At 39.3% G+C, this 997,500-nt stretch overlaps 10 protein-coding genes, 1 long non-coding RNA gene and 3 pseudogenes across 38 annotated transcripts; 8 read left to right on the top strand and 6 right to left on the bottom strand.

The window, feature by feature from the left end:
- The first annotated feature begins 72,324 nt into the window (after positions 1–72,324).
- Positions 72,325–325,401, top strand: MICAL3 (microtubule associated monooxygenase, calponin and LIM domain containing 3). Of its 15 annotated transcripts, XM_078156214.1 has the most exons (41): positions 72,326–72,659; positions 161,318–161,652; positions 163,601–163,808; positions 166,483–166,599; positions 167,019–167,120; positions 167,769–167,924; positions 170,350–170,450; positions 172,718–172,975; positions 173,462–173,577; positions 175,608–175,734; positions 176,599–176,695; positions 181,226–181,373; positions 183,019–183,215; positions 184,509–184,615; positions 184,724–184,786; positions 185,567–185,743; positions 187,176–187,259; positions 191,741–191,839; positions 193,978–194,034; positions 197,062–197,169; positions 199,946–200,053; positions 200,700–200,886; positions 211,008–211,096; positions 212,391–212,478; positions 246,973–247,168; positions 254,705–254,949; positions 258,355–258,444; positions 260,512–260,649; positions 266,234–266,296; positions 276,896–277,009; positions 279,859–280,005; positions 281,267–281,349; positions 282,874–284,737; positions 285,215–285,309; positions 294,479–294,529; positions 296,685–296,795; positions 298,118–298,211; positions 302,597–302,647; positions 316,793–316,892; positions 317,040–317,113; positions 317,200–325,401. In XM_078156214.1, the coding sequence occupies exons 2-41, from the start codon at positions 161,389–161,391 to the stop codon at positions 317,382–317,384; spliced, it is 6,759 nt and encodes a 2,252-aa protein (XP_078012340.1). In that variant the 5' UTR covers positions 72,326–72,659; positions 161,318–161,388; the 3' UTR covers positions 317,385–325,401. The 15 variants fall into 15 exon arrangements, with proteins under 15 accessions (XP_020857296.1, XP_078012340.1, XP_020857287.1 ...); XM_021001628.2 differs by lacking the exon at positions 266,234–266,296 and having other exon boundaries at positions 254,708–254,949; XM_021001625.2 differs by lacking the exon at positions 266,234–266,296.
- Positions 81,502–81,597, bottom strand: LOC144455170 (U6 spliceosomal RNA; annotated as a pseudogene).
- A 28,742-nt stretch (positions 325,402–354,143) lies between the features above and the next one.
- On the top strand, positions 354,144–405,520 carry BID (BH3 interacting domain death agonist). Its single transcript, XM_021001675.2, has 6 exons — positions 354,144–354,270; positions 382,932–383,012; positions 390,354–390,549; positions 393,387–393,526; positions 400,208–400,423; positions 404,865–405,520. The coding sequence occupies exons 2-6, from the start codon at positions 383,004–383,006 to the stop codon at positions 404,874–404,876; spliced, it is 573 nt and encodes a 190-aa protein (XP_020857334.1). The 5' UTR covers positions 354,144–354,270; positions 382,932–383,003; the 3' UTR covers positions 404,877–405,520.
- Positions 405,521–405,771: 251 nt separating this feature from the next.
- BCL2L13 (BCL2 like 13) lies at positions 405,772–475,535 on the bottom strand. 10 transcript variants are annotated; one of them, XM_021001667.2, is made up of 7 exons: positions 475,390–475,535; positions 463,084–463,272; positions 437,517–437,624; positions 435,134–435,290; positions 431,038–431,107; positions 418,730–418,873; positions 405,772–414,576 (listed from the first exon to the last, which is right to left on the bottom strand). In XM_021001667.2, exons 2-7 carry the CDS (start codon positions 463,202–463,204, stop codon positions 413,740–413,742), a joined length of 1,437 nt encoding a protein of 478 aa, XP_020857326.1. In that variant the 5' UTR covers positions 463,205–463,272; positions 475,390–475,535; the 3' UTR covers positions 405,772–413,739. The 10 variants fall into 10 exon arrangements, 9 of the variants coding, with proteins under 9 accessions (XP_020857326.1, XP_020857325.1, XP_020857327.1 ...); XM_021001666.2 differs by lacking the exon at positions 475,390–475,535 and adding an exon at positions 474,986–475,211; XM_078156168.1 differs by lacking the exons at positions 405,772–414,576; positions 418,730–418,873; positions 475,390–475,535 and adding exons at positions 425,261–425,765; positions 474,986–475,219.
- On the bottom strand, positions 440,840–441,715 carry LOC110218746 (large ribosomal subunit protein uL2 pseudogene; annotated as a pseudogene).
- A 12,536-nt stretch (positions 475,536–488,071) lies between the features above and the next one.
- Positions 488,072–511,223, top strand: ATP6V1E1 (ATPase H+ transporting V1 subunit E1). Its single transcript, XM_021001598.2, has 9 exons — positions 488,072–488,219; positions 491,603–491,668; positions 495,297–495,406; positions 495,646–495,712; positions 502,577–502,666; positions 503,368–503,436; positions 504,993–505,087; positions 506,567–506,654; positions 510,625–511,223. Exons 1-9 carry the CDS (start codon positions 488,187–488,189, stop codon positions 510,685–510,687), a joined length of 681 nt encoding a protein of 226 aa, XP_020857257.1. The 5' UTR covers positions 488,072–488,186; the 3' UTR covers positions 510,688–511,223.
- A 579-nt stretch (positions 511,224–511,802) lies between these two features.
- SLC25A18 (solute carrier family 25 member 18) lies at positions 511,803–519,720 on the bottom strand. The gene is given in 10 exon segments (XM_078150104.1): positions 511,803–512,429; positions 513,086–513,158; positions 513,758–513,912; positions 514,229–514,391; positions 515,990–516,108; positions 516,615–516,705; positions 518,787–518,842; positions 519,116–519,195; positions 519,197–519,498; positions 519,696–519,720. Coding segments are annotated over 10 exon segments (1,215 nt in total). The 3' UTR covers positions 511,803–512,278.
- Positions 519,721–541,113: 21,393 nt separating this feature from the next.
- CECR2 (CECR2 histone acetyl-lysine reader) lies at positions 541,114–682,469 on the bottom strand. Of its 2 annotated transcripts, none has more exons than XM_021001743.2 (19): positions 681,814–682,469; positions 592,026–592,120; positions 583,490–583,673; positions 582,462–582,601; positions 580,044–580,148; positions 577,453–577,499; positions 576,553–576,722; positions 569,436–569,519; positions 563,076–563,229; positions 557,591–557,720; positions 556,610–556,647; positions 556,424–556,515; positions 555,776–555,902; positions 553,296–553,684; positions 552,917–553,045; positions 551,882–552,725; positions 548,213–549,626; positions 546,999–547,116; positions 541,114–545,945 (listed from the first exon to the last, which is right to left on the bottom strand). In XM_021001743.2, exons 1-19 carry the CDS (start codon positions 682,264–682,266, stop codon positions 545,940–545,942), a joined length of 4,719 nt encoding a protein of 1,572 aa, XP_020857402.1. In that variant the 5' UTR covers positions 682,267–682,469; the 3' UTR covers positions 541,114–545,939. The 2 variants fall into 2 exon arrangements, with proteins under 2 accessions (XP_020857402.1, XP_020857404.2); XM_021001745.2 differs by having other exon boundaries at positions 553,380–553,684.
- On the top strand, positions 613,479–614,981 carry LOC110218779 (heterogeneous nuclear ribonucleoprotein A1 pseudogene; annotated as a pseudogene).
- A 588-nt stretch (positions 682,470–683,057) lies between the features above and the next one.
- On the top strand, positions 683,058–828,945 carry ADA2 (adenosine deaminase 2). 2 transcript variants are annotated; one of them, XM_021001748.2, is made up of 10 exons: positions 683,058–683,142; positions 790,456–790,776; positions 792,156–792,381; positions 793,281–793,491; positions 818,504–818,631; positions 819,709–819,799; positions 821,361–821,469; positions 823,121–823,278; positions 827,144–827,346; positions 827,532–828,945. In XM_021001748.2, the coding sequence occupies exons 2-10, from the start codon at positions 790,464–790,466 to the stop codon at positions 827,626–827,628; spliced, it is 1,536 nt and encodes a 511-aa protein (XP_020857407.1). In that variant the 5' UTR covers positions 683,058–683,142; positions 790,456–790,463; the 3' UTR covers positions 827,629–828,945. The 2 variants fall into 2 exon arrangements, with proteins under 2 accessions (XP_020857407.1, XP_020857405.1); XM_021001746.2 differs by lacking the exon at positions 683,058–683,142 and adding an exon at positions 787,838–787,929.
- LOC144457769 (uncharacterized) lies at positions 760,482–770,928 on the top strand. 2 transcript variants are annotated; one of them, XR_013487255.1, is made up of 3 exons: positions 760,482–760,578; positions 761,978–762,097; positions 767,065–770,928. It is a non-coding gene; the product is annotated as an uncharacterized LOC144457769 (long non-coding RNA). The 2 variants fall into 2 exon arrangements; XR_013487254.1 differs by having other exon boundaries at positions 762,516–770,928.
- Positions 828,946–841,709: 12,764 nt separating the features above from the next.
- HDHD5 (haloacid dehalogenase like hydrolase domain containing 5) lies at positions 841,710–866,009 on the top strand. Of its 2 annotated transcripts, none has more exons than XM_021001595.2 (8): positions 841,710–841,908; positions 854,873–855,076; positions 856,766–856,878; positions 860,738–860,831; positions 861,624–861,657; positions 862,018–862,192; positions 864,754–864,942; positions 865,138–866,009. In XM_021001595.2, exons 1-8 carry the CDS (start codon positions 841,780–841,782, stop codon positions 865,448–865,450), a joined length of 1,251 nt encoding a protein of 416 aa, XP_020857254.1. In that variant the 5' UTR covers positions 841,710–841,779; the 3' UTR covers positions 865,451–866,009. The 2 variants fall into 2 exon arrangements, with proteins under 2 accessions (XP_020857254.1, XP_020857255.1); XM_021001596.2 differs by having other exon boundaries at positions 841,818–841,908; positions 854,840–855,076.
- Positions 866,010–895,589: 29,580 nt separating this feature from the next.
- Positions 895,590–900,449, top strand: TMEM121B (transmembrane protein 121B). The gene has a single exon (XM_021001594.2). The coding sequence runs from the start codon at positions 895,802–895,804 to the stop codon at positions 897,548–897,550; it is 1,749 nt and encodes a 582-aa protein (XP_020857253.1). The 5' UTR covers positions 895,590–895,801; the 3' UTR covers positions 897,551–900,449.
- Positions 900,450–911,068: 10,619 nt separating this feature from the next.
- IL17RA (interleukin 17 receptor A) lies at positions 911,069–938,351 on the bottom strand. The gene is made up of 13 exons (XM_021001545.2): positions 938,090–938,351; positions 932,509–932,533; positions 930,235–930,381; positions 928,899–929,023; positions 925,384–925,510; positions 920,921–920,968; positions 920,378–920,541; positions 919,374–919,457; positions 918,474–918,561; positions 918,312–918,323; positions 917,507–917,608; positions 916,065–916,106; positions 911,069–914,442 (listed from the first exon to the last, which is right to left on the bottom strand). The coding sequence occupies exons 1-13, from the start codon at positions 938,222–938,224 to the stop codon at positions 912,905–912,907; spliced, it is 2,637 nt and encodes an 878-aa protein (XP_020857204.1). The 5' UTR covers positions 938,225–938,351; the 3' UTR covers positions 911,069–912,904.
- Between the last annotated feature and the right edge of the window lie 59,149 nt (positions 938,352–997,500).

The raw sequence follows: 997,500 nt of genomic DNA, 5'->3' as shown, positions 1-997,500 counted from the left end.
CATGAGGGGACCAGAAGGTGGCACCTGAGCTAAGTTTTGAAGGGAGGCAGGGACTCCAAGAGATAGAAATGAGGATAGAGAGCATTCCAGACATGGGGGCCAGTCAATACAAAGGCAAAGTATTTATAAAATTTTTCTGATGTTCCACATACTGTGCTGGACACCATGAATGATACCATGGTGAATAAGATGTATTCATGTAGCCCTCAAAAAACTTGCTATCTACTGTCACTTTAAGGTACTGCCATTTTCATATGAAGTAGATTAATGCTGAAAGCAATGGAAAGAGAACTTTTGCATAAAGGAAAAGTTTTAAATAAACTGGTAAAGGATGTAAGATATTGCTTCCATCACAGACAAACTTTTTGCTTCCTTAAAGAAGTAGGAAAAAAACTTCAATTTAATAAAAACTGCTAAAATATATGCCTGAAGAAATACAATTGTTAAATACGCTTAAGCAGCTTGGGACAGAAAATTAACTGTGTCATAAATATGAAGACAAATTACTTTCTGAAAGTTGTTGCATGATATTTTGTCGGGAAAAGAACAGTTTTATAGCTTAAAGGAAGACAAAGAATTTGTATTTATTAAAAATTGGAAGAATGGGAGTATGAAGAAAAGTTTTGCAGACAAAATGAGATGGTGCACTGCGTTGAGATGCAAGACACTATGGCCCCTCACCTCATTTGCATGTAACTGATTAAAAAGGGGGGGGGGTTGAGATTTAATGGGACAATGCAGAATCTTGGTGAATGAAGAACTGTCTAATTTAAACAAAACTCATCTTGTTTGCCTTGCCCAGAGCTTTGTTTGCTATAGTTTGATTGAATAACCATGCTGCCTGCTACAAATTCAGGTTACATAATCTTAACTGGGTCCTCACTGCAGCAAGTCACTATTCTCTCACCACAGTGACTTGTGCAAACCTTTTCATCCTTCCTCAAACATCCTATGGTTCCCTCTCCTCCTCCCCTTTCATCTGAGAACTTTACCTCATATTTCTTTGAAAAATCTGAGGCCATTTACTGGGAGCATCTTCTCCCAGTAAATGCCCATCTAGTAATGCCCATCTAGCTAAGAGTGAGCCCTCCTGATTTCACATAACTCAGATGCCTTCTACCATTTCTAGTAAATGGGCTCACTCTTAGCTAGGTAGAAGATCCAGATACCTCTAACCCTCTCATAGTCTTTTAATGCCTCTCTCCCTCTGCTACAGATTCTCCCTTCACTTTTATTGACTGACATGCAATCTTATCATTTCTTTTCTTAGATTAGTTCTTCCACAGACTCTTCTCCCAAGGGTGTTTTGCTGACTCAAACTCACACACTACTCTAATGAACCTTTCCTGGTGATAAGTGTTGATCTTCCCCATACTTTCTATCTCTCTGAATCCTACTATCCTTAACTTGGTTATTCCAGTAAAACTCTTTTAGTAACTCTAATCCTGCACTGGAGGTAATCCTTTATCTACTAATAACTGCAACACAATACCATTTTTTTCCACGTGTATGGGAAACTTTCTGACAATAGAGTTTCAACCTCAGGGATGGCAAACAGGAGGGGAAGAGTAGTCCCTAATTTGTCCTGTCTTGAAAGAACCCTAGGGCACAAAGGGAATTCTGGATGTTATCCAATCCACCACCCTGTTGCTTGGTAAAACTGCACCTTAATCAGCTCATCTAGGGAAGCGTGTTTTGCCCTCAGACCCACAGCCTATGACCCAGTGTGTATCCAGGAAAGAAGAGCAGAGAGTTAGTTACACAGACCCCAGAAACCCTTAACCCCAGTAACTAAAGATTTTTAGAGTCATAGCCAAGGCAGTTGTCTGCCTGCCTCTCCTCTTCCCCTTCTTGATCCTTTAATGAACCATTTCCTCCCTATGTCATCCTCTTCTCTTCAGTCCCCTGCCCTCTTCTCCTATTACCAATCTTGCCCACCAAACTCTGGGCTTGGATTACTCCTACTACCTCAATCTGACCTAAGATTGAGTCCCTGGTCCCTCATCTGTAACAAGAAGGTAATTCCTGTAGCACCTGCTATACCACTACAGCGTGACTTTTTGGGAAACGGTCTCAACGGCAGCAGACTAATAATTCAGATTAGTAATATTAAGGAAACTTAGAGGAAGACCGAATGATCCCTAGTCCAAGAATATCATTCCAACACCTAATGAAATGTCTGAAATTTACTATTAGATATTCATTCCTTGGGATGCAGTAGTTCATAGTGGAAAGAGCCCTTTAAAATTTCAATCCAGCTTCTGATACTTGCTAGCTGTGTGACCATGATCAAGTCACTTAACTTTTCAGTGTCTCTGGTCTCTCATCTGTAACATGAGCACCTGCGGCATCTATTCTACTGGATCATTTGGGGAATCAAAAGAAATGAGGAGTAAAGGTTTTGCAAACTTTCAAACTGTTATGGACATGTATACCCATTATTATAGAAGTTTTTTAAGCTGTTGCAGATAATTCTGGAAGAGATGAAGCTTTAGCCTGTCATCAATAACACAAAAGTAGTAATTAGGTATTAACTGAGTTGAGGCCTGGGGGGAAGAGGGGAGGGCAACAGAAAGGGCTAGTGGACAAAGTGTGGCTGCAAAGAGGCAAGAGAAGAAAACTGGCAACTTCCCAATTTTGCCTTGGGGAAGGGAAGAAAACTGGGATAGGGGGAGAAAGGAGTGAAAGAGATCTTTCTAGTAGTGGAGTGGGAACCACAGTACAGTTTCTTATCTGTAAACTGAGGAGATTGGCCAAGATGATTTGTTAGGTCTCTTTCCAGCTCAAACATTCTGTAATTGTGTGTAGATTATAAGGCTGCTCTGTGACTGAGACCATCTATGCAGTACTGTGTAGGCTGCTTTGCTTCCATGGAAATCAGGGTGGATCTTAGGAAGCAGGAAGGCAGCCAAGGTTTCCTTCTTCCGGTCAAATCCAGACCCTTCTAGCTCATGAGACAGATGGTCAGTGTGGGGCCAGTTACTAATAGCTCCAAATTGGGCGGTCCAAAGTCCACATTCACCATATCACTCTCCCAAGATATCTAATTCTAGCTCCATGCCTTCTCCCTGAGAGTCAAAGAGCAGTGGTACCTTCTATCTTAGACAAAAATGTAATGAAACCAAAGTAAATTGCAAAAAGACATTTGTTTGTGTGTAAATATGTGTAATGGTGATACGTAATTATTATACCAAGCCTACTCTATTTGAGGTTCTCAATAAAGAGGAGCTATCACTAGCAGCACTCCCTGGGAGAGTACACTGAGAAGAGCATGAAATGGTCCTCTACCAGACACCAAATGAGGCTGATGTCAGCTGAGGCCCATGTGGCTCCTGTCCATAAAACAGCTTCAATTCTGGCCTTAAGCAGAGCAGGCTCAGTTCTGCTGGAAGGCTAATCCCAAAAAGAGGAGAAATCACACTTTTATAATACTATCTGGCTCATTATGCCTCCACCCCAGAATTCAGAGGAAAATTGCTTTAATAACTATTTAATCATTTAAATCTAGCATCTCCCCCAAAGGGCCAGAACAGAGTCCCTTCTAGAAAAGTTCCTTCATGTAAAAAGTAATAGATAGCAAATATACAAGAGCCATTTATTTCCTCCAGCACAGACACAGAAATGTTTTAATCACCAAAAACTCCCAAAAGCACATTAACAGGTACAGTTATTAAACTACAAAATAGTAACCCATCACAGGAGTCCATTAACAGATACAGATATAGGCGTTATTACCCCATTATACTCTCCCAGCAGGCAAAGACTATCTAGAGGAGCCTTCACAACATAACAGCCTGTGGATCACTTGCAGCCTGCCAAAGGATTTCAGGCAGCTGTCACGTGACTCGTAGCAGTCCAGCCTGCAGGCGGTAGGTTGTGAAGGCCTGATCCACAGAACAGATTTCACTTTCACCTCAGTCCACACTGTCTGAGCAGCAACTGAAGGTCTTTTGACCAGCCAGGTCATGGCTTGGGCCTTCAGGTTCCAGGATGATCTTGTCAGTGGTCATCCCCTCCTCAAAGAAATAGTGCAGTTTTGTGATACACTTCCCTCGTGAGTCATTGTATTCCATAACTTCCAACCCGTGTTCAGTCATCTGTCCTCAGGGAAAGAAGCTTAAAGCAGAAGAGTTAGCTAGAGACTGAAGAAGTTTGTACCTAAATCGTCCCCATCTTTTCTACTCCTGCCCTTCTGTGGGGAGGCTTTAATATTCATGTAGTTGTTCCCTCAAAGTTCCTAACCTCTGATTTCCTCAACCTTCTTAAGTCCTGTGACCTATTCCTTCGATTGGCCTCAACTATGCTTAGGGATTGTTTTGTTGTTGTTCAGTCATTTCAGTTGTGCCTGATTCTTGTGATCCCATTTGGATCCTATATCTCTCTTCCCTTTGTAAGCCAAAATCCTTGAAAAAATTGTCTAAACTCAATGTCTCCATTTCCTCTCTTCTCCTTCAGGCCTCAGCCCTTTCCAATCTAGCTTTTAACATGATCGCTGAACTGAAACTACTCTCTCCAACATTAACAATGATATTTTAATCACAAGTAAGATAGTCTTTCAGTCCTCAGCCTTCTCAGTCTATTGGCTACATTTAACACTGATGACCACTATCTCTTGTCGGATTCTATCTCCTCTCTAGGTTTTTATTACACTTCTCTCTCCTGTTCACCCTCTACCTGACTGACCACTCCTCAATCTCCTTTGCTGTCTCATCATTTATATCATGCCCCCTAACTGTGGGTTTTCTCCAAAGTTCAGTCCTAGACTCTCTTCTTTTCTCCTTCTATACTTTCCCTCTTGGTAACCTCATTAGTTCTGATGCGTTTAATGATTATCTCTATGCAGATGATGCTAAATCTACATACCCAGCCTAAACCCTCCCCTAAGCTGCAGTCCCACATCACCAAACTCCTATTGGACATTTCAGAGTGGATGTCCTGGAGACCTCTCAAACTTAACTTCTCCAAAACTGAGCTCATTATTTTTCTAGAATACTATCATCTCTTACAAATGTCCCTATTTCTGTCAAAATCACCACCAACTTTCCAGTTCACAACCTGAGCATTGTCATCTACTTCTCACTCTTTCTCACCCCACATATCCAATCAGTTGCCAAATCTTGTCATTTCTACCTCCGCAACATCTCTCATAGCCAAACCTTTATTCCTACCCACACAGCTACCACTTGAGTTCAGGCCCTCATCACCTCTCACCTAGTTTATTGCAATATCCTCCTAATTGGTCTCCCTGCTTTAAGCCTCTCACCATTGTAATCCATTCTCCACATAACTGTCAAAATAATTTTCCTTAATCAAAGATATGACAATGTCAATATCCCTTTTGACCAGCAGCTTCCTATTGCCTTCAGAATAACATATAAAGTACTCTGTTTATCTTTACGAGCCTGATACAAACTGTCCCCACCTCCTTTTCCAACATCATTGGACATTACTCTGTCTCCCATACTCTGCAATCTAGTCAAACTGGCCTTCTCTTTGGTTCTCACTCATGATGTTACATCCCCAGTCACTGTCTCTTTGTACCAGCTATCCTCCATGCCTGGAATGTACTCCCCCCCTTACCTCCACTTCATATGGCCTTTCTTCCTTTCAGATGCAGCTCAGACACTATCTTCTCCATGAAGCCTTTTCTTGATCCCCTCAATTATCATTTTTTCCAAACTAGCTGGTATTTAGCTACTAGATATACACATATACATACTAAATATATATATATCATATATGTTTATATACTTATTAACTTTTTATTTATGCTCATCATATTTTATATGTGCCTGTTCCCCTCATTAGAATATAAGCTCAATGCAAGCAGGGATTGTTTAACATTTTATACTTGTATCTCTTAAATATTTTGGCCACATAATGAGAAGATGGAGACTCATTGAAAAAAACCCTGATGTTGGGAAAGAGTGAAGGCAAAGGATGAGATGGATAGATAGCGTCATGGAAACAACAAACATGATCTTGGACAGACTTCAAGGGATAGTGGAGGGTCTGGTGTGTTATATAATCCATATGATCACAAAGAATTGGATGTTACTGAATGACTGAACAACAGAAACTCGTATTTCCAGGATCTAATACACAATAGGCATTTGATGATGCTTGTTAATGATTGATTGAAATCAGGAGCTGCTAAGGGTCCTTGAGTGACAAGGTTAAACTTAAGCTATAGGAAGACCATTTTAACATCTATGTTGAACACAGATTACAGAGAGGAGAGTCTAGAAGCTGCGCGAATCCAATTAGGAGGCTATTGCAATAGTCCAACTGTGAGGTGATTAAGGCCCAAACCAGGGTGGTGGCACTATGACTAGAGAGAAGGTGGTGGATCCAAGAGATGGAGAGACAGAATTGACAGGGCAAAAAAGGAGGTGAGAGGAGAGGAGAATAGAGGTTGCAGACCTGAGTGACTTAAGGATATTTGTCCCTTTAATAGATATGGGGAAGTTTGGAGGAAAAGCAAATTTAGGAAATAATTATGGAAAATCCAGGTGGAACTATCCAACAGAAAGTTGGTGTTTGCAGCTCAGAAGTGAGATTTGGGCTGGATATGTAGATTTGGGAGTTATCCAATAAATGAATCCATTTGATTGTTGATAAAAATCATTGAAAGAAGGTATAGGACAGGCATTGGGAAAATGAGAGCCAAAACCTACCCAGTTTGTTTTTGTATAGCCACCAGCTGAGAAGAGTTTTTACATTTTTAAATGCAATAAAACTTTATTTAAAGGTATAAAAACCACCTTTTTTTGGGTCACCAATGGCCACAGTCTGCTGACCCCTAGTTCAGAAAATGAATAGAAGAAAACCTAAGAAAAAATCCTGGAGGGATATCTCTGCATGGTATGTGTGACAAGGATGCTGATTCAGCAAAACTGAGAAGAAATGGTCAGACAAGCAGAAGGACAGCCAGGAGAAAAAAAGTACCATGAAATCTGGGCTTAGAGAGAGTATGGAGAAGAAGGGAATAGGCAGTAGTCCAAAAGTTCTCAGTGGGTTAAGAAGAATGAAGACCAAGAGAAAGCCATTAGAGTTTTGTCCAAGAAGCTTTTGATTCTTAATCACAGGGTTTAAGAAAGAAAGAGGGAGGTTGCTGGTCATAAGATAGGAAAGTACCATTTGGACAAAGAGCTAGAAGATTGTTTAAAGACCATCTAGCTCAAGCCCAAAATGTTATAGGGGAGAAAACTGAAACCCAGAGAAGTGAGCCTGCCTAGGGTCACCTTGGATCAATTCCTCATGATGGGTAGTTGGATCACTTACATTAGTTTACACTGCATGGTAGGAGTAATATACTAGGACTTTACCCTATGCAGTTTAGGCTAGCTTTTCCTTAAAAGGTATTGAAACTGTCTTTAAGATTTTATTGGCTCAAGAGATTAAGGCAAGGGCTATTGACGTAGTTTCCTAGTCACTTGAATACAAAAATAGCAAGACACAAAAATAATAGTTAGCATTTATATAGTGCATTGAGGTTTTCAAAACACTCTATATGTTTTATTTCATTTGATTCTCATAATAACCTGTGAGGTAGGTGCTATTATTATCTTCACTTTATGGATGAAGAAATTGAGGCTGAGAGAAAAGTGACTTGTTTAGGGTCACATAATTAGTGAGCACTTTAGGTCAGATTTGAACTTAGCTCTGTCTAAATGCAGGTTTAAGTCTACTATTCCACCTTAAGGTTCTTTTTTTATAGTTAATTAATTTATTTTTAGTTTTCAACATTCATTTCCATAAGATTCTGAGTTTTGAATTTTCTCCCCCCTCCTCTCTCCCCCCTCCGCAAGACAGCATGCAATCTGATATAGGTTTTACATATACATTCCTATTAAACATATTTTCACATTAGTCATGTTGTAAAGAAGGATTAGAACCAATAGGAGGAACCACAAGAAAGAAGAAACAAAACAAAACAGAAGAGGAAGAAAAAAAAGACAAATAGTATGCTTCGATCTATATTCAGACTCCATATATCTTTCTCTGAATGTGAATTGCATTTTCCATCATGAGACTTTTGAAGATATCTTAGATCCTTGCATTGCTGAGAAGTGCTAAGTCTATCAAAGTAAGTCAACACACAACGTGGCTGTTACTGTGTACAACGTTCTCCTGGTTCTGCTCGCTTCACTCAGCATCAGTCCATACAAGTCTTTCCAGGTTTTTCTGAAGTCTGCTTGTTCATTATTTCTTATAGCCAATAGTATTCCATTACATTCACATACTACAACTTGCTCAACCATTATCCAATTGATGGGCATCCCTTCAATTTCCAATTTTTGCCCCCACAGAAAGAGCCACTATAAATATTTTTGTACATGTGGGTCCTTTTCCCATTTTTATGATCTCTTTGGGATACTGGGTCAAAGCACCTTAGGGTTCTGACTGCAGACCAGCAGCATGAACAACATCAGGAGCCTACGCTCAGTTGAATCAATACTTTATCCTTAATGAATGTTCTTGATCTGCTCTGAATGTCCTTTGTCAGTCTGCTATGGCTAAGCAAGCCTTTTGTTAACTGTCATATGTACCACAAATGTTTTATTTCATTCTAATCTCAAACCTGAGGTACCAAATGATAAGGGGTTGACTCAGGGCTTACAGCATAGTGACTAAAAGGAAGAGGATATTTATGAGCAATGTTGTAAAGGTGGAAACGATAAGATTTCACAACAGATTGAATATATGGGTTGAAGAATCAAAAATGATGCTATGGTTGTGAGCCTGGGGAACTGGGAGGATGGTAATACCTTTAACAGGAATAGGGAATTTAGGAAGAGGTAAGACTTTGGGGGAAAGGATAATGAATTCTGTTTTAAACATATTGAGTTTGAGATGCCTACAGAAGACATCCAATTAGAGTTGTCTAAGAGGCAGTTGACAATGTGTGACTGTAGCTCAGAAGAAAGGCTAGGGCTGGATATATATAGATCTGGGAATCATCTGCATAGTGAGGATTCCATGAGGACAGAAGAGCCTTGGCTATATCTTCTCAAAGTATGTGCCTTACTACCATTGTGCTCTAAGTTTATGCACATTCTTTCCACAGAAAGTATGTATATTTGTGGGAAAGATTGCCACAGGTTTGGAGGGAATATTTTACAGCTACTGCTCTTACTATATCATCATCTTGGTAATTCCTTTGCTTTAAACTAATTGTATCTAATGGCTGACTGTTAAAGGTAAGCTCACTGATGGGAGCTCATGAGTTATAATTTTAGGTTATAAATCCACAGGGTTTCCTAGAACCTGTGAAAGTAGTAGCCACCTTCTGGAGAGATACTCTGAAATGGATGCTACATATTATTAATCTTATTTTACAGATGAGAAAAGTGAGCTCAGTGACTTGCCCAGGATCAAACAGCTAACCTAGTGTCAGAACTAGAAGTTAAATTCAAGTATCCTTGACTCTAAGACTAGTGATTTTTCCTCCATGCCATGCTGTATTTTTCAACTATTTTAAGCTGAATTTCTGCCTGGGGAGGGATGAGTGGACCTCTGGAGGACTACTGCCCCAAATAGGATTATTGCTTTCAATCAAGGCTACCTCTGAACTCAGGTCACTGAACTAGTTAGAAAAGAAATGAAAAGTATTATTCCTTGAGGAGCCAATAAGGCATTGTTAGGATCCAGGGACAAGGGCTACATGGGTTAAGTGAGTAATCTCAGGGAGCTAAACTACTAGCAGATTGGGAGCAAAAGGGAATGTCACTGAGGGATAATCCTCAGAGAATTGCTGTACTTTATTCCAAAAGGTTTTTTCAGGACTACGTTTACTTTTCCACTGGAGATGGACTACGTATTAAGTTTTACCCATTTAAAAAGTTATAGCTCTCTCCTATCATTTTCATCTCCTTAAACCTTTGTATAACCCAGGTTCTGGGTTACAGGATTTTGGACCTCAGGCCTATCTCTGAGCTTCAGTTTCCTCATCTGTACCTATCTGGGATTGTTCATTTGTTTTTCCTCCCCAGGGGAAGTTATTGCCAAAGGGTGCCCAGCAGGATGTCAGGAAAAGTAATCCCCCAATAATTTTAATAACTCCATTTAGTTTACCCTAGAGGAACTCATAGGGAACCAATCAGAGGGAAACTGGGGTACTTTGTCAAGGAGGTACTTGGTCAAGCTTTTAGGTTTGTGGGGAATGATGAAATGAGCAGTAAGGCACGAGTAAAGGAGGCTTCAGACTGCGGATTCTCCTTCATCCACTTCAGTGTCAATGACAGAGATCTATTCAAAGATAAGAGAGGATAATTTCTATCTCTGATTCCAGTGCAAACTTTTTTTTCTCTATTAATTTATTTATTTTTAGCTTTCAACATTCACTTCCACAAGATTTTGAGTTCCGAATTTTCTCCCCATCTCATCCCTCCCCCCACCCCAAGACAGTGTGCATTCTGAATACTCCATTCCCTAATCTGCCCTCCCTTCTATGTCTGCCCCCTTCTCTTATCCCCTCCCCCTTCTACTTTCCTGTAGGGCAGGATAGATTTCTATACCCCATTGCCTATATATCTTATTTCCAAGTTGCATGTGAAAACAATTTTTAACTTTTGTTTTTAAAACTTTGGGTTCCATATTTTCTCCCTTCCTCCCTCCCCACCTACCCTCATTGAGAAGGCAAGCAACTTCATACAGGTTATACATGTGTAGTCATGCAAAACACTTCCATAGTAGTCATGTTGTAGAAAACTAACTATATTTCCCTTCATCCTATCTCACTCTCTGTTTATTCTGTTCTCTCTTTTGACCCTGTCTTTCCTCAGAATGTTTGCTTCTGATTACTTCTCCCCCAGTCCGCTCTCCCCTTTATCATACCCCCTCTCTTATCCCCTTCCCCCCTATTTTCCTGTAGAGTAAGATAAATTTCCATACCCAATTGAATGTTTAACAGTATTCCCTCCTTAAGGCTAATCCAATGAGAATAAGATTCACTCATTCCCTCTCACCTTCTCCCAGTTCCCTTCCACTGTAAAAGTTTTTTCTTGTCTGTTTTATGTGAGATAATTTACCCCATTCTGCCTCTCCTTTTCTCCTTCTCCCAGTATAATCCTCTCTCACTCCTTAATTTTATTCTCCAGATATCACCCCTTCATCTTCAACTCACCCTGTGCCCTCTATCTATCTTTCTATATACATATTTTTTTTTCCTCCTCCAACTACCCTAACACTGACAAAGGTCTCACGAGTTATAAACATCATCTTTCCATGTAGGAATATAAACAGTTCAACATTAATAAGTTCCTTATGATTTCTCTTTCCTGTTTACTCTTCACGCTTCTCTTGAGTCTTGTATTTGAAAATCAAATTTTCTATTCAGCTCTGGTCTTTTCATCAAGAATGCTTGAAAGCCCTCTATTTCACTGAATATCCATTTTCCCCATGAAGGATTATACTCAGTTTTGCTGCATAGGTGATTCTTGGCTGTAATCCTCCAGAATATCATATTCTAAGCCGTCCTATCCCTTAATGTAGAAGTCACTAAATCTTGTGTTATCCTGATTGTGTTTCCACAGTACTCGAATTACTTCTTTCTGGCTGCTTGCAATATTTTCTCCTTCACCTTGGAACTCTGGAATTTGGCTACAATGTTCCTAGGAGTTTTCCTTTGGGGATCTCTTTCAGGAAGTGACTGGTGGCTTCTTTTAACTTCTATTTTACCCTCTGGTTCTAGAACATCAGGGCAGTTTTCCTTGATAATTTCTTGAAAGATGATGTCTAGGCTCTTTTTTTGGTCATGGCTTTCAGATAGCCCAATAATTTTTAAGTTATCTCTCCTGGATCTACTTTCCAGGTCGGTTGTTTTTCCAATGAGATATTTCACATTGTCTTTTATTTTTTCATTCTTTTGGTTTTGTTTTACAATGTCTTGACTTCTCATAAAGTCACTAGTTTCCAATTGCTCCATTCTAATTTTTTTTTGAGGGTAATTGGGGTTAAGTGACTTGCCCTGAGTCACACAGCTAGTGAGTGTTATGTGTTTGAGGCCAGATTTGAACTCAGGTCCTCCTGACTGCAGGACCGGTGCTCTATCCACTGTGCCACCTGGCTGCCCCCATTCTAATTTTTAAGGAAGTATTTTCTTCAGTGAGCTTTTGGACTTCCTTTCCAATCCGGCCAATTCTACTTTTTAAGGCATTCTCCTCATTGACTTTTTGGACCTCTTTTGCCATTTGGGTTAGGCTATTTTTTTAAGGTGTTATTGTCTTCAGGATTTTTTTGAGTCTCCTTTAGCAAGCTGTTGACTCATTTTTCATGATTTTCTTGCATCACTCTCATTTCTCTTCCCAGTTTTTCCTCTACTTCTCTTACTTGCTTCTCAAAATCCTTTTTTTGAGCTCTTCCATGGCCTAGGACTGATTCATATTTTTATTGGAGGCTTTGGATGTAGGAGTTTGACTTTGTTGCCTTCTTCTGGTTGTATGTTTTGATCTTCTTTGCCACCAAAGAAAGATTCTATGGTCTGACTTTTTTGTGCAGTTTGCTCATGATCCCAGCCAATTACTTGAGATTTAAACTCTTTGTTAAGGTAGGGGTCTGCTTCCAGTGTGGAGAATGTACTGTCCCAAGCTTCAGGGATTTTGTGCAGCTGTTCTCAGAGATATTTCTAGGGACCTATAAGTTTTCAGTTCTTCCAAGGGGGTATGATCAAGGGCAAGGTGTTTACTCCTTTCATGGCCTGTGCTCTGGTCTATGAGTGACCACAAGCACTCTTTCTACCTTGGAACTGTGAGGAGGATTTACTCTCTACTGCCACTACAAGCTCCACCATGCCAGCCCTCCTTCTCACCCCAGGACCACCACTCAGAACTGTGACCCAGATCCAAGCACAAGCAAAGCAAGAGAATCCTGACTCAGCACCAGCAAAGAGATCTCTGCAATCCCCCTCTGATCAGTCACTTGATTCCCCCTCCATCTGTGGGCTGAGTTCCAGAAGCAACCAAAGCCCTCAGGCTGTGCTGGGACTGGGGCTGGAACCAAGCTTCTCTCTCACTGTGGTCACAGACTTTTCCTACTGACCTTCTAAGTTGTCTTTGGCATTTGTGGGTTGAGGAATCTGGAAACTGCCACAGCTGCCCATGATTCAATCCTCTAAGGCCTGTTCCAGGTTCACTGAGGCCTGATCTTCACCTGAGTGCCTATGCTGAACTGTGTTCCTCTACCAGGCTGGCACAATATACCTTTCCCATCAACCATCCAGGTTGTCTTGGGCTGGAAATTTGTTTCACTCTGTCTTTTTTGTGGGTTCTGCTGCTCTAGAATTTGTTTAGAGTCATTTTTTACAGGTATTTGGAGGGGTATTTGAATTTTAAACTCTTTGTTAAGGTAGAGGTCTGCTTCCAGTGTGGAGAATGTACTGTCTCAAGCCGGGGGTTTTGTGCAGCTGTTTTCAGAGGTATTTCTGGGGACCTGCAAGTTTTCAGTTCTTCCAAGGTGAGGCCAGCACAGAAACACAACAAGAATTTTGTGAATGAAAGAGCTAAGTCCTTAACTTAACATGGGTAATTAAATGTTTTGCTGCCTAACATTGTATAACCTGGCTTCTGTAAAGTATGTGCAGATATTGTCTGCCTATTTCCAGTGTGGAAGAGCTGCCCATCTTCTGTGCTTCTTTTCTTGAATAGGTGAGTTTTTAAGTTCAAAAGTCTCATAAGCCTGAGAATTCAAGAGTGGCAGCACCCACCAGAGTGGCTAATACAGCAGCAGTAAAGGCAGGCTAGCAACAAGGAAAGTTTCTGCATTTGAAGAAGATATGCGCTAGGAAAAAAAAAAATTGACCAAGCTTGACTGTTAGATTGGACAGTGCTCAGTTGAGGTGAAATGTAAATTGCCTGATTAGCAATATTGCAAAACTGCTTTATGTTTTGATGACGCTTAAGTATTAGCTTCCCAACCTATTGTAATTATAGTTTTGGTGCTGAATTCTGTTTTAATGGTGTTGATGATGTGCACTTTGATTCTTTTGTTTTGTATTTCTTTCTGTAAGTAGGAATAAATTACCTATTCCATATCTGATTCACACTGTATATTGAGTGCCTTTATTACTTTCTAGGGAATCTCTAGACTTGAGAGTCACTTGAGAGCCATAAATAAACATCTTTTTTGAGGTTGACATTTATTAATGAGTCAATGAGTGTGAAGAAAAGAGGGCTCCTTCTCAAAAGAGTCCAGTGTCCCTAAGACTGAACCTGGTCTTGGCCTGGTCCAGCCTGGTACCTACAGGTGGGTAGAGAACAGGCTAAGTGTTCCACTCCCTGTGGACTCAGTTATTTCCTGAGGCTAGAACTGACCATTAGTACAACAACCAAATATATTTTGTAACTATTTGCTTTGAATTAATATATTCCAACACATAAAGTATCATAGCACTTTTAGTCCTTCCTTCTAAGTACCCATCAAAATTATTTGTCTATTCATTCTAATTCATATTTCTTCATATGACCACAGTTAGTGTGTACTCCATTGTTCTGGTTCTATTTCGTTTATTTTGCATTATTTCATAAAGGTCTTTACTTATGTCTTTGTATTCCTTATAAGTACTTGACTTATCCTGCATGTTTCTTGCCCCTGTCTTTTCTTTAGTACCTTGGAGGCTCTGCTCTTTCTCTCTTTTTAAAAACATTATTTGATGGATACTAGTGCTATCCTTTGCTCTTGCTATATAACTAGATGACCTCCATCCTTCCTGTTTAACAATACAGTTTGTGCTCACTTACACCCACTATGTACCTTTCCATTGTCTTTTTGGTCACTTGTAATTTTTATTCTTCTGAAATGGAGTTTTCCACGATTGACTGCCATACGGCCTCATCACAAGAATAGTAGAGTTTTAGGGGTTTTTTAAAGTGAGCTCTTATCTCAGCAAACAGCTTGGGATCATGGAAAGCACAGCACAATTTTCCCAATGCTTGATCTCTTCTTCTTATTTGATTTTAGACCTATTTATAATTTTATCCAGAATCTTCCTGCCACTACCCCATGATTCTCTGGTGGCTACACTGGAATTCTATCGCTATGTTAACCCGCTCTCTTTTGCTTGATCAGTGTTAGAGTGCCGTTCTAACTGTGTAAGGGCCCTATGATATTGGGAGGGAGAAGAAAGCAGGGTTACCAGGTAGGCAAATTGATTTAATCCTCTTAGCTCTGTAACTCCCACTCTGAGTCCCATGTTGGCCTGATTGGTTAGTGATAAGAGGAGTAGTACACCCAGCTTGCACTGGCTTTCAAGAGACAATTATTAAATGTTCACAAAGCTACAAATCAGGGCTCAATTTATTGTTTTGTTGATTGTCTAAATTTAAGAAAGTGAAGGAGAAGATGTTAACAATACAAATCAAATTTAAAAGTGTGTGGCATACTTTTTTTTTTTGGAGAGCTAGTTATTAAACATTTACCAGGATACTCCTATGGCAAGTAATTAATAAATGCTTTTTTACTCTTTATTCTATAATGGAAAAGAGGAGTATAAGAAAGATACAGGCTCCCCACATTTAATATAATGTGTGTTTCATTTAGGTGGGGAGAGAGATGAGGCATTATCATGAGCTCCCATGTAAGTAGGTGGCCCCATAAGCAAATGATGCCCTAACATCACCTTGCATGACGCTTATTCTTTCCAGGCACTCATTTGCTTCAAGAGTTCATTAACATCATATCAACATCATCCATTGAGTTGCAAAGGCCATTAATATGAGAATCTCTCCTTATTGGTAGAGATCAATGCCACCTGCTGCATGAGGGCAGAGTTGGTGAAAGCAGATTTCTAAGTCTCTTCAGGGCTTTTTAAGTCTCTGCGGTCTCTTTGGATTCTGCAGCCACTTTGGGTACTTCTGGTTCACAGCTTTGAAAGAGAATATGGAAGATGCCAACCCTAGTTCAAATTGCTAAAGGAAAAGATTCTGGGAAAAAGTCCACATGAGAGGAGCTGATGGTCTCCATCACATCCCTATCCCCAGCTTGCTACGCTGGGTGAGATTTAGGACTCTCTCTTGGCTGTGCTGAATTCCCTCACTCCCAATGGGTGGGAGAGCTCCTTCAATCTGGTGTCTGGTGGACATTCTCCTATGTATGCTTTCTCTGATTTCTATTTCGCTATCTACTTGGATAAATTGATCTCTTTGCTACTTCCTATGTATGTTTATTAGGGAACTGGTATTTGATGGGTAAGGAGTCAAGCCTTAGATATTAAGCTTAGGTTCTCCTTTCCCCAATTAATGAATGGCTATCAGAAGTTAGCTTGAAACTGAAAACCACATCCTCTAGACTAATAATATTTAAGGGGCAGATAGATATAATTCTATCCAAGTATCCCCTCTCTCTGAGGAGAGGAGAGTGTCCATACTTTTGGCCCCTACCTCCTGCTTCTCTGCCTGGCAAAAAATAAAGTCTTCCTTGGAGAAGAGTTGGTAGAGGAGAGGCTGGAGATTTTTATCCTGCCTTCCTTCAAGCCATATGACAACACTCCCGTGCTATATATGGGGGACAGCCTGACTATATCTGTTAGGGCTAAGGGTTATAAATTGTGGATTTATGGGTATGAGTAACTTACATTAGACTATATAATTTCTATGCTTACAGGAAATACAAATAAGATCTGTGCCTTAGCTCACAGTAAATGTAGTATAATGTCTCTCATCTCCTTAAAGGGTAAAAACCTCTTTCCAAATCTCTATCTGTGCCAGTATTAATTGCATACACAAAAATATAGGCAACTGACCAATTTATATCAGATATTTGGGCTTATATGACAATGCGGAGGGGTACAGCCAGGACATAAATAAAATAAATACCACTGGCTTTGCTTGGGTAGCCAGCAGAAAGGACAGACCTTCTCATCACCTGCTCCTTCCTCCCTGAGCTGAGTGGGAAGGAACTTAAGGCTAGTAGTTGGTACCATTGTTCAGTGGAAATTAGGTGGCATTTGAGCTAACCCCTTTAAGAGACAGGGAGTAAGCACAACATCCAGGCCTTGGCAATTCAAAGTGCACTAATGTGTCATTTAGCTCTTGTTATTCTCTGTACCATCAATTCTGATATCCACTATCTTAGGACAGCAGTCATCCCAAGTTCTAGAGGAAGAGATGAGTAGGGAAATAGGCATCCAAAGACTAGATATATATGTTCCACCCTGCCTATCACCCTTAACCCAATGGACCTTCTAGTTTCTTCCCACAAATTTGAATAAATTTTTAAAAATGTTCCCCAACTAGTGAATTCTGGGACAGAGTCAAATCATTTTCAGAATCCGATATCTCTATGACAACCCCTTAATGGGCATTGGCTTGGGAGCAAAGGGGTTACAATTTATTCACTCATCTGGGGGATTGATCTAATTTCTTCTTCACCATATGACCTTACAAGTCAACAGACCACCTCAAAAAGCAATCAGATGTTTGTTCAGTTGTCTGTGGGAATGACCTACACTTTCTGCACTGTCCTATATGAAGGAAGGGAACAGCAATGTCTTGCTATCCCTGGAAACTCTGTGTCAACTATAGGTATGAAGGGAACCCCGTCCAACCCCTGACCTTAGGCCACCCTCAGCTGTCAGGATGGAGAACATAATACCAAATAATTCAGGGAGGCAATGAGAAACAGCTCATAAAAAATCAATTTAGAGTGTTTAGTCAAAGTAAATGCTGTCTATTTTTTTTTATTGCTGGAAATTACAAGACCTTGGAGGGTAAAGGAAAATTAAGAGGAAAAGAGGAATTACAGAAAAAGTGGACACCAAGGGAGATTAAGAGGAAGAGATAAAAAGCTGCCTATCTTCTATGCAATACAAGGCTAGATTAAGGGGGGGGGAAGATAATAAGAAAATGTTAGGGAAGGGAATCTAAGGAAGTAGAAAGCATTCTATAAATATAACAAAAAAAATGTTTGTCTTAGCTGGTGAGATCACTGCACATGATCTCATGATAGGAATCTGTTGCTTTCTTTATAGTAACTTGGAAGAGAGCAGAAACAAGAAGAGGACTTTAGATTGTTATCTAACACACTATTCCATTTTCAATTACATGCTGCCCAAATCATTGAGAGCTAATACTGTCATCCCAGACATTGGCACTCCATGCCACCCCAACCATCACCACCATTTTCATCAACACTCCACTGGATACTTGCTTATCTCATCTTCTAAGGGAGGTGGGACAGCTAAGAAAGAAGTGACAGGGAACCCTGGGGCTAGGGTTGAAGGAGAAAGGTAGGTAGAAAAGCCACTCAACAGAGACAGAGACAGAAAGAGAGCTAGGATTCTTTCCTCTGCAAAATATTGGTAAAAGATACTTTGGTCCCATCAACTTCCCTGCACAAAAAAAAAAAGAGATCGATTATTCAAATCAATGAGTATTTATAGAGCTTGTACTATGTACCTATTACTGCTATGTGCTTGAGAGATAGAGAAGAAATATGAAACAGGCCCTGACCTCAAGGAACTTGCTATTTGGTTGGGGAAATGAATCTTTCACATATGAAACAGTCTGATGGCAGTAAGTGCTACGGAGACAATATGTGCTATCACAATTCAGAAAAAGAAAGATATGAAGTGGGAGGAGACTGGTATTATTAAAGAATGATTTCTGGAAGAAGTGGGCTTGAACTTTGCTTTGAAAGATGGATTGTAGGATCCCAACTTTCCCAGGATCGTGTAGCCTGAAGCCACCATCATCTATTTTGCTATATATGGCTTTTTCCTCCTGATTTGGTGGTCTAGTCACCCTTCTTTTCTCTAAAATCTAATGCATCTTGAACAATTGTTCTCAAACTTTTCCTTTTCTTCTTTTCTTTTTGCTTATGAGATAGTTTTCTTTCCCATGAGGAATCATGGAATCCCAGACATTTAAGTTAATAAAAAAGGAGTACTGCAAAGTAAGACCTCCAAACCCATTACCTTGGCCTTAGGATTTATCTGCCTCTCCTCTTTCCCTACCTCCTCACCTTCTTCTTTACTTCCTCAAGATTCACAGCATCCTTGGTTAGGGCTACAATTTTGACCTTCCCAACATCAAACCTGGAAGAGCTGGCTGGAAACTTTAGCGGTAGGTAACAGCCAAGGAACGAGGAAATCTCAGAGTGTGAGGAGGAGGAATACAGGAAGGTACAGGGAGGGTCAGTGAGGTGAAACTTTGCAATAGATGAAGGCTTGCAACCACTTGTAATTCAGAAAGGTATCTTTTTTGAGTCCCAGTGGTTCATAATGTAAGTTACAAGTGCAAAAGGAACTGAATTTATGATAGGAGCCAACACAGATAGTTTATAATATGAAATTTTAAATCGCTATGTAGAGAACAAAATTTTGCAGCATAACTAGACAAGAGTTGTGGCCTGCTAGGGTACCTCACATGTCCTTTGAAAACCACTGATATCTCTGCACTCTTAATACACCTCTGAGAAGTCAAAGCCTACACAGTGCAAATGATAAAGAATAACTTATTTCCCTTCTCAGTCTCACTAAACTGATTCACAAGCAGCAGCAAAAGCATTTTTTGAAATTTTCAAGTTGGGGTGGATGTTTGCATCTAAATTGAGGGGAAAAAGTAATTTGTTCTTTGAGAGATAGCGGAGTAAGGGGAAAGACACTGGACTAGCAGTGAGAATACCTGGGTACTAGACCTGGCTTTTCCATTACTTTGGTGTGTTATCCTAAGGAAGTTACTTTCCCTCTCTAGGCCTCTTTCCTCCTCTGGGCCTAGCTTTTCATGCCTGCAAATTAAGGTGATTGGATCAGATGTTCTGTAAGCTTTCTTCCTTCTCTACTATTCTATGTCCTCTAGAATATTTGACTGGGTTACACCTTCCTAAAACAACTTAACCAAGGTCTAGAATAGGGTACAGGTTGGAAAGATTCTGACAAAACCAGAGATATTTCTGATCCATTAGGAAAGAGAGGACTCTGAATCCTGGCATTTTTCACAAAGCCTCATTTTTCTGATAGGAAGCTCTGTAAGCCAGTTGAATACCTTAGTAACTCAGTGCCTGCCTTAATAACATTTGCTGATAACAGTGGAGAAGTATTAGGGTCCTCACTATTTTCAATAAGGCCCTAGATTTCAACACTAAGGAAGGTTGTATATGGAGAAGAGTTCTACATTAAGTTCTAACTTTCAGGCAGGATAAGTAGGGATAAGGTCCTTGTTGGTACTGGCAAAGTTATTTTTGAAACTAGAATTTCTTGTAAGACTGCTTCCTGAAGAGGCAGCTAGATTCCTGCCTTCTTTCCCTGCCCTTCCCCCCAGTTATGGCTTACTGCAGCCCTTCTGGGAGAGCAAAAATCACTATCATAACCTCCCTCCTCTCTACTCTGACTCCTTGTGCGCATTTTATCTACCCACTGGGGAGGTAGAACCTGGATAGATTGGGAGAAGTTACAAAAGAGCTTTTCTACAAGTGTTGGGACATTTCCTCCCTGCCATATCTCAAGATCATAGATTAGGAAATAAAATGCTCCTAGTACATTTAGCATACTGTACGGCTCATTTCTTCAAAATTCTGGTTTGGTATAGCTATTCTCAAATGCTCAGCAAGGAAGGGTCTAGAGGATATCCTTATGTTCCTGAATGGCATTGATTTGCTAGAATGGCACTGTATCATTGGCTTATTTGGTCTATGTGCCTTTTATGCTCCAATGTTCTGATTTATCCATTGCATTGGAGCTATCATAGTAAACAAAAAGAACAGGAGGCATAAAGGATTGTGGGTCTTATACTGCCCTGACCTTTGAAAAACTCGTCTTTGGGAAAGTGATGCTGCCACTTTGGGGGCACACTACCGATCAATTCCAGGCATGCTGAGGGCATAGGTGTTGAGGATAGGTATGGGCCTCACATGTGGAACTACAGCCTTAGCATCTGCTCTCTCTATGTTTCCCTTTTTCTTCCATTCCACAAGTTGAATTCCTTCTGTGAACATCTCTGACTTTATGCTCCTAGGAGGTGGTAGCAAGAAACAGAAAGAGTTCACAATACCAGTGAAACCAGACAATGGAGGACTGGTTGTCAGATGCGGCAGGTGGTCAAAGCCGTTCAAGGTGAGGGAATAGAGCAGGCAAGACTGGAGAGTCAGGACAAAGCGATGAGTGAGAGGAGGGAAAGTAAGATAATATGTGATAAAAGGTTCTTGAGATTAAAACAATAATAAAAGTCTCAGTATGTATAAAACTCCTTATATGGAGACGTTCTCTTTATATGGATACTTTATCTTAGAGAAAGGAGGTATGAGGGTTCCAAAAAGAAAAAAAAAATCAGATTTCAAGATGCAAAGAATTTTATATAAAAAAACTCTATGTTGGATTTCATAAAGTGAAGGAATGTGAGCTAGTGGTTAGAGTACATAATCACCCTAGGTGACTGCCCTAGTTTTGTTCTTGATTCCCTGTGTGAGCTCAGGCAAGTGTTTTCTCACCATATGCCAATCCGTAGCTGCCTCGCTGATAAGAATGTCACGGGGAGCTGGCATTCATTAAGCAAACTGAGAACCTAGGATGGATGAGACAAGCCATGTAGAACAAATGTCTTATTGTTTATTTATCCTGTGTATCTTATTTGCTTTTAATATCTTTATGTTCATTGCTATATCTATACTTTATCTTCAAACAGATCAATACAAAATCTTGCTATACTTACTATACTACTATAGGGAACATGTACCAACTCATAGGAGTGGGCTGGCTTTTCGTGAGACATTCATGATATAACACTATTATTACCATTAAAAACAACAACAAATGAGTGGTAACACTCACTTGTGTAATACTTTAAGAGCTAATAAAAGCATATTGTTTTGTCCAGAGGGAACACAAACTACTGGGGGTCATGACAGTCCATATCACTAGGATAGCTGAACCAAGAAAGTTCTTTTCCAACATTTCCACTCGGCATTTTGTGTTGGTCAGTGGTTTATTTCTTCCCTAATAACTTTCTAAGTAGTCACCTGATTTTGACCAACCACAGTACATTTTTTGTTTGTTTGTTTGCTTGTTTTTAGGCAATTGGGATTAAGTGACTTGCCCAGGGTCACACAGATAGTAAGTGTCAAGTGTTTGGTCTGAGGCCAGATCTGAACTCAGGTCCTCCTGATTTCAGGGCCGGTGCTCTATCTGCTGTACCACCTAGCTGCTCCCACATTTTTTTTATTTTTTAAAAGTACTTATTAGATATTTTTAGTTTTTAACATTCACTTCCATAAGATTTTGAGTTTCAAATTTTCTTCCCCTCCTTCTGCTCCTCCCCTCCCCAAGATGGCATGTAATCTGATATAGGCTCTATATGTACAATTGTAATAAACATACTTCCACATTAGTCATGTTCAGTTTTGTTTTATTTTTTGGTGAGGCAGTCGGGGTTAAGTGACTTGCCCAGGGTCACACAGCTAGTAAGTGTCAAGTGTCTGAGTCCAGATTGAACTCAGGTCCTCCTGACTCCAAGGCCGGAGCTCTATTCACTGCTCCTCCTAGCTGCCCCTCTTTCTACAACTTTTATCTGTAACCTTTTTGTCAGGATGTGGGGTTGACATGCTTCATCATAGGTTCTCGCATCATAGATAGTTCCATCAATTAGAGATGTTTAGTTTTTCAAAGTCACTTCTCTTTATAGTGTTGCTATTCTCATATACATTGCTCTCTTGGTTCTGATCACTTCACTCTGTATCAGTACATACAACCCAAGAATGAAACCCTCTCTTTTGTCATTGTTTATGATACAATAATATTCCATTACATTCACGTACCACAATTTTGTTCAGTCATTCCATTCTTCAGCTGGTGAAGAAGCAATCCAAGGCACAACCTTAGATTCTAGTAGTTTGATTTTCTTCTCCTCCCTCCCCATCTTTTCTTTAATTTCTTCCTCAAGACTGGGAAGTCTGTTTTGTTTGCAGGTTTTCCTTCCCCACTATTATCCTCCTTCTTAAGCATTATACCCTTCCTCACTTATTTTCTTGTTGAAGGTAATACATTTCTGCAACAAACTGTGTGCATGTGCATGTGTTCAATCTTCTGTCTACTTAAGATGAGAGTCAGTGTCATCTGATGCCTGCTCCTCCCTTCTCCATATTTATATACTTTTCTTCTCATGTATCTCAATTATTAGAAATAAATTCTTGTTTATATCTTTGGTTTTTGTGAGCTATTGTTATCATAGAACTTACTTTAGCAGCAGAGTGATCTATGATTGCATTAGTGTGGGTACTTCTTCCTATATGACTTAGCAGGTGATCTTGAGAGTTGCTGTGGCCAAAAAATTCCTTATCTGTGGCCAACCTATGAGCTTCTAATAACTTATCTAGACTATTTTTTGGACAAGAGATATTCCTGTCCCATACTCAAAACCTTTTCATCTCCAATAGTACCTGACAGAGATTGCCTCTATTACCTAGGCAAAAAACTATCTTTTTATGTTAGTTGAAGCATGATATGCATCATTTCATAATTGCCCTGAATGAGATCTATAGTGCACAGTACTACTAGTATCCTCACTTCTTAGTCTCTTTATTTCCAAAGTACTTCCTCACCAATTATGTCATTCCATTCTCATATCATTCCTATGAGATTAAAAAGTAGGGCAAAGTAATAAACCCATTTTGGAAATGGGAAAACTAAGGCCCAGAGAAGTAAAATAACTTGTGTAGGGTTATACACTGAAAGCTCATGTTGGATCCAGAAGAAGCTCATCTCTTTCTGTCAAAATTACAGAGCTAAACTTAAGAACAAAGGTTATTTAGAAACAAGAGGTTTGTGCAAGAAGTATGGAGGAACTCGGTGATGTTATTCTGGCAGCAAAGGAAAAGGAGAGGAAGGGGTAGAGCCAGGGCATGGATAGAGTAAAAGCCAGCTAGAAGAGAGAGATACTCTGTATAAAGAAATATAAAAGGAATGCCTACAGTGTCTTTGAAGAGCTATTTTAGGGACTCCCTTATATATTTCTCCCTCAAATCAGCATGAATCTAAAAATTATGACTATAGCCCTACAGAGTTCCATAATATTATTAGGTAATATTATAGAATATAATTATAGAATAATATTACAGAACCCTATAGCCAGCCCTAGGGGTCAGTGATATTTCATATTTATGTGTAGCTTTGTTGTTTACAAATCACTTTTCTCATCACAATCCTAAGGGGTAGGTGTACAAATATTACTATTCCTCTTTAATAGATTTAGAAACCAAAGCTCATAAAAGTTAAGGGGCTTGGTAACAATAATACAGCAAAAAAGTCACAGAGCTAGGACTCCAACCTATATTATCTGACTCCAAATCATATTGTTCTTTCTACTCTAGTATCCTGCTCCATCCCAGAAGTCTGATATATATAGTGGGCACTGCCAACTGAATTATATTCCCAGAAGAAAAAAAGAGAATAAATTTGTTTCTCAGGCCCTACCACTTCACATTTAGGGGTGTGGGGGATGGGAGGAGAAGGATGCTGTTTCCACCTCCCACGCTAAGATGCTGACCCCAACAGCGGGACCAGTAATCTCTAAAACATCTCTCTATTATTTTTCTGTGATGCAGCTGGGGACGGAGGATCCTGGCAGCTGGATCTAATGTTTTGGTCTTTTGTTTCCCTGCACTTTTCTCTTGGCACAATTTACAAGCTTTCACTGTTGTGCTTTGAGAATCACATGGTAAAATCTTTGCATAGCTGCCTGGGGAAAAAGAGAGAGAGAGAGAGAGAGAGAGAAATGTGGGCCTCCCACTCTATTCTTACCATATGTGAAGCTAAAAATTATGATTGTCATCATAGAAATCCAACAAAGCATTGCCTCTCTGACCCTTAACCTCATTTACATAATAATCCCTTTGCCCTCTTTCTAGAATATCCACACACAAACCATCAACTTGTCTTCTACCCACATCTGAACATTTTTATACAGAAAGAGAGAGAGAGAGAGCCTGCATCTACAAAATATCATGACCACTAAGTAAATGGAGAAAAATTTAGTCGACCCAGTTGTTTGATCAATGTGATACCAAACAAAAGGTTTTAATGTTTATTTGGGTTTTTTTTCCCCACTGAATTAAGTGGTTGTTAGAGCATTGTGTAGACATTGTAGCCCACACTTACCCTTTTCTTTCTCACATCACCCTAAGGCTTAATAAACTCTTTCTTTCAACTCCTCTCTCCACACATACTTTTATCCTCCATAGTCCTGTTTTCCACTACTGAAATTAATGACTCCCTGCCCTTCTTTTCTGTTTGAATAGGTTTATATGACCTGATTCAACATAGTCATGGGTCTTTTTTTTTTTAGCCACCCTTTACATCCTCCCATCCTTCCTCCCTAAAATACCATCCCCCTAAGGTCTCCACTTTTTCCTACTGCTGCTATTGCTCTACTGTTTTGATGTATTAATACAGTCTGCTTTCAGAGTCATTCAAATTGGCCTCCAACAACTTAACTCATGTGATCAACATTAACATGGACATAAAAGGTATGTTTTTGTACTACAAAGTATAGTCATAGACTCAAAGAATTGGCGAATTGAAAGGGATGTCAATTTAGTTCATTTAGTCCAACCCACACCTAAAGTATAAATTCTTCCCTCTATAACAAATGAGACTGATTTTTGGATAAACATTCCAAAATTTGCACATCCAAATGAATACTGGTCTCCACAAAGTATTCACTTAAACAATTCAGGGATCTATAGCTAGGGACCATCTAAGCTAACCTTGTCCTTTTAGAGATCAGGATACTAAAGTGCACAGAGTTAAGTGACTTGCCCAAGGACACATAGGCACTGCTACTGCTCAGAATATGTTTAAAATAGCCTTTAAAGCCTGTATCACATTCTTTTTTATATCCTCAGTAGACGAAAATCTTCATACTCTTATGAATTGATTTTTTTTTTAAAACAAAAGCAAAGTTATTTGGAGTCATGCCCAATGAATCAGATCTGAATGGACAATACAGCTTTTGGTTTGAAAAAAAAAAACGAGCTAGAACTGTAAACCTATTGGACAAAGTTTTTTTGTGTAGTGAATGTAGCCCTTTGGCCCCTGGTCAGTGAGAGTTGCCAGGGAGATTCAGGATGCTGGATGTACATAGGAAAACAGACTTGGCCAGAGATCACAAAAATAATGATGTTGGAACTTAGAGGAGGGAATCCTGGAAGGCAGACAACACATACAGTGAAAATCAATTTTCCTGGTCCATATCAAAAAATGGGAAGTTATGTTTCCTGCCCTGGGTACCCTCTTCCCTGTGGTCTCGTGCAGCCCTTTACAATCCTCCTGTCTGAACAGTGTTGACAGGTTCCTGGTTCAGATGTTGTAAAGTAGGAGCTAAGGTAATCGACAAAGTATTTGGAGCTTATTGGGTAGGACAAAACACACTGAGCTCCTGACAATCTTCTGTCCCCTTCTCCATTTCGGGTGAAAGATTATTATTACTACTAACTACTCGGACTATCCACTTTCTATTTTTCCACCCTTTAGAGAAGGGGAAAAGCTAAAGGAGAGAAGCCTTTTCAAATGACCATTTTATGTAGTTTGATGGTTTACTGATTTAATTTGTGTACCTTGTCTGGTCTCCATAGAACTTAAGAGCTGGGAGGCATTTTGGAGACCACTTATTACCAGTCCTTCATTTTATCAATAAGGAAACTGAGTCACAGAGCTACCCTAATGTCTTAGAGTCTTAGTTAATATCACTGGTATGAGTTAGGAGGAGAACAAGGAAAGAACTCAAATCTTTTGACTCTCCAGTCCAGGATTCATTTCCCTAAGCCTCATCACTGCATCTCTTAGGTCATTTGGAGGAGGAGGATTAAATGCCCCACCAGGATCCCTCTAGTTTTATGATGATAAGAGATATCACAAAATGGACTCAGAGACCCAGTTATAGCCCAAGGGACAGATCTGGCCTGAAGCCTATTTTTGTATGGCCTTTGAGCTAAGAATAGTTTTCATATTTTTAAATACAATATAACTTTATTTTAAAATCTAAAAACCATTCTTAACTCATAGGCCATAAAAAAAAAATAGGTAGTGGGCTGGAGTTTGCTGACCCTTGCCCGAGAGCATTATTTTCCCTATCCTCCTAAGCTTTCTCTTTCCCATTACTTAGAACACATATACTCCCTGGTACTTTCTTTTCTCGTTTCTTTCCCAACTAATTCCCACTTCTCTACAAACAAGGTTAGAGTCAATTTTCAAGAGTCAGCATGGAACAAAAAATCACAACTGTAAGTCAGTTTGTGATGAGTTGCACAAAATCATTCTTGAAAAGGTTATTAAATAAGCTTAGATAAAAGGTAGCCAAACCCTTGATTGGACAATGACTGAAAACAAACATGAAAACATCAATAAGAAGGGTGAAGTAGGGTGTGGTGAAGTGTGGCAAGAGTTGGTATTAGGTTCCATATTGGGTATGGTGGAGAATTATGTGGCAGGCAGAACTAATAAAAACATCTTGGATCAACTCAGATAGCGTCAGCTTTATACACAGGCAGAGTGATCACCTAACTATGATGGGTATTTGAAATGTCACAGGGAAGTCCCTCACACAAAAAATAAAAACTGAAGAAGGGTTTCAACATAAAAACAAAGAAATAAAAGGCTCTGAAGACGCAAAGTGGGGTGCTGATCTGTGCATGGAGGTTAGAGGGTAAGATGAAATGTGACAGAGGAGAAAGAGGAGGACCACTGATCACTTAGAGCTAAGTATAAGACATGACTCACTTCCTAAAGATGAATATTACTCGGACCAGCTAGGTGGCACAATGGATAGAACACTGGCCCTGGAATCAGTAGGACCTGAGTTCAAATCCAGCCTCACACACATAACACTTACTAGCTGTGTGACTCTGGGCAAGTCACTTAACCCCAATTGTCTCATAAAAAAAAAGGAGATATCACTCAAGAGGACAAGCGACAGGTTCATGGTGTCCTCTCTTGGTTTTCCTCCTTCCTAACCTGGCCACTCCTCAATTTCCTTTGCTGGATCATCATCAATGCCCCACCTCCTAATTGTGTTCTCTACTAGGCCCTCTTCTCTCTCTGTTCTTTCTCTTGGTGAACTTACCAGCTCCTGTGGGCCATATTATCATTCCTATTCTGATTACTCCCATATCTATTTATCCAGCCCTTCTCTCTCTCCTGAGCTCCAGTCCCACATTACTGACTCACAGTTGGATATTTTCAACTGGATCTCCTGAGGACATCTCAAACTCAATTTGTCCAAAATAGAGCTTATTACCTTCTGCCTTAAAGGCACGTCTCTTTCTAATTTCTCTCTTCAGTTGAGAGTACCAGCACCCTTCCAGTTATCTAGGTCCACAATTTCAGAGTCATCCTTGACCCTTCTCTCTCCCTCATCCTATATAGCCAATAAGTTATCAAGTCTTGTCAACATTACTTCCATGACATCCATCACATCAGCCTCCTTCTCTCCACTCATGTGGCCGCTACTCTAATTCAGACCCTCATCATATTTTGCCTGGATTATTTCAATAGCTTCCTAATTTTTTCCCCTACTTCTAGTTTCCACCTCCGATCCATCCTACATACAACTGCCAAAGTGATATTGTTAAAGCTCTTTTGTCACTACCCTGTATTACAAGAAGCCTCTAAGATTAAATGCAAACTCCTCTATTGAATATTTAATGCCCTTACCAATCTGGCTCTAGCTTCCTTTCCTAGACTATTAGATGTCTGTAACTTGCTTCATACACTTTGCCCAAACTGGCTTGTTTGTTGTCCCTTACACATGATGTTACATGTCCTTTGCAAAGGCTGTTCCTCATGCCTATAATGCACTCCCTAATTATCTCTGGTTCTTTGACTCACAGATTTTCTTAAGCTCCATGGGCCTCCTATATGAAGCCTTTCATGTGCCTGTGTCCTGAAATAATCTCATATTTACTTTGTCCATATTTCATATACACTTATATGTATAAATGTTGACTCCCTCCTCTTCCAGTAGAAAGTTAGCTCCTAGGGATTATTTCATTCTTTGTATTCACATCCCCATTGCTTTGAAAAATACCGAGCACTTAGAAAAATTAAGGGGCAGCTAGGTAGTGCAGAGGATAGAGCTCTGGCCTTGGAGTCAGGAGGACCTGAGTTCAAACCCGCATCAGACACTTGACACTTACTAGCTGTGTGACCATGGGCAGCTCACTTAACCCCAATTGCCTAAAAGCAAAAAAAAAAAAGAAAAGAAAGAAAAGAAAAAGAAAGAAAGAAAGAAAGAAAGAAAGAAAGAAAGAAAGAAAGAAAGAAAGAAAGAAAAATTAATAACAAAATTCAACAAAATTAACATATGTAGAAATAACAAAATATATAACTTATTGACTATACAGGATGAGGGAGAGAGAAGAGTCAAGGATGACTGAAATTGTGAACCTAGGTAACTGGAAGGGTGCTGGTACTCTCAACTGAAAAGGGAAATTAGAAAGAGAAGTGGATTTAAGGGGAAGGTAACAAAATTAACAATGGGATAAGAATATCAAGGGAATTAATGGGAAAAAATGCAAAGGAAAGTGGACTAGCTGTACCTGATCTAAAACTATATTATAAGGTGGCAATCATCAAAACTATTTGGTACTGGCTAAGAAATAGAGTGATGGGTTAGGTACACAAGACACAGTAGTAAATGACTATAATAATCTACTGTTTGAAAAACCCAAAGACTCCAGATTCTGAGATAAGAACTCACTATCTGACAAAAACTTCAGGGAAAACTGGAAAATAGTATGGCAGAAACTAGACACAGACCAACATCTCACACCATATACCAAGATAAGGTCAAAATGGTACATGATTCAGACATAAAGGGTGATACCATAAGCAAATTAGGAGAGCAAGGAATAGTTTACCTGTTGGAACTATGGAGAAGGGAATAATTTACGACCAAACAAGAGATAGAGAACATTATGAAATGCAAAATGAATATTTTGATTACATTAAATTAAAAAGTTTTTGCACAAACAAAGCCAAACAAAGATTAGAAAGAAAGCAGAAAGCTGTGAAATACTTTTTACAATCAGTAATTTCTGATAAAGGCCTTATTACTAAAATATATAGAAAACCAAGTCAAATTTATAAGAATACAAGTCATTCCCCAATTGATAAATGGTCAAAGGATATGAACAGGCAGTTTTCAGATGAAGAAATTAAAGCTATCTACAGTCGTATGAAAAGATGCTCTAAATCACTATTGATTAGAGAAATGCAAATCAAAACAACTCAGGTACCACATCACACCTATAAGACTAGCTAACATAGGGACAGCTAGGTGGTGCACTGGCCCTGGAGTCAGGAGGACCTGAGTTCAAATCCAGCCTTACACATATAACACTTATTAGCGGTGTGACTCTTGGAAAGTCACTTAACCCCAAAACCCTCACCAAAAAAAAAAAAGACTAGCTAATATGACAGAAAAGGAAAATGATAAATGTTGGAGAAGATGTGGGAAAATTGGAACACTAATGCATTGTTGATGGAGTTGTGAATTGATCCAACCATTCTGGAGAACAATTTGAAACTATGCTCAAAGGGCTATAAAACTGTTCATACCCCAAGATCATAAAAATGGGAAAAGGACCTACATGTACAAAAATATTTATAGCAGCTCTTTTTGTGGTGGCAAAAGATTGGAAATTGAGGGGATGCCCATCAACTGGGGAATGGCTGAACAAGTTGTGGTATATGCGTGTAATGGAATACTGTTGTGCTATAAGAAATGATGAGCAGGTGGATTTCAGAAAAACCTAGAAAGACTTATGTGAACTGATGCTGAGTGAAGTGAGCAGAACGAGGAGAATATTGTACATAGTAACAGCAACATTGTGAGATGACCAACTATGATAGACTTAGCAATACAACGATCTAAGACAATTCCAAAGGACTCATGATGGAAAATGTTATCCACATCCAGAAAAAGAACTATGGAGTCTGAATGCATATGGAAGCATACTATTTTCACTTTTTAAAATATTTTCTTTCTCATAGTTTTCCCCTTTTGTTCTCATTCTTCTTTCATAACATGACTAATGTGGAAGTATGTTTAATATTATTGTACATATATAATCTATATCAGATTGCTTGCCATCTTGGGTAGGGGAAGGAGCAGGAAGAAGGGACAAAAAATTTGGAACTCAAAATCTTATAAAAGTTGAAGACTATCTTTGCATATAATTGGAAAAAATAAAATACTATTAAGCAGGGGTGGGGGGAGAAAAGAAAAAAGAAAAATACCTAGCACTTAATAGAGGCTAAATAAATGTTTGTTGACCGATTTATTGATGGATTGATTGAGGACAGGGACTGTTTTATTACAATCATTTATTAAACACTGTGCTAAGTGCTTTACAAATATTATTTCATTTGATCTTCACAATAACCTTGAGATTCAGGTGGTGTTACTATCCCCACTTTGTAGCTGAGGAAATGGAGGCAAACAGAGAGATTAAGTGACTTGCCCAGAAACTCACAGCTAGTAAGCATTGGAGACCACACCTGAGCTTGGGTCTTCCTCACTCCAGGCCCAATGCTCTCTGTGCTACCTAGTTGTTCCACATAGCACATATGTATCACATAGAAAGAGCTTAATAAATGCTTATTGATGATTGATTGATTGATTGGGTATGCCAGGTTACAACATAAAATAAATGGTTGTTATCAAAGATACATACAATAGAAAAAGAAGATGGGTGAGTCATGATGCGGTGAAAACAAGAGATAAACATGGACCATTATGTCCCACTGTATCTTTAAGATGTTAAGAGAAATCAAGGGAGGTCTCCAGCACATTGGATGGACCTCCTGTAGCAAATTTATGGGAGACATGGATGAGGTTATATGGTAGGGGCATTGATGGCTGGGATGCATCACTGAAGATAATCTTCACATTAATAAGGTCACATATTCATTTACATATTAGTATGAAATTCTTACATGTTGGCTTAGCATAGTGCCTGGTACATTTGTTGTTCAGTGGTTTCAGTTGTGTCTGACCTTTCATGACCCAGTTTGGGGTTTTCTTGGCAAAGATACTGGAGTGCTTTGCCATTTCCTTCTCTAGCTCATTTTACAGATGAGGAAACTGAAGCAAATAGGGTTACGTGACTAGCCCAAGGTCACACAGCTAGTAAGTCTGAAGCCACATTTGAACTCAAGAAGATGAATCTTCTTGACTCTAGGCCTAGCACTCTGTTCACTGCACCATCTAGCTGTCCTTGCCTGGAACGGCAGGTGCCTTCTTAATAAATGTTTATTGAATTGAACTGCTATTTTGTTGGCCAAATACAATTTGAGAAAAAACAGAGAATTTTTGAAGGTATTATTTGAAATATATAGATCAGTGAAAGGACAAAGCAGAATTTGGGTCAGAGAAAGACTCTAATTAGAATGGACCAGTAAGAGCCTGCCTTGTCATTGAGGCAGCTCTATCACTTCCAAGTATAATCATTTTTTTCCTTTTCCTATCCTTCCTATCATTTCCGTCCCTCTATTCCCAATCTCTTACATTCTTCCTTTTTCTTCTCTCCCTCCACATCTTGCTTTCTTATATTGGTTGTTTAAGTGCTGTCCTCTATCTCCACCCCCTCTTTTCCCCCATGATATCTATGGACATTTATCACACTGTTGGTACTGGCACTAAGGAGATTGCTGACCTTCATCCTCTCTCTCGGTCTCCAGGTGTCTTCTGGTAGAAGGGGCCACAGAGAGTCTAACAAAATTACAGAAATATTTTTCATGACTTATCTTTCTCCTGAGGGTCCTCTCCAGCACCAGGGGCTTGATTGTGCAAATGTCTTCTAGTTTTATTGTCCAATGTGTTTCTGATCCTAAGTGCTCTACAGGTGTAGAGCTAAGTGGTCTACACCAAGGTGGGGCAGGGATGGGACTGTTTCAGAACTGTGCTGAGCTCTGTACCTGGGTGCTGATTGTTTCTGAAGCAGGCAGCTGAGTGGATGGACAAGCTTTCCAGTCCTGGCTGGCATCCAGCCATCTTGGTGACATTAACTCTAATTGCCCTTCTCCTTCCCTTCCTCCCTCCGTTCTGCTCATGAAATCACTCTGATGAGAACGCTGATGAGCAAGATGCTCCATTAGATATTGTCATTTTTATATCTCCTTGTCTGATTGATTGGGAAGTGGGAAGCCACTGCCTCACAAAGAATGATCTTTCCCAGGAGCATTGGGCAGTATAGCTTCTGAAGGGGCAGAATTTTGCCGGAGATGGTCTGGAGACGACAGGTTTGACTAGAGGGACGAATTGACCTCTCCTGACACCTAAGGATTTTATAACATTTGGTCCTGAAATATCCATTTCCCCACAGTTGTTTCTCCCTAAGGCCTGTCTTAATTGCAAGTATATCTAAACAGTTCTCACAGCAAGAAAGAGAAATTCACTTTAGTACTCAGAAGCTGTCCTAGTCAAAAGGCTGGATAAAAAGGAAAACTGATGAAGCAACCAGCTAAAATAGAGTTTTAAAATATCTACCAAGTTCATATGCCCATATTCTCCAATTTTCTTAATGAACTCAGACATTTATTAGGTGACTTCAGTGATCACAAGGTCACTAATTCATAGTGGTTTCTTTGCCTGGAAATGAAGTTCTGAGGCACATGAAGGTGGTAACTTGCCCAAAGTCACATAGCTAGTTAATAGCCATGCACTTATCTCTCCCTGAGGCCACAAGCTGCATGGTACCTTTATTTCCACACTTAGACTTGTTCCTCTCCTTCTCATTTGGCTATGCCTCTCTCCTTGTTGATGAAGACATGTTATTTCCAAAAGTACTAAGCTGGCATAATGGGCAAGTCCAGGTGGAGAAGATTATTGGCGTGTTGATTTATTGCTTCAATCTAAGGAGCCTCACCCAGCATTTTAATGGACTATAACAATGGAGAACATTCACTGGCACTGGGGTACAAGCAATTCTAAATATTATGATTGGTGTTGGTAACTGGCCTGATTAAGAACAATGAGAAAGGGCTAGATATCAAAGACTGTGGGAAATTCTGAGTAAAGGAGTTTAAGCTTCCCATAGACATTTCCCCCATACACACCCCTTTTTTCAACCCACAGCCTTCTTTGTATCTAATAGACTATAGGAACAGAAAATAAGCAATCTCAGACTTACCCTTCATTTAGAGAAAACCTCAGATAAGAATTGATCTGAGCCAAAACTCCCCCAGAGATATCACCTTTAAAAAACCCTCATTGAGAATCTAATTATGTATGCTAATGCAAAAGAAGATTTATTCATACACAATCCCAACTCTCTAGGGGAGTGGCTTTAAACTTAAATAAAAACTAGACCACTAAACCATATGTAAGGATTTCTGCGAGCCTCATATTGACTTAGAAAACCACATATTAATATTATCTGTGTTCTGCTATATTTTTATTTATTTTGTGAAATATTTCTCAATAAATTAGAATCTAGTTTGGGCCTCACTGGAAAGTGTTGCGGACTGCAATGCTAGCTCCATGTCTGACACTTCTGTTCTGATGTATTAGTTCTCAACCCTAGCATTGTAACAATGTGAAGTATCTTTACTTATGCCAAAGATTATCAATAAATTTTTCCCCATATTCTCAATATAAAACTAATTAATGCTCTATTTTATTTAACAAATACATAATAATAAAAAAAAAGGCAATGTGATATAGTGGTGAGAGAGCTAGCCTTAGAGCCAAGAAAACCTGTATTCAAATCCTATCTCTAGAACAAACTGGTTATTGACCCTGGACAAATAATTTAACTTTTCAATGCTATAGGCACCTCTTTAAGACTGTAAGTTGCAGAGTAGAGGCCAACCTGCATTGGTAGAGGGAGTTTCTTCATTTATAAGTTCTTTATCCCAGTGAAATTACAGGTTTAGTCCCTATCCCTATAATAACACATAATATGTAAATTTGTAATGAGTTACAATAATAATAACAAATTTATATAGTGATTTAAAGATTATAATGGAATTTTCTCACAATGACCTTGTAGGGTAGGAAATGAAAATATTATCTCCATTTTACAGATGAATAATATATACTAAATGATGGTATTTTATGAATTATGAAACATGTGAGGAGATGGCATCTCATAGTTTATAGGGTTAGCCTTGGGGGCAGGAAGGTGTGGGTGTAAGTGGTACCTTTGACACAGTGACCATAGACAAGTCTGTTAACTTCACAGTGCTCTAGGTAACTCAATAAGATTTTAAGTTACATACAAATGCCAATCTGCTTAAGTGAAGGGAGTTGCCACACTGGGGAGTTCTCTACAGAACTGAAACCACAAGTCTGTATCTACCCTTATCTCTCCCCACCCCCCCAAATGTGTGCCATATAAAATATTTAGATCTTATAAATATTCATGTCAGACATCATTTTGGGGAGAAATGGGTAGGGCTATTGCTAAATCAAGCAGAAACAGATAGCATGACCTAACTCTGAAAAGGCTATGAGTCACTCTAGAGCTTTACAATCTTCTTCTTTCATGTCAAAGCCCTAAATAAGCATTATCTGTTTGCCTGCCAGAGGATACCCAGATTCTGTGGACTTGGGCTGGGGAAGAATGACAGTTGACACAAGAAGGGGCTGCCTTTCACCTGGTCTTCAGTGGAGAGTACACCGGGGTGGGCTAAACGGATTACAGAGAGAGGAAAATAAGGAAATCTGATCTTTTGTCACAGGTTTTCGAAGAAGAAAGCAGACACTTCATTTTCCAGGCTATTTAGCCAATCACTCACATATTGTGTGTTTACCAAAAGCAGGGCACTGTACTGGGTACTCTGAAGAGTAACAAATAGAAAATTGGTGTCTCTGCCCTTGAGCATTTTATCATCTGCAGCACAAGCACACTTTGTGAAAACATAACACGTTGTGCAAATATAAGCAGGTACAAATACAATTGCATGGTGAATCTGATACTCCTATTGCCTAAGAAAACGAACATTTTATTTAGCTCTAGACAGCGTTTACAGCCTGAGTTTGGGTAGTTTTCTTGCAGTACGCCAGGAAAAAGGTCTCTATATTGGACTACAGGTAGAATGGTAAAGGCAATGTTTGATCATATGTTTTGGCATATAAATTAATTCAACAAATGAGTGCCTACTACATAGAGAAGCAGTGAATAGCTGTGGAGTCAAAAAGATCTCATTTCAAGCCCTGTCTCTGATCTATACTATCTGTTGGTGGACAAATTACTTAAGCTTTCAGTGTCCAAAGTAACTTTCTAAGACTGTAAGTTGCAACTATAAGTATAGTTAATCCTATACCAGGAATTGTCTATACTGACCGGTCCAGACACCTGCTACCCCACAAAGAACCCACTATGTGCCTATATGTGCCTAATCCTGGGATAGACACTTCAGAAGCCACATACAAGTAGAATTCAGTTGGAGAAACATGACAAATAGATACAAAAAATAATAAGACAAGATACAGTGCAAAAATTCATAAGATAGTTTTATAGAATCTTGGGCTTGGAAGGGCCTTCAAGGTCCTCTGGCCAAACCTCCCATCCAGTATAAGAATCTATTTTACACCAACTCCAACAGATAGTCATCCAGTCTTTTAAAAACTTCCAGTGCAAGTTATGGTATATGAATGTAGTGGAATACTATCATGCTATAAGAAATGATGAACAGGCTGACTTCAGAAAAACCTGGAAAGACTTGTATAGTCTGATGCTGAGTGAAGTGAGCAGAACCAAGAGAATGTTGTACACAGTAACAGCTATGTTGTGTGATGACTAATATTGATAAACTTAACCCTTCTCAGCAATACAAGGATCTAAGACATCTCCAGAGGCCTCGTGATAGAAAATGCTATCCACATCCAAAGAAACAACTATGGAAGTTGAATTACTATTTTTTTTCTCTTCTGTTGAGTTTTGTTTCCTCTTTCTGATGGTTCCTCCTATTAGTTTTAATTTTTACTTACAACATCACTAATGTGAAAGTATGTTTAATAGGAATGTAAATGTGTAGCCTATGTCAGATTGTATGCCGTCTTGGGGAGGGTGGTGGGGAGGAAGGGGGAGAAAAATTTTAAACTCAAAAGCATATGGAAGTGATTATTGATAAACCAAAATAAATTAATAAAATAAATTTTAAAAAAACTTCCAGTGACAGAAAATAAATTCATTATTCCCCCATATAGCCCATTCTTTTTTGGACAGGTCTAATTATTTAGAAAATTTTTCCTTACGTTGAATCAAAATTGTATACCCTGTAACTTCATTTTTTGAAATTTTTCCTTTTACTACTTCTTTGATAGCCCTTTGAAACTTTTATTTCCCCTCATTCTTCTCTTCACCAGGCAAAAGATTTCTAGTTCATCGTGAAATAGAAAGATTTCTAGTTCATCATGAAATAGAATCTTAGAACTGGAATGCAACTTATGGATCATTTTGTCCAAACTCCTCATTGTATAGATCTATCACTCAGTATGGTTTCTAGATCCCTCCACTTGCTGGCTACCCATTCTTAACATGTTCTAGTTTGCTAGTGTCCACTTTAAAATACAGTGCCCCAAAATAAACACAATACTTTGGATGTAGTTTGGTCTGAACAGAATATAATGACTCTGAGAGGGAAGAAGTTGATTGTTCTCCAAAAAGTGTATAGTAATAATAATAATAGCTAACATTTTTGTAGTACTTTAAGATTTGTAAAGCACTTTACAAATATTATCTCATTTGATCATTGCAGCCATGAGAGATAGGTGCTATTATAGATGAGGTACCATTTTATAGATGAAGAAACTGAGGCAGACAGAGGTTAAGTGATTTGCCAATTGTCACACCATTAGGAAGTATCTGAGGCTTGATTTGAGTTCAAGTCTTCCTGACTCCAGGCCCAGTATCCTATCCATTGCACCACCTAGCTAAGTCACAGACAATCAGAAAAAGAAGAGAATAATAATAATAGTTGGTGACCCTCGGGAATACTGAGGCAGCTATTTATCAATATGACACAACAAAAAGAGAAGTCTGCTATCTTTCCAGGGCACGTACCCAAGATATAACAGAAAACCTTTCAAGACCTGTCAAAATGGATGATAACTGCCTACTTCTGATGAGTCACATGGTCATGAATGATACTATCAGAAGGAACCTAAAAGGTTGTTGTTGTTCAGTCATGCCCAACTCTTCATGACTGCATTTGGGGTTTTCTTGGCAAAGATACCGGAGTGGTTTGCCTTCTCCAGCTCATTTTACAGATGAGGAAACTGAGGCAAACCAGGTTAAATGACTTATCCAGGGTCACACAAATCTGAGGCCAGATTTGAACTCAGGAAGATGCCTCCTGAATTCCTGCCTCCAGGCCCAGCATTCTATCAATTGTGCCACCTAGCTGCCAATACCAATGCCAGTTCCCACTATTATCAAGTCTTGTGCAAGAAACCGAAGCCCATTAGGGCAGAGGTTGTGCTTTCCTCACTGGCACCTACTGAAGGCAAGAAATTAAAAGAAAAATTAATTCTGGGTCCTGGATTAGATAGTGAGACAACCAATTCCTGGCCAGAATTGCAATAAACCTAAGAAAGGATGGTGAGAATATATTTGCTACATTTTTGAAATTCTAATTAAAAGGACTTTAAAATAAAAAAGAATGGAAAGGTAGAAGACTGCCTATGTATATCCCCCAAGCTAGATGCTATGATGGAAGGAGAAACACACAGAATTCACAGAAATCCAAAAAAGGAGTCAGTAGGAAAGCCTAATACCTCAAATGCTTATATCCAAATGCCCCAAGATTTAGGTAACAAGCAGAAGTAATTAGAGGCCCTAACAAAAGGAAGCAAATTTGACCTCATAGGTATCCCTGAGACTTGGTAGGAGAAAACCCGTGACTGGACAATGCTCTGGATTTATACATAATTTAAAAGAAATAAGATAGGTAAAAGGATTAGGGAGGGAGTTTACTGAGAGAGGAGGCAGCATTGTATATGAAGTATTTCCTCATGTGAAGAAGCCAGAAAGGGGAAGCATAGTGGAGAGTATTTAAGCAAAATTCAGTGGAGAGAGAAACAGAAGTGCTTTTGTTATCAGAGTTCAATTACAGATCACCTGAACAGAAAAAATAATTATACAAAGATTTTAGACAAGCTACACAAGCCTAGCACAGAGGTATAATTTAATAGTGATGGGGGACTTCAATTATCCAGATATACATTGGTGCTCTCTTTCTGCTAAAAGCAGAGGAACTAATATCTTCTTAAATTGTATTAGTGTTAATTTCATTCTTCATAAACTGGAGGAACCATCAAGGTTTCCCCTCATTCCAACCTGATTCTTACTAATCAGAAGAAACTACTTTCTGAGATGGAAATAAATGGGAATCCTAAGGGGGCAGAGGGTAAAGCAACCATTTCCTCATAGAGTTTGTACTAGAAGAGAGAAAATCTAGGCATAGTCTGACCTTCACCTGGTAGGAAAAGTCAGCCCAGGAAGTATGGGAGAAGCTAAAGGACAAAATTCTGAAGACACAAAGAGAAACAATTCCAACAAGGAACAAAAAAATGGGATTTGTTTAAAGAAATCAAGATGGATGCAAAGGCAATTTACCAAACAACTTAAACCTCAAAAAGAAAGATACAGAATATGGAAGCAAAGAAATTAAGGAGTCAAGATCCTTAAAGTCAGTCAATAAATATTTTTAAGTACCTACTATGTGCCAGGCATTGTACTAAGGGCTGGGAATACAAAGAAAGGCAAAAGATAGTCAATTGAATCGGGAAGACAACAAGCAAACAAATATATACAAAACAAGCTACATAAAAGACAAATAGGTTTAAAGGGGGAAGGCAATAGAATTAAGATGTGTTGGGAAAGACTTCTTGTAGCAGGTGGGATTAATGGAAGTCAAGGAAGACTATAGGTGGAGATGAGGGGGGAGAGTTCAGGCATGAGGGAGTCATCAGACTAAGTGTCTTATTTGTGGAATGGCAAAGACACCAGTCTCATTGGATCTAAGGATTATGATGGTGAGTAAGTAAGAAGATTGGAAAGGTAGGAGAGGGCTAGATTGTAAAGGGCTTTGAATGCCAAACAGAGGATTTTAATATTTGATCTTGAAGGTGATAGGAAATCACTGGAGTTTATTGATTAGAGGGGTGACATGGTCGGACCCACACTTTAGGAAAATCACTTTGGTGGTTGAATGGTGGATGGATTAGAGTGGGGACAGACTCGAGGCAGGAAAATCCATAAGCAGACTATTGCAGTGATCCAGGCTTGATGTGATATGGGCCAGCAGCAGAGTGCTGACAGTGCCAGAGGAGAGAAGGGGACATTTCTGAGAGAATGCTGCAGAGGTAACATCAACAGGCTTTGGCAACAAATTGTATAAGAGAGATCATGAGAAGTTGAGGATGACACCTAGATTGCAAGCCTGAGGGACTGGAAGGATAGTATGACCCTCTTCACAGAGAAAGATACTGAGTTCAGTTTCGTACATGTTGAGTTGAAGATGTCTATTGGACATCTAGTTTCAGATGTCTGAAAGCCAGAGTTAGAAGACTGGAAGTCAGTACAAAATAGGTAGATCTGAGAATTTTCAGCATAGAGATAGTATTTAAATCCACGGGAGATGATGAGATCACCAAGCAAAGTAGCATAGAGGGAGAAGAGGAGAGGGCTCAGGATAGAGCCCTGTGAGACACCTATGGTTAAGGTATGATTTGGATAAGGATCCAGCAAAGGAGACTAAGAAAGAGTAGTTTCGGAGCAGCTAGGTGGTGCAGTGGATAGAGTTCCAGCCTTGGAGTCAGGAGGACCTGAGTTTAAATCCGGCCTCAGACACTTGACACTTACTAGCTGTGTGACCCTGGGCAAGTCACTTAACCCCTATTGCCTCACCAAAAAAAAAAAAAAGAGTGGTTTGATAGATAAGGGGAGAACCAAGAGATTGGTATCTCGAAAACCTAGAGAAAAGAGACTATCAATGAGAAGAGGGTAATAAACGGTGTTAAAGTTTGCAGAAAGGTCAAGGAGAATGAGGACTGAGAAAAGGCTTAATTTGACAATTAAGAGATCACTGGTAACTTTAGAGGGAGCAGATGTTTCAGTGGAATTATGAGTTCAGAAGCCAGATAGTAACTGGCTAAGAAGAGAGTGAGAGGAGAAAAAGTGAAGGCATCTATTGCAGACAGCCATTTAAAGGAGTTTAACCACAAAGATCAGAACAAATATAGCATGCTAGCTAGCAGGTAGGAAAGGATCATGGAGAGTTTTCTGAAGATAGGAGAGACATTGACATGTTTGCAAACAGTAGGAAAGGAGCCAGTAGGCAGGGAGAGACTGAAGGTAAGTGATAGAGTGGAGATACCAGAGGGAGCTGTGAAGTGATTCTTACCTGATCCAAACCCAAAGGTTGGATGGAGGAGGTAGCAGCAGATAGCAACTAAGCAATATAAGATGAGGTAAAGGGCAGGAGAGCTCATGGCAAATGGCCTCAATTTTTTCTGTAAAAGATGAGGCACGATTCTCACCTTTGAGAGAGAGAATGGTGGGAGGAGGAGTCATGGGAGGTTTAAGAAGTGATGAAAAGGTTTGGAATAGCCTCTGTGGAGAGTGGAATAGTGAATTAATAAGGGAGGTGTAATAAAATTCCCAGCATCAGTAAAGGCCCAGTTGAGGTTATGTCACATAAATTTGTAGTGGATTAAATCAGAATACTTGTGTAAATTTCTCCATTTTCATTCAGCAGTACATGTGTAAGTGTAAAGGCAGTGGATAGTAGGAGTGAGCCAAGGTTGAAGCTTGGCACATCCAATTAGCAATATGATAAGGGGGCTAGGGACTCAGGAGAAGAGTGTTAAGAGTTGAAATGGTTCTTCAAGGGGTCAAGATGAGGAAAAGATGAGAGAGTAGCAAGTGCAGAGCAGATGGCCTTGGGGAGAACTGAGGGGTCAAGGGATTGGAGGTCACAGTGCGAATGAAGAGTAGGGTTTGGATAAGGGAAAGCAGAGGGAGAGTGGAAAGTCACTAGATTATGGTCAGATAAGGGGACAGAAGTTCAAGATTCTGAGAGGCTAGAGCACCAGGCTGAATGTAATAACGTGAAATTCAATATGGATAAAGGTAAAGTCTTACAGGTGGGTACCAAAAATACTTTAGTAGGGGGTAGCTAGGTAGTGCAGTGGACAGACCACTGGCCCTGGAGTCAGAAGGACCTGAGTTCAAATCCAGCCTCAGACACATAACTCACTAGCTATGTGACTCTGGGCAAGTCACTTAATCCCAATTGCCTCACCAAAAAAAATAAATAAATAAAATAAATGCTTAGTTGTTTTGAAGATCTAGGGGTCTGAGGAGACTGCAAGCTCAATATGAGGTAGTAGTATAATGAAGCAATCCAAAAAAAAAAAGTCATTGCTTTTTGAGATGCATTGAGAGATATATATAGTTTGATGACAGTTCCACTATTCTCTGTCCCCACCAGATCTCATCTGAAATATTACGTTCAGAGGGTGTCCCCAGGAGAGTAATCAGGATGGTAAAGGGCTCTGAGTCTATGTCATATGTACATCAGTTGGAACAAATGGCAATATCTGGAAGAGAACACCTAGGGAGTTTATAATACATGACTTCAAGTATTTTAAGGGCTGTTATGTGGAGTGGGGATTAAAATAGTTCTGTTGGATTGCAGAGGCAGAACCAAGAGGAGTGGGAAGTTACAAAGAAGTAAAGTTGAGGCTAATGTTAGAAAAAAAAAGTCCTGACAATTGGAGTTATCCAAAAGTGGAATGGCCTTGAAAGGCTTTGAGTACCCCTCTTTGGAAATCTTCAGACAGAAGCTGGATGTTCATTTGTCAGATACCTTACAGTTGGGATTCCTTTTGTATAAGTGTGGAACTAGCTGTTAAGGTACTTTCTAACTCTCAAATTCTATGACTCTGTGATTTTTTAACATTTATACAATTAATTGTTTTAAAAACTTATATAATAGGGCTTTGGTGCACTCTTAGACCACCTAAGATAGAGGGAACTATGTGGGAGATGCCAGGGAACTGTTTCGGGAAGAAGACATTCTGTGCTGGCCTACCTTATGGGTGGGAGCAGCTTCTTTCCATTGGCTGCATATTTGGAACTGGTTGCTATCTTTAAAATTACCAGATGGGTACTCAGTCATTCTCTCCCTGTCCAATGCCATGCAAGGATGAAGGTCTTATTCACTTACAGCAAGAGCTGGGTGGGTGATTCAACCATTTTGGAGAACAATTTGGAACTATGCCCAAAGGGCTACAAAAATGTGCATACCCTTTGATCCAGCAATAGCACTTCTAGGGCTATATCCCAAAGAGATCAAACAAATGGGAAAAGGACCCACATGTACAAAAATATTCATAGCACCTCTTTTTGTGGTGGCAAAGAATTGGAAATTGAGAGGATGCCCATCAATTGGGGAATGGCTGAGCAAGTTGTGGTATATGAATGTAATGGAATACTATTGTGCTCTAAGAAATGATGAACAGGCTGACTTCAGAAAAACCTGGGAAGACTTATATGGTCTGATGCTGAGTGAAGTGAGCAGAACCAAAAGGACTTTGTACACAATAACAGCCATGTTATTCGATGACTAGTATTGTTAAGCTGAACCCTTCTCAGCAATATAAGGATCTAAGACATCTCCAGAGGCCTCGGGATGGAAAATGCTGTCCACATCCAAAGAAAGAACTATGGAAGTCGAATCGCTCTCACTTATTTTTACCTTCTGTTGAGTTTTGTTTCATCTTTTTGATGCTTCTTCCTATTGGTTTTAATTTTTACTTACAACTTCACTAATGTGAAAATATGTTTAATGGGTATGTAAATGTAAAGCCTATATCAGATTGTGCACCTCTTGGAGAGGGTAGGGGGAGGAAAAGAGAGAAAATTTTTCAACTTAAAAGCATATGGGAAAAAAAAATTTTAAAATTATTAAAAAAAAAAAAGACCTGGGTGGGGCAAGTGATATACTAGTCATAGGACTTGGATTTAAATACCAACTCTGCCATTTGTTCTTAGTGTGACCCTGAGCAAGTCACTTAACCTCTCTTGTCCTCAATTTCCTCATCAGTAAAATGAGGCAGTTAATCTCAATCACCCCTGAGGTCTCTTCTGTTAAACTATGGGTTAATAAGTGTCAGTTCTGGTACTCAGACCCTAAACTTCTGACGACAAGTCCATTACATTCTGCATTATCCTATAATTCTTCTGTAAACAACAAAATCAAGATTAGAAATTATCCTGATAGGCTAGAAAGTTGAAACAGGACAAAATATAAAAGTAAACATCAAATAGATGAATGTAAAGCCCTATACTGAAGTGTGAATGACTGCTTTGCTCCCTCCACCTAAAGACCAGGTATGCTATATTTCCTCTCCTCCTGCAGGGTTCTCTAGTACACAGGGGGGTTGTGTCTCATCTCCGCCACTGTTTCAAGCCCCCAGTGATTGTTCCCCCAATTTTAGGAGTCCAGACACTTGAGTTCCATTTAACCGCATAACAGTCAGATTAGCTTTTACAAAGGAACATTTACTTCAAAGGTATAGCAAGAACAGACATACAAATTTTTCCCTCAGCACCTCAGGGGAATAATTCCCCCTATTATCGCCTTAGTCTTTGAGTCTGGCAGGTCCAATAGGCAATATAATAAGAGGGCTGGCTCAGAGATTGCCTTTGACTTTGATTTTCAAAGATCACCATTAGTTATTCCAATATTTACTCCTGGGAAAACTTCTGGTTAAAATGGTTGCTTGAACAGAAAGCAGATCATAAGCCTGAACATATTTACTTTGGCAAAAATTTTGAGGTTCACAACAATCTGAATAATGATCAAGAAATCCAATGAGAAACTACAGTAAGTGATTTCTCCGATTCATAACTGCACAAAAAGTCAACCAGAAATTCAAAGGTGAGAGGGAAGGGGGTTCACCAGAAAAACCACCTCCAGTGCAGGAGAATTTCCTGACAAAACCAATAATGGTCAGGAACACATGTAACCTGCAAGGCTTTGTGTCTGGAGGCAGCAAGAGTGAAGAACTACCCTGGTAAAGCCCCAGAGCTGTCAGAAAGTTACAGGATCGAGACCTAGGAAGCACCAGGGACTCATTGCTCAGACCAGCATACCCCAAGTCTAGGGACTCTGAAGTCCCTAACATTCTGTTCTGAGATACCATAGCAGGCCCTGAAGAATCTACATTCTGAAACTCAAAGATCTAGGCAGCCCACCTCCGGGAGGCAGAGGTCAACACAGTACCCCAGAGAACCTAGGGTAAGACTAGGGCCAACCACCCCATCTATCAATTCAACAGAGGGTAGAGACTGGCCCTGGCATAAACCCCAATTCAGAAACTAAATCTAGAAAGATGAGCAAATAAAACACCAACCAGTAACAAAAATTATTGTAAATCCAAGGATACCCAAAAAGGAGAGTAACTCTTTAACAACTGCAAACACAAAGACTCAAAGGAAAAATAAAATGGATTTTCTATTAGGACTACATGAATGTTTAGAAAAAATGAAACAAGATATAAAAAGATGAAATAAAATATCTGGAGAAAGAAACTAAAAGGAGAATAAATAACTTGGAAGAGAAAGTGATCAACCTTATCTATAGAAATAGACTCCCTGAAAACCAGAACAGACCAAAGAGAAATCACTGACTCTGTCAGATACCAAGAAATATCAGAACAAAACAAAAAAACTGAAAAAATAAAAGAAAATATAAGATATCTGATGTATATTTTAAAATGACCTGGAAAACAGGTCAAGGAGAGATAATTTAATAATCACTGGACTCCCTGAAAACCATGACTAGTATTTTCTCCTGTTCTATTAAAGACTATCTCACTCTTATCCCATCAGTTTACAGCCACAGAATCTTAAAGCAGTGTTGAACCCCCTTATTTTTATAAATAGAGAAACCATGTGGCTTGGACAGGGAGGACAATGTTCATGAGGACTGCCTATGTCCCATGTTCACCTTGGTGATGGTAGAAGAAGGGCTTAACTGTCAGGTTTACCAAAAGAAAAACACATTGGACTTCAGTGTGAAAAAAATTCTGCTTGCACTATTTATCTGCCCTGCCATAACCATAACATCATCATCATCATGCATAACTTAGAACTTTTCAGTTCCAGGAAAACTTTACTCATAATTCATTAATTCCTATGGAGCTGAAACAACATGACCAAATATGCTGGCCAATGTGGTTCCCTACCTACTGGATTATTTGGGTAGGGAAAAGCCTACACTTCGCTCTTCACCTTCTAGAATTTCCCCATAGCTGTTCTTTTCTGCATGTCAGTGTATTTTACTGGTAGACACCTCTGGGAAGCAACAGATATTTTTTAGAGATAATGCCACCATCTGAAGATGGAGAGGCCTAAATTAATATTGTAAAAATTACTGGTGGCTTGGCAACTGGATCTCTCCAAGGTAGTCTACACAGCTACACAAGTTCTTGATGCTTACTCCCCTTTCCCATTTACTTTTTAAATTTAAGTCCTCTGTTCTAACCAGGTTGGTATATATACTATCCCCTGAAACATTATATATATATATATATATATATATATATATATATATATAGAGAAAGAGAGAGAGAGAGAGAGAGAGAGAGAGAGAAAATATATATATATATATATATATATATTTCTACCTCTACATCTTCACTAAAACCATTTTCCTGCCTGTAATAACCTCACCCCTCTTCTCCACCTCTCCAAATCTTACATAATCTTCAAATCCAGTTCAAGTCTCATCTCCTCTGACTAGATCTCGGGCCTCTTGATTTCCAGTCAAATAGTAATTTCATTATACTGTGCTGTCATTTTAAAATTATTGGGGAATGAATTTGGAAATACTTATCTCCATGTGTATTTATTTCTCACTTGTTTACACACTCCTATCTGCAGTAGAAAACTAAAAAGATCATAAAATCATTAGAGTATAAGTGCATGAGGGCAGAGATTGTGTTTTATGTAAATCTTTGTATCCCTCCCTCTGGTATAGTGCTCTGAATATAATAGACATCTAATAAATATCTATTGAATTACACTGACACTTGGAGGTATTAACAGATATTTCTATAGTGTGGGAGTCATTGAGGGTTTCTCTCTCCCGTTCTACCTAATTTTTGTGTTTGGCTGAAACGCTAGGGAGCAAAGGGACTAGGTGAAATATAGGCTGGATGAATACATATATGTTAGAGGGATTTGAAACTGGTTGAACAACTATATTTAAAGTGTTGATAAATGGATCAGTGTAAACCTGGAGGGGAGTTAATAGTACCATGACACTGAATGCCCCCTAGCAAATTTGGTGGATTCCCTTGCGTCCAACTTAAGGGATGATATGGACAGGAATTGCAAAGGTGAGTAGCCATGGATGGGTTATGATGTGCATCATTGGAAGGACCATCTACGTGAATAAGCTAATGAATCCTTTTGAGTTTATGAATGTAATGAAGAAAAATTTTAGGCACTAGAAGTATATTCACTCCTTGGATCATAAGGGGCTGGGGACTAGTGGTACTGACATTTTAAAGGGACCAGAATTTTCCCTCTTATTCCCATTTCCTTGACTTCAGAGGTCTTGCCCACCCTGCTTCCTCTTCATCCTTCAGTCTGTTTGTCAGATACAGTTGTCATAAAAGCCACTACCTTGCAGAATGTCTAGGATAGACTTTTCATTTAGCAGGATTCCCTGGGAGCTCAGGGTAATGTTGGAATGAATAGCCTATAAATTGTTGGGGTGGAGGGGGAAAGAAGGGACAGAGAGAAAGGGAATATTGTTCTAACCCTTGAAGGGGCACAGGCTCTCGAGCGCACAATCAGGAAGGCAACCACTCCTCAGCATCACTATTTCCCTTACCTTTTGGCTGCCTGTGCTAATAAGCTTGCAGGAGGCCCCAGCTCCTGGTTGCCATGACAACCACAAGGAGCCAGCCATTAGCGCCATTACGCAGGATGCTCAAGCCCCAGCTGAGATGCAGTGAGGAGTGCAGAGAGTGAGAGAAAGACAACCAGGATCTCACTGCCTTAGCTACGAGCATCCAAAAGAGGCCAATGTAGATGCTGGCACAAAGAGGGAAAAGAGAACAGGAGAAGAAGGGGTGGGAAAAGCCAGTGATTCGGGGGCTTCTGAAGCTTGCCTGGCGTGGAGTCTGAGCTGGAGGATGGGCAGGACATCAGTTTGACTATGTGCAGCAACAGCAGCACCTTCACATCAAGGATGGACTGACCCTGGAGAGGGAAGAATTTAGCACATAAGGAGCAAACGTTTGAAGTCCCACTAGGTGAGTAATTTTAAATTTTCCCTTTCCTGGAGGAAACCTTATGTAAAATATGGTTATATCTTGACTAGCACCTTTGTGATGTACTTTATACTGGGGAGCATTTTACCTTCCTGAAATCCTGCAGTTGTTTCAAGGTGTTGTTATTCCCTATACTTCACACAATAGCACAACAGCTGCAGGCACTGGCCCACACACACATTTGTGCGAACACACACAGGAGGGCATATAAAGAGATGTAGCACACCCTAGAGCCTCTGCATTCCACAGGATCAGAGCAGCAGAGGACTCAGTTTCCTAGCCTTTCTCATCATTAAGCTTTCTGTTCTTCCCTTGCAGTCAAAGAAAGCACGGCACTAGATGATCTAATGGGATACCAGGTGGAAGAGGTATTGTCGAATAGGCCTTTGATTGCTTTCTCTGGCTAACGGGTTATGTCCTTCCCTATGATCTGAAGTAAGCAAAACCCCCCTCTGCATCTGGAGATAGAATTGATGCACAAAAATATAATGAATCTTTCTTATTCCAGCAGAGGGCACTAGGATACACGCATATTATATGTGTGTAAACACCAAGATGATATATGTAGATGTGCATATGCACACAGAGGGTATCAACAAAGATTGTGGAATGCCCTCTCCAGGATTTTTAACCAAAAAATGATTTAAAACTATGACTTACTACATGCAGAGGGATCGCCTTAATGACATTTGGAGAGCACCATCTAGTTTTGGGAGTGTATGACTACCATTTACTAGATGGTATGTTGAAGATCCCAAATGAAAAGCCTTATTTAGATTAGCACTAATATCTTATATTTTATGTATTCTTTTTTTTCAAAAGGAGGTAAAAGACCACCTTTGCAGAACCAGGTGCCTTCTAGGATGTGCTCTTGGATGAAACCTAAGTTGGGTTTTTCAGGTAAATTTAGTGATGATTCTGTCTCTCAGAATCCAGGCTTCTGGAGAGGCACAGCATAAGTATTCATATTTTCATCAGAGGTTACATTCATCTTGTGAGCTGGCAAGAATGCTAAGAGAGTTTAAGAATGAAGGTGATACAGCAAGAAGGAAGGAACCATCTCCCTAGAAATGGGGGTGGTTTGGTATCACTCAGACCGGATGACCTGAATTCCATGGCAAGAGAAGGGGACAGGTCAAGATTTATACCCTTGTAAGTGAGAACACAGGAATCCTGCAGATTTATAGATTATATTTCTCTTACTATAAACCAAAGTCAGTAAGTAACAGTATTAGAAAGAAGAGGTGATACTAATACCTCTTAAAATGTATAAGGTTTTATTTTTCCACTAAACTAAAAGTCCATCATAAATGGAATAAGAAGTCAAATAATTCAATTTTCTTGGAGATCTTCAAGAAGAGATTAAAGACCTAGTCCTGGGCAAGAGTGGATTTCATGATTTCTGGAGTGTCCTTCCAACTTTTAGATACTACAGTTCCTTCATGAATGCTCAGCGTAATCCTGTGAGTTAGAAACTGCCCAACTGAGCAAATTAGCATGACCCTACAGGCCAAAGACCTCAAAGAAATTAGGTCATGTCAAAAAGAACCAAGGCCTCAGGCAAGCAAAGTAAAAGTTTTAACAAAACCTGGCAATGTAACCCACACTAGGCTTCCTAGTTTAGTTGCTTTCTATTGTCATTGCACTAAGCAACCATCAGTGAACTGGTAAACATGTTAACGGGTTACTCTACTACTTGGAATCCTCAGCAAAGAACTTTTATTGATCTTACAGCCAGGGAAACTGAGGCACTTTTCTAAGATGATATGAGCCAGTGGAAAAGTTAGTGTCAGGGTAACTCAGTAGAAGAAAACAACATGAAAACTAAAAGATTTTTTTTCCCCTGCTAACAGAATGAAGCCAGATTTTGTATTGCTACTTCTACCATATTACTCATCTTTACATTCCCAGGTACTGGCCTCAACAATCCTTACTTTTGTGGCTGTTTATATACTTGTAGCATTTGTAGACAGTTGTAATAACCTCCACCCTACCCTTTAGTCATTATCTTTTCTAAGCTTCGCTCATGGGCACGCACATACAGACACACACACACACACAGACTTTGTTTTTTCTCCTTTCATCTGTCTAACCTCATGAAGCAGTGACTCCATTCCCCACCACCCCACCCCTGGGCTTCCCAGCTCTTATGTTTCTCCATGCCATGTGCCTGGCACAGTGGACTATTGATGCTATTCCTTTAAAAGTGAGCATGGTTCATCTCACCTATTCCTCAGCTTTCTTCAGCAGGAGAGAATTCAGCAGCAGTTATATTGCACTGGCTTTGTTTGTGTAGTCAAAGTTGGCCTCTAATGCTCAGTGTTAGAGTCAGTTCCTGTATGAGGTAGTGCTGATAGTGATATTTGGCTGCCCCTGAAGGGAGACTTGGGATACACACACCAAACCCACTTCCCTTTGGAATACTGCAGGCCCACCTCTACAATGGGGGCCTGCCAGATTCTCATGAAGCCAACTCACGAAGCAGAACTTGAGGAAAATTCTGATCCCTGCCCATTCACCCCTACCCCTAGAAAAAAATGTGGTGTTTTTTTTGGTTAGGCAATGGGGTTAAGTGACTTCCCCAGGGTCACACACTAGTAAGTGTCAAGTGTTTGGTCTGAGGCCGGATTTGAACTCAGGTCCTCCTGAATCCAGGGCCGGTGCTCTATCCACTGCACCACCTAGCTGCCCCCCCAAATTTTTTTTTAAATATGGGCTACTCCAAAGGCCACTGTGAAAATGCCTGATTGCTCTGGTCTAGGCCCTAATATTTTCTAGGCATCTTTCAGCACTTTTCAATTTCCAAAGCAGGTAGACTACACTCATCTTTGAGAGACATGAAAATTTTTTTAAGATATTAAGGTTATGAATCAGGGAATTATCATATTATCTACAATTTACTTTTCTGTGTACATGTTGTATTTCTCCTACCCTCCAGTAGAGTGTAAGGCTCTAACCTCTCTCCTGGTCTCCATTGTCTCAATCTCCAACAGCTTATTAGACAGCTCAAACTCTATGTTTTGTAGACAACTTAAACTTGACAGGTCCAAAACTGAACTCATTGTCTTTTCCCCTGAACCCTCCTCTTTTCCTAACTTCCCTATTACTATAAAGGGTGTCACCATCCTTCCAGTTACTCAGGCCCTCAACCTAGGTGGCATCCAGGTGGGAACCCTTGCCATATTCAGTCTGTTGTCCAGACATGTTGATTCTACCTTTGCAACAACTCTCATCTGACATTGCTACCACCCTCATTATCTCATACCTGTACAGTATTATAGTAACCTGCTGGTCAACCTCCCTTCCTCAAGTCTCTCCCCACTTTAGTCCATTCACCATTAAGCTGTCAAAGAGATCTTCCTAAAGTTCAGGTCTATTCGTGTTGCTTCCCTATTCAATAAACTCCAGTGACTCCCTGTTGCCTCCAAGATCAAATAAAAAATCCTCTATTTGGCTTTTAAAGCTCTTCACCACCTGGCCCCTTCCTACCTTTCCAGACATCTTATATCCTACTCTCCTCCAGACACTGTGCAATCTAATGACATTGCCTCCTTTCCGTTCCTAATACAAGATGCTCCACATCCTGACTTCAAGTGTTTTCACTGGCTGATTCTTTCCCTCCTTATCTCTGCCTTGTTGCCTTCCCTACAAGAAGCTTCTGAGATTACCTCCAATTTCTCCTGTACCTATTTCAATCTGTACATAGTTGTTTGCATATTGTCTCCCTCTATTAGACTCTCAGCTCCTTTAGGGTAGGGACTGTTTTTTTTTCTTCATTTCTTTGTATCCTCAGAGCCTCACACAGTGCCTAGCACATAGTAGGAACTTAATAAATGCTTGCCGACTTTACTTGGCTTCTTTAGAACAGGTATTTTCTTCTTTGCCTTTGAATAAGTAGCACAGCTAATATAATGCCTTGCAAAGTATATATCCATTTATATTTATATATCCATTTATATATATTTATGTATCCATTTGTATATATGTATGTGTGTATATATATATATTTATATTTATACATCCATTTATATATATTTATGTATCCATTTGTATATATGTATGTGTGTATATATATATATATATTTATTTATTTATTTATTTATTTATATTTATATATCTCCATCAGATTGAAGTGAATGGAATATAATCTTAGAGCTGGAAGAGACCTCAGAGTGTATCTAATTAAATCCTTACCTGGAGCCTGAATCCCTTATACAATATCAATGAGAAGTCACCACACTCCTTTTGGAATGATGGAGAAGTTTACAAGCTCCCATAACAACGTAATGTACCTTTTGGACAGCTCTAATTGTTAAGTGTTTTTTCCTTATATAGAGCTAAAGTGTCTCTCTGCAACTTCCACCCCATACTCCTATTCTTTCTGGAGCCAAGTAGAACAAACCAAATCCTTTTTTTCACATGACCTTCCTGAATTTACTTCCCAACTCTTCTTTTTATTCCCAACATCTTCTTTTCCCCTAGGTAAGCATTCTCAGTTTCTTCAAGCACTACCCAATATGGCATGTCCCCTAACCAGCCTAGTCACCCTCTCGAAGTACTTCAGTTTGTCTTTGAAAAGAGACACACACATTGTACATAGAAAGTATATTCAAAATGAATACAAGTTAGTGTTAAGGGGGGCACTAAGAAGAGAAAGGATCAGGGAAAGGTTTCATGTAGAGATAGGAGTACTTGAACTGAGTCTCAAAAGGAAAAATAGAGGATTCTAAGGAGCTGAGGTGAGGAGAGAACGTATTCCAGCCAGAGGAAAAACAAGAGACAGGAAATGGGGTTCCATGTATGAAGAACAGTAGTAAGGCCTATTTGGCTGGACTATAGAGTGTGAGAAGGGAAATAATTTATCATAAAAATAGAAAAGTAGTTTGCAAATGCCAAACATCTCTCCCTGTCTACCAGCTACTTCCCTATTGCTTATAAATATGTCCATGTCTCCCCTGTCCTAAAAAAACAAAAAACAAAAAACAAAAACAAAAACAAACCACTTTCACTTGATCCACCCATCCTTGCTAGCTGTTGTCCTACATTTCTCACCCCTTTGGTGGTTAAACTCCTTGAGAAGACCATCTACAATAAATAGATTCTTTCATTTCCTTTCCTCTCAGTCTCTTAACTCTCTGCAGTCTGGCTTCTGATTCATCATTCAAATGAAACTTCTCTTCCCAAAGTTACCAATTATCTCTTAACTGCCAAATCTTATGGCCTTTTCTCAATCCTCATTCTTCTTGACTGCTTTGCAGGCATTAACACTGTCAATCACCCTTTACTTGACAGACTCTTCTCTCCAGGTTTTCATGACACTGATCTCCTTAGTCTCCTTTACTTGATCCTCATCAAGGCAGCAAAGTAGTGCAGTGGACAGAATATTGAGTCTGGAGTCAGGAAGACGTGAGTTCAAATCTGGCCTCAGATATTTACTAAGTTGGTGACACTGGGCAAGTCACAACCTCTGTCTGCCTCAGTTTCCTCAAGTATAAAATGGAGATGATAATGGCACCCACCTCACAGGGTTGCCATAGAGATTAAATGAGATATTTGTAAAGCACTTAGCCCAGCATTTGGAATATGGTGTAGAAATCCTTATTCCCTTCTCCCTTTCCCTTCATCCAGGTCATGCCCCCTAACATTAGGTGGCCCCCCAGGGCTCAGTCCTAGGCCTTTCCTTATCCCTCTATACTCTTTCACTTGGTGATCTCCTTAGTTCCCATGGATTAAATTATCATATCTATGTTGGATTCAAAGTTACACTTATCCATTCCTAATCTTTCTCCTGAACCTCAGTTTCACATTTCAATCAATCAATCATTTATTAAGTGCATGTTTCCAGCTGTCTTTCGGGGATCTTAATCTGAATGTCCTGTGCAAATCTTAAACTCAATATGTACAAAATTGAACTCATCTTTCCCCCCAAATCTTCCCTTCTTCCTAACTTCCCTATTATTATCAAGGATGCCACCATCCTCCCTATCACAACCTAAGTGTCATCTTTGACTCTTAACACTCTCTCATTCCCTGCCCTGCCCACCACCCTACCCCATACCAATCTGTTGCCAATGCCTGTCAATTCTACTTTCAGAACATCTCTCGTAAATCTTCCTTTTTCTCCTTGGACACTTTTATCCAGGCTCTCATTTCCTCACATGCAGACCACTGCAGTAGCCTTCTTACTTCTAGTCTCTCCCCACTCATCCCTCACTCGGCTGCCAAACTGGACTTCCTAGAACGCAGAGTAAATTCCAGTGGCTCCTTCTCACCTCTAAAATCCAACAGAAAATACATTGCTCTTTTAAAACCCTTCATAACCTAGTTCCTTCCTACCTTTTCAGTCTTCTTAAACTTTATTTCCCTTCATTTGTTCCACCATCCATTGGCACTGGCTTCCTTCATGTTTCTCCCACAAGACACTCAGTTTCCCAGATGTGAGCACTTTTTTGGGCTCTTAACTTCCTTCAAGTCTCATTTAATTCTGCCTTCTGCAAAATTCCTTTCCTGGTTCTCCTTCGCCTTAGAACCTTCTCTCTGTTGATTATCTCTCATTTATTCTGCATATATTCTGTTTGTGTGTTTTCTTCCCCATTAGACTTTGAGTTCCTTAAAAGCTGAGATTATTTTTTGCCTTTCTTTAAATCTCCAGGACTCACACAAGGCCTGACACATAGTAGGTACCCAATAAATGCTTATTGACTGGACTTAAAATGGAGACATTTATATTTTATTCTAAAGGCAGTAGGGAGCCACTACAGTTTATTGAGTAGGGAGTGACATGGTCAGATCTTGGCTTAAGGAAAATCATTTTGGCAGCTGGGTGTAGGGTAGAATGGAGAGGGAAGAGATTTGAAGTAGGAAGATGAGTTAGGAGACTATACTAATAGTTGAGGTGGGAAATAATGAGGGCCTGTGCTACCACAGTAGCTGTATAAGTAGTAAAAAGGTGTCAGAAGCAAGAGATGTTGCAGGGAAAGGAAGAGAAGTTTGGAGAGAGGGTTAGAAATTGTACTAGTTTTATGGTTATTTTTATTATTAATAATAATCATTAATATAAACAAAAATAATAGCCTCCATTTAATAGTTATTTTCCATCTACAGAGCACTTCTCATCAATACAACCTTGGCTTCCTTGGTTTCCTCCAAGTCGCAACTAAAATCTTACCATCTACAGGAAGCCTTTCCCAAACTCTCTTAAAACTAGTGCCTTCCTTCTTTTGATTATTTACAATTTACACTGCAAATAACTTGGTTGTACCTATTTTTTGCTTGTTGTTTCCCCCATTAGATTGAGAGCCCCTTGAAGGTTTTTTGCTTTTCATTGTACCCCCAGAGGTCAGTACAGTGCCTGGCACATAGTACGCACTTAATAAATGCTTATTGACTAAACCTGCAAGGTAGGTGGCATAAGCATGATGTCCTTTTTATAAATGGGGGAAACTGGTGCTTATATTAAGTGATTCAATGGCAGCACCAAGCCTTAAGGAACCCAAATACTAGGAGCTTAATGGCCTAAAGTATCATTAAAATGGTCTGTTAGGTTTTCTGTTGAACATAGCTCAAATGGGTCCAGGTCAGAATTCTTTTTCCTAGCTATAAGCTGAGGTCTCATTTTACAAATTTCTAGTATGTTCAGGGCTACTTTCTTTTTCTTTTTTAAAAATTTTATTAATTTATTTTGATTTATCAACAATCACTTCCACATGCTTTTGAGTTGAAAATTTTTCTCCCCTTTCCTCCCCCCCCTTCCCAAGACGGCGAACAATCTGATATAGGCTTTACATTTACATTCCTGCTAAACATTTTCACATTAGTGAAGTTGTAAGTAAAAATTAAAACCAATAGGAGGAACCATCAGAAAGATGAAATAAAATTCAACAGAAGGTAAAAATAAGTGAGAGCGATTCGACTTCCATAGTTCTTTCTTTGGATGTGGACAGCATTTTCCATCCCAAGGCCTCTGGAGATGTCTTAGATCCTCCTAATGCTGAGAACAGTTCAGTTTAACAATACTAGTCATCGAATAACATGGCTGTTATTGTGTACAAAGTCCTTTTGGTTCTGCTCACTTCACTCAGCATCAGACCATATAAGTCTTTCCAGGTTCTTCTGAAGTCAGCCTGTTCTCAGGGCTACTTTCTACCTCATTTCTGGTATTTTTCTTACCTATTAAACATTTTCTAGGAAAGCCTGAACTTATCTCTGTTGTAGCATTAGGTAATTGTTTCCTTTTGTTATGTTCTCTTAAATGTTATGAATTTTTAAATCATAGAGAACAGTTCTTTGGTGACTGTTCCTGCTATTAAAAGGGATATAAAAGTAAACCAAACATCTTGGGAGAAAGGGATCTGTATTAGGATACAGATAAAGGCTGGATCTGTGATTTCATTGTTATAGGAAGCTCCTATGTGAGGGAACTCCCTCTACCAATGTAGGTTAGCACCTTCTCTGTCACTCAGAATCTTAGGCCTCTCTCTTCCTTGAGAGCTTAGCCCTGATTTCCTTACTTGACCACAGTTAGTTAAGGACGAGGATTAGCCTTCATTTTGCACTCCTACTGGAATTCCAAACACTCTAAAATAGGACAAGTAAAGAAAAAGAAAGAAAAGATCAGATCAGCACCAAACAACACTGATGGTCCTAAGAAAAGGGCTGATTACTTGGGAGTACTAGACCATTAGGACAACTTTATCTGGTCCTTAAGGATCTCATAAGAAGGCAATTGAAGTAAATTGAAAAAAATCTGAGTATCCCTGAGTTATTAAAGTGTGTTCCAGGCAAACTGGTAGGTATCATACTTCTCATATTAGCTTCAATATCAATACTTCCACATGATTCAGTGATATAGCAAGTATCAGTACTTAAACATTCAACAAATCAACAAATGCAAATGTCTGCAAAAATTATCTGAAAAAGAACTGGTTCCAACTTTTAAGGAAACACACTAGAAAAACTGATTGATGTACAACTGGGGAGAGAAAACCAAGAGAAGGGGGGAAAAGTCATTTTTTCCCAGTTGATCTAGGGTATCCAATAATGGAAGTCCTAGGTAGAGAAGCTCTCTAGTAGCTTCCCCAAAATGCAAAGGGGACAATACATATGCTAGTTGAAGCCCTCCTCAATGTAGTCAACTAAGCTCTGAGGATCATTATCCCAAACCCACTTTCACAAATGAGACTCTGGTCCTAGAGGAAGATTACATCTCCCCTTTAGGGTTTTAGGTGTGTTCTTGAGGAATTGGAGGTGATTCTCTAATGCCATCAGGGCAAACCCTCACCAGTCTACTTCTTTCTAAGATCATAGTTGCCACCTCCAAAAAAATTACCAGAGGGTGTTCGACAAAGTTCATAGGACCAGGTCCTGGATAGCTCCTTTGTGACTTGGGGAGATTCTGCCTCATCCTTTTTGGATGCCTTCCCCAGTGCCTTGTCCTAAACTGTCTTGGGAAGTCTGTGAGGCAGTTATTAATCAAATCCGGCAATTAACATTCTTCCCTTTCCAGAGGATTTAAAATCCTGTTGTAGAAGAAAACAAAACGGCCGGCTCACCAAGTTTGTGGGGGAACTTCTTGAGTATGCCATGAATAGGAGAAAGGGATTTCCAACAACTAGACACTGGGATTTAACCCTTTGCTACATGAGTTCCTTATACTTGGGCTTACTTTCCCCTGGAATCTGATGCACTTGTGGGACAGCATATCACAGACCTTTGATGGAACGCTCTGTAATAACTGTTTTTATTCTATCACCTTAGTAAATAACCCTTTCTAAGAGCTACTGAAGTCTAACTGACTAAAATGATTCTCAATTTATGAGAAAGCACATTGGGGAAGCTTGATCCAATAGCATTAGAAAATCACCCTCGACTTTTCAAGGAGTGCCCCTAAATATATCTCCCTCTCATGCTGTGTGGGGGAAATAGATCCTTGCTGCAGGACCCAAGTCTTATGTGAGAGATTGAAAGTTGGAATAAAGATCCTGAGAGATTATATGGGCTACACTTATAACTCATTGTTGGTAAGATGCAGCAGCATACTTATTCTAATCATGCATCTCTCCAATACCCTTTCAGTCATTTTCGATCTAAATTTTTTTAACATTGTAATGTCCTATGATTCATAGTCATTTAGCATCTCCAGAAGAATACTGGTGTTTAAAAGATGGGTTTCTGTGGCTAGGAGCAGTTTGACGATGGCTTCTGGGTCCCGTGAACTACAAAGAGAGCTAAACATTTTCTCAGATCCCCATGACCTTTGAAACCTCTCCAAAACAGAAATTATGTGCCAAAGACAAAGCAACTTCAGCAGTCTCCATGGCCTAGGACACCCAGAACCCAAAAGAAGGTTTAAAACAATAACAATATGAACTAATGCTCAATGAACCTGAGTCTATTCAGCACTCCCTTCCCACCTCCCATGCTACTGTAGCAAGGCTGCATTAGCAGACCCAAGAATCCATCAGAAGGAAATAGAGACCTATGAGTTCAAGTGTCTATGAATAAACACTGCAAAACAAAGAAAAATGTTACAGCACTTGATGAGACAAAATATCTTGTGGAACATGAGAACATGGAACTACAACACACTGTTCCTGAATGATTCAACAAAGAAATGAGAATTATGGGAGCAGAATTTATGTCCTTCAAAGCAAAAATAATGAGTATAACAGAAAAACTGGAATATGGGATGGCAAATCTCACCAAAGAAACAAAAGAGAGAACAATAGATTGGAAATATAAATATACTGAAGAAAGGACAATCTAGAAGAAAAAGAGAAAAATCACAATAACACTAAAAGAAAATATGCTCACCGTGTAAGCAAAACATAGTGATCTGAAAGACAGTATGTGTAGAGACAACCTAAGGATCATAGGTCTCCAAGAACAACATGAGAAGATAAAAAGCTTTATCACTGTAATGCAGCAAATAACAGAGATCTACCCAGAACTTCTGAACATAGAAAATGAAATACAAATTGAAAGAATTCACAGAGCATCTCCGGGAAAAAAACAAAAACAAAAGAACTAAGGCTGCAAACTCCAAGGCATGTCATGGTTAAATTTAACAATTCATTTCAGAAACAAGTACTGCATGTGATCAGGAGAAAGATCTTCAAATACAAAGGAAAGGAAATTTGAAAAAATGCAAGACTATCCTGTACCCATCAGAAACTATGGAAGAGATTGGAATAATGTGTTCCAAAGAGCAATGGAGCTCAGAATATAGCTATTTGCCAGGGGACATACCTGGCAAGTCTAAGCTCAAACATACATGAAAAGATGGATGTTTAATAATAAAGAGACAATTGAAAAAGTTGTAGGAAGAAAACCTGAACCAAAGAAATTATTTCTTTCGTGAACAACCCCAAACAACAGAAATGCAGGAGGAATGAAGAAAAGCAGCAACATCATGATAGCAGAGACACCAGTAAGAAACTTCTTTCTAAATATACACAAAGAAATGGGGTGAAGGTGGGAGTTTGGTGGAGGGTGAAGAGTAAAGAGGCAGACAAGGGGCATTATGGACAAAATCTAGAGATACCCTGCCTAGGGGAATCGGTAATTTTTTGTGGGAGTACATTTTAACATGAGAGAGTACACGAAAGGGCAGGGGAAAGAGGAGGGTAATAGGGATAAATGTGATATTCTGGGGTCAAACCAAGGGCTAGCAATGAGTGGAAGGTGATTCCCATAATCTCAGAAAGAGAAGAACCTACAGGAGAGTGTGTGAGGAGGAGGGGAGATTTTTAAAAGGAAGGGAAGGAAAGAGCCTTGCTTTGGTGATGGGAGAGTATTTTGCTGATGAATGTTTCTATAGGTGAAAAGAGAGGGGTACCTTGCACTTAATGTGGCCTAGCAGGATTTGGTGCTTGAAAAATCTGCTTGTCCTACCTGGGGAAGGGGAAGTTGGAACTCATGAAGGCAATTGGCACCTAGGGGAGTGAGGGAGAATGGACTCAGAAAGTAGATTTTGAAGCAAATGGAGGGAACAGGTAACCAGGGGAGATCATAGATCAGTAGCAGCTGCATAATCAGGGATGTGGTAGAGGAGTGCTCCTAACATGGGGCCGTGTCCTCCCTGACACTTGGTATAATTGGCATTATTCTGGAAGTGAGGCACGATGGAAAACGGTAATCCATGGGCCAAGCTCTACAAGGCAGTGGCAGAAACTGCCTAGAGGAAAGAGCCTAGAATGGATACCTTAAAAGGTTTTTTTTGTTTTTGTGGGGAGTTTTTTGTTTTTTTTTTTTTACTACATGAGGAATGCAGAGAAAAGAGAGAGATTCAATAATTATAAGAGTCACAAATCAGAGAACAAGGGTCTAAAAAAGACAAAGAGAGAATGGATAATGAAGAAAGTGAGAGAAATCCTTTTTGGAAAAGGGCACAAAAAATGAAATTTTAAAAAGTAACAACTAATGAATAGGACTATTTGAAGGGGAAGAGAGGAAGGGAGAATCTACTTGACTGAGAAGAAAAAATGGGGGAATAATTATATTACCAGTTATAAGATAAAAGCAGGAGAAGAAAAGGAACTAATAAAGTAAAACCCCAAAGGAAAAGGAGTAATAAATGAAAGGAGGTAATCAGGGGCTAGGGGATGACCATTGAGAACAGGGCAACCTTAGAAAAGATTAAGGTAAAGGAACTGAAAGAACTTAGTATGAAGCTTACAGCAGAAGAAGGGGGGGGGGAATCATAACTTGAAAAAAATTAGAGGCAGACCTAGAAAAATATAAATCTAACTCTCATAACTTTAAATGTAAATGGACTAAAGAATCTAAGGAAAAGAAAAAGAGTAACAGATTGGATGAGAAAACAAAACCCTATAATCTGTTGCTTATAAGAAACATTTTAAAAACAAACACATACACAAAATAAAAATAAGGAGATAGAAAAAAATATATTTTGCATCAAGTGAATCCAAAAAAGTAGGAGTTATAATCATGCTATCAGACAAAGCAAAAACATTCAAAATTAAAAAGAATAAACAAGAAAATTATGTCAAAAGGAAGTATAGAAAACAAACCCATATCAGTAATAAACTCATATGCTCCAAAAGCCTCAGAATCCAAATTCGTAAAGAATAAATTGTCTGACCTACAAGAATACATAGACAGTAGCACAATAGTGATAAGAGACTTCCATATCCCTCTCTCAGTTTTTGATAAATCTAACAGAAAGATGAACAAAAGGGAAAATATGGAACTGAACAAATTGATGAAGAAACTAGTCAAAGATTTATGCCATCTTCTAAATGGAACAGCAAAAGAATATATATATTTCTCAGTACCACATGGAACTTTTACAAAAATTGAGTAGGTATTAGGGCACAGAGATATTGCAAACAAATGTAAGAAGGTAGAAATGATTAACAAATTATTTATAGACTATAATGCAATAAAAATTATAATTGGTTCAGGGATCACAAATTAAAGATACATACCTATTTGGAGAATTAACAGTGAAATCTTAAATAATGATTGGATCAAAGAACAAATTACAGAAACAATACTTATATAAAAGTAAATGGTAATGATGAAACAACATACCAAAATTTCTAGTGTATAGCTATAGCCATCTTTGATGGAAAAATAATATCCTTACAATCATATATTAAAAAACAGAAAAAAGAGAGGATTAAGGAACTGAATGTGCATTTAAAAACATTAAAAAGCCAAGAAATAATACAAAAATAGATACAAAAGAGGAGATATTAAAATTTAGAGGGATGAAATAGATAAATTGGAAATAGCCCCCTTAGAAATTATAAATAAAACTAAAAGCTAGATCTTTGAAAAGACTAATAAAATTAATAAACTCTTAGTTAACCTGGTTAAAAAGAAGAGAGCAAAAAATCAAATCATGAACAAGGTGAAATCACAGCAAAACCAGCAGAAATAAAAAGACTATGTTATGTACAGTTATATGCTAACAAAGAGAACAAAAAGAAAATGTAAATTATAAAATACCCAAACTATCAGAAGATCTTAAATAACCCAATCTCAGAAAAAAAAATCTAGCTATAAAGGAACTACCAAAGGAAAAAAAAGTGCTTGGTCCTCATAGATTCACAGGAGAATCCTATCAAACTTTTAAAGAACAGTTAATACCTTTACTTCATAAACTACTCTCAAAAATTGAGAAAGCATCCTACTAGAATCCTTTTATAAGATAAATATAGTCTTAATCCCTAATCCAGGGAAATATAAAACAGAAAAAGAAAACTTCAGTCACTTTTTGTTATTAATAAAATTTTAATAAATAATTAATATCATTAATATTAATAAGAAGCACTTCTAGACCTCAAACCATATTATAAAGCAGCATAAAAACCATCTGATATGGGATAACAAAATAGAACAATGGAACAAACCAGACAAAGAAGAATCAGAAACAATAGAACTCAATAACTCAATGAACTCAATAACTCAATGTTTAATAAAGTGGAAAATATATCCTAGAAAAAAACTTCTTATTTGATTAAAAATTGCTGGGAAAACTGGAAAGCTGTTTGACGAAATTAGACATACCCACTCTCTTATATAATATTCCACAATATTTTCTAAAAGAAGGGGCAGCTGGGGGGCACAGTGGATAGAGCACGGCCCTGAAGTCAGGAGGACCTGAGTTCAAATCTGGCCTCAGACCAAACACTTGACACTTCCTAGCTATGTGACCCTGGGCAAGTCACTTAACCCCAATTGCCTTAAAAAAATAAAAGAATATACCACCTTAATATTAAAGATCAAACTATAAAAAAAATTAGAAGAATCTCTCACAGTCGTGGATGGGAGATCATTCTTAGCCAAACAAGAGACAGAAGCAAAAGACAAAAGATAAAACAGGTAACGTTGATTACTCAAAACTGAAAAGCTTCTGCACAGACATAAGAAGGGAAATGGTCGAATTGGAAAAAATCTTTGCATCAAATTTCTCTGACAAGGGTATCCAAGATATATAAACAGTTAATAATATATGTAAGACAAGTAGCCATTTCCCAATAGATAAACAGTCAAAAATATGAATAAATAGCTCTCAAAAGAAGAATTGCAAAGTATTCACAACCATATGAAAGAATCCTCCAATTCACTAATACTAAGAGCAGTGCAAATCAAAACAACCCTTAGGTTTCACCTTACAACCTACAAATTGGCAAAAATGACCAAAAAATGGCAATAGTTAATACTGGAAAGCTTGTAGAATGATAGACACACTAATACATTGGTGGTAGAGCTGTGAAATGGTACAACCATTTTAGAAAGCAGTTTGGAATTGTGCAAATAAAGTGATTAAAATGTCCATACTCTTTGAACCAAAGATTCCATTATTGAGCTTATATCTTAAGGAAACCATCAATAAGAAGAAAGTCTCCATATACTCCAAGTATTTACAGCAGCATTTTTTGTGATCACTAAGAATCAGAAACAGTAGAAGCTCATCAATTGGAAAATGATTAAACAAATTACAGTACATAAACGTAATATAATACTACTGTGCTATATAAGAAATCATGTGTGTGATGAATACAGAGAAGCATGGAAAGATCTATACGAACTGATGCAGAATGAAGTAAGCAGAGCTAAGAAAACAATTTACACGATAACTACAACAAAATTAATGGAAAGAACAACTACATACCAGAAAATCAAAAGTAAATTAACAAAATTATAAAGACCCAGAAGGACTCAAATGAAGAGATGAGAGGACAGCCCTAAACCACTCCTTTCTGGAGGTGGGAGGTCTATTTTACACATTACATATATTTTCAGAATTGTGCTGATTTCTTTCCTCTCTAAAATATACTAATTGTTAAATGGGATGGAAGGGGGAAGTGGGATACTAGGGATAACTATGATGATGTTAGAAGCAGAGAGTATCAATTAAAAAAACACCTTATTTTTCAAAGAAGCAGTTTGGTATAATTAAAAATGCTATACAATTTCTCAGATGAAATTCAGGCCACTCTTTTCTTCCTACTTAATTATGGACCCATCTAATCTATCTATAGTGCCTGTCCAAGGCAGGAGTATTGATGGACCAACTCAGTGGGCTGCTTATCACATTATATGGATAATAAGCATTTTTCATTTGATTTTTCCTGTGTATCTTGTTAGTCCAATCTTTTTTGAATGGTCAGGAATTGCATTAAACAGTCCCTGTAGTATTCTGGAGCTTAATACAATCAGTGCAATATCATTCACAAGTAAGAACATCTGGAGAACTTCATCACTGAGGTATGAAACAATACTGCTTATAGTCTTCCGCTTTCCTCCTTTGTAATGTTTTCACATTAACATACTCTATACCAGTGTTGTCCATGGGTACTATGTTTCACTGCTTGGCAAAGAGCAAGGATTTATTGACTGAGGTGGTTTGGGGACTCCTTTTTGTGGTAATTGTTTTATATTGTGTACAATTGTGGCTGATGTCTTTTACAAGATGTGTGTGTGTGTGTGTGTGTTTACCTATGCCTGCATGTGAACTCCCCACATAAAAGGGAAACAAAGGAGATTAGGTAGCTAAGTACAAGGAAATGGTTGATCTGCTTTCTTTTCACAGAAAAAGGAATTCTTTTATGCGGCACTGAAAGACATCAGATTTCTGATTTTATGGATGTGGGAAGTCATATAACCAATGTAGAAGCAACCTGTTTTTGGATTTTGGTAGATAATTTCCAGAAAGTTGTGTGAATCTCAAAAAGGTTGTGGGTCACAAAGTTAATGAATACCAGAAGCAGGGTTTGAACATAGATCTCCTGAATAACATTTAACCTCTCTCTGTTTGCCTCAGTTTCCTCAACTGTAAAATGGGAAAAATAAAAGCACCTACTTCACAAGGTTGTGAGAATGTATCTTATCAGTAATGATACTGTTCTAATTGATCTTATCATCTAGTACAGAGCAGTGAAATGGAAAGGCCTAGGGACCACTGATCAAGAGGCAGGAGGGTATAGATCAGGGATGGGGAATCTGTGGCCTTGAGGCCACATCTAAACCTCCAACTCTAACCCTAACCCTAAACTTCAAGTTTGGATTCAGTCAAAGGGCGGCACTTGAGAACCTAGAGTGCCACATGCAGCCTCAAAGCCACAGGTTCCCCATCCCTGGTACAGATCCAATCTTCAGATTTATTAAAGTGCAGTAATCCTTCATTATTTGGAGATTTGGGGGGGGGGGCGGGAAAAGGATTCACTCTGTGATAGATAAGAATTTTCTGTCATTCTGCTGGTCATTAAAAAAAATTGCTTTTTCTTTCTCCTATGTTTATAAAATCAAAGATTTAGCACTGTGAAGGATCTTAGAAGCCATCCAGTCTAACCTCCATTTTACAGATGAGGATACTAAAGCCTAGCAAGGTTATGACATGTCCAAGGGCACATAGGTAGTTGGTGTCCAAGGAAGATTTGAACCCAAGGAATCTTAGAAGCAATGTACAGATGAGAAAATGAGGCCTAAAGAAGTTAAGCCAGTTATCATTTGGCATATATAATCAGTAGGGCTGGGTTTTGAAGCCAGGTATACTGACTCCAAATCCAGAATTCTTGTTCCACTATTCCAGACTAATTTAGGTTGAGCCCAGATATTCTTGATTGCATGCTACCAGCAATTAATTCCCCCTTCCCAAGACCTAGCCCTCTATTTCTGTGAGTTAAATTCCCATTCTAGGATGTAGAAACTTCTTTATTTGTTTTTGGTGTAAAATTCCGAAGAAATCCTTGAATATTTTGTATTTTAAGGTGCTGAGTAGAAAATGTGGTTAGGAGCAGAGAGAGAAATTTTTGTGCCTGGAACCATAAATCAACATGAAAGACACCCTTGTCACATGGGACATTGCTGTAAGGGGAAACTGACCTTAGGACAAGGAGGTAGGGAGGAAGAAGTTATTTTTGTTAACTATGTGTTGACAATTCATATTTATATGGGGATGTAAGATTTATAAAGAACTTTCCTTAAAATAACCCTTTAAGGAAGTAGTGTAAATATCAATTATCATTGTATCCTAGTATCTTTCTTGTTAACTATATGCTAAGTTCCAGTTGTTCTAAATTGTTCTAGATAACCTGGGACCCTTAAATTTAAAACTATTTTGATAGCTATATTTCAATATGATTGGTTTCTTTTATAATCCTATGATGCAGTTAGGTAGCGCAGTGGATAGAGCCTAGGCCTGGAGTCAGGAAGATCTGAGTTTAAATCCAGTCTCAGATTAGCTGTGTAACCATGGGCCAGTCACTTAGGTTTTGTTTGTTTCTATTTCCTTATTTATAAAATGGATGTACTAATAGCACCTACCTTCCAGGGTTGTTCTGAGGAGCAAAGGAGATGATAATTGTAAAGCATTTAACAGTGCCTGGAACATAGTAGGCACTATGTAAATCTTAGCTATTATTATTATTAATTTATGCATTTAAAAACATTGTTCTGAGAAGGCAATTAGCTTTGCTAGACTGCCAAGGGGTCCATGACACAAAAAATGTTAAGAACCTCTGTCCTAGGTGCTAAAGGTAGCAGCTCTCTCAATCTGATGCCTAGGAGCAAAGCCCTGATTGGCTCACCCTGAAGCTCTTGTTTTATCTATACTCTTCTATCTAGTTGGATTTGATTCTTATTATCCTTATTTATTGTTAGAGAAAAGTTTAGCATCTTCAAAATCACTGAGCATTTTCCAAAATACAGTCTAGTCTGTCTTTCCCTCCTTTTCAATTCTGAACCCAGCTCCAAATCCCTCAGCAATGCCTAAGACAATATTATGTTATACATCTATACATCTCACACACATCATTCAGCTATTCCTTTGCACAGAAGCACATCGATATTCTCCTAGTTATGCTATATGGCCATAAATTAGGGGAAAGGGCCCAAATGACAATAAAGAAATGCATGATGGGTATTAGTAGGTTGCAGCTACTTATATCATCAAGTATTTATTAAATGTTTACTATATGCCAGGCACTGTGCTAAAATTGGGGATACAAAGAAAGGCAAAAACGTGATTTGTGCCCTCAAGGAGTTCACTTTTGAATGGAGGAGACAACATACAATCACTTGTGTACATACATGATATATACAGTGTAAATGGCAGGTAATCTCAGAGGTTTGCTATCTAGGGGACAGGCCTTCTTCAGAAGGTGGGATTTGAGCTGAGTCTTGCTGGAGGCCAGAGGAGCCAGGAGATGGAGGTGAGGAAGGGAGAGCATTTCAGGAATCAGGGACAGCTAGTAAAAAGGCATGGAATGCTACCAGTTGAATTTGTCTTTTCTAATGTCAGCTTCAAGACCTCAGCGTAATTTCAAACACTTGGTAAATGACAGGCAATGGTTGCAAATTCTAAAAAGAAGTTGGGCAGCCACTAATCCAGGGACACCAACAAGAATTACCCAGGGCGAGGATTGGTTGTCCTGCTCAGGCCTTCTGTGCCTGGACCAGCGACTAGCCAAATTCCACCACAGGGCTTGCTGAGGAGGTACCAAGAGATTTGAGCTAATTTTCCGACTGTCATCCTCTTTTCCCCATAGTCACAGCCACCAGTAGTCATCTGATTTGTCTTCCCTTGCCCCTCCTGAAGACAATGCTGGAGTCATGGAGGTGCTGGGGCCTGTGAGGCTGCCTTTGGACTTGCACTACATTTCTCACTCAGCATGGGAATCCCTACTTGCTTATAAGAGATATGATCAAGGAAATAAATGATCAAAAAAAGTGACTAAGTCATATAGTAAGAGGAAAAAATGATAGACACCTGGAATAGGGTACTGGTATTAATCAACACAAAAAGTACTATATCCCATATATTTTATTTTCTTATGTTTTTCATTTTTATTTTTTTCCTTTTTTTTTTCAAAACTAGTTCTTCATAACTCACCAAGGCTGGAAGTGTGGGGACAATTCACCAGTCAATTCCTATGCTGACTAGGGCAGGAGCTTTGATTTGCTCCTGGACTGGTTTCTCCTCCTCAGGAAATCTTCTCCTTAACTTTCCCCACTTCCCCAACAAACTGATGCTGAATTTAGTGTGGACACCCTGTGGGTGTACTCTTAAAGCTCAGAACTCTGAAATTTAAGATATCACAGCTAGCTGGGATTATAGGTCAATACCACCACAACTCACATTCCCCCAACATTTTACCAGCAGGAGACCTCCCACAGGAATCATGCCAATTGTTAAATGAATGAAATTAGCAATTCTTTCTATCCATTTTGCACAAACTATTTACTCACCCTGGGTAGCAGGCTGAGTAACTCTTCCCAAGGCTGGGTTAGCTCTCGCTTGTCAAGTTGGATGTTTTACTATACAACATCTAGGAAAGTCCCTGACCTTATTGGAAGGAGCACTCACTCTCTGGAAGTCAGGATCTACACAAGAATTTTCGTTGTTCGTTGCTATAGAAGATGCCAGACATGTCAAACACATAAAAACAGCAACAGAACAGAAGCATCAAACAAATATATAATGACACAAAAAACTGGCATCCTCTACAGAAACTTTAATTTAATGTAGGCTCCTCCTACACAATTCCGATCACTCCTTGTACTTGCACTCCCGTATCTTCTCAGTACACTTTTGCAATATTATCTTGAATTTTTGTTCATATGTTGCTTGTAGCAATTTAAAGTTATTTCTAGTACATATGCTTTGTTTTCTTGAGAGTTGGGACTGGGTATTCTGCTTCCCTTCCCCTCATCCCCTCTTCCAATGATAGGAACACAATAAACATTCATCAGCTGTTTATATAATAAATAAATAAGTGAATCATGAATATAGTTCAGGAAGAAAGGCATTTTAGGGACATAAAGCAAAAGGCGAATTTGGAATGTAGGATGAGGAAAATAGCTATGAGATGTCCATATCCAGAAAGAGTAGGGTCAAAATATGCCATCAACTTTCTTTCAAACTATTTAGGAAGACTTCATGGGGAAATGGAATTTCAGCCCTCCGCACAGCATTTTGTTCATGGTAGCTGCTAAATCCAATTTTTAAAATTGAGAAATTGTTTTACGGATAACTGTAGCTCACAAGTATATAACCCTTTATGATGACAAAGCATTTTTACAGACAAAATTTCATGGATCAGGAACAGCAACTCTTATCAGACAGGTAATGCAAATATTATAACATCGTTTTTAAGATGAGAAAACGAAAGCCCAGAGAAGTTGGTAGAGGTAGTATAAAGTAGTTGAAGGAGATCAGATGTTCTCAAGGCATAAGTCTGGATTTCAGCTCCAATATTTATTAGCTATGGGACTATAAAATATCATTTTATCTCTATAAGCCTCAGTTTCCTCATTGTAAAATGGGGGTGAGAATATTTAAACTGCTTATCTCTGAGTCATTGTGGGGAAAGCTCTATGTTAGGATAAAACACATATTAATGAGTTACTACCATATCTATTTTATGAATGAAGCTTAGAAAAGTTAAATGACTTTAAAAAGAATGTAAACTTCCTATAGGTAGAGACTCTGTTGTTCCCAGCACTTATCACAAAGCCTGGCACACAGTAGGTGCTTAATAAATGCTTTTTGAATTGTGTTTTTAAAAAAACCCCAAAACTTGTCCAAGGTCTTTTACAGCTAATATTCAGTGGAGCCAAAACTCTCAGGTCTTCTGACCCCAAAGGAGTCTAGGGCTCTTTGAACTATGCCAAGAAGATAGCTTGGCCCATGCAAGGTAGAATTAAGCAAGAAGAAAGTATATTTCTGTGTCCTTAGGTAAAGTTTGAAAAGTCATTTCTTCTGTGAATTACTGTCCACTGAAAGCTGTGAAGTTCTCCTGCTAATGTATGCAGCCTATTACAAAATACGTAACATCATGGAAGTGGGATTTTCTAGCATTATTTTAAGATCTTTGTGAGTAGGGGTTTGGTTGTCCTTCATTCTAGAAAAGGACCAAAATGACATTACTATGTCAGAGTCAAGTTACAGTGTGTCCAACTGTGGTTGATCAGACCAATAAGAGCTCAGAATGACCTACCACAGATCCAGCACAAATAAGTCCACGTGAACATTTGTTATACTTTACCTCCAGCATCTAGTACAGTGCCTGGCATAGAGGTAGTGTTTACTAATTGCTTGTTGATTCAGATACGTGCATTTTACAAAAATTGTATCATGAACTTTGGATTGAGGTGATGAGGTGAACTTATTTTTGTTTGTTATTTGTTAAGAACTTCTCTCCATACTCCCCCAACACTGTAGGGTCTGGGTTTGAGAAAGAGAGTGGGAAGAGGGATATTAAGGAGATATTCATGGCATAAGCAGGTGAAAGGGGAAATGAATAAATGAACCTGATATAGGAGGGAGGGAGTGGCTTGAGGCATAGGAGTTAAGGAGGTAGACTGGGCCATTGGTGGAAAGCTTTGAAGCAGAGATTAAAGATCTTGGAGTGGATGATGTTAAACCACCAAAGGACCAAGCAGAATGCAATAAGTAGTAATGCTTCCAGGTTCTCCAACCTCTCCACAATATGATCTTTTTGCTCTTGAGTTTTCTTAGTTCTTTCAGATGCAGCATCCTCCTGGTGGTGATGGTTCTCTTTTGAGAAGTGGTGCTGTTGTGGGAATCTTCTACTTCTGGACAGCTGGCACTGGATTCAGGCCTCTCAAACTAGTACAGCGCCTGGTACGTGGCAGGCACTTAATAGACACTCATTGATTGATTCTTTGAGGTAGCCATAATTGCTAGAAGCATGCATTTCTCAGGATTGCAGTTTGCTGACCTGAGCTCAGGAAAAGAAACAGAAAAGCAGAAGCATCCAGGGGCTCAAGGCTCCCCTTACCTTGTAGAGCCTGATTGTTCTTACCATGTGCTCAATCATTGTTTTGGGAGGTTGGGGAGGGGAGAGAAATCCTGTCTTTCTAGAAGTCCTTGAAAAAATGAAAAACCACTAGAAGAGTCTGAAGAGAGCGTGCCTGAAAAACGTGTGGCTCCTTTGGCCAGTCATATTCTTGGTAATACAACTCCACCACCCTCCCACCAATCAGGAATTACCTTTCACCAAGTCCTTTGGTAAAGGACCAGAGTGCACATCCTATAGAAATGGACTAGCTAGAGTACATGCCCAGTTCCATGGTGGGTACCCAGGCTGAGCAGATCCAATCACCCCTGTTACATAAGGGGAAAGGGACAAGCATTTATTAAGCACCTACTATGTGCTGGGCATTGTGCTAAATCTTTATAAATATCTAATTTGATCTTTACAGCAAACCTGGGAGATAGGTGCTATTATCCTCATTTTTACAGTTGAAGAAATTGAAGGAGACAGAGGCTGCAACTTGCCCGGGGTCACATAACTAGCAAAAGTCTGAGGATGAATTTGAAGACAGGTATTCCTGATATTAGTATATACGGACAACATATAAAATAAATAGGCACTAGGAGCCTGTTGTGGGTGATGATGATGGTGGATCGGGAAAGGTTTTAGATAGAACATGGGGCTTGAGCTGAGAGTTGATGGAAATTAGGGATACTAAGCAGTGTAGATGAGGAAGGAATGCATTACACGCATGGGAGACAGCTCATGCAAGGATATGGTGATTGTAGATGGAAGGATGTCCATGAGGAACAGCAAGAAGGCCAGTTTTCAGATCCTAGAGATTGGGAAGAGGTGTAAAAGAAGTTGGAGGCAGCTGTGCGAAGGATTTTAAATGCCAATCGTAGGAGGTTTACATTTTATTCTCGAGGCAGTAGAGAGCCACTGAAGCTAAGGCCAGATCTATGGGGCTACATAGAGGATAGATTGGAAATCAGAGTGATTTGAGGTAGGCAGAACCATTAGGAAGCTACTGTAACAGTCTAGTCATAAGGTGATAGGACCATCCCACAGGCTGAGGAAAGGGGGAAATCTGAGCGCCTAGCACAAGGTCTCTTTAAACTCATCCTTCCCTCTCCCCACCTGGCACGCTTTGATAATGCTCCCTCTGCCTTTCCATTGGCCACTTCATGTCGCTCCCCGCCCTATTCTCAGCCTCCCAACCACTCACCTCCTCCCCCTCCCGCTCGTAGAGTAATATTAGGAGCATACCAAAGGATCCCCGCGGGTTGGAGTAGAGGAAGGGCGTGGCGTTGCTTAGTTCAGTTGCCTTTTGCATGTTGGGAACCGGAACTTTGGTAAGATACAAGGCGAGAAATGGGCATCGGATCCCTGAGCAAGGTTTCTCCCCCACCTTGGGAGGAACAGTGAGCAAGCCCGGGGGCCTCCGTCCCCCTCCCCATGTGCCAGGCCAGCCCTAGGCGGCTGCCGCTGCCGCTGCTCCTGTTGCTGCCTCCCGCGCCGCAGCCCGGTGGCTTAGCTGGAGCCTTGGCGCTTCGGATCGGCTGCGAGGCTGGAGCGGCCCCGGCCAGCGGGGCCGGAGGGAACACACCAGCATGAGGCAGAGGTGAGCGTGGGGCAGCCGCGGGGGAGGTTCCTTCTAGCAGTCCCCGGGGCGCGGAGCAGCCCCCTTGCTGTGTGCCGACCCCTTTCTCGACGGCAGGCCCCGGCGGTTTTGGGGGAGGACCGGGGTCGGGCCCGAGGATGCGAGCCCGCGGCTGGAAGGGCGCGCGGGCGCCGCCAGCCCTCACGGCGAAGCACCCGCGGCGGGGGAGCCGCTAGTGCGCCCCGGCTCCCGAGTGCATTCCCCTGCGCTCCCCGGGGCTGCTCTGCCCGGCGATCACGCAGGGGGGGAAGGGGCTCATTCCCTGGAGTCCTCGGGCAGGATTGCCCCTAGGCTGGCGGAGATAGCTCTCCCTAGGAACATTTCCTGGTAGGAGGGAGGGCTCAGTGGTGGATTGCTGGGGTTTGTGGGTTTTTTTGTTTTGGGGGTTTTTTGGGGGGTGGGGTGGGGGAGGCGCTGGAAGAGACACGAGGTGGGGGTGAAGGGTCGGGGGACAGGAACACTCAAGCTCAGTTGCGTTGGGAAGCAGATAGATGGATTGGTCAACTCTGTATCCTGGTGCGGCTCCTTTGCGCCCCGCTAGCAGCCTCCTGTCACGCTCAGGGTAGCCCCTCAGCTGGACGATTTGAGTGTGGGGGTGGGAAAGCTAATCCCACAGGTAGGAGGCTTGGAGGCTACCTGGAGCCTGGGGAAGGCTATGAAAGTGAGGGAATGAGCAGGATGCCAGTAGCTAGGAAGAGGTGGAGGCAGTTGTGTGGAACGTAGTTTTTGTGGGGGCCGAGGTGGGGAGATGGATTGGGGTTGAATGAATGAAGGGAAGCTGCATCCCTAACCTATCTACTGTCCTCCCTGAATACCCTTCATCCCCCATTTTAAAGAGAGACTCTTATAAAGCCTACAGACAATTTTCACATCACCGTGAGGTGCTTTATACAAGTATAGTGGTGTTTGTCCAGTTACGGAAATGATACATGCTTTGATTCTTGGCTGGACCCTGAGTGTTGTAAAATAATAATCTTCCAGCTCTTTCAAAATTGTTTGGAAAAAAGCCTTTTTCAAAGAAAGGCCCTCAGTTCAGTCCCAAACCTATCTCTTGGTTGATGCTTTCATTAGGTTTGAATTCTGGGTAGGTTTTGCCTGGAGTGCAAACTACATTTATACCATTTAATGTTGGTGCTTTAACACGTTAATTATGATTTACATAATGCTATAGGGAGGTGGGAGGTGGCTTGTGGGGACAGTCTCTGTTTCTACACACTTGTTTTATTTTTATTTTGAGGAATGCTGGGTGTGGGTGAGGTGGTATTTAAGCATGAGGATATCAGTTCTTGTTTGGTCATTGGGGTTTTCTGTGGGCAGCATCATACAGTAGGAAAATCGTGGACTCTGGAGTCAGAAGACCAGGGAGTCCCACTTGTGTGATCCTGAGTAAGTCACTTAGGCCTCAGTTTTCTTACCTGTAGAATGAGACTGGTTGGGCTAAGTGACCCCTGAGCTTCCTTCTAGCCCTCGATTCTAGATCTAAGATTCTCAGGTGGCTATAAACCAGGGCCTGGAATGAGCTGGGTTTTGTAATGAGAGAAACATCTAATTTAGGGAATGAAATGCTTCTATCCAGCAGGCATGCTTCAACCTCTCATTACCTGGCATTATAAAGATGATGCCAATTTATTGTTTGGGGCTGACTGCCTTTTCCTGTGAGCATGTCTGTAATGGGGCCTTTAAGAGGACCTTATAAATCCCTGATATGATTATCATATGTCCTTGGGTCAGAAACTTGGCCTGAATTGTCTTAGCCCTAGAATGCAGTTTTCTTTCATTCTGAGTTGTAAAAACCTTTTAGCTTTTTTGATTGTCTTAAATGACAAGAGTGGGCAAGTTTCAGCTCTTTGTTCCCGGACTATAGGAGAAACATGACAGAATATTCCTGTTGAATGTATTCTTGTCTAACCTGGAACTGTTTCCTTCTCCTTTTGTGTATTAAAAGTATGCTTTAATGTATCTGAAAACAGTATTCTAAACAAGATTTTTCAGAGTGGTTGGTTGTGCTGGGTCTGACATCCCATTCTTGGGTCAATAAACAAATGATGCTCCCTGTCTCTAACCAACTTTTAAGAAATTATACCTTCCCTTCTTTTTTCTAATGGTAGTCACAAAGGACTAAGGAAGTCAAACAGGACAGTCCAGCTTATGCATTGCATTTAACACAAAGTAGGTTGATGAAGTGAGGCCTTAACAAACAAGGTAGTGCAGTCAGCGAGATGAAGAATACATTTTGGGGTTTAACTTGCTTTTGGGTTAACTTGCTAAAAGGTGGTGGTTTTGGTGTTAACTTAATGTATTGTAATAGGGCTATATAAGCCTCTCTTAATTCCTCAAATGTGTATTTTTGCCATTTGAGAAGCAGAGTAGGAGTACGTGAGCAAAATCCTTTTGGTCAGGCCACAGGCAAGGGGTGGTCTTCACTCTTCTCAAGTCCTCCCATACACCTGTGCCATGTCTATCAATTAAATGTTTAATAAAATCAGAATTTCAGAGTTGAGGGGAACTCGGAAGCAATCTAGTCTAGTCCAACACATATCCCCCCCAAAGACATCCCAGTTACCATATAACCAGGTTTTGCTTCTATACCTCCAGGAGGGGGAATCTTACTACTTCTGGGTCAGTGCATTCCACTCTGATTGATAGGAAGTTTTTTCAGACATCAGTCCTAAATTTCCACCTATTACTCTTAGCTTGGCCTTCTGATGCAGAATAAGTCTTCCAGCCCTTTCAAAATTTTTTATATGAAAGAAAGCCTTTTTCAAAGGAAGGCCCTCAGTTCAGTTCCAAACCTTGGTTGATGCTTTCACTAAGTGTGAATTCTGGGTAGGTTTTGCCTGGAGGGCAAACTATATTTATATCATTTTAATGTTGGTATTTAACGGAAAAAGTCTAATCTCTTTTCCACATGTCAGTCTTTCAATTACTTGAAAACAGCTATCATGCTTTCCCTGTGTCTTCCCTTCTTCAAATTAAAGTCTCCAGATCCTTCAGCTGATCTTGCTGCACTTCTGAGTTTTCTCAGACTTTGTCGCAGTTGTTAGTTGTTTCAGTCACGTCTGACTCTTCGTGGCTCCATTTGGGGTTTTCTTGGCAGAGATACTGGAGTGGTTTGCCATTTGCTTCTCCAGCTCAGTTTACAGATGAGGAAACTGAGGTGAACACGGTTAAGTGACTTGCCCAGGGTCACACAGCTAGTAAATTTGAAGATGAGTCTTCCTGACTTTCAGGCCCGATGCCCTATCCATTGTGAAACCTAGCTGTACCAAGCAGCTCAAGCTTATTAGTACCTTTCTTAGAAATATGCCCAGAACTGAACACAGTACTCTAGATGTGGCTTGACCAGAATAGAGTACAGTGGGACTATCACCTCCTTATTTGTGGAAGCGATGCCTCTTCATGAAGCCCAAGATGGCATTCACTTTTTTTTTGGCAGCAATATCATACTGGTGACTCACATTGAACTTGCAGCTAACTAAAATCTCTAGATATTTTTCAGACAAATCACTGTCTAACCATGCTACCCTACCTTGTACTTGTGAAGACAGATTTTTTGGAGATTTCTCCCTATGAATTTTTTTCTTATTAGATTCAGTACTTTGTTGAGACCTTTTGGGATCCCCTCATCTAATGTGTTAGCTTTCCTATGTAGCTTTTTGTCATCTGCACATTTCAGAAGCTTGTCATTTTTGCCTTTTTCTAAGTCTTTAATAAAAAATATTCAGCCGGGCCAAGCACAGATCCTTGGGGGCATTCCACTAACTACCTCTTTCCATATTGCCATGGAACCATTTTTAGTCTGGCCATTCTACCATTTCCAAACTTATCTAATTTTACTATCATCTCATCCTCATCTTTACCCTTTTTATAAGAGTAGTGTGAGACACTTGTTAAGAATCTAGGTAAACTCTTATCTACAACAGTCAAAAAAGTTAAAAGGCTTATCTGGAGAGAAGGGAATGGATGTAACTTTAGTCTGCACTTAACATTTATCCCAACCTATTACATTCAGCCCAGCCTTATAATTTGTCAATCGTTTTGGTTTATGAGTAGTCATCTAATGTATTAACGGGTTCGATAATTATGACATCTGTGCCTTTGTCCATGTGATTAATATTAAACCACACAGGACCAAGGGGGTGTTCCTCAGATGTGTTCCTGGAGACCTCTCAGTTGAAATCAGACCATTGATGATTATTCTTTTAACTCTGGCCATTTAGTTGATTCCAAATCTACCTAACTGTGCTGTTGTCCAACCTATATTTTCCAGGGCCAGCACAAGAGATTTTGCAGAAACCTAGGTAAGCTATATTTAAAATAGTTCTCTGATATACCAGTTTAGGGAATGTCAAAAAAGGAAATGTTTACTAATACTCTAAAAGCACACAGAGTATAGGTTGCAGACTCCACACTCTTCTCTTTGTGAAAATCAGTACCTTTGTCCTTCTCTGCAGCACCTTTTCCCAAGATTTTTCAAAGATCACTGACTTTATGCTGTGATCTCTGAGCAATTAGAATGCATTAAGAAAGACGTAATGGACCCTCCACCCTCTCAGTGTAGGATCTCCTTTCATACTTTGATCTTTTTTCCCCCTCAGTAAGCACGTACTCTGTCACCACTAGTGCAGACTGTCTCACACCAGGACTATTGCAATAGCCTGTTGGTGAGTATGCCTGCCTCAGATCTCTCCACTCTGCAATCCTCAGCTCACTCAAGTGATTTTCCTAAAGCACACATCTGACCAGGTCACCCCCCTTCCATTAAACAGCAGTGGCTTCTTCTGTGCCTCCTGGAACAGATGCTGTTTGTTATTCAAAGCCCTTCCTACCTTTCCAGTGTTCTTACACTTTGCTTTCTGATATATACTCTTCAATCTAGTGATATTGGCCTCCTGGCTGTTCCAGGAAGATACTTCATATCTCAGCTCCATGCATTTTCTCTGACTGTTCCCCATGACTGGAATGTTCTCTTCTCTCTTGTCTTCTCTTCTTTCCTGTTGTCTTGTCTTTCTTATCTTCTCTCTTCTCCTGTCTTCTCCTGTCCTCTCTTCTATTCTCTTCGAGCCTGCCACTTGGTATGCTTCATAAATGTTTATTGATCATCTGTAGACCTACTATATGTCACTTGGCCCTAGAGATACAAATATGGAAGTTAAGCTATTCCTGCCCCCAGAGAACTTCTGGCCCTTCTGTAGAGATCACAGATAAGTAAATAATGATGGGTGTGTTTGTATATATAAGGGGAAGGGGGCTTGGCCCACAAGTTGGGAATCACAAAAAACCTTTTGAAGGAGATGACGCTTGAGCCGACCCTTGGCTGGAGGTAACTATGGCTGGAGGGATGGAAGGCCTTGGGAGCAGCCTATGTATGCCTAGGCACAGTGAAAAATGGGAAATCTACTCTTGAGTCTAGGGAACAAAAAAGTGGTCATTTTGCTTAAGGCATATGGTGTGTGAGATAGTGTAATGGATAATCCTGGAGCTAGACTATGAGGAGCTATAATGCCAAGCATTATAGTTGATCCTACACCTAGCAGGGAGCCATTGGACCTTCTTGAGGAGCAGGTGAAGGCGGTGGTTAGACCTCTGTTTAGGAATAAGATCTTGACTGCTCTGTTTAAGATGGATTGGAGAAGAGACTGAAGGTAGAATATCAATTAGGGGGCTGTTAACAGTAGTCCAGATGAAAAGTGATGGGAGCCTCAGCTGGGGTGATTGTGGTGTGAGTATAGAGTTAGGATAGGGATGTCAGAGATGTTGAGGAGGTGGAATTGATTAGACTTGGCAACTGATTCAGTATGGGATTGGCTGTTCTATCATACCTTACCTCCAAATCCTTTGATATTAATCCTCGTTCTCCCTTTTTCTAGTTCAGTTTTTGGAAAGTCACCCTTATCATCAGGGTATCTGCTCTTCTATTTATACCTTTGATTCCATCTCTGTCTCCCCCAAAAGACTACTCCCAGAATTCTTTCACATCTACTGGCTTCTTCCCAGCTACGTACAAACATGCCTCATCATCCTGAAAAAACCCTTTACTTGGCTGCACTATCCCCCCCAAACTATAGTTTTCTTTCTTCTTCCTTTCATAGTTGAAGCTCTCTCTCTCTCTCTCTTTTTTATTTTATTTTGGCTAGGCAATGGGATTAAGTGACTTGCCCAGGGTCACACAGCTAGTAAGTGTTATATGTCTGAGCCCAGATTTGAACTCAGGTCCTCTTGACTCCAAGGCTGGAGCTCTATCCACTGTGCTACCTAGCCACCCAAGAGGAAGTGTGTTGGGTTTTTTTTTTTTAGGCAGCTGGGGTTAAGTGATTTGCCTAAGGTCACACAGCTAGTAAATATCAAATGTTTGGTCTTAGGCTGACTTCAGGGCCACTGCTCTATCCATTACGCCACCTAGCTGCCCCTGAAGCTCTCTTGCTTCAACCATGAAGGCACCTGCCTTTACTTTCTCAGCTTGCATTCCCTTCTTCACACCTAACAACATGACTTTTGACTTCATTGCTTGGTTGAAACTGATCTTTCCAAAGTTGCTGGTGACCTCTTAATTGTCAGATCTACTGGCCTTTTCCCAGTCCTCATCCTTCTTGACTTCTTTGCAACATTTGACACTGTTGACCACCCATTCATTTTTCCTGGTTACTTTCTCCTCTCTGGGTTTTCATGACACTACTTTCTTGGTTCTACCCATGTCTATTCCTCAGTCCGAATTGCTTGATCATCCATATCAGTTTCCCCTTTTTGCTTCCCTCCTTCTTCTTCTCCCTCCCCACCAGTGGGTCCAAAGCTCCGTCCCGGTCCCACTCCTCTTCCTTCATCATATCATTGAAACCAAAGGAGCCAGAGACACAATTATCATCTCTATGCAGATATGCCCAGATCTATATATCTAACCCTAGGGGTCTTTCTCCTGAGCTCCATCCTACACCACTAACTGCATATTGCATGTTTTGAACTGAATGTTCCGTAACTGTCTCAAACTCAGCATGTCCAAAGCTGAACCTGTCATTGAGTTCCTCTTGACTCTTCACTCTCCTGTCCACTCCCCTTGCCTCCATTCACATTCAGTTCCCAAGTGTTGTGAATCCTCATCCTCTACCACATCTCTAGTATCTGTTCTTTATCTCCATTCGTAATTCAGGCCCTCATCACCTCACCTGGATAATTGCAAGGGTCTCTTAATTGGTCTCCCTTCTCCCCTCTCCATTCCATGTTCTTTGTAGCTGCCAAAGTGATATTCCTTTTTTTTTTTTTATATTTGGCTAGGCAATGGGGTTAAGTGACTTGCCCAGAGTCACACAGCTAATAAGTGTTACGTGTCCGAGGTCGGATTTGAACTCAGGTCCTCCTGACTCCAGGGCCAGTGCTCTATCCACTGTGCCACCTAGCTGCCCCCTAAAGTGATATTCCTAAAGCACAAGAGTAATCCCTGAGCTATATAACCCTTGCTATTCAAGACCTTTAGGGACTCTCTGTTTCTAGTATTAATCCTGACTGTTCTGCTTGGCACTTAACAGCCTTCACAGTCTCATTCCAGGCTTATTACCTATTGCTTCCCTCGACATATTTTACTGTCCAGCCAAACTAGTGTGCTTGTTCTCGGTCGTGGAGAATCCATCTTCTGCCCCTCTGTCTTTATACAGGCTGTCCCTCTCTCTCTCATCTGAAATGTATTTCCTCCTCACCTTCACCTATCAGAATACCTAGTGACTTTCAGGCCTTTCCTGATTTTCCTGTTCCCCTTTAAGAAATTATCTAAAATTTAATTATTTTTTCTTTTAAAAATTCATTTTTTTTTGTACTTGACAAACACCAATTAACATGGTCTGGTCCATAATAATTTGTTTATTATCTTCTGTTTACTAGTATTTCAGGCCTGAATTGGGATTTTGTGTTAGTGCCATCTCCAGCCCTCTTGGATAGAATTGTGAGGGATCTCTGTTATCTCAGCTGTTGCTGTTGGCTTTCACTTCCAGTCAACTTCTTGTGGGTCAGAACATTGTAACTACCCTGGGGAAACTTTGGAGCTCTGCTGGCCCTCTTCCTCTCTGCTACATAGTGCTTCAGGATCTGGGCATCCTTGAAGTGTTCCATGTTTGGGCTGGAAGACTTCTGAACACTCTGCTCTCCTCAGCTTTCCTGGCTGGACTCCTTCCTGTATACATGCAGACTTCTGGCTGCCCCCTGTGCAGATCTAGGTTGGGTAAAACTTTAGTTTCTGTTTGGATTTCTTGATCATATTTGTCTGATACTCTCTTTTGCTCTTTGCTAAGGTACTTGTATAAGAGCTGGGCTGTTCCCTTCCTGTTCATTTGGTCATCTTTAACGTAAGAGAATATTTATTTATTTGTATTTGCCTTCTACAGAATGTAAGCTACTTGAGGGCATTCTTTTTGTTTTTGTATGTGCAATGCCTGGCACATATATATGTGTGTGTGTGTGTGTGTGTGTGTGTGTGTGTGTGTATGTATGTGTACATATATATGTATATATATACATACATATTTTTTTTTCAAAGTAGTTTACATGTATTATCTTATTTCAACTTCAAAATAATCCTGTGAGATAGGTATTAGAATCAGTATCGTCTCCACTTTATAGAGGAGAAAATTGAGGCTCAGAGAGAGAAGTGATTTTTCTCACACAATCAGGATTCTGACACTCTTCCAGATTTTCAACAAAAACTTAAAAGTAAAGGGGAAAACATGTTTTGAAAACACTGGATGAAGGGATCAAAAATTCTTGGAAAAATTAGTTTAATGGCAAAAAATAAATGGATTTGGATCCAAGTGTTACTAGAAAAAATATGGAACACTTCACAAATTTTCATGTCATCTTTGCTTATGGTCCAAACTAATCTTCTTTGTATAGTTCCAATTTTATATGTTTGGTTCAATAGTTTTTAAGCTGTTTCTGACTATTTGGGGTTTTCTTGACAAAGATACTGGAATGGTTTGCTATTTCCTTCTGCAACTCAGTTTACAGATGAGGAAACTGAGACAAACAGGGTGAAGTGACTTGCCCAGAGTCACACTGTCTGAGGCCAGATTTGAACTCAGGAAGATGAGTCTTCCTGACTTCAGGCCTGGCCCTCTATCCACTGTGCTTCCAAATCTAGCACCTGGCGCTTAATAGATAAGTCAGTGGTGCTAGTAGTTGTTTATCCTGTGATATGATTTATCTGGTTCTGGTGACTTGAGTTTGTGAAGGGCAGATTTGTGCTCTCATCTGTTTACTTATCATGGGTTTCAACTCTCTCTACCAGCCATTTTTATTCTGTTCTTTTTGATTATTTTGTCCTTTTTGATTCAAAGATTATTCTTCGTGATAGAGAAACTTATACTTCAGATGTGATCTCGTTGATGAAGGTATTCCATTCAGTGGTATTTAGAAAAAAAGCAAAACAAAACATCCATCTCTTCTCATCTTGTGTTATTCTTGTCTACATCTCCCTTTACTACTTGTGTTTCCCCCCAGCTGAGGGGAGAGTATATCCAACGTTCTGGGACCCTTTTTGTTCTCTTCATGTTGTGTGGTGTAGAGCACACATCAGTTTTCCCTTGCTCATGTTACATATGCCATCCCATTATTTTCCTATCCCTTCTCTGATCTCCTTTTCCCTAATGTAACTTAAAAATATAGCCCTTTTGTGGCCTTAAATTTTTCTTGCTAATGTCAGCTTATTCTTAGCTATAGTGCTTCCAGTAGTATTCTTAAAGGATTGTGCCACATTCCCATATCCACCCTCCATTGCCTGATCCTATATTTGTCTTCTGCATGTCTCTACACAGTGTCCATTGATGTTGTATGCCAGTCTCAGCATTTTTGTGTAGCTCTTTCTTTTTAACCCTCCCATCAGAATTATTTCATCTTGTGTCCTAAGAATTGCACTCTGGAGAGCAGTGGTTTCCTTTTTGGACTGATTTCCCCTGTACGATTTTAGAATATTTTTCATTGGATCCTTTCTCTGCTTTTCCTGTGTCTGTCTTTGATCACTCCCATCTCCATCATCTCTCTCTCTAACTGCCTATTGGAATTTTTGAACTAGATGCTCTACAGACATCTCAAACTCAACATGCCAAAACAGAACACCTCTCTCATCACACTGAACTTCTCTTCTGAACCTATCTATTTCTGTCAGTGGCACCACCATCCTTTTAGTCTCTCAGGTTCCAGCCATGACATTACTCTTGACTCCTCGTTCTCCTTGACCCCATTTTGTCAGTTGTCATATCTCATTGTTTCTGTTTCCACAACTGCCTTTCATGTCTATCCCCTTCTCTACTCGCGTGACCCACCACCCTAGTTCCAGCTCTCGTTGCCTCTTACTTGGAATATTGAAGTAACCTTCTAATTGGTTTCCCTGCTTCAACTCTTTTTCTACTCTGTCTTCTACGTATGCACGTTTGACCCTGTTACTTCCCAACTCAGAATACTCTGGGGGCTCCCTATTGACTTTAGGATCAAGTATAAACTCTTCTGTTTGGTTTTTAAAGCCCCTTACAGCCTTGTCCCAACCTATCTTTACAACTTTGTGATATGTTCCTCCCTTTCTTGCACTCTGCAGTCTGGCCATACTGGTCTTCATCCCTTTGCACTGGCTCCCCGCCCCCCAGGCTAGAACACACTCCCTCCTTGCCTCTGCTTTTTAGAGTTTGTTCCTTATTTCCTTCCAAGCTCAGTTCAAGAACTACTTTCTTCGTGAAGCCTTTTCTGTCTTTGCCCCTCCAATTACATATTTATTTTGTATATACTTATTGTCTTCTCTGAAAGACTGTAAGTTCCTGAAGCCAGGGACGGTTTCATTTTTGTATTTATATCTTCAGCACCTAGCAGTATGACAGGCATGTAGTAGTCACTTATATGTTGTTTCCTAGCCTACATATCTCTCTGATTAGAGAAGAGGAGTTTCAAAAAATGGAGGTTGTTGAGGTTTCATGTATGAGGGATTTCCCACTATTTTCCTGGTAAAGCTAATGTCATCCCAACACTGGTTTCTAAGTGGGGGGGAGGGGCAGTGTCCTGTCTTTCCCTCCTTTCCTATTCCCACAATCGCAGAGATAATGGATAACTATAAGTGTTCCTCACGTTTTTCTTTGTTAATGGCACTGTTGCTGACTTTCCCTTGGAACACGTTTCTGGTCATGTTACTGCTTTGGCTCAGGGACTAGAGCTGTTGTCATAATTGGGGCAACCTATGAGATTTTATTGTTTTTTGAACCTGGCAATGGTCTTAAAAAAGAAACAACGAAGCCTGACAACCAGCAAGAATGTTTCACTACCTTTTCAAGATTTCCCCCTGCTGCTTTCTCATTTTCCAGACAGTGATAGTCAAGACAATCATTTGCCTGAAAGAAGAGCGCTGGGATTGAAGGGCAATAGCTATAATTTTTATTAAAATATTTATTGGTGTGGAACCTTCTCTCTTTCCTTCCTCATTCAGGCCTAATTAAGTAGGTGGGACTGCATATGTAGGAGCTGACACCAGTAACGGTTATAATAAGCAAGACTCTTTCCTGCCCTCTCTTGCCCTGTCAGGACTTCTTTGTATTTGGAAAACTATCCTTCAGGTTGGATTTCTTCCAGGCTTCGTTGTAGTTCAAATATGGATTTAAAAAAAAGAAATTTAAAATTAAGGCTCATTTGCTATTTCTGACTTAGGGAGCTTCTCCCTTTCACTCTTCCCTAAGTAGTATATTTTTTATATGTTAAAAAAGAAAAAAAAAACCTAGGCCAGAGAGTTAAAACAAGGAGAAAAAAAGAGATTTCTGAATTCCCAGTCCTTCAAGGATCTATTTTTGAAGTTGTCTCTTTTACTGCTCCATGGGGAAGGACAAGAAGTCTGGAGAAGGGTGAGATGGGAGAGCTTTTTATGGATGAACATCAATGACTATCAGTGCATTTAGTTAAGTTCTCTAACATGGGAATAGTATCAAAAAGTGTCTTTGCCTGAAGCTTCTTTGTAGCTGTGGTTAGGGCTATTTTTATTGTGGTGGTAACTGCAACCAGCTCCTCACCATTTTTCCTATATCTTTTTTGAGAAATAGTTAAGACTTAGCTCCTAAGAGATAGTGAGGGTTGTTGGATAGGCAGGCACTTGAACCAGGAACCAGGAATCAGACAAACAAATATTTATTAAACATTTATGTGTAAGGGGTTACTTTGGGTACTTTTCAGGTTGATCAGACCAGTCCTTGTGCTCATGGAGCTTATAGTCTATTTAGGGAAAACCTTGGTTCTAGTTCTTGATGAGTTGATGACAAATACTTGGGAGTTATCTACATAGCAGTTCTACCTGGAATAGTAAGAATGGATGGGTTTCAGGAAAGAAGGAAGGATGGAAGAAGAGAGAGAAACTAAATGAAAGTACTTTGAGGGTAAAAATGATCGTGTTTATACTAATGCTCCTACTGCAATTAAATAAAGGCCATTTGTAGATTGTGGGGGGGGTGAGGGAGAGACATCCTATGTATAGGACTTGGTTCTCTTTTGAGACCGAAGTTTTAGGAATAACCCCAAAGGAAGCAAGACATACTAGATTCATTCAGCAAATGCCTACTGTTTTGAGAACAGTGGGAGATAGAAAAGAAGGTAGAAATCATGGGCTCGTTTCTCAGAGAGCTTACAGTCTATTTGGGGATTTAAGATAAACAAGTAGAGAAAATAAGTGATAGAAAGAGAATTTCTGTTATTAAATGCAATGGAACATAAAGCAAAACCATTATTGTGATTTGAGATTAGTTTGGGAACATTTCTTGGAGGAGAAGCCAGAATGGTCTTGGAAAAAAATAATGGAAATTGGTTGGGAGGATACTCTAGGAAGGGAAGCCTTATGAACCAAGGCTTAGAGAAGCAAACTAGGTGTGCCTTAGGGATAGTAAAGGTCAGGCTGTGATGAGGGAATACCAAGGCGAGACTAATTAGGTATTGGAAGAATAGATAAAATGGAGAACTTTGAATTCCATAATGAGTTTATACTTGATCAGTTAAGGAGCCAGTGTCTGTTCTTGAGAAGGTATCCTGAAAAATGGTTGCTTTTATTTTTTTTGTGGAAAGATGAAATAAGTTCTAGGTTCTTGCCTTTAGATAGAGGTGGTAAAAGGAAGGAAGGAAAGGAAATAGACAATGATGTAGTGCCTACCGTGCTAAGCTTTTCACAGATATTATCCTTTTTGAGAGAGAAAGGTTGGTGATAATAGCTTCATACTTGTCTATGTAGAGAGGTATGAATTGGAATGAGTGTGGATGAGGAAGGGCGGAGAAGGGCAACAGATGAAGAATTGAGCCCTGTGTTGTGATACATAGAAGAAAAGAGCTCATCAGAGTAGATCCATATGAGCAGAATACAGTACTGTAGAAGGGAGGATGGAAATGGGGAAAGGAAAGGGGGATGAACAAGAATCTTAGACATGGAGTTAGAAGGAGGTTTAGAAACTGTCTGATAAGCTTATGTCTGAGTACATCATCCCTGAGAACTGGCCATCTGGCCTGAAGAATGATGAATTCATGTTTCCTATGGTAGCCCATTCTGCTCTTGGATAACTCTGATCATAGGATATGTGTGTAGGTGCAGGTTCCTGAAATATTCCCTTGAGAGCCAAATGATATCAGAACCATTCATATGATTAGTTCTGGGGTCTGTCCATTCACCCATTCCAAATGCACCTAGCTATACTTGCTGGCATCACTCCATCTTATCAAGACTAAAATAAGAAACTTTGTAAGATTCCTTTGATAAAATGTATCTATAGCAGTCTCCTAATCTACCAGTTTTCTCCTGGGACTAGTTCTCTTTTACATTTTTATTGCTGTCTTTTGCTTTTATATCACCTTAATGTCCCAATATATTCCTTCCCCTTGCCCTGACCAGAAAAGAGAAAGGGTAAAAATTAGCACAGTAAACTGAGTCTGACAGTATATACACTGATCCACCCACAATATGGTTCCTTGTTTCTGCAAAGACATTTTCCTCATGTTTTATTTAAAAATTTCCCCAATTACATGTAGAAACAATTTCTAACATTCTTTTTTTTAAATTTGAGTTCCAAATTTCTTCTCTCCCCCACCTCATTGAGAAAACAAGCAATTTGATATAGATTATACATGTACAGTCACCTCATCTCTTTTTCAGGGATAAGCAAGGGTATAACGTTTTTGTTTTTAATTTTTTGCTTTGAACTTAAACCGTCCCCCAAAAAGAGCATACACACACACACACACAGAGCAAAACAGAAAAAGAGGATTGTATGTGAAACCGTGAGTCTTCATTTCATACTGCTTGCTTTAAAAAAAAAAGTAAAAAACTAAATATATTATTTTCAAAACTGTCTTGCATGTTTGTGTTTCCTTCTGAACTTCTCTGTATTTTTAAAATGTTTTAATGACCTTCCTTTTTTGTTTTGTATCACATTTGCTAACTCTATTAAAACAGAATAGAAAAAATCCTTGCAACACATAAGCATAATCAGGCAAAACAAAGCCACACAGTGGCCGTGTCTGAAAATATATATTTTTTTCTGCACTCTGGGTCTATCACTTCTCTATCAGGAGATGGGTAATAGGGTATGATTTGTTGTTGGGCTTTTTTTTTTAAAGTTTTTATTGATTTTTTTTACATGAACTTAGTTCTTCCCATTATCCCTCTCCATATCCCAGAGAAACATCCCATGTGACAAGCAGTATTTTTTTAAAGAAAAAAGAAAAAAGGAGAAAAAAAATCAGCATAATTGATCCATACATTGAAAAAGTCTGAAAATATGTTCAACACTTGTGGGACCCCCTCCCCACCCCCATAAAGAAGTATTATTAGAGTATCTTCTCAAATGTCTTTTTTTCAAGCCATACTTGTTCTTTATAGTTTTTCGGCATTCACTTTTCATTTGTGTGTATGCTAGCCTCCTAACCTGTTGTAATTATCATGTTTGTTTTCTTTCCTCTGCTTACTTGCCTTTTCATCAGTTTGTGTAGATCTTTTCATGCTTCTCTGTATTCATTAAACTTGCCATTTCTTACAGCACAGTAATATTCTATTATATTCATTTATCACATTTTGCTTGGTTAGCTAGTCCCCAATTAATGGGCATCTACTTTGTTCCAATTCTTTTCTATCAAAAAAAGTGCTTTATAAATATTTGGCTGTATATGGATTCTTTAGTCTTAACAATGGCATCCTTGTGATATATGCTTAGTAATGGAATCTCTGGTCCCAAGGCTATGGACATTTAGTCTTCTTTGAATAATTTCAAATTGTGTTCCAAAATGGTTATACTCACTAACAATGTGCCTATCTCCCTATAATCCCTCCAACATTGACTACTCCTATCTTTTAGGATGGCCTGTTCTTTTTTTCTTTTCTTTTCTTTTCTTGTTTGTGAGGTAATTGGGGTTAAGTGACTGCCCAGAGTCACACCTAGTGAGTGTTATGTGTCTGAGGGTGGATTTGAACTCAGGTCCTCCTGACTACAAGGCCAGGGCTCTATCCACTGTGCCACCTAGCTGCCCATGCATGACCTATTCTTAATGATACTATGCTGGCTCCTTGTGATTTCTGCTTCCTTTTCAAGATGTTCAAAAACAATCACTTTAATAATTAAAAATAGAATTTTGCCAGGAATTGAAATCTAACTCACTCATCTAGTGTTTGAAGACTCTACACCTCCCCCTGCCCTCAAAAAAAAAAATTAAATGAGAGTCCTGTAGGATTCATTCTCTAATATTTTCCATAGCTCACAGATAACAGATTAGCAGTTTAGTACTATTATAATAATAGCTGACATAGGGCTTTACAAATATTGTCATTGAACCTCATAACAACCCTAGGAGGTTTGATATCCAAAACAATCCATTTTACAGATGAGGAATTACTTGCTCAGAGTCATTCAGCTAGAAAGTGTCGAGGGTAGGATTTGAACTTGGGACTTCTTGGCTCCTGGTCTAGCACTCTACCCTTTGTACCACTTCACTGCCTCAGAAGTCATCCAGTTTAGTAAGTCTTGGGAGGTTCTCTGCAGTGTCCTGGATGGTCTGGGAAGATAGCAGATCCCTGTATTGTTATCAAGTCTTATAACAGAGATCACTACTATTTTTTATTTCTTCTCTGACCCTTAACTTATGAATCTGTGTCATTTTTTTTTGGTAACTAAATAGCTATTTACTGCTCAGTCACAGTTTCTTCTTTGGAAAATGCTCTATATCTGTCACTTTGCCCTAAATGTTTAGTGGTCCTTCCTTTCCTCCTCTGTTTCAGTCTCCCAATTTCCTTACAAAAGGTCTGGATTTGAATCTCTTTTGCTTTTAAGGAGCGCTTCATTCTCCCAACTCCATACAGTTTGCCTTGAAATTCTTCTATTCTCTATTCTTGATGGAAGTGAGAACATCACTTCTTTGTTTTTCTTGCTAGTAGCTTCCCTGGAGAATTGTTTTCTGCTTCTGCACATTCATACCAGCCATCTTTCAAGTTTGGAATGTATTCCCTCCTCACCTCTGCTTTTCAGTCTCCTGTGATCCATTAGGGTCAGCTTAAGTGCCACCTTCCTGTTCCTCCTAGTGATCAATTTGTATTACTCTTACCTTTGGACCTGTTGTGTCCCCCCTCCAGTTGAATATAAGGTCCCTGAGGACAGGGTCTATCTTTGTCTCTCTGTCTTTCTTCCTGTCTCGAATCCTCAGCACCTTACTCAGTATCTTGCACGTAGTAGGTATATAACAAATGTTTGTTGAATTTAATTAAATAACTTCTTTGTGATTTTTAAAAAATTTTATTTTTTTAGTTCTAGTTATGTTACGCTGAATCTTTGCACTCTGTGATATACTGCTATTTGGATAGTATTAGTGAACTACCAATAAAGCAGCCCTGTAACATAAGCATGAAAAGCCTACCTAAACACTCCTCCTTGGCCTCCCGCCAAACATGTTATCAATACTTATTCTCTCTAAATGCCATAGGAGTGATTAAAAATGATTGACATCAGGATTTGGGTGGATCAGCATAATCTAGTGGAAGGAGCACTGGACTGGGAGTCAGAGAACCTGACTTACTGTCTCAGCTTGAACAAAAGCTAGTTGACCCTACAAAAGTCATTTAACTTCTACCAAGCCAGGTTTTTTTTTTCTTAATGGGTTTAATCCTTACGTTTCCTGCTTTATGGGGATGTTATAGGAAAAGCCTTTGCAAATCTTAAATGCTTTATATAAATATTAGCTATTTTTTTTTCCCTACTTTGGTGTCACAACACCTATGCAGAAGAATAGTATAGCACAGGGTGTTCACAGTATTTATAGCCATATTCTTTTTTGTGGCAAGTAACTAGAAACAAAACCTATACCCATCAGTTGGGGAGTGGCCATAAAATCTGTGGTTTTTGAATGAAAAGTAATCTTATTACACAGTTTTTTGAAAAGATAGTTTGAGGAATATGACATGTCAAGATTTATAGGAACCCCATGGGGCAGCATGGATGAGGCAAAACCAAGGATACAATCCATATTCATAGCGTATGATGAAGTGATGGCAAGATGATGAATGGAAGCTAAACTCTGAGTAACTGAAAAAACAAGAAAGGTTTCAGAGACTGGATTATAAAGCATGCTTCGAGGCAGGGGGGTGTAGTGACTGGATCAGACTTTGTTATAAGAGGAGAGTTCATGGTGTGTGGGGGGGGTGGTAGTGGAGAGGGTGGCGTTGAAATGATTGTGACATAAAGACACAAGGCATCAATAAAGAAATATAAGATATAGTATGGAGTGGGGGAGAAGAGCCAAAAAGCATTATGGGAAAATTTGCTGAGTGAGAGGTGGCTTTTTGGGGGGGCCAGGGAAGTGGCAGCCAAGGTAGTGGAAGTAGATTCTATAAGCATGACATTATTTCATGTAAAATTATGAGGCAATCTTGTAGGAACAATTTTAGGAATGGGAGATAAGACAAATTAACATGGGGTTTGGTTATAATGTATTAAGGAGATTATCAGGAAATAGCACTGGGCATTGTTATGTGGGATATATGTGCATAATATCCCAAGGTGACTGCTTTGAAAGATGTCACTTGTTTGGACGTATAAGACCTGCTGTGTTTCTTTTTAGAAAATAGCATCTTTCGCAGTGGATAGAGCACCGGCCCTGAAGTCAGAAGGACCTGATTTCAAATCCAGCCTCAAACCAAACCCTTGACACTTACTAGCTGTGTGACCCTGGGCAAGTCACTTAACTCCAATTGCCTTAAAAAAAAAAAGGAAAAAAAAGATCTTTTTTTATAGTTATACTTTGATACCTCCCAATTTTATCCATATGACTACTCCTTCCACTGGTGGAGTTTAAAGCCCCTCAGTACTTTGGCGACGTCTTTGGCACCCATGCCTGCCTATACCTGCATTAGACTGCTAATTTTGAGGACCAAGTTGAACTTATAAATAAATTGACAGTTTAAAGTTTAGAGTTGTTTACTCTTATCTTGGCAGCTAGATGTCAAAGTGGATAGAGTACCAGGGCTGGAGCCAGGAAGATCTGAATTCAAATGTGACCCTAGACACTTACTATCTGTGTTACCCTGGGCAAGTCACGTAATCTTGTTTGCCTCAGTTTCTACATCTGTAACATAACAAACCACTCCAGTATCTTTGCCAAGAAAACCCCAAATGGAATCACGAAGAGTCATTGAACAATAATAAATGGCACTTAGTAGGTAGGTACTTGATAATTAGCATTTGTGCTGAGAGCTTTACAAATATTATGTCATTTGATCTTCACAACAACTCTGGGAGGTAGAAACTATTATCATCCCCATTTTACAGTGTTGAGGAAACTGAGGCAGACAGAGGTTAAGTGACTTGCCCAGGGTCACACAACTAGTACGTGTCTGAGGCTAGATTTGAACCAAAGTGTTCCTGACTCTAGGCCCATCACTCTATCCACTGTACCACCTAGCTGGCAATAAATAATATGCTTATTGATTAACAGGTGTGGAAAATACAAAGATAAGATACTATTTTCAAGAAGCTTCACTTGTTAATCATCTTATCTAGTTTTAAAAGATATTTTCCCACTTTGCAAGTATTTACCAACCGGTAATTTTCACTTAACTTTTGGTCTTTCTGCTTGGTATTTTCATTGCTCTCCAAGCTAGTGTTGTCTGGAGAGTAACTGGAGAGCCAGTTTTGTCCTTGGCTCTACTGATCATTGAGGCTGTCCGAGGGAGAGGTGTCTGGTAGATATTCTCCAGGTGTTTGGGCCTTGGAAAGGAGAGAATGACTCCTTTCCTTTATTATGTGCATCCTTATTTCTTTTTCTGTTGGTTTTTAAGCTTTTCTACTATGGATGATTCTGGAGCTCACAAACACTCTTTCCTGCTGTTACCACTCAACACACATACCTTTAAACAGTAAAGAAGAGTACTTCAGAGGACTGGGTTTTTGTTTTCTAATTTATGGTAGTACTTAGTAACCAGGGCCGTGCCAGCCTCTATCTGCCCAAGGTCTGTTGTTAGCACTAGGCAGACACTGCAGAAGATAAGTGGGTGCCCACACGCATCTTTAATTGCCCCACGTTCTGACTTCAGTCTGTTCCTACATGTCATGTCATTACAGTATCCAGTTATGGTCTTAATGTGTGCTGTGTGCCTACCAATTGTTACCTTCCGTACTCTCTCAATGGGTCATATTCCATGGGCAAGGCCTGAGATTTGTTTGATAGAATACTATTAGTACCTGGTTGGAAGCTAGTAACTAGAATACAGATGTTGCTATTCTGGGGACTGAGCAAGAATGTCAGGAGTGGAGGATTTTCAAATTGAAATGGCAAGGTATGAATGTATCTTTCTGGGAACCTCTGAATTATAGTATTCACTTTATCTATTAGCTAATCACTCACTCAGAACTGTGTTCCCAAAGAGGGGTAAATGTTAACTCATTTCTCTGATGAGGTTTGCTAGGAAGGCTAACTGGTTAATGGGTAGCTAGGGGAAAAAGTTTCTGGATGAGAAGCATTTCTAAATGCTAATTTATGATAGGTAGATACTAAATCCCATTTAAAAAACCTTTTTCCTTATTTCTGCCTTCCTGTGGCTTTAACAAGAGGAGGTGGTGTGAAAATAGTAATAATTTCCCAAGAGAGTGAATGGGAGTAAACAAAATATTAAATTAAATATAAAAACATTTAAAATTATTATAAGACAGAATACTAAAAATAAAATACTAAATTCAATAAGAGTAACTTGGAAATAGGGTTTACGAACCAAGACTGTATTCAGTAAGCATCTCTAAAAAGGTCGCATGGCATGGTTGATATGGTGCAGTAAAGGGGGACCACTGGCTTGAGAGTTGGGGTCTGGGTTCAAATACTACTTATTCCCTATGTGACCTTTTGTAAATAAATCCTCCTCTTTAAAAAGGGAGGGTTGAATTAGATGGCTTCCAAAGTCCCTTCTACCTCTAGTCCCATGATCCAATGTGATCCAACCCCAAGAACTCAGAAAACCTGGGTTCATGTCCAACTCATCTCTGCCACACAGTGGCCATGTGTGACCAGGGGCAAGATCCTCAGCCAACCGTCTGAGACTCTGGCAGGGCTGGTTTTAATTCATCAATTTACTCAAGTGTGTATTAACTGTGACCTACTCTGTGTCAGGAACTATGCTGGCCATTGGAGAGACAAAAACAAAAGTAGTCTTGTCCCTCAAGGAGCTTACATTCTATTGGGGTAAACAATATGTACATAAATAATGAAATACAAAATATGAAGTCATTTCCAGGGGGATGCCCCTAGCAGCTAGGGACATCAGGTTTCCTGGAAGGCAGCACTGGACCTGACCTTTGAAGGTCAAAAGATATGAACAAACAGTTCTCAGAAGAATTTCAAACTTAGCCACCACATGAAAGTCTACTTCCATTCACTAATGATAAGAAAATACAAATTGAAATGACCCTGAGGTTTCATCTAAAATCCAGAAAAGAGGCAAAGATGACAAAAGATGGAAATATGTTGTAGGGATTGTGGAAATCGAGGCACACTAAAACATTAATGGTAGAGCTGTTAATTTGTCTAATCTGGAAAATAATTTAGAATTATGCTAAAAAAAAAAGAACGTCCATACTTTTTGATCCAGAGATTGGCATTACCTCAAGGAAATCAAAGATAAAGGTCCAAAATCAACCAAAATGTTTGTAGCTTCACTTTTTCAGCAGCAAAGCATTGGAAATGTAGTAGACAACCATTGCCTGTTTGAATAGCTATAATTTATAGCACATTAATTTGATTAAATGTTATTATACTATAAAAAATGAATTATGAAGACTAGAGAGAAGCATTAGAAGACTGATATAAACCAATGCAAAGTGAAGTGAGCAGAACCAGGAAAATTATGTATCATGATTACACAAGCAAAATGGAAACTGATTGCTATGTAATTATAATAACCAAGCTTAGTCCTGATGAAAAGATAAGAGAAAGCAAGTCCTTATCTTCATTGCAAAGGTGGGTTACTATGGTTGTGGAACAGTATACATATTGTCAGCTTGACTGGTGTGTTCTTCAGTTTTGCTGAACCACTTTATTCCCTTCCCTTTTTTATTTCCTTTGTAATAAGGCATGATGTTGGGTGAGTGAGAGGGAAGGGAGGTATGTAGGAAAATGAATGTGATAAAATATCAATAAAAATTTGTCACCTTTTCCTTGAAGGGACAGATTGTATTGATTTTTAAAAAAAAATATTTGTTATGTAGCATACTACTGATAGTCACTTGCTACGAAAAGTTTGAGGAAATTCAGGATACTTGTCCTTATATAAGAGAAAAATCTAAAACATTTGTTTTCATGACTTTTAAATACTTTCTCAAAAGAACTAGAGAAATTGAGTGGAGAAAATTATGGCACATATAATTTTTCAGAGCTATTTTGCTTGTTTTGGTAATATTTGATGAATACTTTGTGGTGAAATGCTTATGTTTTTCCCCTAGAACTTGAATCTAAAACTCTATAAATATGTCTATTGTATTGTATATCTTTTCTTATATCACTTTTTAAAAATAGATCTTGTTCTTTTCTTGTTTCATGACTTTGGGGATCCAGTTAGGTTGGTAAGTGTTGAAGCCAAGCAGGTGAACCCTGTAGGTAATGCAGACACATCTATGTGTTCATCATTTCCGAAGGTCTTTCCCCACTCAGTTTTTAGTAGGCACGTATTATATGCTAGGAGCTGGGGATACAAAGACAAAAGTGAAGGTTCAGTGCTCTTGGTTAGTGCGAGGATCCAGAACCTTTGTTTTTACAGTTTTGTTTCAGACATGTCCAACTCTTCATGATCCCATTTGGGGTTTTCTTGGCCAAGATTCTGGAGTAGTTTGCCATTTCCTTCTCCAGCTAATTTTACAGATGATGAAATTCAGGCAAAACAGGGTTAAGTGAATTGCCCAGGGTCACACAACTGGTAAGTGTCTCGAGGCCAGATCTGAACCTGGGTCTTCCTGACTCCAGGCCTAGCACTCTTTCCACTTTGCCACTTAACTGCCCTCTACAGAGTTAATATATAGTTGAAGGGTGAAAAACAAGATGTAGGGATTGAGCCACCTTGTTTCTTGGGAGACACTGAGGTGAGGAGGAATAGTAAAGTCTTGTGACTTTTCCATGATCAGGTGACTTATAAGAAGTTAGAACGGAACTTCACAAAATGGTAGGTAAAGGCAAAATGGAGTTACTTGTGCAATTAAAATTTTTTTTTATCATTTCCCCCTTTCATCCTGGAGTTCTCAGCCCCTGGGATCACTTAAACACTTTATCTATTATGGATTTATTGATAATCTACCTCAAGGGACATCAAAGGGGTGGGGTGAAAAGAATATCTGGTCACTAGGGATAGGCAACAATTTCAATTTATGCACACACAAAGAATCACAAAGAGTCCAAGCAAGAAAAGCAAAGCTTGGTAAAATGCTCTACTCACTACCTCCTAATTGTAAATGAGACAAGTAGGATGTGGGATACCACCAGGAGGAACCTCAGTTGCTAATTCAGGATTCCTCAGTTACTTTCTGGAGTGTATGTAGAGAAGTTTGGGTGTCCTCGGATCTGTTGATATACACACAGGTGCCCCACTTTTGTCAGTTTTCATCCCTGAAGAGTTAAAGTATTGACAAGAAAGGTAGAGGCCACATGATAGTCTTCTGTGTAAACACTGTAGGCAAACCATGACTGGCAAACCATGACTGCCCAAGGACACAGACTAACCTGACAGAAGCCATGACAAAGGAAAACTCCCTTAGCTCTGTTTGATTCCAGGCAAGAGTCATAGTTTACAGCCAACACACAGCAAAATTCCACATTATTCACAGGGTATCATAGGCAGGATCAGAATTAACCAGGTGGGAAAATTTCCTGTTCAGAAAGGAAATAGCACAATGGGAAACTGAGTCAAGAGGATCCTACTGTTGCCTATTCAAGGTCATCCCCTCAACTTTTCCCAAATACAGATATCCACCTGTATGTTTTTCAGATTGCACTGCCTTTGGACAGCACATGGCATTCCCCTTGAATGGTAGAATGATGATAATAATAATAATAATACAGTAATAGAATAACATTATAGTCCCATAAGATTTTACGTCAAAAGCAAAATTTCACTAATCACAGCTTAGAGTTATGTTATTATTATTTTTCTCTTGTAATAACAGTTGACAGTGAGCACATTTAAGGACATCTTATTTACCCTTCATTCATAATTTATGAATAATTGCATTCTGGAGTTTCACCCATGCAGTGAATACATGATAATTGACTCCAAACTCCAGAAAAACTCTGGCCCCTTTAAGTCTCCAGACTAATATGTCCATATTGCCTATTAACTCCTAAGGCAAAATGAAATCTTTGAATTTAGGGTCTGTTGTTATTAAATAGGCTCAAAGGTGTAACTTCAGTATAGATTAGTTATTAACAAGTACAATTTCATAGTTTTCATAAATGATAGATGAATAATCTGTCAGAGAAAACTTATTCATTACTATAAGCAAACTTATAAATTCCCTACTTTCACTGGACATAATCCTAGTTTCTTAAACTTCGGTACTTTAGAATTTTATCACGTGCTGTCAGCTGGGCTAATAAGATCTTATAACTTTGCCCAAGTAGAAAATTCCAGGGAACCTCACAGATGAGGAATTTTTTTCTCCCAACAATGTTATTATTATTATTATTCATTTTAGAACAAAATATACTCCATGAAATGTTTAACAGCTTTCAAACATTTTTACCACATTACTTTAATAGTTCAATTCACAATCTAACAGTATCTGGATTAAAAGAGAAGTTACTTTTGTACCAGCATTTCTGATACAATGGTTTCCCAAATTTCACAATATAAGGAAAATTTTTAGAATACAATAATAACATACAAGATGCCATATTCAAAACATGGAAAAAACTTATTAACAATCAAGTGACATCAATGCAGTCAGTGCATTTCTAAATTATCATAGAAAATCATTCATGTGATCACTTTTGGGATTCTACAGTGATTCCATTTATAGACCAATGTAGAATTTCTTGCACTGACTAACATTTACGTAGTACTTGCTCTTTTAAAATCACTCAGTAAACCAAATCAATTCCTTTGTGTTCTAACCAACCCCTTCCACGTACTTTAAGAGCATATATAAAGTACATTCCTCACTTTTCCTGGAGGCATTTACTATTCTTTGCAGTTTTAATCCTGGGAAACCCTTAGCCTCACCATCCCCCTGCTTTGAGTTCATGAAGTTCTAAGGATTGGGGACACACCCTTCAAATGGTCCTCCAAGGATAGAGTGCCAGTATGCCACTCAAATAATTTCATGCTGCAAATTAAAAAAAAAAACAACGTTCAAACCACAATTTGGAAATTCACAGTAGAGAAATTACATTTCAGTCACAAATTTAGTCTCTGGTTACAATACCATGAATTTTTGCAGACTAGGAGAAAAGATTACTTTCCCCTCTTATCAGTTGTTATCTCTGCAGTCTTCAATCTGGCTAGAGTTAGAAATGCAGAGAGAAAAAGATTATCTTTTTGAAGATTCTGAAAGTTCCTCAGAAAAGTTTTCACTCTTTCCACTCTTTCCTTTGGCTGATCATACCACTAGAAGCAGTTAGTTTGGTTTGCCAAGACTGACAATATGACAAGACAGACACATAGAAGCACTTGCTGGCAAAGTTTTTCCTTCTTAATTTTTCAGTGAAAGTTTAATCAAAATAGTCAGTGCATGCAATTTTCTTTTCTTTTTTTTTTTATTAATTTATTTTGATTTATCAACAATCACTTCCATATGCTTTTTTTTTTTTGGTTAGGCAATGGGGTTAAGTGATTTGCCCAGGGTAACACAGCTAGTAAGTATTATGTGTCTGAGGCCGGATTTGAACTCAGGTCCTCCTGAATCCAGGGCCAGTGCTCTATCCACCGCGCCACCTAGCTGCTCCATCCATATGCTTTTGAATTTAAAATTTTTCTCCCCCTTTCTCCCCACCACCCTTCCCAAGGCAGTGTACAATCTGATATAGGCTGTACATTTACATTCCTATTAAACATATTTTCACATTAGTGAAGTTGTAAGTAAAAATTAGAACCAATAGGAAGAATCACCAGAAAGAGGAAACAAAACTCAATAGAAGAGGAAAAAAAATAGCAATTCAACTTCCATAGTTCTTTCTTTGGATGTGGATAGCATTTTCCACCATGAGGCCTCTGGAGATGTCTTAGATCCTTGTATTTCTGGGAAGGGTTAAGTTTATCAATATTAGTCATTGTACAATGTGGCTGTTATTGTGTACAACATTCTCTTGGATCTGCTCACTTCACTCAGCATCAGATCATACAAGTCTTTCCAGGTTTTTCTGAAGTCAGCCTGTTCCTCATTTCTTATAGCACAATAGTATTCTGTTACATTCATATACGAACTTGCTCGGCCGTTCCCCAATTGATGGGCATCCCCTCAATTTCCAATTCTTTGCCACCACAAAAAGAACTGCTATGAATATTTTTGTACATGTGGGTCCTTTTCCCATTTGTATGATCTCTTTGAGATATAACCCTAGAAGTGCTATTGCTGAGTCAAAGGGTATGCACATTTTTATAGCCGTTTGGGCATAGTTCCAAATTGCTCTCCAAAATGGTTGGATCATTTCACAACTCCACCAACAATGCATTAATGTTCCAGTTTTCCCACATCTTCTCCAGCATTTATCATTTTCCTGTTTTGTCATGTTGGCCAATCTGATAGGTGTGATATGGTACCTCAGAATTGTTTTGCTTTGCATTTCTCTAATCAATGGTGATTTAGAGCATTTTTTCATATGATTATAGATGGCTTTAATTTCTTCATTTGAGAACTGCCTATTCATATCCTTTGACCATTTAGCAATTGGGGAATGACTTGTATTCTTATAGATTTGACTCACTTCTCTATATATTTTAGAAATGAGGTCCTTATCAGAGGGACTGGTTGTAAAAATTCTTTCCCAATTTTCTACTCATGCAATTTTCTAAAAGCAATCTCAAAGCCTTTAATTTGCAGTAATCAAAAGTCCACTTCAGACCAATTTTGGGACCTCTCAAGATTCTTACCAGTGCTTCTTAAACTGTGGGTCACAAACCCATATGGGTCGTCACCTGCAGTTTAAGAAGTGCTGAAAGGAAGAAATTTAAGAAGCCCTGTCTTAGACCAATCTTTGCATAATTAGTCATCCCCTTCTAAATGGAAGACTTCTTCTGATTCTAGGCCAATAAGAATTTACCTAAGCAATATCCATCTTGCTTACTAGAGCCAGTACCCTGGTTCCCTTGTCAGTGATCACTTACCTCTAAGAAGTTAGCCATCTGGTTGTGGTTCAAGGGACATGGAGGTCCAGGGACAGGTGGTCCTTCACCAAGGAAGTCCATTGGTAGAAATCTTACCAGAATGCCCTAGGGTGTTCCTTTGTCAAAGGTCCAGTTGTCAAATAGGACTCAAAGACTCAGTCCCATCTGGGTGGCCGTAATTGTTACGGTGGAATAAAGACACCCAGTAGTTACATTCAGACAACAATTTAATTAATAATGCATGCCGTTGCAGAAACAAATTGGGTCCAAGGCTCTCAGTCGGCTCAAGGACCCAGAACCTTTGTTTCTACACAGTTAATATACAGTTAAAGGAGTGAAAAACAGGATGTAGGCACTGAACCACCTTGTTTCTTGTTAGTAGAGAGGATTGGGAAACCTTAGTTGGGGGGATAGTCTTGCGACTTTCCCATGATCAGATGACTTACAAGAAGTTGGAACTTCACAAAACAGTAGATAAAAGCAAAATGGAGTTAGTCATGCTATTTTTTGTTTTTGTTTGGCAATGGGGTTAAGTGACTTGCTCAGGGCCACACAGCTAGTAAGTGTCAAGTGTCTGAAGCCAGATTTGAACCAAATATTTTTTTTGGAGGCAATCAGGATCACATAGCTAGTAAGTGTCTGAGGCCAGATTTGAACTCAGGTCCTCCTGGTTCCAGGGCCAATCCTCTATACACTGCACCACCTAGTTGCTCCTGTTCATGCTATTTTTAATGTAACATGGGGACAGGTTGTAAAGGATTTAAAATACCAAATAAAAGTTTATATTTGATTCTGGAAGCAATGGGAAAGCTATGACAATTTCAGTAGGAACTGACATGGTCAGATACGTACTTAAGGAAAATCAGTTTGGCTGCTGTGTAGAGAATGGAGAAGAGAAAGATGGGAGGCAGGGAAACCAAATAGAAGGCTATTGCAATAGTCTAAATAACATTTGATGGTGGCTTGTACTGGGTGGTAGCTGTGTGTGTGTAAAAAAAAAGCATGTAAGAGATGTTGTGGGGAAGAAAATGATAAGATTTAGCAACTGATTGGATATTTGCGATAAATGAGAATGAAAAGGAAAGAAAGTTTTGAACCTGGGTGAAATGGAAGGGTACCCTCGACAGAAATAAGGACCTTTGGAAGAGGAGTGTGTTTGGGAAAGAAGATAATAAGATCTGTGATACAGAGAGCAACCTATGAGCACTTATCCGGTGTAACTCATCCCATCCCACTGTAAAGGAAAGGGGGAAATGAGGGAGAAGAGTCTTTATCCACTGGCTACTGCTGAGGAACACTGAAGGATAAAGGTTAGGAGGTTGTCCAATGGTAGGAAAGGGTGGAGTGGAAGAGTTCTAAGCAATAATAGGTTAAGGGTATGGTGAGGTTGGGCTGGCTATCAAAGGGAGGACGGTATGGAACCCTCATCCCCATCCTCCTGTTGACTGGTTGTATATCCCGTTGAGGTCATCAAGTGCCTGCTTGGGTTTATGGGACTTCGGTTTCAGGGGCTACTTTCCCCCAATAGGAACTAGACCAATAAAAATACATAGTAATAGTAATGACAGCTAATGTTTATACAGTGCTTACTATGTGTCAGGCACTGTGCTGAATGCTTATGCTTATTATCTTGCTTGAGCTTCACAGTAACGCTGGTTACTATTATTATTATTATCCCCATTTTACAGATGAGGAAACTGAAGCAAACAGAAGTGAAGTGACTTGCCTGTGGTCATATAGCTAGCATAGAATAGTATAGAAGCCTGTGGTCATATAGCTAGTAAATGTCTGTATTCATATTTTAACTCAGGTCTTCCTGGCTCCAGGCCCAGCATCTATTAAGCCCTTATGATGTGCATGTAACTTTTTTTTTCTTTTTATCCAGACTGTGATTTCACTGGTGTATGGGCAATTCCTTGTGAGGAAATTCTTTACCAATACAAGCTGGTACTTGCTTCCTTGCTGTGCAACTTAGAGAGTTGTTGGGGGCACTGAGAAGTTAAATCATTGCCCGGAGTGACACAACCTTTACGTAGCAGACACCAGACCTGAGTCTTCCTAACTCTGAGAAAACTATCCACAGGGACATTTCCCATCAGTTCCTCACAAAATCTTACTGGCCTATGAAAGAAAGAGAGGTAGGAGACAATTAGGATATCCCAAGACAGATCTTCTCGTTGATTTATGCTAATTGGTGGGGAAGGCCAATTTGATTACTTTAGAAAGAAGTGTAATTTCGCTACTTTAAGCTACATCTAAAACTGATGATTAAGATCTTGAACTATCCTGAATAGATAAGAATCCTTTGTGTTTTAGCATTTTGGCTATATGGAAAGGAGTTTTTGAAATTTGTTTTCTGAATTCTTTTAACTTCTTCCCTCCTTCCCCATCTGCTAATTTGATTAGTGAACTTAAAAAGAAATATGAAAACAAATTATCATAGGACTATTAATCTAGAGCTGGAAAAAACCTTGATTTTATGTGTGGTAGCTGAGGCCCAAAGAGGTTAAGTGACTTGCCAAGGTCACACAGGTACTGGGGTGGGATTTCAACACAGGTTTCCTGACTCTCAGCTTGTTGCTTTCTTTTTTTAATTTAATTTAATTTATTTTTAATTTTTAAATTTTTAGGCAATCGGGGTTAAGTGACTTGGCCAGGGTCACACAGCTAGTAAGTGTCAACTGTTTGATCTGAGACCGGATTTGAACTCAGGTCCTCCTGACTCCAGGGCCAGTGCTCTATCCATTGCACCACCTAGCCGCCTCTTCATTGCTTTCTTTACCACTTCTGGTTTTTTGGTGAGGCAATTTGGGTTAAGTGACTTGCCCAGAGTCACATAGCTAGTAAGTGTTACGTGTCTGAGGTCACATTTGAACTCGGGTCCCTCTGAATCCAGTCTCTACCACTTCTGTTCTATCCCTTTGCTGTTCACAGGTAGTTAATATGCTGAAAAGAAAGGATAGGTTCCACCTGTCTTATATTTGGGGGCAGTGTCATGTGAGAGATTTGAATTTGAACTTCGTTAGAATTCCAAGTTCATTCTCCAGCTCTGAAGTTGTATCCTGTAAGGACAAGTGAGCAAGCACTGGATTTCTCTTGCCTGCGGTCTCTGCGTAGGACTTCAGTAAATATTAACTGATGCTGAGCATTCAGGGAGTTCAGGGCTTAGAGCCCAGCCAAGTATAAAATGATAATTCTTATTCCCTCTCAGGCCTAAAAGGTTTGCACGTGATTCTCCCCAGCCCCAGTTTCTCAGTTGGCAGCAGTCACTCACTTTTTACTTCTTTTATTATGCTCTCAGTATTTTGCCCTGGATTATGATTTTCTATGTACAGATCTCTCTACCAATAGGCTGCAGACTCTGAGGTTAGGGACCAAGTCTGCACAAATGACTCCAGTTCCAAGTCATCCCCCTTGTCTCAGCTTCCCTGAATCCAGACTTTGGTTTTGTTACCCTTATGCTCAGGCTGAGTGAGCAGAACCTCACACTTCCCTTTCTTATTTTTCTTTTTTTTCCTTTTTTTTTTTATTACCCACCCTCATTGAAAAGGCAAGCAACTCAACATAGGTTGTACATGTGTAGTTATGCAAAACACACTTCCCTTTCTTGCTCTAGCACTTATTTCTTGTACATAAAATAGGATGAAATTAGTTTTTTACTTACAGTGGGTTGTTACAGTGAAAGTGCTTTGTAAAATGTCGTATCAGTGTGAGACATTTCTAATAAATTCTAAGCATCTTGAAGGCATGAATTCTGTGGTATTGAATCACTGTCTAGCATTGTGGCTTGTGATTAAATTCAATAAACATTTATTATTGCACACTGTAGTCACTTAATGTTTTGTGAGGAATGGAGAAGATAGATAGTAAGGAGAGCCTAGATTCAAATGCATATTTTCTGGTTACTTTTCACTGTAGGAGCCAGTTGATCTTTCAGGTTAGCCTTTCTATTATGAGTTGCTAGCTTCTGCCCTGGTCCCTCTCAGGAGGGTAAGGAGGGTGGTATGGCTGGCAATGTTTGTTGCTGTATCTCTTATCCCTGAGGGATCAGGTAAAGCTTGGACCTTTGCAGTCAGAATTCCCTGATGGCTTGGAGAGAAAGGGCGGCTTCCCACCTCTACTTTTGACCACTCACCTTCCCTATGGATCACAAGGATCTGTTCGTACCACAGAAAGAGATGTCAGACTGGCTTGTCTGACATAGCTTTCCTTTGGGTGCCTCTTTTTTCCCTGTAGGTATAGGATTGAGGTTTTGGCAAGGAGCCTGTAGTTTGAAGCAGGGGCAGATTCACGCTCTGCTCACAAAATGCCTTGTCTGAAGAGTAGGTGTATGGCAGCAGGCATGTGGGTCCCTTTGGGGTGGTGTACACAGTACGCATTGCTCTGAGTTTGGCAATGCCAACTGCTACATACACTGACGGGTCAGGTTACGGTTGTTGAGGGAACTGTGACCTTTGAATTTCTTGGCATATGTGTGGAATTTCAGTTACTCAACACTAACAACTGAGACTTCTTTTCCCTCTTCCCTTTTTGGTATTTAATTTTTATCTCTATAAGTGGGATCTATTGGTTTTCTTTCTTTGTGGTAAAGCAGATGGCTTTCATTTGCTTTCACTTGCCTGATAGAAGGCAGCATGAGCTGCTGCTGCCTCTTGAATGGGCTGACTGCTCTGGCTCCCACTACCCTGGATCCCAGGGTGGGGGGATTTTTGTTGTCCTTTAATCAAGGGCAAGGGGGGGAGGGAGGAGTGCCTGCTCTTGGCACAGAGGAAAGAGTCCTGGATTTAGAGGACCTGGGTTTGAGTTCTGGCTGTGACCTTGAAAAGGTCACTGTAACTTTGGTCCTCAGTTCCTTATGAGGGGAAAAGTAAATGACCTCAGAGGTTCCTTTCCAGCTCTAAATCTGTGATGAGGGACGATGGCCCCATTTTCTTGAAAGGGAAATTAATAATGCCCTAGTTGGCTCACTACCACCTAAACTCAAACTCTGTTACTGTTGCGCTCTCTGTTCCAGGTGTTGGGAATATCCAGTCAATCCTCCTGCCTTCTGTTTAGGCCTTCCTCATTAAAGTAGCCTAAAGGGACATTCCCCTCCTTTAAACTCCTGCAGCAATTGGCTGCATAATTCCTTTGGTAATTAATAATTTACTCCCTAGGACATCTATTTTTTGAAGTTATTTAAATCTTATTCTTGGCTAACTTTTCACTTTTAAGTTCCCCATATATATAGTAATCGAAAGTCCACATTTTTTACTTGTTTTTGTATCCTCTTGTAGTACTATATCCCTGGCATATAATAAGCATTTAAGAAATGTTTATTAATTTGATGAATTGGTCAGTCTATGATTTTTTAAAATTTAAAATTCTTTTAAAAAATCAAATGTTGACTACATGCAAGGGGTATAGAAGGTAGAGAAAATGTAGCCTGACTTTATATAATTTTTTTTATTATTATTTTTTACTTTTGGCTAGGCAGTGGGGTTAAGTGACTTGCCCAGGGTCACACAGCTAGTGTTAGGTGTCTGAGGCCAGAGTTGAACTTAGGTCTTCCTGAATCCAGGGCCGGTGCTCTATCCACTCTGCTATGATTATTTTTAAGAGACAAGTTATATTTACTGTGAAACAATTAGAGATTTCTCCTAGTCTGAGTTGCTTGCAGTTACATTAGTAGAGCTGATAAATGCAAGCAGATTTCTGAGTGTATGTCTTAGAGCAAGGAGATTAGTATTCCTTTGGTTAGGTTGCGAAGTAGGCATTTCTTGTGCCGCATGCAGAATGAACATAGTAGTCAGTTTTCTTGCTACAAGATACTTGGAACGCTAAGCTTATGTGTTATACTCAAAAGAGCACTAAACTTGGAGTGAGAACTGGGTTCAAATCCTAGCTCTGCCACTTAATAGCTTTGTGATCCTGAACAAGTCACCTAATCTGTGCCTCAGTTTTATTCCTCTTTAAAATGGGGATAATACCTGTACCACCTACTTCAGAATTGTGATAAAATCACTTTGTAAACTTTAAAGTGCCACATAGGGGCAGCTAGGTGGTGCATTGGATAGAGCACTGGCCGTGAAGTCAGGAGGATCAGAGTTCAAATCCGGCCTCAGACCAAACACTTGACACTAGCTGTGTGATCCTAGGCAAGTCACTTAACCTCAGTTGCCTTAAAGGAAAAAAAAAACACCATAAAGTACCACATGAATGTTGGTTGTCATTGTCATCACGATCACTTTTAAGACCTTCATGGACCACTCATCCCTTAGTTTCTGAACCTCCTGGAATGGCATTTTGAGAAACAATAGTTCTGGACAAAATAACGGGCTGGCATTCTAGAGATATTCGACTTGAGTTTCGTTTCTTGAATTGATTTACTAGATAACCCTGGGCCACTAATTGCTCTCTTATTTTCTTATCTCCAAAATGAAGATGATATTTGCTCTTTCCTAGTAAACAGGGGTACAGTATATGGCACACATGTAGAATCTTTTAAGTGAAAACACTAAGATAGATTCAGTAAAGGATTATCTGTGAAAGTACTTCTAGTTTAACAAGGAAAAGGAAGCTCTCAAAAATATTTCAGGTATAATTATTAATCAGAATTTCCTCTGGTCTGATTCTGTGCAGAGTTTGTCTTTTGTTGATGCTGAGGCTGCCAGTACTAACATGAGAAATGTAACTGAACCATCCCCAGCCTCTCCACTGGCTATGTTCCTTCCCCCAACCCCCAACTTTGCATAGTCTGTAGATAAACAAGCTCTGTGAGCATCTGCCTTTAGAAACGAGAAAATAGCGAGCTTCCTAAGAGCATGATACCATACAGTCATTTGGTACCTGTAAATGTCGTCTCATGTATACCTCTGCCTCTAGGCGGACTTGTTGTCCTACTGGGCTTCCTCATCACCTCTTCCCAGTATGGTAAGGAAGAGGGGGTTTGTTTGCTTGGCCTACTCAGTAGGCCCTTGGCTCATTTTATTAAACAAAAGTTAGGAGTGTGCAGTAAATTCTGATTCTGTCTCTTAATCCATTCTTCAGTGAAAGGTTAAACAACCAGACATCTAACCTTTTGAGGGGCCAGACTGCTCTGACCCTTACCTCCCAGACTGTTGACTTTCAAAGTGCTCTACTTGGCATGACAAACAAGGATGCTGTTGCAGAAAGAATAGTATCCATTTCAGCAATACTGCAAATGATAATATTTAGTTAATAAATACTAGGTATTCATGAGTGTATAAACTAGGGCCTTAGAAATGGGGGGAAAAACCACTCATACAGAGGCAATAACAAGGGTGGGGGGCAGGGCGGAGGGAGAGGAAAGGATAGTGATAAACTTTTTACAGGTTCAGAATGCTAGTGGATGGCGAGAAACAGCGCATGATATGTAAAAATATGAGAAGCATTTAAAATAACCTTTAGATGCCAATACCATAAAAGTCTGCCATTTAAGGTAGATTTCTCTTGATTCTCTCCATATTAGAGTATACTGTATCCCATAGATAAATGGTCAAAAGTTATGGAGTGCTTTCAAAAGAAGAAATGTAAACTATTGAGAACCATCTGGAAAAAAAAAAGCTCCAAATCAACTCTGAGGTTTAGGTTTTGTTTTTGTTTTTTGGTGAGGCAATTGGGGTTAAGTGACTTGTCCAGAGTCACACAGCTGGTGAATGTTATGTGTCTGAGGCTGGATTTGAACTCAGGGCCTCCTCACTCCAGGGCCAGCGCTCTATCCATTGCACCACCTAGCTGCCCCTCTGAGATTTATTCATAAAAAGATAAAAAGAGAGAAATAGTGTTGAAGAAATAGTGGAAAGATAGACACTATTACACTGTTAGTAGAGCTGTGAACTGGACCAGATATTCTAGAAAACAATCTGAAGTAATGAGAAGTATTTCTAAATTGTTCATACCCTTTGACCCAATGATGTCCTTACTGAATGGATGTAATAATAATAATAGTAGCTAGCATTTGTACAACACTTACTGTCCCAGACAGTATGCTAATTGCTTTATAAATGTTATCTCATTTGATCTTCACAATAATCCTGGGAGGTAAGCTCTATTATCCCCATTTACAGTTGAGGAAACTGGGGCAGAGGTTAAGTGACTTGCCCAGGGTCACATAGCTGGTAATTGTCTGAGGCTGGATAGTACTCAGTCTTCTTGATTCCAACCCAATGCTCTATCCACTGTACCACCTAGTTGCCTTTAGACAGGTAAGTTGTGCATTAAGTCAGGAACACTTGTTTTCAAATCTGGCCTTAGATTAAGCTGTGTCACTTAATAAGTCACTTAACTGCTATCTTCCTCAGTTTTCACAAATACAAAATGGGGCTAATTAATAGCACCTGCTTCCCTGGGATTTTGTGAGGATCAAATCAGATGCTGTTTGTAAAGTGCTTTGGGCACCTTAAAATGCTGTGTAAATAAGGCTGGCTAACCACAAAGAGGTCAGTGGCCAGAAGAAAGTTCCCATGTATATCAGAATCTAAAGCTGGAAACAAAGTAGGCTCCCATTGATCCAGGAATGGATGGCTAAAATTATGGTATGATAGAATTGTAGTTATGTGATATTATTCTGATGTAAGAAATGACAAAGATGAGGAATTCAGAGAAACATGAAAAGACTTGGGGGTGATAATGCCGTCTACATAGAGTCGTCGTGAGGACCAGTTAAAATCATATTTGTGAAGCACTTAGCATAGTGCCTGACATATGGTCAGCATTTAGTAAAGGCTTATTTCCTTCTTTCTTTCATGACCTCCAAGGTTCCTTCTAGCTCTGATTCTCTGATCTTATGACTTGTATGAATTGATACAGAATTTAAAACCAAAAAATGCAGAAGAACCAGGAAAACAATATACATAAATACTGTCATGAGGTAAGTGAAAAAACACTTAAAAGTCAGCTGAACTGAGGTTAAATCCAGTCTTGTTTCCAGAGGACCAATGTCAAAACAGATTTCCTTTCTTTTACTTAAAAGATTGTAGACTTGTTGCTTATGTCTTACCGGTTTTCTTTAACTTTTTCTTTGTAATCTTTAAAGAGGGAGAAAGAATCTTTGGTGAATTGCTATCTACTTCTCCTGAGGATGAAAAGGTCCCAGAATACATGGTTGGAGAATAGGGAATGGGGAGATAGTTACAAAAGGAGAGGCTTTGTTTGTATTCCAGTGTGCATTGCTGTTGAGGTATGCATTAGACTAAATAACTTTTTAGATTTTCCTATCCTGTTAATTAGAATTTACAAGATCTCTCTAAGGCAATTAACCCAGACAGCAAAATTCTGTGCGTCAGGCATACTGAAGGCACTTCACAGACTTACCTGGAAGAGGAAGAGCAATTCATTGAGCATTTATTAAATGCTTTATGTATGCAAAGCACTGAACCCTGGAGATAAAAAGAAAATGGAAAACAGACCTTGACAATTACTTCTTTCAAGCTCCCCTAAAATAGAGGATACATGTTCAACTATGTTCCATTTTCTTTTCTGTCACATTTTAAGATGAAATGTCACTTCCATTGAGGTTTCTCATCACTTTTATTTCATTAGTCAACTCTTCCTTGTTCATCAGAACAATATTTCTTGTTACTTTTCCATATTTTCCATTGGATAAATTTTCATTAATGTAAACCCCAAATTACATATTTGATTTTGGTGGAGAGAAATATAGGCGATGTTCTGCTCATTAGAATCCCCTGTCACTTACTGGATCATACTACCATACCAGGTTTAAATTGAACTACTTCTGTTTCCTTCTACAGTCCAGGGGGATTTGCAATGTATTGCCAAGGCAATAATGATGGTATTTCTCTTCCATTGATCTTCATCCAAATACTCTTCACTATGCTTCAGCCTTCTGTCAGGTTCTTCAGTTTTCTCACTAGTATATCATAACGATATATAACGTTCCCTTCATTTATTAGTTAGCAACTTCATATTTATATGCCACTTTAGAGTTTACAAAGCACTTTCTTTACAAACAATTCTGTGAAATAGGTCATACAAGTATTTTCCCCATTTAAGGAAAAGAAAGGTAAAGAAACTGAAGTTCTGGTTAAATAGCTTCCCATAGGGACACAGCTAAAGTTGAGACTTAACCCAAAGAAGTCTCCAACAAGAAATAAGGGGGGGGGGATTAATCAAAAACAAGCTTATTAATCAAAAACATGTGTATGTGTGACAGGTATTGTGCTAGGCAGTGGGGATAACAAATGTAAAAGTGGAACAGTTCCCATCCTCAAGGAGTCTACATTCTGCTCTAGTAAAGGAGGGGTCCTTGAATGAAGGGGGAATTAAGGACAGATCCTGTAAGGACCGCTGACTTCTCCCTCATTGTACAGTGGAAAGAGTATAGGATATGAACTCAGAGAACCTGGGTTCAGAATCTTGCCCCTCTCCACTTTCTACCTGTGTGAATCTACTTGGGTAGATTGCTTAACTTTTCTGGGCCTTGGCATTCTTGTCTGTAAAATGAAAGGCTTAAGACTGGTTGGCTTCTGAGATCTTTATAAATCGATGAGCTTGAACTACTGTGTTGGGGACTGGGAGAGGCTGTAAAAAAGAGAAGGTAAAAAAAAGAACCCAGCAAGCACTAAAGGAGGGTGAGATTCAGTGCCTTTAAAGGAAGGTCCAGGCTTCTGTGATTGCAAGGAGGTGAAGGGCAGTCCTAGAGTGAAAAAAGGTTGTAGAATGAAGGGAAGTTTGTTAGAAATAGATTGAGAGATCCATAGCATACAGTAGAGTGAGATAGCACTTCAAGGAAATTAGTTTTACAGTGCTGAGCATTATGGATAGCTTCAGTATCTCCCATGATTTTTTTTTCGTGATTTTCTTCCTGAAAATATTTCCTTTGCTGTTGGTTCTTTACCTTCTCGTCTTGAGGGAAGAACCTCCTCTCCCACTCTTACAAAATATTCTGGCTGAGGTGTGAGTCCCTGAATCACACTGCTGTGTTATGGTAATTGCTACTATTTGTGAGATGTGTAAGAGAGTTTATTGATATGATTTGCTTTTCTTCCAGAATTTGGCCTCTTCCACTCCCCCCAATGCAGGTTCGTATCTGAGCAACCTTGCAGTCTTACCCTGAAATTCCAGCCCTGATGTTCCCCCCCCCAAACATTGTTTCATTGCTGAAGAGTTATTTGTTGATTATTTACAAGTATACAGCACTACAGAGGGTATATGGGATACATTGGGAAGAAGAGAAGTGGTGGTGTCCTCAGAGGACAATATATTGTAATGAGAAAACCAAACATAAATCTGGGTTTAACATAATTATGTACAAATTGATATAATAAGGTGATGGTAGGGGAGGAGAATAAATCAGGGATCACACTGACTATTTGGAAGACAGAATTAACTAGGAGGAAATGGAAACTGAGGCGTGATTTTAAGATGTAATGTAATGAACCCCTCTGCATTTGTAGTAGTTTGTGCTAAGACTCAGAAAGCAGGAAGGGGAAGATAGTTATGTTTGGAGTACAGTTAGAAAGAACTTTGGCTGGAACATAAGACAAGAGGTTGGGGTGTGTGGTGTGTGTGTGTGTGTGTGTGTGTGTGTGTGTGTGTGTGTGTGATAGTGTGCTAGGTGAGATGAGCGTGCTGACAGCTCAGGGGTACAAGTCCATTTGATTAACTGGGAAACTTTCAGTTTATTGAGTGTGTAATGTAAGAATAAATTCTGATCGTGGAAGAAAAATAAACTGCCATTTTTTTGAAAACATCAGATTTGCTACCCTGCTTCAGAGTCCTTTAGAAAGACATTAAAGATATATCTCCAGGTTTTTTGTTTTTGTTTGCTTTGTATTTTGTTTTGTGTTCTCTCTTTCTGTCTGAATCTGATCCAAATGAAGGTCTCATGGTTGGAGTTTTTCTGTTGGATATAGGACGGTCACTTTTGGTGGGGGTGGGAGGGTGATGAGAAAGGAAAATAATCCTATTTCCTTACAGTCCCTACTATGTTTTCTATCTCCTGTCAAGCTACTTTTTCCTGTTACAGTGAACAGTAAGATACCTGGCTGAATGGGACAAACTTCCCCCACTATGGCTGGAATCCAACAAACTTCACGTCTGCCTTGGTGCCCATTGAGTGATTGCTTTTCTTTTAAGTCTTACCATTTATAGTAAATTAAGCAGCAATTCTTGAATCTTGAATTCATCTGTGTGGCAATTTCTTTTTTAATCCAAAAGCACTGAACTTTGTCCTTTGTAAATGAAGTGAGTTTCATTTTGATGACTGGTTCATAGCAGAAGCCAGCTGCCTATAAGCTGTTGCTTGTCTTTAAAGGGAAAACTCATTGAGTGTGGGAACAAATTCACTGCCTGCTTCCTTTGCTGGGGACCTTAGAAGATGCAGTTTTAGAACTAGGTGATATGTTTTCAGTGGTGGTGGAGTTGGAACTTAATAATCAAAGTCAAAAGGATTAACTACTTGGGCACTGATCCTTCATGAGATTATGGTTAGTAATACCTGTGGAACATTGTTCTGGGATAACATGTTGTACAGTATGCGACAAGTGTTCAGTGGGCTAACCAGCCTCTTGTCCTCTTGCTTTATGCTGGAGGTGAAACAGAAATGAAGACTTAAGATAGCCTCCTGTGCAGGTGCTGACAACAGGATCCTGTGATAAATAAGTTGTGTCCTTCCGTGGTTGCTACTTTGTAAGTAGCTGAAAAGTTAGGCTTCCCATATTTGGCCTCCAGCTTGCAAAATAACAGCAGATTCAGAAAGATATGTTAGGAGCACTGGGATGATTAGGGAGGGATGAAGAACAAAGTGACTGAATGGTAGGTACAACTTGGCTTGCATTCCATTTTTTCTTTATTCTGGGTTTCTACTTTTCCATGAGCTAAGGAAAAGCAGATTGTTTAAATATTAACAGGTTCTTTTGTCCATTCTTGCAAGCCCCAGTTTTCTTTTTTAGAAGAAATTTTTTTGGCACAATTATGATTGCTAATAGCAATAATACGTTCACCAGCCCTAGTTCCTTTTTTGTTTTGTTTGTATCTTTCCATTAACATAAAAATTTGGACAACAACAAAAATCCTTGGAAAGTTTTATTTCTGGTGTGCTCCTACTTCAGCCACATTTTGTAGGTTTGGTAAAAGATAGGATCACATCTTCTCAATGTGTCTTTATTACCAAATATAGTCTTATACTTGGTTGCTACTCATTTGGTTGTGTTATTGTTGAGATGGCTCCAGGTAAGTGGCTAATAGAAATCTCTGCCAATTTTAGTGTCCAGAATATTATATTTTATTTGTTATATTTCGCAGGTTATCTGCAGATTTTCAGATGTTTTCCCTCTTGTTTCCCACCTTCTTTAGATTGTTGTTTCCTTAATCCCTTTTCACTCGCTGAATATCAAATATATGCATTTAAAACTTTTTTCAGTGAACAAGCATTTATTTTCTTTCTCTCTTACTGTCCATCCCACAGTGAAAAAGGAAAAAAAATGAAAATGAAATCTTTGTAACAAATTTGCATAGTCAAGACAAATTCCAAAAAAATCTGTCTCTACATATTGAGTTTATCATTCAGGTGATGGATAGAACTCTTCATAATTTATTGACTGGGCATTTGGTCAATTGGAGTTCTTAAGTCTTTCAAAATTGTTCATTTTTACAATGTTGTTATTTTCATTAATTATATTTCTATCTCTGTTCACTTCAGTCTTTATGAGTTCATACAGATCTTCCTAAGTTTCTTTACAATTCCCTTTCAGTGTTCCTTACAGCGCAATAATATTTCATCACATACTTATGTAAGTGATGCCTTAGTTTCCAGTTCTTTGCTACCACAAAAGGAGCTACTAAAAATATTTGCATACACAGAGGCCCTTTTTATCTTTCTTTGATTTGTTTTTTGTTATATTGTGACCTAATGGTTGGATTGCTGGATCAAGAGTATGCACAGTTAAGTGACTTTTTGGGTATGATTCCAAATTTCTTTCCAGAATGACTGAGCCAAGTCACGGCTCCACCAAAAATGTTAGTTAGTCCAGAACCATTTATTAAATGCTTACTAAGTGCCAGGAACTGTACTAAGCACTGAGGAAACAAAGACAGACAAGACAGTCTGCCTCAGGTTGTTCTGCCCTGTGGTATCCTCCACTCACCTGTCAAAGTGATCTTTCTAAAGCACAGGTCTGAGTGGGTCACCACCCTATTCAATAAGCTCCAATGGCTCCCTGTCACCTCCAAGTTCAAATATAAAATACTCTGTCATTTAAAACCTTTCATAACCTAGCCCCCTCCTACCTTTCCAATCTTCTTACACCTTCCTTATCTCCAAATACCCTGCAATTCAGGGATATTAGCCTCCTTGTAGTTCCTGTTACAAGACTCTCCGTCTCCAGACTGAGCGTTTTCACTGGCCATTCCCCATGTCCAGAATGCTCTCCCTCCTTGTCTCCACCTCTTGGCTTCCCCAGCTTCCTTCAAGTCCCACCTAAAATCCCACCTTCTATGAGAAGGTTATCCTGAGTCTTTTGAATGTGAATTCTTCCCCTGTATTATGATCAGTTTATCCTGTGGGTATTTTTTTGGTGTATAGTTGTTTGCATGCTCTCTACCCCGGCTCCGTGGGCTATGAGAGCAGGGACTGTCTTTTTGCCTTTCTTTATGTCTCCAAGGCTTAGCACAGTTAATAGAAATGCTTATGGACTGACTAGTAGGAGAACCAGGATTGAATTGTGTATCAGTATGCCTGTTTTTGTTTAATTCCTCAACCAGCTGTCATTTTTTTCCAATTTGAGTATGAGGTAGAATCTCAGAATTGCTTTTATTTAATTTTTGCTAATTATTAGGTAACTTGGAGCATTTTCTTTTATGCCTATTGATAGTTTGGATTTCTTCCTTTGAAGATGGCTTATTTATATCTTTTGACCATTTATCTATTGAAAAGCTGCTCATATGTTTGAACCAGTTCTTTATATGTCTTGGAAATAAGACTTTTATCAGAGAGATTTACTGCAGAAATTTTGCCTAGTTAACTGTTTCTTTTCTCACTTTAATTGCATTAATTTTGTCCATTTTCTTTTTCGGTTTTATCTGATCAAAGTTGCCAATTTATGTAATGCGATTTCTCTCTGTCCCCTGATTATTCATGAATTCTTCCTTTATTCAATAGATATTTACTTCCTTAATCCTTCAATTTTTTTTTAATGATAAGACTTTATATCTCTAAGTCATGTAACCACTTGTAATTTATCTTGGTATGTAGTGTGAGGTGTTGTTCTAATGCTAATGTACTGAGCCCAGTAGCCAGCATTTTAGAGTTTATTGAATGCTGTGCTACTATGTCTTTTTTTTCTCTTCAGCATATTGTGTACTTAATCTGTTCTACTAATTTACCTCTCTATTTTTAACCAGTGCCAAATAATTTAAATGATTACCATTTGTAGTATTGAGATCTGATACTGGTAGGCCCCCTTATTTCCTACTTTTTTCCATTATTTCCTTGAGATCCTTGAACTTTTGTTCTTCTAGATGAATTTCATTATTTTTTCTATCTCTATAAAGAAATCCTTTGATAGTTTGATATTGTACTTAATAAGTAAATTAATTTAGGTAGTATTGTCATTTTATTATATCATTTGACCTACCTAAGAGCAACTATTATTTTTTCCAATTATTTCAGCCTATCTTTCACTCCGCCCCCTCAGCCTATCTTTAAGAGTGTTTTTGTAATTGTATCCATGTAGTTTCTATGTGTGTTTTGGTAGGTAGACTCCCAAGTAGTTACTTTGAATTGTGTATGGGGGGGGTTATCTTTTTTTATCTTTTCCTGCTGTTTTTTATTGGTAATATACAGAAATACTGATGATTTATATGTATTTATTTTATATCCTACTACTTTAGTGAAGTTGTTCTTAACCTGAAATCCATAAACTTGTTTTGTTTTTTTAAAAAATTGCTAACTATATTTCAACAGAATTGGTTTCCTATGTACCCTTATGTGTTTTTTTTTTGCAATTAAAACATTCTGAGAAGAGATCTGTAGTATTCAACAAGCCACCAAAAGGAGTTCATGACACAAAAAAGGTTGAAAATCCTGCTTTAAAGTTCTTTAAGTATTTTAAACATTATCTGCAAAATATGACAGCTTTTGTTTCTTCTTTGCCTATACTTATTCCGTGTCTTTTTCTTGTCTTATTGCTGTAGACAGCATTCTAACACAATATCAAATAGTAATGATAATGCTTTTTCTTGCTTTGCTCCTCATCTTATTGGAGAAGCCTCTAGTTTATCCTCATAGCATAGAATGATGACTCTTGGTTTTATTTAGTACTTTACCATGTGAAGGAAAGGTCCATTTAGTCCTAAGTTTTCTAGTGTTTCTTTTTTTTGCCTCGCAGAAATGAGTATTGTATTTTGCCAAAAGTTTTTTTCTAAATCTATTGATATAAGAAGGTATCCTTCTTATATCCTACTCTAAGAAGAAAACCCATACCCAACCCTTATGACACAAATATGTTCTTGATACCTAAACCTTACAGAGTCAGAACAGAGAAAGAAATCTATAGCCCAATATATCCCCAACGCTCATGACACCTAAATTTTAAATAAAACCATAGATGCACAAGATAGTGTTGTGTTGTGATTATCACAGTAGAGTGAATCTAAGTTTGCCATTACTTGTTATAATATGGGAGTTAGTACTTGGCATCTGTGAACATTCTTTGAACAGAAGTGAAGTCAAGCCATTTAATTAGCTTGCAGCAGTATTCTCTAATTTGACCTCCTGAACAAAACACTGGTAGTTAAATCAGTACCGGATTATATCTGCCACATTGATTTTTTTTTATCATATCCTCTTATTTTCTTCCTCCTTGTCTGTTAGCTTCATTTCTTCCACTTCAGCTATCCCTAACAGAACTTGTCTGCCCTCTTTAGGCTAGGCTTCTTATCCTCCAAAAAGATGCTATTTATTCACCATTTTTTAAATGCTTTCCTTTTTGTTCTGTCTCAAACCTACATCTTTTGAGTTCCACCCCCTCTAAGAATTTTCCAATCAGTTGTATGATTCTGGAGAATTATTTTATTTGGTTGTTACTTTGCTTTTCTTAATCTCCCGTTTCCTTTGTTGGGGAACTCTATGGCTTGCTTTTTAAGTAACTCAGAGTAGTCTGTGTGAGAACCTCCTGACACTGATGTGTATACTGAAAATGGAAGTTTGACTTTTATCTAGAGTTCTGTTGAGTACTGGATTTGTTACAGGACTGATAAAGTTCTCTAGGAATAGATTCTGTGGAGTGTGAGAATTTGCCCCTGCCTCTTTAAAGGACCCTGGGATCTAGGGTGTACAGAATGAAATAAAGAATGAGAAACTAGCTCTGGAAAAAACCTACCCCTTAATACTGCAGCCCAGTCTAGTTAGCAAAAGCTGGAAATTGTATCATAACCAGTCTTTCGGAAAGATTAGTTATCACAAAGAGAAGCTGTGTCCTGAACACTATTTTTGTTGTTGTTTTTGCTTTGCAACTCTCTTTTGGAATCTTATTGTAACAAATGTCCACCACTGAGGCTTCTAGCTAGAATTGTACTTGTACTGGTCAACGTAAATTTTTAGCCTTTTTAGCATATACAACACTAAAAAAAATCTAAACTTAAAACACCAAAAGAGAGGACATTTCTCTACACATGGGAGAACACAAAAATAGGATTCTCTATAATAATGTGTAATAAATTATACTGCAATTTGAAAATTACAGTTTTCAAAACTGTCTTGTGTTTTCTATCTGACCTTTCTCCTGTTCACTTCAGTACATTAAAACAAAAGGTGTTTCAGTGGGTTTTTTTTCTTGACATCATTATAGCTTCTCCATTCTTCTCTATCACCCTCTTTCCAATTAACAGAAAAAGGAAAGGAAAAAAAACCCTTGTAACAAATATTCATACTGAAATAAAATGAATCTACATGTGTCCATGTCCAAAAATGTGTTTCTTTCCGCACGTCCTCTCCTGTTAGGAAGTTGGTAACAGTGTTTCATTATAGATCTTCTTGAGACTTGATGGTTGGTCACTCATTGCATTGTATCAGAAATCTTAAGTCTTTCAAAGCTTCTTTACTTGGTTCTGCTCACTTTAATCTTTTTCATTACCTAGAATTCTTTGAAATTGTCTCTTTTGTACTTTTTATTGCACAGTAAAGTCCCATTTTATCATATACCACAGTTTTTTCAACTATTCCCCAATTGTCTGAGTCAACATAAGATGCACATACCCTTAAATTCTAGTTCTTTTCATTTTCTCTTTTCCTCCCTTCAGTTCAGGAATTTTTTTTTTGCCTCTCTTCCCTTCTTGGTATTAACTCTTCTCTGTACCCCAACTTCCCTTGCTTTTTTCTCCTGTTGAGTTTGATGCCTTTCTACACCAAATTCTATGGGTGTGGGTGTGTTCAACCCTCCTTTGTCTGATACTGATAAGAGTGAAATTCAGCTAAAGTTTGCTCTCCCCACCCTTCCCTCCATGCTTGTTTACTGTTTTCTTCCACACTCTATGAGAAATAGCAAGTCCCACCCCTTTATTCCTTCTTTGTACCCTAGCATGCCCTGTCTCTTTTCCCTTCCCTTCTCTTTGCCCTTCAAACCCTCAGAACAGAACTAATCTACTCCTCAGATCAGGATACCTCGGACCCGAGGGACTCTCAGGTCCCTAACACCCTATCCTGAAACACCGGAGAGGGTCCTGAAGCTCTATCAGTAGGACTGACATCTTCCAGTTCAGTGCTGTGGTGTTACTTGGTCATTGATACTGCTCTCTGCTGTTCCCTAGTACATCCAAGGGAGGTCTCCACCATGGGGCTTTTTGACCATCCTGTGTTTTTCTCTGAGGAGCCTATCACTTGCTGAATTAGGACAGTCTTGCAGACTGCATGTATTCCTGGAAGTCTCTAGGTGTACTGGTTTGAGACAGGGGGCCCCCTTTCCTATTTCCTGAGGGCTTCTGGCTGACCTCTTGTGCACTTCTGGGGTGGAAGAAGTCATTTGCTGTCATTTTGCATCGGATTTCTTGATCCTTTGGTGTGGTGAGAACTTTAGGTTTTGCTGAAAAAAGTATGTGGAGGTACAGCATCTAGAGGAAGTTTTTACAGAGTTTCAGAGGAGATTTTCACCACCTTGTTTGATTTTTTAAAAAAATACATTCCATGACACCAGATGAAAAATTTACTCTTAATCTCCCCCTGCTGTAATATGAGCCATTTTCTCTCTGTCATGAAGAGACAGAAGAGTTTCTGTATCTTTTAGCAGCTGGTGTTTATTGATATTATACCAGCATTGTTCTATCTACCATTAATGCTATTTGATGTCCTTGGAGACAATTAAATTGCCATGATTTTTTCCTTCATACTAAATAATCCCAGCTCTTCTTTTTGTGGTGGTTGTCTTCCATCCATTCAGTTGGCTATAATGTTTGTTCCTTTTTCAGATACCTTTCCAGATTTTCCAAGTTTTAGACAACTTCCTTGCTAGGAGGTGAGGTAGCCAACTAATTCTGCAGTAGAAGCAGCCTTTTCACTTTTTCATTGGCGGTTCGCTGTACACCCTGTAAAATGGTCATCCTTAGGAATCACTGCCAAGGCAGACTGTACTCAGTTCCCTAATTCAGATAGGAAATTCTCCAGATCAGTGTGCCAGCGTCTTGTGGTACTTTTTACCTAGCAGCTGGTCCTAGTACCTACATTGTGACTATGGATCTAATCCATGTCTCAGAAACAGATGCTCCCAAGAATTTCTCTGAGTTTTGGTGGGTTATTTTTATGTGGCTCCAGGTGGAGAATGTCCCCAACCTTAACTTCTGTTTTTTGATCAATTTTTTTTCATATTTTTCTTATTTCCCAGTTTCTCTTCCCTACCCAACTCCCAAACCTTCCTTTATAATACAGTTAAGCAAAACAAATTAGTCATGTCTAGCAATGTGTGCCTTATTTCTTATTTATTTTGTATATATTTATCTCTGAATACGTGGACTCCTTATTTCTTTGAAATAAGGAAATAATGTCTTTGAAATCCCAGTGCTTAGCATAGTAACTGGTATACATTAAATGATTAATAAATGCTTACTGACTGGCTCCTCATCTATAATGTATCATCCCTTCACTGAAAGAGGGAAGAATTCAATCAAATGGATTACAGTTTGCTTCTTCAGCATATTCCTTTACATTATTTTAAGTTGTTCTCTTGTTTCTATTCATTTCAGTCTACATTGGCTCCTATAGGCCCTCCTAAGTTTCTCTGAATTCTCTCTCTTCTACCCCTTCTCTTTGCCTTCACTCTTCCCCCCCACTCCCACCCCCACTTTTTCTTATTCTACCTCAACTTTAAAGATACCTTGCTGGGAAATGAAACCTTCTACCCAAATATAAGGCTATTTGAAAAGTAGACAATGATTCTTTTTCTGTAATGAAGTAATGTTAGCACATCCTTTTACTATCATTGTATATATTGATGTTGGACCCAATCTTTGTCTTCTGGTTTAAAAAAAAAAAGCTGATCAGGGCAGCTAGGTGGCTCAGTGGATAGAGCACTGGCCCTGGAGTCAGGAGGACCTGAGTTCAAATCCAGCCTCAAACACTTGACAATTCCTAGATGTGTGACCCTGGGCAAGTCGCTTAACCCCGTTGCTTTGCCAAAAAAAAAAAAGCTGATCAAAAATAGCGTTGATTGGACCTGAAGTATGCCACAAAATGACTTGGAAGATAGTGGAAAAAAAATAGTAAGGCTTAAGTCATGGGGTTAATGAATAATAAAGTAAATATTGACACTCATATTTTGTGTTTGCAAGGGTCTTTTTATCTGAGTTCCTAGAGTAAGCCATCCTGAACATATTGATTGACAGACTAAGGTAGATTTTAAAATAAATTTTAACTGGAAGGGAAAAGCTGTGGGTATATATAAAATGTGAGGATAAGTTGTATAATGTCAATGTTAGGAATGTCAAAGTCAAATAGAAATGGATCCCTGCAAGTTGCATATTGATTTAGAAAACCACAAATTAACATTGTTCATGGTGGTTTTTTTTTATTTTGTTAAACATTTCCCAGTTACATTTTCATCTGATTAGGGCTATACTTGGGAGTTTTCTGGCTGCTTCACATTATCATCATACCTTGAAAGCTTTTGGAGGCTTATGGAAAGACAGTTTGGTGTAGCAAAAGGAACTTCTTAAAGTCTTAAAATCAGACCTCCCTTTGAATTCTGTCACTTACTACCTGTTTGGCTGCTGTCAAAGTAGGCTCAGTTCATTATATGTAAAATAGAGATAATAACACTTGCAAAACTGAAACAAAATGATGGATGTAAAATTCTTTCATGTAAACTATTATTCAATTTGTTGGTGGTAAATCCGTTCCTGAGCATGATATATCTGTCCATTTAGGGAGCTACAACAAATTATTGATATAGACAAGTAGCACCATGTGATGATCTAGAATAGTCTGTTGGGATATATAGGGATCTTGAGAAGGCATTTCCCCCTCCCCCTTCCTTTTTCCCCCTTCCTTTTTCCCCCTTCCCCTTTCCCCCTTCCACCTCCAGAGCTGGCTGAATGGCTTATTGTGGCCCAAAAGATCTCTTTCATTATCTTAAGAGGAATACAGTTCACAAGGGTCTCCTACCACCAAGAAAATGCCATTTAACTTAAATCCCCTCTGCTTCAATAGAAATGAGTATCTTCCTGCATACTATTTTTACTAGGGACAGAGCTCCCATTATAATAATAACCCTTCACAAAACTTTATTGTTGAGCTGCCACTTGGTCCTTTTTTATAAATTTGATCATAACAGTTTTTGAAATCAAAGGCAGACTGTTGATAAAAAAGAAAATATAGATTCTCAGGGTTAGCAGGGACCTCAGAAGCCATCTAGTCTAATCCATATGTGAAATGAAATTGTCACTACAATATATGCAAAGGCATGGTCATCTAGCCTTCACTTGAACTCTAAAAATGAGAAATCTAGTAATTATCAACACAGTCCAATCGGGTTTAAGATAGCTGCAAGATTTTTGTGACACCTAGCCTAAATATGCTGTTCTACCATTTCTATCTATTGATCCCAGTTTTTCCCTGAAGGACCAAGTGGAATGAGTCTAATTCACATCACAGTCCTTCAGATTCTTAAAAATAGCAATCAAATAACTCCAAAAAGTCTTCTTTAACTTTACCATCCCAGTTCCTTATATGGAATACTCTTAAATACTCCTAAAGGCCTTCACCATCATGGTCACTTTTGTTTGGATATTATTCGTTGTATCAGTGCCCTTCGTTGTAGCATAATACTCCAGATGGAGCTGGGATTCACATATTGGCAGTGTGACCTTGGGTAAGTCATATAAACTCAGTGTTCTAAACAGCTCTTTAAGATATTCACCTGCATATACAGGCAATAGGGCATAAAAATTTTTCTTACCCTACAGGAAAATAGAAGGGAAGGGGATTGAGGGAGGGGGGAAGATGATAGAAGGGGAGAGGACTAAAGGGGGAAGGGATAATCAGAATGCACATCATCATGGGGGGGATGGGAGAGATGGGAAGAAAATTTGGAACTCAAAATCCTGTGGAAGTGAATGTTGAAAACTAAAAATTAATTAATTAATTAAAAAGATATTCATCTGCATTGGTAAAGGGAGTTTTCTCACCCAGGAGTTTCCTATACCCACTGAAATCACTTTATCCTCATTAAATTTCATCTTGTTAGAATTAGTCCAGTATTCTAGTGTGCTGATTTTGTAGATTCTGTTTTCTGTGTCACTTGAAATTTCCCTGTATACCTCCCAGTTTTTTTCCCTGAGAGCCATCCCTTGTAACAAAAAGAAGAAAAAAATTTCAGCAAAACCAACCAGCATGTCCAAAAAAATCTGACTATATATGTCAGAGAGAAAAGGGTCCAGTATATATCTAGAAACTTGGAGTCTCCCATTGCTATTTTCTCTTGCTTCCATGGTAGGCTCATGATCTATTTCTTGAACTCATCCCTTTTCTTTCCCTTCAGCTTTTAGTATCTGGTGTAGCATCACTTCTGTTTCTGTCTCTGATCTTTACCCAAGTGTCCTCTGCTGTGTTTCTCTGCCGATAGAATGTCAGCTCTTTGAAGGCAGGTACTTTTGTGATTCCAGAACTTAAAACAGCAGCGCCTAGTACATAAGTGTTAAATAAATACCTGCTGATTAATCGCTGTCTCCGCTATACTTCTTGGATTTCTGCCTGTTAGTATATCTTTTTAGTGTACAAGCCACTTTATTTGTAATAACAAAAAACCAAGAACAAAATACGTGTCCAGTGATTAGGGCATATCTGAGCAAACTGTGCTTTGTGAATGTAACAGAATACTATTTCATCATAAAAATGAAGAATTCAGAGAAGTGTGGGAACACTTGTATGAAGAGATTTAGAGTGAAGAAAGCAGAGCCAGAAGAACAATGTAAATGATGACCACAACAGTGTAAATAAAGACAGTATTAAAGGCAACAAAACTCAGGTCAGCTACAACAGTGTTGGTACCAAGCAAGCTATTAAAGTTAATCAAGATAATAAGTAGGGAGATAACAGGAGAATGAATTCAATGAATTTAAGTCACCAGACCCAGAAGAGCTACTTAAGAAGGAAAACTAAGGACAACAACAGATATATATATATTTTTTTTATAATTATATAAACATATATTACAACAAATATGTGTTTTATATTTATATATATATGTATATATAAAAAACAACAAATATATATATATTTATATATGGTAGTATCAAAGAGGATTGATTAAGAGAAAAGATCTAGCCATGGAGTAATTGAAATATGATGTAGAGTAGAACTGTTCGGTGGTTATTTTAATTCTTTTTTCCTCTGCCAAGGAGATTTAGACTGGAAAGGAAAGAATAGAAATGACCAGTGATGAGCTAAAACCCAAATTATCAAGATAGTAAGAAATCTCTGTCCATGTTGGCCCTTGATAGATTCAAGCTAGCAATTCCAGATGAAATATGTCCTAGGAGGCAAATGTGATTGCTGAGCTATAGTCAGTGATCTCTGAAAGATTTTGGAAAATAGGACAGTTGCCATAGTATTGGAAAGCAAATGATCCCTCACTTTGTTTATTCTTGTTGTTGTTGTTTGTCCTTCATTCTCAAAGAGGACGGTCAGGGAGGTGAGGCCATGACATGCAAGTAAATTGGATTTAAGTGAGGGAGGGCTGTGCAGAGTCATCAGCCTCACTTTTTCCTCTGGAGCCATCTGGGTTCAGTGGCAAGATATAGTTCAGGACTGGAGAGGACCCTCACTTTTATTGAAAGGGAAAGAGAGTAGCACCTATAAAAGTGTAGGCCAGTGAGCTGAACTTGTATTTATGGCAGAATTTAGAATGTGTTATTAAACGGGTGGTTAACAAACACCTAAAAAAGAATGTGGTGATCACAGAAAGTCAATAGATTCTTTGAGATTGGTCATGCCAGACTTAATTTTCTCTCTCTCTTTTTTTTTTAAATAATCAGTAGGCTGATGGAGTGCTTTAGAAATTGTTTACCTAGTTATTCACAAAGCATTTGAGGAAGTCTTAGTCTATTCTCTGTACAGGTTGCAGAGATACAGACTAGACAATATTACAGTTAGATGATTTAGGGCTTAATTGAATGGTTGCACCCAAAGAATAGTCATTAATGATTTGAAGTCAGCTTGAGAGCCTTCAACTCATTTATCCTTATTGTGTGTCTGGCCTAATGCTAAGAGCTGGGTTATGCCAAGAAAGGCAAAAAACATGGTCCCTGCCCTCAACGAATCCACATTTTAGTGGCATAAAGTGTTCTTTAGTAAAATAAGTCAGGGACTTGGTGCATAATGCCTTGCTATTTAACATTTCTTATCAGCAACTTGGAAAAAAGGCATAATAAGTTGGCGTGCTTATCAAATTCACCAATGATATCAAATGAGTAACAAGGTTAACATTGGATATATGAAATGAGGGAGCTGTGGCTAGATAGCAGTTTATCTAAAACCAATCTAGGCTGTCTTCGTGGACTACAACTTTAGCATAAGTGTGTATACTTATTCTTTGTCAATCAAAAAAAAAACCAACTAATAATACTCTTAGATTGCCTTAAGAGAAGTAGCATCATGAAGTTATAACAGAATGTCCCTTCTTTTAATCAGTTTGCTGTCCCAGTTTTGTATTTGCGTCCATGGTACCCAGTCTATAATAGGTGCTTCTGGATTGATTGATGATTAGATAATACGTAGTCTGTTGTATGCTCTGGATGCTACATTTTAGGAAGGAAACCGGTAAGCTGGAAAGTATTAGAAGGGAGAATTGTAAAGGACTTTGAGGTCACGCCATGAAAGGATTCGTTGAAAGAACCTGAGATATTTACAGTAGCCTAGAGGGAAAAAAAGATAGGGAAAGTGACATAAAAGCTATGTTGGAGGTTAGTAGGAGTCAAAAGAAGGGGAATTTGCATTGCACTGTGCATCAGATACAACACTGACTAGTCGCATCAGGAACCCGTAATCTGTAAGACCTCAGACCCCTAAGAGTTGGATCTCATTACAGGAGGTGGAACATTTGAACTTCTATGGAAGCTATTCTCGCCAGAATGAGACATTGTCAAATTGAAGAGATAGAGGATGGAAGAAAAGCAGGGTGAAGGAAGATCAGGGAGGGCCTGATTCTTGGAGCCAATTAGAATTAGAACAGAGCAGAGTAGAAGAGAAGCTGCTGACCTGGAAAGAAACAAACTTGTTAAAACTTTTGCTGTTTCCCTAGTTTGAAGACAAAAATCTGGATAAAAGAGCCCCATATTTGGATTGATCTGGGTAAGAGGAGACTAGGAATTTGTTTATTTGGGAAGTAGTTATTGAGGTTTCTAATGTCGGTTTCATCTTCCTTTTCTGATATGTTTTTAAAATTGTGACTTGTCTAGATTTTTTTGTTAACAAGTTGATAACTTTAGAGTGCTCCATTTTCACAGTGGGGTAGGGAGTTCAGCCGTAATTAAGGTAAACTGCCTTATATTGAATCCTGTAATCCATGGGAACTCCATACTATCTGTTTTACCCTCTGAGGACAAGCTAAACTAGAAAAAATGGGTTAGGGGCAGCTAGGTGGCACAGTGGATAGAGCTCTGGCCTTGGAGTTAGGAGGACCTGAGTTCAAATCTAGCCTTAGACACCTGACACTTCCTAGCTATGTGACCCTGGGCAAGTCACTTAACCCAGATTGCCTCACCAAAAAGCAAAAAACAAAGAAACAAATAAAAGAAACAGTGGGTTAAAGTTGCAAAGTTTCTCTGAAACTGTTCCCTTCATCATTTCTTCATAGTTGAGGAGAGGAGTCTTCCATTACATTCATATACCATAATTTGTTCTTCTCGTACCCAGTTGATGGGCACTCTCTTAATTTCCAGTGCTTTGTCATGCCAGAAGAAGCTATAAAATATTTTTGTTCATGTGTGTTCTTTTCTTCTTTGATCTCTTTAAGATATAGGCTTGGTGGTGTTATCAGTGAATCAAAGGGTATTTATAACTTTAAGAGCATAGTTCCAAATTGCTCTCTATAATGGTTGGACTAGTTCTCAGTTCCACCAACAGTACGTTCTTTTCCCACAGCCGTTCCATCGTTGGTCATTTTTCTTTTTTGTTAACTTTGCCAATATGATGGGTATGAGGCAGAACCCCAGAGTTGTTTTAATTTCTCTAATAGTGATTTAGAGCATTTTTATATGGGTATTGATAGCTCGGATTTTTTTTAAAGTACCCGGTTAGATTTTTTAAAAGTACATGTTTATATTCTTTGACCACTTATCAATTGGGAAGTAGTTCTTCTTCTTATAAATTTGAATCAGTTCTTTATAGATCTTAGAAATGAGATCTTTGTCAGAGAAACTTGCTGTAAAGTTTTGGGGTTTCCCCCCCTAAATTTACCTGCCTCTTTTCTAATTTTCACTTGTTTGTACAGAAACTAAATTTCATATAATCAAAATTGTCCATTTTACCTTCTGTGAGCTTCTCTATCCCTTGTTTGGTCATGAATTTTTTTTTCCTGTCCACAGGTTATTTCTTCCTTGCTCTTCTAATTTGTTTATGGTGTCATCCTTTAGTCTTAAGTCATGTACCTGTTTATAGCTCATCTTGTTATATGGTGGGAATTGTTGGTCTAAGCCTCGTTTCTACCAGATTGCTTTCCAATTTTCCCAAAATTTTTGGTTGAATTGATGAGTTCTTAGCCTAATAGTTGGAATCTTTAAGTTTATCAAACAGTAGCCTACTATGCCTTTTTTGAAAAAAAAATTCTGTATATTGTGTGCCTTATATTTGGAACGGTCTTAGCCCAGTACCCGTAATGTAATAGGTGCTATAAAAATGTTGTTATTGTTGTTATTATTAACCTGTGCCATTGATCAGTCTATTTCTTATCAGTACCAGTACTTTCTTTTTTTGCTTTTTGATGAGGCAGTTGGAGTTAAGTGACTTGTCCAGGGTCACACAGCTAGTAAAGGTCAAATGTCTGAGGTCAGATTTGAACTCAGGTCCTACTGACTCCAAGGCCAGAGCTCTATCTACTTTGCCACCCAGCTGCCCTCAGTACCAAGTCGTTTTGAAGATTACTGTTTTTTGTAGTGTAGTTTGACCTTTGATCAGGTGGTTTTGAGACTTTGAGAATGAGAGGAAATGGAGCTCATAGGAGACAGTCTCCTTTTTCTGAGTAAAGGGCAAGGTCCTCTCGGAGATCAATCAACAAACATTGATTAAGTACCTACTCTTTGCTAGCCCATGTTCTAGACAAAAGACAAATCAAAATAGTTTTTGTCCTCAAGAAGCTTAACATTTTATGTGGGAAAACATACAAGGTAGTTAAATAAAAGTGTTAGTGTTGGGGATGAGACACCTCAGGAAAGGGATTGGATAGAAAATGGTACACACTGCCTTTCACCTGAGCCACGATCTGAGGCTTGAAGAAGGTTATCCTATGAGGTGGAGAGGAGGACAGTATGGAACATTCTAGGCATGGGGAGCAGCCATTTGAAAGAAGCACAGAGTGTCAAGGGCCAGGAACAAGATAGGCGATTTTACTAGAACATGGACTTTGGGAAGGGGAATAATGTGTAATGAGGCTGCAGAGATACATTGGGACCAAACTGTTTGTTGTTGTTTAGTTGTTTTTCAGTCACGTCCATCTCTTCGTGACCCCTTTTGGGGTTTTCTTGGCAAAGATACTGGAATGGTTTGCCATTTCCTTCTCCAGCTCATTTTACAGATGGGGAAACTGAGGCAAACAGTTAAATGATTTGTCCGGGGTCACACAGCTAACTGAGTGTTTGAGACCAGCTTTGAACTTGCAAAGATGAGTCTTCCTAACTCCAGGCCTAGTGCCCTATCCACTGTGCCACCTAGCTGCCCCCAGAAGTAAGCTGTAAATGGCATTAAAAACTAAACAGAAGAGTTTGCATTTTGTCCTAGAGGCAATAAGGAGCTACTGGGGTTTGAGTAAGTAGCCTTCTAGTCTCAAAGGACTGAAGGAAATGGTATGGGAGGGAGAAGAAGAGCAAAGATTTGGGAAAGACTTGGTAGAGTGTGGGATAGAGAATCATTGAGGATAAAAGGATTTTCTTGCTGTTGCAAAAGCCCAAATGAGATTAGAGAATAAATTTGTAGTGGACCTAGTTGGCCTGGTTGAGAGATTTCCTCCAGCTGTAATCACCAGCACCTGAGTAGGAGGCAAGGAGAGAGATGGTTGAGGTTTGACAATGTAGAGTTAAACTAGTTAACTGTAGAGTTGAGAATGGAAAGGAAGGAGAGGGTGGTGGATTGAGAGAAACTAAAGGATTCATCCCAACACAGACAAAGAATAGGTTTAGGACGGATAAGTCATAGGGAGAGATGGAATGCTAGGAGGTTATGACATAATAAAGGGCTTTCTGAGTTTTGATCTTGGAGATTGAATACTTTTGGTATTCTATCTCATTTGAATACCTCTATGCCCCTTTATGATGTTAGAATTCTAACGGGATCCTTTTTAGTCCCCTTCCTCCCTTTAAAATATAAACAGTTCATCCCTATAGAGTCCTTTCCAATTATTACTTGTATTTATTTTATTTTTCTCAACTCCTGCATTTATATTTCACAGTTCCTTTCCAGCTTTTTTTTTATCAAGAACATTTGAAAGTTCTCAATTTCATTGACGATCCAATTTTTTTCTTACAGATTATATTTAGTTTCTTTTGGCAAGGTACTCTTGGTTGTAGACTTTTATCTTTTGCGTTTTGGAATATCTCATTCCATGATATCTCCTTTTTTTTAGTAGAAGCCAGTAAATCTTGTATGATCCTGACTGTGGTTTCTCAATATGTGTTATTTTTTCTTTTATCTAGAAGCTCTTAATTTTGGCAATAACATTCCTGAGAGTTTTTATTCTGGGGGTTCCTTTCAGGAAATAATCAATGGAGTCTTTCTATTTTCATATTATCTTCATGTAACAGTATGTCTAGGCAGTTTTCTTTAATGATTTCTTCAAATGTGATATCCAGATTGTTTTTTTGTCCTTGTTGTTGTTAACAGATTGCAGGTAGTCCATGGTTCTTAGTTGTTTTTGTCTCTTCATTTGTTTTCTAGGTAATTTGTTTTTGATTTGAGACACTTTACATTTTCCTCTATTTTCTCAATCTTTCAACTTTGTTTTTTAATCATTCTTGTGGTCTTCTCAAATCATAACTTCATTTTGGTCTATTCTAACTTTTAGGGAGTTTGTTAGCAAAGCACTTGGCAAAGTTCTTAAAGGCTTTTTCACTCATTCAAGGAAGAAAATGGGAAGCTTAGGAGATGATAATTGAACTCATCAGAGCTGATGGGATCACCAGTTGAGACAGTATAAAAGCAGGGGTTCTTATCCTGGGGTATGTAAACCTGGTTTTTAAAAATTATTTTGATAGTTGTGTTTTGGTATAATTTCTTTCCTTTGTAATCTTAGGTGTTTTATATTATACATTTTAAAAAGGATTAGTGCTGGGCATGGTGATACATGTCTATAATTCCAGCTCCCAGGGAGGCTGAGGCTGACAGATCTGTTGAGCTCAGGAATTCTGAGCTTCAGAGGGCCCAGTTGACCCAGTGTCCTTACTAAGTTTGGCATCAATATACTGAGCCCCTGAGAATGAAAGGCAACCAGGTTGCCTGAGAAGGAGTAAACCAGCCCAGGTTGGAAAAGGAGCAAGTCAAAGCTCATGTGTTAATCAGTTAGCAGTATCATGCCCAAGAATAGCTCTTGCATTTCTAGTCAGAGTGAGATAGGGAGACTCGATCTTTAGGGGAAAAAATTAATAATATTTTTTGAAAGGATGAGTCTGCAGGCTTTGCTAGACTGCTATAATGACAAAAAGTATAGAAGAGAGTCCAGGTCAAGGCCTTGGAGGACAATTATAGTTAGTAGGTATGGTGCGGATGAAGGTCCAGCAAAGGAAACTGATAAGGAGTGGTCAGACAGGTAGGACAACCAGGAAAGATCGATGTCACAACCTAGAGAGGAGAGAGTATCCTGGAGAAGAAAGTGATCATAGAGGTCGAGAAGAATGAGAACTAAGAAAAATCCATTAGATTTGGCAATTAAGAGATCATTGGTAACTTTGGGGAGAGCAGTTTGAATTGAAACCAGACTGCAGAGAGTTTAGAAGAGAGTGAGGAAGGCACTTGAGTACCTCTCAGTAGACATCTTTCTCAAGGTCTTTATCCACAAAGCGAGACATTGAGGACAGTAGTTAATGGGGAAGTTCCCTGTATCTAGCCTCCTAAAACAAGTAAGTTAACTTGGGAAGGCTTTGCTTAAAGAACTTTTAGTCCAAGTGAGTTAGGCTTCTTGTAGCAAATGTTCATCAGATGATTTTCTTTTTACATAGTGCCCTTGGACACTCTCTTCCATGAGAAGCCCATGGTGATCGTTCCTGGAGCCTTTACATACATGAACTAGCTTTTATATTTAGATTTCATTAGGTTGTCTTGGTGCAGGGGCAAAATGATTACTTCAGGGAAGGTACTGAGAATCTAGTCTCACAATTTACCCTTCCTCATATAGGTGTCTTTGAAAGTCCGAGTTAGCATGGGCCTTATCAAACACCTGAAAGTTTCTACCCAATAAATCAAACCATTTCAGTAGTCTGAGCTGTGGCATGTTTTGCAGGAGGAATTGTTGGTGGAACATAGGCCTTGTCATACCTTTGTTCCCAGGCCATGGAATTGTTGTGGTGAAACTGGGCTATATTTATCTGTCTTGAGCAGCCAGGGCTTTGATTTGTCATGTGAAAGGAAACTCTGAAGCCGTCCCCACAGCCTCAGTCACTCACACCCCATGGCCCTATTTAGCTTGCTTAGGCAGAGCTTAATTCTGTGCTTCCCTGAAAACATACAATCACTGGACTATCTTTAGATGGGTTGTGGTGTAACTTCACCCTAGAGGAGACAGGACATTACAGCTGGTTTACATTTTCCCGTACAAAACATACACTGGCTTTGAGATTAGGCACACCACTTTGTCACGTCTCTGGAACACTACTCAGCTCTTTTTGTTGAGATAATTTTCCTGATTTTTATTTATTTATTTTTTTTGGTGGGGCAATTCAAAGACAGATTCTGAATAGGTTCATAGATCAGATAGTTGGCATGTACATGAGAAAGGAGTAGTGTGGCAATATTGGAATTTGATATGGTAAATATCCAGGTGTATCTGTGCTACCTTTGTAAGCCACCTTTACTTTCTCCCCAAAGCCTGTGCTATTTTCCTATTGATGCCATTTCCCTGTTTTCCACCCCTTTCCACTTTCATTTAATCTCTTCCTCCTCTTTTAACTTAAAACTCTAGACAATTTAGTTCACATAAGCAGGATGTGGGAATTCTCTCCTATGATAAAAGTATGTGTTCCATTAATAGAAGGTTTTCACATTTTTTCAATTCAGCTGTTGTTCAGGCAGGTTGTGAAGTCCTTCCTACAACTATCTTCTCTTTTCTGTCCATCCACTTGCTACTCATAGAGCTAAGTTGACCGGTCTGGGAGTAGATGTTGATGTCACTTCTAAGCTTGTAAACTTCTCCAAGAACAGAAAAAATCACAGTATAGGGAAGCATGCCGGGCCATGTTCTTCCACCCACCTGTTCTCTTCATTGCCTACCAGCTTTTCTACCTTTGCGCCTCTACATCAGAACTGCTGTAATTCTAAGGGGAGATGGTAGAAATGTAGCTTTTTTGTCCTTGTGGAGATACTTTCTGAATGTGAGTCTATCCGCAGGCAGTAAGGAGGAAAACAGTCATTGCTTAGACTCACCTATAGATTACTAGATTCAGTTGCCTCACTGTATGGTTTATTCATTCTACTGATCAACATCTCTGTTTTTAACAGGAACCAAATCCTTTCTTTTTAAAACGAGATACTATTTTCTCTTCTTGGCTTGTCTCATGTTTTGATTTTGTTTTAATATTTCCTGTTGTCTCATAGAGTCATTAACTTCTTTTTTGTTTGTCTGTTTTGGGGTTTGTTTTTTTGGGGTTTTTTTTTTTTTTGCTTTTTTAGGCAGTTAGGATTAAGTGACTTGCCCAGGGTCATACAGCTAGTAAGTTTCAAGCGTTTGGTCTGAGGTCGGATTTGAACTCAGGTACTCCTGACTTCAGGGCCGGTGCTCTGTCCACTGCACCACCTAGCTGCCCCGAGTCATTAACTTCTAATTAGTCCTTTCAGATATTTAAAAGTGTTCCTCCGGTAAGGTTTTGTGCCTTTTGTGCCAAGCTATTAATTCTCCTTCCAAGTCTTTCCTCCAAATCTCGCTTCTTTTCCAGTTCTTTCCTCTAGCACCTTCATTTCGTTTGTAAAATCATTTAACTTTTCTTTTTTAGCCTTTGCTTTACTTCCTCCAGGAATTCTAGTTGACCTTGTGGGCAATATTTTAATTTGAGGCTTTTCTCGTGGGTGATTTGTAGTCATTCTCTTTTTTCTGGATTTGTGTGATGGATGTCCTTTTATCCAGTCTTTCTTTGTTTGTTTGTTTACTCATTCTTCCAGCCTTACTGTGTTAGGGCCAGGCTCTGTGAACTTCTGGAGAGAATGTCTAAGCAGCAATTCCTGCTGCTGCTTTCTCTGGGTATTGGATGCTATGTTCTTTAGGGTATCTCAAGAGTGGCTCAAGCCTGGGACCTGCTAATATTCAGTGCCCCCAAAAGTGGTCTAATCTAGGATGAAATCTCATTGTTCCTTTACTTCTTGGTCTGAGCTTTTCAAGCTCCTGACCCCAGTTTGGGTCGGGACAACTGAACCGCAGGCTTGCTCCTGCTGGTGCTCCACTAGACTTTTCCTCTCTTTTCAGCTATTTGGAAAGCTCTGTAGGTTTAAAAGAACTGAACTGCAGGTTCCCTTTGGTCTCTGCTGTCTGCCGTGGTTACTTAGCTGCAGGCCTCAGACCAGGCTGGGAGCTGAATCAGAGTCCCTGCTCCAAGGTCATAGTGACACGGCTGCCTCTTGTCCCTGCTCCTCGCCCAGTTCAGGCATACAATCCTTCCATGCCGCCCCTGCATGCAGATACCTTTCTCAGTCTTACTGACCTGGTGGTGGGACTAAAACAACAGGGCTGCTCTTTGGTGCCTGTTTCTGCTCCCAGAACAACTTTAAGCCCATCTCGGCTGGATCTTTGACCCCTTTTTGCTCTTGTACACATCCGTGGGTCTCCTTTGAGGCCTGAACTGGCACCTTCCTGGCTAGACTGTCCCCAGTGCCCACAGACCTCTGATTCCTTATGCTGACCTGGCCTGGAAGAATGACTCACTCCTTGAATTTCCCTGTCACTACTCAGTCTTATGATTTTTTTTAGGTCTGTGTTTGAGTACTTGGCGGGGAGAGCTGGGCTTTACTGCTTTCTCCTGCTTTGCCATATTTGCTGGTTTTCATTTATGATGAAAAGAATACAGAAAGTATGTGACTTATTTTTTTGAAGTGATCTGAAGTAAGTTGGTTATTATATACTTTTCTTTCTGTTGTTGTTTTGGGGTTTTTTTGTATTATATGCTTTTCAAGAAAGCAACTTTGAGCTCCCAGGGGAATTTGTTCATCTTGTTTCAGTTTACTTAAGATTATTTTTTCCTTTGTTTGGGCCCTGGGAGTTTTTTACATCAAATCAGATTGTGTCTAAAAAGAATGGTAATTAATCCACAAATATTTATTATAGCTAGTATGTGCCAGCCACTGGAGGTACAAAGCAAAAATGATACAATCTTGACCCTCAAGGGGCTTACATTCTGTCTGGGGAGACATGTACCCATGTAATTTCAGAGAGACAGGTGGTTTAGCAGCTGGAAGAATTAGGAAAGGGCACAAGACCCAAGCCCTGTCTTCACAACTAAACTCAATTGTTATAAGAAAGGCCAGAGGTTGATGTGGCATTCATTCTGTGACTGGAGGATGGCAATCCTTAGAATATCATTGCCTGACACTTTGCTATCAGCATTATTTTGTCTAAGTTAGGGAAATTGTTTTAGTGACTCTTTTGAAAGGGAACTTGATTGACACCAAATAAGGCAGGTTTTGTTGAGTGAATATCGGGCTCTTCAGTCCTGTAACACCAGTAAGACACCAAATTTGGTGCTTCTCTGACTTAGCATGCTTACAAAAGAATTCAGATTATCAAGATGTACCCACGTACGTCTTAATACTTTTGGTGGCACTTTTCTTCTAATGGATGTTTCCAAGGACATTTCTGAAAGGGGTTACTTTATTTGCATTTGGCAAAATAATATGCAGTGTGTGGAATTTTCTTTTTTCTTTTTTTAATTTTATAAGTCCAGGAGACACTTCCTATGTGTAGTGATCCTCTGTCACAAGTTGCCCACAAGGGACTATCCTTCCAGGGCCATTCTTGTTCCTAGGTCAAACCTTTCTCACCAGTTTCCAGCATTTCAACTTAATCAGCTTGGGAAGTATCTGATAGCTCCTTTGGGAAAGTATAGGAGCACAGTATTTTTTTTTTCCTTAAATTCTGAACTTAACACCAAATAAAATTAGTTTTTCCGTATTCGGTAAGACAGGGGGGAAAAAGAATGTATATAAAGAACTGTAGATCTTTGTTACATGCAGCTCGATTTTTTTAATTAATTAATTTATTTTTGGTTTTCCAACAATCACTTCCATAAGCTTTTGAGTTTTAAATTTTCTCCCACTCCCTCTACACCTCTCTCTCCAAGATGGCATGCAGTCTGATATAGGCTCTACATATACATTTCTATTAAACATATTTTCACATGAATCATGTTGTAAAGAAGAATTAGAACCAATAGGAGGAACCACAAAGAAAAAAAAAGAAACAAAACAAAACAGAAGGGGGAAAAAAAGAGCAAATAGTATGCTTTGATCTACATTGAAACTCCATAGTTCTTTCTCTGCATATGGATAGCATTTTCCATCATGAGACTTTTGGAGATGTCTTGGATCCTTGCATTGCTAAGAAGAGTTAAGTCTAGTAAAGTTAGTCATCACACAACATGGTTGTTACTGTGTACAGCGTTCTCCTGGTTCTGCTCACTTCACTCAGCATCAGACCATACACGGTCTTTCCAGGTTTTTCTGAAGTCTGCTTGCTCATCATTTCTCATAGCACGACAGTATTCCATTACATTCATATACCAGAACTTGTTCAGCCATTCCTCAATTGATGGGCATCCCCTCAATTTCCAATTCTTTGTCACCACAGAAAGAGCTGCTATGAATATTTTTGTACATGTGGGTCCTTTTCCCATTTGTTTGATCTCTTTGGGATATAGCCCTAGAAGTGCTATTGCTGGACCAAAGGGTATGCACATTTTTGTAGCCCTTTGCGCATAGTTCCAAATTGCTCTCAAAAATGGTTGGATTAGTTCACAACTCCACCAACAATGCATTAGTGTTCCAATTTTCCCACATCTTCTCTAGCATTTGTCATTTTCCTGTTTTGTTAGCCAATTTGATAGATGTGATGTGGTACCTCAGAATTGTTTTGATTTGCATTTCCAATTTGATAGATGTGATGTGGTACCTCAGAATTGTTTTGATTTGCATTTCTGTAATCAATAGTAATTTAGACCATTTTTTAATATGACTATAGATAGCAGCTCTAGTTTTTTAAAAGTATATTCAACATGTAACTTTAAAGGTGTCCTGCTTATCTGTGATTCTTTTTGTTTTATTCTGTGCATTAAAAAGAAAACCCCACAATACCGAAGTTACCTTCTTTTTTTTTTTTACCTCTTTTCTTTTCCTACCCTCTCCCTAGGCCTTTTTTTCCTCCCATCTTAACCCCAAATGGAGGGAGCCAAGAGAGGAAGAAAGAAAAACAAATCCTTTGTAACAAATATACATAGTCAGGAAAAACTAATTCCTATGTTGTCTATTTCTGAAAACATGCCTTATTCTGCATCTTGAGTCTATCACCTCTCTGTCAGCAAGGTGGCAGGTTTCCTTGTTGCTCATTTGTGATCATGGTCGGTCATTCAGAGTTCTTAAGTCTTTCAGAGTCGTTTTTCTCTATAATATGGTCATTATTCTATAAGCTGTTCTGATTCTGCTCACTTGACTCTGCATCAATTTATGCAAGCCTTCCCAGGCTTCTCTGAAATTGCCTATTTTGTCATTTTTTTATGGCACAGTAATTTTCATTACATATAATTTGTTCAGGATTCCTCATTTGATAGGCAGCCCTTCATCCCTTAATTTCCAGTTCTTTTCCACAACAACAATAACAAAAGAAAACTGAAATATATCTTATTTATATTTCTACATAAAGGTCTTTTTCCTTTTTCTTTAAACCCTTTGAAGTATAGGCCTAGTAGTGATATTTCACTGGGACAAGGAGTATGCAGTTTAGTGTTTTGTTTTGTTTTTAAGCATAGTTCTGAATGAGTACAGTACTTACTCACGGAGCACTGTGGGCCAAAGTGGCCCCTTACTGTAGTCTCCCTGAGTGTGTATGGGGGGGGGGGAAGGAAGAGAGAGAGATCTATTTTCTTTTCCTCCTACCTTCCCTCTTCCCAACAGGGGGGAAAACCCTTATAGCAAGTATGTATATCCAAGCAAAACCAATTCCTATACTGGCCATGTCCAAAAATATATGTCTGTTTCTGCTTCTTGAATAAATCTCTTTATCAGAAACTGAGTATCATACCTAATCATCAGCCCTTTGTTGGTCGCAGTATTGATCAGAGTTACGTTTTTCGAAGTTATCTTTGTGATGTTGTTATAGTATCAGTTCTGTAGGTTCTTCTCACTTGACTCTGCATCAATGCATAAATTCTTTCTCTTTTCCTAATTTCTTATGACATAATAGTAGTCATTCATTTATAATTTGTTCAGACATTCCCCATCTGAGAGGTTCCTCCTCAATTTCTGGTTCTTTGATATTTCAAAAAAAGCTGCTATAAATAGTTTTATGCATAGAGGCCTTTTCTTTTTTTTTTTTAAATCTCTTTGGCATTGTGTGATATACTTTGTTCCTTGCTGCCCTAATAGTCTTCATTGAAAATACTGAATGCTGGGGCAGCTAGGTGGTGCAGTTGATAGAGCACCGGCCCGGGAGTCAGGAGGACCTGAGTTCAAATCCGTGCTCAGACACATAATAATATTTCCTAACTGTGTGACTCTGGGCAAGTTACTTAACCCCAATTGCCTCACTAAAAAAAAAAAGTACTGAATGACATTGAGATTTCAGCAGAAGCAAAGAAGCCTATGGAAGAAAATACTTAATCTTCTTCACAGATTCAGGAGTGGCCTTGTCCTGGTAAACTTTCTGTCCCCTCCTGTCTGTTAGATTTAATCATGAAAGCATCGTTCTAGACTAAAGGACATTTTTACACCCAAACCTTTTTTTATTGTATTGGAATCAGTGTTCATTATACCCATCTGCTAAAATTAGTTTTGTGGGGGCAGCTAGGTGGCACAGTGGATAGAGCACTGGCCGTGGATTCAGGAGGACCTGAGTTCAAATCTGCCCTCAGATGCATAACACTTACTAGCTGTGTGACCCCGGGCAAGTCACTTAACCCCAATTGCCTAGCCAAAAAAAAAAAATTAGTTTTGTGTTATAATGCTGCAAACAGTTCCCCTGCTGTGGGGGACAGCACTGGGAGGGGAAGAAAGGGTAGATTTGTTTGTAGGTGTTGTACTTTGCTAGATCAGTAACATTCATAGCTCATCCCTGCTGATCTTTATGTATAACAAAGCTAGATCGATGACTGACTTCCTCTTCCCCCTCATCTTTGATCTATTTGTAAAGTAATATACTATTGATGTCTGAATATTTTATTTAACCAGTAGAGTTAGCTGGAGTAATTTTGTATTTTTTTTAAAGTGATATGGATAGTTTTACTTTCTTTTAGAAAGAAGTTCATAGCTTTTTCAATTTTTCACAAATTTGATTTCTTCAGTATGTTTTTTTTCCATGTAGAGCCCAACTCCTCCATAATTTAGATGATCTTTGAGAGGAATTGTAGCTAAAACAATCACTCTGCGGTCAACTTAGCGATGAGGCTCTCTGAACTTAGCCAGGCAGGTCTTTAGACAAGTCTATACTCAACCTTTCCAACTTGATATAGGGCCTGCTAGAGCTTATGCACTGCCTTTGAAAATTCAGGGTCACTGCCACGCAGTGAGCCATCAGGGAGACTTTTAGTCTGTAAACTTGCTAGATATCTGTAGCCATCCAGGTTCTGGGAATGGAGCAAGGGCCGTGTGTTAGTTATATTAAATCACAACCTGTAGTTTGGGAAAGGGCTTATCTTGGTTTTTGTGAGGTAGGTGGTTGTATAGCAGCAATGAGCATTTTGTTGATCAAAACTCATAGTTTTCCCACTCATTTCTTTCTAAAGGCCTTGCTGCCTTTTTTTTTTTAATGAAAATTTGAATGCCCAATACACTTACCACCTATCCAAAATACCTACCATACTTAGGGTCATATAATTATGTTTTTAGCCCTAGAAGAGACCTTAGAGGCTGTCTAGTTTAACTACCTTGTTTTTACAAATAAGGAAACTGAGGCCTAGAGTAGTTAGGTGATGCTTTTTACAAAAAAGTATGAGACCAGGATAAATATGAAAGAACTAGGTTTGGACATTATCCCATTAAAATTATTGGGTTTTTTTCCCCCAAATAACTGCTCATTTCTGGGAAAGAATTATTTTCTTCTCTCCTACCTTATGTTGGTTGGGTATAGTAGGTAGACAATATGGTTAATAGAAAAACCATGGCCTAAACTTTTCTGTGCATTGTCTGCCAAGCTGGTATAATACCTATATTACCTATTTCACCAGAGTCCATTGTGAGAATTAAGTAAGTTAACATAAATGAAAGCACATTTAAAAGGATAAAATGCTGTTTGGATACTGAATGAGGAAATAGGGAAAGATAAGCATGAGCTGACCCAAAGGTAGTTTCTGAATTGGATCAATGTTCAGGGAATCCGAAAGAGAAGGAAGGTCTAAGCCACAATTTGGTCTTTTGATTTAGAATACTATGCATAGTTTCAACTGTATGTATCTTTGTCCAGGAAGGGACTAAATGAAAATAGAAACAACTAGTGATTTTGACCCAATAGCAAACTTCCCCAAGAATTTATAAGAGTCTTTCTGGATGATAAAAATGACTGGAAATTTTCTCTGGTATCTTCTTGGGATATAACTTTTAAAAGAAATTCTTTGTATGGACTCCTTCCAGAAAAGACTTTAATCATCATGTAGAAAAGGAAATTACAGAAGTGAAAGAGAGTGAGACGGGTTGTTAGTAACCTGACTGGGAAGTAGTAAAGGTTGGTGTTACTGGAATTATCTGTCCTAGAACAACAGGAATTCTTGAGTACAGGATGGGGAATTAGCAGAATTCAAACATTATATGCTAACTTGCTGAATTTGGCTCCTGACTGCCTTCTCCATTTCACATGTCCAAGTATATATCCTAAACCATTTTCATAAATGATTTGCCTGTATTGAATGAGAGGCTCCTTTTAGGAAAGAAAATCAAGGCCTTAATCCAGAAGACAACTTCAGGGAATTTATATCCCATCAAGTGGTGGGCCATGTAGCTCATGAGCTCTATATAAGAAGTCAGCTTCTCAGGCTCTGGTTAAAAGCCTAGCCTTCTCTTCCAGATTCTGTTAACTAATGAGATATAAGGTTCTTTGATATTTTCAAATCTTCATTGAATTCATAATGAGTTGCTTTGAAACATACTCCTAAAAATATACAGCTACCTTCAAGAATGGGCTGTTTCTGGACTTAAATAAACCATGTCTTTGGCTATCAGAATATTAATCTCTCATATTGCAAAAGAGTGGTATGACATATTCCATAATAATGATGCCAGCAAAATGCCAAGCATAATGGCTTATGCGTCGAAGACATTTAGTTAAATGTATGTGAATGAATGTGTAGATAAATAGATTTAAGAACTCTGCTAACACAGCAGTTTGGGAACTGCTGTTGTTTTTCTCCTGATGTGAAATACTGCATATACTATCAGACATGGTCAATCTGTTAGTTTTGCTTAATTTTTTCACCTCTTTGTCTTAAAATCATTGTTACAATAGATAATAGGAGAGGAGGAAGAGGCATATTTGAGAAACCAATGTGATGAAGCAACAACAAAATATCAATAAAAATGAAATTTTTTTAAATAGAAGAGATAGACTGCCAGTAACACTGCTGATGTCAACCTGTTCCCTTTTTCTCTACAAGCTCTTAAAATCTACCCCTCCTCTTTCTGCCTTTGTCTTAACTCTTTTGTATTAGAGAAGATCAAGCTCATTTGTTACCAGCTGCTTCATCTTCCTTGCCTTGCACCTCAAAATCTCTCTAAATCTGCACACCTGTCTCCTGAGTGGTTCTTCTTGCCAAGATTAGCTCTAGTCTCCTTCAGGAGGTTGTCCATGGTGTCACAGCTAAGAAGTGACAGAGCTGGGACAGTTTGAACCCAAGTCTTCTGACTCTTGAGTCCTTTCCAGAAAGACAGGTCTTGCCACCATCCTGATAAAAAGATGGAGGCTTCATTCAGGTTTATCACTGAAGCAACTAAGAAAAATGGTTAGAGTGTCCCGGAGGTTGCTATGTGGCTACAATGAAGTTTGGGAGAGGACTGTATTATCTGAAAGCATGAGCTGTTTGAGGTTTTGTTATTGTTTCAGATAGGCTTTTGAGTAAAGATGACAAGAATACGATTTTGGCAGAAGTAATAGGCAGCCAGGAGTTTCAACCTGAGACATCAGGGTTATGAAAGAAAAGGAACTATATTTATTAGATAGGTTTTCTTGATATGGAATTTTATTGTTTTGTATTGAATTCTGTCCTGTGTTCTGCGGTGTACATGGAAATGTTTTTTCCCCCTTTTTTCATTTTGTATTTAAGTTTAAAATGAATAAAAAATTTTAGAAAAAAAATAAAAGAAAGGAACAGTCAGCATGGGAGAGGAGCAGTCAGGGGGGTGTACTGTTCTCAAGATATAACTAGCTTTTAGTGAAAAGTGCTGTCCCTCAGCTGGTTTTGTTGCTTCATTTGTACAGGACAGCTTTGTGATGCTGACATCCTCATCTATGAGTGACAGCAGTAGTTTATGGACACAAATTTACTTCTCATCCCCGGACATCAGCCCCTTAAGCTCAATTAGATTGTAAACTCTCTGAGAGCTATGATTGCATGTTATATCTTCCTCGTGAGAGCTTGTAGACTTACACTTAGTAGCAGTAATAATAGATATTTAACTTGAGTCGTTGTCTCCTTTGGTGGGGTTGAGGGAGTAGCTGAAAAACCTCCATGTGATGTGTCCTGAGTCCTTGACTCTGATTAGACTGTAGTCACAAAGTAATTCTCTTGTTTGGTAAATGGGTGCAGCAGATATGCTAGATCATATGTAGCTGTATCTGCGTTGCTCAAAGCCTCTGATATCTAACACTTAAATTTTTACTGAAATGAGTTTCTTTCTTTGTCTAAAGAGGGAAAGGAGAGGGAAGACAGATCCAGTTCTCATCGATTCAGGGGTGGATTGAGTCTCTGGGGTCCTCTGGCTGCTTGGCCATCTTGTTGCTCCTTTAAAGCCATGTTAGAGGATATGTAGGAACAGGTGGTGAAGCTCAAAGCTTTTAGTTTGACTTCTTGTCAGCAGTTTTGAAGAAAAGATGTAATGAGAGAGTAGGTGGAATGCTGTGATTTAAATAATAATTTCAGCTGTCTATGCTGTACTGTCCTCTCCACCTTCCTCCTGCTATCTTTTTTGTCCTGAGTAACTCAAGGGGTGGGTTGGGGTATGCGTGAGGGGGCCAACAATAAAATACCTTCAAATCATTAAAGCAGTATTGTGAGAGAAATTATTTATTGTGTTGCTGCACAGAAGTAGGCCTGATGGTTAAAAGCTGAAGGGGGGAGTTGTGGGTGCCTGTGCATAGATTCAGTAGATAAAAGAAGTTCCTAACAATTAGAATGGTCCCAAATTGGAATTGGCTGCTTTGCTATCTCGTGAATTCACAGTCCCTGGAAATATTAAAGCAGAGGCTGGGCAGCTTCTTTGTAGGAGAGCTATAGTCAGGATTTCAGGCAGGCGTTTGAACTTAATCAGCACTCATAGAGTTACAGCTCTACAAACATTTCTAAGGTTCATCGTTCGTAGGTCTCAGAAATGTGAAGGCAAAAATGATGGTCCTTTATGCATATGCTTCTAGGACTGGGAGTACATGCATATAGGTAAGAAAATGCAAGGTAATTTGAGGAGGAAGACGGTGTTAACTAGAGGCATAAGAGGTTTCCCAAAGGAGGTATCACCTGAGGGGGAAATAGCCTTGAGGGAAAATAGGGATTCTGCTCCTTAGAGATGAGAGAGCTACTTCAGGTTTGGGGGATGGTTTGTTCAGATGCACAGAGGAGAGAGGAGGTGTGTTGAATGTGTTGGATTTGGGGAACAGCTCTATTAGCCTATTTCGGTGGAAATATAGAGCTTGCAAAGGTGAATCCTATGAAATGTCTGGAAAGGTAGGATGGAGCAGATTGAAGGAACTTGTTTGTAATGCTGAGCTAAGAAGCCTGTGCTTTTATCTGTGAGGCAATAGGAAACCATTGTGTTTCTGCAGCAGAGTGACATGGTTGAGCTTACGCCTTAGGAAGATTATTTTAGATGCTGTAAGGAAGAAACGCTTGAATAAAGCATTTTTGGTACCATAATACTAGCTAATACTAATTACTGTTAATATATTTTAATACTAGCTAATACTAACACTAATACTAATGTAACAGTTGGTATTAATACTAATAACAGTATTTATTTTGTGCTTTAAGGTTTGCAAAGCACTTTACAACTATTATCTCATTTTATCCTTACAACAATCCTGGAAAGTAAGTGCTGTTATTATCTTCATTTTACAGACGGGAAAACTCAGGTAAACAGAGGGTGCCCAAGGTCACACAGCTGGTAAATATCTGAGGTCAGATTTGAACCTGAGACTCACTGACTCTAGGCCTAGCACTCTCTCTACTCTGCTATTTGTTGACTTTTCATGGACCATAGCACTCCAGTACTATCCATGGGGCTTTCTTGGAAAAGATACTGGAGTGGATTACCATTTCCTTCTCTAGTAGATTAAGGCAAACAGAAGTTAAATGACTTGCTCAGGGTCACACAGCTAGTAAGTGTCTGAGGCCAGATTTGAAGTAAGGTCTTTTGATTCCAGGCCCAGCACTGGCCACCTAGCTGCTCACTATGCTACTTAGCCGCCTTCTATTAACAGTTTACTATGTGCAAAGCATTGTGCTAAGTGCTAGTGATACAAATAGAAAAATAAGACAGTCCCTGCTCTCAAGGAGCTTCTATTCTAATGGAGAGACATATAGAAAGTTGCAGCTATAAGTCAAGTGGATAGGTCCAGGGTCCTTGGGGTGTAGCAAGCAAAGCAGATGGTGATACCTTCTCTTAGACAGGAAGGAGAGAGAATGGAAACAGAAAAACCATTTAGAAGAATAGTGGAAGTCAGAGGTGAGTGTATGTACTAGTTACCATGATAAGTATGCCACCAAGAATGCCTTTATCCAAGTCACTAATAAAAAACTTAAACAGCATAGATTCCATGGGTATTCCACTGGGGTCTTCCTGCCATCTTGACTCTGAAGGATTAACCGCTACTATTGAGTCCCTCCATGCAACCTGTTGTGAATCCATCTGATGGTGTTATTTTCTAATCCTTACCTCTCAGTAATGATCACTTTTGACACTTGATCGAAAGCTTTGCTAAAATCAAGGTAAGCAATATGTTCAAGATATATACAACCTACTAGTTGTTTACTCTCATCTACTAGTTGAGTCTGTCATGACTTGGTCTTGATGAAGCAGTGTTGGCTTTTTGTAATTGTTACTTGCCTTTCATTCAACTATCTCTTTAATGATCCTTTCAGGAATTTTCCCAGAAATCAAAGTCAAGCCCACTGACCTATGTCTTTTGTTTACCTTCTGTTAGTTTTATTGTACCATCATAGGAGAGTACATTTTCCTTTCCCTTGACATCTTTCCCTCAGTTCTTCTTAGAAGCATTTCCTTTCTCATGGACTGAAATAACTGTAAGCTGGGATATTCTAAAACCTTAGGAGGCTTTTAAGAAGAGTCTGTGTTGAGGTGAAGATAGTCATCATTGTGGAACTTCAGTTGGAAAGCACAACTGTAATCCAGAGATTCCAGTCCAGAGAGATTCCAGCTTGGATGTGTGCTCCCTTAAAGATAAACAAAACTCTCCCCATTTATTCATAATTTTAATAGTCGAAATTAAGGCTTACATGAATTTGACTTGTAACAGAAGGTGGCCCCTCCTCATTTCATAGTTCGTAAATTGACCCAGTTTCATTTCACTGTACCAGTTAGAACCCTGTTTTTCCTAGAACTAGCTAATCTATCTCTCCCTGCTTCTCTCCCCCTCTCCACATAATCTCTGTATTCCCTTATCGTAAGAGAGTGATTAGTGATATATACCATAGCTCTCTGGCATTCTTTGATCCTTCCTGTTGTAAATGGAGAAAAGCTGCCTCTTTGAAAAGCTCTAGGCTTATGATAGCTTTATGACTTTTTCATTCAAGTTTTAAAAAGAGGTTAGAATTAGACATTTCACTGACCTTCCATTTTCTTCCTGGGGGGTTGGGTTGGGATACTGTAGTATAGCTTTATATGGTACAGATAATCTGAGTTTCTACCCTCTTATCCTTTGTGTGGGGGACAGATAATGTAAGACAACTTGGAGAGTCAAAACTATGCATTTTCTGGGTGGGTCTTTAACTCTAGCCTTCTTCAATACAGGAAATGGGGTACAGAAGTCTGTCCTGCCCTACAGAAAAATAGAAGGGGAAGGCGATAAGAGAAGGGGGGAAGAGATAGAAGGGAGGACAGACTGGGAGAAGGGATATTCAGAATGCATGCCATCTTGGGGTGGGGGGAGGGGTGAGATGGGGTGAAAATTTGGAACTCAAAATCTTGTGGAAGTAAATATTGAAAACTGAAAATAAATAAATTTATATAAAAAATTAAAAAAAAACATTAAAAAAAAACCCTCTAGACTTCTTCACCCCCATGAGATGTAGAGGTCATGCATGAATCTAGGCCAGGCTTATTTTAAATAAAGGCCCTTGGACTAGTGGATAATAAGGGAAAAGGACCTTCCTGGCTGGGGTATTACTTTAGATCAGTGGTTGTTTAAATGTAGTTTGGGGACCCCGGGGATCCCTGAGATCGTTCCAGGGGGTCCACAAGGTCAAAATTGTTTTTCTAATAATACTAAGATATTTTCTTTTCTTAGTATGAAAAGTATAGATAGCTATAATTCACATAAGCAAAGTTCTTTGAGGATCTTCAGAGACCTTTTGTTTATCTGGGTTTATAGCTTACCATTTAGAAATGAAAATATTTTAATATTATTTTAAAAAATAGTTTTGACTTTGTGGACTTCATGAGACCAAAAAGTTTGAGAACTGCTGCTCTAAACACTGGAGTGAGGTCTTTTTACGTACAGAAACAACTTCAGGATTCTCATTATAAGTGTCTTAGGCCTAAAGGATGATACTGGACATAGGTGCAATTGTCTTTGACAAGACTGCTATGAAGCATTGCTTTTGGACCATAATGTGTATGATAGAAGGACTTGCTGGAAAGTGAAGAGACCCTGAATTCTTAACATACTAGTGTGCTGTCCATTGCCTCTGTGATGCAGATAAGATGCTGTGATTTCCCCTCTGGTGTTGTGGGTTCTGCACTTGGGAAAGGAGATAATTAAGGTGCTGTGCATTTTTATGGTCTGTTGCCTTTCACTGAGCTATTATACAGTCATCATAATTAATACCCTTCGAGCCACAGCCTCTTCTTTGAGTCTTCAGAGGTCATGAAGGAGGAAGGAGCATTAATATCCTGGAGTACTGTGGATGGGCGTGCTTTAATTTGGGGGTATCTTATCAATTTTGATTGACCTTGGGTAGCCAGATAACTATGAAGGATTGGGCATCATTTGTCCTAACACTGACACCGCTGTTTAGTATGACCTTGGTGAATAAAAATCACTCATGCAGAGAGTATTTTCCCTGATAGGGGCCCTCCTGGGTGTCTGAATCACATGGAAACTCTAATATCTGGAAAGGGAAGAACAGACAGGCCTCCCAGTTTCTTATTGACTGCTGGCCTCCACTCCTGACAGATAGCTTCTGACAAGCTTCTCCCAACCCCATTTCTAAGAAATTTAGAAGATCAGGTGATTTTGAAAACTTTTGTAATTTCTGGGTCTGAGGTGGCCAAAGGCTAAGGTGCTGGCCTCCAAGGAAGAATGCAGACAGATAAGTGATGTAAGTATTGTTTTTGTTTGCCAGTGCTAACTTTCATGAAACTAGACTGATCTTTCCTCTATGCCTGAGAGGGCCGGTTCAAAATAGCAGTGATAGGGGCAGCTAGATGGTGCAGTGGATAGAGCTCTGGCCTTGGAGTCAGGAGGACTTGACTTGAAATATAGCCTCAGACGCTTGACAGTTACTAGCTGTGTGACCCTGGGCAAGTCACTTAACCCTGATTGTCTCACCAAAAAAAAAAAATAGCAGTGATAGAGACACCCTCTCCCCAACTCACTGTGTTGTGTTGAACTTAATGGAAACCTCTGCTCATTGCTATTTGAAGCAGCTATTTCTAGCACTAAGATGAGAATGGCTGTGCTTGTTCTTTGCCATTGCATTCAGATAAGCCTCTCCCAAGCAGTGTTCTTACAGACAGATCTTCCCAGATCTTGTTTTCCTCTGTTGTGTTGTTTTAAGAGGAATGTATTTGAACAGCATTAACATAGACCTTGCTTTTTCAGTTTTGGTTAATCTTCTCAGTCTTCATCACCACATCCTTTAGAACAGAGATTCTTAACTTGGTGACCATGGACTCTGAAGAGATTGGGTGGGGGAAAAAGTTATATCTTTATTTTACTAATACACTAGTTGAAATTTAGCATTTATTTCAACTATGAATATAGGCTTCACCTGTATTCTGAGAAGGGATCCATAGGTCCCATCAGACTGCCAAAAATGGTTTAAAACCTTGTGAAGGGAAAGTGGGTGGGGGGGGAAGTAGGATTGGGGGTAACAGGACACAGACTCATTTTTGGCTAATAAGATGATACCTGATTTTTTTTTTAATGTAAACTTGCAGTTGGGCATTTGATCAGTAAAAAGCACGAAACTCAGTATATATATTTTTAATGTTCTAGTTGTGATTCATGTGGATGAGTATTATCATTAAGATCAGTTAATATTAAGTGATTACTGGGTGGACAGCATTGAACTGAGTATTTTGCCCCTAAATATTTCACAGTCTAAAAGCAATTCAATTGTCTGGACTTAGGACCACTGCAGAGAATTTCTGGGAATGATCAGGGTATTAAGGAAGAGAAATGGTTACAGCTAGAAAGTGCTTTCTTCTTATTTTTTTAATATTTCTTTGATTTATTTTTATATCAATATCACTATCCACCCAGTGCCATGCCCTACCCCCCAAAAAATCCTCCTCTAAAACAAAGTCAAGCAAAAAAAGTTCAAAAATATGTTTTTAGTCCTTATCAGTCCGTATTTCTAGTCTATCACCTTTCTGCTTAGAGGTAAAAGACATACTTCATCATCTTAGTTTTGGAGTTTTGATTGATGGTTGCATTTATCAGAGTCCTTAAGTCTTCAGATGTTGTTTGCTTTTACAATACTGTGGTCATTGAATTGATGGCTCACTCCCTTCTTCCATCAGTTCATACCAAGTCTTCCCAGATTTCTCTAAATTCATCTTTCTTATTGTGTGGTAAGATTCTAACTATAATTTGGTCAGCCATTCCCATATTGATAAGCATCCACTTTGTTTCCAGTTCTTTGCTACCACAAAAGAGTTACTGCAAATATTTTTGTACGTATAGACCCTTTCCTCTCTTGATCTCTTTGCTGTGGTACTAATAGCTAGTACTGCTTTTGTTAGGTCAAAGAATATGCATAGTTTAATGATCTGGGGGGTATGGTTCCAGATTGCCTTCCAGAACGATTGGACCAATTCACAGCTCCATCAGCAGTGCATTAGCATGCTTCTACCTAGCCTTTTGGGTTGTTTGTTTGTTTGTTTTGTTTTTGCCTTATTTGCTAATATGTCCTACACATTTTACCTAATTTCAACTAGGTCCTCACTATTGAGTAGACAGTCCTTTTCCCTAATTGATTCTGGGTTGTACTCTTCACACCAGCTTTTCCAAACTTCTCTTTTTTTTTATCAGACATCCTATACTGTTCTTTTCCATCTTTTTTAGAGGATCACTCTTTCATTGTACTGTGAAAATAAAGACCATTTGTCCTGAGCACCCTTTTCTCCCTCTTCTTAATCTCCACATCCCTCTTCTTGATCTCCCATTCTTCCCCAAGCTGCCATCCCTTGATATAGAAGTAGCTAGCCAAGGCCAGGAGCTATTTCTGTGCTTGATCTGCTGCAGGAGAGTGCCCTTTGAACGTTCTCTCTCTTTGATCTTCGTTCTTCATCTATTCTCTCCTTCCTCATTTACTTATAGACATTGCCAGTTCTCCCCCCACCCTTAAACAAAACAAAAGCTGTGCTTGAACCTACCACCTCTTCAGACTATCATGCTGTACCTCTCCTCCCTTTTACAGCCATATTCTTAGATAAAATGTGTCTACACTTGTGCCTCTACTTCCTTGCCTCCACCTGACTTCTCAATCCCTTCGTGTGTCTTGTGACTCCACCACTTTTGCTGAAACTGTTCTTTTCAAGATTGTCAGTGATTTCTCATAATTTTCGTTTCTCATTGATCCGATAACCTCTCAATCCTCGTTCTTACTGACCTTTCTTTATCTTTTGACCCTGGTTCATCTCCTGAATGTTCTCCCATCCCTTAACTTTTGTGATATTGCCCTTTGCTGGTTCTTTTCTTGCCTTGCTAATCCTTCTCAGTTTCCTTTGCTGAGTCATCATGCTTGTCTCTAAGGCCCTGTCTTCTATATCTACCCCTCCTTCAGATCTTCTATATCTCTTGAAGGCACCACTATCCTTCATTTGTAACCACATAGTCATTCTTGACTCCTTATTCTCTTTGTCCTCATTCCTCTTTTCCTTCCCATATTGAATCAGTGGCCAAGTCTTGTCAGTTTTCTTTCTACAACATCTCTTACATCTATCCCTTTCTTGATTCTCATGTGCCCTAAACATGAAGACCTTTTGCATGGACTATTATAATAGCTTCCTAATTGGTTTCTCACTTCTGTCATCTGTATTCCACATAGCTGCCAAAATAATCTTCCAAAAATGTAAATCTGACTATATCAGTCATCTTTATCATTCCATTCAGTTTCCGATACAAACTCCATAATTTGGGGGATGGTTGGGAGGAAGGCTTTCATAGAGTGGCTCCAGCTTCCTTTCAAACTTATTTCCACACCACTTCCATTAATCACAATATGTTGCAGACAAACTGGTCTACTTCTTGTCGCCCAGACTTGATTCTGTCTCCTGCCTCTATGAGTAGAATGTACTTCTTCCTGATCCCTTCCTCTTGTCTTCCTTCAGAGCTCAATTCAGGTGACATTACTGTAGGAAAGCTTTCCTGTTCCCCCTAGCTGGTAGAGGTTTCTTCTTCCTCCTCAAATTATCATGAATTTGCTTATCTGTTTACATAATGCTTCCCTCAGTAGAACATAGGCATCTTAAAGGCACACAATGTCGTTTTGGTCTTTGCACTTTGGTTGTCTTCTGTTTTGCAGTATTAATAAATGTTTGTTGAATTTGATTAGATTTCCTCATGAATGGAAAAAAAATCAGGCTTGTATTTCAAATTGTCTGGAGAGATACTTGGAAGCTATAGGACAGCCTCATGACCTTTAGAAAATTACAGGAAATTATAAGTATCTCCAATAGTATTAATAGTATAAGGTAGGGTAAGACAAGCTAGAAAACAAGGAGAAAAGATGATCTGGGTGCTTAACTTCCACAGTGTTCATAATTTACATTTTGGTTTTGTTTCTGTTTTGTTTTGTTGTCATCTAACCCTTACAAGTCCTTAGTGTCTACATTTGTAAATAACAGTAATCAAAGCGGGGAGCTGTGAGAATTCAAGGAAGTGTGGATGTTCCAGTGTTCCACCACGAAACAAAGAAATCAGAATTCTCTGAAGACATCGTCTAAGTTCCTTCTCAATTATGTTTCTGAGCATCCTTTCCAACTCTGAGATCTGTTTAAACGAGTTATATCCCTAACCTATTGAGGTGTGGGGAAGAACATTTCATAAGCTCCTTAGAGAGTCTTAGTTTTTGCATAGATCCTGAGAATTGCACATCTGTTAGTATTTAAATAACCCTGAATATTAATGGTACAGTGGCCAGGGAGGAAATACCTCTTAAATTTATTGACTCTGGTTCTGTATAGTCAAATTCTATTTGGATTACATGTATGTGTGTTGTATATGTATGTTGTTTTGGGGAGGGAGTATCTGTATGTGTGTTGTGTGTTAGTTTTCAACATAATTTCCTTTCCTACCCACCCCAGGAACTAGAGAGTGAGTGTACCAGCCATGAGTCAGTGACATTATTATATTGTAAATAGAAACATAAACTCTGTTCCTGCATGTACCTTGCACTCTGACTGTCTCTCCAGCAGTTCTCTGCGCCAGCCAAAGAATGTTCAAGGCTTCTGACTCAGCAGTCAGCTGCCACGAGACAAAACATGCAGGATGTTGTCTCCTGGCAGAAATACCAGGTACATGTATGGATCTCCTTGAGAGCTAGCATAACTGAATCCTCTTCCCTTCTCTGGCTTCTTCAACTCTCTTCCTCAACCTTCTACCCCTCCTCCAACCCTATACCAGAACTCTTACATGTCTAGGATTTCTAACTCTTCACCTGCAGATTTCAATGTCTGTAAGGTCCTGTATAAAGAATGCATAATTTTTATAGGGTGGTGTAGGGTCAACTGCGTAAGAAGATTCAGAGAAAGACCATAAAAAGTAGCATTTGGGTTTTTTACCTTTAGGAATAAATGGATTACCTATTATCCATCATAAAATGGGAGTGGAATGACATGGCTTTCTTCTCCCTTGTGTAGTAACACATAATTTGAGTTCAACTTGTGTGTAAAATAAGACACATTCAAGAGGGAAAGTCATAGCTTAACAAAACTGGCTAACAGCAGAATCATAGAATGTGCCAAGTCGGAAAGGATTTCAGGCCTGAACCAGAATCCCCTCTACAACATACCCAATAACTAATCATCCAGCCTTTGCTTGAAGACTTTGAGTTAGGAGTATGGGCGGGTGAGGACAGGGCAACCAGTAGATCTCATTGTAATCATTTCCACTTTGGGATCACCCTAATTGTTTGGAGTTTTTTTCCTTTACATTAGGTCTCAATCTGGTCTTTGCAGTTTCTACCCATTATTGCTAAGTTCTTGGACTAAGCAGAACAACAATAGTTCTTTCACTTACAGTCCTTCACATAGTTGAAAACAGTCTGTCACCTCTAAATCTCCTGGATAAACGACCCTGTTCTTTCCACCTACCCTGAGGCCATCATTTCAAGGCAGCATAGTAGAATGGATAGAATACTGGACGTAGAGTTAGAAACACTGAAATTCAAATCCAGCCTCTAATACTGGACACCTGTGAGACCATAACAAGTCACTTTTCTGAGCTTCCCCTTCCTTAAATGTAAGACAAGAAAGACAAGAGTATTATGAGGTGCTAGTTAGATAAATGATTTAAAGCACATTGCAAATCTTAAAATGCTATGTATCAGCTGTCATCATCATCATTATCCTTGATGTTTTTCTTTGAATGCTTTCTTGCTTATCAGTGCCTTTCCTAAAATGTGATATTTCTAGAATGGAGCACAGTATTCCATACGCGGTCTGATCAGGGCAGAGTACAGTAGACATTTTACTTTTTGTAATGTAGCCTGTCTTGGTGGGTAGGGAGAGGAGGCTGATATATTCACAGTATTGATTGGGCTTAACAGTGCACTAAAACTCCCAGATATTTTTCAGACAACTTACTACTCACCACAACTGTAATAAGTGTCTAGAACTAAATGTACTTTGGTTTGCCAGTTAGAGAGATACTCCAGCGCATCTGAAGTCTTGCTTCTGCAGTCATTTGGCTTGCAAAGTAGGAAATGTGAGGCAGCCCAGGAGAATTAATCTTGTGTTGTTTTACATTTGGTGGCTGTCACATTGTTCTAGGAACCAACCTACCTCTTTATCTCTTGTCACTAGTGACCTGAAGGTCTTAATCTCTTTTCACTGTGTTCTTAGTATTTGTCATTTGGAAGCAGATATTTGACTGCTGTCTAGGAGCTGTGGATGAAATTTATTGGGGGTTATTGGATCGAAGGGGGCCCCAATAATGCCTAAGCAGGATAGGTTGACGGTAACATAAGTGCTCTGCTGTTTGTGCAGGGTGGCGAATGAAGGCAGCGGATGGAGAGGGGAGAAAAAAAAGTTATATGGTAACTTTATATATTTAAAAGGAATAGCAGGTTGTACATAATAGATTTATAGTTTCATGTACAATTATTTTTTTTTCCTATTCTACTATATCATGGAAATGCTTGTTTTATTTCTCAAGTTCAGAATAAAATAAATACAAGTTTAAAAAATAGGTATAATACAATGCCTATGAAGCCAACTGAAAGCAAAATTATCCTGGCTTGTAGCCTATAAGAAAACATTGTAAAAAGTGCATGAAGCACTCTGTTTAATGTCCTGAACTAGGTGTCAGAAGACCTACATTATAACTCCTGGCTCAGCCACTAACATTGAGATCTTAGGAAAGTCATTTTTTTCTTTCCTCACTGATAGAATGAGAGGGTTGGACTTAAGAAGCACTAAAGGGATTGCAAGTGGGAAAAGTTTAAGGAGCCCTGGACTAAATGATCTCTATGGATGGTTTTGGCTCTGTAATATTAATAAGCAAATACAAATGATCATCAGTAATATTTTTTTAAGAAGAAAAATTTGGTTTAAAAGCTAATCAGCAAGTTTTAGAACTGATTGTAGACTTTTAGCTGAATTGACTACCTCAGATCCTTTTGTGTAGGCGTTAATTGAACAGCTTATGTGGCAAAAAAAAAAGGTTATTTGAAAAATGATAGAATGCCTTTTGCCTGGACTGATCATGATGGAAACATCAGCTGCCAGAGATATATGTTAATCACCTTAAAAGGTTTCAGCAAGAGTGACTTACTGTTAGAAACTGAGAACTTAGAAAAGTTCTAAGAAGAAATATTGTGAAAAGAATCACAAAGATGATTAGTATTGATTGATTCACTGTTAGCCAGTTGACTGCAAGTCCAAATTTTAAGCTATTTCCTAATATAGGATGAGTCTCAGTGGGTTCTAAATATGGTGATGTTCAGAATCTCATTTGAAAGTATTCTCATGCTTATTTAGAATAACACTGTAAGTTACAGAGGTCAGGGAAAAAGTGTGAATGGTAATGTTTGAATTGGATTTGTGAATAAGAAAACAAAGCAGAAGAGTGATAAATTTTGTTCACACACTTCTAATTTCTGCTTTTCCTGTACTTACCCCCCAACAGTTTTTCAAAAATATAACTTTTTTTTTTTTTTAGTATATCATTTTTAGCAGGAACTGGGTAGTATCGTGAATCTTCTTGGCACCAAGAGGGAAAGAATTGCTGTTTAGGAACAAAGGAAAACCATTTTCTATTTTGATAAAAGACAAAACCAGATAAGACCAGGTGTACTCCAAACATTTATCCTCTGCTAGAGTCAGTCAAGGAAACAGGCTGAGTATGTGTGGTTGCAGTCTTTGTATGGTTGCCAGAAGCAAATCAAGCCTTGGAAATCCCCACAAATAACTCACGGGGTAAAGCAAGTCTCTGACTCACTAGGGACCTTGTTTCTTCCCCTTTTTCAGCCCCTCTTTCATCTCCGTTACACCTTTATCTTTGAGTTCTTGAGCACATGCCCCCTAGGCATTTCCTCTCTTTCACATCACTCTTATTTAACTATTTTAAATAAAGCCCTGGCTTATAATAAAAAACTTAGATTGTTTTTAGAATTTGTAAACTTTTGCTACTTTGAACCAATGTGAAATGGGAAAGCAGTGAAGAACCAGAGAACTTCCAAGGAGTACCCTATCTTGTCCATCTTGTTCACATTGGATTTGGAAAGAACTGACTATATTAGTTTTTCAGGGTAACTAGAGACACGAGGGATTGTTCAGTAAGTACCACATGATGGATTTTAGACTGGAAAGCACATATGCATAAGTCAGATATAAAATGTAAGATACTAGCAACATAGCACGTATATATAAATAGCAGTGACCCTCTTTAAACTGAGACTTAAAGAGAAAATGGCAGTTCTTTGAATTTGATAATTTCTCCATAAGTTTAACCCTAATGTTATAGCTGTGTGACATAGGTTCAACCCTCACTATGATCCCAGTTTCAAAGATGTTGTTGTTCAGTTATTTTCAGTCATTTCTGACTCTTCATGACCCCATTTGGGGTTTACCTTGGCAGAGATACTGGAGTGGTTTGCCATTTTCTTCTCCACCTCATTGAGGATGAGGAACCTGAGGCAAACAGGGTTAAGTGACTTTCTCAGGGTCACACAGCTAGTAATTATCTGAGACCAGATTTGGGCTTGGGAAGATAAGTCTTCCTGGTTCCAAGCCTGTCACTCTATCCACTGTGCCACCTACTTATCCCAAATTTCAAAGCTAGGGCTGCAATAATTAATAACCAAATAATGTTAACAAGCCTAGAGGAAGGCCCCTAGCAGCACATTAGTTAGACCTCCAATAAAGGACTTAAGACAGTGAACAAATTACACAAAATGAGATGTGGATAAGTTGAAATCTGTACTGTTGGAGGGAAGACCCTCATTAGTATATGTCCTAGAGCCACTGAAGTATTGAAATGGTCAATTAACAACATTTATTAAGTGCCTGCTGTGTGCCAGGTACTATGCTAAGCACCAGGGATACAAAGAAAGGACTGGGGGAAAGCAGTTCCTACTCTCAAGGACCTCACAGACTAATAGAGGAGACAGACATGCAAACAGCTGTGTTCAAGCTACACACACACACACACACACACACACACGTTATGTAGAAATAATCTCAGAAGAAAGGCACTGAGATTAAGGAAGTTTGGATATGGCTCTCATAGAAGACAGAACTTGATCTGGTTTAGATGAAACACAGTGTATGAAAGTGGGGGAAATGTACACTATGCCTGGAAAGTAAGAGTGGAGTCAAGCTTCGAAGGACATTACGTGCCACACAGAAAAAGTATTTTATCCTAGAGGCAACAGGGAGCCATTAAATTTTGTGGCAGAGAGGTCGCTTGACATTCCCACAGATCTATGGGATTTTGCTCTAGATCTCCTGTTTCTGCAGTATTCACTGTTGTCCTTTTATGGCAGAAAATAAGTAAAAGGTTTAATTTCCTTTCTTTATTCTTATACTATGACTTCTCTCACACCACAGTTAATCTCAGTAGGTAATTAACTCTACATATATTTGACCTAGTAGATGAAGTGATGTCCTTTCCTCATTACAAACTGTTGAAACTAAATGTTGAGTCACAAAATCTCAGAAGTAGAAGTTATCCCAGGAGTCACTTACTTAAACCTACCTGACTATTAATCCGCCTCAACATGGATCCCCTTTTCAAACAGTCTTTATTTCCTAATAGCCCCCAAACCATGTGTTCAAGGAGTTTTCATCTCTTGTAAAAATAGGAAACCACTGCCTGCAACTCTACTCTCCCTCCCTTACTACAAAGAAAAAGTTAAGTCCTCTGGAACCAAGATGGGTCACTGTGTTTAAAAAACAGTTGAATCACCCAGGATTCCACTGTTAGACATATACCTTAGGTCAATGACAAAAAGAAAGGCGCCACACCACAATATTTTACATATTACATATAACGTACATCACAATATTTTGTAGCACCACCGTTTGTAGTAGCAAAGAACTGGAAACAAAGCAGATCCCTATTGTTCGGGGAATGACTAAATAAGGTGTGGTATATAAATGTAATGGAACATTACTATGCTGTTAAGGGATGATGAATGCAGAGAAACCTGGGAAGATTTATGATCTTATATAAAGTGAAAAAAAAGCCAAGATATGTGATGACTGTAATGTAGCAATATAAATGGAAAGAACAAGAAATAGTCAAAATTGCAGCAAAATTATGAAGGCTAAGCTTAGCTCCAAAGAGATATGAGAAGGTACCTCTTCTCAAAGGTAGGAGGCAGTGAGTATGGAATACTGCATATAATGTCAGGTTTTTTGACAAATTAGTTTTGCTGAACTTTTTATCTTTTTTATTTTTTGTTATGGAAAAATAATTCTCTGATAGATGAAGAGGAATACATTGGAAAATGTAGGTGATATCAAAAGAAAAAGTGTTTTTTTAAATTTCAGCAACTTTAATTTAGGGTGTATTCTCTTGGTCCTGCTTTTCTTCACTTCATATCAGTTCATATAAATTACAGGTTCATAGATTTTAAAACTGAAGGGACTTCAGAGTTTTTGTGCAGTCTGAACCCAAGTCTTTGCCTTTTTCTCTGAATTCTTCCTATTCCTATACCGCAGTTTGTTTAGCCATTTCCTCAAGTAAGGGATATACTTTTTTTTTTCCAAATTTTTTTTGCTACTACAGAAAGTGCTGTTATTTATATTTGTTATATGTGGGACCTTTATATCTGTCATTGACCTTCTTGGTGTGTATGTCCATAGCCATCTAGTAAACATAATAGGTGTCATAGCTCTATAATCCATAGCCTTTGACCAAGTTCCTGGTTTAGACAAATCAAGTTTATTTAACCTTGGGGCCTTCCCTGAAGAATCATACTACTTTTCTACAACAGAAAGGAAAAGATCTTCATTTCTTATATAAGCACTCAGGCTATATATACTGAATGTTAGACAGGTTTTATTTAATGAAATGAAAAATTGAAATTCATATTTAAATCCAGAAACAATCATGTCACCCTATCCTTTTCTCTCTGATGGGTCTCACTTTGCCCAGAGACCTATAGAGTCCTCCAGACCTATAGTACTTCCCTATGATTGAGACTCCCCTTCAAGGGGAGAGTACTTGGGGTCACTAAGAAGGCAAGCAACCCATCCTGTCATTGAGTCTCACTCCCTAGGGATGTGCTGAAGTCATCTTGAATCAGCACCAGCCAATTGTTAAATTTTCATTGTGAGCATTTACCGGTCAGCAATTGGCAAAGGCTACAAATCAGGCTTTGACTTATTGTTTTGTTGATTGTCTAGACTTGAAGAAAGTGATGGAGAAAATGTTAATCATGTGGATGTGTTGTGTACATTTGTTTTTTGGAGAGCCAGGTTATTCACCAACATACCCTTGGTCTCACCTCCAGGAGCCTAAATGATGGTACCACTCTGAAGTGGTGAAGCTACCCTTTAAGGAGGAAGTCATTGGAAAGTCATTAGAAGTCATTAGAAAGTTTACCCCCACCCCCTGAACATTTATAGCCCGTATGATTCATAGTTACCAATAAATGTTAAGTTTCTTGGTTATCTCCACATCAAGGCTCTGTCCCATGCTGTCCTCTAGGTCTGGTTCCAGCTTGGTCCAGGAACTTATGTTACCACTGTTCCACTGTTGGTAGCTGGTATAAGTGTTGTTTTGGCACATAATATGAATTGTACTCTCTGTTGAGTTTCTTAGCATTTACACTTTCTGGAAACAGGTAAATAACATAAAAGATAGTTAGTACCTTACATTGTCCATTTTTTAAAAATCTGAATATTTTTGCATAAATATGTCTTAACTTTTGTGGTCATAATACAGTAGAAAGAGCACTGTTCTGGAGATGGAGGACCAGGATTCAAATCCTCCTCCTGATGATGCTTACTTACTTTTTATGATTTGGGGCAAATCACTTAAACTCCCTGGGTTTCAGATTCTTCATCCATAAAATAAAGAAGTTGGCCTATATGGCCTCTGAGTTCCATCCACCTCCAAATATATGTTTCTACTGTGTGTATATTTATATAATTTTAGCTTTGTTCATTCTGCATCAGTTCATATCAGTCTTCTATATTTCTTTTAAAATATTTTAAATTTTAGTATTCTGTTAAAAGTCTAACATTGAACACTAATATAACCAATTAAACTTGCTTAATGGCTATTTATATGCACCGCATATAGGATCATTATTTTTCAGTTATACCTGATAAGTCCTTATCAGGATTATTGGCCAGTTCTTATTCATTTCTCCTTTTATAGTTTCTCAGTTAGTGTATGCTTCGTTCTCTGTTTCTGACTCCTTGCTTTGCATTATTTCATAGTGGGTTTTCTAGATTTCTTTATTATTATATCACAGTTATTATATCACAGTATTGCATCAGTACACCACAGTTTATTTAGCCATTCCCTGTTAAACATTTAAGTTGTTTAAAAGTATGATGAAGTATAATGATACTATGAAAATCTGAACTAATGGCTCTTTTTTTATAATATTTTTAGGGTTTCTTTCCCATATTTTTCTGACTTGTTTTTAGTCATTCCTTTATAAGGCAGTAACATTCCTATATATATCTCATTCCTCATCAGGCTGTATTTCTCCCCCCCCCTTTGTTATTGCAAATAGTGTTACCAAGAAGATATTCATACAGTTACATCTTTGTCAGTAAAAACTTCATTGGAAGTATGAACACCTTCTGTGGAATTACAGGGACAAAGGGTATGAAGAGTTTTGTAACTTTTCTTGTATAATCTTAAATTGTTTTCCAAAATAGTTTTTTCAGCAGTGAATTAATGTACTTGTTTTTCTTCATCCCCCAAAACATGAAAATTTTCCATGTTTTGCCATTTTTGTCAATTTGATAGATTCCTTAAGAGTTGTTTTAATTTACTTCTCTCTGATTATTAGCACTTTTATAATGGTGGTTGATAGCTTGCATTTCCTTTAAGAACTATTTATTGGGCATTGCTGACCACTTATCTGTAGGGAAATGGCTCTTAAACCCATAAATTTCTGAAGATTTTGGATGTCAATCTACTGGAGACATTTCATGAAAATATATATTCTTAGTCAACATCTTTTCTTCTTCTTCTGGTTTTATCTGTTTGTTTTTTTTTCCAAGACCTTTTTTGTTTAGGTATAATTAAAGAAGTCCAGTCCTCTGAATTTGCATTCTGCCTTTCCCCCCCCCAATACTTCTGAACAGTTTTCTTATATAATTTCCTTCATTACTTCGCTTCTTCATATTTTTATGGCAGACTAATAATTCTCAGATTGTCTTGAGCTCTGCCTCGGAGCTCTGATGCTTTGGTCTGTGGGATTCTGAGGTTGTCTTCCAGTTCTAACATTTCTTAAAATTCTGCTCTGTTCAACATTATCTTTTTGTTATTGTTGTTCTGCCTAAATCTCTCTACACATCAGAGTCCATAGCTTCGTTCAGATTTCCTGTCTTTTCTACTTTATCTAATTTTCCTGTTCATCTTTTTTAATTTTTTCCTCAGTGATCTTAATACCAGATCTTTCTTTAAGTCTTACTGTTGTTCTTAGATTCTCACAGTGTGTCTAAATTTTGTATTTTAAAGGTGTAACTGATATTACAGTCTTCTTTCCTTCAGGAGATTTCTTCTTACTTTCTTTAACCGGTAGAATTTATTCAGTTTGCTGACACTTTCCCACTTCCTCAACCCCCACCCCCATTTCTTTTCAGGTTTTCTTGGTAGTTTTCCTGCAGAATTTTTTGGGGTGAAGTTTTTGCCTCCTTTTCCTTTTTTTTTTGTTCTTTTGTTGTATTTGACCTCCATCTGTCTTTTGTTTTGAGTTTAGTACAAAGGAACTAGCAGTCATTCTACCATCTTTCCGAAGGGCCTGGCTTGCATTTTAGCAGCTCCTGTCTTGGTCTCAGGGGGGGCAGCAGCAGCAAAATGGGAGAGTTCCTGGACCAGACAGTTCCCTGCATATCCCCAGGATATGAAGGCTTCCCCTCATCTATCCTCACTGCATTTTTCTGTCTCTAGCTCTTGTTCTATCCTGTTTTTATTCTCTTTACTTAAGGCCAAGTCCAAGAGTATTGAGGGTTTATGCTTTTATTAGGGGGATTTGTTCTGTTACCTTTGGGTTACGTCAAAGGGCCACACTTAAGGACCTAGAGGGCTGAGAGCTATGGCCCAAAGGTCCGTTCATATCACCTGGATATGAATGTCATTTACGTTTTACCAAAGGGCTTTCCTTGTCAAGAAAATTTTTTATTGGTTAAAGAGAGGTAACAGGGATTCAGGAAAACCTTGCCAAGACTCTTCCTGGGCACACCTTTTATCTGTGGTTAATTGGTGAGCCATCTGTAGCAAATTGTTCTGACAGGGGAATCAGGAAATGTTGAGGTCACTATAATGTTCAGTTCCCATGTTAAAAGCATTTTCGGTAACAAGTGAACTTTCTTAGTTGGTTAACACTTGGTCTGCTTCCTAACATCAACTCTCACTAATGATATCATATGTCATGTAATGTTTTAATACAACCACTAATAGCCAGATGCTATTAGAACCACTCTAATCTTTATTAGAGACACTACTCTTCAGAAGATGAAGCCAAGGATATTGTGGGGGTAAGGATGATTCAGATGGATGATGCTGCTTGTTTAAACTGCACTGAGAGAGAAATTAGTTGTAGAGGGCATCATTATTTAATGTTCTGGTGGGCAGAATAGAATAGCTTTATGAAATCTTTGTTCTTGTCCTTTAGTGACTTCAGAATTCCACTTTGAAAAAATCATAATTGGCCCCATGTATATAAAAATATTCATAGCAGAACTTTTCATGTTGGCAAAAAAAATATTGTAAACAAAGTGGGTATTTATTTCCATTCATTGGAAAATGGCTGAATAGATTTTGGTTCATAAATGTAGTGGAAACCGAACTAGGAGAACAGTGTATTAAATGACTGCAAAGTAAACAAAAAATGCAGAAATAAAGTGGCATTCTGAACAATTAGTAATGACCAATCTTGGACACAAAGAATAGAAAAAATGAAACACACATCCTTCCTTTCTGTGGAGAGGTGAATGACTGTAGTTGCCAAATGTTACTGTTTTGATTGATTGTGTTTAATTTTTTTCTCTATTGCAAGGGAAGAGTCAGTCTAGGAGTTGGGATTATATAAAGCAATGACTAATATAGAACAAGGCAAAAGTAAATAAAAAGTACTTTTAAGAAAGTAATTGTTTAAAAAACAGAACTGCCTCCTAAGAGACATTATGAAATTCAAGTCTGATGACCATTTCTTTTTCTTTTTCTTTTGCTAGATTAATGTAGGTATCAGGAGAAGACAACTGCCTGCCTCCCCTTATGCAGGGGTTACCAAGAGTGTGGAAGCATGGAGGAAAGTCGAAATGAGAAGACAAATGAAGCCCATATTCTCTTTGACCGATTTGTCCAGGCCAGCACCTGCAAAGGAACACTGAAAGCTTTCCAAGAGCTTTGTGACTATCTGGAGCTAAAGCCCAAGGACTATCGTTCCTTCTACCACAAGCTCAAATCCAAGCTTAATTACTGGAAAGCCAAAGCCCTCTGGGCAAAACTGGATAAACGGGGCAGCCACAAAGACTACAGAAAGGGGAAAGTGTGCAGTAACACCAAGGTAATAGTTGTTTGACTGTACCAGCATTATGGGGCTACAGGTTGAAGGGTTTAGAACGGGTTCCGCAAAGTGTTGGAAGACTGAATGAGGTTTGCATAGATTTCGGCAACAACTCACTGTGGAAGAGAGACTCATTTACCTTGTTCAAAAGCCAGGTGTCTGTTAGGTACATTCACTTTATGTTAGTAGTGTCATGGGAGCCTCAGCTATCCAAAGTAACAACCCATAAAGATGTGTCCTACATATGGACTAAGATTTTTATGTGTATTTTTCATTTAGAAAAGGAGCATTTCCTTCAAATAGGTGAAAAAAGGCTATCAGCCTGAGCCATAGGATAGAAGTGAACAAATAAATATAATATGAAAAATGTATTTCTTGCTTCCCCCCCCCATATTTCATATTTATTTTTACCTTCCTCTCAGTCATGTCATATGTTGCTTATAAAAGTGCGGATTTGGCATATACTGTAAATACTCACTATTGAAGCAGTCCATGCTTGCTTTTGTTACATTTTGGAAAAAGCTGGTGGGGATGTGAAATTACAAGTCAGCAGTATACTGTGCAAGTCCAACACACAATTCTTCTCAAACGATTTTTCGTGGTTTTGAGTAAAATTTCCATTCCTTGGGCCAACGTACTCCTAAAAAAGATTCTACCAAAATACGTTATGTTGATGTCATGCCTTTCGTTATTGTTCAACCTTTTGTGTACCTGCTAAGACAAATACCTGATCTCTTCCCATAGAATCTTCTCATGGAGTTTTCAAAATGGAGAACTTAGATAAGTAAGGTTTCCTTCGAACTGGAATTTAGAATTGTGTTGGGGGTGGGGGAGCCCAAACACATTTGGATCTTGAAATTACCATCCTGAGGATCCTTCAGAGCTGTTTTAAGCCTGTCCATTAGTAGGATCTCCAAGGCTCAATATTTTGTGTGTGTGTGTGTGTGTGTGTGTGTGTGTGTGGCAATTGGTGTTAAGTGACTTGCCCAGAGTCACACAGCTAGTGAGTGTTATGTGTCTGAGGCTGAATTTGAACTCAGGTCCTCCTGACTTCAGGGCTGGTGCTCGATCCACTGTGCCACCTAGCTGCCCTTAAAGGCTCAGTATTTCAAGGGCTGGAAATTAAAAAAAAAATTTAATTCCTTCAAAGCTGAAGGAATAAAAAACCATGCATACTTGCTGCCTACATTTAACCATCGTGGGCAGGTCAGTGGGATATTGTCTTGCGTGTGTTTGGGTTTGTACATAGAACTATTAAGCAAGCAGGCTTTTGAGACCCTTTTATTGATACTTAGCACTAGACTTGCACCCATCTCTTATTGATGCTTTATTCAGACCTACATGTGATGACAAGTATTTATTAAAGCATTGAATTCTGTGGCAATCTTGCTCCAGATGGGAATGTTGAAAGGAATTATTTCAGAGAAAACTTTGGAAGGCCTATACAAGAGTTTCATTTTTCTTTTCTTTCCCCCCTCCTCCAGCTTGGGGCAGGGGGAGAGGTGGGAAGGAGTAGGGAACTAGCAGTAGGATGTCCAAGAAAAGACAAATAAAAAAGGTGGCCATTGGAACATTTTTTTAAATGCATAAAAGTAAACAGAAGGAATGACAAATAGGACAGCTTCAAAAGTTATGTGTTGAAGTTATCACATACTTTATTTTTTTGCGTTTTTATTTTTATTGTTATCATATACTTAAAGGAAAAACTACCTGCATTTAAGAAAGATTCAGTTGCACAAATTACAGTCTTGCTTCTCTGTTCTACATTGTATATGGAAATGCTCATTTTATTTAGTGTTTTATGTTCAAAATGAAAAAAGAGAAATGGGAGAAAAAGTAAATGGGAAATGTTCTTCGGGTGGGAGTTGTGAAATTATGAATCTATTATACAACTGTGGATTATCTCTAAAGGTGCTTCTCTTGCCCTAATAGTAGCTGTGTGTTTCAGTGTCTCATCATTGGAGCTGGGCCTTGTGGCCTTCGCACAGCCATTGACTTGTCCTTACTGGGAGCCAAGGTGGTGGTCATTGAGAAACGGGATGCCTTCTCCCGCAACAACGTCCTACATCTCTGGCCATTTACCATACACGACCTGAGGGGTCTGGGTGCCAAGAAGTTCTATGGCAAGTTCTGCGCGGGGGCCATTGACCACATCAGTAAGTGACATGGAGTCTCTAGAACTTGTCTTCCAGAACCTTTCATTTTGTTTCGGTAGGAAGGAGCAGGTGGTACATTGGAAGAATTCTACTGTAGTCCAGTTTATGTGGTAGTGGTAACATGGTATGTAGCTAGATTAATTCTAGTTGTGTTCTCTCCAGATGTCTTGAACTATATTTTGTGCTTGGATTTCTAAGATAGCTGCAACTTATTGCAAACTGGCATTGCTTCCTTAGGCAGCAGTAGCCCATCTGAAATGGTTTGGAACCATAGGATATCTGGATGAGAAATTAAATAACAGTCTTGATGCCAAGGCAGTTTTATTAATGAGCCTATATCCTGAGTGCACCCAGATGTCCTCCTTTGTTTCTCTTAGACTCCATACCCTCTGTAGCAGAGGCAGCAGTGGCTTTGAGCAGTTGTACAATTTTGTATCGCATTATCCAGCACCTACTGTCTTCTACTGGCTAGAGAAATTATTTCTTCCTCTGCTAGACTAGAATCTGTAAACTGTCCTATAAACAGCTGTCTACAAATAAAATGCATAATAACAGGGGATGAAATTGCCATTTTGGGGATAGTTATTCAAAGAGGTAGCAGTTCTGGCAGCCAAAAAGAAGAACTACGCTGGATTGTAGTAAGATGGTTGTGCTCTCAAAAAAACTATGTATAGGCCATGGGTTGTATTGGTTTTAGAAAAGGACCTAAGCTGTATTAATTCAACAGATCTGTCTGCCTGTTATTTGTCGTTTTATTTGATAGGCAGTGTGGTAATAGTGCAAAAGAGGAAGATCTAGATTCAGATTCTGTCTCAAATACTTAATAGCTGTGTGACCATGGGCAAGTCCTATGAACCTCTATTGACCTCATTTCTCTCATCTGTAAAATGGAAATATAATTTCTCTACCTTTATCACAGAATTATTTTGAAAAAGTGCTTGTTAGACCATCAGATGCTATATAAAGGTGAACTACCATCACTTTTGCTGACAGTTTATCATGGAAATAAAAGTTTTCAGAGATCATTTAATCCATGTCCTTTAAAAATAATGGCTTTCTCATATTTTTGTAGCCCCACCTAAAGGCAGGAGATAACTTAGACAATCTTAGGAGGTTCATTTCAACCTAAACATTGTTGGCTTAGGTAGTTCTTAAACTTCCTTTAAACTTTGCTTCTCCCAAGTCTTTCTAGCAACCCAGCTTTCTTGTCACCTAATCAATACAGGTAGCATCAATATTGAACAGTACTTGGTAGTGGAAGGAGCTTGGAACAGAATTACAAAATGATCATCCCAGCTTTGCCATTAACTATCTGTATGACTTTTGGTACTTTACCTTTTTCATCTGTAATATAGAAATGACATTCCTGAGAAGTAGGTAGGACAAATATTGAGAAAATAAGAAAACAAATTTGAAAGGAAGGCACTTTGCAAAAATACGTGTATGGTGGTATTATTTTGGAGAAGTAATGAGATTATTTCCAGCCCAATGGAGGGTGGTGGTGGTGGAGGAACTATATTTCATGGCAGGGCTGGCATTTTTAAGATCAAATCCAAAATTACTGATTATTACTGCTGATAACTTGTATTTGTTAATGCTTCACAGACTAACTTCATATACATGTTTTTGTTTGATAGTCACAAAAATCCCACAAAATAGGCAAGAAATGTAATCCCATGTTACAGTTCAGGAAACTTGAGGTTAAGACAAATTAAGTGACTTGCTCAGAGTCTTATGGCTAATAATGACAGAGGAAAGATCAGTAAATAGCCAGTTCTTCTGGCTCCTTATGTAGTGCTTTTTATCTGTCATTGTATTGCCTGTCTTTGCAAGCAACTTTGCTAGGCACTGTTGAGAACAGAAGAAGTATCAGACATAGTTCAAGTCCTCTAAGAAATTTGTATTCATTTTTCTCGGTCCTCTACTTTTCTTAAAGCCTTCCCTTATATAGACTATTGGGAAAGACTTTGGACAGGGAACCAGCTTTTAATTTCAGACATATCAGATTGTGTGACCTTTAGTAAATGATTTAATTTATAGGCCATAGGTGCAGGGTTACAGGTTCCTCTCTAGGCAAAATTTGGGATTGGATTATGCCCCTCCTTATTTTATATATTTTATATGTTGTAAGGATAAATGAGGTAATGCAGGTATATGTAGGCCTTTTCAAAGAAAAGTGCTTTGTAATTCTATAGGAGTATAAAAGTTGTTTTCTCTTCCTTAAGGCTTATTATGTGTGAATGTAAACACATGTATTATCAGTCTTACCTTATTCAGGTGTGGCATTTCTCCCATTATGTCAAGATAGCCCAAACTAAAGAACCAAGTCTCCAGTGTTTTTCTACATTTTACTTGTGGAAGGAGGGGGAGACAGGAAAGTTGTACATGTTGGCCCTCTCTATAACCATCCCATAAAAGAAGGGAGTGGCTTTGGGTCTGGCTGGAGGGTGGACACAGGAACATATCTCCACATAATCTGTATTTGCCCTTTAAAAAAAAAAGGTTACAGGATATGACTTGGAAAATGTTTCCTGCCAGTGGAGGCATTGAGAATGTGAAAAAGCCAAGAGTGGGTGGGTGGGGGACTTGGAGAGGTGTTATGGAATGGTACCCTCTTTTCTGTATAGCTTTGCTTAAAACTGTTCTTGTGTCTATCCCTGACCTTGTTCTATAGGCATCCGGCAGCTCCAGTTAATCCTTTTGAAGGTTGCTTTGATTCTTGGCATTGAAATCCACGTCAATGTGGAATTCCAGGGGCTTGTATACCCCCCTGAGGACCAAGAGAATGAACGTAAGTTAGACCAAAACTGTTGGGGGCCTGCAGAGAGTAGAAGAATGGATGAGAAGGGGTGGAGTCAAAGAGAAAAACTGTACAAGATTATGGGTTGGTTTCAGAGGAAGAAAATTTAGTTTCCTTGTACTGCCTGGGGATCTTTGGGTCTGAAGAGTAGGCAGTGGGGTCGCTTACGACTTTGTAAGCATTGCATTTCTTGTGGCAAATGTCTTCCTTTGTGAGTCTTCTGAAGGACTTCTCTCCTAGAATTTGTAAGCCATGATTCTTCCATGTTGCTTTAAATATTGTGTATTTGGTTTGATAGTCCTCATGTCTAGAATGCCCAGAGATTTGAAGATAGCCCAAATAGGGATTTTGTAGCCTTGTTCATATGATATAGGGCTGAGAGGCAACATTCATTTGCATTTGCTTCACAGGAATAGGTTGGCGGGCACAGGTACACCCCAAAACACATCCTGTATCGGAGTATGAATTTGAAGTGATCATTGGAGGGGATGGCAGGAGGAACACCTTAGAAGGTACTAAATATAGATACACTCCTTTGCTTGGGTGGAGTAGAAAGGTGACTGTTGGCATACTTGGCCTTTTCAGATACTTGCCATGGTCATAAATGTTTTAAATGCCTATATATGGTATCAGAGTTCCATGTCTGATATACCTCATCCTTATACCTTCTAGTTGTGTGTGTGTGTGTGTACGTGTGTGCGCGTGCATGCGCGCTCGGGTGCCAGCTGCTTTGAAGCTTAAAAAATTACATTCCATGACAATTGTTAGATTTCCCTTCCTTCTCAAACCGTACCCCTCCTCTCCTCCCGCAAGCAACCCAGGGAATACCCTTAGAGTATTGTAGTATATTCAGAAATATCTCCTAAAGTCCAAATAGAAGAAGACAGGCTTCTTATGTTGCTCATCTCCTTAGTAGTAGCAACACTGTCAAGTCACAGTTCATGATATTGGGATTAAAATCAAACTATAAACTAGGTAACATCTCATCCCTGGATGCTCTCCTGCGTATCAGTCTTCTTTTGTAGTTGAAAGGAGGGCGTGACAATTTCGAGTTTTTCTCCCTTCTCCTCCCTGTACCCTGAACCCTGTCATGTTTCATCTCTCTCATTCAAATTGATCATTCTAGTAAGACTTCTCTGGGAAACTTTATTTTTCTCTAGGGTTTCGTCGGAAAGAATTTCGAGGCAAGTTGGCCATTGCCATCACAGCAAACTTCATCAACCGCCATACCACAGCAGAAGCCAAAGTAGAAGAGATCAGCGGCGTAGCCTTCATATTCAATCAGAAGTTCTTCCAGGAGCTTCGAGAAGCTACAGGTTGGTGGTAGATGTTGTGGCCCTTGACAGGGTTAGAAATACAAATACTCAGTTTAGGTGTGGAAATAAGCAAGGAACATGGGAGATAGTTTAGTAAAACCATAAGATTCTTAAATATGGCATTTTCTACTATTATTTCCCTTCAACTGTTTACCAGTACTCTGTCCTTTTCAGAGCAAAGAAGTTATGTCAAGATAGTTTAAATTTTAGGTTCTCTTCTCCCTTCAACTTTCCACCCCAAACCTTGGTGATGAGAAGAAAATTACCATTTATGTAGCTTCAGGAGTTTCAAAACATTTTATATATAACTGATTTGATCCTCACAACCACCCTGAATTAAATCCTCTTGTTATTTCTAATCCCCACTTTGCAAATAAGAAACTAGAACTGAGAGACCTTAAGTGACTGGCCAGGTAAATGTTTGGGGCACAGTTTGAACCCATATCATCCCCACTCCAAGTTTAGCATTCCATCCAAGATGCCAAGCTTCCTCTTATTACGAGTTAAGGCATATTGGTAGAAATTCATTCTCTAGTTTTTCACTGGGGCAATGAAACTCACTTTAAGGATAAGGTGTGGTTTAAGTTCTCTGGCTCTGTTCTAAGATAGCCAAGAGACTCATGTTCTAATCTTACTCCTACCACTGAGCTGCTGTATGGTGTGGGGCAAGTCACTTATCCTCTCTGGAACTCAGTTTTCTCATTGATAAATTAGGGAGTTTAAACCATTTTAAAATTTCTACGATTCCAGTCTTCTAAAATCCAACTCAAATGCCACCCTCTCTGTGAAGCCTCCTTTGATTTCACCCTCATTAATAATCTTTGCTACCTTGGACCTTATTTGGTTTTTGATTTTACAACTTTCTAATGCACATAGATATGGTTGTATTTTATCTTCCCTTTTCTTTCTTTACTTTAACTTGGTGACCTTCTCAACTCCTGCGAGTATCTCTATGCAGATGACTCTTACTCTCTACTGACCTCTGGTCCTGAATCATTAGCTGCTTATGTTTCAAATGGGATGGCTCCTGGACTCAATTCGTGCAAAACAGAGCTCATTAACTTTATCCCACAACCACACCCCTCTTTTGAACTTCCCTGTTTCTGTTGAGACCAATCCTACCAGTCTCCTAAGTTCACAATCTTAGCATTATCCTCAATTCCTCACTTTTACTCACCCCATATATGCAGTGAGTTGTCAAATCTTATTATTTTTACAGCTATAACATCTCTCATATCTGTCCCCTTCTCACTATTCACAAAGCCACTACTTTAGTTCAAGCTCTGATTATCTCTTTTTAAGACTGTTTCATTGGCCACCTAATTAGTCTCCCTGCTTTAAGTCTCTAGCCGTTCTAATCTATCCTCACAAATCTCTAGTAATTTCTCTTGAGCACAGATCTCAGCGTGTCAATTCCACTTGCTCCTTATTGCCTCTAGGTTAAAATATAAACTTTTGTTTGGCTTTGAAGCCCTACCTACCATTCCAATCTGCTGCCTGCACTCAAACTACCTTGTATTTATTTTGTGTATATACTTCAATAATATACATAGTGTCTTCTACCTCTTCCTACCTGGGGAACTGTTTGAGGGTTATTTAAGACCAGGGACTATTGTAGGGTTATTATAAGGATCAAATGAAACAATAGATGTAAAGTACTTTGGAAATCTTAAAGTCCTATATACATTTTAGCTATTACCATTATTTGTTTGTTTATTTGGCTTTGATTGTCTATAACAGTGGTGTCAAACTCAACTAGAATGAGTACCACTAATCCAAGAGTCCCTATGGGCTAATCATTTACTTAGAGTTAAAATGTAATATTATTTGTGTTTTATTGTATTTTTATTTTGCTGAATATTTCCCAATTACATTTGATTCTGGTTTCATGCCCACACTCAGGAGTGTTCTACACCATAGTCTGTAAGTTCCATGATAGTAGCGATTTTGTTCTCCTTCAGCATTTAGCACGGTGCTTTGAACAGAATAGGCAGTTAATAAAGATTTGTTGCATTAAATTGATTTTAGATAGATAAACTACAGTTTTTTTGCTTTGATGTTTCTTCATTCTTCACTACTGAAAACTCGGTTTTTCTCTCTAGCACTCATCTTCATTTAAATCACTGGACTAAAAGATGATCTAATCTACTCTCTGCCATCTAGCTAGCATGTATGTCTTTAGTTCTCCTACCTAGATAATTCTTTATACTTCCCATTTAGAACTGAAATCTTTGCATTTCGTCTAAGGCCTTCATACATTTTAAAACCATTTCTTTTATTTTTCCCTTTCCTTAGTTCTCTTTACTAAAGTTAGATTTGTTCTTTTTCTGTACATTTCTCCTTGGTTCTCTGTGGTCCCATATTCAGTCATGTTAATGATGTTTGGGAAAGCAGTTAAATTTATACATTTGTCTTCTGGCTACAGGTATCGATTTGGAGAACATTGTCTACTACAAAGATGACACACACTACTTTGTTATGACAGCCAAAAAGCAGAGTTTACTAGATAAAGGAGTGATATTGAATGTAAGTTGAGTTTGTTTTAAAATATTTTCCTTTTATACTGAATACTTTCTGGTAATGTTCACCAGGGGGCTGAATTATATGATTATCCTAGTCCCCAACCCCTCTACCTTATTTCTTCCAAGAAAAATAGAAAGTAATCCCATCCCTATCACCTGGAAAAATAAGCTTTTCCTTTAGTGCTGTGTTAACAGTGTTAAGCCACTGAGATTTCAGAGGCTAATTGATGACTTAATTTGAAGTTGTAGAGGATGCTATGTTATGGGACACAGCAGATTTGACACAGAGGAGCTATTGACCTGGCTCATAAAAGTGTGGGTGCTGTTCTGTACTTACTGTATACGTTTTTATCCAGATTACGCTTGAGCATAGGCCAGGTAATGGTAAATTCAATTCAAGCCAAATTTGGTCTGTCTTCCTTAGAAATAACCACTCAGGGTGTATCTTCCTGTCTTTAGCCTATTGTGTCCCAACCTCTTGCCCAGGTGATTAATTGTAGGGTCCTTGCCTTAGGATGATATCTGAAATGCCAGATTATCAGGTCCCATTTGGCTTGAATAGTTGATGTCTTCTTATTAATAACCTTAGCACCAGGACGAAATCCTACAAAAGGGAACCTTCCCTTGGAGCCTCAGAATCCTAGGGATTCACTATTGTATTGCTGTATGAGGAGAGAGAGAGGTAAAGAGACACCCAGTATTGATACAGGTCTATTCTAGACTTCTGTTCTCACCAGAAATGGGCAGGTGTGTTTTAGATAGTTCTTTGTGTTTGCGGGGTAAAAGTACATGATGAGTTTCAATTTAATTTCAGGGATACTGTTCCCTTATCTAAGCACAAAGTAAGTTGGGAAATGATAAGCATAAATACGTAGCACAGTTGTTCCCTTTTGCCCCTAAATCTAGCCCTTGATTAGCCTACTTTTCCTTCAACCTAATGGGTATGAAGAAAACAAGACACTTGGGCAGTTTGACATAAGCAGTATATGCCCTATTGTTGCTTCAAAAAAACTGGACTTTTTTTTTTAATGTCTGAGCTGTCATCTATATCCATCAAACTGTCATACCAGGGAACCAAGACTTATTTCAGATCCCCTGCCTTAGACAGACTGTATTTGGTGAAAGGAAATATGTAGGAACAATTTTAGAATTTCAAGACCTGATTTACTTTTCCTTTTTATTTCCTTCCCTAGAAGGCAACAGGGATTATGCCATATGTATATCCTGACAAGCCTCCTTCAGACTCTCATTCACCAGTGAGCAAACATAGTTTTCCAGGACAAGCTTGAATGTTTCTGTTTTGGCTTTCAATGATTTATAAATAAATGCTATCAGTGGTACTTTAGACCGTTAGGGCCTACTTCGATAAAATAGGAAACATCAGTGCTACTGTTCAGATCCTACAGTTTCGTCATAAGGGAAGGAATGTCTGATACCATTTTACAGAAACTTTGTTCTGTCATCATTATTTTCCCCTTTGAAGATGGAGTCTTCTGGGTCCTTTCACAATTTAATTTTCATTTATTGTGTTGAATACATTTTTTTCCTATTTGCAATATATTTCTTCTGCCTAACCTCCTGGGCTGCTGTTGCTGCCTACCTTAAGCACTGAACTTTAAAATCTTTCCTTTAGACTGTATTTGAGATAGGAAGGTCATTTGGTAGTGATGATTTAGGTTATTTTGGTTGCAGAATCCCATTTTAGAGTTTAGCTTTTTGTGAGCTGAAATGATTAGAAACATCCTTTTAAAATTTCTTTTATTGATATTTTCTGTTTTTATATCACCTTTATGTTTTTATATATCTTTCCCTCTTCTTACCCAGAGAGCCATCCCTTATAACAAAGAATACAGTTGGGGGGGGGGGGCGTGCACCAGTTCTAAACAACACATCAACTGAGTCTGAGAGAATATGCAATGTATGCTTCACATCCTTCATCATTCTTCCCCCTTCTGCACCCCTCCCCCAAAAAACAAAAGGAAGGAAGGAGGGAGATGCATTTCCTTGTCTGTCCTTAGAAGTTAAGCTTGGTCGTTATAATTACACAGTATTCACTTTTGGGAATTTTGTTTTTATAGTCGTTGCATATATTGTTTTCTTAGTTCTTGGTTTGCATCAGTTCACATCTTCCCATTCTTCTTTGAATTTTTCATATTCATTGCTTCTTAGAATGTAGCAACATTCCATTATTTTTATGTATCACAATTTTAAAAAATTTTAAGTCTCTACCTGAGTTTTTCCATCATGAATCTCTTCTCTATTTGGAGACAGGACTATGCTGACACAGAACTCTTACTGTCTCGGGAGAATGTAGACCAGGAGGCTCTGCTCAGCTATGCCAGGGAAGCAGCTGACTTCTCTACCAATCAGCAACTGCCTTCATTGGACTTTGCCATCAATCACTATGGGCAACCAGATGTGGCCATGTTTGACTTTACCTGCATGTATGCATCAGAGAATGCAGCCCTGGTTCGGGAACAGAATGGTCATCAGTTATTGGTGGCCCTGGTTGGGGATAGTCTGCTTGAGGTGAGTATGAGGGAAGTTGTTGTTCACTTGTGTCCAACTCTTTGTGACCACATTTGGAGTTTTCTTGGTGAAGAGGAGTGGTTTGCTATTTCCTTCTCCAGCTTATTTTACAGAGAAAGAAACTGAGGCAAACAGGGTTAAGTAACAGGCTCACACAACTAGTAAGTGTCAGAGGCTGGATTTGAACTCATGAAGATTCATCTTCCTGATTCGAGGCCCAGAGTTCTATCCACTGCACCACTGGCTGCCTGAGTATGAAAGAAGGGGAATGATATTTTATAGGGGAGTAATGTATCTGATACTACAGAATGAGCCATAGTTAGTGATATGAGTGGAGTTTTTATATATCATATATTTACTATAGCAAAACTTCCAGCAGAATGTCATGCTTTTTCAATTCATGTTTCCCTTTTAACTTATTTTACTTTCTTTCTCTTTCTGCACTTCCCCCAACCCCTCTTCACCCTCAAAAAAACTTTTATGCAGCCTTTTTGGCCGATGGGAACTGGAATAGCCCGTGGCTTTTTGGCTGCTATGGACTCAGCCTGGATGGTCCGAAGCTGGTCTCTAGGAATTAGTCCCCTGGAGGTCCTAGCAGAAAGGTAATGGAAATGGGTACACTCCTGTTTGATAATTAACACGGATATTCGTTACTTCTCTCCTGGAAACCTCGTTAGCTTCTGTGAATTTAACTGTCACCTCCTTACAGATGACTCCCAGATCTGTATTCAGCCCTGTTCTTTCTCCTAAACTTCAGTCCTGTTTCATCAATTGCTTCTTGGATATTTCAAACTGGATCTTCCTAAAACTATCTTAAAGTCAGCATGTCTAAAGCTGAATTCATTATCATTCCTCATAAACTCTGTCCTCTTTCAAACTTCCTGTTTCTGTCAAAGGCACTATTATCCTTCTAGCATCTCAAGTTTGTAAGCTTGGCATTATCATTATTATTATATTATTATTATTATTATTATTATTATTGACTCCTTGCTTTCTCTCATCCCACACATGCTATCACTGGCCAAATCTTGTCATTTCTTCCTTTACAACATCTCTCACATGTAACCCCTTCTCTCTACTTGCACACCTAACCACCTTCATTCACCTGCTAATCATCTCTTGCCTAGGTTATTGTAACACCTTCCTAATTGGTCTCCCAGCTCAAAGTCGTTCATTACCCCACTCCATTTCTCACAAGGTTGCCAAAATAATTTTCCTTATGTACATCTGACCACGTCAATACCCTACTCTGTCAATTCCAGTGTCTTCCTGTTGCCTTGGAAAGAAACTCCTTTGTTTAGCTTTTAAAGTCCTACACAACATAGCCCACCCTACCTTTCCAGCCTCATTAGACATCATCTCTCTGTCTCTCTCTGTCTCTCTCTGTCTCTCTCTCTCTCTCTCTCTCTCTCTGTTTCTTACTCTCACACACACACTCTACAATTCATCCACCACCCACCCCACCCACCCCCACAACGTACACATGTACTATACAGCTCCCACAAATTCACCTTCTCTGTGTTGCTCACTCATAAAGCAGCATCTTCTATCTCTGTGCCTTTGTACTGGCTGTCACCTATGCCTGGAATGCTCTTCTTCTATACTTCTGCTGCATAGAGTCCCTCTCTTCCTATAAGATGAAGTCCATTCACCATTATCTGCAGAAAACTTCTCCTGATCCACCCAACTGTTAGTGGCTTCCCTCCCAAACTATCTTGTTTTTAGCTATTTTGTGTGTACATTTACAAAGTAAACTAAGTAAATACACATATACACAAATAATTATACATATATGTATGGATTAGCTTTTTATTTTTGCTGTATATGTGTGTGCCTTTTTTTTTTTTTGGTGTGTGGCAGTTGGGATTAAGTGACTTGCCCAGAGTCACATAGCTAGTAAATGTTATGTGTCTGAGGCCGTATTTGAACTTGGGTCCTCCTGACTCCAGGGCCAGTGCTCTATTTTTATATGCACTTGTCTCCCCCATTAGAATGTAAGCTCATTGGAAGTAAGGAAATGTTTCATTCTTTGTACTTTTATCCTCAGCACTTAACATAGTGTCTGGTACATCGCAGTCACCTAATAAATATTAATTGCTTTAACTTGGGTTCTCATGTCTATCTAACTTTGTCACTCAAAGACACCTTTTTTTTCCTTGGTTTAATTTTCTCCTATAATATGCAAGAAAGACAAGGTTATTTTGTGAGATCTTATAATTGGAAGGAACCTGGTGGTCTAGTCTAACCACTACCTGAAATTTCTGCTTGTAGATCAGTATTAAGGGATGATAATTCTACTGTGTATTTGATTAGGTGGTACCTGGTTCTTTTGTGATAACATTAAGAGGTTAAATACTTAATTAGTTGCTTTTATCATTAGAATCAGGACCTCATTCTTGCCCTAAGCAGTGGAATCTATGGTGGCTCTCTGGCCAACAGCCAGTCTGTTTCCCATGTCATCCTTTCAGTGAGTCGGGAAAGCAAGAAATGTTATATGATGTGTGGCAAGTAAGCAAGAATAGAATTTTTCTCTGTGTCCTTCAGTCCTCTTATGTATACAATTAGAAGAGTAAATGGATGTTACTGATATTATGGCAGGTCTTTTGAGTAATATTGGTATGTGATGTTGCAGGGAAAGCATTTATAGGTTGCTGCCTCAGACCACTCCTGAGAATGTGAGTAAAAACTTCAGCCGTTACAGCATCGATCCTGTCACCAGGTATCCCAATATCAATGTCAACTTCCTGCGGCCAAACCAGGTGAGGTCCCTTTAGTAAGCCATCAGCTGGACTCAGTTTTATGATAGTTCTAAGCTCGTCTGTTCACAAGGATCTATCTGATTATAATATAATACTTTTTTTTTTTGGTGTGGACCTGTGATTTCACCATGTAGGTGCCTGATGATGTGCATTTATAAAACATTTTTAAAAGTCTGAAAGCTTTGTTATAGTATCTCCCATTGCCTCATGACATTCCTGTATGATTGAGAGTGGTGGATGCAATTTTCATTTGGTAGATGGAGAAACCAAGGCATTGCTGATGGTGGCACCAGCACTACAACCCAGGTTTACCTGACTTAGTCCCCTGCTTTGTTTTTTCTCATTATTTATGTAGTAGCATTAATGTTTGAGGCAAGAATCTGAATTTTTCAAAAGTACAAATACGTGCCTCTTATCCAAAGTTTAAGTTTTGGGGAGGGGTCTCCTCTTATTTTCTTCTGCTTTTATATTAAGAGAATTGAGTCTCCTCTTTCTACAAAAGGCAAGGGGTTCTTATGTCTCTTGATAGAAGGTTGTTTTGTGAAGTATCCCTATTGCACCATCACTCTTCTGTGTTGTGACTAAGAGAGTGTCGATTTTAACTGCTTGGTTGCAGAGTTAAATGCAGCACAGTATATCAAGGCTTGTGGAGTCTTTCTCTGTTCTTCTCAAGCTAATGTTTTTTTTGTTTTTCAAAATAAAAATTGTTGGTCTTCAACATCTTCAGCCTTGAGAAAATTAGGATGTGGATGCTAGGATGTGGGATTTTAGCATTTCTCTTCCTAAGCAACCTATTGTGCTAATAACTTGAGATTTACTAGTGAGGCATGGCATTGTTTCTTTTAACCCACAATTCTTCTCTAGGTGCTTCATTTATATGACACAGGAGAGCTGAAAGATGTTCACCTGGAAATGGAGAACCTAGTGAACTCTCAAGTAACGCCAAAGCTCACCCGAAATGGTAAGTTCAAGCAATGGTTTCCCCAAGTGGTATTTATTCAGGTTAAGTACACTTAGACGGCATGGTGTGTTGAAGGGAGAGCTGGCAATAGAGTCAGGAAAACCTTGGTTCAGCTCCCCCTCTGACCCATCCTAGCTATATGACATTGAGAAAATCCTTGAGCCTTTGCATCTCAGGCAACTCTTTTAGACTACAAATTGCACAATTGCAGATTTGTAAAAGGAGTTTCTTCACTGGACCCTCCCTTAACCTAATAAAACCACAAGTTTGAGGGGGGAAAAGGCACCCCAAACAGAGATTATATGATGTGCCCTCTAATAGTAAGAGGTAGATGAGAAGATGATCCTGAATTTTTGTCTAAAATAACATTTCCACTTTGAAAAGTACTGCATAAAAGTAAATGTTCTTGCTTTTAATTAATATTATTGTCATGTGGGTAAGATACTTGTGACCTCCTTTAAGTTATTGAATAAACTTTGGTTGTGAACATATAGTATTTAACAGGTTATTCTTCAAAGTTAGAACTATGATAGTATGAAACTAATTTTTCTTTTAAGTATTTTTTTATTATGTACTTGACAAACACCAACAAACATGAACATTACCATATTTAAGGAAGAACAGAAAAAGGATTATGTCTTACATACAGCTTATTTCAAGTATATATTAGACTTAGCATTCTAATTTCAACCTGGCCCTGCTTGTCCTCATCCAAACCTTTTCTTTTCTGTGTGTTTTTAAAATGTTTCATTGATTCTTTTTCCCTCTTTCCTTGTTTTTAGTTTTTGGGGTTTTGAAGAGTTTTTTTGAGGAGGTGAGGCAGGAGGGGAATAATAGTGACTCTTAAGAGAGTTTATTTTTATAAGAGTGAATTAATGTACCCTAGTATAAAATGTGCCCTCTGGCATTCACTTCCCAGTGATGTGGGTTTCATTGTTCCTTACTACTCAAGTTGGTTTTTCAGGACCGTGTGGTTGAGAAGCTGGTTTTTAGCAATAATTCTCAGGTACTTGAGAGAAACATACCAGCCCCTCTTCACTAATTCTGCTGCTGTCTTATCATCCTATTTATTTCTCTGGATTCAAAGGAAATCTTACGCTATGCTCTGGTATTAACATAAAAACTCTAATCAGCTTTGTCCCATCCCTGGTATATATGAAGTCAAGTAAGTTTCTTTTGCTATAAACTTTCTGTGTTTTCAAATATTGAACTTATAGACTTTAACAAATGTCACTGTTTCTAGCCATGAGATTTATTCATAGTGTCAGATAATAGAGAAATATAGATTCTTGAATAATTTATTCCATTGTGTTGGGTGTCATAGCCATATTCACATCTTGAAAAGAGAAATAAGAAGGCCTTCATTGGACTTCCTTCTCTAGCTGCTGGTTCAGCCTTATCCCTGTTCCAGTCACTCCTATCATTCACTTACCCACTTATGTCTGGAAAAAAGTCTTTCCCTCCAAAAATATCTCATCAGTTCTCATCAGTGTAGTTATGTCAAAATGCCTATCAGAATTTTCCCAGTGGCAGCAAACTCAGTTTTAAGATCTTTCTCTAGCAAAGTCTGCCCATTTATCTCTGATTCCCTTAAAGATAAAAAATTTTCTATAAGAAGGACTATTTAAGCTGGGATTACTCTTTAAAAGTACCTTTCTCAATTTTAGCAGCCTTTAAAAAGGAGTTTTCTCACCTTCCGATATTATTCCAGGTAGGGCTTCTTTCTGTATTTTTATTTCTGCTTTGCAAAAATATGAGGCTAGAACTTCTGGTTATTATTAAAAAAAAAAAGATTAGCTGCTAGTTAGAATGGGTCTTTGGAAACTCATATATTCTTCTCCATTGTATTTGAATGAAGGATTTCCTTCTGAGTAGAGTCATCAGCAGATTCACAAAACATCTATGGGACCTAAGAATCAGTGATGACTCAGTAGTTCCTATCTTCCATTTGAGCTCTTCAGTGACTGGCTTTAAAAAATAAAAACAAACAAACAAACAAACAAACCAGCTATGGAAGTGAGCAGAACCAGATCATTTTAGACAATGATTACAATATTGTGAAAGAAAACAGCTTTTAAAAGTTTAAGAACAATGAGCAAGACTTAAAATTAATGATCAACTGCCTCTTTAGATGGATGATAATAAAATCAGGATTCTGACCTCTTGGCAGACAGATGATGGACTAGAGGTCCATAGAAGGAGGCATATATTTTTCAGACGTAGTGGTGTGAATTCATTTTGTTTCATTATACTTAGTTGTTAGAAGGAAGGGCTTTTATTTTTTGTTGCTGGACAGGGTTATGAAGGGAGAGGAATAGTAATAGTAATGCCAGAACACAGAGTGCCTAAGTTCACAAGGGGATACAGATGAGCCAGTGCTGTGTTAAATTTAATTAATATGTGCTTTAAAAGATAAGAGGTGCATAATAGAGATTCATGGAATATACAGATCCAATCTTCCTTTTCTGTTCTTTGAGGAATGAGGTAGTAGGATTTGTCTCTACCCATAGAGGCACTAATGTGTAATGTGGGGTCACTCCTTCTCACTTATAGGTCACCCCTCCCCAGGTACTTGAATACATCTGATATTTAATCTTTTGATCCTAAGCTTTAGGGTAACTTAGATATATTTTATATTTCTTCATTAATTAATAACATTTCAACATATGCCTTAACTATCTCAGCTTAGTACCTCCAGCTAATTACATATTATTTAATAAACTGAAGAAACCTCTTTTCCCTATAGTAGTTACTCATGTCTTTCCAAATATGAAATCTCTTAATATCCAAGGATTAAACAAATATTAAAGTTTCTTGACATGGAATACTTTAACTGTGAATTCAATAATAAAACAAAGACGTAATATTTATAATAGTTTAGCAGTGAAAATGATCACAGCCAGAGTCACCTACAGTGTTCACAGTAATTATAGATGACTTTACTTCAGTTATGAGAACACAGTTTGGCACTAATCTGTGCAGGATAACACATAAATTCTCTTCACAAGATGAAGTTTACAATACTTTCATGAAGAAATGAACTATTTCTGTCTTCCATCTCTGTGTCTTCAGTTTATCTCCAGCCATGATGGGAAAACACAGTCTCTTCTGTTTCTCTCAAGCCTTCACTCTTAATGTTTATTTTTTCCAGTAATTTGATATGTAAAATATACGTGTGTGTGTGTGTGTGTGTGTTTTTCCCCAATCACATGTTAAAACATTTTTTGACATTTTTTTAAAACTTTTGAGTTCCAAATTTAATTCCTCCTACCCTCCCCTCTCTGTAAGCAATCAAATATAGGTTATACATGTACAATCATGTAAAACATTTCCTTATTAATCATTTTGTATAAGAAGACTCAAATAAAATAAAAAGAATGAGAGAAAGTGAAAAACTGTGTGCTTCAGTCTGTATTCAGACAATATCAGTTCTTTCTCTGAAGGCAGATAATATGTTTCATTAGTCTTTCAGAATTGTCTTGGATCATTGTATTGCTTGTTTTGGTTTGGTTTTTTTGCTAGGTAATGGGGTTAAGTGACTTGCCCAGGGTCACACAGCTAGTAAGTGTCAAGTGTCTGAGGCCAGATTTGAACTTGGGTCCTCCTGACTCCAAGGCCAGTGCTCTATCCACTGCACCACCTAGCTGCCCCGGATCATTGTATTGCTGAGAATAGTTAATTCATTCACAATTCTTCATCGTACATTATTGCTGTTACTGTGTATAACTTTCTCCTGGTTCTTCTCACTTCACTTTGCATCAGTTCCCAATGTTTCTTTGTTAACTAACATTTAAGAAAGGTCTAATATAAAAAAAGTTTCTCACCTTTTTCTTGGTCTTCTCCATTGTTTATCTCATATATCAAACTTTATTTTACACATATTCTCCTTGACTCTAGGAAAAACATCTCAATATGATATTAGTTACAACTATACCTCCAATTTTCTCTCAAGACAGCTACAATTTCTATAGCCTTCGTAGGGGAGGCTTTTGAAATAGGGGTTACATTTGTATATAGAAAAGAAACTTTTTAATATTTGTTTAGTTTAGAATAATAGGGGCAGCTAGGTGGCACAGTAGATGGAGCACTGGCCTTGAAGTCAGAACAACCTGAGTTCAAATCCAGCCTCAGACACATAACACTTACTAGCTGTGTGACTCTGGGCAAACAAACAAAACAAAACAAAATAAAAATAAAATTTAAAAAAATAGTTTAGAATAATAAAAAAAGAAAAAAAACAGCTACAGACCAGTTCATTTATTTCTTTTCACTGTTTGAAGGAAGTAGCTCTGACTTCTGAAGTTAGAGTCCAAATAGGATGATGGTTTCTGGTCTAGCCCCCACATTCCTCCTGTCATTATCTGAAGTTGTTATTCCTCGTTGGCTTCTTTTGAGAACAGATGATTCTTATACTTCCTCCACAGACAAACTTTGCAGACTGCATTTGTATACTGTACAGTGTTTTTGGAGGATTCCTTAGCTATACTGTTAGGTGACCAGTGACTGCTATGACTTTCTCTGTATTTTTAGAGTCTGTAGCTCGTTCCAGCAAGCTGCTAGGCTGGTGCCAAAGGCAGACAGATGGCTATGCTGGAGTGAATGTGACAGATCTTACCATGTCCTGGAAGAGTGGCCTGGCTCTTTGTGCAATTATCCATAGATACCGCCCTGATCTCATGTAAGTTGTGGTAAACTATATTTTTATTTTTTTTCTTGCCCAGAAATCTCAGTGTCCTGCCTGTGGTTAGCTATATGTTTTTCTTTTAGTCGGGTAAAGTGCAGGGTAAAGCAGTTTATCTCAATGACAATAATTCATATGCAGCCAGTTATAATTAAGCATCATCTGCAAGGCACTATACAAGCTCAGTTTAGACACAGGGTTAAGAAGCCCCACACCCTTCATGTGGGCCTGCTTTTTTCACATATAGAAAAGCCTATCATTACCCTTGAAGAAACAACTAAGAATACTGATATGGTCGGTGGTGTTATTTCCTTCTTATCTTCCAGTTCCATTAAACAGCTGTAAGTAAATACTTCAGTCCCCACACAGAGTCCCACAAAATAGATTCACATGAAAGTGAAATGAAAAGATACTATTTTTTACATAATAATCAATATGCAATACCTTTGTGCCAGTTTCCCCATTGATTTTATTTTCATAGCTAGCTAAGGGATATTTAAAAAGCATTCTCATACAAAGTAGAGAAAGACGTTTTCAAAATGTTTTGATAATAGAAATTTCTAGTTTTCTTGAATAAGATGTATTTATGTATTTTACCCCTCAGCCCATTTGGTGGTTACTGTGAAATGACTTGAGGGATGGGAAGGGGATGAGAAGTTTGAGGTGGGTGTTGAATAAAGAGATTAGGTAACTACATTTGGGACTTAGAAGTCAATTCTGTGCAAAAACTGTGTCCAAGAAAAATAAGCATAAGGAAGGTGTGGGGGGGAGGGCGGGGGATGGGGGGAAAAGCAAAAAAGGCTCTTGCTGTTACAAAATGGCAGATGCTGCCTTGGTTATTTCTAGCAGGTTAGTTGTTTCCTAATGGCAAAACAAAAGACACTGAGGTCATTTGGCATTGCTTAGACCTTGTTCACATACTTGACTCAGTTTGGGGTCCTGTGTTTTGAAAGGCAGAATCTGTTGACAAGAGGAATAAATTTTTTTTTAATCCCATTAAGAAAAAAAAAATAACCTCTGAGGTCTAGAGGTTAATATAGCAAGAGAGACTGCCTAGTGAGCACCAAAACACTTACAGAGGAATCCGTATCCATTTTTCCTCAGATTGAACGTCAGGGAGCTTCCAGTACAGTGGGGAAAATGTTCTTTTGAGTACTTTGGAAAACTCAGGAAATTTAGCAATGGAAAAAAATCTTCCAAGGAAAGTTGTGGAATTTCCCTTGGAGGAGTAATGCTGATTTAAGAATTACCAGAGCTTGCTTAGCAAAACAACATCTTATTATAGAGAGAGGGATACCAAGTGCCATTTGAGAAATCTGGTCTGCATATGATTGTTATTATTGAGTATATCATCAGGGCCAATAAGATAAACTAGACAGTATAAGACATATATTAAGGTTAAAGTCTGTCCATGAGCTTATAAATTTAGCTAGGTAAGAATAGTTCTAGTTTTCCCTCACCTGCTTCCCTGGAATAGATACTTGAGCAAGGATTTGCTTAGAAAATGTTTTACATTCTGTAGATCAAAGAAAAGAGAAATAGGGTCAGGTAACATGCAAGTTTCTGCCTTCAGATTCGGTAGATTGACATTTCCTTATTTGTTCCTTTAAGAAATTCATTTTTTTTAAACCTCACTTTTCAGAGATTTTGATTCTTTAGATGAGCATAACACAGAGAAGAACAATCAACTGGCGTTTGATATTGCTGAAAAGGAATTAGGAATTTCTCCCATCATGACAGGGAAGGAAATGGCTTCAGTTGGGGAACCAGACAAGCTGTCAATGGTGATGTACCTGACCCAGTTCTATGAGATGTTCAAGGACTCCATCCCCTCCAGTGGTAAGGAATCTAGGACGAAAGTCTATTATAAGTGGCAAATGCTATAAAATTCCTTCATTTCCTGTTTGTCTGAATTTCTTCCTCCCCCACCCCACCCTTCCAGCCACATCCTTCAGCTGTACCACCAAAAGCAAATTCCAACAGGGGCGTCAGTGACTAAATAGAACTTTGCCTCTTGGTCATGGAAATATATATATATTTTACATATATATATCTATTTTTTTCCATAGAAACCTGAGGAAAACCTGTACAGGCTGTTTATTTTAGTGCAATTGAACTGAAAACTAAATTTGAAAAGTGTATTAGCTCCTCCTGCAACTGCTGGCAAGCATGTAGAAAAATCAGTGTTTGGTGAAAATCTGAGTAGGCTGGTAACTCCTTACATGACTCCTCTTCACGTGCTCCGTGGTCCAGCCAAATGATGCTGCTCCTTCAGACTAGATATTCTCTGTCTCATTGCACAAGCTGTCCCTCTGCCTAGAATGTGCTCATACCTCTTAGAAAATCGCTAGTTTCCTTCAAATTAGAGATCAGACTCACTTATTTCTGACTCCTCCCTCCCCCACCTAGCTATTAGTATGTTTCCTAAAATTACTTTTTGTCTTATATTTACATAAATATAATGTGTCATTTCTCCCATTTGGACTCCAGTCTCAATCTGAGTAGTCTGGTAACTCTTTTACCAGCTCTTTGAGTGGAGGGACTGTTCATTTTTTATCTTTATATTCAGTCACTCTATAAATATTAAACACCTACTATGTGCTAGCAACTGGGCTGTGGGTACAAATAAAGGCAAGAGATAGTTTCAGCTCTTCAGGAGCTCACAATCTAATGAGGAAGATGTATTACGTGCAAACAACTACATGTCCATATGATATAAATACATTATATTCATATAGTACTAGATACATTATATTCATATAGTACTAAATATATTATATCTATATAGTACTAAATACATTATACTCATATAATACTAAATACATTAAATCTATGCTCAAGAACATAACATCCATTATTTAATACATTCTATGTATATAGTACATTCATTTATTTACCCCTAGCATATAATAGTATATATTAAACCTAAATTGTACTAAAAATGTAAAACTTAAACAAATAATCTGTATATGGGATAAACTGGGATTGCTCAGAAGAGGAGCGGTCCACTGGGTATCATGCCTCCTGCCTGATAAACATTTGTTGGTTGATCATCAAAAAAGAGGCCTGGTCAAGACTGACTACTTCTGAGTTTCTCATGGAAGTTTCTGACCCAAGTATTTTTGTTCACAGTTACTTTGGATGCTGAAGAGAAAGCGGTCCTAATTGCTAGTACCAAATCCCCCATCTCCTTCCTTAGCAAACTTGGGCAGAGCATCTCCCGGAAGCGCACTCCCAAGGTAAAGAGGGCATTTTCTTCTTATGTTGGGAAGCTGATCACATGGTGAGGGAATGTCTGGGTATGTTGACCTACAGAATAAATGTTTTCTCTCCCCTTCTCGGTACAGGATAAGAAAGAGAAGGACTTGGATGGTGTGGGGAAGAGAAGGAAGACCAGTCAGTCAGAAGAGGTGAGAATAAACTAGAAAGATAATTAGATTGAATTACCTTTATGTTCAAATTCTGCTCTTGCTGAGTCAGATTTGGGCATATTTTCATATTCATCCCTAACCTTTGTATGGACTTCTGTGGTCATATCATCTCTCTCCTTAATGTTTTCCTTTGGTGTTTTTGTTTGTTTAATATTATTATTGTTGTTGTTGTTATTGTTGTTTTGGGAGAGTAATCAATAAGATGCATTCATAAAACATTTATTTGCCATCTGCCCTACCATCATTGTCTTGTAAGTTTCTCCCCCCAGGCCTTACTCTCTGCCATTGCCTCTAAGCTCTTCAGTCCTCTGACACTGGTATTTGACATTTATATAGCCTTAGGACCTTTGGGCCTTGCTACCTTTTCTCCCATTGAAGCCTTAGGACTTCTGGTCCTTTCTAGCTACCCTGAAGCTGAACTTTCTTTGGTGTATTGTCTACCCAATTAGAGTGTGAGCTGTGGGAGTTCAGGAGCTCTCAATTTTTCAGTTTGTATCTCTACCGGTTAGCAGTGTGCATAGCATATGTTAAGTGCTTAATAAATGTTTATTCATTCATGCATTCTGTCAAAGGGATCCTCCCACCTGGCACACTGTTAACACCAGTGCCTTCTCCCTTCCTGAGTCCTGAGAGAAGATAGAACATTACTTGCTAAGCCTCAACAGAAGTAAAAACTGAAACTCTCTTATAGGGAAAGACACTTGGGGGAAGCTCTGTTATAAGACTGAGTGTTTTGATTCTTGGGTTTTGCTGTCCTAGGAGGAACCCCCTCGAGGTTACAGGGAAGAGAGGCCCACTCTGGTAAGCGCCCTAACCGAGAGGAGGATTGATGTTGCTATTGGTAACCAGAATAAAGTGAAGTCCATGGCTACCCAACTACTGGCAAAATTTGAGGAGAATGCACCACTACAATCCACTTCTGGCATAAGGAGACAGGTAGGACACAGAATCATGTCTTATCCTTGGATTCTTACTTGGATTTGGGTTGAGGTATAGGAAAATAAAGGTCACTTTGTATTTCTTGATTATCAAGAAGCAGCTCTGCTGTGTCAGCCTGCTATGCTAAGTCTTTCTGGGCCCAAACACTACAAAGAGAAACTACAGTGCTGGTCATACTGCCTGAGTGTGTAACATCCAGTGAAGAATTGTGATCAGGGGGAGGTTGGACCTTAGAGAAAAGGTGATTAGTATTCCTTGGCTGATATCACTGGGTTCCTGCTTACTCACTCCCACAGTCCAAACAGGCAGAATTCAGGAGGAATCTGAGCCCACTGTGAATAATCCTCTCTGTCCAGAGGACTTGGGGTGACCACATTAGTTTTGCCTCTAAATGTCCCAATTCCCTTCTCCAAAGAACCCAACCTTCTCAAGTTTATGGCAGATTAGATTTTGGCCAGAATATAATACATTTCAGCATTTGATCCCAGGTCTTCTTACTATAAATCCAATGTTCTTTTGTACAACACTCCTCTGAGGCTTGCTGTCTCTAAATCTATTGATGTGTTTCCTGTCACTCTGGAAAAATGTCTCATAATTTAGTAACGAAGCCACTTCCAATCCCACAAGTTTATGAAAAGTCTTGAAAAGGTTTTGACTTGCAAAGAGAGATATCTTTATCAGATGTTACTCCTCTTCTATCTTCACAGGGATTGTGGGGGGGGGGTTTAGAATCCTTTTTTCTTCAATGAATTTTTATCTTTTTGTTTTTACATCGCCTAAATTTTCCCCTGTATTCCTCCCCATGGCCCTTTCTCCCAGAGAGCCATCCCAGTTATTTCAAAATCTTACAGGAATTCCTTTTTTTTTCACTCAAAATGATTTGGCAGTCTAAGATGATATCTTCTTGGTGTTTCTTTATCATGAGAGATCTTTTGTCTGTTCTAATCACTCAGAGTAGCCCCCTAGTTTCTAGCATATCAGGAGCAGGGTTGACTTTATTTTCAGGAGCAGCAACCTAGCTGGCCCTCTCTTTTCTCATTTGGCATTAAGAGAAAAGTTGCGTTTAGCTAACCATATTTCTCATTCTGGGTAAGTAATCTGGTTTTCTAAACTGAAATAAGACCAATCCAGGGAATTACTGAACCTCGGAAAAGAAAAGTCAAAATCATATATACTCTAATTTTCCTGTTTTGATTTTACTTTGATTTGTTTTTCCTGCAGTTAAAATTGTGACTTTCTTGGGTAACCCGGTCTTACTAAGAATCATTTTTATCAAGAATTTTTTTAGGTCATAAATATGTGTTTGATACCATGTCTCATTCTTCTTCCCTCCAGTCATCAACTTCCATTCAATTCCTCTGCTTCTTAATTTATGTTATTTTGTCTCTTTGTCCTGACTCCACATCCACTCTTGATTTATATGTGACAGCCCATCCACGAACGTTGTATCAGCCAGCCATCCGGCAGACAGCCTGAGCAGGGCCGCCCTGCTCCGATACCTCAGTGGAAACAGGTAAAGGAATTATCTAGTGACCAGGATGTTTGTCTTCTTGTATCTCACCTCCCTGATCTTCCTCCTGAACAAGAGAATGATGAAGCCTGAAATCTTTTAGTTTAGGCTTCCTTTGGGAGTAACTGTTAGGTTTACAGCAACCCTGTAAATAGTTACTTGCCAGATTAGAACAGGAAATTAATAGGTGATGCTAATTTCTTATTTCATTACTTGTATACTTCCTTTTGGTAAACCATTTTAAAGACTTGTGGACCACTGGGTGTTGATGAATGTGTACTTGAATGTGTATTTAAATCTTCTCCTGGGAGAGACTGAAAAGCTGAGCAGGGTTAGGCTTCTACTCTTGGAGAAAGGCCATTGCTAAGCAGTACAGTACAGGAAGGGGAGAGGTAGAGGAGGGTGTCTATTTAGATGTGTCAACTGTAAGAAGCAGAAAATCCACAGGTGGAGTCTGGTTGCTTTTCTACTTGACTTTCCCCCACATCATAATTAGACGTGTTGACTATGACCTCATTAGCTCCATTAGACTGCAAGATGGTCCCAAAATTGGGTTTTATACTAAACTTTAATAAATAAAAGTGAGCCCCTCACCTCTAAAATGAACCCTCATTAGTTGAATTTACAAGTGAGAACAGAGCTTCCTTCCTAATCCAATATCTTCCTAGCTTTGATTATTCTATTTGATTCCCTACTAAAAGCAAACTATTGGCTGCAGAACAATCTGGGAGTAAGACCATGACTGAGAGGAGAAGGCAGCGTGATGTTTCAGTGACAATCTAAGTTTGGAGAAGTCTCTGAGGAACTTGGCATTCTACTTGGGATCTGTCCTGTCAGATTCCAGTTGTGAAGAGAAATGCTTTTAAGGGGCAGAAATGAGAAGTCTGTTAAAAAGGAGAGCAGACTATTTCAAATCTCCAAGCTTTCAGATGCCTTTCTTAAAAGGCCTTGGAAATGAGGATATCACCATGTTTGGAGGCACTTTGAATAATGATTTTTGTGTCAGTGGGAGAGGAAAGTACTGTAAATACCATCTGCTTGGGGCAGTTTCAGACCGACCTGCTGGGCAATATGAATACCCAAATAAGAATAAGAATAACCAAAAATCTTCAGTTAAAAGAGTTTCTCCTTTTGAATCTATATAGAGCACTGAATCTGGAGTCATGAAGCCCTGAATTCAAATCCAGCTTTAGGTGCTTATTGGCTGTGTGATCCTCAGCAAATCACTTAACCTTTGTCTGATTTTCCTCATCTGTAAAATGAGGATAATAATAGCACCTACATCCCAGAGTTGCTATGAGGGTGAAAGGAAAATTGTGATTAAAGCACTATATAAATGTTAGCTATTATTATTATCACTATTATTATTAATCAATAAATACTTATTAACTGTCTACTGTGTACTGGGCACTGTGCTAAATGCTGGGGTTACAAATAGAGGGAAAAGATAGTCCTGCCCTTAAGGAACTTACAATCTGTAATTGTTATTATTATTATTATTATTATTATTATTATTATTATTATTATTATTATTATTATTATTATTATTATTAGCAGCAGCAGCAGCAGCAGCAGCAGCCACAAGGAAGTTGGTAAATTAGGGAGCCATGATTGAACAGGAGTTGTCCAAAAGTGGCAGGTCTTCTTCTTGGCTACTTCAAGCTATTTTTGTCATTCCTGTCGGTCTGCATGCCATTCTGTCTTGTTTTGTCATCATCATAAAGCATTTGTGAGGTGCATAATTTGTTGGTGGCCCTCTTACAAGGGGCTAAGCAGAGAAAAAACATGTGGGGGCCATCTTGCTGTCTTGGCATGCCTTCAGTCTCAGGCCACACTGAGTTGGAAACACATTTAGGAAACATAGCATAGAGTAGGGGGGAAAAAATGAATGAACACACTAAGTGAATAAATAGGGCAAAGATTTGTGCAGAGTATTTCTCAAAATTTCATCTCCAGCACTAGATGGGGAAGAAACCATGACCCTTTTTTTTTTAAATGGTACTTGAAAAAGGATTTAGGTGAAAGAAAAGCTTACTTGCTCTGGCTTTTTCTCACATGCAACAGATTTCTTTGAGAAATGATTTTACATGATTGCAAAAAAAACATTCGTGAGAAGAATACAGCTCCTTTCTCATGTGTGTGTGCACGCGAGCAAACTTGTGCACGTGTGTACACACTGCACATTACCTAAAATTTGCATGCTGATATTTTTTTTCCAGAAGAAAAGCAGAGGATGGGATCTTGAGTCTTGATCTAGAATTATCATCTGAAAAGTGTAGGACAGAGTAATAGTGTTCTACAGGAGCTTTTTGGTACTGTAGAAAATCTTCCATTTACCACTTCTCTACCTCCATGTCCCATTACACATGTGAGATGGACAGCAGGTCTTTATGACTTATGGTGTGGTCTTCCCTTTAAACATTTAAACATTTTAAACATTGCGTCTCTTCCTCTCTACATTCTTTTGCATCCTTACTTCAGAAATATATCCTTTAGGTACACTCTGTATGTGATGTGGTTTTGATTGGGTTTCCCCTGCTGTGCAAGGCCTGAGTAAATTAGAAAACTCTTTTTTCTGGGACTTGTACTTCTCATAGACCGTACTCTCCACTAGAATCAGATGCTGTAAGCAGGGCAGCACCTGCTTCATGGCAGAAACCCACATAATAATTCTCAGTACCAAGAAGTGTGAGACAAAAAAAGCAAAATTAACTTCTCAGAAGGTCACTAGAAAATGTAAATACAAAGAGGAAGCAGCAAATGTCTTGGAACCAGTCAAGGGTTCTTACAGGAAATGACTAAAAAGGAGGGAATGGAGGAAAGAAGCTAGGGACAGGATATCCAAGGTGTTCAGTTGGGTGAAATGTGATTTGTTTTTACATCCTCCTTCTTATACTTCATTGTAGTCCTTTGGCAGTCATCCCAGAACTCTGTGAATATGTAGAAAGGACCACTGAAGAAGGAGGAAATGGCAAGATGGTATTACAGATGGTTTCTGAGTCTCTGCTTTGCTGCTGATTGTCATTCATGTATCCGTTGGTTCTTATCTGTTTTTGTGTTGGAGACCCCCTCTGGTAGTCTGGTGAAGCTGATGAACACCTTTTCAGAATAATGTTTTCAAATGTACAAAATGCATAGGATTACAAAGAAATATATTATACTGACGTATACTGTAATATAATATAATAACACATACTGTAGTATGTGAATATATACTACATTATATTGAAATGTAGTTCATCAATTTTTTTAGGGCTCAAAGGATCCCTCCTAGTTAAGAACTCGCAATCTTGGCCAGTATTCTAGCCATAGTGATTAACAATCAAACTCTTGATCTTCACCGTACCATCCCATCTTCTAATATTTTACTAAACCCACCAAGTAATAATAGCTTACATGCAGTGCTTTACTTTACACATTATCTCATTTCAAGTGAGGTAATATACACAAAAAAAACCTTACAAACCTACACAATATATAAATGTTAGCTATTATTATTCTTTTATCCTCATGGCTTTAAGTATTTGAGTTACTGAGTATTGCAGGTGTCATTCCTACTTGATGGATGAGGAAAATTTGAATCAGAGGGATTAAGTGACTTGGCAGGGGTCACACAGCTAGTAAGGGGCAGAGCCAGGATTTAAACACAGGGCTTTTGAGGATACCAGGCGCCATGGTAAGGGCTGGGGATAAGAAAGTCTTTGCCTTCAAGGAGTTTATTATTCTAATGTAGGAAGAAGACAACACAGAAAGGGGATGGGGAAGACAGTTATGTATTAGTGTGGTGTGAAAATGGCCAAGAAATGATATGGAAGTCTAGTTCCAAGCTCACTTTTCAGAACTCAAAATGGTTCTAGGGGCAAAATCCAGGGTTGCAATGGGAAGAGGAGGAGGATTATGGCTGGAGTGCAGATGGTCTGATTCTGAAGTGGCCAAGAATTGACCAAATCAAGTGATTTAGAAAGTGCCACACTTCATTAGCACAGGGGGTTTTGTTTGTTTTGTTCTTATATTTCCTTTCATTTTGAACCTGACAGTCATCAAAAACCATGAACTTTTCTATATACAAAGGACAGAAAAATTGGATTGTATGTGAAATTTTGTGAATTTATTATGTACATATAGTTTGGGGGTTTTACATAGTAAATTTATTATTGGTGTACCATTACTAACCTGCTTATCTTTGTTCCATTCTGAATGCATAGTACATTTTAACTAAAATTTCCACCATATTGGGTAGCCTGTGAGCTAGCCCCCTTAGAAATGCAAATCTGATGGGGGCAAAGGGAGACATTGAAGATGAAAAGTCAGCTTCTCTTTTTGACTGTACCATGATTTCTTAGTGATGTAGAAGGGGCAGAGGAAGGAACCCATCTTGGTGATCTGTCAGAGGCTGCCCCTTAGCCTTTCCAAAGCTAGCCTGTACTTTCCAACCAGCTTCAATGTTTTTTTTTTCCTCTTTGTGTGTCTTGTTAATGCAAAAGCGACGGCGAAAGGAATGTTCTCGGACATGCCCGAAAAAAGTGATTACACTTTCTTCTCCTTCCATTCCACCTTCTTCTCGATTATATTGCAGTCAACAGGTGATCCTTTCTGCATGCCCTCTCTTCCCTTTTTCTTGTCATTCTCACCTGTGCAGGTGGCTAGACTAGTGACTGATTCAGTGGTCCCTCCTATTAATGAAAGCTTTACAAAACCCAAACAAACTACTTATCTTCATTTCTATAAACTACGTAATTCCTGACTGTTCAGACCCTGAACAGTCTTTTTCCTACAAAATTCTTATCAAAATTCATATTACTTTGAAAATGAATAGAAAGGGTAAAAAATGTCACCAAACTAAGGGCGCAAAGTCCCAAGTAGAAGGAATGACAAATTGGTTCATTTTATGGTACAGGCATGCCTGATGATGAAGTTGGGCAAACAGCATTTTTCAATGACATCTTATATATTGTAGCCAAACCTCATGGGAAAGTTGTAAAACGTAATTGTGAAATCCTGAGGCCCTAGACTCCGTTGTTTCTTTTCAATTAACTGTCCCCATAACATCATTTGGCCTAAATTTATATTTTCACAGAACTAGTTAATATTAAGCAGGGCATAACCTACATATAGCTCAGGTCAGGGTTGCCATTTCTTTATATTCTGTCTCTACAGTGGAATAAAGTCAGATGGGCATTTCCAAAGCATCAGGGCATCTTATTCTTGCTGAGGTCATGAAAACCCCTAAATCTGCCTATTTCCTATTAATCCATTGAATGATCCACTTTCCACATTCCCCTGACTCAGGGCAGGCAGTACAAGACCACTTCAGAGAGTGTTGTATAACACTGAATCTACAATAACAATTGTGTCGAGAATATATTTCTCAGAGCAGCTTTTTAAAAAGTGTATTTACAGATAGGATTTTTCCGGCCATCAAGAGTAACACCTGTAGAGTCCTGTGAATTCTGATCTCTGAGGCAGAATACAATGATTGTAAAGGAAGTTTTTGCCACATCTAAGATGGCCTGTTTAAATGATATGTGGTTTTAAAACCCTTGAGTGTATTATCAGAACTACCTATGAAATAGATAATTTTAAACTAAAAACATCCCCCTCACCTCTGTTGAATAAAACTGGGGATGCCTTTCAGAGTATCCACTTAATTCTGCCATTTGGTTTTTACGTGGTCTGTTTGAAGGCATTTAGTAGCACCTGTGTATTTGGGTCCAAGAACTGAATCTTTAAAAGATCTAGTGAATTATTGTGCCTTTTACCTTTGACATCCTGCTAAGGCTATGTGCTTATGTGCCAGGGAAGTCCATGTAGCAGCAACTTTGAATCACTTCTTCAGCCACTACTTAATTTCAAATTGAATGCTCCGTCTTTTCAAGGCCTTTAGCTGGGGCAGCTAGGTGGCACAGTAGATAAAGCACCAGCCCTGGAGTTAGGAGGACCTGAGTTCAAATCCAGTCTCAGACCAGACACTTGACACTTACTAGCTGTGTGACCCTGGGCAGGTCACTTAACCCCCAATTGCCTCACCAAAACAAACAAACAAACAAACAAAAACAAGGCCTGTAGCCATGGAAAATTATTCCCTGCCCCAACCCCAGATCTGTGTCAGTTGCTTCCTTAATTAAACTGAGCCAATTATATATTTCTCTTTAAGGTTTACTGTCCCCTTGCTCAGTGGTAAAATTGCTAAGATGTATTTCTATCCTATCTCCATCTGTTCTTTAAATAAATTAAAGTTTTGGCCCTGTGTTCTTCTAGGGTGGGGACCACTCCCCACCCTAGAGTTTCCTCTGGACTGTTTGTAGTGGTCATTTATTCTAGCCAGTTTCCAACTCACTGCCTTTCCTTTCTAATATCTGGTTTGGAAAACTTCACTCTTCTAACCTGCCCTTTTTTTTTTAACCCTTCTGTTTAATTTCTTTGCTCTCCTGCCACTGTGTGAAAGATATGAGTTTGCTCCACCTTCGTACTAACTATAGTTTCATTTATCTACCTGACCTAAAGTTGGACACCCTGGCCACAAACACAGATTTGTCCTTGTGTGTGGGATTTGCTACAGATGGCATTTAAGGTTTTTGGGGAGAGGGAGGCATGGGAAGAGGGAACAGATATGTTTGAAATTAACACAGTGAATTTTTTCCAGTCTCATTTCTCACTGTCATTTAGTATGTCCAGATAAAGCCTTTGGCTGGTGCTTAAGTTTACACTTTGTTGCCCACAGACGTACAGGGATCTTGATGCTGACAACCGTGGCAAGCAGAGTCCTCAATATGAAAGGGTAAAAAGCATGAACCCATCGCATGGGGTGCTGAGAGCGTATACACACACATAGGGTACAAAATGATGGGAAGGCACAGCGGATGGTAGAAGGCCCTCTTGGTTGCTTTTTGCACTCTTGCTACTCAAACAGAAAACAGATGTCATTTGGAATTTGTTAATGAGGAAGATTCAGCACTGACCATGCTCCCAGGACAATACAGCGCCCAGACTCTATGCTGATGATAATGTAGATATTTCTGCTGCTCTACACAATCTTGATGGCTTTCTGTTTTCTGCCTATTACATGTCCTCTCTTGGGGTCATGTCTCATTCTCTCTAAGTGTCTTATAGCTACAATGGGACACAAATGGTTAATTCCATGGGTGAGCTTTTGAGAGCGCGTTTTATTAAGCAAATGTCATACACTCAGCCTTTTTGATAGCTATAATGTGTTGGGCATAGGGACGGGTAGAGGTATTGGAGAGGCCAGAGCTCTTACCATTGTTGAGAATTTTAATATTAAGGAGATGGGAAGAGAAGGAATACTAGAGACAGACTTAATGTAAATTGTTTACTGAGTTACTTGAATGATCAGTTGGAAAATCTGGACTCGAACACAGAACTTTGTCATTGGACAATTTGGCTAATGAAATAATATTTAATGGACAACTTGAATACGAGAATTACTTAATTTGTCATTAGCAGAAGTTGCCATTCAGTCTAAGTGTATATGGAAGATGCAAAGAATGATCACTTCCCATTGAGTTTATGCAATAGTTCTCTCTTTGCTTTGTTTCTAGATATATAAGAATACATTTAGGGCTGGCAGTTCATTTATATTCAAGTGTCTATGGAAGCAGACTAGTCTTATGCCTCACCCTCTGCCTCAGCCTCTTCTTCGAATTAGGAGGGAAAAAAAAGCTAGAAGTGTATATATATAAGCTGCTGTGGATACCAACAGATGAAGTGCATGATAGAGGATGAAATGAGGATTGAAAGGCATCATCTTGTCTCTTCATAGCCTGCAGGCTGTGGTTCTATTAAGTCTACTTTTTTTATCAGGTCCTTCATAAAATCAGCTTTTCTATTTAAATGTCAGTCCAGACTGACATTCTCTCAAAAAGGAAGTTAGCTTCACTGAGAAGGTATTACCCCATATGTGAAAGGAAGCTGAGGTTTCTTTTTGGTCATTTGTATTTAGTGGGGTTAGAATTTAGAGATAAAAAGGTGAGGAGTAGGGAAAAGACACGTCTTGGAGTTTTGCCCTCAAAAGATAATGAGTTGAATGCATTTTTCATTTCTTTTTGGAAAAAACTAATTCCTTGGCTCCATTAATGTACTGGGCTGTAGTCCAGTCATTTTGGAGGGACCTCATTTTCAGTGACTCTTCAAGCCCTGTTCATTATCTTGCTTGTGACCTTACTTTCCCTCACATCTCCTTTCCCGTCACTGAATAACATTATTTTTGCCTGTTCTACCTCCTTAGGGAGGCTTGTTTTTTTTTTTCCTGTTAATTTCTTTCTTACTTTCTTGTACTGCTACTTCCTGCAGTGGTTTCACCAAGTTTTTTCTGGTGGCCTGCTAGTTGAAGTTACACTGAATATTGACCACAGGGAATGCCAGTTGCCCCTGCTTCTGGAGCAAAGGCCGATCAAGCATTAGATGACTGCTGCCCAGTATTGTTCTCATCCATTTGCCTACTAATAAAGATGTAGGGAGTGATGGGTATGGGTCTCCTTGGAGATGCATTAGCAGAAAGTATGTGATCACTTCAATATGTTGCTTCACACTTTCTTTAGGGGACTCTAATGTTAAATCCATCCATAAGTCTTGGACCTCTAACAATCAGTAGCTTATCAAGGGATTGCATAGGCTTGAAAAGTTCCAGGTTTAGCTAACCTCATCATTAAAATAGCAAACCTTTTGGTTGGATCTTTCCATATTTTGTATAGTAAATAAAGGGGTCAATGGCTTGAGTTTTTTATCCTGTTTTTTTTCTTCAAGCTTCAGCTAGAAGCATGATTAATGGATCTGATACTCCTCTGAGGATTAGCAGAAAAGAGGAAAAACAGCAGGTATTGACCCTATTAGAGAAGGGGATAACTTCCCTTCTTTGCATTTGATTAATTCCTTTACTTGTGCTCTCTGTAAAGCTTGTGGGAGAAGCCCACTTTGCTCAAGGGGTAATCCTACTCTGTCTAGTGGAGAAACTCTAGTGGAGTGCACAAATGGGCTCATCTATTGTAGGTGCCTGTTCTAGGCTACCTCTTCCCTTCACCTCTTATTTTCTTGCCTTTATGCCCCTTTCTTAGAGTGTAGCAGCCATGAGGAAGAATGATTACATGCAGATGATTATATATAGTTCTACGTTCCACTTTCTAGGAAGGGTAAGCTAGAAAATATCCAAAGGAGAGCAGTCAGATTGATGAAGGGCCTCCCTCTCTATACAAGGACCTGTTGAAGGACCTGATGGCTTCTCATTTAGAATGATAGGTGCCTTCAAAATAAAATTATGTGAAGGGCTTTTACGTAGAAGAGTAATTTCACTTGTTCTGCTTGGCCTCAGAGGGCAGAATTAGAAGCAGTGGGTATAAATTGCAGAAAGACGAATTTAAGCACAATGTAGAGACAAACTTCTAGCCATCTTAAGCTATCCAAAAGAAGACTGAGTAGACCTTGAAACTCCGCTTCACAAAAGGTTTTTAAGTGATGGACCAGAGGGCTGCTTGTTGATCTTGTCATCAGGATTCACATTCAAGAACAGATTGAACTAGAGAGTCTTTGACCAGCCTTTCAACCTTGGACACAAAGCTGATTTTTTTTTTGGGTGGCTTACTGGCTCTGCTTTCTGTCTAGATTCAAGAGTAGCAGTAGCCTGAAGTAGTTTGAGTTTACCCAGAAACCAAGGATGTTTCTCTCCTGCTTCTCTGTGATTTAAACATTATTCTGAAGCTAAGGAATTTAATAAGGCTAAGTCTCCTCTCAGATCAGGCTTGAACTCTGAATTTAACACTTCCTTTGATTTTTTTTCTCCTTTTTTTTTTAGCAAGAAACTGAACCTTCTCGTCGATTTTTTGTTGAGCAATGGGAGCTTTCCCTTAGCCTCCGTTCCTCCAACCGCCCTGCCTCACCCTCCTCTGACTCTCTCCGACAGGTAGCATGCCTGGCTTTTGGCAAAACCACAGTTGGATGTATGACCTTTGCTCACCTCACACCGACTAATGCAGTCACAAGAGGTCTCTGTCCCTGGGGGAGTTGACAGAACCTCTGACTCTGGTTTATCTCCTTTTTAAGAACTACAGAGAGAGAGAGAGAGAGAGAGAGAGAGAGAGAGAGAGAGAGAGAGAGAGAGAGAGAGAGAGAGAGAGAGAGAGAGAGATGCATAATTGAGTGAAATAAGCTTCTAACTTTGGCAGACCCTGATCATTCTATATTTAATATAAGTCATATACTGATGAAGTAATTTCAATCTTTCATTGCCTTAGAATTGTTTTGGCAAATATTTATTAGAAAACCAGATCAGCTAAAGGATTGGGAAATGTTTCCTTAAAGAGAAATGTGTAGTAATATTTCTTGTAATGGAATTTGAAGCACAGTGAATGGTATGTGTATAGGTATGTATGTTTATGGTTGTTATGTGTTTGGTTGTATCTGATTTTGGTCCCTAAGGAATCAATTCTGCTGTTTGGCATACTAGAATTCATCAGGTTATGGGATGGTTTGTTTATAGGACAATTAGGTCTTTTTTCTCTTTGTTTATTGCTTCTTATTTGTACCAAATTAGTGGTGTGTGTATATGCATGTGTGTAGTCTTAAATATTGCTAAATTTTAACAGTTCCGTAACAGCAAAATGAAGAAAATTGGCAAATAGAATTCGAGTTTTTATCACTTCCCCAGAAATGCTTGCCATTGTTAACACATTGCTGTTATTGAAATGAACCCAGTTGAAATACAAGGATGGTCCTGGACCATGATCACTCGGAAGGGGCTATTGGTCAGGATATTAGTGCTGTGGCCAAACCTGGAAGAACCTAGATCTTTAAAGAAAGGTTGCTTAATTTCCCAGTCCAATGTTTTTGGTTTCTGGTCTATGCTTGATGTTGTATTCTGTGGAATGAAAGATAATATAATTATCTGTTACCTCTGTTTTTATTATTGCACTACCTTGTCATCCCTGTTTGTTCTTGTCTTTTCTAGGCCTAAGTTTCTCCCTTATCTCTAATTTTTAAAACTTTGGATTTGGTAGCCATTCATTTTTCATTACTTATAATAGGGAATAATGTTGTGAAGTTATAGAGGTCATTAATGGATTAATGGCTACTTTGAAATATGCTACTCTGTTAAGACTGAAGATTGCAGTGATTTTCCCAATCCCAACTAAATCATGGATAATTACTTTCTTATCTATATCTGGTTGTACTCTGGCATTCGTATCATCATAGTTCTTTCCCAGAGTAAGCATTTCCCTTGTTTACACAGCTCACTCAGGTCCTCATGTCAAACTACACACTCTTTCTCCTTCAAAAAGTTGCTAAACTAAGAGTAACCTTAGCATGGCAACTATTTCTGGATGTCTCTTAGAGTTGGAATTAAAGACAAGACCTCCAGCATTTGGCATATATACAACAGATTGGAGCTCTCTGCTTTTAAGTGATGTGTAGCAATAACATTATATGTCAGGATCTAGGCCATTAGCCATATGGAAGGTTAAATTGAACAAGGAGAAATTAGAAGGCTGAGTGTACAGCAACCTGTATTCATATAATGAAACAAAATAAACATTCAGAACTGAAACTGTATAGTCTGTGCAGCTCTTCAACCAGCTCCTAAGTCTAAGAGATATAAACGGGATATTTTATGCTAAAATTGGTGAGATTTTCTCTATTCCATTCTTTTCCCTAAAATAATAGATTGTTTCAATGTCTTTCACACTTTTGTCCTAGACCAGAAAGATCTCAGCTTTTCCAAGGCAAATTTGAACTCATTGAACAAATGGTTATCTGTGCTATAGTATTCGATCAAAATATCCATCCCAGCCAGGGAGGCTTTGGGTACAGTATCTTGATTGGAAAGGAGATTTGTGTGGGTGGACTCTTCCTGATTTTTCATGAGTATAAGCAGAAATCAGCTGAGGGTGGTTCTTCCAGATAAAAACTGGGAGTATTTGTAGGTTCAAATAGATGCTGAGGCTGCCACTAAGAAGGAGAAGGGAACATCATGGTTATAGTTTTTAAAAACTTTGGCCTGGAAAGCAAGAGACTTGGATTCTCATTCTATTTCTGTCATTGCCACTCTGTCACTGTGGGATCTTCGGCAGATCATTTCACTTAACTGGGCCTTAACTTTCCTCATTTGTAAAATGAGAGGAGTTTGACTAAATAACCTGTAAAGAACCTTCAGGCTTTAACTCATAGTGTTAAATCACTAGGAATATAATTGGAGATTGTCACTTTCTATATGTAGAAAGAGGTTTTAAGGAGCCTTGAAAGGAGTGATATGTTCTAGATGTAGAGAAACCCTCCAAAGGTGGAACCATGTGTCTGGATGGGACAAAGTCCTTTTGACCTCTGTATATAGTTCCCATTGTTATTAGATTCCCTTTTTATCCCCTTTTGTCTTTTGTACATCTGTTCTCCAAGTGCTGAAAATTCTCCAAAAGGAGTGATTACTGGGTTTCAATGTAGTTCACATAATTCTTGCTGCTTTTTTGACAGTTGTGCTAAAATTAGCTTTTATGTCATCACTGACACCGGTTCCCTTCTTATCACCCAGTTATCCTGCTTTGAGGCACTGTGCTGGCATGGTTTGTCTGCTGCACCTTTTTCTCACTTTATATTTTTTAAAAACTTATTTCCTATCTTCTTAATTTATTTTTTTGTTTTCTCGTTTTCCTTAATTTCCTGGTTATTTTATGTCCTCCAACCAATAGAAGTATATAAAGATGTACACGGGCGGAGTGAGCTCATTGGCTGAGCAGATAGCCAATCAGCTTCAAAGGAAAGAACAGCCCAAAACCCTTCTAGACAAGAAGGAACTGGTAAGAGATGTTCCAAGGGTACTGTGTGTTTAGACATAGCATAAAGCTATGGTAAAGTGAACTGGTTAGTTGTCCTCATATATTTATGGTTCTATGGACTGTCAAAGACTGGTGTGATTTACTTTTTTTTTAAATGTAAGGATATTTGAACTCTGATAAGTAAGTATGAAGCGGAAAATATCCGTAAGAAATGTATGAGTATTGAAAATATTAAGTTGTCTTATCCTAGGAAAGAGTTTTTCTCTTCACAAATGCCAATTCATGAAAGAACACAAGTATGGGAGTGTTCATCAGAAAGTGAGTGACATCTCTCTATGATTGTCCTCTTCAGTTGTTTGATATTTTTTTGACCCATCACATGATGGGTCACTCCACCTTGGTGGAGTGAATGTGAATGACTGCTTCCACAGTAAAATGAAGTGTGTTGGAAGGGATGCCCCTCAGACATTGAGGAGCCAGGATTCCTACTGAGTGATGCTCTAATCATTTGATTGCCCCATCTCATTATGGCTTCGTTGGTTAGGACTGGTTAGTTGTACAGAGGACAATGTGCACCTGCAGATATCCCTTTCTGGAGTGCAGGTAACCACAAGAGCCAGTGACTCTGACCTGTTTTTTCCCCTTCTTCCCATCCTGTTTCTCACAGGGCTCATTGAAGAAGGAGTTCCCCCAGAATATAGGAGGCAGCGATATTTGCTATTTCTGCCGTAAGCGAGTCTATGTGATGGAGAGGCTGAGTGCTGAAGGGAAGTTCTTCCATCGAAGCTGCTTTAAGTGTGAATACTGTGCTACTACCCTACGCCTGTCTTGCTATGCATATGACATAGAGGATGGTAAGGAGCAACTTTTCTTCTTCTCCAGTCTCGGGCATTAGAAGTCCATTATTCATATTGCATGGGTGTCTTTCAAGATTGTTCTGAGTCTGATTATAATGGTATATGCCTGTAACACCAGCTACTGGGGAATGCTAAGATAGTCAAATCCCTTGAATTCAGGAGTTCTGAGCATCATTGGGATGATGGTGATGATGATGATGATGATGATGATGATAATGATGGTGGTGGTGGTGGTGGTAATAACTATCATTTATATAAGGTTTACCATGTGCTAGATACTGTGCTAAGAACTTTACAAATATTATCTCATTTGATCCAATCAAATATTTACAATGCTTGGCATCAACATAGTGAACCTCTGTGAGTGAGAGACTGCCTGGTTGCCTAAGGAGGGATGAACTGACCAAGTTGAAAACAGTTCAAAGCTGCCATGCATATCAACAGTTGGATTAGGGCCATGAGTGGACCCTTGTACTTCTAGCCTGGAAGAGATTGGGGAACGCCAATGTTTAAGAAGAACAAAAACACAACTCTCCTAGGTGCTCTTCTACTTTATATTCCCCCTCTTAGTGACCTCATTGACTCCTATAGATTTAATTATCATTAGGTAGATGACCCAGATACATATAAGGAGCCCCAGTCACCTCCTGTGTTGGTCTTGAATCATGAACTACCTAGTAGACATTTCAAACCTGATGATCCAGAGATACCTCAAACCCAGTGTGTCCAAAGTAGAACCTATCTCTTCTCCGAATTTTCTTATTTCTGTTGAAGGCCACACTAGTCTTCGGATCTCCTCAAGTTCAAAACCTTGGCATTATCCTCATGCTCCCTCACCCCACATATCTAGTCTCTTTCCAAATCTTGCTATTTTTACCTCTGCAATGTCTCTCATATCCAGTCCCTTCTCTTACCTTAGTTGAGGCCTTTATCACCTCTTGTCTAGATTATTACAATGGCCTCCAAATTGGTCACTCTGCCTCTAATCCCTCCTCATTCCAATCCATCCTTCTTCATACAACCACCAAAGTGATTTTCTTTAAGTAAGGGTCTTGGCACATCCCTCCTTACTCAAAAAATTCCTATAGTTCCCTATCATTTCTGGAATAAAATCTGAACTCCTTTATTTTATGAAACCTATTGCTTCCAAGAGCAAATACAGATTTCTTTGTTTGGCATTCAAAGCCCTTCTTAACCTAGCCACTTCCTATCTTTCCTGACACTTCCTGACACATGGTTTTCAGTCCGATGATGCTGGCCTCCTGGATGTTCCACGAATAAGACACTCTAATCTCTCAACTGTGGCCATTTTCTCTAATTGTCCCACCTCCACTCCAACTATTAACTTCCTTGACTTTTTTTTTTTTTTTTGGTGAGGCAGTTGGGGTTAAGTGACTTGCCCAGGGTCGCACAGCTGGTAAGTATCAAGTATCTGAGGCCAGATTTGAACTCGGGTCCTCCTGACTCCAAGGCCAGAGCTCTATCCATTGCGCCACCTAGCTGTCCCCTTGACTTCTTTAAGTCCCAACTAAAATCCTACCTTCTACAAGAAGCATTCCTCCAACCCCTCTTAATTCCAGTACTTTCCCTCTGTTAATTATTTCCTCTTTATCCTGCATATTGCTTATTTATATATATTTGTTAGCATGTTGTCTCCCCAGTGGATTGTAAGTTCCTTGATGGTAGCCACTTTCTTTTGCCTCTTTTTGTATCTCCTGAGCTTAACTGGTGCCAGACACATTACAGGTACTTATAAATGTTGACTGACTGATTGGGTGATTTACAGCCTGATCCATCCTATCTTTTTAGTGTTCTTATACATTCCTCCTCTTCCCACACTCTAAGGTGCAGCTGAACTAGCCTTCTGTCTTTTCTTCCACATTCCGTCTTTCATCTCCAGGCTTTTGCCCTTGATATTCCTCTTGCCTGGGGGATGCTGACTCCTCTCCTCCACCTCATGGATCTTTCAAGATGCAGCCAACATACTCCCTTCTGCAAGAACACTTTCCTGATTCCTCCCAAATGCCTTGTATTTAGCAGCCTTGCATTTACTATTTGTATTTTGTATATATTTATACGCTTTTGTTGCCTGGTAGAAGGTTAACTCCTACAATGTAGAAATTGTTTTGGTATTAGTGTTTGTATCCCAAAGACCTAGCACAGTATCTTGCATAGGTACTTAATTAAATACTTGTTAATTGATCAGATTCCCCTTTTTGTCCCTATCCTGTCACCGAAGACAATCCAACATCATCAGGAGGATGAAAGTATTTAGGCTTCACCAGTAGACCTCAACCTCAATTTATTTCAGATTTGTGAATATGCATGTTGGATGGAAGGTGGAACAAGAAGAATAAATTAGTTATCAAGTGAGAATATTTAGAGTGCCTATGTTTACATGGAAGAAGTATTTGTTTATAAGCTATTCCCAGAGATTTTTTAGGTCTGTTAATGTCCTAAATGGGGACTAGTTAGTAAGAGAGAGCAAGTATCAGAAGAGTAGGAAATTGAGCAGTTCCTGCACTTCAGAGCTTATCTTTGTGTCTTTAAATCATTGCAACCTCTTACAGTAGGCTTTGGCATGAAAGAGATTCTCAGAGCATAGAACTTTGCTTTTATTTATTTTTTTTATGTTCAATCAATCAATAAGTCTTTATTAAATGCTGGTGATATCCCAGGCACTGTGCTAAGTACTGGAGATATAAAGAGACAAAAGATAATCCCTGCTTTTGAGGAGCTCACAATATAATGGGGGAGAGAACAAACAAATGAATATATGCAAAGGAAGTATATACAGGATAAATAGGAGATAATTAACAGGGAAGGTAAGAGAACTCTTTCTACAGTGCATTCCTCCAGTAAGAACTTTGCTTTTAAATCAGCCAATCAGGAATATTTACTGAGCACTCATAATAATGATGGCAGCTAACATTTATATTGCATTTATGATGTGCCAGGCACTGTGCTAAGTGCTTTACAATTATTATCTTTTTTGATCCCCACAACAACCTTGGGAGGTATGTGCTATTATTATCACCTCCATTTTATGGATGGGGACACTGAGGCAAACAGGGGTTAAGTGACTTGCCCAGGGTCACACAGCTAGTAAGAGTCTGAGGCTGGATTTGAACTTGGGTGTTCTTGACTCTGGGCCCAGATTTCTGTAAGTGACTGTACCATGTATGTCAACATTGTGCCAAGGTGCCGTGAAAGACAGGAAGAGGGAAAATAATTGACTCTCCGTATTATAAGGGACCTCAGTAATAATGTAGTCCCATTAAGGAGCTAACAGTCTAGGGAGATAAGATTCCTACATGAAACAGCAAATAACACAAGATTATACAGTTAAGTAAAGTATAGGTTATTAGAGCTATTAGCATAGGATTTCAGAAGGAAGTAATCGATGAGAGGTGAAGTAGAAGGCTTCTTAAAAGAAGTTGTCCTCTAAACCTTGGTCTGTGAGTAGGTGTGATTGAACAAAACGAGTCAAAAACAGGAGTAGACTTGAGCTCAATAAGAAGACCAGCCTAATCAGAGGAGAGGGATGAGCCTGAAAACCTAAGATTGTAGATTTAAAGCTTTAGGAGGCAATATTTAGAGCAGGCCTGCACAGCTTGCACTTACCTTGCAGCATGCCAAAGGATTTTGGACGGCCCACAAAAAATGTAGAGAAAAACATCCTTTGTATGTAGAGGAAATCCTTTGGCCGTGCTGCAAGCAGCCCTTGGGCTGCCAGTTGTGAGGCCTGATTTAGAGGGAATGAAACCCACTCCCTTCATTTTGTAGATGAGGAAATTGAGGCACAGAAAGATTAAGTGATTTGGCTAGTCACGTGTCTTAAAATTAGCAGAGGTAGGATTTGAACCCAGGTCTTTCTGACTCCAAGACCTAGTCTAGTTCCTGTCTACTAAAAGTTATATGATATACAGGTCTGGTGACTAAAAAGGTTTATTGTGGATAAGGGAAATCTCAAGGAAACATGTTCTTCTTCAGATATTTGAACGCCTGTAAAATGTTACTGAGCCTGGCCTGGATTTCCTTGTGGACTCAGGACAGTTAGTGACTTTATCAGTACTGCCAAGAGCCAACTGCTTTTTGTCCTGAAGGTGCTGAACATTATGGTCTGGGGGCAAGGTGATCCAGGCTTTGGCTGCTGCCTACTGAAATAGTTGACGTCTCTTAAGCTTATCCCTTTGAGGTAGGGGTGGTTTTTTTCTTTCTTTCTCTGAAAGAAAGTGGATTGTATTTAGAGCCTTCTTACTCTGTTCATGAACCTCTTTTCTTTGGCCTCATCATAGCCAGTGGCAGCCTTAGGCTGGTACCTCAAGTTTGTGGAGGAATTAGGAGGAAGCTCACTCATACCGTTGTAGAGGAGTTCTTCCCTAAGGCTTTTAGTGCCCCATTTATCAGTAGCAAATTCTCCCTTTGGACTTCAGTGTCTGGCAGCATTCACTCCCTCAATATTTTTCTGCATGGATCTTTAATTTAAAGAGCCATTCATCAGTTTGATTTGTCTCAGATAATATAGATCTTTTGGTTTTCAGAGAAGATTTTAAGGAAACGTGTTAACCGCTTGTTCTTTCTCCTGAGCACAAAGTGAAAAAACAAGGAAGTAACAATTTTCGTTAAGATGTAGCAAGGAGGGGTTTTTTGTGTTTTGGGGTTTTTTGGGTTGTTTCCCTGCTAAGGAATTATTACATTCATTAGTCTTATATTGAGAACATGACTGCAATTTTAAAGCAATTTACTCTAACTCTATCCTATTTTGAAAGAGGCTAGGTAATTTAGAATGACTAGGGGAAAGAAAGCTAGATCTGGAGTCACAAAGATCCTGGTTTCAAATCCTAGTTTTATTACTACCTATGTAACTTTGGTTAGGCAGGTTAACTTAACTTTTCTGGGTTCTCAGTTTCTTCAGCTGTAAAGTGAGGGGGTTGAACTCAGTGATCTCTGAGGTTAACTCTTAAGTCTGTCACATGGAAAGGGGATGAGGCTTATTTTTATGTACCTGGACAATACAGAAATACAAATTGGTAGAAGATATAAGGAGACAAATTTTGGCTCAGCATAAGGGAGAACTTTCTCACTATTAGAACTATCTAAAAATCAAATAGACTATCTTTTTTTTTGTGGTGGGGGAGGAAGTGTTTCATCCTCATTGTATATTTTCAGTTAGAGATTAGATTACATTTAGGGAGGTTTTGGGCAAAATTACTTGTATTGAATGAGAAGGACATTCCGGCTCAAAGATTCTGTAATAATATCAAACTGATGAACTAAATCGCATGTACTTTAGAGATGTACCATTTTTTTTTCAAACATGAAAAACATGCTTTATTATTTTTCTATAGAACATCCCTATTGAAAATACATTTAAAATATATTCTTTTATACTTAGATGTCATGCTATAATACAGTGTGAAATAATGGTAATGAAATAAGCAAAAGTGATTTATTTAATACTTGCATTCATAAACAAAAGACTTTGCACAAATAGTCTGAAGAAACAAGGAAATAAATTCAGATTTTCTAGTAAAGTAGTATTTATTTGTGCAATGACATAATGACCTTGGTGCTTCTTGGAAGAAGTAAACTACTTACTATGTTGATGTGTTAACTCTTTCCAATCATTATAGTACCATATTCAGTAGATTTCTGATCCATTCTCCAACACGGATCACCTGGTACAGGTACAGTTTTAGTCAACCCACTTTAAAAGAGGTGCACCATTTTGCCCAGATCGCAGATTTTCCTCCGTTCTGCTCCAGGATGGCTTTTCACTGGAATTCAGATGCTTAGGGGAAAAAAAAAATAACCACTCCATCTCTCGCCAAAAGCTAGTTCATTTCCAATTGTTGCCAACTCTCAAGACTAAGACTCCAAGTTAGACAATACGTCATGTCTTTTCCCTGTTATCTGGACAGCTGTAGTCTTACAATTGTGTCTTAAGGATGTTGTTGTATTTGGAGTTCCAGCACATGCTGGAATGTGGACACTGCAACTCAGGACGAAAGGCTACTTAGTGATAGCTTTGCTTTGTCTTTGGGCCTACTCTTTAGCTACCATTTATTTTTTTGCCAATGTAGACATTCTATACTTAAATACTTTCCTTACTCATACAACATATATCATTTAGGTTCTTTAACTAATGAACACGTACAAAATCAATGATAAGACTTGGGCTGCCTTTTCCTGGATTCTCATTTATGTCTTAGAAGTTCTAAAAGTTCTGTTTTCAGATAGAGTAATTTATTTAAGTGTTTACTATATGCCAATTACTGTGCACAAGTGCTGGGGATACAGATATAAGCAAAAAGAAAGATAGTTCTTCAACCTCAATAGTCTAATGGGAGAAGACAACATTTCCCACCCAGCTGTACTCCTTTGGACTTCTCCATCAAGACCCCAAGAACCTAATCCCCAGGAACCTCATTATCTTACAAGAAGGCATTAGCCTTGATAACTTATATGACATCAGTACTCTCTGTCCCTCGGGCTGAAGGACAGAGCTATGAGCCCCTCCCAAAAACTCCATTTAAGGACAGAGCCCAGACCAGCTAGCTCTTTGTTTCCCACCCAGTTGCTTTCTTGGATTTCTCCATAATCCCTCCCCTAGCCCTCCTGCCCCCAAGCTTTTCAGCTTTATTGTATGTATTGTCATTCTTCATCAGACTGTAAGCTCCTTGAGGGCAGGGACTGTCATTTTGTATTTGTATCCCCAACATTTAGCACAGTGCCTGGCACACAGGAGGCCTTTAATAAATGTTTATTTATAGCAGTCAGTCAACTAGCATTTATTATATGTTGCGCTAAGTGGAGATACAAAGAAAAGCAGGAAAAAAAAGTCTTACTGTCAAGAAGCTCATAGTCTAATGAGGGAGACAAAATGCACACTTGCACAAATAAGATGTGTACAGGATAAATTGTGGGTAGTGTCAAGAGGGAAAGTATAAGATTAAGAGAGACTGGGAAGGACTTCTTGTAGAAAGTGTGACTTTAGCTGGAACTTGAAGGAAGGCAGGGTAAGGAAGAAGAGAGTTCCAGGCATAAGGGACAGCCTGGAGTCAGAGACAACGTCTGGTCTCTGAGAAGAGTAAGAGGTGCAGTGCCACTGTGTTGCAGAGTATGTGGAGGGGAAAAATGTGTAAGAAGACTGGAAAGGTAGGAAGGGGATAAGTTATTCAGGACTTCAAAAGCCATACAGAAGATTTTCTATTTAATCCTGGAAGTCTGGAGATGTATTGGAGTTTATTGAAGGGGCAGGGGCAGGGGGTGATACAGTCAGACCTGTGCTTTAGGAAGACCTTTGACAGCTAAGTAGCCGAATGAAGGATAGATTGGAATGGGGAGAGACTCGAGGCGGGCAGACCTACCAGTAGGCTATTGCAATAGTCCAGGCATTCTGCTAATAAAGGTACTAATAAGTACCTTCTACCAGGGTAATGAAGACTTACTCCAGGGTGCATACAGTCAGAGGAAAGAAGGGGACTTATACAGGTGATGTTACAAAAGTAGGGACAACAGGACTTGCACCTGATTTGGATATTAGATGGGGGAGGGGAATCAAATGACATCTAGGTTACAAGCATGGATAACTGGGACAATTGAGGGTGGTACCCAAGAGTAGTAGTGAAGGTGGAAAGATAGGAAAGTTGAGGTGGGGAGAAGATGATGAGTTCAGTTCTAGGCATGTTGAGTTTAAGCTGTCTTCAGGACATCTGTTTTGAGATGTTCAAGGTGACTAAGAGGCAGTCAGAGATGGACAGGAGGTCAAGAGGGCAGTTAGGGCTACACAAGTAGACATAAGAGTCATGCATACAAACAACACATAAAAAGTAACTGAATAATGGAGAAGGTGGGTGGATGGGAAGGTGTCATAATGGGGGCAGGATGGAGAAGTCATCCTGGGAGTCATGGGTAGAGCCAGGTTTGAAGTGAGCTTGTCTGATGCAGGTGCTTCTGGAGATTGGAGATTCTGGGAAAGAACATTCAGTTCAAAGATTATTACCAAAAGAGACCCATCAGGTTGATGAACTACAAAAAAGGGCAAATTCTTTGGGATTGAATTATTGTTAGTATTTCTAGAATCCCTCGCAAAAGCTACATGACTATCTTTTTTTTTCCTTTTTTTTAATTTAAGATAAGTTAAGGTTTAGGGTTGTTGCCAAGACTCTTGGCCCATTTTATAGCATCATTTTGCCCCCTCTAAGAGCTTAATTCTGGTACTTGAAGTCCTTAAAGATGGGCATTATGTTGGCAAAGTGATAAAATTATGGCTATTACTACTTATGCCCTTTTTCCTACTTGACTCATGTATTGACAAAATAAGGTTTATTGACTTATGCTTAAAGGTATGAGATTACACCCTAGAATCTTGGCATCCCTAGTTTTCTTTAAGGCTCGCCTAAGGTGCTAACACCTTCTGAGTCCCCTAGTTACTAATACTCTCTTCCCTCAAATTTACTTGTATTTATTTGCCTACATGCAGGTTGTCTCTCTGGTAGAATGTAAGGTCCTTGAAGGTAGGGACTATTTTGTTTCTGCCTTTGTATCTCCAGCACATAGAACAATTCTCTGTGAATAGCAAGCCCTTAATAAATGCTTAAAATGCTTAAAATTTTTTTAAAAAGGGGAGGGGCGGTAGGTGGTGCAGTGGATAGAGCACTGGCCCTGGAGTCAGGAAGACCTGAGTTCAAATCCAGCCTGAGACACTTGACACTTACTAGCTGTGTGACCTTGGGTAAGTCACTTAACCCCATTGCCTAGCCCCCCCCAAAAAAAAGGCAAAACAAAAATAAATGCTTAAAAATTAAATAGAGCCAATCAGTTCAGTAGAGGGAAATAGCAAATGTAAAATTTCATAATCATCAAATACGTTTTTTCCATGCCTCCAAACTGTTCTGGGAATATTAACAAACCTTCAAAGAAGTCAAGTGACTTACTCCACATCATTAAGGAGGCTGGTGGCCAAACAAAAAAAGTAGAATCCATGTTTCCTCCTAACATAGTCAAATCAAATAAGCAGAGGCCCAGAGCTTAGAAGAAGTCCTAGTATGACCAAGTAAAATATTTACAACCCATAATTACAAGCTATAAGATTGTTATTCTTTTAAGCTACTAATGGTTCCTGACAACAGATGCATCATCTCTGTGACACTAGTTGAGCTGGCAAGAACTAGTGGAAAATTTGTGAGCTGGGAAAATATTCTATGGGCATGAATACTTTTTAAACCTAACTATAAAGCTGTTATAAAGTATGCCCCCCCTCCCTCCCAGTAGACCTGTTTTGGGGTCAGTGAAGGGGGAAAGAGGAAATCTCTGAAGGAAAAGAAAGAGTGGAGCAGGTAAGCAGGTGAAGGGTAAAAGGAAACAGACCGAAAAAATAAGGCATTCCAGTCTATTTTTGTTTCTTCCCATTTTTTAGGTTATCTCATTTTGGCTTTGAGAAGAAAACATTTTTTAAGGGAAGATACCCAGTTTATCATGCCTTTTTCAAGGATTGTTTCTAAGAGTGTTGAGGTTGTGGGGCTGTTAGACCTTTAAGGAGATCCCATAACTGCTTCTCCGGAAGAGGCCAAAGGGCAGAACCCTAATGAAGCACTAATCTGTTTCAGAAAATTCACCTTCTCACTTTTTGAGGTGCCCCAGGCACTATTAGTTTCTCTGAAAATGGCCCTTTCAGCATTCATGCTTAGCGCTGCCCCACACCCTTGTCTCCATCCCCCACCCTTCCAGTTATATTCATTACTGCTTTCCCCAGAAATGCAACTTCCAGCTTTCCATGTGATGCAATCTTTGTTCTTTATACACTACTGCTTTGTTTGTAGATGATGCCAGGCAAGCCTCGCATCTCTGCTCTGGGAACTGATTGGGATTTTGTTCAGTGACTTTCAGATGCCAAGTGAAATAGGCCTCTGCTTCAGGCGAACAGGGAGAGACTAGCTTTCATCAGCTTATAGGGGCCGATTGTCTCCATACGTTGTCCTGGAGGGAGGCTAAAGAACCTAGTGGACATGCACAGATAAAAGAGAAGCAGGACTGTCTGGAAAAAGAATGGTACCGATTTCAAGTTAGTAACAATTTCATTTACTTCTTTCCTTATCTCTTATTGCCCACAGGTAAATTCTACTGTAAACCTCACTACTGTTACCGACTTTCTGGATATGCACAGAGAAAGAGACCAGCAGTGGCTTCTCTGTCTGGGAAGGTAACATCTAATTTTAATTCATTGGGTATTGGGAGGTAGGAGGGAGAGAACCATTAAATACCATTTGGGGGTGGGATGAAGGTAGGCATTAGAATAAAGTAATACCTTATTAAATATTATAGAGCTAGTTGAATAGCTGTTTGTAAAATCATTTGCAACGCTTAAGGAAGGACAGGAACTTTAGGAAAACCTAGTAGAAACAGTCCCTATCAAAGGAACCCAGGATCGGTTAAAGAAAGTTAAAAAACAGTATTTCAAAAGGAATCAGATTCTGTGCTTTCTTTGGGTTCTTTAAGTCTCACTACGTAGGCAAGGTTTGGAGATTAGATGGGTACGCCAGTCTTTCCAGCTTTAGTTATATTGTTTATATGACATAAAATAGGACTCATTCTGCGTAGTACAGTTTCTTCTCCACTTCTGGTAAGATGAGGTTCTCATTAGGAATGGCATTGGAGTCACATTTGAGAAGGTCTCATTGCTTACTCTGAGATGTGCCTAAGTGGAGAAGAGACAAAATTTCAATGTTTCTTACTTCCTTTTAACCATCCTCATTCTATAGATTTCACCTCACTTAGGGTATCAGTTGCTTACTGAGAGCTACTATTTTTGGGACATTTTGGGGGTGGTTTTTGGGGTTTGGGGTTTTGGGGTTTTTTTGCAACAGCAGCTGGCCCCCTTATTTCCCTCGGTATTATTCATAAAATAGATTTCACTCACTGAAATAGACTCCATAGCATGAGTCAGAAGAGATCTGGGTTATCTCCTGGCTCTCATATCCCTGTTTTTATGATCTTGGACAAAGTACTTAAATCTCTCTGAGCCTCAATTTTCTCATCTGTAAAATGGAAATGAAGCTTGTAAATGCTGTTTATTAGGGTTGTGTGGAGGAAATGCGTTTGTAAACTTTCAAGCAATATTCAGCTCTAAGATGTGGTGATGCCGCTTGTCATCATTGTTAATGGAGAAAAGCTGGAAGGAAAGCTTGGCTGAGGCTAGAATTTGACTCCTGGTGACTTCTAAGATGAATCTGGCCCAGATCATAAAATATCTTATCTAGTGAGTTTTAGAGTCTGAGTAGGGCATGTGTATTATTAGCAGGTGTGGGAGAAATCCCACAACAGTGGAATAGAGTAGCAGAGGGCAAAGATTGATGGGATAGTTAAAGGTAAGCCAGCTTTCTAGGCTCTGTTCTTCTGGGCTAGATCTCATTTGACACTTTGTTGCTCCTTCATGCTCCTTCATGGAATCTAAAACTGTCAGCTATTGACTTTCTTACCCCTTTCTCCTTTGGTAGGAGACTAAAGGGCCCCTGCAGGACGGCACCACAGCAGACAGAACCGGACGCTCCGACTCTACCGCCAGCGCAGTGGAGAGGACTCCAGGTAGCCTCGCTTCCTTGTTTGGCTGGGTGGTGCAGTACTCTCTTGGCCTCTATGACAAGGCCAAGGGGATGAGCCATCGACTCCAAAGCACCATTTCCTCGCTTGGGCACCAGGTAGCCCAAAACCCTTTGGACTCCTTTTTCATGTGTCAGCTGCTTGCTTTTGCAGTCCCCTTTCTCTATGTACTATACATATTACTCATACAGATTGTGGGGGAATTTAACTGGCAGGCTGCTAGCCCATAGAGAAGCAATTTGTAGAGTTATTAGAAATTGCTGCTAAAATAGCTCTGGGGCCTGACTCCACCCATCTCACCAGGGAAATTGTGCAGATCTTCTCCAAGCATACAGAGGGTTACAAGACAAATTTCTCATGTCGTTGACCCCAGGTGAGAAATCTGGCCATTCCTATAGCTGGCCATTTTGGACTTTATTGGCATATTATTTTGGAATTGAGAAGCCTCACAATCTGGATCTTTTGTTTTCACTTAAATTCTAGAGATCCCTCTGTCCTCATCCTTTCATTAAGTGTCTGGATAAGATGCTGATGCTGTATTTAGTTCCTAACTGTTAAAAAAAAAAAACACACCCAATTCCTGTCTACTTTGGTGGTCAGTTGTACTTCCCTTAATTTCAGAGAGTCTTTCATTGACCATCCCTAACAACATCAGCATGCATGTTAGTGCCACTGTCATTACTTAAAAGAGGTACTTATCTTAACTAGTGCTGAGGGATGGTATAGCAAGGGTGACCAGAATGGATGTGAAGTGGGAGGAGGAAGAAAGTTTGTCCTTTGGATAAATAACCTGTTATTGAAAACATATGGTTTTATTCTTAAAATTGCTTTTTGTTTTATGGATTAAGGCTGTGACTATGTTTTCATATAAGAGATTTAATTGCATATATCCCTTTTTTTAAAAAAAAAAGTCTTCCAAGCAGCCATTTAAGAATACATGGTTTTTAAAGTGGGGAGAAAAGGGGCTTTAGATTTTTACCAAGAAATTGGGTTTTAAAACTAAAGAGTGTGATATTAGCAAATGTCCAGGACTATGAACTAGTTGGTAATGAAGGTGAAAACAGAAAAGACTTGTCCCTCTCTGCAGCTCCCCACTCACAAACAGCATCTTCCCAGAGATGAGTCTTCCCTGTACCTCAAAGCCTGTAGAAGTCACTCTGTAGAAACTAGCACGTGCTTCCAGCTGTGGGCTGGGCAAGAATGGCAAGGGCGGGTGACTTGGTATAGTGAGCCATGCCATTCTTGGCTTTTTGTATTATTCCGTAGTACATATAGCCCGTTCTATAAATCTAGGAAATGTTTTCATTTACTATCCTTGTGAGGCTGACATTTTATACAGTAAACCAGTAGTAATATTTAACCCTTAGCAGTACTTGATGCCCTTTCCTCTGATAGAGTGCTGACAGCTGTCCACAGTTGACATTTATGAGATATCAAGGAAGGTAGTATTTCCATAGTGGAAAGACCAGGAAGGAATCTTCACAGAACCTTTTTCCTTGTCCTTGAATATATGTTTGACTGAGTAAGAAAGCTTGTAATCACATGTACTGGTCAGTCTATGAGGCTTCCAAAGAAGTCTCTTTGATATCAATGAAAAAATATGGAGGCACTAAACTCACAAGGATATCTTTGAAAAGAATTGAACTGAGTTATAAATTCAGATCATTCCTGACCATATCATATTTCCATTTTGCCCATCTAGTTTTGGTTTCTATTCTTGTCTACTAGTTGAGAAAATCGTAATTTTCAGTTTTGCAGCAGTTTAATTCTTCTTTTAGGCCTGTGTTTTTTACTTGTGTTCCCTATATTAATTATTGTTTTTACTGCATTGTGGTCTGTAAAGGATATGTTTAGTAAATATTGGTAAAACTCAATTTTTTATTTTTTTAAATAAAATTTAATAGAAATAGAAGTTCTAATCTTTCTGTACCCCAATGGGATCTTTTTGCACACCCTACTTTGGAGACCACTGCCCTAGGAAATTATTTTTTTTAAAGGTACTACGTGGTGCTAAAATATATATATTTTCTTTAATGTTTCCAATCAGAAGACACCATAAGTCATTAGATCCAACAGTTTTAACTGTTCAGTCCTATGATCTCCTTTGTTTAAATTATGATTAGATTTGGCTAGCTCTGAGACAGGAACATTAAGTCTCCTACAGTTATTTTTGTTGTTTTCTGCTCTTTTTGCAGTTCAATTAACTTTTCTTTTTTTCTTTAAATTTAAATGCTTTGTCATTTTCTTCAAACATATGCTTGATTTTTTTTTGCATTTCCCTATCTATATTTCCCTGATTATCTGTCTTGAAATTATAAATTTTAAGTTTTTTGCTTTGTCTGATGACACGATTGCAACTCTTTTTTTGAATCAAAGTGATGTATAAGAAAATTTGTTCCAGCTTTTTGTTACAATAATAATAGTTATAATAACAATACTTATTATTTTTGCTTCATATATGTCTGGTTTTTAGATGTGTTTCTTATATGCATCAAATTGCTTTGTCTGTTCTGCCACTCTTCCATTTTATTGGCCTCTTTAATCTCATTCACATTTGAAATTTTGATTGTTAGGTTTGCATTTTCCTCTTTTTTTTTTTTGGTATTGAGTTTCATCACCTTCCTTCTTTATCCCTGCAATTTGCTTACACTACTTTGATGCTGTTTTATTCCATTTTACCTACCCTTTCTCATTCTTTGACTTCACTTAAATTAGTTTGTTTTTATTTATTTGTGTTTTTCCTTTTATGACCTTCTCTTCAAAATCATTCCTTCTCCCACCCTTAAATGACATTCTTTTGTTGTGCCCTTTCCTAAGAAGTTTTCCTTTGTTATGATCTCATTGTTATTCTTCCTTTCTAGTCTATTCTGAATTCTAGTCTCCAGTTCATGAACTATATACCCTTATTTATTATTTCTTTATTCCCTTAGTGTCTCTTTAAGGATAGAACATTTGGAGTACCAAATTAGAACTCTTTCCCATTTTTATATTATTCCATTTTCAGATTTTACCCATACTTGGCTCTCTCTTAGAAATATCTATTCATGAAGAAAGCAATGTTGAATTGAAACACTGTTCCAAATTTTGAGGCCTTATCCTGCTGTCCTTACCATCAGCACTCTCTACTCATAAAGCCAAATTATCCTGTCTCTGGTTCTTTGTCCTCCCTATCTTGGGATGCTGGCTACCTTTGGGGACTCATACTTAACCTTTTTCTTTGGTGAATCACAGTCCTGAGGAGTACAACACTTTCTATGAGAAGATAGTTTCCGAATGTGCAAATTCTCTCTAAACAAAATATTAGGTCCCTGTCTCTTAACACAATTATGCACCTCCCCTATTTCAGATGTAAATGTTCTTCAGTGCAGTGACTTGCCCAGGGTCACACAGCTGTCAAGTGTCTGGGGTCAGATTTGAACTCGAGTCTTCTTGAATACAAGGCCAGTGCTCTATCCACTGCGCCATCTAGGTGCCCCGATAGGACACATTTCTTTGCCCTTTCAGGGTAATCCTCCTTAGCTTCTTACTGTGCCTTTCCCCTCATTGCTTTTATCCTATTCTCCCACAGCCCACAGATTTGGAAATTTACCAGGTCCTTCTGTATTCATCTGTGGGCTGGGTACAGTTTCCCTTGGCCTCTTATCCTCTTTCTCCCTTTTCTCCTACATTCCCATAGTGATTATCTTTTCCATAAAAGAGGTTGATTCGCTTCTTGTAAATCACACAATTTAGTCAATGAGTGAATGAAAAAGCATTTGTTAGGTACTTTTTTATGTCAAAGCACTGTGCAGTACAAACATTGAGGGTACAATTAGAACAATAATAATCTAATTTAAGATTAATTTATGATATTTAACTCTTCCACCTTTCCTTCCTGTTTGTTTCATTTAAACCTTTAGCCCCTTAGATTTTTTTTATCCCATGAGTTTCTTTACTGATTTTGATTACTTAGTCTTTTCTTATAATTGTAACTTACTCCTTTCTTGTGTTTTGTTTGAGGAGTTTGCTAGTCAGATATTCTAGTCTTTTTTTGTTTTTTTTTGCAGAAATATCTTTTGCCTCTTTTTTCTTGAAGGTACATCTTTTTTCATTGATTAGGCTCAGCTTTGTTAAATATGTACTTTCAAGTTGCAGCTTAAGTTGCTTTACCTTTTGGAATATACAGTTCCGTTTTCTCCAATTTACCACGACTGCAGAATATAATTCTGGGTTATTCAAATTGGTGTTCCTTCACATTTGACTGTCTTTCTCTTGACTGCGTGCATAGTTTGCTATTGAAATTTCGAGATATAATTACTGTATGCCTTAAGGTTTCAAACATGGTTTTTCCTTCTCCTCTGGTAGTAATCTATGGATTCAATCAATTATTGCTTCGTCTTCTACATTTAAAAGTTTTGAACAGTTTTCTTGTTTTCCTGCTGTGTTGGTATTCAAGTTTTTTAATGTGTCGTATTCTCCTAGGAGATCTATAACCCTTAAGTTACATCCATACATCCTGTCTTCAAGATCATTCATTTTAGGTTGCGTTTTTGGTTTTTTGTTTTTTTGTCTTTTTATAAATATCATTGCCTTTTCCTTCTCTTGTACTTTTTTCTTCTAATTTTCTTTTACTTCCCTATTTTGGTTTTTAAATCTTTTATTCCCTCTTTCAGAGCCTGAAATTGTTTAGAGAAATTCTGTATCATGTCTTTTAAATTGTGTCCTCTACAGTTTGCATACTTTAATTTCATATTAAGAATTTCTGATCTAATTTCATTCCAAATTTCTCTCTTTTTGCGGGGGGAGGCTAGGCAATGGATTAAATGACGTGCCCAGGGTCATGCAGCTAGTGTCAAATATCTGAGGCCAGATTTGAACTCAGGTCCTTCTGACTCCTGGTGCTCTGACCACTGAGCCACCTAGCTGCCCCCCCAAATTTCTTCTTTTGAAAGTTGACTTTCTTTTTGAAATATTCTGGAGTTTCTTATTGTTTCATTGGCTCTAAGGAGTCCACAAAACTATTTTTGTTCAAGGTGTTTTGCTTCATTTTCTTTCATTATTAACATAATAGTATTCTGGCCCTTTTAAGGCTTACTCATTCTTTATTCTGTCCTCATGAGCCTCTCTATTGGTTTATCTGCTTATGAGCTGAACTTTTATTTTATGTCTTCTCTTATAGCCTTTTGGTCTTTCAGCCTCTCTCTTATATTCTTGGTTACCTGTCTGTGGCTTCCTTCCACATTCGCTGTCCCCTCTCTCTTATGGTAACTATAGATCCCTCTACCTCCAAAGTGGGATGTCGTCAGCCTCCTCAGTGCAGAAGATATGGGGTCCCACCTCAATGTTACTATAGTAAACTCTAGAGAGAGGAGAATATTTCCAACTGGGCTTCCAGTTCTTCATGTGAACCACAGAAGGTATTTCTCCTCTAGCCAGCTCTATATTACATTCTTCAGTGATATTTAAGGACAAATACCCCACCATCTGTGCAGATAGGTACAGAGTAGATTGAGCACTGGGCCGAGAGTCAGAAAAACCTGAGTTCAAATGTGGTCTCAGACACTTAGTAGCTGTGTGACCCCAGGCAAGTCACTGTTTGCTTCAGTTTCTTCATTTATAAAATGAGCTGGAAAAGGAAATGGCAAACCATTCCACTGTCTTTGCCAAGAAAACCATCCAAATGAGATCACAAAGAGTCAGACATGACTGAACAACAATAACCCCACCATCTTGCTGGTCACGTCATCTGCCAGTTTTTGGTTTTTTGTTTTTTAAGTTTTGTGGATAGAAAAAAGAAATCCTCTCAAATTAGAGAAACTCTAAACTTAGCAGTTCTAAAAAATGATCTAAGCAACGCAATCAATGAAAGACTCAAGGACATTTCCATACGTAGAATTCTTGAGTCCAAGCTAGAAAGGCTATATGATGTTAGTTCCATTTCTGCTCCCTGACCACTGTGAATAAAAATGGTTATTATTTGGGCACCCTAAAACCCAATGGACTCAGTGTATATCAAAAGCAGAAAGCCAGGTCCAGTTTTCAAGGTTCCAGCTCTTTCATTTAAATTATGGTATAAGAATTCAAAAGTATAAAGGGCTTAGAAATGATTGTGTATTTTATGGAGCCCATGTAGTTCTTTGGTGATTAGGGCTGTGCATTTGAGCAACTAAGTGTTGGTAGACTTTTATTTTATTTGAGGGATGGAGGGGTCATGCCTGTGAATATCATCAGTGAAGGGAATTCCTGGTGAGAAAATTCCATCCACCAATTCAGATTATTGGTGACTGTTAAGACACTTTTGTTTTTAGAAAGTTGCCTGGGGTAGTGAAAAGGTTGTATCTTGCTCATGGTCACATTGTGTTATACTTACTGCCTCTCTAGTGATTTAATAGTTATCATGAAACATATTTTATCTCTTTTTTTTTGATCCATTGTTTTTTATCTTTTTTTAATTCTAGACAAATACTAAAACTTATATGTAATACAAAAAAGAAACATTATAAACAAATATTAAACTTAAATATAAAATAAGAAAAAAAAACAATTCACATGCACAGCAGAACACAGGAGAGGATTCAGAATATATAGCAATCACTTTCCATTTCAAGAAAGCTTACATATTAAATACTGCGTGTTATGTTGAAAGCTGTCCATCTTTTCTTTGCTTCCTTGTAGGTTTTCTTTTGTTTATTTTATCTCTTTATAAGGTTTTCTTCTTTAAGTCTCAAACTAAAACTGTGATTAATCAACCTAGAGTTTCTATATTTGAAAAGACTAGATTAATGACTCAGGGCTTCAATATCGGTCTTGTGTTTGGAAATCTTTAAAGCAAGTATATATATTTCCTACCTTTTCTCACCCTTCCATTCCACCATTGCTAAGACTTCATTATATTGGTACAAATGAGGTAAAAGTAGGTAAATGCTGTGGCTTTATTGGGTGTTTGACTCTGTTGTGCTTGTGGTAAACTCTGAACTATCTCTGTATTTTGTCATCTTTCTTCATTATTTAATGTTCTTTTCTCCTTCTGCCAAAATTGCTGTTCTTGCTTCCCCCACCCTCTAAAAAAAAAACTTCCAACAACAAGAAAACCCACAAACAACTTAAAAGAAACCACCTCAATGAGCCTCCTTTGAATTGCTGTCTGCTTCTGGTAACCCATTTTGTAACCACAGTCTAATTTAGTGCTGGGTGGACATTGTTTACAATATTTTTGTTTGTAATGTGCTTTTCAGACAGAAATTCTACTTTCTGTTCTTCAAGTATACAAATGATTCCTTTCTCAGCCTCCTATAACAGATCAGTATACTTGTCTCAGGTTGTCTTACCCTGACATACCTGCTAGAACTCCTGTGAGGAGAATGGCAGATAATTAAAAGGAGGCTTAAGATAAAAAGCCATAAGTAGCAGTATCTTTCCCATATAGTCAGATATGGTAAAGTTAGATAGATAGTTAGATCTTTTCATCAAGGGGAACTGTAGGAAAGAGAGAGATAAGAAATGTATAGGAGTGGGAGGGGGGAAAGGGGATATCGGGAGAGTGTGTGTGTGTGTGTGTGTGTGTGTGTGTGTGTGTGTGTTTGTATGTGTACATACACATATTCAATAAATATGTATATACCTATACACATTCAGTAGATATAATGAAAAGATGGGCTCAGGGATAAAGTGGGAATTACTCCATTATCATGATAAAGACATAAGGCCTTGAAACAAGAGCCAAGTTTGCATGTGTGTGAGATATGTCACCATTGTCCAGTAACCTGTGATGTGTGCTTCCTTCTTGTCCACTAAGTGTTAGTACACATGCTTTGGATCCTTGGTGGACTATTTGGAAATCCAGTATACCACGTTTTTCAGTGGAAGGAGATGCTTTCATGGCACAAGGTGCTTCAGTAAAGCCTTTCAGGTAGAAGGAGGAGGTCATGAACTCTCTTTCTTATCACTAATTTCTGATTCCTTAGAGATATTGTGAAAAAATCTTTCCTGGGGCAACAAAATGGAATTCTGAATCCTTTTTTTAAAAATCGAATTGGTACTTTTTGTGTTTACATCAGTCATATCACACACAGTTCAGATCAAATCTCTCCTTGTAATACTTCCCCCAAAAAAGTTAAGCAGAAACAGAAAATACAATGACTGTATCTGATAATGTATACACCATTCTGTCTTAGTAGTCCCCCACCTGTATAGGAGGCATATGTCATTATTTTCTTTGGGAGCTACCTAGGTTTCTCTGTTACTCAGACTTGGACATCCTTTTGATGATCTTTTCATTTACATCATTGCAGTTATTGTATACGTTGTTTTCTTAGTTCTACTTTTTTTGTTCATCAGTTCATACCAATCATCCTATGTTTCTTTGAATTCTCACGTCTTGGCAGTAAAGAATGACAACATTCCATTCTATTCGTTCATCATAGGTTTTTCAGCTATTCCTCAATTGATAAGTATCCATTATTCAACATGTCCCACATTAAAGTGATTTAATTGGTGGGAATATGTGTATGTCCAATTTTCTGTGTATGTGTGTATAGATAGTTGTTTACAACCATGGCCTGAAAGTAATACCATCTGGCTGAATATTCATATGCCCTCTGGTTCTGGAAATCTGGGGGGTTTCCACATTAAGGAACCATGCCTCTGCCCCTGGATTCACCCTTTTCTGGTGCAATCATGGTCAATGGTTCCTATTCTAACTTAGTCTCCTTGTCATTATTTTGTAGAAGGGGCTGAGTGTTCCTTCCCACACCCAGACATAGTACCAAAAAGGGCATTATGTCCTAGGAGTGGTACCCCTGGAGAAGAGAGAGAGACACTTAGGGTGGCATCTTGCTAAATTGCCAATACCATCCCCCTCCAGACAACATTCCTGTCCTATAAAAGCCTCAACCAATTGACTCTTGCCAAGGAAAGCAGGCCGTCCTATTTATAAGAGTGTGAGGTCTTATGGAGTGTATCTAGGTTGGGAAAAACAGACCTCTCGGTCCTTGCCCACCATTCTTCTTTCAGAACTATAGATTAGCACTGCTTTGTTATTTATTACTTGAGATTTCTTTTTAAACAGGGAGTTTTGTTTCATTCGTATAGGATGTCTGTGAGTGTGTGTGTGTGTGTGTGTGTGTGTGTGTGTGTGTATTTTAATGGCCTATGTAAAATTTTTTAAGCCATTTCTGATGGAGGCCTTAAAATGACTTGAATGAAGAGACCTTCACTTGAATCTAGTGTCACCTTTATTTCTGCCTTATCTAGTGCAGTTTAAGCTGAGAAATAACTAGCTGATGAAAAGAGGGTTTTTGGTTTTTTGTTTTCTCTGACTAGAGAAGAAAGGGAACCAAGTTGGTACCAGTGACATTGCTAAGAACCTTGAGGGTCAGCTGTGTTGAGGATAGCTTGATAGGTCCACTTCTCCCCTTTCCTAAAGTCTTTTTTCCCCACCTTGTGCCCTTGTTATGGTTGTTGTTGTTTTAACCTGTGCTGTTGTGAGCTTTCAGTGTTGTGTTCTTTTGTGAGGGTTTGTTTTGGTTTTTTGTTTTGTTTTGTTTTGTTTTGGTGGGGATGGGTGGGAGACAGGCAATTCTGTAATGTTTGCTTTTCTTGTTACTGTGAAATTAAGGTGTTGTTTTGTTGTTGTTTATAACTACATGTTATCTCTCTTGTTTGAGAATAAATTCCGAACAATCTTCAGGTTTCTGAGTTTTTCTTTTCCACCCCTTTTCCTGAATTGGTGGGTGGGGAAAGGGGAAATTGAAATGAGCTCAGAGCACATTGGGGAGGAGGCATAAGACAGAGGGAAGGAAACCTGACAGTTTGAAATTTAATGGGAAGAAAGATCTTTAAGCAGGGACGGTGAGGATTTTCTATCAGCTCAACATTTTAGCTATCCAAAAAGGGAAGAGGGAGAAACTTCCAAAATTCAGGAATCCCTGAATTGAAAATTCAGATAGAGCTGTCCAATGGAAAGATCCATAGCAACATGGTGAGAAGGGATAAAATTATTGATAGCAAGCTTGCTACCTACTTGGGCAGGAGGCCAGGTGCTTTTCTCCTCGTTTCCTGCTACATCAAGTTGCTATTTATGGACTAGAGAGAAGAGAAAGTTGTTTTGTTTCTCTTCTCCATCTGAAGGGGCTTTTTGGAAGGGGCTCACTGACCTTCACTGTTGGTCCTTTGATCTTGTGGGATTCTGCTGTTTTCTCTGCCTGGTGTCTCTACTGTTCTTCTGTCTTTGCAATGACCTAGAGACTGAGCTAAGATATCGAGTTCTATTTTGTTGCTCTCAACTCTGGAGGGATTAACCTATATTAAGAAGCCGAGCTGTCCTGTTTTCACTCCTGCTCCTGCTGCTGCTGCTGCTGCTGACATCAGCAAGGCTTCTTCCCTGTTAACATGCAGGCTGTGGAAGGCATAGGCCCAGCCACAGGGCTGAATAGAGCTGAAAGAGGTCACCTTGTTCGGGAAAATTTATGCAATGCCAAATAACCTAGCATCTCACCTGCTGAGAGCTTCCCCACTGCACTCTAGGAAATGTGTGTTTCTACCGAAATTGGATGTTTCTTGGCCTCATTGAGCATGTGAAGCACATCTCGTGGGATTTTATTTTTCTGGCCTGTCCTTACACTAGGCAGATGTGGTCTGAAGCATGGATGGAGAGATCAACAGAAAGCAGGATAGTAGGTTCCTGGGACCTTCTTCCCACTCTGTAAGAACAGGGCTCAGACTTCTACCAGGAAGTATCTGCCTAACTGTATAGGTTCTAACATTGGTATAACTAGCATTTCAGCTTTACATTAATTAGCTTTACATGTAGCATATGCTAATTTTCCCCTCTTACATTGAGCTGTGGGAATTCATGGCCCTGCAGAGAATCCACTGTTATTCCTGGGAGAGTATAATTAGCTGACTTTGTGGCTCCCCTTTCGCTATATGCCACGTGAGCTTAAAGAGAATATATTAGACAAGAAAGGGAAAAATCAAGAAATGATAACTTTTGAAATTGATGGAGAATCTACATAGGTATATACAAAGTTTGTAAAGTCATACTTAGTCTTTTCCCTCCTCCAATTTGTTTATATCTATGTATGTAAGTATAAAAACCACTCATTTTTAGGACCTAAGAAAATCCTATGGCGTATAATAGTTTAAGACACTCTTTCTGAATCTTCTTGAAGTCCATTTCCTCATGTAAAAATTTCCTTTTAATTTCTCTTAATGAAAAACATTCCCTGGGAAAGATACTGAGGTAGACTTTGAAAGGGGGCATATGGCCATTAAAATGAGATATTTTAACCTTTGGCGGCTATGTGGCACAGTGGATACAGCACTGATCCTGGAGCCAGGAAGACCTGAGTTCAAATGTTTCATCAGGTGCTTATATCAGCTGTGTGATCCTGAGCAAGTCACTTCACCTCTGTTTGCCTCTGTTTTCTCATTTTTAAAATGAGTATGAGAATAATGAACCTCCTAGGGTGGTTGTGAGGATCACATGAAATAATAATTGTAAAGGGGTTAGCATAGTGCTGGGCACAGTAATCCCTTATATAAAGTTAGCTATTAATTATTGGTTACTGTTTTCACATTGACTGGTTGAATTGCATATCATCTAAGACCCACAGATGTCAAATGAAAGGTAGACACTTAGAGATGATCTTTTGAACATATTAGCCAGAAGGATTAGTTCTTACTACACAGAGTTCTAAGCCCTGGTGACTTATACAGGTTCTAAAACTACCTCATGAATTCAAAGCCAGCTATGTCTGACTCAGCTTTTACCCTCCACCTCAAATCATGCCAAGCTTCCTGGCAGGTACCAGCAAGCAAATTACACCTCATGAAATGGCAAGAGTCAAATTGGCATTCATTGCCCAGGTTAGGTCATGGAGCCAACCTTTTTTTCTCCTAAACCTGCTGCTATTCTCATATTGTAGCGGTTGGGGGACAGGATGTTGACACGTCTTTCTCCATATTTGCTCCTGCACTGTGGAGAAGAGGATCATTCCCAGAATATTCCTTGAAGGAGCAGTGGAACCCAAATATTGCTCTCCTCTCATGAAGATTTCACAATCCACTATAAAGGCCTTTTCATTTCCTGTGGATCTATATCTTTACATCTTTATGTGTCAGAACACACACACCAAGTTTATGAAAATTTCCTATTTCCAAAGCATCTCAAAGTTTATCTAAGAAAAGGGCTAGCAAGCAGAGCCTCTGGTCTACTCAGTCCAAGTTTGCTCTGTTGCCTAAAACTGTTGTTACATTGGTTTGTACCGATGAATCCAGCCTTGCCTGGCCACAAGAACAGCAGGAAGCATGCATAGTAGAAACAAGACCACAGTGAAAATGTTGGGGGGGGAGGGTGAATGTTTAAAAATATAATTTATCTTTCTTCCCTATAAAACCATTATTGTAAAAGGAAATGTTCGGAAACATTGAATAGGAGGAGTAGCTACCTGACCTAGTGCTACTCTCTCTAAAAGGATCTCTTGACACGGTCTGTATCTTAGCTTGAGAGAGCCTAGCCACTGTCAGAGGCATCACAGGGGAGGCAGAGCCTTTTGTTACCACTACTTGCTCAGTATGATGAGATCAGTGATTTTTCTCAAATCCTTAGAGCCATGTTCAAACAATTATATCATCTCTGCATTTTTCATGAACTGATGCAAGTCTTAACAAACATCTTATGGTGGTGCTTTATTAATAATAGCATGAATAAATACAAGGTGCAGCTCTGAAATAATGAATGATTTCCTAAGCCACACAGGAAAGTGCTTTATCAGTGATTCAGCAGTGTGAGTGCTGTGAACTCTTCTTTTTCCTTTGAAGGGTTGTCACGTAAAGAATGTAAATTTCTTGAGGGCAAGGTCTGTTTTTATTTCTGTTCTTATTATGCCCAGTGCCTAGTACAGTGTTTTGCATGTAGTAATTTTGTTGAAATGACTGTGAAGGAAGGATTAGACCTATTCTTGTCGGCCCATTAGGATGGCATAGTACCAGTTGGCATTAAGTTACAGAAAATTGATTTCATCTTCATGTCCCAAGAAATTTCATGACCATCAGACCTGCCCAAAATGTTATAAACTGCCTTGGGTACAGAAGTACTAGCAGAGTTCAGTTGGGGGGTGGGGGTGGGGGAGAATTGTTTAGAGAAAGTCCATGCCTTAAATGGAGATCTAACTAAATAAATACTCAGATCTCTTCCAACTCTAAGATTTTATCATTCTATTTTTTTAATTAAGCAAGAAAAAAACAAAGAAATGAGAATATCTTTTGTTTAAACACCTAATATATTTTCAATTGTGTGTATACACTCACCTTTGGTTTTGATTATTCTTGGTAGGTAATTATATCTTAATGATGCTCAGAATGGGAACAGACCGCTTTAAAGACAATAGAGTAAAAAGCAAAAGGTTAATTCCTGCCAGTGTAACCATCATGAATCATCGAGGGGAAAAAAACATAAAACTGGAAGAAAGGAATAAAAATCCTCTTCCTGGTACATTAGAGATGTGATGCCTTTCTTTCTTACTTGCCAGTCTTCCTTCAGCCATCACCAAAGTGGAAGTTAAACTTTTAATGATAAGCTTAAACAGCCAGTCCCAATGAGCAAAACCTTCCTTTGTCCAAAATTAAAAGTGTAAACTGCCAAAGACCCTTAAATTTTTTTTAAATACTCAGGGGATGGATCTTATTATATGTTGCATTGACGTTGCGTACCATTGTGTGTCTTTTTACTAGGTTTCTCTTCCTCTTACAGTCCTCATTTTGTGGGTGGGGTATAGGAGCTAGCTAAAATTAGGTTCTAGTTATTATTGAGTTGATTCCTCTATATTTTGTGTTCTGAACTACAAAAGTGTTCCCCCCCAAAAACGTTTTTTAATTAACATTTCCATATGCAAAGTTTAACAGAAAAGGGATTGTTTATTAAATTGCAAATTTCTGATACATGCAACTTGCTTTTCTTTTGAAACATATAATAAATTCAACATGGTACTTTCAAAGCTCTCCTGCTTGTCTTGTGTTTCCTTCAAAACTTTCTTCTGTTCTTGCCTGTATGGTTTTTTTTTTAATGCTTTAGTGACCCTCTTTTCTTTCTTCTTTTCCTCTTTGTTTTTGGCTATCTCATTCTTTCTCTCATAAATCTATCTCTTTCTCTCATAAATCTATCCCTTCCCATAAGAAAAACACAATCTTTGTAACAAATAAGTATAGCCAAGCCAAACAAACCTATATATTTGCCATGTCCAAAAATGTATGTCTTGTTCTATACCTTGAGTCTATCAGGTACCCTGTAGTTCTCTCAAGTTGTGATTGGTCATTGCATTGACTAGAATTCTTAAGTCTTTCAAACTTGTTTCCCTTTTCATTACTTTTTATTATTGTATAAAGTGTTCTCCTGGTTCTGCTCATTTAAGGTTTTTCCATTTGAATTCTCTTTTCGCAATAATTTACATTTCCTAAAAGAAACTACCTGCTTCCAGGTCTTGGGTATGTTTGGGGGTTTAGGAAAGTGAGCAGAAGAGATTCACACTTCTTTCTGACTTTTTGTTTTAAGTCATTAGAACCAGATTGTAGATAAGGGAGAGGGAATATGCCAGCCTTTTGCTGGCAGTTTTGTCCCTATCTTTGCCTTTAGGTTTAGCTAATTGATGCAGAGAAGCCAGTTTTAAGCCTTAGGCAAAATATGCATGTTTTTCCTAATGAGGAATTTCAGCTGTTGTAAGAAAATCTGGTTTTGGAAAATGAGTACAAGGACGTTTCAATAAGTATATCGAACATGTGCAGAGATAGTCTTGCCCCAAATGTCAGGAAAAAAATTGCTGCAGCTGCAGCTGTAGCTATTGGACTCTCCGAAGATTAAAGATGAAAAGAATTTTAAAATGCAGAGCAGCAAACTTAGGTACTCTTCCTACCTGCCAGCCCTGAGCTGGAATAGAACAAGACTGCCATGACTTTTAGAAAACAATCCTGATGGCAGGAAAATAAACAAGTGAATTGACCTATTAAACTGCTTCCCAAACTCATAATAACTTGCATTTATATAATATTTTAAGGTTTATAAAGCACTTTACTCACAACAACTATGTGAAATAAGTAATGCAAATATTATTATCTCCATTTTGGAGAAGAAGAAATTAAAAATCGGGCCACATGACCTAGTGATTAGGAGGATAGCCTTGGAATCAGGTAAGCAGGGTTCCGATGCCACCCTGACATTTCCTAGCTGTGTGACCGCAAACCAATCGCTGACTTTCTGAACCTCATTTTCTTCTTTGTAAAATGGAGATAGTGATAATACCTGTTGTTGTGAAGCTAAAGTCTATATAAAACATTTTGCAAACCCTTAAGCATTATAAAAATGTTAGTTTTTATTATTATTAAGTTGCATGGAGTCACATAGTAAATAAGTTAGTAGGTGGTTGGTGATCAAGATAGATAGTAGAGGTGGAGAGCCTCACACATAGGAAGACAAGAAGAAAACCTATCTTGAGTAGAAATAAGAGAATGGAATAAAAGAAGGGAGAAGGAAGGAAAGAAAAATGAAAGAAGGAGAGAAATAAGGAAGGATCCTCACAACAACCCTGGGAGGTTGTTATCCCTATTTTACAGGTGAGGAAAATGAGGTCAAGTGACTTGCTCAGGATCACACAGCTAGTGTCTAAGGTAGGATTTGAACTCAAGGCTTTCTGACTCTAGGCACAGCATTTTATATATCCACTCTACTACCTAGCTGCCACCATTTTGAATGCAATAAGACATTGCAATGTCCTTCTGTCTCATGAAGATCTAGGGGCATCACTTCATATAACAGCATTAGTGTTAGCATGATGCAGTACGAAGAACAGTCAGGAAAGACTTAGTTTCAAGTCTTGCCTCTGACACTTCTTAGCTATAATTAAAGATAAAAGATATCACTAAAACAGTTTTGTGTTTTTTAAGTCTGACACTAAAATCCCAAAGAAATCGGCACTACTTTAAAGACTCGAGAGTGGCCAAAGGATACTAAAACAGTTTTCAAAAGAAAATGCAAACTATGAACAGTCATATGAAAAAAAAATGCTCCAAATTACTAGTAAGAGAAATGCAAATTGCAATAACTGTCAAAGAGGGCTAAAAGTTGAAATAGGATAATAGAAGACAGACAGATTGATCTCGAAAGTAACTTGGAATTTATGTAACAAAGTTCATTAAACCCTCATGAACTTTGATCCAGTAATCTCACTAGGGAATTGTACTCTCATGGGTCATTGTCAAAGAAAGGTCCCACATGGTCATAGCTCTGTTTATCAAAGACTTCAGAGGATCTCCTCTGAAGATTCTCCTGACAGACTCTAGGTACAAAATGAGACATTTTTGTACATGGCAATTATATGGATTTGTCTGCCTTGACTATACTTATTTGTTACAAAGATTGTAGGGGGGGAGGGGGTTTCCCCCATGGGAGGGCGAAAGCCTAGTTTATTAATCTATCAATTAAGGTTTAGCTGATCAGTTTGCAGCATGTGAATGTCTTGCCAAGAAAGATAGGTTTTGAGCAAATACTCCTATAGTATCTCAGAATCCCTTGACTATCCCCATTTAAATCTTGGAAGATTCTTTAGGACATACTTGTTAGAGATAGTGTGGAGGTTGGGGGGAGACATAGGACCCGAGTTCAAATCCTGCCTCTGGGGCTTTCAGCCTCTGTGATTCTGGGTCTCAGATTCTTTATCTGTACACTGTCAGACTAAATAACCTTTAAGATCCCTTCAGTCTCCAGATTCATGATCTAAAGTCACTTAACCACTCTCAGCATCTGTAAAATGGGAATAATAATACTTTTTTATTAGCTACTCCATAGGATTGTTAGGATCAAATGAGTTAGTAAACATAAAGCACTTTGTTAAACTATAAAGTAATATATAAATTTTGGCTATTGTCATTACTGTTAGATCTAGGTCACAGAGCAACCTATAAAGCACTGTTATGGTATCTCAGGTTCCTATATCTGTTGAGTAAAAACTGAGGGAAGCCTAAGGTGCCTCTAGATTTGACCTTCGTACTCTTAACTTCTGGGGAAGGTACTATTCTTACAGATGAAGATAAGTCTTTTAAGTAGATATCTATTGGGTGATGTTTGGGAAGAGACATTGAGATGGGTAGACAAAGCACTAGAACAGAGATTCTTAATCTTTTGGGGGGTGGGTGTTCTCTTTGGCAGTCTGGTGAAGTCTATGGACCCTTCTCAGAATAATTTCCAAATTCACAAAATAAAAATAAAATACAAACCCTTTGGCAGTCTGTGGTCCCTTCTCAGAATAATTTCTAAATTCATAAAATACATAGAATTACAAAGGAAGCCAATTATATTGAAACATTTTCAAATCAAAATGTTAAAAAAAAAACACCACCAAGTTCATAGACCTTAAGAACTTCTGCATTAGAAGAAATAATCATCCCTGTCTGTGTATCTATATTGCCATATATAAGTATACGCAGAATGAATACAAGGTAGTTTTGGGAGGTAGGGTACTCACAGCTAGGGGAGTTAGGGGAGAAGATGGTACTAGGATGAATTTTGAAGGAAACTAAATCAAAGAAGAAAACAAACCTGATAGTACTTCAGAATCAGAGGTGGCCATGACTATGTGGAAAGCTTTCAAAGTAGGGTAATAAAATGTGAGGGAAAGTCCCACGAAAGCCTTAGAGGTCATGGGAACATCATATCTGTGAATATTAAAATTTAAAAAAAAAAGTTTCCCGAGAAAGCGCTATAAAGGGGAAGGGCTGTCTACTGCTAATTGGGTGCTTTTCATTGGCCCTCCAAGCATCATCATCTCCTTCGTAGGGTTGTGTTCCTCTCTGGTTCTATAGGAAATTGGCCTGCTTCAGCATGATTTTTGTGAAAACAGGAAGAAAAATCATGAAGGCCTTGGCTATTTCTAACTTGTAGAAAGTAGAAATAGGGTGACAGAAATTTACCTGGGTTTCATGCCAGCTTTTTGGAAATACCGTTAAACTACTGCGAATGCTTGGCCCTGTTTGAGATTGCTCTTTCCCCCAGTTTTCATGGATGTGCTAAATATGTCACCCAATTCTAGGACACTCTGGGCTTTAGAGCCCTAGCAACTAGAAATTAAATGGTCATAAATAAGATTTACATTACATTTCGTTTTAGACATTTCACCTGAGAGAGGACAGGTTGGTTTTTTAGTTTTCTTAAATGGGATTAGGTAGAAGTATCTCAGTGTGATGACTGTGGCCTGAATCAGAGCCATGAGGTTACCCATAGTCCTTTAGCATCGCAGGGATACCTGCCTGTATTCTGAGTTTTCTCACAGAAGAGCGATTGGTCCAGGGTCACAGACGAATAAAGAACAGTTTCCCCAGCTGCTTGCTGAATGCTGTGGCTCTGTTTGTTATATAGGATTTTTTTCTTGTTTCTCAGTTAGTGTAACTTGCTCTAATCAATTGTTTTCTTTATTCTTTCTTCTTTATTCACCACTAATCAATAAATAATTATTCGGGATCTGGAAGGTTCCAAGAGACAGCACAATGAAATGGTTAGAGACCTGGCTTTGGAGCCATAAAGACCTGGATTCCTCATCTGTAAAATAAAGATGATAATAGCACCTACCTCCTAGAATAGTTGTGAGAATCGAATAAGATAATAACCAAAAGGAGCAGCTAGGTGGCACCATGGATAGAGTACCTGCCCTGGAGTCAGGAGGACCTGAGTTCAAATCTGGCCTCAGATACGTAACACTCGCTAGCTGTGTGACCCTGTTCCAGTCACTTAACCCCACTGCCCAGAAAAAAAAAAAGGAAAAGGAAGAGGACCCAAATGTACAAAAATATTTAGGGGCAGCTAGATGGCACAGTGGATAGAGCAGTGGTCCTGGATTCAGGAAGACCTGAATTCAAATCTGGCCTCAGATACTTGACACTTACTAGCTGTGTGACCCTGGACGAGTCACTTCACCCCATTGCCTCGCAAAAAAAAAAAGATAACCCAAAGCACTTAGCCTGGTGTATATATATAGCGATAGATAGATAGATACAGATATATAGTGCTATATAAATGTTAGTCATTATTATTATCATTATTCAAGTACCACCTTTGGCATATACTGGTTCTCAGACCCTGGACAACCTTCGTTTAACCTCTCAGAGCTCTAGGCTGCACTCTAAGACTATGTAAGTTGCAGAAAAGGTGCATTGGTACAGGGAGTTAACTCATCCAAGAGTCCTTATACCAATTCAGTCACATGCCCAATTGCTATCTCTTTCCAACTATGTAAGAGGCACTGTATTAAGTGGTGAGGATTTTTATAACAAAAACCTATGCCCCTGCCCTCAAGGAGCTTGCATGCTAATGAGAAATCAACATGACTGCATGTACATATACGTACATGTATATTGATGTATATAAGTATATACAGAACGAATGCAGGGTAGTTTTTGAGGAGGGCACGAGCAGCTATGGTGGGGAGAGGAATCAGGAAAAACTTCATGTAAAAATTAGTATTTGGATACATTTTAAAGGAAACCAGCAACTCCAAAAATAAGAGGCAATTAAGGAGTGCATTCCAGGCATCGGGGATAGACCATATAAAGGCACAGAGGCAGCTAAGTGGCACCGTATTGCACAGAACTCTGGGCCTGGAGTCAGGAAGATCTGAGTTCAAATGTGGCCTCTGATACTCTGTGACCATGGGCAGGTCACTTAGCCTCTCTTTGCCTCAGTTTCCTAATCTGTAAAATGGGGATAATAATAGTACTTACTTCCCAGGGTTATTGTGAGGATAAAATGTGATATTTGTAAAGTACTTGACACATAGTAAGGGACATATAAATAATATGAGCTATTATTATTAGTCACGAGATGGTGATCACACATGGGCCACTGTGACTGGGTCATAGAGTTCATTGAGGGGAGTAATGTGTCAGAGTTTTGGAAAGTTAGGCTGGGGCCAAATTGTGAAGAGCTTTTAGTAATGAACTGAAGAGATTATATTTGATCTTAGAGGGAATGACAACTATTTATTGAAATAGGACAGTGACAAGGCTAGACCTATGCTGTAGGAAAAAAAAATCTGTTTACCAGCTGTGCGAAGGATAGATGGGCCAGGGTGGTGGGTGGGGGAGGGGGGAGGCGAGGCAGGGGGATCAATTAGGAGGCTAATGCAATAGCCCTTTCAAGAGGTGAGGAGGACTTGAACGAAGATAGCAACTTTGAGTGGAGAGGAGACAGCTGCAAAAGGTGTTGCCCAAGATTTCGGCTGCAAGTGAGTGATCTATATTGAAAAATAATATAATTGAATGAATAGATAAATAAGGGAATCAGAAGTATTATGATAATTAGCACAAAGTATTATTGTAATTTTGATCAAGGAGGCAGTGCTACTGGTAAAATGGTATGTTGTCTAAAATGTTTGATATGAAAATTCTACATATAAGGAAGAAACAAAAAAAAGCCATCTTGAGTCACATGAAGAACAGCCATTCATATTTTCTTCACAAAGGTATAACTGTTTTTTTTCCTTCCATCCACTTCCCTGACTTCTTATTTAATTATAGGTTTGCACCTGTTTATACCTTTTGCCGTGGGCGTAACCAGGAGGTATTTTTAATTACTTCCGTAATTCTTAATTTTTGTGGTTGGAGACTATTTTATTACTTTGTTCTTTTCATTTCACACCAAAATGTACAAAGTTGTTAATGTTGGATGGGGTCCTCCAAGGACCCTGGAATAAGCTAGTGTGCTCCCAATGGGTTCCCTGAATATGAAGTTCCTAATTCATTTAAACACTTTCAGTTTGCTTTTGAAACACTATTGAACTGTATCGTTATGCCTTTTGCCCTTAAAAAAAAGGAACAATTTAAATTATAAATCTGGCAGCTTAAAAAAGATTGAGCAAATAGACATTTATTAAGTGTAGAAACCAAAGGGCTTTGGATGCTGAATCCAGGAGTTTTTTGTTTGATGCTATGATAATAACAATAATAATAATAATAGCAATAATAACCAACATTTATTTAGCACCTACATAGTGCCAGGCACTGTGCTAAGCAGTAATAATGAGTCGTTAGAATTTGAATAGGGAAGTGGCCTGGTCAAACCTGTAATTTTTAGAAAAATCTCTTTGGCAACTGTGGGAAGAATGGATTGGAGTGGGGAGAAGCTGGAGATGAGGATTTCGAGTAGAAAGTTGGGATAGTACGCACAAGCCTGGGAGCCTACTTAGGTGAAGCCTGAAAGCAAGATCATGCCTTCAATTAAAATGAAAACTGTGAGCAAAAGAAAGGAAGAAAGGGAAGATTTTATTGTTCATTTATTTCAGTTGTGTCCAACTCTTTTTGACCTCATTTGGTGTTTTCTTGGCAACGATACTGGAGTGGTTTACCATTTCCTTCTCCAGCTCATGGTACAGATGAAGAACTGAGGCAAACAGGATTGAATGACTTGCTCAGGGTCACACGGCTAACTAGCCAGATTTGAACTCACAAAGATGTCTTTGTGATATCTGGCGCTCTATCCACTGCACCACCTACCTGCCCCAAGGGAAGATTAGCCAGAATAAAATATTTTAGGGTATAAGAACCTTGAGAAACCCACCTTCAAGCCTGAATGGTATCCACACCTCCCTGTTTAAACTTTTTCTGAAATATTACTGTGCTATTTGGCTCTTGGATTTCCTCTTCTTGATATCTTTTATGAAATGTTTAACTCAGAATTTCCAAACTTTTCCGGTAGTTAAAGATCTCCTCAGCAATTATAATTGACCACAGAACCAAATTAACCCAGTAGCCCAGTTCATTTATACCTCGTGATGAATAAATAAGGGATGAAATCCCTGTTCATTAGGGGGAAAGTGCTGGTTCCATAATATTTGCTCCCATGCTTGGGCAATGTCTTTTGTCTTCTTGTATGATGGTACAAAAAAAATTCATTCATGTTCCACATCAGTGAGTTGCCATAGAGAAAAACTATTGTAGCATAGATGTAAAGAGGCAAGGGTGACTTTACCCCAGCAGCGTTGTGAAAGTTTGTTTTTCTGGTCTCCTAAACAAGAGGGGCCCTCTCTAAAGGCAGGGTGGTCACCACACTCCTGGAATGAGAGAATAGCTGGAAAAGGCATAAAAACATTCAGGACACGTCAAGTCTACTAAGTTAAATAAGCAGAGGAGGGGGTTGGAAACCAAATGTTTGTGATTATAGTATCTTAATAGTTTTTTGTGTGTTTTGTTTTTTGGGGTTTTTTTTAGGCAATAGGGGTTAACTGACTTGCCCAGGGTCACACAGCTAGTAAGAGTCAGGTGTTTGGTCTGAGGCTGGATTTGAGCTCAGGTCCTCCTGACTCCAGGGCAGGTGTTCTATCCATGGCTCCACCTATCTGCCCCTGTGATTATAGTATCTTTACAATAATCAGAAGATTTTGTGTAAACTGATGGACTTTATAACCTGCTTTTATTAAATCTTTTCTCCCTAAGTTCTAAATTGGGAATTATTTTCTCTGCTTAAAAATAGTTGGATGTCCCTTCATTCACAACAGCACTGTTAGCATACTTGGTAACTGAAACGGGCATACCTCTGAGTCAGATAGCAACCTATTGGTCCATTGGGAGAAGATAATAATATATAGTGGCTCATTTCAGAATTAGAAACCTATCCAAGATGTCATATACTGAAGATGCTAAGTGGCATAATAGAATGCAGAAATTGGAGTGACCACCTAACCTCCTTCTACCTCAGTTTCTACCTCTGTAAAATGGGGGTGATAATACCTGTCACACTCATAGGGTTGTGAGTCAAAAGATAGCATATACAAATTACTCTGCAAATCTTAAAGAGCTAGATGAAAGTCAATTTTTATTTAAATTATTTTTCATTATTGTTTTGATTATTTTTAAATTTTTTTTGTATTTTCTTTTTATGTTTTTTTCATATGCTTTTGAGTTGAAAATTTTTCTCCCTTTTCCTCCCCCCCCATCCTCCCCAAGACGGCGTACAATCTGACATAGGCTTTACATTTACATACCCATTAAACATATTTTCACATTAGTGGAGTTGCAAGTAAAAATTAAAACCAATAGGAGGAGCCATCGAAAGAGGAAACAAAACTCAACAGAAAGTAAAAGTAAGTGATAGCATATTTTTTAAATTTTTATTTAAATAGATTTTATTTTTATTAAATGTATTTTTTTTTATTATTCAATCATTTTTTAAATTATTTTCACTTTTACCAACTGCCCAATTCATGTTTTTCCCCAGAAAAAATCTTTAAACATTTAAAGGAAAGGAGAGCACATAAAGAATAGTGGTAGGGGCAGCTAGGTGGCACAGTGGATTGAGCACTGGCCCTGAAGTCCGGAGGACCTGAGTTCAAATCTGGCCTCAGACCAAACACTTGATACTTACTAGCTGTGTGTGACCCGTGGGCAAGTCACTTTAACCCCAATTGCCTTAAAAAAAAAAAAAAAGAATAGTGGGAGAATACAGTTTTAGCGCCTAAGTCAGGCAGAATAAGGAGACTATAACGTGGACGTGGTAGCTACCATCCCAGCAGCACTTTGTAAATGCTTTGGGTAGAGAGCTGGGCGTGTAGAAGTGCCAAGAAAGGAGAGAAATCCCAGAGTATGAGGATGGTAGTGGGCAGGGACCAGAGAAGGGAAAGTAGTCTTTCCATTCCCAAAAAAGTGTGATTAGAATTTAAACTTATAGTACTAGTCTCGGGGCAGCCAGGTGGCTCAGCGGATAGAGTACCAGGCCTGGAGGCCAAAGACCTGAGTTCAAAACCATCCTCAGATACTTACTAGCTGTGTGACCCTGGGCAAATCATTTCATCCTGTTTGCCTCAGTTTCCTCATTGGTAAAATAAGCTGGAGAAGGAAATGACAAACCACTTCAGTATCTCTGCCCAAAGACACACACACACACACACACACACACACACACACACACGTGGGGGAAGGCGTCACAAAGAGTCAGACACAAGTGGAAAAAACAACTGTATAACAACAGCCACTAATCTAATGGCTTGTTCTTTCGGAGGAGACTTGTCTTCTAATGTTTTAGGCTTTAGGCTGCTACTTCCCTTAATGAAAGGGTTCAATAGGCAGGCTTTATGAGGAGGAGGAAGCATCTGAAATAACTTTAGCTTATTGCCTCTAAAGAAATACACATGCAAAACACACAAATGCTTTTATAGACATTGGTGCAACAGCAACACACCAAAAAAAAACAAAACTGGGAAATGAAGAGCCAGGAGGAAGGATTGCTATGTGCTGAAGTGATGATCGCTTTTTTCTGCTCTAAGTAGCCTGAGAGAATTCTTTGCTGTAAGGGATGGCTCCCTGGGAGAGAAAGTTGTATAGAAGGAAATTTACAGGGGATCATTTATATCATGGTACAAAAGATATCCAGTAGAGGACCTGAGTTCAAATCTGGACTCAGATACTTCCTAGCTGTCTGATCCTCGGCAGGTCACTTGACCCTGATTGCCTCCAAAAATAAAATAAAATATATACAAACTAGCTGTATGACTTTGAGCAAGTGACTGCTCAGTACCCCAAGTACCTCTCCAAGACTTTAAGCTACAAATAAGCTGCCAATCCGTATCAGTAGAAGGACTTTATACGCCAGGAGTTCTCTACTCCCAGGAAACCATAGGTCTAAACCTTCATCTGCCCCACCCCCAAATGGTATCATCATTTATCATTATGGAGTCCCATTATTGTTAGGCAGTAGCTGCAGTTTACATCATTGAACCATTTGTTTCTTCCAGCCAATAGCAGGCCCCTGCACATCTACAGTGACACCTGCCAATGGAAGTGTAGAGTGTTAGGTAAAAATTATTGATATCTGAGTCATACTCCATATCAGCTTGCCAACATGTTTTCTAGAATTTTGCTACCCTAAATCAATTTCAACTCATTTACCCCTGGACTTATAGAAGAGGGGGAAAAGGAATGGGGAAACTGCCCAAAGATGAATATGCAGCAGAACTAATTTAAGGGTACTTACCCCATGTCCCCGACCTGGTGGTTAGATGGTATCACTTAAGTCCTACCAGTTTGCTGATACCACTCAGCATCATGTTTCATGGCATCCCTGGCTCCCACTGAAGGAAAAAAAGGGAGAAGAGAAAGAATATGTGCACAGATCAGCCAGGCAAAGGGCATCTTCCCTTAAGGTTTTCTCTGGCTCTGATTTCTTAATACCAATCAGACTGGGATACAGAAAGGCCTCTGCAAGCTTATGCATATCAGCTAAGAACACGTTGTCCTTTTAGGGGGAAAAAAATAAATATTACCGTTAGGATGATGTGGGCAGTGACTCTTCTAAAACAGAAGCATTAGATTAGGTCTTAGAATAGTTTTCCTGTTTAGAATGAGGCCAGGGTCCCGGTTTGATGCTTCCTTCTTGTTGTATTCGACTCTAGCTCTACTTTGATGCCTGAAAGTTGCGTAGAGGTAGCCCTGGCTACCTAAGGCTATGCACAAGCTGTGGCAGGTTCTGCTATTCTAGAAAGTCTTGGAGTACAGTATAGGTAATGCATGTGCCTTCTGAGAACCAGCCTAAGTGTGGAGAGGCTCATCACTTGTAGGCTGCCCACTAGGTGATAAATTCTTTGGTCATGGCAACGAAACCAAACAGTTACCCTCACAGTGGCTTGAGTTGTGCCTGGCATGACTTATTCAAGAATCGGTTTCAAAAATAGACCAACCCTTTTCTCCTACTTTAAGATACAAGGTCTCAATATAAATATTATCATACTCATTTGGAGATACTGGAACAGATGAGTACTGACCAAATGTTCTGACCCAGATGGTTTTACTTTGGCTCTGTGCAACCCACCAATTCTTTCTCATCGTTGGCATCTTCACCCCATCCCCCATCTTCTTAGCCTGACTCTTCTAGCGTCAGCTAGAGGGTGACCCCCAGTGGTAGTTGTTCTATGTATAAAGTCATGTTTCTGGCTCAATTATGTCATTTTTATGTATCTCTCGGTTCAATTAGACATCCATTTAGGTTTGAAAATAGTAAAAGGATTCAGATTTTATTTTTATTCTCAGCTGTACTTTGAGGTTGTAGGATGGTGACTGGTTAGCCTATTTTGGTGCCAATAGATTCTTGGTACTTGCTAACAAAGCTGATTTAAAAATAGACCCCACATATCATCAGTGGCCTCAGCCTTTCCAGGACTGGTTTCACCTTCTTTTAGACCCACTTCTCCATACCCACTCACTCACCCTAGCACCCTGGTCCTACAAGCAGGAATCAGAATACTTCTGGATTCCCATGACCGTTTGCAAACCCTTCCTCTACCACCACCACTCAACAACCTTTCCTCTTTTGAGATTCACTCTGTCCAAATTTATCACCCAATCCAGATCCTGGTAGATATTATCTTCCTGTCCCCAAGTCATTCTTCCTCCTTTCTCAAGAAGTTTAGTCCCTGGCTCTCAGTCTTTCTCATAAATGTTGACCCTCCTTTAAACACATTCACTTCCCCGTTCTTCAATCTAATCAACTCCTACTATACCTTCAATCTGATCAACCTACTATACCTTCTCTCCACCTCAGCTATTCCCAGGGATGGTCATACCTTTGATCTCACCGTCACCCACAAGGGTTCACCTCCATGACTGAGAACTCTGAAATTCTTTTAACCTCTTGTCATTCCATCTTTCCCTGTGTGTTTATCCATTGTCTTCACTATGAATTTAATCCCCCCACCCCTCATTACTTTCCCAGGCCCTCACTCCTGCTCCTTTGACCATTTCCTTGGTTAACCAGTTCAGCTCATTCACACCTAGTCAAACTCCAACCCTGAATTACTGGGGTAGATTACCATCTACTTCCTCCACTTTTAAGTGTGTGCTACTGAACAAAACTGGAGAAAATGATGCAACTGTGCTGCCTGGTCCAATACTTATTTGTTATCTAATCTCAACTGGTTCCTCACTGCAGCAAGATGATCCTTTTACTCCTTCCTAATCGAGTCTCTATCCCACTCCAGACCTTTTCTCTTCTTATACCTCCTATACCATCTCCATCTCCATTCTCACAGCTGAGAAGATGGATGCCTTTGCCATGAGTTTTCTCTTCTTCCCTTTTCTTTATCTCCCAGCTATCATGGAAAGAAAACCCACTGCTTAGGATTTAGAGTACAAGTCAGTAAAGAGCTGTATTTAGTTACAAGCCAAGGCAGGGAGAAACATCACTTGGTCCATTAGGAAGGAAACAGGTAATTTGTTAAGTACTTACTATGTGTCAGGAGCTATGCTAAGTGCTTTACACGTGCTAAGTGTCTTATTTGATTCTCCCACCATCTCTGCAAGATAGGTTTTATTATTATCCCAATTTTACAGGTGAGGAAATTGAGACAGAGTTTAAGTGACTTGCCCATGGTCACATATCTAGTAAGTGTCTGAGGCAGGATTTGAACTTAGGTCTCCCTGACTCCTGACTCAGCCCTCTAGCCACCGTACTGCCTAGCCTCCTCCTTTTATAGGGTAAGCAGGCTACTGAATACAAGGTGTTTCCCACCAGTACACATACTGCAGTATACAGAAAAGACATAGTCATGCTGAGTTCACAACTGGTCAGTCCCTGGCCTTAGAAACAATTTATTATGTTTCAGGGGAGGAAATACAAACTTCCTAATCTGCTGACCGGCATTAGCCTTAGGGTCCAAGACAGGGTAAAATATATTATTTGTCCTTGGTTGGCCTTGAACAAGGCTCAAGTCCTTATAAAGGAATCCCTTGTAAAAAGAACACTAAAATGTAGGGGTTGCACATGACTCCTGTTTACACTGAAGTGGAGGCTTATTTTAAAATGTCACTTATCGTGTCAAGAAATATAGGAAAATGCGGGGCACCCCACTCCCTAGATATCAATCATCCCTTCTTCCCTCTTCCTTTAATCCAGGCCCGGATGAAGAGAATTCCCTTCATCCTGCCAGGGCCAACCCATCTCCATGTACTCTTGATTCCCATCCCCTCCCTTCTTCTCCAACAAATTTTCCCCTCCATCATTCTCCCTTCTCTCCCGTTCTACCAGCTTCTCTGATGTCTGCAAACCTGACCAAGTTTCTCCCGTCCTTTAAAAAAGAGAAGAAATCCCTCACTGGGTCCTACTCAAGCTAACATCTATGGTTCTCCTTTCCTTCTCAACCAGACTCTTTTTAAAAGTTGTCCATAGGCATTGCTTCTACTTCTCTCCTCCTGCTTTTCGGCCCCTTTACAGGCTGTATTTTGACCTCAGCACTCAACTGAAATTGTCCTCTCCAAAGGTAGCATAGTCTCTTAATTGCCCATCCTATAGTCTTTTCTGAATTGATCTCTCTGCAGCATTTGACACTTCACGCCCTTTTTCTCCTGGGTACACTCTTTCCTCTCTGGGTTTTTGTGTTACCGCACACTTGATTTTTCTCCTACCTGTCCGACTGCTCCTTCTCAATGTCTTTTGCTGCATTATAATCATCACATTCCCCCAACCTAAGACTTTGACCTGAGATTTATCTTGTCTACCTATACTCTTTGACTTTTGGGCCTTATCAGTTTTCATGGGTTTAATTATCGCTATGCAAATGACTCATTATATTTCCAGCCCTAATTTCTGTCCTGACTTCTAGTACCGTGTCTCCAAATACCTGCTGGGCTTTTCAAACTGGATATCTGGTGGACAAATCAGCATGTTTGAAAGTGAACTCATTACCTTTCTGTCCTCACGGCTCACTCTCCTTTGAACTCCCTATTTTCTGTTGAGGTCACCGCCATCCTTCTAGTCACCCAAGTTCAATGTCATCCTCAGTTCACTCTCATGCAGCCCAACCAAATCCTGTCATTTCTACCACCAGAACATATCGTGCATCTATTCCCTCTCTACTCACACAAACACCACTTTAGCTCGGGGCCTCGTCACCTCTTGCCTGAGCTATCACTCTTCCTGCCTCCCTCTATTTGAACCTTTACAAAGCTGCAAAGGGATTTTTCAAGAGCACATCAAACCATGCCCCTCCCCTATTTAATAAAACTGCAGTAGCTTACTATTCCCCTTAGGAGAAAATATTAACTCTTCTGTTCTCCACCTGACCCAGACCTACCTCTCCATCCTTTTGGCACAGTGCTCTTTTCTGTGAAGATGACCAGGCCTTCTACCTGTTCCTTATATGTGGTACACCTTCTTTCTGTCTGTTCTTTTATCCTGCTTTATCCTCCACTCCAACTACTGACTTCCCTGGCTTCCTTTAAGTCCCAACTAAAATCTCACCTTCTACAGGAAGCCTTCCCAGCCCCTCTTAATTCCAGTGCCTTCTCTCTGTTAATTATTTCCTATTTCTCCTGCATGTAGCTTGCTTTGTATATATTTGTTTGCATGTTGTCCCCCCCATTCAATTGTAAACTCCTTGAGGGAAGGGACTCTATTTTGCCTCTTAAATCACCGATGCTCAAAACAGTGCCTGGCACAAAGAAAATGCTTAATTATTTATAATATTTATAATTATATATAATTGTATCTATTACATATATAATTATATATTATATACAATTATTTATAATATTTAATAACATTTATAGTAATCAATTATTGATTAATTGATTGATCATGGCTGGAATACCTTCCCTCCTCATCCCTGCCTCTTGGAAGCCTTGGTTTCTTTCAGGTCTCAATTCAATTGCCACCTTACCCATGAAGCCTTTCCTGACTCCCACAGCTGCTAGTGCCTTTCCCCAAAAGTCACCTTGAATATATTTTCTATCTGCCTTTATATGTATAGTTTCTCTTCTCTAGCTAGACTATACTTTCCTTGAGAGTGGAGACTGTTTTATTTTTGTCTTTGTATTGCAGGTTCCCAGCGCATAATAGGTACTTTAAAATGTTAGATTTATTGAATAAATTTTGTCTCTTCCTGGAGTTATAGTTAGTGTAGTAAAAATTTCCAAACAGTTAGATCTGTTCCAAAATGGAATAGGCTAAGTTTCAAGGCAATTGGTTTCCCTCATGAGAGGTCTTGGGGAAAAGGCTCAATAAGCCTTGTAATGTCTTGTCCTAGAGAGGATTCTTGTTCAGGTATGGGTTGGACTGTATTTCTTCATGTCCTTTCCAATTCCAAGATTCTATGACTTTGAGTTTGTGCCCCTGAAGTAGGACAAATGACATCTACATTCAGCTGTCTTGATTATTAAAAAAAAAATACAGTGAAACAATTCCTCATGCTTCTGAACTATGAATTGTAACCATATCCCCTTTGGGGGACTGATATATGAATAAACCCAGCATCTTAGAGCATTTCTGGTTTCTTTCTTGGCTCTTGGGGCCAGGCCCTAATTAAATCAACATTTCTTCTCCCTTAAGCGGAATGGTATTTCACCGCCAATTTTCCTTGCCTGATAATATGTTAGTCAGTGGTGCTTGTAAACACTCTGGAGAGATGACACTGGAAGGGAAGAAGAATGTCGCTCCAAAACAGACTGACAGAGTCTTTACTTCCAGTCTTATTGTGGGGTAAAGCCTTGCATCCTTCCAGAATATAAAAAGAAAAATCTGGTTGGTTGGTGAAGGACCATCATGGGCTGGCTCTCAAGGGTAAAATAGGCAACTACCTTTTATAGAACAGCATTCATTTCTTTCCCTCTGTTGTCCCACGCTTCACAGGTATGCAGCAGCAAATCTTACTGATTTATTATCCGTTTTGTTTCCTCAAGTTAAATTTATTCAGCCTCTAGACTTATCACCATAAATCTGGTTCTCTCTGATAGCGATGTCTCAAAGGCAGCCAGTCACTCATAATTTCCTCTTTCTCTTCCTGGCTCTCCTTCTCCTTCCATTTATTAAATACACAGGGATGACTATAAGCAAACTTAGAAGATTGCTTGGTTAGAGGGCTACTGCTTTTCATTTCTACCAGCATCAAGGACTTAATCTCATTGCCTTCTTTGCCTGCCTAAAATAAATGCTTTTTTTTTTGGCCATGTTCATCAGATTCAAGAAAAGTTTGTGCTTGAGTAATTGAGCTCTCTCCCTAACATTCTTTTTCTCCCTCTTTTCCCCTTTTAACTTCTCCATAAAGGGTATTTGCCAAAAATGTGAACTAAGAAGGAAATAATCAAATATTGTCATACACAACAGCTTTCTTTTTTATTGACTTTGGATGGGAGAAGGGGGCATAATACAAGTTGGAACAAGGGAAAAAGGGGGGCAACATGAATTATTCTTCTTAACTGTATAATCTTAATATTGTCAACTCATTCCAAATTTTGGCCCATAGCACCACACCTGCACAATTTGTAAATGTTGAAAAAAGGACATGATGAAGATCTATCCTAGTAAAGGGTCTGAAGGAATTTAGGATAAAGAGAAGGGAACATGTTGTCTGCTTTGCCTCCTCCTTTTTGCTGTTATTTAAAATCCACATATTCTGTGTCCCACTAAATATCATCATTTTTACATTAGTTCCCTTGGTGCAATGAGCTCAGGACTGAAAATGAAACAGTGATTACAAAAATAACTCTAGCATGGGTATATATACTAAAAAATAAGGATATCTGAGAGAAAAACTCAGAGGCCACACAAATATACATATCTCTATCCCTCCTTATGCTCATACATGAATATAACAGATTTTCTTTGCCAACATATATCAGCATTGCAGTAAACCACCTTCTGCAGAGTTGAGAGACCTTATTTGAAGACTTTCCCTACCAAATTCCAGATTTCCTTGGTGATTCAAATGTACGCCAAAGACTTTTAAGTAGCTAAACACCTAGATCCAAACCATTACTTATTCCAACCTTGGAGATCAGCTAAAAAATTGGAGTCTGCAAAAATGTTCATCAGTCCATGAAATATGTCTAACTCACATTTATATATGTTGCCCTATCCCTTTTTTCACTACTGAAACCACATGCATGATTTGTCAGGAAGTACCCAAAAATTCCTCAGAAGTCCTAATAGAATGGAAAAAGAAAGGAGATAAAGAGTATAATCAATTTATTTTAGGCCTGATTTTCTTTATCCTTGACCATATGTTGACTTTTGTCATGATCCTAATTCTCTCAGATCTAATTAAGTTTTGACTCACAACACCGCATCTGAACTCAACATTGAGTCATGTGTTGTCATTTTCTTAGAAGAACACTGGTAACTGTGGCAAGGAATGCCCCAAAAAGAAGCGATTTAATAGTTTCTGTGTCATAGAGAGAGAAGTGTGGGAGGCTGGTACTTAAATTGTGATCTGGAAGAACTGAGCGAAGAAATCTAATTTTTTCTGATAGAAAACCAAACGGGAATCAGAGTAGAAAAGGACATGTGGGTATTTAATAAGAGATATTTATTGTGTGACTTCAGTAGTGGCATGTAGGCCATTTACTTAAATAGAGCTTACTTAGTTGTAAGAACTCAATGCCAGTTAAATAAGAGTGAGAAGACACAAAGATAGCAAACTTTTTGTAAACTCGTAAGATTTGGCTTAAAAATCTGGCTACCCTTGGACATCAGACATCCCCCTAGCCAGCAATCAGAAGAGCAGGATTATAGGAATCTTTCTCAGCAACTAAAGAAATATAAAGAGATAGCTGCAAATAGGCAGACAAGAAGGAAAAAAAGATAATTAAATCTAATTGGATAATTCATTTTCTGCTGCTTTTGTTTGTATTAGGAAAGGAGGATGAGCTAATTCTCAATTAAAGGCAGCTGAGCTTTTTCTCCCGTCTTGAGAAAAGATGAATTCTATCGTACATTAAACCTCATTCATAACTTAGCAAGAAGGTATGGTGTTGAGTCACTTTATATTTGATTTTAGAGGAAATAGGGGAGCTTGTTCCGTCATTTTCAGTCATGTCCAGCTCTCTGTGACCCCATTTGGGGTTATCTAGCAAGGATACTAGAGTGTTTGCCATTTCCTTCTCCAGCTAATTTTATAGCTGCAGAAACTCAGGCAGCCAGGGTTAAGTGACTTGCCCAGGGTCACACAGCTAGTCAGTGTCTGAAGCCAGATTTGAATTTACAAAGATGAGTCTTCGTGACTCCAGGGCTGGTGCTGTCTATCCACTGTGCCACCTAGCTCCCCCAATAGAGGAACTACTAGAGTTCATGGAATAGGGGAATGAAGTGGTCAGACCTGTATTTTAAGAAAATCATTTGGGGTGGCGAGGTAGCACAGTGGATAGAGCACCAGCCCTGGAGTCAGGAGGACCTGAGTTCAAATCTGGCCTCAAACACTTGACACTTCCTAGCTGTGTGACCCTGGGCAAGTCAATTAATCTAATCGCCTCACCAAAAAAGAAAAAAAAAATCATTTTGACAGCCGTGTGAAGGATGGATTGGAGTGGGGAGAAATCTAAGGCAGGGAGGCTATTGTCATTGTTCAGATGAGAGAGATGATGTGGCTCTTAAATAAAGTGGTGGCTCTGTGAATTGGAAGGATGATGGATGCTTGAGATAGACTAATGGAGATACAAATGACAAGATTTGGCAACTACATGGATTTGTCAGATGGGTAAGAGGAAGGAGTCAAGGATGACAGTGAGGCTGTAGGCCTGGGTGATGGGAGGGATAATGGTGTCCTTGAAAGCAATAGGGAATTCAGAAGAGGGTAGATTAGTGGGGAGAGATGAGTACATGTCTGGCATGCCTATGGGAATCTAGATTGAAATGTCCAGTAGACATTTGGAGATGTGGTACTGACGCACAGGAGAGACTAGGGCTAGATATGGTGATCTGGAAATCATTAGTCTAGAGATGACAAGTAGACTTGTGTAAATTGATAAGGTCACCAAGAGAAAGAGAGAATGTGGGGTCTGGGACCACATAAAAAGCCTTGGGCTCCCACGCGCACAGAGTGACATAGGTGATCGTCCTGAAACGAAGACTTGAGAAGAAGCAGTCAGACCAGCAGGAGAATCAAGGGAGAATCAGGCCAGATCACCACAAATCAGATCTGTTATACAGGAGAGTTTATTCTCGTAACGATGGTGTTAGATGGTCTCTGGGGTTCCTTCTAATTGTGAGATTCTGTGATTGTGTTCTGGAGTTCTTTGGCACTGAAAAAAATACATTCATTTGTATGGCACAGGGTTTCTTCAACTCTGCCTAGAATTCATTTACTGTGTGAGTCAAGCCCTTCCCCTTTTACCTTTAGTCCAGAGCAAGTTCTGTATAGGAGAATGTAGAATTTTATCACTCTGTGGTGTGTCCTGGCACTGTCGTATTCTTCTGGTAATTATAATCCTTCAACCTCCATTCTCAGATTGGAGGATTTCCCTATTCTGCACTAAATCTAGATCCTTTAGCATTAGATTTACTCAGCTTTCTTTCTGGATTTACCAACCTTTTCCAAAAGACAACTTTCCTATGAAGTATAATGAGTGATGACTATCCTGTGGGCTCTAAAAGTGTGTTATTCCTACCGGTGCTTCCCTCTCTCTCCCTCCCTTCCCCCAGATACACTGCTTTCCTATGCAGGCTTTGAATTTAAATCTCAGTACCTCGCTTCTTGATTTGTCTTTCAGGTTCAAGTGTGAATGGCTTAGAGGAGCCCAGCCTTGCCAAGAGACTGAAGGGTACCCCAGAACGGATTGAGCTGGAGAATTATAGACTGTCCATGAAACAGGCAGAAGAACTTGAAGAGGTTCCTGAGGAAACCCTAGCAGAACACAATCTGAGCAGCGTGTTGGACAAAGAGACCGAAGAGGACGTGGCAAGCAGGTTATTATGTAACATGTGTGCCTTCAACCCCTATGTATTCCTGTTCATTCCATTGTAGGCAATGTTATCTGTTGGGTTTCCAAATGAACTTGGCCCATCCTCTAAAGGGAAAATAAAAAGAATACACACACACACACACACACACACATACACACACACACAGACCCCATTTTCCTGTTTACAAGGGTTTTCACGTGCAGTATCTCATTTAATCCTCAAAAAAGCCTGTAAAGTGGATAAAATAAATATTATCCCTATCTTAAAGCTGAGGAAGCTGAAGTACAGAATGGTGAGATGAATTATGCCCCTATTCACATAATGAGGAAGCAGCAAAGTTGATCTTCAAACCCAGGTTTTCTCACTTCAAAACTATTGCTCATTCTCCTGCCCTGAGCTCCTTTCCACTGCCTGTCTTTGTACTGACCTAAGCATCTGAACCATTGACCTGACCAGCATTTAATTTGAGAACTCAGCAAATGTTTAATAGATTCTATGTGCCTAGCCCTGTACCTGGTCACTGGGAGGAGTACAAAAGAACCACCGGGCTTATTTTTTACAGAGTCCACTTTTTAAAATCACTGTTCCCTATGGGATAAATAGTTAAGTTCACCCTAAGACCTTATTCAGAGCTTAACCAAGTCTAAGCCAGAAGATCAGGAGTTCCTCACCTTCCATGGCTCTTTCCTTCAAATCGGTCGTCCATGGAGCTGGAAGAGACCATGGAAGACTCTTTTCCTTGGTTCCTCTTGACGTTGTACCTACACTCCTAGCACATGCACTAGTATTCTCACCTTTGTTGTCATTGGAAAAGGTGGCACAGTGGATAGGGCGCCAGGCCTGGAGTTAGGAAGACCTACGTTCAAATTCAACCTTAGATACATACTAGCTGTGTGATCCCGAGCAAGTCACTTAATCGTGGTTGCCTCGGTTTCCTCATTTGCAAAATGAGCTGGAGAAGGAAATGGCAAACCACTCCAGTATCTTTGCTAAGAAAACCCCAAACAGGGTCACAGAGAGTGAGACATGACTGAAAGAACGACTCTGAAAGAAAAATCACAAAGAGACCAAGAGGCATTTCCTAATGGATAAATGGTCAAAGAATACAACCAGACAGTTCTCAAGAGAATTGCAAATGAAAAAGCATCCATATAAAAGAATGCTCCAGATTGCTAATAATAAGAGTAATTTAGATCAAAACAACTCTGAGGGTTTTTTTTCCTCATACGCAGTAAATAGGAAAGGTGACAAAAGAAGTGAATAATCAATGTTAGAGAAAAGCTGGTTCACTGTTCAACCATGCTAGAAAGCAATTCTGGAACTATATTAAGAAAAGCAACTGTATCCTTGGACCCTGAGGTTCCCCTGTTAGTCATCAGCTCCAAAAGAAAAATCCTCAAAACATCACAATATTTGTAGCAGCACTTCTTATAGTAGGCAAAAAAATGGAAACGGTGTATGCCCATCAATTGGGGGAATATCTAAACAAATTGGAGTGTGTGAATCTAATGGAATATTACTGCCCTATAAGAATATGTAGATTAGTAAAAAGTATCAGAAAACTTTGGAATCAATGTGTAATGATTAGAAAAAGGGAAACAATATACACAGTGATTGTAACAATAGAAATTGAAAGAATGAAAAAAAAACAGTTAAAAACCAAATGTAGTGTAATTATACTGATCAAACATTGCCCCTAGAAAGAGGTGGGGGGGGGATGCACCTTCTTCCCTTCCTTTCAGGGAACAGAAGGGGTGTAGAAGGAGGGATGCACAGTGTGTGTATGGAGCATTGCGTTTGCTGTTGGGCTGAATGGATGTGTTGGTCACCTTTACTAAAGTGCTTTTTATTTTCTTCTTTGTTATAAAGGATGGCTCTCTGGGAAAGGGAGAGGGTAGGAATATATTTGGCAGTAAAGGTGATGTTAGGGCAGCTTGGTGGTGCAGTGCATAGAGTGCCAAGCCTGCAGTCAGGAAGACTCATCTTCCTAAGTTCAAATCCGGCCTCAGACACTTACTAGCTGTATGACCCTGGACAAGTCACTTAACCCTGTTTACCTCAGTTTCCTCATATGTAAAATGAGCTAGACAAGGCAATGGCAAACCACTTCAGTATCTTTGTCAAGAAAACCCCAAATAGGGTCACGAAGAGTCAGACATGACTGAAAAACAACTAATAAAATGTGATGTTAAAAACAAAAGATATCTATAAAAAAGTTGGTTGGTTTTTTTTTTTAAAGAACAGTGGTGTGAGGTTAGCTTGGAAAATGTGTTATTTTTCAAATACTATTTTTCAAAAAGTTGAAACAAAACGTCATTAATTACCCAGAACATTAGTGACTAAGCTAGAGATGGAACATAATTTCCATCACATTATTATTGCCAGAATGTACCAAATCCTTCCAACCTAGGTAAATGTTTGTTGAAGATCCTTCCTGTTCTCTTAATTCTACCCAATGTAATTCATTCCTAAGCGAGATACTAGAGTATCTTGACTGGTTGAGGGGTTGCAGGTAGGGTGTTTTTTAAAGAAAAAGGTCAGTCAGTAGTTATTTACAAAATGGACCTCACTGTGTCTGTCCCAAAAGCAAGGAGCTGATAGGACGTCCCTTATATCCCTGTGATTCTATAGCATTTCTATTGAGGTTTGTTTTTACCAGACCTGGAGGAAATGTCTTCTGCCAGTGCAGATCAGCATCTGGAGTATTAGAGAAGTGTCCGGGTAATAGGAAGGGTAAGTGACTTGTTGTCTGAGGATCACGGAGCCTTTGTATGTTAAAAGCAGAACTTGAATCCAGATCTGCCCAAATCCCGACAATGGTTCATCACGACACCTCTCTTCAATTGACTGTTGATTTTCATAGTAGTTTCCTGATGACAGACTGCTGATCCTGGCAGCCTCTCCTAAAATGTGGTTCTAGCTCTGTGTGAGTACTAAGGGGTGATTTGTCCTAGACTGTTTGGGGTATTTCTTTAATCCCCCATAATCCCTCCCCCCCCCGATTTTCCCTGTTGGGCGTTTTGTGGATTCCTGCTTTACTGTGTGTCTGCCAGGACACAGGATTCCAGGCCACATTATGAGAGGAAGAACTGACAAACCGCAGCTTCCTTTCTTCTTCCACACCCTTCCTCTTGGCTCTTCAAAGATCAGGCACCCAAAGTCCAACACAGATAAGGGCCAGAATGTAAAGTGAAACCTAAGATAAAGAATTTACGTTGTGCCTATTACGTGACACAGGAGGCCTGTGAAGGGGACGCAGCCTGTTCCATGGACTGGACTTGCATGGAAATAATAGCACAGCAGTCGGTGTTATTGATGGGGTAGGGGGGAAAGAAAACAGCTGTCAATACCTGGCAGTTTTCTTTCTGTTCCCCGGAGAGAAGAGGGAAAAATTCAGTCTTTATAAAACACTCAGACTATAACAGGGCTTCTCAGAAGCAAGCTTTTAGACCTGAATTTTTACTTATACAGAAAAGGGAAGGGACAGTATAGAAAAAGTGTAACTTTTTAAAAGTTGTTGTTAGAGAATTTGGTTCGCTTATTTGGTTTCTAGACTTGCATAAACTAAAACTAAAATACATAAATATAAATCAAACTAAACTGGGGAAACATTAAGCATCATTAGTCCTACATTTTAACATTTTCATTGTGGTCATTCTTATAGATTCATTTCCCTCTTCTACAATTAACATTGATCTACAATAGAGAATTACTAAAGGCCCCCCACTTTCTCTCTCTTTTTTTTTCTTTAATTTTTAAGTAGTTGGGGCTAAGTGACTTGCCCAGGGTCACACAGCTAGTAAGTGTCCATTTGGTCTGAGCCCGGATTTGAATCCTGACTCGAGGGCCAGTGCTGTGTCCACTGCACCTCCTAGCTGCCCCTCCCACTTTCCCCCATCTCTGGATGTTATAACCATCTCTTCATCTTTTTACCCCTATTTCTGCCGCAGATTGGTAATATGAAACCAAGCAAATCTCTATTCTGTTGTACTCCATCTGTGAACAGGAATGCTTTTCTTCTACACATGTAGGATCTCGTGAGGAAGAAAGAGTTGATTTGTCAAAGGCATTGAACTCCTTTGAAAAAATAAAAAGCATTAATGTTAATGATTATTAATATTATGTACTGTGGTATAGTAGATAAAATACAGGCTTAGAGTATGAGACATGGCTTCTGACCCAGTCTCAAATTCTTTTTAAATTTTATTTTCATTAATATCTTGACTTTATGTCACCTTCATTTCCAAATCAATTGCTTCCCATCCTCTACCCTCCAAGCTATCTGTAGGGAGATGGGAGGAGAAGAGAAAGCAGTTAAAAAAACAACCATCATAACTACCGTCAATCATCGTATATGTAACATAACACACCCATAGTCCTCCACCTCTGCAAAAAAGGAGAGGGAGATAGATGCATGTATTTTCTCAATTCTTCTCTGAGTCTAAGCTTGGGCATTCTAATTATACCACCTTCACTTTCAGTTTCATCTACTCTGTATATATCTTGTGTGTACACAATTGTTTGTGTGTGGTCTTCCTCTTTTGAACATGGATTCTTTGAGGACAGGAAAGTTTTCACCTTTCTCTGTATCCCCAGCACTAAGCATGGTGCCTGGCACACAATGACATATTAAACTTTTCATTGAATGCTAAGTGGTGCCATAGTGCATAGAGTGCTGGGCCTGGAGTCAGGAAGACGTGGGTTCAAATCCAGCCTCAGACACTTATTAACTAGCTGTGTGACCCTGGAAAAGTCACTTAACCTTGTTGGCTCCCTTTTCGTGATCTGCAAAATGAGCTGGAGAAGGAAATGACGGTTATCTTTGCCAAGAAAACCCCAAGTGGGGTCATGATGAGTCAGACATAACTGAAAAAAAAACTGAACAACAATAAATGGTTATTGACTGACTCCACCTGGTACCTTCATATAAGTAAAGCTGATGTTAACACCCTTGGCATGCCTAGCACTGAAATATTGTACTAAGCCACGCACCTTCAGTACGTTATTGCCCAGCATCCCTAACTTAACTTTGAAAGACACGTGTCTTCCAGCCTGAGTAGGCACACATTTCTTATTTGGGGTCATGTATGTAGTCATTTCAAAGCCTCCCTAAAGAATTCTATTTCAGAGTTAATAGACCATGAAGCAGAGTGGGGGGGAGGGGTAATTCCCTACCATTTGGGCTGAGGGGGTGGAAGGAATTTGTTTTTCTCAGGGCAGGAACATTCCACAAGTTTGAAGGTAGCTTGGATTTCATTCCAATTCTACCTTCAACACTGCTACTCCCATAAAAGAAAAAACAAACTTTTTTTGAAATACGGCTGAACAGTTAATCAGGGTATTTATTACGTACCTGCTGTGTGCAGGCACTGGGGATACAAAAGCAGAGATTAAACCCTTCTACCCACAAGTAGCTTACATTCAGAGGAGTCAGCATGCACATTCTTTTAGAGAATAGGGATGCATGCTTCTGTCCTGAATGTATCATGTAAAACTAGCTCTACTCTAATAAGTACTGCTTGTAGTTATTTTTCCAAGCTCTGAACAGCAACATGGACTAAGAACAGAAGTTGTCTATAGGGCTATAACACCAGGTGTTGGAATGTTAGTTTCCATTTATTTCCCATAGGCCACGCGCTCTGTACTTTTCCAGTAAGATTAGCCAAGTTTATTTTTATTATGGTGCCTTTTCTGGCTCTGTTGCCTTGCTTCTCTTTGTGAATTTTCTCCCATCCTTTCCTCTCTTCCTCCTTTCTTTTACCAGCTCATCCCACTGTGAAGGTCTCAGTTTGGCTCTGACAATCTTTCCTTTATTTTTTCCACCATACAGTATATTCCGCATTTGTGATCATCACTGGTCATTGTGCACACACAGGATGGAGCAAAAGATTGTGTCTGAATAACAGAAGAGAGGGGACTCTCTGAGATGGAGGTAGAAGAGTGTAGTCCAGGTGTGCAGACATGGAGATAGGTGATGGAGTATTGTGAGTGAGGAACAGAAAGAAAGGCATCTTGGCTGGATCTCAGAATGTGATCACAGAGAGACAGATTGATAAGTCTAATGAGCCTGGAAATATAGGTTAGGGCCAACTTGTGTAGGGCTTTAAATAGAACCACTGAAGTTGGTTGAGAAAGTTATTGATATGGTCAGATCTGCACTTAAGGAAAATTATTTTGATAGCAGTTTGTAGAATAGACTGGAATAGTGAGAGCTGAATCAGAGAGACCAGTTAGGAGGATGTTGTAATAATCTAGTCAAAAGGTGATGAAGTCCTGAACTATGGTGTGTAATAGAAGGAAGGAAGCAAGCAAGCATTTGGGGGGAGGGGTGCAGTTGGGGTTCAGTGACTTGCCCAGGGTCACACAGCCAGTAAGTATCAAGTGTTTGATCTGAGGCTGGATTTGAACTCAGGTCCTCCTGACTTCAGGGCCAGTACTCTATCCACTGCGCCACCTAGCTGCCCCCAGCAAGCATTTCTTAAGCACCTACTATGTGTCAGGCATTGTGCTCGGTGCCTTACAAATATTATCTCATTTAATCCTCACCGCAACCTTGGGAGATAGGTTGCTACTAGTATCCCCATTTTATAGTTAAGGAAACTGAGACATGCAGAAGTTAAGTAACTTTCCCAGAGTCTCACCGCTAGTAAGTGTCTGAGGTTGGATTTGAATTCAGGTCTTCCTGACTCCAGGCCCAGCTCTCTATCCATACTTCTGAAAGAAGAAAAGGAGTTAGATGTGAAAGATATTGTGATTGCCCACGTGGGGTGAGAGAGGGTAAGGCACTGAAGAAAACACCGAGATTAGGACCCTAAGATACTAGATCGACTGAAACTAAGAACCCACAAAGTGTCATGAGAAGGGAAGATCCACATTTCCGATACTCCCAAGATGATGAGTTTACATCCAAAAATAGTTCGTGGAAAATAACAATTTGCCTGTTTCTGCTTGTTTATAAACTTCATCCCAATAAATCCTAATTGTGTTGTATGATTTACTGCTAGTCCTTTTACTAATCCAATTTGCATGAGTGTGAAGATGTATAGCTGCCACATACACGTACCTCAAACCTTTGCCATGATGTGTCTGTTTCTTTACACTCATTCTCTTCACAAAGCTTCCTATCTGTGTTAATGTCCAGTAGGGAAGGGAGCTGACCACCTTCACAGCTTCCTTCTGAAAAGAGGAGCATACCTGGTTCTTCTCTTTCCCTTCAAGGGTTCTCTGTAAAGGCTTTGCCACCTTGCTACTGCCCCGTCTCTTTGAAAAAAAGGAAATCATTCTGACATGTTTTCCCCACCCCCACTTATTTTTGGTGAGGCCATTGGGATTAAGTGATTTGCCCAGGGTCACACAGCTAGTAAGTTGTCAAGTATCTGAGGCTGGATTTGAACTCAGGTTCTACTGACTCCAAGGCCAGAGCTCTATCCACTGTGCCACCTAGCTGCCCTTCCACCCCCTGGATATAAACTCTTCCCCTGGAGAGCTATTTGCTGTTTCTTCACTTTGGTTGTTTCTTCTCTCTTGGCTTCTCTGTAGCAGTTCAGAGTCTGAGATGGAGGAGGAAGATGAAGAGGAAGAAGAGGAGGAATCCCATCTTCCCCCTTCAGACCTGGGAGGTGTACCTTGGAAGGAAGCTGTGCGCATCCATGCTCTTCTAAAAGGGAAGAGTGAGGGGGAGCTGGAAGCCTCGAAAGACCATGAACCTGGGAGCGAAGAAGAGGAGGAAGAAGAAGAGGACGAGGAGGAGGAGGACGATGACGAAGAAGAAGAATCTAGTGAAGGTTAGTAAAACTGTGTCTAATCATAACCCTAAGTAATTTTCTTTGTTCTTCTTTTCCCTTTTGGTTAAAGAAATCTACTTTAAAAGCAGCAGATAATCCAACCTTGTCTGGGGTAACCTGGTTCATTTCCTAGAGGTTGTTGTGATCTAAAAGCATAGGATCAGATCTTTTCAGCTCAAAGTCACCATTGTTGATTGGACTGACACAAGATTGATTTTTAAAAGGGATATTTCTTTTTATACTTTTACTCAGTATCAAAGTATTCAAACTTGTTCATTACCCATACTTTACACATTTTCCAAGGCCATGGGTTATGTTTCTGCATACTTTCTTGGACTTTGTCTCCTTTGAATTTCTGGGTGTTTGTACTGCTAGTCTTCCTCCTATATTGTCACTCCTGTGGTATCTGATTTGGTTGACATATGTACATAGACAATTTCTGCCCTTCTCTATCTCTGGCCAGGAACATGTCACCCTTATGCTGTAAGCTGTGGTCCAGAAATACAAATCCTTCTCTCTAGTAACATCTGTGTAAGTAGCAGTTCGCTTTCCAAGCCTGCTTTTCTCTTCTGGAGCCCTTGCCTCTGATTAGCAAGAGTGATGAAAATGCCACCTGTGCCCTTAAAGTCTTCAGTTTATTACCCAGGACTTTGTAATTTTCAGCAGTGCTTTTTAGATTCCTTCTTGCAATATTATTTGGGACCACATAAATTTTGAAGTTAGTTTTCTGTTTTGACAAACCCTGAGAAGGTCCCTAGGAGATAGCAGACCTTTCTATGGTGATTATCCCATCAAAAGTTACCCTCTTCAGTCCCCATCTACCACTATTTGTCCCTCCTTTCTTTGATTCTGATTGGATGATCTCTCACCTGGTGATACCTGAAGAACCATACTACAGTTTCTTGACAAGCAAGCAGCTATGTCCTCTCAGAGGAGCCATCTTCCCTTTCTCTGCATCATCTTCTTTACCCACCAGCATCTTGACACTAGTCAGTACTTTAGATCCTTTTTCTTCTCTGTTTTGACTGTTTTGACTTTGAACTTTTTCTCCCCCTCTCCTTTTTTTTTTAAGGCAATTGGGGTTAAGTGACTTGCCCAGGGGCACACAACTAGTAAGTGTTAAGTGTCTGAGGCTGGATTTGAACTCAGGTCCTCCTGAATCCAGGGCCAGTGCTCTATCTACTGCACCACCTAGCTGCCCCACCCCTCTCCTTTTTTAAAAGAAATAATTCCTTCTCCCTGATAACTAATAGAATTGAAAAGTATTCCTTAGGACTCTTTATCTTTGCTTCTAAGGCAAAAAACAGCCTATAGCTTATGCAAAGATTAAACAGTCACTTCACTTTTGTGAAAATATAAATATAAAGCATTCTTTGTGGATCAATGCATTCGCTCCCTGGTTTCTCACTCCTTTGAAAATCTAAGTAGTGGCTCTCCTAGAAAACCTAAGTGGCCATCCCGCTCTGTGAGACCTTAGACTTTGGAGCTGTCACTTTCCTCTATGAGTTAGCTCTTTTTTCATTTCGTTAGCATTTTGAGTACTAGCTATACCCAACTGGCTTTGCCTTGTTTTGTTAACCTCTTTCCTTTTCTTCCTCAAATCTTCTTCTTGCCCTTCCATTTTTTCCCCTTATGCTCTGACTGATTCTTTTTGTTCTCAGATCCTCCCTTTTCCCTCTCAGTGCTAGCTCTGTTTCTTCTCCTTCTCCTTCTCCTCCCTCAGTTTCTTTTCAAATCTTCCCAAATTTCTTATTCCCAAACTCAATTGCTAGACTTTTTCATATTTCCCCAAACCTTGCAAAGAAGTCCTTTTCCTTTTCCTACCCAACTTTTCTCTTACCAAAGCAAGAGAGAAAGTCCATGTCCTCCTAAAAGAGGAAAATAAGTAGGAGCTGGAGTCCTGAAAGCCAACTCTAGTCTAGAAACAATTTTTATCTTGGATTTCTGGTGTCGTAACTTGACTTTGACTCTCCTTTACTGTTACTTAACTTCTCTCTCTCTTAATTTTCCTGTGTATAGAAAGGAGATCATAATCCTTGCCTCCCACTACCACTTCTACCTCACAGAAATGAAATGTGGTAAACAGAAATGAGGTATTGCTCTTGGAATTCCACCAAAGGAAGATGCTGTGTAAACTTAGATTAATGATATCATTCTAGAGGTGTGTAGATTGGAGGGAGCAAGTGTTTTGGCTTCTTCTGCACTGACACCTCCCAGTTTTCAATTACAGCACCAGACCAAATTTTTAACAGCCCCCTAAAAGTTGGCACTAGATTAATATGCTGCATATCATGCTTATCTGCTTCTTCCTGGAATCAAGAGTGCTTTGCTACTGTTTTAAACTGGAGCCTGTTACTTCTGGCTCAACAGAGGCAAAGCATTTCATACATACAGTGTGCCCAAAAAGTCTAAAGCAGTTAAGCTGTTAAAGCTTAAAACACATTAAGACTGTTGGGATACCCAGCTTATCTTCCAAAGAAGCTAACTATCAGTGAATAGAAATTTGCTGTGATACAGGATGCTGATGAGGTAGAGGATGAGCAGGAGAAAATAGAAGCAGAGAACACATTCGCTTCCTGAATCTGAGGGTTTAGGGAAGAAGTATAAGAGCTTCTAGTCCGGTGACCTGATCAACCTCCCTTCTTCATTCTTGGACCTACTAATATTTATGCTTTTCCCTGTCTGTATACAGACACTGTTGTTCCAAAGTAGCAGCTGTCTACTCTTTCAGGATGTGGATGCCACAGTAATCTGCATCTTTTTCTTCTTGTCTATGAAGATTAACTGATGGCATGAGAAGATGCAACGAGTTAGGAGAAGTAGACTGGAGCCCTGGGGAGTGTCAGATGCCTTGGGCTCTCCTTCCTACGTACTGCCCCTTATGCCTCAGACAGCAGTCGGCATAATACTTGAATCTACTTCTGGTCTGACAGAATAGGAGAGATCATATCTGTAGCATGTTCAGAAGAGCAATGCTAGGTAAATATGACATCACTGTTGCCTTCATAATCTTGGTCTGATGATGGCTATAGACTAGTTCACTTTTGTGCGGTTTAGGGCACTGTTTGCTCTTGCCTTCCGCTCAGAAGCTGGATCCCCTGAACCCGGGACCATTGCAAGACAGGAATACAAGAGGTGGGCTTGGGGGGGAGGGGCTCTTCTTTGCAGCCCCTTACCATCAAACTTGGCCAAATTCTTGAAGTGCCTGGAAACAAGACTTCTTGACTGGACAGTGGAATTTCTCTTTCAAACAGTGGACTTATTTGAATATGTAGACATTGACAAGGAAGTCTTATTTGTCTCTGAGCTAAGGATAACTTCTGTCTCTCCTCTTTTCTCCCGATCCTCTCTCCATTTATCCTTATGCCTGTCTTTATGCTTGATGTTTGGCTCCCCCTGCTGTAGAGGGAGAGTATTGCCCCTGGAACAAAGAGCTCCAGCAAAGCCACTGGCTTCAGCATAACTCAAGTGAAGAGGACCCGGGTACATTGAAAGGTACCCGCTTTGCCCCTGCCCATCTACTCCCCATCCTTCCCTCATAACTGCCCAGAAATTGCCCTAACGAGCAGGTCCCACATGAAAAGACATTTTTAACGTAATTATATAGACTGTCCCTGGCCCATGCCCGACCACCCTGCTCCCTGTCCCTGGCACCAGGACTCCTTGGAACCTCAGGATCATGCCGTAGGGCATGTATGGAAAAACATGGGTTGGAAAAGAATTCCAGAAATGACCCTGTGGCAAGCTGATTATTCCAATTCTATACCCTGACCCAAAGTTTCCTGTTAAATTCAAGGTAGACATCCTTTCCTGACTAATTTACCCTCAGATCAGCAAGCTTAATGACAAATATATATATTTGGGTCATTTGGGCACCTCTTGAAGGTGACACAAAATGCCTTGTGCAACCACTAGATATACTTTGGCACTTTTCACCCCAAAATGCTTCCACTTTCCTGTTTAAAAAAAAGAAATAGTATTCATAGTATGTTGAACTTTTAAAGACTTCAGGGATATAATTGGCAGCAAAAAATAAAGTGTTAACAGTGAGAAATGTAATTGTCTTCCCTATTCTGCTTAGGAGAGGATAGGATTCAGCATTTTTTCTTTCACCCGGCTTGCCTTCTCTACTTCCTAGCATATCTTAGGCAATCAGACAACATCTCAGCTCGTGTCTTACCAAGATGATTCAGGCTCCTAAAAGAAAACAACTTAGAAACAGACTGAGGGTCCATAGGGAAGGACAGCTGGAACGGAAGAGCTTATCAGAGATCACAATTCACTTGTAAACCAGAGTGAAGCCATAAGGACTGAAACCATATCCGGGTCAGCCAGTTGGATTGCGAGGGGAAGCAGTGAGGCATGGTTGCCATTGTCCATAGGGGCAGTCTTCTACCTAGTGCATAAAAGTACTTGCAGTCAGGTGGTACCTGCTCTCCTTGAACCTTCCCCAATATCCCACTTCGGTTACTTACTGTCCCTGATATTTTAACTCGGCTATGTGGCATGATATGTACACTAATCATGGGGAGCCCATGCAGTGGCGAGCTGCATGGATATGCTTTTGCTATTGCCTGCAAGCTCTTGTATTGCCTTGAACCAGGACCTTTGGTAGCAAAGGTCACCACAGTTGGTTTCAAGGAAGAAATTTGATTGTAGAGAAAGTAGATGAGAATTTGTCTCATTGCCTCATTTCCTTCCACTCATGAGTTATCAAAGCTTCAGCTGTTTATGAGGCATCTCCCCACTCTTTCCAAACCTCCCTTTGCAGTGATGTCCCTTTCCTTGCCAAATGGTGCAGCATGCAGCCTGGGACAGGTATATAAAAGGAGAGCTTCTCATTCCAACATGAGTCCTAAGTGAAAAAAGCAAATGCTGCCAACGTATGTATTGGCAGGTTTGTTGCAAAGCGGCATACCTTCATCCCACCCATTTGGTTGGCCTTCTAAAATACAAGAGTAAGATATCAGACTTGCCCCATGGCTTGGCAAATGGTACTGTAAGTACCCTGCTTCAGGAAGATCCGGGGTATCTTATGGGAAGTCACAGGGCTGCTGATATTCTGATATTCTGTGCTAAGGCATTGCAGCTAAGTATATGGAGACCTTCTTTTGAAAGCTGGTCTCTTCAAAGTCCTGGGTTTGATTCTGAGCAGGTGAACTAAGAGAGAAATTGGTATATCAAACTGCCATCCCAGATAAAGAAAACATTTTCATGGTTCTTTTTCCTTCTCAGGAAACTAATATGCCTCCACAGAGGCATTACTTAAATTGGCCACCTAAACAACATTGAATTTTCAATTCTTGAAAATTACTAAATTACAAAATGCAATTGGGTGAATAGTGGGAGAGTTTGTGTGCTTGTCTACATATTTTCAAATCTCACTTCTGTACGCTACATTAACAGATATTGTAATTTTTCTTTTCTTTGTCTGTTTCCCTTCTTGTGATGGTTTGTCCTTGTTCTTCTTCCCTGAGTTTTGCTTTCCCCTTCCTTACTTTCTCCCAACCTTTCCTGCCTCCCACCTCCCATATCCCTTCTACCCTGTCCTTGCTATGCCAGCTGGGAATCTGAAGCTACAGCAGATTGTAAATCTAGTCGATCCTCTGGAGATCCAGGCAGATGTACATTGGACACACATTCGTGAAAAAGAGGAGGAGGATAAAATGGTGTCTACCTCCAAGTCCTCCAGTTCCAGAGGTAACTGCACTGAGGGCTAAGATCCTTTGTGTACCATCTGAACACTTCTGAACAGCTTCCTTGTGTAGAGGACTTCCTGCTTTGGGGAAAACCCATCTAATAACTTAAAAGCAAGGCCAACAAAACATTTTGTTTTATTTTATTTTAATTCTTTTTTTTTTTTGGTGAGGCAATTGGGGTTAAGTGACTTGCCCAGAGTCACGCAGCTAATGAGTATTATGTGTCAGAGGCCGGATTTGAACTAACGTCCTCCTGACTCCAGGGCTGGTGTTGTATGTATTGCGCCACCTAATTGCCCCAAATTTGGCTGTCTTCTTCTTCTTCTTTTTTTTTTTTTTGACTTTTTTGTGAGGCATTTGGGGTTAAGTGACTTGCCTAGGGTCACACAGCTAGTAAGTGTCAAGTATCTAAGGCAAGATTTGAACTCAGGTCCTCCTGACTCCAGTGCCAGAGCTCTATCCACTGTGCCAACCTAGCTGCCCCAAACCATTTTCCTAATGTTAGATATGGTGTTTGCTCTTAGATTCTTTTCTAAGGTATATAAAGTTTTCCAAGGGTTTAAGGTCTTTTGATCCTAGACTTTTTCAAGCAAAACAACAGATAAGCTTTACTCTTAAAAAATCAGAAATTGTTTGGTTTTTTTTTTTGCCTGTGGTCGTTATAGATTGGGTTAGCCAATCTTTCCATAGTTGTGAATTCTGCTGGCATTTTATTGATGAAATGTATATGTGTGTGTGTATATATATGAATAAATATGTGTATGTGTTTATACACATACATACACACATTTGGTCTATGCGAGTTTATGAGCAGCTAGCTGGCACAGTGGATAGAGTCCTGGGTCTGGAGTCAGGAAGACCTGATTTCAAATCTGGCCTCAGACACTTACTAGTTGTATGACCTTGGCAAGTCACTTAACCCTGTTTGCCTCAGTTTCCTCATCTGTCAAATGAGTTGGAAAAGGAAATGGCAAACCACTCCAGTTATCTTTGCCAAGAAAACCCCAAATGCAGTCACGAAGAGTCAGACATGACTGAAAACAACTAAACAAGAACAAAAATTCAAGTTTGTATGTGCAGGATGAAGTTTGTACATGCTCAGGGACACATATTGTGGAGTTTTCTAGAGAATAGAAATTAAGCCAAAGGGATTCTGGAAATATTTACCATTTTCATAGGATGTATTATATGTTTTTTTCAAGTAACCTCACTTCTCCAAGTTGTTCTTAAGGAAACTGTAAAAGAAAAAAAAATGAAAGTTATTGAAGATTTCAATATCTGTCCTTATCAGTTCCCTCTGCAATCTAGCCTGTATTTTTAAAATACACTTTTATTTATTTATTCTCTTTTTCACTTCTCTAGAATTTTTCCCAGTATCCCTCTCCCTTCCCAGAGAGCTATCCCATATAGCAAATAATATATTTAAGGTACAGAAAGAAAAAGGAAGAGAAATCAACAAACTAGTTAATAGATTGAAAAAAATCTGAAAATATATGCCAGGTACCACAGCCATGGATTCCTGTCCCTCTGCAAAGGAATGGGTTAGGCTTGTATTCTCATGTCTCTTTTGGGGGGCCATGCTTGTTCTTTATAATTTTGTATCATTCACTTTTGTGGTTGTCTTTTCCATTTACCATGTTGTAGTCATTGTACATAGTTTTCTTGCCTTTACTTACTTTGTTCTGGATCCATTCATGTAGATCTTTCCATGCTTCTCTGTATTCATCATTTCTAAAGCGCAATAATAATTCATGTACCATAGTTCGTTAGGTCAACATATATTTATTATAGTGCTAGTTTTTAGCCTACTTTGTTTCTAATTCTTTGCTACCACAAAAAGTACAGCTATAAATATACATATATTTACATATATATGTATTGTATATGTTTATATAACATATATGTTTACATATATGTGTGTGTGTTTTGTGTGTGTGTGTGTGTGTATGTGTGTGTGTGTGTGTGTGGACTTTGTTCTTTTTCGATAAATTCCTTGGGGTATAAGCCTGATAGTGGAATCTCTGGATCAAAGGACATGGACATTTTTACTCACTTTAATTTGCATAATTACACATTTCTTTCCAAAATAGTGTGCTGATTCATAGTTCCACCAGCAATTCACCATCTTCTCATAAGCCCTTCAGTATTGACACCCCATCTTTTTTTGTCATCTTTGCCTATTTGCTAGATATGAAGTGATGTATTTCTCTTAGTATTAGTAATTTGGAGTATCCTTTCCTGTGGTTATTAATAATTTGCAGTCCTTCTTTTGAGAACTGTTTCTTCATATGCTTTCATGACTTGTCTATTGAAATGGCTTTTTGTTCTTATTATTTATTTGTGTGTGAATGTGTATATGTACCTATATCTGTGTACATAACGTGTGTGTGTGTGTGTGTGTGTGTGTGTGTGTGTGTGTGTGTGACTTTTCTATGTATCTTGGATACCAAACACTTATCTGAAAAATTTGACAGGTTTTTTTTTCCCATTCTTTTACTTTCCTTTTTATCCTAGGTTGACTAATTCTGTTCGTGCAGAAGTTTTTCAGTTTCGTGTAATCAGAATTATTTATCTTTTGCATTTGTTTTTAATCCTTGTTTGGTTAAGAATATGTCTCCTACCCTTAGCTATTTCTTTTCAATTTTCCCAGCAATTTTATCAGATAGGGAGTTCTTTCCTTAGCAGCTTATGGTTCCTGCTTTGTTGAACATTGAGTTATTGATTTCTGTTGTTTCTGATTTTTCCTTTCCTAGTCTTTCCATCAACCTACTTCCTATTTTTTTGACCAATCCCAAATGGTTTTGATGATAGCTGCTCTATAATATAATTTGAGGTGTGGTAGTTTAGCACAGCTTTAGCCCAGATCCATAATATCAATCAAATAATCGATCAATAAGCATTTATTTATTATTTACTATATGCCAGGGACTGTGGGTACAAAGAAAATACAAATAGTCCCTAACCTCAGGGAGCTTACATTCTAATGGGAAAGAACACATCTATAAATCAGAACATACACGATAAATACAAAAATGTATGAAAGGTTACCTTAGAAAGGAGGGCGCTGGCAGCTGGGGGGCCTAGTAAAGGCCTCCTAGAAGAAGTGGCTCTTGAGTTGAGTCTTCAAGAAAGCCAAGGATTCTAAGACTCAGAGGTTGAGAGAAAGAGCATTCTAGGCATGAGGAATAGCTAATGCAGAGGCACAGCAATATGAGACAGGGTGTTCAGTGCAAGGAACCTAAGCAGGGCAATATTGTAGAGTTCATGAAGAGGAGTAGAATATTAGAAGATTGGAAAGATAGGAGGGTTCAGGTTTTGAAGAGCCTTAAATGCCAAACAAAAGATTTTATATTTCTTCCTGGAGGTAAGAAGAAGCCACTTGAGTTTATTGATTAGGGGGGTGGAATGTTGTGACTTGCGCTTTAGGAAAATCACTGGCCACTGTGTGGACAATTGGAATCGAGGAAGACTTGAATCAGGGAGACCAGTTAGAAAACGTGCAATAATTTGGGTGAGGAGGGCCTGAATTAGGATGGGGACTGTGCAAGTGACAAGAAAGGGGCATATGGAAGAGATGCCATAGAGGAATCAGTTACAAGATTTGGTATCTTATTGGATATGTGGTGCCTGCAAAAGGATAAGAACCTAGGGTGAACCTGCGTGACTGGAATGATCAGAAGTGCCTTAAAAATAAGAAGGAAATTTGGAAGAGGGTAGGAAAGACACTGAGTTCACTTTGGGGCGTGTTTACTTTGAGAAGCCTGCAGGACATCTACTTCAAGGTGTCTAATAGACAACTGGAGAAGAAAGACTCAGGGACAGCTGAGTGGTACAGTGGGTAGAGCTCTGGCCTTGGAGTCAGGAGGACCTGAGTTCAAATCCGGCCTCATCCAGCTTGACACTTACTAGCTGTGTGACACTGGGCAAGTCACTTAACCCCATTGCCTCACCCAAAAAAAACAAGAAAGAAAGAAAGACTGGACCTCAGAAGAGAATAAATAGATCTGGGAATTATCTGCAGAGGGATAATAATTAAACCCATGAGGTCACCAACTGAGAAAGTATAGAGAGAAAAGAGAGGAGGGGTCAAAAGAGCCTTGGGGGACACCCACAGTTAGAAAAAGAGTTACAAAAACCCAGAGAGGAGATAGTATCCTGGAAAAGAAGGTGGTCAGTAGTGTCAAATGCTCCAGAGGAGGAGTGAGTGTGGAAGGGTATAAGCATTTAAAGTGCCTACCATGTGTCAGGCACTGTGCTAAGTATTTTTTTTTTACAAATATTATCTCATTTGATCCTCATAACAACCCTGGAAAGTAGGTGCTACTATTACCTCCATTTTACAGTTAAGGAAACTGAGGCAAACAGAGGTTAAGTAATTTGCCCAGGGTCATACAGCTAGTAAGTGTCTGAGGCCAGATTTGAACTTAGTTACCCTTGACTCCAGGCCCAGAGCGCTATCCACTTGCTGCCAGAGAGATCAATAAAGATCTCCTAATTAAGAATTAATCCTTGGTAACTTGGTAGACCGCAGTTTCAGTTGAATGATAAAGTCAGAAGCCAGATTTCAAGAGATTTAAAAGAGGATGACTGAAGAAAGTGGGGGCTTCTATTATAAACTTTTTCAAGTTTAGCTGAGAATAGGAGAGATGTTGTTGAATGATAACTGGTGAGCATGGCAGGTTCTATTGAGGGTTGTTTAGGGATAGGAATAAATAGCAGGAGAGGAGCCAGAAGATAGGGAGATATTGAAGATTGGAGAGAAAGTGGGGATGATGGGGGAGCAATCTACTGGAGAAGGTGGGAGAGGATGGGATTTGCCTGGGCAAGCAGTTTCCTCCCTTTTCCACACCCCCACATTAGTGTACCAAAGTATACATGATAAAGCATGGCTGTGTGCGATCTCTGAGTAATGAATCAAGTCCCTGCCAAGTTCTTGCACTAGTTGTGCTTCAGGGACCTTCTCTGTAAGGTTTTCAGGAGGCTACCAGACTAAATGGGCGCTCAGCCAGAGCAGCGGAAGTGGTTTGTAGTTGCTTCTGAGTTTGGCAATGAACGTTTGCCAGGAGAAGCTGGAAGCTACCTTGTGTGTACGTGTGTGTGTGTGTGTGTGTGTGTGTGTGTGTGTGTGTGTGTGTGTGGAACATGAGTTATTATTATATTTCTTCCATGCCTTGTCTTAATATGTAGGGAGAGGGGAACAGAGAGAGGTAATATTTGAGAGGTTTTCTCAGTCACTTCTCAAATGCCTTTCTCAAGACCCACCTACCCACCCGACCGTACTTCCCAAAAAGTTGGTGGCTATCACCACCAAAGCCTCGGACTTTAAAACCTAGTCTTTTAGAATGGGATGTCTCTTTGGCCTTGTATTCATATGGACTTTGCCAGTTGCTCTTCTCCCTTTCACCACATGTTGTGAACATGGCCCTGAATGTGCTACCCCGGGTGAGTTTCTACTCTGGTTCTCAATCTTCTAATACCTTCCGTGGTTCACTTCTGGTCTTGGTTGCTTGGAATCACCTTACTCCTCAGTATTAGAAGTGCATACCAGTATGTAATGTTGCATTTATCATTTGTTTTAAATTCAGTGCCTGACCTTCCTTCCATACGCCACGCAGCAGTGCAGGCCTGGCTGGAGACGGTCTCTGGAGGTAGTCTGGTGATGTTTCTTCTATACCAATTCACAATAACCGCTCCTTAAGCTCAGCAATTCAGCTGGTATCTTAACAGAATTCTGGCCCTGTTGCTCCTGCATGCTCAGAATAGGGTGGGAGGGAGGGAGGGAGTGGGCATTGCATGCCTTGCTCAGACAGCCATTCTTGCATGAACCAGATATTCATCTTAACCCTTGCAGGGCAGACCCAACGAAAAGTGATGTTGTAAGTAGGATACAGGTCAAACAGTCGGGTGTGGGGATTTGAGTATGTGCCAGGACAGTGAAGAAATATATTTTTAGCATTGGGGTTTCAACTAAAGTCTGTAGAATGATTAAGGTATAAGAGCAAAGGAATTTAGAAGAATTCCACAAAACCACTGAGGACTCCCAGAAGAGGAAACAGGAAGAAACATTCAAAATTTTTTATGGAGTGAAATGATAGCTACAACATTGAAAAAGGAAAAAAAAAAAGATTGAAAAAGAGCCGGAATGGTGTATATTGTTTAACTGAAACCAGAGGAAGTGAGCCACCTAATAAAAGCTATAACTAGAAATATCAGCTCATTTTACAAACTTCATTTCAGTATGAGGTTGATGAGGTCAACTGTCCATCTGAGATTAAGGGCTCTTATGGGATAAGGAATAACAGAATTTCTATTTCCTACTGCCTTTATGACCTGCCCTCCCCCATCTTTCTTACTGGTAGTAGAGGGAAAAAGTTGGGAGTCCAGGTTGTTCAAAGCATTAAATCAAGAGAAGAATTTTCATCTGCTGTCTAGTTCAGATATAAAGAACATTGCTGCTATGCGTATAAGCCACTAGCCACTTGCATCTCTGGATGATTTGACAAGGCTGAAGTCTTAGGATACATGACTAAAGATTAGCGATTTCTGGCTTTCACTATATATAGCTCATTGATTGGTGTGGCAGCTTCTGGCACCTTGCTCTCCATCCTAACTCCAATTCAGCACTCCACCCCCTTTGCCCAAGCTGTATCCTTCAACATTAGCTGCTGTTGCAATGTTATCTACCATTTGCTTATTCATCTTTGACATATGTGACTGAATTGTTTCTTTGAAGGTATCCTCAGGAGATTTTAAAGTCTTCTTCCTCCTAACACTGTAAGAGAAACTTCCATATTATAAATTTCAAACAGGAAAATTTGATCAAGAATCAGGAGACCAGCCCAGTCATCTGGTAAACTAGATTTTGCCTGATTGGGAAAGCTTATCTAATGATCTCCTGTGCTCCCCAGTCTATTTTTCTACAGCAATGGTGGTATTATTTTCCTAGTTCATAAGCATTTACATAAACTCTCTCAAATAAGTCTTTAGAGCAATGGGCTCATGGCCAATACTGTTGACTTAGCTGCTTGATGTAAGAGGGCCAAGTTCTGTTTCTTACCTGGTCTTTTACTTCTCCAGTCTGGTAAAAGACGATCAGGGATCATTGGCCACATCCTTTGAAAATCAGTTGGGCTTCTATGACTCCATCACATTCCTCAGTGTGGCTTTGGTGGCTTTTAGGGAACCATGGATTCTCCTCCCCAATGAAACAGCTAGAATGATTGAAAAAGAAGGTACATCCTAAGATTCTAAGTCCAGGAAGATAAGACTACTTAGCCTCTGTAGAGACAAAACAATGAAGTGGTGAAATCTATCTGAACATAAATCCTATGTCAAAAGAAGTGCCCAAGAAATTCCCTCCTCTACCCCAAATTTGTCATTTTTATGAGGCACCTGTAATTATGACTTTTAAGTCCTACTTACTGGCCTTTAAAAGAATTAACCTTCCTGAAAAAGCTAAATGTCAGTAAAATCAGTGAGATGTTTCCTTGCCTGTACGAAGTATCCCAACAATAAATACCCCATCAGTTGTTACTTCTGCCTTTTGTGGGGAACCAGCTGTGAGAATGGCACTTAAAATGGGATGGAAGGAAGAAGGTTTGGGGCCATGTTGTTTTGTCTGACAGTTGGTTTTGTTTTGTTTTGTTTTATATTCTTAGGCTGGAGAGAACAGGGAAAATTGAAAAATAAGTAATTTTAGCATTGGCAACACCTTCAAATATCCCTGGTTTTTGAAAGAGAGGAGTATACAGTCAATCAGACATTTATTAAATGTGTTAGGCTCTGAGGAAACAAAGACAAAAATAAAACAGCCCCTACCCTCCAGGGGCTTACATTCTAATGGGGAGAACAACATGCACCTATACTAGTACATAAGGAAGAGATGCACATTAACCTTGGTGAAGGGTGGGGAGAAGGCATTTAAAGCATCGTACAAAAGGGGGCAATTTAATTGAGTCTTGAAGGGAACCAAGGATTCCAGTGTGATAATGAGGATGGGAATGCATTCCAGGGGTGGGGGAGAGCCAGCCAGTGCAAAGGCAGAACTGGGAGATAGAGTGTCATGTTTGAGAAATGTGCAGAAGGCCAATTTGGCTGACCATAGAGTGTCCAGAGGAGAGTAGTATGTAATAAAGTTTTCAAATGTTGTAAAGAGTTTTAAATGTCAAACAGAAAAGTTTGTAGAGGTAATGGGAAGCCATAGGAGTTTACTGAGTAGGGGGGTGACATAGTCAGAAGTTTGAAGGATGGATTTAAAGTCAGCCCAAGTAGACCCAAAAGTATCTTTAAACTGAAAAACTACCATTTCTACATAAAATATATGTCTGTCTCACATGCCCAACTCCTTTTCTCCTTTTATATTCCTAAAGCTAATTTTGAGTTGTACTTTGCATAATTGAGAAGAGGTACAAAGATGGACATTTTATGGCAGAGTTTCTGCTCCACTCATATCAAGTTCCCACAGGGAGCTTGGAGATACAAATACATTAGACAGTGGTGTATGGAGAGATGCCATCTCATTTGAACTCGACTTTCAGAAACCAGGTTGTGTTCTTGTCTTGATTTCCTGCAGGACCCCCAGGAAATCTAATCCAATGAGTGTTTCCTAGTCCTTATGTTACTCTGTCATGGACTTTGATCTACAAACTATGTCTAATTAATGACAAGTCAGAACATAAGCCCCATTCTGGAAATGAAAAATGACTTTGAATTCTTTGACTGTTGCAACCTATGAAACGAAGAGAGGAAAAAAGTGATCATCATTCTTGTTCAGTCCCTTTCTACCTCTGCAGGAGTGGTGGGGAAAAAAGGCAGAAGGTGTTCATTAGTTTTTTAGATAGTCTGTAAACATTAATTGGACTCTAAATGAGAGATCTTTGTCCAGTGCTCACTGAATCATCACATTAGAAGAATTGAACCACATCAATATTGACATTTGTGAAATCAATTAAACCAGAAGACAAAATGTATTTGCAGCTTAAAGGAAAGAATGAATGGCTCACAGTTTCTCCTTTGGCAAACAAGGATTTTATTTCATTATGCCCCCAAAGGCTGTAAGAAAGATCCTTTCATTAGACCTTCATCGTCCCATCTTGCAGTGTTTGTGCTGCAGAGGATGAAGGGCAGGGCAAATTATAAGAAGAACTTAAATAAAATTTTCTGAACCACTTCAACACATAGCTTCAATTCAATTTAACAGACATTTATTAATTATCTACTCTGCATGAAACAAGGGGCTCACGTTCTGCCAGAGACGTGACATGTACACAGAAAAGTATATGACAAGGAAAATTAGGAGGGAAAGCACTAACCGCGGTGGTAGGGTGGTGGAGTGAGGCAGCTGGGTAAGGGCAGAGTTCTAAGAAGGTATCACAGAGGAGGCAACCCATGAAATTGAGGCTTGAAGGAAAAAAAATGAAAAATCGGAAATGAGGAAATGCGTGGTAGGCAGAGGAGAACCACCTATGTGAAGAAACAGAGGCAAGAAATGAAGTTGTCCAGATGGCTTGAATGTTAAGTTTGTAAAGGGGAGGTGGGTAGTATGAGAGTCAGATTAGAATAGAAAGTGGGAGCCAGCTTGTAAAAGAAACTTAAATATCAAGAGTTTACATTTTATCCTAATTATAGCAAAGAAAGAACAACTGAAGGTTTGTTTTTCTTTTTTGTGTGTGCAGGAGAATGATATGTGTCTTGGGGAAATTATTTTGGTCCCTGTGTGGAGGATGGATTGGAAAGGGGAGAGACTGGAGATAAAGAAGCCCAGTTAGCAGACTCTTACGGTCGTCTGGAGGAGAGGTATTGAGGGCTAGAATTAGGATGGTAGCTGTGTAAGTGGAGAGAACAGTACATAAGAATGCTAGGGATTCTTTGATATTTGGTCACTTCATTAAGAAGTTAGGCACGAGCAGGAAGGTCAAAAAGTACATAGGAGAATATAGTTTAAGAAATGAAAGAAGCTAAAAGTCTGGAGACTTAAAAACCTCATGCCTATATTTCATGAATAACTTCAAGAAGAGAGAAGATGCTAGACTTGGCAAATACCAGACATTGTCACCAATATAAATATATATATATATATGTATATGATTTTCTGTCTTAACAGAAAATTACCCGCTGGTGTTGTGGAGTTATTTCAGAAATAATCAAGTGTCCATGTGTAGTCAGACCATCAACTAGTTAGAGCAAAGTTAAAAATCAACATCAGATTTAAAAAAAAGGATAATATGACAATTACAGCCTAGTTACACATGATATCATTGACCAAAAAAGGCCAAGATCTGTTTTCATCACCCCATGACGTAGGACTGTCACATTTGGATTTTAGTTCCCCAGTGAGGAAGGACAAGTGACACAGAGGCCCAAGTCTGTTGGACCAAAGTGTAAAAGTGTACATTGATGACCTCTGTGCTGAAGGCAACCCAATCTCAAGAGGGGCCATTTTACAGGATCTCTCATGGGAAGGATGAGAAAAAATAAATGCCTTTGCTACCTCCCCAACATTATCGAGCACACCAATAATTCCCATCCTATATACCTGCCTTCTAATCTTTATAAGTCTTTTTTTGTTTATTTTCTTAATGCCTTTTACTTCTTAACACCACAGTTATTCCCTAATGTATTCATACACAGAGAACTGTCTCTTGTAACAAAGAAGAATAGATAATACCAACCAACACAACAACCTTGTCTGTCAGCATATGCAGTGTTCAGCATTCATAATGCTCCTTCCTCTTTACCAAGAGAAAAGAAGGGATTCTGTCACCTGTCCTCTGGAGCCTACATTGGTCACTGCATTTACTCAAAACACTGCTGCCTTTTAGCATTTTTTTCATTGGTATTATTGTAGCCATTTTGTATACTGTACAGGAGAACTCAGCCTTGTTTTCTTCGCTGTGTATCATAAAAGTCTTCCCACATTCCTCTGAATTCCCAATAATTGTTATTTCTTATATTCCATTATGTTAGCGTACCACAGTTTATTCAGTCTTTCCCCATTGTTCTGTGTTCTGGGTTTTTTTTAATCATTTGAGTCAGAGCACAAGACGGCCTTTAAAGTTCTCCCACAAGGAGTCTAATATATATATGTTAAGGCTAGGTGGCACAGTAGATAGAACACCGGCCTAGAGTGGGGGAGATCTGAGTTCAAATTTGGCCTCAAATACTTAATAGCCCTGTGACCTGGGGCAAGTCACTAAACTTCTGTTTGTCTATTTCCCCACCTGTAAAATGGGGATAATGATAGTACCTACCATAAGGGGCATCTGGATGGCGTAGTGGATAGAGCGCCGGCCCTGGAGTCAGGAGGACCTGAGTTCAAATCCGGCCTCAGACACATGATGCTCACTAGCTGTGTGACCCTGGGCAAATCACTTAACCCCGATTGCCTTGCCTCAAAAAAAAAAAAAGTACCTACCTGCCAGGGTTGTTGTGAGGATCAGATGGAATAGTCATTGTAAAACACTTAGGACATTGGCACATAGTAAATGCTATATAAATGTTAGCTATCATTATTACTATTATATAAGATTTCCTTGACAAATGCAGCTTCAGACATGAAGACTTGTAACAACCCTCTGATTATTCATATCAGACAAGGCACAAAATGGGGATACATATGATTGCCCAAGATGTTCACCACTGCCAGACAAAATATTCCAGAATGAACCCTAATGCAGTAGAGGTTCCTTATAAAGGATAAGGTCCCCCATCTACTCCTTTGTGTGGATGATATTGTACAGATTGCATCAATCCCTAGAATATTAACAAGGCCTCCTCCATAGGGGTTGTGAATATTCAAAAGAGAAAGTTCTGATAATCCATAGAGGAAAAATTAAATGGATGAAAAACTACCTATTGTCCCGACTATGACATATAGTTGGAAGACCAGTCCACTTTGTTATCTGGGACATCAACAGTAAGTGAATGCATTGAGTCAGAATTACCCAAGAGGATGGGAGCAGAATAGATTGCACTGAGGAAAATATGCATTTCTTTTCATGTCCCAAGAGAGTATAAAAAACCTAGCTTTCTAACCTAAATGCCCTCTCCTTGTATGGTTACAAATCTTAGAACATCATGGTCTCTGAAAAATCAAATGGCAGATGACCAAAAGTTTGAAAAGAGAAGGGCTCAAGCAGGCTACAGCCTGTATCCAGTGATGACCTACGTGTAAGTAGTATCTTAACAAAGGTATCATTCATGATATCTGATCAGAAAATGAGATAGACTTGTCATGTAGTAAGTTGAATAGCCTTGGTTCTACGTTCGTGCCCACCAAACATAGAATGACCTAGAGAAAAGCATCCAGCAGATTGAGTAGACCACCCTCTATGGAACATGGACAAGAATCACAGAGGATGAGAAGGCACAGATGAGTTGCATTCTGTACCAAAGCAGGAAATACCCACATTGATGAGCTTATAAATCCCATGAAATGAAACAATGATAGTGACAGCTATTATGATAATAGCCGGTATCCCTGTAGTGCTCAGAACAATCCTCTGTGGTGGAGAGTATACAGGTATAATAATAATCCCTATTTTACATATGAGGCAGCTGAAACTCAAAGTTTAAATGCTCATGGCTACATTGCTAGCAGGGGTCAGAGGTAGAATTCAAACTCAGCTCTAGCCTGGCTCCAAGTCCAACCCTTTTTGCTCTGTGTCACATTACTGACCCTCACATGATTTTCCTTGGCCTAGTTTCACTAATCACCCAGTAAACAATATGCTTTAAAGCAAACTATGTTTCCTGCTTATTACTTATGTTATACAAGATTACCATTGTTGGATGTCGGAATGTTTATCTGCATTTATTTAATCAGCCAACATTTTTTTTAATTAATTTATTTTTAATTTTCAACAATCACTTTCATGAGCTTTTGAGTTTTAAATTTTCTCTGCCTCTGTCCCTAAGACAGCATGCAATCTGATATAGTCAGCCAATATTTATTAAGCCTCTGTTATGTGCTAGGCACTGTAAGGAAATAAGACACGGTCACTTCCTTCAAAGAGTTTATTATCTAGTAGCAGAGATAAGAGCAGCTAGCCATAGAGTGCTGGGCTGTGAATCCGGAACACTCATCTTCCTGAGTTCAAATCCGGTCTCAGATGCTTACTAACTGTGATACTGGGCAAGTGACTTAACCCTGTTTGCCTCAGTTTGCAAACCACTCCAGTATCTTTGCCAAGAAAACCCCAAATGGAGTCACGAAAAGTCAGGCATGACTGAACAACAAGGAGAGATAAGGCATGTTTAGAAATGAAATTAACTTAGAATTTATTACATGAAAGTTAATATAAGGGAGAGATAAATACCACTTTTTTTTCTCTGACGACTTCCCTGATCTCCTTCTCCTGGACACTGATATGGGCTTTGAAACATTTGAGCAGTTAAAGAAAAAAAGGACATCCTAGGTATAGAGAGAGGCGAAAGCACGAACTGTATTTGAGGGATGGTGAGTAATACGTTTTGGTTCAAGTATACTGTGTGAAGGAGACAACAGTAGTTTGGAGCTCTATAATAGAGGACCTTGAATGCCAGACTAAGCTGTTTAGACATGATTTCTTAGGCAGGGAGTCATTGAAGGTTTATGAACAAGAAAGTGATAATGACAGGAGTAGGAAGATAAATCTTACCGTGGTGTGAAGGATGGATTGGATTTGAGAAAACAGAGGGCTGGCGATGGGTGGGATAAAAAGCAATTAAGGGGCTATTTTAATAGTCCAGGCAAGTTAATAATGAAGGTCTGACCTAGAAGACATCAGTGGCTGCAGTAGATTTTGCTGAGATGAAATTAGCAGGACTTGGAAACTTGATTGGATAGTAGGAGCCTAGGTTCAAGATGATAGGATTTACATATTTCAAGCATACAGTGCTTAACAGGAAATTAGGTGATTTCTTCCAGGTAGCTGGAATTGTGAATTAGAAACCTCCAGGTGGAGGTCAGGGCTGGAAATAAGGTTGAAGCTATGGTAGTGAATGAGTCTGCTAAGGGAGTTGCTGTCAGGAAAGGAGAGCCAAGGCCAAGGATAGAACCATGTGTTTTAAGAAAGGAAGAAAAAGAAGGATTCATCAATGAAACAGACAAGTAGAGGAAAATGAAACAAAAATTTAAAGAGTGGAAAGGAAAGGGGCTTACCAGTACCCTATCTTAAACTATATATGATGAAGTAACTCTCAGAGCAGTTTGGTACTGGTTAAAAAATAGAGAGATTGACTTGTGAAGTAGATTAGGCACACAGCATACAAACAAACCTGAGAGTTCAGTAAAGACACTATTATTTCATAGAAACTACTGGGAAAACTGGATAGCAACATGGCAGAAATTAGATTTAGACCAACGCCTCACACCCTATATCAAGATAAGATCCAAATAGATATGTGCCCTAGATATAAAAGGTCATATTATCAGCAAATTACAGAAATGGAAGAATTAATTTTCCAGGTTTAAGGATAAGAGAGAAATTTGTGACCAAAGAAGGGGTAAAGTGGATCACAGTAGATAGAATTGACAGTTTTGATTACATAAAATTAAGGGTTTGCACAAACAAATCCAATACAGATAAGTTTAGAAGAGAAACAGTTTTCTGACTGAGTTTACAGGGCTGGGGCATGAAGCCTTTGTAGCAAGTTTCTCTGGTAAATGTCTCATTTCCAAGATATATAAGGAACTGATTCAAATTTATATGAGTAAGAGCTATTGATATGGATATGGACAGACAGTTCTCAAGACAAGAAACCAAGGCTATTTACAGCTATATGAAAAAGTGCTTCAAATCAGTAATAACTAGAGAAATGCAAATGAAAACAATTCTAAATTCTACTTCATGCCTATGAGATTGGCAAAGATGACAAAAGAAGAAAATGACAAGTATCGGAAGAGCTACAGAAATAGCAGGCATACTGATGCACTTATAAATGGGTCCACTTGTCCTAGAAAGCAATTTAGAATTATTTACCAAAAAAGAAGTGTGTGCCCTTTGACCCAACTATACCACTCCCTGTGCCTGTATTCCAAAGAGATGAAAGGAGGGAAAGATCCTCTATGTACAAAAATATTTATAGTTGCTCCTTTTGTGGTGGCAAAAAAGCTGAAAACTAAGGGGTACTCATCAGTAGTGGAATGGGGAACAGGGAGACAAATTGTGGTATATGAATGTAATGGAATAAATACTTTTATGCTCTAAGAAATGAGGGGAAATGAAGTAAGAGAAAGAAGAGCGTGCACCATAATGGAAACCCAACGTGGATAGATAATACCCAGAGGAGTGATTAGACGTGTATACAAATGTAACTTAATGATATGAAATATAACATAATGAATATGAAATAGAGTCTATTACATAAAAAGTCGTATCCACAGGGCGAGTAAAAGAAGACAAGGTCTAAGGAAAGGTCATTCACTGGATTGGTAGATTAGTTGGTTATTAGTGGAGGCTAAGTGAGTGATCAGTAAGGAAATGGAGTGGAGTAGAGGATGCTTTTCAACTAATTTAGTATTAAATAAAGAGATATAGGGAGGTAGTTTGAAAAGAAGTTAGGATCAAAAGGTTTTTGTTTCAAATAAGGAAGTTCAGTGTATGTGTATGGATAGGCTGATTTAACCTTGGAAAAAGTGAGGATGATTAATGCCTTGTCTCACCTTTATAGTACTTACAAGGTCATGTTTTATCCAAAATGTGGGCTTTGTATTAATTAACCACCACCACCACCACCCTTCTCCTTTGGCCTTTTCCTTTTTAAGAGTGTTGCTCCAAATCCCTTAAACAAAGCTATAGCCTCTACTACAAGGATCTGGAGAAGTTAGGTCAACTGTTCAGAGCCTCCATGGAGTCTGATTACTGATTCTTTCCACAGTACTATGGTAGAACAACAGGAATCGGGCTAAAGTGAATGTTAAACCGAGCACAACAAAAGCTCAATTCTCCCAGAGTAAAGATGCCGTTTCTCTGGGTCCATGCCCTTTCAACCTACATTGAGCTTTGGGCCTTTGCAGATCCCAGGAGAAGAAAAGAAAGATGATGTAGGTCTTGAGCTTGTGCTTGACCCAGGTAAAATCGTTCCACTTGGTCCAGATCTGGTCCAAATATTGGTCATATTCAGATCCTCCTGCCCCCTCACTCTCAGGCCTCAGCTGTACATGGAGAACTTCCCCATCCCATCATTTGCCTGGAGTATCTACCACCTCTTTCCCTGCTCTGGAAACAGTCAGTCTCTTTCCTTTTCTTAACCTTTCTATATTGCAGCCCCATTTGATGAAAATGACCTGGAGGAAGATGTGGAAACAGAGCCTGCAGAGATGGAGGGAGAGGCAGCAGAGGACGGAGACACTGGAGACACTGGTGCTGAGCTGGATGACGGTAAGGGGCAGTGCCAGAGGAGAAGAGGAAGTCGGAATTGTAGCAAACCCCAAATTGTATATGGGAGCACCATGACTGGTGATTGGGAGCGAGTTAAAATACAAAAGCAAACAGCCTAAGACTTTGCCAGCCCAGGCAATGACTCACCAGGTCGCAGAAGGAAATAAATAGAAAGGACAGGACAGATATCTTCCTTCCTTCTTGGCTTAGCTGATAATAAAGAATGTGCCTTAATGTATACACCTGCAAAGTGAAACCAGTTAGAAATTCACCTGGATTACCACGTTGGGGTTTAAAGACACGATCTTCCTTGGCTTTATGCAAGCCTCCCCAAATCAGAAATGTCAAATTCGCAGCCCAAAACCCTCCTAAGTGTGATACGAACCAGATTAAAGTGTAATTGGGAAAAGTTTAACAAAATAAATAAAAATACAGTGAAACATAGATAGCGTTGCATTTTAAAACTAATCAATGTGCAACTCGCAGGGATCCTTCTATACAAATTAGTGGCCCCCATTTCTTGTTAAGTTGCCTTAGATTAGAAGATTATTGCCCCCACTGGTAGCTAGGAATGAGAAAAATATGACCAAGTTCTATCCAACAAGAATTTTTTTTAATCACCAGTTATGTACAAGACTCTAGAGATGTGAAGAAAAGCAAACTAGCCCCTATTTTCATACAGCCTACATTGACCAGGAGCGGGAGGGTACTACCAGTTGCAAGGATCAGGGTCACCTTGTGTAAAAGGCAGCACCTAAGCTGGGCCTTAAAGCTAGGACAAGCTTTGCAAAGGCACAGAGGGAGGAAATACAGTAGATGATGCAGTAGAGGACAGAAAGAAAGAGGAACTGGGTATATGTGGAGTGGGGCATAGGGAGACAGTGCCAGGCCCATAGTAGGTGCTTAATAAATGCTTGTTGACTTGAATCTATTCACATAAACCAATTGCAGTTCCATCCCTTAAAGTTTGTACCATCTTTTTCTATTTCTGCCGAGCCCGTTCTCTTCCCTAAGAACAGGTACTGCCTGGTTGTCTTGATTTTCTTCTAAAAACAGTGGGTGAATAGTGCCCCTCACATTTCAAAGCACATCATCTAGTTTACTGTTCAGTCATTTTTTCAGTCATGTCCAACTCTTTGTGACCCCTTTTGGGGTTTTCTTGGCAAAGATACTAGAGTGGTTTGCCATTTCCTTCTCCAGCTCATTTTAGAGATGAAGAAACTGATGCAAACAGGGTTAAGTTACTTACCCAGGGTCACACAGCTAGTAATTGCCTGAGGCCAAATTTGAACTCAGGAGGCATCCTCCTAACTCCTAGCCTGGTGCTCTATCCACTGTGCTACCTAGTTACCCTACATATTGAGACCAGTTTATAGTCTCAATATAGTTCATGGTTTTTTTTAATTGAGGAATAATAATGTCGTTAAGAGAAGTCACAAATGAAAAGAAATAGTACTGTGCACCTGCAGAGCACATGACTCAATTGCACGGGTTCCCTTTTCAATGTTTAGACATTATCCTCCGTGGTCTCCTGGCCAGGGCATCCTTACCTTCACAGTCTCCCTAGTACTACACTGCTCTCTAGGGACCCACTTTCCAAAGAGGGAGATAACATGTGTAAACAACTTTGTTTTATACACACACACACACACACACACACACACACACACATATTTACAAGATATAGACAGGCTAAATTGGAGATAATCTCAGAGCAAAGGGACTAAGATTAAGAAGAATAGGAAAAGCTTCTTGCGAAGGTGACACTTCAGCAGAGACTTGAAGGAAGCTGGGGAGGGAGAGAGTTCTAGACATGTGGAGGACACCCAGTGAAAATGCCTAGAATCAAAAGATGGAAGTGTCTTATTCTAGGAACTGTAAAGAGGCCTGTGCCCCTGGATTAAAGAGTATATTGGGGTGGGGAGTAGATTGTAATGTGTAAGAAGACTGAAAGTGTAGGAAGAGACCAGGTTACAAAAGGCTTTACAAGCCAAATGACTGTCATTGGCAGGGAGTCTTCAGAGAGTCAGAAGGTTTAAAAGACAGGGCTGTGACCAAGTTAGAAGGAGGGAAGCAGGTAAAAGTAAGCCCTGGGCTTTAAGCCATGCATTTGGAAGGGGGCAGACATATGGATCCTAGTGCCAGGGTGTTTGTGAACCTAAAAGTCCTCATAGAATTCTGATGGAACCAGACTGAGAGACTTCCACAGAATTCCATGAAGCAGATGACCAAGCACCCTAAAATTTTACCTGTGAGTCATGAGTTCCAGAGACTGTGTTTCATGCTAAACTGGATGATGGCTAGCATTTATATAATATTTTAAGGTTTGCAAAGCACTTTATACATATTATCTCATTGATCTCTGCAACAACCCTCTGAAATAAGTACTATTATTATCCTAACAGAATACCATTGTTGGTAGTTAACATTCTCCAAAGAATTTAAAATGGGTATCACTCAAAGGACAGTGGTGAGTATAACCAGAAGTGCCCCATCGAAGCAATGTGTGATCCAAAAATATGGTGGACAGGTTCCATGGCAAGAGTGAGGAAAAACTGTCCTCCACAGGCATTCTCCTGATGGCATTTGAAAAGGAGGAAAAGGCATGTTGGAAAGAACCCCCTTTTATGGATGAAAAAACAAAGGTTGAGAGAGGTCAAGTGATTTGCCCAGGGTTACAGAGCTAGTAAGCATCTGAGAGATGCTCCATCGTTGTATCTCCCATACCTGAATATGATAAATAAACATTAGGATATGATTTGCCTGGAGCCTGTTAGGGATTGCTGACTTGGAAAGGAAAGACAATAATAATTTGTATCTAGAACACTTTACTGGCTTCCTTCTCTCAGATCAGCGCTGGTCTGATGACATCCCATCTGATGCTGAAGCTGAGTTGGGTTTACAGTGCCAGGAAGCAATAAAAAGAGAGCTAAAGCTTGAAGTATCAGAGAAGGAAGAGGAGCAGCCAACCTCCCTACCGCACCAGCAAGGAGAAGGTAACCTAACAAGAGAAATTACTTCATTCCAATGAGTGACTGTCTGGGTAGGAATTGTGGGGAATCCTTGAGGAAAAAATAATTCAAGGACTCTGCCAGTCCTCTGAATAGACAAATCATATCCAGGGAAGTTTGGGAAATAGAGAGAACTAGAAATAATTGATATGGAAGGAAAAGTGAGTCTGGTTTGGCTGTCCTCCTACCTCCAGTCAGTTGTACTGTCTGTCCATCCCTTCCTCCTCTATATTCTCTCCTCTCTAGTTTTTCAACAACTATCCTGGTCCTCCTCCTCACCAATCTAACTACTCTTTCTTTTTCTTGTTTGCTGGCTCATCACCTGTAACATGACCATTAATTGTAGATACAACTAAAAGATCTCTCCTAGATCCTCTTTTCTTCATTCTGTACACTCTCTCACGTTGGTGACCTCATTAGCTCCCAGATTAGTTCCCTTATTAGTTTAATTGACATCTCTGTGCCAATATCTCTCAGATCTAAATTTCCAGCCCCACTTTCTCCCTAGAGTTTTAGGCCCATATCACCTGCCCATAGGACATTCCAAAATGGATGATCCATACATACCTCCAACATGTCCAAAATAGCTCATTGTCATTTCCCCTAAGTCAGCTCCTTTTCCACATTCCCTGTTTCTTCTGAGGGCTTCTGTGCCTTTCCAGTCTCCCAGTTTCCCGTCTCCCTTTGTCATTATCTTCAATTCCTCATTCCCCCTCACTGTGCAAGTCTTTGCCAGATCCTGTAGTTGTTATATATATATATATTTTATATAGCATCTCTCATATCCAACCCACCACCTGACTTCAGGCCGTCATCACTTCTCAACTAGGCTACTAAAATGGGCCTCCTAATTGGTCTTCCTGCCTCAAGTGTTTCCTTCCTCTACCCTCCACAGCTGTCCACTGTGCCTGAAATGCTCTGTCCCCTTCTTCCTCATAGTTTCTCTGGCTTCTTTCAAGACTCAGCTCAAATCCCACTTTCTGCAGGAGGCCTTTCCTAGTCCCCTAAACTAATGTTTTCCTTTTTTCAGTTTTTTTCCTTCTCATCTAATCTAATTTTCTCATCTAAAGATATAGATCTTTAATAAATGTATAGAAGAACATGGGCAAGAAAAAAGGACAGGCAGGCATAATTGAGCTGCAGTTGTACCGTAAGAGGGGGATGCCCACATCCACATTCAAATTACAGATTCGTTTGAGCCATTGTCCTCTGCCAGACATCTAACCATCATTTTTTTCCCCCTAAGGTCCCTCTCCACACTCTAGCCCTAGCAAGTCTCCTCTAGAAAGTCCTGGTCTACTCTCCACAGTTAGCAGAGCAAAAGCAGAGGTAAGTTTTCAGAGTTTTTTCGGGCCCAGGTTCATTGTGAGAAAGCAAGGTGTACCTAGAATTACTGATGGCAACTTTCATCTTCCTCGGGGAACTGTCTCTATCAAGGATAGGAGTACCTTCAGCTTGTTGTCATCCTAAGGAAATGCAAACTCTGTTTGCTCTCCCTAACAGAATTGCCAAAGATTTAACAGAAGGTACTGGTGTATTTTGACCAAATCACCTTAATTGGAGAAGTAGTATAGTGTAAGACATAGATCAATAATGGGCCAGGGTTCTAATCCTAAATCTTACTGATTTGCTGTGGTTCCTCAGAAAGCAAATAAGCACATAATCACTTAATACCTCAGTTTTCTCACTATAAAAAATAGATAATATTATAATACCTTACGTGATATAATATGAGGATAAGCAAAATAACATCTGTAAAAAGCTTTGAGCTCCTGGAAAAGTCATTGTGAAAAATAAAAATAAAAAGAATGGTCTATTTAAATAAAAATGAAAGCACCAGTATTAATTGTTAATTCTTGGAAATTGGGGGAATGCCCAATCAGCTGGGAAATGGCTGAACAAATTGTGGTATATGAATGTAATGAATACTATTGTGCTATAAGAAATGATGAACAGAGAGACTTCAGAAAAACCTGGAAAGACTTATATGAACTGATGCTGAGTGAAATGAGCAGAACCAAGAGAACATTGTACACAGTAACAGCCACATTGTGCGATGACTAACTTTGATAGACTTAGCTCTTCTCAGTAATGCAAGGATCTAAGACAACTCTAAAAGTCTCATGATGGAAAATGCTATCCACAGCCAGAAAAAGAACCATGGAGTCTGAATGCAGATGGAAGCATACTATTTGCTCTCCTTTTCTTTTGTTGTTTTGTTTTATTTCTTCTTTCTAGTGGTTCCTCCTCTGAGTTCCAGTTCTTCTATACGTCATGATTAATGTGAAAATATGCTTAATACGAATGTATAAGTAGAGCCTATATTAGAGTACAGGCTGTCTTGTTCAAGGGGAAGGAGAGGGAGGGGGAGAAAATCTAAAAACTCAAAATCTTATGGAAGTGAATGTTGAAGACTAAAAATAAATTATTAAAAAATTTTTTTAAATAATTGTTAATTCTATTGACAATTGTGGTCTACATATCTCCACTATGCATAGCTATATGCCTTAAATCTTTAGAGTTATGTTAGATGACAACTGAGTTCCAGTTTGTACATCCTTTTATGCCAGTAGAGATTTAATGAGAAATTAAATCATTTAGAGGGAATGCAAAATGTGTTTGAGGCGCCTGAGTGCATTAAAATGCTTGAAAACTCAGTATATAAATTCTGCAGACAACCTACTTGCTGAGTCAATAAATTATGGAATTTAAGAAAGCTCTTCATAATGAATAAACAGTATGGGAGGGAGTTGAAAAAAAATTGCACCTCCAAGAAAGGAATCTTTAAAGGGACAGACAACTTTAAAGAAAACAACTCATCCTAAATAATTTCTGCTAATTTCTTCTTTGTAGGACGTCCAAATCCCCTTCTCTTCAGTTTTCAATAAAGAGAAATCTCCAGAGGAGCGTTTTTTCCCAGATATATTCCTCATCAAAGAAAAGCCAGAAATTGAAATTCCCGCTGACCAGAAGGTTTTAAACACTTCTGCAACACTGTCTCCTATCCGATCCCAGCCAGCAGCACTGCCAGAAGCCATCATGACCACTTCCCCAGTTATGTCTCCACCTGTGTCCCCTTCAGTGGCTTCTACTTCACCTTCCTCACCACTTCCCATCTGCTCTCAGCCCCAGCCTTCCTCTGAAACATCCATTCCATCCCCCACAGAGTCTCCTATATGTTTCCAACCTAGTCCAATAATAACATCCACTCCTCTGGTCTCCCTCACCCGTAAGGACCAAGATGATGCAGTGGAAAAGCCGCGCAGTCCGGTTGCTGCAGATGAATCCATAAAACGGAATGACCTCGTGGAGGAATTTTGGTTAAAGAGTGCTGAAATACGCAGGAGCCTTGGGCTCACCCCAGTGGATAGAAAAAAGGGTACTGAACCAAGTTTCACTTTGCCCAGCCTTGATTCTGTGTCCCTAAAATCATATCCAACCAAGAAGGTATCTCAAGATGAAGAAATCCATCTTTTAAAGCCTCAGCCTTCTCCTAGAAGGCCAGGCATACCAAAGTTAGATAGCGATCAGCCATCACTGCTGACTCCTAAATCACCATCTGAGAAAGAACTGAAAAGCTTGATCCATGAGGAGAGGAAAGACTTGTCCAGCAGCTCTGGCCTGGGTCTTCATGGGAGTTCCTCCAATATGAGGACCTTGGCCAGTCAGAGCTTTAATACCTCTGACTCAACCATGCTCACACCACCCTCAAGCCCTCCTCCTCCCCCGCCACCAGATGAGAAACCAGCAACTCTTCGAAGAAAGAAACAGGCTTCCTGGCAGAATGAAACTGAATCCAAGCCTTCACCTACTACTCCCCCTGTAGTCATTGTTCGGCCCCACCAAGAACCATCCCAGCCATCCAGGGAAGAGGTGCGGAAGTCATTTGTAGAAAGCGTTGATGAGATTCCATTTGCTGACGATGTGGAAGACACCTATGATGAGAAGACAGAAGACACGAGCTTCCAGGAAAAGTTCTTCACCCCACCCAGCTGCTGGCCCTCTTCAGAAAAACCTCTCTACCTACCCTTGGCCAAGGAAAATGGAAAGTTGCCCACTTTGGAAGGTGAGTCCCAAAAAGAAAAGAGGGGGCTGCCTGTGGTGTCTCCAGAAGCCAAGGAACTGGCCAAAGAGCGGATGAAGGCCAGAGAGAAATCTGTGAAGAGCCAGGCATTGCGAGATGCCATGGCCAAGCAGTTAAAAAAGATGAAAGAGATGGAGATGACAGCCGCCGCTTCAGCTGGAACCTCTAGGATCTTAAACAGGGCAGTTTCCTTGCCTTCCAAGACGAGAGAGCAACTGGTCTCAGAACCCCTAAAGCAGTCAGCTCTCAGAAGATCTGAGGTGCCCACCCTAAAGCATGAAGCAACCAGTGAGGAGTTCTTTTCCCCGCCGTCTGATTCAGGAGGCCCTGATGGTTCTGTCACATCCTCTGACGGTTCTAGTGGAAAAAGCAAGAAAAGATCTTCACTCTTCTCCCCCCGAAAAAACAAGAAAGAGAAGAAGTCCAAGAATGAAGGGCGGCCGCTAGAAAAGCTCAGTGGGAACGTCCTGGAGGAATCAGCTGCCAAGCCTAAGTCTTTATGGAAATCAGTATTCTCAGGGTACAAGAAGGACAAGAAGAAGAAAGTAGACAATAAATCCTGCCCCAGCACTCCATCCAGTGGTGCCACAGTGGACTCTGGGAAGCGTAAGATGTCTCCTATGGTCAGAACAGGTATGATAGAGACCTCCACAGGTCTTGTCATGACAGCCACTTGCATGTCTTTAAATTTCCCACTGCCCTTTATCTCTTTATTTGCAATGAATGAGACATAGAGGAAGGGAACCAATACGTTTAAAGTGAGTGAAAATATCATGGCTACTACAATAATTATAGGCATATTGTTTTTGTTTGGGGGGTTAACTGTATTCCTTGACAAATAATAATAGCCGGGGGCAGCTAGGTGGCACAGTGGATAGAGCACCAGCCCTGGATTCAGGAGGACCTGAGTTCAAATCCGGCCTCAGACACATAACACTTACTAGCTGTGTGACCCTGGGCAAGTCACTTAACTCCATTGCCTGGCCAAAAAAAAAAAAAGAGAGACAAATGATAATAGCCAAGTTATCAGAGTCCACAATATAGAGAGAGACACGCTAACGATGTATAGGACTTAAGTCACTTTTTAAACCTTGTATCTTCTTTTCTTAGAGCTGCAACTCCGTCGACACCTGAGTTTCTCAGAGGACTCTGATCTCTCCAGTGATGATGTCCTGGAGAGGTCCTCCCAAAAGTCCAAGCGAGAGGTAGGCACAAACAGATGAGTATTAATGGTGTCAGAAAGAAAAGAGGTTCCCAGAGTCCCTACTAAACTCACTTTTGATCATTGTTGGGGAGGAGAGGAATGTTTTGTAAGACACAGAAAAAAACCTAGGACCAGTTGTTGGGTTTCCCTTCAAGAAAGCCAGTTCCTTGTTGTTCTTGGATGAAGGAGCTGCTGGCTCTGCAGAAAGACACACTTGGATTGAGTCTAGTTAGGCAGTCTTGAAAAATAGGTCTTTTTTAAGTGCTTCTGATGAGCAGTTTGAGGTTATAAATTTTTATGATGAGTTTCTGGGTATTCAAATGTGAAAAAGATCCCATGCCAAGTTGGACAGTGCCAGCACTGAAGTTGGGGGCCCCTTTACTCCTGAAACAACTCATCCTTCTAAAGCCTGAACTGTAAGTGACTCTAAGAGAAAGGGGTGACTTAGGGGCAGACTGGCCTTTGACATGAGTTGAAAGATAATCAAGAGAAACAAAATTCATCCCTGGGAAGCTATACCTCAGCATTTCATCTGATCTCTAGCAAGGTTTCACCCAGCATCACCTGTAGCTATGATTCTTTTAACTTCTGGATGATATGATCTATCTAAGGACTCTTTCCCATGTAGGAGAAATTATAGTGGTTCTTCTTGGACCCGTCCCCAGACTTTATTTAGCCTGTGATCCCAAAAGTGTCTGGGCTTCCACTTGCATGGTAATTATAGAAACTAGAATAAGTTTGTCTTCTCTCTGTTCAAAAACTCTGTGGAAATCGCATGTGCAAATATCCGTTTTCATGGTGATAAAAGCACGCCACACACTTCTTGGGCTGAAGGGGCTGCCCTTAATATGGGATGACGTTCTGGGATGACAATGCAGAGGCATAAACAGTAAGTGTAAAGCCTTGAGGATAGGCATTTCTACACATTTTACATATCTGCCAGTGAGGGTGGATTTTTCAGTATTAAGGAATATCCAGTGGAATGATGAAAGTGGTTGACTCTGGAAGTTTGGCTTGGCTACACCATTTCTCCTGGGATCAGAAGATCCAGTTAGTCTTCTCTCCTGGGCTGTATCTCTGGAGTAATATATTTCCACCACCATCTTTCTTTGTACTATCTTTCGATCCTCAAGATCTTTTGCAGGCCAGACTGTATGTGGCAGTTAAAATGCAGGAGGAGGGAGCAGAGATCAACAAAAGGGAAAAGGTGGAAGAGGCCAACAAATCCAGAAAGAGCCTTCGCCCAGATACATTGACCCTAGCTCTGAACTCTGCCCCTGGACAAGGGCTGTGAGGCCCTCAGTAAGCATCCTACATTGTCCTCTGTCAGAAAAGTAGGGCTAAAGATGAGCGATTTCTATTATCTCTTCACTTCCTTTTCACATTGAACTGAAACATCTTTGCCAAAGTGGGAGGAAAAAACTACACACCATTCTCTCAAAAGTTTCCTAAGGCATTTGACTTGGGTTGTGCCTTCATCACAAACTCTCAGAGACAGACCAATCTGATAACTGTTTAGAGGAGTCAGGGAAAGGGAAAGGAGACTAGGTCTGATAGAAATGAGATTTAGGTCCATTCGTCATAGAGCACAGTTACAGTGTAGCAGGCACAAATTTTGTGCCTGAAACACCATTTGTAGTTCTGGCCATATCTCTTTAAGGAACATCCTAGATTGAACAAAAATGAGTCATTGAAATTGAATAACATTCTTATTTCACCTTTTTCCCAAGTCTTTACCAGCTCTGCATCTATCAAGAACAAATATGTCTTCTTCAGATCCAGCCCAATCATGTGCCCAGGACTGAGCCAACATAAAGCATAGGATGTAAGGAGTTCAGATAGATATTGACTCTGGACCTTTAGGCTCCCCAGTGTAGGAAATAGTAAATGTAATTTTATCAAGTATTCCCCATCTGGTTTCCCCAAGTCAGAGCACTGATGTGGAACTGTAATTACCTGTGGGACCTTATGAGAAACCCCTAGGTGAAGATGGTTGGAAGAACTGGTTCTCTACTCTGATCAGGCCACATCTAGAGTGTGGTGTTCCGTTTTGGATACCACATTTTAGGAAGGACTTTACTAATCTGGGAAAGCATCCAGGCAAATATCACCAGAATGGTGAAGGATCTTAAGTTTATGCTGTATAAGGAAAGTCTGAAGGAGCTGGATTTGTTTAGCCTGGAGAAGAAGGGGGCCAAGTATTTAAAGAACTATGACTCAGAGCAGGGAATAGACTTGTTTTGTTTGAACCCAGAAGAACAAGTAGTGACTGGTGGAAATCAAAAGGAGAAAATGTAGGCTTGAGGTAAGGAAAAAGGTCTTAACAATTAAAGCCTTCCCCGAATGTAATGGAATTTACCAATCAGTCAGTTAGCATTTAATAAACACTTAATTACAGACTTGATTTCATTGCAGTAGACCAAAATGAAACAGTTAATTAGCAGTGCCTTCATGGAGTTTATATCTGTTAGAAAGAAAGCATATGCATGTCTAAGTACAAAAAAAATGATCTCCTGGATTTATAAGTTCCCTTTAGTGAGGAAGAGCACAAACTATCCGTATCTGCCTAACCTGTGCGATTCTTTTCCATTTTCCATGTCCTCCCATAAGTTTTCTAGAAACCAGTATTCTAGAGGCCTTTCTTGCTTTTTTCTGACATCACAAGGGTCTGTCCTTTTACTGTCCTTTACACTTGACACATGACCAGCCTGTTTTTCCTTCCTACCTTTTATTTCCTCGATGGCATCACTTACTCCTGTATTTTGCTCTTTGGTTATGTGGTAGTTTTCTCAAGCCTCCCATGCATCTCTCCGTTACTTTCTGTGTAATGTTCATTCTTAATTCTTCAGAAACTGTTGTAGTCCACATCTTGCTTCCATACAGAAATACTGGGTTTGGGTTTTTTTTATTAGTTAAATAAATTGGTATTAAAATGATGGGCCATTGTTTTCCCTTGAGAGGCTCAAAAGAGCATTGCAGTTTCCCAAAGGTAATCTAGCCCACTCTTTCCTAATCAGTTCCTAGCCCAGTTAGTTTTCTGTCAATGCCATGTTCCAGATATATAGACTGATAGACAAGTTGACCATTGAGATGCACAGTTTAATCTGGGCAATGAGCATTCTTTATCCCCTTGGTCTTTCCGCTGTGGAGAGTCAGGTCAAATTCTTTTAAGTGGTCCCAAATCTCTTTCCAGAAGGCTTGCCATATTCCAGAACTTTATACAACCCACACAATTTAATCTGTAAACAGCAACATCTGGAGGACCTTGCCATCCACAGAGACTTCCTCTTCAACTTGGACTCTGCACTGTATCTCCTCCATAGCCACAGCAGACACCTTTGGCAAGCAAAATTCTTTGACTTGTATAATGTTTATGATCCCAAGGTTATTGAAATAGGGTTATTTCTGTTGTCATGTGTTAGGAAGCAGCTAAGTGACACAGTGGATGGAACACTGGACTTAGAAAGATCTGGGTTCAAAAGTGGCTTCAGACACTTGCTAGTTAGATGACCTGGGCAAATCACTTAATAGATATCTGCCCCAATTTCTTCAACTGTGAAATGGAGATGATAATAGTGCCTACCTCCCAGAGTAAGTGACATAATATTTGTAAAGTGCTTTTGCAAACCTTAAAGTACTATATAAGTTCTAGCTATCATTACTATCTTTTTTTTTAATCTTGAATTATTTTGATAGATGTATACCTTGTTGGAAAGAGTTTTTAAGATGGAATTTTGCTCTACCAAATCAAATGCTTTTTCATAGTTGTTTCAGTAGGGTGAGGCACTGGGAGCTAGGAGGCTCAGGCAAATCAGTGAACTTTCCTAGGCTTCAGTTTCCTTATCCATAAAGTGAGAGTGTTGTAAATGACACATAAGGCCCTTTCTAGCTCCAGTGAATCTATCTGCCATCAAGGATGGCCCTGGTTCAGGAAGAGTAATAATATGTCAGCATTTGTTGTTCTCTATTGCCCTTTTTTGTATTGATAAAGGCTGAGATTTTTTTCCATTTTTTTTATACTTCCATTCTTCAGATGACCTGTGCATATCATTACCTCACAGTTGTGAGATCTTGTCCCACAAAGATCTTCTCTATGAAAACTGATCTAATCCAGCTGCTTTTCCCATCTTTGTTCTCCTTAATGCCATTTTTGTCTTTTAGTCATTTTTCAGTGATGTCCAACTCTTCATGGCCCTATTTGTAATTTTCTCAGCAAAGATGCTGGAGTGGTTTGCCATTTCCCTCTCTAGCTCATTTTACAGATGAGAAAACTGAGGCAAACAGGGTTAAGTGACTTGTCCAGGGCCACGTAGCTAGTAAGTGTCTGAGGCCAGCTTTGAAATTAGGAACAGGGTCTTCCTGGCTCCAGGTCCAGTGCTCTATCCACTGTCCCACCTAGCTGACTAGTGCCATTTCTACCTCTTCTGTAAGTATATACAGGAATATAATATTCAGGTATAAGTGTAGTGATTCTACTGTCCTTGATGATAAGAATAGTTTGGTATAGTAATCTTTACAGATCTTTTCCCTTTGTCTTGTTGCACTTCTAGTTTCATCCTTAAGTGTCCTGGGATCACTTTGCTCATTTGGATATCTTGCCAGGCTTTCTTTAAACTGATTGTACCTGTCACTGCTTCTCTTTGCACTATTAAATGGTTCAACATTAGAAATAGATATGTTGTTATCAATCAGAATGATATTAAAGAATATGAATTATTTGCTTTGCCTGTGAGCCCTAAGGACTACTGAGCTTCTTCATCTTACTTGTAGCTAAAATTTTCTATATATGTTGTTTTTCCCTCTTGGGATATTCCTTGAAAACAGGTTATAACTGCTTTTCTATATGCTTAGCACAGTGATTTGCCTATAATAATGTGCAAATTAATCATTGCTTTTTCATGTAGGCATTATCTGCTTTATAAGATATTACTTATAATTGTACATCATTCTTCTTTGTAATTTTTACAAACAAATTTATACTCTAAACCAAAAGTGTCAAACACCACAACCCTCCTGGAATAAGGCCTGAACCAGATTAAAATGCAATTAGGAAACATTTAACAAGATTTTTTAAATACAGTAGAACAAACATTTTAAACATGCAGCCTGTGGGATCCTTATATACAGTTTAGTGGCCCTATTCTAAACTGTTGTCTTTGGCCACCATCTTCTTTACTTGGCAAGTAAGTCAAATGTTTGATAACTAAGGCGTTTTCTGTGCACTTTTTACATTTTGTGGTGGTTCTAGAGAGGTCTAAAATTATTATAATCAGTGACAATATCATTTATGTCATTCATTTCCCATTTTTTATTGCTAATTACTGAAGTAGTTCGAGATTGTGTTGTTTCAGTTCTACACCACATATTTTCTCATTACTGTTTTTTGTTTGTTTACTAATTCTGATTGTGATTGTAATTCTAATGTATTACTAATTCTGATCTTTGCCTTAGGAAATTGATGGTCTGACTGCACAAAAACAGCTAATTTAAGAATAACTCCTACATCAATAACAAATCTTTGTGTGTTGGAGTGAGCAGAGACTTGATGCAGAAAGACCAATTAGGAGGTTATTGTCCAAAAAGAGAGTTGATAGTCTAAACTCGACAGATAAAGGGTCTGTTGAGCAAAAATGGGGTGACCACTTATTATAAAAATACATTTGAGACTAGGTGTGCTAGGATGCCTCTTCCAGTTCTGAGATTCTGTTTGATGAGATGGCGTCCCTTTCAGGGAGGCCTTTGAAAAGTATCCTGTTGTACTCCAAAATTGTTTCTGTTTCACTATCAACCCTGCCTAAATTTAGTAATAGTCAAACCAAATGGCAGAGCTTCCATTTGTGATTGTGTGTGTTGTGGAATGATCTCTTTATTAACTGAAAGTCCTGCAAGAAAATTAGTCAGCTCTGGCAGATTGGTTGAGATGCTTTTGCCAAAGCCAGCAAACAACACTGGCCATTTCCTGAGGCATCACCAAGAGCCTGGCAAACATTAGGGGCAAAAGGGATTTCCTTTCTTCCTCATGACCCAGATGAACACAGGAACCACAGTCATAGAATGACTGAGGGATCATCTAGTATCTTAAGTCTCATAGTTTTGAAGCTAAAAAGAACCTAGATGTCCAACTTCCTCATTCTGAAATGAGGAAACAGACCCAGAGAGGTTAGGTAATTTGCCTGTGGTACCACTATTACTTATTGGTAACCCCAGGACAAGAACCAGGTCTCTACACTTCCAGGACTCTTTTTTGTTTGTTTGTTTGTTTGTTTAATATTTTGATTTTTTTCCCCAGTTACATATAAAAACATTTTTTAGCATTCATCTTTAAAACGTGGAGTTCCAGGGCAGCTAGGTGACACAGTGGATAGAGCTCTGACCTTGGAATCAAGAGGACCTGAGTTCAACAGCCTCAGACACTTGACACTTACTAGCTGTGTGACCCTGGGCAAATCACTTAACCCCAATTGCCTCACCACACAAAACAAACAAACAAAAAAAACCTTCCAAATTCTCTCCCTTCCTCTCTCCCCACTCTGCCTCATTGAGAAGGCAAGCAATTCCATATAGGTTACATGTATGTAGTCATGCAAAACGTATCCATAATAGTCATGTTGTGAGAGAAAACATAGATTAAAAAAGAGCTCAAGAAAAATAAAAATAAAGTTTAAAAAAGTATGCTTCAATTTGTATTGAGATAGCATCAGTTCTTTATCTGACTCTACGCTACACCAGATTGGTGCAATTTCTAAGAGTGGAAAATAGGACATTAAACTTAATGAAACGTTAACTACATCTCTGAATCAGGACTTTCCTTGTCTTTTCCTGATAGAGTTTTAAATATGATGTAATCAAGATACTTAACGCTATCTGATCACTGTGATCGTATAACTAAAAGCTGAATGCTGTTTCCAACACTACCTCCATTTTGCTATCAGGATTAGTAGGTGAAAGGGAGAGCAAGAAACCTTTAATCAGTACTGGGAGCAGCGAGGGCAGGAATAATAGAGGCAGTGTGGAAAGTATACTGGATTTGGAGTCCAAGGATTTAATTCAAGATATAGCTTGCCTCATTTCTACCCCTATGACCTTGGACAAGTCTCTGAACTTCTTTGTTACTTCTGCTTTACAATGAGATGACTAGACTAAATAATTTCTAAAGGCCTTTCCACCTTTAAATCCCATTATTCTAAGGTATAGTGATATGATTACTAACTGCCCTGTGGTCTGATATTTAAAATAAGTAAATGAATGACTAAACAAACAGATAGATAAATATATAAATGGATGGATGGATGGATGAGAGCCACTGGTATTCAAGTCATTTGATCACGGATTTAAAGCTACAAGGAATCTTAGAAGCCATCTAGTACAACTCCTGTCATTTTTCACATGAGGAACTGAGGCTCAGAGAATTTAAACTACTTGCCTGAAGTCACAGAGCTAGGATGTGAACCTAGGTACATTGACTCCAAATCCAGCATTTATTCCTCTGTGCATCCTTAGAATGCACAAGACTTAGATTTGAGTCTCAGTTCTTATAGTTGTACAACTCTGGGAAAATAATATCATTTCTCTAAACTATAAAATGAGCAGATTGATATTTGTACTACCTACCTCATAGGGTTGCTTTCGCAGAGGGTGACTTTTATATTCAGTGTCAAGATTCAAATACTCCAAAAACTGTAGCTTTTTTTGTTTGCCCCTGGCAAACTTGCCTTTGATTATGAGCCAATGAACACAATTACCTAAATGCAAAGGCATATACTAAAATGACTTAATAACAATGTCTACAAAATAGCCCCCCTCTCCTCCTAATAAACCTTGGGCACAAATACACAGAATGGGAAAAGTAGGCAAAAACTCAGGAGTACTATAGTGGAGGACACATGTAGGGAACACATGGCTAGGTCAACTCAAGTCTCTGGTACTGCAGGGCATCAATGTCCTTTCTCTTCTTGTGGTATCCTCATTCTACTTGCCTCTCATTGCAGCATCTCTGCAGGGTGGCTCATTCAGCTAGATTCCTGAGCTCTGTCCTCTTCATAATTCATCTCCCAACTGTCAGGGCTAATGCTCCCTTGAAGCCATGGTTGGCTCTCTTCTCTGCTGCCAAGCTTCACACTACTTGAAGCTTCTTCCTGTCTTGAATGCTGCCTGAATACATTTGTCTCTCTGAAGAGTGGTTTTCTGCTCTCTGCCTCTGTTTAACTCTGAACTGAACCCTGCTAAATGCTACTTCCTGCCTCAAATTCCAGTACTTTTTCAAGATTGGCAGGCTTCTTAAAGGCCTCCTTAGAGTGAACAATCTTTATTTAGCCAGTGGCTTCCCTTCCAATTCAAAGGACTTTTTCATACTTTGGAAACAAATGTCAGGATATAGATACTTCATATTAATATTTCTTTACCTCTCTTAATGACTTCTTACTTGATTACCTCCATTAGGTCCCAGGGGAAACTAAATACCCCTCAGGACATGAAGGAAATGCTTTATAAGCTTTAAAACACTATATGTGTGATGGTTATTATTGTCATTGTTGTTATTACATTAATAATGATTGACAATGAAAAGGATGTTAAATATGAATCAGCTTATATCAAATCTGAAATTCTCTTAACAGGTGAAACCTCTGACGAAAATTTTCAGGTTCCCTATCAGCACTCTACTCTACGTCCTCTGCATCCCTAGGACAGTAACCTTTGGGGTGCTGGAGGAAAGAAACTCTTGCCACATTCAGATGCTTTAGTGAATATTCTAAAGTATATCAGCTGTCATGTATTTAATGACTAATGTAGGTAACCTAACATACATGGATGTTGGGAAGAAGAGAAGTATTTTACATAGAGGTACTTTAAACAGAGTTTTCTGAAAAAAAGAGCTTTATCATGGTTGGGGTGGGGGAGAGCTAAGGTGAAAGGGAAAATCTTTTGGCAAAACTAGAGTTTATTGACATGCTACTGCCAGAGGCTTTGGAATAGGTTTTTGCATACTCTACCACACCAAGTTCATCATCCATGAAGTCTTGTGTAACATTTTAAAAAATTAATTTTAGTCCTGTGTATGTTTTAAGCATCTAACTGATTTTGCTCCATTTCTGTGTGTTCTTTTAAAATTAATTTATTTTTAATTATTGTTATTGTTACTGTTTTGTTTGTTTTCCGTATCCAATCTAAAGTCGATTTATGTACCACACGTCTTGGCATTCAAGAGGTCATATCCATCAAAGGTAGTATCTCCATTCCCATCGGCTGGCCATTGCATGCATCTTTGTTATTAACCAGCCCAGCCCACCATGCCTGACTTTACAACCACATCTTCACTAACCCTGACCATACATGCATGGAATTTTAGCCAAGAAAGGCAGCAGAATTTCCATTAGATGTGGTATTTAAAAAAAAAAAATCAGCCATTTGGCTGATTAAAATGCATGTGATTATTTAGCTCTAAGGCTCATAGAGGGAAACGTAGCTCTGCAAAAAACAAGTGGAGCTCTGGAAAGATATCAGCCATGACTGACAGCCTTCATCTCGGTGATTTTAAACTCCATTGTGAACTGACAAGACACAGGCTATTTCAGATGACTATGTAATTGATAGCATTATCTAAATGCTACCTAATTTCAATCCTGTAGAGAAGAGAGCATATAACTAATATTATAAATTCTGTTTCTTGAATTTAAAAATTCCTTCTTTTCTCTTTCCCTTGTGTTTTTGCTCTCTGAAATGTAAATATATATAAAATTCTAATTTCCAGGGTAGCAATTTGGGTCACTTTCCTTCTACACTTGAAGGGTTTATTCAAGCCGTCTTTGACTCCTGCTTAACCCTAATAACCTACATCTGTAGACCAACATCAGCATTTCCACCAGTGGAGTTGCTTTGGGATTAGGGAGTTGTCCTTTCCCCTCTCTCATCCCCTCTGATAGCCCTTTGGTGACCATACAGGATAAAGCAACTTCAGACTGGGGCCTCTGTGTAAACTCGAAACTTAACCTGAAACCACTCTAGTTCCTTCTTGAAACCATAATTGACTGCACTCTATGGAAAGTTTGAACTTGATTAATGTTTTCCCAAATTTAAAATAGAATAGGGGTTTTCTTGGCAGAGATACTAAAGTGGTTTGCCATTTCCTTCTCTAGCTCATTTTACAGATGAAGAATTGAGGCAAAACAGGGTTAAGTGACTTGTTCAGGGTCACACAACTAGCAAGTGTCTGAGACCAGATTTGAACTTGGAAAGATGAGTCTTCCTGACCCCAGGCCCTGTACTCTATTCACTGTGTCACCTACCTGCCTGCCCAGTACTACCCACCTCAAAAATGAGTCTCCCTAAAACAAACTTGAAAAGATTATTCATTTTGTGCAATTGGTTTTTGAAACCAGATAGTAAAGATGATAAATGAGAGGACGCATAGATAGAGAGCCAGTGTCAGAGTCAGGAAGACCTAAGTGAACAAATCCCATTTCTGACATATGCTGGCTGTGTGATATTGCAAATTACTTATCCTCTCACAGCCTTCAGGCAGCTCCCTAAGACTGTAAGTGGCAGAGCAGGTGCCAGTCGGCTCTTAGTAGGGGGAGTTTCGGGGGGCAGCTAGGTGGCTCCAGTCTTGAAGTCAGGAGGACCTGAGTTCAAATCCGGCCTCAGACCCTTGACACTTGACACTTTCTAGCTGTGTGACCCTGGGCAAGTCACTTAACCCCCATTGCCTCACCAAAAAAAAAAAGTAGGGGGAGTTTCCTTATGAGGTGTTCCCCTTGTAAATGAAATCACAGGTCTGATCCCAAAAAAAGTTAAGGATACAGATTTTTTTTTCATATCTTCTCTGTGTACTTCCTAGACAGGGTGTACTAGAAAAACATGCCAGATCTAGATACATGTACATATATACCCATACACATGTGTATGCATGCATATGTATGTGTGTATACGTGTACACATACATATATGCCTATGTATACATATCTGTGTGTGTGCATGTGTGTGTGTGGCTACATGTAAGGAATTCCTTAAGATGTGCAGACATATGCAAGTAGACTTCTCCTTTAGGAAAAGAGCTATCCCTTCAATTCGCCTGTGACCAATTCCCACTGAAAACACATGATCTATAAAACCTCAAGGGATGTGTAGCAACTAGAACAGGAGGAAAGTTTTATTGAGGAATCTGCGCCACACCTGCCTTCTGTCTGTACCAGAAAGCATCACTCCCTGCACCATGAACACCTCTGTGTAAAGATGATTGTTCATCTGTCAGTGTTCCAAGAAGGAAAAACTCTGTCCTTAGGGATGGGGTCTCCCCCTCCTCTCCTCAGCTGTCTGTCTGCCTTACCCATCATGGGCCTGCATTCACCTGGTAGAAAAACCTCTTCCTTTTCATTCCAGCCAAGGACCTATACTGAGGAGGAGCTAAACGCCAAACTGACCAGGCGAGTACAGAAGGCTGCTCGGAGACAAGCTAAGCAAGAAGAACTCAAGCGATTACATAGAGCCCAGGTAACATCCTCTAGCTTGAGAATGGCAGGCAGACCCAAGAAGGACGCATGCCTGTGGTCATCATTCTGTTCAGACATGCTTACTTATCTGTTATGCATGCTGTGAGATCTCCAGGGTGCGTGAAGGTCAAGATAAAGAGCAGGAGAGGGGCAACGTGGCATGGTGACCACAGGTCAGGGATACATGAATTCAAGTCCTCTGGCTCAAGCAGGCCGTGTGACCTGACCCAGTCATTTGACCTCTAAGTGTCCCAACCCCTCCATCTCTAAAATCATAAGTTGCAGAATGCTTGTTAATCTCTATTCATAGAAGGAATCTCCTCTCTGAGAGCTTCCCTATACCAGTAAAATCACATTTGAACTGGAAAAAAGAAAGTATATAAAACAGGAATAGCTACAGTCAGTCTCTGAGTTTTGTCTCCTGCGTTTTTAAAGATAATTTGAGAGATGATCCCACAGTACTGTTTGCATTCATCAGACAACCTTGGCTTTGTACAGTCACAGACATTCCAACTTTGTAGAGCTATTAATAAACAGAGAGTCAAGTATGAAGTTTCATAAAGTCCTAGGCTTGGCTGGATGATTGAAAAAAGCCAACAAGTTTTGTACCCTTGCCATACCCTTGGATTTTGATGTAAGTAAAGATGAGTTAGCTACCATCTAACCTATAAAAACCCAATCTTGCAAATTTCCTTCCCCGATTTTTATGGACAAAAAATGTTAATTTCCATTTTTAACTTACGTATCTCAAAGATATTAAGTAGCTAATGAAAACTGTAAAATATGAGTAATAATTTTTTTTGGTTTATATTTCTTGGGATTAAGACTTTCACCACTTAGTCTTCTCTCCTTCAAACTAAATAATCCTAATTCTTTTCATTGTTCCTCTTTGGTTAGTTTTTCTCCAACACCAAGTAATTTTTTTTCCCTCCTGAATCTCCTTCTAATTCTTATTTTTAGTGCTTGGGCCAAATGTGACCCATTCTAAACAAAACTAAGTAATTTGTTTGTACTATTATACTGTTTACACATTCTAGTAGCAATTCTGCAAAGCATTAGAAGATGGGATATTTAAGTCCCTAGAAAGAATGTAAATATAATGATGTTATGGATAGAAGAAATATGTTAATGGCATTTTTGCAGTACAACCTTGGTGATGGCAAACTCATGTAGAAGTGCTGTCCCTGTTAGCATCAGATCCTTTTCTATTTCTCTAGCTAGCTATTCCTCATTTCGTATTTTTGTAATTTGGTTCTCTCCGTCAATGCTAGGATATAGGAAACAAAGAGGGGTGCACACTAATCCTTTCTTGGCCTCTGGCAGATTATCCAACGACAGCTGGAGCAGGTGGAAGAGAAGCAGAGGCAGCTAGAGGAGAGAGGAGTCGCAGTAGAAAAGGCTCTCCGTGGTGAAGCAGGTACCATCTTAGTGTGGCCTGGTTGTTTTGGGGGGGGCGGTTTGAACAACATCTCTCCCTCCTTTCCCCGTAGTGTAAATCTCTGGTGGTGTTTTACAAAGGACCTAGCACCATTATGAAGAAAACGCCTCCTCTGGTGATAGGATAGCTCCCCCTTACCTGGAACTCAGTTCTATTTCCCAACAGAATTCACCAGTTCTCTTTATCCCCAAGTTTCTTATATTCTTGTTTGTTAAGGGAAGAGAAGTATCCTTTTCTTGGTCTGTTCCAACGTGTGGACCCATTCATTGGCCCCAGTATGAAGCTTCCCAGTCTCTGAGAAGTGAATGCTAACCCATTTCACCTACTAATGGGTGGGCACTGATCTTTAGCAGGATGTCTTACTCCTTCCTTGTCTCATGTTTTTGAAAAGGAAATAACATAAAATGAAGCTGACTTGTTTTCTCTAGTGTGCCGAGGGTCACAAGAGAAGGGAAACTACTACAAGGAACCATCACAGAACTGGCCTGAGCAGGCGCCTCACCAGCCATATTCCCAGTAGCCTTGCCCTCAAGCTGTGCCAAGAAAACTTGGGTACATTGCCCCCAGAGCTCCCACTACCCATTGCTATTAGAGTACAGAGTCTCTTCTTAGAACAAATTTAGTTTCCATTGCCAAACTCAGCCTTGACATTGACTAGAGAGAAAGTCTGTTGCCTCACATTTGCTCTGTATTTTCCTACCTAGCCAGCTCCACAGATCATTATAATTAGTCTGCAAAGTGATGTCTCGCTGGTTTGAAATCCTGGACCTAATGGCCAACCACAGGTGTCTGATATCAAGGGTTCTCATAAACCCAGAGAAGAAAGAGGATACCTAGAAGTGAACATGTGGTTGTATGATTTGTAGGTAGCAGAACCATAACCATGTCGGAGGGGCCAGAGAAGAGCCCCAAATTGAAAACCAAGAATATTCAGCGGGGTGGCTTCTGTTCCTAGAACCTGCATGAGCCTTTGGAGAGTAACCAGCAAGAGTTGGGCAAAGCAGCAGAATCACTGGGCTGCCATCTTGCTTGAGAATCAGAAGCTATTCCTGGGCAATTTCTTACATATTCTTTAAGTAATCAGCCTGACTGTCTGGGATTTGTCTGAGATAAGGGACTGGGTTGCTGTTTGTGACTGTGCTTAGCAGGGTGGCCCTACACAGTGGCAAACCTTCCTTTTTTAGGAAGCAGAAGGGACTAGGAATAGGCAGCTTCATACTCCAGATTGTGATCATTCACTGATGGTTCCCCCTCACTCTCTGAGGATATAAGGACATAGGAACCTAACCAGGTGTTTTCCAGTTCTGAGTTATTGGCTTTACCCCACGTGTAACTCAAGCTACCAATTAAGGCACAGAGCCTCTGAACCCTGGGCAATCTGCCACATAGCAACATTTAGAAAATCTCACAGCTAGACAAGTACTGTCCCCACCAGGAGGTTGAATGAAGATGCTGTTCATGCAGACTTTCCATAAGAAGCATTCAAGCTCCTCCTGTGAGCCAAGATGGTGCACTCATTGCCCTCTGCTTCAGCTTTACTAACTCATTCTTTCTTGGCCTCCTGGACAAAAACCTGCTTCTCTGTTCTGCAAGGGTGATGGGGCCAGCCCATCACAAATAACCTCCAGCAGACACTTGGCCACTTAACAGGCCATTTCCTCTGTGATGCTGCAATTTTTCCCCTCCCTCAACAGATGATGAAAGGAAACCCTGTACCTTTTTTCCACTCCTTACTTCTTCCTACAGATTCCTTCTACCAAGGTGAAAAGTGATTAGTGGATCTGACAGTGAACAATCAAAATGAATAACTTAAGAGTCAAGATTTATGTTTCATAGTTAATATATTCCTCTAGTTTGGGATATTCCTTTCCTTCTCAGTCAAAAAATCCTAAGGCTTCTTCTTAAACTATTTATATGTTACTTCCTTCTTTTAAAGTACCTGCTCTCTGCATTATAATTAGACTCATGCTCTGCTTTAAAAACCCCTTCAGCCTTTCAGTCTCTTTATATGTAATTCATGGCCCATCTAACAATCAAAGAAAATAGAAATTCCCTGAGTATTCTAATTGAAAATTTCCTGTATTATTCTTTCTAATAATGTATCCACTTTAATTTTCATAAACTTGTCAGCATTTACACCAGAGAGACAAAAATATGTTCTCTTTTTAAAGTCCCTCTTAAGTTTTCATATTTCTCTTGGAAAAAATGTCTCATAATCCATTAGCTACCACCACAAGAGTGAATTTTCAAATTCACTCTTATTCCAAATAATCAGTTTATTTTTTCCTTTTCTTATTTTAAACCCATCATTCCTAAGGCTGGACTCTTATTAAAATTCCCAAACTGTGCTCGTTGACTTCCTTTCCTGTTCCTCTATCTTTCATTCTCTTTTTTATCATTCTTGTTGCTCATTTGAGCTCTATCTAGTTTGTTTCTATCTTTCCTGCAGGAAGATGCCCTTAGCTGAGTATGATGATCCAGGGCATCAAAGAGTAAGACCTCATCTCCATCCTCTGAGGCATTATGCTAGGTCGAATATAGCACTATATTGTGTCATATCTAACACACTGTTGTTTCTCAAGACTGCCTGAGATCAGACTTTTTTTAATCTGATCTGCACTGCCAGAGAAAAGAACCAAGTAAGTATCCACTAACCTAACCAGCAGTAGAATATAAATAAGGTAAACCATTGTGCAATTCACTACATGTCTAAAGTTCTCTTGCATCTGGATCCCAGTGGAGTGTAGACCCAGGCAGACCAGTGGATATCTTAGGTCATCTTTTGTTACATCAGGGTGTTGGTCCTGCAGTACCAGTTTTCCTTGTCCAGGCCTGAAACCGCTGAGTTAACCTCGGATGTGGAACAAGTTGAACAGCACTCAGCTGCCTACATTCTGTTCTCTAATACTTATTTTCATCTCTACCCAGTGTTCAGGGGGAGACCTCTTACTCATGAGATAATAAAAATGGCAGAACCAAATTAGGAGATTGAGGTGGGGGGCGGGGGGAGATGAAAGTTTCAAGTTGGACAGTGTCATCATTTTGGTCTAACCATCTTCCGTTCTAATGCCGGAGGAACAACGTCAGCACCTAAGCTTCTCTAGAGTCTTCCTTTGACTCCTTTCTCCGTCCAGTTATTTCTTCTTGGATATATGAGAAACTGAAATCCATGACTGGACAACAGTTGTCAGATTGTGGTGATGAAAATGCCCAAGCATCATGGAAGAAGATATTTTGGGAAGCTTGACACCAGTTGCATCAGAGCAAACAGGATTTGGAGGCTGTGGTTGCATAGAGGAAACATATATCCCATTTCAGAATGAACAAAGAATCCAAGGAGGAGGCAAGGAGTTTCATAGATAATGGCCCTATTCCTAAACCAGAAATCATGATTTTGTCTCAAGATAAACAACAAGGTGTCCTTAGCTCCAGGTGTGTCTAGAAAAAAATAGGTTCCATGAAGAATTGAACCACCAGAGTGGTGTTGTGGGAATTCTTGACATTAGCAGTTTTCCTCTTATTAAACATAAGAGATTGGTGACCTTGCAGGTTTTTATAATGCCTCTTCCTTTGTCACTTCAGTATAGGACCTAGACTAGTCTTCATTATTCATTCACTTCTTCAATAAATAGTTATTGAGTACCTTCTGTATGCAGGGTACTGATCTTCTGATCTGTCCTTGCACTTTCTTAAGTCTCTCCTGGTTTGGGCATTTTGCGAAGGTTCCGTAGGCCAGAGCCCTGAAAGAAATGGTGTCCTGAACAAACTCTAGTAATATTGTCTTCCTAACAGAAGATCCATAGTGCAGAGAATTTGAGAAATCTTTCCCTAACACAACTTTCACAAGTTCTGAGTTGTCACAAGTAACTCTCCACTCTAGTTTCATGCCATCCAACATGTCTATATACCCTCTGTCTCTTTCATATATTGTCTTCCCTTCTCAAAATTTGCAAAATTTTCCCTTTTGTATTCTGAGATGCTACGTATTGCTCTGTCACAGACCTTAACATTTAAAACACATACACACACACATACACACACACACACACACACACACACACACACACAAAACAGTATTTTCTTCATGAAGTATTATAAACCAGAATCACATTGACAGCAGATCATGAACCACCATGGTAAGGACTTCTTGACTATCAATTCAGTGCCTTCCCTAGTTCTCCAATGTATGCTTTTGGAATGTATGTAAATAAACATATAAAGATTCACAATTCCTCTGTCTCTCCTGCTATGTGTATATGTATGTGTGTGTCTCTATCTTCATGTTGCTTTAACTTGGTTGGGGGGGGCGGGTCAGAAGGGTTGTCTGATCCAGTAACTCTCTCTTCACCAATTCCTTGTTATAGACTATTGGGGAGAGTCTTATTACAGTGACATCATCGACTTGCATCTGGGTGGTATGTATAGCAGCATTTCTTGTTGGCACTAACCCTGCTGACAGCCCTTCCCTGCCCTGTCTCCCCATCCCTTGCTCATAAACAAGAGGAAATAAGCCTTATAACCAAATGGCAAATGTACAGGCCCTTTTCCAGCTCAAATGAGCTCTACTCCAGGCACTTCTTAAGCCATAAGATACTCTAGGAAAGAATTTGAAGTGGTTTATTTTGTTCAGTTTTTCACACCAAAATCTCACATCCCCTAACCTAGTTCTACCACATATCAAAAGAAATGTTGTTTTTTGTTTTGTTTTGTTTTTCCTACTCCAAAGTGAAATCCCCTTTAATTTTAACCTCCTCCGTATCCTACAAGTTTCACCTTCCTTACTGTAGGTAAGCTCACTGTAGTTTTTTTTTTTGGACCCAATTTCTGAGATAACAGGCCCAAGCCTTTTTAGTTACAGTATCCTCACTCTTCCTAAGTGAAATTAGCACAAAGTTCCCAAAGTTGAATTTCCTCCCTTTGATTTCTGTGTATATTCACTGGCCTGAGAGAAAGCTCTGTTAAATACCAAAGTCACAGAGTTGTCCCTAAATGCTTCCAGTGTTTGTCTCTTAAGTGTTTAAGTATTTTTCATTTCTGTCTCTAAATCCCCACATTTTCATTAGCTCAGAAAATTGTGAGCCCAAGTTTTCTGTCTCTAGGTTTAATTAAGGGCTTGCCAGCAAGACATTCAAATGGCTGAATTTTTATTCCTCGATCTTCAGTTAGATCCTTATCATCCTCTTTTTAAAGACTTCATGCCCAAAGTTCAGCAAAGAATTTACAAGATAAAGACAGAGGATGATAAATTTACTCCCCATCTTTCTTACCTGAGCCCCATTCTTCCAAGAGCAGTCTGCTCTGATTTTTTCATTTTTAGAAAACATCATTCTGTGGTTGCTGTTACAGTATTGTGTGGTCCCCCCTCCTCTTCAATGAGCTGCTAGGGAATACCCAAACAGCCTAAAATAATCTACCTTAAAAAAATAAAAGTCATACACCTTTCTTGCTATCACTGATTGTTATTGTTTGGTGAATAGTGCCTTGCCTTTCTGGGAGCCCATCCTCCAGTTAAGAAATTTCATTCGATGAGGTCATCCCTGGCTGCCTTTGTGAGCACTACAGATCCTTTGCTACCTTGGAGGACATCAGTGTCCCTGTTTACTAGATGCTGTAAAAGGGCTGATGCTAAACTTCCAGTTAACATATCCCATTCCTCATCTAATATCCTCATTAGTCCTTCCTCCTTCTAACACTCCTGGGGGTGGGGGAGGGGTGGAGAAAACACTGCCCAAATCAAAACTGATATATGCAATCAAAGTGTTTTTAAAATCCCTGTAATATCTGTATGTTTAAAATAAAACTCCCAGCCAGTGTTACTGCTGCCACACAAAGTATGGTGCTTTTTGCCTTCTACATCATCCTAGATTTGGGAGATCACACTTAATAGGCCAGTCTCATAATCTGGTCTTAACCTAGTGCCTGTTGCATATAGGAATCTAAAAAGTTTCAGAGGCAACTAATAATAACAGGAAAGAACTTTACTCTTAAAATGTATTTCAAGCTTCATGGAAAACCATCATCTTCCAATCTGAATGAACCGTCTATAAAAGAACATTACCACTATATTTATATTTTATATGCCTTCACTTCTCTTGGTAAAAGACCCCACCCTCATCTCACATTCAGATTTTCTCCTTGCCTTTTGTGGTGTCTGTCAAACTTATAGAGGATATTGGACCATTCCATATCTATGAGGATATGCTGTGACCCCAACACAAGAACAGAAGAAATGAGCTTTAGATACCATTCTGTCTAAGACACCCTGTAAGGTGACTGTCTATATACCACTGACCTAGAAGAATCAGGTCAGTTTGCAATTCCTCAGGCATTTCAAGCTGGGAGTGTGCTGTATCTATTATTTGAAAAGTCCCTAGTCGGGTTGGTATCTGCCATAGTGCTAAGGCGCCTGATTCCTCCCTTTCTTCTTATGTTCTAACAGGGCTGTCGAAGCATCACTTGGTAATCAGTAGTCTGGATGTTCCTTTTCCTTCAGGTAGTAAAGTGAGACACTCAGCAGTCAGTGTTCGGGGCTGCTGAGTTTGTCTCCTAGGGAAGAATCGCTAAATCAGATTCCTAACCCTCAGTGCCGCATTGATCATCAAAATCAGTTCTAAAAGAAAGCCAATACTTTTAGAATTCATTTGAACTGTTATTCAAGCTTCCCTTTACTGAAACACTGAAAGTGATGACTGAAAGGAAACTATCCAAGAGTGCCAGCAATAACCCTGAAGACAGAAAGAATGGCCTGAGAACTGCCAAGCACACTACCTCTTCTACCCCACAGCGTAATCACTTATTTTCATTCAACAGCTAAGGGGATGTTCCCCCAGCCTTTGACATATAAACAAGCTCTCCCAAAGAAGACCTTCCTGTGGAACTTTAGATAAAAGGATCTGTCTCCTCAGGGTTGTAGCCCACACCTAGTCCCAGTTTCAAAGACCTCAGCTCCCTCTGATTGATCCACCCTAACAGGAAACTGGAAAGACAGAATTCATGTCGAAATGTTCTTAAAGGATTGGGAAGTAATTTCCTTTCATGATTCCTTGGTGTGAGTGCTGCTCTTCTTCCTCCTTTGAATGAGAGTATGTGCACATCCCTTTCTTCTGTTTCCTTTTCTCTTCTTGATGTTGTATTTTGACTTTCTAAGCGTTAACCAGATTCTAGTTAATTAGAAAACTAGAAATCCTAGAAGCTTCCCAGCTTACGTGCACACACACACACACACACACACACACATACACGCACAAGTTTTGCGCTCATTTTTTTCCACCTTTCCATTTCTTGTTCCAACCTGGAGATGGATTCTGCATTTCAGTCATGACGGAGGCATCTCTTGAGCCATCATTTGCATGTAGATTGAGCATGCCTCACCAGCTACCTTCCCCTAGACCCCCACATCTTATATCATGAAAACTTCCTCTTTCCACGCAAATTGGTTCTTTCACTCTGTGGTAGGCTAGCATTGGGTTTTTTTCTGTACTTTCTTCTAGGTGGTAGTATGATTTTCTCAGCCATACCCTGAAAGAGTCTAATTTGTGGTCAGGTACATGTGAAAGTAGATATTACTAGGGGCATGTTAGTTTGGGGAAACAGAAAAGTCTACATTAACCTTATGGATAAGTGCTAAAAATGTACCAACCAACCAAAAGAAAAAAAATTTTTGTCAGTGTAGTCTCTTTTTATTCCATATAACCTGCACAGCACAGAGAAAATAAATGGAAACTACATTCTTTCATATTATACCACCAGAGATTTTTCCCAGCCCTGGTCGTGTTGCTATCTACAGGTTTGTAGTTGATTGTGATAGGACCTGATTTCCAGTGACTTACAATGTAAATTTCTCTGAGTCTTCCCTTCCCCAAATGTAAAATTGACTTGTTTTTGGTTTGGTTTGGTTTGGTTTTTTAACTAAAACCTGTAATTTCAGGGGTGCAGGGAAGTCCCAGCAAGGAAGCTTCTTCTCCCAGTGTAAGTTTAGCTGCTCTAAATGAGTCTTGGGACACTGAACAGTTATGTGACTTGTGCAGTTACATGGCCATTGTCACTGAAGGAAGTATGATCTGCCAGCATTGATATAGCATGTTACAGAAGGAACAAAAAAACAGTTCAGGTATCAGAAGTAGTCTAAGTGCTTGGCTCCTTGTAGGGGCTTACTTTGAAGGACAGCATAATGCCTAATATGGGCCAGGTACTGCATTAAGCACTGGTTGTGAGGGAGAACCTTAAACTGTAGCTGAGAAAAGAAATGTGCCCCTTCTCTGGGGCATAGGGATAGTACTTTGAAATTAATCAGCTAGGTAAAGAGAGGTAGAAGCCAAAAGAAATGTCCCCTTCAAACTCAGCAACTTTCTGAAGGTATAGAGGAAGAAGTGATGGCACACTAGGTACCTTGAAGGGTATAGTCATAAAATAAACAGCTGTCCATCAGAAGAAAAGATATATAAACAATCCCCAACTTTAAAAAAGGGGGGGGAACCTTGTTTTCCAAAAATATGTTGTTTTATTTGGTTCTCAGCTGAACCAGACAAAAATCTATTTAACTTGTGTTTTTCCAGATGTAAGCATCAGTACACATAGTACTGTGGAACCTTCTCAATGTATCACCATGGTTCCGTGAGAAATGTGTTCAGTTACACCTTAGGATAGGAAGAACGTGTCTCCTTCTCCTCCAAGCTCGTGTGATGGCTTCCACCTCCACTTCCTGTTCATCACTCCCCCGCCACCATCACCCTTTCCTTACACAAATTGCCCTTGACTAGTCCTGGGGATGGGGAAAAGTATATGAGTTGGGTTCGAGAGTTTATGCTGATATGAACTTTCCCTTCCTCTACAATGTCACACTTCATTTCAGGACCAGCTCTTCAATTTCCATGTTTTAGTTATTAGACCCTAGAAACTATCTTGATTGTTTTCCTTTGCTCTAATACTTCTAACCAGTATTTCCCTATTGTGGGCTGTTGTGTAGAACAGATTCTTCTGAAAAGGTTCTCTCCTGCTCTTCAGTCCCTAAAACATGATCTTCTTTTTGAGATCTCCAAGGAATTTTTTCATGAGCAACAATAGGGAAATTGAGGAGATGAAAATAACAAGTATAAAGAAATAACCATTTCAAGAGGTTCTTAAAAGTTTCAGAAATTGTCCCTAGTTGTTCCTTGAGCTACAAATGGAGTTAGGCTCCTTTGTAGAGCAAGGTATAGATTATAAATTTCCTGTTTTTGTCAGACCAGTGAGCTAATGATGATTTTTACATTTTTAAATAAAGTTTGACTAGATCTAAAAATGTAAAAAAAAAAAACAAACCAAAAAACAAAAACCTCTTCTTAGCCAAAGAGCTGAGCAGCTATAGCTTACCAACCCCTGGTCTAGAACCACATCTTTGTCTTTATTTTTTTTGAACCTCAGCCAATCTTTCTACCTCTTTTTAATCTCATTGGTTGGGACTCCTTTCTTTCTCCCTACCATCATCCACCCAAAAATATGGTAGGGGGGAGGGAGCATTTTGTTTGCATTTACACCTTATTCTGAGCCACAGCTAACTCAATCCAGGCCAGTATTTCCATCAGTTAGCATTTATTAGGTGCCTACTTTGTGTGAAACCATGGAGATACAAAGAAAAGTAAGAGACAGTCCATGCCCTCAAGTAGCTCACAATCTAATAGAATAGACTTTGTAAATAACAATGTGCAAAAAACGTGTATACAAAATATAGGGAAGAGAACTGGAATGAAGAATAATTTGGAAAGGCTTCCTGTAGAAAGCCACGAATGGGGAAAACCAGTGAAAATGCCCAGAGTTAGAAGATGGAGTGTCTTGTTCAAGAAGCAGCATAGGGACCATTTCATTGGATGGCAGAGTATGTGGCAGAGTGTAAAGTATAAGAAGACTCGGAAGAGAGGGGCAGTTTTTTATTTGATCCAGGAGGTGATAGGGAGGCACTGGCATTTATTGAGTAGGAGCTGGGGGGAGCAGTAAGATCTGTTCTTTAAGAAGATCATTTTGGCAACTGAGTAGAGGATGGACTGGAATGGGGAGAGAAAATTGAGATAGGGAGACCAACCAGTAGGCCATTTCAGTAGTCCAAGAATAAGGCTTTAGATTGGCAGCAGTGTTAGAGCAAAGAAGACGACATATTTGAGAGATGTTGGAAAGGTAGAATCAATAGGATGGCAAAAGATTGGACATAGGGGAGGAGGGTTTGAAAGTGAGGAGTCAAGGATGACACCTAGATTGTGAGCCTGAGGGACTGGGAAGATGGTGGTCCCTTCAACAGAAATAGGGAAGTTAGAGGATGGGGAAGGTTTTTGGGAAAAGTTCATGAGTTCAGCTTTGGATATGCTGAGTTTAAGATGTCCACAGAACATCCAATTAGAAGTAACTAATAGACAGTTGGAGATGTGAGATTGGAGGTCAGCAAAGAGGTTAGAACTGGATAAGTAAATCTGAAAGTCATTGGCATAGCGATAATTAAATCCACAGGAGATGATATCACCAAGTGAAGTAATATAGAGGGAGAAGAGGAGAGCCCAGGACAGAGTCATGGGAGACATCCATATTTAGCAGGCATGGCCTGGATGAAGACCCAGCAGAAGAAATTAAGGAGGAGTGGTCATATAGATAAAGAATCAGGAGAGAGCAGTGTCATGAAAACCTAGAGAGAAGAAAGTATTAAGGAACAGAGGAAAGATAGTATCAAATGCTGCAGAGAGGTCAAGGAAAGGATGAGGATTGAGAAAAAGGCCATTCACTTTGATAATTAAGAGATTATCAGCACTTTGGAGAGAGCAGTTTCACAGGCTTAGGATTAGTCTAAAATGAGAAACTGGTAAATCACCTAACATTTAACAATAAGAAAGTTACTCCTTGCCCTTAGGAAAGTTGTAGCTCTGCTTCAGATAGACAGATTGCTTTATCGCCATAGAGAAACACAACTGATCAAAGGCTGCGATGACATGCATGGCAGTGGGACTTCCATTAGGTCTGAGGGGCTTCAGCTCCTTATGACTGGTTTTTACACCATAGATGTCTGGGATGGCTTCCATGTCATTTAGAGAAAAATTAACCCATCCTCTATGGCAAGGACTCTAGGAGCTAGTGCTCCTATCATGCCATCCCCAACCCAATAGGGCAGGGCTGTACAACATACAGCCCACCAAAGCAGCCTGCAGTAAGCATGTTGTGTAGGGATGTTTTACATCCTCTACATTTTTTGAGGGCCGCGAACAGCCTAGTACACAAAAAGACAATCTTCCTTTCCTGCTCACCATGCTGCTGCTATTATCATTCTGCCAGTCCAACAACCTACTTTAGATCCAAACTGGGGCAGATGATGAAGGATCCAGGAGCTGGGATATGAAATTATTCAGTGCATTCCACTAAAATTGGTTCAAGATACTGCATAGTCAATATATCTATTTATACTTCATAATCTCTTATCTCCTAAGCCTCCAGAAGTGACAGAGAAACAAAGCTTTGATGATAACAGTTATTATAGAAAATATGGCATAAGAGGAAGAGGTTTGATTTTTTTTCCCCAAGGAAAGAAAGAACCATACAAACCTCAAGAATACTGAAGGGTTCAAAAATAATTCAACTCAACCTCCAGGAAGAAGGAGGTAGAAAAGGAGTCCAGTTGGCTGATAAACAATGATATGACAGGGACTCAGGCTAGGCTTCTGAAATAACTGAAAAACAGTGGCAAGGATTGTGGAAGTAAAACAAGGGTAAAAAGCTACTTCAACAAACATTTATTAATTTCTTACTGTATACAAGCACGGTGCTAGACACTAGTAGAGACAGAAGGTTTGGAAAAGACCCTCAGCTTCATGGAGCTACAATTCAGCAGAGGTATCAGATTCATTCAGTCAAGCAAACATTAGAGTGCCTACTTACAGAAGAGATGACATGCACATATATCAGTATATAGAAAAAAGGCAAAAGGTCATCTTACAGTAGGAGTGAAGCACTAGCATCTGGAGAGACCAGGAAAGGCCTCATGCAAAAGATGGCACAGATAATACTTGTAAAAGTCCAGATGTAGTGTGCACTAGAAAGACACAGAAACCTGATTCTGTGAGAAAAGAAAAGAGTTTCGGTTCTCACATGTGGTGAATGCCTCTCACTCTCAAGAGTCAATGAAAAAAGAAGCATACATCTCTCATTTCTCCAAAAAAATAGTCTTTACTCCATCCAGGCTTTGTATATGTGTGTCATCTATTACCCCACTATTCTCTTACTCCTTTCCCTATATCCCCTGTAAACCTCATTTCTCCCACCTCCTGTCTCAGTATTTGACCTACTTCTGATTGCTTTTGACAGCCTCCCTACTCTTAACTCCTAATCAGTCTAGCATGAATCCACTTCCTTCTTGTGACTATAAAATACCACTCCCCACCCCCCATCTCTATCATCCTCACTCGTCAGAATCAAATCTAACATCAGGATCTATACTGTCCCTCATCTGCTTCCTTCCTTTCCATTCTCATTACCCCCACCCAAGACTTTCTTTACCTCTCTTCTGGTCTAATATTTTAGCTTCCTAATTGGTCTTCCTGCCTCCAGTCTCACTCTTTCTGCCCTGAAGCCTCCCATTGTTTGTTTGGCTTTGTTTTTCATTGCCTCCCAAATGAAGTGCAAACCCTAGATTCTCCATCTACAAAATTAAGAGGTTGAATTAGATGATTTCTGAATGTCCTTCCAGATCTAAGTCCTCTGATCCTTAGCCTGGAATTCTTGGCTCCCTACGTCTAGCACCAACCCACCTCTCTATCCTTTTTCCATCATTGCCTTCTTCACACACTGCACTGTAACCAAACTGTACTATGCAGACTTAGTCTCCTCCCTGCCCTCTCCTGCCTCCCTATCTTTGCCCATGCCATCCCCCAAACCTAGAAAGAATCTGTAGCAAATCTCCACCTTTTAAAATCCTCATCCTTTACAGGTACCACCTCCGTTAAACTGTCCCTGATTCTCCCTCCTTTCCCCACCCCCTCTGCCCTGATTCCTTTGACCTCTCCAATAACTCTGATCATATTCTAACCTGCATCATAGTTATTTGTATATGATACAATTATTTGCATGTGATAATTCCCCACCATCATATTGTATCTTCTTTGTATCTCCAATGCTATAGAAATGCTTTCTTTGTTCATCCCATTTTGTCTTTCCTATTATCTCCCACCAAACAGCTGCTATAGACACAAGAGCTTTCTCTGTAGCACCCACCATTTATACTAACTTAATGCTGTCCTCTCTACCTGAATTTTTGTTTTCCTAATTTCATCTCTCAACCTTTCTGCTTATTCTATATATGCTTATGTCATTTAAAAAAACATTCGCATAACGTGTGGTTAATAATGCAGTGTATTTTAGGGTGTATTTTGCCTAAAGGGGAAGGCAAGGCTAAAAACTGCATTTTGTGTGCCTAAGAATAGCAACATTCATCCTGTACTTGTGCAGTTAGGAAAGTGTCTTAATTATGGTTGTGTGTTGATTGTGTGTTGATTTCCTCTGCCTCTTGCCCCATGAATTTGGGCCATATTCTAATTCTCATTAAGACCTCTTCTTTGGTGCCTTAAAAAGACCCAGTAAGCTATTTTGAATAGGAATTACATTTGAATAGGAATGCAACCATTTTTTTTAACCATTAGTACATAGGCTACATTCCTAGAAGAGCAAAGCTGAAAGCAGTCTCAGTCAGGAGACTGGGTAACTTTTTATGGGAATACCTCCAAGTGACAAGCTTTCGAAATGAGCCATTCATAGCTAATTATGCCTGGTGTGTATATATATACATATATATATATATATATATATATATATATATATATATGTAAGTGATATTGAAGGTTATACTATATATATATATATATATATATATATATAGTATAACCTTCAATATCACTTATATATATATATATGTAAGTGATATTGAAGGTTATACTATATATATATATATATGTATATATATACGCACACACACACACACATACTTATACTATATATATATAGTGTAACCTTCAATACCACTTATATTTTATATGTAGATTTTAACCAAAAAATCAAAAGAAGTTATTGAATATGCAGAAGATCAGAGTACTCTTGAGTGTCAGAAGGAAAAGGAATATTGTCCCTGCCCTAAGGGGGCTTGTAGTCTAATCTGAACTCAGCACAGCCATCATAGGGAGATTCAAGCTTAAAGATTGGAATTACTTTCCTCTATGAATTGGACCTGCCTTTTCTTATTGAAACCTTTCAGAGTGTCGAACATCACTACGCTTTCCTGTCAACATAGTGAGAAACATTCAGATTTAAATTTTCAGGCTTAGATTTGTACAGTTGGTATTAAGGGCCTTCTCAGCCAGTAGCTTGGCTATTCGTTCCTTTGTGTTAATTTACAATAAGATTAATTCTTGAATCTTCTACTAAAAAGAACTCGGCCGTGATTGTTCCCTCAAAAATGTGTTGTTCTTTGCCTGGTGAGACCATGACACCATCTTAGAAGCAAGTATCATATCCTGAGCTGTTTGTTGTCTCCTTCTGTGCTCCTTTAGTTCTGTGATGGTCCCTTGCTAATTCCCCTCCCTTTTCGGTAACCATCCAGGTCTCTACCCTCAAAGTTGTCTCTCTCCATACCATCCCCTCTTAACTGCCCTGTGCCTCTCCTTGGCATGTTAGTTTCTGTTGTGTTCTGTCAGCTTACATCCTTGTTTCAGTCCTACAGTCCAGATTCTAACAGCCTTCCCCTAGCTTTGAAAATCAAGCCTCCTTACCACAATGGAAGGCAGCTTTTAAAAGGGTCAAGAGGGGAGGAGGAGGGACTGCTATTCTCTGATCTCAGAGAATGGCACAATTTGCTGGTGAAGATTTCCCCATTTGGCCCAGCTCACAGTAGTACTAACATCAGACCCTTTGGTGCCATCAAAAATGTTCGGGTGAGGAGCAGCTAGGTGGTGCAGTGGATAGAGCACCAGCCCTGGAATCAGGAGGACCTGAGTTCAAATCTGCCTCAGACACTTGACATTTACTAGCTGTGTGACCATGGACAAGTCACTTAACCCCATTGCCTAGCCAAAAAAAAAAATGTTTGGGTGCTGCCTCTGCTGAGTTCCTTTCAGTAGGCATAGCAGACTGGATAATATTAGACTTCTCTCCTACCCTTTAGTTTTACCTCTGGCACACATTACACTGAGATCTTTTTGGATCTAGATAGATAGATAGATGACTTTGCTTGGGTTGGGCTGTTATTTCACCTGCAAAATCAGAGAACTTTCCTACATGCCAATTTGATCTGTCCCATATGCCCCTGACCCAGATAGACCCAAAAGAGCACAATCCTACCCAAGACACATGGGTACTTGAGAAATAAAAGCCCAACATTCAAGGCCTGACAGACTCTGGTTCTATAACATCCAAATTTCTAAACATTACTATAGAAGGATTAGAGACAGTTCTCTTTTCCTGCAAGTGTCTCTGTCACAGTGGAGGGAATGTGTATGTTCGTTAGGGACAAATTTTGCATTCTGTTTCCTAAGTTGTATACTCACATCAAAGAATGTTCTGGCTGATCCCCTGGTCTACTCTTGTCTGGTTTCTTTGCTGCTTTAAAAAAAAAAAAGAGAGAGAGAAAAGGAAAAAAAAATAAAGGACTTAATTCATTTGTAGACTTGTTTCCCTTGTTTCTGCTTCTCCATTTTTCGTATTTTTTCTTTTCTTCTTATTGTTCCTTTCTTTCTCACTTGTATGCTTTTTGTCCTCTGCTTGTGTTTTGTTTCACCTTTTCCCTATTCCTCTCCACTTCCAAATTCCTCTTTTTTTTCTACTTTTTCTGCACCTTGTCTTTCTCCTTTTCCTTCTCTTCCTTGTTTGGTCCTTTGAAGTTGAGCCCAGTGGCGGGACACCACGTCGTAGACCTCCCTCCTTCTGCCCTTGCTGTGTCCATGAAGGTAATGTAACGTGATACAATCCCATTCCCACTGCCGCGGAGGGGTCATAGCACCATTAGTCAACCAGTGACCCAGTTCCCAAATGTTTCTCTTTCATTCCCTTTCCCTTAAATCCCAGTAATTACTCTGTGTTGTAACTTTTTATGACTGTAGCAGTTTCTTACAAGGTACAGTATCCCTTTGACAATTTGGCAGGGAGGAATAGAATATGGGAGTAGAGACCAAGTCTTTAATTTGGGAGAACTACACTGGCTGCCCAAAAAACTTGACACCTCCATTGTTCACTGGGGCATTTGATTTCTTTGATCTTTCTGAGGAACCAGGGATACAGGTGAGAGAGTCTCCCACCTGTATGACTGTGATTTGCATTGTTGAAGTAAAGGAATACTGTGTCCTTACAAAGACTGGTTTGCATAAACAACTTTAAGGTCTTTAAAATGAAAAAAACTTCGTACCCCATGTCTTGCTGAGTGTATTTTATATTTGTCTAATTTGGAGTCTGTTGTGATAATTGTCATTGCAAAGGCATGAGGGAAGGGGAAGGGGAGAATGTGATCGTGACTAACCTTGCTAACCTCTTACTCTGCTTTCCATGGCTCTCACATTGACTTTCATCCACCCTACCTTGTCTCATTGGCTGTGAACAATCTCTACTGTAGTTCATGAGGAGTGTCCAGTTTTCACTCAGTTATTTCTTTCTGTTGGGAGGTGGGAAAGGCGACTTCTCCAGTACCCTCTCATGACTCTGCCACACTATATAGCTTGCATGCCTAAAGGTCCCATCTCCCTATGGCTATATGGGCATATTGTGCAGAGATGCCCAGAAAGGAATGCTTGGAACTGAGCAGATGGCTAGATTAAAAGCCAATAACCAAGTCTATTGGGTTGGGTGAGGAGGGCATTATTCCCCCCCAAGCATGGTCAAATGCTACATCAAGCAACGTGGATCTATAAACATGGTAGTAGCTTTAGTCTTACAGACTGGGAATCCATGATGGGACTTAACCTTGGGAGCATAGTTGCATGTACAATGGAGCAGAGCATGGACACTAACTCAAACTACTTGTGGGAATGCAATAGTAGACTTCTGCCTTTCCATACTTTAGCCACCAAGTAAAGACCTAGCTATAACATCTTTTGCGTTGAAAATGCTATGTTGCCAAAAACAAATTTGTTTTTGAATGGTATGCCAAGAACGTTAAGCATTGGGAGTATAGGAAAGCAGGAAATAGAGAAGACCATGAAGTTCAAATGTATCTTGCACCTGGAAAGAATTGGTGTTTGCCCAAGGAGGAAGGATATCTCTTTCTAAGGGAACAATGAATAATAATAGGTTAAAATGTATATTTTAGGGTTTGGCTATTGCTAGGATGACAGCGTAACTTTACTATAGAGTGAAATAACCAGCCAGGTGAGTCATAGGATAGGGATAGGGACTAGACCTGATTTCATTGGTATAGGGAACTTCCAGGTGAGGAAATTTCCCTTACCAATGCAGGTTAGAACCTCCTCTGCAACTTAGAAGAGTTGCCTAGAGCACTGAGAAGTTAAGTGATTCACCCAGAGTCACATAGCCAGTAAGGGTCTAAGGCAGGACTTGTACCAAGTCTTCCTGGTTTCAGGCCAGTTCTGTTCACTATATCACAATGCCTACTGAATCATAGAATGGAAGAAATCTTGAGAGGCCTCAGACCAGACTATACTTAATGCTGACCTAAACATAAGAATCCATGTTGCTTAAGAACTTCAAAGGAAATAATTCTGAAGTTTTAGGTGAGCCCAGTTCCAGTGTTTAAGAAGCCTGGTGTGTCAACTCTTTGCCACTCTTTATGTACACCTGTGGTCTGAAGTGCTTCTGTGTTAGAAAATCCTACCTTAGAATTCTTCAACTACCATTTAAACCCATTAAAATCAGAGGTTTAACTGAGTAAGATCTATCCTGGCTGTTGTGTATTAAAGACAGATTAATTTCATTCTCAAATAGAAAGTCTGAAAACTGGACTTTGAATTGGATCGTGGAAGGTCTTTTCTCCCATCTCTAATGTCTGCCAGAGGTTCCGTGCTCTTTGTGATAGTACTGCTAAGACACTAGCCAAACCAGGGCAGGCAGAGTACCCTATGGGAGGGAGAGGTTGGTAAAACAATCAGCAGCAAACCAGGTTAAAAATAATCCTGTGCAAGAAAAGGCATCTTACCATATTAGGTTATCAGTGTATGTGACTCAAAAAGATAGGCAAGGTGGGGAAGATTTGGGGGTTTTTTGTTTTGTTTTGTTTTAGAAGCAACCAAAGAGAAAACTCTTGAGCTGGGTTAGGACCAGTAGAGGGAGAGGCACAAATAAGTCTGAGTCAAGGATAAGTTGGTGGTCAGAAGGTCTATCAAGTGGAAATGAAAGAGTATGGATAAAACGAACCCGTCAGAGATTGGTTGAAGGGGTGAGTGGTGGGCTCAGAGTGTTTCTGCAGTTCTCTTCTCATCCCGTGTGTTGTAGGTAAACTTAACAGATCTGGCTTGGAAGTGTTCCAGCAGCTCTTGCTTGGCTCTCTTTGCACATTGGCCCCTGTGTTGTAATTCCAACGAGCTGGGAGATGGCCGCTGATTCTCTGTGTCTTTTGACAGGCATGGGGAAGAAGGATGATCCAAAGCTGATGCAAGAGTGGTTCAAGCTGGTACAAGAGAAAAATGCCTTGGTGCGCTATGAGTCAGAGCTCATGATATTGTGAGTGACTGGGGCCTGTCCACATGGTTGGGGGGATGTAGGGGTAGAAGATCTGCTGCGGGTTAGCAACTGCCTGCAGCAGAAAGAAGAGATGCTTCCCTGTGGACATTACTGTTTTGTCTTTGTTCTTCCTGACTCACTTTTCAGCGCCCGGGAACTAGAACTAGAAGATCGGCAGAGTCGGTTACAGCAAGAGCTCCGGGAACGGATGGCTATAGAAGGTTAAAAAAAACAACTGGGTTGTTGCAGGTTGGTTCATTCTTATCCATGTCCCATATTGATACAAAGCCTTTGGCTTCCTCTGCAGATCACTTAAAGACAGATGAAGAATTATTAGAAGAGAAGAGGATTCTGAATGAGATGTTAGAGGTGGTGGAGCAGAGGGACTCTCTGGTGGCCTTGCTCGAAGAGCAGAGGCTTCGAGAAAAAGAAGAAGACAAAGATCTGGAGGCTGTCATGCTCTCCAAAGGCTTCAACATGAACTGGTCCTGAGTATCTGCTCACTCTCACTGGTTGGTCTTTCGTAGCCATTCGGCATAGGCTGGGCTCTCCAGAAACCCCTAGCTTGAGAGATCTGAGAAGGTCTGGCATTTTCTGAGGGCAGACTTTCAAGTATCCATGTGCCTCTTCAACAGTGGAATTGAGCCTCATGTGTTTTGGGGAAGACCCTGAGCTAAGTTGATCAGCTGAGGGAGTCCGGCCACCCTGGAGAACCTGGCTCAAGGGGCCCACCTGAGATAGATCCACAGGGAGAAGGAAGAGCACAGAGTGATTGACACTTATTATGGAAAACCCTTTATCCTCCCAAATGGACTACAGTTGATCCTTTTCCCATTTCCTCTACTAACCTGTTCAATTAGAGAAGGAAGTGAAGAGACTCCCTCTTTGTTGACATCACTGCTACTATGGAGTTAACTTCCTACTGGGGGGGGGGGTCTAAGTAGCCAAAGGGAACAGCATTTTTACCTATTCTTCCTATAACCCCATGAAAGAAACCTAAAAAACACACCCGACCCTGAGAACACCCAAGAGAGTAAAAGTACCATTGTCAGGCTGGGGTCGAGCCATCCATCTTGGAGGTCAGGGATGGTGGCTAAGAGTGCTGTCTAGGGAGGTCTCTGGAGTTAGCTCTACAAGTGAAGAGGGTACATAAGGGAACAACCCTACACTACACGATTTAGAGAAAGTTCATTTAGAGTGTGTGGCCCAAGCATCCCATGGCCCAAGCACTTTCCTGTGGCAAGGACCCCAGGCCGGGGGAGTGCTACCTTTCACCTTTGTTTTGAATTGCAACTATTTTGACACTGGAAAATACTGACTTTGAGGGACGGCGGGGTCAAGGTCCCAGGTTTCAGACCCCAACTGAGGGCTGCCTCAGGACAGAAAGTTATTGACACTGTTCAGTACTTTAAGTTGGGAAAGGAGAATATGTTTTCCTTAAATTTTTTTCCTGTGTTTGCACAATGAAAATGAAGCAAAGACCTGACAGGACCCTCGGTCACTTTGAACCCTTTTTTTTTTGTCAATTAACTTATTTTTTTTAATACTTGAAAAGAAGCAAGTTCGCTTTTTATATCTTTACAAGAAACACAAATCATTCAGTGCTCGAATGAGGGAGTGCCAGACATCTGTCTTACATCATTCGTCATCCAGTCGGCAACTGACTGAAGTCTTGGTTACATGCGTCTATTTATTCGTGTCGTTCATGATATTTCTAGCTTGTTATTCTGGTAGGCTTCAGGGAATAGAACACAACCCTTTTGTGACCTAGTCTTTTTCTTGTTTTATCTGAAGGCTTGTTCTGTGCCCTCTTGTGTGTCCTATCCTGGCTGAGACCTGATCTTGGTGCCAAGCCTCCTCTGACTTGGAGAATAGCGTGTCTCCAGGACCCAACTTTCCCTTTCCCCCTGTGCTTCAGATTTGCAAATGGGTAATAGTCATGTGTCAGAGAATATATTTCCATTAATATTCAAGGCAAAGCCAAGATTATGACACCAACATTCTGTCCCCTACCCCGTCCCCTCCTCCCCGCCTTGGTTTCTCTCCTATTGTGAGATCCTGGCTCTGAAAAAGCTGCTCTTCTCACATCTGACACCAAGGGTTTCTCCTACCAAAAATACACTTATAAAAGAAGGTAGTGGAGTTAACCTTTTTTATTGACTAGGTCGATTGACACTGATGCATCTTAATCCGGTGGGCAGAAGCCTCACTAAGGAGAATTCCTCATACCAAACTCGTTATAAAGAAATGCACGGGATACAGCAAGACTTTATACTAGTAGATTTGGGCAGAATTTCCAGGCAAACAGATGAATTATATTTGCTCCCCTCTTCTCCAAAATGATAGAGGGAAGCAAGCCCTACAATCCTGGAGCTGATTAGCCTCTTGCAAGCAGCAGCTTGAACCAAGCTCACTGCAGTTTGTCGGAGTTCACCCAGAAGCTAGCTTCTCAAAGTTCCCAGTTTCACTATAGCTTAGACCAACCCAGGCGTCTGATTGCTGTCACTGGGAGTATATGGTGAACTAAGGGAAGATGTCGTCTTTGCCAGACCAGGTGTACTCTGTCCAACTCTTGATTAGGCTGAGTGATGTCCATAGAGAACTAAAGCCTTGGCACCTCTCAGAAGCAACCTGTGGATAAGGCAAGAATCAGATCTGACCTTGAAATTTATGTGTGGGGGGGGTCATTTTGTGCCTCAACCATAACATCCTCCTTGGATCTCAGTTTCCTCATCTGTAAAATGAGGGGGATTGACTAGATGGCTTCTGAGATCCCTTCCAGCTCTAAAGCTATAAGCCTTTTAACAATGAAAGAGTAGATTTTATCCCTTAATCCTTTCTGTCTAAAAGCTGCCATCTTTTCCTGTGGAAATCCCCCACTGACAAGCTGCTAAGTATCACCACAAGTTCTGACTTTTATCCCTATCTCCCGTATTTCTAGTAGAGAAGTCTCCATTTTTGCTCCCTTTTCTCAAAAAGAAAGATGTTTAGTACTCCACCTTTGAGTCCCCCAGCTTTCCATGAAATGGAGACCCCCTCCCCCCACCTCATCCCCCCTGTAGTGTATTGCACACTACTCTATAACTGACTATGTGGCCTTCTCACTAATCTCACCACCCCATTGGTCAAGAGTTAAGGATCAATTCAGGATTAAATCCTAAATTACTTAAAAGGATATCACAGTGGTGGTGATGATAATGCTTCAAGTAGCCTAACGTAGCAGCTTTCTCAGATGTTACTTTTAGAATGTGAATATTCACACTACTGCATCCTATTAAATCACAGTCTGTTTGTAGTCTCAGCCAGGGGAAAGTGGTGTGCTAAACATACTATGCATATAGAAGAGGCTTAATAAATATTTATGGAATTGAATTTGCAGAAAGAACATATAAAAAAAAAATACTACAAGCCTGCAAAATGTTCCCTAGTTCTTCCAGTCAACAGTATTATGACTTCATTGTGGTCAATGACGGGAAATGTATCAATTACCTGCAAAAAGTCTATGTTTTATATTTCCTACCTTTATTCAGAGTCTTAATTACTCCTTACGAAGGAGCCTGAGCTCCTTTGAGTCCAGCCTGATATTTTTCAGGCTATAGAAGTTTTTTAAATTCCCATTTTTGTTAACCACTGTTTTGCAAATTTTCTTAGTACACTGGCAACATGAGTAGCATGAAAAGTTTCCCAGCTCTGGAAACATGTCATATTCTCCAGCTAAGCTTTCTTTCTGAGATCTTAGTTCCTGAAAAACAGGATCCCTGGTTCAACAGAAATTCCAGAATTGCTTTATAGTGAACACAAGCACAAAAAGACATAACAGCTTGGGGGTAACAGGATCCCCATTGTTTGAAGGGAAAGCTCTTTGCTTCTGAGTCTCCCAGATCACTTAGCAATATGGCTAGGTACCTCTCTTGGTTTGTGATCCTGCCCGTGCTCAAACCGGTGCCATCTCTGTGTGACAGTGCCATGAGTTTGGAATCTAGCTTTGGTACCTTGCTCCCAGACTGATTCTAACCAGCACCAATGGAACAATCATCTACTCCCATCAAACAGAAGTATTTTTGCAGTATGGTGAGAAGGGGGGAGAGTAGAAGAGGGAAGACATTGGACCTGCCTGACCAAGAAAAATGGTCCATTTTATGTGCACAATAAAAGTTTTAGAAAGAAATACATGATGTATTTTTTAGGTATTTTAGTGACTATAGTTAACCACTCTGCATTTCCTTCACTGTAGTACCTTATTCAGGCAAGCAGACACAACTGTCTGAGAAAAGCCCCTACTACATATTTTACATATATACATATATTTGTGTATGTATGTGCATACATTGGAAAATACATGTTTTGTAAAGAGCATAACTTTCATTGGCATTTGTTCCTTTAATCCATCTGTAAAACTCCCTTCTCATCTCTTGAACTCCCACACGAGGCAGTAGCTGATCAAGTTCATCACGGCCAAAAATGAACAGGCCTCTAGCGAGCTGGGACCACACAACACAGTTCACTCATAAACAGAGATTCTTCATGAAGCTAAATAATTCATTTTGTCCTAGATCCCTTCCCAGAGCTGTTTCCCCCCTAACTAGATCCCAGTCCGAGAAGTATCCTCAGGGGAAATGACCCAAGCTCCAGACATGGTTCACCATCTTTAGCACAATTAAGCAAATGAGCCGCTACCCCATAGCTTCAAAACCCATTCAGCTGATAGGAACGGATAGTTCCCTAGAACGGGCTAAGTCCCACCTTCCTTGGTCGGAAGTCAGTCCGAATGGAAATGAAAGGAATTCCAAAAATTTTCATTCCTTTCCACCCAAGGCCTTCTCTGTACCTTTTTCCAATATTTCTCCTGGCATAAAATAAGATGATGTCACCTGCTAACTCTATTCCCCCTGGTAAATCAAGACTTCTCTCCAAATTCAGTTTGCTTCTCGGAAACATGGTTGGTTCCATGACAATCAGAAAAACTACACCCAAAAACCTGTTTTTCTTTTTTCAGTTGGAGAATAAGATGTAGCCATGCATGACAAATGGAGGCAAGTCTAGAAAAAGTGAGTTAGAGGTCATCACCATGGATGCGTCCTGGAAGCTAGAGCAGCTGGTTAACTAAGTGTTTGCCTCAAGGGAAAGAGAATCCACCAGCTGTCCCAGAAATGGTAATGGAAGCACAGGATGAGGATGATGTGGAGGTCTCAGAAAGGAAAGCAAAGAACATAGCTGATGAGTTTGGACTGGCAAAGACAAGTCCTGACAGGCACCACTGCTTATCAGTGGGATTTCATTACCCAGCTTAGTTTTTTATTTCAGAGATGAAACCACCTCTTCTCTATGCTTCAAATATGAATGCTAAGACTCTGAGAGTCAATAAACCTAGTGCTATCATATAGGGAATAGAGGCATTCTCTGTAGAGACACTGCAGTAGCCAGGTAAGAAGGAAGGCTCGGGGTGAATACTAGCTAATGGCAAGCATCCATGGGCTGAGGAAGAGGAAAAGCCACCATGGAGTAGTTCCAAACTTTTGATCTTACCTACTACACTCCCAGGACTGCTGGTCATTGTACCCAGTTAAAATGCACTAGTCTGAAGTAATAATGCATTAGGGCAGAAACAGGAGTAGCGAGAATTATCTTTTCATCTTGATCTGTTTTACTAGCCTTAATAGTCATTGTGTTGGGGGAAAGTGATTCCTCTTAAGCCTTCCAAATCCATTCCATCTTCTCTGTCAAGGTTGTCCAAAGCATTAGCTATAGAACCCTTTCAGTGCTATCCAGTGAGGATGGACGGGTAGAGTAGTCCGAAGTGTTAGAATGAAAATAGCGTCTCCTACTCAAACTGGTCCTCTTCTTAAGCACCAGCGGCAAGCACTAGAGAGCAAGTCTTGCTGGAGGCGCCAGATAGTTAAACTGCCCTGATAGCCAGTCCGTGTGTTTTCATGAAACCCCGGTAGACTGCCCCAAGACTTTGTTATGTGTGGATTTCTTCCATCCTCCAAAGTAAATATGGTCCTGGGGTGGCTCGCTTCTTGACACACTTGATAAGATAGCCCAGCCCCGTCAGCATAAGGTTAGCCGCAGCTGGGGCTTTAAAGGGAATGTTGAACTGTTCATCCAATCTCCACAGCAATCTCAAGCACAGAGATGTAGGTGCCAGCGGCTGCTGCCTCAGGTGGCCACGCTAGTAGGCAGAGCAGAGGACTGTTCTTCAGTCCTCACACCTTTCAGTCCAGGCATGACTTTCTTAACTTAGGAGCTGTCATTCCCAAATTTCACAGGATTCGGGATCTTAGCAAGAGCAAGATCTGACACCCTCCCCCACTTAGGCCTTCGCAATAGCCAACTGTAGAGAACGTCCCAATATCCAAGAATAAAATTGGATGCACCCGTGCAGCTTGCACAGGGAATCTCTTAGCCCTCCGTGTTAGAAAAGTTGGATCTTATATGACCTAGTTTTAGTAGCTGCTACACAAGTCTGCCAGACTTCTACTAGATTTTCCCCAAATAGTTAAGATATTGGCCCCAGGTCCCAGGCAATATTTCCTTTGTGGATAATGCTCACCTTCCTTTGTAGAGGGTAGCTCTCCATATGATGTTACCAAAAGTGAAAGTGTATGTGTGAGAGGTAGAGGGAGAACACAAGCCGCCACAGGTAACTAGAAGAAGTAGTGGTAGGTCAAGCACGTGGAGAAATTAATATTCCTGATTTTGGTTCCTGCCTGCTTCAGGCAAGTCATCACCTCTTTATGCCTCAGCCCCTCTGACTACAATCATACCTACCTCACGGGAATGTTGTGAGGGGTAATAATTTATAGAGTGGTTTGATATCCTAAGGTGGATGGAGCCACATACTCTCAGTGGACATTCTTGTTTGAATTAACAACCTCTTCCTGTGGAGACTGGTCTGAAGTGTACTCCTAAGAGAACCCAACAGGCTCCAAAGAGAATATATTCCTGCTGCCAAGTAATGCTGTCTTACCTAAGATCAGTCAAGATTATATGAAGATTATTTTTAAGTGCCCACATCTGGCTCTTTATTACTTCTCTTCCTACTTGCTAGATGTTGGCTGCTAGATAAGCAATGAGCAAGGCAGCGTTAAGTGCCCTCTACTCTTTCGTCTTCCACTCTTCCTTAAATACACCCTTAAAATGTGCTGAAACCAGTCAGCATTCCCATATTCCAACCTCGGATGCTGTGAGCTCCATTCCACAGGCAGCCCGATACTGTGTTAAACATATGTTCTCTCCACCTCAGTGTTCTCACGGGGGAATCAAGGGAAATGTTATTGAGGAGTGTAATTATTGCCCTCTATGACATCATCAACAATGAATCCTACTGAGCAGAATCTAAGAGGGCGAGGCCTCAGGACCAACAAGGAATGTGGGACTTCTTAGTGACTGGCACTTTGGATGGTCAAGAGAGATGAGCATGCGTTTGGTGGTGCCTTGTTGAGTAGGAGAACACCTAGACTCTACCTTCCTGTAACTTGGGGAAATTCACTAGTATTTTCAGCTAATGTTAGTCATGCCCTAGGAGTCTGTCCTCCACAAAGATAAGGAAAAACTTTTAACTGCCTTGATTTCCATGTTCTAAGAGGCTTCTTGTCTGAAGAAGTAATTATTCACATACACACACTTTTTTTAAAAAAATTACCCCTCATCAGCCTCACTTTGGAACACAGGATAAGATTTCTGGAGCAAAGAATAAAGGGGTTAGACTACTTTAAGAAATTCCACTTTGTGTTTCATGCTATTTATTCAAAGCTAGGGAATGGTCTATAGATACGGCAGTCCTAAGTTCTTTGTGGTTCTGATCACAGTGTTGTGCAGTTAGTAGACCTTAGTGAAGTACTGGGTGCCTGATCTATTACACTTGTGAACTATGGGAATATCCCTCACCTTTTCCCTTCAATATCAAGAGAGTAATATCAAGCATTCTGCCAGCCTGTACTGCATGATGTGGGTCACTACTGGTTCCAAGTTTACATAAAACTCTGAGGGATCAGAAAGGGGGGAACACTACCCAGCTCTCATCTGGCATAGGTTAGAAGTCGGCCAAGCCCTCAACACAGGGATGGACAAGAAGAGATACAACTCCTCTGTCCAAATTGAAAATGGTTCCCTCCATTCCTAGATGGTATGAGAAGCAGCACAGGACCGTACAGAAACTCTCCAACGGGAATTCACAGAGAATTAGCTATTGGAAAAGAAAGCTTTTTAAGACTCTAGATGGAAAAGATGGAAAGAATGCCAGATTGGAATGGCATTGCAGGAATTTTAAATAATACACACACATACACACCAAATACACTCTAAATGAAGGGATTTGCCTCTTGCACCTTCTTCAAGGGTAGGAGAATTCTGATATTCAGACTGTTAAAAGATAGCTTGTGTATGGAGTATAACAGTAAAGAGTATCTTCTGTGTAGAAATAAACATTTTCTTCAGTTTGGTTTTGGTGTACATGTTTATGCCCTTCAAATGGCCAGCAGCTAAAATAAAGTCTTGTTATTTTTTTCTTCTGCGTGATACAAACTGATTTTGTCTCAAGCAAACAAATTCCTGCCTGCCGTGGGCTCCAACTTAGGGTGGCTATGTTTTTCAGTGGTGGACTAGCCCATGTGATCAGAAATCTATATGCAGTCCCTATAGATATAAGCAGTTACACTGAGTGTCAATTACAATCATTAATCCAAGGTAACATGATACTTGGCAATACCCAATTGCATGATGGTAGTGATTGTAAGTGATGGTGGTCAGACCCCACCAAATGTACTAGATTAGATTAAAAAAAAATGAGAGGGGGCAGCTAGGTGGCGCAGTGGATAGAGCACTGGCCCTGGAGTCAGGAGGACCTGAGTTCAAATCCAGCTTCAGACACATAATACTTCCTACTGTGTGACTTTGGGCAAGTCACTTAACCCCAATTGCCTCACTTTAAAAAAAAAATGAGGATGAGGGAGGGAGTGTGCAAGGTAGCCCAAAAACAAGACAAAAAAATGGAGAAGTGAACCTGGAGGTTCCTGTAGAAGGATGATCCCTAAAGCAATAAGGTCAAATTCATGAAATTCCCACAACTGAGGCTAATGAAAGCTATATGGCAAGAGGTAACAGCTTTGGGAGGGATACAAAGGTGTGTAACTGCTTGGTTCTCTTGTAACTCCGTGGCTCTCAGACATTTTCACCTTTTTGATACATATACCTCTCCACACAAGAGTTGCCAAAACCCTTCATTTCCACGGTTCTTATCACCTTTCCCCCCGAAACCAAACTTTGGAAGGCTCTGTCATCACCGCCTTTTAAGAAAGCAGTGGTTCCTGCTCTAAACTTCATTTATTTGATGGGCAACAATTCAACGGTGGTTTCCTATGAAAGGATATTGACTTATAAGCAGAGCTTCGATAAACCGATGCAAGCGTCTCCTTTTGGAAATTATCACAGAATCCGTCTTGTAAAAGATATTAAATGTTACTTAAAGCAGAAAAAAAAAGCAGTGGTTCAAGTATTCGTCTTAGCAATGGAGCAGATGTTGAAAGTAGACCAGGGGAAGGGGGACATTAAGATGGAAAAGACCAGATCACGATCAGGTGGCGCACAAGATGCCACCCCCATCAAACAACCCTATAGCTTCAGTCATTTGTATTGTTTTATTAATGCCTCTTGTTTGAACAGTGCTATCCCTTCCCAATAACACTCCTCCAGAGAATCCACTATTGCAACAAAGAAATTTTGCAGAATAATTTAGTCAAACCTACACGTTCCTGTCTGAGAGCAAGTGCCTTATTTAGCTTCCATAGAATTCAGGTATATGTTAGTGTTTCCTTTTACATTATTGTGGTCATTGTGTATGTTGTTCTTTTTATTCTATTTACTTCACTCTGCATAAATTCATACAAGGCTTCCCAAGCATTTCTTCTTTATAATCATTATTTCTTAACAAAATAATGATCAGTTATGGTCACATATCGTAGTTTGTTCAACCATTCACCATTTGATGGTCATGTACTTTGCCTAGTTTTTTGCTACCATAAAGTATGTGTCTATGAATACTTTGTTATATGGAGGACCTTTATTGCCATCACTGAGGTTTCTTGAGGTATTTTCCCAATAGTCGGATCACTGGGTCAAAGAATATTAATGGTTTTATTTCCCAACAGCTCCACTAATAATTATAATAATTTTATTAATGTTCTCATGTTCTAGTTCCAGTCTTCTTGGTGCCCTCAGAACCCTGCTCCCCAGAGTCAGAAATAGGCATAATTTGAAAAATTCCACACTGACCACCCCTTCCCTCTAAGAAGAGAGGGTTTCAGGAAGGAAGTAGTCAACAGTCTCAGATGTTTCAGAGAGACTGAAGAATTTAAGACCTAAGAAAAGGCCTTGAACTTAGCCACCAATAGGGCAGATGTCAGAAAGGAGATAATACCTAGCCTGACAGAGCATTTACATTTACTGCAAGTAAGGCCTTTCTGAAACATATCTTGCAATGTTCTGAGTGGAAAACACTTAATAAATGTGAAAATGATGACTTATTCAACAACACTGAAATTGACAAATCCAGGAGCATGGCAGCTGGAGCCCATAAGCCAAAGCCTGAGCAGTTCCACATGTCACTCTTTCTTAGTTTCGGTGAGAATGAAAAGGAGTAAATAAAATCTCCCTTAGGATACCTTCTAGGAAGAACAGAAGGCAAGGGCCTTCCTTCTCTTGGCTGAGAAAGTGGAGAAGGTGAAATACAGTTCCATTAAATTGCACTAGAGGGCAACTGTGTCCACCCAGTAAGATTCCCTTCTCTGGCCAGAATTCCATCACTGTGAGTCTCTCTGCTACTGGCTTAGAGCAGGGCTTCTTAATCTTTTCTGTGTGTATGTGTCATTTTGGGGTTGTTGGCAGCCTAATGAAGCCTATGGATCTCTTTTCAGAATGTTTTAAATGTGTAAAGTAAAATACATAGGATTGCAAAGGAAATCAATTATGTAGTAATGCAATTATCAAAATATTAAATAAGTTAAAAACCTCTAGGAGAAAGAGATCTGCACCAGGGAAAGTCACCCAGTTCTCCAACCAGATCAATGGATAAGAGGAGCAGAGAAACTGGGATATTAAATCTGAGGCAAAGAGATCTGACATTACCTTCAAGAAGCAGTGCCCCTAAGGGGCAGCTAGGTGGCACAGTGGATAGAGCACCTGCCCTGGAGTCAGGAGGACCTGAGTTCAAATTTGACCTCAGACACATAATACTTCCTAATTGTGTGACTCTGGGCAAATCACTTAACCCCAATTGCCTCAAAAAAAAAAATAATAAATTAAAAATTTTTAAAAGCAGTTCCCCTAGATTTTCCCCCACTATGCCACTAAATAATGCTGTGGAAAACCAAACAGTATCCCCAGGAACCTGAGCAGAGTAGGCAGCCTAAGAGATACTACCTGATGAAAGGCAGGACTTGAATTCAGATCTTCCTGACTCATGAGTCCAGTGCGCTATCCATTTTACCACCTAGCTGCTTCTCAAGCTGATATTCTATCTTATTAAATTATCATTTCAGCCTTCAAAAGGTGAAGGAAACATAAAGGTGAAATGCTATTCTGAACCTGATTGGTACAAAAAAGAAAAAATTGGTCACTGAAGTGGAAATGAGGAGCACCTTGAGAAGCCACAATCACTTTGTGATAGAGAAGTAAAAGAAATCTTGGTATAATCTGTCATGACATACACCATATATTTTGAAAAACCAGAAAAAAAGATCAGCTCCAATGCACAAAATCCTATAAGGGAAGACAACCCCGCAGTAATGGTAAATTCTCAAGAACAAAATTCTGAAGGAGCAAAGATAAGCTATTCTAATGAGGACGAAAGTTGTCTAAAGAGATCAGTGTAGATGCAGAAACTCATCAACCAGTTTAAATTTTTAAAAGGTCCAGAGGTGGACATAAGACAGACAAAAGAGGATGAATTGTTGTTATATCCAACTCTTTGTGACCCCATTTCGGTTTTCTTGGCAAAGATACTGGAGAGGTTTGCCAGTTCCTTCTCCAGTTCATTTTACAGATGAGGAAACTGGGGCCAACAGGGTTAACTGACTTGCCAAGAGTCACAAAACTTGGATTTGAACTCAGAAAGAGGAGTCTTGCGGGGCAGCTAGGTGGCACAGTGGATAGAGCACCAGCCCTGAAGTCGGGAGGACCTGAGTTCAAATCCGGCCTCAGACCAACCACTTGACACTAGCTGTGTGACCCTGGGCAAGTCACTTAACCCCAATTGCCTAAAAGCAAAAAAAAAAAAAAGGAAAGAAAGAGGAGTCTGCCTGACTCCAGGCCTAGCCCCAGCAACTCTATCTACTACACCACCTACCTACCCCAAAAGTGCAGGACAACCTGCAGGAACAGTGTCAGGAGTGCTAAGAAGCTCAGGATGTGCTGAAGCTAAGAGAGAGAGCACAGGATAACGAAACAGGGGAGGTGATTGGGCCATGATGAGGAAAAAGAGGATTAAAAAAAAAATAGAACAGTTCCCCAAGAGGCTTGGGGCAATGTTAACAAAAAGGAGAAGTCAGACAACTCCTGTTTTGTTTCTGTTTTCCCCCTTAGTGATGGTGGCAAAGTAACAGAAAAAGGAACAGAGTAGGCTAAGAATCATAGTTTATAACCTGCCAACAAATTTTAATCTGGCTGTTGGTATTATAATGTGAGATCCTTGTCCACTGATCAATGAGTGGATATTGCTGGAGGAGCCAAATCGTATCATTTTTTTTTTAGGCAATTGGGGTTAAGTGACTTGCCCAGGGTCACACAGCTAGTAAGTGTCAAGTGTTTGATCTGAATCCAGATTTGAACTCAGGTCCTCCCAACTTCAGGGTTGGTGCTCTATCCACTGCGCCACCTAGCTGCCCCTGTATCATTTTTTTAAAGAAGGAGAAGGAGAAGGAAGTTATAGCTGATCCTTCACAGGTACTCTTTCAATAGGCAAAGAAAGGAGTTGGCAGAGTGCATTTCATCATGCACCCAAAAGATACAAGAGATGTTATTTCATAAGACATTTGGTCATCACTTATTGCACTACTAATATTAAGTATTTGCACAAAGATCACCATGAAAATAATTGCAGCTTATACACCAGCATTAGTTGCTGAGGACAAAGAAATAGAGAAATTCTAGGAAGAACTTATTAAGATTCCCATATCAAATCTACATACATTCTGATACCTACATGGTGACTTCCATGAAAATTTGGGGAAAGGAAAGGATGGGAAAATATGGGGAGAAAAATTAGGGGGAAGAAATGAGAGAGGCCAAAGATTTGTAGATTATACAGGTGTATCACAACTCCCCATTACACATTCTTCAAAAAAATCATTAGTAGGCACTGTACATGGTGAGAAACAAACTAGCCGTGTTTTAACAGATAGAAAAGGTACTACTGATGTGGGGGTCATTCATGAGTTGGTTGTCTGTGTGGTCAGAAAGGCAAGCTGTCAAATCTAAGATTGGAATTTATTAATACACAAAAAAAAATAGTAATGGGAAAATAAATGGCCTACAATTATGATCTAACCCTGAATTATTTAAACAATCTATTGAAATTTTAAAATATGAAAGACTATAGAAATTACATCAATACCCATTATAAAAGTTTCATCCAGAAGTTAAAATGTTGTAATTTGCTACAACAAAAAGATGAAAAGAGCCCAGAAAGCACCTTAGTCAGCAAACATTTCACTTACTTTCCAAGCAAAGAGAGATGGCTATTGACGGCAACATCAGGTTAAAATGTAAAGTAGTCTGTAAATTATTATGCCTAGGTAGCTCAGCTAAGATTGCAGAGTGAGAAGAAGCAATACACTCCAGTTCCCCCCGAGAACTACTCCAATAAAGATCTAGGCAGACCACTACACTGAGTAATGATTGGGAAATCTAAGGAGAAATCACAGGGCAGCTGGGTGGTGCAGTGGATAGAGCACCGGCCCTGAAGTCAGGAGGACCTGAATTCAAATTTGCCTTCAGACCAAACACTTGACATGTACTAGCTGTGTGACCCTGGGCAAGTCACTTAACCCCAATTGCCTGGAAAAAAATGTTTTAATTAAAAAAGAGAGAAATCACAATGATGCATCTTTGTAGCCCAAGATGAGAAACTTTACCTAAAGGCAAGTGACTAGGGAAGGAACTGTGGAAGGTGAGAAGGCCTATAAAGTAGACTCAGCCCTGGGACCCAAGCCAGCAGTGGGATCTCCTCAAGGGGCTAGGATTGAAAAATCAATCCCTGAGGTTCCAAACAGGCAACACTGCCAGGTAACTCACAGTGGACCAAGGACTCAACACAGGTCAAGAACAAAGAAGCTAGGCCAGCAGCTCTCTCAGAACAAATTGTGGGCTCAACCCCAATTGAATACAGAGTAGCTTGGGATTGCCCAAAGTAAAGTATGGATTCAGCCTTGGACCTGCACCACCAATCTGGGTTTTCCAGATGAGGAATAAGGTAATGAGGACTCAGCCCACAAAGAACCATCAAAGACTAGGCCATCAGCACAGTCCCTCTAAACCTGTCGAGTCTGAGAATGGGGTGAACTATTATCTACTATAGCTACTCAGGGTTAAGTCTGCAGCTGTGTTGTCTAGACACAAAGTGGGGTCTGGAAAAACCAAGAGGGTAACAATCTAACTACACAGTGCCCACTGAAAGTCTGAGCACCCTGCCTCAAGCTACTCCTATGATCTTTTAAGAACACAGTACTCAATATTCAAAAAACATAGTGTCAGGACCTCAAATAAGACAGGTCAGGATCATTCAAAGGCATGACAATACTGTCAGAAGGGCACAGAGCCTGGTCCTAACACAAAATCCCAATCTGAGAAGTAAGTCTGGAAGAGTGAGTAAACAAAAAAGATAGAGAGCTATCAGGATTCCAAAGATGCCCAAGACACAAACTCAGAAGAGAATAAAAAACTGAGGGGGGGGAAACCTAAAGAAAAAACATCAAAGAAAAACGCCCTTTGGCCACAAGATCAGTTAAAATTCCTAGAAGAAATGAAGCAAGAGTTGAAAAAAAAAGTTTAAAAAGATATTTTAAGTGAAATGAAGGAGATAAAAGAATTGGAAAAAATGAGGCCTTTGGAGGAAAGATATGGAAAGAGAATTAACAGCTTAACACAGGAGGTACAAAACCTTATCCAAGTAATAGACTCCTGGAAAATTAAAATATACCAAATGAAAGTTGATTACTCCATGAGACAACAAAAAATGCATTAAAAGTCAAAAGATCTTTTAAAATGAAAGAAAATCTAAACTATCTCATATCAAAAGCAACTTTCCCAGAAAACATCAAAAATTTAAAAATCTTTGAGCTACTTGGAAGCCATATTTTTTTTTAAAAGAGCCTGGATATCACATTTCAAGAAAGTATGGGAGGAAAAAAACACATATTAGAACAGAGGGCAAAGTAAAAATAAAAAGAATCTTATTCAAAATCCTATCAAACAGATTACAGCAATTTATCCAAGAAATCATTCATTATAATCAAGTGGGATTTATACCAGGGATGCAAGGATAGTTCAACATTAGGAAGCAATCAACACAATTAATCGTATTAAAAACCAAAACATCCAAAACCACATGATTATCTAAATAGGTGTAGAAAAAACCTTTGATGCAGAGGGGCAGAGCCAAGCTGGCAGAGTAAAAACAGTGACTTGCTTGAGCTCTCCCCCAAATACTTGTAAAAAATGTCTCTAAACAAGTTCTAGAGCAGCAGAACCCACAAAAAGACAGAGTGAAACAAATTTCCAGCCCAAGACAACCTGGATGGTTGATTGGAAAGATCTATCATGCCAGGCTGGGAGAGAAACACAGTTCAACGTGGGTACACACACAGGCAAAGACCAGGCCAGTGAACCTGGAGCAGGTCTCAGAGGACTGAATCACAGGCAGCTGTGGTGGTTTCCAGACTTCTCAACCCACAAACACTAAAGACAACTTAGAAGGTCAGTAGAAAAAAGTCTGTGACAGTGGTGAGAGAGAAGCTGGGTTCCAGACCCTGCGCAGCCCTGGGGCAATGGCTGCTTCCAGAGTTTCCAGCCCACAGACTGAGGGGAAATCGAGTGGCTGATCAGAGGGGGATTGCAGGGATCTCTTTGCTGGTGCTGAGGCAGGATTCTCTTGCTTTGCCTGTGCTTGGATCTGGATCACAGTTCTGGGTGGCAATCCTGGGCCAAGGAGGAGCACTGACGTGGTGGAGCTTGTCGTGGCAGTACAGAGTAAATCCTCCTCACAGCTCCAAGGAAGAAAAGAGTGCTTGTGGTCACTCATAGACCAGAGCACAGGCCAGGAAAGGAGAAAACAACTTGCCCTTGATCATACCACCTTGGAAGAACTGAAAATTTACGGGTCACTAGAAGTATCTCTGTGAACAGCTGCACAAAACCCCTGAAGCTTGGGACAATATATTCTCCACACTGGAAGCAGACCCCTGCCTTGACAAAGAGTTTAAAACTCAAGAAATTGGCTGAGATCATGAACAAACTTCACAAAAAAAAAGTCAGACCATAGAATCTTTCTTTGGTGACAAAGAAGATCAAAACATACAACCAGAAGAAGACAATAAAGTCAAAGCTCCTACATCCAAAGCCTCCAATAAAAATATGAATCAGTCCCAGGCCATGGAAGAGTTTAAAAAGGATTTTGAGAAGCAAATAAGAGAAGTAGAAGAAAAACTGAGAAGAGAAAAAGCCTTTGACAAAGTACAACACTTTTTTATGCTAAAAATTCTGTATAAAGTATAGGAATAGAGGGACTTTTTTAAATTAATTAATTAATTTTTAGTTTTCAACATTCACTTCCATAAGCTTTTGAGTTTTAAATTTTCTCCTCCTTCCTCCCTGCTTCTCTCCCCAAGACAGCGTGCAATCTGATATACATTCCTATTAAACATATTTTCACATTAATCATGTTGTAAAGAAGAATTAGAACCAATAGGAGAAACCACAAGAAAGAAGAAATAAAACAGGAGGAAAAAAAGATCAAATAGTATGCTTCGATCTGCATTCAGATTCCATAGTTCTTCCTCTGGATGTGTTTAGCATTTTCCTTCATGAGATTTTTGGAGATATCTTAGATCATTGCATTGCTGAGAAGAGCTAAGTCTATCAAAGTTAGTCATCGCACAATGTGGCTGTTACTTCATTCAGCATCAGTCCATACAAGTCTTTCCAGGTTTTTCTGAAGTCCACTTTCTCATCATTTCTTATAGCACAATAGTATTCATTACATTCATATACCACATGATATACCGCAACTTGTTCAGCTATTCCCCAATTGATGGGCATCCCCTCAACTTCCAATTCTTTGATATCACAGAAAGAGCTGCTATAAATATTTTTTTGTACTTGTGGTTCCTTTTCCCATTTTTATGATCTTTTTAGGATACAGCCCTAGAAGTTTCATTGCTGGGTTAAAGGGTATGCACATTTTTACAGCCCTTTGGGTATACTTCCAAATTGCTCTCCAAAATGGTTGGATCAGTTCACAACTCCACCAAACAATGCATTCATGTTCTAATTTTCCCACATCTTCTCCAACATTTATCATTTTCCTGTTTTGTCATGTTAGCCAATCTGATAGGTGTGATATGGTACCTCAGGGTCATTTTGATTAGCATTTATCTTATAAATAGTGATTTAGAGCATTTTTTTTCATATGACTAGAGATAGCTTTAATTTCTTTATCTGAAAACTGCCTGTTCATATCCTTTGATCATTTATCAATTGGAGAATGACTTGTATTCTTATGAATTTCACTTAGTTCTCTATATGTTTTAGAAATGAGGCCCTTATCAGAGACAATGGTTGTAAAAATTCTTTCCCAGTTTTCTGCTTCCCTCCTAATCTTGGTTGCATTGGCTTTGTTTGTGAAAAAAACTTTTCAATTTAATGTAATCAAAATTACCATTTTGCATTTTATAATGTTCTTTATTTTTTTTATTTTATAAAATTGGAAAAAATTACCAAAAATGGCAACAATAAACGTTGGAGGAGGTGGGTGAGGCTAGCATGCTAATACATTATTAGTAGGGCTATGAAATGATACAACCATTTTGAAAGCATTTTGGAATTAGGCAAATAAAGTGACTAAAATGTCCATATGCTTTGAGCCAGACACTCCATTACCAAGCTTATATCCCCAAGGAAGCTGTTGATAAGAAAAAACTATGTGTGTGATGAATACAGAGAAGCAAAGAAAGATCTATATGAATTAGTGCAGAGGGAAGTAAGCAGGGCCAAGAAAACAATATGCACAGTAACAACAACAATGTAAAGGAAAGAACAACACACCAAAAAATTAAAAGTAAATATAACAAAATTATGAAGAGCAAATAGGACCCAAATGAAGAGATGTAAGAAGACACCCCAAACCTACCCCTTCATAAAGGTGGGAGATCCATAAGTGTTACACATTGCACATATTTTCAGACTTTCTAAATGTATCAATCAGTTGTGCCAATTTTTTTTCCTTTTAAAAAAATACTATTTGTCATATGGGATGGTTCTCTGGAAAGGGGAGAGGGAGGAGTACGTGGAATTCTTCTATGGAATGCAATTGTAATACAAGAAACAGAAAATATCAATAAAATTATTTTTAAAAATAGAGTTCATCAGACACCTCCAAAAGCAAAACTCAAAATTAAAACAGAAATGTCATAGACAAAATCCAGAGCTTCTAGATCAAAGGAAAAAAAATATGCAACCAGCCAGAAAGATAGAGTTCAAGTACTGAGGAGCCACAATCAAGATCACACAAGATTTAGCTGCTACTACTTTAGAGAAGTAGAGAGCATGGAATATGATATTCCAAAAGGCAAAAGATATATGCATGATCTATAGATATGTTACATATCTATATATTAGTTTATTCAGAAAAAAACAGAGCATAGTACTATGAGGGGAGGGAATTTATTTTTAATTAAGAAGAGAACTTCAAAGAATTTCTCAGAAAAAGACAAGAGTTTTATCTTTGAATCATGTGACCATCAAGATGGTAGACTAGATGTTTTCTCTGATCTCCATATCTCAAACCTCTTCAAAACAGAAATTATTCACCAGAGATAAAGCAGCTTCAGCTATCTCCATGGTCTAGGATGCCTAGAATCCGAAAGAAGGTAACACCCCCAAAAAATAGGAACTGATGCTCACTGACCCTGAGCTTACTCAGCACCCCTCCCTTGCCTCTCATCTTAATGGCATCAAAGCTGTCCTAACAGGACCAGGGACAAGATACAGACTTACAACAAAACCATTTCTGCATCCTGGTCCCCTCTCCCTCTTTCCATTACCATGGAGACCCCAGATCCAGGCTGCAGAAGTTTGCTCAGACCTCAATAGCCAGGTTAGTCAGAGCCTTTTAGGGACAAAAGCCTGCTGGGGCTACAACCTGGAAGCATCAATGCTACAAAATTTGAAGTACCTGTGCCAGGGAAAACAGGATCTGAACTGTCAGTGCTGGGCCAGAGAACTAAGAAATAGAGAGAGTGGAATAGGTTACCAGGACAGGACATCATGTGTGTGTTTTGGAGAGCTATGCAGCTTAAGGGAAAGAGCATAGCACCCAGCTTAGGCCAGTCCTGACCACCCAAAAGTCATCTGAGACGAAGATTTAGGTTGGTGAACCATGAATCGCCCAGTATAGGAGGAGACTGAGAGGCTTTGAGATCCAACCCTAAGGAGAACACAATCAGAAGGGAGAGAGTCAGGAAGTGAGAGATAAGAAAAATAAGGAGAAAAAAAACTGAAAGTACCAAAGATTTCAGGAAGAAGAATGTCAAAGACCTTGAATATAAACAGATAAATCAATAGGAAAAATGTAACAACAGAAGGAAATATGGCCTCCAGATGTATTAAGTGAGTTCAGGCATCTATGAATAAATACTGCAAAATAAAGGAAATTACCCAACACTTGATGAGGCAGAGGACTCTGTGGAATTTGAGGGGAAAAGGAAACCACAACACGCACTTCCTGAGTGGTTTGAAAGGTAAATGAGAATTACAAGAGCAGAATTTATGTCCTGCATAACAAAAATAATGAAGATAATAGAAAAACTTGAATCTGCAACAGTAACCTCACCAAAAAAAAAAAGAGCAAGAATAATAGATTTGGAATGCAACTACACAGAAGTGAAAGACAATCTAGAAGAAGAAAAGCAAAAAATAGTAACATTAAAAGAAAACCTGCTACTATGCAAACAAAACATACTGATCTCCAAGACAGGCTATGCAGAGACAACCTAAGGATCTCAGATCTCATACAACACAAAGGAATAAAAAAAAAACCTTAAAACTGTGATGCAGGAAATGATAGAAAAGAACTGCCCAGAACTTCTAAACATAGAAAGTGATATTCTAATTGAAAGAATTCACAGATAACCTCCAGAAAAGAAGAGAAAACAACAACTACAACAAGGCTGCAAACTCCAAGACACATGGTGACAGGGGCAGCTAGGTGACACAGTGGATGAAACACCGGGCCTGCGTTCAAATCTGACCTCAGACACTTACTAGCTATTTGACCCTGGGCAAGTCACAATCCTGAATGCCTTTAAAAAAAAAAAAAGACACACAGTGATAAATCTAACAACTCAATTCAGAAATAGCAAGCTCTACAAGCCATCAGGAGAAAAACCTTCAAATACAAAAGAAAGGACATTCAAATAATGCAAGATTATTCTGTACACACTAGAAAAATGAGAAGGGAATAGAATGTGTTCCAAACAGCACTGGAGCTCAGGGTTCAGCGCAAGGTGACCTATGCTGCACATCTGAGCTTAACCATATAGGACAAAAGACGGACTTCAGTAATAAAAAAGAGTTCAAAACATTTTCACAAAGAAGACCAGACCTGAAGGGATTATTTGCTTCTTGAACACCCCAAGCAACAGAAATGAAGGATTGGATAAAAGTCAAAAACAGCAACAGCAACAGACTGACAATAGAGAGACCAGGAACAGACTTCCTTTTTTTAAAAATTAATTTATTTTGAATTATCAACAATCACTTCCATAAGCTTTTGAGTTTTAAATTTTTCTCTCCCTCCCTCCCCATGACTAGGCTACACATATACACTCCTATTAAACATATTTTCGCATTAGTCATGTTGTAAGGAAGAATTAGAACCAATAGGAGGAAGCACCAGAAAGAGGAAACAAAACACAACAGAAGAAAAAAAATAGCAAATAGTATGCTTCAATTTGCTTTCAAATTCCATAGTTATTTCTTCTTCTTTTTTTTTTTGGTTGTTTTTTGGCTAGGCAATGCGGTTAAGTGACTTGCCCACAGTCACACAGCTAGTAAGTATTATGTGTCTGAGGCCAGATTTGAACTCAGGTCCTCCTGACTCCAGGGCCAATGCTCTATCAACTGTGCCACCTAGCTGCCCCTTCTTTTTTCTTTGTGGATAGCATTTTCCATCATGAGGACTTTGGAGATATCTTAGATCCTTGTATTACTGAGAAGGGTTAAGTTTATCAATATTAGTCATCGCACAATGAGGCTGGTATTGTGTACAGTGTCCTTTTGGTTCTGCCCACTTCACTCAGCATCAGACCATACAAGTCTTTCCAGGTTTTTCTGAAGTCTGCCTGTTCGTCGTTTCTCATAGCACAATAGTATTCCATTACATTCATATACCACAACTTGCTCAGCCATTCCCCAATTGATGGGCATCCTCTCAATGTCCAATTCTTTGCCACCACAAAAAAGTAAGAGATTTCTTTCTAAAAGTACACAAGAAGGCAAAGGTGAAGATGGAAATCTGGTAGAGATTACAGTTAAGAGGCAGAAAGGGGTATTATGGACAGAACCTAACAAGATTCTGCCCACAGGTGAATGCTTTTTTGTGGGTCTATATCACAACATGGGAAAATACATAAAAGGAGGAGGGGAAGGCAGTAGGAGGATAGAGAGGAATGAGTGATGCACTGGGGTCAAATCAAGCAATGAGGGAAAAGTGACCTTTGTGGTCTCAGAAAGAGAAGAGCCTACAAAGGAGCTGGTGTGGAAGAGGGGGGAAAGATTGAAAGTGGGGAAACTTTGGAGGTGGAAAGGAGTTCCATCGATCAATGCTCCTATGACTGAAGAGAAATTATAGTGAAGTGAGATGAGCAGCTTACACTGGATGAGGCCTAGGGGAATTTGGTGCTTGAAAAGCACTTTTCCTGAAAGGGGTAAGTTAAAACCCCTGGGGGCAACTGGTACCTGGAGGAGTGGGAAAGCGGGGCCCAGGGAGATTTCCAGGCAAATATAGAAAAAAAGAGAGGGCATAGATTAGTGGTGTGCTGAATAATAGGGGCAGCTAGGTGGAGCAGTGGATAGAGTGCCAGGCCTGGAGTCAGGAAGACTCTTCTTCCTACATTCAAACCTGGCCTTAGACTAGCTGTGTGACCCTAGGCAAGTCACTTACCACTGTTTGACTGGGTTTCCTCATCTGTAAAATGAGCTGGCTGGAGAAGGAAATGGCAAATTACCTCAGTATCTTTGCCAAGAAAACCCCAAATGGTGTCACAAAGAGTTAGACATGGCAGAAAATCAATTGAATAATCATTGTTGTGGTGGGAGAAGGGGCCCTACTATGAGGCAGTGCCCTCTCTGACAACTGTAATAATCGTCACTGTTCTGGAAAAGAGACACAATGGAAACCCTTTGTCCATGAACACAAGCCCTACGAGACAGTGGCAGAAAGCACCTAGAGGGGAAAGCCTAGAGTGAATACCATGATTGTATGAAGAGAACAGAGAAAAGAAGGAGACCAAATAATTATAAGGGTTGTGAACCTGAGAATGAGGGTCTAGAGTAAATAGAAAGAGAAGATGGATAATGAAGAACAGTAAGAAAACTCCTTTTTATAAAAGGGGACCAAAAAAATGAAATTGAAAAACTATGGAACAGGACTAGATGAAGGGGAAGAGAGGAAGAAGGAATGTCAAATGAGAAGAGGGAATCAGTGATGAGGAGAGGAGAGCCAGTGGGAACTGGGCTACCTAAAAAAGAAAAAGATTAAAGTAAGCAAAGGAACAGAATACTGTGTCTCCAACAGAAGAGTAAACAATACTGAAAAAGCTTCCACACACACAACATTAATTCATCTACCTAAGAATTAGGCTATCAGTGGTCTAATGGGAAAAAGTCTTTGTATCGTATTTCTCTGATAAGGGTTTGGTATCCAAGATATGTGTATATGTGTATATATGACTAATAGCCATTCCCCAATACATAAATGGTCGAAGGAATATGAAAAAAAAACAGTTCTTAAAAGAATTGCAAAGTATTTATAATCACATGAAAGAAGGCTCAAAATCACTAATAATAAGAAAAATGCAAATCAAAATAACTCTGAGGTTTTAACTCACATCCTACAAATTGGCAAAATGACTCCCCAGAATGCAACAGTCAATGTTGGAGGGGTTGTAGAAAGATAGGTACTTTGTTGGTGGAGCTTTGCAATGGTATAACCATTTTAGAAAGTAATTTGCAATTATGCAAATAAAGTGACTAAAATATCCATATCCTCTAAATCAGAAACTCCATTATTCAGTTTATACCCCAAGGAAGCCATCAATAAGAAAAAAGTCCCCATGTACTCTCAAATATTTATAACAACACTTTTTATGCTAAAAATTGAAAACATCTGCACAATATATGCCCGTCACTTGGGGAATGGATAAACAAATTGTGGTACATGAATGTAATGGAATGTTACTGTGATGTGAGAAATGAAGTTATGTGATGAATGTAGAAAAGCATGCAAAAATCTACATGACCTGATGCAGAGTGAAATAAACACAGCCAAGAAAATACTATATCCAGTCCAGGGGTGGGGAACCTGCAGCCTCAAGGCCACATGTGGCCCTCTCAGTCCTCAAGTGCGGCTCTGTGACTGAATCCAAACTTCACTAAACAAATCCCCTTTTGTGACCTAGAGGGCCACATATAGCCTTGAGGCCAAAGGTTCCCCATCCCTGAAACAACATAAATGAAAAGAACAACCACACTCCACAAAAATCAAAAGTAAATTTAACAAAATTATAAAGATCAAGTGGACTCAAATAAAGAGATATGAGAAAACACCCGCAACCAACCCCTTTGAGGAGATGGAAGGTCAACTGGTGTTACATGTTGCACATGTTTTCAGACATTCTCAATGTATTGATCAGTTGTGCTGACTTTTTTTTCTTTCCAAAAAATATTATTTGTCATTTGGGGTTGGATACTATGATGATGTAAGAAACCAGAAATATTAATAAAAACTTATCTTTAAAAGAAAAGACAAGAGTTGAACAGAATCTCTGAAATACAAACCAAGGGGGGGAAAAGACAAACATAAAAAGGTAAATATAGGTGAGCAATTGAAAGGGACTTTATAATGATGAAATGTGTGTATTCTAATGGAGGGAGGGGGAGTGATAAAAGTGTCTCCTTTGAACATTAATGTCATCAGAGAACACAGAAGAGTCAAATAAGACAGGGCTTGAGAGAGATTTTGTTCATTTTGATGATCTTAAAATAAGAAAGGAAAGTGGTATGGGGAGAAGAATATACCAGAGAAGAAAAGAGAAAGAATTTCAGAGTAGGTGGGGGGAGGAAGGAAGGAAGGAAGGAAGGAAGGAAGGAAGGAAGGAAGGAAGAAAGAAAGAAAGAAAGAAAGAAAGAAAGAAAGAAAGAAAGAAAGAAAGAAAGAAAGAAAGAAAGAAAGAAAGAAAGAAAGAAAGAAAGAAGGAAAGAAAGGAGGAAGGAAGGAAGGAAAGAAAGAAAGAAAGAAAAAAAGAAAGAAAGAAAGAAAGAAAGAAAGAAAGAAAGAAAGAAAGAAAGAAAGAAAGAAAGAAGAAAAGAAAGGAAAGAAGGAAGAAAGAAAGGCATGGAGAAGGGAAGGAGAGAAGAAGGGAGGGAGGAAGAAAAGGAAGGAAAGGAGGAAGGAAAAAAGGAAGGAAGGAAGGAAAACAAATTGTAGCTGACAGAAAAAGAGAAGAGTGGAAACCGGTTTCATAAAGCATTGTACAGAGTACACTATCCTTTTCTTCTTTGTGTGGTTTAAAGCCACACAATAGAATCAAGTCAAGCTATTTTTCCCACTAAATTTATCTATGATTATAGTACTCAGCAAACAAATAATACTAAATTAAGCACTAGAAACACAGTATTACATATTACTAGCAATCAAGCAATAGCTGTAAGCAAGCAACACAAAAAATAAAACAATACAGTAGGAATGCAAATTAATGGTGCTACCAAATTACATGTACAAGATCATAGGAAAGCACTTACAACAATTGTACTCAAATACCAATTATGAGTACATATGTAGACAAAAACATACGCACATAATATTTTAAACATAGATTAGTTAGCATAAAAGCCAGGCACTTTTAATTTATAATATTCATGATTGCAATGAGTTTATGATTGAGCAATCATAAAAGGGGGGGGGGGAAGACAAAGACAAAACTAGAAAACAGTATTTTTTAGAAAACCATGGCTGGAAAAAAGTTTTAGTAAATAACATAAATATGTTTAAAAATAAGCTTCTAAAGGGGATAGAGCACTGGCCCTGGATTCAGAAGGACCTGAGTTCAAATCCGGCCTCAGACACATAGCACTTACTAGCTGTGAGACCCTGGGCAAGTAACTTAACCCCATTGCCTAGCCAGAAAAAAAAATAATAAGCTTCTAAAAATGGAAATAGTACAAATTTAAAAAGAAAATTCTTCCCAAAAAACAGCAAGAAAAGCTGTGCAAAAATTTAGCTCAAAATTCAAAAGCACCAAAAAAAAGAAATCTTCCAAAATGGGAATATCCCCATTGCCACTAGCTTCAGTATCACTAAGGCAAACCTGCCTGAAGGGAAATACAAATAATAAAAGAAAGAACATAAAATTTAAAAATCCCAAAGCTAGAGAAAAAATTTCCAAAATCCCAAGTGTAAGCTCCCCAGTTTAGAGTTGACTTGAGTGAGATGGAACTCAAGAAAATCAGAGGATCCATGGAGTACATTACCTAAGTCTCCTTATCATCAATTTGCTGGATCTTCAAGGTTGCACTCACTAACTGGTTTTCTTCATTCCCCAAGGCTTTTCTCTTTGTAGTATCTCATTTGATGATTTCATCGGTTCCCCAAGCCAAGGAGAAACAGTGCTAAGCCTGGAATCAGAAAGACTTGAGTACAAATTCAGCCTCAGACACTTACTAGCTAGCTGTGTGGCCTTGGGCAGGTCTCTTAACCTGTTGGCTTCAGTTTCCTCATCTGTAAAATATGGGTAATAAGGGCACCTTCTCAAGGTTGTTACACAGTGCCTGGTACATAGTAAGCATTATAGAAATGTTAGTTATTATTGTTGTTGACATTACTATTGTTGTTGCTATTATTGATACTACAGGGCAGAATCAGGAGAAATAGGTGAAAGTCACAAGAGGCAAATGTGAGATTGATGTCAGTAAAAACGTTCTGACAATTAGAGCTACCCCAAAAGGGAGTGGGCTGCTTTGGAAGGCAGTGGGTTCCCTCTTATTGTATATCTTTGAGTAAAGGCTGGAAAACCTATATTGGCATGATTTGCACCCTACAGCTTCTGAGCTCCCTCCAACTCTGAAATTCTGAGATTCTGTGTTTCTATTTTACCCCTCCCTAGGTAACAGAATGTCTGAACTAAGTTAGAGTCAATGTGATTCTACATACAGTGCCCACTATATGAAAGGCACTATGTTGGACACTGTGGGGCATATGAAATTTAGACATGGTCCCTGGACTCAAGGAACTCCTCCAACTCACAGGGGTGATGAGACATGTTAGATAATAGCAGTAACTCAGATAGAAGCATGAGTGTATTAGGAGAAGCCTAAAGGAAGGTTTGTGAGAGTTCAGAGACAGCTAACTCCTGGTAGATGGGATCAGGGATGATTCCATGGAAGAAGCTTATTCCTGCCCTTCATTCTCGGGCCCTTGTCTCTAACTACTGTTATCAGATTATAGATTTAGCCCTAGACGAGATCTTAGAGGATATTGAATCCAATGCCCTCATTTTACAGATGAGGAAATGGGGTGTAGAGACATTAAATGGTTTGCCCAACACCTCATAGCTAATACTAATTCAGATACTAGTCTAAAGCAATATTTGAACTCCAGACTACAAGTCCAGCCCTTTGTCTACTGTGCTACTTAGCTATCAATAACAACAACAGTGCAGACCAGGATGCTTTGCTATAGTTACTAGATCTAATTAGTTTATGTAATTATTAATGTATTAGTAGATAGACAGAAAAACAGAAATTTATTAAGTGTTTATTGTATGCTAGGCAACCGTGCTGAGCCCTGGGAATACATATAAGCAACAAGCAAAAAGCAAGATAATCCCTGCCCTCAAAGAGCTTATGAATGGAGGGAGTTTGGGGGAGGGTGTCCCAAGGTCCAGGAGTCCAGGGAGTTATGGATGGAACTAGGTTTGTAGTAAGCATAGGCACTTAGGCACATAGATAATTCCCAAGGGTAAAGTAAGATTCAAATGAAAAAATGAACGTAAAGCATTTTGCAAACCATAAAGCACTATATAAATGCCTATTATTATTATTGTTGTTGTTGTTGTCAGCCTACAGTCAATAGGAATCCAGTCTGGTGATGATTTCATTCATTTCCTAAGCCTTCTACTGCACACCTATTGAGCTCAAGCAATATTTTTAGCACAGTATACAATACAGGTGTGTATTGATAAATTATTAATAGCTAGACTATCCAGGAAAAAAATGTATGCCAGCACACTTTTAAGTTTAATCAGCATTATTAATACTTTCTTAAATCTAGGCAATCAACAAAACAATGAATCAAGCCCTGATTTGTATTTGTTGCTAATTTCCAAGGTATAAATGCTCACACTGAAAATTTAACTATTTTTTAAAATTTTTTGGCTTTTAGGCAATTGGGGTTAAGTGACTTGCCCAGGGTCACACAGCTAGTAAGTGTCAAGTGTTTGGTCCGATACCAGATTTGAACTCAGGTCCTCCTGACTTCAGGGCCAGTGCTCTATCCACTGTGCCACCTAGCTGCCCCTGAAAATTTAACTATTTTACAAGCTGATTAGCGCTGTCTCCAGCACTCTCCTGGTGCTTGCTCAACTGGAGGTTTTGGGACAAACTCCCCAGTCAAAGAAGAACGTGGAGGTGGAGGCATTTCTAATGTAAAGAAAGCTTCTAGGGTTGGTGTCCAGAAGTTTAGGGAATCATGGGCCAAATGAGGTTTAGAGTAAACATTATTTAAGTAAGCATCATATAATTAAGTAAACATTATAATATGTATAGCTTATTACATTGATTAATTAGATTATTAGACTCTGATATATCCTTGGTCACGTATCTATTTCTGCCTCAAAACAGGTCTGAGAGTTCAGTCCAGGAAGGATGTCAGAAAAAGTTGTCTTGTTCCAAGATGCCCATTGACTGCTATTATTTCATAAACTGCTAGAAATGCTACTTATATTAAGAGAAGAAAAAGAAATTGAAGGACTAAGAAGAGAGGTAGCAAATTTTTTTATATTTATGCACAGCATGATGATTTATTTAAACCCCATGAAGAATCAATGAAAAACATAATTTTGATAATAGCTTCAGTAAAGTAGCTCCTGCCCTAACCCTTGGGTCTAATCTGTCCTTAGCTCCCAATGTAGATACTGCCCTCAACTAACTGATTGAACACACGAAATGGAAATCAAAATCCTTCTGACCCAAACTCACAAAAGTCCTCCTCTGGCCAAAGGGAAGGTGGGAAAGAATATCCTAGCCTAGGCCAAAGCTGAGGGCTCTCCTTTCTCCCCAGGTGATTCCTTCTCAGGGATTTTGCTAGAATGCCAGGTTGCATCAATTTCTGGAATGATCCTGGTTCTAACTAGCTTGATAATTTTTAAATAACCCCTGAGATGCGGCAAAGTATCCTACCTAAACACTATTGTTGTGCATTATCACTTTAGTTGAAAGGACTTTTCAAATGTAGTCTAAAGTCTACGTTTGATTGATTGATTGAGACATCTCACCTAGTTAAGGTATCACAGCTAAAATGGGGTTAGATGGTTTCAACCCTACCTCTACATACCTAAATTCAGCATATTCTTTTCCTTTTTAAAAAGTTAGGTTACACTCTAATAAAATAGTTTAGCATGACTGAAATGGAAATTTATTTTACATTGTTGCACATATATAACCTCTATCAAATTACTTACTATCTCAGGGAGGATGGAGGAAGAGAGGGAGAAAATTTGGAACTCAAAATTCTATTTAAAAATTAATGTTAAAAATGGTCTTTATATGTATTTGGAAAAAATAAAATACTATTTAAAAGGGAAAATAATCACTTTTTCCATTTTTACACCATCACAGTTATCCCCAGTATCCCTCTCCTTGCCCCTCCCAGATAGCCATCCCATATAACAAATAGTATTTTTTTAAAGACCGAAAAAAAGAAAAAGAAGAAAAATCAATATAAACTATCAATACATTTTTTTAAAATCTGAAAACACATACAACATGCAACATGTGCGGACCTCTCAAATCCATGAAAAGCACATTGGGAATGTCCTCTTACTTGATCTTTGTAATTTTGTTGCATTTACTTCTGATTTTTGTGTGTGGCTGTGGTTTCCATTCCCATTGTTGTCCAACATGTTATTTTCAAAACTGTCCTATTCAGGTTTCCTACTGACCTTTGTTCTGTTCCTTCTGCGCATTTTACAAAATGCTCCAATACTCTCTTTTCTCAGTTTTCTTCTTTTTAAAAGTGCTCTTTTCCCCTTCTCGGCCACTGCCCCCAGATTTAAAGAAGGAAAAACAAAATCCTTGTGTCTAATATGCATAGCCAAGCAAAACAAACCTCCACATTGGCCACGTAGAAAAATGTATGTCTCATTCTGGAACTTGAGATTATTAATTCTCTGTCAGGAAATGAGTAGCATGTTTTCTCTCTAGCCCTCCGTAATCATAGTTGGTCATTTTATTAGAGTTTTGAAATCTTTCAAATTTGTTTGTCTTTAAAATGTTTTTATTGTATAAATGGTTCTCTGGGTTTTGCTTACTTCGTGCTGTATCAGTTCATATAAGTCTTCCTAGCTTTGAAACTTTCACTTTCATCATTTCTCATTATATTCTATTCACATACCATAATTTGTTCACCATTCCTTAATTGATAGACATACCCTTCGTTTCCAGTTCTTTGTCAGTTCAAAAAAGTTGCTATCAATATTTTTGTACATAAGTTTTTCTCCCTCTTTTTTTTCATCTCACTGGGGTACAGGTATATATAGCTGTTTTCCCACACATGCTCCAGCAACTGTCATTTTGCTTTTTGTCATCTTTGCCAATCTGAGGGATGTGAAGTGGCACCTCAGAGTTGCTTTAATTTTCGTTTCTCTAATAGTGATGTTGAGCATTTTTTTCAGATATCCAAAGGCAGCCTGGATTTGTTTAAGAACACCTTATCCTTTAACCACCTATCTTTTAGGGAATAGCTCCTGTTCTTGTATATTTAAATTAGTTCCTTGTGTATTTTGGAAATTAGACCTTTTTTCAAAAAAAGTTGCTGCTAGTTCCCCACATCCCCAGTTAACTTAATCCCCCTCTCCACAGTTAGCTGTCTTCCCTCTAATTTAACTGCCTCAAGTTCATTTGGGCCAAACTTTACCAGTTTTATGCTTTTAAAACTGTCTTATTTATGATCCTCTCTATCACTTGTTCAGTCATGAACTCATAACCATAGTTGTATTAAGTACTTCCTTTTTGACTCATGGTGAAAAATGCTGTCTACCTCCAAAGAAAGTATTGTGTGAATGAATGAAGATTGAAGCATATTAGTTTTCACTTTATTTTTTCGTGCTGTTTTTGGTCTGTGTTTTCTTTCACAATATGACTAATATAGAAATATGTTTTGCATGAATGTACATGTATAGTCTATATCAGATTGCTTACCATCTCAGGAAGGGGAGAGGAAAGGGAAGGAGGGAAGAAATTTGGAACTCAAATTTTTTTTATTTTTGTTGATTTATTTTGATTTATCAACAATCACTTCCATATGCTTTTGAGTTTAAAATTTTTCTCCCCCTTCTTCCCCACCACCCTCCCCAAGACGGCACACAATCAGATATAGGAGATATATATACATACATACGTACACATATATATGTATATATATACATATATATATACATACATACATACACATATATATGTATATACATTCTTATTGAACATACTTTCAGATTAGTGATATGGTAAGTGAAAATTACAACCAATAGGAGGAACCACCAGAAAGAGGAAACAAAACTCAATAGAAGAGGAAAAAAAATAGCAAATAGTATGCTTCGATCTGCATTCAAACTCCATAGTTCTTTCTTTGGATGTGGACAGCATTTTCCATGCCGAGGCCTCTGGCGATGTCTTAGATTCTTGTACTGCTGGGAAGGGTTAAGTTTATAAATATTAGTCATCGCACAATGTGGCTGTTATTCTGTACAACATTCTCTTGGTTCTGCTCAATTCACTCAGCATCAGACCATACAAGTCTTTCTAGGTTTTTCTGGAGTCAGCCTGTTCATCATTTCTTATAGCACAATAGTATTCCATTACATTTATATACCACAACTTGCTCAGCCATTCCCCAATTGATGGGCATCCTCTCAATTTCCAATTCTTTGCCACCACAAAAAGAGCTGCTATGAATATTTTTGTACATGTGGGTCCTTTTCCCATTTGTATGATCTCTTTGGGATATAGCCCTAGAAGTACTATTGCTGGGTCAAAGGGTATGCACATTTTTATAGCCCTTTGGGCATAGTTCCAAATTGCTCTCCAAAATGGTTGGATCATTTCACAATTCCATCAACAATGCATTAGTGTGGAACTCAAATTTTTAAAAAATGAATGTTAAAAAGTCTTTTTACATGTAATTGGGGAAAATATGATTTTTTAAAAAGACATTTCCTTTTTGACTCCTCTAATTTTTAAGATGTAATGTTAATTATGTATCTAGATTATGTGTCCATTTGGAATTTATATAGGTATATGGGGATGAGGTGTTGATCTAAAACTAAATTTTTGCCAGAATGCTTTCCCATTTTCCCAGCACTTTCTGTTAAATAACAAATCCCTGACCCCATAGTTGGGGTCTTTGCTTTTATTGAACACTATGTTATTGCATTCATTTACCTCTGTATATTTATTGTATACCCAAAGTGTTTCCCAGACCAACTTTCCCATTTTTTAACTAGGTCCAAATAATTCTGATTACTATTTTGTTGTATAACTTGAGATCTGGTACAACTAGACCCCTTTTCTTTTCACTTTATTTTTAAATTTCTCTTTAGATTCTTGACCTTTTGTTTCTCTAGATGAATTTTGTTATGAGTGATTATAGGGGGAGAGATTTCAGAGCAAACAACAGTGGTAGAGTTGAAATGATTAACTATAAAATCAAGATGGGAAAGGTAAGAAAGTGAAGTTGAAGAGAAGATGAAGATGAAGGGAATGGAAGTCTCAGGTTTAAGAGAATAGGTTTAGGACATGGGTGGGGAACCTGTGACCTCAAGGCTACATGTGGCCCTCTAGGTCCTCCAGCGCCGCCCTTTGACTGAATCCAAACTTCACAGAACAACATTGTTGTTCTCAACTGTAAAATGAACTGGAGAAGGAAATGGCAAACCACTCCAGTATCTTTGCCAACAAAACCCCAAATGTGGTCAGGAAGAGTCAGACAATGATTGAACAACAACATTTGTTGCAAAAGTTTTGTTTCCTTTTCTCTTTTCCAACAGAAAGAAAGGAAAGAAAGAAGAGAAAGCTGAGGTTTTGTTTCTTTGTTTTTTAAAATTAATTTATTTTGAATTATCAACAATCACTTCCACAAGCTTTTGAGTTTTAAATTTTTCTCCTCCTCCCTCCCCACCTACGTCCCCAAGACAGCGTGCAATCTGATATAGGCTATACACATACATTCCTATTAAACATATTTTCACATTTGTGATGTTGTAAGTAAGAATCAGAACTAATAGGAGGAACCACCAGAAAGAGGAAACAAAACACAATAGAAGAAAAAAATAGCAAATAGTATGCTTCGATTTGCATTCAAACTCCATAGTTCTTTCTTTGGATGTGGACAGCATTTTCCATCATGGGGCCTTTGGAGATATCTTAGATCCTTGTATGGCTGAGAAGGGTTAAGTCTATCAATACTAGTCATCGCACAATGTGGCTGTTACTATGTATGTTTCTTTGTTTTTAAGAGATATAAATTGTATATACTAATGACATTTATCAAAGGATATTCTTTGTACAAGTAAAGATGTCAGGAAAACTAGAGACAGGACAAAACCTCTGTGATTTTTTTTTCCCTCTGGCTCTCAGGTTTAGCCTCCATCAGTTTTCTGGGCAGCTCTAAGAGTTAGGGACTGCATGCCAGGAGCTAGCTGTGAAATAGAGTCCTGAAGGGAGGGAAGATTTGGATTTCTCTCTCTTTTCTATCCCCCTATTGATTCTGACATCTAGCAGCACCGCTACCTGACCAGATGGAGACACTCCATCAAGACATCTGAGTCAGTTCAGAGAGCTGGAGGTACAGTGATGAAGCAAAGATATGCACCCAAGACAGACACACATACAGTGAGAGAGTCACTCGAAGACAGAAGCAATTTCAAGGTGCATGATCCCTGGTAGAAGAGAAGAAAGTCAGCTAAAGATTCAAGAGAGAGCGGCAATCAGGAGTGGAACTGAAGAGAAGATTGCATGAAGAGGAAAGGAAGGACTTCAAGGTGTGGCAGTTCTGGAATTATGGGTTGTCTGTTTCATTGGGACAGTCCGCACAAATTTCTTGGGAGGGAGGAAATGTTCTATAACTACTGTTCTTAATACATTATTTTAGTAAGTATCTTTGCTAAAAACTAACTGTGGGTGGCAGCTAGGTGGCTCAGTGGATAGAGCACCAGCCCTGAAGTCAGGAGGACCTGAGTTCAAATCCTGACAGACCAAACACTTGACACTTACTAGCTGTGTGACCCTGGGCAAGTCACTCAACCCCAATTGCCTTAAAAAAAAAGGCTAACTGTGTGTGCTGGGTGATTGTTAATTGGAAGAATGCAGTGGATGCCTGTTTTAGGAGTGGATACTGCTTGGACCTTGAGGGAGAAGTCACTGTCAGGGGACCCAACATACTAATGCGAGTGTAAGTTGAGGAACAGCCTTGAGGGGGTGCTGCACTGAGGTTCAAGGAATGTGTACACCAACTTCTAAAACTATAGCTACACTTAGAAAACTTTCCATCTCTGATACACATTAAGCTCTTCCTAGGAACTAGACTTTTAATAGAGTATCCTAATGACTTTTAACTCTTAATAGCTTTGACCAAGGCCAAGAGTACCAGCCGTAAGGAATATTCTTGTGAAAAGACAATAGGGCCTTTGCTTTAAGGAGCTACAGCTCTACCTTGAGATTCAACATAAAAATGTTTCCCTGGATTCTAAGAGAGAGAATAAAACACTTCAAAATCCTAATATTAGAGAGAAAGGGGCCTTAATTAACTTACATGTATGTAGAAATGTATGTGTATTCATTCTTTTTTTTTAAGGCAATTGGGGTTAAATGACTTGCCCAGGGTCACACAGCTAGTATCAAGTGTTTGGTCTGAGACGGAATTTGAACTCAGGTCCTCCTGACTTCAGGTCCAGTGCTCTATCCACTATGCCATGTAGCTGCCCTGTATTCATTTTTTATCAAGCAATATTGATTTGTTTAACATTCACAAAGGAAAGATGTCATACACAGTTATAAAAACCCTAAACAGCAAATATATTTTTAAATACATTATGAAAAAGGGCATAGCATCTCCCAATCAGACATTAGGCTATGCATTTGTGCTAGTTGTAATTTAGTTGGCACTAACACTCCCCTTCCTTCACTTTCTCAATTAATTGAAACTTCCTTGTAACAAAAACAAAAACAACCCCAAAACACTGATACAATGACCACATCTGACAATGTTTGTAACAGTTTGTCTTCAAACCAAGAGAACACAGGTATGTTTCATACCTCTGTTTCATAACTCTGTTTCACGCTTCCCACATTTGTTCTCTGGGACCGTTATTGGTTTTTCCAATTACTCAGCATTTGGTTTCATTTACATTGTTGTAGTAATTGTTTATATTGTTCTGGTTTGGCTTATGATTATGAGCCAGGGGGACACTAGCATAGGACCACTATGCTAGGGCATGCCTGGCTTAAAGGAGGCTCTGTGCTTTATGAACAAAGTAGAACCGAAGTTAGCGTAAGGGAAACATGAGATGCTCAAATCTAGAGACATCTCCATCTCAAATGTTCAAATGGACTATTTGTGCCTGACCTGTGGTGGAGTCTTCCAAGCTCATATCGGACTGATCGGCCACAGCTGAAACATACTATATCTTGACCCTAACATTACGATGTCATTGGTCTTTTTCAAATATGAAGGACAATCGACAATAACTTCACTCTGCATAAACTCATATACATCTTCTCATATTTCCCAGAATTCTTTATATTTGTCATTTCCTACTGCAAATAATATTCCATTACCTGCATATTCCACAGTTTGTTCAGCTAGTCCTCAATTGATGGGTACCCACTTTGTTTCCAGTTCTTTTATATTATACACAAAAAATTGTACTGTGGATATTTTGACACCTGCAGGATCTTTGTTTCTGACTAGACTTCTCTGGAATATTTGTTGTATCAGTGATTTGGTGAGTACAATTTAGAAACTTTTCTTGCATAATTCCAAGAAGTTGCCCCAAACTGACCAATTCACAGCTCCCCCAACAAGGATTAGTGTACATCTCTTCCCAAAGGTTTCTCAACATTGTTTCTGGGGTTTTTGGTTTTTTGTCTTCTTTTGTCATTCCTGCAAGGGTGTGTGAGGTAAAACTTCAGTGTTTTTTAATTTGCATTTTTCTTACTATTAATAATTTAGAACATATTTTCATACAGTCATTGACAACTTGAAATTATTTTTTTGGAAAATTGTTGATCTTCTTTAACCTCTTGTTAAAGGATGGTTCTTGTGATTTTCCACTTCTTCTGCTTGCCTAATCACATCTATCTGAATTTGTTTTCAGCAATGGCAACATTCTAAAGTGACTGCTTTGAAAAGGACATCATTCATTTAGATGATGAACTGTGTTAAGTTTACTTCTGCATTGAAAGAGTTTCCAATTTATTGGTGAGGGCGTGGTCATGTCCGACTCTTCATGACTCCGTTTGGGGTTTTCTTGGCAAAGATACTGGAGTGATTTGCAAACGGAGTTAGGTGACTTGCCCAGGGTCATACAACTAGTAAACGTCTGGCTGGATTCGAACTCATGAAGATGAGTCTTCCTAATTCCAGCCCAGTGCTCTATCCACTTCGTCATCTAGCTGCCCCATTGGTGAGGGGGCCTCTTCTACAAATGCAAAACAATAACCTCTTCTGGACCTTAATAGGGGTCTTAGAAGCATAGGATTTAGAGCTGGAAGGGGCTTTAGCGACCATCAAGTCCAACTCTCTAATTAAGAGATTAATTAATGGCTAATTATACAAACGGTAAGTGACAATCTTGAGTTGCTCATTGATAGGTTGTATAAAATGGCAACTAAGTAAATCTGATTTCTGATTTGCATTGATATTTTTTTCAATAAGTTTTGTTTCTTTTTCGATTGGTGTCCACTAGTATGGGTCCCTACTTCTTGGTCAACCTTGGAGAAAAAGACCACAGGACTTCCAACAGCCAAACAAACAATTAGGGCTGACTTCAGAGATACCCCTGTCCTGGAGGCATTCAACTAACCTTTTGTCGATGTCATTATAGTGATGATGGGCCACAAAATGTTCTTTGAGGACTGAGACTTTCGTTTTGGTCTTTGTACGCCCAGGTTGCTAGCACAGAGCCTTGCACATAGACGTTTTGCTTACACGAAATTGAATGATGTCTGAATTCTCTCCCAACTCATTGATTCCCGTCATTTCTGTGATTCCACTTGGAGAGCGCACAGGAGCTGGAGTCAGAGAACACCGGTTCGAATCCCGGATTATCCACAGCCTAATTGTGTAACCTTTGCCTTTGGGGTCCTCCTCTGGAAAATGAGGTTTAACTGGCAAGGTTACTTGGGGTAGTTGTCCTGGAATCCAGGCTCTTTCTCCTTTAAGCGCAAGTTGGGGACTGGTCTGGTGGGAGTGGTCTAGGGCTGGGTGAAGGAAGAAGGAAGAGTAAAAGGAAGTGGAACTTCCGCGAAGCAGTGGCTCCTTCTGCTTTAGCCTTTTACAGCCTCCTGCTGCTCTCCTGCCACTATTAGCTCCCTTGTCCCCAGGATTCTGACGGCTCGAGCAGTAAGTATCCTCGCCCTGGCGATCCCAGGGTCCTATGCAGGCTGGAGCGCCTGTTCCCGAGCGCGCGCCGGCTCCCCGGGCCTTACCTGTAGGTCTCCCCTCGCATGCCCCGGGGGTGGAGGATGGGGACTGGCAGGGAGAGAGGGTGGGAGCGGAGTGGGCACTGAGCCTGGCCTTAACCCATCCACTCCAGGCCCGTTGTGTTCGTCTGTCCAGGCTTTGTCCCGCGGATGCTCACGTCTGACCGTCTGGGTTTCTCTCACTCATGTGGCCCGAATTCTCCAGGCCCCATATCCCACTTCTGTCTTTAGCTGATACAGGGTGATCAAGAGTCAGTAAGCATTTTCAAAGCGCCTGCTATGTGCCAGGCACTGTGCTAAGCGCTGGGGATCCCCCCCCCCAAAAAAGGCAAAAATATTCGCCATGCTTTCGAAAAGCTCACAGTATAATAGGGAGACAATATTGCAAGCTACTTACATACATACAGTATAAATGGGAGGTAATCTGAGAGGGAAGGCATTAATGGGGATCAGGAGGTAGGGGGAGTGGGGGTGGGAATGGAAAAGGCCTCTTGTAGATGCAGTCTTAAAAGAAGCCAGGGAAGCCAGGAGACCAAGGGAAATCATTCCAGTCATGGGAAACAGCCAATGCAAAGGCATGAATGAAGTCAGGAGCTGCCAGGAGCAGCCAAAAGGCCAGTTTTGCTGGATCATGGACTAGGTGAAGGAAGGTGAAGTATAAGAAACCAGAAAGGTAGGAAGGGATTTTAAGAGTTTTAAAAGTAAAAGGACTTTATATTTGATCCTGAAAGTAATCGGGGAACTACAGGAATTTATTGAATAGGAGAGTGAAGTGGTCACTCCTGTGCTTAAGGAAATTCACTTTGGCAATTGAGTGGAAGATGGACTGGAGTAGGGAGAGACTTGTAAGCAGACACCAGCAGACCACTGAAATCTGGGGGAGAGGTGATGAGAGAGTGTACCAGGGTTCAGCCGCCAGGATGCTGCCACCAGGCTTTGCCAAAGGAAGGAAGGAGATGCATGTAAGTGATGTTGTGAAGGTAAAAATGAGGACAACAGATTAGATATTTGGAGTGAATGCAAGTCAGGAGGCAAGGATGACACCTAGACTAACTGGGTAATTTGGAAGAGGGGAGGTTTTAGGGGAAAAGAAAATGAATTCTGTTTTGAACATGCTGAGTTTGTAAAGGGCATTCATTTGCTAGATATTCAATAGGTAGTTGGTGATGCAAGAACAGAGGTCTGGAGAGACATTAGGGCTAGATAAGTGGATCTGAGAATCTTCTGAATAAAGATGATAATTGACTCAAGCTAATGTCACCATCAAGCATGACATTATAGAGGAAGAAGAGGGCCAAGGATAGAACCCTGAGGGATACCCACCTTTAGTGGATATGGCCTGGATGAAAACCAATTAAGACCAAGAAGGCCCAGTCAGACAGGTAAGAGAAATGTTACCAAAAAAACCAAAACAAAACACAAAAAACCCTGGAGAGGACAGTGTCTAGATGAGGGAGATTGACATTATCATCAGCTACCAAGACGTCAAGAGGGATGAAGAATGAGAAAGACCATTGGATTTGGCAATTTAGAAATGATTAGTATATTTGGAAGTAACGTTTCTATTGAATGAAGCCAGACTGCAAAGGGTTTAGAGGAGAGTAGAAGGAGAGAAAATGGAAGGACCAATTGCAGGTGGTTTTCTTGAGGAATTTAGCCCTGAAAGAGAGGAGAGATACAGAATAATACTTAGCAAATAAGGTTGTTTTGTTTTGTTTTTAAAGGGAGGGTTTGTTTTTAAGGTAGGCAATAGGGAAGGAGCCAGTAGACAGAGAGAGATTGAAATTTACTGAGAAAGTGAGGATGCTTAAGGGGGCCATTTGCTGGAAGAGATAGGATGGAATGAGATCAAGGGCACATGTAGAGGGGTGCTCCTCAGTAAGGGGAATGGCCACTGGGGTAGGAGAAGATGGGTCCCTGCAGACCTACAGACCAAAACTATTTGAATGCTTTCATGCCATATGAAGGAAATGAGGAAGTTTAGCCTGGAGACAGGAAGAGAAGAGTTAGGGTGGACATGATAAATGACAGTTATACAGTTTCCTAGAAGTCTTAGTGAGGTTTTAAGCTTTAAAAACACTTTAAGGTTTTAAAGTGATAATTGCCTTGAAGTATTTGAAGAATTGTGAATAGATTTGTTCTTCTCAACCTCTAAAGGGTAGAAAGAACTAGAAAGAGTGGTTAGAAGTTTTAGAGAAGCAGATATAGACATAATGTGAGGAAGATGTTCCAAATAATCAGAACTATTCAGAAAGCATAATGGAATGCTTTTGGAGCTGGGTAGTTCAATTCATTTTAATTCTAATGTCTTTTGTTCTTGTACTGCACCTCTGATTCAATTAGTATAGGGAGCTCCCTATACTAAAGCTGATCTGCACCTTCTCAGCAACTAATAGTTTTAGAGAGTTGCCTGGAACACTGAAAGGTTAAGTGACTTGTCCAGAGTCACACATTTGGTATGTGTCAGAGTCAAAACTTCAGCTTGGATCTTTCAGCTCTGAGACCAGCTCTTTATACACTCTACTAAGCTTACTCTCCCAATTCATTTAAATTCATCAAGCATTTATTAAGGCCTATTATGTGTCAGGCACTGTGCTAGAGGCTGGAGGTAAAGTCATTCAACAATCATTTATTAAGCTCTTACTGTGTACCAGGGTAAAGAAATGTCAAACCACTCCGGTATCTTTGCCAAGAAAACCCCATGGATAGCATTGGCATGCTATGGTCCATGGGGTCATGAAGAGTCTAACAAATATGATACAAAGAAAGGCAGAAACCACCCCTGCTCTCAAGGGGCTCACATTTTAATGGGGGAGACAATGTACATAAATGCTAAGCTAAGTAATATCGAAAGAAAAGCACTATTAAAGGGATGGGGGACAGGAAAGGACTCCTACAGAAGGGGGATATAAAATGAATCTTGAAGGAAGGCAAGGAATCCAGGAGGCAGAGGTGAGGGGGCATAATTTTCTAAGCATGGGGGACAGCTAGTGTACCAAGGGAGATAGCATGTTATGTGAGAACAGCAAGTAGGACAATGAAAGTAATTGTAGCGTATGGTGGGGAGTAAAATATAAGACTGGAAAGGTAAGAAGGGGCCAGTTTACAGAGTTTGTTGAGTAGTAAGATGACATGGTCAGACTTCAGGGAAATCACTTTGAGGGGCAGTTGGGTGGTACAGTGGATAGAATACCAGCCCTGGAGTCAAGAGGACCTGAGTTCAAATCTAGGCTCAGGCACTTACTAGCTGTGTCACCCTGGGCAAATCACTTAACCCCGATTGCCTCCCCCAAAAAATCACTTTGGCAGCTAGGTAGAGGATGGATTGGAATAGGAAGAGACCAATTAGAAAGCTATTCAGGCAAAAGGTGATGAGACCTTGTACTGAGGTGATAACTATTTGAGTGTAAAAAGAGGGATATTTTCACACAAATAAAATCAGATCTAAATAATTGGAAAAACATCAGTTGCTCATGGGTAGGCCAAGCTAATATAATAAAAATGACAATCCTACCTAAGCTAATTTACTTATTCAGTGCCATACCAATCAAACCACCAAAAAATTATTTTATAGAGTTAGAAAAAATAATAACAAGATTCATTTGGAAAAACAAAAGGTCCAGATTATCAAAGGAACTAATGAAAAGAAATGCAGGGGAAGGTGGCTTAACAATTCCAGATCTTAAATTGTATTATAAAGCAGCAATCATCAAAACTGCTTGGTACTGGCTAAGAAATAAGGAGGTGGATCAGTGGAATAGGTTAAATATGCAAGACACAGTAGTCAATGACTATAGTAATCTATTATTTGATAAACCCAAAGACCCCAGCTTCTGGGATAAGAACCCACTCTTTGAAAAAAAAACTGCTGGGAAAACTGGAAAAGAGTATGGCAGAAACTAGGCATAGACCCAAATCTCACACCATATACCAAAATAAAGTCAAAATGGGTTCAGGACTTAGATATAAAGGCTGATACCATAAGTAAACTGGGAGAACAAGGAATAGTTTACCTATCAGATCTATGGAGAACAGAAGAATTCATGACCAAACAGGAGATAGAGAACATTATGAAAAGCAAAATGGATAATTTTGATTACATTAAATTGAAAAGTTTTTGCACAAACAAAGCCAATGCAACTAAGATTAGAAGGAAGGTAGAAAATTGGGAAAGAATTTTTACAACCAGTCTTTCTGATAAAGGCCTCATTTCTAAAATATATAGAGAATTAAGACAAATTTATAAGAACACAAGCCATTCCCCAATTGATAAATGGTCAAAGGATATGAACAGACAGTTCTCAGATGAAGAAATTAAAGCCATCTATAGTCATATGAAAAAATGCTCTAAATCGTTATTGATTAGAGAAATGCAAATCAAAACAACTCTGAGGTACCACATCACACCTATCAGATTGGCCAACATGACAAAACAGGAAAATGATAAATGTTGGAGAAGATGTGGGAAAATTGGAACGCTAATACATTGTTGGTGGAGTTGTGAAATGATCCAACCATTTTGGAGAACAATTTGGAACTATGCCCAAAGGGCTACAAAAAGTGCATACCCTTTGATCCAGCAATAGCACTTCTAGGGCTATATCCCAAAGAGATCAAACAAATGGGAAAAGGACCCACATGTACAAAAATATTCATAGCAGCTCTTTTTGTGGTGGCAAAGAATTGGAAATTGAGAGGATGCCCATCAATTGGGGAATGGCTGAGCAAGTTGTGGTATATGAATGTAATGGAATACTATTGTGCTATAAGAAATGATGAACAGGCTGACTTCAGAAAAACCTGGGAAGACTTATATGGTCTGATGCTGAGTGAAGTGAGCAGAACCAAGAGGACTTTGTACACAATAACAGCCATGTTATGCAATGACTAAGAATGTTAAACTGAACCCTTCTCAGCATTACGAGGATCTAAGACATCTCCAGAGGCCTCAGGATGGAAAATGCTGTCCACATCCAAAGAAAGAACTATGGAAGTCTAATCGTTCTCACTTATTTTTACCTTCTGTTGAGTTTTGTTTCATCTTTCTGATGGTTCCTCCTATTGGTTTTAATTTTTACTTACAACTTCACTAATGTGAAAATATGTTTAATGGGTATGTAAATGTAAAACCTATGTCAGATTGTGCGCCGTCTTGGGGAGGGTGGGGGGGAGAAAAGGTAGAAAAATTTTCAACTCAAAAGCATATGGAAAAAAAATTTAAAAAATCAAAATCAAAAAAAAAAAGAGGGATATTCAATTCAGTAAACATTTCTTAAATACTTACTATGTGCCAGGCATCGTGCTAAGTTCTGGACATAAAGGAGAGATGTTTGATGGTAGAAAGGACAAGATTTGGCATCTGACTGGATGAAGTGAATGAGAAGATGGTGCCCTCAACAGTAATAGGGAGTTTGGGAAGAGGATATGGTTTTGGAGAAAAGACAATGAACTCCCTTTTGGACATGGTGAGTTTGATATACCTGCAAGACATTCAGTTCAAGAAACCCAAAGTTGGTGATATGGGACTGGAACTGAGGAGAAAAGGGCTGGATTTTTAAATCTGAAATCATTTAAAGAGATGCTGTTTGAACCCATAGGAGCTGATGAGATCGCCGAATGAAAGAATAGAGAGAGAGAAGAGAAGAGGGCTCAGGACAGAAGTTTGAAGTGTACCTTTGTGTACATGACCTGGATGAAAATCTAGCAAAGGAGACATAAGAAAGGCAGAGAAGTGCCAGGAGAGGGCACTCTCATGGAAACCTAGAGAGGACAGAGTATCCAAAAGGCAAGGATGATCAACATTGTCAAAGGGACTGCAGAGAGGCTGAGAAGGATCAGGTTTAAAAAAAGACTATTAGATCATTGGTAACTTTGGAGAGGGTAGTTTCAGTTAATCACACTGCAAGTGACTGAGAAGTGAAAGGAGAAACCACATGAAAAAATGCTCCAATCACTAGTAATAAGAGAAATTAAAATCAAAAGAACCTTGCGGTTTTACCTCATACCCTGCAATTTGGCAAAAATGACAAAAAATGGCAACACATAAATTTAGGAAGGTCAACAGATGGGCACGTGCTAACACATTGTTGGTGGAGCTGTGAAATAGTTCAATCATTTTAGAAAGCAGTTTGAGGTCATGCAAATAAAGTGACTAAAATGTCCATACCATTCGAACCAGAAACTCCATTGCTAGGTGTATGCCCCAAGGAAACCATTGAGAAGAAAAGTCCTCATATGCTCTAAAATATTTATAGCAGTAATTTTTGTGATAGCTAAGAATTGGAAATAAAGTAGATGCCCATCAGTTTGGAAATGGCTAAACAAATTATGGTACATGACTGTAACGGAATAACAACTGTGCTGTAAGAAATGATGGAAGAAGCTTGGAAAGATCTATATGAACTGATTAAGAGAGAAGTAAGCAGAGCCAAGAAAACAATATACACACAGTAACTACAATGTAAATGGAAAGAGCAACACCAAAAAATTAAATGTAAATGTAATAAAATTATGAAAATCAAGGAGGACTCAAATGAAGAGATAGAAGAAGACAACCTAACCTACCCCTTCGTGGAGGTAGGAGGTCCACAGGTGTTACACATTGCACATGTTTCCAGAGTTTCTCAATGTAGCTCAATTGTGCTGACTTTCCCCCACCCCACACTTAAAAAATACTGTTTGTCGTATGGGATGGCTTTCTAGTAGGGGGAGAGGGAAGGATACATGGGATACTGTGGTGATGTAAGAAACAGAAAACATCAATAAAAATTTTTATAAAAGAAGTGAGAGAAGAGGAATTGGAAGTACCTGGTATAGATAGCTTTCTTAAGGAGTTTAGCTAAGGAGAAGGAAGTATTTAGGACAGTAGCTAGCAGGGATGGGCAGATGAAATTAAGGTTTTTAAGGATGATAGAGATGTAGGTATATTTGTTAGCAGCAGGGTTCAGTCAAGTAGATAGGAAGAGACTGATAATAAGAGAATGAGGATGATAGATACAAAGACAAAACTGAATGTAGTCCCTCTTGTACTCTATTAGAAGGCAACAAGATGTGCACTAGTAAGTAAACACACACAAGTGTGTGTGTGTGTGTGTGTGTGTGTGTGCGCACGCATAGGGGCTTGAGGAAGAGGGACTCAGATAAGAAGTGGTACTTGAGGAATCCTGACTGGCTAGTGTTCCCAAGAACATTTCAGGTTTTGAGAAAGCCTTTGTAAAGAAGGGAAATGACATCGTCAGGCTTGAGCTTTAGGAATAGTAATTTGGCAAATGTGTGGATGATGGATTGGAGGGATTAGAGACCTGGAGGCTAGTTAGGCCTTCACGTTGCAATGGTCCAAGTAAGTGGTGATGAGTGAGTGGTCGTGGATGGTGGCAGACCAAGTAGAAAAAGGGCCCAGATGTCAGGGATGATGAAGAGGTAAGATTAACAAAACTTGACAACTGAAATGTTAAGTGGGGTGGAGAAGGAAGAGCTCCACTTATGTTTCCCCTCCCTGAAGATCTTCAGGCAGAGGCTAGATGACCATTTCTCAGATGTACTTTACAGGGGATTCTTATTTGACATGACTTGGACTAGGTAGAGTCCCACTGTGTTCGACCTGTGAACCTGCCTCTCATATAGTTGCTTCCTGTACCTCACAAGTAGAACCTGTGCTTATCCACTAGGAGGTGGGTAGATCATGCAGCTACGTAACAGATGGAGACCCCCAGGGATTATTAGGTGAGACATAAAAACCCTGGCACATATGCTAGATTCACTGCAAATGATTTATGGAATACCATTAATGAGAATTACAGAGGATGAGAAGGTATGGATGACTCTGGTTCTGCACTGATGGGGGAATCTCCCTATTCATGATTACATATGCTTTGAAGTATAGAGAACTGCCTGGAACAAGAGAAGTGATCTTCCTGTTGCATTCTGCACTGCTCAGACCACATCTGTAGGATTCTGTTTGGTTGTGGGCATCCCACTGTAGGAAGAGCAGGCTGGAGATAGAAGAGGAGTATCAGGATGATGCGGGGTCTTGAGATCGTACCATTTGAGAATTGCTTGAAGCAACTGGGGCTGGTTACACTCACAAAGACAAGACTTTGAAGGAACCTGATGGCTGTACATGGGGATCTGAGGGGCTGTACTGTTAACTGTCTCCTATCGCTGCCCTTGAAATAGAGATTTGCTGCTCAGTTGGTATTCCTATGGCACAGGTTTGATTGTGTCTCCCCCCTGCTCAGAAACCTCTGGTGGCTCCTATTTGCCCCTTGTATAAAATAAAAACTCATTTGGCATTTAAAAGCCTACTTTTTCAGGCTTACCATTCTACTTTCGTTTATGTACTCAGTGTTTCAGCCAAATGAACATGCTTAAAAAAAAACAGACCCAAAACCAAATGAATGTGCTTGCTATTCCTTTTACTCGTCCTATTCCCTGTGCATTAAGGACTTGGAAGAAGCCAGGGAAGTCAGAAGGCAGAGCTTAGGAAGCAGAAAATTCTAGCCATTGGAGATGGCCAGTGAAAATGCACAGTCAAGAGATAGAGTGTCTCATTCAAGAAACAACAAGGAAGCCAGTGTTACTAGATCACAGACTATGTGAGGAAGAGTAAGGCATAAGAAGACTTGAAACAGGAAGGGGCCAGGTCACGAAGGGCTTTGAATGCTAAATAGGATTTTAAAAAATTTTTTTTTTTGGTGAGGCAATAAGGATTAAGTGACTTGCTCGGAGTCACATAACTAGTGAATGTTATGTGTCTGAGGACAGATTTGAACTCAGGTCCTCCTGACTCCAGAGCCAGTGTTCTATCCACTGCGCCACCTAGCTGCCCCTTGAATAGGATTTTATATTTGGTCCTGGATGTAATAGGGAGCCATTGGAGTTTATTGAATGGTGGGGGGAAGGGGGACTGATATGGTGACTTGTGTTTAAGAAAAATCAGTTTGATAGTGGAGTGGAGGAGGGAATGAAGCGGAAAGATTCGTGGCAGGGCTGTAACCAGCAGGCTATGGTAATATTCCAGGCATGAAATAATGAGGGCCTGCACCAGTGTGGTGGCCGTTTCAAAGGAGAGGATGGAGCATATACCAACGATGTTTTAAAGGTAGAATCAATGGGTTTTGACAGCTAATTGGATGTAGGGGGTGAGAGAGAGGATTCTACGATGTCACCTAGATTTTAAGCATGGGTGACTAGGGGGATGGTGCTACCCTTGACAATATTATAGAAGTTAGGAAGAAGGGCGAGTTTAGGGAAAAAGACAACAAATTCTGTTTTGGATACATTGAGTTTAATTAAGATGTCTATAGGACCTTCAGTTTGAGATGTCTAGTAGGCTCTCAGAGATTGGAGATTGAGAGGGGTTAGGGGCTGGATCAGTAGATTTGAGAATCATCCGTGATGATAACTGAATCCATTGGAAATTATGAACTCACCAAATGAAATAGTATAGAGGGAGAAGAGAAGGTGGTCCAGGACAGAACCATGGTGGCATGAGCTGAAAGAAGATGTAGCAAAGGAGATTGTGAAGGAAGAATCAAAAAAAGTAGGAGGAAAATCAGAAGAGAGTAATGTCATGAGAATCTAGAGAGTGTCAAAGTGAAGAGAGTGATGGATAGTGTCAAAGGCTATAAGAATGTCAAGAAGGATGAGGATTGAGGAAAAGCCATTAAGAGATCATTGGTAATTTGAAGACAGAAGTTTCAGTTGAATGATGAGGTCAGAAGACAAACTGTAGAGAGTGAATAAGAGGAAAGGAAGTGCTAGGGATGCAAAGACAAATAAAACAGTTCCTGTCCAGAAGGAGCGTGTGTTCTGCTGGGGGAGATTCAGAAATGTTTGTAGGTAAGTAAATATGAAAAACCTACAAAATAAAGCAGCATAATTTCAGGAGAGGTGAGACAGCAATCAGGAAAGACCTTGTTTAGGAAGAGATGGTGCCTGAGCAGAGCCTTGATTCAAGAGCTAGGATTCTAAAAATCAGAAGAGTCAAAGACATGCACTTTAGAAATGGATGGTAACCTGTGTAAATACACCGAGGTGGGAGATGGATAATATACATGGCAATGTCAAGGGAAGAGCCAGTTCTTGAGATTATAGTAGAATAAGTCTGGAATGGTATCCTGGAGGTAGACTGTGAAGGGCTTTAAGTGACAGAGGTGTTTTTATGTTATCCTAGAAGCTATCGACAGGCTGATATTTCTTGATTAGGGGAGGGAGGTGGTTAGGCCTGGGCTTTATTTTGGCAGCTCTGAGGAAGATATGGGGAGAGATTAGTTATTATTAGTTGCAGTTAGGAAGCTATCCAGGGGAGGGTGATGAGGACCTGAATGAGGGTGATGATCATATAGGTGCTGAAAAGGGGCAAAAGTGGGAGTTGATATGAAAGTGGAATTGTTGATTATGGCTCTGGGGTGATTAAACTGATTAACTGGAAGATTGGTAGTTCTCTTATCTGAAATAGGAAAGTCAGGAGGGGAAGTGTGGTTTTAGGGGGAAATATACTGAATTTTATTTTTAGATATTTTAAGTCATTTTGGGTACATCAAGGTAGAGAAGTTCAGTAGGCTGTGGGCGATAAAGGACTGGAGCTCAAGAAACAGAGAAAGGCTGTGTTTTAATCTTGTAGTTATTTGAATAGAAATTATAATTTGACCCATGGAACTGATGAGATAGCTGGTTTATTTCTTGTATCTGGCCCAAATTTTTTGCTCTAAATACCTCCCTTTGCTTTGTTTTTGCCCTCTGTGTCAAAGCAAAATGTCTTATCTTATCCCCTTTCCACATGAAAGAAAGCCCTTTAAATATAGGACAGCTATCATGTCCCCCCTAAGTCTTCTCTTTCCTATCCTAAGCATCCCCAGTTCCTTTGAATAATCTTCATCTGTTAACATAGTTCCCAATTCTCTCACCATCCTCATTGCTTTCCAGCAGTGGAAGCAATAGGAAGCTCTCTAGCATCCTTCCTCAAATGTGGTACATCATACTTTAGCTATTATCTACCTAGTCAACCTTGGACAAATCACTTAAAATTTCCAGGTCTTAATTTCGTTGTTTATAAGGTAAAAGGCTTGATTAGATGATGTCCAAGGTTTCTCCCAATTAACTACTGTGAGCTCTTCTGTGAGGGCCAAGTCTGCTACATTAGCCAGTACAGCTGTGTAACTACCTTGGCAGTATAGCTGTATAGCTACATTGGGGAGTACAGCTGTGTGGAATGAGTAAGAATGGGAATTTCCACCAGAACACTGTCGTAAGAATCTACGATGAAAGCAAATGAGAATAGAAACCCAGGAAGAAGCTGATGGGTTATGAAAACCATATGTGGTCTAGGGGGTAGACAGGGAGGCTGAACAAAAGAGGAAGATGGTTCATTGTATTACAATCATTACAGTTGCTGAGTTAAATCTTACCTGTATAAACAATAATAATACCTGATGTTTAGATACCTTTATAATTTCGAAGTGTTTTACATACACAGTGGTCTTTGGTGCTCTCATCTGTGAGTTTCTCTGAGACTGTCTTCTTAATAGGAAAGTCCTTTTTGAGCCTTAAAGCACTATATAATTATGAACTGTTGTTGTCTAATATGATTACATCTGTAGAGCCTTTCTCCCAAACTGGTTCTAGGTACCTCGGTAGTTTGTGCTCCTAGATGTTCCATGAAGAGATTTAAAGTTTCTGGGGTTGCCCACCACCCTTGTTTTGCTCCCAGTTGTTATGTGCAGTCTTACATGGGGCGGGGGGGGGAGGGCGTGCACATGTGGAAAGAGATGATTCTTAGGTCTTCACTTCTCCATCCCCACTGGGTATTGGGTGGTTGAAAGGTTGCACTGTTATAGCAGGCCTCTTGTCTGGTGAATGAACTTAACTCAACTGCTAGGGTAGCTGGGGACTAAGGTGGAGGTGGGGAGTGAGGTGCAGGATGTAGAGGCAAAGTTAGTTTGTTCAGGTAGCATGGGGTAGTAGATAGTGTTAGATTTGGAGTTAGGAAGACATGGATTTGAATCCTACCTTTGACACTTACTAGTCATACACCCCTGAACCCTTGAAATCTCCTGGCCTCAAGTTTCCTCATCTATAAAATAAGGAGATTGGACTTGATGACCTCTAAGGTCCTTTAGAGCTGTAAATCTATGATCTGCACAATAACTTTATTAGAGATGTTGGCAACTTCCTTAAATCACATAACTAATTAGTGGAACTAGCTCTATTTTTCCACTTTTATGGCTCTTCCTTTATCATGACCTCTGACTGCATCTGTCTCTTCTTCAGCCTATTCAGTCATTTGTCCTGTTGTAGGGCATGGTCATAGGGATTGACTCAGATCAGTCCAATGGCTCAGCTTTAGGATTGGAATAATCCTAAAGGCACTTTTAGACCGTTCAGCAAAGAAGTTTACTTGATAGTAGCATGAAAAGTATACTTGGCAGAGATACAATATTGGTTCATTTGGGTGCAGTTCCCTGTGTCTGTATTTGACATAATGGTATGGCCAGTCCTTAGCATGGGTCAAGCTTCTCATGCACTAAGTTTTTGTACTTAGGTGACCAGGAAGCCATGTCAGTGGTTCGAACCTTTGTTCTCTGGACTGATGAATTATCAAGAATGATGTTACTGCCTTTAAGCAAAAACTAGGCAGTCTATGTGGCATAGACCTTAATAAATGTCATTCCTACCCCAGAGATACTCTGATTCTATTCCTAGAATCATAGAGATGGATGGAATCTTAGACATTCTCTAGCCCAAAGAGAATGGGCACATAATAGCCCTCCTCATTTTATATTTATAGATGAAGAAACTGAGATCCAAGGAAGTAAAATTACTTGCCAAGGTCATACAGAAGGCAGGACTAGGAGAGGTCTGCTGGCTTCTTGGGTGATGAGGCGGGTCACCTGAGGTCTGTTTGGTCACCTTTGGATTAGAAGGTCAGAGTATTGAGAGAGAGAGAGAGAGAGAGAGAAAGGGAGGGAGAGAGTGTGAGTGTGTGTGTGTGTGTGTGTGTGTGTGTGTGTGTGTATACACGTATGTAAATGTATGTGCATTTCCTTATAAGTAACTGGCAAGAAAAGCTTCTGTACACAAGGTAAGGGGCATATGCTTGTGGCCATCTTAGCTCTCTGTAGGGCTTTTCATTATGTAAGGAAGAGAAAGGTAAAGAAGGGAATAAATATTTATATAGTATGTTCCAGATACTTTACAATTATTATCTCATTTGATTCTTACAACAGTTCTGCGAGATAGGTGCTATTATTATCTTTGTTTTACAGTTGAAAAACTGAGGCACACAGAGGTTAAGTGACTTGGCCAGGATAACACAGGTAGTAAATGTCTGAGGCAGGATTTGAACTCAGATCTTTCTGACTCTAGGTCCAGCTCTCTATCTATTGCCCCACCTAGTTCTTGGTGGGGACAGAGGGGTGAGAGACTGCAAAACTATTGCAGCATGAATGCAACCAGAGGACGATAAATCATGGAACACCAAAATTTCAAGAAAAATTACTGGTGACCCAAATAGTAATGGAAGAACATATGTTGTGTGTAAGAAAGATGAAGCATATCAGAAAGAATGAACTGAAGGTGAAAAGACATCACCAAGGACAAGTAGGATCAGAAAACAAAATGGGACCATCATAGATCAGTAATTGGTGAGCAGCTTAAGTGCTGTAATGATATTTTCCTTTTCTGATTGATCTGTGGTAACATTTATTCAATTGCTTCTTCCAACCTTGAAAATTGCCACCCATTCATACCATCACCCTTCCACGACTCTTGTCTCAATCTTCCCAGAAATCTTCCATAAAAGGTCAGTCTAACATAGTGAGGGTTTTCTGCTGGTTCTCTTGACCATGAAAGAATACCACTAGAGTTGGTAGGCTGTGCATCAGTGATCCTGCTTTCTCCATGTGACTATCCTACTTCTTTCCTTATGTATCTCTCCAATGACATCCTTTGTTCCATTTTTTACTTAATTCTTGGTTGGTTATGCATTGCATGGCAGCTAGTGATGCAGTGGATACAGTGGATAGAGGAAGACATCTTCCTAAGTTCAAATTTGGCCTCAGATACTACCTTTGTGACCCTAAGCAAGTCACTTAACCCTGTTTGCCTCAATTTCCTCATCTGTAAAATGAGCTGGAGAAGAAAATAGCAGACTACTGCAGTATCTTTGGAAAACCTCAAATGGAATCATAGAGTGAGACACAACTGAAAACAGCTGAACAACAGTAACAAATATGCATTGCAAGCTATTTATGCCTACCTTATTTTTCTTGCCCTTTTGGTGACCTCAGCGTTAATTTTTTTAGAGATGCTAATTTTCTGTGAATTGCAACTGAATTTGTTGCTGTATGTACCTACTAATTGCACTGTTATCCACAAAACAGAACTAGAGGAGGGTTTTCCGAGAGTTGGGTAGCAGATCCTCTGTCAATCAATAAACTTTTATGTGCTAGTTGGTATTCTAAGTGCTGAAGACACAGATACAAAGAATGAAATAACCCTACTCTCCAAGAGTTTACATTGAAATTGAGAGGGGATGGGGGATAAGGAGAGCCAGTACTTTCTGAGATAAATGACTCTCTTTAACCACTGATTGGCCCACATACCACAAAGTTCCTATCTATCCACCAACTGGTTTAGTCAGCTACATTTAGGAATAGGAATGCAAAGTTAGCGAACTATCAGTTTAACAAACTTCATCTAGTCCAGGTGTGTAACGTTAGCAAACCTTACTGTCCTTGTGGTTAATAAGGGAGGGTAGCGATCCAGACCACCCTATGATTGACTGCTCCTAAGGTTCCCCCTTCCCACTTAGTACCTGTGAATCTGCCCAGCAACAGTGAGACATAGGAGGAGAGACCCAGGAGATCAAGGTATCCAGGCCACCTAGACTCCGTGGTCATTGTGTGCCCATGGATCTGCAAAGTGAGGGAGCTACACACACTTTTACATGTCTCTGAGGAAGAAACCGCCTGACTCACCGTCCTTTGAGTCATTATGCTCCTTCTATCTCCTCATCCATGATTTCCTCATATACACATTTAAGAATAACTCAGAACCATGCCTGAGGAAACCTTAGGGAAGAAGTAGGGTTACATAGGGTAGCTAGGTGGTACAGTGGATAGAGTGCTAGTCCTGGAGTCAAGAGGACCTGAGTTCAAATCCAGCCTTAGACACTTACTAGCTGTGTGACCTTGGGCGAGTCACTTAACCCTGTTTGTCTCAGTTCCTCATATGTAAAATGAGCTGGAGAAGGAAATGGCAAACCACTTCAGTATCTTTGCTAAGAAGATAACAAAACAGCTCAACAACAATAAAGGATTATATACGTATATGCAGAGTGGGGCTCCCTTGACCTTCTCCCCTTTCCAGGTAGTGAGCCCACCCCTCCACCACCCCTCATCCTTCAAAGGCTTCAATTGGAGGTTAGAGAAGGCCCTACCCAACCAGATGTTGATTCTGTGGGCCATCTCTCCCCTCTAGGCTGCCTGGCTCAGCCCCTCCTCACCTCTTACTTCAACTATCCAAATAGCCTCCAGTTAAGTCCCAACTTTCCTAAAACACAGGTTACACCCTGTCACTATCCTCCTCAGGAAACTTCAGTAGTTCCCTAGTGGTTCCTAGGGGGACCGTAGAAACTGAACAGCCAGGCATTCAGGGCCTCTCACACTAATGATTTGGCTGGCCACAACCTCCTGGACCCAAAAGGCCCCTCTGCCCAGTACGTTTCAGGCCACCAAATGGAAGCATGTAGTGTAGGAGGTGCTGGGGGAGCACATGGTGCCCTCTGACCAGCAGCATATTGTGATGCTTTTAGGGACCTCTGGCAGCAACCTGCATGAGGTAGAGACTGCCCAGGGAGTCAGCATGCCCTCCAAATACCCTAAGAACATCTGGATCAAGAGAGGTAACTTTCTCATTGTGGACCCTATGGAGAAAGAGGAAAAGGTAAAGGCCAAACTCTCCCATGTCCTCTGCAAGGATCATGTCTGTTTTCTGCAAAAGAAGAGACTCTGGCCTGAAGCCTTTTCTGAGGTAGTGGAGAAACAAAGGTATAGCAGAACAGACCTCCTGAGAAAACCCTGTCTTCTAAGGACGACAGTTCTGAAGATAATTCAGATCTCTTTGTTAACCCAGGAGAGTAAGGAAGAGGCCTGAAATAGTAACTTTCCTTGTAGCTAGAAGCCAAGGTATACCCTGACCCTACGTCCGTGGAAATAATTAGGATTGCTCAGTGAATCATCTACCCCCTGGATAGAGGCTTCCATTTTCAGGGCTTCTGTCTGAACTCCTACTCTTCCCTGAAAGAGATTAAACCCCTGGTAGGGTGCATTGACTTGTACCAGTCTGCCTAGTAAAGCCAATCCAGCCTTGAAAATGAATAAATGAATGAATGAATGAATGAATGAATGAATGAACATAAAATAGTTAAGCAGGGAGGGCACTGAAACTTAAAGATATCAGGAAAGTTTTCTAGTAGATGATGGTGCTTATGCTGGATCTTGGAGGAAGAGAATGCTAGGGGGTCAAAGTATAGAAGTTGTGCATTCCAGGCAAGGAGGATGGCCAGTATAAAGGTAATGAATATCACATGTGAAGAACAGAGAAAAGGATTGGATTGCAGAGTATGGGGTGGGGTGGGGGGGCAGGGGAGTAATATACAGTGAGTTTGGAATCAGTTTGTGAAGAGCTTTAAAAGCTAAACAGGAGTGTTTATATTTTTTTCCTAGAGGCATTTGGGAGCCACTGGAGTTTATTTAATAGAGGAATAACACAGTCAGATCTGTGCTTAAAGAAAATCATTTTGGCAGCTGGAGGAGAATTGATTAGAATATGAAGAGGTTTGCAGCCTAGAGACCAGTTAGGAGAAGAACTTGAACCAGAGAAACCAATCTTCTCTATGGAAGATTTATAGAAAGATAGACACTAATAGGTTGTAATCAGCATTGGTGCAGGGAGCATTCCCAATGCAGAGATCATGGAATCATCACTATAGTTATCCCTTCCACATCACAACTTTCCCCATTGCAGTTTTGATATAACTTGGGTCAGCACAAGCAATTAAATCAAAATTTTGGGGAGTTTAATGGAAGCCACAGACAATATGCAAAGGCCAGCAGATGACACAGAAGAATTTTTACTTAACATTGACCTACATATCACCTATGACCAAGTATTTAACCCAAATTTTACAATAAGGTACTGTAAACACCCCATAAAAGTAAAAGAAAAAATTCGGACTTCTCTGGCACAAAGGGAGGGCCAAAAAATTTTATGGATTTTCCAGATCACAAGGGTGCTGTGCCCCTAATCCCCGTAAAGGGATAACTGTCAAATCACATACACTCAGCGAGTGTATCCTCAATGAATGAGAGTTTTGATTACAGCAAGAAAAAGGAAGGAAAGGGACAAGCAGGCATAGTTTGGAGATTCCTCTCTTGACCATCTTCTTAGCTGTACCCTGAAGAACTTCCCTCTGAGTAATAAATAAGCACTTTTCTGTTTGGAAAATGCCTTCCTCCTTACGGATGCCCATAGTTTCCCACATTCTGCAAGAACCTCTAAAACCTATCCTTGGAAAACATAAAGGGGCCTCTCTTATAGAAAAAGATTTAGCATGAACTAAATGTTAGGCTATAATTATCACCAGAAAGTTTCCACTCTTGGGTTTTTTCTTGTCATTTTTAAATTTTAGAAAATTAAAAATATTTTTCAGTTTTATTTTAAAATCAACTTAAAGACTTTGTCCTTATGTAACAGGAATCTCTGGTGTAGAACACTTAAGAGTAGCATAATATTATTATTACCTGAAAAGACCATACTAGTAAATTCTTACATCTACAGATTTAAGGAAGATACCCATGTCTTGGTATAATGAGAGAACTCATTCTCCTGCCCCCAAACCCATTTGATGTGATCACTGAAATAGATAACAAAGGGTTAATGTGTAAAAGAATTACAAAGACATATCTGTAGCCTGTTATCCTTTTGTGAAGTGTGAAGGGGCTCTCCCAGATAAAAGGAAAAGGGTACCTGATCATTGACTGGGGTCACGATTGACAATAGATCATATGGTCTTTAAAATGCTAAACTTGCCAGCCTGAGAAACATTGAGACATGCATGAAACATGAGAAACTCAGGGCATATCTTCAAAATGCATGGTCCCAGGCAGCAGAGACAAGGACCCACCATGGATTCAAGGTTGGAAGCTGAGCTGACAAAAAGAGCAATGCCAGGAAGAACAGATGAGGGACTTGCCTGGCAGAAATGACACACCTATAGCAGAAGAAGAGAAAGCACATTAGGGTCCCAGGGTGCTGGAGACATGAGTTACCTTCGCCATATATGTTCTTCCTAGGGCTTCCTCACTACCAGAGCCTGTCTTGTCAGTGGCGGTTGGTTTGTAGTTGGTGGGCATGATGGTGATAGGAATAATGGACTCCTTTTGCCCTCAGGGTTTGCTCCCTAGAATGATGGCCACAGGATCTAGGCTGGAAGTAAGCCCAGTGATCTGGAAGATGCTGTTGTCTCCAGGACTCTTGGGTTCACCTGCCTGTAGGTGGCAGTTAGTGGTGGGAACTGTGGGGCGCTTCTCCAGAAGGGTTGTTCCCTTCTGGGATGGCTCTGGGGAGTCTGGTCAGGGGGCAGAAGAGAGCACATAGAAGGAACGTGTGACCAAAGTACATGAATGAAGAAACACACAAGGAGAGAACACAGGTGATAGGGCACACAATCAATCAGCAGACATTTATTAAGTAGGTAATAGTGCCAGGCATTATGCTAAGGTATACAAAGACAAAAGTAAAACTGTGCCTCATAGATTCATAGACTCAAAGCTGGAAGAGACTTCAAGGCATCAAGTGTGTAACACCTTCATTTTACAAATGAGGAAACTGAGGCACCAGGAAGTTAAGTGATTTGTTCAAAGTCACACAGGCAGTAAGATCCAGAATTAAGATTAGATAGAACCCAGGTCGTCTGATTCCAAATCCATTCCCTTTCTGCTGTACTACATGGGCTCCTCTGCTGTCAAAGAGCTTATATTCTAATGGGAGACACACCATGCATACATATATAATATATACAAAGGGGCTAGTAGCAGACAGAATGTCAGAAGGGAAGTAATGTGTAAAAAAATTTGAAAGGTACAAAGGAGTTAGATCATGAAGAGAATTAAATGCCAAATAGAGGCATTTGCATTGATTCTAGAGGCAAAAGGCAGTCCCTAGAGTTTCAGGCGGGTAGAGTGACATGATAAGACCTGCCACATGGGAAAATAACTTTGGTGGCTTTGTGGAAGATGGAATGGAGTGGAGATAGAGGCCAGGGAGACCAAATTGTGATTGCAGTAGTCCAGAAGGGATGAAGGTCTGGACAAGGGTGGTGGCAATGTGAATATTCAAAAGATGAAGAGATTGAAGGATTTGGCAAGGGATTGGATATTATGGTGAGTGAGAATGAGAAGCTGGCGATTTCCTGAGGTTGCAAATCTGGGTGACTGGAAGAATGGTGGTGCCCAAGATAATAATAGGAAAATTTAAAAGAAGGGTGATGGGGAAAGGGAGGGGGGAGAAAAAAAGAGGGATGGTGGAGAGGAAAAGAGATTGAGTTCACTTTTGGACATGTAGGAAATCCAGATGAAAATGTCTATTACACAGTTTGGGACAGGACTGGAACATATGAGAGAGACTTGGGCTGGTTATAGAGTTCTGGGAGTCCTCTGCCTTGGGTGGGGCGCACTGGGAGCTAGATGGTCTAATGTGGATGATGAATCAGCTAGGGAGATTGAGAACAATCAGTTAAAGAGTCAGGAGAAGAACCAGGAGAGGACTATATCCCAAAAATACAGAGAGAAGAATGTACAGAAGGAGATGGTGATTGGTGGTGTCAAACACTGCACAGAGGGTAAGGACTGTGAGGATTGAGAGGAGACCCTGAAATTTGGCAAATTAGAGATTATTGTTAACTTTGGAGAAAAGAATGTTAGTGATTGATAAGTTCAGAAGCAAACATTGCAGGGGATTTAGAAGAGTGAGAGGACAGGAAGTGGAGACTGTGTGCATAAGTGGTGTTTTTTTTTTGCAGGACAGGGACATTTCAGCATGTTTGTAGGCAAGGAAGGAGTGAGTAGAAAGGGAGGTAATGAAAATTAGAGAGAAAAGGGGGATGAAAGTCAAAGCAGTGTGTTGGATAAGGTGGGAGGGGATGGGATCAAGGATGCATGTGGAAGATACATGCCAGATACATGAATAAAGGAAAATGTGGTCAGGGGTGAAGCTGAGGGATTGTGAAATGAGGAGGAAAGGAGAAAAGGAAGTTTTCAAATTTTTTTTCAGTGAAGTATGATGCAAAAGCCTCAGCGAAGAGAGCGTTGGGAGGAGGTACTGTTGGAAACTTGAGCAGACAAGGTTTTGAATGCCCTTCGTGAGGGGCAGCTAGGTGGTGCGGTGGATAGAGCACAGGCCCTGGAGTCAAGAGGACTCGAGTTCAAATCTGGCCTCAGACCAGACACTTGACACTTGCTAACTGTGTGACCCTGGGCAAGTCACTTAATCCCAATTGCCTCCAAAAACACCCCCCAAAACCACTGAATACCCTTTGTGTATTCAAGGGTAGAGAATCACTTAGTAAGTAATCAATAAACATTTATTGAGCACCTACTATGTGCCAGGCACTGTGAACTCGAACTCTTAGTGGCATAGTGGAAAGAGCCTTGGGCTCAAGTCAGGAAGACCTGAATTCAAATTTGACCTCAGACACTTACTAGCTATGTAACTCTGGGCAAATTATTTAACCTCTATTTACCTCAATTTCCTCATCTATAGAATGGGCTTAATAATAGCACCTACTTCCAAGAGTTGTTGTGAGGATAAAAAAAAGATAATAATTGTAAAGCTTTTAGCACGGTGCCTGGCATATTGCAAGTGATATATAAATGTTAGCTATTATCATTTGATCCTCACAACAGCCCTGCGAGATTGATGCTCTTAATGTTTCCATTTTACAGTTGAAGAAACTGAAGCAGATAGGTTAAGTGACTTGTCATGGCAAGGATGTCTCTGAGGCCAGACTTGAACTTGGGTCTTTCTGCCTTCAGGTTCAGCCCTCTGTGCACTATGATGCTTCATAAACACCTATCTGTGTTTGCTTACTTCTTCCTTGGTGTGGCCTAAGCCTCCATTTTGAATGGGCTGAATGAATACTGACTAATGTTGAGTCCTCTTCCATGGGCCTAGGATTCTGCAGCTGACATTTCAAATATAGTCTTCTTTCCAATTTGTGCTTCCTCTAGGTCCTTTGCTATTGTCCTGTTTTCTGCCCTTACTAATGCAGTCTCAACAGACTGCGTCTAATTTCTGAAAAATGGCCCGTGCGTCTGTTTGTTTGCTGGCTGCTAGATGATGAATTCTTTAAGAACAAAATTAAGGGGGCAGCTAGGTGTCACAGTGGATAGAGCGCCGGCCCTGGAGTCAGGAGAACCTGAGTTCAAATTCAGCCTCAGACACATAACACTCACTAGCTGTGTGACTCTGGGAAAGTCACTTAACCCCAAATTGCCCCACCCAAAAAAAAAAATTAAGAAAAAAAATTACAAAATGGCCAACAGTCATGTGTGGTCTGGTCCTTTTCTACTTCTTCAAATCCAATAAGATATTTGTAAATCACATAGCACAATGATAGCACATAGTAGGTACTTAATAAATGCTTATTCCCTCTCCTTCCTCCCAATCCCTTTCAGTAGTGACATGGCAGAAAAGGGGGTAAAGGGTGGTTATAATCACACCATTTTTACACAGAATATGAATACGAATTTAACTGGTTATAATTTAAACGTTAAGTCCTTATCCCATGACCCATGAATAGGCACACTACTTGTGGTACTGAATAATACCTGTAATTTGCATTCTCACTATAAATGATTAAATTAGAATACTAAAGGAAGTTGTAGCTGAATGGAAAGGTGCCTCACAGCCTCTCCTTGTAGAAGCTAATGAAGGAGTTGGAATTGTTTTTATTGTGTATCCAAAGGCAGAAAGAAGTATAATTTCATGAAATACTAGGTCTCCAGTTCTTCATTGCCCAGGATGAGCATAAGCAAAAAGGTTACCATGAAAATAAAACAAAGTACATCAAATGTATATTGTCATCATTTCTTCAGGTAGTTTAACTATTGTAAATCAGTTGCCATTAAAAAAAAAAAACAGGCCAAAACAGTCTCAGTTAGCAATTGTCTTATCTTCTTGCTAAGTAAAGAGATGGCAGTCAAGTACAAGAGTGGTTTAGGATATAATCTTGTTTGTAAAAAATCTTATCGAGGAGGATGGTGAAAGATTATGAGCAATAAATAGAACCTCATAAAACAACAGAGAAACAATAGAGGTAAAAAACCCATTTATAGAATACTTGGCTCTTAAGCCAGATCATCCTGACCGAATTTAAGCATGAAACTGAAAGGACAACAAAAAGATGAAAAAATGGAAAAGGTCTATTAAAATTAAAATTCTTATAACAGACTATTTTCTCACCAATGACAAGTAGAGCTTCCACATTTGGACTCTTAATATCATGGTTAATATACAAGGAAGTAGAAATGACGCTAAAGAAAACACAAAATAGGAAGAGCTGCACAACGAGACCAAATAGCTATAGAGGATCCTGGTCCATCTTGCAAGTGACAAGAGTTTTGAGGGCATTGGACAATAGGTTTAATAATGATATCTGAAATAGAATTTATAAAGCTATCTAAAGGAGGGGAGAATACTAAATGCTTAGGGGGAAAAAATCACCAATACTTCCTTTCTACCTTTTGGCAACAGAGTAGAGGTGCAGAATGAGATACACATTTATAGATATGGCTAATGTGCAGATTTATTTTGCTTGACTAGACTCATTTGTTACAAAGGATGGCTGCTGTTGGGGGAGGAGACTTACTTGGTGGTTAGTGATAGTAAGAGAAAAATGAAAGAGCATCAAGAAAACATTAAAAAATGTTACATAAAAGATGAACATAAAAAATGTTACATAAAAAAGTTACTTAAAAGTTCAGAAGGTAACATGGACAAAGCAGGACAGTTTTATTCTGTGTTAAATTTAATATATGCTTTAAAAACTGTATGTAACGCAAGTTCACAATCTTTCCTGTTTTTATATATTAAAATGTTTTTTAATATACAAGTTCATAATAAAGAACTTTTTTTAATTCTGTAATATTTATTTTAAAAAATCAGTCACACATCACTTTCCAGCCAGACTACATATAACACATGAGTCTTTTCCTTCATTTGTATTTCAATACCAATTTAAAAACAAGTGGACACAAAAGGACTTCTGTGTCTTATATTCCAGATCTAGGTTAAGGTTGTATTTATGATGGATTCTAAATACATATGAAATTTGTTAAGGAACCCCATTTTCATGCTGTTTTAGAACTAAATAAAAAAATCAGCTTTTCCCTTTATGTTTCTTCTTCCAGTCTTATTGGCTCTTTGTAATTCTACTCTCATTTCAACAATTCTTTTTCAAATTCATATCCTCTAGCTCTCCACCTAGACCACTTTCTCATAAAACCTTTTGGCTCATTGTTTCTCTGATTAATTTGCAGGATGCTCTCTTCCTCTATTCATTTGTCCCATTCATTTACAGTAATGTCCACTTAGTTGCTTGATAGCCTGCATATTCTCCATATCCTTATTTATAACTTGATTTCCAGTTTGTTACTTGCTTTTTCAAATATCTCATGTGCCAGAGCTAAAGCTCAGAATCAAGGACTATTCCTTTCACTGTTAGATGATACAGACTTGGGGCTGTAGTGAAACTTTCTGACCCAGCCCAATTTATAATAAAATGAATGTTTAAAACACCATTAAATGTTATAAAAGGAATCTCAGCTAGAAGCTGTACCAAGGAGTTCATAGTATGAAATTGCCTTATAGCAAGGGCAAGGTCCTCTTGGCATTTCGGTAACTAAATCTCTTTAGATGTGAATTCCAATAAAAACCCAGTTTTTGTTGGATTCATCTCTAAAATGAATCACATTAAGAAGCAAAACTCCAATGTACATTAGAAAAAAAGTTCATTGTAATCGTTAAAAAGAATCCCAGTAAAACAGATTAAAAATTCATACTTTATTCATCCAATCTTTTTTCTTTCCATTTTCTTTTCTGCTTAAAAAAAGTTTCTTTTTTTAAAGTCATGTTGATGTGAGCCAATTGCGTGCATTTTTAAAAATAGAAAAGAAAAAATAAAGTTTGATAGAAGATACATTCGAGGGTCACATACAAATTCTAGTTTAAAGAACACATTTACAATCACTAATGTTATTTACTATTAAAAAAAAGTGATCAAGGAAATATTAACGACCAACTCATATACCAACTTTCCCATCTCCACAAAATCCTTATGAGAATAATCTACCCATATATTAAGGACATCCTTAATTGAAGGAAGGTGTGAAAAGGGAAGAAGTAGGTTTTCACAAATGATATGGTACATCATACCACATTTTTGTAGTCACATATAATTTACTGAAAAGCATAGAGAAAACAAGATCCCACTGTTGAGCCAAATGCTACTTAAGCCACCTCTCTATATGTGTATTAAAAACATACAAGATTATTTGAAAGATGCAATAACTGTAACAATTTCACTTAAATATTAAAATGAATGTTTTATTAATGTCAACTTTATCATTAATATTACATTCCAATTTATTATCAACTGGTTATTAATTATTAATACCAACTGAAGAATAATACTGAAAGATGTATGCTTGGTATAGGTTTTGCCATTCTCCTGGAGAATGTCCAGTTCAGAGTTCATGTGAAAGAGGTATTTCCCCATTCATTGTGAGGTGTTCCAGATGCTTCTGTTTTCATATGACATCCTGGTCATCTCATCGGACCCTAGAATACTGTAAACTTTGTAAATGAGATCCATAATCACTCAAAGGAGTTTAGTCTCTTGGGCAAAGAAAAAAAACAAGCATATAAAAAATGGCAGGACCATGATATGCAATTGGATGCACAGCTCGTAGAGTTTCATGAAAACATGTATCTTGAGTTGTCACTGTGGACAGACAGTGAATTGAGCCTGGAACAGAATTGGAAGATGGAAACAGGCTGGGTTGCTTTTGTTTATATCATCTTAAATTTGCTAGTCTCCCGGTTCATAAATATCCTCAGTTCCCATGATCTATCTGCAGCTTTATTCTATTCCATTCCATGACCCATTCGTTCATAGAGATGGGTCATATGCTTGTTCTCACCATCAGCTATATATATGTTCTTGGTCCAAGATCTAGAACTCTGAAAATTTGTCTATTTGACTACAGGCTCTGATCCTTCCTTCTTTTCTTGTGCATTACTTTTCCTAAAACTATTTTTCACCCTTACCAAAATGTGTAGTCGTTTGTGCCTCCCTCTTCAACCAGTCCATCACCCCTACTTTAGCTTCACTTCCTATTGTAATCTTGACCTTATAGTTAGTACGTTTGCTGAACTTTTAAATTTCTTCCCCAGTGTACTTCTTGGACTACTTGGACCTTGCCAAATGCCAACCATGGTGTATCCCCATCATCCAATATAAATCTATGTCATCTAAGGTCAACTAGGCCTTCTTGGTGCATGACAATTCTTTTATTCTCCTCTAATTGACTTTCTAAAAAATTAGACATATGATTTCATCAGTGCAAGTAGTCACCTATTCTGAGGAACTCCCTCTACTGATGCACATGGCACCTGTTTTACAACTTTAGAATTATTTAGAATACTGAAATGTTAAGTGACTTATTCAGGGTCCCCCACTCATTATGTGTCAAGAGATAGAACTCGAACCCAAATCTTCCTAACTTCCAGACTAGCTTGCCTCTTTTGACTTTTTACCACTTTCCAAATAGCAGCTGTTCCAGTCTTCCTCCCCTCTGCTCAAGGCTTGATTCTCCTTTTCTCAACCAAAGACCTTTCTTCTTTCTTCTGTCTCCCTCCCAATCATGAGCTACCGCTTCTCACTAATTCTATACCTCAAAACCCCCTCAATATTATATTACCAATCTTTTCTCTTTTGATCTGGTCTTTGAAGAAGGTCTTTCTTGCCAAGGACAACACCTCTATTTGTGTGGCCTTGATCCCATCCCCTCCCATCTCCAGGAACTTTCTTTCATCTTCACATTGGCCTTACCTCCTGGCTACTTCCATGTAGTCAAACACATATCTAAATTTCCTCTGTCCAGACACTTGATTTGCAGTGCCCTCATTCCTTATATTGATACTGCATCTCCCTTTCACAGGCACACTCCTAGAAAAAGCCACCTAGACTCACTCATTATTACAATTAGTAATAATTATAGTTAGCATTTATTTAGCTCCTACTATGTGCCAGGCACTCTGGTTGGCACTTTACAAATATTTTGTTATTTGATTTTCACAGCAACCCTGGGAAGTAGGTGCTATTATCTTATCAGCAGACAAAGCTAAGTGACTTGCCCAAGATCACACAATTAAGTGTCTAAGGTGGGATCTGAATAAGAACCTTCTTGAGTCTAGGCCCAACACACTATTTACCATGCCAACTAACTATCTCAATTTCCTTTCTTCCCAGTTGGTTTTTAAAAAATTGTATTTTTAATTTATGGAATAAAATAAGCATTTCCATACCTTAGTGCAATGAAGAAAGATGATTGTACATGAAAATGCAAGTCTACTATGCTGAACTTGCTATTGCTTTCAAATGTACAACAAAATTATCATGTGAATTTCTTTTTTTTCTTCCCATTTCCCCTGCCCTAGAGATGGCTACCATGAGACACAAATAGGTATCTATATGTAAAACTATTCTAGATATACTTCTGTTTATCAATTCTTTCTCTGGATATAGATAGTGTCTTTCTTTTTATGTCCTTTATAGTTAATTTGGGTATTTATAATAGACAAAATAACTTATTTGCTCAAAGTCATTCTTAAAACAATATTGCTGTTCCTGTATACAGTGTTCTCTTGCTTCTGCTCAGTTTGCTCATTAGTTCATGCAAGTCTTTCCATGTTTTTCTAAAATCATTGAGCTCATTATTTCTTACAGCACGGTAGCATTTCATCACAATCCTATATCACAACTTGTTCAGCCATTCTCCAACTGATTCTCAGTCACTTTTCTGTCTTGTTTCTGGCCTCAATACTTTCCAGTTTTATCAGTGACCTCTTAATTGTGAAAACTACTGGCATTTTCTTAGTCTCCCATGAGGCCCTTAACGACCTCACTGCAGCATTTGACCCTACTGGAACCTTTACTTCTAGAGACTGTCTCTCCCTGTATTTTTCTTTTTAAACATTTTTTAAAAAATTAATATCTTTGGTTTTTATCTCATCTCATTTCCAAATACATCCTCCTTTCCTTAGGCAGCCATCCCTCCCTTGCAACAGAGTTGGTTTTTTTTTTCTTTTCTTTTCTTTTCTTTTTTGGTGAGGTAGTTGGGGTTAAGTGACTTGCCTACGGTCACACACGGGAGTGTGAAGTATCTGAGGCCGAATTTGAACTCAGGTCCTCCTGACTCCAGGGCCGGTGCTATATCCACTGTGCCACCTAGCTGCCCCGTGAGTTTGGCCAAATTACTTAATCTCTGTCTTGCCTCAGTTTCCCCATCTTTAAAATGGGGATAATAACACTGTCTCCCAGGGTTGTTATGAGGATCAAATAACAAAATGTTTGTAAAGTATATAGCATGTAGCATATAGTAGGTGCTATATAAATGCTAGCTGTTATTATTACTGTTATTAATCTGAGAAATTATCTTCAATGCTTATTTCACAGGATTGTTCTGAGAATCAAATGCGGCAATAAATATGAAAGTGAATTGAAAATTGTGCAAAGCACTAAAACCATATAAAATGTTATATTTATATAATGATGTATAATATAAATGTAGTAAGAAGAAGAAAAAGTTCTCCTGAGTAATACTTTTATTAATCCAGTCTCATTTACTATTGGTGTTCTAAAGTAATAAAACTACATTTCTTTATAAGCATCCTATATATAATTCAAAACTATAGGAATCCAGGGCAGCTAGGTGGCACAGTGGATAGAGCACCAGCATGGAGTCAGGAGGACCTGAGTTCAAATGCAGCCTCAGACATTTGACATTTACTAGCTGTGTGACCCTGGGCAAGTCACTTAACCCCATTGCCTAGCAAAAACAAGCAAACAAATAAAAAAAAACCCTATAGTAATCCAAATTGCTCTCCCCCCTCCCCATCTGAATTATTTAGGTTTTTGGTGGGTTTTTTTTAATAATCTATAATGAAAATTTGACTGATAAATAGTAAGACTAGGGGAATAACACTAGGGAAATTCAAGATCATATCCACATAGAGTATGGGGAAAACAACTAAATTTGGTGTGAATTTTATTATTATGCATTTGTAGCTCAAGAAAGAGAGAGAAGGGAAGGAAGGGAAGAAAGGAGTAGGAAATTATGCTGGTATGTTCAGATAAGCCCCCCTTGATGGTGCAAGTGAGTGAATCTGCTTACTAATGGATGAAAGCATGTCCTTGTACTCTCTACCTACTCCTGTATTTTCATTTTTCTCTTTCAGGCTGCTATCCTGACATCCAGGAGGCCACACTGAGGTTCCACTGAGGCACTGTTGTCCGGAAGTGACTCTGCAATGGATCAGGTTAGAGCCAAGTCCTCCCAAGTTGGATGCTAATGTAGGAGTTTGATGAGTGAAAAAGGGAAAGAAAGAAGCCACTCAGAGAGGAAAAGACAAGGCAGAGATTGCTTCCTATTTTATGTAGTTCACTAGTGAGCCAAAGGCCCAAGCACTGACTTAGGAAAGCCCATGATCCTCCCAGGGGATACATATTTCACTGTCAAGGAAAATGACCTTGGAAAAATAACTTTGCCAGTGGAAAGAGCTCTTTGGGGGTACTTAGAAAATAAGATGAAATTTAAATATTTATTTTTCTTCCCAAGTATATCAGGAAGCTTTTAGGTGGTTTTTAAAAAGTTGGTAAATTCATGATCCACGTTTACAGAGCTGTTAATGGGGTGAGGTGGGATGGGAAATTAATAATAAAGGAGCACTTATTGTGAAGTAGAACAGCTGGGAGGGCGATGCAGTGGATAGAGAGCCAGACCTGGAGTCAGGTGGACCTGAGTTCAAATTCAGTCTGAACACTTATTAGCTGTGTAACCCTGGGGAAGTCACTTAATCCTTTTTGCCTCAGTTTCCTCATCTGTAAAATGAGCTGGAGAAGGAAACAGCAAACCATTCCAATATCTTTGCTAAGAAGACCCCAGATGGGGTTACAAAGAGTCGGAAACGCTGGCCTCAGACCAAACACTTGACACTTACCAGCTGTGTGACCCTGGGCAAGTCACTTAACCCCAATTGCCTTTAAAAAAAAAAAGAGTAGGACACAACTGAACAAGTACAGAAAACTTAAGAGTGTTTCCAATTGAGTACATATTGAGAAGATATCTATATAAAAACAACTAGGGCAGCTAGGTGGCACAGTGGATAGAGCACTGGCCTGGGAGTCAGGAGGACCTGAGTTCAAATCTGGTCTCAGACACGTACTAACTGTGTGACCCTGGGCAAGTCACTTAACCTCAACTGCCTCCAAAAAGAAAAAAAAAGAAAGAAACAACTTAGTGTACTAGAAAGATCACTAATGATCAGGGTTTTTATTTCCCCTTGGCCACTTATTTTGTGTAGGGCAGATCTTTTCATCTCTTAAGGCCCAAGAGGCCTCATAAAATAAGAGTCTGGAGTGAGCTGACTCTAAGATTCCTTTTATCTGAGAAAATTCATCAACTGTGTAAAAATCTAAAATTAGTCACAGCTTCACCTCCTCCAAGCTCATTGTCATTCATAAGAGGGCTTATATCTACCAAAAATTCTCCATGATCTGAAAGAGATTGGAGCATTGTGTTGTGGTGAGTAGAATACACAGCAGAAAATAAAGTTTAAGAAGACTGGAAAGGGTCAGAAAGGTCAAAAAGCAAAATATAAAGTGACATAATTCTGGAAATGACTGGACAGTAATTCCATTATAGTATGGATATTTGTATTACACAATCTCCCCTGGGCCCTCACTGCTGCTCAGAAATCTCCCTAATTTTTTAACACACTATCCCATTCACCACAGCGGCTCTTCCAGTCCTTTTCGTCCCTCCTCAGATATCTGATGATGTCATCTCCCTCCTGTCTCAGCTACGAACCCTTGTCTCTTATATTACTGAAAAAAACAAAAGTCGAGACCATTCACTTCTGGCTTCCTTTTCTCCCCTCCTCTTCACCTCACGTCACTCAATGCCTTCTCCCCTGGCTCACAAGAAGAGATGGCCCTTCTCCTTGTCAAAGCCAGCCCCTCCACATGCACATGTGATCCCATTCCATCTCTCCAGCATGTTGTCCCCCCTTTCATCCCCGCCCTCTCACTTGTCCGTGGTTGCTCCCTGTCCACTGGCTGCTTTCCTGCTGCCTAAAAACATGCCCACGTCTGCCCTGTCCTCGGAACACCTTCATTCAATCTATCTCCGTTCATTTTTGTTTCGTAGCTCTCCTGCATGTTGCGGCTAAACTTCTTGAGAAGGCTGGCCACAATATGAGTCTCAACTTCCTCTCCTCTCATGCACTTCTTAAGTCTGAACAGTTTGGTTTCCTATCCTGCTCTCTCCAAAGGTGCCCATCTCAATTGCCAAACCCAATGGCCTGTTCTCAGTCCTCATCCGTCCTGACCTCCCTGCAGCCTTTGACAAAGGTTGATCACCCTCTTCTCTCTAGGTTTTGGGGAAACTACTGTCTCCTAGGGGGCAGCTAGGTGGCACAGTGGATAGAGCATCGGCCCTGGATTCAGGAGGACCCGAGTTCAAATCCGGACTCAGACATATAACACTTACTAGCTGTGTGACCGTGGGCAAGTCACTTAACCCTAGTGCCTAACCAAAAAAAAAAAAATTACTGTATCTTGTCCTCCTCCTGCTTATCTGACTGGTCTTTCCCAGTCTCCTTTGTTGTATCTTCATCCAGGTCGAGCCAGCTTACTGTGGGGGTCCCAGGGCTGTCCTGGGCCCTTTTCTCTTCTCTCTCCTGTTTTACTTGGTGATTACATCAGCTCCTTTTGAATTCAGTTGTCATCTCTATGTTGATGATTCCAATATCTGCTTATCTAGCCCTAGCCTCTTTGATGACCTCCAGTTTCACATCTCCCTTTGTTTATTTTTTTATTTTTTTTACTTTTTTTTTGGATGAGGCAATTGGGGTTAAGTGACTTGCCCAGGGTCACACAGCTAGTACGTGTTAAGTGTCTGAGGCTGGATTTGAACTCAGGTCCTTCTGACTCCAAGGCCAGAGCTCTATTCACTGTGCCACCTAGCTGCCCCACCCCTTGTTTATTAGATATCTCAGACTGAGATATCTAACAATAGTAGTTAACATTTATATAGTGCTTGCTATGTACCTGGCACTGTGCTAAACACTTTAAAATTATTATCTCGTTTGATCCTCCCAACAACCTTGGGAGATATTATGACCCCATTTTACAGATGAGAAAGCCAAGGCAAACATAGGTTAAGTGCCCAAGGTCACACAGCTAGTAAATGTTCTGAGGCCAGATTTGAACTCAGGTCTTCCTAACTCCAGGCCCAGCACTCTATCCACCACACCACCTAACTTGGACTCAAAGTGTCTAAAACTAAACTCATTATCTTTCCCCCCTAAAAATCCTCACTTCCAAACTTCCTTAGTACTGCTGTCTTTCCAGTCCCCAGGCTCTCAGTTCCTTACTATCTCTCCACCCCCTATATCCAATCTATTTTCAAGGCCTGTCAAACTCTCTTCTCTGACTGCCATCAGCCTAGTTACAGGCCCTCATCTCCATATACCTGGACTTTCGCTATGGCCTGCCGGTTGGTTTTCCTACCACGAGTTTCTCCCACTGTAGCACATCCTCCACTCAGGTGCCCCAGTTATTTTCTTAAGATGCAATTCCTACCATGTTACCCCCCCCTCCTCAATAAATTCCAACAGCTTACTATTACCTCGAGGATTAAATACAAAATCTTCAAAGTCTTTTATAACCTAGCCCCCCCCACTTTCTAGTTTTCTTATACCTTAAACCCCCCTCCCCATATTCTTCAGTCCAGTGACAGTGGTTTTGCTTAACTATGCATATTTATTATAATAAGCATTTTGTTTTTCTTTTGCATGGGGAAAAGAGGGTAGGAGGGATAAAAATAGATTATTGTTCATTAAAAAATAAAGTTTAATTTTTTAAAAATATCTAATAGTGGAAACAGATCTCCTTTAAGTATCTCATTATCTTCAAGGGACACAGAAGTAAAGAATTAAAATGTAAAGAATAGGGCATGAAATCTGCAGAGATAGCATCAGATGAAGCAGCGATAACTAAGATCAAAGGGAAACACAGTAGGCAAGCCTCTTCTGCTCCAAGTAGGACTGGACAAGAATAGGACTAGAAGCCTGCAGGTCTTCTAAGTGGGGATGACACTAGGGGGAACCAAAAAGCCAGACAGGTAAAAGGGGCCTGAAGCTGTTGAGACCTCAGCCCTGGCCTGGTGGAGCAAGGAGCAGAGCCATTCTACCCTCATCGCTGAGAAGAAAGACAGTGCCTAGCAGTGCCCCCATGCCCCGGGGGTCTCCAAGAGGTGCACCCAGTGCTCCTCTCTGAGCTACCTTAGGGGACGAGGCCAGCTGCTACAGGATGACTGCCCAAGATGGGAGATGCATAGTGCCTAGGAAGGGGTAGAGTCAAGTAGAAGTAGAACAGTACTTTCTCTGACATCCAGTAGGGTCTCTCAGGGGATGAGCCAACTCCCATTGTTGTGAAAGGAGAAAAGGTCAGCGAGTGAGTCAGAGTTAGCACCCAAAAGCCAAGGGTTGTGTCAGAGGCAAGATGTAGACCAGAACAGTAACAGAGAAGTAGCAGAAGAGACAAAAGCAGAGCCAGCCTGTCCAGCCAGAGATAGGCAAGATTGTTGAAATGTTCCTCTTTCCCTCAGGGAGATACAAAAACAGAAATAAAAATACACGAGCAGTTGAGTTCTTGAACAAACAAGGCATAAAGGTAATCATAAGATACCACAAATGCTTTTGATTACATAAAATTATAAAGTTTTTGAACAAACACAATTAGTGCATTTAGGATTAGGAAGGAAATCAGTCACAATTATAATTGTTAATTATACAACAGTATGTTGTTATAATTTCCTTCCATCGTATTCTCTTTCATCCTCTTTTTATGCCCCTGCCTCTTCTTTATAAAGAAGGAGGAAGTAGTTAAAGAGAAGGAAAGTGGTCATTACTATTTTTGCACAGTGACTGGCACATGTAGGCACTATATAAAAATGCTTATTTCTTTCCCTTTTTTGCATGTTGCCTCTCTTGCCTTTGTATCCCCATCACTTAGCATAGTGCCTGGAACATAGTAAGCATTTAATAAATACTTTATAGTTGATTGATTGATACAAGTAAATGGGGAACCGCAGGGTTTTGGGGTAGAAAAGTAATATTATTAGAGTACTGTTACTCAGGCATGAAGGATGAATTGGAGAGGGGATCAGAGTGAAGGCAGGAAGATCAGTTAGGGGGGCCATTACAGTAGTCTAGATCACTTTGCAGCAGGGTTTTGACCCGAAGGGAGAGGTGATTAGTCAGAAGGTGAGAAGACAGTCATACTCCTTTCCACCTCCCTGCCTAGTTTCCAACTCAATATTATCCCTTTCAACACTCCCCAAACTCTTCCCCTTTCCAACTTAATTTGGTTTGGGCTTCATTAAAAGCTACACAGGCCAATTTCCACTACCCTCACTTCTACCCTTCAATGACGTCACATCCTGTCACCAAACAGGCTTGGTGTTCTCTGGTGGTGGCCTCTAACACATTTTTCATTTTTCAGTGGGAAAGGGTGAATGAGGGTTGTGATTACATTATCTTTACCAAAAAAAAAAACAAAAAACTAACCGTTTTCTGAACTCACCTGTTTCCATGGAGGAAACCATCATTCTCCCAGTTTCATAGGTACTTGACCTCCTCCTTATTCCTGATACCTTAGTCATTTAAAGTGGTTTTCTTCAAAATTTCCAATAATCTTTTAATTACCACATCTGATGCCCTTTTCTCAATCTTCATTTTTCTTGACCTTTCTATAGCAATTGAAAATGTTGATCCCCTTCTGGATTCTCTGTTCTCTGTATTATTGTGACATTGCTCTTTGAGTTTTCCTGTCTGACCGCTTAATTCCTTTGTTCTATCATCATCCACATCATGTCTCCACCTGTGCATGTTCCCTGTGGCTCCATGCTGGACCCTCTTCTCTTCTCTCTGTACTATCTCATTTGATGTGATGATCTCATCAGTTCGCATTAGTTCAGTTATCATCTCTGTAACACACAATTCCCAGATCTATTTATCCAGCCCAGTTTCTCTACTGAGCCTAGTCCTGTATCACAACAGGATTTTGGACATCTAAAACTGGATTTCATAAGCATCTCAAACTCAATATGTCTACATCAGAACTCATCTTCCCCTGCACCCCCTGCCCCAACCATCCTCTCTTCTCAACTTCCCTATTGCTATAGAAGGTACTCTCATCCTTCTAATTCACCATATCATCATTTTCCTTTTACAACATTTCTGATGTATGTCTCCTTCTCTATACTCGTACAATCAGTTCTGTCTACCCTCATCACCTTCTTGCCTAGACTATTACAATAGCCTCCTTATTGCCCTACATGACTTGTCTCTCCCCACGCCAATCTACCTTCCATTCAGCTGCCAAAGTGATTTTCTGGAAGTATAGGTTTCATCACTTCCCTCCTCAAAAAAACTGCCATAGTTCCCTATTGATTCTAGGATCAAATATTATTTTATCTTTATCCGATCCTTTAAAATTTTTGTGTTTTGGGGGCAGCTAGGTGGTACAGTGGATAGAGCACCAGCCCTGAAGTCAGGAGGACCAAAGTTCAAATCCAGCCTCAGACCAAACACTTGACACTTACTAGCTGTGTGACCCTGGGCAAGTCACTTAACCCCAACTGCCTAAAAAAAAATTTTGTTTTTGTATGAGTTTTGTAATTTACACAGTTATTAATATACTAATACATACATTTAATTTGCAAATAAGCAAATATACATGTATTATGGGTACATGTTCAACAATTTCTTATTGATGAGGGTCATGGTCAAAAAGTTTGGAGACCACTAGTCTTTGCAACAAGAAATGGGGGTGTGAATTAAGGTAGTTGAAGAATGAGTGTGAAAAAGGGAACACATATGAGAGATTATGGGCTTGGCAGCTGATTTGACGTGCAAGGTGGAGGAGAAGGAAAGATCCAAGATGACTCTGAGATTAAAAACTTCTGTGACCCTGGTTCCGTTAACAGAGCTGGGTAAGTTAGAAGGAGGGGGAAGGTATGTTGTTGATATTTTGCCGTAGGCAGGACATGAGGAGGTGCTGGGAGTTACAGAGATGAGTCCACAAGATTGACTTAGGCAACGATAATGTAGTAAGCTCTGCTGTCTAGAGGTTGTACAAGCTGAGACCTAAAAAACCTTTGACACCCAAGTCGTTTTGTTGTATGTATTGAGCAAGCACACCAAGACCCGAGCCATCCTGGCTGAGATTCTTACAGTTTGTCCCCAAACTCTTAGTGTGCTTTTGCTTAAAACTGATACTGAAAGAGCATTTGAGACCTTTTGGTCAATCGAGCAAATGCTTTTTTTTTAAAGGTAATTGGGGTTAAGTGACTTGCCCAGGGTCACACAGCTAGTAAGTGACAAGTGTTTGGTCTGAGGCCAGATTTGAACTCAGGTCCTCCTGACTTCAGGGCCGGTGCTCTATCCACTGTGCCACCTAGCTGCCCTGGACAAGTGCTTTTAAAGGTTAATCATGCAGCATTTTCTCCTCTGCAGTTAGGCAATGGTAACTTACTACCTAAAGGGTGTTCCAGGACCAGACCAGTTGCTAACTGGTTTCTTTGTTGCTCCAAGGACAATCGACAGACCAGCTTGCTGCTGTACAACTTCCTACAGTGTTCCAGTAACGACGTTTTCCAGACAGAGCTGAAGGAGCTGGGCAACGAGCTGACCAGGGTGGTCTTACAGGGCGGTCGTTTGGAGGACGACTATGAGCTGCAGACAGATGGCAATCGGTGCTATTTTCAGATGCGCGAAGAAGGGGAGTTAGGTAGGCCTCTTGTCCTGTCTCCTTTTTCCAGGCTAGTCAGCGAATGGTGGAGAGTTCCTGGTTGTATGTTTTACAAAACCACTGCCTCACATGTGTATGACACTTTCACGTACATTTTCTCCTTTGATCCCACAAGAACTCTGATTGAAAAAGATGACAGATAGTATTCTTTTTTTGCAGATGAGGAAAGAATCCAAGGTTGGCTAACAGACTTACATAGGATTGTATATAAGCTGTTTGGGAGTAGAGCTTGTTTCATGCTTTGTATTTATATGTCTAGCACAGTGCATGGCACAGTAGGTACTTAACCAAATACTTATGGAATAATTACATAGTTGTATCTAATAAATGGGGCAACTAGATGGTACAGTGGATAGAGCACCTGGCCTGGAGTCAGGAAGACCTGAGTTCAAATCCATCCTCAGATACTTACTATCTGTGTGACCCTGGGCAGGTCACTTAACCTTGTTTGCCTCAGTTTTCTCATCTGTAAAATGAGCTGGAGAAGGAAATGGCAAATCATTCCAGTATCTTTGCCAAGAAAACCCCAAATGGGGTCACAAAGAGTTGGACATGACTGAAAAATGACTGAACACAAAAAGCCAATGGTTCCCAAGTTTTCTCTACTTTAAAAAAGAAAAAAACCACAAGAAAAAAACCCAAAGAGGTAACTAGGTGGCACAGTGGATAGAGCAACTAGCCCTGGAGTCAGGAGGACTGGAGTTGAAATCGTGCCTTGGACACTTACTAACTGTGTGACTCTAGGTGAGTCACTTAACCACAATTGCCTCCCCCCCAAAAAAAAATCAATATTCTCTTCTTACCCTGAGATTTCACTTCCCAAGCTTTTGCCTTTGATGCTTCTGAGCTTCCCATTCCCATAAGCCCAGTGACCAGAGACAGGATACTGAAATAGATTAGATTCTTGGAGAGACTTTTCATCTTGGAGAGATAGCGCTTCTTATCCATCATAATTTTTTTTCCGTTTCAAACATTACATTTACAATTTTTGTCTCTAGGTCTTAAAATCGTATAGAGCCCGTCTCATATTCACTTCTTCCTCAGAATGTTCTCAGGAGTGGATTATTTATCATTTTTGACAAATAATCATATATTTGACATTGCCAAGCACAGCACCCTACCAACTGAACACATGATGGGCCAGGTTGGAGATCGAGTCATCATCTAGGCTCAGGCCATCATGTGAGCGAGGCCAGATGCTCCAGAACAATCTCAGGATGTCCCATCTGGTTCCAGAAGCTGCCTTGGTCCGTGGGTTTTATGTCAGCATGGTTAGTGACAAGGAAGGCTGACTAGTGTCAGAAGGTCATAGGAGAATTCTAGTTCTAGTAAAGATCATATTACTTGCTAGACATGAGACTGAATTAATTGGTTAGGTCAGTTAAATTTTGTGCACTTCAGGGGGCTCATCTGCAAAAAGTTGGAATAATAATTCCTCCACTACCTGTTTCATAGTGTTATCGTGAGCAAAGTACATTAGCATTATGAGCTGTGTCAGCTGGGTGTCTCTGGATCAGATGAACGGCTCTCCCTTCACTAACCTGTCGCTGTACGAACATAGGGGTTCTAAAACAGCTGAGTCCCTAACTTCACTCTAATTCAGAGTGCGAGGCTGCACTTCTCTAGTGTATATTAGGAGGTCTCATATCCCGAAGCTTATTGGCACTTCATGTTGGAAAGAGCCAGGACATAATCAATGACTCTGTTCTACCTGCTTCTCTAAAGGGAGATAGTTGTTCTCAGTCAGGGACCAGGAAACCCTGGCTCTTCTATTCAGAAAGGGCTTGGATATTGGGTTTCACTTACTGTTTAAAAACAGGAAAACACCATTGTTCTCCTTACAAGATTCTCTTTCCTCATTAGCTAGGTCTGTTCCCCATTCAGGATTCTTGAGTTTTTTTTCTCTTCTTCCTACTTTGCTGCACACTAAGCTAGGCACTTACCTCCGCCACAGTTCTGATTTCTAAAGTCAAACTTGGCCCAGAGAGTAGTTGGAAAGTACTTGGTGGAGTTAGTGTTGCCTGTCTTTGCCGATCCTGTGTTCTGATCTGGTTGGCCATATAGGAAACTGCTCTGACTCGGAGGAGAGCCAGAAATGCTTGTGAAGTAAGCACCTGTCATGCCAAGGAAGGGGTGATGGTGGTGGAATAGTCTCTATGGGAAAGAAAAATACATATACAGGGGTAGCTAGGTGGCACAGTGGATAGAGCACCAATCCTAAAGTCAGGAGGACCTGAGTTCCAATGCGGCCTCAGACCAAACACTCGACACTTACTAGCTGTGTGACCCTGGGCAAGTCACTTAACCCCAATTGCCTTAAGCAAAAAAAGAAAAAGAAAAATACATATACAACCAAAAGCAGCTACAGTAGTAGCTGTACTTAGCCTGCATAAGTACTCAGAATGAGAAGTCTGTATCCCACCTGGCCCCAGGTATTAAGAATGCTCAGATCTCCTCTTCTGCTTTCCCCACATGAAGATGTTAATCGTCTAATATTGCCCAAATTCAGGGAGAGGTTCACCCCACTAGTCAGTTTCTTCTCTTGAACTTTCCTCACATTCAGGTCATTTTACTAGACCTAGTACCGTTCCCTTGGTCTCCTATATTGTTAATTAACTCCATACCAATCCCAACCCCCTCCCCAGTAACCTCCCTTTATCCTTTGTGTAGTGGTTCACTACATTGTATGAATAAGAGCTGAAATAGGGAGTCTGGTCTGTTACAAAGAGGGAAAGCTTTCTGTGGGTGACCAGCAAATAAAGCCTGTCTAATCTCTCTAATTTGGCTCTTTCCTATTTGGCTATTTGTGAAATCAGATTCAGAAGGCCAAGAGGAGATTATCCGGAACATAGCAATAAAGCTTGCTCAGATTGGGGACGAGATGGAAGATAGCATCCAGCCCAATGTGGTGAATGACCTGATCTCGTGGCTCAGGAATGTGAATCTGCCAACTGAGGTAAGGGAATAAAAACCTTTGTGCTCATCAGTGAAAATACTGTCTGTTCATCATGATTAGTTCTAAGAAATCAAGGTTGCTTTATGAGGATTTGTCTAGTCCCAGCCTGGTCTGCCCACATTCTGCTGTTGGGTTCAGAGGAAGTGCCAGCCTGTAATACTTAGGACTGAAAGATATGGGAAAGATGGAATATTCCTTCAGCTTATCCTCACGGAGCTTGGGATCCCTCACCATCCTGGTTGCCTTTTTTGTGGGAGGGAGGATGGTTCCCAGTTTATCAGTATCTTTCCCAATACATAGTCTCCAAAGTAGTCTCACCCAGACAAAGCATAGCAAAACTGTTACTTCTCCAATCCTGGGTAATAGTAATAGTAATAGTAATAACAATGATAGAAAGAGCTCACATTTATATAGTGTTTTCTATGTGCCAGGCACCGTGCTAAGCATTTTACAAATATTATCTTATTTGGCCGCTGAGCACAGTGATACTCAGTGAAGCCTAAATATAGCCATTAATGTTTTTGTCTGCTATATCAAACCGTTGGCTCATATTGAGATATTAAAACACTAAAACCTGGAGATATTTTGTAAATGAACTGCTATCTAAGCATGCCCCCTTTCCCCATTTTGTATCTTGACAATGACTTACTGAGCCCAAGTATAAGCTTTTACCTTTATCTTTCATAAATTTCATCTTATTAGATTTGGACCAGTATTCCAGGATTTGGAGATCTTTTTGGATCCTGACTGTGTCATCCAATATTTAGTTACCCTGTCCTAGCTTTGTTATCTGCAAATTTGATAGGTATACCATCTACTCCCTCTTCTAAGTTATTGTTGAAAAATATTAAACAGCACACGGCCAAGGAGAAATCCTTGGAGCGTTCCGCTAGAGACATTTCTATATGCTGATCTCATGTTATTGATGACTGCTCTTTAGAACTAGCTAGTCAGCTGGCTCTGAGTCCACCTACCTGTATTGCCATCTAGTGCCCATCTTCTCATTTTTCCACAAGAAAAGCATGAGACTTTGGTGCCTTTTTGTAATACCCTGATGGAGCAATCTAGTAACCCTGCCAAAAAGGAAACTGAAACTAGTCCAGCATCACGACCTTTTCCTGATTAAGCCATGCTGGCTCTTTGTGATTGTTTCTCCCTTTTTAGTTTTTTTTTTATTAACCATTCCCACAATAATAATAGGTTCTAGAATTTTGCCAGAAATTGAAGTAAAGTTTACTGGCCTATATAGTTCACAGAATTCCCCTTTTCCCTTTTTGGAAAACCCAAACATTGGCCTTTTTTTAAGTCTTACTGTGCCTCTCCTATTCTCTGTGGTCTTTCAGAAATCACTGATAGCATCTCAGTTATCACATCTTCCAGCTCTTCTGCATAGCAGAGATGTAGGTTTTCTGGTAACTTGAACTTATCAAAAGCAGCTAAGTGATCTTTTACCCTTCTTGGTTACTTTTATTATAGTGTTGTAAGTATATAATCTCAAAACCACTCTAGGAGGTAGGTGCTATTATTATCCCCATTTTACAGATGAGGAAACTGAGGCTGAGAATGATTAAGTGACTTGCCCAGGATCACATAGCTAGAAAGTATCTGAGGCTGGATTTAAACTCAGGTCTTCTTGACTCCAAGTTGACTGAGAAAACATGCAGATGAGAACCAAACAGCTGTGCCTTCTCTCTGTTGTCAGTTATTCTCATCCCTGATCCCCGAGCTGTGGTTCCATCCATTCATTGATCTCTTCAGCAATAAGTCTGTGATCTGAGATCTCAGGATGGCAGGCTGCTAAGCTTGGATATAAATAAATATCCTCAGAACCACCTTCTCAGAAAGGAACTCCTCTTAACTTCCAGTGGCATAGAGGTGGTAGGGAGTGGAGACATAAACCTTTTGCAGAAGTGAGGGAGAACCTATTGCACTTTTAACTGGTGGTTATGGTTTAAAGAAAACTGTTTATTCTTTTCATGTAAGTAAAAAGGGTTATAACAAACCATACATAAGTTTAAAAGTTCCTTGTACTTAGGAGCCTTCTAAAATGGAGGTTGCACTTACAGTAACAGTAAGTGATAATAATCACAATAACAAGAGTAATACTAGGGGCAGCGAGGTGGCTCAGTGGAGAGAGCACTGGCCCTGAAGTCAGGAGTACCTGAGTTCAAATCTGACCTCAGACCAAACACTTGACACTTACTAGCTGTGTGACCCTGGGCAAGTCACTTAACCCAATTGCCTAAAAAAAAAAAAGTAATACTAGCTTGATCTGTCCTTTTGCTTCATTTCTAGAGGCAGAAATTTGCATTTCACTAGTACCTTGAACTGTGAGGTGGGTCACCATAGTCAAAAGAAGGTGCTGAGAGATAGGATTCTGGGATTCTGCCATCTGGCAGAGTACATCAGAAAATATCAGGCTCTCCAAATTTCTTCCACATACAAGACAAGACATTACCTCAAAGTGAACTTGGACAGAAATGAATAAAAATTGGGGTAAAGCACTTGTCCTTTTTTTTTAATGTTAATATGTGGCTTTCTTTTTTTTAAATATAAATTTATTTATTTTTAATTTTCAATATTCACTTCCACAAGTTTTTGAGTTCCAAATTTCTCACCCCTTCCCCCACACCAAGATGGCATGCATTCTGAATACCCCTTCCCCTGGTCTGCCTTCTCTTCTATCTCTCCCCCTTCCCTTCTCTTATCCCCTTCCCCTTCTATTTTCCTATAAAGCAGGTTAGACTTCTGTACCCCATTTCCTGTATTTCTTATTTCCCAGTTGCATGAAGCACTTGTCCTTCTAAGACAACTTGAGGACCTCAGAAAAGACCAGACCTTGCAGGCTTAGAGGTTTGACCCAACTGAAGTGCAGACACCTCCAGGCAGACCCCCCCCCCCCCCAGTTAGCAAACCACAAGCCCTGGAGGCAGCTGGGTCAGGGAGGCAGCCTCAGCCTCAGGGACTTCCATCTCACTGACCCAGGTTGGGGGGCAGCAGCTGAGTTGGGAAAGATAAAAGGACCCTCTGCTGTTACTGGGTATCAGGCCCAGCCGTGCTGACCAGACATGGTCCTGGGTTGCTAGCTATAGGTAACTGGAGGAGAATGGAGTTCTGGTTTCAATTCCAGGGCAGAGGGTTCAGCTGAAGTTTGTAGCTGCAGGAAGGACCACAGGGAGCAGGAGCATTTGTGGTAACAGGTAGCTGGGGTCCCTGGTTGGAGGCCCTGGCTGTGGCTCAGAGGTAGAAAGGAATGCTGGAGGTCAGGCCCCCAGACAGTACTTAGATAACAACAGTAGAAAAAGCTTGAAACTTCACCCCTCACACTGTGGACTAAATCCTGACTATAATGATAATAATAATAACAATAATAAAAACGATATGGTGTTAATATGATAATAAGCCATAATAAATAACTAAGGAGAAAGAACCCAATGATAGATAGCTACAATGAGGCTAGAGAAGATCTGGGTTCATACTCAGAAGGAGATAGTGAAGTTAAGAAAGCCATTCCTACTTCAAAGAAAAATGTCAAATGGTCACAAGCCCAAAAAGAGTTCTTGGAAGAGCTTTAAAAGAAATTCAAAAATCAGATAAGAGAGGTTGAGGAAGAATTAGGAGGGGAAAAAGAGCAGGGGAAAAAGAGCAATCTAAGAAAATCAAGAAAATTACAAAAAGTCCACCAATTGGAAAAAGAGATGCAAAAACTTAAGGAAGAAAATAACTCCTTAAAAACTAGAATTGGGCAAGAGAGGAAGCTAATGATGTTATAAGATACCAAAAAAATAATAAAACAAAATCACAGGAATGAAAAAATAGAAGAGAATGTGAAACATCTCATTAAAAAAAAAAAACAACCAATCCAGAGAACAGACTGAGGACAGACAATATAAGAATTGTCGGACTACCTGAAAGTTATGATAAAAATAAGGTCTAAATACTATATTACAAGAAATCATTAAGGAAAATTGCCCTGAAGTTCTAGGATGAGAGGATAAAATAGAAATAGAAAAAAATCTTATCAATTACCACCTGAAAGAGATCCCAAGATAAAAATTCACAGTAACATCATAGCCAAGTTTTGAAGCTCCCAGGTTAAGGAGAAAATACTACATGCAACAAGAAAAAGAAAACAACTTAAATACCGTGGAACTCCAGTCAGGATAACACAAGACCTAGCAGTTTCTACATTAAAAGACAGACGGTGATGCCAGCTAGGTGGCAGTGGATAGCACACCGGCCCTGAAGTCAGTAGTACCTGAGTTCAGATGTGGCCTCAGACCAGACATTAGATACTTACTAGCTGTGTGACCCTGGGCAAGTCACTTAACCCCAATTGCCTAAAAAAGGAAAAAATAAATAAAAGACAGAAGGGCTTGGAACATTATAGTTAGAAGAGTGAAGGAGCAACCAAGAATAACTTACCCAGCAAAGCTGAACGACAAAATTTTTTTTAAAAACGGACATTTAATGAATTGAAAGACTTTCAGGTATTTGTGGGGTTCAGAATCACTGGGATAGGGCATGATAAGATGACAGCATTATATGTTAATTATTAAGGAATGAGTTCAGACCATGAGAGTTTGGCCTGAATATGTAAGTTAGTTTTGCTTCATTTTTCCCTCCTCTCTTACTCTTTTTTAAGTAGAAGTTTTTAACCTTTTTTGACGTAGATTCCTTTGGCAGTCTGGTGAAGTCCTTTTCAGAATAATAAATAAAACACGTAAAGGAAGCCACTTATGTTGAAATGCAGTTATCAAAATATTTTTTAAAAATAAGCTCATACTTAGCTATTTTCAGCAATACAGTGATCTAAGACAACTCTGAAGGACCTAAGATGAAAACTGCTATCCATCCCCAGAGAAAGAATTGATAGTATCTGAATACAGATCAAAGCATAAGTTTTTTTTACTTTCTTTGTTTTTTCTTAAGGTTTTTTTTTGGGGGGGGGTCTGTGTTTCTTTCACATGACTATTATGGAAATGTCTTGCATGACTACACATATATAACCTGTATCAAATTGCTTGCCTTCTCAAAGAGGGGGTGGGATGGGGTGGGGAGGGAGGAAGGGAGAGAAATTAGAACTCAAGAGTTCTAAGAACGAATGTTAACAATTGTGTTTACATGAACTGGGGAAAAATAAAATCCTAAATAAAAGAAAAAAGTTAAGTTCATAGTCATCAGTTTAAGAATCTCTGCTGTGTGGAAGGGGGCAGTGTAGGTGATTTTAAATTGTTTCAAAAAATATCAATAAATTTTTATTTTTAAATGTGCTGCCATAAATATTTTTGTACACACAGGGCCAGTCTCTCTCAGACCTTCGGTACAGGCTGAATATTAGTATCATGAAGTATAACTTAGTGAATTTTTAGAATAGTTCTAAATTGTTTTCTAGAGCCATCACATCAAGGCTTAGCTCTACCGGTGTACACCAGTGTGGACATGCCTTCCCACATCTCCAACATTTACCATTTTTGTCTTTTGTCATCTTTGCCAATCTGAGTATAAGGTAAAACCTCAGTTAGTTTACATTTTATTATTCTTTGGAGCACTGTTGATAGTTCACGTTTCAGTCTTTAACTACCTGTTAAAAAAAAAGTAAACTCAACTCTTTATTCTTATGATGAAGCTTGGCCCTGGAATGGAGTTGAGAAAATATACTTCTCTCTCGTCTTTGCAGAAGTGTGGAATATTGTATGCATTGTTAGACTTAGTTGATGTGCTAAAATTGCTTTCTCTTTCTTTTTACTCTTTGTTACAAGGAAGGATTGGATGGGTGAGTCAGAGGGGAAGGATATTATTTGGAAATGAAATTGATATCAAAACCAATGATATAATTTAAAAAAAAAAACAACTTCATACCATTATCTGACCTGTTTACTGGGAAATGATTTTTTTTAAATTTTAAGTCTTTGCATCAGTTCTCTGTGTTGGAGATTATGATACAATGATTTCCCAGTTTGACAGTTTCTCTTCTCTTTCTAGATAATTGATTTCATTTATGCAAAAGCCTTTTAGTTTTATGTACTTAAAATTGGCTTATCTGTTATGATCATTGCTATACCTTGATTAATTTTTCTCCTAGCCATGGATCTGAAAAGTGCCCCCTTCATTCTCCTTTAATTTTTTTTAAAACAACCTCCAGATAGAGAGTTCATGGACAATTTGAAGCATTTTTGTTTCCTTTTTTGGATATGGCTAATACAGAAAATTGTTTTGCATGACTATACACATCTGTAATGGATTTTGCTTTTCTTGACTTCTCAGTGGGTGGGGTGGGAGAGAAAGGAAGGATGAAGTTCAGAATTGAAAACAAAATTGAATTTAGAATGAACAAATAAATGTTTGGTGGTGGGTTTTTTGTTTGTTTTTTGATTCTTACGGGACCTTCTACATTAAGTCACTTAGGAACTTAAGGTCTGTTTGGAATGTATTTTAATATATGGCTGCCCTAAGATGTCGGTCAAAGGCTAATTTCTGTGAAACTGCTTTGCAGCTTCTTTTCCAGTTTCTCACAAGGTTTAATAGTCCTTGCTATCTAACCTTGCTATGATTGTCGTGCACTTATTTTTGCTTGTTAGATACCTACGTAGAATGCTTTCTTTGTGCCTTCTGGAGGAACAAATGTCGGTTAAAAAAGCTCTGAACTTTTTCCTACCTTTTTTCTCCCCTCTTCCACAGGAAAAGAGAAGACACCTGGCTGCTACTATGGACAAAGTGATGCAGACACAGACAATTTCTCAGGACCTTGGGCAAGAGAAGGCTAAACTATTGCTAACAATGCTGTTGGCTAAAAAAGTTATGACCCATGCCCCATCCTTGTTGCGAAGCATCTTTTACATCACTGTAGATTACATTAACCAGAACCTCCTTACCTACACAAGGAACTTAACTCATGTAAGTTCCAAGGATGATGCCTGTCTTACATTGCTGGGGCTCATCTCAGGTTTACTTCTCTATGTACCTGTTTTCTCATAAATCTTCTAAGAATTACAGAACCAAATGACAGGACAAATCTGAGCTGATTATCCTCATTCTTCAAAAATGACAGCCTAGGGGCAGTTAGGTGGCACAGTGGAGAGAGCACCGGCCCTGAAGTCAGGGGACCTGAGTTCAGATGTGACCTCAGACCAAACACTTGATGCTTACTAGCTGTGTGACCCTGGGCAAGTCACTTAACCCCAATTGCCTTGGAAAAAAAATGACAGCCTAGCTTCGGTTGGTTTAGAGGAATGAATGAACAAGTGATTGAATGGATGAATGAAAATGGATTTATTATTTAGCATGTGGCAGTCAGATGACAAGCTTTTATTAAAATCTCACTATTTGCCAAGCACTGTGTTAAGTGTTGGGGTACAAAGAAAAGTAAAAACTATTCCTGACCTCAAGGAGGACACTGTAATGGGAGAAATAACATGTTAAAGAGATACAGGCAAGACAAATACAGAGAATATGGCAGGTAATTTTGAGGGGAAGGTTCTAGCAGCTGGAGGGTCCCAGGAAAGCTCGCTTGCAGAAGGAATTTGAATTAATTCCTTAAAGAAGCCAGGGATTCCAAGAAATGGAGGTGAGGAAGGCCATGGAAGACAACCATTGCAGAAACAGAGAACCAGAAGATGGTATCATGTGCAAGGAACAGCAAACAGTCCAGTATAGCTGGATCTTGGTTGGAAGGTGCCCAATTGCGAAGGGTTTTAAATGCCAAATATAGGACTTTATATTTGATCCTGGAGGTAAGAGGGACCAACTGAAGTTTACTGAATAAGAGGAGTGACTCAGTCAGACCTATATGACTCACCATGTCCAAAATAGATTCATTATCTTTCCCCCTAAACCCTCCCTTCTCCTAGCATCTCTATTACTGTATCCTCGCGGTTCCTTAGGTTCAAAATCTAAGAGTCATCCTGGACTCCTCCCTATTTCTCACCCCCCCATGTCCAAGCTGTTGCCAAGGCATGTTGATTTCACAACATCTCTCTAGAATATGCGCCCTTCATTCTTCTAACACTGCCCCCACTCTAATATAAGCCCTCTGGATTACTGTAATAGCTTGCTGGTGGGTCTGCCTGCCTCAGGTTTTTCCCTGCTCCAGTTTATCCTCCATTCAGCCACTAAAGTGATTTTCCTAAAGCACAGGTCTGATCATGTTGTGTACCCCCTACCTCCACCCCTGTTTTCCCCACCCCATTCAGTAAACTCCAATGGCTCCCTGTTACCTCCAGGAGCAAATACAAAATGCTGTTTGGCATTCAAAGCCCTTCATAACCTAGCGCCTTCCAACCTTTATAGTCTAGTTACACCTTACTCCCCACGGCATACTCTAAGTCAGTGACGCTGGTCTCCTGGCTGTTCCACGAACAAAACACTACATCTCTCAGCTCTGGGCATTTTCTCTGGCTGTTCCCCCATGCCTAGAATGCTCTCCCTCCTCTGCTCTGAATGTGGATCTCCCTGGCTTCTTTTAAGTCCCAACTAAAATCCCACTTTCTACTAAGTCTTAATTCCAGTGCCTTCCCTCTTTTAATTATTTCCTATTTATCCTGTATATCGCTTGCTTTGTAGAGATTTGTTTGCATGTTGTCTCCCCCATTAGATTGTTAAGTTCCTTGACAGTAGGGATTTTCTTTTCATACCCCTAGTGTTTAGCCCGGTGCCTGACATATAGTAGGCACTTAAGTTTTTAATTACTGACTGCCTTACCTTGGCAGGTGAGTGGAGAATGGATTAGAGTAAGGAGAGACTGGAAGCAGGGAAACCAATTAGACCTGTCTAATAACATTTCAGGTGAGAGGTAAGGAGGGCCTCCCCAAATATAGCGGTTGTGTGGGTGAAGAGAAGGGCGTGTGTGTAGATGTTGAGGAGTTAGAAAGTACAAGATAATAGCAATTCTCTTGTCTGTGTGGCTGTAAGAAGATGGTAGTGCTCTCAGCAGTAATAGGAAAGTTGTTAAGAGGGGACAGTTTGGGGATGTGTTATTTGAGATACCTACAAGACCTCTAGTTTGAGATGTGTCCAGTAAGCAGCTGGTGATGTGGGACTGGACAAAGACTATGGCTTGATTATAAAGATCTGAGAATCAACTGCATGGATTCGATAATTTAACTTAGAGGAGATGATCTGGTCACCACTGAGAGAGAAAAAGAAAAGAGGGACTGAACAGATTCTTGAAGGACATCCAGTGTTAATGGGCATGACATGGACTCAGTGGAGATTGAGAAGGAGCATTCACACAGAGGAGAACCAAGAGAACCAATGTCATGAAAACCCAGAGGGGAAAGGGTATGTAGGAATAGGTGACCGACAATATCAGATGCTGCGGAGAGGTCAAAAAGGATGCAAATTGAGAAAAGACCGTTAGATTTGGTCATTAAAAGATCATTGGTACCTTGGGAGAGGGTAGTTTCAGTTGACTGAGGTGTAGAAGCTAGGTTGCAGAGGGTTTAAAAGAGGATAGGAAGAGGAGGCACGGAACATATATTTTCAATGCACTGTGTTAAGCTTACATTCTAACAGGAGAGAATACATGCAGAGGAGTGGCAGCTAGGGAAAGGAGTTTGGGTCTCGGGAGTTGTAGGGAATGGTGAGTTGATCACCTTTCCAAAAGCAATAGTACATTGATTTGATTATTGCATCCAAAACAGGTGTGTGTGTGTTGAGTTAGGTGCAGATTGCAGGCTGATTCAGGTGAATGGGATGGGAAGAAGGGTCTGGATCAGTCTGACACAGGTTAGGTGGTACTCACTCGCCAATCAAGACAGTTTAGCCTTTTGGGGAGTTCCAAAGCCAAGAAGGGAACAGTGATTACTGAAACCAGTCGTGGACTACCTGCACACAGTATGCTTACCTTGCTACCAGTGGTTCTGGTTTCCTACCTGAAAAGACAACTGATGCAGCTGAACCTAATTCTCAGGAAATAAGGCATTTGTAGAGCATGCAGTGAGGAGATACAGGAAATGGTTTTAAACTCGAGGCCTATTGCCCTGACTGTTTGAGTTATTAGCAGAGACAAGATGGGAGTTTTGTCATGCTTCTGATAGGATAAGGGTTCACAGGCCCGATGGCTAGGACTCAATTTTATTCTGTCACTTCATGAAAAGTTAGCACATTTTAAAACCATGTATTTGAACAAGCAAGGGAGTCAGGAGAAATTCAAAGGGAAAAGTACACAAAGAACTATTTAAAATCTTCCCTGTGGCAGAATACCTCATTTCCATATTCAAGTCCCTGAAAAATTTTAAGGTGCTCATTCTTCATACCTATCACCAGGACTCTAGGTTTCTCCTAAATTATGAATCAATGTTGAAGTCACAAGTGGGTACATATTACATAACGCGTTTCATCCAAATGAAAGGTTCACTTTGTATCTGAATTATTTTTTAAAAAGACATCCTGAGGAGTTTTACAGTTTCTACATGAATAAGCTGACTTCCCCCCACTTCCTAATATTCATCAATGACCCCTAAAACTAACTGCTTCAGGCTACCAACTGTGTTCATTTGCTATGTTATCCATTTAAAGTACCATAGCCCCAGTAGAGGAAAGGTGTAGCAAATAACATTAAGAACTCAAAGTTTAAACCAAATTGAGTTTTTAAGAAGTGGGCCCTGACAAAGTTCCTGTAACATTGCTTGCAGCAGCATGCATCCAAGTTGTCAAGAATCAAATGGGCCTGATAGCTATGAAGGATTATGGTAGAGTCCTGAGATTTTCGATTACTGCCTTATCCCACAGAAGCTGAGGGGCAGCTTATTCAATAGATGCACAGCTTCAAGTCAAGAGTGCTTTAAAACTTTTACCCTTCCTAAGAACCTGCAGAGGGAGATGTTAATGGAGAATAGTTACCAAGGTGACCGAGATGTTTTTATACACATCTCACATATAGCTATAGGCCTAGGAAGCCTAAAACGGAAATCGGCTCATTCGGTCACATGGATTAGTTCATCTTCAAGGAACAGGTTAAGTTGAATATGCTATATTTACAGGGGCGTGAGATGCCGTAGGTGAGAGGTTTCTCCTTTAATTTTTTTATTTTAACTGTGCTGCCCTTCTGTATGATCAGTGGCATCTGGAGTTACACCCCAGTAATTACAATACATTAAAACACTAAGTAATCAGTGTGGTGTAACAGGAAAGAGTGTTTGCTCATTTTGTAGTCAGAAGCCCTGGATCCAAACTGCAGCTCAGCCGCCTGCTGTGATCTTGGGTATACTGTTGTAGAATAAGGGGGGCTAAACTTATTCTCAGGTCTCATTCCAGCTTTAATTCTGGATACGTGAAGGAAGGGCTATTTCATTAGCTTAGTGCTAACTCTTTTGTCTTCTTGTCCTTTTTTCTCTAGGACATGGACTGAATGGAGTATCTTGCAAAGGCCATTTACCCAAACATTTGGACTATTTAAAACCTGCTTTTGAGAAAGCAGTCCAGTGTCTGATGGAATAGGCAGAACAAATATTTTTAGATGTTATGTTTTAAGAATAAAGACATGATAAATATAGACAAGATGCTGGATTATTTGTTTTCCTGGACATTTAAAAAAGGAAATAGGACTTTTAATTGGTGATTTAGTGGAGAACAGAAATGATTCTCTTCTCCTGTTCCTCTCTGTTACAGTGCTAAGTCACCTGTTCTGCATTCATGACTTTGGCTTTTGAGCCAAAGGTGTATCATTCATTTCTTGACATACGGTAGGTAGTACACGAGTGTCAGATGCAGGGGGGCCACACTGGGGCACTCCCCAGTGTGGCCCAAACTAGATTAAAATGTAATTGGGAAACATTTAAATAACAATTTGTACTTGAGTTTGACACTACTGGCAGTTATAAATATCTATGGAAAGAAAGTATTGATAAAGTTCCAGTGCTAAATTTCTGCTTTATACTTGAAATTTTATTTGATGACTTGAAGACAATTTTTTGTTAAGACTTTATATAACTTAATCATGTTTCAGTTTTGTTGATAATTTTTGTAATTGGAAATAAAATTTTAAATTGGTTATCAATGTGTGTGAAAACCATGGTTAAGAAAGCAACATAAGAAAGCTGGAGATAACTGGCCTTAAAAGACACATGTACTAGATGGATAGGAGTTCACACTCTAATTAAAATTGTTTTAAACTAATTTAAAAACCTTCATGAAATAACTCACCACTCTGTGCTGAAAACTGACATGACCAAAATGGTACAAGTGACTAGTTTCCTGAGTCAATAAACCATTAAAATATGTAATTAGAATAAGGAAAACATGTGCACACTTTAAAAAAGAATTTTATTGTTTCTTAAAGTGCAACCTTAGGGTATGGTCTTACAGCAAGCAGTGTTCCATCTAAAGGAAAGAAAAGATTGGAGAAAGCTTGTACATACCCCTTAGAAACTAAATATATTCCACTAGGGATGGAGAACACTTCTTAACACTGAAGAAGTATCTTTCCTGTTTAAAAAACCAAATGGCACAAAAGGTTTTTTGCACTTTAAAGTGCTGCACTCCAACAATGGATTAGGCCACAGGTGCATGGGTCATTAACATCAAACTTTACCAGAACTTAGTGAAAACAGATGATCCTGGGTAAGAAGGCTATTTAAAGGCCTCTGGCCTCGTTAATCACTACATTTTCTCTAGATGACCATTGTGGGCTTCAAAAAGCCAAGACTTTGTACTAAGTGGAAAGAGTATCCTTTAAGATGACAAGGGTCTCCTGGAAGGCATTGTGTACCACATACTGCTCGATGCTTTTTCACATATTCTGATTTTGAGTCACATCATCAGCTCCTCCATTTTCTGCATACCTGGCTAACACATAAAACAGCTACAAAGGGAGTGTACCTGTTAACCAGGCAAGAATGATCAAAGAAAACCTGAGGATCGTCTTCCCCTTTCCTAACCCTGATTCCAAGGCAATCCCAGTGACAAACCATTCTGACAGCTCCAGAAAGAAATTAGGAAATAGGCAGATTGTTGGTATCGCCCCACGGAACCCTCTCTGTTTCATAGTCAGTGCCAGTTTAGAGAGTTCCCAGGCATGAGTGTAAGGATGACAATGACTCTTCTTCGAAGGGGAGAATAAACATGGATCCAGATTATGCCCTTAGTGTTCATACACAACACTAAGACTTGTTCTAACGAGCTTAATCCAACCAAAGGAATTATTTCAGAGTGGCCAAGAAAAGATCATATGATTTTAGTTTTAAATGTAATCACTGTCATTTGAAAGGGACATGAACAAAGATAAGAATTCATCCTGTAAACAAATGGATTTCATTAAAACCCACAAAAATGCCTTTTTTTTTGGTGGATCATTAATTTAGATTATCAAGGAAGAGAATACTTTTTTTCTGTTTTGTGTATTGCAATATTAAACAGGATTGGGCTCCAATCTAATAGTTACCAAGAACACGCAATAGGTTGTAGCCAAGCCAAAACATTAGTGGTTTAAAAACCAAGCATGCAGGAATGTCACCTCAAAGTCTAGTAACACAATGTGTGATCAACAGAATAGAGTTTAGCAATAACTAGAGACACATGAGGGCAAGCATGGGGTAGCAGAAAAGAGTGCTGTGCCTGGAGCCAGACTTCAATTAAAATCCCAGTTCTGCCACTACATTGTTTCATGTCACAACCTCTCTGAACCTCAGTTCCCTTATCCATCAAAAGGGGCTGATACACTTGATTGTAAGAAAAGCATTTCATGAGCTCAGAAATTCCACTTTCTGCCTTCAAATTGGAAACCCTCATCAGGAATAGGAAATTAGATAATTTAAGGCAATGGAGGTAATCTTCAGGACTCAAATGAAGCTGAAGAGCTAGAAAGCTGTGGAAAAAACCAGAAGTTTCTATCTTCAGCCTTGGCTGGATTAAGCAATGAACAAACAGATGCTAAAAAAGAATACAGCGCAATGTTGTCACCAAATTGAGGACAAAGACACAGAAGCTTGAACTAAGGGCTGCCTCTTCATTAAAAAAAAAATTAAGTCCCCATGAACAAGTAATTTATTGATAAAAATAAATCAATATATATATCAATATGAGGGAGTCTGGCTGTTCACATATGCTTTGTTCATTTTTATGCATTATGCATCAATACATTAAGTTTCCCAATTAGGGGAGGATGGGAGAAATTTTTAGCAAAAAAGAACAATTAAAATAGAAGTTGTCAACCATAAATTGCCATTGGTAGTTAAGGGCAATGACTTAGATAATTCAAAAGGTCAAACAATCTAGACTATTTTTACAACAATGGTAGACTCTGCTTCCCAATGTTTTATTATAGTTAAGTGAGGAGTAGAATTCAACCACCAAATACAGACAATTATTAGACATATATAGATCTATAAAATACATACATAATAAAAATCTAACTCAACATGGTGAGCCTGTTATTAGTTACTAGTTTTGTTCCCAACTACCATTACAGAGGTTACACTACACTAAAATTAATTTTCAAGATTTGAGTTCTCACAAAATGTCAGCAGGTCACTCAGATGGGAGAATTTTAAATTGACCGTGGATGATGCAAATTGTAGATAAATGAAAGTTGACTTTATCAGATTCATAGAATGGTTCGTTTCATTTGTTTCTCTTGGGAAAAAGACAAAAAGCTCTTTCCTCAAAAGATGCTGGGTTTCTGGAAGCAAGATGATGTATGTAAAATGATAAATCACTACAGATCCCACCTGTTCCCCAACCTGACCATCGTCATTGCTAAGAGGGGCTCAATTCTTACCCAAAATCTCAAGCAGCTATAGTAGCACTTCCCAGAATCTGGCTTTGTTGGCACAGCCTATCTGCAGATATTTGTACTGACTGGTGTTTAGTGCTGCAAATTCTCTATAGGGAAAGGGAATTGAGGGATGTCCCCAAAACTTCAAATAGACACTAGTCCCAACCTGCTCACCCACAAAACCAACATGTTTTTGTTTGCTTCTTGTTTTATAAGGGGTAAAATGGCCAAAAGATAGGTAATGGGAAGGAAGAAGAAAATAATGAACCACCTATGAGGTGGATAAACCAGATGCTGGAATAATCTGAATGCAGACTGTGGCTATAAATAGGAAAAGAACAAACAAGATTGGGAGATTTTGGATTCATTAAATTCTTGAATTCTAGCATTTTTTTTAGATGAGAACATAATGAAGACAAAACCAGTCAGGAAACTGGTTAGGCAGAAAGTGAGGCACTTAATCTGAAGGAAGAGAAAAAAGAAAAAGACAACAGCAGCAAAGCACAGATCTGGAATGGATTATTTCCATCAATGCTGATCAAAAAATTCCCTACAAAAGCACAATCCTCCTGTTAGAAGGTGCCAGGACAATTATACTAGTTCACAAAACATTTTCCTTTCTGCACCTCCAAAAGCCAGGTAACAAGCCAGATACCCCAAATATTAACAGTTGTGCTCTAAACAGAAAATGCTTTTTTTTTAAGTTAGCTTTGCCCCCAGTAGTACAGAGGGAGTTTATTAATGGTGAGCATTAATCACAAAATTTCCCTTCTGCTCTGGTGAAATAATGGGGGGAAAAAGTTGCCTTAAGCCTTCTCTGCTTTCTGGCCTATTGCAATGCCTAGCAGACATCCCTGAGCATAATTTCAACCTGAGCTCTACATACTGAGAAGCCACACGACTGGCTGTATGTAGTGTAAACATAAGGATCCAGTGACTTCCAATTACTAACAAGAGCAATCTAGCCTAGGCTAGGGTCACCTAATATTAGTCTTGAGAGGGAATTAGATATACATATATATATTTTTAGATCTTTTAAATGTAGACACTTTTAAGACCCATAGGGGTGGGCTGGCTCCTCTATTTCACAGGAGAGGCAGGAATGAAAATACCTTATGAAAATATCTAACTACCTATTTATCTATCTTTAAATCTTATAAAGCAATTGTAAGTTTTGGCTTATAGAAAGGTAGTCACCTTGGAGCCACAATTCATCCTAGTCCTTGGATTATATATAGTCATAGGTGGACTACAGAAGGCCTAGGATGACTTAGTTACCTAGCAATAGGCTATCCTCCCAGGTTTGTGCAAGAGAATTGACATTGTATCAAAGTGCTGACAATGGTCAGACACTGGCTCAACACACAGCCAACCCAACGTTCCTGGCTGGGTTAAGAAGGTAATTAAATGACTTATTTATGCGACAGTAAGCAACATCTTTTAGGCTTTGAATTGCCCCAAGCTGGGCTAAGCAATGTTGGTAGATGCCCCCATTACCCTGTGGATTATAAGAGTAAGAACAAAAAGGAGAGGTGAGTGATGTGAAAGAAAGATTCCTGTGGAGAATGATGGAGTAACCCATGCTCCCTCCTCAAGCTGCATGCTCCTAAAATAAAGCACTTAATAGGTCTAAGCTCATTCTTAATCTATAAACCAAAGGAACTAATAAAAGACTGGTACGAATGGTAACTTTCTTACACTAGCAAGTGGTCTCTTGTTGTCTCTCCAATGATCCATGTCATGGGATCATAGGAGTTAGAACTAGATCCTCAAGTGCAGCCCTTTGACTGAATCCAAACTCCACAGAACAAATCCCCTTAATAAAAGGATTTGTTTGGCAAAACTTGGACTCAGTCAAAAAGCCACACCCAAGGACCTAGAAGGCCACATGTTCCCCACCCTGACCTAGACCAAGTCTCTTTTTTCACAGATGAAAACTCCCTGATGTTACACAAAATTTCAGATCAGTTCCTTTAAAAACCAAATAGAATGTATTCCCCTAAAGTTTTCCATAGCTCCATCTCTGAGAGAGGCAGAAGCCCTTGATCCTACTAGCTTTTTGGTGTATATGGTCAAAATCTTGGAAGACTGTGGTGAAAACAAGTCTCACAGCCTGCCTCTCTCCTCCCTAATTTTCACTCAAGGCTAGTCATACAGTCATGAACATGGACACACACACACAACCTTACAGGAAAAGTAATTCTAACATGAAAAAAGTATATCCTAATTTAGGTCAGTCATATCAGAGATCAACTTTCTCGTCGATGAATGGTGGCGGGAGGGGGAGAGGGATTTCACCTGAAATGAGAATTTGATGATAAACTAATTGAGAAGATAATTCTTATAGGTAAATATGCTTTTTATGGGCAATATGCTTTTTATATAAAGGGCAAAATATAACAAAAGTAAAAATGTTTCAGAAAAACCATTAGCTACAAACAAATAGTTTATCTGGTAGAAGAGTGCTCAACCCCATAGGCCATTCTTTTGGGGTCACAGAAAGTGGGATAATTGTCATCACCAACTCAAGTTCTTTGCAGATTCTTACATGGTGATTTGAGAAAACAGAAAAATCATGAGGGTAGTTACTACAGAAACACAGGAAAGATGACCTATAAATAGCCCCTTTAATTTTTATAAAATTTCTAACAGAAAACCCTAGAAATCTCTGAAGGTATTATTGTATTGCTGCACACATTACCTTCAGAAAATAGACAAGAATCAACTATTAAACTCAGTTTACTTAAGAGGAAATTGGAGCACAGACCAATGAAATTATTTGTCACAGTAAATCAGCAATAGAACACAGAATGGAAACCAAGATTGCTGACTATGTCCACTGCTCAATCCTCTTGGGGGGGAAAAATAAAACTCTACCAGTGTCTGAACTTACCAAGATTGTGTTAAAAATAAATGGTACACAGAAGATACCTAGGATTCAGATGTCTAAGTGTGAAAATTGTGTGAAAGAAATGGTTAACACTTGTGCTTTCCCCTCCCAGAATTGTCATTTCCCCACAGTTATCATTAAAACAAAAATAACTATTATTAATTTAGCACCCACAGAATACCCTGCAATAGGGCAGGGAGGAGGGCTTTGGGGAAGAAAACACTGATTTGCCTAAGCACAGGAAAAAGGATAAATTTCTTAATTCTAGATTTTTAGCCTGGCTCTTTGCTGAGTGTTAAAATAAATTATCAAGGAGATACATATTCCATCCAAACAAGGAAATAAGAAACCGAGGATAAAAAAACATATTCTTCAATATTCCAAAGAATGGAGCACCCTTTTTAAAAATAGGGTAAACAAGAGGAGATGTCTGAATATTAAAAAGATGATTCCTAGAAACCAATCAAATTTGTTTCGGATCTTCATTTTAATTTTGATTTAGGGAGTCAAAAGGGCAATAGAAACATTAATACACAAGAAGTATATGCCACCTTATCCAAGAACCAAAAAAACGGTCATAGAAAGTTAAGAGAAGAGATAAAGAAATTGCTATTTAACTTATGCAGCAAATACGGCAAAAAAATAGGTTGGGTTCAACAGAAGGAAAAACTAACACAGAGAACCCATAGAGCTAAAACAATCACTTCTTTAGGCCCCTCTTCTTTCTTATCTCTTTCTTGAAGGGAAAAGAAAGCAAGCACACACACATAACCTCATAAGGTTAAAATTCCCTAATTAACAGTTCAAAAACCTGGGCTTGCCTTTATTAGTGCCTCTTTTATGTATTCAGCACCAACCACTGGGCTTTGAAACCCAGGGTTTTAAAATTACAGAAGAATGGAGAATTTCATTTTACTATTTTAAAAAAAGGTCAAGATAAACTAATCAGTTCTCTTCATTATCATCTTAGTCATCAGTGAGTTACAATTAAAAAGACAAACTCAAGATGCAGAAATTAAAATACATACAAACCAAATCTGACTGCCATTATCTCAAAAAACAGTGTTCAAGGGGCTTTCTGGTTCTTAATTCATTCAAAATTGTGCTAATTCTGATTATTTCTTGAGCTACACTAAAACCTAGAGAACATAAAACCCTAAGCAAATCTCAGGAATGACAAAATACATTGCATCTATAAAACTACAGAAGCTAGATAAATTTTTAGTTATTTTCTTGGCCAACTAAGAAACAATATTGCTCCAGGAAGAAATCATTTTTTTAAATGAAATGTAAAAAACAAAGTACATATAAAACATGAGGGTTTATGTGATCAGTTTAGGTAGATGTCTTTTCAAATTAATTTTATTACAAATTACAAGATCAAAAAAAGTAATTTACATTTTCTGATGCACGTGAAATAGGTTTTTGCATCAGGCATACATCATCTGCATGATGACACCATGACCTCAAAAGCATGAAAAGACACAGTTTGATCCCTCTTTTGGGGAAGGAATTTGAAACACTGCCAAAGAGATGGGAGGGAGAGAGACTGTACTGAATGGAAACTAACTACACTGACTGGGAAGCGCTGCTTTGATTTCCTTTTGGCCTACATCACTTTACTTTGTAGAAAGAAGCATGAAGAAACCAAGGTTACAGTGATGGCATCCTGGAACAACCAGGCCAAACTAACACCCCAGAGGAGGCCTTAGTCTTTAATTTTACAGGTTTTCCAGGTTCCTAGCTTGACTTCAACAAAATATAAATGACTTTCTATATTTAACAAGTTGTCAGCTGGCTCCATAAATAATAGTATATGAATCCTCATCACACTGAATTGTGACCTGTCAAGAGCTGGATATGTAGTAGGAAAGACAATCAGCAAATGAGAAAAGCAGTGTCACAGACAAGTGACAACAGAGTTGATTCCACCACTGAGGGAAACGACCAGAAAAGTGAATAGGATGATTATAAAAATGAACCAGAGCAGGTCAACTGGTCTGACCTTCAGTCTCCAAGTAAGACTAAAATTTCTCATTCTGATCAACAGTGATTTGCCCCGTCCTCTGACTGCGTAAGGAACCCTGGGTATCTCTGGTTTGGGGGTGGTTTTTAAGAGTTCTAAAGGCAGCATCTTTACAAGGCAGAGCTGTAGAAAGCTTTGGGGACTTGACGGTAAGAGCAGAGGTATAGAGCAAGCACTCTCCCATGGGGACTTAGAAGAAATTTGGGGATGAAAAGGAGCAGTGCAGTACCTGAGAGGCAGCTGAAACATAAGGGGAGGGCTCCCTCATGCTACAGGACAGAGGGTGTAGAGAAAAGGAGAAGGGATGAATTGGTGTGGCTGCAACAACAGCCAGTACCTTAAGAAAACTAGAAATTTCAGGGGGTAAACAGCAGACAGGCCAGTTGCTGGAGTAGTCTGCCACTAAATTCTTTTGCCCCCAGGAATTCCCATTTCAGATTCCACTAAATTAACCCTTCTCTTTCACACTCACAGAGTCTGAATCCACAGGATGAAAAAGCAAACCTATGGACTTTGTTATCAGTTACTTCACTCCAAATCCAAATGTGGTCATCTGTTTGCTTCCCTTTCTTTCACACAATCTGCTATTTCTTTCTCAGTGCCAGAGCCACTCCCACTGCTACTGCCAACATGGCAACGGCAGCAGCACCACCATACAGCAGGATAGATTTGCCCTCTGGTAACAAAATGTGCTTCTCTTCTCCAGCAGATGTGTCTTCAGAGAGGCCCTCCTTCCTTATTTTTGTCTCTCCTTCCTGAGGCAGCATTTTTTTCAGCTCTGGGGTAGGTACCCCTTCATCAGCTTTGGGCGTTGATTTCAATGGAGGAAAACTTGGCGCGGGGAACTGCAGTCCAACTGATTTCTCTTTTGCTGCTCTGACCTCTTCTTCCTCAAGTTCTACAAATGAAGATGTGGCAGGGCTGGTTTTCTCAACAGCAACAATCTTTGTGACCTGCTCCATCTCTACCAAGGAAGTGGCACTGGGGTCTGGAAGCAACGGGGCAGGAGCACTCTGGGACCCCTCTTGTACCTGCAGCACCACAGAAGCTGACACTGTCCCTTCTATTCCCTCTGGTATTTCTTCTTTCTCCACATGCACAATATCAGAATTGGAAGAATTGTTCTCACTTCTTTCTTCCCCACCACCATTACTATCCAAACTCTTAACCTCTTCAGGATCCATAGCGATCTGCTGCCAGGACTCAGGACCCAAAGACACTGGTAGGTTTTCTGTATGCCAACTTTGACTCGCTGATAGAGAAACAGGTAAGCTTTCTGACTGCCAGGAAGTGGTCACAGTTGGAGATTCTGGAGGAGTGACCTGTGCAGAATTGTCACTGGTTAGGATGTAAATATCATTGCTGTCCTCTGCAATAATTCCAGGCTCCTCCTCTTCTGACTCCAGATTAAAGACAGTGCCCTAATGAAGAAGAATAAGCCAAGTTAGCAAAGATTAAAAGACTATTTCTCATATTTCCTTCCTAAACTCCAAGTACCTTACGTAGCTCAAATTTATCTAGCACTTTAAGATCTATGATGCATTTTGCTTATTAATCTCATTTGCTCTTCACAAGAATCTGGTTAAGGACTATTATTATCACCATTTTACAGATGAGTAAGTGACTTCCTCAAGGTCACATAGCTAGTAAGTGACGAGAGTTTGGAACTGAACCCAAGAGCACTTGATTCCAAGTCCAACACTCTATGCACGATAGCATACTGCCTCTCATATTTAGCCCATAATATATCCATTTTTAAGTCAGTTCAGAGAAATCCCATGAAGCAGCCAAGAGCTAGGGACCCACTCACCTTTTCCTTTCCTCTCACTTGCCCTCTCCACCTTCCCCAGGCCACCAAGTCCTTATGAGAGATGCCAACTGAGAAGAGTGGTATGACTACTGATAACACTTGGATAAAATGGAAGTCACCAATACTAATCCTTTCAAGTGAGAAGGAAGAATATTTGGCCTTACCATCTGCCCTGCCACTTGATCCTATGGTCCTCTGGGCCTTATACTCTTGCTTTCTTACTTTTTTTTTTTTAAAGGCAATTGAGGTTAAGTGACTTGCCCAGGGTCACACAGCTAGTAAGTGTCAAGTGTTTGGTCTGAGGCTGGATTTGAACTCAGGTCCTCCTGAATCCAGGGCTGGTACTCTATCCACTGTGCCTACTTCACCATTTTTGCTAGAGATAAAAGAGAACAAACCTATTCTCTTTTCTACATGAGAGCCTTGAAAATATTTTGAGGCATACAGTTCTCCTCAGACTATGTTCCTTTCCTGAGAAGCAATATTCTGTGAATACAGTGGTGGCACATACATACAATATGGTGGTACACTTCATCATCTGTTTTAACTTCAAAGTTAAGACTGGTCACTGAAAGCATCAATTGAATAGGTGAAGTTATTTTTCTTGCATTATTGTAGTCATGTAAATTGTTCTCCTCGATCCACTTAATTCATTCTGTATTAGTTCATACCTGTTTTTCTGAATGTATCATTTCTGGATTTTTTTTAAGGCAATTGGGGTTAAGTGACTTGCCCAGGGCCACACAGCTAGTAAGTGTCAAGTGTTTGGTCTGAGGCCACATTTGAACTCGGGTCCTCCTGACTTCAGGGCTGGTGCTCTATCCACTGCACCACCTAGCTGCCCCTGAATGTATGATTTCTTACAATGCAATGATATTCCATTACATTCACATACCACAATTTGTTTAGTCATTTCCTAGTTGATGGGCACAGCGTCCTCCCACAATATCTTAGAACCTCCATTTTCATCTTCTGACATTGTTGTCAATCTGATGGAATTGCAGATAAACCTCAGAGTTGTTTTAGTTCACAGTTCTCTTAATACTAATGATATAGAATATTTTATCTTCTATGATGACTTTTATACTTTGTGTAGTTTTTTGGTTAGTCATAGATGTGAACAGTATCTTATTCCTATAGTGACCTATTCTGGCCACATGTGTGAGCCTGGGCAAGTCACATTATCTCCAGGTGCTCCAGGTAATTCTTAATGACTCTCTGTTTTAGAGAAAGTGTTGATCTGTACTGGTGTAGAAAATTCCCTAGCAGGAGCTCCCTTCAATGTTGAAATTACAGATATAGTAAGAAAAAAGTGATATTTTTATTTAGGTCATTTATCCTTTTGGAGTTAATTGTACTACATGGTGTAAGCTCCAGGGCTAAGCTTCATTTCTGTCAAAGTGCTTTCCAGGATTCTCAGCAGTTTTTGCCACACCAGCTCTTTATCTGGTGCTCTAAAATTTATAAAACACTACGCTAACTACGTTCGATTGCTCTTGGGTCTTGTTTACTCAATCTGTTCCACTGATCAACTTTTCTATTTTTAAACTAGTATTTAGTGGAAATTGAGAGGATGCCCATCAAGTGGGGAATGGCTGAGCAAGTTGTGGTATATGAATGTAATGGAATACTATTGTGCTCTAAGAAATGATAAACAGGCTGCCTTCAGAAAAACCAGGAAAGACTTATATGGTCTGATGCTGAGTGAAGTGAGCAGAACCAAGAGGACTTTGTACACAATAACAGCCACATTATGCAATAACTAAGAATGTTAAACTGAACCCTTCTCAGCATTACAAGGATCTAAGACATCTCCAGAGGCCTTGGGATGGAAAATGCTGTCCATATCCAAAGAAAGAACTATGGAAGTCGAATCACTATCACTTATTTTTACCTTCTGTTGAGTTTTGTTTCATCTTTCTGATGGCTCCTCCTATTGGTTTTAATTTTTAATTACAACTTCACTAATGTGAAAATATATTTAATGGGTATGTAAATGTAAAGCCTATATCAGAATGTGCACCGTCTTGGGGAGGGTGGGGGGGAGGAAGGGGGAGAGAAATTTTCAACTCAAAAGCACATGGAAGTGATTGTTGATAAATCAATAAAATCAATAAAATTGGGGAAAAAAAATAAACTAGTATTTAGTTTCAAGGATCACTGCTTTACAGCATAGCTTGAGATGTGATAACTCCTGAACTTTCATGGGTTTAAATGAATCCATTTACTTAGTAACTTTTTTTTGTTTTTAAAACACATTGCAAGGTCTTTATTTGGCCAGAGAAAACCTGTTGTGATACGTGAACATTCACCTACTATTCTATTTGGGGGCCATGGGGTAGTGGATGTTGCAAGCATCATGGACAACTAGGTGGAGAATGGCCTTTGTGCTCACAAGTCTTTCTCAGGTTCACAATTTATAATCTGCTTCCTCAATTGTGACAATGAACAGCAAGATAGTCCTTGATGTCATACACTAGACAAAAATGCTAACCAGTCTTCTCAATGGTGATGACATCCATGAAGCAAGCAAGAGCAAGTCATGTGCATGTGGACCCTGTCATCAATCTTGATGAACCAATGTATGCGTATCTTAACCTTATCCCCCTCTGTCAGGTTGTACCTGAATCAGAAGTGGAAGAAGATGATGAGTGGGAGGTACTTCCTCAGTTATGAGAGCCTGTGGATGGCCTGAGAGCAAACCCCTCAGTTAGCTTGTGAAGCATCCAGTGTTTGTGGGGTAGCCATTTGCTTCAGGTGCTTCTTGGACCCATGAACCTTGCCTTTGGCACACCACGGGAAATAGTAACTCTTTTTTTGGGGGGGGGCCAAGGCAATGGGGTTAAGTGATTTGCCCAGGGTCACATAGCTAGTAAGTGTTATGGATTTGAGGCTGTATTTGAACTCAGGTCCTCCTGAATCCAGGGCCGGTGCTCTATCCACTGTGCCACCTAGCTGCCCTCCTTTTTTCATAGATAGTGTAAAGGTCAATTTCAATCCATCCTTTGTCCTACTTATCTTAAACTTCAAATTAAAGAAATTTTGTGGTATTTCTCTTAATCATTCAGTATTAATATATGAGAAGTCTGTTTTTTCACAATCTGACAGCCTAGGCAGTGACAGAAATCTGGTTTCCTACAAGGAACAGTAAACAAGAGTAGACTTTTTCCAAAGGTATATGAAAACATATTTATCTAAGATCACCAACTATCTCCCAGTTGAGACTAATTTTAACACATATCCTACCCCTATAATCTTTTAATATGGTGTATAACCCCTAAGAATCTAAGCCATTAATATCAAGACCCCAGGGCCAAATTCTAACCTACTGGGAATATAACATGAAGGAAACAACATCCTTTGGATGTACTTAATTGGCCATATTTCTTTAAGAGGAGAGCTAAACAGAAATGATAAAGGTAGAATGAGTGATGCTTCAAGAAAAGATTCCTATTCCATTCCCTATTCTCCTTGAATACCCCTTATACCATCTATAATCAACCAATTCTTCAGTGATTTTGCTTAGTTGTTCTTTAGCTTACAACCTAGTCAGACCAAACAAGAAGGAACATTCTGGCCATCTAGTCTCCCAATAGCAAGGTGGTATAATCAATTTTTATGTTCAAAACAACCTAGAGAAATTTTCAAATTCCATTGCTATGTGACAGACAAAAAGGATGAGAAGAGAAGGAAGAATCAAGATAGGAGAAATTACACTCAAGGTACTCATGAGGAGAACAACCACCAGCAGTCCCCACTCTTACCCATCCACCTTGCTGAATTACATAATTTGCAGCACAGTCCTCCAGATACCACACACCAAACTGTATCAATGTACTAAGATGATCCTCTCCTCGTCTTGTCAATTCCATCAGCATTTGCTGTAGTAGAATCAGGGGCACCAAAACCTTCAAAAAAAGACCGGAAAGTAAAATTTTAAATCTGAAAAGAACTGTCTATAGTGTATAGATAAGAGCAAATTTCTCTACAACAAAGAAAAAAGGCTAACAATTTCCAATAGGACTGTCCCGAGAAAATATACAGATTTCTAAAATAGTTAGGGAGACCCAAGTGTGGCCTTGTATGAGATTTAAAAGAGAAACTGCACTTACAATAGAATGGTAGCTACTTAAAGGCAGGAACTCTTTTTTAATTTTTATATCCCCAACACCCAGTCTAGTAGAAACTCCACATGAGCAAGGATGCTCTTTTCCTTAGCAGTGTTCTTTCTCTTCAGATACCTCCACTGAAAACTGGGCTGCCTTTTAAAACCGGTGAGGGACCCCAGCATAAGAATATCCTGGCTGCCAGGAAGAAGGAGCTCCTTAATTAACATATTTGACCTCCTCACCTTCTAAATCACTGATTCTGATCCCCTCATAGTCCTGCAGTTAGAACAGTCTTAGCCTTGCAAAAGATCCTTTATTTCCCTGATCTCAGATAAAGCAATACAATTTTGCTACCACCACCACAGGCTGATAATCATCTTCTTGACCCCATGGAAGGAATATCATCACCCTGTGGTTAACTCTCATGAATGCAAGCCCAGGCTCTGCTCCCATCATCCTAGAGCACTGATTTGTGTGAGCAAACACATCTGCCTAATCAGTCACTAGGAATGTCCCAAAATCCCATTCAAATTTCACATGATGGTTTGCTGAAGCCTATATATAGGGTCATATGGTCAGGAAGACCATACCTAAAATCTGAAGCCATTCAAAAGGGGTCCCATATAAAGGGAAGCTCTAATTGCTCCTAACACAGGTGGCTCATAGGGGGTAGAAGTGAGATAAGGAGGCAGCAAAAATTCAGTTTACCAAAACAATCTCTTTTAGAAATTTCACCACCTCCCTTGCTAACAACCACTGGGGAACCAGCTACTGAGGGACTCCATCTTTATGGGGTAGGGTATGCAGAACTATCCATCTTAACCACCTAAAAAGGGAAAAAGGATTGTCTCCATCCAAGGCCTCTAACTGAGTAAATTGGCTTTGGAAAAGCAAATTTTCTGTGAGCTCCCTAAGCTTCTTGAACCCAGAAGCTGGGAAGCCTCATCAGATTATATTCTCATCAACTATCATTCTAATGACGTATTAGAGTGTTGTTTCATCCATAATCAGCCACTATTTAATATTTATTATGCACCTGTCATGTGTCCAGCACAACATTAATCACTGGGGATATTTAAAAAAAGGCAAAAGATTGCCCTGCCCTCAAGAAACTCACAATCTAATGGAAAATACTTATTATGTGCCTACTGTGTGCCATGTACTGTGTGCTAAGCGCTTTACAAATATTATTTCATTTGATCCTCACAACAGCTCTGGGAGGGAGGTGCCATTTTATCATTCCCACTTTTGCAGAAAGTGAAACTGAGACAAATAGAGATTAAGTGACTTATCTAGGGTCCCTCAGCTAGCGTCTGAGGCCAAATTTAAACTCAAGTCTTCCTGATTCCAAGTCCAATAACAACCTACCTGTGGTTTCTTTAAAATATTTGAAAACCTACCCAACCTCCAACTCCCACTAGAAGAAATCAACATTGAAACTGGCCTGGGTTCTGAATTCTTCTTTTCACTCCCATTCTGTTCCCTCAAGGCCCCAGTCTAAGTAATATTCAGCACATTCTTCATCAGGCCCTTTGTCAAACAGGCAAGGCTCCATTGCCCCCAGGTAGCCTATCACTCTGAATATCAATCACCCAAGCAGTGGTTACACTGCTACTCCCCCGTCCTCAAGGCATGGTCCTCAAAACCAAAAGCATCCACAACAGTCCCCAGTACTTACATGCACAAGGACATTTTGTTTTCATTTTCCTTATTATGAGTGATCCAACTTTTCTAAAGCTGTTGTTTTTGTAAAAGCCAGTAGATGCTGGGTTTGGGGTTTTGTGTTTTTTGAGGGGGGAGGCAATTGGGATTAAGTGACTTGCCCACAGTCATACAGCTAGTGTTTGATTGCCCCTGGCCACTTCCCACTCTTAATCCTAGCTAGGCTCCATTCTCCCTTGGCCACATCATACAGGTCCCTGGCATTCTATTACCTCACAGTCCCTGATACTTGGCCACTCCTGGATCTCTCCCACAGTCTTTCTGTATATATGGTCCATCTTGTCTCCATTAAGGTGCTCAGATTCTTAGAACCTAACCCATAGCTCACTAACGTTCAGACTCCTTAAGAGTCTGCCCAATATGACGGTTCTCTAATAAACTTTGTCTTTGGCTGAAAGAAGGCTTGGGTCGAATTCTTTTGGGCAGGACCCACACGTGATTTTGGGGTCCCAGCACACCTCAATCCCTAAACCTCATCATTTGATCCTATCTAGATCTCATTCAACCTGCCAGTCACTCCCAACTAGATCCTCCCTGGACCCTCCAGGCACCCATCAAGACATACCTTCTCTCAGCCCCTCCTCCCAAACTACTTGGCCACTACTAGATCCCTCCCATAGTCTTTCTGTATATAAAATCAGTCATTCAGGGGTTGAGACTTCCTCATGCCCACATGTCCAAGTGTCACAAACGTTCAGACTCTTCTTTAAGAGTCTGACCTATATGGCTCATCTTTGTTACACCTTGTCTTTGGCTGAAAGAAGGCTTGGGTCAAATTCTCTCGGGCAGGACCCGCATGTCATGATTTTGGGGTCCCAGCACCCCTAACATCTAAAACTCAACACCATCTTGGACTAAATGTAAAGGAAAAAATGTAGGGGCAGCTAGGTGGCACAGTGGATAGAGCACCAGCCCTGAGGTCAGGAGGACCTGAGTTTAAATCTGGCCTCAGACACATAACACTCATTAGCAGTGTGACTCTGGGCAAATCACTTAACCCCAATTGCCTCACCAAAAAAAAAAAAAAGGAAAAAAACGTGACAGTGCCTAACTTTTCTTTATCTTCTCTAAGATACTGTAGAAAAGAATTACATTATTCTCTTTGCAGAAGACTCATCCAAATGGAAGCAGTTCCATTCAAAGAGAAAAAGAAATGCAAAAGGATATTAAAAGCAATTTCAATTCAGGATCCCAATAGCTAAGGTATTACTTCAGGAATGACAAAATGTATCTGCATAAGAAAACAATGACAAAGGCCAATGAATTTACAAGTTAACTAAGGTCTTAAGAGTACTTTTCTAGATTCCTCCAACAAAAAACAATAAAAACTCAAGATTATAATCTAAAAGAAAACAGCCAAGATAGTCTGGACACTGGGAAAGCAATCTAGCCAAACAGGGAAGGTTGGTTTGTTTTTGTCTAGAGCTGCAAATTCATTTGGCATTTAAAGTCCTTCATAACTTTACTCCTCCCCACCTTCACAGATATCTTCTATTTTATTCCTTTCCACATAATCTACCATGTAGTAATACTGCTGAGGTTTAGAGGCTTAGGGGTTTTGGGACCCCAAAATCACAACACATAGGTCCTGCCTGAATGAATTTGACCCAAGCCTTCTTTCAGCCAAACATAAAGTTCATTAGAACACTGAATGAGGATGGGTGAGATTTAAACAATCGGCCACACTGGCCGGACTCTTAAGCAATCTAAGCATTCATATTGCTAATGCTAGTGGGCCAGATCGTAAGAATCTGAGCATCTTAATGGAGGCCAGATGGATCTTATACACAGAAAGACTGTGGGAGGGATCTAGGAGCAGCCAAGTAGTTCGGGGTGACTGGAGGAGAGGTCTAAGGAGGATCTGGATGGGAGTGGCCAGTGAGCTGGGGTGACTGTGAGGTAACAGAATGCCAGTGACCTGGACCATGTGGCCAAGGGAGAACGAAGCCTAAATAGGATTAAGGGTGGAAAGTGACAGGAGGCCATAGGGAGGTAAAACAATAGAGGGCTAGGCTAGGTTAAGGGTAACAAAGAATTGAGAGACTGGGCATAATGAATGGCTAGTTGATAGGATTATAGCCTTAGGGAAAGTCCAGGGCTTTTCCTTTTTGCGCTATGTACAAAGAAGAGTGCTGAGCACTAAGGATACAAACAAAAAAGTAAGATTCTCCCTGCTCTCAAAGAGCTCACTTTCTGTTGGGGAAGACATCACATACAGAAGATTTCAGCTGCAAGTCAGATGGAAAGGTCCAAAGGTCCTGAGGGTAGTCAACACAAACTGAAAACAAGCAGACCAAAAACTGACCTTGTCCCCATTCCCAGACCCATGAATTGCCTGAGGCTGACCAGCCCTAGCCAGATTTTTTTGTAAACACTTAAACTCTCCCCCTCACAAGCTTTCTTTAAGGACTTTTACTTGTTATGCAAAACAATCCACCACATCAAAGGGTGGGATGTCTCTCCCCCCACCCCCACACCTGCAGCCAGACCCTTTGGAGGAATGTATCCCTCTCCCTCTGCCCTAATACTTTATAAAAACCCAGCGCCCAACCCCTTCCTCTGGCTCCCCAGCACTTGCTGCTCAGTTGTACCTCAGTTGCAACTCCCTTGCCCCAATTAAAGATCATAACTGTTGCTGTATTGGCTGTCTTCTTACTTTAATTCAGGATGTCACTGCCACTGACAAAGATGTATTGGTTTCTGATACTGAAACTTTTGTAAATGGCAAAGCTCTTTTCTGGGTCTTCAAAAAATGGGACTGTAGCACCTTCGAGAAGTTGTTAGGCTGTTATCTCCACCGAGGTTGCTTCTCAGGATGACAGTAGCAGGCAGTGGGCTAGAAGCATCACTAGGTTATTCCAAAGGCTCAGAGTCCTAGGCAGTTTCCACTGGAGTCCCAGGAAAGATGGTAATCAAGGTGGTGGTGGTGGTGGTTTGACTTGCTTGGCATATGTGTCACCTGTCTCTCTCAGAACACCTTGCAGCTTCAGCTAGGCTGGCCTGCCTGTCCTATGAAAGGTTTGGTCATAGCCTAAGGAACTTGTATAAAAAGGAGAAGCTAGTCAGAATCAAACAGAGAAACCAAGGATCTAGAAGCACAGATGATAGAGTAGAAACATACAGAGCTGACACAGAAAGAACTGATAGTTCAAAGGCAAACTGCAAAAGGAGAAAAGAGAAGACAAGATCGAACTGTTGCAAACACGGGAGATACAAAGGAAAGCCACAGGCACTTCAGAGCAAAAGATTCAGGTTGATGACATCATACTCAGCTATTCAAGGATAAAGGAAATTCTAAGAAAAAGGTCTGATTTTTCCCCTGACTTCCCCTTCTGCTATCTATCTAGAGACACACTATAATATAATCTGCTTGTAAACCAAGTGTTTCCAGCAATCTTGCCTCTACCACAAAGTAGCTAGAGATAAAATGTAAATTAAAACAGAGAGCCAAATGTAAGAGTAAATATTATGAATTTTCCTAACAGGGTTTGGAGCAATTACACATACTAATAAAGAGGAAGAACGAAAAAATTTTTTAATTGCATAGAAGAAAACAGAGGGACATTCAGAAGGAAGCATAGACAAGCAGGGCAGTTTGAAAATAACTTGTGTATTTTATATACTTATAAATATATTATATTATTTTATATAATTATTTAATATATAACTTAGAAATTATTATGAAATAAAGGTTCATGGTTTCACATATAATCCTCTTTTGTGTTACACTGTACATATGGAATTGCTCTTTTTTGGTGTTAGTTCAGAAGAAAAATATTTTATTTGAATTTATTTATTTTATTGTTTGTTTGTTTTTTAGGCAATGGGGTTAAGTGACTTGCCCAGGGTCACACAGCTAGTAAGTGTTATGTGTCTGAGGCCGGATTTGAACTCAGGTCCTCCTGAATCCAGGGCCGGTGCTCTATCCACTGCGCCACCCAGCTGCCCAATTTATTTTATTTTTAAAAAGAAATTAGGAAAGAAATGATTTTAGAGAATTCTGAGAAGATGTGTAAATTGATGCAGAGGTAAGTAAAATTAGGAGAACAACTTATATAATAATAGCACCTTTGTAAAGAAAAACATCTAGGGCAGCTAGGTGACACAGTGGATAGAGCACTGGCCCTGAAGTCAGGAGGACCTGAGTTCAAATCCAGTCTCAGAACAAACACTTGATAGTTACTAGCTGTGTGACCCTAGGCAAGTCACTTCACCACAATTGCCAAAAAAATGTTACTCACCTAAGAGAGAAGTGCAGAAACATACATTTTAAAGCATGACTACTGGGTAGTTTTATTTGTTAAAAGATTTTCTTAAATTAGGTAAGAAAGGGAGCTAGCAATAGTGATGCCAAAAAAAAAAAAGAAAGAAAAAAAGAAAAAAAGAAAAAAGGAATATGGAGCAGTTATAAAAATGCACATAAGAGAATAGATGTTCAGAAGGAAACAGACAAGCAGGACAGCCTTGAAATTAATATGCTCAATTTATTATATATACATTTTATAAAAATCAAGCTATGTGTAAGAAAGTCAGGATTCCCTATACGACCTCTCTTTACATTCTATTTTGTACATGGAAATGTTCATTTTCGGGGGGGGGGGTGTATTTCTTAATTTCAGAAAAAAAAAATTAACTGTAATGAAACTGTCTTGAGACTTAACTGGTCCAGAAGATTATAGCTCAAACCACTGATCTAGCTTCTTGGTAACTGTTGTTCAGTTGTTTCAGTTGTGTCCAACTCTTCGTGACCCCATTTGGGATTTTCTTGGCAATGAGTGGTTTGCCATTTCCTTCTCCAGCTCATTTTACAGATGAGGAATTGAGGCAAACAGGGTTAAGCGACTTGCCCAAAGTCACACAGCTAGTAAGTGCCTGAAGCCACATTTGAACTCATGAAGATGAGTCTTCCCGACTTCAGGACTGATGCTCTACGCACTGTGCCAACTAGCTGCCCCAGCTTCTTGGTTACCTTAGAATAAAAGTCAGGATTCTTAGAAAATTCAGTCAAGAAAACCGTACAGAACAAACTCATATCTTTGCTAAACCTCCTTTCCATGCAAGTAAGCAGCCTGCACAACTTATGGCCGGGATTTCCCACAGCTCCCAGAAAAATATAGGGTTGCCACTGAGCACTCTCTCCTCTTTGTCACATGAACTGTCGCAACTAACCATCGTCAGCCTGTCTCTAATCTAACCTATCTGCCACTAAGGAAGTTTAGCCCATTTTAATTTTGGCCCCCACCTACTGCCAAGTTGTGTGGGTCTGCAAGTAAGTAAGTACCCAACTTTTTGTTAATGTTAGATGGTCTACCAGTGTCTCATTTTGTACCAATCAGTAGCCAGAATCACCAGACTGTCCTGAGTTAGGCCAAGCCTAGAACAGAAGGCTACTGCTATAGTTCAAGCAAGATGTGCCTGAACTAGGGTGATGGCAATGTGAGTAAAGAGAAGAGTACAAATACAAGAGATGTTTTAGAGGTAGAAACAAGGTTTGGCAGATTAAATATATGGAGTGTGTTTGAGTGAGTTCAGAATGACACTGAGTTGTAAGCCCAGGTTGTAAACTAGAAGGATGGTGATTCTCTAAATAGTAATAAGGAAGGTCAGAAGAAAGGTGGTTTTAGAGGGAAAGAAAATGAATTGTGTTACAAGGCACAACCCATCATTGCCCCTCCTGAGTGAAAATTTAAGGAAGCCACACAAGACATTACTCTCTACTCACTGCTCTGGAACTCAGAGTCAAGGAAAGGCACATACTACAACCATGAAGTGATAGAGCACAGGGTTTTCCAATGTAATCTGCACTACTGCTGCAGTTGCCTCGGGTTACAAACTCCCTGAGGAACTGACACATCTCACAGAAGGGAAAGGTTGGAAAAGGGTTGAATGGGAGAATATTAGAGTGATGACAGGTGAACAGGGTGCTGGTGTTCTCCCACTGGCTCTCATGGGGTGGATGGAATTTGATCCATCTTCTCACTCCTGCATTTATTTGGCTGTACACCCTCTCATATCAGCCCACCACTCCTTGGGGGGTACACAATCTCACTGTGAAGACCAATGAAATTGAGGAAATGTAGAGTAACCTGCTGGTGAGGCTGAAATCCAGGATTATGACCTTGACTGCCACATCTGTATGTGACTAAGGTTAAGTGCAAATCATGGAAGCTGAAGAATCAGGAAGCAGGGTGATTTAAAATATAAACTGAAGTATTCAAGCTTAAGAGTTGGGGGATGTGGTAGAGAGGATATGGTAGGAAATGATCTCCCTGAGAAGGAAAAAGTCCTGAAAGACAGATAAGGTGATATATCGGGATGGAGTGAACCTCAAAAAGAAGTTTCCAAGTGAATGGCCAGAGAGTGGCACTAAAAAGCAATAGGCATGTCCATTCTACCTCTTGATCCAGTTAATGTTGCACGGGGAGTGTTGGGAAGGGAGGAGGGGAATGAGTCAAGTGAATGCATGACCAGAGAAGGTGGCCCAGAATAAGGCATTGATTGTGGGGGAGCCACATCTATAATAGACAGAAGACAGGAGGAGCTTAAAAGGAAATGATCTGGGGCAGCTAGGTGGTGCAGTGGCTAGAGCACCCGCCCTGGATTCAGGAGGAGCTGAGTTCAAATCTGGCCTCAGACAGCTGAGACTAGCTGCATGACCCTGAGTAAGTCACTTGACCCCAATGCCTAGCTTAAAAAAAAAAAAAAAGGAAAAGTTCTGAAATGAAGAGCAATTTGTTAACAGATTCTATAAGCCACAATGGAAGAGGAAGACAGAATTACAAAAGGTAAGGATGATATGTGGAGTGGTAGCAGGAGAAAAGGACTTCTCCCAGGCTACTTAAAATTTTTTTCAAACTACAAAAATATAAGAACAAAAGTCATTTTCTAATAGATGAATGGTTAAAGGATACAAACAGGCAGCTTCTAAAAGAAGAAATGCAAGCTCCCACAACCACATGAAGAATGGTCCAAATCACTAATAAGGGAAATGAAAATCAAAACAACTCTGAGGAAACTGAAGACCAGAGAGGTGGAACTTGCCCAAGATCCCACTATTACTACCTGGCAGAGCTGGGATATGACCTAAGATTCTCTAATGGTAAATTCAGAAGTCTTTCCAGGATACCACTCTACTTCACAAATCTTGAGCTAAAATCAAGAGGTGAACTATCAGTCTGATCTCTCATTGTCAAGCCTTGGTCTGGCCTGGGGTAACTGAATTCTCTATAAACAAAAAATAACTCACTTGCTATTAGCTGACAAAGAATCAACTACATTTCACCTTTACCAGTCTCTTCCAGTTACTATCTCAAAGCCAAGAGCTGAACAATGATGATAACTACAGTGAAGGTAGTTTTGAAAGTAATCTGTGAAGGTAGACTAAGAAGTAGGGAACAGGGAAAAGTAGAGAGCCACTGGGGTGTTACTAGGGATAGAAATCAATAGTTGAGGTCACTCCTAAGAGGGAATGATCATATCAGCTAAATGCAAGTTGACTAGTCTAGTCAAAGAGCAAAATTAACAGAAGAGAATACAAAGAAGGTCTGAAAACCCATGATATTAGTATCTAAACTTTTGTTCACTGATTTATCTAATTACCAAACAGTTTCACTATAATACAAGTCAACTATATTTTAATATTTCAAGGGTCCTAGTTTCATCAATGTTACTACTCCATCTATTCATAGAGATCTCTCTCTACTTCTCCATGACTTAGCAGAAAACTCATCAACTCGTGGTCAACCTGGTGATGAATTTCCTTGAATTTATCTAGACTTAAGGATACAACAGACCAAATCTGTTGCTTGTAATATACCTGAAACCTCTTCAGTTTGATAGTACCTATCAAAGCTTGTACTTCTAGAACGCAGAATCACCTCTAAACCATGATAAGGTGACATCAACAGTGGAGGACTTTAGTAGAATCAATCTCATCTTATTCCTTTATAATTATAAAAAGCTACAAAAGCTATTACAAACATTCACCTGTGAAATAGTATTTTCCTTATTCAATGGAAACAAATGTAGGCATATAATACAACAGAATCTATTTATATATAATATCTAACATAGATGAAAAAACACTAATAATGCTAGAGCTGGGGGGACCAAAACATCTGTATTATAAGCTTGTAATATGAAGACTTATACAACAGTAGAAAAGCAGTTAAAACACAAATGGATGTGGAATCGGAAGACCTAAGTTTCAGTTTCAAATCTACAGCTCTTGTGACCTTAAGCAAGTCATTAAAAACTTCAACGGGGATACTACTTGCACTATCTACCACACAGGAAGAGTGTGAGGGTCAAATGAGATATGTACTTAAAATGTCCTATAATCTTAATACACTACGTAAGTGTGAATTATTTTTTGGTCTGAACCTATGAGTTTTATTGGTGGAGGGCACTCCCTCTATCAAACAATTCTTCTAAAGTTCCCTAGAGTACTAAGAGATTAAGTGATTTGCAGAGGACCACAAAGTTAGTATAGGCATACCTTGTTTTACAGCACTTTGCAGATGTTGTGTTTTTTACAAATTGAAGACTTGTGGTAACCCTGCATCAAGCAAGTCTATCAGTTTCACTTTTCCAAAAGCATGTGCTCATATTGTGTCTCTGTGTCACATTTTGGAAATTCTCAAAATATTTCAAACTTTTTCATTATTATTATATCTGTTACGGTGACCTGTGATCTTTGACATTACTATTGTAATTGTTTTGGGGTGCCACAAGCCATGCCCATATAAGACAGTGAACCTGATCAATAAACGTTGTGTGTTCTGACTGCTCCACTGTCCTGCCATTCCCCTATCTCTCTCCTTCTCCTCAGGCTTCCCTATTCCCTGAGACATAATAATACTGAAATTAGGCCAGTTAATAATCCTACAATGGCCTCTAAGTGTTCAAGTAAAAAAAGAGTCAATAAATGAGGCAAACTTCATTGTCTTATTTTAAGAAATTGCCACAGCCACCCTAATCTTCAGCAACCACTACCCTGATAAATCAGCAGCCATCAACATCAAGGCAAGACCCTCCACCACTCAATGAAGGTCAGATTAGCACATTTTAACAATATTTTTTTTATTTAAGGTACGTACATTAGGATTTTTTTAGATGTAACACTATTGCACAATTAATTGACTATGGTGTCACATAAACATAATTTTTCTATGCAGTGGAAAACCAAAAAATTTGTGTGACTCGCTTTACTGTGATATTCTGGTAGTCTGGAACTGAAACCACAGTATCTCCAAGGCAAGCCTGCATCTGCACGTTAGAGGTAAGACACGAACCCAACTCTTCTGATTCTGAAATCAATTCTCTAGTCACTACTTTATTCCCCTCTCCAAACACACCAATTTTCTGGTCATTATCTTAGGAAAACAGAGAAAAATTGAGAAAAACAATGCTCTGTATGCTCACTCTCAAGTGTTAATTTGTACTATATAAATGTAAAATATTACTATTCAAGGAACATAATTTAACCTAAAGCAAAAAAGAATCTGTGTTAAAGGGGGATTTTTATAAAGAGATTTACTGTTATTGGACCTAATCTACAGAGTGATAACCACAAACTATATGTCACTGCCCATTATACTAATTTTTTCTTATATAGCATGGCAACTTGATCAAGCAAATCTTCAAAGCTCTCCTTTTTTTGTCTGCTCCCTTCACTCAGGTGCCCACTCTTTGGGTATCTATGGACAATCATCAATAACTACCCTCTCTGGCTCATCTTAGTGGCAATCACCTTGCTATCCTATCTCTTCAAACAGCCTTTTGAAATTCAACCATGCTGAATCATATCCCCTCATGTTCTCTGTGCCTTAGGTATTCATGATAATAATGAACAATTAATGATAAATTAGCATGCAATGACAGTAAAGAAGGCGGCTACCTATCTACTAAGGCCTGATTTCTCTGGCTAGGTAACATATGAGTGAGTGTAATTTTAGGAAAAATGTCCTCTGTTTAATCTAAGTGAGTGAAGGTAGTGATGGAAATTTTGGGCCAACCATAAGAGAGTGGCCCCAAATCAAAACCCTCTTTTAAGAACAGACAGGGGCATTATAGTAGCAACTAAAAAGTCATACCCTCCACAGGGCTACCTGCACATAGGACCAGTCTTGATTTTTCTATAGGTACTAAGCTACAAGAGATCTACTATTGATCAGGAATTCTATGCTACTCTATCAACATGTTAAAAATACTTTAAATGCACATGATAATTTGGATAGTACCTTATTCCATCCGCTGGCAAGAGCTGCAGTGTCCAGTGTACATTCCCGATATGCCTGATAGCTCACTGGCCTGTAGAAATTTTTTTTAAAAGTCTGAGTCAAAGAAGGAAAACTCTAAATGTTCAGATGACTATATGAATACAAACACATATGAAACATGATTCACCCTCTCTATCATTAACTAATAGAAAGAAAAAAAATCAAACCCATAATTAAAGAAAAAGTATGACTTCAAACTAACAGTTTCCATTGTTCTTCAAACATTTACTTTAGGTTAATGGAAAATATTTTGAACTAGGTAGTCACTTTTCTGGAGCAATGGCTGTATGTTCAGCTAAATTTGTACTTTGTTAGGTATTTTTTAGGTTTTCCTGAAATTAACTTAATATTCCCTATATATCACAATCTGGCTCATTATAGAACCAAAGAATAATGAGATAAAGGAAGAAAAAAAGAGTTTCATTCAGGACAGTTCTAAAAACCAATCACAATATCAATATTTAATAAATAAAGAGACACGACACCTGGTAAAACCTTTCATGTTTAAAGGAACAGATTATATTAATAAATCAAAACCTCAGCATACTAATCCCTCAAAGTCTGGAAAGAAGTTTTTCTTATTTCTATAAGACTTATAGTACTAGACCTACCAGAAATTCAAATAATTGGGTGGCAATAATAGATGATAAATTAGGTCATTTATTAATTTGCTCTAAGTTCTGAATTCTGTACCTTGGTTTCCTCATCTACGTGGTAGCCAGTTAATGCATAACAATAGCAATTCATTTAATGGAAACAATTTTTTTTAATTGGCAGGATTTAAACTTATATAATAAATGATAAAAGTATTCATTTTTTTAAGACTTGAACCTCTTCTTAAAATGTCTCTCTTGTCCATTAATGGCCTCATAAGGCAACTCAGTACAACAGAAAGTGCAGTAAACTGGGAGTCAGGAGACTTAAGTCATAGTTTCAAGCTTTGACCTTCACCACTTATAGTTATGTCACCTTGAGTAAGTCACTGAACTTCTCTGGGCTTCAATCCCTTCATTTAGAGAATGGACTCAATGACCTCTAAACTACTTTTCTGCTCTAATACTCTCTGATTCTGAATCATCAAATTTATGCTATTCAAAAAAGAAACTCGAGTCAGAAGAGAGGGGTTAAGATTTATAAAACTTTTAAAAAAAAGATTTATAAAACTTATATTACCTCAGGGATAGTATCCTCTTACTCACTAGCTCTTACTCAGCTAATTTAGAGGTGAAAGGAAGTGACAGAAAAGTAACTAGATGACTCCTCTCAGAGAATGTAATTTAACAAGAGTCTGTAGTACAGTTAGATTTTGTATACTCTCTGAAAAAATTTGGTAAAGAAGCATTTAGTTGGATAATATGATTTCTGAACACTATTTTTAAAAAGTAGTTTTGTACAGTGTTAGGTATAAATCTAAAATACCCCATATACCATAGACAATTGACTAGGAAAAAACATGTGTAACTTTTTAAAATCACATACACAAAAATTATTGTTACCTACACATGGATTTACAGATTTGTAAAGAATATGTCTAATTTCAGAAAAGAAACTAGTCATCTAAATATGTAGACTACAGAAAACTTTTTTATAGCTCATACTGTAATTTATTTTTATTTAAATAAATGCAACTGTTCCCACACGAACTTTAGCCATCATCACATTTGGTTAGGATTTAGATGCAAGAATGAACAATTCAAGTGCTCCAGAAACCCAACAAATAACCTTCACAAATTAATATCGAAGCAACATTAAAACAATATCAAAGGGAACAGTGTTTCCCAGTAATTCATTTTGAAAAGAAAACCTTATTGCCACATTCCTAACAATTAACTAATTAAGAGTTACCACAGAATTTTTAAAGGGGTAGGATTTTGTGCTAGACTCTGGTGATGTTTCAACTGGACTACTTACTACAATACATTCTGCTTCTATCTAAAATTCCCTCAGAAGATCACCTGGGGGCTTTCAATCCCTCCACTTCCTTTGCTGGACTCCTCGGTTCTGCTGCTCTTAGTGATGCTTACACGGAGCTCATTTATGCAGCTAAAGCACTTGAGGATCTTTCAGGGTGAGCATATATTTTGCTAATTACACCTACATACATAAGGACATTTAGAAGATAAGAGCTGTTTGAAACATTCAACGAAAACCTGATGCATAGCCAACCCAAAGAAGTTCACTCACCATCTCTAAATAAAATTGCTGAGACTCTGCTACAAAGTCCAGAATTAGTTTCTCAGCCTGACTTAAAGTGGTTCTGAGGACGAGGTAACACATTCAACTTCAAAACACCATAGTTGGAGATATAAATGCAGGCTTTTTGTGTTTTGATTTGCCAAAATATTATAACACAAATTTGATTAGCTTCTAAAGTGATCGTGATCAGAAAACAGTCATGACTTTTCTACAAAAGGATGGTGGAAAGTGAAACAATCTTCAGAAACCAATCAGGATTGGTTTTATTTAGACTTGATTCTGAATGAGCAATTAAAATATTCCAGTAAACACAAATAATAAGCTAACTCTTAAGAAATTGTAAGGTCATGCATCAGTAAGCACTTATTCCCACTCCATTCATTGCAAGTCAATTACATATAAGGAACTATTATCATACCTCATCAATCCAAACCCATTTTTCAAAGGTGGAAAAAAGAAATCACATTCACAAAGAAATGTGAATTGTGATATTTTACATGAGGTACAAATTTCAAAATAAATCATAGCACTTAGGACTTTCATAAAAATAAGATAAAAGGGGGGGAAAGCCATTTATTTAGGAGTAAGATTAATATATACAGAGAGAGAGAGAGAGAGAGAGAGCGCAATTACTAATAGACTAGGGAAGAAATTAAGAACACTTTGCCTAAAGAACATCTTTCTTTGGGGAGCTCAAAGCATGTTAAAAATCATTATTTAATTCTTGCTCCTAACATATCAGTGGAATCTGAGAGACATGGAAACTAAAAGAAATTAAGTGATTCACCAGTGACGACAAAGTAAAAGCTCTAAATAATCTTTGTCTTTTGTTTTTCTCTTATTTCTCTATCCCATGATTCTCCATTCAAATGTCTTTTTCCCCAACCCCCATACTTATTTGTACCTCATGTTCTTTCCACAGAATAGGATTCAAAGAAACTCAAAACAGGGTTTTCAGTAGAAAGTGATACATCAAATTCTGACTTACTCAAATCTAGAATTATCCAAGAGTAATTTGGAAGCTTACGTATATTCAATTAATCAAAATGCAGAGAAATTAATTAAGTCCACCTATAACAGCATTTAAGAAATAATAAACAATAAACTTTGTCCACCTGAATTCAAGAACTTCCTACCACACTGAGCATTTCAACTGTGGTTCTTCAAATAGACCTGTATTGTGAGCCAATATTCCTATCTATTTTCAAAAGTGCATGCATCAGCCAAATACTATTTTAAATTCATGTCATTTTCCTAATAACCTACCAATAAGTAATTAAGAGAAAAGTTTATTTAAATGAAGATTTACATCAAATAGTTTTGATATATTTTAACATACCTTCACTATTACTTTCTATTTGCCTCTACTCTTAAAAAGCCAGAAAAATGAATGGGAGAGAGCTAAGTTTCTATTAAAAAAATGTGAAAATAGTTCCATGGGCCAATGTACAATTCTAAGTTTAGCAACACTTGGGAGTCCTTAAATAAGAGATAATATTAATCCTATGTTACAACACAATATCCAAACCTGAGTGTTTAGGTATAGGCCTGTGCAGTAGTGGAAGTTGGAGATTTATAATTAAATGAGTCATTCCTAAACATCCAGGATATGTATTTGTTGTTATTGACACAACAAATAAATAAATAAGAAGGTGCCATTACTAGGCTGTTTATCTGAAACAATGTCTGCCATCTGAACATAAAGGGTATATTATATCTGTGGAAGATTTTTTTTTAAAGTGTTAAGGGTGGCAAAATAAATGATATGGTTCCCATAAAAGCAAAGCCTCAGTCAATCCATTCTTAAGAGAAGGATGGGCACTGAGGGGAAGCACACTCTGACTTGGCAATGGTGACTCACTGGCTGAGCAGAGTCTGCAATGCTTCGTGCATGCGTTCTTTCAGTTCCAGTGACACCTTCTGTCCAAGATGGGCCAAGCAGTCTTCTATTGAGCTCTCTGGGTTAACAGGGCTGAATACCGGAGACGTGTGGCAGTCAAAGCCTGTGCTGGTGAAAGCTGAAGAATCAGATCAAAAGAAAAATCCAACTTAAATGACATCTACAGGTATATATATAATGCAAGTCCACTCCCAAGAATATATCATTAGGTGTGGCAAAATAAAAAACAGATAACATTGTGACTGTTCAAAATATATGGAATGATAAAGACACTGATCAGTCAAATACCTTAGCTTAATTATCAGGGACAGGTCAATGAACTTGGTTTTAGAAGACTAAACAAGAAGGCTATACTGCTATAAAACTGGAAGGGACAAGGCTTCATCTTCATTCCTTAGAGACATATCCAGTGCTTCTGCATCCTCACAGCAAAGACAACATGTGGTTTTGTTTTACAGTTAACTCCTGGCTCTATCATACCTTGTCCTCTGTTTGCTTTGTTGTTGTTTTTTTTCCATAGTACTGATTTTAGGCTTGATCCTACACGGTCATAAGAGATGGAAGTAGAGCTTGACTGAACATCCTGGGAATCCCCACTCCAGAACTTACTCATTCATGACCTCAGGTAAGTCATCAATCCTCCCTGAGCCTAGTTCTTCACATGTAAAATAGAAATCATAACTGTGCTGGTTCCGAAGAAAACACTTGGTAATCTGAAAGTACTACATAAGTAGGAGACATTATTTTCTATATATACTAATAGCAGCTCATCAAAAATACCATCTTTTTCCCAATTACATTGGATTTCTGATTAAGGAATGATCCAGTTGGTGGATTATCTACCTAGGCCTTTTGTTTTCTTTCTTCTGCCTCTGAACTATCTCATCGCTTAGAAGAGTCACACTGGAGGCTGAAAAACAAAGAGGTCTGGAAGCACCAATCTTTAAGACCTGAATTCTGGCCAAACTGGTCTACGTTTGCACGCCTTTGCCCAGGCTGCCCACATGACTGGAACCAGTTTCCTTTAGGATTCAGGTCTGATGCCACATCCTAAAAAAAGCCTTTCTCAAGCCTCCTAATTTTTAGAGATCTCTCTTGTAGTTATTTTTATATTTACTTATCTGCCCCTATATTTTATCTCTAAGTAGACAGTTGGGCTTATTTTTTTTACTTTTATCTTTGTATCCCCAGAGCCTTGCAGGGCCCTGCACATAGTAGGTACTTAATAATTGTTTGTTAAATCAAATTAAATATGAAATGTCTGGGAAGTCAAAGCTACAGTAACCTTTTTAATTTTTACTAATTATCCTTTCCAGCTAGCATAAATAATTAAGAATTTAGATTTTTTTGTATGTATTAAAAATCTAAGAGTAGACACCAGGTGACAACTATAGATCAGGGATGGAAAGAGAACAGAATTAGCAATGAATGGGAGCTTGCAAAGAAGCAAATTTCGGCTTCATGTCAGAAAAAAAGCTTCCTAATAACTGGAGCTATCCAAAAGTGAAATGACTTGCCTTGAGAGATAATGGGTTTGGGGACAGCGAGGCGGCACAGTGAACAGAGTTCAAATCCAACTTCAGACACTTAACACTTAACTAGCTGTGTGACCCTGGGCAAGTCACTTAACCCCAATTGCCTCACCAAAAAAAAAAAAAGGCAAAGAGATAATGAGTTCCCTTCCTTGGAAGTCTTCAAGCAGAGACTGAACAACCAACAGCTTGTTAGGTACATTATAATGGGGATTCATTCATGTATAATTTGGGTTAGATGGCTAACTCTCAAATTCTGTGATTTTGTAATTATGATTAAGTGGTGCTTTAATTCATGACCTACTACTATCAGAGGAAATTATTGACAGATCATTTAATAGGATTAGTATTCTATTTCAAAAGTTATAAAAATGTATGATTCCCCTTTTTTTATCTGTTCAGTTTAACTTGTTTATTGGTTAGAAAAAAGCTATATGACCTGCTAAAACTAAAGATGTATCTTAGCTAAGGAATGTCTTGTGAATGAGTATGTGATGATCTATGCATCTTTAATAAATTCAACCAGACAGAACTCTGTTCAATGACTCTGTGATAAAAGGTCTTCAACCAAAGATCTGTTGTCTAGACATGTTGTAGAGGGATTCTCAAATGAATAAGTAACATGATACTTTCCAAACTCTGAGGTTTTGTGATTTGGAAGATGTTCTAGAAGAAAACAAAAAGCCCTCTACCACTGAAATATTTACTACTTTATGTGAACATAGTATTCTAAAAATATAATAGAACAAATCCTGAGAATTTTCAAACAAACCAAAACTGAAACATAGCTAGAATAAGATGAACAAACAAACCTCCAGAAATTTCTTCATTCAGAGACCTCAGCTCTTCTTCAATTTCAGTCTTAACTTTCAATAGAAGCTCTTGGTCCAAGAGTTGTAAAGATGTAGATGGCTGGACCCCTAAAATAAATCAGAAAGCTTAACACACATATAAAGAGAAAGCCACAGCAGGAGAAAGATAAAAGACAAGCATCAAAAACAACATGCGAAAAATTAATATAGCATTAACCACTGGAAAAAATGTTAATTCAAGGCCCTTGTTTAGAAGTTGGGCCCATTTGGCCCTGTTAGGAAGACACTTGTTGAAAGTATCTGGGCCCAATGATTAAAGTTCAGTGGGAATTTAAGGGAATTAAACAAAAAGAAAACTGACTTGAGGTTCCCTTGTCCTAGATATTTCTGCTAGAGAGGGAGAAATAAGAGCATAACATTCAAGAACCAACCTTTGGAAATTTCTATGCCCTTAATCCTGTAATTCAGAGTCCATTCTGCCAAGATGAAAACTTCCTTCTCCACTGTTGCCTTTCTCCCCATTCTTTTATCCCTCTCTAGCTCAGTTATACCTTATTAACAAAATCTTTTGTTGTACAGTTGTTTTCTGTTGTGTCCAACTCTGTGACCCCATTTAGGGTTTTCTTAGTCTGCCATTTCCTTCTCCAGTTCATTATACAGATGAGGAAACTGAGGCAAACAGAGTTGAGTGACTTGCCCTGGGTCACACAGCTAGCAAGTATCTGAAGCCAGATTTGAACTAAGTTAGATGAATCTTTTTGACTCCAGGCTTGGCACTCTATCCACTGTACCCCTCTAGCTGCCCTTAACAAAATCTACTTCATCCTCATTAAACCTCATTCTCTCACTACTTCCATCTTTTGGAGCTCACCTAAATAAGACTCTTTCTTGAAAACATGTTAACCATTGCCACTCTTCAGTGCTAGACACTCATCCCATAGCACAGGGCCAAAAAGAATCATGCACATACTCTGTCTCCCTATTGTCACGTCTAGATGCTGCCTCTCTTCCACTCTTATTCAGCAACTCTTCCTCCCATGAAATTCATTTTCTATCCATGACACCTGGTCAGGATTCTTGTGGTAGTCATTTATTCACTGTCAAGTCATTCTCCCTCCTTTCTCAAGTTCAGTATTAGGCTTATAGCCTTCATCTTCATCCTAACTAATCTCTGGCTTCATGGTGGATAATTACAATATTTATACTGATGATCCAACACCTTAAACATCCTTAATTTCCACTCTCATGACCTCCATTTGTATTATCACTTTACTTCAGCAACCCAGAGAGGTATTTGCATGTTAGATCTAACTAGCACTCTAAATTATTAAATTTTTGTGACTTTAAACTCTGAAATAATAATCATTTCTTTCACCTCTCTCTACGAATCACTTTTTTTTTTTTGGCGAGGCAACTGGGGTTAAGTGACTTGCCCAAAGTCACACTGCTAGTAAGCATTGTGTCTGAGGCCAGATGTGAACTCAGGTTCTCCTGACTCAAGGGCCGGTGCTCTATCCACTGCGCCACCTAGCTGCCCCTACCAATCACTTCTAAGCCTATTCTTTGTACTTACTATGGCTTCCTGTTCCATCATGTTCTCCTACTCTATTACACATATATTGTCCTGACCCAAAGGGTGACCAATTTAACTATGTACACTGCCTTCACCCTTGAAACCCCTGTCCTTTTATTCTTTCAACATTCACACTCTGCTAATACTTAACCCCTAGTCATCTTCCACCATATATTCTAACTCCCTAGATGCTGAATACTACTGAATTCATGCAACCACTCCTACTGGGTCCATTACAAATTTACATTAATTTAACAAGGTAGCAACAAAATTGACGTGTTTGTGTCCTCTTGTGAACTTGTTTCCTTCCGCATACTTTAAAATAATTTTTTTACTAGATTTGTATTCTTTCTTGACCACCTATCAAGCAAGCTCTCCCCAGTACTAACTGAAAACTTTCTCTCCTCAAGCTCCCAATGTCACCCCAAACATGTCTCAGATGATCTCAACTCCTACTTTATTTTTTTCCACTTAATAGTATTTAGTTTTTTCCAATTACATGCAAAGACAGTTTTCAATATTCACTTTTACAAGATTTTGAGTTCCAAATTTTTTTCTCCCTCCATTCCCTCTGTCTTCCCTAAAACACACAATCTTATATAGGCTATACATGTACAATCATATTAAACATATTTCTACATTAGTCATATTGTGAAAGAAGAATCAGAACAAAAGTAAAAAACCACAAGAAAGAAAAAAAAATAGTATGCTTCAATCTGCATTTGGACTCCTTAGTTCATTCTCTGGAAGTGGACAGCATTTCCCATCATGATTCCCTTGGAATTGTCTTAGGTCATTGTACTGCTGAGAACAGCTAAGTCTATCAAAGGGTTCTGCTCACTTCACTCAGCATCAGACCATATAAGTCTTTCCAGGTTTTTCTGAAGTCAGCCTGTTCATCATTTCTTATAGCACAATAGTATTCCATTACATTCATATACCACAACTTGTTCAGCCATTTCCCAATTGATGGGCATCCCCTCAATTTCCACAATTTCTTTGCCACCACAAAAAGAGCTGCTGTAAATATTTTTGTAAGTGTGGGTCCTTTTCCCTTTTTTATGATCTCTTTGGGATACAAATCTAGCAGTGGTATTGCTGGATCAAAGGGTATGCACAGTTGTATAGCTCTTTGGGCATATCCTACTTTATTGAGAAAATATAAGCTCTCATAAATTCTGTCACCTATTTCAAACCAAAAAACCTCTATACCTTTACCTATCTCCTCCTCTACTCCATTTTCCGAGAAATAAGGGTCATTCTCCTTTCCAACGCTAACCCCTCTAAACTTGACCTTATCTCCAACTCCTAACTCCTTCATGAATCTGTCCAATCAATCATTTTTCCTACTCTGCTAACATAGCTCTATCTGCTGGCTCCTCCATAATCTACAAATGTGCTCTGAACATGCACCCAAATTAAAAAACCTTTCCTTTACATTGTCATCCTCACAAGAAACTTCTACTCTTCTTTACTGGTAAGCTTCTAGAAAGAATTATTTATATTCTCTGCCTCCACACTTCCTCACCATCCAATGAAATCTTAATCCCTAGTAATTCTGACTTTTAAACTCAACTCTACTGGAACAGCTCTCTCCAAAGCTGTTACTCTCTTAAACTGCTAAATCTAAACGGCCTTGTCTTTGACTTCTTTGCAATGTTGGACATCGGTGAATATGTTCTCCTAGACTATTTTCTATTAGCTTCTAAGACAATGCTTCATCCTAGTTTTCTTCCAACTCACTTCCTCCTTCTGCTCCTCCACTTCATAGAACCCCTTTCTCCCTTTTTTTCCTTTTTTTTACAATCTCCAAAATAATTTTTATTGTTTGGATTCTGTACTTTAATTTTCCTTCTCTTGTAGTCTTGGTACCCCGGAGTCGACCAGTACGCTGGCCAGGGATGAGACCAACCTTTCGTCCAGCTGGGGCATCTCTTCGAATGGTGGAAGGTTTTCCAATATGCTGGTGATTACCTTCTCCGAAGAGATGTTCCACAGGATTCATGGCCACTCCCCAGACATGAGGCCAGCAGTTTCTCTTGGCCTTGTATTTGTGGTAGGCACGACCTGCCTTAAAGATGGGCTTATCAATATGACCTCCTCCAGCAACAACACCAACCACAGCTGTTTGCAGAGGAGATCACTTTCTTAGAGCCTGAAGGTAGCTTCACCCGTGTTTTCTTGGTTTCAGGATTGTGGGAAATCACTGTGGCATCATTTCCAGACGCACGAGTAAGCCTGCCCCGTTCCCCAGGCTTTTCTTCAAGACAGCATACTATGGTCCCTTCAGGCATAGTGCCAACCGGGAGGACATTGCCAATGTTGAGCTGGGCTTTCTTACCACAGTACACAAACTGGCCAGTATGGATGCCTTCAGCAGCAATGAACAACTCTGTCCTCTTTTTAAATCGGTAAGGATCCTGAAAAGCTACTTTTGCAAGAGGGGTCCCTCAGCCTGGATCATGGATTATGTCCTTTACGATACCCTTAGTGTAGCCATGCCTCTCGGCAAAGTCGACAGCCTGGAGCTTGGCAGCCCCTTTCCTGTGCTTCCGTGAGTGTGGAAGACGGAGCCTGCACCCTTCCTCTGACCACAGATCACTCGGCCCATCTCACACGATCTGGCTCTGGACTTGCTAGAAAGAACCCTTTCTCCCTTTAAGATGCAGCATGAACACCAACTTCTAAATAAAGCCTTTCTTAATCACCTCAACTGCTAGTGCTCTCACTCCTAAACCACCTTATAGTTAATACTTTGGATTTATTTAATGTATTCTGCATATACTTATATATAATTACCTGCTATCTTTCCCATTTGAATATGTATGTAAGTCCCTTGCATGTTTCATTGCATTTAGAGTTTCATTCACTGTATTTGTAACCCCAGCAGCTAGTAGAGTGCCTGGCACATGGGAGATGTTAATGAATACTTGCTGACTGATTGATATGTGTCTGAAAGATCTTTCTCAATTTCCTTTGTTTATCTTCAATCTCCTGTTGCTTAAGGACAGTTAATCTGCCAACGCTCTGTCCAGGGCCCTCTTCTAGTTCTATATTCTCTCCCCTGGTGACATCACCCACTCTCCTGGAAATAATTATTCCTTCTCTATGGGTGACATCCATTCTCTCTGTCTCTCTCTCTCTCTCTCTCTCACACACACACACACACACACACACACACCCTAATCTCCCCCCAAATGCCACATCTTCAATTGCTGGCTGGTCATCTCCATATCTATGTCCCTAAGCCTAAATTACTTCCTCTAAGCTTCCCTATTTTTAATTGCAAATATGATAGTTGTCTTCCTTTCCTCCCCACGACTTTGCTTTATTAATTCTCCATAACATCTCCTATAACTTACTACTTATGCTATATATGCATATATATTACATACATGTATTATAGAAATATCAGTTATTTTCTTTCTCTCTAAACTACTCAAATACAGATTCTCATTAGCTTTCCTCTGGACTACTGTAACAGCCTTTTAATTAATTTTTCTTCTACTTTCTCCCCTTCTCCAATACAACATTAATATAGATGTCAAAAAAATCTTTCTAAGGCCCAGGTCTGACCTGTTCAAAAACTTCCAGTGCCTCACTTTCACACCCAAGATAAAATATAAATTGCTTAGCTTTGCATTTATGGACCTCCATAATCTTGCTCTGACCTCCTAATCCAGTCTTATTTCACATTATTTTCCTTAACCTGCTAGCCAAACTAGACTACTGGTTGTTCCCCAAACTCAACATGACATCTCTTGCCTCCACACATTCATAAAAGCTATTCCCTATGCCTTGAATGCACTGCTTCCTACTCTTCGATATACTTATCTTGCTTCAAGACTATCAGGTTCTTCTTCTCTATGCAGTCTTTCGTAATTTCTCCAGCAGAAAGGATTCTCTCTCCTCAAACATTCCTAGCATACTTACTTAGTCTGGAAAGCTCCTCTGCTTTTTCACTTTTATTAGCTTATATGTATGGCCTTCCCTCTCCACTATCCCAAAAGAATGTAGGGCAGAGACTATATTTATATCTGTGTATTCCTCACACAGTATAGCGGTGCTTATGTGTTTGCTGAATTGAAGGCAGGATAAGATAGATAGGTATCCAAAAAGAAATGGTTACTTTAAAGAGATAGCAACATGTTGTAATAATTTGTAGAGAATAAGGTGGTAGACAGAAATCTATACATTCTGCATTTTGTCTCTTTCATTCTGAATGTCTTATTCCCTATCTACTCTGTGGTATCTTTGTAATCTCTCAATCTTTCATTCCTTTAATGTTTAATGTTATCAGATGGGCTGAGCTAATACAGGGTTTCACTCTTGCACAGCTAAGGTCATATGTGTGCCATGGTCACCAGTCAATGAGGTCACAAGGGATGCAAGGAAGATTAGTCAAAGAAGCCTTGTCCAGGAAGTGATACAAGGACAAAGAACAGGAGAGTGAACAAGAGCCATGGGGATGTTTACACAGTTTATGGGAAATCAAGTCTATATACCCCAAAATAACTAGACTGGGGGAACTATGTTCAGAAAATGAAAACAAAGCTAGAAATACCCTGAGTTTGGACAAGTCACAGAGCCTTTCCCAAGCATAAGAGATCTGACTTGATAGAAACTGAAGGAAGGAAGGAGGCCTGAGCATTAAATGCAGGCTTACTTTTGGGGAGAGAAAATTGTGGGTTCCCACAAAAGGTTTAACAGTCAGTATCCACTAAATCTTACTCTTTAGAAGAACAGTTCTTTTAATTTAGAAACATAGCAGTAGCAGCATCAATTGTATGTTTAATGTTACTTGTATAAAACAGCAAGATTAATAGTGTTTACATTATAACCAGTTTTGTTTGATTGGTTACAAAACTGTTGGTTACAAGTTTGTTTTTTAAATGAAAAGTACAGCCCTTAACTTGCCAAGCAGTGTTCCTCCTTCCTCCCCTCGCTCTCCCACTCCAAGGCACCACAGCCCATAAAGATCAAACAAGACAATAAGTATAAAGGATTTGGCAAACCTTAAAATGCAACATAAATGTGAGGCATTATTAGCTATTTTAAGGCAGCAAATAGGGGATTTTAAGGCAAAATTAATTAAGTGGGGTAACTGATAAAGCTATGCAATGCAATTCACTCTCACAATATGGACTGGCTCTGCTTGGGGTCTGGACAAAGCATGTCCTTCATCCTTCTTAAGCTTCCCACCAAGTGAAAAATGCAATACATGCATGGCAGATTCTGTTTCCCCAGGCAAGGGGGAGTCCAGGTCCAATCACCGACTAATGCCACAAGGGCCCCAATATTGCCAGAAATCAAGTAAAAATCATAAAGTTATCCTGGAGAAATAAGTCAACATAAGAAGATACAGACTACTACAAAGAAAAAAAGAATTCAAGTACCAAGGAACCACAATCAGGATCATGTAAGAACCAGAAGCTACTACTATAAAGAAGAGAACATTTTGGAATAGGTTACAACAGCATAAAATTAAGGCTTACAAGTAAGCATAATTTAACTTACAAGAATAAGTATAATCCCAAAGGGAAAGAATTGAAATGTTAATGGAATAGAAATCTTTCAAGTAATTCTGATGAAAAGACCAGAGCTGAGTAGAAACTCTGAAGTGCAAAGTTAATACATTTGGACAATTAGAAGGGGTGGATTGAGGTGCTTATACTCTAAGAGAAGGCTAAGAAACAGGCATCCCTTCAAGATCCCAATGACCTCAAGGTTCACAAAGGTAATCAAATAAGACAAAGAGACTTGGAGGTGGTTTTGTTCTGTTTTAATAGTCTTAAAGGGGAAGGAAAAGGAATACACTAAAAGAGAAATGAGGAAGAAAGGGATGGAACTTAGTTATTTTTCATAATTAGGGTGTTCAAGAAAAATATTTTGCAAATGAGGAAGGGTGAGGGACAGGTCATCACATGAACCCCAGTTGAACACGCAAACACATATTAAGTTTGGGGTAGTAACACATTAAAATCAATAGTGAAACAGGCAGGGAAAAGGGAGAGGGAGATTTAAAAAGGAGGATGGGAGGAAAGTCAAGCAAAACAGATTTCAACTTTGGAAAGAGGATCACAAAGGAAAAAGGAGAGAAAGGAAGGGTAAGAACCAGTAATAAAATATAGGCCAAGGGAAAGATAAGACAAATAACAGAAAGCTCATACTCCTTGATGTTCAATACCTTCTTGTCCTTGTAAAGAGAAAACCAAAGAACAAAGAAAGGGAAAAAAAGGGCAGCTGGAGGATCAGAGTTCAAATCCGGCCTCAGACCAAACACTTGACACTTACTAGCTGTGCGACCCTGGGCAAGTCACTTAACCCTGATTGCCTCACTTAAAAAAAAAGAAGAAAGGAAAAAATATAAGAGAATATAATGGAGGGAAACATACAATGAACAATCTAACCATAAATATGAATAGGATCAAATCCTCCAAAAAACAGAAGAGGAAAGAGAACAAATTAGGAAGCAGACCCAACAACACATGGTTTACAAGAAATACACTTGAAACTTGAGATTCACAAAAGAAAAAACAGAAGCTGAAGCAGAATTTATTATGTTTCTAGAAAACTCAACAAAGTAGGGGTAATAATCATGGTGTCAGAAAAGGCAATAGTTAAAACAAAGTTATAAGCAGGGAACTACAGCTTACTAAAAGGTACTACAGGTAATGCAATATTAAGAATTTATGTATGCATCAAATTGCATAGCATCTTAGTGCTTTAAAGGAAAACATAATTGAATTACAAGCAGAAACTGACAAGGGAATCATAATAGTTGGAAAGCCCTTTCAGACCAAGAAAAATCTTCCCTCTTATTCTGTCTTTAAAAACGCTATTTCTTATAACAGGATGACTCCCTGGGAGGTGTAGAGGAGAAAGAAATCTATGAGGATATGAAAAAAAAAAATCAATAAAAACTTATAAAAATATAAGTATAAATAGATCAATAAATAAGACAATCTAAATGTAAAAACGGAAGTACAACAGGTCATATTAATAAGACAAAATACATGTAAGAAACATGACAAAGTATATCCATTTCTATTAAAAACTATTAAGAATAGATACTTCCTAAATATGGTAAAGTACCTAAAACCAAGAAATGGCATTATATGTACTAGAGAAATGCCAGTAGTCTTTTTAATAGGGGGAAACCTGAATGACCACTGTCACCAGAACTATATGACATAGTTCTACAAATGATTGTTGTAGCAATTAGACAAAGGGAAAAAATTGAGGGGATAAATACAGGAAAAGAGGAAATAAAATTATTTCTTTTTGCAAGTGATATGATGTTCTGCTTAGAGAATGCTAGACATTTTAACCAGAAATTAATGGAAGCAACTAATAAATTCTGAGAAATTGCAAGTTATAAAACAATCCCACACAAATCAAACTTTCTATATAATACCAAAAAAATGCAATATGAAGAGAAAGCAAAAAATTTCATTCAAAATAACTACAGAATATATACAACATTTGAGAGTCTACATACAAACACACTGACAAGAATTATACAAATACAGCTATAAGACATTCTTTACAAGAGTCCTGTTAAGTCTAAATAAGAGGCCATGTATTATTACATGCTCATGGCTAGGACATGCCAGTATGAAAAAATTACAATACCACCTGGTTAATTTATTTATTCAGTACCATGTCAAATAAAACTACAAGAGTTGTTATATAAAGCTACGAAAAAAAAATACAAAGAAAATTCATCTGGAGGAACAAAATATCAAGAATCTCAAGGATAACACTGAAAAATTTTTAGAAACAGGCTTAGAAATATGAGATCTCAAACTATATTTCAATGCAGTAATCACAACTATTTGAAACTAAATAAAAAAGAAAGGTGAATTAGTGTAACAGAATAGGTACACAACATTCAGAAGAAAGCAAACATACTAATGCAATATTCATTAAACCCAAAGACACCAACTACAAGAGAAAGGATTCACTATTTAACTAAAATTGCTAAGAAAAATGGAACTTAATCTGGAAGAAATTAGGTATAGACCAACAACTCAGATCATATTCAATAATAAACTCCATGGGACAGCTAGGTGGTGCAATGGCTAGGGCCCTGGAGTCAGGAGTTCAAATCCAGCCTCAGACACTTGACATTAGCTATGTGACCCTGGGCAAGTCACTTAACTCCATGGTCTAGACAAAAAAAAAAAGACTCATATAATAACCTCCAAATGTTTACATACTTTAGAGGTAAAAAGCAACATCATAAATTTGAAGAGCACCAGGAGAAATATCTTTCCAAACTATGGATAGGGAAACACATAACCACATAAAAAATAAAGAAGGCCACAAAAAATAATAAGAGCTAGCCTTTATAAAGTGCTTTAAAGATTTCACAGCACTTTACAACCATTATCCAATTTTACCTTCACAACAACCCCGGGAGCTAGGTGTTATTAATATCTCTGTATTCCAGATGGGAAAACTGAAGTGACTTGCTCAGGATCTCTACAAAATGGACAATTATGACCCCACAAAACTGAAAAGGTTTTGCATAAACAAAATCAATACAGAGTTAGTTAATAAACATTAAGTGCCTACTACTTGCTAGGCACTGTGCTTAAGCACTAGGGAATACAAAGAAAGGTATAAGACAGTCCTTGCCCACAAGGAGCTCACATTTTCATGAGGGAGATAACACATAAAAAGAAGCTAAAGGGGGTAGAGGTGGGAGTCGGAATACTGGAGGGTAAGGGAAGTTAGCTAGCTGGGAACATGATGAAGTCCTTCAGCAGGATAGAAAATGATCTGAAGTGTCAATTTCTAAACTTATTTATTTCATCTTGCAGAATGATATGTTTCAGGAGATGAGGAGGTCCAGGAAATCAGCTGGGTGAGAAATGATCAGGGGAATTACCTGGGTGCTCTCTTTAAATGCTGGAATATCAGAGAGGAGCTCCCAGATGTCTACCCGATCCTCTCCATCCAGAGGGAGGGAGGAGTTCCAGGAGCAGGGGGTGCTGAGGATTTCTTCTTGCAGAAGGGTGAGTTTCTGGAGATGATGAAGGGGGTCCAGGAAAGCAGCCAGGTGGGAAATGATTGAGAGTTGGAAACCAGAAGCAAAACAGTGAACTGGGGAGAAAAGTGTTGCAGCAAGTCTCTGATAAAGATCTCCTATCCAAAATATACAAGGAATTGATTCAAATATGTAAGAACAAGATTGCTCCCACATTCATGTGCTACTGAAGGAAGCTGGAGGAAATCACAAAACCATGCTGAATGGGTTTCCTTAGTAGTTTGGGGCTTTGGGTTTTTTTGGGTATGAGAGTTGAATCAAAGGAGACTAGTGATAGCAATACCAAAATAAAAAAAGATAAAAGAATACCTGGGCAAGTAGCCAATGAGTCAATAAGCATTTATTAAGTGCCTACTATATGCAAGGTACTAGAGATACAAAACAAAGCAAAAGATAGTTCCTGCCCTCAAAGAGCCCACGATCTAATCAAATAGACAATATGCACAAATTACATATGGATAAATAGGAAATAAATAACAAAAGAAATGTACTAGAATTAATTAAGAGGAGTTGGGAAAGGCTTCTTGTAGAAGACGGAATCTTAACTAGGACTTGAAGGAAGTCAGGGAACCCAGAAGGCAGGAATAAAGAAGAGAATTCCAGAACATAGGACAAAGTCAGAAAACATTCCACAAGCTGAGAGTAGTGCTATATTCTATCTTTATTTTTTAATGCATAGATGAGAACAGAAGGTTTAGAAGGATATATAGACAAGTAGGACAATTATGAAGCTAATACGTTGAATTTATCATATATAAAATGCAAGCTGATGGAAGATTCTTACCAATCAGGAAATAGAGGAAATTACAAAACTAAAATAGATCTTTTTGTTTATACTGAAATTTTTATTTACATATAAAATTAATGCATATAAGAAAATAAAAGGGAAAATGGACAAAAAATCTTTTTATCAACTATCTCTAGGAAGCGTCTGGTATACAAGACATATAGGTAACTAAAAGAAACATGTAAGACTAAAAGTCATTTCTGAAGAGATAAGTGATCAAAGGATATGAACAAATCATTCTAAAAATAATTCTAAAAATTTTAACCACCATCTTACAGAACAACCCTGAGGTCTTACTTACCCAGAAAATGACACATATGTCTAGAGGGGAATAATCAACAGTGTAAGGGATATGGTCCAAGGAGATTTCTATCTACACCTCAAAATATTTATAACACCATTTTTTGTAGCAGCAAGGAGGGAAGCAAGCATTCATTAAACACCTACTATGTGCTAGGCACAGCGCTAAGTACTTTACAAATATTACCTCATTTGACTCTCAAAATAACCTTGCAAAGTTGGGACTAATATTAACCCTATTTTACAGTTGAACAAACTGAGGCAAAGAGAGGTTAAGCAACTCAACCAGAATCACACAGCTGGTAAGTATCACAGGATGGATTTGAACTCATGTATTCCTGACTATGCTCAGTTTTCTAGCTCCTGTACCACCTCGCTGCCTCAAAATGGAAACTAGAAAGAAGGCAGAAGCTCATCAAATAGGAAATAGTTCAACAAACTGAGGGCCATGAAGTATATTACTGTGTGCTAAGAAATACGAACATGATGTATACAGAGACACATAAAGAGATTTATATAAACGGATGCAAAATGAAACAAGTAGAGCCAGGAAAACATGTAAATGGAAAGAATTACCAAAAACAATTGTCATGAATGTTGCCAAAGTATAAAGAAGAAATCTGACCCCTAAGGAAGAGATCTGCAAAGACACCTCCCCTACTCTAACCCAAGGCTCCTCTGCTGAAGCAGGGGATGCAGAATGTAGAACATTATACAGAACATCAGATTTTTTTCCAATGTACTGACCAGTATTGCTGATGTTTTTCTTCTTCATCTTTTTATTTTTATTAAAAATTCTTTATTAGGAATGGCTCTTTGGAAGATACAAGGAGAGGCATAGAAGAGGAACCTAGGCGATTTAAAAATAAATGATATCAACAAAAAAATCTATTTTTAAAAATTCAATTGTAATAGAAACTTGCGTTTCAAATACAATCCTTTCTGTTCTTCTATATTTGCGAAACTGCCCACATTTGATATTTATCAAGTAAAGAACAATTTAAAATATCTTTTAAAAAACAATATGAACAGGATGTTTTTTATATAATTTTGTTAACATAAAACATAAAAAGGTATTTCCACAAAGAACACAAAAAAGAATTGTGTATGAAACTGTGAATCTTCTTCATACTACTTGATTTTTTTAAAAAGTATGTAATAAACTCCACATGGTATTTTTAAAACAGTCAAGCTTCTCTCTGCTTCCTTCTGAATTCCTTCTGTTCTCTTCTGACCACTTTTTAAAATGTTTCAGTGGCCTTTCTATTTTTCTTTTCATTATTTTCAATATTGGCTGAGGAGGTGAGAGAAGAGCATGGAAAGCAGCACTGAGCTTGAACAGCTCCAAAAGTTATATATCCTGAAGCACAAGAGGAGGGAAAGCTCATTCATTAAATTAAACTAGATTATCTGGCTGATTAAGCAGCAAACAAGTATGGTTAGGTGATGGAAAGGTTTTTTGAAGTGCATAGATTTGTTAATTTTTGTTCTTTGTCATTTCTTAAATTTTACACAGATGTGGTTAGTTCATTATTATTTTAAAAATACTTTTCACCATATAAAACATAAAAAATATATGGGGGGGAAAGGGGAAAAGTAGACCCTTATAACAAATAAGCATAGCCACGAAAAACAAATACAGACAGTGGCCATGTACAAACCTCAAATTCATAGACTCTCTGTTGGGAGGTGTGTTCACATGCTTCATCATTCTCATTCTCTGGTATTTATCCTCCCTCAACTACCCAAAAATCTATCCCCATCTGTTTCTCTTCAATAAATCTATTCAAACCTCTTTAATACTGTCATGTACACATTTTGAGTTTACTATAGAATAGAAGGTAAGATGTTGACAAGTCCAATATCTGCCAGCCTGCTTCTAGTTCTCCCAGCAGTTCATATCAAATAGGAAGTTCTTGAATAAGTAATTTGTGGTTGGGATTTATTAAACACTGGATTATTTAGTTTCATTGTTTCTGATCTTCCCTTGTTTAATGTTCCATCAAGACATTTTTCTAGCCAACCAAGACCAACAGCTTTTTATCATCTATAAAGAAATCTGAGAAAAAAGAAACATTCTGTATAATAATGACAAAAAGCATTAAAATACATACACAATAAATCATTAAGACACCCAAATGATGTAAAGACAACTTAAATTTCTGTTTTGACAAAAAAATTTTTAAAACCTGAAAAGGAAAGCTATTCCAAGTTCATAGTTGGGGTCAAGGAAATATAGGAAGAATATTAACACTTAACAAACTGATATGCAGATTGAACACACCACCAATCAAAATACTAGCAGGCTATTTCTTAGAACCAAAGTTATAATAAAGTTCATTATGGAAAAAGTAAAAGGTATGACTATAAGGAAATATGAAAAATAAAACTGGCAAACCATAAAGCAGTAATAGCTGCCTTCAGTACCTACATACACACACACACACACACACACACACACACACACACACACACACACAAAACAGAACAAGATCAATGAGAGAATAAAGAACCCATAAACAGGATCTATCAATATGCTTACAAAAACATTAAGTAGGTTAATGATAACAATGAAGTACAAAAACAAATACAATCATAAAACAAAAAGACCTATATGTACAAAAAGCAGAGGAAAAAACACAAACAAAATGCGCTCAACAACTGGGAAATGGCTGAACAAACTGTGTTATATGAATGTAATGGAATATTTCTGCACTACAAGTAATCACAAATAAGGAAAAATTCAGGGAAAGACTGAAAGATTTGTATGAAATGATGCAGAGTGAAGAAAGTAGAACCCAAAAAAAGCATACAAAAACTACAACAATGTAAATTTTTAAAAGACAACAACATGAAGCAAACACATCTCAGGTCAAAGAACAGATAGTGCTGGTACCAAAGAATTAAATTCAAAGTACTCATTCTCCCTTTCTATTAATAGCTAATTAGCTAGAAAAGAAGAAAGTAGCAAACACTAATAGTCAAACTCACTCTATAGGATGCTTCTGTTAAACGTTTTCAAGGTGATTGGTTTGTAAAGAATGTTCATTGTGTTTCAAAATAAAGTATCAATAAAAGGATTTCTTTTTAAAATCTAAGGAATAGAATGACAAATCAATAAAAACTACTGGGAAAATTGGATAGTTCTATGACCAAAAATAAGGTGTTGATTTACACCACAGAGTACATAGCAAACTAATTATTAATAATCCACATTTTTTTAAAATGGAAGAAAAAGGAATAATACAACTCAACTATGGACAAGAACATTATGATCAAACAGAAGAAATAACTGAAGATAAAATTCACAATTTGATTATACAAAGATGAGTTTTTAATACAACAAAATCAATACCTCTAAAATTAAAAGAAACAGATTATAGAAAAATATCTGCAGTAAATCAGTCATTCAACCTCACAAGAAACTGATACAAGATTAAAACATGCTCCCCAGTGAAAGCAGTACACAAAGCATACAGGCATAATCAGGAAGGAAACTATATCAACTATTAGTAACCACATGATATACTCCTCAAATTAATAAAAAGGAGTATTTTTAAAAATCAAAACAAACATAAAATACTACTACTATACTCTCAACAAAAGGGCAAAGGCCCACATGATAAAAACAGAATATTGGAAGGGCTATTAGGGAAACAAGCAATGTAATACATTGTTGTTACAGGGTAACAAGTAAGCATAAACACTGTTATGTGCCAGGCACTGTGCTAAGTGCTTTATAAATACTACCTCATCTCATCCTCACAACAACCCTCTGAGGTGGATGCCCTAACCCTACTTTAGAGCGAGAAAACTGATGCAGACAAGTTAAGTGACTTGCTCAGGGTCACATACACTAAGTGGCTGAGGCCAAATTTTAACTTAAGTCTTAAAGATTCCAGACCAGAACTAAACCACGCATCTGCTACTATAGACTGGTACAAACACAATGTGGCAATATTGCACCTTTTGAACCGCTGCTGGGAATGAATCCCAAGAGCAGGGAGAAAAGGAGCTAACTACAACAATATTCACACTATTTTACTTGTAAAGAAACAAATATGAAGAAGCAAACTATATGTCAAACAATTAAAGAATGACCAAATCTTGGGATATTAATGTTTATTATTGACAATTGCAATGATAACAGCTAGCATTTATGTAGTGACTTAAAGTTGCAAAGTGCTTTACAAATATTATTTCATTTTATCCTCAAACTGAAACATAAAGGGGTTAAGTAATTTGCCCAGAGTCATTCACGTAGTAAGTAACTGAAGCTGGATTTGAAATCAGGTATTCTTGACTCCAGGTCCACAGCTCTATCTACTGCATACCCAGCTGCCTTTAGGTCAATCATAAAAGAATAAATTTTACCTAGCACATACAGCTTCAACAAAAAAATGACCTGAATTTCACTGTATTTAAGATTTTGGGTTTTTTGTTGTTGTTGTTGTTTTGTTTTTTTCCTTTTTTAGGCAACTAGGGTTAAGTGACTTGCCCAGGGTCACACAGCTACTAAGTGTTTGGTCTGAGGCCACATTTGAACTCAGGTCCTCCTGACTTCAGGGCCAGTGCTCTATCCACTGAGCCACCTAGCTGCCCCACTGTACTTAAGATTTTAAAATTCATTAATTCTAAAAAGTATAGTGTTGATTATAAGAATTGCAAAAGTAAGAATGAATGAGTGAATTTCATTACATAAATTCAAATATATATATATATATATACATATATATATATATATATGTGCCCATTTCTTTTAGCCTTCCAACGTACAGTAATCCTTGACTTCACTTTATCTCAAGCTCAGCACCCAGGTACTGTCTTGTCAATTCAATTTCTGTATCTCTTAAATCTGTCCCCTTCCCTCCACTCACCTAGTTACTTTCCTATTTCAAATCCTCATTATATTTCACTTGAATTAAGATCCTGATTGGTCTTTCTGCTTGTAGTTTCTTCCCTTTTCATTCCATTCTCCTGTAATCATCCTGAAAAACAAGTCTGATCATGATACTCCCTTATTCAAGAATCTTTAGCAAGTTCCCTATTGTCTCTGACAAAATATACACATCTCAGCTTGATCAGGGTTAGCGTCTGTCTGTATTTCTAGATTTATTTCATATTACTTCTCTCCATTCAACATGAAAAAACAATTAGAATAGCTAATCATATAATCAAAAAGTACACAATTATTTCAATAAATATAATATTCATTTATGTCAAAAAAAAGAACCTGAAAAGTATATAGGCATAGAAGACTTCTCAATATGCCCAAAATCATACATTTAAAATCAAGCATTAAAATTGTTTCCAATGTATAAACACTAGAAGCTTTCCCAATATGAAAAGTTGGTGAAGCAAAGATGCCTCTTTTCTCCGTTATAAAAAGATAAAAGATAACAGTTTTAGAAAACACTAGCTACAGAGAGGCAGAGCCAAGATGGTGGAGAAAAGGCAGGACTTGCCTGAGCTCTCCCAAATTCTACTCCAAACAGCTTTAAATAAAACCTCAAAACAAATTCTAGAGTAGTAGAACCCACAATAGGACAAGGGTGAAACAATTTTCCAGCCCATGACAACTTAGAAGGACTACAGGAAAAGGTCTGTCTCACTTAGGTAAAAGAGCAGCAGGAGTCCCTTAATCCCAGCACAGGTCAGCAACAGAAGCCCTGAGGCCCCAGAGCAAGTCAGCCAGCTGTGAGGCCTCTATCCCCAGTGCAACAGGCAAGCCGCACAGGCCCTATGACCCCAAGACAGAAAGAGCAGCCACACCAGGCCTGGTGAAAGCAGGAAAAACATCAGGCCCAGAGGCCCCAGTGTAGTGGACCAGAGGCTGGGCTCTGGGCCCTGATGCAAAAAGTTTGGGATAGTGTCCCTTGTGCCCCAGGAGCAGAGCTCAACTTTAGAAGTCATAAAACAGACTGGAAAATGAGCAAAAGACAAAAAACATGGAAAAAAAAACCCCTCAAAACCCATGACCATAGAAAGCTACTACAGTGACAGGGAAGATCAAAACACAAACTCACAAGATGGCAACAATGTCAAAACACCCACATGCAAAACCACAAAGAGAAATATGAATTGAAAAAAAAAAGAGAAATATGAATTGGTCTCAGGCCCAAAAAGAATTCCTGGAAGAGCTCAAAAAAGATTTTAAAAATTAGAGAGGTAGAAGAAAAATTGGGAACAGAAATGAGAGTAACGCAAGAGAATCATGAGATAAGAGTCAACAGCTTGATAAAGGAAGCACAAAAAATTTAAAAAGTGTACAAAAATTCACTGAAGAAAATAACTCCTTAAAAAGTAGAACTGGCCAAATAGAAAAGGAGGCACAGAAACCCACCAAAGAAAATAACTCTTTAAAAAGTAGAAAAACTTGAAAAGGAAGTACAAAAATCCATTAAAGAAAAGAGCTCCAAGGGGCAGCTAGGTAGCGCAGTGAATAGAGCTCTGGCCTTGGAGTCAGGAGGACCTGAGTTCAAATCCATCCTCAGACACTTACCACTTACTAGCTGTGTGACTCTGGGCAAGTCATTTAACCCGTTCGCTTCACCACCCCCCCCAAAAAAAGAACTCCTTAAAAAACAGAATTGCCAAATGGAAAAGGAGTTACAAATACTCACTGAAGAAAATAATTCCTTAAAAACTAGAATTGGGCAAGTGGAAGCTAATGACTTCATGAGATATCAAAAATCAATCAAACAAAATCAAAATAATAATTGAAGAAAATGTGAAATACCTCACTGGAAAAACAACTGACCTGGAAAATAGGTCCAAGAGAAATAATTTAAGAATTATTGGGCTATCCACATCCAGAGAAAAAATTATGGGTCTAAACGGAGATGGAAGCATTTATTTGCTCTCCATTTCCTTTACTGTTTTGTTTTACTGCTTCATTCTCACGGTTCCTCGCATTAGCTCTAATTGTTCTTTACATCATGACTAATGGGAAAACATGCTTAATATGAATGAATAAATAGAGCCTATATAGATTGCATGCCTCCTTGGGAAGAAGGCAGGGGGGAGAAAATTTAAAAATCAAAATCTTATGGAAGTGAATGTTAAAAAGTAAAAATAAATAAATTGTTTTTTTAAAAAAAGAATTATTAGACTACCTGAAAGGCATGAGACCTTGGACACCATCTTTCAAGAAATTATCAAGGAGGGGCAACTAGGTGGCGCAGTGGATAGAGCACCAGCCCTGAAGTCAGGAGGACCTGAGTTCAAATCCTGCCTCAGACCAAACACTTGACACTTACTAGCTGTGTGAGCCTGGGAAAGTCACTTAACCCCAACTGCCTAAAATAAAAAAAAGAAAAAAGAAATTATCAAGGAAAACTACCCTGATATTCTAGAACCAGAAGGTAAAAAAGTAACTGAAAGAATCCACCAATCACTTCCTGAAAGAGATCCCCAAATGAAAACTCCCAGGAACATTATAGCCAAATTCCAGAATTCTCAGGTCAAGGAGAATAAAATACTGCAAGCAGTCATAAAGAAACAATTCAAATACTGAGGAGTCACAGTCAGGGTTACAAAGGATCTAGCAGCTTCTACATTAAAAGGATCAGATGGCTTGGAATATGATATTCTGGAAGGCAAAGGAGCTTGAATTACAACTAAGAATCACCTACCCAGCAAAACTGAGCATAATCCTTCAACAGAAAAAATGGATATTCAATGAAATAGAGGATTTTCAAACATTCCTGACTGATGAAAAAGTCAGAGCTAAATAGAAAATTGGACTTTCAAATACAAGACTCAAGAAAAGCATAAAGGGGCAGCTAGTTGGCACAATGGACAGAGCTCCAGCCTTGGAGTCAGAAGGACCTGAGTTCAAGTCCAACCTCAGACACTTGACACTTACTAGCTGTGTGACCCTGGGCAAGTTACTTAACCCCAACTGCCTCACCAAGAAGCAAAAGAAAAAAGAAGGAAGGGAAGAGAAGAGAAACATAAAAGGGTAAACAGGAAAGAGAAAACAAAAAGGATTCAATAAAGTTAAACTGTTCACATTCCTACACAGGACTTGCAATTCTTAAGAACCGTATCACTATTGGAGCAGATAGAAGGAGTATACGTATACAGAGAGTACTGGTATAAGTTAACTTTGATTGGATAACATAAAAAAAAAATTTAAGGGGTGAGAAAGAGGATTGTACTGGGAGAAGAGGCAAAGGATAGGCAGAGTGGAGTAAATTATCTCACATGAAGAGGTATGAGAAACCTATTAAAATGAAGGAAAACAAGAGAAAGGTTAAGAGTAAGCATCACTTGAACTCTCATAATATTTAGCTCAAAGTGGGAACAACATATACACTCAGTTGGGTACAGAAATCTATCTTACCCTACATGGAAGTAGGAGGGAAGTAGGACAAAAAAAGGAGGAACGAGGTGCTGACAGAAGGGAGAGCACCTTGAAGATGGCAGCGGTCAGAGGTAAAACACTGGTGAGGGGGCAGCTAAGTGGCGCAGTGGATAGAGCACGGCCCTGAAATGAAGACGACCTGAGTTCAAATCTGGCCTCAGACCAAACACTTGACACTTACTAGCTGTGTGACCCTGGGCAAGTCACTTAACTCCAATTGCAAAAACAAAAAAGCGTTGGTGAGGAGGGACAGAGTGGAGAGAGAGAGAGAGAGAGGAGTATACACAGGAGAAAAATAGGATAGGATGAAGGGAAATACAGTTAGTAATCATAACTGTGAATGTGAATGGGATTAACCCACTCATAAAATGAAAGGAGATAGAGCAGATTAAAAATCAGAATCCTACAACATGTTGTTTACATTTGAAGCAGACACACACAGAGGATAGGTAAAAGGTTGGAGCAGATTATGTTATGCTTCAGCAGAAGTAAAAAAAGCAGGGGTGACAATCATGATCTCAGAAAAAGCAAAAGAAAAAAACAGATGTAATAAAAAGATATAAGGAAGGCAACTACATCTTGCTAAAAGGTACTATAGAAAATGAAGTAATATCAATACTAAAGCATCAAAATTGTTAAAGGAAAAGTTAAAAGAGTTACAGGAGGAAATAGACAATAAAAACTATACTAGTGGTAGATCTCAAATTTCCCCTCCCAGAACTAAACAAATCTAACCACAAAATAAACAAGTTAAGGGGGTGAATAGAACTTTAGAAAAGTCAAGATATGATAGAATTCTGGAGAAAACTGAGGAATATACCTTTTTCTCAGTGGTACATGGCAACTACACAAAAATTGACCATATATTATAGCATAAAAATCTCACAATCAAATGCAGAAAAGAAGAAATATTAAATACATCCTTTTCAGATCATGATGCAATAATAATATTTAATAAAGAGCCATGGAAAGGTATATTAAAAATTAATTGGAAACTAAATAATCTAATCCTAAACCGAGTGGGTGGTCAAAGAAGAAATGATTGAAACAATCAACAATTCCATTAAAGAAAATGATAGCAATGAGACAATACACCAAAATTTATGGGATGCAGCCAAAGCTGTACTTAGGGGAAAATTTATATCTCTAAACACTTACATCAATAAAGAAAGAGGAGATCAATGAATTGAGCATGCCACTAAAAGAACTAGACAAAGAACAAATTAAAAATCCCCAATTAAACACCAAATTGGAAATCCTGAAAATCAAAGGAGAGATTAATAAAACTGAAAGAAAGAAAATCAGTGAACTAAACAAAGTAGGAGCTGGTTTTATGAAAAAAAGCAATAAAATGGATAAACCATTGGTTAACTTGATCCAACAAAAAGAAAGAAGAAAACCAAATTACCAGCATCAAGCATGAAAAGCGTGGGGGGGGAAAAGAATATAAAGGGTGAATTCACTACCAATGAAGAGGAAATTAAAGCAATTATTAGGAGATATTTTGTCCAACCGTATGCCAATAAATCTGACAATCTAAGTGAAACAGATGAATATTTGCAAAAATACAAATTGCCCAGATTAGAAGAAGAAACAAAATACTTAAGTAACCCTATTTTAGAAACTGAATAAATCATCAATGAACTCCCTAAGAAAAAAATCACCAGGAGCAGAACAAGTGAATTCTACTAACCATTTAAAGAACAATTAATTCTAATACTATACAAACCATTTGGAAAAATAGGCAGAGTCCTACCAAATTCCTTTTATGACACAAATATGGTGCTGATACCTAAACCAGGAAGAGCGAAAACAGAGAAAGAAAATTATAGACCAATTTCCCTAAGGAACACTGACGCAAAAAATTTTAGTAAAATGCTAGCAAAGAGATTACAGCAATACATCACAAGGATGACATGATATGATATGATATGATATCCTACTATCACCAGGTGGGATTTATGCCAGGAATGCCGGGTTGATTCAATATTAGAAAAACTATCAGCATAATTAACCATATCAACAGAACAGAAATCACATGATTATCTCAACAGATGCAGAAAAGGCTTTTGACAAAATACAGTTATCTATTCCTATTAAAAACACTAGAGGGCATAAGAATAAATGGAGCTTTCCTTAAAATGATAAATAGTATCTATCTAAAACCATCAGCAAACATTATCTGAAGGTAGCCTAGCCATACAAGATCTTAAACTGTATTATAAAGTGGTAAACATCAAAACTATCTGGTACTGGCTAAGAAATAAGAGTAGCGAATAAGTGGAATAGATTAGGTACACAAGACACAGCAGTAAAAGACTATAACAACCTAGTTTTTGATAAACCCAAAGACCCTAGCTTTTGGGGACGAGAATTCACTATTTGAAAAAAAATGCTCATAAAACAGGAAAACCGTATGGAAGAAATTAGGTATACATCAACATCTTACACCATATACCAAGATAAGGTCAAAATGGGTATATGGTTTAAACATAAAGGGTGATACCATGAGCAAATGAGGAGAGCAAGCAGTAGTTTACCTGTCAGATCAATGGAAAAGGAAAGAATTTATAAACAAATTTATGACCAAACAAGAGACAGATAGCATTACTGGATGTAAAAGGGACAATTTTGATTATATTAAATTTAAAAGGTTTTGCACAAACAAAATCAACGCAACCAAGATTAGAAGGAAAGCAGAAAGCTGGGAAACAACTTTTACAGCAAGTACCTCTGACAAAGGCCTCATTTCTCAAATATATGGAGAAGTGAGTCAAATTTATAAGAATACAAGTCACTTCCCAATTGATAAATGGGCAAAGGATATGAATAAGCAGTATTCAGATGAAGAAATCAAAGTTATAGTCTTATAAAAATTTTCTCTAAATCACTATTGATTATATAAATGTAAATTAAAACAACTCTGAAGCACCACCTCACACCTATCACATTAGCTAATGTGATAGAAAAGGAAACTATTAAATGCTGGAGGAGATGTGCAAAAATTGGGACACTTACACACTGTACTATTGGTGGAGTTGTGAGCTGATCCACAGCTTGACAGCAATTTGGAATTATGCCCAAAGGTCTATAAAACTGCACTTATTCTTTGATCCATCAATACCATTACTATATAGGTCTATATGTCAAAGAGATTTTAAAAAAGAGAGAAAAGGATCTATTGGTGCAAAAATATAGTAGTTCTTTTTTGTAGTGGTAAAGTTAGAAATTGAGGAGATGCCTAACAACTGGAGAACGACTGAACAAATTGTGGTATATGATTGTAATGGAATACTACTGTGTTATAAGAAATGGTGAGCAGGCTGATTTCAGAAAAATCTGAAAAGACTAATGTGAGTGAAGCGAGCAGAACCAGGAGAACACTGTACACGGTAACAGCAACATTGTGCAATGATTAACTTTGATAGACTTGGCTCTTCTCAGCAATGCAATGATCTGAGAAGACAATTCCAAAAGACTCATGATGGAAAATCCTATCCAACCTCCAGACAAAGAACTGATCATTCAGAATCTAAATGCAGATGGAAGCATACTATTTTCTAACTTTCTGTATTTTTTCCATGGTTTTTTTTTCCTTTGGGTCTGCGTCTTCGTTCACAAAATGACTAATATGGCAATATGTTTTACATGATTTAACATGTATCACTGTCTCAGGGAGGCAAGGGAGGAAGAAAATTTGAAACTCAAATTTTTTTTAAATGAATGTTTAAAATTATCTTTACATGTAATTGGAGAAAAAAATACTATTTTTTTAAAATGCTAGGTATAGCAATAAAACAAAAGAACAAAACCAAAAGTAAAAACATGACAAAGGAGAGATTTCACTTCCTATTAGCAGATGACACGATGGTGTATTTAAAAAACCTCATAGTCTCCTTTGGTTCTTATTCTTTTTTCACAACATGACCAATGTAGAAATATGTTTGATATGATTGTACATGCATAGCCTATACAAGACTGCTTGCCACCTTGTGGCAGGGAGGAGGGAGGAGGGAGAAAAATATTTGGAACACAAAACCCTATAAAAGTGAATGCTGAAAACTATCTTTACATGTAAGTGGAAAAAGTAGAATAGAAAACTCCACAGTCAATGAAGAAACTACAACAATCAATAACTTCAGAAAGACCAAGGATACAAAATAAGTTTGCAAAAATCATTAACTTTTCTCTACTTTAAAAAATCAGAGAGAAATACAAGATAAATTCAAAGTGGATATATACAAAATGTCTACATCCAGAGCCAACCTACAAAACTACACAAAATGTATATAACGACTACAATATCACCCTTTAAAGATAAACAGAGACATTTAAATTAGAGAAAGATTTGCTGGTCTTGGTTGGGCTATAGCAATATGAAGGGAAAAAAAAGTCATCACTGCTCCCCTCCATGGAACGACATTCCACCCAAACTAGCTTACCTGTTCTCCAAATCTGGCATGGTAACTTTTTTTTTTACAGGTTACACATGTGTAGTCATGCAAAACACTTCCATAGCAGTCATGTTGTGAAAAACTAACTCTATTTCCCTTCATCCTGTCCTGCCCCCCATTTCTTCTATTCTCTCTTTTGACCCTGCCCCTCCTCAGAAGTGTTTGCTTCTGATTACCCCCTCTCCCACTCTGCCCTCCCCTCTATCACCCCCCTGTTCTCTTGTCCCCTTCTCTCCCTATTTTCCTGTAGGGTAAGACAGATTTCCACACCCAGTTGAGTGTGTATGTTATTCTCTCCTTAAGCCAAATCCTATGAGAATAAGATTCACTCATTCCCTCTCACCTTCCCCTGTTTCCCCTCCACTGTAAAAACCTTTTCTTGTCTGTTTTATGTGAGATAATTTACCCCATTCTACCTCCCCCTTTCTCCTTCTCCCAGTATAATTCTCTCTCACCCCTTAATTTTATTCTCCAGATATCATCCCTTCATCTTCAACACACCCTGTGCCCTCTATACATATATCTATCTATATATACATACGTATAATTTTTACCCTCCAGCTATCCTAATAATGACAAAGGTCTCATGAGTTACAAATATCATCTCTCCACGGCATGGTAACTCTTACTGAAACATCTCTTTTTCTGTTTATACAACATGTCTGAAACCCATTCCCACAGCTCAACTCAGGTGCCAACTCCTCCAGAAAACCTTTTGTGGTCCTCTCAGTTGCTAATTTTTCTCCCTCCTTAAAGGATATTGTTATTTATTTTAATATAATATTGCCACAAGTGAATATTCAAGTCACTTGAGGGCAGGGACCTTTTTTTGGTCTTTGTATCCATTCTCACCCCCACCCCCCAGCACTTAGCACAATGCTTTGCACATAGTATGTGCTTACATAAATGTCTGAATTGAACTGAATTAGACTGACAGCTACTATTAAGTTCTGCTATCTACTACTTATCATCAAGCTCACTACATAAAATCACTACTATCACTACCAGTATCACAAGCCAAAACTATTACCTTGAGCTGACAAAGGATCCTGTTCTCGTGGCTTCTCCCTTGAAAGCAGTCCCAGGTAACTGAGAACAACGTATTTTGTTTCATAGTGAAATCCCACAGGCACAGCAACAGAAGAAGCCATTAGGTTGGCTGGCAAAGTTCCACTAAATTCCAGAACAAGGGACTATTCCTCTGGTAAATATGAAAATGCTGAAAGACAGAAAAATAGTTTTGTTAATTTTAAACTCTATTAAGTCAAACCAATTGAAAGAGTCTCACCATTACCATCATAATTAACCAAAAAAAACCAAAGGGAACATTTAACTCTTAATTAACTTTGCTTATAAATGGAGGCCTTACACACTCCAATTTTGGTTCAAACACAAAATTTTTTCCCATCTCTTTCTCATTTCTCCTTTTTTACTGTTTTTCCAAGAGCGATAGGGGATGGTGTTGGTTGTTTGTATGAGGAAAATGAAAGAGTGATTTGCTCAAGAACTGACAGCTAGGAAATGCTACAGGTGGGACCAGAACCTATATATTGGGTTTCCTTTCCATCACACATACCAAGCTGCTTCCAACAAAATGACTGTTCCATTCTTTGTTTCTTTAAATAATCTTGTTTCCATTCAAAACACAAAACAAAGGAGTGTGCTTTAAAAATATTTCAGTGGACTTCAATAGGATAGAGAGAAGTTCCAAAGAACTTAAAGTTAGGTGTGGTAGGGTAAAGAGAGCTATGGTGGGTAAATTTTCAGATTCACAGCAAGCAAATCTTAATCTGACCTGGGACTTGATTGGGTTTGCTGAATTGCCTTTTATCTCTTCCAAAATTTTTGTTACAGGGGGCAGGTAGGTGGCGCAGCGGATAGAGCAACGGCCCTGAAGTCAGGAGGACCCGAGTCCAGATCCAGCCTCAGACCAAACACTTGACACTGCCTAGCTGTGGGACCCTGAGCAAGTCACTTAACCCCAATAGCCTACAAAAAAAAAACTGTTACAAAAGTAGCATTATCCTGTGCTGTCACAACAAAACTGTTGTACATGCATTAAAACTTCCTTCTTTGGAAGATTTTAAAGCTAAGATTAAAAATGCAATACTTTTAGTCACTGAAGAGCAGCTAAGGAAAGCTTTTAAAAGTCTGAAAATCGACTAGAGTATTATATAACATATGATGGTAGCTATGTTGAACTCTCATACAAAACATTCAATATTTTTAAAATGTTAGTAATTAGCCTTTCAAATGTTTTTTCCTAAGTTTGTAGTATTTGCACTTGAGTTATTTAAGCTTAAAACTGCCCTAAGACTTTGGGTACATATATTATTTTTCAGGTCCTATTTCCTTTACATTAGTTCCTAAAGCTTCCCATTACCAAAGAAAAAACATTAATAGTAATACTATACTCCGGGCATTTAGGCTCAAGTCAAACACAACTAAAAGAATAGGACTGGAGAAATATATCGATAAATAATGCTTTGAAGAAACACAAGTTATCCTGTAATCTACTGTGCTTAAATGAAATTACTTGGAAATATAAAATTCCTATATTACTGGTCATACATCCAGTATCTTATTCTCTATAATCAATTATAAGCCAGTCTTTCCAAATTTCTGAATTTCATCATAGCTTATCTCTTCTTCAAATCTTTCTTGGTGGTTCTAAAGTGTCCAACCCAATGGGTAGCTAGGTGGCGCAGTAGATAGAGCACCAGCCCTGGATTCAGGAGGACCTAAGTTCAAATTCGGCCTCAGACACATAACACTTACTAGCTGTGTGACCCTGGGCAAGTCACTTAACTCCATTGCCTAACAAAAAAAAAAAATTTTAACTGTACAACCAAACAAGCTACTACGTGGTTTTTCGAATGGGATTCAAACAAGTACAAAGACAATGATAAAATGTGCTAGACCTAATTCAAGCCAGTCCAGCGGTTCAGGTTTAGGATCAAATTGCACTAAGATTCTCATTGACGATAAAATATTTAACAAAGGGAAATTTACTCAATCAAAAAAAGGATCTTAAGGCTATAACACTGATTCATGATGAGATTCCCCTTTGAGTCCACATCTACAATGGCAGTAACGCCCAGAAATGTATATTAATTCTGACAGCACCTGAAATTTCACCAGGCCTAAGGATCCTTGACTCCTTGTAGCTGGGCTTTTTATATCTCAGGAGTCAGGAAGTCCTATCAGTAAGTATTAAAGAGAAAAGAGTGCAGCCTACATAAAATAATTGCTACCACACAAGGTAAGGTCAGGTTCTCATTAGTATGAATCATGAATAATCCCATGAAGTGGTCCCATTATTCAAATTCACATTACTCAAAGCTATAATTACATACAAAAATATGGTAATTGGTTTCAGCCAATGGAAATTGAAAAATTTTTTAACACTTTTTTATCTCTTTATTAATATAAGAGCAAAGGATAAGAAAAAATACATTTCTGATTCAATTTTACTACAAAATTTTTTTAAAAACAAAATTACTGAATAACATACCTAAAGAGATAAGCCTATACTGATGATAGGATAAAAAGATCTTTATCATTTAAAATATTTTAGCAAGGTAGATTGAGTTGTTTCTTTCTTTAAATCATCATACATATATGCTGGCAGATGCAGAGCTTTATCCAAATCTCAGTAAATTTCCATGCTCAAATTCTCACATTTCAAACCAAATGTACTTGGATGACCTGCTGCATTATCTAAAATCAGCAATACAAAAACACAATTCCACAAGTCCAGCCACAGGTGGCCCTCTAGGTCCTCAGGTGCGGCCCTTCCACTGAATCCAAATGAATATAAATGATTAACTTCATTTACTTCAAATCCACAGGTTCCCTATCCCTGCTAGTAGTCCTTGAAATATTCTTCAATAGCTAGGCTAAAATAAGAAAATGAGTCTTCAAAAACAGCTTTAATTACTCATGTTTTCTTATTTGACTGCGAAACCTAGATCTAGAAAACATAACAGACCAAATCTTGATGGGGAAATCCAAGAAAAAGCCACAGTGATTCATTTTTCCAGCACAAGTAAACATTGGGAGACAGAGAGGGAAGTACACACTGGGGACAGCACTTGGCCAAGAGCACAACATATAGATAACACCAGCACCCAGCAATAGGTTGTACACCAGGGTAAGAGGATGTCCAAGACCCATACTAAGACATATCAACACTGCCTAGTGTGACAGGGATGGGGATGAAATCTGAACACCTAAAAAGAAAAGACCATGTCTTTGGGATCTAAACCCCAAAAAGGAAAAACCCTGAACTTTCCTACAAGGCCAAATCTCTGGCATTTGCTTGAGGCTGTAATCCACTCAACTGGCCTTTCATTCTGGCTGCGCCCAATCTCTCAATTCTATTCCATTACTTCCAGATTGCCCCTGCCCGCTTCCCACCCTTAATCCTAGCTAGATTCCATTCTCCCTTGGCCACATGGTCCAGGTCCCTGGGTTCTGTTCACCCCAGCTTACTGGCTACTCCCATCCAGATCCTTCTTAGACCCCTCCTCCAGTCACCCCAAACTACTTGGCCACTCCTGGATCTCTCCCACAGTCTTTCTGTACATGAGATTCATCTTGTTTCCATTAAGGTGCTCTTAATTCTTAATTAATAAGGTGCTAGATTCTTAAAATCTAGACAAATGCTCAGATTTTTTAAGAGTCTAGCCAATAGCTGATAGATGTTCAGATCGTGAGTCTGGCCAATATGACGGATATGGCTGAAAGAAGGCTTGCGTCAAATTCTTTCATGCAGGACCTGCATCTCTTGCTCTTGATATTTTGGGGTCTCAGCACCCCTACACCTCTAAACCTTAACAACAGGTGCCAATTGGAAGCTTTGTCATGCATTATTACCCAGTTTGAGCAGACCAGAGCAAAGGGAGAAGGACCTTCACCTAGAGATGGTAGTCCAGAGTATAGAATAGTCATAGATCTAAGGTGCTGTACTGACATATGAACAAGTTCAGAATTAAGAAGAAACTGTGTGACTCTGAACCAAGGAGTAAAACAGGGTCTCAGTTCCAACTTCTACCCTCCCCTGAAGCCTGCAATTACTTGGAAAGGAATTCCAAACCAGAAGGGGGCCTGCAGTTCTACCACTCTGAACCCATAGAGCTTCCCAGATGGCTGACAGTGGCTGAGTCCAGCAACACTCTATTGTTGTCAGACCTAATCCCAAGTCAAGAACTTCCAGAGCTCAGATCAAAGTGGTTACACTCAGACTTTGCCCTGATCAGACTACTTAGAGAGCAGTGAAAGCTTGCATGCCCAGAGATGTTAGAATGGTACAAAACTCAATACACAAGAAAGGAACAACAGGATCAACCTCCACTTTCCCTCAAAAAGTACAAAGGAATCAGCCCAAACAGTCAAGTCTAAAGTTGGGAAGTAGGCTGAAAGAAACAATAAACAAACAAACAAAACTCCACATAGAGAGCAGTTAGGGTGACTGGGTTGTTTATGACACAAACCGTAGAAGAGAATGACTTCAAACATATACAAGAAAAGCCTCTAAAACAAAAAACCAAAACAAACGAAAAACCCCACAAACAAATCCCACAGCTTGGGCAAAAATTCAACTAAAATTCTTTGAAGAGATGAAGCAAGAGTTTTAAGAAGAGTTTTTTTTCTTTAAGAAGAGTTTTTAAAAGTGTTTAAAAAAATTTATACATGAGCACAATTAGGGTTGAAGTTCAAACACAAGAGAAACATAAAAAGATAAACAAAAAAAATAATCTTAAAAGAATAATCAAAGATAAACTATTGACACTCAAACATGGGAAGAGGATTCATGTGTCCCCTCTGAATCCTATCATCACCAGGAATCAAAAAGGGAATCTAATTAGACAGAATGCCTAGGAGTGGTTCAATAATGTTTTGATAATCTTAAAAGAACAGAAAAGGTTAGGGAGAGGAGGAAGGCAGGGGAGAAGTGAGGGAACGTTAGGAAAAGTTATCTTACAAATCAGAGTATACAAGTAGAAGTCTATACAAACAAAGACTCTTGTCTGAGAAAAATACTCATACATATACACACATACACACTAAGCTGGGTAAAGAAACACATTTCACTCAACGTGGAAATAGAAGGGAAATGGGAGAAGGGAAAGCTAGATGAAAATGAGATTAAGGGAGTGGATTATTTCTAAGTACAGCAAACTCTGAAGATATAAGAAATATTTGTAGCTCTTTTTAGATGGCATAGAATGGGAATTTGAGAGAGTGACCATCAAACGGAGAATGGCTGAACAAGTTTTGGTATATAAATGTGACAGAATATTCCTGGTTTTAGGGAAGCCTGCAGAGACCTGTAGAAACTGATGCTGAATGAAGTGATCAGAATCAAGAGATCAATTTGTACAATAACAATAGGGTAAAAACAAACTGTGAAAGAATTAGAAACTCTGATCAGTATTAATAACCAACCATAATTCCTGACAACTAATAATGAAACATACTACCTACTTCTTGAGGGATGAAAAGACTGAAATTGCAGAATGAGATATATATTTAGATAGATAAATGTACAGATAGATACATATACATATATACACATTTATACGCACATTATATAGATTTATTTGTTCTTTGGACACAGCCAATGCATAAATTTATTTTGCTTGACTTGAAATGTCTTCAACAGAAGTTTTGGGGGTCTTTTCATCCCCCATTGGCAGAGGAGAGGATTTAGGGTGATTGAGAAGGTAGATTTTTGCTGACTGAATACAACACATAATTTTCTAAAAAAAGAAACACCATGTGATAGAAACACTGTACATATTCTGCCCCTCCCCCATTAGATATCAACCACTCGATAACCATTTTTTTAAGTACCTACTATACATATGCCAGGAACTGTGCTAAGTGCTGAAGGTACTAGGACAAAAGTGAAAGTCTCTACCCTCAAGAAGCTTACATTCTAATGGGGAAGACAATACGTACATGAGATGTCCTAGTGTTTGGGGACCACTAGGACCTAGCCAACCCCTTTTCAGGACTGCTCATCTACCTTTGGCGTCCACTCTCACCTGAGGCTCCAAAAAGCTATAGCATACATAGCAGCCACACTCCGGTAAATGGTCTCAGCAGACAGGCTAAAACAAGCTGAAGTTAACCAATGTGCCTCAAACCTCTCTTAGGGGGATGTCTACCCCAAGCATGTAAAGACTTTCCCCAGCAGAATGGGCAGATGAGAACAATTTGTTCCAAAGGCCATGAAGGCTTTCAAGCTTTCTGCTTAAGCAGGTGCTATGGACTGCTTAGAGCTTGGTCAGGCATCCTGGACCACTGCCAGCCATCTTGATTTCTGTCCTGCTACTGGACTTCAACGACTCAGGAAAAGAGTGAAGCTGACAGCTTTGTGCAATGCTGCCTCACTTCAATCCAATTCACAAGCACTAGTCAAGACATCACCCCACGATGTCACTGGTCCTCTTTGAAAATGAAGGACAAAGAACAATAAAAGCTGAGTCTTGAAGAAAGGCAGGGATTCCCAAGGACAGAGGTGAGGAGGGAAGACACCCAAGGCATGGGAGAGAGCCAATACAAAGACACACAGATAGGAGGTGAACGGTTTTGTGTGAAGAATAGCAAGTATACAATTTTGGCTGGACGATAGAGGAACAATGTGTGAGAAGACTGAGAAGAAAGGAAGAAGCCAAATTACAAAAAGCCTTTGATGTCAAAAAAAGAGCAGTTTATTAGAAATAACACAAAAACTGAAGTTGTAATTTAGAAAAATCACTTCTGAAGGACTGACTGACTGGAATCAGGAGAGATTTTAAGCCAGAAAGAACAATTAGGAAGACAGCACCACAGCATGGGTAAGAAGAGATGACAGTTTGACCCAAAGTGATGGGGGGGGGGAATGCAAGGAACACAGATACAAATTTAAAGACATGACACCTTGGACGTGCGGGATGAAGAAAAATGAGGAGTTAACAGTGAGGTTAGAAATCTGCAGAACAAGGAGGATATTAGTAGCACAGAAGTTTGGAAGAAAAGATGAGTTATTGCAGAAACGAGGACTTTGAGATGCCTATAGATTATCTAGTGTGAAATGTTCACTAGGCAGTCCATGATGTGAGACTGGAATTTCAGAAAGAGAAAAAGGAATAATATATGGATCTGGAAGGCTTCATAGAAAAGGTAACATCTGAGTTGAGCTTAGTAGGAATTCACAAAAGATTAGTAATAACTCAACAAGCAATGATGGAAAGACTTAAGCACAGGGAACGTACAAGACATTCAGGAGATAATATACTTCAGTTTGCATGCTTTTTTTACAACAACCTACTAAACAAACCAATATCTGGTGGCTACTTTTATTTGTAACATTAAGGCTAAAAAATGACTTTCATTTGCATAGTATTTTATAAATAATTTTGCTAAAAAAGCATCTATATAGTGATTTAAAGTATACAAAACACTTTACATGTTAACTCATTTGACCCTCACAACAGCCCTGGGAAATAGGTCCTATTATTATCTCCATTTTATGGAGGACAAAACTGAAACACAGAGGTTAAATGACTTGCTTAGGGTCACACAGCTAGTGAGCATCTAAGGCAAGATCTGAACTCCAGTCTTCCTGACTCCAGCCCTGTGTTCTATCTACTGCATAACACAAGGAGCACTAGATTTGGAATTAGAAGATCTGGGCTTGAACACCAGACCTGCAATATTATCTAGCTTCACGAACTTATTTGTCACCTGGATTCTCTGGATCTAATTTCTTGACTACAAAAAAGATCACCAACACTTTCTAACTTTTGATCAAGAGAAGACTGACTACAAGGACACCATGAGACTTGAGGCAGACTCTGCATAAATTTTCACTAATTCTCACTAATGCAACAGTTTACTTTGTATTTATTTATCTCATTTATTTAGAGCTGGAAGAGATCTAAAAGATGAAAGAACTGATGAGAGAAAATAAATGTTTTATTAAGCATTTATTAAGTGCCAAGGGCTAGGGCTGGTACTAAAACAAGGAAAGTACCAGCTTTCAAGAAGCTTACATTCTCTTAGGGGAGTAGTAGAACAGTGTATTTTGGAAAGTTCCTTTCCAGGGTCAATGACAGAACTGAATTGCTTATGGTTCAAGAATTGGAAGAGAGGGCAGCTAGGTGTCGCAGTGGATAGAGCACAGGCCCTGAAGTCAGGAGGACCTGAGTTCAAATCCGGCCTCAGATCAAACACTTGACAGTTACCAGCTGTGCGACCCTGGGCAAGTCATTTAACCCCAATTGCCCCCCCAAAAAAAATTGGAAAGTGGGAACAGGAAGGAATAGAGCAAGGGAGATGACAAGATAGCCTGGAGTGAATCGAGGGGGCCAGGCCTAGGAGATATAGTGGGTAGGGAACAGCAATAAGGACTATTAATGACAGGGGGCAGCTATGTGGCAGTAGACAGAATGCCAGGCATGGCAGTCAGGATTGAGTTCAAATTCAGCCTCAAATACTTATTAGTGTGTGACTCAGGGCTTAACCCTGTTTGCCTCCGTTTCCTCATCTATAAAATGAGCTAGAGGAAATGGGAAACCACTCTTGTATCTTTGCCAAGAAGACCCCAAATGGGGTCATGAACAGCACACAACTGAAAACAACTAAACAACAATAACAACCATGATGACCAGAACTACAACAACAGGGGGCCCCCCCCCAAGAACATTAAGAAACTGAAAGAGTTAAGCCCTAAGGGCAAGGCTTCTGGTTCAAATGGCAAAGCAATGGGTGAGATGACTTGGAAGTGAAATGAAGCCCAGGGCTAGTTGCAGTAGGTACTGGAGTATCAGGAAGAGTGAAAAGATTAAATCTTCTGGGGTATTACTTTAATAATTATGTAGAATTTTGCTGGTGTAGTCAGCTGAGATAAGTACTTCCTTGATGTTTTATATGTCTTTAGATCTTTCTTCAGGAGTAAAAATGAAGATGTTTAATACAAGTTGTGGATGTGCAGAAATTCTACCATCGTGGGAAATATAGTCAGCCAATATATGCTTTGTTTTAAAAACTGAACAGACACTAAGTACAGTATTTTAATAACACATTGTTGAGCTCAAAAACATGCTTATCCAGCTGAAACACACTAGCTACAACTTCGTAATGACTGTCCAAGAATATTTATAGTCACAGACTGGCATTCCTTTATGCTTTGTTTCTGATCTCTACTACTACAAATATAACTTTTTAGGGCACTGCTTCTCAAAATAAGTTAAGCTTCCCTAAGATTACCTATAAATAGGTGATGAGTGTGATGAGAGTGATGAATACCAGCACAAAAAATTTGCTTATGAAAAAAAGTAGCATCCTTTTGGGGAAGGAAGAGGGAAAGAGTAGGTACCCCAGAAGAAAACTTCTACCAATGCAGATAAGCCACTCCAATTAAGTCACAGAAAGAATTTTTGATGATCTCAAGTCTTACTTACTGAAGAAAGTCTATCCATCAAGATCCATTCCTTCTATACATAGCTCATCTTTTAAGGCACCTCTTGCCTCCAACAACGCCCTCCGCAATAAAATGAAATATGTGTAAAGGGCTATATGGCAACCACCTTATTTGGCTGGACTATTAGTCAAAAATCTCTTTGATAAAAACGAAATAAAAGGATTCATTCTTGTTTTGTTAAAAGATACTAACACAGGGAAACAACATCATACTTCAAAGCAAGAGGCCTTAACTTTTTGGGGGTCAAGGACGCAGCAGCCAATGGATACTTTCTCAGAATATTTTTAAATGCATAAAATAAAAAGCATAGGATTGCAAAAGATATCAATTATATTGAAAGAGCTATCAAAATACTTAAATAATTTAAAGGACTCCAAGTTAAGAACTCCTGTTCTGAAGGTTTACTATTAAAGGTATTCAATAACTATTTATTAACTGAATTTTCTAATCAATATTAACTTCAAGATACATAATCTACTAAACATAATCTAACATATCCTTCAAAATGGGAAGGAATTAAGTTTAGTATCTTCAACCTCTTATACAGGCTCCCTCTCTTTCATTTTTCTCTAAGGTATTTCACTTGGAACTACCCCTGGGAAGCTGGGCTCTCATAGGTGAGCTTTCCCTCACCTTGTCCCAAACCACATGTTCACAAGTCTTCTGGGCCATCTCTACCATGCATGCTGTCTTCCTGAAAATTGGAATAACTCTTCCCCACAACTAATCAAACAAAGATCTAAGAAAAATGTCAAATTGAGTTGTGAACATGATCAGGATGTGGAAAGAAATCATTACAAAAGAAGACGTGGGAGGAGCTGGTATTGCTTGGACCTCACTGTCACGTGAAACTGGTCAAAGTAGGGTAGAACATATACACAAAGTGTTTGGTGTAGAAATACAACAGGGCAGGGAACAGGAAGAGAGTAGAAGAGAGGTTAGTCATAGGCAAAACAAAGCTCAGAGCCGGTAACTGGGAAGAAAGATTTAAGAGGAAAAAAATAAAAAATATAAACCTATGACTGGAGTCTGGGTGAGAAGAGGGAGAAGGTAAGGGAGCAGGAACTTTAAGCATAAAATACTACGGCTCAGCTAAATTGCATAGGATCAGATAATTATATTTTACACTAGAAGCAATAGATAATAAAGATTGCCAAGCAATAAAGACAGACTTAGGAATATTATTTGGCAGCAGTGTGAAGGGTGGGTGTTGGGAAAAGGAAGAAGCTGGTAGCAAGCAGATCAATTAGAACCCTATTACAATCAGCTATACCAGACCTGATGCAGACTAGTGGATGGAAAAGTGAGATGTTTCTGAGATAAAACACAGTTGTCAACTTAAAATCGTAAATTCCTTAAAAGCAGGGACTGTATTGGTTTTCAACTTTGTATTCTCAGTACCAAACATACCTGCAACATAGTAGTTGCTTATTAAATGTCTCAAAAACATAATAATTAGCTGCAATAATTAAGATAGTCCTACATATCTCCAGACTGAAAGATTAATGAGCAGGATACATCAAGATAATTTCTGATCCCATTCCCTTCAGCTTTGTATTGCTAAATAAAGATTATTTCATAATGCTTTAAATACTCATGATACTCAAGGTACATTTTTACCCAAGGACTGGTGAACATTTCACAAGCTCAAAACAGCTTGTAGATAAGTACTTGCTCAATTCTCTGGAGAAAAAGAAATACTAGAAGAAAGTGTCTACTTATCCAAAGTTGTAAGTAAGTCACTGGCATCCTGGTACTAAATTTTATCTCAAGTGTCCAGTGGAAGCCAACAGCTTTTTTCAACCGTCTGTTTTCCACCATTTTGATGAAAAGACCCCAATACAAAAACAAGATATAAAGAATGAGCTCGATTTAAAAAGTCTAAATAGGGGCAGTGGAACTATCTCTTTGGATAAATAGCGTTTGCAAAGAATTTTGCATATACTACCTCACATTTGATTCTCACAAAAACCTTGACAGGTAGGGTTTATTATCATCGACCCCACCATTTCCTAGTGACTTAATTAACGAAGGGTCATATTAACTAGTCCCCACGCCAGCCACTTGGTGAGTGACCCAAGCATAATCAAGTCAATAGTTATTATCTGTGATATTATTCGATCACACTCTTAAGCAAGAGTTCTTACTGATCAGCTCTCTGGTTTTCAACCACATGCAAGCCTCAAGTTTTGGACCTGCAATGGAAGCGCCCCCACTCCTCCTGCTGGTACAAAAGTTCTCACTGGAAAGGGAGGGGGGGCCTTAGCGAGGCTCGAGGCAAGGGACTGGTCTATCTGCGCCCCAAATGTCCCCGGGTAAGGGAGCTGGGAGCACAAAAGCCCCCCCGGGGGCTGGAAAGGAGAAGCCGAGCTAGGGCACCAGAGCTCCCGGCCCCAGCCCCCGCTTCCTCGGCTGGCCCGGCCCGGCCCTGGCTGCCCGGACCCCGTCCCCTCGTCACCTGGCCCTGGTTCCGGGGGAGGAAGAGAAGAAGGAAGAGGAGGAGGGAGAGGAGGCGGTGGCGACGGCGACGGCGACGGCGGCGGCGGCGGCAGCGGGCCCTCACACAGTCCCGCAGATACGGCAGCAACTAGCCCGACCCACGACCCTAATCTACTGCCGCGACCATGATGGAGGCGGAGGTCACCCGTGCGTGATGACGTTAGCGCCAACGACAAGGCGGTCTGCAAGGGGAGGGTGGAAGGAGAAGGAAAAGGAGGAGGGCCAGAGGGAGCCAGAGCCCCTCCCTCCTAATGGGGGCGGTGGGGGAGGTGTCCGGGGAGTCGGGAGAGGAAGCGATAAGGTACGGACCGACCGGAAAGCGTCTGCGGAGCCAGCACCACCCCCGGATCGGGGCATTCTGACCTTATAGTTGCCAGAGGGGAGAAAGCGATGTGGACTGCAGCTACTTCCGGTCATGGCTCCTTAAAGGACTGATGCTTATGGGGGAGGGGGCGCGAGTGGAGGTGAAAAAGACATTTTATTCTTTTTGAGCCTCATGGCTCACTAGGTCGGAAGGGGAGGCGAGGGACTACAACAAGACACGTGCTGCGAGGTGGCGTCATTACGTTGTAGGGCTAGGATCTGGTGATGTTATTACGTCGGAAGGAGTCCGAAATTAGGCGGCCTGGCGGCAGCTTTTCCAATTGAGAGCTCGGCCCCAGAGCCTGGTGTTCTGGGTTCAGGTGCTACTTCTGACACGTCCTGGTTGTATCCAACTCTCCCACCTTCGCCTAGCAATTTCTTATACAATTCAGTCAGTGCGTAATGAGAAGGACCAGAATTCAAGACAAGGTGTAAAAGACCAAGCTGAATTAAGTGACTCATTGCGTTTCTGTTGTTGTTTATCCAGGACCTTAAGGCAAAAAAAAAAAATAGAGATAGAATAAAAATTTTTATTTCAAGAAAATCTGCTTGTAATTACCTTAAGGCAAAGGACATAAGGATAGGTTGAAATTTTTTCTTCAAAGTAAAATCAGAATGTCTGCTTGTAATTACCTTAAGGCAAAGAGACTAGAGATATTGGGGTGGAATTTCTTATTTAGAAGTAAAATTAGAAATTCTGCTTACAGATATTTGTGAAGTACATTTGCACAGATAGGAGCCATAGTTGTTCATTGGTGTCGAACTCTTCATGACCCCATTTGAGATTTTCTTGTCAAAGATACTGAAATGGTTTGTCATTTCCTTCTCATTTTACAGATGAGGAAACTGAGTCAAACAGAGTTAAGTGACTTGCCCAGGGTCACACAGCTAATAAGTGTCTGAGGCTGGATTTGAACTCAGGGAGATGAGTCTTCCAGGCTCCAGGTCTGGCACTCTATCCATTGCACCACTAGCTGCCCCCAATAACTAAAGTTATAGTAAAATTACGAAAGTTCTTCATCAGTTGCCTGGTTCTTGTAGTGTTAAATGCTTACTTATTAAAATGGGGGGACCAGATTCAGTTCTCATATTCCCCAACAGAGTGTACATTGCACTGCCTCATGTTGGCTACTCATTTATCAAAAGAATGCACTCGAAAATCATGGGTCCAGCCTCCTTTCTTGTCCCCCATACTTATCATGCTCTTCTTCCTTAAATCCACCTCTGGCTTCCTTCACGTCTGCTAGGATTTCACCTTCAGCTGATACTATAAGCAAACTGGGAGAACAAGGAATAGTTTACCTCTCAGATTTATGGAGAACAGAAGAATTTATGACCAAACGAGATAGAGAACATTATGAAATGCAAAATGGATAATTTTGATTGCATTAAATTGAAAAGTTTTTGCACAAGCAAAGCCAATGCAACCAAGATTAGGAAGGAAGTAGGAAATTGGGGGAAAAATTTTACAACCAGTGACTCTGATAAGGGCCCCATTTCTAAAATATATAGAGAACTAAGTCAAATTTACAAGAATACAAGTCATTCTCCAATTGATAAATGCTCAAAGGATATGAACAGGCAGTTTTCAGAGGAAGAAATTAAAGCTATTTATAGTCAAATGAAAAAATGCTCTAAATCACTGTTGAGTAGAGAAATGCAAATCGAAACAACTCTGAGGTGCCATATCACACCTATCAGATTAGCTAACATGACAAAACGGGAAAATGATAAATGTTGGAGAAAATGTGGGAACATTGGTACATTAATGCATTGTTGATGGAGTTGTGAACTGATCCAACCATTTTGGAGAGCAACTTGGAACTATGCCCAAAGGCCTATAAAACTGCATACCCTTTGACCCAGCAATTGCACTTCTAGGTCTGTATCCCAAAGAGATCATAGGGGCAGCTAGGTGATGCAGTGGGTAGAACACAAGCCTTGGATTCAGGAGGACCTGAGTTCAAATGTGACCTCAGACACCTAACACTTACTAGCTGTGTGACCCTGGGCAAGTCGCTTTACCTCATTGCCTAGCCAAAAAAAAAAATCTTAAAAAGAAAAAGCAAAGAGATCATAAAAATGAGAAAAGGATCCATATGTATAAAAATATTTATAGCAGCTCTTTCTGTGGTGGCAAAGAATTGGAAATTGAGGGGATGCCCATCAATTAGGGAAGGGCTGAATAAGTTGTGGTATAGGAATGTAATGGAATACTATTGTGCTATAAGAAATAAGGGTCAGGCAGACTCAGAAAAACCAGAAAAGACTTGTATAGATGCCGAGCAGAACCAGGAGAACATTGTACACAGTAACAGCCATGTTTTGCAATGACTAACTTTGATAGACTTGTCTCTTCTTAGCAATGCCAGGATCCATCTCCAAAAGTCCCATGATGGAAAATGCTGTCCACATCCAGAGAAAGAACTATGGAGTTTGAATGCAGATCAAAGCATAGGATTTGCTTTTTTTTTCTTCTGTTTTGTTTTGTTTCTTCTTGTGGTTCCTCCTATTGGTTCTAATTCTTCTTTACAACATGACTAATGTGAAAATATGTTTAATAGGAATGTATATGTAGAGCCTATATCAGATTGCATTCTGTCTTGGGAAAGAACTCGAGGAAGGAGGAGAAAATTTAAAACTCAAAAGCTTATGGAAGTGATTGTTGAAAACTAAAAATTAATTAATTGATAAAAAATAATGAAATTCCACCTTCAGAAGTCATTCTGAGTCTTCTCCCCACAACTCTTCATCCTCAGATTACCTTCTATTTACAGTGTGTGTATGTGTATATATATATATATATATATGTAGGTACATATATATATATATATATATATACATACACACATTAATTTATTTTTAGTTCTTAACATTCACTTTTATAAGATTTTGAGGGCATGTGGGAGGACAGGCAAACAAATTGACTGTCAGTAGAGCTCTGAATTGGTAAAAAAATCCTGAAGACCAATTTGAAACTATACCCCCAGAAGTTAACAAATTGTGCATGCTTTTCAACCCATTGATACTGCCGCTGGTATATACACCAGAAAGATCTGAGAAAAAAGAAAGGCATATGTACAAAACCATTTGCAGAAGGACTTTTTGCTGTAGCAAAGAATTTGAAAGTATGGGGGCATAGAAGCTTTGTTTTTGGTAAACAAAGATAGCAGTTATTAGGACAGGAATTTATTATTCAAAAAATTTTGGGCAAGTTGTCTGACAGGAACTAGGTATGGACCAACATCGCACATTATAAACCAAGATAAGCTCAAAATGAGTACATAATTTAGGCATAAAGGGTGACATTATAAGCAAATTAGATGATCATGGGAGAAATTTCTTTGTCAGATCTATGGCTAGGGGAGTGCATGACCAAACAAGAGAAAGAGAGGCTCATAGGAGATTAAATAATTTTGATTACATAAAATTAAAAAGTTTTTGCACAAATAAAACTAATGTAATTAAAATTTAAAAAGAAGCAGGAAATTGGGGGAGGGGCATCTTTGCAGCAAATTTCTCTGAGAAGTCTAATTTCATTATATGACACTAAGTTAAATTTATAAGAATAAGAGCTATTCTCCAATTGATAAATGACCAAAGAATATTAATGGACAGTATTCAAAGGAAGGAACTGAAGTTATCAATAGCCATATGAAAAAGTGTTCTAAATCACCAGTAATTAGAGAAACACAAAACAACTCAAGGTACCATCTCACACCTATCAGATTGGCTAAGTTGACAAAAAAGGAAAATGACAAATACTGAAGGGGATAGAGGAAAACAGGTACTTTATTTAATATATTTTTGGTAGAGCTATGAACTAGTCCAACCATTCTGGAAAACAATTTGAAATGATGCCCCCAAAGCATTATATTGTACGTACCTTTTGACCCAATAATACCACTACTAGGGTCTGTGATACAAAGAGATCAAAAAAAGAGGGAAAGGATTCAAAGGGCAGATCAAGCTATATTTTTATTTTGCTCATTTGTTACAAAGGAGTTTGTTTTTTGTTGTTTGGTTTTTTATTTGGGAGAGGGAATTTGGAGGGAGAAGCAGGAGTAGTGATAGTGATATCAAAACAAAAGAAGGAAAGAAAAGAGAATTACAGCTTTTTTTTATGAACAGAAGAGATAACAAAGAAGTTCTGATTACATGCACAAAATGTATTATGTTATTTTTAAAGAAGGAATCTACATATAATAGATTCATGAATTCACATACAAGCCTCTTTTTCTGTTCCATGTATGTGGAAGTGTTCATTTTTTATTGTATATATCAAATACAGAACAACAAAACCATGTAGATTTCTTTTAAAAGATGCTAATTTTCCCAGCCCATCTACCAAAAAAACACAAATAACAAATAACAAAAAAAGATGCTAACCCCTTATTTTTGGAGACTGAGGAAGCCATCTTAATCTTGGGCATCAAGATGATGAAAAAGGCTGACCCAATACAATCAAGGAAGGGAATGTAAAAAAGGGGTTTACTTGAGCTGGTAAAGCTACAGAATGAAAAATTAGAAAACAATGTGAAATATCTCATTGGAAAAACAACTGACCTGGAAAATAGATCCAGGAGAGATAATTTAAAAATTACTGGACTGTCTGAAAGTCACGATCAAAAATAGAGCCTAGACGTCATCTTTCAAGAAATTATCAAGGAAAACTGCCCTGATATTTTAGAACTAGAGGGCAAAACAGGAATGGAAGGAATCTACCGATCTCCTCCTGAAAGAGATCCCCAAAGGAAAACTCCTAGGAATATTGTAGCCAAATTCCAGAGTTCCCAGGTCAAGGAGAAAATATTACAAGCTACCAGAAAGAAACAATTCAAGTATGGTGGAAACACAATTAGGATAACACAAGATTTAGCAGCTTCTACATTAAGGGACCAGAGGGCATGGAATATAATATTCTGGAGGGCATATAATTTTTCCCTCTCCAACTACCCTAATACTGACAAAGGTCTCATGAATTATAAATATCATCTTTCCATGCAAGAATGCGAACAGTTCAACCTTAATAAGTCTCTTATGAGCTCTCTTTCCTGTTTACCTCTTCATGTTCCACTTGAGTCTTGTGTTTGAAAGTCAAATTTTCTATTCAGCTCTGGTCTTTTCATCAAGAATGCTTGAAAGTCCTCTATTGCACTGAATGAACATTTTTTCCCTTGAAGGATTATACTCAGTTTTGCTGGGTAGGTGATTCTTGGTTGTAATCCTATCTCCTTTGCCCTCTGGAATATTATATTCCATGCCCTGCGGTTCTTTAATGTAGAAGCTGCTAAATCTTGTGTTATCCTAATTGTGTTTCCACCATACTTGAATTGTTTCTTTCTGGTAGCTTGTAATATTTTCTCCTTGACCTGGGAACTCTGGAATTTGGCTACAATATTCCTAGGAGTTTTCCTTTGGGGATCTCTTTCAGGAGGAGATCGGTGGATTCTTTCCATTTCTATTTTGCCCTCTGGTTCTAAAATATCAGGGCAGTTTTCCTTGATAATTTCTTGAAAGATGACGTCTAGGCTCTATTTTTGATCGTGACTTTCAGACAGTCCAGTAATTTTTAAATTATCTCTCCTGGATCTATTTTCCAGGTCAGTTGTTTTTCCAATGAGATATTTCACATTGTTTTCTAATTTTTCATGCTTTTGGATTTGTTTTACAGTGTCTTGATTTCTCATAAAGTCACTAGCTTCCAATTGCTGTATTCTAATTTTTAAGGAAGTATTTTCTTCAGTAATCTTTTGGACTTCCTTTTCCATTTGGCCAATTTTTCTTTTTAGGGCATTCTTCTCCTCATTGGCTTTTTGGACCTCTTTTGCCATTTGGGTTAGGCTATTTTTTAAGGTGTTATTTTCTTCAGTATTTTTTTGGGTCTCCTTTAGCAAGCTGTTGACTTGTTTTTCATGATTTTCTTGCATCACTCTCATTTCTCTTCCCAGTTTTTCCTCTACTTCTCTTACTTGCTTCTTAAAATCCCTTTTGAGCTCTTCCAAGGCCTGGGACTGATTCATATTTTTCTTGGAGGCTTTGGATGTGGGAGCTTTGACTTTGTTGTCTTCTTCTGGTTGTATGTTTTGATCTTCTTTGTCACCAAAGTAAGATAATATAGTCTGACTCTTTCTGCGCTGCTTGCTCATGATCCCAGCCAATTATTTGAGTTTTAAACTCTTTGTTAAGGTAAGGGTCTGCTTCCAATGTGGAGAATGTACTGTCCCAAGCTTCAGGGGTTTATACAGCTGTTTTCAGAGATACTTGTAGGGACCTGTAAATTTTCAGTTCTTGCAAGGTGGTATGATAAGGGGTGAGGTGTTTACTCCTTTCCTGGCCTGTGCTCTGGTCTATTAGTGACCACAAGCACTCCTTTCTGTCCTGGAACTGTGAAGAAGCTTTTCTGTCCACTGCCACTACAAGCTCCACCACACCAGCACTCCTCCTCGTCCCAGGACCACTGCCCAGAACTGTGACCCAGATGCAAGCACCGGCAAAGCAAGAGATTCCTGCCTCAGCATTGGCAAAGAGATTCCTGCAATCCCCCTCTGATCAGCCACTCAATTCCCCCTCAGTCTGTGGGCTGGAAGCTCAGGACGCAGCCACCGACCAGGCACCCATGCTCTGTGCTCTGAGTTCTGGAGCTGCCTCTGACCTAGCTCCTCTCTCACCCCGGAAACAGACTTTTCCCACTGACCTTCTAAGTTGTCTTTGGTGTTTGTGGGTTCAGAGGTCTGGAAGCTGCCACAGCTGCCCCCAATTCAGTCCTCTGTGGCCTGCTCCAGGTTTGCTGCGGCCTGGGTGCCCATGCTACACTGAGCTCCTCTCACCGCACAGCGCAATATACCTTTCTGGTCAACCATCCTGGTTGTCTTGGGCTGGAAATTTGCTTCACTCTGTCTTTTTGTGGGTTCTGCTGCTTTAGAATTTGTTTAGAGCCATTTTTTATAGGTATTTGGAGGGGTTTGGGAGCGAGCTCAAGCAAGTCACTTCTTTCACTCCACCATCTTGGCTCCACCTCTACTATGAACAATTTTAGGTAAGAGAGATCATTTTAAGTTTGGAGAGTGGGAGTAAGGAAGAGTTTGGCAGCTATAAGAGGTGACACTCCAATTAGGCCTTGAACGAAGGGAAAAATTTAATCAGACACCCCCTTCAAGTATTGGCAAATTATATACCTGCAGTGGCTTGTAGAAAAGCATGGAGATAGAAAGGCAGAACAAGAATGGGTTAGAAGTTAGACCAGTATGTTAAGAGAAATAGTAGTGAAGTTAGATTGTAGAAGACATTGAATGCTATATTCAGGAGTAGGCAATGGGAAGCCACTAAAGGTTTCTGAATAGAGGGCCTAATGGCTGGTATCAGGAATTATGTGGGCAGCAACATAAAGGACGTTAGAGACAGAAAAGACTAGTTTGAAAGTTAATACAATAGTCTGTCCAGGTCAGAATGATATTTGACGATCAAAGAACTCCTTGATTATAGACATTTCATTTTTTTATTATTTGTATCCCCTATGCCTAGGCACACTATGCTGTCGTCAATAGATTCCTGTCAATCACAGATTTTATCCTGGAATCTCAACTTAGGGGTTTTTTTTGTTTTTGTGTTTTACAGATTTCATAGGCATAGGAAGAGGGGGCATGGGCTATGTGTCTTCATTTGGCACAGGGTGTTGTTGAAGTGTGTAGCAAGGGGATCATGAACCATGATCATTAAAGAAAAAGAGTTGAAAATGAGAGGTACCATACAATGAGGGGCAAATATATTTATTTCAAAAAGGAGAAAAGGGTGGATTCTTCGAACGAAAAGCTGACAAGGTTGATGTTAATTCTTGAAAAAAATTACAGTGGAATAATTGGAATGGATCATCGAATGGGGTGGCTTGTGAGTGAATCAGTGATCATAGAGGGCAGCACTAGTTCATCAAGAACAGGTTATACCTCATTTTCTTTTTTTAGACAGTCGGTTAACATTGATTTAATGCCTACTGTGTGCCAGGCATTGGAGATTCAAAGAAAGGCAAAAGATGATCCATACTCTCAAGGAATTCACAGTCTTGTTGGAATCTGCACACAAGCAGCTGTTTACAAAAGGCTAAATAACAGGATAGATTTTAAATAAGCAAAGGACAGGAGACAGTAGAAGTAAGAGGAATCAAGAAAGATTTCCTATAAAGGCTAGCACTGGAAGGAAGCCAGAGAAGCCAAGAGGGAGAAATGAGTAAGGGAGAGCATTACAGGCATGGGGAACAGCCATTGAAAATACCTGGAGTCGGGAGATTTAGCGTCTTGTTTTCAGCAAAGAGGCCAGTGTCACTGGCTCAAAGAGTACCTGGGTTTGGGGGTTGGGAAGTAAGGTGTAAGAAGACTAGATAGATGGCAAGTGGGAGGAGCAGCAGAATAGGTTATAAAGGGCTTTGAACACCAGAGGATTTTATATTTTATATGAAGCAATAGGGGACTACCAGGATTTATTGAGTTGGAGGCAGGAGAGTGACATGGTCATACCTGGGCTTTACAATGATCACTTTGACAATTGAATGGAGGGAAGACTGGCATGGGAAAGAGATTTGGGGTAGGAAGAACAGGCTACATGAGTCCAGGGATGAAGTGATGGTGGCCTTCACTAGGGTATTGACAGAGGGCAGCTAGGTGGCACAGTGGATAGAGTGCTGGGCCTAGAGCCAGGAAGATTCATCTTCCCGAGTTATCTCTGGCATCAGAGACTTAACTAGCTGTATGACCCTGGATAAGTCACTTAACTCTTTTTGCTTCAGTTTCCTCATATGTAAAATGAGCTGGAGAAGGAAATAGCAAACCACTCTTCTTGGCAAAACAGCTTTGTCAAGAAAACCCTAATGAGGTCATGGAGAGTTGGACACAATTGAACAATGGTGTCAGAGGAAAGAAGAGGACATATGTAAGAGATAAAAGGTAAAATTGATAGGCTTTGCAGATGGTAGGTGAAAGAATGAGGAGTAAAGGATGACACTTAGGCTGCCAGCCTAGGCAACAAAGTTTATAGACTAATAAGTCTGGGAAATGCTATAAACAAGTTATTCAGAGTATTGATTAATAGATTAATGTCAATTTAGAGGGAATTCTCATGTGAAGTATGATAGGTTTTGTCTTCCCTGTTCTGTTCAACATTTTTATTAATGATATAGAGGAAGTCGTGTGATGTACTTAACAAATTGACCAATGAGAATGCTGGGAAACATAGCTAATACACTGGAAAACAGAATTAAAATTAAAAAAACTTGACAGACTACAAAGATGGGGTGATTTTATTAGGATACCTTTCTTTCTTTCTTTTCTTACTGGACCTGTGATCAGTACCTGCTTTATAATATAAAGTCTTAGAGCTGTCTGGGGCACTGAGAGGTTAAGTGATTTGCTAAGAGTAACCCAACTAGTTTGAATCAAGGGTGGGACTTGAACCTGGGCCTTTCTGATTGGAGGCCAACTATCCATTATGTCATGCTGCCATTCAGAAAATTTAAGGGGATTAAATATAAGGCCTAACATCTGGCTTTTAAAAAAATCAACTGCACAAATATAGAAGTACAGGAAGAGAGCAGGGGAAAATAGTTAATAGAAAACAGTTAATATGAAAAAGGCCCTAGAGTTTTAGTACATTGCAAGACATATATGACATGACATCCAAAAATCTTAGGCTTCATTAATACAATTATAATGTCTAGAAAGAAGGAAATGATTGTATAAACACTGTTAATTACCCTGATCAGACTACATTTGGAGCATTGTATCCAAATCTGGATGCCATATTTTAGGAAGGGCATTGATAATTTGGACTTTGTCCAGGAAAAAGTAGGCAAGATGGTATGGAGACTAGAAACCATACAAAGATCATTTGAAGAAAAAGGAGATTTTTAATCTGGAGAAAAAAAAGACAGGACAAACATGCTCATTATGTTCAAATATTTGAAGGGTTTTATGTTAAGAGGGATCAATTTATTTTTTATCTTATGCCCTATGACAGAAGTTGTGGAGAGTCACAGTTTCATATACAGTTGTCTTTTTATGTTCTTTTTAGTATGAGAAAATATGTAATTTTTCTTGATGTTTGTTAAGTTAATAATAAAAAGAAAAGCAAAAAGAAAATGAGTGCTGTATAATTATGACTAAACTTAGTCCATGAGAAGAGTTGAGAAAATGTATTTCTGATGGGATGCTTGTGCTCGGACCTCAGCCCTAAGATCATGTCTCTGGAAGCCTCCCAATCTCTCAGTAGGCCCCTGCCCTGTGAGAAAATTTTCTCTTTCAGAACACATGCAGGCCTGACTCTAATTCCTTTTATCAGAACAGACACAGGGGTGCATGGCCCAAGGATTTTTGTCCCTGGCTGGCCCGAGGACTCTCCCTTCCTGGATCCCCAAGGTCCACTCCTCTGGCAACTAAACAAAAACTGTCTTTTCTCCCTCAATGTCTGGTATCAACAAAATTATCTCTGCTGACTCTCTGTATTTTCTCATCCATAGATTATAGGCACCTACTCCCAAAGATACCTGGACCCCTGGCATATCCCTTGAAGAGCCTAGTTTATCTAATTAGCACCCTTGGCATTCTTTTCCCTTGTCCTTTTTCCATATAAGCCCAACACCATCCTGACTAGCTTGCAGGTTCTCTTGGAACTTCGCCTGCTTTTGCTAAAGCATTATAATAAACTTTTGCCACTTGACTAAAAGAGGGCTTGAGTGTGTGAATTTGTTCCAGGCAATTCTGCCTTGGTATTGTTAGGTTCCCAGTACCCAAAAACCTCTTCATTTATCTTAGCTTTTCAGAAGTGGGACACTGTGGGTGTGGAATATTTAATATACTTTCAGATATGATTGATGAATTGATTGGCTTTAATGAGCTACTTTCTCCCTTCTCTTTTTTAATTTATAGAATAGGTGAACTGGTCTAAGGAGCATAATCGGATGTCTCTTTCCTATTTACAGTCTATCATGTGGAAGCCTGTGGAAATGCTGCTCACCTCTGAACAGAGAGATGGTGAACTTAAAATGCAGAAAAAGACATACACTTTTGAGACATGGCCAACATGGGCATCTGCTTTGCTAGAGTGCATAGCTGTGAAGCTGTGTGTTGAGGGCTTATTTATTTTAATTTGCTCAGGTAGTAGAATAGATAAATAAAAATAAATAAGTAAAAATAACAAACCTTTTAAAAATTGCCAGATGTGAAAAAAAGTCATTTTGGGGAAGCCTACTTTCAGCCAACGTGACTGAGAGGAATTGCACTGAGTAATGATGAAGAGTTCCCTGATTAATTGCTGAGCTGGAACTCAGTAGATATACAAAAGCAGCAACTCATCCTCCTTTATTCCTTTTGGAAAGACAGGTCTGGTTTGAGTAGCCTCCTGAGAGCTGTGGGGACTATTCACAGCTGGCTATGGTGGCCATGAACACAAGGCACCTTCTGTCTCTTCGGGGTTTGTTCTATCTTAACTGTAAGTAAATGATTATACTGAGAGGGAAGCATTCAGATGAATTTGTACTTTCTAAAAGGCCCAAAGATCCTGGGAGACCTACAAGGTGAACACGACCTGAGTGCCCAGAATGGCAACGGCCAATAGTAAGGAAAGTATCTTTAATGGTAATGGGTAGATGCACACAGGATGGATAAATTCAGTGAGTGTGATCCTTCATGGTGGAGAGAAGTGCCAGCTTTGTACTCAAGAAAGGCACAGAACCTTGGAGCCTGACTGAGCTCCCTTCATACTAAAACTGAACCTAAAGAGAAATTTGTGAGGATAAGAGAGAAAGCATTTCCAGTCCTAGGATCTATTACTCTGTCACGTGTATTCCCTATCTATGTGCTTCGCTACTCTGAGCTCAGTCTTCCTGTAGATACAGTGTGTATTTGTGAGAGTGAGTCCCAAATTTAGGGGTGGGGAGAGATGTTTTAGAATAATCATCTTAGTAAAAGCCTTTGCTAAAGGTTTATTAAGTCAACTGATGAATTTAATTATCAGCACGAAGGTAGGGGCTCAGGAGCTGCAGAAGGATCCACAGATTACTCCTAGAACCCGAGAGTAGGACTCCAAACCTCAGGTTTAAATGTTAACACTGTAAGTGACCCAGAGTGGGGATTAATGATTTCTGTTCCAAGGAATGGCTTTCCAGGGTAGGAGATGGGAGGACATATTCCAAAATGGTGATGAAAAATCAGAAGGTGTCAATAAAAAGTTTTATAAAATAGGTATTTTCTATATATAGTGTTTGTCTTTACATAAACTTGAGACTTGCAATCCACAGCCTCCCTCCCTGCCAAAAAAGAAAAAAAAAGTCTTTCTGGCTAAAATAGATTAACTCCTTGAATTATTCAAAGAACCAATTCAATTTTCTGTTTACTCTGAACGACAGGAGTCCAAATGTATAGTTGGGTACAAAGAAATACAAAGGACTAGGAACGCTTTCGGACACAAACACTGCTAGGGAGGATCTCTTTCCCCCCTCAAGGACATAATTGCTGACGAATCCGTAAGACTAATAAGATGAGGAAGGCAGCCCGATAGCTTCCGGATCGTAATTTATTCCGCCGTGAGGGGGCGGGGAAATGGGCGGGGCTTTGCTGACTCCTCTTTTTCCCATTGGCAGCCGGGGAAGAGAAAAAGGGGGCGGGCGCCGTTACCTGGAGGAGCAGCTGACCGGAACCGGAAGCTTGGACTTGTCAAGTGAAGAAAAACGGTAGCGCCCGGCCTCCAGGGCTGTTTCATCTTCTGCTGTGCTCCGAAGCTGACGGCTCGCTGCAGGAGCAGCTGCTGTCACCATGGCTCTCAGCGACGCCGACGTCCAGAAGCAGGTACGAAGCCTACACTCTGGAACAAGCGTCAGCTTTCCGAGGTTGACGGACCCGGAGGTGTTGGGCTGGAGAAGTGGTTCTGGTAACGCGAGGACGAGGGGGTCCGCGTAGCCTCCGTGGCCTTTCTCCCTGGGTCCTTGGGGTCGCCTGTCGAGGGGGAGGGCGAGGTGCGGAAGGTCGTTGACTGCAGTAATTCTGCCACCTCCTGGGACTTAGCCCCTATCCTGCCCTGGATCTGAGGCTTTGGGACCGATGACGACTCTTCTCCCGGCGAACGCAAGGCCCCTTTTGCGTACCCGGCTCCGCGGGTGTTTGCTTAGTAGGGGGCAGAGGGAGGGGAAAGGGGTGTTCTCTTCAGGGATTAGAAATTCGCCCTGTTCATCTCCGATTGGATTTTTTAGCTTTGCTGGGGCTTTAAGTGTGATTCTGTCAAATTTGTCGGGTTTCCCGGTAGAGCAATCCTAAAGTGTTCCGCCGTTGCTACACTTAATTTGCAAGAAAAAAGGAAGTATTGTGGGAAGAGCACTAGATTGGGAATCAGGAGACCTGGGTTCTCTTTTTATCTCTGCCTCGTGATCTTGGGCAAGACACTAGGACTATTTGGTTTTCAGTAAGATGTGAGGATTGGTTTAGATCGAAGAGTCTTAACTTTAATGAACTTGGTTTCTTTTGTAATCCTACGTATTTTATTTTATGGATTTAAAAACATTCTGAGAAAGGTCTGTCTATAGGCTATACTAGGCTGCCAAAGGGGAGCTATGGCACGAAAAAGATTAAGGATGATCTCCAAGGTCCCTTCTGTTCATAACATTCTCTAATTCTATTAAAACCTACCTTGTGAGTTCAAAAACAACACTTCAGAATATTTGCGTTGTCTGTATCATTTGGTGATTTCTTTTAGAAAAAAGAAGGGTAGACCTATAAGTAATTTCCATTTGAGTTCATAGCAGTGAGGAACCAGTGTCCTTTCAGTTAAGTACCCTTGCCAAAAGGGTTTTTACAGACAAGGAAACTAAGATCATATTAGCAGGTAAATGGTAGAAACAAATTTAGAGCTAAGCCCCTGAGCTGCCATATTTTGAGGTAGTTGGAGGATTATCTGACTGATATTCACAGATTGGTGAATCTGCTGGATGAGGAATGGGCTAAAACCACATTGGAATATGGAATTTTTTTCTCTCAGGCTTGGAAATAAAACTATATATTCTTTACTATCTTGATTGTTACTCCATTAAGTAAGAGAGAGAGCAGTCTTTTTTAGCCTTAACTGCTGCTGATTTCTAATTAAAATTTAGTTGAGAAAAACTTACAGAAAATCTTGTATTGGTATGCATTGAAAATGAATTGAAAAATTGAAAATGAAAATGAAGGGGGTGTATAGAGTAAAGGTAACAAGGGGAGTGTTTTCTTAATTACTGAAGGGAGCCAAAAGTCTTTGAATCTTTAATTAATTAAACCTAAGAATCTTTGATTAATTAATTAACCTAAGATTTGAAGGCTATTCTCCTCTCCTCCCCCAGATCCCCAGAAGTCTCTCTTGTTAAAGAAGATTTACTCCCAAAGAATCAATTCATTTTCCTATTTGTTTCTGCCAAGTGACAGGTGTTGAAATGTAAAGGTATTTGGGTACAGAGAATCTAGTTTGTTGTCTATAAACTGCTTTATTACTGGGGGGGGGAAGGGGAAGGGAACAAGCATTTATATAGTGCCTACTGTGTGCCAGGCTAAGTGGCTAAATACTTTACAAATGTTATTTCATTTGCTCTTATAATAAATTATTTAATTCAGTCAACATTTATGATTTATTGGGTGTTAAATTTATATTTTAGTTGTGTAATGCTTTTTTGAGTAATTTTTTAAAAGATTGCTATTATATGAAAATATTTTGTTGTTAAAATATAACAAATTCTATTTTGCATGTTTTGTTTAGGGAACTTCTTTTTGCTTAGGAAAATGTCTGTTGTCTAGGTTTATTCTACAGTGAATTTACGGTTGTGTAAAGAGAAGAGGATTGTTATCTTTGAGAAGGCCAGAATTTTCTGCTTTGAGGCTAGAATGTACGCATCCCTTTGGCTAAACTTTCTTTCCAACAAATCTCTGAGATAGAACACATTGTCCTCTTTGACAGTGCCCCGGACTCTTAAGAGATCTGCACTGATCTAGTCAGAACCAGTTGCAGAGTCCTTCAAATAATGAAGGCAGATAATGCAGGTTTGAGCCAGGGGACAATATCATGTTAAACAAGGTTTCTGTAGCATTTATAAATACCTACTTTTTTTTTTGGTTGTTGTTGTGTTAGTTAAGGCAATTTAAAACCTCAGACACTAGGCAGGCTGAACGAGTTGCTTCAAATTGAATAGCACCAGTCATATCCTCAAGGTCTTTGAAGAGGTCCCTCTTACAGTCACAGTATTTTTCCACAAGTATAATAAACTTAAGAGTGATGATATTGTATGCCTGAAAATTGGAACTTAAAGTCTTTTGTTCATGTTTAAGGTACAAAAGTTTCATAATTATATAGATATTTTATAGATTTTTTAGATATATGAAAAGCCTACTTTTAAAGATATCTGTTTACTGAGACTTAGGATCCCTTGGGTAGTATTCCTGGTTTACTTCAATATGCAGGAATGTTATTATATTCAGATGGTCAAAATATGTTCATAATGTATTCTTTGTAGAATATGCCTCAAGAAATAAGTAGTGTCAGAAAACAAAACAAAACAAAACAAAAAAGGCGGGGGCAGCTAGGTGGCTCGTCTCTGGATTTAGGAGGACCTGAGTTCAAAGGCGACCTCAGACACATAACACGTACTAGCAAGTCACTTAACCCCATTGCCTAGCTAAAAAACAAAACAAAACAAAACAACAAAAAGAAATAAGTAGTGTGATACTGTTTCCAGAGTTAAATCCACAAGGGTTTCCCGGCTACCTTGTACTTCTACAAAGTATTTATGTTATAGGACATAATGATCTAGGGGAAAAAAAGTAGTTAGTAGGGGCAGCTAGGTGCTGCAGTGAATAGAGCTCTGGTCTTGGAGTCAGAAGGACCTGAGTTCAAATCCAGCCTCAGGCACTTAACACTTACTAGCTGTGTGACCTTGGGCAAGTCACTTAACCCCGATTGCCTCACCGAAAAGCAAAGCAAAAAAACCCAAAAAAGTAGTTAGTAGATAATTTCTTTTTTAATTTTTAATTTACTAGTTACTGATTTTAGGCCTAATTGTTATCAATAAATTTGATTAAATAGGTTGGCCTAGAGTCTCACCCAAGACTGTAGAGAGTTGTTTAAAGTGTTTCAGATTTGGATGTGAAAGGAAAGGTGCTGTACTTTAAAATATTTTTGAGCCAAAAAAAAAAATCTGATTTTTTTCTTCATATAGATCAAACACATGATGGCTTTCATCGAACAGGAAGCAAATGAGAAGGCCGAAGAAATAGATGCAAAGGTAAGATTAATGCTTTTTAGTGCAGTATAAGTATATTTTTATTCTTTATACAACTAGTTGATTTAGGGGATATAAGCATTTACGCTGTTAAGTGTCAGTGAAGTTCAGAAATCAGCTTACTAGAAATTCTCAGTTGCAAATGCTCTGATAAGGCCATCAGAGAGGAGTAATTTTCCTATGGAAACTTGGAATTTAGGCATTTAATGCCTTTGAATAGACCATAGCCTATAGGACCAGGAAAAATGTGGTCTTTGTATACAGAAAACAGTTTTGTAAGCATTATCTTTTTTTTCCTTGAAAATTAATTTAGGCTATGAGAAATACCTCAGGATTCCTTTAATGGAAATCAGATAAATGTAGATTTTTTACTTCTGAAAACCAGAAACGAACAGCCATGCTTGCACTATGAATATTTTGTTTCTGTTTCAATATAATTGGTTTCCTTGGTAATCCTGTTAAACTTATTGAAATGCATAAAAGTTCCATGTGGAAAGTATGCAAATAAACTAATGAAAATGAGCCACCTGATAAATATTGTATGATTAGTAGCATAAAAGACAGCTTTTTTTCCTCTCCTATAAACAGGAAACATCTGAAATTAAATTGCCATGATAAAGTCTCATTAAAAAACAGAACAAACCCCCCCAAAAAACATTCTGAGAAAGAGTCCATAGGTTTCACCAGCTTGCTAAGGGAGTCCATAACATAGAAAAAAGGTTAAGAACCCCTGCTTTAATCGACCAACAAGCATTTCTTAAGTGCTTACAAAATGCCAAATGCTAAGCCAAGCTGTTACAAAGAAAAAGCAAAAAAGATTTTGCATTCAGCATAAATTAATCAGAACATAAATATATAGTAGATGGATGCTAGGAGGGAGTGTCACTAGCAGCTGGGGTGACCAGGAAAGTCTTCCTGGAGTAGGCAGCCCTTGAGCTAACCCTAAAAGGAAACCATAGATTTTAATAGTCACGTGATGAGAAACATCAAGTAAGCCAATACGGTTAGGTGGGAGAATTTGCAGACAAGAGTAGAATATATGAAGATGGGGCTAGGTTATAAAGAGCTTTCGGTGCTTCCTGGAAGTAGGAGAAAGCAACTGGAATTTATGTGGTGGGGGAGAGTGAGGGACAGTTTTAGATCTACACTTCAGAAAAATCACTTTAGCATCTAGGTGGAAGATGGATTGGAGAGGGAGAAAATTTGAGATAGGGAATTTAATTAGAAGACTATTGTAGCTGAGAGCCTGCACTAGGGTGTGAGTGGAGAGAATGGTAGCTGTGAAGGTAGAAAGATTTGGCAGCGGATTGTGGGGTGAGTACAAGTGAAGAATTGAAGATGATACCTAACAATAATTGGGAAGTTCAAACCACTAGAGGATTTTGGGGGGAAATCTCACTTTTGGACATTTTTGAATTTGACATACATGTGAGATATCCAGTGTGAAATGTCCTTTTGGATGTTGGTGATGCAAGATTGGAGCCCTCGAGAAAAACTGGGCTGGAAAAATAGAAACAATGGGAAGTGATAAGATTATCTAGTGAGAAAACACTGAAAGAAAAGAGGGGACTGAGCCTTATTTAAACATGCTATCTGTTAGCCACTTACTAAATTCCTTACAAATTTATCTCATTTGATCTTCACAATAACCATGTGAGGTAGACGCCATTATTCTCCGTATTTTACTATTGAGACACTAACCTTTAGTGAGCGTTCTGGATGATATTGAGGAAAAGAAAAGAAATGATCAGATGAAGAAAGTAGAGAGTAGTGTCAAAACCTTAGGCCACAGAGAGTATGTAGGAGTTGAAGATGATGTGTAGTGTCAAATATTGGCAGAGAAGTATGGGAATTAAGAAGAGGTAACTTTGGAGAGCGCAGTTTCAGTCGAAGTCAGAAGCCAGAGTTTAAAAGAGAGTTTGAAAAGAGATGGTAGAGGCACAGATAATAGTTTGCTTTTTCAAGGACGTTAGTTGAGAAGAGGAAGAAAGATAAATGGTTAGCTGGTGGGTATGATCACATCTAGCAAAGGTGTTTTGAAGAGGGGGGAGATAGTAGGTATATTGGAAGAGACTAAAGAGGAGAATGGTAAATGAAGAAGTAGAGATGATGGTGGAGGCGGTTAGCTAGAGAAGACAATAGGATCAAAGGTACATTTTGTTGTACCTTGTTAAAGCCTTGGCTTTAAGGGAAGTTAACTTCCCAATTTTTTTTGTGCTCAGGGAATTCCTGCTGTGAATTCCATCTGTAATTTCTGTAATTACTCTTTGAATGTTTTCTGACACACTGAGCTTAAGTGTCACAGATAGTATGTATCAGAGGCAAGACATAAACCTACCATCTTCCCATCTCCAAGGCCAACCATTGACTGTCATCTGTATCACTGTCCCAACGAACAGATGCAGCCTTAAAATTGGCCATGTTGGGTTTTATAGACACAGGAAAAAGAAAATCACTCTCAAATTTTCTGATACATTTGACTAACTCGACAGTACAATTTTAGGAAAAGATTTTCTTGTTGTGTGATGGTGTTTTGATGATCACACATGCTACGGCCTTTTTTATTTTACCAATTACAACGTTCATTTCTTCTTGGACCATTATCCATCTGATGTTCTTCAGATATAGAAATCTCAGCATCATCTGCAACATCTTTATTCTACCCTGATGGGAAAGGAGATAAGCTGTTAAGTTGGGTTTTTTGTGTGATTGTTTCAGAACGTGAAGACTCAATTGCTATTTTTAAATACTAAGGCATTTTAATTATAAATTTTAGCTCATTTTTTCAAATCTTCAATTTCAGTTGTTATTCATGGACTTCAGATAGACAGAATAGGAGGAAAAATCAGAATTTATGGCCTTATACGAGAAAAGTAAATTTGAATGAGAACTTTTAACATTTTACTTTTTTTTTTTTGGCTAGAAAATGGGGTTAAGTGACTTGCCCAGGGTCACACAGCTAGTGAGTGTTATGAGTCTGAGGCCGAATTTGAACTCAGGTCCTCCTGAATCCAGGGCAGGTGCTCTATGCACCGTGCCACCTAGCTGCCCCATTTTACTTTTCTTGAAAGAAAATTCATCTCTTCTCTGGAGAGAATGTTTTGCAGCCTAATTTGCATACAATTCTTGATCAAATATTTTTAGTTTCTCAAGATCAGTTAATCTTTGTTCTTAATAATAACTGATATTTATATATCTTAAGGTTTGCAAAGCACTTGACATAATATTTTTCATTTGATCCTCCTAATTTTATAAGGTTAATGCTTATAAGTATTGTCTCCATTTTACAGATATAGAAACTAAGGTTCAGAAGTTAACTAGTAAAGTGTTAGAAGCAGAATTTGAACCCCAGTCTCACTGAAGTTCAATGTTTCCTCCTGCCTCACACTGCCTTTCCTGTATGTATTAGAGAATTATCTGTCTCTCATTTTTCAGATTATTAAAGCTAAAAAAGCAAATTCTAATGAGATGAGGCAGAATAAATTTCAAATTTTCCACATTGAATGACATAGTTATGACAAAACACACATTACTTAGGAGTTTGGACAACAGGTTTGCTGCCATGTTGGAACTTTTTTTTTTTTGTCAGTAATTAGTGCCTCTTATCTGAATGTAAGTTGGTTCCATATAGGCAGAAGAAGAGTTCAACATTGAGAAAGGTCGTCTTGTGCAAACGCAGAGACTGAAGATAATGGAGTATTATGAAAAGAAGGAGAAACAAATTGAGCAGCAGAAGAAAATGTAAGTAGCTTCTGCTTCCTGGTCTGTTGAATAAACTTTCCCACTTGTGAGTAAAGAACTTTAGTAATGGCACTCACTGAAATCATTGGGCAAAACATGGGTAAATATTAGCTCCAGTAAAGCTGCAGTTGGTCTTTAGTGAGAAAAGCATTTACTCTTTGTCCAGAATGTATAGCAGCTCCTGCTGCTGTTGTTAAAAGCACTCTGTACTGACTCTTATATTTCCATGCAACTTCCAGTCAGATGTCCAACTTGATGAATCAGGCGAGATTGAAAGTCCTCAGAGCCAGAGACAACCTTATCTCAGTGAGTATCTAGCCCTGTGGTAATTTTTTTTAATGTACTTTGCTTTGATAGGGATTGAATTGACCCAGTTTATTCCATTAAATAGTTGATGATTTGATTTTTAAACAGATGGAATGTCAAATATGTTTAGGTCAAATATAAGTAACTTAGCAAAAGAATTTCTATAATTGCCATTCAAATTATAGAGAACAGCTCTCAAATTAGAATCCTTTATCACTGACTTGCTGACCAGTCCTTAAATTGTATAATTCATCTTTTCTGCTGCTGAGCTCAGAGGATGGGAAGAAATTATAGCTAATTTAGTTTGTCTAATGGAACAGAAATACAAAATGTTCATAGCTCCAAGCAGCTGATAATTTATGTCTTAAACAATTTTTAGCCTTCTGTGAATGGTGGTAGTTTCCCCCTAGAAGAGAATTCCTTTATCAAATTAGGTTGATTGACTCACCTAGTTCATTAACTACTTTAAAGAATAGTAATCCTTTTTGGTCATAGTTAATGTAGTTAGTTACAGTATTCTCCAGTGACACAAAAGGTGTAACTTTCTTGCAGGTGCCATTTATAAAATTCGAAGTGTTAGAGGTTTGTGAATTTATTACAGATGAAGAATTGTGCAAGAGATGTGTCAAAAGATAACAAAGAAAGGAGCTAGCAGAAATGGTCAGTCATGCAGCAAGAGTGGAGAATAATATAGATAGCCTGCATGCTTCACTGGTACCCATGCGTTGTCAAGAGACGTTGAGGAAGAACTAGTACATTGGGAGTAAATAGACAAGAGTATTATAAGATGAAAAGGCATGGATGGTTTGCACTTTGCAGCATTGGAAGGAGTGATCACAGAGCTATGCTATAAAGTGTCGACGAAGTTTATGATGTAAATGCCATAACATTGTTTAGTATTAGTGCCAAGTGTTTTACCACATTCACATAGTTATGATCAAATACTAGTTTTTATAATTTGGAACATCTAGTTTATTTCTTTGTTCCATTTATTGAACACAATCCTCTTAGAAGTGGAAAATGCTGAAGAAGATCTAGTTTATTGTAGAAATACTTTTCATAACATATCCTTTGATAACTTAATTGTTTTAGATGGTGGAGTGTGTGTGTGTGTGTATACACACACATATATATGTATATATATGCATATATTATGTGTACATAAAAATCAAGAACCTTTTCTCAGTAGATTCAATTGATTATGAACAAGAAGCTCTAAAAAGAAGAGAAGCAGGGTATCAACCATATGTAAAAATATTCCCAGTTAATAATGAAATATATAAATTGGAATATGCTTCAAGTCATTAAATTGTGCGTACCCTTTGACCCAGCAGTACCACTACTTTGTCACCTATCTCAAAGAAGAAAAAGGAGAGTGTTGTATGTGTTGTCTATGTAAGTGTGTATTCCACCAACAGCGCACCAGTGTGCTTATTTTTCTACAATCTCTCCGACATTAGCCATTACCATCTTTTGTCATAAGTGCTTACTATGTGTCATGCACCATACTAATTGATAACAATATAAAAAAAGACAAAAGAAGGTTCCTGCTCTCCAATAACTTACTGTCTAATAGTGGAAACAAAACACAGACAACAACTTGCAAATAAGATATATAGATGATAAACTGGAGATAGTCAACAGAGGGAAGATATGAGCATTGAGGGGAAATTGGAAAAGGTTTCTTTTAGAAGGTGAGATTTTAGCTGGTTTTTGAAGGAAACCAGGAGGGAGCAGAGAATTGGCAATAAAGTGAATACCCTGTCAATTGGGGGATGATTCAGCAAGTTTTGTTTATGAATGTAGTGGAATATCACTATTGTGTGGTAAGAAATGGCAGAAAGGATGATGATTAACTGATGAAGAATGAAATGAACATAACCTCAAGAACAATATATAAAATAACGTAAAGAAAAACAACTGAAGAAAGATGTAAGAATTTGGATCAGTTCAGTTGCCAACCTCTATTCTAAAGGATAGAACATGTTCCTCCTTTCTTAACAATGAGATAATGGACCATAGGTGCAAAGCAATATACTCTCAGATGTAATCAGTTTGGGAATTTGTTTTGCTTGACTGTACTTTAGGAGAGGGCTTTTATTTTGAAGGGAGAAAAGATTTGTGAGTCAAAGTAATAGGTAGTAATTATGATAATGCAAAAAAAAGAAATATCAGTGAAGCCTTAAATACATGGAAGAAAGTAGAAGGAAGTTCAGAATGGAATTCGAGACAGTCTGGACAGTGTTGGTACTATTGTCTTAAATTTAACATATGCTTTTTAAAAAATATATACTTTTTTTGGTTTTGTATGCCAAATGGTACCTTTCTTTTTTTTAAATAGTATTTTATTTTTTTCCAATTACATGTAAAGACAATTTCTAACATTTATTTTTAAAAATTTTTGAGTTTCAAATTTTCTTCCTCCCTCCCCTCCTTAACAAGAGTTTTAAATAATTTTCATATATGTGCAGTCATGTAAAACATATTCATTATGTTGTGAAAGAAGAAATAAACCAAAAGGAAAAAGTCGAAAAAAAGATAAAGCAGCTGAAAATAGTATATTTCAATCTGTTTTCAGGCTCCATCAGTTCTTTCTCTGAATGTGGTTTGCATTTTCCATCATGAGTCCTTTGGAATTGTCTTGGAAAAATATACTTTAGAAAAGAGCAAGATGTAGATAATAGAAACTCATTGTTTTATATATAAACCTCATTGCCTGTTTTCTGTATATGGAAATGTTTGTGTTTGTCATTAAATTCTTGGATAATGTCCAGAGATTAGGGAACTAGTAGTCTTATTGTACTCTGCCTTGAACATACGGCATATTGTGTTCAGTTCTGGTTGCCATGTGTTAGGAAGTAAATTGATGTGCTGGAGATAATCTAGAGAAGATGAAAATCTTGAAGTGGGGGGGCAAGGGAAGGGCGACCTGAGGAAGAGAAGCCTTTGGGGGAGGGGGCGCGAAGGCAGGAGAGAGAGCTTTATGAAGCACTGTCATTTGGAAGAGTGGTTATACTTGTTCTGCTTGCTAAGAGCAGTGGGTAGAAGTTGAAGAGATAAAATTTTGCTTTGCAAGAAAGCTTGTGTATGATCAGAGCTGTCTCAAAGTGGAATAAACTGCTATGGGACATCATATCTTTAATTTAATTCAGCAAGCATTTATTAAATTGCTATGTGCAAGGCACTGTCCTAGTTGCTGAAAATACAAGGATAAAAACAAAAAAACATCTCTTATGCAGCTTACAAACAAGTAAACAGATACATACAAGGAAATTTGAGAAGGGAACATCACGGTATGATGTGGCAAGGAACTAGGGACTCTTTGAAGTAGGGGAGAAGACAGTACATTGTGAGCACTAATGATAGTCCGTACAAAGGCATGGCGGCGACAGATAAGATGTCAGATCTGGTTAACAGGAATGTGAGAGGAGTCACGTGAAACAGATATGGGGATATTCATTGTAGCCTATTTCAGAAGGGCTTTGAAGGCCAAACTGAGGAATCTGTATTTTTATCTTAGAGGCAGTTAGGGATCCACAGAAGACTCTTGTTTAGAGGAGTAGTAACACAGTCATTTGGCAGCTGATTGGATTATGGAGAATGAGGAAGAAGGAAGAGTTTAGGTTTCTGAGGTTACAAAACGGAGTGACTTTCAGGATGGTTTTGTTGTTCAGTTGAGTCCAACTCTTCACAACTCCATGTGGGGTTTTCTTGGCAAAGATATGGGAGCGGTTAGCCATTTCCTTCTCCGGTTCATTTTACAGATGAGGAAACTGAGGCAAACAAGGTTAAGTGTCTTGCCTAGGCTCATACAACTAGTAGGTGTCTGAGGCTGACTTTTAACTCAGGGAAATGAGTCTTCTTAGGGGCAGCTAGGTGGCACGGGAGATAGAACACTGGCCTTGAAGTCCGGAGGACCTGAGTTCAAATGTGGCCTTAGACACTTGACACTAGCTGTGTGACCCTGGGCAAGTCACTTAACTCTGATTGCCTCACCCCCCCACCAAAGAGAGAGAGAGACAGAGAGACAGAGAGACAGAAAAGAAAAGCCTCCTCAGTGGAAATGAGTCTTCTTGATTTCAGGCCCAACCCTCTTCTCCGCTGTGCCACCTAGCTGTCCCATAAAGACCTCATGAAAATATAGAAAAGCAGAAATACTAAAGCCTTCATTTCTTTTTTATTTATTTGTTTTCGGTTTTTGCTAGGCAGTGGGGTTAAGTGATTTGCCCAGGGTCACACAGCTAGTAAGTGTCAAGTGTCTGAGGCTGGATTTGAATTCAGGTCTTCCTGACTCCAGGGCTGGTGCTCTATTCACTGCGCCCCAAGCCTTTATTTCTTTAGGCAGTTAAATTAGATTCAATAAGAGGTCCTTAAAGAATTAAAAAGAAATTGGAGACTAAATATAATTCTAAGAACTGATGGGATCAAAGAAAAAAGTATAGAAAATTTCATCAAATAATATGACAGTGAGAGAACACATTAGATTTATGCAGCTAAAGCAGTTTTAGAAGAAAATATATATCTAGAGTATTTTTATCAACAAAAGGGAAAAAATGAATTGGGTATGAAATTTTAAAAACTTGAAAAACATCAAAAAATCCTCAACTAGGTAAGAAAGTAGAAAAATCTGAAAGTTAAAGAGTTTAATAAAACTAAAAGGGCAGCTAGGTGGTGCAGTGGATAGAGTGCTGGCCCTGAAGTCAGGAGGACCTGAGTTCAAATGCCACCTCAGACCAAACACGTGACACTTACTAGCTGTGTGACCCTGGGCAAGTCACTTAACCCCAATTGCCTAAAACAAAAACACACCAAAAAAACCTGAAAGCAAAAAGCCCATTGAATTGATAAATCTAGAATCTGTTGGGGGGCTTTTTGGGGGGTAGACTAGTAAAATAAATAAGCAGTTACCAACCTGATAATAAAAAAAAGTCAAATTTTTCATATCAAGAAGAGAACTTACAACGATTCAAGAGGAAATAATCAGAAATGATTTTTGCCCTACTGTCAAAGCTGGTGGGGAGAAAATGAATGAATACTAACAAAAATATAAAATATTCAATGAAAGAAGAAATATACTATTTAACCAAAAAGAAATTGAATAAACCATAAATGAACTACCAAAGAAGAAAAACAGGAACAGATGGATTTATAAGTGAGTATCAAACATTGAAAGAACAATTTGATTCCAATACTATCTAAGCTGTTTACAGTAATAAGAAGATAAGGCATACTTCTAGTCTTCATACCAAAGGCAGGAAGAGACAAAGCATAGAAAAGAAAATACAGGCCAGTATTCCCAAAAACATTTGATGCAGAAATTTTCAGACAAAATATTAGTAAGTAAGCTGTGACAACATATTAAAAAGATTATTCACTATGGTCAGGTTTGGTTTACACCAAGACTGCTCTTCCCAGTTGGTTCAATATGAGAAAGAATATAGCAAATAATTTTTTAGAAAAAGCATACGATTATACCAATAGATAGTGAAAAAGCTTTTGACAAAATTCACCATTGATTTTCAGAACTTATAGGAATAAAGACTTTTTCTTACTATAGTAAATAATATTTGTCTTAATCTAAGAACAAACATTATATATAATAAGGGTAAAATTAGAGGCCTTTCCAGTAAGGAATCCAGTAAATATCACCAGTGCTAGTTAACATAGTGCTAGAAATGCTAGCCATAGCAAGAAAACAAAGCAGTAATTATTAAAATGATTTAGTACTATTTCAAAAAAGAGGGAGGTGATTAGTGGAAGAGTTTAGGTATACAACAAACAGAATCAAACAAATACAATAGCATAGTGTTTGATAAACCTGAAAATTATAGTTACTCAGGAGAAAAACTGATAGGAAAACTAGACAAGCATTCTGGTAAGTTCTAAAATGGATACAGGAACAAATCAGAGGAATAAGGAAGACTTTGCTTTTCAGTTTTTTTAGATAGAGGAAGACCATGATAAAATGAACAGAGTTTTCGAAGAAAGAAATCCAAGCTTTCAATAATCATGAAAAAATACTGTCACTAATAACTATAGAAATCCAAATTAAAGCAACTTTTAAGGATCCACCTCATACCTACCTATGACAGTGGCAAAGGTGACAAAAGAGGAAAATGACAAATGTTGTTAGGGCTGTGGGAAAAAAGGGTACACTGATTTACTGTTGGTGGAGCTGTGAATTGGTCCAGAAAGTTAACAAAGTGTATATATACCCTTTGACCCAGGTATAGCTCTACTAAGCCTATGAAAGAAAGAGGAATATATATAAACGTATTTATAGCAACTAATTTTGTGGTAGCTAAAAATTGAAAATGAAGAAGACTTCTGTTTGGAGAAAAACTAAACAAATCATGATGCATGAATATAATGGACTATTATTGTGCTATCATAAATGATAAAATGAATAATTTTAATGGAAATTGAGAAGACCTTTTTGAACTGATTAAAAGTAAAAAAAGTTGAAATAAGAACAATTTATGCAATGGGACAGTAGCAGGAGGAAGAAATTTTTAAAAATACTTATTAAAAAATTAAAATAAACTATTCTTTAAAAGAGGATTGATAATTGTTATGGAGTCGTTTCAGTCATGTCCAACTCTCCATAACTCTATTTGGGATTTTCCATTTTCTTCTCCAGCTCGTTTTACAGATGAGCAAACGGATAAATAGGGTTAAGTGACTGGCCCAAGCTCACACAGTTATTACTAAGTGTCTGAGGCTAGATTTCACCTCAAGTTCTCCTGACTCCAGAGCCAGCACTCTCTGTGCACTGTGCCACCAGCTGCCTCATCTTCAGGCATGTGGAGTATTTTTTCAGGATTTGAAAATGACTTTCCCCATTCCTTTATTCTTTCTCTTCAGGACTTACTAACTGAAGCGAAGCAGAGACTCTCCAAGGTAGTGAAAGACACAACCAGGTATCAGGTGCTTTTGGATGGTCTAGTCCTTCAGGTAATTTTGTCTACTATATAATATGGCCAGAGGCCCCACCCTTTCTAGAAAACATTTCCTAGAACTTTTTACTAAGTACTACCTCCTTTAGTATTAGAAAGAACTTAGTAATCATGAAATAATCTCATTTCTGTCAACTTTCTTTTAATAAAGCTTTCCTTTAATTTTTTTTTCCTTTTCCTTATCTAGTATGGAAATCTGTGCTATCTAGCCTAATAATGGTCCTGATGGCATTTTCCTACAAATTTATGCTAAATAACTCAAGCAAAGTTTACTCACAACACTCAAGTTCTAACTTCTAGTTTGTGTCACAGACCCTTACTATAAATGTTGACTTTTGACAGTTTGACCAAAGAATCTATGTGCTTATTCATTGTCTGACACTATATCTTATAATTATCTTAATTATAGTATCTTAATTACAGTAAGACTTATTCTTTCATGGCCTGTAGCCAATAAAAAACGAAAACTGGGTTTTGTTTTAGCCTAACTCTCTTATCTGCATTTTTATGTTACCAAATAAAATCTTAACTTCACTTTTATTGTTTATGTAAATACTGTTATCTCTCGGAAACTTTTATTTATCTTTTTTCCTAAGCTACATAAAATGAGTGCCAGAAAAACTTTCTTCTCTTGCTTTTGCTGTCTGAAGATTTTATTTTGTATTTTCTGCCAGTTCTATTTATTCTTATCTTGTACAGGGTTTATACCAGTTGCTGGAGCCACGAATGATTGTCCGTTGCAAGAAAGAAGATCTCCCTCTGGTCAAGGTAAACAATATGATGCTCATAAGAGAAGAACACTTTCTTTTTTGTTGTTGTTTTTTTTAAATTTTATTAATTTATTTTGATTTATCAACAATCACTTCCATATGCTTTTGAGTTGAAAATTTTTCTCCCCCTTCCTCCCCCCCACCCTCCCCAAGACAGCGCACAATCTGATATAGGCTTTACATTTACATACCCATTAAACATATTTTCACATTAGTGAAGTTGTAAGTAAAAATTAAAACCAATAGGAGGAACCATCAGAAAGATGAAACAAAACTCAACAGAAGGTAAAAATAAGTGAGAGCGATTCGACTTCCATCGTTCTTTCTTTGGATGTGGACAGCATTTTCCATCCCAAGGCCTCTGGAGATGTCTTAGATCCTTGTAATGCTGAGAATGGTTCAGTTTAACAACGTTAGTCATCGCATAACGTGGCTGTTATTGTGTACAAAGTCCTCTTGGTTCTGCTCACTTCACTCAACATCAGACCATACAAGTCTTCCCAGGTTTTTCTGAAGTCAGCCTGTTCATCATTTCTTATAGCACAATAGTATTCCATTACATTCATGTACCACGACTTGCTCAGCCATTCCCCAGTTGATGGGCATCCTCTCAATTTCCAATTCTTTGCCACCACAAAAAGAGCTGCTATGAATATTTTTGTACATATGAAAATATTTGTACATTTGGGTCTTTTTCCCATTTGTTTGATCTCTTTGGGATATAGCCCTAGAAGTGCTATTGCTGGATCAAAGGGTATGCACATTTTTGTAGCCCTTTGGGCATAGTTCCTAACGAACACTTTCTTTCTTTAAGAGGGAACTGTTTGGACTTCCAGCTACCCTGAATCAGGGGCGTTGAAACATGGCATGTAGAAAGTATTTGTATTTACTATCATCTCTGGGGGAAAAACTATATATTTTTTTCTGGAGCATTCAATTATTATCAATGACTGGTCCCTTAAGATGGGTTTAACTTAGCAGTGGGATTGAGTCAGTCTGTTACAGAAAAATATGAAATTCAAAAAATCAGTATGTAGGAGGGCTCACTCAGGCAAAACAAACAGTTAAAAATATAAAGGTTTATTGATAGAACATATTCTCTGTTACTATTTTGGTGCCCTACAGTGGAGTGGTCCTAAAAATCTAACTGCACATTGGTCTCCTACTGTGTAGTACCTTTTTTTCCCAGAAAGTAGATTACTTAACAAAAATAAGCAATACTTGTAAGCTAACATAAAATCAATAAAATATATTGCAATAATTTACATCTTTATTCTATAATTAATAACTGAAATTTCAGATACAAAAGTAAAATGATAAAAATCTCTGACATCTCCAGCCTAGTACAGTGTTGGCTTAATTCTTAAAGAAAATGGAGAGGTTGCTTGAGTGGAGGTGCTTCTCACACTTTGAATTTTTGATGTGTAAAAACAGTAGCATTTATTCAGCCCTTTGCAATCACAGTGAACATTCACATGTTTTCTTATTTGTGTATACTCCAAAGTTGCTGCCAAAACCTTTAATCAGTATTCAGTATTGTCTTTTGGTTTCTAGGCTGCAGTGCAAAAAGCAATCCCTATGTACAAGATTGCAACCACAAAAGATGTTGATGTCCAAGTTGATCAGGAGGCATATCTGCCAGAAGAAATGTAAGGAGCACTATTATTGCTTTAATATCTAGCTCCCTAGATTAAGGACTAAAGATGAATCCTTTTGCTTAACATTTATTATGGTATAATTTCTCCAAGCCACTTAAAACCCCATGGTCGAATTGGACAGTGAGCTTACAACTAACAATGCTGTGGCTTTTCTTTGTATGCTTTTTTATATTCCTCTCCCTTGTTCATTACTTGAGAGATATCCCAGAAGCCAGCTTCCTAGGGAATAAACTGTGGATGTTATCCAGCAGAGAAGTGTGTGTCATATATGTGCCTTAAACAGAGCTCCAAGCAGAAGTAGAAATCAAGTAGCTACTGTATACTAAATGCTAATGCTGTGTGCACTAGGTGCTAGAAGGAATGAAAAAGAGAAATAAATAACACAATCTCTTGAGCAGTGTATCATAAAAGAAAATCAGGGGGCAGCTAGGTAGCGCAGTGGATAGGGCACCTGGGTTCAGGAGGACCTGAGTTCAAATGTGGCCTCAGACACATAACACTTACTAGCTGTGTGACCTTGGGCAAGTCACTGGACCCCATTGCCTAGCAAAAATAAAATAAAATAAAATAAAATCAGATCACTGTGATGGCCCTTTCTGCCAACAAGCAGTTGGAGTGGACCACAAGATGTGTCTGGATAAAGACAGTGGAGCCTGATTCGTTGCCTTCACCGCCTTTGTAGTATGGGATGCTGATATGGCAAGGACAGTCTTGAGGCGTCCTCAGCATTGTGATCCCCACTGCTATAAAGCAGGTCTTGGGGACCTAAACTCATTCCACATTCTTTGTTAGAACTGTCTCTGCGATTACGGTTGAGAGCCCTTCATTGTACACAATGAAGCAGCAGTGAAAAATAAAGATCTATCTTTCATTCTCAGGGAGCTCAAATCTAATCAGGGTGACCAAAGGCAGATGAAATAAATAACTACAAGACAATTACAAGACAACAGATTAAAACATTTTAAAGATAATATTCAGATTAATTTTCATTAAAACTTAATTATTACAAAATAAAGGTTTGTAAAACAAAAATTTCCAAGTCCCAGCTGATATCAGATATTAAAGAATTTTTGTGCACCAAAAGCAGTTTTGCCCTTGGGTTTCCTATAACAAAATTTGATCTGCAGGTGCTGAGGTCCTGAGGGCTTGGGAGTGATCAAAGTGGAATGCTGGGGGAAGAAGTGGATTTTAAGTCAGGACTCATTGTTCCATTGCAGTAGAGCGCCTAGGGCCCTCCCTATTCTGCTTGCTTGGCAACGGACAACACTATTTTCACTCAATACTTATCAAGTGAAATACTACTTGTACTGTAATTTTATACCCATTGTGTGCTTTTTTGCACTAATTTGTTATTATATTATTTATTGCTTAGAGGAGCAGGGTTCTCTTAAAGTGCTGGTATTTTATGCCCAAATACTATCTTGTCAAAGATATTGTTGAATCTGAAAATTATTACTATCTTTTTTCCAGAGCTGGAGGTGTTGAAATTTATAATGGGGATCGTAAAATAAAAGTTTCTAATACCCTGGAAAGTAGATTGGATCTTATAGCCCAACAGGTAAGTAGAAGTAGTCATTGATATTCACTTTTCCTATTTACCAAATTCAAGCTTTGGTGGGGAGGGGCATAGGGAGCAAATGTCCTCAGCTTGTCTGGAAATGAGGGACGCTGATATTTGGGGTTTTGTCACTTTGTTTCTAGAATAGGTCAGTACAGAAGGGTCTCTGGAGCTGTATGTAGGCAGTGATCTTGAAGAGAATAATTATCAGGCACTGGGTCACATGTACTGAGGTGATTTCTTCTCACATAAAAGAGGATTCGAGATCTTTTTGAGCTCTAATTATACATAATATTTTGCTTTGTGTAGCAAATGCTAATCAAAGTTCCCCTCTTGTAGGAATGAAAGGAAATAAAGGAAATATTCCTTTGAGAGTGGCTGCTGCAGTCTTTCTATTAGGGAGTTTTGAGCAGTGCACTTGGGAGTGAGAGGAGTTGTTTGGGAAGTATCTCCTTCCCAAAAATCAATAGTATTCAGGCTTGAATGATCACCACAAAACCAGCTGGGAATATGTCGGTGCTCCTGGATACTTTGCAGTATGTGCAGTCGTGGCAGAGGCCTGTTCCTCATTGAGGAATGCAAGTTGCTCTCCAGTCAAATACTTGTCTTACTGTGCTAGCATACTGTGTTAGGAAGTAGCTCAAGATGACCTAACAGGCATTTGCTAAGCACCTGGGCAACATGTCTGAAAACATCATGCTAAAAAGCACTCTGAAGCACTTTGGAATTGCTTGGGTGACATGGGAGACACTGGCAGAGGACGGCCCAGCACGGCGTGCCCTCATCAGAGAAGGTGCTGTGCTCTCTGAGCAAAGCAGAATTGAAGTGGCTCAAAAGAAACGCGAGATGCATAAATTTAGAGAATCCACCGCAGATATTCACATGGACTACTAGTGCCTGACCTGTGTTAGAGCATTCCGAGCTCGTATAGGTCTGATCGGCCGCAGTCAGACACACTGTAACTTGACTCTAACATAGTGATGCCATTTTGGTCCTCTCTGAGAACAAAGAACAGTAACCAGCCAACCAACTAAACCTGGGAATTCCAGACTGTCCCTGTCCTCCAGGTGTTTAGATAAGGTAGATGAGTCTGGTATGAAGGATGAGTTGGGGTGGAGGGGTAGAAGATAGAGACAGAAGGGTTTATTAGGAGTCTGTGGTAGTCTAGGGGTGTGGTAAGAAGGGCAAGAAAGCAAAAGCAAGAAAGATGAGTCTAGGGGCAGCTAGGTGGTGCAGTGGATAGAGCACCGACCCTGGAGTCAGGAGGACCTGAATTCAGATGTGGTCTCAGACACATAACACTCACTGGCTGTGTGACTCTGGGCAAGTCACTTAACCCCAATTGCCTCATATAAAAAAAAAAAAAAGAAAGATGAGTCTAACTCTAAAGGTTTCTTAAAACAGTTAATGGAGGCACCAACAATGTTGGGCATGTCTTATCATTTGTACTTCTGTTACCCCGCACATTAAACCTTCTTGCACTTGTAAGCATTTGTAAGGGGTCCCAGGCCTACAGTAGGAACATTTCTTGGTAGGAGAATAGTCCAAATTTTTCTAGTAAAGTCTTTTTAGTGTTAATGGATACCTAATACACTTAGCTGAATTGTGATGTATGGAAGACCTGGTAAATAAGAGTTTGAGGGAATGGGATGACTATCTTTGAGAATAACAGTTTGGGAGTTGGAAAAACCTTCTTTGGCTGCCTAGTCCGGCCAGACCATGTGACAAATGATTACCCAGCCTCTGACTGAAGACGACCCGACCCAGCACTATTCCAGTTTTGTGTTGGTCTGATTACATCAAGTAAACGTGCCTCTTTGCCACTCATTTCCCCAGGTTCAGACGGTCACCTCCTCATTGCAACACAAGATCTCATTAGCATTTTTGCCTGCCGCATCACACTCCTGATTCATATTGAACTTGCAGTCCATGTAACCCCAAGATCTTTTCAGAACCACTATCTCTACATGCCTCCCCCATCAGTACCAAGAACAAATCCTTTAGGTACTCCCCTGGAGAAGGTCGATCAATGTTTACATTGAAGCATTTAGTCTGGCAATCCAACCAGTTCCCAAATTCATCCAGTTAGATTATCTGAACCATATCTTTCCATCTTCTCTGAAAGAATAGGTTGAGATACTTAAAAGTTTTATTAAACTCTTAAACTATATCCACAGTATTCGTCTCATCTACTGGTTTTGTAATCCTTTCAAAAAAGGAAATGAGGTTAGTTTGGCATGACTTGTTTTTGAAGAAGGCTATACTGGCAAGAAGTTTTTGTTTCTTCAGTTTCTTTTCGAATATCTTTTTTGCGGGGAGGAGAAGTAACTTTCTGGCTTAGGAACAGTTCATTTTCAGTAAGTATAATCTCAGTATGGCAAGGGCAACTTGTATAGTTTGATTTGGCCATGAGCCCTATAAGTATTCCTGCTCATTTTGGGAATTACACTAACCAGAGGGTGGTATTATTCTTGGGATGAGGATAACTGGCTTAGGATGGCCAAAGAATCCCCCAGTCTTTTCTCATCCTCCTTCTGTTACCCTCACGAGGGCCATGGAATGAGGCCTTGCTTTCACTGGGCTGAGACATGAATTCTAGGGATAGGCTGGGACAGCTTGTTCCTTCTAGGTGGCCCACAAGAAACCCAGGCTGGCTCTTGTAATCACTGCCTCTTTTTCTAAATGTTTGCCAAACAAAATCAAGCTCACTGGCCTGTATTTGGCATACTGTTCTCTTCTTGTTTTTGAAAATTAGGATATTTGTCCATTTTCAATTTGTAGTACCTACTCTTTAGGACCTCTGTGTGTGTGTGTACTCACAACATATATACACATACGATGGTATAACTTATGAGCCAGGTGGCTTGGATTCATTCAGGGCAGCTTTCTCCTCCTTTAGCTTGAGGCAACTACCTGTTGGTCACTTTTTTTTTGTCATTTCCATTCTCCTTAGTAGGAAAAAAAAAACCAGAAATCAAGAATTGAGCAACTTTCCCCCCCAGTTTTCAGTTAGCAATATCTCATTTGCCCCAAACAAAATAAGAGTTCTAACTCACCAGGTTTTGCATGCAAGAGATCTTTATTTTATTCAAATCTTTGCATACTTGTCAGTCAAGGGCAGATTTTTATGTTTACCACTTGTTACACCTCACCAGCTCCTTACAGGACCAATAACTTGGTTGAGATGGACAGGTTTTGGTTTTATTTAGGGTAGCTTGCAAATTCTGCTTTCCTATTCCTTTTTCCTCTACTCAATTCAAGCTCTTACCATCTCTTGCCTGAACTATTATGGTAGCTTCCTAATTGGTTTCCCTGTCTGTATTCTCTACCTTCTCCAGTCCATTTCTCACAGCTGCCAAAATGATATTCCTAAAACAAGTTTCACCATTATCACTCTTGTGGAAATTTCCTGTGGTTCCCCATTACTTGTGGGATAAAATGCAAACTCTCCAGCATTTAAAGCCCTTCAGAGTATGCCTCTAACCTGTCTTTCTAAGTTTATCATACATAACTTCCTTTTATGCATACTTTCATCCATCCCCATGGCTGGAATGCATTCACTCATCTCCTTCTTAGAATCTTCCTTCAAAGCCCAGCTGAAGTGCCACTTTCTAAAAGAAGCTTTTCCTGATTTTCCTGAGCAGCACCTTCTCCTCCACCCCAAGTTGGTAGTGCTCAGTCACCTAAAATTAACATAAATATTCCTTCTCCAGCTGATTTTGCAGATAAGAAACTGAGGCAAACAGAGTTAAGTGACTTGACCGGGGTCACACAGCTAGTGAGTGTCCGAGGCCAGATTTGAACTCACAAAGATGAGTCTGGACACCGTATCCACTGCACCAACTAGTTGCCCATCTGGCATACAGCAGGCACTGAAAAAAAAAGTAGTTACTGAATGCTGTATGGATTAATGGACTGGAACTCAAGGGGGAATTAAAGGAGGGAACAACCCTGTTCTTTCTCTTCGCAGGTGATGCCAGAAGTCCGTGGGGCCTTGTTTGGTGCTAATGCCAACAGGAAATTTTTGGATTAAGCCTCTGATGAGGTGGGATCCATTCCATCTGCTGTATTGATGAGTTATGTGTCTAAAGTTGAAGAAACAACTATGAATGTTCCTCCTTTCTGATGCTCTGACATTGTCCTATGTCCTTAAGTGGAGTAGCCTTTGTATAGAATGCCATTAGCCTATTTGTTAACTTTGGGAGAGAATTTATGGACTTAAATTGTCAACAAGTAACCTAGTTCATCTAGATGTGACTAAGTTCTGATCTCTACATTCTGGGGACAAGGGGATTACATATCAGTTGCATGGTTTTCACTGAGAATCCTTCTATGATCTGCCTTAGATTGGAGTGAGCTGTGTACGTGAGGTATATTATAGCCTCTTTGTATTTTATTTCTGTAGGTTACTTTAATATGCATAAGGAGCATGCATTCACTCCTGCATTAATAGTATTACCCCTGTCAACTATTTGGGCTGAGAGGCTTTCCTCAGGTATATCTGTGATTCAAAAACCCAAGCTATATGAATATGCTTTATTTGTTAAAATAAAAACTATGTGGATCAAACTATAATAATCTCTTATTCAGGACATTCACAGATTTGAGAGTTAGGTGAAATGTTGAGGGTGTCATCTAAGAAAGAATAGCTTTCTACCTACTTTGGAGCATTTACTTCACAAATTAGTACATTTCCTGTTAACCTTTTTTTTTTTTAAAGTCTGTGCCAGATCTGTGATTACTGTCCGATCTCATACGCTATAGTAATGTGGTACAATCCCATTTAGGATTCTAAGACATTTGGTAGAAAAATACTTTTATTCATTTAGGCTAAAATTGTGAGTTATGGTGGATTTGCATTCAAGGGCATGTTACCACCATCCTCTACAATCTTTCTCCTGCTACAGTAGTCTTGGGATGTGTGGGAAAGACTTGGCTTTTGTAGTCCTTTCTTCTTGGGAAATGAACACATTTGTAAGCTCATTTTTTTCTTATAGCGGACTTAGGGAATTCTGAACAATTATGACTAAAGCAAGGCTAAATGACTTTTCCAAGATCTCCCCCATTGATAGTAGAAGAACTAAAAACCCAATGCAGTGCTCATTCATTGATAAAAAGTAATTAATGATAAAAAGAAACTGGTACCAATTCTTTGTTCATTGCTAGTTTTAATGTTTGTTTTGTTCAGATAAGATACAAGGATTGTTGGCTTTAGAAAAAATGACAGCCAGTATTCACTCTGTTTAGTTCTCTCAAGCTTTTCATAGAATGAGATCTTAAGCAATTTTTTGGTACCTCTTAATATCAATTATCAAGAGTGCTGAGACTTGATCTCAGTAACTGCTTTAAGGATTGTCACGCATATAGCTGAACTGACTTTTTTCCAGAAAATGCTCATCAGCTGTAGTCATCCTGATCCTTGAACTGGCCATGGTCTGGAGTTGGTATAGTTAGTTACATAGGTTCCCATACTTATCTCTTAAGCTTCTGATTTTTCTTTTCCCCAATGTCTGAAATTAATTCCTAGCTTCTTAACTAGGAATTAATGTGACCAGGTCCATTTCTCAGTGTTTAGCAACTCTTAAATTAAAGGAGTATTGTTATATCTGCTGGAGAGTCCTTTTTTAGCTTGATCTAAAGAAAAATGTCAAGATGGTTTCCCCAATACTGAGGTAATAGACACCTTGGGCAATACCAAAAAGAGGTGCTATGACTAGGGCCCGGCAACCAGCCCCTTTCATAAAGGCAGCAGGTCCCTCGTGAGTCCAGATTTTCCTGGAGAGAAAGAAGATCCTGGTAAGCTAAAGAGCAAAAATACAATATAATACAAGCATGATGCAGTGAATCCTATCCCTGTATTACTGTTTCTTGTGGTAGGTAATTTCCCTTGGGTTAGGAGGAGCCTAAGCAGGAAACCTTGTTCCACAGGCTATTATCAGCAAATTGGTGATTCAGCAGTCATACCCTGTATACTTGAGGTCATCCTGAATTACTATTTAGAGGAAGCTGGCTAAAAGATCCTCCCACTGACTATCTCTGGCAGTCAAAGGCAGCAAAAATAGTTGTTTTCTTCCCTAGGAGTTGGAAGGGAGAAGGAGAATGGGTAGGTCCCAGCATTTTTTTAATAAAACAGATTATTCAGGTAGGAAGAAATGAGGAAATGCTAAGGCTCAACAAGGCAAAGCAATGACTGGTCTCTAAGCTGGTTCTCAGGAAAACATTCTATGTTCAACTAAATGTTTAAGCGGTACCTATTATGTGCAAGGCATTGTGCTAGGTACCAGGGAAACAATGATGCAAAAGTGACAGATTATCAAGTTCCTTGGGGGTAGGAACTACTGGGGATAAGATATGCAAAAATCAGAATATACAATTCAAGTCAAATTACAGAATTAACCCAGTCTCAGTCCATAAAGGAAAACAGTCCTCACCTGGCACAATCTATGATCCCGTTATAGGCTTTGTCCCCCACACCTTTGAGAGTTTGAATTCGAGTTTTCAAAACTAAAACAAGTAGAAAAAAAATCATAAACTTCTTGCCTTTGATGTCTTAAGTTGCTGGGTTTCCCTGACTCCATGATCCAACGAACAAGAAAGAAAAAAAATCATGACAGTTGACCCAAGGCACTTCCTCAGAAGAGACATAACTAGCCACAGCCCTAAAGCCGAAGGAAACACTGCGGGAAGCCCATTATCTTGCTTGTTACATTAACCACAGATTAAAAATTGTCAGGTTATTTTTTTCCTGATCTATACTAGTCTATTGAGAGGTAAAAAGTTGAAACCAAGGCAGAAAAGGATCTGTCACTGGCTGAAAGTAAAACACAGCTCTTAATTCCAGTGCCTAACAAGTCCCTCCAGTAGTTCTAAGTTGGATACTGGGGTCATCCTTTATGGAGTATGGAAGAACATCTATGTATATTAAATTCCCCATTACCCTAATTTTTATGGTAACTTTCTCCTAATCTGATGCTGCAGAATTAGGCTATTCAGTACTGTTACCCTAAAAACATTTTTAAAATGTACCTTGAAGTTGACTTACCCTTCACCCCAAACAGACCTACTCCTGTCTCTTAAGCCACCAGTTTAACCTAGACTCTTACCATCCAAGGGTGTCACTGCAATAGCAGCCAGAGAACCTGCTAAACAACCAGATGCAAATGAGTGGGCAAAAGGGGCCTTCCCAGTAGCTTCATTGATCCCCAGATGGTTGAGGTTGGCAAAAAAAGGAAAATAGATGACCGAGAAAGGAATATCCCTGTAGGAGAGGAGGGGAAATTGCTTATACCACAAACCAAAAAAGACCAATATCCTAGCAATATACAGGCTCAGTCAGTAGGCAAAGATTCTTTAAATTGTCTTCGGGCTTTGGGGTAGGATCCTGCCAATATCGACCTTCAGCAAACACATGGAGCATAAGGACAATCAGCTATCCCAAGGTGGAAATGGGGGTAAGGGAAACTGAGGAAAACACTTGACATGGCCTACCAAAGATCCTATCCCTCTCTGATCAGTTCAGTTGCTGGGAAATCGAGCCTGGTACGTTCAAACCAGAAGATGACTCCAACTCTTACCTTAGGAGAGTAGCACCAAAACCCCTATAAAGGCCACTCAGGCCTCGAGTACGAAAGACTTCCCAGGCGATGATGGTGGCAGAAGGACGCTTAGGGGTGGAGTCTGTGGTATAGGGCCTGACGGGGGAAGCTGTTGATGTGCACGTCCTGTGCTGCTGACCAACTGGAAAAGATGGGAAACGCAGGCAGGCTTCCTTTTCCTCCCTGCCTGACTTCCCCTTCTATGCATACTCACAAGCGGCTCTGTGGTGGTAAGGGAATAAGAGTGGCCACACTAGGCTACATCTAAGATTCACTGAACCAAGTATTCCATATCTGACAGAAATTTTCCAAAAGAGAGCACTGGAAAATCCCTTTCTGACCAATGTTAAAGAGATAGGAGCATATCCCATGCAATCGTGAAATGCAATCATTCATTAATTCATCTTTTTTTTCAGCCTATATAACTTTCATACATATACTGTTTCCTTAGTAGCATTTCCTTTTATTCTAAAACTCTCAGCCCTCATTCTTCCATAGTAAAGAGTCCCATTTTTTAAGTCACTCATAATCATCTATCCCACTATTCCTTTGACCACCTTAGTGGTCCTCTTAATCTCCATTTTCTTTGGTAGCAAATGTTATTCCAGATGCAAGCATTCCATATCCACATGTAACGTCTCACTTGTAATGCCTAATATTTGCTGGTCTTTTTTAGTTATAACATCACACTAAATTGAAATTTTCACGGAAATGACTGGTTGACTGTGCCACCCAGGATACATTCCTAAGTCATAAATAATACTTCAGAGCCCTTGGAGCACAGCTTGGATATAAGTAGTCTGGATGATTTCCCCTTATACACTTTACCCACTGAAATTAATTTGCTAATTTTCTGCTCACTCCCACAGCCCTGTGCTGTGAGGTATCTGTGCAGTTTATCCCCAACAGTTTGGCACTCTACCACTTACAAGAACTGTCACCTACAATTTAGGGGATTTCACTGTACTTCCTTTTCCAGATTATGGCTCAGATTGTACTCCCGCCTTGAAATCTGAAGGCTCCCACTTTGGCACCTACATTCCACCCATCTTAAGTTTTGACAAGTTTTTGAGGCTGCAGTCAGCTCGCTTAGAAGGGCCTAAAATTAACATAAAAATTAATAACAAGCACTTATTATTTAATATATATGCATAAAAATGTCCAGCAATGACCACAGCATTTATCAAGAAAAAATATAAAGTTAACTGATTTTGGCATGCTTCTCTTAAGTTTTAATTATGAGTTCCTAGTAAAAAACTAATTCACAGGTTGTCTGAATTCAAGGTGCCACGCCCCAAATGAATTAGCTTTGAGAATAAAGGTGTACGCAGAAGCAAAATTATTTAATCACTATTTTGATCCTTATAATGTATTCTTAACCTAAAAATGGTCAAAGTCATAAAGTACTGGTAATTCCCCCAGTTTAGCTAGAACTGTATAGAACCTTAAATCAGGTTTCTGATTAACATTAAATCAGGCTGGTTTGGATCTGCCTGGGAGGAAAAAAAACCAGCTAGATGAATTCTAGTTAGGCATACTACATATTTAGCCTGAGGGTACAGTCCCCCCCCAAAAGAGGAAGATGCTTTCCTGTGTCCCTCCCTGGTTCCTTTCTTCTGGTCCTCTTTCCTTAGGAGTAGGGAGTCTAGCTTTGCATGTCTGAATGGGCTAAAAGACCTTTTCCACCTGCCAAAAGGACATGAACAACCCAGTCAATCTTCTACCCTATCCAAGCCTCACCCAGCCGTCCAGCATCCTGCAGCTGTATCTTCAGCATTTCCATGGGAGAGGTAACCACCGCCTGGCACACCCCAGCTCCACACCCAGCCAGCATCTCCCTTATCAGATTCTGTTTCGACCTGCAGGGCCAGCCCAGACAAGCCCCAGAGATGGACAGTCAGATTCCTTTATCATATATGGATGGTCATCCTCACTCTTTGAAATGGAGTAAATTAAAGTGGTCAGTGGCCAAGATGCTCAGCTCTACCCCCGTGACTGCCACTCACATCTAAGTAAAATGAACCCATGGCTGGGGTCCCCTGGAGCCAAATTAGGGGGTTAGGATAAAAGAATTTGAAATAAAAGTTGAAGCCACTGTGACAGTTCCTGCTTCTCCTTACTGCTTGAGATTCAAATCACTAGGAAGAACAAGAAGGACTAGGATGTTTTTCTGTGTGTTTGTTTTAAAGAAATTTCAAGGCTGGTAGACATTTATCCTAGAATTAAGCCTTCTCACTTCATTCCTCCTCCACCTATTCCCAATTCCTACCAACACTTCTCTAACCCCTAGCCATGTGTGTAAACTTAGGTATACACAGATACATGCACACCAAAGGGAGTTTCAAGCCACTCTTTCACCCATTACCCATCTTCTAAGAGCTGCTCTCGGAAGAAGTCATTGGCTGCCAGCTTGATAGCTTTCTCCGGAGTGACTAAGGTTAGGTTCACTGCTGCCCCTGGGAATTGATACAGGAAAATAAAAGGATTGATCCAGTGCCAGAGGTAACAAGATATATAAACCATTGTGCATATAACTGGTTTTATGTATACAGTCAATCTGTTCGGAGACCTAATTACCAAAATGAATTCTTGGATAAGTGGGCAGGATGAATTTGGCTTCTTGGGAAGGGAGTAACAGGTGAGGGGAAATTCTGGTATAGCTGTGTTACCCATTTTTAAAATCTGCAGATTCATTTAATGTTTTCTACTTAGTCCTGTGTTCTTGTGTCTTCTGCCTCTTAGAAAACAAACCAACCACTAGAGGACAGGGAATTTGCTATGGCTTTGTAGGCATTTGTTTTATATTTTTTTTATGCCTGAGTATCATTCTCTGCCCATTTTGGTCTCAACTCCAAAGAGACTAGAAGTGTATTGCCTACAATGTATGACTTTTCCAGTGCTGATCAGAGAAAGTGATCCAGGAAGAGGTGGGAAAGGTAGAAGAGTGCCAGGAAGATCCAGTTATGAGTCTAATTCTGAATTCTGAACATTAGGGAAAATTCTGTCAAGTTTGGATTCAGTCAAAGGGCCACACTTGAGGACCTAGAGGGCTACATGTGGCCTTGAGGTCACAGGTTCCTCACCCCTGCAACTATATTGACTCCTAATTTCATTGACTGGGATGCTTTTTTAAAAATCTTACAGAAAATCTATAAATGAGTTTCTGGGAAACCCTATAAAATTAAGCTCCAACTCTGGTCAATATCCTATTTTTAGCTTTTCTAAAAGGCTACATTAATTTAGTTTCATAATAGTATGTATGTACTTGGTGAGGCAGCCACACCTTCTGACTTTAAACCTGGCTTCCTGGTCCTGAAGCCAATGGATGGAGAGCTGGCTTGGAACCAGGGAAATATGGGCTCAAGTTCTACACGTACTGGCTTGGGATTCTGGGCGTGTCACATCACTTCTTAATGTACAAAGAAGATGCTGGACCTGATTGGTAGAGGGAGTTTTCTCATCTGGCAATTCCCTAGAAGAGTGAAATCACATCTCCCTTCCCTATCCTAACACCATGTAATTAGTAATAATAATCTCATTCCATAATGATACCCTCTCTTTTAACTGCTTAAATTATATATGGAGCTTTTAAAAAATAGCCTTTTGACAACAATTTAATAACATAGATTAAGAAGGATTTTCAGTGCTACTTTTGGAATCAGCTTATGTCACTTCACCCACTAAGCCTCAGTTTCTACATATGGAAAATGACCTCCAGGTCTCTTCCAAGCTTAAGGTAGCTAAACTTCCACCATCTGCAAAATAGTGGGGTTAAAACTGATATATAATCCTATGATCTTTAACTGCCCTTTTAGCTCTCACTATCTCCAATCTCTACAGCATTTACTACTCCATGGGCAGCTAGGTGGCGCAATGGATAGTGCCAGGTCTAGAGTCGGGAAGACTAATTTTTGTGAGTTCAGATCTGGCTTCAGACAATAGCTGTGTGACTCTGGATAAGTCACTTAACCCCGTTTGCATCAGTGGACCATCCTCATCTATAAAATGAGCCGGAGAAGAAAACAGCAAACCACTCCAGTACCTCTGCCAAGAAAACCCCAAATGAGGTCACAAAGGGAAATAACTGAACAACTGCATTTACTCCTATGCTGTTAGATGTAACTGTCACCGCAGCTTGGGAGGGGAAGATGGAGCAGATGGGTTGGGAATTACTTATCCTTTCATGAGGACCAAAGACATCTGGCACATTTGGGGTCAGAACTAGAAAGCCTCCTAATTCAGCCTAGGACTCCACCTAGTTTACAAGCCATCATACTATATTCATTTAGAATATAGAGCTGAACGAAACATCCCTAGCTTGGCCTCCATTTTAAAGGACACGGTTGCTGCCACAGGTAGGCTGATAACTTATCTGCCCACCTCATAGGCTCTAGATCTCTCTCCAGGAAAGAGGTTTAGGTTGTAAAATAACCCCAAAGCTTCTATCCCCATCCTCAAAGTCTGAAAGCCCCTGTGCTAAATCCACAACCCTGACCCGCTGGGCCTTGCCATTCCCTGGGGTCCCAATTAAGCCCACCTCTGTACATGCCAAAAAAGCCATCTGTGCGGGCTGTCTTCACCAGGCAATCTATCCTAGAAGAGAAAGAGAAGAGGGGACGTCGTTCCTGTTCCTGCCCTGCCATTCTAGCCCATAGCTGCGATGACTGCTCTTCTCTGTCCCGTCTTGGCCCCAAATCCTAAGGTCCAAACCTTAGCAGGACAGGGACAGTGTCCTCCCTCCTCCTCCTCCCCCTTCTCCTGCTCTTCCTCCTCTACCTCCTCACCCCCTCCCCTCCAGCTCCCCCTCCTGCCCTCCCTGGCCTCTTCCACCCCCAACACCCGCTAAGCCCTGCAGCCTTCACCTACAGTCCTTTGTAGGCCACCTTTCCATGCTGGTTCTGCAGCCGAGTCTTGGCCAAATCAATGGGGAACACACAGGTCACCCCCCACCAGCCCGGCCACTCCACCATTGGTAAGTTTCGATGGGATACTGGGAGCAAGGAGAGAGAGGATGCGAAGAAGGGGCAGGTCCGCATCAGTCCCCAGGGGACCCCCCTTCGAGGGGACCCCCTGCTGCTCGACGGGTAGATCCTTCCAGGGTCGGGTGGGGCAGGCAGGCAGCAGGAGGTCCACGAGGAAAACTGCCCCCCCCCGCTTCCAACGCCGGGGCACAGGGCTGCTTCCCCCCCCAACCCCTGCCTCCTCCCACCCATGCTCTCCACTTCGAGGGTGTGAATGGAGCCCCAAGTCTCACCAGATTTGGTCCCCACCTTCCCAGCAGCTCAGCATAGCCCCCATGATGCTTTGGGCCTGGCAGCGCCTCTGGGGAAAGGGGCGGAGCTTCCCTGGGGGAACAGTCCAAGGATGCCCCGCCCCCTTGGGGTGAGGGTGGGGGTGGGGAGAGGGGGTCCGCAGGGAAGGCTCTGGGGACCCAGCTCGGATTTACCTGAGATTAGTGAGATTGGCCTCATTCGCCATCACCATCCCCTGGGTGGGGCCCGAGGGTACCCCTTGAGGAGAAGGGATCCCAGGGGGGTTCAGCTGTGAGGGTAGAGATAGCATCCTGCATAACCTAGGCCTAGAGCCCAAGGAACTGATTCAGTCCATTGACCCCACTGACCCAACCTCACTGCAGCAAGACCATAATTCTTACCGATCTTTAATCCACAAATTCCCTCTCACCCATACATGGAAGCTGTTGAATTCCTGGAACTACTTTAATTAGAATATCAGAAATTCTACCAATGAATGTTCATTCGGGTTAGCAAACTAGAGTTGTTTTCAACTTCATATAAATTAATTTACTATGTTGACTTTCTGCCTAATTTCTAAATGAGATCATAGAAAAGAGCAGCTGGGAGTTTTGACCAGGAGAAGGGTGTGAAGATGGAAGGGAGAGGTAATTTGGCAGCAAGGTATAATTTAGGTCAAAGGCTGACCTGCATAGGACAGAGCAATGGGGAATTTTGGGGAGGGAGAGGAAGGGCTTTGCTTACATCACAACCTTGCTGAAGGAGAGCCCTTGAAGTTGGGTCTGCAAAATTTCAGTAGAGACATCTCCAGTTTCCATTTTAGCTCATGGTTAGGGAGCCTGCGGCCTGAAATTGTTCACAGGAAGTCAGCCCAGGAAGGATAAGGAGCTTTCAAAATTAAATTTCTAAATACACAGAAAGAATTCTGATGAGAAAGGGGGGGGGAGTTGTCAAAAGAGATTGATGTAGATGTGCAGATAACAAACTATAGAAGGTAAAAATAGGGATAGGTAATGGAAGATGAGTACAAAAGCTCGGCAAAATATGTAAATAACGATGACAGGCATGCTAAGTGATGGGGTGCTTGGGTGCCTGAACTCAGTTCCAACACTATATTTCTCCCCAGCCTCAAAACACTATCTCTGACAATTTTCTCCCCAGCTTAAAGACCCTATCTCTGACAGTAACTCAGGAGTGGGCCCAGTGAGGCAAACTATCTCACTATCTCTCCTGTTACAAGAACAAGCCGACTTCTATAGAATTGCCCTTGTATGAATGAGACTATCTTGTATCAACAAAACTATCTCGAACTGAATCCCACAGTTATCATATACAATCTAGAGATCAAGTTATAGACGTCAACTCCCGAAGCTATTTTATTACAGATATAATAGACCAAAAATACATGTTAGGAACCTTCCTCCCCGGTTTCCTGTAGTAAATAACATCTGTGACTAAGGTTGTATGTTATCACCTAATTAGCATACTTGGCACACAATGTACTACTTTTCCTATATAAGCTTTAGCATCATTCCTGTTAGGTTGCAGAATCCCTTAAGGAGCTCTGCCCACCATGGCAAGTTCCCTAGGGAGCTCTGTCTGCCATATTAGTGGTATGGTAAACTTTTGCTAACTTGACTTAAAGAATGCTTAAAGACGACCCTGTCCTGTACTTCGGTCTTTGAGGGGTCCCTGCACCTCTCAAACCACATCACTAAGGACAGCAAGAAAACCTGTATTTAAAAAAAATTATCAAAGGAAAGAGACAGACGATCAGGGAAGGAATGGAGAATCTGCTGGTTGGAATGATGCCAATGGATAAGAGAGAAGGCAGAAATATTTAATTCTTATTTTGATTCTGTCTTCTCAGCTAAGGAGTATGATGTTTGAACTGGAAAGGGCAAAGCAAAATAGTTCGACAGAGAGTTAAAATAAAAAATAAGCAAGGAGATAATAAAAGAATACCTGGATGAGTCTGTCACCAAGCTCAGATGAACTGCATCACAGTGTACTAAAAGAACTGGCAAATGTGATTGCTGAACCGTTGCCTGGGATCACTGAAAGATTCTGGAGAACTGAAGAGGTACTATGTGTCTAGTGAAGGTCAAATGTCATTTTGCTTTTCCACAAAGGAAAGAGCAATCTGCAAACTATAGGCCAGTAACCTTGACATTAATTCCTGGCAAAAAACCCAAAATATTATTTTTGAAAAATAATTTCCATCAATGCCTTCTATCTCCTCAGCACAGTTATTTCCAGACATCCTTTCCTTTTTTAAAATTTTTTAAATTTTTTTTTATTTTTTCAGACATCCTTTCCTCACCCCAAAACTGATCCTCCTTTGCACAAAAGAAAAAGTTAAGCAAAAACAAATAACACTGTGACCAAGTCAAAAAAATCTGGGTAACATTTTGCCCCCCACAGTACCCTGACTTTTCACTGAGAAAATAGAAGCATGCTTGACCATCTGTCTAAAACAGTAAAGCAGTAAAAAACCAAATATTGACACTTCAGAAGTTAAACCATCTCTATTTGCAGTCATCATGACTGTATACCTTGAAAACCCAAAACAGCCAATAGAAAAATTTTGGGAGGTAACAAAAGTAGTAGGAAGTGAGATAAATGCACAAAAATAATCTGTGCTACTACTAAAAATCAAGAGAAAATGATAAATACCTTTTATAATAATAGCAAAATTAGCAAATACTTAAAGTTTTGGTGATTTCAACCTCATTCTCCTCTTCTTTCCCCCATCTTTTCATTCTCTTTCTAGGAAAAATGAGTCTGCTTTATTGATCTTTATTAACAGGGGTTTTTTTTTTGGGGGGGGGGAGTTGGGCGTTTTTTGCTTTCTGTTTTGTCACCTGTTTTCTCTAAGTATGTGGCCATTGTTGCCATTTGTGTATCCTGGGGTGTGGAGAGAGGAAGGGGAAGAGACAGTATAAAAACAGAGTACTTTCTGTAATTGCACTGGCAAACTAGACTGCCCCACAAACAAGAAATTACCATCTTAGCTCCAGGCATTTTCTCAGGCTCTCTCAGGTGCTTGGAATGCTCTCCCTCTCGCACTGTATTACTGACCTCCCTGGCTTCCTTTAAATCTCAACTAAAACCTTACCTTCTACAGGAAGTCTTCCAAGACCTCTTAATTCCAGTGTCTTCCCTCTTTTTAATTATTTCCTGTTTATTTTATTTTATATTTATTTATTTCCTATTTATCCTGTATACATTTGTTCTCATGTTGTCTCCCCCACTAGGTTGTAAACTGCTCGAAGGCAGGGGACTATCTTTGGCCTTTTTTTTTTTTGTATCTCCAGTGCTTAGCAAAGTGCCTGGCATAAAATAAGTGCTGAATAAATATTTATTGATTAATTGATTGAACATTCCCAGTTTAGGAGCTCAGCAATAGACTGAAGGCATATTTTTAAAATTCATATTTGATAACTTTCCAAACTCAAAGAAAGTTCAAGTAAATCTGTTCTAATCTAAATCTTTTGTTGTTTTATAGCCATTATTAAAAATGTTAGACTGAAAATCCTAATTTCATAATCATAAATTCATAAGGAAAATAAGATAAACAAGGATATCAAGAATATTTAAAAAATAAAGTCTGCAAAGGGAAATTTTTAAAACTTTCTCGTACTGAGAAAAAGAAAAGTGAAATACATCAATGGAATAGCACAGAGAATCCAGAAGTAGAACCAAAAGAAAGTAAGATTGGTGTTTGATAGACACACATTAAAAACCACTGAGGATGGAACATTATAATACAATTAAGATGGAGAAGTATGAGACATCACAGGTGATGTCTTAATTTGTGCATGTAAAATGGATTTAAGTGAGGCAGGGTTGCACAAAGTTGTCAGCCTCATTCTCTCTTCCAGAGCCATCAAAGTCCAGTATCAAGACGAAATTGAAGACTACTGGTGATGGTCTTGGATGCATTGGATGACCTTGGCATCTTCAATGTCTGACTAAGCTCTAAGTGCTTCACAGCTCCTGCTTCAGCCATCGTCATAGCCATGAGAACAAATTGTTCTTATCTGCCCATTCCACCAGGAGAAGTCTTCATACACTTGGGATAGACACCCGCCTAATTCACTGATGGGTTTGAGGTCTGTTGGGTTACCCTTAATGTGGTTTAGCCTGTCTGCTGAGATGGTTTATTGCGGTGTGGCTACTGTGCATGCTACTGCTTCTTAGAGCTACAGGTGAAAGTTGAGTGCCAGGGAGACACCAAAGGTGGATGAGCAGCCCTGAAAAGGGCTTGACAAGCCCTCACACCAAAGGTGCTAGTTTTCCTTGAACACTCTGTATGGCCCTGGCTTTGGATTATAGACCATTGGAAGAACTAAGAGGTCAGAGGCCCTCAGATAGAGCTCAGAAAACAACAGCACCAAAAATCGGAAGCCTAAGACATTATCCCCCACACCCCAGGAACAGAGTCTGACTCTAACATAAAGTTAAAAGCCAAGAAATAGACCATTAAAAAATAAGTAAATAAACAGACCATAGATAGCTACTATGATGATAGAGAAGATCAGGGTTCAAACTCACGAGAAGACAAAACAGCTTCTTTTAAAGCTTCAAAGAAAAATGTAAAATGATCACAAGCCCCAAAAGAATTATTGGAAGAGCTTAAAAAGAACTTTAAAAATCAAATAACAAAGGTTGAAAAAAAATGGGAAAAGAAATGAGTAATGTAAGAAAAGCAAGAAAATCATGAAAAGAAAGTCAATTGGAGAAAGAGATCCAAAAACTTACCAAAGAAAATAACTCCTTAAAAGTTAGAATTGGGCAAGGGGAAGCTAATGACTTTATAAGATATCAGGAAATAATAATATAAAATCAAAAGAATGAAACATAGAAGAAAGTGTGAAACATCTCCTTAGAAAAAACTGAAAAACAGATCAAGAAGAGATAATATGAGAATTATCAGATTACCTGAAAATTATGATTAAAAAAATTCTCTAGACTTGTGCAATAAGTAACTTCAATAAATTATTAAGGAAAATTGCCTTGAAGTTCTTTAACTAGAGGGTAAAATAGAAATAGAAAAAATCCACCTATTACCACCTTTCAGGTAAGGTCCCAAAATGAAAACTTACAGGAATATTATAGCTAAGTTTCAAAGCTCCCTGGTCAAGGAGGAAATATTACAAGCAGCTAGAAAAAAAAAATTCAAACATTGTGGAGCCACGGTCAGGCTAACCCAAGACTTAGCAGCTTCTACATCAAAAAACTGAAGGGCATAGAATATAACATTCTGAGGAGCAAAGGAGCTGGGTTTGCAATGCAGAACATTCTATTCAGCTAAGCTGAGTGTAATCCTGCGGGAAGAAATGAATATTTAATGAACTAAAGGACTTTCAGGTATTCTTGAGGAAAAGACCAGAACTGAACGGAAAATTTGACTTACACAAATCAGGGGAGACACATGAAGGTAAACTTGAAAGACAAAGTATAAGGGATTTAATAAGGTTAAACTGTTTACTTCTTTTATGGGAAAGTGATATTTGTAACTCTTAATATTATCATTACTAGAGTAGTTCAAACTAAACCTTATAGCAGCCCTTGTGGGGAAGAGCTAGAATTAAGTTTGCTCAGGCTGGTGGCTTCAAGTATCTTTAATATTTTTGTTCTGGGTTAAAAAACTCATTGTCTGAGTGTCAGTATTGACTAAAGGGAAAGCCATAACTGAAGGGAGGATTGATGGTGCTGCCCACACAAGTCTGGGGACCAGTCAAGTTGCATGTACACCAACCCTTCACCTTCTATTCCACACATGGCTAGAAGCACAGATAGCTATTATTAAAAATGTTAGACTGAAAATCCTAATTTCATAATCATAAATTCATAAGGAAAATAAGATAAACAAGAATATCAAGAATATTTAAAAAATAAAGTCTGCAAAGGGAAATTTAAAAAACTTTCTTGTACTGAGAAAAACAAAAGTGAAATACATCAATGGAATAGTACAGAGAATCCAGAAGTAGAACCAAAAGAAAATAAGATTGGTGTTTGATAGACAACATTAAAAACCCTGAGGATGGAAGGAACATTATAATACAATTAAGATGGAGAAGCATGAGGGTATGAGGAATCCAAAGAATCTGAAAATACTTTTATGGAGTAATATAAAGCAAAAAAAAAAAAGCAGAACCAGAAGAAAGTACATACTAACTATCATAATATGAGGAAAAGTGAATGAGCATGAACAAAAGATCCTGATACTTTATGTGCTAGAACTAAGTCATTTAGAAGCAAATAGTTACTAAGCAAGTCTGATTGTTTCTACTGATGTTTTATGTTATAATAAAATTTTTAATTAAAAAAAACAGTGGGGAATAGAATCACTATTAAAGCAAAATTGCTGGGAAAACTATAGCTCTATGGCTAAAAAAAAAAGTCTGGATCCATCCACTAAAATAAAATCTAACTAGTTTGGCAATCTAAATATTTTTAAAACAGAAAAGCAATACTATAACAAATCCTCAACCATGATGAGGAAGGAAGGATATTTTTATCAAATAAAAGAAAACATTGCGAACAAAAATGAAGGGTTTGGTTATACAAAGATAAAAGTTTTTTTGGCGCAAGAAGCCATATCTCTAAAATGGCAACAGATTACAAAAATATTTGCTAAAAATATATCAGCTAAATTTCTATTTTTTTATTTTTTATTTTTTAAATTTTGTTAATTTATTTTGATTTATCAACAATCACTTCCATATGCTTTTGAGCTGAAAATTTTTCTCCCCCTTGCTCCCCCCGACCCTCCCCAAGACGGTGCACAATCTGATATAGGCTTTACATTTACATACTCATTAAACATATTTTCACATTAGTGAAGTTGTAAGTAAAAATTAAAACCAATAGGAGGAACCATCAGAAAGATGAAACAAAACTCAACAGAAGGTAAAAGTAAGTGATAGTGATTCGACTTCCATTGTTCTTTCTTTGGATGTGGACAGCATTTTCCATCCTGAGGCCTCTGGAGATGTCTTAGATCCTCGTAATGCTGAGAAGGGTTCAGTTTAACAATCTTAGTCATTGCATAACATGGCTGTTATTGTGTACAAAGGTCCTCTTGGTTCTGCTCACTTCACTCCAGCTAAATGTCTAACATCCAAAATCTGTAAGCCAATTTACACATATCTTCAAGACTAATAAGACATCCTCCCCAGTGGAATACTGAAAGGATATGAACAAGCAATCGTTTAGTCAACACCTGCTATGTGCCAGACACTGTGTTAGATACTGGAGATATGCAAACAAAAATAAGGAGCTTACATTCTATTGGGGAAAATATTGTGTGTGTATGTGTGTGTGTGTATAAATGTGAGATATATAAATATATTTACATACATACATATATGTGTGTATATATACACACATATATGAGATCTATAGATATATTTATATGCGTGTATATATACATATGTGTATATACACATATATAAATTTGAGATATATAGATATATTTATACATATGTACATATGGGTATATATACACAAATATGTGTATGTGTACAGACACACACCTATATAAATTCAACAAGGGACTAGTCATTGACACCCCAGTCCGTGTGAGCATGCACAGCCTGCTCTGTGTGATACAATCTCCCAGGTGGACTTTGGAGCATAAGTATTCTGTAGCATTCTATGGTTGATTCCTGTGACTCTTCAATTGGTTTCTGACCTAGAACTGAATGTGCTTTATACAGAAGACTCCCACAGGGGCACCTACTTCTCTCTCCTGATGGTAAGCAAGGCAAAGACTGTTACGACTCTTCTTGTATGCATGGGGAAGGTGGTAGCAGTGGTGGTAGCAGCCTCCTGCTGCCAGCTGCCTGTCTCCCTTCCTGGGCCAACAGATGCATGGTTGTGAACATGTGGTCTCTCTTTTTCTTTGCCCATTTGCATTTATTCATTATTGCTCTTAGGTCCATGAGTGAAGATACCACATACCAAGCTATGACCTCATGAGACCATGAAAGGTCTAGGAAGTGGAGTTCATAACAGAGTTCACTGGCAGACGAGCCCTATTACAGGAATAAGGAATCCAGCCTAGCAGTGAATTGGACTTGTAGTCAAGAAGCCAGTTTTAAGTAACTTTGCCCACTGGCTATGCCCCATTAGGAAGAGAACAAATGCTTTAAGGCAAATGGGACTGAAGTAGTATAGGCGTGTGTGCCCAGTTGGAGATGAATTTGTACTTTTGTTCTTACTATATCTTAGTAAATAAATTAGTTTTGTTAATTAGTTAAATGATATTGGGACCACATAGTAAATAGCACTGGTGATTTCTCTGGGTGAGAACATACCCGATTGGTTTCAAGCCAATAACATTAGAAATAAACCCCCAACACCGCAGGCATACCCTTAAATTCCTTAGGGGGGTTCCTCTGGGGAGTGTGAGTCCTTATCCCTGTTGGGATAAAGATTCCTAGGGTTTACATAGGTTACACAGGTGTATATAAAATATAGACACTATAAATACATGATAATTTTTTTTGAGGGGGACGGTACCAGCAACTGGAGAGGCTTAGTGTAGGAGGTGACACTTGACAGAAACAAGAGATTCTAAGAATCAAAGTTGAGAAGAGGATATACTCCAGGCATAGGGCCAGCCAGTACAAAGGCACCAAGATGGTTGATCAAAGTGTCATACATACAAAGTGAGGAACAGCCAGGCTGAATTAGCCGGATCATCATTTGTTGGATAGAGAGTAACAGGTAACAAGGCTGTCTCTCTCACATATGCACTCAGAATTAGGGGTCTGATGATGTTTAAAATATCTTTTGCTAGAGAAAAAAACCTCAATACTTTTCAAATCAAATTAACCCTAAATACACTGCCATCTCATATAAACTTGTCTGGACATAGACAGGACAATCATTTAACACTAGACCAAAAAAGTCTTTTAAAACATTCATTGACTGTGGGGCCATGGCAGGTCTCCCATACCTTATTAAGCCAAGATGAAATTTAGCTAGTCTTCCTGGATTCACAACAGGTCTTCAAATTTTCCTTGGGTTTGATTTCCTTTTTTCCATTCCCCCCCCCCTCCTTTCCATACTCAAGGAGGTAGGGGAGAGGCTTAAGAAGGAAAATGATTTATAGAATCGTAGTGTCAAAACTAAGAGACCTCATAGTTCTTCTACTTCAATATTCACATTTGCCCATGATCATGAAGAATGTAAACACAAAATATGTTTATCTGTGAAGATAATTAATGCCTTTGCATTACATGAATATTCCCTGACAGAATTAAAGGGAACAACCTCACTGTGTGAGCAAACATTAGACAAGATCTTTACAGGGCTTTGAAGAAATAGCTCAAGGCTGAGGAGCATTTTGTAGAAGAGACCCCCACAATGAGGGAACAAAGTTTCTCTCTCTTCCTTCACCCCATTTGTCATGGCATCTAGCAGTGATTTGCCCAGAGGAAGCTACCCTATCCAGGAGTTTGACAGTACAATAGTGGGAGGCATAGTTGAGAGTAGAGAAGTATACTCCAGACAGACACAGATACACAAAGACACAGAAGGGAACCAGGAGCTTTGGGAAGTGAGAGCCCTACCAGCAGAGAAGACAGTTGACTATGGAGAGAAGCAGACCCGGGGACCAGCTAAATAGCCTGCTCAACAGAGATGTTGTTTGATTTTCCTCCTTGTTAAACGGCTCCCCCATCCCCTAATGACTTTGTATATAGACTATCTTTACTTATCTAGAAGCTCCTTGAGGGCAGGGTCTATCCTGACTTTTTCCTTTGTATCTCTAGCCTCTAGCAGTGCCTGTAGCATAAGAAGCACTTAAAAATGCTTGTTGGTTGACTCATTGATGGTCTCTGTGGTCCCCTTCAATTCTGAGGTTCTGTAAAGATAGCTCATATAAAGAATTTTGTAAAATATGAAGTTCTATATAATTGTCAGCCAAATGAGTTTCAGATCCTTTCTGAGAACCATCAGGGAGGAATAGTGTTTAAAGATGCTCATGCCAAAAGATAGCAAACAGGATGGACATTGCCATCAAAAGAAACAAAGGTGGAGAATGAAGGGAAAAGCCCCTAAAAGGAGAGGCCAATGACCTTGACTATCTTATTAACTTGGCTACTTCATATTTTTTATCTAGAGTTGGCTTCTAGCTTCTTTTCTCATCCTTGGTTTAAAGCCTTCACAACCCTTCTGGGTCCTTTCCATCCTGATCCAGGAGCCTATCTATTCTTCAGCCTGGCTCTGTCTCTTTCCCTCATTCCCAATCAGGAAACCCATATGTGAAAGAGCAGTATTGGTTTGGGGTTCTGACAGAAGCCACTGTTTCAGGACAATACTGGAGAACCAGGATCATCAGAAATGTTTCTAGGAAGTAACTTCTTCCTCACCTTTCAAATGCTGACATGCCAAAACATTCTTTGCTATATCACAGGGCTACAAAAATACCCTGGTTCATGTTTATTTTCATTTGTACCTCAACACCCCAAAGATCTTTGATTTCATTTAAACAAGTTTCTTGAAGCACATACTAGTGAAATGACTCATGCTAGGTCACACAACCCTTTATCCACCAGATGACAATCTTGCTTCTATTTTTGTTAGTGATGATTTATACTATTATTATTAATACATTTATTTTCTAGACTCATATATAAACTAGTAGAGCTAAAAAGAGCCTTGGAAATCCAGTTAAACCCCCTTATTTTACAGACGATGAAACTCAGACCCACAGTGGTGAAATATCTGAAGATAAGTACTCAAAGTTGAGATTAGGACTCAGTTTTCCTCACTCCAGGTCCCAGGGCTTTTCCCTATTACACTGCAGTGGGCATCAAATATCATTTTAACCCATATGATATAGGATGGGGGCAAAAACAACCCTAGAGCTATCCACTTTTAGTAATACCAAGAACATTGAAACATGAGATACACAATAAAGTTTCATTTAACTCCAGATATGAATAAAGCACAAATGTTTTTTTGCCTGAATGTGACTTTTGCCTCACTCTTCAAAGAACCTTTGTTCTGTACTCTTTGCTCTTTGTTAGTGTTACCATCACTAATTTTAAAAAAAATCAGAATTCTTGAATTTACTCAGTGTTTTTCTTCAGAGGACCTTGAAATACTTCATAGATGTGCCTCCCCAGTGGGAGTAGGGAAGTGGGTAGAACTGTACCTTTTGTTTTATAAGAGAAAAAGAAACAAATGTTAGGTGACTTGCCCAAGGTCACACAGAAAAAAGAACTGGGGGGGGCGGCTAGGTGGCGCAGTGGATAGAGCACCGGCCCTGAAGTCAGGAGGACCTGAGTTCAAATCCAGACTCAGACTAAACACTTGATATTTACTAGCTATGTGACCCTGGGCAAGTCACTTAACCCCAGTTGCCTAAAAACAAAAACAAAAACAAAAGAAAAAAAAAGAAAAAAGAACTGGGACCAGAACCAAAGTTTTTTCAATTCCCAGGTTCATATTTGCTTCCTTAGATTATGTGACCCTCCCTTTCTCATATCCTATTCACCCTGGAAACTCTCAGGGTCCCTAGCTAGCTAGATCCCCTGTCTAAGGGAGTTGGAGGTTTTGGAATAAAGTTTCCTTCAGGGAAGTCCAGCCATTGCCCAAGGACAGCTTTCTCAAAGCCCTGAAATGGAAGAGGAAAACAAGGGATGTGCCTGGGCTTTTAGGGGGCAGAGTTATGAGAATCCATACGGTGGGCAATTGAGAGGGAGTCTTCCCCAGGCAAAACTGTAAATTGTGTCTTCAATGTGGCCCCAGATGTCTCCTGCCAGGATCCTGGTCCTTTCCTTCTTGCCATTCAGGCCTGTATCCCATGTAGCAGATTCTTGCTTCTCTTTCCATCAGTGTTGACTCTATTCATAGCCCCTCTCTGGACTAGGAAGCAGCTAGTTTTCCCAGAAACTCACCTGATCAATGGTGTTAATAGTTACAAATTTACAATGGCAAACTTCTCAGATGATAACTATATTTTGATAGGGACTTTCTAGAGATACTGCCTTAATTGTTTTTTTCTTTTCTGCCTTAAATTTTAAAAGCAACTTAAATGGTAGGAAATTCAGATACCAGGACAGGCCAGTCAGTTGTGAGTGCATGTGTGTGCGTATTTGGTAGATGTAACAGGGCCCCTTAAGCCATATGCTCTGTAGAGCTTCAGTGTTTCACAAAGGGGTATCCTCTAAAATTTATCGTTTGGTATCATCCATTATCCATCCTCCCTAGATTTTTCCTTTGCTCTACTATAAAGGTTAAGAGGTGGTGGGAAAGGAGAAGACTATCAGGGTGCTCCCTTGTCCTCTGGCTCCTGTCCTTAGCTTTAGGAATCCTATTACCTCTAACCTAGATTATTAACTTATTTTTAGTTTTCAACATTCCCTTCCATAAGCTTCTGAGTTTTAAATTTTCTCTCCCTCCTCTCCGCCTCCCTCCCCAAGACAGTGTGCAATCTGACATAGGCTTACATATACATTCCTGTTAAATGTATTTTCACATTAGTCATATGGTAAAGAAGATTTAGAACCAACAGGAGGAACCACAAGAAAGAAGAAACAAAACAGAAGGGAAAAAAAAAGCAAATAGTATGTTTCGATCTGCATTCAAACTCCATAGTTCTTTTTCTGGATGTGAGACTTTTGGAGATGTGTTAGATCCTTGCGTTGTCTAGCCTAGGTTATTACAAGTTTTCTAACTGCCTGCCCTCCCTCCTGTCCTTTGCCAAATTAATACACCCGGAACATCAGATTAGTCTTCCTAAAAAACAGCTTTGACTGAAACCTTCAAAGGCAAGAGGATTTCTGGCTGCTTATAGTCAAAATCCTTATCTTTTTCTTATCTCTAAGGAAATAATTTCCTTATTATCCCAAGTGCTGCTTAATTCTCAACGTCAAGAGAAGTCTCCCAACTCTTGTAGCTCATTCGGTTTTCTTGCTATGTATGGGAGACACAGGAGAGAGCAATATAGTCCATTATCCAATCGCTGCCCCACTTTTTTTTTAACTAAAAGGCAGTTTCCCAGCACCTGTGAACACATGTGATCAAACAGAAAACTTACCTCCTTTTTTTCTTCTACTGGGTGCCTAGAGGTTCTTCAGGACCCCAGGTTGTAGGCAGGATGCCTTTTCCATGCAGCTGAAGAGGCAAGCTTACAAACTCATGTCCCTTCTGGACCAAGGGCAGGGTCCCCCCCCCCCTTCTCTCACCCCTGGGGGCAGCTTATTCACTCAGAGTCATCAAGGCTGGATAGAGTTCTTCCGGGTCCTTCTCATTCTCCACCCCAGACCTTAAACCTCCCTCTGCCAGCTGCTTGTCCCTTTAAATAAGTTTAGTTTGCCACAGTAACCAAAACAGACTACCCACTTACCTGAGCCAAGTCCCACCTGCCCAAGCTAAGAGCAGATAGATGCTCATTTGGTGACCAGTGCTTGGATCAAAGGCTCAGTGTGGGAGAAGATCTCAGCCAGGCTGCTGACCACATAATCACAATCTGCAGTGCCAGAGAGAATTGAAGGGAGAGGAGAAGGAGGAGGGAGGAGGAGCTGGAAATTAGTGAAAATTCAAATCAAACAGTCACTTCCCAAGGAGAAGCTAGTCTAGGCTGCACCTCCCAATCTGATACATTTGTAAACTGCAGATAGTTTGTTTTTAACAGATTTTATATTTTCTTTTATGTGGGAAGACAGGATGCTAATTTCCTGCTCTAGTCTGTAAATTGGATCAACAATTCAGATGAACACTTTGTACTTATGAAAAAAAGTTAGTAATTGTTCAGGTTTGTTAACAGAGAGCTCCAGAACTAGGACTATCTCACAAAGAAGTTGTTGACATAAAAAAACCTCAAAGGACCCACATAGACCAAAATGTTGACAGCAGCGTTATTTGTGATGACAAAAATCGAGAAACAAAATGCATGCCCAATGATTGGTAAGTGATGGAACAAATTATGATATTCAATGGAAGATCACTGTGGTGGAATGATGACGATTTTAAATTCAGAGAAACATGAGAAGATGTGTAGGAAGTGATGCCAGCTGAAGAAAGTGGAGCTGATAGAACAATAAACACGATGACCAACAAGGTAAACAAAGACAACACTCTGGGTGTTGTCCACAAGCTTTGGGTCAAGTACAATGGAGAATAACATTGAGACAAAGTTCAAGTGTTCGTTCTTCCTTTCCATTAATAATTGGTAAACAATGAAGGGAAAAAAATGACATGGCTGTAACTGTTTACACAGAATGTATTCTGTATTAAGGAAGGAATAAAAATGAAAAAGTCAACTTGTAAAAGAGTCAGGTTCTAGTTCCAACAATGGTACCAACTACCTGTGAAACCTCGGACAAATCCTTAAGCCTCTTGGCATCTGTTTCCTCATCTGTAAAATGAGAAGCTTGGACTAGGATCTCTAATAGTCCCAATCACTCTATTTTAATGCTTAAAAGAAATCAACCAGGGATTCATTTGGCTTAATTAGTGCTTCTTTTAAGATGGAAACATCCTTATTAGTCATTAACACCTCAGTGAGTTAATAAAGTTTCTCTCTTCTGAATACTTAGGCAATGAAATCAGGGAATAAAAGTTTGTGTGTGAAAAGAAGGGAATCTAAGCACTGAGAATTTGGGGAGGTGAGGTAACAATGAGAGAATCTGAGGAAGAAGAGGGCAGTATAAAGGTATTGGGAGTACACAGGATTCCTCACACAGGTCCTAATAGCAGCAATTGTGTTCAAATGTGACTGTCTACAAAAAATCATCAGCTTGGGCTAGAATAGGGGAACAAAATCTGGGGATTACCTGTTAATGTCAATGATCTTCACTACTTGAGTAACTTTGATGGAGCTCTGTTCTTACCAAGATGAGTGCTATCTCCATTGATGCAAAGTGCTACCCATCTCCAGGTGTTCATCCGGTGCAACGGTTGTCCACATTCTCCAAAGAGTAGTTTTACCCAATGTACTGGAGTGATCTTTAGGTCACTCAGTCAGTAGATAAAAATGTATTGAGAGCCTACTACATTCCAGGCACTGTACTAAGCACTGGGGATACAACTACAAAGAAAGAAAGACAGTCCTTGCCTCAAGAAGCCTATGATCTAATGGGGGAAGACAACACACAAAAGGAAGAAAAAAGGGGTGGAGGAAGGGAAGGTACCTCGTGCAAAGGCCAGGATAAAGAAGTCAAGTGCAGCTAGGTGGGAAATGAAGAGATGGCTGGCCTGGGGGTGGAGGTGTTGTGACCTTTCTGCTCCAATTTTCAATTAGACCCCCCCCCCCCCCCCCCCCGCCCCGGCCTGGGCCAGAGGGTACTGATGGGGTATGAGGACTAAGGCTGATTTTGCAGGATGATAATGTTCCTGGGGTATGATGGAGAAGTCCAAATAAAGGTCATTTAATATTTAGTGAACACCAATTCAACACTTAGCCTGTCCATCTTCTCATCCTTTGCTCTCTCTATGTGACTAGTCCACATCATTTTTTCCTGTGTGAATTGCTTGACTGAGCCCTTTTGAACGTTCCATTAGGAAGCCCAGTAGTGCTCTGTGGCTTGTTATACTCAACACAATGCAATTCACAAATAGGACCATTTGGAAGACCTCACTCTCTACAGAGAATCCTTCATCCATTTGTTCTCTCTGCAGGGCATTGTTCACAACACTAGCAAACAAGCATCTCCCTATTTTAGGCTTCACTTGACGTTGAAAAAAAAAGTAAATTTGTTATGGTTACATCTGAATGGGATGTCCCAGTGAAGACTTCTCAGTGTAATTAAGGTAATGAGTTCAGAAGGTAGGATACGGTTAAAGAATAGATTTCTGTGAGTTATTTTTTTTAGTGCCATATATCAGTAGTTAAAATTTGTCTAGTTGTTAAGCCCTGGCCTGCCTTCTGATCTTATCCAGATATGCCTTTTGTCCCAAGCCCTGGAAAACCTTAAATTTTCAAGTTCCTTTATCTCCCTTTCACAGGACCTTACTCAGATGCCTTCCAGTTCCCTACATTGTTCAGTCTCTAAGACCTTCCAAAACAATTGTAAACTACAACACCACTCCACCTTTGAAGTTCACTCAATCCACATCTAAGACCCAATCAAGCTTCTAGTGGCTATGTCCATCAATCCCCAGGTCATTTTCCTTCCTTTCTCCTCGAATTCAGTGTCTCACTGTTTTCCTCTCCATCTCCATCATCTCTAGCCCTCATAATAAGAAACTTTGACATACACATCGATATTTCCTCAAATACCCTGATTTCCCAGTTTTTTGATCTTCTCAGTTATCATTCCAAATCCATCATTCCACTTCAGTTTTGAACAGAGATGATCATTCTGAAATTTATTTGATCATAATTTTTTTATCATTTCATATTTCCCTTTGCCGCATGACCCTAAATAAACCATTCTTTCCTTCTCCCATCCTTCCACCTTCTTGGCTGAGGACCACACCTTACACTTAACTGAAAAAAATTGAGGCTATTCACATAAAGGTCCTTCTTGTTCTCTCTCCCTCACATCCCTCATCTCCTTCACCTCTATCACACAGGAAGAAGTAGGTTCTTTACAGATACACTCTTATTCCATCCTATCTTCTCTAACATATTCCCCTCTCATCCCCACTCCAACCCCTTTCCAATCATTCCCACTTTCTTACTAATCTTTCCCTAACTACTGGTTCCTTTCCTGCTGCCTACAAACACATCCAGTTGTCCCCTGCGCTTAAAAATCTAAAACGAAAACCAAAGTCTCCCTTGATACTTCTCCTTCCTCTCACTCTCTTCTAAACCCTCTGCAATTGTTCAGTTGAAACTGCCCTCTCAGGGGCAGCTAGGTGGCACAGTGGATAGAGCACCAGCCCTGAAGTCAGGAGGACCTGAGTTCAAATCAGGTCTCAGACCAAACACTTGACACTTGCTAGCTGTGTGACCCTGGGCATGTCACTTAACCCCAATTGTGTAAAAAAAAAAGGAAAAAAAAGAAACTGCCCTCTTCAAAGTTACTAAAGAACTGATAACCTTTTCTCATTTCTCATCCTCCTTGACTTCTCTGTAATGGTAGAGAACCCTCTTCTGAATACTTTCTCCTCCCTCCCCCCAAGTTTTTGTGACACTACTCTCTTCTCTTTCCTGGATCCTCTCCCTCCTGCCTAAGTCTCCTTTGCTGGATCTTCAGTCACATCCACGGATCACTGATGTCCACTGAGGAGTTATCCCAGGCCCTTTTCTACCTTAATACTCTTTCACTTGGGGAATTTCATCAACTGCTATGGATTCAATGATCCTTCTATGCCCATTTCACTGGCTATTGCTCACGGCTGGAATGCTTTCCCTCCTCACTTCTAATGTCCTGCAAGGTTGAGCTCAAAATCTACCTTCTGTAGGCCTTTCCTGGTAGTCTTCCTCCTCACCCCCTCCTACCCCCCAGCTGGTGACTTCCCTCTGCGATTACCTTCCATTTATACTGTCTATATCTTGTACATGCATAACTGTTTGCATTTTGTCTTCCCAAGAGCATGTGAGCTCCTCGAGGGGAAAGAATATGCTTTTCCTTTTTTTTTTTGGAAGTCTTAGCATTTAGCATGGTCCCTGGCACAGAGTAAATGGCTTGCTGACTGATTAAGCTGTTACTTAATGTTCATAGACAATTTAAAGGGCAGGATTTTTGTGGATCACCAAGAACAGCTGAGTTTTATTTTATATAGTTTACTTGTAGGAATGTTGTCCTGCTAAATGTAAGGTGTTGGTGATAAGGTACTGAGGCCAGAGGTACAAGTCAAGGCCCAAACTCCAGATAACATACTGGGCCTCTCTCCTGTGCAGCTCTGTTAAGGTCCCTGAGGTATATATAGAAGGGAAGAAAGCACAAATTCACTCTCCCAGAATAGTGACTTGGATTAGGTTAGGACAGTGCAGGTTTTTGGAGGATCCCAACTTGATCCTCAGGAATTATGCTTATCAAAGAACCGACATTCTGTGATGGGAGGGAAAAGTAAAGTACTGCCCGCACATGAACAGGGAATGAGCCCTAGAAGATAATAGACATAAGTAGGGAATATAGAGTGCTTTAATATAAGACTAAGGATTTTGTTTGTTTTGTTTCTGGTGAGGTGATCAGGGTTAAGTGACTTGTCCAGGGTCATACACCTAGTAAGTAGCAAGTGTCTGAAGCCGGTCCTCCTGACTCCAAGGCCAGAGCTCTAGGATATTTTTCTTTACTTTTATCCAAGAGGCAATAGGAAGTCAATGAAGGTTTTTGAGGAGGGGGAATATTGTGGTCAAATCCTGTTTTTCCTATCTTCTTGGAATGTCAATGTGTCACTTACACGGGACAATGTTTTAGAGACAAAGGAGAGACTAGAAAACAATGTTCTTAACCTTTTTGGGTGTAAATCCCATCTTTGATCGGAAGCATTTCACAACCCCTTCAAAATCAAGTGCTTATCCTGTTACTCATTTCCGATTTATCCTGTAAGTGTTAAGCTCCTTGAGGGTAGGGGCCTTTTTACCCTCCTTTGGTAAACCCAGCATGTAGCAGTGCCTGGCACATGGTAGGCCCTTAATAAATATTGCTGGATTGAAAAAAAAAAGTAGGGAATTGTAGCCCACAAGTTAGTGGGACAAAAGTTCCACAAGTCAGGGATTTATTTATGGTTTGTACTTACATGTCCCAAATAAGATCTGGTACAAATAAAGCAAGTTCAGTACTTGCCTAGTTGCACTTATTAGTACAACAAAATTAACTTTCTATGGAAGGTATCCACTGAGGGGCACTGCTTCGTATGCTGCACATTTATGTTGCCAGAAGAAACCCCACGTGTACTGGACATTGCTGTGGATAGCGAACCTTTGTACCAAGTTACTTCTGAGCTGTTTATAGACACGGATGTAAAGACAACAAAAAACTTAAAGAACTTTGAGCCCTGCAGGGAAGGGATATGGCTACAAGGGATCCTGCTTTCAAAACAAAATCATTGCTGGGTTCGTATGCCAGGGTAACTGCATGTGCCATAATGGCACTGGTGGCTAATCTGTTTATAGCGAGGAATTGGCAGATGGGCACTTCACTGTGGAGCAGAGAGAGTCTAGCTTCCTGTTCGTGGGGAACGCTGGTCAAACACGAATGGCTCCTACTTTTTCATTTGTACCGCTAACACTGATTGGTTGGAGGACATGGAAGGACGACAAAGCCGCTACTGCTGACTGAGGACAGCTTTTTATTGTGTTGTTAGCATCTCCCTCGCTGCTGATTATTTCATTCTATATGTATCTTGTATGCGCCAAGTTGTTTGCATGGTGTCTCCCCAAATAGACTATGAACTCCTTGAGGGTAGATGATCTTCTGCTCTTTGTATTCCTAGCTTAAGCACAATGCCTGGCACATAGTAGGTATTTAATATAAAACGTGCATTTACTCCACACAACTCTTCAACCTCTCAAACCCATTTCTGGAAATAATAGCCTAAGGCAAAGGCATCTAAGGGTTTTCAGTAGCAAATGCATCCCTGTGTGCCCACTTCTATTACCATTTGTTTCAACACTCCTCCAGTAAAACATTTGGTGGCAGTTATTTAGTATAGTGGAAAGAATGTTGAATTCAGAGTCAGGGGATGAGCACAAATCACTTCCAAAATTTACCAGCTTTTAAGAGCGCAGTCAAATCCATTTACTTTTTTGACTCACTTTTCAACATGGGTATTTTACTAGTACTACCCATTTCATGTGTTTCTTACTGGAAAGGTGCTTTTAAATTATAAATTACTAAATAAATGATTGCGTAGTTTTCAATTTTATTATTTCGGCATTTTTAATCTATCCTTCCCACTGCCAAATTAAGCCAACCCAAAACTGAAAAATAAATCCTTATCTGCAAACATGCATAGGCCAGCAAAACAAATTCCCACATACGATCTCCAAAAATGTCTCTCTCTCTGGCAGTAGGTGAGTGGCATGCTTCATCTTCAATCTTCTGGACTCCTGGTTTATCATGTCATTGATCAGAGCACTAAAGTCTTTCAAAGTTGTTTTTTTCTATGTCATTGTATGATTTTTTTTCCTAATTCTTTTCACCTCACCCTACTGTAGTTCATAGAGGTCCTTCCAGTTTCCTCTGAAACTGTCCATTTTGTCATTTTTTATCGCACTTTTCCAATGAGGTGGTATAATTAGGCAGACTTGAAATAACCAATTGTTTAATTTTCCATGGCGACATTTATAATCCTTACAAATGCAGTTCATTTTGTAACCAGTGTGGCTGTATGGGAAACCACGAGCAAATAATTTCCATTTGCTTTTGGGGCTGATGAATGATTCAAAAAGTAAAAAATAAAAAAAGTATTAAAAGAGAGTCCTGGTTTATCAGTCTATTTACTGTGTAATTAGGGACATTTATTCACTCTCCTTTCATGCTTTTTTTCCTTACTTATATAACTCCAGTTTAACTACCTTTGAGAGGAACTTGCATCACTGTGAATGGTAGATACTTAACAGTGGTCACTAGAGGGTTGAAAATGTCTTTCCGGGGGGCAGCTAGGTGGCACAGTGGATAGAGCACCGGCCCTGGAGTCAGGAGGCCCCGAGTTCAAATCTGGCCTCAGACCAAACACTTGACATTAACTAGCTGTGTGACTCTGGGCATGTCACTTAACCCCAATTGTGTAAAAAAAAAAAAAAGAAGAAAATGTCTTTCCTGAGGAAACTAAGAGAACTGTAATGAAGAAAGTCTATGAGAGACTTGGACAGTTAACTGTCATCTTGGAGACAGTGTTTGTAAGGCATTGAGAAGGGACTAAAAGAATATTTTTCTTGAGATTTGGGAAATTAACAACGACAGCAAAAATCTGTGATTAACTGCCTCTCAAGAATCTCAGACATAGGTTTCTGAAAGGGTTGTCATCTCCGAGAGAGTGTGAAGAGCTGTTCTGTGAAAACTGAACTTAACACATTCTGTGGAAAAGTCCTACAAGAAAATTGTTGGCCTGTTGTTCTGATGTCATTGAAGATTCACAAGTTGCAGCCATTAGTAAAAGGGTGCGGATCTTCCTCACAGCTGATATGATGCTGAAATATCTGTAGATGTTATCTGTTAATGTTAATAAAGTATGTTGCCTATAACACTAAGTTTATAAGACAAGATAGAGAAGAGAGAAAGCTAATGGAAAAAGAAGTCTCACCTATTTTTATAAAATGGTGTGGTAGCTAAGAGCTAACTGAGAGACTTTATATTTTTAGAAATTTATGAGGAAATGTCAGACTATATCCCTTGACCGCTTATTAATAATCTTTATTGCATTTAATGGTTCACAAATATCTCAATGAATTCTAAACCTAAGCCTGAATAACTAGAGTAGCCTGAATACTCCTCTTCTACAAAGAGCAGCTGGCCTCAGACATGGCTTCCCCATTCTTCTTTTGCTCCTTATATTCTGCTGGATGATGTAGGAAAGGTTTATCACATTCTGAATGGCTAACCCATTATCCACGATGAAACAGAAAAAGACACAAACGTATTTCCCAATGACACTCAAGTGCATGTAAATCCAACTGCACAAACTTTTGTGAATTTTTTTCCAGATGGCAAGTGAACCCCATGCCCAAACATATACACACCAGAGCCTTGCTATTTTAAGAATGTACTTTATACAAAATAACCGATTCATATGGAAATAAATCTACAGACCTCCAAGGATCAAAAAGCTTTTAAAAAGTTCTTTAAAAAAAGTATTCAACACAGTATTGAACTAACTATTGAGGTAAGTGTCGCTCTCAGGGTAAAAGGGAATCAGCAGACCAAGACAAAATATACACAAATATAAAAATAAATAGCATTCCCCTTTTCAGTACTGGCCAGGAAAGTTCACACAGTTTTTGCAGAAGGAGCAAAGAATCCCTGACACTGTGTGCCACAGGCTGGTTGGTGAATCCTGAACCAGGCTACCAGGAACAGTGTAGAAGGCAGCAGAGTGAGGTACCTGGGCCCAAGCTCGGGGCAAGGAAGAGGTCGCTACATGAAGAGAAAGGGGTTCGGCATTTCAATAACTTACTTGATACCCTCACCTCTGTTCCCACCCCAATACCTTTCAAAAAACATGCAGGTCAATCAGCTTGTTCCCAGTCTTTTCATACATCAGTAAAAGTAAGTCCGTTGGAGTACAGCAGTAAAAAGAGATCAGTTTTAAGTTTCCATCACATGGACTGGTGACAAAAGTTGCTTTCCCAATTTAACTCTGACAGCTGGAAAACAGCAACAAAAGATTTAAGGACCATTTCCGCCCAAGTTACAATGGTGGGTTTCGTGGAAGGCAGGGTCAATCAATGTACCTTTAGGTTTCGAGGCACAAAGAGAGAAACCCAGTCTCAATCGGTAAAAGAAAGACTATACTTTCCTGTCAACAAGTCTAAAATCACATTTCTCTCTTAATTGGACAATGATGCCTTGACTAGACCAGTATGTTTAGGATACAGGAAACTGAAAACAGGAAAGTTGATTTTTAAGCTGTCACTAGGACGAGCTTGGTTTGAAAACACATACACCCCGAGTCTCCTGGTGACTGGAAAGCAAGGAAGGCACTGCATCCCAGTATCACATGAAGGTGCCCTGGAGCTTGTGATTTGCTCACATGCTACTGTGGAAGTGAGATCTTCCACGAGTATCTGTCAGAAATCTGTGCAAGGGTGGATAGACTCTTAAGTAGGCACTGAACTACACATAATGCTGGGATAAAGCCCAGGCTCCACCCCCAGACTATAGGGCATTTGCGCAGGGATAGTCAAGAACATTCTATGATTCCACTTGCCTCAGAACTGTGAGGATAGGGAAAAGCTCATCTCAAGGGAACCTTCAAACCAGGGTTGCCCTAAAGAAGGAAGCTACAGGCCTGAGCAGAGTGCTGAATCATTTTTGGGTGTTGAGTTCCATATAGGCATAAACATAATTAGGTTTGACCAACTCTGCCAGACAAGAGTGCTTGCTCCTGGCTTGATGGGGATGTATTTTATGTGCTTGTGTAGCACTAAGCATATGGTGGAGCCCCAAGCAGGCAGGGATTACCGTGAATAATAAATAATACCATAGGTAAGATCCACACAACAGTGGCACCTACTGGTAAGTCAGTATTATTATTAAAGTATGATTAGGTGTTTAAGGCAGCACAAGTACAACCTTCTTTTAATAAAGGAAGCTATTATCAAACACAAAACCTTATCTATGAATAAGTCCTGGCATGGACACTGTGGCCACAAAACATGGGCTTTAATATTCTTCACAAAAGTGCAGAGTGAACACAAAAGTCTCCTTCATATGCGTACTTGGTTTGCTTCCGAAGTTGACAATTAAGATCAAGAAGAAGCTAAAAGGGTTACTTTACATTTGAAGGAATAGGTGAAAAAAGGGCTAACAAAAGAAAAGTGCCCATATCCGGCTACTTTCCTTGAAAAAGAAAAGCACAGTTAAGAACCTGTGAAAACTACCTCCCTAGGTATTATACTTCATATGTCTTGGGAAAATTTATCTGCGTAATTTTCTGCAACTTTGATAACAGTCTGGCAAAGAAGGATTCCAATAATTTTACTAGGCTAGGTCACTAGGAGCTGGCTATATTGAAAGGGAGGCATTTGCCAAAGCTTGGATAGTTCTTTAAGACATTGCATCTGCTTAAGACACCACAAAAGAAGTGCTAGAAAAAGCCGAGTTAAGTGAAACAAAGCCTCAACTTCATCTTAAATGATTTAGCCAATCAACATGGCTTGAAACATAGATGCTCAAGTATGAGTGTTTTCTGCACTTAAAGGATAGCCTTCCATGATCTCTAACAGCTCAGGAACTACCTGACAACAGAATGTGATACTAACACCCAACATACACAATTCAAATCTCAAAGGGGACACAATTAGGTAATTCACATATATTTAAGATGAGCCAACAATGGGGCTGTTCTAACATATCCTATTGTACTGCTGCCCGTGTTCACAGTGTAACAATTTTAATACAGTAGATCAGTTTTCTATTGCTTGTTTCAGACTAGTCAGCTCTTCACATTGCAAGAAGAGACTAGGATTTCTCTTCCTTGCATTATTCACAGAATCTGCTAAAAGAGATGTGGGGGGTGGGGGGGACAACATGCTCATCATGTCATTTTGTATACAGAACTGCTCAGACATGAATGGGGGTGTGTGTAGGAAAAGATACAGATTCAGCTTATTGCTTAGGGTTCTTTTTTTTTTTTTTTGCAGACTCATCAGAGATAAAGAACCCTTATGCAGCTTTAAGGAAGCTTTTGCTACATTTCTACTTAAGGAGGACTCAAGTGATCCTCATGTTACATATTCCAAACCCAACTTAAGGGAGAGACTGACTGTGAGTGCTTCATGATGGCTAAGAACCTTGGAATTTGACTGGTCTGCACCACTAAATAGACCTTTTCACTCCCTCAGTAGTACCATTTAAGCCAGTTTACACCAGCTCAAGAGCAAATGGATGTTTTCAGGCAACCAAGTGCATTATATGACCTGTTCCTGTATTAAGAATACTGCTGACAGCTTGCTCACTTTTCTAGTTCAAATCACTGCATCAGTGGTGGAACACTAACACAAATAAGCATTAAATGAGGACAATGCTTAAATTCTAAATGTGACTAAAACAAAGATTAACACAGTTCAGTTGCAGAAAGAATGGCATCACTACCAGAATCTTCAGCACTTCCCATCTACCCATTCTCTTTCAATCTTGACCATGTCCCAAGTGTCACTGCTTTTCACTACTTTTGTCACTGGAGCTGGCTCCAGGTGTATTATGTGGCCACAAAATAACAAAACAAACCCGTTTCATTATGGGTTCTAAGAATGGAAGCAAGCGAATATGAACTATTTCTTAGACATGCATTTTCATAAGGACCTGGGAAGATTTAGATTTTTGTGAAAGTAGATATTGTCTCAAATATATTTTGGTAGATAACATTATTCTTCTGTTCAAACCAAACCAAACCCTGTGATTTCAGTATGTTTTTTTCTAGAGTTAGTCTTCATGGAAAATAAATTTAAACATATAGGTACTAAATTTGGGAGGCAGTGCAGCTATAACAGGATTTACAACGTAAATCCAAAAAAATCGAGTAGAGTGCATATTCTAAGGCTGAAATGACAAAATTAATTTAATACTGTAATGCTGTATCCTACCACTGATACACTGATGGGCAAATGATTCCCAACACCTTGCTCTTGGTAACTCCTTAATTATGATGTGACCAGTTTTACTATGCTTTGCTTTATGTGATGAATTAAACTATATATGGAATCACTCCTAAATTCAAACTGTCAGTCTACATTTTTCCTATTCAAAACACACAAGTTCCTTATTGATACTACCATGTACAAACCTGAGTAGTCACTTGCCACAAAATAGGATTAAATGCTCAGAAGCTTTTTAATGAAGCTTTCTACCATTCGTCTTGGTAGGTCCATCACTAAAGGACAATCCAGTTTTGTCTTCTAATGAGTGAAACATTGCAGTGATCCCCATTCCTGAAATCCATTTCTAGACAACTGAAAAGCCTATCAAATAGTGTTTCTTAAACCCTGGATTTGGGCCACTAGAATGATAAACAGAGCAGCTAATATGGTGCAAACATAGCTTCTTATTTGAAGCTTATTTGTCTGCTTTTGGAAAGTATGTGGCCTCTAGTGAATCTACTAAAGAAAGGAGCTTGGGAATGCTCTCTTGGGGCTGATTAAAGGGCTCTGAAAGCATGGAGGGCTACCCAGGGAACACCATAACAACAAATGACACGATTATGTATCTCCCAACCCTTCCAGCTCCTGAAAGACTTCAGTGTGACGTCATTGTAAACAGTAGAGGATCACCCCAGTGCTACGTGCCCACTATGGTTGGGATTCCCACATTCACTTCCCTCCCTTTCCCATTTTATATACAATACATTCACCACCAACAAAAAAAAATTATTTTAAAAGGCAACAGGTAAATTCTGTAAACTGGACCCAAATCCAAACACATTAATACTACGAGTAAATTACATCTCCCATCCCCAAATATATACCTGAGTTTAAGCTGCTCATGAAAATTACAAATCATCCCATTTCACCACCTCTTCCCCCCCCCCGATTTAAAAATTTTCCCTGAATGAGACCTCAGTCTCAAGTCTTGAAAACCCACTAGTTCCAGGTACACATGGTTCATCCTTTTCTGTCCAGATCAGCCATGAAGCTCCCTGACCCAAGACCACTGTAAATTTTGTGTTCATCAACTGAGGGTTGTGCCCTACGGATCTCTGGAACGGCAGTAGTTGCCAGACAGTAAGAAGTTCCCACTGTGGAAGGGTCAGGGGTGGGAAGGGGAAGACAGGTGAACAAGGATCACGGTGCCTCTTCAGTTCTCTCTGCCCAGGTCTTCATGTGCAGCTTCTGTTTTCTTGGGGGCTCTTTCTTCCTTGAACTAGCTCTGAGGAAAAGAAGAGACAAAACTGTATGTATCTCCTTTCCTCAAGATTTTTATGCAGCTACACTCATACAAGTACGTCAACAAAGGTGGCCCTAGACAGAAACAAAACCAGGCAGAACTAAGGACTGGAGTTATACACCCTCCCTCTTCATCTGGCCAATGTTGTGAGGAGCATTAGATAGAGTCCCTTCAATAAAAGAAAAAGCATGCTTGCATTTCAGCACTCAACACCTCAAAGTGTTTTCATCTGGTAGCAGACATTAAAATAACTTAAATAAATTGACTGTAGAAAAACAAAAGTGCATGGATGGCTGTCACTGAGAATTTTGGGATGAGCAAATGACATAATAGGATGGGCTGCTAAGGAGGAGGTCACTACTACAAGCCCAAGAGGAACCTGGGAGACAATTATTTGGAGGAAAGATTAAAAACAACAACAGTATTCACTCATTGATGGAAGCTTTGTTTTAATATTATTTTTCCAAGTATGGTAATTCACACTTCTATAGCACTTTAAGGTTTACAAAGTAATTTCTTCCATAATAATCTTATAAGATAAGCATTACTCTTCATTCTTCTCATTGTCATCACCATTAGCATTTTTGCAGCATTTTAAGATTTGCAATCTCTCTGAATCTGTGTTATCTCATCTGACCCTCTGAGAGGTAGGTGCTATTATCATCTTATAGATAAGAAAACAGACTTAAAACTAGGGTCAGGTGACTTAACCATGGTCACAAAATTAGCAAGTTAAACCTAGTGCCATTGCCTTTAGAAACAGTTGCTAGTTCTGAAATCTCCCTCTTTTCCTTCCCCCCTTCACTACAACCAGTGAGGGTGAGCTTGTTGGGGGATAATGTCCACTTTTACCAAGTTTCTCACAGGAAATCATTCACACTTAGACAAGTTTTCCTATGTCTACTTAACCATAAGTTCTGCCTACTAGGAGGGCATTTAAGAATAGAAACATTTTTTAAAATAGTTTTTCTTCTGCAAGAAGGAATGAGGGGAACACCCAAAATCTTTTCCCTCCTGCTAACTTCAAGTTCTCACCTGATCCAGAGGCAAGGCTGAGGGTTTCTGTGGGGGAAGTTCTTTTCTTGATGTTGATGGAGCTGAAGCCTTTGGAAAGGGAGACTGTGACTGGGCCTGGGCTTGATGCGTTTGCATTCTAGAGCCACAACAGTAAAGACCAATAAATATATTAATAAAATATTATTTCTTAGAGCCAACCACCCCATTGGATTTTGGAGTCAATTATCTGTACTTCTCAAATTCTATTTCTCATTCCAGTACCATGACCTCAGATTCCTATAGTGTGTGATCAAGGTCCCTAAACAGGCTTTCTTTGAACTGGAGAAGTATACCTAAAAAACAAATGATATGTAAGGTCTTTGAGAGCATGAATTATCTTGGTTTTTTTGCCCTTTGTATTTCTAGTACCTAGCAGTGGCTGGTATATAGTATAAGCGTTGAATAAATGAAAGGAAAAAGGTTCTCAGTCGTCTCAGCTTTATGTGCCTACAATGCTCTCAAGAACTGAATCTGGATGGGGAAGGATATTCCTATAAAAAATCCTTAACATACATAAAAATCACTCTTGTTTTCCTTTTCTAAACATCTTTCAGCTGATAGTTCTAAATTAAGGTTTTTCAGTTCACAGTTCACCTTGTAGGGGGCAAAAACCACAGACCTCTAATTCTATACATTGGGCTACATGACTCTAGTTAATTTGTACTGCCAGTAGAAAAAAGACGAGAGCTCAAGTGTTATAAAGAAACAAACCTACATCACAATTCCTTTGCTGTGACTGTGCATTCTAATACTTTCAGAACTTTTGGAAGTCTCAGACCCCAAGCCACTAAAGAGTCACATGGCAATGACTACAATATGCTCCAACCGGGGTCTGGTAGCTTCTTTTAGTAAAATCACCCAGTATTAATATTACAGTCAAAACTGAGTTGTAAAAGTCAATGCAACTAAATTAAAAAAAAGAAAAAGAAAAAGAAGGCTGTTTTGAAGCTTAAAAAACCAAAACCACTATAATTTCTCAATGAACCTAAACCCTTCCCCCCAAAAAAGTAGAGCCATGGCTCGCAACAAATAAATACAGTCATTCCCCACTGCAAAACAAATACATTGGCCACATCAGATAAACTTTCTGATAAGTTCTGCCTAGGTCAGTGACCATTATACAACTCTTTTCCGAAGTACTAACATGTATGTTTTAATATTACTTTACCCTTTCTCCAGAAATCAATTCTTACCCTGATGATCTGTATAAATCCTGGAAAGGTCCTCCCATTCCACTAACGTTGCCCCTCTGTTCCATCATTATGGCCTGAAAGTGACCCATGTTCTCTTCCTGGCAGCGGTAGAGAGGGCTCTCCTGGGGGAGGCCATTTGGCTGGCCAGCAGCTGGATGAGATGCGTGAGCAGTGACTGGTGAATAGGCCCTAGGCTGAAAATGACTGGCTGTATGTTGAGATGTGTAAGGAGGCCCAGACTGTAACATCATGCTGTGGGGTGGGAAAGTAGATGAGCTGAAATTCATCCCTGAACTCAGGGCTGGGGAAGGAGCTCCATAAAGGAACTCATTAGCCGGCACAGAGTTTTGTCGCTTAGTAGCTGCATTGTGGTTGTCCAAGTCGAGAAATTCTTTGGGACTCTCTGGCCTCTCCATGGATTCATCTAGTTTTTCTTCTTTGGGCCCTAGATTCTGCCCATCTGTTGGTACCACTTTGGCACCAACTACAGCAATTCGGGTTGGGGAGGCTAGAGTAGCATTGAGTGCCTCACAACCCTGCAGATTAGCTACAGTCCCTTTATCTGAGAAAGGCGGCCTTGGTTGGGGAGCCTGGTGAGCTGGGTGCCCAGGCTGGGCTCCCTGGGGATGGAGAGGCCTTTGCCAGTCAGAATAGCCCTGTGGACACGTGTAATAAGGAGCTCGCTGATAGTGGTGGAAGGAAGGCTGAGGAGGTGGCTGATAAGAGTATTGGATGCCTTGGTGTGGACGATATCGAGGGAACACAGCTGAGTGCGAGTTGCTAGGCTGAAAACCACGAGGTGGAAAATGCTGTGGATGGGATACTGGGGGTTGTTTGCCCCCCATCATAGGACCAAAACCTTGAAGACCTGGGTTGATGTGGTAATGTGTAGCTGAATTAGAGTATTCTAAACCAGGCATATATAGAGGGGGAAACTGGCTGACAGTGTTGCCCATCAAACTTGCATCTAAGTTCCGAGAAGGATTGGAATTCTGCCCCGCACAAGGTACAGCTGCTTCTTGAAATGTCTTGTTTCGGGAGCAAAGTGGCTTTTCTGAGGTACTACCACCCACTCCCTTTTCTTCTGAGCCACAGGGGGATGCTCCTCCAATGACTCCGTTTTCGGGGAGGACCCCTCTATCTGCTATGGTTGTAAGGTCCCTCATACAGCCTTGGGCAGTGGGGCTGGGGTAGCTGCCTTCTGCTGGCCAGGTGTTTTTGCCCTTGGTTGCTTTACAGTTTTCCCCAGACTGAGAGGAGTCACTTTTAACCATCGGGCCATCTGTTTCTGTGTCCTGTGGTGAATTCTGCCTAATACAGTCAGTCTGCAGGGGTGGTTTGGAATGAGGTAGCTGTGTGAGGTATGTTCCCTCTGGAGCACTAAGGCCCGGAGGCTTCTCCTCAAGTCTAGGCTCTGCAACACAAGAGAAAAGAGAATAACAATCAGAACATAGTAATGAAGACAAAAGTATTTTTAAGGTGGACACTGGAAAGTCAAGCTTTTTTTTTTAAGGCAATTGTGGTTAAATGACTTGCCTAGGGTCACACAGCTAGTAAGTGTCAAATGTTTGGTCTGAGGCTGGATTTGAACTCAGGTCCTTGAGACTTCAGGGCCGGTGCTCGATCTACTGTGCCACCTAGCTGACCCTTCAAGTTAGTTTTTATTTAAGGCACATGCTACCTTTCTTCCATGACAGGATATTTTGAAAGCTCCCAAAGGAGACAGCAGTGGCAATACTAGTCTGTCCACAGTTGTTTCTGACCCTACAGGAACCTGGAATGGTTATCCATCACCAAGCGTTTAACAAATGCTTCAACAAAGGTCTGCCCAAGCCCCAGAAGGACCTTACCAGAGTCAAGCCTGTCAAACAGAGATTCATAGCAGAGAGACTGGGCAGCTAGGTGGAGCACTGGATAGAGAGCTGGCCCTGAAGTCCAGAAGAAGTGAGTTCAAGTCTGGCCTGAGACATTTACTATCTATATAATCCTGGGAAAGTCACTTGACCCTGTTTGCCTCAGTTTCCTCCTCTGTAAAATGAGCTGGAGAAGGAAATAGCAAACTATTCCAGTATCTTTGCCAAGAAAACACCAAATGGGGTCACAAAGAGTTGAGACATGACCAAAGTACAACTGACAAGTGGAGAAATACCTTCGACAGCAGGAGATTGAGAAAATGATAAGAGAATAGCACTAACACCTACTGGAGGTGAAGGGGTGGGGGGGCAAAAAATCCAGAGACCAGGGAGAAAAGAGACATACAGCGAACAGCATGGGAAGTTACTCTAGAAGGCAGGGGAAGGATGGAGTGAGGGGGAAGGACCAACACCAATTCTCAGGGACTCAGGAAGGCCACATTCATAGTTTAATCCGGCCTACCATGTATGCTAAAATGTGACTAAAGCTGAATGGACAAGAAACTACATGAAGCCCAGAATAATCATCTCTCCTAGCATTAGCTCCCTGAGACAACTTAGTAAAAATCAAATCAAATTACCCATCAGTCTCTTAAGCAGCTAATCAGAACCTTGGGATTCTTCAGGGCACTATTGTGATAGCCCACCAAAAAGCCTCACTTGCTACAGAAAAAAGGACTTCTGTACAATGATTCATTCTAACTTGGCTTTTAAGAGGTCTCTGAGCAAGCTACAGAAACACTCCTTTCCCCTCTCTATTGACATCTCAAAACATTCCCTTCAGATTCTGTTAAGGCTCTGAAGAGGTTTACTGAAGAGGTTTACTGAAGTAAAGCCCATAGCTTTAGTCATCCCTAGTCCCTCCAAACAAAAACTGTCACCTAGACAAGTAACTGCAGGGTTCCACTGAGGAGACAAAACCCATTGAAAAGTGGAATATAAATTCAAGTGGGTTTTCTTTTCTAAAGGTCTGCATTACAACCAACACTGGAAACCCAAATGGGAGAACACTGTTCATTGAGTAGATCAAGCAAAGGTTTCAGATGCTAGTACTTAAGCACCTTAATGAGCTAATCCTAGCTCTACCCAGTGATTGATTATATATGACTGTATCTAATTTCCAGGAGTCTCAGCTTCCTTTTCTGAGCAATAATAGCACAAACCCTTTACCCCTCTACTCATTTTATGGTATTTGTTCCCTCAAGTGGCTGTTAAATAAAGAATTTATCATTTGCATTCTTTCTTCTTCACTAATGCTAAGTAAGGTTTCAGGAACAGTAAGATGGTAAATGGGGCAGCTTGTTGGCACAGTCCCTAGAGTGCCAGGTATGGAATCAGGAAGACTTCAGAGTTCAAATCTGGCCTCAGACACTTACTAGCTGTGTGACCCTGGGCAAGTCATTCAGAACTATTTGCCACAGTTTCCTCAACTGCAAAATGAGTTAGTGAAGGAAATGGCAAACCACTCCAGTATCTTTGCCAAGAAAACCCCAAACAGGGTCACGAAGACACAAAGGCAGCACAGAAAAAGACTACTGAGGGAGAAGTACTTCTTAGCAACTTTCGTCAATCATAACCATTAGCAAGATAATATCTAAAAAGCAAAGGGAATTATTAGAGAGTTGTTTATAGTTCATCTGCTTTCAAAGGTAGACCTGTGGATAAAGGAGCCGAGAAATCAGCTATCATTCTTGTTTTGGAAATCATTCAACTCATTCAATCATAAGTTAAAGTAAAAGCCAAACTCAGAAGGTACCTTGTTTACTATCAGGTTCCTTTGTATCGCTGGTGTTTTGTGAACTCCCATTGTTTTCCAAGGCTGGCTTAGAGGTGGACATGCTTACTGCTGCTGCTGAATGAGCTACCTGGGGAAAAGGTCCAGGTAGGTTCGGGGAAGGAGGCTGTCGGGGGTGGTAAGGCACACCTGGTGGGCAAACACGGGATGAGAGCTGCTGCATGGCAATCATCTCTGGGCTGTCCATCATGGACTCTCCTCCTTGTACTCCCCGAAGAGCTGGGGAGGGTCCCCCAAACAGAGAGCTCTGTGCTGGTGGCTGCTGTAATCTCTGTCCAGGAGATTTACAGGGTGGCCTGATATACCCTGAAGGAGGAACCCCATGAGGTAGGAAGCTTGACTGTTCAGTCCACTGGTTTGGGGGCAGAGATGACCTCATTCCTCGCGGATCCATCATGTGACTAAGAATTCGAGGCTGGAGAGAAGCTCCTGGTCCCACAGGGGCCTTCTCTTCTGGACCCAAAGGACCCTGATTTGTTGCCCCATGGTTCCCATTCCAAACTGCAGAGTGTACTCGATTCAGGTACTTGTATGGTCTGTACATGTGACCAGGAGGGGGTACATCTGAACTTTCAGAAAATTCTTGTCTTATCGGAGGCCCATTATGCCTGGGAGGAATAAATCCTGCCTGGAACTGTGCTGGAGGATACATGTTACCATCCTGGCTAGGGCCACCCATCTGCCCAAGTTGTAAGGATCCAGGATGTGGTCCCATGGTAGAGAATTGAGTCAGCCCTCCACACACCTGATTTTCTTCTGGTACACCAAGCCTAGGCCCTCTGTGTTCATTTAGTCCAACTGGAGGCTGAAAGAAGACAAAGGTGAGAGAGAAGGTTCACTAGGTCCCCTGAATGAAGCCCATCTTATTCTGTCCATCACAGGCCTGACAAGACTAACTTTCCAGGTTAGAGGCTAAAATTAAACTAAAAGACAGAACATGGTTTTAGAGTTAATGCCCATGGGATCTTTGCCACTTAAGTTTTTGAGGTCTCTTACTTGCATTGGAAAGTGCTGGTGCTGCTGAACAGATTCTCCAGGGTGTGGTTCTGGGACTCTGGGTGACCCATATAAGTTAACTGGATCAGATCCATGAAGGGGGCCAAATGTTCCTGACAGTGCTGGCCTCTGGAGATCAGTGGGGGTAGGGTGGGAAAAGAGAAATATCAGACATTAGGTATAAGGGGGTAGAATTCCTTAAAGAGAAAGATAATATGGAATGGGTTTTGAAAGAATATCAAGCAAGTGACATCAAGAAAGGGATGGATGACAGGGCATGGAGAATATGTGATATGAAGACTTGCTGAAGAGTCTTCCACTTCTTCCATAAATTCATTATATAGGGGAAAACCAGAACTATATTTAGGTTACTCCTTACCATTTGGCCTAAAAGAGGTGCCTGGCTAGGGATCCCACCAAAATGCAAAGGATGAGAGAAGCCTCGGCCATTGGAAGGACCCACCTCCCCGGGTGGCTGCAGGGTCCTGCTGCTCTGGTCATCTGTAGAGGAGGAAGCTCGATGTGGTGGTGGCAGGGGCTTTCCCCCATTCTCCAAAGGCTGCTGTCTCCTGCTGGATCCCTCAGTGTCTCTGGATCGGGTCCAAATGCTGCCTGCACCCCCTCGCCCAGCTCGGCTCTTCCTCTTCTCCCGCTTCTCATCCTCTCGAATCCAGAACTCATCATCTGTGTCTCCATCTTCACCAGGAAAATGCTTTAGCATTGCCCGATGGAAACACCTCTCTAAGTTGTCAGACATCTTGGTATACTCTGTATTCAGGGCAAAATGTAGTAATTAGGCATGGATCACAAGGACAGAGGAAAAGAACCCTTGAGTAATTTTTGCCACAGCAAAGAATTGGAAATAAAAGAGGTATCCATAATTTGGAAAATGAAAACTAATTGTGGTATATGAATATAATGGATATGATGCCACAAGATATGATGAATATAATAGAGTCATAGAAATATGGAAAGTCTATGAACTTATGCAGAATGAAGTTAGCAGAACTAGGTGAACAAATTATGTCATGACCACAATAATGTAAGAAAGGAAAAGCTCTGAATGACCTCAGATTTCTGACTAAAGCAGCAACTAGTCATGACTTCAAAAGATGATAGATGGACGATAGATAGGTACAGAATGATCTGATATATTTTACTACATGTTTGTTAGAAGTAGGGGGGTTAGTGAATAGTGACAGACCCCCCCCCAAATCAATAAAACAGTTAAAAATGCATTAGACAAAAGGAGGATCAGAGGAGCTCAAATAAGCAATTTTGTTACCTTGCTAAACATCACATTTCTTTTTTTTTAAACACATTTCTTTAAAAACTTACTATGTAAACAAATTCATTTTCTCATACAATTCTTTTTACTGTTCTTTGTATATTGAAATCTTTGCATTTGTTGATTATTGTTAAATTCACAACAGAAAAAGAAAAACAACAATGAGATGAGAAATCTCAAGGTGAGAAGGTGAACTCTAACAGGGTCAAAAGAAAGAACAGAATAAATGGGAGGGCAAGATAGGATTAAGGGAAATAGAGTTAGTTTTTCACAACATGTCTACTATGGACTTGTTTTGCATAACTGCACACGTACAACCTATATTGAGTTGCTTGCCTTTTCAGTGAGGGTGGGTGGGGAGGGAGGAAGGGGGAAAATTTGAAACTCAAAGTTTTAAAAACACATGTTTAAAAAAAATGTTTTCACATGCTACTGGGAAATAAGAAATACAGGAAATGGGGTACAGAAGTCTATCCTGCCCTACAGGAAAAAAGAAGGGGAAGGGGAAAAGAGAAGGGGGAGAGAGACAGAAGGGAGGGCAGACTAGGGGAAGGGATATTCAGAATGCATGACATCTTGGGGTGGAGAGAGATGGGGTGAAAATCTGGAACTCAAAAACTTGTGGAAGGGAATGTTGAAAACTAAAAATAAATAAATTTATATTAAAAAAAAAAAAAGAAGGTGAACTCTACATAGGCCACTAAGCAACCACTTGAAAACTTCTGGTAAATTCTGGGCATTGATACTTCCATATGTAAGAGGTGAGAATTTATTCTCAGTCACAATCTAGCCAACAGCACCTCCCAGTGGCTGATATAATACAGACTCAAAAGTTATATGTGGTTAAATCTACAACATTAAAGAGTCAGAGGCTCGAATGCACTATTTATTTAATGTGGCGATCCCAATTCCCTATAAAGTCTTCTCTGCAGAATTTTTTTTTTTTGTGAACAGCTTCAGTGTATATCAGGACAGAGGAAAATAGAAACAAACTGCTATGAAGCAGAAAAGTCCAAACAGTTGTTATTTTTGACAGTCATTAAATCTGTCCCATCAGCCAACAAAGTCACTTGGAATTACAAATTCAAACTATTAACCTGAAGGGAAGGGGGCAAGAAAAACTAAAAGAATCAAAAACATTTTTTCCCCCTCTCCTCTAACACTCAAGACTCACAAGTTCAGAGGAAGAGGTTGTGGAGATGTGGAGGACAGGGTCACAAGCAGAGTGGTCCAATTGGGTTGGCATGGAGGAGAATAAGTTGGAGATGTTATACATAAGACTAGAGAGGAGGCCAGAGGGAGAATGCATCTGGCTGAAATGTCCTTATCATTACCTCAGATCTGTCACCTTTCCAGCACAACTGCTAAAAGCAATTACTGTCGAAATGAGGTTTTCCTCTGATGTGGTGTTTTGCAATGACAAATGTACAAATATGGCTTCATAAAATAATTCTTTAAGAATGAAAAGGTTCTATTGGATTGCACTGCATTGTGGCATTTTAAAAAAAAATAATTCTGCAGCGCTCAAGAAACCTTGTGAACCTCAGAGAGAAAAATCCTATTCTTCTTACCACTACTTTCTCCATTGTATTTTAGGCAATTTCTGAACATAGTCTTCATGTCATTGACGAACTCCTCCTTGGTACAGTAGAGACCTCCATTCAGTTTCTTCTCCATGCTCGAGATATCCATGGGGACCTGAAACAAGATAAATACCTCTAATTATAACAGGAGTCACATTTAAAGATTTTTTATGTATATACATATATATAAAAATAAAATTATATATATGTGTGTGTATATATATATATATATATATATATATATATGTATATATGTATTCCCCAATCATGTTAAATCAATTTTTCAACATTTGTTGTTGGTTTAAAATATATATATATATATATATATAGTTTCAATTCTATCCCTCCCTGAGATGGTAAGTAATCAGGGTTAGGTTATACGTGTACAATCATGTAAAACATTTCCATATTAGTCATTCTGTACCAAAAAACTTGAATAAAAAGAAAGTGAAAAATATCAATGCTTCAGTCTGTATTCAAACAATATCAGTTCTGTCTCTGGAGGTAGAGAGCATGATTCATCATTAGTCCTTTGGGATTGTCTTGGATCACTGTATTGCTGAGAATAGCAAAGTCATTCACAATTCTTCATCATACAATGACATTAAAAGATTTTTTTTTTAAAAGACTGCCTACCTTAATGATCTGGTAGTAGTTTGGGGCATAAGATTCATCTACAGGTTCCAAAAAGGGCCAAGAGTCTTTGTGAGCCTTTACCACATCTAGAACTGATAGTCAGAAAATGATAGTTTTTAATTTCAGATTTAATCTTGGATAAAACTCTTTTCTTTCAAGAATATAATACTGAGAATAGGTACTGACCTTTGTACATGGCAGTGAACTCATCATCCAGCTCAAAACTATGAACGATAGAAAGTAGAAATTACTAGCAACAATTCATCTCACTCATCCATCCACCAGTCATAACTGTGTAGCTGATTCACTGGTAGTCATAAAATCACAGCAATCTTGACTAGTTTACAGCAAGCAGATTTTCTTTTTCAACTTTACCACAATGTGTACTGATATTTATAGGCATAAAAATATAAATACAGTAAAATCCCAGAAGTTTATAGAAGTGACCTAATTAGAATGATTCCTAATTAATTAAAGGGAAACAGAAAATGAGGATTTTTAAGCTTCAAATAATTTTTCCCTTAAAAAATTTTCTGAACTAAAATAACTTTTCATACTTTCAAGAATCCCATTTTTTGTGGGATGACTTTAAATTTTTTTTTTAAGCAATTGAGGTTAAGCGACTTGCCCAGGGTCACACAGCTAGTAAGGGTCAAGTGTGTGGTCTGAGGTCAGATTTGAACTTGGCTCCACCTGACTTCAGGGCCGGTGCTCTATCCACGGTGCCCAATAACTTTAATTTTTAAAAAATGAAAGAAAAATAACTTGTGAAGTAGGTGGCATCATTTAACATCAGTATCCCACTGATATTCTAATCCCAAACCCTGATCAATTTTGTCTCACTGTCCCGAGCATTATAATTTTCCCCTCCTGCGTATTCTTAGTGTGTTTTTGTAATAAGTGTGCCATTTTAGAAATGTAAGATTCTCCAAAGAACCAAAAATCTAGAAGAATCTCTGTGTATACACTGGGCTGTACTTCTCACTGGGTAGAAGGTGTCATTAGTAAGTTCCCACAACACTCCCAGGACATCCTATAACCATCTGCACTTTGTTCTGCATTGCTATCACTGAAATGTCTACAGAAAATTCAAAGTCCTGCCTGACAGTATGTATATGATAGAATTCCATGATGAACGGAACTGTTGTTACCCTCACTGACACTTACAGATCCTTAGCTTTTCTTTCTTCTCTTGCAGGAGAACTCGGGTCCAAATGGGAGAGTTCTGGGGGAAGTTCTTTCCCTTGGGCTAAAAGCCATGCACGTTCTTCCCTGAGCTTTCTTCTCTTAGCTCGATCTGAAGGGGAAAAAAAGCATTATCATTTGCAAGCAAAGCAAATAAAGGCCACATAGCACAGATGCCTGATGAGGTCTCTTTTAAATATCCAAGAGTTTTCCTCCTTAGAAACAACCTTTTTTATAAAAAACACAGGGAGGTAAGAGAAAATTGCCAGCTTTGCTAATGCTAGTCATTTAGTGGTTGATAGGGGATATGTTAAATTCTTAATTAATCCATTTCAGTGTCAAGGTGCGTGCTTCTTTTAAAAAAAAATCATCTGAATATACTCAGTGGCAGAATGGTCAGAACAAAAACTTTGTTCATGTTGGTGTAGTAAAAAATTATTATTTTAAGTATAATAACTGCCTTTAAAGTAAAAATAAAATCCGTGTACAGATTTTACCTTTGCCTAGCCCCAAACCTAATGAACGCAATCATCCTCTTCTAAGAGGAAGAATGGTATAGCAGAAAGAAAATTGGATGAGGAATTAACAGATCTGGTTTCCAGAACAGTATCTGCCACCAACTATATGAACTAGGGCAAGTCATCTACAAAATTAAAGGACTCAACTGAATTTTCTCTAAGATCCTTATGTAACATTCTATGACTATATATAAACTTGTTGTTTTCCTCTTTACAATACTACTGGGTTTTTTTAAATAAAATAATTTTTTTTTAAAAACCAAAAAACAATAAAATAAGAAATAAAACCATGTAATCTGCAATTTGCTTTTATTCTTTAAAAAAGAATAGCTTTTCAACTGATTTACTCCAAAGTTTTTTTGAGTAGCTGGCTTTGTATCACTTTTTATGTTATTTCTCTTCATTTGCCATTTTTGTGTTATAATACCCGCTGTTTAATAGATATAACAAATCTACTTAGTCACTTTTATGTGATTAGACTTCTGGGGTTAGAAACAAATCAAAATCCAAAGTTTCATAACTAAAGCTATTAACTTAGATTATTATAAGTCTTGCTATCGGGATCACTGGGTAAAAGGTAATGTTGTACATCTAACTGCATATTGCCATCAAAGATAATTGTATCAATTTATAGTTGTATAATCTACCCGCCTTTTCAGATCCACTTTATATGTGCGTTATCTTCCTCTATTAGAATGTAAGCTCCTTGAGGGGAAGGATCATACTGGCTGCTTATATTTTCACTCCATAGAATCTTAATAAAATGTTTTTCATCTAGCTAAAAGTGTAAATAGAACACCTAATTCTAAAATGATTCACAAACACTGAGCTAAATTTATCATTTATAGCTATTTTTGCCAATGTGATGAGCCCTTGCATTTTCAATTAAATGGATTCAAGACAGTTAGCTTTTGGAGAAGGATAATTTAGTGGGACCCACTCCTCTCACTCCTACTAATCCTAAAGTTTAAGTTAGGCAGGAAGACAGAAGGAAGAAAGAAGAAAGTGGGTAGATAAGAAGGAAGAAAAAGAAAGAAGTGAATGGTCTCTCTACCTTGATGGTTACAATTTATTCCGCACTTCTCAGACTGACAAAACCTATGCACAACTTCATACAAATGGAGATGAATGGAATTCTACCATTTATAAATGAAAATGGGCATCCATATGCTACAATGTAGCAGACACTCATTTATTAAGTGAATATGGAATTGAATTCAAGAGACAATAAAAACTTACTGTGCCAGTGCTGGGAGAGATAAGTTTAGGTAATACCTAGTCGCTATCCAGATATTCACAATATACAATAACACATAAGTGCATTAGAGGTGTACAAATACATAGTGAGGTGGGGAGGCGGAGGTAGTATCAAGCTTGAACACATACCAACTGCCCCTGTCCTCTTTCCTCTCCTTTATCTTCTACCTTCTTTCCACTGAGCTCCATGCCCTGGCTTTGCTCCCTCAAGTCTTGGTAGAAGTGCTGGCAATGGATCTAGCTAGAACTGAGAACAGAGTGGCAGCTACAATCGGAAAAGGGCTAGGTGGTACAGCCAGGTTCTTCTCACTTATCACCAGGTGATTACTCCTATATGGACTCCTAGCTGCTCTGTGAATAAACCCATGTTAATATGGAGCATGTCCTGGAGAGGTGGAATGGCCAATCATTAGACAAGGCCAAATCTTAATCTATCTCCCCCTAACCTCTCGTATTTAGTGATGGGCTACATGTATGTACACACAGGTCATCTGCAGTTGCACCTCCAAATCGTTCATCTACCTAGACTTAGGTCCCCCAAGCTATTTTCCTAATCTCTCAAAGGGCAATCCAATTCTGCCTCCAGAAAATGGAACAGTAATTACTGTATTAAAAGTATGTATGTATAACTTGGAAGAAGGAAGATTTGGGTTTAAATTCTAGCTCTGCAACAAGAAAAACTGCTCATCTGTAAAATAGTTATACTACCTCTCAGGTACGATGTGAGAGCAAAAAGATAACATAGGCAAAATGTTTCACAAACCAGAAACCCAGCCCTGGCTTTACATGGACCAATTCAATTTTAGGGGCAACTGCTCTAACTTTGGCTCATGTCTGTGTCTCCATGGAAAAGGAGAAGGAAACTCAGTTCCCATTCATTCACTCAGGCTAACAATACAATGAATATAGGATATGCTTTACTTAATCAGACAAAACACATAACTCGCATGAGCCCCCACACCAGTCAAGACAACTACCCTCCTGTTAACTGTGAGCCCCACTTCAAAGTATCCATATATTATGATACCACTGACAGTACCTGTAAATAGAGTACTATCTCTATTAAAGTCATATAGAGGTGGGGGCAGCTAGGTGGTGCAGTGGATAGAGCACTGGCTCTGGAGTCAAGAGTACCTGAGTTCAAATCTGGCCTCAGACACTTACTAGCTAGCTGTGTGACCTTGGGCAAGTCACTTAACCCCCATTTGTCTACAAAATTAAAAACAAAAACAAAAAAACTCCCCCCAAGTTCCCCCACCCAAATAAAGTTATATAGAGGCAATGCTAGGGAAGTGACAATAATGCAAAAAAATCAATACAAGTTTTTAAAACTTGAAAGGCAATTTTATTAACAGAGAGTTGATTTTAATTGAGACTGTACCCTTCCCCCCTCCCATCCTGTTTCTTAGTTGATTACCGAGATGTTTCTATAGCAATAGCTATAGAATAACTACTAAACTGGTACATAAGAGGATTGAAGCCATGACCAAAGCTTATCAGTATCATGTTCTAAATAGAATTGGCAGAACAGGCATAGCCACTATGGCAGTATTTAAGATATGTATCCAGTTACTACATGGATATAATCTGGATTTAGAACAATTTTCTAGTCCAGTGGTCTCCAAATAAGAAAATTAAGAAAGAAATTAAACTTTACCACTATGTGTGAATGTATGCACATACACAGATTGAAATGACCATCCTCATTTGGTGATGCATATAGTTGAATGCATTAGGTCAAACAGTTATGTATCACATACAGGAAATGAGAGAGCCTGAGGGACTAATGGAATGTCCTCAACATGGAGGGAAGTGCTGACAATGACTTGTTCAATATCTACTTGTTCATTTTGTTGAAATAAATGTTAATAAAAGTGAAATAATTATTTTAGTGATAAAAAAATCCTTTGCTCTTATTAAAATGCATATTTCATTGTGACTGAATATACTTCTCTTTTGGAAAGAAAATCTTGGTTTTACATTTTGATATGTGGATTTGAAGGTCCAATTCTAAGTTCTAAAATGCTTTATCTGATTAAGTAAACATATGTTGTGGTTTACATGTGCCAAGTTAAATGGACTTAGGGATGTTATCTAATTTTAACTAAACTAACCCTCACAAAATGGACAAGTGATTTACTTCATCACTTGTAAAGAAGCTGAAAACGGAAGATAATAGTTGTAACATAAGCAAAATCGAACAAGAAAACAGACTTATCACTTTTATTCCTTAGTACAACACTGTCAGTCACATCATGAGGTATAAATAATAATAATCGAATCAGATCTGACAAGCTGGGCTAAAAATTACAATTATCAAGAAGCTTATTTGAAATATGAATTTACATCTAATACCATTAATGATGAACCTCATCTTTACTGTATATTATTGTGCCTTGGGAAATTAACTAATGACAAAATGAAGTCATCATAACAAACAAGACATTTAAAAACTAAGCTTTATTGCCATCTATTAAGATTTTATGTCATTTATGAAATTCTCATACCTGTTTATAAAAATCCTCTAAACAAAGAATTTCATTGCTTTAAACCCATTTGTTAAAAATACAAAAATGCAATGCCTTCTGATTAATTTTCAGGAACAGATGACTGACATCAGTAAAAGTGCACTAAAACAAAAACCTTTGCATAACTGGTGGACGAAATTGAAAAAAGTTGAGATTATGATCTGGTGTGTCCAGCCAATACTGCACTTCCTTCCATATGGACCATCTATGTATCTTTGTGAGATATCCTTTCCAGCTCTAACAGACATTAAAACTGTATATCAAAATAAATTGAACTTAGAGCTGGACCTTCAAATCCACATATGGAAATGTTAAACCAAGATTTTTTTTTCCAAAAAAGAAGTATATGCAATCACAATGTGAAACATGCATTTTTATTAAGAACAAAAGGTTTTTTGTATCACTAAAATAATTATTAAATAATATTTATCTTACCTTTCTCGTCATTGTCTGTTTTCTATGTAATTTGTTTTAAAAGTATCTATTTAGGGTAATGCTGATTAAAAAAAAAACACAAGAAAAATGCATAATTAAAAAAAGTTTAGAGACCATTGTTCTATTCAATGGAGAAAGAACTGAATACTAGGACATAGGCCAGAAAAATGTCCCTGTACTACAGAGCTGAACTGGGGAAGAGAATGTCTTCGATCATTTCAGAATTTAATGCAGATCAGCATCCTGTCTGTAACTTACAGTATTAAAGAGTTACCTGAAAAATAGAGAAGTTAAGTGATTTGTCTCTGGGTTTTGAACCAAGATTTTCATGACTGCAAGTGTTTTTAGCCACTATGCTAAATACAATGCCTCACAAATAAACATTTTCATAAAAATTCTCATTTTTCTCACAATATTCCTGTGTGATTACATACCTTCTTAATCTATTTCCAAGCAACCCAGAGAAAATGGGATGCAGTGTATTAGAAAACAACAGTGAGAGAACTGTCTGCATGGGAAGGGACTTGTACAAGGAGTACACTAGCCAGATGCAAGAAAAGAACCAGGAGAACACAGATGGACAATCATGCAAGAAGAAAATCACTGAAAAGACCAGGGCAAGCAAGGCAAGGCTCTGCATTTACACGTGGAGTCTGACTTGGTACTATATACGACAGCAACCATGTCTTGTGCTGAATTTATTCTTATTCATGTAGAAAGCACATCTACCTTCTACTGCCTTGACCTTTTCTTCCATTTCCCGTTTCCTCTCCTCCTTGAGCATCTGTTCTTGTTCTTTCTTTTGCACGGCTAAAAGGATTTGGCGTTCCTCGTCCTCCTCCTTACGCCTCTGCTTCTCTATTCTGCTGAGCACAGGGGTCTCCTGGGAGAAATCAGACAAGTATAAAATCTTATCACGCTAGAAGAATACAGTACTAGCTTATACGTTTAGGCGACGGCAATCCACACAGTTGGAAAATTAAGTGTAAATATGAATTAAATCATTATTATTTGTGCATAAAAAACTGCATGTAAGCCTAAATAAAATTATGTACAAAAGGCAAATATAAACATTAGGAAATTAATAAAGTGACTCCTGAGAAAGGAATTAAAGAATCATGGAATTTAAGTGCTGGGATATGAACACAGAAAATGCTAAGACAAGAAAAGCTTTCAGTTCTGATATTTTTAAGGAAAGTGCGTAGCCTTCTGAAAGAAAGAAAAATGGATGAGTGGATGGCTCAGTCACTCAAGAGAATACAGACTTAATTTCATTAATCTATGTGACCATGAGTGAACCTCTTTTAGTATGCTTTCTGGGTTTCCCCCCAACTCAGAAAGGCACTATAAACACCATTTTAGAGTTTCTAGATTTCAAAAGATGGAGGAGAAGGGGAAAAAAAGGAGTATAGGAGTGCATTGGGATTTTCCAAAGCAGCTGCTGTTGTGTTCTACCCCGTTATGAATAATCGGTGGGGGGGGGGGATGATAATGACCAACTCTGCTGCCTAAGTAAGATGAGAAAATATACCTCTCTCTCTTTCTTAAAGAATTGAGGGACTACAGGTGGGGAACATGGAATATACCATCAAACTTCATTTGATGTGCTGATTAAGTTTTGTTTCTCTTTTTATTTTTCATTCTTTGTAAAAGCGATGACTTTGGGGAAGAAAAGGATATATTTAGAAATGAGGGTGGTGTTAAAAGATAACAAAAATAAATTAAAAAATGAAAACAAAACAGTGGCATGATCCTGGTAAAGCAGTAAAATTTGCATCTATATTCTTGGAGAAGGGTGGTAGTGTGTTTGGAGGTAGCTTTTTGAATTCGATCAGAAAAGAAGAAAAGAAAAACACTAAACACAAAGATAATAGGATTACAGTACTATCTGGAAAAACAAAACATCATTAATCTGGGATGGAGTAAGTATATATTATACAGACAATACAAAAAAAAATGCCCCTGGGCAACAGGGTTTGCTCCTATTGGATTTGGATATATGTTAATATATTATGCTCAGGCTTGATCCATGGCAGAACCAAGATCTATTGGTTCTCAACTCTTTCTCTTCTTTCCTCCAACAGAGAGAATTTCTACATTTATTTCAACTGATACTAAGCCCTGGCTACCCCCAGCACCTTTTGGGCCTTCTCTACTATAGACCAGCCCATAGACAAGACTCTTTCCACTTCCAGGCCTCCAAGGATTTCTTCAGGGATCAGAAGACACCAACACTATTTCTGTATCTGGTCCTCATACCTTTATCTCCTGCCTGCTGTGAATAAGGGCAAACTACCACAAGCCTGACTCTGCCTGAACTTATTCCTTAATAGTTAACATACAACTTTTTATATTGACCCCATCACAGCGATTCTAAACCTCTGAAGGATGATATACTAATACTCAAACAGCTCCTCTTCTACTTACCACATATCTCCCATGCTAGCCCAACAAAGCCCCATTCCTAATCTGACTTCCACTGTACCTACCATATAAGGGAGTGCTTAAGACATGCTTATTTATTATTTCTTAATTACCTCATCACTGAAGCCTAATGAACTGTTTGCTTACTGATAGAGAGAAGACTCCTTGGTCTCTGGAAAGACAATACCTTTGTTTACTCATCCCAGGTAAGACCAAGCCTGAAAAGCACATCAACCTTTTATCATAATGATTTTTAGCACAGAAGTTTGAAATCCTCAATCTTATGGCCCTGAATGTGGCTTTTTTTTTTAAAGTATGGACTCCCTTTTAAAATATCCTTGATAAGTGGCCATGCACACTTTACATAAAGATGTCCAGTTGTGGAAGAAATTATTAATTCTAAAATAACCTACTTTTGCAGAGCTCTGATTGTTAAAGAAGACTGCCTCAGTCGATATTCATAGGGTACTACTATATTCAAATAGATGCTACATGAGTTTTAATTTATTCTGAATATTTTGGAAAATAACTCAATGCCAACAGTGGATTCCTTGAAAATGCCACCTTAGGTGAAATATTGGTGGTGATGGTGAAACGAATACCATGGGAACAATGACAAATAATCAATAGACCAAAAGTTGTATCAATGGTGTTTCCAACTATATGAAGCTTAGTTATAATGTTGGGGCAATTTTACACACCAGGTATTCAGTTCAACGAATATTAAGTAGCAGTCTATTAAACAGAACTGTAAGTTCTTGGGATACAAGGATGAAAGAGAGTCTCTGGGAACTTAAAAAGTATCACAGGAGATAATAAAATATATAGCAGAGTGATTTAAGACCAGAGGGTAGTTTGTACAGGGATTGGACCTGTGATTTCACAAAAAACACCCTTCAGATGAGAAAATTCACTGTACCAGTGCAGTGAACTTATAACCTCAGAGAACTGCCTAGAGCACAGAGGGTAAATGACTTCGCCCAGGTCTTCTAAGCTCTGAGGTCACATTGCTATGCATTACACCAACAATGCCTCTCTTGGGGTCAAAGGATGTAAATTTAGTTCCTGTACCAGGTATTATCTCTATGACCTTGGGCAAGTCATTTCTTCTAAGATAAGGAGATTGGACTGATCAGAGATTTTTTAACATGGGGCCTATGAACTTGTTTTTAAAAATATCTTGAAAACTCTAATTCAATATGGTTTCCCTTTGTAATCCTCCATGTTACTTCATGCACTTAAAAACATTATTCTAAGGAGGGGATCCATAACCTAAGAAACGCTAAAAATGTCTGGACTAGGTAATTTGTAAGTTTCTAAGGTATCTCCAAGTCCTACAACATAATTAAGGAACACAGTAGAATGCATTAATGGCAAAGAAGAAATCAAGACACTAAAAATTTGAGAAGAGAAAGATCCTTTTTGGCTGAAGTCACAGGATCACAGTTCTAGAGCTGGAAAAGACCTTAGAGACCACCCAGCCAAGTCCTTAACTTCATAGACGAGGACAAGATGGAGGAGAAGGGTGAGACAAAATTAATGTGTCGGAGGCAGTGCTTGAATCCAGGTCTTCCTAGGTCCACATTCAATGCTCCAGCTCTTACTCCACGATGCCTCTAGTCCTACAAAGGCTTTATAGAAGCCTCCACAGCACCTAAGCCAATCCTTAAAGATAGAGAGACTTCGCTCTCTTTACACCCAAATCCATCTCCAGTGCTGTAAAAAATAATCTTCCTAAAGCAGAGGTCTGACATCATCCTCTAAGCTAAAGCACTCACTGGCTCCTTTATGGACTCACTACAGGGCAACATACAAACTCCTTAATTGGCATTTACAGCCAGGCTCTCACCCTTCTCTCCAGATTTATTTCTCATTATTCCTCACCTTGCACTCCAGGCCCCAAGTCAAACTGGCTTACTTGCTATTTCCTGAAACTGCCATTTCCTCTTCTCCTTTCTTTGCACAGACAGGATGGCCCCCATGCCTGGAATGCATTTCATCCTTTCCTTTGATTTTTTTCCTTCCAGATCCAGACTCTACAACAATCCTTGCCTGGATGTCCTAGTTGTTGGTACTCTTTTCCCCTTCAAATTAATGTGCAAGTTACTTATCTGTGAAAATTCTGGATCTCTCAGTAGGATGTGAGCCCTTGAGGGCAAGGAGAGCTTTTCACAACTTGAGCACCCAATACAGTTCACTGTACATACTAGGAACCTAATAAATGGTTGCTTGTTGCTTAGACATGATTGGTTTCAGACACCCTTTTTCTCTTTTGATCAGCCTCATTTTCTCATTTTTTTTTCTTTCATCATAATATGTCTTCAGCCTTCCTCTTTTGAACAAGAGTGCTGCTACCAAGGAGGATTTTAATAAGGATCTAATCTGAACCACCTGTCTGAAATCCCCTGCACGACTGGAAGTAGAACCACTGATTTAATCTGAACCTCCTTTCTTCCACCTCCTGCTATCAGACCCTACTCAGCCCCTTCTACCTTCTGCCAATCCACCAGAGACCAAGCTGCCATGTCTAACTCCTTGGCAACAGTCATATCCAGAGTCTACCGAACTAACAGCTTTCCCTGAGCATCCCAGAATCCTATGAGGATTCACATTGCAGCTATCTTCCACATAAGTGGCAATTAAGAGAGGCCTTGTTGCAGTAGAATTGGACCTCCTGGGTGACCAGTGCAGGATAAAAAAAACCTGACTCTTACACTCTACATTAGGGATTTTTAATAGCTGAAATGTAGCCTTGAAACTCATTCCTCTTCCCCCTAAGCAACAGTCTCAGTAATTTTTGGCTCTTCAAATTTTCATGACAGTGACTCTAATCTAAAACAAGAGAGATCATCACAAGTAAGGCTGGGAGAATCAAATAAGAGATGTACTTTGTAAACTCCATAGTCTGCATTAATGTCAGCTATAGATGAGAAAAGGAAACATTTCAAAAGGATAATGACTTTATACGAGGAAATATACAAACTTAAACAGGAAATGGAGAACTACATATACATTGACAAAAAATGTTTAAAGAGTAAAGAGAAAGAAAACTAGGTCAAAAGGTCACAGAAAAGACCTCAGAAACAAACTTTTTTTACTTATGGATTTTACATAAGATTATATTCTCATTCATACACACACAAGTAAAATTTACCATTTTTCCTATATGTTTATAAAACCTAAAAAAAAAAAGGCTCACTGCTTTGATACCACAATTCCCAAACACCCTCTATAGAGCACATTCCCTGAAAAGTTTGAGTAACAGAAAGCAGAATTGTCTTCTTTTAAGCTGATGATACTAACAATGACCATTATATCTGACCAGAGTTTTAATGTTTCTCAGTGTTCACTTTCTATATTAGTAAAGGCAATGTTTATATTTTTCTCTGTCTACCCTTTCTTCACTCTGAATCACTTGTACGTCTTTGTATGTTAAAAAAAATTCTTTAAAAAGAATAATGAATTTATTACATTGCAATAATGAATTCACCTCTAACACACTAGGCTTGATTATATGGGATAAAAGACTGGCTATGCAACCAGAAGAACAAATTGTTGCCCTGAGGCTGAGCTGAATGAACAGAAAGGGACTTTGCTTTCCCTGGGTGTTCACTATGGAAGCTGTAGATAAAGATAGTGGATACTATCTGAATGAGGAAAACTTAGCAAGGAGAAAAGCTAGATCCCAATTGGTAAAGGTCATTCTATAATTAAAATCTACCAGGGGGAATAAGAGACTAGCAACATGGATATGAAGTAATTCCTTACAGAACTGCCAATTCGGAGATAAATCATAATTGCTTTTTAAAAAAATTACCTACCTGGGAATAGTAAAGAAGTTCTATTTTTTTTTAACAGTATCAAGTCTCTATTGAGGTGAAAACCAAGTTCATTTATAGTATTCTAGAATTGGAGACCTAAAAGGAAGCTTGGTTCATCTGATCCAGATCTCTAATTTTACAGATGAGAAAAGGCCCAGGGAAATCACAAGTAATTATTGTGCTTTAGTTAACATGACGTCTCTGCAATCATCATTCCAACTTTTTGTCTCTGAAACCAAAGTACAAATGGCAGCAGTAAGACTCTTTAGTTAACTTGCTTATTAGGGGCAAAGGCTGGATTAAAAAGCCTCTCCTGGGCCAGGGTTTTTTCTATTAAGTTGTTTCCATTTAGCAAATATCCAGGGAAAGCACTTAATAAGATTGAAAACAAAATGAATGATTTAAAAATGTGGAGAATATTACACATTCTTTTGGCCTAGATCAACTCAACTTGAGAGCAGCTGAGAAGTAAATAATTAGGGAAGAAAAACTCTTAGCAAAGCAGAAGAGGGGCTGAATCTAAGGTCTGAGGTGGGTGAGAGTCAAAAGAAATAAAGAATAGCAGGGAACGGGAGAAAGTACATAGGATATATGAACAGTGTTGGATATAGTTCAAAAAGAGGAGGGCTCATAGTAAACATAGGGGAAATTAGGCTTAAAAAACCTGATTGATAAAATAAAGATTAGAACAAGGATTCAGAGAAGCCAGAGTGTGGACCAGGTAAGAAATTAAGAGAGTATATGTAGCCTGACAGATTAAATACAGATTTCAAATCTATAGTATCATATGAAAAGTAAACTTTAATCTGGATAGCTCCATTAGCTCTTACTTTTACACACTCACCTCGTGCTTAAGGGACTTGATGGGCAGGTGATCAGATATACATCTAGAATGTAATTCTGCCTCTGTCCGATGTAGACGCTTTTCCTAAAATTCAAAGTAGAGGAGAAAAGTAAAAGAAAGATCACGGAGATCTCTGTGATTAGTATTCCTGAATACAGGATTGGCTTGAAACCTTTCAGGTACCAAACCTTGACGACCACTGCAGCTTTCCCATGGAAGTAAGCCAAAAGTCACAAGGACTAGATGATTTAGCACAACTTGAGAAGACTAATGTCTCAAAAGGCAGCTAAATGTCACTTAACAGTCATCACTAATAAAGGAACCCATTAACTGTTTCATCTCACGCTTTGCTTGTTTAAAAATGTGCAGAAGCAAAAAGCCAGGGTGTATCGAGGTGAAGGGAGTGGCTCTGAAATTGGGGAATTAGGAACAGTTGGGAAACACAGAATTAGGAGATTCCCTCGTGGAACCATTAGAGAGATGAGAGAGCCGATACCCAAAGCCTGGTAGTAGATGGAAGGAACAGGGAAAGGAGACATCACTTGTATAAAAGGTAGTTTTGAGTATTAGTCTAAATTTTGGTCTAAATCTATTCTGGGGCTTACTAGTTGAAAATGAAACAAATTTATATAACTGGGTATATCAGGCAATACTGACCCACACTTAACTCCACTAATAGAAATTAGTTTGCTTTTTTAATGTACTCTCTCAAATAAGCTTCCTTCAGGGCCACCTACCCTTAATTTGGCCCCCAAATAAATTTCTGCTCAAAGCCCTGCTAATACAACCTCTATTGTAAGCTCTTAGACTCTACTGTCACAAAAATACAGGTAGCAGCAGAGAGGGTAAAGTAAGGGGGGGTGAGAAAAAAAGGGGGGGGAAGAACACTAAGACTAGGTCTAGTAATTACAAACTAGCTATACTGTTTAATTAATTGGCAAGAATCAAAAGGAGTGGTTAATTGGCTAGAACCCCTCTTTTGGAATTGCCAAATGTTTTCATCTTGCTCTAAACATTTACATTACTTTATTCATTCCTATTATTCAACCCTTTAAGATGGTCCATTAAAAACAGATACGCCTTGCATTATTGGGATAGAAGAGGAAATAGCTAAATGAGTAGCTCCAGAAGATCCTTCTAATGCCTTCTCATTCTTTCATTCTTTCATTTATTTTTAAAAAATGTATGTGCCTTTTGACAAAAGATTCTTCCCTATGTGCTTCTACAAAGTATATTCCCACAAAAGCTAAGCAAAACTGATAGCAACTGATAGATGGCACATACCACTTTCCTGTTCTAATGCCTTTAAAGAGAGAGATGTTAGCCTCTCTTCCTATCATCAATGTGGTACGAAGTCAGCAAAACACACTGACAGATGCATTTCTCATAAATTATTCATCTAAGGACACCTTTGAAAACTCTCCCCAAAGAAATCCTTCTGCATGACTCTAATGGCATTCCATTATCTCCTGAATTGCTGAAGGAATCATGAAGAGAATTTTCGTTGGTATGGGCTATCTTCTACGGAAATGGCAGAGCATCTCTAACTTAAGCGATAATTTCTGAGACCAGTTGAAGCCAAAAATTAATCATCCTCTGTTGATAAGCTTTTCCAAACTTAGGGAAGCTGGTCCCTGGCAGCCCACTGTTAGGCCCATACTTCAACTTAAAATCTATTAGGCTTCAGAGAACCAACCAGCACTTGCAATCTACTGGTAATAGAAAAGCACTTTATTATAGACAATGCAATTACATGTGGTTGGTACTTTGCTGCCCTGCTTCTGAGATTCTGCTAATACCAAGCAAGGCAAAGAACACAGGCAGGGAGACATATGAACATTGGTATTTGTCATGGAGAATATACGGTAAAGAGCTGAAATGCAAGAGGGATTCCCCACGGATGGTGAGGCCCTCCAGATGCTCCTGTTTGTCAATAATACTATGCTGATTGGATCAAGCCTTAGAACATTGCAGGGCTTCTTAAATGAGATAGCAAGTAAAACCAAGAAAGCCTACTCTAACCATCCCAAGAGAAAAATAAATGGATGGAAGAATGCTGACTGTCCAAGCTGTGATAGACAGTGGGATGTGAAACCTAAAGAACTAATCATCAATAACTACATTTTGGACAGACGTTGCAGATGCCCAATGAAGTGAGCCCAAAACCAAATAAAGGGAAGAGTGAACAGATAATATTCAGGAAATTGTGCAGTGATTCCAATGAACCCAAATTTGTCTTTGGAACAAAAATTCATCATTGAAATACAAACATTCTTCCAGTGGTTCTCTACAGTTTGCTAATAGCAGAATACCACAATCACTAAAAACTTCAAAGTGAAAGTCAACCCACAAATGAAAAGGTCCTGGGCTTACTAGATTTCATTATATTATTAGACTTATGCAAAAACTGGCTTTAAAGATATGAGCCAACAGGTGGCCAGCGGCTATGTGCAGCATTTATGCTCATGCCGACATGGAGAAGCCAGAGGACTGCTCCCTGATCTGCCAGAAGGGCAGGCAGCCTGCCTCTAGAGGGCATGCTAGGAAGGGACACAAATACAAACAGATCACAGCTTTCTATCACAGAAAACATGGCTGGGTTCTCATCTGAATCGTTGTATGGAGTGCCCACATTGACAAGATCATACAGAATGAATGAAGTATTTGAGAATCTTTTTAGATAGCCTGTACAAAAGTACAGAAGATTAATTTCATGGTGATTTACATCAATAACGACTGATACCATTGTTAAAGCTGGGACACAGGGAAATCACCTCCCTCTTTTTCACTGTTGTGGACCTGTGATTTAACTGGTACAGGAAAGTGCTGATGAGAAAACTCCCTCTATCAACACATATCAGCAACTATCGTGAAACTTACAACTTTGGGGTTGCCCTAAGTAGTGACAGACAAGTGACACAACCATAGTCATACAATGAGTTATACGTCAGAGGCAGGACCTGAACCCAGATCTTCTGATCCTGAGGTTAGGTGTCTCCACCCACAAATGCTATGCTGCTTCTCTCTGAACAGAGTAGAAACCTCTTCTAATACATACCATTGTTCCTTTAAAAAATAGGAATTAAATCATAGCACTGAGAGCGTTATGTTCCTCAAGAAATATTTTATGTTTTAGGTGTTTAAACTGGCATTTTATTTGGCATGTTACAAAAAAGCATATTAGTAAAGATAGCTTTGGTTTCTCATCTATTACTGACTGATGTAATGCACCTTAATGAAGGAACATCTGGAAATATCTATCCAGGGAGAAAGAATCTCAGAAAACTTAATCACAGAATAATAGAGCTTAAAATTATCCAAGAGATCATCTAGTTCTCATTCCCAACCCAACAGATACATCCTTTCTTCAGGATTAGAATTCAGTTACAGGAAAACTATTATGCTAGGCAGGACACTGAACCTCCAGCGATGCTAAACTCAGTGCCTTTATTTTCAAACAATTCCAAATAGTCTCTACGTGAAGCAGAAATTTGCCTTTCTTTATCTTCCACTCTTTGCGCCTAGTTCTCCTCATTATGGGCCAAGTCCTCTTCACTATGCCTTAAAACTCTGGAGATCTCTTTCATGTCCTATCCAAAGCCTTCTTCTCCAGACTATACATCTTCCATTCACTTAACCAAGCACCTACCCACAAATAAGTATTCTTTGGGTACTACTATTCAAGTTAAAAATTCACAAATTATTACCTTCTGGCTTCCATTTTTCCATCTTGTTCATAAAAATATCATGCAAGACTTTATCTGAGACATAGCTGAAATTTAGATATATTACATTCACAGCAAACCCTTCACTTATTCTAACAAAAGGAAATTGTTATTCTGGCACTAGTTTGAGTGATGCCTACCTTTTCTAAATTCTTTGAAAAAACACCTGATTTTTTTTTGACCTGCCCTAAGACTGGGAAGAGATATCAAAAGCTCCAAGTCATAATTTTTGCATACATTTTTGAAACCTGACTTGAGTGAGTAATGGTCAAGAACACCAAGAGTTTCCCGTGCTCCGCCCCCCCCCCCCCCCGGCCAAAGTTTTTGCCTCTTAGATTTGTTCTTGACATCATGCTCTGGTTCCATCTATCTGTACAGTTTCCTTCTTATAACGAAGTTAATTTTTTTGGGGGGGTGAGGCAATCAGGGTTAAGTGACATGCCCAGGGTCACACAGCTAGTAAGTGTCATGTGTCTGAGACTGGATTTGAACTCAAGTCCTCCTGACTACAAGGCCAGAGCTCTATCCACTGTGCCACCTAGCTGCCCCCTCATAATGAAGTTAGTTTAGAGCTGCTTGTGTGCTTACATCAGTCTCATTAGATGTCTCCTCTCCCTTTTCACTGGAAGCATTCAAAATTGTCAGAATTTTGTCCTTGAGACTCTCTAATTCTTGAACCACTTGAATCAATATTTTAGATGCCTAGGTCATGGAATCATAACTATCTTTTCGAAAAACAAGTGAAACAATATCTACAAATGTATGAATGTATCAGGCTACACTCAGCATTCACTCTTTTCCTTGGCTCACTAATTTTTAGGGGACACAGTCATTTTCTCCCAAAGTTGTTTCCACTTCATCTGGAAGTGCCTTCTTACTGATCCAGAATAGCAACTTACTTTGCTTCGTCTACCTTTTGAAAGAAGAAATTAATCCCATGCTTTAGCAAAGGAGGAGCTCCAGTAGATAGCTGGAGAGTAGGGAGTACCTCAACCTGACTATATCTGCCTCCGTATCCTGGGAACTGATCATCTATCTCGTGGGGCTATCTCTAGGATACTGATGCAGTTATTACTTTTTCTCTGTTCCTATTATTATTTTTTTATACATTCCTATTAAACATATTTTCATATTAGGGAGGTTGTAAGGAAGAATCAGAACCAATAGGAGGAAGCACCAGAAAGAAAACAAAACAGAAGAAAAAAATAGCAAATAGTATGCTTCTATCTGCATTCAAACTCTATAGTTCTTTCTTTGGATGTGTACAGCATTTTCCATCATGAGGTCTTTGGAGATGTCTTAGATCCTTGCATTGCTGAGAAGGGTTAAGTCTATCAACATTAGTCATCACACAACGTGGCTGTTACTGTGTAGAACGTTCTCCCGGTTCTGCTCACTTCACTCAGTATCAGCCTATGCAAGTCTTTCCAGGTTTTTTCATCATTTCTTATAGCACAATAGTATCTTCACATTCATATACCACAGCCTGTTCTGCCATTCCCCAATTGATGGGCATCCCCTCAATTTCCAATTCTTTGCCACCACAAAAAGAGCTGCTATGAATATTTTTGTACATGTGGGTCCTTTTCCCATTTGTATGATCTCTTTGGGATACAGCTCTAGAAGTGCTATTGCTGGGTCAAAGGGTATGCACATTTTGGTAGCCCTTTGGGCATAGTTCTAAATTGTTCTCCAAAATGGCTGGATCATTTCACAATTCCACCAACAATGCATTAGTGTTTCAACTTTCCCACATGTACTGCAACACTTACCATTTTTCTGTTTTATCACCTTGGACAATCTGATAGGTGTGATATGGTACCTCAGAGTTGTTGATTTGCATTTCTCTAATCAATAGTGATTGAGAGCATTTTTTCATGATTATAGATGGCTTTAATTTCTTCATCTGTAAACTGCCTATTCATATCCTTTGACCATTTATCAATTGGGGCATGACTTGTATTCTTATAAATTTGACTTAGTTCTCTATATATTTTAGAACTCAGGCCCTTATCAGAGATACTGGTTGTAAAAATTCTTTCCCAGTTTTCTGCTTTCCTCCTAATCTTAGTTGCATTGGCTTTGTTTGTGCAAAAACTTTTCAATTTAATGTAATCAAAATTATTCATTTTGCATTTCATAATGTCCTCTATGTCCTGTCTGGTCATGAATTCTTCCGTTCTCCATAAATCTGACAGGTAAACTATTCCTTGCTCTCCCAGTTTGCTGATAGTATCAGCCTTTATATCTAAATCACGAACCCATTTTGACTTTATTTTGGTATGTGGTGTGAGATTTTGGTCTATGCCTAGTTTCTACCATACTCTTTTCCAGTTTTCCCAGCAGTTTTTGTCAAATAGTGAGCTCTTATACCAGAAGCTGGGGTCTTTGGGTTTATCAAATAATAAATTACTATAGTCATTGACTTCCATGTCTTGTGTACCTAACCTACTCCACTGATCCACTATTCTATTTCTTAGTCAGTACCAAACAGTTTTGATGCTTGCTGCTTTATAATACAATTTAAGATCTGGAACGGCTAGGCCACCCTCCCTTGCTTTTCTTTTCGTTAGTTCCCTTGATATTCTGGACTTTTGTTATTCTAAATGATTATTTTTTCTAGCTCTATAAAATAATTTTTTGGTAGTTTGATTGGTATGGCACTGAATAAGTAAATCAGCTTAGGTAGAATTATCACTTTTATTATATTAGCTCGGCCTACCCATGAGCAACTGATGATTTTCCAATTATTTAGGTCTAATTTTATTTGTGTGGAAAGTGTTTTGTAATTGTGTTCATATAGTTCTTGGGTTTTTCTCTATTATTCTTACTAAAATACTTTCCACATTCTCCTCCTGTTTATTTCTGGATTGTCAAAAAGGTTCATAGCTTCCTGACATATACTGCTATTTTGCTATCACTTCTATCAGATCTGTTTCTTTTGAATAACATGCATACACTTTTAATTTCAATATTTCACATTAGTATATGTACTGTCCTCTATTTCCATTTATTCTTCACCACTGAATTTCTAGGCACACTCACAACTATACCTCTTTCTACATTAAACCTTCTACTTTCTGTCTATTTTAATGCTCCTTTCTGGGAAACATTCTTCCCATTTCATTTTCATTTTCAAAGACTTAAGCAGAGATCTCAACAAAAAGCAATAATCTCAAACCAAATAACATGTATTCTGATAAATTCACATTTTACACTTCCTTAGGGATACTGAGGCATTGATTAATAAAACTCCTCTGTTCCCACATTAATTCTACAATTATTCAATTTTTCTTCTTCCTGAAAAGAAATATTTTTTCTTGTCAATAAACACCTTAAGCATATGGTCTTTATCACCTCAGAGAATTAGCACTTATCATGAGTGTACTGACCTTCTGAGCAATCATATTACAGATCTCAGGCAGGAAGTCTTCACTCAAAAGCTTGTACAGCTGTCGCTCTCTTAGGGACGTCCTCTCTCTGAAGCTCTCTGTCACCTGCTTCCACTCTTCTTCTGTTTGACACAGGAGCCACCACGTCCCATGCCCTGGTCCCTGGGACCCTAAAGCCAAAAAGGGTTAGTTTTACTATACTATATCTAACACATTTATCCTACTTCAAGTTTTACCTTCACCATCTATCATGAACCGTATACTGTGTACTGGGTTCTCCTTCAAATTGAGAAGAAGAATTAAAATCTCTTTGGTGTCTACCCTCTCAAAGTACAGTGGGCGAAAAAAAAAACTGATGTTCAAAATGAAACCTAAGATTGATTGTGCTCAAAGCAATTACAGCTTATCTTTTAAATGGATTTAGGAGTTCTGGAACACATCTGTTTTTATAATCATATGGGACTCCTGGCTTAACACAAGCCCATAGTTTTTACATTCTCATGCATTTTTACTACCACAAGTCAATCTTTTTTCTTCTACCCAAAGGTCAGAAAACAGGCTATATGATTCATGATGTATATGGTGGGGGGGGGGGGGAAGAAGAGAAGGAAATTTATACAAAATAAATACAAGATCATTTTCTGGAGGGAGGGAGCTGAAATTTTAAGAACAGGTGAAGGGAAGGAGGGGAATGCATCCTGGGTATCACAGATAACCTGGACAAAGAGGAGGAGAGGAGACATGTAGCATGCTGTGTTAGGAACACTAAGAAGGCCAGTCTGGCTCAGCACAGAGTGCAGGAAGGAAGTAGGGTAGGTTAAGGCTGGAAAGGTAGCAGAGATACAACGTTTACATAAAAATTACATGCCCTTTCCCTTTCCAAACCCCAGCAAAATTTACCATTTCTTGTCTGTGGTGCTAAAGTCGAGTTTTCTTCTTGTTTTTCACTGAAACACAGGGAAATAAAGAATATTCATTTAAAGTACAGATTTATTCAACTTTCCTGCAATAGAAACGTAACATAAAGCCCTTAATCAAAGGACTGAGGTTCATGCAGTGAATGTCTCAATAGAAGGCCATATTGAGGCTGCATGTGTGACTATGTTCCTTGACATATAAAAAAAAAAGTTGATATCTAGGTATGTGTAACATTGAAAACAAGATGACAATACCAAATGACTTCTTTCCTAGGAAGTCATTAATATGGACTTGTTAGGGGTAAGCTAGCAGTAGCTTTAACAAAACTATGGAAGTCTCCATCATTTGGTATTTCCCCTCTGTTCTCCAAAGCCATGCCCCAAACCTGATAACATACATATGAACTTTCTCTTCCAGCCTTTGACATTTAAACAGCTGAAGGCACAAAGTTGCCAGTAGAGGGTGGCATAATTCCATGAAGCATTGTGTGCTTTTAACCTCACCTGCCTCTTACTCAGTAAAAGAGAATCTAATTTAAAAACTGTATCCTTTGAAGATGAAGGATAAGAATTCCATGCATTAAAAAGACCAGGCTTTGTTGCTTCAAAAAGTATATAGACTACAGTCTTGCTATTGAAAAATAAAAGGTTATGAGGGAATTTTAATATGGGGATTTTGCTCATTTTCCCCTACAGGTAGTTAAAGGAAGGAGTATAGGACCATTAAATCTAAAGTAGCTTTTGGAAGATATACCTTAACTGATGCACTATATGGGGAAGACAAGAACTGCAAAAGTGCACAGGCTTCCGAATACATTTTAACTTTTAACACTAGAAGCAATGGGGTACAGGGAACAGCTAGGGGCTCAGTGGATAAAGTGCTGGGCCTGGAGTTAGGAAAACCTGGAATTAAGAATAGGGCTTCAAACACTTACTAGCTGTGGGGCTCTGGAGCAAGTCCCTTAACTTCTGTTTGCCTTAATCCACTGGAGAAAGAAATAACAAACTACTCCAGTATCTTTGCCAAGAAAACACCATGGCCAATATATCAGTCAGTGTGTTTAAACTTCTGATTCTGGAGTAAGAATGAAAATTCTGACTCTTCATATTATCATATCTAGATTCCAAAAACAGAAATTTAAACTCCTCAGTAAGGAAATCCACGTAAGTACTTGATCAAAAGAATGTTGGGTGCCTTTGCTCTCTGGTAGTTACTTAAGCCAAGTAAAAGTGGGTTATCCTTATGAGCATTACCACTAGGGTTTTTGTACTCCAGATGTTTCTCCCTCATATCATCAGATGTTAGCTAATACTTAATTAACTAAGAATCTAATATTTAATATCATCAGAATGAGGGTAATTTCCAGCCATGCCCTAGAACCTGAAAATGCTCCACAAACTAAAATCAAAACCAGCAAGAGTCATGTCCAACTTAGCCTACGATGAACCATTTATTGAGAATCAAGAAAATCTGTAATCTACAAGATCCTTCTCTTGATAAATTAAAAAAAAGCGATTTGTCAAAACTGGCCAGAATTCTGGGCACAATAGTTTTTTCTGTCCCTCCCCCACCAAAAAGAACCCAAACCCAAACATTTACTGAAATACACGATAATCAGTTTCGCTCTCAGCTGATCAGCAAAAAAGTACAACCTGGCATGGCCTAGGACTTCTCCACCATATTTTTTTAAGGTTGACATCTGGACTGGGGGGGTTCATTTTTGTGGCCAAGGTCTATCTTTAGATCTGGGAGCTGGAACATGCTGCCCACCTTATGTCATACTGTGTGGCTGGCTTTCATTCATGGAGTGGGATACATTCCTTGCTCTTGGCCAATATGATCATCCCCAAATTATTTTGTATTTTTTTGGGGGAGGAGTATATACTATTTTCCTCTAGCAGAATGCAAACTTCTTGAGGGAAAGAACTTTTCTTAGATCACAGATTTAAAACTGGCAGGGACCTAAAAGGACATTTAATCTGACACCTCAATTTTACAGATGAGGAAACCAGGATCCAGGGGAAGTTAGGTCAGAGGTCGGATAAGAATCTAGGTCCATTGTCTGCAAAGGCAACGTGTCTGTCTTTGTATTCCCAATCAGTGCCTGGCACAAAGCAAGCACTTCATAATTGTTTGCTGAATTAGACTGACTGAATAAAAATGAAACTGCATTCTCAAAAAAGATGTCATAGAGAGGAGAGATTAATTTAGAACTTCCTCACTAGTACATGGGTTAGTTAGCTAGACTCCTCTCTCCCCCAGCTTCCCGAAGAATGGGGAATGGCTTGCACTGTTGTGAATAGAAACAACTGTGTGATAAGGAATCCACTGAAAAAATAAGCTGACACCACGAATTCTGCCACTTCAATGTGCACTGGGAAGAATTATATAGTATAAAGGTGTTGGGCAAAGAAGTGGGAGACTGAGGTGATTATAACGGCTCGGCAGCCACTAGACTGTGTGACCCTGGACAGTCCCTTTCAACTTCAGTGTCTTCATGAGCAACATGAGAGCCCTCCTCTAATTCAAAGATCCTGTGATTCTATGACCATGGGATGACAAAGTGTTCTTACTTGAGTGCAATCTCCTCCTGTAATTTCTTCCGTTTTGGGGGTCGCCCTCTCCTTTTTCCAGTTTTTCCAGGTACATTTGTGACACTTTTCTGTCCTCCATTTTCCCTGATTAAAAACAATTTTAGAAGTAAAAGTATGAGTTAAGAAAAAAGTAGGGCAGTGATCTTGTCATAAAATTGCAAAAAAGGATGAACTGAACATCAATGAGAAAAAGGAAATAATTTGTTGTCCTTCATTTCATGGTGGAGAAATAAAACAGAAGAAATAGTCTTAAGTTGCAAGATGAATATTTATGTTACCTAGGACTTTTAATTCTTCTTTGGAGTATAAAATTTCTATCCTGGGAGGTCTAAAATCAAGGAACTCTTAACTTACTTGATTCTAAGAGAGATTACTGGATTTGAAGTCAAAGGAGAGCTGGGCCCAAATTCTGCTTTCAGCACTGACTACTTGTGGGACCCAGCAAGTCACTCAAGGTCTCCAAGCTTCAAATTATTTCATCTGTAAAATGGGCTTAACACCTCTCATATTATCTCACAGGGCTCTTATAGGAAGAACTAATGAGACTATATGAGGCACTTTACAAGTCAGAGTGGCTGACCCTGTTTGTGTGCACATGTGAGCCCTAACGTAGGGGGAGACTGAGGCTGGTGAAATCCTTGTGTTGTTCAGGAGTTTTAAGTTGCAACGGGGCTGAAGCTCTATGTATCTGAGTTAAGTCCGACACCAACATGGGAAACCCCATGGATTGAAGGCCAGAAAAACAGAGCAGGCTCAAGTTCCCATGCTGAGTAGTACTGGAAGCAGATCTATGAGGAGCTGCTGGGCTTCCATCCTTCCAGTCTGGGTGAGAGATCTCCCCTCCCCCAAAAGTCATAGAGCACTAGAGAGAGATAGGCTGGCTCTTATTCCCAGGATGCTCTACAGACAGCTTTGCAAGGGTGCAGCAGGACAGACTGGACCACCTCTGTCTTCACTGATTCTAAAATGAACAAAATGCCAAACCTTATTGACAACATCAGCTGCCAACAGCATGATTCACAGAAGAAAACTTGTTATATTTATTTGAGAAATGATCAAACCGCCACAAAAATTAAACTTACCTAGCACAGGTAACATGCAGACAGACAGAGGGTGGAATAATGACTTAGAAATCTTACTTACTTTGAGGATGCTATCATTTAATATCTCAGGATCTATTGAGATTATTAATTCCAATTCATTACTTATTTTGCTAAATTACTTCAAACCAGCTCTTTGGTTTTTACATCTAGTCAAATCACTTATTAGAAGAGAACAAAAACAATAAATAATGGACCTTTATATAGTATTATAATAGTAATAAAACACTTTACATACCTTATATATCATAGGAACCTCACAATGACCTAAGAGATAAATGCCCTATAAGACAGCAAGGTGGCACAGTAGATGAAGCACCAGCCCTGGAGTCAGGAAGACCTGAGTTCAAATCCAGCCTCAGACACTTACTAGCTTTGTAACCCTGGGCAAGTCACTTCACCCTTCATCTGCCTCCATTTCTTCATCTGTAAAATGGGGATAACAGCCCTCAACCTCCCAGGGTTGTAGTGAGGATCAAATGAGGTAATAATTGTAAAGCACTCCATAGATGTTAGCTGTCATTATTGTAATTTTAGATTACAGCACTGAGGCTTAGAGTCCAAGGTCACAGAGCTAATAAGTTTCAGAGGCAGGACTTAAAGCCAGGTTTTCTTGATTCAAGTGTAATATCCTCATGTACCCACTATACCAAATTACCTCTCACTAGCCAGTCAAGGAGATTTTAAAAAATATAATTTTAACTGTTCATATAATCAATTTTTATTGATGTCAACAATGTCTGTTGATTGCTTTTATTGATGTTAGTCATTAAAATCTCAATTTTTTATATAATTCCTAATCTTAACACAGACTTCATTGGAAAAGATCCTGATGTTGGGAAAGACTGAAGGTAAAAGGAAAAGGGAAAAGAGCAGAGGATGAGATGGAGAGAGAGCTTCACGGAAGCAAGGGACATGGACTTGGACAGACTTTCAATGATAAATGGAGGACAGAAGGGCCTGGCATGCTATGGTCCACGGGGTCAGTCAGACATGACTGAAGAACAATAACAACAATCTCAACAATGATTTGAGCATCTGTTTTATGCAGGATACTGTGAGATATCTATATCTATACATCTCTATATATGCATATATCTGTACATACATATCTACATATATATCTGTATTATCTCTGTATATATATCTATATATGCATACATATATCTATATGCAGGATATTGTGATGTGTGTGTGTATTTTTAATTTTTTTTTTCCAGAGAGAGAGAGAGAGAGAGAGAGAGAGAGAGAGAGAGAGAAAGAAACAGAAGGCAGTCTTTGCCCTAAATGTACTTACTTGATTGAGGCCAGTTCTCCATTGGATTTCCCCTGCACTGGGTCTTCCTTATACATTCGAGTTCCATAGAAATACCAATACAATGCACCAGTGCTGTCTTCACCCAAAGGTTCCACTCGGAGGCTATCTGCATCCAAACCCTATAGCCGAAAGCACAGGGAGGAAAGGAAGAAGACTAAAATGAGAACTCAAAAGCTACACAGCGTCCAACCAAATTATAAAGTCCTCAAGGAGAAACTGATGGAAATCTTGGGATATAACAAAGAAACACTACTAATCTAATAATTTGGTTTAGAGTAATTTTTCCTTAATTGCTTCAGCCCTCATTCCTAAGGCACCTCCATCTTAACCCTCAGCAAACTCTATTTCAACTCTGATACAGTACAATAGGTACGGTTTACAAAGGGGTCCGGTCCCACCTCCAACAATCTTCCTATAATGTACCCCAGAGCAAAGCTAAATGAAGAAGTTATCCAACCCATTTCAGATGGGAGTACATTTGATTTTAGATCTATACCTTCTCTCTACATTCTCCTCCTAAAGATGATGAGGGTGAGAGACAAAGGAGAAAAAAGACAAAGGTTTCTTTACTCTCTACCTCCATGACTTTTTCAAGTCAACACTTATTTTGCAAGATGTACTGAATTTTCAACTAATTTTAATGTTCTATTCAATAGGAAGAAGATAAGTTGACAAACCTTAATTGAGTGACATTTATTTGCATTCCTATATAGAGGTGGTATAAGTTTTTACTTTCCCCCCTTCAAGATTGTATTTAATCTCATTCAGGTGTGAAAGAAGGTAAGTCCAAAGTAAAAATCCCATCACAGTTTTTTTAAGGCAATACAATTTACTCTCTTGGTAAAAATAGTCTGTCATCTATACATCTTTCAGATGTTGGACCCCATTATAACAAAACAAATTAACTTCTAAATCCTCATTCCTTTACTCTCTCCTTGTTTTATATTCTAACTCCATCTCTAAGTGCTGTCTTCATTCCTCCAGGCCCAGGACTGCCAGTTAAACACCTTGAGGAGATCGAAGACATCGTCTGCATCAAGCCGATAATCACAGAGGCGATGGAGAATCTCCACTCGAGTCCTAAGAGGCAGGTCTTGAAAACTGGCTTCTCTCAGTGGGTTGGGTTTCCCCTCCTCAAGTTCCCAGCGATAGTTGATGATGTCTTCTAGGTAGCTATGGAATGTCTGAGACCTAGTCAGAGAGTCCCAATCACAAAAACATTTTAGCACATGATGAAGATGGTGAAGGGCATTTGGTGGGGTGAAAAAGTGGTAGTGCTAGGAAGAAGCAGACATCTCAATTAGCAAGAAACGTGAGAAAATAAAGAAGATCTGAAAGGCCTGCTGAAGGAAGCTCACTTCACCTGTGTGTTTGTGTCTACCTTTAGGGAGGCCAAAGTGCTTTGGAGAGCTTTGGGAGGACTTCATTGTTTTCTTTCTGGTCAAAGGAAAACTTACTACGTGCCTATGAAATACACAGAGAGGAAATAATATTCCACTCTGTAAATGGTGAAGCAAAAAAGTGACTTTCCCTAATTTTTGTAGTTAGTGGAGAGACACATATCTCTTTTTTATTTTTAAAAATAATTAATTTTTAGTTTTCAACATTCACTTCTATATATGCTTTTGAGTTTTAACATTTCTCCCCCTCTCTCCCCACAAGATGGCATGCAATCTGATATAGGTTCTACATATACATTCCTGTTAAACCATATGTTCATATCTTAAGCATCAGAAACTTACTGCTGTAAAGGAGTCTTTTGAGTACTGTTCCTTTTTGTCTGAGAATCTAAATCTGGTTAGTCTAAATGAGTCAATTTTATTCTATGCCTTATACAGACTGCTACCCTAGAGAACACGGAAAAGTTTCCCTGATTTTCAGTTATATTCAAGTAGCTACAACTTTAGGGGAAATTTCCAGCATACACTATTTAGTAATTTTTAATGAAAAATTATATTCCCTGAATAATGTTAGTTGGTTTAACAGTTAAATTAAGCACCTACATATACTTCAGAATTAATCAGCAAGGAAGAACAAAAACATACTCTTTAAGGTTTGCTTAAAGCACCTCACAAATATTACCTCATTTTAAGTCTTACAACAACCTCAAGAAGGAGATGCTATTATTATCTCCATTTTGCAGATGAGGAAACTGAATGGCAGAAGCTATATGACCTGCCCAGGGTCACACTGTTAGGCAGGATTAGAACTCAGTTCTTCCTAAATTTAGGTTTAGTCTTCCATCAATGGGTTTATGTAGGATCAAATAAATTAAAATATATATAAAGTGCTTTTCACTATATAAATGCCAAGTGCTATTATTATTATTATATTATCATCATCATTGTTCATTCCCCCACACATCTGTCACTTAACAAAGATACAATATGTTGCAATACCTACTATTTCATAGGGGAAAATGAAAAAGACTCAGAAAAAAAAACTCAACAGGTAGCAAACTTATTCCCCCTTTAAATAGGAAAGGAAGCTGTCTTCTAAAAGCTATGGGTAACCTTAGGATATCAGCCCTAAGCATAGACGTAATGATCTAAAAATTACAGTATGGCTCCTAAATTTATTTTCATTGTCCAACTTACATTTAAGGTCCATTATCTGTGCATCAAAAACTCTTCCCCTCTCAAATAGATATTTAAAATAAGCCCAGAAAAAAAAGATTTTTTGAAAAAAGAGGATTTTTTTTTTTCATATTGGTAGGGGGCTATGGAGTAAGAAGAAACAAGGGGTAGATAATGCTACTTATGTACAAATCCTTTCTCCTACTGCCAGGTGCAATTTGGTGGTTACACAAGGCTTTTCTTCTCATTCCCTCCTTATCTTTTGCATGAAGGAAAATTGCTGATTCTGAGACACTGCATCATTCTGGGAGCCCCAGACTGATGTCATGAGAGAGGATGGCAGCTTCATTACTGCAAGACAGGCTGGTCTGAGAGACAGAGAGAGAGAGAGAGGGAACTCTCTTATTCAAACAGTGAAATGGAAGCATGCAAAAATACTAGCCAAGCAAACATCTGTGTGTATAAACAGTGTTCTTTGTGCTTACAATCTGTCTGAAAGCCTCCTTTTCTCTCACAGAACTGCATGTTTGGGATTCCTTTTTTCTCTGATATGGTTGCTTCAATTAACTAACCAGTTATACTCAAAGTTTTCTTAAGACACCCTCATGCTTACTTACAGACATGCACCTCCCTCTCTTTAAGCTACAGAATGTTTCCAGATAAGAGGAAGGTTTGCATAGCCTTCTTCTAAGAACTCTGTATCCTTACCTCCTAATTTTAAAGAATTTATAAACAGCTATGTAACATCAAGAGGAAAACTTTTCTAAAGAGATAGTGGGTGAAGAGAAATCCTAATCTCCTCTTATTTTATTTGAGCATTACGTATTAAATAGTGGCAAGGCTAAATACAAGGAAAGGTTGGATGCTGAAGAGAAAGCCATTTTATATTTTAGTTACTTCGAGGAGATCAATCAAATCAACTATACTGGCCATTTCTCGCTTATATCCATTTATGATGTCAGCCGATTACTTTAAAAACAGAGATGGCGACATTTAAGTGTTGAGCAGATTGATAGTCCTTTGCACAACTGGGTCTACTTCCCTCTCCTTTCTGGCAAAAGCTCCAGGGCTCCAAAGTAGGCCATTGTCCTACTCATCTCCCCTCCCCCATCAGTGGAGGGAAAAGCCTCAGGCTATTATCATTCAGCAGTCAACTAAGTAAGGTAGTTTGAAAAGGCTAGGGGAGGTCAATTTTGGGGAGCTCCTCCCTCCCCTCCCCTTATCCTCACATTATTTACCTCTTTTCTTCTGACAAACAGGTTTACTGAGCTTTAAAAAAGGGGAAAAGTCTCATACTTTGGGAGCTAGTGAGCTCTACAGAAATGAGTGGTAGCAATATTCCATTTGGCATTTTTCCTACTAGAGCCTTCCTCCAATTGCCTGCATTCTCAAACTCTGGAAGGAAGGTCAAGGTGGAATGGTTTTGAGCATGTGTTTACTGTCCCAAAGACTAGGTTCTTAGTTCACTGGATCTCACCACTGGGCTGGCCTCAGGACGATTTATTTTTGATCACAGCAACTCAAGAGAGACTAAATCTCCTGAACTGTAGAGGACCCACACAGACATTCATTATGAAAACAATTAAAATAACTTTGCTCCCTAGCTCTTCCTAATAATGGCTATTGATATTTAAGGGGGCAAAGTACATTATACATACATTCTCATTTGACCCTCACAACACCACTGAAATACGTATAAAAATATAATGGATATTACCTCTATTTTATTTTGTTCAATTTCTTTTTCTGAGATGGGGTTATTTAAGCATTTTACTTCTTCCTCTGTTAATCTGGGCAATTTATATTTTTGTAAATATGTATCCATTTACCTAAGATTGTCAAATCTGTTGGCACATAGTTAGGCAAAATAATTCCTAATTATTTCCTTGGTGGTAGCTTCACCCTTTTCATTCTTGATACTAGTAATTTGGTTTTCTTCTTTCTTTTTTTAAATTAATTTAACCAAAGGTTTATCAATTTCATTGGCCTTTTCATAAAACCAGCTCTTAGTTTTATTTATTAGTTCAATAGTTTTCTTAATTTCAATATTACCTCTATTTTAAAGATGAGGAAACTGAGGCAAGTTAAGTGACTTTATTGTCACACAACTGGGTGAGGGTCCCAGGCAGAATTCTAACCCAGTTCTTTCCAGACTTCTAAGTCCAGCTCTTTCCCCCTAGATTGTTTTGCCTTTCAAAGGTCAGGAAACCAGCCTAGAGGATGCAGGAATTCCATTGTTAAAAGACTGAGATCCTCTGGTCTTCTAGGAAAGGGATAATTACCTCTCCTCCAGACAACAGACCACACTCTGATATCACTTCAACTAAAGCTTCCAGACCACTAATATATTAAATGACAAACACTAATGGGCATTCAAAATAAGTCTTTTAAAAGAAAAAAAGTCTGGATTAAAATCCTCTGTTGGGCTTTTAGAGCCCTTCATAACACCCAGCCTATTACAGTTTTTTTACATCTCACTGCCCCAATCCTATGACACACATTGCTGTTCCTTGCCGGCTGCTCTCCCTGACAAATTCTCTCTCCATTCTAGTCCAAAGCTGCAGGTCCAACCTTGTCACCCTGGGCACTCCTCCCCCCATTCAATAAAGCCTAGTGGCTTCCTATCACTCCACTATCAAGCATAAAATCCCCAGCCATTCAAATCCCTTCATAATCTATGCCCCACCTCAGTGACTGACGCCCCCCTCAGTATATCTGCAATCTGGTGACACTAGCCTCCTTGCAGGTCCTGGGAGGCATTTTCACAGGCTGGCCTCCATGTCTGTAATTCTTTCTCCCTCCTCATATTTGCCTCCATCTCCTGTCCTATCTTACTTCCTTCAAATCCCAGATAAAATCCCACTGTGTTTAAGAAACCTTTCCTGGTCTCCCTAAATGTGCTAGTTCCTTCTTGCTGGGATTGTATTCCATTTAATCCCCTACAGATCTTGTTTAGATATGTTGTTTACATCTTGTCAGCTCCATTAGACTGTGAACTCCTTGACAGCACAGACTTTCTGCTTTTTTTTTATCTCCAGTGCTTAGCACAGCACAAGGAGCATAGTAGGCACTTAATTGACTCAAATCAGGATGCTATGAATAATAAATGGACAAGTGTTAATTACTTACTGAAAATGAGATACACAGATAAGCTTTCCATTTTATATAACCATTTTTAAAATTATAATACAGTGAGAGTAGAGGTAGTAATTTACTATAAGGAAATCTCATAGGCAAAATTTCTGATCCAAGCATCAGACTGTGTGCATCAGGAATTCTGAATGGGTATTTTTTAAGTGTATTCCTGGAACAGTAAGAGACAAGCAACAAAACAAGAAAGCAAGTAAATATTTGGTTTGGTAATGGCTTCTAGCACATTCAAGGTAGGTAGAAAGTAAAGACTTGCTGAAAAGGCCATCTCAGATTAATTGGACAATAAGCAAAGACATGAATTTCTTAAAAAGCAATATACCCTTTCCATACATATTTTTCTATGGTCTTCTGAATAATTAGGTGCTATAAGATGAAATACCGCCAAATACAAGGACAATAAATACTAGGCCAAATGAGATACTTTATCTTTTCAAAATTAAAGAACTATCTGCCTAAGACAAAGAAACTCAAAGCTCTGAGTATTAAGAGGGAACTTAAGTAATTAAGGTTTGGGTTTTTTTTGGCTGAGGGGGAAGGAGTGTGATACGGTGTGGAGAGTTCCAAGGAACCCATATGTAATCAGGTATACAATTACACCTAAGTCTAAAATGAAAGTAGCCTGGACAGGTTGATTTATTCTATTGTGGGAATATACAGACCTCTTCTTCCTAAATAGCAGGCAAACCCTGTGAAAACAGTGTACATGGAATCATCCCATAGAGCAGAAATCGAGGGCTACCAATGAAAAAACTGCAATACACTGAGATAGTATTCTGGGGCCAAATCTCACCGGATACTTTAAAACTTTAGAGCAGCAAGGTGGGCGCAGTGAAGATAGCGCTGGCCTGGAGTCAGGAACTCATCTTACTGGGTTCAAATCTGGCCTCAGATACTTACTAGCTGGGTGACCCTGGCAAGTCACTTAACCCTATTTGCCTCAGTTTCCTCATCTGCAAAATGAGCTGGAGAAGGAAACGACAAACCACACCCCAGTATCTTTGCCACGAAAACCCCAAATGGAGTCACAAAGAGCCAGACGTGACTAAAAAAACTCACCGACGACAGCGAAAGTGTAACTTAGAAAAAGGTAGCCAGGGAAGCTGGGTCACTAGGAGGGAGCCATGTCTCAATAAGTACAAAAAAAAAAAAATGAGGGAGCCAGGAAAGAAAAGGTTTAAATGAAATCTAGTTTGTTAACTAAGGAGCAGGCATTCCAGAGAGCACAGGTAGTAGGGGTTTGGTGTTTTAGAGGTGGGATATGGGGGCAGGGGTAGACTGAAGAGAATGGGAATAAGGGTGTGGTTTGTGGGGGGCTGAGAAGAGGGTCTGAGCAATGGTGGCTGAGGCTTCAGAATCTGCAGGAAGGGGGAGAGGTATGATGGGGTAGCCGTATATTAATCACCGAAAAATAAATCCAGGAACGTTATGGTCCATAGGGGTTCTACCTCAGGACATCCTTGTGTAGCTAGAAGAGGGGAGGGACCCAGGTGAGGGCAAGCCAAGTGCCACAGAGCTGTGGGTAACTGGAGAGGGTGATGAAATGAATGGCTGCTCAGGAAGGAAGGCACAAGCAAGGGAACTATTGCGGAGTATGACAGAGAGATAAAAGAACAGAGTACAGTGTTGTATTCCACAACCGCTCTGTCTACCGCTACTAACTGAAGCAACACAGAATACTATATGCAGGATGTTCCACAAGTCTGAAATTGTGGACACCTTCTATTAAGCACCCCATATTACAAGGATGAAAGGCTTTTCCCATCCCAATTCTGCTCTTTTCTTTCATTCCCTGTCCTTGGTTAACTGTGCCTAAGGCATTGTCAGGCAGAAACCATGGACTTCATTCCTGTGGAAAAAAACCTTCCTCTGCCCAGTCTGGCTGTGGCTAATTATTTCAAGTGCTTTACCACAATGCTACTTTACAGTAGTGATTCACACTACTGCCCTTATTCTAATTTCCTGTGGTCAAAAAACCACTTGCAACAAATGGTCTCGTTCCTTGTCCCTGATCAGGTTCATATTAAATAATTCAAATGCTTTCATTCCAGAAACAAAAGTTTAGATGCTGCTGATGATATTCCTCATTTTCCTCCCACCTGTCTCGACTACTCATCAATGTCCTCTGTTGGGTCTTCATTCCAGTCCTCCCCAAGGCTCTGAACTTTCTCCTAATCTGTTTTTATTTCACATGGACATTTCTTTGTGGGGGCATCTAAAGACACAGGGTCTACACTTCTCAATATAAAATTCATAGCTTTATCTTTATACAAGCTGTCCTAAAAAAAATAGTTTTTGACCGAGTTTTAAGTTTAGTCTTACTACAAAATCTTACACTAAGACTTCTGGGACACTGTGTATAAAGCTTCAGAGACACTCTCTCTGAAAATGTTCGTATTAAGTCCTCTTCTTCCCCCTAGAATTTTAAATTGAGAAAATATAATATAACCATTCATTCTCACTCAACCACTTCACAAATCAATTTCCCAGAATCAAGTCAGAAGAGATAAAGCTTATTATACTAGGAAAAACAAAACAAAACACTGGGCCTGTCACTTACTAACTGTGTGACCCTGGGCAAGTCACTTAACCCCAATTGCCTAAAACCAAACCAAACCAAACCAAACCAAACCAAAAAAAAAAAAAGAAAGAAAGAAAGAAAGAAAGAAAAGAAAAGAAAGAAAACACTGGGCTTGTGTCCAGGAACTAAGTACCAAATGTGTGACTTTTGTTAAGTCACCTCTATGGGGCTTGGTTGTCTCATATATAAAATATAGGTTTGGGATAATAAACTCTCCTAGCTCTAAAATACTGTGACACAGAATACTTGATGTATTTGACTGAATTCATCTTTAACATATTGTGATTTAATTTCTTCATCTACAAAATGTAATGCTATTTGTCAAATGCACTGGGCGTTGAATGAAAAAAGTACTGTCCAAGTTGACTCACGTTAGAGGATTCCACATGTATGAAAACTCACAAATTTTTTTTTCTTAGTCTCAAAGGATTACGTAAATAAAGTTCTGTTAGACTGACCTGCTCAAAGGTCAAAATAAGATCAGGCAGAAAGAAGGCAAGATTTATTTATTTTTAAAAAATTTTAACAATATATATTTTGTTTCTATATTGCCTATGCTTCCTGAGCTATCCTGTGTGGCCCTTCTCTCTCCTAGAGCGCTATCCCTTGTGAGAATATAGAAACGTAAAAAAAAAATTTAGCAAAAACAAGCCAACATGTTGAAACAGTCTGAAATCTTACATAGTGCTCTGCATCCCCATAACTCTACATTTGCAAGGAAGGAATGTTGACTTTGGGGCCAAGCATGGTCACTACAATTTGGCAGCATCAGGATTCCACTTTGTTGCTGTTCTTCTCTCAATCGACAAGTGTTGTAGTCAGCAAGTACGTTGTTTTCTAGCTCTGCTGATTTAACTCATCTCAGTCTTGTCAAGCTTTCCTATAGTCGTCATTTCTTAGAGGGCAGCAAAGTTCCATCACACCCATGTACAACAAATTGTTCAAACATTCTCCAATCAATAAGCATTGGATTCTAGTACTTATTATACCTTTAGACTACTTGTGCTCATTTTACTCCCATGTGGTATGATATCCATTGGTGGCAACAGCTATTAAGCATTATTTCAGATGCATAATAGCTGCCAACAATGAATCCATTTGCATACACTGAGTAGTGTGAAGTGTTTTTGGCTCCAGACTGGTTCTGATTTGTTTTGGGAGTTACGAAATCTCCCGGTAAAAGTGTAAATTGCTGTCCTTCCCAAGAAATACTTAAGTCAAAAAAAGATTACTCACGTGATATCCCTTCTCTGATAGCAGCCCTGAAGCAGGCAGGCGATCAGGTCACTGATAAACTCCACGTCATCCCTATGAAGGGCGGCTTCTAATTCCTAATGAGAGGGAGAGAGAGATGGCAAGATCAAACACAGATGGTGATTTCACGAAATTCCTCCTGGCCCACCACCAGCAGGAAGCTCCAAGTGCTTAAAGGTTAGTATAGCAGCAGGAGCTCCAGAGATGTATCAGCCCAGCCCTACCCCCACAGACACCTCTGCAATCAGGCTACGTTTCCCTAGAGCATACTATTAGCTCATGGGCCTTATTCCTACTCAATCTTAAGGAAAAAGAAGAAGGAAAGGTATCTTTTCCCTTTAAGTTTATCACTGTTAGAAGTAGACACAGGAACTAAAGACTATGGGCCTATTTTAATGACAATCAAGTAAACAAAGAAAGGTAAACATCTGATTAATTAAAAAGTATACTTTGGTCACTTAGCTGGTCCTACAGCAAAACTATTGTCTCGGATCTAGAGAATGACTACAGAGCTCAGTGTGTGGCAAATCTTGTTTGGGGGATACTACAATTATATAATTAATGAAAAATTACTAGACTGAAAAGCATTGTGTTTAATCTTACATCATCTAGAGAAATGAGGTAATGTCTATACTAACAGAAAACTTAACTCTAGGTGAAATGCTGTGTCTTCCTTGGCGGCTTAAAGATGACCAGGTCTCAAAACTCCAAATGAAAACAATTACTTAAGGAAGTATCGTCTGAGAAGGAAAATGGCAGCAGAATATTTTTATAGAGAATTCCAGCCTCCCCAAAAGAGACAATGCTACTGTTCCAGCAGAAGTAACATGGTCTGAAAGTGCTATCAATTCTTAGTTTGTGTGAATTACATTTCGGCAAGGATGTGGGTCTGTATGTTGACTACAAACAATTTTCTCATGAGCCCTTTTAGCCCACAGTTTAATTAAGTCATAACAAAGTAGCCACAATACACAGAACACTCAACTATCTATGAATGTGGGTTGCAGTTCTCAGTTTATGAACACCAAGCACTATCAGACTTAACACCAATTACATGGTCCTCTGCCCCAGTAATCTTGTAATAACAACTGACATTAATAGAACATTAAGCTTTTCAATACATTACCACATTTGAATCTCACAACAATAACGAGGTGGTTGCTATCCAAATCTTTATTTTCATTTTAAAGAAAACTGAAATTCAGTTTTGTGAGTGTTGCCCAGGTCACAGAGAGGGGTGGGGGGAAAAATGGAGTGCTCCAGGTCCCATGGCCAAAGTAGCAATTCCAGTGGGAATGCAGGCAACATGGGTTTAGAAATGGCCTGGTCACCTCCTCAGCACTTGGGACCCAGAGGGAGTCAGTCAGGCCCTTAGTTCCCTCCCCTTCTTAGGTTCTTGTCTTGCCCCTGGGGAAGGCACCAGAGATCTGCTGGGCTTCCGAGGGAGGCAGAGCTCAGCTGCACTGGCCACACTAGGGCTCTTTCCTGGACCCTAGGGGAAGGAAGCAGCGTAAAAGGTCTCCTGCCTTGGCCCTTCTAACTACCGGCTGCTGAGGGATGCAGAGCCTGGCAGCTGGGTCCCTCGTAGGCTGTCTGGCTCCTTCTATACTACGTGACTTTGTATCTACAAAAGCAGCAGCAGCAGTCTACTGGTTCTATACTTCCTCTGGCTTCCTCTCTGCCTTAGGAACCCTTGGGTCTCTCTCTCTTTCTCTCTCTCTCTTTTTTTTTTTGTGTCATCATCTTTTGGCTCCTAGATTTATCCCACCCCTCCCTCAGAACAGGCCAGATCTCAGAAGCTGAGGATGAACGACTTTGTGTGAGTGAAGGGATGGATGATGGATGGCCTCTCCCTCTTCTCTTCTAGTAAAGGAGGAGGCAGGGTGCAAGAGGCAGGAGCTTCTCCCTCTGCCTTGTACCATGCATTTCTTGGGGTTATCAAACACTAGAATTTGGTTGTTTCTCTTTCATGCTTATCTAGTCTATTCCACGTTTGTTTGTTTTTAAAGGCCAGTATCAAAGAGTTTTGAAGACAACTGCTTTATCATTATAGTTGGAGGTCTGTTAATACTTCATTCTTATTTTTTTCTCAGTATTTTCCTTAGGATTCTAGACCTCTTGTTCTTTCAGATTAATTGTTGCGGTTTTGCCCAATTAAGACAAGTGTCTCCTGAATAAGTTTTCAGATGGTTATGTAAAGCCGCCCCAGGGGACAGGGCAGGGTGGATAATGGCCAAAATTATTGGATATTTGAAAGTATAAATACCATATAAATACATCTGCTTTATTCAATGAAAACAAAGTTCAAATCCAAGTCAACAAAAGTGAGAATAAAAGTATGTCAACTAACGCATGAATCTGCTATAACTGACAGTAAGTGCAGGTCCAATTAATTTGATAAAATATGTTCAAATGAGGTCAAAGCAGGTGCATTATGGGTTCAAGATACATAAGTTGAATCATCCACTGCTCCCCCCATTTGAATGTCAATTATATAAACTCAAAGCTTACCAATCTTTGTGTAGAACTTAAAAGCACTCACTGCTGTATTTCTCAAAATCACTTTGGTAAATACAATAGGCTGGTTAAAAAAAAACCCAAACCCAAAACAAACCACAACAACTCTTTACAGGGTGAGGAACCTCCAGCCTATGGTCCTTGGGTGCAGCCTTTTGACTCAGTCCAAGTTTCACAGAACAAATCCTTTTATCAAAGGGATTTATTCTGCGAAGGGTCACATGTGGCCTCGAGGCTGCAGGTTCCCCACTCCTGCTTTAAGATTTAAGGAAACTAACATGGTTATAGATGGTTATAGATAATCGTTTGACAGCTGTCATTTTTAAAAAATATAAGCCTTTGTGATAAATACACAACCAATTTAAAAAGAAATTCCACTAGAGTGGCTGAAACTAGTATAACAGATAAGAGAAATAACAGGAACTACAGAAACAAGAAATGTATATACACATACATATAAAATTAGGATTCACAAGTGCTGTTACTGATGGAAAGAAAGGCAAGATGCCTGTGTTTGCTCTTGCAGCTCAATTAGGACAAAACACTACAAGTATTAGTTTAAAAATGCAATGTGATTCGTTGTATATTGCTTGAACTTGAGAAAAATGAATGAGGAGCTACAGTTTTAAATTGCTGACACCTTTGTAAACAACTTTATAAAAAAAATCTATTATAAGGAAGGCTCTTTAAACAGCATGAGTAAAGGTAATAATATTTCTGTATTACTGAAATGCACAAAGGCTTCCTCACACCAAAGGACTCTGAAGGATACCTGAGCTAAAAGAAGAAATTGCTATTTTTAGCAGATAAGGATGATGCAAATATATACCAAAAATTTCCTCCTGACCCCTGTATATTCAGTGCCAATTTTGAAAAAACAAATATTCTAAATAAAGTTTCTACAAGGTCCTCATGGTCATACTCTAATCTTGAAAGACAAAGTAACTGCATTCATGAAAAGGCTAGGTAATAAATTTTCCTAATTATTATTATTGTTGTTTTTAAATTTTGAAACTACTCGCCTTGCAAATGAAATAAAAGAATGAATAAAGAAGCCATGTGCCACAGCTAAATATGATACATACTTGGGTCTTACTCCATGCGGAAAAAGAACAACTAGTAAAAATGTAGGTTTAAATAAGCATTTGAACCTGAAAATCTTATGTTTGGCAATAAATATAGAAAAACCATGCGGTGATTGTTTATCTTTGAGGAAGGAAGGAAACAAACATTTGTTAAGGGTATACTGTGTGCCAGGGAATGAGCTCAGTGCTTTACAGATATTATCTCATTTGATTTTCACACCAACCATGGGAGGTAGCTGCTATTATTAGCCCCATTTTACAGTTTGAGAACCTGGTGTGAGAAAAGGTTGTAGTGAGTGGTCCAACCCGATTAGTGAGTAGGTGTTTATATATGACCTGTGCAGGAGGGCAGAGGGTGTGGTAGGGTCAAGTGAAGTACTTTTAAGGATGAGGGTGGGGCACAGATGTGAGCATATCTGTAGACAAAAGGAAAGGACAGGAAAGAAACCTGAGTTCAAATTCTGGGTCTCACACTTAACAGCCATGTAACCATGGGTGTAGCCTGAGTTTAAGTTTCCTCATCTCTAAAATGCTGGCAACTACCAACCTACCTTATGCACTTACGTGAGATAAGTTCTTTATAAACTATGCAATTAAAACGCACTTAGTCACAAGAAGTATGAGTTCAAAGCTATTTATTCCACCTACTGGTAAACCAGAAGAACAGAATGGGGGGAACAGAAGATACAGAAACAAGTCAACAGCAAGCAATCCCACAGAAATCTTAACTCCCCAGGCCCCCACCCTTCCCCAGGGCTCTCCAGTATCCTGACAGGGTGGGGCTGGGGGGAGTAAACTATCATCTCCTCCACAGGTTCTAGCCCCTACCAATAGTGTTCCCCCAATTTCAGGTCAGATCAGCCTGAACAAAGGAATATTTACTTCAAAGCTATAACAAAAGAAAATATACAAACAACTCTCACCAACACCTGGGGGTGGGAGGGAAATAGCCTGGGCACTATCTCATTCTAGGGGAGGGGGATTAGATTCACAGTTTAGCTTAGTTCATATACAGCATTATTCCCACCAAATTCCAAAGTCCCCCTGGGCTTGTGTCTCAGAGACACTGACTTCTCAGAGATTCCCTTGATGGGCTGGGAGTAACATCTGGCCTGGAATTTGGGACTCCAAGGTCACCATGAACTACCACTCCCAGATCTGGGACTTTTCCTCCTACACTCAGAGCTGAAAAAGACAAAGAAAACAAGACAAATGCCAAGTCTTTTTCTCAGTACGAGTGGGTCGAAGGGGAAGAGGTAAGGTGGTGCTCCAGGGCTTCCCCAATTACTACAAAATACCCTTGGTGAGTGAACATGCTTTCATCTAAGGATGTACCAGAAAAGGGAGTAGTAAGCCTGTGGGCCTCAGTGAGGTAAATTTAAAAATGCTGGCAGTTCTGGCTAGGCAGCCAGTGGAAAAAGGCTTCTCCTGAACACTTGCAGAATACCTCCTCCCAGAAGTAAGTACCTCTGAGTCTCCCATTGGGTGCCTCCATCATAGGTGATCAGGGAATAACTGGGGGAAGAGAGAAAATTTATCTTCTCCTTTCCTTTGTTGAAGACATGGGAAACTGTGGGTCTGCAACAATGCATGTGTTTAGTTAGTTTTGGTGAGCCAGCCTTTCCCCACCTCTTAAAAAAAGTCTTTGTTCTAAGGGATGGGGGGGAGGGAGGGAGAGAGAGAGAGAGAGAGAGAGAGAGAGAGAGAGAGAGAGAGAGAGAGAGAGAGAGAGAGAGAGAGAGAGAGAGAGAGAGAGAGAGAGAGAGAGAGAGAGATACCCTAGCGACAATATATCCAGTACTCTCAAATCTGAATACTTGTCTTATTTCATCAAGTTCATATTTTCCCAATAATGCCGAATGACCTAGAATCATTAAGCATTATGGTCTCAGAAGATTAAAAAAAAAGTCAGGCAATCACAAGAGAAATGGAAAGATACAGAGGATGTAAAAGCAGGTTACTGCATATAACCAGAGAGGACTTGTGTGAAATGGTATAAAGAAGGAGGGAGCTCTAGGAAGGATAAATAAGTCAGGCATGGGTCCAGGGCAGCACTGGTAGCATAAAAGGTCAAAGCATCAGAGGGAGTTCTGCAGCATATTGAATAGATCACGAGTGGAGGATTTACATCAAGCATCACCTGCCCATCAATAAAAGACTTCTTGAAAAAAATGTTATTACTGATCTTTTCCCATCCCATGTAGAGAAGACATCTGATTTTTTTCAACGCTGGGTTTTACTAGTGTAGGTCCTCCTTTCACTAATGGAACATCCCACAGCCCCTCTCTCATCTCTATGAGTTGGTATACACCTACTACCCAGCCCCCAATATTCCTTATGTGGTAGACAATCTTTGGGTGACAACGTTCTCCCAAAGTAGCGTGGGTGGTCCTCAGAACACGCAATCTATGGCCTTTCCAAACCCTAACATCCTTGAGGGTAGGGACCCCGTCTTATCCAAACTTTCTATCTCCTCTAATACCTGTAAAAAAAAAATAAAAAAACCTTGGGATATTTAAAAATTAAAATCTCTTACATATTATGCTCTATAGGCATAATATTTTAAGATATTAGGTCCCAATGAAGCAAATTGGTCCTGCTGTTTAAATGAAGGACTAGGTCATTATTACTTGATCAGAGGAAAAAGCATTATTAATTGTAGAAAGGGGGGCAAAACCTAAAGAGGACTCTTTCAGAGGGTTTTCTGAAAAACAGGTAGTTTTAATAATTTTTTAAAAGAATAAATACTAGCTAATCAATATAAAAACTATTATTTTCTGTAGAACTCAAAACCTTATTACTAAGTCATCCCAGAACTGCAAGTATTAGACCGAAGCACTAAGAGACATTCACTTTCCAACATTCATCTCCTTTTGCCTTTCCCTCTCTCTGAATATTAAACGTTGAGCCTAGAATCTGAACCTTTCTTTCCAAGGCCCTGAGACAAGGACACGACAGAAAACAGACCCACAGAGCAGTCATCAGCAGAAAAAGGGGAGGAGGCCCTGATAATGCTCTTTCTTACCCTACAGCTTCTAGAGAAGCTGATGTGAGTAAAACAGGGTGGATTCTCTTTGCCGCTGGTATTTCAGCTCATTATGAAAAGTCTTTTACATATTTCTGCATCCACAAGACCAAGCACCTCAACAACTGCAAGGAATATTATCATTAAAGCAGAACATCCTTAGGAAGCATTAAGTAAGAGTGAAGTCACCCCCAGGAGGCACTATGAATAAATGAATGAAAAAGCATTTATTAAAGTATTTTCTTTGTATATGCCGGGCATTGTGCTAACAATTGGGGATGCAAATAAACAAGCAAGCAATACAATCCTTCCCTCAAGGAGCTTACATAAAGGGGGAATTGAAAGGGGGAGGAAGTAATAAGTGGAGGGGCAGGGAATCTGCGGCCTCAAGGCTACATGGGGCCCTCTACATCCTCAGTCCTCAAGTTTGGCCCTTTGACTCTAAGAGCCGCACTTGAGAACATGGAGAGTCCCCATGAAGGTTCTCCACACCTGAATAAGTGACTAAGTGGCTTACAAGGTCCTCCCCAAGAACCCAGGCCTGCAGAATCTCAAAATAAAAGGTAGTGAGATGATGAAGCACACTATTAATTCCTCTAATGTGCCATAACTACACAAAACATTTTCCTGAACACTCACACAGTATTCTCTGCTGGGCACACCCATGGGGTCATCCATATCCTGTTTTCTGCAATCTAAACGGCAGGCATGAAAACTAAATACAAATTCAAAAAGAACTTTAAAATCCTAATTTCTTAAAGACAAAGATAAAAACTGACGATTAACCAGAGATTTCCATTGCTGATTTTCTTTTTTAAGTGAGGCAATTGGGGTTAAGTGACTTTGCCCAGAATCACGCAGCTTGTGACTGTTATTTGTCTGAGGCTGCATTTGAACTCAAGTCCTCGGGACTCGAGGGCCAGTGCTCCATCCACTGTGCCACCTAGCTGCCCCCACTGCTGATATTTCTAAAAAAACTTTATGTTAAGGAGAGGTGTTATAAAACGTGCAAAAAAGTGAATATCATATCTTGTTATATCTGCATTTTTTTTTTGCCACAGAGATGTGTACACCATCTATGATTTGTTCTTGGGTAGATGTCCTCTCCCTCAAAGTTTGGGTGTCTATTACAGAGGAAGGGGCACCCAAATGCCAGCTGCTATCAAAGTCTAAATGAACCGGGAATAAGGTTTAGCATATAAGCAGAAAAAGGCACTATGGCTTTCCAAAAGCACCTCTCATTTTGAGGGTTGATGGTAATTTTTCACCTGGTATAATTTAATTGTATCCCAAAAGTAACTGATACCAGGTTAATTAGTAGAGTATAGGGGCAGCTAGATAGTGCAGTGGATAGAGCACCAGCCCTGGATTCAGGAGGACCTGAGTTCAAATACAGCCTCAGGCACATAACACTTACTTAACATGTGCGTGACCCTGGGCAAGTCACTTAACACCATTGCCTAGCACCCTCAAATTAGTAGCGTATAAATCAGCTTTAGTGAGTTTTATGGTCAGAGACTCAATACCCAAAGTGTTGTATATTTATTTATCCCAGAGTCCTAGCTCCCCAAAGGCTATTGCAGCAATGGGGAGTCTCTTCCTTCTTGGTTTCACCACCACTTAGCCCCTACAATGTCCTCAGAAGGAACTATTTCAGTGCTTTGAAAAGTAGCATCTACTGATAGTCATAACAATTTAAATGTAATGGTGTGACTCCTATGAAAGAGCATTGCTAAATATTTTAAATCAGCAAACTGAAAAACTTTGGTTATTCAGTGATTTAAAATGAAAGAACTCTGTTCCAGAGAGTCTCACAGAAAGTTTTTTTAAAAAACTTGTAATCAATACACCTACAAATATTTATTGAGTATTTCTTAAGTGGTAAGCCGAGGATGGGGGAGATAGTTAAGTATAAGATATCTATTACAATACTGCTACCACCCTGGTACAGGCCCTCTTCTCCTCCCCTTAGACTATTACAATAGCCCACTGGTAAGTCTGCTGCCTCAAGTCTCACCCCACTCCAATCCATGCTCTGTTCAGTCACCAAAGTGCCTTGTCACCTCCAGGCCATAAAATCCTCTTGCCACTTAAGGCCCTACTCCTACTCTTTCCACACCTCCTCCCACACACATACTACTTTTCTTCCAGTGACACTGGCTTCCTTCTTGTTGTTCCCCTCTTTGCTTATCTCTCCGCTCATACCTGACTTGCCGTTCATCTAATCTCTGCTCCTGGCTTCCCTGAAACCTCAGCTAAACCCACCTTCTACAGGAAGCTTTTCACCAATCCCTCTTCGTTCTAGTGTCTTTCCTCTTTTGTTTTTATTTTTTTCTTTTTTGGCTAGGCAATGGGGTTAAGTGACTTGCCCAGGGTCACATGGCTAGTGTCAAAATCTGAGGCTACATTTGCACTCAGGTCCTCCTGACTCTAGGGCCGGCACTCTATCTACTGCACCACCTAGCTGCCAAGTCTTTCTTCTTTTGATCATTTTTGTTTGTCCTGTATAGAACTTGTCTGTACATATTTGATTTGTGTGCTGTCTCCCTCATTAGATTATGGGCTCCTTGAGGACAGGCCTATCATTCACCTTTTTTTGTATCCTTAGCACTTAGCACACTACCTGACAAGTTGGAGCTTAACAAATGCTTACTGCCTATGTACAGACCAGTATACAAAAGGAATGATTTGTATATTTAGAAAGAGTAACTTAGTATTCAGAGAACAATGATCTGAGGCCAATTCCAGTTGTACAATCTTTTAATTGGGAGGATAATTAAATGCTAGAGTACAGGGTGTTGGGAAATTATTTGTACAATGTCGATATATTTTGCTTAAAGACTGTAAATATTCATAGAAGGGGGAAAATAACAATGGATGGAGTAGTCCCAGAAGACCTGAATAGCACAGTTGGCTTGAACAGATTTTCTTTTTCTTTTAAACACTCTAATTCATTATTTTTTTCTTTTTAAATTGAGTTCCAAATTCTTTCCCTCCCTCCCATACCCACTAAGAAGGCAAGCAATATGATACTATACAGATTATATCATACACAACATATTTCCATATTAGCCATATTTCAAAAAAAATAAAGTAAGGAAATTATAGTTTAATTTGCACTCAGAGTTCAGTTTTGTCTTTTTCATCACAAATCCTTTCCTTGGATCACTGTATTGATCAGAGTAGTCAAATCTTTCATAGTTGATCATTACAACATTGCTGCTACATTATGCATAAGGGAACCCCCATTTCTTATAGCACAATAATACTCCATTACAATCATATACCACAACTTGTTCAGCCACTCCCCAAACTGATGAGCATTTCCTCAACTTCTAATTCTACACTATCACAAAAAAAAGTTTCCATAAAGATTTTTATACATATAAGTCCTTTTCCTTTGATCTCTTTGAGAAAGAGGCCTACTAGTTACATTACTGGTATGTCAGTACATAGAGAGTATGCATAGTTTTATAGCCCTTTGGGCATAGTTCCATATTGTTCTGCAGAACAATTTCTCCAGTTCACTATTCCAGCAACAATTCATTAGGGTACCTGTTTTCCTCTCATCCCCTCCAGCATGTCATTTCTGATATGATATGTATGAGGTCATACGTCGGAGTTGTTTTAATTTGCATTTCTCTAATCAATAGTGATTTGGGGCATTTTTTCATATGACTATAGATAGCTTTGATTTCTTCTTCTGAAAACTCCCTGTTTATATCTTTTGACTGTTTTATCAACTGGGGATCGGCCTTTATTTTCATAAATTTTGTAAATCTGACTTAGCATATTTTGAGAAATGAGGCCTTTAACAGAGAAACTTGCTGTAAAAGAGTTTTATATTATTTCATTGTCTGTAGTACCATTAGCATCATGTAGTTTCCCCAATTACCTCTTTTCATTAGGTCTATTTTTGCTTTTACTTTGTCTGAGAGCATGATTGCTACCACTGCCTTTCTGACATCAGCTGAAGCATATTTGATTTTGCTCCAGCTCTTTATACTAACTCTGTGTGTGTGTTTGTTTTTCTCTTATAAACAACATATTGTAGTTTCTAATCCATTTTGCTATCCACTTTTGTTTTATGAGTGAGCTCATTCCAATCACATTCACAGTTACCATTACTGTATATTTCCCTCCATTTCATTTTCTTCTGATTCCTTTTCTCTTTTTATCCTCTCCCTCCTCAAAAAGCTACCCTTACTTCTGACCACTGCTTCCTTTCCCTTGTCGTTCTCCTCTCCTACTTTCTTATGGCAAGATAGATTTGTATACCCAACTGAATGTGTGTATATATTCTTCTCTCTTCCGAGTCAATTCCAATGAGACAAGCTTCAAGCAGTACAACTCTTCCCCCATTTTCCTCTCCACTGAAAACGCTCTTCCTTGTAAACCCCTTTTATTTGAGAACATTTTCCCCATTCTACCTCTTCTGCCCCTCCTTCTCTCAGTACATCTCTCTTTCTCACCCCTTCACTTTTTGGAGATCATTCTAACATAACTGACTCACACACCCATGTCTTCTAACTACTGTAAATTCTTTTAACTGCCCTAATAATGATAAACTTCTTAAGAGTTACAGGTATCATCTTCCCATACAGGAACGTAAATAGTTTTAACTTTATTGAGTCCTTTATGATTACTCTTTGATGTTTACATTTGTATGCTTCTTTTGAGCCTTTTGTCTGAATGTCTAATTTTCTATTCAGCTCTGGTCATTTTATGAGGAATGCATGGAAGACTTCTATTTCATTACATATCCATTTTCTTCCCTAGAGGATTAGACTCAGTTTTGCAGGGTAGGTTATTCTTAGCTGCAATCCTATCTCTATGCCTTCCAGTAGCTCACAGTCAAAGACCTCTGTTCCTTTAACACAGATGCCACTAAAATTTGCATGATCCTGACTGTGGCTCCATGATACCGAATTATTTCTTTCTGGCTACTTAACATATTTTTTTTTCTTTGACTTGGGAGCTCTGAAATTTGGCTATAATATTCCTGGGAGTTGGGGATCTCTTTTAAAAAGTGATCAGTGGATTCTTTCCATTTCTATTTTATACTCTGGTATGAAGATATCAGGACAGTTTTTCTTGATATTTCTTGAAATATGATGATTATGCTCTTTCTTTGATCATGATTTCCAAGTAGAGAAATAATTCTTAAATTATCTCTTTTTCTAAGTCAGTTGTCATTCTGATGGGACATTTCACATTTTCTCCTATTTTTTCATTCTTTTGTTTCTTGATGTCTCATGGAGTCATTAGCTTTGACCTGCCTAATTCTAACTTTCAAGGAATTGATTTTTTTTCTCAGTGAGATTTTGTATGTCTTTTTTCCATTTGGCCAACTTTACTTTTTAAGGAGTTCTTCTCTTCAGTAGATTTTCTTGTGTCTTTCACCATATTTTCTTCAGCATTTTTTTTTGATGTGCCTCTTTTACCAAGCTGTTGATTATCTTTTCATAATTTTCTTGAATCACTTTCATTTCCCCCTCCTCCAATTTATGCTTAACCACATTAATCTCTTTAACTCTTCTAGGAATGCTTTTCGGGTTTAGGTCCAATTAGCATTTTTTCACTGAGGTGTTTTTGGTAGCTATTTTCATATTGTTGTCATCTAAGTTAATGTCTTCATCATCTCTGCCATTGTAGTAGTTTTTTATGGTCAAACTCTTTTTGTTGTTATTGTTGCTTACTCATTTTTCCAGCCTACTTCTTGACTTTTGAATTTCATGCTAAAGTTGGTCTCTGTTCAGCTAAGGATGGTAAAGCACTCTGCTAAGCCTCAGACTTTTTCCTGCTGCCGCTTCAGTTTCTGGGGGTCTGTAAATTTTTGGTGCTTCCATGGTGGTAGGATCCTAGAGAGGTATGGTCACTACTCTCCTGGTCTGGGCTCTAATCTTTACCCAGGAAGGGCCCCTGGTTCTGTTCAGCAGCTCAGACTCCTCTTTGCTTTGTAACTGTGACCAGGGCCCGTGCTCCCTTGTAACCAACCATCAGCACTCCTTTCTTCACTGGAACTGAGGCTGAGAACTTTGTATGGGTAATAGAGTTGCCAATTAGCACCAGCTGTACCCAATATCTGCAAAGGGTCTGCTGTAATTTCTTTCTGGCCAGCTGTCTGACCTCTGGTAGTAGCCACCATTGTGGGTTCCAGACAGGACTCCATCACACAGCTACAAACTTCTCCTACTAACCCAAATGTCTTACCTTGACCTTTTCTTTCTTTCTTTCTTTCTTTTTTTTTTTGCTCTGCTACTCCAAAATTTGTTTTTAAGTGTCATCTTAAAGTTGTTTGTAGGGAAATATTCAGAGTTCAACCAGCTGGCTGCTCCTAATCTGCCATCTTGGCCAACAAATTTTCTTAAAGAATGAATGGGATAGGAACTGGGCAGAGATCACTCCAAAGAAGACAAAAAAAACGGAAATGATACTAAATTGAACACCAAAACATTTCCGTGTACAAAGGAGAACAGAAAATAGTGAAACTACTGAAACTGTGAAACATGAAACTGTGAACGTACAACCTGTTATTCCTATTAAGTATATTTGCATTAAATGTGTAAATATCAAAGCTGTTCTGCTTATCAGGGTTTTCTTTGGGTCTTCCTTTCAGTCCCCTCTGCATTTAAAGAATGATTCAGTGATCCTTTATGTGTCCTTTTTTGAGGCAACTCTATGTATTACATCATCCCCCTCCACTGGAAAAATCATCATAACACATACACATAGTAAAACAAAACAAAATCTGACATTGGTAGGGACCAAAAATGTGTCCATTTACATTTCTTTTAGGAGGTCAGTAGAACATACTTCTTCATTGGTCTTTTGGAATCAATTTTAACAGTAATTCTGAAGACTCTTGAGAACAGTTAAGAAGCTTAACAAAGAGTAGGTGCTTAATAAGATGCTTATCGATTACATCACCCTATTAACTGCACCTTCTTTGTGTTCCAAATAATAGAGGGTATAATACCCAAGAGTACCTCAGGGTGGTCTAACAAAATTAAAATTATCTAAGCCCTTTCCACCCACCTTGGTTACTTTTTAAAATATTACCTCTCTTTCTATGTAGTTTCCTATAATTTAGGTCAACTGGGAAATGTAGCAAAATGACTCAAATTGAAACTTTAGGGAATGTGGCATTTACAAGGCATAGAAATTTTTACTACTATTTCTCCAGTACAATAGTACAATCATGTCAAAAAAAATTCTTTGAAAAAATATTTTTAAAATATCTGTTTTTTCTATAGTTACTGTGGTCTATGACCTAAAAGTGACTGAGTTACCAGAAACCTAATCCCCAAGGCCTATCACTGACCAAGCAACATTGCTAATTAGAATTGTTGATAATCACCTAGAAGGTTCATTCCCAATCCAATTTTGCTTATAATTGCTTATTCTGTCTTATTTCCCATGATGATTATGCTGCTGATGTTAACAGTTATTATGGGTCCAGACCTTCGATTTCACTGATATAGTAAACCCTACTGTAGGAACTTCTTCCATCCATCAAGAGAAAGGCAGGATGGGGTAGCAGAGAGAGAGAGAGACAGAGAAAGAGACAGAGAGATGGCCCTATAGATTCAGGAAGACCAGATTTTTGTTCTGTCTCTGACACCTACTGGCAGTGTGTCCATGGGTAAAGTATTAAAAACTTTTCAGTGCTCAAGGAAACTTTATCTGAGTTCATTTCCATTATCACCGATTTATCAAAATAGTTACTGAATGTTTACAGTGTGTGAGAGGATATGTGCAGTAAGTTTTGGGTCCTTAAGAAATTCCTATCCCTTTCTTTTAAAATAAAAAAAAATTCTTCCTAATGTCTTGTATTTCTTATCTCTAGTATCTCCCTCCCAGAGAGCAATTCCATATAACAGTTATTATTCTTTTAAAGAAGAAAACAAATTAGCACAAATAATTGACACTGAAAAAATGTGAAAACATATACAATGTATAACACCTGTGGACCTCTGTGTCCTCTTATGTATCTTTATTCAAGTCATGCTTGATCTTTGTAACTTTTGATTCTTTTGGTGTGCGGTTTTTATTTTCTCGGTTCTGCTTACCTCACTCTGCATCAGTTCATGTAGATCTTTCCAAGCTTCCCTCTATTCATTACAGACAAAGAACCACAATTTGTTTAGCTCTCCCTTAATTGATAGACATCTCCTTTGTTTCCAATAATGTGCTATCATTTTTGCTACCTCAGAAGTGTTGCTATTAATATTCTGGTATATATGGGCCTTTCTTATTGACGGCTTCCACCGGGTGTTCATTGTTATTGAATCCTTTTAGTCATGTTTCTTGGTGACCCCATTTGGGGTTTTCTTAACAAAGACACTTGAGTAGTTTGCCATTTCCTTCTCCAATTCATTTTATTGATGAGGAAACTGAGGCAAACAAGGTGAAGTGACTTGCCCAGGGTCACACAGCTAGTAAGTGTCTCAGGACAGAGTTGAAAACTCAGGAAGATGAGTCTTCCTAACTCCAGGCCTGGCACTCTATCCACAGTGCCACCTAGCTGCCCTTCTTTGTGGTATAAACCCAGTAATCAAATCTCTTGTTCAAAGAATATGAATATTTTACTCACTTTATTTGCATAGTTCCAAATTGTTTACCATTTCACTGCTCCACTAACAATTTATTAGTGCCCCTATTATTCCACAACCCTTCAACATTAACTAATGCTATTATTTTTTTGGACATTTTTGCCAATCTGCAAAATTCATGGGGCATCGAGGTGGCGCAGTGGATACAGCACCGGCCCTGAAGTCAGGAGGACCTGAGTTTGGCATCAGACCAAACACCTGACACTAGCTGTGTGACCCCGAGCAAGTCACTTAATCCCAATTGCCAAAAATAAAAAAAATAATAATAATCCAAAAAATTTCTTCTGTAAGTTTGCATTAATATTTCACTTTCACAAAAAGAAAGTGAGGAAAAGGGAGAAAAATCTAAGAACAAGATTTTAATTCCAACCTAGTTGAACCGTCATGAATTTATCTGGTCAAGATGTACATAGGATATGATCCTAAGCCTGGACCCTGAGTGAGAGAGAGAACCCTAAGCGCGCGCGCGCGCGCGCGCACACACACACACACACACACACAACACACACACACACACACACACACATCCTACCAAGGGTGCTTGGTTAAGTATCTTTTCCGCCTGCAGCTAAATAAACTTGCTTTTGCTAACTGCTCAAGGCCAATCCTGGATCTAAAGCACTAACCTACTTAGGTCAGGTGGGGCCTGACTCATTCTCTCTACAAGAATATAAATTCCTTGGGGAACAGGGCCTGATGCTAAGTACTTCACAAATATTATCTCATTTCACACTCACAACAACCTGAGGAGGTAACTGCTATAATCCCTGTTTACAATTGAGGAAACTGAGATAAATAGATTAAATAACCTACCCAGGGGTCACACAGGTAGTTAAGTGTGTGAGGCTGGATTTGAACTCAAGACCTTCCTGACTCAAGGGCTAGGGATCTATCTATTCACTTTGCCACCCAGAGCTGCCCCCCCCAACCAGATTAAAAAGTAACTGGGAAATGTTTAACCAAAAACAGAAAAGGAAAGAAAAAAAAGCAATACAACTTAATGTTAACTTGTGGTTTCCTAATGTCAACATGTGGTTTGCAGGGATTCTTTCTGTTTGAATCTGATATCACTGCTTTACAATTTACAAAATGCTTTCACAAAGCTCTGAATTAGTTAGGAGCACCCATATTTCAAAATAAAAACAGGAAGCATTCATTATTTTAAATAGACCACAAGAGAATAACAGAAAACAGAATCTATGGTTAGAAAAAATAATTACCAGCATCTGTACATTATCATGAAAGTGTGAATTTATAAAAACCAGTTCTTGGGACCCACAAATCTCTGGTACATACGCTTAATGTGGCTGTTAGAGAAAGCAGCGACATGAAATTTTCTTACATTTAACTTTAATATACTTAATATTTATTTGTGGGAAAACAAATACTTATTATGAAATTTAAATGAACCCATCAAGGTCTGTTCCAGCCCAATTCCCGCCCCAATTCCACTAGAATGTTCCCTCTTTCCCCCAAATCTACCTACCTACCTTTCTCTTTTCCCCTTCCAGAACCTATCCATTTCCTTCCACCATTGGAGGGAGCCCAAAGCACCTTGGCATACTATACCCTTCCCAAGAGTTTAAGCCCTGAACACTCCTGGCTGAGGGGCAGACATGAGCCCTTACACTTCTCTGTTTAGCAGGGGTTTACCAATCAAAATTTTTCCATTAAGATGGAAGACTGAACCTTCTATGTCTGAGCTAAGGGCAGTGTTCCCAGCTCCCCTACAACTCCAGTAAAACCTTAAAATTTACACTAGATTGCTTAATGATCAAGAAACTGAATAAGAAACTACAGTAAATGACTTCATCCACCCCAGAACCACATAAAACAACAGCAAAAAGTGGGCAATGCAACCAAAGGAGTCAACAGAACACATGTAGTCGTAAGGCTCAAGGTCTAGCGGCAGCAATAAGTGAAGGGCTCCCCTGAGAAGTTCCAGGGAGCAGCATGCAACCAGTAGACCCAAGGGATCAGATCCAGTCAGCAGAGGCTTCCAAGGGGCTCTGAAGTCCCTAACACTCTGTGATGAGCCCTGAAAATTCAGTGGCTGGAACTGCAAAGATCCAGATCTGACTCTGAGAACTGAGGTCAGAACTAGAACCTTTTAATGGAATGTAATTTTATTGCATTGTGATCAGTATATGCTCTATTTCGTATTTCTGCTTTTCTGCATTTTGGTGGGAGGTCTTTGTGCCCCAATAGGTCAACTTTAAAAATGAAATGTACAACTGAGATGTTCTTGTTAAGTAATCTTGTTAAGTATCATCTCTATTTCTTCTCAAGTTCTCATTTTAACTTCTTTCTTATCTTTTCATTAGATTTCTAGGCGTGACTCCCAACAATTCCCTCACTATCACATATAGTTATGTCATTTTTCTCCCTCCAGTTTAACTTTTCCTTTAAGTATTTACATGCTACGGTATGGGCATATTGAGTAGTAGGTTATTAGAATACTAATACTGGTATGTACCTTTAAGCTTAATATACTTTTAACTGTAATCTTACCTGAAATCATTATTGCTAAGCTTGCTTTTTTTTTTTGGTCTAGGCAGTGGGGTTAAGTGACTTGCCCAGGGTCATACAGCTAGTGTTATGTGTCTGAGGCCGCATTTGAACTCAGGTCCGCCTGAATCCAAGGCAGTGATCTATTCACTGCGCCACCTAGCTGCCCCTAATCTTGCTTTTTTAAGAGTATGTGAATCTTTTTGTTCAAAGTGTGATTCTTGTGGCAACACATTGCCAGATCATATTTTCTAACGCCTTTTGCTCTTCTTTCCTATTTTATTTCTATTTTTAAGTACATCCCATTCACATCCAGTTATGACTGTTAACTATATTCCTTCCTCTCCTTGCTCCCACCTCCCTCTTGAATTTGCCTAAAACTTGTGATCTCATAAATGAAAGTTTGCTTCCTCCCAGTTGTAGCTCCTCTCGTCTCCTTACCTCTCTCCTAATGCCACGTTCTTACTCTTGTCTTCCTTCCCTTTTAATCCACCCTATATTTTCCCCTGCTTTACCCATATCCTGTCCTTTCAGTTTAATGTATTTCCAAACCAGAGATGTATGTGCGTGTATACACTAGTGACTGTGTTCAATGTTCCTATTCTCTGATTCAGATGAAAACAAGGTCCATGTACCACCCATTCCTCCCCACATCTTCTTTTCATGACATCTCATCTCATCTGATCACCCTCTTTAAGCAACAGTGATTTCACTTTTTCTTTCCTCTCAATTTAATCTGCTGTCCCTCCAATTTATATCTACTCTTAAGGCCATTAAAAGAAAATAAAAGTACCCCATACGCTTCTGTCATTCTATTTTACTTTTTTATTGTTAAAATTGTTTATAGTCTTAATTTTTTAAATTTAAATTTTATTTTAATTTATGGAATAAAACAAGCATTTCTATAACAGTATAATTTTTAAAAAAGATGATTACACATGAAACTACAAACCTGTTATGTACAACTCGATAGTCCTTTTAAATATATGAAGTCATCATGTAAATTTCTTCCACCCTCCCCTGAGATGGCTACCATTAGACATGTTCTGTATGTATGTAGGTAAAAAATCATTCTGTACATACTTCTGTTTATCGGTTCATTCTCTGGATACAGATACCACTTCCTTCATAGGTCCTTTGTAGTTAATTTAAGTGTTTATAATAGTCAACAAGTCTTAGTTGCTCAAAGTTTCCTTAAAACAATATTGCTTTTTACTGTATACAACAGAACTTGGTTCTGCTCATTTTGCTCTTCATGATTTCATGCAAATCTACCCATGGTTTTCTAAGACCATCAAGCTCATCATTTTTTATAGTACAGTAGTATTCTATCACATTCATATATCACAACTTGTTCAACCATTGTCCAATTGACAGGCATCCCCACAATTTCTAGTTCTTTGCTACCACAAAGAGAGCTGCTATAAATATTTTAGATCATATAGTGGGTTTTTTCCCCTTTTTCCTTAATCATCTTTGGAAATAGACCTAATAGTAGTACTTCTAGGTCATAAGTAATTTAATAACTCTATGAGCATAATTCCAAATTGCTCTCCGAAATGGCTGGGATCAGTTCACAATTCCACCAACAGTGAATTTGTGTCCCAATTTTTCCACATCCCCTCCAACATTTGTTCCTTTCCCCTTCCATCATTTTAGCAAATATGATAGGTAATAAATGTCAAGGTTGTTTTAATTGGCATTTCTCTAATCAATTATGGTTTAAAGCATTTTTTTATATGACTATATGTAGCCTTGATTTCTTTATCCAAAAACTGCCTGTTCATATCCTTTGGCCATTTATCAATTGAGGAATGACTCATATTCTTATAGATTTGACAAAGTTCTTTTTATATTTGAGATACGACACCTTTATCTGAGAAACTACAAATTTTTATTCCCAATCTTCTGCTTTCCTTCTGATCTTGGCTACATTTGTTTCCTACAAAAATTTTTTAATTTAATGTAATGGAAATTATCCATTTTATACCTCATTCTGCTCTCTAGCTCTTGTTTATTTATAAATTGTTCACATGATAAGTCTGATAAGTAATATGTTTTATGTTCTTCAAATTTTCTAGTAATCTCTCTTTATATCTAGGTCATATATCCATTTTGACCTTATCCTGACCAATTGTGTGAGATACTGGTCTATGACCAATTTCTATCGTACTGAATTCTTATCCCAAAATTTTGTCTTTACATTTGTCAAATACAAGGCTACTATATTTATTTGCTGCCGTAAATTGTATGTCTACTCTGTTCCACTGATGTACCTTTCTACTTCTTAGCCAGTACCAAATAATTTTGATAATTACTGCTTTATCACATAGTTTAAGATCTGGTACAACTAAACCACCTTCTTTTGCAGTTTTTTTTTTATTACTTCCTTTGATATTCTTGACTTTTTGTTCTTCCAAGTGAATTTTGTTATTATTTTTTCTAATTCAGTGACTGGGGGGGGGGAGCTAATTTAATGAGATGGCATTGAATATATAAAATTAGTTTAGGTAGAATTGTTATTTTTATTATATTGGCTCTGCCCACCCAGGAACAATTAATATTTCTCCAATTATTTAAATCTGGTTTTATTGTATAAAAAGTTTTGTTTTTTACATAATTTTGTTTACATAGTTCTTGGGTTTGTTTTGGCAGGTGTACTCCCAGATATTTTATAGTGTCTATCGTATAAAAGACACCCCTGTCATTTTAAACTTCTCTCCGACCCTAAAAGGTATAAGGTTCTGAAAACACATTTGTTTTTTGTCCTCCTATTAGTATGTGAACAATCCATCCCCACATATTCCCTTTCAACTGTAAGTTTATTACTTCAATTTGGATGTCAGATGTTTTCAAAGACATTTAATGCAAGGTTTTGTGGTTTGTTTCTTGCAATCCAAATATTTTCTTGAGATTCTAGTTGTACTGATTATATAAGTGGAAGATCTTCCTAATACTAAGTGTCCATTTTCCTCCTCTTTTGCTGCTTTGGAATTTTCCCCTCATCCATAACTATAACATGTGTAAATTTCCATTTTCCTTTTTATAGCATGACTTTCTATATTAAGTTATTCATGTGGAATATGATGCTGGTTTTAATCTAGCTTTTAATCAGACTACCTTGAAGTTAGCAGTTTTCCTTAAAAACAATATAGGTCTGGAATGTAATAATAGTCATTTAATAAACTGTTGATAATTGGCTAATTTTACCTCCTTAGGTTTATGGAACATGAGTATTATTAGCTGTCAGTAATGATTCCTTGGTCTTGTTTACCTCCACTGCTTCACTTAACTCTTTCAATTTTTTAAAAACTAGATCATTTAAAAAAATTATTGACTTGTAGTCGTTTTCACTATAAATATTAAATACTTCATTTATTTATGTAAAATGCTTTACATAAATTTTGTAGTTTTGTTTAAGCCCTCTGTGTTTATCGATAGGTTAACTCCCAGATATTTAAAATAGGGATTTGACAAACCTAGAAGACTGAGAGCCAAAAGGTTGAAAATATTGTTTTCAAAAGAAATTAAACTATCAACGACCAACAAAACAAAACAAAACAAAACCTCAGTCATTAAATTACAGAAATGAAAAGATAACCACCAGGCACCAGTTCTGGTTCTTTAAATTAGCAAAGATGGAGACACGCTAGGTAGCCAGCTCCTTTCTGTCCTAGATGCCGTAGGAGAAGGATCGCTGAAGCGTCTGCTACCGCTCCGCCATGTCGAAGTCAGAGTCCCCCAAGGAGCCTGAGCAGCTTCGGAAACTCTTTATCGGAGGCCTGAGCTTCGAGATGACGGACAAGAATCTAAGGAGCCATTTTGAGCAATGGAGCACGCTTACAGACTGCGTGGTGATGAGGGATCCAAATACCAAATGTTCCAGGGGCTTTGGTTTTGTTACCTATGCCACAGTGGAAGAGGTAGATGCAGCCATGAATGCAAGAAGTTGATGGCAGTGTTGTCGAACCAAAGAGAGCTGTTTCCAGAGAGGACTCTCAAAGGCCAGGCGCCCACTTAACTGTGAAAAAGATCTTTGTGGGTGGCATTAAGGAAGACACTGAGGAGTCTCACTTAAGAGACTATTTTGAACAATATGGAAAAAGTGAAGTGATTGAAATCATGACTGACTGAGGCAGTGGCAAAAAGAGGGGCTTTGCTTTTGTTACTTTTGACGACCATGATTCTGTGGATAAGATTGTCATTCAAAAATACCATACTGTGAATGGCCACAACTATGAAGTAAGGAAAGCTTTGTCTAAGCAAGAAATGGCCAGTGCTTCATCTAGTCAAAGGGGTCGAAGTGGTTCTTGAAATTTTGGTGGTGGCCGTGGAGGTGGCCTTGGTGGAAATGATAACTTTGGCCATGGTGGGAACTTTCGTGGTCGTGGTGGTTTTGGTGGCAGTCATGGTGGTGGAGGATATGGTGGAAGTGGAGATGGCTGCAATGGATTTGGAAATGATGGTGGTTATGGAGGAGGAGGCCCTGGTTACTCTGAAGGAAACAGAGGCTATGGAAGTGGTGGACAGGGTTATGGAAAGCAGGGCAGTGGCTATGGCGGAGTGGCAGCCATGACAGCTATAACAACAGAGGAGGCAGAGGCAGCTTTGGCGGTGGTAGTGGAAGCAACTTTGGAGGTGGTGGAAGCTACAATGATTTTGGCAACTACAACAATCAGTCTTCAAACTTTGGTCCCATGAAGGGAGGAAATTTTGGAGGCAGAAGCTCAGGCCCTTATGGTGGAGGTCAACATTTTGCCAAACCACGTAACCAAGGTGGCTATGGTGGTTCCAGCAGCAGCAGTAATTACGGCAGTGGCAGAAGATTTTAATTACTGTTAGGAAACAAAGCTTAGCAGGAGAGGAGAGCCAGAGAAGTGACAGGGAAGCTACAGGTTACAACAGATTTGTGAACTCAGCCAAGCACAGTGGTGGCAGGGCCTAGCTGCTACAAGAAGACATGTTTTAGACAATACTTTTTGTGTATGGGCAAAAAAAAAAAAAAACAACACCAGGACTGTATTTGTGACAAATTATGTAACAGGTTATTTTAGTTTCTGTTCTGTGGAAAGTGTAAAGCATTCCAACAAGGGTTTTAATGTAGATTTTTTTTTTTGCACCCATGCTGTTGATTGCTAAATGTAATAGTCTGATCATGACGCTGAATAAATGTGTCTTTTAAAAAAAATTAGCAAAGATGGTAAAGTTTTGGAAAAGTTTTGAGAAAAGATATGAAGCATTCCTCTCACCCCCTCACCCCTACTCCTGGATCCTGGGAAGACTTGCTGATTAACTGTGGGTGGAACTATGACACGGTTCAACTAATGTTAAAAAAAAAAGCAATTTGGCCCTATTACCTGCTTTGAAACAGCAATACCACTGCTAGGCACAAACTCCTAAGGAGGCCAAAGGCAGAAAAGGTGCCATATCTACAAAAACATTCATAGTAACTCTTTTTGTGCTAGAAAAGAACTGGAAACAAAGTATATTTCCATTATTTGGGGGAATGGCCAAATAAATTGTTCTATGTGAATGTAATTTAACATTACTGTGCCACAAGAAACAACAGCTATGAAGAATTCAGAGAAGCAAAGAGGTGAACTTCAGTCAGAGTGAAGTAAGTAAAACCACAAAAACAAAGAAAACAAAAAAGTAAACTAGAAGACAGTTACAGTCACTAAAGTTCAGCCCAGGACAAGAGTTGGGAAAATGAACCTCCATTTCTTCTCCCTTCTTTGAAGAAGAACTAAGAGTGTGAAATACTGCATATACCAATATGCAATATTACTGATTGATAAATTTGCCAATTTCTCTTCCTTTTTTATTCTTTCTAACAAAATCTATTTCTGGCTCCTGTGGGAGAAGGTTGTGTGAGAAGAGAGGACTTGAGCCAAATAAGGAAATTGTATATATCATCTGGAGTGTTTTAGACAAGTGAACTTAAGTCAGAGGTTGAACCGGGGAAGTGGACATTTGGCAAAATTTAGGAGAAATTGAGGAAAATTCATAAAACAATTTGGTCCTGTTTCTGGCCAAGATGCTATACTTCCTGACTGAAACTGAAAAGGCAATTAGAAAGATTGTAAAAGGATTAAGGAAACATTAAGGAGTAGAATCTGAAGAAGTACACAGGAGAGCAAATGACAGGGTAAGTTAAACAAGGCAAGGTAACTGGAACACTTAGAAAGTAGATTAAATTAGCAAATGGATAGAGTGGATTGGTGGATAGGGCAAAATGTGATACAGAGGATTTGGTGAAATGTTGAAGGGGAGATAGGTGTGGCTGTGGTTTTGTTGAGACAAAGGAAAGGAATCTGAGTGGGGCTGTCAGATTATCAAAGTAATATTTGGCTATTAATCTTTTTTAACCAGGTGCTTTGGGTGGAGAGCTAAACTGTAAAAGCAGTTCAAAGAAACAAGGCTGACAAATCTCAACTACTATGGAAGGTAGAGAATTGCACAGTGATTTGTACCTGTGGTTCAGCGTTGTATTTTTTTTTTTTACACAAATCGACAAACATTTAGGAAGCACCTACTATGTGCTTATTTTTTTTAAGGCAAAAAAAATTTAGGAATGGGGTGGCAACAGTCAAATGACATCACTGCATGACATTATCATAGGCTGATCTTCCTCAGCAAGAAGGTAAAGAGGAGAGAGGAATGCAAAGCCAGTCCATATTCAAGACTATTATAGAGAATGAAATGTTACTACTAGAAACAGAAATTAGGCTTTAATAGAGAAGAAAAGGAGATAGGTAGAAAAGGAGAGAACCTGACCCTTATTAGATGGCTGGAGAATTTAAGAGTGCCACACAGAGAAAGAAAAGAAAAGGATAACTGGATGCCTCGAAGGAGAAAGTGCTTATCCTCCAGAGAATGGTAGAGATACAGCAACTATCAGGTGAGAGAGGAGTCAGAACAGGGCACTGAGAAAAGCAGTCTGTAGTTCGTGATTCCTTGAAGCAGTAGTAAGGGGCATCGAGGGATCGCTGGGATCCCAGGCCCTCCCAAGAGTTACCAAAATGGGTGACAACTGTCCACTTTCCCTGATTCATGCAAGCACAAGTGACATTTCCAAAAGAAAACAAAGAGTATTTATGAATGGGACTTGGATTTCTGGACCACAATTTACAATACAAAGGGATGTCCATTCAAAGAGGGAGCATACTAGCAAAGGCTGGTAAAGAAAAAAAAACATATACATATATATCTGTATCTCATGTGTATATCTGTATATGTATACACATACATGCTGAACCTCCTGCATACCTAATAAAAATGGATTTAAACTAAAAGAGATGAGGGAAAAGAATGCCTATGTTTATCTCACAGGTAGATACCACAATAATAGCTAACATGTGTAGCACTTACTATGTGCCAGGCACCGTGCTAAATGCTTTATAACTGTCATTTCATTTGATCCTTACAACAACCCTGGGAAGTGGGTGCTATCTTCACTTTGCTATCATTCAGTCATTTCAGTCATGTCCGACTCTTTGTGACCTCATTTGGGGTTTTCTTGGCAAAAATACTGGAGTGGTTTGCCATTTCCTTCTCTAGCTCATTTTACTGAGCTGGAGAAGGAAACTGAGGCAAATAGGGTTAAGTGACTTGCCCAGGGTCACACAGCTAGTAAGTGTCTGAGGACAGATTTGAACTCTTCCTGACTTCTGGCTGGATATTCTATCCACTGTGCCACGTAGCTGCCAAGAAATGAAAAAGGGTCTGGGGATGGGTAGCTCTTATTCAAAAGAAACAGGGTAGGCTCAAAGGGAAGTATACGCATGTTAAGAAATCCAAAATCCAGGTGGAAAAAGCATGACAGTATTTGGAGTACAGCAGGGAACTACGTCTGGCTCTGTGCCGTCATCATTTTTAACAGTGATATGGACAAAGGTATAGATGGTATGCTCATCATTTTACAGATGACAAAACTGGAAGGGATGGGCAATAGAATGGATGATACAGTAAAGATCAACAGGATCTCTGTCAGGTTGGAGTATCAGACTGAAAGATAAAATTTCATAGCAGGTAAAGGTAAACTCTGGTACTTGGATACCAAGAAAATCAACCTCACAAGTATAAGATGGGAAGGCTCAGTTAGACAATGGTTTGTCTGAAAAAAAGATCTGGAGGTTTTATAGTGAAATGCAAGCCCAACGGTGAGGCAGACCCAAAAGCTATTGTGATCTTGGGTTTAATTAAGAGGGGCAAAGCTTCCGGGAATAGGAAGGTGATTGTCCCACTATCCTCTGTCCTTATTAGACCTTATCTGGAGTTTTGTGTTCAGTTCTGGAGAAGACAGTTTAAGGACATTCATACAAAAAGTAGAAGAGGGAAACCAGGATGGTGAAAGGCCGTTATGTCCATAACATATGAGAATCAATCGAAGAAACTGGGGATTTTCAGCCAAGAGAAAACAAAATTTGGGCACCTGACAGCAATCTTCAAGTATTAGAAAGGTTATCACCAGAAGAAGGGATTAGACTTGTTTTGCCCCAGAGGAAAGAACAAGAAACAATATGTGGAGATGACAAGCCAATTTAGGTGCCATATCAGGAAAAACTTGAGAACAATTCAAGCTGTCCAGAAAGTAGAATGAATTGCCTAAAGAGTGATCCTTTTCTTCCAAGGTCTTCAAACAGAAGCTGGATGGCTGGTATGAAAGACTATATGGACACTAAAGTTCCTCCGAACTCTCAAATTCAATGTCTCTGTGACAAAGGATAGGTTACTCCTTGTTCAAGAGGGGAGGGATGTATATTCAGAAATACAAGTGATCAGAAAAAAACCATCAATGACAATTTAAAAACAACTAGCCACTGACCCCTGCCCTCCAAATTGCAATAATGTAAAAAAATACACTAAGTTATACACACTGACTTATTGATCACAATTCATTATCACCTCTTTCTAATGTGGTTACTGACAAGTAAAGATCGATACGTGTAAAGATATTCACAGCAACATTATTTATTGTTAACAAATAGTTTTGAATATCAAATGGTGAACAATAGAGGAATGATGGAATAAATAGTAATGAAGTTCTTTGCTCCCTAAAGGATGATGAAAACAAATTAGAGCTAATCCTCAAAGATTTGAATGGAGTAATGCACTACAGAATGAGGAAAACAGAGGCAAAAAAATACACACTGAAGATAATGATATAAACAACAGAGAAATCAATCATCATTTATATAGTGTCTATAACATGCAGGGCCCTGTACTAAGCACTCTACAAATATTATCTCATTTGATCCTCACATCAACCCTAGAAGGTAGGTGCTATTACTATCCCCATCTTACTGTTGAGGGAACTGAGGCAGAGATTAGGTGACTTACCCAGGGTCACTCAACTAGTAAATGTCTAAGGCCGAAACTGAACTCAGGTCTTTCTGACTCCAGGCCTGGTGTTACATCCACTGATAATATCCCCTAGCTAGCTGCCTCTAAATAAAAAAGGGATAAGGAGTGAATCTGAGATTTCACAAGAAATTCCCTCTTTCAATACAGATCTGTACCGTCTCTGCAACTTACTGTATGAGATTAAATGATTGACTGCTCAGGGTCATAGGACCAATACGTGCCCGAGGTGAGAACTGAACTCATGTATACTGGGCAGGTTTAGGTTCAATCAATGAACAAAATGAGACTTTTGTGTGTCTTTCAGGAGTTAATCGAGTCTTGCTTAGCCATAACACAGAAAAACTGCAGATATCTTAGCAACAAGGATAGCACAGCACTTATCTCAGGTACCAGCCCCTACTCTAAAAGGAGTTTTTATGCCTTTAGGAGAACAGGAAGCCAGGGTCACGGGGTGCTGGAAGTTTAATCAGCAGAGGCAGAGCTTAGCCCTTCCCCACCACCCTAGTTCAAGCCCTTATCACAGCTAGCTGGGAATATTCCAATAGCCAACTTCATTGGTCTCCCTGACTCAAGCCTCTCTCCACTACAAACTCCAAACTCCAGGATCAAATAGAAAATCTTCTCTTTGGCTGTAAATGTCATAACCTGGCTCCTTCCAACCTTGCCAATCTTCTTACACTTTACCTCCCAATACATATTCTACAATCCAGTTATACTCTTCACCTTCACCTACAACTCTTTTCTGCAAGACTTAGCTCAAATCCCCTTCTTTGAAGGCAGATTTTGCCATTCTTTGGAGCACTTAGCACAATGCCTAGCATATAAATGATTAATAAATGCATGTTTGCTGATTTAATTTCCATATGCTGGGGAAGAGAGAAGGGTTGAAAACGGCCTTTCTCTGTTACCTCTCCCTAGTCTCTCTGATTCCCAGACGTTTTTCCTTCCTCTACTGTCCCTTTGAAAGAAAGTCTATCATTAAATTTTCCCTTCCTTCTTTTCTTCTCTTAACATTCTTTCCCACAGGCCAACTCAATCTTGACCATGGACACTCTCTATAGTGCTAGTTGTGCTACACTGAGCAGGAGGAATTAGCTATTTAGATGACTGATCTTCAAACTTTTTTGATCACAGCAATACTAAGTATTATCAGTAAAAGAATTACTGAAAATGTTCCCCAGTGACATGGATATTGACTTATCTATGGTTTACATGTGCTACTGTACAAATAATCATGTATATTATAAAACTTACACAAAAACAAATTTTGAGAGGATAGGAAAAAGATAAATATTGTTTCTTACATACATTGTTCTCACTAAATTATTACTAGAGAGCAATGTAATTGAATATGCTTCATTGTATTTGAAAATCTAGGCTTACTACTTAGTGATAGTGACTCAAAAGTCTTGTTCTATTTTAAGTTTGTACTAAACTTGGGATTTTAAAAAGATACTTCACAAAGAAAAGTATATCCAAGAGAAAGAAGCACATTTTTAAAAATCGAATCAATATCAATTTTTCAATCCAATCAATCAATGCAACGAAATGCTGAAATTCAGCTACTTAAATTTCCAAATTCCCTGATATCAATCTGTCATTCTTGCATTTTTATGTATTTACAGGTTCAAAACACAATGAATTTTAAATCTGCAATACAATTGCTTCCAAGTTTAAATGTGCATATGACAGCCTTTATAGGTGACAAACTTAACATCATTTTCAGCCAGGAAAGTCGCCCATTACTCAGCAGCTTCTCTTCCTGTAAGTTTCCCTCTACCAGTCAGTCTACTTTTTTACTTCCTCCTTCATCACAGGCCCTATGTGGTGGCTGTTTCCATTTCTCAACTCTCAAATAATCGTCTACCCCATCACCAAGTACCCCATATCAACCTTGCTTTCAATGAGAATATGCTGTTGTTCAGTTGTGTATGACTCTTCACGACCCTGTCGACCACGCCATGCCAATATTGTCCATGAGGTTTTCTTCAAAAAGATACTAGAATGGTTTGGCATTTCCTTCTCCAGTGGATTAAGGCAACTGATTAAGTGTCTTTCCCAGGGTCACACAGCTACTAAATGTCCGAATCTGGATTTGAACTCAGGTCTTCCTGACGCCAAGCACAGTGCTCTATCCAATGAGCCACCTAGCTGCTTTCTTTGAGAATGGGGCTGCTCAATCCAATAAACATTTGTTAAGCACCTTCTATGTACCAAGGAGGCAGAATTGTCTGAATGCAGATTGAAGCATACTACTTTTCTCTTCTTTATTTTTTCTGTGTTTTTTTTCCCTTTCGGATCAGTGTCTTCTTTCAGAACATGACTAATATGGTAATATGTTTTGGCATGATTGAACATGTCGTATAAACTGCGTCAAACTGCTTACTGACTACTCAGTGAGGGAGGTGAGAGATGAAAAGAAAAAATTTGGAACTCAAAATTTTTTAAAAATGAGTGTTAAAAATTGCCTTTACATGTAAATGGGGGGAAAGAAAGTATTAGTTACAAAAAATAATTTTTTTTGAGTTCCAAATGCTCTTCCTTCCTCCAGCCCCTCTGCCACCCACTGAGAAGGGACGCAATACTTCAATTAGCTTACAATCTAAAGGTGACAACACACACACACACACACACACACAAAGGAGGCAGGAAGGGGGTGGGGACTACAATGATTATGTTGTTCTGTAGAACAGCAAACAGGTAGGGCAGCAGATGCAAAGTGGAGTGATCTGAGAGTTCATTTCTGCCTTCAGTAAAGGAAGTTTGGCACTCCACCCTCCAGGACTCCCCCAATAAGAGGGGAGAAGAGGAACAGGGAGGTGGAATCAACCAAGGCTCAAGTTAGCAGCACATAGCTGGGAGTCCATAAGTGATGAGCTTATCCTGAGAGTTGGAACCAGGCAGGTTTTTACCAGATGTAACCCAGTTTCTGCCCTCTATAAAAGCAGGCACTTGGAGGAGTCTGGTACTGCCTCCTCCAGCCCTCCAATCAGAGGAGAGAGGGGCAGCTAGGTGGCACAGTGGATAGGGCACCGGCCCTGAAGTCAGGAGGACCTGAGTTCAAATCCGGCTTCAGATCAAACACTTGACACTTACTAGCTGTGTGACCCTGGGCAAGTCACTTAACCCCAACCACCTAAAAATAAAAAAAATAAATAAAAATCGAAGAGAGAAGACTGAAGGAGGTGGTATCAGTCAAGGCCTGAATTAGAGGAAAGATGATGAGTTTAGAAATGAGCTTATCCTGAAATGGGCATCTTGTTCCCTGGAAGTGAAGCCAAGCAGGTCTGTCTCCTGTATGCTTCAAAACCACTCTACCAGTAACCTCAGTGCCATCCTCTCCTGCTTCCTTCAAACTGAATTTTTCCAACTACCTGGTCAGCCATTTTTATTACTTATTTATCTTTGTTAGATTTATTAAACTTTCTTTGATCACTGTGCTGCTGTCGCTTTTTGTAACTCAGTTGATTTTTCCTCTAAGTACATGAGATGAGGTGCCATATATTACACACATGCTCAGTGATAATCACAATGTAGTTCTGATGGTCAAGAAGTTTTGGATTCTAAGTCCTGCTTCAGACACACATCTCTTTCTGCCAGGGATCCTTAAACTTTTTCTACTCTCGACCCCTCTAGTGTTTTTATTTTATTTTTTGGTTAGACAATGGGGTTAAGTGACTTGCCCAAGGTCACACAGCTAGCTAGTAAGTGTCTGAGGTCAGATTTGAACTCAGGTCCTCCTGAATCCAAGTCTGGTGCTCTATCCAGTGCGCCACCTAGCGGCCCCATCTTTAGTGCTTTTTAAACTGTGGGTTGTGACCTCCATATGGGATCCACAAGTCTCTAAGACTATATAAATTATAGCTTATTGCCTATCTTCATTAGTAGAGGGAACTTCCACACAAAGAGTTGCCTGCACAAATATTCTTGAAATTACAAGTCTGAAATCTCTCCTTCCCTACCAAAATACTTCTATGACCTACTTCATAGGGCTACTGTGAGGAAATATTGGGTAATATCTGAGCGTCATTATCATTACTAAGTGCAGAAAGTTCAATCCTGATTGTGAAGTTGGGGGAAACGTTACAAAGCTGTGGTTCTAGGCTTCAAAGGACTCTGGATTTTCCCTGTTTGCAGAGGCCAAAGAGCAGGCTTTGTACAGACATATCATTAGAGTTTCAAGACTATTTATCTTTTTACCTCCACCAGTACCTTATACGCATTCAATAATCAGATTATCAGTCACTGAATGGAAGAGGTGAAAGGAATCTCATGCTACCTACTCCAGCTGTACTTGGAACGCTCTCCAGGGATCCTAAGTAGGTCTAGTACAACCGATCTCATTTTACAGACAAGAAAAGTTAAGTCAGCCAGGACTCAAATTCTGATCCTGTGAGTTCTAGTTCACAGCTCTTTTCACTGTACCACACTGCCTCCCTCCTACCCCATAATTTCTCTGATAGATGAGACTGTCCATCACCCTACTCTGCTGGAGAAACACAGCCAATCACAGCTCTTGGATGAGCGATCAGGCACCAAAAATTCTTCTTGTAAACCAGAAGGACCCACATTGCCACCAAGGCCTCCAGACTTCAATGTGACCTGTGGGTCTAGCACAGGACTCTTAGGACTACTAGGCACTTTGATCTGCCCTTTGGCAGAATTCTCATAATTATGTGGCCTCCCCTAATTCAAATGTGAGTTCCTGGATAGCAGGGACTGTTTTGATAATTCTATTTGTTTTCCCAGTACTTAAGCACATAATAAATGCTTTATTTTTCATTCATTCACTTACTCATTAATTCAGTTGTGTCCTCTAGGAAGCTTCAAGTTCTAAATGGGGACATATAGTGGGTTCTGAGAACCTAAAGAGGCATATGATCAAAGCATTATCTCTTCTAGCAAGGGATTCACTACCAAAAATTGGTCAGCCATTCTCAAATTGCACACACTTTGTTTCTAGCCTTTTGCTAGTACAAATAGTTCTGGTACCTGAGGAACTTTTCCTTCTTTCTTTCTGCTTTTTTTTTGGTGAGGCAATTGGGGTTAAGTGACTTGCCCAGGGTCACACAGCTAGTAAATGTCAAGTGTCTGAGACAGGTTTTGAATTTAGGTCCTCCTGCCTCCAAGGCCAGAAGCTCTATCCACTACGTCACCTAGCTGCCCCCTTTCTTTCTTTCAATGATCTGCCTGGGTTACAATATTCTCACTTAAATTCCTAACTTTTCCAGGAATCATTTGTGCCAATTCAGAGCTCCACTAGTAACATCTTTGTTAGGTTAGATATAAACAGATATCTCACTCCTGTTTCACAAGTAATTTGGAGCAATTTTTCATATCCTGACCATTAGTCTAATTGAGAATGAATTATAGATATAAAGCTGGAAGAGAATTTTGGTCATCACTCTAATTCCTTTATTTTATAAAGCTTATTTTATATTACTTTATTTATCATTAATCACTTATTTTATAAGTGATTTGCCCAGAGTCATACAAGTACTATGTTTCAGGTCCTCTGGAATGATGTTACTTTTTCAGTGGAAAAGGCCTTTGACTAAATACATCATTCAGGTGAGAAACAGAGGATCCATCTAAATCCGGCCTGCCACAACCTGCTGCTTGTGACAGCCAAAGGATTTGGGGCTATCCTCTCCATGCCCTCGGGCCATAGGCTGTGCAGACCTGACCTAAACCAAGAGCTAGCCCTATTAGTAATGGCCCACCATTGAAGTTTTCTCAAAATGTTCAGAAGTAAAATGAGGGATGCCTCTACCAGCCTCCACTATGATTTGACAGCTTACTAGAAATGCTAGCTATAATTAAATAGAAAAAAAAAACTATGGGCCAAGAGAAGGAAAATGTTAATTTGTTAATGATACACACTATGAACCATACTATGATGGTTTACTAAGAAAATGACAACACAGCTTCAGCAAAACAGCAATATACAAAATAAATCCACAAAAATCATTAGCATTTCTGTACATTACTAATAAATGTCAGGAGGGAACACAGAAAGACATATACTCTTGAAACCTACTAAGAACTTAAAATACAATTTAAACTACAACAATGCTTACAGAAATAAAGCAAAGATCCAAATAGATGAAGATAATTAGGACAAGTAATAAAAGTGATCCACAGAATTTCATGCAATGACATACAAACACATCATGGAATCATCTGTGTAGAGCAGAAAGAGATCTATTCCAGATTCTTTCACACTTGAACAAACAGTACAGCAAAGAGATAATGCTACTTACCCAAAGTCAAAGGAAGGGCAGAGCTAGGATTCAAACTCAAGACCTCTGACAGAAATGAGCAACTTAGTCCAGCGGTTTCCAAACTTTCTGATGCCCCCTTTACACTCAAAAATTATTGAGGATTCCTTAAAGAGGCTTTGTTTATGTGGGTTATCTACCTATATGCACACCACACTAGAAATTAAAATAGCTTAGTTTTATTATAAAAATAGTTCTAACCTGACAGACCCCCTAAAATGACCTCAGGAGATGCTTTGAGACCTGCTGATTTGGTCAAAGGCTTTTTTTTTTAATCCACTAAAAAAACAGCAATCTAAGGGGTCCTGGGTTCAGATCCCTGCTCAAACAAAGTTGCTGGGTGAGCCTGGGCAAATCATTTAACCTTTCAGGGCCTCAATTTCCTCACCTGCAAAATGAAGAGGTTGGAGTAGATAACTTCTAAGGTCCCAGCAATGTCGCTATTATTATATAAATTGTTGTCCTGGTTCTTCCTTTACTCTAGCAGTTCATACAAGTTTTCCAAGGATCTCTAAAATCTCTTTTGTTATTTCTTATGGTATAAAATTATTCCATTACATTAGAGAGATGGTGTAGTATAACAGACTGAAAATGGCTTTAAATCTAAGAACATCTGGATTCAAGCTCCACCTCAGACGCTGACAGTCTTGTAAATAGGCAAGTGATTCAACTTCTCAACGTTCAGAAGATGCTGCCCTGCACCTGGCAGTTTCCTCACTGGGAAGAAGTCTGCTATCTCTTTCCCTCCATTCATATCTCACAATTTACTCAGTCATTCCCCAATTGATAGGTATCCAATTACATCCCAATTATTTTCTTTTATTTTTTCTCTTTTAATTCCATCTTCTCAAATCTACCCTGACAAATGTGTGAAATTGCATTTTTCTTTTGGGGAGTATGGGGTAGGGAGGAGAGGAGTTAGTGAATGTTGCCAGAAAAAGAAAAGAAAAATAGTCATTGAAGCATTTTTTTAAAAAATGCACAAAAGAATTTCAGAAGGAAATACAAGCAGGCCAACTTTGAAATTAATTGAACTTAAATCCAGAATTAAAAAAAAATTTTTTTAAAGATTCAGCTGAAGTGCATTCTTCTTTATGAAGCCTTTCCTGATTCCCCCAACTCCAAATAAGTGCCTTTCTCTCCAAAGTGACTTTGTACTTTGTGTATGTGTTTTGTATGTTTTCAATGACTATACACATATAAGTTATACATAAATATACAATGAAGAGCAACAAATTATGGGTTCTATCTTTTATCCCTATCTAACCTAACAATAAGAAGTGTTCTATCTCGATTCTTCCCCTTCCTCTAGGAAAAAGAAAAATAAAACAAACAAAAAAAACACATTAAAATGTGGTTTTTGTTTTATGTAACTGTCCTCAGAAATAAAGAAATAGGATCTTACATGAAATTCAAATACTCGACTTACAATAAACATTCAAGACTAGGCTTTCCATTTGTTATGTATATTTCTAAATGCATTTTCCTTTCTGTTTAAAATATGAGAGATCTGTGATTATTCTGGGGATAAAGAAAGGATATCTCTGGTCCTACTGACCTTTCAAAAGGCCATGTACTTCATTCCTTTTTGATTATGATATGGAAGTAGAGAAGGGAATAAGCATCTATATAGTGCCTACTGTGACTCAGGCACTATATGTTAAGTGCTTTACAAATATTCTCTTATTTGATTCTCACAACAATTCTGGCAGGTAGGTACTATTATTATCCCCAACTGAGGAAACTGAGGCAGAAGTTAAGTGACTGTGCAGGGTCACACACCTAGTTATCTGAGGGGATATTTGAATGAAGGTCTTCCTGACAGGCTCAGCAGTCCATTCATTAAGCCACCTGGCTGCCTGTTCTCATCAGATTTTTGTTTCTCTTTCCTGACGAACAACAAATATATTTTTTACCTTACACTTCTCAATGACTGTGCAAATCCGTGGACTTCAAACTGGAGAGAATGAACGCTATTATGGAAGGGTCTGTGTTACATTAAATAAGGTAAACTGAAGATCGAATGGATACACTGTTCTCTTTCCAACAAGTCTGAGGCTGGAAAGGAGCTGTTAAATTAGGTAAAAATGTGTTATAGACTCCTCTCCCAGACTAGGGGACAATTTGTGAGTTACAAGGACTGTCAGATAATTTCCTCCACTTTTTATCCCTTCTGCTTGGCCTTGAAACCCACCTAAGGTTGGATATGTTACCATTCCAGATTACAGCAAGCAGCTGGTCATACATAGAGTACTGTTTCCCATAATGTAGGTGTGTGTTCCTTCACCAAAGTTATTCTTAAAGCATCTGATGAAAAGCCTTGCATTACGACCATTAAGTAGACTTGTCATGGGGTGACTAAGGTTCTAGTAGAGCCATAGTATGTCATCTAAACCTAACATTATAAAGCTGTTAACAAAATGACAACATGAATGACTTATCAGAGACTTGTGAGTAATAACAATACTTATGGCTTGTCATTCAAACATCTAAATTTCTTTCATCGTTGCTCTGTTAAGTCCAAATAACAATATGAAACAAAAGAACTGCATAGTGTATTAGAAATCTGCTTTAAAACTTTACCCTACAAGTTTCTAATTTATTATTTCATTTCAAATAGTAGTTGAATTTTAAAATCAAAACCACATTTAATAAAACAACTGTATAGGCTGCTTTAAAAACTCTGCCCTATAAATTTCTAATTTGTTTCATTTCTATTTTACCAAATAGTACTTGAACTTTAAAATCTTAAAACCACATTTAATCATATCTTCTAACAGTAGCAAAATTTGATATAAAACTTTATCAAATCACAGTTAAAAGTTAAATTTTAATGTAAAGTAAGGTTCCTTCTAGCATTAAATTTCCAGTCCAATAATCTTGCTTTCATGCAAAATCTTACAACAGATCTGATTAGGTTATCACATCTGAGAAAGTAATAGTTTGTATCAAGGGCTGGAAGGAAAACGAAGGTGATGTAAAAAGAAAAGGTATCAATACACATAAAAGGAAAAACATAGCCATTTAGTAAGACACAGGATAACCATTAAATACTGAATAAAAAAGAGAAGTATACAAATTAATGCAGAGTGAAGAAAAGAGAACTGAGAAAGCAATAAATAAATACATCTCCAAAAATGTGAATAGAAAAGCTCCCCCTCCCCCCCAACAGAATCCTGGCCTCAGAGATGAAGTGAGAAAATGTGCTTTCCTCTCTTTTTCGAAAGTGGGGGGTTGACAATTTCTGGAATATTGTATATACTGTCAAAGCTGGTTAGCTTTGCTGAGCTGCCCTTTCCTCCTTCTTCTTTTTTAATTTTTGATTCTGAGATTCTGGGTAATGGAGGTGGAAGGGAAAACTGTATACTCAGAAATGAAGATCAGGTAAAACCATAAACATCACCAAAAATGTAAAAAAATAAAAAAAAAACCAAATGCAGGTCATTTTGTAAATGAAATTTTCATTAGAGTTTGTATCACAAATGCAATTATGAAGTATTTTTTAAATGAAAAAGCTGATGAGCTTGCTTAAAATGACTATAATTTAGAACAAATATGCCTCCTTTAATCCAATAAATTCATAAGATCAGACAAATATTATAGTGACCAAACTGCCATAATTCTAACATTATAATTTAATTGCCAACAGCTACCACCAACACATTGTACTTAGTATATTAAGTCCTACTTTGCTACTAGTTGAAATGTCATCATCCTGTTACAGTACCAATCCCTCCCTTCCCCCCCCAAAAAAAATTTCCATTTGAACCTACGTAATTTTGTTGTGCTGGTATTTCCTAATAATGCGTCCTTGGTAATGGTAATTACTTGAATGAACACACCACAAAGATATTAATAGCATCATCCCTTTTTTTGGACCTATTATTTAGTTGGTTTTCCAAAGCAGATTTGTCACTATCAGACTCATGGTAAGATTTTTTCTAATTACTTCATTCTTTGTAACAGATGTTGGCACTTAAGCTGTGATCCCCTTTAAAATCAGTTTTCTGTTTATATTCCTTACAACTGCAAAGTTAGATGATCAAATGCCCATGAAATGATGTTTCTCATTGCTTTTATTTGAAAATCTAAGGAGAACCTGTGAGCTGTCCTTTCATTTAAGGGCAACTTCTTTGTGCTATCTGGTTTTATTTATAGTGAGAATGTCAATACTAATGTAGTTCTGTCCCTCTAGCAGTATATCAATTTGTTGGTTTGGGGGCAAAGAGCTCACGTTAAGAGTAGCAAAAGTTAAATCAATGTTTACAGATGGTCTAAAACCTGTCTGATTCTTATAACACCCTGCCCCCCTTTCTGCTACTCTGCTACTGTCACTGTGGAAGCAGAAGAAATCCTTACAGAACTGAGGGCCATTTTTTATTTGTGTTTCCTGGGTTGCCATGGCCAAAGAATTCATCACCTAGTGGCCATCCAACTAGTGATGAGCCTCTCCCTCCCTTAAGCAGTTAGGCTGGTTCACAGACAACAGTCAGTGTCTGTTGCTAGGACCATACTCATAGTCTTTATAGCTTGGTAGAAACTTCCAGAGCCTTCCCATGGCTGGCATAGTCTTCAAGAACCCAGGGTTACCTCCATGCCACAATTAAGCACTGGATTAGAACTTCTGTAGAGATAAAAAACCACTTAAATTTTTAAAAAATGTAAACTTTAAATGTAAAGTAAAAAAAAAACCAACCTTAATGATCCTGTAAAGTAGCTTTATGGAATTTGATTTTATCCACAAGAAAAGTAAATTATTTTTAAAACAACAGGATGTTCCACATGTTTTAAGATGGAAATCAACTGGAAATAAGATTCATTTATCTCTTTATAGCCTACATTCCTAGGAGATTTTTATCAAGTGGAGAATGCCTGTATAGGGAAATGGAGGTAATCAGCTACATCTGGACAGTCTAACACTATATTTAAATGGATCTATATGTGTATCAAAATGCTTCTCCACCAAGTTCTATTCTTATATCCTATCCTGGACCTGAATGTCAAAATCATTTCACAACTTAACAAACATTGGTTGATAGACTGAGGACCTGCTGTGCCCACAAACCCTGCCTTAGGCACTGGTATGCAGGACTTAAAAAAAAAAAACAAAAAACCCACAACACCCCTCCCCAAAAAAACCCCAAAACACCACAGTTACATAGTACCTGAAAGATATAAGGACAAAGGTAAATACTAGGTAATTGACAAGACAGTAAACATAAACATGGAAGGATCAGGAGTGTCAGCTAAGCTGTATTTTAAGCTGGGCACTTTATTTTGGAAGAAGTAAAGAACCATTGAGAGTTCTTGAGTAACAGTGAAGTAGTAAGATCTTTCTGCTCTAGGAAGATTATTCTGGCATCTGTGTGAAGGGTGGGATAGAAGGGGCCAGATTAGAAGCAGCATGACCCATTAGGAGGAGAAATGGTAAAGACCTAAGGGTGGTACCTAAGAATGCAGGGGGAGGAAGGAAGGATTAATGTTATGCTCCACAAGACTTAGTGACTGATTGCAGTTGGCAGTGTTTTCAAACCTATGTGATTGAATGAGTGGGTAGTGGTCTCTTCCACAAAAGGCGAAAGTCTGGAGATTTGGGGAAAAGATGAATGTGAGATGCCAACTGAATAACCAAGGAACACGTTAAGCAGTCTGGCAATGCAAGACTGAATCAGGGCAGAGATTAGGGCTGAATATATAAATTTGGGGGATGATCTGGGTGGAGATAATTAAACCCTTAAGTGCTACTGATGTCACTAAAGGGAGACTGTACAGAGAAAAGAAAAAGAGCAGGACACAGCTTTGGGGGAGAGGTTTTATTAGGCAGGGTACAGATGATGAACTATCAAAGAAGCAGTCAGCCAGGATCAAATACTGTCTCACGGCATTTAAAAGTCCTTTGGACCTCAGCCCCTTCTTACCTTTCCAGTCTTTTTTTTTTTTTTGAGCTAGGCAATGGGCTTAAGTGACTTGCCCAGGGTCACACAGCTAGTGTTATGCGTCTGAGACCGCATTTGAACTCAGGGCCGGTGCTCTATCCACTGCGCCACCTAGCTGCCCCCTTACCTTTCCAATCTTATTCTTCCTTCCATATTGTCTACTTGCTTCTTCTCTGACATCTCCCATCACCAAACCTTTGCATGGCTGTTTCCCATGCCTAGAATACTCTCCCTGTCCTTACCTCCTTCTCTTAAGTTTCCCTGGTAGCTTCCTTCAAATTTCAGCTCAAATTTCATCTTCTGCAGGAGTCCTTTTCCAAGTATCCCTGCTACTAGTGCCTTCCATTTACTTCCTACATATATCCTCTATGTACCTAGTTATTTATGTTGTCTTCCCCATTAGCATGTGAATTCCTTGAGAGCAGGGACTATTTTTTAACCTTTCACTGAATCCAAAGCATGTAACAGAAGACCTAAACACTTCTGTTTAAGACCGGAGAACGCAGTGGCAGGTTGTGGATTTGATGAAAAGAGATGGAAGTATATCTTGAAATAAGTAATATAATAAATGAAATAAATAATATCTTGAAAATAAGCTCAGCAACAAGCCACTGCCAAATAGAGAGAAGCTCAACAGCATAATACTGGTTAACAGATGACGTTACAGGTCACAATGTGTGACACTGCTCTAGGTAAGCCAAGGAGAGGCTGTGATCTGCACTGATGGAGTACACCAGGGAAACCACAGGGGTTGATCGCCATCAAAATTCAGCAGGTGTGTAAAAGTTGCTTCATTCAGTCCTAAAAACCACATGTAAGCAAAATAAACTATAACAAGCACATATATAATGTCAAAAAGTGATCCCAACACAAGATATACTCAGCTTGAGAATCCCAAATATTATAAAGAGAACCTTAAGTCTAAATTCTTCAAGTCATCTGAGGAAGACTGTTTAGGCCCAAAGCACAGCCTTCAGGGCTCATTACACCCACCCCTTCCTATCCTCTATCCTAATCCTGCAATAAAATAAACCTAAGCAACAGTTTAATTCCCAATTTGTTATAAATGAATGTTAGGAAATAGTCATGATAGCTCTTAAGTGTTCACCTTATTATCGAGATACTTCAGAACACTTCCAAAACTCAATGCTCACGATGTATATTAAACAGGGGTATCATACAAAATGACCTAAAAATAGTTTTTAAAAGACTGGAAAAATATTTCAGAATAGTGTGCTCTCTGAATGGACACATGTAAGTATATTTTCTGCCCTAACTGAAAAGTGATTATATCAATATGCACTCAATACAGATATAAAATAGAGCATTAAAAAAGCACCATGAGCTAAAGGTAATGATCTTAGGGTTCCCTTGGATAGGCTACAATCTCTTCAGGTCTGTTTTCTCCTCTGTACATTTAAGCAGGGTAATGGGCTAGGGCTGAGCTTTAGGGCCCCGTACAGTTCAAATCCTGAAATGCTAAGAACCCTAAATTGAAGAAAAAGGGGAAAAAAATCACCTTTTGAATTTTGCTACTGGAAAATTCAAATTCACCTGTGCTGATGGTGAATAGGATATTAACAGGACAAAGTACTATTCTGCATATGCCAAAATATATACCATAAAATGAGTCAGGAAAAGGGACTTTCCTTCTCATTAACCATACTGGATCTGTGATAATCTGCCACTTGAGGTGAAAGGAGGTAGGGATGGAGGGAAGTGGTAAAATCAAGAAGACATCAAGCAATGAAACAGAATATATCTTTTCAAAAGCTTCAATGGATGGGTGGATACATGGAAGTTATCAAGGAAAAAAATAAATCCCAACACAATTACAAACATGTATGTCTGGGCATATGCCCTTCCAACAAGCTGGCAACTAAAATAAAAGGTAGCAGTTGCAGCAGCAACCTTTGGTAGATGAAAGGCGGCCCCTTTAACATTTGCTCCTGGAGTCCAGCAACTCTCAGCAGTTGGCTGGAGACTAAGCTGGACAATCCTGTGGAGCTCCAACAAAGGGACGAAACAAACTCCAGCCCCTGGGGCCCCCCTCCCCGACAACGCGTGAAACAACTTGATAAATGATTGCTCTGTCAGGGGACAAGGAGATGGAGACGTCTGGGAGCACAGGGGGAATGTATCTAATTTAGGAGGCAAGTGGGGGAAGGGGAAGATGAGGGAGATGGGAGAAATGGAGAAAAACAGAGACCACCTTAGAAAACATATGAAAGGAAACACTAGGAAAAAGCAAAAATCTGTCCTCTTTCCGGTCCGACAACATTAGAATAAAGCGATGAGGGGTCATCAAGGTTTATTTGAACCAGTTTTTTAAAGCAATAGTTTTACTACCAAGTAACCATACATAATGAGGGGGAAACATTTCAGCTTCCTCATCAACCCATTCTCTTGCCTCAAGTCCAAGCTTAAAACAACAGTGTTCTCACATTACCTTATTCAATTGGGAAGGCAGGAAATACAAACTCCATTCCCCACCCCCAGCTCAGCCCAGTAAGACCTGAATTGAAAGTCACAAAAACAGGAGCCCATATCCTGGCTTAATTCAAGGGAACATTAATTACCCTAAAACAAAAACAAGAGGAGTTCACAGCTGGGGCCCAACACTCCCTCCCCTTCTCCAGTGTGTGAGCCAGCTATTTATACAGCCTCTCCTTGCACAGAATTGATATTGGACCCAGAGGACTTCCTCAGTTGGGACTTAGAAGACAGCACACTGCTGACAAACTCAGTCCCACATTGCACAGGCATTTTAAGAACTGTCTCCAAACCTGAGAAGGATGGAGGGGTGGAGGGCAGCCCTGAAAGTGGCTTCTTGTTTTTGTTTTTTTTTTAAGAGAAGTCAGTCTACAGTCACGAGTTAAATGTTGGTTTATATAATAATCATTAGGCCAGTTTCATGAAAGCCAATACAGGTCAGGGTAGCTGAATAAGAGTCTAAAGTATTAGTTTAAGAAACTTATTTGGAATTTTTTTCTTGGGGAAGAGGGGGGTAGCAGGGGTGCTTAGAAAGCATAAAAAGAGGCAGTTACATTGGATCCCTGTTCTTCATTCCCCCAGCCACCATCCTGGTAAAGGCCCTTTATCACCTCTCACCCAGACCACAGCCACAGCCTCATGATTAGCGTCCTAGCAGCCAAGTCCCTCCTGTCTCCAATCCATTCTCGACATGGCTGCCAAGTTAAGGTATAAGGATGTCCAGCAAGAAGCTTCAGTGGCTCTCTCTACTGCTTTTACTAAAAAATGCAAATTCCTGTTTGTCATTTAATGACCTTCACAGCCTAGTCCCAACCCATCTTTCCAGACTTTCAAATCTGCATTTCCCCCCTCACATGCTTATGTTCAGGCCAAACACAACAAAACAGGTCCAACTCTCACCTCCAGGATGTCTCCCAAGTCTGAATGCCTCTTCAAATCTTTGGCTGCATTCAAACACTACCTCCTTCATGAAGCTAAGGACTGATATGTTCATGGGAGATTTCGAGAGGGAAGAAACCTTAAAAGGTTACCTAGTTCAACTCCCTCATCTTACAGTTGAAGAAACTGAGACCCAGAGAGGTTAATTAACTTACCCAAAGTCTCAGAGACATTAAGAGGTAGAGCGCTCCAAATCTAGCGCTCTTTCCAGGCAAACAGTATTGCATGCTGTTGCATGTAATACATCACACCTCTAAGGGGAAACAACCCTAGTTTGTCTCACTCGGCAGACTACTAAGTTACTGTTACCTCGGAGGTACGCTTCTGGCTCTTACAGAGGCCGATTGCAAAATCTTCTACCTAATCAAGCTTCTCCCGTTCTCACTTCTCCTTCAAGGTCCCAGCTCTGACCAACTTTCCCTATTTCTTCCTAATTCATATTTGGGGTGTTTCCAGGAGTGATCTTCAGAATCCCAGAATCCCATAGCTTACATTTATAGTATCAAAACACACTTTAAGTATATGTTAAATGATAAACACATAATTCCCCTAATCAAGGACTGCTCTCCAATTACCCCCAATTGTTAGTGTCCCCCTTGAGAAATTAAAATAACTATATATACATTTTGTATTTACTTACCTCTGTACATGTGGTTTTCCTCCAGTAGAATGGAAGGTCCTCGAGAAGTAATTATTCATCTATGTTTTTGTACCCCCAGCGTTTAGCACAGTCCTGAACATACAGTATGTCTTAATAACTACTTATTGAATTAAATGGTTCGCTCATAATGCTTAAGTTCGAATCATGTATTACTAAAGTCAAGCTAGAAATACATTTCATGACAGAGCTAAGATGGTGGAATAGGAAGAAACACAACCAGCTCCTGGCCCAGCCCCCACCTCCACCCCAATTCCTCCAAACAGATTTTAAAAACACATCAGACCAAATCTTGATGGGGAAATACAAGGAAAAAAAACTCAGTGAGTCATGTTTCCAGTTCATGTTGGCACAGAAAAACTGGGACACTGGGGATGAGGTTTGATCAGGAATATACACCCTTAGAGGCACCCCAGCACAGGCAAAACTTGTGTACAGAGCCAAAAAAAAAAAAGACCCATAAAGAAGAACACTTCGATTTCATGCAGAGTATGGGAAGAGGTGCCAACTGGAGGCTTTGTCCCTCATTACTCAGTTCCAGCTCACAAATCCAGGTCAGAATGAGTTCTGCACCTGGGTCCAGGGGTTGCTGGGAAGAGGAGTGATCTCAGGTTCTACGCAGTGTAACCATAGAGAAAGCAAGGTCAGAAGCAAGCAGCAGCCACGTGGCTCAGATCCCAGGAGCAGAGCAGGGCTTCAGTTCCAGACTCCATGGCAGGAATCCCAGACCAAAGGGAGCCTGCAGTTCTGTCATTCTGAACCAGGACAGCTTCCCAGCTGGGTGACAGTGATTGAGTCCAGCATCAGTCTACTGTTGCTCAGACCAAACACAGGTGGGGAACTAACAGAGGTCAGGCCAGGGGTACAGTGATCAGACTTATCCCTGGATCAAACCACTTTGGAAACACTGAAAGCTTGAAGCTCCTTGTCCTGACTCATCCCTGAGAGCCTGGAATAACAAAACGCTCTGATGCTTTAAGAAAGCAACAGCAAGAGGACTAACCCAGAACTTCCTTCCAGAAGTGTGCAGAATCTGCATTTGCGGTAACATTAAATCTGAAGTTAGGAAGCAGGCTGGAAGAATGAGCAAACAAAAAAGAAAAGAATCCTGCCATAAAGGTTTATCATGGTGAGAGGAACGCTCAAGGCACAAACCCAGAAGAAAGTGAATCAAAAATATCTGTAAGCAAACCTGCAAAGAAAAACACAGCTTGGGGACAGATTCACTGCTTTGATCAGAATTCATTAATCTTTCAAATATAGGTGGTTGTTCTAGTTCTGCTCAATTCATTTTTCATCAAATAATGATACCCTGAACCTTTCTGTGCCTCACTTTCCTCATCTGTAAAATGAGTGGATTCGACTTAATGGCCTCTAAGTCAGATGGGTGGCAAATGAAGAGATGGTTGCCTTGGGTGCACTCTTTAAAGGGAGGTTTGGGAGGAGCTCTCTACTCAACTCTCCAATCAGAATACTGATGAGGTGAGCTCCAGGGCTAATGTGATCTTGCAGGATGAAGAGGTTCCTGTAGCATGATGCAGAAGTCCATCATGGAAGACGAAGAAGTAAGATGGGACATGAATTAGGATTTCTTAGAATGAGGGGGCAAAGTGGCAAACTCCAAAATGTAAACACCTAAGAACATTATAGTGAAAATTCAGAGCCTCCAGGTCAAAGAAGAGACTGTGAAAACAGTCAGGAAGAAGGAATTAAAGTACTGAGAAGCCACAGTAAAGATCGCACATGATGTAGCAGCCACCACTAAAAGGAGAGAAAAGGCTGGAATATGATAGTCTAGAAAGCAAAGGATATAAGCTTAGATCCAAGAATAACTTACTCAGAAAAAGTGAGTATAATCCTACAGGGCAAAAAGTGGATCTTTAACAAAATGCTTTTCAATTGTTTTTCAGTCATGTCTGACTCTCTGTGACCCCATTTGGAGTTTCTGGGACAAGATACTGAAATGGTTTGCCACTTCCCTCTCCAGCTCATTTTACAAATGAGGAAGCTGAGGCAAACAGGGTTGAGTGATTTACCCAGGGTAAAAGAGCTAGTGTCTTGAGCCTGGATTTGAACTCAGATCTTTCTGACTCCAGGCCCAGCACTCTCTTCACTGTACCACCTGGCTGCCCCTTTCATGACATAGAGGACTTCTAATCATTCCTGATGTAAACAATATAAATGTGTAGAAGAAACTCTTAACTTCAAACCTTACAGTTAAGAGAAACATAAAAAGGTAAACACAAACATATGGTGATAAGGGACTAAAGAAGAATAAATTGCTTACATTCTAATGTGGAGAGAATACATGTGTTTCTTCTGAATCCTATCATCATCATGAGTTATAGCAGGATTTTCATTAGACAAAAGGCCTAAGGGTGATTATCACTTCTCCCCAAAAATTTTCAAAATAATTTATTTCAGAAATACAAAAAATGTCATTACATTTTTATTTTGGAAACTGAGTAGCATACATTTTAGACATACGAGGGAAAGCACATATAATAAGTTAACAATGTCTCTCACCTCTCATAATTTATGCCCTTTATATATTTCCCAGCCACTTTTTTTCGAAGCAGAGGCTTTACTTTTCTTACTTCAAAATTCTCTTCCTTCCTCTATGCCTTCTCTCCCACACAATGAAAAGGCAAGAAAAATAAAACCTATTATCAATATGTATAGTCAGGGAAAACAAATTCCCACATTAGCCACAAGCGTATACATATACACACATCCCAGACACCAAGAAAATAAGAACAAAAATATGCTTCAATCTGCACTGAGTCATAAGTTCTTTGGATGTAGACAGCATGCTTCATCATGAGTTCTTTGGAAATGCAGCAGGTCACTGTGTTGATCAAAGTCAATAAATCTATCAAAGTTGATTATCTTTACAATGCTGCTATGATTGTATAGATTTTTCTGCTTCTGCTTACTTCACTTCTGTATCAGTTCATACAATCTTCCCATATTTTTTCTGAAACTATTACTGTTACCATTTCTTACAGCACAATAGTATTCTATCACATGCATATACCGTAATTTGTCCAGCCATTCCCTAATTGATGGCTATCCTCTTCGTTTCACATTCTTGACAACCACAACAAGAAAAAAGTGGCTCTAAATATTTTGATACATATGGGTCCTTTTCCTCTTCCTTTGGGGTATAGCCCTAGGAGCAGTATTGTTGGGTTAAAATGTATATATGGTTTAATACCCTTTGTGGCACACTCCCAAATTGCTTTACAGAATGGTTGGACTAATTCACAGCTGCACTAACTATGAATTAGTGTGCCTATTTTTCCCACATCCCATTCAGCATATCATTTTCCTTTATTGGCCTCTTAACCAATCTGATGAGTGTGAGATAGTACCTCAGTGGTGTTTTCATTTGCATTTCCATAATTATCAATGATTTAGAATATTTTTTCACATGGCTATTGAAAAATTGGATTTCTTTCTCTGAAAACTGTCTATGCATTTTCTTGGATCGTTTATCAGCTGGGGAATGGCTCTTATTTGTGTCAATTTTACTCAATTCACTGTGTATTTGTAGCATGAGACCTTATCAGAGGAAATTTGCTGCATGATTTTCCCTGAAGTGTCCTTTTCTTATTTCAGCTGCATTGGTTTTGTTTGTGTGCTGAGACATTTTTCAGTCACATCCAACTCTTAGTGACCCCACTGAGGTATTCTTGGCAAAGGTACTGGTGTGGTTTGCCATTTCCTTCTCCAGTTCATTTTTTACAGATGAGGAATGGAGGCAAACAGGATTAAGTGACTTGCCCAGGGTCACACAGCTAACAAGTGTCTGAGGACATGGGGCCAGATATGAACTCAAGAAAATGAGTCTTCCTCACTCTAGGCCCAGAACTTTATCCACTGCACCACCTAGCTGCCCTTTGTGTGAAAATCTTTTAATCTTATATAATCAAAGTTATCCATTTCGCCTTCTATCTTTTGTTTAGTCATGAACTCTTGCCCTAATTGAAAGCAATTTTTTTATTGCACTGTGGTCAGAAAAAGATTCATTTAATATTTCTGCTTTTCTACTTTTGCCTGGGGTTTTTATGCCCTAATACATTGTCAGTTATTTTGAAGGTGTAATACACAGCTGAGGATTTCTATTATTCAATCTGTCTCTTCTTGTAAGTTTCATGGTTAGATTTATCCAGGTCTAAGAAGGGATAAATTTAGGTACTCCGCTAATATAGTTTTGAATGGTCTCTTCATCTGGGCAGCTGATCAGCAAGCAGGACAGTTCTCACATGTAAGGAACTTTTGAGAAAACAAGCTAGCTGACTTACGAGGTTAAGCCTAGACCAGTGGTTCTCAAACTTTTTGGTCTTAGGAACCCTTTAAATTCTCCAAAAACTCCAAAGAACTTTTATTCATGCAAGTTACATCAATTGATGTTTACCATATTAAGACATCTTAATATTATGAAAATTGTTTTGTCCTCGAAGATACCCAGAAAAAGACTTTAGGGACTCACAGGGGTCTCTACTCCCAAACCTATTTAGCTATTATTCAGGTGAAAACAGGAACTACTTGTCCCAAAAGGTTAGCTATTATGGCACTGTCCACCTAACAGGTATTAAGTAACCATTAGATTTTTCAGCTAAATGGCTAACCCTTAAAAGTCAGATCGTTATCATTCTGAATGTTATCTTTGAAAAAGATAATTAGATAGTAAAAATCAGTGTTAGTATCAGATGGCTGACAAACTGTTTACAAACTGAAAGGAGAGATAAGATAAATTCAATACACAGTCTTTCCAATCTCTCTCCTCTCCAACCCACCAAATTAGACGCCAAAACAATTTTCCTAAGACCCAAGTCTGACCAAGTTACTCCTTGTTCAAAAATCTTCTGGCTTCCCATCTGTAGGATAATAAACAGACACATCAGCCTGGCCCTTTACAATCTGGCTCCCATCTACCATTCAAATCTTCCTTCATGCAAGTTATGTTCCAGACAGACTGGTTTAGCAGTTTTCCCACCTGGAATGCCTAGAGTGAAGTTCCTCATTTCGATCACTCAGAATTCCTTATCTTCCCTTCAAGGTTTAACTCAAATTATCTTCTTCTGTCCAGAATCAAGAAAACCCTAATTCAAATCTGAACTCACAAGCTAGCTGTGTGGCCCTGGGCAAGTCATTTAACCTCTGCCATATTTTCTCCATTTGTAAAATGGAGATAACAATAGCAACCACTTTCTAGAGTTGTGAGGTTAAAATAAACTAGTAATTAGAAAGTGCTTTGCAAACCTTGAGGAGTTATGTAAATGCTACTTATTATTACTATATCCTGCAGTAGAACACAAATTCTCTGAGGGCCAAGAATTTTTGGTTTTTATCTCTGTATCCCTACCTAGCACATGTTCAGAAACAGTCCATCTCCTTTACTAGACTAGGGGGTAATCACTTAATTCTGTGCCCCAGATGACTCTCTAGGACTGATGTTTGATCTGAATTTTACACAAAAGTTAACATAATATGGTGCTCGCCAGGATTCTTTTTTAAAATTGTGAATGATGGTGCTATATGAACTACAGACTCCAGGGATGGACTTTTGAAGACAAAAGACTAAGGAATTCTGAGTTATAAAATTCAAAACAAATTAACTTGGAACATAATGACACACAAAACTTATTGCTGGTCAGCTATTAGAATTTTATAAGCCAATTGCATGAGACTGATTGATACTGCTCTAAAATACCCAAAATCAAACAGATTTTCAGTCAGCTGGGAATCAGCAAAAAAAGAAAAGGAGGAAATGGGCTGCAGAGAAACTGTCCTGAGGCCCCCATGAAGACCTAAGACACATAAACCAGGGGAAAACATGTCTCAACTTCTCCAGATCTTTATGTCCATGTTTCCGTTAAGTCAGGTGTTCAAAGATACACCTGCCTTCAGCTATTAGGTGACTGAATGAGGCAATGGGGCTTGAGGTAAGGGCAACTTTCATCCACCTGGGATTCAATTAATACCTTTTAAGAAGAGACCCAAGCCTCTTGCAGCACATAGGAAGATGGGAAAGAGAAAAGCACAACAATAAATTTTGAGGGAGAAACTTTCACTTCTCCTTTAGCACTGAGATGTATGATTTAAAGGAAGACCATCTGCTCCAATTTTTCCCTCTACATTGCCAGAAATTCTATTAATTAAACATTCATTTGGGCTAATAACCAACTATCTCTAGTTCAAGTAGGCTAACATTCACACATAATTGAGAATTCTTTTAATCCAACTATATTCTATGTAGCTGAGTTTTGATGAAGAATTATGTAGCCATGGTAGGTTATTTGGACCAACCTGGGGCACCAGGTGCGTAGGAAGCAGAAAATTATGGATGAATGGAGGAGATAGAATGGGAAGATGGTATCAAAAGAGGACCTCTCCGTGACTCTAGATTGTGTTTACCTATTAGATACCTTATGCTAACCATTCAGCTAAACAGCTATTAAATCTAGTCTATAACTGCATTATCAATACTGAAGAGCTTGATTAATTTAGTACCCTTTCTCTATGCAAGAGAATATACAAGAAATAATTAGAAATGCATACAAATGCATCTTTTTTCAATCGTGGGAAATCGGAGATAATGAATTCCAAAACATGTCACAATCTGTTTATCTTAAGATCATTATCTGAAAATAATGGTGACCAAAGCAGGTTGTGTATTGATGGCCAGCTTTTGGTAAGGCATAGATAGTTATGTAGCTTTGTGGTTCTAGAATCAGAAAATTTTGTGTATACCCATACACACCCAAATACACCTACATATACATATATACATTGTTTCTGGCCAAGTTATAGAAAAAAGTCTGATTAGTTTATTAAAATCCAAGTTACAGGTGAATGAGTGAGTAAATTTTCCCCTGATTTACAGAAAGTGGGTGGGGGAGTGCTTCTAAATTTTGAAGCCTTTCTGTAGGAATTACTTTTTATAGCTCCCAATCCACAAAGTATGTAGAAGAATGGGAAAATGACGAGATTCCTTTAATAAGAAAATATATGGAAGTGAGAGGATCACCAAAAAAAAAAATCTAATTATATAGCGTCAAGGATTTTTGCACAAACAAGATAACGTAGCAAAAAATAGTAGGGATGAGGCAGCTAGATGGCACAGTGGATACAACACTGGCCCTGGATTCAGGAAGACCTGAGTTCAAATGTGACCTCAGATACTTCATACTTATTAGCTGTGTGACCCTGGGCAAGTCACTTCACCCCAATGCCTCGATCAAAATAAAAATTAGAGGGGAAACAAGTAACTGGGGAAAAATTATTTGCAAAAAATTTCTTTGATAAAGGTCTATCCAAAAACATAAGAAATTGATGCAAACTGATAAAACTCTAAGACCCATACTAATAGTCAAATTAGTCAAATGTTTTTCAAAAAGGCTGTTTTCAGAGAAAAAAAATTAACATTACTGATAACCATATGAAAAAATGCTCCAAACCACTAATAATTGGAGAAATGACAAGTAAAACAACTCTGAAATACCACCTTACACCTATCAGATTGACACAGCTGACAAAAAAGGAAAATCACAAATGTTGGAGGGGCTGTAGGAAAACATGGCACATGAATACATTGCTGGTGGAAATGTGATCTAATCCAGTAACTCTACAAAGTAATCCAGAATTATGTCTAAAGATATTAAACTATGCATACCTTTTAATCCAGCAATCTCATTACTAGGTCTATACACCAGAGATCCAAGGAAGAGGAAAAGGACCTACGTACGTGTGTGTGTGTGTGTGTGTGTGTGTGTGTGTGTGTGTGTGTGTGTGTGTGTGTGTGTGTGTGTATCAGCTCTTTTTTTGCTTTGGTAAAGAAACAGAAACTGAGAAGATGCCCATCAATTGAGAAATGGCTGAGTTAAGTTATGGAATGTGATGGAACACTATTGTGCTAAGAGAAATAAGGAAGGGGATAGTTCTAGAGAAAACCTAGGAAGAGTTGCATAAACTAATGCAGTGTGAAATGAGCGGAAAACAGAAGAAAATTTTTTATAATAAAAACAATATTGTAAAAAGACAAACAACTTTCAAACACTTAGGAACTCTGATCTAAACAATGACCATTGCAACTCCAGACAATTCATGATGAAACATGTTACTACCCACCTCCTGATAGAGGTGATGGACTCAGAGCAAAGACTGAGTTTTTTTTTTTAACATGGCTAATTTGATTATTTGTTTATATTTCACATATGTTTGTAGCAGAAGTTTTATTTTGCTTTCTCAATAAGGGAGGTGAGAGTTAGGAAGAAGAGAAGGCATATCTTCAATGAAAATAAAATGAGATTTTATTCACTTTAAATCACTAATTTAAATTTAAATCACTAATAATTACAGAAATATAAATTAGAGCAACTTAAGAGGTTGCACCTAATACCTATCAATCACATTTGCAAAGATCAGTGATGTTGATGAAGCTGTCTGCTCCAGTGTCTCCAGAAAGCAATTTAAAACTATCCCCAAGTTACAAAACTATGTACACCTTTTAACTGTGGCTATACCACTACTAAAATTAAAATCCAAAGAAATAAAAAAAAGTAAAGGAGATCTCTGTGAACAAAAATATTTATACCAGCTCTATTCATGGCAGTAAAAAACTTGAAAACTTAGGGGGTATGCTCCAACAGGGGAATGGTTAAATAAATTATAGCATGTGAATGTATTAAAATTATTGTTCCATAAGAAACTGTGAAATGGATAAATTCAGAAGAAACTACTATGAATTAATGTAGACGGAATTAATGAGAGCAGGAAACTGTTTAAACAATAATAACATTTTCCTTTTCTGTCATATTAGCCAATCGCATAAGTGTGAGATGGTACCTCAGAGTTGTTTTAATTTGCAACAGTGATTTAGACCATTTTTTCCACCAGGTTATAGATAGCTTTGATTTCTTCTTTTGAAAACTGCCTGTTCACATCTTCTGACTATTTCAATTAGGGAATGACTTGTATTCTTATAAATTTGACTCAATTCTCTATATATTTGAGACTACTGATAATTTGTTAGGTATTATATAGTAATTACATAGAATTATATAGAAATGCACTTAAAGTGAATGGTTTTCTTGAAGTGCTTCAGTTTTTTTTATATTAGTAAATAGTCTAAAATCATAAAGTGGCTTCTGTTTCTCATGGTCTAAATGTGGCTTTTAAACTTTTTAAAGACTAAAAGCTCATCCCATTTTTCTTTAAACACTGGCACTACCTTGATTGTTAGTTAAGAATTTAAAAAATGAATCTGCCCCTTCTATTACCACCCCCAACTCTGACCCACAATAAACTCATTTTAAAACAAAAAGATAAAAGACAAAAACAAAGCACTTATACATCACTGCATAGTCTGTCAGAATAAATTCTCATATTACCCATGTCTAAAAACTATCTTTTTCTTTTGTATTTTAAGTTTATCACTTCTCTGTCATGAAATTAGTGGAGTGTTTCATCTTTCTTCTTTTACAGTCAAGATTTATTACTACATTGATCACTGTTCTAAAATCTTTCTTTAAACCATTTGATTATCTACTGGCATGGGTCTTATAGTTTTATCAATTTGTATCAATTTCTTATGTTTTGGATAGACTTTAGCATTAAGTCTTAGGTTTTATTTAAAGAGAATAGTCATGGTCATTATTTAAATTTGTGTCTATTCTCTGGGAGAAGCAAACACATTAGCATAGTTTTTGATAAACCCACAGACTCCTGTTACTGGGTGGCAGGACTCATTATTTGATAAAAACTGCTGGGAAAACTGAATGACTACAGTCTTACAGAAATTGGGTTTAGACCAACACTTCATACCATAAACCATAATGAGTTCCACATGACTAAGACATAAAGTCACATCGTAAATGAATTAGAGCAAGAAGAAATTAATTTTAGGATCTATGGATCGGGGAGGAGCTCATGCCTAAATAAGTGATGAAGAAGACCACACAAGAAAAAATGTACAATTTAAATTATATAAAACTTAATATAAAAATTAGAAGGGAAATGAGTAAATGGAAAAAATCTTTCCGGTAAGTTTCTCTGATGGAATTGATAAGAGTTAAGAGAGTAAATAAAGAACAGGCAGTTTTCAAAGTCAGAAATCCAAGCTACGAATAACGGTATGGGAAAACTCTCTCTAAATCACAAATAATTAGAGAAATACAAATTAAAGCAACTCTGAGGTTCTATCTGACAGCTATCAGGTTGGCAAAGATGGCAAGTCAATCAATAAGCATACTGATTGTGCTGGAGGGAAGAAGATTGCAAACTGAAAGAGGTTTAAAGAGCCTTGAATGGCAAAGGATTTTGCATTTTATCTTGGAAGTGATAGGGGCCACTGGAGTTTATTGAAGGGTAAGGGAGAAGTGACTAAGATGTACTTTAGGAAAATTAATTTGGCAACTGAATGAAGGGTGACCTATAGAGATGTGTGGTCTGGTGTATAGACCTAGTAATGATACTGCTGGGTTAAAAGGTATGCACAGTTTAACATCTTTAGGCATAATTCTGGATTGCTTTCTAGAGTGACAGGATTAGTTCACATTTCCACAAGTGTGGACAAGAATGAGGAAATATGCCTGTACCAGAGCGGAAGCAGCATCAGAAGAGAAGAGGGTGCATTTGAGAGATATTGCAAAGGCTGGCATTGGCAATAGATTAAATATGAGTGGTGGGGGAGAGAGGGTGACAAATAGCAAAGAATCTAGGATGACAACTAGCAGCTCTACCCATGGAAACCAAAAACTGGAAACTAAGGGGATATTCTCTTATTGGGGAATAGAGAAGCAAATTGTACATATGAATGTAATGGAATATTATTGTTCCATAAGAAATGATCACATGGATGACTTTTGAGGAAAATTGTAAGACCTTTATGAAACAGAGTGAATTTCACAAAACTAGGAGAACAATTTATATAATAATGAAAGAAACAGTACCAGTGTAACCTCCTGAACTTAAAATGCAGACATACATTTTCAAATATGGCAAATGTGGGAGTTTATTGTACTGGCCTATATATTAAGGGATTTTTTTTTTTAAATTTGATCAACAGGAAAGAGGATAGAGGGAAGGCCAGGTCAATAACAAAAATACTCATTATTTAAAAATAAAAACAATCAAGTTTTAGAAAAGGAATATAAGGCCAACAAACTGTGGTCTATATGATCAGGAAGCTTGCCATATTAGTAGAGAAAATAAAATAAAACTGCAATGTAATACAAGAAAAAAAAAAGTATAGTGAGAGAGAGAGATAAATGTCCAAATTAAGAAGAAGTTAGTTGTGGCTAGAGGTAAGAAACAAAGGTTTATGAAAAGAGGTGGCATCGAAAATAGGCCTCTCAGGGTAGTTCCCAATTGAACAGAAAAATCAGGTAGGAGGGTGGAGGAAGGGGGAAGATAGTCTAAGTAGAGGGAACAGCACGAGCAGAGTAAATAAACAGGAAAGAAGAGGTAACAGAAAATAACTAATTTGGCGGTATAAGACGGTACTCCAAAGGAAATTCAGTAGGAGATAAGGCGAAAATATGGAGTACAGTGATACCCTGGAGGATTCTGAATGTCAAGACTAATAATTTTAGATCACATTTGGCATTGGTACAGCACCTTTCTCACAACCCTACAAAGTGAGCAGTAGAAATGTATCTTCTTCACAGATTAGAAAACTAAGGCTGAGAAGCTAGCTGGTTTGCCCATGGTCACATAGTGAGTAAATGCTGGCATCAAAACTTGATCCCTATTTTTCTCATTTCATTATGATAGACCATATAGCTGATCTTTAAAAAAAAGCCCAGGAGATCCCAAACAAGATGGCAGAGCAGAAGGAAGTAAGTAGTACAGCCATGATCTAGACTACATACTATACCAAGTTCCAATGTGAAAATGCAAGGAAAAAAGCACAGTAAATCACTTTTTCAGCCTAGGTCAACACAAGAGATAACAGAGAGGTCTTGTGGTCATTGGAGAACTGGTTTTCCCAGGGGCACAAATTGTAGAGTACTCCAGCTAAGGGACTAACAAGGGCCTGCCCATGATTGTGCATTGGAAAATGGAAAGGTCCCTGATCCAGGCACAGAAGAGGCTGACCTTATGCAATAAATAAGTAGGTACACTCAAGATTCATGGGTGGAAGAGGAAGGGAACAACGGTTGTACAAGCCTGCTATGTACCAGGCACTGTGCTAAGTGCTTGGCAAATGTTATCTCATTTGAGCCTCACAACAGTCCTGCAAGGTAGGTGCTATTATGATCTCATTTTACAGTTGAGGAAAGGAAGGAAGACAGAGATTAAGCGACTTGCCCAGAGTCACAGAACTAGTTAAGCATCTGAGACTGAAGAGAAGTTGAAAAGGCATGGAAAGGGAGAAGAAAAAGGTACCCATTCAGGATCATGGTGAAGAAAGTCCTGATTTGGCCACTTTCCTTAAAGTGGAGGTTTTGAGAGGAACTGACCAATCAGATAAAGGGTAGAGAGAGTCTGGAGAGCTGGGAATGAAGCCTGGAGAGGAATGAAGACGAGGCTACCCTGGACACTTACCACAATACGGAAAGATGTAGCCACAAAGGTGTCTGGGTACAGGACTGGAGTTGGATTTGGGCTAGGGGATCCAGCAGGAAGCAAGCGTCTTCCTGTTGCCTCTAGAATAAAATTGAAACTCTTGTGTTTAGTTTTTAAGCTGCAGTCCAGGGGGCCAGCTTCAGCAGAATGGACACCGCTCCTCCCTTCCCACGCTCTCCTGATCCAGACAAACAGCCTTCTCTAACCCTCACACATGGCAGCCCATCTCCCCTCCACGTGTCTTTGTCTTGGTTATTCCACACGCCCGGAATGGACTCCTTCCTTATCTCTCTTCTTTTACATCACAGCTCAAATAACCTCTTCTGTATGAAGCCTTTCCTGATCCCCCCAAGAGCACTAGCAGACCTCCCTCCCAAACTATCCTGTATTTAACTGCTCTGAATACTGATGTTTATTCACTTTATATTTATGTGACATATATTTATATATGTACTTGTCTCCCCCTCTAGAATATAAACTCACAAATAAGGATTCTTTCATTCTTCATACTTGTATCCCTACAACAGAACTCTAAAGAATAACATGCAGATTAAGAATGATTTTTCTTAAGCCCAAATTTAACCATGTATGTCATTTCCCTAACTTAAAAAAACTCCAGTGGCTCCCTATTGCCCCCTACAATAAAACATAAGCTTCTCTACTTGGCTTTTAGAGCCTTTACCACCTGCCCCCCACCTATCTTTCTAGCCTCATGGTATATTACTTCCCTTCTGGTACACTTCAGTCTAGCCAAACTGTCCTTCCCTCCCTTCCTTGCACCTCTTCTTCTATCGTCCTTCTCTGTGCTTTCCCCCTGCTGTCCACCAAGCCTAGAATGGACTTTCCCCCTAACCTCCATGTCATAGTTCAAGAGTTCCAGCTAAGATGGCTGCCTGAATGTAGGAAGACCACCTGGCTCCAAAAGGCCGGACTAGATGGTGAACAAGAAATAGCATGAGAAACTACCGTTAAGTCATTTTTTTCACCCCAAAAAACTACGCAAAAAGTCAGCCAACAGTTCACAGGCAACAGAAAACGGCTTACCAGCAAAGCTATCATCAATGCAAGCAAAGCAGCAGACAGCTTCTAAGCAGGACCAGAGACTGGCCAGAGACTCAAGGACAGCCAGAGGCAGAAAAACTAAGACATTTGATATCAAAAACAAGTGACCTGGAAAACAGGTCATGGTGAAGTAATTCAAGAATTATTGGACTCCCTGAAAATCATGACTAAAATGGAGGTCTAGAGAGACCCAGCATTTCAAGAAACATTAAATAAGCAAAGTCCGAATCTCTAAGGATCAAAGGGTCAAGTGAAAACAGAAAAAATTCACCAATCTATTAACCTCCAGAAAGGAACCCCAAAAAGAAACATCCCAGGAAATGCCCTTCAAAACCCAAAGCTCCCACAGCAATATAACAAGAGTAATAGTAATAATAATAATAATAAATAAAAAATAAAAGATGTCCAGTTAGAGTAGGGAGAACTGGAGGTTTTCTCACGTATTTAGGATCCTGCTAACGCCTCACCAGAGGGCAGAAGTGACTTTGGATTTTTAAAAATTATCCCAGCTGAGGATAAGCTATGCAAATTATATGCCAGGGAGTAAGACTAATCTCCGGAATAACTGCCTGTGCTTCTTCCCCCTTCTAAAAAGCAAAATGCGTAAGAATGTTGGACCTAGAATCAGAAAGACATAGGCTCAGATTTGATGTCTGACACTAAGCCGTGTGGCGACAAATAAACTGATCAACCTTTGAATCTGTTTTCTCGTCTGTAAAATGAGGATAATACCATTATTATTATTATTATTATTATTATTATTATCATAGGGTTGCTGTAAGGCTCAAATAAGATCTGCTAAATAAATGTCAACTGTTATCATTACTGATCTAACTATATAGTTCAACTCTAAGCAGCTGCAATAATAGAAAGAATAAATAGAGCAATCAAAAATAAGATGGCCTCTGAGTCTTAGACGGGTGCCGATTTCCAGGGTGACATGAGAACTAAGTGGAGAAAGAAGCAAATGCATAAACCTAAGAGCAAAAGGAGAAAGATGAGGCAGAGATCCAAGCTGCCTGACTGCTGACCACAGAGGCCACAGGACCAAAGATATCAAGTTGCAGACTCCAGGTCACACCTGGCTGAAGCCAGGGCTTCTTACCCAGGGCTCTTACAAGCGTTTCCTACCTGATCCTAACTCTGACCTCTACCCTCTGATACAGGGCTCTCACTACTATTTGAATCCTCCATGACATAGGAAATTCCCTATTTTAAAACCTGAAATTCATACATTTAACATTCTAGACCAATTTTGTGGTTCAGTGTGGCACTTGTATCATCCTTCCTTTTTTGATCAGTGGGGGGAAAAAACCCAAAATGGACAAATGTTGCAGGAGAATAATTGCAAAATTTCCAGCGTGTAAGTACGTGTTTGCTTGTGTGTGTACATACACACAGTAAGCACGTATATGTATACATTCACCTATGTATATACGCACACACACACATACTTCTTGACAGCCACTTGTATATTAAGTGGCGTCCTGCTGACAAAGAAGGCTCTGCACATGACCTAACTCTACCCGCCGCTGCTGTGGCAGCTCCTGCTATGCATCTGTCTACCCCAATTGTGCCAAGTTATGAACTGTGTTCTCACTGCTTTAAGCTCCAACAACTTAGATTCGCTCAATCCACCCCCCAAATTGTAATTTTATCATGTATGGCTCCCTACCTGACCTTCTACAATCCAAAGTCAGCTCCACTTGGGCTTCACTGTTGGGCTTAAAGTACTCCCTTATGTGGCCAAAAGGCATTAATGTTCCTAAAGAAAGAGCTTGCTTCTATCTATCTATCTATATCTATCTATCTATCTATCTATCTATCTATCTATCTATCTATTTATCTATCTATCTATCTATTCCTCAGTCTCCCCTAGATCTTCATCCAGGTCATGACTACTAACTGTGGGTATCCCACAGGGTTCTGTTGTGGGACTCTTCTCTTTTCTCTCTCTACTGATTTACTCGGTGATCTCATCAGCTCCCATAGATTTCAGTATCATTTCCATGGTGATGATTCTCAAATCCAGCCCTAACTTCTCTTGTTGACCTCCAGTATCACACTGGATGTCCTGTAGACATCTTAAATTCATTATGCCCAAAACCAAAACCACTATTTTTCCTCCTAAGCTCCCTACCCCTCAACCTTCCCTCTCACTGTTGAAGGTACCGCCAATATTCCCAGTTCCCAGGCCCCTAAACTAGACGTCATCCTTGACTCCTCATTCTCTCTTATGCCCTCATTTCTAATCTGTTGTCAGTGAAGTATCTTTGCAATATCTCTCAAATATTTACCTAAAGCACAGGTTCAACCATGTCATCTCACCTACTCAATAAACTGCAGTAGCTAATATTGCTTCTAGGATCAAATACAAAATCTTCTGTATGACTTTCAAAGCCCTTCTTAACCTGGCCCCTTCCTCACAACCTTTCCATTCTACTTATACCTTACACTCACATATAATATTGTATAATAATATATTATACTTATCCTCATGTACTCTTCAATCCAGTGACACTGTCCTCTCTCACAATTCTCTGAAAAATATTCTCTCTCTTGGTTCCAGGCATTTTCTCTGGCTGTCCCAAATGCCTACAATTTTCTTCCTCTTCATCTTCACCTCCTGGTTTACTTCAAATCTCATCTTCTCCAAGAAGCCTATTAATCTCTCTTAATTTGGGTGCCTTTCTTCAGTTAATCATTTCCTATTTATCTTGTATATAGCTTTCAATGTACAGGATTTTATTGTTGTTCAGTTATTCTAATCCTGTTTAATGTTTCATGACCCCATTTGGGGGTTTTCTTGGTAAAGATGCTGGAGTGGTTTGCCATTATCCTCTCCAGCTCATTTTACAGATAAAGAAACTGAGACAAACAGGGGCAAATAACTTGCCCATAGTCACAATGCTAGTAAGTATCTGAGGCCAGACCTGAACTCATGAAGATGAATCTTCCTGATTCTAGGTTACAGAGACAGGGAAAAAAGCATCACCAAAATATTTTTTTAAATTCACAGTAACAAAAGATCTTGCCTGGCATTCTATTCAGTGCACCACCTAGCTACCCGAGTGTGGTGTATGGTGTATAGTATATCTATCCAGTATACAGCAGGTAGGTGGCATGACTCTGGAGGCAAGTCACTTAGCCCTTAATTTGCCTCACTTCCTCACGTGTAAAATGCAGACACACTGAAGGACACAGCAAGCCACTCCAGTATCTTTGTCACATTTCTACTGACACAGAGTTAGACATGACTGAACGATAGTAGTACACTATACTACTATTCTGTAGCATAGTTTAACTATTTGTTCAATTTCTTCTCTCCTCTATCAGAATGTGAGCTCCTTGAAGGCAGGGACTGTTTGCTGCCCTTTTTTGTATTCTTAGCACTTAGTAGGGCCTGGCATATAGTAGGTGCTTAATAACTGCTTATTGACTCACTGAAGAAAACAGAGGAGTTGACTAATATGCTCACCTTCTGACTAGGATTCATTCACTTTTTGACATGGCTCTAACAGAGGGGAAAAAGTAAAAAAATGCAATTCTTTACCTGTGTAAGGAGTCCCTTACCCTCCTGGTTTCCTTGTTTGTAAAATTAGGCTAGACTAAATGATCTCTAAGTTCTCTTCCACAGAGGAAGAAAAACAACTTTTTATTTCTTTGTATTTATTCTCTTTACAATTTGTGCATACTTACACATATCCTTTTGTCTCCAGTAGAATGTGAGCTGCTTACTAGTAGGGGTCTTCCTGGCCATCTGCCCCACCATGCTGCCGGCACTGTCATTATCTTCATCTCCTCCATCCCATCCCTCTGTCCTTCCCCTATCGGAACCTTGGGTGCTTCCTGAGGACCCTGAGCTCAGGTCTCCATTCCACTTCCACTTGGACCTGTACATACGTACTGTCTTCCTCCACTAGAATATAAGAGCTTTGATGGCAGGGACTGTCCTGCTTTTATTTAAATTCCCAGTACTTAGCATAGTAAGCACTTAATAAAATTGCTAAGAATCAAATATTTAAGCCAACTTGTACACAAAACAATATTACCATTTTCAAAATGGGTGGTGCAAGGACAGACAATGTTTAACTATTCAAAAGCAGCTTTGCTCCAGAGAGATGACTGTACAAATGTAAATGATGGGAATCTACACTGGAGAGCAGGGGAAAGTAGATCTACAAAGTCAACTTATCCAGCCTCCTATATAAGGCATAGCTGACTTTGTAGATCCACTTTCCCGTTGCTTTTTACAACAGAGGAGTTTGTGCTAGTCCAAGGGTCAGGATGCCAAACAATGTCTACACCTGCCACTGAAATGGTATAGTGAACAAACAGGAAAATGAATGATATATAGTAAGAACAGCAGTCTTCTTGCAGTCAGAAGATTTGGGTTCCAATCCTACCTCAAACACTGTGGGTCCTAGAGCAAATTACTTTATTTCTCTAAACCATAATTTCCTCACCTTAAGAAAATATGGGGACAACTTGCACTATCTACTTCACAGGACTGTGAACAAAGTAGCTGATCTGCTGTAAAGTTCACACATGAATGTGAGCTCTATAAAAGAGGAAGCCGAGTAAGTGGAAAAAAGAGAGATGGGAAGGAGAGGAGTTAGGAAGAAAAGGGCAGGCAGTGGCAGAGTTTTACTAAGGCCAGCGAAGTCAAATTCTAAGGTCCTATGGTGGAATTCTCCCAGATTAGGAAGGCTATTCTAACCAACCAGCTGTCAGACCTGAGCACCAGTACAAACCAGCAATCCGAACAGAAAGCAGAGTCTAACATTAAGATCATTAACTCTTCTACCATCAATAGCATAGAATTAAAGAATCCTTTTTCCACTTAAGAGCTGTTGAGAGGACAGTGAAAGATTAGCATCAAATCACAAACTTATAATTTTATAAAGCAAATGACTAAAAGACTCAAAGACCTGGATTTCATATGGAAAAAGATTAATTATGCATTTCAGACAGTGAGTGGCAAGCATGTCTTAGATTTCTAGTGTCTTTTCTTTTCACCTCATAACTCTAAGTCTGTGCTTTCTGACCCAGCAAGACAACCATTATCAGCAGCATCCACCTCCAAATGAAGCACGCTTTTCATATCCTAGGTTGTTACATCACATTCTTATACTTGGAGGAAGCCCAGATGGATCCCTCACACTGGATTGGACAGCAGGAACTGATGGAGCTGTTCCAAGAAACTGAGCCACCATCTGCAGCCTTCTGTTAATCCTCTCTTCTTTTTATCTCCCTCTCTCCTCCTCCACCCCCATCTTTTTTATTTTCCCATTGCACTAGTCATCAAAATCTGCACCACCATGATGCCACTGTCTTTTCCTTTCACTAAGAAGTCACATACCAACCTGTACATAAGGACCTTAGATGCTGTAGTAATTAAGAATGTGAATTAATGCCCTCATTCTATCATTCAATCAATCTGCGTGTAACGCATATGCTTACAAATACTCTGGATTCTGTTCCTTCTCCTTGATTTGGGATTGCCTGATACCTTTGATTCTTCTTGCCGCTGGATCTCAGCATGATCTCTGCTCTTATTACTGACTCTACTGTAGAAGATATGGCCAACAAACGGAAAATCCTACTCTCTATAGTCTCTTGGCGGCTAGGTGGCTGGCACAGTGAATAGAGTACCAGACCTGAAGTCAAGAAGTTCAAATCTGGCCTCAGACACTTGCCAGCTGCGTGACCCCGGGTAAGTCACTTAACTCTGTTTGCCTCAGTTCTCTCACCTGTAAAATGAGCTACAAAAGGACATGGCAAACCACTCCAGTAAGAAAACCCTAAATGGGGTCATGAAGAGTGGGGCACGACTAAACAAATATAGTCTCTTGACTAGAGTCCAAGGAAGTAAGCCTTGTGCAGATGTGACTTGTCACTTTCTTCTACAGGTGCTACTGAAAATCAGGAAAATAAAGTCCTCACCATCAAAGTCCTTAGCACTATCAAATGCGTCAACATCAGCAACCAGTATGCTTTTTTTTTTAAGAGAAATTACATTTAACAAACTGCCTTACATCCCCTTTTGCCGCTAAGGAGCACAGGACCTTTCCACATGACTTGCAGCTGAAACAATCTCTCCTCTACGTCTTGTCTCCTCCTGTTAAGAATGTGGGTGTCCTGAGAGCAGGGGCTATTTTTTTGGCTTTCTCTGTATCCGCAGCATGGCACATCATAGACCCCTGATAAATACTTCTTAACGTGATTTTTCTATTTGTATCCTGTGTATTTAGCATTAATTATTATGTGCAATGAAATGCATATAGTAAGAGCTTAATAAATGCTTTTCCATTACTCATTCCTTCATTCTCTCTGATCTTTTTGACCCTTGACTTTATTTATAGGTTGTCTACTGACTGGCCTCTCAGGTACTGACTAGACACCTAAGTTTCAATCCTGGCTTTGCTACCTGCTAGCAGGGAAACCTTGATTAAATTATTTCACATGTTTAAACTTCGGTTTTCTGATCTATTATAATCTATGATCATTAAGGTCCAGGAGATAAAAACTGTAAAATTTGGTCCTCATAGAATACACTATGATGGAGTGTGATTTGCTTCAACCCTTTAAGAAAACTCAACTAAAACCCCCAAAGTCACTAAACTGCATATACTGTTTGATTACCAATACTGTTAGGTATGTTAGAGCTATTGTTTTACAGGTATTTGGAGGGATTTGGGGGAGAGCTCAAGCAAGTCACTGCTTTTCCTGTTAGGTATAGACCAAGGAGGTCAAGAACAAAAGGAAAAGATATGTATGTGTAAGCATTTTATAGCAGCACTTTTTGTTACAGTAAAGAGGAGATACAAGTGGTACTCATTAATTAGGGACTTAACAACAGAAAAGTAATGAAATATTATTGAACCATAAGAAATGACAAAATGATGAATTTGGGGAAACATGGGAAGGCTAATATGAAATGATGCAGAATGAAATAAACAGAACCAGGAAAGTAAGTCACACAATAATATGAAAGGAAACAATATCGAACTTTAGATCAAAGTCTTGGCAAAGAGGTGATACACCAGAGATGGGTAGTGGTTTGAGGTCACAGAGATAGGGAAAAAAGCATCATCAAAAATTTTTTTAAATTCACAAATGGAAAAAGGGTGCTGATGATATATCATGATTCCAGAGGCCAGATGATGACACCTGCTACCCACCTTCTGAAAAGAGTGATGATAAACAGAGTGCAGAAAGAGACACGTTTTTTGGACATAGCCAAGGTGAGAATTTTTTTTTACTTTGAATGTGCTTATTTGTTACCAGGGTTTTGTTTTTTCTTTTTTAATTGTATAGATAGGGCAAAATTATTTTTTAATGCAGATAATGGTTATCTGGATGGTTATAATAGCTGACCAAAGGATTATATAACAACTGATCACATTTAACTGAAAGTCAGGGGAGCTGGTTTAAATTCTCAGCTAAGTCATCTTTTATAAGTTATTTATACCTTGGTTTCCTCAAGTACAAAACAGAGATACTAGCTGCTTTTATCTCAAGGGTGTTTGCAAAGACAAAATGAACCAAGAAATTTAGAGCACTATATTATATATATATCATGAAACTTTATTAGAACTTCGTTCATTATAATTGATAAGTTTTAAAAAGTAATTAATCATAAATGACAGGTGGCACAGCGGATAGAGTGCCAGGGCTGGAGTCAGAAAGACATGGATCAAATCTAGCCTTACTAGCTACGTGACCCTGGCCAAACCACTTAACCTATGCTATGTTTGCCTCTGTTTCCTCCATAAAATGGGTTGTTTGGAAGATCACATAGGATAGCATTTGTAAAGTACTTATCCTAGTCTAGCACACAGTAAGTGCTATATAAATGGTAGCTACAAATAATAATAATAAATTACTTATTTAAATATTTGGGCACATCCAAAAAAGGTTAATGATGTGGTAGCCAAAAGGAACTTGTTATAATGGGTTCCCCCCATGAGGTCTAGAGCATGGTACGGAAGGGTATTATTATAGGTAGATTTGAGCAAATTAGATCCTGTCAAAAGGTTTGAAGTTCACAAAGTTACACCTCTTCTCCCCTTGGAGTCAAATACACATTTTAAAAAAGGTATCTCAAGAGTTCAAAAATTACTTCTAAGACCACATTCTGTATCAATGCCACCCTAAATTCTAAAGGTGGGTTTTTTACAGCCCTCTCCATTTCAAATAAGTGTACCTTGGGCACACAGGGCAGTAAAGGGTTAATTTAATTAGTTCTGTGTATGCTCAAAGAATTACAAGCAACTTCATTTAATTATTAAGTAGCCAATTGGGTAATCTCGGTAGCTGATTAGTGCACTAATGAAATAATGTCTTCCAGTTCAAAGCTGTCATTCCAATCAGGAGACAGCCCTTCAATTGGAAGAAAAAGCTGGCAGGATTTCCTGGGGCCCACTCTGAGTTTTGAGGGAGGCAAATGAATCTCTTTCATATTTCATCCCGTTTCTATTAAAAAGCAAAAAGTTCTTACCCTCTGACAGACAGGAAGCTGCAGTTACACACATGCCCATTATAGAAGTCCTCTGATACACCTCTGCTCAGATGACAAATCCTCCCCAATAGGATTTAGGGGGTCATGGAGGGAATGCCTCCTAAACCTACAATCTGTGGTCTTGACCAAGACCCCAACTATAACGACCTTGAAAACAAGATCTCCTTGAGTAATGCCACTAGGTTCTGCAAAGATAGGCTACTACAGCTGTCTCTAACAGAAAAAAAACAAAAAGCAAGGCCATTTGATCAGATTAAGCATTTTATTCATCAAACCCCTTCCCCTTTTTTGCCCCTACCCTTCCTTTACTTTACTTCCCCCTTCCTTTCTTCTGCTCCCATGTCACATACGGCTGTTTCAAGCCTGGGACAAAATAAGTAGGTGGCATCTGTCACAGACAGCCAGAGTGTGGCTCCCTTTTAAACAAGGATTTCAAAATGAAATGACCCATTACAATGAGCACAGCTGCAAGAAATGGGACATTTCCACACAGCACCATGGAAAGGGAAGATAGGAAGAAAAAAAAAAAAGGTGAGAATCTCATAGTCAGACCCAGGATGGGTTTCTGATTTTCTACCCTTCTTTCCCATGAACGCTTAGCTCTCCAACATAAATACTTTATAAAACATTTGCCACTATCACCTCTTAGGCTCTCTTCTTTTAAATATAGGCCTTCCATCATTCTCTGTAAGGCTGGCACTAAAACTGAGGTGAGGTGCTCCTATTAACACAAATGTTCCTATTCTCAGCAGTGGGTAGAGCTGATTTCCCATCTATATGAAAGACTGTATAGAGTAGATTTCTAAGAGTATTATTTTTGTTTAAAAAAAAAAAGTTGAAATAAGACTTGCAGGCATCTAAACACAATTAAAACAGTTGTTTTTTCTCCCCACCAGTTGAGAGCTATGGAATGGATATGCCTGAAACTGAACAAGACAGAATCTCTACTCTCAGTGGATTTATAATCTATATTAAGGAAGACAGGACATATACACAAATAATTACAATACCAAGTACAATAAAGCACTGAGGGTTAGGGGACAGAGTTTGCTTCCAGCTTAAGAAGGAAGTGCAAGATGGCCAGCCAAAGAGTTTAACAGTGACTTCATTCATTCAGGATGAGGAAAAGTGACAAAGGCCAATCTGAAGGTGATTGATAGGGCTCTTGGATTTAAGTGCTGTATATACCATCAACAATAAAAGTTGTCAACTACAATATATATCACAAATAATATTAATAAAAATTTATAGTATAATATAAAATATAAATATATAATAAATAAGAATTTCTAAAATAAGGCAGATTAAGAGAGAAAAGTGTAGTAGAATATACCCTGGACTGATTTTCAAATCCTCTGTCACTTACTACCTACCTCTCTGTGTATCATTTTTCTCTATCTATAAAACCAAGGGGTTAGACTAGATCACTTATATGGTTCCTTCTAACTCTGAAGTTCAATCCTAATATGCCCATATTACATAGGGAGGGAAAGGAAGGGAATAAGCATTTATATAGCACCTACTACATGCCAGGCAACATGTTAAATACTTTACAAATATTATCTCATTTGATTGAGGTTACACACACACACACACACACACACACACACCCTATAATGTAGCTTTCAACATAAATATTAACCACTAGGTAACCCAAAAGAACATATTGACCTGTACATTTTCTGAGTCCAAATTCTAAACAGTATTCTCGTTATAATATTACCTTAGCCTATTTAAGCCCTGTTCCAGACTAGTCTAGCATTGTCTCTTCTCTGATTTCCTAACATACAATTTAACATTTATTACTACCTCATTTTCTCTACTGAGCTAGAATGTTTGCTAATTAATTGTAATTCAGGCAAACCACATTTAGAAGTAGAGAAATACAAAACTAATGAGCTTTGTTGTACATTGATGCTAGATGTTTAATGTCAACACTCTATGTGAAGTAAATTAGAAACTGAAAATAATTAATTAGGATTTTCTTGCCTTTTTAGATTTCCTTTGACACATCCGCTTATACCCTTCTTTATAAGGTATCAGGCCCCACATCCTTCCCACTTTCAATACCTCTACTTCCCTCCCCCAAAGCAACACACTTTATAGCCTAGCAAGCACATTAATGAGTTGAGAAAACCCTACTTGGTTCAGCCAGTAGAGGCTCTACAGATATGTCCATTTAAATACTGTCTGGAGCCACGGTCTTCATCTGGGTTGCAACAGCTAAACAAAGTTACATTAACAATGCTCCAAATTTGCTGGCATCAGTTTAGAAGCATAAAATATTCTTCCCTCCACCATATCATGAATACCAGAGTATTCATGCCTCCCATCTAACAAAGAATAAATACACAGGTAGTCTCAATTACCTGAGAAAAAGAAAATGAATAATACTCATGTATCTTGTCCCAAGGGCAATCTCAGGGACGGCTATCAATTCCTGTTCACAGATGGGCCATCAGCTGAGATTAGAAGATTGTAGCCCAGTAGAGATTTGCCACCAAGAATAACAGAGCTCAACTATAACTTTACTATGTTTCCTAATTATCTTTCACATTTAATTCTCTAAGATGCACTTAACGCCAATGAACACAGTAGCTCCATGGTCGCTATTCATTCATCATTAATTATTGTTTTAACAATTTACTATTTAACAATTAATTTAACTTCTGTAGTTTAACGAGCATTTTGTGGAACTCGGTATTTTCTTCACATATTAGAGAAGGCTTATATTCGCAGTGAAATTTCACCAAATAGAAGAGGATAAACATGTGTAATAAATGACCCACTATTATTAACCTTGAACCTAAGTACTCTCACTTAGAACACGCGGCCAGCCAAGCAGCGGTCACTTCACAACCATCTCCCTTTCTTGCTTTTTCAAATCTGCTGGGATCCCCATCGCTAACAGAAACTTAATCCAGGACACTACTGCAGCTGTCTCAGAAAATAACCTTTCAATAACCAAAAAGGGAGAAAAAGAGAAAGCAAACTTCAGGCTTTTTAATCCTCTCCAAACTGGAGCAGAATGAAGCAAGAACTCCACCATTACGGTTTGCCTATTCAGCTGCACTAGATAACCCAAGAAGGTTCAAGGGAAGCTCCATTAAGCATTACATCAGCAAGTGGCCTTACAGATGATGAAATCTCAGCTAATGCTAAGGTAGCAAAAGAACAACACAATATTTTTCTTCCCCAAGTCTCATAAACACTTTAAAATACATTTAGCAATCATGTACAACAATATTAAAAATGTGTACATTTCTATATTACTTCTCAACTTTAAATTGTAAAAGGATCTATATACTTTTATTACTAAATTCCTTTCCTCAAAACTTCCTAGTTACAAAAGGAATCCTTACCATCAAAATTCAAAATCAAAATGAGCTTTTATTTTGTTTTTAGACAGTTGGGGTTAAGTGACTTGCCCAGGGTCACACAGCTAGTAAGTGTCAAGTTTTTGGTGTGAGGCCAGATTTGAATTCACGTCCTCCTGACTTCAGGGCTGGTGCTCTATCCACTGCGCCACTTAGCTGCCCCCAAAATGAGCTTTTAAAAAAAACCTGTCTCATGCTATTAACTCACCAACAAAACAGCATCTCCTACTTCCCTTCCCCTTCCAAGTGTGCTGAAGCTAAGCCAGGAGCTTCACCAATTCCAAGTTAAGAACCCCTTCTCTACACACTCTACACTCGCATGTCACCTCATATGCAGAAAACTCGCATTTATTTTCAGTTCTAATCTCTGTCCTAAATTCCTTGTTCTCCTTCAGTCCTTTCAGTCTTGGCGATGATACTGAAGTGGTTTGCCATTTCCTTCTCCGGCTCATTTTACAGATAAGGACATTGAGGGAAACAGGGTTAAGTGAATTGCCCAGTATCACAGCTACCAAGTGTCTGAGGCTAGTATTAAACTCAGGAAGATAAGTCTTACTGACTTCAGGCCTGGTGCTCCATCCACTGCACCACCTACTTGCCCTAGTCCCAAAAGTCCTAAATTGACCACAACCTATGTATGTATATATGTACGTATATGTATATGTGTGTGTGTGTGTGTGCGTGCACGTGCGCATAGGCTCCCCTTTCCACACTCTATTGTCCAGACAAACCAGTCTCCCTGTTCCTCATGCACAAATGTTCCATTTCCCTACTACCTCCATGGCTTTGAATTCCACACCTGGACTGCCCTGCCCCCTTCCACTTCACCTCTTAGAAATTCTGGTTTCTTTCAGGACTTGGCTCAGATACAACCTTCTGCATAAAGTATCTCCTGATCCCCCAAGCTGCTAGTACCCTTTTCCCCAAAATTACCCTAATTTTGGATATATTTATCTATGTAGATATAGTCTCCCTTGATTGAATGCAACATCCTTGAGAGAAGGAACTGTTCGTTTTTATTTATCACTAATGCACAACACAGTACGTAGTACAAAATAGTCACAACAAATAAGTAAGTACTACATATTCACAAAATAAATATCTAGGATGAAGGATGGGGGAAATGGCAACCAGAGGAATCAGATAAAGTATCTTACCCAATATGCCACCTAAATCGAACCTTAAAGGGAGTTGGGGAGTTTCAAGGGTAGAACACTCTATGAATGGGGGTCAGCATGTGCAAATGCACAAAGCTGGGAGATGGGGACTGATGTGTACGCAGAAGAGTAAGTAAACCAGTGTGATGGGTGTGTAGGGATGTATGGTCTGCCTAGAAACAGAAACTAAAGGCAGGATGAGAAGGGATATGAATGCCAAACAAAGGCTCTTATTTTATCTTAAAGAAAACGAGTAACAATTAAAATACGTTGACTAGGGTAGTAGTAAGACCTGTGCTTAAGGAAGATCAGTTCAGCAACTGTCTGGAAGATGGATTGGAAAGGGAAAGGACTGAAGGCAAGGGGGTCAATTTGGAGAATACTGCAACAGTCCATGTGAAAGGTGGTAAGGAACTGGACTAGGGTGGTTATGGTGAAAAGAAAAGAACCTGATGCAAGAAGAAGAGAAGAGATGAGACTTAGAAGTGATTGGGGGAGATGGGAGAATATAATGAGAGTGAGAGATTGAAGAACTAAGGACCTGGGAATAGAACAGAAATGCCTTCAACAGAAAGAGAGGTTAGGCCAAAGAGTAAGGAAATACTTAGTACTGTCCGGGGGTTTAAAATACCTAGGAGACATTAAAGTGGAGATGTCTAACAGGCAGTTTGAGATCAGAAGAGAAAAGGGAGTCATCTGAATAGATGTTGGGAGCTAACGAGATAATGAAATGAGAAGAGAAGGCCCAGGGCCCCTGTGCCAAGTCCAGTCATGGGAGTGGACCAAAGATGATGAACTTGCAAAGGAGACAAGCAGGAAGAGAGCCAGGATAAGTATCAAGAGGAAAATCGAGTCAGCAGTGCCACATGCTATAAAAGAGTTGATGTCAAGAAGGAGTCTTGAAAAAGGCCTGCTGGCTTTGACAGTAAAGAGATTCCTGGTAACCTTGGGGAAAGGAGATTCAATCAAGTAGCGCAGTGAAAATCAGACTGCAAAGGAATGAGAAGGAAGAAAGAGGTGAGAAAGTAGAGGTAATGTGAACGTGGACCGATTTTTTCCCCAGGAATCTGACTATGAAGGTGAGGAGAGAGAAGAGGATTACAGTCCGAGAGTATGGTAAGTTGTGGATGGGAGAGATCTCTTTGGGGGTGATAAAGAAAGACAGTGGAAAAGGAAGGATTGAAAGTTAGGGGGAAAGAGGCAAGCTGCAGGAAGAGACAGAAGATGAAGTCAAGGGCACAAATAGAGGGATTGGTATTGGCAAAGAGAAGAGTTACTTCATCCCATAAGACTAAATAATCAAAGGAAGAGCAAGAAGATGGAGGTGAACTGAAGTACAGAACTGGGGAGGAAGAGACAGCTCTCTGATGGATGGTCTCAATTTTTTTCAGTGCAAATGCAGCATGGCCCAGTAAACAGACTCAGAAATCCCTACCTAGGCTGGAACCTCAAATCCAACCCCAGACCCTTACTAGCTTGTAACTCTGAGCTCAGTTCTTTGTCTGTAAAATGAGGGGATAGGGCTGGATGGCCTTTCAGTCCTAAATCTAGGACGCTATGAGAGGTTCTCTAATAAGAGGAAGAGAGAAGGTGGTGGCATAAGGTAGCTTAGGAGAAGGCTGGCCAGCCACATGGAAGAGTACTGTAGAGCAGCAGTGTCCAAAGTCAGGCCCGTAAGATCAGCCACTAACATCAGGAAAGCATAGCAGAACTGCTACTGAGATGTATTTTTATCTTGGAAAAAAAATTAAGCTCAGTTAATATTTAATTTAATATATGAGTTGGCAGTGGCAGCCTCATGTAATCTCAATCAACGTCAGTCACATATCATATATCCTAAGAGCAGGTGACAAGTGACAACTGAATTTGTTCATTCATTTTCAGCATGTTACAGTGAGTATTAAGATATATTAGTGTGCCCAATTAAGTGAATTTAAAGAGACTCCTGTTGTTTAGTCATTTTTCAGTCGTGTCCAACTTTCTGACCCCATTTGGGGTTTTCTTGGCAAAGATACTGGAGTGGTTTGCCATTTCCTTCTCCAGCTCATTTTACAGAGAGGGAAACAGGCAAACAAGGTTAAGTGATTTGCCCAGGGTCTCACAGCTTATAAAGTATCTGAGGCTATATTTGAACTCAGGTCTTCCTGACTCCCAGCCCAGAACTCTTATCTACTATCCTACCAAGTCTCCCCTTAAAAAGATTAGCTATTTCCTATTTTTAACTAAACTACTAATCCTTACAAAATGAACCAGTAGCTTAAGATGCCAGCAAAAAAAAAATGGATTGAAGATAATATTAATACTGCAAGTATAAACAAGGAAAGAACTGACATAGCTGACAAGTTGGCAAAAAAAAAATAAAATCATCAAATTACCAAAAATAGGAAACGTGGATTTACAACTACTATCATTAAAGAGAAACCTCACCTTAAACTTATGCTATGCTTTGAGAGAGTAGGTAATGACAGTATTAAGCCATCATTAAAAAGACATTTAAAACCCAAGCTGGTGTTTAGTCAATCGACAAGGATTTATTAATCACTTTCTGTGTGCCAGAGGCTGCACCATACACTGCGAATACAAAAACAAAAATCAAACAGGTCACCTTCAAAAACTATTTTATCTGAACACTTTAAAAACCTGTTAACAGCATTTTCTAACCTATTTATAAATCTCCCAAAGGAAGAGTTTCAATGGGTTTTGAGCCCATATGTGAAAAATAAAAAAATACAATACCTTCCAAGTAGTTTGCAAGAACTGACTGATACTAGACGAGAGGAACTTACTGAATCTTAACAAAACCCTTTTGATAACTAGTGGAAGAGACAGAAAAATAAGTCTCATGATTTTTTTTTTTTTTGCTAAGGCAACTGGGGTTAAGTGACTTGCCCAGGGTCACACAGTTAATAAGTGTCAACAGCCTGAGATCACATTTGAACTCAGGTCCTCCTAACTCCAAGGCTGGAGCTCTATCCACTGCGCCACCTAGCTGCCCCCAAGTCTCATGATTTATAAAAAGCACAACCAACAAATGTTATACTTCTTCCATTTGGATCTCTGTGAGGCACCTTTGGCAGCTAGGAAAGCTATTAAAATAAAAGACCAGATGAAATAATATACGCACAGTTTTTCTGAGGCTTTGTAAATGTTATTATTATCAAAGTAAAGTGGCCTTAGAATTAGACTTTTATTCTATTACTAAGATTTCAAAAATACTTATTTAAATACATTGGTCCCACTAAAAAGTTATTAATATAAGAGTTTTATGCTGTTAATAAAATTTAAAATTACCTTAAAATACTTTTATTTCACCTTAACTTCTCTGGGCCTCAGTTTCCTCATCTGTAAAATGAAGAAGTGGAGCAGATGGCCTCTGATGTCCCTTCTCATTTTCTATATAAATGATCGTGTGATCTTTCAAACTTTTAAAATCCATATTTTCACATATTATCATAGATTCATATAATAGCACATATACAGGCATACCTCATTTTATTACTCTTTTTAATTACACTTTGAAAATGTTGCATTTTTTTTTTTAACAAATTGAAGGTCTGTGGCAACCATGCACTGAGCAAGTCTAGTAGCACCATTTTTCCAACAGTGTCTTGCTCACATCATATGTATGTTTCTGTGTCACATTTTGGCAATTCCTGCAATATTTCAAACTATTTCTTTATTATTATATCTATTACGGTGATCTTTGATGTTATTATTGTGACTATTTCAGGGCACTATGAAGCACCACGCCATGTAAGATGGGGGACTTAATCAATAGTTGTTTGTGTTCTGTCTGTTGCATAGACATTCCCCATCTCTCTCCCTCCCCTCAGGCCTCTCTATCCCTAAGAAAGAACAGTATTAAAGAATATTACATAAACTGAGTTGATAAAGCAGCAGCAGAATTTTAGGTGGCACAATGGATAGAGCACTGGCCCTAGAGTCAGGGGGACCTGAGTTCAAATCCAGCCTCAGACATGTAATACCTTACTAGCTGTGTAAACCTGGGCAAGTCACTTAACCCCACTGCCTAGAAAAAAACAAAACAAAACAGAACAAAAAAAGTCAGGAGAGCACTGTAATGGATCATGAAAAGTCTAAAAGGACTGATAAGGGCCAAATTGATATTAGATAACATAAATTGGTAGAAGAAATAGCACAGTTGTGATTTCCTCCAGTGTTGAAGTAGGGGTGACAGTGGTGGTGGTGGTGGTGATGGGAGTAATCTAGATGGGACTGGAATCTAGAAATGTTAGTGGGGCAAGGAATTTCAACAATTGAGGACAGTATAAAACTAAACTGATTACCTAAGATGTACTGGGATTGTAAATCAGGAAAGTGACCAGAGGAAACCAGAAAAAGAACAGGGATGGAGAAAAGTAGAGGGCTATCTGAAAAGGAAGACTAGAGAATGACTTTAGGAGTGAAGTATGGGAGAGCTGGAAGAATAAGAAATTATCATCAGAGAATGCAGAATTATGGAAATCTAGAGGTGGAAACAAAGGTCCTATCCCTGCATGTAGCTGAGGTGGAATGAAGGTGAGGATCAAAAGAGAAGGAATCTCCTTGACAACAGCATAGATAAGGGCCATATCTATCAAACTACCAAAGGATTACTTTATAGGGCTAGAAAAAATGATAAAATTCATCTGGAGGAACAGAAGGTCAAGAAAATTGAAAGAAATAATGAAAAGTGGGTGTGTTAAAGGTAGGGGGGAGTCTTCAAAGTTCCACATCTCAAACTATACAAAACAGTAATCATCAAAATGCCTTAGTACTGGTTTATAAAATAAAAGCATCAATGCATGGAAAAGATTTAGGTACTTAACCAACAGAAACAGGCAAACAGCCCAGTGTTTGTTAAACCCAGATGTTAGCCATTGGGATAAAGACCTATTATTTGACAAAAACTGCTGGAAAAGCATCAGGGTTTTTTTTGGTTTTGTTTTTAGGTAATTGGGGTTAAGTGACTTGCCCAGGGTCACACAGCTAGTTAAGTGTCAAGTGTCTGAGGTCACATTTGAACTCAGGTCCTCCTGACTCCAAGGCCTGAGCTCTATCCACTTCGACACCATTAAAGTATGGGGCAGCTAGGTGGCACAGGGGATAGAACAGCGGCCCTGAAGTCAGGAGGACTTGAGCTCAAATCCAGCCTCAGAACAAACACTTGACACTCACTAGCTGTTCCACCATGGGCAAGTCACTTAACCCCAATTGCCTCAAAATAATATATTTTTTTAAAAAACCTGTCAAAGCAGTCCAGCAGAAACTAGGTATAGACCAACATCTTAAAAAAATATACCAAGGTAAACTCCAAATATATACATCGCTTAGATATACAGGATGACATAAACCAATTAGAGGAAGAAATTACCTTTCATATACTTACGGGAAGGGAACAGAACTGTTCATGACCAAAAATGGGCTATCCCTTTTCACAGAAGATAAAAATTTTGATTGCATTAAAAAGTTCCTGGGCAGACAACGCCAAATGAAGTTAAAATTAAGGTCTCGTTTCCAAGATACATAAGGAACTAATTTAAATGTATAAGAACAAAAACACTCCTGTAACCCTTAATACTAGAGAAGCTGAAGCTGAAACACTCCAGCTTCAGTAGAGATAAAGGTCATCAGTGATGGCATTGAGTCTGATACCAAATGGTGAGGTCTTGAAATACAGGAATCAACAGGGAGGGGCCAAAATGGCCCAAGTCAGAAATGTTAAAGCTTCCCAAGCTATGGAGTAGCAGAAGGATCCGAGTGGCCAAGGTTCTTCCAAGCTGAGCTGGAGATCCAGACTCAAAAACAGAAACAAAAAAGAGGCATTCCACAACTGAAAAATGGTCAAAGGATATTAACAGGCAATCTTCAAAGGCAGAAGTCCAAGCAATCAGTAGCCATTTGAAAAAATATTCCAAATCACTAATAATTAGAAAAATGTAAAAGAACTCTGAGGTTAAGATTGGCAAACTTGACAAGAAAGGAAAATGATAAATGTTACAGGGGTTGTAGGAAAACAGGCACATTGATATACTCCTGGCGTAGCTGTGAGTTGTTACAGCCATTCTGGAAGGCAATTTGGAACCATGTCACCCAAATTATTAAATTGCGTATACCCTTTGATCCAGTGATACCACTACTAAATCAAAGAAAGAGTATATACAAAAATATTTGTAGTAATTTATTTTAAAAATAATCCTTTTTTTTTTTTTGGCTAGGCAATGAGGTTAAGTGACTTGCCCAGGGTCACACAGCTAGTAACTGTTATGTATGTGTCTGAGGCTGGATTTGAATTCAGGTCTTCCTGAATCTAGGGCCGGTGCTCTATCCACTGCACCACCTAGCTGCCCCACTTTTTTTTTTTAAAAAAAGCAGCAAAGAACTGGAAACTACAGGGGTGGTTATCAACTAGAGAATAGTTGGCCAAATTATAGTACATGAATATAATGGAATATTACTGTCCCCCAGAAATAATGTTTTGCTTCATAATGTACATATTTACAAGAATTTTGTTTGTTTTTATTTTTCAACAGGAAAGAAGTGGGAGGATGAAAATTTTTTTTTTTTTGCTAATTGAAAAAGAAAAATTTAACTTAAAAAAAAAAGGCCTCTCCTTGAATAACTCCAGTGACAAAGAACCCATTACTTCTGTAGTAATGGATTACTCTTTGAGAGAGCTCTAATTATTACTAAGTTTTTAATAGTGCCTAGATCTGCCAACTTCTACCCAGTGCCCCAGGGATCAAAAGATTCTAACTCCTCTTTCACATGACAACAATCATTTACCTCATTCTGGACACTATGTTCCTCTTACTGTAACTTAAGATCACATCAGCTTTTTTTGGCCACCATTACACTTGACTAATTAAACTGGCAGCACACTTAAAAACTCCAGATATTTACGTAACTTAAGGTCCCTTACAGCTACAAATCTATGATCTTATGAACCACTGTCCAGTGATTCCTCTCCTATCATGCCCTTGTGAAGCTGATTTTTTTAAAGAGGAATGAAAGAACGAAAAATTATTTAAGCTATGCTTCAGGTACAGTGCTAAGCTCTAGGGATACAAATATGAATACATTCCTTGCTTTGGAGGAGCATTCTAACAGGGGAACAAATTCTAATATGTTCAAACAGGGGAACAGGATACACAAAGGTCTGGGAAATCAGAGGAAAAGTGAGTAAACCATCATGGTAGGAGGGGGAAAAGGGATGAAATTAAGGCATGACCTAGAGCAGAAGGATAGGTCTGGCCTAGATATGAAAGATTCTTACTAGGTAGGAACTGAGAATCCCGAGGCAGGGTTCCCTCTTGGAAAGAAGAAGCTGGGGCCTGGATAATGGCTGCAGAGAGCTTTTGTCTCTCTTATATTTGACACAAGCCTATGCAGATATATTTGGGGATCCTGACCTTCTTCAACCAATGTGTTATCACCCTCTCTCCCTTCACATATATACATCCTCAAGCTTTGTATCAACTCTCAGTTTGCTAAACATGCCATCTATCCCTTTATACAAGCTACTGAGAAAATTGTTAAACAGCACAGGGCCAAGTACAGATCCTAATGACACATCACTGAAACCCTCCTTCCAAGTTAATAGGATTACTCATTGGATCTACTTTTCCAGTGGAATCTTTCATCCACTTGTGAATCTACCAAAGCTTTAATATCTTATCCATAATTACAATACTTTGTCAAATGCTTTGCTGAAATCTAAGTAAACTATACTGATGTAATTCTTTTGCTTTACTACTCTGGAAACCCATCAAAAAAGGAAAATAAAATTAGCCTGCCATGATAAGTCCAAGCTGACTCTCTGGGATCACCTCTTCCTTTTCTATGGTTCACTAACCATTTCCTTATTAAGCTCTTTTAGAATTTTCCCAAAAATTAAAGTCAAGCTTTCTGACCTAGTTCGTAGACTCCCTATTCTCTTCCTGTTTTTGAAAATCAGGACAAAATTTACCCTTCTATGGTCTTGGAAGACTTTTTCCCACAGTCTTTCAAAGTTCACAGCCAGTGGCCTTTCAATCCTATCTGCCAGTTCTTTTAGCACAGTGGGAGATAATTTGTCTGGGCCTGATGACTTGAATTTATTAAGGGCATCTAGGTGACATCTTAGTATTTCCCCACTTATCTTGGTTTTAAACTTCTTATTAGTCAGTTTTGTTCTTTCATTTTTTCTTTCATAGTAGATGTTGAACAATTCTTTTTCCCATTGTCTGTTATCACTGCCTACACTCGAACTCCATTCTCTAGCAGGAGACTTCTTAATATAACCTCAGGTTTTATTAGCTTTTTGGCTGCACTGGCACACTGTTGATTCATATACAGTCCACTCATCCAAGTTAGGATTTACATTTATGAGACACCATGGTATAAAAGACTGAACACTGGCCTGGGTCAGGAAGAATTCAAATCCTTATCTTAAGATAGTTACTAGAAGACTGACCTTTGGTAAACCATCTACAAACTTCTCTTAGCTTTCCATTTCCTCAAAGGTAAAATCAGGATTATAAAAGGACTCAGTTCACAGGGTCATGGTGAGGATCAAATTGGGTAATGTATATAAAACTCTTTGCAAACATTAAGATGGTATATAAATTGTATAGTTATTATTTCTTATCCCAATACAATGTTATCTTTTAAGATCTGTCCCATAGTTCTTGCTTATTAAGGTCACTTTGTGGGTTTTTTGCATTCTGTCATCCAATCAACACAGAGCTCCCAGTTTTATGTAATATACAAATTTGACACTGTGCTATCTATGACTTCATCCAAGTCACTGATAAAATGTTTAACAGTACAAGGCCTCACATCTGGAGAATGAACTCTTCTGTAGACTTCTTTGTTTACCAACTCTTTGGGTTCAATTAATCAGCTTCACGACCTCTTCATTTCATTTTGTCCACAAGGATAACATGAGACTTTCCATATACCGTCCAAAGGAGAACAGGGAAGATCTTGTTCAAAAATCTTCAATAGCTCCCACTGCCCATAGGATTAAACCTATAATGAGCAGTAGGCTTAGCATTCAAACTCTTCTCAAGAATGAAGCTAATTACTCTTTCAACCCTATCTTATTCTCCTACCCCTTCTTTCCAAAGTCTATACCCGAAAGCTATCCAGTATGCTTTCTCCCCTTGTCTAAAACTTCCTCTCTTCCAAGGCCCAGATGATTCCTTAGTGTCCATACGCTGACGGAGTTTTCTAAGTACCTGAAACATGCTACAGTAGAGTTAGCCCTCATCTCTTTGGGTCTCAGCTTCCCACATATGCAAAAAGATAATGTTTGTACTACTATCTGGAAGGGTTGGGAAGATAAAATGGGACTGACATATGTAACTATTATTATTTCTGGCCTAGATGTTATACAAAAACGTAAGTTATTATGACTCCATTAGGTAGCTAGGTAGTGCAGTGATTAGAATGCTGGGCCTGGAGTCAGGCAGACCTAACTTCAAATTTGGCCTCAGACACTTGCTAGCTGTGTGATCCTGGGCAAATCACTTAAACTGTTTGCCTCAGCTTCCTCACTGTAAAATGGAGGTGATGGTAGTACCTACCTCCCAGGGTTGTTGTGAGGATCATATGAGATAATTATTGTAAAGTGCTTTGCATAGTGCCTCTGGCACATAGTAAGCACCATGTAACTGTTAGCTATTATATTATTCCCTAATTACATTAAAAACCTTTACAGGAACTCAGGGGTGGGGAACCTGCCGCCTTGAGGCCCATGTGGCCCTCTAGGTCCTCAAGTGCTTGGCCCTTTTGACTGACTCCAAACTTCACAGAACAAAGTGTTCTGTTTGGAGTCAGTCAGTGTTCCGTGAAGTTTGGATTCAGCCAATGGGCTGCACTTGAGGACCTAAAAGGCCACATGTGTCCTTGAGGCCCCCTGCTAACCCAACCTTGTAATAATAACAGCTGACCCTAACACACACACAAGGACCCTGTAAGATCGTTGATATTATCCCCACTTTATAGAGGAAGTTAAGGTTCTTAGAGGTTAAGTGACTTGGCAAGATCACACCAGTTAGCAAGGGGTCAAAGGTTGTCTTACAGTCCAGAAAATAACAACAATAACATCAACAGCTGGCATAGTGCTTTTACATAGTTCTTTAATGTTTGCAAAGCACTATTATACATATTAAATATGCATTTAAGGGAACAGCCAGGTGGTACAGTGAAGGAGTACTGAGCCTGGAGTCAGGAAGACCTGAATTCAAATCCAGTCTCAGTCACTTACTAGTTATGACTTTGGGCAAGTAACTCAACCTCTGTCTGCCTCAGTTTCCTCAACTATAAAACGAGTATAATAACAGCACTTGCTCGCTGGACTGTTGTAAGGAACAAATGAGGTAACTGATATTTGTAAAGTGCTTCACACAGTGCTTGGCACATAGTAAATGCTATTTAAATGCCTTTTTCCCTTCCCACACCAAGCCACTTAAATCATCCTTCCCTTTTGTTATCCCCAAACCCATTCTCGATCACAATGCCAAAAATGTTTATGATCAGAATGTGATGGTAGGGAGAGAGAGGATAACCGATTATGACTCTTGAGAATTCCTTTTATTTTTTCCTTCCAACTTCATTCTTGAAACTGCATATAAGATCAGTTATTCCAATGATTGTTCAACACTAAAAATGATTTAAAAGTTTTTTTAAAAGTATTTAAAAGACTGTCTGATCAACTGCTCTTCAGGAATTTTGGTGATGCTTAGGTTTCCGCACAAAGGGGAGAGTATCTCCATAACTGGTTGCAACATACAAGAAAGAGGAGAAAAGCTTTAAGAGAGGCAAGAATGAGGAGACTGAAAAATAAATTCTGCAGCAGGCCAATCCAAATTAACAACGTGGTAGGATAGACCAAATTGAAATTCCTTAACTATAGCAACAGGTGGAATTTTTTTTAACCACCTTTTCTCATTACAAAAACTATACGCCTTCAAACAAAGAATTCCAGAACACAAATTACAGAATTATCCCCCTACCTAAAAGAATCCACTAACACAATCTTCCAAGAAGAAAGAAGGATACAATAAGGGGGAGGGAGAATTTGCCAAGGGAATAGATCTGTTAATTTAACACGATTTCTGTTAAGCAAACCAATTGTCCTTCAGAGCCATTGTTACTGACACAATTGAAGACCCAGGAAAGGGGCACTCATTAAAAGAAGCAGACCTCGTGAAAGAATATATTTTGCAGTCAATGAGATTGTTTAACAGGATTCTCTACTGTAAGGAGGAGTTTCTAGGCAGTATTGTTCTCATTCACAGCCAACACATGGGGGGGGACCTTAGAGGTTCAACAAAACTTAACAATTTAAGCCTCAGATACTGTTGCAGCACTGATTTTGAAAATTCTGTTCCTCTATCACTTCTCCTGCCTTTATTTCTTAAAACATAAATCACAGAATACTAGAACTTGATATCTAGGCCAGCTCCTTCATTTTACATATGAATAAACTGAGGCTCAAAGACATTTAAGGTCGTCTTCTGATTCCCAAGAATTACATAAAAGCAATGCAAAAGAAGATACAAGAAGCAAAACAGCTATGCAACATTTATTCTTATAATTGACTCTAGGGGCCTGACATCATAGCGATATAGCAAATTCACCTACAGCTACCATGTATTGCCAGTCCCAATTTGAAGAAAATAAAGACTTTGTAAAAGAGTTATCTTTTGTCAAACCGTGAGTCTCAATTTTGCATTTGGAAAACATGGTCACCATTCAGTTACTCTCCTTGGGAAACATCGCTTCTTTGGTCTGATATGTAGATCCAAATATTTTCTCTGACACTCTTGGAACTAGAAAATTATAAAAGGAAACATAATAGCAAGCATTAAAATGGAAAAAAGACAGTCAATATAATTCAAACCATCCCTAAGGATTTTTACCTTGTCTTTAAGAGTTTTCACCACTAAAAACTAGGAAAAGCTAATAAGTTTTAAACAATTTAAATGGTATCTCAAGAGATACAAATGAAACAAGTGAGACAAATGCTTTTGTATGTGTGAGCAAAGCAGAGCAAAGTGACATTAAAGGCATGTGGAGAAGCAATACTATATTGACAGGATGTTGAGTTGTTTTAGTTTTGTCTCACTCTTTGTGACCCCATTTGAGGTTTTCTTGGCAAAGATATTGGAGTGGCTTGCCATTTCCTTCTTCAGTTCATTTTACAGATGAGGAACTAAGGCGAATAGGGTTAAGTGACTTGTCCAGGGTCACATAGCTAGTAAATGTCTGAGGCCACATTTGAACTCAGATCCTCCTGACTGCAGGCCCCACACTCTATTCACTGTGCCACACAGCTATCCAGATAGACAGAAAGAATTACTATGTGTATATACATATACATGCATACATGTATCTCCCAAATAGCTGATCTCACATTAGCTTTTCATATTGACTGTCATTTGGTGACCTAACAAATAGACTGGTATACATTCTCTACCTCTACTCCACTCCAGGTTCCGTGCTCAGGTCAGACTTCCCCTTTCTTCACTCCCCCCACCCACCCAATATGCACAATAATGGAAGATAGAGAAATAATGTTAGGACCAGGAAGACAAAGAAAGAGACCCCAAATCTAGTAAATTTCATCTATTTTAGGTTCCAGGAAAAAAGGAGATAAGAAATATAAGACACTGTCATTATGGAGACTAAAAACAAAAGATGAAAAAATGAATCCTGAACCTGACACTTTTGGTGAATCCAGATGGTAAGCACATCAAAGAGCTTTATAACTAAGTTAAAGAGATACCTTCTAGACCTAACTTTTTTCCCTCAACATCAACTTAAAAATAAAAACCTCTGAATCCATCATCCTTCTCTTAAATACAGAATCCAAAAGGGAAATTTATTACATTTGAAGTATCAACATAAAGCGTTTGAGGGGAAAGTAGTATAGGTCTTAAATCCTAAAACTTGAAAGGTATGTATGAATTTGATATATGCATCCCTAAATTTCCCTTGGTTACTTATTATATATTCCCTTGCCAAAATGTTCCCCAATATACATGAACCCTCAACTTTATGTTCCACTGAACTTTTGACCTGGTCATAACCAAGCCCCTCCACAGTCCACTGCTATGCAATGCTCAAGACATTTGTAAAAAGGAACCCAGGTCTTGTCAGGCAATGGCAACTGCTGAAGCCAGCATGGGAGCTGCTGTTCCACCCCCCTTTTCCCATAACAATACACCAAGCCTGGCCTGATGGATGCACTTTTTAATCTGAGTCAGCCAGCTTTGCATCTCCCTTCACCATCACCCCGACCTCCACCATTACTTGCCACTCCTCTTCAGACTTTCCTGATTTAACTCCCTGGGGGAAAAAAAATTAACATGCTCCCCAGATTTCTGACATGTACAGCTACAGACAGTACACATCTGGAAGGGCCTTCACTTTCCTTCAATCCCAGTTAAGGACAAGGGCCAAAAGGTGTGCCTTTAGGAAAAAACCTACCCTCCACTGTATCACCACGAAAAAAACCAAAAAACCTACCACACAGGCAGAGAATTACTTAGACATATCCAAATTGTTCATTCCCTACCTATTATTTGGTCAGTCTTTTATTATCAAAGACATCTAGTTCTAACTCAGTTTTTTAACCAAATTATGTCTTAGTTGGGGAAGTAAAAAGCTTTTCCTAGGAAAAAAACCCTAATTTTGTACTAGGTATTTTTTTGAAAAAGCAAAGTAGGATCATCTCCATAAATGCAAGGAAAAAAGGAAAACTGGGTTATTCAAAATTCCAATATGCCAAGAAACAACAGCAAACTACAGGTAAAAAGAACCAAAATTTACCTCAAAGCCTCTTAGCTCACCTATATTAGAAGCAAGCAACAAGTGAAATGAAAGGAACACAATATTATGAAAAGTATATAAATAAAAGCATATTCGAGTGGAATTGAAGTCTTCCCTTCAGGACATCTCAAACTGTCACAACAAAATCCAATATATTTTTACATGGGTTAGGAAACAATGAAAATTTCTCCCTTTTCAACACAAAATCATGTTTGCTTCAAATTGGCTCTTTTCAGTCTACAAGAGAAACTAACCCATATGTATTAGGGGGAGGAAGTCTATTTGTACTGGTAAAAAGTTAGTCATTCTAAGTCAAAAAACCTGTCTTTGAATATACAACTAAGGAGCCTTCTGAAAATCTTAGCTGAGTATTCAGACTCCTTCATTTTGTAGCTCAGGAAACTCAGCCCCAGAGAGGGTTAAGTCACCTGCTCAAGCTCCCACCACAGACAAGAGGGCAGCACTAGGCCTGAAGTTAGGAAGACGAGTTCAAATCCAGCCTCAGTCCCTGCCTTGCTATATATGTGTCTCAGTTTCCTCAACTGTAAAAATGGGTATAACAATAGCACCTTCCTCAAAGTATTACAGTTGGGATCAAATGAGATAATAATTGTAAAGTGCTTAGGTGCAGTATTTCCCTTCTCTTCCCTTCATTCATTCACCAAACTTACCTCAGAAGTAAAGTTAATCACACTATCAAGATCTACAATGAAATGAAAAGAAATTATGCATTCTTGCCCTTTACACCTTTGACAATACACTGCCTTTAAAAAAAAAAAACCTAAGATACCCACCTTTAGCCTCCTAATACTTTTAGAATACTTTTCACTTCAAGAAGAATAATATACCCTGGAGGTCCAACCCTGAGCCAGGTTAATAAGGATAGTTGTTTTGAATGCAAGCAAGCTGTATTTTCAGCTCTCACAGACTGCTTTCCAGAAAATTAAGCAAGACCAAATTTAACCTCAGCTGTGAAGTAAGCCAGATGCAAATGTGGGCCTCCAGAGGTGAAAGGGTAGGGCATCGCCCCTTTTATCATTGTAAATATGGGCCCCTTGGAAGCTTCACACTGGTTGGTTAAAGACTCTCTTCTTTAAAGATTTTACTAACAATAGGAAGGGGGAGGGGAATTCCCTTTTGGAGGGAGTTACATCACGGGAGAACATTCTCCCCTTTCAAGATTTCACACTGCATAAGGGATTCCCCCTCCTCAGTAATTCACATCCTGTTCAAGGGCTTTTCCTTTACAGAGAATTATCACATCCTGTTGGATAGTCTTCTAGACTACCTTAGTCCCATCTGAACTTACATTATATGAATTCTTAGGGGAAATGACTTATCTTAAAATAATCAGTTCCAATGTTACCAAGTAGAGTTCGATAAAGTTACCCTGTAGTACATCTCATCATAATCATAGAAATCCTAAGTTTTGAAGCTATAAGGTTACCGATGGGGCAACTTAAGGCCTTAAGAGAAAATAAATGGTTAGAAACTCAAATCCTGGTATATCTCCTGGCTCCCACAATACTGGGAGTTAAAATAGAAGCCAAGCTATTCAGGATTCAATGGCTAAGACATAAAACTACAGAAATGAAAGGTAGATAGGACCCTCAGATCTCTAGCACCTAGCATGTTGTAACTACGCAGAGATAAAGTATCTGGAGGTAAGGTCCCTGGTTACCTCACCTTTAGCTTTGAGCACATTGTACCTAAATTTTGGTGTTTTATTTCCCCTTCTCTGTTTCTGTCTTCACCCCCGCCCCCCCCCAAAAAACTCACCTCTTTCTTATTTAAGCTAAACCACAGCATTACAGAGATTTATTAATTCTTATTCTTACTACTTGGTACTTTGGCGAACCATGTGGCTACATGGGCTAGGGGTCAGGAAACTTGAATCCCAGGCCCAAATCCACTAATGACTAGTTATGTATCCTGAGGGTAAATCACTTAACCTTTTTACACTTTAGCTTCTAATTTGCAAACTAGAATAATGATGTATGTCTATTTTGTTTCATAGGGGCATTAAAATTATTTTAAGGGCTCTGAATGAATAAAAAAATTATACAAATACTGGGGCTTAAATATTACTAGGTCCTTGAGGGCATGGCTTCCTCATAATGTTTCTTTTACATCTCCTAGAGTGCCTGGCACCCCACTGGGCACATAATTGGTCTTCAATAAATTCTTATTGAATAAAATCATCCTTCATTTTGCTACTTCTACCCTAATATACCTGTTTCCCCCAAAAAATAAAGAAAAAGGCTGAACCCAAGGAATACATAATACAATGGACTACCACAACTTAAAGACAATAAAGGCAAAAAATATATTCACCCAAACAAGAATGATATAGGTGTCCTGTTAAAAACATTCATAAACATCCTTTGAGGTGGAGTTAATTTGTGGAAGTTTATAAAAATATATGCACAACAATTTACAACATCTTGGTGAGAAAATTTGTTTCATTTTGCATGCTCATTTTTCCTTTTTCCCTTATGATCTTGTGTATATATCTGAATAGCCATCTTGGTCAGCAGAAGTGTGTATGTATATAAATAACTAAAGGAAATACAAGAGATTTTAAGAAAAAGTGTGTTATAAGTCAGCAAGAATCCAAAAATGACTTTCCCATCATATATGGTTAGCTAACTGATTAAAACCTGATTAGCTGACCAGTTACCTGATTAAAAAGATTATCCATCCTGGTTCAAAATGTGAAACTTTACAGAATTTGTTTAAAAGTGTAGCTGCAAGAAGGAACATAATTTAACATAACACTTTCCTAATTAATGGAAGAATCTCTGACCTCAAGCAGGGATGCAAGAAGGTTTTTAGGTGTGCCTTCACCTACACCCGGAGGGTGTGATGACAAATAAAAACCAAGGCCCCCCAGTCTCAGAGCATATCACTTCCTGGTGTTGACTGCCATAGGGTCCAGCCCTCTGGCCAAAGATGAATGAAGCCTTTCCCAAACATTTAATGTTTCATCATGAAATCTTGTTTCAAGAGCTTCCTCAAAAAGTGTGATGTTCAACTGAAGCTCAATAATATGTAGCACTTCCAGAATTTCTTCCCCTACTCAGACAAGCAGGTGTACTGAACCCTATTCTGGCCACCTTCCTTTCCCCTCCTCCCCCCACAAAAAAAGGAAAATCAAAGATCTCTCAAAAGGAAGGACAATGAAATGAGTTCCCTGGATTCAAATGCCAACTCTTCTTCCCATAAACATAAGAATATAGTTAAATGAGGCAATATGCTAAGGACAAGAAACTGAGGCTTGCTTTCCTCTACAGTGGCCCTAAAAGTGTTACAAAGAATTTGGTCCAATATTTAAAAGTTTTAAAACTTTTAAATGATTTGTTTCTACCCAACTTCGACAAAATGCACAGAGAACACAAAAAATACAAGAGCAGTGAACAATTAAGAGGCATCATGTTTGAGTGAAGACAAATATGGTTTTATCTCTGAAAATGTTTATTCACTAGTTCTCAAGCATCATTTGCATTAATGGTGCTTTAATATATTGCCTATAATCTAGGATGTATTTCAGATGGCTATATTGTACTCCAGGAGACATTAAGAATACAATAATAATTTCAATTAGCCACACTTCACAGTATCACATTTATTTAACCACAGGCATTTAAAAAAAATTTACATTGAGTCAACTGGATCTCAATCCCTTAAAATCTGAAGTCAGCTAATATCTGGGAACCACAAGTCTAGCTAGAAAACAGACACATGCTCTAGATTTTCCTTGGATATACTTCAAATATCTCAAGCAAAAATCACTGCTGTACTTACTTATTATGAACAAGGTTACAAGTATTCATATAACATTTCCTCAACAGAATGAAGTGCTACACATGTAATCTGGACATTAATCCATCCTGATGGACACTGGGGCAGAAAGAGGATTCCTGAACATCATCTACTATCTGGACAGTTTAAAGATAGCATTATCACCTAACCTGTGCATTACAAGCACCTCCCACTACAGCCACCATTTTGAGGAGCAGGATAATTCTCACTACTCATTCACACTTACAAGAAACCAGAGCAAGAGAAACAACTCGAAAACTTGACTCAAAAAACCCCTTCAAACTTTATAATCCCATTATTCTTTTCTCTTCAAACATATCTGAAATTCTGGACCCGTCTAGAATTAGTACAGTAAGAATGATAGATTCCATGACAGATTTTTCTTGTGAACTTCACTTTCAAAGTTTGCAAACAAATATTGTGGAAGTGAAATAACTTAAGTTATTACATCTTCCTAGAAACGGATGAGGGAAACCTCAGGTATACATCGTTTTAAGCAGCTTATGCGCTGCAAAATCTCTAAAAGCCTTTGGCTCTGAGCAGTTTATCTGGACACACGCCTACTCTCCTCTCCCCCTACCACTATTTTTCTCATTTCATTAACTCTGGAAGCAAAAATTGGGGTAACTAAAAATAAAGTGAATGAAAAAACTTAAATCGTGCACAGACACATTAAAACCAAGCTGAGAACATCGAGAAGTCATCTCTGCACTAGCAACAGATTCGAAAACCATACACACATACACACACACACACGCACGACAACGTGCTTACAAGAGACGGTAATTATGATTTCTTCTTTAGATTCCAAAGCCGTGGCAAATGATTTGTAATTCACCGTAAAGTAGTCAACAGAGAACCTGACAGGCAAATATCGCTTCCACTAGCTTTGTTCACAGACAAAAAGAGGAGGGGGGGGGGCCCGGAGAAAGAGAGGAGGGCAATTCAACCTGGCACCCTATCAAACATTTTACATCCCCTTCCAAAAAAAGAAGACGGGGGGTGCGTGTGGGGGTGATGCATGTGAGGGCACTTTCTCTTTTCTTCTCATCACGCAGAGTTATCTCTCCCACTCCCCCATTACTAGGACCTTGGGTTTGTGTTGCATCCGCACAAAGCTCGGGGCCACAAGCCCTTCCAGCCCAGCCTTGCAAGATCTGCAAAAACTCCAGGGCGAATAATGGTGGCGAAGTTAACCTCCAGAGAGGCCAAAAGCTCCGACTCAGGAGGGCCATCCTGGGAAGGAGGAGAGGAGCAATCGGGCAGAGCAAGAATAACGGAGGAGAAAACTTTCCCGTTCAAACCCCCAGCCCCCGAGCAACGCCAGCACCAAGTTAACCCAGCGCCGCCACCAAGAGTTACGCGCCTCCTGGAGGGTCTGAAAGCTGCGCTCGCTCCCCCCCACTGCAGGAAAGGGGAGGTGGTGTCCCTTTGCAACACAACAGACCCCTCCCCCGCAAAGAGAAGCCTCAGTAGCCCGGGGTCCGAGTTTAATCCCCCCCCGCCCCCTCCCCTGCATCCCCCTCGAGCCAAGCCGAGGCAGCTGGCAGGCTATTTCAATGGCATTGGGGACAGACCGCGCGCGCGCACACGCGCGTGTGTATACATCACACACACACACACACACACACACACACACACACACACAGAGTGTCCCAGCTTTCCTTTCTACAAGAAGAACTCCTGGGAGACCCCAGAAGTGGAGACCCTCCCTCTTTCTATGTCCCTTCTTCAAGAAGCTCCTGGAGAGGCTCCCGAAACTCCAGCTACGCTCCCCCCCCCAGCCAAGTCGGGCGCTCCCGCTCTGGTACTGGGTAGACCCAGCGGCCCAGCGCCCCCCATCCGCCGCTCCGGGTCCCAGCCTCGGCCACCAAGCAAAGTCCCCGCGCGGCGCGGCGCTCCCCTCCCCCAGGACATTCCCGGGACTCCTCCAGCGGGGCGGAGAGGAGGGGGAGCAAACAGCAGCATCGCGCCCGCCCCCCACGCCCCCGGCTCCGCGGGGACTCACCTCGATCTCGAAGTCGGGCAGGCGGAAGGCGGTGCGAAAGAGGGAGCAGAAGTGCGCGATGGCCGGGACTTCCCACCAGGAGCGCAGCTCGCCCAGCCCCGCCGCGTCCTCGCCCGCGCCCTCCTCCGAGCACATCTCCCGGCCGCTGCCGCGGCGGCTCCTCGCTCCGCGCGTCCCTCGGCGACCCCCGCGCCGCCTGCTCTCGGGCTCCGGCGCCGGCTCCTCCCGAGGTGGCGGCGGCGGCTGCTGCTGCGGCTGCTCCTCGACGTGGGCATCGGCTGGGGGCGGGCGGCAGGGGCAGGGGGAGGCGGCTCTAAGGCCGGCGCGGCTCGGGCTGCGGCGGCGGTGGCGGTGGCTGCTGCTGTGGCTGGCGGCGGTGGCCCTGGCGTGGACCCATCCCGCAGCTCGGGCTGCTCCTACTGCCGCAGCCGCCCCTGCTGCCCCCAGTTCCATACAATATAATCATTACACCGCTGGGGAAAACAGATGGGGCTGGGGGAGGAGAGGAGACGGGAGGAGGAGGAGGAGGGAGCCCGAGGGGGAGGACTGCGAGCCTGGGGGAGGGGCCGCACACGAGGAGGGGGCGGGGCTGCCGCTCACCACAACAACAACCTCCGCCCCCACCCCACCCCCGGCACCAGCCCGGACAGCCACATTGCGAGACAAGGGGGAGAAAAGAGGACACTCGGGATCCCCGCGACAGAAAAGAGGCAACAAGGAGAAAAGAAGTGCAAGGAAACGGGGCACAGACGCGTCTCGTCGTCTTCGTCCCAATATTTGGGGCGGGAAATTTGGAGTTTTTAGGAGGGAAAAGCAAATAGGGCTATTAGCCCCCTATTTGGCGTTAGTGGTCGGGCCCTTTTAAAGAGCCCTGGGGTGGTACTTTTTGGAGGGGTTATATCCGGAGGCATGCACATGTGGGCAACTCAGTTATTATTCATGAAGATGAAAACGATATTAGGGAGAACAAGTGGGATGCCCACCACTCCCTGAATCCCAGAAATATGAATCCCAGAGATAGTAAACGGTTACCCAACACCAGCATTCTGTCTGTCCTTTCCAGCATTTGTAGGTTCCACCAGTTGCTGGGCTCCAGAAGGCATGCCCCTGAGTGAGTCTGGCTAATTTGGAGCTCTGTTAGGATGGAGGCCAGAGTGCACCGGGGAGGGTGGGGGGAGGCACCAATCAGCGGCCTTTCAGAAAGAGGGAAACCCCCCCCCTTCCACCCCTACCCAGGGAATGGACACATGTGACTGCCCCAGAGAAACCTGGTAATGGGAGCACTGCTACCCCTGAACACCCCTCACTGTGAGGAAGCAGCGTAAAGAAGTATGCACAATAAGGTTTGAGAAAAACTGGGGGAGGGGGAAGCTGTAATTTAGGGAGTATCCTTTGGTGCGGGTGGTAGATTTGGAAGACTTGGATGAGAGAGCGCAGATGTAAATGTAAGGAAAAGGTTTTAAATGGAATGTTTTACAGATATTAGATAATTTATGTTGATATAAAATGGACAAAAACAGATCATTCGAAAAGGCTGTTAAAATTCTGCAACTATTGATGTAGCGAAACTTTTAGAAATACCAGAAGTTTTAAAAGAAGTGTGGTAAGAGGTTTATTTGCTCACTGCGACAACTCGTTATTATATTTACAGCTAAGTTTTACTTTAACTATGGCAGGATGGGACAGAAAGAGATCATAAAGTCCAGGATTCTAGATTGTGAGGGTCCGTTCCAAAAAGGCAATTATCCACCTCTTCCCATAACGTCTCCAAAAAGGAGACTCGTCGAGCTTAAAAGTCAAATCCTTGAACAATCCCAGTCCTTATCATATCAGGGAGGTATATTTTGACAAGCCCTACTTTGAGAAGCTTATAGTCTAATCAGGTTGATAGAAATGAAAAATCTATCATCATTATTGGTACATACAGTTATATTTTGACAGAGAAGGGCAAATTATGGTTTGAGCTGGCCAGCTGCTTAAATTAAGCATTGCTTAAATATTAAGTGTAAAATGTTTAATTAGAAAATATACATGAGTCTTTCCTTTAAAAATAGTTGAGGTTTTTTCCAGAAATTTCTCCCTCATGGTAATGCTACCTCATGGTAATTATCTCATGGTAATCCTTAAGATATCTTTAAACCTTTTTCCTCCCTGGCAGAAGTTTTGAGTTTTGAGCCTTTCTTCAAATACTTCGAAAGATATATAATTTTAGTAGAAATAAGCCCTTTGAGGGCAGGAACGAAGAGTTTTGTTTTGTTTTGTTTTTGGGGGGGGAGGGTGAAGATTTGTAGGGGAAGGTTATATTTGTATTCCTAGACCTCACCTGAATGCCTTGCACATAGTAGGCACCTGATAAATATTTATCTAATTGAATCTCTTAAAACTCTTTGTCTTGCTTCTCCTTTTCTTTCTGTTTTTAAGTCTTTTTTTTTCTTTTATAACTCTCTCCAAGGATTACTTTCTTTTACCTGGGCTACTCATTTGTTTTCATCAAACCAACACATTTTAGATGATGAAATAATGATAATACAGTAACTAGAATTTTAACTGCAGGAATCAGGAGACATGGACTGTAGTCTTAGCTAGGCTTGCTTCTTGATCTTCTCTGGGCCTGTAATATGAAGTTATTTCAAAGGTCTTTATTTTTTCAAATAAATTTTTTATTGATGTCTTTTTTTTTTTACATCACCAAAATTTCCCCCAGTGTGGCTCCTTCCCACCCCCCCCCCGAAAGCCATTCTATATAACAATATTTTCAAGGAAAACAAATAAGAAAAAATCGGCAAAATTTATCAATATACTGAAAAAGCATGAAAATACATGCAGTGTACCACACTTGTGGACCTCAGCAGAGGAATGGGGTAAGAGTATATATAGACATAGCTATTATCTTCTTTTTAACCATGCTTGTTCTTTGTAACTTTGTATCATTCAATTTTGATTTTTTTTCATGGTTTTTCTTTCTGTTTACATTGCTACAGTCATTATGTATATTTTTTCATGGCTCTACTTATTTCACTATGCATCAGTTCATATAGATCTTTCTATGTTTCTCTGTATTCATCATCCGCATTCATTGTAGCCTCCTCCCCAAAATCATTTATATCTGTTTGTTGTAAGGGTTACTAATTCGCCATCATTCCTCAGCAATTAGGCTTCTTGGACAGCAAGAACTATCCTTAGTTCTTGGCCTTAAACAACTGAGTTTAACACTTAATTATGAAGAATTATTAGATGGCTCACTTCCTGGAATTAGATAACACAGGCACTGGGCACTGAAGTGGTAGGTGCATGGTTATCTCAGAGTCTCCATATCAGTCTCCTGGCACGTATCTATTTGTTTTGAAGAGGCAGCAATACCCATTGTTGTTGTCTTTCAGTTGTGTCCCTTCATGACCCCATGGACCAACTGTCCATAGGATTTTCTTGGCAAAAATACTGAAGTAGTTTGCCATTTCCCTCTCCAGTAGATAAAGGCAGAATTTAAGTGACTTGCCCAGGGTCACACAGCTAATAAATGTCTGAGGTCAGATCTGGACTCTGGTCTTTCAGAGTCAGGTCTTTCAGACTTCAGGCCCAGTGCTCTATCCACTGAGCAACCTAGCTGCCCCCATTGACCTAAGTGCTATTAGTGTTGCTTTCACCAGGTACAGAAAATTATAGTTCTGTTTACATCCATTAGTACTCATTCTCTCAATGAATCTTAAATAAGAGAGAGTTACAACTACTCGGTGTAATGACTTTTTCACATGTCTGTGTTCTATAATCTTTAGAGACATATAGGTTAATTCTATCTAAAGCAATCTCTGTCACATGTATGCTGTATGTATACATGTATGTATGTAGACAGCATGCTGTCTTTAACTCCCTCCTCCTTTCTTTCTTCTGACTTTTGTATTGGTTATTGTAATGCCTAGTTCCCTGTCTCCATATCTCCCTAACCTTGGTGCTTATCACTACTTAACTGGCCCTGCTCAGTCACATTCTACATAAGACAAATACTTTCCCTAGATTAAGGATTCTTAACCTAGGACTTGTGAACTTTTTTTCCCTTTTCATAACTATGTTTCAGCATAATTGGTTTCCCTTGTGATCTTAAGATTATTATTTTATACATTTGAAAACATTATTCTGAGAAGGGGTCCATAAACTTTACCAGACTGCAAAAGGGAACTATGACGCACAAAAAAGTTAAGAACCCCTGCCCGAAATAGTATTCACAGGACCATAGATTTGAATCTGGAAGGGACCTTAGATTAGCATCTAGCCCAACCTTCTAATTTTACAGATAAAGAACCTGAAGCACAGAGCAGTAAACTGACTTGCTTAACATTACACGATTAGTAAGTGGCAGAGCCAAGATTCAAATGAAGGTCGTGGGGGCAGCTAGGTGGCACAGTGAAGTCAGGAGGACCTGAGTTCAAATCTGACCTCAAACCAGACATTTGACACTTACTAGCTGTGTGACCCTGGGCAAGTCACTTAACCCCAGTTGCCTAAAAAAACAACAACAAAACAAATTAAGGTCCTTTGACTTGAAATCCAGAGTTCTTTCCCTTCTACTAAGATGTCTCAATAGTTCTGTTCTTGATTGAATTAAATGCAACAAAAATTCAACAAAAATTGAATTAAATTCAATGAATTCAACAAAAACATTTATTAGGTACCTACAAGCATAAAGAACAATATGCCTGTTCCCAAGGAGCTTACATTCTGAGGGGTGCAGTTAGGGGCTCCCAGCTTACATGATTGGGTTTTATATCTGGAGCCTGCCCCAAAAGTGTCAGTTTCTTCCCTTGGTTCATTGCCTGCATCCAGAGTTGTTCTAAAACTTCAAGAAAATCTGATATAGTTATGTAGTCTGTGTCTGGGCTCCCCAGATGAGGTAAAAGGCATCCTTTTAATCTATACAAGCAAAATTTATACAAGGTTACCAAATGCGTATATGGTATAGGAGAGTTTTAATTTTATCCTGCCAAAAAAAAAACCATAAAAAAGGAAAGATTCAGAAGCCCAAAACCAAGTAAACACATAAAGCACTAAAAGAAACCATCAGCTGCACACCACACCTCCAAAGAGAGCTTATCTTGGGGCAGTCCTTTGACATTATAGTGAGTCTCTTTCCCACAGATTCATAACCAGTCTCTCAAAACGTGTAGTACCGTTCTGTGGTTTAGGCTCTGTCTTCTGCCCTGCTCCCTGCAAGGTAACATGCCTTGAGATGAGTTAAACAAGTAGCAACCTTTTCCATCAGATTTAACTGGTTTGGGTAACTCAGTGTCTTTTTCTAAAATTAAGCAGTCTTCTCTCTCCAGGGGCATAACTCTTGAACTTGAGAACACTTGAACTTGGGGCTACCTATAAGACAACTTCAAAACAGCATTCCTTTCCCCGACCAAATGGGCATACACAAGAGTTTCTGCAGTGCGCTTCTGTAGGAAATTTCTCAGCTGTCTCTCTTCGTCTCTGCTTCCTAGCTTCCCTGTCTTCCTTCAAGTTTAGCTAATGTCCCACCTTTTGCAAGAATCCTTTCTCAGTCCTCCTATGTCTTAGTTCTTCCCTCAGAGACTAGCCCCAGTTTATCTTGTATTTGTTTTGTTTGTACATTGTTTATATATTTGTATGTTTTATTTATTGCATGTTGTGTTTCCCACTATATTGTGAGCTCATTCAGAGCAGAGACTGTTTTCTGCCTTTCTTTGTAATCCTAGTGCCTAGCACAGTTCCTGGTACCTAGCAGGCATTTAATAAATATTAGTTAACTACTGCTGCCATCTCTTGAGTTGGGAAAACCTATTCTCAGGTCTTTGGTCTCTGATGTGTTCAGAGAGAAATTAAAAAGGCAAATGGCATCCAGGAGTTCCCCTCTCAGGCCACTTGTGCTAGCACTTGTAACTTGCCGTATGCTTCTGCAAAGAGACATTTTTTGCTCTTGGAAAGAAATCATTCATGGACCCAGATTCCCATCCCACCAAATTGCAGGTCCACTCAGTTGTAGATTGTTCTGCCTTCTCAAACTCCAAAAGAGAGAAGGGAGGGGAGAGAAAGAGAAAGGGGGAGAGAAAGGGAGAGGGATGGAGAGGGAGAGGGCGAAAGCTCGAACCCATGCCAACTAACTTGTTAGTTCACTTTGTAATTCACATGTCTCAAGTCAGCCAATCATCTTGAGTTTTCTGTGTTATATCATTCAGGTGTGATATTTGATATAATGCAAAAGCACTGTAGGAGTAAGGAGACCTGAAGCCTGATTGCCACTGATTTGGTGGGGAACCTTGAACAAATCACAGCCTCTCTGATTCAGTTGCTTTATCTGTTAGGTGAGCAAGTTGGCTAGGATGATTGCTTAAGGTCACTTCCAGCTCTAAAATTCTGTACTTAACTTATTTTAAAGATACAGTGTCAAATTAATAGTCTTAAAATACCATTTATATTATTGTTCAGTAGCTCCCCATTGCCTACAAGATAAAAAATCTTGATTTTGTAGCCTAGCGTTCAAGGACTTCTAAAATCTGTCCCCCAGCCCATTTTTCTAGTCTCATTTCCCCATTGCTAACCTATTGAAATCCTCTGTTTCAGCCAAGATAATTTACTCGCTCTTTCCTCCCAAGTTTATTTCTTTGTTGCAGCTGCCTGGAATGTCTATATCCTCCCCCTTTTCTCTCACTATCTAGGTCTTTAAGACCCAGTTCAAATCCCAACTAGCTCCAACAGAAAGAAAGCATTTTCAGACCAAAACAGCCTGAAGTGAGCTTTCCCTCCTCTGTACTTCTAAAGCAATTGTTATTTGAAAATCCTTTGTACAATTAATTAGGTATTGCTTTGGGAGACTTCTTCTATTTGTTCTCTTCAACTATGAATTTTTGTCTTATCTCCTTAACTAGATTATAAATTCTTGAAGGGCAGAGACCAGATCTTAAAAGTCACTGTATCTAGGACTTTATTCCAATATTCCTGATGAATCGGTGATTTCATCAAGGTGAACATGTAATAATTAGCAGTAAGTAATGTAAATAAAATCAACTTTTCTTTCTGCATTCTATTAGCTTTGAGTTTCTCAGTGGCAGAGGCTATCTCACTTTTATGTTTATATTACTAGTGCCTAGCTCATAATACTCTTAATAAATTGTTTCTCTGTTTACAGACTCTTCTTTGGAGAACTCATCTGCTCCTGTGATTTCAGCTGTCACCTATTTAAGAATGTTCCAACTCTGACCTCTAGCCTAAGCCCTAGTGCAATATCTCCAACTGTTACTTAGATTTTCTACCTCAAACTCAACGTGTTAACACCAGTCATCATTGCTCCCTTTGAAACACACACACACACACACACACACACACACACAAACACGCACCAGTACCTTCTACTGATTTTCATAGTCTTTTAAAAAATTATATATATATATATTGTTAGTCAGCAATGATCTGCCTTCTCTTCTTCTTACCTCAATGTACCTCCCAAACTGAGAATGAAAGAAAAATAAAGTCCTTCTTATAAATATTTTCTACATCTCTTAATAGTAGGCTCAGTCTCGAAGTGACTCCTTCCTCTCTCCCTTAGACCCTCTAACCAAATCAGTCACCAAGGCCATTGGTTCTTTCCCTTTCTTTACATTTTCACAGCTTCTATGCTAATTCAGGCCCTAGTCATATAACATGTGAAATATTGCTGCAATCTTCACTGATTTCCATTCCTCCAGCATGTCCGTAAAAAGCTTTCAGATGGAGCTTTTGAAAAGACTGCTTTTGTTACATCACTCTCGTGCTTAGATACTTTCAATAGGTCTCCATTACAGACAAGATAAATTCAGCTATTAAATTAAACAAACATTTATTGAGAACTAGCTATGTCCAAGATGCTGAAGTGGGGGGAGGAATAAAGATAAATAAGATCTGTCCCTGTCTATCTAAGAATTAATGATTTAGGTTTTTTGGGAGGAGATTAGATGTGTACAGATAATATTATGTTGAGTTAAATGAATGGAACTCACTTGAGAGATAACAAAATGTTAGGGAACTTAAGAGAAGAAAAAACTAATTTCATGTTGAATGGTAAAAAGGCTTCATGGAAGAGGTGGCACTCATAATGAGTCTTGGAAAGATATCAGCAGGCAGAGATGGGAAGTATAATGATATTCCAGTTAAAAAGAATAGCATAGTAGGAATGGACATGATGAGTTTGGGAAATAGTAAGTACTCTGACTTGGCTGACATCATTACTTACGGGCTAAGCTGAAGAAGAAAATAAAATCCAAATCCTGCAGCCCAGACATGCCACTGAATTTCCTTTTTCCCAGGTACTTTCTCTCCCTGGTTTGGGACTGGCTTGCTTACCACACTTGTATCTGCTTCAACAGGTGAAGATGATTTCCCAGAGGTGCTACTACTAAACTCTCGAATGGTACTAGGAATAACCCTGGTATAGTGGAATATATTTTTAACACTCACCAGTGTAGATCCTGAGCTGTGCCCAGACAGCTCTTCAAATAGTAGAAGATCCTGCTTTCTTCAGTCAGATTGTACAGCCACTGTAGAGTTTATCTGACTATCAGATTTTCTGTAAACCATCAGCTCCCAGTGCAGTAATCCCTCTGTTCCAATCAGCACAACTCCCAGCAAAACAACTGCAGCCCACCTGAAGCTCAGTTCCTGTTAGTGTCTATGTCCTATCCTCTGTAAATAGCTTACCTTATTGCCTTCTATATCCTCCATCCCTGACTCCCTCTGTGCTCAGCTTCCTTTCCTGATTCTATCTTCTGACCTGGTCATCTTGTCCCCTCCTTTCTTGATTTATAAACTTTCAAATTAGGGTTTCCTTATAAGCAGTGACTTCTCTAACGTGATGTGAAACTCAGTGAAATCCAATTTGCTATTAAGTATGAACCCAGTGATCCTTTGTATAATCATTCAGTAATCCCCAACAATTATTTTATTTTTAATCTATCATTGAAAACCCTCAAAAAAAATTGTAGTTCAGCTCTGGAGCTACTCTTCAAACCCTAACTCTCAAGCTGGGTTCCCAGAGGACCATTTGCTCTTTCTTTCCTCAACGATCTAAGTGTAGCCCTGAGGGGTTTATAGCTTACTTGGCCCCACCAGTGTGCTTCCTTCCCCCTCCCCCATGATTGTTAGTGAAATTAATTAATCATCCCAATTGCCTAAAAAACAAAACAAGCTAAACTGTATGGCACATTCTTTTGTTGTTCAGTCATTTCAGTTGTGACTGACTCTTCATGACCCCGTTTGGGGTTTTCTTGGTAAAAATAGTGGAGTGCTTCTTCTTCTTCATTTCGCTCTCCAGCTTGTTTACAGATGAGGAAATCGAGGCAATTAGGTTTAAGTGACTTGCCCAGAGTCACACAGCTAGTAGGTGTCTGAGGCCAAATTTGAACTCAGGTTTTCCTAACTCCAGGCCTGGCGCTCTATCTACTGTACCACCTAGCTGCCCATGACACATTCTACTACCACCATTATATATAGTATCCAGGAGAAAGTGGGCTCAAGCTTAGAAAGTACATGAGGTAAAGTAGGTAACTTATAGCTTCTGAAATTCCTTGTGCGTGAATCCTTAAGATGTTCTCCTTAAGTATGGTGTAGTTTTTCTGCTGGGCTGCCTGTAGAGCTTTGAATCTGGCTTTCCTCATTGCTTCTAATCTTTCCTCAGCTCCTGATGTAGACGCTGCCACCAGACACTGCTGTCCCAAGGATGTTATCAGGACAACCATGAAAAGTCTAAATCCTCTGATCACAGAGTTCATAAAACTGTCTTTTGGTCAAGTGACTGGTGGGGAGAGAAGAAGGCCAGGCACTCTACACTCTCCCCTCCCCCAAGTAATTCCTTGGCTGGAGTATTCTCCTACTAAGCTTCTAGGTGATCAAATCCTCCAATTCCAAATTAGTCCACTGGAATTATATATGCCCATAGGGTTTGGCTAATTCCTTCAACCAACTGGAAATAGACTTTCTGTCAGAGATGTCCAGGCCTTGTTCACACTTAGTCTATAAAGCTATCAGGCCTATTGGGGTAGGGATTGATTGATTGACATGATCCACTTAATGGATCACATTGCCATGCATCCATCTTAACCCCAGTTAGTATTCTTTTTTCAGATAGATCCTCTCAGTATATTTATGTGAGAGACTTTTCTCTCAGAATGAAATACAATCTGTGTCTCTCCTCTCTTCTCAAATTAATTTTATCAGTGTTCCACACAAAATATTCTTTTTTATTTCTCTTTCGACAACAAAAATGCCTACATTCCATAGTCTGATCCTAACATGTTTTTCCAACTTTATTCCCTCTTGTCCATGAATCCTCTTTTCTTGCCAGAATTAACATGTCTACTCATTATGAGTACTCACCCACCAGACATGGTGCCTTCATTTGCCCTGTCGTCTCTTTTCTGCCTTTATCTAAATCTTACGTACACATCCTTTAAAGCCCAGTTGCTCTATAAAGTCTTCCCTGAACACTCCATCCTATAGCAACTTCTCTCTCCTCTAAAGTCTTATAGCCCTCATTTGGTATGTAATCATTTATTTTTTTTCTCCTTTTAAAATAATAACTATTTATTTATTTTTAGTTTTCAACATTCACTTTCATGAGATTTTGAGTTCCAAATTTTCTCCCCATCTCTCCCCTCTCCCACTCCAAGACAGCATGTAAATTGATATAGGTTCAACATATATATTCATATTAAACCTATTTTCACATTAGTCATGTTGTAAAGAAGAATTAGAACCAATGGGAGAAATCACAAGAAAGAAGAAACAAACAAAAAAAAAGAGCAAATAATATGCTTCGGTCTGCATTCAGACTCCATAGTTCTTTTTCTGGATATTTACAGTGTTTTCCATCATGAGTCTTTTGGAGTTGTTTTAGATCTTTGCATTGCCAAGAAGAGATAACTCTATCAAAGTTAGTCATCACACAATGTGGCTGTTACTTTGTACAGTGTTCTCCTGGTTCTGCTCACTTCAGTCAGCACCAGTTCATATATGTCTTTCCAGGTTTTTCTGAAGTTCACCTGCTCATCATTTCTTCTAGCACATTCATATACCAAAACTTGTTCAGCCATTCCCCAACCAATGGGCATCCCCTCAATTTCCAATTCTTTGACACCAGTGTGTAATCATTTGACTTTTTACATGTACATATTTGATCCTCTCAAATGAATTCTATTCCCCTGGAGGGTAGAATCCATGATGTCTTATTCTTTTTCATATCTTCCACATACTTAGCAGAGTGCTTTGAGTAAAGGAAAGAGAGTTGGACTTGAATCCAGAGAAATCTGAGTTTTAATGCTACCCCTGACACTTACTAAGCTGTAGCCACGGAGGCAGATCCCTTAACCTTCTTAGCTTTCTGTTTCCTTATCCGGAATATGGGGTATCTTCCTCACAGGGTTGTTCTTCAGATCAAATTAAGTAATTCCCGCAAAGAACTTACATATGCCCATAGTTAACCCCTGTATTAACCTATCTTAAGACCCTCTTCTTTGAAATATCTCCCACTCATTTGCCACTTGCCACAGAACCTATGACACCAACATTTCATTTCATCCACCTGCCCCTGAGAAACAGTCAATTCCCCTCTCATCTACTGTAAGAACGCTAGGAGGAATACTCAAAAGTCTGGGACACTGCCTCCCCTCCCCCAACACATTTATTCACAAGACTAAGCCTGAGATGATGACAGTTCATTCAGAAAGTGGCAAAAGATGCTTTTAATATTTTTTCCTTAAGCATTGTATCAGGGAGGTGACTAAAAGGTCCATAAGGATACTCTGAGAAAAGAATAAGGGTTAGAAATTCCTTGGCTGGCAGGGTTTCATTGCCTGTCCAGAGAGCGTTTCCTTAGCTAAATGACCTTCCTAAAGTGCAGACTAGAAACAGAAACATGATGAGGCTTTTTTTTTTGTCCGGGTGTCTATACTTTTCTTCTGTGGGCTCTTTGAGACAAGAACATTCATTCCTACCTCATGAATGATAACTTAAAATCATTACATGTATCCACAGTTCTGTATTAAAAGCAACTCTCAAGAGACCAAGCCCTGCTTGAGCAGTTTTCTGTATTTTTGCCTTTAGGACTGGTTGTGTTATTACCATGAAACTGAAGGTGTCAGATTTGAAATCCTTCTGACCCTAGCTAAGAAAGGCACCTGGCACTTTGTGAGATCCATCCCTGAAGAGGGAGGCTGGGCTCTCTTGTCTGCACTGGCTTAAACCAGCTTCAAATAGGAAAAGGACTGGGTTGGATGGAAGCTTCAGCCTAACAGATAATGTTTTAACACCACATGCTGATACAAAGGAGATGATTACAAATTTCAGCCAACTCAGCATTCAGAATGCAAGAATGAAAAGGGGGGTTAAGGGAGCCCTTTCTATGCTTACCACCTTTTGTTGCCTTCTAAAGAGAACTTGTTCAATTCCTTTCTAAAAACTATATCCAAGAGTCAGTTCTCTTGCTGCCCTGGGTCGTTGAGTCCACATTTATGTTACTCTGTTCCAAAATTCCTTTCTGAATTCCTGTAGTGTCCAGCTCTGGCTAATCTTATTGTCACATCTCTCCTTGTTCTTGACTCTAGGTCAAATAGCTTTGTAGCATCCCAACCCTCTGTGCTATTCAGAATCTGGTGAATCTTAATGAGTTCTTCTCCTAATCTCTTTTTCAAAGGAGCTACAATCCTTAATTTCTCTAACTTGCTTTTAAAATTAATTTAGCTTTCCTGTGTCATTCTCCTTGCCTCTAGCTGTCTGTATTCTATTGAAAGATCGGGTTACTTTCACCAGGAGATGCCTCAAACTGAATACAGTGATTTCATACTGCAACTGAATTCAAGTTATTTCCTCAAATTTATTTCATACCAGGATTTTTGATTAAGCAGATTTTTTTGATTTTGCAGAATTTTGATTAAACAGAAATTTCCAACTGTTAGATGATTAGTTTGTCTAACATTCAAACCCAGCAGCCCATCCCCAAAGATCCTGGTGTTCGCTTAGTCATCTTCCAGTTCAAAGTCTTAGGGTCGTATCATGTCTGGTACAGATCTTAGAGGCCACCCAGTCCAAACCCCTCATTTTATAGATAAGGAAACTGAGGCACCAAGAGATTGTCCATGGTCACATAGTTAACAGGTATCTGAGGTAGGATTTGAACCCAAGGTTTCGTGACTCCCAGTTCACTAGGCCTTATATGTCTAGAACTGTGAAATACGCAATAGAGAAAGACACTGTTGCAGACCTTAAAGAGCTTGCATTCTTTTTGTAGAGAATAGAACTTAAATGACTAGGGAATAAGACAAGATAAATATGACAAAGTGTTAAAATTCTTGTTATGAAATATATAAGTACCATAGGAATTAAGATGAGAAAAGTTAATTATGTGCTAGAGTCATCAGAGAAGCCTCCATGAAGGAGCTAGAATTTGAATATTGGAAAACAGATTTGGCTAGCTTGATTCAGAGCTTTTAAAAAAAAAAGAAACCATTTTATTAAGTTAAAAATAATTTAATGCCTTTTTTATTTAGTTTTGTTTTCTAAAAATTCTCAGTCAACTAAGAAAAAGTTTTTCATGTTTATGAAAGTTAAATTGCTATATAAGTGTGCAATGTTGTTGTTATGAAACATGCTGTAGAATAAAGGAGAACTGTAGGGTTCTGCTACCATAGTCAGTCAGCTAGTATTATTAAGCACCTTCTATGTGCCAGGCACTGTATTAAATACATACAAAGTAGAATTACAGATTCAAAGTTAGAAGGGATCTTAGAGCTCATGTAGGCCAGCCCTATCCTTTTACAATTGAGAAAACTGAGGCCTAAAGAAATTCATCTACTTGCCCAAGGTCATACAAGTAGTAAGCAGCAAAACCACAATTCAAACTCATATCCTATAAATCCTTATAAAATCATACCACAGTGTATTTCTATAAAATAGGGTGCATAATTATAAGTTGTAAATATCCGACATTTATAAAAGCTCTTTATCCAGGAGAACCTGAGTTCAAATCTGGCCTCAGACACTTGACACTTACTGGCTGAGTGACCCGGGGCAAGTTACTTAACCCCAATTGCCTCACCAAAAAGCAAATAAACAAACAAATAAATAAATAAATAAAAGCTCTTTATGGTTATTAAAATGCTTTTATATGCATTATGTTATTTGATCCTCACAGCAATCTTGTGAGGTAGGTATTTCAATACTTTGATTAAAAGAAAAAGGTAGACCGGTCATGTGATAAGAAAGAAGGGTAACATAACATAATTTAGAGCTGGGAGGGTCGCTCTTGGTCATCTTGTTCGACTCCTTCATCTTGCAGATGAGGAAAATGAGACCCAGAGAAGTTAACAGATTTACCCAAGGCCGACCAGGCAGTAAAGTAGGAGAGTACAACCTGGGACTTTGTTCGGCCCTTTTTTACTGCATGACTTCCAGCATGGTAGGTGAGTTGGGTGCTGTATTGGCACCCACATGATATGGGGGAAGCAGGCCACCAATCCTGCTTCCAGCCCAACCCTCACAGCCGTCATTCAAGGGGAGGTAACTCCTGCAGGGAAGAGGCCAGTCCTTCTTACCAGTTGCCAGCCATCTGCAACCAAGAGGGCATGCAAGCCAGCTTGATGGGAATAACAGCCCCTCTGAGGAAGAGACAGCAAGCAGCTTGTGCCATGCAAATCAAACCACCACCTTGACCACTATCTGTCGTCTCCTATGTGAAAACTCTTTGCTACCGTTCACTTCTAACTGAGAGAGCTGGTAGTACAGTTTCTCTTGGACTCACAAGGCTGCTTCTAAAGCTGCAAATGTCCATCAGGATCACCATTCAATCACCTGTGCTCAGGAAGGAAACACAAAAAAGAAAGGCATCTCCTCATTTAGCTGGTATGTTTTTGCAGACACTGCCAGGGTGAAGAGAAAGATTAGTTTGGAATTTCATTTGGATTGCCCTTTCAGTGGCAATGATCCATTGGATAATTTTAGTGTGCCCTCTGTAGAAAGTGGACACGTAGAGATCTTGCCCAGATTTCCTTTGGGATTCCCTGTGTGTTTCAGAAATCCCTGGAGTAAAGTTCGAGTGTCCTGTGTTGTTGCAGGAAGACAATGGGATTTTATGATAGTGAACCTACTCTATTAGTGTGAGTCCAAAGCAGAATGCAGGCCCTTAGTAAAAGAGAGAGAGAGAAGGTGAAAAGCTTCAGTCTCTCCCCACTCTCCTACCCAGGACCATTTTCTTTTTTTTTTCTTTTTTTTTTTTTGTCTAGGCATTGGGGTTAAGTGACTTGCCGGGGGTCACACAGCTAGTAAGTGTTATGGGTCAGGAGGGCAGATTTGAACTCAGGTCCTCCTGACTCCAAGGCTAGATTTCTATCTGCTACACCATTTAGATGTCCCAACAAGGATCATTTTCAAAAGCATTTTTTTGGTTTCTCAACTAAGGGTGTGGAGATTACTGTTAGCTGACCTCACAGCCTAAATCCCTTTGGGGAGAGCTCCACTTAGTCTGGAAAGCTCGGTTGGGACTAGGTTTGCTTCTAAGACAGGAACTGATTTTCTCTGTCTTTTTCTTTACTTTATTACTTTTGGATTGGGAAAGGCAATTTCAAGCACTAAGATAGCACCTTGTAACAAAGCGAGAAGTAATATTTGGTAAACTTTTGAAATGTTCTTTGCTAAGTTTTCATTACTCTGAATTTGGGAACAATTGTGACTTTTACCTGTACATGTAGGACTGAATAAGCTTTATACCATCTTGACTGTTTTGAGACTTTTTTCCTATATAGCAGTGGAGAATATTTCAAGAAGAAAAATAATTACATCTCCCCAGGACCTCAGAGAACTGTTCTGGACTGGTATTGAAAGGAAAATTCTTTGTTTAGGCTTTTACCCTGATTAATGAGGCAAAATTCAGGATATTGTTCAATGGTTTTCAGTCCTGTCCAACTCTTCGTGACCCCGTTTGGGGTTTTCTTGTCACAAGTTATTGGAGTGGTTTGCTGTTTCCTTCTCCAGCTTATTTTATAGATGAGGAAATTGAGGCAAACAGGGTTAAGTTACCTGCTAGGCTCACATAGCTACTTAGTCTGTGAGACTAGGTTTGAATGCAGAAGATGAGTTTTCCTGACTCCAGGCCTGGCCCCTATCCACTGTGCCACCTAGCTGCCCACAAAGAGAATTAAAAGCAGTTTATTAAGGTATTAAGGTCAAGGTAGCTTTTAGTGGTGACTTTCATAATGAGATAAAGACAATTCGGATAAGTCCAGGGCAACAAAAGCAGTTGGGCCCTTATGTCTTAGTTCCTCCTTCATGTAGCAAGTTCGTGACAATTTCCAGGTACTGACAGGTTGGGGGTGACTGAGTATGTGACAAATACCAGGGGATTGGGTGATGCCTTCCCCCAACACTAATGGACAAGCAGGTCCAGGAACAATGGGGTCACTGAGTCAAGATAACTTTCAGTACTGGGGACATAGATAATGGTTTTAAAACAGGCCCTAATCAATTTGCCCAGGATGGCAAATTTTTTTACACAAGAAGAGAGTAAAACAGAGGACTGGCCAAACTGGACTCTTATGAGCGTGCACAGAATGTTTGACTAATGCTCTCCCTCCATGAGCTTCAGAACATGTGCACGAAGTTATTCTCTTCTTTTGGTCTATGAACAATATGCTGAAGAAACAGATTTGTAATTGGCTGCTGACTTCGAACTGGGTATGCATTCAAAAGGAACTAAAAGGCACTAGCCAGCCTAAGGGAGCCTCTCTCATTTTCCTTTGTTTCTTGAATACATTCAAGTAAGATAACTAGATAGATAGAGGGAGCATTTATTGAGCATTTACTGTGTGCCAGGCATTGTGCTAAACTCTAGGAATATGAATACAAACAAAAAGAAAGGCAGTCCCTGCTCACATTCTAGAGAAAGAAAACAATACATAAAAGGGAGCTGAAAAGAGAGTTTAAGAGGGTGGAGAGCAGGGAGGTTACTCTTAGGGGGTGGGGAAGGGGAAGGTGAAGAGGTGGTCTGTGGTGTCATGGACTGGTCCAGGTCTGAAGAGAACATGATGGCTGGTGTGGGTGCTTACTCAAATGGAGAGTTGGAGTAGAACTGGTCAGTTGAAGGAAGAGGCTGTAGGGGTTCCACCATGAGAAGAAGGCTGCAAGGCAGAGATGAAGAGGTGGCCTGGGGCTTCATGGGCTAATCTGGGGCTGAAGGAAGCAAACTTGATGGCTGGCATGGCAACTTCCTCAAATGGAGGTTCAGAAAGGAATTTACCAATCAAAGGAAGAGACCGTGGGATAGATGCAGAAGGCCACTGGGGCAAGATGCAGAAGTAGGTTATGCTTTCAGTTGAAGAAAGAGGCCTCAGGCCTTTATCTCCCCACTCAGGTTATCTGTGGCCCATAAGCCTATGGTTCTACTGTTGCTTCTGTCTCTGTTGCATCTATTTTTTCCTGTTCTTAGGTGAAAGAGTATCAGAGATGGAATGGGCTAGCCATTCCAGCTTGTGAGATTTGAAAGATCAGAGTATCAGAGTAAAACCAGTGAAAGCTCCAGTGAGACCCTAAAAAGCAACTTTCAGAACTCAGCCCAGCAACAAAGCCCTGAACAGCAACCAGGAAGACCCAGCCCATCATTGATCCAGTCAGACACAGTAGGCAAGATGCCATTTTCCAAAGTATGACTGATTATGCCCCATCCAGAAGTGATAAACTTAAAAAACAAAGCAAATAAAAACTGTATGTGGTAAAAGCTCACCATTTCGCACATAGTGCTTTTTTCATTCTTGTTTGTAAATTGAAACATTCATGTTTGTTGAATTCATAGTAAAAAATAAAATTAAAAACAAATAAATGCATGACTATTAAAGTCTGTACTGGTGAATCATTATCAAATAGCCCCATTATTTGTCTGAGACAAGGCTAGTGTGTGTGTGGGAGAATGTGAGCATGAACTGTCAGATAAGACTCCAAGAGAACTTGTAGAAGTTGGTATACTTGAACTCCTTCCCACTTATCTCAGCCTTTGTTCTATTTAGCCTTGGATGCTGATCCACTGGGAGAAATAGTTAGAGGCTGGTATCATGTGCCTATGTTCTCCTGGATCCTATATTTCCTTGCATCTAAAGCAGAGGTTCCCAAACTTATTTGGCCTACTGCCCCCTTAAAAAAATTTAATCAGCACCCCCCTGGAAATCTACTTTCTTTAACCCTTTAATGATTTTTTAAAAATTTGCTTCATTTCAAAAAAATGTAAATTTTTTAAAAATGATGCATCTTAAATTTAATAATTTATTGTAAATTTGTGAGTTTTTTCCTGCATTGAAATTTTGATGACACAATATTGTGTTATGTAACTGTATAGTATCATTTTTTAAACAAGTCATTTTGCATACATATTCCTGCCAGTGCATGCTGGACTTCCTGACAGTGCATGCCACACTCACCTGCTGACACTTGCTTGTTAAGACCTGTCAGCAGACTTGACCACTGTTGGGTTATAGCTTGCATTTTGTGTGTTTATTTGGAAAATGATGTAATCACTAAGACTTTAACTCTGTTACACAACAGATGAAACATGTGCAAAAGGTTTTTCAAAATTTTATTATCTTCTCTTCTTTCCTTATGCTTCCAACTGCCCCCTTATGTTTATTCTGTACCCCCAAGTTGCACCCAACACTACTACTGCCCCACCATCACCATCATTCCAGTGCCCCCTAGGGCCATTTTGGGAACCTCTGAAGCCTGGACAGCAACTTTATCAAAGAAGAGATCTGGATGATGGTAATTATGAACTCTGTGGATTTGTCCTGGAGTTTCATTTTTGGTCCTTCTTGTCTGAACTCAATCCCCTTTTCCTAGGAAAGGGCACCAAAACAGTGGCATCTTAACATAAAAAGGTAATCTCCATTAGCTCTGAGAATTTCTACAGGTAATCTGCCTTTGTCCATTTCACATAAGAAAATGATTCAAGAGACTTTGGAGCTAGTACTCAAACTGCTGCTCAGAGTGGGCTGATCCACACTCCTAAACTAGCTGGCCACCAATCTTTGGTAAAGGAGTTTGTGGGTAAAAGACAGGAAGCAAGGGAAGCAGAAGAGAAGAGAGAAACAGAGACAGTCCCAGATAAGAGCCAAGAATTTAGAGCCCTGGCCAGCAGACAGTGTTGCCTAGTTATGACTTCAGCGTTGTTATTGTCACATTACTGCTAATTTACATACATATATAGATATATTTTACTGCTTATCTACTAGGAATCACTTGCTTAGAGCATTGCTTTATTGTATCTCTGTGGTGTACTTTAAAAATGTTTGGTATAAACTTTTTTTTGATTGTTGAATGTTAATATGATTAACATGGTTCTATTGCACAGAGTATAACTTGCTTGAAAAATATTATGATATTTCTGAGATGGAAATTCATAATGGACTCCTGATCTTAGGAGCCCAATGAATACAAATAAGAGCAATTTTTAAAAAGCTGAAAAATTCCGCAAGGAGGTTGGTGACAAAAAGAAAGTCTCCATATTCACCAAAGTATTTATAGAACTTATTATGGTAACCAAGAATGGGAGACAAAGTAGATGATAGCATTTGAGGTCTGCAAAACAGTTTTACAAATATTATTTCATTTTATCCTCGTAACAGTCCTGAAGGTAGGTGCTATTATTATCCCCATTTTACAGATAAGGAAACTGAGGCAGGCAGAAGTTAAATAACTTGCCCAGTATCACAGAGACAGTCAAATTCTGAGGCCAGATATGAACTCAGGACTTCCTTACTCCAGGTTAAGCATTCTATCCACTCTCCACCTACTTGTTCATCAATTGGGGAGTAGCTAAACAAACTGTGACACATGAATGCAGTGAAACAGTGGATAGAGCACCTAGCCTGGAGTCAGGAAGACTCATCTTCATGAGTTCAAATCCAGCCTCAGACATGATCTGGGTGAGTCACTTAACCCAGTTTGCCTCAATTTCCTCATCTGTAAAATGAGCTACAGAAGGAAATAGCACACCACTTTAGTATATTTGATGAGAAAATCCCAAATGGGGCCACAAAGAGTCTAACACAACTGAGAGGACTGAATAACAAAGAAGAAATAAGATAGATAAGCATGGAAAGACTTATATGAACTGATGCTAAGTGAAGAAAGCAAAACCAGGAAAACAATATGAATAATGACTAAAACAGTTTAACAACAAAACAATTGAAATTGAATGTGGCAAAATTATAATGACCAAACTTGGCCCCAGGAAGAAATAGGAGAAGATATCACCCCCTACTTTTTTTTTTTTTAACATTGAATATAGTATCATATGTTTTTTGGATCTCATTAGTTTTGCTGAATTTTTTCTTCCTTTTTAAAAATTCTTTATTATAACAAGCCATTGCCCAATTGATAAATGGTCAGAGGATATGAAAAGGCAGTTTTTAGATGAAGAAATCAAAGCTCTCTATAGTCATATGAAGAAATGCTCTAAATCGCTACTGAGTAGAGCAATGCAAATTAAAACAACTCTGAGATACCACCCTACACCTGTCAGATTGGCTAATATGACAGAAAAGGAAAATGATAAATGGAGGGGATATGGGAAAATTGAGACCCTAATGCATTGTTGGTAGAGTTGTGAACTGATCCAGTCTTTCTGGTAAGCAATTTGGAGGTATGCCAAAGGGCTATAAAACTGTGCATACAATTTTGCATCCAGCAATTTTTGATCCAGCAATACCTTTACTAGCATTGTATCCCAAAGAGATTTTTTAAGAAGGGAAAAAGAGTTATTTGTACAAAAATATTCATGGCAGCTCTTTGTGGTGGCGAAGAATTGGAAATTGAGGGAACATCCATCAATTGGGGAATGGCTGAGCAAGTTGTAGTATATGAATGCAATAGAAGACTGTTGTGCTATAAGAAAAGACAAACAGGTGGATTTCAGAAATACCTGGAAAAACTTAATTGAACTGATGCTGAGTGAAGTGAGTAGAACCAGGAGAACATCGTACATTACTAGTAACAGCAACCTTGTGTGATGATCAACTATGATGACCTAGCTCTTCTCAGCAATACAATGATCCAAGACAATTCCGAAAGACTCATGATGGGAAATGCTATGCACATCCAGAGAAAGAACTGATGGAATCTGAATGCAGATTGAAGTGTACTATTTTAACTTTATTTTTTTAAACCTGTTTCTTCTTTTACAACATGACTAATATAGATATATGTTTTACATGATTACACATACATAACCTATATCAAATTGCTTACTGTCTTAGGGAAGGGATGGTGAGGGATGGAGAAAATTTAGAACTCAAAATTTTTTAAAAAATGAATGTTAAAAATTGTCTTTACACATAATTGATAATAACATACTATTAACACTTTTTTATTTTAAGGCGTGGTTCTCTAGGTATAGGTAGGGAAAGGGACACAGGGAAATTTAGGTGATGTTTTGGAAAATAGGATATCAATAAAGATTTTATTTCAAAAATAAAATTAAACAAGTTGGCATTTGAAAGGTCAGTTATTACTCTATGCATTTGATTGTTCAAAAATGCTGTGGATATATTGAGAGGAGACAGCACCTGGGGACTTATTTGCACACATATCCACTCCTGAGGAGGAATAGGTCAGAATAGTAAAGGACATGATGCACAAAGAAGGCTTGGCAGTTCAGTTTAAGAGAAATATTCAAGCCAGAAAGAAAATTTACTCCTGGACTAGGCTGAAGCTAGGGTTCCTGCTGCAGGAAAAGAAACCTCCCTTGTGGGGTGAACTGAAGACAGATCAGCTATGGCAGCACAAGGAAACCCGTCCCATGGAGGAGATAGAAGGGAGATTCCATATGGCAGAAAGAAAACCCTTTTAAAGGTCTTATTGCAGAGATATATCTTAGATTTAAGTTAGAAACCTTCTATAAAAAAGAAACTGGTTTCCCTGGGGAACAAACGAGAAGTTTGGGTTAACCAGGTTACAGAATCACTACAGAACCGGCCTGTATCTGAGTTAGAAGAATTGATTAGTAGAATGCCCCAGGAGTCCTCTACCAGCTACTGCAGAGGGCCAAATCCAGGCCTCTGCTTCATTTTGTATAGCCCCTTTGACATTGTTAAATACAATACAACATTATTTTAAAATGTAAAAACCATTCTTAGCTCACAAGCTATGCAAAACCAGGGGCAGCTGGATTTGGCTCCGGGGCAGTATTTTGCTGACCCCTGCCTTAGAGGATTAGTTTTTGGACTTGTATGGAGCCTGGAGACTACCCAGTCTGAAATCATACAAGAAGCCTGTTTGCAAGAGATACAATTTAGTATTGGTAGAACAATGCAGCAATAATATGGTGCATTAATCCAGCAAAGAAAAGCTTGAAGGAATGAATGAGACTAGATTGGAGCTAGTTTGCAGCTGCCAGAAATAAAGTAGCGTTTACTGAGCACTGATCTCTGGCAACCTCTACCACATTTCAACAAGCTGGTAGACAGAGGATACGAAATGGAGCCAAAGAGCCAAGTTTGCAAGGAAAACTTGCCACTGGAAGCTGTTGTTCAGTCATACGTGACTCTTTGTGATGCCATTTGAGGTTTTCTTAGCAAAAACACTGGAGTAGTTTGCCCATTCCTTCTCCAGATCTTTTTATAGATGAGGAAACTGAGGCAAAGAGGGTTAAGTGACTTGCCCAGGGTCACACAGCTAGTAAATGTCTGAGGTCAGATCTGAACTCAGGTCTTCCTGATTCCTGGCCCTGTGCTCTATCGGCTGGGACACATAGCAACCCTACCTCAGGAAGACTCGTCCCCAAAGGGCTCAGGACCATGCTCTGTATATGGGTCACAAAAGTAAGGGAACCACATCTCAGATGCTGATTCATTGGTAAGAATTCACAGAAAATCTGGTAAGAGGTAGAACTATAAGAAAAACTCTTCTTCTTGGAAGAGACAAAGGAATTATACAAGGATGTTACCATCAAGAGACAACTAAAACAGAGCCACTTTCTGTTATAGCTGCTGAGAAAAGGATTATGTGTAGGTTAGATTTACTTCTGAGAACACAACTTTGGTGCTACAGAATCTGAGGCCTACAGAACCAGCATTAGAAAAAGGCTTGAGTGTATATACTGCAAGATAAGGTCAAAGTAGTTACATAATTTAAGCATAAAGGGTGATACCATAAGCAAATAAGGAGAGCAAGGGATAGTTTACCTGTCAGATCTATGGAGAAGGGAAGAATCTATGTCCAAACAAGAGATAGCATTACTCTAATGTAAAATGGATAATTTTGATTATATTAAATTAAAAGGTTTTCGCACAAACAAAACCAATGTAACTAAGCTTAGAAGGAAAGCAGAAATCTGGGAAACAATTTTTACAGCAAGCATCTCTGTTAAAGACCTCATTTCCCAAATATAGAGAACTGAGTCAAATTTATAAGAATACAGATCATTCTCCAATTGAGGAATGGTCAAAGGATGTGAACAGGCAGTTTTCAGATGAAATGAAAGCTATAATCATATGAAAAAAATGTGGTAAATTACTATTGATTAGAGCAATGCAGATCAAAACAATTCTATCAGATTGACTAATATGACAGAAAAGGAAAATGACAAATGTTCAAGGGGATGTGGGAAAATTGGAACACTAATACATTGTTGGTAGAGTTGTGAACTGGTCCAACCATTCTGGTAAGCAGTTTGGAGGTATGCCCAAAGGGCTATAAAACTGTGGATACCCTTTGATCTAGCAATACCACTACTAGCTCTATATTCCAAAGAGATTTTTTTAAAAGGGAAAAAGACTTATTTGTACAGAAATATTTATGGCAGGTCATTTTGTGGTAGCAAAGAATTGAAAATTGAGGGGATACCTATCAACTGGAGAATGACTGAACAAGTTGTGTTAAATGATTGTAATAGAATACTATTGTGCATTAAGAAATGATCAGCAGGCTGATTTCAGAAATACTTGGAAAGACTTACCTGAACTGATGCTATCCACCTCCAGAGAAAGAACTGATAGAGTCTAAATGTAGATCAGAGCATATTATTTTTCACTTCATTTTTTCATGACTTTTTTCCCTTTGGGTATGTGTCTTCTTCTGTAATATGACTCATATGGAAATAGATTTTGCATAAATGCACATATAACCTATGTCATGATGATATTTAGGGAAAGGGATGTGGAGAGACTGTGGAGCATGTGTAGACATTCTGTACTGGTTCTAGTCATGTACCCATGTGTTGAAGAGGAGTCTCTTCAATTGGCCGCTAAGGCCTGTCAGCTTGAGCCACATTCTGTTTCCCTCATTCAGTGACTCCACTCACTCTGTCCAGTGCAATAAGAGAAGCCATGGGGCTTCCTCCCCCTAAAGCCACATGGCTTTGTGAAAGAGACTTTGTCCTTGGCCTCTGTGGTTATAATTTTTTTTCTTTCAGTTGAAGAGTTTTGGAACCTGTGACTTTGTGAGTTTGAAGGTTCAAGAGTTTGCTCTTATGGCAAGCATTCCAGAATCTGTCTCCTCCCCAACTCCTGCCCTCATACCAGGAAACTTCAACATACATGTTGACTGTCCCTCAAACATCTTAACCACTCAATTTCTCAGTCTACTCATGTCCCATGAGATTTTCCTCCATTCCACCTCAGCCACACACAAAAATAGTCATACAGTTGATCTTGCCATTACCTGCAAACATACCACCTCTGTGTTCAAGAATTCTGAAATCCCCTAATCCAACCAATCTATTGAACCTCTCCCACTGCCTTGCTTGACAAAAACCTACTTTTTGTCTAATCCTTGACCCTTCAATTTTCTGCCAGGCAATCTCCCCTGTACTAGCCACTGTCTTCTCTTTTCCCCATCTTGATCCCTTGGTGAACCAATATACTCTCCTCCTCTTGATCCCTAGCCCCCTTATGTCACCAATTCTTCCTCACCAAGCTTTAGCCTTAGATCATTCCCACCATTCACCACCTTTGTTCCTAACCTATATGCTGCTGAAGGATGGTGGAGAAAATCACACAACTGTTCTGACTGGGTTCACTACAAATTTATGTTACACAACCTCAATGGGGCCCTCACTGTTTCTCTTGCAATCTTATCAGACCTCCCTTTATCAACTCACTATCCCACTATCCACAGCAGCTCTTACAAACCTTTTCATCCCTCCTCAAATTTTCTGTGGTTCCCCATTTTCCTGCCTTCTCATCTGAGAACCTTGTTTCATCTTTTACTGAAAAAAAAAATGAAGTCATTTGCAATGAACTCCGTTATCTGTTATCACTCAGATACCTTCTGCCACTATCTCCTCCTTCGCCAGTGCTTCCTATGATGAGGCGACCTTACTCCTTACCAAGACTAGCCCCTCTACATTTTAAAGCAGTCTCGTTCTGTCCCATCTCCTGCAAGAGATTGCCCTTTCTGTCACCCCCACTTTATCACTTGGTTTTAATCTGCTCCTGTCTAGTGTCTCATTCTCTATTGCCTATAAACATGCTCATTGTCTTCCCCATCCTAAAAAAAAAACCCTTACTTTCTTCTGTCCCTGCTAATTATCATCTTATGTTTCTCCTGCCCTTTGTAGCTAAACTTGAAATGGCCAACTGCAATAGGTGCCTCCACTTTCTCTCCTCTTACCCTCTTAATCCCTTATAATCTTGCTTCTAACCTTATCGTCCCACCAAAACTGCTATGTCCAAAGTTACAAATGATGTCCTAGTGGCCAATGTTCTTCTTGACCTTTCTGTAGCCTTTGACATTGATCACCTTCTACTTAATACTGTCTCCTATCTAGGTTCTTGGTTTTCCTCTTGCCTATCAGACCACTCCTCAGTCTTCTTTGCTAGATCTTCATCCAAATTATTCTTTTGGCGTAGTGATTGATAATTTTACCAAATATGCAAATATATTCTCAAATGGGTGCCAGAAAGTACAGTTGTTAAAGTGCTGTGGAAAAAGTATTTCTCAGTGCATAGATTCCCTTCCAGGATTCCTTCTACCTAAGGCAGAAACTTTAATAGCAAACTACTCAAAGAAATGATAGCTTTGGCAGGTAAGAAGTCCCAAACCACATCTTACCATCTTCAAGGAGACCTATGTTGTGAGCATTTCAACTGTATATTGCACAGATTAGGAATACTGAGAGCAGATCTAAGTGGATTCAACGTGTGATACTTTTAGTATTGCTATACAAACTTCACATCATATTTGCTGATATTTAGGTGAGAGCCACATTTCATCATTAACTTATGCTTTGCAATTTTAGAGAACGGGAGGATGCTAGATCTCATAACTAGTGTATCTCTTTGCTGGGAGAGAGGCTGAAAACCCACTTACTAGCTGGGATTTTGGCTCAGAAGAGCTGTGACAAGGAACGATATGATGACAGATTGCTGTCAAGACCTTCAACAAGGAGACAGTTCTGCTGAGAAACAAGAAGCAAACAAGTTAACAGATTGAAGGAAAGCTACTCCATACCTAGTTGTGGAGAGACTGGACAATTTGCCTATTTATTGATTAGCTTTGGAGATTAGTGGGGATCTTGCAAAGGCAATTAACCACACCTACTTTTCCACCCATAGTTGGCCTTTCTGAAGAGCAGGTGGAGACAAGTGATGGACAGTTATCTCAGATAACTAGGCAAAAAAGACTGCCCACTAGTTGTACAAAGATGGTCTGAAGTAGAATTGGAACAGAAAATGACATTTTTAAGGAAGAAGATAGCCTTGTCTAGGTCCAGTTCAATCAAAGGGAGAGGACTAAACACAGAGGCATCATCTGTCCTTCTAGAACTTTAGCCACAGACACAACCCACAGAATAGAGCCCTGTTAGAAGCCAGGGTTCTAATGATGTCTATAATCATCCCATAGCATCAAGCAGCTCAGGCATAAGGACAGGTTATATAGACTATATAATTATAGGATAATAGGAGGAGAGCTAGAAGGAAATTTAGAGGTCATCAAGTTCAACCCCTTCATTTTATTGATGGAAAACCTGAAGCGCAGAAAGGTTAAGATTCTTTCTTTTTAAATGGAAAGCTGATAAAGAACCACAGGGCACAGGAGGAATTTAGGTGAGCAAAGGGACTTTTTCTCTTTCCTCAAGAGAAAGCAGGGCATACTGGGTTTGGAGGGGAAAAAAAAGCAAAAGAAGGGATAGTGATTTGCTAGGAAAGCTCCACCTACATGAAAAATTCCCTGAACACCTTTAGCTACCTTCTGTGGCTCAGGAAATGATTGGCTCAGACTACATTGCTTAATGGTGACATCTGAGAGGGTGGGGCGGGTTATATACAGTCTAAGCAATAAGATGGATGAGCAATAGAGGAGAATTTCAGGGCAGGGAAATCAACTGCTCCTAACTGGAGCCCTATTTGGGAAGTGCTCTAAGTCGCAGAAATTGTATTGTCATCGGGGGAAGGTTCCCTACTGAGAGAGAGGGACATTGGGAAGTATTATAGCTTTTTTTGTGCAGTCAGATGTTTGTCCTATTTCTATTAGTTTGTAAATGAAACTGTCAATTTTTCATGAAAGCCACAATTTGTACTTCTCATATCTCATCTTTAAGGATTTATAACCCACATTTCCAAAGTCAATCCATGTGACGATATCTGCTGCCTACACTTTCTCATCACACTCTCCTCAATCCCTTGCAATCTAGCTTCTCCCCCTATTGTTGTATATCTCACCTTAAGGTCACCACATGGCAAAAGCCAGCCATTCCTTGAAGTAACCTGCTTCAAGTGTGGAGAACTCTGGCAGCCAGAGAAGAGAGCTGGCTGTGAATTGAAGAGAGAACTAGCCCTAGCTAATGGAAAGGAGTTTTCTGCATAATTTGACATTAACTATCTCTCTCTTTTTGGTGTTCTTTTTTCCTTTGGTACCTCCCAAGACTATCTCCTTGCTCCTTTTCTTATGCCCTCCTGTGGCTTTAATTGTCATCTCTCTGCAGCCACTCCCATGACTTTAATTATAATCTATATGCCTATGCCCTCTAATCTAAATATTCAAGCCCACATTTCTAAGTGCTTACTAGACATCTCCTTCAGGGTGTCCTGTATGTGCCTCACACTCAGTGTGTCAAAAACAAAACTCATCTTCCTCCAAAGCCCTCCTTCTCTTCCCAACTTCTTTATTATTTTACTTTTTTGTTGCCTTTTGTTTTTATTTGGACTTTTTCTTTCTTATATTTCTTTTTTTTTTTTTTTGGCTAGGCAACGGGATTAAGTGACTTGCCCAGGGTCACACAGCTAGTATCTTATATTTCAGATAACAAGTATTTTAAATTAATCTTTTCCCCCTCTCTATGCTTAATTAAAAAACACCAACAAAATTCTCTTAATGTGTGTCTACAGAGTCTGGCAAAACAAATTCCCACATTAATCATGTCTGAAAATAAATGTCTTTCTGTACTTTGGGTTTATCACCTCGCTTTCAGAAGGTGAGTGATATGTCTCATCTTCATTCTTTTGGACTTGAGGCTTATGACTGCATTGATCAGAGTTCTGTAGTCTCTCAGAATTCTTCTCCTCTCTTTTTATCAATGTTTAAATCGTCCTTCTCACTCTGTATCAGTTGATAAAAGAATTCCCAGTGTTGACTGAAATTGTTCATTTCATTTTTTCTTTATAGCACGATGATATTGCATTATATTTATATATCACAATTTATTTAGTCATTCCCATTTGTTTCCAATTTTGGCTACTATGATACATGTATATGTATATGTACATGTATATAAGTATATGCATATTGATCCATCCATACATACATACATACATATAGATAATTTTCTTCTTTGATTTCTTTGTGATATAGGCCTAGTAGTGGCATAGTTAGATCAGAGGGTATGCACAATTTGGTAACTTTCTGGGCATAGTTCCAAACTGTTTTCCAAAAAGGCTGGACCAATTTATAGTTTCACCAACAGCCCCTCCAACATTCGTTATTTTTCCTCCTTTGAGGCAGAACTGCAAAGTTGCTTTAATTTGCATTTCTCTAACTATTAGTGATTTAGAGCATTTTTAAAATATGATTGTTGATAGCTTGGATTTCTTCCTTTAAAAACTGCCTATTCATGGGGCAGCTAGGTGGCTCAGTGGATAGAGCACCAGCCCTGAAGTCAGGAGTACTTGAGTTCAAATCCGGCCTCAGACCAAACACTTGACACTTACTAGCTGTGTGACCCTCGGCAAGTCACTTAACCCCAATTGCCCAAAAAACAAACAAAAACAACTGCCTATTCATATCCTTTAACCATTTATCTCTTGGGGAATGGCTTTTAGTCTGATACATTTGAAACACAATCCTCCTCCCCAGCAGCCCCAGGGTCTGCCTTAGTTACAGTGGCAAGGGCCTGACTCCTCAAGAGTTCTCAAAGTTTTTCTCTTGACTCCTCTTTCTTCCTGACTCCCAGCCTGGTGCTCTATCTGCTGCACCAGCTAGCTGTCCCATTACCTTTCACCTGGACTACTTTTTAGGGCTCCCTGTCACCTGTTTTCCCCCTGTCAAATCCATTCTTCACCCAGCTGCCAAAATAATCTCCCTATTTCACGGATCTGACCCCTTCCGAAAACTTTCAGTGGCTCCTTAGTATCTATAGGATCAGTAGTAAGTTGGTCAGTTTACGGAGTGGTGAGTCTTTTGGGGATTTGATTGTATTATCAGTTAGGTAATATGATTTTCTTCTCTTTCTTTAATCAGATTAGCAAATGATACCAACTTTATTAAAATTTTCTAGAAGAGGTCACCATGGAAGGAAATTTGAATGAAGAGCATTTTTCATGCTCCTTCCTTTGGGGGAGGACTTGGTTGCCCTGTGTCCACTCACTGGGGTAAGCCCAGAGTCTAATTCTTTCTTCTGGTAGCTACTTTTCCCTCTCCTTTTCTCACCTCAGAGGGAAGAGGGAAACCTGAAGGCTCCTGATACAAAGTGATCAGTCTTCTGGGAAATAATATTAGCTTGTAAAGATTTTAGTCTAGAGCAAAGGTCTGTGTGTCTTTCTTTCTCTGCAAAGCTAAAATAAATAATAAAGAAGGTTAAGTACAGATTATAAATAAATTCATAAAATATTTTGAGTACCCAAACAATTTATTGATTGCCAGTTTGGAAGGGTAATCCCCCAGCCAGTTGAATGTAGTGTAATCAATTATCTATAGGTTCTTTCTCCACCCCAACACACTCTTTATCACAAAAGCATAGCCCCAGGATGTAATTAAAATTATCTTATCATCTTTATCTAGCAAACTTGTTCTTAAATGTAAATACCCAATAAGCAAAATTTAAAATAGCAAATAAACTTTTAGTAAAGTACCCGACTACTCATTGCTTGTGGCAATAAAACAAAAAGGAGAAACAGTGGCATCTATTAAGTTCTTAGCAATTTCTCAGAGAAGCCAGAATGCACTCACTTTCTGTTGTATTCTCTTAATATGCTAAACTACAAGCCAGGGAAAGGAAAGGCTCAATCTATGCACTAGCATCCTTTCTCTTCTGTTTGTCTCCGTCTCTCTCTCTGTCCCTGTCTCTCTCCTCTGTCTTTCTCCTCTCTCTTTCTTTCTCTTCTCTCTTCTCTCTCCAACTCTCACTCCTACTCTCCCTTGTGGCCTTCTCCAAAGAGATTTTAAAAGTGCCTCATTAGAAAAAAACTTCACCTTCCAGTCCATATGCTTCCTTTCTTCTCACACAGGAAGAGATAGAACTCCCAAGGTCTTTAATACTTAGGCCCCCTTATTTTGCAGTCAATACAAGACTAACCAGAAGGCCTATTGCATTAGTTTTTAAAATAAAACAAAAAACACAGCTCCTGGTTTTGTGTTCCATTGCATTTATTTTTAAGTTTCTCTATTTCTTCTTCTATTATCAAGATTTTTTCCTCTTGCATTTGTTTTAGGGTCACTAGTCTTTTTCACTACATGCTTTGTTCATTGCTCCTCTCTTTTCCTATTTTGTTAATGAAGCTCCCCTTTGTGTGTCCAAAGAAGGGAACTTCAGGATAGGCTCACAACGAAGTCTAGAGCTATTGTCCACGGGTTCCCTTTCTGTCCTTTCCCATTGTATGGTCCACATAATAGCATACAGCGGATCAGGATACGATGAAAATAAGCGTATCTTTTTCTAGAGACAAAACCCATTATAAAAGTATATACAGTAAATAAGCAGAGTTTAAAGTAGATAGGCAATTCTGAGGGGTAAGAGATGTCAGTTTTCCACACAGCTGTGAAGCAGGGAAGGAAGAGAGAGTGGAAAGGAAATGAATTTGACAAGTTCAAGTATCAACAACAGTTAGGGAAACAGCAAAATTCTGCCTAGACAGATCACGCCTCAAGCAGGTCAGTGAACCAGACAAGGTTCCAACTGCCCGTTATTATATTCAGTTTGAGGTAATAGTGCCCTTTACTTCCAAATGGCTGCCACTGGCACATGTTTGCAAACCCTGGGCTGCTCTTAGCCCTGAACAGTTCTAAAGCTCCCCAAGCTTCCCCCACTCCATGTTGCTTCTGCCTTCCATAATCCTAAAGTCCCTCCTTCCAGCTGGGAAAAACTACATCAGTCCCTTTGCCAGTAAGGGGCAACTGTTTTCAGAGACATAAATTATCCTCTGAGCATTGCTTTAGCGTTGTCCCGAATGTTTGGATATGTTGTTTCATTATTGTAATCAATTGAAGATAACTTGATTGTACCTACCATACTGTTGTGGATCCAAGCAAACCCTTTTTGCTAGCCTACAAAGAAGAGTCCTGTAGTTGGGCTCTGTTGTTCCCTTTTAGGAGGAGAAAGATCGGCAGAGCTAAAAATAGTCTTGGGCCCCAACACATGTTTCCCCCATTAGAGCCACTAATGTCTATCTTGGTGCAGAGATACATAGCAGCTGCATGAGTTCTCACCCATGTGAGCTAAAAGAGACTCCCTAGACTGCAAGTTCCTTGCCCCTGCCATGGAAAGGCATCTGCGGAGACGGGGAGCAATATGTAATACTTCTGGGAACCCAGCTTCCTGAATAAAGTAGGGGGGATTGCCTAGGCATCAGCCTCAGGCTTCCCTGTCTAGCAACTCCCTGACATTCTGGTGAGTTTCATTTTTCTTGAGGAAGATATACAGGCCTCCAGGCTTATGGTAATGTCCCAAGGGCTTGAAGTCCCCAGCATAGGAAACACATTTGGGGTCCCTAGAGAGGCAGTTCCCTTATCATCACACCTGCAGAATCTGGATCAGCCAATCTATAAACATTTATTAGGAACTTACTATATCCTATGTTAGATGGTGGGGATTAAACAGACAAAAAGTCCTATCACCTAAATTGATAATTTTTTTTTTTTGGTGAGGCAATTGGGGTTAAGTGACTTGCCCAGAGTCACACAGCTAGAAAGTGTTATGTGTCTGAGGTCAGATTTGAACTCAAGTTCATCCTGAATCCAGGGTCGATGCTCTATCCACTGCACCACCTTGCTGCCCCTGAAAGTTTTTAAAAGATAGGTGTTTAAAGCAATAGGGAAAGAAGAGAGAGAGAGAGAGAGAGAGAGAGAGAGAGAGAGAGAGAGAGAGAGAGAGAGAGAGAGAGAGAGAGAGAGAGAAAAGGAGGGAGAATGATTGAAGTTATAAGAGATAATACATGCTTTATAATAGTCACAGAGGTATTAAGCACAGAGGTATTAGGTCAATGGGCTACATGTGACCCCACAACACTCCCCAATACAGCACCAACCAGATTAAAATTGAATTAGGAAATATTTAACAAAATAAAAATACAATAAAACATGGATAACATTACATTTTAAAACCAAGTCATGCAGCCACAGGGATCTTTATGTACAGATTAGTGACTCTCTTTTGAATTTGAGTTTGACACCACTGATGAAAAAGAAATCACCAAATGTCAAGCAAGAAGACATTAAATTCAACTCAACGAACAGTTATTAGGTAACTACTATGTGAGGAGCACTATACTATTCATTGGAATAAGATTGAGTCCTTGTCTTCCCCTATAGTTTAAAAAGTTTGCCTTAGGGCAACCCCCTCTACTCCAACTCATACTTGAAGGTTGGGTTCCTAAGGGATGACAACTGCAGTTTTACAGTACACTGTAGTTTTGCAATCCTAAATCTATAGCTTCTGAGGTGCTACTGATGATTTTATCTTCAAGTTATCCATTTTACACAATTGGCTCAAAACAAAGGCAGAGCATTCCTCCTATAAAATGTCTCACAAATATGTAGCTTTTATAGGAAGAATGGGTACACATGTAGGGTAGATCAGTAGAAAGGTATACATGCAGATTAACCCTGTGGTCAAAGCAATTCACACCTCCAGCACTGCAGGCCCCTAAGTCTTTTCTCTTAATGTCCTCACATGGTTCCCTGCTGCCTAAAGCATCTCTGTTAAGTGTACCACTCTGATCCTCCATTATCTCTAGCCTCTGCCTTGGCTGAGGCCTTGGCAAAGAGTACAACTCTGAATGACATGAACAACTAGGATTGTGCCATAAGAATTGATAAAAGAGACAATTTCAGAGGGAAGAGAAAAGAACCAGAAGGACAATTTATAGTCCAGAACAATACTATTGTAAGGAAAAATAACTCTGAAAGGTTCTGAAAAAGCTCTGAACAAAACATGTCTCCAGAAGACCTTTGATGAAGAATGTTACCAACCTATTGACGTAAGTGATGGACATACATTTTTGGACATGTGAACTATTTGTATTTATTTTTCTTCACTATGCTCATTTGTTATAAGGATTTCTCCCCCTTCCCCTCAGCCTTTCTTATTTTTGATTAATTAGGGGAGAGGGTCAGGGAAGAGCGGTGATTAGCAATGGCAAGGCCTAAAAAGGAATGCTATTGTAACATTTTTAAAATGCACGGAAGAGAACAGGAGGAAATTATGAAAGAAGCAGACAAGGAGGATAGTTTTGAAAGTAATGTATAGAATCTATTATATACTTTTTAAAAAGCATGAATTAAGAAATGGAAATTCAGAGTTTCATATAGAATCTTCTTTTTGTGTTCTGTTGTATATGAAAATGCTCTCTTTTTTTTGGTGTTCAAAATTAAAATTAAAAAAATACACAAGGAGGGAAATAGAATCAGAACTGTAAAAAAAAGTTTAATTGGGCTTAAGGTTTTTCTCATTCATTAAAATATTTACTTCTCTCAACTCCAAATGAACGTCTAAAACTGAAATCATCTTTCCCACAAAGGTCAGTCCTTGATTCTTATCTCTCTGCCTTATCAACTACTTTTAATAGATTGTCAAGCTCTGTCAGTTTTTTCTCCCAAGAGTCTCTCATACGTCCTTTCTTTTCCATGCCCATTGATACCACCCTAATTCATATGCTTTTACATTATATCTCAGCTATTGCAATAGCTTCCTAACTGATCTTCCTGCCTCTGAGCTCTCCCTCTTCCAATCCTAGCTATTTCTATTAGATTTATCTTCCTTAAGCCTCACTTTCATCATGTCATTCCCTTGATCAAATTTCAAATGGTACATTTCCTGTGACATAAAGTCCAAACTCTTTCACAGGGCTTTTAAAGACCACTTGAATATGGTCCCAGCCTATCTTTTGAGCCTTATCTCCTAACTCTTGAGAAATCTATTTATCCTATACTCTAGCCAAACTAGATTAGAGTGTTCTCCAAATAGATCTTAGCCTTGACAATCTGCTCAAGTCATTTCCTCCATCCATCCATGGAATACCATCCATCATCCCAAAGGTACCTGTTGAATCCTATTTCTCTGAATCTCAGCTCAAATACCACTTCCTCCACAAAGCCTTCCTTGATCACCTCAGCCAGAAGAACTCTCTCCCTCCCCTAAAGTCCTATAGATTTTATCCTCTATCCCATATCTTTCCTTGTATTAAAAATTCATATTATATTGTTAATTTATTATAAATTCTTTGAGAACAGGGACTGAGTCTTATTCATCTTTGTATTTCCCAAAGTGCCTAACACATAGGGGATGCTCAACAAGTAAATTGATGAATGAATGGATGAAAATTAAGGGGGCTAGATCTAATTGTTATTTTTCTTAATTTGGTATAGCTAGAAAGAATTATAATATTTCTTCTTGGTAAAGATAAAGAAAATCTCAGTTTTTAAAAGGAAATTTAAGCCTATATGCTTAGCTGCTTTCAACTTTTTCCAAAAATGTTTTTTTCTTTTTGAAAATACCAGTTTAAATTTGGAACTATGCCCAAAGGGCTACAAAAATGTGCATACCCTTTGATCCAGCAATAGCACTTCTAGGGCTATATCCCAAAGAGATCAAACAAATGGGAAAAGGACCCACATGTACAAAAATATTCATAGCACCTCTTTTTGTGGTGGCAAAGAATTGGAAATTGAGAGGATGCCCATCAATTGGGGAATGGCTGAGCAAGTTGTGGTATATGAATGTAATGGAATACTATTGTTCTATAAGAAATGATGAACAGGCTGACTTCAGAAAAACCTGGGAAGACTTATATGGTCTGATGCTGAGTGAAGTGAGCAGAACCCAGAGGACTTTGTATACAATAGCAGCCATGTTATGCAATGACTAAGAATGTTAAACTGAACCCTTCTCAGCATTAAGAGGATCTAAGACATCTCCAGAGGCCTCGGGATGGAAAATGCTGTCCACATCCAAAGAAAGAACTATGGAAGTCTAATCGCTCTCACTTAATTTTACCTTAAGTTGAAGTTTCTTTCATCTTTCTGATGGTTCCTCTATTGGTTTTAATTTTTACTTACAACTTCACTAATGTGAAAATATGTTTAATGGGTATGTAAATGTAAAGCCTATGTCAGATTATGCACCGTCTTGGGGAGGGTGGGGGGGGAAGGGAGAAAAAATTTTCAACTCAAAAGCATATGGAAAAAAATTTTTTTAATTAAATTAAAATTAAAATAAAATAAAAATTAAATAAAAATTAAAAAAAAAGAAAATACCAGTTTAGCTTGGACACTGAATTGCCCTATATATGAAAGGGTGTTAGCAGCTTACTTCATCATCTAAACCAGGAATAACTCTTGAGGGAATAATTCTATTTTCTTGGTCCATTGAATCTGGTAATTAGGGAAGTGGTTTTTGTGATGTGGTAATTTTTATGTTAGACACTAAACCCAGGTCATCAATTCATTTCGTCAAGAGCCAACATATGGAAATGATTATTACCACTCTCAGTTGACTTAGAGTTGAATGATTTTTCTGTTGCCCACAGCCTAGTACCCCACATTTATTGGGGGGACAAAGAATAATTCAGTTATACAAATGTTTATCATCTGCTATCTGCAAAGCACTATGCTAGGTACCAAAGATGAAAAACAATACAGTACTTATTCTCAAGGAGCTAATGGTCTAACAGGGAGGATATGACATGAACATAAATATGATACAGTATAGAATGTGATAATGGCAATGGTAAGGTTTCTAATTGCCTTCTCTATGTTGTTTGACCTTGCAGATCCAACTGTTTCTTCAGATAGTAACTTCAGGAATGGGACAGAGATTATGAGGCATCTGGATTCTAGCAGGGAAGTTGGGGCACCTGAGGAAGGTGGCTCTGCGCCTAAGAATTAGGCCAGATGAATTAACCCTTCCCTTCCTTCCTCTTCCCTACTCTTTCCTCCCCTACCCTTCCTTTACCTTCTCTCTATCTCTCTTAGAATAGGACATACCCTTGTATATATGCAGATATTAAAACATTGATGTTTTAATATATTCAGTGCCTTTTCTGTGGCAATAAATTCACTTTGTAATGGTATGGGGCCTGTTGTATTTTATATAACTTAAGCTCCCAGATCTGACCTTCTGGTCCATTATGGGTAATAATAAGGATAAAATAGATTTTTTTAAAAAATTATATAATACCTTGACCTAGCTCTGATACCTCTTTGGCTGAGTGCCACATGTAGGGATTTCTTGAAATGAACATAACATTGCATAGTACCTGCTGACTATTCCTGCCCTGTATTGTCTCTTTTTCTTAACCTTTTTATTGATTCCTGCTATATAGAGAAGGTAGTTAGGAAAATCATTTTGATTCTCTGGGCTTTAACTTCCTTTTCTCTAGGTGAGCAATTGAGAGGGTTCTTCCAGGTCTGGGAGTCTATGATTCTAGGCCAAAGAAAAATGGCTCTTCTATTTAAGTTAAAATGGGCTTGAATTGATAGGATTCATAAATGTGAAGTTAATATGATGTTTTTGAGGGTCATGAAAATTCTCTTATGAGCCTTTATCAGTGCATCTCAATCCTAAATAGTAATTTTTGGTGGTTCAGACCTAATTCCAACCTTTTCTTACATTGTCTCCATCATGACTGAGAGTTACATTTATATTGGGTAGGTTTTTCTCTAGTGAATGTACAATTTTGATATTGCACTGCTTCTTTCTGTACTCAGTGGCTAATGAGGTTCAGACCAGAGCAGGGCATTAAATTAGTTGGATTCTCCAGAATTAAACTCAACATTTATTTATTATAACAGTTATTAAGCAGTTATTTAATGTATTATTGCTACTAGGCCTGAATGTTCCCACCCAGCACATATCCAGTTCCAAACAATGAAGAATACAACATAGGAAAGGAGAGGATTGCATTTAGATCTGAAGTACCAGAAACTATTATTTAGGAGGGAACTACATTGGCAGAGGCTCACAAGAGAGCTTTCATAATAATAAAAACATTAACTTCTTGCCTGTGAATCCTATGAATTCGATACCATTTCTTAAATAGAAAAAGACATTTTCCTTTAACCTAGCATCACAGGTAGCTAGAACTGGAAGGACCTTCTGTGTTCACCTACAGATGAGGAAACTGAGACTGAGAGGTGAAATGACTAAGTACGAAGGCTTAAAACTGAAACTATCTTAAAAGCACAAGAGCCACTGGGTAGAAGCTCCTATCCTCTTTCTCTTTCTACATGATCAGTGAGTCTACAGAGAAAAGTAGGAGATACTACTAAACTATATTTAATGATAAAATGATCTTATCCTTTCTAATTAAAACTTTGAGCTTTCTGATAAGAAGTCCCTTGATTAAAATGTCCAGATTATATTAGACTCCTTCTCTAGAAGAAGTGGTAGTAAATTATAGATGTCTCATTTGTTTTCCTCTTTATATAAGTCTTTTGAAACTAATGCCAGTCTGTTTTCTCAACATGCAAGAAAAAGCAATAAAGGCAATCAATCCTATTCCAAAAAGGTGATCAAATACAAGGAACAGGAGAAAGATCAACCTGACAGGGTTGAAAGGAATTTAAATTAAGTTGTTAGTGTTTCAGACAAAAAAGGAAAAATCTATCTTCCCCCTCATTCTTCATCTTTCCTATCCTCCAAAAGCAGGATTTAAAGCTTTTCAACCTGTCTCCTGTGCAACCTTGAGTGTGAATTTAGGAGATTGGGCAAGCTATGCAGATTGGATCTGGGAATCAGTCCAAGAATAGGCAGCTCCCACTAAGCTACCAAGATATAATGAGAGGGTTGGATGAGATCAACTTTAAGCTTTCTTTCAGCTCTAGATCTTATCAACTACTGTGTTACAGCTCAAGACATTCAATAAACCTACTCTCCTTTGAACTGGCTTGAGAAGAGTTCTAGAGTCTATTATATATTTTTTTGAATTGGAAATGGTTTTAGAGATCACCTCGCCTGTCTATCTATCCTGTCTGTCTCCATATATACACAAATGCATGCACCAGTTTATGTACACGATATAGATATATACATATGTGCATTGTGTGAATACACATGCCTATACACATATGTGTGTATATAACTCAAGTCTCCAGCTTGGAGCATTTGCATAAGATTCTCCTCATTGGTGGAGAGAATGATAACTTAATGTTATGTTCCTGTATTAAGGTCAAAATTGGCATAAGAGTTTGGGAGTAGAGATTCAATTTTTTTCTCTTCTGCTTTGAGAGAGGACATATTCAGTTGCAGACTCTCTTTTAAAAGAGGTTCCAGGAAGAAATTTAGGAAGAAAGATGTGTAAGGAAAAGCTATTCAATATGTCCTGGATTTTCAGCTTGCTTGCCTAGAGATTTGGAAATTTCTCCTTGGGTGATATCAAGGCTTCTCTCTTGATTGAGCTGAGATTTCTCACTTCCAGGGAGAGAGCACATTCATTGCATATTGTCTGGCATATTCTAATCTGTATAACTTTTCTGATTTCTGTTTGCTATCTGCTTGGATGAGTGGATTTACTTGTTATTCAGTATTTGTGATGGTCTTTTGTGTAATTAGCTTACTAGCATTTGTTGGGAAGAGGTGAATTAAACCTTCAGTTATAGGCTTGGGGATCTTCTTCTTTCAAGGATAATGAGCAGGAAAGCATCTTGATCCTAAGAAACAAACCATTCCCTTCAACTAGAAATATTTAGGGGAATCAGATAGATCTATTTCTACTTCCAGTAACCCCTCTCCGAAGATAGCAAAATGGCCAGCTTCATGGCAACTTCTATTCCTTTCTAAGCATGAATCAAAGTCTTCCTTTGGAAAGGAGTGAGCAAGATTCCAGAGATACCTATTCATGCTTCCCCTTGAACTGTATCCAGAAAATTCAAGCAGACAAACATAGACAATACCCACACCCTACATACGTGTATACACACATACATATCATTTGTACATATGACATATATATATACGTGTGTGTGGCATTGGACTGAGAGAATAAGGATGAGTCTATAAACATTTTATTAAGTGCTTACAGTATGTCAGTTATTAAGTTAAGAGCTGGAGATACAAAGGGAAGAAACCAGTCCTCAAGGAGCTTACATTCTAATGAAGAGTCAACATTTATATAACTAAGTACTTAAACTAGATCATAGAGTGTGAAGCAAAGTATAAGCCTTAAAAGGTAGGAAGAGGATTATGAAGAACTTTAAATGCCAAACAAGAGAGTTTATATTTGATCCAGGAGGGAATAGAGAGCCATTGAGATAGAGAGCAAGGTGAGTATGGAACTTTCCAGTATTGGTTACATACATATATAACGCACCCACATACATAAACACATGCATGAATATATATGAACATGTACACACATATACACATATGTATATATCACGTACATAATTATATGTATATCTGCATCTATTGATATAATCATATGGTTGATTATTTTTTATCCTCAGTGTCACATCATAATAATTATTACCTTCATATTGAACTATCCTTATATTCCTGGCATACATTCTCCTTTTTTTTTTTACACATATTTCCACATTAATCGTGATGTGAAAGAAGAATCAGAACAAAAGGGAAAAACCATGAGAAAGAGAAAACAAAAAAAGAGAGAGAGAGAAATAGTCTACTTCTATCTGCATTCAGACTCCATAGTTCTTTCTCTGTGTGTGGATAGTGTTTTCCATCACAAGTCTTTTGGAATTGTCTTACACCATTGTATTGCTGAGAAGAGCTAAGTCTATCAAAGTTGATCCTCAAACAATGTGGCTGTTACTGTGTACAGTGTTCTCCTGGTTCTGCTCACTTCATTCAGCATCAGTTCATGTAAGTTTTTCCAGGTTTTTCTGAAATCTGCCCGCTCATAATTTCTTACATGTATTCCATTACATTCATGTACCACAACTTGTTCAGCCATTCCCCAGCTGATGGGCATCCCATCAATTTCCAATTCTTGGCCACTACAAAAAGAGCTGCTATAAATATTTCTGTACATGTGGGTCCTTTTCCCTTTTTTATGATCTCTTTGGGATAACTAGAAGTGGTATTGCTGGATCAAAGGGTATAACCTACATTCTACTTGATCATAATGAATAAGCATAGGAATAGGACCTCTGATTTCATTGGTATAAGAAATTCTTGGATGAGGAAATTTCCTGTCCCAATCCACATTGGCACCTGCTCTGAAACTCACAAAAACCTTGACAGTTTTCAGAAGTACTGAGAATTTAAGTTTCCTGCCCCATTTCTCACAGGCAGGATATATTAGAGGCAGGTCTTATATCCAGCCTTTTCTGAATCCAAGGTCAGCTCTCTTTCTAGCATGCTATTCTGCCTTTGATCATAATTAATAATTTTTGAAGCATATTTTACTTGCCAGTGTTTTGTTTAGCATTTAAGTTTCAATATTCATTAATGATAGTGGTCTATAGTTTCTTACTCTTTCTTAGTCTTACATTTCCCTATTTGGAGACCATAACTATAAATGCTTCACAGAAGAAATTGGGTGGATTTCTGTTTCTCAGAATCTGCTTGCTTGGTCCAGGGATTCCTTGACATTGTCCAGGAAATTCCTCCTCTGGGCCCAGGAGGCCAAGTCCCCCATTACTCTATTCCATTGTTTTCTGATCATTTTCCTGGCCCCAGAATTTCTCACTATTCCACAATCACATCAGTTTATCCTCCAGGAGAATGAGTCCAAAACCTCCTGTAGCCCTTCTCTTTTTAGCTCTGTTTATCTTTAACTCTTCAATGCTCTCTAGCCTTCTTCAATCATTCTTTTATAGGCCAAATCAAAGGGCATATAATTAACCAGGTAAGGGATTAACATCCTTATTAGGAAGATAGTGTATGAATCCTGGGCATCTTACAATTGTAAATATGTAAAAGAAGCCAATATTAAACAAATAATAAAACTGAGGGCTAAAATAATCAACAAAGTAGATACTAATTTATTTAAGTTAAATCTCACAGGCTTCCTTTCTTTTGTGAGAATTGAGTGAGATGGATGAGGGGAGGGCCTGATCAAATTAAGGAGATCCCTCAAAAAACTTGATGAGACTACAGGTCATTTGTAGTGTTAGTCAAATTGGAGAGTTTAACAATCAAACTGATGAGACTGTAGGACTGGGGAGGAAACTGATAGGACCAGGAGAATTCTTAGTGATTGGATGATTTGAGGATTAGCCACCATTCCCCAAGGGCTTATAAAAGCAAACTGGTTGCACTCTCTAGGACCCTCAGCTTTTTGAGTTCTTGCTTTTCACCATTTTCCTTTCATATTGCAAAGTACAACAAGTAGAGTAGAGATTCTTTATCATTCCACCAGGAGCAGAAGTATCTACTTACAATGCTTCAGGATATATATGCTTGTCTTGCAGCTTCAGAAGACAATTCAAGGACACATTACTCCTGAATCCCAACCTTCTGTGTAGGGAGTGTGGAGTGGGAATGGGATTTTGAATTCCCTAGGCAGAATGAACCCAGAATCTAGCCTTCTAGCAGAAAAAGCTTATGCCTTCGAAGGTTGTTTTGTGGTTACTCCAACCTCAAGAGTTCCTGAGTTCAAGAATTTCAGCCTTGGACTTTCAACAATTTCTTGATGTAGTATTCACCTTGGAGAAATAAGAGGGCAATCCACTGTGCAGTGTCCTCTTTGGAGAGCAAAGCCAGTGAGTTACTCAGATGGTAGAGGAATTTGCTTGTCCAGCAAGCTCAAAAGCATGCTCAAGGCTGCAGGTGTCTAAACCACAGGGTGGTACTACAAGCTTTTTCCAGGAATCAAAGCCAAACTCAATAAAGTTACAGACTCCTTTGACAGTGGTTTAGCACTCACACCTCCCAGTTCTTTTAGCATCCTAGGATATAGTTCTTTTACTCTGTCTACCCTAATTAATTCTCTATCTTGGTCCACAAGAAAGAGAGTTTAGGACAACCTTCATAGATAAGATTATTTGGGACACAAACTTCACTTGTAAGTCACTCCTCAGCTTGTCATTTGACTACCTGACATTTGACTTACATTTTCCATATCCCATTTTTTTTTTAGGCAATGGGATTAAGTGACTTTCCCAGGGTCACACAGCTAGTAAGTGTTGTGTGTCTGAGGCCAGCTTTGAACTCAGGTCCTCCTGAATCCAGGGCTGTTGTTCTATCCACTGTGCCACCTAGCTGCCCCCATATCCCATATTTAATCTTATCATCCTAAACTCCAGGGTAATCCAGGGGTATATTTTTATATTTTTTTTTGGAAGGGAATTTTATTTTATTTTTTTAATATAAATTTATTTATTTTTAGTTTTCAACATTCACTTCCACAAGTTTTTGAGTTCCAAATTTTCACCCCATCTCCCCCCTCTCCCCACCCCAAGATGTCATGCATTCTGAATATCCCTTCCCTTAGTCTGTCCGCTCTTCTATCTCTCTCCCCTTCTCTTATCCCCTTCCCCTTCTATTTTCCTGTAGGGCAAGATAGACTTCTGATATTTTTATATTTCTTATTAATAAATAAAAACTTAGCATATCTCTCAATCAGCTAAGCTTAGAGCACCCAACAGTTCATGAAATATTATTTATTAAATAAGTTGGATAGACAGATTCAAAGATCTACAAAGAGCTCAGCACAAAGGCTGAACTATACAAAGGTGAACTTCTAGAGGAATCTAGCAAAAGGATTTCCAGTGTCTGTGAATTCCCATTTGCAAAATGATCTCATTTCTCCCTGGTCTCCGTATGTGCTAGTGAGAAAGTATGTCTCAAACTTTTGCGGGAGGTAGGGTAGGGGTGGGAAGGGAGGGGAGTGTTTTGTACTAACTATATGGTAGTAAAATACCCCCTTTTAAAAGCTAATTAAGTCTAGTTGACTAAGTGATAGTCAAACGGTAATCATAGGAGGAAGCATACTGGTACTCGTTCCTGAGTTATAGTGCATTAAAAGATTTCCTACCCCCTCAGGGCTAACCCAACTGCCCTGAGAGTAAGCAATAGCCTTTATCTAGGGTCCATACACTTCTGTGCATGTGGGAGTTGGGCTAAGGACTCCCAGAGACTAGATGTGCTACATTTACATTTCTAAACTCCTTGTCCACCTCCCCCATTCTCTCCTTTATTCCAGGCTCTGAAGAAGAGATCGCCCTTCTCTTTTCCAGGGAGTACTTTTAATCTCATGCCCTCCTATCTTGTCTTGTAGATTGCCTAATCATATCTCCCTTTCCCCGCAAATCTGCAATCTGGATCTATGTATTGTTTCCTTCCCTGCCATTTACAAACATGCCCAAGGCTACCTCATCCTTTAAAAAAAAATTCTTCACTAAATCTTGCCATTCCCTCTATCACCCTCTGTCTCTCTTCCCTTTCTGTCTGAATTATTTATTATCTTAATTTCCTCTCCTCTCACTCACTCACTTCTCAGTCCTTTGCCACAACTTCAGACCTCATCAGTAAGCTTAAGCTGTTCTCTTCGATATTACCAATTAACTCTTAGTGCCAAAACTGATTGCCTTTTCTCATTCCTCTTCCTACAAGACCTCTCTGTAGTATGTGACACTTTTGGCAATCCTCTATTCTAGGATACTTTCTCTTCTCTAGGTTACTGTGACCCTGTTTCATCTTGTTTCTTCCTTTGTCTGAGACTGCTTTTTCTCAGTCTTTGCTGGTTCATCATCTATATCATGCTCTCTAACTATAGATGTCCTAGGCTCTTTTCTAGGACCTCTTTGTCTTCTCTCTCTACATTCATAAGGTCATAGAGTTGGAAGGGACTGCAGCACCTTGACCGTGGAATGGAAGGGAGAATGGAAGTCTACAGCAGCATCCAGTTGGGCAAGGATTAGGATAGGAGAAAGTGTTGAGGTAGTGGAGTGGAAGCCCACTGAAGCACCTTGACAGGGGAAACCTCAGGGGATCAGAACCCTACCATAGCCCTTTGACCAAAGAAATTCCAAGGGAGGTAGAAGTTTGCAGCAGCATCCCAATCTAGGAAGCACCAGGGGAGGAATGGTAGAAGACTGCAACACCATGGAAATCCTTGGGGGAAATGGAAAACTGTATCAGCACCCTCACCAAGGATAGCTAACGGTAAAGATCTGAGGGATGCTTTGAAGCTCGAGCCCATGATTTCAAGGTCAGAACTAAAAAGGATCTTACTGCCTCATCAAACTTAAATTTCTCTCTTTGCAATTTCTATTTATTGCTCTTGGGGCCAAACCAAACAATTCTGATCTCTCTTCCATGTGACAATCCTTCATATATTTGGATGCAGCTATCATGTTCCGCACTGAATCTTCTTAACTCTAGGCTAAACATTCTCAGGTTCTCCAGCTGATCCTTATAGAACATGGACTCAAGGTTCTTCAATTGCCCTTCACCGGATGCTATCTAGGTTGTCAATGTTATTCTTAAATTGTCATGCCCAGAACAGAACATACTATTCCAGATGAGGACTTATGTGGGCAGAGTATAGTGGAATTTGTTATTTAGTCATTTTTCAGTTGTGTCTGACTCTTCCTGACCCCTTTTGGGTGTTTTCTTGGCAGAGATACTAGAACGTTTGCCGTTTCTTCTCCAGCTCATTTTACGGATGAAGAAAACAGGGTTAAGTGACTTGCCCAGGGTCACACACCTAGTAAGTGTCTGAGGCTAGATTTGAACTCAGGGATTTGACTGCCGACCCCATGATCTATCCATTGTGCCATCGGCTACCCTGCCTGGCACATAGTAAAGACTGTATATTGTCTCAGAACTCCTGATATACTGGTGCTGGAGGAATTGGAATACTCCTTGATCCCCATGGTCACTTCCAGATGCCCCCTTTGCTGCCATCATTGAGCAATCTTTCATCCTTTAAGGTTCACTTTATCTGAATTTATCACTCAGTTCGGATCCTAGAAGAAGTTATTCATTGGCCCGTACTCATTCTCCCTCCTTCATCAAGTGGTTTAATACATGCTTCTCCATTCTAACTCCTGTCTTTATACTATGGGATTTCTTTTTTTTAAAAAAAATGAGTATTCATTGATGTCTTTTATTTTTTATATCATCAAGGTTTCTCTTAGTATCTCTCTATCCCCTCCAGAGAGTCTTACCAGATAACAAATAGTATTTTAAAAAAAAAAGAAAAAGAGGGAAAAAAATCAGAATAACTGATTAATACATTGAAAAAGTCTAAAAACATGTTCACTGTACAACATTTATGCACCTCCCATCTCTGCAGAAGGATGAAGTAGAAGTATGTTCTCGTATCTCTTCTTTCAAGCCATGCTCATTCTTTATAATTTCACAACATCCACTTTTGAATTTTTTGGTGGTTGTTCTTTCTATTTTTATTATTGTAGTCATTGTATATATTATTTTATTGGCTCTGCTTATTTCACTCTGCATCAGTTCATGTAAATTTTCCCACGACATTCATCATTTCTTACAGCACAGCAATATTTCATTACATTCATGTACCACAATTTTTATAGCCATTTTCTCAATTGATGGGTATCAACTTTGTTTTCAATTCTTTGCTTTTGCAAAAAAGTACTGCTATAAATATTTTAGTGTATATGGGTAATTTCTTCTTATCAATGGCCTCCTTTGGGTACCAGACTAACAATGGAATTTCAGGGTCAAAGGGTATGGACATTTTAGTTACTTTATTTGAATAATTCCAAATTGCTTTCCAAAATGGTTGTGCTGATTCACAACTCCAACAATGCACCAGTGTGCCTATCTTCCAACATTCACTATCCCCATCTTTTATCATTTTACCAAATTTGCTGGGTGTGAAGTGAAACCTTAGGGTTGTTTGATTTGCATTTTGTTCATTATTAATAATTTAAATCATACGAGTGTTAATAGTTTGCAACTCTTTTGAGAACTATTTATTCATATCCTTTGGTGAGTTTTGTACTGGGGAATGGCTTTTGGTCTTATATATAACTTCATCATTTACACTTCTTGGATACCAAACCTTTACTAAAGAAATTTGATTCCCCATTCAACACATTTTCTCCTTAACCTAGGTATATTAATTTTGTCTGTGCAGAAGCTTTTCTATTTCAGATAACTAAAATTATCTATTTGATCATTTGTAATTGCCTCTGTCCCTTATTTGGCTGTGAGAGGTGGTGTATGTGATCTCCTTTTTCCCCTCTCAGTTTTGTGAGAGCTTTAATGGCACAAAGTCTTTATAGCTGAAGCTTATACATATATTGCAAATTGTATATGATGTTATAAAGTGCTAATACCTAAATTGATGAAGAATGAATAATCAGATTGGCTCTTTTAACTCCAATAATTTCATTAAATGGCTAATTTAAAAAATCTGAATGGTGGTTTTCAATTTTTTTTAACAGAATTTGTTTTTGCTGCAGCAAGTTAACTTGCTACATTTTTCATTGTGCAAGTTTTTACATTTTTTGCTTTTTATCCTCTTTACAAATATTTTGAGCCAGTTTTCATTAAACATAAGAAAAATTAAGCCTCCTTCCTCCCCCTATATACCTGTATACCTAAACAGGTATAAAGCTTTTAAAACAACATTTATCTTAACAAAACTTCAACTGTTAATAGTTGAAACCCTTTTCAGGTTATACATGGATTTGTTTTCATTCATTCTAAATCCAAGGGAGACCAAGACTTCTACCGTAAACTTCTATCAGGGTTATCAGTATATACTGCTTTGTATCATCTTGTGATAACAAGCTTTACAATGATTGTGTATCAATTTTTTTCCATTAAGATTTTAAGAACAGCTAATTTTATAGCTATTTGAGAAATAACAAGAGAATTAGATTTATTTTCAATGTTCAAAAAGCTGTAAAGATAATCAAGTTTTAAATATACTATAGATAACAGTAAACCATTTAACCTGTAAAGGGGTGATGCATTTATTTGTGTTAAAAAGATGTGCCCAATTTAAAATATATTCTCCTTCCCTCACCCTTGGACAAGGTCACTGCTAATTAGTCCTTATGAATATGCCAGCCTTTTCCATATGTATATGGTCAATGCCATCTCATAGAACAGCCTCATCAGATTTCTCAATCACCTACAAATGAAATCCAAGATATATAATATGTATATATATGTAAAATATATATATACACACACATATACATGAAATAAATGGATTATAGAAGGCAAATCAAATATTATCGTATTCAGAATTCAATATATTGGAAAAGTCTGAAATTATATGCAATGGAAGATCCTGGTGGACCTCCCACCTCTGAAAGGGGTGGAGTCAGAGTACTTTTTTGTATCTCTTCTGAGTCATGCTTGCTCTTTATAATTTTGCAACATTCACTTCTGGGTTTTTTTGGTGTTTTTTTTCTGTTTATGTTGTTGTCATTGCGCATATGGTTTTCTTGGCTCTGCAAACTTCATTCTTCATCAGTTCATGCTTCTCTGTATTCATCATATTATTTATTTCTTATGGCACAGTAACATCCGATTATATTCATGTACCACAATTTGTTTAGCTATTTCCCAATTGATGGGCAACTACTTTGTTTTTACTTCTTTGCTATCATGAAAAGTGCCAGTATAAAGATTGTGGTATATGTGGGTATTTTCTTTTTAATTTATGATTCCCTTGGGGTATAAACCAAGTAATAGAATCTCTGGGTCAAAGGGTATGAACATTTTAATCTAGTTTTTTTTTTTAGGAATTGTTTGAACACTTTTTAAAATTGGACATCCATCTGTTTTTCATTAATTGTTAGTTTCAGGTTTATAAGATATGTCACAATGGATTGCAACTTGATTCCTTTGCTCTTTGGAATACATTATTCCATTCCATCCTATGGTTTCCAGTGGATGCAGAATAGTCTTGTGTTATTTAAATTTCCTTTCCTTTATATTTGCAGGTCTTTCTCCTCATTGTTTGAAGAATTTATTGTTTTTCAGTAGAAATTGTCAAATTTAACAAATATGTGTTCCCCCTTCACACTTCTCCCCTTTCCCCCATCACTTTTTTTTTTCTGGAAGAGATCCACTGAATCTTTTGATTGGTGCTTTGTTTTCTGTGCTCTTAAGTTTTGGGTAGTTTACTTGTATTGTTTCTTACACTATAGTGTTCAGGTCTTTTGACTTCTATTCCTCTGGAACGGAGGCCACAGGTGGCCCTTTACAGAACAAATCTCCTTAATAAAACGATTTGTTCTGTGAAACTTGGACTCAGTCAAAAGGCCAACGCACTCAAGGACCTAGAAAGCTACATGTGGTCTCAAGGCTGCACGTTCCCCATTCTTGCTCTGGGAGATCTATAAGTCTTAAATTGATTCTATGTATGCTTGTCTTAGAGATCAATGTGTTTTGCTTGTATGGAGATCATGTTTTCTTTTAGCATTATTACTTTTTTGCTTCTTTTCTTCCAGACTGTCCTCTCTGTGTTTTTAATCAGTTATTCTCCCTTTCATTTCTTTGGTGAGATTCGCCACTGTGGATTCAAGTTTTTTTATCCTGTCGATTATTTCTGCTATGCAAGCCATACGTTCTGCTTTCACCATTCTTATTTCTCTTTTAAACTCCTCAGAAAGACCAGTGTTCTCAACCAGGAGATTTGAAGATCCTCCAGATAGAAAAAATAGTAACATAAGTGGAGGATAACTTTAAATTGGAAAACAGTCTTAATACTTGTTTCTGGAGCAGATCTGTGATTGTCTGGGTGGGTTTAAGGTGATGCTTAAGGTGCATACCCAGAGATCCCGGTTTTCAGACAGTCTGACATCTGTGTTGCAAGAAGACAAAAGTTAGTAAAATTTTGATCACATGATTACATAGCTGATAAAGCGCAATTACAGGGTAAGGGAGAGGAATGAGGGAACTACTCAGGGGCAGTGTAGAAGCACAAGTGAGGGTATGTGCATGCCTCTGATTATCAGTTGGGAATCTGTTTGTGCTTAGTAAGAATCTTAAGAACAGGTCAGAGGTTGATGTAATCACTGCAGAAGCACCAAAATCATCGTGTGCGTGATCATAATGGTTTGAATTGGTGCAGAAACAAACCTATAATCTTCAAAAAGGAAGATTCTCGTTGTCACAGAGGAAAATGTATTTGTAATGTTATTGGACATGCTTGGACGACCTCTTGAGATTGAGAATCTCTAAGGGGTGTTAATGAACCACAAAATGGGAACATCTAGTCTAGTTCTCACACATGACATTCCATCTCCTGACTATTCACACCTTCTCCCAGGTTGTTTTCCAAGTTTAGAAGGTACTTTCTCTCAATTCTCTCTTGCTTCTTTCAAAAAGTTCAAATCCTATCTTCCCCATAAAGACTTTTATAAAATTCTTAGGTTCTAGTTTCTTCTCCCTCCTTCTCCCACACCCTAACAAATTACTGTGTCTTTATTTTGTATATATGTTTCCTTATGGGTCCATATGTCACTTGCTTACTGTCTCCAAGTCGTGCTGCCTGAACCCAGACCTCTTCTTTCTCCTCCTACCTGAAGTTGGACTTCTGTCTCTGAGACCCAGGGATCTAATTGGTGAACTTTCTTTTTTCATTTTATTATTTTATTATTTTTTTTGAGGGGTGTTGGGCAATGGGGTTAAGTGACTTGCCCAGGGTCACACAGCTAGTGAGTGTTATGTGTCTGAGGTCAGATTTGAACTCAGGTCCTCCTGAATCCAGGGTGCCACCTAGATGCCCCTGGATTTTTTTTTTTAACATGAAGTAGTATTTCAGTTGTCTGCTGCAATGTGTAAACTCATCAGATGATTTCCAGCCTTCTTTACTTTGTTGACTTATAGAAGGAAGAATTTGGTAGGGAGCTTTCTGAGAGGAGAGGGTGTTTTGCTAAGGAAGACAGTGGAGAGATAGGTTTGGAAATCAATAGTTGAACAGAAAAAATTGTGAAGGTAGGAGAAGGAGAAAGAAACAGAAAGAACACTCAAGTTGCAGGCTTTGAGCAGGGCAAAAAAAATAGAGAGCAGTAGGGTGAAAAATTGCGTATGTAAGCAATAGGATGAAGGTAAAGCTAAGAGCTGAAATTTTACTTTAAATGTGAAAGTCTAGGGAGAGCCAGTGGAAAAATACACAAAGTAGTAATAGGATCTAAATAGAGAAGAAGAATATAATCTTTATTATAACATTTAGAATTAACTAGCAGGCAGAAATTAGACTGAAGCATACCAGAGGTTGTAGCAGATGAGGTGAGGCTCTGCCCATTCAAAATTTACCACCAAATGAGTGCCGGATTGCAAGTTGAAGCTTAAGCCTAGAGAGAAACAATAGGAAGGAGAATCACAAACTTAAATAAGTGAGGCAGCAAGAGAAGGAAGGACGAAAGGATTCCCAGAAATTTCTACAAAATAAAAATGGAGCCCAAGGATTAAGCAAGGAAGAAGGTAGCTCTAGGGGATGAATGTAGAAATGAGAAAAAAAATGTGTTAAAGGAATGAATAAATGAATGAATGAAAAAGTCATGTCAAGAAGCATTTATTAAGCATTTACTGCTTACCAGGCCTGGTGCTGAGATCTGGGAATACAAATAGAAGCAAATAGAAGGATAATCCTTGCCCTCAAGGCGTTTACTTTCTAATGGGGGGAATATTGCATATAAAAGGTAGATGAATACGAGGAGGAAGGTGTGGAGGGTATGGTGGCAAAGTCTGGAGAGTCCGCAGAAAGGATTAAAATGTGGCTAGCCTGGAGACTTCCTCAAAATGGAAGTTTTGGGAGAAATTCACCAATGGGAAGAAGGTGTCAGAGAGGTAGTGAGATTTTCTTGGGTGAGAAGGCAGCTGAGGCCTGGGGATAAAGTGGAAAGAAAAATGATTAAATTTAATTAATTTATGAGCATTTATTAAGCATTTACCATATGCAAAGCACTATACTGGGATACACTGAGCACTGGAGGACACAAATAGAAAAGTACTTTCTCTCCAGGAGTTCACATTCTAATGGAGAAAGCATATACTGAAGGTTTCAGCTGCAAGCCATATGGCTAGGTAGGGTGCAAAGCAGACGATAATGTGTCTTCTTGTCTTTTTTAATTTTTAAATTTTTTTCTCTTTTTCAAATTTTAGACTTAAACACCAGAACATAAATACAGAATAGAGAAAAGAAAAAAGTTATAAACTTAAATACAAAGTAAGAAAAGAAAAAAAGCATGTCATCTGCATAGCAGAACATAAGAGAAATTCAAAATATGTAGTGATAAATTTTCATTTCAATCTGTATAATAAATACTACATGTTGTGTTGAGAGCTGTCCATCTTTTCTTTGCTTCCTTGTAAATTTTCTTTTGTTCTCTGGTATGCAATTTTTACTTTGTTCTTTCTTCCCCGTTCCTCCCCTGCCAAGGCTACAGTGAAGTGCAGATATATTTATATAGAGATATAGATTAACATATCTTCTTTGATGTTATTTCCATTGATAAAATCATATCTTCTGATACGGAACCATTTAATAGCGCCAAGGATTTTGGAGTAAGAAATTCCTTTTCTGGGTCTTCAGTAGCTGTGTCTATAACATTGCATCTCTATAGGAGCTGCTGCTGCTAGGGCTGCACTGGAAACAGGACCAGCAGTGTGGTGGGGTGTGGGGATGGGTAACCACTACTCTCGGTCTTGTCAATTGGTGGCAGCTGTTGGTATTGGTGAGGAAGATGGACTCCTTTTCCCCATTGATTTCCCCCTTTAATGTGGTTGCCGGGTGGTCTGGGCTTTAGGAGGGAAGTGTGCTGCCATTCTGGGGCTCCTGGGCTTGTCCACCTGTTGGAAGCAGTTGGTCAGCAGTTGGTGGTGGTGGTGAGGAAGCTGAGCCTTTTTTCCACAGTGATGACAATATGACAAAATGACAGTGACTTACAGAGTCCTCAGGAAACAGATAATATCATCCTAGGGAAAATTAAGGGCCACCAGTCCAGGTCCCCCATTGTGTCAACAGAAGAGTTAGAAACAGAACTTAGAGCTCATATTGTAGAAGTCTCTATTGTCTCCCAGCAATTATGTTCATTTTTACCCTGAACTGGACATCTAAAAATTGTTGGCGAGCCCATGAATTGGGAGAATGGCTGAACAAGCTATATGATTATAATGGAATATTATTGTGCTATAAGAAATGATAAGCAGGATGATTTCAGAAAAACCCGGAAAGACTTATATGAATTTATATAATGCAAGGTGAAGTAAGGAGAACCAAGAGAACATTGTACACAGTAACAGTAATGTTGTACAATAAAGAATTGTGAATGATTTAGCTATTCTCAGCAATGCAATGATCCAAGACAATCCCAAAGGACTACTGATGAAGCATATTATCCACCTCCAGAGAAAGAATTGATACTGTCTGAATACAGACTAAAGAATGCTATTTTTCATTTTCTTTCTTCCATTTTTAAAAAATTTGAATCTTCTTGTACAAAATGACCAATATGGAAATGTTTTACATAATTGCATATGTATAAACTACATCGGATTGCTTACCATCTCAGGGAAGGGGAGAGGAGGAACAGAATTTGAAACTCAAAACTTAAAGAAAAAAAAGTTAAAAAATTGTTTTAACATGTAATTGGGGAAAAAATATAAAAAATTGCTGGTGAGCAGATGAAGTTGGAGAGAAGCAGCTATTAGAATGTATCAGGGGAATAAAGCTGTTTCCTTAAGAAAGTCTAACAGGTGATTCCCTTAAGCTGTCACCTATGGCCCTGCCCCTTTCTTCTGTTTGATTCACTCTCCTAGGCTTCCCTGAGCTGTCAAATTATTGCATGTATATGTTCAACAGTTCTGGTAAAACAATCTCCCACACCCAAAGGAGCCCAGGTATTTTTTGCTGCCAGACAGAAAAGGAGGTGGAAATAGCATGTGGGCAGACCAAAAGAAGGATGGACATAGGTGGCTGCAACTTTTAGCCATGCTGTTCCACTGGCTGAGGGAGAGTGGAATGAACAATAGACACATAGAAGAATTCATTCGTCTTCCTCCCATCCTCCAAGGACTGTCTTCCTAGCAAAGAGAACACTACCGCTGAGACCACGGGAAGAATTTTCCATCTCCAGATATCCAAGACAGCTACAGTCTGGATCACTTGACTGAACTGTTGCATCTGGAAAGTTCTAAACATACATCCACAGAATCAACATAGTAAAGTGGAAAGAGTTCTGGGTTTGAAGATGGAGGATACATCCTCTTGTTTTTAAGTTTAAATCTTGGCCTTACCACAAGATCAAGTCTTTTGTGTGATAGATCTTCATCATGAAAATAGCTGTCATGCATGCCTTAAATCTTCTCTTCTTGAGGTTAAATATTCCCAGTTCCTTCAACTATCCCTCAAACTTCATTCAAATGGGGCCCTTCAGCTTCCTGTTTCAACTTCTCTGGATGTCTCTGGCTTATCAATACCCTTCCTTGTTTTAGGCTGGGCAAACAACAGGGAGCAGATGTTTGCCCCCAAGCTCCAAAGGGTGGAGGCTGCTGTCTCCTATTCCCAGAGAATATGTAGGTGGCATAGTATCAGTCAGAGAATCCTCTTAGTGGGAGGAAGGGAGGGAGGGCTGGGAGGTTGAATAGAGGAGGGAATGGATCTTTAAAAGTACCCTTACATGCTTATGTAGGCAAACTTCATAAATCCGAAGTGTGAGTCATTATTTTATATTTCTATGTTATTCTTTATCTCTCTACTGTACTTTCATAGCAATTAAAAAGCCAAGAATATTAAAAGTTGGGAAGGACTTTAGAGGCCATCTATTTCAATCTACTCAAGGCAAGAATGGCCTATATAATATTCCTAACTGGTGGTCTAGGGCAGCTAGGTAGTGCAGTGGATAGAACACTGGGTTTGGAATCAGGAAGATTCATCTTCGTGAGTTCAAATCTAACCTCAGATACCCACTGGCCAAGTGACCCTAGGCAAATAAGTTAACTCTGTTTACCTCAGTTCTTCATCTGTAAAATGAGCTGGAGAAGTTGCAAAGAAAACCCCAAATGGTGTCATAAAGTCTCAGAGAGGACTGAAAAAATGATTGAACAACAAACAGGTGGCCGTTATATGGCCCTTTTGAATACTCCTACAACAAGGAACTTAATTACATTTCAAGATAATCCATTGCATTATTGGATAACCGGAATGGTGAAAAAGCTTTCTTTCTTCAACTGAGTCAAAAGCTGTCTCCCCATAACTTCTACTCGTTGGTTCAAGGTCTCTTCTCTAGAGCAATACATAACAAGCCTAATCCCTTTTACACAAGAAATAAAATACTCTTTATGACTAAATCTCTTTTTCAGGGAGGAAGGTGAAGCATAGAGAAGGGAATGTACTTATCTGGAGGAAGTGACAGAGCTAGGAAGAGAGAGTTTACCAGGGTTATGTGTTCCTGAAACTAGACTTGTGACCTTAGCAGGCAGAAAGAGTGAGGAATTGGGCGTGCACAAGATTCAAGATTCTCAAGGATGTCGTTATACCAATCACCCCAAAGGTAATCAACCCTTGTTGAAGACAAGGATTCCTTTATGGGGTCACTAAAGGAGGGAAGTGAAATCGTGCTCACTGGGGAACCCCAAACTATAAATGGCCTCCAAGAAAAGGCCTTGGTTTGGGCACTGCTGCCCTCTTCTGGATGGAATTGGATTTTTCTTTCATCCTCATTTTAATTTTCTTTTAAGCAAAGGGTAAATTTTTTGAAAAAATAAAAGAAGAAAATACACATTTTGAAAATTTCAAATTTTTGAAAAGTTTTGAACAAGAATGGGCTGGGGAGGAGCATATGGAAAACTTTAATGCCCAGAAAAAAGTACCCATTCTTAGGCTGCCTTGAAATAGTAAAAAGCTCAGGCAGTGGAACCATAAGCCAAGAAGGCCAAGCTAAATAAAGACCAGGCCCTGAAAGGTAACAAACCTAACACAGTAGGATTTTAGAGCCAGAAGGGACCTTAGAGGTTGTCTTGTTCAATCTCTCCATTTTACAGATGAGGAAACTGAGGCCTCGATAGGTTGATTTCCATGTTTGTGAGGTTAGAGAGACAAAGAATGAATGATCTCTTTACAGAAGGCTGGGCCAGTTCCCCGTTTTGCCAGGCCTGAGAATAATTTCCAGAGTCAATGTCACAAAACTCTTTCCACCACAAACTGCAAGGACATCTTAGAGACTATGTAGCAATTATTTCTCTCTAGGGTAGGATGGCCTTGGGCAGATAGTTGGCACAGAGGATAGAATGCTGGACCTGAAGTCAGGAAGATTCATCTTTCTGAGTTCAAATCTAGCCTGGGATACTTACTAGTTACGTGACCCTGGGCAAACAAACCACTTAATGTTGTGTGCCTCAGTTCCTCATCTGTAAAACGAGCTGGAGAAGGAAATGGCAAACTGCTCCCATATCTTTGACAAGCAAACCCCAAATGAGGTCATGAACAGTCAGACACGACTGAAAAACAACTGATTAGGGGCAGCTAGGTGGTGAAGTGTATAGAGAGCACTGGCCCTGAAGTCAGGAGGACCTGAGTTCAAATGTGACCTCAGGCGAAACACTTGACACTTACTAGCTGTGTGACTCTGGGCAAGTCACTTAACCCCAATTGCCTAAAATAAATAAATAAACAAACAAACAAATAAACAACAACAACAACAACAACTGAACAAAAACTTCAACTAAAGCAACTTGGGCATGAGATAAATGAGTGCATTCCAGAGTAACACCTGAAGTGCTCCACAAAATGAAAACAAATTGAGGGTCTGTTAATATGGCAGGACATTGGTGAAGTGCCTAGTGCCACAGATACTACTTATGCTCAGTACCAGTTAGAAACTCAGAAGGTACTTTTCAGAAAAGCATTGCCATATAGCAAATATAACCAAGGCAGTTATATTTCAGCATGAAGATCAGGAACTAGCTGATAAAAGTGGGGCAAGAAATCTCTAAACTATGATCACATCATAGCAAAGAATGAAATATTTTGGGTGGTTATATAGAGTTCAAAGTCTTTTCCTAAGAAAAGGGGGTTCGGTGTTTTGGATTAGGAAGCTTGGTAATTGACAGAAGCTAGAAGAAAGGATGTCTAAGCTGTAGAAAATCATGCATACTATTCTAGTAAACAAGAAGTAAAAGAGTTTGAAGTGATTTGCATGGCTGAATGAGCCTACAGAATCCATCTCAGGGAGCATTCACCCAGAGTATAGCTGGAAACTTCTGAAGGTTCCAAGGACACGGTGATTTGGTTATTGGACCTTTGAAGATAATAAACTTTTTTGGCTATTCCTGGCTATATGGTGACCCTTTGCTGAAAGGTCTTCTTGATGCCTTAAAATGAAATGATAAACCCCAAGTGATCCCTTAGTTGACCCCGTCCACCCCCACTCTGTGATAGTTGAAAGGGGATACTATATAGCATCTAATAAAAGCTGGTGGTCTTGTCTGGCTGATGCTTCCCAAGTGACAAGATGAGATTTCCCTGAGGCAGGGAAGAGAACTACCTTCTCTATCTTGACATAATGATGGTATTAGGTAGCTTTTCACAGGGAACATGGACTCAAGTAGCCTAGCTTAACTGGGGCCTCTGACTGTCCTTTGCTTCTCTTGTGTATTTGCTTCATCCAGCTTTGATGTATCAGAAGGTGCTAGAGGGCCTGTGAGATCAGTACCATCTACCTGAGTGATTTTGGTTGCAGCAGCAGTAGCAGCAGCAGCAGCAGCAGGAATGGGTTGGTGCCAAGGGAACAGTTGGCATTAAAGAGAGACCATGGGAAAAGAAAGCTTATTTGGCATTTGATCGGACTGTGCTCAGTGGGGGTGAAATATAAAATAACTTATTAGCAGTCTTGCAAAAACTGTTCACATCCCAGTGAGGTTTGAACGTTAGCCTTGCAACTGATTGTACTAGTAGCGATAAATTAATCATTCTGTAATACACATTGTAATTCTTTTATGCTTAACAATCCCTTTTTCATGTGGGAATAAAGCGGTTCCATATTTGTACGGTGAGTATCTCTATTTTTCCTGCCACCTCGAACTTTTTGAGGAAACCTGAGACTAGATCCAAAGGTATCGTTCTATTGGTGGCAGCTCTCCTCAGGGAGCTAAGGTAGAAGTGATGAGGCAGTGAAGGTGAGAATTGAGTAGCCTATTTCCTATAAGAACTCAGGCTTTCCCCAGAGCTGAATTGGGACAAATCACCATGAAAAGTAAAGAATAGGGAGGCTGGTTGCCAGCCCCCGTGGCCTCGGCCTAGCGGTGCCTAGCTAGCCACTAGTGCTGGAGACTTATAGGGGCCATTCTAAGAGTGTGCACTCAGGGCTCCCCTAGAAACTTCTGGGGACTCCAGGGACATAGTGATTCAGCACTTGGGACTTTTGGCATTGGCATACTTCCTTGCTGTTTCTGACCATATGGTGTACTAGTACTGAAAGGACTTATCGTATTAGTATGACACAGAAAACACTGAGTGCTCCATTGGCCCTATAGTATCCTGTAATAGCAGCATGGGGATGGGGTGCTATTCTAGTTAAAAGAAAGAAAGCTTCCAGCTGGCTTTCTCTTCCTTCCACACTCCTGGGTGGCATCATGTAACTCAGACTTCTAATAAGGATCGGGGGATGGTCTGGTCCTTCCCCACTCTTATATTATAGCAATTATTTTCATTTGGCACCTAAAGTAGGAAGGTCCCACTAGGTGAGCTCACGCCTGAGTGCCTGGCTGCTGTTTCCATTTAGTGTTTCCTTTCCTGAATAGGTGGCTAAAGCATTAGCCTTAAGATGTCTGTGTCCAGGGTGGAAGTGACCTTGTGAATTTGAGAGGTCTAGAGGTTGTGAGAATGTTGGCAGCATGGGAGTTGCTTTGTAGGAGATAACCACTGACAGAGGAAGAGACCTAGTCTAGTTTACCAGAAGTCCCAGTCTTTGAGAGAGATGGTATAGAGCTAAGGTGAAATGTAAAATGCTTAATCATCAGTCTTACAAATTGTTTATGTTCTGATTCAGTTTAAATACCAGCCTCCTAGCAGACAACAGTAGTTATAAATTAAGATACTGAAGGCTGTTTTAAGTCATTTTGTCAACGCCATGAGCCTTTTGTTTAGTATGTATTTTGTCTGTCAGAATAAAAGACCTGTCCCATACTTGATTCATATTGTATACTGAGTACCTTTTTTGCTCTCCTCTTTGTTGAGACCTAGATATGAAACAAAAAGCTAAGCTTTAAATAACTTGTTCCCTGAGATGCCAGAGTTGGGGTTTAAACAAGCCAAAGACTGTGAGAAAAGCGAGTCTACTCCCCTTTTGCCCCCCATTTCATAAGAGCTCTCCACAATTAAACCCAGACTAGGCAAAGTGTCTCCTGAGTGGAGAAGGTCCTGGGTAGGAGTATCCAACCTCTGGGGTGCAGCACTTGATTCTCAATGTTAGAAAAAAAAAAGAACACTCAGCCTATGTTGGGGCCAATAGAACAAATATGCTTGCCTCTGCTTCCTTCTCAGAAAATTGAGAGCTTAAAAAGTCAGTCCCTCCTAATCTGTTGTCTTTCCCTTGGTCTTCTCCCCACTCCCAAGCCCAGGCTCCGGGAAGTAGAACTGCTGAGAATTCTCCTCTCCAGTCTTCCCCAAAGGATTGTCAAAGGCTGGAGCCTCTGCTGTCCCAATTAAGCTGGCTAATGAGCAGCTAAACAGGAAGGGATAAAAGAATCAGGTGGCTGTAAGGCTAGGACAGTGTGTGTGTGTGTGTGTGTGTGTGTGTGTGTGTGTGTGTGTGTGTGTGTGTGTGTGTGTGTGTGTGTGTGTGTGTGTGTGTGTGTGTGTGTGTGTGTGTGTGTGTGTGCTGGGATGGGGGTGGGTGGTTTGCTGGTGGGGAGAGAGGTGGTACAATATACTACTGGTGATCTTGTTAAAGAAGTTATTTCTCATAAACCTAAGTAGCTGATACTGTTTCCTGAAAGCAGCTGATTCTAGTGCATTTAAGTAAGCTAGCAAGAACAGTATATTTTAAAGGGCAGGTTGCCTTGAGTACCCTGATAGATGACAGGTGGGTTAGTACAGCTTTGGGAATGTAATCGGCTGAACTGGATGCTAGCCCAGAAACTGGGGCCAATGCCCTCAACTTACAGGGCTGTGATGTCCTTGGTGACCACATGGAATTCCCAATCTCTAGGTTTTAGGTTTCATTTGAATGATAAGACTATATACAGCATAGACTCCTGATACTTGCTAGATCCCAGAATCAGGAAATCTGAGCTGGGCACTGATTCTTCCCAATCCTCCTCTTCCAAAGGTGCTAAAAATATATTATAGAAAATATTACATGCTCCAGAAGAAAGGTTTGTGGGAGGAAGAGCCCGCAGCCTGACAGAAGCCACTTGTCCTTCTCGGGTACAGAGCCTTTTCAGACACGTCATTTACCTCTAGATACCAGAGTCAGCATTTTCAGAGGAGTTTAGCAATTTTATACAAATTTTCTAAAATACAGAGCCTTACTCTCAGCCTAGCAACTAGAAAGTTATCTGTAAAATCACAGTGCACATTATCTTTCTCTTTTATATTTATATCCATAGTTTTCTGATCCAGTTATGTTTATTAGTGATGGTTGGGGAGGCAGTAGTGAAAGCAATACTGGATTGGTGATGAGGATTTCTGGGTTCTAGTTCTGGTTCTAGTTCTATAGCATCTGAGGGTATGACCTCAAGTAAGTTACTGAGGCTCACAAGGAAGAGGCTGGATTTGAATTTGGATTGGATCAAAGGTTGAATCAGACTCGATCCTCTCAACGGCCCTGTGAAGTAAATGCTATCATTGTTCTCATTTTAGAGATAGAGAAACAGACAGAGAGAGGTTAAGTGACAAGTGTTTGACTTAGGAGTCAAAACCAGAACATAGTCTCATAGTCAATAAGGATTGATTAGGTGCCTGCCTGCTATATGTCAGGGTGCTAAGCACTTTGGATCAAAGGCAAAAGACAGTACCTGCTCTCAAGAAGCTTACAGTCTAGGGGAAGACAACATGCAAACAAACAACTCTTTACGGACAAGATATACTCAGAATACATTGGACATCATCAGCAGAGAGAAGGCAATCCACTTAATGGGGGACTGAGAAAGCCTTCTTTAGAGGATGGGACTTTAACTGGGATTTGAAGAAAACATGGAAGGGCAGGAGATAGAGATGAGGAAAAAGGGAATTCCAGGCATGGGGACAGTCAGTAAGAAGGCCAGGATCAGTGAATTGTAGAGTATGTTGAGGAGAGAGATGTAAGAAGACTGGAAAGGTGGGAGGGGGCCAGGTTATGAAGGGCTTTGAATGCCAAAGAGGATTTTCTTTTCGATCCTGGAGGTTATAGGGACAACCACCCCATTGAATAGGAAGAATGACATAGTCAGACCTGTGCCTTGGGAAGATCAGTTAGACAACTTAATGGAGGTGCTTTGGAGTGAGGAGAGATTTGAGGCAAGAAGACCAATTAGCAAGCTATTGAAATTATACGGGCATGAGTTAATGGGGGCCTGCACCAGGGTGGTGGCAGTGTCAGAGGAAAGAAGGAGGCTTATACAAAAGATATTTTGAAGATAGAAATTAACAGGACTTGGCAATGATTGGATATGGAGGGGGTGAGAAGTTGAGGATGACATCTAGGTTGCAAGCCTGGGTAACTGGGAGGATGGTGATTTACTCAATAGTAATTAGACAGTTAGGAAGAAGAGAGTGCTTGGGGGAAGAAAGATAATGAGTTCAGTTTTGGACCTTTTGAGTTTAAGTGTCTACAAGACATCCAATTCCAGATGTCCAATAGGCAGTTGGGAATGTGAGACCAGAGGTCAGGGTAGAAGTTAGGATCTGAGGTACTTGGGTAGGTAGATCTGAAAATAACCTTTATAGAGATGCTAATTGAATTCATGGAAGGTGATAAGATAACCAAGTGAAATAATGTAGAAAGAAAAAAGAAAAGGGCCCAAGACCTATTCTTGGGGACTCCCATGTTTAGGAGGTCTGACCTAGATCAGGCCTTCACAACCTGTGGCCTGCAGGCCACTTATGGCCCTTGGGCTGTTTGCGGTATGCCAGGTGACCCATGAAAAATGTAGAGGAAAACATTCTTTGTATGAAGAAATCCTTTGGCGTGCTGCAAGCAGCCGCTGGCCATAAGTGGCCCACAGGTTGTACGGGTCTGACCTAGATGAAGATCCTGAAAAGGCTAGTGAAGACTGGTCAGGTAGGAGGAGGACCAGGAGAATGTAGTGTCACAAAAACCTAGGGAGTATCTAGAAGAGTGATCGTCAATGTCAAAGCCACAGAGAAGTCAAGAAGTACGTGGACTGAGAAAAAGCCTTTAGACCTGGGCAATTAGGAAACCATTGGTAACTTGGAAAAAACAGTTTCAGCTGAATGATGAGGTCAGAAGCCAGACAGAAGAGGGTTCTGAAGAGATTCAAAGGAGAGGGAATGGAGAGCTTTCTTACTCTACTTTACTTTCTTACTTACTTTACTTAAGCTTTACTTACTGAGAGCTTTCTCTAGGAGCTTAATCAAAAACGGAAGGTGAGATATGAGGATCAAACAAGGGTTTTTGAAGATGGGGAAGATATTGGCCTGTTAAGGCAGTAGGTAGTGACCAGTAGATATAGAGGGACAAAAGATTAGTGAAAGAGTAGGGAGTGATAGAGAGGACAGTCTGCTGGAGAAGAGGGAATGCAGTGGCATCATTTATGCAAGAAGGGCAATCTTTTCATGTGAGATGGGGGTGAAGGAGGACATAGTGTTGGAAGAAGGCATTTAAGTGATGTGAGATGAGGAGAAGAAAAGAGGGAGCTCTTAGTGAATGACCTTTTTTCAGAAAAATATAAAAATAAGTTTCTTAACCAAGAAGACAGGGGGAGAGGGACCCAGGTGAGATTTGAGGTGGTATGAAAAGATTTGGAAAATTTGGTAAATGGAATAGTGAATTGATTAGGGAGGTATAAACAATGAGGTTATATAACATGTATTTGTAGTGGACAAAGTCAGCTCTGTTTTGTGATTCTGTCCAACTGCGTTCAGCATCTGGTGAATAGGAGTGAAGGCAGTAGACGGTAGGAGTAATCCAAAGCTAAGGTTTGGCAGGGCAAGATTTTCAAAAGGATATAAGGAGACCAGGTACTAGGGAGAAGAGGACAGTGCAGGGTTGGACTGGTTCACCAGTGGGTCAAGATGGGGAGTGGAGTAGAGCCATTGCAGGGGAGATGGCCTGGAAAAGACCTGAGAGGTGGAACTAAGGATTAGACACCACAGTGAGAATGAAGAACAGGGTCCCTCTGCTTTACAGGTAAAATGACAATAGGTTGTGATCAGATAATGAAATTTCAGAATTCATAAACATGGAAGTGGAACACTTGTGAGGGACAGGAAGATCAAAAAGTATGACCCTCTTTGTGTATAGCTGAGATGGGGTGTTGAAGTCCCCTAGTACGAGGTCAGGAGTTAGGGAAGAAAGACTGTGAGTCAGGCATTGAACTTGTTGAGGAAAGGAGATTAATAGCTACCTTAAGCTTAGTTGGATGGTAAATGTGGATTGAGTAAATCTCTTTCCATCTTTTTAAAAATATATTTTATTTGTTGTTTAAATATTTCAATTTTTAAAATTAAAATTTAAAATGTTGAGTTCCAAATTCTCTTTCTCCCTTCTGTCCCTCCCCTATCCCTTGAGAAGGCAAGCAATACAATATTGATTATACATGTGAAGTCATGCAAAACATATTTCCTTATTAGCCATGTTGCAAAAGAAAACACACAAAAACCCCAAGGAAAATAAAGTGGAAAAGAATGTTTCAATCTGACCTAAGAGCACATCAGTTTTCTTTCTGGAGGTGGATAGTATTTTTTCTTTGAAATTGTTTTAGATGACCTCTGGTCTCGTATTCCCAATTGCCTATTGGACATCTGGAATTGGATCAGATCTTGATCAGCATAGCCAAGTCTTTCACAGTTGAACATCATTACAATATTGATGTTGTTGTGTACAATGTTCTCCTGGTTTTGCTCACTTCATTTTTCATCAATTCATATAAGACATCCCAGGTTTTTCTGAAACTATACCCCTAATCATTTCTTCTAGCACAATAGTTTTCCATCACAATCATATACCATAACTTGTTTAGCCATTCCTCAATTGATGGGCATCCCCTAATTTCCAATTCTTTGCCACCATGAGTGAATCTCCAAAGAAGAAAGGTTCCTAAACAATGGAGATAGAGGTAGAGACTGGAAGTTGCAATGGAGAACAGGGAGTATTTCAACTTCATCAGTGAGTGGGTAATGAGGGAGGAGCAACTGAATGAAAATGCAACCAGTGCTGGAAAAGTTTGCCAGGGAAGCTGTCATCCATCTAGAGGGAGCCAGGGTCAGTGAGTGCAAGAAGATGGCAGAGCATAAAAGGAAAAAAATCTGCTATGAAACCAAGACTGGTACCTAGGGAGCAGACATTTCTAAGAGCACAGTGGGAGAGCCCAATAGGTAGCTTTACAGTGAGGTTGGGGGTGTAGAGGTGGAGTGAAGATGATGGGAATAAATGAGTGAGGTGCAAATGATGATAGCCAATGTCTCAGAATCACTGGGATGCAGGGGGTGGAATGGGGTGGGAGCTTGTTAGTTATTGAGCGATTAATTCAGTTAGATTATCAATATCCATCTGTGTAGAGACATCTCAGGGTGTTAGGCAACAGTGTGCAGTTGGGAAACTGGAGGGGCAAAGGGAATTTCCCTCTCCTCCTCTCAGGCTCAGGCAGGAGACTGGTGGAGGGAGATGATAGAATATCATGTCCCTCCTTCCCAGTCATAGCATTTAGAGTGGGAAGAGACCTTAGAATTGATCAAGTTCAGAGGTGGGGAATCTGAAGCCTCGAGGCCACATGTGGCCCTCTAGGTCCTTGGGTTCAGCCTTTTGACCAAGTCCAAGTTTTACGGAACAAATCCTTTTACTGAGGGGATTTGTTCTGTGAAGTTTGGATTCAGGCAAAGGCCTGTACTTGAGGACCTAAAGGGCTGTATGTGGCCTCGAGGCTGCAAGTTCTGATTGGATCTGATCTAGTTCCAATCATCTTATCCTACAGATGAGGAAACTGAGGCCCAGAGAGAGATATTTACTTGTCTAATGTCACATGAGTAGTAATAGTGGCAGAGAAAGGATTTGAACTCAGATCCTGACTCCAAATTCAGGACTCTTAACCACTCTACCACATTGCCTCACTGTATCTGTAATGCCCTTGTGTGAATTATTGCCAGTCTATATTCCAGAAAAACAGTTTTTCTTGGATGAAACTCTGAAGCAGGGCTGGGTCCTGCACACACCCTGCATACGACTGGGGCTTAATGCTTCTTGGTAATACTGTTGATACTGCTCAGCTCTTACCTAATTCTGTAATTAATATTTTTTGGATTTTTTTCCACTTTTCCAACTAGGCCTCGTTTTCATGTTGTATGACTGTTGTCTTAGCTCCCTGGCTAGCAGAGGTAATAGAGAGCATTCCTGAGTTTTATCTATTTCTTTTACATTTCAAATCATTCTCCCTTTCTCCATTCTCTTTGCCTCCTGCTTCTCCAAAAGAGAAGAGAATCCTATTAAAAAAATTAAAAACAATCAAACCAACCTTCTTTTCCTGCTTTTCTCCCTGTGCTGTTCTTGGTGGGTAGGAAAGCTTAGAATGCAAAGTTTGAAAATCTGTGGCCCAAAAAAAATAAAATTAAATTAAATTAAAAAAAAAAATCTGTGGCCCAGAAGCCATATCTAAACGGCTTTCTGAAAAGGCAGGCAGGCTGTCACACTCAGACTTTCTGGTCCCTGCAGAGCCAGCAGCCAGCAGCTAGCACCCTAGACTTGGGAGGACCGTACCAAGAGGAAGGGGAGATCTGGCAATAAAATATCTCTTTTGGGCTCTGTTCAGCTCTGTGGCAAACAACTGCTAAGTGGCCTAGTCCAGAAGCCCCCGGGCACTTGGTCCCCTCACTCCTGTACCAGATGGGTGGGGCTGGAAGTTCCTTAGGAAAGTGTAATCTGAGTAAAAAAAAAAAAAGAACTCATAATTCCTGGAGACACAGAATCTGAAACCTGAGACTCTCGACTAGGGAGTCTTTTCACAGAGGGAGGGAGAAAGAGGAAGAAAGAAAGAGAGAAAAAGGGTTAAAGAGAGTCTAAACTCCGTGGTCAGCACAAAGAGCTGAGCATAGCTTGAACTGTGAGTACCCTTAGTGTCTCCATAGTTATTTATTTGCGTTGTGAGAGCCAAGAGAATCCGCTGCCTATTGGGGGAGAGCAAATTCAACTTTGAGGAGACTTGGCTCCACTTAGGGATTTGCCTGCTGCAAGCCCACCTTCTTCCACTACATCAGCCCCCCTCCCCCCCCAAAGTGAAAAGATTCTTCATCCTGCCTTTCAACCCTTCCCTCCCCCATTACAGGGCCATTGTGAATGAGAGTGAAACATTTTGTTTGATAGGCAAACAATTCATTCAGCAACAAAAATATTAAATGAATAAAGCAGTCATTCTCTATAGCTAATCTATAGCGTTAGAGAGAAATAATTGATCAGGATGACTTGAAAGGGATAATTTTCAACAGTAAATTCAGACTCATTTTTACACAGTTTTTTTTTTAGTAATAGTACATTTTCCAATTTAGTTTACCAAATACGCGTGGAGCAAGCTTTGTCACTGAAAAAAATGCTAGGTAACTGTGGTTGTTGTTGTTGAGACCTGCTAGGTACTGTAATGAGGGGTATAAAAGAAGCATATGACTCACTCCCCACTTTCAGGAAGCTTGCAGGTGGGTTGGGAGAGCAAGAATTACGTTGCATGAGGCAGTTTGCATGTAGCATAAAGCAATGCTGAGAGGCAGTTCAGATGAATGGCTAGAGATGTGGCCTTGAAGTCACAAGGACCTGGATTTGAGTCCTTTTTCTGACACATTAGCTTTTGTGACCTTGGGTAGCTTGCTCAACTTCTCATTGCCCCAGGCCACTCTCTAAGACCTTGAGCTACTGATGTACTTGGTGGAGGGAGTTTTCCTACTGAGGAATTCCCTGTACTCATGAAAGATCTGGGCAAAAATAACAAAGTGCTCAATTAAAAATTATCAAGGGCCAAAATGTAGGGTATAACAAATAAGTACCTTGGGTGATCAGAAAACTCAGTTCTGGCTAGATGCAGAGGGAAGGCTATTGGCACGTAGGCATCATTCTCTTGTTGTGGGGGGATCCTCAGGCATCAAACTTTTTCCTGATGTACAGTTATCATCTGCTGCTTAGTGCTATCCTGACCAGTAGACTGTAGACCAGAGGGATTTCTTGAGTACGCTCATAGGAACAGGAACTATTTTAAATACATTTTTGTCTTTGTATCTCTAGTGCCCGGCACGATACTTGGCATACAAGAGGCAGTTAATAAATATGTTTGTTGATTGCATCCATATGCAAATGTGTAAGTGAACATATTTGAATGCTTCAGTGGATCAAAGAAATCATAAAAGCATAAAATGAAGTAAATAACATTTTAATAATAACGGCTAACATTTATATAGAGTTTACCATATGCCAGGCACTGTACTAAGCACTTTATAATTATTATTTCATTCGAGCCTCACAAAGACCCTGGGAAGTTCTCATTTTACAGGTGAGGAAACTGAGGCAAGCAGAGGTTGTATGACTTGTTCAGGGAAACACAGCTAGTAAGGGTGGCCAGATTTGAGCTTAGATCTTCCCAACTCCAGGCCCCGGGGTTTTATCTACTGCACGCCTAGATGGCTAAAACTTTATTTATTTATAGCACAAAACGCTTTTTTGTGCTCACTGAAATATTTTTAATCAATGAATCAACGGGTATTTAGGAAGTGCTTACTAGGTCCCATGCCGTGGATGCAAAGGATACAAAAGAAAAATCAATGCCTGCCCTCAAATGGCTTACATTTTTTTTAGTGAAAGCAATGTGATTAAGCTTCATCTTTGAAACATTAAAATTTGTTCACTGACCGACCTATTTATTTATTTAAATTTAAGTAATATTTAAAAATAAATAAATATAAGTAAAATAAATAATAAAAATTTAAAAAGGAAATAAAAATAAATAAAAACTTTAAATATTTAAAAATAAATAAATATAAATAAAATAAATAATAAAAATTTAAATAATATTTAAAGAATTAATATTTCTTTCCCATTATATCCCCATTGAACAAATTAAAAAAGAAGAAAGGCCTCAATTCATAGCTGTGTAGTCCAGCAAAACACATTCCCACATTAGCCATGTTGGAAAATGTGTGTCACTTTCTGCATTTCTGTGTGTTATCACGACTGTATCAGGAGGTGAGTGGCATGTTTCATCTTCATTCTTTCAGACTTGGTGTATCATTTAGTGGACCAGAGTTCAAAAGTCTTTCAAAGTTGTTTTTCTCTGATTTATTGTCTTTGTATAAATTGTTCTCCTAGTTACGCCCAATTCTCCTTATACCAATTCATAGAAATTTTCCCAGTTTCTTTGAAATTGTCCATTTATTATGGCACAACAATATTCCACTTCATTCTTATGCCACAGTTTATTTAATCATTCCCCAATAGGAGGTACTCTGTTAGTTTCGAGTTTGGGGCTATCATGAAAGAACTGCTATAACTATTTTTGTATGTACAGTTTTGTTTGCCTTCATTTCTACCTCAGAAACTAATTCTTTCTTATTGATGATATTCAGAACAGTAAACTGAACAGATTCAGAAGTAAAGTAGTAGTTCCTTACAACTGTTAATTATAATGGTTATAATTACAATCATCATGCTTGGCTTCAAAAGAGATAAGAAAAATGAAGAGATGGGGGCCTATTGGTGTGAAATATTGTATATGTTCTCAAGCACATCTCTTACCCATAGCCATGACAGGTATAATATGTTTCTCTTCTAATTTTTAAATAGTATGATTTTTAAAAATTTTATTTTTAGGGCAATTGGGGTTAAGTGACTTGCCCAGAGTTACACAGCTACTAAGAGTCAAGTGTTTGGTCTGAGGCAAGATTTGAACTCAGATCCTTCCTCTATCCCCTGCACCACCTAGCTGCACTTATAGTATGATTTTTTAATATTAAGGTCATATATCCATTTAGAATGTATGTGGAATATGGTGTAAGGTATTGGTCTTAGCCTAGTTTCTACCAGACTGCTTTCCAATTTCCCCAGCAGTTTTTATCGAATAGGGAGTATTTCCCTAAGTAACTTATGTTTTCCACTTTATCAAACACTGGGGTATTGAGTTTGACTGTTTCTGAATCTTCCTTTGCCTAGTCTGTTCCATTGATCAGTCTCTCTGTTCTTTAACTAGTAATGGATGGTTTTGATGAATGCTGCTTTTTAATATAATTTGAGAACTGGAAGTGCTATTCCTCCTTCACCATGCTTTTCATTTCCCTTGATAGTTTAGATCTTTTGTTTTTCCAAATTAATTTTGTTTTTATTATGTTATCAAGCTCTGTAAGATATTCTTTTGGTAATTTGATTGATATAGCATTAAAAGTATAAATTCATTTTGGTAGTATTGTCATTTTTATCATATTGGCACAGCCTAGCCATGAGCACTGAATATTCTTCCAGCTATTTATTTAGGTTGCTTTTTTAATTCTGTAAGGAATACTCTGCAATAGAAACTATATAAGTCTTTTGTGTGCTTTGGCAGATTGATCCCCAGATATTTTATGTATTTTGTAGTTTTTTGATATGGAATTTCCTATTCTATTATTGCTTCTTGTGTTTTGTTACTATCAGATAGAAATGCTGTCAATTTTTGAGGATTTATTTAGTAGGATGCAACTTTGTTGAAACTACTGTATCTTAGCTGATTCCTTGGGGTTTTCCGCATAAACTGTTACATCCTCAGCAAACAGACATAATTTTATCTCCTTCTTACCTATCTTTATTCCTTTAATTCCTTTCTCTTGTGTTATTGCTATTGTTAGCATTTCTAGAACTTTATAAAATAATAGTGGGCAAAGGGGGTAGCCATACTTCACTCTTGTATTTATTGGAAAAGGCTCTAGTACATCCCCATTGCATATAATGCTTAGTTTTGATTTTAGGTAGATGCTTTTTATGATATTCAAAATAGGTCCTTCTATGCCTGTACTTTATAGGGCTTTTAGCATAAAAAGTCTTTGTCAAAGACTTTTTCTGCTTCTACTGAGATGCTCTGTGGTTTTGGTTGCTTTGGTTTTTAGCAGTTCTTTTTTTCTTTCTTTTTTTTTTTTTTCTTTTTGGTGAGGGGTTAAGTGACTTGCCCAGGGTCACATAGCTAGTAAGTGTCATATGTCTGAGACTGGATTTGAACTCAGCTTCATCCTGACTCCAAGGCCAGAGCTCTATCTACTGCGCCACCTAGCTTCCCCCCATGTCGCTTTGGTTTTTAATATAATTATATTGATTTTTTTTCCCTAATGTGGAACCATCCGTAGTATAAATCCCACCTGCCCATAATGAATGATTTCTTAGATAAATTACTGTAATCTGTTTGATAGGATTTTGTTTAAAATTTTTGAGTTAATGTTCATTAATGATATTGGCCTATAGTTTTCTTTCTGTGTTTTATCTTTCCCTGGTTTAGGAATTAGGATTATGTTTGTTTCATAAAAGGATTCTGGTAGGGTTCTTTTTCAGTTTTTGAGAATAATTTGTGAAATATGGGTATTAACTGGTGTTTGAAGATTTGATAGAATTCTTCTTGTGAATTTTATCAGGTTCATGAGTTTTTTTTCTTTGTTAGCACCTTTCCAGTTAGATCTGTTTACTTTAGATCGGGTTATTTAAGATCTCTATCTAGTCTTCTGATATCTTAGATATTTTATTGATATTTTTAACCTTTTCTTCTACTTCTTTTGCATCCTCAGTTTTGTTAGCATATAACTGCATGATGTACTCATCTCCATATAGAAACATATCTGGTCAGCAGAATAGGGTGTGGCAACTTAAGTGGTCTTCAGATTCCTGTCAAGTTGGAGGGGTCCTGACTTCATTTTTTATACCTGTGGGTGACCACGAAGCTTTGTTAAGGTACGAAAGCACCACTCAGGTTTTTTGTCACCTTTCAGGGAAAACTAATCCCTCTTGTGGGGAAGGGGAAGGGGAAGGGGAAGGGGAAGGGAGGAACTCTGCTGGATGTTGGTCCTATCGTACCTGGCTTATTTATGCTTTGTCCATTTTTATGTGTGTAATAGTTAGGTGTGTGGATGGCTACTTTACATTGTAGTGTCTCACACCTCTCAGGCATGCATATAGCTACCTACCTACTTTCTGGGTTGGCTCATTTACTCTATCCTGTTCTCACAGTTGTAGACTTAGGTTCCAGAAAATGATCACCATTAAACCATTACACTCAAACTCTTTCAAGGTTCTAGGAGTAACCCTGTTGTGGGGGACTATATGCTCTTCCTACTCACCACTATAAGTCTTGAGCCTCCATAGGTGTTTCTATGTACACAAACCAGCCATTAACAATGGCAACACTTTTACATTTTATTTTATTTTTGAAAATTTTACATTTTAAACGTGACCATTTGCTTCGTAACATAGTAGAGAAATAATGTCATCACAGGCATTCATATATTTTTAAAAATGCAGGAACAATAAAGATAATACAATCCACATATACAATTGAATTACATTGTTGTCATTGTATGTATTATTTTCTTGGTTCTGTTTACTTTACTCTGCATCAGTTCATGCTGAGTGGATAGAGTGCTCAGCCTGAATTCAGGAAGACCTGAATTCAAATTTGGCCTCAGACATTTAAAAGCCATGTGACCCTAGGAAAATTACTTAACTACTATCTTCCTCAGTTTCCTTAAATGTAAAACAGGGATAATAATAGACCCTACCTCCCAGGATTGTTGAGAGGATCAAATGAGAAAAATTTGTAAAGTACTGAGCGCAATGCCTGGCATACAGCAGCTACTTAATAAATGTTTATTTCCTTCCTTCTTTCCTCCTTCCCTCCTTCCCTTCCTTCCTTTTTTAAACCTTCCTTTCTTCCCTTTTCTCTTCCTCCTTCCTTCCTTTTTGCTTTCCCTCCTTTCTTTTCTCTTTCCCTCTCTCTTTCCTTCCTCCCTTCCTTTGTTCCTTCCATGTAAGTCTTTCCATACTTCTCTGTATTCAACACATTGTTTCTTACTGTATGCTAATATTCCATTACCTGCATTTATGACAATTTTTTAGCCACCCCCTAATTGATGACCATCTACTTTATTTCTAGTTATTTTCTATCATGAAAGTTTTTTTAAAATAAGTATCCTGGTATATATAGAGCTTTTCTTTTTGTCAGTAACCTGCCTAATAGTATATTGTAATATTATAATATTCTATAATACATAATATATTATGCTTATATCATTATAATATAATATACTATTATAATAGTACATGTCTAATAGTGGAATCTCTGGGTTAAAGAGTATGGACATTTTTAGCCACTTTATTTGCATAATTCCATACTGTTTTCCAAAATGGTCATATTAATTCACAGTTCCACCAACAATGCACCAGTGTGCCTGTCTTACCACAAGCCCTTCAGTATTGATTATTACTATCTTTTGTCATCTTTGCCAGTTTTCCAGATGAGAGGTGAAATCTTAGGGTTGTTTTGATTTGCATTTGCAGTACTTTGGGGAACTATTGGGGAATGGCTTTTGCTCTCTGTCTCTATTTCTGTCTCTGTCTCTCTTTCTCTCCTAGTTGTCCATATATCTGAGATGCCAAACCTTTATCTGAGAAATTTAATACAAAAACATTTTCCCATTCAACCTTTCTCCTTCTTATCCTGAGTGCATTAACTTTGTGTAGAAGCTTTTTGGTTTCATGTAATCAAAGTTATCCATTTTATCTTTTATAATTCCCTCTATCCCTTGTTTGGTTAAGACTATATCTCTACCCACACCTGTTAAAATGCATGATCTATTTGTCTTCTTTTTAAAATAGAATTATTTTTAATATTAAAGGTATATATCCATTTGGAATTTTTTATGGAACGTGGCATAAATTTGAAGGTTGTCTAATTTCTGCCAAACTTTTCCAGTTTCCCAGAAGTTTCTATCACATAGGGAGTTCTTTCCTAAGTAATTTATGTTTTCTTGTTTATTGAACTCTGGATCATTGAGTTCCATTGTTTCTAATTATCCTTTGTGTACAATCTCTTTTCTAATCTGTTACAGTGATCTACTTCGTTGTTTTTTAACCAATACTAAACTAATTCTAAGTTTTGATGACTTGATTTATTACGTAGTTTAAGTTTGCATCTATATATTTTTCATTATTTCCTTTGATGTTTTGACTTGTTTCTCCAAATGAATGCTGTGATTATTTTACCAAGTTCTGTAAAGTATATCTTTGATAATTTGATTGGCATAGCATAAAAATGTAAATTAAGTTTGGTAGTTTTGTTATTTTTATTATATTAGCATAGCCCAGCCCTGAGCACTGAGTATTCCTCTATCTACAAAATTGTTCTTTCTTTTTTTTTTTAAAGTACTTTGTAATGGAATACACAAGTATTTTGTGTGCTTTGGTTGATCGATCTCTAAATATTTTATGCATTTGTCGTTATTTTGAATGGGATTTCTCTTTAAATTATTGACTCAGATTTTATTATTAAATAGCATCATTATTATTTTGTTATTATGATTATGTAGAAATATTGATTTTTGTGGGTTTGTTTTGTAGACTGGAACTTTGCTGAAGTCATTATCTAAATTAGTGTATTTTCTATTTCCCTAGGATTTTCTAAGTAAACCTTTATGTCATCAGCAAATAGTTTCAGCAAATAGAGATAGTTTTATCTCTTCTTTGACGTAAGCCTTTAATTCATTCTTTTGTCTTATGGCTATTGCTGACATTTCTAGAACTGTATCAAATAATAGTGGGGAAAATGGGCATCTTTCCTGCTCCCTGTATTTATTAGGAAAGCTTTCGGCACGTCCCCATTCTATATGGTACTTGCTTTTGGTTTTAGATAGATATTCTTTATGATGTTAAAAAAAAGGGTCCCTCTATGCCTGTATTTTGTAATTTTTTTAAAGCATAAAATGAGTATCAAATACTGTTTCTGTACCTATTGATATAATCAAATGGTTTTGGATGTTTTTGTTTTTAATACGATTCCCTTTCCACATTATCTGTTCTCTCATAGTCCTTTTTGAGACACTACAGGAATTATTTTCCCTTCATTATTTACCATCTTTTTCCCCTCTTCCCTTTTATGCTCTCTCTCCTCCTTTAGTTTAGTCCCACAAAGAACGCTGATTCAACTGTAGGCACAGTGTTGGGAGGTTTAGCCCATTTTCTTCTGAGGCTTTTTCCTCTACCAGTTCCTTTCTGCTTTCTAGAGAAACTTTCTTCTTCCATGTTGTCCATCATTTTTATGTATTTGTATTCCCAATCAGTTCTTTCTTTTGTTTCTTTGGGGATATTAACCATCAGGGATTCAAGTTTTTCCTATTATGCCAATTGTTTCTGCTGGCAGGCTAGAAACTCTTCTTTCATGATTCTTGTTTCTCTCTTGAACCGTTTGGGAACATCTTGTGCTTCCATGGTCTCTTGGGAATCCTATAGACTCCTCTGCCTTGTCAGGTATTGATTCATTTCCTTTGTTTTGCAGTATTCATTCAGAGATATTTGGACCCATTTTTATGTCCCAAAGGCCATCTTCCCTTTTGTTATCAATATCCTCAAAGTAAATTTATCTATTTGTGCTCAAAGTTTTTAACTGAATTTTCTTACTCTGGAGATTTTTGGTAATTTCAGTCTCCCCCTCCACATATTGCCCTATTGCTTACTTTCTGATTCTTTCCCCTTTGATAATGGGTACCTGAGGATTAGACCTCAGAGCTATCTGAGCCTCTTCCCGTACTTTTTATAGGCCGCAGTCCCTGACTCAGGTGACTTCTGGAGGAACAGAACTGGCCTTGGCAGGATTTTAGTTCCCCTTTTTTCTTGCCTTGAGAAACCTCCCATAGGTGATGGCATCAGGCCCCAGCTCCCTCTGCTCTTTAGTTCTGTCTAGCACAACACTGCTGCATTGCATCCTCAGAGACAGCAGTCTTTCACTTTCCTGTGCCTCCATATCCTCTGAAAGGTAGGGCGTGCGTAGATGGAGAGTTGAATTCTACTGCTTCTTGTCATAGAATGGAAAGGTAGGGGGCCACGGTCAGAGTGGGATGATGGTAGAGATTATAGCAGCAGCAAGGCAATTGTTTTTTGTTTTTTTTTTCCCAGCCAGAGGATAAGTTTATTAGTGATAAATCACATAGACCAGGTAACGCAGGACGAGCGGGCATGAGAAAGTCTCAGCCTTTTAGGCTTGAGATTCTCAGCCCCGAATGAGGGCCAGGGTAGATCTTATATACTAAAGTGACTTTGGGTGACCAGGGGAGGGTCTGGGAAAAGGTTATGGGTGAGAATTCTGATTGGAAGGTCTGAGAGATTGAATAGACAATGGGAATAGATAATGAAATCAAAAAGGTGGGGCTAGGGCTTTCAAAGGGAGATAAGGGCTGGGGCCTGTAGACAAATAGGAATCAGATTCCCTTTGGGGCAAGGGGCGAAGACCTCGGATTGGGCCACACCCCATCATTCCCCCCTCAAACAAATTAGACCCAAATTCTTTTGGTGAAAGGGGCGAAGGTCTTGGCTTCTGAAACTGCTTCTGGCCGGCAAGGGGCGTAGAGCTGTCCCTGCCTCTCTGGGTCCCATTCGAGGGGTCAAACTTCAAAACCCGGCTGATGCCAGGTTCAGCGGGCTAGAGTCCTCGGGTTGGTATACAGCCTGAGCAGTCATCTGGAAGCTGATGGCTCCAACCCTAGAAGAAAGGAATCTGGCAAGAATATTTAGTAAACATGGACCAAACAAACACAAGAGAAATATGATCAGTAGTGGAATGAGAATAGGAGCCAGTATAGAAAGAAGCCAGGACTCCCATGAAAAATATGATTTTGAAGTACTGAGGTTAGTGTGAATTTCTTGCATCCAACTAGCCTTCTCTAAAATATGTTCAGTGCAGAGCTCTACCTGCCCAGAGGTGTTGTACATGCAACAAGATGTGTTTGCCAAGGCACATACACCCCCACTGGAGGCAAGCAAGTAGTTTAGGGCTATTCTGTTGTCTAGAATTACTTTCAGCAAGGCAATTGTTGAGCAAATCCCAAAGTACAAACCTGCGAGTCCTAAATGCAGATCTGCCAGAAAGTGGGACCTGGTGAGGATGGGTGTGCTGAGTGAGCTCATTAGGTATTAAGGTTGCCACTCTACTGTTAATTCATCAGTTTATTACCTTGCTTGGGTTCTAGGTATTTTAGCCTGTCTGTTGTTGTTATTCAGGCATTTCAGTCATATCTGACTCTTTGTGGCCTCATTTGGGGTATTCTTGGCAAATATACTGAAGTGGCAAACAGGGTTAAGTCACTTGCTCAGGATCACACAGCTAGTGCGTATCTCAGGCTGGATTTGAATTCTGATCTTCCTGACTCCAGGTCTGGAGTTCTTGCCACTGTGCCACCTAGCTGCCTGTTTAGAAAGCTGTAATTGCTTTACTTCTTGTGCATAATTCTCACTTTGGAGAGTTTTGAGCAGTTGTGAGGATCAGAGAAAATGCCTCTTACCCTATATTACTGGTCATATGACCCTGATTGTCTCCAGCCATTTAAAAGACACCAACAGTTCTGGCTATGTGTCAAGGGAGGGAGCTGCAAAAATGCAAGGTCCATGCATGTATACTGCAGCCCTCCAGGCTCCTAAGCAGCTCCCCAGGGACTTCAGCATAGATGATGCCATCTTAGGTGGTCTGGGCATGCACACTTCATTACGCCAATATCATTATGCCCATTTTACACATGGGGAAACTGATATTCAAAAAAGGCTAACTATCTTGTCTATGGTTACTGAACCAAGTAAATTGAAGGAATTAGAACTCAATCCCTGATCTTCTGGTGCCACCAAGTACAGTGTTCATTCCATTATAGTGTCTAGGGGCTGACAAACTATAGCCCACAGGCCAAACCTGACCTGCTGCTTCCTCTTCCATGGCCTGCAACCTATTTTTTTTTTTTGAAAAGACAAAACATTCTCAGTTTATGGTTCATACAAAAACAGGCAGCTGGCCAGATTTGGCCCATGGAGTTTGCCAACCTGTGCATTATACTATGTTGCTATTTTTATACAAATAGTAATATACATCCTTAAGAGAATTGGAGTACCAAGTTTTACATTACATATAGAACCCGCTATGAAGAAGCTAATGATGCTATTAGATTTTTTTTTTGTTAAAACCTAATTGCTACCTAGGCATGCATAATAGGTGTCATTGGGAAAATTCCAACCCCTCTAGCATACTGCATCCTTGGCCCCCAGATCACATTATGGCTTTTGGTGGATGCTACTTAGAAGGAAGGTTTTTCTTGCTAGGATAGTGTCCTATGAGTAACAACCTTGCTTTCTTCTCTTTTCATTTTGGGTAGGACACAGCGCATTACAAAATGAGCAGCCATGAATGAGTTCACAGATCCCTTATCTCATTACATTTTCTAAATTACTGTGGAGGGTACCGCTATCCTCCCAGTCATCCAAGTTCACAACTTTGGTGTCATCTTCAACTTCTCATTCTTCTCCGTCTCCTCAGTCCACACCTGATCATTTGCTGTAATTTGTCTCTTATCTCCACATCACTCACATTTGTTTCCTCTACTCACACAGCTGCCACCATAGTTCAAGTCCTCATCAGGTCTATCACCTGGATTATTGCAATAACCTCGTAATTGGCTTTCCTGAATCAAGTGTTTCTCTTTTCCAATCCTTCTTCCACGCAGCTGCCAAAATGGTTTTCCTAAATTATAGAAATGATCACATCACTCCACTGCTTCAAAAATTTCCAGTGTCTCCCTAATGATCCTAGGATCAAGCATTATTTCAGTTTACCTCATCCTTTAAAAGTTTCTATTTTTGTAAAAGTTTTATAAAGTAATCATTAATGTATTAATACGCACATAACTTAAAAATAAATAAATACATACATGTTGGGTGTGCATGCTCAAAAGCTTTTTTACCGATATAGGTGTACAATTAAAAAACTTTGAACGCCACTGTTCTAGGCATTTTAGAATAGTGGTTACCAACCTGGGGTACTTGGACACATGAGAAGCTTGTCAAGGGGTATGAGAATATTTGGTAAATATTTATTTTATCCTACTAAAATTAATCTTTTTATATTAGTTCTTATGTACATATATGTAGTAAACCATGGAATTTTTTTCTTTTTAATATTAAATAGGCAATATAGGAAAATTTACTAAAAGCCATGGGGCACAGGGCCTGAAAAAATTTGGGAGCCCCTGCTTTCGCTATGTCTGTGGGGCCTACTATAGACTGGCACTAGGGACCTATTAAATAGCAACAAGTGAGAGCTTCCAACTCTCAAACCTCAAGTCTGTTGTGACAACCTATATTTTGAAAAAGAACTTAATTAGTAGGGTGTGGAGAGAAAGGGAGAGAGGGAGGGAATAAACGAGTACTCCCAGGATGCACCTCAGGTCCTGAAGCTGTTCAAACTAGCCTCTAGCCTCTTGGACTCTTTGACCTCCATTCTAGGACTCCATGTACTCTCTCCTTTCAGGGATTACTTCCCTTTCCTTTTACTGTGTCTGGTACTGGCTCTGTAGCTAGGAACCCTGCTGAGCTACGGCTGGTTTCCTGCACTGTTATATGTTAACCCCTTCCAGCCTTCCTATGCCTGGAGAATGAACCCTTGGGTCAAGCTGCTGCACACTCTGTGTCCTCAGATAGGGCAGGTTGATGCCGTAAGTCCACTTTCCTTGGGACCCCAGTGATCGCTTTGGGGAAAGAAGCACAACTATTTTGTTTGGAGGGGACTCATTGACCATTGGGGGAGGAGCATGGAAGAGCTAGGGAACATTGCAGGAGGGAAGAGAGTTTCAGCTGCTGCTGCTGCTCCAGGGAAATTTGGCTTGAGAGAGGAAGAGAGGGAGAGAGTAAGCTGAAGAAGGGGTGGGACTTGGGGACTGGGGCGGTATCATGGGCGAGGAGGGAGCAGGTGGCTGGTTGTTTTTCTGCTCAGCTGTTTTGTGTCCAGGAGCCCGAGAGAGACAGAAGCAGCTGGGAGGAGAAAAAACAGCCCAGCCAGGGGGCCTATTGGTCTTTCTGCCTTTGCCACAGGTTCGTAAACCAAAGCAAAACTACCAGAGAATGATTAATGTAGGTAAAGCCCTGCTCCCTACCCAGCAGTGTTCCTTTCTGATGCATATGCTGGTTTGTGCCTATGCAAATACCCTGGCAATGCTGCCTTCCCACATGCTCTGGTCTGTGCCTAAGCAGATACCCTGGTTGGGCACCCCCTCTGAGTGCATGCTGGCATATGCCCATGTAAATACCCTAGAGCATAGCCTAGTACACTTCCATATATAAAGTGGCAAATCTTTGGGGGACAAATGAACCACATCCCTTGCATTAACCTCGCTATCTGCCCTGAGCTGGCCAATAGAAATGAAGTGGGGATCTTGGTCGCTTTCCCTTCCATGCCCTAGTCCCCAGAGTTCTTCTTTTCAGTCCAGCCCAACTTGGATTTATTTTGCTAATAGGCACAGCCCTGTGTGGCTTCTATCAATCTTCTTCATGCCTCAGTGCTTGTCTTTCATTTAGCGTCCTTTGTAACTGAAGTGGAGATGCAGCTTAGTGTTCCTTGAGGTTTTTTAAACCAACTTCATAAAACATACCAACTGGGGTGCATAAATTTATCATCACACAAATATCTGGGAAGCAGTTCTATTTAATTATAGTGTAATTTCATTTTGCCCCTTGGCTGTTGCTCAATCTTATTTATTCTTGTTTGTTTAAACCAGAACATTTGCTGGAGCTTCTGGAGTCTAGAAGTCTATTCTTTTCACCCTCTTTCCCCTGGAGGAGAGTCAGAATTTCCAGAGGCCTTACTCTTTGCTCAGGCATGTGTGTGTTCTCTTCTCTCTTTCTGTTTCTCTGTTTTTTGTCTGTCTCTGTTTTTGTCTCTGTTTGTCTCTCTCTGTGTTTCCCTGTCTCTCCAATCCAACAAACACAAAGCCAGGGCTCTCTGTTGACAAAGGCTTTGGTTTGCTGGCACTGGGCCTGCTGGTCAGGGACAGTGTAAGAAATGAAACCGCCTCTTACAGATGTCTACAATGCAGTCTTTTGCTGCCTTCCTTCTTCCTGACCAATCTCAGCTCGCTGCTTTCTGATACTCTCTTTCCCATACAGTAGTTTTGGGGAAAGTGGAGGTGTAGGTCCTGATGATCATGTGAAGGCGTAGGTCATAATAACCATGGGCCAGTATGATAAGTGAGTTGAGATAAAGGGATTTGGGAGATTGCCCCAGTGTGGATGAGGCTTATGGGACACTGGAAGAAAGAACAAGGTGGAATGGGAAAAGCAGACTAGATAGGAGTCATGAGACCCAGGTTCTAGTCCTGGATCCACTTGTATATGCCTTGTGGCTTTGGACAGGTCACTTCCTTTCTCTAGGCTTTAATTTTCCTATTTATAAAATGAGATGGTTGAAATATGTGATCTTCAATGTCTTTTTCAGACTTAACATTCTAAGGCATGGGCATTGGCTTTCCAGATTTTAATTTCTTCATTTAAACTGCCCTGGATGGAAGTTTACTTTCTCAGAGACTTAGTGACCCAGTAAAATTACCACAACCAGGTATGGGAACCTAAGTGCTTAGTAGCTCCCTTTATGCTATAGTTGATGCAGGAGTATTGAAAGCAACTGTTTAAAAGTCAACTATTTGATAAACTCATTTGTGTCCCTGGCCACTAGGTATACCCTGAGATTATGTGTGTGAACCACTGCTCAGGAAAGCTTTCCTATACTACCTTCCCATGACTTTTTAACCAATCCTTAACTGAACCTTTTGAAGCAGTGTGTTCTAGTAGAAAGAGAGGCAACTTTGAAGTCAGAGGACCTGGTTACCACCTGTGTGATCTTGGGCAAGTCTCCTTTACCTATAAAAAGAGGGGATTGAAGGATCTGTGTTCAAATTCCAAATTTGCTGTTTATGACCTGTATGATTTCGAGCAAGTCACTTACCTTTCTTTTTTTTTTCTTTTTTTCTTTTTAGGCAATTGGGGTAAAGTGACTCTTCCAGGGTCACACAGCTAGAACTTGTCAAGTGTTTGGTCTGAGGCCGCATTTGAACTCAGGTCCTCCTGACTCCAGGACCAGTGCTCTATCCACTGAGCCACCTAGCTGCCTTAGCATTTACTTTTCTTGAGGCTCAGTTCCCTTACCTGTAAATAAGGGACATGGACTAGGTCAGGGGTGGGGAGCCTATGGCCTCAAGGCCACTTTAAACTTGGATTCAGTCAAAGGGCTGTACTTGAGGACCTAGAGGGCCACATGTGGCCTCATGGCCACAGGTTCCTCACCCCTGGACTAGGTGATCTTTGGTATCTTTTCTAGATCTTAATCTCTAATCCTATGATACAAAAGGGCTCCTCCAACTTTGGAACCTCGATTTCTCTATCTGTCCCAGAGTATGGATATGTCATAAGGCATGCAGAAGTAGATGACAATGGTTCCTGACCTTAGATGCTTATCTTGTTAGAGAGAAAAATCACACACAGAGCAATTAGAATATATTGCACTATATTATCTTTTTCTTAGGATCTCAAGAGGTGTAGGCAAGCTTGACCTGAAAGCTGAGAATGGTTTTTACATTTTTAAACACTTTTGCTCACTGCCTTATGGGATTCAGAGTGAGCAGTAGTCTGCTGACTCCTGATCTAGACGCAGGGCTTCTTAAACTTTTTCTACTTGCAACCACTTTAGGGCTTTTTAAACAGTGGGTTGCAACAACCCCATTAGAGCAATCTATATTGTAAGGCATTTTGTATGAATGGCATGATATATATGTATGTATGTATATGTTTATACACACACCTACATATATATACATATATATGGTGGATTATTGCAAATTTATTCTGTTTTCTTAAGATTTTGACTGTAGATACAATATTATGCATGTATCACTATAAATACTGACATTATAGTATTGTTACATTTTTTTCTTCCAGCTTATATTATAATATATATATTTTTGTTCTGTATCCCCAAAGTCTTCATGCATTTAAAAAATTTAATAATTTCAGGAGTGTAAATGCTACAAACTTAGCAAAACATCATTTGAAAGTTTATTTTTTCTGTTATTGTTATTTAGTTTTGTAATTTTAAAAACTAATAAGCTTTTAATTTTAATAAGATGGAGTACCTCTGTCATTATGCATTGTGTGTGTGAGAGTTTCTGGATGACGCTTTCTCAGACTGCGCATTAGCAGAGGATGCCCTCTTGCTTGGCCACCTCTGTCATCTGATCTGTTTCCATTAGACTCTTTTTTTAGTGGGGTCATGTCAAAACTGTCATCTATGTATCAAAACCTCTTTCTTTGGATGATCATTAGGCTAGGATTACAAATGCGATTCTTTCAGTCACCGAACAGCAGCTGATTAGAGTGGTGTATAGCACAAGATGGTGGCTATGTTGAATTTTAATGAGGAATGTCAGTATTTTAAAATTTTAAGTAACTAATCTTCAAGATATTTTTTGTAAGTTTGTAGCATTTATACTTCTGAAGTTATATAAAGCTTAAAACTACGCTGACATTTGGACATCCTATATTTTGAACACGTACCTTGTCAAGTAGAGCTTTGCATTGTAATATGTTTATTATATATAATATCAAAATATATTTGATGTTATGCTAATGATTTTTTAGAAACTGAAAAATATTTTTTCCCATAAGGAGAAATGTAACATCAGTATCAAAAATTCTTCCTAAAGAGACTATCTTTAAAAGGTAGTGGAACCTTGAAGAAAGTTACAATTTAACCGTTATCTGGAGACCATTAACTGTCATGGCTTGTGTGATTATGTAAAGTACAAAGAGAAGTATAGATTGATGGAGTAAACTTATCTTTGAGAAAGATTGAAGAGACATTTCCTGAGAAGACTGAGTTGAACTCATGCTGTGAAGAAGGTATCCTAAAGAGAATTCTTGAGAGCTTTTGACTGCCATCTTGAGAGAGCTGAATGATAGGACTGCTTTTCCAGAGTTGAAGGAAAATTAGCAGTTGTCATAGATGTGATCTTTCTCACTGTGATACATATTTGAAATATTTAAATATGTCCGTTTTGTTTGTTACACTGTTAATTAATTGTAGAACCAGAAACACTAATGTTTACTTAAGCCTATGAGACTGGGTCGGGTAGAGTGGGGCATGTTGATATTGAGGGAGATGAGTATAGAAAAGGTTCCCCCCCCCCTTTAGATAGTAAACTAGGATGAAAGCTTATAGCTATTTGGTGAGAGAGGTTCCTATTAATTTGTGAAAAAAAAACCCGACAAGCCAACAACAGAAAATGCCTTTTAATTGTCTTAGAGCCCAGGATCAGAATTAACAAGTATATGAACAAGAAACAAGTAGACAGGGGACAAGAATTGATTTTGTGGTCAACTATTGCAGTGAACTGACCTCATAGTAGGCTGCTTATGGGGCAATAGATGAAACCCTGTTAAACTCAGCTAAAAGGGATTACTGAGTGATAGTGGTATAGAGAAAGGCTGGAAGTGGCAATGGGGATCAAAGAATATTTCAGCTGCACCAGATCTTAAATTGTATTATAAAGCAGCAATCATCAGAACTACTTGGTACTGGCTAAGAAATAGAGTGGTGAATCAGTGGAATAGGTGAGGTATGCAAGACCCAATACTCAATGACGATGCTAATCTACTATTTGATAAATCCAAAGACTCCTACTTCTGGGATAAGAAATCACTATTTAACAAAAACTACTGGGACAACTGGAAAAATACATGGCAGAAACTGGGCATAGACCAATGTCTTACACTCTGTGCCAAGATAAAGTCAAAATGGGTACAGGATTTAGATATAAAGACTGATACTCTAAGCAAACTAGAAGAGCAATGAATAGTTTACCTTTCAGCTCTATGGAGAAGGGAAGAATTTATGACCAAACAAGAGCTAGAGAACATTATGAAATGCAAAATGGGTAATTTTGATTACATTAAATTGAAAAGTTTTTGCACAAACAAAGCCAATGCAACCAGGATTAGGAAGGAAGCAGAAAACTGGGAAAGAATTTTTACAACCAGTGTCTCTGATAAAGGTCTCATTTCTAAAATATATAGAGAACTGAGTCAAATAAGAATACCAGTCATTTCCCAATTGATAAATGGTCAAAGGATATGAACAGGCAGTTTTCAGAGGAAGAAACTAAAGCTATCTATAGTCATATGAAAAAATATTCTAAATCACTATTGATCAGAGAAATGCAAATCAAAAGGACTCTGAGGTACCACATCACATCTAGCGGATTGGCTAACATGGCAAAATGGGAAAATAATAGATGTGGGATAAGATGTGGGAAAATTGGAACACTAATGCATTATTGGTTGAGTTGTGAACTGATCTAACCATGCTGGAGACCAATTTGGAACTATGCCCAAAGGGCTATAAAACTGTAGATACCCTCTGATCCAACAATACAACTTCTAGTTGTGTATCCCAAAGAGATCATAGAAATGTACAAAAATATTTGTAGCAGCTCTTTTTGTGGTGGCAAAGAACTGGAAATTGAGGGGATGCCCATCAATTGGGGAATGGCTGAACAAGTTGTGGTATATGAATGTAATGGAATACTATTGTGCTATGAGAAATGATGAGCAGTCAGCCTTCAAAAACACCTGGAAAGACTTATATGTACTGATGCAGAGTGAAATGAGCAGAACCAGGAGAACATTGTACACAGTAACAGCTACATTGTGCAATGACTGACTTTGATAGACTTAACTCTTCACAGCAATGCAAGAATCTAAGACAACTCCAAAAGACCCATGATGGAAATTGCTGTCCACATCCAGAGAAAGAACTATAGAGTCTGAATGCATGTGGAAGCATACTATTTGCTGTCCTTTTCCTTTGTTGTTTTGTTTTATTGCTTCATTTTCCTGGTTCCTCCCATTAGTTCTAATTGTTCTTTACATCATGACTAATGGGAAAATATGCTTAATATGAATGTATAAGTAGAGCCTATATCAGATTGCATGCCATCTTGGTGGGGGGGGAGGAAAGTGGGAGGGAGAGAAAATTTAAAACTCCAAATCTTATGGAAGTGAATGTTGAAAACTAAAAATAGATAAACTAATTATAAAAAAAGAATATTTCAATTCCCCTACCTTAAGTGGGGAAATTGGAGTGAGTGGTGGTGGTGGTGGTATATGAGTGGAAGTGCAACCAGCACTGGAAAGGGTTGCCAGGAAAACTATCATTAGGAGGAAACCAGGTCTCAGTGAGTACAAAATCAAAGGAGTCAGCAAGGAAAAAGTTTAAGATGAAAGCTAGTTTGTTACCTGTGGGGCAGGCATTCCATAAAGCACATTGGAACAGCTGAGTAGACCTGAAGTGGGACACTGGGGAGAGGGGAGATGGCTAGAGCGGAATGGGAACAAGGGAGTTGATAGTAAGGGATGGGGAGTGAGGTTCATACAGTGATAGCTGAGAGTTCAGAATCACTGGGAGGTGGATAATATGACAAGGTGGGAATATGCTAATTATTTAGGAATGAATTCAGATTATCATCCCCACAGGGCCAGGCAGCTGGTGTGGAAGAAGAGGCAGGCCAGAGGATAAACCAGCAGTGGAGAGTGAACAGCACGAATGGGACATCTCAAGAAATGGAAATGCCCTGGCAGAGACTCACTAATCATTAAATGATTGAGTCACTGAGACTCATTGATCATTGGCTTCAGGGTGGACTCATCCTGATATTGTCAGTTAGAGGTGTGTGTAGGTGGAAAAGAGGGTTAAAGAATGGGAGGATACCTTCACAGGGCAAATGCAGCTGGTATGGAGTTGGGTGATAGGAAGTGACTAGTGAAGGGTTTATTAACTTTGTTTTTATATTTCTTTTTGTCTTGTGGAGTCATTCATTTCTGTTTAATCCATTATAATTTTCAGAAAATGTGTTACTAGGATAAGGTTTTGTAGCTCTTATACTAAGCTGTTAATTGTCCTTCCAATTTCTTTTCCAGTTATTTCGTCTAGAGCTCTCATTTAATTTATAGTATCACTTTAAGCCCTTTAAAAATGTTTTGCTTCATTCCTTAACAGAAATTCTAGTTGACCTTGTGGCCCAATTGTATTTTTCTCTGAGTCTTTGTAAGTTATTCTCTTTTTCTGTATTTGTGCCTTGAGCGTCTCTGTCTCAAAAATAGCTCTTTATCATCTGTATCTTTTTGTTTGTTATTTCTTTGAGCCTTACTTCCTAAATTGGGACTTTGTTTTAGGGCCAGATTCTGCATACTTTTGAGGGACTATGGGGGTTTTGTATGACCCTAATCTGTATTATCAAGGGTCCTTGCTACTGGGTACTGAATGTGTGTTCCTCAAAGATTTCACAGGTGGCTTAGAACAGGGAGTTGTAAACTTTTAGCAGACCTTAAGTAGTTTGATCTAGGGCCTGGTCTGATTACTGTCCTTTAGGACTGAGCTGTGTAGGTTCTGGATTTGGATTTGAGTCCAGGCAACACAACTGAAGGTTTGTTTTTAAATGGGGTTGGACCCAGTTCTTATCAGCTAGTTATAAGGTTCTGTAGGCTGAATTTTTGATCTTGGGACTGGAAAAATTACCCACTATGGTCTCTTTTTGGATTTCCTGATCATTACTCTGGTACTTTCCTTAGATTATTCTTGTAGTAGTTATGGGAGAAAACAATGTCCTTCTACTTCTCCATCTTTGCCAATCTCTCTTGAATTTCTTATATCCATTGTTTCTTATTGTATAATAACATGCCATTGCATTTATATTATACAATTTGTTATTCTGATCCTTTTAAACAAGATATACTCTACTATCATCAGAAATAGTGGAATTTGGAGGAGGATGGGTTTAGGAAAGATGAATTTAGTTCTAGACGTTTTGAATTTGAAGTGCCTGCAGGACATAGATGGACTGGTTCATCTGGGATTTGGAGGTGTAGGACTGGAATTTAGGAAAGAAGTTAGGGCTAGATGCATAACTTTTAGAATCATTTGAGAGAAGATAATTGAACTTGAGGGAGCGGATGAGATCACTAAGTGAGAAAATGTAGGAAGAGGAGAAATAATAGCCCTGCCTAGAGGATGGGAGATGGATGATGACCCAGCTAATGGTGAGGTCAGCCAAGTGGGAAGAGAACCAAGAGAGAACCAGGTCAAAGATAAAATGTCAAATTTGGAGACTGGCTAGTAGGTCAGTTTGGTTACAACACCCCATGTATGAAAGGGAGTATATCAAATAAATCTAGAAAAGCATTTTTGGAACTCTTTCCAAGATTTTGGAAAGTTCCAGATGCCAGGTTGATGAATCTGAATTTTGTCATAGAAGAAATAGGGAGGGACTGAATATTTTTGATTAGGCGAGTGACATGGTCAGACTTTCTCCTTAGGATGATTGTTTTAGTAGCTGTGCAGAGGATGTATTAGAGAAAAGAAAGGCTGAAGTAGGGAAAACCAATTAGGAGGCTGATGCCATAGTACAAGCTAGAGGTGATGAGGGTTTGAACTAGAATCTTGTGATTAGAGAGAAAGGGAAAGATAATGTGAGTTAGAATGGGATATGGAGAGAGAGGGAAGAGTCAAGGAAGACTCAAAGGTTTGGAATGCAGGTGACTTGAAGGATGGTGGGATCTTCAACAGAAATAGGAAAGTTTAGAGGAAAGGCATCTTTAAAGGGGAGAAAAGGAGTTCCATTTAGGTCATGTTGAGATTGAAATGTTGATGGGATATCTTGGTGGAGTTGTCTACCAGGCAATTGGTGATACATAATTGGAGTCCAGGAAAAAAACTGAGCCTAGCTGTATAGATTTGAGAGTCATATGCTTAGACATGCATATTAAATCCACAGAAGTGGATACCAAGAGAGAAAGTAACATAGAGAAGAGGCAAAGACTCAGAAAAGAGCCTCAGGGAGGCCTATGCTTAGTGGGAGGGAGACAAATTCAGCAAAGGAGACAAGGAATGGCTAGACAAGGAGGAAAAGCAGGACACAGAAGTATCACAGAAACTAAGGGAACAGAAAGCCTTAGAATCAGAAAGACCTGGGGTCAGATTTTGCCTCTGACGTATATTGGCTGTATGATTCTGGGCTTACTGCTTAACCTTTCAGGGGCCTGGACAACTCTAAATCTGTAAGTTGCAGAGTAGATGCTGATCTGCGTTGATAGAAATAGTTTTTTTGTCTGACAGTTTGCATTACCAATGAAATCACAGATGTAGTAAATAAAAAAATACAAAGATGTCAAGTAGGATGAGAACTGAGAAAAGAACTCCTTAAAAGAGTTTTGTTAACCTTGGAGAGAGCAATTTCAATTGAATGTTGTTATTCAAGGCCAGGTTTCAAGGGGTTTGGAAACGAACAGGAGTGAGGAATTGGAGACAAATAACGTAGATGTTGTTTTCTAGAAGTTTTGCTATGAAGAAGAGATATGGTATTGCTTCATGAATAGAAAATTGGCCTTGAAACCAGTTGCAGGGAAGGTGCCAGCCTGCGTTGGTAGGCAAAGTTCCTTACAGGGAGCTCCCAATTCCAATGAAATGACAGGTCCAATCCCTATCATTTGGCTATCTCTTCTCCCTGTCTTTTTTATTTTGGCCTGGCATACAGTAAGTACTTAATAAATGCTTATTGCCTGCCTGCCTGCTTTATATTTAGAGCTAGAAGAAACCTCTTTATTTTGCAAATGCAGAAACTGAGACCCAGGAAGTGATTTTGCCCAACCTCACACCAGTAGAAAACGGGAAAACTAGGATTTGAACTGTCATCACAATAGTTGGTTGCTGCAGGTCATGTGACCCCCCCCAATGCCGGGCCACAAGTGGCCTGTGAACCATATGTTGTGCAGGCCTGCTTTATATTATTCCATTTTGGCTCTTGCAGGTTATTTTGACTCCTCAACTAAATTGTAACATTCTTGAATATAGGGATTTACAGAATCATAGAGTCCTGGAGTTGGAAAGTACCTCACATGTTCCAGTCCAGTGCTTCTTCAACCATGGGTTAGGAGCCCATTTGGAATCATGTAACTGAATGTGGGGGTTGTGAAAAATCTGGCAACAGTAAAAGGTTTCCGAAGGCACAATGACTAAAAATTAATTCAAAATCAAACATGTAATGAATCCGAGGTGTTTCTGGCAACACTTGCCCATGTTGCATCATGTGACCTTGCTGCAGCCTTGGCTCTGAATACAGCACTGATGATTATAAAAATCAAAATGTCAATCAACTCTGAAAAACATTGAAGATGTTCTACATTCAGGAGTATCGAATGTTTTGCCAAGATGTAATTCTTTATGTAAAAATAAACAAGCATATCCATCTCATTAGTATGCAAATTTGCTTTCATCTTTAATAAATGGTAAAATGATATGTATACCAAAGAATTGTTTTAAAATAAATTTCTTTATGATTTATTGTCAGTAAATGTTTGATTTGTATACCTATTTTATGTACCTATAAACCTGGTGTTGTGTAAAAATTTTTCCAGTGAAAAGGAGTGGAAAAAGTTTAAGAAGCCCTAATCTAGTCTGCCATCTTAAGTCATCTGCAATATATTTTTTTAATGGTCATCCACCCTCAGCTTAAACACCTTCTGTTGCAGGGAAACTACTAAGATTCTATTTCATTTTTGAATCGGTTTAATCTTTATAATAAAAGCTGTAATTTATAGAGTACTTTGAGATTTTAAAAAAGTACTTTCTGTTCCCTTTTTACATGTGAGGACCATGCTAGTGGAGCTAAAACTCTTTGTTGTTGTTGTTTAGCTGTTTCAGTCATGTATGACTCTTCATGACCCCATTTGGGGTTTCCCGGCAAAAATGCTCAAGTGGTTTGCCATTTCCTGTTCCAGCTTTCCCAAATGTTCATATGGACTATTTATGCCAACCTGTGGCAGAGCCTTCTGAGTTCATGTTGGTTTGCTCAGCCACAGTCGGGCACACAGTACATTGACCGTGACATCATGATGTCATTTTGGTCTTCTTCACTTATGAAGGATAGCTATGAATGAACATGAGAGGAAAGTATGATGCAGAGAAGTTGTCCACTGCTCAGGGTCATACACGTCAAAGCCTGGGTATCATAAGATCCTAGTTTTAAAGCTAAAAGGAACCATGGAAGTCAGTGAATCCAATCTACCCATTTTACAGATGAGGAAATCGAGCTCTAAAGAGGTTAAGTGACTTAGCGAAGGTCATAGAGTTAGTGTTTGAGTATACCCAAGTTTCTTAACTACAAGTCCACTCTTTCTGTTATACCAAGTTAGGTAATTTTCCTTTATATAGATCCTTTTTTATATAGAATCATAGGGCTTAGTTCTCCCTTCTGGGACCAAGTAGAACAAGCCTGATGTCTCTTTGATGTGACACTTCTTCAAGTACTTGAAGACAGCTACATGCCCTGTTGTCCCTCCACCTCCCTTCCCCATCCCCCTAGGTTCAGTAGCCATTCTTTATATGACACAGTTTCCACGTCAAGGTGACGTGGAAAGGTTGCTGGATTTGGAGTCAGGATTCAAATCCCTTGTGTGAGCTTGGGCAAGTCAGACTAAATTAAGTTCAACAAACGTTTATTAAATTCTTACTATGTACAAGGCACTGGAGTTACAAAAAAAAAAATAGTCCCTACCCTCAAGGAGCTGACGTTTTTTCTATCAGATGGTTTCCAAGACCACCTTCAACTCCAAGTCTATGATTCTATGGTCTGGCCATCTTTGGACTACTGCCAGCTTGTCAATATACCTTACAAAATGTATGCAGATCTAGAGAGTACTCCAGATGTTACTTGAGCAGGAAAAAACTCAGTGGGACTATCATATGTAAAGTACTTTGCAAACCTTAAACCCCAAAAGCATTTAGGCTACCCTCTGGCCACTAGCCAAGTAGCTTTATAAGAAGGTATTCTATGCGTTTGTGTTTTGGTGTTTCTAAAAACTAGATCTCTCTGGGCTTGTAGGGCATTACTGCTGGCCCTGATTCCATATTGATTTAGGGGTATAAAATGGAATATTTTTTTCTTTCCATCTGACCAACCAATCTTTATTTCATATCATTTCACAAGCAATCCACATTTTAGCCACACACATGAATCTTGTACTTCTTTTCCTTTTTTTTTATAAACTTGGTGAGGCAATTAGGGTTAAGTGACTTGCCCAGAGTCACACAGCTAGTGAGTGTTATGCGTCTGAGGACAGATTTGAATTTAGGTCCATCCTGACTTCAGGGCCAATGCTTTACCCACTGCGCCACCTAGCTGCCCCCATCTGGCACTTTTTAATAGCTATTCTACGTAGTGCTCAGACTGATTATCACTCACAAATCTTCCCAACCACATTCCCCAGGACATGGGAAGAAGAGTCTGAGTAAAGTATTGTGGGTTTGGGATTTGCAGGTAAATGCAATCAAAAAGAAACCTGTGGAGACTTCTTTGTAGGAGAAATTCTCTCTGTCTCCCTCATTCTGCAGGCAGAGCCAATAGCTAGAGAGACAGTTTGAGGCACGGTGGAAGGATAGAGACACTCCAGACCAACAAAGTTACTGAGGTGTAGCCACTTAAGACAAGAAGCAAGAAAGAATGTTGAGGCCAGCTTGGGGTTCAAGAGAGAGCTTACCCTTACCTTATGAATGTAGCCACTTAAGAAGCAAGAAAGAATGTTGAGGCCAGCTTGGGGTTCAAGAGAGAGCTTACCCTTACCTTATGAATCGACCTGAGAAGAGGAGCAAACCCTGGTAGTTCAGTGTAATGATCCCTTCAGCAAAGATGTGGGTGGCTTTGGGAGGACTCCCCAGGCAAGAAAGAACATTGAGGCCCTGCAGTACTGGAATTGTGAATTGCTTCTGCTACATAGGCCTCACTGAGTTATACCCTATGTGCCTACCATTCCTAGGGATTCTATGTTTATTAGTGGGAGTGTTCATCTCAGGTTTATAGGAATGGGAAGGGATGTTTTGTTTCTAAGGGTGAATTGTGTCTATTAGCTGATTATTAAGGAGAAGAACACTGGTTCAATAGCTCATGAGCTATTGTTTCCGATGAGTAATCCCACAGGGCACCCCTAGAACCCAAGATATCAGCTTACCTCTGGGGACCAAACCCACGAGAAAAAGTACAAGTTAGAGAAGTAACACTTCTGTCCTTCCTACTTCTAATCTCTTTCCTCTAGACTAGTGGGGGAGGGGTGTCCAACATTTTGATTCCCTTTACCAGACAGAAGCCAAGGTGGAAACCTGGAGTGCTTATACAACTGTATTTAGCCATCAGGATTAAGAAATTAAGATCTCTGTTCCCAGGACCATGTGCCCACACACTTTAATGCTGTGAAGTTGTGAATTAAATGAATGGATTTGGGGTTTCTTTTTCACTGTCATTACCCAAGGATTAAAACAAGGGAGGATTCTCCATCAAAGATCACATCTGAGGTCTCACTGCTTCTTCTCTAAGCATACATCTGTTCAACTTTGTCCATGGCAATTTTCAGCACATGCATGTGTTGCAGGTAACCAATTAAATGTTACTATAAGGACTGGGCAGCTATGTGGTGCAGTGGATAGAGTTCTGATCCTGGAAGTCAGGAAGAGTCATCTTCTTGAGTTCAAATCTGGATTCAGACACTTATTAGCTGTGTGACCCTGGGCTAATCACTTAACCCTGTTTGCTTCAGTTTCCTCATCTGTAAAATGAGCTGGAGAAGGAAATGGCAAACCACTCCAGTATCTTTGCCAAGAAAACTCCAGATGGGGTCAGGAAGAGTCTGACATGACTGAAAATGGCTGAATAACCACCACCAAGAAAGTGGGGGGAATTTGAGGATTAAGCTCCATATGTTTGCAGCATATCATGAGTTTAATCTCACATTCTCAGTATTTTTTGGTATAGGGTTCAACCATTAAACTGTTGAAGGATCTAACACCCAGAAGCTATTCATGTTTGGGTGGATGGGCATGCACTGATGAGAGTCGGGAGAGTGGGAAGGGGAAATGTGACTACTTTGAACAAAGGCAGATCTGGCTCAAAGGTCAGTTTAAGTAAACAAGGATGGTACCAATTGTTGGAATGAGTTCAAAAGGGCAGCAGTAGGACACCAGGGAGAGCTTGCAGCAGGTTTCAGGGACCCCAAATTAAGGAGTCAGGATAAGCAGGCTCAGGGGTCAGATATTGATTGGGAGATGGGGACACAAGGGCAGGACTCCAGTCTGACTGACCCAGGTGAGGGTAGGAAAAGCAGCATCTGATTAATGTTTCTTATAGTTGTCTTGAGTATGACACTGGGATTTGCCTGTGAGGGGGTGGAGAGCAGGGTAGGGAGGGACACACAGACAGAAGACAAGAGGGTTGGGATAGGAAGAGCTGGGCAGATCACTATAATTGCTTTTTTTTTGTGGGGGGCGATTGGGGTTAAGTGACTTGTCCAGGGTCACACAGCTAGTAAGTGTTAAGTGTTAGGTCAGAGGCCAGATTTGAACTCAGGTCCTCCTGACTTCAGGGCCAGTGCTCTATCCACTGCACCACCTAGCTGCCCCTATAATTGCTTTTAGTATTTCTTTCTGGCCCTTAAAGGAATAAGGTCATTTTCTTTGGGGGACTCAAATGTACACCCATTCATTGTCATTAGGTCGAAACCATGTGTCTGAATCCACGTCCCTCACTGACTCAGTAGATAACAGACCTTGGAGCAAGGTGAAGACCCTTGGAATCCCACCTTCTATTAGTAGCTGTGACCCTAGTTCTAGCCCTTACTTTTGATCATTCACCCTAGGTTTTCCCTTCTTTTACTATTTTTAGTTTTTCTTTGTTAAAAATATTATTATGTTGATATCATTTTAAAAATATAACCTTCTTTTCTGGATATATATTCCTTGATCCTCCTCATGTAGCTATCCCTTATTACAAATATAGAGGAAGAAAGAGAAAAAGAGGGTTCAGTAAACTCAATCAACATTGTCTGATAGTATATACAACATCAGAGATAAGGAGTGATGGGACATAGTGGATAGAATGCTGCAACTAGAGTCAGGAAGACCTGAGTTCAAATTAAGCCTTAGATACTTACTAGCTGTATGATCTTGAGCAGGTCACTTAATGAATGTCTAGTTCAGATTCCTTATCTATAAAATAAGGATGATAACTGAATCTACCTTCTCAGGGTTTTTATGAGGTTCAGATAATATTTGTAAAGTGCATCACAAACCATGAGGTACTATATAAATGTTAGTCATTATTATTATTATTATTATTATTATTATTATTATTATTATTAATGAGATGTACTTTCTCAGCTCTTTCTGTGGTCTTTGTAATTACACAGCTGACCTTGAGTTTCTAAAAGCCCTCTTTAATTCTGTACAACTCCATATCTTGACCATCATCCAATGATATGGCCTGCTTAGGATATTCATTTCCCACTATCCTGGTACTTTATATTCCCTTTTCATCCCAGTTCAGGAATTCAGAGTAGAAATCTGTATGTTAGCAGCAGCTTTCATGGTTCTGGGAGTGCCTTCTTTGAATTCTAGTATAACTTTTTAAGTACTTAAAATCTTCATTTATTTTAATATGGATACCTCTTATTTCCTTTTCTGGAGGAAGGGAGCATAGGAGGTAGGTAAGTGACAGAGGATAATAGATGGTCAGTTTCTGCTGAGGCATAGTAAAGCCCTGACAGAACTGCTGTCCTTCCTTCTTTCTGTCTATTTGAAATTGTACTCAGCTTTAAGGGACTGTTTCTTCTGTGAAGTAAGTTTTCCTTGACTATTGAAGTCTTACAGTTATCTCAGAAATCCCATAGCATTGAACATCTATACAACTTCCATGGCATTTATCCTGTACCTGCCTTCTGTTGCTAATTATGTTTTTATGTGCATAGTGCCTCGAGGGCAGGGACTGTGTCTTCTATATTTTTCATGGCACCCAGACATAACAGGAGCTCAATAAATCAATATTCATTTTTATTTTTTTGAGACTGTAATGCAAATGAACTTTTAAAAAATGTTTATTTGTTTTTAGTTTTCTATAAGATTTTGAGTTGTAAAATTTCTCCTCTTCCTTCTACTCTCCTTCCCCAAGACAGCATGCAATCTGATATAGGCTATACATGTACAATCATATTAAACATATTTATATAAACATATTTAACATGTTAAACATTTGTCATGTTGTAAAGAAGAGTTAGAACCAAAGGGAAAAGCCACAAGAAAGAACCACCAAAAAAAAAAAAGAGAAAATAGTATGTTTCAATCTGCATTCAGACTCCATAGTTCTTTCTCTGGATATGGATAGCATTTTCCATCATGAGTCTTTGGGAATTGTCTTAGATCCTTGTATTACTGAGAAGAGTTAAGTCTATCAAAGTTGATCATTGCACAATGTTGCTGTTACTGTGTGCGGTGTTCCCCTGATTCTGCTTACTTCACTCAGCATCAGTTCATGTAAGTCTTTCCACGTTTTTCTGAAGTCTGCCTGCTCATAATTTCTTATGGAACAATAATATTCCATTACATGCATATACCACAACTTGTTCAGCCATTCACCAATTGATGGGTATCCCATCAATTTCCAATTCTTTGCCACCATGGAAAGAGATACTATAAATATTCTTGAACATGTGAGTCCTTTTTCCATTTTTATGATCTCTTTGGGATACAGGCCAAGATGTGGTATTGCGGGATGAAAGAGTATGCAGAGTTTTATAGCCCTTTGGACGTAGTTCCAAATTGCTCTCTAGAATGGTTGGATTAGTTCACAACTCCACCAACAATGCATTAGTGTACCAATTTTCCCACATCTTCTCCAACATTTATCATTTTCCCATTTTTTCATGTTAGCCAATCTGTTAGGTATGATATAGTACCTCAGAGTTGTTTTAAATCAGACCTACACAACTTGGAAGTAGGTAGGGGCCACAATTAAAATAGGCTAAACTTCTTCGGGCTGCAGACAGGTTTGTCATTGCTCATTTTCTAAGTAAAGGTATAATTAACGATTAAACTATTTTGCAAATAAAACACATAAAAAAGGGAAATTTCAATTAATATAAATTAATTACACTTATTACTTAAGATTTTTATTTATCATGAAATCATATTAATGTTAAAAAATTGCTTTGCTAAGTAGTACAAGTTTTAATGCATTTTTCAGGTTTTCTTACTGTTGATATTTAGTTAATGGGATGTATTATACTTCTTGTCAGCAATCAGTTTATCATACTCAGGAATCATGATTGAAATCGATTTCTTTAGAAATCTGAAAACTAACCTTAGTGGCCGTTTACTTTCTTGAAAAACCAGTGTTCCCCGTTGAGATTTTTCAGCGATTTGGACGTTTAATATGTTTTTCATTGGTGTTCAATTTGCTTAAGTCAGGATGTTTTGATTCGAAATGGCGACAAAGATTGTGTCCCTTTGGAATGGCTATTACTTCTCAGCAAACAAGGCACCATATTTTGTCTCTTGTTTAGTAAACAAGAATCTATTTGTCCACTCCAGATTAAACACTCTATGTTTTGATTCGATTTTCTGTTTCTTTTTATAACCCATTTTATGAAGTTGCCCCCAACACTTTGATGTTAGAACCAAAAAATTTTCACAGCAACTGCTCACATACAAAAAAAAAATACTGAACTGATGTCTGACCTTGGAGAGTGCGCCAGATACTCATGTAATTTAGAGGGCGGCTGCGCAGTGAGGGAGGGAGGGGAAGAAGCCCTTGCATTGTTGCTGCTCCTCGCATAGCAGGCATCAGCTGCCCTTGGAGCGTGGCTGCCCTCACTTTATCCCTGTTCAACGCCGGTAGTGACTGAAAACACAATGAAAAGACACGACTCTTCACTCCTCTCAGACTGATGATGGTTGGTTGCTGCGGGTCACTTGACAAAGAGGAGAGAGTGTGCAGTGCCAACCCCCCTCCGAGTTACAGGACGGACACAGTAATGACTAGTGGAAGGTGGGCTACAGACAAAACGCTTGTTTACATCTTTACTTTCTTTTACATCCTCTACATTTTTTGTTTGCCACCTGAAATTCTTTGTTGGGCCACGTGGGTCGTATGTTGTGCAGGCCTGTTTTAAGTCAATATTTATTGAATGTCGTAGCTCAAAGCAAAGCCAATGACTTTAGGAATGAGTATAGGAATTGAGTAATAATAAAGGAACAGCTATGGTAAAAATGGGTAAAAAAATGGTGAGGAATGGAAAAGTTGGATGTCTTATTCCAGAAATATAGATGCATTGGCGACAATGCTAAGCAGAGAGATGGGTAAGTACCCTGAAAATCTATAAATGGGGCTGTGATATGTGAAAGAGACCCCCAAAACTCCCAGGAACATTGTCCAGAGCTCCCAGGTCAAGGAAAAAATACTGCTAGTAGAGAGAAAGAAAGAATTTAAATACCAAGGAGACACTGTCAGGATGATACATCATTTAGCAGCTTCTGCTGTAAGGGAGTAGAGAACTTGGGGTATGATATTCCAGAAGTCAAAGGATATAGGCTTAAAACCAAGAATAACTTATTCAGGATAAATGGAGTATCAGACCCACAGGGGCAAAATGGATCTTTAATGAAATAGAGAAGTGAAAGACTGTGCAAAATGAGACTTTTTTTTTTTAATGTGGCCAAGGAGGAAATTTGTTTGACTTGACCATATACGTGGTAATAATAGTTTTTTTTTTCTTTTTCAATAGGGGAGAGTAGAGGGAAGATGAGAAGGCACTTTTTTGCTGATCAGAAACAAGAAAATTTAATGATAAAAAGAAAGACAGTAGAGTTGAAGGAGGGTGGAATTGAAAGGCAGATCACAAAATAGGAAGGGAAAAAAACATAAGAACCAGTGTTTGGGATCTGGGCTCAATAAAGTGAGGGCACACAGAGGAAAGGGATAAACCATTTCAGTTGTTGATTACTAATATTGGTTCCATTAATTTTCTTTCCATACCTCTTCTTCATAGTAAAGAGGACTGAAGGAGAAGGAAATGAGATGAATTCATCCACAAAACAGAAGAGGATAGCAAAATAAATGAGGAAAAAAGAATCTAAAACTATGTTGTTTATCAAAAATATACTTAAAACATAAAGATTCATGCAGAAATAAAATGAGGGGCTGGTACAGAATTTATTATGCCTCAGGCAGATTCAAAAAAGCACGAACTCTAACGTTTTATCCCATACCCAGAAAATTGGCAAAGATTAGAAAGGATGGAAATAGATGGTGTTGGAAGGCTTGTGGAAAAATAGGCACACTAGTGTATTGCTGATGGAGTGGTGATTTAGAGCAACTATTATAGAACTGAGGGAGCAGGATAAGACACTGGGATAGGCACTGTGTGTGTATGGGGGGTGGGGAGGGGCTGCTTGTGGCATTTCGCTAAGTCTAAGAGAAAGAGCTCGGCATCCAGCTGGGGCCAATTATGGCCCCCCTAAAAGTTACTTGAGGCAGAGACTTAGTCTAGTGAATTGTCCATCATGGGAGGAGACTGAGAAGTTTTGAGATCCAGCCCCATTAGAGAGGAGGGAGTAAGAAAGTGAACAATAGGGGAAAATAAGGGGTAAGGAGCAGGGGAACACTTGAAATTACCAAAGATCTCAGGAAGAAGAAAGCTCAAAGTCTTAGAATATAAACAGATAAACCAGAATGGAAGACATTAACAGCAGAAGGAAATAAAACCTTTAGATCTAGCAAACAAGTTCAGGCATCTGTGAATAAATACTGCAAAACAAAGAACAACCAATAACTTGATGAGAAAGAGGGACCTGTGCAATTTGTGGAGAGCACAGAATTACAGCACAATGTTCCTGAGTGGTTTAAAACTGAAATGAGAATTATGAGAGCAAGATTTATGGTTTATACAGCAAAAATTATGGGCAGAATAGAAAAATTGGAATCTGTGATGGCAAATGTCACCAAAGAAACAAAAGACAGAATAACAGTTTGTAATGCAAATACACAGAAGTAAAGAACAATCTAGAAGAAGAAAAGTAAAAAACAAAACAAAACAAAACAATATTAAAAGAAAATGTTTCCTCTCCAAGAAAAACATACTGATCTTAGAGACAAAGTATGTAGCGGCAGTCATAGGTCTCCCAGAAGAATGTGACAAGACAAAAAAACCTGAATACTGTAATACAAGAAATAATACAAGGGAATTTCTCAGAATTTCTAAACATAGATAATGAAATACCAATTGAAATAATTTATAGATTGCCTCCAGAAAAACTCCCAAGGCCTCAAACTTCGATACACATACTGGTTAAATTTAAAAAGTCAATTCAGAAACAAGTTTTGCTAGTGATCAGGAAAAAGACCTTCACATACAAAGGAAATAAAATGTAAATAACACAAGACTGTTAATGCGCCATATTTGAAAAAATGTGGATGCTTAATAATAAAGAGGAGTTTGAAACATTCTTAGAAAGAAACACAAACCTGAAGAGATTATTTGCTTCTCAAACACCCCAGGCAACAGAAATGGAGCAGGAATGAACAGATGTAGTAGCTAAGGACCACAGCAACAAGAGTGACAGCAGAGAGACCACTAGGAGACTTTTTTCTTTTTCTTTTTTTTTTTTGTTTGTTTTTGATGAGGCAACTGGGGTTAAGTGACTTGCCCAGGGTCACACAGCTAGTAACTGTTAAGTTTCTGAGGTCAGATTTGAATTCAGGTCCTCCTGACTCCAGGGCCGGTGCTCCCTCTACTGCGCTATCTACTGCCCCAGGAGACTTTTTTCTGAATATAAACAAGGAGATAGGGTTGAAGATGGAAATATCTTCAGGTGAATCAATTTTTTTGGGGGGGATACATTACAAAGTGGAAGGGTATGTGAAAGGGGAGAGGAAAGAAGGAGGATAGATCAGAGTGTGTGATATGCTCACATCAAATTGAAGGTTGTCAGTGAGGGGAAGTTGACCCCTGTGGTCTCCAGAACAGAAGAGCATGCAGGGGCATGAGGTGGGAGTAAAGATTAAAAAGGGTTAGGGAAAGGAGCGAGACCTTGCTTTGGTGTTGAGAAGAGGTTCCGCTGATAAATGTTCTTGTGGGTGACAAGAAGATTTTCTTTGAAGGAAGATGGGCACTTTGTGCTGGATGTGGTCTTGGGGATTTGGTGCTTGAAAAGTCTACTCATGCTAAATCAGGAAGGGGAGTAGGAATGCCTGTGGGGAACTGACACCTGGAGGAATAGAAGAGCAAATGGAGAAAATAAAAGTAACAGAGGAAGGGCATAGATCAATGACGGGCTGCATAAGCAACCCGGTGGGGAGAGGGAACCATTTGTTAATACTCTTAGTCTTCTAGATAGTTATTGTTTATTACCTTTTTAACTTTAATATTTTATTTTTGTTGGTCAGTTGTTTTTCAGTTATGTTTGACTCTGTGACCCCATTTGTTTTTGGTTTTGTTTTCTTTTTGCTAGGCAGTTGGGGTTAAGTGACTTGCCCATGGTCACACAGCTAGTAAGTGTCATGAGTTGTGTGTCTGGGACTGGATTTGAACTCAGGTACTCCTGACTCCAAGGCTGGAGCTCTATCCACTGCACCACCTAGCTGCCCCCATTTGGGGTTTTCTTGACAAAGACACTGGAGTGGTCTGCCATTCCTTCTCCAATTCATTTTACAGATGAGGAGCAGAGGTAAACAGGGTTAAGTGACTTGCCCAGTGTCACATAGCCAGTAAATGTCTGGGGCCAGATCTGAACTGGTGAAGATAAGTCTTCTGGATTCCAAGCCCAATGCTCTATCTACTACTGTACCATCTAGCTGCCCGATTGTTTATATATCTTAGATACCATGCTCTTATTAGAGAAATTTGATACAAAGATTTTTTGACCACTTCTCTTCTTATACAAGATGCATATTTTCTGTGCAGAAAAAGTCATTTTCAAATTCCCTCTTCTGCTGTAAACACAGTATAATGTTCCTTCAGTTACTTTAATCTTTAAGATGGCCCTGTTCCCGGTGTCTCTGTTCCCTTTCCCACTAATCCACTTTTCTTGTCTGATATTCCACCTTTCTTTCTTCTCCTTCACTTAATCCCATATTTTAGTTTCTAAATTTCATTTTTTGTTCCCCTTTCCAAAAAGGATGCCCTTCACTCTCTTTATTATCCATCTTTTCTTTCTGTTTATTAGTACTACTACTATCAACTAGCAGTGTGCTTTACAATTTACAGTTTACAAATTTACAATTTACCATTGCTTTACAATTATTATATCATTTGAAACTCATAACAACCTAGGAGGTAGATGTGTAATTATCCCCATTTTAAAATTGAGGAAACTGAGGGAAAAGTTGAAGTGGACTTGCCCAGTCACACAGTTAATATTTATCTGAGGCCAGATTTCAATTCAATCAACAGTATTTCTATGCAATAATAACACAGCAAGGAGAAATCCTAGCCCAAATAGCTATAAAATGCATAAAATATTTGGGGACCAACCTCCCAAAATACACAAAAGACTTCTACAGATTCAATTACAAAAATGTTCCTTGAAGAAATAAACAATTTAAATAGCTAAAGTAATGTTTAGTGTTCATGGTGAGGTTATGTCAATGTAATAAAAATGATAATACTACCAAAGTTAATTTATAGTTTTAATGCTCTATCAATCAAATTACCAAGGAATACTTCATAGAACTTGGTGAAATAATAACAAAATCTATTTAGGAAAACAAAAGATCTAGAATATCAAAGGAATGATAAAAAGGAGTGGGATTGAAGGAGGATAGCACTTCCAGGCCTCAAAATATATTATAAAGCAGCAGTCATGAAAACTTTTGGTATTAGTTGAAAAATAGAGATCAGTGGATATATACAATATAAAATATAACATATACATTTGTTATATGTTACAATTATTACATTGTATTAAATATAGAAATGTTATTTTTTTTATTGATTTCCCAACCATACATTGTCAATCAAAATGACCTTGTATTTGTTTGTCGAATCAATGCCTTTATTTACCTGAAATTGTTCTATGATCATTTCAGTGAAGGAAATATACCAATACTTTTGTCATTCTGATGTCCCATCTGGAGTCTGTCCTCCAAACTCCTTGAAGACAATTGCAAATTTCTCCAGTCTGTTACCATTTTGCTGGCCCTGTGCAGCATTAATAAAAGATTTGTCTTTTGATGCTGACTTCCTTTTCCCTGAAACTGAGTCTTTCCTCTCAATTACTAGTTCCTTCCCTCCCAAACTACCTTATATTTACCTTATATTTATTCTTATTATATTATTCTGTATATATTTTTACATGTTCTTGTTGACTCCTCATTAGAATGTAAACTCCTTATTAATAGGAATTGTTTCCCCAACATCTTGTACAGTGAACTGAATGGAATGGAATGGAATAAACATTTATTAAGCACTTCTGTGTGCCAGATACTGTACTAAGAGCTTTGTAAATGTTATCTCATGTGATCATTTGACTGGCATAGAGTAGGTACTTAATAATTGTGCTGATTAATGGAGACCACCACAGTGGATCATAGCAACCTTTTTGGATTTTGGTTTATCTTGAGAAACATTCATGATAAATCCCTAACCCAATTCTGCTCCCCATCCATCCTCCCACCCCCAATCCCCTGTGACAATTTCAGGTCATAAAATTTCCACTTTTGTTTTACTAACCCAATCTAACATTTACATGGAAACTCCTAGTGATTTAGTGATTCTGAGTTTTAAAGGTGGTCCTACAAGATGTTCACAGTTGATTTACATATCAATGTTTGCCTGAAAAAAGCTTCTCCAGGAATTTCCTCTAAGTTTGCTTCTACATATCAAAAGCTTTAGCCATTACTTCTTTTTCCTTATAGAAATGCTTGAAAGTGGGAAATTGAAAAATACATTTTGTAATCTTCAACTATTATTCCTAGTTTAGCTGCTTAGCAGATTTTGGGACTAATGTCCAATTTTCATTGATTTGCTACAAATTATGCCTAAACTTTTGTTTGAAAAAAAGTTTTATTGATACCTTTTGTTTTTATGTCATGTTAATTTCAGATCATATTTCTCTTCCTTCTCTATTCTTTGAGCCTTTACTTCTACCAATTTTTTTTTAAAGTTCAGCAAAACCAACTTAAAATGACCTATTTGGCAGCATATTCAACATTTTGTAACATAGCCTACCTTCTTCCATTGAAAGGAAGCCTTTTGCTGTCTTCTCTCTTATTCAGTTGTTTTTTCAGTCGTGACCTGATTTGAGGTTTCCAGAGATACTAGAGTGGTATGCCATTTCCTTCTCCAGCTCATTTTACAGGTGAGGAAACTGAGGCAAAGAGGGTTAAGTGACTTGCCCAGGGTCACACAGCTAGTAAATGTCTAAGGCCAGATTTTAACTCATGAAGATGAGTTTTCCTGACCTCAGGCCCTGTACTCTATCTACTGTGCCATGCTAGAGACCTGTCTTCTTTCTACTGAATAATCTTATACAGAATAACATTGGACAATCTGGCTCCAACCTGTGTTTCCAAGAGTATTTTGCATTATTCCCCATTAGTCCTTTATATTCAAACCAACTAACCTTTCCGTGGTCCCCCGAATCAGCGTTCTAACTTTCACAACCACAACTTTGTATAGGCTGTTCCCACATGCCTGGAATGCACTTCCTTTCTCACTTTGTCCTTAAGCTCCTCCAAGACTCAGCTCTTCTTATTAGAATCCTCTCCTTCATCCCCTTAGTTCGTTGAACTGTTTCTTTTTTCAAATAGTTATGTATATGCTTATTTATTCATTGTAGGCAACTTCCCCCCGCCCCCATTGGCATATAAGCTTTTTTGAGAGTAGGGCCTATTTTTTCCTTTTGTTTTTGCATTCCCAGTGTCTTGCATCTAATAGGCACCATAAATGCTTATTAGATTAGATAAATGCTTAATCTTCATTCCAGTGATTTTTCATCATGATGCAACTGATGGCTCAGTCTCTAGAGTGGTTAGCCTAGATACAGGCTGACCTTTGTCCAAAGCCAGTCTCAGATACTTACTAGCTATGTGATCCTGAGAAAGTTACTTAACCTCTGTTTGCCTTAATTTTCTCAGCTGTAAAATGGAGTAATAAGAACACCCACCTCGCAGGGTTGCTGTGAGGATTAAATGAGATATTTGTAAAAAGCACTTAGCAGAGTGCCTGGCATATTGTAGGTACTATTAAATGTTTATCCCCTTCCTTTCCTTCTCCTGTGCTAAGGAAATCATTGGCTCAGATTTGATTCTGCTGCTGCTACAGCTGTAGTGCCTTTCTGGAACCTTCCAGTGCTCACGAGGTCACTCACCAAAGGACAAGTAACACAAAATGAGAGAGGAAGGCAGTCAGGGACTCCTATTACAAGCCTAGCTAGTTAGTTGACAGTCCGGATGGAGAGCATCAGCCCCTGGGGCCCTGGTGTAGAAAAGAGCTATCTTCTATCCTGGATGGAATTCTATATTGTCACTTGGAGGGTTGAATCCAAAAGGCCCACAAGCCAGAAATTGTTTCTTCTTCTACCAGGTGTGGTACCCTACATCATTAGTTCTTCTGGGTCAGCAGCCAATTTGGGGACTCTCAGCAGATAAGTGACACATAGCAAGAAACCAGCCCTAATGTCCCTACGATGGTTGACCAGAATGGTGGCTATACATGGTATAGAGAGGGGTGGAGGGAGAAGGGCCCTATTAAGTTTAATAAATTTTTATTGATATTTTGTTTAATATCACCTACAATTTCCACTGATAGCCTTACTTTATGACAGGCCTCCAGACGTGTAACCTAGATGTCATCTTTTTCTCCCTACCATCTCTCATCCACCAAAATGGAATCTGTAGTCAAGGCCTATCAATCTAATCTTTGCAATATCTCTTGAACATACCCCTTCTCTCCTCTGATTCTGTTACCACTTGGTATAAGCCCTCATCACCTCCTCATTACCATCTGGACTATTGTAATCTCCTGCTGATGGGTCTGCCAGGTTCTTCCTGCCTCAAGTCTCTCCTTACTCCAATCCATCCTTTATTCAGCCACCAAAGTGATTTTCCTAAAGCACAAATCTGACCATGTCAGGGGTGAGGTGTTGGTCTCTACTTAGTTTCTGCCAAACTGCTTTCCAAGTTTTCCCAGCAGTTTTTGTCAGAGTGAGTTCTTTGCCCCAAAGCTTGGGTCTTTGGGTTTATCAAATGCTATGGTCACTTACTACTGTGTATTGTGTACCTAAACTATTCCACTGATCCACCACTCTATTTTTCAGTCAGTACCAGATTGTTTTGATGATTATCACTTTGTAAAACAGTTTGAGATCTGGTATGGCTAAACCACCCTCCTTCAAAATTTTTTTCATTGATTCTCTTGATATTCTTGAACTTTTGTTCTTCCAGATGAATTTTGTTATTATTTTTTCTAGCTCTAAAAATAAATTTTGGTAGTTTGGCTTGTCACTGTATGATTTAGGTAGAATTGTCATTTTTATTATATTGACTCAGCCTTCCCATTAGTGGTTAATATTTTCCCAGTTGTTTAGATCTGACTGTTTGTGTGGAAAGTGTTTTATAAATATGTTCCTGTAGTTCATATTTAAAGTCATTTCCATCTCCCTCAGCACAGATTATTATGGGAGTAGAGTAAGGTGAAAATGGAGTTGTGTCTTGGCAGGTGGACTCCCAAATATTTTATATTGTTTACAGTTATTTTAAATGGAATTTCTCTATCTCTTGCTGCTGGACTTTCTTGGTAATATATAGAAATGCTAATGATTTATATTTTATATCCAGCAACTTTTCTAAAGTTGTTAATTATTTCGACTAGTTTTTTAGTTGATTCTCTAGGATTCTCCAAGTGTACCATTGATCATGGTTCTTTTAAATTGTCAATCTGACTTACACTGCTAGGCCTAGGCTGAGAAAATTCAATTAAATTTTAAAAATATTTATTTAACCATTTACTGTGAAAGGGCACTGTGCTAGGTACTAGGAAAATGACATAGTTTAAATGAGATATACAGTAGCATTTAAAAGAGACAGTCTCCATCTATTAGTTTCACTTCATCTTCCTTTTCTAAAAAAAGATTAAATAAAATTCAAGACCTTCCTCCCATTTTATATTTTATCTACTTTGTAACCCACAGTAATTTTTTGGATATTAAAGTGTTTACCAAAAGGATTGTGAACTTGATAGTAAGTATCCCGTTCCTATTTTCTGGAGTTTGGAACCTTATTGTTCTGTCATTTTGTTCTAACTTTCTTGGAATTAGACTCAGTCACTATTTGGTTTTCAGAAGACCTTCCCCTCCACTCTCCTTCATCCCCCCTTTGAAGGCATCTATACTTGAAGTGAAACTGAATGTACTGAGTGAAGTGAAACTTCCTCAAAGGAAGTGAAATGAGATGGTGAGCTCACTTTGATTCTGTTGAAGCAGCTGTTTGGGTGAGCAAGCTTGCAGTCTGTATTTTCTGGAGCTGCCTTGAGGTAACTGAGGTTCTGTGGGACCAGGTTCTGAGAAGAGCTAGTTAGAGCATGTAGAGAATCTTTTTCAGTGGGGTATCCGGAGATCCCTGCCTCCAGGGACTTGTTGAGGCAAGGACCTATGTAACATAAGGGTTTGAATGGCACAGGCATAAGTGATTAGTTCTTTTTGTTGGTGTTTGTTTTATAAAGTTTCATATTTAAAGTCTTCCACAGTACAGATTATTATGAGAGTAAAGTAAGGTGAAAATGGTGCTATGTGAAGATAGGCTGTTTATCACTGTGTGCTCACACAGTAGGCAGAAAATGCTAAGATGTTAGGTTACTGAACGGAAAGAACTTCGTGGGGATGCTGCCATATTTTTAGGGTTGGGGATCTAGGGTTTGTTGGCATCCTGTGTAATATCACCAGGAGAAGCAAGCATAAGGCACCTAATGAGCATGGGGGACCTAAGAAAAAGTAGATCTGAACCTAAGGACTTCTGTCCTCTTCTATCTCCTCTAATACCTACATAGCTTTTGATATCCTTCCAACAGTAGATTTGGTAACATTCTAAGCCTAACTTATACTATCTCACCCCCTCCTTTCCTATTTTTATTGTTTCTTTAAAACTTCTGTTTCAGAAAAGGCTTATTGTTATTTTCATTCTTTATAGCTCATCACCACCCTAAGTGGAAGGCTTACCCTCCACCTGCACGGTTTCATAGCTTATTTCATTGTTATTGTCTTGTACTTTCCCCATCACACCCTTAGCTAATTACTTACAGGCCCTAGGGCTAATATTTCAATACTTTATCATCAACAAATATTTATTTGGTGCTCTGGGGTACCACCACTTGACTGAGAAAATAGTAAGAATTTTAATATTGTAACATGCTAATTTAAAATTAAGGTTTATGATGTTTTCCTCTCAGCAACTCTGAGAGGCAGGTGCAAGTATTGTCCTAATTTAACAGGTAAGTAGACTAAATCTCAGAGTTTAAATAACTTACTTAGGCTCATAGAGCTCCTAAATAAGACATGAACATGAAAATATAGATAGCAATGCGTTATCCTGACAGCATTCAATGCAATATATTGAACAGGTGCTAAATATATATGTAACACTAATTATCTTGACTATCACTTCCTGAAGGTCAGGTGTGTTACATTTCTTCCCTCCCTCAGGGTCGTTTGGAATCTTAAGATTCTTGGGATTATCTAGGATGCCTGCGAATGGCTTCAGCCCCCATCATGATGTTACACCAAATGTAGGAGGGTCCTCTGCACCCTAGTTGTATTTAGCCACTAATAGATTAATTTCTGCAAAGGAATACTTTAGATACTTTACTTTAAAAGGCATAATCACAAATATAAACACTCCCAGAACATGTAGGGCTTGATCTTCTACCCTCTACCACATACTACATTAGTTTCTGGGGAAGGGAAGCAGATCAGTTTCACAACTTAGTTCAGTTTCTATAGAGCACAGTTCCGGTCCAAAACCAGCCTTGGGCTTAAGTTCCAGGCACCCTGGTTTTTCCCTGCTTCCCTGCTGGGCTGGATGAATTCCAGGGTAGAATCCTGGCTGTAAGATCACCATGGCTCAAACTCCTGGACTTGGTGGGCATTACCTTATGCACCTTACATTGAGAAGGACAAAAGAAACAGAATGGAGACTCCAGACCCATTTCTTAGAGCTGGAGTAAAAGAGAGAGAGGGAGAGGAAAATATCCCCCCTCTTCCTGGTTCAGTTAATGGCAACTTTGGAGAAACTGAGCTTCACTCTCTGGATGCAACAGGAAAGAGTGTGTAGGAAAAGAGAGAGACTGTCTCAATCTGGCAGTTTTAAAAAATACAGCCTTTTCTTGTGATGTAGCAAATCGAAGGAGACCACTCTCACCCATGTGGTAGGAGAATGCAGGATGCAGGGTACCTTCATGTTAGGGTATCTGGGCATACTCCAAGCCCCATTACATAGAGTAATTGATGGATTGATTAGGGAACCTGAACCTCAGAAGGGTAAAGTGGCTCACCTAAGATGGGAGGTTAAGAAAACGAAATCCCTGAGTTTTAGCAACATGGTATAATGGGGAAAACTCTGGAATAGAAGCCAGAAATCCTGTGTTCTGGTTCTGGCTTTACCACTTACTCACTGACCATGGGGAGGTATGTCCTTGGGGAGGTTACTTCACTTTTTTGACCCTGTTTCTTCATCTGTAAAATAAGAATTTAATTGTATCTGCCCTTCTTCGCAAAGTTGTCACAAGGATCAAATGAAATGATTAACAAAACACTTCAAAAGCTATAAAGTGGTATGCATATACAACATTACGATTGTAGGGTCCAGTGAATTGGATGACTGTTCTCAAATATTCCACTATCCCTTTAGTTGTTCTTTTTTATTCTTCAGTCTAATTTAACTGCACTCCCTTAGCTATTTCATTTCCAGCTGATCAGTTTCTTACCTCTTAAATCACCAGCTTGATTTCAAATAATTTTGATTTACCCACAATGGGTATTCACCCAAGTCTTTCTTCTTTTTCTAGGTGTCCCCATGTTGCTGACTGGCCACATTAAATGGTTAGCCGTGCTGCTGGCCATAATGGTCTTTTCTCTCTGCTTAGCCCTTCCCTTAGATGATTACCGGAAAGCTCTTATAAGGAAAGAAGAGATGTTGCAAATTGGGGGGGAGCTATTGTTAACAGATCAAGAAGAGCTGGCCAATGAGAAACTAATGGCCCTCAAAAATGCAGAGATTACACAGGCAATGGAGAAAAATCAGTTTCCACCTAGCATGCACTTCTTCCGGGCCAAGAAGCTTATTGAAGAAAGTAAGGTGTTCCATGTCTTAAAGAAGATGCCAAAAGGTAGGGAGGGGCCTTTATGTAGGGGTAGGGTAAACTTATCTAGGGGTTAAGCTCATGAAGAAATGGGAAACTGAGTTATCTGAAGAACCTGAAATTAAAACTATTGCTTTGGAATTCTTTTCTCTGTTACCACTTCTGAATGGGAAAAAATAGGGACATAACTTTATTTTTCTTGGTTTTTTTTTTTTAGTGTTTTTTCTTTTGCAACATGGCTAATATGGAAATATGTTTTGCATGACTTCACATGTATAATCGATATCATATTGCTTGCCTTCTCAACGAATGGGGAAGGGGCAAGAGATAGGGAGAGAATTTGGAACTCAAAATATTAAAAAAGAATGCTAAAATTTTTTACGTGTCATTGGGAAATATTTATTGAAATAAAAACAAGAAAAAAAAAAAGAAAAGGATGGGACACAATGGGGAACTATATCACTACATTTCCCTGTTCCCCATATTTTCCCCCATAGACCTAAAAACGTAGGTGAGGGTGGTGATCAGTAATGCCACACTGGAAGCCAAAAGTCCTGCCTTTAAGAAGACTCCACTGAACAATGCTGTTGGAGCCTCAGAAGTATGAGGCTGCAGCTGAGATCTTTGGACCCAGATGAACTTCTAGGATAAAGTGGGCTGGAAAAATGTCTGCCCAAACAGGTTTCCAGGGACAGACTGCCACTGTTATTCCTTTTTTATCTCAGGAGAATATCCCCCAAAGGCAGAGCCATTCTCTCACTGAAGCCCTAAATTAGGAATTTCTGAGTGATGAAGAAGGCACCTTAGGAAGTGTTACTCTGGGAGCTGGAGCAAAGGGAGTTGTGTTCAATGATCAGGGGCTTCCCAAAACACAGGCAGGATGCTCCAAAGCTCAACTTGGCCAATTGCTTGGAAAGCAAGTATACCTCACTGGCATTCCTTCCTGGACTAGACAAAGTAGGTTTTAGGAGACTCTAGACAGAAAAAAAAAGCTAGGACTTTGAGAGATTAGTTACAGGTCTAGAGCTAAAGCCAGAAATTTCCATCAAGGTTTGGATCCAAGGAAATTTGGCCAGGATGAGAATTTCTATGCATGAGCAACATGATCATCTACTTTTCACTTAGGTGAGATATCACCTGTGGTAGGTGTGAGGAACCTGTGGCCTTGAGGCCACATGTGGCCCTCTAGGTCCTCAAGTGTGGCCCTAGGTCCTCAAGTATGGCCCTTTGACTGAATCCAAACTTGACGGAACAAATCCCCTTAATAAAAGGATTTGTTCTGTAAAACTTGGACTCAGTCAAAAGACTACACCCAAGGACCTAGAAGGTCACATGGGGCCTCTAGGCTGCAGGTTCCCCATCCCTGACCTATGTCCTCTAATCTGTAGTTTTGTCTCCTCTCTCAGGAGCTGCTTTACACGTCCATGACTTTGGCATCTTGAGTGTTGACTGGTTGGTGAGGAATGTCACCTACAGACCCCACTGCCATCTCTGTTTCACTCCAAGCGGCAACCTGAAGTTCATATTTGCTGACCCTGCCCCTCCAACCCCAAAGCCAGAGGGCTGCTCTGAGTGGATTTTGCTAGTGAAGTATAGGAAGCAGCTGCAAAATGTCACTGAGTTTGACAACAGGTGAGTTGTCTGACATTTATATAGAGCTTTAAGGTTTACAAAATGAGGTAAGCAGAACAAGAGGCATTATTATACTTGTTTTGTAGATAAAGAAATTGAGATTCAAATAAACTGTGGTCTGCTGAATATTCCATAGCTAGTAAGGATCTAAGGTTGGATGCCTCTCAGCTTTAGAACTGAGTTTAGTTAGCTAATCAAAAGCATTCATTTAGGGCCTAGTGTGTAGAGAACATAGTACATCTAATGTATCTTGTTTCAAGAAATTTCCCTACATGAAAACCTGTAAGATCAAGCTCTTCTGGTGCATTTAAAACATGATTTGAAAATCAAAATAAAATAGTAGTCATTGGGCTAGAAATTTGATCCAATTTGATTTATGAATAAGATAATTTTTCAGGAACATGTTTATAGCATAAAGTAAGTTATCCATATGTGTTTTGTGAGAGGATGCAAAAGAAATTATTTCAGTCTTAAGGTACTTATGATATATTATGTTTTCACAAACCTTCTATAGAACATTATAATGCAGCTCTCCATTAAAGTCAAAATAACTTGTAAAATAACGAGTAAAATGCCTAAGAGTCCTGAGGGGATGTGAAATGAGAAAGAACAGAACATTAGACACCAAATTTCCCTGGTTAGAGGGAAACCTCTGCTTCTTTTGATTCTGAGCCTTTCAGACATTTCTGAGAATTCTGGGAAATAAGTTCCTAGGAAGGGAAACCGTGACTCCTCCCTCACTCAACTCTGCCTTCCCCTTACTGGAAAGATAGATTCCTCTGGGCCCATGCAAGAGACATGTAGGTATGGCTCCGATGTTGCACAGTTTCATAAGGAAATTCACAAGCTTCCTTACCTGAAGCTTCAACCTGGCATGACTCCCTTTTGCTTCATGACAGCTTGCTGAGAAACTTCACCCTGGTGCTGGAGAACCCTGAGATAGCATACTCAGATCAAGCCGTCATCTGGGCAAGGTTTGAAAACATCTTTATTGCTGTTAAAGGCCTTGTCCATTATGCGCCAGTGTTTAGAGAGTATTTCGCTAGAAGTCTGGAGGAGTTCTATGAGGACAATGTGCAGTACCTGGAGCTAAGAGCCACACTGTACCCGGTAAGTCTGCCATCTTCCTCTTAGTGCTCATCTCTCTCCTTGTCTGCTCTTTCTGCATGCTTGGTTCTCAAGTTTCCCCTCGGAATCTTCATTGGCTCCTTGTTCTGCTTCCTAAACTTAAGAATTGGGTGAAGGACTCTTGGATCTAACTTCTAGGTCCAGCAAAATCCCACATTAGGCAAAATTGTGAAATAGATGGAATTTCTCTTCATTGTCCTGCTTCTCCTTTCAGAACCACTTTCTCCCTTGGTGACTCTTCTCTTCTCTGTTCCTCGGGCCTAGAGCCCTCTTACAGTTTCCTTGCTGCCCAGAGTCTCACTGGGAGCCTGGACAAGCCTCATGCTCTAGAGACCTTTCCTTGCTGCCAAAGATAGATTTCCACTGTTCTTCTTCCTTTGAGCCATGAAATGTATTAGGTGACAGCTAGATAATCTGATGAACTAATTTGTATCAACATGTTAATGGGTCCTGATGAATCACAGGAAACATTTATATTTTTACATGGGCCTTCTGGAGGATTAGTATCTTAATCCTATTTGTAATCTGATATGCAATGGTAAATGAGGAGACATGGGGGTGGGGAAAAGATGGGCATTAAAAACCAGACTTCAAATAGGGTAAGGGTAATTATTGCTTAGAATGGAAGTGGCAAACCTTACCCTGGAAATTAGAATGCGCCATAGAGAAATCAATAATTGCATGAAAAAATAAGAAATATATTTTTTAAAAGATTGAAAAGGAAAACAGAGGAAAATATAAGGTATGTAGTAGCAGATACAATTGAACTGGAATGCATGTCAAGGAGAAATAATGTAAGAATCACTGGGCTACCTAAAAATTATGATTAAAGAAAAAGCCTAGGTATCATATTTCATGAAATTATAAACAAAAACTGCTTAAACCTGTTAGTGGTGCTGGTGGTGTTCAGTTGTTTCAATCACATCCAACTCCTTGCGATCCTATTTGCAGTTTTTTTGGCAAAGATACTGGAGTGGTTTGTCATTTCCTTCTCCAGAACATTTTAGAGGTGAAGAACTGAGGCAAAGAGGGTGAAGTGACTTGCCCAGGGTCACACAGCCAACAAGTGTATGAGGACACTCGAACCACTGTACCACCTATCTACCCCTAACTTCTGTTAGTACCAGAAATCAAAATGAAAATTAGAAAGGATTCATTGGTTGCCTCCTGTAAAATTCCAAAATGAAAAGTCTCAGGAATGTTATGGCCAAACTACAGAGCTTTGAAGTCAAAGAAAAATAAAATACTGCAAGTATACAGACAGAGAAGGTTCAAGTACTACAGAGCCATAGTGAAGATCACACAAGATTTTGAAGATACCACTAAAAAGAAGAGATCTTAGTATACAGATCTTAGGATTCCAAAGGCAAAAGATAAGTTTACAACCTAGAATAACTTATCCTACATAGTCCTATAGGGGATAATGGATCTTTAATGAAATAGAAGACTTCCAAACATTCTTAATTAAAATATCAGAGCTGAGTAGAAACTTTGAAACACAAACATGGGAGTAAAGTGAAAACTAGGAAGATTAGTTCATATGAACACTTGGAATGGTTACATACATATGGATGAAATGCTTACATTTTAATAGGGGGAGAAGAAACAAGTGTGCCTTTAGAACCCTAATGTCTTCAAGGGTCACAGAAAGTCATAAATAAGATAAAAAATTGGTCTGAGGAAATTTGTGTTAAGTGAGAATTTTCAGTCATTCAGTCATTCTTTTTTTTCACTCTTTAGATTTTAGCAGGTCCTTAATTTTAGCTTTTATTACATCCAGACTGGGTTTAGGGATGAAGTTATTTCTTAAAATTGTTCTGCCTTAGTTTGCATCGATTATTATGTTACTTGGAACTGAGAGTGCTATTAACAAAAAATAGTATGAAGCCCTAGTTACACCTGCTAAGTATGTCTCCAGTTTTGTTTTGATGTATTACTGGCATATAGTGAAACAATGTCTTTAGTCCATTTAATGTACACTAGTCATCAGTGTCATCCTCACTGAAACATTTCCAGCTCATGAGTTATTGGTATTTCTTTTTTAAAAAATTTTTAAATTCATTTTGAACTTAAGTACAAAAAGACACATACAAAAAAGAACATTTCCATGTACACAGCACAACATAAAAAAGAGGATTCAATACAAAACCATGAATTTCCATTTCACACTGTTTACTTTTTAAAAACTATGTAATAAATATTACTCATCATTTTCAAAGCTACCATGCTTTTCTGTGCTTCCTTCTTTTTTTGTTTTTATTTAGTATTTTATTTTCCCCAGAGAGTTTTCTCTCCCATTGTATTCCCTTCCTCTCTGTTGAGTTCCAAATTCTCTCCCTCTTGCCCCGCCATCGTCCATTGAGAAGGCAAGCAATATATCATTTATACATATGAAGTTATGGAATACATATTTTCATGTTAGCCATGTTGTAAAAAAAAAACCAATAAAAATCAAGAACCATAAAGAAAGTGAAAAAAGTATGCTTCAGTCTGCACTTAGGGTTCATCAGTTCTCTTTCTGGAGTTCTTTTCGTCAGCTGATCATCCTTACAATATTGCTGTCAGTACGTACAATGTTCTTCTCGTTCTGCTTACTTCACTGTGTATCAGTTCATGTAAGTCTTTCCAGGTTTTTCTGAAAGCATCCTGCCCATCATTTCTTATAGCACAATAGCATTCCATTACAATCCACCACAATTTGTTCAGCCATTCCCCAACTGATGGACATCCCTTCAATTTCCAATTCTTTGCCAACACAAAAGAGTTACTATATACATTTTTGTATATATAGGTCATTTTCCTTTTCTTTGATCTCTTTGAGATACAGACCTAGAAGTGATATTTCAGGGTCAAAGAGTATGCACGATTTTATAGTCTGTTGGGCATAGTTTCAAATTGTTCTCCAGAAGGGTTGAACTACTTCATAACTCTACCAGTAGTGCATTAGTGTCCCTATTTTCCCATGGAGCAGTCTTTCAAATGATTATTAATGGTTTGCAATTCTTCTTTTGAAAACTATTTGTTCATTTCTTTAACCACTCATTTATCGGGGAAACCGAGTTCTCTTGAATCCCAGGCCAGTAATCTGATATTGGTGTGGCAATGCCAACGTGGTTGGAGTGGTCATTTCAGCTAGTCAAGTGGAATTTTCAATTTTATATCTGAATTCAGAAGGAAAGTGGGCAATGGAAATTGCATCATAACATTTATATAATGCTTTAAGATTTGCCAAGCATTTTCCTCAACAACAACCTTGTAAGTTGGAGAGTAGAAATATTTCCATTTTATGGATGCGAAACAGGCGTATAGTGGTAAAGTGGTTATAGAGTAAATAGTGTTAGATGCTAAATCTAAAACTAGGTCTTAGACTCCTGGTCTTCCTCTCTGAGACTATAACCCCTAAGACCCCAGTCATCATAGGGTATACTCTTTATGACTCCAAACTTTCTCATTGTATTTTCTTAGACCTTTTATCAGTATCTCCTCATTTCTCACCTGTTGCACTATGTTGGAACTTCTCTGACTGTCTTCTCCACCAGGCCTCAAGAACCTCATCATCTTGTAAGATCTCATCAACCTTGGTACTCTACCTTATCCCTATCCTCTGCCTCTCTGAAAGGTGGGGCCATGAATGACAAACCTCCATTTAAGTAGAGTGCTCAGCTCAGACATCTCATTTCTCACCTGGCTGGACTACCTTGGGATTTCTCTGACTGACTTTTCCACCAAGTCCCCTAGCTGGGCACCTTTTCATCTTTCCCTCCTCCCCCTTTCAGCTTCCTATTGGGGTTTTATCTTCCCCCATTAGATTGTAAGCTCTTTGAGGGCAGGGACTATCTTTTTTGCCTCCCATTTTTGTATCCCCAGCACTTAGTACAGTGCCTGGCACATAGTAACTGCTTCATAAATGTTGATTGATTGATTATGAACTTGAAGGGCTCTCTCCAGTCTGACATCAAAGATCCTGTAAGAATGGCTTAGGTTTTCATAGACCTCCACAAAGAAATCTGATATCTAGCTCAGATTTTGCTGGGTGGGAAAGTGGAGAAGATTTGAAGGGAATTGAGAGGAGAGAAGACCTTTCTGTCCACAGTTGCCTCTGTGAAGGAGGTAGCTTTTGTCCTGGGCTTTAGTAACATAATAGAGGGCTGAGTTGCAAAGGGAAGTTTCATCAACATCTGTTGGGGCCTTTAATGGCCCACACCAGTCAGGAAAGGAAGCTCTGTTTTTAGTTGTAAATGTGTCGATAGTTCTCTTCCGGAGCTCTGGGCACAGACATTGCTAGGGATCTTTGTGAGGGGCCCAGGCCCAGAAGGAATGACCAAATCCTAAGATATCCAAATTCCTCTCAGTTAATTAGCTGTCTTCAAAGTCTTGAAGAAGGAGCCGAGAGGATGGATTATGAACAACTTTAGTGTGACTGAATTGTAGCCCCTACATAATGCATAAACCAAAAAACCACTGCACTTCCTCTTTCACCTCTACGAATTCATTTTTTAATCAGCTATTTCTCCAAAAATGCTTCCCTAGCAGGCATTGTAGATGGAAAAGGAGTCACATCACAGGAGAGATGAGAGAAATTCAAATGTGTACATTATAAAGCCTGGAAAAAAGTACATGTATGGCATAGGGCAACGAGGATTGGGTTTAGGGTCAGAGGAACTAGGTTTGACTCCTAGCTGTGTTATTTGCATTCTTTGTGTAATTCTATAATCTTCATGTGTGGCCTTAGGCAAGTCATTGTACTTCAGTTTCCTCCTACATTGTGTAAAATGAGGAGACTGGATTAGATCAGGAGTTTTTAACCTCTTTTGTGCCATGGATCCCTTGGCTTTCTATTGAAACATATGGACCACTTGTCATAATGTTGTTGTTGTTGTTTTTTAATAATTGAAAGAAATGCTAATTTTCAGTTAGAGGTTAGGGAAAATAAGGATGTAATTTTTTCCCATCCAAGGTCATGGACCGCAAGTAGTGCAGCTAAGTGAGAAATCTATGGACCTCTTGGAGTCACCTTGCCTCAGAGTTATTATTCCTGTGTTAATTAATAATTTAATAAAACATTTAATAAAAATACTTATATTTATTGCTCATGTTCATAGTCTATAAAAAGCACTTTCCTCATGATATCCCTTTCGCAGGGAAGGTAATAAAACGTAAATGTTATTTTGCTGATAAAGAAACAGAGGCTCAGGGAAGTTATCAAAAATAAAAGCATTCAAAAAAGACCTTCTATCCAAAAAAAGGGGGGGGGCAGCTAGATGCAGTGGATAAAGCTCTGGCCTTGGAGTCAGGAGGACCTGAGTTCAAATCTAGCCTCAGACACTTAACACTTAATAGCTGTGTGACCCTGGGCAAGTCACTTAACCCCAATTGCCTCACCCAAAAAAAAAAAAAAAGACCTTCCAGGTCAACTGGGCCAGTCACCTTGTTTACAGATGACCAAAACCTGAGACCACAAAGGATTAAGTGACTTACTAAAATCATGCAGCGAATAAATGACAAACTCAGAATTTAAACCCAGGTCTTCCCAATTCAAGACACTAGGCTGTCTATTTAGCTCTAAACTTTTTTAGAGACTTCTCTATCTCTAAAACTAGAAAACAGGAGCGTAGATTTAAAGTTGGAAGGGATATTAGAGGCCATCTAGTTCAGCGCTTTTTAAATTGTGGGTCATGATTCCACAGGGGGTCACCTAACTGAATGTGGGGGTTGCGAAAAATTTGGTCACAGTAAAATGTTTCTGAATTCGCAATGACCAAAAATTAATTCAAAATCCAACGCATAATGAATCCAAGGTGTTTCTGGCAGCACTTTGCCGTGTTGCATCAAGCGATTTCACTGCAGCCATGGCTCTGAACACACAGCATGTGCACTTTGCACTGCACATGCCATCATGCCACACAACACCAATGAATGGCTGGCAAAAACACCTTGGCTCAGATCCGAAACCATTGCATGTTATATAAATTGCAGTGTTTTTACTGCACATACAAAGTTTTCTGCTCTTACAGAAACATAATAGTTTAATTATGGAAAATAAAGACTTTTAATATTTTCCTACCATCATTTGTCAGCATGTAAGTGTCACGCTAGCATATCTTTGGATTGTATTGTGTTAGAATGTTTGATTTTAAAATTTCTGTTATCTCCTTCTTTTACAGAAATGTAAATGTTTAATTGTAGCAAGTAAAGACAAAAACCCTTTAATAATATTTCTCTACCATCACCACTGTTTGTGTAAGTGTGAACATAAATTTTTAAAATTAAGCACAAATGTAATTTCATGAATTAAAGCTAGTATTTGAGAAATTGTTAGCAATATTTATTTATATTTTAGGACAAAAATATTTTTTGGTTATGGATAAGTGGCTAAATGTAGACAGAAGAGGTAAAAATACTGATGACAATGTGGCAGTCTTCACTACTAGGTTGTAGTACACCTAAATTAACAAGTAAAAGAAAATACGTGGAATCATTTTTGCAATATGGATTTACTTCTGATAATGGTGATGGTGTGGAAAAACCTCTTTGCTTAATTTGAAATGAAGTTTTGGCTGTGGAGAGCATGAAACCAGCCAAACTAAAATGACATCTTAATGTCAAGCATGCAATGTACTGCAATAAACCAAAGGAATATTTTGAACAACTTTTAAAATCTTCAAATGAAGAAGAACAATGTTTTGAGAAATTCACTATAAATGAAAAGTATTTATTTGCATCTTATGAAACTTCCTATTTAATTGCAAAAGCAAAAAAAGCCCTATACAATAGCAGACGATCTTGTGTTACCTGCTGCTATTAAAATGTCAGAAATAGTTCATGGGAAAAAGTATCGGGATGAAATTCATAAAATTCCTTTACTGAATGATAATGTTTCCAAAAGAAGTTCTGAAATTATTAATGACCAATTCCAGCAGCTTATTACCAGTCTTAAGGGCAGCACAAACTAGATGAAACAATTGATATTTCTAACATGGCACAGTTGTTACTTTATGTAAGTTGTGTTTATGAAGGAAGCATACATGAGGAATTACTGTGATGTGGCCTTTTGGAAGGGCACGTAAGAAGGGAAGATATATATCTTAAAGTCGATGAATTTTTCACAAATGAAGGTTTACAGTAGAAAAATTGTGTTGGAGTCAGTATAGATGGTGCTGAAGCAATAATGGGCAAGAATGTTGGATTTGTAGCGAAAGTTAAAACTAGTGGCAATGAACATATCACTTTTATTCACTGTGTGATCCATCAAGAGGCACTCATAGCCAAATATCTATCTATCTATCTATCTATCTATCTATATATATATATATAGATATATACATATATATATATATCTATCACCAGTTAGATGTTGTGCTTCGTGATACTATCAAATCCATTAACTTCATTAAAAACTGAGCCCTTAACAGTTGTTTGTTTTCAAACCTTTGGAAAGACTTGGACTCTGATTACAAAAGCGTATTACTCCATGCAGAGGTGAGGTGGCTCTCAAGAGGGTGAAGTTTAAACAGATTATTGAAATTGAAAGATGAAGTTGTCATATTCTTGACTGAGCAGAAATCCAATTTTGTTAATTTTTTTATAATGACTTATGGCTTTCAAAACTGTTATTTGTCAGATTTTTTTTTAAACTTAATGACTTAAACATGTTGCTTCAAGGAAAAAAATTGTAATGTATTTATCTTAAAAGATAAAATTGGAAGTTTTACTAAAAAAGTTAACATATGGAAGAATAGAGTGGAAAATGGTTCTTTAGAAATGTTTACAGCTACAGATGATTTTATAATTGAAAATAACCTTCCCAAGGATTTAATTGTAGGAGTTATAGTTGATCATCTGGAGTGCCTGGAGACAGCTTCAGAAATACTTCCCTTCAAATTTTGATTCTAAAGAACTAAATTGAATTCATAAGCCATACTCAATTGAAATAATAACCCCCCCCAAACATTAGTTATCTGCCATCAAAAGTTCAAGAAGAATTTGCCAAGTTATCAAGCAGCATAGGTTTAAAACTTGAGTTTCCACAAAAATTGTTAAATAAATTTTGGCTTGGGATTAGGGCAGAATTTCCAACAATTTCTGAAATGGCTTTAAACATACTTCTGTCATTTTGTACTATGTATTTATGCAAAGCAGCGTTTTCAGCATTGATGATTATAAAATCAAAATATCGATCAACTTTGAAAAATGTTGAAGATGCTCTATGTCCTTCAGTATCAAATATTCTGCCAAGATCTAATTCTTTATCTAAAAATAAACAAGCACATCCATCTCATTAGTATGCAAATTTGCTTTCATCTTTAATAAATGGTAAAATGATATGTGTACCAAAGAATTGTTTTAAAATAATTTTCTTTATGATTTATTATCAGTAAATGTTTGATTTGTATGCCTATTTTATATATCTATATACCCAGGGTCGTGTAAAAATTTCTCGGGCAAAAAGGTGGTCTAAAGTGGAAAAGGTGTAAGAAGCCCTAGTCTGGTTCACCCTTCTCATTTAGAGAGGTTAGGTGACTTGCCTAAAATCACACAGCTCAAAAAATGGAAAAGTCAGGATCTGAACCCAGTGCCCATTCTGTTGTACCATGATTTTTCTCTTCAATGATACAATAGACAATAAAACATTGTTAATAACTGTTTATTTAAATAGTGCAGCATGGAAACTGTTGCTCTGTCAAAAACAAATTTCTTAATGATCTTCATCTAAATTAGAAAGAACAATGCAAAGGGTAGAGTTTCCTCTGTTCATTGAAAGTCACTTTTCAATAAAAGTATTCCAAGTATCTTTCCTTGTAATTTCATAGTAGTTATGAAACAAAGGCAAAATTCTTCAGTCAAGATTAAAAAGGATATAGAGTCTATGTTAGAGCTTTTGATTCAGTTAAATAACAATAGTCAATTAAAACGTCGGTGCATCCTGAAGAACAATTTTCTTTTAGGAGAAGGCTTTTAGGCCTTCAGTCTGTTCAAAAGTGGAGAAAGAGATACTGCTCTTCATTGGATACCCTTGTTCTGTCACTGGGCTGCAGGTGGTGCAGTGGATAGAGTGCCAGGCCTGGAGTTAGGAAGACTCATCTTTGTGAGTTCAAATCTGGCCTCAGACACTTACTAGCTGTGTGACCCTGGGAAAGTCACTTACCCCTATTTGCCTCAGTTTCCTCATCTAAAACAAGCTGGAGAGCAAACAGCAAACCACTCCAGTACCTTTGCCAAGAAAACCCCACATGGGATCATGAAGAGTTGGACATGACTGAAGCAACTCAATGACAACAAAGTCCTGTCACGACCATAATTTATCTTCAGGGAGTTAGGGATTTATCCCTGAACTTTGATTTAGTTTTCCATTAGAAACTGGTGAGGCCTTTGATAAAGATGTTACAAAATGATTTCAGACTTGGACAATGACATAATAATTCTGTCTTCATATTTTATGACACAATTTAGGCCTGTGTGTCTATGTTGCTATATCTCTCCAAAGAATTTTTAATTACATCTTAATTTTTTTTAGTCAATGAAAATCCCTTTTGTATCCCTCCCATCTTCTCCCCAATACCCTCTCCAACTGAGAAAGGAAGAAAAACAAAGGGCTTATTCTAAACATGCCATATTCAAGCAAAGCAAGTTCTCCCACTGGCCTTGTTACTCTGAACCCATCACCTCTCTGTAAGGAGGTGGGTACCATGTTTAATCATGAGTCCTCTGAAATCGTGGCAGGTCATTGTGTTGGTCAGAGTCCTAAGGTCTTTCAGAGCTATCTTTACAATATTGTTATTGTATAAATCACTCTCCTGGTTCTGCTCACTTCATTTGGCATCAGTTCATACAAATTTTCCCAGGTTTCTCTGAAACTATTCCCTTCATAATTTCTTATAGTAAAATAGCATTCCATCACATTTGTTACCATAACTTAGCTAGCCATTCCCCAACTGATGGGCGCACCCTCAGTTTCCATTCTTTGCTGCTGGAAAAAGAGTTACTATAATATATGGATTCTTTTGCTTTTCTTTTTATCTCTTTAAGGATATAGGCCTAATATTAGTATTATGGGGTTGAAGGACACAGTTTAATAATTTTGGGGGCCTAGTTCCAGATTGCTTTCTAGAATGGCTAGACCAGTTTATAGTTCCACCAACAGTGCATTAGTATACCTGTTTTCCCACAGCCCTTCCAGCATTTGGCATTTGCCTTTTTTGTCAGCTTTGCCAAAGGCTATGAGATAGACCCTCAGAATTGTTTTAATTTGCCACTCTATTAATGAAAGAGCATTTTTCACGTGATTATTGATAATTTGGATTTTTCCTCTGAAAAATGCCTGTTTGTACCTTTTGACTATTTATCAACTGAAGAATGGCTCTTATTCTAATAAATTTGAAATCAGTTCTATATATCTCTGAAATTAAATCTTCATCAGAAAAACTTATTACAAAGACTTTTCTTCCATTTACATGGTTCTCTTCCAATTTTAGTTGCATTAGTTTTTGTTTGGGCAAAATCTTTAAAACGTTATGTAATAAAGAATTTTCTGATTTACCTCCTGTGATCCTCTCTATTGTTTGTCATGAACTTTCCTCTACCCCATAGATCTAACAGGTGATTTCTTCCTTGCTCCTCTAATTTATTTATTTAAAAAAAAGTTTTACTCATATGTTTTGTTTTTACATTCCAAATATTTACAGATTACCCTGTCTTTATGAGAAGTCTCTTGTAGCAAAGTAAAATGATTCACCAAAAACAACTGATATGGTGACCTCATCTGAAAGTACATGCAGCATTTCACATCTGTTGTAACTTCTCACACCTCTATTTTTAAAAATGACCAGAATTCTATTTTCTCTGCCTCCCAGGCCCCAAATCAATTGGAAAAAAAAATTTCCTTGTAACAAATATGTATAGTTAAGGAAAACAAATTCCCTCAATGTTTGTATACGAATATACATATATTTGTGAGATATATGTGTATATTGTATATACATATATGCATATATGTGTATATATACATGTGTCTGTGTGTATGTATATGTAAAGACAAATTTTAACGTTCTTTTTTTAAACTTTAGTTCCAAATTCTCTCCCTTTCTCCCTCTCTACCCCTCCTCCCCCATTGAGAAGGCAAGCAATTCGATATAGGTTATATACATGTAGTCATGCAAAACATGTCCATAATAGTCATGTTATGAAAAAAATATGTATATATATAAACAAATGAATGAATGCATGCACACATTTCTGTACCTTAAATCCACCACTTATCTTCCATGGCTAATATGTTTTATCATCAGTCCACTAGAATCATGGATGGTCATTGTGTTGCTCATAGTTCTTATGACTTTAAAAGTTGTTTATTTTTAGCGTTGTTATTGTATAAATTGTTCTGGTTCTTGTTTAATTCTTCGTCAGTTTATAAAAGTCTTCAAAATTGGTTTTTTATAATATTGATGTTATACAGCATTTCTCAAAAGCCCTAGTGTAGTTTAAAGCTATGTTGTTGTTATGAAGCTGTTCAGTCGTTTTTGACTCTTTGTGACCTCGTGGACCATAGCATGCCAATACTGTCCATGGGTTTTTTGGGCAAAGATACTGGAGTGGTTTGCCATTTCTTTCTTTAGTGGATTAAGGCAAATAGAAGATAAGTGACTTGCCCAAGGTCACAAAGCTGGGAAGCATCTGAGGCTGACTTTGAATTGAAGTCTTCCTGACTCCAGGCCCAGCACTCTATCTGCTGAGCCATCTAACTGCCTCATTTTAAGCTATGCATTAAGACTTTGAGGATACCTTGTAGTATAAATTATATTTCTGGTTCTGCTTACTTCACTCTGCTTTAGTTCATATAAGTCTTTCCAAGTCTTTCTGACTTCATCTATTTCTTCAGTTCTTTTAGCAGAATAGTACTCCGTCACATTCATATGCTGCAAGTTATTCAGCCATTCTTCAATTGATGGACATCACATAGTTTTCCATTTTTGCCACTACAAAGGGCTGTTATAAATATTTTTGTACATGGGAACTTTTTCTACTTTCTTTGACTCTTTTGGGTATAGGCCTGGTAGTGGTATAGCTGGGTCAAAAAAGCATGCAGTGCTTGGTAATTTTTTGTGTGTAATTCTAAATTGCTTTCATTCCCTGAATGGTTTTACCTATATTCAGATTCACCATCAGTGCATCAATGTGCCTATTTTCCCACAGTGTGTACAGCATTTATAATTTTCCTTTTTTCAATTTTGACACTCTAATGGGTGAGAAATATAATCTCAGAATTGCTTTAATTCACATTTATTTAATTAGTAGTGATTTGGAGCATTTTTTCATATGTCTATAGATAGTCTGGGTTTCTTTGCTTGAGAATTGCCTGTTCATATGCTTACATCATTTATCAATTGGGGAATGGCTCTTTTTCTTATAAATTTGAATAATTTCTTTCTGTATCTTAGAAATGAAATCTTTCTCAGAGACATTTGCTACATTTTTTTCTCCAGTTAATTGTTTTTGTTTCAATCTTAGTTTTATTTGCAAAAATGTTTTAATTTTATGTAATCAAAATTACCTATTTTATCTTTTATGATCCTTTTTGTTCCTTGTTTGGTTATAAATTTTATCCAATTCACAGATTCAACTGATAATTATTTAACTTGTTTATCTAATTTTCTTATGATATGACCTTTTATATCTAGGCTATGTACCCTTTTGGAGCTTATCTTTGTATATGGTATGAGGTACTGGTCTAAATCTAATTTCTTTCAGATTGCTATCTAATTTTCCTAGCAGTTTTTATCAGATGGTGGGTCCTTATCCAAGCAGCTGGGGTCTTTGTGTTTTATCAAATAGTATTAAATACATTTGCTTCTGCATGTTGTATATCTCATCAGTTCCACTGAAGGCACTATTTTTTAACCAGTACCAAATGTATCAAATGAGATAATAATTTTAAAGCACTTAGTACTATAGTAAGCACTATATAACATAAAAAAAGGTAGTAAGCAGTATATAAATGTTAGCTACTGTTATTGTCATTTATTATTATCACCAAATTATTTTTTATAATTACTGCTTTGTTGTATAGTTTGAGATCTGGCACTATTAAGCCCCTTTCATCCCCATTTCTTTTCATTATTTCTCTTGTTATTCTGGACTTTTTTTCCTCCATATGAATTTCAATATTATTTTTTTCTGGTTCTATAAAGTAATCCTTTGGTAATTTGATTGGTATGCACTGAATAAGTAAATTAATTTAGGATGTATCATTATTTTATTATATTGGCTCCTCATTCTCATGAGAAATTAATGAATAAACAATTAACTATCATAACTGTGAATGTGAATGGGATTAACTCATCCAGAAAATGGAAGAGATTAGCAGAACGGATTAGAAAGCAAAATCCAACAATTTTTTTTTACAAGGAATAAGTGAAAATACAAAATTTGATAATATAAAGACTTTGAAATATGATGATTCACCCAGACAAAAATTAAGGGATTGAAGATATGTATTATCATATAACTTTTATTAACAAAAAAGAAAAAGAATAAGTCAGTGAATTTGGAATGTAACTAAAAATACTAGATAATTATAAAATTAAAAACCCTAAGTAGGCACTAGAAATCCTGATAATTAAAGAAAAAATTAACACAATTAAAAACAATTTATAAATAAAACAGGAATCTGATTTTAAAAATAGACAAACCATTAGCTAATTTGATTTATTTTGAGAGAAGAAAACAAAATTAACAACATCAAAAATAAAAAAAGAATTCATAAGAATAAAATGTATTATTAGAAATCATTTTGCTAACTGTATACAGATAACTATAAAGCACACAACTTAAATGAAATAAATATGTACAAAAATGTAAAATACCCAAATTAATATAACAAGAAATAGAAATTTTAAGCAACTCAGTTTCAGAGAAAGAAATTTAACAAGCCATAAATGACTTTCTTAAGAAAGAAAGCTCTAGGACTGGAAGGATAAACAAATGAATTCTATTAAGTATTCAAAGAACAATGACTTCTGATATTATATAAATTATTTACAAAAAATAAATAAAAAGAGATTTTACCAAATTCTTTCTGTGACACAAATTTGGTCTTTTCATAAACAAGGAAGAGCCAAAACAGGAAAAATACAATTATAACCACTATCCCTAATGAGCATAGATGTAAAGATTTTAAGTAAAATTTTAGCAAAGAAGATAAAATAACATGTCAAAAGACTATACATTATGAACAGATTATATTTAACAGGAATTCAGGATTGGCTTACTCTTAGGAAAACTACAAAGTTAATTAACTATATTAGTAACAAAATAAATAAAAATCATATTTTTATATCAATAGATCCAGAAAAGGCTTTTGACAAAATATAACACTAATTTTTGCTAAAAACACTAGACAGCAGGAATAAATGGACCTTTCCTTAAAATGATAACCAATATATATATTTTAAAACCAAGAATTACCATTTTATGTGATGAAAATAAATTAGAATCCTTTTCATCAAATTCAGGAATGAAAAAGGATGTAAAAAAGGATCACCACCACTTCTGTTTTTACATAGTATCAGAAATGTTCACTGTAATGATAAAAAAGAAGTTGAGGGAAAAGCAATAAGTAAAAAAGAAACAAAGTTAAAATTTTTTAAGATTAAGAACCCTAAAGAGTCAACTTAAAATTAATTGAAACAATAATATCAGTAAACTTGTAGGATATTAAGTAAACTAACACAAATGATCAAACCTTCTATGTAATATAAATAAAACCCAGTAGAAAGTACTATTCTATTTCTAAGAGAAATTCCATTTAAAATTACTACAGAATATAAAAGTGCTTAGGCGTTTACCTTCCAAGATACACAAAATAACTACATAAATATAACTGCAGACAGAAATAGAAGTCCTAATTCTATATATTTTTTTTGTGATGTACCCTTTATCTCTAAGTACTTTATCTCTAAGTATTTGGAGATTATCTTGGTAAACAGTGTCTGATATTTGTCTTTACCTAATTTCTGCCAGACAGCTTTCCAGTTTTTCCAATAGCTTTTTATTGATTATTGATTTTTTTACCCAAATGGCTAGGTTCTTTGGGTTTATCTAACACTAGGTTACTATACTTATCTGCTTCTATGTATTGTGTACTTAATTTGTCCTGCTAATTATGTCTCTATTTTTCAACCAGTACCAAATTGTTTTGATGATTACTTCTTTGTAGTGTAGTTTGAAATTTGTTCCTACGATGTCCCCCTTTCTACTTTTTTTCACTATTTCTCTTGAAATTCTAGACCTTTTGTTCCTCTAAATAAATTTTGTTGTTAGGTTTTCTAGCTCTATAAAGTAATCCTTTGGTATTTTGATTGGTATGTCACCTAATGAGTAAATTAATTTAGGGAGTATTATAATTTTTATTATCTTGGTTTAGCCAATCTTGTAACAATATTTCTCCAGTTATTTAGATCTGCTTGTATTCATTTAAAAAGTTTTGTAGTTGTATTCATGTAATTTCTGGGTATATCTTGGCAAGTAGAATGCTAAGTATTTTGTACTTTCTGTATGTTAAATGGAATCTTTATCTTTTTCTGATGGATTTTTTGGGCAATATACAAAAATGCTGATGATTTCTGTAGCTTTTATTTTCTATTGTACAACTTTGGTGAGGTTGTTAGTTGTTTAATTTAATATTTTAGTTGACTCTCAAGGATTCTCTGAGTTAACCATATCATCTGCAAAAAGCAGTGATTTTGCTTCCTCTTTGCCTATGCTTATTCCCTCAATTTCTGTCTTATTGCTATAGCTAGCATTTATTTCTAGTGCTATATTGAGCAGTAATGGTTCACAATATAGAGAAACAAATGAGCATGGTAGCCTGATGTTTGATAAATGCAAAGAAGCTGGCTGTTCAGGTAAGAAATCAATAATTAATTTTAAAAAACTGTTATAAAAACTGGAAAGCAATCTGGCAGAAACTAGGTAAAGACCAATATTTGATATTTGCCAAGATAATCTCCAAATGAGTACATGCCTTAGATAAATGGATAGCCTTGTTTTATTCCTAATTTTATTGGAAAGGCATCTACTTTATCCCCATCAGAGATAATGCTGGCTCTTTGTTTTAGGTAGAGTCTACATGTCATATTAAGGAATAGCTGTTTATTCCTATAGCCAGGTATCTTCCTTAGAATCATCTAAGTGGCACAGTGGATAGAGTATTGGGCCTGGAATCAGTACGACCTGAGTTCAAATGTGACCTCAGACACTTACTAGCTGTGTGATCCTGGGCAAATCACTTAGCCTCGATTTGCCTCAGTTTCCTTAACTATGAAAGAGGGATAATGTAACTACCTCACAGGGTTGTGAGGATAAAATGAGGTAATATTTGTAAAGTGTTTGGCACATGGTAGATATTTAACAAATTCTTATGCCCTGCCCTCCCTTTTTTTTTTTTGCAAGGCAATTAGGGGTAAGTGACTTGCCCAGGGTCACACAGCTAGTAAGTATCAAGTCTCTGGTCTGAGACGGGATTTGAACTCAGGTCCTCCTGACTCCAGGGCTGGTATTCTATCCACTATGCCCACCTAGCTGCCCCCTTTCTTTTCTTAAAGAAGAGGTGTTATATCTTGTCAAAAACTTTTTCTACATCTACTGAAATAATACAACTTTCATTGTTCTTCTTGTTAATTTGGTCAACTTTGTTTACAGTTTTCTTAATATCGAACAAACCCTACGTTCTTGGTATAAAACCAAGTATATCACAGTGTATAGTTTTATATGTTGCTGTAATCTCTGTTGAAATTTTATTAAAATTTTTTTTCTACTGCCATTCCTTAGGGATATTAGTCCATAGTTTTCTTTCTGTTCTGACTCTGTCTGGTTTAGGTATCACAACCATATTTGTATCATAGAAGGAATTTGTTAGGACCTCTTCCTTTTCCATCTTTTCAGACAGCTTTTGTGGTATTGGAATTAATTATTCTTTAAATATTCTATGGGATTTACTTGTAAATGCATTTGGTCCTGGTGTTTTTTTCTTTGGGAGATCATTTATAGTTTGTTCAATTTCTTTTTCTGAGATTAGATTAAGTCTTTTATTTTTGGTTATGTTAAACTGAGCATTTTATATCTTTGTAAATATTCATCCATTTCATTTAGATTGACAATTTGATTGGCATATAATTGGGTGAAAGTTTCTAATAATTTCTTTAATCTCCTCACCGGTTCTGAATTATCCTTTTTAATTTCTAATATGAAAATTTTGTAACAATACTTTATTTTAATTCTATATGAATCTTTATTTTCAGATATATTTCTTCTAAACAAATTGTTTAATTCTGCTTTCTAATTCATTCTGCTGGTCTTTTCCATTTTATGGATAAGTTTAAAATCCCATTGGCAGTCATAGTAATTATTGTTAATTGCATGTTTCCATCCATCCTTTTTTCTTCTACTTTTTCCTTCTATTTTTGTTTCCTACCCTGTCTTTATAAAGAAGAAATAGGTAGTGATAGAGTAGTGTGCCCAAGCACCAGTAATCTAGATTGGGTACAGTCTGCTTCTGCTCCTCTGTCCCCCTTCTCTTTCCTTTGCTCTATACCTTATCACAGATTCTTATCCTTTTTCTTTTCTTTTAAACCCTTTTTTGAGATCCATCTTTGCTTAGGACTCATCCCTGCTATCAGCCCCCCCACCCATATTCCCTCAAACCTCTGCTGGTTTAGAATAACAAAACTTTCTGCTCCCCTCTGGCCTGGCCTTCTTGCTCTGGTTGCTCTCCATGCAAGTTTTAGCCTGGGATGGGTACTGGAATTCAGACCCTGCTCCCTTCCTGGTGTCATAGGCACATAACTACTGCTTATATCTGAATTGATTCCTTGCATAGTACCCAGACTAGGGCTGGTGAGCACTCCTCACCTGGGAACGCCACCCTAAATGCAGGTCCCCTCCTCCGTCTGCCCTGGATCTGTGACCCTGAACTAAGTGAAAACACTTTTCCTGTGAGGTAGGTAGTATAAGTATTATTGTAACCTATTTAACTGATAAGGAAGCTGAGGTTTAGAGAGCTCAAGTGATTTGTCCAAGGACGCCACATAGCCAGTAGTGTCAGAGCAAGATTTGAACTCAGATCATTGAATTCATGTCCTGGGTTCTTTGTACCACAGCCCACTCCCATCCCTTTTATCCTCATTCTGCTATAATCCAGCTGTCTCCTAAGCCATACTAACTTTGCTGTTCCAGGGTACTTTTTAGTTCTTTAACTCTAGGTGGATTTTGTGGGCTTCAAGACCACAAGGGCTTAATAGTTAGCTAAAATAGCCAGCATTTATATAGCTTTTTCAGGTTTGCAAAGCACTTTGTATATGTTAAAGCATTTGATCCTTACAACAACACTGTGAGGTTGTTTTTACATAGTCCTCTTTTACAGATGAAGAAACTTAGGCCAAGAGATGTTAAGTGACTTGTTGGGGGTCACACAGCTAGTAAATGTTTCTGGTTAGGATTTGAACTCAGGCCTTTCTGCCTCCAAGTCCCCTCTATCCCCTGCATCATATAGGAAGGCTATAAGAAGGGCAGTTTAAGCATTGGTTTACCAAAAAGCACTGTTGGGGAGTACAGGACGGAGTCATCTGGAATGAATTCACAGACTCAAGCAATCTTTGAGTCAAGTTGGCAAAGATTTATTGTTATGCTTTTCAGCAGGCAAGGATTCTTAAGAAATCTGCGACAGACTGAGGGTAGTGCTGGGGTTTATATGGAAAAGGGCATGGGAAAGGAATGCCAGGGATACTGATACTAGGTAATCTAAAGGTCCAGGTGTTTTTGGGAGCTATGGATGAGAAAGTGTAGGGAGTATACCAGACATTGAGGGAGTTTTCAGAGGCATGGACCTTGGGGATCTGGCGGGAGGAAGAGTCCTTGGGTCAGCCAGAGACAAAAATGCTTGGGCCAGGTATCCCTCTCTCTGCCCTGATAAGAGAATGCATTCTGTAACAAGAGAAAATTTTCTCACAAGCCAGGAGCCTAAGAAATGGGGAGGCTTCCAGAGACATGATCTTAGGGCTGGGGCCTGAGCGGCCCATCACTCTCTCACCCAGCTTTGTGTAACTGCACCAGGGAGAGAGATGAGTGTCTTGCTGGGCCCATTCATGAGTAATTGCTAGGCACAGTGTCCTTGGGCTGAAGGGAAACTGCCAAGGATAGTGTTTCTGGGACAAGGGAGAAATTGGGGTGCAAGCACAGGCACCCAAGCACCCCATCAGCATCAGCAGGCAAGGAAACAGTCTCGAATGCGTTCATAACACCTGAAACTCTGGAGTCAGAGTTCTTCATTGTGGCAGTCTGTTCTATGGGAGTCAGCACTGGGGTTCGGGACCATGCAAAGCAAGGATCTGTAACTCTTCTGCAGGAAGCACTACATCAGGCCTGCACAACATACAGCCCCTGGGCCACCTGTGGCTCGATAAAGGATTTCAGGTGGCCTGCGAAAAATGTAGAGGATGTTCAAAAAAAAGTAAAGATGTAACAAGCGCTTTGTCCATGCCCGCTTAACCCGCCTTCCATCGTGTCCATCATGTAACTTGGTGGGTGGGTTGCTGCTGCGGCACGCTTTCTCCTGTTTGTCACATGACTGGCTGCAACCAACCTTTGTCAGTTCGTGTCTAGTCTGAGAGGAATGAGAGTTGTGTCTTTTCACTGTGTTTTTGGTTGTTATTAAATATGAACAGTAAGAAAATCTGAAAAATGTATTAAAACTTGTACTGCTTAGCAAAGTAATTTTTTTAACATTAATGTGATTTCATGATTAATAAAAATCTTAAGTAATAAGTAATTAATTGATATTAATTGAAATTTCCCTTTTAAAAATATAGTTTATTTGCAAAATAGCTTGATCATTAATTATACCTTTACTTGGAAAGTGACCAGCTAAAAATCTCTCTGCAGCCCAAAGAAGTTTAGCCTATTTTAATTTTGACCTTTACCTATTGCAAAGTTGTGCAGGTCTGCGCTACAATCAGGAGTCAATGATTTTACTCCCCTCCCCATCCCAGGATTGTGTATGCATAAGGAATTTGGGTAGAGTCTCTACTTAAGCAAATATTTGGTATTGGAATTCAATCAATCATTGAATCTCAGAGTTGGAAGAGGAGATCTAGTACAACCTGTACCGGAACAAGAATGCCCTTTACATTATACTCAGCCTTTGCTTAAAGACCTCCAGTGAAATGAGGCTCATGTTACCTCTTGAAGTAGCTCAGTCATTCCACTTTTGGGTAGGCTTAATTATTAGGACATCTTCCCTGGCATGAAGCCAAAATTTGCCTCTTTTTATTTCTATTCTTTATTCTTAGTTCTGAGCTCTGGGCCTAACCAGAACAAATCTAATCCATCTTCCCTGCACAATAGTCCTTCATATATCTGAATACCGTTATCATGTACCCCTTAAATCCTCTCTTCTCCAGGCTAAACCTCCTGGATTCCTTCTACAGATCCTCACTTGGCAGGAGCTCTAGTCCCTTTACCCTCCTGGTTACCTTCCTCTGGAGTCTCTGTAGCTTATCAGGGTTTTTCCTAAAATATGGCACCCAGGTCTGAACTGCACACTCCAGAAGTGCTCTGGCCAGGACAGAGTTCAGAACTCTCACATCCAAATGCTTGATGCTGTTTCTGTTACAGCTTGGGTTCTGCTTGATATAACCTTTGAGAACTGAAAGTCATTTCCACCATAGTAAGGCATCTGAGTAGGACTTTAGTAGAAATAACATATAGTTAAGATGTACTGGTAGGGGATGTTGCAAGAGTTCAGGAAAAGGGGAGATCAATGAGTCAGCTGTAGTTGATAGAATATTGGATTTGGAGTCAACGGATGTGAACAAGTCCCTTTACCTTCTGGGTTTTATCTTCCTCACCACGGAAGATGAGAGGTTAGATTAAATTATCTTTAAGGGCCTTTCCTTTTCTAAATGCCATAATCCTATGAGCAGTTTAGGGAAGACTTCGTGGAGGAGGTAGCCTTTGAATAGATTGAACAGAAAGATGCATCTTGGAGAATAACAAGAAGTTGCTGTGCTTTAAAATTCCTTCTTCCAAATAATGGGCCAGTAATAAAGGTTGAGACCTCATGCAAAACTCCAGTGGAAGCTTTAGTGTATTATCTCTCCCACCCACAGGTCAAGCAATAGGTCAGTCTACTTAATACAGGGCCAAAGTGCTATGGTGCTTTTCTTCTGGGCACAGAAACTAGTGTTGGGAGGTGGGGTTTTGAAATGTCAAGCAGTATACTGCAACAGAGGAAACAATGGGGCCATGGAACTGAAAGAGAAAGGACTGCCCCTCCCCCCAGCTTCTCCAGCTCTGGGAGGAAGAGGAAAGCAGAGGCCATCTCACCCTGAAAACAAAAGAGCACTTGGGTTAAAGAGGTATTAGTGGCAACGGCCAATAACCACTAGCCTATTGAGAAAATGGGTGCTACCCTAGATTGTCGTCATCATCATCATCATCATCATTATTTTAACAAATGTTACTTTAAGGTTAACAGTGTTTTCACCACAACAAAACAACTCTGTAAGAAAAGTAATGGAAGAATCAGAACCTGAATAAATAAAATTATTCTGATTTTAAAGACAAGGAAACTTAATCTAAGAGAAATAAAATGACATTCATGTCACATAGAAAGGATCAGTGTCCACATTTGAACCTGGACTTCCTGATTCCTAGTCTAATGTTCTTTTATTCCTGTGAAACAGTTTACTGAAATAAAGGGGAACCAGTAGGCAGCATGGTGAAGTAAGTAGAAATCAATCCGCAAGCATTTATTATGCACTTACTATGTATCAGGTGAAGTGATAATTGCCGGGGATACAAAAAAAAAGCTTTTAGGAAAAATCACTTTGGCAGTTGTGTGGAGGGGTAGATTGAAATGGGGAGAAGGGAGGTAGAAAGACAAGAATGGAGACATTGGTCTGGGTGTGTGAGGGATCTGAATCCTTGCTCAAATCCTGTGCAACCTTGGACAATTTACCGAACCTCTCTAGGCTTTATTTTCCTTATCTGGATGGGACTCTGGTTGTGCTGCCTTCCTGAAGCCACAGAAAGGCATTGAATCTATCACTTTTAATTATCCTGCAAGGGAGCACAATATCTGAATTATCCACCAGGGGATGCTCTCCTTGAGCTGTCAACCCAGCCTTGTTTGTTACTCTCTGGTACATACATGAAGTACCCCTTTCTAAGAAGGCTACAAATATTTCCTTTGGCCATCAGAGGGTGCTGAGCTGATAACCAACTTAGTTGCTCTCCATACTTCTGTTTGACCTAGGTATTAAAGCAACTGTGATTAACCCCTCATTGACCAGATCTGAAATTAATACACAGGATGAGATGGAATTGTACTCAGAGCCTCCACTCCCCCCCCCCACCCCGCTGTGGATTGATTCCACTTTCTCCATTTACTTCCCATTACCTTCATAGATTCAAAGACAGCTTGCTGAGATCAGTTTGTTGTATGTAAGGTAAAGTGAAAGGGAAACTAGAACACATACAACTCCAACTGTCTCTGGGCTCTCCTTCTAGATCTTTGGGTGTGGCTGGGGGGGGAGGGGGAGTGATCTAAGACATGTCTACACCCAAGACCTAAATTATGGGAAAGGAATAAGATGAAGGACTTCCATTTCCCATCTTATACTCCTGGACTAAAAGAGAGATAAACTTTCCCAGTTAACCAGCTCAATGGGATTCATAGTTTCTGGTAGTCTTAACAACTTTGAATGTTTTCTCTTTTCAAGTAAGATAATTTTCTTTGGATTACTCATTGCTCCAGACTTGGAGGCCTTCTTCATCTTGTAAGGCTTTCTGGCTGGTGCTGGTATCTCTCTCCTCTCCTTGTGGTCACCAAGGTTCTCCTTGGCAGTTCAAATCACCAGGGCAGAAGAAGGAAGAGAGGAAGCAAAAAAGGGCAGCTCATTGTCACAAGTACAGATAAACTTCCCTTTTTCTTCTCACATGATTTCTGCCTCATTGCAAGTAAGAGGTCATTGATGCCCTCAGGTGAAAAGGGTAAAGAATAACCACCCTGTCTATGGTGGTTATATTCAGAAACCACTTTGCCAGTCTGCCTCTTTCTCTAAATATCTCCCTCAGGGGTGTGTGTGTGTGTGGAGAATGGGGGGGAGGTGGAAATAATAATTCAGAGAGATAAAAGCACAAAACAGATTTGCTCAGATTCAAGGAAAAAACTCAAGAAAGCCTTTTGTTTGCCTGGGGGAGGCCTAGACTGGGTTGTTCCCATGCACACCAAGGACATGTGTGTGTGTGTGTGTGTGTGTGTGTGGGTGCACCATGTTCCCACCACACTTGCCATCAAATGCGCTGCTGGCAATTGCTCAGGGTCTAATTCCATAGACATGTACCCAGCCTGTGTTGACAACACCCAGTGTTCTGGTAGTGAATTTGAGTCAAGAATGGAACCAATTCTCCTGGCATGGGGAAAAGAGCTGAATCTAGTTTTTCTATTAGTATGTGTCTCTCTCTAAGGTATCATTTCTTATACACTCTCCCCACCCCCACTTTGTCCCTCTTTACCACCTCCATATTTTTTAAAAAATAATTTTGAACTTAGAAAATATCAAATAAAATGAACATTTCCATATACATAGTAGAACAGAGAAAGAAAAGCATGCATGAAGCTTAAAATATCTATTATATACAGTTTGCTTTTATTTTTAGGTATGTAATAAATTCAACATGTAACTTTCAGGCTGTCTGTGTGATTCCTTTTGGCTTTCCTTCTGCTTTTCCCCTTGCATTTAAACATGTTTCAATAAAACTCTTTTTCTTTCCTTTTTATTGGGGGATGGGGTGGGGCAACTCTAACCTAACCATTGCTGGCCACTCCATGAAAAAGGACACATAAGATATTGATGCCTTTCTAACAAATATGCAGTCAAGCAAAATAAATTCCCACAATGACCACAATCAAAACTGTATGTCTTATTCTGCATCTTGAGTCCATCACTTTTTTGTTAGGAGGTGGGTAGAATGTTTCATCACTGGTCCTCTGGAATAGTGATTGGTCATTGTATTGATTATATCTCTTATGTCTTTCAAAGCTGTTTGTCTTTACAGTGTTGTTATTGTATAAATCATTTTTCCTGTTTATGGTCACTTCACTTTGCATCAGTTCATACAAGTCTTCCCAGGATTCTCTGAAACTATCCCTTTCATCATTTGTTATAGAACAACAGTGTTCCATTACATTGGTATATGATAATTTGCCAGGTAATCCCTAATAGGTGGGAATTCTCTTAGTTTCTAGTTCTTTGCCATTACAAAAGGGCTGCTATAAAAATGTTTTCACTTTTGGGTCCTTTTCTCTTTCTTTGTTCTCTTTGTGGTATAGGCGTAGTAGCTGGATCAAAGATTTAGTTAATGACTTTTTGGCATGGTTTCAAATTGCTTTTCAGAGTTGTGGTACCAATTCATAATTCCACTAATAGTATATTAATGTGTCTTTTTTCCCTCAGCCCTTCCAAAAGCTGTCATTTTCCATTTTTTTCCTTTGTCATCTTTACCAATCTGATGGGTGTGAGATGAACCTTAGTTGCTTTAATTTGCCTTTCTCTAATTTTTAGTCATTTGGAATATTTTTTTAAAAGTGGTTGTTGATGGATTTAATGTATTCCTTTGAAAATTACCTATTCATATTGTTTGGTCACTTATCTATTATCTTTCCCCAACTATGGAGAAACTCCTATAACTTGTCCTGACATTGGACTGAACACTTAAAACTAGGCCTTGGGCATTTCAGATGGGAGAACAGACACCTGCTCTGGAAAGGGAGATGGGTTCATAACAGACATAGGGAGCCACAGGGAATCTGCTCCATTCTATTCCTGTTCCTTTCACAGAAGGTTTGGTAGGGATGATCTTTTGTTACAATCAAGTCCTACTTCCTTATCTGAGATCCATTTGGGATCATATTTTCCTCTTTTCTCTCCATTATTCTCAGGTATATGAACTAAATGGGCAAACACATGACCAAGAGTGGTCACTGAAGACTTATCAAGAAGTGGCCCAGAAGTTTGCCAAAGACCATCCTGACTTCACTGGAGCCAGAATCATCTATAGCAGTAACAGGTGAGAGAAGCTTGGTTCCTAGGCTTTAGTGTGGGTAGGGAGTTGGGGCCTGCGTGAGAAAGAGGAATAAAATTAGAAAATGAAAGGGCACAAAATAGTATTGTGGTTTGTAAAGATGGAGAGGAGGTGGTATCTGAGCTGACCATTGAAAGACGAGGATTTCAACAGCTGAAGTTGAGAAGGGAGAAAATTTCAGTTATAGGAAATAGTCTGAGTGAATTCAAAGATGTAAGAGAGAGAGCAGGGTGTAATTAAAAAAACATCTAATAGTTTAGTTTGATTAGAGCTTAATATGTATAAAGGGGAATACTATGAAATAAGATTGAAACCAAATGAGGGGGGCCTTAAATGTCAAAGCTTGCAAGAAATTTTCCACAGATGTGGAACCTAATGACACTTGAAAAAAGTTTCCTTGTCCATAGTTCCAAAGATGGTGGATCACTTTGGAACTAATTGGCAATGAATTTTAAACTATTCTATCCCCTAGGGATTGGAGTAGTGTTTCTGGGTATTGGAGGCAGGGAATGATAGGAGTGTGATGAAAATAGGATTCTAGTAACTGCACATGTACAACCTATATTGAGTTGCTTGCCTTTTCAGTGAGGGTGGGTGGGGATGGAGGAAGAGAGAAAATCTGAAACCTAACGTTTTAAAAACATATGTTTAAAAAAATGTTTTCACATGTTACTGGGAAATACGAAATACAGGAAATGGGGTACAGAAGTCTATCCTGCCCTACAGGAAAATAGAAGGGGAAGGGGATAAGAGAAAGGGAGAGAGGTAGAAGAGAGGACAGACTAGGGGAAGGGATATTCAGAATGCATGCCATCTTGGGGTGGGAGGAGGGGGGAGATGGGGTATAAATTTGGAATTCAAAAACTTGTGGGAGTGAATGTTGAAAGCTAAAAATAAATAAATTTATATTAAAAAAATTTAAAAAATAAAATAAAATTTAAAAAATAAAAGAAAAATTAAAAAAGAAAAGAAAATAAAATAGGATGCCAGCAAGAGGTAATCACTTAGAGAAATACTCAACCCATTAACACAATAACAGGTGCTTCTTTCTTTTTTTCAAAGGAAGAAAGATGTGGATCGAGTTGCTGAATCTGTCCAGATAGCTATGAAGCTCAGAGTCAAGTTCCCAGAGAGCATGGCAGGATTTGACCTGGTAGCTTTTATCTTTTTGTTGTCCACAACATATGGGGTGGCAGTTTGGAGGCTGGAACCAGTCTCAGGGTAGAAATGGAATGCAGACCGAGTAGTCTGTTCTTCATGAAGGGAACACCTTGGGGATGGTGAAAAAACATTTGAGAAGAAAAGGTAGAAAGGGGTTGGGGTGGGGTGTGCCCAAAGCTCAAAAAAAAAGCTCAAAAAGAAAATTCCCAGAATAGGGGGAATAGAATGGTTTGGTCATTGATTATGGCCATTTCTTCCTTTATTCCTCTCTTATCCTCACCTTCCCCTGGAAATGGCCTTTGTGCCCAACAGTGCCTAAGATAATCATTAACCCCACAGAGAAAGAGAGCCAGGAATGACTCTAGAAAAATTATGAAATGGATGAATTTTTTCCTTCAATACTCTAGGAGCTTGCCCTATCCAACTTATTGTTCTCTCCTCTCTCTGCCCTCTATCCCCCATTTTTCTGAGATCTCAAGGCAAATCTGAGATTTCAAGGTGAAAGCTAGGTAATCAGACAAAGGATTCCAATCTGCTAATCAGTCAAAGGGAGACCTGACTTCCTCCTAGGTAAGAAATACATTTTAGCTGTGAGCTGGCCAGGAAGTCAGGAAGACCTAGGTTCACATGTCACCTCTGATACATACTATGAGTGAGACCCTGGACAATTCAGTGCTCTAGGCAACTCTGAGATAATAAATTACAGAAAGAGAAAATGTCACCTGGCATTAGTAGAAGGTGTTTCCTCCATAGGAAATAAAAGTATTTCCCTATGCTAGTAAAATCACAGATACAGTCTTTATCCCTATGTTTTCTGGTAATAAGGTTCTATCCAGCCTTTGTCACCTAACTTAGAATGGGAGTAAAGGGGAGTTATTTTTATTTTGGTCTTGGCCCTGGCTTCTGGGAATTCACTCAAGTCACATCTCTCAGGACTAGCCCTGGAAATGGATAAAAAAGCACAAGCCTGGAATATTTGGGGGTGGGGGTGCAGTTTGTTAAAAAGTTTTGGGATGGTATGTCAGCATGGTGTAAAGGATAAGAGTGTTGGAAGCCAAGAAGATTTGATCTCAAGTCCTAGCTTTAATATTTACTAGTTGTGTTCCCATAGTCCTCAAAGCTTGTTTTTCCTCTACAAAATAGGAATAATGATACTTAAAAACTGTACAATTCTGTATAAATTTGAGCTGTTATTATTATCCTCTGTTTCCACTTCATACCCTGGACGAAAGTTGTGCAGAATCCTAGAATGTCAGAAATTAAAAAGACTTTATGGTTTATCTAGTCTGATTCCTTCACTTTATAACTGAGGGAACTTGAGTCCCAGAGAGATGATGTTGCCTCCCATATCCAAGATCACGCAGCTGGTTATTGGTATAGCTGAGTCTAGAACCAGGTCTCCTGACTCTTAGCCCCAGGCACTCTTCCCAGGTCCTAACGCAATGGTGGCTGAATATATGGAAGCATAGTAATGACAGGGCATAGAACTCATGAGCAAAACTAATATATATATGAGGTAAATGGCTCAGTGTGCCTCCTTTTCTCTCCCACAGGTGGGTCAAGAGGACAAGGGGCATTCCTTGTGGGACCTGAAAGAAGCTTTGCTCCTCCCAGCTACTCAAGGCTTTGACCTGCCTTACTTCTTCCATGCTGGAGAGACAAGTGAGCTGCAGCATCCTTAGGAGCCATAAAACACATGACCTACATAGTGTTCAACTTTATGGAATATGGGAGAATGCAAATTCATACACTTCATCATCATTATCCAAAAACACATATGAAGGCTGTGCCAAGTGATGAAAACAGCAGCTTCTTGCCACCAGATGCCTGTCTTTTTAGTCTTGAGATGCTAATAATCCAGGCTCATCTTCTGCTTCTACGTGACCATTCCATGGGCTCCACTAATCCTTATGATATTTCCTGCTAGCCTCAGTTCATGAAGCATAGCCATTTGCCCAGGCTACTTGAGTCTAGGAAAGCTGGCTAGATGGCACCCTCGTGCAGAGGGCAGGCAGTTTGCTCTATCCGTAGATGGTGTATCAGCCATAGAGCCCTGCTTTCTTCAGAAGGCCTCCTTTGGGTTAGCACAGAAGTACATTGTAATGCTGGTACTTACAACCTGGCTTAAATTTGTGTTTACCATTACTGTCCTAGAATCATAGCCTAAGGAACCATGAAAGCTGTCAAGTCACAGATCAGGAAACTGAGGTCCAGAGATGTAAAGTGATTTGCCTAAAGTCATATCGGTAGAAAATGTCACTTACATTTAGGCACTAAATGATAGAACTGGAGGTTAAATTCAGTTTCTCTCACCTCAATTTAATGCTCTTTTCACCAAGCCATACATTTCCTATGCTTTATAGTAGACTCATTGAACATATCTCTACCTTTCCTGTCATATTGCTTTCATTTTCATCATAAACCTCCTCTCTACAGCCTCCATGTATTCAATCTGATTAGATTTAATTTAATTAAGCTGAGAGGGGCAGCTAGCGTGCTGAACCTGAAGTCAGGAAGGCATCTTCCCAAGTTCAAGTATGACCTCAGACACTTACTAGCTGTGTGATCTTGGGTAAGTCACTTAACTCTGTTTGCCTCAGTTAATCATCTGTAAAATGAGCTGGAGATGGAAATGTCAAAACACTCCATTGTATTTGCCAAGAAAACTCCAAATGTGGTCACAAAAAGTCAGGTAGGACTGAAACGAGCTAACAACACCAAATTCAGTTCAGATGTATCGAGTTTTTCTTTTGGGGGAGATTCAAAACAAACTTGTCAGTTTCTTTGCTCTCAAGAAGCTTACAGTCTAGCTGGGTAAAGAGGATTCAAACGGATGGAACAAAGAACAATACAAAATGTTACTAAATAAAATATAATCAAATTCCAAAATAGTGGCAATGTGGTATAGAATGCTTGTGATTACTGAGTATGTCACCCTTCTGGGCCTGATGATTTTTTCCCTTAGAATAACAGTAATAACAAGAGACTGTGTGTGGTGTGGTGTATGGAGGATTGACCTTCAAGTCAGGAAGACCTGGGTTCAAATCTTGACAAGCTTTAAGCTTTTAAAGCCCCTGAATAATTCTCTAAGACTGACTGTATGTCGTAGATTGAGTTGCTGATCTGTACTGGTAGAGGGAGTTTCCACACACAGAATTCCCCGGGACAATGAAATCACAGGTCCAGACCAATAACAACACCACCTTATATTCACATAGCACTATGGTGCTTTCCTCATAATAACCTATGAAGTAGGTTGTAGTCCCTACAGCTGGCTCCATCCACTAGTAAAGTCTTTATTCTTACTCTCCAGATTGGCAGGGCACTTCCATAGATGAGAACGTTCTGGATGCCCTAGTGCTGAACACCACCAGGATTGGCCATGGATTTGCTCTGGGCAGACACCCGATGGCCAGAAATATCTCTTGGAATAGGGACATCCCTGTAGAAGTGTGTCCCATCTCTAACCAGGTATGATTCCCAGGGCTTATATGGGTTTAACTCTAGGCCAGATCTCATCAGGAAATCCATGGAAGTTTCCTTCTAGTCCTCTATGAGTGAGTGCTCAATGCTAGTCATTTTTAGGGAGAGCTCTGTTTATTACCAAGACCCCTGTCTCTGCTCTGACTCACATTCCTCTTATGATTCCCATTTCTACATATCCTTTCTTTCTCATCTTGTCAGAGATGTGCAGGAATTATCTGAGCCTGTACCATGAAGCATGGTGACTCTGATAGTGAAAACTGACCTCAGAACCATGGCCGACAACAGTGAAAATGCTCAAAAGGGTGGAGGAATTATGGCTGAAGCAGTGGGAGATGCAGAAGTGGGGAAGTTAGCTGGAAAAAGAAGAAACATTTAAAATTATCAAATAGTGGATTTGGAAGGGATTTTACTGGTCATCTAGTTCAACTCCTTCATTGACAGATGAGGATACTGTGATCTAGAGAAGTTAAGTACTTGCCCATGGTCAGATATCCAGTACGTATCACAGCCAGCGTTCAAATCCAGGTCTCTTGTCCAGTGTTCTTTTCATTATGCAACATTCAGTTCATTAAAGGAATTTTTTTATTCCAAACCTAACCAGCAGGAAATAAAATGAGTATTTCCATATGCATTATAGAACAGAAGAAGAGGATTGTAGATGAAATTGTGAATGTCTACTAGCTCCAATCTATCCTTACAGCCTTATTGGACATTACTCCTCCTTCCATACTCCATGATTTAGCTAAAGTGGCCTTTTTCCAGCACTTCACATGCGCCAGTTGCATCTACCATTTCTTTGCCTTTGTGACTCCAGTGGCTTCCTATTACTTCCAGAAGTAAATATAAAATTATTTGTTTGGCATTTAAAACCCTTCTCAACCTGGCCCTTTCCAGTCTTAGTCTCCTCTCCAGTGACACTGGCTTTCTTGGTATTCTTCAGACAGCACATCCTCCATCTCCCCAGGCCTTTTCATTGGCTACGCTCCGTGCTTGGAACGCTCCCCATCCTAACCTCCACTACTGGCATCTGGGGCTTCCTTTTGGTTTTATTTTTATAGTATTTTATTTTTTCCCAATTGTATGTCAAGACAATTTTTAGCATTCATTTTTACAAGATTTTGAGTTCCAGATTTTTCTCCCTCCTTTCCCTCCCCCTTCCTAAAATGTTAAGCAATTTGATATAGGTTATATATGTGCAATTATGTAAAACACATTTCTATATTAGTCACAGTGGTGAAAGAAGAAATAGATCAAAAGGAAAAAAAAACAGAAAAAAACAAAGTGAAGAAAAGTATGCTTCAATCTGCATTAAGAGTCCATCAGTTCTTTATCTGGATGTGAATAGCAGATCATCACACAATATTGCTGATACCGTGTACAGTGTTTCCTGGTTCTGCTCGTTTCACTTTTCATCAGTTTGTACATGTCTTCCCAAGTTTTTCTGAAATCTACCTGCTCATTATTTCTTATAGCACAATGGTATTCCATTACATTCATATACCACAACTTGCTCAGCCATTCCGCAATTGATGGACATCCCCTCAATTTCCAATATTTTGCCACCATGAAAAGGGCTGCTATAAATATTTTTGTACATGTAGATCCTTTTCCCTTTTTTATGATATCTTTTGGATACAGACCTACTAGTGGTGTTGCTGGATGAAAAGGTCTGCACAGTTTGGTTATTCTTTGTACATAGTTCCAAATTGCTCTCCAGAATGGTTGGATCAGTTCACAAGTCCACCAACAGTGCATTAGTGCCCCAGTTTTTCCACATCCTCTACAACATTTATCATTTCCCTTTTTTGCATATTTAATCCAATCTAATAGGTGTGAGGTAGTACCTCAGAGTTGTTTTCATTTGCATTTTTCTAATCAAAAGTGATTTAGAGCACTTCTTTATATGACTATAGACAGCTTTGGTTTCTTCATCTGAAAATTGCCTGTTCATATCCTTTGGCCATTTATCTTTTTTTAAATTTTATTTTTAGGCAATTGGGGTTAAATGACTTGCCCAGGGTCACACAGCTAGTAAGTGTCAAGTGTTTGGTCTGAGGTCACATTTGAACTCAGGTCCTCCTGACTTCAGGGCTGATGCTCTATCCACTGCGCCACCTAGCTGCCCCCTTTTGGCCATTTATCAATTAGAGAATGGCATATATTTTTATAAATTTGACTCAGTTCTCTGTATATTTGAATAATGAGGCCTTAAGAGACACTTGCTGTAAAGATTGTTTCCCAGCTTTCTCCCTTTCTTCTAAGCTTGACCGCATTGGTTTTGTTTGTGCAAAAGCTTTTTAATTTAATGTAATCAAAATTATCTATTTTACACTTCATAATGCTCTGTATTTCTTGTTTGGTCATGAATTCTTCCTTTCTCCATAGACCTAACAGGTAAGATATTCCTTGCTCAAACATTTGCTTATGGTGTCACCCTTTATGTCTAAATCATGTACCCATTTTGATTGTATCTTAGTATATGATGCAAGATGTTGGTCTATACCTAGTTTGTACCCTATTGTTTTCCAGTTTTCCCAACAGTTTTTGTCAAATAGTGAGTTCTTATCCCAAAGGCTGGGGTCTTTGGCTTTAGCAAACACTAGGTTACTATGGTCATTTACTACTATGTCTTGTGTACCTATTCTATTACACTGACCCACCACTCTATTTCTTAGCCAGTACCACATAGCTTTGATGATTACTGCTTTATGATATAGTTTGAGATCTCGTATTGCTAGGCCACCTTCCTTTGTATTTTTTTTTTCATTAATTCCCTTGGTATTCTTCCAGATGAATTTTGTTGTTATTTTTTCTTGTTCTATCAAATAATGTTTTGGTGGTTTGATTGGTATGGCACTGAATAGGTAAATTAGTTTAGGTAGAATTGTCATTTTTATTATATTGGCTTGGCCTACACATGAGCAATTGATATTTTTCCAGTTTAGATCTGACTTTGTGTGAAAAGTTTTTTGTAATTGTGTTCATATAGTTCCTGGGTTTGTCTTGGCAGGTAGACTCCCAAGTATTTTATGTTGTTTACAGTTATTTTAAATGGAATTTCTCTTTCTATTTCTTTCTGCTTGTGGCTTCCTTTAATACTCAGTTTAAATTTCACTGCTGCAGAAAGCCTTTCTTCCTCTCCTTTCCACTGCTAGTGCCTTCCCTCTGAGATTACTTTCCATTTGCACTGTATATAGCTTGTATTACAGGTATTTGCATGTTATTTTCCACATTAGAATGTAAAGTCCTTGAAAGTAGGGGCAGTGCTTTTTTACCTTTCTTTGTATTCCCATGTGTTAGTACAATTCTGGCACATAGTAAGCATTTAATAAATGCTTTGTGACTGACTGACCTGATAAGCCTGCAATGAATTAGCTCCTTACATCTGCCTTGTAGGGTGCCTTTCTTTTTTTAAAAAATGCAATTCAAACACTATCTTCTGCCTTGAGCTTTTCCTGTTCCCCTCAGTGCCTTCCTTCTCAAACCACCTTGTATTTAACTACTTTGTATTTATTTATATTACACACACACACACACACACACACACACACACGTACGTGTTGTTTGCTTCATTAGAATGTAAGCTCTTTGTGAATAGAGATTGTTTCATTCTTTTTACTTATATCTCTAGTCCCTAACACGGTCCCCAGGACACAGTAGTTGCTTAATAAATGCTTACTGATGGATTGATCTATTCCTTAGTCAAACCCATCCCTAAGTACTAGCCTGGTATCCAGAATAATGATAGAAGTTGGAAAGGAATTGTTATGTGATATCCAGAGTCTTATCTCTCTACTTCTTTTTGTGACTTGCAGTATGTTTTTTTTGCCTTCCTGTTTTTCCCTGGCAGGTCCTCCAGTTGGTATCTGACCTAAGGAACCACCCAGCGGCTTCTCTAATGTCCAGCGGGCACCCTATGGTGGTCAGTTCTGATGATCCATCTATCTTTGGGGCCAAAGGCTTGTCTTATGACTTCTATGAAGCTTTCATGGGCATTGGAGGGATGAAGGCTGACTTGAGGACCCTCAAACAGTTGGCATTGAATTCAATCAAGTGAGTGTCCCTGCTCATATCCTATCTTTTCCTCTCTAGAAAGTGCAGGTCACCACAGTCCTGGGGTCTAATCTCTCCTCTTCTCCGTCCTTCCTGAACACAGCCCTTTCTCAGGACCCCCACCACCACCCGACCCCCAAGCGGGGCCCTTTCTCAAGAGTGATACTGTCTTTTTGTTCTTGCAGGTATAGCTCCCTGTCAGTGGACAAGAAGAAAACCACTAAAGAAGTCTGGCAGAAGAAATGGGACAAGTTTGTGGATGACCTGGCCAAGTTACTGTGAAGTAACATATCTACTGAGAATTTTCTTGAGGCCATAGCTGCAAGAACTAAGCCTTCTTGAACAAACATCTTATGTATCTACATCCTGGCTCGTATTCTGATCTTTGGGAGAGAAAAGCAATAAGCCGGCCCTGTCACCTCTCTGAAAATAAATGAATCTGTGGGACTCTTCGGAACTACGGGACACGTAGCCCATATAGCCAGATAGTGACAAATCCTTAGAACTCCCAGGCAAACTAATGTTTTCCTGTGTGCCAATCATCTTGAATCCTGGCTGGCAGTCAGCCCTTTCTCCTTTAGTTTATGCCCCTTAGGTGGGTTTTGTCAGAATGGAACCTGCTACTGAAAGCAGCAAAGAGTGTAGTAAAAAGAGCATTGGACTTGGAGTCAGGACACTTGTGTTTGAGTCTTGGTCCTGACTAGTTGTATAGCCGTGGAAAATTCACTTAACCTTGCTCGATGTTTGGTTTTTTTCAGATGTAAGACAGTGATAATAAAACTTACACTACCTACCTCACAGGGCTTATAAAAATGTGAGCTATTATTATACTTGCCAGAAGTGCTCCAGCAGAGCTTATTAGGTGTGGGGAAGATAGTCCTACTCTGAGTGGAAGGTTCGACTGGATGATGCCTAAAGTAGCTCCAACTCAAGGATCTGGTTGCTCTCTGATTAATAATCTTCACCAATGCTCAGGACAATGTCTTTAGGTCTCAAATTAATAATAATTCTAGTTTTTAAAAGTGGTGAAAAGTGAGACTGTCCCAGTGGTGCATATGGGATTGCCACACAAGCTGTCATGGCAGTAAATGGGGGCCAGCAGTATAGCCAGGACCCAAGTAGGCCTCCTACTCTGGTAAAATGAGATAGTTGAGGTTGGTGGAGCTGTGAATGGTCAAACCATTCTGGAGAACAATTTGGAACTATGGACCAAATATGAAACTATGGACATTCTGGAGAACAATTTGGAAAAACATGCATACCCTTTGACCTGGTAATACCACTACTAGGTCTGTGCCCCAAAGAGATCAAAGAAAATGAAAGATGACCGATGCGTACAGAAATATTTATAGCAGCTCTTTTCGTGGTGGCACCGAATTGGAAATTGAGAGGATGGCTAAATAAATTGTGGCATATGATTGTGATGGAGTACTATTGTGCTATAAGAAATGACAAGGAGCATGGTTTCAGAAAGAACATGGCAAGATCTGTGTGAACTGATACAAAGTGAAGTGGTTTTGTCCCTCAGTGTATGAACAACTCAGGCGTTTAGCACAATGTGTGGCTGTAGTAAGTATTTAATAAAATGTTTTTTATTCATTCATAGCATCTTAATATATGTATATGTATGTATATATATATATATATATAGGCTGGTACCACCTCCTTCCCAAATGTGGGCCCCTGAAAACAATTACCCAATTCAAGATACTGTTTGAATCAGCATCAATTCAAATTCATAGTTCATGAATTTCCATCTAGTTTTTAGCTGACCAAATCAGATTACATATTAACATATTAAATGCAAAATGCAGTAATAAAAGCAGAATATAAATGCTCAAATAGATCCACAAGCTCATCAACTTGGGAGTTCCTTCCAATAAAATCCATCCATACCTGCCAATCTGTACAACTCTCATACATATCACCCCATAAGTTTATCACATGGGCCTACCCAATCCTTGATGTCTCTGACATTGAGAGTACTAGTAGCACACTCTGGCCAGCCACGAGTCATCTTCATTCTTACCACATTCTTGTCACTCTCTATTGTGCAATTTTGATGACATCCTTTAACAGTAATAATTAGCTTTAAGGTTTATAAAGAGTTTTACAAATATTATCTCATTTTATCTTCACAATAACCCTGAGAGGTAAGTGCTATTATTATCTCCATTTTACAGAGGAGGAAACTGAGGCAGACAAAGATTAAGTGACTTGTCCGGGGGTCACATAGCTGGTAAATGTCTGAGATGGGAGTTGAACTTGGGTCTTCCTGACTCCAGGCCCAGCACTCTGTCTACTGGACCACTGTTCTTCAGAGTTCTTTGTTATATGTTTGGCTAGATGTTGCAGCTCGCTCATAGCCGCAGGCACTTTTGCATGGCCCATTGTGATGGTCATCTTAAGTTATACAACTGCAGTGGTGTTCCATGTCTTGATGCTATGCAGCAATACCAATAAAATATTTGCACTGAAAAGATGGGCCTTGCTGCTATGCTTAAATCAGTAAAAGTGCTTTGTGCGGTTCCCAAAGCAATCGAGCCCACTCTTGTCCTCCTTTTCATTTCCTTTGTCCATCTGCATCATCTGTCCCAGATATACAACTGTTCACCAAGCTCTATATGGGTCCATTCGGATGCATGTTGAAATCTGGGCAATAGACATGGTAAATAACAAGGAAAATCCTCTGGGCATACATCACTGAAAAAGCCTCAGGGCATACATCACTGGTGGAGAGGGAACAGATCGCTTGGACAACTCACATTCTAAGGACCACATTCCCAATAAAATATTGCTGTGTCTAAAGCAGCTGCTTGTTGTCTCTGACGCCCTCAAAGCCGGTGAAGCTATCAGCTGGGCTTCTTCCTCTCTTACACTGCCATCTGCTGTTTTGCAGATGAACTATTACTTCCATTAGTGGCTTTTCCAGTTCCTAATTTCTCTTCCCCAATTGGGAAAAATCCCAACTTGTTTTTGAAATAGTCCATACCCTCATGGATACTCCAGCTCTTTTGTGAGCCTGACTACAGCCCACCCAACCAGCAAGGCCAGACCTGTGGTTTTGACTGCCCTTGCTTTGACTCCCCTGCCTCGGGGGGCACAAAGTAGTCCCTCAATACATATTCGTTGAATGGATTGAGAGTGAGGAAGCGACGACAGTTGGAGTATATTTTTCAGCTTCCATTATCTAACTCAGCCATCCATCAGGACACCAGTGACTATCCATCAGAGCATCTTACTATCTGGCCCTACTATTGCCTACCTCACCCCAGCAGGAACAGTGAAATGAGAAGAACTGGGGGAATAATTTATACAATAATAACATAATAAAGAATGACTGTGAAAGATTCTAAGAACTCTGATCAACGCAACATTATGATAAACCAATATTATGATAAAGTCCAAAGAACTGAAGCTGAAACATGCTGTCTGCCCTTTGATATTGAGAAGAAAGCCTGAAAAGGCAGAATGAGATATGTTTTTGGTACATCTTTTTAAAGGATGGTACTCTATATTCTCCAGGGTAGGCCTTTATTTCTGAATAGGTTTTCTTTTCCTCTTTCTCATATGACTGCCTCTATCAAAATTTCCTTTCTTGGCTACCACTACATGATATGTGTTAAATCTCCCAAACAGAATGTAAACTCCTTAAGGTTAGAGATTGACTCATTCAGCACAGTGTCTGGCACACACTAGGCATTTAAAAAAAGTATATTGATTAGAGATCACCCTAGAGGTTCAACTAGCAAAACATGAGGGGACAGGGTGAAGCTAATGATATTTATTTTATTTTCTTACCACTATTCCCAAATCATCACTGTTCCTACGTCTATTTATTTTAATGATGCATATCTCCAAAATAATGTGCTCTTCTCTTGTGTCCCCTCACAGAGCTAGCAAGTATTAGAAGCAAGAGTGGAATCTAAATGTTCCTTATTCCAAGTCTAATTCTCTTGGTGAAGTACAGGATGGATGGGATGGACGAGTGAACAATTGTGTGAGCAGGACTGTTCTAGTCACTGTAGAATGGAAATTCTGTCTGGAATGGGCAGGAGGTTGGTATGGATTCTTGGGGTTAGAATTCTACCAATTAAAAGGACAAGAAAATTTTCAAGATGCCAAGGTAGAACATCTTACAGTGGTGGTGGTAGGAGTGTCATAGTTTGGTCATCATAGATGAATATATTTAGAGTTAAAAGGGTCCTCAGAGGTCATTTAATCTAACTCCTTCATTTTATAGATGAAGAAACTGAGTCATGGAGTGGTTTAAGTGACTTGGCCACAATCACATAGGTAGTAAGTAGCACAGCTACCATTAACATTTCCAGATTGAGAGCAGGACAGGAGAAAGTTCAGTAATTGGCTATTACTACTCTCCCTTTGGAAAAATCTAGATAATATGAACAATAGCTACTTCTACCACCACATAGATGATCTTGGAAAGGATACTGCCACACAGAGGGCATTTGCAGAACAGCTGTCTAATGACCAGTCTAGACCAGCTGAGCCTGACTCAGTTCAGACCTGCACCATCAATGACCTTTCTCATTTTGAATATCGGGAGACAGGGTCCAAAAGAGATTGTGGCTTGTCCAACGTCACACAGTGGCAGAGCCAAGATAGTACACGTTCCCCCTTTCTTTCAGTTCAGCAAACTCTCAATTATACCATTCTGCCTCCCTTGGTGTTCCTAGGTGTCTAAAGCATAATCTGAGGGTGGCTGCATAGTACTTCTGTGTGGGCAGACTCACTGTCTCTAGAATTCAGCTCAGGACCCACAGAATAACTCTCAGAAGGCTCTCTTTTACTTACTGATTCTCTTCTTTGACTGGAATCCACTGATCCCTCTTGGAGCAACTATTTCCTTCCTATTCCAGTATTCCTGGCTCAGACTGATCCTTTGACTTTCTTCCATAGCCCATCTTTATTTAAAACGAACCCCATTCTTGGAAACAGCATCAACTTTCCATCTTCATCAAAGTTAGACTGATCCGTAGGGTCTGACCCCAGAATGCCTGTTGAATTTTATTTTTTTCCTAGGCTAGGAATTGGCTATGAGAATGTCCACAGATTGTTCTATGGCCTGATAAAGCCATTCAGATGAACAGATCTCTTCCTTCTCTATGACCTTCTCTATGTGATAAAACTTCTCTCCTTAACTCTGGGCTTCAGGAATTTGCTATTAAGGCTCAAGAGCCTTGTGCTATTGGAGCCCACGTCCTGCCCTTTTCTCTCTACTCATTCCCCTTCCTCCCTTTTTAGAATAAAAGAACAAAAAGAATGTGGAAAGGAAGTGATGTTTAGTAACACAGAGGGTGATGGTGGATATGGTCATGATCCTGAGCCTGTCTCTAGGAGGTGGCTGTGTACAGGATGTGCTGCTGCCACCTAGTGCTACAAGGTGGATATGCCTCTGGGGGGCTCCTCAGGATCTAAATCCTCACGTCCTACATGGGAAAAGGAAGTTGACTTTTTAGTCAATTCCTTGCTCCTACCTGGTGTATCACCTAATGCTTGTATATGATGAGGCTAGTGCATCATGTTCTGAGATGTGAAGAAGCATTTAAATGATTTAATATATATCACAGGAAAAAAAATCCTGCTAATTGATAAGAGAAAGACCAAGAAAAGGTCTGTCCCTCAGGCTCAGAGAAGTGTACAATTAAACACTGATCGAATGATACAGTAGAAAGGACACTGACCTGGGGTCACAAGGCCTGAATTCAATTCCTTGCTCTTAAGCTCTCAAAGTCCTTTTGGCTTGGACCTGGAATGAGGCCCTACGGGTACAAGTTTCAGAGAAGCAAATTTCAAAGATCAACATAAGGAAAAAAACTCTAACATCATAGCTGGTCAAAAAATGGAATTGACTACTTTGAGAGCTGATAATCAGCTTATTTGTACATGGTGCTTTATAGTTTATGAAATGTTTTCCTTATGATAGAACTATGTTGCAGATAATGCACATATTTTTTCTCCATTTTACAGACAGTGAAACTCAGGTCTAGAAAATTTGAGCAAGGTCATACAATTAGTAACTTATATAACTGGGACCAAAACTTAGGTCTTCTAACTCAAAGTCCATTGCATTTTTCACTAGGTAATCACTGGAGGTTTTTAATTAAAGGCTTGGTAATCAATCAATCCAAAAGTATTTCTTAAGCACTCAACTACATTTCAGGCATTGTACTAAGTATGTACAAAGACAAAAATGAACTAGTCCCTGCCCTCAAGAAGCTTATGATCAAATGGAGGAGATGGTATATACAGAACATATACAAAATGAAAACAAAATAGTTTTAGGAAGCAATGTACTAGCAGCTAGAGGGAATGGGAAAAAGTATAACCATCTCTCATGGATGTATTAGGAAGATTTCCCACTTCAGATGGGAGTTGGTTTAAGTGACCTCTGACTTCCCTTCCAATTTGTATGGTAGAAAGAAAAACAGACAGAAATATTCAGGAGACTTTGTGTGACATTGGGTAAGTCATTGAACTACTCTGGACCCCAGTCTGTCATGTATGAAATTGAGGGGATTGGCCAAATCCTCTTCTGAAACCTATGTTATCTGTAGATCTATGATTTCAAGAACTCTAATATTCTACGCCAAGACAGGTGGTTGTCTATGTCATTCTTAAAACACTTCAAGAATAGATATGTCTCTGTTAGGCTGTTCTAGTGTTTACCCATTTTATTGACAGAAAGTCTTTTCTTATGATAAACTTCAGATTCTCTTGCTAAAACTTAATATTATTGTTTTCTAGTTCTATAATCTGTGCATAGTTACTTAGTGCCCTTTTAATAATTACATCCTTTTATGTACCTAAAAATATCACCTTGTAACATCTACCATGGGTGAGGAACTTGTGGTTTCGAGGCTACATGAGGCCTTCTAGGTCCTCAAGTGTAGCCGTTTGATGGAATCCAAACTTCACAGAGCAAATCCTCTTAATAAAAGGATTTGTTCTATAAAACTTGGACTCAGTTAAAAGGCCACACCCAAGGACCTAGAAGGCCACATGTGGCCTCGAGGCTGCAGGTTCCCCACCCCTGAGTTCTAGACCATTACAGTAGCCTTGAGAATAATAGGATTGCAGAGAAGAAAGGAAGCTCATAAATTTAATTTAAAGTTTTTTAATCTCTCTGATAATTTTTTCTCACATGTAAAATGAGGATGATAATACTTATTATTGCTGTGAAGCTCAAATGAGATAATGTCTGTAAAGTATGTAAAGCTTTGCAAGCTTTAATGAGCTATAATAATGTCAATTATTATTATTTTAGAAATCTTCAATGGCATCATATCCATAGATTAATAGATCTAGAACTGGGAGAAAGCTTAGAGGCCATCTAGTTTAACCCTCTCATTTTATAGATGAGGAAAATGAGGCATGCAGAGATTAAGTGATTTGCTCAAGACTCCAAAGGTGGTAGGAGGGTTAGAGTCAAGATGGCAGAGTAGAGGAAGCTTTATAACCAAGTTCTCCCTATATTCTCTTCCAAACAACTTTACATAACACCTCAAAATGAATTCTGGAGCTGCCGAGCCAACAAAAGATTAGGTTAAGACATTTTTCCAGCCCCAGACAACTTAGGACATTGAAAGGTGAGTTCTGTGACACTGGGGTGAGGGTTGGCCTGGAGCACATACTGCAACAACACTACCTTTGGGTCTTTGGAGGTGGCTGTGACAGCAGCAGCAGCTTTGGGAGCTCTCAAAAGGGATTGGACACCTGGTCAGAAAGAGATTATAGGGGATTACTACTAGCCCCATGCCAGCATTGTTTGACAGCTCCATCACCCATTACCCAGTTCCAGGTCACAGTTCCAGAGAGGAGCGATAGTGCTTACAGCTATAAGGGAGCAGGAGCTCTTTCTGGGTAAGGACTAGAGCTCAGATCAGTGATCATATTTCTTCCCAGATCACACCACCTTGGAAAGCACCAGAAACTTCCCAATCTCCAGAACTGGCTATGATAATAGCAGTGCAAAAAAATCTGATGCTTGGGACAGTGCCCAACCTTTGACCCCCAGGTAAGCAGAGCCCAACTAGGTTATACTGGTGTAGTCATGCAAAACATATCCATAATAGTTATGCTGTGAAAGAAAACATAGACAAGAAAAAAAAAACCTCAAGAAAAATACAGTTAAAAAAAGTATACTTCAGGGTCAGCTAGGTGGCACAATGGACAGAGTACCTGCCCTGCATTTGGGAGGACCCGAGTTCAAATCCAGACTCAGACACTTAACTAGCTGTGTGACCCTGAGCAAATCACTTAACCCAACTGCCTCACCAAAAAAAAAAAAAAAGGATGTTTCCATCTGTATTCAGATACCACCAGCTCTTTCTTTGGGGATGGAGAGCATTTTTCATTATAAGTCCTTCAGAGCTGTCTTGGATCATTTTATTGCTGAGAATAATAGCTGAGTCATTCACAACTGATCATCTTACAATATTGTACACAGTACATTTCACTTTGCATTAGTTCATGCAAGTCTTTCCAGGTTTTTCTGAGAGTATGCTGCTCATCATTTCTTATCATAGTACAATAGTATTCCATTATAACCACATGCCACGACTTGTTAAGCCATTCCCCAATTGATGGGCATCCCCTTACTTTCTAATTCTCTACCCCCAGAAAAGAGCTGCTATAAATATTTTTGTAGATTCTTTTCCTTTTAGTTTTTTATCTTATTTGGGATACAGACCTAGTAGTAGTATTGCTAGGTCAAAGATATTCACAGTTTTATAGCCCTTTGGGTATAGTTCCAAACTGCTCCACAGAATGGTTGAATCAGCGCCACCAACAATGCATCAAAGTCTCATTTTTCCCACATCCTCTCCAACATTTGTCATTTCTTTTTTCTGTGTTATTAGTCAAGTTATGAGACCGTACCTCAGAATTGTTTTAATTTGCATTTCTCTAATCAGTAGTGAGTTAGAGTATTTTTTCATATGGCTATAAATAGCTTTGATTACTTCATCTGAAAATTGATCATATTTTTGATCATTTATCAATTTGGAAATGGCTCTTATTTTTGTAAATTTGACTCTATATGTTTAAGAAATGAGGCCTTTCTCAGAGAAACTTGCTTCAAAATTCTTTTTTGCAGTTACACAGTTGTATTTCTCTTCATCCTATACCCCTCCCTGTTTATTCTATTCTCTCCTTTCACCCTGTCCCTCCTTAAAAGTCTTTTGCTTCTGACTACCCCCTCCCCCAATCTGCCCTCCCTTCTATCACTCTCCCCCCACTCTCATCTCCTTCGCTGTAGGGTAAGATTGATTTCTATACCCAATTGAGTGTATATGTTATTCCCTCTCTGATCCAAGTCTGATGAGAGTAAGGTTCATTCATTCCCCCTCACCTCTCCCCCCTTCCCCTCCACTGTAAAAGCTTTTTCTTGTCTTTTTTTATGTGAGATAATTTTACCCTATTCCACCTCTCCCTTTCTCTCTCTCCCCATATATTTCTCTCTCACTCCTTAATTTTACTTTTTAGATATCATGCCTCTATATTCAACTCACACCTATGCCATCTGTCTACATAGTCACCTTCTAACTACCCTAATAAAGAGAAAAGTTTTATGAGTTACAAATATCATCTTCCTCTATAGAAACATAAACAGTTTAAACTTAGTAACCCCATTATGATTTCCCTTTCCTGTTTTTCTTTTTATGTTTCTCTTGAGTCTTGTATTTGAAAATCAAATTTTCTATTCAGCTCTGGTCTTTTCATCAAGAATGCTTGAAAGTTCTCTATCCCATTGAATGTCCATTTCCCCCCAGAAGGATTATACTCAGTTTTACTGGGAAGGTGATTCTTGGTTGTAATTCTATTCCAGAATATCATATTCCAAGCCCTCTAGTCCTTTAATGTAGAAGCTGCTAAATCTTATGTTATCCTGACTGTGGCTCCATGATACTTGAATTGTTTCTTTCTGGCTGCTTACAATATTTTCTTCTTGACCTGGGAATGCTGGAATTTGGCTATAATATTCCTGGCAGTTTTCATTTTGGGATCTCTTTTAGGAGGTGATTAGTGGATCCTTTCAATTTCTATTTTATCTTTCAATTTCTGGTTCTGAATATCAGGGTAGTTTTCCTTGATAATTTCTTTCTTTCTTTTTTTTTGGCTAGGCAATGGGGTTAAGTAACTTGCCCAGGGTCTCACAGCTAGTAAGTGTTATGTGTCTGAGGCCGGATTTGAACTCAGGTCCTCCTGACTCTAGAGCTGGTGCTCTATCCACTGCACCACCTAGCTGCCCTGATAATTTCTTGAAAGATGATATCTAGGCTTTTTTTTTTTATCATGGCTTTCAGGTAGCCCAGTAATTTTTAAATTATCTCTCCTGGATCTGTTTTCCAGGTCTGTTGTTTTTCCAATGAGATATTTCACATTGTCTTCCATTTTTTCATTCTTTTGGTTTTGTTTTATTGTTTCTTGATTTCTCATAAAAACATTAGTTTCCATTTGCTCCATTCTAATTTTTAAGGAATTATTTTCTTCGGTGAGCTTTTGGACCTCCTTTATTATTTGGCCTTCTCAGGCATTCTCCTCATTGGCTTTTTAGACCTCTTTTACCATTTGGCCCAGTCTGTTTTTTAAGGTGTTATTTTCTTTGGTATTTTGTGTGTGTGTGGCTGTGGACTTGGTTTTTTGTGTGTGTATGTTTTTTTTTTTGCTAGGCAATAGGGTTCAGTGACTTGCCCAGGGTCACACAGCTAGTGGGTGTTATGTGTCTGAGGCCAGACTCGAACTCAGGTCCTCCTGACTCCAGAGCCGGTGCTCTATCCACTGTGCCACCCAGCTGTCCCTGGACTTGTTTTTCATGATTTTCTTGCATCACTCTCATTTCTCTTCCCAATTTTTCCTCTACCTTTCTTACCTGATTTTCAAAATCCTTTTTGAGTTCTTCTGTGGCCTGAGATCAATTCATATTTTTCTTGGAGGCTTTAGATGTAGGAGCTTTGACTTTGTTGTCTTCTTCTGAATGTGTTTGATTTTCCTTGTCACCACAGTAACTTTCTATAGTCAGAGTTTTTTTTTTTCTAGTTGTTTGCTCATTTTCCCAGCCTATTAGTTTACTTTTAATTCTTTGTTAAAGTAGGGCTCTGCTTCCATGGTGGATGGTGCACTATTACAAGCTTCAGGGGTTTCATGTAGCTATTTTCAGAGATACTTCTAGGGACCTGTAAGTTCTCAGTTCTTTCAGGGTGGTATGATTTAAGGAGAGATGTTTACTACTCTCCTGGCCTGTGCTCTGGTCTGTGATTGACTACAAGCACTCTTTTCTGCCCTGGAACTGTGAGAAGCATTCCCACTCCATTGTGGCCATAAGCTCTGCTATACTAGTGCTACTCTTTGCCCTGGAACTGCCACCCAGGACTGCAACCCAGAACCAAGTACGGGCAAAGCAACAGAGTCCTGCCTCAGTGCCAGCAAAAAGACTCCTGTAATCTCCTTCTGATCAATTGTTCGACCCCTTTACTGTCTGCAGGCTGAGAGCTCCAGAAGTAGCTGCTGCCAGGGCCACTGCTGATTCAGTCACTCCCAAAGCCTAATCCTGGTTTGCTGTGGCCTGGGCAGTGCTCTCCCTTGACTGCTGTCCAATCTGACCTAAGTGCAACAGATCTTTCCTGCCAATCTTCCAAGTTGTCTTTAGTGTCCATGGGTTGAGAGATCTGGAAACCACCACTGCTACCAGTGATTCAGTCGCTTCAAGGTCTGCTCTGGGTTTGCTGGGGTCCAGTCTGTGATGGCATGGCCTGCGTTGTATTGTACTCCTGGTGCGACAGACCTTACCTGCCAGCCTTCCAGGTTGTCTTAGGCTGGAAATTTGTTTCACTTCGTCTTCCTGTGGGCTCTGCTGCCATAGAATTTGTTTAGAGTCAATTTTTAAATATATTTGGAGGGGTTTGGGGGAGAGCTCAGGCGAGTCCCTGCCTTTACTCTGCGGTCTTGGCTCCCGACCCCTTGCTATTTCTTCCATCTTTCCTTGGAAGGAATTTCAGCCTCAGCCTCCCATCTCCTATACCTGTCAATGGCTTAAATCAGAGTCCCCTGAAAGTCAGTAATTCACCATTCACTTAAAAGGTTACAAGTCACAAAATAGTATCTATGAAATAGACATTCCTTTAAAAATAATACCTTAGTCTCTTCAAATAATTATATGAGAGATATGGTCATATGGTAAAGGATCTCAACTATAGAGGCAGATTAGGCATGATATAAGAACAAATGTTGATGTGTCCAAAAGTGGAATGGTCTCTCTTCATGGAATACCTTCATAGGATGAAACCAATAAAGTGCCCTGCCAAGAGTCCTGAGACCTTGGGTTAGGAGCCTATGTGATCTTGGGCTGGACACTCAACCAGCTTTGGTCCAAGTTTCCTTCTCTGTAACATGAAAGCATTGCTTGAGATGACCTTTAACTTTTTTTTTAACTATAGATCTGTGATCCTATGTACTTTACCTAGATGATTACTTGTTAGACTTCTGAAGTCCCTTTAAATGCTTGCATAGACAAAAGGCAGCAACCTAGCACTTGGATAGATTACTAGGCTTGAGAGTCAGAAGACCTGAGCTCAAATCCAGCCTCAGATGACCTACTAGCTATATGACCTTGGGCAAATCACTTCACCTTTGTCTACTTCAGTTTCCTCTTCTGCAAAATGGGTATAATAATAACATCTATCACCCAAGGTTGTTGTGAGGATCAAGTAAGATATTTGCAAAACACTCAACATGGAAGGTGCTTAATAAATGCTTATTCCTTTCCATTCTCCGCCTCCCACCAAGTCTTAAGCTTCTCTTATTCATTCCCTTTTTAACTAGTCTAGGGAGATACCGCATGATGTAGTGAGTAAAGAGCCCAACTAGTTAAGTATTGGATTTACTTAACCCTTTAATGTCTTCAGGCAAAGTTTATAAATTACAAATGAGTTGCAATCTGTATTTATTAATTTATCAAAAGGTTACATAAAGGTGTGTTATTTTACCAAATAATTAAGTTAATTTGGTATCAATTAACAATAGGTTTAATAAAGGTGTACTAAAGTAGCTACTGTGTAGCTGCAACAAAAGTTCCCCACAATGATGAAATCCCTGGGCCCAACAAAATAAACTGCGGTAGGATTCCCCTTCCCACTCCTCAAACACCTTGTGGTCCAGTGACACGTGCTTTATTCCCCTTCACTTGACTCTAGGCATTTTCATTGGTTGTCCTCCGAGCCTGGAATGCTCTTTCTCCTCATCTCTACCACTTGGCTTCAAGTCCCAGCTAAAATCTCTACAAGAAATTGTTCTCAGTCCCCCTTACTTCTACTGTCTTCTGTTTGTTGATTATTTTCCATTTATCCTGATTATAGCTTTTTTGTACATAGTTGTTCGAATGGCATCTCCCCGTTATACTGTGAGCCCCTTGAGATCAGGAACTGTCTTTTGCCTTTCTTTGTGTCCTTAGTGCTTAGCACAGTTTCTTGTACTAGTAGGTACTTAATAAGTGTTTACTGATTATGACTTCATTGTATGTTTTTCCACCTTTTATTTGCAACTTACCAGGGCTTGCACGAACCAGGAAACAAGACTTAGAAAACTCGCACAAGCAGTAGGGCAGTGTCATGGAAAGAGCCCTTGATTTGGAATTTAAAAAAAAAACTAACCCCCCAAAACCCCAAATCCTGGGTTTAAATCCCATCATTGCCGGTTACTATGTATGTGATTTTCTTGAGGGCAAGGCAGCTAAGTGGAACTGGATTTGAATCAGGAAGACTTAAGGTACTTATTATCGGTGTGAACCTGGACATGTCACTTAACCTATATCAGCCTCAGCTTCCTGACACATAACCTAGAATAATAATAATGAACGTTTGATTGACAGGATAGTACTTACCTCCAAGAGCTGTTGTAGGGCTCAAATAAGATAACATATGTAAAACATTGTGCAAACTTTAAGGTGCTATATAAATGTTACTAGCTATTTATTATCACTTTGAGCTCGTTTCCTCATCTGCAAAATGAGGGGACAGGCTGGACTTGATGACCGCCAAGGTATCTTTCAGCTCTAAAGGGAACACAGTCTTCCAAGTTCTGTCGCGGAAACTCCTTTCATTCTGTGGCTAGCTTAAGCTGGGACCACGTGGCTCTATGGTCCAATGAGGCCACAATTCATCCTTATGCGGCAAATGACCTCGGCGTCTTTACAGCCTTGGGCTTTGCCTGGAAGCAGAGGACAAAAAGAACTGGGTGAGAAGAAAGAACTACTTCTCCCGGGATGCCTTGCGGCACTTACTCCGCCCCGAGCGGGGAGAGCAGGCCCCTGATTGGCTGAGCGGAGGGATGGGGGAAGGGCCCAGGGAAGGCGAGCGCGGGCCTGTTAGCTGCACGTGCTGGCGGCGGCGGCGGCGGTGGCGGCTGCAGGGCCGGATGGGTTTGTACGGTTGCTTCACTGCGGTCCGAGCCGCTTCGGGTCGCTGGCTTCGGCAGCATCCCCTCTGCGGGGCATGGGGACCGCAGGGCAGCCCTGGGAGGAGCTACGCTGGTGGCCTCCCCCAGGTGAGAGCGCGCTGGGGCTACCGAGGGCCAGGATGGGGAGGAAACTGCGGAGACGGAGGGGCAAGGGGAGGGAGGAGCCCATTTAAGCCCCGGCCCCAAGCCGGTGGGTCGGGCTTATCTGCAGTTCCAGAAGCCCTCCGGGCTGGGAGCCTCGGCTCCGGCTTCACGAATTTAAAGAGCCGCTGGTAGCTCGGCTTCCACTGCCTGGCACTGCCACGCCCTCCTTCGTACCGCCCGCCCCCGGGGAAATCTGTGAAACCCTCAGTAAAATCCCTGCTTTCGCTGCAGGGATTTACGGACTCCTCCCGGCTTCCTCCCGCCCCTTCCCCTCTTGGTGGCTTGCTTGTGGATTCCCTTTCTTTCCGTCTCCTTCAGTTTTTTTTTTTTATCAGTTTGCACTTTTTGTTTCGATTTTTGACATTTCTTTAAACCAAAAGTGATTGGAGAACTCGACCTATCCCTCTGTTCCTCTTTAAACTGCCCTGCACCGTCTCCCCCCTGCCCTAAAAAGATGTCACTGAGGAATTATGCTGTCCAGTGGGTGATGCAACAGCAGGAAAGGAGGGGGGGTTTGTAAGTTTATAAGCCAGGGTCAAAGGAGCTAGGTTGTAGACAGAAAAGGTAAGGCTTGAAATTTGTATTCTTTACGTCAAAAAGCTGTATCCCTTAGGTATAAGCCGTTTTTTATAGTGCAGAGACCCGTAGAATGACAGCTGGAAAGTTGGAAGGTGCCCTAGAGGCTGTGTAGGCCCCTTGCCTCATTTTAACAGCTGAGGAAACTGAGCCCCACGGAGTAGTGATTTCCCCAAGATCAATCGGGGAGTCAGAGGGAGAATTTCAGACTTGAAATTTTGGTCTTTTGGTCTTTTTACTCTGCTGCCTTAAAAACAAACAATAACTTGATACATCTTCTTTTGACACCACCCTACAAAGTGCTTAATCCAAAGCAAATCCTTGGTTAACTTTGATAGCATGTGTATTGCTAACATTGACTGCAGTGTTTTGCTTGAGTTACTTTGCCTCTCAGTATTGACTTCATTTACACTGTTGTAATTCATACGTATAATGTTTTCTTAGTTCTGCTTTCTTCACACTTCGATTCATACAAGTCGTATGTTTTTCCTAATTATTAATATTTGTCATTTCTAACGTAGTAATATTTTTTGCATTAATATGCTGTGGTATATTTAACTGTTTTTTGATTGACCTCACAATATTGTTATGGACATAGGAATTTTCTTGTCAGTAACTTTTTCAGGGAAAAATCCCAGGTAGTAGAAATCCCGGGGTCAGAGTGTATGAAAAATTTAGTGCCTTATCTCCATAGTTTCTAAATTTTTTCCGAATTGGTTGATTCAGTTCAAAATTTCACCATCAGCCAGTCACCATCACCCCACACTGCTCCTCCAACAATGGCTTTTCATGTCTGTTACCATCTTTGCTAAGTTCATGGATGTAAGGAGATAACCCAAGGTTATTTTATTTTGCATTTCTCTTATCATTTGTGATCTTGAACTTTTTTGTCTTTTTATTGCTAATTTATACTTTTGTTAAACCATTCATATCATGACTATTTGTTAAGGAATGGCTTTTAATCTTGTAGGTTTGTCAGTTTTCTATAGATGTTGAATATCAGATCTATAATCAGTTTCTTAATGCAAAGATTGTCTTCACACTTGTGGCTTCCTATGATTCTACACTTATAATATTTGTGCAAAAGCTTTTAGATTTTATATTTTTTCTCTCCTACTCAATGTGTTATTCTTTTTTTTTTCCTTTTTAGGCAATTGGGGTTAAGTGACTTGCCCTCTTTTCAATTCTCATTCTTCTTGAGTTTGCTGTAACAGTTGACACTGTTGACCACCCTGTCCTTCTGGTGCTTTTCCTTCTCTGTTTTTTCATGACACTGTTCTCTCTTTAGTCTCCTACCTGTCTAGCCTTTTCAGCCTCCTTTGCTGTTTTATCATTCATATCACACTCCATAACTGAACATTCCCCAAGGCTCTGTTTTGGAACCTCTTCTATTATTTCTCTGCACTTTCATAAGCTCCTTGTAAATCACTTTTAAATATACATCTTATATACATTTTATAGTTTTTCTCCAGAGCTCTAGTTGTTGAACTTCAACTGCTTGTTGTATAGTTCGAAGTACTTGTGCCAAGGGCATCTCAACTTCATCATATCCAAAACTGAACTCATTTCCCACCTCCCAAACCCACACTTTTCTGGTCTTTCTTATTTTATGGAACATACTGCCATCTAGTCACTGAAGTTCTCAAACATCACCTTTGTCCTTGAATCCTTATTCTCCGATCTTATCTGATCAGTTGACAAATTTTCTTTCTTTTCTCTCTTTCTCTCTTTCTTGCAATTGGGATTAAATGACTTGCCCAGGGTCACACAGGTAGTAAGTATCAAGTGTTTGGTCTGAGGCTGGATTTGAACTCAGGTCCTCCTGACTTCAGGGCCGGTGCTTTATCCACTGTGCCACCTAGCTGCCCTGACAGATTTTGTTTCTATTGTCACGGTCTCTCTCACATCTTTCCACTTCTCTGTTTTCATATGATCACCACCCTGGAACAGAACCTGATCCCGTTTTGCCTGGACTGTTGTTGTTCAGTTGTTTCAGTCGTGACCAACTCTTCATGACCCTGCATTTGGTGTTTTCTTGGCAGTGATACCGGAGTGGTTTGCCGTTTCCTTCTGGAGCTCCTTTTACAAATGAGGAAACTCAGGCAAACGAGGTTAAGTGACTTGCACAAGGTCACACAGCTAGCTAGTAGGTATCTGAGGCTGGATTTGAACTCATGAAGATGAGTCTTCTCGACTCCAGGCTGAGTGCTCTACGCCTAGTACTACCTAGCTGTCCTTTGCCTGGACTACCAACTTCTTAATTGGTCTCTGCCTCGTTTGTCTTTTTTCCAGTTCATCCTAAAGCAATAGGTAGTACAGCCTCACTCCCCTACTCAGTAAACTCTAGTAGATTCCTATTGTAAGCTACTCTGACTTTTAAATCCCAGACTCAGCCTACCTTCCCAACTTTTTACATGATTTCCCTTTTTCTTGTCTATAGTCCAGCAAAACTGGCTTTTTTGATGCTCCTCATACATGACATTACCATCTCTTGTGTCCGTACTCTTGCCTTGGCAGTCCTTCATGCTTGGGGTGCAGTCTTTATATACCTCAACCTTTTAGAATCCTTTGTTTCCTTCAAAACTCAGCTCAAGGACCACCTTCTATAACATAAAGCCTTTCCTCATATTACTCCAGATCCCAATGTTTTCCCCTATTCAATTTGCTTTGTACTTATTTGCATATATTTTGTATGTGCTTATTTTTGTACACAGTATCCTCTAATAGAATTTAAGTGATTCATTTTTAAAAGGTTTGTTAATTGAAAAAAATGAGAAACTATTAAAAAGAAGAAACAGAAGAAGGGAATTAGAGCTTTGGAGAAGGAAGCAGTTTTTTTGTTTTCCTCTAAAATGATGATATGAACTCACAGATGCTGTAAGTTTTGAGAAGTTATTTGATAAGAGTCAGAGGAAAAAAGATTCAAGAGGTAGGAGTTATTGACTTCTTGCTGAGAGGTGCTGAGGCAATCATTTTTGACATGACATTAAAAATACAGAAATCTGCCCTCCTTCCCAAGACTTGTCCAATTTGATAGCTACTACTCACTCTTGGTGGTGACAACTTACAATGCCAGAAACAATCTTGATAGTATTTATAAGGATTATGAAGTCTTAGGCAAGAAACTGAAGATTTTAGGGTCATAGATGGTGTTTTTAGTATCACCACTAATTAAAGACAGGTACTTCAGAGGAAAAAGAGAGGGTTACTATCTGAAAATAAAATAAGGCATTCTGAACAATGGCTTAAAACAGTGGTGTCAAACTCAAATATAAATAGATGCCTCTGTGGCATATTGACTTAGAAAACTGCAAATTAACATTATCTCTGTTGTGTTGTGAAATTTTATTTCCCAATTACATTTTGATCTGTTTTCTGGCTATTGCCTATGTGAGTTTGACAGCTCTGAGTTACAGTACAGGAAGAATTGGTTCTTGTACAAGACTGGAATGCATTAGCAAAAATACTTAACCATCTTTGTTGAGTTAAGTCACCTGGTCCAAATGAACTACATCCTAGGGTGTTGAAGGAACTGGTGGATGTAATGGATTAGCCACTGTAAATTATTTTTTAAAGATTATAGAGACTGAGAGAGGTGCCACAGGACTGAAGAACAGATGTTCTGTTGATTTCCTGGAAAGGAAAGAGAGTGTGGTCTGTGTAGTGTAGGCCAATGAGCTTGACTTTGATTTTTGGCAAAGTTCTAGAATGGAAATGGCTACTGGATTTTTAGAAGAAGAAGTGATTATAACAAAGAATAAGCATTGGCTTTGATCATGACCGAGAGCAGATTGCAATGGATTAACCTCATTTTTAAAAACAGGATTACTAGACTGTTAGATCAAGGGAGTTCTTTATGTATAACTTACCCTACATTTTAGCAAAGCATTTGACTCACGTAATGCACAAGATGGGGAGATGTGGGCTTAACAATAGCACGGTTTGGATTTCGAACTTGATGAATAATGAGATGTCAAAAAGTTATTTAAAGTTATCTTGGAAGGAGGTTTCTAGTAGAATGTCTTAGAACAGTGAGATGACCTGATATCCTTCCTTTGATATTGCCCATGCTTCTCTTCTGGGTATCTATAGATGAGCCATATGTCCTTCACTTTTAGGTCTTGCATTTAATAAACCAAATATAAGGACATATTGCTTTCAGCACTGACAATGACTATGTCTTCTAATTTTTCTTTGAAGCCTTAGAAATGGATTTTGATACTCCCAGAAGTATTTATTCAGTGCCTTTATTCTGTACTTCAGTCCTGCATTGCCAATCATACACTTCATATCTCTACCTAGATTTCCCATCAGCATTTCAAACAGGGTGGACTGGAACTCATCATCTTTTTCCAATACTCCATACACTTCATCTTCCTAAAAGAGGGAGTTGAACTTGTTAGCTTCTAAAGTTACTTCTGGCTCTAGTTCTAAATCCTGTGAAATCAGAAGAAAAAAAAAATTCAAATGTATTATTGCCACAAAAGCAAACTCCAGTTAGGAAGACAAATTTGAACAGTGGGTCTGTTCAGAGTGAAGACATGTCACAGAAGCTGGTGAAGATATATCACTACAAATAAATTAACTCACAGCAGGAACAATAAATAGGAGTTTTCTGAATAATGAAAGTGAACATTGGTAGAATCTGTTAGACTGAATGCAAAAAACTCTTTACCTTAAGGTTGCAAATCACAATTTTTAGCCCTCATTGTTCAAGACCTGTTCATTATATTGTAGGAAGCCTATTACTAAAAACTAAGCAGGGAAAAAAAAGCAGAATTTTCTTTTCACATGGGAGGGTGGAGAGAGTAGGTAGAATTAGAAGGGATTTGGAATTGAGGCAGGGTAGAGAATAAGTAAATTATGTGAAGCAACAGCGTGTCATGAAAAGAGTTTTGGACTGGGAGTCAGGAGACCTGAGTTGCAGTTCTTCTTCTGCCACTAATTTGCTCTATGGCTTTAGGTGCACTTACCTCAAAACAGTTCTGTAAGATGAGTACTCTAAGTAGGATTGTTCTAGTTTTTTGGAAGAGGAAACTGAGGCCAAGAGAGGTTAAGTGACTTTACTATAGCCAACAGTCTAGTGAAGCTGGGATTCAAATCCAGGCCTCTTTGACTCACAACATCAGAGAACTTGAGAATTGGGAGGAACTTCATTGGTCATCTAGTTCAACCTATACCTGAATGGAATCCCCAGTCTATCATATCCCACATGTGGCCATCCAGATTGCCAAGTGTTGTCTGCTGGAAGACTTCCAAGGCTGGGGAGCCATCACCTCTCTTGGTATCCTGTTCTACTTCTGGACCGTTTTAATCACTGGAGATCTTCCTTGATATCAAGCTTAAATTTGCCTCTTTGCAAGGTCCATCCTTTGTTCCTATTTCTGGCCTCTGTGGCCAAAGAGAGCAAGTCTTATCCCTTTTCCAGTGTGATGGACCTTCGGATATTTGAAACGGTGTATCATAGCCCCCCTGAGTCTTTTCTCTAAACTAAATGTTCCCAATACTTTCAACGATTCATCATATTCTGTGGACTTAAGGCTTTTCACTGTCATGGTTGCCATCCGTATATAATGTGAACAGGGCACTGATTACCATCTTTATTCCTGGAAGCCATGCCTCTCCCAGTGCAACCCAAGATCACATTAGCCTGTTTTGGCTTCTACATCACACTGCTGACTTCTCCCTCCTCACTCCCAATCTCTCAGAAAAACTTGAATAACCATGGCTCCTCCATCTTGTACTTGTAAAACTGATTAAGGCTTTCCATTTATTTCTATTAAATTTCAGCTTATAACAATGCTCTACACTATCAAGATATTTTTGGATCCTGGCTTTTATCCAGGGTGTCAACTGCTTGGTATGAGCTGTATATTTTGGATGAGCTTATCAACAATGCATTTAGGCAAGTCCTTGATAAAAGCATTCATCAGCGCTGGACCAAGCACAAAACCTGGGGTACTCCATTTGAAGATCCCCTGCCATGTTGACATTGAACCATTGACTACTACTTTTTTGGATCTGACTATTCCAGGTAGTTCTGAATCCATCCAATTGTATTATTAGTCTCTTCTGCATTTCTCCATCTTCTTCACAGGAATAGTGTTAGATATTCTATTAAAATCTTTGTTAAACTCTATGTAAATGCTGTCTTCATCATTCATCTCATGTACTAGTTAGTAACCCTGTTAAAAAATTAAATATCTAACATTAAGAATTGCTGCTATGCCCAAAGGGGCTGGGGCACTGCACACAAATGCCTTTTCCACTAAGGGGCTCCTCTGCTTTTGACTTATAAATGTGGCCTGGACTGAGTGGGTTCAGGCTTGAGGGAGCCTAGAACAGGGTTTTGTTTTGTTTTTTTAACTTTTTTTTTGTATCATGCTGCTGTTTGTCCTTCTTTCTTGAAGATGACCATGACATCAGGGAGGTGATGCCATGACTTGCAAGTGAATTGGATTTAAGTGAGGGAGGGCTGTGCAAAGTCACCAGCCTCACTTTTTCCTCAGGAGCCAGTGGCCAGTTATGGATCAGGACAACCGGAGATGGCTCAGGATGCAGTAGGGGACCTTGGCCTTTTTTTGTTGTTGTTGTTGGCAGTTGGGGTTAAGTGACTTGCCCAGGGTCACACAGCTAGTAAGTGTCAAGTGTTTGGTCTGAGGCTGGCTTTGAACTCAGGTACTCCTGACTTCAGGGCCAGTGCTCTATCCACTGTGCCAACTAGCTGCCCCAGACCTTGGCCTCTTCAAGCTGAGGTCTTTAACAGTTCTCAGTTTGACTGAGCAGCACCTATTCAGTGACTAGGCTTAATGAGAAATGTCAGTTTGGTAAAAACCCATGGGCCCCCTCTTGGAATTAAAGAAGTGCATAAGAGGGGGGAGAAAGGGGAAGAAAAATTTTCAACTCAAAAGCATATGGAAGTGATTATTGATAAATCAAAATAAATTAATACATTTTTTAAAAAAAAAAGTGCATAAGAATACAAAGGAAGAGGCAGCTAGGTGGTGCAGGGGATAGAGTACCAGCCCTAGAGTCAGGAGGACCCGAATTCAAATGTGACCTCAGACATTTGGCATTTACTAGCTGTGTGACCCTGGGCAATTCACTTGACCCTGATTGCCTTGACAAAAAAAAAATTAAAAGGAAACCAATTATATTGAGATACAGTTATTAAAATATGTTTAAAAGCAAGTTCATGGACCTCAGGTTAAATTACCCTGACCTAATACTTTTCTAATACTATTTGGCTTGTTACATTGGCCCCAGGGAAAACTGTTGAGTCATGGGTCTTCCCAGGGGATAGAGGAAGGGAGAGTAAAAAGGTGAAGAGTATACAATGTAAATCAGATATAGGATATGTATTTATTTCCTAGATACATAAGAAATACTGAAAAACACAGAAGATTACCAGCTGTCATTGACAGAGACACGTTTGAGCTAGTAGTAGTACTGTTATACTCTGCCAGGAGGTTGATGCTCAAAACCATCTAAATGTGAAGCAGTTTGTTGGACTGCCGATTAGGCATTTTACGTTTTGTTACAGCTCATCACTTGTCGCCATTAAAGTCCGTGCCTTCTAGCAAGTTAGTCCAGTGATTGAGCACCTCCTGTAAGTGGAATCTTTCCAAGGCAAGGCATCTTGAACTCATAAGGTAACCTCAAAGCCTGGACACATCCATCTTGAGAATGATGTTAGATCACCTACTTAGGAAAGGAAATATAGAGTAAAAAAGGCAGTCAGAGACCCGTGAGTGAAATCCTCTTACTCTAGTTGCCGTGCAGAAGGAGCCACCTGTGGGTAAGATCCTCCTACGCCTTTGTGGAGAGTATAGTGTAAGAAAGAGCTGCTCTAAGTTAGTTATCATGAGAGAGTCAAAAGAAGAGTTTATTTGAAGCTGTCTCTTCTTTTTAATTGATACTTCATCTCACTCTTCTGCTACTGTCATAGGGTGAGGGTGGGACCAAGGAATTACCGAGAGTTTGGTGATAGTTTACAGAAATAAGTAATATGAGATAAAGCTGGAACGGGAGGGTGATATCAGATCATTAAAGGCCTTGAACACCAGTCAAAGATTGTTGCGTGAAATGACCTTATCTTTGTATAACAATTAGTCTGGCAATAGTATAAACTATAAAGGAAGGAAGTAGCATATCATTTTTTTGGCTGTGTCTCACTGGAGTCCCAAAAGGAAGGATTGGGAAATGAGCATTCAAAAATGGGACCTACTTGCTTGCTTGACCCAGGTGCACCAGATGGAAGATCTTGTGGCTTCCTTTTCTTGTAATTCTCAAAGCCAGGTTCACAAAGACATCACCACACTGGTGAACTCTGGGAGAGAGTCTATTTGGCCGTTTCTGGAGTTGAATGTGTCTTCTGCAGTGCTCTTCAGGCAAAAGGGCTTCTAAGAAGCAAAGGCATGGAGGGAGAGAATTCTAAGCAAGGAGGGACGTACTGTAGAAAAGCATGGAGACGAGAAAGAGAATACTGCTTTCGGAGAATGGCTAGTAAGACAATTTGGTTTGAATACATGAAAGAGGAGTTAAATAAGGCTGGAAACGTGGTTGGAACTAGATTGTAGAGGGCTTTAAAAATACAAGGCAGAAGAGTTCAAACTTTAAGATAATAGTCACTGAAGGTTTTTGAGCAGGAGAATGACAAGATCAGACCTGAGTATTAGGAAGATCCTCTGGACAACTTTGTGGAGATTGGATTGGAGCAGGGAGAAGCTGTTGTAATATTCTGAGTAAGAAATGAGAGGCTTCGGCCTCAGACACTTGACACTTACTAACTGTGTGACCCTGGGCAAGTCACTTAACCTGGATTGCCTTACAAAAAAAAAAAAAAAAAGTAGAGGCTGAAAGGGCAGCTAGGTGGCATAGTGGATAGAGCTCTGGCCTTGGACTCGGGAGGACCTAAGTTCAAATCTGTTCTCAGACACTTGACACTTACTAGCCGTGTGACCCTGGGCAAGTCACTTAACCCTGATTGCCTCACCAAAAAAATCAAACAAACAAAAAAAGAAATGAGAGTCTGAATTAGGATTTGGGTAGTATGAGTGGTGAGCAGGAAATGAATATTAGAGATATTACAAAGGTAGACTCAACAAAACTTGGCATCTTGATTGTTTTTGGAGCTGGGGAGTGAGGGAAAAAGAGTTAGATGGACTTAGTTTATAAACGTGGGTTATTTGGAAGATACTTTTTTTTTTTTGGTCAAGGCAGTTGGGGTTAAATGACTTGCCCAGGGTCACACAGCTAGTAAGTGTCAAGTGTCTGGTCTGAAACCAGGTTTGAACTCAGGTCCCCCTGACTCCAGGGCTGGTGCTCTATGCACTGTGCCTCCTAGCTGCTCCAGGTGATGATACTCTTAAAAGAAAGTAGGTCTAGACAGGAAGATGATGAGTTCTGATGAGTTCTCTTTTGGAAGTGTTGAATTTGTGGTGCTTTTAAGTAATCCAAGTACAGATGTCTAGAAGGTATTCAGCAGTGCAGGATTTGAATTCAGAAGAGAGGTTAAAGCTAGATACATAGATGAAATAGTTGGTTACAAAGTAATGGTCAGACAGGCAGGATTGAGAACTGAGAGAAGTATAGAGTGTCTAAGGGAAGAGTGGTCCTCAATATAAATACCTGCAAAGAGGTCAAGGAGGGTTGAGGACTGAGGAAAGAGCTTGGATTTGTCCATTAAGTGATCATTGTTTTTGAGAAAGTTTCATCAGGAGTGGTAGACTCAAGGGATTGAGAAGTGAGTGAATAGTGAGTAAGTGAAAACAGTGGATTTAGATGACTTTCTAGATGTTTTGCAGTAAAACTGAGGCAGAGCTAGAATACTTTGCTGGATGTTGGGATGAAGTGAATAGCAAAGGATGGTGGGAGACCTGAGTATATTTGTAGTTACTGGAGAAGGGATCAGTAGATAAGAGGGGAGGAAAAATGATTGATGGGGTAACTTCCTAGAGGACCTGGGAGAAACAGGGTCAGAGGTACAAGAGGACACAGTTAGCTTTTTTTATGGAGAAAGATGGTCTCTTATTTAGTGATTAGAGCAAAGGAGGATAGATACAAAAGGGTTTTAGATGTGGAGTAAGAGATGAAGGAATTTACAAGGTGTAAACTTAAATTTCTCAGTGAAGGAGGTAAGATCATTTGCCTCCTGAGTAAATTCTTTCTACCGCATTGAACCACCTTTCTCTAGAACAGTGGTTCTTAACCTGGGGGTCTGTGAAGTTTTTAAAAAATTTTTTTGATAAGGGGGCAGGTAGGTGGTGCAGTGGATAGAATACCGACCCTGAAGTCAGGAGAACCTGAGTTCAAATCCGGACTCACACCAAACACTTGACACTTACTAGCTGTGTGACCTGGGCAAGTCACTTAACCCCAATTGCCTAAAAATTTAAAAAACATTAAAAATTTTTTTGATAACTGTATTTTAATATATTTGGTTTCCTTTGTACTCCTATGTATTTTTTAAGCATTTAAAAACTTTGTTTTGAGAAGGGCTTCACCAAACTGCTAAAGGGGACCATGATGCAGAAAAGACCAAAAATTCCTACTCTAAAGAGAGTTAGTTGTTCTAGAACTATTCACATCTTGGAATTTATTAAATGAGACAGTTATATGGTTAGATCTGTGATTAAGAGGAATTACTTTGGCAGATATATAGAGGGAAAGTTGGAGTAGAGAAATACTTGAGATAGGTAGATGAATTGGAAGTTATTGTAATAGTCTAGTATTTATTATGTGTGTATGTATATGTGTGTATCTATTATGTATATTTTTCCTTATATACATGTTATTTCCCTTGATAGACTGTAAGTTCTTTGAAAATAGAGTTGTTTAATTTTTTTTCCCCTCATATCCCCAGTGCCTAGCACATAGTAAGCATTTTAATAAATGCTTTTTGGTTGATTGAGGAGGTGTAGAAATGGGAAGAGAATATCTAGCACAGCTGCCTGATTAAAAAAAAATCATACAGAAGTAAAAGGCTTGGTTCATAGTGGTTAAGGTCTGGTTGTGGTTAGCAAGATGAATTTGTAGTAGAATGATTTGGCAAGTTTGTGTGATTTTGTACTCAGCAGATTTGGAGTGGGAACAGAAAAAACTTAGTGGGGAAGGGTTGATCAGGGCTGCAAATTGGTAAAAATAAGATTAGCAGTTGAATAGGGGGGCAGGGCATTCAAGGGAGGAGGACTGTTGAACTGGGTGTCTATTGAGTCAGTTGTGAAGGGAAGAAGCTGAGGCCCAAACAAAGGATTGGAGCAGGTGTGCTGCAGCCAGCTCATAGTCATGAGAGCCAACTGATTACTTATACCTCAGAAATCAACAAATGCTACAATTCAAGGCTTGATTTATCGTTTTGTTGATTGTCTAAACTTACGAAAGTTATAGAGAAAATGTTAATGATGCAGATTAAATTTAAAAGTATATAATGTGTACTTTTTTCTCTTCAGGAAAGCCAATTATTAAACATTTATTTGCCAGCACACTTCTTGAATGGAGGTCATGGTGAGGTTGTGATGGTGAGAATGATTTGGGAGAGATGAATTATGATCAGACGAGGGAATTTCAGCGTTCAGGATCTTGGAAGTAGAATAGCTTCAGGTGATATTGGGATTTAAGGTGTAACTATCTTCCTGGGTATCTGAGAAAAAGAAGAGAAGAAGGTCGTAGAGAGTTTGTGGAGTTGAGCTGGGAGACCGGGATATTTTAGGGGATAGACATCAATATGTATATCGAAGTCTCCAAATATGAGAGCAGGGGTAAAGGCAGGAAGACCAAAAATGGAAGATGTTCACTAAAATTGCTATGGGGCTCTGGAGTAGGTAATATAGCTGGGTAGAATGAAACTCAGAAAAGGAGATGTTGTTAAAATAATCTTATATAAATTTCATTTTCTGTTTCAGTAATTTAAAATCTAGTAGAGTAGAACTATGTTGTTATTTTTCCTTGGTTGCCATGAACTCTTTAAAAGTCTGCTTTGTAAATTGAGGATGATATATGAACATGATATAGTGCATAGAAAACTAAACTTAGAACACCTGGGCCCTGGCTCTGCCACTTTTTAAAAAAATACTTAACTGTGTTACCATAAATAAATTACTTAAAAATTTGGTGCCTCAGTTTCCTTATCTGTCAAATGGGAATAATAATTATTATATGCCTCATAGGTTTATTGTGAGGAAAGCACTTTATATACCATAAAGCACTATGAAAATCTCAGCTGTTATTAATCTGTTGAGCCTCTTTCTCTTGTAACTTGAATTTCCTTTTCCTTTCTCCCCTCATCCCCTTGATGCAGTGGTAATTGCCCTCTCCTACCCTCTCTGTGCAGACCCCTCCAACCTTTGGGTTCCTCTTCGACATTGATGGGGTGCTTGTCCGTGGTCACAGAGCAATCCCTGCTGCTTTGGAAGCTGCCCGAAAGCTGGTTGACTCGAATGGGCGTCTCCGAATGCCAGTTGTCTTTGTCACTAATGCCGGGAATTGTGCACCACAAGTGAAAGCTCAGGAGCTGTCAGACTTCCTGGGTCTGCAGGTAAGGGAGAACTGCAGAAGGATGCAGCCCTTAGATGCTGGTCTTTCTGGCCTTGTCAAAGGCATTACCCACAATTTGACCATTCAACCTCCCTCCATCTTATGGTATCCTCTTAATTTGGGATTTCCTAAGATTTTCACCTTTTGTGTCAAAGCTCCTTTTCAGGCCACCCCAGAGTGCCTCACTTTCCTTGTGTTCCTTGCACTCTTCAGTGCATTCAGCAAGCCCTTCCAAGGCGAGCACTATGTATATTCAAATTTCTAGTACAAATTACAAAGTTACAAAATGACGAATTTGTTGGAAAAATGTACCAGAATGCCTAACCTTTTTGAGTATTTCTTTAGTGACCTTGGAAAGCGGTGCATTTGTTCCAGTGTTAGTGTCCTGTTGAGAACATTTGTGGAATGCTCTTGAATTGCCTTTAGAACCTGCAGCACTTTCTTCTGAATATCCTCAGTGGTGACAAATCCTTTGAGGTTGAATTTGATTTTTAGAAACAGCTAAAAATCATTAGGAATCAATCAGTTCTGGTGAATAAGCTGGGCAAAGTTAATAGCGTCTTAGGATTTAGACCTGGCAGGGACCTTAGAGGCGAACTAGTCCAGTTCCTTCATTTTACAGATGGAGAAATTGAGTCTCAGAGAGTTTAAGTGACGTGGTAAGCATTACACAGGAAGTATGGATGAGATCAGGCGTTCCTACCCAGGCCTTTTGACTCCAAGTTCAGTGTTCTGTCCGTCATATTATTTTTGTTTTTCTTTCTTTTTTAAGACTGATCTTTGTGTAGCTTGCAAACTGATCCTAATGACATTCCAAAAAGGTTTAGAGAGTCAATATGACTGCTCTGAATGGTAATATTGACCTAGCAGCAGAAGCAATATAATGTAGTGGATTGTATTTAAAGTCAGAGGACCTGGGTTCAAATCCTAGCTCTGCCAATTATTAGGGGTGTGTGTGTGTGTGTGTGTGTCTGTCTGTCTGTCTGTCTGTCTGTGTCTCCTTGGCCAAGTTACTTAATTTCTCTGAGTTTCTGTTTCCTCATTTGCAAAAGGAGTAGGTCAGACTAGATGATCTCTAAGGTATCTATCTCCCAACTCAAAATCTATGATCCTTATGATGTTTTCCAGCTTTCTATATATATGATTCTTTTTTATGTTATAGTAAAACCTGGTTTTATTACTTTATAGTTATATCATATAAGTTCATAAGAGCTGTCTTGAGGATGATGAATCTTTTGTGAATCTAGGGGTTAAAGAACTAATTTTCCAGTGGGGACTTCTGGGAAAAAAAAAAGAAAATAAAGGTGAATTTCCTTGAAAATGAAGTGCATACATACAGCTGTGATTTTGAAATGGGGTTATTAAGAAATCCCTGGGTCTCTCAGGCGGAGGGTCAGTTTGGGTAAAAAAAAAAATCAAAGTATTAACCTGAGGCTGGCTTCTTGTTTATTTTGTTTTGTGCAAGAAACAGATTGCGTAGTTTTTGCCTCAGCCCCACAAATGGCTTAAGTAGGGTGTCGAGGTGCCAAGTTAGATTATTGCTGGGCTATTTTATTGATTTTTTTCTAACATATTAGAGGAGATAAAGCTTAAAAGACTGTATTTACTCCCTTGCTTCCGTACGTTCCATATTTACTCTCTCTCTTATTACCCTTATTTACCCTTTCCCCCAATCCTCATCTCTTTACAGGTTGAACCAGAACAAGTAATACTTTCCAGTAGCCCTTTGAAGTTCTTCTCGAAGTTCCATAAGAAGCGAATGCTGGTATCAGGTCAGGGGCCTGTGGTGGACCATGCCTGGAAGTATCCTTCTGGTGTTGTTTAGGGTTGGAAATGAATATTAGAGCCCCTGAACAAAGGCTAAATGAAGACATCTGATTGGAGATTCGAAAGATGCCAAGTTCAGTGTGGAATCAATAGATCAATGGAATGTAGTCTTAGCCATGAAAGAGTGGCAGGGAACACAGTAAAGAGTAGAAGTAGAAAGTTGAGTTTTCTCTGCCCTTTTTGATCAACTTTCTAGCCTTCTTCTACGGGCCATCTCCGCTTCAAGGAGTCAGTTGATTCTGTGGGAAAGAATAAATGAAATTCTGTCCTTACATAACTCTAATTAGACAACCAAAACATACTTCGTAAAACTAAGATTTATACAAATTAGTAGATGACAAAAGTTAAACTCATCAGGATTCAGTGCTTAACAATGTCAAATGCCCCCAGATGAGGGATTGAAAAATGATGAGGAGTATGAGGATTGAAAAATGTCATTGAATTTGATGATTAGGGAGTCACTAATAACTTTTGAGAGAGCAGTTTCCATAGACATAGTCACAAAAACTACTCAAAAGATTTGCATCGTCAGAAGGTTAAATCCACTTTTTTCAAACATATGAAGGTTTGATAGTTGTCTTCAGATATTCTGATTGGCTCCCCCTTAGAGGGTAAGGCTAGAAGCAGTGGGTTGAAGATGCAGGGATAGATTTTGACTTGATAAAAGAAAAACCTTCCTGTTAAGTAAAGACACTTAAGAGTGACCAGGCCTGGCTCACTGAAAAGTGAATCTTGAGCACTAACGGTCTCCAAGTGGAGTCTGGCTAATGTTTTGTTAGGGAATCTTTGGAATGGATTCCTGTTTAGGTCTGGATTGTTGTTGATGGCCTTCGAGGCCCTTTTGAACTGAGATCCTTAATTCTGGGCTTTACTTCTTCCTCCAGGTTCACCATGCTTCCCATGCCACTTTCACTATCCCCCATGCTCCCTTCACCAACACGTATCAGAATTTACAAACTGTAAGGTGGGGAGATGTAAAGTGATGCTTTTCCTTTATTTTGTCCATATAGTTTTGGGGACATGATAATCATGGGCCATGGGCCAGCACAAAGGCAAAGAAGAGTGTGAATTGATGCTGACAGCTTAGTGTGGTGACAGGAATCTGGATGAAATGAAATCAAACCGTAGTCTCTCATGAACTTCATTAGGATCTTGTTTCTATGGCTGGTGCCAGGGTGTTGACTAGGCTGCTTTTGTTTGTTGTGTAGCAGCAGTTGTGTTTTGGCAGCACCAGGGTTGTGTGAGGCTCTGGGAGGAGCAATATCTGAAGTCCTTGCCTCTTGTGAAACTTGTGTAAGAACTGGGATGGGAGGTGGCAGGTGGGATCCATGGTCCCAAACCCTGCTTGGAAGTTCTACTTTTTTGCCTTCATACACACAGTCCTCCTGGAGTAACTTCATCCTATTTTCCTCCACTTTGGCTCCTTTCTTTCTAGCTGAGTCCTGCCCATCTACCAAGGTTTAAACCACCCTCTCTGTAAAGCTTTCTCTGGTTCCCTGGACCCATGATGTTCTTTCTCTCCTCTAAACATCAGTAATACTGATACAGTAAAACAATCAGTAATAGTGGCTGTTCTATTTGGCACATATAGAATCATTGCATTTAGATTAGTTAGATACATTGCAGTAGCCTCCTCCTAAGTGGTGGTCTCCTTGTTTCAAGTTTCTACTTCCATTATCCACAGAGTTGTCAGATTGGTATTCTTAAAGCACAAGTCCTTTCCATGTCATTGCTCTGCTCAAAAAGCTTCAGTGGTTATCTGTAGCCTCTAGGATAAAACTCTGGCTCTAAACTATTTTTCCAGACTTATTTCATACTACTTCTTTCCCATGCATTCTCCCTCAAAGACAGGGAGATCTAGGTTTGTTTTCCTCTGACACAATCAGGTTGTATGACCTTGATCAAATCACTTCTCAGTGATATGCAACTCTTTAAGACTGTTTCAGAGAAGGTACTGACTTGCATAAGTAGAGGATGTTGGCTCACTTGGGAATTCTTTATACCAATAAATTGCAGTCCAGTTCCCATACCTCACCCCTCACTTACTGTACGTTCTAGTTAAATGAGCCTAACTTACTGTTCCTTCCCCATGACATTCTATCTCTTTTGCAAAGGCTGTCCCCTACACCTGGAATGTGCTCCTTTCTTACCTTTGCTTCTGAGAATCCCTAGATCCATTTAAGGCTCAGCTCATCCTCTATCTCTTATGAAAGGCCTTTCCCAAGCCCCTAAGTTGTTAGTATGTCTTCCCTCTTCCTCCCCTCCCCATTATCTTATTATCTTGTATTTAATTCCTACCTATTTTTAGTATGAGAGCTAGTGTGATATAGTGGATGGGGAAACTCGGCTTTAAGGCCCACTTTTTTTTTTTGGTTAGGCAGTGGGGTTAAGTGACTTGCCCAGAGTCACACAGCTAGTGAATGTTATGTGTCTGAGGCTGGATTTGAACTCAGGTCCTCCTGACTCCAGGGCCGGTGCTCTAGCTAGCTGCCCCTAAGGCCCACTTCTGAGGCATACTGGCTGTGTGCCCCTGAGCAGATCACTTAGCAACTCCATGTTCTAGGCTCCTCTCTAAAATGAATTTCAGAGACTGTTCCAGCCTGCTTTGGTAGAGGGAGTTTCTCCACCAGAAAGTTCTCTGTACCTGTGAAATCATAGGTCCAGTACCTATTCCTTTCCCTTTATTTTATATTAACTTACCTTTCTTCACTTTTTCTACCCCAGGTGGATGTAAATTTTTTGAGGGCAGGGACTTTAAAAATTTTTTTATTTGTATCGCCAGAACCTAGCACAGTATCCTTGGCATACAGTAGGTACTGAATGAATAAATACTTGTTGAATTGAAGTTGCGGACCCATTCCAGGTTCTGACTCCTGGTCCAATATTCTTTCTCTCATACCTCACTGCCTTTCTTTCTAGGCTGATGGCATAGCAGCACATCCATGTACATCCTGCTGACTATACCCAACCAGGACCCACTGTGTGAGGGGAGACTCCTCCCTGCTCTTCTCCCTTACCAGAATCTTAGTATTTTGTAGGTAGTCGCTTGCTTGGGTTGAGCGTGAGGGTAGGATGAGTCCCATTGATACATATTATGTGAGCACTTTCTTTGGTTCATTTTTTGGTAAGACTTTTTTCACTCTTGGGGCTGTTGTGGTAGGAAGGGATCCTTATAAGTGATGAGTTTCACAGATAGTATTGGGTCATAAACAGGGTTTCCTTTAGCAGTATATCCATCTTCCTATTATATATTGTGGCTTTTTTGTAACTTAAGGCTTTCTTCCACTGCTGCCCAAGCTTCCTAGTTGGGACTGACCTCTTTGGTGTTACAAAGACATTCCAAAGATAAACCTAACTTTATATCTATTTTGTTAGGAGAGACAGCATGGATATAGGCTAGGCTTGGAGTCAGGAAGACCTAGGTTCAAGGTATGTTTCTGACACATGCTAGTTGTTTGATCATGGGTAAATCCTTTAACCCCTTGGTGCCTCAGGCACCTCTCTTAAGATTTTAAGTTACGGGAGTTGTTAATGGGATGGAGGACATTTCTACTCACAGACTTCTCTGTACTGGTAAAATCTCAGCCCAGGTTCCCTCCTTCCCCCCCCAAAAGTTATTATTATTTGCTCTCTTTTTCTCTGGTGATATAAATAACAGAGCTAATATAGTGTAATGGCCAAGGATTTTTGTTCATTTTGTTCACCATTTGTAATTTGATAAGGAGTAAATAGGTTAAGTCATTACTCCTTTTGTTCCGACTTAAATCTGGTCTTTCTGATGAGGCAGCAGCAAAATCTGTGTGGCTTATTTTGCTTCCTTAATTTCATGATCCAGCTTGGGTTTCCAGAATGTAGTTACTGTTGATGAGTTGAGACAAACATTTCCTGTACTTGACATGGTTGATCTTGAACGACGGCCAAAGACTATGGTATTGAGGACAGAATTGGTCTGGAATCTGTCTTCCTCTGGAACCCAGTATCACAACATTCTCTCCTTCCCCATTCCTTCCAACAGTATCTTCCACCCATTATTGGGGGCCATCTCCAGTCATCTTGATTTATATCTTTTCACTGGACCCAGATGGCTCCAGAGGAGAAAGTGAGGCTGGTGACTTTGCACCGGCCTCCTTCACTTAAAGCCAATTCACTTCCAAGTCATAGCATAACCTTCCTGATGCCATGGTCCTCTTCAAGAACAAAGGACAAACAACAATCCATCCATCATTATAACCTTACAGCCCCTTCCCACTAAGATTTTTGATAGTTAGCCCAGTCAACTTTTAGACCACTAAAATAGAAATGATATCCCCAAATATCTTTAATGAACAGAATCTGCCTGCTAAACTCTCCGAGACAAATGGTGGTCTAGCCTATTCTTAAAGTACTGTGCATCCTCCTAATGGGCTTTTCCAGTGCCAACTAATCCACACCTTCCGCTCCCTTCCCAAATATCTTGCTTCAAGGTAGACCCATTTCCTACAATTCTTTATTCATTAAGGGGAAATTACCTTATGTGCTTCAAGGTGTCCCTCAGCCTTCGCTTTTAAAAACCAGATAGCCCCCACTCTTATTTCTGTGGTCCTGTTTCTCAAATCTATCCAATCTCTCCTTTGTTTTTTCTTTTGTTGTTGTTACTGGTTAGAAACCATTTGAATGGTTTCTGTAAGCAGCTGAGTATGACTCAGTCACATTGACAGCTTCTGTTATTTATCTCTTGACAGCCTCCCTTGAAGACTGACTTCCCTCCTATAGAAGGTGAGTGAGGTTTGAATTTTGTGCCTCAGCCTCTTGGTTTTGTAAGACAGGTGAGGGGGTTTAAAATGATCTCTTCCCTTACTCCAGTGAGGACCTAACTTTTCCAAAACAATTAGAGACTCTGAGCTTAAAGGTGATATAGCCTAAGGCCTTCACTTTCCAAAAGAAGAAATAGGCCTAGAGTGGTTTCAGCAATATGCTGATTTTCCTATTAGTCATTGGCAAAACTGGAGCTGAGGAATTCTCATTTGAATGTCACTTACTCAGCCTCCGTTAGGGCCTCACTCCAGCCTGCTGCAGAGAATATATGGTAAATGTCTTGCAAAACCCTTACCTTTATGTGTTTTTTGTTGTTTAAAGGGGTACTCCTCCTTGGAGAGCCAGTCCGCTGGGAGACAAGTCTCCAGCTTATCATAGACGTCCTTCTCAGCAATGGGGACCCTGGTACGGGACTGGCGGTAGCTCCCTACCCCCATCTTCCTGTCCTGATCAGCAACATGGATCTCCTTTGGATGGCTGAAGCCAAGATGCCTAGGTGAAGAATCATGGTCTTTAGTCTTGGAGCCCTGACCTTGGTCTTTGGCTGTGTCCTGATCACCTGTAGCCATGGTCTTCTAGGTTTTATTCTGATACTATGAGAATTCAGTTCCCGAGCTAGGAAGGGCTTGTGTTTGTCTCAGTCTGGGAACCTTGGAGTTGGTTTCACACGTATCCTTTTACATAAGTCAGTAAATTAGCAAATACTTAGATGCCAAGGAGGATACAAAAAAGTAAGTTTTTGCTTTAAAGAAATTTGTAAAGTAGGCTGATAGCTTAGAAACACAGCTCTAAAAACACACGCACAGCTTAGATATATCTAGAAGAGGAACAAGAATCTGAAGAGCGTAAACACCAAAAATTCAAACAACTTCCCTTCCTCTGCCTTTCCCCTCATGTTATGCATAATTGAATTTGAGGTCACAGACTATTGGTATCTTATAGTAATGATGGTCGGGTTAGCATAGAGGTGGGACTTGTGTGATTTCATTGGTATAGGGAACTTCTTCCACTATTGCAGGTTGGCACCTTCTCTGCAGCTTGTCTTAGAGAGCTGACTGGGGCATGGAGGCATTAAGTGACTTGCCCAGGGTTACACAGCAAGTATATATATTAGAGGCAGGACTGGAAGCCAGGTTTTCCTGACTCTGAGACCAGCCCTTTATTTGGTTTGCCAGGTAGATTTTCATAGCACAGAGACTTTCTCATTTTAGTCTCTTTTTATTCTAAGAGGAAGGTTGGGAAGAACCAGAAGTATTCTGCTGACTCTGTAAATGATAGGAATGGAGCCTAGCGTCATCAAGTGACTGTCTCAGTGTCATATTAAGTTGTAAGGTCAAATCAGAGCCCAGACCTCCAAACCTTAGGTCAGTATTCTTTTTTCTCAAATAATGGTACATCTTATGGTGTTGTATAGACATCATCAGATTATCTTCTCAAGCGAAACAGGTTTGTCTCAGTAGCAGACGATGTAATCCTTGCCTGGATCTCCCCTGTTCCTTGTCCCTTTTTCCATAATTGATAGATAGGAGGTTTGTGCTTTTTATGTTCTTCTTGTCCTGACACAACTTTCCAATAAGCCAGTAGTTACATAACTCCAAACCCTATGTACATTACCCCCTTTCAGCCAAATAAACCTTAGCGTAGGACCGGTGCTCTGACATTTTTGCTTTAATGACTATGAGTCAGGCATTTTCTGAGTGCTAAAGTATCTAGCATTCAAGAGGCTGGTTATTTCCCTGAAATTAGGATAAGCTCTCACTGGTTATGTGGGCTGTGGGTCAGTCACAGCAAAGTATGAGCTTTATTCTGAGATTCGACGATCTGTATCACAGTTGTGAATTTTCTATACATTTTAACAAAGTTAAAAATACATCTCTTTTCATATAGCTTTATACCAGAATACAACTTTTATTTTTAAATTTAAAGACATTTATTTTACCTATATTTTTATTTATATTGCTATAATTTCTAATATATTCTTCCTACATCTCCTCCACAGAAAGTCTTCCCTTATAACAGAGAATTTTTTAAAGAGAGAAAAAAAAAACTTTTCTGTAAAACTAACCAATACATCTGAATCTGACAGGATATGCAGAATTCCTCACCATAATCCCTTATCTCTCTAGTGAAGGGACTGCTTTCCTATGAAATGGGAGTTGTGGCAATGGTGGTGGTTACTTAAATAATGTTTTTAATTAATTAATTTATTTTTAGTTTTCAACATTCACTTCCACAAGATTTTGAGTTCCAAATTTTCTTCCCATCTCTCCCCTCCCCCCACCCCAAGACCACGTGTATTCTGAATACCCCTTCCCCTGATCTGCCCTCCCTTCTATCTCTCTCCCCCAATTCTCCCATCCCCTTCTCTTCTATTTTCCTGTAGAGCAGGATAGATTTCTATACCCCATTGCCTGTATATCTTATTTCCCAGTTGCATGTAAAAACAATTTTTAACATATATTTTTAAAACTTTGGGTACCAAATTCTCTTCCTTCCTCCCTCCTCACCCACCCTCATTGAGAAGGCAAGCAACTTGATATAGGTTATACTTATGTAGTCATGCAAAACACTTCCATAATAGCTATGTTATAAAAAACTAACTATATTTCCCTTCATCCTATCCCACTTCCCATTTATCCTGTTCTCTCCTTTGACTCTGTCCCTCCTCAAAAGTGTTTGCTTCTGATTACCCCCTTCCCCAATCTGCCCTCCCTTCTGTCATCCTCCCCCTTCTCTTATCTCCTTCTCCCCAATTTTCCTGTAGGGTAAGATAGATTTCCATACCCAGTTGAGTGTGTATATTATTCCCTCCTTAAGCCAAATCCAATGAGAGTAAGATTCGTTCATTCCCTCTCACCCCCCCCCCCGATTTCTTAAATATTAAAGTTACTTAAATGGATTCATGACAATGCTCTTTAAGTGAAAGTTTCAAAAGTACTATTGTTGCTTAACCACAGCTGGTAGAGGAAGTACTGATGAGGTTGAAGTAGAAATTTCATTGAGAGGAAGGAATGGTCAGGTGTTGAAGGTGAACTAATAAGTTATCTTCTTGGTCAGGTTTGGCCACGGCACCTTTCTTCTCTGCCTGGAGAGCATCTATCGAAAAATAACAGGCAAGGAATTGAAATATGCAGCCCTGGTGGGCAAACCCAACATCACTACCTACCAATATGCAGAGTCTCTGATCAGGAAGCAGGCAGAGAGACGGGCCTGGGGGGCCCCCATCCGCAGACTCTACGCTATTGGGTAATACTTTGTGCCTTCTTCTTTTCTAAACCTCTGGCCTTAACCCTGTCTTGTCTTCCCCCTGCCACCTTTCCTGTCTCCCCCCATATACACTTAGAGCCTTTCCAGTCCCCTCCCCTCAATTCCCTTAAGTCCTGTCTTTTGGCCACTCAACTTACATTGATTTGCTCTTCTCTTCTGGCTGCCTTTGCCCAGTGATAATCCAGTGACTGATGTATATGGTGCCAACCTGTACAACCGCTACCTGCAGAAGAATAGGAATGGTGAAGTACAGGAGTGCTATGAAGTGGTGGAGGAAAAGCAGGGATCACCAACGGCAGAGAGATGCTTGTCCATCCTAGTACGTAGTGGGGTATACAATCCTTCCCTGAGACAAACAGAGACCCCGTTCCATGGGCACCGAGACTTTGTCTTTGACCCCAGCCTGTTAGAAGCCTCCCATGTGGTGGCAGATGTACATGAAGCGGTGCAGCTGGTTTTCTGCAAGGAAGGCTGGGACCACATATAGGAGCAGTGGCAGGTGGGAAGAATAAGAGGTGTGGCGAAGGGAAGGGAAGAAGCATGTTGAGGGATTGGTGAATATTGATTGCTGGGGAGCCCATGCAGGATAACCAGCATGTCATAAAGGAATTCTCAGGGTCCACTTACCCAAACCCCCTCCAGTCGGACCCTTCGGAAATAATGACGATATTAACCACAAGAGAGAGACTTTGCTTTTAGTCCTTTCTGGTACAGTCTGTAGGAAAATAGGTTAGGGAGCACCTTGGGTGGGAAAGTCAAGATTTCTGACTCTGGTGCAAAATGACTGTGCATTGTCATGACTGATCCCTTCACCTCTGTGCCTCTCGTTCATGACAGTTTAAGTGGGTTAGATGTCTCTACAAAAGAAGGAAGTAAAGAGAAAAGTGATGGTTTGTAAAGGACTTTTGCCCTCATTGAAGGATGCTGTTGCATGTGTCTAAATTGTAACTAATATTATATAGCGTATTTTGAATGGTCTCCAGAGGTCCTTGCACTGATTTTTAAAAATTAATACTGAAATGAAAATAAATTTCCATTGTACTATCTATTAAGAGGTTCTTTATCTGGATTATGGATGCTATAGCAAAGCTTCATTATTTGGGAGGAGGTTGTTAGTGAACTCAGGGGAAAGACTTTTTTGACATTTTCTTCCTCAGATATGGTGTGACCTAATTTTCCAAAAAAGAGGGGAATGTGTGTGCACACATGCTCATGCATGCATACATCCACACAGCAGCCTTTATATTACCTCTGTCCTTTGCCCTCCTGCAGCGATTATTTTGGGTGATTAAACCTGTCTCTATATAGTAATGAATTATCACTATTGCTTTATTTAGTGTTTGCTTTAGTGTTTTATGTACCCCAGACTAGGGACATTTTAAATTCATTTATTTCTAGTTATCCTGAAATAATGAACCCTTCCCATGATAGCTGTAGCCCTAAAATATGAGTGTTTTCCCTTTTTTCGCTACCATCCACAAAAGTATAACTCCTGATTCTCTTGGCTCAGAGAGTTTCATAAGACGTAGTTTTTACCCTTATTATTAGCCCTCCCTGAAAAGGTGTAACTCTTAATTCTCTTGACCCAGAAAGTCTGATATCCTTATTATAATTTATCTCTAGAGTCCCAGAGTCCTTCCTTACAGGAGCACAGACCCTTAGACTTCACATGTTTTCTTATAGATGGCCCTGGACTTATATAATTCATCACCAGAATTTCTTGATCAGGTAGTAATAATAATAATAGTAATAATAATAATAATAATATAATAATAATAATAATAATAATAATGATAATAATAATATTTGTATGGTGCTTTATACTATTCAAAACATATTAACATGATATCTTGTTGGAATCCTACACCAACCCTACAAAGTAGTAACTGATGATATTAGTTTCATTTTTGTAGATGAAGAATCTCCTAAGACAGGTAAATGACTTGTTCAAGATCCTACTGTGGTGGGGTTGGAGCTAGATTGAGTTCTCTTTCTTCCCTCTGTGGACAGCTTTCTGTTCTGGAGTAAAAGCTACCAGCTTTCCTTCCTGCCAAGATTCCTTTGTGTATTTAGCCTTGGTGAGGAGATTCTAAGGGATGCCACAATACTGGACCAAGTTAGCTAAGCTGATCAATTAAGAATCCATTCATTCATTCAGTCATCCATTCAATACTATGTATTGACTACTCCCTATGTATGAAGCATTGTACTATGTTCTGTAAGAGATACAAAAATAAAGACTCAGTCCCAGCTCTCATGAAGCTTGCAGTCTAGTGAAATTATACATATGCAGCTATATAATATATAATGTGATATGCAGAAGTACATGGCACCCTGGATAGAAAACCAGCCTTCAGAGCCAGGAAAACCTGGGTTTCTGTCCCACCTTTGAGACATATTGGCTACTTGACCCTGGGCAACTCACTTAACCTCTCTAAGACAGAGAAGATGCTAACCTACATTGGAAAAGGAATTTTTTTTTTCACTAGGGAGTTCCATATACCCTCAAAATCACAGGTCCGGTCCCTACCCTATGGAAGATAATATAAGAGGTATAAAGGACTCTATTTCTTCGGAGGAGGAAAAGGTTCTGATTGAGAGGGGCAGTGAAAGATACATGGAAGAGGTAGACCTTAATGTAAGCTTTGAAGGATGTGTAGCAATTGAACAGGTAGAGCTGGGGATATAGTAAAATCAACCCTAAAAATAAAACCATAGGGATTAGGAACATAGTCTTAGCTTGAGAAATGCCTGATAATAAGAATTTAAGCTTCTAACTTTTCAGGTTTATGAAACACTTTCCCTTCAACAAACTTTTGAGATACATGTAGGCATAGTCCTGACTCCTCTTCTGCATCCAGACTAAATTTTTCTTTTTAGTGACAAAAAGGAAGGATGGCTATGTGTATATCTATCTCCTGCTTTGCTTTTTTGTTTGAACTGTGAAGCAAGAACCACAATGAACTGGCTTCATTTGCTGAATCCTGAAATGAAATATTCACGTTTCTTTCTGAGCCAAACTAAAGGTATTTGAACCATTCTGAGCCAAAATATACAGAATTTGAGCTGTATATTTTCTAAAATTATTGAACTGGGACTTCAACTTGTCTCTCCAATGTACTAATATTTTGTTTGGATCAGGAATTTTAAAAGTCATTTCCTGGTGATCAGAATAGCCAAATTTGGCTTTGGGAAGGAGCTGTTATTGTCTTAGAGTAATCTTTTTTAGTAGAAGCATCTTGTGGCATTCATGGCTGCCTTCTGGTGTATATGCAGCCAGCATGAAGAGTGGAACGACCACATGAGTTGTTGGGTTTCCTTGGAGAGCTGGTGTTGTCATAGCAACTAGATACTGCCTTGGGACTAAAATTTTAAAATAGCTATAATTGTTTTTAAAAGCGTGCTCTGTCACTCCCCCAGAGTCACGTGACTGCTGTTGTCACAGGGACTTCCAGTAAGCACCAGTTCCTCCATACCTAGAGATCTAGGTAACTGCTTCTCTGTAGAGGTGTTAACTCATGGTGTAAACTGCCAGAGAGCTAGAAGAGATACAGTTTAGTTTTCATGGTCCTTTGGCTCACAGGTTTAAAAGCCTTATCTCTTCCTTTTAGGGACTATGTAAGAAAACTTTATTTTGAGATTTTTCTTCTCACTGCTTATAACCTTTCAGTTTATAGACATGCTTGTAAGGGCCTTAGAGTTGCTTAGACATGTCCTTTCTCTGCTGAGGGTGTTTTCCGCTTTGTACCCCAAACCTTCCCCCTTATCTTCTGTTTCCTCGTAGCCTCCATTACTAACTTTGTCCAGCTTCTAGTAACTTTTAGGGCACCAGTGGAGGGAGCTTGGACTCCAAAAATGTAAAGTCCTAAATTGCGATGCCCAAGACGGTGTGCAATTGGATACAGGCTCTACATATATATCCCTATTAAACATATTTTCACATTTGTCTTGTTGTGAAGAATTAGAGCCAATAGGAGGAATCACAAGAAAGAGAAAACAAAACAAAAGGAAAAAAAAAAGGAAATAGTATGCTTCAATCTGCATTCAAACTCCATAGTTCTTTCTCTGGATGTGGATAGCGTTTCCCATCATGCGACTTTTGGAGAAGTTTTAGATCCTTGCATTGCTGAGAAGAGCTAAGCCTATCAAAGTTAGTCATCTCACAACGTGGCTGTTAGTGTGTACCACATTCTCCTGGTTCTGCTCACTTCACTCAGCATCAGTCCATTCAAGTCTTTGCAGGTTTTTCTGAAGTCTGCTTGCTCATCATTTCTTATAGCACAATAGTATTCCCTTATATTCATATACTACAACTTCTTCAGCCATTCCCTAATTGATGGGCATCCCTTCAATTTCCAATTCTTTGCTGTCACAGAAAGAGCTGCTATAAATATTTTTGTACTTGTGGGTCCTTTTCCCATTTTTATGATCTCTGGGATCCAGCCCTAAAAGTGCTATTGCTGGGTCAAAGGGTATGCACATTTTTATAACTCTTTGGGCATAGTGAGGGATTATTATCTTGTGGAGGGATTATGCTAGTTCTACTTGTCGCCTGAGGGAAGAACAAGTAACAAATCTCAGCTGTCAAGAGGAAATTTAGACTTGATGTCAAGAAAACCTTCCTGACAATTAGGGCTGGCCAACAGTGGCCTGACCTGCCTCAAGGGGTGTGTGTGTGGGGTGGGAGTGGTGGTGGTGGTGGTGGTAGAGTCTCCTTCTCTTAAGATCTGTGAGCAGAAACTGGATGACTCCTTTTGGGTATGGTGTAGGGGGGATGCTTGTTCAGATATAGGTTCAACTAGATAGTCTTTGAGGTTTTTTTCCAGCTCTGGAATTCTGTGCAGGTGAGTACTTCTTCCTTTAATTCTACTGAACTGTCTGTGAGGGCCAGAACCATATTTTATCTATAACTTTGGGTGTGTATGTGTGTGTGTGTGTGTGTGTGTGTGTGTGTGTGTGTGTGTATGAACTATATTTTATCTGTAACCTTGGGGGGGGTGTCCTTGAATAGTGGTGTCAAAATCAAATAGAAACATATCCCTGCAGGCCATGGGTTGATTTAGAAAACCATAGATTAACTTTATTACTCTCATATATTTATTTGGTTAAACATTTCCTAATTACGCTTTAATCTGGTTCAGGGCACTGGGGGAGTTTTGCTGCCAGCTTGCCTGAGTTTGACACCTCTGCACTAGACCTTTGAGCTTCCACCTCGCTCAAGGATTCTGGGTGCACACAGACTGGGTTTGATCCTTGGGGTCTGACTCCATGAGGTCAAATTGCTTATATCCTAACCTGGATTTTTCGAGGAAAATGTCATAGGGGAAAAAAAAGCTTTGGTATGGCTTGTGTCTAGAGTTTAACCTTTGTGGGAGTATACTCATTGTACAAAGGGGTATGGGACAACTTTTTATTTTGTCCACCACAGAAAATACGTAAGATGTAACGGACCCATAGATGTGCTTGAACAAATATAGGAAACAAATACATGAACAAATACAGGAAATAGCCCATTGTCCTCATCACACTACCCTGGACAGTAGAGACCTTTTGTACAACTGGACAGATATTTCCCACTCACTTTGGACCTGCACTGGAGTGTTGACAAACTATTCTGCCCCAACTCTGCCTTCCCCACCCCCTGGATTACAGTCCTTCAGCTCCACTGCCAGGCATGTAACCATAGTGGGAAGAAAACTGGGTGATCCTGCCTACTGGTTTCTGGGCCATTTCCAACATGCTGTGTCAACCTGGTGGGATTTTGCTCTAGGACCATCTCCAGCATGAAGCTGCCCTCTGGTCAAGACCTCTTCCACTTCCTGTCCCATAGGCCTTTTTCCAAGATAAGCAAGGCACCCTATCTCTTGACTAAGCTTATCTCCACCTGCTTTTCTTACCTGGTGTGATGCCATTTCTCACAGGTCACAAAATCACCATCTGCCAGGAAGTGGAACCTTAAAGAAAGACCTTGAGCAATATTATTCTATGCCTCCCTCAATGAATTTTTCTCCAACCATTGATATTCTGTCTGGACTCAGCGCTGAATGTTTTTTTATACTCCATCCCAGTGATTTTGAATATCTGCCAGCATACCAACACTGTTTCCCATTCACTCAAGTCTATCCACCTCACACCTGCCCGTCATCCCTGCTGTGTCCTACTTCAGATGTAACTGCTCCTTCCAAAGTACCCTCTGCAATGTTTGTTCCATAATGAACACAATTCCTTTCATCTTGAACCTTTTTTTTCCTTCCATCTTCTAGCCGTCATCAAGACGTGGCTCCCAACCAGACACCTCCCATTCCAGTACATATTCCTGACTCACTTCACAGTGGGAGAGTGTGAATACTCCTTGCTCTTCCCATTGTCACTTCCAGATGCTCCCTTTACCACTTTTAGTAACCTCTGCTTTAAGGGTTCCATCTGAGATGTCTTTCTTCTTTTTTGATTTCAGTGCCTGCTTCACCATTTTTCTCTTCTTCCTGTTTTCTGCCTTCATATATATTGATACTCCTTCCCATGATAAATTCCCATGTCTACTATTCCATTCCACAGCTACATAACAAGATGGTCACAACTGTGACCTTGCCATCATCTGCAAGTGTTCAACTTCCATTTTCACGACCTCTGGAGTTCCTTTATTTGATGACAGCCTTTTGTCATCCCCTTTTTCTCTGTGTATTACAACCTCCTAAACTTCTTACTGGAAATCAAAATTATATTCAGTGAAAGGCCATGAAAGAAAGGTCTAAAATTAATAGCTTAATTCTAAAAAATGGATGGGTCAAAGAACAAACCATAGAAGCAACAAATAATTTTATTAAAGCTAATGATAGACGACATACCAAAATTTTGAGAATCTAGCTAAAAGCAGTCCTTAAGAGAATCTTGTAACTCCAAACTTTCATCAACAAAAGACAGAAAGTATAGACCAGTGAATTGGTCATACGATTGAAAAAAAACCCAAAACATGAAAAATGCTATCCATCTCCAGAGAAAGAACTGATGGAGTCTAAATACAAATTGAAGCATACTTTTTTTTAAACTTCATTTTTTTTTCTGTTGGTTTTTGTCAGTGTTCCCTTCCACAACATGACTAATGTGGAAATATGTTTTGCATGACTGTACATGTATAATCTGTATCAAATTGCCTGCCATCTCAATAAAGGGAGGAGGGAAGAGAGGGAGGGAGAGAATTTGGAACTCAAAATTTTAAAAAATGAATGTTAAAAATTATTTTTACATGTAATTGGTGAAAAAAAATTAAGAAAAAACATCCCTCAAAACCAAACCAAACCTAGGAAATCGACAAATTTTAAAAATCCAATTAAACACCAAAATAGAACTTTTGAAACTCAAAAAAGAGACTAACAAAATTGAAAACAAAACAACATTGACTTAATAAATATGAGAGCTGGATTTAAAAGAAATAGATAAACCATTAGCTACTTTGATCTTTTAAAAAAAGGAAAAACTTATGTCAAAAATGAAAAAGAATTCACAACAAATGAAATAAAATTATTAGGAAATATTTAAGGAACAGATTTATTTAATAATAAGAACCTTTCCCCAATTAATATTCAAAGGATACAAAGAGGCAGTTTTCTAAGAAAGAAATCCAAGCTATCAATGGTCACGTGAAAAAATTCTCCAAGTGACTAATAATTTGAGAAATGCAAATAAGTAATTTTGAGGTTGCACCTCACACTTATCTGATTGAGGAAACTGACAAAAATAAGAGAATAACAGATGTTTGTTAGGCTGCAGAAAAACAGGCACATTAATGCATTGTTGATAGAGCAGTGAAATGGTCCAGTCATTCGGGAAACAATTTGTAACTATGCCCCAAAATTTACTAAATTGTGCATACCCAGAAATCTCAGTATTAGACTTATACTCTCAAAGAAATTTTAAAAAAGGGAAAAGGATCCATATGTGCAAAAATATTTATAGAAGTTCTTTTTGTGGTGGCAAAGAACTGGAAACTAAAATCAGTTTTAAATAACTGAATAAATTATGCTATATGAATGTAACAGAATACTATATGGCTGTGAGAAATTATGAAAGAGACAGTTCCAGAGAAACTTGTATGAACTGATGCAGAATGAAGTGAGCAGGACTAGGAGAACAAGTGTACAATAATGGCAATATTGTAAAGACAAAACCTGAAAGATTTAAAAGCTCAAAATTAATGCAATGACAACTCTAATTTTAGAGAATAGACAGGTAATTGACTCGGTGCAGAATGAGGCTTTTTTTTTTAACATGACCAATATGGGAATTTGTTTTACTTAACTATGGATATTAGTTATAAGGATTTTGTTTTTTATTTCTTTTCAACGGAGGAGGAAGAGAGGGAGATGAAAGGAGAGAAGAGATATTAGTTAATTGAAAAAAATTTTAATTTAAAAAATCAGCTGCTTAAAAACTAATTCCTTCTGAATTTATTAAACCTCTTATAATATACTCATAAAAAAACAACACTTAGTCCCCACTTGTTGTTGTCCTATAATCTCTCCTCCCCTTTATGACTAAACTCCTTTAGAAAGCTGTCAGCAATTCATGCTTTTACTTCCTTTCTTCTAAACCCTCTGCAGTCTGGCTCGTGATGATCAGGATGAAATAATAGAACTATTCTTATATGTAAGTTCAAAAAAAATCAGCCTCTCAAATATAGGTTGAGAGTTTTGGCTAGACAATACTACTTGTGAAAAAGATCTGGTAGGGCAGTCACAATAGCTAATATAATCTTAGCATTAATAGAAGCATAGTGTCCACAATGAAGAAGGGGATAATCATCTTGTACTCTGGCCTGGCCAGATACCTGAAGTATAATATTTATTTTTGGGAAATACATTTTATCTATAAAAATATTTTTAACGTTCTTTTTAAATTTTGAGTTGCAGATTGTCTCCTTCCCACCTCTCCCTCACCCACTGAGGAAACAAACAAGATGTCAATTACACATGTGAAATCATAAAAAATACATGTCCATATTAGTCATTTTACAAAAAAGGCAAAAAAAAAAGTGAGAAAATTATACTTCAATTTGCACTCAGAGTTCGCCAATTCTCTTTCTGGAGGTGGATAACATTTTTTTCATCATGAGTCTTTTGGAATTGCCTTGGATCACTGTATTGATCAGAGTAGCCAAGTCTTTCACAGTTGATCATGGTTACAACATTGCTGTTACTGTGCACAATGATCTTGCAGTTCCTCTCACTTCCCTTTGCATCAGGTCTTGCCATGTTTTTTTTTTTTCTGAAACCACCCCCTCACGATTTCTTACAGTACAATAATACTACATCATACTCACATACCACAACTTGTTCAGCCATTCTTCAATTGATGAGCTTCCCCTCAATTTCCAATTCTTTGCCACCACAAAAAAAGCGACTATAAATATTTTTGTACATCTGGTTCCTTTTGCTTTTTTGATCTCTTTGGGGGTAGTAGTGGTATAGCCCTTTGGGTATAGTTCCAGATTGTTCTCCAGAAAGGTTGGACCAGTATACTATTCCACCAAGAGTTCATTAATGTACCTATTTTCTCTCATCCCCTCCAACATTTGTTATTTCTGATAAGTGTGATGTAGTACCTCAGAATTGTTTTAATTTGCCTTTCTCTAATAAATAGTGGGAGCTAGATGGCACAATGAATAAAGCATCATGAAGACTTATCTTCATGTGTTCAAATCTGACCCCAGACATAGAAGCTATGTGGCCCTGGGCAAGTCACTTAACCCTTTTTGTCTCACTGAATCTGTCATATGCCAGAAAAATAAGAGTCTTCAAGCCAGGGTTCAGCAATATGTAAACTGAGAATTACCAGAAGAATAGGCTGGTTTTTGAAGAGGCAGAGGAACTAGAGACCAAATTATCAACATTCACTGGACTATAGAGAAAGCAAGGGAATTCTAGAAAAATCTGCTTCTTCATTGACTACACTAAAGCTTTGGCCATGTGGGTCACAACAAAATGTGACAAGTTCTTAAAGAGATAGGAGTACCACACATCTTTCTTGCCTCCTGAGGCACCTGTATGTGCCAAGAAGCAACTATGAGAACTGAATGTGGGACAACCAGTTGGTTTAAGATTGGAAAAGCAGTATGACAAAGCTGTATATTGTCACCATATTTATTTAACTTACATGCAGAGTACATCATGTGAAATGCCAGGGTGGATGAATCAAAAGCTGGATAAATCAAAATTAAGGTTGCTGGGAGAAATGTCAACAATCTCAGATATGCAGATGATACTACTCTGATGGCAGAAAGTGAAGAGGAATTATGAAGTCTTTTGATGGCACTTTTGAATTGTGGTGCTGAAGAAGACTTTTGAGAATCCCTTGGATTGCAAAGAGATCCATTGAGTCAGTGCTTAAAGAAATTAATTCAGGCTATTCACTGGAGTGTCAAATACTGAAGCCAAAGCGTTGATACTTTGGCCATGTAATAAGAAGATGGGACTCATTAGAAAAGACCCTGATATTGGAAAAGATTGAATGCAAAAGAAGAAGGGAATGGCAGAGGATGAGATAGATGGTGTCATGGAAATAGTGAACATGAACTTGGACAAACTTTGAAAGATAGTAGATGATAGAAGGGGTCTGGCATGCCCTCATGAAGAGTCAGACACAACTGAATGACTCAATCACAACAATCAATAGTGATTTCGCAGCGCTTCTTAAACTGTGGGTTGCGACCTTGTATGGGATCGTAACCCACAGTTTACGAAGTACTGAAGCTGCGAATGGAAAAAATTTAAGAAGCCCTGATTGAGAGCATGTTTTCATATGACTGGAGTTGGTTTTGATTTCTTCTTGGAAACACATTTAAGAAAGCTCATTGGCAAACTGGAACACATTCAGAGGTGCCCAATCAAGATATTGAGAGAATTAGAAATCATGCCATATGGAGACAGGTCGAAAAAGCTGGGAATATTTGATCTGAAAAAGTTAGTGAGGGATAGAAGTTCTTGAAAAAGACATTCAAGTTTTTGAAAGGCCAACGAAAAGCATTTAGACTTGGTCTGCTTAGACCTACATGATAGAACTAAGTGCATTAATCAGAAGTTGCAGAGTGCCCAAGATGAGGGGAGAAAACTCCCTAACAATTATATTCGTCCAAAAGTAACAGGTAGTATAAGTCATGATTCCCTTTCATTAAAGGTCTTTAAGTACTGGTTAGATGGCCCCTTACGAAGGGTATTGTAGAGAAGATTACTCTACTAAATAAAGCTAAATAAGCAGAGAAGGGGAGGGGAAAGGGAACAGGCATTTATTGTCTACTAGGTGCCAGGCACCTAATAAATACTTCCCTGCCCAGCTTACAACTCAGGGCACTAATGACCCCAAATTATCTGAAAAAAACAAAACAGAACCAAACCCAGAGCTAAGCAAAGAAAAATATCTGAGCTGGCTACATAGATTCCAGGGTAAGTCTGTAAAATAAGCATAATCAATAGATTTTCCAGGTCCTCAGAGATGGGGACTTGCCTGTAAGGTTCCTGTCATTTCAATTCTAGCAATCAGTTTCTTAGTCATAATCCAGTTAAGAATAGTAATTCCTCTTGTTGCTTCTTCCTCTTTTTAAAAGATGAAATAGGGGCAGCTAGATGGCGGAGTGGATAAAGCACCGGCCCTGGATTCAGGAGGACCTGAGTTCAAATCCGGCCTCAGACACATAACACTTGCTAGCTGTGTGACCCTGGGCAAGTCACTTAATCCCCATTGCCCAACCAAAACAAACAAACAAACAAAAAAAAAACAACAAAAGATGAAATATTCATTAAGGGAAGTTACAATTTTATCAGCTACTCTTTTTGTTAGACAAGGTTTGTGTAGTTGAATTTTCCCATCACATCATATTATGCTTCTGTATCAGGTTTGTTTTCTAAACTCCTCTTTCAAATTCCTCATTCTGACCCGGTAATCTATAGTTTTCTCCCACAACAATATAATTTCTCTTCTCCATTCATCTTACCCATAGGCTCACTGGCACCTTTCTTTTCACATAAGGATATCTTCTTAATACACAATGCTATGCTGTCACCTTCTGAGCTCCAAGTGCTTCATTTCATCTTCTTCCTTCATGCTAAGTTTCCCATTTTTATTTAAGTGGTGAGGCAGAAGTAGAAAAGATACAAGCTTCTAAGATACTAGGACAGAAGGGGGTATCCATTATCTCATGCATCCTTGTTTCACCTTTCCATTGCAATCCAGGTTCTTCATTATACTTCTCTGAAAGCTGGGATACATTTCTTCTTCAGGAGAACTCAGCCTTTGATTGTGTTACAAAAAATTCATTTTTTTCGTGCCTCCCTTCTGTCTTTGGACAATTCCCAACACCCCCTACCCCCAATTTTGAGTCATAGGATCCTTTTGTTGTTGTTATTCAATTGTATTCGACTCTTCATCATGCCGTGGACCATAGTGTTCGTGGGTTTTCTTGACAAACATACTAGAATGGTTTGCCATTTCCTTCTCCAGTGGATTTGAACTCAGGTCTCCTTGACTCCAGTTCCAGTACTCTATCCAGTAAACCTAGCTGCCTCCTATAAGATCCTACCTCTACTTTTTCTGAACTTGTTGAAATCTGCTACTTATATAATAAATGTTATTCCTATTTACAGATAGAGAAATTAAAGCTCAGAGAGGTTGCAACTTGCCTAAGGGCACACAGTTAATAAATAGTGGAACTATAACTCTGGTCTTCAGTCTCTAAACCCAGAGCTGCCTCTTGGGTAGAATCAGCTTTAATCAGCAGCTAATGAGTATTCTTCATTTTATTGCTGTGGACATAGAAAAGAACCAAAGATGAGAATGTAAATTACAGGACAGGTACCACAGAGACTACTAGGGAAAGGGCAACAGGGCAACAGAGGCATCTTTAAGACATTGACCTTAAAACTGGTCATAAACTAGGGGGGGGAAAATCATTGGAAATCGAGAAGCACCAACCTAATTTTTTTTTTTTGGCTAGGCAGTGGGGTTAAATGACTTCCCCAGGGTCATACAGTTAGTGAGTGTTTTGTGTCCGAGGCTGGATTTGAACTCAGATCCTCTTGAGTCCAGGGCCGGTACTTTATCCACTGCGCCACCTACCTGCCCCCAACCTCATTTTTCTAAGCAGGGTCCAGGCTGGGATTAGGAAACTGTATCAACCAATGTGTAGCTAGATTATAGTCAAATTAGGACAAATTTTTGGGACTCTGTAGCTGCAATAATCCAGACATGAGGTGATGAGGGCCAGCACTAAGGTGGTAGCAGTGTCACAGGAGAGAAGAGGGAGTATATAAGAGACATTGTAAAAATAGAATTGACATGACTTGGCAACAGATTAGATATGTGTGGTGATTCTGATCCTGGGCAATTAGGAGGATGGTAGTACCCCCAGTAGAGAAGTTAGAAAGAGGAGAGGATTTTGGAAAGGAAAGATAAGTTGAGTTTTGTACATGTTGAGTTTACAGGACATCCAGCTTGAAATATGCAATAGACTAGAGGTCAGGAGAGAGAGTAGGGATGGACTAATAATAATAGCAACAATAACGTTTATGCTGAATTTTAAGATTTATAAAGTGCATCACATATATTATGATTCCATTTAATCCTCACAACAATCCTGGGAGGTGGGTGTTATTTTTTCTGTATTTTATAGTTGAGGAAACATCTTTAATGAATGTCTAAGTAGAGGTATCATTAATGAGTGTATTCAAGGAGAGGAACAGCTATGTGTCATTGGTGTTTCCCAGACTGACTCATTGTTCTGTTAGTGCAATCTGAGTAATTATGAGTAAGAACAACGGGGAAGGAATCTTTTATACACTGAGTCAACATGACCTCAGTGGTCTGGGGTTTCTTGGTGTCTTTTTCCTTCCATTCATCTTGTTGGTGAACCTCATTTGGAGAAAGTATCTGAGAAAGTTGTTACTTGTGCATTTTTAAATTTGTCCTACGTGCTTTTATTTACATGCACGAGCTTCTTTGGAGTTCAGACAAGTGATATGACAAGAAGGGATTGATCCATTATGATCTGAGTGCCTAAAGCTATCCCTGTGTCTGCCTTGCTGTCATAAGAGGCAATGTGATGTGTGTATGTAAAAGAATAGGGATTGGACCTTGGTTTCATTTGTATAGGGAAGGCCTGCATGAAGAAATTTCCCCTTCCAATTCAGGTGGACACTTTATCTGTAATTTCTAGTCTTAGTTGCCTAGGATACTGGAGTCATTGCCTAGGTCACACAACCAACGTGTGTCAGAAACAGCACTTGAACCCAGGTTCTGACTGCCATTTTGTGTATGGAAAAAAAAAGGTTATAAACCATATAGAATGTTATTAAATCTTGCTAGTACTCTTGGTAATGCTCTTGCTTACTCTATCTTGTGGACTGTTTGCTTACTTTTGATAGTACAAGGTTGGAGATTGATTAAACCAATCAATCATCACCAGCTTTGCCCTGGATTCTGTATATACCAGTAAGACAGGATATCACAGAGTTTTGGGAGAATGTTTTGTACCGACTGTTATTACTATACTCTTTAGTAAAAATTCCTTTTTAAAAGCCAATTGTAGTGGATAGAGCACTGGCCCTGGAGTCAGGAGGCCCTGAGTTCAAATCTGGCCTTAGACACATAACACTCGCTAGCTGTGTGACTCTGGGCAAGTCACTTAACCCCAATTGCCTCACATTAAAAAAAATTGTCTGCTTGACTATTTGATATCCACTGATGGCTATCATTGGAGAAGGAGAAAGAATACTGGTTAGGCTTGTAAGAAACAGACTTAGAAAACCACCTCAAAGCACCAGCCCTGGAATTAAGAGCACTGGCCTTGGATTCAGGAGGACCTGAGTCCAAATCTGGCCTCAGACACGTAACACTTGCTAGCTGTGTGACCCTGGGCAAGTCACTTAATCCTGATGGCCTCACCAAAAAGTAAAACAAAACAAACAAACAAACAAACAAAACTAGAGAGCCTAGGAATAAATGGAGTCATCCTTAAAATGATAAGTAGCATCTACCTAAAACCTTTAGCAAGCATTATATGTAATGGGGATAAGCTAGAAACATTTCCTGTAAGATCAGGGGTGAAACAAGGATGTCCGTTATCACCACTGTGGTTCAATATGGTACTAGAAACGATAGCTTTAGCAATAAGAGAAGAAAAAGAAACTGAAGGTGTTAGAATAGGCAAAGAAGAAACAAAGCTATCACTCTTTGCAGATGCTATGATGGTAGAGAATCCTAGACAATCAAGTAAAAAAACTACTTGAGATAATAAACAATTCTAGCAAAGTTGCAGGTTATAAAACAAACCCACATAAATCATCAGCATTTCTATATATTACCAACAAAGCCCAACAGCAAGAGATAGAGAAATTCCATTTAAAGTTACTGTAGACATTATAAAATCTAAATATTTTATAATGTCTGCCTGCCGAAACAAACCCTATGTGAACACAATTACAAAACACTTTTCACACAAAGTCAGATCTAAACAATTGGAAAAACATCAGTTGTTCATGGGTAGGTTGAGCTAATATAATAAAAAAATGACAGTTCTACCTAAGTTAATTTACTTATTCAGTGCCATACCAAACTACCAAAAATTATTTTATAGAACTAGAAAAAATAATAACAAGATTCATTTGGAAGAACAAAAGGTCCAAAATATCAAGGGAACTAATGAAAAGCAGTGCTGGGAAAAGGTGGCCTTGCCGTTCCAGATCTTGAATTGTATTATAGAGCAGCAATCATCAAAACCACTTGGTACTGGCTAAAAAAATAGAGTGGTAGATCAGTGGAATAGGTTAGGTATGCAAGACACAGTAGTCAATGACTGTAGTAATCTGCTTTTTGATAAACCCAAAGACCCCAGCTTCTGGGCTGAGAACTCACTATTTGATAAAAAACTACTGGGAAAGCTGGAAAAGAGTGTGGCAGGAACTAGGCATAGACTAAAATCTTACACCATATACCAAAATAAAGTCAAAATGGGTACACGATTTAGATACAAAGGCTGATACTATAAGCAAACTGGGAGAGCGAGGAATAGTTTACCTATCAGATTTATGGAGAACAGAAGAATTTATGACCAAACGAGAGAGAACATTATGAAATGCAAAATGGATAATTTTGACTACATTAAATTGAAATGTTTTTGCACAAAGCCAATGCAACTAAAATTAGGAGGAAAGCAGAAAACTGAGAAAGAATTTTTACCACCAGTGTCTCTCTGATAAGGGCCTCATTTCTAAAATATATAGAGAACTAATTTACAAGAATGCAAGTCATTCCCCAATTGATAAATGGTCAAAGGATATGAACAGGCAGTTTTCAGATGAAGAAATTAAAGCTATCTATAGAATCATGAAAAAATGCTCTAAATCACTATTGATTAGAGAAATGCAAATGAAGACAACTCTGAGGTACCACATCACACCTATCAGATTGGCTAACATGGCAAAACAGGAAAATGATAAATGTTGGAGAAGATGTGGGGAAATTGGAACACTAATGCATTGTTAGTGGAATTGTGAAATGATCCAATCATTTTGGAGAGCAATTTGGAACTATGCCCAAAGGGCTATAAAAATGTGCATACCCTTTGACCCAGCAATAGCACTTCTAGGGCTGTATCCCAAAGAGATCATAAAAATGGGAAAAAAAACCCACATGTAAAAAATATTTATAATAGCTCTTTCAGTGATGGCAAAGAATTGGAAATTGAGAGGATGCCCATCAATTGGGGAATGGCTGAATAAGTTGTGGTATATGAATACAATGGAATGCTATTGGGCTGTAAGAAATGGTGAACAGGCTGACTTCAGAAAAACCAGGAAAGACTTGTCTGGACTGATGGTGAGTGAAGTGAGCAGAACCAAGAGAACATAGTACATAGTTACAGCCACATTGTGTGATGACTAACTTTGAAGACTTAGCCTCAGCACCAGCAAAGAGATCCCTGCATCACTCTCTGATCAGCCACTCAATTTCCTCCTCAGTCTGTGGGCCGGGAGCTCTGGAAGTAACCACCATCCCCAGACTACACCAGGACTGGGACCGAGCTTCTCTCTCACCATGGTCACCTACTTTTCCTGCTGACCTTCTAAGCTGTCTTTGAGAACAGTCTGGAAAGTGCCACAGCTGCCTGTGATTCAGTCCTCTGAGGGCTGCTCCAGGTTTACTGAGGCCTGGTCTTTGCCTGCACACCCACGTTGAACTGCGTTCCTCTCCAGCCTGGTGCAATAGACCTTTCCAATCAACCATCCAGGTTTTCTTGGGCTGGAAATTTGTTTCACTCTGTCTTTTTGTGGGTTCTGCTGCTCTAAAATTTGTGTTGAGCCATTTTTTACAGATATTTGGAGGGCTTTGGGGGAGAGCTCAAGCAAGTCACTGCTTTTACCTCGCCATCTTGGCTCCTCCCAGAGAACCATGGAGTTTGAGTGTAGATTGAAGCGTATTATTTGCTCTTTTTTTCTTCTGTTTTCTTTTGTTTCTTCTTTCTTGTGGTTCCTCCTATTGGTTCTAATTCATCTTTACAACATGACTAATGTGAAAATATGTTTAATAGGAATGTATATGAAGAACCTATATCAGATTATATGCCATCTTGGGGAGGGAGGTGGAAAGGGAGGGGGAGAAAATTTAAAACTCAAAAACTTATGGAAGTGATTGTTGAAAACTAAAAATAAATTAATAAAAAATTTTAAAATGAATTTAAGGAACATATTCTGTTTACCTAAGGAACATATCTTGTTTACCTTAGCTTCTCCCCTTTTGCTATGTATATAAACATATATAGTCAGTTTCTCTAAAACGCTTGTTTAGAAAATGCAGATTTGTTCCAGCATGATTGATATGTTAGGGAACAATTTGAGCATACTGCAAGTTTGCTTTCGTGTGATATTGATAACACAGAAAACAATACCATTTTACAATAACTCACAAGCTGCAACCCTTCTCTGACACCTACTTCTATGAGAAAACTTCAGATCTTTTTCAAGTAAAGTGCCATTTTCAGTGTATAGCTTCTAGTGTAGTAGGGGCTCTTCACAGAAGAGGGCTGGACTGAACCCAGGAACTGTACCACCTCCCCATCTGCCATGGCTGTTGAACCTGGGACTGAAGTTGCAACCCACAAAAGCCTACCATCTCAACCATACTTGACTATGCTAGTCCAGGTCTACGGGAAGTAGGATGCAGGCTAAACAGCAGCCCACAGGCATGGACAATGATGGTATCCTGCCCCCACCCCAATATTATAACTTCCTTCTAGGCTCCACTGAACAGCACACCCACTGCCTAGCCCTAGCCACTGTCCCCCACCCCAACTCAATATCCTAACTTCTTCATATATGCCTCACTGCTCACTAGAACAACAGATGTGTCCATGAACTCATATTTCTCACAGAAACAGCAGGTGTGTCCATGCACTCAACTGCAATCACATCCATCCAGTCTCAGACAGGATCACAATACTCAGCCAATTAGAAAGCAGCACCACCAGGATGCTCAAGCAGGATGTGGACCCCAAAACAATAGAAGGGAGTTTTCCTAAGTAGGCACCTGAGCAGTAATAGCAAAAGCTGCCCTTTAGGTGAACTTAAGACATAGAGAGGCTTATTATAATATCATTATCATACATGCACACCCCCCCCATGGGTTTTTCTGTATGCATTGTGGGAAATCGCATGTGTAGTTCTACTGAGACTGGGACCCCTCCCGTATTACCTAATCCTTTAACAAATCCCTCCTGGCTTTTTAATGTTCATCATTTCTGATAGGTAATTGCATCTTTACCCTATAAAAGCCGTCTTGCTTTCACTAACGTTGCAGGTTCCTCTTGGAACTTAGCTCATTTCATGAGAGGTGTCAATCTCAATAAATGCCTGTACTTGGATAAGACATGGTCTGACTCTGGAATCTTTTTAAAAAAAATTCTTTATTTTTAGTTTTCAACTTTCACTTCCACAAGATTCTGAGTTCCAAATTTTCTCTCCATCTCTCCCCTCCCCCATCCCAAGACGGCATGCATTCTGAGTACCCCTTCCCCAATCTGCCCTCCTTTCTATCTCCCCTCTCCTCTTATCACCTTCCCCTTCTATTTTTCTGTATGGCAGGATAGATTTCTATACCCCTTTGCCTGTATATCTTATTTCCCAGTTGCATGTAAAAACAATTTTTAACATTTATTTTTAAAATTTTGAGTTTCAAATTCTCTCCCTCCCTCCCTACCCACCCTCATTGAGAAGGCAAGCAATTCGATATCGGTTATACATGTGTAGTCATGCAAAACATTTCCATAATTGACTCTGACTTCTTTGAGACTGTTCTGCCACAATATATCATGAAACCACAACAGACAATGGCACTATTTATTGTAGTATTTATGTATTTCTTAACGATTTAACATGTATTAAAAAAAGTGTGCAACCATTTTTATTAGATTGCTATATTTTTTAATGTTACTGATGAAGGTTTTGAGTGTTAGGTCCCTAATCCCATTTTTCTTGTAAGCCCTATGGTTTTTATAATTTTACATGCTGTAGTGATTTTTTAGGCACACAGTATCATAGCAGAACTGACAACTGACTATGTATTTTAAACATTTAATTTTTATTTTTTTCTCAATTACATGTAAACAAAATTTTTTGAACTTTTTTTTTTTTGAATTATGAGTTCCAAATTCTCTCCCTCCCTCCTTCCCTTTCCCCCTCCCTGAGAAGGCAAGCAATTTGATATAGATTATAGTCTATATGTATTAATTGATACCTTTTGTTTTTATATCATATTTATTTCCAAATATACTTCTTCCCTTTATCCTCCTCACTGAATGAACCATTCCTTAAAAAAAGACTGAAAAAAGAAAATTCAATAAAACTGATCAACGAATCAGTTATGCCTGAGAATATATTCAATAATCAATAACTGTTGACTCCATGTCAGCAATGTTGTGAGAGAGGTGTGGGGGCCACACCAAATCTGTTCTCTCCTGATGTTTGTTCCCCTCATTCCTTTGTGAGTAGTAATACAATTTTGTTAACTAATGTCTGTGTGGCTCTATTGCTCTTCCTCTGAACTCTGTAGTAGCACGGTTTTAAATTTTTTTCTGTTAATATTGTTGTAGCCATTTTAAATTCTGCTTATTTCACTCTGCATCAATTCACATGAATCTTCCTGTGTTTCTCTGAATTCTTCATATTTGTTTTTTTTCTTTGTTGTTGTTCAGTTGTTTCAATCATGTCTAAATCTTTGTGACTCCATTTGGGGTTTTCTTGGCAAAGATACTAGAATAGTTTGTCATTTCCTTTTCCAGCTCATTTTGCAGATGAGGAAACTGAGGCAAACAAGGTTAAGTGACTTGCCCAGGGCCACACAGTAAGCGTCTGGGGTCAAATTTGAACTCAGTTAGATGAGTCTTCCTGACTCCAGGCCCAGTAATCTATGCACTGTGCCATCTAGCTGCCGCTGGGTTTTTTTTTTTCATAGACCAGAGTAATATTCCATGACATTCATATACCACAATTTGTTTAACTGGCCTCCAGTTGATAAGCACCTACCTTGTTTCTAGTTCTTTGTTATCATAAAAAGTGCTGCAATGAATAGTTTATTGTATATAAGACCTCTCTTTCTGTTTTTGACCTCCTTGGGGTATACATTTGGCAGTTGGATATTGGAGTCAAAGGGTAAAGAACAGTTCAGAGCTTCATAGAACTTTTCCTGCATAATTTCAAATTGGTATCCAGAACTGTTGACTTAATTCACAGTTCCACCAGCAATATATTGGTGTACCTGTCTTCTTACAGCCTCTCCAAGTCCTATTTTTGTCATTTACATGAAGTGAGGCAAAACCTCATAGTTATTTTTATTTATATTTCTCTTATTTATTTGGAGCAGTCTTTCATATTGATTTTGGCACATATGTGTGTATGTATGTTTATATACATATAATCAAAAGAATTGCAAAACTATCAACAACAAACTATATACAACCATATATGCATCTACAAATATATGTATAGGTATGTGAACAATTTAACTACTGTTATGTCTAAGGGGATGGAGCACTGCTTTCTCTCCCTCTCCATTAAGGTTTCTCCATCTTCTGGGTTCTTTCTTGGGTGAACCTAGACTCTAATATGGGAAATTAGGCTCCCTTTCTCATATTCTTTGGCTCTTTACATGCCCATCCCAATTATTTAAAGCTTAGGTTTGGCTTACTTCTAAGGTCTCCCCAAATGTGGTAGTAGAAAGGTATTAATCTACAATATGAATCAGGTTTGGGACAGCTATTTCCTCTTCACAAAAGAAATAGTTAATACATGCAGCACCCACAACACATTTCTACAAAGATTTGAAACAGGATATAGCAACTTACAATTACTTCTATGTTCTCCTGGGAGACTGAGATTTTAAAATATTAAAGCATAAAGCATTTAGTAGGACTGCTAAATAGGCATTTCACATTTTACCTTGGCTGTGCAATGCCCAAACAGTTCCCTCCAGGTCTCTGTCTTCTAGAAAGCTCAGCCAGAGGTTGAGCTCCTTCTCCTGCCAGTGCTATCTTCTCTGATGTAGAATCTCCCTCTGTGGCCAGTAAGCTCTGACCAAGGAGTACAGGATCTCCAGACTCCTCAAATTCACAAGGTTACCTCCAAGGCTGGACATGGTCATCTCAGGATCACAGTTTCTGCCACCTATGCTCAGGCAAGGAAACACAAAGTAGAGAATTTAGACAGGCGTTTTGCTGGTTCCTGATGACACATAGCTGTAGTTGCCATGCTGAAAGGATAGGGGAAAGGAAAATGCCTCTCTAACCACCCCCTCATGGGAAGTCTAGTGAGAAGAGCTATTCGAAACATGGAATAGTTGAAGGAAGTAAACCATCTAGAAACTGTCTCTGCTTCTCAAACTGCTGCAGCTCCTCCCCTGCTGCTGTCTGTGCTGCTAAGGAAATGATGGGAGATAGCCTTGTTATCATAAAGTTCTTTAGCATCGAGTCATACATGTCCCTGGAGTCTCTGGAGATTCCCAAGGGAGCTCTGGAACACGCTCCCTAGGATGGCACCTGCAGACACATTCCCACATGTGCTCTATGTAACCTCCATTATGGTACATATATATGTAATATGTGTAATAGGCATGTGTGTGTTATGAGCTCTGCAATTTCGTCAGTATAAGCAGTTCCTAGAGAGGTATCTCCTCTACTAATGAAGATCTGTGCCTTCTCTGAAATTCATAGAGTTGCCTGTAAAGTGGGAATAATAACAGGTCCTATCTCTCAGAGGTATTATAAAGATAAAATGAGATCATATTTTTAAAATAGCTTGCAAACCTTAAAATGGTATATAAGTGCTAGCCATTATCATCCTCATCATCTTTTTTTAAAATTAGATTTTCTCAAGGTTACAAACCAAGGTGCATCAGAAGCAGGACTGGAGCTCTGGGTTTCCTGACAGCCTTTTGTTCATTATGCCATGTTGACTCTCTTGCTCTCTTATTTTTGTGTTAATTCCCCATGTGGTTTGGGTATTGCATACTTATCAGAGATAACTGATGCAAATATTGTTTTCTCCATCAGTGGTTTTCCTTTTTATCTTAGTTGCCTTTATTTTGAGTTACTGCTTTTGTGAAGCATTGCTTCTAAACTTGAGCAGTAGCAAGCTGTTGACCAAGCTAGTGACTTCTGCTAAATGCTTAGTGTTGTGGTTCTGTAGAGGAGATGGAGTGGTGATGGTGGCGATGGTGCTGCTGCTGAGGATTTTGGGTTACTATTATTCCCATTAACATGACAGCTCTCCCTTCCTCACCACTGCTTGATTGTTCATCACTGGGCTGGCTTTGGTCGGCCTTTCAACCTGAGCCAATATGGGCATTGGTGACCAAGCTGTTTGTCCACTAATTCTTTACAAAATGTATTTCCACCAGCAACTGGGTACTGGGAGTAGGGTGGTATCTTGGCATGTACTGGTATAACCGAGTTACAGCAAATCAAGAGAACCAGTCTGGAAAACTGCAGCCATTCTTGACAGCAGTTGTATACCTCCCTCCTTTTAATTTTCTAGGAGTAAAGCCATGGAGACTTGTCTGTAGGAGAGGGAAAGGTAAGGAAAATACTTCAGGTGCCAGTTATGGTCGTTCAGATATCATAGTTCCAGGGAGGTTAAGGCAGAAACCATCACGGACAGTGTGATCTAGAAAGTCTCAGGGAACTTGGTAAGTTATATACAGGTCTTTGTTTTGCTACTTGCTAGTTACATGCTACAGCTGTTCAGAGCTTAAAGGAATTAACAGAAAAGTTGTGAACATAGTAAGGGAGAACCAGCTAAGGGATATCTTGATAATGAAGGTGGGAGATTGGAGTGGAAGCATAAGGAGAAGCAGAGGATGACGTAATGAGTTGTGAACTTGATTATCTCACTAAACTGTTCTCCAGTCTCACACATTGCTTTCTGGTTCCAACAGGATTAGGAATAAGTATATAGCCCAAGGTGAGGGATGTATAGGGAATAACCATTCTTTGGGAGAGGTTTATGACCTAAAGCAATTAATACTGTGTGTCTTACCCCTCTCCCTCCATATATATTTTGATACCTGTTTTGTTGGTAATGGGAAAAAATAAGGTTAATTGCTATGTGAGCTTCAAGTATTTTTCAGCGCCTCCACATCTTCCTGAGTCACTACTTAATCACCTGGTTTTTCTTCCCCCAAGTTCTGAGGCTAAGGTGATTGCACTAAATCCTGGTCTCATTTTTTTCTGGCCCCACGTCATTGGAATGTTTCATGTGAGAGCCTTTACTAATAGGACTCAGGACCACCAAGAGAGGTCTTGAATCTTTGGAAGCTTGAGGCATGTGAAGGTCTGCACCAATGGAGAACCGCTAAAGACTGGGAACCAAATACATACTCCATGTATGAGATATCATCTTGTCCTCTCCATTGCTTTTGATATTGTCAACCACTCCCCTCTCCTGGGTACTGCTTCCTCCTTCAGCTTTTGTCACACTGCTCTTTCTTGGTTCTTTCCCAACCTGTTTGTTCTTTTTCAATCTCATTTGCTAGACCATCGTACAAGTCCTGCTCCTAAAACTCATACAAGTCCTAGGCATAAGTGATCTGTCCTGGAGAGGACAGTTGGATGTAGTCTGACATGCACTCCAGATCTGGGGAAGACAGATTTCAAAGAACTTCTTTGTTCTCTCTATACCCCCTTACAAAATTATCTCATAGGTTCCTATAGTTCCTTTATGTGGATAATGCTGTCTACTGAGTCCCAGTCCCACAGAGTACCACATTGGTATCTTAAACTCATATGTCCAAAACAAGATTCATTATCTATGTTTCACCCTCCTGGCATCTCCTTCCCCACCAAACTTGGCCTTCCTTCAAACTTCCCTCTTTTTGTTGATGTACCGTTATCTTTCCAATCAACCTGGGATACAACCTTGGAGTCATCCTCCACTTTTCACTCTTCCTCATCATGCAAATCCAATCAGTTTGTCTTATCTGTTCTACCTCCACAGCATCTCTCCTACCTTCTTTTCACTCATGAGGTACTATCACTCTAATTCAGGCCCTCATCACCTTTTAGTCTACTCAGATAATGTACAACTTGGTTTCTAATCCATTCTCTATACAGCTGCCATATAAATCTCCCTAAAGTACTTATCTATCACTTCCCAACGCATGGATTTTCAGGGGTTCCCTATTCCATTTAGGATAAAATGCAAATTCCCCAGTTTGATATTTAAGGCCAGATTTTCACAAATCTGGTTCTAGTCTACCTTGCAATCCTAATTTTCCATTGCTTCCTTTTATATTCAGAATTCCAGCCAAATTGGCCTGCTTTTGTTCCCTGAACTCAGCAATGTGTCTCCAGCTTGTCTGTAAAGTGACACCCAGAAATGAACACAGTACTCTAGATGGAGCATCAATCAATCTGCATGAAGCCTCTCTTGACCCTGCTAGTGCTCTCCTCCCAAACTACCTTTTATTTTATCTATCTATCTATCTATCTATCTATCTATCTATCTATCTATCTATCTATCATCTATCTATCTATCTATCTATCTATCTATCTATCTATCTATCTATCTATCTATCTATTCTGCTAGGAATTGAAGTCAAACTCACTGGCCAATAGTTGTAGATTCAATTCTCTTCCATTTGGGGGGAAGAGAATTCTGATATTTGCCTTTTTCCAGTCCTCCAGTACATCTTTCATTCTCCATGATCTTTCATATGTTATTTACACTGGCCCAGAAATTACATCTCCCTTTTTTTTTTTTCAGTACCCAAGGATGAAGTTTATCTGGGCCAGGACACTTGAATTCATCAAGGGCAAATAGGTACTTTCTTACAGTCTCCTAATTTGTCCTGGACATCAGCTTCCCATGAACCATTTTTTCCCTGTTATTTCCAGTACAAAGGTCAATCTCCTCAGAAGAAAAAATAAACAAAATAAGAATTGAGCACCTTTCTTTTATGTGTTGTGATTTTTTTCCAAACAAAAGACTTTTTATTGTACTTTCCTTGCCAGCCTTGTTCATTCTGAGCTTTAGCATTCTTTAGACTGTTCTTATTAATATCATGTCACACTTTTGTATTCATCCTGTTACCTACCCTGGCTTCCATTTTCTGTATATATACTTTTAAAATTACAAGTAAATTGGTGAAATATCCTGTGTATCTATATCAGTTTCTTTAGAGAATTCCCCCTTTCCCTCCTCCTCTGAATTTTTATACTTTATGTCTTCAGAATTTTATTCTTGAGCATTCCCCATCCTTCTTGGGCTAACTATACCTACAGAATTAGTCTATGTGATCCTACCTATCTTTTGAACTCTGAACTCTGAAATTTGCTTTTCCCAAATCTGGAATGCTTGTCAGACTATGCCCAACTTTCTTTTCCTTCTTCATCAAAAATTCTAGGAGAGAAAGTTCCTTTTCTTCCAGGGTTCCAATAATTTTCATTCCAAGGCTAGATCAATTAATCCATCAACATTTATGTGCCAGGCACTGTGCTAACCTATCAGGGAGAATCTTATTTAGAACAGATTTTCTTATGTTGATTCTTCAACTTTTTGAAGGATAAAGTTATCATTAATTCAAGTCAAGAAGTTATTAGAGCACTTTTGCTTTTGGCAGAAAGAGGGAAAATTCCAGCATATGTCTGGATAATTGAAGTCTCCTATCAGTGTTATACCATGTCTCTGTGCTAGTCTTTTTATGTTTCTTAAAATCCTCATCTATTTCCGAGTGGTTGGTAGTAAAATCCAATGATAAAATTGCTTCTTTTTCTCTCCATTGATCTTCACCCAAATACTTTCCACAATGCTTCTATCATCTGGATCCTAGATTTCTTCATATAAGTATACACCTTCTTAATAAGTAATATTCCCATCTTTCCCCCACCTTCTCTTAAATTCGGCATACTCATCCATAGTCATATTTCTGTCATGTGTTTCATCTCTATATGTCTTAGTATCCATGAGCTTAGCATCCAATTTTTCTTCCTTGCATTAGGATCCTTAGTACCTCTTGCCTGAACTTTGGGGCATTTATTTATAGCCATGGTTCTTACTACTGGCTCCTTTCTTGAATTTTGTCTCTTATGGACTTCTGGGCCCCTCCACTACTATTCTTCTTCTTCATTCATTATTGTTACTGTCTGTAGTATCTAGCTTGAAAGGCTTTCCCCCCTCCCTTTTATTTTAAAGCCCTTTTGATTCGACTTGCTAAACTTCAGGAAAATACACACTCCACCCCTGGCCAGGAGTCTATCATCTCTTTTTTTTTAGCAGTGGTCCAGATATCCAAATGTCATTCTCAGATATAGTCTTCTTAGCTATTCTTTCCCAAGTCAATTTTCTCTTTTGAAAACATTGCTTTTATTTGTATCCCTATAGTCTTCAGTTTCTTTCCTAAGACTTCATAATCTTTAGCAGTTGTTTCTAGTTCCTTCTGGTGGTATCATTTCTTTCCATGTGAATGAATCATGAGATTTTTATGTCTGGGAAGGTTCTCTGCTATTCCTTGGAGAAATGCTCTGTGAAAACAATAGAACTCTCTATTGTTGTCAGCTCATCTGATAGCCCCTTCAGTACCACTGAACAGGAAGTTACCAACCTCCATTTCTCTTTTTCCTCTGACACTTATTGGAAGCCAGTTGTCTTCCATGAATCTACCATTTCTTTTGGAGGACAAAAATAGATACTTCCTTTTCAAAGCATCAAATTCCCCTCTCCTAGAAGAGCTCCAAATTTGTTTTTTAATTTTCTAGTGTACTCTTATCTTTTTCCTTCCCTTCCTCCTTCAGTGACATTCTTCCATTCTTCAACTCAGTGATAAGCGTCATTTCCCTTCCATCACTTCTTTCCTCTATTGAAAACCCCACCCCCTTTTTAAGTAACATTTCATTTTCCTTGATAATTTGGAAATGTGTTGCTTGTATTTTTTCACCTTTTCTAAGAAGGAAACCCACCTACTCTTGGAAAATAGATAGTAATCTTTTGGCCATGGCTACTTACAAATATCGTATGCAGTGTAAAATAATGCAAAATTTTCTACTTTCCAAACCATTGAGATTTTTTAGGATTTGTGTTTATTTCTCCCCTTCTAAACATCTTTGTTATGACCTTTACAACCTTTAAGCACTTCATAATAACTTGACCATACCCAACTTCTTTTCTTTTGTCCCAGTCATCTATTACTACATACTGCTATAGTAATATGTACTACTTCTCTTCCCTCTTATTTGTTCCAACAACTTGTTTTACATACCAGGTCATTTATTTATTTGTTTGTTTATTTTACCAATTTGTTTTATTTGCCTTATTTGGCCAACTAACTACTCTCTTTCTTTGGTGCCTTCTCTTCAGGTCAGTTCTCACTACCCTTGTTCCTTCTCCTGCAACTTTCTCCCACAGAAGGCAGAAGTAGAATCTGGACCTAGAGGTTTCTGTCCTCCAATATTTCCTCAATTTCTTCCAAATTTCTCAAAAAGTTTCCTCTCTGAATTTAGAAATCTAAATTCCTCTAAGTCTTCTTCATACTTTCTTTCTTATTCAGTTCAAGGCCTTCTTTCATCTCTGGTTCCTTCTACAACCTTCTCCTACAAACATGTAGAAGTTGAAAGATCTAGTGGTTAATATTCTCACTCTTTTCAAATTATTGCACCTACCACACAATGTAAGCTCCTTCAGGGTGGGGACTTTTGTACATTTTACACATTTGTGTATCCCCACAGCTTAGCACAGTGCCTTGAAAGAATTTTTTTTTCAGCCAAAGACAAGGTTTATTAGAACATCCATCATATTGGGCAGACTCTTAAGGACTCTGAACATTAGTAAGCTATTGGCTAGATTTTAAGAATCTGAGCAGTGGCTAGATTATGAGAATCTGAGCATCTTAATAGAGACAAGATGGACTTTATATTCAGAAAGACTGTGGGAGGATCTAGGAGTGGCCAAGTAGTCTATGAGGTAATAGAACTCTAGGGGTGGCCAAGGGAGAATAGAGCCTAGATAGGATTAAGGGTGGGAAGTGGCCTGGGGTCATAGGGAGGTATGGCATTATAGGCTCAGGAGAACCCAAGAGATTTGGCCATGTGGGAAAGTCCAGGATTTTTCCTTTTTAGGGTCTAGATCCTATCCTCATCATGCCCCCCTCAAACAAATGGGACACAAATTCTTTTGGTATAAGGGGCCAAGATCTCATCTTCTGCAACTGCTTCCTGCTGGCAAGGGGCTTAGAGCTGTCCCTGCCTCGAGGGGATCCCAAAGAGGAGGTTGACTGGAATTGAGCACAGGCTGCATCCAGGGAACAATAGACATTGGCTGGTACTCGCTGTTTGCTACCAACTGTGGGTGAATGGCCCGTAGTCCAAGTTTGGAGGCTAGCTTCATTACCTTGAGCAGGATGTGCTGAACCTGGATGATGCTTCCAGGCAAAGGTTGCCCTAGGGCCCAAGGCCCTAGGCCAGGGGGGCCCACTGTAGCTTCTGCCTCTCTCCCCTCCTTCCTTTCCCAGGTGGGGGAGGGTGAAATCAAAGGTGAGGGGTAAAGGGTGAAACTCTCTTCTCCTATGAGAGGGATTAACAGATACCCTCTTGACTCAAGGGAAGGGGAGTGACCAGATTGTACAGGTGTTTCTAAACTCCTTAATGATCAATCACAAAGCCTCCAGAATCTGCCAAGATATTTTTAGCTGTTCTAACTTTCCCTGTAACCTCCATGAAGGAGGATTCAGAGGTGCAGAAGGAAGGGAATAAGTAAGCCTCAGGGAACCAAAAAGCAACTGCAGTTTTCCCCAATTCCCTAGCACTGAGGGAATTAGCAGAATTGAGCATACACTTCCAGATAGGGTCTGTCCTTGTCCTCTGTGTTGCAGAAGGTGTACCTAGGTCCATGGTCTTCAATCGACCTAGTGGACCGAGAGCCTGAGAACATCAGGCCAAGTTCGAGACAGCCTCGAAACTGTCTGCCAGAAAAGTACCTCCAAGCCTTGGTGCTTGTAGGGTGACCACAACTGCAGAGCAAGAAAGGAGGGGAGGGGGGAAGGCTTACATACCTTCCAGTCTTGGCTGGAGAAGAACTTGGGGTTAGGCAGTTTCCCTATATGGGCCACCAAAATGATGTGGTTTAGGGGTTCAGGGGCCCTGGGACCCCCAAATCACAACACCCGGGTTCTGTCCAAAAGAATTCGACCCAAGAATTCTTTCAGCCAAAGACAAGGTTTATTAGAACATCCATCATATTGGGCAGACTCTTAAGGAGTCTGAACATGGGTGAGCAGTGGCTAGATTAGAAGAATCTAAACTGTGTCTAGATTGTAAAAGTCTGAGCAATGGCTAGATTATAAGAATCTCAGCTGAGAGAATTTGCTCTCTTGAAATGAATAGAATTCTTTCCTCTCCTTTCTGTATATTATGCTTTTCATCCATCCAAGGGCCTGACCTGCGTTCATAGTACTTTGTTCATCTGGTGGGGGATGCAGGGTAGACTGTAAGGACTAGAAAGGCTTTTAGCCCCTCAAACTTCATGTTGGGGAAGAGGAAAGAGTCACTTTTCTGGCCTTATTTTTGCCTCTTAATAAATGTATAGAGTGCTGGCTGGGAAATCAGGAAGATCTGAGTTCAAATCCAGCCCCAGACACAGTAGTATGGCCCTAGGTGAGTCACTTAACTTCTCACTGCCTCAGTTTCCTCAATTGTAAAATAGGGATCATAGAATCTACCTCATACAGTTGTGAGGAAAGGATGAGATAATGTTTGTTAAAAAGTAGCACATAGTAGGTGCCTTAAAAATGCTTGTTCCCTTCTCTTCCTCCTTTCCAGTAGAAGGATTCAGCAGGTTTGCTAAGGACCTTGGGTCTCTATGCCAGCTGCTCCAGTTCCTATCCTCACTGTCGTATTTCAGCCTTTTTCTTCCCCGAGATAAATCCAGCAAACCAGGTTTATGATCCTCTTTCTTCTCTTGCTATTTTCCTTCCTCACTGAATCCAGTCCTGGTTTCCTTGCCGCCTATCTTTCTTCCCTTCCTCCTCTTCTCCCTCCCTTCCAGGGCTCTCTCTTTGCAAACACCCCCTCCACCGTCACCCCCGCCCATCACCGTCTGTCTCCTCAGTTCCCACTCTCTCCCACTCTCTGGCTCAGCTTGCCAGTCCGGCAGCTCTAGTTTGGATCTTTTAGCCACCTGGTCCAGTTGCAAGACCTAGCAGCTGAGGAGGAGGAAGGCGAGAAGATCGCCAGGGCTTCCCACCGCCGCCTCGCCGCCCCCAGGGGTTGGCGGGGAAGGAGCAGCTGGGGAGCCCCCCAGAAGCACTTCTTCAGAAGACAATGCACTCAGCGCTCCGAAACCACAGTCCAGTCTCCTCTTCCTCCGGCTCCTTTCCACCGCCTCCCACCGCCGCCCAGCTGCAGCCTTTCTTTATTCGCGGGGGCTCCTACCGCAGCTGCCGGAGGGGCTCTAAGGACAGCAGCACCAGCACCAGCACCAGCACCAGCAGGGGAGGAGGAAGGAGACGAGGCAGGGGAGGCGGCAGCTTCGGCGTCTCCCCAAGCAGCAGCACAGGAGTGGAGCGGGAAGACGAAGACGAAGAGAGCATCAGTATTAGCAAACCCCTGGTGCCCGCCACAGTTTCTGGCCCCCTGGAGCCCCCTGCCCAGGGAGGCGCACAGCTGATCGGTCACATCGCCTCTTCCTCCTGCTCCTTCTCAAAGTCCACATCCACCTCCTCTTGTAGTATGACAGCAGTGGATTTTGCTGGTGTGGGTGGAACGGGACCCATCGGAGGGCCAGGGGGCCGTTCATCCGGGGGGCTCAGCGGGCCCAGCGGTGGCAGCGGCGCCTCTTGCTGCTGTTGCTGCTGCGGCCACTCACCCAGGGGTCAGCGAGGCTGTTGTGCCTCCGCTTCTGAGCGCAAGTGGGGTTACCAGGCGCTGTCCGTGGTGCTGTTGCTGGCTCAAGGTGGGCTGCTAGACTTGTATCTCATCACTGTCACCGATCTGTACTGGTGCTCCTGGATCGCCACAGATCTGGTGGTCGTGGTTGGCTGGGCCATTTTTTTTGCTAAGAACAGCCGTGGCCGTAGAGGAGGAAGTGCCGCCAGCTTGCACAACCACTACCAGCACCACCACCACTCGGCACCCCCACCTCTCCACCTGCCTGCTTCATCGGGCGCAGCTGTGGGAGCTGGGGCTGGAGGCAAAGTCCGGGGCCGCGGTGCTGGGGGCGGCCTGGGAGACGGTTTGGACTCCGTCGGGTCCGGGGGAGAATTCGCTTTTGCCTACTTGGCCTGGCTGATCTACTCCATTGCCTTCACGCCCAAGGTGATTTTGATACTTGGCACGTCCATCCTGGACCTCATCGAACTACGAGCGCCATTCGGTACCACGGGCTTTCGTCTCACTATGGCGCTGTCTGCGCCCCTGCTCTACGGTTTGGTACGAGCCATTAGTGAGGCAGGAGCCCCTCTCGGATCTGCAGGACCCCTACTCCTGCAGCCCCAGCAGCACCGAGCCGCTGGCTGCTTCCTGGGCACTTGTCTAGACTTACTGGATAGTTTCACCCTGGTGGAGTTGATGCTAGAAGGCCGGGTACCTCTGCCTTCCCATCTTCGCTACCTGCTCATCTCTGTCTATTTCCTGACCCTCACATCTCCAGTGCTCTGGCTCTATGAACTCAACACCCCCACCCCCACCAGTACCCCTTCCTGGGGGTCTGGGACTGGAGGGTGTAGCAGGCTCCTGAGATTGCTGGCTGGCTGTTTGGTGGACGTGCCTTTGCTGGCCTTGCGCTGCCTTCTGGTGGTGAGCTACCAGCAGCCACTCTCAGTCTTCATGCTGAAGAACCTCTTTTTCCTTGGTTGCCGGGGATTGGAAGCCCTGGAGGGCTGTTGGGGCCAAGGGAGTCTGAGTTCCCCTAACAGGATCCGAGGAGGTTACGGAGCACCTCCCCCAGCTCCGCCCCCATCACCACCGCCACCCACCCCTCAGGGAGGTTCTCAGTTGGGCCACTGCATCCCAGAGAATGACACAGGACCCCATGGCTATGTCAATACCCTGGTTGTCTCCTCCCAGAACTAAGGAAGGAGAATGTTCTCTTTTATCTCCCTCATACCTTGACTTCTCATACTTTTCTTCTTCCCACCCATATTCCCACTTGTTCTTTCTACTTTTCCTTCATCTAGATCTGGTTCAGGTTATTCTTAGGAATGGAGAACTGCTATACAAGGAAGGCTATGGAAGTTGACCTTCCCAGTACCATTTTATTGTTCTCCTGTAAGAGAGTTGCTTTCTGGAGTTAAGGGACAGTAGATGGTGAAGAAAGTGGGTCCTTTTAATCTATTGCAAATTCATCTTTTCTTTTCCAGACTCGTCTCTAAAGGAACAGCTAACAAGCTGAAGATCTACTTCCCACTCTCGCTCCTCCTCTCCCCCATCCCCACCAATAGACCTGATTTCCCACACAAACCATGTACATGTACAGTCGTTATGGGGGAAGATGGAACAAAGGGGAAATAATAGTAGAGGAAACTGAGCCTTGGCCAACTCAGTCCCGGGTCTTGATCTCAGAATTACCAGTCCTCCCTGTGTGAGGCCCTCCATGATATGGTTGGTGATAACCTGTGCCCATGCTGTGGTATTGGACCCAACCACTTTGTTCTCTTCTCTTTCTCTGATGAACTTTTTGCAAGTGGAGACAGAGGTGTGTAGTATAAAGAGCACTGGCCTTGGAGTCAGATAACCTGAGTTTGAATCTTGGCACTGCCATTTATTATCTTAGGCAAGCTACTTAACCTTTCAGGCCTGTTTTTTCACTTGTAAAATGAAATGCTGGGCTAGCTGATCTCAAAAATCCCTTCCAGCTCTTGATTTTTACAAGTGATGACTATAGTTCCTGGTTTTTTTTGTTTTTGTTTTCCTTAGGCAGTTGGGGTTAAGTGACTTGCCCAAGGTCACACAGCTAGTAAGTGTTAAGTGTTTGGTCTGAGACTGGATTTGAACTCAGGTGCTCCTGACTTCAGGGCCGGTGCTCTACCCACTGCCCCACCTTGCTGCCCCTGTAGCACATGTTTGTGAATGAATCTGTGTATGTGCATGTGTGTGTGCTATTTGTCACTTACGAGGTGACCCTTACCAATTGGTAAGAGACACGAAGGAATGAGCTTTGCTCACTCCCCCACCCCCACCTCAACTTCCCACTCTTACTTGAACATGACTGAGTAGAAAACACTGGGTCTGGAGTCTGATGAGCTGGGTTAAAAGCCTGCCTTTGTTAATTACTACCGTTGTGACCTTAGGCAAATCACTTTGCCTCTCCAGGCTTCAGTTTCCTAATCTATACATGAAGATTGGTAATGCAATGGAAAGAATGCTAGCTTTGGAAGCTAAGGACCTGGGTTCAATTCCCAGTTCTGCTATTTACTACCTGTGTGATCTTGGGCAAGTCACTTAAATTTTCTGAGCCTCAGTTTCCTCAACTGTAAAATGAGGGGGTTGTACTAGATGGCCTTTAAGGCACCTTCCAGCTCTAAATGTATGACTATATGATCCCTAAATTCCCTTCCAGTTCTAAATCCTATGATTTTATGAACTCATGGCTATGCATCCCTGAGTGAGCTGAGCACCTGGGAGCTATCCAGCTGTTTTCAGGCAGGGTAAATGTTTCCTCCTATCCCTTCCCAGTCCTGCTCTCCTGGCTGGCTCTGGGTGTGGTTTTTTACATTTCAAGGACCAAACCACCCTTTCTTGGGTGAGTAAGAATTGCTACCTCTGTGTTTTGAACCTTCCTTGTATTGTGCACTGATATTGCTTACAAACACACACATAAAAGGGAGAAAGTTGAATTTAATTTTATCTCTAGATCCTGCTGACTTGGTGCCAGTGATAATAGGATCTGTGGAATATTAGCCACCAGTCCCACTATTCCCTTCTTCTACCAGAACTCTTCTTTTCCCTGTGGCATGTATGTGTTTATATCAGGGTGTGGCTTAGAATGGATTGTCTTGAGTTCTTGGGTGTGTGTGTGTGTGTGTGTGTGTGTGTGTGTAGATATTTGAAGTAGAGTTGGTTTTCCTAAGGGGAGGAGTATGGGAGACTGCCCTCTTGTCAGTGCCCCTTCCAGGAGTTTTTGGTGGATCAAAATGGGTTGTGTTGCTTGGGTCAAGAATGGAGTGAGTTCAATAGGATAGGGTTGAGAAATGAGAGTGGATACGTTGGGGCAAGGGTGGGTAACAATGCTGTCAGTATTTCTCTGGGCCACCTTTTTTAAAATTTTCTACCTGTGATGATTGATGAAGAATGGGGCTTACCTGGATTGGTGAGTTTTATGGACTTGTTGCATCTGATATTTTGAGGGGTTTTGTTGTTGTTTTTTTGGTGGGTGGGTGGGGGTAAGAGGTTGTAGGGAACAAGTCAAGGGAAAGCCTCTCTTTTCCTCAACTGCTAGCTGTCAATGAAATGGAATAGGTAAGAGGAGAGAGAGCATTATAGGAATTTTCTTTTCCCTTCCCCTTCTTGACTTATTATAAAGTACTTAGGATGGGTGGACGTGGGTGACAGGCAATAGGAAACCTAATATGCATTCACAAAAGGTACTTCTGAAGTTGTGGGTAGAAGCATAAGGTATATTGTTGTTAGGGGCTTATAATGACTACTACCTATTAAGCTTTTCCTAGACTCTTCCTTTCTATCCCTTCTCATGTGGAGGGGAAAACAGGAGCCAAGTAATCTATCACTAGCTCAAAGAAACAGTGCCAGTGGGCCTGGTTTTGCAGGAAGCTTCCACTAAAACATTCTCAAAACAAAGGGATATGTGTGTGTGTATACGTATATATGTATATATGTACATATATGTGTACATATGTACATATGTACAAACACACATGTATACACAACGTTTCTAATCCCTTTGGAATTTGATAAAGAGTAGATGAGAAGGATATGGCAGAGGGAGTTTGAAAGGGTGATAGTTCTGTCATTCTCTTCCTACTTGCTCTCCCTGACCTCCCTATCACTGACTCTACTATATGGCTATTGAATTTTAGAACCAAGTATTATTTTCTTCTTTTGCATTTCTAACTCCTTGTAATCCCATTTGCTAAAGGGCTGGGGGCCTTGGTCCCAGAATTACCATAGAAAGCACAATTTGCATTCCCCAATTCTCCTTTATCTCTTCACAACTTTCTATCTCCTGCTTTTCCAGAGAAAAACAGTGCTCTGACACATAAAGTAAATGTGAAAGGACAACTGCATTGGAGCCATGATCGGCTTCCCAACTGGTATCTATTCCTATCCTTTTTCTATCATTTGGACAATCTTGGTGCTGTGAGTGACTGTGACTGTAAAACCTTGGAATACTATTGGCTTTTCTGATGTGATGCTAGAATGGATATGAAGGAGCTGCCACCTCCCTGGACATGGGTAAAGGATATTTATACCCAAGAAAACTTCGGCCAAAGACAGAGCAGCCTGTGCCCAAGCAAATAGCCATCTTTTCTCAATTGTAAAAATGCTTTGAATTCTTTTGGCAGCCACACCTTCATTACAGTTGTAGCACATGTAAGCGCTGAGGTACCTTCATCTTAGTTTCCATTCCCACTGATGAACTGGGTCCCCAGAATTTGTCTAGATACGTCTCCCATCTCCTCCTTGTGGTTCTAGGAGTACCTTTGGGAGTCATGCGTGATTTTTTTTTTGGCAAGGCAATTGAGGTTAAGTGACTTGCCCAGAGTAGTCACACAGCTAGTGTTATGTGTCTGAGGGCAGATTTGAACTCAGGTCCTTCTGACTCCAGGGCCAGTGCTCTATCCACTGTGCCACCTGGCTGCCCCTCATAGGTGATTCTTTAATGTTATTGTCTCAAGCCCCCACTGGTGTTCTCTGCTCCTTCCCCCCACCCCACTTATAAGTTGAGAATCGATTTAGTCAGTTAGCCTTAGTTAGCTTTTAGGAAGGAGTGTTTACTAAGGTGGTAGAACAGTTGGTATGAAAAAATACTCTCAAAGTCTATAGTAAAATCTCCCACATACACAGGGTCCAGGGGAAAGTGGGTTCAAGCTTAAAGAATATAGGACAAAGGGGTAACTCACGTGATTACTGGAATCCTTTTCTCCAATATATGGGATGCTCAAGAAGTTCCCTTTAAGTATGGCGAATTTGAGTTCATTTGTCCTCGGCTTCTAATTATAGCAGTGTTACTAGCTAATCCAGGGATTCCAGCAGGACACTAGTGGGAAGGTAGGAAGTCCAAAATCTTCCAAACCCTTGGAAACTTGCAGAATCCTCCTCCAACCAAAAGGATTATTGGTGGAAGTTGAATAAGGCACCTTCTTCTCCCCACCCCATTCCCAACCAAGCTAATTTCTTTTCAATGATATCCTGGAAAATTATACTTGCTCCAATTTCTGGAAAACATCCCAGGTAATTTGATGCTTCTGTACAGGACCTAGGGGGTGTAATAGAAGTAGATGTTGGAACAGACCTCTTGTCTAGCATCATATGTATTTCATCAAATGGCTTTCAAAGCCTTTCCCCACTTAATCGAATGTCTATAATTGGGTAACTGTTTTATTACCTATATCAAGTTGGGGTGGGGTTGAGTAAGTCAGTCACCCCACCTTTACATTGTAAAGTGCTTTCCTTCACCTTCCTCCTTCCAGATAAATAGACCTGGGCATCTTGTACAAGCAAATCATTTGGTCAAGCTTACCAGATGTGCTGGTCATTAACATTTGATTATCAGACTTACATATTCAAGTTGTTTACATACAAGGACTTGGAGTATGTGTGCTCTCCAAATTCAGAATGCAGTCACTTATGTCAAGAGTGCTCCTATGACAGATGTTAGTAAGGTACAATAACTTAATGCAACTGTTCACTTACATCCTAGGGATGCTTGTATTTATGCAATGAGACAACATCAGAAATACATCTCCTATATCTCTGGTGAAATCCTTGGGATTTTTCACTTGACAACACTTGAAACTACTAAGCTTCACATCTAGTTAGCAAGAAAAAAAATATGTTAAAATAAGAAGCTAACAGAGGGATTCCTTTATCTCCTCTCATGGATGGAGTTTGTGCATCTGGAGGGCATGTCCTATTGCTTGAACCTGAATATCGTTTTGTATTGCTTCAGGTTTTTTTTTTTAAAAAAAAAAGACTACTTATTTCCAGCAAGGTAGAGTCAGAAATCTTTCCTTTTGTTCTTCTGAGTGCATTTGATAGGCAACACCTTATTCTACCCCAGGCAAGCCTGGCCTTGCCTAAATGATCAATTAATCAATCAATAAACATTTATTAAGTGTCTATTATGTTCCAGATATTGTGGAAAGGAGAGTAGAAAGGTAACTCAAAGAAGGAGAGAATGAAGAAAAGCTATAAGATATAAGGGGGGATCTGCAGCTCTGAGGGCTTCCCAAAACAAGATGGATGTAGGGGTTGGATGAGGGAAAAGGAGTAGTAAAAGATGGTTCACAATCAGGATGATTGGGAAGGTAGTACTACCAATGCTAAAATGGGAGAGTTAGGAAAAGGAGCAAATTTTCAGGATTGGATGGTGAGTTTAATTTTGGACATGTTGAATTTGATATGCCAAGTGGAAATTATGATGGATACAGTTGGAAATGTGGTTCTGAAGTTTAGGACAGAGGTTGGAACTATAACAACTAATACTAATTAATAACATCTACCTCTCAGAAAAAGAGATAATGTTTGTAAAGCACTTTGCAAACCTTAAAACACTATATAAATGCTATCTATTGTTCTTTTAAGTTATGCAGAGGATAGAGCTTTGGCCATGGAGACAAGATGTCCTGGGTTGAAATCCAGCCTCAGACACTTACTAGTTGTGTAACTCTGGGCAATTTGCTTAACCCCTCTCCTGCCTCATTTTCCTCATTCCCCTCCCAGGGATGTTGTGAGGATCAAATGAGGTAATATGTAAATATTTGTAAAGTGTTTTGCAAACTTTAATATGGTATAGAAATGCCAGCTATTAATCACTAATATTTCTATAACACTTCAAAGTTTTCAAAGCACTTCACACACATTATGTCATTTGACCAGAGATCAAGTTGTAGGCATCTTCAAGGAGATGTGACAGAAGAGTAGCAGTAAGAGAGATAGAAAAAGAACCAGGGGAGTGAAGTGTTATAAAAAACCTTCCAAACTTTCCTAAGACATTAGTAACTCTTAAGTTTCTGCTTTTCCCATCCTTGACATTCAAAATATTTCTTCTCAAAGTTCAAATCTTATCTTTCTTTCTTCTCACCTAACCTCATACAAAATCACAGAACAGGGGAAAAAAAAAGGCCGAGGAATTCCTGAACCCACAACATTTCTTAAATAAATTATCTATGTAATGCCTTGTGCTAGGTGTTACCAAGGGCAGTGGGGGTTGGGAGTAGGAGTGGAGATATAAAAATGAATAATATACAGTCCTTGCCATGGAGTTTATAGTCTAGTAAATGAATAATTATATAATAAAATCATGAAAGTACAGTAAGGTACAGGAAATTAGGGGTTTAGAGAAGAGATTACTTTTGGCTAGAAGGATCAAGGATTTATTTAAGGGAGAGAAAGTGGTATTTTTAAGTTGGTCCTTGAAGAAATTAGACAGATAATTCTAGGGATTGGAGTGGATGGCACTCTAGGTGACAGGAATAATATGAGCAGAGCTATGGAGGCAGAAAAATACATATGTATAAGTGGGGAGGAGATGAGGCATGAAGTCAAGTTTGGTCTTAAAGAAGGATGCATGAAAAAGAGTGATGGAAATTAAGGAATATATTTCCTTGTTTCTTTCACTGCTATTAGGATGGTTAAGGGTAGAAGAGGAGGGCAGAACAACTAAAAATTACCCTGAGACACAAGCCATCCACAATAAAAGACTTAATTTAAAGGGCCAGAATTTTGACAGAAAATCCTAAATCAGTTTCACTCTAAAATACATAAGTTGTAAACTCTTGGTATAAAGAATAGTAGCCTGAACGTGGGTATAGGCATAAATTATGGACAAAAACAAACCAGCAATGAATGCTTTCAGGTTCTAAACTTGGTCTGCTGAAATCCATATTGGGGAAGAATCAGAATCATTCCATTAATCAGCAAGGATTATATTACCAGGCACTGTGCTGGTTATTGGTAATACAAATACAAAAATAAGGCTACCTCTCTCTGTCCTTAAGGAACTTATATTCTAACTAGAGGTAAACAACAAGTAAGTATATATTTCATAGATAAGTACATATAGGAGATCTGCAAAATACACAGTGATTGGGAAGAGTTCACTAACAACTGGATGGGTCAAGGGCCTCTGTAAGAATATGGCACTTGGATAGAATCCTGAAGGGATCTGGATGTTCCAAGAAATGGAGGTAAGGTGGGACAGCCTATGTAAAGGCACAGAAATAGGAAATGAAGTCTTGTGTACAGGGAACAGCATGTAGGCCAGTTTGATTCAAGTATAGAATATATGAGGAGGGATAATGTGGATTGGGAAGATAAGCTGGAGCCAGGCTGTAAAGGACTTTATAAGCCAAACAGAGGAGTTTGTGTTTTATACCACAATGTGGAGGTAATTAAGGTCCTTGAGCAAGAGAGTGCCATGGTCATATCTGTGCTTTGGAATATCAATTTATCAGTCATACAGAGAATAGATTGGAGAGGAGAGACTCTACGCGTGGAGACCAGTTAGGAAACTATTGTCATAGTCTAGAGTCTAGACTAAATTCTAGGTCCTCAAGTGTGGCCCTTTGACTGAATCCAAACTTCACAAAATAAATCCTCTTAATAAAAGGCTTTGTTCTGTAAAACTTGAACTCAGTCAAAAGGCTACACCCAAGGACCTAGAAAGCCACATGTGGCCTTAAGACTGCAGGTTCTCCACCCTTGGTAGACTCTAGGCAGAGGAAATGAGGGCCTGAACTATGGTGGCATAGAGAGAAGAGGGTAGATGCAAGACAGTTTGAGGGAGGCAGAATTGACAAAACTTAGCAACTGATTGGATAGAGGTGTATTTGTGAAAGAGATTTAAGATGCAAGGATGACTCCTAGGTCGTAAGCTTGAGTGACTGAAAGAGTGATTGTGCCCTCAACAATAATAAAGAAATTAGAAGAGAACCAGTTTAGGACAAAAGATAATGAAGTCTAGTTTGAACACTTTGAGTTTGAGATGCTTATGGGACATACAGATGGACATGTCCAGCAGGCAGTTGGAAATGTGGAACCTTAGCTCAGGAAAGAGATGAGGACTGGATATGTAGATTTGGGAATCATCTGCTTCCTAATGATGGTTAAGACCCTGGGAGCTGATGAGATCACAGAGAGAAAGAAGGTAGAGAGAAGAGGAAAGGGCTCATAATAGAGCTCTGGAGGTGTACCGAGGGAAAGGGGGTGATATATGGAGGATGGGTCTACAAAGGAAACAAAGAAGGAACAGGTTAGTAAGAGAACCATGACAACACTGACTGAAAAACCCAGAGAGTAGAAAGCATACAGAAGAAGGAGATTTTCAACAGTATCAAATGCTACAGAGAAGTTAGGAAGTTTGAAGACCAAGAAAAAGGCTACTAGATTTAGATCATTAGTGGCCTTGGAAAGAGCAGTTTCATTTGACTAGTGGGGAGATGGAAACCAGATTGCAAGGGGATGAGATGTGAGTGGGAGGTGAGAAAGTATAGGCAACAAATGAAGGCAGCTTTTTTCAGGCATCTGGCTGTGAAAGGGTTATGAGATAGCTTGAGGAGAAAGATGCAAGTACATATAAGGGATCTTAAGAGAGCAGATCAGGGCAGCGAGGTGGCTCATTGGATAGAACATTGGGTACAGAGTCATTAAGACTCATCTTTCTGAGCAGAAATCTGGCCTCAGACACTTATTAGCTGTGTGACGCCTAGGAAAGTCACTTAACCCTGTTTGCCTCGGTTTTCTCATCTGTAAAAATGAGCTGTAGAAGGAAATGACAAACCACTCTAGCATCTTTGCCAAGAAAACCCAAATAGGTCATGAAGAGTCAGACACCACTGAAAAAGACTCAACAACAATAGGAGAGCAGATCAGAGTCCAGAAAGGTCCCAGGGAATCTTTATCTAGGCTATATCCTTTCCTCCCTTTTCCTCCCCTCCCCTCTTATTGAGCAGCAAGATGGAGAGGAAAAAGCCCAGGAGACATGAGTTCTGGTATCGGCTCTATCACCTAGCTAACAGTGTGACCTTGGGCAAAGTCACTTCATCTCTGGGCTTCAGTTTCCTCATTTGTAAAATGAGGGGGTTAGATTACATAAGCTCTAAGCTCCCTTCCAGCTCTAGTCTTCCTCTGTTACCAAGTGTGATCATGAAAGAGTGATGGCAGCTGGGGCCTGCAAGATATAGGAAAGTGGCAACTTCACTAGCATCCATCACAAATTTATTTTTTTCTTTTAAAAATAAAATTAGATTCTGTTCTGAAAATAAAACCTTGAGACTTGTGACATGCTTACAGTGTGGCTTGTTTTAAGATCTTTCCTGTTCTTGTTCTCACATGAAATTCTCAAAAGTCACTGTGATAGCTATCTTTGCTTTATGCATTTGAATTTTCAAGGCTAACCCCTGCAAGTAAACAAATCTAAGATATTTTGCCTGCAATTAGGACAGTCTGTCACCAGGCAAGCAATGATGCCTAGGTTTTGGCTTTGAGATCTGGACAGACAGAAGTCTTTATTTACTAAAATAACTAAGAGATTATTTACTAAATGACTAAGAGACTTCAACACAAAAGACATTTCTTCACCATCATAATAGACTTGGAATGTCTCTTCTTTCTAAGCTCAGCTAACAAGAGAGTCTGAGAGTGGACCAGAGAAAAAGAATTTGTGTGCTCCACCCTTCTCTACTCTTCCTTAATCAGAAGTTTTTACCAGTGGTAGAAAGTGTGAATCCTCCTTAAGTTTTTTTTTTTAAATTAAATTAATTTATTTTTAGAATATCCCTCTTAGTCCTGCATGCATTGGTTAGCCCAAAGTTGAACTTTTATCACAAACTTCTTTGTAAAAGTTAAAGTATGTACTCTGATTGCTGCTTGGGATAGTTTCTTCACTGATTAGCCCCATGACTGGCAAACCATGGTAACACTGTTAAGTCAGCAATTTATACAAAGTTCAATAGAGGGACAGCTAGGTGGCGCAATGGACAGAGCACAGCCCTGAAGTCATGAGAACGTGAGTTCAAATTTGAGTTCAGGCCAAACCCTCGACACTTACTAGCTGTGTGACCCTGGGCAAGTTACTTAACCCCAGTTGCCTAAAAATAAATAAGTAAAGTTCAATAGAAAAAATTTGCTGAATATCCTCTGTTTAATGTATATAAGGCAGGAGGCACCTCCTTATTTTTTGGGTACAATGGCTAGCAGGCAGTCTTTTTAGGTTTTCAGCAAAACCAAATTCCAGCACTTTTAGAATTGAGACACCTACACCAATTTAAACACTGCTCCTTTAAATTATTAGATGACTGTCAACTAGTATTATTCAGTAAGGACCAGAGAAAGAAAGCTACAGTTTGATAAGCTATTGGTTTTAATGCTCTGTCCTAATCAACTCATAAGACAAGTGTCAAAAAGCAGGGACTGATTTTAATTTTATTTGCTTTCCCTTCTAGGCCAGTCCTTTTGGGGAAGACTCTAATAATGAAAAGGAGAGCCAGGGTAGGATAGATTAGGACTGTGCTATGGGCAAAATTGTGAATTTTGTGGAGATGACCTCCTCGCTGATCAGTACCAATTTCCAGTATTCACCCCTACCCCTTTTACCTTCATCCTCAAGCACCCTCTACTCTCACATTGTCTTAGTCCTTCTAGCCAGAAGTTCTGAAAAATAAATTTACACTTCGATCTTACTGGTGAATAATAGCTTAATGCAACCTCTTCACTCAAGTGTATTTATAATTTATAATGGGAGGCTTGTGGAATGCACTGCTTGAACCAAAGGAATGAACTGATGATGATGGAATTTCACAGGGTGAAGCACCAAGAATTATGGTGAGCTCACTAAAGCTTAGAAAGTGCTTGACAACGCTTGAAAACCACTGAGCTTTGCACTTAGCTAATAAGAAAAAATGTTAAAATAGGAATCTCTACCCAATATTAAGGTTCCTCCTCCCACCCTACCTTAGATATGGCAGGAGATATCTACCAGCCTCTTGGACCATGTGGACTGAGCTACTTCTTTTCCTTGAAATGTACTGAAACTTCCCTTCAGCAGTGATTGACTCAGAAGACACTGATATGGCTTTCTGATTGCTCAAATATTAAAAGGCCACTACAAGCTCCAGCTGATGTTTGAATGGCACAGGAAGAATTCGCCATAGTTTCTCACTGGATTTCTTGACTGTTATTTGATGTGGTGTGAATTTAGTTTTTTTCTGGAGTGGTTGTGGGTGGAGCCATCTGCTGGAAATTTTTTTTTCTTTTTAAAAATTTTTATTTAATCATCCTCCTTTAACAAAGTACTCAAAACACTTTTGGCTAACATACTAAAAATAGGATTGAAAATTTGGGTTTGGGAGCAAATATGTTACCTCTACTATGTAATGCAAATATCCCAATGTCATTTTGTTTAAAAGGGGGAAAAATGGCTAGGAAAGCTTTGTGAGCGCATGACAAGAAATAGAACCAGGAGAATTTGCCTCCACCTTGAATCCCTGAACATATTCAACGAATGCTCTTTGATGATGACAATGTCATGCTCACTTTAAGTATATATATATTTTCCTCATTACATGTAAAACAATTTTTAACATTCTTTTTTATATTTTGAGTTCCAAATTCTCTCTTCCCTACTTTTCCCCCCTCCCTTAAGCAATTTGATATGTTATACAGGTGCAATCTTGAAAAAACATATTTCCATATTAGTCATGTTGTGAAAGAAGACACAGACCAAAAAAAAAAAAGAATGAAGTTTAAAATAATATGTTTTGATCTGCATTCAGACTCCATCAGTTCTTTCTCTGGATGTGGATAGCATTTTTCATCATGCATCCTTTGGAATTGTCTTGGATCATTGTGTTGCTGAGAATAGCTAAGTCATTCAGTTGACCATTGTACAATATTGCTGTTATTGTACTAGTTTGTACAAGTAACAGCTTGTTACAATGTTCTCATTGTTCTGTTCACTTCACTTTACGTCAGTTCATGTAAATCTTTCCAGGTTTTTCTGAAATCATCCAGCTCATCATTTCTTAAAGCACAATAGTATTCCATTACAATCATGTACCACAATTTATTCAGCTATTCCCCAATTGATGGACACCCCCTCAATTTCTAATTCTTTTCCACCACAAAAAAGAAGTGCTATATTTTCATACAAATAGGTCTTCCCCCACCCTATCCCCTTTTGAAAAATCTCTTTGGGATGCAGATCTAATAGTGGTGTTGATGAATCAAAGGTTATATAGTTTGATTGCCCTCTGGGTATAGTTCCAAATTGCTCTCCCGAATAGTCAGATCAATTCACAACTCCACCAACAGTGCATTAGCGTCCCAAATTTCCCACATCCCCTTCAACATTTATTTTCCTTTTTTGTAATATTAGCCAATCTGATAGGTGTAAGGTGGTACCTCAGTTGTCTTAATTTGCATTTCTCCAATTAATAGTGGTTTAGAGCATTTTTTATATGACTATAGATAGCTTTGATTTCTTCATTGGAAAACTGCCTGTGCAAATACTTTGACCATTTATCAGTTGGTAAATGATTTGTATCCTTGTAAATTTGACTCAGTTCTCTATATATTTGAGAAATGAGGCCTTTATCAGAGATACTGTAAAAATTGTTTCCCAGCTTTCTGCTTTCCTTCTAATCTTGGTTGCATTGATTTTGTTTTTACAAAAACTTGCTAATTTAATATAATAGAAATTATCTATTTTGTATCTCATAATGCTCTCTGTCAAATGTGTGATCATTAATTCTTCCTTTCTCCATAGATCTGACAGGTAAACTATTCCTTACTTTCCTAATTTGTTTAGGGTATTATCCTTTATGTCTAAATCATGTACTCATTTTGACCTTATCTTGGTATACAATGTAAAATGTTGGTCTACACATAGTTTCTGCCATACTGTTTTCCAGTTTTTTTCAAATAGTGAGTTGTCTCAAAAGCTTGACTCTTTAGGTTTATCAAACACTAGACTACTATGGTTGTTTACTGCTGTGTATTGTGTACCTAATCTATTCCACTGATCCACCACTCTATTTCTTAGCCACTATCAGATTATTTTCAATGATTATTGCTTTATAATGTAGTTTGAGATTTGGTATGGCTAGATTATGTTCACTTTTAATAAATATTCTTGTTTATATATATATATATATATATATATATATCAACTTGCTTACTGTCTCGGGGTTGTGAGAGAGGGAGAGAGAAAATTGGGAACTAAAAAAAACCCAAATGTTAAAAATTACACATAACTGGGAATAAAATAAAACATTTTAAAATAATGTTCTTGCCAAGACCTAGGCCCAAGGCTCCCTGCCAAGAGAAGTTAACTGGAGAAATGAAATTCATTCCTGGGAAGGAATGTGTCCTGAGAGAAGCAGACATCATTCTGGGGATAAATCATAGAGTCAGTTTGAGTATTAAGGTGTTTATTTGCCATCATTCAAAATAATACACAAGTAAATGTACAAGTATACAAAAAGACTCATAAAACTTTGATGACTTTGACCAAGGGCAGAGGCTATGGGATGTCCTGGGTCAAAGAACTCTGAGAGAAAAATCGGTAGCACTCTTCACTCTTAGCTAGTGCTGTGGATTGAGGAAAAATTATATCTGAAAGAATTTTCAGTATTGCTTGACATTTAGATGGAAAGCCCTGTGGGTGGTGGTGGTGGTGTTAAATAAAGAAATGGCCCAAAATAAAGGAGAACAAGAAATAAACAGGACACAATTATGCTTCCAGCCCAAGAGCATATCATCACTATGGTTCTGGCAATGGAAAAGCCTGACAAATGATATCAGCATAGAAACATATGACAATACATGCTTCTTGAGGAGGCTGGGGAAAATTGCATGGAAATTTTGGCAGGCTGAGAGATTTTTGGCAACAAGCCAAAAAGAAGCTACAGACATAGCTCCAGGTGAAGAGTGATGTGGCCAAGGTGAAGCTATAAAACTTGGGCTGTTACATCTAGATTTTACCTTGCTCTTCTTCTTGCTACACAATTGAGTGGAACAAAACTGAGACGAGGGAGGAACTTCATACCAGCAAGTGTGAATTGCCCTTGCCACATATGTATCCCACTCATGTGTTTCACCACCATTGTGCTCTATAAGAGTGACCCCACCCTTCCTGTGTACTTGTGAAAAAGTATAACTCAGGTTTATGGGAGAAATGTTTGTATCTACTATTTTATCATACCACATTAGTAAACATTGCTTCAAAAAGCTAATTAATTTGGTCAACTGGATGACTGTTAATGGGAAACACATTGGTGGGGTGCTTGAGCTATAGTATTAGGAATACAAACCCTATAATCAAAGGTACCAGTCACCCTATGGTGACCCAACCTTCATGGGGGGAGTAAAAGTGGGCAGTAGTAGTAGTAGTAATAGTAGTAGTTCAGCAATCTGGGTCTCAATTTCCATATCTCTAAAACATGTACTAGCTGTGTGACCCTGGGCAAGTCACTTAACCCCAACTGCCTAGCCAAAAAAAAAAAGGCAGAATAGATGATCTTTATGGTACCTTGCAGCTTTACTGTCCTCTGAGTATTCCAGTCCATTCCAAGGGGTCAGTGCAAGAATGGAGCCTCAAAGTGCCATTCTGGTTTGAAAGGAAGGCAAAATCAAATACACATTGAACACTTAAGTCTGTGTGATGACTTTTCCCCAGAAGGTTTTCCTCATTAAGTTAACATTAGTCTGTGGTTTTACACTGTCAAACACACCTTAGCCTCTCATACCTGTAGTTCTTCAGCTGTGGGACTTTTAAGTCTTTAAGTGGGACACTATGAGAGTCCAGATCTCAGTTTATCTCAGGGAGCTGCAACTCTAGGGATCCATCCCAGTGACTATCTGAAAAACTTCTTATTGCAACTCAGAAAAGAAGAGAACCCTCTCCCATCACCTCGTTGTTTTATGCTTACATTAACACCAGAAACAGAACTGAGGGTTTTAGACTCCTCTCCTTTTGGTATTTTATATCTTTTTTTTTCTGTGCCCTATCAATATTCCCCCTACCCCAATATAGGCAGCAATAGCTCATCACTGGGAATTAATTGATACTTCAGTGCCAAGTCACTGGGAAAGTTACACTTGTTTACATGGGTAGTTTTAGGAGGAATACACTTACATTTAAAAGAGAGGAAAGTTTATTCCTGAGATTCTCATCATTAGAATCAAGATAGAATTATAGGTATGCATTCTCTTTCTCACTGTCTTTGATGACTCAGACCTATAACACACTTAATAGGATGGCTGCAGTTCTGTAGATAATCTCCTTCCATCTAGACAGCCCCAGTTAGAGCTCTGTTGTATCTCCTGGAATAACAGCTGCTGTTGAAGGCTCTTCAGATTCTCCAAAACACTGGGAGAGAGAAACTCTGTAGATATCTCTGCATCCTCCTCTTCCTTTTCTTCCTCCTCCTCGTCCTCGTCCTCTTCCTTTTCCATAAACCCATCAGGAGGCTGTGGGGAGCTCCTGGAGATGTAGCCCTGATCAGACTCCACTGACTGCCTCTGCTCTTCCTCATAGGGTGTATAAGGATCATGGAAGACCAGTTGCTGTCTTTCCCATTCTTCTTCACCTGGGTTGCTTAGACTCTGCTGGAAGAGGGAGTACATTAAGCCCTCTAGCTGTTCTCTCACTGGAGCTGGGAGGCAGTTGGGGGAAGGAACTGGAGTACTGGAGAGAGGGGAAGCTTCAGAGTCCATGGGGAGGCAGAATACACTATTTCGATGGAGAGCACTGGTCTCCATCAGTGGGACACATTCCATGTCATCTTCACCTACCACTGCCTGTCGCCTGGCTTTACTATCACCATTCCTGTGTAAGGGCTCCACTACAGAAGTCAGTTGGGCCTCTTCTATGGGGATTACTGTTTGGTGGGTGAGGGTAGCCCCTTGGGGCAGAAACGGAGTGTCTAGTCTAGAGACCCCTTCTTCCTCATTAATGACGAGGTCCACCATCAAATGGTCCCCAGGAGAAGGCTCCTGCACCAGAGGCACCTGTTTCATTATCCTCCCTCCTGGTGGTAATGGTGACTCTTCAATCATCTCTCCACTCAGCAACGACAAGTTGTCTTCATCTTCTAAACAGAGATTCTCTTGTTCGAACCAGTTGGGGCATTTGACCTGAAATTCCTGGAATCTCTGTACTGCTTCCTTGAGCTGCCAGCCACTGGGGCTTTGGAGATAGTTTTCAGCAGTGATCTCCCTAACCCGGTGCACTCGACCTGGCTCAAACATCTCTAGTTCCTGGATACGGAAATAAACCTCCTCGAACTTCTCCATCAGTGGGTATTTAGAGGTGATGTTGAATAGGTCAGGGATATCAGCCTCGTCACTGATGCCGTCAAAGTAGCAGACCACGTACATGCCAAAGCAGGCTGGCTTCTTGAAGTCTGGGAGGATCACATTCATGGCAGCTGTGAATAGGTCCCCGGCAGGTTTCCATCTGTCATACCGGAGCTGAACAGCAGGCTCTTCCCAACCAAGGATTGCCTGCCACTTAGCTCTGGTGCCTCGGGAACACAGGATGAGGATCTTGGAATTGCTCTCCTCCATTTCTTGCTTCTGTCGACTCACCCAAGCCATGACCCCCACCTCTGAGATCAACTTCTCCTCTAGCAGGTCCAGGGCCACTTCAGTACCACAGACAGTGATGAGGAACTGGGCAAACTTGACCACCACATCCACATAGAGGGGGTGATCAGCTGAGTAAATGATCCAGACTTTCCGGGGCTTTAAGGGTGGAGGAATCTGGTTGTCCAGGGGTGGAATATCTGAAAGAAATAAGAATAGTCCCCCCACCCCAATAGTTTAAATTGGTATCCTTTCCAATTCTGGTGCCACTGCCTGAAATATGGAGCCCAAACTCATGAGCCTGTTGAGACTGCCAAATGCTCAAGGCTTTGTACTGTGCAGCACCAAGGGAGCTCATTTATACTGGAGGAGTCCTTGGCCTAAGCACAGAGGTCTTTGCCTATTTCTGTAGTCAGAATAAAGACATTTTAGGGTAAAAATGCACTAAAACTTAAAAAAAAATCAAACATGCTTGTCTTTTCCAGGAAACTGCCGCCTCTCTTCTTTAATTTCAGTACTCACCATACTCCCTTAACATTATACTTCATCACAATCATAATTTTAAAAAGAATCAGAGGGAAGGCTCTGGAACATATTCAGTATGCAGAGGTACTTCTCTTGAAAGACTTCAAAGAGGTAGATTTTGAAGTTATAGAGAAGAAAATTAGAGATGTACAAAAGTAGGCAGTCCCTAGAGGTAGTAAGTTCTAGATTTCTAGAGAACTTCAAAGAGAAGTTTGTTGGGAATGTTATAGAGGGAATTCCTGTTTATGTATGGGTTGAACCAAATGGCTTTTAAGATTTGTCCTAGACAAGTATTATACCCTCTTACTTATTCTCCCTGCCTTTAATCTCTCTGCCCTTCCAATCTATCCTTTATACTGCTGCCAAAATAATCTTCCTAAGGCACAGGTCTGGCCACAGTCACTCCTTTACTCAAAAATGTTTGGTGGGCCTGGGATATTCTTTGGGATACAAAAAAAAAAGTTCCTCAATATGGTGATCAAAGCTCTCCACAATCTGGCTCCATCTTATCTTTTAAGCCTTATTTCATATTATTCCCCTTTACACAATCTGTGTTGTAGTTAAATGAGACCAATAGTTGTTCCCTGAACCAAATGTTCCATCTCTTGCCTCTCAGGGTTCATATAGGTGATTCCACATGCTCTGATTATACCCCAACCTCTCTGAATCCTCACCTTGCCTCAAGGCCCAGCTTAGGAAGCATTTCCTTTCTGAAGCCTTCTTTCATTACTGGTACTATTTCTGCTCTTTCTTCTCTTAAATTACCTTGTATTATGTTTGTTTGTATACATGTGGTATCCTGTCAGTAAAATAACTCCTTAAGGGCAGAAAAGGGATTGTTTTGTTTATGTCTTTGTATCTTCAATACATAGCACAGTGCCTCCCATGTAATAAATATTTGATAAATGTTGATTTGAATCAAATTAAATTCTTCCAACTTGAATTCTGTGAAAATACAATCCTTTCACCTTGCTTTTTTCTCTATGATGATTCTTTCTCTACCTTGATGTTTGGGGCTGCCTAGGACAGCCACTGTTTTGGAAATCCCATTGTGGATACAAGGAAGGAATGGGAATGGGTCCTTTGTGAGACTTCCCTTCAAGTGATTTTAGAATGGTCTGAGATAGGGGATTGGCTGTTACACCCAAAGCATAACAAGAATTAGCCTTCTTATTGCTGTTCTCTTAAGAAAAAAATCTACCCTCCCAAAGAAAAAAAAAAACCCCAACAACCCAATCCAAAACAAAGACCAAAAACCAGTCAATCAAACAAACAACAACAAAAAAAGAGTACTTGCCAGGGTATTTGGTGTCATTTTCAGGTTTATCAGAGGAAAACTCTAAAATGAAACAATAAATTAGAGTAACAAAGGATTGAGTTGCCTTATGTTACAACTACTCTCTTAGGAGGGAAGAGGGGAGACAGTATGGCAAAAACAGGGATGGGAGAGTTCCTGTACTCACTCCTTCCCCTCCCTCTCCCTAGTCCCAACTGGTGGAAAAGCTAAGAGAGGAACGTATCACTGGTTACTACAGGGAAGCTTTACACAATTCTTGGGGAAAGAGGTGTGGCAGAGGCCACCTAGGGAGCCTGACTTTGGCCTAGAACAATGAAATAAATGAATGTTGATCCCTAATCTGGGACCAAGTCCAGATTCAACCTAATTTCCCTTGTAGATATACTCTTCCTATTCCACACATTATTAGAATGTGCACTTCAGGGAGTGTATCTTCCCCAAAAGCATCAGTGCGAAAAGCTTGAACCTTGCACAGATAAACGTTTATAAGCAGTCTTTGCTGAGTTCTTTATTGATATTTCCTCCTTATATTTTTTTGAGAAGAGGAAGGGAAATAGTCTTATTTAAGCAATCCTAAACCACAGTGATTGCAATGCTTAAAAAAAAAAAAGCATCCCTTACTAATAGGCATGTCTGCCAATAGAGGACATGGAATTACCCATGTCCGTGAAAAAACCAAAGCAAACATTTAAGACATCCATTTCAATCTCTATCTTTGTAGCCTTTTTTCCCCTCCAGGGCTGTTCACACTGGGCAAAAGCATCAGAATAGTGTTTCCTGTCCCATCACCTATTCACTCCTGAGGAAATGGTCAAAATCCTTATAATAAAAAAGAAATTGAGAACTAAAGGATTAGGATGTCATCCTAACTAGATAATCAAGACTTAACTCTATTATTCAATAATTATCCTCTTATTCTAATAATTTCCTGCCCTTTTTTGGGGGGGGAGGGTAAGGGAAACTGGCCTACAAAAGTAAAATGATGTGTTTAGATGACATAGAAGAAGGGGACTGGTCAGGAAACTTGGAATCAAATCCTTCTGAACTTCAGGCCCAGTATTTAATTTGCTTAGATTATATGCACTGCTAGCCAAGGAACACTGTGAGAATCTCAAATATTCATCCTCAGTTTTAATTACAGTGATTATTAACTACAGCATTTCATTTGTGACTAACTGACCTTTTACTCTAGGGGAACTCCATCCTAGTAAGGACTTGTTGGGAATTCATCTGTGGTCAATGCACATGGGGAGGAGACAGAGAGGGAGAGGAGGCCTCTATCTGATCTGGGAGTGAAGGGCTCTGGTGAAGGGTGACCTGGCCTCAGCCTCACATAGGGTGCTTAGCCATGGAAGAAGGAAAAAGGGGACAGCAACAGATGAAATGAAACAGAAAACTAAAAGCTAAGGACATTTCAATGCCTCAGCTACTTTGCTCCTTACCAGGCTTCCTTTGAGTCATGCAAATGGCCAGGAGTATGACAGAGCCCACCAACAGAATACAGATGCCAGTGATAAACCAGTAAGCCCACAGTGGCACATCATCTATGGCAAAAGAAGACCAGTGAGAGATAGAAGGAAGGACTTTATCTAATAACCCTGGTGCCCCTTCTTCCTGGTCCTTCAGAGTCTATCCTCCCTGGATCAATCAATCAATGTTTATGATCCATACCTGTGTGTACAGATGCTAATAACTCAACATTCCAACATTTTGCAAGAGTAAGTTTGATACAGTTGAAAGAGCACTGAACTCTGAGGTCAGGAGATCTGGCTTCTGGTACCATCTTTAGTATTTATTATTTCTATGACCATGTCACCTTTCATAACCTCAGTTTCCCTATCTCTAAAATGGGAGTGATAATAATTGTATCATATCAGAGTTGTGATGAATGTGCTTTATAAAACCTTCAAATGTAAAAAAAAAAGGGGGGCTTTTTATTACATTACACTGTATGCTTCATAAGGGGGCAAGGACCTACAGTGTCACATCCAAACTTTTATGGCGCTTTCCATATACAGGAGGCCCTTAATAAATGCTTATTGGATTGAGTTTTACAAGTGAGAAAGCTGACACAGAAAGAGGAATGGGCACCCCAGCAGGCCATGGAGCAGGGAAGGTGGTAGTGTTTTTAAAATAACTTTTAGGGCCACCTAGTTCCTCTACTGTCTCAGTCTCAAAAGGTGGCTACTCACATGATACATTTGTGTCCCTGTGCAAAGCTCTAGGACAAGACTTGGGCTCGCTTACCTGGAGGGCAGGCTGCAAAGTGAAAAAAGAAAGGGCAAAAGGATAAAAAAAAGTTATAAGCTATCCAGAATACAGACTGGCAATCTGCCCAAACTCTCGTCCCTTTCCAATCCCTCCCCACGCCCCTCAGCAATGGCTCAGTTAGGAAGGGACCCATCTTACTGGGTGTTGGTGATGGTAGCACTGGGCAAGGGATGGACAGTGTATGTCTAAGGCAGTCATTATGACAACTCTGAAAGAATGGCTGGATCTGGGGGTAACAGAGAAACAAGAGAGAAGAAAGTCAGCCTTGGGTACCCGGTGTAACCTAGACACTTAGTAAATGCTAGTTGACTGACTGTCTCCTGTTGGTCTTGCTCAAACAAGAGACTCTTCAAGGAATGTCTGAGCAGAATATTGGCTACAAGAGAGTTTCTTTTAGTTTAGAAAAAAAAATGCATACCATAAATTTTAATGTCCAACCCACACAAACAGTCAAATATGTGGACAAGAACAGCTTAAAGACAACACAAGCAACCTCCCTCCAAAAATTATAGAAAGTCCCAAAATGGGTAAGCAAAAACAACACAAAAAAATGTAGGTGATTGCACATGCAAGTGTGCCCTTCTGCCACTTAGGGAAATAACAGCTATGTGATTTGACTTGAACAGACTGAACCAATATTATCTGTTGAATTTAGCATGGAAAGTCTTGTTGCTACGAAATGTACTACAGGGTTTCCAAGTAACTATTCTATCAGGATCTCCTAGCAAACAGAAGAGGATCAAAGGCTCGTCTTCTCAAGTCTAGAGGATTTCTACACCTGATTTTCTACCCCAAATCAACTAAAGCCCATGTGGTAGATTACTTTGGGATGGAAGCAAATAGGGTAGAGAAAGAGCACTGAGAAAATTTTAGAGCACCTTACGTGCAGAGAATCTACCTTGTCTCTTTGGAGAGAGAACAATCCTACATTCTCAGAGTTCTCTTCGGCCAGTCTAACTTCCTGACCCCCATTGCAGGAAGGTACAACCCATTCACTGCTATCTTTGACAGGGCCATTCCCTGGACTCAGGGTCTCACCTGTACACTGTACTGGCAGCAGGTATTCACATTTTGCAAGGGGAATGTGACATTTATCCGATGGTGGAAATCTTCTTGTGTAGGCTGGGAATAGAAGGGAAGAAGAGAAGGCAATGGAGAGAAAAGGTAGGGTAGGGTAGGGAAGGGAATAGGGGAGGAAAAAAAGGAAAAGACAGTTATCAGTGGAAGTTTCGGTGCAGGGGATGTGATGACAGGTTATTTATTTTAGGGATAAGGGAAATTAGCTTTAGTGGGATGGAATGATTTCTCCAAAGTCACAGAGTTAATAAGAGAGGTAGTAGGGGCAGTGGATAAAGCACTGGCCTTGGATTCAGGAGGAATCCCTGAGGAATCCCTTTTCCCTTTTGTTCTGTTTCTTCCTTCACAACATGACTAATTTGGAAATACGTTTCCATGATTGCACATGTATAACCTGTATCAGATTGCTTGCCATCTTGGGAAGGGAAGGGAGAGAGGGAGAAAAATTTGTAACTCAAAATCTTATAAAAATGAATGTTGAGAAGCAGCTAGGTGGCGCAGTGGATAGCACACCGGGCCAAGATTCAGGAGGACCTGAGTCCAAATCTGGCCTCAGACACATAACATTTACTAGCTGTGTGACCCTAGACAAGTCACTTAACCCCATTGCCTAGCCAAAAAAAAGCTAGAGAGAGGTAGTGAAATGAATTTGTAAGCCAGCAAACCTGGGTTCAAATCCTACTTCAGGCATTTATTAACTATATGACCTTGCACTAACTTGGTTAACTTCTTTGTTTCCTTATCTGTAAAATGGGGATAATAATACTAGCCTCATAGGGTTGTTGTGAAGATCAAATTAAATAATGCATTAAAGCATTTTGTAAACCTTAAAGGAGTATTTCAACATTAATCACAAGAGGCAGAGCTAATACTCCAAACCAGGTCCAGTACACTTTGCACTGGGACTGACTGAGGAAGGCATCAGGGTGTAGCTGGTTTGGGGCTGGTCTCAAAGGGGAAGTTACCTGGGTAATGAACCGAAGGTCTTCATAACAGCTGCCGGTCTCTGTGTTTGAAAAACCATTCACGAGGATCTTATAAGTGGTTGATTCATTCCACAGGTTAAAACTCACCAGCAGGGAGTTGTTCATTAGCCTTTCTCCTGTGATGCCAGGCTCCCACAGGCTTCCTGCAGGAAGTGCAGAAAGGGGCCAGGAAGACAGCAGATGAAAAGAACTTCCATTCCCTCCAGGGAGAGGTAGGAGATTATGGGTGGAGAATGGTACACCCTATCAGATATAATCGCTATGTTTCTGGGTTTTGTTTAACTTTTTCTTTGTTACAAGGGAAAGTTTTGAAAGGGGTGATGGGCTGCTTTAGAAAATGACTTGTGTAAAAAACAAAAGACAGAAATAAAACTTAGAAAAAATTAAACAAATCGGGAAAGAGGCAGAGGGGATGATCATTAGGCACCTTTTCAGGGGCTGCATACTTGACCCCCTCATCTCCCATCCCACTTCAAATTTAAACCTCAACAACCCCAGAAACGGGAGAACAGCAGCAATTACCTGAGCTCACACAGGTGGAAGTCATTCTCATTTTGGGGTCCCTGCAGTCTGCAAAAGAGGGAGAAAAGAAAGTCTATTAGGTATCAGGCTGTGAGGCAGATGATTTCAAACTCCAAACCTTGGGAGCATTAGCCTATTTCTTTTTTTTTTTGTAAATAGTATTTTTTTTCCAATTATATGTAAAGATAGTTTTCAACATTCATTTTTTTTTTTGGCTAGGCAATGGGGTTAAGTGACTTGCCCAGGGTCACACAGATAGTAAGTATTCTGTGTCTGAGGTCACATTTGAACTCAGGTCCTCCTGAATCCTAGGCCAGTGCTCTATCCACTGTGCCACCTAGCTGCCCCATAACATTCATTTTTATAAGATTTTGAGTTCCAAATTTTTCTTCCTTTCTCCCTTCCCTCCCCAAGATGGCAAGCAATCTGATACAGGTTATACATGTGCAATCATGGAAACATTTTTCTAGATTAGTCATGTTGTGAAAGAAGAAACAGAACAAAAGGGAAAAGCCACAAAACCCCCCAAACAGTGAAAATAATATGTTTCAATCTGCATTCAGTCTCCATAGTCTCTCTCTGGATATTGACAGCATTTTCTGTCATGAGTCTTTTAGAATTGTCTTGGATCACTGTATTGCTGAGAAGAGCTAAGTCAATCATAGTTGATCATCACACAGTGTTGTTGTTACTGTGTACAATGTTCTCTTCACTCAGCATCAGTTCATCTAAGTCTTTCCAGGTTTTTCTGAAATTCACCTGCTCATCATTTCTTATAGCACAACAGTATTCCATTACATTCAAATACCACAACTTGTTCAGCCATTCCCCAATTGATGGACATTTCATCAATTTCCAATTCTTTGCCACCACAAAAAGAGCTGCTATGAATATTTTTGTCCATGTAGATTCTTTTCCCTTTTTTTTGATTGCTTTGAGATATAGACCTAGTACCAGCCCATTTCTTTATAGGAAAAACTGCTTGGGAATTCCGTGTCAGAGAGGTCTGTTAAGTGATGAATCCCTCAAAATCCTTTGGGATTAAAGAGTTCTTCTTAGAGTAAAAGTACTAGTTGTGTTTTCAGCTCCAGCTGGTGGGCATGGAAGACTCTTTACAGGGTAAACCAGGAGGGTCTTGGATTAACCTAGCCTATTCACAGTCTTCAGACTTTTTATTCAAGGCTATTTTTCTTGAGATCATTTCAGACCTCACTCTTTCCAGTCCATCTCTAGAGCTTCTTGCCTTCTAGATTGCCTTTACTTATTGTTAGTAAAATAGGAAGGCCTTTGATTCTTTGGTAGTTATCTTCTCACTTTTTCATTCCTCATTTATTTCTCCTCCTCAGCCTCCATACCATCTCAATATTTTCTCTTAGGCTTGGGAAATGCTACAAGAGGCTGCAAAGAACTGGAAATGGAGGGGAAGCCCAGAAATTGGAGAATGGCTGAAAAATTTATGGTATATGATTGTGATGGAATACTGCTGTACTGTAAGAAATGATAAGATCGATGATCTTAGGAAAATATGGATAGACTTGCACAAAAAAATGAGCAGAACCAAGAGAATGTTGTATACAGTAACAGCAATATTGTTTTAAGAACAACTTTGAGTGAATAAGTCATTTTGACTATGATAAATACCCAAATTAACCACAAAGGACATATGAAGGAAGAAGCTACCTGCATCCAGAGAAAGAACTAATAAACAGAAATATACATAAAAAGATTTTTATACACACACACACACACACACGCACACACACATAAAATGTGTACATAATAGATTTGCAGTTTCATATGCAATTATCTTTTTTTTTTCATTATTCTGTTATGGAAATACTTGTTTCATTCCATAAATTAAAAAAAAATTACCACATCAGTTCCCTCTTTAGTACTAGGGAAGGTGGGAAGAAGAGGTACTACAGAAAGGAGGGGCTCAACATTATTATTAACAAACATTGAGCATCTTCTACATGCCAGACCATAGGGCCATTGGCAGGCATAAGACATGGTCCCTGAGCCTCAAAGGAACTTAAAAATCTAGTTGAGAAAGCAGGTTGTACATTTAAAAAAGGGTATATTACAATAATATTTAGTATACTCTAAGTGCAAAATGAATGGTGCCAACAATAAGTGGTACAGGAATCCAGAAGAAGGAGAGCTCACTGATGACTGGAGTGGGCAGGGGAGGCTTTACGCAGGAGGTGGAGCTGAATTAATCCTTGAAGTAAAGAGAGAACTTTGGTATTTGAAGAGAGAGAGTATTCCACAAAGGGGGCACAGCAGGAGTAAAAGGCAGTGAGGCAACAGATGAATTTGGAGAAGGCTGGGACAAAATTGTATGTGTGTGGGGGGCGGCAGAGGCATCTCTAGTACCTGGCTCAGCGCTGGACCTAGGCAGCACAAGCAATGGGAAACCAAAGTTTTTTGAGAAGGTGATGGCTGATGTGTGCAAAATAACATGTCATTTATACAACCCTGGACCCATCACTTCTCTTCTCTTGATCTGAGTTTCCTCTGTAAGAAAGATTTTAGGGGGTTAGGCTTCCATAGCAGTATAAGAAATTCCAAGACCTTGTGGATAGTCTCTCAGCCAATCAGAAAGTGCCCCAAACATTCTGCAAACAACTAGTTCCTCAAGAAAGTGCTCTGGAGGCTAACCCAGTTGCAACCCATTGGGTTCAAGGATGGGGCCTTGACAGGGCAAAGGCTTTTCTCCACTGTGCTTGCTTAATAAGCTTATTGAATATTAACTGACATACCCTGAGGTCGGAGATAGCCACCATTTTTGATCATGGGACCCGTGAAGTGGGTGGAGTTAACAGAACATGGAAGAACATTTGATGGACTGTCCAGGAAGAGTGTAACTCAGATGAACTAGACCAGTCGTAGCCCTGGTGAGTGGAGTATGGATCTTACTATTTAAAAATTGACTGAACCACTGAACCACTGAACCAGGGCCCATGTGCTCCTAGAGTGCCCCCTTCTTTGTGAGAAGTGTAATAAAGGCTTTCCTTCACTCACTATAGTAGATTTTTGTTTAAGATTTTTCTAGTACCTCCATCTGTGACACGAGGTAGATGAACTAGACAAATGTTTTCTTAGGTTCCTCCCAGCTCTTAAATTCTATAATTCTATGATTCCAGGAGATATCTATTTAGGGTGGATTGGAGGTGGGGGCAGTGTTTTGCCTGGAGTAAGTACTCAATAAACATGTGTTAATTAGAGGCCAGTTATGAAGCAATTGCAATTGTCCAGGTAGGAAAGATTATTGAAGTCAGAAGATGTAAGTTTGAAATTTGTCCTTAGCTATTTTTTGCCTAGGTGATCCTATGATTTTATATTATGTATGGACTTAGGTGGAAGGCAGCAGGGCTTAGCGGCAAGAAAAATGGAATCAGGAGAGATTGGGGTTCAAATCCTGCCTCTGACATTTAATAGTTGTGTGATGAACTCTTACCTCTCTGAGCCTCAGTTTCCTCATCTGAAAAGTGGTGACAATAGTGCCTGTAGAACCTACCTCACAGCAAAACCATTGTACACAGTAACAGTAATATCATAATGATGATCAACTGGGAAAGACTTAACTGCTCTAATCAAGGCAATGATCCAAGACAACTCCAAAGGACCCATGATGAAAAATGCTATTCACCTTGAGAGAACCAATAAACTCTGGGTGCAGACTGAAGTATACTTTTTACTTTCTTTATTTTTCTTGGGGGTTTTTTAATGCATGTTTTCTTTTGCAATATGGCTAATATAGAAATATGTTTTGCATGACTTCACATGTATAATTAATATCCTATTGCTTGCCTTCTCAAGAGATGGGGGAGGGATGGGAAGAAGAGAGAGAACTTGGAACTCAAAATTTAGAAAAATGAATGTTAAAAAAAATTTACATGTAATTGGGAAATATTTAGTAAAATGAAAATATATGTTAAAGGGGGAAAAAAACCCTACCTCACAGAGCTGTGATTATGCTTAGGATCTGGAGCTGGAAGGTTGAGATCATCTAATTTGACCCTTTCTGCAAACCTTAAAGTGCTATGACAAACATCTGCCATTATTATGATTAGGAAGTGGCAGTTTATTCAAGATATGCTGACACTGGGTGATTTTTGTGATGGTTTCCCTGGAGTTAGTTTTATTCCCTAAAAGGAGAGAGGGATTTCTGCATATGTACAACTCTCCTGAGATCCTTCCTGCCCAATGCTGGTTTCTCAATAATTAAGAAAGGGGTTCAGCTTGCCCTGAGGGGGAGGAAGCTTCAGGCCAGACACTGAAGAACAATCCAACATCTTTGACATTTGTTTTCTTCTTTAGGGAGATTCAGCTTTGACAATAGCAGTAATTGTTTGGGTTTTGCTGAGTAGAGGAGCTAAAGTCTAAACAACTTGCAAGTTCTTCTCAAGAGCCTGAAAATAGAGTGAGGAAAGGTGCACCTGAACAGGAAGGTCTCTTACCAGGCACCTGGAAAAACGCAGACTCATGGTTTGGATCTCCAATGGGCATTGGTTTGGGCAAGTGATGCACTGTTATCTCATATTCTTGGCCAGGCTCCACCACAAAGTTATTGAAGGTGAAATGCCACTGAAAAAGAGAGTGAAGAGACGTAAAGGGGTAGACACTACAGTCAAATATCTTTTCCATCCATGATAAAAAAAAAATCACCCCTCTCCCCCCACCCACCCCCTCCAAGTCCTCTAAGGATACTAATCTATTTTTTCTATGCTTCGGTCTTTAATTGGCAGCGGGAGTTGTTTATGGGTATGGAATTCCAAGAGCCACAAGGTAGAGAAGAATTTGAGGCAAGAGATGAAATAACTCATCCCATCCCCTTTAACTCTCAAACCATTATGCAGCTATTGCAATGGATAGCCTCGTGGGCCTGTTGAGCTTTAGGGGTTTAGGGGTGCTGGGACCCCAAAATCATAACATGTGGGTCCTGCCCAAAAGAATTCCACCCAAGCCTTCTTTCAGCCAAAGACAAGGTTTATTAGAACATCCGTCATATTGGGCAGACTCTTAGAGGCTAGATTATAAAAATCTGAGCAGTGGCTAGATTTTAAGAATCTCAGCCCTTTAATGGAGACAAGATGGACCTTACTTACAGAAAGATTGTGGGAGAAATCTAGGAGTGGCCCAATAGTCTGCAGGGACTGTGAGGTAATAGAAGGCCAGGGATCTGGACCATGTGGCCAAGGGAAAATGGAGCCTAGCCAGGATTAAGGGTGGGAAATGGCCAGGGCCATAGGGAGGTAAGACAATGGAGGGCTAGGGTAAGGGCAACAGAGAATTGGGAGATTGGGTTTAGCCTCAATAAAAGGCCAGTTGATGGGATTATGGCTTCAGGTGAAGCCAAAGATTTGGCCACATGGGAAAATCCAAGGTTTTTCTTTTTCGGGGTCCAGATCCCATCCTCATCAGGCTCAGAGGAATAATAGATGGGGAGTTACTGGGGCGATAAGAAAAATACCTTCTGACCTCTTACAGAGGGGGACCAGGCCTGGGAATTTCTTGAGTTTGGTAAGGTTGGGAATACACACACAAACTCCTCTTGGAAATCAGGCACCTTCACGGTTTAGATGAGAAAGTTCCTTCCTAACTGCTCTAGCAGGTCATAGGAGGTGACCTCACTCTAAATTCTGTGACCTTGAGGGTCATTGCCATTTATCTAAGCAGCAGTATTAGAGAGCTCACCACCAGTAAAAAGCAGTGCAATCCAAGGTAGCCAGGGCAGATTGGGGGACATCAGGTTTGTTTTCTATTTTTGGCCTTGTCATGGATATTAGAAAAGTCCCTTAACCTCCCTCAAAATAAAAGTGAGGAGCCTTAGTCCCCTGGAATGGTGGGAGGTTTCACTCATTAAGAACTAAACAGTTTTGCAATTAGCTGCTTGCTTCAAAGAAATCAAATTACAGTCACAAACCACTGATGAAGTAATCAAATTTTGAGCAGCCAGCTCAGGGGTGGAACATTCATGTGTTGTGAGTTCATCTCTAGCCATGCATTGCTGGAGATCTGTGCTGGCCTGAGTTCTTTTCTTCAGTGCATTCCCCTTCCCAAACCCCCATTTAATCAGAAATGAGCACAAAAATGGGGAGAAATTGAGCACATAATGCTAGTCTCCTAACCTGTTTTCCTTTCAGTATGATTTTAGTAAAGAGATGCATGAAAGGGTATAGCACACAATGTTACCAGTGAGGAGCATTCTGTATTCTCTGGAATCCTAGAAGAGCAAGAGCTCGATGGAACCTTTGTTTGGGGGCGCAGGAGGGAATCCATATTGGTGGTGTGAAGAATCCATTTCTATACTTTCTTAAATTCGCCATGTTTATCCAGTAGCATTAGTCCAGTGCTAGGGTTCACCTTCCAGTCATATATGAAGGACAGCTTCTTCCTGAGATACTAGCTCTTCTTTGGAACCAATTCAGGCGACCTAGCTCCACGGTTTTCACATTTCATTACCTTCTAAATATTACACTTATCACTGAGCTCCAATTAAACTAGAATGACTCCTCTATGGCATTATGAGCCTAGAGCCGACTAGGTGGCTAAGTAAATAGAGTATTGGGCCTTGTGTTAGGAAGACCCGAGTTCAAATCCTGTCTCAGACACTTACTAGCTCCGTGACCCTGAGCAAGTCACTTAACCCCTGCCTGCCTCAGTTTCCTCAATTGTAAAATGGGGATAATAATAGCAACTACTTCCCAGGGGTGTTGGGAGGATCAAATATGATATTTTTAAAAGTGCTTAGCACAGTACTTGACACATAGGAGGCACTTAATGTTTCTTTCTTCTAGGTCCCTGACCCTGCTTGGATCCCCAGGTTGAGAGATCTGCCATTTCTGATTCCTGATTATCTTCCCCTCTTCTATTGCTGCTCCTGTAACTAAATGCCTAATGACAGCAGCCTTCTCTTTCCCTTTCCCTTTCCCTCCTAATCTACCTGCCACACATGCCAAACCATAAGAGTGTGTTTTCTAGAGCTTATTTTTACAAGGGAAAAGAAAATGTACAAATTCAGAAATAATTCACCAGAGAAAGGTAACTTTATTTTATTTTTATTTATTTATTTATTTTGGCTAGCCAATGGGGTTAAGTGACTTGCCCAGGGTCACACAGCTAGTAAGTGTTATGTGGCTCAGGCCAGATTTGAACTCAGGTCCTTCTGAATCCAGGGCCAGTGCTCTATCCACTGTGCCACCTAGCTGCCCCTAGAAAGATAATTTTATATGTGTGGTAAAGACAACTACCCATTCCCAGGCTGGGAAGTACTTAAACTTTCTAAGCTACTCAGCTTAGCTATCCTGTTCTTTAGGCCAGAAGTGTTAGCTCCTTTGTGTTCTACCCCCACATAATAATAATAAATAATAATTACTACTTATATTGTGCTTTAAGGTTTACAAAGTACTTCATATATGTAACCCTGACTTCAAGCCTGGAGCATTTGCATAATATTCTCCTCATTGGTGGAAAGAACATTTATATATTATCTCATTTGGTGCTCACAATAGACCTGTGACGTACTTCCTGTTATCCCCATTTACAGATGAGGAGACTGAGGCTGAGAGAAGTTAAGCAATTTGGCAGGATTAGAATTTAGGTCTTCCTGACTATGAGACCAACATTTCTGCCAAACCTGCTATGGTGCCTTCCAAAGAGAATCCCATCTTCCCTGTCCCACACTGCCCTTGATTGATTTGGGCTTGGGTCACCCAGGAGCTCTGGCCCAAGGTCATACATCTAATTTATAACCAGGCTTATTTTTAGTCAATCAAGAATCAGGCTTCCTACAGAAATTATTTAGCTATTCCTATTCCCTGAGTCCAATGTGTTGATTAGGATGAAGGAACTATCCCTAAAATTATTTTTCCTCATCACTTTAAAAAACAAAATATGAACACCACTCAAAATACACAGAGACAAATCTTTTGGTCACAGGATACATAAGGAAAATACGACCCTAAATTCTCACCCTTTTAAAGTCCGGGGCCAGCTGCTGCTCAAGTCGGTTCAGAAATATAAAATCGACGCACAAGTGCTCATTGGTACTCATTTGTAGCACTGAAAGCTCAGCGCCCTGAAGAAACAGGATGCTGCCTGCCAAAGAAAAGGAGGAAGATTAGCAAACCGTTTTTCTTCTGTCTCACCACATTTCCCCTCCCTCCACAGACACTCTCCCTTCACAATGCCTGGTCAGTGTTACGAGAATCCTGCCGGTCTTACTTAACTTTCAATTTCCGGTTTAACTATTTCAGCTCACACTTGGGCTTCCATCCCTCCTGCTTTCTAAATCCTCATTGCCTGGAGAGTAACAAAAGAAGCAAACTACATTTATCGGAAGTTCTTTGGACCTCCCGGGCAGCAGGCGCATGAACAACAAAGTTTGGGCTTTCTCCTGCAAGATGTGAGTGCTTACTTCTAAGTCAGTGGCTAGTTTGAAATAATGAGCCCTACCTTTCCTAAACTGGGAGAGGGATCATGATACACATCCTTAAAAGTGACCTAACTCTCTTTTAGGGGAAAGGGAAGACGTCTCTCCACCACCATTGTTGCCAAATAAAATAAAACAAAAATATGGGCTACTTGTAGTTGGTGAATGTTTGGTATTTATTTGCCAGGGACTTCTTGTGAAATAACCATTGACCATTTGCCAAGGCTGAACAAGACTTCATGCTGGCTCAGCAGAAAAGCGTCAATGTGTTAGTGTCACTTCCATGGGGAGATTGTGGAATGTGTGAGATAGCTGTTTTGGAGGGGGCCAGAACTGTGATTTCATTGGTATAGGGAACTCCACTAAGAAAACTTCTACCAATGTCTTGGAGAGCTGTTCAGGGGCACTGAGAGATTAAAAGCCCTGCCCAGGGCACAGTCAGCATGCATCAGAGATGAATCTTGAACCCAAGCCTTGGCCAGGTTTGAATCCACTTAGTTACAATGCTTCTCGTATAGTAGTAGTGCTTTGAAGAACTTACTTATAAATCGGTGTTACTAATGAACAAAGATGTAGATAAATGCTTAATGAAAATAATGCTGGATTGAGAATCAGAGGATCTGGGTTCCACTCCTAGCTTGAAAATTAACGAGCTGTATGACCTTGGGCAGTTCCCCTAATGCTTCTGGACCTTAGTTTTCATTTAGAAAACAATGGGGTCAGGCCCGATGGCCTTTGAGGTCCCTTTTGGCTCTAATTCTATAATCCTATGATTCAGTATTTGGAACCCAGAACCAGAAGCCAAAATTCTAATTCTAATTTCAGTAATGAAAATGTTTGGCTTTGGAATGTTTTTGACTATCATCCGCTCATTTACCATCTGTCCGCACTTTCCATTCAATGCGCACCACAGGAATTGGGTATCCATTTTCTCCCTGTTCAAAGCCCAGCGTGATGTTGACATCTCTTGGGCTAGAGGGTGTCTTGTTGAGAGGGTAGAGCCAACTCTTAGCCAGGCAGGTACCTGCAACGAGAGTAAAACTTTTGTTTGTATCCTGGCAAGAGGGCAGGGAGGACCAAATTGCCTGAAATATAGAAACTTGTGGCAGGGTAAGCAAAAATGGGAGTCAGAGTATTGGGGTCCAAATCCTGGCTCAGCCATTTACTACCTATGTGACCTTAACTTCTCTGAAGTCACTAAACCTCAGTTTCCTTAACTATAAACTTCAGGGATTGTACTAACTGAACTCTACATTTCCTTCTAGCTCTAAATCTGTGATCCTAAATCTAATTGGTTTGGGAGATGATTTTTCTGATAGCTCCAGGCCATGTGATCACTGTTTTAAAATACTTAATGGTCCTGGGGAGGAGAGAACTTACCATAAATGTTGTCACTTAAACACAGCCGGTCCTGGCGTTCTTGTGAAGTTCAAATGAAATAATTTATAGAAAGTGCTCTGTAAACTTTAAGTGCTGCTACATAAAAATGATGATAATGATGATGATGAAGGCTCCATCCCTGCACTACCTGTTACATTGGAAGCACCCTCTACCTTTGGGTCCTCTTCCTCTGGTTGGCTGGTTTCTCCCAAAATTTCCATTTTAGGTAGGATGGCCAGGATAGCCATGTCTTCTTTCCTCTCCAGGCTGCACTCCTGGCTCTCTGGACTTTTTCTACCATCCTGGACCCACCACAACCACAGACCTTCATCTCCTCCTCCCAACTGGCTTCCCTACCTCAGGCTTTCAGCTTCCTTTTATGTGCTGTCTACTCCCATTTGAAAGTATGCTCCTCGAGGCCAGGGACTGTCTTTCTTTCTGCTTGTGTTTGTGTTCTCAACACTTAGCACAGTGCCTGGCACATGGTAAGAGCATAATAAATGTTTGTTATTGACTTGACTTATTCTATTTGCCTCCAGAGAAGAAAATAAGAACCAATGGATAATATTATAGGGAGGTAAAACTTAGCTTAATATGAGGTGGGGTATTTCTAACAAGCAGAACTGTCCAAAAGGGGAATGGACAGGTGTGTGAGGTAGTAAATCCTCAAATACAAAAATGAAACAGTCCCTGGCCTCAAGATGCTTACATTCTATTGAGGGAGAAACAACACATGCACACAGAAGTATATTTAAAATAAATACAAGGTAATTTGGGGGTGGGGAGAGACATGAGTAGTTGTGTAGAAGGAAGCTAGAGATTCTAATAATAGGTAGGATATCTCATTGATCTTCACAATAACTTGTGGGGCAGGTGCTATTATTATCCCCATGTTACAGATGAGAAAACTGGAAGCTGAGAGTGGTTAAATGACTTACTCGGGGTTGCAAACTTTACCTGTCTAAGGCAGGATTCAAAATCAGGCCTTTCTGACTTCAAGTCCAGCACATCCTAAGGGTCTGAGATTAAGGGGGGTGGTGGTGGAGGAGTGTGCCTCCTTTTGCCCATGCAAAAGCATGGAGTTGGGAAAGATGAAAGCTGGAATGTTGTATGGGAAGAACAGTAAGAAGACCAGTTTGGCCTGACCACAGAGTTCTGGGAGCTTGGAAATTGACATGTAATATGCAATAAGGGTGGAAAGGTAGTTTGGAGTCAGGGAAGGGTTTTAAATACCAAACAGAGAAGGTTATTATTTGGTCCTGGAGCTACTAGAGCTTCTTTAGCAGGGGAGCGACAGAGTCAGGCCTGTGGTTTGGCCATACCAATTGGGAAGCTGTGAATAGATTAGACCATAGATTAGTTCCTTTAAGAGCTTTGGTGGTACAAAATCCCTGAACTCTTTCCAGAAAAGCTCTTTCTCCCTAGTTCCAAACAAAACAAGCAAAACCATAGGGTATACTTTATATAATAATTGATTTTAATAAATGAATTTAAATTGAATCTTTTTAATTCATTTGGGCAGTGGCTCTTCAAAAGAGACTTGGTGAATTTTTTTTAAAGCTAATAATAATTGTAATCTGTTTTTGAAGTTCATACTGGCATAGGAGGCATTCTTAAAGTAAGGCATACCTGTACCAGCTTGAGGATACTCTCTAGCATTAATTGTAATCCATATGTAAGCCTGAAAGCCATAGTGCTGCTGCCAGAACTCAGCAAGTGATTATCATTTTATTAATAAACCAAAAGGAAATAAAAGAAAAGGATGACTTACTTTTCTTGACAGTACAGTTTAGCCGCTGTGGGAAAAACAAGAAGTTAATTATAGGTAAAAACTTGTAGTGCTTTTGAGATTTCCCCCCACCTTGATTCCCTCAATGTAATTTCTCTCTCAGCTCTGGCTGCTTTCAGGGTGTTCATTACCTACTAGTCTTCTTTCCATAGTGTCTAAGACAATGAGGGGACAGACATGGCAACTGAAGCAAGACAAATGGCCAGAGACAGGTCACTATTTCAGGGTGTTGTGGTTACCAATCAAGCAACAAGTATTTATTAAGCCACTTTGCTAAGTGCTAGAGATACAAAGAAAAAAGTGAAACAGTCCCTATCCTCTAAGAACTCACATTTTATGGAGGAGTTAACATGTATACACAAAAATATATGGCATATTGTATACAAAATACTAGATGGGAGAGAGGGGACAGGAATCTGAGGGAATGAAATCAATTTTAAAAAGACTTCAAATGGACGTTGTTACTTTAGCTACATCTTGAAGGAAACCGGACGAAAAGGGAGTGTATTCCAGAGATAGGGAACGGTGAGTGTAAAGGCATGGAGATAAGATATAGAGGTGTGCTAGAGCCAGCTCTGAGCTGTTAAATTTTCAGTGTAAGCATTTATATCTTAGAAATCAGTACTTGCAGGGGCAGCTAGGTGGTGCAGTGGACACAGCACCAGCCCTGAAGTCAGGAGGACCTGAGTCCAAATCTGGCCTCAGACTGAACACTTGACACTTACTAGCTGTGTGACCCTGGGCAAGTCACTTAACCCCAATTGCCTAAAATAAAAAAAAAAATTAAAAAAAAAGAAATTAGTACTTGCTATAAATTAAGACTTGATTTTTATTTTATTGTTTAGACTTAAGAAAGTGTTAATAAGGCAGATTTAATTTAAAAGTGTGTGTGCATAGATTTTTTTCCCCCTCCTCCGAAGGGGTGGTTGTTAAACCATTTACCTTACCTGGGTTGCTCTATAAACATTGCTTGAACTCAGCAGGAGTACATTAGAAGGCTCAGAGAAAGGTCATCACCAGACTGGACGCCTGGTGACAGGATGATGATGATAATAAAAATATAATAATAATATAATAATAATAATAATAATAATAATAACTGATATGTCTCTCTTTAAGGTTTTCAAAGTGCTTTACATCAAATTACCTTATTTAAGCTCACAAAACCCTTTGGAGATGGAGTGTCCTTTATGTGGAGCAGTGAGTAAGTCAGTATATCTAGATTGCAGAGTGTGAGGACTGGAAAGAGAGGAAGCAACCAGATTCTGAGAAGCTTTAAATGCCAAACAAAGGAAGTTGTATTTGAACCTACTGGCACTGGGGAACCACTGGAGTTTGTTAAGCAGTGTGACATGATCCCTGCATGTTAGGGAAGTTACTTTGGCCACTGTGTGGAAGATGCTAAAGAGAGGACACTTGAGGCAGGGAGACCAGTGAGGAAGCTATTGCAGTAGTCTGGCCAAGAGGGTTTACCTGGCGTGGAACAGCCTGAATGGAGAGGAGGTGAAGGATTTGAGAGATGCTGTGGAGATATAAACAACTAGATCTGGCAAGTGCTAGGAAACATGACATGGGAATGAGGATCTGAGGCTGACCACAAGGTTGTGAACCTGGGTGTCTAGAAGGACAGTCGTGCTCTTAATAGCAATAGAGAAGCTTGGAAAATGAATGGGTTTTGAGAGAAAGATACTGAATTTTGTTTTGGACATGTTGAATTTGAGATGCCTACAGGACATCCAGATGGACATGCCTAATAGGCAGTTAGTGATGCGGGACTGGAGCTTAGGAGAGAGACTTAGATATACAGATCTGGGAATACTGATCTCAAAGCTATCTGCATAAAGACAGGAACTGCACACAAGGAAGCCGAAGAAGTCACTGAGTGAAAGAGGATGGAGAGAAGAGGGCCCAAGGACAGAGCCTTGAGGGACATCCCACAAGTAGTGAGTGTGACTCAAATGATGAATCAGTAAATCAGAGAACCAGGAGACATCAATACTCAGAAAACCCGGAGAGGAAATAGGAACCAGGAGAGTGGCCAACAGTAGCAGTTGCTACAGAGGACTAGGAAGATGTGTCTCTCAGGACAGGAATAAATACCAAATTCCTTGCCCCGGCATTCCAGGCCTTTCACAATCTGGATTATATATTCTTTTATTTTTTTCTCTCTTTTAAGTTTTGTAAGTTTATGTTGCATTTACACAACAATAATTTCTCTATTTACCCCCTTTCCACATTAAACCCACTCTTCAAATTAAGAAGACTTAGATAAACAAAATCAATGGACACAGCAACAGCCTGACAGTGTAGGAAATATTCTATATCTGCATTCCCTCACTTCTCCACAGATAAGAGGGAGGTGTATTTCATCATCTGTTCTCTAGGATCAAAACTGCCTACCTACTTTTCAGCCTAATCTCTCTGTGGTCCCATACACATTCTCCCCTCTAACCAAATTGCCTCTCTATAATCTGCCTCCAATTTAATCTGCCTTTCCTTGTCTTATATTATTCCTGCCAAACAGAACTACTTGCTGTTCCTTGATTTCAACCCTTGTTTTCCCACCTCTGTGTTTAATACTGTATATCAACGATGGTATAATTTTGTTACACTTCCTCAGCATCTAATATAATGCTCTGTACATAGTAGATGCTTGATAAACATTCATTGAATAAGTAAGTGAATAGTGATGAAAGAGTTGGGTCGTCTGCCTCAAACTCACTTTTCTTTAAGAATAGCAGCATCAGAAAAACCACATATCACCCTACCTCAGAGAAGGGCAACATTAAAAGAAGTCATATCAACAAATGGCAAGGCATTTTTTAAAACTTGTGGTGGAAGGGATTTAAAGGAGAGGAGAGGGAAAAAAAATCTTGTTTTATTTGCCTTTATTTGTTGGCTATTGTTTTATATTGCACAGTTTACATTAATGAATGGTTAATGGTTAGCCTAGTCAGAGCATGGCGTTGGCAGAGCCAAGGATGTGGGTTTGATCGCCAGATGAGATTTATCCTTAAAACACAGAGAATGACACCTCCAACTCTATTTTCTTCCATGGCTACAAACTACTTTGTCTTGAACATAGTAATCTGTAATGGGCTGGATTTGAGAATGTGAATGGTTCCATACAAAACCATCACCACCACTAGAAAACATTTCCAAGCCAGATAATGTAAACTTAGGAAGCACTGGACCTGGAATTAGGAGTGCTGAGTTTGTATCCTGGCTTTAGCACTATTAGGCTGTGTGTCTTTAGGTATATCACTTAACCAAGCTGCGTCTAACCACTTTGACCTTGAAAGGGGGATAATTACACGTGTATTATCTAGTCACAGAGGAGTGTGAGATAGGTGACAGACTTCACCCTTTTCTTTTCCCTGACAAGTATCCCAGGGAAATGGGTCCAGAAGAGCTTAAAAGTTTGACTAATGAGTACTTCTTTCGGTCCATTCTCACCATTGTTACTCCCCTGTTCAAAAATTGCTTATTCCCTACTGTCTACTCAACAGAGTCTAGACTCGTTAGCCCGCCGTTTAAGATTCTTTCTGATCTGATCCTTACATATCTTTCTCTCTTGATATTCCTCTGTGCATCATCTCCCTTATTAGATTATAAGGTTCTCTATCAACAGCTTCGTACACAACACCTTGTACAGCACACATTATATTCAGTGGTTTGTGCATTATAGGTATTTAATGAATGTTTGTTAAATGAATGCTGAGTCTGTAGATTTCATAAGGAAACCTTAGAACCCACCAAGAAGGTCCACTAAATTAGAAAATATTTCCTATAAAAGCATCTTTTCAAATCCTTCATATTTTTTCTTTGAAACACCCAAACTTTTCCCAAATAACCAATGCCTTTTGCTTCTCAGCTGGCAAATCATTTACCAGCTCAGATAACAAGAATTCCTATTATTCTAATTCCTATCTTCTGACTCAGACACCAAACAGAATAATGAAAAGAGTATTGGACTTGGCATCAGAAGACCTGAGTTTCAGTTCTAGTTCTGTCATTTACTGTGATTTTATCTCTGGGCTTCAGTTTTCTGTACCTATATATAAAACAAGGGGATTGACTAAATTATATCTAAAGTCCCTCCCATCTCTAATTGTGAGATATTCTTCATTACGTATGTGGTGCAGTAGGCTGAACAATGTTATTTTTTAAAAAAAGAACACTCTCCAAAGTACAGACCACTAACTGACACTTAGGTGTGTCACACTTCCTGCAGGCTCCACACATAACAATCACCCCATGTTAATACCACAGGGTGCTGACTAGGGGCAGGAAGGGGATCCACCTGTGGGCTGGAGATATCCAGTGGCCAGGAGAGCTCTCAAAAATGATTTTAAAAACCACGGCTGGGCCATCACTTCTTAGTCACACCTCAGCGAGCTAAAGGTGCCTCAGTGATATTTGAGCTGATGCTGGCCCTTGGCAATAATCCCCCTCCCCCCCTTTTCCCTTAAAGATCCAAGGTCACAAGGAGCCAACCACAGGCAAGAGAATGGTCATCTATTTCTGGGTTTGATGTATAAGGAATCAGAATTCTACTTTCCAAATGGACCTTGGAAGACCCTGGAATTTAAAGACAGTTTTGCCTGCCCAGTTATGCAATTTGTCAGTCAGTTCACAAAATCTCCACTTTTTACACTTATCTTGGCACTTGGCTTCGCACTCCCCTGCAGCCCCTTGCTCCCAAAGATACCTTGCACATATTAGGAGCTTAATAAATGTCTGTTGAATTAATGAGCTCTATTTATCCACCATACTGTGAAACTGTAACTGCATATCTGTTGGAATGGCCCTTTGTTGCACTTCAATAATTTTAGCAACTAGACTGTAAATTTTGCTAAGGCAGGCTAGTCACACACTCTCTCTCTGGGCCTCAATTGCTTCATCTGTAAAATTATTATTCCCCCTTTACAGATCAGAAAACAGACTGAAAGAGGTTAAGCGGCTTACCCAAGGTTACACAACTTGTTAGGTCAAAATTCAGGGCCCACCGAAAAGGTCTAGTAAGTTAGAAAATGTTTCCTTGAACTCGGGTCTTCCAGACTCCAAGCTGAGCTTTTCTTATCCACTTTGCTACCCAGCTGACTCTATTAACAGAGTGATGCTTTTAAAAGTATAAAATAAAATACACAGGTTTACAAAGGAAACTACTTATATTTTTAAAAAGATGTAATTTCCCCCTCCCCCCCATCCGAGTCCTCCCTAAATCTATCCTCAGACCCCTTCGCAGACCTCGGGTTAAGAACCCTTGATGATCCGTCTGAAAGACTTCTTTGAGTTCTAAAGCCGAGGATTGTGCAACTCCACGGAAGGATCGCTTTCCAGACTCCCTCTGGTCCCGGCAGTTGACTCGGTAGGGAGTTTTCTTCCTCTTCGTGCTCTGTCTCTGCCACAAAACTCCCTTCCCCAAACCGTCCTTTCCCCGGGCCCCTGGTGCCGCTTCTCTCTACCCAGCCCAGACTCTCCCCCTCAGCTGCCCTAGCTCAGGCTGTCTGTCCATCCTCGCCCTCCCACCTCGCCATCTGCGCTGGGGGCACGGACTCACCGGCTGCGAGCAGACTGGCTCCGGGGTGTCGAGGAGCCGCAGGGCCGAGCCGGCCGGGGACAGCACAACCAAGAGCTGCAGCAGGAGCCGAAGCTGCCGCGAGAGTCCGGGCAGCCCCGGGAGTAGAATCGCCATCCTCCCGGGTCGCCAGGCAGCCGTGGCCAGGGGCCTGGCGGCTCAGGACCAAGGTGGGGAGGGGCTTTCCCCGCAATGACAGCCGGACTCAGCTCCACTGCTCCCCGCTTCCTGCTTTCGGCTGGGGCCGGCGGGGCGGGGTTTGCTGCTCCCTTACTTTCTGCCCGCCCTTTTACCTGCCACACCTCCTCTAGTACTCTGGTTGGGTAAACTACTTTTATGGAAGATCCCAGCGCACTTGAATAAACTTACCTTGAAGGTAACTGACAATACAGATAGTTGCTTTAAAAGAAGTCTGAAGCTGAGAGCTGGCCTCGAAGGCAGGAAACTCTAGGTTCAAGTCCCATCTAGGACATTCTGACTGGCCCTAGACACTTTCAAAGCTCACAGATTGCAGAGAAGATATTAACTTGCATTAGTAGAAGGAATTTCCTCACCTGGGAGTCTCAATGAAATAGGAGTCAAATCCTATCCTGTTTAAAGACAACACACTACTTTCTCTTTTCCCATTGCTCCTCTAGCACCTCTTAGGACTTAGAATCCTCAGAAATCATCTAGTCCAATGAGAGCGAGGCTCGGAAAAAGGAAATGATCTTCTCAAAGGTCACACAGCAAATACAGGGTAGATTGAAAATGAGATCTTAGTCCAGAGCTTTTCAGTTGTGTGCGACTCTTGGTGGGCCCATTTTTAGGAGGTTTTCTTTAGCAAAGATACTGGAGCGGTTTGTCATTTCCTTCTCCAGCTAGTTCATTTTACAGATGAGGAAACTGAGGCAAACCAGGTTAAGTGGCTCACCAGGGTCACACAGCTAGTGTCTGAGTTTGGATTTTAATTCGGGTCTTTCTGATCTCAAGTCGGGCACTATCCACTGCACTACCTAGTTGCCTCTTTTTTCATGGCCATATTCTTCTTTTAAGAAAGCTCTGTTGCTAGGTGGCATAGTCTACAGAATTTGTGATGAGAAGAGAAAATTTCATCTTTCTCACCACCAAGAGGTGAAGAGTCAGGTCACTTCTGATTGCAAGCTCTTTCTTTCACTCCCCAGAAGTGCTGACTCGAACTGTTGGCTGTCTCCAGGGCTTTAAGTATTTAAAGCTCCCCTCTCGACCCCCCAGTCTGTCATCTGTCCACCCAGACAAACTGGGTTCCCCCTTCTGCCGCCTTACCTATGACCATACTGTTTACAAACATGCTCTGTGTGTCCCCCATTCTGGAAAAAACAAAAACACTTTCATTTGATTCTTCCATCCCTGCTAAATCTTATCCTATATCCTCATTTGTCCTTTGTAGCTAAACTTCTTGAAGGTGGTCTACAATGGGTGCCTCCTCTTTCTCTCTATTCATTCTCTTCTTAACCCCTTACAATCTGTTTTCTGACCTTATCATCCCACTAAAACTGCTCTCTCCAAAGTTACTAATACTCTCTTAGTTGCCAAATCCATCGGCCTCTTCTCAATCCTCCTTCTTCTAGACCCCTCTGCAACCATTGGCATTATCAATCACCCTCTTCCTGATACACTCTTCTCTAGGTTTTTGTGACACTTCTCTCTTCTGGTTGTCTGGCCATTCGTTCTCAGCCTACTTTTCTGGATTCTCATCCAGGTCACTCCCACTAACCCCAGGTGCCACACATGGCTTTGTCCTGGGCCCTTTTCTTTTCTCCCTCCAGTGTCTCTTAAACTGTGGGTTATGACCATGGTGTTGAAACCCACAGTTTAAAAAGTGCTAAAGGGGTCTCCAGTGGAAAAAAGTTTAAGAAGCCTTGTTCTATACTCCTTCATTTGGCAATTTTATCATTCCCCTTGGATTTAATTGCCATCTCTTGCTAGTAATGCTATACCATCTCAAATCTACCTATCTTGCCCCAACTTCTTTGCTGACCTCCAATCTCTGATCTCCAACTGCCTTTCAGATATCTCAAACTAGATATCTAATTGACACCTTAGACCAAACATGTCCAAAACTGAACTCATTACCTTCCCTTCTAAACACTCCTCTTCTATGATCCTACCTTCCCTGATATTATTGAGGAAAATACCATCCTCCTGGTCCCTCAGGCTTGCAACCTAGAAGTCATCATGAACTCCTCAGTATCTCAAACTACAGTACATCCTGCCGCCACCATCCAAATGCTGCCAAGCAGGAGCTGTCCATTTCACCTTCAAAATATCTTTTGAATATGCCCCCTTTTCTCCTCTGACACTGACACAGTTCTGGTGTGGGCCCTCATCACTTCACGCCTTGACTGTTGCCATAGCCTGCCGGTGGGTCTACTTACCTCAAGTCTCTCCTCACTGTACTCCACCCTTCATTCAGCCACCTGATTTTCCTAAAGTGCAGGTCTGACTATGTCACCTCCCTACTCAGTAAATTCCAGTGGCTCCCTATCTCCTTTAGGATCAAATACAAAATCCTCTGTTAGGCATTCAAAGCAGTTATGTTAGCACCCTCCTGACTTTCTAGTCTTCACTTCCAGACATGTGGTCTTCTTTGGTCCAGTCATACTAGCCTCCATGCTCTTCCACAAACAAGACACTCAGTCCCTCAACCCTGAGTATTTTCTCTGACTCCCCACTATGGCTTGAATGGTTTCCCTCTATCATTCCAGCTACAGATCTCCTGGCTTCCTTTAAGTTCCATCCCATTTTCTACAGGAAGTTTTTCCCAACCTCTCTTAATTCTAATGCCTTCCTTCTCTGAATTATGTCTTATTTATCCTGTACTGTGTATATTTTGTGTATATTTGTTTGTTTACTATCTCTCCCATCAGACTGTGAGCTCCTTGAGGGCAGAGGTTGTCTTTTCCCTTTATTTGTAACCCCAATGCTTAGGACAGTGCCTGGCACATAGTAGGTGCTCAATAAATGTTTATTGATTTATTGACATCAACTGAACTGGGGGGGGGTAGGGAAAGAATATTTCTCTCCTTCATCACCCATGTCCAATTAGTCATCCTCATCCCTTTCTGTAAACTTTTCTTCCATTAAGGGTTCTTAATCTCTCTCTCTCTGATTGACCCCTTTGGAAGTATATTCACTGCCATGGACAGCCATGTCTCAGAATGATGTCTTTAAATTATTGAGAGAAATGCTTAAATTTCAGTTTGAGGTTACTAAAAATGAAGATGAAATTTTTCTCCCATCCAAGTTTACCCACCACCTGAAATCTATCCAGGGATTCCTGGGGGTTCCTAGATCACAGGTTAAGAACCTTTGTCTTATATCCATTAGTTCCTTCCCATTTCCACTGCCATCACCATAATCTAGTATTTCATCACATCTCTGGTTTATTGCAATAGTCTGCTAAGTAGATTCTTTACATCTAGGCCTTAGTCTATCCTGCATACTGATACCAGATTAATCTTCCAAAAATACCATTTTTATCATATTAATCTCCTACTTAAAAACTCATATTTAGTGGCTTCTACTAGTCCTCAGCCTGGTTCTCAAGGCTTTCTGCAATCTCATCCTACTTTGCTTATCCAGCTCCATTTGCCAGTACTGATCAACTTGTGTCTCAGTCTGGTCTCATTGTCTGGTGTACTTTCTACAATTATTCCCACTTTTGTACCTACAGTGCTTCTTAAACTGTGGGTCACAACTCCATATGGGATAGAAAATTTGGCAACAGTAAAAGGTTTCTGAATGTGCACTGACCAAAAATTAATTCAAAATCAAATGTGTAATGAGTCTGAGGTGTTTCTGGCAGCACTTGCCTGTGTTCCATAGAGTGATTTCACTGCAGCCTTGGTTCTGAACATATAGCACGTGCCCTTTGCGTTACTGTCATATCATGCAGTGCCCTCAAATGCTGCCAGAAAGATCTCAGTCCAGATTCTAGACTACTGTATATTTTGAATAGCAGTGTTTTTACTATACATACAGTTTTCTGCTCTTATACAAACATAATACTTTAATTATTGAAAATAAAGACTTTTAATATTTTCCTACCACCATTCCTCAGCATGTAAGTATCAAATTAGTATATCTTTGGATTGTATTGTGTTAGAATGTTTGATTTTTAAAATTACTATTATCTCCTTCTTTTACAGAAACATAAGTGTTTAATTGCAGCAAGTAAAGACAGAAGCCCTTTCATAATATTTCTCTACCATCACCTCTGTATATGTACGTAAGTGTGAACATCAATTTTTAAAAATTAAGCACAAACAAATGTAATTTCATCAACTAAAGCTAGTATTTATTTGAGAAACTATTAGCAATATTTATTTATATTTTAAGACAAAAATATATATATATTTTTGGTTATGGATAAGTGGCTAAATTTAGACAGAAGCAGTAAAAATACTAATGACAATGAGGCAGAGCCTTTGCTAACAGGTTGTAGTATACCTAAATTGACATGAAAAAGAAAATATTTCAAATCATTTTTGCAATATGGATTTACTTCTAATAATGATGATGGTGTGGAAAAACCTCTTTGCTTACTTTGTAATGAAGTTTTGGCTTCAGAGAGCATGAAACCAGCCAAACTAAAATGACATCTTAATGCCTTAAAGCATGCAGTGTACTGCAATAAACCAAAAGAATATTTTGAATGACTTTTAAAATCTTCAAATAAAGAAAAACAATATTTTGAGAAATTTGTTACTGTCAATGAAAAGTATTTACTTGCACCTTATGAAACTTCTTATTTAATTGCAAAAACTAAAAACCCTACGCTATAGGAGAAGATCTCATGTCACCTGCTGCTATTAAAATGTCAGAAATAGTTCATGGGAAAAAGCATGGGGATGAAATTCCTGAAATTCCTTTATCAAATGATAGTGTTTCCAAAAGAATTTCTGAAATTAGTAATGACCAATTCCAGTTCTTATTACCAGGCTTAAGGGCAGCCCCAAAATTGCAATTCAATTAGATAGAACAACTGTTATTTCTAACATGGCAGATATTACTTTATGTAAAATATGTTTATGAAGGAAGCATACATGAGGAATTATTGTTATGTTGCCCTTTGGAAGGGCACATAAGAGGGGAAGATATGTATCTTAAAGTCAATGAATTTTTCACAAATGAAGGTTTACAGTAGAAAAATTGTGTTGGAGTCTGTACAGATAGTGCCAGAGCAACGATGGGCAAGAATGTTAGATTTGTAGCAAAAGTTAAAGCTGGTGGCAATGAACGTATCACTTTTACTCACTGCATAATCCATCAGGAGGCACTTGTAGCCAAAAAAAAATATACCAGATATTAGATGTTGTGCTTTGCAATACTATCAAAATCATTAACTTCATTAAAAGCCATGCCCTTAGCAGTCATTTGTTTTCAAACCTTTGGAAAGACTTGGACTCTGATTACAAAAAATTATTACTACATGCAGAGGTGAGGTGGCTCTCAAGAGGCGAAGTTTAAACAGATTATTGAAACTGAAAGCTGTTATATTCTTGACTGAGCAGAAATCTGATTTTGTTCATTTTTTTTTCATATTGACTTATGGCTTTCAAAACTGTGTTATTTGTCAGATATTTTTTTAAAAAACTCAATGATTTAAACATGTAGCTTCAAGGAAAAATTGCCACACATTTATGTTGAAAGATAAAATCGAAAGTTTTACTAAAAAAGTTAACATATGGAAGAGTAGGGTAGAAAATGGTTCTTTAGAAATGTTACAGCTATAAATGATTTTATAATTCAAAATAACCTTCCCAGAGATTTAATTCTAAGAGTTATAATTGATCATCTGAAGTGCTTGGAGACACAGCTTCAGAAATACTTCCCTTCAAATTTTGATTCTATAAAACTAAGTTGGGTTCACAAACCATACTCAATTGAAATAAAAAATGTCAGTCATCTGCCATTAAAAGTTCAAAAAGAATTTGCCAAATTATTAAGAGACACAGGTTTAAAACTTTAGTTTCCTAGAAAATCATTAAATGAATTTTGGCTTGGGATTAGGACAGAATTTCCAACAATTTCTGAAATGGCCCTAAACATACTTCTGCCATTTTGTACTACGTATTTATGCGAAGCAGCATTCTCAGCATTGCCAATTATAAAATCAAAATATCGATCAACTCTGAAAAAAGCTTAAGATGCTCTATGTCCTGCAGTATCAAATATTCCACCAAGATTAAATTCTTTATGTAAAACTAAACAAACACATTCATCTCATTAGTGTGTAAATTTGTTTTCATCTTTAATAAATGGTAAATTATATGTATACCAAAGAATTGTTTTAAAATGAAGTTCTTTATAATTTATTATCAGTAAATGTTTGATTTGTATACCTGTATACCTGGGGTCACATAAAAAGCTGTTGGGCAAAAAGGGGTCACAAATGGAAAGTTTAAGAAGCCTTAGTTCATGCTGTTCCTTCTCTCAGAGTACCTTCTAGCTTTTCTTCCTCCTTTCATTTATTCAAACTGTACCCATGCTTTAAATCCAACTTGTCTCATTTACACTGTGAAGCCTCTCGACTATTCTGTCTCACACACACCTCTCCCTTCTCTAAACTTTGAGAGAATTGACCACTCAATTTAGCACATACACAATTCTACTTTTGCTTCTGTGGGGAGAAAAGGTTGTGGTCCTCGAGGAGCAGGAAAGGAGAGAAGGACTTAAGCTAAATAAGAAAGAGAATAAAATTGTCTAGGTCACTTGGAGGGGTTTGGACTAGTGAAATAAAGTCTGAGATTGAATTTGGAGAGGGCAAATTTGGGAGCAACTGAAGAAAATTTGAAGAACTACCTCTGGACAGATACTGGCTTAGATTCTATTTGAAAGAGGAGGTTGAAAAAGGAACATACTCAAGAACAATTAAGGAGAAAGTAAAAGCATTTAAAAATAGCTTAGCAAATAGGCATGGAGATGAGGAGGAATAATATTCCAGGCATGGGAGATAGCCAGAAAAAACACACAGAGACAAAGATATGTTTTTGTTTGTCCTTTGTACTTGAAGAGGACCAATGACGTCACCATGTTGGGGTCAAGGTACAGTGTGTTCAGCTGTGGTTTATCAGACCAATAAAAGCTGGAAAGGTTGTTACCATAGGTCGGGCACAAATAGGCCATATGAACATTTGGGATGGAAATGTATGTAGATTTGCACATCTTATGTTTCTTTTGACCTACTGCAATTCTGCTTTGCTCATAGAGCACAGTGTCTTCTTTGATGCAGGCGTGCCATGCTGTACAGTACTGTACCAGTGTTTTCCATGTCTCATAATAGATACTAAAGTTCTTCAGAGACCTTGAGAGTGTCCTTCCACCCCTTCTTCTGACCTCTATGTGAGCACTTGACTTGTTTGGGTTCTCCATTAAATAGTCTTTTAGGTAAATTTATATTTGGGATTTGGGCTAAGTGGCCAGCCTATTGGAGTTGTGTTCCCTGCAGTAAAGTTTGAATGCATGGTAGTTTAGCTCAAGAGAGGACCTTGGTGTCTGGTACCTTATCTTGCCAAATGATCTTCAGTATCTTCCCAAGACAATTCAAATCATCTTTGATTTTCTGGCATGGCACTGGTAGATGGTCCAAGTTTCATAGGCATACAACAATGAAGTCACCACAACAGCTCTGAAGACCTTCAGGTATGCAGCCTAATACCTCTTCTCTCCCACACTTTCTTTCAGGGCCTCTCAAATGCTGAGCTAGCTCCAGCAATGCGTGCATCAACCTCATCATCTGTGTCTACATCCCTGGAAAGTATACTGCCAAGGCAAGTGACCTTATCCACAGAATTCAAAATTTCACCATTTGCTATAACTAATGGTTCCATGTATGGATGGTGTGGTGCTGGCTGGTAGAGAACCTCTGTTTTCTTGGTGTTTATTGTCAGGCCAAAATTAACACAAGCAGCAGAGAATCGATCCATACTCTGTTGCATCTCAGGCTTAGATATTGAATGCACAATCATCTGTGAACAAAAAGTCATGTACCAGCTCTCCCTACATTTTGGTCTTGGCTTGTAGCTTTTTCAAGTTAAATAGTTTATGGTGTGGCAGTCGACCTTGATTGGGTTTTTATCTTTTTCTGACAACATTGCTGAAAACAGCATGCTAAAAAGCATGGGAGCAAGCACACAGCCCTGCTTTGACTGAAAAAGCATGAGAGCATCATCCTTTATCCAGAATCTGTGCAAGCATACCATCACGAAAAGTGGCATACAATACTGCTGAATTTCTCTGGGCAGCAAATTTCACCAAGATCTTCCACAAAGCCCTCACAGCTGATAGTATCAAAGGCATTGGTCAGGTTGATGAATGTTATGTATAGACCTCTGTTCTGCTCCTGGCATTTCTTCTGGACAGCAAAAAAAAAAAACCATGTCAACCATTCCTCAGCCCTTTTTGAAGCTACACTGGCTCTTACTTAAATGACCATCTTCCAGGTGAAGGACTAGCCAATTAAGGAGGACTCTAGTAAGAATCTTGCTAGCAATGAATCAGAGAGAGGACCCCCTCCCTCATCATTGTCACAGGACAACCAGGTTCCTTTTTTTTTTTTTTAATAGAGATGTACAATGGAGGCATCTTTGATCTCCTGGGGGATAACCTCCTCTTTCCATCTAACCTGGAAGATTTCAGTCAGCTTTTGTATGACCAATGGAAGCCCTGCCTTGTAGATCTTGGCTCAGTATGAAGGCGGATGAGATTCAGTTTTATGCTGGTAGCAACAACTCAGAGTGCTTCTACAATGCCTTGAAGATTATTTATGGGCTAAAGGTCTTTGGCACATCTCAACTGCTCAGTCCTGATGGAGACACACTGGTCAGTGATGAGGACATGACCCTGGAGATATATGCTGAATACTTCCATAGTGTTCTTAACAGATCATTATCAACCAGTGCTGAATCCATGGACACACATGTAGTACCTTGTTGGAGAACAGCAAGGAAGCGAGTGAAGAGGTTTGGGGGTAGTGTAAGGCGGAGGTGTCACCTTCTGGATTCCTTGTCCTTCAAATCCTAGCTAAAATCCCTCTTCTGCAGGAAGCATTTCTCAATCTCTTTTAATGCCAATGAATTCCCTATGGTGATTATTTCCCATTTATCCTGTATATAACTTGTTTATATGTAATTCTTTGCATGTTGTCTCCTAGGGGCATCTCAGTAGCTTAAGTGGATAGAGTGCTGGATCTGGAGTCAGGAAGTTGTTCGATCACTTTTTTTTTTCCAATTCTGGTTGACTCTCTGTGACCCCATTTGGGTTTTCCTTGGCAAAGATACTAGAGTGTTTTACCAAGGCAAACAGTATTAAGTGACTTGCCCAGGGTCACATAGTTAGTAAGTGATTAAGTTCAAATCCAGCCTCACTTACTAGCTGTGTGACTCACTTAAAATGTAAAATGAGTGGGCTGGACAAGAAAACGGAAAATCACTCCAGTATCTTTACCAACAAAAACCCAAATGGGATCATGAAGAGTTGGACGTGGTCTGAAGGATAGCAGCTGTCTTTTGCCTTTTTTATTATTCCCATTGCTTAGCACCTGCCTGGCACATAGTAGGTGCTTAATCATCATTTATTGACTGACTTGTCTGTTGTTCCCCAGGCCATACTCAAAGCTTTTCCAGCTTGGCAGAACCTGCCACAGCTTATGTTCCATAGACATAGCCTTCAAGAAGCCAGAGTATGTAACCTCCACACCTAAATGAGGCATCAGAGCAGGACTTTTGTGGACTTCAGTAAGAAGTAAAGTACACCTTAAGTAAATGGTACACCTAGAGGATTAAGTAAATTGATAGGGTGGTGCAAATTGGTGAAATGGGTGGTTGGTGCTAGGCTTAAGGGAGAGTGGGTATGGCAATTGGGGAGTTGTTGAATTTAAGGAAGGGAAGTTGAGTGGGTTTGTCAAGTTATTAAGATATGAAAATTGACTATAAAAGCTTTAATTAGGTGCTTAGGGTTGAGGTATAGCTAAAATAAAGGAATGAATGAATAAATAAATAAATAAATAAATGAATGAATGAATGAATGAATGAATGAATAAATAAATAAATGGAACACAACTAAGACTGAAGATCTTAACCATTATAGAGAGAAGGGGAAATTGTGCAGTGTCTTACAATGTGTATAGTGCTACAAGCTGGCAATGTTTGTATTTCCTGTTGTAGCTAAGTGACTGTTAACCTGTGTTTCAAATGTAGGCTGAGTTCCTTTCTGGAGGAGGAGATAAGGAACAAAGAATTGAAGAATGCCTCTCTATACTGCAGGTTATTATCAAGAAAGAAAAATTCTTTAATGAAATAGAGGCTATGTTTCAAAGAAGAGGGGAGAAGGGAGGAAAAGGATCTGAGGTGGAGGAGGAGAGAACTGACCCTTGTCAGAAGGTTGGAGAGTGGAAGAGGGTTATATAGAAGAAGGTGGGAAAGAATAAATCAGCTGTACAATTAAAGCTTGAATACAAGTTTGAAGCTCTCCACAAATAAGGGCAAGCAGGATGTTGAGGAGGAAGTTGCTTGTTCTCTAAAGAATAATACAGCAGAGCCACAAAAACTATCTGCTGAGACATCATCAGAGAAGGGTGAAGGTAGTTGGTACTTCTGTGCTCAGGGGCACTAAGACAGTTATTTGTCAATGTGATAATAGCAATCAGAGAAGTCTGTTGTCTTCCTGTAGCATGTATCCAAGACCTAAAAGAGAATCTCCCAAGACTTAGGAGAGTGGATGACAATGGTGATTCACATGGACACAAATGACTCTGCTATAAGGAATCTAAGAAGTATTGCCAGTTCTAATGAACAAGAAACTGAAGGCCAGAGGGGAGGAAGGTGTGTTTCCTTCTTTGTTGTTACTGAAGGCATGGCAAGTGAACAGCTGGCTAATAAGGTAGTATCTGAGAATGGGATTTGGGATTCTATACCACAGCTCAAGTCTATGCTCCAACCACTGATGCTGAAGAGGCCAGTGTCAATCAGTTCTATGAAGCCCTATAACATCTTCTAGAAATAACACCAAAAAAAGATGTCACATGCATCACAGCAGATGTAATGCTAAAATAGTACATCAAAAGATAATTAGAGTAACAGGCAAGTTTGACCTTGGAGTACCAAAGGAAGCAGGGCAGAGTTTTTTCAAGATAACTGACTGGTCATAGCAAACACTGTTTTTCAACAACTCAAAAGGTGACTCTACACATAAATATCACCAAATAGTCAATATTGAAGTCATATTGATTATATACTTTGCATCCAAAAGTGGAGAAACTCTATACAGTCAGTTAAAACAAGACCTGGAGCTTATTGTGACTCAGATCATCAAGTTCTTATTGCAAAATTCAGACTTAAATGGAAGAAAGTAGGGAAAACTATCAGATCATATAGGTATGATCTAAATAACATCCCTTATGAATATGAAGTAGAAGAGATGAATAGATTTAAGGGATTAAATCTGGTAGAGAGAGTGTCAGAAGAACTCTGGACAGAGACAGGAACAAAAAACATTCCAAAGAAGAAGATAGCAAGAAAGCAAAATGGCTGTCTGATGAGGTTTTACAAATAACTGAGGAAAGAAGGAAAATGAAAGGGAAAGGAGAAAGGGAAAGATATAAATAACTAAATGCAGAGTTCCAAAGAATAGCAGGGAGATAAGGTTTTCTTAAATGAGCGATGCAAAGAAATAGAAGAAAATAATAGAATAGGAAAGACAAGAGATCTCTTTTAAAAAATTAGAAATATCAAGGGATTGTTTCATGCAAAAATGGGCATGATAAAAGACAAAAATGGTAGAGACTTAACAGAAGTAGAAGAGATTAAGAAGAGGTGGCAAGAATGCACAGAACTATAGAAGAAAGATCTTAATATTACCAATAACCATGATGGAGTATTTACTGATCTAGAGCCAGACATCAAGGAGAATGAAGTCAAGTGGGTCTTAGGATGCGTTACTAACAATAAGGTGAGTGGAGGTGTTGGAATTCTAGCTAAGCTATTTAAAATCCTAAAAGAAAATGCTGTTGAAGTGCTGTACTCAATATGCAAGCAAATCTGGCAAACTTAACAGTGGCTACTTAGATTGGAAAAGAACAATTTATGTACCAATCCTAAAGAAGGACAATACCTAAGAATGTTCACAGTACCAAACAAATTGCTCTCATTTCACATGCCAGCAAGGTTTTGCTTATTAAGATTCTGCAAGCTAGTCTTTGACAATATGTGAACTGAGAATTACCAGAAAAGCAGGCTGGTTTTCAGAGGCAGAGGAACTAGAAACCAAATTGCCAGCATTTGCTGGATTATGGAGAAAGTGAGGGAATTTCAGGAAAACATCTCCTTCTTCTTCATTGACCATTCTAAAGCCTTTAACTGTGTGTATCACAACAAAATGTGACAGATCCTCAAAGAGATGAGAGTACCAGATCATCTTATTTGTCTCCTGAAGAACCTGTATTATTAGTTTAAGATTAGAAAAGGATCATGACAAGGCTGTATATTGTCATCTTATTTATTTAACTTATATGCAGAATGTAAATTGTTATTGATTAGAGAAATGCAAATCAAAACAACTCTGAGGTACCACATCACACCTATCAGATTGGCCAACATGACAAAACAGGAAAATGATAAATGTTGGAGAAGATGTGGGAAAATTGGAACACTAATACATTGTTGGTGGAGTTGTGAAATGATCCAACCATTTTGGAGAACAATTTGGAACTATGCCCAAAGGGCTACAAAAATGTGCATACCCTTTGATCCAGCAATAGCACTTCTAGGGCTATATCCCAAAGAGATCAAACAAATGGGAAAAGGACCCACATGTACAAAAATATTCATAGCACCTCTTTTTGTGGTGGCAAAGAATTGGAAATTGAGAGGATGCCCATCAATTGGGGAATGGCTGAGCAAGTTGTGGTATATGAATGTAATGGAATACTATTGTGCTCTAAGAAATGATGAACAGGCTGACTTCAGAAAAACCTGGAAAGACTTATATGGTGTGATGCTGAGTGAAGTGAGCAGAACCAAGAGGAATTTGTACACAATAACAGCCATGTTATGCAATGACTAAGATTGTTAAACTGAACCCTTCTCAGCATTACAAGGATCTAAGACATTTCCAGAGGCCTCGGGATGGAAAATGCTGTCCACATCCAAAGAAAGAACTATGGAAGTTGAATCGCTATCACTTATTTTTACCTTCTGTTGAGTTTTGTTTCATCTTTCTGATGGTTCCTCCTATTGGTTTTAATTTTTACTTACAACTTCACTAATGTGAAAATATGTTTAATGGGCATGTAAATGTAAAGCCTATATCAGATTGTGTGCCGTCTTGGGGAGGGTGGGGGGGAGGAAGGGGGAGAAAAATTTTCAACTCAAAACCATACGGAAGTGATTGTTGCTAAATCAAAATAAATTTTAAAAAAAAGCAGTTAAAAAAACTTATATGCAGAATGCATCATATGAAATGCTAGGCTGGATGAATCAAAAGCCAGAATTAAGGTTGCCTGAAGAAATATCAACAATCTCAGAAATGCAGATGATACCACTCTGATGGCAGAAAGTGAAGAGGAATTGAGAAGCTTCTTGATGAGGGTGAAAGAGGAGAGTATGAAAGCTGGCTTGAAGCTCAACATAAAAACCAAACTAACTAACTAAGATCTTGGAAACTGGAAAGAATAAAAATGGACTTGGACAGACTTTAAAAGATAGTGTACAAACACGCACAAAAAAAGGGGGCTTGGTGTACTGTGGTCCATGGGGTCATGAAGAGTAAGACATGACTGAATGACTGAACAACAAAAAGATATAAGTTCCTTGGGGGACAGGAGCTTTGCCTTGCTCATCTCTATATCTCCTAGAACACTCAGGCCACAGTTGATGCTCAATTAATATTTGCTAAATGCGCAAATATTGTCTTCTCTTATTCACTGGTTGTTTCAGTCGTATTTCCCCTCTTTGGTATCCCTCACAGAATCTAGTTCTTGGCCTCTCCCATTCTTCTCCTGCCTTCTCCCATTACCAGACCTTTGCTTATTCCATTCTCCATGCCTAAATTCATCCCTTTCTACCTGCTAATATCCTCTTTCTTCAAACATCATAAATTTAGAATTAGATGAGACTTCAGAGGCTAGTTAGTTCAACCTCTTCATTTTACAGATGAGGAAATCTGAAACCCAAGGAAGTTAAATGACTTGCCCAAGGTCACAAGTTATAACACTTATATTGTACTTTTCAGTCAGTCAGCAAACATTTATAACGCGCCTGATATGTGCTAGACATCGTGCATGAATGAAAGGTAAAAGACAGACTTTACTCTTAAGGAGTTCACAGTCTATTTTGAAAGGCAACCTACAAATAATAATGTACAATGAAGTTATATGCAATTATATTATAAACTGTTATGCAATTCATAATAAAAATGGAAAGTAATTAAAAGGGAAGGCCCTAGAATTAAGGAGTATCTGGAATAGCTTCCTGAAGAAAGGTGAGCTCTTAGTTGAGTCTTGAAGCTAAGAGGCAAAGATGAGGAAAGAGTATTGCAGGCATGGGAATGCCAAGTATTTTACATCTCTTATTTAATGTAATCCTTATAATAACAATCTTGTGTGGTAAGTGCTATTATTATCCCCATTTTACAGCTGACAGAAGTGAGTCTCAGGAAAGTTAGTTGACTTGTTCACACTCATACATCTAATAAGTGTCTGAGACAGGATTAGAACTTGGGTATTCCTGACCCTAAGTCCAACCCTTTACCCACTACCCTACCTAACTGAAGTAAGTGAAGTATCAGAGAGGAAATTTGAATTCAGGTCTTGTGACTCATGGGCCAATGTTATTTCAGCTACCTAGACCATTCTCCCTCCGCTTTAGAGGCTCAATGGGGTGACTGTGTTTGGGAGAAAGAATTTGGAGTTGGGGGAGACCTACATTTGCATTCTGGTCTATACATTTCCTAGGTCTACGACCACTGGCATGTGACTATTTCCTAATAAAAGCAATGGGTGTTAATAATACTTGTACTACCCACCAAACAGAGGCATTGTAGGAAAATTGCTCTACAAATGACAGCTTCTTTTCCATGAACCCTCCTTTCCCTCTAGGTGAAGCAATCTATCCCTCTCCAAATTTCTTCTAGCACTTCTCCCTGGCACTTACAGTGTTCTGCTTCTGTATCACTCCTGGGATTGGAATCTTATTCCATCTCTGTTCCCCCAATGCCTGATATAGTGCCTTATACATGGGAGATAATAGAGGGTTGAAATGTTCATTAAGCATTTGTAGATTCATTGATTGACTGAGGGAGAAATGGATACTGTATTAAGCAACTCAATTAAAACATTCAGCAAATATTTATCAAATACTATGTGAAAGGCACTGTGCTAAGCGCTAGGGATAAGAAGACAAAAGTAAAACCACTCTCTGCCCTCAAGAAACATATATATTCCAGAAGGGATAAAACATGTACAAATAAATACAAAGAATATGCAAAATAATTATAAGTAATTTCAAGAAGGAGAAGGTAATAACAACTCAGTGGGTTGAGGGGATAGTGAATGGTGTCACATAGGAGGGAGCACCTGAGTTGTGATTTGAATTCTGTGAGGTGGAGGCAAGATAGAAATATATTCTATACTTGGAGAACCACCTATATGAACAAAAGAATGGAGTGGGAGATACATACTGGGTAGTAAGCCAGTTTGACTGGAATGGAGAATATGTGAAGAGAGTAATACGAAATAAGACTGGAAAGATGAGTGGGAGCCATATTGTAGAGGGCTAGCATGCTAGGTTGGAGCTTATACTTTATTTCAGAGGCAATTTTCAAAGGGAACTACTCAAGAATTTTGGGGTAGAGAATGACAAAGTCAGATCTGTGTTTTTAGAATACATAGTTGACACCTGTGTGAAGGATGGATTGTAAATGGAAGAGACTAGGAGGGCAACCAGCTTTGAGGCCATTTCAGTAGTATGGATGATAGATGATGAGGGCCTGAACCAAGGGCAGGAACCTCATCAAGTAGAGAGACGGGGATAGATATGAGAGATATTTTGGAGATGGAATTTACAAAATTTGGCAATTAATTGTATGGGGTGTGTATGTGAGAGGGAATGCAAAGTGAAGGATGATTTCAAGATGACAAACCTAGGGGACTGGAAGGATGGAGTGCATTCAACAGACTTGAAGAAATTTAGAGAACAGAGAGATTTGGGGGGAATTAAGTTCCCACTAAAATTTTGTATTGATGCCCTTTGTTTCTACATAATTTTTTCCCTGAATGTAGCCCTTCCCCACCTTGCCAGTTTTTCCTTGTAAGAGAGATATCAGAAAAGACAAGTGACCCAGCAACCACATCTGAGAGCATATGTGATACTCTAGTGACCTGTAGGCCTCTACTTTTCTAAGAAAAAAAAAAAGGAGGGAGGCATGTTTTCTTATATCTTTCTTCCATAGCCTTTGTTCTTTGAAATCACATAACGTTCATTTTCATTTTATTGTTAAGACCTCCACCGAGTCCGTTGAGTTTGAAAGGTCTACAGCACATCCAAGTGGAGATGTCCAGCAGACAGTTGGCAATGCAGGCACCACTGGAGTTGAGGACTTATGAAGAGAAATGAGGACTGGCTATTCAGATTAAAGAGTCTTTGCACAGAGAGGATAATTAGACCCATGGAAGGTAAGGAGATCGCCAAGGGAGAGAGACAAGAACCCAGGACAGGTATTTACGCTTAGTGAGTGGAAGGATGGTGAGAAAAAGAGGAAAGTTACACTTAGTGAGTGGAAGAATGGTGAGAAAAAGAAGAGCAAACTTAGGAGGAAAACAAGAGCAGTGTCATGAAAACCCAAAGAGGAGAAATTATCCAAAAGGAGGTGTCAACAGGGTTAAAAATTGTGCTTGAACAAAGAGATTTGTAGCTTTGGAGAGAGAATCATCATAGGGATCTCGCTCTAGGATGGGACATCAGAGGCTGTCTTGAGTGATACAATAGGAGACCTGAGTCCAAAACTTTTCTCAGACACTTAGCTGAAAGTAGGCAAGTTACTTAGCCTCTTCAATCTCAGTTTCCTCATCTGTAAAAGGGAGTAATAATAGAACTCACCTCACAGGGCTGTTGTAGAACCAAATGAAATGACATATGTAAACCATTTTACAAGCCTTGAAGTGTGTAAATGCTAGCTATTATTATTGTTTTACCGTGAGAAGGGATGTTAAATGACTTTTCCAAGGCCAAGCATCAGAGACAGATTTGAACCCTGGTCCTCTAACTGCATAGCATTTGTCCTACTGTACCACACAGTTTGTCCAGAAGTGGGCTTAGAAGCCAGATTGTGGTGAATTAAGAAAGGAGGGGGGCTCAAAGGAAGAAATGAAGTAAGGAACTGGCAACAGGGGAGAAGAGCAATAAGACAATAGCTTGAGGGAATGGCAGGATTGAGGGAAGAGTTGTCTGGCTTTAAATTAAGGACAGAAGAGACCTGAGCATATTTCTAGGAGGCTGGGAAGGAGCTAGAGGGTAAGGAGCGTATTGATAGTACAATACCAAGAGGCTGAGTCAGAAGGGAGGCTGTGAACATGTTAGTAACTTTGGCTGTAGAAAAAAATGCCACCCAGGAAGTTGGGGAGGAGGGGGGCAGGCAGAACCGAGAGATAAAGATCTGGTCTTTGATTGGTCAGCTTTTCTGTCTATCTGTGCAGTGGCAGAGGCTGTGGCAAAGCCATCAATCTAGTTAATTTCTGTGGCAATGCCGTCAATGTAGTTAATTTCTTCGGGAAAGAGTTAGAACTCACCGAGGTGAAATTCTTTCAAATGAGACTCAGGTTGCTCGGCTTGGTTTAACTTACAGGCATATGCAAATGAGCTAGGTCTTTTGCACAAAACTTTTATCTCCTCCTGCATAGGGGTTTTCCTGCTTCTTGCAAACTTCAAGTTCAGCTGAGAAACATTGGCTCCACTCTGAAGATAGGTGTGTTCCTGGCAAGGCAAAATGTGTGGAAACTCAACAAAGGTAATCCCTGGGAAACCAGCTAGAGAGGCCAAGGTTATTTCTTAAAGAAACAGCACCCTCCCCCCTGCCCCAACCCCCAACCCCGAACTGCTAGGCTATGAAAAGCATTGGCCATCTGCTACAAGGTAAGTGTTGTAGTAAGCTATTATGAGCTGGTTGGGTGATCGTCATTATCAAGCCCCTTTTGAACATATGGTTTGTTTATTGAATGAGGCCCCAAGGAGACCAGATTGTAATACTCCTCGACAGCTGGGATTATGTCTAATCAGAATTTTATAACCTGTCAACACACCTAATATAGTGATGGGACATGGTGTGAGCGCTTAGTAAATATTAGGTTATGATATGGAGGAGGAAAGGAAGGGTCCCTCTGAAACATGTGACATACAGTAGCAGTGATTTCTAACTTTTGTAGTCTTGCTCCTTGTTGCTTGCCTCAAATGCCGTAAGGCACAGATTTTAAAAGTAAATTAAGGAGCAGTTAGGTGGTGCAGTGTATAGAGCTCTGGCCTTGGAGTCAGGAGGACCTGAGTTCAAATGTGAACTCAGATACCTTAACACTTACTAGCTATGTGACCGTAGGCACGTCACTCAACTCCAATCACCTCACAAAAAAAAAGCAAATTAAAATTAGTTTAGCCTTCAGTTTAAGCTTTCTTTTCCTTTAAGATCCAAGTCATTTGCCACTTACATAATGAAGTTTTCTTTGACCTTCCTCAGCCAAAAGTAAGCTTCATTGTAATGGGTTAAACGTAGGCTTAGAGTCATAGAATCTTGGTTTTAAATCCTAGTTCTTTAAAGTACTACTGTTAGTCCTCTTTGAGAGTTCCAACATTTGAAGCAAAGTCATCTCCAAATGAGTGATTATTTTATTGCTCAGAATCCACAAGGGTAAAGGGAAAGAGCAAGAAGCCCATGAACAAGACGTCTCTGTCAATAAAATATTTACAGTCCGATGGAGATGGGATGGGATGCAATAGTTCCATAAATTTATGACTACATTAGGGAGATTGTGTTATTAAAATGGCTTCTGGGGGGAGGGATGATATGGGGAGAAAATTTGGAACTCAAAATCTTGTGGAAGTGAATGTTGAAAACTAAAAATAAATAATTAATAAAAATAATCCATAAATTAAACAAAAAAAATTAAAAAAACTAATTTGATCTCAAAAAAAAAAGAGCGACAGGGAAACTGAGATGCAGTGAATATTGCCTTTCCCAAAGTACTTTCCAGGCTGTCAAAGATGCCTGCATTTTGTTGTTTTAGCTTCATCTCTATGTTTTCATAAGAGCACTTGTCCCAAAGCGCAGCTGTGGCTGGGTTTAGAAGATAACCTGAGCTTTTTATTGGCCCCCAAATACCCTGGAAAATGGGGATGTCTTCTGTGAGTTTTAGCAAGGACAGGGATTGGGGATTGTTCAAACAGCCCCTCTAGGCCCCAAATTGCCACTTTTTAAAAATAAGAATCTTTTGGAAAAGGGACAAGAGAGAATTATTAATGGGATTCATCGGATAGGGAACGCTTCTGACGTTTTACTCTGAATCAGTTGAAGACAAGGCAGCTTCTTACAAAACAAATAAATTTAGCATGTTTAAGAAATGACCATCTTTGGGGCAGTTAGGTGGTGCAGTGGATAGAGCACCTGCCCTAAAGTCAGGAAGACCTGAATTCCAATCCGGACCCTGACCAAACACTTGACACTTACTAGCTTTGTGACCCTGGGGGAGTCACTTAACCCCAATTGCCTAAAAAAAAGAAAAGAAAAGAAATGACCATCTTGGAAAAACTGATCACAAATACATCTTGCTTATTCTTGATGTTATTGATTTATTTGAAAAATCCTTTATTTTATGACTTTCTTAAATCTTTAAACAAATTGCATTTTAAAGGGTTACAGATAATCCATTTTTCAATTCAAGTATATATCAGTGTTTGTTACTATGCAGAGAAAATGTCATTGTGTATAATTTCATGTGACCTGTGATATGTATTCAGTTGTATCTTTTATTAAAATAATAAATCATGAAAAAAAATGGCTTCCTAGTTTTTCCTTTTAGGGTAGGGAAAACTCTCATTCCTGCCACATGTTAGAGATGCTTTCCCCTTTTGGAGAGATTTCATGATGGTGACTTGTGGGGAAGAAGGTAACTACCTTTTACCTCTACTTCCAGATCAACTTGCTCATCAGGGAATTCAACTCACCTATTACCAATAAGTGATTGTGGTGGATAGACTTTGCAGGGCCTACTGCCAACTACTGAACAGGCATAATGCCTAGTTCTTCCACTAATAAGTATAGAGTAGCTTTCTATCAACATACTAAATTCTCAGCTGTGCCCTATCACCTTGTTGAAGGTGTTGATAGCAAACTTGTGCATCATATTTTTGTTTATTTATTTTAGTGTCCTTATGGGTTTAAATCATCACTAGATGACAATACTTCTTTAGTTTCTCTCTTATCTGAGAGTTAAGGCTGTGAATTTGTGCAGTCTCCGTCTTCAGAGAAGTCAAAACACAAGTCAGTAGGGAAGCATGGCTCATACTCAAACAATATTTTAGGAGCCCAGGATCAATGCTGTGAATAGTGAGTAAACATATTTATTCAAGCAAACAGTAAATAGGTAGGGAAGTTTTTTATATTAGAACAGTAATACATAATACATAACAGTAAAGGGCTTTTTGTCTGGGAATGAAATAACATTCCAGCTCACACCAGGAGAGGGAACAATCCCACTAAAGGGAAGTCTGCTCTTAGCAGTCTTTAGAATTGTAGACCCTGGAAGTCTAGGGATGTAATGGGGGGCCAATTTCTCCTACATGTCTGCAGCTCTAAGGGCTGCTTCTAGTCATTCAAAAATTGTGCCTTGCATCCTTAGATTTGTCTTTTTTGAAATCTTCCTGTCATTTCGAGAAATCCCTTCCCTATTCATGCAGGTACCTATAGTCTTGGCTCAGCCACTTGTTCTCTTTCCAGTTAGGAGTTATGTCTCCTTCCAAGGGGCTGTTCTTTATGAAAACTGCACAACCTGCCTACATAATAGTGGTGGGTGTTATATTCGGTTTGTTGATTTGGGGGTATAATTCCACTTTACTTTCTGGAATTGTTGGACCAATTCACAGCTTTACCAACAGTGCATGACTGTCACACAGCGACTCCAACAGTTTCCATTTTCATGTCTTCTATCTGACCAAGAGATCTCTACTTGCATAGCGACCTCTTTAGTTCAGGCTCTCATCATTTCTCACATGGATTATTGCAATGGTCTCTTAATTAGCCTCAATCTTTCTCCCATTCAAATATAATCTACATAGCTGTCAAGCTGATTTTCCTTATGCACAGAGCTGTCTATGTGATTCTCCTACTCAATAAATTATAGTGTCTCCTTCTTGTTACTAGGATAAAATATAAGCCTCTCAGTTTGGCATATAAAGCCCTTTATAACTTGGCCCCAACCTATCTTTTCAGCCTCATGATTAATAACTACCTGCCCCCCTCCCCACCCTCCATTCAGCAAAATTGGCCTTCAATTCTATCAGGTGCATTATTTGTATTTGTTTTTATTTTTGCTGGCCTGGATTGTGGAATGAGTTTAGAATCTAAACTTCAGATAGATGCATTTCCTATCTCTGTGCCATTGCAGTGGCTACCCTCCATAACTAGAATGTGCTTCCTCTTCTCCTCACTTCCAACTCACAGAATCTTTTATTTCCCTCAAGATGCACTTCAAGTACCACCTTCTACCTTTCCTGATCTCCCAACTACTAGTATCCTACCTTCTTAACTACAATATATTTTACCTTATTTACATATAACCAGCTTCAATAGCCTCTTCCACAGAGACTATAGATACTCATAAAAGCATAGGATCATAGATTTCTAAAAAGGATCTTAGAAGCCATTGAGTACATATATATGTATATGTATTTACTTACATTTTTATAGATGGGAAAACTGAGGCACAGACAGGTTAAATGACTCATCCAAGGTCACACAGTTAAATGTAAGAGATGGAATTTGAATTGAGATCTTCCTGAATCCAAGTCTAGTACCGGATCTAGTTTGGGAGGTGGTATTAACAGAGGATGGGAAGAGGGGGATACTCTAACACTGGGGGCCATAAGAGGGTCATCCAAAAAGTCTAGTTGATCCCCATTCCCCATTTGTGGGGTGGCTCTAGCTACGAGCATCTTACAATCTTTTCTGAGAATGGGGTCATGAAAAAGTTGGACAAAAGTCATTATGTAGGGAATCTCCACCCATCTTCCTTCTCCCCTACAATATTTTTCTAATTCTGAGTATGTTGCTGTGATGGGGGCAGGGCCCAAGCCAAGATCTTCGCCCTTTGCCCCAAAGGGAATCTGACTCACAGGCCCCAGACCCTCATCTCCCTTTGAAAGCCTTAGGCTCCCTTTTGTCTATAGGCCCCAGAAAGGCCTTCTCTGGTCTCAAACTGTTCCTTATCGACTTCCTTTATCTCCTTTTGAAAGTCCTAGCCCCACCTTGATTTTGTGCAGATGCCTTTCAAACTTCTGCCTTCCTGTTCCCTCCATTATCTATTCCCATTGTCTATTCAATCTCTCTGACCTCCCCAATTAGAATTCTTACCTAGACCCTCTTCCCAACCCCCTTCTCTGGCCACCCAAAGTTACTTTAGTATTTAAGATCCACCTTGGCCCTCATTCAGATGCTGAGAATGTCATGCTCAAAAGGCTGAGAACCTCTCATGCCTGCTCGTCTTTACGGGTGTCACCTGGCTGAGAATCTCACACTCAAAAGGCTGAGAACTTCTCATGCCCGCTCGTCTTTACGGGCGTCACCTGGTCAACGTGATTTATCACTAATAAACTTTTTCTCTGGCTGAAGAAGATTTGAGTTGAATTCATTCAGCAGGGCCCGGTACCGTGATCTTGGGGTCCCAGCACCCCAGAACCGCTAGGCCTCTTCAGCTGTAATGTCCCCAAAATAGGCCATGCCTTGTAATTTTCCAGGTGATACTGAGGCCAAACAGTGTTGCAAAAGAACACCAGCCTTTTCTTTTTAAGTCCTTTAGAGAAACCAAATTTTCCCCAATTTGGGAATTGAAGAGGATTGACTCTTTGCAGGCATGGGGGCTGGAAGTCCCTCCCTCCTTAAAGGAGGATTTGGGAATAAGCCTAGGGAAATAGACAAAAAAACCAAAAGCCCAAAGAAGGACCTGAAGCTTTCCCAAGTCCCTAGCTTGGAGAGAATTGAGAGGATTGGGCCCATGCTCCGTAATAGGGAGTGTGAAGGTGGCCTGGGTCCAGGATCAGTGTCAGGCTGAGTTGGAGATAATCTCATAGCTGTCTGACCTAATGGGACCTGAGAAGTCAGGCAGGAAAAACACTTCCAAGCCAAGCCTTGCTAGGTGCCTGGAAACCCCCTCCTAACCACAGGGCAAGAAAGGGATTAGGGAGAAGAGGAGGCCTTACATACCTTGCAGTCTTGGATGGAGAAGAATTTGGGATTTGGCAGTTATTCCTGGGGCAGGGAACCATATGATGAGGCCTAGAAGTTTAGGGGTGCTGGGACCCCGAAATCATGATATGCAGGTCCTGCCCAAAAGGATTCGACGCAAGCCTTCTTTCAGCCAAAGATGAGGGTTATTAAAGATCCACCATATTGGCCAGACTCTTAAGGAATCTGAACACCTGTGAGCTGTTGGCTAGATTGTAAAAATCTGAACATTTTAATGGAGACAAGATGGACTTTATATACAGAAAGACTATGGGAGGGATCTAGGAGTGGCCAAGTAGTCTGGCGGGGGAGGGACTGTGAGGTAACAGAAAGTTGGGTACCTGAATCAATGGCCTTGGGAGAATGGAGCCTAGCTAGAATTAAGGGTGAGAAGTGACTTGGGGCCAAAGGGATGTAAGGCAATGAAGGGCTAGGCTAGGTTAAGGGTAACAGAATTGAGAGATTGACTATAGCCACAATGAAAGGCCAATTGATGGGATTATAGCCTCAGGCGAACTCCAGAGATTTGGCTATGCTGGGAAAGTCCAGGGTTTTTCCTTTTGGGGTCTAGATCTCATCCTCATCATGTGCAGGGACCAAGAAGTAAATTGTCATTCTGGAAAGTAGCTATTATAAAAACCCCAGACTCAACTTGGAATTCAGCCCAAGACTGGGCTTGGTGAATTCCCCAAACAAGAGTTAACCGGGTGATTATGATATCACAATTTTTGGAGTGAAGGAAGAGATACCTTTATTGACTCTCGAGAAAAATGGGTGTGGAGATTCCTTCACGGAGCTCACACACCTATACAGGAGCAGAGCAAGCAGTTATATAGGATTACTTGGCTTTAACCCCCAACTTGTCCCAACATTCCTGCATGTCCTGTGTAACATCTGTGTTTGCAATGCAGTATCTATTGTTTCTATAGAGTCTGTGAAAACCAACCTCTCCCTCATCTTGTTTACATATTTGTGTAAACCTGTAAACCAATAAATCTATTTCCCCCTGTCCTGTTTTCTTATCAATTCTGTGAGAACCAAACTGTTAGCATTTCTCACAAAGCTAAAGAGAGACTGAGTGAGATACAAAGACAAAAGAGTATGAAGAGAACTTCTTTTTAAAAATTAAATTCCTCTTGTGAGAAAGGATTAGGAATTAGGCTTCCACAATAGAACAAGGAGATTCTGAGGACTTCCAAGATCTTGTGGGTAGTCCCTCAACCAATCAGAAAGTGCCTTTAACATTCTGCAAACAACTAGTTCCTTAAGAGCAAGCCCTGGAGGTTGCATCCCGTTGGGGTCAAGGATGGAAAATGGACAGGACAAAGACTTTTCTCCATCGTGCTTGCTTAATAAGCTTATTAAATATTAACTGACACACCCCGAGGGCAGAGATAGCTGCCATTTTTGAACATGGGATGCATGAAGTGGGAGGGATTAACAAAACATGGAGGAATATGGGATGGGCAGTTCAGGAAGAGTGTAACTCAGATGAACTAGACCAATTGTAGCCCTAGTGGGTGGAGTATGGATCTTACTATTTAAAAGTTTATTCTACAACTGAACCAGCTCTCAGGTCCCATATTAGAGTGATTTGTACCTGCTTCCTTCCCGAGAAGTGTAATAAAGGCTTTCTTTCACTCACTCCTGTAGTAGATTTTTGTTTCAGATTTTTCTAACATCTCTCAACAAGCATTTACTTTATCTCTATTCCACCATTGAAAAAAAAAGTTTAACTACATATTAGGGGACACCATATTACGTGTGGGGGACAGCCTTGTTACATGTGGGAGTTCTGTCCATAGGAATATAATTTTTGGTTGCTTTTTTTTGCAAAAAAAAATGTAGGTTTCGCTAGTTTTTCTAAAAGCTGGTACAATTTTCTTTCTCTGTCATTCTGAGCTACTTCAGTAGCCCATTGTTAATGAAAGTCCTTGAGTATACCTTTTTAATATAAATAGCCTCAAGCTTTGAATTGCTATTAAAAATCCCACCCTTCCATTCTATTAGGTCCATTTGTTTGTACTTTTGCTGGCTTGGATTGTTGAGTGAATTTATTCATTCATTCATTCATTCATTCATTCATTTATTTATCTATCTATTTATTTATTTATTTATTTTTAAGCAATTGGCGTTTAGTGACTTCCCCCAGGGTCACACAGCTAGTAAGTGTCAAGTGTTTGGTGTGAGGCCCGATTTGAACTCAGGTCCTCCTGACTTCAGGGCCAGTGTTCTATCCACTGTGCCACCTAGCTGCCCCCTATGGAATGAATTTAGATAGGAATTGTTTCCTATAAACTGGTTTACAATTTGGATTCTAACATTTTTTTTTTTTGTGAGAAGCTTTGGAGGATTTCTTGATTTCTTCCAGAATTTTTTTTTTCTTATTTGGTGGATGATGAATCCTGAGGTTATCTCTTTTGTCTCATTTTTTACTCAGTATTTTGCATTTGAAAAGGTGTTGCCTTGGCCAAGTAGTCTGAGGCTGGGGAAATTTCTTAAATTAGAAAGTTTTGTTGTGGTCTGTTTCTGTTTCAAAGCAAATTTTGTCTTTGCATTCTGTTAAACATTTTGAAGAGGTCTAGGGGGTTTTGGGGTGCTGGGACCCCAAGACCGTGGTACCGGGCCCTGTCTGAAAGAATTCAACTCAAATCTTCAGCCAGAGGAAAAGTTTATTAGTGATAAAACATATAGGCCGGGTGACGCCTGTAAAGACGAGTGGGCATGAGAAGTTCTCAGCCTTGTGGGCCTGAGATTCTCAGCATCTGAATGAGGGCCAAGGTGGATCTTAAATACTAAAGTAACTTTGGGTGGCCAGAGAAGGGGGTTGGGTAAAGGGTCTAGGTAACAATTCTAATTGGGGAGGTCTGAGAGATTGAATAGACAATGGGAATAGATAATGGAGGGAACAGGAAGGCAGAAGTTTGAAAGGCATCTGCACAAAATCAAGATGGGGCTAGGACTTTCAAAAGGAGATAACAGAAGGCCTTTCTGGGGCCTACAGACAAAAGGGTGCCAGATTCTTTTAGAGTGCATCTGAATAAGATTAAAAGGTAAGGCTAAGGCTTTCAAAGGGAGATGAGGGTCTGGGGCCTGTGAGTCAGATTCCCTTTGGGGCAAAAGTGAAGATCTTGGCTTGGGCCCCACCCTCATCAATTTTTGTTTGCATTTTTTCTTCATAGGAAGTAGTTTTTTTTTTTAGAGTCACTGATAATTTTGTTGCTTCCTGGTTGTATCCTAGAAAAAATTTTAAATGTAATTTTTTGCTTTATTTATCTATTTATTGAGGTGTCACAAACTTATCCAAACTGGTTTGGCTTCATCTTACTCATATACAATTGCTGAATTTACTGATGTCATATATTTCTTAAAAGTCTGAATGCTATTATATGTATAATTGATTGTTACATATTGACACATAAAAAAATCATTGTTACTGTTTCCCTGATTTGAATTCGTGTCTTTTGTTGTACTATTTGTATTGTTCAAACATACTATATTAATCCAATAAGATTGCTGTGGCTGCAATACTGTTGTTGAAAAGAGCTTTTTTTTTTTAAATAGTCAAAAGTAAGAACTGATGTGGGGCAGCTAGGTGGATAGAGCACTGGCCCTGAAGTCAGGAGGACCTGGGTTCAAATCTTGCCTCAGACATGTACCACTCACTAGCTATGTGACTCTGGGGAAGTCACTTAACCCTAATTGCCTCAAAAAAAAAGTGATAGAACTGATGTAACCAACTCCATTTTGTTCGATATTTGCCTTTTTTTTTTTTGGTGTGGGGGGGTGCTATGTGATGTCTCAGCAAGTACAGTGGGGATAGTTTATTGCAAAGTATTTTTGCCTTAAATATTTCCCTTTTTTAAAAAATTCATTTTACAAAAGAGGACTTAGTTCTAGGAAGTGGTAACCTTCTCTTTTTCTTATCTGATAAAGTACTTAACAAATGCTTAATTACTGGCTGATAAAGAAGATTCTGCTTTTTTTGTCCAAGTGTAAATGGATATACTAACAAATTATTTCCTTTGTAAAAATTTAAGCATCCTCTTTTGTTGTAATAATTACCTTTTCCATTTACATTCTCTACCTGCTCTGACAAAATTTCTAATCTAGAAGAAGCACATTTTCTCTTTTGTTATTTTCTTGTTTAGAGGAGAGAACATGCAACCCCGCCCCGCCCCCAGCACTCACACGTGCAGGCATGCTATGTCTATATATGTGGGACAGAGACCACTTACTCAAAAATAAAAACAAAGACTTAGATACCTTGAAAGCAGAAAGGAGTTTATTGCTTTCTCATGAGAAAGGGTACCCCCTTAGCCGCCATTGTGGGCCAGGAGAGTACGAGTTCCTTACAGAAGTAAAGGCTTATTCATGCCCTAACTCGAGCTCCTCCTCCCTAACCCCCTTCCCCTTATCCCATTGGCTGGGCTTTGGGGGGGGGCACAATCTTTTCACAGAAATCTAGAACAAAGGTAGTTACACAAGTTTGCCCAGAGACAAGAAACAGTGGGCAGTTTTTGCAAGGGAAAACAGTTCAGGTTGGGGGCAGGGCTTACTCTTTCTGCCAAGCATTTAAAAAAACAGGGTCTGAGTGGGGGAGGGTTTTGAAAGCATCAAGAAATATTAACAAGAACCACTGATTCCCTGAGGAGGCTCCACTTCTGAGAGATCATCTCTCACATATATATACACACACATATATATATATATACAGTACACATACATATACATGCATATATGTCTGTCATCTGCTGAGTTGTCAGACACACATCCATCACCTGATGGTGATTGTCACACTGGAATGTATAAATAAACTGGAGTTTACTTGTCTGTATTCTTTGCTGGGAGAGTATAGCAGATATTGGCAGTATTATTGGCCTAGCCTACATCCAAAGAGAATTCATGCAACATAGCACATTTATTAATTGCATTAATATTTGTGTATCATTAATATAGGCACACTAGAAAATATGGGAGCTGAGATAATTGAGGAATACTATCTTGCTTTTGCAGTTGAAAAGCATATAGATCTCTAAATATTAGAAGTGAATCTTAAAAGAATGATATTTTAAGGATATTGGACAGAAAAGTGCAATAATTGGAAGAGTGTACTGTTAAGACCACTTAGACAAGTTATACAACTCAGTTTTTCTAGTCCTGCATGAGGATTTTGACCATGGAATATACCAGAGGGATTGATAGTAGGGAGTTATTCCTAGAAATTTCAGATTTGTCCTCTCTGGCTAGAAGAAATTGATTAAATAGGTAGGATCCCTTGTAATCAAAGGAAGCATTCCTATAGAGAGACTGAATATCACAATTAAACCCAAGAATTCCAATTCATCTATAAGCAAGGCAAGGGCCATAACCTTTGTGCTATACAGATACTATCAGACCCAAATTGATATTTTTTCTGGACCTGAACTGTGTTCCCCAGGAGAACAATCCTGGGAGACTTGGGTTGAACAGGCAAAGGTGTACCTGAACACTGGAAAACCCTTAAGTTGAACAAAGTGATGAATATGACAGGCTAAGGGGGAGAGCTAGGAAAGACCTTAAGCCACACAAAGTGATTAATATGACAGATAGCCTAAGGGAGATGGCTACAAAGGCAGTGGACAACTTCATAGAGGCAAGGTTAGATGTTTCCTGGCATGACTGTATATAAACTTTAGCTGTGATATATGGGGTGAGGGGGGGGTCAGAAAACCCCTATCATAATTTTTTCTCTGATACTATGCAGCTTGAAGATGAAAAAGCCTTTAAGAACTTAATCAACTGACTTACCCTTGCACTAGCATTTACAGATCCGACTTTTTGTTCTCCACACAGATGCTAGACTGGAAGGTTTTGGAGCTGTCCTGTACAAAGAAAGCCATGATCACCAGAGACCAGTTGCAGTCACCAACAGAAGTTTGACTGATAATGAGTCTCTCTACCCTGTTCATAAACTTGTGGGTTTTTAAAAAAATTTTTTAAAAATTAATTTATTTTGAATTATCAACAATCACTTCTATAGGCTTTTGAGTTTTAAATTTTTCTCCCCCTCCCTTTCTCCTTCCCTCCCCAAGACAGTGTGCAATCTGATATAGGCTATACATATACATTTCTATTAAACATATTTTTGAATTAGTGATGTAAGTAAGAATTAGAACCAATAGGAGGAACCACTAGAAAGAGGAGACAAAACAAAACAGAAGAAAAAAAATAGCAAATAGTATGCTTCAGTCTTCATTCAAACATAGTTCTTTCTTTGTATGTGTATAGCATTTTCCATCATGAGGCCTTTGGAGATGTCTTAGATACTCATATTGCTGAGAAGGGTTAATATTAGTCATCACACAACATGGCTGTTACTGTGTACAATGTTCTCCTGGTTCTGCTCACTTCACTCAGCATCAGTCCATACCAGTCTTTCCAGGTTTTTCTGAAGTCAGCCTGTTCATCATTTCTTTATTTTTTATTTATTTTATTTTATTTTTTTATTTTTGGGTAGGCTATGGGGTTCAGTGACTTGTCCAGGATCACACAGCTAGTAAGTATTATGTGTCTGAGGCCACATTTGAACTCAGGTCCTCCTGAATCCAGAGCCAGTGCTCTATTCACTGCGCCACCTAGCTGCCCCCGTTCGTCATTTCTTATAGCACAATAGTATTCCGTTACATTCATATACCACAACTTGTTCAGCCATTCCCCAATTGATGGGCATCCTCTCAATTTCCAATTCTTTGCCACCACAAAAAGAGCTGCTATAAATATTTTTGTACATGTGGGTCCTTTTCCCATTTGTATGATCTCTTTGGTATATAGCCCCAGACGTATAAGCTTGAGTTCTTAACTTAAAGTGGACCGTCACAGAGAAATTCAGACTATGTATATGGAGCAAAACTCCAAGTGTGGATTGATAACAATCCATTGACATAGCTTGACCAGTTCCAAGTTGGATTCTGCTTGCCAGATGTGGGTAGCAGCATTGGCCATTTATAATTTCAGCAAAACTAATGTGGATGCAGACTCTTTGTCCAGAATACCATAGAACACTAGAACTGTGGTGATACCAGAAGAAAATATGAGAGCAATCTGTAACTTGAGGTACTGGGTGAAAGTATAGATGAAGAATTTGGAACTTCTACCAGAGATCATGTCAAGTACATATGTAAATCTTGTGATACTGACCACTATTCCTTGCTATAGTTGTCTGCAGATGACTAGAGGCAAGAACCAATGGGTGATGAAGGACCAAGAGACAAATTGCAAGTCAAAAAATAGGGTAATGATCCTACTTGTCTAAAGTTTCAGCTGCAGAAGGCTCCTTGCTGCTTAAGCAATGGCTGAAGCTGGAGCTGTGCAGTGAAGGGCTGTTACTGGACTATGACTGATCCTACATATGAAACTAGGAAACAGTTGGTGCCACCTAAAATATACTGCTGTCAATAGCCATGAATGCCTTACATGATGACTTTGGACAGATAGGGCAAAAAAGTGTGTGTGTGTGTGTATCTGTGTCAAATGGTGGCCTTTAGTGAGGGGTGGGGGAGGGAATGAGGAGACAACTTGAACCTTAAAATGTAACAAAAAAAATAAATAAAAAAATACAGAGATCATTCAGTGAAATAGATTAGATACATAACATACAGAAGCATAGAATATAGTAGTCTAGTGTTTGATAAATCTAAAAAAAAATGTAGCTGCTGGGTAAGGGCTCACTATTTGACAAAAACTTCTGGGAAAACTTCAAAGCAGTCTGGCAGAAATCAGGTATAGACCAATATGTCTTTATTAAATCTTTTGATGTTTATTGGAATCTTCAGCTATCTGGGTTTTCTCTTGACTTCATTTAATGGTGTTTTATGTTTGTTTGCTTGATTATTTTTATTTGTCTGTTTGTTTATTGATCTTCTCAGCATGTAACAGTGTTGACCAGCAAAACAAATTTGCCCATACTGCTCATGTCTGAAATGTATATATAACTCTTTATGCATTTGAAGTTCAGTACCTCTTTGTTAGGAGGTTAGTGGCATGTTTCATCTTCATGCTTTTGGACTAATAGTTTATCATGGGATTGATCAGATTTCTAATGTCTTTCAAAGCTGTTTTTCTCCATAATGTTGTTATCATTGTACAAATTGTTCTCCTGGTTCTGCTCACTTTACTCAGTATCGGTTTAGAGGTCTTCTCAGTGTCCTCTGAAACTTTCCACTTCTTCACTTATCTTCTTCCCTGCCCCCCCCACTCCCTACATTGACAGACTCAAAAATAAGATTCCATTCTTCTACGCTTTTAAAAAATTCAAAGCCTTTTTAGTTTGGTACAACCCACTGAGGAGATGAGCCCTGTGATGTTCTGAGGGGTGTCCACCAGGACATTTGTTTTTCTTGTGCTTCCCATGTAGGCTGGACAGATATTTTTCTTGTAGGGACTAAAATCCTGCCAATGATGCTGTACGGGACCAGTTCATAACCAAATAGTTTTTAGCCAAAGTGCAATAACCCTGACAATAATGACCAGGGTTAGAGAGAGAGAACTTCAAGTTGGCCAGTCAGTAAGCATTTACTAAGTGTCAGGTACTGTGCTAAGCACTGGTTAGCACACTTAAATTGTGGGCCTGGGGGACTAGGAGGATAGTGGTGTCCTGAACAGTAATAGGGAAGGTAGGAGGTGGGGAAGGTTTAGGAGGAAAGATAACATGTTCAATTTTGGATACGTTGAATTTGAAGTGTCTACTGAACTCTCAGTTTGGGCTGTTTGAAAGGTAATTGGAGATGCAAGATTGGAGGTCAGCAGAGAGATTTAAGAATCATCAGCGTAGGGATGATAATTAAATCCTTGGGAGATGATGAAATCACCAAGTGAAGTGGTATAGAGGGAAAAGAGAAGAGGGCTCAGGCCAGAACCCTGAAGGTTAGAAAAAGCATGTTTAGAAAGCATGATCTGGAGGAAGATCTAGCAAAATAGATTGGGAAGGAATGGCCAGATAGGTAGGAGGAGAGCCAGAAGACAGCAGTGTCACAAAAGCTTAGAAGAGAGTATCAAGGAGTAGAGGGTGTCAAAGACTGCAGAGAGGTCAAGAAGGGTGAGGATTGGGAAAAAGAACTTTGGATTTGGCAGCTAAGAGATCATTGTTGACTTCGGAGAAAGCAGTTTTCGGTTGAAAGTTAGATTGTAAGAGGTTAAGAAGAGAGTGAGGAGAAAGAAAGTGGTGGCGTCTATTGTATTTGACCTTTTCAAGGAGTTTAGCCACAAAAGGCAGAAGAGATATAGGATGATAATTAGCAGAGATGGAAGGATCAAGTCAGGGTTTTTCAGAATGGGGGAGACGTGGGCACATTTGTAGGCAGTAGGGAAGGACACTGTAGACAGAGATTGAAGATAAGTGAAGAAGTGAGGAAGAAAGAGGGAGCAATCTGGTGGAGGAGGTAGAAGAGAATGGCATCACTGAGGGATTTAACTTGGCAAGGAGCAGGGCCATTTCTTCATGTGAGATAGGGATAAAGGAGGAGATAGTGGCAGAAAGCATCTGAAGAGAAGTAAGAGGGAGTTCTTGCAAATGGCCTCAATTTTTTCGGTAAAATATGAGTCAAGATTCTCAGCTGAGAGGGGAGAGGAAGCCATGGGAGGTTTGAGGAGGGATGAAAAAGTTTCAGAAGAGCTACTGTGGAGAGTGGGATAGAGAATCAATAAGGCAGGCATAAAAGAGTTACCTAGCAGCATTGAGGGCCCAGTTGAGAATCTCAATATTCTGCCATAGGAGACTCTTCCTAGATTTCATAAAACCTTTTCCTTATACTACATGAGACTCCCCAACAAAGGGAATCTCCTTCACCTTAATCTAACATAACTCCTTTTCAACACCTGTAATCTTCAAAGGATGCTGATTAGTTAGGCACATGGGAGATGAAGAGTTGTCTCAGCCAATAAGATCTCTAGCTAAATCTAAAGACTGTATAGAAGGGAAAGTTCTAAGGTGGGCAGTTGGTGGTGGTAGTGAGAGAGAATCAGGGATCTGAGCCAGGAAATCAGAGAAAGAAGGCTGTTGGGATAAAGCAAAAGATACAGGTGAGATGGGTATCCTCCTCCCTCCAATCCCCAATTTATCCTGGAACTTGACAGTTATGACTAGAATACGGGGTTTGGGAGGCAATCTAGTTTCCAATGGACTGATAACTAGTTCTACAATTGGCCTCTGTATGAACAGAAAAAATACAAGAAATCTGGAAATCAATCCCTTCTTCTCAGTTAGGTGAGAGTGAGACATTTTCCCCTTTTTTTGTCCTTTTCCCTTCTAGCTAAGAGGCATGCCATTCCCCTTTCTCTCCCTATTCTCCCATTGGTCTCGCACTTCAATGGTCTGGCCCTGCGGCCTTGTTAAGTAGATGAGATTTATCTTTGTTGCCTCATATGCCTCCCAGCACCTGTCGGCCCAATTTGGGCAATCCTTTAGGTATTCTAAAGGTACTCCCTTATATGAGGACTTGTCTTCAGGGCACTGCAGATACCTTCCAGTCCTATTGTTTCTGGTTAGTGTCTCAGGCTTTTCTCAGCTGTCCATGCTTTCTTCCAAAAAACCCCACAGTTGTCCTGTATCACAGCAGATAAGAGTTATCTAATCTGACAAATGTGAGAGAGGAGCAAGGAAAAACCCTGAGGTCATCTGTTATATCCACTTTAACAGTGGATTTCTGGAGACAATGCCTTTATGGTCTATTAATGCCTCATATATTGGGGATTTGAAGCCTCTTTGAGAGCTGTCATGAAAGATGGAAGTTGGGGTGGGCACATTTTTTTTTTGACAGATAGAGTGTTATAGCATGTTTGAAATCCTTCCATGTAGGAGGTCACAGTCAGACTATGTCATTGATCCTGTGTGAGTTTCCCTTGGAGACCTCATCCACCCCCACATCTTCAACTATCATCTTTATAGGATGATTCCAGACCCACATTTCCAAGTCTGATGGAAATGTCTACCTTCATCTACCTGTCTTATTAGACTCATTATACCTTCTATAATAGTATTTTGAGTACATGTTTTATCTTCCCTCTTACTGGACTATAAACTCTGTGAGAGCAAAGATCACGTTTTTGTCTTCCTTACAGAGAGTAACAGTGCTTTACATATATGTGTATGTATATATATATATATATGCACATGCATGCATATTACATACACACACAAATACAGATATATAGCTTAGGTACCCAATACCATTTTAGTTTGAATTCATGTCCAATATAGGCTGTATGCTTAAAATGAAATCTGTTTGAAAGGAAAAATTATTATATAAAATAGATTAATTGTGAATATTAAATTTTATTTGAATTAAAGATGTTTTTACTCATTTTTATGGTAATTGATCTTCTTTGTCTTCATCATTTTCATTGTTCTTTTCTTCCTACTAAAAGTAAAATTATAGGTCACATTCAGGCTTAATACAAGTCAGATTTTTTTCCCCCCAGAGTGTGGAGGTAGGTGTGGGAGGTACAGCCTATATGTGAGCAAGTAGGATAAATACTTCCTGAATGTATGATGTTAATATGTACCTACTTAATCCCATGATGTCAGTAATGACTGGGCCATTTTTTCAGTGAACAAGAATGTATTAAGTATTTAGTTGTACAAAATCAAATATTCTGGTCCAAGGAAAGGAATAATTGGTCAGACTGCTCATAGGATCACAGCTAATAGGTAATAATAGTTAGCATTTATATAGCACTTTAAGGTTTGCAAAGGTGGTTTTTTTTTTTTACAAATATCTCATTTAATCATATACTTAGAGCCAGAAGGAACCTTTGGAGGTTTTCTAGTCCAACTTTCATTTAATGCATGCAACATAATAAGACAAATGCCAAACATGTACATAAAGATGATAAAGAAAATAGATTTTAAAAGTAGATGAATGACAAGAAGTGTTGTCAGGAAGAAGAATCATGGGAGTTGAGTGCTTAGACCAGAAGAAACAAATTGGGATTTGATATTTATTTTCCCATAGGTCTGGAAAGAAAGAATGCTTTCAAGTCTTGTGATTTCTGGTAGAGGAGATTAAAGAACCCACAGGAAGAGTTCATTCACAATTAGATTGAATAAACATTTGCTGAGCCCTTTCTGTACAGAAGGCACTGGGCTACATGCTGATGGGTAATAGAAATGAAGGTAGATAAAATTTATTCTCAATGAACCTATAATTTAGTAGTGGAGGTAGGCCAAAGGTAGAGTATAACGTGAGGTGTTCTAGGAGAAGTCCAGTGTTGGACACAGACCTTTGAAAGCTAATAAATTTTATTCTCTATTGGACCACCAGTTGGGATATGGAGAAGGTAATGAATAGCATGCTTCAGGTTAGGAAACCTAAATACTGTTTTTTTTTGAGGGTGGAGTGAGGGGGCAGGTAAAAATAAATAAAACTTAGGTGGGCTTTGTTGGTGTCTTCTGATCCTTCCTTCTCTCCTCTTCTCTTCCATTGATAAGCTGCTGTTAGAATTCTGCTTGATGAATCTACACCTTCATCCTTGATCCTGGCATATTGAGGAGATGGCTACATCAGCAGTAACTGGACTGATACCCACCTTTTTCTCTCTGAATGGTGATGGAAATGGCTACTATAGTGGGCGACTATTGTGGTTTGGCTTTCTTGGGGTTTATGGGGTGGTGATGTATGTGGTTCAAATGCCCTGGGCTTCAATCAACAATGACTTCTGGTGCCAAGGCAATATCTCCTTGCTGTGCCAGATGCAATGCTTTGAGGAACATTTTGACATGGCTGTGGTAGGCCTTTGGTATTTCTTCTTGTTTATCTTCCTGGCCACCTTTTTCCTCATGGAGTTCTTCATTGTTCAGATTCTACCCAGGCAAAGCAAAATGAAGGAGTCAATCAGTGAAGTGGAGTTGGGCTCTATGATAGGAATACAGGAGACCACCCCACTCCTGAAGAAAAATGTACTGAATGTTCACAAGGAAAAGATGTTGCTAGGTTTATACCTCTTCTACTTCTTGCTGCAACTCACTTCCCAGACAATATTTCTGTGGATCCTTATATACAGGTACCTGCCCCTGGTGAAAGGCTCTCTCATTGGCTGTAGTACAGATATGTGTCCTATCCACTCTCTGTGCCTGCTGAGGGGCACCTTGGAAAAGCGCATGTCCATTTACACCCTGATCACCCTGTTCACTATGAGCATCATCTTCTGTCTGGCATTCTTTCTTTCCACTGGCCACCACTTCTTAATAAAGGCAGGAATTATACAAAGCCAATGACGATGAGACTTGGATGTGGCCATGGACCCTCTTGATCCCACTCCACTTATGCCAAGGAGTTGTGGTTTTCAAAAGCATTGTGTTGGCTGCAAGGCCTCTTCCTATCAGTGATTTTTACTTTCTTTTTCAAAATAAAATAAAATAAAATAAAATAAAAGGTCTTTATTGTCTCCAGTGGCGAGGCAGACATTTTCAGGCTGTTAGGGGTGCCTTTTATTTTCCCCTCCACTCCCCTCTTCTGCTACAAATACTGAAGTTGCTAGTGGGATGTTAGTCCAAGACATTTTTTTTTAAAATTCAGTGGAGCAGCTAGGTGGTGCAAATGATAGAGCACCAACCCTGGAGTCAGGATGATCTGAGTTCAAATCTGGCCTCAGACACTTACAAGCTGTATAACTCTGGGCAAGTCACTTAACCTCAACTGCCTCAAAAAAGAATTCGTTCTTCATTATTTGCTCATTTAAAGAGTGTAGTGTGTTGGGGCAGCTAGGTGGCGCAGTAGATAGACCACCGGCCTTGAAGTCAAGAGGATCTGAGTTCAAATTCGACCTCAGACGCATAACACTCACTAGCTGTGTGACTCTGGGCAAGTCACTTAACCCCAATTGCCGAAACAAAAAAACGAAACAAAAACCAAGCAAAAAAAAAAGTAAATAAAGAGTGTAGTGTGGTGTAGGGTTTAGAGAGGCCCTGTGTTCAAGTTCTGCTTGTGACACATGCTGGCCCTGTGAATCCCAGACTAGGTGCTTAGGTCCTTATTGCCTCAAGGAACTCACTAAGACCAGAAGTTGCAGACCTGTAGCTGACCTGAATTGGTAGAGGAAATTTCCTCATTAGGAGGCTTCTATTGCAATGAAATCATAGTTTAGAACAAAAAAAAAAAACCAAGAGGACATGGGGAAAAGCAACTGAGAAGTATGCTCTCGGCTATTCTTCTGAGAAAAAGACCAAGAAAAATTTCCATTTCTATTAGAGCCCTGAGGTGGAAACAGAATAAATTATAGTGACTTGGGCTTTTGCCTAGGTGGTGCTTTAGCCCCTCTTTCCTCACTTTTGCCTCTATCTCACATTGCAATAGATTCTTTAACATAAATTTGAAGTAGAGAGCTTCCAACTTAGAGAAAATGTTAAATATATACCTCATTTGTTTATTGACTCCATTGACTTTGGAGGAATTTTAAAACCGAAGAGCATTCTGTTATTATGGAAGCTGGAGATATAGTGGCCAGAGGGCTGGACTCAGAGATGGGAGACCTGGATTTGAATTCTGACTCCAACCTTATTTGTGTGACAATGGGCAAGTGATTTTGTTTCTTTAAGTCTCAATTTTATCATCTTTGGAGTCGGCATAATAATATCACCCTCACAGGATTGCTGAGAGAAAAATGTTTTGTAAACTTTAGGAGTTAGATGTAATTTGTTATGTAGACTATAAAGGCTCTGGGTTCACTTTCCCAACAAACCCTGACACATTATGACTAGCAGGTCAGGTCTCCAAAGCAAGTCTAATGCCCATCTCAGAGTCCTAAATGGGGGGGAATGTATGATCCTGAGAAGTTAGAGGTTTCTCCAGTCTGGCATATTCCCCCCAGTATCATCACCAGTTAACATTTCCCCAATACAATGTAATCCATGATTATTGTCCTAATATAAATTTACCAGTTACAAGCTCAACAGTAATTAACCAATGGTTGTTGCCCCAATATAGTTTTGATCAGTTGATCACTCTTCGGTTCATGAACACTGGAGAGAGTGGACTGAGACGTAAAATGGCGACATTAACATTTCTCCTATTAGGTTCATTTCTGGGCATGGCCTAACCAACAGATGACTCATTCCCTTCCTAGCAGGACATCATGTTTCAGCTATTAGATCAGTTTGTTCCGGTGCTGTGTTCCAGCCGGAGGGCTGGCTCCTCACTGGGCTTGGCCGCTGCAGTTCCTGGCAAACTCTGTTAAGGATTCCAGTTGCTGAACTTTTGGTTGCTCCTCTGACTTTCTGAAGCTGGTCCATTCTATCAATGAAACTACTTTACCTAAGAGAAGAAAAGGATAAATGCAACAGAGGAGACAGTAAAACAGTAGCGCCATGCATTCATAGCCACATGGCAACCAGGTGAGGAAATAAAGCAGTTGATGTCAGGCAGCAGGATGCTGCCACTTCTGCTTCTGCTACTTCTTTTTGCCCCACCTGGAGGCTTACAGCATTTCCTCCCTAGCTCACCACTAGGAAAGAGGGAATTTGTTCATCTGTTCCATTCTTCTGTAGGCACACTCAACTGCAGCTTAGCAAGCCAATTAATAGATCTTTTGTTGCCTTGAGGTAAGAGGACAGGAAATAGTTATATATACATGCACACACTCCAAAGGGAATCCAGGAAATGCCCCTTTCCTCTCCTCCCTCCACATTACACATTTCTGGGAATAGGCTCATCATACCTCAAGATGAGTTGATAAAGGTAAAGCACATTTTTGCTTGCTCTAAGGACTGGGATCTCATTGGCCAGTCCTCATATAATAGTTATTACATAATCTAACACTGTCCCCTACTCCACCCTAAAAGCGTGATGAGCTTCTGCTTGAAGACTGTCAGTGATAGGAAAATGGCTTTTATGAGGGAGCCCATTTCACCTTTGGTTAGTTCTAATTATCAGAAGGTTTTTCCTTACACTGAAACAAATTCTGCCTCCCTGTAAGTTTCCATCAATTGAGCCCATTTCTGCCCTTAGGCAAGTCACTTATGTTCTCTGTTCCTCCACTTTCTGATCTGTGAAATGAAGAAGCTCCTGAGGCCTCTTTCAACTCTAGACCTATGGTCCTCTTCCATTTTATGGAAGTAACTGTAGATGAGATGTAAGATAGCTGTCTAGTTTAAGTTCATTTATAGATTACCCCGAGATCTCTTTGAAAGGAAAAGTATATACGGCTATTCTTTGAAAAGTCATACCAAACACAAAACTCAGGTTTTATACTAGTTATATTTGAGGGGAAAATATAGCTTAAATTCAAGTTAATTAGGTAGCTAGCTAATTAAAATATCTACCTAAAAAAAAGATGAATTTTAAAAGTCCACAGAAGATATAAATGGAAAGCTAAGGAACTTTGATTACTTGAGGAATTCCTGCTCTTTTAGGGAGAGGAGGTAGGGAATTGGGGAAGATGTGAAGTAAGGAATAGAGAAGGGAGTAATTGGGGAAAATGCAGTAAAGGTTTTTCAGTTGGTACAGAGTTCTTAGGACTGGCCATCAGTTAACTCCTTCCCCTCCAAAATATTTCAGTTAAATCTTTTGGCTATTTCTTTTCCATGGAGACATATCTGTAATTCTTTGATGGAATTCAGTGGGCAAAGGAGATTTGCCTTATAGCCTTCTCAGAGAAGGGTAAAAGGCCTGTAAGAGGTCAAGAACTGAAGTTAGAAGGACTGGATTTCTTTACTGGCTGTCATTCCAACATCTGGGTTAATTCTTCCTCAACCACCCTAGCCTCATAGCTCCTTAACTTATTCATTTTAGTCATGACCTTGGCTACACACAAAGATGTGACCTTGACCTTGACCCTGCTCTGAGCACAATCTATTGTCATTCCCCTCTCCCTCTGCCTTTGCAGCTCCACAGCCATTCTTCACTCGAGTCTTTCCCAGACCTGCGCTAGCTACACTCACCTCTTCTCCCCATCTTGACCCCTAGATGAGCCAGTTGAACTTTACATTTTCCTCTTGAATTGCTTACCCCTTTATTGGGTAAGCCTATCCTTCTCTGCCAAGTCTCTCCCAGTCTTGGTTCACTCTGGGTATAATTTACCTTTGCTCCTACTCATATAAAGTTGTGTTGATTGAATCAACTACAAATTTATGTAACCTCAACTGATTGCTCACATTTGCAAGGCAATCCTTTTACACCTCTAGTTGATTTATAATCCCACTTACCACAGCAACTCTAACAAAGCTTTTCATCCTCTCCAAACCTCCCATGGATCCCACTCTCCCCATCCTTTCAGCTGAGAATCTTGCCTCATACTTTACTGAAAAAATTGGGGTCATTCGCAAGAGCTCTCTTTTCTTCTCACTTCTTCATCTCACATCTCCCAAGATACTTTCTGCTACTATCACCTTCTTTACCCCTGTCTCACACGAAGAGGTGGCTCTTCTTATCAAGGGAAATCCCTCTACATGCATAAATGATCCTATTTCATCCCATCTTCTCCACCAGATTGCCCCCTTTTTCATCCCCATTCTCTTATCTTCCACTTTTCTCTGTTTCCTGGCTGCTTGCTACTACCTACAAACAAACAAGTTTGTGTCTCTTGCATTCTCAAAAATCCCTCACTTTGGGGCAGGTAGGTGGCACAATGGATAGAGCACCACCCCTGGAGCCAGGAAGACCTGAGTTCAAATTTGGTCTCAGATATTTATTAGCTGTGTGACCCTGGGCAAGTCACTTAACCCCGATTGTCTCAAAAAAAACCCCTAAAAAACCTACACTTGATCCATCCATCCCTGCTAATTATCATCTCATATTTCTCTTCTCTTTTGTGTCTAAGCTCCTTGAGAAGGCTGTGTACAGTAAGTGCTTCAACTTCCTTTCCACTTATTCTCTTAACTCTTTTCATTCAACTGAAATTGCTCTCTCCAAAGCTACTAACCATCTCTCTTGGCTTTTCTCAGTCCTCATCCTTCTTGATTTCTCCTCGACCTTGGCCTTTGACACTCTTCTCTTTTGAAATGAACATTTCTTTTAATAAAGGAAAATAATCATACAAAACTAGCAGTACATTGGCCTCATCATCGTGCAAGTTCATGCAGCATTCCATATCAGTACCTGCAAACACTCTTTTAAAAAACAAGCTAAAAAAGTAACAGAAATATATTTTCTCTCCTTTCCATTTCCCCACCCAACTGAATAAAGAGAAAAGAAAAATAAATTCCCTATATCAAGTATGCAGTTGAGCAAAATGTATTCCCTCATTGTACACAAAAATATATGTGCCTTATTCTGCTCCCTAAATCTATCACCTGTCTTTCAGAAGGGATCACCCTCTTCTCCTTGATATTTCTCTCTAGGTTTTCATGACACTGCTCCTTCCTTCCTCTCTGACTGTGCCTTCTACCTCTCCTTGGCTACTTTTTCATTTAGGTCATGCCCACTGTCCCACAGGGTTCTATTCTGGGCCCTCTTCTCTTCCCTCTCTGTATTATTATTTCATTTGGTGATCTCATTACCTCCCATGGAATTGGAGATCTATGTAGATGATTCTCAGATCTATTTATCCATCCCTAATCTCTCTAATGACTAACCTAATCTTTTTTTTTTTTTGGTTAGGCAATTGGGGTTAAGTGACTTGCCCAGGGTCACACAGCTAGTAAGTGTCAAGTGTTTGGTCTGAGGCTGTATTTGAACCCACCACCTAGCTGCCCCTACCCCATGTACTCTCAAATCAGTGAAATAGAGCTCCTGGGAGTTTCTTGAACAAGACATTCCATCTCCTGGCTCCAGGCATTTTCACTGGCTGACTCTCATGCTTGGCATGCTCTCCTTACTCATCTCTGTTTCCTGGATTCTCTGGATTCCTTCAAGTCCCAAGTAACATCCCGCTTTCTACAGGAAACCTTTCCCAATTCTTTTTTTTTTCTGTAACTTTTAGTAATTTAGTAATCCCTCAGTTTATTATTTCCGATTTATTCTGTATGTAGCTTGTTTATACATGGTTATTTTGTATGTTGTCTCCCTATTAGACAGCTCAAGGCCTTAAAAGCAGGGACTTTTACTTTTTTTTCCTTTGTATCCTGAGTGCTTAGCATAATGCCTGGCACAGAGTAAGTGCTTAATAAATGTTTATTCACTAACTGAATAACTGACCATGCTACTTTGGATAAGCCACTTGGCCTCTGGGCCTCAGTTTCCTTAACTATAAAATGAGGAAGTTAGATTAGATGATTTCTCAGGTCTTTTACAATTCTAATGTTCTTTGATTCTGTGATGATGCCTGTATTGCAAAAGACAAGTTATATCTTTAGACTAGGGCAAATGGCATTAGTCATGTCAGATGATCTCCCCTAAATTCAGAAACAGAATGTAAAGGTATTGCTGATCCAGTGCATTCTATCTTTTGGGGACCCAGTTTCTCCATCTGTAAAATGAAGAAGTTAAATTGGATGATTTTGAAAGTCCTTTTCATCTTTAAATTTTACAATTGACTCTTTCCTCCTTTCTTCCATTGCTGAGACAAGGGGGATTTTACTTTTGTTTTGTTTTTTGGTGCGGCAATTGAGGTTAAGTGACTTGCCCAGAGTCACTCGGCTAGTGAGTGTTACGTGTCTGAGGTCCGATTTGAACCCAGGTCCTCCTGACTCCAGGGCCAGTATTCTATCCACCATGACACCTAGCTGCACCATACAAGGGGAATTTTAAAGGGCCTTCTGCTGAGCAATTGAGGTGTCAGAAGAAAGCCTAATAAAACTACTCAGAATGGCTACTCAGAACAAATCCACACATTGGCTGTTTCTGAAAGTGTATGTAAGACATATCCATTCTGCATCTTTTAATCATCACCTTTCTCCAAGAGGTGGGAAGCACAATTCATTCTCCCTCTTCTGGAGTCATAATTGGTTATTAAGGTAATCATAATTCTTAAGATTTTCACAGTTGTTTTTCTTAACAATGTCATTAAATCATTGTATAAATTATTCTCCTGGTTCTGCTCATTTTATTCTTCATCAGTTCATGCAAATTCCCCTAGTTTCTCTGAATCCGTCCCTTTTTATGTCTCAAAGTGCAATTTCGTTACATTTAGTTTGTAGTTCTTAATTATAACAAAAAGTGCTAAAATGAAAAAAATATATATTTTTAAAAAACAGTGCTGTTATGAATACTTTGATATGTATGGGTCTTTTCCTTTTTTCTTTGACCTCCTTGGGGGAATATGTGGAGCAATGGAATCTTTGGGTCAAAGAGTATGGTCTTTTTAGCCTCTTTATTTGCGTAATTCTAAATTGCTTTCCAGAATGTTTGAATACTTTTCTTCTTGTGTATATTATTTATTTGAGTCAATAAGTTCCTCCCCTTATTTTTAATAATTCCTTCCCCCCTCCCTTTTCTTTCTTAAAACCACCGAACAGAGCAAAATCCCACTCCAACCCAGGTTAGGCTGTCTGAATAACCCTATATTTATATTTATCTCTAGTTAACCCCTGGTCACTTTGTGGTAGATGCAAAGTTTAGTTTACTGGAAATATTTAGGAAACAAAACAGCAGATTATATTGTATATCTGTGGATACAGACATTGGGAGGCAAAATTGGGGAAAGCTGACCATTTCCTGGGACTTCCTTTGTGTCCTCCTCTTGGAGAAGATCGTAGAGTCATTTACACTCCTTCCTTTGTTCATTTTTGTTCCAGTCTTTTGAATCTGGATGCTCAGAATCTCTTTCCCTCATTGAACACCCCCCCCCCCAATTCTGGGTTAGCTTCTCCCTTTTATAAAAATTGCTTTGGGTGTCAATCACACAAGGCTTTGATTGACTGAAGTTGTTCAGCATTTGATTCAATTCCCTCCCCACCCCGATTTGATTCAATCAGAAAGTATTCTCACCTAATCAAGACACCTGAGCCAAATGGGTAGTTTTACCCCAACTATTAGATCCTCCCCTTAGTTTTGATATTTACTGTTTTTTAGAGACTCTTCTGGAGTTTGTTTGGCAAAAGGTCAAATCCTGAATAATGCCTTAGTGATTTGAGGAGGTTCTGCCTTTTCTGAATGGAAAAAGGGTCTTTGTCCTATATGTAGTTTGTAATCCAATCCATCATTAGCATTCTTTCCTCTCCAGACAATTTAAACTTCTAGGAGGGGATGGTAAAGGTATTCCATTTCAATTCCAGTTCTGAGATAGTTTTCTCTTTTCCTGAGCTGGTGATCTTCAGTGACCTAGGACCTTTCAAGGCAGCCAGAATGATTGTTGCATTCATGCAATAATAACATTGCAAGGCTATGCAAAATAGACATTAATTTGCTAACAATAAGTTAAACATAGTTAACAAACCATACAATACATCCAAAAATAATAAATTAATAGCATTCAGCAATGAATATGTACATCAGTCAATAAATGTAATTTCATGTTAAGTGTACATTGTCTGGCAACTTGTCTGAAACTGTTTCACCAGTTTCACCTGGGATATCTAAGTTGGTCATAGGTCAGATAGCCTTGATTTTTTATAACTCGCTGACCTGTCAGCCCCTACATCAATGCTACTTGATGGTACTAAAGAGGTCTAGGACTTTGGGGTGCTGCTGGGTGACACCCAAGATTGTGGTGCTGGGCTGTGCCTGAAAGAATTCAACCCAAATCTTCTGCCAGAGGAAAAGTTTATTAGTAATAAATCACATAGGCCGGGTGACACCCATAAGGACAAGCAGGCATGAGAAAGTCTCAGCCTTTTGGGCATGAGATTCTCAGCCCTGAACGGGGCCAGGGTAGATCTTATATACTTTGGGTGACCAGGGAAGGGTCTGGGAAAATGGTCTGGGAAAAGGGTCTGGGTGGAAATTACTATTGGAATGTCTAAGAGATTGTATTCAATGGGAATAGATAATGAAGGAACTGAGAGGCATCTGAATGAGATCAAACAGGTGGGGCTAGGGCTTTCAAAGGGAGATGAAGATCTGGGGCCTGTAGACAAATGGGAGCCAGATTCCCTTTGGAGCAAGGGGCGAAGACCTGGCTTGGGCCACACCCCATCAGTACCAGCTGATCATCCTCATGCCTTCCTAAACTTGAGTTCATGAAAGATTAATTACTTCTTGCTATGATTCTACATTCTGGATCCCTTCCAAAATAAGGTAGTAGGCAGCAATGGAAATTGCAGTCTAGTGGCTGGGCACCTTGTAAGGAAATTTCCCCTGGCTTGCTTTATAGGAAAGAGAAGATGCTGAGGTGGGGAATGCATTTCCCTAAAGCAGGGATAAGGAAGTAGCCAATATAGGGAGGGAGGGTCCAGGAACCTTTGACCCTCAGGCAGGCTGTTCTAATCCTTTTTTTATAGCCAATTCTGAACCTGCAGTATGATGTGGCAGCCAAAAAAGCTAATGGAATCTTTGGTTGCATTAATTGCTTTGATATGGTGTCCAGATCCTGATAAGAATACATCTGGCACATTATATCCAGTGCTGGACATCATGGTTTAAATGTATAATTGACAAACTGGAGCACATTTCCAGAAGGAGGCTATTCATACATTTATATGTTTTAATTTGGAGTTGATTTTGACATATGCTCAAATTATTCCTGTCAGTAACCATTTATTTCTTGCTTGTTATGTTATAGTTGGTTTCACTTTTTATGATGCTGTTTGTTGACTGCTATGTCCAATGCCATCAGATTTCTTCCCCTTTAGAAACAAGAGGGCTCTCAGTCTCAGCAATCCTCTGCAGTGCTATTCAAATAATCTTCATAGCATCCAAGATTAGATGGTTGGGGTCTGGACTTCTCTCTACTCTCCACTTTGCATCTGCCACTCAGCTTGGTTTGAACTCCAAGGAACATGCTGATCACTTGAAATCTCATCATTATCACAATAGTTAACTCAGCCTTGGATACTCAACATCTCATCTCCCTTCTGATAGAAGGCTGGAGGTTGGAGTAATGAATTCCTCCCAAAGCTTTCCTTGATAGAAGGCTGGTCTCTGGACTTCCTTCACTCTACACTTTCCATCTGCAGCTCTGCATGGTTTCATTTTCCATCTTCCTCTTGTGTGTTAGATTATAAACTCCTGGAGGTCAGAGACTATCTTTCTTTTTCTTATATGTGTACCCAGCACTTAGAATAGTTGCTAGCACATCATATTTATAAGTGCTTAATAAATGTTTATTGAATTGAATGTCACAACCCTGCTGAAAAATGTTCTGGGATTCCCTGTTGTCTCTGAGATAAAGTACCACAAACTCTTCAAGTTGGTATGTAAGACCCTTTACAATATCCACTGTAGTTTTCCAAGTTTGTTTCACATTTTCCCCTCAAACTCTGTGTTCTGGCCAAAATGATCCACATGTTGTTCTCTGAACTCTGCTAACTTCGCAGTGTTATTCTCCACCCTTGGAATGACTTTCATCAGTCAAGGTTCAGCGCAAGTACCATCTCCCTCCTGATCTTTCCTGATGCTCCTCATTATTAGTGCTCTTAAAATTTTTTATTATTGTTGTGGTTAAAATAGCTACTATTTATATACTACTTTAAGGTTAGCAAAGTACTTTATACATGTTAACTTATTGGATTCTAACAACAACCTTGGAACATAGGTGTTCTTACAGTTCCCATTTTACAAATGAGGAAACTGTGACTTGCCCTAGCTAGTAAGATGGAGTTTAAATTCAGGTCTTCCTCATTCTAGGTACAGTGCTCTATTCACAGCACCTTAGCCACCTTACTGACTCCAAGTCATCCTATCCACACTTATGGTATTTATCTGTTTACATATTACATCATATATTTGTGAAATATTATAATTCATCTGTTTATATATTAAATGCTCCCCCCTCAAAGAATGTTTGTTTTTTGAGTGCAGGGGCTGTTTTTCATTTTGTCTTTTTATCTCCAATAGCTTTGCACTGTTTCTTGAACATAATAAGCAGAAAATTGTGGTAAGAAGTGGTGTGTTGGGAACTAGAAGAGCCTAGATCCCCCACAAACACCTCAGTAAAGCTCTGAAAATGCACCAGAACAAGCAATGATAAAGAATGCTAAGAATCTTATGGAAAATCAGAATGTTGACAAGTGAGGGTAGGTGGAAGGGGCAGGGAATCATAGACTACATGTAGGGAGTCCTGAGTCCAAACCCAGTAGTAAAAATAGCAACTAGTTCAGGGCAACCCAGGAGCTCAAGCTGAGATAGGCCCAGAGCAATATCCAGACAGACCTGGGCCAAGTCAGCATCCAGGAGGTCTGGATATGACCCACAGCAGGACACAAGGCCAAAGAATTCCTGGAGAAGGTAGAATCTAGTCTTTTTATTTATTTATCTATTATTTATTTATTTATTTTTATTATTTATTTTTATTTAATTTATTTAATTTATTTTTTTGGGGGGGGGCAAGGCAATGGGGTTAAGTGACTTGCCCAGGGTCACACAACTAGCAAGTGTCAAGTATCTGAGGCTGGATTTGAACTCAGATCCTCATGACTCCAAGAGGTGCTCTAGCCATTATGCCCCATCTAGTCTTAACCACTACACTCAGGCCCAAACAGGGGTTGTCCATGTCATCCACAGCAGTTTTGCCCAAGCACAGGCCCCAACTCAGAAACCGAGTCTGGAGATATGTATAAATATGTCAAATGTCAAACACAATGAAGAAACACCTAAGACTGAACGACTTCCAAGGGACAAACACAGAAGAAGGGAAGAACGCTATAATCAATCCAAATAGAGTTTCATAGAAAAAAAATGTCCTAGCCACAAGGACTACAGGGGTACTTGGAAGAAATGAAACAAGAGATACAAAATGGAATAGTTAGGGAACAAAGAATGGCAAAGAAATTTAATACCTTAGAACAGGTAGTGGCAGACCTTAACCAAGAATTGAACTCCTGGAAATCTGAATGGGCCACAAAGTAAACAATGACTTAATGAGACAATGAAAAACATTAAAACAAAATCAAAAGGTTAAAAAAAAAGAAAATGTAAAGAATGTAATATCAAAGACAACTGACAGGTCAGAGAGAAATAACCTAAAAATCCTTGGACTATCTGAAAGGCGTGACTGAAAAAATAAACAAATAAAATACAAAGCTTGTATACCACATCACAAATGAAAATTCCCATCTCCCTTAGAACCGGAAAGAAAATTGAAAATAAAATGAATTCACTCATCTCCTTCTAAAAGAAACCTTCAAATGAAAACTCCCAGGAATGTTATAACCAAGATTTAGAACTTCTAGGTCAAAGAAAAAAAATACTTCAAGAAGCTAAAAAGAAAGTGTTCAAGTACCCGGGAACTACATTCATCTGTGACCATAAATAAGAGGAAGGTTTAGAATATGGTATTCCAAAAGGGAAAAGATAAACATTTAAAACTAGGAAAAAAACCTATCCAGTAAAATTGAATATAGTCCCACAGGAATTAAGTGTATCTTTAATAAAATAGAAGATTTATGAGACTTCTTGATAAAAAAGACCAGAACCTAGTAAACACTGAAATTGAAATACAGGAGTCAAGAAGATGATAAACTGTTCAAAAAATTTGGTTAATTGGAAGAGACTATGTGGGGATGGATGATTTACATACATATAATAGGGAAAGAAGAGACAAATGTCTTCTTAGCAGCCTAATGTCTTTGAGGGTTGTAGAGAAAGTTAAGTAAGACAGAGGGACTGAAGGTAGTTTTGTTCTGTTTTTAGGAGAAGACTGAAATGGGAGGGATATTGGGAAGGAAAGTGGTGAGGAAGAAAGGGAGGGAATTTACCATTTCACATAAGAGGGGCACATGAGATGAAGAACATTCATACATGGAGGAAGGGGTGGGGGGAATGGGTATCTAATGAACTTCACTTTCATCGGAACTAGAAAAAGGAAGGTTGAATACTCTCTCTCTCTTTCAATACACACATATGTGCATGCTCACACAAACACAGAAATAGGAAGGGACAGGGAACGAAGGGGAGCCTTAAGAGGGAAGAAAAGACAGAAAAGAAACTAGTCATAACAAAACAAATTCCAGTATTGCAGGCATATATTAGGGATTAAAAGGAAAGGAATAGTAAAGTAAATAGCAAAGAGTAAAATAGTAATGAATAAAATAGTAAAGAGTAAAATAGTAAAATAAATAGTAAAGAGTAAAAACTTGTGATAGGAGCAGGACAAGGGGAAGAGAAGAGGGGCAATAGAACAGAAACAGAGCATTTTATAGATCACAAATTTTGGGCAAATTCCTTTTTTTTTTAAACCACCTTCATATTTGTAAAGAGTAGATTGGGGGCAAAGTAAGGAAAAGTGCAAGAGGGAAGGATAAAGGGAACATACCATTAACAAACACAACTATGTACATGAAGTGAAAAAGGATAGCAGAATGCATTAGAGCAGAGTCCAACAATAACATAGTTTACAAGAAGCACTTAAAATTTCACATAGACTTAAAACAAGAAGTTGGAGCATAACTTACTATTCAAGTTAATTCACAAGGATAACAAGCACGATTTTATATGAGGCAATAATAAATATAGACTTGATAAAAGAGCTAAGCAGGGAACTTATATTATGCTTAAGGTCACCATAGATAATGACCTTAAAAGAGAAAGAAAAAAACTAAATTATTCACATCAAAAGTGAAAAAGATTTCACAACAATTGAAAAGGAAATTAAGGAAACTGTTTTGACCAATTATATGCCAATGAAATTGATAACTGAGGGGAAATGGATACATACCTACAAAATTACAAAATGCCCAGTTTGACAGGAGAAGAAAGAAAAATAAATTGAACAAGCTGTAAATTACCTTCAAGGTGAAAAAAATAAACTCTTGGACCAGATGGGTTTACAAGTGAATTCTATCAAACATTCAATTTCAATATTAAACGAACTATCTGCAAACGTAAGAAGAGACTTTTCCAAATTCTATCTATGACACAAATCTGGTCTTCATATATAAACCAGGATGAGACAAAACAGAGAAAGAAAAATTAGAACAATATTCCTAATCAATATCAATGCAAAAATTTTAAATAAAATATTAGCAAACAGTCTGCAATCACATATTAAAATGATTTTACGCTATGAACTGGTTGTATGTATGTCCCAAATGCAGGGTTGGTTCAATGTAAAAAACCCCATAAACACAATAAAAATAAAATCTATGATCATATCAATAAGTGATGAAAAGTCTTTTGACAAGATGCAACACCTGTCTCTGTTAAAAATACTAGAAAGCATAGGCACTCTTCCTTAAGCATAAGGACTTTTTCTTAAGATAGTAAGTAGTATTTATCTAAACCAAGAGGAAACATTACACTGTATGTAATGGAGAAAAGCTTTCAAATAACAGCAAGGGTGAGGCAAGGATATTATTATCACTAACAACTCTTTAAAATAGTGCTAAAAATTCTGGGTGTAGCAATAAGGCAAGAAAAGGAAACAGAGGGAGTAAACATAGGCAAAGAGGAAATAAAACTATTGCCTTTTGAAGGTGATGTAAACAACTAAAAATTGAAGCAATGAATTCAGCAAGTTTCCACGATATAAAATGAATCCACACAAATCACAAGTATTGCTGTAGATTAACAACAAAACCAACTAAAAGAGCTAGAAAGAGTAATTCCACTTAAGATGACTATATAAAATATTTGAGTGACTATCTACCAAGATTTACTCAGGAATTACATGAATGTAACTTTAAAATACTTTATGTAAAGCCTAAATAATTGAAGAAATATTAACTGCTCATGGATAGGCCAAGACAATAATAAAAATGACAATACTCCCTAAATTAAGTTGCTTATTCAGTATCATACCAGATTTCCAAAAAAATTACTTTATAGAGGTGGAAGCAAATAATAACAAAATTCATCTGGAAAAGCAAAAATCCAAAAATCTTAAGGGAGATAATGAAAAAAAGTGGGAAGGCAATCTAGCAGTTGTACGTCTTAAACTATATGACAAAGCAGGAACCATCAAAACAATATGGTACTGGTTAAAAAAAATAGATAAGTGGAATAGATTAAGGATGTAACATACAGAAGCAAAGTAATAGAGTAGCCTAGTACTTAATGAAGCCAAAGTCCTTAGCTACCACAGTAAGGACTCACTATTTGACAGTAACTGCTGGGCAACCTGGAAAGCAATCCAGCAAAAATTAATGTAGATTCACATCTCATGCTATATGCCAAGAAAAGTTCCAAATGAGTATATGACTTAGATATAAATGGTGAGATCATCAATAGATTAGAGAAGCAAGGGAAAAAAATTATCTTTTGGATCTACAGATGGTCGAAGAGTTCATAACCAAATAAGGGATTTTAGAGACACAGAAGTTAACACATAAATTTGATTACACAAATTTAAGAAGTTTTTTTCATAAGTAAAGCCCATGTAATTCAAATTAGAAGGCAAACAGGTAAATGAGGAAGAAAAAAATCTTTTCAGGAAGTTACTCTGATAAAGGTCTGATAACCAAGATACCTGATTAACCGACTCAAATTTCTAAGAACAAGAACTATGCCCAAATAGATAAAGGAATAAAGGATATGAACAGGTAGTTTTCAAAAGAAGATGTTTAAGCTACCAACAACCATGTGAAAAAATGCTCAGAGTCACTAATAATTAGACAAATGTATTTAAAATAACTCCAAGTTTCCACTTCACAGCCATCTGATTGGCAATGGATGATTTTTTAAAAAGGTAAATGATAATTGTTGGAGGTGCTGTAGGATACAGGCACATCAATTCTCTGAGTTGTGAACTGGTCCAGCCATTCTGGAAAGCGATATAGAACTATGCCTCCAAAGTCACTACACCATGACCCAGGAATAACATTGGTAACTTAGAAGAAGTTCATCAATTGGGGAATAGCTAAACAAATTATATTAATATATATTATATATAATGTTACATGTAATATTATATATTAATGTAATGGAATGTTATTGCAAAATTATAAGATGCTGAAATGAATTATTTCAGAAAAAATTGGGAAGACTTGTATGGACTGATGCAGAGTGAAGTGAGCAGAACCAGGAGAACAAATGGAAGGACAGAACGAGGAATTTGCTTTACTTAGATTCAGACTTCTGTCAGGCCTGAGGAGCCCATCCCCTTAGGTGCTATAGTCACGGACAATGGGATCATCGATTAAGGATTAGAAGAGACCTAAGAGTACAGCTTGTCCACTTCCTTCATTTTACAGAGGAGGAAAGTGAGGCTTGGAGAAGTGAAATACCTTGCCAATGTTCACACAAGCTAACAACTGACAGAACTGGTTTGGAACCAGGTCTTCCTGATTCCAAGTCCAGAGCTCTGTTCACTATACCACAGTGTATGGTGTGTCTCCCTAATTTAAAGATAGTGGTAAAGATTCAGTTAGTCTTGAGGTGCTTTAGGGTAAGGGGGGAACACCTAGTCCTTAGACCGTGAAGAATATTCTCTGCCTGGTATCAACCCACATACAGTCTTGGAGAACCTATGCCTGGAAATGCATGATTTGACAGAGGGACCTTTCCCGTCTCTACTTCCCAGTGTGTACAGATGTCCTATGTTTCTTGTCAGCTCATTTCAAGATGATGAAAAGCCTTTTAATTGGCTACTGAGCTTGAACAAAGGCTTGAACAGACAAAACCCTCTCTCAACTTGTGGCTTTCACTTGAGGAAGAAGGAAAACTGCTATGGGCTTTTGTGGTTATGGTTTTTCTTCTTTCCATTTACATTGTGTACATTGTTTTCTTCATTTTGCTTACTTCCCTTTGCATCAATTTGTGTAAATCATTCCACTTTTCTCTACATTAATCATATCAATTGTTTCTTAGAGCACAGTAACATTCCATTACATTAATGTACCAAAATTTGTTGGTTTAGAAATGCCCCTAATTGATGGGCATTTACTTTGTTTCTATTTTTTTGGTAACATAAAGAGTGCTACTTTAAATATTTTGGTATAGGACTTACTATTTGTCATTGACTTCCTTGGTTTATGTGCCTAGCAGTATAACCTGTTGGTTAAGGATATGGACTCTCTTCACATAATTCCAAACTGATTTCAAGAATGGTTGGACCAATTCACAGCTCCACTGGCAATGTATTAGGGTGCCCATCTTTATTTTGATGTGCACTTCCCTTATTATTAGTAATTTAGAGAATTTTTTCATAATGTTATTAATAGTCTATGATTCTTCTTATCAAATGAGTTAGCATTTATAAAGTATTACTACAGTGCCTGGCACATATTAAGTGCTTAATAAATGCTTGTTTAAACGCTTTCCTTTCCTCTTTTGTGAACTTTTTGTTCATAATCTTTGATCACATCCATTGGGGAAATGGATTTTGTTCTCCTACTTCTATTAGTTTGTATTCTTACCAATCAATAAGCATTTATTAAATAACTATTATGTACTAGACACCATAGTAAGCACTAGGGATACCAAGTCCTAACCAGAGATTTTTGTATAAAGATTTTTTTTCCCAGTTGACTACTCCCATTCTTATCCTAGATGTGTTAATTGTGTTTGTGCAAAAACTTTTCAATTTCATGTAATCAAAATTATCTATTTTATCATTTTTAATTGCCTCTATCCCTTGTTTGGTTAAGGACTGAATTCTCTTTCAATTATCCTGTGGTATTACTTAGGATATGGCTTATATTACATATAGTTTTTTTTAATATTAGGGTCACGTATCTATTTTGAATTTATAAGAAGCTGCTCTAAACCTAATTTCTGCTGGACTTTCCAGTTATCCCACATGTACTTACCAAATGGGAGTTATTTTCTAGGTAATCCATGTTTTCAGATTTATAAAATTCTAGGCTTATTTATTTAGTTCAATTGTTTAAAACCCTTCTTTGTCTAGTCCATTCCATTGATCTACTTTTCTATTTTTAAAAGCAGTGGCAAATAATTTTTGATGGTTTCTGCTTTATGTTATGTTTGAAGTCTGCATATGTGGTTGTTTCCCCATTCACTCTTAGCTTTTTTCATTATTTCCTTTAATATTTTAGATCTTTTGTTTCTCCAAATGAATTTTGTCATTATTTTATAGTTTTGTAAAGTATTCCTTTCATAGTTTGATTGATACACCATTAAATCTATATATTATCTATGGTAGTTTTATAATTTCTTGTTAGATTGGCATGGTCCATCCATGAACACTGAATATTTCTTCAGCTGTTTGACTTGCTGCTTCTTTAAGAAGCATTTTATAATCAAATTTATAAAATATTGAGTGTGCTTTGGTAGACTGATTCCTAAATATTTTATCCCTTTTGTAGCTATTTTGCATGGGACTTCCTTTCCTATTCGTGTCTCCTGGATTTTTATTATATAGAAATGTTGTTGATTTTTGTGAGTTTATTTCATAGTCTGAAACTTTGGTGAAGCTATTATTTGTCTCTAGTAAGTCTCTATTTAGGTCTACATCTTTTGTTTGTGCTCTTTGTATTGGCTGTTTTTTTAATGTTATGGTTGTTTAATGATGTATTTAGTTATTTCTATATTTTTACATTCATTTGCAATTTCTCTGTATTCTCATAGATGATTCATATTCAGATTCTATGCCATTTGGCACATATATGTTTGACATTTACAGTTGGTTCAGTCTCCTATTACTTAAAGAATAATGTCATTTCCTTGTTTATATCTATTGATCCAATGCATTTTTCCTTTTATGATAGTCTGACTACAATTCCTGCTTTTTGGATTTGCCAGATGCAAAATGAATTTGTTTTAGCCTCTCCTTATGATTCTATCGATTCTATTCTTTTTAGATGTGTTTCTTGCAATTAACACTTTGTAAGGTTTTGTTTTCTAACGCATTCTGCCATTCCCTTACATTTTATTGGATTATTTAATCCATTCACATTTAAAGTTATGAAAGTTAGGTTTGCATTTTTCTTTGTGTCTCTAGCATTAAGTTTTTTTTTAAATCCTCTTCCATTTCTAAATAAATATTTTGTCTCTATGGTTAATTGTATTTAAACTATTTTTAATGTAATCCTATTCCCACAGGCTCTCTTCGACCTTTTATTCCCCATTTCTGTTTATTAACCTTTCCCCAGTGTGTGGGTTTTACTTAAATTCTTGGTTTCTTTTTCTTTCTTTCATTTATTTACTTATCTCTTCCTTTCAACTTTTCCTCCTCTCCCCAACCCCTCTCCACTAAGTGCCTCAAAATTTACTCTCTTCTCCTCTCTTTTGATTTTTTATGCTATTACTTTTCTTCTATTTATGCCCTTTTTATGCCCTTTGTTCTATTTATTAATTCTCTTTCATCATTGTCTATCCTGAAATTTTATTCTCTGATTCATTGTTTATATCTCTATTCCTTCTTTAATCTCTTGTATTCCTCTTAGAGGCAAATCTTAAGTATGAAGTTTTGGCTTTTTTTAAAAACTGATTTCTATGTGATTGATTTTATTGCTCGATTCTCTTCCTCTCTCCCTCTTAGTATCAGTTCATGAGGGAAGCAATGTGTATAGAAGTAGTGCCCAAAGCTAACAATTGCCCTGTGTCTTAAATTGTGTGCTACAATTTTACCCTTCCTTCCCATCTTATCTCTAGGTCTGTGTTCCCCATTATTCTGAGTGCCAGCTGCCTCCAGGAGCTCACATATTTCTTCTCCTGCAGCAAGATGTTTGTCTGTGGGGCAAAACACTCCCCAGAGAATGTGGTTTTCTAGTTTTTCTAGTGTTCCAAATACCCACAAATTAAATTCATAATGTGAAGTCCTCATCAACCTTTTTTTTTGGCCATACGTTTTTCGCCCATGGGAATGCTCCATTATTATAACCCACCATTGGGCTAAGATACACACCTTTCATTCTCCTAGTTTTTATCCCTCTTTTCTGATGTTTCTCCTGTGGACTTAATAAGAGTATATTACTCATTCCCTCCTATCCTTCATCTTTCTACTCATTTATGCATCCCCCTCACTTTATAATTTTGCCTCACAGAATACATGATTAATTTACCTGTAGGGGATTGTGAAGTTTAGTCCATAGTGCACTCCAATTTCATTTCTATTATTTCTTTAAATTTTGCTTGCTTCTTTATTCCCTCATGTACTTAAAACCCCCTGCCAAAACCAATCCTTGATGATCCCTCTTAGTTTATTTGGTTTTTATCCCTTTCTCTTTCTGTCCCTTTCCTTAGCAGTTCTTATGTCTCTGTTATTTGCAAATCAAATGTTCTACTCATATCTTCCACCCCTCTTCTGCCCCCCCACAATGTCTCAATTGCTTCTCTTTTGTTCAATGTTTATCTTTTTTTCCCCCATTAATTATGTTCAGGTATGTCATTTCAGCTGGCAGCTTGAGTGTTTTTTTTTCCAGAATATTCTATTCCATTCCTTTCTGTAAATAAGAACAGCAGCTGGTGCAGGGAGGGAGCCAAATGGATGCATTTTCACTTTCTTTTTCATGGCTATTTGCTACATTAATTTTTGGAAAGAAAAACACGCTTCCCAAAGAGAGAGAAAGTAAATTTCTTGGCAAGGGAAAACCGTGCCCATAAAGGGCAGTGTGCTGCTAGAGAATATCTGCCCATGAGGTGGGAGCAGGTATTGGAAGTGCACCTCTAACCCCAGTACACTTCTCATTCATTTTGGGACGAAATGAGGCACTCATAAGTCATTGAACAGTTAACCCAAGGAGGTTTACTTTGCCCTAACACAGTAAGGATATTTAACAAAGATACAGTTGTACTGCTTCAGACATTGTCTTCCGCCTGCCCTCCCTGCCAACCCCATCTCCATATAGAAACACAAATTACCAAGACTGAGGGACCCAGAATCCATGGGCTTGGGGCTTTTTAATGCCCTTACACAACCAGGAGATTGCCAACCAATTCCCAGGAATATCAGGTAGGCCTGCCTCACGTTGGCTGGGAGATAGAGTAGGGTGGAAAAGGAAGCTGCATCAGGTCCCAGGGTCAGCTGAGCTTCCTTTTAATAAGAAGGATAACTGGCAGTTATAGAGTGCCTACTATATGCCAGGCACTCTGCTAAATGTTTTACAAATATTATCTTTTTTGATCCTCATGCCAACGTTGGGACATATGTGCTATTGTTTTCCGTCCATTTTACAGTTGAGGAAACTGAGACAAGGAGAAATTAAAGTGACTTGCCCAAGGTCATATAGCCGGCAAGTGTCTGAAGTTAGATTTGAACTCAAGCCTTCCTGATGCTAGGCCTCATTTTGTGGGTAGAAGGAAAGAAGTTGTTTCAGGGAAATGGCTGATCCTATTATAGGGGGAGTAAGTATGTCAGTAGGTACATTGGGTCAGTGGTTGTTGTACAGCTCAGTCTGCCTAGCTCCCAGCTCCACCTACTGCCTATACAGGTCTAAATTCTATAATCCCATGATTATTAGTTACTGAGATTAGGGCAGAATGGCTTGGTATAGAGAAGGCTGCAATGAAAGAGATGTGGAGAAAACTGCCTTAGAAATGACTAACAATGAAGGAAAATAATAGCTACTATTAAGACAGGAGGAGAGTTGGAATTCCATAGTGAATTTTTTTTTCTCAGATAAATTAGACATTTGCCTAGTATAGATCTATGATTTAACCTACTCTTTTTAAATAATTTTCCAAGGAGAGGAGTAAGGGAAAAAGGAGAAGTAGGTTGAAGCCCTGGACATTCTACTTTTTGGCCTGGGGTCCTAAAGATTCAATTCAGTTGTAGCTTTACCTTGTGGCAGACAAAGTAAGGTAGCTTGGTAGATCATTAGGCAAAGCTGTAGACTTGGAGGCAGGAAGAACTGAATTCAAAAGTAAATTAAAACACTTACTAGCTGTGAGATCCTGGGCAAGTCATTTAATCTCTGTTTGCCTCAGTTTCCTCTTTTGTAAAATGGGGAAAATAATACCACAGCAACCTCTTCCCAGAGTTGTTTCGAGGTACAGTGCCTGGCACATCATAGGTTCTTAATAAATGCTTGTTAAATCTAAAATCTATAAAGAAATTCTTAAGGAGTGTCACTAGGGCCGAGGTTTGAGCCACCTGAGTGTTTTCTTTTCTCAGCAAAGGACATATAAAGAAGAAATATGTGAAGATAGGGTTCTGTGGTGCAAAACCATCTTAAGTCTTTGTTGTCTTTTTTATTTTATGTGACTTTTACTCTTAATTACTGAATATATATATGTATGTATGTATTTAACCAAAAACCTTACCATGTCTCAATTGAATTAGGTAAAGAAATGTTTTTGACCATTTTTAGAGCAAGAATACTGGAAAATCTGGGTTCCCCACAGGCCAGGGACTGACAGTAGTGAAGATAGGGGAATTACCTTTCTAGAAAATCTGAAAGGAGCACTGTATTTAGTTAGAGGACCTACTTCTATTCACTACCTATTTGAACTTGGCCAAGTCCCTTCCCTTTTCTCTTTCCTAGGAAAAAACGAGGTCCAGTGGAAAGAACTGGAAGCAGAATGCCTGGGTTTAATTCCCAGCTTGGCCACTTTCTGTAACCCAAGACCTTGAACAAATCATTTATTTCCTCTGGTACTCGGTTTTCTCAGCTATAAAATGAGGGGGTTGGAGTACCTGGCCTCCAACGTCTCTTCCCTATGATTCCTCGCTGGGTCTCAGTTTCTTCATCTGTAAAATAAAGAGGTTGATCTAGAAGATCTCTAGGGTCCTTTCAGGTTGGAATTTCAGCTCCTGTGATTCTATAGGGCACTGGGAGTGGAGATGGAGGGGTGCTATTAGGGAGAGTAAAGACAAACCCCTATGACCTGGGATTCAGTAGTAAATGTTGAAGATTTCTCAGACTAGGGTGTTTCTTTTCTCACGTCTCAGAGCTAAACCTCCAAAGCAAGAGCTTCTATTAGCTCTAATTCCATTTTGTGAGCACTGGAGGAGAGCTTGGCTTTGAGCATGAGTATATATTAGGGAAGAAATCACCCCTGCCTTAATCTAGGTCATTCGGAGGCAGTTTGCTCTCACTTGGTAATAAGGTT

The sequence above is a fragment of the Phascolarctos cinereus genome, unplaced genomic scaffold (genome assembly GCF_003287225.1).
Source record: "Phascolarctos cinereus isolate Bilbo 61053 unplaced genomic scaffold, phaCin_HiC Scaffold_1;HRSCAF=81, whole genome shotgun sequence".
In the NCBI taxonomy this organism is placed as follows: Eukaryota; Metazoa; Chordata; class Mammalia; order Diprotodontia; family Phascolarctidae; genus Phascolarctos; species Phascolarctos cinereus.
This window is presented reverse-complemented; position numbering and strand designations above follow the sequence as displayed.

Coding starts and splice junctions, on each gene's coding strand:
- ATP6V1E1 (XM_021001598.2), top strand. CDS start 488,187: ATGGCTCTCAGCGACGCCGACGTCCAGAAGCAG. Junction 491,669..495,296: donor CCGAAGAAATAGATGCAAAG/GTAAGATTAATG, acceptor GGTTCCATATAG/GCAGAAGAAGAGTTCAACAT. Junction 506,655..510,624: donor TGGATCTTATAGCCCAACAG/GTAAGTAGAAGT, acceptor TTCTCTTCGCAG/GTGATGCCAGAAGTCCGTGG.
- BID (XM_021001675.2), top strand. Junction 390,550..393,386: donor GCGCGAAGAAGGGGAGTTAG/GTAGGCCTCTTG, acceptor TTGTGAAATCAG/ATTCAGAAGGCCAAGAGGAG. Junction 393,527..400,207: donor ATGTGAATCTGCCAACTGAG/GTAAGGGAATAA, acceptor CCTCTTCCACAG/GAAAAGAGAAGACACCTGGC.
- HDHD5 (XM_021001595.2), top strand. CDS start 841,780: ATGGGTTTGTACGGTTGCTTCACTGCGGTCCGAGCCGCTTCGGGTCGC. Junction 856,879..860,737: donor GTGGTGGACCATGCCTGGAA/GTATCCTTCTGG, acceptor TTCATGATCCAG/CTTGGGTTTCCAGAATGTAG. Junction 864,943..865,137: donor CGCAGACTCTACGCTATTGG/GTAATACTTTGT, acceptor GCCTTTGCCCAG/TGATAATCCAGTGACTGATG.
- IL17RA (XM_021001545.2), bottom strand. CDS start 938,224: ATGGCGATTCTACTCCCGGGGCTGCCCGGACTCTCGCGGCAGCTTCGG. Junction 930,382..932,508: donor AAACTGTACTGTCAAGAAAA/GTAAGTCATCCT, acceptor CTCTCGTTGCAG/GTACCTGCCTGGCTAAGAGT. Junction 925,511..928,898: donor TGGCCCCGGACTTTAAAAGG/GTGAGAATTTAG, acceptor TCTCTTTTTCAG/TGGCATTTCACCTTCAATAA.
- TMEM121B (XM_021001594.2), top strand. CDS start 895,802: ATGCACTCAGCGCTCCGAAACCACAGTCCAGTCTCCTCTTCCTCCGGC.
- BCL2L13 (XM_021001667.2), bottom strand. CDS start 463,204: ATGGCTTCTTCTGTTGCTGTGCCTGTGGGATTTCACTATGAAACAAAA. Junction 435,291..437,516: donor GAATGAAGAAATTTCTGGAG/GTTTGTTTGTTC, acceptor CTGATTCTTCAG/CTTTCACCAGCACAGGCTTT. Junction 418,874..431,037: donor TTGCCAGCGGATGGAATAAG/GTACTATCCAAA, acceptor CTTTTTTTGAAG/GTTTTGGTGCCCCTGATTCT.
- CECR2 (XM_021001743.2), bottom strand. CDS start 682,266: ATGGAACTGGGGGCAGCAGGGGCGGCTGCGGCAGTAGGAGCAGCCCGA. Junction 555,903..556,423: donor ACTACTACCAGATCATTAAG/GTAGGCAGTCTT, acceptor ATCTTGTTTCAG/GTCCCCATGGATATCTCGAG. Junction 547,117..548,212: donor GATTTATACAGATCATCAGG/GTAAGAATTGAT, acceptor TTGTGGCTCTAG/AATGCAAACGCATCAAGCCC.
- MICAL3 (XM_078156214.1), top strand. CDS start 161,389: ATGGAGGAAAGTCGAAATGAGAAGACAAATGAAGCCCATATTCTCTTT. Junction 191,840..193,977: donor GATTATATTGCAGTCAACAG/GTGATCCTTTCT, acceptor TGTTGCCCACAG/ACGTACAGGGATCTTGATGC. Junction 317,114..317,199: donor GGAACGGATGGCTATAGAAG/GTTAAAAAAAAC, acceptor CTTCCTCTGCAG/ATCACTTAAAGACAGATGAA.
- ADA2 (XM_021001748.2), top strand. CDS start 790,464: ATGTTGCTGACTGGCCACATTAAATGGTTAGCCGTGCTGCTGGCCATA. Junction 819,800..821,360: donor GCATGGCAGGATTTGACCTG/GTAGCTTTTATC, acceptor TCTCTCCCACAG/GTGGGTCAAGAGGACAAGGG. Junction 821,470..823,120: donor CTTCCATGCTGGAGAGACAA/GTGAGCTGCAGC, acceptor CTTACTCTCCAG/ATTGGCAGGGCACTTCCATA.